This window comes from Callithrix jacchus, chromosome 13 (genome assembly GCF_049354715.1).
Source record: "Callithrix jacchus isolate 240 chromosome 13, calJac240_pri, whole genome shotgun sequence".
In the NCBI taxonomy this organism is placed as follows: Eukaryota; Metazoa; Chordata; class Mammalia; order Primates; family Cebidae; genus Callithrix; species Callithrix jacchus.
The window spans coordinates 42,401,087-43,452,137 of NC_133514.1; the positions used below are offsets into that span (position 1 = coordinate 42,401,087).

Consider the following 1,051,051-nt stretch of genomic DNA (forward strand, 5'->3'; position numbering starts at 1 on the left):
TTTGTCGGAAATCAGTTGGCTGTAAATGCATAGATTTATTTCTTGGCTCTCTACTCTGTTCCATTGGTCGATGTGTCTGCGCCAGTGCCGTGATGTTTGCCCATTTTGAAGTTAGGTAGTGTGATTTACTTATAAATTACCCAGCCTGGGGTTTTTCTTTACAGCAAAGCAAGAAAGGCCTAACACTATTGTTTAATTTCTTTTAATAGTAATTTATCATTTTGTATGTACAGATGTCATAGTTTTTCTAGAATGGTTATTTTCAAGAATTCAATATGTTTAGTGCTAATGTAAATAATATTCTTTAAAATGTCCTAGTTTTTATATTTTGTATCTTATATACAAATGGGATACTTGTGTATTCAATTTATACTCAATGGATTTTTGAGATTCACTTGGTAATTCAAATATTTTATCTATAGATTATTTTGGATTTTCTATGTTTATATTATAATAAGGTTTTCTTTGGATAAAGATTTCTTTTTAAAGTTTATATTTTTTGTAGCCATATTTACTGACTGGAATTTCCACAAAGATATATAAAAATGTTAATAGTGAATTATCTTAACTTCTTCACAATATTAGGAGGAAAGACTAAATATTCAATATTAATTATTTTCATTATTCATGTATTGTTGATCCCTTTCATCAAATTAAAAAACTTCAAGTCTATTTCTAGTACCTAAAAACGCATGTGTCTTATGTGTGTATCTGCTTATAAATTAGGGAATCCAGTCAAATTTAATCAAATAGTTTGAGTATTTTAGATACCTTATATAAGTGGAATCATGCAATAGTTGCCTTTGTGTGACTGTCTTATTTCATTCAGCATAATGTCCTTAAATTTCATCCATTTTACTGCATGTGACAAGATTTCCTTCTTTTTTCAGGCTGACTAATCCTAGCCATGTTTTGTTATTAATTTTTGCTGACCTCATGAAAGGAATCAGCATGTGTAGGACTGAAGTTCTATCTTCCTAAGTGTTTACTTGTTTGCAAAGAGGAAGCCATCAAAATCTAAATTTTCTTTATAAAACACGTTTTAATTTTGATTACAGTTGCTTTAAACTACAGTTACATGTGGATATTTAAATTCTTCTTAGGTCAGTTTTGGAAAGTGTCTTTTTTATAGAAATACTTCTATTTCATTTAAATGTTTTAATTTCTTACTATTACTAGTGACTATGAGTGTGTGCCTTTTCACTTCTGATATTGTTCATGTGTGTCTTCAAAATCGTTCTCTAGTATTAGCATATTTTAAAAGGTTTATTGATTTCCTTAAAGAAATAACCTCAGCTTTGTTTATTCTTAATATTAGCGTTTTCTTTAATTTTCATTAAATCTTTCAGTTTTCTATATTATTTCTTTCATTCAATTAATTTAACAATAGTTATAGGTTCATTTTCAATTTTCCTTTAACATCTTCAAGTGGTCTCAGATTCCCACTGAGCAAGGCCTAGCTATGTCAGTCATTTTTTTCCTATAATACTTTTATAGTATACAATTCAAAGTATATTCAAATTTCCACTGAATGTTCTTCTTTGATCTGTAAATTGTTTAGATCTTAAATTTGCTTTCGTTAGACAACATAATCTGAAGTATTTCAGTGATGAGAAATTGGTTAGACCTGTTATATGCCCAAGCATATAGAATATATCAGTAATTATTTCACATGGACTTAACATTTATATTTTGAAGTTGTGTATATCAAATAGATCATTTTTGCCAATCATATTGCTCAAATTCTTCAGTGTATTTGATGATTTTTCTCCTTTTCTTTTTGTTCTATCAATATTTTCTTCTTACAGGTTGAAGTTATATTAAAAGTCATAAAATTTTAATTATTATCATTATAACTTCCTAACAGCTTGCCCTTTTGCATTATAATACACTCTTCTTTTATCCTACTAATGCTGTTATACTTAAAAATTTGCTTCATTTTGTAGAACGTTCCTATGGTATATATTTGTTCATCTTTACTTTGAATGTTTGTATATCTGAAAATGTCTTTTTTCAGCAGCATATGGGGAAAATGTCTCCGAATTTTAGGATCATTGTCTTTGATTGATTACGGATCATCACAATATAATATAACAACGTATCATTGCATTTTAAAATATAACAGCAGCTTTTAATTATGGTACCACCTCATTACAATATTTTCTTATACCATGCCCCTGCTGACAGAATTAGTGTCTACTGACCCACAGAAATAGTGTGAGAGAACTTAAAAAAACAGAAATTTGTAATGTAAAACTCATTATCATGCATTTCTGATTACTAAATTATCTGTGAAATTATACATGTATATATATATATATATATATATATATATATATATATATGTACACCATATTTTCTGGTCAAATTAAAATCACAATATGCAGGTTTGAGTCCCAGGAAATCAGGTAATGTACATTCTCTTTTCTTCCATTGTTTTGTGTGTTTATCCATCGCAGGTAATTACTCTAGAAGACTGAATAAATGAAAAAAAGTCACCGTTATCAGCAAGTAAGTTAAAATGATAGCTACTTCAACAAAGAGCACGCAAGTAAACTGACTGCAGAGTAGACGCATATCATGCAATTTATTTTTAGCCAACGTTTTAAATACACAAATGCTAAAGAAGTAAAATTAACTAGGGAAAATAATTTAAAATATAACACTGCAAGACATTTTTAAATGGGAAATTTCAATATCATTTATAACTTGATCATGTCTATTACAAATTCTGAAAAATATTATAATTCTCAAAAATATTATCTGCTGTTTTTATTATATACAGGTATATGACTGTCACTACTTAATATATATTTAGTTTAGTTATGTGTATCTAATATACTGCATTGTCTCTCTCTCTCTCTCTCACTCATCCTTAAAGTATTTGAAACTCACTCATGTCGTTTGCAGGGACATGGATGAAGCTGGAAGCCATCCTTTTCAGCAAACTAACAGAGGAACAGAAAGCCAAACACCACAGGTTCTCACTCATAAGGGGGAGTTGAACAATGAGAACACATGGACACAGAGAGGGGAACATCACACACTGGGACCTGTCGGGGGATGAGGAGCAAGGTGAGGAAGAGCATTAGGATCAATACCGTATGCATGCAGGGCTTAAAACCTAGATGATGGGTTGATAGGTGCAGCAAACCACCATGACACGTGTATACCTATGTAACAAAACTGCACTTGTATCCCAGTACTTAAAGTATAATAAAAAAAAAAAAAAAAGGAAAGAAAGAAACTCACAGTGATATCATGGCATGTCTGTTGTCCAGCCTACCCTTTAGGTTCACTCTCACTTTCAAGTTGCCTGCATATTAAAAATTAAAACAATATTCAATTTTCTTCAAGATGGTTTTACAAACCTCTGTATTATTTGTTAGTCTTGAAACAGCTCTGAATTTTTACCTGAGATCGGGGTTCACCCCTTATTTGAGAATACCCTATCACTGAGAATATCTCTGCCCTGGTAATCAAGACTAATAATGCACATCTTTGCATCACTAAATATGAAAAAATGCAGCGATATATGTCTGTCTGAAAACAAACAGATCATTTTTGTATTCATAATATTATTGGTTAAATATCTTTAAACGTTTTTGCCATTGATTTTCAACCCATTACTTTCTATTCATATCACTAGCTATGCTTTTTCCCTAAAGATACTTGATATCTGTTTTTCCACAATAGTTATCCAATATGAGAAAACCACTTCAGGAAATTTAAGTATTTACTAATTAGTTTAGGTGCTGTACATTATTTCAGCAATTTCATATCAACTTTTGAAATATATTCTCTTTTCATTTACATTGTCTTATTAAGTACTTTAATGAAATTCAATTCATTTCAAGCAAAATGAAGGACACAGATATATAACTCTTAGGCAAAAATCATTTTATAGCAATTTTATTGAAAAAAATAAACAGTTTTAATATTTGCTTGTATTTTTATAGCAGATAGTTTTATTTTATTTTATTTTTGAGACGGAGTTTCGCTCTAGTTACCCAGGCTGGAGTGCAAGGGCGCGATCTCGGCTCACCGCAACCTCCGCTTCCTGGGTTCAGGCAGTTCTCCTGCCTCAGCCTCCTGAGTAGCTGGGATTACAGGCACGCGCCACCATGCTCAGCTAATTTTTTGTATTTTTAGTAGAGACGGGGTTTCACCATGTTGACCAGGATGGTCTCGATCTCTTGACCTCATGATCCACCTGTCTCGGCCTCCCAAAGTGCTGGGATTACAGGCTTGAGCCACCGCGCCCGGCCAGATGGTTTTATTTTTAATAAAAATTGTTTGTTTTCTGTTTTCTGTAAACTAGACATGGCTATCATCTAGATACGTTTTTTATTATGTATTAATTTTTAGTATTTTTCTACTTCTAACTGCTTGTGTTTCAATTTATGTTACTACAAAAAAAAAAAAAGCTAAATTGCTTTCCTGGGCTTTTTAAATTGCCTTCCATTAAAATAGCATAAAAATTCCTTAAGATATAGAAATATTACAAAGTTATTTAAGTATTATTAAGTTAATAATCCGTATTTAACAATTAAGATCAAAAAAATAAAAGAAGGTAAACTTTAAACTTTAATGGATCGCTAAACTTTATCTACTTTTGCCCCTAAAAAAGTCCAGATTCTTATAAGTGTAAAATTGCCAGCCTTCAAAAAACTCTGTTCATATATGTGTGCGCATGTATCATGATATATATTGTATATCGATATATCTATTATATCTATGTCTATTATATAGATACATCATATACAGTATATACCCATCGTGTGTGTGTGCATAAATATCATGTATATATATAGATACACCATGTATCTATATATATAGATACATCTTATAGATAGGTACCTATATATAGACATTGTATCTATTATATACATACATCGTATCTATATATACAATCTACACGATGTGTGTGTGTGTGTATATATATATATATATATATATATACGATTGTGTGTACACCAACAGATTTTTTGAAGGTTTGCAATTTTAATCTTATAAGAATCTCGACTTTTTTAGGGACAAAATTAGATAAAGTTTAGCTATCCATTAAAGTTTATCTTTAAAGTTTATCTACCTTCTTTCATTATTTGATCTTAATTGTTGAATATGGATTTCTAATTTAATAATACTTAAATAACTATGTAATATTTCTGTATCTTAAGGAATTTTTATGCTACTTTAATGTAAGGTAACAGGAAAACCCAGGATGAAAATTCAGCTTTTTAAAAAAAATATACATCATATGTCATATCTATATTTACATATATACATTTACACACACATTGTATATATATATATATATATATATATATAAATACACACATATACCAACAGATTTTTTTGAAGATCAGCAATTACATGTGTATATATGTATGTGTATGTGTGTGTATATTTTACATATATATATATATAATTTTTCTCTTTTTTGAGTCTCAGTCTCACTCTGTTGCCTGGGCTGAAGTGCAGTGGCACAATCTCGGCTCACTGCAGCCTCCACCTCCCAGGCTCAAGTGGTCCTCCCACCTTAGCCTCTTGAGTAGCTGGGACTATAGGTGCATGCCACCATGCCTGGCTAATTTTTGTATTTTTTTGTAGAGGCGGGGTTTCACCATGTTGCCCTAATCTTGAACTCCTGGCTTTAAGTGATTCACTTGCTTCGGCCTCAGAAACTGGTGGGACCTCAGTGTGAGCCGCCACCCCCACCATTAGTTATTAATATAGGAGTTATTAAATTCCCATACAAAGACAATAATTAAATTTGAACTATTATTACCTCTACCACAATGCTATTTATTGACTATGTTTATAAATTATACAAATAACAAATCTTAACTATGAAATCTATGTACTCATCGCTTGAATAGTCCTCAGTTCTCTGTTTTTTCCTTTGGAAATAAACTTTCCCCATTATAGCAATCAGTACACAGAAAACAATAAAGAAAGGAATGAGTAAGAATAATGGCCATCTCATTGGTTTGGAATGGTAAACGTTCTCAATGAAGCGCCTTTCTAGGAGGAAAAAAAATCAAATATTTGAAAGCAAGCACTGGAAATATGGCAAAGATATTTCTGTATTTTACTAAGTCTACCAGAATAAAACCTTTGAACAATTTAGTAATTTTATAATTAACATTTTTTATATAAAATAGATAACTTGAAAACATAAATGCCCAAAGTGACTCTTCTAATGCTTTTTAAAATGGATAGCTGTAGATCATAGGCTAATATTTTGTTGAGGATTTTTATATTCATATTCATGAAGAATATTGTTTTGTGATTTTCTTCTTTGTTGAGTTTCTTGTTTGAACGTGGCATCAGAATTATGTTTCCTCCTACCATGAGTTGACGGGAACTTCCCCATCACTGTTTTCTGAAAAGAGTATTGCTTTCTTTCAAGAATTTGGTTCCATTCACCTGTGAAACCATCTGTGCCTATCGTTTTTTGTTTGTTTGTTCATTTTTGTTGGTGGTAATTTAAAAAAATCATAAACCCACAGGTTAAGAAGAAGTGTGGTTTCTGACTTTTTGGTTGTGCCCTTTGGTTTATAATCTAAATAGTCCTTTTCACATCTGAGTACCTTTATCAGCCTGTTGCTTGCCTATATGACAAAGCGATTTATTAGTGTGGCCTTTGTTTAATGGATTGTGTTAGGTGATTGGGAACCAACGAACATACATGCTATCTTGATCAGTTTCAACCTGAGCTAATATAATTCTTTTGAATTTCTGATGTATCAAATAAAAACACAATCCATTAAACAAAGGCCACACTAATACATTTCTTTGTCATAAGCCTTTCTCTGTATTTGATCTTGTGAGGCTGTTATGAAATGACCAGTTTAAAATTCTTAGTAGCCTTATTGTTTGAAAGTTTTTATGATGCATTTACATAAAACACTTAGAAGGCCTTTGTATAGATGAAAGAGTCTCAGCTGGATGCGGTGGCTCACACCTGTCATCCCAACACTGTGGGAGGCCTAGGCAAGTGGATGATCCCTAGGTCAGGGGTTCAAGACCAACCTGGCCAAATGGTGAAACTCCATATCTACTAAGAACACAAAAAATCAGTCTGACGTGGTGAGGCGCACCTGTAATCCCCGCTGCTTGGGAGCTGGAGATTCACCTGGACCCAGGAGGTGGAGGTCGTGGTGAGTGGAGATGACATCATTGCACTCCAGCCTGGGTGACAGAGCAAGACTCCATCTCAAAACAAAAAAGTATCTAAGAGATATCAACTTAAGTTTTTCTGAGACTTTAACAAAGGGATTTACCATCAAAAGCCTTGCTTAATTTTGATCTCAGATAAAATTTGATTGCTTTAATCTCAAATTTGGAGCATTTGAGATTAAATTTCACCATTCCTTACTTTAAGAAACTTGCTGAGAATAAAAATTAGTTTTACTTTCACCAATAAAATTCTTGCTTGAACCAGTGTCCCAGAGTGTTCTAGTAGTTCCACAGTAGGCGTGACTTCAATTTTCCACATCACCAAAGGCGGCAGTGATGCCAAACAATTTACCACTTCATAATAACGGTTTCACGTTCTGCACCATGTTAACATGTTTTTAAACTGTCCTTGGATTGCTCACCAACTTCAACATGTTCTAAGACTTCAACAGTTTCCTGCCTTTCTATCTTCCATACACTTTCCAATTTCAAAGCTAAGGCCACATTTTAGATTTCTGTTACATAAATACACAACATATTGATAGCTAAATGTTTTTATTATTTATCGCTGTATAAGAAATTACCTTAAAGCTTAGTAACTTAAAGCATTCAATTTTGCTCATAATTTTGTTGGTCATGAATTTCAGGAGGGCTTATTAAATGGTTGTATTTTTGTTTCTGAGTGCAATCAAATTTCAGATATTGCTGATAATTTTCAAGAAGTGAATGAGAGAATGAATTTTCCAGGAATGAGAGTTACAAGGTAAGTATTCCAAAATACCTAGTTAGAGGCTGTAGGATGATCATGAGAGCCCTAGAATGTTAGTTCTGCGTATTTTACTGGTCAATCATACCACTAAAACCAATCTGGCAAGGAGTGGTCCCCCTTGCTCACCGGCATGTGTGTGCATAAATAGGAGCAAATAATTGCAGCCAACGGGAAGATAAGCTAATTGTTGCTGGTAAAATAGAAATAGCTTGAAAATACATTAATTAGAAAGTTTTAAACTCATCCATCTACTACTATATAACATGAAATATAATATTTCCAGATACTGGAATTAATGTAGAAAGTACTTATGACTCAAAATCAGAAAAAAACGGCTCTGATTGTGTGTGAATTTAGGTTTCTATACCAAATAAATCTCCTGGCCCTGAGCATTATTGGATATGCCAGTTAACTTCCGGCTTTCTCTAAAATTCATCTATCTAGCTTTTCCTGCTGTGATCAATATTACAGGGAACCACACTGCCCAAACTCCTTGACCTGCTGTCTTCCAGTCAGGTTTCATCACTGGGAATCGCTGAGTAAAATTTGGAGGATTCACAGAGTAAAAATAGCTCTGATATTACTCCACCTTCCTCTCCAGCATCGCCAACAGTGCCTGTATATTCTGTACGCCTCCAGCTCATGCTTAACAGTAACTCTCCCTGTGGTTTCAATCCTGCGATACATCCCTGCCTCGTTATGCAACATACTGTCTCTATGCCTGGGCCCTGACTGATATGTTCATAACATATGCTACATATGTTGTCATATATTACTCTCTGGAGACAGAAGTAAAACATACACGTTCATATGCAATTTAATGTCCAAACATAGTCTAGATATAAATTGGTAAACCAAATATTATTCATGTTACTAAATCAAATCAATTCAAATTATGTTTTAATTATATTTCCAATTTATTATTAATACTTACGAGGGAGGTTGGTTGGTGCAGGTGGAAAATTGCCACTGTCAGTACTCCCACCGGGCCAGAAATCTGATTGAGCGATGCAATCTGGAGGTAAATATGAAGGACCACAGTGACAGTGCTTTTTGTTATTGCATACCTAAAAGCAAGAGAAATATCGCCTTCTAAGATAAGCCTCTAGATGTGTATGTGTTCAAGTAAAATTATCAAATAATGTGTGTGTCAGATAAGGCCAGTTTTCCTTCGTGCAGGGTGTGTGTGTGTGTGTGTGTGTGTGTGTGTGTGTGTGTGTGTAGCAATGCATTTAGTTTCCTAAAATTAAGTTCAGTGATTTCTGTTTTTGCCTCAAAGTAGCGCTACTTACGCCTTTATTGTTGCATTTTTGTTTAGTACAATCATAACCCAAGTATGAAGAACTCACACATCTTTGATTCCTGCAAACCTAAAAAGGATGAACAAAAATTAGTTATTCAACATGCCACCTAGATTTGCCATTTAATTAAGAGCATTCCATGCCATGCTAATAAAAAGGGCACTGATTAGCAGCAAGCATTGCTATACTAACAATGAATAATTCATGTATTGAGCTACTATGTTTCCAGCACTAGATGAGACTCTGATTATCTGCGTGTAAACAGAGTAAACAAAGCAATAACAGCTTCTTCCCTGCTCAAACTGGGATAGCAGGTACAGATATGAAGGGAGGAAAACACAAATAAGTATGTAATGAATGCTGTAGTGAAAAAATTGATTTATGAAAGTATAAAATCCAGGAAATGTGTCTAATATTTGAGAATAGTAAAACCTTCTCATTGAGCCCCAATGATAGATGGGATTTAATTGGTATAGAAGTAGAAGACAGAGTATTATAAAAGACAAATAATATTTAAAATGACTCTACCATGGAATACTGTATTGAACCTTTGAGAAACATAAAGGGCAGTGTGACCATTCAGTCATTCATTAAATAAATATTTGAGTCCTACAGATGTACCTGGTTCCAAGGGAATCATCAGTGAACACAAATGTCATCTTGTTCACACCATAAAAAAGGAGAGAGAAACAAACAAAAAACTAGCTATTATGTGAGAGAAGATATTATTGGCAAGATTGTGTAGAATCTTATATTCTTCATGAACAAGTTGGCCAAATACAGCAATTTGCTGTATTTACATGTTGGAAGAAGGAAAGCTGATAAAAGTAGGTTTTGGAAAAGAGAATGGAAATAGCAATAGCTGAGAGATACAAAGTTAGAGTGCCATTTCTGTGGTCCACAAAAATGATAACCAAACGGTGAAACTGAGTGGTAATGGGATGGAAACCAGTAGATGTATTGTATTTGAGACAGAAATTTAAACCAGCTGAGTTGGAGCAATATACATAGTAGAAAGAGATGAGTGAATGATACCAAGGATTCTGACTTGTTTAATTCTCTTGCTGGCGGGTAAATCAACTGAGAATAGGAAAGTTAAGCACAAAGACAAAGATTTGGTAATTATTTTCAGAGATCTCTTTCAATCTATATCAAATAATACTGTGTTACAAAAGAACAAAAAATGTTTAATGCACTCACACAAACACTCAAAGCAACTAATGATAAGCCCAAGAACAAATAATTGGAAATATTTTTTATTTTAAACGTTTGCTAGAGAATATTGGCAATATTTTGGAATTTTTTCCTCTTATAATTTAGGAGTAAGGTCATATTACATTGTTAGCTTTGATTTGCATTTCCCTGTTAAGTAGTAATGTTGAACATTTTTAACGTATGTTTATTATCCTTTGTATGTCTTCTTTTGAGAATTGTCTATTCACATCCTTAGCCATCCTTTTGATAGGGTTGTTTTTTTCTTGCTGATTTGTTTGAGTTCCTGTTAGATACTAGATATTGGTCCATTTTTGGATGCGTAGTTTGCAAAGGTTTTCTCCCATTCTGTGGGTTGTCTGTTTACTCTGTCAATTATTTCTTTTGCCGTTCAGAAGTTTTTAGTTTAATTAAGCCCCTTCTGTTTATCTGTGTTTTGCTGAGTTTGCTTATAGGTTCTGGTCAGGAAGTCTTTGCCTAAGCCAGTGTTTAGAAGGGTTTTGCTGATGTTATCTCAGAAAATTTGTATGGTTTCAGGTGTTAGATTTTAGTCTTTATCCATCTCAAGTTAATTTTTGTATAAGGTGAGAGAAGAGAATCCAGTTTCATTTTTCTATCTGTGGCTTGACAATTATCCCAGCACCATTTGTTGAACACGGCGTCTTTTCCTCACTTTATATTTTTGTCTTCTTTGTCGAAAATCAGTTGGCTGTAAGTATTTGGCTTTATATCTGAGTTCTGTATTCTGTTCCATTGGTCTCTGCTATTTTTATGCCAGTGCCATGCTGGTTTTTTGTTTGTTTTCTAAAAAATACACACTAGCTTCTACATTGAGTACACAACCATGCTGTTTTTCTTTAGTATAGTTTGAAGTGGGATAGCATGATGCCTAGAGGTTTGTTCTTTTTGCTTAGTCTTGCTTTGGCTATGCGGGCTCTTTTTTGGTTCCATATGAATTTTAGGATTGTTTTATCTAGTTCTGTGAAGAATGATAATTTAATTTTGATGGGAATTGCATTGAATTTGTAGATTTCTCTTGGCTCTATGGTTATTTTCATAATACTGATCCTACCCATCCACGAACATGGGATATATTTCTGTTTTTTGTGCTGTCTGTATTTCTTTCAGCGGTGTTTTGTAGTTTTCCTTGTAGAGGTCTTTCACCTCCTTGGTTAGGTATACTTCAAAGTATTTTATTTTATTTCACTTTCCTTTTTTTGCATCTATTATAAAAGGGTTTGATTTCTGAATTTGATTCTCAGCATGGTTGCTGTTGGCAATATAGCAGTTCTACTGATTTGTGTACATTGATTTTGTATGCTGAAACATGACTGAATTCATGTGTCAGTTCTGGGAGCTTTTTGGATGACTCTTTGACACTGTCAGGGTATGTAATCATGTCATCAGAGAACAGTGACACCTTGACTTCCTCCTTTCCCATTTGGTTGCCCTTTGTTGGTCAGGTGAGTCTCTTGAAGGCCGCCGCCATTTGGTGGGCGAATTCTTATCAATTCTGCCATTCTGTATCTGTTAAGTGGAGCATTTAGGACATTCACATTCAATGTTAGTATTGAGATGTGAGGTACTATTCTGTTCATCATGCTATCTGTTGCCTGAATATCTTGTTGTTTTGTTGTGTGTGTGTGTGGTGTGTGTTTTATAGGTCCTGTGAAATTTATGCTTTAAGGAGGTACCATTTGGCATATTTCAAGACTTAGAGCTTCTTTTGGCAGTTCTTGTAGTGCTGGCTTGGTAGTGGTGAATTCTCTCAGCATTTCTTTGTGTGAGAAAGACCATATTTTTCCTTTACTTATGAAGCTTTTTCTATCTGGATTGGCAAATTTCAAGACTTAAACAGCTTCTTTTGGCAGTTATTGTAGTGTTTGTTGGCTTGGTAGTGATAAATTCTCTCAGTATTCCTTTGTCTGGGAAAGACCATATATTTCCTTTACTTGTGAAGCTTTGTTTAGCTGGATATAAAATTCTTGGCTGATAATTGTTTTGTTTAAGAAAGCTAAAGACAGGACTCCAATCCCTTCCAGCTTGAAGTGTTTCTGCTGAGAAATTTGCTGTTGATCTGAAAAGTATTCCTTTATAAAGAAAATGTAATATGATGCTTTTGTCTCACAGTTCTTAAGATTCTATTTTTTATCTTGCCTTAACATAACCTGATGACTATATGCCTAGGTGATGAGCTTTTTGTGATAAATTTCTGAGGTGTTCTTTAACCTTCTTGCATTAAGATGTCTCGATTTCTATCAAGGCCAGGGAAGATTTCCTCCGTTATTCCCTCAAATATGTTTTCCAAACCTTTAGATTTCTCTTCTTCCATGGGAACATTACTTATCCTTAGGTTTGGTTGTTTAACATAATCACAAACTTCTTGGAGGCTTTAAAAAATTTTTTTTCCTTGTCTTTGTCAGATTAGGTTACATTGAAAGCCTTGTCTTTCAGCTCTGAAGTTCTTCTACTTGTTCGATTTTACTGTTGAAACTTCCTGGAGTATTTTGCATTACTTTAAGTGTGTCTTTTATTTCCAGGAGTGGGGATTGTTTTTCATTTGTGTTATTTATTTCTCTGGGGATTTTTTCATTTATATTCTATATCATTTTATAGATTTATTTAAGTTGGTATCTGCCTTTCTCTGGTGCCTCCTTGACTAGCTTAATAATTGAACTTCTAAATTTTTTTTCTGACAATTCAGAGATTTCTTCTTGCTTTGGATCCATTTCTGGTGAGCTAGTGTGATCTTTGGGGGGTGTTAAATAACCTTATTTTGTCACATTACCAGAATTGTTCTTCAGGTTCCTTCTCATTGGGTAGACTATGTCAAAGGAAAGATCTGGGAATCAAGGGCTACTGTTCAGACTCTTTTGTCCCACAGAATGCTCCTTTGATTGGTGCTCTTCCTCTTCCCCTAGGGGTGGGACTTTTTGAGAGCTGGACTGCAGTGACTTATTTTTCTTCTGGGTCTTGCCACCCAGTGGAGCTACTAGGCCCTGGGCTCTTACTGAAAGTGTCTACAAAAAGTCCTGTGATGTGATCCATGTTCAGCTCTCTCAGCCATGGATACCAGCATGTTCTCTGGTGGAGGCAGCAGGGGAGTGAAGCAGTCTCTGAGGGATCTGGGTTGTAACTGTGTTTATTGTGCTGGTTTTCTCAAATGCTGGTTGTGCTGGCAATAAAGTTGTCACGCGGACAGACTCAGGACCTCTTGTTAGCCAGGATGTTACTTACAGGCGTTGGAATAACTGTTTTCTTCTTTCTTGGAATAGAGTTGCTCTTTTACAAGTCATTGCAAATATTTGAGTTGGTTGGCCTCCAGCCAGGAGGTGGTGCTTTCAAGAGAGCATCAGTAGTATAGGGAGAATACTAGCCTTCCTTAGGGTCATCTGGATAAGTATTCGGATTTCTTAGTTCATGGTGGGGCCATAGAGCTCCCAAGAGATTATGTATTTTACCATCAGGGCAGGTGGAGAAAGACCCTCAGGTGGGAACAGGGTTAGGTGTGTCAGAGCTCAGACTCTCCTTGGGTGGAGCTTTCTGTGGCCCTGTGAGGGATGGGCGTGTGATTCTCAGGCCAATGGAGTTATATTTCCTGGGGGATTATGGCTGCCTATGCTGCCTTGTACAAGACACCAGGGAAGTGGGGGGAAGCCAGCAGTGAAGGGCCTCACTCAGCTTTCCACTCAGCCAGAAAAACCAGTCCTCCCACTGTGCCCCACCAACAGTACCAAGTTTACATCCAGGCAGTGGTGTGCAGGGCTGAAATCTTTCCCCAGGCTACAAGCCTGGGCAATCAACGTGCAGCTAATTTGATCACTGTTTGCTAATAGATAACAATAGATGATATAGATGAAGGCAAAGTTTTGTGGTCACCACTTGGATAACACCTTCCCAAAATCTCTACCCTGCCGTGGAACAGAAACGTCTGTGACAATATTATGTATTGCATTTTTATGATAAACGGTAGCATGTTTTAAAGCTGCTGAAGTAGATGTCTACTTGATGGGACATCACCTTTGTCATGAACACTGTGGCAGGGCACTGCCCGTCATACATCCTTCATCCTGTTTACTGATTGTGGTGTGCACCCATTATTCCTTTAACTTCTCCCAATCATCCATTTTGAAATGTGGATATATCTGGAGTTCCAATCAACCATTTTGAAGGCCATATGAAAGAGGATCACAGTATAAGATCGATAGCTAAAAACTGGACTGAGTCTGGATCATTGATGCCATAATGGCACCCAGGAACTGCTCTGGATGGGCAACCTCCAAAATTACTTTGCACTATGGAAAAAAAATTAACTACCAACTATCTAAGCCACTCTTGCTGCTTCCTGTTTCCTGTGCAATTCCTACCTCACATAGCATCTTTTAGGCTGTTTAGACACAATGGAGAATTTAAAATTTAAGATAGTCTTGGGAATCAATTTGGTACAAAATTTACAAAGTAAATTTAATGAAAGCAAATGTGTTACAACATTTTTTAAGTTACTTGCGTTTTGTGTGAGAATTTGGAATGCCAGTTTTTTCATTTGTAAACACTCTTACCTTCTAATTTTCTAAATGAATGTTAGTAAAGTTAGGTTACAACAAAAGTACAGTTTATATGGCAAATACTTCAATTATCAAATAAATATATTTTAAATATGTACACATTCACAATGACATGCAATTAAGATGTGAAAATACTAATAGGTTTTATTTATACTTGGTTACAACCAAAATATGGACATTTTTGGTTTACTCTTCATTCACAAAGAATATCTTTTGCTCCAAAGTCAAATATACTTTTCTTTTCCCTGTTTTCTTCAATAAGGGATTTATTGTATTCTGTTACTTATTAAGCCAGAGAGGCTTTATAATTAAACATGAGATTAATTTGAGCTTGCACCTCCTTGTGTATATATATGTGTTTATATACAAGTATTTCGTATTTTATTTAATTAAAAAATCTAGAAAGGCAAAAACTGTTGATATGTATGCATAGGTACCATATTGAATGCAAAATAGGAAAGATAGATATGTAGATAGATAAATACAATTTTATGTGTGTGTGTGTGTGTGTGTGTGTGTGTGTGTGTGTCTATAAAAAATTGATGGGAGATTCGTAAAACTGAAAAGAGTAATTCTATCTCAGATATGCAAATTGGATTGATTTTGCTTTATTCTGTGAATTTGATTATTATTTTCATCAGGCATATATTATTTTACAATAGGCATATATTATTTTAATGGCTATTTAAAAATAATTACATCAAAAGATAGTTTATGACATTAGATATATTCTGTGTCATATGAGATAATTTAATAAAATACAGTGAATGAACAATGTGGTTTTCAATTCAGTAAATATACATAATTTCAATGAAAAAAGTACTAAATAACCAATGAAACAGTCATCGCAATGGCATATATGCATGAGTATTAGTATTATTTTTAAAGCTTTTTTCGATTTTCTGTATTGAATCTACACTTAAATTCCGAGAGAAAAATACGAATTATGTATCACTTAAGAACAGAGTCTACACCAGGTGCAATGGCTCACACCTGTAATCCCAACACTTTGGGAGGCTGAGGTGGGCAGAAAACCTGAGGCCAGGAGTTTGAGACTAGCCTGGCCAACATGGTGAAACCAGTCTCTACTAAAAATACAAAAATTAGCTGGGCATGGTGGAACCACCTGTTATGCTGGCTACTCAAGAGACTGAGGCAAGAGAATCACTTGAACCTGGAAGGCGGAGGTTTCCATGAGAAGAGACCATAGCACTGCACTCCCGCTGGGGCAACAGAGTGAGACTCCATCTCAACAAAGAGCAGAGTCTAAAATATTGGGAAATTATTTAGGAATGAAAAACTACCTACCCTATTTGAACCACAAGAAGTTCCATCTTTTATCCACATCTCTTGGCAGTCGGCATGATTACTGGGAAATTCCACAGCAACGCAGAGATGTTCACTTATGTTGGCATAAATAGTAGTGGCTCTTGGAATTCATAGTAAAAATTTCCCTACATATTTACATATTGATTTTCCACACTGCAGATTTCTATAATTTATCCATAAATAAAAATCATTAATTTTAATTTAGAGAAATACAAGAATATTATTTCTAAAACAGATAGATTTAAATAAAGTGTTCAAGCTTTGCAAAGGATATATGCAATTCATTTTAAAACACCAAAATAAATAAATAAATAAGGGCCTTGCCTAAATTGTCAATCACAACTGAACATTTTAGTTATTATGAACTAAGGTTGATGCAAAAATAATAGTGGGTTTTGCCACTCTTTCAATGGCAAAAACCATAATTACTTTTGGATCAACCTAATATTTCCTGGCCACCCTGACAACTTTTTTGTCATTTCTTCACTTTTCTTTGAAACTGAAACAAAATCAAACCCAAGCTAAACATGAATTTAACATCTGTTCACCTTTTGAGTGATTTTAAAATGAAAATTTCAAGGTCACTCACATTAATTAACAAAAATAATCACCAATTAATACTGTAGTTTTATCACTATGTATGTCACATAAGGTACTATGTCCTATAGATTAATGTGAGCATTTGCCTACAGTACATGCTACAAACTGTAAGATTTTTATTTGGCCCATGCATCTTGTTTGGAATCTTAAATGCTACCACATGACCATTGCTACATCAGAAGGTTCAGGAAACCATGCAGGCAGAGAGACTAACCTTAGGGCAACTATGTATGTTGAGATAGACAACAGATGTTGTCTAAATAGCCTCCTAGTTATCAAAATCTCAGCAGTGATGAAAATCTAGATATCTTGGAGCAATTTTCTATGGCTTGAACTTTTCTCCCTTAGGCCAAAAGAAGAAAACGAAAATGGGCAAACCAGCCCCTGAAGTGGCCAGGTGTCTCAGGCAAGGGCTTGGAGTTGATAAAAGCTGTTCCGCACTCATAGTGCACACGTGTTAAATGTTAAGTAATTTCTTTTTCTTTTTCTTTTTTTTTTTTTTTGAGAGGGAGTTTCACTCTTGTTGCCCAGGCTGGAGTGCAATGGCATGATCTTGACTCACTGCAACCTCCGCCTCCTGGGTTCAAGCGATTCTCCCATCTCAGCCCCCAGAGTAGCTGGGATTACAGGTGCACACCACCACACCTGGCTAATTTTTGTAGTTGTTAGTAGAGATGGGGGTTTCACCATGTTGGCCAGGCTGGTCCTGAACTCCTGACCTCAAGTGACCCATCCGTCTCGGCCTCCCAATGTGCTGGGATTACAGGGGTGAGCCACTGTGACTGGCCTAACAGTAAGTAATTTCATAGAACATCAACCTTAGGCAAAGCCATTCTGTGATCATGAAAGATTAAGAGAAAAAGCAAGTTCACTCCATAGATCATGTCTGAACACAGAGGAGAAACATAAACATTGTCCAAACCACAAATTTACTGTACATTTTCATGATTCAACTAATAGGTGTGACTATTGCCTCATTAGCAATTCCAGCTTTGGCTTCACTTTAGCCTTCCCTCTTCATATATGAGATTTATTAAGATACATGGTCATGTGCATCTTACTACAATATGTCTCTTACTATATCTTACTACAATGTAGCTCTACTTAAAAACATCTAATTTAGAGCAAAGATCCAATTCCTGAAAGCTTTTTAAAAATGACTTAACACAAGTCCAAATCTCTAAACTGGCATGTTTCACAATTTCTTATAATGTGCATTTTTACCACTCAACATGTAGAAAATCCCCACTTGTTCTACTACAGCTGCCTTCGTCGTGGTCTTTGGCTGGAGGGCATTGTAGTAAGGTAGAACTGTAATCTGAAGACCACCTGCTTAATACTTGGAAGACGCTGGAATGTAACTAGAAAGGGAAGAACTATATAACTGAGCTTTAAGAATGGGAACTGCAGCACAAGATGTTCTGTAGATGGGCTTTGTTTAATAATTTATGAAAGCACATCCAAGATTGAAGATTCTTAGCTGGAACAATCCAAGGACAGAATTAAAATATGAGCCTAATATCAATTAGATGACTGGAAACGTAGACTGAGAACTAAAATCTGAATATAAATTTCAGATTTATACTCAGCCTAAAACCTGGATGACCGCCGAACTAATCTCTTCCATTCCAAAATTCTAGCCTTCAGAAAGGCAAAAGTGAATGCAATTTCTATTATGTATTAGTCATATTATATATATAAAGTTTAAAAATATGCTAAGCATACAAAGAAAAAGTAAAATATAACAAACAGAGAGGGTAAATAAATCACTGGATACTAACACCAATACTACCCAGACATTGCATTCAGCAGAGAAGCCCTTTAACACAGGTAACATAAAAGGAATCAAAGATGAAAGGAAAATAGAGTTATACTAGCTAGAAGCTTTCCTTTAGTCAGTATATGCTTTAGCAATTATAAAGCAAATGTCTGTGCATGTGGAACTTGAGTATATGAGAAAGCAACTTGTATTTCTAAGATGTACTTTATGACACTTAATTGGAATTAGAATTATCACTAAGTTGTCTTAAATGCAGAGATTTAAATAAATGAATATGTGATACATGTATGTGTATATATGAAATGCATGTCCTAGCGCCGTTGACTGATAGGCCTGAGAGGTAATGAGAAACAGCAGACGGGCACACAGCTTGTGCTTAGGTATTTATTTTCAAATACCATCTTCTAAGAAAAGGAATCGAGGCTCCTTGGATAAATAGCTGAATCCAGAGCAGAAGCAGAAGAAGTACCATGCAGCCTATGACATCTTTCCTTGTGCTAGAAAAAGTTGGAAGTTATTAAAAAGTCATACAGACTTTTGAAAAGGACACATTAACAAACTCAAAGGGATTCCCAGTAGTCAAAATTAAGACAATTTGAGAAAGTATCAAAATAAATAATGATAGTAATGTATTCTATCCTATTGAATAAAATAATAATTACTGTCTGAACTGACATACATAAATATATAGATAAGCAAATAAAAATAGAGAGTGAATTCTTCTCCCTACATTTCTGACTAATAAAGGCAAAGTCAATTATACAATTAGAAAATCACCAATGGATTGATTTTAAAACTAGTTTGTGAAAGTTTCAGGAGAAACAGAATATGCCCAGAGCCTCAGTATAACTCCTTCAAAATCACACAGTAAACACAAAAGGAAAAAAAAAATTCACAGTTGAAAGACTTAAAGAATAATGACTTTATCAAAACATTTAACCTAAAATGTCTAATGCTGAAAAGAAAATGGCATGTACCTTGAAAAAAATCAAGGGCACAACAATATCACTTCAGTGACAAACATGCCAAAATGCATAACTTATATATAATCTTGAAAAATATCAAAGAAACCTAAATTGTGGGAAAATTCTACAAATTACTTAACCAGTATTATTTAAAAACAAACAAAAGAAACAAACAAAAAAATTAATAAAAAGTAACACAACTAAAAAGAAAAAAAATTTCAAACTAAACAACTCTAAAAAATACATTATGAGAGGCCAGTCCCAGTGGCTCACGCCTGTAATCCCAGTATTTGGGGAGGCCGAGGTGGGAGATTGAGATCAGCCTGGCCAACATGGCAAAACCCTGTCTCTACTAAAAATACAAAAAATTAGCCGGGCATGGTAGCAAGCGCCTGTAATCCCAGCTACTCGGGAGACTGAGGCAGGAGAATGGCTTGAGTCCAGGAGGCTGAGGTTGCCGTGAGCCGAAATCGCTCCATTGCACTCCAGTCTGGGTGAACGGGAGCGAAGCTCACACACACACACACACTGAGTAAACACGAATATCTGACACTGGGCTTCTTCCTGAACAAGAAAAATAGACTAGGCCGGGCACAGTGGCTCGCACTTTGGGAGGCCGAGGTGGGTGGATCACGAGGTCAAGAGATCGAGACCAGCCTGGTCAACAAGGTAAAACGCCATCTCTACTAAAAATACAAAAATTAGCTGGGCATGGTGGTGCACGCCTGTAGTCCCAGCTACTCGGGAGGTTGAGGCAGGAGAATTGCCTGAACCCAGGAGGCGGAGGTTGCCGTGAGCCGAGATCCTGCCATTGCACTCCAGCCTGGGTAACAACAGCGAAACGCCGTCTCAAAAAAAAAGCCCAAAATTACTCTATTTAAACAATGAATGAAATTGTAATATGAGTCATGTTTGATAGCTATAATAACTTATGTAAGAAAACATCTTCATTTTCAAGATAAATTGAGGATTTATTGAGGAATAAATACACTGATTTATTGAGGAATAAACAAGCACAGTCTTCAATTTTCACTCAAACAGTTCAGAAAAAATAATTATGAAGAGAGGAGAGAAGAGTTAGAATAATAGAAGGTCAAGCAATGAGGAAAGACACAATCTGCACACCTAAGCAAAGGGTGTAAGGGAATTCCTTGTACTATTCATGGAAACGAGAACGTTTGTTACAGAAGTTTTTTGTTTTTTGTTTTTTTTTGGAGACGGAGTTTCGCGCTTGTTACCCAGGCTGGAGTGCAAGGGTGCGATCTCGGCTCACCGCAACCTCCGCCTCCTGGGTTCAGGCAATTCTCCTGCCTCAGCCTCCTGGGTAGCTGGGATTACAGGCACGTACCACCATGCCCAGCTAATTTTTTGTATATTTTTTTAGTAGAGACGGCGTTTCACCATGTTGACCAGGATGGTCTCGATCTCTTGACCTTGTGATCCACCCGCCTAGGCCTCCCAAAGTGCTGGGATTACAGGCTTGAGCCACCGCGCCCGGCCCTGTTAGAGAAGTTTTACTTTACCTTTGAAATAAATCAACATAAATTTTACGAAAAAGAAATGGGTTTCCACAACATTCTAGTTCTAATGTATTGATTTTTTCAGTTTTGAGATGGAGTCTCGCTCTGTCGCCCAGGTTGGAGTTCAGTGATCCGATCTCAGCTCACTGCATCCTCCGCCTCCTGGGTTCAAGCGATTTTCCCACCTCAACCTCCCGAGTAGCTGGGATTACAGGCACCCGCCATCATGCCTGCGCCATCATGTCTGGCTAATTTTTGTATTTTTAGGATTTTCCCATGTTGCTAGCTTGTCTCTAACTCCTATCAGGGGATCCAGCCTCCCAAAGTGCTGAAATTACAGGCCTGAGCCACCCTGGCCGGCCTTCTAGTTCTAATGTATTTAATAATAGTAACTGCTAATAGTTAACACTTTATAGTACATACTGTGTATCAGTTACCAGTCAAGTGTTTTTCATAGAGTGTCTATGTTTCCCATTGGCACCAAACCAGTGATGTGTTATTCATGTGCATATTTTGCATATAAAAAAACTGAAATACATGCCTGAGGTCACAAGAGTGGGGTTGGGATTTAAAACCAAAATGTCTGGCTGTAGAGCACACGTTCTTAAATACCACACTTTGCTTCTTAAATAGTAAAAATTCATGTATTTTCACTTTACTACTAAGGGGATTGTCATCCTTTGTAAAAAATAAAGTAACAGCGTGAGTAATAAAAATAATTGCTGATGGGTAATTAATGTACCTGTATGAAAATTAAACACTTTGTGGAAAAGCACAAATGATAATTTGGGTATAGGAGAGAATAAATACAGACTTCTTTGTCTATGATATTTATAATTTGAATAAACAGGGTCTTTATGTTCAGGGGATATTTTGCTTACACATAATCTTAATTATTTGATGTTATTTTCAAATATAAGATGATACGTAGAGGTTCTAAGATTAATTTCTGAAAACATACTCAGCTCCACACTGTGTGTATCTTGAATCAACTTCACCACAGTTTCCAGATACATCAGTCTTTGAATTACGGTGAGAATAACATTCTGCAGGACCAAACTCTACTTCTGAAAATAAAAAGGTGTGGTTATCATATTAAACACATAGTAATTAAAAATAAGTAACAAATACATTTAAAATTCTGAAATGGATTAAGATACTCATTGTACAAAATAAGATCATAATATAACATTCAAAATAAAAATAGATTTAAGATCATACAAAACCACTTCAATGAAATGTTTAACAATTGAAAGGACTCCTGTCTACTATCCATAGACATATCCTAGACATACTCCAGAGCTAACCATTGTGTTGCTTAACCTGTAGTTAAGTAATTTAAGTATTTTAATCTAATTAAAATGTATTTTAATTTAAGTAAGTTTTTATAATAAGTCAATATCTGTTAATATGTAGGAAACTTTTTACACATAATTGACTTCTTTGTTGATAAACAGTTTTAGCATGAAGGTATTTTCAAGTCAAACCACTAACCAATTATCTTATGTTTTACATGATAATTTCCCCAGACCAGAGATATATTGGAGTCACAATTGATTCATTCACCCTCCCATCATTCAACCTATATGCATAATCTGCATCATTTTAATTCTCATAAGATTCAACCTACTTAAAAAGCAGTTTATTTCTGATAACCTCCATCTGCTCTGCTTGATGGACTTAGTCAAAAATCTTTGACAGGGAGACTTAACCACGGCATAAGAACGCAGCAGTACAAGGCTCGCTGCCAGGGTGGACAGACTCAGAGCTCAGCTGCAACCCACAGATGCAGCAGTGAGCCGAAAAGTAACAGAGGTCATCTGCAAAGCTCGTTATGGGTAAGCAGTCAACATTTTAACCTTGGCTAGGGTAGCAAGTCATTGCTGGTAGATGAAAAAATAGGCCAAAACAAAGAACTAAAGCCAAAATCTACAGCTCAAAGTGAGTTTTAGTTATCCGGGAGAAACTGCTGAAAGACGGTGTGATGATACGTTTTGTGCATCAACTTGGTTAGACTATAGTACCAAGTTATTCGGTTAAACACTAATCTAGGCATTGTTGAAAGACCTTTAAAGCAGGCTTCCTTGAAAAAGAAAAAAAATTCTGCCTGTTTACTTCAGCTTCAATTTATGCCCAAAATTTCTATTTTGCCCTTTTAATTGTCTTGCCCTATAGATTTCAGACTTGCCTAGCCAGCCCCACAATCTCATTTGCCAATTATTTGCATAGATATACATTTCTTTCTTGAGGTGGAGTCTCAGTCTGTCTCTCAGGCTGGAGTGCAGTGACGTGATCTCAGCTCACTGCAACCTCAGCCTCCTAAGTAGCTGAGATTACAGGGATGCACCACCACACTCGGATAATTTTTTGTATTTTTAGTAGAGACTGGGTTTCTCCATGTCGGCCAGGCTGATGTTGAACGCCTGACCTCAGGTGATCTGCCTGCCTCGGCCTCACAAAGTGCAGGATTACACGCTTGAACCACCACGCCTGGCCATATTCTTCTCTTTCAAGAATTATTTAGAATGTTTAAACTAAACATGACATTTTAAAAGTCGCAAGCATTGTTGGGCATGTATCAGCGTCTATTTCTGTTAAGTTTCCAGAAAAAACACATATATAAGAAATAAAATGATAATAAACGGCCATGATGATGGCCAAATACGTCCGTACATTGTTTATCCCCATTCACACAAACTCCATCTATACAGATCCATTGATTCATTCCACAGGGATGCCCAGTCTGAACATAGTGGTTTTCTGGACATGATGCAGATGATCCATTGCAATATTCAGGGAGGTCACATTCGTCAAAGGCAGGCCTGCATACTCTTCCTTTTGACAAAAACTGTTGGGATGAAGTAAATGATATTGAATTAAGCAGAATGTGAATACATTAGCATAATAATGATAATTGCTTATGTAGGTAATATTGAAATTTTTCAAAAAGCTCTTACTAGACAATTTTTGCAGCATGGTCCTTCAGCACAATTTAAACCGGCTTTCAATCTCCATGTGACACTATCACAGCATGTCGCTCCGATAAGGGTACAATTCTGTAAGGCAAATCAAATGCTCTAAACTATTCTCCAACTTTTATTCACATTAGACAGACGTTTTCATGATGGCAACATCATATGTAACATACACACGATGATGCTGAATTTACATGTTGGCAAAGAGAGAAATAAATAAAAGCTCTTACTCATTTCATTTCTTAACAGACGTTTATTAATTACCTACTCATTGCCAGACCGTGTGTTGTTCACATTGCTAGAATAGGTTTGGTTACACTGATAAAAGGATTCTCCGAAGCCCTGGGGTCCACCATAGTCAAGTCATTAAGAAGAGCTCTGCCTCTTCTAGGCAAAGAGATAGTTAAATACATGACATAAAATAAAAAGAAATTATAATTTAAAAATACTATTGTAGTGACTACGTCTTACTAGAGCCTTCTGAATCTATAATATTTTAACAAGTTTCTGCATTTTATGGCATATACTGTTGATTTGTGTCACTTTTAATTCTTTAATTAAGGGCCGGGAAATGATGTTACTTGTCAGCATACTGAAGTTTTCACCTTTATATCATTCACTCATATCTTACTATGCCTTGTTTTATGCTTTAGTTCATCTATGCCCAGTGAATATGCTTTTCAAACTTCTATTACTAGGGTTGATAAAAGCAATAGATAAGAAGAAGGCTTAAAGACAATGCATTCATTCATACACACAGACACACACACACAGATTTTTTAAATGTGCAGAAATTTAAAATAGGGTAAATTGGAAAAAGAAATGTGATAAATCACACAAAAATAAATCGTGGATTTAGTAGTCTTCATATGAGTTATAGCAAGATACTTACTTGGACGCACAGAGTAGTCAGTATTTTTTGCAGCTGTTCTAAGAATTCTCACTGTTACTGCTATCTACTGTAATTCTAGAGGAGAAAGTTTTATCTCAATGGTTTAAGCCTCAATTATATAACATTTAGAGAGCTTAGCTACACTACTGTCCAACTGAAGAAGAAATTTTCAAGAATGTTTCCATTCAAACTCAGCCAAGCAGAAACAAGTGGGTGACAAGGAATAATTTTTTAAAAACATATCACATATATGGCTGGGTGTGGTGGCTCACTCCTGTAATCTCAGCACTTTGGGTGGCTGAGGCGGGTGGATCACCTGAGGTTGGGGAGTTCAAGACCAGCCTGACCAACATGGAGAAACACCGTCTCTACTAAAATTTTAAAAGTTAGCTGGGTATGGTGGCGCATGCCTGTAATCCCAGCTACTTGGGAGGCTGAGGCAGGAGAATCGCTTGAACCCAGGAGGCGAAGGTCCTGGTGAGCCAAGATTGAGCCATTGCACTCCAGCCTGGGCAACAAGAGTGAAACTCTGTCTGATATATATCACACATCTTAGGATCTATAAACACACTTTTATGTTTGGCGGGGGGCGCTACGTGAGTGACCACGGTAGGGCACAATGAAGTCTACTTAGTTTTCTTGATTCTCTTCAGTCTGTACCATTCACTGTGAGTCTCAATAGCTCCCTCATTTCATTCCCATTATCTCTGCTCTCTTCACCTCCCTTCAACCCAGGTGCTTTATCTAAGATTTCTATTGTTTGGGACAATTAGCTCTTCTTAATTATGTACGTTACAAATTGTTTGGACTCAAATATTGACCTGGATTAAAATTTTCAAAGACCACGAATGTGCTGTCCAGGTTTTCTTGCTCCTTAGTGAAAGCTTTATATCTCTCTTTATGAACAGCAAAGGAATTTAGGTTAAATACTAGGTTTAAATTTTAGGTTTAAATATTCAAGAGGAAGAGATTGAACCTACATCAACTCAGTTATGAAATTAGTGGCCTTGAAAATTACTATTTGAGAGAATAGAATGGTGCTTACCAGGGACCTCAAGGAGGGGAAAACAGGGAGATGATGGTCAAGGGGTGTAAAGTTTCATTTCTGCAAGATGAATACATTCTGAATATCAAATATGACTACAGTTCACAATATCATATCATGTACTTGAACTTTACTAAGAAGGTAGATTCTGAGTGTTCTCAGCAGAAAGGAAAATTTTTAAAAAGGAAAAGGAAGAAATAAAATGCCATGTGAGATTACAAATATGTTAGTTATCTAAATTTTAGTGGATATTTCAAAATGTACACATATGCTCAATCAAGCTGTATAATTCAAATATATACAGTTTAAAACTGTCATCTATACCTCAAAAAAGCTGGAATAAATAAAAGAAAATTCTCACAATTCCTGTATATTCTCACAAATCCACGTAGATCTACAAAGCAAAGGACTACTATACCAATATATGTAAGTCCACTCATTAGTCGTTATAATACCTACATGTCCTCCTGAATCATTTGCAGAAAACTTAGCTTGATATATTGAGAAAAATGGCAGTTTCACACTTGAATTAATAAGTAATTTTTGCTGCAATTTTAGTGCATAACCTTCCAAATTAGTACCAACCTATTCGGTCCCACAGTCACACTCCTCTCCTGCTTCCAGAATTGTGTTACCACACACAGGTTGCTGTTTGTAAAAAGGATCTAAGCGAGGCTGATTGTGAAGACACTGGGACTTCTGCTTTGAAATAAAATGTGCAAAGTCTTCGATGCTGCAGTTACTAAAGGTCTTCACACCACTGAAATGACTAAAGACACATCAAACCTCAAATTTTAATGTAAGAGTTTCCATAAACTATCTACCCTTAGAATAAACCTACATAACAGCATCCACAACAGACCAAATTCCCAACTCTGTGTCAAAGCTTTCAATCTCTGATTATGGGAAGTCAACCGTGTAAGAATGTAAATATTTTAGTGGAAGAAAATTACTAATCCATAACTTTTTATTGGCTCTCACTTGACACTGCTCTCTCTTATTTAAGCTCCTATTCTCCAAAGTGCCTCACTTCTTTTTCATTTGCCATCCTTCTTCCTCATAACTTCTAAGTGCTGGGACACCTCTGTACTAATAAAGAAAACAGGCTTTTTTTTTTTCCTTTTTTTTTTAAATTTATCTTTTTATAAATTTCTCCTTTACTTATGAAACTTAGTTTGGCTGGATATGAAATCCTAGGTTGAAAGTTCTTTTCTTTAAGGATGTCGAATATTGGCCCCCCACTCTCTTCTGGCTTGTAGGGTTTCTGCTGAGAGATCTGCTGTGAGTCTGATGGGTTTCCCTTCGTGGGTAACCTGACCTTTTGCTCTGGCTGCCCTTAGCATTTTTTTCCTTCATTTCAACCCTAGTGAATCTGATGATTCTGTGCCTTGGGGTTGCTGTTCTTGAGGGATATCTTTGTGGCTTTCTCTGTATTTCCTAGACTTCAATGTTGGCCTGCCTTGCTAGGGAACAAGGCTGGATGGAGAATAAGTCTGATGAATTGACAGAAACAGGCTTCAGAAAGTGGGTAATAACAAACTTTTCTGAACTAACAGAACTTGTTCTAACCCAATGCAAAGAAACTAAGAATGTTGAAAAAAGGTTTGATGAAATGCTGATGAGAATAAACAGCTTAGAGAGGAACATAATTGATGGAGCTGAAAAATAATGTGAGAACTTTGCAAAGCATGCACATGTTTCAATAGCCGAATTGACCAAGCAGAAGAAAGGATTTCAGAGGTTGAATATCAACTCATGAAATAAAACAAGAAGGCAAGATTAGAGAGAAAAGAGTAAAAGAAATGAACAAAGCCTCTAAGAAATATGAGATTATGTGAAAAAACCTAATCTATGTTTGATAGGTGTACCTGAATGTGATGGCGAGAATGAATCCAAGCTGGAAAACACTCTTCAGGATACTATCCAGGAAAACTTTTCCAACCTAGCAAGGCAGGCCAATATTCAAGTGCAGGAAATACAGAGAACACCACAAAGATATCCCTCAAGAACAGCAACCCTCAGGCACAGAATCGTCAGATTCACCAGGGTTGAAATAAAGGAGAAAATGCTAAGGGGAGCCAGAGTGAAAGGTCAGGTTACCCACAAAGGGAAGCCCATCAGACTCACAGCAGATCTCTCAGCAGAAACCCTACAAGCCAGAAGAGAGTGGGGGCCAATATTCAACATCCTTAAAGAGAAGAACTTTCAACCTAGGATTTCATATCCAGCCAAACTAAGTTTCATAAGCAAAGGAGAAATAAAATCTTTTACAAACAAGCAACTACTCAGAGATTTCATCACCACCAGGCCTGCTTTACAAGAGCTCCTGAAAGAAGCACTAAACATAGAAAGGAACAACCAGTACCAGCCACTCCAAAAATGTACCGAATGGTAAAGAACAGTGACACAATGAAGAAACCTCATCAACTAACAGACAAAACAACCAGCTAGCATCAAAATGGCAGGATAAAATTCACACATAATAATATTAACCCTAAATGTAAATGGGCTAAATGCCCCAATCAAAAGACACAGACTAGCAAATTAGAGAAAAAGACAAAACCCATCGGTATGCTGTATCCAGGAAACCCATCTCACATGCACGGATACACATAGGCTTAAAATAAAGGGATGGAGGAAGATTTACCAAGCAAATGGAGAGAAGAAAAAAAAAAAAAGCAGGAGTTGCAATCCTAGTCTCTGAGAAAATAGACTTTCAACCAACAAAAATCAAAAGAGACAAAGAAGAACATTACATAATGGTAAAAGGATCAATGCTACAAGAAGAGCTAAAGATCCTAAATATATACACACCCAAGACAGGAGCACCCAGATACATAAAGCAAGTTCTTAATGGCCTAGGAAATAAGAGAGGACACAAACAGATGGAGAAACATTCCATGCCCATGGTCAGGAAGAATCCGTTTTGTGAAAATGGTCATACTGCCCAAAGTAATTTATAGATTCAATGCTATCCCCATCAAGCTACCAATGACCCTCTTCACAGAACTGGAAACACCACCTTAAACTCCATGTGGAACCAAAAAACAGCCCACACAGCCAAGTCAATTCTAAGCAAAAAGAACAAGGTTGGAGGCATCACACTACCTGACTTCAAACTATACAACAAGGCTACAGTAATCAAAACAGCATGGTACTAGTACCAAAACACAGATATACACCAATGGAACAGAACGGAGGCCTCGGAGGCAACACCAAACATCTACAACCATCTGATCTTTGACAAACCTGACAAAACAAGCAATGGGGAAAGGATTCCTGTTTAATAAATGATGTTGGGAAAACTGGCTAGCAATGTCAAGAATGCAGAAACTGGACCCCTTCCTGGCACCTTACACTAAAATTAACTCCAGATGGATTAAAGACTTAAACATAAGACCTAATACCATAAAAACCCTAGAAGAAAATCGAGGCAAAACCATTCAGGACATAGGAGTAGGCAAGGACTTCATGACCAAAACACCAAAAGCATTGGCAACGAAAGCCAAAATAGACAAGTTGGACCTAATTGAACTCCAGATTTTCTGCACAGCAAAAGAAGCAATCATTAGAGTGAACTGGCAACCAACAGAATGGGAAAAAATTTTTGCAATCTAACCATCTGACAAAGGGCTAATATCCAGAACCTACAAAGAACTACAACAGATATACAAGAAAAAAACAAGCCCATTCAAAAGTGGGCAAAGGAAATGAACAGACACTTTACAAAAGAAGATATATATGAGGCCAAAAAAACATATGAAAAAATGCTCATCATCACTGGTTATTAGAGAAATGCAAATCAAAACTAAAATGAAATACCATCTCATGCCAGTTCGAATGGCGATCATTTGAAAATCTGGAGACAACAGATGCTGGAGAGGATGTGGAGAAATAGGAACACTTTTACACTGTTGGTGGGCGTGTAAATTAGTTCAACCATTGTGGAAGACAGTGTGGAGATTCCTCAAGGACCTAGAAATAGAAATTCCATTTGACCCAGCAATCCCATTCCTGGGTATATATCCAAAGGATTATAAATCGTTCTGTTATAAGGACACATGCACATCACTGTTCACTGAAGCACTGTTTACAATAGCAAAGACCTGGAACCAACCCAAACGGCCATCGATGATAGACTGGACAGGGAAACTGTGGCATGTATACACCATGGAATACTACGCAGGCATAAAAAATGATGCATTCCTGTACTTTATAGGGATATGAATGAACCTGGAAACCATCATTCTCAGCAAACTGACCCAAGAACAGAAAATCAAACACCGCATGTTCTCACTCTTAGGCAGGTGTTGAACAATGAGAACACATGGACACAGGGAGGGAGCATCACACACTGGGTTCTATGGGGGGGAACTGGGGAGGGGCAGCAGGAGGTGGAGAGTGTGGGGAGGGATAACACGGGGAGAGATGTCAGATATAGGTGATGGGTTGGAAGGCAGCAAACCACATTGCCATGTATGTACCTATGCAACAATCTTGCATGTTCTTCACATGTACCCCAAAACCTAAAATGAAACAATATATATTGTTTCATTTTAGGTTTTGGGGTACATGTGAAGAATAATGTTGGTATCAGCAAAAAAATAAAATCATTAGATCACTAATGCCTGATTAGAATACTGCAAAAGAGTTTCTCTCATGACAAAGAAAAAGCTCAATGGCAACATCTCTGAAATCTACAGATGCTGAGACTTCAGGCTGAGCCAAGGCAGGGTCAAGGAGAGTCATGCAGACAAGTTCATACTAATAAACACTCTCTGTGTAGTGATCTCATGCTTGCATTTGGCTTATCAAATCATGCATCAAATTATAAAATTATACAATAAACATATTGATAGATGTAATGTTAGATTACATGAGAGAAAGCCAGTGTAACAGTTGATTACAAGTGATATTGAGATAAATATACATCATGGGCATTAGAATATACATTTTGGTCCTGGAGTCCCTGGTCACCTCTGATAGTCAACCATTATTATTTAACAACTTAAACTTTCTTAAACGAAATACATTAAAATTACATTAAACTACATATGTAAAGTATAAAATTCAGAAATCTTACACTGCTTCTGGATTCATAATACAGACACCTCCTGAGCGCTGGCATTTGTGAATGTCATCGTAAGTGATCCCCATACTGAGGCTCAATAATTGTGCTAAAATAACTGCAAGTGATTCTAGACTTATGGTTGTGGGATGCTGAGAAAAAATAAATAAATGTACATTATTTTGTTTACTGGGAGAACAATGCAATTATTAAAGAGTCACATGATAAAATGGAATAGGCGCTCTAATAGGCTATCCCCAGATGTGCCATCCATGTTGGCATAACTCATTATAAATACAAGAAAACTATGAAAAGTAAAATCTAAAGTTTTACCAATGTGTTAAATGGATGACCCATTTGATGGCCTCAGACAAAGAAAAAAAATTGCTCCAGGAATTTATTAACTCCATATAAAAACCATTGCAGTCTTATTTGTATTCACAAAAGATAATATTTAAAGAAAAACTCATGGAAAAACATAGTGTCAAATTATGAAGAGATTATTTTAATTTGTAATTTGGTCACTACCCGAGGTTGGGAAGAGTGGTCGAAAGTGGGGGATAAAGGGGAGATGGTTTAATGAGCACAATTAAATAGAATAAGGTCTAGGATTTCTAGGACAATAGTGTTACATTGGTTAACAACACTTACAGTATATGTTAAAATAACTAAGAGTGGAATTGGAATGTTCCTAACACAAAGAAGTGATAAAGGCTTGAGGTGATGGATATTCCAATTATCCTAATTTAATCATTACACATTGTATGCCTGTACCAAAACATCACATCTCTCCAATAAATACATGTAACTATTGTGTACTCATAATAATTAAAAATTTTTAAAAATTGATTCCTTAAAGATCATATTTTATATAGACATTTCATACATGTAATTCATAAGTTAAACCATTGCATTAATTAATATTATGGTAATAATGACTGATAATAAGAATTCTGACTTTTCCATTGTTTAAATTTTATTGGGAAAACTAAAATATCTTTGTAAGATGCTTACTATAGTGCATTTTATCATACTATGACATGAATTTTGAGAAAAATCCACAAATCCTTTAAATATATCTAATAACATTTTGATGAATATACTTCATGATAGGCTTCTAGGTATACATTTTAGTTTCTTCTGTTTGCTTCTCTAAGTCAATTTTCCATCATTTTCTACCATGCTGTCTAGCCCAGGTAGATGACACAAATGGATTATGTGAGTGGGATGCTTTGCCCTTGACTTTTACCTTGAGTTATTCTAATGGAGAGAGGAGAACGAGATGTGAATGAAAGCGAAATATTTATTACCTTGTTGCAAGGGTGCTTACGTCTCTTTGAATCTTTGAAGGGAGGTCTACCTTCTCTCTGTGACTCTGATAAAATGACTCCCTTCCCTCTGTCAACACTTGGTACCAATTAAAGTTCTTTATTACTTTTGTGAAGGTACTGCAAAGCAGAGGCTCTACATTTTGCATGCACATGTATCAAAACTCCATTTGTCAAATTTCTGAACTTGAATGTACCATCCGCTTTCAGAGGGACAGTGTTAGAAAGAAGGAGGACGACATGGAGGAGGAGAAAAAGGAAAAGAAGGAAAAGTATCAGAAGAAGTCAGGGAAAAAGAAGAAGGTGAAAGAATGATTCTACTGGGAATAAAATGAAGAATTCAGCCAAATTTAAAGTGGTTAAATACTGTATTAATACTGGTGCAGTTATTTTAAACCATCTTGTTTTCAAGATATTGTAGGAAGGGCTTATTAATCAAACAATAAATGCATCTTTACACATCTTTCTCTTTTTCTCCTGTTTCCTGTTATGTGCTACAGTTCACTAAGATGGAAACAACAACATCCAATGATTTCACTTTAGGCATTTGCATAAAAGCAGGGTAATTTTGAATCTTATTTTAATGTTATTTCCTCAAACTAGTACCATCTATCTTACAAATAGAAAACATTTTCTGAAATTTATGATGTATAAAAATATTGCAGCTATGAATTCTAAAACTGACACAAAGAGAATTGATAAAATAATGATGATGACCTACTTTTGCATTAAATTCACAGTATATGGTTTCCCTTCAATTACAATTTTGTAGGATACCTGGCAGGAGAGTACATTGAAAATACAAAGAAAATGAGAAAAATGTTAGAAAGGATATATATCATTTTACATTAATGATAATCACATTCTAAAACACATTCATAAAATAAAAAGAGAAAAAATAAGAATGCTGATTTATCTTAATGGCATTTGACATTATAACTCTAAATTTCACAATAAAAATAATGAATAGAATAATTTATATACTTCATTTGTTCATTTTGAAATGTTTATGTTGATTTTTCATCCTGCAACTTCATTGAATTCATCTTTTTGATCTCACAGTTTTTTGGTGGAGTCTGGGGTTTTCTATATATAGGATCATGTCAGGTGCTAACAAAGATAATTTTACTTCCTTCTGGTTTTGGATACCGTTTATATCTTTTTCTCTGCCCTTGATAATTAGTACTCTCAGTACTATGTTGAGAGTGGGAGTTCTTGTCTTGCACCACATCTTAAAGAAACAGCTTTTCGTTCCTTTCCACTAGCTGTGATGTTAACTATGAGTTTTTCAAAACTGGCCTTAATTGTATTCAGATATCTTCCTTCCAAACTGTTAAAAGTTTTGAATCAAGAAAGGATGGAAAATCAAGTCTTCATGGAATTCTGTTTTGAGATCTCCTGGTGTTTTCATGTCCACATGCGTCTATGCTCAGATTCCTTGTTCTTACAAGGACACCAGTCATACGGTATTAGAATCCATTCTATTCTAGTAAGCTCATTTTAATTTTATTGCCCCTTTATAGACTCGGCCTCCAAATATACTTATATTCTGAGGTACCAGGGGTTAGAACTTCAACAAATAAACTCTGCTTTGGATTTGGGACACCTGTTATGAAGACTCAACTCTTTAAAGTCATTTCTCAGTTAAAATATTTTTACCATTTCCTCTTCTCTTCCCCCCATTTCAGGAATGCCAATTTCTCTCTGCTTAAGCTTCTAATTCTTACCTTTTCTCTCAGTCTTTCATATGTTGCATTTTGTCTCTTCAGTTCTCTGTTCTACTCTTAATTCCTGACTTTTATATTTTCAGACTACGTTTTCCACTTTTGGAAATTACGTTCAGTTATTTTGAAAAATCTAGTAATTTTAGGTTGAATGTTCTTTTGATTTTTAGTCTTTACTAATTGTAATAATTTAACATGTACATTGTTTCATATTATGTTTGTAGTATTTGTTGAATTAATAAGCATAACAGTCTCATTGAGTTAAAAATACTATTAATTCATTACTTTGTATCTGGCACTATTCTAGGCGAGAATAACACAGACATTAACAAAATAGACCTTTTTTTTCCTCATGAACTTGACAGTTGAAAATGGGCATTTGTTTCCTACTTTACTTATTGCAAATCACTACAACAATCAAGTTATTCTTGTTTGAAGATGTTTCTCTCCAGAGATTATCTGCTTGTTTTCTAATATAATTAACATCTCCATAGTACTTTTACATTAAAAAGCTTTCATAAAATATTGTTAAAAACCTCACTGCTGGCAGGGCGTAGTGGCTCACGCCTGTAATCCCAGCACTTTGGGAGGCCGAGGCAGGTGGATCACGAGGTCAAGAGATCGAGACCATCCTGATCAACATGGTGAAACCCCGTATCTACTAAAAATACAAGACTGGGCCACTGCACTCCAGCCTTGGTGACAGAAATAGACTTTGTCTAAAAAAAAAAAAAAAAATTGTACTGGCTCACAACACAAAAATCAATTTGGTGCCATATAGAAGAAGCATACCTGAAACAATGTGATTCAGAAAGGCTGAAAATAGAGATGAGTAAATATATTTCCAGAGAACAGAAACAAGAGATTCTGATATAACGCAAGGTAGAATTTAGTTTCAAAAAACTTGCAGAACAGCAACACGATAACAGACAAATAAAAATTGTCTACTTTAAAATGTTAAAGGCTACAATTTACAATGAAGATATGCCAGGCACGAGTACCTACCCAAATAACACAGCAACTAACCTCTTTTTTTTTTCTTCAGTAAAACGTTTATTACTGCATATGTGTTATATTAAATTTACACGCTGATATAGAAAAGCACATACTGTTTATATTATACAGTAACTTAACATCAACAGGAATAGCAACACAAGTACTACTCATGCACAAAACATGCATAGATCGGTATACAAAAAGCAATTTCACACACTACTGCTTACCAGATATATATATATATTTTTTAAAAACACAGCCCTTCCACGTAGGATCAGTGGTCCAATCTGGACTGGAGTGCACTAATATGTTCAGGTCAATGCTTAGGTGGCATAGCGCTCAGTGAGCAATTCTGGGATTGGAGTCATGCCCAAGGGTTCTTTCATTAAAAGTGAATGTCCCTGTGCCTGAGCACCAAAATTTTATCCCCAAAGCAAATCCTCCAAGGAATAAAAGGTCGGATCGTCTACAAATTAGGGAGGGGAAAGAAGGCACCAAAATGTTAGATAAACGGCCCTAGAAGGGGTTATTGGGAACAGGGCCTAGGCACCAAGTGTGTCACAAGTTTTTGTGGATCCTTTTAAGTCCCTATCCAGGTTGCCATCTCTGGATTTAAGGTCCGGCCTCCAAGTCATGAGTCCAGTAAAAACACTTCTGAGAAGAAAACCGAATGAGGATACAGCTGAGAAATGGAGACTACAAAATACTATAGAATACAATGACTGCCCCTTGTACCTACTTCACACTATTGCATGTGATGCCCCTCAACAGGAAACCCCGCGTGGAGACACTGCCCCGAGACTCAAGGAGCAAATACAAATCCAAAAATCCCATCCACCTGACCTTGGGATCAAAAGGTCTCATCCCAACAAAACCTGAACATGAAAACCTGTACCTTGCCGGATGCAATACAAAACAGCTGGTACCACAAAACTCACTATCACCACCATTAAAACGTCAATATTTACTTCTAACTAACAAAACATTCTTTACCTTCCCTTAAAGACACTAGCATCCATAGGTGATGAAGATGAGACAATAATTTATCTTGGCTTTAATCTTAAAAAAAAAAGCATCTCATAAAAGTATTATACAAAAATCCGTCCGCCTTAGCCTCCCAAAGTGTTGGGCTAAGAGGCCAGAGCCACCGCGCCGGCCACAAACAGTCTTTTAAGAACAGGAAGTCGGGCCGGGCGCGGTGGCTCACGCCTCTAATCCCAGCACTTTGGGAGGCGGAGGCCGGTGGATCACGAGGTCAAGAGATCGAGGTTTCACCTGGTCAACATGGTGAAACACCGTCTCTACTAAAAATACAAAAAAATTAGCTGGGCATGGTGGTGCGCACCTGTAGTCCCAGCTACTCGGGAGGCTGAGGCAGAAGAATTGCTTGAACCCAAAAGGCGGAGGTTGCGGCGAGCCGAGATCCTGCCATTGCACTCCAGCCTGGGTAACAACAGCGAAAACTCTTCTCAGAAAAAAAAAAAGAACAGGAAAAAGAAAGGTAATATATATTTTAAGGCGGTCCAATTTTAGGGGAGATAATAAGCTTGGGTTAGGCGTCTGAAGTCAAAAGAAATGCGGTAAAAGAAACACACGTGCAAACTCCAGCAGGCACCAGCTAGACTTGAGTAGAGAGAGCAGGTCCACGTGGAGGTACAAGTTGGAAAGTTGCAGCTGCGAGGGAGGGCGAAGGCGGACTACACTCACGCCGTAAGCCCTCTGCTTGACAAGCAAAGTAGGCGAGACTCACGGATGCTGCTGGTGTGACGGCGGTCGTGGTAACGGTGGTGGTGGTACCGGCAGCTAACAGATCTTGAGCGTGCCAGGCCAAGCCGAGTCCTCTACGGGCAGAATGTCGCCGCTCACCGACAGCAGCCCCAAGAGGACCAGGTGATTTAGTGATCTAGCCTCCTCCCGCGGTGCCGGGCTGACTTCACCTTCTCCGGAACACACGTGCGAACCTCTGGCCCGGGAGGGAGCCGGTCTCCCGCCCTGAGGCGGGGAAGGGCTCCCCTTACCGGAGAGGGACGCGTCAGCCCAGGGGTGACCAGGGCTCGGTCTCTCCCGCCCCGCCCCGCCCCTCCCCAGGCAGCCGCCCCTCGCCCGCCAGAGGGCGACTCCGCGCGTCCCGGGCGCGCCCACCCGGCGGACTGGGGCACTCGCCTCTCCCTAGGTCCTCGCCCTGGCGGCTCGCGCGCCCGGCGGCAGCGTGCGGGACGGTGGGGGCGGGGTCACGTTGGGCGGCGTAGACAACGGCGGGCGCGCGCAAGTCCTGACCCAGCCCGGGCCCGCGGCGGCGGCAACGGCTGGAGGAAGCGGTTGCAGAGGGGTTTGGAGTCGCCGAGCCTTGCGGTCGGTGAGTAGGAGGGAGCTGGCCTTTTCCCTCAAGGTCCCCGGCCGCCTGGAGGGCCGAGATCGGGGCGCGAGTGCCGGGCTCCGGCGACCGTGCGCGGCCTAGGGTCCGGGACGCCCCGGCGACGTTGCGCCCGCGTCAGGAGGGACCATCGCCGCGCCCCGGGGATCCCCGGCCGGTGGAGCGGGTGCTCCCCGCCGGCGGTGGAAGGGTCCGCGCCCGCCCGGACTACCCTGACTTCCCAACGTCACATCCACGCTCTTCCTGCTTGCACAGCTCCTGACTACCCACCCTCCCGACCATGCACTGCCTGCTCCCACAGCCTCTAACTACCCACCCTACCATTTCTGCCCTCCCTGCTCCCACAGCCCCTGACTAAGCACCCTCACATCCATGCACTCCCTGCTCCAACAGCCCCTGACTACCCACCCTCACATCCATGCACTCCCTGCTCCAACAGCCCCTGACTACCCACCCTCACATCCATGCACTCCCTGCTTTCACGGCCCCTGAGTACCTACCCTCCCATTCATACACTTCCTGGTCCCACAGCTCCTGACCACCCACCCTCACATCCATGCACTCCCTGCTTTCACGGCCCCTGAGTACCTACCCTCCCATTCATACACTTCCTGGTCCCACAGCCACTGACTACCCACCCTCCCATCCACGCACTACCTGCTCCCACAGCCCCTGACTACCCACCCTGAGAGCAGCATGAAAGCTGCCCATCCATGCACTCCCTGCCTCTGCAGCCCCTGACTCCCACTCTCCCATTCATGCCCTCTCTCCTCCCACAGCCCCTGACTATCCACCCTCACATCCATGCACTCCGGGCTACTACATCCCCTGACTACCCACCCTCACATCCATGCACTCCCTGTTCCCACAGCCCCTGACTACCCACCCTCAGAGCAACAACATCAGGGCTGCCCATCCATGCAGTCCCTGCTCCCTCAGCCCTGACTACCCACATTTCCATCCATACACTCCCTGCTCCCACAGCCCCTGGCTACCCACCCTCACATCCATGCACTCCCTGCTCCCACAGCCCCTGAATAACCACCCTCACTCACATCCATGCGCTTTCTGCTCCCACAGCCCCTGACCACCCACCCTCACATCCATGTACTTTCTCCTCCCACAGCCCCTGACCATCCCCCCTCATATACATATACTTCCTACTCCCACAGGTTCTGGCTACCCACCATCCCATCCATACACTCCATGCTTCCACAGCCCCTGACTACCCATTCTCCCATCCATTCATTTCCTGCTCCCACAGCACCTTACTACCCCCCCTTAGAGTAGTATGAGAGCTGCCCATCCATGCATTGCCTGCTCCCACAGCCCCTGACTACCCACCTTGCCATTCATGCATTCCCTCGGCCTCTCAGCCCCTGACTACCACCCTCAGAGGATCATGACAGCCCTTCATCCATGCGCTTCCTGTGCCCCACTGCCCCTGACTATCCACTCTCACGTCCATGTACTCCCTGCTTCCACAGCCCCTGACTTCCCACCCTCACATCCATACACTCCCTGCTCCCACAGCCCCTGACTACCCACCCTCCCTTCCCTGCACTTGGTCCTCCCACAGCCCCTAACTACCCCCGCTCACATCTATGCACTCACTGCTCCCACAGTCCCTGACTACCCACCCTCCCATCCATGCACTCCCTGCTCCCACAGCCCGTGACTACCCACCCTCCCATCTATGCACTCCCTTCTTTCACTGCCTCTGACTACCCACAGTCATATCCAAGCATTCCCTGCTCCCACAGCCCCTGACTACCCACCCTCACAGCAGCATGAGAGCTGCCTATCCGTGCACTCCTTGTTCCCACAGCCCCTGACTACCCTGTTTCCCATCGACACACTCCCTGCTCCCAAAGCCCAAGTACCCACCCTCACATCTATGCACTCTCTGCTCCCACAGCCCCTGACTACCCACCCTCCCATCTATGCACTCCTTCTTCCACAGCCCCTGACTATCCACGCTCACATCCATGCCTTCCCCCCTCCCACAGCTTCTGACTACCCACGCTCAGAGCAGTATGACAGCTGCCCATCCATGCACTCTGTGCCCCCACAGCTTCTGACAACCGACCCTCACATCCATGCACTCCCTGCTCCCACATCCCCTGACTACCCACCCTCACATCCATGCACTCGCTGCTTCTGCAGCCCCTGAGTACCTACCCTCCCATTCATACACTTCCTGGTCCTACAGCCCCTGACTACCCACCCTCACATCCATGAACTCCCTGCTTCTGCAGCCCCTGACTACCCATTCTCCCATCCATGCTCTCCCTGCTCTCACAACTGCTTACTACCCACCCTCCCATCTATGCACTCCCTGCCTCTACAGCCCCTGACTACCCACCCACCCATTTATGCACTCTCTCCTCCCACAGCCCCTAACTATCCACCCTCACATCTGTGCACTCCCTGCTCCTATAGCCCCTGACTACCCACCCTCCCATCCATGCACTCTCTGTTCCCACAGCCCCTGATGACCCACCCTCAAATCCATGCCCACTTTATTCCACAGCCCCTGACTACCCACCTTCAGAGCAACATCAGGGCTGCCCATCCATGCAATCCCTGCTCTTACAGCCCGCAACTACCCACCCTCTGATCTATGCAGTCCCTGCTCCCACAGCCCCTGGCTACCCACCCTCACATCCATGCACTCCCTGCTCCCACAGCCCCTGACTAACCACCCTCACATCCATGCACTTTCTGCTCCCACAGCCCCTGACCACCCACCCTCACATCCATGCACTCCCTCCTCCCACAGCCCCTGACCACCCACCCTCATATGCATACACTTCCCAATCCCACAGGTTCTGACTACCCACCATGCCATCCATGCACTCCATGCTTCCACAGCCCCTGACTACCCATTCTCCCATCCATTCATTTCCTGTTCCCACAGCCCCTTACTACCCACCCTCAGAGTAGTTTGAGAGCTGCCCATCCATGCACTGCCTGCTCCCACAGCCGCTGACTACCCACCTTGCCATTCATGCATTCCCTGGGACTCTCAGCCCCTGACTACCACCCTCAGAGGAGCATGACAGCCCTTCATCCATGCGCTTCCTGTGCCCCACCGCCCCTGACTACCCACTCTCACGTTTATGTACTCCCTGCTCCCACAGCCCCTGACTTCCCACCCTCACATCCATACACTCCCTGCTCCCACAGCCCCTGAGTATCTAACCTGCAATCCATGCACTGTGAGCTCCCACAGCCCCTGACCACCCAATCTCACATCCATGCTCTTCCTGCTTTCAAGGCTCTTGACTACTCAACCCCTCGTCCATGGACTGCCTTTGCCCACAGTCCCTAACTACCCGCCCTACTATTTCTGCACGCCCTGCTCCCACAGCCCCTGACTACCCACCTTGACATCCATGCACTCCTTGCTCCCAAAGCCCGTGACTACCCACGTTCTCATCCATGCATTCCCTGTGCCTCACAGCCCCTGACTACCACCCTCAGAGCAGCATGAGAGCCCTCCATTTATGCGATCCCGTTCCCCCACATCCCCTGCCCACCCACCCTCCCATCCATGCAGTCCGTGCTCCCATACCACCTGACTACCCACCCTCACATCCATGCACTCCCTGCTTTTACACCCGATGACTCCCCAAATTGCCGTCCATGCACTCCCTGCTCCCACAGACCCTGACTACCCACCCTCCCATCCATGCACTCCCTGCTCCCATAGCACCTCACTACCCACCCTCCCATCCATGCACTCCCTGCTCCCATAGCACCTCACTACCCACCCTCCCATCCATGCACTCCCTGCTCCCATAGCACCTCACTACCCACCCTCCCAACCATGCACTCCCTGCTCCCATAGCACCTGACTACCCACCCTCACATCCATGCACTCCCTGCTTTCACAGCCCCTGACTACCCACCCTCCCATCCATGCACTCCCTGCTCCCATAGCACCTCACTACCCACCCTCCCAACCATGCACTCCCTGCTCCCATAGCACCTGACTACCCACCCTCACATCCATGCACTCCCTGCTCCCACAGACCCTGACTACCCACCCTCCCATCCATGCACTCCCTGCTCCCATAGCACCTCACTACCCACCCTCCCAACCATGCACTCCCTGCTCCCATAGCACCGGACTACCCACCCTCACATCCATGCACTCCCTGCTTTCACAGCCCCTGAGTACCTACCCTCAAATCCATGCACTCCATGCTTTTACAGTTCCTGACTACCCAACCTCACATTCATGCTCTTCCTGTTTTCACAGCTCCTGACTACCCACCCTCCCGTCTATACACTGCCTACTGCCACAGCCCCTAACTACTCACCCTACCATTTTTGCAATTCCTGCTTTCACAGCCCCTGACTACCCACCCTCACATCCATGCTCTTCCTGCTTTCACAGGTCCTGAATACCCACCCTCCCATCCATGCACTGCCTACTGCCACAGTCCCTAACTACTCACCCTACCATGTCTGCACAACCTGCTCCCACATTTTCTGACTCCCCACCCTCCCATCCATGCACTCCTTGCTCCCACAGCCCCTGACTACTCACCCTCACATCCATGCTTTCCCTTCTTTCACAGCCCCTGACTACCCACCCTCACATCCATGCACTTCCTGCTTTGACAGCCCCTGACTACCCACCCTGGAGCAGCATGAGAGCTGCCCATCCATGCACACCCTGTTCCCACAGTCCCTGACTCCCCACCCTCTTATCCATGCACTCCCTGCTCCCATATCCCCTGACTACCCCCCCATCCATCCACTCCCTCCTCCCATAGCCCCTGACAACCCACCCTCACATCCATGAACTCCTTGCTCCCACAGTCCCTGACTACCCAGCCTCCCATCCATGCACTTCATGCTCCCACAGCCCCTGAGTACCCACCCTGACATCCTTGCACTCCCTGCTCCCAACGCCCCTGACTACCTACCTTCTCATCCTTGCATTACCTGTGCCTCATAGCCCCTGACTACCACCCTCAGAGCAGCATGAGAGCCCTCCATTTGTGCGATCCCATTGCACCACATCCCCTGCCCACCAACCCTCTTATCGATGCACTCCCTGCTTCCACACCCCCTGACTACCCAACTCCCGTCCATGCACTCCATGCTCCCACAGCCTCTGACTACCCACCCTCCTGACCATGCACTGCCTGCTCCCACAGCCCTTGACTACCCATTCTACCATCCATGCACTTCCTGGTCCCACAGCCACTGACTACCCACCCTCACATCCATTCACTCCCTGCTTCTAAAGCCCCGGACTACCCATTCTTTCATCCATGCACTCCCTGCTCTCAGAGCCTCTGACTACCCACCCTCCCATGCATGCACTGCCTGTTCCCATAGCCCCTGACTACCCACCCTCTCATGCATGCACTCCTTGCTCCCACAGCCCGAATACCCACCGTCGCATCCATGCACTTCCTGCTCTTACAGCCCCGACTACTGACCCTCAGAGCAGTATGAGAGCTGTCCATCCATGCACTTTCTGCTCCCACAGCTCCTGATTACCCACCCTCCCATCCATGCACTCCCTTCTCCCACCACCCCTGAATATCTATTGTCAGAGCAGCATGAGAGCTGCTCATTAATGCATTCCCTGCTCCCCCAGCCCCTGACTACCCACCCTCACATCTGTGCACTCCCTGCTCCCACATCACCTGACTACCCACCTTCTCATTAGTGCATTCCCTGTGCCTCCCAGCCTTTGACTGACACCCTCACAGCAGCATGATTGCCCTTTATCCATGAGCTTTCTGTGCCCCACAGCCCTCGACTACCCACCGTTTCATCCATGCACTCTCTGCTCCCATAGCACCTGACTACCCACCCTCACACCCATGCACTCCCTGCTCCCACAGCTTGAGTACCTACCCTCCAATCCATGCACTTTGTGCTCCCACACCCCCTGACTGCCCAACCTCACATCCATGTTCTTCCTGTTTTCACAGCTCCTGACTACCCACCCTCCCGTTCATACACTGCCTGCTCCCACAGCCCCTAACTAGCCACCCTAACATTTTTGCACTCCCTGCTCTCACAGCTCCTGACTACCCACCCTCACATCCATGCACTTTGTGCTTTCACAGCCTCTGACTACCCACCCTTCCGACCATGCACTGCCGGCTCCCACAGCCCTTGAGTACCCACCCTCACATCCATGCATTCCCTGGTCCCACAGCCCCTGACTACCCACCTTTCTATCCATGCATTTCCTGTGCCTCACAGCCCCTGACTACCACCCTCAGAGCAGCATGAGAGCCCTCCAATTATGAGCTTTCTGTGCTGCACAGCCCCTGACCACCCATCCTTTCATGCATGCACTTTCTGCTCCCACAGCCCCTGACTACCTTCCCTCCACTCCATGTATTCCCTGCTCCCATAGCCCCTCACTACCCACCCTAACACCCATGCACTCCCTGCTCCCATAGCCCCTGAGTACCTACCCTCCAATCCATGCACTCAGTGCTCCCACAGCTTCTTGCTCCCACAACCTCACATCCATGCTCTTCCTGCTCTCACAGCTCCTGACTCCGCACCCTTCCGTGCATGTACTGCCTGCTCCCACAGACCCTAACTAGCCAGCCTACCATTTCTGCACTTTCTGCTCCCACAGCCCCTGAGGACCCACCCAAAGAGCAGCAGGAAAGCTTTCCATCTATGCACTCCCTGGGTCCACAGTCCGACTACCCACCCTCACATTTATGCAAACTCTTCTCCCACAGCCCCTGACTATGCACCCTCACATCCATGCACTCCCTGCTCCCACAGCTTCTGACTACCCACCCTCGCATGAATGCACTCCCTGCTCTTACAGCCCCTGATTTACCCACCCTCAGAGCAGCATGAAAGCTGCCCATCCATACACTCTCTGATCCCATATCTTGTGACTACCCACCTTCCCATCCATGCATTCCCTGTGCCTCACAGCCCCTGACTACCACCCTCAGAGCAGCATGAGATCTGTTCATCCATGAGCATTCTGTGTGCCACAGCCCCTGAATACCCATCCTCCCATCCATGCACTTTCTGCTCCCACAGCCACAGATTACCCCCCCTTCCCTCCATGCACTTTCTGCTGACATAGCACCTCATGACCCACTCTCACACCCATGAACTCCCTGCTTCCACAGCCCCTGAGTATCTATCGTCCAATCCATGCACTCCCTGCTCCTTCAGCCCCTGACTACCCACCCTTTCATTCATACACTCCGTTTTCACAGTCCCTGACTACCCACCCTCACAGCAGCATCACAGCTGCCCATCCATGCAATCCCTGCTCTTACAGCCCACGAGTACCCACCCTCCCATCCATGCATTTTCTGCTCCCACATCCCGACTATCCACCCTCAGAGCAGTATGAGAGCTGCCCATCCATGCACTCCCTGCTCCCACAGCCCCTGAGTACCCACCTTCCCATCCATGCATTCCATGTGCCTCAGAGCCCATGACTACCACTGTCAGAGCAGCATGACATCCCTTCCTGTGCCGATTGCCCCTGACTACTTATTGTACCATCCATGCACTTTCTGCTTTCGCAGCCCCTGACTACCCACCCTCACCTCTATGGACTCCCTGTCCCACAGGCCCTGATTACTTACCCTCCCATTCGTACACTTTCTGCTTTCGCAGCCCCTGACTACGCACCCTCACATCCATGCACTCCCTGCTCCCACAGCCCCTGACTACCCACCCTCCCTTCCATGCACTTCCTACTCCCACAGCCCCTGACTACCCCGGCTCACATCCATGCACTCTTTGCTCCCACAGCCCCTGACTACCCACCCTCCCTTCCATGCACTCCCTTCTCCCACAGCCCCTGACTACCTAACCTCCCATGCATGCACTCCCTACTGCCACAGCCTCTAACTACCCACCCTCACTTACATGCATTCCCTGCTCACACAGTCCCTCACTACCCATCCCCCCCATCAATACACTCCCTGCTCCCACAGCTTCTGAATACCCAACCTCCCATCCATGCACTCACTGCTTTCACAGCCCCTGACTACCCACCCTTCCATCCATGCACTCTCTGCTCCCACAGCCCCTGACTATCCCCCTTCACATACATGCGGTCCTTGCTCCCACAGCCTCTGATTACCCACCATCCCATCCATGCACTCCCTGCTCCCACCGCCCTTTTCTACACACCCTCACATACATACACTTCCTGCTCCCACAGCCCCAGACTACCCATTCTCAGAGCAGCAAGAGAGCTGTCCATTTATGCACCCTGTTGCCACAGCCCCTGCCTACCCACCCTCACATCCATGCCCTCCCTGCTGCCACATTTCCTGACTGCCCACCTTCTCATTTATGCATTCCTTGTGCGTTACAGCCCATGACTAACACCTTCAGAGCAGCATGAGAGCCCTCTATCCATGAGCTTTCTGTGCCCCACAGCCCCTGGCTGTCTATTCTCCGATCCAAGCACTTTCTGCTCCCAAAGCCCCTGACTTGGCACCCTCCCATCCATGCACTTTCTGCTCCCATATCACCTCACTACCCACCCTCACACCCATGCACACCCTGCTTTCACAGCCCCTGAGTACCTACCCTCCAATGCATGCACTGTGTGCTCCCACAGCCCCTGACTAACCAACCTCACATCTATACTCTTCCTGCTTTCACAGCTCCTGACTACCCACCCTCCCGTCCATACACTGCCTACACCCACAGTCCCTAACTACCCACCCTATTATATCTGCACGCCCTGCTCCCGAAGCCCCTGACTACCCACCCTCACATCCATGCACTGTCTGCTCCCAGAGCCCCTAACTCCTCATCCTCACATCCATGCACTTTCTGCTCTTAAAGCCCCTGACTACCCACCCTCACATCAATACACTCTCTGCTCCCACAGCCCCTGACTACCCACCCTTCCATCTATACAGTTTCTTCTACCACAGCCCCTGACTACTTCCCCTCACATCCATGAACTCCCCGCTCCCACAGCCCCTGCCTACCCAGTCTCCCATCCATGCACTCCCTACTCCCACAGCTTCTGCGTACCCACTCCCATATCCAGGCATTACCTACTCCCACAGCCCCTGACTACCCATCCTGCCATCCATGCACTTTCTGCTCCCACAGCCCCTGACTACCCACCCTCACATCCATGCAGTCCCTGCTCCCACAGTTCCTGACTACCCACCCTGACATCCATGCATTCCCTGGTCCCACATTTCCTGACTACCCACCTTTTCATTCATGCATTCCCTGTACCTCAGAGCTCATGACTACCACCCTCAGAGCAGCATGAGAGCCCTTTATTCATGAGCTTTCTGTGCCCCACAGCCCCTGACTACCCATCTTTCCATCCATGCACTTTCTGCTCCCACAGCTTCTGACTACCCACCCTTTCATCCATGCACTCCCTTCTCCCATAGCACCTGGCTACCCAGCCTTACACCCATGCACTTGTTGCTCCCACAGCCCCTGAGTACCTACCCTCCAATCCATGCACTCCGTGCTTTTTTAGCCCCTGACTACCCAACCTCACATACATGCGCTTTCTGCTTTCACAGCCCCTGACTACCCACCCTCCCGTCCAAGCACTGCCTGCTCCCACAGGCCCTAATTACCCACCCTACCTTTTCTGCACTCTGCTCCCACAGCCCCTGACTGCCCACACTCACATCCATGCACTCCCTGTTTCTGAAGCCCAACTACCCATTCTCCTATCCATGCTCTACCTGCTCTCACAGCCGCTTACTATGCACACTCCCATCCATACACTTCCTGCTCCCACATACCCTGACTACCGACCCTGAGAGCAGCATGAAAGCTGCCCATCTATGCACTCCCTGCCTCCACAGCCCCTGACTATGCACCCTCCCATCCATGCACTCCCTGTGCCTCTCAGTCCCTGACTACCACGCTCAGAGCAGCATGAGAGCCCTACATCCATGCGCTCCTTGTGCACCACTGCCCATGATTACCCATCCTCCCATCCATGCACTTCCTGCTCCCACAGCCCCTGACTACCCACCTTCACATCCATGCACTCACTGCTTCCACAGTCCCTGATTACCCACACTCACATCCATGCACTGCCTGCTCCCACAGCTTCTGACTAACCACCCTCACGTCCATGCACTCCCTGCTCCCACAGCCTCTGACTACCCACCCTCCCATCAATGCACTTCCAGCTCCCACAGCTTCTGACTACCCACCCTCCCTTCCGTGCACTTCATACTCCCACAGCCCATGACTACACCTGCTGACATCCATGCACTCACTGCTCCCACAGCCCTTGACTACCCACCCTCCCATCCATGCACTCGCTGCTTCCACAGTCCCTGATTACCCACCCTCACATACATGCACTTCCTGCTTGCACAGCCCCTGAATACCCACCCTTTCATCAATGCACTCCCTGTCCCCACAGCCCCTGACTACCCAACCTCTCTCACTTTCTGCAGCCATAGCCTCTGATTACACACCCTTGCATACATGTACTTTTTGCTCCTCCAGCCCCTGACTACCCACCATAAGAGCAGCATGAGAGCTGCCCATCCATTCACACCCTGCTCCCACAGTCGCTAACTCCTTACCCTCCCTTCCATGCACTCCCTGCTCCCACAGCCCCTGACTACCCACCCTTTCATCCATGCACTCCTGATCGCTTGTGTCCAGGAGTTCTAGACCAGCCTGGCCAACATGATAAATCCCTGGAGGGGGCATGTGCCTTTGATCCCAGTTATTTGGCAGAGTGAGGGGGGAGGATTGATTGAGTCTGGGAGGTGAAGACTGCAATGAGCCTAGATCACACCACTACACCCTATCCTGGAGGACAGTGTGAGACCCTGTCTCAGAAAAAAAAAAAAGTCCTCTCCACTCACTAGATTATATACATAAGATCATTTTAATAAAGGCCTTGGACTAAAACGGTATACTCTGAGTGTATTACATTTGAGCTCTCCCCTCTTTCAACAGCGAGTTTCTGGTGGTCGCGGCCTGGGTTTCGAAGGAGGCTTCCTCTGGAAACAGGCACAGGGTATCATTCCATGAAGCCGCTACTTCTGTTCCACGTGAACGTGACGTTGAAACATCCTCACAGCTTCCCCAGGCACCACCCCAGCCCCACCATGTGGCACAGCCTCAACCTTTTACTCCAGCCAGGCCCCGGCCCCAGCCCCCACCTCTGGCTGAAATCCAGACCCAGGCCCACTTCTCACCCTGTGTCTTAAGCCTACTGTGCTCTTCTTTACCCTAGATTAGGGGCTATGGGGCATCTTGCCTTACACCCCAGCAGGGGGCACATTCTGCCACCCCTACTGTAAAGGAGTATCTTGAATGGCCCTTGCAGAAGCGACCAAACTGGAAGAGGGTTTTGCCCTCTCTCCTCCAAAAGTCTCAGGCTGTCCTGAGTGAACCCACTGCCCACCTTCCCCAGGAGAGGCCGGTCCCCCGCAGTCTCAAGTCAGCTCCCATCCTTTCCGGGGCTGCCACCAGGCCTGAGCTCCCAGAGCACAGGTGGCGAGGAAGGAGTGCCACCCACCAGGAGAAGCCCCATGACTCGCCTGGCAGATTCTGGCCACCTGGAGACCTGCTGCCGCCCCAGAGCGAAATCCCAGGGAGTCCGAAGCATCAGGCAGAAGACACGCAGGGGTCCTGCCTGCCCTCCCAGTGAAATTCGGGAAGCATTGAGGTGGATCTGAGGAGATCAGGGACGCTCGGGACCACTAGTAACCTCTCAGCATTCACAGTCTGTGTTGCTGACAGTCCAGGGCAGCTGTGCCTGAGAGCGCAGGTGGTCAGTGAGATCGAGGTCATAGTGCAGGTGGATCCAGAGGAGCAGCTGCCAAGCCGTGCCTCCGGCATCCTCCTCCAGGACGGCGGCACAGGCCTGTGCCTTCTGGCCGTCACGTGGACATGCTCCCTGCCACAGACATGCCACCTGAAGTTTTGGCTTATTTCCGTCTTTGAAGAGATAATACTTTTAGGTTGACCGTTGGGAATACTAGGTTCTGGTGGCAAACTCTCAGTGACTGTTTGAGAAAAGGTGCCCCAAATGGGGTGACGAAGAGTCAATTTCATTTGCACTAGCTAAGCAAGGGCGGCCAGAAGAGCTGGCTGCATTTCTGTTGAAAGTGGTCTTACATGGATGTGGCGTCAGAGACCTGCTGCGGACTGGGCGGCTGCTGTTCTTGGGCTCTCTGGTTCCAGAAGGGAGGTGGGGGAGGTGGGGAGGTGGGGAGATGGGCCGGCTGGCACTGCTGTTTACTGTACGTTGTTTATCCTCCCACGTCGCTTTTTCAGTCTCCTCAGCCATGCATTGCTACCTATCGCCCCCATGTTGTTTGTGAACCCTTCCAAGGATAGGCGGGGACGTTTAGCGGGTGAGGGCCCCTTGTCTCTGCCCTACCTCCATTGCTCGGCAGGGACCAGTGGCAGCAGCTGGAATTGCCCTGACCATTTTGCTTGGCTGGCAGCTCTCGGTGGAGGGGAGCTGCCTACTACTGGAGCCGCAGGATCCTTGCGCTGGGTCTCCTTCCCCGGGATCTGCAAGCCTGAGGAGCTGGGTAGCTGCTCTTTCTCCAGCACCTGAGAGGCCACCTCACACTGTGCCCTTTGACTCAACTTCTACGAGCTCTTGCAAGCCACTTCATATGCAGGAGCCCTGTGACGCTGCCTTTGATACAAGTGCCGGCCCCGATGGAGGTCACAGCAGAAGAGCCGGAAGAACCAATGGAGGTGACAGCAGAAGGGCCGGAAGAACCAATGGAAGAACCAATAAACGATGGGGTAGAGACCCAGGGGCAGGAGGAGGAGAAAGGGGGCCCCCCCGTAGCAATGAACCAACAGCATCTACCTCGAGGCCCCTGGAGACTCAGGGAAACCTGGCTTCCCTTGACTGCAGTCCCAGGGCCTTAAAGGGAAGTGTCCAATCCAAGGCCCATGGAGTGCCCAGCGCACACAGCCCTGCAGGAGGCATCCTTCCCTTTGGGAAGCCTGACCCAGCTCCAGCAGTGCTCCCTGGCCTAGTTCCTGGCTGCTCCCATTGGCCACAGAGGCTCCCCACCCATCTAGCTGGACTCTAGCCCCAGGGATGTCCTGCTCCTGGGGGCAGGCGTGTGGCCCTGGATGGGCCCCACCGTGGGGCTGTGGGACATGCGTGGCTGATCTGCCAGAGCCCTTCCCACCTGGTGCCTGGGCCAGGTGCTGGCTGGCACCCAGTGGCCATGTCTTGGCCGGCCTTGTCCCTGGGTTACAGGGCCAGACCCTGCTGGAAGCAGAGCTCAGGACTAGCCAGATCCTGCCAGGCTCCCTTAGGGCCACAGCGCTTCTCTGCAGCCTGGAGCCAGGCCCGCCTTCTCTGTTGTGGTCCTGGCCTCTCCAGGGAGATTTCAGGAGAGGATGTGTGCCCTGGCTTGACTGGCTGCCGCCCCTTACCACTTCCCTTCCTCGCAGGGAGGGTCTCCACACAGCTCCAGATCACCCCACACAGAGGAAACTGGGCCCCAGCACCTGCCCCGGGAAGAGCTGATGAGCCAGGGCCAGGGCCTATCTTTCACAAAGCCCTGGCCCTCTCCTGAGCCTGTGGCCTGAAGCCTCCTGCCTACCCCACAGGTGGTTTGAGAGCTGGGCATGGAATCCTCTGTGCACTCTCACCCCACCTGCCCTGCGGGATCATGAGATTTCCCATCGCAGGAGTGTCTCTCATTGCTTAGGAAAAGTGGAAACCAGGGGAGGAAAAGCAGAGAATCTTTCTCTGTAGGGTAGGGGTGGGGGTGGGTCACTGGGGAGGTGGGGGAGTAATAGGCCCACACCCCAGTGAGGATAATGATCCATCATCACCCAGGGAGTGCAGCTGGGGCTCAGCCACGTGGCACTAGGGCTCTTCAGATGAAAGAACATTTTTTCCATCTGAAGTGCAATGTCTCACCAAGCAACTGAGCCTTGGGCTTCCCCTTTGGGACTAGGGACTGGGGCCCAGGCCTGCATCACATAGCTGGGGCCTCCTCCTCACTAAGAGCTCCTGGGTGCAGGGGAGGGGCAGTGGGAGGAGGAGGCTGAAGCACAGTACCTCCCTCAGCTCCAGCCCCGGGTCCCTCCACCCCACTGGGTCTACCAGATCCTACTCCAGCAACTCACCTTGTCAGAGACAGCCCTGGCTCCATTTTCTCTTCTGTCCCCTGGGACACCGGTGTCACTTTGTTCTCCTTGTCCCCTTAGAGATCTAGGCCTGAGCCCACCTGTTTCATAGCCTTGGAAAGTCTGAAATTCTCCCAGGAATTCAGGTGGTTTCCTAAGGATTATTTCAGAATCTCCTCTGTTCTCGTCATTTCCCCACACCCTACACGTTTTCTACTTTCATCAACCCGGGATAGAGCTTTGAAATTCACAAAACTAAAAAGTGTAATAAAAATACAAATGACAAATGACTATTTTTTTTTTAATTAGGACCATAATTTTAACCACAGAAACACAAACACTTTGACAAATTATGTTCAAAACAAGAATGAAGCCTTTACTTATTGTCTTTAGAGCTTTTGTATGTTGCCCTGATCCAGTTCTTCTTACTCTGCCCCAAATACATTCCTCACTGTCTGGGTTTTGGAACATGTGTGCACCCACCATAAGCCAGGAGTGGCTTGAGATGATCTGAGGTCCAGCTCCTGTGAGTGGAGAGCGGGTCTGGGCACCCCATGCTTGGCTCCAGTCCAGCGTTCAGCAGCCTCTTCTGATCTCACTCATGTCTGTTTGCTTCACACCATGTCCTGTCCTTCACCTCCTGCCTGCTCCAGGCCCCTGGGGCCTGATGTCTGGCCTGTACCTGATAGGAAAGATGCTTTGAGCCCTGGAGGAAGGGTTGTCATTATACTATTAGACATCTTTTGGGCAGCAGAAACTCAGGATTAGAGACTGCACTGTTTAATCACTGTGTGATAACTTTACGTAATACTTGAAAAGTGGCCTTGAAAATCATGTGTATCTTTGTCATGCGTTCTATATAGCCTCAATGGGAGTGAGACCATCTGAGTTTATTTGGGTCTGTTATGAATGTGCACTTCAAGAGCGTATCTTCATCTACAGTCTCTTCCTTTATGATATTGTCACTGGGGAGGCATGACAGTCCCTGACACTCCCTAATGTGGTCAACTGGGTTACCTGGCAAGAGACCCCAGGGATGCCTGCTAGGATCATTGACAAGCATGGGGGTCCTCATGCTTCATTTGCAGGGACCCTAAGCCTGAGAAGTGGGTCTCGCCTTGACTACGTGATTGGGCTTGGGCACACAAGGAATCACCTGCCATCAGGCCACTGCCAGCTCAGTAGGTGCACTCTGTGTGAGGAACAGGGACTGGAGAGCAAAGGCAATGGGTCTCATTAATTCCACATTTAGGGAAGAGGTTTGTTTTAGGTTCCATTCCTCCTCAATCCTGAAGCTCTCCTTTCCGGATTAACAAGAGGAGTGCATAGGTGTGGGGGTTCCCAGGTTCTCGTGGACTGTGTCTCTGTCTCCATCCATGTGCCTCTCTTTCCTCCTCCACTCTGTGGGCTCAGCTCTCAACTGTTGTTCATCCAATTGCCCATCCACCTGCCTGCTGCAACGAGGATGAGGTTGCGGTGAGCCGAGATCGCGCCATTGCACCCCAGCCTGGGTAAGGAGTGAAACTCCGTCTCAAAAAAAAAAGAAAAATAAATTATAATTAATATATATAGGAAATTTAGGCCAGGTGCGGTGGCTCACACCTGTAATCCCAACACTTTGGGAGGCTGATGTGGGTGGATCACGAGGTCAGGAGTTCAAGGCCACTATGGCCAAGATAGTGAAACCTCATCTCTACTCAAAATTTAAAAAAAAAGAAATTAAGATTTAACTACAGAAGGCTTAATGAGTTCATATTATATAATACCAACAGAAAGAAAGGAAAAACATTTTTAAACTAAGCTAACATGTATGATCATATAGTAAGTGTTGTTATATTTTCTTTTTTTTTTTGAGAGACTGTCTCACTCTATCAGCCAAGCTAGAGTGCAGTGGCACAATCTCGGCTCCCTGCAACCTCCGCCTCCTGTGTTCCAGTGATTCTCCTGCCTCAGCCTCCCAAGTTGCTGGGATTACAGGCACCCACCACCACACCCAGCTAATTTTTGTATTTTTAGCAGAGAGGGGGTTTCACCACATTGGCCAGGCTGCTCTCGATCTCCCAGCCTCAAGTGATCCACCCACTTCAGCCTCCCAAAGTGCTGGGATTATAGGCATGAGCCACCACACCTGGTCCTATCATTGTATTTAATGAAGCCAGATATGGATGAAAATTCTGATGTCATGAGAGTGTGAGAACCCTTTGTTTCGAGCTGATTCTCTACTTCACACTGGGCAGTGAGTGTGGACAGAAAACAAAGCAGAAGCTCAACACAGCAACGTACTCACATCAGGTCATGGCTGAATTCCGGTGGGAATATCAGAAGAGCCTTGAAATTGCCAGGGTTATCCACGGTTGGTTACCAATAAAGGGTTCGAGAAAACCACAATAGTTATCTGTGGAGCAGACATTCTTAGCTCTACATGGGCTCTACTCCGTGGACTGACCAGAAATGTACATAAAATTCATCAGCATTTTATTTTGGAGAGGAGCGGAAACTCTCCTTAGGGTTTGTGTTCCAACAGCAGCTAAGAGCCACTACTTCAGAACCGTGGCCACCACATGTGCCAACCGATGGTGCCAATGCCACCCACAACGTGTTAGCATGGAAACTCAGTAAACCAGGTGGTGTGGCTCAAGCCTGTAATTCCAGCATTTTGAGAGGCCAAGGCCAAGGCGGATCACTTGAGCCCAGGAGTTCAAGAACAGCCTGGGCAACAACATGGAGAAACTCCATATCTACAAAAATGAAAAAATTAGCTGGGCATGGTGGTGTACAAATGGGAGGCTGAGGCAAGAGAATTGCCTGAAAACGGGAGGTGGAGGTTGCGGTAAGCCATGACCGTGGCACTGCACTCCAGCCTGGGTGACAGAGGGAGACCCTGCCTCGAAAGAAAAAGAATGGAAATTCAGAAACCCAGGGCAGGGGGCCCAGAAATCTACATTTTAACAATCCCTCCAGGCAATGCTGATGCAGCCGCAGTTCAAAAGTCACTGTTCTGGAGGGAGCAGTAAGGGCTTCTAGCCAGCAGCTTCACTTTCACACTGCAAAGCACCTGTCTTTGTTTTACCAGAACCCAGGACACAGATGCCACTCCCCACTCCCACCCGCAAGGCAGACTCTGCTACCAGATTATGTTCCTCTTTCCTGCTGTTCCCAGACACAGCATCCTCAGTCAGAGTCACCTGCACGCAATGTTCATCTGCCATCCCTGGCCTGGTCCTCTGCCTAAATGATGAACAGTGAGTGGCTGAGGAGCATCTGCCTTAGCAGGAGGAACACCTCTCCAGGGGCACTGACAAGGTGAAAAGAAAGTCACAACCAACTCTACAGAATGCTCTGCACACAACCCACAGGACCCTGCGAAAGAAATTCTAAACGTGAGCCTGACTCACATCTGCTCACTGTTTTACCGGGTTCTCAGACTGCAGCCTAAATACTTGAACCACAGTAAGAATGGCCTGGGTTAGGCCTGGCACGGTGGCTCACGCCTGTAATCCCAGCACTTCGGGAGGCCGAGACAAGTGGATCACGAAGTCAAGAGATCGAGACCATCCTGGTCAACATGGTGAAACCCCGTCTCTACTAAAAATACAAAAAAAATTAGCTGGGCATGGTGGTGCGTGCCTGTAATCCCAGCTACTCAGGAGGTTGAGGCAGGAGAATTGCCTGAACCCAGGAGGCGGAGGTTGTGGTGAGCAGAGATCCTGCCATTGCACTCCAGCCTGGGTAAGAAGAGTGAAACTCCATCTCAAAAAAAAAAAAAAAAGCCGAGCGTGGTGTTGCATGCCTGTAATTCCAGCTACTCGGGAGGCAGAGGCAGCAGAATTGCTTGAACCCGTGAGGCAGAGGTTGTGGGTTATGGTAAGCCGAGATCATGCCATTGAACTCAGTCCAGCCTGGGCAACAAGAGTGAGACTCCGTCTCACCAAAACAAAACAAAAAGGATGGCCTGTGTTTTGTAGCTGTCGTGATGTGAGGCCTGGTGGATGTGAAGTGGGTGAGAGGCGGAGGAACAAAGTGCAGAGGACTGGCTAATCATATCCCATAGCTCTGGGTGTCTGAAGGGTTAGAGGAGCAGTTCCTAAAGAATCCAGGTAGATTAGATAAAGTCCCAGAGTCCGTCTCATTGTTAGGAATTGCCGTTGGTCTACAAGATGACACCACAACTAAAAGCAGTGGAGCTGCTTCTCCCACTGGGCTGGACGTAAGGACCCACCATCCTCTCGGCTCCCCCAAAATGCAAAAATCCAGCTTGAAACCACACTCCCATGCTCTGCAATCAGCCACCTTTCCAGGTGGAGGGGCCTACGTTCCAGCTAGGTGTATGAAGCAAGGTAAGAAGGGAAGGGCTTGCCATTTCTTGAATGGTGGTGGCAGCAGCGTGCAGGAGGGAATCTGGCTCTCCCCCATGCCACACTTCCCAGGCCCTTCTAAGGGGGTGCTGAGCGCTCAGCATCCTCCTCTGGCAGCACTTGGCCCACGTCAGCCCAGCCCCACGCCACTCTGCTGAGGGCATCGACTGCGGACTGGTGACCCTGGCTCCTCCCTCTACCTCCTCTTGCTGCACCCCACTCACAGCAGCTGCAGTCATGACCGTGTGCACCCTTGGAGGTCTTGTACCTTGATAGCAACAGGGTAGACTGTGGCTCCAATTTCAAAACTTCCCCTTTTGAACATCATCACCGATGTATTATTGATGCAGGTTCCTAAAATGCAGGAGACAATAAAATGCTATTTCTGTTGGCCCTTTACCCCAGATTCTAGGCGTTTCTTAAAGACTAAGTATAATAGTCAAAATTCTTCTAACGGTTCCTCAAATGAGATACATCTCTCACCTACCTAACTTAAACACTTAACAGAGACAGGCAAGATGGTGCCTCCAATTCTCTGTCTACAGGACCACTTTCCCTGATTCACACACACAGCCTGGATAAAGCAGAGACACACAGTGGGGTCAGGAGGACTCCGTGAGCTCCATGAGGAGCTGAAACGTTAGAGAAGAAATTCCTGCATTTGGGAAACTCACACTGTGGTACTCTTAGTTCAAATTCTGAATGTGCCTGAGTTTTTAGTCCTACAACCAATCTAAAGGGGCCCTAGCATGACTCAGTGAAAACAGATAATCCAGCGAGGGCTGAGGCTTCCCAGGAAACATCGGAGTCACATTCCTGCACTCCCCACAGAAGCGCTTCATGACAATCAACCCCTTCTTACCTTCTGGGAAGATGAGGATAGGCAGCTTGCTTTTATCTTGCACATGTTCAGTCAGTCTTTCAAAGAGGAAAGTAAAATGAAGGCTCAGAGAGCCTTATACGCATCATTGTGAAAAGATATTTATAATAACCTATTTATTTGTGATACTAGATTTGATTATAAAACCAAGTTAACAAGCTGGGCTGTATCCTTTTAAACGTATAATCTAATGCTCATCAAGAAAAAATGTAGCTGGATAGAGAAAATCAGGTTACCACTTAATTCACACAACTGTTTAACTCTGTGTGCACATGGGAGCACTAACGATACCACTCCACCTGGGGACCACCTGAAGGAGATGCCTGCCACAAGGCCTGGGCATGGCCCCCTCAATAAACCTGTGTCACTAGACTGTGTGACGGCTGTCAGGCTGGGCCCAGCCCTGCTGGCTCAATGCTCGGTCCCTGAATTGCAGCATAGGAAGTTGGGGAGGGGGAAGATCATCTGTCCCTGTGGAAGATAATCTCAACTGTCTTATTTGTTATTTTTTGAGACAGGATCTGTGTTGTCCAGGCCGGAAGGCAGTGATGCAATCACGGCTCACTGCAGTCTCATTGTCCCTGGCTCAAGTGATCCTTCCAAGCAGCTGGGACTACTGGACTGTACCACCTCGCTCAGCTAATTTTTTTTGAGGCCAAGTGTCACTCTTCATACCCAGACTGGAGTGCAATGGCACAATCTCGGCTCACCGCAACCTCCACCTTCTAGGTTCAAGCAATTCTCCTGCCTCAGCCTCCCGAGTAGCTGGGACTACAGGCGTGCACCACCATGCCCAGCTAATATTTGTACTTTTAGAAGAGACGGGGTTTCACATTGTTGACCAGGATGGTCTCAATCTCTTGACCTCGTGATCCACCCACCTCGGCCTCCCAGAGTGCTAGGATTATAGGCATGAGCCACCGTGCCCAGCCACTCAGCTAATTTTTAAATTGTTTTGTAGAGATCGGGTCTCCCTATGTTGCCCAGGCTGGTCTCCAACTCCTGGGCTCTCAAAGCATTTGCATGACAGGAGTGAGCCTCCATGTCTGGCCTGGTCTCAACTGTCTTGATGTCTCTGTCTGCTGCAAATCTTTTTGCATGACTTACACCAGAATCACCTTTTCAAAGTCTGAAAACAGAGCAGTACTTTGTTCCATTGCCTTAGGTTTGTTTTTATTTGTGATGAATGAATTCATTTTGAGGTTTCAAACAGCAGTAAAAGTTCCTATTTCGTTTATTATGATGGGTACAATGAATAAAACAAGGTTAATAAACATTCTTAACTTGGAAAATAAAACTAGGATTTCATATATATTTATAGATATTTATTTGTTTATTTATATATATATATTTATAAATATATGGATTTTTTTTAAGACAGAATCTCACTGTCGCCCAGGATGGACTGCAATGGTATAATCTCAGCTCACTGTAATCTCTACCAGCCAGGTTCAAGAGAGTCTCCTGCCTCAGTCTCCCTAGTTGCTGGAGTTACAGGCACCTGCCACCACACTCGGCTAATTTTTGTATTTTTAGTAGAGATGGGTTTCACCATGTTGGTCAGGCTAGTCTTGAACTCCTCACCTCAAGTGGTCTGCTTGCCTCGGCCTCCCAAAGTGCTGGGATCGATCACAGGTATGAGCCACTACACCCGGCCACTTTTAAAATCTCATGTTTTAGGCAGTAGAAACTCATGATGGAAGGCACATAACTGCACTGTGGAGGGATAACTGCCCTGAAGCCTTGTCAGCATTCTTTCTAACTGGCCAAGCAGAACAGCAACGTTCTGTCCATTACCTCTTAGCCAGATGTGCGGGCAGGCCTTCACCATGGCTCTCTGAATCACACCCATGAGTCCCCCGTGCACTTGACCCACCTAAGCGCAAGAAACACGACTCATTAGTAGTGAAGCCATCCTCACACAAATTTCCCCACTTTAGGAAGCTTCAGATCTCACAAAATAAGCAGTCTAACCTCTCGCCTCTAACGCTTGTGGGTCCAACCTCTCTCCTCTAACGCTTGAGGGTCCAACCTCTTACTTCTAACGCTTGCTGGTCCTACTTCTCACCTCTAACGCCTGCTGGCAAGAGGTTGCTCACTGCCAAGAAACCACTACCAAGACTCCCCAAATCTTAAACTTCTTTTAATCAGTCATACTAGAAATAGATCATTAAAAATATAACTGAAACCCCTAAGACAAAATACTAAAACACTAAAGCAGAGCAATTATCTGTGTAAAACTGCCCCTCCCTGGGCAGATTCTCAGATACCCTGGAAACACTCCTTGCCAGCCCCTCCCTCTCCCGTTGCGGGTCTACCTGAATGCCCTCAGCATCCTCTCCAGCCACACTCACCACTCACTCTGCCCAGGGCATCTCCTATCACAGTCCCACAGAGCCCCCCCAGTGAGAGTGTAGGTGGGGTCCACGCTTAAAAGTCTTTATGTGAAGGGTCCAGGAGCCTCCTAGCCCTGACCGGTCTAACGTAGGAAGTCTTGCCTCAAGAACCTGCCAGAAAAAGCTCTTACCATGGTATAATAGCCATCACTGGCCAAGATGATCACATCGATCGGCGAGGTGTGATTAGCCACACAGATGCCACCGTTTCTCGGTCTGTCTTCCCTGGGTTTAAAAGGTATGCAAAACAACCAAAATTAGTGTGAACACTTCAAAGCTCAGAAGCAACCTCCTGTTGGCCAAGCATAGGTGGGTGGTGTCCCGCCAGCGCCACCTCCCTTCGTATGGGTACAAGGCACGCTCACCTGTCGTGGTAGGTGATGATGGCTGTCAGTGCTCGCGCACAGATCCGGTGACACATTGAGTGAACATGTTTACTCACGAACTCCTTAAACCTGCCACAACAGGACAAGGATTCTGGCTGTTATTTTACATACAGTAAGACAGAAAGAGTTGCTGACGTGAACAGCTCAGCAGTCCTTTAGGATGGCAAAGTGCTTTTACAGACATAAGCACATACAGGAAAGCCTGTGATGCAAGAGCACCTTTATGTTCACACATGAGCCAAGAAAGAGGAAACAGGGACACTCACTTACATGCACCCAAGTCAGCTGGTGGAGAATTCACAGCCTAGAATCCGGCATCCGGAGACCACAGGTGGGCGGAACTCCGTTCCCCATGTCAACACCCAGGGGCAGGCCCAAGGCCAGAGGCCAACCTCCGCACCAGCCTGGGCAGAGGAAAGGTTTCCAAGCCCCAGAACTTCCCGAAGGGAGGAAAATATTCTTCATAAACAGACAAAGCCTCCCGACATTTCAGACCATTTTACAAACAGTATCGTCTCACCACTTTATCCACACAGTCAAATGCTCAAAACTAAACAAGCTATAAAATCTGCTAACATCTGAGTTTCAGACTCCAAATGTTTGTGGCTTCTCCCTTTTGTCTTGAAAATGGGAAGAATATGAGGGCTGAAGGGCAAAAAGAACACAGTCATAGATCAAAATCAAAAAAGTAAAGACGTAACTGCTGATGCCACTGTTATCACTGTGTGATTATTATTATTTTGAGACACATTCTCGCTCTGTCACCCAGGCTGGAGTGCAGTGGTGCAATCTCAGCTCACTGCAACCTCTGACTCCCAGGTTGAAGGATTCTCCTGCCTCCACCTCCCAAGTAGCTGAGATTACAGGCACCTGCCACCACGCCCGGCTAATTTTCGTATTTTTAGTAGAGATGGGGTTTCACCATGTTGGCCAGGCTGGTCTTGAATTCCTGACCTCAGGTGATCGGCCCGCCTTGGCCTCCCAAAGTGCTAGGATAACAGGCGTGAGCCACCATGCCCGGCCCCCAGTGGGTTATTTAATCCATCTGAGATTCCATGAATTTGGCTGCATCCAAAGAAGTGGCCTGGCCTTCGATATGTGAGCACCATTCCCAGAATGAACTGCCCTTTAGGTGTGGACTCCCACTCTCTACTCACCTCCCATTCGGCAAGTATCCCACCACAGTTGTGCCCACCACCAGAAGGCTAATCCCTGTGAAAGCCAGCGCTATCCTGTAAGTACAGAGCCGAAGATGTGAACATCAAAGTGGGCATCACAAAAACCACCCCCAAGACCTGATCACCTGGGACCTGGACCAGAGTTCACCTAGAAATACGAGCAGGCCTATCAGAACCAGAGATCCTTTCAATTCCAGCTGACAGTGCGCTGTGGGTCTGGCTCTCGGCTGCCAGCATCTCCTGAGGCCTCAGGCAACTGGAAGGCTGGAAAATCCCTAAGCTGGCGGTTCTGCTGCAGGGCTGCTCCCTGCTGCCCTCCCCTTCCCTTTGGCTAGAAACCCCGGTGGAAGCACAGCTTCCCTCTGAAGCAAGAGGAGGTGAAGCCTGAAGGTACCAGCACCTGATGAGACACACTCAGAACAGCACACGGTACAGAGAAGCTGAGAGACCAATACTGAAGCTTGCCTCTGTACCCGAGAGGCAAGCTTCAGGAATGCATGAGCCATGCCCAGGGAGGAGTGGCCAGAAAGCACACGATGTTCCTCTCTGTGTGTTTGCTATCATCTAGACAAGCAAGCTGTCTTTAATAAATCCAACTATTTCTATCTGATTTGCAGAGCATCCAAGGGCCTCTGAAAGAGAATGACTGGTGTACCCCTCCAAGGAGTCATGTGGCCTGGCCAGTGACAGTCATCCCCTCCTCCTTTCTAAAACAGGAACACAAGCAGAGCAGGCAGGTGGCCGTGCACCAGGATGGGGGGGCAGCAGCAAGCCCCGCTTCCCACAGGCCCTGTCTCACCTGAGTGGCAGCAGGAAGCAGTAGCGAATCAGCACTCCTAAGCCCCACAGGACCTTGAGCCGAAGGCTGATGGAATGCAAGTTATAATTGGTTCTGCTCAGCAGGTTCCAGGACTCCAGTTCCTCTGCGGAGAATCTTTCTGTCACCTCATCATCCATAATGGTCTCCATTCCTTTCTGGCAAAAGTAGAAAATGTCAGAGAGCTCCAACTCTGGAGTATTGTCCAGAGCCTTACTACTGCCACTCGACGAATCTTCTTGATCTCTTCTTCTAGTGAAGTGGGATCCTTTGCAATGATTCCTGCAAAAGAATGTGTCCCTGTCAAGCAGCAGGCTGGGGGAGAGCACGTGAGACGCACTCAGAGCACACATCCCGCACTGACGCAGGGAAGGGCCTGTGTGGCACCAGAAGCGCTGGGGAGCACTGTTCAAATGGACCTCTCAGGACAAGGACAACGTCTTACCGTTGGTGTAGGGCTTGTAAAGCTGGTGGTTCTCCTTGGCTCTTCGCTCCATTCTTGAGGTAGCCCACTGGGAGGGGAAGGAAGCAAGATACAGGAGTGAGAATGAGACCTGTTTTCAATCAGTGAACACATCCATCTCTGTTCTGTGAAATGCTCAGTCCCAGTCACCTGAGACCGAAGCCATGAAGCACACAGTCTAGAAGGAAACTCAAACCACCTCTCCCAAGAGCAACCCATTCCTTGATAACGGGGACCAACTGTTAAGTCACCTATAGCAAAACGCAAGAACTCAAGAAGCTGGGGTGAGCTCCTCAGGCCCAGTTCCTCACTGCCTACATCTCTCTGCCTCCACGTTGTAGGGAACTCACTTGCTGACAGCACAGACCTCACAATTCCTCCCGCACTGCCCCACAGCAGCTACGCAAACCAGCAAACGCAGGCCTCCTGTAACTATGTCTGCCACCAAATTACTCTAAGAAAGCAGCAATTTTGCTTGCAAGCAGACGAAGAACTTAAGTAATACATATGTTTGGAGGGTCCAGTGACAGGAGTAACATTTTAATGGGAGAATACCGCGATTTTACATTGAAAGGCCGATGAGTAGCCAAACACAGTGAGCAGGGAGTGCATAAATAAGAGGGTGGGTAGTCAGGGGCTATGAGAGCAGAAAGTGCATGGATGTGACGGTGGGTAGTCAGGGGCTATGGGAGCACGGATTGCAGGGATGTGAGTGTGGGTAGTCAGGGGCTGTGGGAGCAGGGAGTGCATGGATGTGAGGGTGGGTAGTCAGGGGCTGTGGGAGCAGGGAGTGTATGGATGTGAGGATGGGTAGTCATGGGCTGTCAGAGAAGGCAGTGCCTCGATATGAGGGTTGGTAGTCAGCGTGTGTGGGAGCACGAAGTGCATGAATGGAAGTGTGGGTATTCAGGGGCTTTGGAAGCAAGAAATGCATGGGTGTCAGGGTGGGTAATCAGGTACAATGAAAGAAGAAAGTGCATGGATGAAAGCGTAAGTAGTCGGGGCTATGGGAGCAGGAAGTACAGTAATGGGAGGATGGGTAGTTAGGGGCTGTGGGGCACAGAAAGCTCATGAATGGAGGATCCTCATGCTGCTCTGAGGGTGGTAGTCAGGGGCTGTGAGAAACAGGGAATGCATGGATGTGAAGGTGGGTAGTCAGGGGCTGCGGGAGCAGGGAGTGAATGGACATGACGGTGGGTAGTCAGGTGCTGCGGGAGCACAGAGTGCATGGATGTGAGGGTAAGTAGTCAGGGGCTGTGGGAGCAGGAAGGGCATGGATGTGAGGGTTGGGTAGTCACGGGCTGTGGGAGCAGGGAGGGCATGGATGTGAGGATGGGTAGTCACGAGCTGTCGGAGCAGGGAGGGCATGGATGTGAGGGTGGGTAGTCAGGGGCTGTGTAAGCAGGGAATTCATGGATATGAGGGTGGGTAGTCAGGGGCTGTGGGAGCAGGGAGTGAATGGATGTGAGGGTGGGTAGTCAGGAGCTGTGAAAGCGGGGAGTGCATAGATGTGAGAGTGAGTAGTAAGCGACTGTGGAAGCAGGGAGAGCATAAATGGGAGGGTAAGTAGTCAAGGGATGTGGGAGCAGGGAGTGCATCGATGAGGGTGGGTAGTCAGGGGCTGTGGGAGCACATAGGGCATGGATGTGAGGATGTGTAGTAAGGGGCTGTGGGAGCACGGAGTGCATAGATAGAACGGAGGGTATTCAGGGATTGTGGGAGCAGAAAGTGCATGAATGTGAGAATGGGAAGTCAGGGGAGCAGAAAGTGCATGAATGTGAGAATGGGAAGTCAAGGGAGCAGAAAGTGCATGAATGTGAGAATGGGAAGTCAAGGGAGCAGAAAGTGCATGAATGTGAGAATGGGAAGTCAAGGGAGAAGAAAGTGCATGAATGTGAGAATGGGAAGTCAGGGGAGCAGAAAGTGCATGAATGTGAGAATGGGAAGTCAGGGGAGCAGAAAGTGCATGAATGTGAGAATGGAAAGTCAGGGGCTGTGGCAGCAGGGAGTGCATGAATGGAGGGTGGGTAGTCAGGGGATGTGGAAGCAGGACGTACATGGATGTGAGAGTGGGTACTAGGGCTGTCAGAGCAGGGAGTGTGTGGATGGGAGATACAGTAGTCAGGGGCTGTGGGAACAGGGAGTGTATGGATGGGCAGCTCAAATAATGCTCTGAGGGTGGGTAGTCAGGGGCTGTTAGAGCAGGGAATGCTTGGATGTCATGGTGGGTAGTCAGCGGCTGTCAGAGAAGGGAGTGCATAGATGGAAGGGTGAAAAGTCATGGGCTGTGGGAGCCAGGAGTGCATGCACGAAAAGCTCCAATGCTGCACTGAGAATGGGTAGTCACAAGATTTAAGAACAGAAAGTGCATGGATGCCAGTGTGTGAATTCAGGGTCTGTGGGAGCAGGGAGTGCATGGATGGGAGGGTGGGTAGTCAGGGGCTGTGGGAGCAGGGAGTGCATGGATGGGAGGGTGGGTAGTCAGGGGCTGTGGGAGCAGGGAGTGCATGGATGGGAGGGTGGGTAGTCAGGGGCTGTGGGAGCAGGGAGTGCATGGATGGGAGGGTGGGTAGTCAGGGGCTGTGGGAGCAGGGAGTGCATGGATGGGAGGGTGGGTAGTCAGGGGCTGTGGGAGCAGGGAGTGCATGGATGGGAGGGTGGGTAGTCAGGGGCTGTGGGAGCAGGGAGTGCATGGATGGGAGGGTGGGTAGTCAGGGGCTGTGGGAGCAGGGAGTGCATGGATGGGAGGGTGGGTAGTCAGGGGCTGTGGGAGCAGGGAGTGCATGGATGGGAGGGTGGGTAGTCAGGGGCTGTGGGAACACAAAGTCCATGGATGGACGGGTGGGTAGTAAGGGGCTGTGGGAGAAGTGAGTGCATGGATGAGAGGGTGGGTAGTCAGGAAGTGTAGACGCAGGGAGTGCATGGATGGGCAGCTTTTATGCTGCTCTCAGGGTGGGTAGTCAGGGGCTGTGGCAGCAGAGCATGCATGGATGAAAGGGTGGGTAGTCTGCGGTTGTGAGAGCACAAAGAACACTGATGGGAGAATGGGTAGTCAGGGGCTGCAGAAGCAGGAGTACATGGATATGAGGGTGCATAGTTAGAAGCTGTGGGACTAGGAAGTACACGAATAAGAGCGTAGGTACTCAGGGGCAGTGAAAGCAGGGAGTGCATGGTTGTGAGGTGGTTAGTCAGGGGCTGTGGAAGCAGAAAGTGCAGAAATGGTAGGGTGGGTAGTTAAGGACTGTGAAAGCAGGCAGTGCATGGTCGGGACACTGGATAGTCACGAGCTGTGAAAGCAGGAATAGCATGGATGTGAGGTTAGGTAGTCAGGGGTTGGGAGCACGGAGTGCTTTCATTGGAGGGTAGGTGCTCAGGGGCTATGAGAGCAGGGAGTGCAAGGATGTGAGGGTGGATAGTCAGGGGCTGTGGGAGCAGAAAGTGTTTGGATGAGAGGATGGGTAGTCAGGGGCTGTGGGGCACAGAAAGCTCATGAAAGGAGGGCCCTCATGCTGCTCTGAGAATGGTAGTCAGGGGCTGTGAGGCACAGGGAATGCATGGATGGGAAGGTGAGTAGTCAGGGGATGTGGGACCAGGAAGCACATGGATGTGAGGGTGGGTAGTCAGGGGCTTTGAGGAACATGGGACAATGACTAGTCAGGGGATGTGGGACCAGGAGGTGCATGGATGTGAGAATTGGTAGTCAACGGCTATGGGAGCAGGGAGTGCATGAATGTGAGGGTGGGTAGTCAGGGTTTGTGGGAGCAGGGAGTGCATGGATGTGAGGGTGAGTAGTCAGGGGCTTTGGGAGCAGGGAGAGCATGGATGTGAGGGTGGGTAGTCAGGGGCTGTGGGAGCAGGAAGTGCATGGATGTGAGGGTGGGTAGTCAGAGGCTGTGGGAGCAGGAAGTGCATGGATGTGAGGGTGGGTAATCAAGGGCTGTTGGTGCACAGTACATGGATGAGACGGTGGGGACTCAGGGGCTGTGGGAGCAGAGAGTGCAGAAAAGGTAGCATGGGTAGTTAGGGGCTGTGGGAGCAGGCAGTGCATGGATATGAGGGTGGGTAGTTAGGAGCTGTGGGAGCAGGGAGTGCATGGATGGAAGGGTGGGTAGTCAGGGGCTGTGGAAGCAGAACGGCCAAGTATGTGAATGGGGTAGTCAGGGGCTGTGGGAACAGAGAGTGCATGGATAGGAGAATGGGTAGTCAGTGGCTGTGAACGCAGTGATTGCACGGATATAGGGGGGGAGAGTCAGTGGCTGTGGGAGTATGAAGTGCATTGATGGGAGGGTGGGTAGGCATGGGCTTTGGAAGCAGGGAGTGCATGGATGGACACCTCTCATGCTGCTCTGAGGGTGGGTACTATGGGGCTGTAAGAGCAGGGAGTGCATTCATGCAAGGGTGGGTAGTCAGAAGCTGTGGGAGCAGGGAGTGCATCTACGTGAGGGTGGATAGTCAGGGGCTGTGGGAGAAGGGAGTGCATGGATGTGAGGGTGGGTTGTCAGGAGCTGCGAACGCAGGGAGTGCATGGATGGAAAGCTTCCCTGCTGCTCTCAGGGTGGGTAGTCAGGGGCTGTGGGAGCAGACAGTGCAGAAATGGTAGGCTGGCTATTTAGGGTCTGTGGGAGCAGGCAGTGCATGGACGGAAGGGTGCGGAGTCAGGAGCTGTGAAACCAGAAAGAGCATGGATGTGAGGTTGTGTAGTCAGAAGCTGTGGGAGCACTAAGAGAATGGATTGGAAGGGAGATACTCAGGGTCTGTGGGAGGAGGGAGTACATGGGTGTGAGGGTGGGTAGTGAGGTGCTACGGGAGCAGGGAATACATGGAAGGAAGGGTAGGTAGTCAGAGGTTGTGGGAGCAGAAAGTGCATGGATGGGAGGATGGGTAGTCAGGGGCTGTGCAGCACAGAAAGCTCATGGATGGAGGGCTCTCATGCTGCTCCGAGGGTGGTAGTCAGGGGCTGTGAGGCACAGGGAATGCTTGGAGGGAAAGGTGAGTAGTCAGGGGATGTGGGAGCAAAGAGTGCATGGATGTGAGGGTGGGTACTCAGAAACTATGGGAGCAGGGACTGCATGAATGTGAGGGTGGGTGGTCATGGGCTGTGAGAGCAGGGAGTGCATGGATGTGCAGCTCTCATGCTGCTATGAGGTTGGGTAGTCAGAAGATGTGGGAGCATGGAGTGCAGAGATATGAGGGTGGGTAGTCTGGGGCTGTGAGAGAAGAGAGTGCATAGATAAGAGGGTGGGTAGTCAGAGGCTGTGGGAGCAGAGAGTGTATGGATGTGAGGGTGGGTAGTCAGGGGCTGTGAGAGCAAAAAGTGCATGGATGTGAGGGTGGATAGTCAGGCTCTGTGGGAGCAGTGAGTGCATGGATGCGAGCAGGTGTAGTCATGGGCTGAGGGAGTACCAAGTGCACGGAAGGGAGGATAGATAGTCAGAGGCCATGGGATCAGAAAGTGCATGGATGGGAGGGTGAATAGTCAGAGGCTGTGGGAGCAGGGAGTGCATGGACGTGAGGGTGGTTAGTCAAGGTCTGTGGGAGCAGGCAGTGCATAGATGTTAGCATGGGTAATCAGGGACTGTGGAAGCAGCAAGTGCATGGATGGGAGGGTGGGTAGTCAGGGGCTGTGGGAGCAGGAAGTGCATGGATGGGAGGATGGGTATTCAGGGGCAGTGGTGCACAGAGAGCGCATGGATGAAGGGCTCCCATGCTGCTCCGAGTGTGGTAGTCAGGGGCTGAGAGGCATAGGGAGTGCATGGATGGGAGGGTGGGTAGTCAGGGGCTGTGGAGGCAGGGAGTGCATGGATGGGCAGCTTTCATGCTGCTCTCAGGGTTGGTAGTCAGGGGATGTGGGAGCAGGGAGTCTACGGATAAGAGTGTGGGAAGTCAGCAGCTGTGAGAGCAGGTAGATCATAGATGAGAGAGTGGGTAGTCAGGGGCTGCAGAAACAGGGAGTTCATGGATGTGAGGGTGGATAGTCAGGTGGTGGGACCAGAAAGTGCATGAATGGGAGGGTAGGTACTCGAGGGCCCTGAAAACAGAAAGTGCATGGATGTGAGTGTGGGTAGTCAGGGGCTGTGGGAGCAAAGAGTGCAGAAAAGGTAGGGTGGGTAGTTAGGGGCTGTGGGAGCAGGCAGTGCATGGATGTGAGGATGGGTAGTTAGGAGCTGGGGGAGCAAAGAGTGCATGGATGGAAGGGTGGGTAGTCAGGGGCTGTGGGAGCAGAGAGTGCATGGATATGAGGGTGGGTAGTCAGGGGTTGTGAAAGCAGTGAGTGCATGGATGTAGGAGGGGGGAGTCAGCGGCTGTGGGAGTACGAAGTGCATAGGTAAGGGGGTGGGTACGCATGGGATTTGGAAGCAGGGAGTGCATGGATGGACAGCTCTCATGCTGCTCTGAGGGTGGGTACTACGGGGCTGTGAGAGCAGGGAGTGCATTCATGCGAGGGTGGGTAGTCAGAGGCTGTGGGAGCAGAGAGTATATGGATGTGACGGTGGGTAGTCAGGGGCTGTGACTACTATTAATAAATACTGTAAGAGTAGAAAAACGCTAAAGAAAAATTATGAGTTCTAATAAAGTAATAATCTAACTAAAATGTGAAGAGAAAGAAGGAAGTGAAATAAGTTCATTGATTTCTAGATGCTAACAGGTAGATGTGAAATAACATCTTTTGAAGCTGACAAACCAAATAGCAGAAAAACAAATAAGGAAAAAGAGAAATAAATTTTTAGAACGATATTAGTACAGGAGAACCTAGTAGAACAAAAACACAAACCTTCAAAACTCCACTCTTCCCTAACAATTTAAAACATTAAAAAAGAAAAACAAAACACATAAAAACCTTAAACACATAACACTAAAAAGACATAAAAAGGAAACACAGTAAAAAAAAAAAAAAGTAAATAGAACAAAATACACCAATAATGACTAAAAAGATGGCAAAGTTGAGATGAAACATGTTGGCTATATTAATAAATACAATGAATTTGTGTTTCCCCACTAAAAGAAAAAGAATTTCCAGGCCAGGTGCAGTGGCTCATACCTGTAATCCCAGCGCTCTGGGAGGCTGAGGCAGCAGGCTTGCTTGAGTTTAGGAGGTGGAAACCAGCCTGGGCAACACAGGGAGACTTTGTCTCTGCTAAAAATTAAAAACATTAGCTGAGTGCGGCGGTGTGCACGTGTAGTCCCAGCTACTTTGGAAGCTTAGGCAGGAGGATCCCTTGAGCTGGGGAGGTCAAGGCTGCAGTGAGCCAAGACTGGGCCACTGTACTCCAGCCTGGGTGACAGAAATAGACCTTGTGTCAAAAAAAAAAAAAAAAAAATTGTACTGGCTCACAACACAAAAATCAATTTGGTGCCATATAGAAGAAGCATACCTGAAACAATGTGATTCAGAAAGGCTGAAAATAGAGATGAGTAAACGTATTTCCAGAGAACAGAAACAAGAGATTCTGATATGACGCAAGGTAGAATTTAGTTTCAAAAAACTTGCAGAACAGCAACACGATAACAGACAAATAAAAATTGTCTACTTTAAAATGTTAAAGGCTACAATTTACAATGAAGATATGCCAGGCACGAGTACCTACCCAAATAACACAGCAACTAACCTCTTTTTTTTTTTCAGTAAAACGTTTATTACTGCATATGTGTTATATTAAATTTACACGCTGATATAGAAAAGCACATACTGTTTATATTATACAGTAATTTAACATCAACAGGAATAGCAACACAAGTACTACTCATGCACAAAACATGCATAGATTGGTATACAAAAAGCAATTTCACACACTATATTTTTGTGAAATTATCACACACACAGATATATATTTTTTTTTTTTAAAAACAGCCCTTCCACGAAAAATCAGTGGTCCAATCTGGACTGGAGTGCACTAATATGTTCAGGTCAATGCTTAGGTGGCATAGCGCTCAGTGAGCAATTCTGGGATTGGAGTCATGCCCAAGGGTTCTTTCATTAAAAGTGAATGTCTCTGTGCCTGAGGACCAAAATTTTATCCCCAAAGCAAATCCTCCAAGGAATAAAAGGTCGGATCGTCTACACATTAGGGAGGGGAAAGAAGGCACCAAAATGTTAAATAAACGGCCCTAGAAGGGGTTATTGGGAACAGGGCCCAGGCACCAAGTGTGTCACAAGTTTTTGTGGATCCTTTTAAGTCCCTATCCAGGTTGCCATCTCTGGATTTAAGGTCCGGCCTCCAAGTCATGAGTCCAGTAATAAGAACACTTCTGAGAAGAAAACCGAATGAGGATACAGCTGAGAAATGGAGACTACAAAATACTATAGAATACAATGACTGCCCCTTGTACCTACTTCACACTATTGCATGTGATGCCCCTCAACAGGAAACCCCGCGTGGAGACACTGCCCCGAGACTCAAGGAGCAAATACAAATCCAAAAATCCCATCCACCTGACCTTGGGATCAAAAGGTCTCATCCCAACAAAACCTGAACATGAAAACCTGTACCTTGCCGGATGCTCAGAAAGGTTACAATACAAAACAGCTGGTACCACAAAACTCACTATCACCACCATTAAAACGTCAACATTTACTTCTAACTAACAAAACATTCTTTACCTTCCCTTAAAGACACTAGCGTCCATAGGTGATGTAGATGAGACAATAATTTATCTTGGTTTTAATCTTAAAAGAAAAGCATCCCATGAGAGTATTAGACAAAAATCAAAACACCACCTTTTTTATTTTGGCAACTAGGAAAAAAAAAAATGATACTTTCTACACCAATGACATCACTCAAACCGTCGTCATCAGTTTCAAAGAGCCAGACTGAAAGCGGAGGATCTTCTTCTTGAGGTTATGTGAGGCCTTAATTTTTTTTTTGAGATGTAGTTTCCCTCTTGTTACCCAGGCTGGAGTGCAATGGTGCGATCTCGGCTCACTGCAACCTCTGCCTCCCGGGTTCAGGCAATTCTCCCGCCTCAGCCTCCTGAGTAGCTGGGATTACAGGCACGCGCCACCATGCCCAGCTAATTTTTTGTATTTTTAGTAGAGACAGAGTTTCACCTTGTTAACCAGGATGGTCTCGATCTCTTGACCTCGTGATCCACCCGCCTCGGCCTCCCAAAGTGCTGGGATCACAGCGTGGGCACCAGAGCCACTGCGCCCGGCCCTTGGTTTTGTTTTAGACGGAATCTCATCCTGTCGCCCAGGCTGGAGTGCAGTGCTGCCATCTCGGCTCACTTCAACGTCTGCCTCCCGGGTTCAAGAGATTCTTCTGCCTCAGCCTCCCGAGTAGCTGGGACTACAGGCACATGCCACCATGCCCGGCTAACTTGAGCATTTTTAGTAGAGGCGAGGTTTCACCATATTGGCCAGGCTGCTCTCCAACTCCTGGCCTCATGATCTGTCCGCCTTAGCCTCTCAAAGTGTTGGGCTTAGAGGCCAGAGCCACTGCGCCTGGCCACAAACTGTCTTTTAAGAACAGAGGGGAGGACTCAAGATGGCGCTGTGAGAACAACCCAGGATTGAAGCTCTCGTTGAATCCGTGGAGAGGTGAGTCAGAGCTGCATTTCCAGACTGATCTTTGTTGCCCACAGAACGGGGAAATTCCCAAGTATAAAGGAGACGCGGGACGCCAGGCAGAGATACTGCCTGGCGAAGCCAGCAGCCGGGGTGGCGGGGGCCAGCCCTACCCAGCACTTCCCACAGGGCGCGCTTGTCCGGGTGCCCTGTTGAACCGGCAACCTGAGACTTGAGAGGGCTGGACTTGAGACTGAACGGGAGTTGGATAGTGGGCCAGCCCAGGGGATTGCAGGGACAGAGCGTGTGGGGTAGCCCAGTGGGATGGACAAAACCGCAATTCCAAACACTGCCCGTGCAGACGGTCCCTGAGACGCTCTGTGGGGGAGGGGCGTCCACCATTACCGAGGCAACCCGCCCCTACTGAGATACACACCCACTGCTGACGCAGCCAGCCGTTGCCGAGGCAACCCGCCCCTACTGAGATACACGCCCACTGCTGACGCAGCCTGCCATTGCCGAGGCAACCCGCTACAACAGAGAGACTCCACCGCAGGGCGTAGCCCGTGGCGGAGACCACAGCAGAAAAGCAGAGCCTGCAGCAACAGGGCGAACCACACAACAGCAGGGCGGAGCCTCGGCAGGCAAACAGTGACTAGACTGCCTCCTAGCTGGGCAGGACACCTCAACGGACATCCAAAAATAAAGCCTGAACCCCCCAAGACAGAGCATTTGAGAAAAAAAAGGGTTTTTTAAATGAGCTCTATTGCAGCAGAATCAAACATAGCAGCCTAACAGCCCTGAATGAACAGAGCTCACAGCTCAGCAATTGAGCTCCTATAAAGTACAGACTGTCTCCTCAAGCAGCTCCCTGACCCCTCTATATCCAAAAGACTGACATTTGGCAGGCATCATCCTGGGACAAAGATAGCAGAAAAAGAAACTGGTAGCATCCCTCACTGTTCCGCAGCTGCTATAGGTGCACCCCAGACAAGCAGGGCCTGGAGTGGACCTCAGCAGTCGTATAGCGAAGGGGCTAGACTGGTAGAAGGAAAACCAAGTAACAGAAATACTTCATCATCAACAATCTGGGTGTTCACTCAGAGACCCAATCGAAAAGTCAGAAACTACGAAGACGACAAGTGGATAAATTCACAAAGATGGGAAGAAACCAGTGCAAAAAGGAGGAAAACACCCGAAACCAGAACACCTCGCCTCCTAGAAAGGACCAAAACTCCTCACCAGCAAGGGAACAAAGCTGGACGGAGAATGACTGTGATGAAATGACGGAATTAGACTTCAGAAGGTGGATAATGAGAAACTTTTGTGAGCTAAAAGAACATGTATTAAATCAATGCAAAGAAACTAAGGAACTTGAAAAAAGATATGAAAAAAGATTTGAGGAAATGATAACAAGAATGGATAACTTAGAGAGGAATATGAATGAATTAAACGAGCTGAAAAACACAATACGAGAACTTCGCGAAGCATGCACAAGTTTCAATAGCCGAATTGACCAAGCAGAAGAAAGAATATCTGAAGTCGAAGACCAACTTAATGAAATAAAACGAGAAACCAAGATTAGAGAAAAAAACGCAACAAGGAATGAACAAAGTCTCCAAGAAATGTGGGACTATGTGAAAAGACCTAACCTACGTTTGATAGGTGTACCAGAAGGGGACGAAGAGAATGAATCCAAGCTGGAAAATACTCTTCAGGACATCACCCAGGAAAATTTTCCCCACCTGGCAAGACAGGCCAACACTCAAATGCAGGAAATACAGAGAACACCACAAAGATATTCCGCAAGAAGAGCAACCCCAAGGCACATAATCATCAGATTCAACAAGGTTGAAATAAAGGAGAAAATACTAAGGGCAGCCAGAGAGAAAGGTCGGGTCACCCACAAAGGGAAGCCCATCAGACTCACAGCAGATCTCTCAGCAGAAACACTACAAGCCAGAAGACAGTGGGGGCCAACATTCAACATTCTTAAAGAAGTTTCAACCCAGAATTTCATATCCAGCCAAACTGAGCTTCACAAGTGAAGGAAAAATAAAATCCTTTGCGAACAAGCAAGTACACAGAGATTTTGTCACCACCAGGCCTGCTTTACAAGAGCTCCTAAAAGAGGCACTACACATAGAAAGGAACAACCAGTACCAGCCATTCCAAAATCACACTAAATACTAAAGAGCATCAACATCATGAAGAATCTACAACAACCAATGGGCAAAACAGCCACTTAGCATCAAAATGGCAGTATCAAATTCACACATAACAATATTAACCCTAAATGTATATGGACTAAATGCACCAATCAAAAGACACAGACTGGCAAATTGGATAAAAATCCAAAACCCATCAGTGTGCTGTATCCAGGAAACCCATATTACATGCAAGGATACACAAAGGCTCAAAATAAAGGGATGGAGGAACATTTACCAAGCAAATGGAGAGCAAAAAAAAGCAGGAGTTGCAATTCTCATCTCTGATAAAATAGACTTTAAAGCAACAAAGATCAAAAGAGACAAAGAAGGCCATTACATAATGGTAAAAGGATCGATACAACAAGAAGAGCTAACGATCCTGAACATATATGGACCCAATGCAGGAGCACCCAGATACATAAGGCAAATTCTTAATGACTTACAAAGAGACTTAGACTCCCACACAATAATAGTGGGAGACTTAACACTCCACTGTCAATATTAGACAGATCAACCGGACAGAAAATCAACAAGGATATCCAGGGCTTGAACTCAGACCTGGAGCAAGCAAACCTGATAGACATTTACAGAACTCTCCACCCCAAATCCACAGAATACACATTCTTCTCAGCACCACATCACACCTACTCTAAAATTGACCACATAATTGGAAGTAAAGCACTGCTCAGCAAATGCAAAACAACTGAAATCATAACAAACAGCCTCTCAGACCATAGTGCAATCAAGTTAGAACTCAGAATTCAGAAACCGACCCAGAACCACACAGCTTCATGGAAACTGAACAACTGGCTCTTGAATGTTGACTGGGTAAACAACGAAATGAAGACAGAAATAAAGAAGTTCTTCAAAACCAATGAGAATGAAGACACAACATGCCAGAATCTCTGGGACACATTTAAAACAGTCTTTAGAGGAAAGTATATAGCAATAAGTGCCCATATGAGGAGAATGGAGAGATCCAAAATTGACACCCTATCGTCAAAATTGAAAGAGCTAGAGGAGCAAGATCAAAAAAACTCAAAACCCAGCAGAAGACAAGAAATAACTAAGATCAGAGCTGAACTGAAGGAGATTGAGACACGAAAAACCCTTCAAAAAATCAATAAATCCAAGAGCTGCTTTTTTGAAAAGATCAACAAAATAGACAGACCACTAGCCAGATTGATTAAAAAGAAAAGAGAGAACAACCAAATAGATGCAATAAAAAATGATAAAGGGGAAATCACCACAGATTCCACAGAAATTCAAACCATCATCAGAGAATATTACAAACAACTCTATGCGCATAAACTAGTAAACCTGGAAGAAATGGACAAATTCCTGGACTCCTGTGTCCTCCCAAGCCTAAACCAGGAGGAAGCTGAAACTATGAATAGACTAATAACAAGGTCAGAAGTCGAGGCAGCAATTAAGAGCCTACCACACAAAAAAAGCCCAGGTCCAGACGGGTTCACAGCCGAATTCTACCAGACACACAAAGAGGAGCTGGTACCATTCCTTCTAAAACTATTCCAAACAATCCAAAAAGAGGGAATCCTTCCCAAATCATTTTACGAGACCAACATCATCCTGATACCAAAACCCGGCAGAGACCCAACAAGAAAAGAAAACTTCAGGCCAATATCCATGATGAACATAGATGCAAAAATCTTCAATAAAATATTGGCAAGCCGATTGCAACAGCAAATCAAAAAACTTATTCATCATGATCAAGTAGGATTCATCCTGGGGATGCAAGGCTGGTTCAACATACGCAAGTCTATCAACGTAATTCACCACATAAACAGAACCAAAAACAAAAACCACATGATTATCTCAATTGACGCAGAGAAGGCATTTGAAAAAATTCAACAGCCCTTTATGCTAAAAACCCTCAATAAACTCGGTATCGATGGAACGTATCTCAAAGTAATAAAAGCTATTTATGACAAACCAACAGCCAATATCATACTGAATGGGCAAAAACTGGAAGCATTCCCTTTGAAATCTGGCACTAGACAAGGATGCCCTCTTTCACCACTCCTATTCAATATAGTACTGGAAGTTCTAGCCAGAGCAATCAGGCAAGAAAAAGAAATAAAGGGTACTCAAATAGGAAAGGTGGAAGCCAAATTGTCTCTATTTGCAGACGATATGATAATATACCTAGAATACCCCATCGCCTCAGCCCAAAAACTCCTGAAACTGATAAGCAACTTCAGCAAAGTCTCAGGATATAAAATCAATGTGCAAAAATCACAAGCATTCGTCTACACCAAGAACAGACTTAAAGAAAGCCAAATCAAGAACGAACTGCCATTCACAATTGCTACAAAAAGAATAAAATACCTTGGAATACAATTCACAAGGAACATAAGGGACCTCTTCAAGGAGAACTACAAACCACTGCTCAACGAAATCAGAGAGGACACAAACAGATGGAGAAACATTCCATGTTCATGGTTAGGAAGAATTAATATCGTGAAAATGGCTATACTGCCCAAAGTAATTTACAGAATCAATGCTATCCCCATCAAGCTACCATTGACTTTCTTCACAGAACTGGAAAAAACCACCATGAACTTCATATGGAACCAAAAGAGAGCCCACATAGCCAAGTCAATTCTAAGCAAAAAAAACACAGTGGGGGGCATCACACTACCGGATTTAAAACTATACTACAAGGCTACAGCAATCAAAACAGCATGGTACTGGTACCAAAACAGAGATATAGACCAATGGAACAAAACAGAGGCACCGGAGGCAACACAACATATCTACAACTATACAATCTTTGATAAACCTGACAAAAACAAGCAATGGGGAAAGGATTCCCTGTTTAATAAATGGTGTTGGGAAAACTGGCTAGCCATGTGCAGAAAGCAGAAACTGGACCCCTTCCCGACATCTTACACTAAAATTAACTCCAGATGGATTAAAGACTTAAACACAAGACCTGGCACGATAAAATCCCTAGAAGGAAATCTAGGCAAAACTATCCAGGACATAGGAGTAGGCAAGGACTTCATGAACAAAAACCAAAAGCATTAGCAACAAAAGCCAAAATAGACAAATGGGACCTAATGAAACTCCACAGCTTCTGCACGGCAAAAGAAACAGTCACTAGAGTGAATCGGCAACCAACAGAATGGGAAAAAATTTTTGCAGTTTACCCATCTGACAAAGGGCTGATATCCAGAATTTACAAAGAACTCAAATGGATTTACAGGAAAAAAACAAACAAGCCCATTCAAAAGTGGGCAAAGGATATGAACAGACACTTTACGAAAGAAGACATATATGAGGCCAACAATCATATGAAAAAATGCTCATCGTCACTGGTCATCAGAGAGATGCAAATCAAAACCACATTGAGATACCATCTCACGCCAGTTAGAATGGCGATCATTAAAAAATCTGGAGACAACAGATGCTGGAGAGGATGTGGAGAAAAAGGAACACTTTTACACTGTTGGTGGGAGTGTAAATTAGTTCAACCATTGTGGAAGACAGTGTGGCGATTCCTCAAGGCCTTAGAAATAGAAATTCCATTTGACCCAGCAATCCCATTACTGGGTATGTATCCAAAAGACTATAAATCGTTCTACTATAAGGACACATGTACACGAATGTTCATTGCAGCACTGTTTATAATAGCAAAGACCTGGAATCAACCCAAATGCCCATTGATAATAGACTGGATTGAAAAAATGTGGCACATATACACCATGGAATATTATGCAGCAATCAGAAATGATGAGTTTGTGTCGTTTGTAGGGACATGGATGAATCTGGAGAACATCATCCTCAGCAAACTGACACAAGAACAGAAAATGAAACACCGCATATTCTCACTCATAGGCGGGTGATGAAAAATGAGAACACATGGACACAGGGAGGGGAGTACTAAACACTGGGGTCTATTGGGGGGAAAAGGGGAGGGCCAGTAGGAGGGGGAGGTGGGGAGGGATAACCTGGGGAGAAACGCCAAATGTGGGTGAAGGGGAGAAAGGAAGCAAAACACACTGCCATGTGTGTACCTACGCAACTGTCTTGCATGCTCTGCTCATGTACCCCAAAACCTAAAATGCAATAAATAATTAAAAAAAAAGAACAGGAAGTCGGGCCAGGTGCGGTGGCTCAAGCCTGTAATCCCAGCACTTTGGGAGGCGGAGGCCGGTGGATCACGAGGTCAAGAGATCAAGGTTTCACCTGGTCAACACGGTGAAACCCCGGCTCTACTAAAAATACAAAAAATTAGCTGGGCATGGTGGTGCGCACCTGTAGTCCCAGCTACTCTGGAGGCTGAGGCAGGAGAATTGCTTGAACCCAAAAAGCGGAGGTTGCGATGAGCCGAGATCCTGCCATTGCACTCCAGCCTGGGTAACAACAGCGAAAACTCTTCTCAGAAAAAAAAAAAAAAAGAAAGGTAATATATATTTTAAGGAGGTCCAATTTTAGGGGAGATAATAAGCTTGGGTTAGGCGTCTGAAGTCAAAAGAAATGCGGTAAAAGAAACACACGTGCAAACTCCAGCAGGCACCAGCTAGACCTGAGTAGAGACAGCAGGTCCACGTGGAGGTACAAGTTGGAAAGTTGCAGCTGCGAGGGAGGGCGAAGGCGGACTACACTCACGCCGTAAGCCCTCTGCTTGACAAGCAAAGCAGGCGAGACTGACGGATGCTGCTGGTGTGACGGCGGTCGTGGTAACGGTGGTGATGGTACCGGCAGCTAACAGATCTTGAGCGTGCCAGGCCGAGCCGAGTCCTCTACGGGCAGAATGTCGCCGCTCACCGACAGCAGCCCCAAGAGGACCAGGTGATTTAGTGATCTAGCCTCCTCCCGCGGTGCCGGGCTGACTTCACCTTCTCCGGAACACACGTGCGAACCTCTGGCCCGGGAGGGGGCCGGTCTCCCGCCCTGAGGCGGGGAAGGGCTCCCCTTACCGGAGAGGGACGCGGCAGCCGAGGGGCGACCAGGGCTCGGTCTCTCCCGCCCCGCCCCGCCCCTCCCCAGGCAGCCGCCCCTCGCCCGCCAGAGAGCGACTCCGCGCGTCCCGGGCGCGCCCACCCGCGGACTGGGCCCCGCGGCACTCGCCTCTCCCTAGGTCCCCGCCCTGGCGGCTCGCGCGCCCGGCGGCAGCGTGCGGGACGGTGGGGGCGGGGTCACGTTGGGCGGCGTAGACAACGGCGGGCGCGCGCAAGTCCTGACCCAGCCTGGGCCGGCGGCGGCGGCAGGTGCTGGAGGAAGCGGTTGCAGAGGAGTTTGGAGTCGCCGAGCCTTGCGGTCGGTGAGTAGTAGGAAGCTGAGCTTTTCCCTCAAGGTCACCGGCCGCCGTGGGGCCTTGATCGGGGCGCGAGTGCCGGGCTCGGGCGGCTGTGCGCGGCCTGCGGTCCGGGACGGTCCGGCGACGATGCGCCGGCGTCAGGGGAGAACATCACGGCGCCGCACGGATCCCCGGCGGGTGGAGCGGGTGCTCCCCGCCGGCGGTGGAAGGGTCCGCGCCCGTCCGGACTACCCTGGTCACATCCACGCTCTTCCTGCTTGCACAGCTCCTGACTACCCACCCTCCCGACCATGCACTGCCTGCTCCCACAGCCTCTAACCACCCACCCTACCATTTCTGCCCTCCCTGCTCCCACAGCCCCTGACTAAGCACCCTCACATCCATGCACTCCCTGCTCCCACAGCCCCTGACTACCCACCCTCCCTTCCCTGCACTTGGTCCTCCCACAGCCCCTGACTACCCCTGCTCACATCTATGCACCCATTGCTCCCATAGCTCCTGACTACCCACTCTCCCATCCATGCACTCCCTGCTCCCAGAGCCCCTGACTACCCACCCTCCCATCCATGCACTCCCTGCTCCCACAGCCAGTGACTACCCACCCTCCCATGTATGCACTCCCTTCTCCCACAGCCAGTGACTACCCACCCTCCCATCTATGCACTCCCTTCTCCCACTGCCCCTGACTACCCACAGTCACATCCAAGCATTCCCTGCTCCCACAGCCCCTGACTACCCACCCTCAGAGCAGCATGAGAGCTGCCCATCCATGCACTCCCTGCTCCCACAGCCCCTGACTACCCTCCTTCCCGTCCATGCACTCCCTGCTCCCACAGCCCCTGACTACCCACCCTCCCATCCATGCACTCCCTGCTCCCACAGCCCCTGACTACCCACCCTCCCATCCATGCACTCACTCCCTGCTCCCACAGCCCCTGACTACCCACCCTCCCATCCATGCACTCCCTGCTTTCACAGCCCCTGCCTGAATAGCCATCCTGGCATCTATATACTCCCTCCTCTTAGAGCCCCTGACTACCCACCCTCAGAGCAGTATGAGAGCTGCTCATCCATGCATTCCCTGCTCCCATAGCCCATGACTACCCATCCTCCCATCCATGGACTCCCTGCTCCCAGATCCCCTGACTACCCACCTTCTCATCCATCCATCATTCCCTGTGCCTCACAGCCCCTGACTAACAGCCTCAGAGCAGCATGAGAGACCTTTATCCGTGAGCTTTCTGTGCCCCACAGCCCCTGACTACCCATCTTCCCATCCATGCACTTTCTGCTCCCACAGCCTCTGACTACCCACTGTCTTATTCATGCACTCCCTGCTCCCATAGCACCTCACTACCCACCCTCACACCCTTGCACTCCCTGCTCCCACAGCCCCTGAGTACCTACCCTCGAATCTATGCACTCCGTGCTCCCATAGCTTCTGACTGCCCAACCTCATATTCATGGACTCCCTGCTCCCACAGCCCCTGACTACCCAACCCCACATCCATGCTCTTCCTGCTTTCACAGCTCCTGACTACCCACCCACCCGTCCATGCACTGCCTACTGCCACAGTACCTAACTACCCACCCTACCATGTCTGCACACCCTGCTCCCACATTCCCTGACTTACCACCCTCCCATCCATGCACTCCCTGCTTTCACAGCCCCTAACTACTCACCCTCACATCCGTGCACTCCCTGTTTCCACAGCCCCTGACTACGAAGCCTCACATCTCTGCACCCACTGCTCCCACAGCTTCTGACTACCCACCCTTACATCCATGCACTTTCTGCTTCCACAGCCTCTGAATAGGCACCCTCGCATCCATGCACCCTCCTCTTTCAGCTGCTGACTACTGACCCTCAGAGCAGCATGAGAGCTGTCCATCCATGCACTCCCTGTTCCCACAGCCCCTGACTACTGTATCTCCCATCCACACACTCCCTTCTCCCACAGCATGAGTCCCCACCCTCACATCCATGCACTACCTGCTCCCACATTTCCTGACTACCCACCCTCCCATCCATTCACTCCCTGCTCCCACTGCCTCTGACTACCCACCCTCCCATACATGCACTTTTTTTTCCCCACAGCCCCTGATGACCCACCCTCCCATCCATGCGCTCCCTTATCCCACAGCCCCTGACTACCTATTCTCAGAACAGCATCAGCGCTGCCTATCCATGCAATCTTTTCTCTTGCAGCCCAGGACTACCCACCCTCCCATCCATGCTCTCTCTGCTCCCACAGCACCTGACTGTTCTCCTTCACATACATGCGCTTCCTGCTCCCACAGCCCCTGACTACCCGACCTCCCATCTATGCACTCCCTGCTCCCACGGTGCCTGAATACACACCCTCACATGCATGCACTTTCTGCTCCCACAGTCCCTGACTACCCACCCTCACATCCATACACTCTCTGCTCCCACAGCCTATGACTACCCACCCTCCCATCTATGCACTCTCTTCTCTCACAGCCCCTGCCTACCCATGGTCATATCTATACACTCCTTGCTCCCACAGCTTCTGACTACCCACCCTCAGAGCAGCATGACACCTGCCCATTCATGCACTCCCTGCTCCCGCAGCCCCTGACTACCCACCCTCACATCCATGTACTCCCTGCCCCCATATTTCCTGACTACCCACCTTCACATTCATTCACTACCTGGTCCCACATCCCCTGACTACCCACCTTCCCATCCGCGCATTTCCTGTGCCTCACAGCCCCTGACTACCACCCTGAGAGCAGCATGAGAGCCCTGTATCCATGAGCATTCTGTGTCGCACAGCCCCTGACTACCCATCCTCCCATCCATGCACTTTCTGCTCCCACAGCCCCTGACTACCCACCCTCCCCTCTATGCACTCCCTGCTCCCATAGCATCTCACTACCCAGGTTCACACCCATGCACTTCCTTGCTTCCACAGCCCCTGAGTACCTACCGTCCAATCCATACACTCAGAGTTCTCACAGCCCCTGACTACCCAACCCCACATCCATGCTCTTCCTGCTTTCACAGCTCCTATCTACCCTCCCGTCCATGCACTGCCTGCACGAACAGACCCTAACTACCCAGCCTACCATTTCTGTACTCCCTGCTTCCACAGCCCCTGACTAACCACCCTCCCATCCATGCACTCCGTGCATTCATTGCCCCTAACTCACCACCCTCCCATCCATGCACTTCATGTGTTCACAGCCCCTGACTACCCATCCTGAGAGCAGCATCAGAGCTGCCCATCCATGCAATCCCTACTCTTACAGCCCACGCCTACCCATTCTCCCATCCGTGCATTTTCTACTCCCACATCTTCTGACTACCCACCCCCAGAGCAGTATGAGATCTGCCCGTTTATGCACTCTCTGCTCCCACAACCCCTGACTGCCCACCTTCCCATCCATGCATTCCCTGTGCCTCTCAGCCCCTGACTACCACCCTCAGAGCAGCATGAGAGCTTTTCATCCATGCGCTTTCTGTGCCCCACTGTTCCTGACTACCCACCCTCACATCCATGCACTTCCTGCTCCCACAGCCCCTGACTACTCACCCTGACATCCATGCACTTTCTGCTCTCACAGCCCCTGACTACCCCTCCTCATATCCATGCACTTACTGCTCCCACAGCCCTTGACTACTTACCCTGACATACATGCGCTCCTTGCTCCCACAGCCCCTGACTACCCACCCTCACATCCATGCACTATGTGCTTCCACAGCCCCTGACTACTTACCCACCCCGACTACTTACCCCTTTCTGCTCCCACAGCCGCTTACTACCCACCCTCACATCCATGCACTCCCCTCTTTCAGAGCTCCTGACTACCCACCCTCACATCCATGCACTCCCTGCTCCCACAGCCCCTGACTACCCACCCTTACATCCATGCACTCCCTGCTCCCACAGCCCCTGACTACCCACCCTTACATCCATGCACTCCCTGCTCCCACAGCCCCTGACTACCCACCCTCACATCCATGCCCTCCCTGCTCCCACAGCCCCTGACTACCCACCCTTACATCCATGCACTCCCTGCTCCCACAGCCCCTGACTACCCACCCTCACATCCATGCACTCCCTGCTCCCACAGCCCCTGACTACCCACCCTCACATCCATGCACTCCGTGCTCCCACAGCCCAACTACCCACCCTCACATCCATGCACTTTGTGCTCCCATAGCCCCTGACTACTTACCGTCATATCCATTCACTCCCTGCTCCCGCAGCCTGACTACCCACCTTCACATCCATGCATTCCCTGTGCCTCACAGCCCCTGACTACCACCCTCAGAGCCGCATGAGAGCCCTCCATCATGAGCTTTCTGTGCCCCACAGCCCCTTACTACCCATCCTCCCATTTATGCACTTCCTGCTCCCATAGCCCCTAACTACCCACGCTTTCATCCATGCACTTTCTTCTCCCATTGTAACTGATTACCCACCCTGACACCCATGCACTTCTTGCCTCCACAGCCCCTGAATACCCACACTCCCATCCATGCACTCCGTGTTCCCACAGACCCTGACTACCCACCCTCACATCCATGCACTCCCTGCTCTTATAGCCCCTGACTACCCACCCTCATACCCATGCACTTCCTGGATCCACAGCCCCTGACTACCGACCCTCTCATCCATGCACTCCCTCCTCCCACATCCCCTGACTCTCCACTGCTTCATCCATCCACTCCTTGCTCTTATAGCCACTGACTACCCACCCTCAAACCCATGGACTCCCTTCTTCTACAGCTTCTGACTACCCACCCTCCCAATTATGCAGTCCCTGCTTCCAGAGACCCTGACTACTCATTCTCCCATCCATTCACTTCCTACTTCCACAGCTCCGGACTACCCACCCTTCGATCCATACACTCCCTGCTCTCACAGCTTCTGACTACCCACCCTCACATCCATGCACTCCCTCTTCCCACAACCCCTCACTACCCACCCTCAGAGCAGCATGAGAGCTGCCCATCCTTGCATTCTCTTCTCCCACAGCCCATGACTACTGCCCTCACATCCATGCATTCCCTGCTCCCACAGCCCCTGACTACCCACTTTCTGATCCATGCACTTCCTGCTTTCACAGCCCCTGACTACCCACCCTCCCATCCATGCACTCCCTGCTCCCACAGCCCCTGACTACTTACCCTGAGAGCAGCATGGAAGCTGCCCATCCATGCACTTCCTGTTCCCGCAGCCTCTGACTATTCACCCTCTCATTCATGAGCTTTCTTATCCCACAGCCCCGACTGCCCACCCTCAGAGCAGCATCAGAGCTGCCCATCTATGCAATCCCTGCTGTTACACCCCACAACTCCCCACCCTCCTGTCCATGCACTATCTGCTCCCACAGTTCCTGATTACCCACCCTCACATCCATGCACTCCCTGCTCCCACATCTCTGACTACCCATCATTTCATTTATGCACTCCCTGCTCCCACAGACCCGACCACCCACTTTCCCATTTATACACTCCCTACTCCCACAGCCCCTGACTACCCACGCTCACATCCATGCGCTCCCTGCTCCCACCGCCCCTGAGTACCCACCGTGACATCCATGCGTTTTCTATTTCCAGAGCCCCTGACTACCCACCCTCACATACATGCTCTCCCTGCTCCCACAACCTCTGACTACCCACCCTCACATCCATGCACTTTCTCCTCCCACATCCCTGGACTACCCACTGTCATATCCATGGACTCCCTACTCGAACAGCTTCTGATTTCCCATTCTCCCATCCCTGCACTTCCTCCTCCCACAGCCCCTTACTACCCACCCTCAGAGCAGTACGAGAGCTGCCCATCCATGCACTCCCTGCTCCCACAGTCCCTGACTACCCACCTTCCCATCCATGCATTCTCTGTGTCTCTCAGCCCCTGAACACCACCATCAGAGCAGCATGAGAGCCCTTCATCCATGCACTTTCTGTGCCCCACTGTTCCTGACTACCCATCCTCCCATCCATGTACTTCCTGCTCCCAGAGCCCCTGACTACCCACCTTCCCATCCATGCATTCTCTGTGCCTTCTCAGCCCCTGAACACCATCAGAGCAGCATGAGAGCCTTTCATCCATGCACTTTCTGTGCCCCACTGCCCCTGACTACCCATCCTCCCATCCATGTACTTCCTGCTCCCACAGCCCCTGACTACCCACCCTCACATCCATGCTGCACTCCCTTCTCCCACAGCCCCTGACTACCCACACTCCCGTTTATGCACTTTCTTCTCCTACCTCCCCTGACTACCCACCCTCCCATTTATGCACTCCGTTATTCCACAGCTTCTTACTAGGCACCCTTACATCCATGCCCTGCCTGCTTCCACAGTCCCTGATTACCCACCCTCCCGTCCGTGCACTTTCTGCTCCCCTTAGCCCCTGGGTACCCACCCTCACATCCATGCACTTTCAGCTTTCACAGCCCCTGACTACCCACCCTCTTATTTATGCACTCCCTGCTCACTGTGTTAGGCCACTCATAGGCCTTTCAATGTAAAGTCATGGGATTCTCCCATTAAAATGTTACTCCTGTCACTGGACCCTCCAAACATATGTATAACTTAAGTTCTTTGTCTGCTCGCAAGCAAAATTGCTGCTTTCTTAGAGTAATTTGGTGGCAGACAGTAGTTACAGGAGGCCTGCGTTTGCCGGTTTGCGTAGCTGCTGTGGGGCAGTGCGGGAGGAATTGTGAGGTCTGTGCTGTCAGCAAGTGAGTTCCCTACAACGTGGAGGCAGAGAGATGTAGGCAGTGAGGAACTGGGCCTGAGGAGCTCACCCCAGCTTCTTGAGTTCTTGCGTTTTGCTATAGGTGACTTAACTGTTGGTCCCAGTTATCAAGGAAGGGGCCGTTCTGGGGAGAGGTGGTTTGAGTTTCCTTCTAGACTGTGTGCTTCGTGGCTTCGGTCTCAGGTGACTGGGACTGAGCATTTCACAGAACAGAGATGGACGTGTTCACTGATTGAAAACAGGTCTCATTCTCACTCCTGTATCTTGCTTCCTGACCCTCCCAGTGGGCTACCTCGAGAATGGAGCGAGGAGACAAGGAGAAGAACCACCAGCTTTACAAGCCCTACACCAACGGTAAGACGTTGTCCTTGTCCTGAGAGGTCCATTTGAACAGTGCTCCCCAGTGCTTCTGGTGCCACACAGGCCCTTCCCTGTGTCAGTGCGGGATGTGTGCTCTGAGTGCGTCTCACGTGCTCTCCCCCAGCCTGCTGCTTGACAGGGACACATTCTTTTGCAGGAATCATTGCAAAGGATCCCACTTCACTAGAAGAAGAGATCAAGAAGATTCGTCGAGTGGCAGTAGTAAGGCTCTGGACAACACTCCGGAGTTGGAGCTCTCTGACATTTTCTACTTTTGCCGGAAACGAATGGAGACCATTATGGATGATGAGGTGACAAAAAGATTCTCAGCAGAGGAACGGGAATCCTGGAACCTGCTGAGCAGAACCAATTATAACTTGCATTCCATCAGCCTTCGGCTCACGGTCCTGTGGGGGTTAGGAGTGCTGATTCGCTACTGCTTCCTGCTGCCGCTCTGGTGAGACAGGGCCTGTGGGAAGCGGGGCTTGCTGCTGCCCCCCCCCATCCTGGTGCACGGCCACCTGCCTGCTCTGCTTGTGTTCCTGTTTTAGAAAGGAGGAGGGGATGACTGTCACTGGCCAGGCCACATGACTCCTTGGAGGGGTACACCAGTCATTCTCTTTCAGAGACCCTTGGATGCTCTGCAAATCAGATAGAAATAGTTGGATTTCTTAGAGACAGCTTGCTTGTCTAGATGATAGCAAACACACAGAGAGGAACATCGTGTGCTTTCTGGCCACTCCTCCCTGGGCATGGCTCATTCATTCCTGAAGCTTGCCTCTCGGGTACAGAGGCAAGCTTCAGTATTGGTCTCTCAGCTTCTCTGTACCGTGTGCTGTTCTGAGTGTGTCTCATCAGGTGCTGGTACCTTCAGGCTTCACCTTCTCTTGCTTCAGAGGAAAGCTGTGCTTCCACCGGGGTTTCTAGCCAAAGGGAAGGGGAGGGCAGCAGGGAGCAGCCCTGCAGCAGAACCGCCAGCTTAGGGATTTTCCAGCCTTCCAGTTGCCTGAGGCCTCAGGAGATGCTGGCAGCCGAGAGCCAGACCCACAGCGCACTGTCAGCTGGAATTGAAAGGATCTCTGGTTCTGATAGGCCTGCTCGCATTTCTAGGTGAACTCTGGTCCAGGTCCCAGGTGATCAGGTCTTGGGGGTGGTTTTTGTGATGCCCACTTTGATGTTCACACCTTCGGCTCTGTACTTACAGGATAGCTCTGGCTTTCACAGGGATTAGCCTTCTGGTGGTGGGCACAACTGTGGTGGGATACTTGCCGAATGGAAGGTGAGTAGAGAATGGGAGTCCACGCCTAAAGGGCAGTTCCTTCTGGGAATGATGCTCACATATCGAAGGCCAGGCCACTTCTTTGGATGCAGCCAAATTCGTGGAATCTCAGATGGATTAAATAACCCACTGGTGGCCGGGCATGGTGGGTCACGCCTGTTATCCTAGCACTTTGGGAGGCCAAGGCGGGCCGATCACTTGAGGTCAGACATTCGAGACCAGCCTGGCCAGCATGGTGAAACCCCATCTCTACTAAAAATATGAAAATTAGCTGGGCGTGGTGGCAGGTGCCTGTAATCTCAGCTACTTGGGAGGTGGAGGCAGGAGAATCCTTCAACCTGGGAGTCAGAGGTTGCAGTGAGCTGAGATTGCACCACTGCACTCCAGCCTGGGTGACAGAGCGAGAATGTGTCTCAAAATAAGAACAATAATCACACAGTGATAACAGTGGCATCAGCAGTTAAGTCTTTACTTTTTTGATTTTGATCTATGACTGTGTTCTTTTTGCCCTTCAGCCCTCACATTCTTCCCATTTTCAAGACAAAAGGGAGAAGCCACAAACATTTAGAGTCTGAAACTCAGATGTTAGCAGATTTTATAGCTTGTTTAGTTTTGAGCATTTGACTGTGTGGATAAAGTGGTGAGACGATACTGTTTGTAAAATGGTCTGAAATGTCGGGAGGCTTTGTCTGTTTATGAAGAATATTTTCCTCCCTTCGGGAAGTTCTGGGGCTTGGAAACCTTTCCTCTGCCCGGGCTGGTGCGGAGGTTGGCCTCTGGTCTTGGGCCTGCCCCTGGGTGTTGACATGGGGAACGGAGTTCTACCCGCCTGTGGTCTCCGGATGCCGGATTCTAGGCTGTGAATTCTCCACCAGCTGACTTGGGTGCATGTAAGTGAGTGTCCCTGTTTCCTCTTTCTTGGCTCATGTGTGAACATAAAGGTGCTCTTGCATCACAGGCTTTCCTGTATGTGCTTATGTCTGTAAAAGCACTTTGCCATCCTAAAGGACTGCTGAGCTGTTCACGTCAGCAACTCTTTCTGTCTTACTGTATGTAAAATAACAGCCAGAATCCTCGTCCTGTTGTTGCAGGTTTAAGGAGTTCGTGAGTAAACATGTTCACTCAATGTGTCACCGGATCTGTGTGCGAGCACTGACAGCCATCATCACCTACCACGACAGGTGAGCGTGCCTTGTACCCATACGAAGGGAGGTGGCGCTGGCGGGACACCACCCACCTATGCTTGGCCAACAGGAGGTTGCTTCTGAGCTTTGAAGTGTTCACACTAATTTTGGTTGTTTTGCATACCTTTTAAACCCAGGGAAGACAGACCGAGAAACGGTGGCATCTGTGTGGCTAATCACACCTCGCCGATCGATGTGATCATCTTGGCCAGTGATGGCTATTATACCATGGTAAGAGCTTTTTCTGGCAGGTTCTTGAGGCAAGACTTCCTACGTTAGACCGGTCAGGGCTAGGAGGCTCCTGGACCCTTCACATAAAGACTTTTAAGCGTGGACCCCACCTACACTCTCACTGGGGGTGCTCTGTGGGACTGTGATAGGAGATGCCCTGGGCAGAGTGAGTGGTGAGTGTGGCTGGAGAGGATGCTGAGGGTGTTCAGGTAGACCCGCAATGGGAGAGGGAGGGGCTGGCAAGGAGTGTTTCCAGGGCATCTGAGAATCTGCCCAGGGAGGGGCAGTTTTACACAGATAATCGCTCTACTTTAGTGTTTTAGTATTTTGTCTTAGGGGTTTCAGTTATATTTTTAATGACCTATTTCTAGTATGACTAATTAAAAGAAGTTTAAGATTTGGGGAGACCTGGTAGTGGTTTCTTGGCAGTGAGCAACCTCTTGCCAGCAGGCATTAGAGGTGAGAAGTAGGACCAGCAAGCGTTAGTTAAATCTTAATTTATTTTTTTAGAAATTTTGAGTAGAGACGAGGTTTCACCATCTTGGCCAGGGTGGCCTTGAACTCCTGACCTCGTGATCCACCCGCATCAGCCTCTCAAAGTGTTGGGATTACAGGTGTGAGCCACCGCACCTGGCCTAAATTTTATATATATATATATATATATACACATATATATATATATTATAATTTTCTTTTCTTTTTCTTTTCTTTTTTTTTTTTTGAGATGGGGTTTTGCTCTTGTTACCCAGGCTGGGGTGCAATGGCGCGATCTCGGCTCACCACAACCTCCGCCTCCTGGGTTCAGGCAATTCTCCTGCCTCAGCCTCCTGAGTAGCTGGGACTACAGGGTTGATACTGATTTTCATATGATAACGTTCGGCAAAGGCCTCCCTGCATTTGAAGAGCAGGTTTTCATTTATATGTATTTTTGGGAGAAAAAGTAATAAAAGTTGTAAATATAAACACACACACGCACACACACACTATGAAATGTACCTCAAGGCCTCTCCTGAGGCACTCAGCCATTGACTGTGATAAGGCTGTGCAGCTGAGGTGCATGAATTTCATGTGTATGCAACACGAGAGATATTCCCAGGAAGTTAAGCTTCATACTAGGAAATGTCTGTGTAGGTGTATTTGTTCGTTTTAAATGCTTAAGGAGTGATCAGAGACTATGGTGGAGAGGGGAAGCTGTTCTTCCAAAGAGAAATTCGCTCATTTTCTAACGAATTCTTCCTCCTTCCGTTGCTTCCCTGCAGTAGAAATGTGGGGGAGACCAAAGCTGCGATTCCAGTCCACACCAGAGCCCAGAAAGATTCCCAGGACCCGGGAGATGCTTCCTGAGCATCAGGAGCCTGCGGAACGCAGGAAGGATGGTCCTACATGAACCAGGAGGAACGGCAATTGTCTGTAGTAAAAGATGAATGACAAAGGCAGGAAGGCACAAGAAGGCTCCCAGGTCGGCCCAGGTGAGATGAGAGGCCCAGTTCTTCTGAAGTATGTGTGGTGTCCCACAGAAGCCCCCAGGGGTCTGTTGTGGGCGCCACTGTGTCTGAAGTGTGTATGGTGGTGGGGGTGTCAATATAGGGCCTTGAAGCACATTTTTCTCGAAGGAGCAGGAGCACGAGGCTGGCTCTGGGAAGCCTCGTCCTTGTTGCAGCAGGCAGGTGGATGGGCGATTGGATGAACAACAGTTGAGAGCTGAGCCCACAGAGTGGAGGAGGAAAGAGAGGCGCATGGATGGAGACGCAGACACAGTCCACCAGAGCCTGGGAACCCCCACACCTATGCGCTCCCCTTGTTTATCTGGAAAGGAGAGCATCAGGTTTGAGGAGGAATGGAACCTGAAACAAACCTCTTCCCTAGATGTGGAATTAATGAGACCCGTTGCCTCTGCTCTCCGGTCCCTGTTCGTCACACAGAGCGCACCTACTGAGCTGGCAGTGGCCTGATGGCAGGTGATTCCTTGTGTGCCCAAGCCCAATCACGTAGTCAAGGCGAGACCCACTTCTCAGGCTTAGGGTCCCTGCAAATGAAGCATGAGGACCCCCGTGCTTCTCAATGATCCTAGCAGGCATCCCTGGGGTCTCTTGCCAGGTAACCCAGTTGACCACATTAGGGAGTGTCAGGGACTGTCACGACTCCCCAGTGACAATATCATAAAGGAAGAGACTGTAGATGGAAGATACACCCTTGAAGTGCACATTCATGAGAACAGACCCAAATAAACTCAGATGGTCTCACTCCTGTTGAGGCTATATAGAACGCATGACAAAGATACACATGATTTTCAAGGCCACTTTTCAAGTATTATGTAAATTTATCACATAGTGATTAAACAGTCTCTAATCCTGAGTTTCTGCTGCCCAAAAGATGTCTAATAGTATAATGACAACCCTTCCTCCAGGGCTCAAATCATCTTTCCTATCAGGTACAGGCCAGACATCAGGCCCCAGGGGCCTGGAGCGGGCAGGAGGTGAAGGACAGGACACGGTGTGAAGCAAACAGACATGAGTGAGATCAGAAGAGGCTGCTGAACGCTGGACTGGAGCCAAGCATGGGGTGCCCAGACCCGCTCTCCACTCATAGGAGCTGGACCTCGGATCATCTCAAGCCACTCCTGGCTTATGGTGGGTGTGCACATGTTCCAAAACCCAGGACAGTGAGGACTGTATTTGGGGCAGAGTAAGAAGAACTGGATCAGAGCAACATACAAAAGCTCTAAAGACAATAAGTAAAGGCTTCATTCTTGTTTTGAACATAATTTGTCAAAGTGTTTGTGTTTCTGTGGTTAAAATTATGGTCCTAATTAAAAAAAAAATAGTCATTTGTCATTTGTATTTTCATTACACTTTTTAGTTTTGTGAATTTCAAAGCTCTATCCCGGGTTGATGAAAGTAGAAAACGTGTAGGGTGTGGGGAAATGACGAGAACAGAGGAGATTCTGAAATAATCCTTAGGAAACCACCTGAATTCCTGGGAGAATTTCAGACTTTCCAAGGCTATGAAACGGGTGGGCTCAGGCCTAGATCTCTAAGGGGACAAGGAGCACAAGGTGACACCGGTGTCCCAGGGGACAGAAGAGAAAATGGAGCCAGGCCTGTCTCTGACAGGGTGAGCTGCTGAAGTAGGATCTGGTAGACCCAGTGGGGTGGAGGGACCCGGGGCTGGAGCTGAGGGAGGGACTGTGCTTCAGCCTCCTCCTCCCACTGCCCCTCCCCTGCACCCAGGAGCCCTTAGTGAGGAGGAGGCCCCAGCTATGTGATGCAGGCCTGGGCCCCAATCCCTAGTCCCAAAGGGTATGCCCAAGTCTCAGTTATTGACGAGACATTGCACTTCAGATGGAAAAAATGCTCTTTCGTCTGAAGAGCCGTAGTGCCACGTGGCTGAGCCCCAGCTCCACTCCCTGGTGATGGATCTTATCCTCACTGGGGTGTGAGTCTATTACTCCCCCACTTCCCCAGTGACCCACCCCCACCCCTACCCTACAGAGAAAGATTCTCTGGTTTTCCCCCCCTGGTTTCCACTTTTCCTAAGCAATGAGAGACACTCCTGGGATGGGAAATCTCATGATCCCTCAGGCCAGGTGGGGTGAGAGCGCACAGAGGATTCCATGTCCAGCTCTCAAACCACCTGTGGGGTGGGCAGGAGGCTTCAGGCCACAGGCTCAGGAGAGGGCCAGGGCTTTGTGAAAGATAGGCCCCGGCCCTGGCTTATCAGCCCTTCCCGGGGCAGGTGCTGGGGCCGTTTCCTCTGTGTGGGGTGATCTGGAGCTGTGTGGAGACCCTGCCTGCCAGGAAGGGAAGTGGTAAGGGGCGGCAGCCAGTCAAGCCAGGGCACACATCCTCTCCTAAAATCTGCCTGGAGAGGCCAGGACCACAACGGAGAAGGCGGGCCTGGCTCCAGGCTGCAGAGAAGCGCTGAGGCCCTAAAGGAGCCTGGCAGGATCTGGCTAGTCCTGAGCTCTGCTTCCAGCAGGGTCTGGCCCTGTAACCCAGGGACAAGGCCGGCCAAGACATTGGCCAGGCACCAGGTGGGAAGGGCTCTGGCAGATCAGCCACGCATGCCCCACAGCCCCACAGGGCCAGAGTCCCGCTAGATGGGTGGGGAGCCTCACCCTGTATTCTTTGACTCAACTTGTATGTGCTCTTGCAAGCTACTTCATATGCAGGAGCCCTGTGACACTGCCTTCGCCGGCCCCGATGGAGGTGACAGCAGAAGTGCCACAAGAACCAATGGAGGTGATAGCAGAAGAGCGGTAAGAACCAATGGACAATGGGGTAGAGACCCAGGGGCAGGAGGAGGAGAAAGGGGGCCCCAATAGCAATGAACCAACAGCATCTACCTCGAGGCCCTGGAGACTCAGGCCAGAAGAACCAATGGAGGTGATAGCAGAAGAGCCGTAAGAACCAATGGAAGAACCAATGGACGATGAGGTAGAGACCCAGGGGCAGGAGGAGAAAGGGGGCCCCCCGCAGCAATGAACCAACAGCATCTATCTCGAGACCCTGGAGACTCAGGCCTGAAGAACCAATGGAGGTGACAGCAGAAGCAGAAGAAACAATGGAAGAAACCATGGAAGAACCAATGGACAATGAGGCAGAGACCCAGGGGCAGGAGAAGGAGCAAGGGGGCCCCCATAGCAACGAACCAACAGCATCTACCTCGAGGCCCCTGGAGACTCAGGGAAACCTCGCTTCCCTCGACTGCAGTCCCAGGGCCTCAAATGGAAGTGTCCAATCCAAGGCCCATGGAGTGCCCAGCACACACAGCCCTGCAGGAGGCGTCCTTCCGTTTGGGAAGCCTGACCCAGCTCCAGCAGTGCTCCCTGACCCAGCTCCCGGCTGCTCCCATTGGCCAGAGAAGGCGGCCTCTCAGGTGCTGGAGAAAGAGCAGCTACCCAGCTCCTCAGGCTTGCAGATCCCGGGGAAGGAGACCCAGCACAAGGATCCTGCGGCTCCAGTAGTAGGCAGCTCCCCTCCACCGAGAGCTGCCAGCCAAGCAAAATGGTCAGGGCAACCCCAGCAGCTGCCACTGGTCCCTGCCGAGCAATGGAGGTGAGGCAGAGATGAGGGTCCCTCGCACTAAACATCCCCACCTATCCTTGGAAGGATTCACAAACAACATGGGGGCGATAGGTAGCAATGCATGGCTGAGGAGACTGAAAAAGCGACGTGGGAGGATAAACAACGTTTAGTAAACAGCAGTGCCAGCCAGCCCATCTCCCCACCTCCCCCACCTCCCTGCCCCAGGCCATCTACATGTCACAGGTCCAAGCTCCTCCTCCTACCTCCGACTTGGCCCATGTGGCTGCTGGGCCCCTCATCCTGCCCTTCCCCACCAGCTTCCCCGGCTCCTCTGGCCTCCACGCTGTCACCGGGCCCAAGGACCTCCTCAGAGCCTTTTGGATCACACTCAACCCTGAGTGCTGCCAGGCCACCGGAGCCCTTGCCTCCCTCCCCTAAAACACCGTGCACCCGGACACATGCGCTTGTTCTTCCTTCACCACAGCCCCATGGGACGCCATGACTCCCCATCACTTCTGGAACCAGAGAGCCCAACCACAGCAGCCACCTTGTCCGCAGAGGGTCTCTGACGCCACAGCAAATGCAGCCAGCTCTTCTGGCCGCTCTTGCTTAGCTAGTGAAAGGAAAATGAAATTGACTCGTCACCCCATTTGGGGCACCTTTTCTCAAACAGTCACTGAGAGTTTGCCACCAGAACCTAGTATTCCCAACGGTCAACCAAATAGTATCATCTCTTCAAAGATGGAAATAAGCCAACACTTCAGGTGGCATGTCTGTGGCAGGGAGCATGTCCACGTGACGGCCGGAAGGCACAGGCCTGTGCCGCCGTCCTGGAGGAGGATGCCGGAGGCACGGCTTGGCAGCTGCTCCTATGGATCCACCTGCACTATAAGCTCGAGCTCACTGACCACCTGTGCTCTCAGGAACAGCTGCCCTGGATTGTCAGCAACACAGACTGTGGACACTGGGGGGTTACTAGTGGTCCCCAGCGTCCCTGATCTCCTCAGATCCACCTCAATGCTTCCCGAATTTGGGAGGGCAGGCAGGACCCCCGAGTGTCTTCTGCCTGATGCTTCGGACTCCCTGGGAATTCCCTCTGGGCAGCGGGTCTCCAGGTGGCCAGAATCTGCCAGGCGAGTCATGGAGCTTCTCCTGGTGGGTGGCACTCCTTCCTCGCCACCGGTGCTCTGGGAGCTCAGGCCTGGTGGCAGCCCCGGAAAGGATGGGAGCTGACTTGGGACTGCGGGGGACCGGCCTCTCCTGGAAAAGGTGGGCAGTGGGTTCACTCAGGACAGCCTGAGACTTTTGGAGGAGAGTGGGCAAAACCCTCTTCCAGTTTGGTCACTTCTGCAAGGGCCATTCAAGATACTCCTTTACAGTAGGGGTGGCAGAATGTGCCCCCTGCTGGGGTGTAAGGCAAGATGCCCCATAGCCCCTAATCTAGGATAAAGAAGAGCACAGTAGGCTTGGGACACAGGGTGAGAAGTGGGCCTGGGTCTGGATTTCAGCCAGAGGTGGGGGCTGGGGCCGGGGCTTGGCTGGAGTAAAAGGTTGAGGCTGTGCCACATGGTGGAGCTGGGGTGGTGCCTGGGGAAGCTGTGAGGATGTTTCAACATCACGTTCACGTAGAACAGAAGTAGCGGCTTCATGGAATGATACCCTGTGCCTGTTTCCAGAGGAAGCCTCCTTCGAAACCCAGGCCGCGACCACCAGAAACTCGCTGTTGAAAGAGGGGAGAGCTCAAATGTAATACACTCAGAGTATACCGTTTTAGGCCAAGGCCTTTATTAAAATGATCTTATGTATATAATCTAGTGAGTGGAGAGGACTTTTTTTTTTTTCTGAGACAGGGTCTCACACTGTCCTCCAGGATAGGGTGCAGTGGTGTGATCTAGGCTCATTGCAGTCTTCACCTCCCAGACTCAATCAATCCTCCCCCCTCACTCTGCCAAATAACTGGGATCAAAGGCACAGGCCCCCTCCAGGGATTTCTCATGTTCGCCAGGCTGGTCTAGAACTCCTGGACGCAAGCGATCAGGAGTGCATGGATGAAAGGGTGGGTAGTCAGGGGCTGTGGGAGCAGGGAGTGCATGGGTGTAAGGCTGGGTAGCCAGGTGCTATGGGAGAAGGGAGTGCATGGATGAAAGGGTGGGTAGTCAGAAGCTGTGGGAGCAGAAAGTGCATGGATGGAAAGATAGGTAGTCAGGGGCTGTGGGGCACAGAAAGCTCATGAATAAAGGGCTCTCATGCTGCTCTGAGGGTGGTAGTCATGAGCTCTGAGCTACACGGAATGCATGAATGAAAAGGTGGGTAGTCAGGAAATGTGGGACCAGGGAATGCATGGATGTCAGGGTGGGTAGTCAGGAACTGGGGGAGCAGGGACTGCATGGATGTGAGGGTGGGCAGTCAGGGGTTGTGGGAATAGAGAGTGCATGGATGTGAGGGTGGGTAGTCAGGGGCTGTGGGAGCAGGGAGTGCATGGATGAGAGAGTGGGTAGTCAGGGGCTGGGGGAGCAGGCAGTGCATGGATGAAAGGATGGGTAGTCAGGTGCTGTGGGAGAATAAAGTGCATGGATGTGAGGGTAGCTACTCAGGGGCTGTGGGAGCAGGGAGTGTATGGATGTGACAGTGGGTAGTCAGGGGCTGTGGGAGTAGGTAATGCATGGATGTGGGAGTGGGTATGCAGAAGCTGTGGGAGTAGGGAGTGCGTGGATGGGAGACTGGGTAGTCAGGGGCTGTGGGAGCAGGGAGTGTATGGATGTGACGGTGGGTAGTCAGGGGCTGTGGGAGTAGGTAATGCGTGGATGTGGGAGTGGGTATGCAGAAGCTGTGGGAGTAGGGAGTGCGTGGATGGGAGACTGGGTAGTCAGGGGCTGAGGGAGCAGGGAGTGTATGGATGTGACGGTGGGTAGTCAGGGGCTGTGGGAGTAGGTAATGCGTGGATGTGGGAGTGGGTATGCAGAAGCTGTGGGAGTAGGGAGTGCGTGGATGGGAGACTGGGTAGTCAGGGGCTGTGGGAGCGGGCAGTTCATGGATATCAGGGGAAGTAGTCAGGGGCTGTGGTAGAAGAAACTGTTTAGATGGAAGGGTGGCTAGTCAGGGGCTGTGGGAGCAGAGAGTGTATTGATGTGAGGGTCTTAAAGTCAGGGGCTTTAAGAGCATAAAGTGCATGGATGTGAGGATGAGGAGTTAGGGGCTCTGGGAGCAGGCAGTGCATGGATGTGAGGGTGGGTAGTCAGGGGCTGTGGGAGCAGGGCATGCAGATATAGTAGGGTGAGTAGTTAGGGACTGTGGGTGTAGGCAGTACATGGACGAGAGGGTGGGTAGTCAGGAGCTGTGAAAGCAGGAAGAGTATAGATGTGAGGTTGGTTAGTCAGGGGCTGTGGGAGCGCACAGTGCATGCCTTGGAGGGTAGGTACTCAGGGGCTGTGAAAGCAGGGTGTGCATGGGTGCGAGGGTGGGTAGTGAGGTGATATGGGAGCAGAAAGTGCAGGGATCGGAGAAAAGACAGCCAGGGGCTGTGGGGCACAGAAAGCTCATGGATAGAGGGCTCTCATGCTGCTCTGAAGGTGTTAGTCATGGGCTGTGACGCACAAGGAATGCATAAATGAGAAGGTGGGCAGTCAGGAAATGTGGGAGCAGGGAGTGCATGGATGTAAGGCGGGGTAGGCAGGCAGGCGCTGTGGGAGCAGAAAGTGCATGAATGTGAGGGTGGGTAGTCAGGGGCTGTGGGAGCAGGGTGCATAAATGGACAGCTCTCTTGCTGCTCTGAGAATGGGTAGTCTCAGGCTGTGGGAGCAGGAAGTGTATGTATGTGAGGGTGTGTAGAAAAGGGCGGTGGTAGCAGGGAGTGCATGGATGGGATGGTGGGTAATCAGAGGTTGTGGGGGCAGGGACCACATGTATGTGAAGAAGGATAGTCAGGGGCTGTGGGAGCAGTGAGTGCATGGAATTGAGGGAGGGTAGTCAGGGGCTGTGGGACTACGAATTGCATGGATGGCAGGGTGGGTGGACAGCGGCTGTGGAAGCAGAGAGTGCATGGATGGACAGCTCTCATGCTGCTCTGAGGGTGGGTAATCCGGCTGAAAGAGCAGGGAGTGCATGGATGCCAGGGTGGGTAGTCACAAGCTGTGGGAGCAGGGAGTGCATGGATGTGAGGGTGGGTAGTCAGGGGCTGTGGGAGGAGAGAGTGCATGGATGGGCAGCTCTCATGCTGCCCTCATGCTGCTCTCATGGTGGGTAGTCAGCGACTGGAGGAGCAAAAAGTGCATGGATGTGAGGGTGCGTAGTCAGAGGCTGTGGCAGCAGCGAGTGCATGGAATGGGAGGTTGGGTATTCAGAAGCTGTGAAAGCAGGGAGTGTATTGATGGGGGGATGGGTAGTCAGGGACTGTGTGAGCAGGGAGTGCATGTAAGTGAGGGTGGGTAGTTAGAGGCTGTGGCAGTAGAGAGTGCATGCATGGGAGGTTAGGTAGTCAGGGCTGTGGGAGAAGGGAGTGCATGGAAGGGAGGGTGGGTAGTCAGGGGCTGTGGGAGCAAAGAGTGCATGGATGTGAGGGTGCGTAGTCAGGGGCTGTGGGAGTAGGGAGTGCATGGAAGGGAGGGTGGGTAGTCAGGGACTGTGGGAGCAAAGAGTGCATGGATGTGAGGGTGGGTAGTCAGGGGCTGTGGGAGTAGGGAGTGCATGGATGTGAGCCGGGGTAGTCAGGGGCTGTGGGAGTAGGAAGTGCATGGAAGGGAGGGTGGGTAGTCAGGGGCTGTGGGAGCAGGGAGTGCATGGATGTGAGGGTGCGTAGTCAGGGGCTGCGAAAGCAGAAAGTGTACGAATGGGAGGGTAAGTAATCAGGGCCTGTGGGACAGGGAGTCCATAGAGGTGAGGGTGGGTAGTCAGGGGCTGCGAAGGCAGAAAGTGCATGGATGGTACAATAAGTAGTCAGGGGCAGTCGGCACAGGAAGGGTTGTCATGCTGCTCTGACAGTGGTAGTCATGGGCTCTGAGGCACATGGAATGCATGGATGGGAAGGTGGGTACTCAGGGGCTGTGGGAGCAGGGAGTGCATGGATGGGCAGCTCTCATACTGCTCTGAGGGTGGATAGTCAGGGGATGTGGGAGCAGAAAATGCATGGATGGGAGGGTGGGTACTCGTGGGCTGTAAGAGCAGGGATTGCATGGATGGGCAGCTGTGATGCTGCTGTGAGGGTGGGTAGTCAGGGACTGTGAAAACGGAGTGTATGAATGAAAGGGTGGGTAGTCAGGGGCTGAAGGAGCAGGGAGTGCATGGATTGGACGATAGATACTCAGGGGCTGTGGAAGCAGGGAGTTCATGGGTGTGAGAGTGGGTCATGAGGTGCTATGTCAGCAGGGAGTGCATGGAGGGAAGGGTGGGTAGTCTGCGGCTGTGGGAGCAGAAAGTGCATGGATGGGAGGATGGGTATTCAGGGGCTGTGGTGCACAGAATGCTCATGGATTAACAGATCTCATGCTGCTCTGAGGGTGGTAGTCAGAGGCCGTGAGGCACAGGGAATGCATGGATGGGAAGGTGGGTAGTCACAAGATATGGGATCAGAGAGTGCATGGATGGGCAGCTCTCATGCTGCTCTGAGGGTGAGTAAATCAGGGGCTGTAAGAGCAGGGAGTGCATTCATGTGAGGGTGTGTAGTCAGAAGCTGTGGGAGCAGGGAGTGCATGGATGTGAGGGTGCATAGTCAGGGGCTGTGGGAGAAGAGTGTGCATAAATGTGAGGGTGGGTAGTCGGACTGTGGACCCAGGGAGTGCATGGATGGAAAGCTTTCCTGCTGCTCTTTGGGTGGGTCCTCAGGGGCTGTGGGAGATGAAAGTGCAGAAATGGTAGGCTTGCTAGTTAGGGTCTGTGGGAGCAGGCAGTACATGCACGGAAGGGTGCGGAGTCAGGAGCTGTGAGAGCAGGAAGAGCATGGATGTGAGGTTGTGTAGTCAGAAGCTGTGGGAGCACTGAGTGCATGGATTGGAGGGTAGGTACTCAGGGGCTATGGGAGCAGGGAGTGCATGGGTGTGAGGGTGGGTAGTGAGGGGCTTTGGGAGCAGGGAATACGTGGAGGGGAGGGAAGGTAGTCAGGGGCTGTGGGAGCAGAAAGTGCATGGATGGGAGGTTGGGTGGTCAGGGGCTGTGCAGCACAGAAAGCTCATAATTGGAGGGCTCTCATGCTGCTCTGAGGGTGGTAGTCAGGGGCTGTGAGGCAGAGGAAATGCATGGATGAAAAGGTGGGTAGTCAGGGGGCTGTGGGACCAGGGAGTGCATGGATGTGAGTGTGAGTAGTTAGGGGCTGTGGGAGCAGGGAGTGCATGGATGGGAGGGTGAAGAGTCAGGGACTGTGGGAGCAGCGTGTGCATGGATGGGAGGGTGGGGAGTCAGAAAATGTGGGAGCAGGTTGTGCAGACATGGTAGGGTGGGTAGTTAGGGATTGTGGCAGTAGGCAGTGCATGGACGGGAGGGTGGGTAGTCAGGAGCTGTGAAAGCAGGAAGAGCATAAATGTGATGGTGGGTAGTCAGGGCCTGTGGGAGCAGGGAGTGCAAAAATGGTAAGGTAGATAGTTAGGGGCTGTGGGAACAGGCAGTGTATGGATGGGAGAGTGGGTAGTCAGGAGCTGTGAAAACAGGAAGAGCATGGATGTGAGGTTGGCAAGTCAGGGGCTGTGGGAGCATGCAGTGCATGGATTTGACGGTAGGTACTCAGGGGCTGTAGGAGCAGGGAGTGCATGGGTGTGAGGGTGGGTAGTCAGGTGCTTTGGGAGCAGAGAGTGTATGGATGGGATGGTGGGTAGTCAAGGGCTGTGGGACACAGAAAGCTCATGGATAATGGGCTCTCATGCTGCTCTGAGGGTGTTAGTCAAAGGTTGTGAGGCACAGGGAATGCATGGATGAGAAGGTGCGTAGTCAGGTGATGTGGGAACAGGGAGTGCATGGATGTGAGGGTGGGTAGTCAGAAGCTGTGGGAGCAGAGAGTGCATGGAAGTGAGGGTGGGTAGTCATGGGCTGTGGGAGCAGGGAATGCATAAATGGGCAGCTCTCATGCTGCTCTGAGGGTAGGTGGTCAGGGGCTGTAGGAGAAGGGAGTGCATGGATGTGAGGGTGGGTAGTCAGAAGCTGTGGGAGAAAAAAGTGCATGGATGGACAGCTCTCATATTGCTCTGAAGGTGGGTAGTCAGGGACTGTAAGAGCAGGGAGTGCATGGTTGAGACGGTGGGTATTCGGGCTGTGGGATCAGGGAGTGCATGTATGGGAGGGTGGGTACTCAGGGACTATGGGAAATGGCAGTGCATGCATAGGAGGGTGGGTAGTCAGTGGCTGTGAGAGCAGGGAGTGCACGGATGAAAGAATGGGTAGTCCTGAGCTGTAGAAGAAGGGAGTGAATGGATGTAAGGGTAGGTAGTCAGGAGCTGTGGGACCAGGAAGTGCATCGATGATAGAATGGGTAGTCAGGGACTGAGGGAGCAGGCAGTGCATGGTCGGGAGGATGAGTAGTCAGGGGCTGTGGAAGCACTGAGTGCATGGACGGGAGTGTGGGTAGTCAGGGGGTGTGGAAGCAGGGAGTGCATGGTTGGGAGGGTGGGTAGTGAGGTGCTATGGGAGCAGGGAGTGCATGGATGGGAGGGTGGGTAGTCAGGGTCTGTGGGAGCAGGGAGTGCATGGTCGCAAGGATGGGTAGTCAGGGGCTGTGGGAGCACGGAATGCATGGACGGCAATTTGGGGAGTCATCGGGTGTAAAAGCAGGGAGTGCATGGATGTGAGGGTGGGTAGTCAGGTGGTATGGGAGCACGGACTGCATGGATGGGAGGGTGGGTGGGCAGGGGATGTGGGGGAACGGGATCGCATAAATGGAGGGCTCTCATGCTGCTCTGAGGGTGGTAGTCAGGGGCTGTGAGGCACAGGGAATGCATGGATGAGAACGTGGGTAGTCACGGGCTTTGGGAGCAAGGAGTGCATGGATGTCAAGGTGGGTAGTCAGGGGCTGTGGGAGCAGGGCGTGCAGAAATAGTAGGGCGGGTAGTTAGGGACTGTGGGCAAAGGCAGTCCATGGACGAGGGGTTGAGTAGTCAAGAGCCTTGAAAGCAGGAAGAGCATGGATGTGAGATTGGGTGGTCAGGGGCTGTGGGAGCTCACAGTGCATGGATTGCAGGTTAGATACTCAGGGCCTGTGGGAGCAGGGTGTGCATGGGTGTGAGCGTGGGTAGTGAGGTGCTATAAGAGCAGAGAGTGCATGGATGGGAGGGTGGGTAGTCAGGGGCTGTGGGACCAGGAAGTGCATGGATGTTAGAATGGGTAGTCAGAGGCTGTGGGAGCAGGCAGTGCATAACAGGGACGGTGGGTAGTCACTGTCTGTAGGAGCACGGAGTGCATGGATGGCAGTGTGGGTAGGCAGGGGGTGTGGAAGCACGGAGTGCATGGATGGACAGCTCTCATGCTGCTCTGAGGGTGGGTAGTCAGGGGCTATAAAAGCAGGCAGGGCATGGATGCGAGGGTGGATATTCAGGGGCTCTTGGAGCAGGGAGTGCATGGATGTGAGGGTCGGTAGTCAGAAGCTGTGGGAGCAGGGACTGCATGGATGGGAGGGTGGGTAGTCAGGGGCTGTGTGAGCAGAGAGTGCATGGATCGAAGGTCAGGTAGAAAGGGGCTGTGGGAGCAGGAAATGTATGTATGTGAGGGTGGGTAGTCAAGGGCAGCGGGAGCAGGGAGTGCATGTATGGGATGGTGGGTAGTCAGGGGCTGTGGGAGCAGGGAGCGCAGGGATATGAGAGGGGGTAGTCAGGGGCTGTGGGAGCAGGGAGCGCATGTATGTGAGGGGAAGTAGTCAGGGGCTGTGGGAGCAGAGAGTGCATAAATGGGAGGGTGGGTAGTCAGGGGCTGTGAAAGCAATGAGTACATGCATGTGACGGGGGGTAGTGAGGGGCTGTGGGAATACGAAGTGCATGGATAGAAGAATGGGTAGGCAGCGGCTGTGGAAGCCGAGCGTGCATGGATGGAGAGCTCTCATGCTGCTCTGAGGGTGGGTAATCAAGCTGTAAGAGCAGGGAATGCATGGAGGCAAGGGTGGGTATTCACAAGCTGTGGGAGCAGAAAGTGCATGGATGGGAGGGTGGGTAGTCAGGGGCTGTGGGAGGAGAGAGTGCATGGATGGGCAGCTCTCATGCTGCTCTCATGGTGGGCAATCAGGGGCTGGAGGAGCAAAAAGTGCATGGATGTGAGGGTGCGTAGTCAGAGGCTGTGGCAGCAGCGAATGCATGGATGGGAGGTTGGGTATTCAGAAGCTGTGGGAGCAGGGAGTGTATTGATGGGAGGGTGGGTAGTCAGGGGCTGTGGGAGCAGGAAGTGCATGTATATTAGGGTGGGTAGTCAGAGGCTGTGGCAGCAGCGAGTGCATGCATGGGAGGTTAGGTAGTCAGGGGCTATGGGAGAAGGGAGTGCATTGATGGGAGGGTAGGTAGTCGGGCTGTGGGAGAAGGGAGTGCATGGATGGGAGGGTAGGTAGTCAGGGGCTATGGGAGTAGGGAGTGCATGTATGTGAGGGTGGGTAGTCAGCGGCTGTGGTAGCAGGAAGTGCATGGATGGGAGACTGGGTAGCCAGCGGCTGTGGGAGCAGGAAGTGCATGGATGGGAGATTGGGTAGCCAGCGGCTGTGGGAGCAGGGAGTGCAGAAATGGTAGGCTGGCTACTTAGGGTCTGTGGGAGCAGGCAGTGCATGGACTGAAGGGTGCGGAGTCAGGAGCTGTGAAAGCAGAAAGACCATGGATGTGAGGTTGTGTAGTCAGGGGCTGTGGGAGCACGGAGTGCATGGATTGCATAATATGTACTCAGGGGCTGTGGGAGCAGGGAGTGCATGGGTGTGAGGGTGGGTAGTGAGGTGCTATGGGAGCAGGGAGTGCATGGAGGGGAGGGTGGGTAGTCAGGGGCTGTGGGAGCACGGAGGGCATGGATGGGATGGTGGGTAGTCAGAACCTGTGGGTGTAGGAAGTCCATGGATATGAGGGTGGGTGGTCAGGGGCTATGGGAGAAGGGAGTGCATAGATGTGAGGGTGGGTAGCCAGGGGCTGTGGGAGCAGGGAGTGTATGGATGGGAAGGTGCATAGTCAGGGTTGTGGGAGCGGGGAGCGCATAGATGGGAGGGTCGGTAGTCAGGGGATGTGGGAGCACAAAGTGCATGGATGAAAGGGTGGGTAGTCGTGGGCTGTTAGAGCAGGAATTTCATTAATATGCAGCCCTGAGGCTGCTCTGACGTGGGTAGTCAGGGGTTGTGGGAACACGGAGTGCATGGATGTTAGGGTGGGTAGTCAGGGGCTGTGGGAGCAGGCAGTGTATGGTCAGGAGAGTAGGTACTCAGGAGCTGTGAAAGCAGGAACAGCATGGATGTAAGGTTGGGTAGTCAGGTGCTGTAGGAGCAGGGAGTGCATGCATTGGAGGGTAGGTGCTCAGGGGCTGTGGAGCAGGGAGTGCATGGGTGTGAGGGTGGGTAGTGAGGTGCAATGGGAGCAGGGAGTACATGGAGAAGAGGGTTGGTAGTCAGGAACTGTGGGAACAGAAAGTGCTTGGATGGGAGGATGGGTAGTCAGGGGCTGTGGGCACAGAAAGCTCATGGAAGGAGGGCCCTCATGCTGTTCTGAGGGTGGTAGTCAGGGGCTGTGAGGCACAGGGAATGCATGGATGGGAAGGTGGGTAGTCAGGGGATGTGGGACCAGGGAGCACATGGATGTGAGAGTGGGTAGTCAGGGGCTGTGGGAGCACGGAGTATATGGATGGGAAGGTGGGTAGTCAGGGGCTGTGTACTCAGTGAATGCATGGATATGAACGGGGATAGTCAGGGGCTGTGGGAGCAGAGAGTCCATGGATGGACAGCTCCCATGCTGCTCTGAGGGTGGGTAGTCAGGGACTGTAAGATCAGGGAGTACATGGACGGGAGGGTGCCTATTCAGGAGTTGTGGGAGCAGGGAGTGCATGGATGTGAGAGTGGGTAGTCAGGGGCTGTGGGAGCAGGCAGTGCACGGATGAGAGGGTGGGTAGTCAGGGGCTGTGAAAGCAGTCAGTGCGTGGATGGGAGGGTAGGAAGTCAGGGGCTCTGGGAGCAGGGAGTGCATAGATGTGAGTGGGGGTAGTCAGGGGCTGTGGGAGAACCAAGTGCAGGGAAGGGAGGGTGGGTAGTAAGGGGCTGTGGTAGCAGGGAGTGCATGGATGTGAGGGTGGGTACTCAGGGGCTGTGGGGGCAGGCAGTGCATAAATGGGAGGGTGGGTAGTCAGGGGCTGTGGGAGCAGGGAGTGTATGGATGTGAGGGTAGGAAGTCAGGGGCTGTGGGAGCAGGGAGTGCATGGATGTGAGGGTGGGTAGTCAGGGCTGTGGGAGCAGGGAGTGTATGGATGTGAGGGTGGGAAGTCAGGGGCTGTGGGAGCAGGGAGTGCATGGATGTGAGGGTAGGTAGTCAGGGCTGTGGGAGCAGGGAGTACATGGATGTGAGGGTGGGTAGTCAGGGGCTGTGGTAGCAGGTAGTGCATAAATGGGAGGGTGGGTAGTCAGGGCTGTGGTAGCAGGGAGTGCATAAATGGGAGGGTGGGTAGTCAGGGCTGTGGGAGCAGGGAGTACATGGATGTGAGGGTGGGTAGTCAGGGGCTGTGGTAGCAGGTAGTGCATAAATGGGAGGGTGGGTAGTCAGGGGCTGTGGTAGCAGGTAGTGCATAAATGGGAGGGTGGGTAGTCAGGGCTGTGGGAGCAGGGAGTGTATGGATGTGAGGGTGGGAAGTCAGGGGCTGTGGGAGCAGGGAGTGCATAAATGGGAGGGTGGGTAGTCAGGGCTGTGGGAGCAGGGAGTGTATGGATGTGAGGGTGGGAAGTCAGGGGCTGTGGGAGCAGGGAGTGTATGGATGTGAGGGTGGGAAGTCAGGGCTGTGGGAGCAGGGAGTGCATAAATGGGAGGGTGGGTAGTCAGGGCTGTGGGAGCAGGGAGTGTATGGATGTGAGGGTGGGAAGTCAGGGGCTGTGGGAGCAGGTAGTGCATAAATGGGAGGGTGGGTAGTCAGGGCTGTGGGAGCAGGGAGTGTATGGATGTGAGGGTGGGAAGTCAGGGGCTGTGGGAGCAGGGAGTGTATGGATGTGAGGGTGGGAAGTCAGGGCTGTGGGAGCAGGGAGTGCATAAATGGGAGGGTGGGTAGTCAGGGCTGTGGGAGCAGGGAGTGTATGGATGTGAGGGTGGGAAGTCAGGGGCTGTGGGAGCAGGGAGTGCATAAATGGGAGGGTGGGTAGTCAGGGCTGTGGGAGCAGGGAGTGTATGGATGTGAGGGTGGGAAGTCAGGGGCTGTGGGAGCAGGGAGTGTATGGATGTGAGGGTGGGAAGTCAGGGCTGTGGGAGCAGGGAGTGCATAAATGGGAGGGTGGGTAGTCAGGGCTGTGGGAGCAGGGAGTGTATGGATGTGAGGGTGGGAAGTCAGGGGCTGTGGGAGCAGGGAGTACATGGATGTGAGGGTGGGTAGTCAGGGGCTGTGGGAGCAGGGAGTGTATGGATGTGAGGGTGGGAAGTCAGGGGCTGTGGGAGCAGGGAGTGTATGGATGTGAGGGTGGGAAGTCAGGGCTGTGGGAGCAGGGAGTGCATAAATGGGAGGGTGGGTAGTCAGGGCTGTGGGAGCAGGGAGTGTATGGATGTGAGGGTGGGTAGTCAGGGGCTGTGGTAGCAGGGAGTGCATAAATGGGAGGGTGGGTAGTCAGGGCTGTGGGAGCAGGGAGTGTATGGATATGAGGGTGGGTAGTCAGGGGCTGTGGGAGCAGGGAGTGTATGGATGTGAGGGTGGGTAGTCAGGGCTGTGGGAGCTGGGAGTGCATGGATGTGAGGGTGGGTAGTCAGGGGCTGTGGTAGCAGGTAGTGCATAAATGGGAGGGTGGGTGGTCAGGGGCTGTGGTAGCAGGTAGTGCATAAATGGGAGGGTGGGTAGTCAGGGCTGTGGGAGCAGGGAGTGTATGGATGTGAGGGTGGGTAGTCAGGGCTGTGGGAGCAGGGAGTGCATGGATGTGAGGGTGGGTAGTCAGGGCTGTGGGAGCAGGGAGTGCATGGATGTGAGGGTGGGTAGTCAGGGGCTGTGGTAGCAGGGAGTGCATGGATGTGAGGGTGGGTAGTCAGGGCTGTGGGAGCAGGTAGTGCATAAATGGGAGGGTGGGTAGTCAGGGCTGTGGGAGCAGGGAGTGCATAAATGGGAGGGTGGGTAGTCAGGGCTGTGGGAACAGGGAGTGCATAAATGGGAGGGTGGGTAGTCAGGGCTGTGGGAGCAGGGAGTGCATAAATGGGAGGGTGGGTAGTCAGGGCTGTGGGAACAGGGAGTGCATGGATGTGAGGGTGGGTAGTCAGGGCTGTGGGAGCAGGGAGTGTATGGATGTGAGGGTGGGAAGTCAGGGCTGTGGGAGCAGGGAGTGAATAAATGGGAGGGTGGGTAGTCAGGGCTGTGGGAGCTGGGAGTGCATGGATGTGAGGGTGGGTAGTCAGGGGCTGTGGTAGCAGGTAGTGCATAAATGGGAGGGTGGGTGGTCAGGGGCTGTGGTAGCAGGTAGTGCATAAATGGGAGGGTGGGTAGTCAGGGCTGTGGGAGCAGGGAGTGTATGGATGTGAGGGTGGGTAGTCAGGGCTGTGGGAGCAGGGAGTGCATGGATGTGAGGGTGGGTAGTCAGGGCTGTGGGAGCAGGGAGTGCATGGATGTGAGGGTGGGTAGTCAGGGGCTGTGGTAGCAGGGAGTGCATGGATGTGAGGGTGGGTAGTCAGGGCTGTGGGAGCAGGTAGTGCATAAATGGGAGGGTGGGTAGTCAGGGCTGTGGGAGCAGGGAGTGCATAAATGGGAGGGTGGGTAGTCAGGGCTGTGGGAACAGGGAGTGCATAAATGGGAGGGTGGGTAGTCAGGGCTGTGGGAGCAGGGAGTGCATAAATGGGAGGGTGGGTAGTCAGGGCTGTGGGAACAGGGAGTGCATGGATGTGAGGGTGGGTAGTCAGGGCTGTGGGAGCAGGGAGTGTATGGATGTGAGGGTGGGAAGTCAGGGCTGTGGGAGCAGGGAGTGAATAAATGGGAGGGTGGGTAGTCAGGGCTGTGGGAGCAGGGAGTGTATGGATGTGAGGGTGGGTAGTCAGGGGCTGTGGTAGCAGGGAGTGCATAAATGGGAGGGTGGGTAGTCAGGGCTGTGGGAGCAGGGAGTGTATGGATATGAGGGTGGGTAGTCAGGGGCTGTGGGAGCAGGGAGTGTATGGATGTGAGGGTGGGTAGTCAGGGCTGTGGGAGCTGGGAGTGCATGGATGTGAGGGTGGGTAGTCAGGGGCTGTGGTAGCAGGTAGTGCATAAATGGGAGGGTGGGTGGTCAGGGGCTGTGGTAGCAGGTAGTGCATAAATGGGAGGGTGGGTAGTCAGGGCTGTGGGAGCAGGGAGTGTATGGATGTGAGGGTGGGTAGACAGGGGCTGTGGTAGCAGGTAGTGCATAAATGGGAGGGTGGGTGGTCAGGGGCTGTGGTAGCAGGTAGTGCATAAATGGGAGGGTGGGTAGTCAAGGCTGTGGGAGCAGGGAGTGCATAAATGGGAGGGTGGGTAGTCAGGGCTGTGGGAACAGGGAGTGCATAAATGGGAGGGTGGGTAGTCAGGGCTGTGGGAGCAGGGAGTGCATAAATGGGAGGGTGGGTAGTCAGGGCTGTGGGAGCAGGGAGTGCATGGATGTGAGGGTGGGTAGTCAGGGCTGTGGGAGCAGGGAGTGCATGGATGTGAGGGTGGGTAGTCAGGGCTGTGGGAGCAGGGAGTGCATGGATGTGAGGGTGGGTAGTCAGGGGCTGTGGTAGCAGGGAGTGCATGGATGTGAGGGTGGGTAGTCAGGGCTGTGGGAGCAGGTAGTGCATAAATGGGAGGGTGGGTAGTCAGGGCTGTGGGAGCAGGGAGTGCATAAATGGGAGGGTGGGTAGTCAGGGCTGTGGGAACAGGGAGTGCATAAATGGGAGGGTGGGTAGTCAGGGCTGTGGGAGCAGGGAGTGCATAAATGGGAGGGTGGGTAGTCAGGGCTGTGGGAGCAGGGAGTGCATGGATGTGAGGGTGGGTAGTCAGGGCTGTGGGAGCAGGTAGTGCATAAATGGGAGGGTGGGTAGTCAGGGCTGTGGGAGCAGGGAGTGCATAAATGGGAGGGTGGGTAGTCAGGGCTGTGGGAACAGGGAGTGCATAAATGGGAGGGTGGGTAGTCAGGGCTGTGGGAGCAGGGAGTGCATAAATGGGAGGGTGGGTAGTCAGGGCTGTGGGAACAGGGAGTGCATGGATGTGAGGGTGGGTAGTCAGGGGCTGTGGTAGCAGGGAGTGCATGGATGTGAGGGTGGGTAGTTAGGGCTGTGGGAGCAGGTAGTGCATAAATGGGAGGGTGGGTAGTCAGGGCTGTGGGAGCAGGGAGTGCATAAATGGGAGGGTGGGTAGTCAGGGCTGTGGGAACAGGGAGTGTATGGATGTGAGGGTGGGTAGTCAGGGCTGTGGGAGCAGGTAGTGCATAAATGGGAGGGTGGGTAGTCAGGGCTGTGGGAACAGGGAGTGTATGGATGTGAGGGTGGGTAGTCAGGGGCTGTGGTAGCAGGTAGTGCATAAATGGGAGGGTGGGTAGTCAGGGCTGTGGGAACAGGGAGTGTATGGATGTGAGGGTGGGTAGTCAGGGCTGTGGGAGCAGGTAGTGCATAAATGGGAGGGTGGGTAGTCAGGGCTGTGGGAACAGGGAGTGTATGGATGTGAGGGTGGGTAGTCAGGGCTGTGGGAGCAGGTAGTGCATAAATGGGAGTGTGGGTGGTCAGGGGCGGTGGTAGCAGGTAGTGCATAAATGGGAGGGTGGGTAGTCAGGGCTGTGGGAGCAGGGAGTGTATGGATGTGAGGGTGGGAAGTCAGGGGCTGTGGGAGCAGGGAGTGCATAAATGGGAGGGTGGGTAGTCAGGGCTGTGGGAGCAGGGAGTGCATGGATGTGAGGGTGGGTAGTCAGGGGCTGTGGTAGCAGGGAGTGCATGGATGTGAGGGTGGGTAGTCAGGGCTGTGGGAGCAGGGAGTGTATGGATGTGAGGGTGGGTAGTCAGGGGCTGTGGTAGCAGGTAGTGCATAAATGGGAGGGTGGGTAGTCAGGGCTGTGGGAGCAGGGAGTGTATGGATGTGAGGGTGGGTAGTCAGGGGCTGTGGTAGCAGGTAGTGCATAAATGGGAGGGTGGGTAGTCAGGGGCTGTGGGAGCAGGGAGTGTACGGATGTGAGGGTGGGTAGTCAGGGCTGTGGGAGCAGGTAGTGCATAAATGGGAGGGTGGGTGGTCAGGGCTGTGGGAGCAGGTAGTGCATAAATGGGAGGGTGGGTAGTCAGAGGCTGTGGTAGCAGGTAGTGCATAAATGGGAGGGTGGGTAGTCAGGGCTGTGGGAGCAGGGAGTGTATGGATGTGAGGGTGGGTAGTCAGGGCTGTGGGAGCAGGTAGTGCATAAATGGGAGGGTGGGTAGTCAGGGCTGTGGGAGCAGGGAGTGTATGGATGTGAGGGTGGGTAGTCAGGGCTGTGGGAGCAGGGACTGCATAGATCAGAGGGTGGGTAGTTGCGGGCTGTAAGAGCAGGGATTGCATGGATGGGCAGCCCTGATGTTGCTCTGAAGGTGGGTAGTCAGGGGCTGTGGAATAAAGTGGGCATGGATTTGAGGGTGGGTCATCAGGGGCTGTGGGAACAGAGAGTGCATGGATGGGAGGGTGGGTAGTCAGGGGCTATAGGAGCAGGGAGTGCACAGATGTGAGGGTGGATAGTTAGGGGCTGTGGGAGGAGAGAGTGCATAAATGGGTGGGTGGGTAGTCAGGGGCTGTAGAGGCAGGGAGTGCATAGATGGGAGGGTGGGTAGTAAGCAGTTGTGAGAGCAGGGAGAGCATGGATGGGAGAATGGGTAGTCAGGGGCTGCAGAAGCAGGGAGTTCATGGATGTGAGGGTGGGTAGTCAGGGGCTGTAGGACCAGGAAGTGTATGAATGGGAGGGTAGGTACTCAGGGGCTGCAGAAGCAGCGAGTGCATGGATGTGAGGGTGGGTAGTCAGGGGATGTGGGAGCAGGGAGTGCATGGATGTGAGGGTCGGTTGTCAGAAGCTGTGGGGGCACAGAGTGCATGGATGGGCAGCTGTCATACTGCTCTGAGCGTGGGTAGTCAGAAGCTGTGGGAGGGGGGAAGGCATGGATGTGAGCGTGGATAGTCAGGGGCTGTGGAAGAAGGAGTGCATAGATGGGAGGGTGGGTAGTCAGGGGCTGTGGGAGCAGAGAGTGCATAGATGTGAGGGTGGGTACTTGGGCTTTGGGAGCAGGGAGTGTGTCGATGGGAAACAGGGTAGTCAGGGGCTGTGGGAACAAGGAGTGCACGGATAGGCAGCTCTCATGCTGCTGTGAGGGTGGGTAGTCAGGGGCTGTGGGAGCAGGGAATGCTTGGATATGACTGTGGGTAGTCAGAGGCAGTGAAAGAAGGGAGTGCATAGATGGGAGGGTGGGTAGTCACGGGCTGTGGGAGCAGGGAGTGCATGGATGGGAGGGTGGGTAGTCAGGGACTGTGGGAGCAGTGAGTGCATAGATGTGAGCGGGGGTAGTTAGGGGCTGTGGGAGGACCAAGTGCAGGGAAGGGAGGGTGGGTAGTCAGGGGCTGTGGGAGCAGGGAGTGTATGGATGTGAGGGTGGGAAGTCAGGGGCTGTGGAAGCAGGGAGTACATGGACGTGAGAGTGGATAGTCAGGGGCAGTGGGGCACAGGAAGCGCATGGATGAAGGGCTGTCATGATCCTCTGAGGGTGGTAGTCAGGGGCTGAGAGGCCGAGGGAATGCATGAATGGCAAGGTGGGTAGTCAGGGGCTGTGGGAGCAGGCAATGCATGGATGGGCAGCTCTCATACTACTCTAAGGGGGGGTAGTAAGGTGCTGTGGGAGCAGGAAATGAATGGATGGGAGAATGGGTAGTCAGGGGCTGTGGAAGCATGGAGTGTATGGATGGGATGGTGGGTAGCCAGAACCTGTGGGAGTAGGAAGTATATGTATATGAGGGGGGATGGTCAGGGGCTGTGGGAGGAGAAAGTACATGGATGTGAGGGTGGGTGGTCAGGGGCTGTGGGAGCAGAAAGCGCATGGATGTGAGTGAGGGTGGTTATTCAGGGGCTGTGGGAGCAGGGAGTGCATGGATGTGAGGGTGGGTAGCCAGGGGCTGTGGGAGCAGGGAGTGTATGGATGGAAATGTGGGTAGTCAGGGCTGAGGGAGCAGGGACTGCATGGATGGGCAGCCCTGATGTTGTTGCTCTGAGGGTGGGTAGTCAGGGGCTGTGGGAACAGGGAGTGCATGGATGTGAGGGTGGGTAGTCAGGGGATGTAGTAGCCCGGAGTGCATGGATGTGAGGGTGGATAGTCAGGGGCTGTGGGAGGAGAGAGGGCATGAATGGGAGAGTGGGAGTCAGGGGCTGCAGAGGCAGGGAGTGCATGGATGGGCAGCTTTCATGCTGCTCTCAGGGTGGGTAGTCAGGGGCTGTGGGAGCAGGTAGTGCGTGGATGGGAGGGTGGGTAGTCAGTGGCTGTGGGACCAGGAAGTGTATGAATGGGAGGGTAGGTACTCAGGGGCCGTGAAAGCAGGGAGTGCATGGATGTGAGGGTGGGTGGTCAGGAGCTGTGGGACCAGGAAGTGTATGAATGGGAGGGTAGGTACTCAGGGGCCGTGAAAGCAGGGAGTGCATGGATGTGAGGGTGGGTAGTCAGGGGCTGTTGGAGCAGGGAGTGCATGGATGTGAGGGTGGGTAGTCAGGGGCTGTTGGAGCAGGGAGTGCATGGATGTGAGGGTGCTTAGTCAGGGGCTGTGGGAGCAGGGAGGGCAGAAATGGTAGGGTGGGTAGTTAGAGGCTGTGGGAGCAGGCAGTGCATGGTCGGGAGGGTGGGTAGTCAGGAGCTGTGCAAGCAGGAAGAGCGTGGATGTGACGTTGGGAAGTCAGGGTAGTCCGGGCGGGCGCGGACCCTTCCACCGCCGGCGGGGAGCACCCGCTCCACCGGCCGGGGATCCCCGGGGCGCGGCGATGGTCCCTCCTGACGCGGGCGCAACGTCGCCGGGGCGTCCCGGACCCTAGGCCGCGCACGGTCGCCGGAGCCCGGCACTCGCGCCCCGATCTCGGCCCTCCAGGCGGCCGGGGACCTTGAGGGAAAAGGCCAGCTCCCTCCTACTCACCGACCGCAAGGCTCGGCGACTCCAAACCCCTCTGCAACCGCTTCCTCCAGCCGTTGCCGCCGCCGCGGGCCCGGGCTGGGTCAGGACTTGCGCGCGCCCGCCGTTGTCTACGCCGCCCAACGTGACCCCGCCCCCACCGTCCCGCACGCTGCCGCCGGGCGCGCGAGCCGCCAGGGCGAGGACCTAGGGAGAGGCGAGTGCCCCAGTCCGCCGGGTGGGCGCGCCCGGGACGCGCGGAGTCGCCCTCTGGCGGGCGAGGGGCGGCTGCCTGGGGAGGGGCGGGGCGGGGCGGGAGAGACCGAGCCCTGGTCACCCCTGGGCTGACGCGTCCCTCTCCGGTAAGGGGAGCCCTTCCCCGCCTCAGGGCGGGAGACCGGCTCCCTCCCGGGCCAGAGGTTCGCACGTGTGTTCCGGAGAAGGTGAAGTCAGCCCGGCACCGCGGGAGGAGGCTAGATCACTAAATCACCTGGTCCTCTTGGGGCTGCTGTCGGTGAGCGGCGACATTCTGCCCGTAGAGGACTCGGCTTGGCCTGGCACGCTCAAGATCTGTTAGCTGCCGGTACCACCACCACCGTTACCACGACCGCCGTCACACCAGCAGCATCCGTGAGTCTCGCCTACTTTGCTTGTCAAGCAGAGGGCTTACGGCGTGAGTGTAGTCCGCCTTCGCCCTCCCTCGCAGCTGCAACTTTCCAACTTGTACCTCCACGTGGACCTGCTCTCTCTACTCAAGTCTAGCTGGTGCCTGCTGGAGTTTGCACGTGTGTTTCTTTTACCGCATTTCTTTTGACTTCAGACGCCTAACCCAAGCTTATTATCTCCCCTAAAATTGGACCGCCTTAAAATATATATTACCTTTCTTTTTCCTGTTCTTTTTTTTTTTCTGAGAAGAGTTTTCGCTGTTGTTACCCAGGCTGGAGTGCAATGGCAGGATCTCGGCTCGCCGCAACCTCCGCCTTTTGGGTTCAAGCAATTCTTCTGCCTCAGCCTCCCGAGTAGCTGGGACTACAGGTGCGCACCACCATGCCCAGCTAATTTTTTTGTATTTTTAGTAGAGACGGTGTTTCACCATGTTGACCAGGTGAAACCTCGATCTCTTGACCTCGTGATCCACCGGCCTCCGCCTCCCAAAGTGCTGGGATTAGAGGCGTGAGCCACCGCGCCCGGCCCGACTTCCTGTTCTTAAAAGACTGTTTGTGGCCGGCGCGGTGGCTCTGGCCTCTTAGCCCAACACTTTGGGAGGCTAAGGCGGACGGATTTTTGTATAATACTTTTATGAGATGCTTTTTTTTTTAAGATTAAAGCCAAGATAAATTATTGTCTCATCTTCATCACCTATGGATGCTAGTGTCTTTAAGGGAAGGTAAAGAATGTTTTGTTAGTTAGAAGTAAATATTGACGTTTTAATGGTGGTGATAGTGAGTTTTGTGGTACCAGCTGTTTTGTATTGCATCCGGCAAGGTACAGGTTTTCATGTTCAGGTTTTGTTGGGATGAGACCTTTTGATCCCAAGGTCAGGTGGATGGGATTTTTGGATTTGTATTTGCTCCTTGAGTCTCGGGGCAGTGTCTCCACGCGGGGTTTCCTGTTGAGGGGCATCACATGCAATAGTGTGAAGTAGGTACAAGGGGCAGTCATTGTATTCTATAGTATTTTGTAGTCTCCATTTCTCAGCTGTATCCTCATTCGGTTTTCTTCTCAGAAGTGTTTTTACTGGACTCATGACTTGGAGGCCGGACCTTAAATCCAGAGATGGCAACCTGGATAGGGACTTAAAAGGATCCACAAAAACTTGTGACACACTTGGTGCCTAGGCCCTGTTCCCAATAACCCCTTCTAGGGCCGTTTATCTAACATTTTGGTGCCTTCTTTCCCCTCCCTAATTTGTAGACGATCCGACCTTTTATTCCTTGGAGGATTTGCTTTGGGGATAAAATTTTGGTGCTCAGGCACAGGGACATTCACTTTTAATGAAAGAACCCTTGGGCATGACTCCAATCCCAGAATTGCTCACTGAGCGCTATGCCACCTAAGCATTGACCTGAACATATTAGTGCACTCCAGTCCAGATTGGACCACTGATCCTACGTGGAAGGGCTGTGTTTTTAAAAAATATATATATATATCTGGTAAGCAGTAGTGTGTGAAATTGCTTTTTGTATACCGATCTATGCATGTTTTGTGCATGAGTAGTACTTGTGTTGCTATTCCTGTTGATGTTAAGTTACTGTATAATATAAACAGTATGTGCTTTTCTATATCAGCGTGTAAATTTAATATAACACATATGCAGTAATAAACGTTTTACTGAAGAAAAAAAAAAGAGGTTAGTTGCTGTGTTATTTGGGTAGGTACTCGTGCCTGGCATATCTTCATTGTAAATTGTAGCCTTTAACATTTTAAAGTAGACAATTTTTATTTGTCTGTTATCGTGTTGCTGTTCTGCAAGTTTTTTGAAACTAAATTCTACCTTGCGTTATATCAGAATCTCTTGTTTCTGTTCTCTGGAAATATATTTACTCATCTCTATTTTCAGCCTTTCTGAATCACATTGTTTCAGGTATGCTTCTTCTATATGGCACCAAATTGATTTTTGTGTTGTGAGCCAGTACAATTTTTTTTTTTTTTTTTTAGACAAAGTCTATTTCTGTCACCAAGGCTGGAGTGCAGTGGCCCAGTCTTGTATTTTTAGTAGATACGGGGTTTCACCATGTTGATCAGGATGGTCTCGATCTCTTGACCTCGTGATCCACCTGCCTCGGCCTCCCAAAGTGCTGGGATTACAGGCGTGAGCCACTACGCCCTGCCAGCAGTGAGGTTTTTAACAATATTTTATGAAAGCTTTTTAATGTAAAAGTACTATGGAGATGTTAATTATATTAGAAAACAAGCAGATAATCTCTGGAGAGAAACATCTTCAAACAAGAATAACTTGATTGTTGTAGTGATTTGCAATAAGTAAAGTAGGAAACAAATGCCCATTTTCAACTGTCAAGTTCATGAGGAAAAAAAAGGTCTATTTTGTTAATGTCTGTGTTATTCTCGCCTAGAATAGTGCCAGATACAAAGTAATGAATTAATAGTATTTTTAACTCAATGAGACTGTTATGCTTATTAATTCAACAAATACTACAAACATAATATGAAACAATGTACATGTTAAATTATTACAATTAGTAAAGACTAAAAATCAAAAGAACATTCAACCTAAAATTACTAGATTTTTCAAAATAACTGAACGTAATTTCCAAAAGTGGAAAACGTAGTCTGAAAATATAAAAGTCAGGAATTAAGAGTAGAACAGAGAACTGAAGAGACAAAATGCAACATATGAAAGACTGAGAGAAAAGGTAAGAATTAGAAGCTTAAGCAGAGAGAAATTGGCATTCCTGAAATGGGGGGAAGAGAAGAGGAAATGGTAAAAATATTTTAACTGAGAAATGACTTTAAAGAGTTGAGTCTTCATAACAGGTGTCCCAAATCCAAAGCAGAGTTTATTTGTTGAAGTTCTAACCCCTGGTACCTCAGAATATAAGTATATTTGGAGGCCGAGTCTATAAAGGGGCAATAAAATTAAAATGAGCTTACTAGAATAGAATGGATTCTAATACCGTATGACTGGTGTCCTTGTAAGAACAAGGAATCTGAGCATAGACGCATGTGGACATGAAAACACCAGGAGATCTCAAAACAGAATTCCATGAAGACTTGATTTTCCATCCTTTCTTGATTCAAAACTTTTAACAGTTTGGAAGGAAGATATCTGAATACAATTAAGGCCAGTTTTGAAAAACTCATAGTTAACATCACAGCTAGTGGAAAGGAACGAAAAGCTGTTTCTTTAAGATGTGGTGCAAGACAAGAACTCCCACTCTCAACATAGTACTGAGAGTACTAATTATCAAGGGCAGAGAAAAAGATATAAACGGTATCCAAAACCAGAAGGAAGTAAAATTATCTTTGTTAGCACCTGACATGATCCTATATATAGAAAACCCCAGACTCCACCAAAAAACTGTGAGATCAAAAAGATGAATTCAATGAAGTTGCAGGATGAAAAATCAACATAAACATTTCAAAATGAACAAATGAAGTATATAAATTATTCTATTCATTATTTTTATTGTGAAATTTAGAGTTATAATGTCAAATGCCATTAAGATAAATCAGCATTCTTATTTTTTCTCTTTTTATTTTATGAATGTGTTTTAGAATGTGATTATCATTAATGTAAAATGATATATATCCTTTCTAACATTTTTCTCATTTTCTTTGTATTTTCAATGTACTCTCCTGCCAGGTATCCTACAAAATTGTAATTGAAGGGAAACCATATACTGTGAATTTAATGCAAAAGTAGGTCATCATCATTATTTTATCAATTCTCTTTGTGTCAGTTTTAGAATTCATAGCTGCAATATTTTTATACATCATAAATTTCAGAAAATGTTTTCTATTTGTAAGATAGATGGTACTAGTTTGAGGAAATAACATTAAAATAAGATTCAAAATTACCCTGCTTTTATGCAAATGCCTAAAGTGAAATCATTGGATGTTGTTGTTTCCATCTTAGTGAACTGTAGCACATAACAGGAAACAGGAGAAAAAGAGAAAGATGTGTAAAGATGCATTTATTGTTTGATTAATAAGCCCTTCCTACAATATCTTGAAAACAAGATGGTTTAAAATAACTGCACCAGTATTAATACAGTATTTAACCACTTTAAATTTGGCTGAATTCTTCATTTTATTCCCAGTAGAATCATTCTTTCACCTTCTTCTTTTTCCCTGACTTCTTCTGATACTTTTCCTTCTTTTCCTTTTTCTCCTCCTCCATGTCGTCCTCCTTCTTTCTAACACTGTCCCTCTGAAAGCGGATGGTACATTCAAGTTCAGAAATTTGACAAATGGAGTTTTGATACATGTGCATGCAAAATGTAGAGCCTCTGCTTTGCAGTACCTTCACAAAAGTAATAAAGAACTTTAATTGGTACCAAGTGTTGACAGAGGGAAGGGAGTCATTTTATCAGAGTCACAGAGAGAAGGTAGACCTCCCTTCAAAGATTCAAAGAGACGTAAGCACCCTTGCAACAAGGTAATAAATATTTCGCTTTCATTCACATCTCGTTCTCCTCTCTCCATTAGAATAACTCAAGGTAAAAGTCAAGGGCAAAGCATCCCACTCACATAATCCATTTGTGTCATCTACCTGGGCTAGACAGCATGGTAGAAAATGATGGAAAATTGACTTAGAGAAGCAAACAGAAGAAACTAAAATGTATACCTAGAAGCCTATCATGAAGTATATTCATCAAAATGTTATTAGATATATTTAAAGGATTTGTGGATTTTTCTCAAAATTCATGTCATAGTATGATAAAATGCACTATAGTAAGCATCTTACAAAGATATTTTAGTTTTCCCAATAAAATTTAAACAATGGAAAAGTCAGAATTCTTATTATCAGTCATTATTACCATAATATTAATTAATGCAATGGTTTAACTTATGAATTACATGTATGAAATGTCTATATAAAATATGATCTTTAAGGAATCAATTTTTAAAAATTTTTAATTATTATGAGTACACAATAGTTACATGTATTTATTGGAGAGATGTGATGTTTTGGTACAGGCATACAATGTGTAATGATTAAATTAGGATAATTGGAATATCCATCACCTCAAGCCTTTATCACTTCTTTGTGTTAGGAACATTCCAATTCCACTCTTAGTTATTTTAACATATACTGTAAGTGTTGTTAACCAATGTAACACTATTGTCCTAGAAATCCTAGACCTTATTCTATTTAATTGTGCTCATTAAACCATCTCCCCTTTATCCCCCACTTTCGACCACTCTTCCCAACCTCGGGTAGTGACCAAATTACAAATTAAAATAATCTCTTCATAATTTGACACTATGTTTTTCCATGAGTTTTTCTTTAAATATTATCTTTTGTGAATACAAATAAGACTGCAATGGTTTTTATATGGAGTTAATAAATTCCTGGAGCAATTTTTTTTCTTTGTCTGAGGCCATCAAATGGGTCATCCATTTAACACATTGGTAAAACTTTAGATTTTACTTTTCATAGTTTTCTTGTATTTATAATGAGTTATGCCAACATGGATGGCACATCTGGGGATAGCCTATTAGAGCGCCTATTCCATTTTATCATGTGACTCTTTAATAATTGCATTGTTCTCCCAGTAAACAAAATAATGTACATTTATTTATTTTTTCTCAGCATCCCACAACCATAAGTCTAGAATCACTTGCAGTTATTTTAGCACAATTATTGAGCCTCAGTATGGGGATCACTTACGATGACATTCACAAATGCCAGCGCTCAGGAGGTGTCTGTATTATGAATCCAGAAGCAGTGTAAGATTTCTGAATTTTATACTTTACATATGTAGTTTAATGTAATTTTAATGTATTTCGTTTAAGAAAGTTTAAGTTGTTAAATAATAATGGTTGACTATCAGAGGTGACCAGGGACTCCAGGACCAAAATGTATATTCTAATGCCCATGATGTATATTTATCTCAATATCACTTGTAATCAACTGTTACACTGGCTTTCTCTCATGTAATCTAACATTACATCTATCAATATGTTTATTGTATAATTTTATAATTTGATGCATGATTTGATAAGCCAAATGCAAGCATGAGATCACTACACAGAGAGTGTTTATTAGTATGAACTTGTCTGCATGACTCTCCTTGACCCTGCCTTGGCTCAGCCTGAAGTCTCAGCATCTGTAGATTTCAGAGATGTTGCCATTGAGCTTTTTCTTTGTCATGAGAGAAACTCTTTTGCAGTATTCTAATCAGGCATTAGTGATCTAATGATTTTATTTTTTTGCTGATACCAACATTATTCTTCACATGTACCCCAAAACCTAAAATGAAACAATATATATTGTTTCATTTTAGGTTTTGGGGTACATGTGAAGAACATGCAAGATTGTTGCATAGGTACATACATGGCAATGTGGTTTGCTGCCTTCCAACCCATCACCTATATCTGACATCTCTCCCCGTGTTATCCCTCCCCACACTCTCCACCTCCTGCTGCCCCTCCCCAGTTCCCCCCCATAGAACCCAGTGTGTGATGCTCCCTCCCTGTGTCCATGTGTTCTCATTGTTCAACACCTGCCTAAGAGTGAGAACATGCGGTGTTTGATTTTCTGTTCTTGGGTCAGTTTGCTGAGAATGATGGTTTCCAGGTTCATTCATATCCCTATAAAGTACAGGAATGCATCATTTTTTATGCCTGCGTAGTATTCCATGGTGTATACATGCCACAGTTTCCCTGTCCAGTCTATCATCGATGGCCGTTTGGGTTGGTTCCAGGTCTTTGCTATTGTAAACAGTGCTTCAGTGAACAGTGATGTGCATGTGTCCTTATAACAGAACGATTTATAATCCTTTGGATATATACCCAGGAATGGGATTGCTGGGTCAAATGGAATTTCTATTTCTAGGTCCTTGAGGAATCTCCACACTGTCTTCCACAATGGTTGAACTAATTTACACGCCCACCAACAGTGTAAAAGTGTTCCTATTTCTCCACATCCTCTCCAGCATCTGTTGTCTCCAGATTTTCAAATGATCGCCATTCGAACTGGCATGAGATGGTATTTCATTTTAGTTTTGATTTGCATTTCTCTAATAACCAGTGATGATGAGCATTTTTTCATATGTTTTTTTGGCCTCATATATATCTTCTTTTGTAAAGTGTCTGTTCATTTCCTTTGCCCACTTTTGAATGGGCTTGTTTTTTTCTTGTATATCTGTTGTAGTTCTTTGTAGGTTCTGGATATTAGCCCTTTGTCAGATGGTTAGATTGCAAAAATTTTTTCCCATTCTGTTGGTTGCCAGTTCACTCTAATGATTGCTTCTTTTGCTGTGCAGAAAATCTGGAGTTCAATTAGGTCCAACTTGTCTATTTTGGCTTTCGTTGCCAATGCTTTTGGTGTTTTGGTCATGAAGTCCTTGCCTACTCCTATGTCCTGAATGGTTTTGCCTCGATTTTCTTCTAGGGTTTTTATGGTATTAGGTCTTATGTTTAAGTCTTTAATCCATCTGGAGTTAATTTTAGTGTAAGGTGCCAGGAAGGGGTCCAGTTTCTGCATTCTTGACATTGCTAGCCAGTTTTCCCAACATCATTTATTAAACAGGAATCCTTTCCCCATTGCTTGTTTTGTCAGGTTTGTCAAAGATCAGATGGTTGTAGATGTTTGGTGTTGCCTCCGAGGCCTCCGTTCTGTTCCATTGGTGTATATCTGTGTTTTGGTACTAGTACCATGCTGTTTTGATTACTGTAGCCTTGTTGTATAGTTTGAAGTCAGGTAGTGTGATGCCTCCAACCTTGTTCTTTTTGCTTAGAATTGACTTGGCTGTGTGGGCTGTTTTTTGGTTCCACATGGAGTTTAAGGTGGTGTTTCCAGTTCTGTGAAGAGGGTCATTGGTAGCTTGATGGGGATAGCATTGAATCTATAAATTACTTTGGGCAGTATGACCATTTTCACAAAACGGATTCTTCCTGACCATGGGCATGGAATGTTTCTCCATCTGTTTGTGTCCTCTCTTATTTCCTAGGCCATTAAGAACTTGCTTTATGTATCTGGGTGCTCCTGTCTTGGGTGTGTATATATTTAGGATCTTTAGCTCTTCTTGTAGCATTGATCCTTTTACCATTATGTAATGTTCTTCTTTGTCTCTTTTGATTTTTGTTGGTTGAAAGTCTATTTTCTCAGAGACTAGGATTGCAACTCCTGCTTTTTTTTTTTTTCTTCTCTCCATTTGCTTGGTAAATCTTCCTCCATCCCTTTATTTTAAGCCTATGTGTATCCGTGCATGTGAGATGGGTTTCCTGGATACAGCATACCGATGGGTTTTGTCTTTTTCTCTAATTTGCTAGTCTGTGTCTTTTGATTGGGGCATTTAGCCCATTTACATTTAGGGTTAATATTATTATGTGTGAATTTTATCCTGCCATTTTGATGCTAGCTGGTTGTTTTGTCTGTTAGTTGATGAGGTTTCTTCATTGTGTCACTGTTCTTTACCATTCGGTACATTTTTGGAGTGGCTGGTACTGGTTGTTCCTTTCTATGTTTAGTGCTTCTTTCAGGAGCTCTTGTAAAGCAGGCCTGGTGGTGATGAAATCTCTGAGTAGTTGCTTGTTTGTAAAAGATTTTATTTCTCCTTTGCTTATGAAACTTAGTTTGGCTGGATATGAAATCCTAGGTTGAAAGTTCTTCTCTTTAAGGATGTTGAATATTGGCCCCCACTCTCTTCTGGCTTGTAGGGTTTCTGCTGAGAGATCTGCTGTGAGTCTGATGGGCTTCCCTTTGTGGGTAACCTGACCTTTCACTCTGGCTCCCCTTAGCATTTTCTCCTTTATTTCAACCCTGGTGAATCTGACGATTCTGTGCCTGAGGGTTGCTGTTCTTGAGGGATATCTTTGTGGTGTTCTCTGTATTTCCTGCACTTGAATATTGGCCTGCCTTGCTAGGTTGGAAAAGTTTTCCTGGATAGTATCCTGAAGAGTGTTTTCCAGCTTGGATTCATTCTCGCCATCACATTCAGGTACACCTATCAAACATAGATTAGGTTTTTTCACATAATCTCATATTTCTTAGAGGCTTTGTTCATTTCTTTTACTCTTTTCTCTCTAATCTTGCCTTCTTGTTTTATTTCATGAGTTGATATTCAACCTCTGAAATCCTTTCTTCTGCTTGGTCAATTCGGCTATTGAAACATGTGCATGCTTTGCAAAGTTCTCACATTATTTTTCAGCTCCATCAATTATGTTCCTCTCTAAGCTGTTTATTCTCATCAGCATTTCATCAAACCTTTTTTCAACATTCTTAGTTTCTTTGCATTGGGTTAGAACAAGTTCTGTTAGTTCAGAAAAGTTTGTTATTACCCACTTTCTGAAGCCTGTTTCTGTCAATTCATCAGACTTATTCTCCATCCAGCCTTGTTCCCTAGCAAGGCAGGCCAACATTGAAGTCTAGGAAATACAGAGAAAGCCACAAAGATATCCCTCAAGAACAGCAACCCCAAGGCACAGAATCATCAGATTCACTAGGGTTGAAATGAAGGAAAAAAATGCTAAGGGCAGCCAGAGCAAAAGGTCAGGTTACCCACGAAGGGAAACCCATCAGACTCACAGCAGATCTCTCAGCAGAAACCCTACAAGCCAGAAGAGAGTGGGGGGCCAATATTCGACATCCTTAAAGAAAAGAACTTTCAACCTAGGATTTCATATCCAGCCAAACTAAGTTTCATAAGTAAAGGAGAAATTTATAAAAAGATAAATTTAAAAAAAAAAGGAAAAAAAAAAAGCCTGTTTTCTTTATTAGTACAGAGGTGTCCCAGCACTTAGAAGTTATGAGGAAGAAGGATGGCAAATGAAAAAGAAGTGAGGCACTTTGGAGAATAGGAGCTTAAATAAGAGAGAGCAGTGTCAAGTGAGAGCCAATAAAAAGTTATGGATTAGTAATTTTCTTCCACTAAAATATTTACATTCTTACACGGTTGACTTCCCATAATCAGAGATTGAAAGCTTTGACACAGAGTTGGGAATTTGGTCTGTTGTGGATGCTGTTATGTAGGTTTATTCTAAGGGTAGATAGTTTATGGAAACTCTTACATTAAAATTTGAGGTTTGATGTGTCTTTAGTCATTTCAGTGGTGTGAAGACCTTTAGTAACTGCAGCATCGAAGACTTTGCACATTTTATTTCAAAGCAGAAGTCCCAGTGTCTTCACAATCAGCCTCGCTTAGATCCTTTTTACAAACAGCAACCTGTGTGTGGTAACACAATTCTGGAAGCAGGAGAGGAGTGTGACTGTGGGACCGAATAGGTTGGTACTAATTTGGAAGGTTATGCACTAAAATTGCAGCAAAAATTACTTATTAATTCAAGTGTGAAACTGCCATTTTTCTCAATATATCAAGCTAAGTTTTCTGCAAATGATTCAGGAGGACATGTAGGTATTATAACGACTAATGAGTGGACTTACATATATTGGTATAGTAGTCCTTTGCTTTGTAGATCTACGTGGATTTGTGAGAATATACAGGAATTGTGAGAATTTTCTTTTATTTATTCCAGCTTTTTTGAGGTATAGATGACAGTTTTAAACTGTATATATTTGAATTATACAGCTTGATTGAGCATATGTGTACATTTTGAAATATCCACTAAAATTTAGATAACTAACATATTTGTAATCTCACATGGCATTTTATTTCTTCCTTTTCCTTTTTAAAAATTTTCCTTTCTGCTGAGAACACTCAGAATCTACCTTCTTAGTAAAGTTCAAGTACATGATATGATATTGTGAACTGTAGTCATATTTGATATTCAGAATGTATTCATCTTGCAGAAATGAAACTTTACACCCCTTGACCATCATCTCCCTGTTTTCCCCTCCTTGAGGTCCCTGGTAAGCACCATTCTATTCTCTCAAATAGTAATTTTCAAGGCCACTAATTTCATAACTGAGTTGATGTAGGTTCAATCTCTTCCTCTTGAATATTTAAACCTAAAATTTAAACCTAGTATTTAACCTAAATTCCTTTGCTGTTCATAAAGAGAGATATAAAGCTTTCACTAAGGAGCAAGAAAACCTGGACAGCACATTCGTGGTCTTTGAAAATTTTAATCCAGGTCAATATTTGAGTCCAAACAATTTGTAACGTACATAATTAAGAAGAGCTAATTGTCCCAAACAATAGAAATCTTAGATAAAGCACCTGGGTTGAAGGGAGGTGAAGAGAGCAGAGATAATGGGAATGAAATGAGGGAGCTATTGAGACTCACAGTGAATGGTACAGACTGAAGAGAATCAAGAAAACTAAGTAGACTTCATTGTGCCCTACCGTGGTCACTCACGTAGCGCCCCCCGCCAAACATAAAAGTGTGTTTATAGATCCTAAGATGTGTGATATATATCAGACAGAGTTTCACTCTTGTTGCCCAGGCTGGAGTGCAATGGCTCAATCTTGGCTCACCAGGACCTTCGCCTCCTGGGTTCAAGCGATTCTCCTGCCTCAGCCTCCCAAGTAGCTGGGATTACAGGCATGCGCCACCATACCCAGCTAACTTTTAAAATTTTAGTAGAGACGGTGTTTCTCCATGTTGGTCAGGCTGGTCTTGAACTCCCCAACCTCAGGTGATCCACCCGCCTCAGCCACCCAAAGTGCTGAGATTACAGGAGTGAGCCACCACACCCAGCCATATATGTGATATGTTTTTAAAAAATTATTCCTTGTCACCCACTTGTTTCTGCTTGGCTGAGTTTGAATGGAAACATTCTTGAAAATTTCTTCTTCAGTTGGACAGTAGTGTAGCTAAGCTCTCTAAATGTTATATAATTGAGGCTTAAACCATTGAGATAAAACTTTCTCCTCTAGAATTACAGTAGATAGCAGTAACAGTGAGAATTCTTAGAACAGCTGCAAAAAATACTGACTACTCTGTGCGTCCAAGTAAGTATCTTGCTATAACTCATATGAAGACTACTAAATCCACGATTTATTTTTGTGTGATTTATCACATTTCTTTTTCCAATTTACCCTATTTTAAATTTCTGCACATTTAAAAAATCTGTGTGTGTGTGTCTGTGTGTATGAATGAATGCATTGTCTTTAAGCCTTCTTCTTATCTATTGCTTTTATCAACCCTAGTAATAGAAGTTTGAAAAGCATATTCACTGGGCATAGATGAACTAAAGCATAAAACAAGGCATAGTAAGATATGAGTGAATGATATAAAGGTGAAAACTTCAGTATGCTGACAAGTAACATCATTTCCCGGCCCTTAATTAAAGAATTAAAAGTGACACAAATCAACAGTATATGCCATAAAATGCAGAAACTTGTTAAAATATTATAGATTCAGAAGGCTCTAGTAAGACGTAGTCACTACAATAGTATTTTTAAATTATAATTTCTTTTTATTTTATGTCATGTATTTAACTATCTCTTTGCCTAGAAGAGGCAGAGCTCTTCTTAATGACTTGACTATGGTGGACCCCAGGGCTTCGGAGAATCCTTTTATCAGTGTAACCAAACCTATTCTAGCAATGTGAACAACACACGGTCTGGCAATGAGTAGGTAATTAATAAACGTCTGTTAAGAAATGAAATGAGTAAGAGCTTTTATTTATTTCTCTCTTTGCCAACATGTAAATTCAGCATCATCGTGTGTATGTTACATATGATGTTGCCATCATGAAAACGTCTGTCTAATGTGAATAAAAGTTGGAGAATAGTTTAGAGCATTTGATTTGCCTTACAGAATTGTACCCTTATCGGAGCGACATGCTGTGATAGTGTCACATGGAGATTGAAAGCCGGTTTAAATTGTGCTGAAGGACCATGCTGCAAAAATTGTCTAGTAAGAGCTTTTTGAAAAATTTCAATATTACCTACATAAGCAATTATCATTATTATGCTAATGTATTCACATTCTGCTTAATTCAATATCATTTACTTCATCCCAACAGTTTTTGTCAAAAGGAAGAGTATGCAGGCCTGCCTTTGACGAATGTGACCTCCCTGAATATTGCAATGGATCATCTGCATCATGTCCAGAAAACCACTATGTTCAGACTGGGCATCCCTGTGGAATGAATCAATGGATCTGTATAGATGGAGTTTGTGTGAATGGGGATAAACAATGTACGGACGTATTTGGCCATCATCATGGCCGTTTATTATCATTTTATTTCTTATATATGTGTTTTTTCTGGAAACTTAACAGAAATAGACGCTGATACATGCCCAACAATGCTTGCGACTTTTAAAATGTCATGTTTAGTTTAAACATTCTAAATAATTCTTGAAAGAGAAGAATATGGCCAGGCGTGGTGGTTCAAGCGTGTAATCCTGCACTTTGTGAGGCCGAGGCAGGCAGATCACCTGAGGTCAGGCGTTCAACATCAGCCTGGCCGACATGGAGAAACCCAGTCTCTACTAAAAATACAAAAAATTATCCGAGTGTGGTGGTGCATCCCTGTAATCTCAGCTACTTAGGAGGCTGAGGTTGCAGTGAGCTGAGATCACGTCACTGCACTCCAGCCTGAGAGACAGACTGAGACTCCACCTCAAGAAAGAAATGTATATCTATGCAAATAATTGGCAAATGAGATTGTGGGGCTGGCTAGGCAAGTCTGAAATCTATAGGGCAAGACAATTAAAAGGGCAAAATAGAAATTTTGGGCATAAATTGAAGCTGAAGTAAACAGGCAGAATTTTTTTTCTTTTTCAAGGAAGCCTGCTTTAAAGGTCTTTCAACAATGCCTAGATTAGTGTTTAACCGAATAACTTGGTACTATAGTCTAACCAAGTTGATGCACAAAACGTATCATCACACCGTCTTTCAGCAGTTTCTCCCGGATAACTAAAACTCACTTTGAGCTGTAGATTTTGGCTTTAGTTCTTTGTTTTGGCCTATTTTTTCATCTACCAGCAATGACTTGCTACCCTAGCCAAGGTTAAAATGTTGACTGCTTACCCATAACGAGCTTTGCAGATGACCTCTGTTACTTTTCGGCTCACTGCTGCATCTGTGGGTTGCAGCTGAGCTCTGAGTCTGTCCACCCTGGCAGCGAGCCTTGTACTGCTGCGTTCTTATGCCGTGGTTAAGTCTCCCTGTCAAAGATTTTTGACTAAGTCCATCAAGCAGAGCAGATGGAGGTTATCAGAAATAAACTGCTTTTTAAGTAGGTTGAATCTTATGAGAATTAAAATGATGCAGATTATGCATATAGGTTGAATGATGGGAGGGTGAATGAATCAATTGTGACTCCAATATATCTCTGGTCTGGGGAAATTATCATGTAAAACATAAGATAATTGGTTAGTGGTTTGACTTGAAAATACCTTCATGCTAAAACTGTTTATCAACAAAGAAGTCAATTATGTGTAAAAAGTTTCCTACATATTAACAGATATTGACTTATTATAAAAACTTACTTAAATTAAAATACATTTTAATTAGATTAAAATACTTAAATTACTTAACTACAGGTTAAGCAACACAATGGTTAGCTCTGGAGTATGTCTAGGATATGTCTATGGATAGTAGACAGGAGTCCTTTCAATTGTTAAACATTTCATTGAAGTGGTTTTGTATGATCTTAAATCTATTTTTATTTTGAATGTTATATTATGATCTTATTTTGTACAATGAGTATCTTAATCCATTTCAGAATTTTAAATGTATTTGTTACTTATTTTTAATTACTATGTGTTTAATATGATAACCACACCTTTTTATTTTCAGAAGTAGAGTTTGGTCCTGCAGAATGTTATTCTCACCGTAATTCAAAGACTGATGTATCTGGAAACTGTGGTGAAGTTGATTCAAGATACACACAGTGTGGAGCTGAGTATGTTTTCAGAAATTAATCTTAGAACCTCTACGTATCATCTTATATTTGAAAATAACATCAAATAATTAAGATTATGTGTAAGCAAAATATCCCCTGAACATAAAGACCCTGTTTATTCAAATTATAAATATCATAGACAAAGAAGTCTGTATTTATTCTCTCCTATACCCAAATTATCATTTGTGCTTTTCCACAAAGTGTTTAATTTTCATACAGGTACATTAATTACCCATCAGCAATTATTTTTATTACTCACGCTGTTACTTTATTTTTTACAAAGGATGACAATCCCCTTAGTAGTAAAGTGAAAATACATGAATTTTTACTATTTAAGAAGCAAAGTGTGGTATTTAAGAACGTGTGCTCTACAGCCAGACATTTTGGTTTTAAATCCCAACCCCACTCTTGTGACCTCAGGCATGTATTTCAGTTTTTTTATATGCAAAATATGCACATGAATAACACATCACTGGTTTGGTGCCAATGGGAAACATAGACACTCTATGAAAAACACTTGACTGGTAACTGATACACAGTATGTACTATAAAGTGTTAACTATTAGCAGTTACTATTATTAAATACATTAGAACTAGAAGGCCGGCCAGGGTGGCTCAGGCCTGTAATTTCAGCACTTTGGGAGGCTGGATCCCCTGATAGGAGTTAGAGACAAGCTAGCAACATGGGAAAATCCTAAAAATACAAAAATTAGCCAGACATGATGGCGCAGGCATGATGGCGGGTGCCTGTAATCCCAGCTACTCGGGAGGTTGAGGTGGGAAAATCGCTTGAACCCAGGAGGCGGAGGATGCAGTGAGCTGAGATCGGATCACTGAACTCCAACCTGGGCGACAGAGCGAGACTCCATCTCAAAACTGAAAAAATCAATACATTAGAACTAGAATGTTGTGGAAACCCATTTCTTTTTCGTAAAATTTATGTTGATTTATTTCAAAGGTAAAGTAAAACTTCTCTAACAGGGCCGGGCGCGGTGGCTCAAGCCTGTAATCCCAGCACTTTGGGAGGCCTAGGCGGGTGGATCACAAGGTCAAGAGATCGAGACCATCCTGGTCAACATGGTGAAACGCCGTCTCTACTAAAAAAATATACAAAAAATTAGCTGGGCATGGTGGTACGTGCCTGTAATCCCAGCTACCCAGGAGGCTGAGGCAGGAGAATTGCCTGAACCCAGGAGGCGGAGGTTGCGGTGAGCCGAGATCGCACCCTTGCACTCCAGCCTGGGTAACAAGCGCGAAACTCCGTCTCCAAAAAAAAACAAAAAACAAAAAACTTCTGTAACAAACGTTCTCGTTTCCATGAATAGTACAAGGAATTCCCTTACACCCTTTGCTTAGGTGTGCAGATTGTGTCTTTCCTCATTGCTTGACCTTCTATTATTCTAACTCTTCTCTCCTCTCTTCATAATTATTTTTTCTGAACTGTTTGAGTGAAAATTGAAGACTGTGCTTGTTTATTCCTCAATAAATCAGTGTATTTATTCCTCAATAAATCCTCAATTTATCTTGAAAATGAAGATGTTTTCTTACATAAGTTATTATAGCTATCAAACATGACTCATATTACAATTTCATTCATTGTTTAAATAGAGTAATTTTGGGCTTTTTTTTTGAGACGGCGTTTCGCTGTTGTTACCCAGGCTGGAGTGCAATGGCAGGATCTCGGCTCACGGCAACCTCCGCCTCCTGGGTTCAGGCAATTCTCCTGCCTCAACCTCCCGAGTAGCTGGGACTACAGGCGTGCACCACCATGCCCAGCTAATTTTTGTATTTTTAGTAGAGATGGCGTTTTACCTTGTTGACCAGGCTGGTCTCGATCTCTTGACCTCGTGATCCACCCACCTCGGCCTCCCAAAGTGCGAGCCACTGTGCCCGGCCTAGTCTATTTTTCTTGTTCAGGAAGAAGCCCAGTGTCAGATATTCGTGTTTACTCAGTGTGTGTGTGTGTGTGAGCTTCGCTCCCGTTCACCCAGACTGGAGTGCAATGGAGCGATTTCGGCTCACGGCAACCTCAGCCTCCTGGACTCAAGCCATTCTCCTGCCTCAGTCTCCCGAGTAGCTGGGATTACAGGCGCTTGCTACCATGCCCGGCTAATTTTTTGTATTTTTAGTAGAGACAGGGTTTTGCCATGTTGGCCAGGCTGATCTCAATCTCCCACCTCGGCCTCCCCAAATACTGGGATTACAGGCGTGAGCCACTGGGACTGGCCTCTCATAATGTATTTTTTAGAGTTGTTTAGTTTGAAATTTTTTTTCTTTTTAGTTGTGTTACTTTTTATTAATTTTTTTGTTTGTTTCTTTTGTTTGTTTTTAAATAATACTGGTTAAGTAATTTGTAGAATTTTCCCACAATTTAGGTTTCTTTGATATTTTTCAAGATTATATATAAGTTATGCATTTTGGCATGTTTGTCACTGAAGTGATATTGTTGTGCCCTTGATTTTTTTCAAGGTACATGCCATTTTCTTTTCAGCATTAGACATTTTAGGTTAAATGTTTTGATAAAGTCATTATTCTTTAAGTCTTTCAACTGTGAATTTTTTTTTTCCTTTTGTGTTTACTGTGTGATTTTGAAGGAGTTATACTGAGGCTCTGGGCATATTCTGTTTCTCCTGAAACTTTCACAAACTAGTTTTAAAATCAATCCATTGGTGATTTTCTAATTGTATAATTGACTTTGCCTTTATTAGTCAGAAATGTAGGGAGAAGAATTCACTCTCTATTTTTATTTGCTTATCTATATATTTATGTATGTCAGTTCAGACAGTAATTATTATTTTATTCAATAGGATAGAATACATTACTATCATTATTTATTTTGATACTTTCTCAAATTGTCTTAATTTTGACTACTGGGAATCCCTTTGAGTTTGTTAATGTGTCCTTTTCAAAAGTCTGTATGACTTTTTAATAACTTCCAACTTTTTCTAGCACAAGGAAAGATGTCATAGGCTGCATGGTACTTCTTCTGCTTCTGCTCTGGATTCAGCTATTTATCCAAGGAGCCTCGATTCCTTTTCTTAGAAGATGGTATTTGAAAATAAATACCTAAGCACAAGCTGTGTGCCCGTCTGCTGTTTCTCATTACCTCTCAGGCCTATCAGTCAACGGCGCTAGGACATGCATTTCATATATACACATACATGTATCACATATTCATTTATTTAAATCTCTGCATTTAAGACAACTTAGTGATAATTCTAATTCCAATTAAGTGTCATAAAGTACATCTTAGAAATACAAGTTGCTTTCTCATATACTCAAGTTCCACATGCACAGACATTTGCTTTATAATTGCTAAAGCATATACTGACTAAAGGAAAGCTTCTAGCTAGTATAACTCTATTTTCCTTTCATCTTTGATTCCTTTTATGTTACCTGTGTTAAAGGGCTTCTCTGCTGAATGCAATGTCTGGGTAGTATTGGTGTTAGTATCCAGTGATTTATTTACCCTCTCTGTTTGTTATATTTTACTTTTTCTTTGTATGCTTAGCATATTTTTAAACTTTATATATATAATATGACTAATACATAATAGAAATTGCATTCACTTTTGCCTTTCTGAAGGCTAGAATTTTGGAATGGAAGAGATTAGTTCGGCGGTCATCCAGGTTTTAGGCTGAGTATAAATCTGAAATTTATATTCAGATTTTAGTTCTCAGTCTACGTTTCCAGTCATCTAATTGATATTAGGCTCATATTTTAATTCTGTCCTTGGATTGTTCCAGCTAAGAATCTTCAATCTTGGATGTGCTTTCATAAATTATTAAACAAAGCCCATCTACAGAACATCTTGTGCTGCAGTTCCCATTCTTAAAGCTCAGTTATATAGTTCTTCCCTTTCTAGTTACATTCCAGCGTCTTCCAAGTATTAAGCAGGTGGTCTTCAGATTACAGTTCTACCTTACTACAATGCCCTCCAGCCAAAGACCACGACGAAGGCAGCTGTAGTAGAACAAGTGGGGATTTTCTACATGTTGAGTGGTAAAAATGCACATTATAAGAAATTGTGAAACATGCCAGTTTAGAGATTTGGACTTGTGTTAAGTCATTTTTAAAAAGCTTTCAGGAATTGGATCTTTGCTCTAAATTAGATGTTTTTAAGTAGAGCTACATTGTAGTAAGATATAGTAAGAGACATATTGTAGTAAGATGCACATGACCATGTATCTTAATAAATCTCATATATGAAGAGGGAAGGCTAAAGTGAAGCCAAAGCTGGAATTGCTAATGAGGCAATAGTCACACCTATTAGTTGAATCATGAAAATGTACAGTAAATTTGTGGTTTGGACAATGTTTATGTTTCTCCTCTGTGTTCAGACATGATCTATGGAGTGAACTTGCTTTTTCTCTTAATCTTTCATGATCACAGAATGGCTTTGCCTAAGGTTGATGTTCTATGAAATTACTTACTGTTAGGCCAGTCACAGTGGCTCACCCCTGTAATCCCAGCACATTGGGAGGCCGAGACGGATGGGTCACTTGAGGTCAGGAGTTCAGGACCAGCCTGGCCAACATGGTGAAACCCCCATCTCTACTAACAACTACAAAAATTAGCCAGGTGTGGTGGTGTGCACCTGTAATCCCAGCTACTCTGGGGGCTGAGATGGGAGAATCGCTTGAACCCAGGAGGCGGAGGTTGCAGTGAGTCAAGATCATGCCATTGCACTCCAGCCTGGGCAACAAGAGTGAAACTCCCTCTCAAAAAAAAAAAAAAAGAAAAAGAAAAAGAAATTACTTAACATTTAACACGTGTGCACTATGAGTGCGGAACAGCTTTTATCAACTCCAAGCCCTTGCCTGAGACACCTGGCCACTTCAGGGGCTGGTTTGCCCATTTTCGTTTTCTTCTTTTGGCCTAAGGGAGAAAAGTTCAAGCCATAGAAAATTGCTCCAAGATATCTAGATTTTCATCACTGCTGAGATTTTGATAATTAGGAGGCTATTTAGACAACATCTGTTGTCTATCTCAACATACATAGTTGCCCTAAGGTTAGTCTCTCTGCCTGCATGGTTTCCTGAACCTTCTGATGTAGCAATGGTCATGTGGTAGCATTTAAGATTCCAAACAAGATGCATGGGCCAAATAAAAATCTTACAGTTTGTAGCATGTACTGTAGGCAAATGCTCACATTAATCTATAGGACATAGTACCTTATGTGACATACATAGTGATAAAACTACAGTATTAATTGGTGATTATTTTTGTTAATTAATGTGAGTGACCTTGAAATTTTCATTTTAAAATCACTCAAAAGGTGAACAGATGTTAAATTCATGTTTAGCTTGGGTTTGATTTTGTTTCAGTTTCAAAGAAAAGTGAAGAAATGACAAAAAAGTTGTCAGGGTGGCCAGGAAATATTAGGTTGATCCAAAAGTAATTATGGTTTTTGCCATTGAAAGAGTGGCAAAACCCACTATTATTTTTGCATCAACCTTAGTTCATAATAACTAAAATGTTCAGTTGTGATTGACAATTTAGGCAAGGCCCTTATTTATTTATTTATTTTGGTGTTTTAAAATGAATTGCATATATCCTTTGCAAAGCTTGAACACTTTATTTAAATCTATCTGTTTTAGAAATAATATTCTTGTATTTCTCTAAATTAAAATTAATGATTTTTATTTATGGATAAATTATAGAAATCTGCAGTGTGGAAAATCAATATGTAAATATGTAGGGAAATTTTTACTATGAATTCCAAGAGCCACTACTATTTATGCCAACATAAGTGAACATCTCTGCGTTGCTGTGGAATTTCCCAGTAATCATGCCGACTGCCAAGAGATGTGGATAAAAGATGGAACTTCTTGTGGTTCAAATAGGGTAGGTAGTTTTTCATTCCTAAATAATTTCCCAATATTTTAGACTCTGCTCTTTGTTGAGATGGAGTCTCACTCTGTTGCCCCAGCGGGAGTGCAGTGCTATGGTCTCTTCTCATGGAAACCTCCGCCTTCCAGGTTCAAGTGATTCTCTTGCCTCAGTCTCTTGAGTAGCCAGCATAACAGGTGGTTCCACCATGCCCAGCTAATTTTTGTATTTTTAGTAGAGACTGGTTTCACCATGTTGGCCAGGCTAGTCTCAAACTCCTGGCCTCAGGTTTTCTGCCCACCTCAGCCTCCCAAAGTGTTGGGATTACAGGTGTGAGCCATTGCACCTGGTGTAGACTCTGTTCTTAAGTGATACATAATTCGTATTTTTCTCTCGGAATTTAAGTGTAGATTCAATACAGAAAATCGAAAAAAGCTTTAAAAATAATACTAATACTCATGCATATATGCCATTGCGATGACTGTTTCATTGGTTATTTAGTACTTTTTTCATTGAAATTATGTATATTTACTGAATTGAAAACCACATTGTTCATTCACTGTATTTTATTAAATTATCTCATATGACACAGAATATATCTAATGTCATAAACTATCTTTTGATGTAATTATTTTTAAATAGCCATTAAAATAATATATGCCTATTGTAAAATAATATATGCCTGATGAAAATAATAATCAAATTCACAGAATAAAGCAAAATCAATCCAATTTGCATATCTGAGATAGAATTACTCTTTTCAGTTTTACGAATCTCCCATCAATTTTTTATAGACACACACACACACACACACACACACACACACACACACACATAAAATTGTATTTATCTATCTACATATCTATCTTTCCTATTTTGCATTCAATATGGTACCTATGCATACATATCAACAGTTTTTGCCTTTCTAGATTTTTTAATTAAATAAAATATGAAATACTTGTATATAAACACATATATATACACAAGGAGGTGCAAGCTCAAATTAATCTCATGTTTAATTATAAAGCCTCTCTGGCTTAATAAGTAACAGAATACAATAAATCCCTTATTGAAGAAAACAGGGAAAAGAAAAGTATATTTGACTTTGGAGCAAAAGATATTCTTTGTGAATGAAGAGTAAACCAAAAATGTCCATATTTTGGTTGTAACCAAGTATAAATAAAACCTATTAGTATTTTCACATCTTAATTGCATGTCATTGTGAATGTGTACATATTTAAAATATATTTATTTGATAATTGAAGTATTTGCCATATAAACTGTACTTTTGTTGTAACCTAACTTTACTAACATTCATTTAGAAAATTAGAAGGTAAGAGTGTTTACAAATGAAAAAACTGGCATTCCAAATTCTCACACAAAACGCAAGTAACTTAAAAAATGTTGTAACACATTTGCTTTCATTAAATTTACTTTGTAAATTTTGTACCAAATTGATTCCCAAGACTATCTTAAATTTTAAATTCTCCATTGTGTCTAAACAGCCTAAAAGATGCTATGTGAGGTAGGAATTGCACAGGAAACAGGAAGCAGCAAGAGTGGCTTAGATAGTTGGTAGTTAATTTTTTTTCCATAGTGCAAAGTAATTTTGGAGGTTGCCCATCCAGAGCAGTTCCTGGGTGCCATTATGGCATCAATGATCCAGACTCAGTCCAGTTTTTAGCTATCGATCTTATACTGTGATCCTCTTTCATATGGCCTTCAAAATGGTTGATTGGAACTCCAGATATATCCACATTTCAAAATGGATGATTGGGAGAAGTTAAAGGAATAATGGGTGCACACCACAATCAGTAAACAGGATGAAGGATGTATGACGGGCAGTGCCCTGCCACAGTGTTCATGACAAAGGTGATGTCCCATCAAGTAGACATCTACTTCAGCAGCTTTAAAACATGCTACCGTTTATCATAAAAATGCAATACATAATATTGTCACAGACGTTTCTGTTCCACGGCAGGGTAGAGATTTTGGGAAGGTGTTATCCAAGTGGTGACCACAAAACTTTGCCTTCATCTATATCATCTATTGTTATCTATTAGCAAACAGTGATCAAATTAGCTGCACGTTGATTGCCCAGGCTTGTAGCCTGGGGAAAGATTTCAGCCCTGCACACCACTGCCTGGATGTAAACTTGGTACTGTTGGTGGGGCACAGTGGGAGGACTGGTTTTTCTGGCTGAGTGGAAAGCTGAGTGAGGCCCTTCACTGCTGGCTTCCCCCCACTTCCCTGGTGTCTTGTACAAGGCAGCATAGGCAGCCATAATCCCCCAGGAAATATAACTCCATTGGCCTGAGAATCACACGCCCATCCCTCACAGGGCCACAGAAAGCTCCACCCAAGGAGAGTCTGAGCTCTGACACACCTAACCCTGTTCCCACCTGAGGGTCTTTCTCCACCTGCCCTGATGGTAAAATACATAATCTCTTGGGAGCTCTATGGCCCCACCATGAACTAAGAAATCCGAATACTTATCCAGATGACCCTAAGGAAGGCTAGTATTCTCCCTATACTACTGATGCTCTCTTGAAAGCACCACCTCCTGGCTGGAGGCCAACCAACTCAAATATTTGCAATGACTTGTAAAAGAGCAACTCTATTCCAAGAAAGAAGAAAACAGTTATTCCAACGCCTGTAAGTAACATCCTGGCTAACAAGAGGTCCTGAGTCTGTCCGCGTGACAACTTTATTGCCAGCACAACCAGCATTTGAGAAAACCAGCACAATAAACACAGTTACAACCCAGATCCCTCAGAGACTGCTTCACTCCCCTGCTGCCTCCACCAGAGAACATGCTGGTATCCATGGCTGAGAGAGCTGAACATGGATCACATCACAGGACTTTTTGTAGACACTTTCAGTAAGAGCCCAGGGCCTAGTAGCTCCACTGGGTGGCAAGACCCAGAAGAAAAATAAGTCACTGCAGTCCAGCTCTCAAAAAGTCCCACCCCTAGGGGAAGAGGAAGAGCACCAATCAAAGGAGCATTCTGTGGGACAAAAGAGTCTGAACAGTAGCCCTTGATTCCCAGATCTTTCCTTTGACATAGTCTACCCAATGAGAAGGAACCTGAAGAACAATTCTGGTAATGTGACAAAATAAGGTTATTTAACACCCCCCAAAGATCACACTAGCTCACCAGAAATGGATCCAAAGCAAGAAGAAATCTCTGAATTGTCAGAAAAAAAATTTAGAAGTTCAATTATTAAGCTAGTCAAGGAGGCACCAGAGAAAGGCAGATACCAACTTAAATAAATCTATAAAATGATATAGAATATAAATGAAAAAATCCCCAGAGAAATAAATAACACAAATGAAAAACAATCCCCACTCCTGGAAATAAAAGACACACTTAAAGTAATGCAAAATACTCCAGGAAGTTTCAACAGTAAAATCGAACAAGTAGAAGAACTTCAGAGCTGAAAGACAAGGCTTTCAATGTAACCTAATCTGACAAAGACAAGGAAAAAAAATTTTTTAAAGCCTCCAAGAAGTTTGTGATTATGTTAAACAACCAAACCTAAGGATAAGTAATGTTCCCATGGAAGAAGAGAAATCTAAAGGTTTGGAAAACATATTTGAGGGAATAACGGAGGAAATCTTCCCTGGCCTTGATAGAAATCGAGACATCTTAATGCAAGAAGGTTAAAGAACACCTCAGAAATTTATCACAAAAAGCTCATCACCTAGGCATATAGTCATCAGGTTATGTTAAGGCAAGATAAAAAATAGAATCTTAAGAACTGTGAGACAAAAGCATCATATTACATTTTCTTTATAAAGGAATACTTTTCAGATCAACAGCAAATTTCTCAGCAGAAACACTTCAAGCTGGAAGGGATTGGAGTCCTGTCTTTAGCTTTCTTAAACAAAACAATTATCAGCCAAGAATTTTATATCCAGCTAAACAAAGCTTCACAAGTAAAGGAAATATATGGTCTTTCCCAGACAAAGGAATACTGAGAGAATTTATCACTACCAAGCCAACAAACACTACAATAACTGCCAAAAGAAGCTGTTTAAGTCTTGAAATTTGCCAATCCAGATAGAAAAAGCTTCATAAGTAAAGGAAAAATATGGTCTTTCTCACACAAAGAAATGCTGAGAGAATTCACCACTACCAAGCCAGCACTACAAGAACTGCCAAAAGAAGCTCTAAGTCTTGAAATATGCCAAATGGTACCTCCTTAAAGCATAAATTTCACAGGACCTATAAAACACACACCACACACACACACAACAAAACAACAAGATATTCAGGCAACAGATAGCATGATGAACAGAATAGTACCTCACATCTCAATACTAACATTGAATGTGAATGTCCTAAATGCTCCACTTAACAGATACAGAATGGCAGAATTGATAAGAATTCGCCCACCAAATGGCGGCGGCCTTCAAGAGACTCACCTGACCAACAAAGGGCAACCAAATGGGAAAGGAGGAAGTCAAGGTGTCACTGTTCTCTGATGACATGATTACATACCCTGACAGTGTCAAAGAGTCATCCAAAAAGCTCCCAGAACTGACACATGAATTCAGTCATGTTTCAGCATACAAAATCAATGTACACAAATCAGTAGAACTGCTATATTGCCAACAGCAACCATGCTGAGAATCAAATTCAGAAATCAAACCCTTTTATAATAGATGCAAAAAAAGGAAAGTGAAATAAAATAAAATACTTTGAAGTATACCTAACCAAGGAGGTGAAAGACCTCTACAAGGAAAACTACAAAACACCGCTGAAAGAAATACAGACAGCACAAAAAACAGAAATATATCCCATGTTCGTGGATGGGTAGGATCAGTATTATGAAAATAACCATAGAGCCAAGAGAAATCTACAAATTCAATGCAATTCCCATCAAAATTAAATTATCATTCTTCACAGAACTAGATAAAACAATCCTAAAATTCATATGGAACCAAAAAAGAGCCCGCATAGCCAAAGCAAGACTAAGCAAAAAGAACAAACCTCTAGGCATCATGCTATCCCACTTCAAACTATACTAAAGAAAAACAGCATGGTTGTGTACTCAATGTAGAAGCTAGTGTGTATTTTTTAGAAAACAAACAAAAAACCAGCATGGCACTGGCATAAAAATAGCAGAGACCAATGGAACAGAATACAGAACTCAGATATAAAGCCAAATACTTACAGCCAACTGATTTTCGACAAAGAAGACAAAAATATAAAGTGAGGAAAAGACGCCGTGTTCAACAAATGGTGCTGGGATAATTGTCAAGCCACAGATAGAAAAATGAAACTGGATTCTCTTCTCTCACCTTATACAAAAATTAACTTGAGATGGATAAAGACTAAAATCTAACACCTGAAACCATACAAATTTTCTGAGATAACATCAGCAAAACCCTTCTAAACACTGGCTTAGGCAAAGACTTCCTGACCAGAACCTATAAGCAAACTCAGCAAAACACAGATAAACAGAAGGGGCTTAATTAAACTAAAAACTTCTGAACGGCAAAAGAAATAATTGACAGAGTAAACAGACAACCCACAGAATGGGAGAAAACCTTTGCAAACTACGCATCCAAAAATGGACCAATATCTAGTATCTAACAGGAACTCAAACAAATCAGCAAGAAAAAAACAACCCTATCAAAAGGATGGCTAAGGATGTGAATAGACAATTCTCAAAAGAAGACATACAAAGGATAATAAACATACGTTAAAAATGTTCAACATTACTACTTAACAGGGAAATGCAAATCAAAGCTAACAATGTAATATGACCTTACTCCTAAATTATAAGAGGAAAAAATTCCAAAATATTGCCAATATTCTCTAGCAAACGTTTAAAATAAAAAATATTTCCAATTATTTGTTCTTGGGCTTATCATTAGTTGCTTTGAGTGTTTGTGTGAGTGCATTAAACATTTTTTGTTCTTTTGTAACACAGTATTATTTGATATAGATTGAAAGAGATCTCTGAAAATAATTACCAAATCTTTGTCTTTGTGCTTAACTTTCCTATTCTCAGTTGATTTACCCGCCAGCAAGAGAATTAAACAAGTCAGAATCCTTGGTATCATTCACTCATCTCTTTCTACTATGTATATTGCTCCAACTCAGCTGGTTTAAATTTCTGTCTCAAATACAATACATCTACTGGTTTCCATCCCATTACCACTCAGTTTCACCGTTTGGTTATCATTTTTGTGGACCACAGAAATGGCACTCTAACTTTGTATCTCTCAGCTATTGCTATTTCCATTCTCTTTTCCAAAACCTACTTTTATCAGCTTTCCTTCTTCCAACATGTAAATACAGCAAATTGCTGTATTTGGCCAACTTGTTCATGAAGAATATAAGATTCTACACAATCTTGCCAATAATATCTTCTCTCACATAATAGCTAGTTTTTTGTTTGTTTCTCTCTCCTTTTTTATGGTGTGAACAAGATGACATTTGTGTTCACTGATGATTCCCTTGGAACCAGGTACATCTGTAGGACTCAAATATTTATTTAATGAATGACTGAATGGTCACACTGCCCTTTATGTTTCTCAAAGGTTCAATACAGTATTCCATGGTAGAGTCATTTTAAATATTATTTGTCTTTTATAATACTCTGTCTTCTACTTCTATACCAATTAAATCCCATCTATCATTGGGGCTCAATGAGAAGGTTTTACTATTCTCAAATATTAGACACATTTCCTGGATTTTATACTTTCATAAATCAATTTTTTCACTACAGCATTCATTACATACTTATTTGTGTTTTCCTCCCTTCATATCTGTACCTGCTATCCCAGTTTGAGCAGGGAAGAAGCTGTTATTGCTTTGTTTACTCTGTTTACACGCAGATAATCAGAGTCTCATCTAGTGCTGGAAACATAGTAGCTCAATACATGAATTATTCATTGTTAGTATAGCAATGCTTGCTGCTAATCAGTGCCCTTTTTATTAGCATGGCATGGAATGCTCTTAATTAAATGGCAAATCTAGGTGGCATGTTGAATAACTAATTTTTGTTCATCCTTTTTAGGTTTGCAGGAATCAAAGATGTGTGAGTTCTTCATACTTGGGTTATGATTGTACTAAACAAAAATGCAACAATAAAGGCGTAAGTAGCGCTACTTTGAGGCAAAAACAGAAATCACTGAACTTAATTTTAGGAAACTAAATGCATTGCTACACACACACACACACACACACACACACACACACACACACACCCTGCACGAAGGAAAACTGGCCTTATCTGACACACACATTATTTGATAATTTTACTTGAACACATACACATCTAGAGGCTTATCTTAGAAGGCGATATTTCTCTTGCTTTTAGGTATGCAATAACAAAAAGCACTGTCACTGTGGTCCTTCATATTTACCTCCAGATTGCATCGCTCAATCAGATTTCTGGCCCGGTGGGAGTACTGACAGTGGCAATTTTCCACCTGCACCAACCAACCTCCCTCGTAAGTATTAATAATAAATTGGAAATATAATTAAAACATAATTTGAATTGATTTGATTTAGTAACATGAATAATATTTGGTTTACCAATTTATATCTAGACTATGTTTGGACATTAAATTGCATATGAACGTGTATGTTTTACTTCTGTCTCCAGAGAGTAATATATGACAACATATGTAGCATATGTTATGAACATATCAGTCAGGGCCCAGGCATAGAGACAGTATGTTGCATAACGAGGCAGGGATGTATCGCAGGATTGAAACCACAGGGAGAGTTACTGTTAAGCATGAGCTGGAGGCGTACAGAATATACAGGCACTGTTGGCGATGCTGGAGAGGAAGGTGGAGTAATATCAGAGCTATTTTTACTCTGTGAATCCTCCAAATTTTACTCAGCGATTCCCAGTGATGAAACCTGACTGGAAGACAGCAGGTCAAGGAGTTTGGGCAGTGTGGTTCCCTGTAATATTGATCACAGCAGGAAAAGCTAGATAGATGAATTTTAGAGAAAGCCGGAAGTTAACTGGCATATCCAATAATGCTCAGGGCCAGGAGATTTATTTGGTATAGAAACCTAAATTCACACACAATCAGAGCCGTTTTTTTCTGATTTTGAGTCATAAGTACTTTCTACATTAATTCCAGTATCTGGAAATATTATATTTCATGTTATATAGTAGTAGATGGATGAGTTTAAAACTTTCTAATTAATGTATTTTCAAGCTATTTCTATTTTACCAGCAACAATTAGCTTATCTTCCCGTTGGCTGCAATTATTTGCTCCTATTTATGCACACACATGCCGGTGAGCAAGGGGGACCACTCCTTGCCAGATTGGTTTTAGTGGTATGATTGACCAGTAAAATACGCAGAACTAACATTCTAGGGCTCTCATGATCATCCTACAGCCTCTAACTAGGTATTTTGGAATACTTACCTTGTAACTCTCATTCCTGGAAAATTCATTCTCTCATTCACTTCTTGAAAATTATCAGCAATATCTGAAATTTGATTGCACTCAGAAACAAAAATACAACCATTTAATAAGCCCTCCTGAAATTCATGACCAACAAAATTATGAGCAAAATTGAATGCTTTAAGTTACTAAGCTTTAAGGTAATTTCTTATACAGCGATAAATAATAAAAACATTTAGCTATCAATATGTTGTGTATTTATGTAACAGAAATCTAAAATGTGGCCTTAGCTTTGAAATTGGAAAGTGTATGGAAGATAGAAAGGCAGGAAACTGTTGAAGTCTTAGAACATGTTGAAGTTGGTGAGCAATCCAAGGACAGTTTAAAAACATGTTAACATGGTGCAGAACGTGAAACCGTTATTATGAAGTGGTAAATTGTTTGGCATCACTGCCGCCTTTGGTGATGTGGAAAATTGAAGTCACGCCTACTGTGGAACTACTAGAACACTCTGGGACACTGGTTCAAGCAAGAATTTTATTGGTGAAAGTAAAACTAATTTTTATTCTCAGCAAGTTTCTTAAAGTAAGGAATGGTGAAATTTAATCTCAAATGCTCCAAATTTGAGATTAAAGCAATCAAATTTTATCTGAGATCAAAATTAAGCAAGGCTTTTGATGGTAAATCCCTTTGTTAAAGTCTCAGAAAAACTTAAGTTGATATCTCTTAGATACTTTTTTGTTTTGAGATGGAGTCTTGCTCTGTCACCCAGGCTGGAGTGCAATGATGTCATCTCCACTCACCACGACCTCCACCTCCTGGGTCCAGGTGAATCTCCAGCTCCCAAGCAGCGGGGATTACAGGTGCGCCTCACCACGTCAGACTGATTTTTTGTGTTCTTAGTAGATATGGAGTTTCACCATTTGGCCAGGTTGGTCTTGAACCCCTGACCTAGGGATCATCCACTTGCCTAGGCCTCCCACAGTGTTGGGATGACAGGTGTGAGCCACCGCATCCAGCTGAGACTCTTTCATCTATACAAAGGCCTTCTAAGTGTTTTATGTAAATGCATCATAAAAACTTTCAAACAATAAGGCTACTAAGAATTTTAAACTGGTCATTTCATAACAGCCTCACAAGATCAAATACAGAGAAAGGCTTATGACAAAGAAATGTATTAGTGTGGCCTTTGTTTAATGGATTGTGTTTTTATTTGATACATCAGAAATTCAAAAGAATTATATTAGCTCAGGTTGAAACTGATCAAGATAGCATGTATGTTCGTTGGTTCCCAATCACCTAACACAATCCATTAAACAAAGGCCACACTAATAAATCGCTTTGTCATATAGGCAAGCAACAGGCTGATAAAGGTACTCAGATGTGAAAAGGACTATTTAGATTATAAACCAAAGGGCACAACCAAAAAGTCAGAAACCACACTTCTTCTTAACCTGTGGGTTTATGATTTTTTTAAATTACCACCAACAAAAATGAACAAACAAACAAAAAACGATAGGCACAGATGGTTTCACAGGTGAATGGAACCAAATTCTTGAAAGAAAGCAATACTCTTTTCAGAAAACAGTGATGGGGAAGTTCCCGTCAACTCATGGTAGGAGGAAACATAATTCTGATGCCACGTTCAAACAAGAAACTCAACAAAGAAGAAAATCACAAAACAATATTCTTCATGAATATGAATATAAAAATCCTCAACAAAATATTAGCCTATGATCTACAGCTATCCATTTTAAAAAGCATTAGAAGAGTCACTTTGGGCATTTATGTTTTCAAGTTATCTATTTTATATAAAAAATGTTAATTATAAAATTACTAAATTGTTCAAAGGTTTTATTCTGGTAGACTTAGTAAAATACAGAAATATCTTTGCCATATTTCCAGTGCTTGCTTTCAAATATTTGATTTTTTTTCCTCCTAGAAAGGCGCTTCATTGAGAACGTTTACCATTCCAAACCAATGAGATGGCCATTATTCTTACTCATTCCTTTCTTTATTGTTTTCTGTGTACTGATTGCTATAATGGGGAAAGTTTATTTCCAAAGGAAAAAACAGAGAACTGAGGACTATTCAAGCGATGAGTACATAGATTTCATAGTTAAGATTTGTTATTTGTATAATTTATAAACATAGTCAATAAATAGCATTGTGGTAGAGGTAATAATAGTTCAAATTTAATTATTGTCTTTGTATGGGAATTTAATAACTCCTATATTAATAACTAATGGTGGGGGTGGCGGCTCACACTGAGGTCCCACCAGTTTCTGAGGCCGAAGCAAGTGAATCACTTAAAGCCAGGAGTTCAAGATTAGGGCAACATGGTGAAACCCCGCCTCTACAAAAAAATACAAAAATTAGCCAGGCATGGTGGCATGCACCTATAGTCCCAGCTACTCAAGAGGCTAAGGTGGGAGGACCACTTGAGCCTGGGAGGTGGAGGCTGCAGTGAGCCGAGATTGTGCCACTGCACTTCAGCCCAGGCAACAGAGTGAGACTGAGACTCAAAAAAGAGAAAAATTATATATATATATATGTAAAATATACACACACATACACATACATATATACACATGTAATTGCTGATCTTCAAAAAAATCTGTTGGTATATGTGTGTATTTATATATATATATATATATATATATACAATGTGTGTGTAAATGTATATATGTAAATATAGATATGACATATGATGTATATTTTTTTTAAAAAGCTGAATTTTCATCCTGGGTTTTCCTGTTACCTTACATTAAAGTAGCATAAAAATTCCTTAAGATACAGAAATATTACATAGTTATTTAAGTATTATTAAATTAGAAATCCATATTCAACAATTAAGATCAAATAATGAAAGAAGGTAGATAAACTTTAAAGATAAACTTTAATGGATAGCTAAACTTTATCTAATTTTGTCCCTAAAAAAGTCGAGATTCTTATAAGATTAAAATTGCAAACCTTCAAAAAATCTGTTGGTGTACACACAATCGTATATATATATATATATATATATACACACACACACACATCGTGTAGATTGTATATATAGATACGATGTATGTATATAATAGATACAATGTCTATATATAGGTACCTATCTATAAGATGTATCTATATATATAGATACATGGTGTATCTATATATATACATGATATTTATGCACACACACACGATGGGTATATACTGTATATGATGTATCTATATAATAGACATAGATATAATAGATATATCGATATACAATATATATCATGATACATGCGCACACATATATGAACAGAGTTTTTTGAAGGCTGGCAATTTTACACTTATAAGAATCTGGACTTTTTTAGGGGCAAAAGTAGATAAAGTTTAGCGATCCATTAAAGTTTAAAGTTTACCTTCTTTTATTTTTTTGATCTTAATTGTTAAATACGGATTATTAACTTAATAATACTTAAATAACTTTGTAATATTTCTATATCTTAAGGAATTTTTATGCTATTTTAATGGAAGGCAATTTAAAAAGCCCAGGAAAGCAATTTAGCTTTTTTTTTTTTTGTAGTAACATAAATTGAAACACAAGCAGTTAGAAGTAGAAAAATACTAAAAATTAATACATAATAAAAAACGTATCTAGATGATAGCCATGTCTAGTTTACAGAAAACAGAAAACAAACAATTTTTATTAAAAATAAAACCATCTGGCCGGGCGCGGTGGCTCAAGCCTGTAATCCCAGCACTTTGGGAGGCCGAGACAGGTGGATCATGAGGTCAAGAGATCGAGACCATCCTGGTCAACATGGTGAAACCCCGTCTCTACTAAAAATACAAAAAATTAGCTGAGCATGGTGGCGCGTGCCTGTAATCCCAGCTACTCAGGAGGCTGAGGCAGGAGAACTGCCTGAACCCAGGAAGCGGAGGTTGCGGTGAGCCGAGATCGCGCCCTTGCACTCCAGCCTGGGTAACTAGAGCGAAACTCCGTCTCAAAAATAAAATAAAATAAAACTATCTGCTATAAAAATACAAGCAAATATTAAAACTGTTTATTTTTTTCAATAAAATTGCTATAAAATGATTTTTGCCTAAGAGTTATATATCTGTGTCCTTCATTTTGCTTGAAATGAATTGAATTTCATTAAAGTACTTAATAAGACAATGTAAATGAAAAGAGAATATATTTCAAAAGTTGATATGAAATTGCTGAAATAATGTACAGCACCTAAACTAATTAGTAAATACTTAAATTTCCTGAAGTGGTTTTCTCATATTGGATAACTATTGTGGAAAAACAGATATCAAGTATCTTTAGGGAAAAAGCATAGCTAGTGATATGAATAGAAAGTAATGGGTTGAAAATCAATGGCAAAAACGTTTAAAGATATTTAACCAATAATATTATGAATACAAAAATGATCTGTTTGTTTTCAGACAGACATATATCGCTGCATTTTTTCATATTTAGTGATGCAAAGATGTGCATTATTAGTCTTGATTACCAGGGCAGAGATATTCTCAGTGATAGGGTATTCTCAAATAAGGGGTGAACCCCGATCTCAGGTAAAAATTCAGAGCTGTTTCAAGACTAACAAATAATACAGAGGTTTGTAAAACCATCTTGAAGAAAATTGAATATTGTTTTAATTTTTAATATGCAGGCAACTTGAAAGTGAGAGTGAACCTAAAGGGTAGGCTGGACAACAGACATGCCATGATATCACTGTGAGTTTCTTTCTTTCCTTTTTTTTTTTTTTTTATTATACTTTAAGTACTGGGATACAAGTGCAGTTTTGTTACATAGGTATACACGTGTCATGGTGGTTTGCTGCACCTATCAACCCATCATCTAGGTTTTAAGCCCTGCATGCATACGGTATTGATCCTAATGCTCTTCCTCACCTTGCTCCTCATCCCCCGACAGGTCCCAGTGTGTGATGTTCCCCTCTCTGTGTCCATGTGTTCTCATTGTTCAACTCCCCCTTATGAGTGAGAACCTGTGGTGTTTGGCTTTCTGTTCCTCTGTTAGTTTGCTGAAAAGGATGGCTTCCAGCTTCATCCATGTCCCTGCAAACGACATGAGTGAGTTTCAAATACTTTAAGGATGAGTGAGAGAGAGAGAGAGAGACAATGCAGTATATTAGATACACATAACTAAACTAAATATATATTAAGTAGTGACAGTCATATACCTGTATATAATAAAAACAGCAGATAATATTTTTGAGAATTATAATATTTTTCAGAATTTGTAATAGACATGATCAAGTTATAAATGATATTGAAATTTCCCATTTAAAAATGTCTTGCAGTGTTATATTTTAAATTATTTTCCCTAGTTAATTTTACTTCTTTAGCATTTGTGTATTTAAAACGTTGGCTAAAAATAAATTGCATGATATGCGTCTACTCTGCAGTCAGTTTACTTGCGTGCTCTTTGTTGAAGTAGCTATCATTTTAACTTACTTGCTGATAACGGTGACTTTTTTTCATTTATTCAGTCTTCTAGAGTAATTACCTGCGATGGATAAACACACAAAACAATGGAAGAAAAGAGAATGTACATTACCTGATTTCCTGGGACTCAAACCTGCATATTGTGATTTTAATTTGACCAGAAAATATGGTGTACATATATATATATATATATATATATATATATATATATATATATATATACATGTATAATTTCACAGATAATTTAGTAATCAGAAATGCATGATAATGAGTTTTACATTACAAATTTCTGTTTTTTTAAGTTCTCTCACACTATTTCTGTGGGTCAGTAGACACTAATTCTGTCAGCAGGGGCATGGTATAAGAAAATATTGTAATGAGGTGGTACCATAATTAAAAGCTGCTGTTATATTTTAAAATGCAATGATACGTTGTTATATTATATTGTGATGATCCGTAATCAATCAAAGACAATGATCCTAAAATTCGGAGACATTTTCCCCATATGCTGCTGAAAAAAGACATTTTCAGATATACAAACATTCAAAGTAAAGATGAACAAATATATACCATAGGAACGTTCTACAAAATGAAGCAAATTTTTAAGTATAACAGCATTAGTAGGATAAAAGAAGAGTGTATTATAATGCAAAAGGGCAAGCTGTTAGGAAGTTATAATGATAATAATTAAAATTTTATGACTTTTAATATAACTTCAACCTGTAAGAAGAAAATATTGATAGAACAAAAAGAAAAGGAGAAAAATCATCAAATACACTGAAGAATTTGAGCAATATGATTGGCAAAAATGATCTATTTGATATACACAACTTCAAAATATAAATGTTAAGTCCATGTGAAATAATTACTGATATATTCTATATGCTTGGGCATATAACAGGTCTAACCAATTTCTCATCACTGAAATACTTCAGATTATGTTGTCTAACGAAAGCAAATTTAAGATCTAAACAATTTACAGATCAAAGAAGAACATTCAGTGGAAATTTGAATATACTTTGAATTGTATACTATAAAAGTATTATAGGAAAAAAATGACTGACATAGCTAGGCCTTGCTCAGTGGGAATCTGAGACCACTTGAAGATGTTAAAGGAAAATTGAAAATGAACCTATAACTATTGTTAAATTAATTGAATGAAAGAAATAATATAGAAAACTGAAAGATTTAATGAAAATTAAAGAAAACGCTAATATTAAGAATAAACAAAGCTGAGGTTATTTCTTTAAGGAAATCAATAAACCTTTTAAAATATGCTAATACTAGAGAACGATTTTGAAGACACACATGAACAATATCAGAAGTGAAAAGGCACACACTCATAGTCACTAGTAATAGTAAGAAATTAAAACATTTAAATGAAATAGAAGTATTTCTATAAAAAAGACACTTTCCAAAACTGACCTAAGAAGAATTTAAATATCCACATGTAACTGTAGTTTAAAGCAACTGTAATCAAAATTAAAACGTGTTTTATAAAGAAAATTTAGATTTTGATGGCTTCCTCTTTGCAAACAAGTAAACACTTAGGAAGATAGAACTTCAGTCCTACACATGCTGATTCCTTTCATGAGGTCAGCAAAAATTAATAACAAAACATGGCTAGGATTAGTCAGCCTGAAAAAAGAAGGAAATCTTGTCACATGCAGTAAAATGGATGAAATTTAAGGACATTATGCTGAATGAAATAAGACAGTCACACAAAGGCAACTATTGCATGATTCCACTTATATAAGGTATCTAAAATACTCAAACTATTTGATTAAATTTGACTGGATTCCCTAATTTATAAGCAGATACACACATAAGACACATGCGTTTTTAGGTACTAGAAATAGACTTGAAGTTTTTTAATTTGATGAAAGGGATCAACAATACATGAATAATGAAAATAATTAATATTGAATATTTAGTCTTTCCTCCTAATATTGTGAAGAAGTTAAGATAATTCACTATTAACATTTTTATATATCTTTGTGGAAATTCCAGTCAGTAAATATGGCTACAAAAAATATAAACTTTAAAAAGAAATCTTTATCCAAAGAAAACCTTATTATAATATAAACATAGAAAATCCAAAATAATCTATAGATAAAATATTTGAATTACCAAGTGAATCTCAAAAATCCATTGGGTATAAATTGAATACACAAGTATCCCATTTGTATATAAGATACAAAATATAAAAACTAGGACATTTTAAAGAATATTATTTACATTAGCACTAAACATATTGAATTCTTGAAAATAACCATTCTAGAAAAACTATGACATCTGTACATACAAAATGATAAATTACTATTAAAAGAAATTAAACAATAGTGTTAGGCCTTTCTTGCTTTGCTGTAAAGAAAAACCCCAGGCTGGGTAATTTATAAGTAAATCACACTACCTAACTTCAAAATGGGCAAACATCACGGCACTGGCGCAGACACATCGACCAATGGAACAGAGTAGAGAGCCAAGAAATAAATCTATGCATTTACAGCCAACTGATTTCCGACAAAGGCACCAAGAATACATATGAGGAAAAGGTTTCCTCAACAAATGGTGTGGACAAAACTGGTTACCTATATGCAGAAGAATGAAATTAGATCCTTATATCTCACCATATACATACATTATCTTAAAATGAATTAAAGACTTAAATATAAAACCTGATATTGTAAAAGTGTAGAAAAAACATAGGGGAAAAGCTCCATACATTAATCTGGGTAATGATTTTTTGAAAAATGACCTCAAAAATACAGACAACAAATGCAAAAACAGGCAAATAGAATTGTGCCATACTAAAAAGCTTCTGTACAGCAAACGAGACTCAGAGTAAAGTAACAGCTCACAGAAAAAGATAAAAGATTTGCAAACCATACATCTGATAAGGGGTTAATATTCAAAATATTTACAAACTCAAACAGCAAGAAAGCAAATAGCCTGATTAAAAAATGGACATAATAAAGGAATAGACTTTCTCAAAAGAATGCATACAAATTGCCAGCAGGTAAATTAAAAAATGCTCGGCATCACTAATCACCAGAAAACATAAATCAAAACCACAATGAGCTATAATGTTAGATTGGCTGTCATCAAAAAGATAAAAGATAGTGAGCACAGATGAGGATGCAGAAAAAAGAGAACACTTATACACTGTTGCTGGGAATATAAATTAATACAATCATTATAGGAAACAGTATGGAGCTTCCTCAAAAAATTAAAAATCAGAACTGTGTGACTCAGCAATCCCACTACTGGTTATGTATTCAAAGTAAATAAAATCAGTATGTTGAATAGATGTCTGCACTCAGCACACACAATAGGGTCAAGCTATGGAATGAAGCTAAATGTTCATCAAACAATGAATGGATAAAGAAAATACTGTGTGTGTATATATATATTCAGTCATAAAAAGGGAAATTATGTCATTTGCTATATTTATGAACCGGGAGGCCATTATGTTAAGTAAAATAAGCCACAGAAAGACAAATATCACATTGTCTCACTTATGTGGGATCTATAAACATTGATTTCGTAGAAGTAGAGAGAGTAGAATGTTGGTTACCAGAAGCTGAAGTGATTAGAAGAGAAAAGGAATATGGAGAAATGTTGGTCCAAAGAAAAATATTCTCGAGAGATCTATCGTGCTAACTATAGTTCATGACAGCATATTTTATTATTACAAAACACAGCAGATATTACGTGTATCACAATAATGTTAATTATTTGAGATAATGCATTTATCAGTTAGTTACATTTAATCACTCCACAATGTATATATGTTTCCAAACATTATTGCTATACATGATAAGTACATGTAATTTTATATGTCAATTGAAAAACAGAGGACTTAATGCAAAGAGGAAAATACAAAGTAGACATAATAACAGGCCCAACTTATTGAAATTGTTTCATTACTTTTAAATATGTGGTTTTTTAAAAAAGAAAGTTTCTACTAAGAAGCTGATAGTATTTTATCAATATCTGAAAGGTAAGTGACCTGCTCAAACTCCAACCCCAACTCAGAGACCAACGACATATGAAATCTATCTACATAAAGTCATGCCGTCTGCAAGGCACTTGGCCCACAGAAGCCCCGTGAAGCTGCCTTCGCTACAAGTGCCGGCCCCGATGGAGGTGACAGCAGAAGAGTTTCTGACGATGAGGTAGAGACCCAGGGGCAGGAGGAGGAGAAAGGGGGCCCCCGTAACAATGAACCAACAGCATCTACCTCGAGGCCCCTGGAGACTCAGGGAAACCTCGCTTCCCTCGACTGCAGTCCCAGGGCCTCAAAGGGAAGTGTCCAATCCAAGGCCCATGGAGTGCCCAGCGCACACAGCCCTGCAGGAAGCGTCCTTCCCTTTGGGAAGCCTGACCCAGCTCCAGCAGTGCTCCCTGGCCCAGTTCCCGGCTGCTCCCATTGGCCAGAGAAAGCGGCCTCTCAGGTGCTGGAGAAGTAGCAGCTACCCAGCTCCTCAGGCTTGCAGATCCCGGGGAAGGAGACCCAGCACAAGGATCCTGCAGCTCCAGTAGTAGGCAGCTCCCCTCCACCGAGAGCTGCCAGCCAAGCAAAATGGTCAGGGCAACCCCAGCAGCTGCCACTGGTCCCTGCCGAGCAATGGAGGTGGGGCAGAGATGAGGGGCCCTCGCGCTAAACGTCCCCGCCTATCCTTGGAAGGATTCCCAAACAACATGGGGGCAATAGGTAGCAATGCATGGCTGAGGAGACTGAAAAAGAAACGTGGGAGGAAAAACAACGTATAGTAAACAGCCATGCCAGCCGGCCCATCTCCCCACCTCCCCACCTCACCCACCTCCCTGCCCCTGCCTACGTGTCACAGGTCCCAGCTCCTTCTCCTACCTCTGACTTGGCCCACGCAGCTGCTGGGCCCCTCATCCTGCCCGTCCCCACCAGCTTCCCCGGCTCCTCTGGCCTCCATGCTGTCACCAGGCCCAACGACCTCCTCAGGGCCTTTTGGATCACACTCAACCCTGAGTGCTGCCAGGCCACCGGAGCCCTTGCCTCCCTCCCCTAAAACGCCGTGCACCCCGGACACATGCGCTTGTTCTTCCTTCACCACAGCCCCATGGGCTCACGGCCTCCTCTCCACCCCCACGTGCCTCTAGCCTGGTTGGAATTCCGTGTGGCTCCACAAAAGCCCCGGCCCCCACAGCTCCCCTCCACACCAGCAGCGGCCACCGGCTCCAACCACGGTGATCTCTGGCCTTGGGTGCTCCGGCGAGCCCACCGGGGACCTCTCCTGGTGGAAGGAGGCTGCCACCACGTGGGGCCTCTCCACCTGCTCACATGGCAAATTCCAGCAACAGCATCTTCCCGACCACCCCCCAGAGCCTTCCTTCTGAGGAGACCCCCACACCCCAGCAGATGGAGGCAGGTGAGTGCACATTCATCCACCCTGACGTGCAGAAGCTGCTGGAGACTCTCATCGCCAAGAAGGCAGTGATGAAGCTGCGACAGAAGAAAGAAGGGACAGGGGTGGACTGCCCGCAGATGACACCACTGCGGAAGGAGTGGGACGCCATGACTCCCCATCCCTTCTGGAACCAGAGAGCCCAAGAACAGCAGCCACCCTGTCCGCAGAGGGTCTCTGACGCCACAGCAATTCAGCCAGCTCTTCTGGCCGCCCTTGCTTAGCTAGTGAAAGGAAAATGAAATTGACTCTTCGTCACCCCATTTGGGGTGCCTTTTCTCAAACAGTCACTGGGAGTTTGCCACCAGAACCTAGTATTCCCAATGGCCAACCCAAAGCTATCATCTCTTCATAGATGGAAATAAGCCAAGACTTCAGGTGGCATGTCTATGGCAGGGAGCATGTCCACGTGACTGACGGCCAGAAGGCACAGGCCCGTGGCGCCGTCCCGGAGGAGGATGCTGGAGGCACGGTTCTGCAGCTGCTCCTCCGGATCCACCTGCACTATGAGCTCGAGCTCACTGACCACCTGTGCTCTCAGGCACAGCTGCCCTGGATTGTCAGCAACACAGACTATGGACACCGAGGGGTTACTAGTGGTCCCCAGAGTCCCCAGAATCCCTGATCTCCTCAGATCCACCTCAGTGCTTCCCGAATTTGGGAGGGCAGGCAGGACCGCCTCGTGTCTTCTGCCTGATGCTTCGGACTCCCTGGGAATTCCCTCTGGGGCGGCAGCAGGTCTCCAGGTGGCCAGAATCTGCCAGGCGAGCCACGGGGCTGCTCCTGGTGGGTGGCACTCCTTCCTTGCCACCCACCGGTGCTCTGGGAGCTCAGGCCTGGTGGCAGCCCCGGAAAGGATGGGAGCTGACTTGGGACTGCGGGGGACCGGCCTCTCCTGGGGAAGGTGGGCAGTGGGTTCACAGCCTGAGATTTTTGGAGGAGAGAGGGCAGAACCCTCTTCCACTTTGGTCGCTTCTGCAAGGGCCATTCAAGATACTCCTTTACAGTAGGGGTGGCAGAATGTGCCCCCTGCTGGGGTGTAAGGCAAGATGCCCCATAGCCCCTAATCTAGGGTAAAGAAGAGCACAGTAGGCTTGGGACACAGGGTGAGAAGTGGGCCTGGGTCTGGATCCCAGCCAGAGGTGGGGGCTGGGGCCGGGGCCTGGCTGGAGTGAGGCTGTGCCACATGGTGGGGCTGGGTGGTGCCTGGGGAAGCTGTGAGGATGCCTCAACGTCACCTTCATGTGGAAGAGAAGTGGCAGCTTCGGGTTTGATACCCCGTGCCTGTTTCCAGAGGAAGCCTCCTTCGAAATCCAGGCCGCGACCACCAGGGACTCGCTGTTCAAAGAGGGGAGAGCTCAAATGTAATACACTCAGAGTATACCCTTTTGAGCCAAGGCCTCTATTAAAATGTTCTTATGTATACAACCTAGTGAGTGGAGAGGACTTTTTTTTTTTTTTCCCTGAGACAGGGTCTCACACTGTCCTCCAAGATAGGGTGCAGTGGTGTGATCTAGGCTCATTGCAGTCTTCACCTCCCAGACTCAATCAATCCTCCCCCCTCACTCTGCCAAATAACTGGGATCAAAGGCACAGGCCCCCTCCAGGGATTTCTCATGTTGGCCAGGCTGCTGTAGAAATCCTGGACACAAGCGATCAGGAGTGCATGGATGAAAGGGTGGGTAGTCAGGGGCTGTGGGAGCAGGGAGTGCATGGAAGGGAGGGTAAGGAGTTAGGGACTGTGGGAGCAGGGTATGAATGGATGGGCAACTCTCATGCTGCTCTCATGGTGGGTAGTCAGGGGCTGGAGGAGCAAAAAGTACATGGATGTAAGGACGTGTAGTCAGAGGCTGTGGCTGCAGGGAGTGCATGGAGGGGAGGTTGAAAAGTCAGGAGCTGTGGGGGTAGGGAGTGCATTGATGGGAGGGTGGGTAGTCAGGGGCTGTGCAAGCAGGGAGTACATGTATGTGAGGGCGAATAGTCAAGGGCTGTGGGAGCAGTGAGTGCATGGATGCGAGCAGGTGTAGTCATGGGCTGTGCGAGTACCAAGTGCACGGAAGGGAGGGTGGGTAGTCAGAGGCTGTGGGATCAGGGAGTGCATGGATGGGAGGGTGGTTAGTCAGAGGCTGTGGGAGCAGGGAGTGCATGCACGTGAGGGTGGTTAGTCAGGGGCTGTGGGAGCAGGCAGTGCATGGATGTGAGGCTGGGTAACCAGGGACTGTGGAAGCAGGGAGTGCATAGATGTGATTGTGGGTAGTCAGGGGCTGTGGGAGCAGGCAGTGCATGGATGTGAGTGTGGGTAACCAGGGACTGTGGAAGCAGGGAGTGCATAGATGTGATTGTGGGTAGTCAGGGGCTGTGGGAGCAGGAAGTGCATGGATGGGAGGATAAGTATTCAGGGGCAGTGGTGCACAAGGAGCGCATGGATGAAGGGCTCTCATGCTGCTCTGAGCGTGGTAGTCAGGGGCTGAGAGGCACAGGGAGTGCATGGATGGGAGGGTGGGTAGTCAGGGGCTGTGGAGGCAGGGAGTGCATGGATGGGCAGCTTTCATGCTGCTCTCAGGGTTGGTAGTCAGGGTATGTGGGAGCAGGAAGTGTACGGATGGGAGTGTGCATAGTAAGCGGCTGTGAGAGCAGGTAGATCATAGATGGGAGAGTGGGTAGTCAGGGGCTGCAGAAACAGGGAGTTCATGGATGTGAGGGTGGATAGTCAGGATGTGGGACCAGGAAGTGCATGAATGGGAGGGTAGGTACTTGAGGGCCCTGAAAACAAGGAGTGCATGGATGTGAGTGTGGGTAGTCAGGGGCTGTGAAAGCAGAGAGTGCATGGATGGGTGGGTGGGTAGTCAGGGGCTATGAAAGCAGTGAGTGCACAGATGTGGGAGGGAAGAGTCAGCAGCTGTGGGAGTACGAAGTGCATGGATGGGAGGGTGGGTAGGCATGGGCTTTGGAAGCAGGGAGTGCATGGATGGAGCTCTCATGCTGCTCTGAGGGTGGGTACTATGGGGCTGTAAGAGCAGGGAGTGCATTCATGCGAGGGTGGGTAGTCAGAAGCTGTGGGATCAGGGAGTGCATGTATGTGAGGGTGGATAGTCAGGGGCTATGTGAGAAGAGAGTGCATGGATGTGAGGGTGGGTAGTCAGGGGCTGTGTGAGAAGAGAGTGCATGGATGTGAGGGTGGGTAGTCAGGGGCTGTGGGAGAAGAGAGTGCATGGATGTGAGGATGGGTAGTCAGGGGCTGCGAACGCAGGGAGTGTTCAGATGGAAAGCTTCCCTGCTGCTCTCAGGGTGGTTACACAGGGGCTGTGGGAGCAGGGAGTGCAGAAATGGTAGGCTGGCTATTTAGGGTCTGTGGGAGCAGAGCAGTGCATGGACGGAAGGGTGCGGAGTCAGGAGCTGTGAAACCAGAAAGAGCATGGATGTGAGGTTGTGTAGTCAGAAGCTGTGGGAGCACGTAGTGAATGGGTTGGAGGGTAGGTACTCAGGGGTTGTGGGAGGAGGGAGTGCATGGGTGTGAGGGTGGATAGAGGTGCTACGGAGGCAGGGAGTACATGGAAGGGAGGGTAGGTAGTCAGGGGCTGTGGGAGCAGAAAGTGCATGGATGGGAGGATGGATAGTCAGGGGCTGTGCAGCACAGAAAGCTCATGGATGGAGGGCTCTCATGCTGCTCTGAGGGTGGTAGTCAGGGGCTGTGAGGCACAGGGAATGCATGGATGGGAAGGTGAGTAGTCAGGGGATGTGGGAGCAGGGAGTGCATGGATGTGAGTGTGGGTAGTCAGGAACTATGGGAGCAGGGACTGCATGGATGTGAGAATGGGTAGTCACGGGCTGTGAGAGCAGAGTGCATGGACGGGCAGCTCTCATGCTGCTCTGAGGTTGGGTAGTCAGGGGCTGTGAAAGCAGAAAGTGCATGGATGTGAGCGTGGCTAGTCAGGCTCTGTGGGAGCAGGGAGTGCATGGATGGGAGGTTGGGTAGTCAGGGGGTGTGGGAGCAGGAAGTGTATAGTGTGAGGGTGGGTAGTCAGGGGCTGTGGGAGCAGAAAGTGCATGGATGTGAGGGTGAGTAATCAGGGGGTGTGGGAGCAGGGAGTAAATGGATGGGAGGGTGGGTAGTCAGGGGCTGTGGGAGCACGGAGTACATGGATGAACAGCTCTTATGCTGGACTGAGGGTGGGTAGTCAGGGGCTGTAAGAGCAGGGACTGCATGGATGTGAGGGTGGGTAGTCAGGGTTTGTGGGAGCAGGGAGTGCATGGATGTGAGGGTGAGTAGTCAGGGGCTTTGGGAGCAGGGAGAGCATGGATGTGAGGGTGGGTAGTCAGGGGCTGTGGGAGCAGGAAGTGCATGGATGTGAGGGTGGGCAGTAAGAAGGTGTGGGAGCAGGGAATGCATGGATGAGAGGGTGCATAGTCAGGGGCTGTGGGGGCAGAGACTGCATGGATGGGAGGGTGGGTAGGCAGGGGCTGTGGAAGCAGGGAGTGCATGGATGGACAGCTCTCACGCTGCTCTGAGGGTGGGTAATCAGGGGCTGTGGGAGCAGGAAGTGCATGGACCAGAGGATGGGTAGTCAGGGGCAATGGGGCACAGGGAGCACATGGATGAAGGCCTCTCATGCTCCTCTGAGGGTGGTTGTCAGGGGCTGAGACGCACAGGGAATGCATGAATGGGAAGGTGCGTAGTCAGGGGCTGTGGGAGTAGGCAGTGCATGGATGGGCAGCTCTCATACTGCTCTGAGGTTGGGTAGTAAGGGGCTGAGGGAGCAAGAAGTGCATGGATGGGAGAAAGGGAGTGCATGGATGTGAGGGTGGATAGTCAGGAACTATGGGAGCAGGGAGTGCATGGATGTGAGGGTGGGTAGTCATGGGCTGTGCGAGCAGGGAGTGGATGGATGGGTAGCTCTCATGCTGCTCTGAGGGTGGGTAGTCAGAAGATGTGAAAGCACGGAGTGCATAGATATGAGGCCGGGTAGTCAGGGGATGTGAGAGAAGAGAGTGCAATAAGAGGGTGGGTAGTCAGAGGCTGTGGGAGCAGAGAGTATATGGATGTGACGGTGGGTAGTCAGGGGATGTGACTACTATTAATACTGTAAGAGTAGAAAAACGCTAAAAAAATTATGAGTTCTAATAAAGTAATAATCTAACTAAAATGTGAAGAGAAAGAAGAAAGTGAAATAAGTTCATTGATTTCTAGATGCTAACAGGTAGATGTGAAATAACATCTTTTGAAGCGGACACACCAAATAGTAGAAAAACAAATAAGGAAAAAGAGAAATAAATTTTTAGAATGATATTAGTACAGGAGAACCTAGTAGAACAAAAACACAAACCTTCAAAACTCCACTCTTCCCTAGCAATTGAAAACATTAAAAAAGAAAAATGAAACACATAAAAACCTTAAACACATAACACTAAAAAGACATAAAAAGGAAACAGTAAAAAAAAAAAACAAAAAGAGTAAATAGAACAAAATACACCAATAAATAAATCACTAAAAAGATGGCAAAGTTGAGATGAAACATGTTGGCTATATTAATAAATACAATGAATTTGTGTTTCCCCACTAAAAGAAAAAGAATTTCCAGGCCAGGTGCAGTGGCTCATACCTGTAATCCCAGCGCTCTGGGAGGCTGAGGCAGAAGGCTTGCTTGAGTTTACCAGTTGGAAACCAGCCTGGGCAACACAGGGAGACTTTGTCTCTACTAAAAATAAAAAACATTAGCTGGGTGCGGCGGTGTGCACATGTAGTCCCAGCTACTTTGGAAGCTTAGGCAGGAGGATCCCTTGAGCTGGGGAGGTCAAGAAGGCTGCAGTTAGCCAAGACTGGGCCACTGCACTCCAGCCTGGGTGACAGAAATAGACCTTGTGTCAAAAAAAAAAAAAAAAAATTGCACTGGCTCACAACACAAAAATCAATTTGGTGCCATATAGAAGAAGCATACCTGAAACAATGTGATTCAGAAAGGCTGAAAATAGAGATGAGTAAATGTATTTCCAGAGAACAGAAACAAGAGATTCTGATATGACGCAAGGTAGAATTTAGTTTCAAAAAACTTGCAGAACAGCAACACGATAACAGACAAACAAAAATTGTCTAATTTAAAATGTTAAAGGCTACAATTTACAATGAAGATATGCCAGGCATGAATACCTACCCAAATAACACAGCAACTAACCTCTTTTTTCTTTTTAGTAAAACAAATCGTTTATTGCTGCATATGTGTTATATTAAATTTACACGCTAATATAGAAAAGCACATACTGTTTATATTATACAGTAACTTAACATCAACAGGAATAGCAACACAAGTACTACTCATGCACAAAACATGCATAGATCGGTATACAAAAAGCAATTTCACACACTACAGCTTACCAAAAAAAAATTTTTTTTTTAAACACAGCCCTTCCACGTAGGATCAGTGGTCCAATCTGGACTGGAGTGCACTAATATGTTCAGGTCAATGCTTAGGTGGCATAGCGCTCAGTGAGCAATTCTGGGATTGGAGTCATGCCCAAGGGTTCTTTCATTAAAAGTGAATGTCCCTGTGCCTGAGCACCAAAATTTTATCCCCAAAGCAAATCCTCCAAGGAATAAAAGGTCGGATCGTCTACAAATTAGGGAGGGGAAAGAAGGCACCAAAATGTTAGATAAACGGCCCTAGAAGGGGTTATTGGGAACAGGGCCTAGGCACCAAGTGTGTCACAAGTTTTTGTGGATCCTTTTAAGTCCCTATCCAGGTTGCCATCTCTGGATTTAAGGTCTGGCCTCCAAGTCATGAGTCCAGTAATAAGAACACTTCTGAGAAGAAAACCGAATGAGGATACAGCTGAGAAATGGAGACTACAAAATACTATAGAATACAATGACTGCCCCTTGTACCTACTTCACACTATTGCATGTGATGCCCCTCAACAGGAAACCCCGCGTGGAGACACTGCCCCGAGACTCAAGGAGCAAATACAAATCCAAAAATCCCATCCACCTGACCTTGGGATCAAAAGGTCTCATCCCAACAAAACCTGAACATGAAAACCTGTACCTTGCCGGATGCAATACAAAACAGCTGGTACCACAAAACTCACTATCACCACCATTAAAACGTCAACATTTACTTCTAACTAACAAAACATTCTTTACCTTCCCTTAAAGACACTAGCGTCCATATGTGATGAAGATGAGACAATAATTTATCTTGGTTTTAATCTTAAAAGAAAAGCGTCCCATGAAAGTATTAGACAAAAATCAAAACACCACCTTTTTTATTTTGGCAACTAGGAAAAAAAAAAGGACACTTTCTACACCAATGACATCACTCAAACCGTCGTTATCAGTTTCAAAGAGCCAGACTGAAAGCGGAGGATCTTCTTCTTGAGGTTATGTGAGGCCTTAATTTTTTTTTGAGACGGAGTTTCCCTCTTGTTACCCAGGCTGGAGTGCAATGGTGCGATCTCGGCTTACCGCAAACTCCGCCTCCCGGGTTCAGGCAATTCTCCTGCCTCAGCTCCCTGAGTAGCTGGGATTACAGGCACGCGCCACCATGCCCAGCTAATTTTTTGTATTTTTAGTAGAGACAGAGTTTCACCTTGTTGACCAGGATGGTCTCGATCTCTTGACCTCGTGATCCACCCGCCTCGGCCTCCCAAAGTGCTGGGATCACAGCGTGGGCGCCAGAGCCACCGCTCCCGGCCCTTGGTTTTGTTTTAGACGGAATCTCATCCTGTCGCCCAGGCTGGAGTGCAGTGCTGCCATCTCGGCTCACTTCAACGTCTGCCTCCCGGGTTCAAGAGATTCTTCTGCCTCAGCCTCCCGAGTAGCTGGGACTACAGGCGCATGCCACCACGCCCGGCTAACTTGAGCATTTTTAGTAGAGGCGAGGTTTCACCATATTGGCCAGGCTGCTCTCCAACTCCTGGCCTCGTGATCCGTCCGCCTTAGCCTCCCAAAGTGTTGGGCTTAGAGGCGAGAGCCACCACGCCTGGCCACAAACTGTCTTTTAAGAACAGGAAGGCCGGGCGCAGTGGCTCACGCCAATAATCCCAGCACTTTGGGATGCGGAGGCCGGTGGATCACGAGGTCAAGAGATCGACGTTTCACCTGGTCAACACGGTGAAACCCCGGCTCTACTAAAAATACCAAAAATTAGCTGGGCATGGTGGTGCGCGCCTGTAGTCCCAGCTACACGGGAGGCTGAGGCAGGAGAATTGCTTGAACCCAAAAGGCGGAGGTTGCGGTGAGCCGAGATCCTGCCATTGCACTCCAGCCTGGGTAACAACAGCGAAAACTCTTCTCAGAAAAAAAAAAAAAAAAAAAAAGAACAGGAAAAAGAAAGGTAATATATATTTTAAGGAGGTCCAATTTTAGGGGAGATAATAAGCTTGGGTTAGGCGTCTGAAGTCAAAAGAAATGCGGTAAAAGAAACACACATGCAAACTCCAGCAGACACCAGCTAGACTTGAGTAGAGAGAGGAGGTCCACGTTGGAAAGTTGCAGCTGCGAGGGAGGGCGAAGGAGGACTACAGTCACGCCGTAAGCCCTCTGCTTGACAAGCAAAGTAGGCGAGACTCACGGATGCTGCTGGTGTGACGGCGGTCGTGGTAATAATGGTGGTGATGGTACCGGCAGCTAACAGATTTTGAGCGTGCCAGGCCGAGCCGAGTCCTCTACGGGCAGAATGTCGCCGCTCACCGACAGCAGCCACAAGAGGACCAGGTGATTTAGTGATCTAGCCTTCTCCCGCGGTGCCGGGCTGACTTCACCTTCTCCGGAACACACGTGCGAACCTCTGGCCCGGGAGGGAGCCAGTATCCGGCCCTGAGGCGGGGAAGTGCTCCCCTGACCGGAGAGGGACGCGGCAGCCGAGGGGCGGCCAGGGCTCGGTCTCTCCCGCTCCCGCCCCGCCCCTCCCCAGGCAGCCGCCCCTCGCCCGCCAGAGCGCGACTCGGCGAGTCCAGGCGCGCCCACCCCCGGACTGCGCCCCGCGGCACTAGCCTCTCCCTAGGTCCCCGCCCCGCCGGTTCGCGCGCCGGGCAGGAGCGTGCGGGACGGTGGGCGCGGGGTCACGTTGGGCGGCGTAGAAAACGGCGGGCGCGCGCACGTCCTGACGCATCCTGGGCCAGCGGCGGCGGCAAGAGCTGGAGGAAGGTGTTGCCGAGGGGTTTGGAGTCGCCGAGGGGTTTGGAGTCGCCGGTGAGTAGGAGGGAGCTGGCCTTTTCCCTCAAGGTCCCCGGGCGCCGGGGGGCCGAGATCGGGGCGCGAGTGCCGGGCCCGGGCGACCGTGCGCGGCCTGCGGTCCGGGACGCCCAGGCGATGATGCGCCGGCGTCAGGAGGGACCATCGCCGCGCCCCGGGGATCCCAGGCAGGTGGAGCGGGTGCTCCCGGCCCGCGGTGGAACGGTCCGCGCCCTCCCGGACTGCCCTGACTACCCAACGTCACATCCACGCTCTTCCTGCTCTAACAGCCTCTAACTACCCACCCTACCATTTCTGCCCTCCCTGCTCCCACAGCCCCTGACTAAGCACCCTCACATCCATGGACTCCCTTCTCCAACAGCCCCTGACTACCCACCCTCACATCCATGCACTCCCTGCTTTCACAGCCCCTGAGTACCTACCCTCCCATTCATACACTTCCTGGTCCCACAGCTCCTGACCACCCACCCTCACATCCATGCACTCCCTGCTTTCACGGCCCCTGAGTACCTACCCTCCCATTCATACACTTCCTGGTCTCACAGCCCCTGACTACCCACCCTCCCATCCATGCACTCTCTTCTCCCACAGCCCCTGACTACCTACCCTCAAATCCATGCACTGCCTGCACCTACAGGCCCTGACTACCTACGGTCCCATCCATGCACTCCATGTTTCCACAGCCCCTGATTACCTCCCCTCACATATATGCGCTCCCTTATCCTACAGCCCCTGAATACCCACCGTCACAGCAGCGTCACAGCTGCCCATCCATGCAATCCCTGCTCTTACAGCCCTCGACTACCCATTCACGCATTTTCTGCTCCCACATCTTCTGACTACCCACCCTCAGAGCAGTATGAGAGCTGCCCATTTATGCAATCTCTGCTCCCACCCTGACTACCCACCCTCACATCCATTCACTGCCTGCTCCCACAGCCCCTGACTACCCACCTTCACATCCAGGCACTTCCGGCTTTCACAGCTTCCGACTACCCACCCTTCCATCCATGCACTCCCTGCTCCCACAGCCCCTGACTACCCACCCTCCTATCCATGCACTCCCTGCTCCAACATCCCCTAACCACCCACCCTCACATCCATGCACTCCCTGCTCCTACATCCCCTGACTACCCACCCTGACATACATGCGCTCCCTGCTCTCATAGCCCCCGACTCCCTACCCTCCCATCCATGCACTTTCTGCTCCCACATCTTCTGACTACCCGCCCTGACATACATGCGCTCCCCTCTCCCACAACCCCTGACTACCCACCCTCACATTTATGCACTTTTTGCTCGCCCAGCCCCTAATTACCCACCCTGAGAGCAGCATGACAGCTGCCCATCCATACACTCTCTGCTCCCACAGCTCGTGACTACCCACCCTCCCATCCATGCACTCCCTGCTCCCACATCCCCTGAATTCCCACCCTGGCATCCATGCACTCCTTCCACTTACAGCCCGTGACTACCCACCCTCAGAGCGGTATGAGAACCCTTCATCCATATGCTCCCTGTGCCCCCCTGACTACCCATCCTCCCATCCATGCACTTTCTGCTCCCACAGCTTCTGTCTACCCACCCTCACCTCCATGCAGTCCCTGTCCCACAGCTTCTGACTACTCACCCTCACATCCATGCATTCCCTGCTTTCACAGCCTCTGACTAGCCACCCTCCCATTTATTCACTCGCTACTGCCACAGCCCCTGACTACCCACCCTCATATCCATGCACTTTCTGCTCCCACAGCCCCGGACTACCCATTGTAACATACATGCTTTCTCCCTCCTCCCACAGCCCCGGACTACCCATCGTAACATACATGCTCTCTCCCTCCTCCCACAACCCCTGACTACCCACCCTGACATCCATGCACTCCCTACTCCCACTGCTTCTGAGTACCAACAGTCACATCCATGCACTCCCTGCTCCCACAGCCCCTGACTACCCATTCTCCCATCCATGCATTTCCTGCTCCCACAGCCCCTTACTACCCCTCCTCAGAGCAGTGTTAGAGCTACCCATCCATGCACTGCCTGCTCCCACAGCCCCTGACTACACACCTTCCCATTCATGGCTTCCCTGTGCCTCTCAGACCCTGACTACCACCCTCAGAGCAGCATGAGAGCCCTTCATCTATGCGCTCCCTGTGCCCCACTGCCCCTGACTACCCATCCTCCCATCCATGCACTTCCTGCTCCCACAGCGACTGACTACCCACCTTCACATCCATGCACTTTCTGCTCCCACAGCCCCTGACTTCCTACCCTTCCATCCATGCACTCGCTGCTTTCACAGCCCCTGACTACCCACCCTTTCATCCATGCACTGCCTGCTCCCACAGCCCCTGACTACCCACCCTCCCATCCATGCAGTTTCTGCTCCCACAGCCCCTGACTACCCACCCTCACAAACATGCGCTCCCTGCTCCCACAGCCCCTGACTACCCACCCTCCCATTTATTCACTCCCTACTGCCGCAGCCCCTGACTACCCACCCTGACATCCATGCACTTTCTGCTCCCAAAGCCCCTGAATACCCACCCTCACATCCATACAGTGTCTGCTCCCACAGCCCCTGACTACCCACCCTCACATCCATGCACTCCCTTCTCCCACAGCCCCTGACTACCCACCCTCACATCCATGCACTCCCTTCTCCCACAGCCCCTGACTACCCACCCTCACATCCATGCACTCCTTGCTCCCATATCCCCTGCCTACCCAGCTTCACATCCATGCATTCCCTGTGCCTCACAGCTTCTGACTACCACCCTCAGAGCAGCATGAGAGCCCTCCATCCATGAGCTTTCTGTGCTCCACAGCTTCTGACTATCCATCCTCCCATCCATGCACTTTCTGCTCCTATAGCCCCTGACTACCCACCTTCCCCTCCATGCACTCCCTGCTCCCACAGCCCCTGACCACATATCCTCCAATCCATGCACTCTATGCTCCCACAGCCCCTGACTACCCAACCTCACATCCATGTTCTTCCTGCTTTCAAAGCTCCTGACTACCCACCCTCTTGTCTATGCACTGCCTGCTCGAACAGGCCCTAACTACCCACCCTACGATTTCTGTACTCCCTGCTCCCACAGCCTTTGACTACCCACCCTCACATCCATGCACTCCCTGCTTTCACAGCCCGTGAGTACCTACCCTCTTATTCATGGACTTCCTGGTCCCACAGCCCCTGACTTCCCACTCTCCCATCCATGCTCTCCCTACTCTCACAGCCGCTCACTACCCACCCTTTCATTCATGCACTCCGTGCTCCCACAGCCCCTGACTATCCACCCTGAGAGTAGCATGAAAGCTCCCCATCCATGCACTCCCTGCGTCCACAGCCCCTGACTACACACCCTCCCATCCATGCACTCTCTTCTCCCACAGCCCTTGAGTACCACCCTCACATCCATGCACTCCCTTATCCCACAGCCCCTGACTACCCACCCTCACATCCATGCGCTCCCTTATCCCACAGCCCATGATTACCCACCCTCAGAGCAGCATCAGAGCTGCCCATCCATGCAATCCCTGCTTTTACAGCCCAAGGCTACCCACCCTCCCATCCGTGCATTTATTTTCTGCTCCCACAGTCCCTGACTACCCACCTTTCCATTCATACATTCCCTGTGCCTCTCAGCTTCTGACTACCACCCTCAGAGCAGCATGAGAGCCCTTCATCCCTGCGCTTTCTGTGCCCCTCTGCCCCTGACTACCCACCCTCCCATCCATGCACTACCTGCGCCCACAGCCCCTGACTACCCACCCTTCGATCCATACAATCCCTTCTCTCACAGCCCATGAGTACCCATCCTTACATTCATGCACTCCCTGCTTCCACAGCCCCTGACTACCCACCCTGTTAGAAATTTTTATAGTACTCTTGAAAATAATTCTTGTGTCAAAGAGAAACCAAATATGTAAATATGAGCCTGTTTAGCAATAAAGCACTCTGTCTTAAAATGTGTAGGTTTTCTTTGTAGAAAATATAGAATCTCAAATGCATTTCTTGGGAAGCACAAAAGATTAGAAATAAAGGAAACAGCATTCCACTGAAGAAGGGAGAAACAGTAGAGAAATGAAAGGGGAAATGATAAAATGAAAACAAAATAATTCACAAGGAACAAGGAAATCAATATGCCTAAGAAATGGAATAATAAATAAATAAGAAACTTCAAGTCTGACCATGAAAACATAGAAAACACAGATAAAGCATGTTAGGAATAATGAAAGGGTGCTGTCCCCTAGGCTGGAGTGCAATGACAATCACGGCTCACTGCAGCCTCCAACTCCTGGGGTCAAGTGATCCTCCCATCTCAGCCTCCTGAGTAGCTGGGAGTAACTGGGACACACAACTGCACTTGGCTAATTTGTGAATTTTTTTGTAAAGATGGGATTTCACCATGTTGCTCAGGCTGGTCTGGAACTCTTCAGATCAAGCAATACCCTCGCCTCAGCCTCCCAGAGTGCTGGGATTACACAGGTGAGCCGCTATGCCCAGCCGAGACTTTTTAATAACTAGAATAACTCTGCGCATAACTTCATAGTAAATTTAACATTTAAAGGAAATGGATGATTTTGTAAGAAAATAGAAGCAAAACAGACTCAAGAAGAAGTAACATCTTCTTGGTTGGTCAGTCTTTTTTTTATCTGTTTATTTTGTTTATTGTGCCATGTAAAATTTCTCCCCCCCCAAATGATGCAAATATTAGTCTATAATTCTTCCTTATAATTTACAGGGTTTTAAAAATTATTATTTTTGTTGTGAGATTGGAGTTTACCCTTATTTTCTTCCAAACAGATAATACATTTGCTTGATACCATTAATCTCTGCCTGGCATGACCTCCTGATTTCCAGTAACCCAAGAAGCAAATTATGTTTGCTGATTCGGAGGGGCTTTGGTGCACAGGTTTGAAGCCATTTGCTATCATTAATTAACCAAGAGCTACTAGTACCTACAATACTGAAACTATACAAATGGCTTAATTTAAAAATAGGCAAAGGTTTGAATATGTAATTCACTGAGAAGAAAATGGAAATGACAATCATACATGAAAAAAAAACCCTACCTGCCATTTAAAAAAAGTAATCAAAATCATCATGAGATGCTTTTTTTGACCTATCATATTGACAATTATTTTAAAGTTTGATTGTTTTTATTAAGATGAAGATATAGGAAGAGGAGAACTTTTTTTTTTTTTGAGGCAAAGTTTTGTTCTTATTGCCCAGGCTGGAGTGCAATGGCGTGATCTCTGTCTCCCAGATTCAAGAGATTCTCCTGCCTCAGCCTCCTGAGTAGTTGGGATTACAGGCACCTGCCACCACACCCAGCTAATTTTGTATTTTTAGTAGAGACGGGGGTTTCTCCACGTTGGTCAGGCTGGTCTTGAAACTCCTGGCTTCAAATGATCCACCAGCCTCAGCCTCCCAAAGTGCTGGGATTGGGGTGTGAGCCACCACGCCTGGCCAAAAGGGCAACATTTATTTCTTATTTATTTAGAGATATAGTCTCTTTCTGTCACCAGGGGCACAGTCTTGGCTCACTGAAACATCCACCTCCTGGGTTCAAGCGATTCTCCTGCCTCAGCCTCCCTAGTAGCTGGGATTACAGACAGCTGCCACCATGACCAGCTAATTTCTTTTCTTTTTTTTTTTTTGAGACCGGTTCTCACACTGTCACCTGGCAGATATTGGCTTGAGACAACCTCCAACTCCCAGGTTGAAGCGATTCTGCTGCCTCAGCCTCTGGAGTAGCTGCCGCCACACCTGACTAATCTTTTGTACTTTTAGTAGAGATATTTTACTATGTTGGCCAGGCTGGTCTCAAACTCCTGACCTAATGATCCGCTCGCCTTGGCCTCCCAAAGTTCTGAGATTACAGGCGTGAGCCACCTTGCCCAGCTAATTTTTGTATTTTTAATAGAGTTGGGGTTTCACCATATTGGCCAGGATGGTCTTAATCTCTTGACCTTGTGATCTGCCCACCTGGGCCTCCCAAAGTGCCAAGATACCAGTGTGAGTCACCTATACCAGCCCAAAAGGGCAACTTTTAAAGGCTACTGGTTGGGCTGGGTACAGTGGCTCATGCCTGTGTTCCCAGCCCTTTAGAAGGCTGAGGTGGGAGTACAGCTTGAGCCCAGGAGTTGAAGACCAGCCTGGGCAACAGTGAGACCAAGTCTCTATTAAAATAAAAATAATTAAATAAGTAGATACAACAAATAGTCCGGGCATGGTGGCTCATGCTGTAATCCTAGCACTTTGGGAGGCCGAGGCTAGGCGGGTGGATTGCCTGAGCTCAGGAATTGGTTACTGGCCTGGGCAACATGGTGAAACCCTGTCTCTACTAAAATAGAAAAAATTAATCAGGCATGATGGTAGGCACCTGTAATCCCAGTTACTCAGGAGGCTGAGGCAGGAGAATTGCGACTGCACACCAGTCTGGGCGAGAGTGAGACTCTGTCTCTAGAAAATAATAAATAAATAAATAAATAAAAAATAAAGCAAGCACAAATCCTGTCTGTCCCACAGCTGAGAGGGTTTCCAGTTTCAACATTGCCCCTGTTGTCCCTGCTGTCCTAATCACAGACTCCCATTACCTGGGAACCCCAGAATTATACCAAGTGCTGCTGGAGGGTGAGGTGCGAAGTGCTGGGGCCTGAGGCGAAGTGTCTGAGTCACATGTCTTATTATTATTATTATGTTGTGATTATTTTTGTTTGTTTGTTTTTTGTTTTGAGTCGGAGTTTTGCTCTTGTTACCCAGGCTGGAGTGCAATGGCGCAATCTCGGCTCACTGCAACCTCCGCCTCCTGGGTTCAGGCAATTCTGCCTCAGCCTCCTGAGTAGCTGGGATTACAGGCACGCGCCACCATGCCCAGCTAATTTTTTGTATTTTTAGTAGAGACGGGGTTTCACCATGTTGACCAGGATGGTCTCCATCTCTTGACCTCCTAATCCACCCGCCTCGGCCTCCCAAATTGTTGGGATTACAGGCGTGAGCCACCGCGCCCGGTCCCAATGTTGTCATTATTTTTTTAGAGATAGGATCTCACCATCTTGCCCAGGCTGGTCTGGTAACTCGTGAGCTCATGCGAGCCTCCCGCCTCGGCCTCTGAGTAGCTGGGACCTACTGAGTCACACTTGTGGCCACATCCTTTTCCTTCCTCCTGCTCCAACCCACAGTTTAATCATGAAAGGCTCTTCTGATTGGCCGCCTCCAGGGACTAGTGCCTCTGCTCGGCTGGCCCTCTAGGGGTCGACAGCAAATAAATAATTCCCGCTGGGAAGCTGGTCTCAGACTGGAGCATCAACACCCCTGCCACGCCTGCCTGCGCCTGGAGCTGAGTGAGGTAAGCATGCCGGCCTCCAGCAACCGACGGTGCCACGTGGCTCCACTTCCCTTCTTGCCAGTGCCTCTTCTCCAGTTTCAGGGGATACTGTGGGGTGGGCAAGCCAGGGAGAGCGCAGCGAAGGGCGGGTTGGGATGCAGGTGGGAATGTGCGGTCCTTCTGAGCTCTCATCAGAGCTTCCTTCTCCTTTGCCAAGGTCCCCATGCCGCCTTCAGCGTAGCTCCCTATGCATCTCTGACTCCACCGCAACACACCCAGGGGCCTCCTCGAGGGGAGCCGCGGCCTCTGCTGTCCAGCCCCTGCCCGGCACGATCTCCTGATCCCCAACTACCCAAGAAGCAAGTTGTGTTGGCAGACGCAATGGGGCTCTCGTTGGCATCCGTACACTGGTTTGAAGCCGCTGGGGGCAGAGCCTTAAGAAGGCCGGTGTCCCGCTGGCAGCCTCCCCGGCCTGGCCTCCTCCTGCTGCAGAGCCGCCCCCACGACCTAGGCTGCTGCACCCCAGGGGAGCTAGCGGGTATCCAGGATGCCTGCACTCTCGTGTGCAGCCAGTGCTGTGCACAGGCAGTGTCAGGTGGCGGTGCAGATGCGTACCCCCTGGGTGCCTGGGGCTCCTTCCAAGACGACCTGTGTTGGAACACTGGTCTCCGCGGAGGTGAGAGGGTCAGCTTCGCCTTCCGGGTGTTGCCGCCGAGTCCCCTGGCCACGCGGGCCACCATCCAGTCTACTCTTTAGAGCGTGCTCAGTAGCCAGCCTTTTGGGCACAGTAATCAAAGGCAAAACTGCAGCTGGGTGCTGGGTTCGTGGTCCTGCTCATCAGAATAAAGCCGGGCTATGTGAGGGCGCACAGAAAGACAGGCTGAGCCCTCTGAGCCTGCCTTTTCTGCCTGGGCAAAGAGTGATTTCTTGTCCAGCACGTGCGCGTTTTCTGTGCTGGGGAACTTTGCTCAGTCTGTTTTCTTGCACCTGAATTCATAACGGGGAAACCGGACTGATTCAACTCTTAGCCCCTGCAGAAGGCCTCAAATTCCTTGTATTCTTCTCTCATTTCCTGACTACAAAGGAGGAGGTTTCCTTTAGGAAGATTCCGGGAATGGAGTGGGGAAACGGAAGAAATGTAAATAAAGCACTTATATGTCATTATTGAAAGGGTTTAGCAGAGTGTCTAAGGACCGGGGGTGATGTGTGTGCACGCGCGTGTGTTCGTGTGTTTGTGTGTGTGTATTGCAGAGGTTGGGGAGGGGTTCTTTACATTAAAGACGGGAGGGATGCAGCACAGAACTTTGCCCTTCTACTTTCCTCTCCATCTGGGAAGGGCCGGTTTCCTGGTAACTTGAAATAGTGCGGCTTCTTCAACTTTTGCCAAAATGAATGTTCATTAAAGCATCTTCAACAGCTGATACAAAAAACACTTTTTCTCCCTCTTCATCATATCAGAGAGTGGGGAGACTCTGTCTCTGTGCATTTCAAAATATGGAGTAGTTTTACAAACACTTACTTTCAATACTTTAGTATACTTTAATTTTTTAATTTTAAATTATTATTTACACTGGTCTTGAACTCCTGGTCTCAAATAGTCCTCCGGCCTGAGTGTTGAGATTACAGGCGCAGCCACTGTGCCTGGCTACTACTTTTTTGAGTGCAATTTACCGTACCCCAGAAGCCTGACCTTTGCTCCCACGGCCCAAGGCGACCCATTGTGTATTGATGGCCCGTATCGAAAGCGGCCACTGAAGTGTTTGCTTCCCCCAGGATGGGAGAGAACGAGGACAAGTCAGCCTTTGACACAGCTGGCCCCAGGCTGGCCACCCCCATGGAGCTCAGAACATATGGATTAGAATAATACACAAGGATGTGTGCCAAGTGTGCCTCTAGTTTCAATTTACAGTGTTCTGAGAGCTTTGGATGTTGGAAGACTTTAACCTCTTTTCAGGGACTTCATTCTTGGATTATTATTCATAGACGACACATTTTAAATAAAAGATTTCTTTTTTTACATTTTTATCTCCTCCGATACTCGATTTCTTGGACTACGGTTTTTTTTTGTTGTTGTTGTTTTTTTGAGATGGAGTTTCGCTCTTGTTACCCAGGCTGGAGTGCAATGCCGCAATCTCGGCTCACCACAATCTCCGCCTCCTGGGTTCAGGCAGTTCTCCTGCCTCAGCCTCCTGAGTAGCTGGGATTACAGGTACCCACCACCATGCCCAGCTAATTTTTTGTATTTTTAGTAGAGACGGGGTTTCACCATGTTGACCAGGATGGCCTCGATCTCTTGACCTCGTGATCCACCTGCCTCGGCCTCCCAAAGTGCTGGGATTACAGGCGTGAGCCACCGCGCCTGGCCTCTTGGACTATGTTTTTTTGTGCCAGTGGCAGGTATTGTGCTTGAGCAAGCAACATTCACTTTATTTTTTTCTTTCTCTCTCTTTTTTTTTTTTTTTTGGAGACAGAGTCTTTCTCTGTTGCCCAGGCTAGAGTGCAGTGGCACTACCTTGGCTCACTGCAACCTCCGCCTCATGGGTTCAAGTGATTCTGCTGCCTCAGCCTCGCATAAGTGGGATTACAGGTGCCTGTCACCAAGCCCAGCTAATTTTCGTATTTTTAGTAGAGACAGAGTTTCACCATGTTGGACAGGCTGGTCATGTGACTCCTGACCTCAGGCGATCCACCTGTCTTGGCCTCCCAAATTGCTGGGATTACAGGTGTGAGCCACTATACCCGGCCATTTTTTTTCCCTAAAGGACCTGCCCCCTTTGTCTCTTGAGCAACAGCCAGGGTGCCCTGCCAGGTGGTTAACAGGGTAAAGACAGAAGCAGCCAAACACAGGGGCTTGCAGGAACAGTGTAAACACTTTTGCAGGTTCCTCATCTGATAAGGGGAGCTATTGCAATGGCTGCTGCTTCCCCCTTGCCTTCTAGAAGGCCTGACTCCTTTAAGGGTTGATCATGAATGGGGCAGGTGGACTTACAGAACATGCCGTCAGAGTTGGAGGTTGCTTTCAAATTCAAGCTAGTAAAAATCAACAGAAAAGATGAGTAGCCAGTTGTAGAAGTGACGTGCTCCGAAGATGTGTGGTAATGTATTTCTAATGACATTAGAGTTTGTGAAATCCATGTCATCATCACAGCCTAGCACTGGAAAAGGGAAGTGCTGGGAGACCATGTGGACCAGGCGTCACATTTAGAGAGGGCCTGGGATCTCGACTTTTGACATTAAATCCCAATAAAGTTACACATGCAACTACAGAGAAAACTAGCCGCATTGAAAAAAGATGCTGCTCAGCCGGGCACGGTGGCTCCTGCATGTAATCCCAGCACTTTGGGAGGCAGAGGTTGGCGGATCACCTGAGTTCAGGAGTTCAAGGCCAGCCTGGCCAACATAGTAAAACCCTGTCTCCACAAAAATACAAAAATTAGCCAGGCATGATGGCGGATGCCTTTAATCCCAGCTACTTGGGAGGTTGAGGTGGGAGAATCACTTGAACCCAGGAAGTGCAGGTTGCAGGGAGCTGAGATTGTGCCACTGCATTTCAGCCTGGGTGACAAAGTGAGACTCTGTCTCAAAAAAAAGAAAAAAGATGCTGCTCATCATTCATCTCCAAATTTCACATTTGCATCTCATAGCCAGAGATGCATCTCATGTTGCCTGCTTTGCACTTTGAAATAATACTTGACATTTTAATAAAATTTTATCTTGTAAGTAGCACAATTGTGTATACTTTTTCTGTTAAAATTGTCAATTTTGGAAATATGCACATGTACCATATGCCACAGTTGTAATTCTGTAATTTTTTTTTTTTTTTTGAGATGGAATCTTGCTCTGTCACCAGGCTGGAGTGCAATGGCGCAATCTCGGCTCACTGCAACCTCTGCCTCCTGGGTTCAAGCAATTCTTCTGCCTCAGCCTCCCAAGTAGCTGGGACCACAGGTGCGTACCACCACACCCAGCTAATTTTTGTGTTTTTAGTAGAGACAGGGTTTCACCATGTTGGCCAGGATGATCTCGATCTCTTGATCTCATGATCCGCCTGCCTCAACCTCCCAAAGTGCTGGGATTACAGGTGTGAGCAACCACACCCAGCCTCTTTTTTTTTTAAATATAGCAATAATCTAAAAAAAATGAAAAGTGGTCGAGGGCTCCCTTGATCTCTGAAAGGTGCACACTAAGATGAACTAGTCTAATTTATCCCAACCTTTCCCATCTAGGTAATGTTAAAGTTCAGTAAGCCCTGATACTTTTGCTGTTAAAAATTCCTTTGGGCTCACCACCACACCTGGTTAATTTTTGTATTTTTAGTAGAGACAGGGTTTCACCATGTTGGCCGGGCTGGTCTTGAACTCTTGACTTCAGGTGATCTGCCCATCTTGGCCTCCCAAAATGCTGGGATTACAGGCATGAGCCACTGCGCCTGGCCGAGTGTGTTTATTTCAAACGAAGGCTATGGTATAGATCTGGACTAAAACAACCTGTCTTCTTCACGTTGCTCTTAACTGCAAATTCTCTCCATACATTTGGCTTTCTTCTATTCATCTGATCTAAAATTTGTACCATTCATATTCTGACAACTCTCAAATTTGTTTATTTTTAACCTTTTTTTTTTTTTTTTTTTTGAGACATTGTTTCACTCCAGTAACCCAGGCTGGAGTGCAGAGGAGTAATCTCGGCTCACTGCAGCCTTGACCCCTTGGACTCAAGTGATCCTCCCACTTCAGACTCCTGAGTAGCTGGGACTATAGGCTCATGCCAGCGAGGCTGGCTTTTTTTTTTTTTTTTGAGAGACAAGGTTTCACCATATTACCCAGGCTGGTCTCGAACTCCTGGGCTCCGGCGATCCACTGCTTCGACCTCCCATGTGTTAAAATTACAGGCATAAGCCACAGCACCCAGCCTAATTCTCAAATATACACCTCTAGCTGGAGCTCTCCTCCCAACTCCAGACTTAAAAAAATTGAAAGTAGCCGGGCTTGCTGGCTCATGCCTGTAATCCCAGCACTTCGGGAGGCTGAGGCAGGTGGATCACCGGAGGTCAGAAGTTTGAGACTAGCCTGGCCAACTTGGTGAAACTCTGTCTCTACTAAAAATACAAAAATTAGCTGGGTGTGGTGGTGGGCACCTGTAATCCCAGCTACGCCGGAGGCTGAGGCAGGAGAATCACTTGAACCTTGGAGGTGGAGGTTGCAGTGAGCTGAGAGCAGGCGACTGCACTTCAGCCTGGGCGACAGTGAGACTCTGTCTCAAAAAAAAAAAAAAAAAATTGAGAAAGTAGAATTACAATTCATACAATTGAGCAATTCCACTTCAGGGTAGATACACAAATTGTGTATCAACAGACAAACAGATAAAGAAAATATGGCATTTAAATACAATGGGGGCCATTGCGGTGGTCTACTCCTGTAATCCCAGCACTTTGGGAGGCTGAGGAGGGTGCATCATGAGGTCAGGTGTTCAAGACCAGCCTGACCAACATAGTGAAACCCCATTTCTACTAAAAATACAAAAAATCAGCCAGGCATGGTGGTGGGCTCCTGTAATCCCAGCTACTCAGGAGGCTGGGGCAGGAGAATCACATGAACCCTGGGAGACAGAGGTTGCAGTGTGCCTAGATCATGCACGGCACTCCAACCCAGGCATCAGTGCAAGACTCCATCTCAAAAAATAAATTAAATAAATAAGTAAATACAACGGAGCCAGCCACAGTGGCTCATGCCTATAATCCCAGCACTTTGGGAGGCTGAAGTGGGTCGATCACTTGAGGTGAGGAGTTCGAGACCAGCCTGACCAACATGGTGAATACTCCACCTCTACTAAAAAAAAAAAAAAAAAAAAAAAAAAAAAAAAAAATTAGCCAGGCATTGTGGCTTATGCCTGTAATCCCAGCTATTTGGGAGGCCGAGGCAGGAGGTTCGCTTGAACCCGGGAGGCAGAGGTTGCAGTGAGCCAAGATCATGCCATTGCACTCCAACCTGGGCAACAAGAGCAAAAACTCCTTCTCAAAATACATACATACATACATACATACATACGTATATACAATGGAATATTAGCCCTAAAAAAAGGAAATTCTGATGCATGCTACAACATGGATGAATGTGGAGGACATTGTGTTCAGTGAAAGCCTCAGTCTCCCAAGGATTATAGGCACAGACATACCTGTGAAAAATTTCTGAAGATTCACAATAATAATAATATATTTAACACCACTGAACTGTAAACTTAGAAATGATTAAGATGGGCCGGGCACAGTGTCTCATGCCTGTAATCCCAGCACTTTGGGAGGCCAAGGTGGGTGGATCACCTAAGGTCAGGAATTTGAGACCAGCCTGGCCAACATGGTGAAACGCCATCTCTACTAAAACTACAAAAATTAGCCAGGCATGGTGGTGCGTTCCTGTAGTCCCATCTACTTCGGAGGCTGAGACAGGAGAATTGCTTGAACCCGGGAGGCAGAAGTTATGAGTCAAAATGGTGACATTGCACTCCAGCCTGGGTGACAGAGTGAAACTCCTTCTCAAAAAAAAAAAAAAAAAAAAAGCTGATTAAGATGGTATAAGAAATTTTAGGTAGGGCTGAGCATGGTGGCTCACACCTTTAATCCTAGCACTTTGGGAGGTTGAAGGGGGTGGATCACAAGGTGAGGAGATCGAGACCATCCTGGCCAACATGGTAAAAATCCCGTCTCTACTAAATATACAAAAGTTAGCTGGGTGCGGTGGCAAGCATCTGGAGTTCCAGCTACTTGGGTGGATGAGGCAGGAGAACCTCTTAAACCCCAGAGGTAGACGTTGCAGTGAGCCGAGAGCGTGCCACCCACTGCACTCTGGCCTGCCAACAGAGCGAGACTCTGTCTCAAAATAAATAAATACATAAATAAATGTTAGGTTATATGTATTTTACCACAATTTAAAACTTTTTAAATAATATTTCTTTTGCTTTCTTTGTTTATTTTTTTGTTTTGGTGCTTGGAAATGAGCATTTATGTCGCTGGTTATGTAGTCAACAGTTATGGATTCACCTCTTAACAAATGGAAAGTCTTTGTAGATGTAAAAGGTGACTCTGGAAGGAAGAGAAGTTGTGCAGCACAGGCATGGCATTCTCCAAGGGAAAGGAGTGCTTCCCAGGCTCACAGCACTGTGCACCATGTACAGAGCAAACACAAGCATTACAGAGGCACATTTTGGGGAAATGCCCCCTTAATTAGCATGGGGTAGGATCTAATACTGTGATCTCTTATTCCAAAGGACTGCCCTTCATCAGGTTTTAAAAATTACTCATCTCGTTTCTGTAGTATGAGTGTTTTCATCCTAGAATGTGAAAATACTGTCAACAATAATCTCAGGACAGTGCATGTTCACAGCGATGAGAAGGTCAGTGTTGGCTATAAGCTGGGTCATGCTATGGGCAGGAGGCCTTCTCTAAAGATAAGTCATCTTTGTGTCAAACTTTTCAAGCATGATTTGTTTCATCTGTCCTGTTTATATTCCTTGTACCTAGAAATGAATGTGATTAAAGATTTTGGAGCCCACAGGAACTATGTTTACCCAGTTCATATTGGCTTCCTGCTCACAGGGAAGTTTGACTGTCTGCCTATACTTGAGAAGTTAGAGAATGTGCCAGTGAATGTGTGCACACTTTCACAAGGGGTGTGTGCGTGTGTGTGTGTGTATTTGTGTCAATACCCAACAACTGAGTCTATGATTTGTTTGGGAAAAGAATCAACACCATTTTCTCTTGAGCCTCTAATGTTGTGAAACATTTTAAGATTATGTACAAAGAACTAGTAGATGATAAGAATTGTGAGGCTGGGTGCGGTGGCTCACACCTGTAATTCCAGCACTTTGGGAGGCCAAGGCAGGTGGATCACAAGGTCAGTTCAAAACCAGCCTGGCCAAGATGGTAAAACCCTGTCTCTATTAAAAACTACAAAATTTAGTTGGGCATGGTGGTATGCGCCTGTAATCCTAGCTCAGGAGGCTGAGGCAGGAGAATCGCTTGAACCCGGGCAGCAGAGATTGCAGTAAGCCAAGATTATACCACTGCCCTCCAGCCTGGGTGACAGAGTGAGACTCTGTCTCAAAAAAAAAAAAAAAAATTGTGAGAAAATGCAATCATGAGAACACATAGAGAGTAGAGCAGATAGGTAGGCTACTTCTAAGACTGGTTCTAGGGGCAGAAAAGGAGACCAGATGTAAGATTCCAAAGAGCAGTTGAGATCCTGGTGGCCACTTTAAATCCCTATCCCTAGCACTGTGGAGAACACAAAAATTTATAATGTCTGTTTTCTTCTCTTTTTTTTTTTGAGACCAAGTCTCGCTCTGTTGCCAGGCACTAGGCTGGAGTGCAGTGGCGTGCTCTCAGCTCACTGCCACCTCTGTCTCCCGGGTTCAAGCAATTCTGCCTCAGCCTCCCGAGTAGCTGGGATTACAGGCATGTGCCACCACGCCCAGCTAATTTTTGTATTTTTAGCAGAGAGGGGTTTCACCATGTTGGTCAGGCTGGTCTTGAACTGAACTCATGATCCACCCGCCTAGGCCTCACAAAGTGCTGGGATTACAGGTGTGAGCCACAGTGTCTGGAGGTTTCTTCTTTTATGGAATTTAATGTAGTTGAAGATTAGACATGGCCATGCATTGCTCAATCTTGAATTGGGATCCCTCCAAAAAGCTGGACAAGTAACAAGGGCTCAATGAATGGATGAGTGATTGAGTTAATGAATATGTGATCAGTTCCAAATGGGTAACATTTAGTAATATTTGGTGGAGATAACTAGTCCAGTGTTTGTAGAAAAGTGGTTATTCTTTTTTTTTTTTTTTTTTTTTTTTTTGAGATAGGGTCTTGCTCTGTTACCTAGGCTGGAGTACTCTGTTGCAATCTCAGCTCACTGCAATATCTGCCTCCTAGGTTCACAGGATTCTCCTGCCTCAGCCTCTCCAGTAGCTGGGAGTACAGGTGCATGCCATCACACCTGGCTAAGTTTTGTATTTTTAGTAGAAATGGGGTTTCACCATGTTGGCCAGGCTGGTCTCAAACTCCTGGCCTTAAGTGATCTGCCTGCCTCTGCCTCCCAAAGTGCTGTGATTACAGGCATGAGCCACCTGCATGCTCTCCCCCCCTTTTTTTTTAATAAGACGGAGTTACACCATGTTGGTCAGGCTGGTCTTGAACTCCCGACCTCAGGTGATCTGCCCGCCTTGGCCTCCAAAGTGCTTGGATTACAGGTGTGAGCCACCGCGCCAGGCCTTCTTTTTTAATTTTTAAAATTTTTTGTAGAAGTTGGGGTCTCACTGTGTTGCCTGGGCTAGTCTCAAACTCCTGGCCTCAAGTGATCCTCCTGCCTTGGCCTCCCAGACTGCTGGGATTACCGGCATGAACTACCATGTCCTGCCCATTACTCTTACAGAGGTTTTGAAGTCTAAGAATGTGGACTTTACCCTAACAATTTCATTATCAGATTATGCATTTAACATGGAATGACAATCTGACAGCAGCGCAGAGTTAACCAGCTGGCAGGGCTTGGCACTAAAGGCAAACTGTTTTTTTGTTTTTTTTTTGAGATGGAGTTTCAGGCAATTCTCCTCCCTCAGCCTCCTGAGTAGCTGGGACTACAGGCACACGCCACCATGCCCAGCTAACTTTTTGCATTTTTAGTAGAGACAGGGTTTCACCATTTGACCAGGACGGTCTCGATCTCTTGACCTTGTGATCCACCCGCCTCGGCCTCCCAAAGTTCTGGGATTACAGACGTGAGCCACCGAGCCTGGCCCTTGGTTTTGTTTTATTTTATTTTATTTTTATTTTTTATTTTTTGAGACAGAGTTTCACTCTTGTTACCCAGGCTGGAGTGCAATGGAGCAATCTCAGCTCACTGCAACCTCCACCTCCCGGGTTCAGGCAATTCTCCTGCCTCAGCCTCCTGAGTAGCTGGGATTACAGGCACACGCCACCATGCCCAGCTAATTTTTTGTATTTTTAGTAGAGACGGGGTTTCACCATGTTGACCAGGATGGTTTCGATCTCTTGACCTCGTGATCCACCCTCCTCGGCCTCCCAAAGTGCTGGGATTACAGGCGTGAGCCACCGCGCCGGCTGCCTCTGGGTTTTGTTTTAGAGAGAATCTAACCCTTTCGCCCAGGATGGAGTGCAGTGCTGCCATCTCGGCTCACTTCAACCAACCTCTGCCTCCCGGATTCAAGAGATTCTTCTGCCCCAGCCTCCCGAGTAGCTGGGACTACAGGCGCATGCCACCACGCCCGGCTAATTTTGGCATTTTTAATAGAGGCAAGGTTTCACCATACTGGCCAGGCTGGTCTCCAACTCCTGGCCTCGTGATCCGTCCGCCTTAGCCTCCCAAAGTGTTGGGATTAGAGGCGTGAGCCAGCGCGCCCGGCCACAAACTGTCTTTTAAGAACAGGAAAAAGAAAGGTAATATATATTTTAAGGAGGTCCAATTTTAGGGGATAATAAGCTTGGGTTAGGCGTCTGAAGTCAGACGATGCGGTAAAAGAAACACACGTGCAAACTCCAGCAGGCACCAGCTAGACCTGAGTAGGGAGAGCAGGTCCACGTGGAGGTACAAGTTGGAAAGTTGCAGCTGCGAGGAAGGGCGAAGGCGGACTACACTCACGCCGTAAGCCCTCTGCTTGACAAGCAAAGTAGGCGAGACTCACGGATGCTGCTGGTGTGACGGCGGTCGTGGTAATGGTGGTGGTGGTACCGGCAACTAACGGATCTTGAGCGTGCCAGGCCGAGCCGAGTCCTCTACGGGTAGAATGTCGCCGCTCACCGACAGCAGCCCCAAGAGGACCAGGTGATTTAGTGATCTAGCCTCCTCCCGCGGTGCCGGGCTGACTTCACCTTCTCCGAAACACACGTGCGAACCTCTGCCCCGGGAGGGAGCCAGTATCCGGCCCTGAGGCGGGGAAGGGCTCCCCTTACCGGAGAGGGACGCGGCAGCCGAGGGGCCGCCAGGGCTCGGTCTCTCCCGCTCCCGCCCCGCCCCGCCCCTCCCCAGGCAGCCGCCCCTCGCCTGCCAGGGGGCGACTCCGCGCGTCCCGGGCGCGCCCACCCCGCGGGCTGGGCCACTCGGCACCCGCCTCTCCCTAGGTCCCCGCCCTGCCGGCCCGCCCCCGGCGGGAGCGTGCGGGACGGTGGGCGCGGGGTCACGTTAGGCGGCGTAGACAAAGGCGGGCGCGCGCACGTCCTGACGCAGCCTGGGCCCGCGGCGGCGACAAGAGCTAGAGAAAGCGGTCGCCGAGGGGTTTGGAGTCGCCGAGCCTTGCGGTCGGTGAGTAGGAGGGAGCTGGCCTTTTCCCTCAAGGTCTCCGGCCGCCTGGGGACCTTGATCGGGGCGCGAGTGCCGGGCTCGGGCGGCCGTGCGCGGCCTGCGGTCCGGGACACCCCGGCGACGCCGCGCCGGCGTCAGGAGGGACCATCGCCGCGCCCCGGGAATCCCCGGCGGGTGGAGCGGGTGCTCCACGCCCGCGGTGGAACGGTCTGCGCCCGCCCGGAGCCCCGGCCACCGGCCTCTCGGCCCCACTGCCCACGGACCCCGGCTCTTCGGGACCCCGCGCCTCCCCTCGAGTCCCAGGTGTCCGCAGCCTTCCCGCCCTGGGAGTCCGGGAATGTGAGTGGCGAGGCTGCAGGGCGTTAGAGCTCCAGGAAGGGCCTTTCCTTGTCATTCCCCTTCCTGTGTTCTCTGGCTGCCCTGGGATGCATGCCTTTTCCTTCTCTTTTTGCAAATGCATGCTCCCATTTTTCTTTCTTTAGGATTTCTTAACTCCCGAAATCCCTTGCCTTTCCTTTTTTATTTCAGCGCCCTCCGAGGCATCCTCCTCCTACTGGGTCTTGTTTTTTTCCTCGCTTTTCCATGTTACGGAGGGCCAACGTTTAGGTGTTCAAAAGTTGCAGAAAATAGCCTATAGGAGACATACAGTGTAGCTTGATGGAAAATGCTCCTGTTTTACAAAGCATTTTTCTATTACTGTGAATCTTCAGCTTACAAATTAACTGGAGATGGTATCCAAACATACTAAGAACTATTACATGAGGCCAAATGAAGAGAGCCCTAAGTGAACCTCTGTGTTTATGTGACACGTGCACTTATCTTTATGTGTTTTAAAGGTGAAAGAAGATATTAAAGGACTTAGGGAAAACGCTAAGCACTTAGAAGGCTCCTTCTAACTCTGAAATTCCATTTTCTTCTCTTAAAAAACCTTGGGAGGCCGAGGCGGGTGGATCACGGGGTCAAGAGATTGAGACCATCCTGGTCAACATGGTGAAACCCTGTCTCTACTAAAAAATATACAAAAAATTAGCTGGGCATGGTGGCGCGTGCCAGTAATACTGAGGCAGGAGAATTGCCTGAACCCAGGAGGCGGAGGTTGCAGTGAGCCGTGATTGCGCCACTGCACTCCAGCCTGGGTAACAAGCGTGAAACCGTCTCAAAAAACAAAAACAAAAAACGCCTTAATCATAGTATACACTATTACATGGTTTAGTGATACACGGAACGGATGATATTCCATCAAGTTCTCTCCTCTTGAGCACCATGACACAGTAGGAAGTAAATGACTTGCCATAATGAGGTTCTGCTTTACCTGAACAATTCTGCAGTACAGTTCGCGTTTAACCAAGGCCAAATAATCTCCACATAACTAAGAGGGTTTGGTTTTGTTTTTAATAAAAGCTAACTTTTGGTGACAAGAACACGTAAGAAAAGTGGGTTTTTCTTTAGCAGAAACCACTTAGCAAGTTAGGCTAGCCTCCAGATAGACTAGCCACAGCACTCCTCACACCAAACACAAAATAAACACACACAAAGCACAGTCTCCTCCTCCTCCTCCTCCTTCCTTCATTTTTAGGGGTAATGATTTACCAAGACACACAAATGCTGTTACTCCGGAGGTACTTCCATAAACTGGACATGCATGGCAACTACTGCGTTTAGGTCCAATTCACAAAAGAAAAGTCCATCCTGAAAGTAATTGACAACCATGTCATCATATAAATAACCTAAACTTCCATGAAAACTCAAGGAACCCTAACATGAGGACTTGCTTGTTCCCAGCGTTCCTTGGAGAGGGAAAATATCCCCATTTTAAGGGCAGGAAAATTGAGGAACAATCTACCAGTCTTTGTTGAGATAAGGAAATTTCATAGCATAAATTTTGTTAGGAAATGCATATTATAGTTTTGTAAGAAAGTCTAACCCATAGTCCGAGCAGCCCAGATTCGCATCTGTTAACGGTATGAAAGGCTTTCTGAGGATGCTGCTCTCTCAGAAGAAGAGTAAACTGAAGTCATTCTGGTTTCCCTTAGTATGTCTTTCTTAAACAGCTGTGAATGTTATCTAGATCTTTTATAGCTTGTTCTTATTCACCAACTGGTATACCACTTCTGAGGTCAAAACTTTACCGTGTTCCCTAAAATCTATGATCAGAACTTCTCGTCTGTCCCAAATCTATTTTTAAGAAATGATTTAAGGCATATTCCCTAGTTTTCTTAAATTCTGGAATTTGGTGGAAAAGGTCACGCTTGCCCACCCGAACCCTTCATGAATATAAGTGTCTTCATCCACAGCCCTCCTACACATTTCTGTTTCCTGAAGAGGAACACGAAGGCAAGCAGTCACGGGTCAGTGGAAGGCAGTCTGGAGGCAGACGTGGGATTTCCACCTTCAACCCGGGGCTCTGGACAAGTCACTGAACTTCTCTGACCTGCAAGGGCTCAGAAAAAATGAAAACATTGGACAGAGCATTCTGGATGTTCTCAGATTGTTCCAGATGTTCTTATCCAGATCTGAAATACTTTTACACTCTTTCACTCTCTCTCTTTTTTTTTTTTTTTTTGAGATGGAATCTTGCTCTGTCTCCCAGGCTGGAGTGCAGTGGGGCAATCTTGGCTCACTGCAACCTCTGCCTCTGGGGTTCAAGCGATTCTCCTGCCTCGCCTCCAGAGTAGCTGGGACTACAGGCGCACCGCCTGGCTAATTTTTGTATTTTTAGTAGAGACAGGATTTCACCATGTTGGCCAGACAGGTCTCAAACTCCTGACCTCAGGCGATCTGCCTGCCCTGGCCTCCCAAAGTGCTGAAACCAGCCATACTTTTTCTTTTAACCTGTTTGATCACGTTAAGATACGCTTTGCTGCTTTTTCTTCAACTCTATCAGGTGTTTCTTAGTTGAAGACCTTATAAGAGTAGGCTGTGTTCCGAAACAAAAAGTACAGTATGATTTCTAGGGCGGTTTTCATTATGGAACTGAAGCTACTTTTGACGAATAAGGACTCATCTTGCATCAAGCTCTCCCTGAGACAGACGGGAGGGAAAATGCATGGGGTGTGGATGGATCAGGAATAGTCACAGGTAAGTGGCTGAGGAGGCCAGACCTAGCACATGCTGGTTCCCTATTCCATCTACGTCCCTCTGTCTGAAATTCTCCAAAATATAAAGTTAAAAAAAAAACAAGCACTCTCTTTCAAAGACTGAAAAATATCCCCGATTGGCATTATTAAAGGATTTTTTTCTACACAGACTTTGGCATGGTATGACTGCTCTTCACACCATTTCCCTTGGATTGAGATATAATCTACAAGATATGAAACTAAGCAGAGCTCCTCAAAGTTCAGCCAGCATTAAGGAAAATGGACCAGAAACTAAATTCCTCAAATTCCTCAAATTTAGTCATTCCACAGGAGAGAGAGAGTGTGTGTGTGTGTGTGTGTGTGTGTGTGTCTCAAAACATCACATTGTACCCTGTCAATATGTAAAATTATTAGTATCAATTTAAAAAAAATTGACAGGCAGTAATTTTACATATTTATAGTGTATATGTAATATTTGCATATATGGATAGAATGTGTAATGATAAAATAGAGTATTTAGGATGTCCAGCACCTGAAACATAAGTCATTTTTTTTTCTTTGTTTTTTTGAGACGGAGTCTTGGTCTATTGCCCAGGCTTGAGTACAGTGGTGTGATCTTGGCTCACTACAAACTCTGCCTCCCGGGTTCAAGCCTGTCCCTTAGCCTCCCGAGTAGCTGGGATTACAGGCAGCCACCACCATGCCCGACTAATTTTTTGTATTTTTAGTAGAGATGGGGTTTCGCTGATCTTGAACTCCTGAACTCATGATCCACCCGCCTTGGCCTCCCAAGTGCTAGGATTGTGAGTGTGAGCCGCTGCACCTAACATACATCTTTTCTTTGTGTTGGGAACATTTCGAATCTTCTGTTTTAAAATACACATGAAATTGGCCAGATGTGGTGGCTCATGCCTGTAACCCCAGCACTCTGGGAGGCTGTGGTGGGTGGATCACTTGAGGTCAGGAGCTTGAAATCAGCCTGGCCAACATGATGAAACCCCTTTACTACTAAAAATACAAAAAAACCCCAAAAACAAAAAACTAGCCTGGTTCCATGGCCTGTGCCTATAATCCCAGATACTAGGGAGGCTGAGGCATGAGAATTGCTTGAACCCAGCAGGTGGATATTGCAGTGAGCAGGGATTGCGCCACTGCACTCCAGCCTGGGCCACAGAGTGAGACTCTGTCTTAAAAAGAAAAAAAAAACTATATGTATACACACACACACACACACACACACACGCACATATGTATATACATACATACATACATACATACATACATAAAAGAAATTGTTAACTATAGTGGTCCTGTTTTGCTGTTGAATACTGGAACACATTTGTTCCATCCAAGTTTTTTTTTCCTATTCATTAACCACCCTTCCCGGCCTCTGATATCTATTATATTCTACTGTCTACCTCGATGAGATCCTTTTTTGCTCTTAAAAGTGAAACTCAAAATTTTTTTTTAAATTTATAAAGTAAAAAGAAACAGGTGAAAATAATTTTGACTATATTTTATTTAGCCTAGTTTATCCAAAATATTACTCCAATAAGTAATCAGTATAAAAATTATTAATGGGTTATTTTACATTCATTGTTTTCCTACTAAGTCATGGAACTCCAGTGTGTATTTTACATGCACAGCCCAGTTCAAGTGCTCCACAGTCACACATGGTTAGTGGCCGCTCTGTTGGACTTCAGAGAATCACTGTCAGCGGGACATAAAGATGAAGGAACGTTTTACTTTGCTTAGCAATGTTCAGGTCTGAGGTTAGAGTTTATGGTTGTGGTCATTGGCTTTTTCTTTCATGTTTTAGTGATTTTCTCTGCACAATTAGAAGTATTTTGAATTTGCAGAGACATGAACAAAAAAGTCTGATGTCACAAATTGGTGCGTTTGTGATGAAAAGCTTTCCTTTTTTTAAGACAGGGTCTTGCTGTGTTGCTCAGGCTGGAGTGCAGTGGCACTGTCATGGCTCACTGCAGCCTCAGCCTCCTGGGCTCAAGTGATCCTCCTGCCTAAGCCTCCCACATAGCTGGGATTACAGGAATGCACCACCATGCCCGGCAAATTTTTATATTTTTAATAGAAGTGGGATTTCTCCTTTTTGGCCAGGCTGGTGTTGAACTCCTGTCCTCAAATGATCCTCCCACTCAGCCTTCCGGAGTGTTGGGATTACAGCCATAAGCCACTGTACCTGGCCAATGATATGTCTAAATGTTTTTTTTTTTGAGATGGAGTTTCGCTCTTGTCACCCAGGCTGGAGTGCAATGGCACGATCTCGGCTCACCGTGACCTCCGCCTCCTGGGTTCAAGCAATTCTCCTGCCTCAGCCTCCCGAGTAGCTGGGAGTACAGGCGTGCACCACAATGCCCAGCTAATTTTTGTATTTTTAGTAGAGATGGGGTTTCACCATGTTGACCAGGATGGTCTCAATCTCTTGACCTCGTGATCCACCCGCCTCGGCCTCCCAAAGTGCTGGGATTATAGGCATGAGCCACCGCACCTGGCTGATATGTCTAAATTTAAAAGACTGACCATATCAAGTATTGATGAAGATGTGGAACAAGTGGGACTTCCCTCTGTTGCTAGTGGGAATACAAAATGCTACAGCACATTAGAGAACTGTTTTACAAAAGCTGAAACACATACTTAACTTAGAATTTGTCATTTCACTCCTAGATATTTACCCAAGAGAAATGAAATATATGTCCGTACAGAGACTTGCTAATTATAGTTGACTATAGATAGTAGCTTTATTTGTAGTAGCCCCAAGCTGGAACAACCTTAGTGTCCATCAGTAAGGGAATGGATGAAGAAACTGTGGTATATCCATATAGTGGAATACACCTTAGCAATCAAGAGGATGAAACTTGACACATGCGGTAATGTGGATGGTTTTCAACATCATTATGCTGAGTGAAGTAAACTGGCTAAAAAGATTTTTTTAAACAAGAAAAAGGCAAGGAAGCTACTTCTAATTACATACACAGTACTCACATGTCAACTGGTATTGAAATTGAGCCATCAGAGCAGTGTTGAGGTCATATAATGAATTGTCTTGGGTTTTAAGCTCCAGCAAATCCAGTCGTCCTCATCAAAATATCCTCCGTCCTTTTTTGATTTTCTTCTCTGTTTTTGAAGAGATGGTTTCGTTGTTTTGGGATGAACTTGGTACCAGTGCCATGTTACTTATCCAGTTCTAACTCAATAAGTTCTGGAGGCCATAATGATCTTACATAAGACCAAGGCCCTGAACCTGAGCATGTTCTGTCTTCCCTGTGAGTCAAGTCATCCTTTGGCAGGTTGGATTCTGGCTTTGTCTTGGGTGATTTATTTTTATCCAGGATGATGCCAGCTGTGTGTGTTGTGGGTTTTCAGCACTTCAGGTTCACGTCAACTGAGTCGCTCTGAGAGCTGCCCTGTGTCTTTGGACACATCTATGCACTTTCCCCACTAAGCAGCAGCATCCTGTTCGAGCAAATTTCTTAGACTCTACTAGTCCCGATACACTTGACACTAAATTCAGCCTGGTACACATTTTCTCGTGCCTGTGTGTGCATGTTTGTTGACATCAGAGACATCACAGTTGGGGCGTTTGGTAGGCCTGTGTCCTTATAGTAAACAAGGAGAAATGAATGGCTTTTCTCTGAATTGTAACCCATCCCAAAGCAAGTGAGGAGTCAGCCTGGGGAGCAGGAAGTGCACTAGACTGGGCCTCAGACGGGAGTTGTAGTCCTGCCTCTGTTACCAGCCAGTTTTATAACTTGTCCCAGTCATCGAACCCTTCCAGGGCTCAGTTATTCAAGACATAAAATGAAGAGGTTGGACTAGAATTCTGAAGAGTAACTAATAAAGTTGTGATTTGTCATCATTTTATTTTTATTGCCTCCAGCTTTATGGTGATGATTAGTAGTAGATGCTTCTGTCTGTTGAGCATTTTGTGCCAGGCGCTGCACTGATAGCTTGATAGGCATCACTTTCAGCCTTCACAACAATACCACAGGATCTGTATTATTCCCACTCTACAGATGAGAAAACAGAAGCATGAAATGTTACTTTTTAGAGGTCAGACAGCCAGAAAGTAGGGAAGGTTGGTTTTGAATGTAGCTTGTCTGATTCCATATATGTTTGACCGTCATGCTTTACTGCTTTCCTGACATTCTGCAATTTTAAATAATGACATAAGGACAAAAAACTTGTTTCAGGAAGGAATTGTAGAAGACATCTGGTCTAATTGCCCTAATGTATCTGCCACTCTGCAGCATGCAGATGTAGGTGAAGGTCTCCCTACACAGCCTCTTCTTTTTGAATGTTAGGTTCTTTTAAACATGGCTTTATTGAGATACAATTCACCTATTGAAAGTACAGTTCAGTGGGATTTATTATGTTCACAGATGTGCACCGTCAACATAGTTTTAGAGCATTTTCATCACCTCAGAAGGAAGCCTTTTAGCCATCAATCGCATGTCTCCCCACTCTTGCCAGCGCTATCGTAACCAGTATTCTACTTTCTGTCTGTGTAGATTTGCCTATTTTGTGTAAATGGAATCAGTATGTGGTCTTTTTGATGAGTTTCATTTACTTAGTCTGATGTTTTGAAGATTTGTCCGTGTTATAGCTTGTATCATTTCTTCATTTTTATGGCCAAAGATGCCATTGTATGGATGCACCATTTTATTTATTCAGGCATCAGTTGATTGGTTGTTTCTGTCTTTTGGCTGTTCTGAAAAATGCCACTCTTAAGTATTCACGTGCGATTGTTTTGTGTAGACAGTTTGTCTTTCTCTCCGGTATATACCAAGGAGTGGAATTGCGAGGGATATGGTAACTTTGTTTACCATTCTCCCAGCTGCATTATCTTACATTCCCACCAGCAAAGCATGAAGGTTGGATTCTTAGTATTGAGCTAGAATTTACACCCCATAATTACCAACCATAACACCAGTTCCCTTGCATCCGGTGTCTCAAGCAAATCCGTTTTTCTAGGTGACAGCCAGCCCTGTCTAGCCTTCTGACTGCTCTCCGGTACTGAAGGGCTTCCACCAGGTTTCATGTCCTGGGATGTTGTTTTAGATCCTCACCACGTCTCTTATGAATGTGCTCCCTCTCCTTTTTTTTTTTTTTTTGAGACTGAGTTTCGCTGTTGTTTCCCAGACTGGAGTGCAATGGCACGATCTCGGCTCACCACAACCTCCGCCTCCTGGGTTCAAGCAATTCTCCTGCCTCAGCCTCCCGAGTAGCTGGGACTACAGGCGCACACCACCATGCCCAGCTAATTTTTGTATTTTTAGTAGAGACGGGGTTTCACCTCGTTGACAAGGATGGTCTCGATCTCTTGACCTCGTGATCCACCTGCCTTGGCCTCCCAAAGTGCTGGGATTACAGGCGTGAGCCACCGCGCCCGGCCCCCTTCACCTTTTTTTTAAGAGAACTAGATGCCTTTTACTTACAGGTAATTTGTGCTCAGAGGTGGTTGTCTTCTTAGTTTCAGTTGTCCTTACTCAGTTAACTGTTAAGAAGCCTTAACTCGGGGCTTTGCAGACGCCACCACCGCCTGGAGCCTTGTAGTATCAGCCATGGTCAACCCCACTGTGTTCTTCCGACATTGCTATCAACGGTGAGCCCTTGGGCGGCATCTCCTTCGAGCTGTTTGCAGACAAGTTTCCAAAGGCAGCAGAAAACTTTCATGCTCTGGGCACTGGAGAGAAAGGATTTGGTTGTAAGGGTTCCTCCTTTCACAGAATTATTCCAGGGTGTACGTGTCAGGGTGGTGACTTCACTTGCCATAATGGCACTGGTGGCAAGTCCATCTACGGGGAGAAATTTGATGATGAGAACTTCATCCTAAAGCATACAGGTCCCGGCATCTTGTCCATGGCAAATGCTGGACCCACACAAATGGTTCCCAGTTTTTCATGTGCACTGTCAAGACCCAGTGGCTGGATGGCAAGCATGTTGCCTTTGGCAAGATGAAAGAAGGCATGAATATTGTGGAGGCCATGGAGCGCTTTGGGTCCAGGAATGGCAAGACCAGCAAGAAGATCAGTATTGCTGACTGTAGACAACTTTAATAAGTTTGACTCGTGTTTTATCTCAACCACCAGACCATTCCTTCTGTAGCTCAGGAGAGCGCCCTCCACCCCACTTGATCACAGTATCCTAGAATCTGTGCTCTCGCTGTAGTTCCCTTTGGGTTCCATGTTTTCCTTGTTCCCTTCCATGCCTAGCTGGATTGCTGAGTTGAGTTAAGTTTATGATTATGAAATAAAGACTAAATAATAAAACAAAAAAATAACCCTTAACTCGGTAGTCTCAAATGGTTACACATTCGAATCGCTCGAATGTCTTTAGAACAAATCTTGGGCCTGGCGCGGTGGCTCACGCCTGTAATCCCAGCACTTTGGGGAGGCCGAGGCGGGTGGATCACGAGGTCAAGAGATCAAGGCCATCCTGGTCAACATGGTGAAACCCCGTCTCTACTAAAAATATAAAAAATTAGCTGGGCATAGTGGCATGTGCCTGTAATCCCAGCTACTCAGGAGGCTGAGGCAGGAGAATTGCCTGAACTCAGGAGGCGGAGGTTGCGGTGAGCCCAGATCACGCCATTGCACTCCAGCCTGGGTAAACAAGAGTGAAACTCCGTCTCAAAAAAAAAAAAAAAGAACAAATCTAGATTATACCTGCAGAGATTCTAATTTATTTCATCTGAGCTGAGGCCCAGTGATGCAATTCAGCATCCTGGGTAGAGAACCAGTGCAGCCAGTGCAGCCTTTAGCAGCCAGGGCATGGCTCCGGCTGGGTCTCTGAGGGCCCACATGGCTCATGCCCCTGCCATCTGTGCATGGATAGCAGCTGTCCTGATTCAGATTTACTGTGAGAGTCTCAATTTTTACTAATGTGTTTGCACAGAGTGCCATCTTGAAGCCTCAAGCATTTATGTTCCTGTTTTCTGGAGAGGTCCCGTTTGCCCCCAGTATTCTCTGCAGACACTGGCTGTGGCTGTGTCTTCCTCCCTGTCAGGCCATGTGCATTTTCTGGATAGGAAAGCATGCTCCAGCTATTTTAGGGGCTTGTAAACACCTTTACGCAAAAGTGGTAGTTGAAAACCTCATTAGTGTAATGTCGTTATTTCTTGGGGAATATCATCAATCCCCCTTCTCCTTCCTAGTGATGGGCTTAGATGAATAGTATTCCATTATATCCTCTATTGGGGGACATTGAGGTTGGTTTTGATATTACAGACAATGGTGTAATCAGTAACCCAGCATATATTATCACTTTGCTCATGCTTTAGAATACAGGGTTTATAGACTTTTGCTCTACTGACGTTTTGGGCTGGACAGTTCCTCATTGTGGGAGCTGTCCTGTGCATTGTAAGATGTGCAGCATCATCTCTGCCCTGCACGCTGCACTAGGTGCCAGTAGTAGCACTCCCGTCCTGAGTAGTGGCAGCCAAAAATTCCTGCAGATATTGCCAGATATTCCCAAAGGAAGTAAATAAATTATCCTTGGTTGGGAACCACTGGTCCGATTTATCCTTAGGATAAATTTCTAGAAGTGGAATTGCTGGATCTAAGGTTAAATACCTTTGAAATTTTGGTGGCAGTTGCTAAATTGTTCTTCATAGACGTTGAACCCGTTTGACACTCCAGCCAGTAGTATTTGAGGATATTTTCTCATTCTTACCAGTACAGTGGTTTATCACAATTTCTTTGCCATCTCACTGTAGTTGGAATTTGAATTTCTCTGTTTTATGGCTAATCTTTTTATTGAACACTTACTGTTTGCTAGGTAAGTTTTTTGGTGTGTGGATTTTGTGTCATACATTGTAATACCTTCCTCACTAAGCCTTCTTGAAGTTTGGTACCTAGAACTGAAGACTGAGTTTCTTCTGATCCTAAAGAAATGATAATATGTATCATTCATTGACATCTAACATGTAACAGGCATTGTGCTTGGTGTGCTCTAAAAATACATGTATTCTTGTGTGATCTAAGCATGTCTTGATAAAGTGGCATTTCTTTTACCTTTTGAGTTGGAACTAGGCCTCTGTCTGCACATATTCTAGTAGTTACGGTCCCTGAGTTGGGATATATTACAGAGAGCTGGCTGAAAAGTATGTGATTCTGCAATTAGGAGTGATAATAGTCCCTGCCCAGTACCTTGTGATTGGGTCAGAATTGGTGTAGATGCCTTGATTGAAATTAAGTTCTCTTCTTTTCCAAGAGTCTGTTTTCCTAGTCAACACTCATCATAATTTGAAATTATGACTTTTGTGTGCTTGTTTGTGATGTGTGTCCTGAGGCCTGTCTCTTCACCACTGAATAACAGCTAACACCTGGTGTACCGTCTGGCACACACTGTGTGCCTAGTGAGTATTTGTTGAATGAATGAATGTCACTCCAAGACCTGAGGCCATTTGAGGACCTAAAGGCTCAGATTTGCCATTCCGTGGGTTGAAGAGTTAGGTTAGCTTAGTGATGGGCTCTGTTGCCTTCCTGGAATGGAGACAGCTTCCTTCCTAAAAGGCTCAGAACTAGCTGATTCTCTGGAATGTTTGGGCTGTGGGGGAACTTTGGCCCTGATGATTCTGGGTGAGTTTGGCTGGAACCCAGCTGTGAACGTTGAGAGAAAGAGTGAATGTTCCTCTGAATGAATGGCTTCCCCAGCTAGCCTGCTCTAAGGGGTCATGCTTATAACTAGAAATTCTGGTTTGATTGAGTTCTGATGTGAACGGTTTTCTGATCTTTCTAGACATCAAAGTCTGTATTAAGGGGACCTTACTTAAGCCACCAGTTACCTCTGGCTTTAATGATTTTTCAGTTTCTAAACACTACTGGTTTGATAAACTCAGTTGGCTTGCTCTTTCCTCTACTTCTAAGAATTTGTGTGAGTATTGTTTAGTGTTGGCCAGATAACTTGTTAGGCCAGTTTGGTGTTCTCTGTCCTGGAGGCTGGCACTCAGAAAAAGGAACTCGGGGGCAGGGTGGGGTGGGCTGGGATGGGACCGGGAGGGCAGCAGGGGAGAGGCCACTGCTTCTGAGCAGAGGAAAGACCAGTAAGGTCATGAGTGCAGACTCCTCCTAGAAGGGGCAGATAGTGAGTATTTTCGGCTCTGCAGGCCATGGTCTCTGTCACATGTTTGCTTTTTGCATCTCTTTTAAAGAGTCTAAGAATGTAAAAACTCATGAGCCTTTGTGAAAGACTGTAGCAAGAGGTGGGTTGTGATTGGCCAACCCTTGAAGTAGGTGAAGAAATTGGTTTATTGCTACATGTGTTTACTGGTTTGGGGACATGAACCCAGAATAACCTTGGGAATTCCCAGTTGTGATCCTTAAAGGAGTGATCTACACTCTGGAAGAGGGTCAGAGTGACTCTGGTGTCGGTCACCTTGGGTCTGTGGAACTCAGTGTAACCTTTGCCAGTAGGACAGAGGCCCTTGCTGCCTCTTTCCCATGGCAGTGCTGTCTACAGGGAGTGGGAGACAGCAATGGAGGAGGATAGGACAGGTTGCCTTGGCCAGGCCTGGGGACTTTGGTAACTCAGGTTACCAAAACCTGAACCGCCTCCAGAACACAGTTAGAAAACTGGCATGTACAAGTGTTTATAAAACTCAAAGAGCATGTCTGTACCTTTAATTCTGAGAACACCACCAAATTCTCATCCTAGGGTCTAGATCCTGATGGTTTTCTCTAATCACAAGAAGTTCTGTAGAGCAGGCTGGCTTGAGGGAAGCGCTACTTCATTTTCAGGAATGTAGTTTAGGAGATAGGAAGGAGTAGGTGTTACAGAGCAGGGGCCTGGAGATGGACGCACTTGTCCTGCTTCCTCCTCTCTGCAACCCTGAGTGACTTCCTTAATCTTCTCAGCCTCAGCGTCCTCACCTATAGATCTAGATGACAGTGACTCAACTGTACAGCATCGTGAGGATTACGTGAGGGTGGTATATGTGAAATGCTCCTTAGTGCAATGCTTGGCATGTTGTAAGCACTCAGTCAATGTTAGCAATAGCAATGACAGTGTGAAGTGGAAGGAAACGTAAGAAGTGGCCATCAGAGCTAGGAACTAGGATTTCTGACCCAGTGCCACTGAATAGCATGTCCTTGTAGACTAGAGCATTTTGTCCTCAGAAGTGTGAAAATGTCATGGAGCCATACAGAGGAACTGGGTCTGTGTCGACGTGTCTCAGCTTCCTGATGTGTAAAGTGGAAATTGTATAGATTGATGGGCTGGGGATAACCAAACAAGGTAACAAGGGAAGAGCCTTGAGTTTTCAGATTTTAAGGTAAAGTCAGTACTTGTTGATTTGTTCGATTTCTTGAACTTCTAAGTGTTTGGAAGAGCCTGAAGGTGATTGGTGTGAAGCCAAAATGTTTGCCAGAGAGACTTGATAGGGTACCCCCAAGTTCAGGAATTTGTAATGAGTGATGTAAAATTGGAATACTTCTGTGAGGTATTCGAAATAGTGGAATTTCAAAATGAGTGGCCAGTGTGGGGGAGGTTGGAGGAGTTTAATCTCCATGTGGAAAATGTGACAAGATATTGCAAATTTAAAAATGTGTATTTTTTTTCCTCTGCAATTCCATTTTTAGGGATTTACCCTGAAAATCGATTTGCTAAGCCCGTTTTATATACTAAGTCATGCATTTACCTGGTTATTCCTTAGAGCATTATTTTTACAAAAAAAGTAGAAATGTCAGTGTTTAGTCTCGGGAGACTGGTCAACTGAATCATGGCACATTCTTAAGTTGAAAACTGTGCACCTGGAGAATGAGGTAGCTCTGTGTGTACTGATGGGACAGTCTTCTAAGATATGTTAAGTTAAAAACAAAAAGCAAGGGGAAGAATAATCCATCACTGTTGTTGCCAGGCCTGGGGGCCAGTGGTTTCCTTGGAGAAGCATAGGATATCTTGGGAAGAATACAAAGGTGGTTACCACCTTTGGTTGCATCTGTGCAGAACCACTCTGAGTACCTGGGGGACAGGTAGGAGGGAGGTGTACTTTCATAGCACACCCTTTTTATCTTTGAAATGTGTCTTCTATACATGGATTTTCTATTCAGAAAGTTTGACCACAGATCATATCATTTGAGTTAAAAACTGTGAAACCCCTGTGTTTCCCTCCCACATTCATGTCTGCCGCCTGTTGGCTCTGTCTGGTCTCTTTGACCTTGCTGACTTGAGAAGCAGGCATTGACCACACTGGCAGTTTTAGGCTCACCCTGAAGCAGTCTCCCTGGCTTCTAGCATGTGGACATTTCGCCTCTTGATTTGTGTGACTGACAATGTTTCTGTTTCCCTCTCCCAGCTTTGGCAGCATGTAAGCAGCTGTTTGCCAAGAACCCAGGTTACTGCTAAGAAAGAGCCTTAGGGAGAAGAGCGTCCAGGGGAAACCAATGCCAGATGCGTCTGGAATTACGCTCAGCGCTTGCAGCATGAGACATTGTATGCCATCGTCTCTTTCCTGCTGGCAAAGACTGTAGCTCTCCAGGTAGGGAGGGTCCTGGGAGCTGCGAGCACCAGGAGCCTGGCCAGGGAGGATGGGGCCAGATACGAACTCTCTACAATGAACACGATTTTCAGCTTATGAAGGAATTTTGAGTAAAACAATTATTTAATTTCCACATATTCAAGTTCAAAAGGCTTCTGTGTGAAGTGCCAGTAGTTTCCCCTCCATAGGTGTTATCAGGATTTTTCTGGCACCAAGTTGAACTCTTCCTGGTACTTCCAGCAGTGAAAGATCCACAGGACAGATTTATCTGTTGAATGCTCGTGGGCAGGAAAACCACGTAAGACCTCTGGAAACAGCATCAGGACAGCAGAGCAGAGCTCCCGCCCTCACTGTTCACTTGCGCAGAAACTCTGTCTGGACTCGGATGCTTTTACTGAAGACCCATCGAGCTTCATTCACTTCCAGAGTCCCTCCATTCTGGAGAGACCTGGTGTTTGCAGCTGCCTCCTGTGGCCCTGTTTTCCCGTCATTCTCCTTCCAGGCCTTCTATTCAGGCGGTTGAAGGGCATTGAGTTTGGAATGGGGTTTGCTGTTCTTCGGGAATTTGCTTCCTTTCCCTGGCTGCTGCTGTCGGGAAGGACCATCTGAAGTCTGCAGTTTGTTCTTGGGGAGGCAGGTGCTGGCCTGGCCTGGATCCTCCACCATGTTCCTGTTGCTGCCTTTTGATAGCCTGATTGTCAACCTTCTGGGCATCTCCCTGACTGTTCTCTTCACCCTCCTTCTCGTTTTCATCATAGTGCCAGCCATTTTTGGAGTCTCCTTTGGTATCCGCAAACTCTACATGAAAACTCTGTTAAAAATATTTGCGGTAAGTTGTGCTGTTACAAAAGGTTGCTTCACAGAGGAGAGAGGCAGTGCTTTTAGCAAAAAGAGTTAGGGGACTGTTGTTATCTCTTTGTTAGATAGGGAGAAAGTTGGGAGAATGGGAAGTGGGTTTTTGACTAAAAAGAATAACTAAATGTGTACTTTTGAAAGGTACTTGTATGTTTGATTCATGCTGAGCAGAGGGACCTATACCGTGACTCCACATACTGCCTGTTTATTTCAAAGAGAATGGGGCTTAGAATGAAACAAAAGGACTGCCAATCTCTTGTTTCTTCTTACATAACAGATGCCATAGCTCAAAGCTGCTGCAGGCATCTTCCCTCACTGAGAAGCCTGGGAGAGGCTCTTCTCTCCAGGCATTCATTCTAAGTAGGTCCTTGCATTTCACACTAAAAGAATGGACAGAAAAGGGCATTTGAATTGTTTTATTTTCTTCAAGATAGAAGCGAAAGATACATTTCTGAACATATGTCAAAATTTACCTCACCATTCATTGAATTATACCAGACTGGTTGCATTGTAAGGAAATGGGTGAGTGGGATGCTTTTGAAAGTTGATCTCTCCCACAAGACTTAAATACCTCAGCACAGGTTTGGTGATTTAATTGTAACATCTGTTTTTAGTAGTCACTAAATCTTTAGGGTTCATGTATAATTTGAGAAGTGCACTTATAGTAGTAAAAATAATACAGCATTATTTGTTCATCTTGTATCTTTTTTTTTTTTTTTTTTTTTGAGAGGGAGTCTTGCTCTGTTGCCCAGGTTGGAGTGCAGTGGCATGATCTCGGCTCACTGCACCCTCTGCCTCTGGGGTTCAAGCAATACACCTACCTCAGCCTCCTGTGTAGCTGGAATTATAAGTGCCCGCTACCACAACTGGCTAATTTTTTTGTATTTTTAGTAGAGACAGGGTTTTACCATGTTGGCCAGTCTGGTCTGGAACTCCTGACCTCAAGTGATCTGCCCACCTCAGCCTCCCAAAGTGCTGGGATTACAGGTGTGAGTCACTGTACCCAGCCCATATTGTTTCTTTTGGTTTTGAGAGTAACTTTTATCAATTTTCTTTGGTTCCTTATAATTCTGTGGTAGACAGGGCATTTTATCAATCTGCATTTTATTTATATCTGCTTTTTATCAGTGAAGAAAAAGACTCAGATTAAGTGAGCTATATGAAATGTTACATTATAGTGGGAAATATTTTTATGTTTGTCATTGAATCTTGGGTTTTATCTTTTTGGGTACTTAGTATGCCTGTAAGCATATGTTTTCTTCCTACATTTAAGAAAATGGAGGAGAAATTGACAACATAAACTTAATCATTTTAGAGTGAACAGTTCAATGGTGTTTATTCACATTGTTTTTTGCCCAGTTCACCACATTTTCATCAGTCCCACACTCATTAAACATTCACTCCCCATTCCTCCCTCCCCGCCAGGCCCTGGCAACCACATCTGCATCTGTCTCTGAATTTACCTATTCTGCATATTTCATGTGAATGGAATCATGAAATATGCCCTTTTGTGTCTGGCTTCTTTCACTTAGCATAACATTTTCAAGGTTCATCAGCAGCACAGCACATGTCACCACTTCTCTTCTGCGTGTTTGTGGGTGGGGGGCTGAATTGTATTTTACATAATTTGCTTATCCTTTCATCCAATGATGGATAAGGATGGGCTGTTTCCACCTTCTCTGGCTATTTTGAATAGTGCTGCTCTGTGTACGTGCATTTGTTGGAGTACCTGTTTTTAAGAACTGATCTTTGAGCATTGCTTAGGATGGACTTGGGGTTATCTGTATCTGGGTCCTTGCTACTCAGAGTGTGGTCTGGAGAGCCGCCACATGAGTGTCAATGAGCAGCTGGTTAGAAATGGCCATTGCAGGCCCACCCCAGACCTATTGAGTTAGACTCTGCACAGGTGAGTCAGATGCATACTAACGTGTGAGTAGTAGTGATCTAGTCCGTCTTTGGACTGGCTGTTTTTCTAATGTATTTATTTTAATTAATCAGGAAATGTAGTTTTTCTATATTTTAGTCCAAGAAAATCTTGAGCAGCACACAGGATCCCTGTGGATGATACAGCTTACTACCTGTGCCCTTTTATAACATCATGAAAACATCTACCAGGATAGAATTAGTAGAAAAGCTGATAAACTTGGGACACAGTCAGTGCTGTCTAGCGTTCATTTATGTTTGTAAGCAAGTGGTTAATTCATGGACCTATGGAAATTGTAATTATTAAAATGCAGAAGTAAGACTTACGAGCCTAGAGTTCTCTTGTAGTAGTTAAACTTTCACTTGGATGACTTTGGGTGGGACGAAAGGCCTAGAATCCATGTATATTCCTTACTCCATTTTGAAAATGTCCCCCAAATTAATGCTTTAAAGTTTGCAGCCAAATAAATCCTTTGTATTGTGACTATTTTTTAAAATGTACGTTCTTATGACTTTTAATGTAGATTAATAATACAATGGAAACCTCATCATATGCATACCTTGGGGTAATTTATGAGACATGCAGTCTTGAGCCAACAGAGACTATTTGAAGGCATATCTTGAAAATTACTGGTTTGGGCCACAGTGATTTGGGTATTTATTTATTTATGAGACAGAGTCTCACTTTTTGCCCAGGCCGGAGTGCAGTGACATGATCTCAGCTCACTGCAATCTCCGCCTCCTGGGTTTAAGAGACTCTCCTGTCTCAGACACCCGAGTAGCTGGGATGACAGGTGTGTGCCACCACACCTGGCTAATTTTCGTAGTTTTAGTAAAGATAGGGTTTCTCCATCTTGCTCAGGCTGGTCTTGATCTCCTGGCCTCAAGTGATCCATCCGACTCAGCCTCCCAAAGTGCTGGGATTACAGGTGTAGGCCACCACGCCTGGCCTGGGGCACAGTGATTTAGAAGTGATAATGGAAGTAGCATATGTATATTTGTGACTTCAACATTTAGAATTTCAGAAACTAGATTTGCACCCCTTCCATCCTAGAGATGTGTGCCAGCCACCGAAATGGTTGTGGATGCCCTGTGGGGCCTGTCCTGTTTGTGGATGGTTAAGTCCTGGCTGTAAACTGTGTCAGGTGGGCCAGAGAGGACTGGCGTATTCCCACAGGGGCCTGGGGGTGCTCCGGAGGAATGCTGGTCTTTTCTCAGCCTGGGTTACTGCTCTGAGTCCATCTGAATGGACAGTAGGAACTGAATGCTGCCTTCTCAGTGGTCATATAGGTACAGCTGGACTTGGCCCAGTGGGCTCCAGGTCTTGAGAAGTTGTGTCTGTGTATCTATGTAAAATACACCTACACTTGTAGGTGTTTGTATGTACCTTTTTTTAGATTGAGGAGTGTCTTAGTCTATTTAGGCTCTGTCACAAACTACCAGGGTCTGGGTGGCTTAAAAAACACATTTAGTTTTTGCAATTCTGGAGGCTAGGAAAACCAGGTCCAGGCACCACCAAATTTGGTGTCTGGTGAAGCTGCTTCCTGGTTCATAGATGTCTGTCTTCTCTCTGTGTCCTCATGTGGCAGAGGGATGAGGGAGCTCTCTGAGGTCCTTTTTATAAGGGTACTACTAGTGCCATTCATGATGGCTTCACCATCATGACCTTATCACCTCCCAAAGGCTTCATCACCAGATACTATCCCCTTGGGGCTTAGGTTTCAACATGAATTTTGAGGGAACATAAACATCTATTCTCTAGCAAGGAGAGACCTTTATTTTACTTTTTAAAGCCTCTTCACCCCTTCCTAAATTGAAATAATACTTACAATTTTACAGCCAGAAGAAAGCTCAGAAATCATCTTCATTTTGCTCTTCTCCCTCCTGTGAACACATTTAAATGGCCTAGGGAAGCATTTTTAAAAATACCTGTGGGGCTGGGCACAGTGGCTCACGCCTGGAATCCCAGCACTTTGGGAGGCAGGTGGCTGAGGTCAGGAGTTTTAGACCAGCCTGGCCAACATGGTGAAACCCCGTCTCTACTAAAAATACAAAAATTAGCTGGGCGTGGTGATGCATGTCTGTAATCCCAGCTACTCGGGAGGCCGAGGCATGATAGTCGCTTTAACCCGGAGGTGGAGGTTGCAGCGAGCCAAGGTCACAACACTGCACTCCAGCCTGGGTGACAGAGCAAGACTCCATCTCAAAAACAAAAAAAAAAGAAAAAACTTTTGAGCCCCAGAACCTGCTTTAATTGATCTGGATGGGCATTTGTTTTAAAAGCTCCCCAGGGTATTCTGATGTCCCTTCCAAGTGTGGACCTAGCTCTGACTGTTCCTGACACAAAGGATGCAGGGGCATGATGCTGTGATGTGTGAGATTAGAATGCAGTGGGACTTCTATCTGGCCACTCTCTTAGGCTGCTTGCCCCTGGACCCCAGCCATTATGTTGGGTGTAGGCAGCCCAGCTCCCAGCTTCGTGAGGCCCTGAAGGGCAGCACCAGCCACCCCACACTGAAAGGATGAGTCTTCTGAGGATTCCAGTCCTCAGCTGCTCAGAATGAATGAATGAATGAATGGAGTGAATGGTGTACTAAGCCACTGAGTTTTAGGGAAGATAACCAGACAGACATTAGACAGTTTTTTTTTTTTTGAGACAGTCTCGCTCTGTCGCCAGGTGCCAAGCTGGAGTGCAGTGGCATGATCTTGGCTCACTGCAACCTCTGCCTCCCGGGTTCAAGCAGTTCTCCTGCCTAGCATCCCGAGTAGCTGGGACTACAGGGGTGTGCCACCTTGCCCAGCTAATTTTTGTATTTTTTAGTAGAAACAGGGTTTCACCATGTTGGCCAGGATGGTCTCGATCTTTTGACCTCATGATCCACCCGCCTTGGCCTCCCAAAGTGCTGGGATTACAGGTGTGAGCCACCACACCTGGCCAACATTAGAGAGTTTTAAACATTCGTCCATGGCCCACAGCTTGTAACATCTTTAATTTTTTTGCCTTTTCCCTTTCAGTCTTTGGTAATACACATTTATATTTTATGGCTGTATTAATAGTGTATACTTTTAATTGTGTGTCTGCATTTTCTTTTGGCATTTCATCAGCCATTTTTACATTTTACTAGAGAATCTTTATAAAGATCATTAAAACTGGATACCTAATAGTTCATGCGGTACATACACCTGTGCTTTTGGCAGACCTAAGCAAGCCCTGGCTTACAGCTCCTTTCCCATGACTAGTTCTCCCTATATAGAGGAACCAGGAGAAAATATTTGTGTACCTGCCAAGGGAGAAGAAATATGGAGAGGATATGGGCAGATCAATGTCTTTTCTGTTCCCTTTCCTGGAAGACCTAACTCAGTGCAGGTCCTGTTCATGCTGAGTCACAGAAGATCTTTGTGTACAGAGAGCAGCATGTGACTGGAAGGGTTTTAGGCTGTTTTCTTAATGTTTGTGCTTCACATGAACCCTCTTCACAGTGGTGACAGATCACTGGGAGTAGAATCCTGGGAGCAGACTCTCAGCTGAGTTGAGAATGACCTGGAAGAGAGGAGAGATGAAAGCCTGGATGTAAAAGACAAAGATGAGAATAAAGATGTGAAAAGAGTTGATCTGGTCACGTTAGAGAAGCTGAGACAGCTGTAATGTGTTCCAGGTTAAACTCCAAGGTGGAACTTGGTGGTGGAGCATCATAGAAACCAGTGGCAGTTGTGGAGAAGCTGAAGAGACCACAGTGGTGGTGGCATTGTGTGCCATGGGCATTCGTTTTGGGTCCGGCAGCCCTTACCTTGAATCCCAGGGCTTTCATTACTAGCTCTGAAAAGTCATTGAACTTTGCAGTGTTTCTTTGTCTGGAGAGTGGGAGTATGAATACCCCTTTCACATGGTTGTAGCGAAGAGGTCATTCTACCCCGATGAGAAGTGTGATTTTAACATAACCTTGAGTAGGTTAAAGGACAGACAAGGAGACGGCAATGATCGATGGGGGAAGATAATAGGAAGTAGTTCCAGGTTTTATCATTTTGGTCTACTCTTCCATAAGGAGACCTTGATGCAGAGAAATACTGGGAGTTGACGAATTAAATTAGTGACCGCTTACTAAGTGGAAGGCACTCTCCCAGACTGTGCTGAAATGCACATATGGGTAAGTTTTGGCTTCTGCCTCTTGAGTTATGTGTAGGCTAATAGGAAAGACAAATAGATGCATGTATTACTAATTCAGAATGGGAGACCAGTTGAAATACACAGGCAGAGCTGAATTCTGATTGCAGGAATTGAGCAGGTAACATTTCTTAGATTTGACATTTGAACTGGATCGTAAAAGGGAAAAAGAGCATTCCAGAAGCACAGTTGATAAAGGCAAAAAGGTATTCTTGTTTAGAGATGGCACATAGTTCAGTAGGGCAAAAACACTGGGCGCGTGGAGGGCATGAGGTGGGCTATGGTACTAAACTTGAGAAAATGGGAAGTCATTGAAGGTTTTTTTTTTTTTTTGAGACGGAATCTTTCTCTGTCACCTGGGCTGGAGTGCAGTAGCGGTGCAATCTCAGCTCACTGCAGCCTCGGCCTCCTGGGTTCAAGCGATTCTCCTTCCTCAGCCTTCTGAGTAGCTGGAGTTGCAGGCGTGTGCCACCATACCAGGCTAATTTTTTGTATTTTTCGTGGAGATGGTGTTTTGCCATGTTGGCCAGGCTGGTCTCAAACTCCCGACCTCAAGTGCTTCACCTGCCTTGGCTTCCCAGAGTGCTGGGATTACAGGCGTGAGTCACTGCACCCAGCCAATTGAAGGTTTTTGAACAAGAAGGTGACATGGCTGGACTCCGGCAGCATGTGTTCAGGTGGATCAGAGGGAGGCAAGAGGGAAGCAATTCAGTAGGGAATAAAGAAGTGCAGAGGGCATGGCGTGAACCAGGCGGCAGCTGGGTGAGAGCATCCTCTTGGGAGGTTGGCAAGGGCTTGTGATACCTTGCCCTATGCATCTCTTCCATCTGGTGCTTCCTGAGCTCCAACAAACTGAACCTGAAGAGGGGGTTGTGGGAACCCCGGTTTATAGCTTATCAGTCAGAAGTATGGGTCACATGAGACTTTCAGCTGGCATCTAAAGTAGGGGCAGTCATGTGGGAATGAATCTTAACTTGTGGGATCTGATACCAACTCCAGGTCGATAGCCTCAGAATTGAATTGAATTACAGGACACCCAGCTGGTGCCTGCTGAAGATTTGCTTGGTTTGGGATTGGGGAGCAGTCTCCACATCTGGTGTCAGGAGTGTACTGTGCAAGTATAGTGTAGAGAAGCAGTGTTTTCCCAGAGGCCCTTTGATTTGGTCCCTTAGGGTTTGTAGGGGCCAAGGGAAAGCATCCCCTTTGCCCTCTACAGTGTCACAGAAAAATCAACTCACAAAAGCAGAGTAATAAAAGGCATGTGCATTTATTAATGTGCACATGAGTTTTACAGACATCTCAAAGAAATAGCCAGATTGTTGATGCTTTTGTAGCATTTGAGGTTACAGAAACTGGGGGTTTTGAGCATGGCCAAAAAGACAGGCTATGGCGGTAAATCAGGTGGCAACAGTAACGAGGGAGAGAAGAGGAGGCATGGCGAGCACCAGTGATCTTGTGTAAATGAAAGCTCACAGGTAGCAACCCTTCAAGAGTGTAGATGCTAAGTGTTTCTTTCAGACCTTGAAGGCGTCTGACTCTCAGTTCTTCCTAGATTTGGACAAGAAGGGAGGTGCTTCAGAGAAAGCCCACGTGCATCTGTTGTTTATTTCACTTTGTCTCCTCTACAGATGCAAATTCCTCCCAGCTTCTCCATTATTCTTGCATTTCCAGTCCTTCAGAACAGTCATCTTGAAATATGTCAAAGAAATCTTTTGGTTTCTTTCAGGCGAAAAGAATCCAGTTCATTGATCAGCCATTTCTCAAACTCCTGGGCTTAAGTGATCGTCCTGCCCAAAGTGCTGGGATTACCGGCATGAGCCACTGCACCCAGCCACCTGATCAGCCATTTCTGAAGAGGGAGGCTGTTCAGCCCTCGCTCTCCTCTTTTTCCCTGCCCTTGTGACTTTGGACAGTTCTTAAACACAGGCTCATTTTGTCATGTTCTTGAAGTTTAAAAACTTCAAGAAGGCCAAAGGGATGTTTATTACTGAACTGGCACAGAACTAGGAGATGTAGAATCTCAATTAGCAGATCCCTTTCCCATGATGACAGAGCCTGTAGCCATCTTGAATTTGGCACATTGAAACAATCCTCAGACTGAAATTGTCATCTGCAAGAAGCCTGATGTCTTATATACTCTACCTTATTGCAGTTTCATTCAAGTGTCAGAATTGTCAGTACAGAATCAAGTTTATCTCTCTTACTTTATATTTTTTTTGAGACAGGGTCTTACTCTGTCTACCAGGCTGGAGTGCAGTGGTGCGATCTCCGCTCACTGCAGCCTCAACTTCCCCTGGCTCCCATTCAGCCTCTGAAGTAGCTGGGACCACAGCCACACACTATGCCCAGCTAATTTTTTTGTATTTGTTCGATATGGGGTTTTGCCATGTTGTTCAGGCTGGTCTCAAACTCCTGGGTTCAAACAATCCTCCTGCCTTGGCCTCCCAAAGTGCTAGGATTTACAGGCATGAGTCCCATGGTGTCTGGCCCCATGTTTTACTCTTCTGATTATTCTTGCAGTGCCAAAACAGAACCTGGCCAAAATGTAGAACCCCAAACTCGGGTTGAGTGACCTGTGTTTCTGCATGCCAGGATTGTTGCAAACTCTTTTGCCCCTTTTCACCTCTTCTCTAGTTCCAGGAAACCAGATGAGATTTACTTTCCTCCATTTTAGGTATTATGCTAACATTTTTAAAGGAAAGCTCATTGTGCTTAGAGCCAAAAGACATCAATGGCCGAATATCTGAAATAGAGCAAATAGGTCGTGTGAGTTTTCTTGCCTTCGGACTTTCTTTGCGTGGCGACTCTGTAAGCCATCTTCTTTTCTGGATGGTGGGGTTTGAGGAACTTTCCAGATGAGTTCAGACCACTGATGAAACTTGTGTCAAGCATTTGGCTTTGCTGGACCACGTGGTACAGTCTCGCTGACCCTCTGGGCTTTGCCAGCAGAACCTGCGCCTTGTGCCCAGGGCCATTTGCGTCTTCCCGTGCCATGGGATGATGGGCTCGTGCCCACTGTGCATAACCGTGGAAGCCAGAGGTCAAGGAGATACCTTTTAAAATGTCTGTTCTGTTTCTCTGACTCGCTGTGGATATGACAAAGCTTTCTCTCCAATGATACCATATCCAAAAGGGGATAAGTACACCCGTGTTTTCACCTGTCATTTGATAGTGGAAGAGACCCAGCCTCTGGCTGTCTTCTACCAGTGAAACTGATTTTAGTGAAGGAAGAGGGGCTCTAGGAAAAGTGTCTTTTTCCTCGGTCTCTTCCAGAATCTGTATTATTTCAGTAATAATGAGGACAGAGTGCTTTGCATCTCCCCAGTTTTGTCCCACACATGATCTCATTTGATCCTAAGTGATCCTGTCACTTCTGGGAGGTTGAGGTAGTATCAATCCTGTTTCACAGATAAAGAAAACAAGATTCAGAGATTTCGCAATGGGTTGCTTAAGGAACACAGCTAGCGAGTGTAAACTTGGGAATTGAATCTGTATTTTTTTTTTGGTCTCTTGATAGTATTCCTTTTTTTCTTTAGCACTGTTAAGCCACTCACAGGCCTTTCAATGTAAAATCACGGTATTCTCCCATTAAAATGTTACTCCTGTCACTGGACCCTCCAAACATATGTATAACTTAAGTTCTTTGTCTGCTCGCAAGCAAAATTGCAGCTTTCTTAGAGTAATTTGGTGGCAGACAGTAGTTACAGGAGGCCTGTGTTTGCCGGTTTGCGTAGCTGCTGTGGGGCAGTGCGGGGGGAATTGTGAGGTCTGTGCTGTCAGCAAGTGAGTTCCCTACAACGTGGAGGCAGAGAGATGTAGGCAGTGAGGAACTGGGCCTGAGGAGCTCACCCCAGCTTCTTGAGTTCTTGCGTTTTGCTATAGGTGACTTAACTGTTGGTCCCAGTTATCAAGAAAGGGGCCGTTCTGGGGAGAGGTGGTTTGAGTTTCCTTCTAGACTGTGTGCTTCGTGGCTACGGTCTCAGGTGACTGGGACTGAGCGTTTCACAGAACAGAGATGGACGTGTTCACTGATTGAAAACAGGTCTCATTCTCACTCCTGTATCTTGCTTCCTTCCCCTCCCAGTGGGCTACCTTGAGAATGGAGCGAGGAGCCAAGGAGAAGAACCACCAGCTTTACAAGCCCTACACCAACGGTAAGACATTGTCCTTGTCCTGAGAGGTCCATTTGAACAGTGCTCCCCAGTGCTTCTGGTGCCACACAGGCCCTTCCCTGCGTCAGTGCGGGATGTGTGCTCTGAGTGCGTCTCACGTGCTCTCCCCCAGCCTGCTGCTTGACAGGGACACATTCTTTTGCAGGAATTATTGCAAAGGATCCCACTTCACTGGAAGAAGAGATCAAGGAGATTCGTCGAAGTGGCAGTAGTAAGGCTCTGGACAACACTCCGGAGTTCGAGCTCTCTGACATTTTCTACTTTTGCCGGAAAGGAATGGAGACCATTATGGATGATGAGGTGACAAAAAGATTCTCAGCAGAGGAACTGGAGTCCTGGAACCTACTGAGCAGAACCAATTATAACTTCCAGTACATCAGCCTTCGGCTCACAGTGCTGTGGGGGTTAGGAGTGCTGATTCGCTATTGCTTCCTGCTGCCGCTCAGGTGAGACAGGGCCTGTGGGAAGCGGGGCTTGCTGCTGCCCCCCCCATCCTGGTGCACGGCCACCTGCCTGCTCTGCTTGTGTCCCTGTTTTAGAAAGGAGGAGGGGATGACTGTCACTGGCCAGGCCACATGACTCCTTGGAGGGGTACACCGGTCATTCTCTTTCAGAGGCCCTTGGATGCTCTGCAAATCAGATAGAAATAGTTGGATTTCTTAAAGACAGCTTGCTTGTCTAGATGATAGCAAACACACAGACAGGAACATCGTGTGCTTTCTGGCCACTCCTCCCTGGGCATGGCTCATTCTTTCCTGAAGCTTGCCTCTCGGGTACAGAGGCGGTATTGGTCTCTCAGCTTCTCTGTACCGTGTGCTGTTCTGAGTGTGTCTCACCAGGTGCTGGTACCTTCAGGCTTCACCTCCTCTTGCTTCAGAGGGAAGCTGTGCTTCCATCGGGGTTTCTAGCCAAAGGGAAGGGGAGGGCAGCAGGGAGCAGCCCTGCAGCAGAACGGCCAGCTTAGGGATTTTCCAGCCTTCCAGTTGCCTGAGGCCTCAGGAGATGCTGGCAGCTGAGAGCCAGACCCACAGCTCACTGTCAGCTGGAATTGAAAGGATCTCTGGTTCTGATAGGCCTGCTCGCATTTCTAGGTGAACTCTGGTCCAGGTCCCAGGTGATCAGGTCTTGTGGTTTTTGTGATACCCACTTTGATTAGGGGATGGTTTTTGTGATGCCCACTTGGATTTTCACACCTTCAGCTCTGTACTTGGTACAAAGATTTGCTGGCTGTGCTCTAACTTTTCTTCTTCTTACAGGATAGCGCTGGCTTTCACAGGGATTAGCCTTCTGGTGGTGGGCACAACTGTGGTGGGATACTTGCCAAATGGGAGGTGAGTAGAGAGTGGGAGTCCACGCCTAAAGGGCAGTTTGTTCTGGGAATGGTGCTCAGATATTGAAGGCCAGGCCACTTCTTTGGATACAGCCAAATTCATGGAATCTCAGATGGATTAAATAACCCACTGGTGGCCGGGCATGGTGGCTCACGCCTGTTACCCTAGCACTTTGGGAGGCTAAGGCGGGCGTATTACCTGAGATCGACATTCAAGACCAGCCTGGCTAACGTGGTGAAACCGCATCTCTACTAAAAATACGAAAATTAGCCGGGCGTGGTGGCAGGTGCCTGTAATCTCAGCTACCTGGGAGGTGGAGGCAGGAGAATCCTTCAACCTGGGAGTCAGAGGTTGCAGTGAGCTGAGATTGCACCACTGCACTCCAACCTGGGTGACAGCGAGAATGTGTCTCAAAATAAGAATAATCACACAGTGATAACAGTGGCATCAGCAGTTAAGTCTTTACTTTTTTGATTTTGATCTATGACTGTGCTCTTTTTGCCCTTCAGCCCTCACATTTTCCCATTTTCAAGACAAAAGGGAGAAGCCACAAACATTTGGAGTCTGAAACTCAGATATTAGCAGATTTTATAGCTTGTTTAGTTTTGAGCATTTGACTGTGTGGATAAAGTGGTGAGACGATACTGTTTGTAAAATGGTCTGAAATGTCGGGAGGCTTTGTCTGTTTATGAAGAATATTTTCCTCCCTTCGGGAAGTTCTGGGGCCTGGAAACCTTTCCTCTGCCCCGGCTGGTGTAGAGGTTGGCCTCTGGCCTTGGGCCTGCCCCTGGGTGTTGACGTGGGGAACGGAGTTCCGCCCACCTGTGGTCCCCTGATGCCAGATTCTAGGCTGTGAATTCTCCACCAGCTGACTTGGGTGCATGTAAGTGAGTGTCCCTGTTTCCTCTTTCTTGGCTCATGTGTGAACATAAAGGTGCTCTTGCATCACAGGCTTTCCTGTATGTGCTTATGTCTGTAAAAGCACCTTGCCATCCTAAAGGACTGCTGAGCTGTTCAGGTCAGCAACTCTTTCTGTCTTACTGTATGTAAAATAACACCCAGAATCCTTGTCCTGTTGTGGCAGGTTTAAGGAGTTCATGAGTAAACATGTTCACTTAATGTGTTACCGGATCTGTGTGCGAGCGCTGACAGCCATCATCACCTACCACGACAGGTGAGTGTGCCTTGTACCCATAGGAAGGGAGATGGCGCTGATGGGAAACACCACCCACCTTTGGCCAACAGGAGGTTGCTTCTGAGCTTTGAACTATTCACACTAATTTTGGTTGCTTTGCATACCTTTTAAACCCAGGGAAAACAGACCGAGAAACGGTGGCATCTGTGTGGCTAATCATACCTCGCCGATCGATGTGATCATCTTGGCCAGTGATGGCTATTATGCCATGGTAAGAGCTCTTTCTGGTGGGTTCTTGAGGCAAGACTTCCTTTGTTAGACCGGTCAGGGCTAGGAGGCTCCTGGACCCTTCACATAAACACTTTTAAGCATGGACCCCACCTACCCTACACTTTCACTGGGGGTGCTCTGTGGGACTGTGATAGGAGATGCCCTGGGCAGAGTGAGTGGTGAGTGTGGCTGGAGAGGATGCTGAGGGCGTTCAGGTAGACCCGCAATGGGAGAGGGAGGGGCTGGCAAGGAGTGTTTCCAGGGCATCTGAGACTCTGCCCAGGGAGGGGCAGTTTTACACAGATAACCACTCTACTTTAGTGTTTTAGTATTTTGTCTTAGGGGTTTCAGTTATATTTTTAATTACCTGTTTCTAGTATTACTGATTAAAAGAAGTTTAAGATTTGGGGAGTCCTGGTAGTGGTTTCTTGGCAGTGAGCAACCTCTTGCCAGCAGGCGAGGTGAGAAGTAGGACCAGCAAGCGTTAGAGGTAAGAGGTTGGACCCGCAAGCGTTAGAGGCGGGAGGTTAGACTGCTTATTTTGTGAGATCTGGGGCTTCCTAGAGTGGGGAAATTTGTGTGAGGATGGCTTCACTACTGATGAATCCTGTGTCTTGCGCTTAGGTGGGTCAAGTGCACGGGGGTCTCATGGGTGTGATTCAGAGAGCCATGGTGAAGGCCTGCCCACACGTCTGGTTTGAGCGCTCGGAAGTGAAGGATCGCCACCTGGTGGCTAAGAGGTAATGGACAGAACACTACTGTTGTGCTTAGCCAGTTAGAAAGAATGCTGACAAGGCTTCAGGGCAGTTATCCCTCCACAGTGCAGTTATATGCCTTCCATCATGAGCCTCTACTGCCTAAAACATGAGATTTTTAAAGTGGCCAGGCGCAGTGGCTCATGCCTGTAATCAGTCCCAGCACTTTGGGAGGCCAAGGCAAGCAGATCACTTGAGGTCAGGAGTTTAAGACTAGCCTGACCAACATGGTGAAACCCGTCTCTACTAAAATACAAAAATTAACCGAGCGTGGTGGCAGGTGCCTGTAATCCCAACAACTAGGGAGACTGAGGCAGGAGACTCTCTTGAACCTGGGAGGTAGAGATTACAGTGAGCTGAGATTATATCATTGCACTCCATCCTGGTCGACAGAGTGAGAGTTTGTCTTAAAAAAAAAAATCTATAAATCTACAAATCTATATATAAATAAATATAAATATATATGAAATCGTTTTATTTGCCAAGTTAATAATGTTTATTAACCTTTTTTTATTCATTGTACGCATCATAATAAACAAAATAGGAACTTTTACTGCTGTTTGAAACCTCAAAATGAATTCATTCATCACAAATAAAAGCAAACCTAAGGCAATGGAACAAAGTACTGCTCTGTTTTCAGACTTTAAAAAGGTGAATCTGGTGTAAGTAATGCAAAGAGATTTGCAGCAGACAGAGACATCAAGACAGTTGAGACCAGGCCAGACATGGAGGCTCACTCCTGTCATGCAAATGCTTTGAGAGCCCAGGAGTTGGAGACCAGCCTGGGCAACATAGGGAGACCCGATCTCTACAAAACAATTTAAAAATTAGCTGAGCGAGGTGGTACAGTCCAGTAGTCCCAGCTGCTTGGAAGGATCACTTGAGCCCAGGAGGGTGAGACTGCAGTGAGCCGTGATTGCATCACTGCCTTCCAGCCTGGACAACACAGACCCTGTCTCAAAAAATAACAAATAAGACAGTTGAGATTATCTTCCACAGGGACAGATGATCTTCCCCCTCTCCAACTCCCTATGCTGCAATTCAGGGACCGAGCATTGAGCCAGCAGGGCTGGGCCCAGCCTGACAGCCGTCACACAATCTAGTGACACAGGTTTATTGAGGGGGCCATGCCCAGGCCTTGTGGCAGGCGTCTCCTTCAGGTGGTCCCCAGGTGGAGTGGTGTTGTTAGTGCTCCCGTGTTCACACAGAATTGAACAGTTGTGTGAATTAAGTGGTAACCTGATTTTCTCTATCCAGCTACATTTTTTCTTGATGAGCATTAGATTATACGTTTAAAAGGATACAGCCCAGCTTGTTAACTTGCTTTTATAATCAAATCTAGTATCACAAATAAATAAGTTATTTATAAATGTATTTTGGCAATGATGCGTATAAGGTTGTCTGAGCCTTCATTTTACTTTCCTCTTTGAAAGACTGACTGAACATGTGCAAGATAAAAGCAAGCTGCCTATCCTCATCTTCCCAGAAGGTAAGAAGGGGTTGATTGTCATGAAGCGCTTCTGTGGGGAGTGCAGGAATGTGACTCCGATGTTTCCTGGGAAGCCTCAGCCCTCGCTGGATTATCTGTTTTCACTGAGTCATGCTAGGGCCCCTTTAGATTGGTTGTAGGACTAAAAACTCAGGCACATTCAGAATTTGAACTAAGAGTACCACAGTGTGAGTTTCCCAAATGCAGGAATTTCTTCTCTAACGTTTCAGCTCCTCATGGAGCTCACGGAGTCCTCCTGACCCCACTGTGTGTCTCTGCTTTATCCAGGCTGTGTGTGTGAATCAGGGAAAGTGGTCCTGTAGACAGAGAATTGGAGGCACCATCTTGCCTGTCTCTGTTAAGTGTTTAAGTTAGGTAGGTGAGAGATGTATCTCATTTGAGGAACCGTTGGAAGAATTTTGACTATTATACTTAGTCTTTAAGAAATGCCTAGAATCTGGGGTAAAGGGCCAACAGAAATAGCATTTTATTGTCTCCTGCATTTTAGGAACCTGCATCAATAATACATCAGTGATGATGTTCAAAAAGGGAAGTTTTGAAATTGGAGCCACAGTCTACCCTGTTGCTATCAAGGTACAAGACCTCCAAGGGTGCACACGGTCATGACTGCAGCTGCTGTGAGTGGGGTGCAGCAGGAGGAGGTAGAGGAAGGAGCCAGGGTCGCCAGTCTGCAGTCGATGCCCTCAGCAGAGTGGCGTGGGGCTGGGCTGACGTGGGCCAAGTGCTGCCAGAGGAGGATGCTGAGCACTCAGCACCCCCTTAGAAGGGCCTGGGAAGTGTGGCATGGGGGAGAGCCAGATTCCCTCCTGCACGCTGCTGCCACCACCATTCAAGAAATGGCAAGCCCTTCCCTTCTTACCTTGCTTCATACACCTAGCTGGAATGTAGGCCCCTCCACCTGGAAAGGTGGCTGATTGCAGAGCATGGGAGTGTGGTTTCAAGCTGGATTTTTGCATTTTGGGGGAGCCGAGAGGATGGTGGGTCCTTACGTCCAGCCTAGTGGGAGAAGCAGCTCCACTGCTTTTAGTTGTGGTGTCATCTTGTAGACCAACAGCAATTCCTAACAATGAGACGGACTCTGGGAGTTTATCTAATCTACCTGGACCCTTTAGGAACTGCTCCTCTAACCCTTCAGACACCCAGAGCTATGCGATGTGATTAGCCAGTCCTCTGCACTTTATTCCTCCGCCTCTCATCCACCAGGCCTCACATCACAACAGCTACAAAACACAGGCTATTATTTATGTTTTGTTTTGTTTTGCTGAGACGGAGTCTCACTCTTGTTGCCCAGGCTGGAGTGAGTTCAATGGCATGATCTCGGTTTACCATAACCCACAACCTCTGCCTCACGCGTTCAAGCAATTCTGCTGCCTCCGCCTCTTGAGTAGCTGGGATTACAGGCATGCAGTACCACACCCGGCTATTTTTTTTTTGAGATGGAGTTTCGCTCTTGTTACCCAGGCTGGAGTGCAATGGCACGATCTGGGCTCACCGCAACCTCCGCCTCCTGGGTTCAGGCAATTCTCCTGCCTCAGCCTCCTGAGTAGCTGGGATTACAGGCACGCACCACCATGGCCAACTAATTTTTTTGTATTTTTAGTAGAGACGGGGTTTCACCATTTGACCAGGATGGTCTCGATCTCTTGACCTTGTGATCCACCCACCTCGGCCTCCCGAAGTGCTGGGATTACAGGCTTGAGCCACCGTGCCCAGCCTCACCCAGGCCATTCTTAATGTGGTTCAAGTATTTAGGCTGCAGTCTGAGAACCCTGTAAAACAGTGAGCAGATGTGAGTCAGGCTCACGTTTAGAATTTCTTTCGCAGGGTCCTGTGGGTTGTGTGCAGAGCATTCTGTAGAGTTGGTTGTGACTTTCTTTTCACCTTGTCAGTGCCCCTGGAGAGGTGTTCCTCCTGGTGCGGCAGATGCTCCCCAGCCACTCACTGTTCATCATTTAGGCAGAGGACCAGGCCAGGGATGGCAGATGAACATTGCGTGCAGGGGACTCTGACTGAGGATGCTGTGTCTGGGAACAGCAGGAAAGAGGAACATAATCTGGTAGCAGAGTCTGCCTTGCGGGTGGGAGTGGGGAGTGGCATCTGTGTCCTGGGTTCTGGTAAAACAAAGACAGGTGCTTTGCAGTGTGAAAGTGAAGCTGCTGGCTAGAAGCCCTCACTGCTCCCTCTAGAACAGTGACTTTTGAACTGCAGCTGCATCAGCATTGCCTGGAGGGATTGTTAAAATGTAGATTTCTGGGCCCCCTGCCCTGGGTTTCTGAATTTCCATTCTTTTTCTTTCGAGGCAGGGTCTCCCTCTGTCACCCAGGCTGGAGTGCAGTGCCACGGTCATGGCTTACCGCAACCTCCACCTCCCGTTTTCAGGCAATTCTCTTGCCTCAGCCTCCCATTTGTACACCACCAGGCCCAGCTAATTTTTTCATTTTTGTAGATATGGAGTTTCTCCATGTTGTTGCCCAGGCTGTTCTTGAACTCCTGAGCTCAAGTGATCCGCCTTGGCCTTGGCCTCTCAAAATGCTGGAATTACAGGCTTGAGCCACACCACCTGGCCTACTGAGTTTCCATGCTAACACGTTGTGGGTGGCATTGGCACCATCGGTTGGCACATGTGGTGGCCACGGTTCTGAAGTAGTGGCTCTTAGCTGCTGTTGGAACACAAACCCTAAGGAGAATTTTTGCTCCTCTCCAAAGTAAAATGCTGATGAATTTTATGTACATTTCCGGTCAGTCCACAGAGTAGAGCCCATGTATAGCTAAGAACGTCTGCTCCACAGATAAATTTTCTGGTTTTCTCGAACCCTTTATTGGTAACCAAACTTGGATAACTATGGCGATTTCAAGGCTCTTCTGATATTCCCACCGGAATTCAGCCATGACCTGATGTGACTACGTTGCTGTGTTGAGCTTCTGCTTTGTTTTCTGTCCACACACACTACCCAGTGTGGAGTAGAGAATCAGCTCGAAACAAAGGGTTCTCACACTCTCATGACATCAGAATTTTCATCCATATCTGGCTTCATTAAATACAATGATAGGACCAGGTGTGGTGGCTCATGCCTACAATCCCAGCACTTTGGGAGGCTGAAGTGGGTGGATCACTTGAGGCTGGGAGATCGAGAGCAGCCTGGCCAATGTGGTGAAACCCCCTCTCTGCTAAAAATACAAAAATTAGCTGGGTGTGGTGGTGGATGCCTGTAATCCCAGCAACTTGGGAGGCTGAGGCAGGAGAATCACTGGAACACAGTAGGCGGAGGTTGCAGGGAGCCGAGATTGTGCCACTGCACTCTAGCTTGGCTGATAGAGTGAGACTGTCTTTCAAAAAAAAAAAAAAGTAAAATATAACAACACTTACTTTATGATCATACACGTTAGCTTAGTTTTGAAAATTTATTATTTTCCTTTCTGTTGGTATTATATAATATGAACTCATTAAGCCTTCTGTAGTTAAATCTTCAATTTTTTTTTTTTTTAATTTTTAGTAGAGATGAGGTTTCACCATCTTGGCCAGGGTGGCCTTGAACTCCTGACCTCATGATCCACCTGCGTCAGCCTCCCAACGTGTTGGGATTACAGGTGTGAGCCACCGCACCTAACCTAAATCTCTTATGTATATATTAATTATAATTTCTATAGTTAAGCCTAAAATTATCTTCATTTTTGTAGTTAGGGCTACAGTCTTGGCAAAATTATACAATTTTTATACTGTACATCATAAAACTTAGGCTGGAAAGGCCTAAAATCTCATAGAGTTCAACCTCACTGCAGCCCGTGCCCACATGCAGGACCCTGCCCCGGGCTCCTTCCCAGACTTTCCCAGGGAAAGGGCATTTTTGATGTTGTTGGCAGTGCGCCCATGTGGGATAACACTTGAAATTCTGGTTCCTTTATTTTTCCACTCTGGTCCTGGGTGTTTGCTTTATGATTGCACAAGGTCAGCTTCCTCCCTTGCCTACAGGAGCCCTTCAGACATTTGCTGGCAGCACCAGGTGCTCTGCCCAGCCATTCTCCTCAAGCACACTGGTCTTCCTTGTACAGCTTCCTCTGGAGCTTCCTCACGCTGCTCACCTGCCCTTCCAGTGAGAATGTGGGTGACAACTGCAGCAATGTTTTCTGCAAAACACCATTGAATTGCTGCCTTCTGCCTCCATTAGAGCCACTGGCAGTGGAAGGGTCTGATACCTGCTTCTTGGTAGAATCGGGCTTGTGTGGTTGAGACTTCCTGGGGCTGTCAGCGTGAGCAATGTCAACGTGAGCGCATTTCAGCGTGAGCACATGTCAGCGTGTGTCAGTGTGTGTCAGTGTAAACTCATGTCAGCGTCAGCACAGAGCTGCCTCCTGAGCAGATGATTGACTTGGTTGGAAGTGCAAATGCAGAAGCATATCATAAGCTTTCTAATAATTTCCTCCCTGGTCTGTGCACCAGAAATCATATTTAAAAGTTGGTGTTTGTGTAAGAAAATACCTTTATTTGGGGGAGGTACACTAGATGAGTGACAGGTTGCTGGGAGGGAGATGGAGCAAGTGGGAGATGGTGGTGGTGGTTGAATCAGGGAATGGGTGCATGGGAGTGCATGATCCTGTTCTCTCTGGTTTTGGAGATGTTTGAAAACTTTATATACCTGTGATTAAGACCTGAAATGAATCAAAGAGGGTGGATATTTGCTTGAGGCAGGCTGTCAGGGGAGCCTTCCTTCCTGATCTGCAGCAGAGGCCAGGTCACTCAGAGATCAGTGTTGTTCAAAGTCAGACCACCCACATGGAGAGGGGCTTCAGCAGTACTCACACAGGGTCTGGGAGCAGTGCCCCAGTACCAGCAGCACCCCAGTACCAGCACTGCCCAGTGGAGTCACTCACAGCAGTCGCTGTGACATGCACACATTGTGAGAACTACTCACGTCTTACCTCCAGGTTTCCATTGTTTTTAGTATGACCCTCAATTTGGTGATGCTTTCTGGAACAGCAGCAAATACGGGATGGTGACATACCTGCTGCGAATGATGACCAGCTGGGCCATTGTCTGCAGCGTGTGGTACCTGCCTCCCATGACCAGAGAGGTGAGTGCCTGCCCCAAGCAGGTCTGCGGTTGCTCTGTGTAATCTTGAGCCGGGGCTGAGCGGTCTTACTCATTTTTTCTTATAGGGAGATGAAGATGCCGTCCAGTTTGCGAATAGGGTAAAATCTGCCATTGCCAGGCAGGGAGGACTTGTGGACCTGCTGTGGTAAGTTTAGAGCCAGGCCTTATCAGCTGAGTTTCTGCAGCAGATACTGTGTCATGGCATTCTCCTTGGTATGGAGAATTAAGCTTGTCAGCTCTAGAGAGAGCTGTTTGACTCCCCTCCCTGAGTTCCAACCCAGAAGTGCCCTGTACCTCCTTGACCTTGGGGAATCTGGATCAGGGATGCCTGGACTGAAGCAGTTGATTCTATGTACCTTTCTGGGGTTTAAACCAGTCTTCCAGGACACCTGGACAGTACCCGTCTCTGGGCAAGCATGACCTGGTACTGATCTGAAAACCTCACGAAGGAAGGAGGACTTGCCCTGATCCAGTGTATCTGGTAAAATTGAACCATCCTTAGAAAGGCAAGGTTGTGTTTGTTGTATTCAGCTTGTTACCTAACAAAGCAGGATTGACATACTTTTTCTGTAGTCAGTAAATAGTTTAGGGTTTGGAGGCCATATGTTGTCTGTTGCAGTTACTGATCTCTGCCATTGTAGTGTGAAAACAGAGACAGTTCATAAACCAGTGAGCATGGCTGTGTTCCAGTGCCATTGTAGTGTGAAAACAGAGACAGTTCATAAACCAGTGAGCATGGCTTTGTTCCAGTAAACTTTGTTTACAACAACAGGTATCAGTTGGATGTGGCCCTTGAGCTGCATCCTGTAGTTTTATCCCAAATAGCAGGAGACTGACAGGTGAATGCTGGTTCAGAGAAACTTTTCCACTCTGGGGCATTTAGGTTTAAGAGCTAAGGGTCAGCATTTGACATAGATGGGAATTATCTATGAGAAAAGAAGGGGTAGAAATTCACATTTTAAACCCAACTTTAGAGCCTCAGGTAATAGATTGACTCTCAGATGATTGCCTTTTAAAACATGCTAGCGTAGATTGTGCACTTGCTGTGTGCCAGTCACCGAGCTGCTGGGCCCTGTTTGATCATCCCTTTCACCCTCACAGTAGCCTCAGTCCTGTAAAAATTGTTGTTCCCATTTTACAGATGAGAAACTGAGACTCAGGTTAAAAATCATTTTTATCCAAAGTCATAACATAAGCACTGGAGCTAGGTTTTGAACCCACATCCAACAGACTTTTAGAAGGTTTAACTTCTGCCCCATGTTCCCATCTCTGAAATTTAACAAGGACAGGTGGCTGCTTTTAAAAACCATGCCTGGCCGGGTGCGGTGGCTCACGCCTGTAATCCCAGCACTTTGGGAGGCCAAGGTGGGTGGATCACGAGGTCAAGAGAACGAGACCATCATGGTCAACATGGTGAAACCCCATCTCTACTAAAAATACAAAAATTAGTTGGCCGTGGTGGCGCGTGCCTGTAATCCAGCTACTCGGGAGGCTGAGGCAGGAGAATCGCGTGAACCGGGGAGGCGGAGGTTGAGGTGAGCCAAGATCGTGCCATTGCACTCCAGCCTGGGTAACAAGAGCGAAACTCCGTCTCAAAAATAAAAAATAAATAAAAACCATGCCTTTGCTATGGATTTAAAAGGGTGTAGCGGGGAGACTGAAAGCGGGCTTGGGTTTTTATAAGTTGTTGAAGGTGGTGATAATTCTAGAGTGTAGGCGGAGTGGGGCAGCAGGCAAGAGGGAACGGGACTGTAACACAGCCTCAAGTCTGGTGGGTTGGTTTAGGGGCTGCTGCAGGGAGGCACTTGGGGCAGTGAGGCTGGGACTCTGAGAGGCAGCCCCAGAGGTAAACTTCCATTCCTGACAGCACTCTCTTCAGCATGGAAGAAGTCAGAACACGCATTACCACTTGTGTTAGCTCTTTGCATGAATTTGGAGTATCCCTGGGTCTGAATTAAACAGATGAGATTTTAGAGATTGATTTTACAGATACGTTATGAGTCGATATTTCTCAAAGCATGTCTACCTTCCATAATGCCGGAATTCCTCCTTTTCCTTTGTGAGGTAAAGAAGAATGTTAGAGTAGAAAGAATTGCGAACTCCTTGGTAGGTTTAAGCAGTTACAAAGTACCTTGAATGTGAGTAGTAAATTCTCACCCCAGATCAAGAATGGGGCTTTTGAAATGGAAAAGGTGGATTTTTGGGAGCCCAGTGCCCCAAATTTCCTGAGGTTGTCCTGATGAGAGTGTCACAGGTACCCTGTTTCTGGCAGGTTTTTCTTGGTATTTGGGCAGCCACCCACTCTCAAGGAGAGGCACAGCTGAGGCACTGTGGCTGGCTTCGGCCTCAACATCACCCCAGCCTTGGAGCTCTACAGACATGATAGGAAGGAAACTGCATCTCCCATGGTGTGAGGGTGGCTGGGAGCCCTCTTGGCTGTTACTACATCCAGCCTTTGTCTCACCAGGGATGGGGGCCTGAAAAGGGAGAAGGTGAAGGACACATTCAAGGAGGAACAGCAGAAGCTGTACAGCAAGATGATCGTGGGGAACCACGAGGACAGGAGCCGCTCCTGAGCCTGCATCGAGCTGGCTGGGGCCACCGTGCCAGGTCCAACGGGCTAGAGCTGGAGCGCCGCTGCCACCCCCACTGCTGCGTCCTTTCCAGACTCCGGGGCTCGCCAGGCTGCTCTGGATCCCAGGACTCTGGCTTTCGCCCAGCCACAGGGACATCCCCGTGCACCTGGCACAGCCTGCCCTTGGCGGTCTGAATGGATGCTGCTGGGTGTCATGACCCAGGACGAGATGCCTTGTTTCTTTTACAATAAGTCGTTGGAGGAATGCCATTAAAGTCAGCTTCCTACCTGTGCACGCTGTGCGGGCTGCGTGGCTGGGGAGGTGTGGCCATGTTCTTTTGCTAGGGACGGCGGGACAGGAGTCTGTTATGTATGCCCATGTTCCAGGGACATGCTGGGGGTGGCCACCCACTCTCAAGGAGAGGCACAGCTGAGGCACTGTGGCTGGCTTCGGCCTCAACATCGCCCCAGCCTTGGAGCTCTACAGACATGATAGGAAGGAAACTGTCACCTGCAGGGGCTTTCAGCAAAATGAAGGGTTAGATTCTTATGCTGCTGCTGATGGGGCCACCAAAGGGAGGGGAATAGGCCACGTGGGCTGCTGACTGGGCCAAGGTGAGAACCAAGAGTCACGTGTTCGTACTCCAGGCTGCCCCTGAACTCCCCATGTGATGCTCGCTCTGGTGAATGTGTGCCTCAGTTTCCCCATCTGTAACATGAGTCGGGGAAGGGTGGTGATCCTACCTCACAGGGCTGTTGTGGGGATTAAAGTGCTGCGGTGAGTGAAGGACGCGTCACGTTCAGTGTTTCAAATACAGGCCCACAAAACGGGGTGGGGCAGTCTGAGCTCAGAGCTGCTGCACCGGGCTTTGGATTTGTTTTTGTGAGTAAATAAAACTGGCTGGTGAATGAACTGGGGGACTCTCCCTTTACTTCTCCCCTGGCTGTGGTCCTGAGTAGCAGACTTCTGGCGAAAGTTCCCATCCTCTTCTGGGCGCAAGGCCCTGGGGCTGCAGAGAAGCCACCTGAGTGCTGGATCAAAGAACCCTGCAACTCAGAAGGTGAACAGTGTGTCCCACATACTTGCAGATCTTTGGTTCATTTTGAATTGCCAGCGCAATTCAAATTTCCACAATCTCTTGGATTTCTCCAGAGGTTGGGGGCATGTGGGAGGTGCTGATGTGAGGCCTGGGGAAAGCAACATGTAAGCTCCAGGGCAGGGGAGGAGCAGGGGCCCCAGGAGGGCTGCAGAGGGGGTTGGCGGGGGCGTGTGGTGCACGGGGGCTTCTGCACAGCTAGAGCTGACCCTGCAGGGAAAGAGTATGCCACCTATATGGTCACGGTGGAGGCAGAGCCAAGGCCAAGCAGCCCCCGTGGATTCTGGGGTTTCACCAGTTTCATGCTCCTGAGCCCACCCTTCATGCCCCACCAGCCCTCACTTGGGACCCATGCTCCCTCATGGCACAGTCAGGACACCTCTCAGGGTTTTGAGCCAGTGGTGCTGAGTGTCATATCCCCAAGGTCACCCTTTGGGCTGCTGTTCAGGGAGCGGGTGGGAGTGAAGCTGTGCTCCTGGGGCTGCAGACGGATTTGCTTTGTCATGTGGGGATCTGCTGGGTTAGCCCTGCTGTCTCCGTTTCTCTGCGCCTTCCTGTGACCTCCCCAGAGAGCCTCCCGTTTCCTCACCTGTCCTGTTGCCAGCCTGAGGGAAGTCTTTTTGCTCTCAAAGGAAGACTGAAAAAAAATAAAGACAGTATTATGACTCATAACAGTCTCTTAGGAACTGTTTTACAAAATTCTTAAGAATAAAAAGTGATTTTCAGTTTTTACAGGTGATGTTTACAGTGTTTGTAAGCTACCGGGAGGGATCTGTAATCGGTCTTAAAGATCAGGTTCTCTTTTTAAAAGTTCATCAGAAACTGATTTGTTACTTTCATGATTTGCATAGGTATTTGTTTACATACACACAGGTTTTGCTTTTGTTTGTCTCACATTCAGCACAGTTGTCTGTGGCCCCTGCCGGCAGGTGTGGCTGCACCTGGTGTGGAGTCATGTGCAATCAGTGCTGTGGAGGGAGGTCCTGTTCGGGCCAGGCAATGAGGAGAGGACTGCCTCCCACCTGCAGAAACGAAACCTCCCCTTTCTGTGTATATGTATGCCTTCCACCATCATCCAGACGGCTGCGCCATCCTTTTAAACGGGGCTGCAGGCCCAGGTGACCCATAGCCAGAGTGTCTGGTTTGGGATAACAGTTGGTCTTGTGTGGCAAAATCTCATGGCACTTAGAAACGTGAAGTACAAAACAATGCACTCCCTCTTTGACCCCAGCGGGGGTGGGGCCAAGCTGGGAATGACACCCAGTGGCGTAATGAGTGGAACAAGCGCCGGCCAGCTGCTAGCCCACCTCCATGCCTGCTGCACCTTCACTTCTCTTCGTCTGTCTCATGAGTCATAACTAGGGACTTGGCTAAGTGACCTCGAAGACCCTGTCCACCTCTGCATTTTCTGTTTTTAAGCCCAGCTATGGGCTGGGGCCAGGCTGCTCTCAGCCTGGGTGGTATCTTTGTTGTGGATCTCAGACAGGCTTTTTCACTCAGATATGAGACTTTAGTCCCACCAGTTAGAAAGGGAACTTCTTTTTTTTTTTTTTAACATGGAGTTTCACTCCTGTTGCCCAGGCTGGAATGCAATGGTGCAATCTTGGCTCATTGGAATTTCCGCCTCCCAGCTTCAAGCAATTCTCCTGCCTCAGCTTCCCGAGTAGCTGGGATTACAGGCATGCACCACCGCACTTGGCTGATTTTTAGTGGAGACACGGTTTCGCCATGTTGGCCAGGCTGGTCTCGAACTCCTGACCTCAGGTGATCCACCAGCCTGGGCCTCCCAAAGTTCTGGAATTACAGGTGTAAGCCACCGTACCTGGCCCAAAGGGAACATTCTAATAAAGCTAGTGGGATTCCCTTGACAGCAGAACCAGCTTTGGGACGTGATGTTTCACTGTGTCAGAACCAAGTCCCTGGTGCTGCCTTTCAGATAGAAGAGGCTTAATGTGTGAGAGGTGTGGGGGAGTGCTCTGGATCCCCGAATGCCCATCCCAGACCAGTGACAGGCATTCTTGGGTGACATCATGTGACCTTAATGGCAGAGCAAACGGTGGGCACTAACCCTGTTGTCCTGTGGAAATCAGGGTCTATCAATCCTGCCGTTTGCTTCCTGGAAACGGCCAGGAACTTGATTGGGCTAGTGCTTGCTGCTGTCCCTGGGTGCGTCAGAGATCATCTCGTGTCATAGGTCCCACCCACCCACCATGCATCCAAGGTGACCAGACTCGGCTTCTCCAGGTGCGCTTGTCCCGGGTGGCCCGGGCCATAGGCTGGAAGGGCAGCTGCAGGCGCACTGCCTTGCGGACAGGGTAGGACAGGTTAGGAGACGGCCGTGCAGCCATCCGTCTTCTACAGCATGCACACCCCACTCTCCCACCCCAGTCAATATGTCTCTCTCCGATGGGAAAGTTAATAAATTTTGCTCTAGATTAAAAGTATTGATCATTTCATTTGTAAACGATAAATAAAAAGGGGGAACTTTTCATTGCACCAGGGGTGGCGCCTGGCATGTGTTGTGGGGGTGATTGCACTGGCTGCCGGGGGGTGGGCTTCTCATATGCATTCCGGCCGGCCAGCTGAATTGATTTCCTATTAGTCTCCCAGCACCACCCAGTAACACATCATTTCACTACCTGCTATTAATGGTCTTTTGATAAATAATCACTTGTAAGTCAATAAATTTTTATTAAACAGTGTGGCTCTTTGATTTATTAAAATCCGACCGTGTTTGTCTGGGAGAAAAGGGATGCCGAATTGAAGTGGAGGTTTTCATACATCTTCCTGACGCAGAGCAGTCACTGCACACTCCAGAGAAAAACAATTGCATTTTAACAGAAACAAAACGGCCGGGTTTGGAACTTGGGCCCAGGGAAACTTTATCTCCGTCAGCCTGAGGCTTACAGTGCAGGGATCAGCTGCAGGCCGGAAGGTGCCGAGTTGAGAACTTTGTGTTGGCCTCCAAGAGTGCCCAGGTGCCAGGGCTGGACGCTCCTGCTGGGCTGTGTTCTGGGATGGCACCGACCAGCCTTCTCCCAGCTGGGATGCCTCCTGGGGCAGGCACCCTTTGCCAGCAGACATCTGACATCAACAAGAGAAGCGTGGATGGCAGGACCCTTTAGCTTCCTTCCTGGCCAAATCAATGCCAGAGAAGCCTGTGGCAGGAAGATGTGCCAGGAGACAGTCTTTTGTGGAGATCAGGCTCTGTGGATTATTTTTTGAAGTGTGGGCCAATAGTTGAAGACTGGAAATGCCTTATTGTGAGATTTTCATTGGCATAGAATTTGTTGTAAAGAGTTTGGCACTTTTCATTGAGACGAGTATGGCCCCAAACATGGTCTTACATAGAGCAACTCAACCATTGATGACACAACCAAAATTCTCACCCGGGGGGAGGTTTAGGAAAGGGGAAACACTTTCTAGTGGTTCTGGTAAATGTTTTTATTAAAACGAATAGTTGAAACACCCTCTCCTTGATCCTGCCTTGTCCAGGCTGCTGCTGCGAACTTCCTTCCCATTCATGCTTAGTGTGGCAGGCGGGAGCACAGCTTTTGTCAAGGGTTTTTGTCAAGGGCTTTTGACAGCGGATTCCCAGTAAGAAGTGCAGCTGTGGGCCCTCTCTGGGGTTGTTAGGATTTCCTTTTCTCTCCTGGTCTCAGGGGACCTTGAAGGTGGTTAGGAAGCTGGATGGCAGAAGACAGGTATGAGTGTCCCGCAGGGCAGGCGAATTCTGATAGAGTTGTTTTCAGGAGGGGGGTCCAGGCTGTGCCCACATGCAGGAGGCTGCTTAAGGACCTAGTTTCTCCTTGTGCCGGGAGAATGTGCCAGGCTGGGCAGCGAAGCCAGAGGACACTATGGATGTGAATCCCCAGCACATGGGGAGCCTATAGGAGCACGTTGCATTTTACATGTGCAAACTTCAAGCCCACTTTCAGGGTTAAGGACACTTCTGAAACATTTCACTGGGGGCTTCCCTCTTGCCTGCACTGGCTCCCCGACACCTCACTTCCCATGCCCACACCGACCCTTCTGCACTGTTAGGAGCGCTTTGCTGCGGAGGCTGAAGAACGATCTCAGGCTTTCTTGCACTCTGAGAGGTTACTTCCTATGCAGGAATCAAATACATTAAACTGGGAAGGGAATGGCTTTTGCTTGGCAGCTGCCATTACAGCTGCTGGTGGGGGCCAGGGGAGTGAGGTTGGCTAAAGGCAGGACAAGGGGCACTTGGGCCATCACCCAGCAGGTACCTGTACCACCTGTTGATGTCACCAGGGGAAGTCACAGCAAGAGGGAGACTCCATCTCCCTTGAGAGTAAGAGGAGACTTGGCAATTCCAAGAGTAGCTGTGACCGCACTCCCTTCCCTTGAACCCACAGGTCCCAAAAGGCCTTTTTTGGCAGTTGTTTTTTTCTCTTTTTTTGAGACAGAGTCTCGTTCTGTTGCCCAGACTGGAGTGCAATGGTGCAATCTCGGCTCACTGCAACCTCTGCCACCAGGTTCAAGCAATTCCCCTGCCTCAGCCTCATGAGTAGCTGGGATTACAGGCACCTGCCACCAAGCCTGGCTAATTTTTGTATTTTTTAGTAGAAATGAGGTTTCACCGTCTTGGCCAGGCTGGTCTCGAGCTCCTGACCTCAGGTGATCCATCTGCCTCAGTCTCCTAAAGTGCTGGGATTACAGGCATGAGCCACCATGCCCAGTCTGGTTCTTGTTTTCAGAGACAAGGTCTTGTTCTGTTGCCCAGGCTGGAATGCAGTGGGGTGATCATGATCATGGCTTACTACAGCCTGGAGCTCCTGGGCTCAAGCAATCCTCCTGCCTCTGCCTCCCAAGTAGCTGGGACTACAGGTGCACCATCATGCCAAGCTAATGTTTTAAATTGTTTGTAGAGGAAGGGTCTCAATATGTTGCCCAGGTTGATGATGAACTCCCAGCCTCAAGCAATCCTCCTGTCTTGGCCTCTCAAAGCGCTGGGATTACAGGTGTGACACACCTTGCCTGGGCGACCAAAATGTACTTTCAGTGCTTTGAACCCCTCCAGACTTAGCTCTGGATGTCTGGATGCAAGATCAGGAGACAGTTAACTGGTGCCTTCCCTTCTGATCCATCCAGAGTTTAAGGCAGATGTTGGCAGGCTCCCTGTGCTCCCTCTTGCCCTGTGTTTCAAATACGGACAAACACCTGCTCCTCCCTACTGAGGAGTCAGGGCTGGGTAGGGGCATGGAGGCCTTGCTCAGCCTCTGCAGGAGAGGCTGGAAAGAGAGGTGGGGAGGGCCCAGTCCTGGGCTGGGGTCCCAGTTCCTGCTGCGCGGCGTGGGCTTGGGGAAGGGCTGCGCGTACGCAGATTGATCCGCCAGCTGTGATTTGTCATTTCTCCCAGGCAGGCACTGTTTTCTCTTGGTTCAGGAGGCCCCTTCGACACCTGCTTTATTTTTCTTCCTGCGCTGACGTGACGGGAGACAGGTGTTAAACTACTTAATCACTTTAAAATTGTTTTAATTTTCTGTTTTTTATTGATCTCTCCAGCACCAATTAATCAGCTCACTGGACCAGGCAGTTAGTACATTAAAAATTGTCAGGGAGGCCGTGCATCTTGCAAAATGTCTAAAAAATATTCGGCTAGCAAATTTCGCTTTTCTTTGGCATGCAACAGTTCATGGCCCATGAAACTCCCACTCAGAAAGGGCTGCTGCCTCCGGGACTCATGTTCGGGGAGGATTCAGGCCACTGCAGGCGCTCCTGCCAGGGGCTTCCGGTAGGGAAACAGGATGCAGGTGCCGGGCTCTGCGTCCCGTTTCATTTGATCTGCCATCTTTTCTTCCACTTTTGTTCTGTTTCTTGCACATTCTGGGTCTGTGTTCCCCAAAGACTGGGAGTTTTTGTGGAAGGGGACTTGGTGGTCTGTAATGGACTTGTGGGGCCAGGACAGAGGGTCTAAAGCAAGCGTCCGTTTCCACAAAACCTCCCAATGTCTGGTCCCCGAGCCCACAGCCAGATTTCCTGTCCCTGGGACATCAGCACTTTTGACTTGTCCTTCTGAAAATGCCAAAACCACCCTCTGGGGCAGGGGCCCACTGTGCCGAGTACACTCCTTCTGCTGGCGGGCAGCAGGCTGTCATGCTGCCTCTTCCCGGCACCCAGTTACGGTCCTGAAGCCCTTCCGCAGAACGTCCTGGGCAGCGCCGCTCCACACCCACCGTCACTGCCACCACCAGCTCCTGTGCTGCAAACCTTCACTGCCTGTCTTCTGTCACCCCTCTGGAAAATGATTTATTAACTGCTTGGCTGTACTTTCTCATTCAATAAAACATGGACAGAACAACCAAAGACTTCGGCCTCACTTCTCAGGGTGAGAACTGTTTTTTCAGTTTCCCCGTGTTTGCCACATTTTCTATCACTTTCCAAGAGCAAGCCCCTCATTTCTCCCAGGGTGCCTTAACCATCCTGCAGACTGTCCGCAGGGTCTGAGGCCCTCACTCCATCCCGGGGCACCACCCTCCCATGGCAGCCCTCACCCCCTGCCCCTGTCTCCAGGCCCAGTGGCCCACATGCAGGAGACAATGTTTCCTCCTTCCCGATGCTTCCCCGCTCACGGGGCTGCCCAGAGCGCTCAGGCCCAGGCCCTTGAGACTCAGGGATCCCAGCGACCCCCAAGAAGGGCTGGGCCCCCTGCCCCACATTCTGGAGAGCTGGAGGGCGTGGGCCTCGGGGCCGGCACGGCCAGCCCTGGTTCTGGCCATGGACTTATCTCCCCTGCCCCACCCACTTGGTATTAATTGGTATATGATTGGGCCAGGGCATATAATCTAGTATTGATTTTCTCTCTGGACGCCACAGCTTTATTTGCTCACATCTGACTTGTGTTTAATTGGTGCTTTGCTCTGGAAACAGAGATCTTATCGGCCTGTTGGGTTTCTTTTCCTGAGGCACACAGGCACTCAAGTCCCCACCCTGTCTCTCCCGGACCTTCCCACAGCCAGGCCTGCCGGGGCCTAAGGGGGCGGGGAATGACCCGGGGGCCTGCTTTACACTTGACCTCCTGAGCTGGGGCCATCCTTCCTGGAGTGAATGTTCGTGTGTCTGTGATGATCACCGGGGACACTGGCTTTGGGTCGTACCTGGGTTCATACCCGCTTCCTCCCTGTGTATGCCTCATGGCTAACCTATTGAGTTTTGCGGCTTGGTAATATTCTTTCTTATCTGAGAGAAAGGTAGAATGGCTACCTGCTCTGTAGGGTTCCTAGAGATGACCCGTCGGGCCCCACACAGCACCTGGAACTTAGTAGATGTAATGAGCAGCAGCTCCTGGGTCACTGGGCTGGTTCTGTCAGCCCTCACAGCTCTGTCAGTGGCGTGTGAACCAGGGCAACTCCATCTTGAATGGGGCTGAGTAAAATGAGGCTGAGACCTGCTGGGCTGCATTCCCAGATGGTTCTAAGTGACAGGATGGGATAGGAGGTCAGCACAAGATACAGATCATAAAGACCTTGAGTATAAAATGGTGCAGTAAAGAAGCCAGGCAAGATGGCCACGAGAGTGACTGGTGGTCCTCACTGCTACACTCCCATCAGTGCCATGACAGTTTACAGATGCCGGGGCAACATCAGGAAGTCACCCTACGTGGTCTAGAAAGGGGAGGCATGAATAATCCACCCCTTGTTTAGCATATCATCAAAAATAACCATAACAATGGGCAACAGCAGCCCTCGGGGCTGCTCTGTCTATAGAGTAGCCATTCTGTTATTCCTCTACTTTCTTTCTTGTTTTTTTTTTTTTGAGACAGTCTTGCTCTGTTGCCTAGAATGGAGTGCAGTGGCGCCATCTTGTCTCACTGTAACATCTGCCTCCCGGGTTGAAGCGATTCTCCTGCCTCAGCCTCCTGAGTACTGGGACTACAGGTGCCTGCCATGATGCCTGGCTAATTTTTGTATTTTTAGTAGAGACAGGGTTTCACCATGTTGGCCAGGCTGGTCCTGAACTCCTGACCTCAGGTGACTCACCTGCCTCGGCCTCCCAATGTGCTGAGATTACAGGTGTGAGCCACTGGGCCCGGCCTTATTCTGCTACTTTCTTTTTTTTTTGAGACGGAGTTTCACTCTTGTTACCCAGGCTGGAGTGCGGCAGGATCTTGGCTCACCACAACCTCCACCTCCTGGGTTCAGGCAATTCTCCTGCCTCAGCCTCCTGAGTAGCTGGGATTACAGGTACGCGCCACTATGCCCAGCTAATTTTTTTTTAATTTTTAATAGAGACGGGGTTTCACCACATTGACCAGGATGGTCTTGATCTCTTGACCTCGTGATCCACCCGCCTCAGCCTCCCAAAGTGCTGGGATTACAGGCCTGAGCCACCGCTCCCAGCTCCTCTACTTTCTTAAATAAACTTGCTTTCACTTTATTCTATGGACTCGCCCTGAATTCTTTCTTGCGAGAGATCTAAGAACTCTCACCTGGGGTCTGGATCGGAACCCCTTTTCTGTAACAGTTCCACGTGACTGCAGGCCGGGAGGGAGAGAGCCACAGGCGTGTGCGTTGGGAAGACGATATCTCCTGCTGACATCTCTGTTTGTAGGACTGGGCCGAGGAGGATCATGTCTTCCTAGGGACCCACAATCCAATGACAGCCTCTGACCCCAAGCCCCTGTGGTTACCGCCTCCCGCCACCTTGTTGAAGGTTGAGGGCTTCTGTCTTCTGCACCTAGGAGCTTACCCTCAGGGCCTTTCCTGCGCCTGCGCTCCCAGCTCCTCCACACCCCAGCCGGGCCCCTGCATTTTGGCTTTTTGTTTTTCCCTCATCCGGCTGTGGTCTGGCATTGGGGCTGTTCCGCCCTGTCTGAGCTTTTTTGTAGTAAAGGAAGAGAGAAAGGCCAGGGGTAAACACTGATTTCCTATTGACATAACATTAATTTTCTTGCTCGGACAGGTGAATGTGCTTTCACTCACTTTACCAAGATTAATGATACTTGTTTGCTTGCTAAGAGAGGCCTAATGAGGGGCTTTGGAACACATGCCTTCTGGGCTGGCAGAGAGAAGGAGGCTGCAGGCTGCTCGGCACGGGAGAAGCAGCCTCCCTGCGCCGCTTCCAACAGCACGGCTCCTCCTCAGGCGCTGGTGGCTTCCCTAGCAGCAACAGGATCAGGAGTTATTGGTTAAAGATGTGGGCTCTTTATGTCCTACCCCTGAAGTTATTTCTGACAGGAACTTCTCAACAGACCTGCGAATGGGGTCCCTAGTCAGCCTGCCCCTGCTCCTGCCAGTCACCAGAAGCTCTCCTCCCACCTGTGCAAATCAGGTCCTCCCTCCATTTGCACCCAAGGCCAAGGTCAAATGTAGGATCGGTCTTTGATTTATGGCTCTGAAGAGTAAAAAATATTATGAGAGAGGACAAGCTGGGGCTTCTGAGGTGGGGCAGCTGGCAGAGGAGCCTCAGAATCACGAAGCATGCTCCCTGACCTTCAGGGAGGGGACTCCTGGGCCTGTGAGTGATGTGCCAACGAGATCGGATCAGAGCTGTTTCTGCCTTGTGACTTTGTAGGTTCAGCGCAGCTTGAGTAGGGCAAGAAGAAGCCCCACAGCCTCTCTCCTCAGCAGAACAGCTGGTGGAAGATCATGAAGGGGGCTGCAGGGGTGGAGTCTCTCCAGGTCCAGGCTATTCCAGATCCGGGGACTGCCAGGCTCTCTTGAGGCCCCCCCTCACCAGGTGGGAGGCAAACCAGGCCATGCCACCAACAGCCAGAGCCGCTGGCTTCCACCTAACAGAAGCGCCAGCTCCCGGGCAGAGCTGTGCTAGAATTGTAAGGTCAGTGTTGCTTTCTTTCCAGCACTGAGCAGCAGCAATTTAGCAAATTCTGCTAAAGCAGGGTCTCTTGAGAAAATAAATAAACACAATCTTAAACCCCAAGAGCCAATGGAGGTTTTCTTCCATGAGACCTTCTGCAGGCATTGTGTGGTGGGACACCAGGGCCTGCATTCGCTTTCACCCTTGCCACCTTTCTGGGTTATTTGTATCTTTGTCACCTGGGGAAGAAGGAAAAACTAAAGAAATCAATTTAGGTCATATATGGACAACTCCGGAGGGGACAGGGAGAACCAAAACATACGTATGCATTTAAATCAAGTTGGGCTTTAAAAATCACTCCTTTCCAGGAGGGAGAGCATTAGGACAAATGCCTAATGCATGCGGGGCTTAAAACCTAGATGATGAGCTGATAGGTGCAGCAAACCACTGTGGCAGGCGTGTAACTATGTAACAAACCTGCATGTTCAGCACATGTATCCCAGAACTTAGAGTAAAATTAAAAAAAAAAAAAGCACTCTTTCCCAAATGCCTCCATTGGCAGTCCCTGGGGTACTTGTTAACCAGGCAGGTTCCTTGGCTGCCCCTCCCTCCCCTCTCCTCCCACCTCCCACTGAGTCTGAATATCCCTGCCGGCTCTGGGGTCTGTGTGTATGACTAGTCTGGTCATCAGACGGTTTGGGAAGCTGCCTACATGAACATTGTTGGCTGTGGGGTGTCTGCTTTGTCCAGGAATACTGGCAGCCAGCTATGACGCAGCAGGAGCCACTCTGCTGTAAAATGAGGCTTGCTGTCAAAATGAACTAAAACACATTTGATCAGCGTGCCTTTGGTTAGAGGACTTCCCTCACGTCCTTTTGTGTCCGCTGTAGCTTGGAATTTTAGGGCTTTATACACCTGGGGAGCAGATGCAGATCTGGATGAGAACTGGAAGGCAGGGTGTCAGCCCCAGGCCTCACACTTACTAGAGTTCTGGCCTCAGACAAATCTCAGCACTGCAAGCCTCAGTGTTCTCATCTACAAATTGGGAATAAAACTGGATGGCCAATCTGAGAATTACATGAAGAAATGTTCAAGAATGCAATCTCTATAAAATTCCAATGTCATTTTTCATAGAAGTAGAAAAAAATAATCCTAAAATTCACGTGGAACCACAAAAAATCCTGAATAGCCAAGGCAATCATGAGCAAAAAGAACAAAGCTAGAGGCATCACACTACCTGACTTTAAACTATACTACAAAACTATAGTAATTAAAACAGCATGGTACTGGCATAAAAATAGACACACTAAATAGACTGAAGAGTCCAGATATGATTCCACACGTGTACAGGCAATTGATTCTTTTTTTTTGAGACACAGTTTCATTCTGTCTCCCAGGCTGGAGTGCAGTGGCACGATCTTGGCTCACTGCAATCTCTGCCTCCTGAGTTCAAGCGATTCTCCTCCCTCAGCCTCCCGAGTAGCTGGGAATACAGGTGCCCACCATCACATCCAACTAATTTTTGTATTTTTAGTAGAGACAGGGTATTGCTATGTTGGCCAGGTTGGTCTGGAACTCCTGACTTCAAGTGATCCGCTCATCTTAGCCTCCCAAAGTGCTGGGATTATAGGCGTGAGCCACCATGCCTGGCCTGATTTTTGACAAAGATGCCAAGAATACACAATGGGGGAAGCATAATCTCTCCAATAAATGGTGTTGGGAAAACTGGATATCCATGTGCAGAAGAATGAAATGAGACCCTTATCTCTCATCACATATAAAAATCAACTCACATTGAATTAAAGCCTAAAATGTAAAACCAGAAAGTGTAAGACTTCTAAAACAAAACATAAGGGAAAAACTGTACAACATTGGTTTGGACAGTGATATTTCACTTTGACCCCAAAAGCACAGGCAACAAAAGCAGAAGTAGACAAATGGGATCATATCAAATGAAAAGGCCTTCTGCACAGCAAAGGAAACGCTGAACAGAATAAGAAGCCAACTTACGGATTGGGACAAAAAAATTGCAAACTATACATCTGGTAAAGGGTTAATATCCAAGACAGATAAAGAATTCAAACAGCAGTTTGGGTGCAGTGGCTCCCAAACTGTAAACCCAGCACTTTGGGAGGCTGAGGTGGGTGAATCCTGAAGTCAGGAGTTTGAGACCAGCCTGGCCAATGTGGTGAAACCCATCTCTACTAAAAATACAAAAATTAGCCAGGCGTGGTGGCACGTGCCTGTAATCTCAGCTACTCAGGAGGCTGAGGCAGGAGAATCACTTGAACCCGGGAGGTAGAGTTTGCAGTCAGTCGACATGGCACCACTGAACTCTAGTCTGGGTGACAGAGCGAGACTCTGTCTCAAAAAACAAAACAAAACAAAAACCCCCAAAACAAATCAAACACTTCGGTAGCAAGAAGACAACTAACCCAATTAAAAAATGGGCATGAGACCTGCATAGACATTTCTGAAAATGAGACGCACAAATGGCTGGCAGATGTGAAAAAACAATGCTCCACCTCACTAGTCATTAGGGAATGCAAATTAAAACCACAACGAGCTCTCGCCTCACACCTGTCACTGTCAGAATGACTATTATCAGAAATACGAGTGTGGAGGGTGTGAAGTAAAGAAAACCCTTGCCTATTCTTGGTGAGAATGTAAATTAGATTAGCCATCATGGAAAACAGCATGGAGATTCCTAAAGCTAAAACCAGAGTTCCCATATGATCCAGCAGTCCCTGCTAGGTATTTATCCAAAGGAAAGAAAATCAGTACCTGCACACCCATGTTTATTGCAGTACTATTCACAATGGCCAAGATTTGGAACCAACCTGTGTCCATCATAGATGAGTAGATAAGGAAAATGTGGTATAAGTCAAGGTGGAATATTATTCAGCCTGAAAAAAGAAGGAAATCCTGTCATGTGTGATGTCATGGGCGGAACTGAAGAGCATTACGCTAAGTCAAATAAATCAATCACAATTGAGGGACAGATACCACATGTTCTCACTCATATGTGGAGTCTCAGACAATTGAACTCAGAAGCAGAGAATAGAGTGGTAATTACGGAGGCCAGGAGTTGGGAGGATGGGGAGATGATGGTCAGAGAGCACACAGACAAGAGGAATGACGTTTTATCTGAGCTCTGTCGCACAGTGTGTTGAATATAGTTAACAGCAGTGTATTGTACATTTCAAAACTGCTAGGAGACTAATTGCTATGTTACCACCACAGAAAATGATAAGTATTTGAGGTGATAGATCTGTTAATTAGCCTGATTTAATTATTCCACATTCTATTCATAAGCATACCATCACTTTCTTTCTTTCTTTTTTTTTTTTTTTTTGAGACGGAGTTTCGCCCTTGTTACCCAGACTGGAGTGCAATGGCACAATCTTGGCTCACTGCTACCTCCGCCTTCTGGGTTCAAGCAATTCTCCTGCCTCAGCCTCCCGAGTAGCTGGGACTACAGGCACACACCACCATGCCCAGCTAATTTTTGTATTTTTAGTAGAGACGGGGTTTCACCTTGTTGACCAGGATGGTTTCAATCTCTTGACCTCGTGATCCACCCGCCTTGGCCTCCCAAAGTGCTGGGTTTATAGGCGTGAGCCACCGCGCCCGGCGGCATACCATCACTTTCTACCCCCGAGATATACACAATTATAAACCGTCAATTTATAATAAACATTTTAATGAAACAAAAAATAATGTACAAGAGAGTCAGGTACAGTGGCTGGCATCTGTAACTCCAGCACTTTGGGAGGCTGAGGCAGATGAATCACTTGAGCCCAGGAGTTTGAGACCAGTCCCGGCAACATAGTGAGACCCCGTCTCTACCGAAAAATAGAAAAAATTAGCTGGGCATGGTGGCAGGTGCCTGTGGTCCCAGCTACTCAAGAGGCTGAAATGGGAGGATTGCTTGAGCCCAGGAGGTGTCAGTTGCAGTGAGCCATAATTGTGCCACTGCACTCCAGCCTGGGTGCAGAGTGAGACCCTGTCTCAAAAAAATAATAATGTGTAAGGAAGTGTCTTGAAAAACTTCACCTTGTGATAGTGGGTATAGTAATATTGTTAAAAATGGGAATTTGGTCATTTTTTTAATATACTGCATAGCCTCATTCAAATTCTATAAATTCTTAATTTTAGGTGATGTAGACCTGATGATTCTTACTGAAACACCTTGATTTTAGTACTCGTCCTTATATGTTAAAGGATGTCATGCTTTTGGTGAGAATGGTGCTGTGTGGATCAGTGATTACAGGATTTGTATGTATTTGGTGCCATTTTGTTTTTCTGTGCATTGTCAGGGAATGAATGAATTGTTCTAACCAAGATAATGTTCCAGTGAAAATCTTCTAGAATAGACAAGGCACGGTGGCTCACTCCTGTAATACCAGCATTTTGGGAGGCCAAGGCAGGAGGATCACAAGGTCAGGAGATCAAGATCATCCTGGCTAACAGGGGGAAACCCCGTCTCTACTAAAAATACAAAAAAAAAAATTAGCCAGGCATGGTATCTTGCATCTGTAGTACCAGCTACTTGGGAGGCTGGGGCAGAAGGATCGCTTGATCCAGGAGGCGGAGGTTGCAGTGAGCCGAGATAGCACTACTGCACTGCAGCCTGGTAACAGAGCAACACTCCATCTCAAAAAAAAAAAAAAAAGGAAATCTTCTAGAATATTATGCTGTTCTGGCTATCTAAGGACAGAGTTAATCTCAATTGCTGTGGGGCTTATTCAAACAGGTGCTCTGGTGATGTCCTCCGACTTTGGATTGGGTTTCCAGTGCCATCCCTAGTGTCTGCAGAGGCTGGCTTCTTCTGCTTCAGCCTCTGCTAGTGGTATGCTTTCCTGTCTGCACTGATGGGACCCTCGGAGTCTAGTCTTGCACCGGTTGAATCCCCTGGCCTTACCTGGGAGAGCACTGCGTGGGCTCTGTGGCAGCTACCCTCTAGTCCTCAGAAGCTTTTCCTTATTGCTCACAGTGGAGTTCCAGCTGTGTCTCCCATGCTAACAAGCACTATGAATCTACCCATCTGTAACTCTTTAAGAATTTTCTCATTGAGCCTCCAATTTCGGCCAGTGTCTTAGTCCATTTGTGTTGCTATAAAGACATACCTGAAGGTGGGTAATTTATAAATAAAAGAGGTTTCTTTTCTTTTCTTTTCCTTCTCTCTCTCTCTGTTTTTTTTTTTTTTTTTTTTTTTTTGAGATGGAGTCTTGTTCTGTCGCTCAGGCTGGAGTGCAGTGGCACCATCTCAGCTTATTGCAACCTCTGCCTCCCAGGTTCAGGCAATTCTCTCTGCTTCAGCCTCCTGAGTAGCTGGGATTACAGGCATGCTCTACCACACCAGGCTAATTTTTATATTTTTTAGTAGAGATGGGGTTTCATCATGTGGGCCAGGCTGGTCTCGAACTCCTGACCTCAGATGATCTGTCCACCTCAGCCTTCCAAAGTGCTGGGATTACAGGCATGAGCCACCATACCCAGCCAAGAAAAGAGGTTTCTTTGGCTCATGATTTTGCTGGCTGGGAGACTGGGCATCTGGTGAGGGCGTCCACTCGCACGACACAAACACTTCCTGTTAGGTCTCACCTCCAACACTGGGGATCATATCTCAATACTGGAGATGGTGGGGACAAATATCCAAACGATAGCATCCGGCTCTGTGTCTGGAAGAAGTGTGTTGTCCACACACATGCACAAAGACATGTCCACTCTGGATCTCCTCACGGGGGATTTGTTGAAATGCAGATTCTGATTCAGGAGGTCTGGGATAAGGCCCGAAGTGCCACATTTCTAACAATTTCCCAAGAGAGGCTGCTGCTTCTGTGCTTGGACCATTTCTTTGCATAGTGAAGTTTAGAGCAGGTGCACAGACCCAAACACCTGCATGAACCAGACAGGTGATGTGGGAGCCCAGGTGTGGGACATGGGAAGTGGTGGGTCACTCATGGGCTAGGCTTGCCCCGCCTAGCAAGCTACAGTTTCTCTCTTCCTTTTTTGAGGTGGAGTCTCGCTCTGTCACTCAAGCTGGAGTGCAGTGATGTGATCTTGGCTCACTGCAACCTCCACCTCCCAGGTTCAAACCATTCTCCTGCCTCAGCCTTCCAAGTAGTGGGATTACAGGCGCGCGCCACCATACCCAGCTAATTTTTGTATTTTTTAGTAGAGACGGGGTTTCACCATGCTGGTCAGGCTGGTCTCAAATTCCTGACCTCAGGTGATTGGCCTGCCTTGGCCTCCCAAAGGGCTGGGATTATAGGCATGAGCCACTGTGCCTGGCAAGCTACAGTTTCTATAAAAGCACTGTTCCATAAAGAAACACATCTGCACACTGAATTCAGCTCTTGGCACCTGGTTCAGACCTCTGCTCTAGAGTCCAGATCTCTGGAGTTTGCAGTTAAACTAATCTGGTCACTCACTGAGTCCTTCAGTAGCCTCCCAGCGAGCAGTTGACCTGCCAGGACTGTTACAGGAGTGGGTAGCTGCCACTTTGGACCGGCTTGTCCCATTGTTGAGAAGGAGTGTGAGTGTGCCAGTGTTTAAGTGCCTGCACCATCCTCGCTTTGTGCATGATTCCATTTGAAGAAGTGGTTCTTCTCATCTATCTCGAAGTGGTTCATCCGCTTCATTTTACAGATGAGGACAGTGGAGCTGGAGTTTAAACAGTCACGGCAGCCCAACTACTGCTCTGTGAAGCGGGGATTGAAACTCAGGACTGGCAGCCTTTGCCCATCTGCTGCGCTTTAACAAAGTATCTGAGACTGGGTAATTTAGAAATAATAGACATTTATTTCTCACAGTTCTGGAGGTTGGAAAGTCCAAAATCAAGGTACTGGTAGGTTCAGTGTCTGGTGAGGGCCTGGTCTCTGCTTCCGAGATGGTGACTTGAACACTGTGTCTTCACATGGAATGGACAGAAGAGCACAAAAGGGCTGAACTCACTCTGTCAAGCCCTTATATAAGGGCACTAATCTGATCCATGAGGACGAAGCCCTGATGGCCTTATCACCTCACAAAGGCCCTACAGCTCAATACTGTCATTTTGGGAGTTAAGTTTTTCTTGTTTGGTTTTGAGATGGAGTCTCGCCCTGTCGCCATGCTGGAGTGCAGTGACATGATCTTGGCTCACTGCAACTGCCAACTCCCTGGTTCAAGCAATTCTCCTCAGCCTCCTGAGTAGCTAGGACTACAGGCACGAGCCACCATGCCCAGCTAATTTTTGTATTTTTAGTAGAGACAGGGTTTCACCATATTGGCCAGGATGGTCTCGATCTCCTGACCTCATGATCCACCCGCCTCGGCCTCCCAAAGTGCTGGGATTACAGGTGTGAGCCACCTCACCCAGCTGGGAGTTAGTTTTGACACCTAAATTTTGTAGGGGACACTGCTACTCACACCAAAGCCCTCTCTGAATAATACAGGGCTACTGTTTACTGTCTCTGTGTGCCAGGCACATGCATTAGTTCTAATCTCACAGAAATCCTGCAAGGTATGTGGAATGATTCCTATTTTACAGATGTGTAAACCAAGGCTCAGAGGTTAAATAACTGGCCCAAGGATACAGAGAGTGGTGGAGCCATGGTGTGAGCCCGTATCTAGCTGACTCCATTCCCCTAACCCATGCTGGTGGAGCCGTGGTGTGAGCCCGTATCTAGCTGACTCCATTCCCCTAACCCATGCTGCAGGGACAGCTGGTTTCTGGCATCAAAACCTAGGGGTGGCCTGAGGATGAAGAGGGGTTACCAGAAGTGGGACTTCAGCGAATTGTCTCCTTTCTTTTTTTCTTTTCTTTCTTTCTAAGACAGAGTCTCGCCCCGTTGCCTGGGCTGGAGTGTAGTGGTGCAATCTCGGCTCACTGCAATCTCCGCCTCCTCCTGGGTTCCAGCAATTCTCCTGCCTCAGCCTCCCCAGTAACTGGGATTGTAGGTACCTGGCATCCCGGGTTACACATCTGCAACATTTATTTTTTAAAGGAATGGATTTTGAGAGAAAACAACGTGGTGCAAAAATATGGAATAGAAAATAAATACAAATGTAGGCTATTTTGCTAATTGTTTTATAACCACAACAAACTAGTACAGAGAATGCCCTGTACACAACACAAAGGTTCAAACATCAAGGTGTTCCCTTAGCAAGGCTGAAAATTTCAGTCTCTGGTATTTGGAATTTAGGCTGCAGTCCTTTTTTGGATGGATCACTGGGTGTGTGGCACAACAGTCCATGCTTTTTTTTTTTTTTTTTTTTTATTAAATGGAGTCTCATTCTGTTGCCCAGGTTGGAGTACAATGGCCTGATCTCAGCTCAATACAACCTCCACCTCCCAGGTTCAAGTGATTCTCCTGTCTCAGCCTCCCGAGTAGCTGGGATTACAGGTGTGCACTACCACACCCGGCTAATTTTTGTATTTTTAGTAGAGATGGGGTTTCACCATGTTGGCCAGGCTGGTCTTGAACTCCTGACCTCAGGTGATCTGCCCACTTTGGCCTCCCAAAGTGCTGGGATTACAGGTGTGAGCCACCGTGCCGGGCCTCTTTGGTGTCTTTCTGAATGTTATAATCAGGATATGGCCCCTGTGAGCCTGGTAGCCATGGACATCCACCCACCCTCACCCCGACCTGCTGAAGACATATCCCGGGTTCAGAATCCACAAAGGTGATGGCTATGGCAGAATCTGTCCCTACTTGGTGGAGCCTATGCAGTCATTTGTCAAAGCAGACACCACGGGCGTCATGGACGTAGAACTTAATTTCTTCCCTTTTGTCTTTGAAAAGTTTGTGATGTGGTAAAAGAGACACTGCAGGGAGCATGGATTTCCAGAATTCTGTTGATTTTTGTATGTTTGTTTATTTAACCCAGGATATACGAGAAGTTCTATTTATGAGCAGGGATAAAAGTGGGGCCTATGGCTTATGATTTCTTTTCTTTTGAGACAGAATCTTACTCTGTTACCCAGGCTGGAGTGCAACGGTATGATCTTGGCTCACTGCAACCTCCGCCTCCCTGTTCAAGCGATTCTCCTGCCTCAACCTCCCAAGTAGCTGGGACTACAGACCATCACGCCCAGCTAATTTTGTATTTTTAATAGAGACAGGGTTTCACCATGTTGGCCAGGCTGGTCGAGTTCAAAACTCCTGGCCTCAAGTGATCCATCCACCTCGCTCTTCCAAAGTGCTGGGATTACAGGCATGAGCCACCACGCCAGGCCAGCTTATGATTTCTTTATGATGAATGAAATGAGGTAACCTTGTGTTCTCCCAAGTAACACACACACACACACACACACGTGTGCGCGCTCACATACAGGTATGTACAGGCATTCACATGTGTGTACATCTGCAGAGAGCCAGATTTTTATCCCAAATCACTCTCAGGAATCTGGGTTATCCACCTTTGACTTTTCGCCCCCAAATCTAGTCTTTTGAATATGCTTCAGCATGATCGTTAGGGAACTGGGAGGCAGTGCCTCTCCTGTGCTTGGCCCTCTGTTCAGGCTGCACATGGCAGGAGGGTGGAGTTAGAGGAAATGGCCGGGAATGGTGGAGACTTTTAGCCAAAGGTGCTGGTGGCAGGCTTCCCAGAACTTTGAGGTTGAAAGAGGTTTTGTTGAGCTCAGCAGATGTCTCCTGGGAAAACCTTTCCCCGGGCTTGATTTAATACTGACCCCAAATGACTTGAATCAGACAGGCAGGAATTATAGCTACAATAGAGCAGTTACGATTACAGCATGCTTCAGAAAAAGATAAGTAAACACAGTTTTTATGTCACCGACATCTTCCCCCATGCCTGTTTGTTGGCTTCGCACCTGGGCTATATGACAACCTTTTCCTGCCTGCAGCACTCAGTGACCCGCAGGCCTCCCAGAGCCACGGACACTTTTCATCTTTGAAGCCTGTGCTGAATTCTAGGGTCCTCTCCTGCTGCAGCCACTGTCGGGCCCACTCAGGACACCGTGCAGTGCAGGGCTTCTCAGTGTGCACCGAGATTGTGCTCCATTCCCTTCTTTTCTCCCTTCCACTTTACAAGTGGGGAGATGGACACCCTCAGGTGTCCAGAGCGCCGGCATCTTCACAGACAGAGGGCTGGAGTTTACACACATTCTGCGTTTTCTGGTCATGTTCCCCACTGTCCTCCGGGTCCACCAAGGACAGGAAAGGTGTCGTAGGAAAGGTGGGTGCCCTACTTTCTGAGATGCTCAGAAAGAGCGTCTTTCTCCACCCTCATCCCCTCTCGGGCTGGCTCTAGGCCCAGGTTCGCCTGCCCTGGGGGTCCAAGGCTGGGCAATGGGCTTCTTGGGAAAGCAAAGGGGTCAAGCCTAGTTGCTAGTAGCATAGATGATTGAAGCTGGAAGGGCCTTAGACTACTACTAGTTCTAGACTCTCACTGGACAGAAAAGGCTTCGAAGGATGCCCCTCGAAACCCGAGGAAGTGGCTGAAAGGGCCTTGGGATCTACTCTGGGGTTGCCTCTCCCCACTTCTGTGACTTGGTGTAGGAACTCTGAGCTTCGGTTTTCTCCTCCATGCACTGAAGATGATGCCTACTGCCTAGTTTTCTTGTGGGTCAGTGAGATAATCCAGGCATTCTACAGGGGAGAAATTAGCAGGTGTTCTGTTAGTTCGCTCTTCTAATCTCTCCCTCCTTATTTTTCTTATGAGTCCAATTCTCCACACAGACCATTTTCCCCACTAGGCTATAAATTCCTGGAGATCAGGGACCCCATGAAATTCATCTTGGGTTTCTCAACACCTGGGGACAGTGCCTGGCATCGACCAGCAAGGTTTCAAATAACCTGTGTTGGGCAACCTGTCAGAGCACGAATGTTCCCAGAAGACTGGACAACAGCCCTTGGGGAACGCCCAGCAGCTGGCAAGTCTGGGACTTCACAGCCAGTTTCCTGCCATTTGTCCCTTTCGCAGAAGCACAGGAGCCATAAGGAGGTTTGTGGATTTTCAGTTTTACTGTTTATTTTTTGAAAGCCAGTGAGGATGGGCAAGTGCTTGGTCCCTTCTAGGCTGCATTCCAGCCCCCACCCACCTACCCCAGCCCACCCCCCACCTGCCAGCAGCTCAGATCCCCCTGGGTGAAAAACACCACCCTGTCAGCCACCAGCCCCAGTGCCAGGCAGCAAGGTTATCCAAAGGAAGGAAGGACCGTGGTTCCCAGCAGGCCGTGGTTCAGCCCCTCCCTGGCATCCTTCACCCAGCGGGAAGGGGTTTCCTTCTCCCTTCCTGCCTTGTTGGAGGGTTTTTGTTCCAGGGTCCTTCTCAGCTTTTCCTTTCCTCCCCAGGTGGAGTGCTCCCTCTCTCCCGGTGGGCCTGTCCTTCTGTCAGCACCAAGTGATGTCCAGGTAGGTGGCCCTTGGGTACAACGTCCCCGCCTCACCTCTCCCTGCACCCTCCCTTTTTCCTGGCCATCAGGGATTTCCCGTGTCTTCGGTCTTAGAGGTATTGGCCCCGAGGGTAAATCGGAGAAAGGAGGCCAGGGGGATTTCCGAAGCTCAGGGGCCATCATCCTGGAGTGCCAGGGGCGTTTCTTCTTCACTGGGATGTCCCACTTCCCCTCCTGGAGGCAGATTTCCTGCAGCCAGGGTTAGGTGCTCAGCTCTGGGCCCTCCAGTGGGACCCTTCCTGCACACAGGTCTGAGGAGTGCACCTGGACCCTCACCGGTCTTTTCTTCTGCAGCCAGCAGCTGGCTTGGGAACCAAGACCCTGGTCTTCTGATTTCCCAGCCAGCTGCCTCCCTCCCTGGGAAGTCCCCTACCCACAGCTGGATCACAGCGGTATGTCTGGGACCCCACGGCCAGTTTCCTGGCTGTGGAGCCTGGTCATTTTAGTCCTCGTGTACTTGAGAATCTGCAGAACTGGCAGGTGAGGCCGCGGAGGAGCAACCGGCAGGGTTTCCAGGTCTCAGGAGTGCTGTTCTCCCTACTGGCCTCCTCCTCCCTCAGCTGGGATGACTGTCCCCTTTCCCTCCTTTTCCTCCTCCTCCCCTGCCTCCCCTCCTCCTCTTCCGCCTCCTCCGCTGCACCTGCCGCTCCTCCTCCACCTCCTTCAAGCACCCCTCATTGAAGATTCAGTCCCTGCGCCCCCAGCGGCGTGGGGAACGGGAGGGGAAGGCAGGCTCCTCGGCGTCCCCGCCACGGGCTGCAGCCGGGACCCCGGGCCTGGACGGCGGGCGTCAGACGCTGTGCGCCCCCAGGCTGAGCACCGAGAAGGCGGCGCGGTGCTTGCGCAGCAGCAGGCGGATCTTCTCGTCATCTGAGTCGGGGTCCAGCGGCTTGTTGTATTCGTCGTCCTCGTTCTCCGAGGGTGCGCGGTCCCCGCCTGCGCCCGCGCCGCCCGGGGCCCGGGGTGTGGAGGACGAGGGCTCCAGGGCACTCTTCTTCCGCCACTTGGTCCTACGGTTCTGGAACCACACCTGGGATGAGAAAGACGCTGAGGGTCACGGGCACAGCGCGCACGGGGCGCGAGAACAGCCATCCTGCGTTTACAGCCAAACAAATGGCTCAAAAACGGAGTGGCTGTCACATTCTCGTTTCTGTTGGGGAAGGGCAATAAAGTTTAAAAACGTGAGCGCAGCAGCCCTTCAGCTCGCCGCAGCCCTCCCCTCCACCCCTCCCCTGTGTCGTCTCCTCCTCCTCCTCCTCCTGGGCACTTGGTGGAAGATGCCGCGTGCGCGGGGTGGAAGGCTTAGCCCGGGTGGCATCGGAAGGTGCTTATGAGCTGTCCCTCCTCTGGGTTTCATAGACCCTTACCCAACTTCATAAATAATTGTTACTCTAATTAGAAAAGTAACGTAGGTCCATTGCCTGGGGAAGTTGAAGAGTGTAGGAACGAAGCAGAAAGATGCAGGAGGGTCCGCCTCTGCCTCCCAGCTCTCGCCCCATGGCAGTTGGTGAGCCGCTGATGAGGAGGGCGCAGCAGCTGGGAGCTTGAGGAGGCTCCAGGGCCCTGAGCAAAGCCCAGAACCCAGTGCCAGCTGCCCCTGCTGCATCCTTAGCCTGGTTGCAGTCACTGAGCCAGCAGTCCCCGAAATTCTGAGCTTTCTTGAACTTTAATGCCCCCCCCCGCCCCCCGCCAATGAAAGTCCCAAAAGTCGTCTATCATCAAAGTGGGGAAAGTTGCCCCCAGATACTGAATCGGTAGAAACAGGTTTCCCCGGGTCTATTTAGGGGGCACTTGGGGCCCCCGAGGCTGGAGTGGGAGAGCCTGAACTCACCGTCCCAGCCCTGGCTCCAGGCCCTGATAGCCCATCCGATCCTGCTCAGCAGGAGGAGGTATTGTCTTCATCTTAAAGCTAGGGGCTGGGCACAGTGGCTCACGCCTGTAATCACAGCACTTTGGGAGGCTGAGGTGGGTGGATCATGAGGTCAGGAGTTCAAGACCAGCCTGGCCAAGATGGTGAAACCCCATCTCTACTAAAAATACAAAAATTAGTGAGGTGCAGTGGCAGGTCCCTATAATCCCAAATACTGGGGAGGCTGAGGCAGAAGAATTGCTGGAACCCGGGCGGCAGAGGTTGCAGCGAGCCGAGATCACGCCACTGCCCTCCAACCTAGGTGACAGAATGACAGAGACCCGTCTCAAAAAAAAAAAAAAAAAAAAGATTGGTAAACTGAGGTCAGCTCCTTTTGCTGGTTGGAGCATCAAGCCTGCATCTGGGCCACAGGCTGCTGACAGTGTTTGGAATTTTTGGCCAAATAGCAAGCAAGAGGGAAAGCCTGAGGTTGGCGTCCCCACATCTGGGGTTGAACCCCAACTCTTCCAGCTCTCCCAGCCAGGAGACCCCGATCTTCATCTGCGAAATGGATAATAATACTGACCCCCCCGGATTGCTGAGAGGGTGAAATGAGAATGGGGCTCAATGGATGATGACCTTTTCCTGCCTATGGTTCATTACACAGGCTCTAGGGTTAGGCAGACACCAGGACAGCCACCCTCTGGAAAGCTGCATTGTGTGGCCACCTCTCTCCAGCACAGGGGGAGCCTGCTGGACAGGCTCCTCCCACACAGACTCACCTTGACCTGCGACTCGGTCATGCCCAGTGAGTATGCCAGCCTCGCCCTCTCGGGGCCAGCCAAGTACTTGGTCTGCTCAAAGGTTTTCTCCAGGGCAAAGATCTGGTGCCCCGTGAAGGTGGGCCGGGTGTGCTTCTTCTTGTGGATGCTGTCACTCAAGGGGTCTGGGGCTGGCAGGAGGAAGGAAGTGTGGGGTTAGTAGGATAAGTGGAGATCCTGCAGCTAGGCACGGCCCACACGGCACCAGCCCTGCCCTTCCTCTCCCTCCTACAGAGCTTGCCAGGACACCAAGATTCCTTCCCCCTGAGCTGCATTTTGATATTGGGGAACAGTGACTGTTACCTCTGCCCTGCCTGGCTGGGCAGGGCTCCTAGAGGGCAGCTGCTCTGGGGTAAGGAGACTTAGGGGCAGCAGCAGAGCCTCATGCTTCTCTAATCTAAAGTTCTCAATACTGATGCTGCCTTCCCCTGAGGGGCAACAGGAGTTCCCTCTCTGTCCCAGGGATGTCCCTCTCTGTCCCAGAGATGTCCTCCTATAATTAGGGACCAGGGCCTATGAATTCCCCCCACCCCCTGGCTTCGCCAACTTCCTTGCTCTTGAGGCCCAACTTCCCAGGTCTCCAGGAAGTCAGGGAGGGGTGAACTCCAAGCCCCAACCTGCCACTTCCCCATGTCACCAGGCCTGGAAGTCATGTGGCTTCAACTACCCTGGAGAGTCTGGCATGGAGGCCACAGACCCTGACCCCCAGCCTGGCCAGGGCAGGCGGCTCAGGGGAGGCAGAATTCCTACGTGTCAGGCCTCATTCTCTGCTGTCTGACAGCTCAAGTTACAGGCGAGGAAACTGAGGCACAGAGAGGAAGAACCCTCCCGAGACATCTTCAAGTCTCTGCCTTTGCTTCCATTAGCCACTGACTTTCTTGGCTATGTACCTGTGTGTGTACCTGCATTCTGGACTGAAGAGGGGGTGTGGGGGGTGCGGAGTGGGTAGGGGGAGATGGAGGGAAGAGAGAGCTAGCTGGAGGCTTAAAGCACCCCCAAAGCCAAGCCTAAAACAGGTTCCAAGAGAGGGGGCTTCACCTTTAGGGGCACAGCGATGGGTGACAGGCAGTGTGACGGGCTAGGCAGGGTAGCAAATGGGGGGACAGGTGCACTTTTGGGGTTTCCTTGGTTGACCCCAAGCCCCTATTGGAGTGGGGGATCCCAGAGATCAGACAGAAGTGGAGGCCCCTGCCTGACGTGGGCAGGGTTTTGGTGGTACAGGGAAGATTCCGAAGACTCTCACCTCCCTGCCTCCCAGCCGAGCCTGCCCTACCTGGACACGCCCTGCCACCTCCTCCAGTCACTCTGACGAGCATCACAGGCCCACTCTCGGAACAGTTCTGAGAACCTTGGCTGAGGGGTGGGTGGGCTGAGAAGAGGCCTCCTGCTTCCCCGCAGCCAGGGCCAAGTTCAGTTGGGCTGGCAGCAGCTCCCAGAGGCTGGCCACTTGGTGCGGCTGCTGTTGCTAGAAACCCGAGGATGTGGTGGGCACAGCCTCCTGGCTCAAAGGCTGGACCCGGATGGGGTCAGGGTGCATCCTGTACCCCTGAGCAATGCTGGGGCTCTTTGGGAAGGTGAGCTGGGACATTTTCCTCACAGGGGTGGCATTTGCCTGCTTTAGTGGAGAAGTGGTGGCATGGGCCTTGGGCTGCAGAAGTGAGCTGGGTTGCCTGCTGGACCCCGGGCAGGGCAGGTGTGGGCTGTGGGGCCTTCTTTAGGTCTGGAACTGCTACAGGCCCTAGGAGGGCAGCTGAGATGGCTCAGATACCTGTGTCTCAGCACTGCTGGGTGGGAAGGAGGAGAGGGTGGAACTCAGTCTGTACTGAGCTAAGGCCACGAGTCCCGGGGTTAATGGCGGCTAGCGTAGAGGGCAGTGGTGCAGGGCGCCTGGGAGGAGGCCCCTCCTCCTCTTCTGCTCCCTGGGGCCTAGTGGGTACGGGAGGGTGGCTGGGAAGGCCTGGTACTCACTGTTGCTGCACTGCCGCCCGCCTCGCCAGTCCTGGCCTGTGTCGGCCCAGCAGTTCCGGGTCCGGGTGGGGTACTCGTTCCCAGCTTTGGAAAAATTCCCCACCTGGGGGCTGTAGTAGACCCCCTGGGAGCTGAGCCCCCCAAAGCCTGTCACGTGGGGGTAGCCAGAGAGGAGGCTGCTGTTTGGCGCAGCCACCGGCCTGCTCAGGATGTCCGTGATCCCGTGGGGGGTCCCGGCGGCCAGCTGGGGGCCCAGCCCCGGAGGGCTGAGCTTGTAGAAGGAGTTCTGCACCGAGTACTGGCACATGGGGGCCTTCATCTCCGGAAACTGAGCCAGCGGCGTGTTGTTCAGCAGGAAGGTCCCCTGCAGGTTGGACTCCATGATCTCCTGGTCAGGACTGGGAAGGCTTCTCCAGGCCCCTAAAACACAAGAGCGCACGCTCTGGCCCCAAATCTCATGACAGGCCTGGAGGGGCAGGATGGGCTCTGAGCCCCTGACTGCCTCCCACCTAAGGCATCCGCCTGGCCCTGGCCCAGGCACTGGCACCGGGTCAGCTGCTCAGAAGTCAGGTGCTGAGGGCAGGTGGGAGGCCTCCCCAGGGCTCCTGGCCTCTCTCCTTGCCCTGGCGGGACAGGGAGGCCCCCCTGCGCCTCAGCTCAGACCCCCTTTCTGCCTCTGAGTCGGGGACCCTCCATGAGAAGTTTTAAGTTCAGAGAAGGAACATTTCCCTGATAAAGATACGGCCCATTAGAATACAGGCCCGAGACTGGCTGAGCCGCTGGAGCCGCGCCGCCATTGGTCGGGGTGCACACGGGCCTCACATTGGCTTTTCCTAGACAAATTACACTTTGAAAGATTGACTGTAAAATCAGCCAGGGTGTGCGTGTGTGTGTGCGTGTGTGTGTGTGTGAGAGAGAGAGAGACAGAGAATTAGCTCTAGAAACCCTGCTCATCGCCGGCGGGTCCACCTGCTCCTCCCCAGGTCTAGCATCTAGGAAAAGGTGGGTGTCTGGGAGCCCCTGGAGATTCCCAAGGCAGCTGGAAGTCACTGTTTCTGCAGCTGCTCCCCTGGAGGAGAGGAGGCTGGGCTCAGAGGCCACTGTCCGGAGCTGCGCGGGCCCCTTTATGTGCAGATGTTGAAGCTCCACAGGAGAATGCAGCCTCTTCCTTTCCTTCCAGGTGCAGGGATGGGGTAAGTGGCGAGGCTGAGTGGCATTGCTTTCCGGGGGATGCAAGTCCCTGTGGCTGACTTGAGAGCCTAAGATGGGAGCCCGCTAGGCAGAGGGCTGGACGGGGCATAGGCAGCCAACAATTCTGGGGTGTGTGTCCTCCAGCTGCCAGAGGCTGAAGAGGAGGGCTGCCCTGCACGCGTGTTCTTGCCTCCACCTCCGGTTGGCCTTCCCTGACCTCCCTATCAGAATCTCTTCCTCATCTGTGCCTCTGCTGGACCAGTGGCCACACTCTGTCTGGTGTGGTGCCCAGGTTTGAAATCCCTGATGGCTGAGAGGGTGGTGCAGCCCAGTGCCGGCACTCCATTGGTGCTAAGTTAGTAGCTGATGAATGAAACTGGACTGAATCATAGAGCACACATATGCTTTTTTTTTCTCGAATAAATTTTTATAATGTACAAGGCTCTATTGGGGCAACTCTCCTTTTGCAAATAGGGAAACCAAGGTATAGAGGAGTCAGAGCCCACATTCCAGGTGCATGGGTGATTTCTGGACCGGGCAGCATTCCTTCTTGCAGTTTTTCTCTAAAAATGGAAACTAGCATGCCACTGGCCTGAACATGTAAAATTCAAGGAAAGATTGCGACTGCCAGACGGACTTCTCCTCTCTCTGCCTGGTGGCCCTGGAACCGTTCCTGACCACGCATGGGCTCTGTGTCAGAGGCCGCCCTGGCAGGTGGGAGATAAGAGACGCTGCTTCGCTGAGCTGTTCCTGGGTTCCCAGGAACAGCTGTCTTGGCTTCCAATGGGGAGCAGAGGACCCAGGGCTCAGGGCAGGCTTCCTTCTCATGCTGAAGTTGACCCTCTGCGGCATAGGGATTTAGGTTATGCAAGAAAGACCTCAGGAAGGGTGTGGAATGATTCTCTACAAATTTGGTTTAAAGAGAAAAGAGCTGCATCTTCATTTGAGATGGCTTTGCCACCAGGCTGTATGCCACAGCCATCTGGTAAACCTGGTTTTTGTTCCTGGTGTTGCCACCCAATCCCACCCAGGCAACTGTGATTCTGAAATTGCATTTTAAAAAGCCCCCTGCGTACTGCAGATGACCTGCCACAGTTACCCATTGGCCTGGACAGTGTTTCCCACTCCAGGAGAGAGGCTTGGAGTGGGGTGGGGCTGGGGCACTGCAGGGGCCTTGGGACTGTGACTCTGTCACCCCCTCATGATGGGAATATATGTGGAAGGAAAGCTGTAGCCGATTATTTGATTCTTAATTAATGCCAAGCCTGACAAAGGCGTTGGTGTCTGGCGCCCCCAGGATGAGAAACTGAAGAGACTTTAGCAACCACTTAATCCATTCTCCCATTAGACAGATAAGGAAACTGAGGCCAGCTTGGCCACCAGCCTTTCAGGAAGTGTTAGCAACTAGTTAGGAATAGGGCGATTTTTTCCCTACAGCAAGAGCAAGTTATTGAACTCTTTTTTTTTTTTTTGAGATGGAGTTTCGCTCTTGTTACCCAGGCTAGAGTGCAATGGCACAATCTCGGCTCACCACAACCTCCGCCTCCTGGGTTCAAGCAATTCTCCTGCCTCAGCCTCCCAAGTAACTGGGATTACAGGCGCGCGCCACCATGCCCAGCTAATTTTTGTATTTTTAGTAGAGACGGTGTTTCACCTTGTTGACCAGGATGTTCTCGATCTCTTGACCTCGTGATCCACCTGCCTGGGCCTCCCAAGTGCTGGGATTATAGGCGTGAGCCACCGCGCCCGGCCTAAGTTCCTGAACTTTGAATAGCATTGAGTACTGGGGCCAGATACCTTCCTAGGGAGCACTGGGGGGCCCCCTCAGTGCATTCCAGCTGCGGGCCTGGCCAAGAACCCTGGTGGGTTGTGGTGCTCCCTCCCAGACTCCCAGCTTCTCCCCATCTCATGGGAACCATTAGGTGGCACTGAAATCTGCTCTGCCACCTTTCTGGGGGCAGCTCCCTGGTGGGTGGTCCTGATTAAGGGTTGTCCAGGCTTCCGGAAGGACTGGGCATTGATCGGGCTCACTGGCGCTCGAGGCCCACCCATAGACTCCTTCATATCCCAACCTAGGCTTTGCACTGGCCCCAGCACCCCTAAACCCCCAAAAGACGAGCGGGAAGGAGAGATGGAGCCCCATGCCATTAGTCCATTTCTTTATTAATTTTGACATTGGTTCGGCTGGTGTAGGGAGAAAAGTCTATACATCAGAGTGGGGTGGGGGATTCTCTCCCATAACAGAGCATGTGGGAGAGTCAAGAAAAGATCCATTTTCATAACAATTAAAAAAATCAAGGTAATTTCAAAACTTCTAAAAAGCGTCTAATGTGCAGACTGCAGCATTCTCTAGGCATCGTGTGGAGACCCCAAACTCCTCCCTAACAGCTCCTACAGCAGCCGGAGCGCGCAGCCATGCCAGCCGGAGCAGAGGTGCCAAAGCGGAGCCTGGAGCCGCGGGGTTGGGGGGCGCGGGGCGCTAAGGGGGCTACTGGGTTGGCTGCAGCGGCGACCTGGGAGAGGAGGGTACAGGATCGAGGCGGGGGAGGCGAGCCCTGCGCCCAGCTTCCTTGGGCGGTCACCGAATCGGTCCCAGCCGCGCCGCGCGGCCCCCATGGTTGGGGGATCCCGGGCGCCTTGCGCCCTGGAGGCCGGGCCAGGGTGGCCTCTGGCGGCGGCGGCGCCTCCCGGGCTCGTCCTGTAGCTCCTCCGACGCAGCCTCGGGGAAACTGAGGCCCGGAGCTAGAGCTTCCTCCCCCTGCCCGCCCCTCTAAGGAAGCAAAAGCAGCCCCGCCCCCTGCCGGCAAGACATCTCGTCTGTCCCGGGGCCCGCTAAGCCCGGGGAGCACCGGGGCGGACTCGGGGGTGCGGGGACCCTCGCCGCTCACAGGCCCCGCGGCCAGGGGGCTTGTGACGTGGAGGGGCCTTCTGTGCTACTTGGAAGTTTTAAGTGTGTCCCGAGGATACCCCCGCAGAGCGGCGGGGCGGACAGGGCCGGGCCGTCCACACCGCGGCTCCCGGGGCGAGAGGAGCCAGCTGTCTCTCTCCTGACCCGGGGGCGCCCGCCGCGAGGGCGGGGCCGGGATTGTGCTGATTCGGGCCTCCCTGGGCCGGAGGCTCTGGTGGAACTTAAGGCTCCTCCCTGATGGCACCGAGGCGAGGAACTGCCAGCTGTCTGTCTCCTTCCTACCCTGACCCAGAGCCTGGCCCCTGCCTCTGGGATCCAGGCTCTCCACCTCCGCCCCTGCTCCCACTGGCCACATGGTCCGGGAGCATGTCTGGCTTGCCTCTCCAAGAGGCCACAGAGGCTGGGCAGAGGGGAGGCACTGAGGCTGTCCTGCCTCAGGCCTGGCACCTGCACCCAGGGTCCCCAGCCTGCGGGCTGTCTGGACTTAAAGCACCAAGTTCACTCTGGGAGACCTTGGGTGGTCCTGACTTCTGAGACCTGGCAAATACATTCACTAGCCCTATGCCCTTCCTTCCTCTTTCACTGAAAGACAGGCGTAGCTCCTTCTCCTGCCGCTGCAGAAGTTCTCAGGAGCTGCGCTGTCAGGCTCTGTAGTACTGCTAAATGTTTCTATTGGTTTGCATAGTATTTATTGTTTTTCATATACACAAGGCTGATTACTGTACAGTTTACACTTTGAACACAGACTATGATATAGTGCTTGAAGATATAGAAAACCTCTTCTCTATGGACATGCTGGTGCAATCCTGGGTCAGCCACCGGCCCATCCCCAACTGAGAGAGGAAATCCTTTCAGATGGGGCCCTGGCTCCCTTTGAGCCCTACAGCTAAGCCTGGGGGTCCTCACCTTGGATTCTTAAGTCCCTAACACAAGGAACCCCGAATGCACTCTCAAGGTAATGATTTTCCATTGGAAGATAATTCGTACTGAAATTGGCAGAGAGAGAGAAAGACAACATAAAAAATTCCAGTTTATCCACAGCAGTGTCTGTACAGCTTCGGATGTCACAGTAAAATCTGTGTGTAGTCAGTGGAGGTGAGCGGTGTGTGTGTGTGCATGCGCGCGCACGAGTTCACACACGTCCTGAATGTCATGTAAAGCGATCTGGGTGGAGTGTTGCCAGGGAGTGGAGGGGGTGTCACAAGTGGAATGGAGGTGTGTGGGTTGGGGAGGGTGGGCAGACAAGGGCATGGCTTAAGATTAAGGTACTAAACTGATTTCATGCCTAGTTTTCTTTTTTTTTTTCTTTCTAGGAAGCCCACATGGATTTCTGACAGATGAGGTTGGAAAAAAGTACCCTGTATGAAGTCAAAATTAAAACAATTTAACAAAAACCCTCCAAAACCAAAACCCATCCCCAGCCACAAAAAGCCCTCATTCACTTTTGCGTTCGCAGGCTCTCCATGCTTGTTTTCTATCCCTCTCTCTCCGCTTCTGGCTGCTTTTGTGTCCTGGTTCTGACAGATCAGCTGTCATTGCTAGAGGCAGGATTGAAGCCCAGAGGTCATGCGTCTACAGTCAGTCATTCATGCGAAGAGGGGACTATCGGGAGTCCCTTACAGAGGTCATGCCGTCAGCCCAGAGGAACGTGTGCACCGCTGCGGTGGCCCTCAGGTCCAGCTCTCCTCCAGTGTGCATGGCAGAGTGTGTGGGATTCAGGGGTTGGGTGTCGAGGTGTGATCCTGGGAGACACAAAGAGAGAAGGAGTCACTTAGAATGCAAAGGTGCAACGTCCAGCAAAAACCCCATACCCACAGTTTTGTGCTGGCAGCTCAGGCCGGATCTGACTCAGGAAAAGCAGTCTCCCCAGGCAAGGCGAGGTGCTGAGGGCGTTGCACTTGCAGGCCTGACCTCCTGAGATACCACCCTCCTTCTCTGGCTCCCTATGGAGAGGCTGTTCCTCAGAGCTACCACCCAGGCCTCATGAATTCCTTCTGAGTGTGTGCACTCCAGGATACCTCTCTGTGTGGACAAGGAGAGCACTGTGCTTGCTCTCTGCGAGGAGCAAAGGCCCCCATGCCTATGTGGTCACCTTGGGAGCTATCTGCTGTACTTAGGAAGGACCATTTTTCACAAGCCAGGGCTTGTGCCAAGAAGGGGCTAGGCGAGGCCTTCACTTTCTCAGTTCAGCTCTGCCAACATGCACTGATGTCTGTCCTTCGCCAGTCTTGGGGACCCAGGGATGGAGCAGACATGCTCCCTGGCCTTGGGAGCTCATGGCTTCAGGGGTGACACCTCCCCTTCAGCTGTGGTCCACAGTTCTTCCTGACAGGTGCCTCTGGCTGCTCTCCCCATGCCCCTCAGAAGGCCAGAGATCTCTGAAAAACAGATGCATCTTCCTCTCCTCCTTCTGTATTGAGTCTTAGGCTGGAAAACAGCAGCTTCGTTGGAGGACTCCTCAGCCTGGGATTCAAAGTGAGAAACCTCTCCTGTCCCCATGGGACCTCCGGCCTCCAACCTGGGGTGAAAACTCCACATTTTCAAGACCAGCCACTCAACTTCTATCTGCAGGGGCCCTGGGACTGCTGGGAAAAGGAGGATGCATCAATAAGGAGAAGGTGACAGTCTCTTGGGAGAAGTGACACAGGGAGGCAGGAGCTCGTACAGAGGTGAAGCCATCTCCAGAATGAAGCTGTCTTAGGCCCTCCAGGTGAATGGGGCTGGGGAGGAGTGTTGGAAGGGAGCAGGGAGAATTCAGCTCTGGAGTGGTTCCCCAGGGATGGGAGAGTGGGGCTGGGTTCCTTGCTAGGGGCTGCTGTGGAACTGTAAAACCAGGAAGAGATGCTGCAGTGGGTGGACAGCCCTGTCACCATAGAGGGAAGACATTTTCATCACTGCCGGGCCAGCGCATAGCCCACCAACCACACCTGACTGTCTTCTCTAAGCCTGTGAACAAGCTCTGTCCCCCTGTTCTCTGCCTTCGGTCATAGTTCTCCAGGCAAGGCTGCCTTTCACTTTCCTTTCTGCAGATGCTCTGCCTACCACCCTCAACACCTCCACCCCACAAAACCTTCCTGATCGCCTTGGCCTCTCTCCAATCTGGAAGCTCTCCCTTCCCGTGGCTGCCTTTTCTGTTCGGGAGATGGCAGAGTCGCGTGGGTAAGAGCATGAACTCTGGAGCCAGACCACCTGGGTTCAAGTTCCATGCTGCCTGACCTCAGTCAAGTGCCTTACCTGCTCTGTGATTCAGTTTTCTTTGCTGTAAAGTGAGGGCAGTAACAGGATGAACCCGTTTGAGAGACGTAATGTTTAAAAGAGCTAAGACATGTAGGTGCTTAGCATTGTATGAATGTGGATAATTACTGGGCTCTCTGGAAATGTTACCGTAATCTCTGTCTGTCTGTGCTTTTTACTGTCTGCATATTTCCCTGGCTGGATTAGAAACAATGAGGGCAGGAAGAGCCTCCCGGAGCTCTCCACTGTGCCTGCTCCAAGGGGAAGCACTCTTCAAATAAAAGGCCATCATGGAATGTGAGGGGTGGGAAAGCCAGGCTAGGATCTCCCATCCACTTTGCTGCCCAGGCACTGAGCAGAAGAGAAAGTTCAAGCCTCAGAGATGATGCTGGCATGGCTGCCCATTTCATCCCTTGGTAAACTGAGACTCTGGAGGCGCTCTGGCAGGAGCAGGAGTGGGATGAAGACCCAGGCCACCTCACTCTACCCAGGACTCCTCCATTGTTCTGGGCTTCTTCTCCTGGGTGCCCTCACCTTTCAAAACCTTAGAAAACAGCCTCTTCCTTTCTTTATTTTTATTTCATTTAGAGACAGAGTCTTGACCTGTTGCCCAGGCTGGAGTGCAGTAGTACGAGCATAGCTCACTGTAGCCTGGAACTCCTGGGTTCAAGTGACCCTCCCACCTCAGCTTCCCAAGTAACTAGAACTACAGGTATGTGCCACCATGTCCAGATGATTTTAAATTTTTTTTTGTAGAGACAGGGTCCTGCCACATTGCCCAGGCTCATCTCAAGCAATCCCCCCGCCTCAGCCTTCCAAAGCACTGGGATTACAGGCCTAGGTCACTATGGCTGGCCCTAGACAGCTCTTTCACAGACATAGGCTCAGCAACCATCATAACCATCTTACAAGGGAAACGCTGGCACTGTTGCTATTTTATGGCTAGGGAGCCTGAGGCTGAGGGAGGCCATTTGACTTGCTCTGAGTCACACTACAAACAAGACCTGCAGTGGTTTGGGCCCCAGAGCATACGTGTTCTTGTTCCCTCTTTACATCAGCGCTCAGTTACTGTATTATTTCTAAACCATTTTCTTGACATGTAGTACATCTGGAAGGGACTATTTTCATCCTCCCTTGAGGAGACTGAAGCTCAGGGCAGCTAAATGACTTGTTTAAAGCCATACAACCTGGAAGCAGGAGGAGGAGGCCTTGATTCTAGAGATGCACAAGCTCCAGCTTTCACTCTCTGAAACAAATACAGCCCATTCTTGTCATCTGCAATAGTTCTGTTTTATAAATTCATCACTATTTGAGGCCTGGCACGGTGGCTCATGCCTGTAATCCCAGAACTCTGGGGGGCTGAGGGCGGGTCACTTGAGGTGAGGAGTTGGAGACCAGCCTGGCCAACATGTGAAACACCATCTCTACTAAAATACAAAAATTAGCTAAGGGTGGTGGCACAGGCCTGTAATCCCAGCTACTCAGGAGAATCGTTTGAACCCAGGAGATGGAGGTTGCCGTGAGCCGAGATCGTGCTACTGCACTCCAGCCTGGGTGACAGAGCAAGACTCCATCTCAAAATATAAATAAATACATACATACATAAACAAAATGTCACTGTGAACACGGAATTAGCAAATACTGAACCACTGCTTCTAAGGGAAATACAAGGTTAGGCTCTCTCGTGCCTCTGGCCACAATATTTGGTCAACTGATGAACACGTAACTGTCTTATGTGCGTTTCTGCTTCAGGACCCCTTATGTGATGTATAGGGTTGACCCGTGTGCACTGACCTCACCCCACAGGCACTCTAACTCATCGCTGAGCAGAGTTATCTGAGGTATACTCCCTCCCCTTAAGGAACATCACAGACTTCTTGCACTTAACACCAGGCAGCACTCAGCACTGCCCTCAGGGGCCATTCGAAACAATGAAACCAAAAATTCAAAAACATGGCACTGCCCAGATCACAAGGAGGACACCTATTTATAGTACGAAGCAAGGAGGCAGAGTACGGCCTTGTTCATCCTCAGCTGGGATTGCACGGGTCGGACAACAAACTTTTCGCCCTGTGTGCCTGTCCGTGATGAGCAAAAGCACGGTGAGTGTCGGCTTTGGAGCTACAGATAAATGGTGGTGAGTAGGCGAATTTGAAAATGCACCATCCGTGAATGATGAGGATCAGCTGTACACGCTTGTGGGAGGTGGGAGGTAGTAAATTAGAAAGCCTTTGGACCCTCAACCGTCTTCTCTGTAGCCTTTGCCCTGGTTGGAAGGGTAGGGCATTTGATGCTGTCCCCTAACCCTCTGGGACCTCAACAGGAGCTTTTCTCTGCCTCTACCCTTGCCACTTGCTCCTACCCCCATCACGCCTGTCCCGGTGCCTGTCACTGACAGAGGGCTCAGTGCTGTCCTGGAGCCAGGCTGCTCTATGCTTCTGACAACCAAATTCGTGTGGTCTGGTCCTTAATCACCTGGCAGGGGGTGCTTCAGCCATGCTGCAGATCATTTACAGCAAATTAAAACAAAATACAAGGCTCCCTCCTTCCCCCTGTTCAGGAGCATCCATAGAACCTGAGCCAAACAGAAATTTAAAGCCACAGCTGCCCCCGCTACCATAATAAGTCAGAAGAGGATACTTTTCCTTTCCCTTCGCTGCTTTTAAACATTATTTGCACCTTTGGGTTCCTTCCAGGACACGACAGCAGCTGCTCAGAGTCTTCTAAACCCCTGGCAGTGTGGGGGTTAACACAGTGACCTCCTTAAGCTGCTGAGGTGTCAGGTCTAATTTTATCCTATAACTGGATCTGCCAGTCCTCTTTTTTGCCCAAGTGCTGAGATATATCGGGAAGCCCAGAGTCAGCACTTCTGGTGGCTCAGGAGGCAGCCGGCCCTGATTTTTCCGAATGCAGAAAGCCAGAGTCTCCTTGCTGCTCGGCCCCAGGGTCAGGCCCTGGGGTGTGAATGGTAACACCTGGGCAGCGCCGTGCCCCCTTGCCTCCTGCTGACTCCCACCCCGAAGTATCCTGTACTGAGCTGCCCCGAGCTGGGCAGCATGAAGGGCCTCGGGGCAGCTCAGTACAGGATGCCCCAGGGAGGATGGAGATCAGAGCCGGCCGCTGAAGCCCCCAGCACCGCACACACCCGCTGGAGACCATTGCACAGCGTCTTCACGGCCCTTCCTCGTGGCATGGCACAGCATGGCACTCAACACATGCTCCTGCTCCGTAGCCACACTACCTCATGCTCACACACGTGCACCAGGGCCCAGGCCCCAGGCCTGACGGTCTCCTGACTTGCAGAAAGCATGTCATCCACCCCTTACTCCTGTCAGCTCAACCCTTTCCTAGAAAGCAAGGGAGCAATGTGTTTCACAAAACACCCAGGAGAAGCTCAGCCTTGGCTTGGTCAGGACTGACTGTAGCTGGGCTCCAGGTTCAAGAGACTGTCTAGTCCTCAGTCTTGAGCCCAGACAGACTTTCCTGTCCTCTCCAGTGCCCTGTCCATCACCCTCCAGGCTTGCTTTCCAAGATAATATTACCACGCAAATCTAAAGTAGGGCTTTTACTCTTCAAAGAGTATTTTTTCTTTCTTTTCATTCTCCTCTCTCCCTCCCCCCACCCACTCTCGTCTAGGTTGGTCTCAAACTCCTGGCCTCAGGCAATCCTCTTGCCTCTACCTCCCAAAGTGCTGGGATTACAGACATGACCCACTGTGCCCAGCCCAAAAACCATTCTTACAAAACCGTGCAGTCCCTGAGAAGTGCGTATTACTAACTCTGCTTCCTTGATGAGGAAGTGGGGGCTCAGAGCCATGTTAGTAGGGCTGGGAAGTGAGAATCTCTGCCTCAAGACACAGCAACAAGTTGTCTGTCCCACGTCATGCTGGGGTGGCTGGGAGGGGATGGGGTGAGAAGGGGAGCAGCCAGTCCACCAAAGATCAGGCCATGCAGAGGGGATGAGAAGGGTGGCGTTACCTCCCGAGAGGCTACTCCAAGGAGAGTGGCTCGGGGTCACTGTTTCCCCCTTTTCAGGCTGGCCCGCTTCACTATCTGCGCCCCCTTCCTGCCCTCTATCAGGTCCGGCTGTAGGCCACTCCCTCTCAGCTCCACCTGGAGATAGCAGCAGAAACAGAACGCAGGACAGATCGCACAGATGGGCAGAACACAGGCAGATTGAAAGGAGGCCACATGGAGGCAGCAGGCACACTGCCCGCTGGGGAGAGGGGATACTGGAGGGAGAGCTCGTGAAGACGTGAGTGGAGGGAGGTGTGGCGCAGATGGGCCCGCCAGACGGGCAGAGCGAGGCAGCAGTGACGGTGCTGGGTCTCCCAGGGCCTTGGGCACCTCAGTACCTTAGCATGTTTCATAAAGGAATCAACATCGACCTCCAGCTCACTGGGATCCTCCAGGGGCCCCTCGACAATCACCTCCTCGTACTCCTGGGCAGCTCCGGCGCTGGATGCGTCTATCTGTCGAACCACTTTTCGAATGATCTGGGAAAGGAAGGGAAGGAGGAAAGGGCTGGTCAGACTGGGCTTGGGGACTCACGTCTATAATCCCAGCACTTTGGGAGGCTGATGGGCAGATCACCTGAGTTCAGGAGTTCGAGACCTGCCTGGCCAACATAGTGAAACCCCATCTCTACTAAAAATACAAAAATTATCTGGGCATGGTGGCAGGCACCTGTAATCCCAGTTACTGGGGAGGCTGTGGCAGGAGAATTGCTTGAACCTGGCTGATGGAGGTGGCAGCAAGCTGAGATCACACCACTGCACTTCAGCCTGGGCAACAGAGCAAGATTCTATGTCAAAAAAAGGAAAAAAGAAAGGGCTGGTTAAGCCCTCAATATGGAACTTCAGAAAAGCAGGTCCCAGGAATGAGCTCCGAGGCGGGGGGAGCCTTTGTCCTAGGAGCCCCTCCTTGAGAGGAGAAGAAGAGGGACAGCCTTTGCCCCATCGCTTTATGGAAAACCTTATCCTGGACAGCCCCGAAGGGGCCTTGGCAGTGTCATTTCATGACCAAGGTGTGACTGGATGTGATCTCCCACTTGAGCCCACAGCCTTCTGTGTCACTTCTTGGTATGGACGGGAGTTTGTGCTCTTCCCCATTCTACTCCCATGCCCCTAAGGGCAGAGGGCATCTATTTTTTACCCACCCATTCCTGTGTTCACCTGTCCAAATATTCAAACCCTTTACTCTGTACGTGCCATGTGCTCTGAGTGGGAGATGAAATATCAGTGAGACAAGGTCGCTGCCTGCAAGCAGCTCATGGTGCAGGAGGAAAGACAGATGCCCAAGGTGCCTTGCTCCAGGTGGTGCAAGCTGTGCCCCAGCAGAAGCACATTCGAGATCCTGCCTCGGCTCCTCCTCTCTTATACCCATAGCTAGCACCGTGCCCCATACGTGATAGGCAGGGTCATGTCTGCTGAATTAATATCTGCTGCCAATTCGATGCATTTCCACTTCCTTTTAATTAATTAATTAATTATTGTGACAGGGCCTCACTCTGTCACCCAGGCTGGAGTGCAGTGGCTCAGTCATAGCTTATGCAGCCTTGAACTGCTAGGTTTAAGTCATCCTCCAGCATGGAGGCCTCAGCCTCCTGAGTGGCTGGGACTGCAGGCATGCACTACCATACCTGCCTAATTTTTTTTGTATGTGTATATATATGTGTGTATATGTGTGCACATATATGTATATACATATGTATGTGTATATACATATGCACACACGTGTCTATACACACACATACACACGCACATATATGTATATACATACATGTGCACATATATGTGCGTGCACATGTACACACACGTACACATATACATGTGTGTGTCTATATACATATATATGTGTGCGTTTTATATATATATCTATATAACACATATATATGGAGTCTTGCCATATTATATGTGTATATATATAACATACACACATATATGTATATACATATATGCACACACATACACACACATATATACACATACATATATATCACACACACATATTTCTTACTAAAATTTTTTTTAGAGCTGGGGTCTTGCCATATTGTATGTGTATATGTATATCTGTGTGTGTGTGTGTGTGTGTGTATGTATATACATATCTACATATATCTCTAAACTTTTTTTAGAGCTGGGGTCTTGCCAGATTGTATGTGTATATGTATATCTGTGTGTGTGTGTGTGTATACACATCGATATATATCTCTTTAAACTTTTTTTTTAGAGCTGGGGTCTTGCCATATTGTATGTGTATATGTATATCTCTGTGTGTGTGTGTGTGTGTGTATATATACATATCTACATATATCTCTTTAAACTTTTTTTTAGAGCTGGAGTCTTGCCATATTGTATGTGTATATGTATATCTGTGTGTGTGTGTGTGTGTGTATGTATATACATATCTACATATATCTCTTTAAACTTTTTTTTAGAGCTGGAGTCTTGCCATATTGTATGTGTATATGTATATCTGTGTGTGTGTGTGTGTGTGTATACACATCGATATATATCTCTTTAAACTTTTTTTTTAGAGCTGGGGTCTTGCCATATTGTATGTGTATATGTATATCTGTGTGTGTGTGTGTGTGTGTGTATGTATATACATATCTACATATATCTCTTTAAACTTTTTTTTAGAGCTGGAGTCTTGCCATATTGTATGTGTATATGTATATCTGTGTGTGTGTGTGTGTGTGTGTGTATACACATCGATATATATCTCTTTAAACTTTTTTTTAGAGCTGGGGTCTTGCCATATTGCCCAGGGTCATCTAAATGCCTTTGCTTAAGTGATCCTCCTGCCTTAGCCTCCCAAAATGCTGGGACCACAGGTGTGAGCCACCACACCTGGCCCACATCCTTGTTATTTGAGGAGGTTCATGGTAGGCCAAGGATGGTCAAACTGCTTGTTTAACAGCTGTTTTCAGGTTAGGCATCATGGGACTAGGTCTGGGATGTTTCTTGGGGGTGGCTCTTCTGGAAGGGAGCAGCAGGAGCTATTCAGGTTGACTCAGACAAAGTGGTTGTGTGGACACCATGTCTGAGCTTCAGTTGACCAAAGCTCCCAGATCCTGGGCCATTCATCTCTCCTGAGTAGCAGGGGTGGCCAGCCTGGCTGTGCTCACGGGCTCTCAGGGCAGCGGGAGAAGCTGCAGGCTTCCACCACCTTTTAGCTTCTAGCCTACCTACCTCTCCCCAGCACAGAGGGAACACTATGCACCCACCTTCTTGGTGACAATGTTGCCCTGCTCATCCGTGAATTGCTCCTCTGTCACCTGCTCCCCTGGAATATTCTGAAGCTCATTCCCCTAGAATTAGAGAAAGGGAGAAAATGCGAGATTGGTGAGTGGGAGTCGTGGAGAAAGAGGAAATGAAACAGCAGCAGCCAAAATAGCCACAGCCCAATAACTCCCCCAGCAGGAAACCCCAGCTCTGCTCAGCAGGCAAAGAAGTAGGAGCCACGCCAGGGCTCTCAGGGCGTGGGCGGAGCCCCTGAAGGTCCCGGCGCCTGAAGACGAACAGCCCCTAGCTTGCAACTCTGCACTCGGCCCTCACAACGCCCCCTGGGAACTGGCAAAATGGGGGCGATTATGCAAGTCTGATGGAGGAGGCCCTGAGAGAGGAAGTGAGGCACCTGTTTCCTATTTTTATAGCACTTTGCAGTACGGAAAAGCCCTTGCACAGGCAGCATCATCCATAATGTGACTTGTCCAAAACTCCAGAGCCAGTTGGTGACATGACCATCCAGGTGCAATCCTGTGGTGGCTCACACCTGCAATCTCAGCACTTTGGGAGGCTGAGGCTGGAGGGCGGCTTGAGCCGAGTTCAAGACCAACCCGGGCAACATATGAGCCCTTGTCTTTACAAAAGAAGTTTAAAAATAGCCAGGCATGGTAGTGCATGCCTGTAGTCGCAGCTACTCAGAAGGCTGAGGCGGGAGGATGACCTGAGCCCAGGAATTTAAGGTTACAATGAGCCATGACCCTGCCACTGCACCCAGCCTGGACTAAAGAGCAATACTTCATCTCTAAAAAGAAAAGAAAAGAAGAGAAGAGAAAAGAGAAAGAAAAGGGGAGGGCCAGTGGGAGGGGGAGATGGGGAGGGATAGCCTGGGGAGAAATGCCAAATGTGGGTGAAGGGGAGAAGAAAAGCAAAGCACACTGCCATGTGTGTACCTACGCAACTGTCTTGCATGCTCTGCTGATGTACGCCAAAACCTATAATCCAATAAAAAATTAAAAAAAAAAAAAAAAAAAAAAGAAAAGAGAAAGAAGAAAGAAACAAAGGAACAGGACGAGAGCAGTCTCCGAGTCCCAGAGCTGAGTGTTTAGTGTGTCTGTCACACCACGCTGGGTGCTGGAGGGTGGGTTCTGGTGGGCACTGCCACACTCTGGCTCCCAGGGCAGAACTTGATCCCTGAGGGCCTCCTGGTCCTTTTCATCCAGTGTCTCCCAACTCTGGGTCCGGAGCTCCCCACAGCAGCGGCACCCGCACCACCAGCCCCGCCGGCCTGCTGCCAGCGGTTACCTTCAGGAAGACCCGCCGCCGGACCACCCTGGTGGAGATGGTCTCCTCGTCGTCACTGAGCCCTTCACTCTCCCCCAGCTCCTTGTCCAGCTCCTGGTGGATGTGCTTCAGCACGAAGCACAGTGAGCCCCTGACAATGTGCATCACATTCTGACAGCTGACCAGGAAGAAGCTCAGCAGCACCAGCGTGACCAGGAGCTGGGTGACGAAAGTCCACATCCTCGTCTCCTCACCAGCCTGGCCCTCCGGGGACCAGTGCAGCCAGGGGCCCGGCCGCCGTGGGGGGCCCGCCTCTCATTCTCCACCAGGACTCCTGAGTCCCCCAGGGACCCTTGCGTTCCCCTTCTCTGTCTCTCTGGTTTGCTCTCTTGGTCTCTCACTGTTTCTCTCTCTCTGGGCAGGACACTGAATGGCCCTCTCGGCTGGAGCAGCCTGGCCCAAGTGCCCTTCTGCCCAGCAGCCAGGCTCTGCCTTGTGTGGCCCAGGTGACGTCAGGCTCCTATAATTTTAGCTCCCCGAACCAGCTGCCGGAGCTGTCCAACTGGGCTAGAAGGAAGCTGGCAGGTGCCTGTGTCCTGAGCACTGAAAGCACAAGTGAAAGTCACTGTGTAAGTGACACCCACTGCTGCCTTGCCCCGCCCTGCCTGCCCCGCCCTGCCCAGAGAGCTGGAAGTAGGGGCTTGGCCTCTGGCCTATCCTGCCTGTCCGTCCCCATGGGAACTAGAGAGAGTTCTGCCCAGGGAAAATTTCTCAGTCAGGGACTCCAGAAAGTAATTTGGTCTGGGAAAGCGGTCACTTGTGTGTCCCTGGGCAGCTATTGCAGTGATCCCAATGATGTCCCCAGTACATCACGTGGTAACCAGCTAATACACTGGATAGTTAAGGGTCTGTTTCAAAAATAGCCCCAAAAGGGTGAGGGATGGGCTTGTGCCCAGCACAGGTGGGGCCACCTGGAAGCCGGTCTGTAATTCCCGCCAGCCCGCAGGCCCTTGCGCCCTTCCTTTACGGGGCACAGCCTCCTGAAACTGAAGAGTGGAGCTGCTGTGTCTATTTAAGGCCTGTCCTTAAAGGCTCTTCCCGGTTGAGGTTATCAATGCCCACAGCAGGAACCACGCGCCTTCAACTTGCATTTACAGAGCTGATTCACAAATGCAGCCACAGCAGCTGCGGATGGGAAAAAATTCACTTTCTAGATGAGCTTGTTCCTTTCTGAGTGGCAGTGCAGCATGGCAGAAAAAACACAGATCTGGGACACAGCAGACTGACCCCGCAACTCACCCACTGTGGGGTCTTGGGAAGGCTGGGTACCTTCTCTGTGCTTCAGTTTCCTCATCTGTGAAGCAGGGGTTAAAGTACTCTCCCCACCCCTTCTCAAGGCTGCTAGGACAATCACCAGCTTATGAATGCTACCACTATGAATAACAGTGGCAGAGCTTGTGGTAGTTCATGGTTCTATGTGGATTTCACGTTAATTCAGTGACACCTTACCACAATCCTAACTACGCAGGTTGTATCATCTTCCTGTTTTACACAAAGGAAACAGAAGCAACGGATTCTGTCTAGGTGGAAGAATAAGTAAAAGGAGAAGTCAGATTCCAAATGCCTCGCACTCGACAATCCTGCTCTTTTCAAAAGAAGCATGGGGAAAAGTATGTGCAAAGAAGCCAGGCCCGGGGAAGCATCTGGTTTTGGCCCAGTCAAGAAAGTCCAACTTCAGGTGTTTCCTCCTAAGTCCTCAGAGAAGTCAGCTGGGTCATAGTCAATCTCAGGCCACCTTCCAAGTCCCGAGTTACACGAAATCTCTCTATCTCCCTGTCACTGTTTTCAGAGGTCCAGTGGAAATGCTACATGGGTGCTTTGCAAACCATCATCACCTTCAAGGGCCTCCTTATCAGCCCTGGGGGCCAGTGAGGTGAGCACTGACAGCAGCCCGTCAGGCCCTCCCATCAGCATCTCTGGTTCTGGGCTGGGCGTGCTGGCCTTGCATCTGCAGGCTGGATGTAAGGATGTGGGGCTTGGGAGCTGAGGGATCTGTACTCTCCTCGTCCCTGACATTAGTCCACTGCGTGACCCTGGAGAAAGCCCCTCCTCTGGTCTGCAGTGCCCTTGTTTATACTTGAGGGAGTTGGATGTGTGATCTCGAAGGCCCTCCCGGTGAGGCCCTGGGGCCATCAGGCCTGCTGCCTGGTCTCCTGGGTCCACTTCTCCTCGAAAGGGCTGAGTGCACAGGGGCAGTGGGAAAAGTGCTCTAGGCATCTTTCTCCTTCCCCAGGGATTCAGGAGAAGAGACCCAGTTAAGATCATGTGTGCTCTGGGAGCAGAACTAGGTGCCCAAGAGGGCCTGATGGAAGAAAGCATGGGCCGCCTGCAATGAGAAATGCGCACAGTCGCTGGGCCCGCCCGGGGCACATACTTGGCAGGGGAGCGTGCTAAATAAAACCTGACTGAATTCCTAGCAGCTCCATGGCGGGCAGCTTAGGGTCTTTCTTCCAGAGTCACCCTAGTTCTGGAGTCCTCGCAGGTGCACTATGAAGGCTAAGGTTCAGGTAGGAAGGGAGAGAAGGAAAGAAAGAGGGGAAGGAGAGGAGACGGGGAAGCACCATGTCTGGATAGGGTGTGAAAAGAGAGACATAAAAAGCGTTGCTGGTGTACATACTAAACACGCACACGCGCAAAACAGTGGTGCATGTTTTAAAAGAACACAGATGGAAAAGATACCCATTCATACAATGGCTAGGATGTGCTTCCCAATAATAGGTCAGCGGGAGAGAGTAGGGGGTGCAGATGAAACAAGACTGGCCGCAAGTGGGTTATCATGGAACCTGGGAATGAGGAAGGGATTGAATCAAACACAATAGAGTTCATCAAACTCAAAGGGAGTCTGGGGAAGTGGAAGAAAGGAGGGAGGGCCAGAGAGAAAGAGGCTGGAAAAAGCAGGAGCGGAGAGGAGGGTTCTCTCTATTCCAGGACCCTTCTTCCACTTGGCGACTGCCATCCAGAGGCCACCTGAACAGCCACAGAATTCCAGAGCCAAGGAAATCTGGTGACATTCCAATCACTCCCTCTTTAACAAAGGGGCCCTGAGGTGCTGGGAAGAAAGCGGCTTGGGCACGTGCACAGGCCACGGAAGGATGAGGGTAAGCCCCACGCCCAGTGCTTGGCTCCTGGCCCTTCTTAAACGTGACAGAACAAGAAAACCAACACAAGCCACAACTCAGCCAGACCTAGCTCAGAGCCTGCTTCTGAAACTGCGGCTTAGAGCAAGTTGCTCAGCCACTCTGATCAGCAGCTGCCCAGTGGGTACAGACGCCTTAGCAGGCATCCAGAAGGCAGAAAGGTGGGCCCTGCCCTTGGATCTTGCCTTCTAGAGAAAGAGAAGCACCACCACAAGTGTTAAAGGAAGGAGATGTGCTTAGCTCAGGGCTTAAGTGCATGAGAGGCAGCCTGGAGCCCCGGCCCCTTCTGATGCTGGGAATGAACTGTGGCTTGCAGTGCCCCTCGGGCTCTCACCCGCACCACCCAGGTGAAGAAGCTCTCAACCTCCCACACCTGCTCTCCGTGGGCTTGCTGTCTCCGGTCCCTGTTGGCCTGGGAGCTCTCGGCCTTGGGCTGCTCTGTCCGCATGTGCTTGCTCACCGACACCAGGACCTTCTCATACTCCTGAGACCCGCTGGGCTCTAGCCCTTTGGCCGTGGTGCTCATTCTCTGGAATGAGTGTGGGCCTTGTGTGACCTCCTCTCGCCAGGAACCTTGTGCAGCATCTTGCAGATATGAGACAATGGAGCCGTCTGCATCCCAGTCCTGCAGTCTGGGGTCCAGGAGAGGTGGCAGATGGCCGGCCAGGGAGAGAGAAAGGACACCTGGTCACCCATCGGTCTCATTCCTTTTAGACACTTTCCCCCTCCGGAGCGCTGGCTCATCAAGGACACAGACCACCCTCCCATCCCTCTCATGCTGTCCAGGTGGAGAGGCCACTGGTCCCTCCCTGTGGGCAAACGGCTCTCCCTTGGGGCTCCCAGGGCACTGAGCTCGCCCTGCTGGTCCAAGCACTGGGGCCTCCACACTCTCATCCCACATCCTTGAGCTCTGCCTACCACCCCGTTCTGCTCTCCAGGCCCTTCCCACTCGGCAGTCCTCATCTGATAAGGTGGTCATTCTCTCCCCCTAGACATATTCTCCCATGGCTCCTGAAAGGCACTGGCCTGGTGCCCGCCTCCCACTTCCTCTCTGGCCAGTCTTGCTCTGTATCCTCTGCTGGCTCCTCCTAACTTTCCTGACTTCTGAACCTTGGAGCACTTAGGGGTTCAGTTCTCAGACCTCAGCACTATCCACATCCGCTTCCTAAGCAAGCTCATTTATTCCATGCCCCCAAATACCATCTCTATGCCCAGAGTGCCTGGACATGTGTCCAGCTCGGCTCTTCTCCTCGAACTACAGATGTGTGCACCCCACTGCCTCCTCCACATCTCTACTTTGTTGTTGCTTTCTGAGACAGGGCTTCACTCTGTCACCCAGTCTGGAGTGCAGTGGTGCAATCACAGCTCACTGCAGCTCCGCACTCCTGGGCTCAAGCAATCCTCCCACCTCAGCCACTTGGGTAGCTGGGACTGCAGGCGCACACCACCACATCCAGCTATTTAAAAAATTTTGTAGAGATGCAGTCTGGCTCACGTGTCTACTTTGGATCTCTACTGGGTATCTCCAGGACAGCACAATCCAATCCACACTCAGGATCTCCCCCTAAACCTGTCCACCCCATCCCACTGCCATCGATGGTAGTGGGCAGGTCGAGGACACCACTGCCCTCCTTGACCCCTCTCTTCCTCTCTTGCCCTGAGTTGTATTTGTCAGCAGATGCTTCTGAAATATGTCCTCCACCCACCCAGCTCTCAACACGGCCACCGCTGCCGTCCCAGCCCACAAGCTCATAGCCCTTTCCTCCCGAAGCACCTCCTGTTTCTCCACTGGGGCACGCCAGTCTCCTCTCAAGGCAGGTGCAGCTTACCCTGCTCACCCTCCCCTCCCCAACTGCATGGGCTTGGTCACTCTGTAAGGGCACGTGCCAAGCACTGTCTCCTTCAAGGGGCTAGGCCTTCTGTGGAGCGTCCTCCCTGAGATGTCTCACATTCACCCTCAATTCTCTGAGGTCTCTCAGCTGGCACTCATGCAGGCCTCCCTGGCCGCCCATCTGTAATTCCAGCCGGCCTTCTCTCCACACACACACCTTCCCTGCTTGACTTTCCTTTTTAGCACTTATCTCTAATTTCTGTTTTAATGACTTCTAATTTTACTCTATCTTGTTTCTTGTTAGTTTCCCTGCTAGAACCATGCTTCTTGCAGGTAGAGATTTTTTTTCTATTTCATTCAATGCCAGCACCCAGGCACTCTTTATAGGCACCTGGCACACAGTAGGCACTCAATAAATATTGCTGAGTAAGGGAATGAAATTTATCTGTCCCCATTAGAAGGCTGACCAAGGTCACAGCGCCAGGAAATAACACAATAGACCTAGAGCCCAGACCTTCCTGTCCTATCAGCAACCCTGCTGTGGTAATGCAGTGCCGCAGGTGCTCAATAGATGCCTGACGAAGGAACGGCCGTCCCAGGCAGGCGCCTCTCTCCAGGGAAGGCCACTATTTCACTTTAAAGCGACCTAAGCTCCATCTGTTCAATCCTCCCCATGAATCCAAGGATTTGTTTAGGAAACAAATGAAGTCTTTTCTGTCTCAACTTCCAAACTACTTCCTTTCCCCTTCTGTTGGGTGTTGGGGCCACACTGCACAGATCTGGCGGGATGGCCCCAGCAGCCTGAGCCTGTGTGGGACTGAGCGGCCACACAGGCAGGGAGAGGACACAAGAACAGCTTTCCTTGATCTGGCCAGTCCTAAACTCCTTGGGGTGGGGGCCTGGAACCACCTCCTAGGGGCACAAGAACCATGTCCTTCTTTAGGGAAAACGTGGCAAGCCAGGTGACCTGGAGGGAAGGGGATTCCTCTGTCATCCGCCTCCTGTGCCAGCCCTGGGGGACAACGTGAGCCCTATCTCCTGTCTGTGTCATCTCTCTCTGAAAGGCCTGGCTTGCCTTGGCATCCTTCCCTGCACCCAGTGGAGAGGCGTGCTGTAGACCCTGATCCAGACGGGATGATGAGAGCTCCGAGGTGAGCCGGCCCTGGGCGCACACTCGCAGTGTCTGGGAAACGCATCACCTTCTCCTGACCTGTCCATGCGGCTTTTCTGCTGTGGCACAGGGTGGGGCCTTCTCAGCAAGGGAAACTTGGGGAGGAGAGCACCCACTGCTCTACAGCTGAAAGCTCTGTCCTGCCCCAGATAAGCCCACCAGCCTCTCGTTCAAAGGGGATAAGTGGGGAGGGCGCCATTATCAGCTCTGTCACATGCAGGCTGTGTGACTGCACACAAATAACTTCCCTGGGTACTGGTGCTTCTAAATATGGCCTTCAACAGGAAGCAGGCAGGGGGAGAAGAGCTCAGAAAACCAGCTCCAGCAGCATGCTGAGCCACAGTCTCCCTAGCCTCATGACTGCTCTCCTAAGTGAGCCCTCCTAGAGCCCTGATGTCCCTAAGCAAGCCCTTCCTGTGTCCTATGTCCCTAAGTGAGCCCTCCCAACACCTTATGTCCCTAAGTGAGCCCTCCCAGCACCCTATGTCCCTAAGTGAGCCCTCCCAGTGCCCTATGTCCCTAAGTGAGCCCTCCTGGAGCCCTGTGTCCCTAAGTGAGCCCTCCCAGCACCCTACGTCCCTAAGCGAGCCTTCCCGGCGCCCTATGTCCCTAAGTGAGCCCTCCTGGCGCCATATGTCCCTGAGCCCTTCCAGCATCTTCATGTCCCTAAGTGAGCCCTCCCAGCACCCTATGTTCCTAAGTGAGCCCTCCCAGCACCTTATGTCCCTAAGTGAGCCCTCCCAGTGCCCTATGTCCCTAAGTGAGCCCTCCCGGAGCCCTATGTCCCTAAGTGAGCCCTCCCAGCACCCTACGTCCCTAAGTGAGCCCTCCCAGTGCCCTATGTCCCTAAGTGAGCCCTCCCGGAGCCCTATGTCCCTAAGTGAGCCCTCCCAGCACCCTACGTCCCTAAGTGAGCCCTCCCGGTGCCTTATGTCCCTAAGTGAGCCCCCCCCCAGCATCTTATGTCCCTAAGTGAGCCCTCCCAGTGTCCTCATGTCCCTAAGTGAGCCCCCCCAGTGTCCTTATGTCCCTAAGTGAGCCCTCCCGGCACCCTAATTTTCCTAAGTGAGCGTTCCTGGCACCCTCATATCCCTAAATGAGCCCTTCCCATGCCCTCCTTACCCTAAGTGAGCCCTCCCAGTTCCCTAGTGTCTGCATGTGTGCTCTCTCAGTGCTCCTGGGGTCTCTCCTGCTGGGCATACCTGGTGGGATGCTGGGAAAGCCCTGGCTTTTGTAGATGGTAGCTACGCTCCTATATTTTGCGGCTGCCAGACTGAATGTATTTGCTCCAGGGCAACTAGAACCCAGGGTCTGGGTTGGCATCAACACCTGTGTCCTCACTGCAAGGCACAATCTTACCCAGGAGCCCAGAAGACACAAAGGAACCCCGCTCCCGCAGCCAAGCTCTTACCTGTCCTGACTCCTCTCCGTCACCCGACTCACGGTGGGGGAGTGTGTGATTCGGGCTTGCACCCTCTGCTGGCCTGAAACAAGAGACACTTCATTCTCTGAGTCCTGCCCTGCACCTGTCGCGTCATCCTGCCTGTTAGAACCTGGCAGCTTCTCTTCTGACCTCTGACCTTCCTCCTGTTCAAGCAAATCGATAAGGCCATTTGTGGCATCTGAATCCACTGTGTCGTCCTCCACAAGTTCCAGAGAGCCCAGCTCAGGGGCCCGTGGTTCCTCCGAGAGCGCCCCCTCCAACTTCCACTCGTGACCTGTGGCGTCAGAGTCCTCGGCCTTGCTGCACTCCAGAGAGGAGTCCTCAGCAGTGACCAGGGAGGGTGTGAGGCCGGCAGACCACACCTGCATGTCAGACATCTCCAGCATGGTGTCATGCTCCGTGGCCGCCAAGGGGATGGCGTCTAGGACGGCCACCTCGTTCCAGTACTGGTCTGCACGTAGCGGAGAGGAAAGCGCGCAGCCCAGGGAGGCAGGGGACAGCAGCTCGTCCTGCAGCGAGGAGTAACCTGGATGGGCAGACAGAGGGCAACATGCTCCAGCAGCAATTCCGGTCCCACGTGCTCACGTGCAGGTCCACGCACATGCACACGCAGGCGCGGCCACAGAGGTACATGCATTTTTGGGGTAGAGTGGGGGATTTCCAAGCTCCAAGCCCAATGCTCAGGCCTTGTGGCTGCTGCCTGGGCATCCAGGCAAGAGAAGCAAGGCTCTGAATTGGGTGGGGGCAGCCAGGGCGTGAGGCAGAGAAGGGGGAGCTCCCTGCTGGATGGCAAAGAGGAGAAGGACTATTTCTTATCCAGTTCAGAGCACTAGATAAAGAAGTATTTATCCAAAGGACTTGTGCTCCAATCTCTCACTGATCCCATGAAGGCTCCACTTCTCCACGGCTGGGCAGAAATAGACGTTGCACCTCACACAAAACTTCATTTTAGCTCAGTTCTTAGGTTCTCAGTTAGGGATGTACCTTAAAGGGAAGGAAATTCCACCCAGAACCAGGGGTAGTAACCAGGGTGCCCTTGAGGAGCCTACTGGGGTACACCAAACACCCATAGACCTCTGTGCAGTGGTCAGTGGGAAATAGCCTTCTGGTGTGGCCAGGTGTCACTTTCCTCAAGTTGCTTGCTGGTTCCAGAAACTCTGAATGATTTAAAGTGCCAAAGGGGAGGGCTCTTATGGCTAAAAAAGGGCATGGTCAGAAGGCACCATGAGACACCAGGTCCACCCACCCCAAAGCCCTGCATCCTTGAGCCCTGAGCTATTTGCCCCAGATGCAGGTCAACCCTGACCTGGTGGGAAGGGAGCCAGCTCGCTCAGGCCCTGAGTGCACGGCTGATAGTTGCCATGGCCTGTCCATCTGCTGTTCCCTGCTCCTGGCTGGGACAGTGGTCCCTGATTGTGTTCTGGTTGGCTTAGGCACTGGCTTCTTGATGTTCAGAAGTGACCGTGACACTGAGTGAGTGACATGCATGCACGTGGGCATTTGTGGGGATGTCAGCGCTCCATCCAGGGCTTCTCAGCTCTCCTCTGGCTGGGAGAAGGGACCTCTGCTACAGGAGAATGAGGTCTCTGATGCCCCATTCAGAACAGTTGCTTCTGTGGGTGGGAGAAGGGATGAGGAGGCAAGACTCTTCAATGGGCTTGGCCTGTCTGGGAAACCAGGAAGCAAGTAGGTGCTTACAGCAGCTGGAGAGCCCAGAGCTGAAGGGGGACCCTGGGGAACTTCCTGACATCCTGAGATGTCCAGACACCCTGAGAGTTCAAACCTAGTCCAAATACTCGATTCTGCCCTTCAGACTCCCCCCTCCCGACTCACATCCAACAGCCCCTGAGCTGTGTCTTGATTCCATCCAGGCAGGCTCTTTCCTTGCCCTCTCACCCTCTGCTCAGGGCCTCAGCTCCTGCTCACCTACTCCCCTGCTTTTACATCACTAGCTCCATTTATTCTCATCCACTCACTATACAACCAAAATACAGATGTGATTACATGCCAGGCACTGTGCTAGGGGAATGGGGGTGACAAACCTCAAACACACACACACACACACACACACACCTCCCCACACACAAATACACATCCACTCATGCACGCACACACTCATACCCATACACCCACACATACACACACACCCACACACAAATACACACACCCACACACAAATACACACACCCACAAATACACCCACCCACTCACAATCACCCTCTCACACACACCCACATACAATCACCCGCTCACACACACACACACCCTCTCTCTCTCTCACACAGGTGGGACAGCTTTTCGTCTCATGGCATTTTCCCAACTTCAGCTCCTGTTGCTCCCCATCTCCGAGGCTATCCTAGGCCCCTCGAGAAGGCAGTTCATGGAAATGCAAACCCTTGAGGACAGGGCGGATGTCTGCCTTCCTCTCCCCACCCTTCCCCGACAACAGGATTGGGCCTCCACGCGTCCCATCACCACAGCAGAGCTCTCCAGGTGTGTGAGAGGACTCAGCAGCTGGAACAGAAAGACCTCAGGCTCATTTAGTGGAACCGCAGCTGCGATCATGTACCTGTGTGTTCAACGTGCTGGAGCCATGCTGTGCGCTCCGCATGCATTCTCTTAATTGCCCCAGGAAAGTTTTCTTCCCTACAAGTCTATATGGTTCCAGGTCCCAAATGAGCGGGGAGGATGAGCCCATGAAGGTGGGGTGGCTGGGAGCAGGGCTGCACGGCCGCAGAGACTGAGGGAAACCCATTTTAGCTCTGGCCAAACTAGGCAGAGCAGGAGGAGGGAGTGGGAAGAAGTAGGTGAAATGGGTAGGTCACATCCTACCATGCCATGGCCTTCAAGCTCTTAACAGAAATCCCTCCAGATATACAAAAGCAGGACATTTTAGGGTCAAGTGATGATTACTTTTCCTCTTACTCTTTTGAGAACTTTATAGTATTGACATCACTTTCTGAGCTTTTTTTTTAGCCAGAGTCTTGCTGTGTCGTCCAGGCTGGAGCACAGCAGTGCAATCTTGGCTCACTGTAACTTCTGCCTTTCAGATTCAAGTGATTCTTCTGCCTCAGCCTCCCCACTGGGAATAGTTAGCATTACACGTATGTGCCATCATGCCCGGCCAATTTTTATATTTTTAGTAGAGACGGGATTTCACCCTGTTGGCCAGGCTAGTCTCGAACTGCTGACCTAAAGTGATCCACCTGCCTCAGCCTCCCAACATGCTGGGATTACAGGCCTGAGCCACTGCACCCGACCACTGAGCATACTTTTAGTGCAAACCATATCTAATGTCTTATTTTTAATTGCCACAACAACCCTACAAGGAAAAGAATGTGGTTCCTACTTTACAGATTAGGACACTAGAGGTTTAGCAATTTGCAAAAGGCCAAACAGCTAGTAAGTCTGGTCTTTTCCAAAGACTTTGCCATTAATCTCTTTGAGAAATAGTTTTGTTGAGGTTTGGTTGACATTCAGTATATCTAAAATGCATATCTTTAGAGAGGGTGAATTGGTACATTGTGATATGTGTGTACACCCATGAAGCCAGCACCTCAAAGAACAGAAAGGACATTTGTCACCCCAGAACGGCCTTCTCATGTTTCTTTGTAATCTCTTCCTCCCCCTTCCCTCCCCACTCCAAACCATTCCCAGGTGACCACTGATCTGCTTTTTGTCATTATACATCAGTTTGCATTTCTCAGGATTTACATAAATGGACTCATACAGTATGCACTCTGTTTCTGTCTTTTTTTTTGGCCTGGCGTCTTTCACTCAATATAATCATTTGGGTTTCATCCATGCTGATGCATGTATCAGTAATTTTTTTCTGTTGCTAAGCCACAGCCCATTAGATGGCTATACCACGGTTTGTAAATCTATTTACCTGCTAATGGACATTTGGGTTGCTTCCAGTTTGTGGCTATTACACATAAAGCTGCTAGTCTGTATGAACATAATGCTTTCTTTTCTCCTGGGTAAATACCTAGGAATGGAATGACTCAATCGTACGATAGGTATCTGTTTAACTTTGTAAGAAATGATCAAGTGGTTGCACCATTTTGCATTCCAACCAGCGGCGTATGAGAGTTCCAGCTCCCCCATGTCCTCACTGACACTTGGTATGGCCAGCCTTTTTAATTTTAGCCATTCTTTTAAGTGTGTGGTGGCACCTCCTTGTAGTTTTAATTTGTATTTCCTTAATGACTAATGATGTTGAGCATATTTTCATGTGATTATTTGCCATGTGTATATTCTGGGTGAAATGCCTGTTGGAATCTTTTGTCCAATTTAAAAACGGAATTGTTTTCTTATTATTACGTTTTGAGAGTTCTTTATATATTTTAATGCTGTAGCAGATGATTATTTGCCAATATTTTCTCCCACTCTGTGGCTCGTCTTTCCATTTTCCTAACAGTGTATTTGAAGTTTTGATTCTGATGAAGCCCAACTTGACAATTTTTTCTTTTATAGATTGTGCTTTTGGTGTTGTATGTGAGAAATCTTTGCCTTAACCAAGATCTTTAAAGTTTCTTTCTTTTGTTTTCTTCCAAAAGTTTTATAGTTTCAGATATTACATTTAATCTATGACCCATTTAGAGTTGATTTTTGTATACAAGGTAAGAATCCAAGTTCACTTTAGTTTAGATTTTTTGCATAAATGTTCATAAATGATATTGGTCTACAGTTTTCTTGTTAAATGTCTTTTTTCCTAATATCAGAGTAATGCTGGCCTATTAAACTTAGTTGAGAAGTAATTTCTCATTTTCATTTTTCTCAACAAATAGTTTCTTCCTTAAATATTTAGTAGAATTCACCAGTGAAGCCATCTGGGGGTGGACTTTTCTTTGTAGGAATGTTCCAAACTGTACATTTAATGTCTTCCATTTATATGGGGCTGTATCTATTTCTTCCTAAGTGAGCTTTGATAGTTTGTGTCTTTCAAGAAATTTGTTGATTTCACCTGCTTTCCAATTTATTGGCATAAAATTATCAAAATATACCTTTATTGTCCTTTTACTAACTATAGACTCTGTAAATCTTCTATAGCTAGTATATATTCCTGAAATATAACTGATATTGGTAATCCGCAGGTCTTTTCTTTTTTATCATCAGTCTGGCTGGAGGTTGATTAATTTTATTGATGTCTTCAAATCACCAGCTTTTGGTTTCATTATTTCTCCATGTTTTTCTGCTTTCTATGTCACTGATTTCCACTCTAATCTTTATTATTTCCTTTATGATTTTGGGTTCAAATTGGTCTTCTTTTTCTAATTTCTTAAGGTAGAAGCTGAGGTCACTTGAGAACTTTTTTCTTTCCCAGTGTAGACACTGAGTACTTAAATCTTCCCCTAAGTACGGTTTTAGTGGCATCCCATAAATTTTGATATTTTGTGTTTTTATTTTCGTTCAGCTCAAAATATTTTACAATTTCCCTTTTGCTTTCTTCTTTTGCCTAGATGGGTGACTTAAAAGTATATTATTTAATTTCTAAATATTTGGGATTTTCTAGATATTCTGCTATCAATTTGTAATTTAATTGCATTGTGGTCAGAGAACATACTCTGTATGACTTAAATCCTTTCCGAGTTAGTGAGACTTGTTTTATCTATTTTGTTTGGCTATTAGCTATAATTCTTTATTATTTTAGTGGTTGCTTTAGGGTTTATGGTATACATACTTAATCTATCGTAGTCTACCTTGAGATGATACTATCCCACTTGGCACATAGTATAGAACATTACAAGAGTATATGCCATTTCCCCCTGACTTTTGTGCTATTGTTGTCATATATTTTACTTTTATATAAGTTATAAACCCCGTATTGCATTGTTATTATTTTTGTTTAAATAGTTACCTTTTAGTGGTTTAAATAATGAGAAAATCTTATGTATTTATCCTTGTAATTAATATTGTTGGCACTATTCTTTCCTTCATGTAGATCCATATGTAGACATAGCAGGTCCATATGTAGATCTGTGTGGATACCAGACAGAAGTCTGCTATCATTTTCCTTTGTCATGAAGGCCTTTTTTAAAAAAAAAAATTGTAGCATGGTGATGAATTGCTTGCTCCTGGTGATAAATTCTTTCAGCTTTGGCACATCTGGAAAAGGTCTTATTTTGCTTTCATTTTTGAAGTTATGTTTGCTAGGTATAGAAATCTAGGTTGCTTTGGAGATGTTTCTTTCTTCTTTAAAGATGTGGCATACTTTAAGGATGCCCCACTGTCTTCTGACTTGTGTTGTTTCTCATTTTGTTTCTTTTTTCTTTGTTTTTTGAGATAGAATTTCACTCCCGTTACCCAGGCTGGAGTGCAATGGCACAATCTTGGTTCACTGCAACCTCTGCCTCCTGGGCTCAAGCAATTATCCTGCCTCAGGCTTCTGAGTAGCTAGTAGTACAGGTGCACACCACCACAGCCCGCTATTTCTGTATTTTTTGTAGAGATGGGGCTTTGCCATGTTGCCCAGGCTGGTCTCGAACTCCTGAGCTCAAGTGATCCAGCTGCCTTGGCCTCCCAAAGTGCGAGGATTACAAGCATGAGCCACTGTGTCTGGCCTTGGCTTGTGTTGTTTCTAATAAGAAATTTCTGGGCTGAGCGTGGTGGCTCACGCCTTTAATCCCAGCACTTTGGGAGGCTGAGGAGGGTGGATCAGGAGGTCAAGAGATCGAGACCATCTTGGTCAACATGGGGAAACCCCGTCTCTACTAAAAATACAAAAACAAAAAAAATTAGCTGGGCATGGTGGCATGTGCCTGTAATCCCAGCTATTCAGGAGGCTGAGGCAGGAAAATTGCCTGAACCCAGGAGGCGGAGGTTGCGGTGAGCCAAGATCGAAAAAGCCGAGATCGAAAGGGTAACAAGAGCGAAAATCTGTCTCAAAAAAAAAAAAAAAAAAAAAATTTCTAATAAGAAATCTGATGTCAATCTTACTTTGGTTCCCTGGTATATAACAAGCTTTTTTTTTTTTTTGTCCTCTGGTTGCTTTTAAGATTTTCTATTTACCACTGGTTTTAACCAGTTTGCTAATCATGTGCCCTGACAGAGTTGCTCATATGTTTCCTGAGCATGAGGTTCATCAAACTTGTTGGATCTGTGTCTTCATAATTTTTATCAAATTTGGCAAATTTTTGTCTATATTTCTTTTTCTTTTCTTTTCTTTTCTTTCTTTTTTCTTTTTGTGACGGTATCTCACTCTGTTGCCCAGGCTAGAGTGCAGTTATGCAATCTCAGTTCACTACAACCTCCATCTCCCAGGTTCAAGCGATTCTCCTGCCTCAGCCTCCCAAGTAGCTGAGACTATAGGTGTGCACGACCATGCCCGGCTAACTTTTGTATATTTTTCTAGTGGAGACAGGGTTTTACTATATTGGCCAGCCTGGTCTCAAACTCCTGACCTCAAGTGATCTGCCCATCTCAGCATCCCAAAGTGCTGAGATTATAAGTATTAGCCACTGTGCCCGGCCCCATATTTTTTACAATACTTTTTCTTCCTTCTTTTCTGTTGGGAACTGTAGTTTCACATATTAGGTCACTTGAAATTGCCCCATAGCTCACTGTTTGGAGTTTCTCTTGCTATTTGTCAAGTTCACTAATCTTTTCTTCTGCAGTGTCTAAAGTCTAATCCCATCCAGTGTATTCATCCTACACATCACAGTTTCATCTCTAGAAGATTGGCTTGGGCCTTTAAAAAATATCTTCCATGTCTCTACTTAACTTTTTTGTTTTTGAGATAGAGTCTTGCTTTTTCGCCCAGGCTGGAGTGCAATGGCACTATAGGGGTTACTCCAATCTCTGCCTCCTGAGTTCAAGTAATTCTCCTGCTTCAGCCTCCCAAGTAGCTGGGAATGCAGGCAGCCACCACCTCGCCCAGGTATTTTTTTTTGTATTTTTAGTAGAGATGGGGTTTCACCATGTTGCCCAGGCTGATCTTGAACTCCTGACCTCAGGTGATCCGCCTGCTTTGGCCTCCCAAAGTGCTGGGATTACAGGTGTGAGCCATGGAGCCCAGCCCTTTGCTAATTCTAACTCTCTGTCAACTCTGGGTCAGTTTCAGGGGATTGCATTTTCTCCACATTATGGATCTTGTTTTCCCTGCCCCTTTGTGTGTCTGGTTACTTACTTAGATGCTGGATATTGTGAATTTTACCTTGTGGAATGCTGGATGTTTTAGGATTCCTGTGGGCTTGAGTTTTGTTCTGTTATGCACTTAAGTTACTTAGAAGTAGTTTGATCCTTTTGCATTTTGCTTTCAAAATTTATTAGGCAGGACTGGAGCTTTGGGGGTTACTTTTTCCCCATTTCTGAGAGAGAGACTTCTTTGTCCCCTGAACAAAGGCTATGAGAGATCAATCTGGAACAGCTGGCTAATACTCAGCTGAAACTTGTGGGAGATCCTCTGCAGGTCTCCAGAGTGTTCTCTCTGTGCAACTGTCTTCTGTCTGGTCTTCCATCTTGAGAACTCAAGCTCCCCTAGTTTCCCTGGATTTTCAAAACAGTAAACTAGACAGCTGTAGGACCCACCTCATTTATTTCCCATGCTTTGTGGATCAGTGTCTTTTGCTATCTGATATCCAATGTCTTGAAAACTGTTGTTCCATATATTGTGTCCATTTTTTGGTCTGCGGTAGTTTCAAGCAGGAGGGTATATCCAGTCCCTGTTACCCCCTCTTGGCCAGAAGTGGCACGCATCACATCTGACATGGCTCCTTGGATTTGGCTGGATGAACATTCCGTCACTCCTTGGAATTGCGATGAGATTTGAGAACTGGGAGAGGGAAGATTTGCAGCCACAGAACACCCGAGATGCATGCTTGGGTTCCTTTTGTGACTTTTCTACCTTGAGACTTCCATGGCATTCGCTTTAATGGAATTTCAGCCAAATAAAGATGTATGGGGCCAGGTGTGGTGGCTCACGCCTGTAATCCCAGCATTTTGGGAAGCTGAGGCAGGTGGATCACATGAGGTACGGAATTCGAGACTAGCCTGGCCAACATGGTGAAACCCCATCTCTACTATAAATACAAAAATTATCTGGGCGTGGTCATGGGTGCCTATGGTCCTGGCTACTGGGGAGGCTAAGGCAGAAGAATAGCTTGAACCCAGGAGGCAGAGGTTGCAGTGAGCTGAGATCGCACCACTGCACTCCAGCCTGAGTGACAAGAGTGAAATTCCATCTCAAAAAAAAAGAGAAATGTATGGGAGAGCACATGTACCACCTCTGCAGGAAGACCTTGCTTATCTTCACCCTGGGGCTCCTTCCCTGGGAACAGTATTTAGGGTGAATGCCTGGCTGCTCCCTCTGCCAGCCACACAGGCTGAGATCCAAGGCCGCAGGTGTACTCCTGGTGCCACAGGGATTCTATGAAGCTGCAGTGATACTCATAGAAGCCCAAGTACATCCTGGTGAGGAACAGCTCACAGATCTGGGGTGAACCAGACCACAGGTAGGTCCACTGGATCCCCCAGGGTGAGTTCCAGAGTGTCTGTCTCTCTGGGGGTCTCATGCAGCCCCATCACACTGGAGCCACCAGCCCCTCCCTCAGTCTAGAGGCCCCCACTTGGGGCTGCATGTTGGAGAAATGGGGTAAAAGGCAGTCATACATATTGGCTGGGGCTGCATATATTCAGGTAGTCCCTGCTCACTCCAGGTCACTGCTCTGGTTCTGTGCTGACCCAAATCGTCCTGCTAGCTTAATGTCAGCAGCAAATGGGACAACAGGGGTCATCAGACAGCCTCGCCCCAGAGAAGACCACACTTCACTAGCCGCAGTTGTGAAGAGTTGAGGGAAATAAAACACATTGGATTTCCAAGCAGACATTAGTATGTGTCCATTTTTTTGGGCTAAATGGAGCTCACATGTGTGTGAGCTGACCATGTCTCCTCTCATAAGGGAAATCTGTTTTATTTTCAGAAAGATGCTATTGTATTTTGGCTCTATAGGCCATGCTTTCTTTACATCTATTCCTGGGGCCTGGGCAGTCCTCTCCTGGGCAGGAGAAGCACACTGGCCTTTTGGCCTGGGCCCCTCTGCTCTGGCCAATCCAGGTGCTGGTGGTGAGCAGAGCTAGGAAGGAAGAGAGACAGCCTCAGGCCTCTAATTCCCAGACACCACACACTTCGGTCACGCTCACAGAGCTGCCTATCACTGCCTGGAGTCCTGGGGCTTAGAAGGAAGCTCAGACACACAGAGTGACCAGGAAATGCACAGAGATGCCAAGGTCCCACTGTGGGCATTGGGGCAGCGGGCTAGATGGGCACCAGGTCAGATCATCATGAGACCTGCCCAGGGGAGAGCCGGAGAAGCCGCAGAGCCTGTAGTGCCCCCACCCAGCTTAGACCTCTGACTGTCCTGTCACCTTCTCTCCAGACCAAAGGCACTCAGATGAGGGCCGGTCTTCCTGGAGCAGGGAGGAAGGCAGGAAAAACACAAAGAAGCTGATTCCGGACCAAACAGGGCGTTGGTACAAGTCTGCTGGGGCTGGGGGAGGGTGTGCAGGGCACATAGCTGGGTCTACGGGGACCCACCGGAGTGTGCGTTGGGGCTGTTGAGGCTGCACAGAGCAGCCAGGAAGCACAGGGCATGACTGTGACCATCTGAAATCAACTACTCCGGAGCAGACTCCCTTGAAGACTTAAGTGCAATCATGCCACTCTTTGGCCCTCTGATGGCTTTCCAGCTCACTCCACGTCAAATCCAGTGTCCTCATGACAGTCTACGGGTGGGCTGCGTGTTGCCCTCTGTCCCTCTGCCCCAGCCTCCAGCCACCTCCCCATCCTGTGAATGTACCAGGAAGGCCCTCTTCACACTCCCTGCTGTGAAACGCCCCTCCCCAATGCCTCATCTCCGGCAAGTGCTCGAATGCCACCCGCTTCCCTTGCATCATGGAAAAGCTTCTCAAAGGAATAATTTAGTTTTGTTTAGTTTTGTCTAGTTGAGAACAGGTTTCTCTCTCCTGCCTAGAACAGTGCCTAGTGTGTGGGTGAGGCTTGAAAAATATATGCCAAATGGGCTGACCTGAGACAGAGCCCTTTCAGCAGACATGGAGCGCACAGGCCCGGTCCCACACAGGGGTTTAGAACCACTCGGGCAAGAATGACTTAAGGCCTGGAGGGAGCCAGGGTTCTGTAGCCCCGGAAGACGCTCATGGATGCCCAGGTCTGTAACTGTGAATATTCACACTCATGTGGCCCTGGTGGCTCGTTGTCCTGTAGGTGCTTAATCAGGGCATGGGAAATCGAAAGTGTGCAAATCTGACTTGACCGGAAGTGCATGCTGGGTGTCAAAGAAGCCTCGACACACGAGAAGGGGGAAGGGCTTTGTCACCAGCCCTGGCCGGGGGGTCCCCTGAGGGGGAGGCTGGAATCCCCCATGGGGGTGGACCCGGGGAGTGGGCAGGCAGCACCTCCTGGCGACACCTGTGCACACGCGCATGCACGCACCCACATGGACACACACACACACACACACGCACCCATGCACACCCAGGACACAGCCATGAGATGCGCGGCGGGGGGACAGGGCTGGGGGCCATAACATGCATGTGGACGTGGCTGGCTCTGTGCCTGCCGAGGTGGGGACAGTGGAGACAATGGAGACAGGCAGCGTGACAGTGTGAGCACAGAGGTCAAGATGAGGTCAGAGGCAGAAGAGAGGCAACAGGACGTGATCAGCAGATGGGCCCTGCTCCCAGGCCGCGAGATGGCACGCTTCAGGACACACAGGACTTGGGGCAGGGCACAAGGAGGGGCTCGGCAAGCACAGGGTCCCTTGGCAGGGGCTCTGTGCCCAGGCCCACCTGGAACTAGCCCTCAACCGCCCCCATCCCCCACTGTGCACCCAGCCACAGGTGTCCATCTCCAGCCCAGGCATGGCGGGGATGGTCCTTAAGACTAGGAGCTGGAGGAGCATACACATCACCATGCCCGCATTCAGGGTGGTGCGTCAGCCATCTGAGGAAGACATGTCACAGAAATGGAAATTTTGTTTCAAGGTCTGTAGGGAATTTTAGGGATCCAATCCAACTTGCTGATTTTACAGAAGGGGAGAGGGCTCAGTCACACAGGGAGTTGGCAGCAAGGAAGGGCCTAGATCCCAGAGCTCCTGGCCGGACAGCAGAGCCTCGCTGTTTATGCACCTGCTGGCCAGAGTGGAGGTGGGCGAGGAAGCGGTTGCAGGGGGCCCAGCCCAGGAATGTCAGGGGCTTGGGGGCAGAGGTCACAGCCTCCTGGGCATCCTCTCCTCAGGCTGGATCTCACGGGGGGATCCCTGCCATGCTGAATCACATCAACAAAGAGTGATGGAAGGAGATGAGATAATAGAAAAGGGAGACAAGAAAGAGCAGAGAGACCGGCTCCAGGAAGAGCAAAGTGCTCAGTCCCCAGAAGTGGCCTCAGCAGGACTTGTAAAACCGTCCAGTTAAACTGCTCTAGACACTAGACCTGGGGCCGGGAATCTCCATGCCCTCTGCTTCCCAACCACTGACCATTTTACAGATGGGGACACTGATGCCCCAGAGAGGGTCCATGCCTTGCAAAGAGGTGCCGCAAAGTCTGCAGCTGTGTAGGGGCAGGGTCTGGCTGGCCACCTCTGACTCAGCTCCTTCCCATACACCAGACCCTGTGGGGACACAGTTGCTGATGGCAAGGGCCCAGGGGCCGTTCTGCAGGGCGGCAGAGGCAGGCAGCAGGCAATGCTCCCCTCCTCAGGAGTGGCCATCTTTCTCTCCTCCTCACTTCTCTCTCTTCTGCTGTCCCCACCTCCAAGGAGGAATTCATTGCTGACAAACCAGACCTCTCTCCAATGGGAGGGAGAGCAGGCTTTGAGGGAGGAAGCGTTGTGGGAAGGGGTTATTGGTGCTGATGCCTGTAGGGCAGGACCCCGGCTCGACTAGGTCCCTGCCTGATCCAGGCGACACTCACCATTCATCTGGGAGGGTGACAGCGAGTAGTCTCGGTCCCCGTGCCGCCGGTCCGGTTTCAGGTTGCGGCTCTGTCTGCCGGAGCCCTCCAGCATGTTCACGATCTCTCCACGGTCGATGCTCCGCAGAGCCGAGCACAGATTCTCCACTGTGGGCACAGAAGAGAGATGCGTGTTACTCCGTGGTGGCGAGGGAGGATCACACTGGCTCAGAAAATTCGGCCAGGACGAAGATGGAGAAAGGAGATGAAAAGGAGATGATTTTTTTCAGAAGGTGGAGGCACCCTGTTGTCTCATGAACGAAAAATACTTCCTCTTGGGAGAATACTTTTTATTCTTTAACAGATCTTTTCCAAATGCAACAGTGGGCAATCATTTTATTTATCGGTCTCTGTTACAAAAATAAAAATAAAAAATTATTTTATTTATTGGTCTCACTCCATCACCCAGGCTGGAGTGCAGGGGCGCAATCTCAGCTCACTGCAACCTCTGCCTCCCGGGTTCAAGCAATTCTTGTGCCTCGGCCTCCCAAGTAGCTGGGATTACAGGCGTGTGCCATCACGCCTGGCTAATTTTTTGTATTTTTAGTAGAGACAGGGTTTCACCGTGTTGGCCAAACTGGTCTCCAACTCCCAACTTCAAGTGATCCGCCTGCCTTGGCCTCCCAAAGTGCTGGGATTACCAGTTTGAGCCACTTTGTCCCACCACAGTGGCCAACTTAAAAGTCTATAAAGACTGTGTTTTTTTTGGGGGGGTAATCTAATCTAAGAGGAGTCCTACAAGAAAATACGAATGAGAATGATTAAGATTCTCTCCTTTTGAAATTCTTGGTCGTGCCAGATGATTTGAGATACAAATCATCTGAATTTCTGCTCAGTAGTTTTGAGTCTGGGAATCTGGTTGAGGAGGAGCTGAAATGAGAATGAGGCAAAGCTCCCTCCAGGTTGGAGGAAGCTCCAGGGAGAATGAGAACTGCTTCAGACTGGGGTCCGGCTCACCCAGACCCCAATAAGTCCTGAGAGGACAATACTCATTTGCTTGGAAAATTCAACAGGAAGACCTCAAAGATGAGTCATACACCTTGTACACACGTGGTCATTCAGGGTTTTGCTTGTTGCCCAGGCTGGAGTGCAGCAATGCAATCATAGCTCACTGCAGCCTTGGCCTCCTAGGCTCAAGTGATCCTCCTGCCTCAGCCTCCAGAATAGCTGGGACTATAGGTATGTGCCACCACACCTGGCTAATTTTTAAAGGGCTATGTTGCCCAGTCTGGCCTCGAACTCCTGGGCTCTAGCAATCCTCCCATCTTGGCCTCCCAAAGTGTGGGGACTACAGGAGTGAGCCACTGTGCCAGGCCTTGCAATTTTAATCTTATTCCAAGGGTGTGGAAAGGCTGAGGCCAAGCTTCTCTGCTCATGCCTTCTGGCAGGACTGCCTGGAAGACCTCCTGACGGGAGTGGTTTTTGCGTGCCTGTGAGACAGAGACAGACTGACTCCAAAGGCCAGTGTCATGAATGGAATTTGAAGGAAGAAAATTGCATTCATGACACTGGCCTTTGGAGTCCCCACTCGTTTGGTGGGGAGTAGGTCCTAGGACAGGTTTCCTCAGTGGAACGGTACTGACTCTTTGCGTTTTGGCCTTCACGGATGACCCAGAGGTTCAGCAAGGCCACGCTCTGCTCCAACAGGGAGTTGGGGTTTTCCACTCGGATCCTGTTGATGTCTTCCACACTGAACTGCAGCTCCCGGGCCAGCTCTGCAAGCAAGGAATCAACAGCAGGTGTGAGCCACGAGGGGGCCTCCAGCACACAGGCTGGGTGGGCACTGCAGCAGGGGGGCACCCAGCGGGGAGCACAGGGAGCTGTTGGGCAGCCTCCCTGTGGACCTGGTGTTCTTTCTTATCAAGAAATTAATTCCTCATGAAATGCCAGCACCTATACCTTCCTATCTTCAGAAAAAGGGAGAATGGAGGGGTGCTTGATAAATAGGTACTGAATGAATGAATGAAGGTCCTTTCTCCCTTTCATAACTTCCAATATGAGATGACAGGACCTCTTGGCAAGGTCAGCAACTTCTGCAAGTTCACAGAGCCAGGGAGTCCCTGAGCCAGGAGAGAGCTGCATCTGCCAATTCTCAGCCCAGCGCTGCCTGTGCCACACCAGGACGCCATGCCATGCTGCTGAGAGCCAATGAGAACAGAAATGGACTTTGGAGCTTATGCTTCTTCAGGGAGAGGTGCTATTTACATTTAAAATGAAAATACCAGTTCCCATCTAAATGCGAGGCAATAATGCAGACTGTTAGCCAAAATCCCCCATTATTTTTATTGTTATTTCTTTAGAAGGAAAACAGCATTAGAGTCTAATTTTAAGGATGAAGAAGACTGGGGAGAAAGTGATGGTGAGAATCAGAACACGCACACAACACATACACCCACACATGTATGCACACGCATGCCTTCTGAGCATCCAGCAGTCACGGTTTAAAGAATGAGCCCTGTCTGAACTTCTGAACTTCTGGCAATAACTTCCACAAGTTACTGCCAAGGTTTCTGAGTGTGTCTAAAGTGTTCTGCAGGGCGAGTGAATGAAGGGAGCCCACTCATATAAAAGCTAACAAAAAATAAGGAGGGGGAGGGGAAGCCATCTCCTCAGCATCAACAAGAATTTCAAGCTGGGCTCTAGACAGAAGACAGTTATAATTCGGCATCCACCAAGCTGCACTTGGGTCCTCTTCTTTGCTGCTCAAAGCCACACAGTGCTGGATACTGACCACTCGCACCCCCATTATTCCTACGGACAGGGTCTCTGACATTAGGCTTCTGTTTAAGGATACCTTAAGATGGTTTTCAGACCCCCAATTCCAGCAACCAGTTGGAAGACAGGGATCAGCACGAGAATGTAGCTTCTTCTTCTCCCTGTCCATGATTTCACCCTGCACTCTTCAACCAATCACCTGCCAGGCGGCCCTGTGACTAAGCCTCTTTCCCTGGTGCAAACCCCTGCCTCCGCGTGTCTTGACATGCCACTCACATCGGGCAGTGGACCTGCAGTGGTTACACAGGGAGAATCCAGTTCTAGGGTCTGCGGCTGCGCACAGCACATTCCGAGCCTTGACTTTGTTTGTCCACCTGCCTCCCTTGAAATAAGATCTACCCAGATGGTTGGCAGCACTTCTGCGAGCCACAGCCACAGACCATAGGCAAATATGCTGGGACTTGCCCTTTCTTTCCTTCATTTTCAAGATCTCCTGTAAAGTCAAAAGTTGACTCTTTCTTAGAAAGGAAAGTCAGATAGAGATGGAGGCAGGGGGGCTCCCCCTTCCATGGGCACCCAGTGGTGTGATGTGGACAGCAGACCCAGCCCAGACAATCATAAGTCAGATAACACGTGGGTGATAAAAGGAGGGTTAGAAAGGCCTCATTCATTGCTCATTACTGGGGAAGAGGGTAGGTGAGATGGACAAAGTGCTTTTCTGCCCCCAATTCCCCACTCACCTGCCCAGCTGAGACCGAGGTGCTCTGAAATAATAGCCATCTTCATCTCTGCCTGGTCTGTCCCACTGAGAAAACCTAAGGAGAAGCATTAGATTTCATTTAGTAGCCAGGGCAGGACACAGTCAACAGGTGTGAGGACACAACCTGTGATGGAGGTGGCTTCCGTGTACACTGGGGTGATTGTCTGGACTCTCTGCAAGGTCACGGGAAGACCCAAGACAGCTCTGCAGCTGCTTTCGGAATGGGCCGAGCCCTTGCCTGGCTGCAGAGAGATGAGCTCACACCCACCTTTCTCGGAAGGGAGCAAGCACGCACCATGACCCAGAGGCTATACCTGGTGTGGACTCGCTGAGAATGCTGTATCGTAGGGCCAGGGGTGTCAGGGTCCTTCTCCTATCTTCAGCTCCACTCCCCTGCAGAAGAAGAAAGGGTGCTTTGGGTTTGGACTCTCCCCACCTTCCTAGAGAAGATGATCTGAGCTCCTAGGCTGCAGGGGTAGGGAAGGATGACCCCAGTCCTGGTAAACAGTCAGTCCGTTTCTTCAGGGACTTAGCACAGAGTAATGGGATGGGAGGAGCGGGAGTGAGGGGAAGTTGACCAAGCGCACATGCGTTATTAATCACACATCACCCCATCATCTGTGGATCCTTATGTAACCTAGGAGGTGGGTACTGTATTACTCCCATTTCATCAATAAGGAAACTGAGGCATAGAGAGACTAAGTTCCTTGCCCAAGATCACCCAGTTAATATGCAGTGGAGATGGGTTCGAATTTAAAATATTGCTTTTCTTCTTGGATTTCTTTCCACTTGAAAGACCCATTTCCATACTGCCCTAAGGCCTTAGCCCTGTGGAATCACAGCCCTGTGGCAAAGCATCCAGACGCTGCCCAAGGCTGCAGGAAAATACTCTTTTTTTTTTCAAGAGCCAGGGTCTCACTCTGTCTCTGAGGTTGGAGTGCAGTGCAGTGGCACGATCATGGCTCACTGCAGCCTCAAACTCCTGGCCTCAAGTGATCCTCCAGCCTCAGCCTCCCGAGTAGCTAGGACTACAGGCACATGCCACCATGCTTGGCTAATTTTTTATTTTTATTTTTTTGTTCAGGCAGGATCTCACTGTGTTGCCTAGACTGGTCTTGAACTCCTGGGCTCAAGCAATCCTCTTGCCCCAGCCTCCCAAAGCACTGGGATTACAGGCATGAGCCTCTGAGCCCAGCCTGGAAATCCTCTTTTGAAAGAGAAGTTAGTTCACTCTCGTCTCATCACTAAGAAGAAGAGAGATTGAGCCAGGGGCTTATGAATGTAACCTTGCTTCTTTCCTAGTCTAGCATAGAAGGCTAATGATTGAAACAACAGCAGCAAACACCACCAACGAAACCACGGAGACGGTCTGGAGACTATGATCCCTCCAAAGTCCCTAGCAGAGGTGGTGACTGGGAAACTCTTACAAGTATCGACAAATTAACATACGTGGCCAAGACTCCTTTGCTGAGCTCAAAACCCTGGGTGTTTGCAGTGGCTGAGGACACCAGGCTTCCCTTCTGTGAGGGCCTAGCATCCTGGGAAGATAAGCAGGCAGATGAAAAAGCAGCCTGAGAGAAGCCGGGCAGGGGCTGGGAGACCTTAGCAGCTCTCCTTGGTGCAAACCTTGGAGGCCTTGGGTCAGGGGACACTGACATTTGTCATCTGACACTGACATTTGTTCCTCGTGTTATATGACCAGAGCTGCACTGCACATTGCAGAGAGGGCCAGGGCAGGGTTCCCTGCCAGGCCATAGAATGATCGTGTGGAGGAGAGCTCAGCCCCTCTGTGTGCTCCAGGGGACTCCAAGGCAGTTCCACCAGGAAGAAGCCCCTTGGAAATGCTGCACCTGGGGTCTGTCTGGGGACCTCCTACGGGGAACACGTCTACAGCCAGACTCCTTGGCAGATGCCAGCTCACCTTGGTGCAGGGGGGCATGGTGATGTTGAGGTGACAGAGAATGTGCTGGGTGTCCTCGTACTTCATCGCCTTACGCAGAAACGACAGGGACCCTCCTGGCTCTCGACTGCTGTCCCTCACCTAAACTCAATCACACAAAGGGAAGATTCAGGGGCCCTTTTATAGGCCACTGGGCTGTCTGGTTTACGGAATTCTGCCTCCCCAACTTTCTAGACCCAGAGGAGAGGCCAGCCAGAGGCGGTGCCGGCACCTTTACAGGTATGGCCAGACGGTTCTCCCGAAAAGACTGGAAGTGGAAGCTCCGCTGCTGGGCAGCTTTCTTCACGGGCACCAGGTTCCCGGAGAGTTCTGCAAACAGGGACATTCCCTCCAACACCTGCAGGAGAGGAAAAGCAGATACAGCTTGTCAGGGGGAAGGGCCCAGATGTCCCACCTTCAACCTTCGGCCCTTCCCTCTCCAAGACACACACCGCCACAGCCAAGAGGCATGGGGGTGTGTGCTGAGAAATCCACTGTTTGTTTTGGGAACGGCTTTATTTCCAAAATTGTGATGAATGAGGCATGCTTCCTGACTTCAGAGGATTTTATAATATGTAGGGATCTTCAAATACCCCTGAGATGTTGACGAGAATTGCTATCAAGCACTAACTCGGTTCTGGGTTGGGCACAGTGGATAACACCTGTAATCCCTCTACTTTATGGGGCCAAAGTGGGAGGACTGCTTGAGGTCAGGAGTTTGAGACCAGCCTGGGCAACATAAGGAGACCCCTCATCTTTACAAAAAATTTTTTTAAAAATTAGCCAGGTGTGGTGGCATGTGCCTGTAGTCCCTGCTATGTGAGAGTCAGGAGGGTCACTGGAGGCCAGGAGTTTGAGGCTGCAGTGAGCGATCGCGGCACCACTACACTCCAGTCTGGGCAACAGAGCGAGATCCTGTTTCTAACACTGAAACCCAGGTTCTGCTTTATGTCTGTCCAAAGATGCTTTGTCATGAGAAGAGCTGGAAAGCACTTGCTCTACTTTGATCTCACCTATAATAATGACCCCTATTGTGTAGATAAAGCTTTCAATTGAGGAGTGATCATTAACCCATTTGACAGTCGAGAAAACTGAGGTTCATTGCAACCTCTCCCTCCCAGGTTCAAGTGATTCTTCTGCCTCAGCCACCCGAGTAGCTGAGATTACAGGTGTGAGCCACCACACCCAGCTAATTTTCAGTAGAGACAGGGTTTTACCACGTTGGCCAGGTTGGTCTTGAACTCATGACCTCAAATGATCCACCTGCCTCGGCCTCCTAAAGTGCTGGGATAACAGGCGAGAACCACTGCGCCCAGCCTGGCCAGCACTTTTAACAGTCGCTGGTGCACAAGACCTTCTGCAAATGCCCACCTCTTTTCACAGATCACTAGACCAAAAGCCTGCAGTCGCCTCTGAGATATGCATGGTGGCATCGCTCACTTTTCCTGAAGCTTCTCTAAGATGCATCTCAAGAGGGGTCTCAAAGAGAGACAGCTATGGAGCCCCTCATCTACAGAGGGAGGACTGCCTGCCTGCACCAGGCACTGATTTGTCCTGTAGGTGGTGCAGGACCCAAGCCCATACCTCTATGTCCCTGCTCCGGGCCACCTCCACGAAGTTCTCATGCTGCTCAAGGGTCTTATCCACCTTGTCATCTGTCATGCAGTAGCAGCGCAGGCGCCCCTCTCGGGGGTCATTCATCTTGGCAAAGATGACAAATTTGGCCATGTAGGGCACTGCGGTAAGCTCTTTGTACAGCAGGGTGGCGAAGTTCACAGCCTCGGCGGTCCGAGGACAGTCCGACAGCCAAAACCTGAAAAGCAGGGTGAGTTAGACTGTGTTCCCAAGTGCCCAACAGAGAGCATCCTTTCCATCCAGACGGGAACAGGCAGTGAGCCACGCCACAGTTACAATGCCACAGGGCCACAGAGTTTTCCATGTGGAGGGGACAATGATGGAGCCCTGGCCTCAGGCCTAGATAGCAGCACGGAGCCTGAGGATGGCCCACACATCCTGGGCTGGGCTGACCTCGTCTCACCTGGCAGAGACGTTGGTGGTGAAGTTGGCGCACTCATTGGCATATACAAGCTTGGTGGTTCCTGTTATGTCTTCCCACTGGGCCTGGTCTGTTCCACCTGCAATACCGGCAGAAATGGGGCTGGGGACAGTCTCTAGGACGTAAGCATGGAGCTTACTAAAATGCTAAGGCCCTGGTGTGCAAGGGTAAGACTGGGTGAGGCTCACCTGGTCTATAGCCCTGGCACACCTATCCTCACCCTCTGCTCCTCCTCCTACCCTCCTAGTGACCTGCATGCCCTCCTCCTAGGGCTTGGAAGGTTATTCCCCAGGGGCATGGACATTTTTTTTTTTTTTGAGATGGAGTTGTTGCCCAGGCTGCAGGGCAATGGCGTGATCTCAGCTCCCAGGTTCAAGCAATTCTCCTCCCTCAGCCTCTGGAGTAGCTGAGATTACAGGAATGTACCACCACATCTAGCTAATTTTTGTATTTTTAATAGAGACAGGGTTTCTCCATGTTGGTCAGGCTGGTCTTGAACTCCTGACCTCAGGTGATCCACCCACCTCGGCCTCCCAGTGCTGGGATTACAGGCATGAGCCATCAGGTGGGGGATGGACTTTTATGTAGTTGCATCATCCTTCCTTCTCTTGGAAGAACACCTCATTCCTGGAGAAGCCAAAAAGCCCGAGGGGACTGCGGGCTTTGCCTTCTGTCACTCCCCTACTGTGTTCTGGAAGTCTGAGGCAGGGGCCCCTCTCACCAATGACGCTGCAGAGCAGGCGCAGGCTGGTGGTGTCTCCCTCCCCGCTGTCCCTCGGGTTGTCAGTCCAGGAAGGAGGAAGCGGGATCCGAAGCCCAATGGGGCGGTGGAACTTCCGGCGCCGGGGTTCCACAGTGACAATGGGGCTGAATGTGGCCTGGTTGCCCAGGAGCTTGGTGACAAGTTCATCTGGGACAGGCTGTGCCTGTGAGATGACAGAGGCATCAGGCCCAAGCAGGAGAGGGGTTTGTCAGATGGGAGGCAGCCCCACAACTGGCAAGATTGGCCTTCGGTGCACGGGGTCTCCCCAGCTGTTGGACCACAGGACCGACACCGTGTAGCCCGCCTTCCTGAGCTCTTTCTACCCCTCTCCTCTGCCTCTCACTCCCATGGCTGGTGCATCTTTGCTTGCATCAAGGTCAGCTCCCGGGGGTCATGCGGCTTGATGGGTTCCCAGGGGCTCTGCCACTCATCAGGGAGCTTCTGCCTCACCCTCCCCACTCAACTCTCCTGTGAGCTTTAAGGTCAGCTCTCTACTGTGGCATTTCATAGCACTGGACAAAAGCGTGGGGCTGTCCCGGGGAAAGAGGGTGGCCTTCCTGGGCGCCTGGAGTCAGTCTACCCCAGGACCTGGCGGGAAGGAGGGCTGCATCACCTGCAGAGCCAGCTTCACTCTCTTGGTGACGGCGTTCTCCGGGAACGTCGCCTGCACCAGGGGCACCAGCTTGCTCTTCAGGGCGCCGCCTTCAGGGCCGATGGTATCATAGTCCTGGCAGAGCCGTGACATGATCACGAAGTACAGCGGGAAGTCAGTGGTGATGATTCGGCATACCCTCTTCTTCTCCAGCTCCTCCAGGCTCCCCAGCTCTGGAACCACACGCACAGGCCAGCACCCCGTGTGTCACATCGGGCACAAGTTCAGACCTTGCAGGGGCCCCAGAACCTCCATGTCCCCAAGATTCAGTGCCCACACCCTCCCGAGGTGCCTGGCGGCACAGTGGCCAGAAGAAGTGCCCAGGCCCAGAGGCCCAGCAGAGCAGATGCAGCTGCAGGCGGTGGCTGAGTGTCCCCTCTCAAGTCCTGGAGACACAAGACTTGACCACACTGGGCCATTCCCAGCCTCTCGGGGCTTCCCAAACTCCAGGTGGCTCTGAAAGCCCACCTTGAAGGTACAGTTCAAACCCCTCTTCCGGAAGGAGGAAACCCAGCCCTGGAACCCCTGCCCCTACCTTCATCCATCCCGTTGAGGATCTGATCCAGGTAGCTTTCTCCATAGCGGCTCCTGTGCTCCTTCCACACGGAGCCGTTTTCGCTCCTCAGAACCACGAGCTCACGGTCTCCACGGCCATGGGAGGCAAAGTGCGGGATCTCCACGATCACAGGGCTGAGGTGAGGACACAGTGGTGGTGGGGAGGAGCTCACGTGCGGTAGGCGGGCCACAGGGAGAGATCGGGCTGCCGGCTCCCACCCAGAGGGAGAAGGCGCTTCCGCAGCCATGTGGAGGCCCCACCTGCAGGCGGGTCTCTAAGTGGACCAGACCAGCGGGTGGGGGGTGGGGAGTGGGGGGTGGGGGGCGGGGAAGGGCAGGGCTTCCCATGGCCCTGCTTGCTCCCGCCAGGCCTACAGTGACAGTGAGGGCAGGGCCATCTCACTTCATGGGGGCTCTGCTCCCATGAACTAAGGATCCTGTCCTTGGGCCTGATTCCAAAAACCCACCTGACATCCCTAGATGGGTGACCTCATCTATCAACTGGCCATAATGTTTCCCCACATTTCCTTTGGAGGGACACTTTGAGAACTAAGAAGAGTCAATGAGAAAACTTGCTACTTTGCAAATGGTGGTGACCGCTCTGAGGGGACCAAGAGGGTGGACAGAGGTAGAAGGCAGGGCCTCTGGGTCAGGCCTGTCCCTACATCACACCCATGGTGCCTGGGGGGCAGCAAAGCTCCAGGGGGAGCCCAGGCTGCTTCACGGGAGTGGAGCACAGGCCTCTGGAGCTGGGTGCTCTCCTCGTCCTCAGGGGAAATGGCTGGAAGGCCGCCTTCCCAGGACTCTCAGTGCATAAATGGTCAGACTCTCAGGGCCTCAGAGTGGCCTTTTCTCTAGTGTCACACAAGATTTAACAGTTGTTTTGGGTTTTGCTTTTTTTTTTTTTTAACAATAATGATGTCTTGCTGTTTCCCAGGCTGGTCTCGAACTCCTGGCCTCAAGGGATGCTCCCACTTCAGCCTCCAAAGCACTGAGATTACAGGCATGAGCCACTGGGCCCGACCTAAGATTTGAGAGTTGTAAGCCCTCTCAGGGCTGTGGATGCCAGGAAAGGGGGAGGGACACCCAGTTCTGTTTCCCCGTCAGGACAGTGGAGGTGGCGTGGCCTCCATGGCACAGGGACAGGTGAGGACACGAACTGCCTGTGCATGCTCACCTCAGGAACTGTGCCCCCGTGGGCCCTAGAGCAATGATCCTGCTGGCCAGGCCCTCCTCCTCAGCCAGTGGGGGCGGCGTGCTCAGCTTCTGGGGCTTGACCAGGCGGCAGGTGATGCGGGTGGGTGCTGCGCACGTCCGCGGCGGGATCACCACTCGCAGGCCGTTGTGGCGACTTCCTCTCATGGAGCCACCCCGGGCGTCAACCATGAAGCTCACCAGAAACCTAGGAGCGGGGTTGGGGGCATGTTGGGCTTCTGCATCCCCTAGAAGGGAGTCCCTGAGCCCTGCGCCTGCCACTCACCCTGTGTGCACTGGGCTGGCCACCGGGCTGATGTTGTCTGAGGTCTCAGTGGCTGGGCTGCTGGGGATGAGGGAGTCCTCATCAAACTCTTTAGATGCCTGAGGAGAGAGAAGAGGTCCTCCTGTCCCACTTCCGCCAGGGCCAGCTGGATGCTGTGCCAGGGTGTGGAGGCTTGGAAGAGCCTTGCCACCAGAAACCAGGTGCCCCGTAGAGAAAGTGCTCTCGCGGCACCGCCCTGTCAGACATGCCTGTCCTGGAGTCTGAAAGGAAGCATGAGCTTCCTCCCCTCTCCATGCCTTTCCAAGGCTCAAGACCCTGGGACAGAGCCTTGGAATGGATGGAGCTGGTCCTTGCTGTTGAGTCTGGCTCCCAGCCCCAGGCCCTCTGCACTTGCTGCAGTCCCCAGTCCCCTTCTCTCCAGCTCTGTCCCACGGGAGCTCTGCCCTCAGCCAGCTGGCTTCCTCTAGGGTGGATACTGCATCCCAGCACCGTGACCGCCCCACCACTTAGCTGTGGGCAGGCTGCCTGCCCTGTGGACATCTGGAATCCACAAGGTGAACACAACAGACCCCTGCCCTTTGGGGCTTCCTGCTCCTCACTTGTGAAATGGGACTTGCCTTAGGTTAACACTGCAACTACAGGGATGCCAGGCTTCCTTGTCATGGCCAGCAGGGCCTGAACCTAGCCTCCATGCTCTCTGGATCTTCACGTTTGTTTTTCCCCCAGTCCAGAACATCCTTGTCCCTCACCCTTGTTGATCTAATCCTCTCCACTCCCCACATCTCCCCTCCTCCAAGAATCCTCCCAGCCACCTTAGGGCTGGCTCAGTCCGCCCTGCTCTGCACTCTGTGAGCACTCACACCACACAGTGGAGCACTCCCCAGCTCTCCCTCCCGGTTCGGTGCTAACTGGGTTCATGTGTCCAAGTCCACTCTTCCTGGTTGGGCCCTGGCTCCCAGGAGGCAGGCACCCAGTCCTCTTGCCTGAGCCTGTCTGGGCGCACAGCAGGAATCTGGTAAACATCTGCTGGCTGGAGTTTCTACCCTAAGCCAAGAGTTGAAGACAGAAGGCTGGTCAAGGACCAGCTGGTTTCTCACTGCTGCTGTCCTGGGCTGCATCCAGGGACTGTGCCACCACAGAAAAGGGCCACATCTGACCACCTCTCCCAGACGCTGCCCACCCAACACCACCAATGTTGCACCATTGTGGGGCGTCCAAGTATGGAATGCTGGTTAGACAGCGAGTGGCGTGTGAGCTCTTATTTCCTATTGTGCTACATACAGGCCATCCCTCAACAATCACTGTCCTGGGTACCCCAGGACATGCTCTCCACGCAGGAAAACCACAGAGATGGAACTTCTCACCTGCTCCGGCTCTTCGGACCTGATCACCACCGTCTCGGGCGTGACACAGGGAATCCTGGGGATGGCGGGAGATTCCACCCTGCGAGATGAGAACACCAGAACATCACAGAGCTCATCCACACGTGCACACAGCTTCCTCTTGTTTCCAAGTCTCTCCCTCCCACTTTCCACTGCAGAGCCCAACTGCCCTTCACAACCTGGTGGAAGGACCATCTCCTCCTCCGTAAAGTCCTCCCTAGTGTCTCCAGCCTACACTCCTCACCCCTTTCTGCACCTGTAGAGCCTGTTGACAGAGGCCCCGCTCTGGCTAACAATGTATCTTTCTGCATTGCTACACGACCACTCCCTGGGCGCTTGGATCCCACCAAATGAATCTGTAAGTTGCTTATGGTCAGGGTTAGAGCTCTGTATTTCTTTCTAACAGATGTCCAGCAAATTGAAATGGACTAAGTGCCCCCCAGTGGTTTCACTCCCTGCTTGTTCTACTTCCCTGTTTTCTATAAGCCACAGGACGCTTCCGTTTTTTTCAGAAAACACCTAGGGCTCTGCGTTCCTACAAAGTGGTCACTATTAGATTGCTTTGCAAAATGTCCCTGCATACAATGTACACACAGTGAGATAACCCACAGCAGTCACAGCGGGGAATGAGAGGCATGGTCCAGGCAGACCCGGATCTCCCTGGGCTGGTACCCACCCATCCCTCAGGGGCAGAGGGATGTCAGAGTTTGAGCTTAGCCTGGCAATAGTTTCTAATGTGAATCTTCAAATTTATTTTTCTTTGAGACGGAACTTTGCTCTTGCTGCCCAGGCTGGAGTGCAGTAGTGTGATCTCAGATCACTGCAACCTCTGCCTCCCAGGTTCAAGCGATTCCCCTGCCTCAGCCTCCTGAGTAGCTGGGAATATAGATGATGCCAACGTGGCGGCTGTTATTTTGTATTTTTGGTAGAGACGGGGTTTCACTATGTTGGCCAGGCTGGTCGTGAACTCCCGACACCCTCCTCAATCTCCCGAAGTGCTGGGATTACAGGTGTGAGCCACTGCGCCCAGCCATCTTCCTCAACTTTTGGATGAGAAGTTGAGGGTGCATAAGAGGGAGAAGGGGTGTGGATATAAGGCTGTGAATGAGGGGAGCCTGGGAGAGGAGCAGAGAGGCATCTAGGCAGCGTGGTGTGAGGGAGGCCTCTGTGCTCAGGTGCAGAGCGAGCGCATCCTGAGGTGCAAACCATCTCTCCACAGGCAGCGCACCCAGCACCTGGCCTGCTGTGCTCTTCCTCCCTCTAGAATCCCTGCTCTGAGCCACAGGGCTGCACCTCAGCATCCCCCCGGGGACCCTCTTGGGAGCGCTGCTCACACTTGGTCTAGCTTCGGCACAAAATCCAGCAGCTCCTTCTCTTCATCGACATCCCTGGAATCCTGCCTCTCAGCCTTGGAGCCGATGAGTTCCTCCCCTGAAACAGCAAGAGCTCAAGTGAGCGACAGGGTGGAGGGAGAAGAGTCCCTCTTTCTTTTTAAAAAGTGCTGTTTCTGCTCCGCCTCTTGGGGCTTGCTCCTGAGGCATGCGGAAGGCCTCAATGCTGCAAGGAGACTGGGAGCTATGTCTTTGCCCAGTCCTGGTCCTCCACCGCTGGGATAGAGAGCAGGGCAGCTGGCTCCTGACATCTTAGATGCCTGAGGCTTTGCGGGAGGCCAAAGCCACAGCCAGAAGGGACTTTCTTCACTTAGTTCTAATTCAAAATAGCTCTTTTTGGTGTGCCATAGCACCAAAGAAGGAACTGCTGCTGCTCTTTTCCACTCCACACCGACAGGAGAATAAACTACAGTGGAACTGGACCCACTCGTTTCAAAGGCTGGAGAATTTTTTGTAACCATGGCAGCCAGAACTTCCTTACTTCCAAAGCCCATCACGAAGAAGTTCAAACTATGGGTGAATCGGCTGCCTGCACCCCTGACTGCCTCTTTGTTTCTCTCTCCTAGCCTGAACTGGAGCTGGAGCCCCAGGCATCGACCTTTAGGGGTCATGCATTGCCACCCAGCAGTGAGCGCCCTGGCTTGTGACCTGGAGCTGACGGAATGGAAAAACAACAGCTCATGCAGTTATGATCACAAACACGGCAGCATGGGCACAGACACAGAGATGGATGGGCGGGAGCTGCCCGTTGGGGCATGGGTCTCATGGGTGTGAATCCCCTGGTTTAGTCGAGTTCCTGGCTCCAGATTATTAGCTGTCAGAGGAAGATGGAAAGCAGGCATGGATTAGTGAGTGTTTGGGTTGCTTAGGGTGAAATGCACTCTGGTGAAAAAAGACCACAGGAAACAGAAAGCGTTTCATACCCATTATAGTTATATGAGCAGTTCCTGGAAAGCAAAGGAGAGCCGAGTTGAAAGAAGGACCACATTGAAGGCAGTTAAAGTGACAGGCATATATATTATCCAAAGGAACACCAGAGAGCTCTGCTTCTCTGGTTGACAAAGTTATACAACCACGGAATTACCCGGATGGAAGGGAGCACTGAGCTGATCCAGCCCACCCTACTATTCAACATCCCCATCTAATCAGTGAGGAAATAAGTTTTGTTGGGGGTAGGAAAAAGGCTAGAAGCATTCTGTAGTTCATAGAAGCTGAGACTATAGTGATTTCTTTCTTTTTCTTTTAGAGACAGGGTCTTGCTCTGTCACCCAGGCTAGAGCGCAGTAAGGTGATTACAGCTCATGGCGGCCTCAAGCTCTTGGACTCAAGCAATCTTCCTATCTCAGCCTCCTAACTGGGCCTAGTGATGTGCACCACCACACCCCGCTAATTTTTAGTTCTAATTTTTTTGTAGAGACGGGGGTCTCCCTATGTTGCCCAGGTCGGCCTTGAACTCCTAGCCTCAAGCAATCATCCAACCTTGGCTGCCCAAAGTTCTGGGATTACAGGCATGAACCCAGGCACCCAGCCAGATTATAGTAATTTCGTAATCACAGAAATAACCCAAAACCTACTGACCTACTGGGTGGTCAGAAGTGCAGCTTAGTATAAGGCATTCTGACAGATTTTGAATAATCCCCTTAGTAAAGCACAAAGAAAGCACCAGGCAGAATTTTATTCCAGCTCCTCACAGCACTGAGAGTTGATCTTAGTAAACTATGCTCCAATTTGATACTCAGGCATAATCTATGTAAACATACATGTATTTTTGAAACTTCATGGGATTTAAAATTTAGTCAATATTCCTTCACCTAAGATTGTATTGATGGAGTAGTATTTTTGATAATAGACAACAGTTATAAAAAGCAGGTCTGCCCAGTTTCAATGTTCATCTGTAGTGCTTGGGCGTGCTGTAAGGGAGCGAAGCCGGCAGGTAGCAGGAAGCCCCCTTAGAGGGTGCCCGGAGCCCCTCTGTCCCCACTAGCCTGAGTTCATTACCCCAACCTTACCTTCATCTTCCGAGACATCCAGGATCTCATCTACCGTCTCAGGGAAACTCATCCGATGCTTATCACTGACTAACTACAACGAGAAAAAGCAGAGAATTCAACGCAAACTAGAGCTGTGCACTTTTCCACCAGTCCAGAGGTTCTCTGGTCACGCCTGTAGGGTTTGCCTCAAATGAAGAAAACAGACGGAGGAGACGCTCAGCCTGGAAGCTGCTAGGCAGGAAGCACTGGGATGGGACCCGGGAAACCTGGTTTCCCATCTTTCCCAAACCCATCCACCCCGCTGCTGCCCGGGAACGCTGGTCCCGCCCTGAGTCCTCATGCCACTAGGTGGCAGCACAGCTCCACTGGAAGGAGGACAACCTCCCACCTCTTGGCTGAGGCGCCTCTGACGGGCGTCCTGGAGACCCAGAGTGCACCCCACTTCCAGAGTAACCCTGGGCACGCCCGTGAGCCAGGCTGAGCGTGTCTAGGGTGGGTGCGAGGGAGAGGCAGACATACCACGAAACTGGTTTCATCTGTGACAACCTTGAGTACGTCGGTGACAGAAATGTAACCCAAGCGCTTGGCTATGGCCAGAGGTGTGGTTCCATCCTGGGAAAAGAGCAACCGGGTGCAGTCAGACAGGGGATGGAGTCTGGGAGGCGGGGATGGCTCCTCAGACACATATTGAATTCATTTTCTAGTTGTTCAGGAAGACCTGAGTGGACAGACGTCACCGTGGGGCCCAGAAAGAGATCTCTGCATGGGTGTGTGCCTAGATGTGTGTTAGCAGCAGCACCCACAGAGACAGGTGTGGAAGGAGGGAGGGCAGCGGTGCTTTCTATCTGCAGCATCAAGTGTGGGGCCTTGCAATCCCCCAGAGGAAATCACCCCAGGAGAAGTCAGGCTCTGTCAAGTGGGAACCCCCTGGGAAAGAGGTCAGGAAGTTGCCAGGTGCAATTTTAGGAGGGTGAGGACAGAGGGAGGCTGCTCGCTGCTCCCAAAGTCTGTTCTTGGGTGTCAGTGATGCGGTATTAAAATAGTTGAGTTTTACTCCATATACTTCAATGAACTCTAATCAGAATACTCAGAAATCACCAATCACCAGAAATACAGCAACGGCATATTTTCTACTTCAGCTTGCAGAGAAAGAGCTACGTGACCAACCATAAATGGATCCTGAGGCTTGATTTTTCTTCTGACATCTCTACTTTCAGGATGTGCCTTGGGATCCGTTCAGATTCAAGCCCAGCTGCAGTCGCAATTTCTGCAACCACATCTACAATGAAGGGTCCCTTTTTTTTTTTTTTTTCTTTTTTTTCTTTTTTTGTGAGACAGAGTCTCGCTCTGTCACTCAGGCTGGAGTGCAGTTATGTGATCTTGGCTCACTGCAACCTCTGCCTCCTGGACTCAAGCAGTTCTTGTGTCTCAACCTCCTGAGCAGCTGGGACTACAAGCACCTGTCACCTCACCTGGCTAATTTTTGTATTTTTAGTAGAGACAGGGTTTTGCCTTGTTGGCCAGGCTGGTCTCGAACTCCTGACCTCAAGTGATCCACCTGCCTTGGCCTCCCAAGTGCTGGAATTATAGGTGTGAGCCACTGCGCCCAGCCAAGGGCCCACATGCCTTCAGAAATAGAAGGAGACGTGGAGATAATTTCACAGAGCCTCCGCATGGTCAGATGAGGAAGCTCATACTGAACAATGATTGCTGATGTCACTAAAGGTAACCTCAAGTCCTGAACAATCAGGGACCACCCACAACATTTAATTTTGTTCACTTGCACCATAGTGAAAATAGTTTCATGCATTTAAGAAGAGGTTTCAACAAGTATATATATACAGTGTGTGTGTATGTATATATATATATAGTGTGTGTGTATGTATATATATATATAGTGTGTGTGTATGTATATATATAGTGTGTGTGTATGTATATATATATATATAGTGTGTGTGTATGTATATATATAGTGTGTGTGTGTGTATATATATATAGTGTGTGTGTATGTATATATATAGTGTGTGTGTATGTATATATATATATAGTGTGTGTGTATGTATATATATAGTGTGTGTGTGTATATATATATAGTGTGTGTGTATGTATATATATATAGTGTGTGTGTATGTATATATATAGTGTGTGTGTATGTATATATATATATATAGTGTGTGTGTATGTATATATATAGTGTGTGTGTGTATATATATATAGTGTGTGTGTATGTATATATATATAGTGTGTGTGTATGTATATATATAGTGTGTGTGTATGTATATATATATAGTGTGTGTATGTATATATATAGTGTGTGTATGTATATATATAGTGTGTGTATGTATATATATATAGTGTGTGTATGTATATATATAGTGTGTGTGTATGTATATATATATAGTGTGTGTGTGTATGTATATATATAGTGTGTGTGTGTATATATATATAGTGTGTGTGTATGTATATATATAGTGTGTGTGTATGCATATATATATATGTGTGTGTATGTATATATATAGTGTGTGTGTATGTATATATATATAGTGTGTGTGTATGTATATATATAGAGTGTGTGTGTATGTATATATATAGTGTGTGTGTATGTATATATAGTGTGTGTGTATGTATATATATATAGTGTGTGTGTATGTATATATATATAGTGTGTGTATGTATATATATAGTGTGTGTGTATGTACATATATAGAGTGTGGGTATGTATATATATATAGTGTGTGTATGTATATATATATATAGTGTGTATGTATATATATATAGTGTGTATGTGTATATATATATAGTGTGTGTGTATGTATATATATATAGTGTGTGTGTATGTATATATATAGTGTGTGTGTATGTATATGTATATATAGTGTGTGTGTATGTATATATATATAGTGTGTGTGTATGTATATATATATAGTGTGTGTGTATGTATATATATAGTGTGTGTATGTATATATATAGTGTGTGTATGTATATATATAGTGTGTGTGTATGTATATATATATATAGTGTGTGTGTATGTATATATATAGTGTGTGTGTATGTATATATATATAGTGTGTGTGTGTATGTATATATATATAGTGTGTATGTATATATATAGTGTGTGTGTATGTATATATATATATAGTGTGTGTATGTATATATATATAGTGTGTGTATGTATATATATAGTGTGTGTGTATGTATATATATAGTGTGTGTGTATGTATATATATATAGTGTGTGTGTATGTATATATATATAGTGTGTGTATGTATATATATACAGAGTGTGTGTATGTATATATATATATAGTGTGTGTGTATGTATATATATAGTGTGTGTCTATGTGTATATATATAGTGTGTGTGTATGTATATATATAGTGTGTGTATATGTATATATATATAGTGTGTGTGTATGTATATATATATAGTGTGTGTATGTATATATATAGTGTGTGTATGTATATATATAGTGTGTGTGTATGTATATATATAGTGTGTGTATGTGTATATATATATAGTGTGTGTGTATGTATATATATAGTGTGTGTGTATGTATATATATATATAGAGTGTGTGTATGTATATATATATAGTGTGTGTATGTATATATATATATAGTGTGTGTGTATGTGTGTGTATATATATATATACACACACATATTTTTAAGACACAAGGTCTTGGTCTGTCATCCGGGCTGGAGTGCAGTGGTACAATCACAGCTCACTGTAGCCTTGACCCCCTGGTCTCAAGCCATCCTCCTGCTTCAGCCTCCCAGTTAGCTGGGACTATAGCTAATAGGAGCTACCATACCCAGGTAATTAAACACAATTGCTTTGCAGATTTAGGGACTCACTGTGTTGCTCAGACTGGTCTTGAACTCCTGCTCGCAAGCAATCCTCCCACCTTGGCCTCCCAAAGTGCTGTGATTACAGATGTGAGCCACTGCACCCACACTCAACAAGAATATTTTAATAAACATAAAAGGGGAGTGTAAATGGTGCTTGAAAGGAAAATGATCAGTTCACCAGAAGGAGGAACTGATCACAGCACCCCAGTCCCAGGGTACCCAAGATAGCTGTGGCTTTAGGGTGCTGCGGTCCTGGCCAGGCCCCAGACATGTATTAACATCTACCGTTAGGGAAGGTTACCCAGGGCTGCTGCCATGGGGAGTTTTCTAAACTCAGGGGAGAGAGTGTACTCACCGAGCTGACCTCATTTGGGGAAGCACCATTTTTCAGAAGCAGAGTCACGATGTCTGTGTGTCCCTGCTGGGCTGCCTGGTGCAGGGGGCTGTATCCTAGCTGCAGAGCGAGCAGACATTTTGGCAGGGTTAGCCAGCCGACAGACAGAGATCTGCCCACACACAACAGTGCCTGTCCATCTTCTAAGTGGGACATTAATAGAATGCATTTTCCCCCGTTCCTCCTTCAGGGTCCACAGTCAAAACTGTGGCAGAGCCCTTGGTGCCCGCAGAGCAGCTCTGGCTGCACCCTCATATGGCATAGAGCAGGGTCAGCACAGGAGTCGGGTTGAGGCATCCCTGTACCTTGGTCTTGGCATTGACATCTGCCTGGTGCTGCAGCAGAAACTTCACCAGCTTGATGTTTCCGTAATGACTGGCCACGTGGAGGGGAGTGTAGCCCATCTGAAAGGCAGATGAGAAGGGCTGACTGGAGCTCTCCTGAGTGGGGCATCACATGAAATCCTTCCCAAAGCAGCTGATTCAGAGAGAATGGACAGGGAGCCCCTCGGGAGGCCGACAAGCTGGATGGCTGCTGCTGAGGAGAAACCACTGGGCTGAGACACTTGTGGAAGGGGAGATGTCAGGTGGGCAACTGGGAAATGGACACTGAACCGTGAGAAGAGGGCTGTGCTGGGGTCCTCAGTGCATGGGAGATCTGAGAGCCTCGGAGGTGAGTGAAGTCCCCCAGACAAAGTGGAGGGCAAAAAGTGGGGCCAAAGGGGTGAGGCAATACTTAGAGGCAGAGGCAGAAAAGAGGGAGGAGGGAAACCAGGAGAGAGTAGCGTCATAAAATCCCGGGGGGTGGCTATTTCAAGAAGGAAGAAAGAAGCCCTCAGGCCTGAGAAGGGCACTGAGATGAGGGCAGATGGGGCTGAGGGGTCATGGTCACTCCAATGACAGCAGGCTTATTTCCATTAGAAAACTGAAATCCCATTGAAAAGCCCCCAAAATGCTGTCCAAGTGACTTAGTTGTGGTGTGATGGAATTTCCGGGATCTGGTCATTGCTTGAAATGCACGGGCTTGGGACATTTGCTCACGGGAGTCTCGGATATTATAGGAGCCTGTGCTGCTGAACCCTGTGGTACTGCCTCCCAGGGGCCGGCAGGCCAATGCCCTCTGGTCCCAAATGTCCCAGGAAGCTGGTGTCAGATTCCAGAGACCACCCAAGCACAGGTCCTTCCCGTAATGGGATGGCTTTGGGATCCTTGAGGCCATTCTAACTCACAGGACAGGGTCTCTCTGTGCAGGACCCCCAAAAACTAAATGACCCACAAGTGAAGCCTCAAAGATCCAGAAGATTCTTGGGTTTTAAGCAGATTCCTGTGGAAGCTGCAGGCAGTTGGAGACAAAACACTATTGTTGCCGGCATTTCTGTGCTACTCTGGAGGGGCTGGGGCTGCTGGTGCTGTCATTGTCACTGTCCCTTCCTTTTAATACGGTCGACTTGTGGGGAAAAGGAGCAAAATGTGGCTTCTTCCCTGAAGCTGCCTCTTCCCACCAACCGAAAACACGCTCTCTGGCCTCTGTGCTCCCAGTTCCTCTCTTAGAGTAAATACTGACTTACTCTCTTCCTTCCCATCCTAGCAATCACCTCCACGCCAAACTGCAGACGCCTGGAGGGCAGATTCCACTCACATAGCTCCTGGCTCACAGCAGAGGTTCAAAGAAAGTTGAACTGAATTTAACCAAGTGCTGGAAGAAAAGGGGCTAAGCTTTTGTGAGGATCTGGGGAAGTTGACATATTGACATGCTGACTACTCGTGTTAGACAGGTCTCAGAGTCATGATTAAACATTCGTCCCACTTTCTCACTGCAGAGGCTCAAAGGTCTAGCAAACTTTAAAAAATCCCCAATGGAAAAGTCAGATAATTAGGAGTAGTGTTTTCAGACTCCACTGCCAGCCCTAGGAAGGGCAGAGAAGAATGTCCCACTGGGTCCTTGGGGTTTCAAAGCTCCATTGAAGATTCAGTTCTGAAGTGTGAGCAAGGAGCCCACAGACTGCAGTTCCGGCTCCCTGCCTTACCCGGGTGGTGGCGTCCACCGTCACGCCGTGTTTGATCAGCACGTCTGCCACTGGAACGTGGCCTTCTTGTGCTACCAGATGGAGGGGAGTGAGTCCACTCTGCAAAAAAAAAAAACGTTCATTACATTAGCAAGTAAAGAATTCCAGGCCACAAGAAAAGAGCTTTGAGGTTTGGGAGCTGAAGCAGACTCTGCAGTCACCAGCTAGCTGTTTGGCTCCAGGCAAAGCTCTTCTTGTTCTGGGCCCCAATGTCCTTATCTAAAAAGTAAGGTGGCTACACTGGATCAGGAGTTGGCAACTTTTTTCTGTTAAGGGCCAGATCATCAATATTTTTGACCATGTTTTTGTATGACTAACATTTAAACGAATGGGCATGGCTGTGTTCCAATAAAACTTTATTTACACAAACAAGTAGTGGGCCAGATTTAACCCACCGGCCCACAGTTTGCTGACTTCTAATCTAGATGAACTTTATGGCACTTTCCCATTGTTGGTGCTTTATGGTATCTTCCCATTTCCACGGTGAACTCCAGAGCCCTATAGCCTTGGTTTCCTAATCTAGACAATAGGGGTTGTCATGGCTCCATCTCAGGGGCAAGATGGGAAGCCCTTGAGAAAGCATAGGCGAAACACTTTGAGAGGCACACAGTGCCGTTAAATGTAGTACAAGGGCTGGGCGGCCAGGTGAAGGGGTGTCACGCCCTGCACTGACTCGGCATTTGCTGAGCCCCCACACTGGCTGGGGGCAGAGGCTCACGCCCATCATCCTAGCACTTTGGGAGGCTGAGGCAGGCAGATCACCTTTGGGAGGCTGAGGCAGGCAAATTAGTCTGGCCAACATGGTGAAACTCCGTCTCTACTAAAAATACAAAAATTAGCTGGGCATGGTGGCTCATGCCTATAATCCCAGCTACTTGGGAGGCTGAGGCAGAAGAATCACTTGAACCTGGGAAGCAGAGGTTGCAGTGAGCTGAGATAGTGCCACTGCACTCTAGCCTGGGTGGCAGAGCAAGACTCTATCTCGAAAAATTAATAAATACAATCAATCAATCAATGTAGCATAATGTTATTACTGCACAGTCAGTACTGGGATGGTCAAGAGGGCAGAGCCTCCCGACAGGAGTGAACGAACCATATTCTTGCATGCGGCATCACAGCTTCCTCAGGAAGGCAGTAAGTAAGGCATTAGAGATGTTGTTTGATATGTGGGCACCCACACAAAAATGTCACAAAAGTCTTCTCTACCCTGGACTTTGCCTCAATACCCTTTGCTAACATGGGCCAACAGAACTGGATTCCTCTGCAGGCACAGACTGTGTCCCCTCTACAGGACGCCACTTGCCCTCCTGTGCCTTCTGCACACCCTGCAGGCTGACCAGAGGCTTGTGAGCAGTAATGATGCCCCACCATACTCCGCTGCGGCCAGAGCCGGTGGTCTCATGCAGGCAGGCGGGAGTCTCAAGCGAGAACAGCCGTTAGTTGAGGAGTGACTGTGTCAGCCTCTCAGGCGGGCACCCTGCCTAATTCTTGAGCTAACACCAACAATCTGCCTCATGATGGGGGGTGCAGATGAGAGAGTATATTTCCAGACAGTGACCTTACTGTCTCTTTACAGAGCTCACTTTAAGTGGGACAGTGAAGAAACCCAGGATGCCATGAAGTATAATGAATATAACGATCCTAACAGAACGGTTCCTTTGTTGGGGGTCAACTGTTCAAGTTTTTACAAAATGTGCCAGCATTTGTACAAAATCTATAAGTTTTTAAGAAATCTTCAGTTGCCCTGCGCTTGCCCTTCTGAATGTATGCTATGTGACTCTATCATGTAAAGGAGTGGTTCTTCACACTGCAGGGTTCCACGCACATGAAGTGTCCAGAGCAGGTCGATTCCTAGAGACTGAAAGAGTCTCGCTTGTGGGGACCGGGAGCTCTGGGGGAAATGCGAAATGAGTGCTAACAGGTATGGGGTTTCCTTTTGGGTGATGAAAGTGTTCTAGAATTAGGTCGTAGTGATGGCTGCTGAATTCTGCAAAAATACTAAAAATCATTGAAGTGTAGAGTTCAAAAGAGTGACTTCTAGGTGAATTTCAATAAAACTGTTATTTAAAAAAGAAGTGAGCTTCAGTCTTTTTTTGGGTCATGCATTCCTTTGAGAAGCTGAGAAACACTGAATGCTTCACCCAGAAAACTGCTCACGTGCCCTTCCTCCCAGATGTGTGTGCAATTTTAGAAGGCTTTGTACTCACACACCTATTGTCACTGGAGTGAAACTCCTAGTGTATAGGTCATTGTTTTTAAAAATATCTTTCTCCCACCGAACATAGAATATTTAGTCCCAAATGACAGAATGCGCTCCTGGAGGGAGGCGCTGGCCGGTGTTTGGGGAAGTGTACTACAGAGTTTAGTATTATCTTTCTGCAGATCCTTATGTCAATCTGTTTAGAAATATCAGCAAAGGCTTTGGCATCAGAGAGGCTCAGAATCCTGACACCTTGGGAGTAAGCAACCTTTCTGACTCTGTTTATTCATTTAGAAAATGAAGGTGAAACGTACACAGTGCTTTTGCAAAGATCACACACACACACACACACACACACACACACACCCACACCCACACACACCCCTAACTCAGAACCTGGGCACACAGTAGAGGCTCAATATGCAAACACCACACGTCGCTAGCCCGCACTCCAGGACAGATCCGAAGATGCCATGCCTACCTTGTTCCCTAGGTTGCCATTGGCTTGTTTGGAGAGCAGCAGAGCCACCATCTCTGCGTGACCTTCCTGGGCGGCCAAGTGAAGGGGCGTCACGCCCTGCACCGACTCGGCATTTGCTGAGCCCCCATACTGTAGCAGACTGCGGGCCACCTCCACCTGGTTCTGCTTGGCAGCGATGTGCAAAGGGGTGTAGCCATTCTGAAACAGAAGAAGCCACCCAGAGCCTGGTTACAGGAATGCTGAGCTGACAATATCAACACACACACGGGGGCTGAGTCTGGTTCTTGGCCAGCTGGACACCCACGGAACACGGCTGGACACCCACGGAACCCAGAAGCAATTTAGGTGAACAAACAGACAAAATCCATTTGACTTGGAGACAGCTCCTCAGGCTTGCATAGCCACTATTAGGTCCACCTTTTTCACCATATGTTTTCTGTTATGCTCTGACAAACTGCTGGGCAGGAACAGAACAACTGGAAGCCTGGGTGAGTAAGGAAATGAAAGGTTCTCATTTCTTCCTTCCTGCGATAAGAGCCGAAAACCCCAAATATTTAATAAAAAACAGCAGTCCCTTTTCTTTCCTGGTGCAATCAGGCCAAGTGCTGCCCTCTGGGCCTTGCTGGCATTAGGCAGGGTGGTTCATGGAACATGCACGGGCAAGGGACTTGAAGGCGTGGGACAGTCCTCGCTCCACTCTTAACTAGCTGTGTGACCCGGGGCAAGATATTCCACAACCTAGACTTCCTTCTGTACCTTTTAAATCGTTAAAAGTGAATAACATCTATCTTGTTCATTTCTTGAAGTCGTTAGGTGGATCAAACATGATACCGTATATGAAGGTGTGTTCCAAAATTAAGATATAAAAAGTTGGCAGGGCACAGTGGCTCATGCCTGTAATCCCAGCACTTTGGGAGGCCGAGGAGTGAGGATCACTTGAGGCTAGGAGTTTGAGACCAGCCTGGGCAACATAGCTAGACCCTATCTCTACAAAAAAATTAAAAAATTAACTGGGCATGGTGGTGCATGCCTGTAGTCTTAGCTACTCAGGAGCCTGAGGTGGGGGGATGGCTTAAGCTAATGAGTTGGAGGCTGCAGCAAGCTCTGATCACACCACAGCACTGTGGCCTACAGGGGAGTAAGACCCTCTCTAAACAAGAAAAATTTAAAAAGTAGCACACCTGTGTGTCATGGCTTTGCAGTGCACTGGTTTGCAAGACATTATAATTGCACAACGAGATGAAGGAGCTTGCCTCAAAAGTAAAGCAAAGATGTCACTGTGCACTGTTTATTCAGCCATTTTTTGGTTTTCATTATTATTATTAATAGCAAGACTGTCTCAATGAAGGAAGCAGTGCATGGGTTTACATTCTGGAGCATACTCCTTACCTCCCTGCAGGCAGGAGATGGTCCCCAGATGGGCTCCTTTTCTCATCACTGCTGAAAACCACTTTCACCTGCGTTACCTTTTTTGAGCTTCATTGAAACCACATAAGGCCACTAGGGCCGGCATTTTTATTATTATCCCATCGTATGGAGAAGGGAGCCAATTCTCTGCGAGGTTAAGCACCTTATCTAATGTCACATAGTAGGCAGAACAACAGATACCCCAACCCTGACCTTCTGATTGCACAGCCCCAGGTAATTCTAAATAGAACAGTGGTTCTCAAACTCTGATGTGTACACAAATCCCTTGGGACCTTGTTAAAAATGCAGAGTCTGGGCCAGGTGTGGTGGCTCACGCCTATAATCCCAGCACATTGGGAGGCCGAGGCAGGAGGATCACTTGAGGTTGGGAGTGTGAGACCAGCCTGACCAGCATGGAGAAACCCTGTCTCTACTAAAGAAATACAAAATTAGCCGGTGTGGTGGCACATGGCTGTGATCCCAGGTACTTGGGATGCTGAGGAAGAATCTTTTGAACCCAGGAGGTGGAGGCTGCAGTAAACAGAGATCACACCATTGCACTCCAGCCTGGGCAACAATCATAAAATTCTATCTCAAAAAAAAAAAAAAAAAGCAGGGTCTGATTTAGAGGCACTAGGGAGGGTTGAAGATTGTGCTGTTCTAACAAGCCCCCAGGTGATGCTAATAATGCTGGTCCAGGGACCACACTTTGAGTATCGAGGCCCTAGGGCACTCAGGGTTAAGGGCAATGCCAGGCTGGAGGACATCCTGGACATGTGCCCACCCAGGCCCACAGCAGATGGCTGCCCAACGTGGGATCTGTCTCAGGGCGAGAGATTTCCCCACCTCGGCCGCATTCCTCTGGCTGAGGACTGAGTTCTCCCTGCCAGCCACTCTCTTACTGTGGAAACCAACATTTCCGATTCTGCCAGGATCACTGGTCAGGAAGAGGAAAGGGAAAGAATGGGGCTGGCCAAGGCAGTCAAAGTCCCAGGGCCGTCAGCAAGGTGGGCCTGCAGGCGGCTTTTGCAGTGAAATGCAAAGTTGTGACTTACCAAGGAATTGAATTAAATGGAAAATCATTCTCTTTGAAGAATGACATGCCATAATCCTTTCTAGTAGTCTTACTTTTTAATTTGATTGTGTTAGGTGAAAACATTAAATTGTTCTTTGTAGGTTGTGCTCATGTAACAAGCTCTGACTTTGAATTATAATAAGTTTAATTAAACAGCATGATTTTTGCACTGTATCAAAGAGAGCAAAGGAACGGGGTGCCATGCTGCAGATTCATCCTGAGAGGCGGGGCCGGCTCCGAATGGAGCTAAGCCTTCCCAGTGTGAGACACAGAGCACCAGCCAGCACCGGCCCAGAGGACGTTTTCACTAAGTAAACAAAAAATAAAACCCTAAGCCTCCAAACAGACCCCAATTGGGCCAAAGGGATCCCAGAAAAACCTTAAAAACTGAATTCCCAGCCATGAAGAAAGGGAGGTTGGACATACTTCGCTATACCCATTCCCTTTTGGAGTTTAGGCGCAACTGGCTGGCATTCATATTAAAATAGAGATCATAAGATCTGTGACCAGACAAACATTATCAACTGGACCCAAGGCCAGGATAGGCAAGGGCTGAGTCACACGCCCCCTGGAGGTCACTCGGCCCAGGGCACTGGTGAACAGACCCTTCGCTCAACTTATAACTTTCTTTTCTGCTGATTCCCATCTTTTAGACAAAGCTTTACTCCTTTAACCAACCGCAAATTAAAGAATCTCTGAATCAGCCTGTTACCTCTGGGCCCTGTTTCTAGGCATTTTTGTCTTCTGGGGTCAAATCAATATATACCTTCCATGTATTGATTTATGTCTTTGCCTGTAACTCCTGCCTCCCTAAATGTATACAGACAAACTGTAACTTGCCCCCAACACACTTTCTCAGGACCTCTTGAGACTGTGGTGCCCAGGGCCATGGTCACTCACTCTGGCTCAGAGTAAACCTCAAAAATATTTTATGGAGTCTGGTTTTTCCATTAATAACTACATGAAGCAATGCTTATTAGGCCTTTTTTTTTTTTTTTTTTTTTTTGAGTTGGAGTCTCAATCTGTTGCCCAGGCTGGAGTGCAGAGGTGCAATCCTGGCTCACCATAAACCTCTGCCTCCTGGGTTCAAGTGATTCTCCTGCCTCAGCCTCCCAAGTAGCTGGGGTTACAGGTGTGTGCCACCACACCCAGCTAATTTTCATATTTTTAGTAGAGATGGGGTTTCATCGTGTTGCCCAGGATGGTCTTAAACCCCTGACCACCTCAGCCTCCCAAAGTGCTGGGATTACACGCTTGAGCCACCACACCTGGCCCTATTTGCCATCTTTTAACGTGCAAAGGACCATCACTCAAGCAACCACGCAGTATATTCAGGGATGTATCCTCAGGAATCCCAGGCCACCTGGGCAACGGTGATGTCCACACTGACAAGGCCAGACCCCTGTCCTGCCCAAGGGCAGGCCTGCTCTGGACATGGCTCAGGCTCCCTAGTCTGAGATATGAGTGCCACTGTCACTCTCAGAACACGGACTGTCGCTCCGAGCTTCCCCTAAACAAGGACTAAAAGGAACAAATGAGCTTCTGCAAGTGACAATGACAAGGACAACTAGGCTGGAAATTCACAGAGAGAGGAGGGAAGAATGTGTGCCCGCAAAAGGCTCTTCTTTCCCAAGAAAATGAGCTCATCCTAAGGAATGCATGCGGAGGGAGCTCTGCCCAAATGTTCAAACAACATTAGCATCAAAATTGGAAAGGGGAGGGTTTGGTTTGGGTGCAGAGAGATTTGCATGTGAAATTCTACAAAATTGCCAGACTACTTTGGAAACTATTTTTCGCCATGGAAACAAAGCCCATCTGTACAGGGTTTGTGCTTGGATTTAGCTCTCTTTAAATATCCTCAACCTGGCTCCTGTTCCTTTTATATAAGTAGGAGAGTGAAGAGGAGGGGGAGTCCAGGTTCTTATTTTTAGAGGAAGGAGTAAGTCGACATTCCAGCAGGGCCGCGTGCTCCCTCTGCACAGCGACGTGGGGCTCGCTGCAGCAGCAGCGGGGACAGGAGGAGACGGGGCTGTCGGGAGCCGCATCTGCAGGAGAGCGACGCTGCAAGATGGGGACACGCGGAGCGTGTCCAGGAGGGAGAATGCACGGAAGCTCCAAGCCGCCACTGATGCTCCTGCTTGGGCTGCACCGGCCCCAAGCCCGCAGATGTCGGATGGATCACGTGGGGGCTGGGGGGCTGGGGGGCTGGGGCCCCGCCTGGGGCCCCGCCCCGAGGCTCCTTCTCTGCGGCACTTGGAGCGCCAGGGTTTGCTTTCCCATAAATTATCCTGTTTCCCGTGCGTCTGGCTGCCCCACAGAGTGCAGGGACTGCGTGTGGCTTTTGTGTTCCTGGCCCCGCTCCCTCTCTTCTCCCCTTCTCCCCACTCGCCACCAGTCCCATCATGCCCATCCCTACACAGCCTCGCCTTCCCACAGGGGGCAGTCTGTTCCCCAAAACGGCCCTTCCAGCTTTATCCTTGCACTACCCAACTCTGTGAGATCTCCCAGAAGCAACCCATCTGCTCCCTCCTCTGGTTCCCTCAAGGGTTAGGGAAACTGCAGCTCTGAGCCACTTGCCTCTGAAGCTGGTGTGAGGCTGGGCCGACTGGTGTGAGGCTGGGCCGACTCACATTCAGGTGAGCCTCCCTATAAAAAAGCCACCATCTAGAAGTCTAATCCAGAGATAAATGAATTTGGAGGTGATCATTCTCATTTTAAAGAGGTGACTTGCTTCCGGGTTCCAGCAAGTTCGCTGGCAGCCAGGAGGATTTCTCAAAGTGCGGTGGCTGTGGCCCCAGCCGCGGAATCACGCAGAGAGTAGGTTAAAAATGAGGCTTCCAGGCCACACCGCACAGTCCCACAGAGTCAGAATCTGCTAGAACCAGGCTCACCACTCCCCAGGGATTTTTATCCATGCTAACCTCTGGCAGTCAGTTTACAAAACCCAGCTAACATGCAACTGCTTGGGGACACGTTTGTTGTATAAAGTATGTTCGGCTTCTGCAAGGTCACCCCTGGCTAGGAATTGTTACCCACTTCCCATCCCACTTCTGGGCTCTGAATAGCACGATTACAGGGCAGGTAACATGTGTGAAAGTGAGGCATGGTTTCCGAGGCAAAAATAACAACAGAACGCAAAACCCTTGGGCTGCTGTGGAACCCTCACTCCCTGAAGGACTGGCAGGTGGCAGGTGGCAGGTGGCAGGTGGACTGCTCTCCAGGGGCAGCTGGGGGGAGGGGCCAGCCTTACCCAGGCGGGGCTGTGTGGGGAGCCGCCCCGGGGAAGCAGCAGCTTGACGATGTCTAGGTTGTTGTGATGGACAGCCACGTGCAAGGGGGTCAGGCCATTCTGCAGGGGACAAAGAGAAAAGAGGGCAGCTGTCACTCCCACAGACTTTCTACCAGGGCTTCCTTTAGGCATGGGAGCACCTATTTTATACAGGTAAAATCCTGCTTAAAATCCTTCCCAGGCCAGTCTTAACAAGAGTCACGACAGAATGTCACCAGCAAGACCCAGCACCCTGTGGGAACCAGAGGGGATGTGGACAGTGAGATCAACACACCAGCCCAGAGAAGGCCATCGGGTCTTTCCAAAAGGATAAGGCATTGGCAGAAAGGCCAGTCTTTCCAAAGGCTATTCTCCCTTGATGGCTACCCATGGAAATATGAATGGGCCAGGTGCAGTGGCTCACACCTGTAATCCCAGAGCTATGGGAGGCTGAAGAGGAAAGATCACTTGAGCCCAGAGTTTGAGACCAGCCTGGGCAACAGAGTGAGACCCTGTCTCTGTAAATTACTTTTTTAATTAGCCGGGCATGGTAGCGCCTGCCTGTAGTCCCAGCTACTCAGGAGGCTGACTCCAGAGGATAGCTTGAGCCCAGGAGTTGAAATTGTAGTGAGCCGTGATGGCACCACCGCACTCCAGCCTGGGTAACAGAGCCAGACCTTGTCTCAAAAAAAAAAAAAAAAAAAAAAAGAACAACATATGCAAGAGATGGAATCTGCAAGTGATGAGGTACATCCTCTGTCCTGGCCTCTAACCGGAGAGCTGCAGGGGTGCACACTCACTTTTCCCGCAGCATTGGGGTGCGCGTCCCGCTCCAGCAGCAGCTCTGCCACCCGCACCTTCCCGTACTTGGCCGCCACGTGCAGAGGGGTAAATCCTTTCTGAGGAGAAACACAGGCTGTCAGGACCTGGGGGCCCCAGGGCTGTCGTCCCTGGAGAAGGGCCCACGGCAAAGGAGGCTGCCACCTCCGCTGGCTTGGAGGAGCCAATAAAAGCAAAGGCATAGCCATTTTTGAGCCCTTGGGGAGGCCAAAGCCCTCAGGAGTCCGCAGGCAGCCCTGCACTCACTGGCCACACTCCTGTGGCGAGAAGGTCTTGACCACCTTGCAGTGGTAGTCGATTGCTGGCTAGCGGAGGGCAGGGTAGCAGTCTTAATCCTTATTTCTCCAGAACCTGTCTGTGACTTGCCCAAAGCAGGTTTGGACTTATAATTGTGCCATGATAAATGGATGAAGGCTGGCTGCGTGCATGAGAAGCTATGGTTGATCGCCCGTTCTGGGGAAGGACGGAGACACATCGGGCTTGCAGATGGCGGCCAGCCTTGCGTGTGATGACCCTCCCAGCTGCTTGTAGCATCATTGAGGTGACAGAGAGAGCCAGACGGGAATTCCCCTCTGAGCCCCAGGCCTGGCTGTGAGTGAGCCTGTTGCTTCCCCAGACTGAGAGGAGAAAGGCTATACCTTGGTCATGCAGGCCTGGGATGCTTCCTTTTCCAGAAGGGCCAGGACCGTTTCCACGTGGCCCTCTCGAGCTGCGATGTGCAGGGGGGTGTGCCCAGCGGTGGTGGCCAGGTTGGGGTTGGCGTTGTTTTCCAGAAGGAGCTTCACCATGTTTGTGTGGCCAATGCGAGCTGCACAGTGAAGTGGGGTCTGGTCATCCTGGACCCCAAAGGGAAAAAAAAGAAGAAGAAAGGCTGATGTTACCAAATCCAACTTTCCATCTGACAGAAAAGCAAGACGGGGCCCAGAGAGGGCAAGTGACCTTCTCAAGGTCACACAGCTAAGAAGATGAAGAGTCAGGATTTGAATCAAGTCTCTGAGTTACAGGAACCAATGTGCTGTATCCTCTTGAATCTTTACAACAGCTCTTCAAGTTAGCTGCTATTTCTACCTAACTTCCCAAAGGCCCAGTCCTCCCATCTGTAAAATGGGAACAATTAATGTCTACTTGCTAGGGCTCACTGGCATCAAGTGGATAATGAACATGGTTTCTGCATTTGGTCATAAAAGGTGCTCAATGCATGTGGTTGCTCATCAGTCTCCCACGTCCTTTCTGAGTGGATGCGCTTCTTTCTACTTGAACTCCACTTTGATTTTCTCTGTGCTAAGGTCAGGGGAGTCTCAACTGCTGACAAGGAATGGGGACTTTTCCACCCATGCTCCCCCCACCCCCACTTCCTGTTTCTGAAGGCTGCTGTCCATCTGCCTGAGCCAGGTCTCATGGAGCCCAGCTGGAGGCGTCCCTCGAGGGCCCCAGAAATCACAGGCTTGATTCTAAGGAGTGCCCTCGTGTGCCCCGTGGTTAGGAAGCCTGCTGATGGCCAAGCCAGCAACTGGCAAACTCTGCAGCTCTTCTCACTGCCTCCTCCCCCAACCCCCGCAAAATGTGTTTACAACAAGGGGATCCCTCCAATTTTAGATCAAGTCACTCCTGCCTGATTTTCACTGGCAATGCTTTCTTCAAAAGGCTGCCCCTCCTTATATGGCGACTGTCATCATTAGCCCAGGACATACTCGGGCCAGCCACAAGACTTGGACTTTCCTTATTTTAAAGAAATGTGGCTCTCACACTAAAATATCCCTGGTCTTCTCAAACCACCTGCAAAGCAGAATCCGAGCGCTCAGAGCAACCTGATCAGGAGTGAGAAGTGATCCCCAGGCCACGGCACTGCGGCCCCTCCTGGAATGAGGACGGGCTCTCTGCACAGTGCTGGAACTGCTCACATCTGAAACCCTTCCCTTCCTGCCCTCACCACTCACCTTGGCCTTGGCATTGACTTTGGCTTTGTTCTGGAGTAAATATTTGGCCACTTCCGTGTGCCCGGCTCTGGCTGCCATATGTAGCGGGGTCTCCACTTTCTATAAAATAACAAAATTATAGAACTGTTCATACATGCCTGCTATCCAAAACGAAACTCACAGAGCTAGGAAGTGCAGCCTGGAGTGGCTGGGTGGGTTTTTGTCCAAGAGGTGGAGTTGCACCAGCATGCAGCTCTTTAGCCTGGTGTGTATGCATGTGTGCACACGCATGCATGTATGTACATGTGTGTGCACATGTGTGCAAGTGCATGCATGTACGTGAGTGCAAACATGTGTCTGTGTATTCTAGGTATACTTAAAAGTAAACCCCAGAGCTAATGAATATTCAAAAATGTAAATGTATTCTCAGTGAACACTTATAGATGCTCCAAAATTATTGTCCAAAAGAAAACCTCCAAGGTTTATGGATGTGTGAGAAATTTAATCAGGAAAGTGTCAGTACACAGGGATGTCCGCCCCCAGTCTGAACGTTGGCTATTCTGGGAATTGTAGCTCTGTTCCCAGAGAGGAGGCCTGGGAGCACTAGTGAAAGCTGCCCTCTGGGCCTTTGGTCTAGAGGAGCAAGCTCCTGCCTGCCAGAGGGCTTACCACGTTGGAGACGTTGGGTGATGCCCCCCGCTGCAGGAGGTTCTTCACGATGGGAAGGTGCCCCATGAAGGAGGCCACGTGGAGAGGCGTCAAGCCGGACTGGAACAGACAAGGGCGGAGTGAGATAAGTGGAGTCTTCCCGCTTCCCCGAAGAAGAAAGAACCTAACGGCATCTAACGCTTTCACAAATGGTTTTCCAAGAAAAGGGAGCTAAATGAGGTGGGTTTTCTTCCAAGAAAATGGTTGGAGAAAAAATTACTGTGGGGTAACTCGTGCCCACTCTTACAACTTGCAAAAATTGTGTCTGATCTTGGAAAGCTCCATGAGACTTGACTCATGTCTTAGTCACCCCTGATTCATTCCTTGGAGCAGTCCAGACTTGCATACACACACACCCCTACAGTCACACAAAGCTACAAAGAGCGGCTCCGGGAGAAGGTGGGTTGGGGAGACCATGGTCCTGCCCCCAGGCTCCTCTGCAGTCTCTCCTACCTCGGTGACCGCGTCAATCGAGGCTCCGGTCTTCAGCAGCAGCTCCATGACACGGACGTGGTTCTTTTTGCAGGCGATGTGTAAGGGGGTAAAGCCATTCTGCAGCCCACACAAAGGGAGACAGACAGGCAGGAGCTTACACATAGGCCCAGCGAATGCCCAGAAGACCACCTTGCTGCTCTGAAAGGCAGCTGCTGCCCAGGCCACCAGCAGAGGCCCACAGACCAATCAATGAATGAATGCCAACTGATTAGTCTTGTAATGTCAATTAATGCAAATCATGTAAAAGACAGGTGGCTCTCACTCGATGCACTTGGTATGCTCCCGAACATGTTGTTTATAAACTTTTTAAAAAATTTATTCATATTTTTGGATGCACTAAAAAAGCCTGCTGTTTAAAGCCCCCAAGGGTAAAATTACAATAAAAGAGTACTTTTGTGAAGCAAATCATGTTCCCTCTTCCCTGAAACCACTGATCATCTTTAGTGAAATGGATTTCTGCTCTAAAGTGTGATGTGCTCTGAATGTAAACTCTGAAGGGCAGAAATGTGTGTCTGTTTTCATCTGTTCTTTCCGTGCTTTACCCACTTAAGGCAGTGATTCTCAAGCATGGGAGGAGGTGGTGGTGGTATCCTTTGCACCTCACTCCCAAAACATGTGGCAATGTCTGGGGACATTTTTTATTGTCAATTAGGGAAGGAGAGCTATGAGTGCCTCATGAGCAGAGGCCAGGATGCTGCTAAATACCCTACAACACACAGGACCACAAATAGTGACCCCAAATGTCAATAGCCCTGAGGTTGGGAAATCTCAACTCCCCTACAATGGTATGTGGCCTGTGGGCATGTCTCAGTAAAAGTTTTTTTGAGCGAGTGAGTGAATGAATGAATGAATGAGCCATCCTCTGCCATCCCTGGAGGATATCCTGTCCCTCAGTTCTGCTGCCCTGGGAAGGGGCAGAGGGGAGATGTGGTCATGGGCATGCTTAGTGCAAAGCTGCGGCCTTACTGGATCCCTGGACCTCCCTGGGAGACCCTGGCCTGGGAAGGAGGCAGAGGAACAGCAGGAGGGATTTGCTCTGGGCCTGAGTTCCCTGTATAAGAGTGCCATGAGAACTGTAAGCCCCTCTGTGGATGAAGGATGCTCAGCTCCAATAATCTCACTCATCCCCAAAGCAGCTCAGAAAGCCATGCAGCCTCTAAGGAATTACTCAGCTCCGGGCCTGGCTCCACTGGAGAGGCTCCCCAAGCCCACATACCTATTCACGCATGATGCTTTCTGAGTCCAGTCTCCTGGGCCCAAACTCACCCCTGACCTTGGCCTGGTCACCAGGGGCAGGGATCGATACCCAGCTGAGTGTGGAGTGGAGGGAGCAGGAGGGGTGCATACCAGGCCCTCAGCGGCCTGTGCTATCACACCCTACTGCTCAAGCCTCGGATCCGGGGATCTCCGGGCACCTGCTGCCCTTTCCACAGGCCCACCATCCCTCTCTGGTCCTGCCCCCAGCCTGCTCTGCCCCTCTTCACCTTCTGCAGCAGCCCCCCACTCACCAAGTCCTGCCCCCAGCCTGCCCTGCCCCTCTGCACCTTCTGCAGCAGTCCCCCCACTCACCAGGGCTCTGGAGTTGGGTTTGGCCCCTTTATCCAGAAGAACCTTGGCCACCCTGTGGTGTCCGCAGTGGGCAGCCACATGGAGTGGGGTCAGGTGGTCCAGGGTGATGTCGTCTATCTCTGCATCGTATTGCAACAGGAGTCGGACACAGTCGAGGTGGTCTCCCTGAGCCGCCATGTGAATTGGGGACAGGCCATTCTGGGTAAAGAGGAAAACATAAACAATCATAAAGACTTCTGGGGACCGAGCATGGAGGTTCAGGATGATTCCAATATCACTCCCTACTTCTTCCCTACACGATGCTTCCACAAGGCTCTGGAGGGAGCTTGGCTCACCCTGGCCTCCACGCTCCTGCTGGCCTCTGACCACAGACATTCTCCTTTCCACCTGGCCAAACCTTCAAAGCCATCTCCAGCAGACCCACCTCTTCCAGAAAGCCTTCCCTGACCACCCTAGATGCCTGTGGGCTTTCCTTACCTGTGCCATGCGCCAGACCTTATTCTTATGTTTTCCCAATTATATTCATAGTTAACTTTTCAGGGGAGTGTATCTTTTCTCTTTACTTATACACCTCTTAAGATCAGTGAATGAGCCTAGTATTTCTCTTAAATGCCCCACAGTGCCCAGTACATGCATGTAACACACATCATGGCCCTTAAATTATGTGATTTTGAATGAATGAATGAATGATAAAATAGAACTTAGATGTAAATCCCTCTGTTTCTTGCCCCTATCAAATTCTGTTCAGTTAAGGAAAATTCTGTTAAGGACACTTGTTTCTCAAACAGCAATTTGTTTAAAAAAATATTAAAGAGAGGAGACTCATTCATTCATTCAGACATGAATTCAACACATACTTATCAGGTGATTAACGTGCACCTGGTATGGGTTAGGCTCTGGGGAAACAAGAACAGAACAGACATAACCCCTGGCCCAAGGAAGCCTGTAGACAGATATGGTGCTGTCTTCAGTGGTCTGAAGCGGGATGAAAGATGATCAAAGCACAGAGGTGTGCACAAATGGATGGTGTCCCTGATGAACGAGGGACACTGGGAGGGAGGAGGTGAGGCCTGAGCTAGAATTTGAAAGGAGCTGAATGAAAGTTCAACAGGAGGACCAAAGGGGAAGAACATCCCAGTGAAGGGAACAGTGTGTGCAACACCACAGAGGCAGCTACCCTAGGGGAACCCAGGGGTCTCCATGCAGTTCAATAGGTGGGGCAAGGTGGGAAAGCATGGAGCTGGGCTGGCGAGGAGGCTGGAGCTGTGCCTTGGAGCTAGGAGCTCAGGACCTGAGGCTTCAGCTTTCAGAAAGTGGAAATGAGAGGATTTGCATCAAAGAAGCCTCAAATCAGGTTCTATGATGGCTGATGTTAGTGTTACAGGCTGAATTAGGTTCCACAAAATTCACATACTGCACTCCTAACCCTCAGGACCTCAGAAAGTCACTTGTTTGGAAACAGGGCCTTTGCGGATGTAATGAGCTAACATGAGGTCATTAGTGTGAGCGCTAATGTATGACTGGCATCCTTAGAAACAGGGAGATTTGGACACACACACAGTGGGGAAATGCCACATGAAGATGAAGGCAGAGGTCAGTGTGATGTTTCTCTAAGCCAAGAACACCAAAGATTATGCTCAAACCACCAGAACCTTGAGGAGAGACCTGGAAAAGATGCTCCCTCACAGCCTCAGAAGAAACCAACCCTGGCCAGGCACTGTAGCTCACATCTGTAATCCCAGCACTTTGGGAGGCCAAGGCAGGCAGATCATTTGAGACCAGGAGTTCCAGAACATGGTGAATCCCCGTCTCTACTAAAAATACAAAAAGTAGCCAGGTGTGGTGGCACGCCCTGCAATCCCAGCTACTCAGGAGGCTGAGGCATAAGAATTGATTGAACCTGAGAGGGGAAGGTGGCAGTGAGTGGAGACATACCACGGCACTCCAGCCTGGGTGACAGAGCAAGACTCCATCGCAGAAAAAGAAAACGAAAAAAAAAAAAAAAAAAACCAACCCTGCTGACACCTTGATCTCGACCCTCCAGCCTCTGGAACTGTGCTACAGTAAGTTTCTGCTGTTTAAGCCACTCAGCGTGTGGTTCTTTGTTAGGGCGGACCGAACTAAGTTAGTTACACTTTCATTTTAGAATGGTCGTACTATAGTTCCCAATTCAAAAGTCACACATTCTCAGCAAAGCATTTTCATAAGCATTCTTTTTAGCCCCATTCTAATGACCTGGATAATTAAAAAAAAAAAACACCTTAACTTCTGGCCATGTATTATGTTTAAATACAGCACTCCCGGAAAAACGTTGGGAATTTCCTGACCTAATAATCTAATTGATAGTAGCAATTCAATTTTTGCTTAGCTGAGGATGTTTACTTTTAGATATGCTTTTGAAGACATTGTCTCACATGGTTATCCCAACAATCCTAGGAGAGAGAAGGTGGGGGTTCTCCAGATGAGGAAACTGAAACACAGAGAGGGCAAGACACATGCTCAAAGTCACACAGCAAATCAGCCAAGGATGGAGGGTTAAATGAGAAATAAACTGCTTTAGTAGAGGACACACTTATGCAACAGCACACACATACGCGAGAGCCAGTGTGGGGACTATGAATCACGACCCAAACTAACGACAGCTCTACAGAACAGAATGTGACAATGTGTCAGGAATAAATCAACTTTCACTGACTATACGGACCGAGCTGTTATTTTATGACAGAACTGCTCAGGGGAAAACTCCTGGATAGAACTGCTCAGGGGAAAACTCCTGGATAGACTCGGTTTCTGTGTTGCTTTGCTTGAACACAGCTCAATTCATGGGGCAAGGTCCTGGAGCAGGCTCAGGCAGCACTATGTCACCAACAGCTTTTGCCCCTGGACGACTCAGGTCCTCATGTTAGAACCACATAACAGGCATTTTCTCTGGCCTGTAATGGAGCCTGAGAAAAACTATGTCCTTTTCTTTTTAACTTCACTCCAGTCTGGCCCAGGCTCTGAAGACTTCTCAGAGTACTTACTGCCTGTCTTTTCTGGAGCTAGGAAAAGAGACATGGGGATTGATCTAGAGTAGTAGTAGGCAAACTATACAAGCTGTGGGTCTAATCTGCCCTGCCGCCTGTGTTTGTCAATAAAGTTTTATTGGAACACGGCCCCCAGTTTGCATACTGCCTGTGGCTGCTTTTCTACTATGTTGGCAGTGTTGAATCATTGCAACAGGGACTACGGTCTGCAAAGCCTAAAACTGTCTAATACCTGGTCTTTTAGATAAAAAGTTTGCCAACCCTGATCTAGTTAGGAATTAGAGCTATACTGAGTGCGTCCTGTGTCAGGCCTTGTAATAGATGTCAAAGGTGCTATCTCATGTAGTAGTATTAGCATCTCTGCTTTACAGAAATAGGATTTGATGCCAGGTCTGTTGGACCTGGAGCCCTGCCTAAAAAATGCTCCTCACAGGAAGGAAGCACACACCTTGGTTTTGGCTTGGATTGGTGCCCCGTGGTCCAGCAGGATCTCTGAGATTCGCACGTGTCCATTTCTAGCTGCACAGTGGAGAGGTGTCAATTCATCCTTTAAAAGACAGAGTCAAAAACAGAAAGCCCAAAAGGGAGCTATCAGAGGCCGTTTGGAGAGAAGACTGACTATGGCATCATCCCAGCCCACGCAAGTGCTGACGTTTCCTTAAGCACCAGCTCGACCTCAGCACAGTTTCACTATCGCCTCCCGCTGCACGCAGCACTGCCCGGAATACCGCTGCAGGCGGCTCCGGGAGGGTGGTGGTGCATCCCTAACTAGGTCACAGAGGGCCCGCTGCTCTGGGTGAGACTCGTGAGGGGGGAACTCTCTCCCGTTGCCTAGCGGCAGAGCCTGCCGGCACCCACCTTGGTCTTGGTTTCTATCTGGGCCCCCCGATCCAGCAGCAGCCGCACCATGATCACGTTGCCCCTGCGGGAGGCGATGTGCAGTGGCGTGATGCCATTCTGAAGGGAGGAAGCAGTACAGTCAGGGTGCGCCATCCTTCCCTGGAATGCAGCTGCTGTGCACCCACTCCCTGTGTCCCCATCCCCCAGCCTCCAGCCCTGCAACGGCACTGTCAGGGCACTTCCGGCCTAAGACATTTCAAAACCTGTAAGGACCTGCCAACAGGATGGGTCATCCCACCCCATCAACAGAGCCCATGCCTCCCAGCGTCAACATAACAGACTGCAGGAACGTCAGTTATTTAGAAGTCACTCTCTGCCCTCCAGGTTTCCCACTTCTAGGATGGGCAAACGCAGTTCAGGGTTTTCTCAAGACAAAGCAAGAAACTGGTGTATGGATGATCAGAAACCTGCTAGCAAGGAGCCCGACCAGACAGCGGGGCTGTTTGACCCACAGGCACTTTGCAGCTGGGATGAAATCCATGGCGCCAAGGCAGAGGCACGAGCACCTGCCAGCTTCAGGGCCCAGTGAAGACAGTGAGGGCACACCTGCCCCAGAGTTACCTGTGGTGTGAAATTGACGCTGGCTCCCCTGTTGAGGAGCAACTGGGCCACGTTGAGGTTCTCGTAGTGGGCCGCGATGTGTAGGGGTGTGAATCCCGTCTGGGGCACAACAGAGGGGGAGAAAGGTGTCCTATGTGATTTACTTCTATCTCAGTATCAGGCCTGGGATGCCGGAAACAAGGGTGGGGTGACAGGACCTTACAGACAAAGGAGATTTTGATGGGTGGGAATATTTGCTGGGAGTTCAAGAGAGGCTCTGTGGAACGGTATATTCAAAAGCTAGGTGTCTGCTCTGAGTGGCCCGAATTATATGCTCACCTCAGACTCTGTGGGTCCGTTCGTCAGAGTGATCACCAGCAGAGATTTTCATTCATGAATGAAAGTATGATGGGGCCATGGTCTTTGTTTGTTTGTTTTGTTTTAAGACAGGGTCTCACTGTGTCACCCAGGCTGGAGTGCAGTGTGGTATGATAATAGCTCACTGCAGCCTCGACCTCCTGGGCTCAAGCAATCGTCCCACCTCAGCATCTCCAATAGCTGGGACTACAGGCTAGCACCATCATGCCCAGCTAATTTTAATTTTTTTATTTTAGGGGTGGGGTCTCACTATGTTGTCCAGGCTGGTCTCCAACTCCTGGGCTCAAACCATCCTCCTGCCTCAGCCTCCGTCCATTGTCATCATTCTATTCCAGAACCTCAAGCCATGCCTAACCCCACCCAGCTGTTTTCCAGACAAAACCCGGTGGCTTTGGGCGAGTGGAAGAGGGGAGGGGGTGTGCAGGAGGGGACTGTGAATAACTCCAGCAAATCTATTTCCACTAAAAGAGAACCAGCAGCCTCCGCCTACAGACAGCAAACCAGCAGTGCCTCTGAACACCGGAGAGCGCGCTCAGACGACCGTGCAGGTCCCCAGACCTCCTTTCTCCACACCCCGGCCCTGTATGCCTCTTCCCTCCACCACGGCGCAGCCGGAGGGGAGAGATGAAGGCACATCAGGAAGGCCGCCCCCGGGGTTCCAGGGTAACCCGCCCTGCCCGCCTGGACACTTTGCCAGATGACCTGGAGCAATAGGAAACACCCCCAACCCTGCTCGTCAAGAGCACGTGTCTGGGCATCCGCCAGGGATTTAGAGCGGGCCTGTGCAGGGGCCCCTCTGTGTCCTGGGATGGGGGCACTCCGTGCGCACAGCTGGCCCGGTGCGCACAGCTGGCGGCTCCTGGTGGGCAGTCGCTAAGTGCACACGGTGCCCCCTGAACCCGTGGGCGTCCGTGGCCCAGGGCTCCTCCCTCCGCCTCACCCTCACCTTGGAAAGCACATCGGGGTTGGGGTCGTTCTGCAGCAGCACCGCCGCCGTGCGCGTATCGTCGTTGCGGGCCGCGATGTGCAGGGCCGGGAGGCGCACCTTCCCCTTGGTGCCATAGTTGATGAGGTGCGCGACCACGTTCTCGTGGCCCTGCTGCAGGGCCACCGCCAGAGGCGTGAAGCCGTCCTGGCCAGAGGAGGAAAACACTTTGCTCTGACTGGCTGACGCTGTCACACGGGACACACCCTCGCCCCTCGGGCTCATGCCCGTTGCAGCCCCAGCCTGAGGGACCTCCCTCCACCAAAGCCCTCTTCATCGCCAAGTTCATCCTCAATGCCACCTCCTCCCTGAAAGCCCTTCTGCCTCCACTTTCTTTCTCTGCAAGCTCACAGAGCCTGCCGCATTTTTCTTTAGCATTCATTTAGTTTTCCTTTATAGTTTGACTGTTTTAACAAACTTCTGACTGCTCAGATTCTTTGCTTGCTCCTCTTCTCACCCCATCTGCTGGTGCCAGGATAGTGCCTCGACAAGGCAGAACATTATGAGCACCGACCAAAGGCCAGAGTCCACATCGGGCCCTGAGATTTCAATTTGGGCTACTACTACTATTATTATTTTATTTTTGAGACAGAGTCTCACCTGTCAGTCAGGCTAGAGTGCGATGGTGCAATCATGGCCTACTGTAGCCTTGGCCTCTTGGGCTCAAGTGATCCTCCCACCTCAGCCTCCCAAGTAGATAGGAGTAAGGCACACACCACCACACCCAGCTAATTTTCTTTTTCTCTAGAGACAGGGTCTCAAATTCCTGGCCTCAGGTGGTCCTCCCACCTGGTCTCCCAAAGCAGTGGGATTACAGGCATGAGCCACTGTGCTTGACCATGAGCTAGTATTACTAATTCCCTCAGTTGTGGACATACGAAGGGGCACAGGACCCAGTGAACTGATAAAACGGAATGATAGCAAAGTCATGTCATTGAACCATCCAAAGTTAAGAGTCAAGACTCCTTGGCTCTATCTAGTCCAATTTCATCATTTCATCAACGACAAGACTCAGGAGCACAGCTAAGGAGACTTGTCCAAGGGAGGATGGTGGTTTTGTGGCAACAGTCTTTCTCATTATGGCCCAATGCAAAGTTGCCCCCCACACACGCACTTTGCCTGCTCCCTCCAGTCACAAGTGTTGGCCATAGCGGGAATGACACCCTTAAGTGTGACATTTCTTTGGAACATGTCTGGGCCTTCCTCAAGAGCCACAATTTGTCATTACTCCCTTGCAGAACCCGAAGTACTGAGAATTAGTGCAGTGAGCTGGCGGTCATCCATCTCGTTGTCCTGGGTGTGGATGCACCTCAACCACTTCCCGGGAAGGTGTCACTTGAAGCAAGGTGGTACACCCGGGAGACTTCCAGTGGTGATGACATTTTTCCAAGGTACTTACTTCCGTGGCTACATTCTGGTTAGCTCCATTTTCCAGTAAAAACTTAACCACTTCCAAGTGGTTCTCTTGTGCTGCCATGTACAAAGGTGTAAAACCTTTCTGTAAACCAAGAGAGGATATCATCAGCATCCACCCACAATGTGAGAGAGGCCGACGCCAACGCAATGTCCTCTTATCTGGAGGACAGTGTGCTCTCTTCATCCCATTTCCTCCCACCTGACCCCCCCTAAGGAAACTCATTGTCACGGTGACTGGCGTCCTGGGATTATTACAAAAGGCCTCAGGGTCTGTACCTCCCCTCAGCACCATAGGCCAGTCTCTTCAGCTCACATACTCCTCATTGATTTCATCAATGCTGCGCCCCGTGTCTCATTCCCCCAGTCCTCAGCTTCTCTCCCCACCTGAGCCATAACTGGTCATATGATTAGGCTTAGGTCCATAACAACTCAACCCCTCCATGCTTAGGACATGCGGTCTAAGGACGCCTTCACGGTTCCTCCGAGACACACTGCTGAGAAATCTAGGCCCTGCCCCATGCGTGTGTTAACACGGCTGCCAATGGACCCACGACGGAGCAGGAAAGAGGAACCACGTGTGGAAAGGCAACATCCTCTAGTCCAGACCGGAAACCCATTACCTGCGACTGGGCATTGACATTGGCTCCATAGTTGACCAGCTCCCGGACCACCTCATCCTGCCCGGCCAGGGCCGCAATGTGCAGGGCCGTGTTCCCCTTCTGAAACACAGGCGGGAAGGAAACAGATGCGGTTTCCCACTGGGCCTGCTCCAGGGCCAGCAAAGGTCTATGGACAGGTGCTGCTTGTGGGATCTAGGGGCTTTCTTCATGGCCAAAAGGGTACAAAGGACACATATGTGTGCTTGACTCGTCAAATAGGACGAGTGGAGAAAATGGGACCATGGTCAGACCCATCTGTCCCTGCACTACTTAAGGAGCAGATATCTCAAACGACCTCACTTTTAGAGTTTAAACAGTATATAGTTCTTTTTACTAAACTACATAATCACTGACACATTTCAAGAAACTTAAGAACTGACAAGCAGGGACTTCAGACTCTGTCCTTGCCCAGCGGCACCTGTCGCCTGGAGAAAAAGCTTCCTCACTGAGATGGAAGGGAGAAGACTGGGCCCCAGCCATATGGCTCCCGAGCTGCTGCTGACCCTGCTTCCCTGGGTAGGGGTGGCAGCCCCACGAGGACGCCCTGGGGGCTGGGAGCAGCTTAGGTCTGTTTCTTGTACTCTGCCTGGTAATTCAAGCATAAAGCTTGGGGCTCAGCTCAGTGGCTCACATTTGTAATCCCGGCACTTTGGGAGGCCAAGGTGGGAGGACTTCTTGAGTCCATGAGTTCCAGACCAGCCTGGGAAACATAGTGAAACCCAGTCTCTCTGTCTAAAAAAAAAAGCCATAAAGCCTGGGTGGGGTGGAGGGGAGGCGAGGCGGGGGGCAAAGGCAGGCAGGTCCGTCTGTTGCCTCCTGAAGTTGTCTTTTTGATTTCTCCTCAAGTTCTATTTGATGAAGAAAAAGGTTCTTCCTTAAGTATCCATTGAAGAATAAATGCCAGATATGAAAGTCCGAAAGCTCATTAATAATTTTTCATAGAAGTCCAAAGAGCCTCCATTGAGAAGCTTGGCACCTGCTGTACCCAATGGAGCAGGGCTGCTGGCACCAAAAACTTTTCTACACACCAGGATGTTGAGATCCAAGTGGCATCTTCTGGGCTCCCATAGAAAAGAAGGAGGCATCCCGGGCCCATTCATTCACTGGCCACACACTTCTGGGCATGAGCGAAGGCAGGCCTGGGCCAGCATGGAAATACAGAGGTCTCAGAGACACCAAGAGGCTCACATCAAATGTTTCTTTCCATCCGACCCTTCCTGCCTGAAATCCAATTATATGAGACCGTTCCTTACACCAGGAGGAGGGGAAGGCCCCTCTGTTTGGGGAGCTCATCAGCAGTGGAACCCTGGCTACAGTTCTTGGTTTGGGCCCGTGAGCCAAGGGTAGCATAAGTGAGGAATAAAAACACAGGGAAAATTCTGGAAGTGGACCTCCTTTCCCCTGTCTACACACATTACGAGGCTCAAGATGACCCCTGGCCCAAGTCATGAGAGTCACAGGAAAAGGGATTTGTGAGCCTCTATTTTCTCTGCCCCTCCCTCAACATGAAAGAACATGGCCTCAAAGGAACAGGAAAAATTACTTAGCTATATTTTGCTCCACAAACACCCAACCTCTCTATTTTCAGGGGCTCACAGAGCTCAGAGCAGGGAGGATGGCTGCCTGGGTGTTGAGTGAATGCAAGAGGAAGGGGAAGAGGGACCCTTTCTCACTTGGGAGTGAGAGAGCAAGCTTTCCTCCAGTAGAGATGAAAGCTGTCTCTACAGCTTAGGTGCTGAGCTCCAGTCTCTAAGAGCTGGAAATAGGAGGATGGGGAGAGGATGCATTTGTTTTATGCTTTTAAAATTTCTAAATACATTTTAGGAGTCTAAATTGGTTTTGGCTTTTTACTCATTTTCTTTTTTCTCATTTTCCTTCTGCCTGGGAGTCCCATCACAGTCCCCAATCTGTTGTGACTCTTCCCCAGCCCACGGTTTCAGTTCCACCTTTTTTCCCCCTCTCTCTGGATGGCATTCCAAAGCCATGTTGGCTTAGAAAATTTCTAAAAATAAAAAAGACACACCAAGTGTTCACTTGCAAAATCACAACCTGGGGAGGAAATTCAGAAATAGTCAAAGCACTGAAGCCTCGTCTTTCCGCAGCACTTGGGGGCACGCCAGGGAAGGAGACACTCCAGCACACACCGGCCAGGTCAGATGGCGTGCAGCTCACAGCCAGATATGTGGGAGTGTGCAGAGAAAAGAATTGCACCCTTCGTCCACACAAGAAATAGGGTGGGAACAATTGGAATCTGTCATGGAGTTTGGGAAAAAAATCCCCCATATCCAGTCAGAAAGAGCAACTCAGTGTATTTTACCCAGAAGTGCAGTAAGATCTTTTCACATTCAGGAAATGACATGAAAATTACAGAATTTTGCCTCAAAAGATGATTCTACCTTCATAATATTTTGGTAGTTCACTTCATAACCATAAATTATATCTGTTCTCTACATATTGTTCTTCTATGTTCTCTGCTTGAAAGGCGGCAAACTGTTTGCTGCATGGAACTGAAATTGAGGCTGTGTGTGAGACCACGTGTAATAAACAGCAAATGGAACATAAGAATCTGGGGGAAAGAACTCCAGAAGAAAAACATGGGAAAGGAACGGAAGAGGTAGGAGAAGAGAAAACAACAATTGAGGAAACAATACTTGAGTTAGCAAATGGAGATGATTTTTTGTTTCGCTTTATTGTATTGTATTGTATTTATTTATTTTTGAGAGGGATTCTGTTTCTGTCACCCAGGCAGGAGTGCAGTAGTGCAATCTCGGCTCACTGTAATTTCTACCTACTGGGTTCAAGGGATTCTCCTTCCTCAGCCTCCCGAGTAGCTGGGATTGCAGACCTGCACCACCATGCCTGGCTAATTTTTGTATTTTTAGTAGAGATGGGGTTTCACCATGTTGGCCAGGCTGGTCTTGAACTCCTGACCCCAGGTGATCTACCCGCCTTGGCCTCCCAAAGTGCTGGGATTTACAGGCACGAGTCACCACACCTGGCCTTGTTTTAATTAATTAATTAATTAATTAAAGATAGAGTCTCACTCTGTCACCCAAGCTGGAGCACAGTGGTGCAATCTGGACTTACTGCAACCTCTGCCTCCTGGGTTCAAGCAATTCTCCTGCCTCAGTCTCCTGAGTAGCTGGGATTATAGGTGCTGGCCACCACACCCATCTGAATTTTATAGTTTTAGTAGAGACAGAGTTTCGCCATGTTGGCCAGGCTAGTCTCAAACTCCTGACCTCAAGTGATCCACCCACCTTGGCCTCCCAAAGTGCTGGGATTACAGGCGTGAGCCACTGCACCTGGCCTGTTTTGTTTTATTTTTAATTGCTGCCTGCATCATTTTTGATAAATAAGCTGCATGTCACGTAAGAAATAAAAGTTATTTTGCAATCTATAGATGTATCAATTTCACGACTCCGGGATTTCAGAAGTTGAGTCACTGGTGTTTATAATCTACTGAAGTGGAATGAAATACATCACTGTGGATGCCTGACGTCACCCCATGCCAAATGCCTCCAGGTCATTAGTGAGGAGAGGAAATTAGTTTGTGGCTGAACAAGGAAGACTTGCTGGAGAAGGAGAAATGAAAGAGACCTGGATTCTTTTCTACAACCCTCAGTAACAACATGGTCACTAGTATTTATTGATTCCCTGCTACAGGAATCAATAATCAATCAATACATCCAATAATCAATATGTATATCCAATAAGCAGTAACTACATCCATCCAATAAATACATCCAGGCACTTATGTATGCCATCAATTTCATACCAACCCTGCCACTGAGTATAATAATCTCCATTTTATAGACAAAGAAGCTAAGGCCTCACAGTGGTGGAGTAACTCGTCCTGGGTAGCAATGTTTGAAGTACGTCTGCTGGGATTCGACTCCAGGCACCTGCCTGGCACTTCCAGAGCCTTCAACAGTAAGTTAGAGTCAAGGACCCTGAGAAAGCATGAAGCCACTAGGAAAGGGCTGACACGTAACCTAGTGATGAGGATAAAGGTCCATTGAGTCTTTCTGGACACAGGGTGTGTTTCAGGTGACTTCAGGGATTCAGAGAACTAGAACGTAATTGGAAGGATAAGAGACATTCAGACGCAAGCTTGGGGTCTCTCATGAAGGACTGGTTTCTAAAGAAGGACTCACAAACTTGAATTTTCCATGCAAAGCTCCCCATTCCCTGTGAGACATACCTTGGTTGTTGTTTCTAGAATGATTTCTTTGTGCAGAAGTTCAACCACCATTTTCACATGGCCTTCCTTAGAGGCCAGATGCAAGCCATTCAACCCATTCTGTAAAGAGCAGAGAGGCGAAAAGGCCATGTTAGGCAAATGGTGCGTTCTGCAGGTCCCAGTGGGGGCCCAGGCCCCTTCCCAGCCCTGGGGTGTGCACAGCACTGAAGGGAAGGAGTGGAGGGTGTCTAGGGATTAGAAGGGGCACAAGGTAGGGCCACCCAGCCTCCCCTTCATGCCTCAGGTCACCGCAGAGCAGAGGAGGAAAGGAAGGGCAAGAACCAGCCTGCCACTCCCAGATGTGAATTACGCAGGAAGCTCTCACAACACCCATGGTGACCTTGGAATTCAGGTCGTGGCCAGGCTTTAGGGAGCCCACTTAATTAAAATTATATAGCTTCAACCCCTAGCTAATTTTCACAGCAGTGACCAGGAAAAGCAAAGCGGTAACATCAGTGCATCCTAAACACTTGTAGGGATAGACATACGTTTGATAAGATGTTAAACTTTGAAGCAAGGTCATATGAGAAATGAATACCGCCAACCACCCAGTTGTCAGATTTCATCAATAGAAAAATCAGTATGAAAATAGCCCCTTTGGCCCAGAGCAGTGGCTCACGCCTGTAACTTTGGTGTAGGGGGCAGACCCTACAGCCTATTTCCATATAAACAATGAAGAAGAAAGTAACTAGAAATATAACTGTAGTAGTTATTAGTTATTCATAGGAGATCTTAGCTATTCATAGGTGACTCTAATTCTTTTACTAATGCCGCTTAGGTCTTGAAGAGTGAACCTGGGGTGACACTGTGAAAGGAATGACCCTAAGGCAAGACGCTTTAAGCCCTCTGTCATGCGCACGCGCCCATGTAAGGGCTGCTGGAGGGCGCCTCAGCTGTGCAGCAGTGCCAGCACTGGGAAAGTGCCCACTGTTTAGCTAGTTAGGGAAGGAGACGTCCAAGATGGCCGAAACGTCTCCTTCCTCAGGGGAGACAGGAGAAAACTCCACTCCTCTGAGCTCTTGCAGTAGGCCTGATGGCTGTCAGGGAGGTCTGCAGACATCTAGGGGCTGAATTGTCTCTATGTGATGCTGTGCTTCAGCGGTCACATTCCATGTTCACCCTCATGTTCCACTTCTGTACATAATATAAATCTTTTTTTTTTGAGACGGAGTCTTGCTCTGTTGCCAGGCTGGAGTGCAGTGGCGCAGTCTTGGCTCACTGCAACCTATGCCTCCTGTGTTCAAGCAATTCTTCTGCCTCAGCCTCCTGAGTAGCTGGGACCACAGGTGCGTGCCACCACACCTGGCTAATTTTTGCATTTTTAGTAGAGACGGGGTTTCACCATGTTGGCCAGTCTGGTCTCGATCTCTTGACCTCGTGATCCGCCCACCTCAGCCTCCCAAAGTGCTGAGATTATAGGCGTGAGCCACCCCGCCCAGTCAAAGTAATATAAATCTTAATGTCTTTGTTCTTTCTTGACAAGTATGGAAAAGTGCTGACTGAATTATGCTCCTTACCTCATCTCGGCTACTAGAAAGCCTTGGGCCCCTACCTATATGACAGGTGATGTACTTGACCCTATCACTGACCACCAATGCCATGCCCTACTTGCCCTGCCTCCCCCTTGTACCCCGCCCTACCTACCCTGCCCCCAGCTTTGTACTCAACAAAAGTCAGAGTGTCCAGGCACTTGGGGCCCCTGCCAAACTATGCGCTTGGGTTGGCAGTGGACCCCTGGGCCCAAACTCTCTTTTCTCTATCTCTGTTTCTTGTGTCTTTTATTTCTATAGTTTCTTGTCTCCACGCCAGTAGAGAGGGCTGGCAAGTGTGCTATAGCTGGCCTAGAGTTAGAACCTGAGCAACGCCATTTTATACAAGACAAAGCTGTTTTTCAGAAATAAGTTGTAATGGCTGTCCCATTCTTCTCACAATAATTGCTGGCCTTGGCTTCTGTAAATAAAACTGCTAGCTTGTTCTGCAAAATGCTCACTATGTAAAGCTGCTTACCTTTTCTTATCAGTAACTGCCAGAATTGCTGGCCTTTGCTTACCAGTAATGACCAGAATAAGCAGCCCAAGCTAATCCATCCTGGCCCTGCAACTTGTAATAAGTAACTAAGATCTGTGGATTCCACCACTGCCCAGATGATGTATAAACTAACGCTTATCTTGACTTCTGTAAACCAATTAGGTAACAATCGAAGTGACAACAAGTTCCCTGGCCCTTGGAATGTCTGGAGACCCTCACCCTCCTCTCTGCCCGGGAAGTGATTTATGGAATCCCCTGGCCCTCAGAATGTCTGAATCCCTTCACCCCCACCCCCGCCCCACACCCTCACCCCAGAGGTGGTTTACGGGCATAAAAGGGTCTTGTCACCCTCCTTTCAGGGCCACGGGTTGGAAAGACATGAGTCCTCCATGGTCGCTGGCAATAAAGACCCTGCAATTTGGCATACTTTTATCTTGGTGCTAATTTTGTACTCGATCCAATACTTCACAAGGACCCTGTAGGGCTGGACCTTACACTTTGGGAGGCTGAAGCAAGCTGGTTGCTTGAGCCCAGGATTTTGAGACCAGTCTGGGCAACATGGTGAAACCCCATCTCTACCACAAAACCAAATCCACAAAAGTAGGCAGGTGTGGTGGTGTGCACCTGTAGTCCCAGCTACTTGGGGGGCTAAGGCGGGAGAATCACCTGAGCCCAGGAGTTTGAGGCTATGATGAGCTGTGATCACACCACTGCCCTCACACAGGGTCTGGCCCTGTCACCCTGATCACAGCCTGGGTCACAGATCAGGGTGACAGGGCCAGACCCTGTCTCAAAAATAAAAATAAAACAAAATAGCCCCTTTGCCATCCCACCATTTCAAAGGTGGACAAAGAAGCCTGCCTCACAGTTAAGCTTTAGAAAAAGTGAAAGGAGACAAAACACATTTCCCCCGCCCAACCATTAGCCCACAAGAGCAGAACCAATTACAATTTAACCAATTACAGTTGCAGCTGCATCTGGTGAAGCTGCCGCTGTGCTGTATGGAAAGCGGCCAAGTTCAAGTTTTATTTATCACTCTCACACTTCCTGGTCTTCTGATCCTTGCCTTGAAAGGTCTTGAAACTTTCTGGCCATGTCACCCAGGCTGGAGGCACTGCTATTTAGAGCCACATACACTTCTGACAACATGAAGGAGGAAAATTTCAATTCCAACAGATGAGTCGATCTTGGCTCCATACAGAAATGATTTTAGTCAGTGAGCAAACTCCACCCGCTGCTTTTTTACTGTGCTCCTGTCCTCCTTTCCTGCCAGCAATTTTCCCCTCGTCTCTTGCTCCTCCACCCAGCCTCCTGTTTTGATTAATTCTGTTCTCGCGTGTTCGTTTCCAGGGGAGCCCTCAGAGCCACTGCAGACTCCAGCTCATGAAACAGATCCTTACCACCTAGACAGAGGGCTTGACTTCTGCAGGTGTGATGTGCGGGGTCCCTGACTCACACGTCCCCAAATCTCTCCACAGCCCCACCCTGCGTTCCCGAAATTCCAGCTTTCCCATTGTGTCAGGGCATCATTTTCAGGAGGTTCTTGTCCAAACACAAGCATTCTACCTGGGAGTAGGAGTGCATTAGCCCATTCACAGATTAGGCATATTGCTTTACCATAACTAGCAGAGGAAAGTCACCCAAAGTCACGATATGAGAATGGAACAGGTCTAATGCTTCTTTTATGTGGGGGCCTTGGACAGAGCAAATATAGCAGGTGCCTTGGATGCTTGAGAAATGAGAGAGGCAGCAAAGGGAACGTTACCTACCTCCTATTGAGGTCAGGCCAACCCTGGACCCCAAACAGCCAATGAGCACACTTGGCCAAATCTTTGCCTATCAGCACAGCCAGCCTTGCCAGGGTATGTGTGTGTAGGGAAGAAGGGGCGGTTCACCAAATATTTCCTCATGCAAATGCCTGAAAATGACCATTAGCCATTAGATTTCCTCCTCCTGCAGATTTTGCACACCATTCAGTGAAGGTTCCAAAGCTGTGTGATCCTTCTCACCTGGTGTGAATGAATTTATTAGAGAAAGCTAGGTCAGAGCCAGTCTCAGTAATACAGAAGCAGAAAGTGCTCGAGGGCCAGATGGGAATCCAGGAGAGGGAGAAAGAGCATTGGGCAGGTAGAAACCAATTTCCCTCCACTCGATTTGCAAGACACAAATTCACTGCACAGCAATTTGTCAAGTGGCCAGTGTGCTGGGAGCCAGGAGCCCCCCTTGCTTTTGCATCTTGCAACTCTTTTTGGGGCGGGTTGGCAGAAAGAAGTCCATGCTCCCTCTCAGAGCAGGAGGCTTTTTCAGGCAGTACATACCATTTCTTCAAGTGCTCTTCCAACCCAGCGGCAGCCTTATCTAGAAGCTTCCTGGTGCTGAGAATGGACACCTTGTGATTGCTTGGGAACTGGGGTGGTGTTTGTGGCTGTGGGCGCAGCTGGAGTGACAGCCCGTCAGCTGCCACAGGCTGCTTATTGCCGGAAGCTGACTCGCAGCAGCAGCCAGCCTTGACTTGGTGCTGACGGCTGGGATTTTAGTGCTTGCTTGAGCGGCGCAGTCACTCTGATGAGCATTTGTGGGTTCTGAATGCTTCAAAGCCGCAAAAGCAGCAAGCCTGGAAAGAAAATAGCTAATGCTTGCCGCTAATGCTCTGGGACGGCTGTTCCCTGCTCTTTGAGGCCAATGTCAGGATCTCAGTCCAGAGGGGTTCTAGATGCACCATCTGACCAGAGAATGCTGGACTCCGAAGGGATATTAGAGGTCCCTGAGCTCCACCCTTTCATCTGCAGCTGAGGAAGTCGAGGCCCAGAGTAGTCAAATGATTGGCAGAGGCCATGCAGCCTTTCCAGGGCACAGCCACACACAGGACCAACCTGGATTTCCCAAGAAAAAGGGAGTTTTGGTTTTCTTCCTCCTAAAAACTACTGTGATAACTGGCTGGGCATGGTGGCTCACATCTGTAATCCAAGCACTTTGGGAACCCAAGCAGGTGGATCACTTGAGGGCAGGAGTTGGAGACCAGCCTAGCCAACATGGTGAAATTCCATCTCTTACTAAAAATACAAAAATTAACCTGGCGTGGTAACACACGCCTGTAGTCCCAGCTACTCAGGAGGCTAAGGCAGGAGAATTGTTTGAACCCAGGAGGACAAAGTTGCAACTAGCTGAGAACACACCACTGAGTTCCATCCTGGGTGACAGAGAGATCCCGTCTCAAAACAAAAACAAAAGCCCAAAATATCTGTTTCTTTTTATCAGATGATGAAAGCATATTTTCCCTTTTCTGGTCTCCAGGAAACTTAGCACTAACAAATAAATCTGGCTGTGACCTCGGCAATTGATCTCTAGGATTTTATTTATCGCCCTGATCAGCAGAAAACCCCCTTTCTTCTCCCCCTGGGTCCCATGCCTCCCTCAAAAAGGGCAGAGGGTGAGGACCCTCGCCATGCAAGGAACTGCCTGAGTAGACCTGTCTCTCACGGATCTGAACTCTCCCTCCATCCCAGATCCTGGCTCAGTGACCTCCTTCTTCTTTATGATTTTTAAAAAAGGTTTTCTCACTTTATTGTAACTTTGTCTTTAACATAGTCACTGTAAATCACATCTGAGTCTATTACTGTGAGGATCTGAATCCCCTGTTCTCAGCTGGTCCACCAAATCGTACCCCATTGGGCACAGTTCCTGAGATGCATGGGAATGCCATGCCTATCAAAACCACAAGGGGACGGGGCTGTGGCAAGCACATGTCTCAGCCACAGGTGTGGACACTGCTCCACCAAACGTTGAGCAATTACTTAACCCAACTCAACAAATATTTCTTGAGAACCTAGTCTGTGCCTGACGCTGTGCTAGAAATAAAACACATATCGTTTCCCTTGAAGAACTCAGTTTTGTAGAGAACACAGATGCATACAAAATAAATGCAAAATCATGTGAAAAAGACCCCAAATGGCATGTAAAGGGGTAGAGGTGGCACAGAGGAGAAAGGAGTTGCTCTGTCAAGAAGACCCAGAAAGCTTGGCAGAGGCCTTTTCAAGGCAGAGGAGGAGCCCGCCTGCACAAAGACAGAGTTGTGAGTTCATTAACAACAGCAAGAGGAGAAGCTGCATCTGAGTTTAGATTCTAAACCCATAAGCTAAAATATGCTCCCAGCTCTCTCAGCAAGTGCCCTTCTCTTCCTTTCCTGAAGCATTTGGATACAAGAGATGCACAAATATCCAGACCCCAGCAGCACCTCTCCTCCAGCAATTGATCTCAGTAGGTAGATGTTCAGTAGGTAGATGGCTACATCTACCTACCAAAGGTGGTGATACCCACAAGTCACCATCATCTAGCAGCTGAAGTTGCTGAACACCTGAAAACGAACCTCCTGCACACATACACAAAGGAGCTTGTACAGCTGTCTTATTAAATGCATAACTAGTTTATACAGGAGACCCCTTCTGATATCCAAAAGAGCATTTCGTGGATAAATATCATATTTAATACTTCCTTTTTCTTTAAGCAGACTTTTCATTGCTCAAATGAGAAGGAGGAGGACGAGTGCAAATTATATGAGCTATTTGTTCTTAGCTGTAACTATGGACAGAGATGAACTGTAATTTACCACCTCTTCAAAACTGAGAATCGTGTTTTATTTTAGCTAAATCAAGTTTCAGTTAGCTTGGTTCCTAAAAGTAAAAAACAGCTTGCTGAGCCTTGCTTTGAATCTTTTTGGTGACCCCATTTCACCTTCACAGCCATCTTTCCTGAAGCCAAACAGCAGACAGACTGTTAACAGGGATTTGGGGTTGTGGGCAAATCACATATTTCTTCTCTTAAATAACAGGGTGTACAAGATAAGCAAGAAGGAAGTGGAAGAATATAAGAGTAAATGATTTCACTAAATTAGAAACTGGGGAGAAAAGCAGTAACGACTTTGGCCATTTTTTTTAACCATATGGCTTTCCCTAAGGAAAACACCAGTGTGCTAGAGTTCTCTTCCTACAGACGCTGCCTTCTGGGGCTCCGATTACATGTGTATTAGCCAGTTGATGTTGTCCCATAGCTCTTGGCTGCTCTGTTTCCGTTTGTCCCCCACCCCCTTTTCTCTCTTTTGTTTCAGTGTGAATAACTTCTATTGGCTTATCCTCAAGTCCTTTATTCTCTTCTCAGCTATCTCCAGTCTGCTGATGAACCTGTTGAATAAATTCTTCATTTCTGAGAAAGTGTCTTTTGCTTTCAGCATTTCATTGGACTTTTTCTAGGTGTCTTTTGCTTTCAGCATTTCATTGGACTTTTTCTTATAGTTTTCATCTCTCTACTAAAATTTTCCATCTACTCAGGAATGTTATCCACTTTCCCCACTAGATCCTTTAACATATTAATCATAGGTATTTTAAAGTCTATCTAATACTTCCAACATCCAATGTCGTGATTATCTCTGGGTCTGGTTTTGTTTATTAGTTTGTCTCTTGACAATAGTTCATTGCTTTTTCTTTCTTTTTTTGGTGTGTGATAATTTTTAGTTGAGTGCCAGACATCATGCATAGAACAGTAGAGACTGAGGTCAATATTTATGGCTGGAAATGGGCATGCCTCTTCTTCTGCAAAGTTGTCAGCATGGCGGTGATGAAGCTACGTCAATCTCAGGGGTTGATATGAGTTTGAATTTTCTTGTTACTTCGGTGCACCACAGCCTTCACATTCCTATAAAGGTTGACTGCTGTTTTCCTGAGCTTTGAGTTAAAGTGGGGGGTCCAGGGCTTATCTGTGTATGTGTTCCTGGCCTTCCTCAGCTTTCAGCCATCCTATATGCCTGTGCCTCAAATGGGGTCTTTCTCCACGCTCCTACCCTTCTCCCAGCAGTGGCCTACTCTTCCTTATTACAACATGTTAGGCTGGCAGGAACAAGTATGTTCTCTTTTGTCATGGTTCAGCTTCAGTCTTAGACCAGTTGTGTTCATCTGGCCCTCTAAAGTGGGATTTCTTTTCCATGTTTAGCAATCCTTCCCTCTTCTCTGTGGCAGGAAAACCTGTCTCACTTGCATGGGTCTTGGGTGTGAGCTTCTTGGTTCTCCCTCAGCAGTAGACAACCCCTGCTTTTTTGTATATATATATATATGGAGTTTCACTCTCATTGCCCAGGCTGGAGTGCAGTGGCATGATCTTGGTTCATTGCAACCTCCACCTCCCAAGCTCAAGCGATTCTCCTGCCTCAGCCAAGTAGCTGAGATTACAAGTGTCTGCCACCACACCTGTCTAATTTTTTAAATATTTTTATTAGAGACAGGGCTTCACCATGTTGGCCAGGCTGGTCTCGAACTCCTGAACTCAGGTGGTCCACCCACCTCGTCCTCACAAAGTGCTGGGATTACAGGTGTGAGCCACTGTGCCTGGCTGCCCACTTGTTATTGGTGTAGAATCCCAGTTCCAAGACTGTCTCCAGCCCCTCCCCTAGGAGTCCCAGCGTGGCTGCTCCTACCTTCCCTGCAACAGCAAGTAATTGGCAGGAATGCTTTCTACCCCTCCCTTGGCTTAGGCTGTTTGTTTTTATTCCTCCCCTAGGTCTACAGTCTAAGGACTGGTGTATCTCTGTATGTGTGTGCTCTATATACACATTCATGTAATCACCACACCTCAATGTCTACTTCAAATTAGGGTTCCTCAGTTGGGGGTGCAGTGAGTGCTGGAATAAGCCAGCTTAGACCTCTGGGGCTGACACAGGGATCTTTGCTCAACCATGTTCCCTGGGATACAGGTGCAAACCAGGCCCAAGTGGCAGACCTGTGGGTTTCAGCCTGGGACCAGGCACTGCCTCCCATACCCCAACAGCACTGGGTGAACAGGCCTGCTCTTAGGTGGGCTGGGCTGGCTCCTTACCATGCAGGGATCTCTGGTTCCCGGGAGGAGGACAGGGCAGGTGAGGATGCTGGGTGGGTGGGGAAGAGCAATTGCCTTGTTCCTTTTATGTACCCATGGGGGCCTGGGAGTCCCATTTACAGAGTATGGAGCTTCCAGCCCACTCTACCCAGACCTGGGCTTTCCTCCTCTCAGACTGCCCCATGCGGGTCGGGGAGGGGAGGTCTGTTCTATTCTAGGAATACATGTTACCACAATTTCAAAAATAAAAATAAAGGTGAGAGGGTCTGTTTTTGCTTCACACGAGGGAGGGGTCTGGAGAAGCGGTGAAAGCTTTGTGTCCGTGCCTCCCTCCTTCCCTGCCTGCACAGACACCAGTCACCTTCTGCACACCACCTGATGTATCCAAATAATTCTCATGGCAGGGGGGCATGGAGAAAAGCCTGTGCCAGACACACCAGCCCACACTTTGCCTTCGAGAACTTTTAAGATTTTGGTGGCTGGATGTGGTCGCCTGTAATTCTAGCACTTTAGGAGTCTGAGGTGGGAGGATCCCTTGAGCCCAGCAGTTCAAAGCTGCAGTGAACTATGATTGCACCACTGTCCTTAAGCCTGAGTGAGGGAGTAAGACCCTATCTAAGAAAAAAAAAGAAGAAGAAAGGATTTTAGTTTGTATCATGAACACCTTTGTTTCCTGACCACTGCCAAAACTGAAGCGATTTATGTGGCCTGCTTCTTAGAGGGCCTTGCCTCTGTTTGAAATTCCGTTTACTCAGCTGCCTTACTGCCTCAGGCAAGCATGAGATGGGTTCGTTCAGGAAAAAAGCGATCATTGTGTAGATTATTGAGCTTTTCCTCAGCATTGGCGTAGGAGCCATGTTCTCTGCAGCATTCTGCATCCTGCATACTCCCGGTACTGAGCCCTCAAGGCAGCCGGCCCCATATGATCTCTTTCCACATGGTCCTAACACAGCAGATAATCTTTTAAGGCTCTTTTTGGCAAAAATGTTCATGCCAAGCACACGCACCTGGAGTTCTGTGTCTGCCTTTGCTCCTTCTCGGTGAAATGTTAGTTGAGACTGACAGCATCCTTCTGAGAAGTGATCTGTGTGATGGGCGGGGAAAGAGACCTCAGCTAGGCTGTGTTTCTTTTAACATTTTTAAGAAGAAGAAGAAAGTCAGATTCAACCTGAATGATTCAATTTGGAGGATTTTCTTGCATCAACTGTGAAAAATTCCTTTGGCAAAATACACAATTGCAGGCATTTGGTCTCTTTAAATTATTCTTCTGTTTAGCTTTTCTGATTGACCCAAATGCACTAATTGATTTCCAAATGTGTGAATACAGGAGACATGAGAAATTTAACTCTTCCTGTCAAGAGAAGCGGAACAGTCTGAAATAGAAAGGCCTTGGTGCCCTGAGACCTTGCATCTTTGCCAACTTCAAGAACATGTCAAAAGCGAATGCCTACATTCCCATGAGGACACACAGCCCTCACACCTCCTTTCCACACAGCTGTTTATTTCACGCATGCACAAGGCTGGCCCTGCCTCTGTGGAGCAGGCAGCTTTAGCTGTGTCCCGTGACTGAGGACCTCCTCACCCCAACCTCCTGAAACTCACTGCTCAGTCCCCCACTCACTTTCTTCCAGCTGTGTTTCTAGAGGACCCATGCAACAGGTTCATGTAACACTCAGGAAGCACACCTTTGCATCCATCAACAGCTGCTATCCAATGATCGATCGAGCCAGGCCCAGAGGCAAGGGAGCACTGGCCAGGGGAAGATGTTATGGGGATGGAGAGCACTGCAGTCCTGGAAGGAATAGGCCTGATGCAGCGGCAGAGACACCAAGGAGTCTAAAGACCCAGAGTTAATCAAATGAAAGGTAGGGAAAGAAACGCCAAGATGCTTTTACCTTTACCCATGCAGGCAGTAAAGATGCAGTCAGAAGACATTGCCTGTGATGAGGAGAAAGGTGTCTACATAGTGGGCGCTTTTATTTCATATCCTAGGTTAGTGGGATATATATCATATCCCACTTTCCTATTCAATCTGGATTCTCTGTTGAGTTCATTATAAACGAGCAAATATTATACTCGATGTCACAGAAGCTTGATTCCCCAAATAGCAGCTGGCCTGTATGTGTGTGACCTCTGGCTTTCCTCTATTATTAATCCTTACTTGTGGAGTGAGACCACAACGTAATATTTTACATTTGCAGCCCTGCAGCAGAATAGGAGATAAGAACCTGAACTGGGGCCACAGAGAGGAACAGTAGCCATTCCTACTCCAAATTTTGAAACTGATGAAAATGAAACCAAGAGTAGGAAAGAAAAGAAGGCGAAGACCATGGAACCACAGAGGGCAGAGCAGATGATGGGAAGGGAAGGAGCACGGTGGTTTGGCTAGAAGAGGAAATGAACCAAGACAGATGAAAAAAATTTCTGGAGAAATAGAAGTTTTGATTTCTTTCCTCAAATCGCCAACATGAAATTTTCAACTGAAACAGAAATGAAATCAAAGCTGAATGGATGATTTCCCCTCTTCCCTTCTCGTCCTTCTCCTTCCCTCCCCATCCAGCTGGGAGATGTCGGCCTTAGAGGGCAGTGAGCAGAGTGGTGCTCTGCAGGGCCTGGGCAGCTGGGGTCTGAGGAATAGGACAGCTAACGGAGTGGTTGGGAGGTTGCCACACTGAGCAGACGAGTCAGCGACTATATTGAGGAGGACGGGCATCAGCAGCATTCGGGCCTCCTGCTGTCTGAAGGGCTGTACACACATGGGAAGAGGAAAGGCTAGAAAGAATTCTGGGCACTGGGCTGGAACCGGAAATATTGGCGTGATCTCATTGATTCTTAAAGTATACTTATGTAGACAGCCGTAGACGTAGTTAGCAGACACGTGTATACCCACACGTGTGCACACTGACATATGACAACCCGGAGCAATGGGCACATCGGGGACCAGACCCTGGTGTCTAAGTGCTGTCTCCACTAACGGGAACCAGAGGTCCTTGGAGAAGAGCTGGGGGGGCTGGGGCTGGGCCAGTACAAAATGACCCTGGGGCACCTTGTGCCAGAAAGTAGGAAAATGCTCCAAGAATGATGAGGACATGTGAAAGTAGGAAGAAGCCAACTGATGGGAAGTGTTCCTATAGGCCCAGCTTAGACTTCACCATTAAAATAAGTAATGGGAGTATCAGGTTGAAACCCAGCAACTGGAAGAGGAATCCATGAGTCCAAAGAGGTCTAAACAAATAAAGAAAAAATAAATGAATTGGGGGCGAAGAAAAAGCTCATCCTTCAGTAGAACGCCAGCTAAAAAAAATGTAGAAGACATGATGGAAATGGAGAATCACTCTCTGGAGCCATCACAGCAGTAGTTGACACAGGCAGATGTCATCAATGGATTCCCATCAATGGATCCCTTTATACTGAAATATTTTCCTCCCCCACAAAATACTGATCAATTACAAAGGGAAAAGCTTACAGTAGAAAAACATGGCTGACACCAACTTTACTTGGTGATCGAGAGGAACACCCCCAGGAGTGGGGAGGGAGCATGATTTCTACGGTATTCCTGTCCAGCATGCAATGCCCCCGTCTGGCCATGAGGCAGCATCAGAGACAGCTGAGTATCAAGCTACAGCATGGAAACCAGTCAAACACATGAGAGACATGCTGAGGGCCTATTCCAGATGGAAGGAGGCTGACGAGACGTGACAACTAAATGCAAAATATCTTCCTGGGGAGATTTCTGAAACAGAGAAAGAGAGAGAGAAAAAGGTGGAGGGGAACAGAGACAGAGAGAGAAAGCAGACAGAGAGACAGAGAGAGAGGCAGGAAAGGAGGGAGGGAAGCGGGAAAGGGAGGGGAGGGAATAAGAGGAAGGGGAGGAGAGATGTTGGGGAAGGAGGCACAGAGAGAGAGGGAGAAATTGTAGAGACAGTTGGCAAAATCCTAATGGAGTATGTGGCTTGGATGGTTGCATTGCATCAACGTTGATTTCCAGTCTGGGAGGCACGTGGGACGGACACGTGGGAAAGTGCTGTTGCTTTTGGGTGGTGTACACTGGACTGTCTGGGGATGTGCAGAATCATGTCACACGCGTCCTACGTTGTAGACAGATGGACAGAGACAGGAAGTGCAGGAGAACATGCGGAGAGAATGCAGACATGGAGATGCGGGAATTCTCTGTATTGTTCTTGTAACTTTTCTATAGATTTGGAACTACTAAAAAACTTTTTTAATGGAAAGTAAGGAGGAGTGGTTGTGAGCTGCAGAGACTGCTAGAGTAGAGGAGTGATGTCGTGGCGGTTATTCTGGCGTCTGAGTAGGGGACAGGTGGCCCAGAGGACATCTCCGCATCTTGGGAATCACAGTCAGTATGAAGTTATAATCACATCTCTCTGTCCTGTTTTTTTTTTCCTTTCTTTTAGAGATGGGGTCTTGCTATGTTGCCCAGGCTTGAGTACAGAGGCTAGGGGAGATCACAGCTCACTGCAGCCTCGAAGTCCTGGGCTCAAGCGATCCTCCTGAGTAGCTGGGAATACAGGTGCAGGGCCACAGCTGGCTAATTTGTTTTTTAATTTTTAATTTTAAAATTATATATTTATTCTGTAGGGCAAGGTCTTAAATGTTGCTCAGGCTGGTCTTGAACTCCTGGGCTCAAGCCATCCTCCCACCTCAGCCTTCTAAGTAGCTGGGCATCCGTCCTATTTGTAAAGGACCCGTGAGGCATGACCTTTACTGGAGTTCTGGTATTATTCCAGGATGAAAACCCCAGAGTGCAATCAAACCTAAGAGAACAGTCCTCAGCCCACATGGAAACCCGCTGATGGGGGACACCTCTTCCGGAGGGCAGGCCTCTCATTCTGCGGAGCCACACCACCTGCGGCCTCTTTCTAACCCAGATAGTTTATGGCTCCCCAGAGGCCACTTGGTGGGAAAGGTCTGCTAAAAATATATGATCTTGGAATCTAATGAATCAGAAGCCAGGCAGAGCTGAAGCAACTGCCTCACCCTAGCGGAAAATCACACCTGATCTCCTTTGCCAACCTGTCTCTTGCCTAGAGACAGGGAAGCTAGAATAAGAGAAGACACCGAGAGGACAGCACAAACTCAGAGGTGGCACAGACGGAAAGGGGGCGACCGGCTCTGGGCATCTTCCCTGTTTGCTTTCCTGCAATCTAACTTCGGCTCTCCTGCCCAGGTAGCGCTTAGGATTTACAGTTTACTAGATACTTAGGAAAGGAGGAAAAACACTCTAACTCTTTTCATTACCTAAAAAATAGGAATGCACAACGATTTCAGAACTCTGCAAGGAAATGCATCAAGCTCAGCTCACCTTCTTTCTACTCCGATTGTACAGAACTCGCAGCAGCCCTGTGCTCTGAGAAATCGTGCAGCTCAGTATCAAATCAACTGCAGAGGCTGATGGGCCCCTGGGAAGGTGGAGGAGGAAGTGTGAGCTCGAGTTAATGAGAGGATAGGACTCTCAAATGCAGCTCAGCAGCTAAGAATATCTCCTATGGACTAGAAAGAGAGTCTATGCCCGAGATCTTGGTATTCCTTTTAAAAACAAAAAAAGACCCAGACCTTCAGAAGAAGGGCAGAGGGGTCAGGGGGGAAGAACCCTGGACTTTTAAACTGTCCTTATCTATGACCTCCCAGGCCTCGATGTATGCTGCTTTGCGATGACAGAACTGCTCTGAGCTTCTAATTTTCTCTGAATTCCACAGTTCCAAGAAGAAGACAACGTAACAGCCTGCAGAAAATAGTTAAGCTAAGTGTTTGGCGTATACAGAAAAAAAATATGCCAAGATTCACATAAACTGTTAACAGTGGTTTGGAGGAATGTAAGGAAGTTAAAATCAGAGCCAGGGCTTGTCAAAATAGACAGAAAGGGTTCACGCCAAAGAAGTCAGCAAACTGACACAAGAACAGAAAATCAAACACCGCATGTTCTCGCTCATAGGCGGGCGTTGAACAATGAGAACACATGGACACAGGGAGGGGAGCATCACACACTGGGGTCTGTTGGGGGAAATAGGGGAGGGACAGCGGCGGGTGGGGAGTTGGGGAGAGATAGCATGGGGAGAAATGCCAGATATAGGTGATGGGGAGGAAGGCAGCAAATCACACTGCCACGTGTGTACCTATGCAACAATCTTGCAGGTTCTTCACATGTACCCCAAAACCTAAAATGCAGTTAAAAAAAAAGAAGTCACAGTGAATGCAAACAATCCCAGCCAATTCTCTCATTCCCCCTCTAGTCTCATCACAGCAATGGGATCTGCATTCAGCATTTCCTGTAACAACCAGAGAGGCGACTCTTCCTCAAGGCCCAGAAGGAATGTCATTTTGTCTGTGCCTTTCCCTGTCCCTTCTCTTTGCCACACTGTACCCTATTTCCAGCCCCCTAAAAGAGTACTGCTTTCTTGGCCACGTTCCCGCGGCCCTTGATAACTCTCTAGGACACTCATCACCCAGAACTGCCTTTATCTGCGCTTGCGTCTGTCTATCCCAAAAGCCTGAAGTGTTTGAGACCCTGTGTTCTGTTCACCTTGGTAATCAGGGCCTAGCATGGAGCCTGGTGCTTAAGAGCTTGGGGAAGTGAATGCCCCTTCATGCCTCCTGCCACACACAGGCCTTTCTTTTTTCTTAGTCTCTCAACACCATGAAGAGCACATTTGGTCTTCGTATTCTAAATTCGTAGGGCAATGAAACCATAAAGTGGAGTTTTGAGAGTGTTTTCCTTGCACCATGTTCTGGATCATTCCCGAAGGTGCTAGTCACCCTTTTCTCCATTCCTAGGATTCCAAGGAATGTCCCTGCAGTGGCTACAAATGAAGATTATTACGTGAACTGGTCAATTAACTCTTCCTTCACTGCAGAGGAAGGGAAAACAGAGCAGTCCGGGGCAGATCACCCAGAGGAGTAACAGGCTGGCCGTGCAGTGTCAAATCCATCCTCAGAGTGAGTTCCGAGGCTTGGGCTGGGCTCTCAGTCCTGGGCTGTGAGACTCTTCACCTCTCTGAGTCTCCCCAGCCTCCCTGGTCAAGCAGCTGCTCTAACCAATTCTCAGGGCATTAGCGGTGTAGTAGGTACCAGACGGCAGAGGGACACCTAGCTGCATGTCTGTGTAACACAGAACACCCCTTTCCCAGGTGGGGGCTGCAATGAAACACTCTCTTCCTCATCACTATTCCAGAGCTGCACCAAGGCAGCAAGTCGAAAGAAGCTTTAAAACCACAACTTCATCGTATTAGGAAGGCTTTCTGTGTGTTTTGGGGGTGCAGGTAGGGTCAGAGAACTATGTAGTTTAATACATTTTTCTATGCCTGTCAACAGTTCCTAAGAAAAAGACGATGACAGAGAAAAGTGCCAGGTCCTAGCTCTATACAGAGCTAGCTCTAAGCTCCTAACTGGATGGACCACCATCCTCACCCTCTTTCATTTCACGTACCCGGCCCTCTCCGAACTGCCCCTTGCCCCAGTGCCCTTTGGCACTCCTGCCTGTGCAGTCTGTTCCTTCTCACTGCATTTCCCGTTTCCCAGTTCTCTACTCAGATACTCGTATCCTTCCTTCATGACTTTTCTCGGACTCGTTGGCAGGTCAGCCACAACCCTTAGACCAGAAACAACGTGAGAGCAGGTCCTGGGACCTGCTGCCTTTTGGCCCATTAGAGCAGTTCAAAAAGTATTTGTTGAATGAATGATTACATGGACAGAAACATCCCCTGTACTTCTCCAGGATGGCACTTATAATATTGAATTTGCAATCTTTTATCTACCAGCTGGACTTTTCACCTGCCTCTGAGTTCTTTGAGAACAGGGCATGAATTTATTTATCTTGGTTAGCCCTAGTCTCTAGCATGGTGCACGGGTCAATTGGTCAAATACATGTTTGCAGAATAAATGAATAAGCACAGAAATTTCATCTTGGACTTTTTTTTTTTTTTTTTTTGAGATGGAGTCTTACTCTGTTGCCCAAGTTGCAGTGCAGTGGTGCACTCTCGGCTCACTATAGCCTCCATTTCCCAGGTTCAAGCAATTCTCCTGCCTCAGCCTCCCAAGTAGCTGGGATTACAGGCATGAGCCACCACGCTTGGCTAATTTTGTATATTTAGTAGAGATGGGCTTTCTCCATGTTGGTCAGGCTGGTCTTGAACTTTTGACCTCAGGGATCCACCCACCTCAGCCTCCCAAAGTGCTGGGATTACAAACGTGGAGCCACTGCATCCGGCCTCATCTTGGACTTCTTAAGCCCAACTCATGAAATCCAAAGTCATACAGCATAAGATATTCAGAAGTAACTTCTAGAACTCAGTTTCCTGAGCTAGAAAATAAAAATTGAGTGCCGTGAGCTTCACTAAGCCCGAAGATGCTATAGCTTGGAAAGGTTGTAATTCTCACCGTCACCACAGCCTAAGAAATCCTGATCAAAAGACTTGGCATTTGGCTGCTGTAGAAAAGACACTGTAGCAGAAATTATTGTTATAGGTGTTCCATTTATTCAAAATGCCCGCAACCCTTTACCTTCAAGATAAACAAGAGCCCAACAATAATAGGGCTTCCTAATGCACATGTGGAAATTTAGGGCACATTGAGGGAGCTGGCGAGGTTTCATGTGCTTTCCTGGGCTGGGTTTTAGCAATGGAAATTGTTTATGCTTTTGTGATCATTCAGATGGTCGAGCTTCTGGACACTGCAGAAAATATTGCCAAATACTCGACCCGTGGGGCTAATGCCAGCTTCTGAGCCGTGCTTATTGCAGGAGTCATTATCCTAAGTATGCACGATTGCACAAGGCTCTTATAAAGTGATGGGGCTTAGTCTAGTTCCTATGTGGACTAAGTATAAAATATGCAAGCTTTAACCATTCGTGGCTACAGCAAACAACATCGCTGCATTTTTTTTCCATTCGGCCTGCCAACTGAGTTTATGAAGATCTACTGTAGGTGGTGCAGAGTCCTGACACGGAGCACCGAGGAAAGCAAAGTCCTCTCCCCTCAAGGTGCCTACAATTTAGCGAAGACAAAAAACAAGCAGACACATACATGCATATGAAGGCAGGAGTAACAAGCACTACAGAGAAAAACGCGACAGGCAAAGAGGACCAACAGTGCCTGGGCTGCTCCAGGAAGTCCTCAGGTTTTTTTTGAGACAGAGTATCGCTCTGTCGCCCAGGCTGAAGTGCAATGGCGTGATCTCAGCTCACTGCAACCTCCACCTCCTAGATCCAAGCAATTCTCCTGCCTCAGCCTCCTGAGTACCTGGGATCACGGGTGCCTGCCACCATCCCTAATTTTTATATTTTTACGACAGGCAGGTTTTCGCCATATTGGCCAGGCTGGTCTCTAACTCCTGACCTTGTGATTCACCCGCCTTGGCCTCCCAAAGTGCAGGGATTACAGGTGTGAGCCACCGCGCCCGGCCCGGAAGTCTTCACTTTTAACTCTGCCTTACGATGAGTTGCAGACGGCAAGGCTTCTCTTTTTCATGGAAAATTATCTCCTGGAGTCTCAAGCTCTTTCTTTCCTATCAGGAAAGCCAACTGAACCAGCAAGTGTCAGCATCATCAGAATAGAACAGAAAACTAAAAGAGTGAGGCCTTTTCCCCTGGGATTCCAGCTCACGGCCCCCAGTGGAGCATCCATGTCAACCTGACAATTGTAGGAATTCAGGGGACAGAGGGTGGCACTGCTCTCTTCTAGCTTTATTTTATTTGGTTAACCCATCAATGTGTATAGTTAACTACTCATCCCAGAAAGTATTTTTGTATTACAGTAGTCTCCATGAGAAAATATTTTGATTTGATATCAATAATCTAACAATAATTGTGGAAACTGAGCATATGAAGCTAATACTGGTCTGCGCATGATTATGCGGCCATTTATTAAGACAAATGCCAGGGCATCCACTATAGCACACACCCTATGCCAGGTGCTATGGAGAAACAGAGTGCCTGGTCATGGGCTTTGCCCTCCCGCAGCTTGGAGCCCACCAGGAGAGGGAACACCTGCTGGGTTTTACCACACTGTGTGGTGGGGCCCACTAGGCTTGAGCCTTCAGAGAGGTAATTGACACATCCAAAGGCAGCGATTGCTTCAAGCTATGGGGATCAGGGCTGTCTTCACAGTGGCTGCTGAGCTGAGATTGAACCTACCAACACATTGCTACGTGGCTGCTCCGGCAGCAAGAATGACCCAGTCCTGGGCTGCACAAGGGGCCCCAGCAAAATGTGTGCTGAGACCACCACATCTGGGGTGATGACACTCCAAGCCTGGGCAGCAAGTTCTCTGGCCTCCCCACCTCCCCTCTCTGCCCCTTATTCAAAGCCACCACAGGGTCCCACCTGGCCCCTGCACCAGCCTCCTCACCAGTCCCTGTCCCTGTGCCCCAAGTCTATCCTCCACACGGCAGCCAGGGTGATTGTTTAGAAACCCCCATCAGCATAAGGCAGCTCTTGTGTAACACCTTCAAATGACTTCACCCTTGTGGCAAAATCTAAGCCCTCACCAATGCAAGCCCTCCTTGATCCGGCCCCAGGCACCCCTCCCACTCTGCCTACCACATTCCCTTCCATCACTCAGCTCCAGCCACACTGCTCTCCAAGCAAACCACTTTCACTCCTGCCCCAGGGCCTTTGCATGTGTTTCTTGCTCTCCCAAGAATGCTGTTCCCCAGAAACCACATGGCTCTTTTCCTCACTTCTTCCAGGCCTCTTGAAAGTTGTCAAGAGTATGTGCCCATCTTCTTGGCTATTGTCTATTTCCTTCACCAGCATGCATAGCCACGAGAATGCAGACTATTTTGTCTGTCTTGTTCAGTGCCTAGAATAGGCCTGGCACAGAGTGGGTGTTTAATGAGTCCTGTGGAATGACCCCACACGGGCGAGTGGGAGTATATTCAACATGCCTTTCCTCCCTGCTCTCATCAGCCCCCGCCAGCACTCGCCTTCCTCGAAGGCTGAATGACTTCCAAATATCTATCTTTGGGCTGGACCTCTTATCTGAGTTCCAGGCTCAAATAGCCCAACTGCTTACTATATATTTCTGCTCGCATTCCTCAGAGCCTCCCTACCGGGATCCACATGCAGCTCTGCTCTTGACCCTTTCCCCATGTTTCCACACACCGCTCCACTCCTGACATCCCTCATCTCCACGGATGGCGCCACCACACACGTGCTGTGGAAGCCAGCCCTCCCGGGGTCATTCTCGAGCCTCCTTCCCTGCAGTGCCCCATCCAATCCATCACCCAAGCCTGCTGGCTCTGCTCCATCTCCACAGCCATGACCCTCATCCAAGCTGCCCGCACTTCCCTCCTGCGACTGCACAGCTGGGCCCTCCACGAGGCAGCCAGTGAGACCCTTTAAAGTACACCCCTGATCACATCACTCCTGTGCTTGAATCTGTGGTTCATGTCCCTCTGCGCTCCGGAGAAAGACTGGACTCCTTCATGTGGCTTCTAAAAGGGGGTATATTGAACCAGGACACGGCAATACAGCTGCCAGGTGTTAAATGCTGAAACGCTCTACTCCTCAGCAGTGGCCACCGCCACAGGTTCTTTTTCTTTCTTTTTTTTTTTTTGTGATGGAATCTCACTCTGTTGCCCAGGCTGGAGTGCAATGGTGCGATCTCAGCTCACTGCAACCCCTGCCTCCTGGGTTCAAGTGATTCTCCTGCCTCAGCCTCCTGAGTAGCTGGGATTATAGGCACCCGCCACCATGCCTGACTAATTTTTTATTTCAGTAGAGAAGGGGTTTCACCATATTGGCCAGGCTGGTCTCAAACTCTTGACCTCAGGTGATCCACCCACCTTGGCCTCCAAAATGCAGGGATTACAGGTGTGAGCCACCATGCCCAGCCTGAGTACCCCTATCCCTGCTGCTCTGGCCACTGTCCCTTACCCGAGGCCCCTTCCCCTCAGTCAGCAACTACAGGGTTAACATCTGTTGCAGCTGGTGAGCACACACATGCATGCACACACACTGCTCTGGCCCAGGGGCATGCTGTCCCAGGTGTTTGTAATTTCGACTTCTAGTTTACATTTGGGGGTACAAGTGCAGGTTTGTTACCCGGGTGTACTGCATGACACTGAGGTTTGGAGGACATACAGTCCCGACACTCAGGTAGTGAATAACAGTACCCAATAGTTAGTTTTTCCACCCATGTCTCCCTCCCTCCCTCCCCCACCCATAGTTCCCAGTGTCCCCTGTTCCCATCTTTATGTCCTGGTCTTAGTCACTGAGTGTTGTGACTCTCGTCCCTGCCTATAAGCTCCAGCACGATCTCAGCTCCGCCTCGCCTGGCCTCTCGTGCTATCTGCGCTGCACCCACTCTAGCCTTCCTTCAACCCTCTGCTTCTTTCCCTGCCTCTGGGGCTTTGCACAGGCTGCTGTCTAAGACAGGCATGTTCTCCGTTGCTTCACTTTATTTGCCCCTGATCCTCCCTCAGCTCAGCTGTCTCTTCCTCATGGTAGCCTTCTCTGACTTCTGACGCTAGGGCAGGCCTCTCCTATATTCTCCTAAGATTCTCTGCCTTCCCTTCATGGATCCTAACGTGGTTTTTGGTGTGCATATCTGTTTGTGTAATCATTTGATTAACAACTCTCACTGCCAATAGACTACAGTTCAAAGAGGATAACGACTGTGACTTTAAAAAGGAATGATTCTATCCCTGCAGCCCAGCTCTCCATACACACACATGAGTGCATGTGGAGATGCACAGGAAGCACACTGGACACAAGCATTTAAAGCACAATCAATTTTAAAACCAGCACTCATATGAGGGACTCGTGTAGGCATGCCTGTGTGTTCTTACATATAAATTTCTTCTTTCCCAAAGACATGGTTATGATAACGATGATAGAACATTAGTAGACACAGTCTATGCAACAAGGAACTGCCCTGAATATTCAGATGTCTCTTATATAAGCCAGGAGTTTCTCTTTCCATGCTACTTAGAGTAATTACTTCCTATTATGGCAAACAGTACACATTCTTTCCACAAAAACATACTATTTGAAAGTGTGTTACTTATGTAAGGATAAGTATTTGCCCTGTTACTGCCACCACGGTCCATCAGCTCAGAAGATTCAAGCTGAAAGCAAATTCTCTTCCCATGACCCTGGGACAAGAGCTTGCTTTTATGCATGTTTTAAAGAGCAGAAAGCTCTAGTTGAATTAAGAGGCTGGCCCTGTGCACATGATGCCGATGCAGGCTTGTCCCGCTGGTGCACTTGTGTGTTTCATGCAAGCATGGGTTCAGCCACTGGAGTCCTGCTCCCCCTACCAGGACTCTCCCCTCAACAGCAAGACCAAACTGCCGTGTGCAACCAGAATGAGGTTCAGGCAACCCTGACCAGCTCCTTTCTAGGTGCAGCCACCTGCAGCCACCCGTCTTGCTCAGCCACAGACCATAAGACAGGGACTAAGAGGGCCACATCTGGCAGCCATGGGAATTAACCAGGTGAATTAACCATGGGAATTAACAGGCTTTGCACTCGGTGCAGCCTGTCTTTTGTTCCCTTCTGACGCTCATTCCCTAACCTGCAGCAGTGGTCTCTTTGAGAGAGAGGCCAGGCTTAGCCAGGACTGCAGGAGCCTCCCCTCACCCTCAAGCAGGGCTGACAGCCACTTGTCACTGGCACTGAGCCGATTGGAAATGGTGTCAATAAAGTGCAAATAACGCCTCGGTGCTTACTGCTCTTTGAGCCCAAAACGGACCGAAGAGGTGCTCTGAGGAGAGAAGGCAGAGTGACAAGGCAGTTACACCCAAGGCCTCTCCAATGGAAGACCAATCAGGACACAGCCATTCCCCGGGCAGCATCAAAATCTTCCAATTTCACACAGAAAATGAGCCCTGGCTCAAGTCTCACACACATTCAGTTGTCCCCATTTCAGCTGAATGGATTCCTTTGAGAGCTGGAACCTTAACCCTTGGAAGGCCTCTGAAGGTATGATTCACCTCCACTGAGCACTGCACTGCGGAGAAACGCATCTGCAATTCTCTAGCCACAGCAAAAACAAAGAAAGCCTGCAGGCACGCATCTCCGCAAGCCCAAGAACCCATCCCAAGTGGAGAGACAGAGTAATCCCTGCTTACGGGGGGTGGGGGGCTGGGACAACAACACAGCGGCAGCCTGAGCAGCTGCTTCTAGGGGTGCGGAGATAGGAAGGTCCCAGACTCCGTCTCCGGAGCAACTCTCACACCACGACTGTCACCCCGACCCCAGACTTTGCTGCACCCACCTCTTGGCATCAAAAAATGGGCTCAGAGTTTCAACCTGCTATGCCAAGGCAAGCCTGAGCTCTGGATGTTTGGTTAGAACCACCACACTGTCCTTTGGGCAGAGGATATGTCGAAGTTGGCATTTCTGGGTGGAGGAATGAGAAAAGGGGTGGGGTCCTGGTTCCCTATCCAGTTTGCAAATTCTAGTCAGGTCCATGTACCTCACCTTCCCTCTGAAGTGCACTGCCAGGGGCTTTGCTTCCTAACACACACTTCTGTTTCCTATCAACACCGCACTGCTCCATCCTCTCTGATCTTTCAGCTGTGATTTTTTGCCACTGCAAGACCAACTGAATCCAAATGGGGTCTTAGCCCTAGCAGTGAAGGCAGGTAGTATTTTGCATTTTATTTTATATTATCTTTTTTTTTTTTTTTTGAGACAGAGTTTTCGCTCTTGTTACCCAGGCTGGAGTGCAATGGCATGATCTCATCTCACTGCAACCTCCACCTCCTGGGTTCAAGCAATTCTTCTGCCTCAGCCTCCCAAGTAGCTGGGATTACAGGCACCTGCCACCTCACCTGGCTAATTTTTGTATTTTTGGTAGAGACGGGGTTTCACCACGTTGGTCAGGCTGGTCTCAAACTCCTGACCTCAGGTGATCCACTTGCCTCAGCCTCCCAGAGTGCTGGGATTATAGGGGTGAGCCACTGCGCTGGGCCTTATTTTGCATTTTAAACAGGGGCAGGAGGGCGGGAAAACAGAGGATGAGGGGGCAGGACAGAGGCACATTGTCCATGGAAAACTTAACCTGCATTTGGAAAATATGGCTCTGCTAGCTTGGAAAAGTCACCCAAGCCACTGAAGTACAGAGGAAGCGTGAGGACATTACGCTAAATGAAAGAAGCCAGGCGCAAAAGTACAAATACAGCAGGATTCTGCTTCTGTGAGGTCCCTAGAGTAATCAAATTTGTAGAGACTGGAAGTTGAAGAGTGGTCACCAGGGGCTGGGAAGTAGAGGGAAATGAAGCGTTAGTGTTTTTGCAACATGAAAAGTGTTCTGGAGATGGATGATGGTTACACAATAGTATGAATGGACCTGAAGCCACTGAACTATATGCCAAAAAAATAGTTAAGACAGGAGATTCTATGCTTTATATTTCACTACAATTAAGAACAAATTTTTAATGGCTAAGGTGGTTTAAAAAAAGTTGCAATGGGTAAAATGTATTCTAAATCAGAAACAATTAGCATGTGTAACTAAACAACTTAATTGGCGGGCAAATATCAACAAACACACACAAAGCCTGTCACAATCCACAAGCCCCAGCCACACACCTGTGCCCTTCCTGGAGGGTCATCTTTCTCTCACTTAGTTCCTGGATCTTTGGCCCCAAGCCTGATCACTGTCCCCCAGCCCAAACCCAACACATTCCATTTCCCCGCCAGCCCCTCCTGAAGCTAAGCCTCAGCTATGTCGCTCAGGAGAGCCTCTGCACCAGCCTCATTATCCTCCACCCAAGCCCACCCACCTTCATCAGCCCCTGACCCAAGCAGGGCCTCATTCACCGACTTTCTTCTCAGGCCAGCTGAGAACCCACACAGACTGCCAGTGGACAAAGGAGCCTGAACATCCCTACTGACACAACATCTTTCAAAGGCTCTTCCTCCTGCCCCAATTCAAAGGCCACATATTCTAAGACAACAGCGGGACCGACTGCAACTTCTAAGAGAGGAGGCCGCAGGGGATCTGTGTGGGCCTTGCCCACACTGTTTAGGCATCAGCCCTTCTCTGTGGGGCCCTGGGCCACGACGGGAGTGGAAATACTAAGGTTAGGGCCTTCCACAGGCAGCAGCCGTAGGAGAGTTTTGAGGCCACTGGGAAAAGGTTAATAGAGGCAGTTTCAAAGCTCTCAGGAAATGGCATCGGCCAAGAGCTACTTTTCAGAGACAACGGTGCTGCCTCCATCCCACTTACCTGGTTACAGGTGTTAATGTCTACCCCATTCCGCAGGTGATCCAAAGCTTTGTCCAAGTTACCTGATCTTGCTGCTCTCAGAAAGCTGGTAGCAGCATCAGCCTGTGAGGATAAACAGCAGGTGGTGAGTATTCTGTGTGCAGCAATGACTTCCCCACCCTATTGAAGCCCCAGGCCCCTGGAGCAGCTTCTGCACCCTCTGATGGGTTGACACCAGGTATGCACAGGAGCCCTACAGCCCTGGTTGGACTGCTCTTGGGGTGAGCTGCCTTTGCACCCAGGCCTCCCTTCTTTTAATTTTTTGTTTTTTCTTTTAAGAGAGAGAGTCTTTTTTTTTTTTTTTTTTTTGAGACGGAGTTTCGCTGTTGTTACCCAGACTGGAGTGCAATGGCATGATCTCAGCTCACTGCAACCTCCGCCTCCTGGGTTCAAGCAATTCTCCTGCCTCAGCCTCCCAAGTAGCTGGGACTACAGGCATGCACCACCATGCCCAGCTAATTTTTGTATTTTTAGTAGAGACGTGGTTTCACCTTGTTGACCAGGACGGTCTCGATCTCTTGACTTTGTGATCCACCTGCCTTGGCCTCCCAAAGTGCTGGGATTTTAGGCGTGAGCCACCGCGCCCGGTCTAAGAGAGAGAGTCTTGCTCCATCACCCAGGCTGCTGGAGCAGTGGCACAAGCGCAGTTTACCGCAGCCTTGAATTCCTGGGCTTGAGAGATCCTCCCAAGTAGCTGGGACTACAGGTGTGCACCACCACGCCCAACTATTTATTTAAAACTTTTTTGTAGAGACAGGGCATCACTATGTTGCCCAGGCTGGTCTCAAACTCCTGAGCTCAAGCAATCCTTCCACCTCAGCCTCCCAAAGTGTTGGGATTATAGGCGTGAGCCACCACGCCTGGCCCCCTTTTGGTATCTTTACAAGCAAACGCTCTTGGCTTGGACTCAGGGAAGAATCAGCCTTTGAGAGGGAGCCCATTTTGATGGCAGGCGCGCAACGCAGCCTGGTGTTTCCCTGCTCTGAGGTTTCAGGGGCTCCACGGTCTTGCTAAAGAGTCTGCAATATCACAGAGGTCTCTGGCCCCAGGAGTCATGAATGCAGGCACCAAAGAAAACAGCTCTTTGGAGCTGTTTCGTGTTTTTGTTTTTATTTGTTTGTTTTTCCTTTTTAGAGATGGGGTCTCGCTGTGTTCCCCAGGCTGGTCTCAAACTCTTGGGCTCAAGCAATCCTCCTGCCTCAGCCGCCCAAAGTGCTGGGATTAAAGGCATGCGTCACCATGCCTGGTCCTGTGCTTTTGTTTTTTAAGTAAACAGCACATAGCACTTACTATGTGCTAAGAGTAAGTCTTTACGTCAGCACTTTACACATACACTCAAACCCATTTATTCAACCAACTGTGGAAAGAAAATTTGCAGGGAAAGAAATTAAAAATAACAATACTAAAATAAAAAGTAATACTAACAGAAAAGCAATGCTGTACAACAATTATTTACAAAGCATTTACATTGTATTAGGTATTATAAGTAATCTTGAGATGATTTAAAGTATAATGAGGATGAGGGTAGGTTATATGCAAACATTGTACCACTTTATATAAGGAACTTGAGGATCTGTGGATTTTGGTATCTGCAGGGGTTCTGGGACCAATCCCCTGCAGATACTGAAGGATGGCTATAATATACATTCACACACGTGCATGTGCACAGGCATGCATTTAATCCTCATTTTAAATACCCAAGAGGTAAGTAGGATTGCAGAGTCCCATTTTACAGATGAGCAAACTGAGGCACGGAGAGCATAAGTGCCTTATGCAGGGTCCCACAGCAGGGAGGAGGCACAGCAGGACTCAGATGCAGGTAGGGTGGCTCAGAAATCCACAAGCCGGACCTCCCAGCTCTGCAGCTCAGTGTCAGCTTTAACACCAGGCGCCCCCCAACCAGATTTCTTGAATGAGAGTGAAGCCCTTCTGTTCCTTAGCTGGTGCTACGTCACCCACCCCATGCATCTCAGAGACCCTGCCCCCAGGAACATCTGTTTGCTTTAAAGATGAGTGACAGCCAGGGAGAGTGAGAGCTGAGGATGATAAAATAAAGTTTACTAATTGATATGGTCTGGCTGTGTCTCCACCCAAATCTCATTTTGAATTATAGTTCCCATAATTTCCATGTGTCATGGGAGGGATCCAATGGGAGGCAATTGAATCATGGGGGCGGGCTTCTTCCATGCTGTTCTCATGATAGTGAATAAGTCTCATGAGATCTGATGGTTTTATAAAGGGCAGTTCCCCTGCACATACTCTCTTGCTTGCCACCAGGTAAGACATGCCTTTGCTCTTCCATTATCTTCCACCATGATTGTGAGGCCTCCCCAGCCATGTGGAACTATGAGTCCACTAAACCTCTTTCCTTTATAAACTACCCAGTCTCAGGTATGTCTTTATTAGCAGCATGAGAGCACACTAATATACTCACAAAGACAAATGTAATGGTTAAAGCCCAGTCCTAGGGCATTGGAGCCAGCGGCCTAGCCTCAGAGCCACTCCACTGTGTCTAGCTGAGTGCCCTCAGGTATGTAGACACCCTTGGCTTCCTTTTCCTTATCTGTAAGCTGGGGATATAAAGTCTTTCTTGTTCCCTTTCATGATGCTTAAAGGGAATAAACAGTGCTTGGCACATAGTTACACACAAGGCTGAGTTCATGGGGTGAGAGTGGTCATATGACAAGGAGGAGCATTTGATGCCATTCCCACACAAGACCCACACCCGGTGGCTTCCTCTCCTCCTGGACACTCTGTCTCCTTCCTCTACGTGCCCTCCTCAAAAAAAAACATGCTGCAGTGGGCTGAATGGTGCCCCCCAAAAGATATGTCCACACTCTCATCCCTGGAACCTGTGAAGGTGACCTTTTTCAGAAAAAAATAAAAAGTCTTTGCAGTTGTAATTAAGTCATGGATCTTTAGATGATATCATCCTAAACTGCCTAGGCTGGCCCTAAATTCAATAACAAGTGTCCTTAGAAAAGACAGAAAAGATGAAGACACACAAACGCGCACACATACACACACACATGCGCACGCACACATGCACACACAAATGTGTGCGCACATATACACATGTGGATGCACACATGCATACACACATACACATGTGCACACGCACATATACACACAGAGGTGAGGCTATGTGAAGACAGAGGCAGAGACTGGAGTGACTTTAGCCACACACAAGGAAGCAAAGAACCTCTGGGCAGTGGAGAAGCATGGAAGAGGGCCTGAAGCCCTGGAGGGAGTGTGATTTAGACCTCCAGCCTCCAGACGGCCAGAGAACACATTTCTGGAGTGTTAAGCCACTAAGTGTGGAGCGATTTGTTACAGCAGCCATGGGAAATGAATACACACATTAGTGATGACCACCTTTGAACACCCTTGAACACAGAAGACTCCAAATCTACAGCTGAAGACCAAATGGAACTCTCATTCTCCTCCCCAAAGCAGCACTTCACGTCTTCACCACTGAAACAGGGGGTTCCCAGGGCAACAGCAGTAAGGTTCTCCAGCTTTCCAGACAGGAGGGTCCTCCCTCCACACTCAGGTGCTGCCCACCACCCCACAACCCTAGGCCCACAGAAGTGCTGCTTCCTCACTCTGCCTCCCAGCCAACCTCCTCCACCACTGCCTCACTGCTCTTCCCCAAATCCTGACTTCCTACCAGCCCTCCCCAACCTTAGGTCCCACATGGGCCCCCTATAATGTAAGTTCAAGTTCAAGTCCAAGCCCTGCAGCTGCGGGCTGATGACAGATGCTCACTCATCTCCCTGTCTCCATGGTGGCAGGAGGGCCCCTTCCCCTCACCTCCCTTGCCCTCTGTGACACTCCCATGCTCTGTCTACCTCCTGGCTTGCAGGTTCTTCCTCCCAGGCCCTGAAGCTCTGTCTCACTCTCACTCTGGTTTGCTGATTCCAATCTTTTTTCCGTTCAAGGCCCCCAAAGGTGGCTACTTCTTGCACAAATGACACTGTGCTTCGACGCTCAGTATTTGCCATGTTTAAATCTAGGAACCACAAAACAGGAGCTTCTTGTTTCTTTTTTTAAAATGCATTTAAAATATCTCTTTCTCTAGCTATTTAATCCAGGCAAGACTTGTCTCCCCAGACAAACTGGTTGCTTCTTGGGGCAGAGACCAAGTCTTCTGTCTCTTTTGAATTCTCCAAAGCATTAAGTGTCTGCTAGGCCAAGGCCTCCCTTGACCTAAAGCACATGGCATTCACATCCTAGGTGCCTCAGCAAGGCATCTGTGGGGCAGGAAATATTTCAGAAATGAAGATCAAGCTGTTGGCTCTCCAGCCATGAGCTGGGTTTCCAGAGAAAAGCCAGTCAAGGTTTAGTCTCTCAGATAAATGTCTATTTATGCCTGCTGATTCAGAAAGTCTGTCTGGATTCAATTATTAGGGAAAAGATTGTATTATTCCCCAAGAATAAGAATGTTAAAGAGATGTTTCTCCCACCAATTAACTACCGTTTACAGTGCAATAATATGATTCAGGCTGGAAATCTGAGGGTGGGTAGATAAAAATAGATGCGATATTCATCGATGACACTGTTTGACTGTTCAAAGCATTGAATCCAGGAAGCAAATAAGAATATGTATGACAAACTGGCTGGGTGCTGTGGTTCCTGTAATCCCAGCACTTTGGGAGGCCGAGGAGGGAGGATCACTGAGGCCAGGAGTTAGAGACCAGCCTCGTCAACATGGTGAAACCCCCGTCTCTGCTAAAAATACAAAAATTCCCCGGGCATGGTGGCGCATGCCTGTAATCCCAGCTACTTGGGAGGGTGAGGCAGGAGAATCACTTGGACCTGGGAGGCAGAGTTTGCAGTGAGCCGAGACTGTGGCACTGCACTCCAGCCTGGGAAACAGAGCAAGGCTCTGTCTAAAAAAAAAAAGAATATATCAAATAGACAAGCACACAAATAGAAGTTAAGGGAAGCCCCATCTGGGCTAGACTTGGGAAGGATAAACCATTTCTGCCATTGCCATAATAGAATACTAAAACTATAATACCAACCACTGGGTCAAATGCATTGCCAGCATTATAGCTTTTAATTCTTATCACAACCTGTGGGGAGGTATAATTATTTTCCCCATTTTAGAGGTGATGAAACTGAGGTTTGGAGAGGTTAATAACTTGCCCAAGTTCCGCAGATAAACACTTGGGGTGATCCAGGGGTACCCCACTGAAGCCTCTGCCTTTCCACTGCCCTTGACCCCAAGGGCATTCCTGGCAGTTCCAAGCCTGAGAGCCAGACAGCCCAGACAGACTGGCGGCTGGGGCAGGCCTACATGCCTCTCCCAATGAAACAGTCGATCCGCAGCAGAGCAAACAGGCTGGGAGTTCCCACTAGGTCCAGGCTCTGTCCCTGGGCACTCTACTCAGACCAAGACAGGTCTCTAGAAAGGAGAGATCTAGTTCCAGCCCTTCTTGTCACTGATGATAAAATTAAGGCCCAGGGAAGTAAAGTGACCGGCTAAGGTCACCTCAGTAGTTAGCAGTGAAATGCAATAGCTAAGGTTTTTTCTTTTTTTTCCTTTTTTGGTCTTCTACAGGCAGAGAGTAGTCAGGACTCGGCAGGATCCTCAGGGCATCTGGGAGGTGAACTGCAGATAATGATGCCACTCGCAGTAGCAAGTACGCATCACTCGGTTTAATTCTACAATGTATTTACTGGGGTCTTATTTCAAATCCAACATCCCGCTAGGGCAAAGAGAAATAATAACTCGGAATATAGGTCCTTGCCCTCTTGATCTGAGCAATCAAGTGACTGTGTTAATAAAGGGGTCATCTGTGCATGCATGCACCCGTGGATCCTTTCCACGAGTAATTGCTGAGAAGCCCCTAGGGGCCAGGCAATATTTCAGCTACAGAGCAAATGGCCCTAGTTGGGATGTGACTCATCTTTACCATCTTGTTCTGCTGAGCCCCTACTGCCCATCTATCTAGTCCAACTGCTCCAGTTCAGTGACCTGTCCTCGGTACCTCCAGCATATGCAACAGGACAGCAGGAATATCCAAATAATCCAATGTGCTCCATTCAAAATATTTACCTGAGCGCATACTGACCCGAAAAACAACAGCAACAAAATATAAACCTGATCATCTCCCGGCTATGACAAACAGGAGCAGAATGACTGGCCCTCTCTACATCTCATCCATCCCCAGACCAGAGGGCCAGGAGGCCTGCCTGTTTCCTTTACAGAAAACTATCCACCGTGTTCACAAACCCCAGTCACCAGTGAGGCGCTGGCACCTCTGCTGTGCACCCCATCAAAGCTGTCTTCTGGTGTCTCTTCCCCTCCTCATCTCCAGCTTTGTTTTAATCTAATTCTACCTGTGTGCCTGTTTGGGGTCTGCACACAGCAGACATTCTGCTTTGCCTGCATCCCTGCTGTCTAATCCATGTGATGTCTCTTAACTTCCTTTCAAAACAAGACACCTATACTTTCACAAAGCTCTCCCTAGGTTTGAAGCACGCCACATGAATTAATTCACTTCCTCCTCGGAATAATCTCACAAGGCAGGTGTTTTATTATCTCCTTTTTACAGATGAAGTGATCAAGTCACAGAAAAGTAACTTGTCCAAAGTCACACAGCTAATACGTAGCTTGACCAGGATTTGAGTTTAGGTAGCATACTTCCAGAATCTTTCTCTTAACTATTGTGCTACACTGCTTCCTAGGTCAATCATTTCCTTCCCTCCCTCCCTCCTATCTCCCTCCCTCCTTCCCTCTCTTCCTCCCTTCCTTCCTCTCTTCCTCCCTTTCTCCCTTCCTTCCTCCCTTCCTCCCTTCCTTTCTCCCTTCCTTCCTCTTTGTTTCTCTGTCTCTTTCTGTCTCTCTTTCTCTCTCTCTCTCTCTCTTTCTTTCAAGACAGGTCTCCCTCTTTCTTGCAGAGTGGTTCCCCCAGTGGTGCGATTATAGCTCACTGCAGCCTCAAAGTCCTAGGCTCAAGAGATCCTCCTGCCTCAGCATCCCCCTTCCCCCTGAACAGCTGGAGCTACAGGCATGCACCATCACACCTGGCTAATTTCTTTATTTTTTATAGAAATAAGGTCTCCTTATGTTGCCTGGGCTGGTCTTGAACTCCTGGCCTCAAGCAATCTTCTCACTTCAGCCTCCCAAAGTGCTGGGATTCCAAGTTTGACCACTGTGACAGCCTAATCATTTTCTAGTGCTCATAAGGGTCTCTCCAGTTCAGCTCTGGCTGGAGAAAGCCTTCCGCCTGGGTTTGGAGGCTGTGTGGACATCAGGAGGAAGGAAATGGAAGAGAAGGAAGGGAACAGAATTCCTTCCAAGACTCAAGTTCTCATCAAGCCTGCTCTGAAAGGGTGGTGAATCCTGGTTACCTGAGACACCCAGACTATTATTAAACTTGCACTTCCTGAGCAGATACTAATATAGCAATAGATGGGGAGCGAAGGGGCTATGGTATCCTGGGAGGGAGAGGCCGGAAGCACGCTGCAGAATGTCAACATGCTGTCACTCATGAGTAGGGGATATGCAGAAACACCGGGCAGGCGAACCAAGGTGAGAGAACCCTGGGGCCTCCTCACACCTTCTCTGGGAGTTGGGGTGCCCTAAGTTTCCCCCAGTACAGGTCATGGCTGACCTTCTCAAGATCTTTAGCACAAAATTCCTGTCTAGAAAGGTGAATGGAAACTGAGCTAATATCAACTGCTGTAAACAGCAAGAAGGCAATAGCTCTTTCCCAAAGGGCCTGTTGGAGCAAAATGCAGCTTCTTGAACACAGCCATTGTCAGAGCTCTCAGGAAGAAACTCCAGGTCCTTTCCTGGGGGATCAGCAGCCCAGCCCAGAGACAGGCAGCATCCCTGATGTGGAGCTGTCTGTTTGTGCATGGGGGGTCTGAGAGCCTCACTGGGGTATCAGGAAAGACAGCTATCCCCAGCCAGCACACCCGGGTAGCCCTGCCTTTACTCCCTTGACGATGGAGAAACAGGGGTGAACGCTGGGCCCTAGTGAGTGTGTGTTTTATTATGTTTCTTTCCTTTTGCCTTCCAGAAAGTTGTGCTGTTGCAGCTTTACAAACTGTCTCCAGGCACCCGAGTCTGACTGCCACTGGCAAAAATAAAATGAACACGCTTAAAGGTGTCAATGAGGAAACAAGACGCCCAAGCAGGAGTGCTGGGCTCCCTCTTAATCTCTCAACCCAAACTCAGAGCCTTGGGAAAATCCCTGGGGTTCCCTGTGCTGTCTGCTCCCCGCCCTGGAGGCCTGGCAGGGTGAGCTGGGACGTCGCTGGGGAAGACCTGGCTGGGACGGGCTGCTCGGCCACTTGATGCTGTGCTAATCTAAGGCCCCAAACCTCCATTTCCCCATTGCTAACATAGGGATCCTGCCAGGGGGCTGCGAGGATTTCGGGGGACAGCGGCGGGGAGCTCCAGGCTTGCCAGGGCGCCCAACAGGTCTGCCTTCCTCTGCCCCCATTCATTTCCTGCTACCTAGGGGCCTCTGGGCGCCTCGCATTTCTGAGGTTTAGGGGCCAGACGCGCCGCAGACCAGCCGCCCGCCCAGCCCAAGACCGTGCATCCCCCACCTCCGGCTGAATCTGCGCGGCCAGGCTCTCCCCCTGGGGTGAGGGGACGCGGCCTCGGCCAGGGCCCAGCCCCCCTCGGGGCACCCGGTGGCGGCTCCACGCTCCTGCCGGTGAGCCTCTCCCGGGCTGGCCACAGGTCGTGCCGCCTCCCAGCCCCGTCTCCAGCGCCTCCCAGCCCCTTCTCCAGTGCCTCCCGGCCCCGTCTCCAGCCCTTCCGCGGCAGCAGCCTCCAGGCCAGAGGAATATTCCCCTGGATCCTGCTAGAAGACTCGGCGCCGGGCGTGAGGCAGCAGAAGGGCAGCACCGGCGCGCGTGCCCGCACCCGCCCGAGAAAGTTGGCGCCGGGGAGCCGGGCGCGGAGCCGCAGCCCGCAGGATCGACGCAGAGCCCCGGCCCCAGCCCCGGCCCGGATCCCCGCGCCCCGGCTCCGGCCCAGCAACCGCGACAGCTCGTGCACTCACCGCAGAGTCTGGCCCGGACCTGCCCTGTCGCGCTGCCATCGTCCGGCGCCCGCGCTGAAATCCGAGCCCGGCTCCCGCTCCCCCTCCCGGTTATCTGCTGGGCGGCGCGGGGAGCGCCAGCAAGTTACGCGGCATCTGGCTAAAAATACAGGCGCCCTCCGTTCGCCCGGGCCCCGGCCCTATCCCCGGCAGGGATCCGATGCGCCCCGGCCCTGCGCTCTCCCGCCCGCCCGCCAGCCGCTAATGGGATCTCTTCATTTTCTCTCCATGATTATGTCAGATGGGAAAGTTAATGCGAAGCTCTCTCTGGAGAGCAGGCACCTGCCGCCAAGCCCTGCGGAGGGGGTGCGCGCGGGGGCGCGGGCGGGGTGCGGCCCCAGTTGCAGGTGCCGGCAGGCGGGCGGGCACGGGGCGGGCGTCCTGACCCTGCGGAGGGGAGGCACACACGTCCAATGGGGGTGAGGAGCTCCAAGCTGCATGGCCTCCTGCCCTGCCTCCCGCCGCCCCAAAAGCCCGGGTAAATGGTTCCCGGAGCCTGCCGAGACGCGGCCTAGGTGAGCCCAGTAAACTCTATTTATGCCCCATAACCGATTTGCATGTTTTGAGCTCTTCCATCGTGTCCTGAGATGCCAGTTAATCAGCCTATTCCAGATTCTGCCTGAGAGCCGCCACGCGAGACTCAGCTGGGTTGCAGGAGGGCAGAGCTGTCACTCCCTCCCGCTGCCTCCCGCACTGCTCTGACGCTGGCGGTGAACTAGCGTCACCCGAGGCTGTATCCGCGCAGTCAGCTCCAGTATTCTGGCCTGGGACCACCATCACCTTCTCATGCAGTCATTTCAGGGGCAGATGTCAAAACCCATGTCTGGGGTTTTGGGAAGTCTTGGGGTGAAATCATGAAGAGTAGGCTCAATTCAGAGCGATGAGGGAACCGTCAGTAAAAGCAGTGTCAGGTAACTGGGCCCCTGGCAATATGGCTTGTTCAGATCATAGGTGTTTTCTATCATGAGCCAGCTTCGTGCTGGCTTCAAATCACAGTCAAGATACAACACCAAATGCTCTTTTCCTGTTCCCCTCTGCTCTGACATTATACAGTACAGCTGTGCATTGGTGAGGAACTGGTAGGCTAAGCACCTATTAGCTGATGGGTATATTGCATTATCTCATTTAAATCATCGTGGTCACCCCATAAGACAGGCAACGCTACTGCAGTTGGATAAATGAAGAAACTGAGCCCAGGGAGGTAATGGGTCAAGACCAAGGTCCCCACTAGTAAACGGTGGATCCAACTGGTTCAGAGCCAAACTGACCCAAAGCCCTGCCACTAGCAGCACTGACAAGATTCCTGGCTCAGCGCCAGGAAGACATAATGTGGGGGATGATCTTGAAGGATAATTCCAGCACTTTGGGAGGCTGAGGCGGGAGGATTACCTGAGGCCAGGAGTTCAAGACCAGCTTGGGCAACATAGCGAGACCCTGTCTCTACCAAAAAAAAAAAAAGTTTTAAATTAGCCAGGCATGCTGGTACATGCCCATATTCCTAACTACTCAGGAGGCTGTGACAGGAGGATCACTTGAGCCCAGGATTGGAGGCTGCAGTGAGCCATGATTGCACCACTGCACTCCAGCCTGTGTGACAGAGTAAGACCCTGTCTCTAAAAAAATAAAAATTTAAAATTTAAGAAGGAGAAAATACTGTAAGAGTGTGTTACAAAGCCAGGTAATCTGCAGAACCATGCAGCAATGGGGGGGGGGGGGGCGGGCGAGCGGGAGTCCCAAGGGAGTAGGATAATCAAAGATCAAAGAAATGATAAACCTGACAAAAACAAGCAATGGGGAAAGGATTCCCTGTTTAATAAATGGTGTTGGGAAAACTGGCTAGCAATGTGCAGAAAGCAGAAACCGGACTCCTTCCTGACACCTTACACTAAAATTAACTCCTGATGGATTAAAGACTTAAACATAAGACCTGGCACCATAAAAACCCTAGAAGAACATCTAGGCAAAACCACTCAGGACATAGGAGTAGGCAAGGAATTCATGACCAAAACACCAAAAGCATTGGCAACAAAAGCCAAAATAGACAAATGGGACCTAATCAAACTCCACAGCTTCTGCACGGCAAAAGAAACAGTCACTAGAGTGGATCGGCAACCAACAGAATGGGAAAAAATTTTTGCAGTTTACCCATCTGACAAAGGGCTGATATCCAGAATTTACAAAGAACTCAAGCAGATTTACAAGAAAAAAACAAGCCCATTCAAAAGTGGGCAAAGGATATGAACAGACACTTTACAAAAGAAGACATGACATACATGAGGCCAACAAACATATGTAAAAATGCTCATCATCACTGGTCATTAGAGAGATGCAAATCAAAACCACATTGAGATACCATCTCATGCCAGTTAGAATGGCGATCATTAAAAAATCTGGGGACAACAGATGCTGGAGAGGATGTGGAGAAATAGGAACACTTTTACACTGTTGGTGGGAGTGTAAATTAGTTCAACCATTGTGGAAGACAGTGTGGAGATTCCTCAAGGCCTTAGAAATAGAAATTCCATTTGACCCAGCAATCCCATTACTGGGTATATATCCAAAGGACTATAAATCGTTCTACTATAAGGACACATGCACACGAATGTTCGTTGCAGCACTGTTTACAATAGCAAAGACCTGGAACCAACCCATATGCCCATCGATGATAGACTGGACTGGGAAAATGTGGCACATATACACCATGGAATATTATGCAGCAATCAAAAATGATGAGTTCGTGTCCTTTGTAGGGACATGAATGAATCTGGAGAACATCATTCTCAGCAAACAGAAAATGAAATACCACATATTCTCACTCACAGGCGGGTGATGAAAAATGAGAACACATGGACACAGGGAGGGGATTACTACACACTGGGGTCTATTGGGGGGAATAGGGGAGGAACAGCGGCGGGGGGAGCTGGGGAGGGATAGCCTGGGGAGAAATGCCAAATATGGGTGAAGGGGAGGAAGGCAGCAGAACACACTGCCATGTGTACCTGTGCAACTATCTTGCATGTTCTTCACATGTACCCCAAAACCTAAAATGCAATAAAAAAAAATAAAATAAAATAATATAAATGTGTACATATATATATATATATATATATATATACCCATGTTTAATGTAGAGGGACTGCTAAATAAATTATGATACTGCAGTGAAATAAAAAAAAGCAAAGAAAAGGCCAGGACATTGTCAAAAGGAGGGATCTGAAGTGTAATAACACAACTAACTCCTCATCATTGGGTATTTGAAGACGACACTATGAGAATTCTCCAGGCACAAGACCCTCCACAGACCTGGGGCTGAACTTTAGGATGGGCGCTCTCTGGAAGTCAGCAGCCCATTCCCACCCCAGGCACATGATGCTAAGACCTCCAGGTCTCTTGCCTTGTGCCTCTGAAAACTACCTTCCAGATTTGCGAGAATCCTCTACATAGAGAACTCCAATTAATAAATGATGGTTACTGGAACAGCCCTGATCTCAGCCCAGTGGAATATCTCAAGGGATTCTAATGCACTGTTCCAACATTAATATTTACAGAGAGAGAGAAAATGCCCTGCTCGAATGGATGAATAATATATATAATACTTTCAAAAACACAAATGCAATTGACTTGCACAATGAACTGAAAGAGATACTATTTTTCAGCAACGATTTGAGGATTAATTGACACACTATGAGTTGCACATTTAACATGTACAATTTGCTAAGTTTTGGCATAGGTATACCCATGAAACCATGGCCACATAAGATAATGGCACAATCACCTCCAAAAGTTTCCTCACGCCCCTTGGTAATTCCTGTCTCCTGCCAGCCAGTCCACATCCTTATTAAGACTTAGTATGGTCTGTCTTAATTCAGACATCCTGATAGATGCACTGCATGGCTAATTTTTAAAAATTTTTTGGTAGAGACAGGGTCTATTGCGTTTCCCCCGATAACTGATACTGTTAAACATCTTTTTCAGGTGCTTATCTGCCATCTATACATTTTCTTTGGTGATGCAGCTATTCAAATCTTTTGTCCATTTTTAAATTGAAATGTTCGTTTTCTTATTGAGTTTTGAGAGTTCTATATATACAGAATATCTTTCTTAAAGGTGAGATAAACAGATCTTATAAATGAAATATTCGAAGTTCAGTAGTAAAAACATTCCCTGTCCCATTTTGTTCCTTAGTTCTTCTAATTCTTAAGCTGTGTCTTTCTTTCTACAATGCTGTGGGTGATATAGAATCACAAAGAAAAAGATGTGATAGTCACAGTGGACCAGAAGCTGAATACAACCCGCAGTGCTCTGAGTGTAATGGGAAAGATGCGGAAGTATTATTAGAGGACTTTAGTTCTCAGAACTGCCAAGAATTCTTGACATTAGTCATGACCTCATTAGGGTTGAGGCTTTGAAACTTAGGCGATGAGTCAGGCAAGGCCCAAGAGGAGGAGAAAGGACACAACTACAGACATGTTGCTCAGTGAGGCCTGGGGCTAAAGGAGCGGAGCTGATCAGGCTAAGGAGAGAGCCCTTGAAACCTAAACTCCAGCACTGATGCCACAGTGGAGCTAATTATATGGTGCCCGGTCCCAGGTGTGGTGGCCTGGCACCAGAACATAATTATAACTGTCTCCCAGGCAGAGACAGCTTGGTTCTCAAGTTCCGAATTCCCAGTCCCTCTCCCTTGCTTTCCCTGCCGACTCCCCTGTGTGACTGGCACAGTGCTGGGCAGTGCTAGACACAGTGATTGCCGACTGGTGTTAGAAGACTGATGTCCCCACCACTTCCATGAGTCATAAAGAAACTGTAAGTCTTGGGGTTCAATTGCTATGGAAAAGATTAGATTCCACAGAAAGAAATGTCCAGCTATAAGAGATACGTGACTTAACTCATTATTCAGAAAGAGGTTAATCTTTGCCGGAGATCCCTCAGGATAGAAAAAGATAACTCACCCTTTGACCTGGCATAGAGACCACTGGGTAAGCTATACATCTTGGAAGGGTCTCTTTGGGCTCTAGGGATTCAGAAAGCTAAACCATTGTTCTTTTCCCCATAACTGACTGCCCCTTCAACCTTCCTTCACGACCACACCCTTAGACCACAAATAATCATCCTGCTTCTCCAACTCATTTTGTTTATACTTCAAGGCTGCATGTTTTAATGTAGGCATTTAGTGTGCTAAGATCTGCCGATGAGATCAAAACAAACCACCAGAAAGGAACTGATGGGCTGAGGAAAAGGCTGAAGACTCAGCAGACGCAGGCCTCTGTTCTAGCCTATGGCTTCATGGAGTCTGCAGGCTTTTCCCATCTTGCTTAATATTTCACCGACTGTCTTTTTGCAGCGCTCTCTGCAGACAAGCATAATGAAATGCTGGAGGCCTCGCCTGTGGGGTTCTGTCCTCTGAGCCACATTAGGCTACGCCAAGTGGGGATGGTGTGGGAGAGAAGAAAGGGAAGAAATTGTGCAGCACTTAAACCCCCAGCTCACTTCTGGCTTGGTGCAGTAAGCTGTTCTCAGGATAGACTGGGACTCTGGGACACTCGAGGGACTGCCGCTGCTGTGAATTCCTGCAGGGATTTCACAAGCTGGAAGAACATGAGCCTGCAGCAGAGAATCTCATCCCACACGAGTGGGATCTTGGGTAACTCTGCCTCCTCAGGATGATTTGGGGGAATAGCTTCCGGCTGCTTCAAATGGTGACCGGTAGGGGACATAAGGTGGCTCCTCTCTACAGGGACATCAGAGCTGAGATCAGGGCAGCCCCAGGATTCGAGAGAAGGGCATGCTGGCAGCTCAGGCCCTGTGGCAATGACCATCCTGCTCAACCCTCCTATGCAATCAACTCAAACCCAGAACTCAATAGCAACAACACTATTTGCTTTCTGGACAGAGTCAGCAGTTCTCCCACAACTGAGCTGCACAGCTTTTGATAAAGGAAATAACTTTTCATCATCAGTTATTTCATCATCAGTTGATTTCTTCTTGGTAAAATGAAACTAGCTTCACCCATCTCTCCAATATTGGGAGAATAATGTGAAAATGCTGACCACCACTTCTGGCACATGGTAGGTGCTCCATCAGTGACAGCTGACGCTCGTTTTTCCTCCTCCCCTCCCTTTTTTCTCCACTAAAGCCTTTGTCAAAGGTTAACATCTCCCTCAAACGTGTGGAGTGTCACTGATTTTGCCTCAACACTGGAAAATCAGGGCCTCATCACTGCTGACCCAGGGTCAAACACCCACAGCCAAGATCAGGATCCCAAGAAACCTGAAAGCTCTGCTCTGCACCCAGACCTCTTGGGTTTATAATGTACCCTTTTCAATGCCCATATTCTTGGAAGCAAAGAAACAATGTGTGAATGCAGTTGTGCCCCACACTCGCTGTCAGCAGCTGCCCTTGCAGTGTCCTGCCGCTGGCTGTGGCTCACTGATTCGTTCGGCTCCTGACCCTCGTTCTATCTGTTCTGCCCCACCCACCCAAGGAGCTGCCTCCACTCCTAGGGACTCTGGGCACCACCGATAAGGGTCGGTACCAGGAACCCCACCCTTTACTGAGAAAGGCAGGCTGGTTTATCGCCATGCAGAGCCAGCCAGTTACCATCCTGGAGAATGTGTTGGCCACCAGGAGTATCGCTGTCGGGGAAATGTTATTAACTAGGAAGGAACTCTACAGACTCTTCCACACAAATGTCACATTGAATTGAATCAGAAATCCAGTCTGACTCCCTCTAAACCTAGTCATTCCTTCTCAACCTTGATGGCAGTGACAGAGTAAAGGAGAGAGGAATGGAGTCTTGGTTGTTTTTCTACTTAACTTTGTGTGGGGGGTGCCCAGTGGTCAATTAAGGTACCCTGGGCACCCGGTTTGGCTAGAATAAGGGATGGCAAGTGCAGGGGTCTATTTAGAGCCCGGATCAGGCCCCACAGAGTTGGCACCAATCTCCATCATGTTCCTTTTAAGAGGGTTGGCAGCCCTGGAGTCTATTTTTAAACCCATGAGAAAGGTGCTGTGTGGATTCCAAAAAGGGCCAACATTAAACCTGAGATCCCTGGAGGAGGGAGGCACAGCTGAACCTAGGATTTTCTCCTCACACACAGGGGTTCCCCTTATTCCTGGGATCAGATATTGACTGTCCTTCCAAAGGGATCTCTTGGGTTACAGGCCCACTTTTGGCATGACTTCGGTGGCATTTGACTCCTAACGAGCTCATGAGCTGGAAAGGGTTTTGCACACTCGGTCTATTTTTCAGAATTGAGATTTTGTTTTGATCCCCCCACCCCCAGTGTGAAAAATCCATGTGCTTTTTGTGTATCTGGCAATCTCTCCTTCTTCCTATTTTCAAATCATACGCTCTGGAACCCCCACTCCCTCCCGCACTGCAGAGCCCACAGCCAAGAATTTACAACAGGAAGATCCAAGGAAAGTCTAAGTTCCCCAGGGCCATGGTGCCCAGCTCCCCAGAAACCCAGGCTCTGTGCTGGAGGAGGACAGGGAGTGGACCCAAGTGGCAAGCCTGCTGGAGACAGGATTATTTTCCCAACAGTGAGAAATAAACAGGCATCCAAATGCCACTGTTTCCCATCAAATAACCAGATGAAGCGAACAGAATGTTTTATCTACAATGACAAATTTCAGCTTCAGCATCCGTGTCTCTTTTTGGATGAGAAACAGAACGGGAATTCCTAAAGAACAAAATGCCTTGGGATTAAGAAAATGCTTCTGCTGAACAGTTCTGGGACCACCCAGGACTCCCTGGGCAGGGAAGTAGGAGACGAGATCTCTTCTCATCTCCGTTCAACTTGGAATCTGCAATCCTGGCACAAAAGCCGCATTCAAGTGTTTCCTGAGCAGAACACGGTGGCATATGCGTCCCACGTCAACCAGACAGGAGCTCCCGCCAGGCACGCTCAAAACAACAGGCATGAGCCTTAGCCCATGTTGGCCACACAACAGAGGCTCCATAAATGTTAGCTGGATTGGAATCCAGTCCATTCAGATCTCTAAATGATTCAGATGTTCGGGTTTGGTTGACTAAATGGTTTGTATCCCCACATGGTACTATGGCCCCTGTGGAAAAAGCCTTGGGACCACTGTCCTCTTCTAGGCAGGGAAGTTTTCGGTGTTTGCCATCCGAGGGCCTGGGCCATGCTACAGATAAGAAGCCTCCACGCCCCAACCTGCCCTGTATATCCTTTCCCCACAATCTCCATTAGTCCTAAATTGCCAGTCCAAGCCCAAGAGAGTAATTCTGTTTCTTCTGTCCCAAGGCCACAAGTAGTTCACATCTCTCTGCTGAGGGTGGGAAGATGGTGGGGTGTCATGTGGGTGCCTACATAGAATTCCAAGTGCACCCGCATTACCAGGCGCGCTGGCCCAGGCCACAGAGCCACACCACGATTCCCCACTGCGCAAGGAACGAGCTGCATTTAGAACTGACACTTCAGAACATATTGCAGATTGGGGAGCGGCGACTAAAGTGGAAATTACACGCATTTTGGAAAACACGAATGAGTGGCAATGCCAGAACAGGCCATTTACTAAACTACCTCCCGTGTTTCCAAACATTACGGAAACCTTCCTCTGCAGCCTGCTGGTGTGCAGAGAGAGGAGTGCACACCGGAAAACTGCAAAATCCAACTGCCTGGGGCGATGAGAATAGGGAAAATAGGGACTCCTTTTTTTCCAAATTTCCAAACAGGCTTGAGTACTGGCAGTGAACCCCATGGCTCCAGAGTTTCTGAAGGATGCCAGGGGTCGACAGCCCCATGGGGCATGCTCACCCTCAGCAATGAAAAAAGTCTCCCGCCCTACCTTAGAAATGCAACCCTGCCTGATATGAGCTGCCATCTGGAGCAGGCAGGGCTGACCAGGGGGCCCCCTCAGGCTTCTCCTTTATTTGAACAATTCACCCCAAGGGACAGAGCCAGGCTGGGTGGCCTGTTACCAGCCGGAGAGACCTGCCCAAGATTTCAGAGGGGTTTGTGCCCCTGGAGTTTGTCCAGACTCTGGAGCAAAGCTTTCCCAACATGGAGAAGGCAGCCATTGGGAACTGGGCCTGGAAGGCCCCATCCACACCCTCTAGCCCATGATGATTCACCTCAGAAACAATGAGATACAGATGAAAGAGCAGGAAGATAATAATAGCTACAGTCAACAGGGCATGGTGGCTTATTCTTGTAATCCCAGCACTTTGGGAGGCTGAGGCAAAAAGATCCCTTGAGGTCAGGAATCTGAGACCAGCCTGGGCAACATAGCAAGATCCCTGTTTCTACACACACACACACACACAAATTTCAATTAGCCCTACATGGTGGTGTACACCTGTAGTCCCAGCTACCCCGGAGGCTGAGGCGGAGAATCACTTGATGCCAGGAGTTCAAGGCTGCAGTGAGCTGTGATCCCGCCACTGCACTCTATCCTGGGCAACAGAGTGAGACCTTATTTCTAATACTAATAATAATACTAACAGCTCCAATTTGTGAGCCAGGCACTGTTCAAAGCATGTTAGATGTTTTAACACATTTAACCTGCACAGCCACCCTATGAATTAGCAACTATTATTATTCCCATTTCACAGAAGCAGCTAAGGCACAAAAACATTAAGTCATTTGTCCGAAGTCCCCCAGGAGTGACATGATGCCTGGAGCGGTGCAAGGAACATGGCAAAGAGAGTGGCCCTGGGTTTTGCACCATTCTACAACCTAAGCTATTTTTTTTGATTTTGTGTTTGTTTGTTTTGTTTTTGAAATGGAGTCTCACTGTATCACCCAGGCTGGAGTGCAGTGGTGCAACCTCGGGTGATTGCAACTTCCACCTCCCGTGTTTAATCGATTCTCCTGCCTCAGCCTCCTGAATGGCTGGGACTACAGGCACATGCCAACACGCCCAGTTAATTTTTCTGTATTCTTATTAGAGATGGGGTTTCATCATGTTACCCAGAAAGGTCTTGATCTCCTGACCTCGTGATCCACCTGCCTTGATCTCCCAAAGTGCTAGGATTACAGATGTGAGCCACCGAGCCCAGCCCAACCTAAAGTATTTTTAGACTGGAGGAGAAAACTGAAATGCAATATTCTCTAGTAAGAGTTGCTCACTCTGGGAAATTTGGGTGCAACCCGGGCCATCTTTAATAAATTGGCCATGCTCTCTATTCAGAAAAGATGCCAGCCACTGATCACCCAGTTCAATGCAGAAATGTGAGGTCTCTGTTTCCATGAACCTAGGCCCTCCAGGGTTTAATGAGAGGGAACCTGTCCTTTTCAAGAGCAATGGAGAAATGGGGAGGCTTTGAAACAGTAATCCCAGTCCACTCCAATCAAATTCTCTAGTAACACCATCATTCAACAGTAACATCATCATGTAATCTCCCTTGCACATTTCTGAACCAGGAGAAAGAAGCTCCGGGGAGCTGGTGCTAGGCCTTCCGGGCTGGGCCAGAAGGATCCTCGATTCCAGGAGAGGATGATGAGGTAGACTAAGTCCAGAGACCCGCTCCTGAAAAACCCACCTCTTCACCTTCACCGGGGCCCTGCTGATAAGGGGTGGCTTCCACTGGCCAAATGCTGACTGCAGAGGTTTCCTCTCTCTTCTCGGAGCCAAAACATTGCAATGAAACCCAATTAAACTACTCACCAGCCTACTTATGTCTCCCGAATTTTTCCATTTGTACAACTTAACAACAAGAAGACAGGCTCCTTCCTCCAAGATGCACTTAAGTTCCTTTCAACAGGGTGCTTAGCAGCTACCACTGGAAAACACCTTGGCATCAGCTCTCAACTTTCTAGTTCTGTTTCCTTTACCACCAAGGCAACAACAGCAGGTGTCACACATAATACTTCACACTGGGCTCATCGTATTATTTTAATGACTAAAGAGGGACCATTATCTTTCTATTTAATACTTGTAAGAATTCTGGCTGGCTGCTCTTTAAGGTATCTTTTCATACTGTATTTATATCACCCCTTCTATAATAATTTAAATTTAAAAGGTGGAGAAATAAGCTATAAACCATCAACCACAGCTGCATTTCTCTCTATGTTGGTTATCTGCAGAAAACTCTGCCCACACCAGGGGAATCCTAAGGTATGCCCCTAATCTGGACATTTCTCATCTGCATAATATGGAAGGGTGTCTAGATGGCCCCCTCTTGGCTTGGTGTCTTTTGAAAGAAATGCAGCCAGGTATGGTGGCTCACGCCTATAATCCCGTCCACTTTGGGTGGATCACCTGAGGTCAGGAGTTTGAGACCAGCCTGGCCAACATGGAGAAACCCCGACGCCACTAAAAATACAAAGATTAGCCGGGCATGGTGGCAGGCGCCTGTAATCCCAGCTACCCAGGAAGCTGAGGCAGGAGAATCACTAGAACCTGGGAGGCAGGGGCTGCAGTGAGCTGAGATCACACCACTGCACTCCAGCCTGGGTGACAGAGCAAGACTCTGTCTCAGAAAAAAGAAAAGGAAATACAATGTTATGTCGGAGACATTCTTTCCACTGCTACAGTTCCATGAATTTGTGAAGTGAAGACCTCATTTCTACGCCAGCTTCAATGATGAAGTCCACTTTCAAATCTGCTTTTCAAAGTGACCTGTCTCAGCCCCCCTGACCTTGAACTCCAGAATAAAGGGATGTCAAATGTTAGAGAAAGAATGAAAAATGAGCAGTGAATCAAGTATCACTTAAAAAAAAAAAAAGCCAACACATCATTTCTGGAATGACCGAACTGGTTTTTAGTCTTCAGAAAGAGACATTTCCAGGATTTCTGAAATAAGATACCAAGATGCCAATCAACATTCTGAAGGAAAATCATTGCCAATATCCATGTGCGCCTCTAGTGCCTCAGGTGCTTTTCGAGTGAGGGTCATAGAGATAAATTCTCAATGCAAGAATTCAGTGGGACTAGATAGATAGGCTTTTTCCTCATTCACTTATTCTTTCACTCAAATGTGAACCGCTGAATTGCACTGTGCGATCTGAGCACCCAGTGGTAGGCATAAGAAAGTCAAGGCTGTTTGGTTCCTACTCTTGGGAAGACTGCAGACCAATAGAGGTGAAAGATAGAGCTGTATGGAAAGTAGGACAATACAGGGTTAATTACTCAGTAAGATGATAGCCCAAGAGATGCTCCAAGGCAGGGTACAATTAAATACCAAATGAGAGGTTGAAACAGGAACCACCAGCGGTTCAAGGGAGTGGCTGAGATCAGAGAGGGCAACAGCACTGGGGGCATTTTTGATGGAGCAACGAGAATTGAACAGAATCTTCAAGCCAGGTTTAGGACGTCATGGGGATCCATATCAATACCATCAAGGCTCTTTTGAAGGCCCCTGTGTTCCAGAATCTTCTTGATTATAGAGGATAATCAGAGAACACAGGCTTCCTAACCGCCTGGAGGGAACGTGAGGATCAAGAACCGAACACTTGAAAATTAAAACACATATGTCACACGACAACATACATATGCCTGCTGTAGGAAACTGTGTGAGTGTTATGTAAAGGAGTGATTCATTGCTAAACGATCGTATAGCCTTTATAGCCTTAAATGTCTCCTGCATGAGGTTGGAGGGAGTTTCCATCCCTCACAAATATTTTATACAAAGAGGAAAATAAAGCAATGATTTTAGATTTACTCAGTCATTTGAAAAACATGTGTGTGCCTGTGGAGGGGCCAGGCCTTGTTTAGAGTCCAACAGTGAACAGACAGGGAAGAATCCTGCACTCACAGAGCTGACATCCCTATGGGCAGGAGGAGAGGAAGACAGATGAGCAGTAAGATCTATTTATCCCACAGGGAATTGGTGAGTGCTAAGAGGAAAATCAAATGCAGAGAGGGGATGGAGAGGGCTGTGGGGTGCAGTGTCTGACAGTGCTCAGTTCTGGAGGCCTTTCTGAGGAGGTGACACTGGGGGAGCCTGGATGTAGGCGGGGATAAGGCCACAGCACCTGGACATGCCCAGGTTGTGACAGGTAAGCTCCATGCAGTGAGAGACCACTCTAGTGCCCACCCCACCCCTCTCCCATCCCTGAGATACCCCCTTGCTTGTTCTGGAATGCTCTTCTCTACATCTACAGATGATAGTCAACTTTTGTTTTTCTTTCCCTCACTCTGTTGCCCAGGCTGAAGTGCAGTGGCGCAATCATAGCTCACCGCAGCCTCAAACTCCTGGGCTCAAGCAGGCCTCCCACCTCAGTCTCCCGAGCAGCCAGGACTCCAGGTCAACATCATCACACCTGGCTAATTTTTTTAATTTATTTTTTGTCGATATGAGGATCTCACTATGTTGCCCAGGATGGTCTCAAACTCCTGGCCGCAAGTGATCCTCTTGCCTTGGGCTTCCAAAGTGTTGGGATTACAGGCAGGAACCACTGTGCTTGGTCTCTAGCCATCTTTCGATGCCCATGGGACAAGCAGTTAGAGGCACTGGTGAAGGAACCAAAAGAAAAATGAAAAGACAGGAATCGACAGCATTTAGTAGGTGCTGGGCGCTGCTCTAAGCATCTTACAAGTGTTCACCCATTTAATCCTCACAGCACCTTTGTAAGGCAGGTGTTCCACTTATCCTTACTTTACAAGTGGAAAACAGGGCACAGAAAGATTCAAAACTTGCCCAGCTGGGCACTGTGGCTCACACCTGTAATCCCAGCTCTTAGGGAGGCAGAGGCGGGAGGATAGCTTGAGCCCAGGAGTTCAAGACCTGCCTGGGAAATGTAGCGAGATCCCGTTCTCCATAAAAAGGAAAAAAAAAAGAAAAACAAACAAACAAACTTGCCCAAGGTCACACAGCAGAGAAGTGGCAGAGTTAGGATTAGAACTCAGCAATGGGAGCCAAGTAGGCCACCGCAAGCATTCTGCTCTCGTGCCTCAAAGATGCCTGTGTGACAACAGGAAGCTCAGGAGCTCTGAGGAAGTAATGGATAAGTGAGACATGGGCTCTGGCTGGGAAAGCCATGAGCTAGAGACCTTAGGGAGGTTCTTGGTTCTCCATCGACAGCTTGCTACCAAGCACGGCAGCGCCTTGTCCAGGCCACTAACGCTAATTAGTATTTCACATTTGCCAAGTGCCTATCCTGTGCTGAGGCAAATGGGGGGATGCTAAAGTCAATGACAGCTGATGCAGTCCTCCCAGGGCCTCCCTGGGGACTCACCAGGGAGGCAACTGGCCAATCAGACCAGAGAGTTGCCCTGGGTCCACTTCTTGTAGGTTTTTTTTTTTTAGAGATGGGGTCTTGCTATGTTACCCAGTCTGGTCTCGAATTCCTGGGTTCAAGCAATCCATCCACCTTGGCCTCTCAAAGAGCTGGGATTACTGGCATGAGACACTGTGCCCAGCCTCTTCTTGAGTTTTGACCAATAACTTTCCATTATTTCCTCTTAGACTCCAGTTGAATTCATAAATGGCATTAACATTTTTCAAATGCTGGTAGGAGTTTGTTGAGTTAACCTGAGTCACTCACCAGAAAGCTTTAAGCTTATTCTCCTTCCCTTGGAGGGGTCGAGGAGATAGCCTCCTCCACCCACCCAGAGGATGGGGAGGGGAGGTGACACTTCTCCCTCAGTAGATTCTTCCCTCCTAAGTGGGCTGACTTATTTCGGACACTGAGGGTCAGGGTGTTCCTGGAGTTTGAGGCCTCGGCAGTGCTGGCACTTGGCATGAGCCACCCAGAGGGAATGTGTGTACACACGTGTGTGTGTGCCTGTATGTGCATGCCTGTGTGTGTGCATGTGCCTGTGTGTGCACATGTGTCTGTGAAGGCACATGTGCCTGTGTGTGTACCTGTGCCTGTGTGCACATGAGCTTGTGTGCATGTGCCTCTGTGTGCATGTGCCTGTGTGTGTGCATGCCTGTGTGTGCACATGTGCCTGTGTGCCTGCCTGTGTGCACGTGTGACTGTAGGTGCACATGTGCCTATGTGTGCATGTGTCTGTGTGTACATGTGCCTGTGTGTGCATGTGTGCCTGTGTGTGTACGTGTGCCTGTGTACACGTGTGCTTGTGTGCATGCCTGTGTACAGGTGTGCCTGTGTGCGTGCCTGTGTGCACATGTGTCTGTGATCACATGTGCCTATGTGCACGTGTGCCTGTATGTGCATGTGTCTGTGTGCACGTTTCTGTGTGTACATGTGCCTGTGTGTACATGTGCTTGTGTGCCTGTGTGCCTGTGTGTGCATGTGTATGTGTGTGCATGTGTTTGCATTTATGTGTATATATGCATATGTGTGTATGCCTGCACATACATGCACAGATGTGTGTGTGTGTACAAATCAAGGCAACTTCAGACAAAGAGACCAAGAGTGGGTCTCAGGGTATTAGGGTTGGGGGCAGGGTCGGGGGAGGATGCAGCTGGGGGTGGGGAGAGAATATACTACAAAAATAAATCAAGAGTGGTTCAGCATTTAGTTTCTAATCTCGTCTTGCTAGAAAACTTGTAAAATTCCTAACCAGAAGTGCTAAAGAAAAACGTCTCTGCCTGGTTCTACATTTGTGGAAAGTCTCACTCCCTGGGAAACAGTCACCACTTTCTGTTTTCACGGGGGACTCCATTCAGAAGGCTGGAGAGAAGAGATGAAAGCCAACAGCAGGTCTTGCTGGTGATGTGGAGTGGAGTCCATCTGTGGCCCATGCACCCCAAAGCCTCTCCAGCCACCTCGATCTCCTGGCCCTCTGCAGTATCTCTAAAATGTGGCAAGCTCTGGACCACACACAAACCCACTAGCCAGGACTCCCTGCTGAGCAGCCATTCTCCAGCCGGAAGGGCCACCATGCCAGGCAATTCCAAGACACCTTTTAGGCAGAGTTCACAAGAGTCTGTTCTCGCCCCAGCAGAGTTGTGCACGGTGCCTGCTGCGTGAGTACCACATCCAGGGACCACCTTCCCAGGCCCTCTCACTATATTTCCACCACCCTGCCCTTTCTTCTGCAGCCATCTACACACACTGCTATTGTCTTCTGCAGAGGAATAAACATGCCTCAGTCCCCATCCTAGCAAGAGCAGAAGGCATGGCAGAGGTAGCACTAGAGACCACGTCCTCTGTGGCCTAGGCCAGCCCTTTCCACAGTCGCCCCCCCTGGAGTTTGCACAGATGGCTCCTCCTCCCTGCTCTTCATGGAAGGGTTAGAGCTGACCACACAGAGGCCAACAACCAACAGAGCCAGGGGAGCACAGACCCCACCCCAGAGCAGTGACCCAGGCCTAGGAGGGAGGGAGAGGGTCTCCAAGGCTGTGGGCAGAGATCAGCTTCAGGGTCCATCCCAGGGGCCAGGGCTAGGAGAGGGTGGAGAGCACACTGAGTGGGGGCTGGGGGTCTCTGCTGCTGGTGGCTCCCCTGCTGCCTCACAGGTAAGGGTCTATGTCATGGTTAGGACAGACTGTCAGGAAACACCCCTGGCCAGACTGGTAATGGAGCTAAGTAAACCTAAGGATTTAAAAACTGGGATTTTTAAAGGCTAGTCACAAAACAGGGGATCCGTGATGATGTTCAGAGACCTCGGTCTAGAGGAAACATTGCTTATGTGCCTGACACCAGCTCCATCTCACTCGGGCTGGGGCCCTTCAGCAAGGGCTTCTGCTGCCATACCTCCTGCCATGGGGCCACCTGATGGGAAAAACTAAGAGTATTTCCATAGAGAGCTTTCAAACCAAACATGCAAACTCACAGGGCCAAGATGCAGGGCCAAGGAGAAAACGCAGGGTCTTGCTGCAGAGGAGCCCATGTGTCGGGCGAGGCTTTGCCTGGCATTTCTTGGGTGGGTATTTCAAACGGGGGGAGTAAAGCTGGGCCCCTGAATGTCACCCTTTGCATCTCCTTCTATCTATTTGCCACTAACCAGCAAGCCATTGAACCATTCTGCTCCCCTCTTTCCTCCCCCAACATCAGATCTTATTTCCCAGGGGAACAGTGTAGCAACTGAGTCAGCCCTGCATCCAGCAGGTCTTCCCCTAAACATTGTAGGGCCCTCCTTGCCCCCGAATACTTCCTGACACCCAGGAAGGACATGGGCCACTTGCTGAGAACTGTCTCAGGGGGTCTCAGATTCTTGGTGAGTTGAATTTTAAGCATTTTATTTGAATCAAAATATATCGCTTTGCATATACCAATTTTTATTTCATCTTACGCATTTGGAGTTAGAGCCTCTTGAATCACCTATGCAGATCTAAATAAACAAGGTCCAAATATGGATCCCAAACTAGATGAAAAAATTCCATTCTATTCAGCTTATCACATTTCAAGTAGTTCATTGACTTGATCATTAGATGCTGTCTGATCAGGAAGTCCCAAGATTTCTAACTACTGTAATCTAAATGGTATAGGCATTTCTAAAATATCCACACCGAAAAAAGCTCCTTTGCTTATCCCAAATCCATTTCGCTTGATTGAATGATTTTCTCATTTCCACAGAGAGCTGTTAAAGCAGCCATGCAAACTATCAGAGCTCCACAGGCCCAGGAGGAGGAAGAAATTAGACGACATTTGGATAAGTCAATTCTTAGCAAAGTAACGGTGCACCTAATTAATTGAATGCAGTGTGTGGGGTTTCTGTGAAGCAAGTCTTATTTCCTCTGGGAGCTGTCCACCTGGTAATCCAGTCCTTGAAGGAAAGCGATTCAAAGGTCTCCCAAGTCCTACTCTTGGTCCATGCAACAGTCCTTCCTCCCGCAGAACTCTACCAAATACTTCCCTCTTTGGAGAATTCTAATTTTTGGAAAGTTCTTTCTCATCTCAAGTTGAAATCTGCTTTCCTATACCCCACCCTTTCCTGGGTCCCTCCCTGGAGCACCAGAGTGAATCTCCACTCTTGCTGGTAGCAACCTGGTGACAATCGGGGCTTTTTTTCAGCCTTTTTAGTATTTTCTTTCCCTCTGTTCCTTCAAGGTTTCTCCCAGGCATGAAGAAAGATCCTTTTCCTCGTTGAATCCCTGCCTACGCCCATCCAATGATCAAGGTCTCTCCAAAAAAGAAAAATCTGGACACCATCCTCCTAATGGAGACTGACACTGCATTTCCCAAAGTGTATTCCCAGGAACACCAGCCCTTTGCAATGTCACCCACGCCAATGCAAAGAATGCTCTGGTCAAGTAACTGTGGACAATGCAAACCTTGTCCTTAGAGAGTCACAAACCTAGAAAGCATATTAAACTCTGAGTAGGGCCAGGCACAGGACTCACACCTGTAATCCCAGCACTTTGGGAGGCCACAGCGGGAAGATCAATTGAGGCCAGGAGTTTGCCACCAGCCTAGGCAACATAGCAAGACCTTATCTCCAAAAAATTTTTTTTAATCAGCTGGGCATGTTGGCATGCACCTGTAGTCCCAGCTACAGGAGAATCACCTAAGCCCAGGAGCTTGAGTCTGCAGTGGGCTATGACTGCATCACTGCACTCTAGCCTAGGTGGCCTTGGTGTTCGGTGGCATAGTGAGACCCTGTCTCAGGGAAAAAAAAGAAAGGCTCGGAGCCTTCTTGGAGAAACCTGATCAACAGTATTTAAGCCAAGATTCCATAATCACATTTGACTCTAAAACTCAATTTCCCCCACATAACACACTTTGGGAAAGAATGGTTATTTTCACTCTGACCAAGCTTTTAACACTTCACTATATATCTCTACTCCACTCTCTCACCCCCATACTCTCTACCCCATCCCCCACTCCTAGCCTCCTGCTCCCCAGGAACTAACACCATCAAAACAAAGAACTTTAAGGCAATAGCTCTCAGTATTTAGTGAATTCCTTCTTAAAGCAAAGCATCCTTTTGGGATACAATTAATCAATTCCCTAATCTTCTGGCTTTGTACATGTGAACCTTAGTGTATTAAATACTCACCCCTCCAATGAGATCTCTAATACAGTTCTATGCTCCCACCTACCGCAAGGGCACTTTCCAGGTAATTAATGTTTGTCACTAAATTCACTGACAAATATGAAAGGCAAGGAGAAGACTGGAAACATTTTGGAGATTTTGAGCATCTAAATCTATTCAGTTAAAGCTTTTTTTTTTTTGCCTTTCAAAAAAGTTTTTATCTATAATATTTTTCTTATGTGCTTGGGAGCTAATTACTCAAGGAAACCTCACGGTGAAGGTTTTGCGAATTCAACCAACACCCTGCAATGCACTGGAGCTTTGAGTCCTGATGCACACAACATTTCTGAGGTGATTTTGTTTTTCGTTTTCTGAGTTCAGAAGAAAGCCCTGTACATAGAGGAACAAACTATGTTATTTCAACAAATCAGCGTTTCTTAAAGGAATGGGCAGAGCAGGTGATACAAAGTTTCTGAAAGGTGGGCCTGCTCTGGGGTCACACATGTAGCCAGTTGGCTTCCAAAGGTTCCCTCTGAAATGCCACACAGAACCTGGAGGGGAGATGCTGGACTTTGCCGGCCCTCAAGCCACTGTTTCTTCTCCTGAGTCTCCGGTTTCTGCCCCTCAAATGAAAGCAGAATGAGACTGGGCATGGTGGCTCACTCCTGTAACCCCAGCACTTTGGGAGACCGAAGCAGGAGGATCACTTGAGTCCAGGACTTCAAGAGCAGCCTAGGCAACATAGCAAGACCCCTTCTCTACGAAACTTTTTTTTTTTTTAATTAGCCAGGGGGGTGGTGTATGACTATGGTCCTGGCTACTCGAAGGCTGAGGCAGGAGAATGGCTTGAGCCCAGGAGTTGAAGGTTACAGTGAGCTATGATCGCACCACTGCACTCCAGCCTGGGTGACAGAGCAAGACCCTGTCTCTACAATTACTGAGATAATAAAAACATAAACCAGAATGAGATTGTGATTAAGGACTCAGACGCTGGGTTCAGCTTGCCTGGCTTCCTGTCCTAGTCCGCAGCTGTCTAGCTAGGCAGAGGTGAGTAAATCCATCTCTCTGTGCCTCAGTGTCCCTATCTGTAGCCTGCAGTGACCTCATGGGGTCACTATGGGGATAGAATGCTCTCCTGCCTGCATGGTTTTGATGGCGCCTGGCTGCGGTCCGACCCTCCCCTCTTCTGGGTCTGAATCAGTGCTAACCACTGCTGCCCTGCTCACTGTGCATCCCTGCGGCGGGATCTTCATTGCTTCCGGCCTGGGCCTTCCCACAGGCGCTGCCGAATTGACCTTGCCATCACGAGCTCCCTTCCTTTCAGGATCACACAGGGCAAGGGTCCTCCCGCTCAGAGACGTCCATTGCTCCTTGGCGCTTTCCAGACCCTTTAAACACCCTGGCGGAGCCTTGCCTGGCCCTTCTGGGTCCACTTGCCAGCAGAGGGTCCAAGCTGACCTCATGCCTTCCACACTGCGGGGCAATGTCGCCATCAGCCATGCTCCTCACCTGGGAGCCCTCCTGCATCCCCTCTCCCTGCACTCTGGAGTGTCCCTTATTAGCCAAATTAAAGGCACCTCCCTGTGGATCGTCCCTTGATTCCCTCCCTTGCAGTTTTCTCTCTTCCTCTCGAGCTTCCAAAGCATTGTAGTACCCCTTGTAGCAGGTTCCTTTTGAGGGGTTTGTGGCTGAGGCACAGCCCATCTCCCTTTCCAGGCTAAGTGCTTTTCAGAGCAGCCACCACAGGCTCAGAAAGAAGAGAAAGAGCTCATGTCTTGCCAGGGGCCAGAAATTACGAATATCTCAGAGCGAAGCTCCCTGTAGGTGGTAGGGCTGGAGGGACGTCTACACGCGGCCCTATATGCTGCCCCTGAGCCCTGAGAAAAACTTGGGGACCCCGCAGACAGGCTCCGCCCAGGTCACAGTCATAATAATATCCCTGAGAAGGAAGCCTCTTTATTGGTAAAGAAATTAAAAAAAATTAGAGGTAAACAAGCCAAGCAAAGACTTTTCAACACCTTCAGGCTGCCCCAGCCACTGCTGGCTCTGAAGCTATCCCATTTATTCAAAGGCTAGGGAGACAAGCCCCAGTAGCCACGTTGCAAACTAACAGAGCTGAGAGAAGGGCTCAGAACAGTTATCCTAACCTGGGGGTGCCTATGTAAGTACCACTTTGTGCCTGAGACATTCGGAGCCATTTGCTAATCCCGGTCCTGAACTCACCACCAGGCCCCTCTGTGGAGGTCGGTGCCAGACACTAGCATCTCTGTTTGTCAGATGCCGGCACGAGGACCCTGAAAACAAAGTGAATTTTCAAACCTCCACAGGAAGACTTATGATTCTTTTGCGAAGTTTATCGCCGAGTTAAAAACGAGGAAACTGAGGCCAGCACAGGAAAATTAGATGCCAATTTATTCAGCTCCCGAGCAACGTTCCATAGTCCCTGGAAAAGAGGCCAGGAAGTCACGCCCGACTGGGTGTGGGGGGTTTTAATAAGAAGTGAAGGCATTTGATTGGCTGTGAAGAAACAGGATGTGGACGTACAAGCTGCTATAGGTAGGTAGGCGGAATTTCCGGACGGGGCAATGTGCTATTGGGCAGGTTTTTGGCAGAGCTTTCCAAAGGTGGGCTAGGTGCTGAGTGCAGAGGGGATCTCCAAGGGCGGGGCTGAGTGCCGAGTGCAGAGGAGATTTCCAAGGCGGAGCTAGATGATGGGCGTATTCTGGTGACGTAATTTTCAGGTGGGGAGAGGGATGGGCGTGTCCGAGCTCCCAGCGAGGCAACCAGCCTTACAAAGACTATTTAGATGGAGCTACTCAAAGGCTGAAGCAGGAGGTCAGGAAATTCACGCCTCCTGATTTGCTGATTTGCTTGTTCATCACTCCACCTGTAGATACTTTTTTTTTTTTTGAGGTCGAATCTCGCCCTTGTTTTCCAGGCTGGAGTGTGATGGTGCGATCTCAGCTCACCACAACCTCCGCCTCCCAGGTTCCAGCGATTCTCCTGCCTCAGCCTCCCGAGTAGCTGGGATTACAGGCATGTGCCACCGCACTCGCCTAATTTTGTATTTTTAGTAGAGATGGCGATTCTCCATGTTGGTCAGGCTGATCTTGAACTCCCAATCTCAGGTGATCTGCCCACCTCCGTCTCCCAAAGTGCTAGAATTACAGACATGAGTCATGGCGCCTGTCCTGCAGACACTTTTTAACCAAATCTGAGAAACACAGTGGTTCTAATAAAAGGCAGTTTCTATGGCAGATTCCATAGAGAAAAGAACAAATGTGGTGGTGGTACAAGTTCCCTTTAACGCATCACTCAGCGTAGCAAGCCTGACACGTTTTCACAGTTTCTCGTGCACACTCAAGTTAGAGTGGGTGTCTGGTGGTCATTCATTTTTCCACTCCACGTGTAGTTATTTAGTGCCAGAGACATCCCAAAGCACAGAGGGATGCCTGATGGGGGTCATGGCCTTAAGGGGCCCAGAGGGTGAGGAGCTGGGAAGCTGGATGGGAGGGTGAGCCCTGGCCTGGCCTAAAGGAATGGGCTGAGCTTGAACAGGGGCAGGGAAACAGTGGTGGAGGGGCTGGCCCTGGTGGAGGCCAGTGGAGACTAGCAGTCACGGTTTGTGGATGATTATATCAAAAACATGAGAAAAGTCCATTCTGGCCGGTGATATTGAATGGCAATTCACACCCATCTGATAATGAAAAGCCTCCCCTGCCTATGGCTTCAGTGTGGTAGAAAGAGCTGGGCTTAGAATTCACTCAGTCCTAGGTCAGACCCTGCCACTTACTGGCTCTCTGACCTATATTTAAGGGCTACCACCCCAATACCCCACCCCAGCCTAACCTGAGAGGGGTAACTAGAAGAAATAAGAAACTGGAAACCATGTGGTATCATACCACCTTCTAAGAGGTAAACTAGTGCAGTTGACACAGAGGCATGGCACTAGTTAGCTACAAACATCCTTGAAAAACAAGATATCTCTTAAGTGAATAGCAGTCAAAACATGGCTCATCTGATAAACTAAAGAAGGAGACAGAAGAAAAAAATTAGCCAGCCTGCTGGCCTGCACCTGCAGTGCCAGCTACTGGGGAGGCTGAGGTGGGAGAATCACTTGAGTCCAGGAGGTGGAGGCTGCAGTGGGCCATGACCACCATACTCCAGCCGGAGTGACAGAGTAAGACCTTGTCTCAAAAGGAAGAAGAAAGAAGAAAGGGAGGGAGGGAGGGAGGGAGGGAGGGAGGGAGGGAGGGGATGGAAGGAGGGAGGGAAGGAGGGAAGGAGGGAGGGAAGGAGGGAGGGAAGGAGGGAGGGAAGGAGGGAGGGAAGGAGGGAGGGAGAGAGGGAGGGAAGGAGGGAGGGAAGGAGGGAGGGAAGGAGGGAGGGAAGGAGGGAGGGAAGGAGGGAGGGAGAGAGGGAGGGAAGGAAGGAGGGAAGGGAGGGAGAAGGAGGAGAAGAAGGAGAAAGAAGAGAAGGAGGAGGAGGAGGAGGAAAAATATCAGTGGCCTAGAAATTGCTATCGTAACACTCCCGGTAATACACCCCCCTGCCTCTGGCAGAGGTTGCTAAGTTATCACAGCACTCTTGCCCATAAGCCTAAAAGTGGCTTCAGAATCTTTCTCAACACAGCATCCCCAGCAGCTGCTGTCAATCGGCTTGCCATTGACACCAGGCAGTGAGACTCATTTTCTATTCCAATGTTATTTAATCAGCAATTTGCAACAAACACAATGCTCTTGGCTGTGGGGCATGCATGATTCATCAGGCCATAGCAGAGTCTTCACAGATTCAAGACCATGTTGCCTCCAGCCTCTCTGATTGTGCCCTTACTGGGACATCGGCAACTGACTTGCCTTTTAGGTTTTCTTGATGGGACAGAATTCAATGACCAGAGAACACAGAAGAACCCTAGAGACTGGAGAAGTCAGATTTCTCATTGTGAAGTTGGGGTTCTGACACGAACACTAGATGCCTATGAGTTGCATTAAGTAAGTTTCCAAACCTACTGTCCTCTGGTTGTGTCTTAAAATCAAGTTACCAGAACTGGATCTCAGATCACAGGGGCACCTGCATGACCAGCCAGTCAATATCCCCAATAAACAACTTTATTTCATCACTCTTCCTAGCAGCAATCTCAGTTTCCTCATCTGTAACATGGGTAATTTTTTATGTGGCCACTGTGAACATTGAATATGCTGAGATCTTTAATCACGTAGCACCGTGGCAGGTACACAGTCGCTACTCAAGAATATTCATGACCTTCCAATCCCCTAGATTTAGGACCCTCATTGAGTCTTACCAGTAGAGGGGCAATATTTTCCTACCTGGTTTTCACTCCAGTGACCCCTCTTCGTCAGCTCTGCCAGAGGGGGTTTTCTGAAGCCCTAACACTTTTCTACTCACAAATCTTTGTGGTCTTCCCTAACCCCTGTGAAATAAAGACCAAAGTCTCAGGCCGACGTTCAGAAGCCTCCTCAAACCAGCCCTTGTCTGCCTCTTCATTTTCATCTCTACTCTGTCCCCCTACCTGTCTCAAACACACAAGCCATGCTTTTCATGAGGCATCTCTGTTTTGTGAAATTCTCCACACATTCTTCAAGGCCCATTCAAAGTTATCTTCCTCTGCAAAGCTTCCCTGGCACACTCCGTTGTTTTCCTGGCCAGAGAGTTCACTCTTCCCTGTTTCAGCCTCTGTGATATTGTTCGAATGTAGCATTTCCCACATGCTGAGAACAAGGAACTGTGTGATTTACTGTTTCCTACTCCACACATTCTGTTGGCCTGAGTCAAAGTTATGTTGAAAGTAGGAAGATCTTTTTTAAATTTCCAAAGTTCTTAGAAGGTTAAGAGTTATTGATCCAGAGAAGAACCTGTGATTCCAAAGAAGTTTCTAATAACCAACATTTCCCAAAAGGCTGGCTCTGATTTCCTATATGGCTCACACCAGCCCCAGGGTAACCACGATGGTCTTCAGTTTCCAGATGCAGGCTGGAGATTCGGGGTGGCCACGTATCTGGCCCAAGGATAATGTCCAGAAAGCAGAAGAGCACGGGTTGGAGGTCAGGCGTTCTGGCTACAGCGCCCACAGGCTGGACCAGGTGCTGTGCTGCTGGGCCCCTGAGGTCACACTGCCAGCCTCGAGGCCCTGTGTGGACAGGTTCACCTGCACCAGGCAGTTTGGGCACTGGGACTGCAGACTAGCAGGGAGACAGGCATCTAAATAACAGTTTCAGCGTGACCAGTGTGGTGAAGAGCGTCTGTCTTAGAGGGTTAGGAGACAGACGTGAGCTGGGAACCTCGCTGGGAAATGTGGGTCAATCGACAAACTGTTCAGCCCTGTTTCCTCATCTCCAAAGCGACGACAATGTCACCTACATCCCAGGGTAGTTTCAATGCCACATTAAGATGAAATACGTAAAGAAAGTGCTGTACTTCTTGTATGGTAAAACTACATTATTCCACACACAAGGTTTGAAAAGCTGGTGGAGGGTCAGGTGATAAAACCCCAGGGCCAAGCAGCCCAGCCAACCCCTGGACTGACCCTGTCACCATCTGGATGATGCATTCGTGAGAAGGTGTCCAGAATCTCGGCAGCTCCTGTCACCCGCCTCCAGGTCCACTCTAAGCCCCACATCACTCACCAAACTGCATTCTCCATGCTGTGACAGGCCAGACTGTCGTAGGGTATCCGACCACCTAAGGAGGAATCTTCTTTTTTCTGAGATGGAGTTTCGCTCTTGCCTCAGCCTCCCAAATAACTAGGATTACAGGCACCCACTCTGACACTCGCCTAATTTTTGTATTTTTAGTGGAGCAGGGTTTCACCATGTTGGCCAGGCTGGTCTTGAACTCCTGACCTCAGGTGATCTGCCCACCTCGGCCTTCCAAAGTGGTGCCAGGCTGGGAAGGAATCTTGAGCCCGGCCACTGTCCTAAGTTATCGAGTGAGCTTCCCCTCCCCTCTTAACAACGGCACCAATACCTCTGCACCCCGCAATTCATGACCTGCCCTGAATTCACTTCTGGTGTTTGCCTAATCCTCAACTAATCCCACTAAGAACCAGTTCCCTGCATCTGTACAACTCAAGATCCTATTATACAGCTTTAAATGCATGCAATTAATAGAAGACTTTCGATATAAAACCCCTTTAAGAATTTAAGGAATAATCTCTGATGGCAGAACTTTAGACTTCCTGGCTAATGGGGTTTGCAGGAGGTATTTAAGGACTACTAAGGCATTCTGGTACCTTCAAATCACACCGTGTAGACAGAACATTAGCCAGCCCCAAGAGGGACTTAGACTGCTAGAGGTTAGATAGATGCGAGATGAGGGGCCTCTAACCATTGCCTCCCTCTGGAGAAAAAGCAAACCACAGGTGCACACCCTGGCCCAGCCCACCTCCCCCACCCAAAGGAGAGGTTGCCAGAGTGGGCAGAGAGCAGGACAGAGGGCACCAGGCGGTGGCACCAGGCTGATAATGGGTTTTCTGGGTAGCTGGAATCCACTCCACTGTTTGCAAGTCATCATCACCCTCGATCAATGGCTGTACCTCTAGAGGTGGAGAAGGGCTGCGCTTGTGCCAGCCTCTTTTCAGCTTTCTTCCCTCCCTCCCTCCCTCCCTCTCTCTCTTTCTTTCTTTTAGATGGAGTCTCACTCTGTCACCCAGGAAGGAGTGCAGTGGGGCAATCTTGGCTCACTGCAACCTCCACTTCCTGGGTTTAAGTGATTCTTCTGCCTCAGCCTCCCGAGTGCTGGGATTATAGGTACCCACTACCATGCCCGGCTAATTTTTGTATTTTTAGAGATGCGGTTTTGCTGTGTTGGTTGGGCTGGTCTCGAACTCCTGACCTCAGGTGATCCATTTGGAGACATTAACTTTCTGAAGGAAACTGAAACCAGATGGTCTTTAATCCAAAATATTGCTTCATTTCCCACTTCTGGAAAGGGCAGAACAGCTTTCTGACCAATATCACCCCGGGGGAGGGCCACAGAGGCTCTCCGCTGCCTTCCAGACACTGCTGGGGGACTCAGAGCTTTCTTGGGAAGGAAAACCCTTCCAGGAGTTCCTATAGGAGAGAAGTGCTGGGGGCAGAGGGTCATTTGCTTGCTTTGTTTTCCCTAATCTGTCTGTAAACAAGTTTCCTGCACAGGCAACACACGCTGTCTCATTCCTGCCACCTTCCCCAACACGCTAATAGGTTTCAGCAGCTGCTCCGCCTGCCCATTAGCAGCAGTGAGGCTTTCTCCCGTAATGCACTTTTCTTCCTGAGCCCCGACAGTAAATTCAGCAGATGAATCAGCCTCTGCTCAGATAGCAGCAGCCAGGGAGGGTGGTGGTCTAGGGTGAGTGGGAGGCAGCGGGGAAAACAATTCCACTTCTCACTAGATTTCTAATTGGTTGTCACTGCTTGTCAGAGAATGATGACAAACGCCACACTTGCCCTGAGAGGGCTGCAGTCCAAGCTGGGCTGTGCCGAGAACCCTCAGCCAACGGGGCGGTCAGGCTGTGACCACCTATCTAGCACGGGCCAGCTTGCAAATCTATTTTCCAAACCTTCCCGAAATCAATTGGCCAACATTTTCCTAACAGCCAATGCTCACGATCTGGGCAAGCAAAGGAGAATCAGGAGCTCAGACTCATTCATGGACTTCCAATTAATTCATTTAACAAATCTATTTTTCAGCTCTGGGTTCAAGACCTTGGTCGAAGCCAGGGAAAATAAAAGGAAGTGAGTCAAAGATGAGTCAGACGGAGCTGCTGCCCTCCCGCCCGCCTGCAGCGTGGAGGAGAGATGACATATATATAAATAAGCGGGGAGGTGTGGAAAATGAGGAGAGCCCTGAGGGAGGTTCTGATAAAGTGCAATGAGAGTTCACAGGAAGGAGAAACTATTTTATGAATTTTTAAAAATCCCAAGAGCAGAGTATCTGAAAAGTCATCCACGCAAACCTCTAGAGCAATAATTTTCAATCACAGGTTTATGAGCAAACTGCTAAGCAGTCATCAACCATGAGATGCTCTGCAAATAACTTACTGTTCATTCATGAATGCAACCAACATTTAATGGGCATCTACCATGTGGCAGGCACTGTGCTAAGTGCCAAGGACACAGCAGTGAACGAGACCAGCCTGAGTCCCACCCATGTGGAGTTTCTGAATATCATATAAAAATTTCCAAGTGCAGCCTGTCCAAGGAACTGACAGTATCCCGGAGCAATTACCGTGGGAGTGCTGAATAAGAAGCAGTGGGGCCAGGCGAGGTGGCTCATGCCTGTAACCCTCGTGATTTGGGAAGCCAAAAAGGGAAGATCACTTGAGGCCAGGAGTTTGAGACTAGCCTGGGCAACATAGCGAGAACCCTGTCTCTACAAAAAAAATACAAAAATTAGCTGAACGTGGAGGTGCACACACCTGTAGTCCCAGCTAATCTGGAGGCTGAGGAGGGAGGATCACTTGAGCCCAGGAGTTGGAGGCTGCAATGAGCTATGCTCACGCTACTGCACACCAGCCTGGGACACAGGGAGACCCTTTCTCAAACAAACAAATAAAACAAAACAGTGCGGGATCAGGACAGGAGGCATCTCAGGGAGTCTAGACTCTGTTCTAAGAACACGGTGAAGTTGCTGAAGATTTAAAGCAAGAAAGTGAAGTGGTAAGATTTGCCTTTCTAACATGCACCTTGGTTGTGTGTGAAGAATGGATTAGAGGGAGTGAGATAACCTGTAGGAAGACCACCGCTACTTTTTGAAAGTTAGAGCACGTTCAAGGAGCCCCTCTACCACAGCGCTGCTCTTGCACGCCTGCACCCGTGCTTTCTTGACAGCTCATGCTCTAGAACCTTGCTCTGCTTTATCCATACCAAGGTCCCAAGAAGCCCATGAAGGATCTTCTGCAGCTGTGATTACAAATCACATAGGAATTGTGCGTTTACAGAGGCTCCCATCTTCCCATCTCCTTTTAAATATTACCAGTGGTAAATGTTTAAGTAAGGAACATCTACGGCACTATTTTCTCATTAAATAGGAAAGTGCAAGAGAGAGGGGGATTACTAATACCCAGATATGGCCATGAAATATGTCACGCAGAATTACATCACCCACTAGACCCATGTATCCCAGAGGGAAGCAAGTTGAGAACAGCTGCACTAGAATTGCATGATAATGCCATTTGCCACACTATATCAGGTGGTTTAATTTGGTATCCCTACAAAACATGAATCCCTGGTTCCAAACGCATTAGGAAGTCACAGGTATAGGTAGAAGTCAAATGGTGCCATTTGTCTCATACCAAAACTGTCTAATGCTTCCCATCTCACTTGAGGCAAAAGTAAAATCCCTGCATCAAAGTACAAAGCCCTGCATTTTCTGCTCCTGTGCCCCCTTCCCAGTCTCTCCAACCTCACCTCCTCCTGCTCCTCCCGCCTCACTCTGCTGCAGCCATGCTGCTCCCAGTTATTCCCATGACACACGCCTGCCCCAGGACCTTTGCACGTGCCGTTTCCTATGGAGTTGGGCCTGGCTGTCTCCTTCACCTCTTTGTCCAATGGGACTTCACTGAGGCTGTCTCAGAGCACCCTGTTTCAATTGTGTAACTCCCCACACATCCTGTTTTCCTTGCCTGCTTCCCTCTCCCTCAATAACAGGACTGACTTTTCACCTTTCTACAGAATGTACTTGACTCCTTTGTGTTTAGTCTGTTTCCTTCCCCTGCCAGGAGAGTTTTTGTCAGTTTTATTCACTGCTGTATTCCCAGTGCCCCAACAGGACCTGATACACAACAGGTGCTTCACAAATGTTTGTTAAAGGTTGTTAAACAGACCTTGAGGACAAAGGTTTTTAGTCACTTTACCCTTACAAAACGCTCTATTTTCTCTGTTTGTCTGCAAACAGCAACAACTGAAACCCTGCTTTTCTAAATATATTTCAGTTTGATTAATCTCAAAATAAGTTAGCTGGTTTTGCAGAGACACTAGCAGAACCATTTTGGGGTGAGAGGTGGCAATCTGGGTTTAAAAACTGTCATGGGCCGGGCGTGGTGGCTCACACCTATATTCCCAGTACCTTGGGAGGCCAAAATGGGTGGATCACCTGAAGTCAGGAGTTCGAGACCAGCCTGGCCAACATGGCAAAACCCCGTCTCTACTAAAAATATGAAAATTAGCCAGGCATGGTGGTGCGCATCTGTAGTCCCAGCTTCTCAGGGGGCTGAGCCAAGAGGATTGCTTGAACATGGGAGTCACAGGTTGCAATGAGCCAAGATAGCACCACTGCACTCCAGCCGGGGCAACAGAGCGAGACTCTGTCTCAAAAAATAAATAAATAAACTAATTACAGTTGCCTAACAGAATTCCATTGAGCCATGAAAAAGAATGAAATCATGTCATTTGTAGCAACATGGATGGAATTTGAGGTCATTATGTTAAGTGAAATAAGCCAGGCACAGAAAGACAAATACTGAATGTTCTCAGTCATGCATGGGAGCTAAAAAAAAGTTGATTTCTTGGGCCAAGAGAATAGAACAATAGATACCAGAGAGGAGGAAGGGTGGGTGGGGGGCAAGGGGAATGAAGAGAGGTTGGTTATGAGTACAAACATATAGTTAGATAGAAGAAATAAACTCCGTTGTTTGATAGAATATGGTGACTCTACTACAATAGCAGCAATACCATGCACATTTCAAAGTGACCAGAAGAGAGGACTTGAAATGATGCCAACACATCAAAATAATAAACATCCAAGGCCATGGACACCCAAACACCCTGTCTTGGTCAGTACACATCCTATGCGTGAAACACTCACATGTATCCCACGAAGATGTAAATTATTATACATCAATAACAGAGAAGAAACTCATTATAATTGACCCATCGAGTCAAGGGTGAGCTGAGTCTATGGGTCCTGGTTACAGTAACCGCTTTAAAGCCTCTGTCCCCTTTGCTAATGTTTTCATAACCGAGTTCCTCACTTCAGCCTCACAGCAGACCCACTTCCCAGACAAGAAAACTGACACACAGAGAAAAGTGGCTCAAGGCTGTTACTTGGTTGGTGAAAGGAGACTAATTTTAATTTTTCCATCGGCCACTCCTCATTCCTGCAAAACACTTGCGTTTGAGTCTGAAGATAGTTCACACATTGCACAGGACACCTGCAGTCACCCGCCTCCTTCTGAGGTTGGCTGCAAGCAGGTCTCCAAGCCTCACTCTGAACCTCTGCCCTAGAGCGGCCTCAGCAAACTTAAACTGCAGTGCCTGAGGCTGGTGGGACTATAGTGGGAAGCCCATGCTTCCTCTACAGAGAGCCTCCCTCTCTTTAGGGGAAAAAAAAATCAACCAAGAAAGGCAAACTGTGCAGATGCCACTAGAAAGAATTTCCTGCTTAATATTGCTTCCCCTGCGCCCAGAGACTTTTAGACAAGCAGAAGAGGTGCTCTGCCGGCTAGTAAACCAGAGTCCCTTTCACTTACTATCCTCTCAGCGTGTGGCCTGACGTCCCACTCTGGGCTCTGAACCCATCACCAAACTAAGAAGCAGCACAGGACACTGAGACACGGCGCAGGCCGGCCGCGCTGCCAGGCAGAGATAGGACAGGCCCTATCTACACAGCAAGAACGAGAAGGCTGGAGCGGCCTCGCTAAGGCGCCATTATCACTTGAAAACCATCCACGAGACCCTATCTCCCAAGGCCACGCTGTGGCGCTTTCCCTTCCTTCCTAGCCGCCTTTCCCTCCACGAGTTAACAGCATAAATCCAAAACACCGAGCAGGTGTGACCACAGGATCACCGGCCTCCGGTCTTGGAGAAAACAAGCCAAAGTCCCCTTCCAAATGACGGTGACAGCCCCTAGCCGGGCAGCCCGCCCCGCAGCCTATAAGGACACACCTACGAAACGCAGTTTAGCAGACTCAAAGGAAAGCTTCTGGGATCTCCATAGATTTGGAGTATAACCCAAAAACCATCCCTCCCCGGCGCTGTTGCTGACAGGATATAATTCAGAGACCCAGGTAGTTGGAACACAATTTGACAGCAAATCTCTGGATGTAAAAAATATGAACCGCCTTCAGATTGTAGGGCAGAGGCCACCTGCTCCCTTCAGCTACAGGGCCGACGTGCATCTATGCTAATGCAGGGAGCCTGTGGGGGGCGGTGCAAAGCTGCCCGGGCCCGCGTACTGCCCACAGGCGCGGCCTGGGTACCCGCTCCCGACAACTCGCCCCCGGCCCTGTCAACTCCCCGCACCCTCCGCCCCGCCTCCCAAGCAGCCGCCCAGTACTCACTTTGCAGAAGCCCACCGGCCAGGGCATGCTGGTCCCTCAGCAGGGGCTTGCCGAGGGGCCGTCGGGGCTTGAGGAGGAGCAGCTGGGGCTGCCGGACGCACCGCAGCCTCTGCCGGGCCTGGGATGTGCGGGCCAGGCCCCCGAAGGCCTTATCGGCCCCAGAGGCGCGCAATCGGGCGGGCGGTCCCAGCACGCGCGGGCGGACGGGCGGCGCCCGCCTGGGGACAGCAGATTACACGAGCACCTCCTCCCCCAACCCCAGGCGGCCCTGCTCCCCAGGCCTCGGCCTGCGCGGACCCCTGGGTGCCCCGGGTTCGGGAGCAGCCGGGGAGAGCTGGGCCAGGGCGCACACCCCGTCGGGGCTGCGGTGTGGGGCCCAAGAGTCCTCGGTGCTGGGCCCCTGGGGAGGCTGGAGCCCTCCAAGGCCGGGAGCCTCCAGGAGCGGAGCGCGCTGCCCCGCAGCCCTGGGCCCTCTGTTTTCCGCGTCCTTTCACTAGGGTCCATGCTGGTTAGTGGCCGATTTGCAGGGAATCTGGGCACAATCTTAATAACACCGGGGCCAAAAATAACGTTCCTGGAAACCAGAGGTGAGTCATGACAAACAGCGGCCAGGAGGGCGGGGGGCCCAGGCCGTCCCACGGCTGCCAGAAGGTCGGGGCTGCCTGCGAGCCAGGCTGCCATTCCAGGCCAAGCTCCTGCAGGCCTGGTCTAGGAAGCCGTTCTTTGCAACATCTGCCCGTCCAACAATGGGATGAGGTTTCACCTGCCCAGTGTGGCTTTATCAGTGAGAACACCTCGCCCTGGAATGGCAGTTGGTGTCTGGCAGAGGGAACAGGTGACCCCGAGGAGCTGAGCTGCCGGGCTAGGGGCCTGGGGATGGTGCCATTAGGTGGGGGCTGGCTCTCTCCATGGTTTCCTCTCTAGGGTGGGCACTCCTCCCTGAGAAGGGTCTCTCTAGCCCTCCTCATGTGATGCTTGGCCTCCTGCTGGTCCAGGTCCCCTGAAAAGGCTGCCATCTGGCTTTAGAGCTTTCCGGCAGCACCAAACTGTCATGAGAGCACTGCTGCTGTAGAAAGATGCCACCGAGATCGGCTTCATGAGCCCTCTGTTTTCCACATTGACTGGAGCACACCCCACTGGGGCTGGGCCATCTCCCGGGGAATAGTGCCTAAGGGCGTTCTGGGCCACATGTGGACTAGAAGGAACCGCCAAGGCCACCACAGCGCAGTCCCTAAGCAGGAGCCTTTGAAGCTCTTGGACTCAAAACAATGTTTGTTTTTTTTTGTGTGTGGGGCGGGGGAGAGCCAGGAAGCTAAAAAATATAAAAGAAGCAGGTCACGTTAGACATGACTTCAGACAACCTCACTGCTGTCTGAAAGTGCAGGACAGATGGTCTCACTTGCTACACACACTGGGCCAGGCTCATGAGGTGGCAGCATGGCGTGCACCCTACTCACAGGCAAGAATGAGGCCGAAATAGACTCCGAACATAGCAAGGGCTCAGTAACAGCTTCTGGAACGAACTGTGGTTGTCACCAGCAGGAGTAATGAAAGCAAGAAGCCGTTTCATCATCCAGGGAAGAGGAGGAACAATATTTTTCTCTTTGGAATTCCCAGATTCTGAAAACACCAGCCTACGAACACAGAGTGTCCCCTGAAGTAGGAAACGCCCTGTAAGTAGTGAGTTTAATTCCAAGCGTCAGATCCTGCTCATTCCCTGTGCCGTGCTTCCGGTGGCAACATGGTGCCTCTCCGGTCCCGCAGGCCTGAGATGGACCAGCACGGTCTCTCTGGGAACCAGGTGACTTCAGAATTTAACCCCCGAACCAGCTTCCCCCACCCCCCACCCTGGCAACCTAAGGCTCTTCTCCCTCGGATACATGAAGTGGAGGAAAAGGCCAGGCATGCTCAGGGGCAAACCAACTCCCCGGTGAAAGGGAGCTGAGCTGGTTACTCACGCAGCTTGGTTTCAGGGAGCCGGCTGACGATGTGCTTGAGACCCCCAAACTCACTCCCGGCAGCAGCTCCCCCCATGGCAAGGAGCTAAGGACAGGCATGTCATGGACTGTGTATCGGAGTGACATTTGTCCCTCCCTTCATCAACAGACTGTCCCAAGGGCTTCCCAAGTTCTCTGCCATAGAATATCTTGTCTCCCCTCAGGCTTTGAAACAGGGCCACAAAAGCTGTCCCCACGCTGGAAGTGCAGGGCCAGGCCTTTGAGGTTTTGCTCCTGGATTCCTTGAAAATTCAGTGCTCCCCTCCACTTCCCCAGAATCCTTCACAAGCCTCACCCTTTGTTTAACAAACATATACATAGTGCTTTCCTGGTACCAGGCAGTGTTTTAAGCACTTGACAAAATATTAAGTCATATGTATAACGCTTATAATTACTCTGTGATTCACTGTTGTCAGATCCAGTCATTGGTGAAGAAACGGAGGCACGGGGGGATTAAGAGAGCTCCTCAAGAAGACACAGCACCAGGTCGCTACCCAGGCCATTTGGATCTAGGGTCTGGAGGCCACGTGCACCATTTTGCATTAGATTAACACTTTACTTCAGTTCACAGTTAGCCAATACACGTTCCCCATCTGTGTCTATACCCATCTGGAAGGCATCATGAAAGATGGTAAACCGATAGTGTTGTGTGCCCATGACCCAGCTAACAAAGAGGCTCTGGGTTGCAGCGCCCCAATTTTTCGTGGGATTCCACCCACCTGACGCCCCGCTCCCCACAGAGGTAATTATCCTGAACTTTGTGTTTATCACCCCTTGCTTCTCTCTATAATTTTGCCACTTATGGTTGTATCTTTAAACAAAGTCTTGTTTAGTTTTGCAATGTTTTCTGACTGAATAAATAGTATTACGCTGTGTGGATTCTTCTGTTATTTGCATTTTTGATGCAACATGATGTTCCTGAAATTCATCCAGGAGTCACTTATTCCTTTTCACTGCTGCATTATATTCCATTGTAGGCAAATAGTACACAGTACTTACTTATTTTCAAGGTGGGATCTCATTCTGTCGCCCAGGCTTGGAGTACAGTGACCCCATCTGGATTCACCGCAGCCTTGAACTCCTGGGCTCAAGCGATCCTCCTGCCTCAGCCTCCTGAGTTGCTGCGACCACAAATATTTATCCATTTTACTGCTAATGGAATTTGAGCTGTTTTCAACTTTTTCCTGTTGAAACGTTATTGCTATGAACATTCTTATAAAAGCTTTCCAATGCACGTATGCAAGATCTTTCTAGTGTTTATGCTAGCAGGAGAATTACTGATTAGTGTCATACATATATCTTCAATCTTATTAGATAACACTGACTTGTTTTTGAAACTGGCTCTTCCAATTTACACTGTCAATGGCCGGCCTATCGAGGTTGCCCTGTAAGTTCAACACCATTTGCTATCGTCAGACTTTAACAGTTTTGTCAATCTGGTTGGTATAAAATGGCACGGCGTGGTGCTTTTTATTTGCATTTCCATGATTACTAATGAGGTTGAGCATATTTTCATATGTTTATGGGCCATTTACTTTTCCTCTTCTATGAAATTACTATTCAAGCCCTTTGCCCGTTTTTCTGTTATGTTGTTTGTCTTTTTCTTATTGAGGTGGAGGAGTTCACTGCAGTCTGAATACGAATCATTTTTCAGTTATGTGCATTGAACGTATCTTCCATCAGCGTGTGGTTCTTTCCACTTTTGAAAATGGCATTGTTTGATGGACGAGTGTCAATTTCCATGTGTCAAATATACAATCATTTTCTTCATGGTTTGTGTTTCTTTTGTCTTATTTAAGAAGTATACTTCTACACTGAACTTATACAATTTTTTTCTGTATTATATTTATTTTATTGATTTTTTTCCTTTTATTTTCTTTTTCTTTTTTTGAAATGGAGTGTTGCTCTGTTGCCAGGCTGGAGTGCGGTGACACCATCTCAGCTCACTGCAACCTCCACCTCCTAGGTTCAAGCGATTCTCCTGCCTCAGCCTCCTGAGTAGCTGGGACTACAGGCACGTGCCACCATGCCTGGCTTATTTTTGCATTTTTAGTAGAGACAGGATTTCACCATGTGGGTCAGGCTGGTTTCGAACTCCTGATCTCAAGTGATCTACCTGCCTAGGCCTCCCAAAGTGCTGGGATTACAGGCGTGAACCACCACACCCAGCCTATTGTTTTACTTGTCATATTTAGATCTTTAAATCCACGACTTATTTTGTGTATGATGTGAGTTGAGTTCTGATTTTTACCATGTGGATAATGAAATATCTCTGCACCAGTTATTGAATTGCCCATCCTCTCCCACGAAACTGCAGTGTCATGTTCGTTTTATGTTAAGTCTACATGTGCATGAGTCTGCTGGAGAGGGGGACTCTCTCCTATGATCCACTGACCTCTAAGTCTATCTCAGTACCAATGCCATAATGTCCTCATTGCTACTACAACTAATAATATGTTTTATAGTAAGTTTTAATATTGTTTGTAGTAAGTCTTCATATTGGTGAGAAAGTCTCCTTGCTTTATTCCTCTAGAAAAGCATCCAAGCGTCTGGGCACGGTGGCCCACGCCTGTCATCCCAGCACTCTGGGAGGCCGATCACTTGAGCCCAGGAGTTCAAGATCAGCCTGGGCAATATGGCAAAACCCATTTCTACTAAAAATAGAAAATAGTAGCTGGACATGGGCTCACGTCTGTAGTCCCAGGTACTTGGGAGGCTGAGGTGGGAGCATCACCTGAGCCCAGGAAGTCATTGAGGCTACAGTGAGCGATGATCATACCACGGCACTCCAGCCTGGGTAACGAGAATGCGATCCAAGAAAGAAAGAAAGAAAGAAAGAGAGAGAGAGAGAGAGCAAGCAAGCGGGGAGGGAGGGTTAAAAAAAAAAAAGCATCAGAGCTTCTCTTGGTCCCTTACCCTCTTGTTTGATTATATTTTATTGGGTTGTTACAGTCTGTAGATATATGAACTTTTGTATCTTGAGTCTGTAGCCAGAAATCTGGTTGAGCTCTTTCATAATGTCTAATAGTTTGTTCCTGGTTGGTCCACGTGATGTTTACAACTAATTGGTCACAGTCAGCTACAGATTGATTTGTTCCTTCTCCATTCCCACTGCTTCACTTGACTAGCCTTCAAAAAAACTGACCATGATTCTCTTTCATTTTTCTCTGTAGACAGTTACTATTCACGCATCAGGACTTCTCGCTCTCTTCTTTTATAGTTTTTGTGCCCTTTCTTTGCTTTTCTTGCTCTATTACCTTGGGTGAGATATCCGGTATATTGTCAAATGGAAAGAGTGATAGTCTATTTATCTAGTTGCTAACTTAAACACGGCTGCTTTTAAAGTTTTATCATTGAGTATAATGTTTAGGTAGGATTTTTGTGGATATATTTTTATTAGTTAAGGAAGTTAGCTTCTAGTCTTAGTTTATTAAAGTTTTTAATCATGAATGAATGTTGAAAGCCAAAATTTTTTCTCCTTTTTGTGAAGGTGGTACATTGCATTAATAGATTTTTCTAATGCTAAACTGTCCTTTCATTTTTGGGTTAAACCCTTCGTGGTCATAATGAATTACTTGTAATTTAGCACCACTGAATTAGAGTTGTGGAATTTTCTATAGGATTTTTGCACCTATATATTCATAAGTTATATTGGTTATTTTAATTTTCTACTGCTGCATAACAAATTAGCCTCCAATTTTGCTGATTTAAAATACATACATTTTGTATTTCAGTTTCTGTGGGTCGGAAATTCAGGGACAGCTCATCTGGGTGGTTCTGGGTTAGGGTCTCTCAAGAAGTTGCTGCCAAGATGTCAGCTGGGGATACAGTCATCTGAAGGCCCAACTGGGGCTGGCAATTCATTTCCAAGATCCTCAGATGGCTGTTGGCAGAAGCTCTCAGCTCCTCACCACATGGACCTCCCATAGGGCTGCCTAGCATCCTCTTATACTGCAGTTGGCTTCTCCCAGAGTGACCCGAGAGAGAAGGCAGAAGCCATGAGGCTTTCATGGCCTAGTCTAGACATCACATATCATCATTTCTGCCACATTCTACTTGCTAGAAACAAATCACTAAACCAGCCCACCCTCAAGGGCAGGGGAATTATCAAAGGGAAGTATATCAAAGAATGTGTACATATTTAAGAATCCCCACATTGCCCTGTCGTTTTCTTTTCCTATATTGTCTCCAGTCTGAGTGTCATGCCATACTAAACTCATAAAGTGAGTTGGCTGGTTTCTCGCCTTGTCTGTGAGAGGGACTAATGAATTGCCTGCAAAATAATCTGGTCTTTTTCAATGAGAGGGTAACTACAGGAGGGAGATTACTGATTTACTTTATTTAAGGTTAAATGTTTGCTCAGGCTACAAGTTTAAGAGATCAATATTTTTAGAATATATTCCAGATTCTGAAAACTTGACTCTCATTCGCTTAAACCTCACACATCTCCATCTGCTCAGCACTGGCTTAGAGTGCTGTGAGATTCCTACATTCAGGCAAAACACGATGAAAACAGAAAAGTGACCTCACTCATTTTAAAAAGTCAGCATGAAGAGTGGGGGAACTAAAAAGTTAAGGAGGTTACACAACAGATGCTTAGTTGAAAAAAATTTCAAGACCAAACTCCCAGTCGTTCTGGTAAACTTAGAATAGTGTCGAATGGAACTTGACCTTTTTGATCTCAGGACCCCTTTACAGTAAACAAATTAAGGACCCCACAGAGCTCTCTCTCTCTCTCTCTCTCTCTCTCACTTTCTCTCCCCCTGTGTGTGGGGTGTGTGTGTGTGTGTTTCATAGAGCTCTTTCTTTCTCCTCTCTTTCTCATAAAGCTCTCTCTCTCTCTTCTTTCTCTCTCTCTCTCACTCTCAGATTCTTGCTGTGTCACCCAGGTAGGAGGCACATTGTCACAATCTTGGCTGGCTATAGTCTTGAACTCCTGAGCTCAAGTAATCCTCTTATCTCAGCCTCCCAAGTAGCTGGGACTGCAGGCTGGTGCCACTGTGCCCAGCTAATTTTTTAAATTTATTTTTTGTAGAGACAGAATCTCACTATGTTGCCTAGACTGGGCTTGAACTCCTGGGCTCAAGTGATCCTCCCGATTCAGCTTTCCCAAGTGCTGAGATTACAAGCATGAGCCACTGCACCCAGCCCCATAGAGTTTCTTTTTAATGTGAATTATATCTAGCAATATTTACTATATCAGAAATTAAAACTGAGAGTTTCTAAAACTATGTATATATTCATTTGAACACAGCATAATAAACCAATTTCACATTAACATAGGCAACATATTTTCCTGAAAAATAACTATATTTTCCAAAACAAAACAAAAAAAATCAGTGCAAAGAGGGTCACTGCTTTCCATTTTTGCAAATCTGTTTAATGTCTGGCTTAAGAAAAAACAGATATGTTCCCATATTGCCATCTACATCACCATGGTGGAATATGTTGTGTCGGTTGAAGTTTATGAAAATCTGGCTTCACCTGCATATGTAGTTGCAATAAGGAGGAGTATTTTAATAGCCTTTTCAGTTAATTGTGAAATCCTCGTCGTATACTACATAAAAACTCAACAAGGGGCAATTTCTTAAAGGTTGGTTACAGTGTGGAATCACAAAGAATACTAATGAGCTTTTCAGATCCTTTACACTTACAAGAGAGGGAGAGTGAAAGTTGCCATATTATGAAGAATTTTGACCCTAGAACCCCTTGAAATGGTCTTTGAGGAGCTAGCTCCCTGGGTCCCCAGACTACACTTTGAAACCGCAAGCTTAGGCACTCAAGTATACCTTGACATTAAGCTATTTTAAAAAATCACAGAACCAGAGTATGATAGACTGGACAAGAACTCACAGAGTGACGGCGCCTGTGTCCTCATTTTGAGAATGAAATGGCAGCCCAGGGAGATAACACGATTTGTCCAGGATCTTTGCAGAGCAGAGTTCATGCATCCCCTGTTCTTTCCACTATTGTGTATAAAAAGGAGCAAGATAAAGGGAAAAAAGGAGGGAAAAGATCATATAAACGCAGCACAGGCTAGGTGCAGTGGTTCATGCCTGTAATCCCAGCACTTTCAGAGGCCGAGGAGGGAAGATCATTTGAGGTCATGAGTTCAAGACCAGCCTGGGCAACATGGTGAAACCCCGTCCCTACTAAAAATACAAAAATTACCTGGGTATGATGGCGCCTGTAATCCCAGCTACTCAGGAAACAGGAGAATCGCTTGTGCCTGAGAGTTCGAGGCTGCAGTGAGCTATGATGGCGCCACTGCACTCCAGCCTCCGCAACAGAGCTAGACTCTGTCTCAAAAGAAAAAAGCAACACAAAGTTGTCAGAGAGCAGATTGTGGCAAACTCCACTCTTGATGGTTTCCCATGATGATCATCCAGTTTACAGATGTCTCAGGCCCTTCCTTTCCTCAGAAGTCCCTGGTTATGCCTGCATTGGACCATGCTCTTGCTAACAGTTTTACTATTCATAGATGTAAGAAAAAGAAAGGAAAAAACAAATCCGTAAAACTATACTTCTTATCCTTATAAGAGGAGGGATGGAAGAATTAGATACTTCACAATCATGCTAATAATTAACATTTATTAAGCACTTACTATGTTCTCATTCATTCATTTGTTCATCATTCATTTATTCACTCATCTGCCTTTCTTGTAATATTTGCCAAGCACCTATCATGTGCCAGCCATAGTACTAGGTATGCAATGGGTAAAGAAAGCAGATGCGGTCTAGAGTTTTGCATAGTTATTCACTCATGACTCCAGCAATCTGATGGGACAGGCACTGTGATAACCCCCACATTACTGATCAGATGACCGAGGCAGGAAATGTGCTTACCAAGGTCACAGGACTGGTGAGAAATGCAGACTTCAATCCAAGTCTCGAGTTCAGGTGGTTTCCCTTAACCACGATGCTATATTGCCTCGCAGATGAGACTCTAATGGGGCTTTGAGTCATTTGTAGTTTATTTATGTTAATTTATACTCCCTTCAAGCCCAGCATGGAAAATAGAGAGTCCGTACTGCCTTGTCTGTCACGGCCCTTTCACCTTCTTTCTGTGAATAGCTAGCCCAACATTGCAACTCGTATCTGCGAGCAGGACTGTCTCTAGGAATTGACAGGAAATGGTGTTGAAGATGGGTGATGTCTTGGATGGATCTTGCACTGCTGGTGGTGGCAGTGGTCATGATGAAGTGGATGCTGAAGAGGCCAGGCAGTATCACGTAAAGTCTCTGATCCCCTCTAAGAAGTCCTGAGATAATATTTGAAATCTTAGAGCATTGACTTCTCTCTTGTTTTTAAATCTGAGAGTAAAATACTAGTGTTCAAACGACCCTAGCTGAAGAAAGCCAGATCATGTCTCCAAAACTTCCCTCTCTCTAAGCGTCTACAAGGGGGAGCCGAAGAAGGGAGTGGGAAGGAGGAATGGGTTTCTCTCTACCAAGAGGTGGAAGAGGAAAGACAGAGGAGAGGAAGGGGGAGAGAAGAAGGGGAAAGAAGGAGGAAAGGAGAGAAGAGAGGGGGAGAAGGAGGAGGTAGAGGAGATCATGATGAAAGAGGAAAAGGAAGAGGATTCCTTCTGGAGACTGTGCCTGGCCAGCCCTAAGGTCAGCAGCCCTCTGCTCTAAGGCCAGACCCAGAAAGGGTCTTCTCTGGAGAGCATGCCAGGGCCTAGGACACCCCACCTCCTCTATGAGTGTAGCACCCCATGACTACCTGCTGTACCAACTCAGACAGCTCTGGCCCACCACTGCAGACCCACCATGCAACTTCTGATCCCACCCAAGCTACCACAGGGTTGTTTCAATTCCAGAGCAACTTTTCCTGACAGCTCCTTGTCTAGAGAAAAGCACTGAAGTCAGATGGTCCCAGTCCTGGGTGAGCCTTTGTTACTTAGGCCATGGAACCTGGGACATGCCACTTACCCATTGTAAATAAGGTGTGGTGGCTGTAATCCCAGCACTCTGGGAGGTCAAAGAGGATGGATCACTTGAGGTCAGGAGTTCAAGACCAGCCTGATCAACATAGTGAAACCCCGTCTCTATTAAAAATACAAAAATCAACCGGGCATGGTGGCAGGTGCCTGTAATCCCAGCTACTCGGGAGACTGAAGCAGAAGAATTGAGTGAACCCAGGAGGCAGAGGTTGCAGTGAGACAATATCACGCCCACTGCACTCCAGCCTGGGTGACAGAGCGAGACTCTGTCTCAAAAATAATAATAATAAATAAAAATAAAAACAAAAATGTTTGCTGTTTCATTTAACACCCCCCCTACTGCTGCATGTAGGTGCTTTCTAATTATTTTTGCTAATTTAAACAATGTTACAATTAAGATTTTGTATGCTTGAATGTGACTATTTCCTTCAGATCTTTCACAGATAATTTTCTAGACTGGCTAAAGCAAAGTTTATGAACATTTCTGAGGCCTTAGTGGGCACTATAGATTTTCCAACCAGAAAATGGGTGTTTTCCTGCACCGTGCTGGCAATGGCTATTTGTTATTATTTTTTTAACTTTTTGCTATAGGATTATCATCTCCACTGGTCACCGAGCAGCATGACTGCCCTGTAAGTCTCGGTCTTGCCTGTGGATGGCCAGGCCCAGGTGACCACACAAATGTGGTCTGTTCAGGGCTCACACTCCCAGGTGACGCTCCTTAACTGGGGAGTCGTTCTTCATCCCCGCTTTGATCTCTTGCCTTACGGTTCTTTTTGTACATGTTACTGAATTAAGTGCATGACCACCTTACACATGCTGGCTTAGCCAAGATTTATTTAGCTCATTATCCCAATCCTTTGAGGATCCGAAAACAAACACGACATCCACACCAAATTCACAGCTCTGAAAGCTTCCAAGCCAGCAGGGGGTTTCCATCTTATAATCATTATAGAAACAATGTAGAGCAATTAGCAAACGCATCAACACGCACTATGGTGTGTGATACTCAAAACCATCCTGGAGTTTCAATTATCATTAAAAATTGTTATTATTCCGTTTTACAAAGGGAGGAACTTGGGCTGGGCATGGTGGCTCACGCCTGTCATCCCAGCTACTTTGGGAGCCAAAGTAGGAGGATCACTTGAGCCCAGAAGTTCAAGGCTGGCCTGGGCAACATAGCAAGACCCCACCTCTACAAAAAAACTGTAAAATTAGTCAGGCATGGGAGCACATCCCTGTAGCCCCAACTACTCAAGAGGCTGAGGCAGAAAGATCACTTAAGTCCAGGAGATCAGGCTGTAGTGAGCTATGATTATGCTGCTACACTTCAACTTGGGTGACAGAGACCCCATCTCCAAAAAAAGATAAAAATAGGGAAGAACTGAAACTCAGAACATCAAACTGCACTGCCCATGATCCTATAGCTAATTACTGACTGAAGCTGGAATCCATTCTTCTGACTAAACCTTAGATGCTCTGCCTCTCCTACTTTGTGAAAATAATCAGGCCTGTTGTTTGAGGTTGACTGATGGCTGGTGCTCCCCTACTCTTATGTTACCTGAGACACGGGCATCCACAGATGTGGGGAGGGTATGTTATATGCAGGCAGTGGGGGGTGGGGTGGGGGTGAGAGAGAGACTGAAAGAGAATTTAGCTTCAGTTTCCCCTAAATTCCATCTTTAGCCCTGATCTGCTGATTATAAATTTTAAAATGTTAAACATCTGCTGAAGGGTCATTCTCCAACCTGAAGGGCATTTAGACGCCAAACGCTTCCATTTCTGCTCTCAGCTCTGGACAAGGTCTGCCTGATTATTCACAGCCTGGCATTTCCTAAATCCAGGTGGCGCTGGGGGAGGAAGTTCCCTCAGACTGACAAATGATGAATGTGCACAAATTAGCTGAAGAACCAGCGAGTCTGCGGTTTCCTGTCAGGAGGTATAAAGGTTGGAGGCTATTTTTTATTTCCCCCCAAAAAAGGGAAAGCTCAGGCAATGGCCAATCCAGCTTGTTTCCCATACCCCTCAGGCTGTGAATCTGACTCCCCAGAAGGAACGTGTTTCCATAATGATGCCATCGGTGGCCCCTCTGCTGAAGCTGGCCTGAAGCCTTTCGAAGGCTCTTTAAGTGGCTGGCAAACCCACTGTCTGTAAGCAGTGGCTGTGGGTCCATTGGGCCACATGGGAGCAGAGCACCTCTGAGTCATTTAGGGTGGAGCCCCTCTTCTGGCGTCCCTGACAGGGAGCTGTGCCACCTCCACTTGGCCTTCCAGAGCAACGTGCCACCCAAGCATAACAGCCCCATGGGTTCATCTTGTCCGCTGCCCAGGAAGCCAAATGTGCTGAGAACAGGCACTGCCCAAAGGAAGGGCCTCATGAGCTCGGAGAAACTTCTCACACTTGTCTCCCCAGGAATTCAAAGGGGACTGGGAAATGGAAACAAGGGATGACATCAAAGAGGTGTCTAAAACCATCTTCACCAAGTGCCTCTGTTCCCTGGTGGGGGTCTCAGGACCAGGTGGCGGCTCTTGGTCTGCGGAAATGCTAAATCTAAAAAATACCTCAAAGGCCCTGAAAAAGAATTTTCAGTTTCACAGTAGTGATGTTATCTCTAGGGACAGTCGGAGAAGTTATAATTCTTGCCTACCCTGGTTACATGACTCTGGGCAGTACACAATTTGTAGAAAAACAAGCTAAGCGTGGCAGCTCATTGTTTAACTCCGCCTATCAGCTAGCAAAGCTCAAGCCCCTACCATAATTCACACCTTGTCGAATGAATGCAGCTTCAATCTCTGAGCAAGGGAGCGGGGTTTTCATTTTCCTTGCCTCAAAGTTTAACCATAAATTCCTCTCATAGTTATCTTGACTTCCGTGCCAGAATAAGCAAAAAACAAAACAAGAAACAAGTTAGCCTGTGAGATTAAAGCAAGTTGGAGTCAGTCACGTTCGCTTCTTCTCATTACTTACAATTCTGCAAAGGCAGTTTCAGAAGACTCGGAAGTCCCTCCTCACATGGGAGCTGCTGTCACCCTGTGACTCACTCTTTCTGGTCCTGCTTCTGCCCATCAGCACCTTTCCAAATAAACCACCGCCTTCCCGTCGGCCTTCATCCACACAGAGGATGGCGGATGGCACTGCCCTCCCGGGCTCAGCCTGCCCCCTCCGGGCCACAGGACAGTCCCTCCACCTGTCTTTGTGCTGCAGAGGCCAGAGCATGGGCAAGGCTGTCAGGCCTGGGGGACCTCCCAAACCTCAGTGTGTCCAACTGCACAGTGGGACTGACAAGTGTCCACTGCACAGGGCTGCTGTGAGGATGCCGTGAGGTCATGCCAGTGCAACGCTCAGCACAGTGCCCACAGATGGTATGTGCTCAGTACATGTAGCTATCGTTATTATGATTATTCATTTCTCTGACTATACTTTTAGTTTGTCCATGTTTCTCAAGGTCTTTCAGAGGTGATGATGACATGCCTGTGTATGTCCTAACACAAGACAGAGAGCAATGATAGCCTCACTCGTCTGCATACATTTAATGGTCCGGCTCTCTGAGAGTTAAATACAGCTGCTTGCTGCGTCTGCAGGCAACTGTAAACTGGAATGTTAATCAGTACTCGGCCAGGGACAGGGCCCAGCAGCACATCACTAAAGCTCTCCCTTGGGGCTGATACTAATTCATTAAGTAATCCACTTAATGTACAGTTGTTCCACGAGTTCCAAATCACTTCATTATTATCACCCAACCCAAATATCTTCACTTGGCTTCATTTTGTCTGCAGAGGAGCAAAAATGGCTTCTCTCCACTGTCCTAGGTTCTTTGGGTGGGCTATAAATTAAGTTGACAAAATACAGATGAGCAGGAAGAAAGACATAATTACATACTATTTACACATGGGAGTCCCACAAAATATGAGACTCAAAGAAGGGTCGGATGTTTGAAGCTGATAGAGTGTCCTAAGCTGTAGAAAGGAAGAAGGGCCTGGGGCCTCCAGGAGGAGGCAGTGGCCAGCCATGGAAGGTCAACGAGAGGAAATGCATGGCCAGCAAAGGCTGCCCTGCTATGCCAATAAAAAGTGAATATTGTCTAGAGTAACTAGATAAGTATCTTCCTGAGGAAGATACTTTCGTTAATGTAGGTTTCCTTAATAGATGTAGATTTCTTTTACAAAAGGACAGCTTCTTACAGCTACTTTTGCATCTGTAGTTTCTTCAAGTAACCAGCATGAAATATGCCACAGAATAGCGTTCCCCAACCTTTTTGGCACCAGGGACCAGTTTTGTGGAAGACAACATTTCCATGGACAGGAGGCAGGGGGATGGTTTCAGGATAAACTGTTCCAGCTCAGATCATCAGACATTAGTTAGATTCTCATAAAGAGTGTGCAAGCTAGATCCCTCTCATGCACAGTTCACAATAGGGCTCACACTCTTATGAGAATCTGATGCACTCGCTGCTCTGACAGGAGGCGGATGGAGCTCAGGCAGCAATGCTTGCCCGCTTACTGCTCACCTCCTGCTGTGCGGCCCGGGTCCTCACAGGTCCCAGGCAAGGCTGAAACTTTTCCAAGAAGTTTTACAGTCCAGAAACTGAGTTGGTAGAATGTTCAATCACCCACAAAAGAGTCATTTCTATGGCAATGAAAGAAGAATGTAAGTTAATGACTGGAGTAGAGAATAAGCCAAATTTCTGCGTCTGGAGGGCAGTCAGTTGAGAAAATGTCTAGGTTGTAGGTTAGAAGCATCTTTTGCAGTTTGAATGTCTCTGGTGATCTACATGGCCCATAGGGCAATAGGCAAAAAGGTTATCCATACACAAGATATTATGGTGCTTTCTCCAAAGTTCATATCAAGTCATCTGGCTTCAGCTTGCAGGGCTTCTGGAAAAGGACAGTTTTTGTTTTTAGGGATCCCAAGTCAGAAAGGGGGGAGAAATTCTGAAATATTAACTTGTAGAGTCACAGCCGGATATTAAGGGAATTCAGGTTCTGGTCCAGTGTAGAGGTAGATAAAAATCTCAAAGAACATAGAGGCCAGAATATAATAACAGGTACATTATAGTTCCTACTGAAACATGGATTTTCTCTCTACAGTCACCCCCAATTTTACCAAAGATAATTACAGTAAGACTAATATATTTGCAAAAGAACTGTAGTCTCTTTAAACTTGGCCTGAGTATTTACAAAAGTGCAGCAAGAATAGTGATTGATCATATAAGCTCTTTTAAGTCTGTTTTGTTTTGCTGGAACTGTTAACAAGGACTCTCAGATTGGACCTTTAAAACCCTATTAAGGCTAGGAAGCCAAGCAAAGGACTGACCATCAAACTTTGTCTGTAATATCTGTAGAGTGGGATGAATTCCTCCCCTTTCAAAATCCCTAAAATATTCTGAGGTTCCTAGACCTGCCAAGTGACATTCCTTACCCATCTTTAACATAACCATATGAACCATGCACTCAAGGGACCACATCAGTTGTTCATTTTTCCAAGGGCTTCAATAACCCCACAAAGTCAACCTTGGTTACTTAAAGTTGTCTGGCACATAAAATGTGACATTTCAGTCAAAGCCTTGGTGACATCATCAGTGTTTCCAACTGTGTCCTGTTACAAGAACAGATTCTTATTAAACTTATGCAAATGACTATATTGCCATTAAAAAAAATTCACAGATAGTGTTGGAATTCTGGAGGGATCAGAGAAGGAGAAAAAGTAAATGTTTCCATTTTTGTTCACGAAACTATACCAAATTGCTGTAAGCTATAAGCAGCTTTTTAAAAAAGTTTTCTTAACTCTGGAAAAGAAAATATTTAAAGAGACAGCAACGTTTCAAGCAAAAAGTTATTTAAAAAGTATCCTCCTGGGCTCATTCAGTTGCATGTAATTCATTCTTATTCTGCTTGATGTTATTAGCAGTTTCATGAGTTTGTCAGTTTCCTTATTAGAGTTCTGGAGATTACTATGCAGTCTGATGATGTGATTTTAAAGTTATCAGAAACCTGTATTCCAAAGTATTTGTCAGAGTGTTTTCTATGAATCTCCTTAAAGAAGCTTTTAGAGAATTAAAGTAAAACAATAAATGGATGACAAAGACTTAAATGGCCATGGTTAAAGATCGGATGACAGTTCATTATAATAATGATGCACCTAAGAAGCAAGTTTTTATTTATATTACTTTTATTGTTTTATTTTTTATTTATTTTGCTATTTATTTTTATTATTCATTTTATTTCCATGGCAAACAACATCTTAAAATAATAACCAGAATCATGACTGATTTATCAGAACTTAGCAGATTTCTAGGAATTGCATGCTAGAAATTATGTTATGTGTATATATCCACATAACTCAAAGAAGGTTAAACATCGTTTCCTACTTGACAATAGTTTCCATGCAAATGTAACATAAAATAAGCCTAATTAGCTTAATAGGTATGGTTTACAAGAAGAGAGAACAATTTTCTATTGAAAAGTTCCAGGGGCCCATATGAAAAATTCCAGTTATTTCAAGGTCAAAAGGATATAACTTGGAATTTAATTTTAGAAAGTGCCAATACCGAAAGATTTAAACACTTGACTAAACACAATCACAGGTCATTATGAAGTGAAACGAAAGTGGCATGACATCTTAAAGGCAAATATTAAAAGCTTACATAATCACAAAAAACCTTAACTCTTTTCATACTGAGAAGACTGAGTTTTCTTAAGTAATCAAAGACCTGATAATGAACACACGAAGCACGGAAATTATTTTGATAAAACACAGAATCCTCTTGTTTTGTTTAAGGTAGATCACTCAAAAGGGGGAAAAATATTTCACTATTTCTTACTAAGACTACAAAACACCCTTGTTGTTAGAAGCGAAGGATAAATTCTAGTTTTGCATCGGTGTACTTTTGATATTAAGGCTCATTTTAAAAAACCATTATAATAAATGTATTCCATTTTAGTCAGTTTGACCACATAAGATTCCCTCTTGCTCTCTTTCTTCCCAACTTCATATCCATTCAGTTTCCCCCCATCTTTCCTTCCTTCATTTTGAAACAACCTTTTAATAACCTCTAAACTAGACAAAGTTATTTTCCCTCAACAACAAAAAAACCTCATATCTTATAACAACTTATTTTCCTTGTATGCTTTCCATACAAAATTGTTTTTCTTATCATTTATAGTAGTTTTAAGTACGTATTAGAATTTTAAGACTTAGTAACCCTAATTTCCAATGAAAACCTAGGAAGAAAGCAATTTTGAACTGGCACATAACATTTGATGACTACATATTTCATAATTTCTAGAAATATATGCTTCCTCATAGAATACTTTTTCAATGTGGAACAGGACATATTTACTAACACAAACCTAAATATATTTTGTCTTTCTACAAAATTTAAGAACCCAAAAGTAAATAAACTTAAATTTATGTTCAGCAGTTAATGTTTCAATATTTTATCTTATTTGGAAATCAACTAGACATTCAATGAAGACATCTAAGGGTATAGTTACCAAAGAGATTGGGAAACCTTTTTAAACAGACATGTTATAAAAATTAAATGCGACATTAGATAAAGCTACTCATCATTTCACGCTATTTCTGTTAACTATTTTCACAGCACCTGCATGTTACGAGAGTCACAAAAGCAAGAACATAAAAAGCTAAATAACTGGATTTGAGTCTTACTGCTGTGCCTGATGTACACACAGTAATGGACATTGCGGTTTTACTTGCACAGTCGCTCTTAGGTTGAACTCATGGTCTTATGATTTTAAACATTTAAGAGATAAAAATTTGTTTGCATTATATTTAATGCTAACAATTATGAAGACATGCCTGTTTTAATTAAACAAATAATATTCTTTTTTTTTCCTTTTTCTAGAGATAAGGTCTTGCTCTGTCACCCAGGCTGGAGTGCAGTGGTGCAATCATAGCTCGCCACAGCCTCGAACTCCTGGGCTCAAGGGATCCTCCCACCTCAGCCTCCCAAGTAGCTGAGACTATAGGCATGCATCAGCACATCCAGCTAATTTTTTATTTTTTGTAGAAACAGGGGTCTTGCTATGTTGCCCAGGCAGGTCTTGCCCTCCTGACCTCTAGCAATCCTCCCACCTCAGCCTCCCAAAGTGCTGGGATTACAGGCAAGAGCCACCATGTCTGGTCAATAATATTCTTATTTGCCAAATTTTATCAGTTACATGAAATTGAAAAACTAATTTTGGTTAGTTTCTTTTTTTCCAAGAGAATAATTTTATAAGCACTTATTTTTCTTTAAGCCAATTAAATAGACCTCATCTAGAGATAGAAGATATCACATTACATGACATATATACATTTGTAGACATACATAAACATACAGACAGAAACAGATCTTACTAAATTTTAACCATGCGCCAGATACAATAATTCAAAAGACTCGCTTAAAAGGGAATAGCTGAATCTGGCAAATGGGACCAGTGAAGTTTCCCTGTTCAGGTGGCTCGGACTTTGTATTCAAGACTTTTCATTTACCAGTTTCTAAATAGTTCCTTTTCTTTTTTTTTTTTTTAACCTGAGAATCATTTCCCTGAAATTTGCACTTCAAAAAGGATGGTTCTTAGATAAGACAGATTAGAAAATCTACATCTCAAAAGCACAGAGAAAAAATTCAAGTTTTCAACAGGAAGGAGTTTTGGGGGGCACATTTGCCTATTACCGGAAGTCTAGGATAATTACTATCTAAAATTTTCCTTCTTTTTCTTAAATGCAAGACAGCTTTGTTTCCAATGTTCTGATTTGTTGAAGTTTCTGCAAGAATCTTGAGATGAACAGGTGAGGTTTGGGAACTGGTAAGAAGGCGAGGTGGGCTTTGAATTGCTTCTAGTAAGACATCCTGTTGTGATAAAGCCTCAATGTGTAAGACAAGGACAGTTGTTTTTAACTCCCTTAAGAACTGAGTTGCAGCCTGAATGACGGGTGCTAACCCATCCATCTGAATGAATTATCTTTGGTTTGCTCCTTTATAACAGGAAGCAGATTTCCAACTAGGATGGAAATCAAAATATTCCTTTCTTCTAGATTTAGAGCTATTGGAAAGATTTTAATTAACTGTTTTCTTTCTGAGTACACAGTTCCGCTTTAGCTCAGGAGGGAAAGGCTAAAGGAAAAAGTTCCTATCATGCACTATATAAAGCAAAGCTCTAAATGGAAGATATACCTAGCAAGTGACTCAAGACCAAAACAAACATGCTTTTCACCGCGGAACCACAGATGTATGAGGCGTCTCCAAAGACAGATAAAAAAGATGCAGCCGCTTCACAATCCAGGCCACTCCCAAAGACAGCCATGGAGAGAAAGCCCAAGACAACACCCTCAAGAGCTGGTAACAGTTGGCATGCCAGCTGGCAATGGGCTGCACCCATGTTTCTGTCCGGACACATTCTTGGAGGTTTCCAACCTTTGGCTGGCCACCTGCACACACAGGCCCAATCACCGATGTGTCCCTGCTGGTCAGAAAGTCAAAGTTCTTGGGGAAGAAAAAAAAAAAAAAAAAAAAAAGAATATAGGAAAGCAATAGCTATCCATGGGAGGGAAAGGGTTAATAGCTAATGGGTACCCCAACTTCAGGATTCAATTCAAACCCATTTCCTGCAAATGCTTCCCTCCTGAGCTAAAGGAATTTACTGAGAAGATGGAGTGGGATTTGGAGGAGGGCAGTTTTAGATCAGGGCCCAGAGCTCCAAAGATCTTCCACAAGATCAGGACCAGGGAGTTGTGGATATAAGAGGGCAGAGAAGAGAAATTTAGGTCAATTTAAAGAAATTTAACTTGGTTCTAAACTTGATTTCTGCTTTTAATCTTGCTAAACGTGTCCCTAAGGTTAATCATTAAACCCATTATGTCTTCTTTTCAGTTGGATTATCCCATAGTATCCGTAAGATAGTTGTTTAGGATGCAAGGTCTCTAAAATTTTTTTCAAATATAGCAATTTATTTATCCCAGAGGTAGTGACTCAAACCAATAAGTCTTTTTTCTTTCTTTCTTTCTTTCTCGCTATATTTCCCAGGCTGGTCTTAAACTTGTGGATTCAAGTGATCCTCCTGCCTCTGCCTCCCTAAATGCTAGTGAGAGAGGAGAATGGAAAAAACTTGGTCAGGCAGGCAGTTAGAGTGGGTCCTCGGCTGAATCCTTTCAAACAAAAGAACACCCTGCAGGTACAGATGAGGGATCTTGCACAATGGGACTTGCCTAAGACATGCCCACAGCTACACAGATAAGAAAGGCTACACAGGTAACTTGCCCAGACATGCCAGCAATGGAGAAGTCCATCCCCTAACACATGCACAGTAAGGGGAACAAAACAATATGGAATAACTCAGGCTAAGAGCCCTCATGCACACTAGAAGAATAGGGTGGAGCCCCCAGCCTCATTGATGCCCAGTCTTCATTGGTTTCTTGTAAAAGCCTTTGCATTCAACTATAAAAATGGCAACCTTCTCCTGGGTCCCCTCTCCACAGCAAAGAGCCTTCTTCTTTCATTTATTAAACTTGTGCTCCAAACTCACCCTTGGTGTCCACGTTCCTTAATTTTCTTGGTCGGGAGACAAAGGACTTCAGGTGTTACCCTGGGCAAAGGGAGACTGCTACACTGTGGTGCATTAGCAAGACTGTAACACTAGGATTACAGGTTGAACCACCCCACTCAGCTCCAGTAAGTCTTTTCATAGAAAGACACAGAGGTAACTTGCAGGTTTTGAAAGTGAGTACAGAAGACGCAGCCCCATGATTGAAGAGTTCACTCCCACAGACAGACTAAGAAAGCTGAGACATTCGTTGCCACAGGTGGAAGGGATAGCATTTGTGAAAATGGTGCCTCCAGTCTCCCTCGGACACATGGGGAACCTCCAGGCACCAGCCTGTTAATCTATGATGCCAGGCAGGACCTACTGGGATTGGACTTTCCCAGCACTAACCAAGCCATCAAAGATTGAGATGACAAAGGCCCTCAAGGACTGGGACCTCTGAAGACAAACTCCCCTGAGAGCAGGAGCAGTCACAGAGAGAATGCTGCTTATGGCTTGTGAGTGGGGCTCCCAGACTACTTTGCTGGCCACCTAGCACAAGCTGACACATGCACCCTGGCCTGGCAGAGACCAGAGAGTATTCTCACTAGTCAAAAAGCCAAGAACTCACAACATAAAACAAGCTGGAAGGAGAATCTCATCCAGTTTCTTCCGTCTCAGGACACACAGCAAAGTTCATCAAAACAGACGCCCATACAGTGAGAAACATGAACTCAGCATCCTATGAGGCCAGCAAAAACCACTGGCTTATGTAGGGCCCATGCTACTGACCCCACCCTGGAGTCTCCTACTTGTGACACATGATGCAAAAGACACAGGCAGGAAAACAATGACCATCTCTGGGAGGGTGAGGGTCAGAAAATAAAAATACTCATACTCCCCTAAAACATCAGAGTTGCTCCGCAGGAACTAATTCACACATGTTTTCTCCTGCTAATCTAAATTTAGATCTCACTTTCTTTTTTTTGAGATGGGGCCTATCTCTGTCACCCAGGCTGGAATGCAGTGGTGCAAGCATTGCTCACTGCAGCCTCAAACTCCTGGACTCAAGTGATCCTCCTGCCTCAGCCTCCCAAGTAGCTGAGACTGCAGATGTGCACCACCACATCCAGCTAAATTTGTGTGTGTGTGAGTGGAGACATGGTCTCCATATGTTGCTTACGCTGGTCTCAAACACCTAGTCTCAAGCAGTCCTCCCACCTGGGTCTCCCATAGCACTGGGATTACAGGCACGAGCCCCCACACCCAGCCACTACTCTCATTTTGACCAGACTCTGCAGGCACAGATCCAGGAGGCTAATTTGGTACAATATGGTGCCTGTGGCTGGTGTTTTCTCAGGGGTCCCAGGATCTTGTAGCTGCAGCAGTCCCAGAGCAAGCTGGTCCCAGCCAGAGATGACCTACACTAGGCACCAAGTGTAAGGAAGCAAAACGGGGCTCCCCCCACCTTCCAGGTCCTTTGGCTGGACTATGAATTAATTTGACATAAACCAGATCAACAGGAGAAAAACCATGTTTAATTGCATATGTACACATGAGAGTCCCATAAAATATGAGACTCAATGAAGGGTCAAATCATTGAAACTGATACAGCATCCTGAGCTACACAAAGGAAGAAGAGCCAGGGCTGCGGGGAGGTGGTGATCACCAGTGGAAGGGTGAGGGGAGGAAATATATGACGAACAGACGCTGTCCTGCTGTGCAGATAAAAAGTCCCTTGGATAATAAAAGTGGTCTGGAGCAACTCTCTCCCTGATACAGACACTTTTACTAACGTAGATTTCCTTTACAGTTGTAAATTTCTTTAACAAAGAACAGCTTTTCAGTGCTACGCCTGTGTCTGCAGTTTCTCAGAATAACCAGCTCAAAATATGCCACAGAAGTATATTTTGGGGTGGCATATTCTGGTCTCCTAAGGTCATATTTTGGGGTGATATGTCCTGAGCCCCATCAGTCCACAAAATCATGAGACTTTGTTAATATAAAACATACACAAAATAGATAAACATTTGAAATATGATATTAAAAATATATCTATAGGAGTTGTAACATTTCCTTTCCTTGCTAACAAGGATGGCCTATTTGTTTATATCACTTTGTGGCAGGTAGGGAGTACTTTATTGTACTACAGTCTTCTGTGTAGGTGGTTGTCTCCTTTATTAAAAAGAAAGCTCTTTAGAGGGCAGAGATTGCAATATATTCATCACTAGATGTCATCCAACCATAGGGCTTTAAACAAAATAAGTGCTCGGTAATTACCTGCCAAGTGGACCCTGAGTGCATGCAGGTGTGAAAGACCAAACGAATGAATGACTTCTCCCAATAAGCCGCTGTTGAGTATTGTAAAGGAAATGAGTTTAGTCGGCCATGACTTCCTCCCGGTGAACCTTGCTAGCTGCCAGAGAACACTGCTTTTCCCCTAATCGGTGATAAACCATCTGTTTAATAATCAATTCTAACATTGTTTCAGGAATTTGGCCTTATGAAATTTGCTATCTTGAAAAGCGAGCCATTGGGCAGGTGCAGTGGCTCACGCCTATAATCCCAGCACTTTGGGAGGCTGAGGTGAGCAGATGACCTGAGGTCAGGAGTTGGAGACAAGCCTGACTAACATGGTGAAACCTCCTCTCTACGAAAAATACAAAAAATTAGCCAGGCATGGTGGCACACGTCTGTAATCTCAGCTACACAGGAGGCTGAGGCAAGAGAATCGCTTGAACCCAGGAGGCAAAGGTTACAGTGAGCTGAGACCACACCACTGCACTCCAGCCTGGGCAACAGAGTGAGACTCCATCTCCAAAAGAAAGAAAGAAAAGCGAGACATCTCCCTGTCTCCAGTTGACCTAATTCATCATGATTTCACCAGTATGTCCAAGAGCATCGCTGCGACCACATACATGTCCAAGCTCACTCAGCACCAGGACTGCGTGGCTCTGCACTGGAAGACAGGCACAGAAGTCTATTTTGTAACGCTCATGTGCTGAGCGCTGACTGGGAATGACATGGATCCATTTGGCAGAGTACAGTCTCTAAACTTTTAAAACTTCACATTTCTATCAATAAAAATATTTTTGAGCAGGTATCTTTAATATATGCATATTTGCATATTTTAAAATCATATACATGTATTATCCTATTATCCTGTGCCAGTAGATGATGTACCATAGAAAACACATAAAATAGAAATTTTAAAAGGGTGAGATTTTAAAAATCTGGATACACAGAAGCTCTAATCACTTCCTCCTGCACCCTTGTTCCGGGTACACCTCTGGGTACAAGGACCCAGGAGACTGCAGGACTTGAGCTTGCAATGAGGATAATGAGCTAATCCCCCGAAGGCCAGAGAGGGTCACAGCCTCCGGAGCGACGCCTCGGATCCTTGACCCTGCAGCCATCTCACCAACAGGGGCCGCTGGTCACAAGGTCAAGAGCCAGCAATGAGGCTGGATCCGCACCCTTGTAGGGGAAGCACAGCGTGAGAGCACCGGCGGTGGAGGGCGACTTGGCAGTCAGCCCAGTTTTATCCCAAGCTGATCTGGGGCGCTCCATGTGCGCCTTACTCTGGGCATCGCTGAGCCTGCCTTGCCCACCTGTGAAACAAGAAAGCTAACGCCTACGTGACAGGCTGCTCCGAGCAAGAGGCGAGGCAGGAAGGGTAAACTCCTGCCATAGGCGCAGAGGGGGTGCTCACAAACCTGTCTCCTCTCATACATGCGCATGACCTTTTTATTCATTACGTGGTGTCTGTAAGAAATGAAGTTGCTCAGCTCTCATGAAGAGCCTCCATACTGACACACGGGAGCATTTTCCTTCTAGCCGGTAGCTGAAGATAGAATTACTTGGAAACACAGCAAGAGACCGTCTAGGGGGAGAGAAGTGGTTAGTGTAGCTAAGAAAGGGAGTGGGAGTGAACGCACATTAGAAAAAAAAAAAAATACGCCCAACTTGGGGAAGAAACAAGACATATTTACTCAACTTCCCACCCCCTACCTTTTCTCCAGTGATCTTTAGAGATACTGTTTCAATGTAGTTGTATTTTTTAATGTACTCTGCAATGTTGAAGACATACAAAAGTGATTAAAGAAAAATAAACACAGGTATCCAGTACTCAGCTCAAGAAACAGCACTTTGGGTGGTCAAAGCGGGAGGATCCCTTAAGTCCAGGAGTTTGAGACCAGCCTGGGCAACACAGCAAGACCCTGTGCTTACAAAAACTAAAAAAATTAGCAGGGCATGGTGGCATGCGCCTGTAGTTCCAGCTACTCCAGAGGTTGAGGTGGAAGGATTGCTTAGCTCCGGGAGTTCAAGGCTGCAGTGAGCTACGATTGTGCCACTGTATTCCAGCCTGGGCAACAGAGTGAGACCCTGTCTCAAAATAAATTTTAAAAATAAAACACTGCCTATATATTGAAGTCCACTCTCTGAACCTTCTCCATCACCTCCCTCCTAACCCATATTATTAATTTGGTATTTATCATGCAACACACTTCTGTATACTTTTACAACATACATATGTATCCCCAAGTAGCAAATACTATCTTTTTGAGTATTGTTTTGTCTTGTTTTGTTTTTGAGACGAGAGTCTCACTCTGTCATCCAGGCTGGAGTGCAGTGGCATGATCTAGGCTCACTGCAACCTCCGCCCCTGGGATTCAAGTGATTCTCCTGCCTCAGCCTCCTGTGTAGCTGGGATTATAGCCATGTGCCACCTTGCCCGGGTAATTTTGTATTTTTAGTAGAGATGGGGTTTCTCTATGTTTGTCAGGTTGGTCTCGAACTCCCCACCTCAGGTGATCCGCCCACCTTGGCCTTCCAAAGTGCTGGGCTTACAGACATGAGCCACCACACCAGCCAAAAGTCTTAGAATTATTATGACTTTGGGGTCATTAACTCACTCATGCAACACATATTTATAAAGCACCTACTATGTTTGTTGTGCCATGAGTAATCATAACAAAAAAATCCCTTCACTTTGAAGTCCTAGAAACATGTCAGCAAAAACTACATGACAAATGATTTCTTTGCAAATTCGTTTTCAGACTTTGCAAATTCTCTCTGCTTTCCTGTCACCACGCCTATGGAAACAGAAGCTCTATTTCCACAGAAAACCCACTGTTTCGTGATTAGGCGATACAGTGGTGGGTATGGTGATTCAAGGTGGGGGGGGGTGTGCATTCAATTCTGCATAAAGATGGGTCATGAATTCTAAAGGAGCTGTCCCCAGAGAAAGCAGGCTGGGGCTCTAAGAAAGGCAGAGTTCTGCCCAGATCCCACCTTCACCACTCTTATTTTCTAGACAGCAGAATTCAGCATAGTGTGGGATTCTCTTGAATCTCATCCGAGTCATCTGCTCAGGAGTGTGGGTGAAAGACTCACTAGCCCTCCAGGTTGTGCCCGAGCTCACAGAGCCTGCAGGCACGGGGGTGTGGAGGGCTGGCTATGGAGCTGAGGCTGGTGGCTGCAAGGCCTGGGTCCCTTCCCAAGGTTCCAGCAGTCAGGTCCATTAGAGGGTGAAGGGCCCCCGTTTCTTGCCTTCCACTGGTCTCAAGTGGCTAGAGCAAAAAACTGAACCTAAATTTCACATGTTACCAGCAGAATAACCTGAAGACGACCCTTCAGTGACCCCTGAGCATGGAGGCTACAACAGGAGGGAAGTGCTTGGGGCTCAGCCCAGTACTCCAGGAGGAAGCAGGAGCTCTGGCAGCATTCCGCGCAGAACCCAGAGCCAATGCTGCAGCCGCAGCTAGCCTGACTAGGACATTTGTGCTCTTCCAAATGCACTTCCATTCTAGCTTCTAGCTAAAAAGACTTTGTGTTCATGATGTTCCTGTCCTGTGGATTAGGTAAAGAAATGTACTTCTATGAAGGTAAATGATCAATACTCCATTAAGCTTTCATCACAATCGTTAGTGAGCTGCAAAACCTCTCCAGCTCTGTCCCCTCTAGAACTGGCCTTAGGTGACACTTTCACTATAATCACACTCTGGCCTCCCACATCCACCGTAGTCAGAAGTCGTTTCGGCCTCTGACAGTTCAGTGTTTCCCCAGGTGTCTGTGTGGCAACTGCCGCTGACAACTGTGTCCTATTGACCAAGCTGAGTTTCTCAGTGAACCACCAGGCCTCAGCTCACAGCTCGAAACAGGCCCATTATCTCCTAGCGGAGACTTTGCATAGGATGGTGAGATTTTACCTCACCCTTTGATATGGTTTGGCTCTGTCCCCACCCAAATCTCATCTTGAACTGTAGTTCCCATAATTCCCACATGTTGTGGGAAAGACCCAGTGGGAGGTACTTAAATCATGGGTGTGGTTCTTTCCCATGATCCTCTCCTGATAGTAAATAAATCTTATGAGATCTGATGGTTTTATGAAGGGGAGTTCCTCTGCACACACTATCTTGCCTGCTGCCATGTAAGATGTGACTTTGCTCCTCCTTTGCCTTCTACCATGATTGTGAGGCCTCCCCAGCCACATGGAACTGTGAGTCCATTAAACCTCTTTTTCTTAATAAATTACCAAGTCTCAGGTATGTCTTTATTAATGGCATGAGGACACAATAATACACCCTTGGTCCTGCCCACTAGTGACTTTTTGTAGGCAATCAACAAGCCTTTAGTCCTAATCCAAAAAGGCGTGACAATTTGGGAATGTTGGCACTAGGAAATGTAAGCCCCTAGCAGCCAATCCTATAGAGGGGAGGGGTCCTCGGTGCTCCCAACCTGCCAGCTGTGAGATTCCTAATCCTCCTTTTTCTGCCTGTGCAATTGCCCTATTTTTCTAGAAAAGGCTTTTCTGGCCCATTGCGGATTGTCTCTGACCCCACGGGGTCTAACTTACTCACTGTAACTGTCCCCAGATAAAGCAGGCTAAGACTCTAGGAAAGATGGGAGTTCTGCCACCTCCACCTCACTGTAACCTCAGAGCTAATCCCTTCCTCCTCAGGTCACCATGCTCACTCCTGCTGCCCAGGTCTCCAACACAGCCTGCACCACCCACTCCCCAGCTCAACACCATCCCCTGCCCTCTGTCCCCGCTGCCTGGGGCTCTGGATTCCCCTGCACCCCAGGCCCACTGTGTGCTGAGCATTCCACCATCCCATGAGTAACTGAGCCAGTCCCTCTTCAAATAAGAAACAATGTTTTCTCTTCTAGTAATAAGAATAAGTCATTTCATTGAAAATAGAAAATACCAAAAAGTAAAGAGGAAACTAAAAATCACTCATAATCTCTCTATCACACCCTAAACATGATTTACATTTGGATGCATTTGCTTAGTCTTTTTTCTTTGCACATGAATAATACATATTCTTCCAAAACTGGAATTATACCACGCATAATATTTTGTACCCTACACTTTTTTTCTAGCCTTGCTGTAACAATAAACATTCTGCTTTTATTCTTGTATCTCCATGTGAGTTTTCCAATTCCCCTTTTCTCCCCTCCATCCATCTAAATCTTTTCCTGTCTTTAATTCTCCGACCTGAAAAGCCTGGCCTAATAATTCTGATCTCTACTAATTCTGTTGCTGTCAATACGTTCGGCCTTTTCTACACAGATTGCAGACTTCACTGCTTCACCTATTGTCTTTGCTAATGGCTTTGAGAATTGGTTTTCTGTTGCTGGTAATAATATACACCCCTAACAATCAGCAACCTTCTCACACTAGTAAATGGTCAGTAATAGGTGCTGATTTTCAGACTGCTGCATGTTATTTGAGTTCCATATTCCCCTGCATCCTCAGACAAGGTCGTCAAGAGCCAGGAATAAGCACCCATCTCATGGAGCAACACTCGTAAGGTGTGTCCTAGAAAAGCACAGGACTCCCATCTTGCGTTTTCCTAATCCAGCCCTTCCCCTTGCTGGTGTGAATGAGATGTATGCCTCCGCCAGAGTCGCTGGCCAAGATGCACCCACACAGCACTGCCAGTCTTGGACTGCTCCCCGAGTGGGAAGTTAGGGCCTGAATTAGTCAAGCATCAAAGGAAGAAATAATGAGATGCAAACTCTCCTTCACATACTATCTTCACGGCTTTAAAATAAAATAAAATGGCCTTTAAAAGGAAATGTAGGTTAGACAGGATTGTAAGTTAATTAGTTATTTTCTAACATTAAAGTAATAAAAGGTATTTTTTATCTCATTTTACAAAGGCTATTTCTTCTCCCAAACACACCACACGCACACACACACACACATTTTCACACACCCTAACATCCACCTCCACACACACATCCCCCCACATACATACACACACATACACCCTCACGCACACACACATGCACCCTCACACCCCCCACACACACCCAATGCTCACACCCACACACACACACACTCACACTCCACACACATACATACACACACACACCACACACACACATAAGTACACACACACACACACACACCCTGGCCTGAGCAATAAAGAGGAAGCCCCCGCTGTTTGCAGTTCTCCCATTAAACAGACTAAGATCATTCAGGTTCAGCCCCGCCCCAGGGCCGCGGGCGCCCGGGGATTTTGATTCCAGGCCCTGGGCACCAGGCTGGAGTTTCTAGTCAGTCCTCCGTCACCTCGTGCTGAATGCTTAATTTCCTATGAAAGGCTGGGAGCTAGAGGAGGAGGAAGCAGGAACGCCCAGCGCCATTCCCGCCCATCCTCCCGCCCCCACTTGCTGGGTTGTGGCCTCCACCCCACCTTCCCCGGTCTGTGCGCGCAGCGCCGCCTCCTTCAGCTCAGGCCGGGCATCCATGAGCTATTGTTCGCCACCTTCTCCGTCTCCTGCTTCCAGGCTGCCCAGGGGCAGGCCGAGGTGCGTGACGGCGGGCACTGAATTACAGATTCGGTCTGCGGCCGCCGGCCTGCGTCCTGCCACCTCCTCCGGGAAGCCTCCCTGCCTTACAATCACATCACCATCGCCAGGCAGAGCGAGTCTCCTCCTCTGCGCTCCAGCCACGTGCTGTTTATTACTCTGTGGGGATTCCCACACCGAGGCCTCTTCAGTTCCCGGAACAGCAGCACTAAAAGGCTCCTGAGTGCTTCCGTTAATTGGACTATTCTCGTTCTCACTACAAGGACCGGGCTAGGGAGGGGGCGCTCGTAAGGAAAGCCGGAACTGCTCCTCGCGCCTGCTCCGGAGACCTTCACATCTGGGGGAGCGGGAGGACGGCGAGCCACTTTTCATTTTCCTGAAGATTTTCCACGCGAAAGCGCTGGGGAGAGAGTTTGTCCTGGGAGGCTGCGCCTCCGCCCGCGAATCCCGAAAACTGCGCGGCAAAGGCGGGTTCCGCAAAAGCCGCGGGTGACCCGGGGGCGCCGCCCTCCCTTCTTGGGTCCCAGGGCGGGACCCACTCGTACCCGCCGCCCGTCCTCTCTAGCGCGCCCCCTGGCGCCCTCTAGGCCGTCTTGAGTCCACCGCCGCTGTCGAATCAATTAATAAATAAATCCTAGTCTGACACGTGTTTAGACCCGTCCGTGAGGGTCTCCTGCTCACGGGACACCCTGCTGCAGTCTCTGCTGTCCGGTCCTGGGCCCCCACCGGGATGGGGGCCACCGTTTGCACATCAGCGGCGTTTGAGACAGCACTGTGCGGGTGAGTCGGCTTCTCAAAGAAGCTTCTGCTGCGAGGCTTCAAAGGACACCCTTAATTTTCACATTTCCTAGGAAAAAATAAAACCTGAAGTTTCTTCTTGTGACTTGATGAACTTAGCTTTCGTTGTTGGAACGAAACCCCAGGAACAGCGTCTCAGCCACCCTTGCCACTTTTCCGATGTTTCTCAGGGGCCACGTACCCATCACAACCTTATGAGTGGGGTCATGACCAATCCCGTTTTTCAGATACAGAAACAGGCTCAGAGAAATTAAGTGCTACTTGCTCAAGGCCACGGCAGGGAGTGGAGCTGGATTCACTACCAGGCAACTGACCCCAGCGTCCAGTCCTCACTGCGATGTCCTCCTATCCCTCTCACCCTGTCAGACCCTGCCTGCATTTACAGCTCCCCAGATGTGGTCAACAGTCTTCCAAAATTCAGACACTCTTTGTGTTTCACCGTTGGAAGGGCACTAAGGGACCTCGTTGTTTCAGACTGCCGTCCCTAACTGCCTTTTAAAAAGAAATCTGACTTGGAAAGGTCTTTAGTTTTCATAAGTGAGGTCTCTCCTCTCTTTGCCTAGATATTCCCCTGATGACATCAATGAAAGTACCTAGCATGTTTTGCCCAGCACAGAGCAAGTACTAAATAACGATTTGGTGAGTCTAATGTTGAGCCCGAAGTAACCCAACTAGTAACACTCACTTAGCCACTCCAGTATCTTCGTGAGGAGCACTGCAGTTCTTTGGGCACGGGTCAGCTAGGAGAAACCAGTAGATGCCCCACCCCCGGGCTCCTAGACCCATCTCCAGGACCAAACAGCCAACCTCTTCTTTTCTTCAAAATACACACATTTCTAGAAATTCTCTACAAAATACATAGGCTACCAGATAAGCACGCACTCCCTCTGGGGTCATTTGTTCCCGAATGAGGCTTATTAAAATAGGAAACTATTTTTAAGCTAAATCATCAGTCAAAATTATTCTTCATTCTGGTATATGGCTGCTTTCCACAGATAATAAAATCCCATCAACTTGCTCCAAAGAAAAAGTGACCTACATAACAAAGACAGCATGAATAACAATTAATCCTCCATTGAAATGTTCAAAAGCTGGAATTGTGGTAAAGCCAAGATTCCCAGGGAGTGTTAGGAACCACTCTCTTGATTCTAAGCTTGAAGCATAGAAAGAAAAGGTTGTCTGGGACTAGGGCTTTCGGGGATAGGACCCAAATCCCAAGATGAAGGGAGTCGGAAGTGAGTAAGGAAAGCAAACAACTCCTACCTACCCAGTGCCAAAGAAGGGCAGACACCAGTTCCGTGTCGGTTCTGCTTGAAAAGATCTCAGAAGAATAAGTTGGTAGATGAATCAGTGAAGAATAATTTTGCAGACAGCTCCATCAACCAAATGCCCAGCACAATGTGTCCCACAAGTAGATCCCATGAGAATAAGGTTGCAGCAACAGACGATGATGAAGGGAACTGAGAGATACCAGACGAAAGCACAGCGGCCTGGGAGACAGGAGACAAAGCTCTGCCTGGACCCTGACGATGACCTTCCTTAAAACTCTGGGCTCTTCATCTGACCTCTCGAGGCCTCCATTTCCCCATCTGTAAAACTGAAAGCCCCTCGGCAATCTGGAGCTACCGTTCGAAAAGTGTGGGCAGCTGTGGGTGCTCCTAGCTCCAGTGCCAAGGGTTTCTTCTAACAGTAACAACTTTGCACGTGACTTGGCAATCCCATTCCTGGGTATTTACCCCATAAATGAAAACCCGTGTTGGCTGGGCACAGTAGCTCACACCTGTAAGCCCAGCACTCTGGGAGCACAAGGCAGGCAGATCACTTGAGGTCAAAAGTTCGAGACCAGCCTGGACAGCATGGTGAAACCCCATCTCTATTAAAAATACAAAAATTAGTGGGGCCTGGTGGCACATGCCTGTAGTCCCAGCTACTCAGGAGGCTGAGGCAGGAGAATTGCTTGAACCCAGGAAGTGGAGGTTGCAAGGAAGCTGAGATTGTGCCACTATACTCCAGCCTGGGGGACAGAGCAAGACTCCATCACAAGGAAGGAAAGAAGGGAAGGAAGGAGAGAGGGAGGGAGGGAGGGAATCATTAAGAAGGTTAATACAAAAACCTGTAGGCAAATGTGCAGAACAGCTTTATTTTATTTGTCACCGCCCCAGACTGGAGCCAACCCACACATCCTCAGTGAGTGAATGAATAAACGAACCGCAGCACATCCGTACAATGGGGTGCTACTGAGGAACAAAGCATGGGTTTGCACAGCAACATGGGCTCATCCCAAAGGCACGCTGCTACGCACATGCAAGGCCTTCACTCTATATGATCCCATTTAGCAAACAGTCAGGAAAAGGGAAAATCCAGGGTGAAGAGCAGACGTATGGTGGCAGGGGTGGGAAAAAGGGGAGGATCTGCCCACCAAAGGGCAGCACGAGAGAATTTTGCGGGGCGATGGATCTGTCCGTATCTTGACTGTGGTGATGATACACAATTGTGCATTTGTCAGAACTCACAGGACTGAATGAAAAGAGAAGTGAATTTTAACTGCATGTGAATTTTAAAAATAAATACTAGAAAGTATTTTTAAAATCAAGCCCAGATCCTGCAAGACATGATGGCTCCCCACCGGAAGGGGAGAGACAGGGAAAGAGAAGTGTCCCCAAAATTAACCCACTTTCCCTGGGACCCACCTCCCTCCCCACTGCCACTTCCTACCAGCCTCAGGCACTGGCCAAGCCCTTCCCTTCGCAGCTCACAGCCCAGCAGACGTTAGGTCAGAATGCATCCCCTCACTTGACAAGAGGTTTAGAGCCAGCAAGGTGGAAACAAATCAGACATTGACACCCCCTCCTCCATGCCCAGCCCACCTCCTAGTCAGTGCCAGTGAAGCAGCGGCCACTCTTCCGGCCCCAGGCTGGCCCAAAGCCTTGAAGACCCAAGAAAGCACAGCCAAGAGGAGTGACCCTGTTACCAGGGCCAGCGGCCCAGTCCCCTGTAGCTGGGGAGGAGCCCCCTCTTCTTGCGACACAGATACCGGGAGTGCCCCCTCCCTGCAAGGGAGATTTCTCCTCTGCCAGAGTTCCCAGAGAAAATACAGGATACTGGATATATTTGAATTTCAGGTAAACAATAAATAGCGTTCTGGTACCAGCCTGTCCTATGAAGTATTTGCATGTGTTTTTATTTGCCAGATCTGACAACTCTGTCCCCACCTCCAGGGGCGTGGCTACGGTCACCACACCAGAAGGTAATCCATTATTACACCTCAGTAACTCTAGAGCCGTACACCCATGTAATTTGCTTCTTGGCTCATCTCCTAGGAATTAGAAAACTAGGTCTGTTTGGCAAACTCTCAAGACACTTGGCCCCAAAACAACCTGGGGTGCTAAGGGGCAGAAAAGGCAAACAGCATGCCCTCTCCAACTCCCACCCCTACCAGAAGCTTGGTTCCAAGGCCAGTTGTGTGTGGCGTGGGAGGGAAAGGCACGCAGCCTAAACACCTCTTCCTGAGCAGACTAGGGGGAGGGAAGCCCCAGGCCCATCCCAGACCTCCCTCCAGCACCCAACAGACCCTCTCAAAGGACACAGGGATCACCCCTGAGACCCCCAGATAGACTCTGCAACCAGCCCAGCCTCCCAGGTCTTCCCCAGTCACCCCAGGTGGCCCGCTGGGCCTTCTACACCTTCCAAGTGCCCTGTGGTGATAGCAGGTGTATGGGGGTGGTGAAACCCACGGGTCCCTGCAATGTAGGGAAGGGGGTGGTGCTTCTTTTCTGGGGCTTTTTATTTCGCCATTAACAAAGGAAAAAGATCTGTCCAGAATTTATATTACAAGCTCTGGCAGATGCTAAGCAGCTGGCCTCCATCTGCAAGGTTGATGGAACAAGGATAAAGGGAAGCGCGGGGATTTGGGTTAGCTTAGACACGGGAAAGGGGGTGGTGAAGAGAAAGACAGCTGAAGATGGGGATGGTCACTGCACAAGTGGGATTTCTCCTGTCCCTGGGTGTCCCAAAGATGGGGTAGAGTTTGCCTGATGGAGGGGCACTATCCGTTCATCAGTGAACAGACAGTTTTTAGGCACTACTGTGTTCTGGGCTCTGTGCTGGTGCTGTGGCTGCTAAGATGTGTACAAAACAATCCTGGCACTCAAGTTCACGTTCTAGGGGACAGCCACCACCACAATGGGCAAGCATACGGCAAAGTCCAGGAATCCTGGAGTACCGAGGAGCTGCAGGACTCCTTCCAGGCCATGCCTGGCCCTAGTATGAAAGGAAAAGCAGAAGTCAGCCAGGAAGAGGCTGCGGAGGGACGGGGCTCCAGGCAGAGGGTCCTGCGCGGATAAAGACATGGAAGTGAGAAACTGCTGGAGTGCGTAGGAAACATGGTGTGGCTTAGGCGTGACATCAGAGGGGGAGAGGGCACGAGAAGGGGGCCTAACATGATCATCGGGGGGTTTCCCACTGTCCCAAGCAGCCGGAGGGCTCCCAGCAGGTCAGAGCCACAGGGTCCTCCATGCATTTGGAAAGTCACTCTGGCAGGAGGAGGGTGTCTGGTCAGGAGGCTGTCCAGGCTCGGGCCGCTGAGGCCTCCACCAGGCCATGGCCATGGGGCAGACCATGGCCCATGGTGTAGGATTGAGAAAACCTGGAGGCAATGCCAGCAGACTCAGGAGAATAACGGGATGTGGGAGGTGAGGAAGAGGCAGGAGAAGGTGAGCTTCAGGTTCCCAGCACCAGCTGGCCAGGAGCAGGCAAATGACTCAGCACCCACGTCGGGGGAAGCTCTGGGGTTTTGTTCTTGCAAACCCCTGGCTCATAACCAAGACCTGCCCCGGCCAGTCAAACCCATCCCCAAACCCAGGACACAAGTCACCACAGATGCTGCCCTGTGGTCTCAGCCTGGCCGGCCTCTCTGCAGCATTTCAGCCACAGCTGCACAGGTGTGGCTGGACCTGGACCTGCCGAGGGAGGTTCTCAGGGTCTGGAGCTGGCCTTAGGTGGTCACCATGGTGAGATCCTGAAGGTATCTAAGAGGCCACAGAAAATACAGGAATACAGCCCGGTCTTAGCAGAGGCCATGCAGTAGACGGGGCTCTGGGAGGGATTCCGGAGCACCTGCTCCCACGCTGGGGCTCAGGATTGCTGTCTGTCCAGGGATAAGCATGCAAAGGCCATATCCTACTGGGTCTAAGCTCTGGATCCCCTTGAGAACAGAACTCAGCAAGTACAGCTCAGTGCTGCCGCCTATTGCTCACCTCTTGCCATTACACACTCAGTGTGGGGATCATCCCCTCTGCCTGAGACGAGCTGGATGGGCAGGGTCCTGACCCAGGATGGCCATCATCCTACCCCAGGGCGGCTAAAGGACCTCATGAGGCTTCCCTGCAACATACTGTTTAATTTGAAGGCAGGAAGATGGCGCTTAGGAATTAGGTCAGAGCAGCTACAAGGAGTGCAGGGCTAGAAGCAAGCAGGTGTTCTGGTTATTGGAGGGCTGGGGGTACCTTTGCAGAAGTTTGCAATATAGTGAAACCCCATTTCTACTGAAAGTACAAAAATTAGCCGGGCATGATGGCGCATGCCTGAAATCCCAGCTACTCCAGAGGCTGAGGCTGGAGAATCACTTGAAGGATGTTGCAGTGAGCCGAGATCCCCACTGCACTCTAGCCTGGGCAACAAAGCAAGACTCTGTCTCAAAAATAAAAATTAAAAATTAAATTAAATTTAAAAAAGAAGTTTGTGGGCATATACTCTGTGAAGACCTTTGGGCCGACGCTGCACAGTCACCTTGTTACAGGGGATTCCGCAGAAAAGATCCAGGTTCTGAGGGGCAGGGGTGGAGCAGGGAGCAGGGGACGCTGCAGCCAGCAGAGGCGACATTGGCCACAGGGCAGCTCCGTGCAGCCTGCACCAAGAATGGTTTTTACATTTTTAAACAGTTGGAAAAAACTCAAAGACAGAAGAACAGATGTGACCTAGAACATGTGGTCCTCAGAGTCTAAAACATTTACTATCCGGTCCTTGGTGGAAGCATGCTGCCTCCTGGCCTACACGAGGGCCCAGGCGTCTGTCACCTGAGATGGTCGTACAGGGTCAGGCACACTGTCACAGAGAAGCCTGCAGTGTTCCCCCGCCCCAGGGGACCCTCATGCCCAGCACAAGCTCCCCAAATCCCCCACAGGCCCCACCAGGGAGGGGAGAGGGCAGGGGAATAGGCAGAGGAGCAGAAGGACCACGGCTCAGGTCTGATCTGCTCGTCTGCAAGCCTCTCTCTGGGCCGTGCCCAGCATGGATGCTCAGGTCAGGGTGGCAATGCTTCCTCTGGAACTCTCAGGGGCGACAGACACAGCTCTCAGAGGACCCAGCAAGAGAACCCACAGCATCTTCCGGGACCATCAACGTGGCCTCCTTTTTGCTGCAGATGCCATCATAACAAAATCCTGCTGACAGCTCAGTACTCTCATTCACAGCCCAAAGAAAAAAACACCCTCCATTCTTGCTGTTTCTGAGGGGAGAGGAAGTCATTCGTCTCATACATTCAGACAGCGAGGTTTCCATCCTCCCGTGATTTTGCAGGAACTCATCGTGAGGCAGGCACCCTGCTGGCAGCACAGCCACGCTAGGTCCTTCCTTGGCACCACCCAGCAATGCTGCCAGGCCCGCCACCTCCGTGTGGTGGTGGGCTCCCAGACCAAGTTCCATTCTTCAGTGTCCTGGCTCCCAATCAGCGAAAACTCAGCCTGGACTAAGGGCCACAAGGGCAGGGGCCTCTCAAAAGGAGGGTAAGAGGTGGATGCAGTGGCTCACACGTGTTATCCAGCACTTTGGGAGCCTTTGGTTGAGGCCAGGAGTTCAACACCAGCCTGGGCAACATAGTGAGACTCCTGTCTTTACAAAAAAAAATTTTTTTGTTTTAATTACCCAGGCACAGTGGCATACACCTGTAATCCCAGCCACTCGGGAGCTAAGGCAGGAAGATCACTGGAGCCCAGGAGTGGGAGGCTGCAGTGAGCGATGATCGCACCACTGCACTCCAGCCTGGGCAACAGAGTAAAGAAGCTGTCTCTGAAAAGAAAAGGGAGGGTAAGAGTTTTCTAAGACAGTGGGCAGAGCATGGGCCTGGGGTCTGGATGCAGAGGTCTTGGCCCTAGCCTGTGGTCAGCAGTTGTGTGACGTCCACCCAAGGGCAGTGTACACTGGTTAGAGGAGATAAAACTGGCAAAACGTCCATTGAGAGAAGACCGTCTGTCGATGTGTCTTTCCCGTACATTTCCTTGACTAGTAAAATGGAGATAATGCATCAACCCGTTTCTCACAAAGCAATTTTAAGGCTCAGGTGAGACAAAGGATACCGGAGGGCTTTGTGGCTATAAGCTCTATAGTTACGCCTCCATCCAGCACTTCCTAGATGCCACTCACAGACTCAGTTCCAGAACAAAAGTGAACAAGACAGAAACAGTCCCTGCCCTGGTGTAGATTTCAGTCTACTCTTCATCAAGAAAGGTGGGATGTTTGTTACCACTCAAGCCTGTGGTCCTTCTGCTCAGGAGCTGGGGGTGGAAATGCACTGACAGATGGGCTTTCTAGTCCAACGTTAGTGGCCTCCTGATCTGAGGATGGTTATTTGAACCTTCATTTCTCCACCTGTCAAATGGAATCGTGTTTGTGAAAATAAAACATAATAATATGTATGAATGCATTTAGCCCATCCATGCACACAGCAGAGCTCAAAAACTGTTATTTAGACCAGCAACAATGGCTCACACCTGTAATCCCAACACTTTGGGAGGCTGAGGTGGGAGGATCACTTGAGGTCAGGAGTTCAAGACCAGCCTGGCCAACATGGTGAAACCCCGTCTCTACTGAAAATACAAAAATCAGCAGGGCATGGTGGTGCTTGCCTGTAATCCCAACTACTCAGGAGGCTGAGGCAAGAGAATCACTGGAACCCAGGAGGCAGAGGTTGCAGCGAGCTGAGACAAGTTCCCACCATTGCAATCCAGCCTGGGTAACAGAACAAGACTCATCTCAAAAAAACAAAAAAAAGTTAAATTAATGGGTTGACACCTGGTGAACACCATGAGGCATAAGGACATTCACCTGAACAACCAAGGCTGCAGGGCAGGCTCCGGCCACCCTGAGTTCTCAGGGAGGGGAGACTGGACCTCAAACATCCTCTCCTCCACACATCCATCTTCTCCTGCCATTTGTGATACCTCCCTGGCCCCTACCAGCGCCTACAAAGACAGTGCTCACAGATGTGTGAATAACATAAATTGGCACTGTTTATTGAGCACTTTACATACTCCATGCACACATCGCCTCCCTTTATCCTCATACTGAGGATACTGGAGGTACTATTGGGTTTTTTTGAGACAGAGTCTCGCTCTGTTGCCAGGTGCCAGGCTGGAGTACAGAAGCACGATCTCTGCCCACTGCAACCTCTGCCTCCCGGGTTCAAGCAATTCTCCTGCCTCAGCCTCCCGAGTAGCTGAGACTATAGGCGCACGCCACCACACCCAGCTAATTTTTGTATTTTTAGTAGAGACAGGGTTTCACCATGTTGGCCAGGATGGTCTTGATCTCTTGACTTCGTGATCTGCCCACCTTGGCCTTCCAAAGTGCTGAGATTACAGGCTTGAGCCACCATGCCCAGCCAGTACTGTCGTTATCCCCTTTTGCAGATGGGAAAGGAGGGCACAAAAGGGTTTCGTGAATTGCCCAAGATCACACAGCTGGTGTGAGGGCAGCCAGGATTTGAAGGCTAGCCCATCCGAGTGCATCTGAGGTTAATGGTTTCCAGGCTGTAGTACCTGAATAACCGGATTGGCCAGGAGTCCAGCGTATTTGTAAAACATGCTCTACTAGCAAAGTTAACATTTGTTACTAGTAATGACTTATGGTGTGCCCCAGACTCCTGTACTATGTCTTAAAGTGATTGCTAAATATGCAACAATGGGCTGGGCGTGGTGGCTCACGCCTGTAATCCCAGCACTTTGGGAGGCTTGGGAGGTGAGTGGGGGACGCAAATCACCTGAGGTCAAGAGTTCAAGACCAGCCTGGCCAACATAGCGAAACCCTGTCTCTACTAAGATACAAAAATTAGCTGGGCATGGTGGAGCATGCCTGTAATCCCAGCTACTTGGGAGGCTGAGGCAAGAGAATCACTTGAACTTAGGAGGCCAAAGTTGCAGTGAGTTGAGATGATGCCATTTTACTCTAGCCTGGGCAACAGGCTTGACAGACAGCAAGACTCTGTCTCAAAAAAAAAAAAAAAGCCGGGCACAGTAGCTCATGCCTGTAATCCTAGCACTTTGGGTGGTTGAAGTGGGAGGATCACCTGAGGTCAGGAGTTCAAGACTAGACTGGCCAACGTGGTGAAACCCTGTCTCTACTAAAAATACAAAAATTAGCCGGGTATGGTGGCACATGCCTGTAACGCCAGCTACTCAGGAGGCTGAGGCAGGAGAATCACTTGAACACAGGAGGCGGAGGTTGCAGTGAGCAGAGATCGCGCCATTGCACTCCAGCCTGGGCAACAAAGCAAGACTCTGTTTCAAAAAAAAAAAAAAGCAACGACGACCATGCCACCTGCACCAGTTAGCAGTTGTGCTGCAGAAAGATAAATTCACCTGTCTCCTCCATGTGTCAGTGACTTCCATGGTTAGAAGTGGTGCTTTTACATAATAATGATGGGAGCCAGGTAGGCAGGACTGACCCTCTGCCAGGCATGCTCTGGGCACTCTGCATGCATTAACTAAGATGGGCCCAACTGCTATCCTCACATCATCTGAGATGAGGAAACCCAGTCGCTTGGCCAGGTTTTGCGGCTGTCAGTGGCCGAGTTCATATATAAACCCACTCTCTGCCCACTCGTTACACCTGTCTGAGCTGCAGCGGGGCTTGGGGGCCATTGTAAAGCAGACACAGCAGACCCCTTTGTCCCCAGAAAACTGTGAAACAAACAGTGTTTAGCAGAGGACAGTGCGGCCTCCCCTGGGCCCTAGAGATGATTTTCATATCTCTGGAAGGCACAGATGGGTGGGATAGAAATTCCTTTGTCAGAAACATTGTCCAGGAAAGTGTATTCAGCCCCAAATCCCAGTCCCATGGTGAGACTTCATCCCCTTCACCAATGACTTATGACAACCACCTCAGCCAAAATGCCATTCCAGAAAACCAGGGGTCATCTGTCAAGGTGGCCATCACAGCTGAAAGGAGCCTAAAGAGACACGACGTCTAAACTTCATGTGGCCTCTGGATGGGATCCTAGGACAGCAAAAGGACGCGAGGAGACATATAAGGAAATCAAGGAAATATGGACGTCTGGTTAATAAAACTGTTATCAACACTGGTTCATTCATTATAACAGATGAAGCAAACTCATGGAAGATGCTGCCAATAGAGAAACTGAGTGTGGGGCTTATGGGAGCTCTCTGTACTAGTTTTGCAATTTTTCTCTAGATTTAAACTGGTTTTTAACTTTTAAAATTATTTGTGTTTTTTAAGGAGATGGGATCTCGCTGTGTTGTCCCGGCTGGAGCACAGTGGCTATTCACAAGCACCATCCCATTACTGATCAGCACGGGAGTTTCGACCTGGTCCATTGCCAGCCTTGGCTGGTTCACCACTCCTTGGACAACCTGCTGGTCCCCTTCTCCCGGGATGTCACCATATTGATGCTGAACTTCGTGTGGGCACCTGATTGGCACAGCACACCACAGCCCAGATCCCCTGGACTCAAGCACTTTGGGAGAGGAGCCTCAGCCTCCAGAGTAACTGGGACAAAAGGCACACTCTTTAAAAATAAACCATTATAAAGATGACATATTCATTGATGATACAACTTCATTTTATAGCTACTTCTTATTTTTCACATTTCAGTTTGTCTTAGCTTTGACTGCTATAACAGAATGCCATGGATCTGATGGCCTATACAGCAGAACTTTATTCCTCACAGTGCTGGAAGCTGGATGGCAGAGGCCCAGGTGCCGGCAGATTTGGTTCTGGGTGAGGGCTCTTGCCCTGGCTTGCTGGCAGTGGGCATCTCTCTGTGCCCTCACACAGCTGAGAGGGGAAGCTCTGGTGACTCTTCAACTTCTAACAGGTCCCATCATGGGAGCTCTACCTTAATGGCCCAATTACCTCCCAAAGGTGGGGTCTCCAAAGACCGCCACACTGGAAGCTAGAGCTTCAACGTATGGATTGGGAGCTGGGACCCAAATATGCAACCATAATACAACTGAGTTCCATAAGAGCCTGTCAATGTCAAAAAGAGTGGTGTGCTTGCAACGGCAGCAATCCTTCCCTTCACCTCACACCTGTTCGGATGGTCACATGGTAACAAACAAGGAGTGCTGGCTGGGTCATAGAGACACCGGAAGACTTCCCCACCGCTGGGGAACAGGAAATGGCGCCGCTGCTATGGAGAACAGGTGGAGGGTCTTTCCGCAATTACAGCGAATTTACCGTGTACCATCAGCAGTCCCTCTTCAAAGTATTCATCAAAAGAATGAAAATCGGAATTTCCAGGAGATACCTGCAGCCCCACGTTCACTGCAGCAATATTCATAGCAGCCAAGATGCCCCCCCTATCCAATGTCAAATGAATGGATCGAGAAAATGTGGTCTATCCATACCACAGAATATTACTCAGCCTTGAAAATGAGGGAAATCCTACTGGGAACTTGGAAGATGTTACACATAGTGAAATAAGCCAGGCCTACAGGGACAAATGCTGCACGATTCCACTTCAATGGGGGACTAAAATAGTCAACCCCACAGAGGCAGAGACTGGAATGGTGGTTGCTAGGGACTGAGGGAGGGCGAGCTGGGGATTTGCTGCTCGGTGGACATAAGTTTCCATTACGCAAGGTGAATGAGTTCTAGATATCCACTGGCCAACATGGTACCTGCAGTAAACAGTAGTGCACTGTGCACTGAAGCATGTATCAGGAGGACGACCCCCGGCTAAGTGCTCTTACCACAAAAGCAGACAAATAAACAGAAAACAATGGCATATGAGGACACTTTTGGAAGTGATGTGTGTAGCTATGACCATGATGATAGGCATGGTTTCACAGGTGTGTGCAGATGTCCAAACTCATCAAATGTATACATCAAATACACACAGGGTTTTCTAAATATATCAATTACATTGCAGTAAAACTAAAAAAGAGGGCTGGGCGCAGTGGCTCATGCCTGTAATCCCAGCACTTTGGGAGGCTGAGGTGGGTGGATCACGAGGTCAAGAGATTGAGACCATCCTGGTCAACACAGTGAAACCCTGTCTCTACTAAAAATACAAAAAATTAGCTGGGCATGGTGGCGCGTGCCTGTAGTCCCAGCTACTCAGGAGGCTGAGGCAGGAGAATTGCCCGAACCCAGGAGGCGGAGGTTGCAGTGAGCCGAGATCGCACCATTGCACTCCAGCCTGGGTAACAAGAGTAAACCTCCGTCTCAAAAAAAAAAGAAAAAGGATAAAAATGACCCTTCTGCCACACGTCAAGACCCCTGCCCCTCTCTCTGTTTCCTCCCCAAAGGGTAAACCAGAGATTGGTCCTAACAGAAAACCCCCTGTGGCCAGGACCCCGAGGCACCTCCTGGGGCAGAGGAGCAGCTCACATCACCTGCCATGAGGACTCTCCCAGACAGTGCAGCTCTATCCTCTATCGCTCCTGTTACTAGAGTGACAGTGTCATTGTGTGTTCAAATCCACACACTTGACAAGGATGAGATAAGCTGGGGCAGCCTCCGTGGTTACAGAGACACCTTGGCTGGAAGTGAGAAGGCGCTGCTCTGACTGCAACCTAGGCCACCCTCCAGGAGGCAGCAGCCCAGGAGGCACCTGGGTGGTCAGGGCAGGAAGTAAGGCGTTGCTCCCTACCCATCGATGTGGCTTTCAAGTAAAGATCTGGAATGAGGCTGGGTGCAGTGGCTCGCACCTGTAATCCCAGCACTATAGGAGGCCAGTGCAGGCGGATCACCTAAAGTCAGGAGTTGGAGACCAGCCTGGCCAACATAGTAAAACCCTGTCTCTACTAAAAATACAAGAAATTAGCCAGGCATGGTTGTGGGCACCTGCAATCCCAGCTACTCAAGAGACTAAGGCAGGAGAATTGTTTGAACCCAGGAGGCGGAGGTTGCGGTGAGCTGAGATCTCGCCATTGCACTCCAGCCGAGGCAACAGTGCAAGATCCGGTCTCGAAAAAGAAAAAAAGATCTGGAATGAAGCCCTGGCTCTGCCTGTTCCCAGCACAAGCATCCCTGGGCAAACCACATATCCCTGTAAGCCTCAGTTTTTTCATCTGTGAGCTGGAGACTCTAAGAGCACCCGCCTCACATGATTGCAGTGGTTACAGGAGAACGCATATTAATGCAGGTGTGGAGGGGCCTCTTGGGGAACTAGGCACAGAAACAGGTAAGGGGGCTTTGTCTGGGGCTGGGGCCAGGCATTGGAAGGTGTGGGGTAGGGGAATGCTGCTTTCACTGAACTGTGTGAAGCTGTATTTAGATTATTTAGATAAAATAACTGAATACATTATTTGTGTGGTTTTTTGGTTTTTATTTTGTTTTGTTTTGTTTTGTTTTCGAGACAGAGTCTCCCTCTGTTGTCCAGGCTGGAGTGCAGAGGCGTGATCTCAGCTCACTACAACCTCTACCTCCCCCGTTTAAGCTATTCTCATGCCTCAGCCTGCTGAGTAGCTGGGATTACAGGCGCACGCCATCATGCCTGGCTAATTTTTGTTATTTTTAGTATAGACAGGGTTTCACCACATTGGCCAGGTTGATCTCAAACTTTTGACCTCAGGTGATCTGCCCATCTCGGCCTCCCAAAGTGCTAGGATTATAGAGCCGATATATATATTTTAAACAAAGTATGCTTACATTGCCCTAAATTTTTAATTTGTGCAAATTCATGGAATACATGAGATTTTGTTACACGTATATAATGTGTAGTGATCAAGTCAGGTATTCTGGTGTCCTTCACCCAAGTATAATACCTGGTTGTGAGGTACAGTCACCCTGCTCTGTGATCAGACGTTGACTCTGCTCCATCTTACTGGGCATTGCGCCCTTTCACCTACTTCTCCTCATTCTCCCCGCCCGCCCCACACCGCTCGCAGTCTCTTATCTCTTTCTGAATGCCTGTTTAAAGGTGAGCCCTTCCCTGGTCCAGCACACAGAGCAGACAGGGCAGCTAGAGGCGATCGGAAGACTCATTCCGCTGCCGCAGGCTTTGCCTGGGTCTTCCTGGAAAGAGCAAAGGGAGAGTGGTGATAGGAATCTAGAAAAATCCCGTGAGAGGGACTGGTGAACACTAACTCGTTCACCAAACCCCACAATGCCAGAGAGCAGCTCTCGCCTTCAAGGCAATTTTAGGACAAATTTGCAGCAGCTTCTAAGTGTACGGATCTTGTTAAGCCAAGATGTGTGTGGTGCAGGCAGGAATCATAGACATAGGTCAGGAAGGGTCTCCATAAGTCTCATGCCATGAAATCACACATTTGTCACTGAGGGAAGCCAGGGAGGTCTTGCTCTGCCCCCAGGCTAAAGTGCAGTGGTACGATCATGGCTCACTGCAGTCCCCATCTCCTGGGCTCAAATGATCCTCCTGCCTCAGCCTCCCTAGTAGCTGGGACTACAGGCATGTATCACCACACCCAGCTACTTTTGTATTTTTTGTAGAGATGGGGTCTTACTATGTTGCTCAGGCTGGTCTCAAACTCCTGGCCTCAAGCAATCCTTCCACCTCGGCTTCCCAAAGTGCTGGGATTATAAGCCTAAACCAGTTCACCTGGCCCATCCTTGCCTTTTGAGGGGAGGGCATCTGTGCCCTGCCCTCATCCAACCCCTCACTCTGGCAGACCTTGGTATCCCCTCAGGGAAGTCTATCGGTGAATCATGGGTGTGACCTCGTCCAATAAGGACTGTCAGAGAGAGCTACATTGGAGGTGTCGGCAAATAAGTAGATCCAGAAAAGCGGGTAGATGGGAGCAGAGACCCCCTGCACCTCTTGGCCCATAACAAACAAGTAGAGAGGACACCCTTCCCCACCTCCATTGCCCACGCCTCAGCGTCCCCATCAGCCTGTATACAACAGGTACACACCCCCCACAGACACACCCACCACATACCCTACACATATGTAGTGCCACGATGGGGGTGGGGGCAGCACAGGAACTGGGGTTGCAGGCTCCGGGCCCCAGCCTCACCCGCCACCCATCTCTAACATGATCTTGGGTGCCCTGGAATCTCCCTGAGCCTAGGCTTCCACAGCTCTGAGTACAGATCTGCCTCCAAAGAGACATGGTAACCAACGAATAGAAATAAAAAGTCTCTAAAAAGCTTTGTGAACTGCGAGTCATCTTATCAACGTAAGCTGGTTTTGTTCTTAATGAAACGGTCCCTTCTCCATTGGACCCCAGGAGATCAGAAGATGTTATCTCTTAGTCCAAGGAAGTTAGAGGGCGAGTGAGGGAGAGCCAGAGAGGAAGAAGAGCCGGGAGAGGAGAAGAGCCGAGCAGGAGCCCACCCCGCCCCCACGACACCACCCCGCTGCACACCCACTGGCCAGAGATGGAATCTGCACCAGCCCCAGGATTGCAATGAGCGGAAGAGCTGAGTCTACTCAGCAGATAGACCAAGTTCCTGTTTATTTTGAAAGGGACACTCTACCCCCCAAAGCAACTGGCAGCCAATCATGTCACACAAAGGTGTGAATTCCAGGCCGGCGCGGTGGCTCACACCTGTAATCCCAGCAGTTTGGGAGGCTGAGAGAGGTGGATTGCCTGAGCTCAGGAGTTTGAGACCAGCCTGGGCAACATGGTGAAACCCTGTCTCTACAAAAAATTAACCAGGCATGGTGACATGCACCTGTGGACCCAGCTACTCAAGAGGTTGAGGCAAGAGGACTGCTTGAACCCACCTGGGAGGTGGAGGTTGCAGTGAGCCTGAGATCGCACCACTGCACTCCAGCCTGGTCTACAGAGCGAGACTCCATCTAAAAAAAAAAAAAGATGCGAATTCATGAACCAATTGACTGGCAGTTTCTGCACGTGTTCTCTTCTCATTTCTCCTGTTTGCAGCAGCCTCACTGGGCACAGTGGGGTCTCCCATTCTTGAGGCATGGTGGTGGTGCGTGCCTTTAGAGACAAGGGTCTGGGGCTTAGGGGCTTCTGGATCATGAAGCCTTCCTGCTGCAGTTGCACGCACTCTTAGTGAAGAAGGGAGAAATGATTAACTCTACGAAACTGGCTCATTTGCATAGACGTGCATAAATTATGCCTCCTCACAGAATGATCTGAGCATAAGTAAAAGCAAATGGGCATGTGTTGTTCTGTTCCCCTTCTCCATCTGTTTTTCTCCTTCCCCTCCCGCTACTGCTGTAAACATACCAAAACCGTTTTCAGCTTCTCATGCAGAAAGTACATGTTGGTGCATGTATTACACAGAGATTTGCAGAATGTTGATATCTCAGGGTCACCAAAAGTCCTGCTTTCCATCTTTCTCCCCCTACCTTCCCTCCAAATTCATTTCTACCATTTTCTCTGCAAAAAAGAATGCTTCAGATTTCAGCATTCAGCATGCAAGGAAGCTGAGAATTCTTGAGCCAACAGGGCAATGATGGACCAGCATGGCGCTCCATAAACTCAGGGATGCTGGCCGCACTTCGCTGTGTCTCCAGGTTCTATGATTGCACAAACAAGACACCTTTGGCCATTTTATGGGGGACAAAGCAGGCCTGGAGCATGGCTGTGGTGTGGCTGGATTTATAAAGCTTGTTACAGACCAAGATGAAGTGCTGAACAGAGTCCAGGGACCCACACTGCCCAGTTATGCTGGCACTGGCCGAATGGGCAGACTCACCTCTGTGCCCTTAAAGGCCGTTTCCAGCCATCTTCATCCACAGAACAGAGCAGCAGATGAGCCGGGCCTGGAGCAACGACGGCAGATCTCTGCCAAGGCCTGCGTGGGCTGCAGCGCATGCAGACGTGTGTCACCTGCCCCATCTGAGCTGACTCCTGAAGGCAGGCAGCTCTGAAGGCTCTCATGGGCTGGCATTCGTCCCAGGAACAGGGGCCAAGGGCAAATCGCTTCTTAATTACTGCTTACAGTGCAAGTTTTTGCTCCGTCCTGGGTAATAGCCAATCCCCCAAAACACAGTGAGTCTCTTATCAGCCTGCAGTTAACTGATCCTGGGAATTGATCCTTGCCTTATCCACGGATTCTATTGAACTAAAGAAGCTGCAGCAACCACCCTTGGCCACAGGCTATTCTCAGAGCTGGAGGATTCCTGATGGCCCTCATCTGGGCCCCTTTCTCCCCATACCCACCCACCCTGCAGCAAGGCCCTCCTCACTAGGAGCCTCAAACACACAGCCCACCCTACCTGTCCTGTTCCACCTGGCCTGGGGGCCTGGAGAAAGCCCAGCTCCAGCCACAACCCGAGCCCGTCCACCTGCCATTCCCTGAAACGTTCTCAGAGTGGCATTACCATCTGCCTCTCATGGGGTTTTCACACACAGTCCTCCGGGCCAGAAACAAAAGCAAAAAAATGTGACTTTCTCACCTTCCAGTGAAGAAACTGAGATGTAGGCAGCAGAGCAGAATCACAAACTCAGAACCCTGGCAGCAAAGAAAGTAGGGGAATTTAATATACCCAGCACCGACAGCAAATGACCCCACGATCTCAGTGGCTTGACACCAGGAGTTCGCTGCTTGCTCATATCAGTTTAATGTGAACCAGCTGGCTTTCCAGGCGGCTGCTGTCCAAGCAGGCACTTAGGGATGACACCCTTAGTTCTAAGGTTTGCCTCAGGAGGTGAACATGAGGAAGATGGTGCAGGCGGATTTATGGCCAGGCCTGAAATAACACATGTCTCATCTGCACACATTTCACCAGCCTGAACCAGTCACATGATTGCTGACTGCAAGGGAGGCAGAGAAATCCGGTCTTCACAGGGGACCAGGAGAGAAAATGACAGGTGAGCATCCACGACCTGCTACAGAGGTGATAATGACACTGACTTTTATTGATGGAACCCTATAATGCAAGTATTGTGATAGGAGCTATATAAGCATCATCTCATTCAATCCCCATGACAGCTTATGAAGTATTACTCATCTTCATTTTACACATGCAGAGATTCAGAGATCCAGCCATCTGACTCCAAGTTCCTGCTCTGACATAGAAATAAAATTAAACATTGTGCAAAATTAAAACATTACAGAGCTGCCTTCTTGGCCACCTTGCCCTTTATCGTAGATTTCCCACCCACAGCCCCAAATTCACCAGAGATGACAGTGTGATGTGTGTCCTGAATCTTTCTGTATGCACATTTATATGCATGTACTCATATGATTATCCGATTGATTTACCATTTTCTTTAAAAAATAGAACTGTGGGCCAGGCACTGTGGCTCACACCTATAATCCCAGCACTTTGGGAGGCCAAGGTGGGCAGATCACTTGATGTTAGGAGTTCGAGACCAACATGAAACCCTGTCAGTACTCAAAAGTAGCTGGGTGTGATGGCATGCACCTGTAATCTCAGCTACTTGGGAGACTCAAGCACAAAAATCATTTGAACCTGGGAGGCGGAGGTTGCAGTGAACCGAGATCACACCACTGCACTCCAGCCTGGGCAATACAATGAGACTCAATCTCAAAAAAAAAATACATTATTATGCAACAAATATCTAGCACATTCCTCTGAATGAAACACCCAGTGATATTTTTCTACTAGATCACACAGGCTCTCAACTTGCCACCATAGAGTAAGTAATCCCTTTGGACTAAGGTAGAGACTCTAGAAGGTTCTTGGCTAAAATGCAAAGACCTCACAGAGGAAGTGGGAAGCACGAAGCATTAACAGTCACTCACACCTGTGCACAGCACCACTGGTCACTGCAGAGCCACGCCCAGGGAGACCAGGCACAGGACTGATGCTGCAGAGATGCTCTTCCCCAGTCGCCAGCCCTATGCCCCTGGCCTGGTTTGGGGGCGCCGTTGTCTGTGCCCTGAGACTGTGTCTCTCGTCAAATTGCCCAGAACACTGGGAGTTGGGGGATAAATGGATCCCTTGAAGGTGAAGAAAAAGATCTCACCCTTTTTGAAAGAGAGACCAGACTACACCAGCTTGAAAACAGCCCCAGGTCTGGACAGCTGAACTTACTGCCCCTAAGGTGATCTCCTGCAATCCTCACATAACTGTGCCGACAGCCTGCTATCCGCATTTTACAACTGGACACATCAAGTCCAAGGCAGGGAGTAGATGGCCCCAGGCTGTACTGCAAAGTCCACTCCCCACTGCAGGGAACATTGCTTCAGGGGCCCTGGGCCAGACCCAGTCTCCAGGCCTGTGACCACCACCCCGGGTGCGAACAGCCCCCGTCCACCAGAGCTTGACCTTCCTCTGTCCACCTGGAGCCTTATTGATTGAAGTTTCCACCCCCCAGGGCCAGACAGGGCACCAGGGACTAGAATCAAAGCCAAAGAGAATTTAAAAGTCACTAAACTGTGTGAACTTGGAACCAAGCTTCAACATTATTTTAGGGACCTCTGAACCACATTTGGAGGGGCTCACTTCAAATCTGCTCATCATCAAAGGCCTAACAGAACCTCTGGATGAGGCTGCCCTGATATCTCTGCTAGAAGGGACCTACTCTTCTGAACTCAAGAGCACTTACTGTCTGTACAAGTAATAGGCCAGTTCATCAGCCTCACCCCACGGCGGCTCTTCGTTGGCCTCGGGCTGTGGGGAAATCCCATCTCTACTAAAAACACAAAAACTACCCGGGCATGGTGGCAAGTGCCTGTAATCCCAGCTACTCGGGAGGCTGAGACAGGAGAATCACTTCAACACGGGAGGCGGAGGTTGCAGTGAGTTGAGATGGCGCCACTGCACTTCAGCCTGGGCAATAGAGGGAGACTCAGTCTCAAAAAAAAAAAAAAAGAAGGAAATATAGTCATTTATCAGGAGTTTCTGTCCTATGTCCCTAAATAGAGGGTGATCCCCTTGAAGGCAAAGGCAGGATCCTGAGCGTGACAACGATTCCCTCAGATCCCACTGCCACGCAGGGAAGGTGCTTCACACGAGACACTTTCCATCACTTCACTTTAAAGTTAATGCTGTTATTTCACCTAACAGGATGATGTCTTTTCTAGGTGATCTCTCAGCTCCTTTCATCAGCACGTCACTCACAATTTTCTCTCTTCCTCTTAACTCTTCTTCACCAACCATGCTGAAGTTTGAGAAAACTTACTCCATCACCCTTTTCATCTTACCCATTATCTACAGAGCGCCTGTGACTGGCCAGGCGCTGTACTATGAGCAGACAGCATCGCCACAGGGATCTCCACAAACCTTCATTGCCTTCCTATGATCACCCCATCAGCGCCCTGGCAGCGGCTCTCAGACAGTCCCTCACTGCTACCTCCCCACAGCCCTGCGGCTGCTCCCATACATGAGACCCTCACCCTCCTGCTAGCACCAGGCTCAGCATGCTTCAGGAAGTCACTCGAGTCACCCTATATAAGTACAGTTTTTCCATTTTGCAGATGGAGAAACTGAGGCTTCAGCGGGGAGGGGTCCCGGCAATTTCCTTTCACTCTGGTTCCACTGAGCTAAAAGTTCCGCCTGAATGCCTAGTAACTGCTGAAACTAAATGGTGGTTAAGTGGCGCTAATGGTGTTACCTGAGCATAGTTGACATTTTTCATAATAAAAATTTAAAATCAAAAATTGTCTCTTCAAGAAGGGAAAAACACCATGACCAAAACAGTACCAGGTCTAACTAACTCACTGGCATATTCTGAGCACCCGATATATAGTAGGTGTCCAATAAATAGGAATTTTTAATCTGCATTTATGAATCTGTTTATCTTTTAGAGACAGAGTCCTGCTTTGTCACCCAAGCTGGAGTGCACTGGTACAATCGTAGGTCACTGCAACCTCGGCCTCCTGAGCCCAAGTGATCCTCCTGCCTTAGCCTCCCAAGTAGCTGGGACTACAAGTATGAGCCACCACACCCAGATCATTTTTTATATTTTTGTAGAGATAGGGTCTCATTATGTTGCCCAGGCTGGTCTCAAACTCCTGGCCTCGAGCCATCCTCCTGCCTTGGCCTCCCAAAGTGCTGGGATTACATGCATGAGCTACCATAATGAGCTACCATGCCTGGCCCACAATAACTAATTGTCAAATGAAAAACGAATGAAAAGCTTCCCCTAAGGCCTCAGTTAGTAAGTGGCTGAGTGGGAGCGAAGCCCAGGTGAGTCTCACGGCAAAGCTCTCATGCATTTCACCACACAGGCTGCCCAGCTTCTTTCTAAGGGAGACAGGATGAGTCAACACCAGGTGGGCGACTGATAAAGAGGAGACTGGTTCAGATTTTGGTGGTCTCTGGAAAAGAAGGTGCCTCCCCAGAAATCTTACCTGTGTCTTTTCAATCAAAACTTGCTGCAGCTCTGACCTGACCTTTGACAGTAAGATGCCTCCCTATTCAATTTTAGTGCTTAGAGATCAATACTGGAGCTGCAGAGTTCACAGAGTGAAACTGATCAAATCGTGATCAATATTAATGGTACAGCATGGACATCAGCTTACTCAGCGTCTTCTATCTTCGTTTGTCTTTTCTTTTTCTTCCTCCCTTGAAGCTTCACCAGGACCCCCGAGGACTACAGAGAACACTCCTGCAATGAGGCAGCAGGCATTGCAGGCCCACAGAAAAGCCAGGGCCCCACCCTGCTCCCAAAGAGCTCTGAATCCACTGGGTCTAGACCCAGGGCTCGAATGAGGCCAAACACCTAGCTTCATGTGAGGCATGGGGCAGGCACGGGTTGTGCTGACTGCCTCCTGCCCTCCTGCCTGCTGGGCCTCACTTCCCGCAGCACCACTCCACCTCTGAAGGCTGCTCCTTTACACCTAAGTATTCAAAGCCTCAGCCAGATGGGTGTGTGGCTCACACCTATAATCCCAGCACCTTGGGAGGCTGAGACAGGAAGATTGCTGGAGGCCAGGAGTTTGAGACCAGCCTGGGCAACACAGCAAGACCCCATCTACAAAACATTTTGTTAAAAAAACATTAGTCAGAGCAGTGGCATGAGCCTGTAGTCCTAGGTCCTCAGGAGGCAGAAGTGGGAGGATCGTTTGAGCCCAGGAGGCCGAGGCTGCAGTAAGCCGTGATTGTGCCACTGCACTACAGCCTGGGTGACAGAGCTAGACTGTCTCTATTAATTCTTCTTTTAAGGCCCAACTAAGCACAAGTGTGTTAACTGGCTCAGCTAGGACATTCCTCCACCATTGGCCCCCAGTCCTGAGCACAGGCAGGTTCATATTTGTAACCCTCTTCAGGGCCTTTCTTTATATTAGCCTGCATCTTCAGACATCACCATGCCCATTTTATAGCTAAGGAAACTGAAGCTTTAGGAAGAAAAATCGTATGTTGAAATCACACACGGCTGGTTGTAGATGGCTGAGCCCAGGATGCCTCCCTAGGAGGGGGTATTCAGATAGACAGAAGGAGAGCAAAGTTAGGGGTTCTGGGCCTTGGAGGGCAAGGAGGAGGGCATGGCAATGACTTGGGAAAGCATCTGGTGGGGAGGAAGGCAGGATGAGTACTCAGGGGCCGATAGCCATGGAGTAGACACTGGCTCATAGAGGGCCTGGCCTGCCCTAAGATGCAGCCCCTGCCTGAGAGCTTCAGGGGACCACAGGGGCCGAAGCATGGTGTGAAAACTAAGAGGCCGCTGAGACGTCTTGTTGCCACCACTTGCCTCTCCCGCCCTTGCGAGAGGCTCTGCGGATGACCCAGGTGCCTCCTACGCTGCTCACTGAGAGGAAGCACAGCAGAGTGTGCATGAAAAGGGGGCATATAGAGAAAGAGGCTGGGAGAGACCCCAGGAGGCCACAGCTTGGCAGAGGGGCTCTGCAGCCAAAGACCTCCGGCCCCCTCACCAACTATGGCTACCACTTATTGAGCACCTGCTGTTTACTAGGCATGATCTCGCTTCATCCCTTAAGCAGCTTCTAAGGGAAACACCTTTCTCCCGGTCACAGAGCTGAGGAGCTGCAGCTCCCCATGGTCCAATGATTTATTGAGGACGACGCCACTGGTGGGTGATGGAGTCAGGAGCACACCCAGGTCTGTCTGGCCTCAAGGCAATCCTCTCCCCCACCCGCTCAGTGCCCTGGCAATTAAGTGTCTGGGTTTGCCCAAGGCGTGGATGTCTTCCGTAAGAAAAGCTTGTCTGAGGCTCTGCCACGTTTGACCTGGCTCAAGGACATGTCCCCAGAGTTTAGCCTGACCCTTACAGGCTGTGATGGGAGCAAATTATCCTTTCTTCTTTGTCCATATGTGGTAGCTGCTTTAAGCAGACTCAAAATACAAAAATCCAGACTTAGAAAAAATGTTTCCATGTAAAACAGCGAGAAAGGGAAAGTATTCACTTACCCAAAAGGCATCTTCATTTTGACACCTATGAGATTCCCCCAGTGCATTCAGAAATAAGCCTCAATTGACAAAAATTCATTTGACACTCAGCTTTTCAGGAACACGACTATTGTCAATTTATAAAAGAACAAAACAGTTCTCTTTCCTGGCTTTCTTCCTGATACTGACATGCCAAAGAGAGTCAAGGTTTGCTGAAAAATGATTTACTCTACAAAAATGTCTGGCCACTTTGCTTATGATGACTTTTCCGCGCAGTGTTGAAATAAACTTCCAGAATTTCTGCATCACAAAGGCAAAAGAGGGAGGGGAAAATAGCACGCTCAAAAACGCTCTGACAAGATCAATGAAATATCTTTTAGATGTTTCTTTCTTCTGGGGTCAGAACACTTAATGTTTTTCTTCCTGTGGGTAATTTTTCAACTTGAAATTTTATTATTGATTTTGCTCTAAGCCGTATTGATGCACCGCTCCTTTTAAAAATCAAATTTATTTTAATTTTTACATCTTAAGGATGGCAAAAAGACGAGGCTAGAATAAACTGTTTCTTTTCCTCTCCAAATTCAATCTCTTCGTCCCTACCTCCACCAGCTCGTAACAGATACCTGCAGAGGCTGGGCTTTGGTAAGACACAAAGTCACCTTCCCTTGGGATTTTATTTATTTTATTTTTAGAAACAAGATCTCGTTCTGTCACCCAGGCTAGAGTTCAGTGGTGCGAACACAGCTTACTGCAGCCTCGAACTCCTGGGCTCAAGTGATCCTCCCACCTCAGTCTCCCAAAGCACTCAGATTACAGGCATGAGCCACTGCACTTGACCCTGTGGGTTAATTTTTTACTGGCTAATGAAGAACTACTCTGCTCAATTTTGCCTTAACATACAACATGACCATTTTCCTATGAAGGAATGAAATGTACTCTCCTTATCAGGCTAAGTAGTATTTATTCACTAATTAATCTTTGATTAGATACTGGCTATTTATTATGGCTTCCAATCTTGCCAATTAGTTAAATGGCTAAACCACATCTTCCTGCAGCGGGTCGCTGCTCCAGCTGGGCTGTGCCAGGGCTCTGGGCACTCCCAGGAGAGAGAGAAGGAACATCTTTCATATAAAACGTTCCAGTTCGTTTCAGCTCCCATGAAATGAGGAAATGGGAAGGAAAGGAGAGAGAGCACTGAGCTTATGTAACTGCTTGCTGTGACTCCAAATCTAGATTAAAACCTGACTCTGCCGGTATCCATCCAGCTCATCTTGGTCCTTAATCCCTCCTCTGGCCGATCAAGGAGCCAAATAATTCCAGCAGAACCCTCTATTTCACCTAATTGTCTGGAGACCCAGAAAAGATGCACTCAAGCCCAAGCATCATATCTGAGACGTGCCTCCTGCTTTCTAAAGCGTCTTCATGCTTTCTGTACTGGGACCTCACCATAATGCTTCCGTGAGGGGTGGTGAAGAGGGTGACGAGCAGAGCAGTGAGGGCCTTCCAGCCACTGGCTCTTGTTTTAGCCAGCAGTATCGGCCTCACCTGGAAGTATTTAAAATGCAGAACGCGGGTGGACATGGTGATTCACACTTGCAATCCCAGTGCTTCAGGAGGCCAACGTAGGCGGATGACTTCAGGCCAGGAGTTTGAGACCCACCTGGGCAACACAGTGAGACGCACATCTCTACAAGAATTTTTTTTTTTAATTAGCCAGGTGGAGTGGCACACAGCTGTAGTCCCAGCTACTTGAGAGGCTGAGGTGGGAGGATCACTTGAGCCCAGAAGGTGGAGGCTGCAGTGAGCTATGATTGCACCACTGCATTCCATCCTGGGTGATAGAACGAGACCCCATCTCAAAACAAAACTAAACAAAAAAGCAGAATGCTAGGCCCTATTCTAGAGCTATGGCTCAGAATCTGCACTTCCCAAGATTCCCAGGTGATTCATGTGCATATAAACATTGAGAAGCATTGCTCTAGCACCTAGAGCTCAGACTATGTCTTATTCTTCTCTGTGCTGCCAACTGCAGTGTCAGTTAAGTAGCTGACACTCAAGAAATGTTAGTTGACCAGATGATTGACAGGTAGATAGAAGATAGGTACAGGAACAATTGAATAAATAAATGAGATGCATTGAGAGATAGGACGCAAAAATGTTACGTGACAAAAGTCACCAGAATGTGAACAGCCAGAATCCCAGTGACCTCCAGACTCATCTGCTTTTCATGTTTTATTTGTCAGTGAAGAAAGAGGGCTGCAAAGCCCACACGAGACCTCCCTTTTAGAAGGTGTTGGAGAGGAAGAAGATACATCGCAAAGCAACTGCACAGAGGCCATCCTCCTTCTTCCGTCCACATTTTGGATCACTGGGTCATGTTTAGAGAGGATTTTTCACAGAGCAAGTCAACCAAAGAAGCCGCTCTCTGTAGAGAGGAACCGACAGAACCACTGCAGTGTGTCTGTTGTGTCTGTTTTTCAACCACACTGGAAATCAAATCATTCTGAGAAAAAAGTCAGGAAGAAGGTCACTGCCTACCCCAGATAACCAACTCTGTTTCTCTAAACGTGGACACGACAAGCTTTGGATGATCTGAGCGTGGGGACTCTGCTTCTAGTGTGCTTGGCGGGCTGGAGCCTTCCTTCCCCTTTCCCTGGCATCAGCAAAAACACCGAATGCATTAACCCAAGAGGGCAGGACTTCACTCAGAATCTGCCCTTGCCAAGTGGAAAATCCTACAGCTCCTGGCTCCCTACCATCCAGTTCTGTCACATCCAATTCATCACCTAGTGTAGGCCAGGCCTAGAGACTGCAGTCCCTGTGGATTTAAAGCCATGACATTCTGAATCTAGAGCTTCAAAGAGGCACAGCGAGATCATCCTCCGCGACACCCTCAGCACGGGAGATTCTGATGTCAACAAGCCGGGACAGAGCCTCCTCCACCACGAGTCCATGGACAAAATTCTCTTTGCGAGAAATCTGTTTTCTATGCTTCTAAAGTGGAAGCCCCCAGCCTTGCTTGAATCATGGCCACATTTGAGAAACTGACAAAGCAATGGCTCCTCTCTCCCAGGGAAAATGCACATGTGCACCTTTTGCTTTCAATTTCAAGAGAACTTCTCAAGAGCTATTTGTAGAGTCCCTAAGGTTCAGAAATTCTAGGTTAATAATCCCTGATAGAAATGCAAACTCTAGGCCTTTGCTCTGGTCTTCTAAGCAGGACTGCACCTAAACTAATGTTAACACCAACAAGAGTTGTTTTAAATTCTCTGCCCGAATATGACCTAGAAATTAGAGAGGAGAGGCTTTATGCAGGCCAGAAATTGCCTAGGATATTACAATTAGGAAAATCTGGATTTGAGTCTCAGGCCTTGATTTAACAGCTGTGTCCTTAACAAAGCCACTCGATCTCTCTGAGTCTCAGTTTTTCATCTGAAAAATGGGAATAAAGCTACCTCCTAGGGTTTTCAGATAATGCATGAAAAGTGACTACAGGTTGCGTAACAGTAATTCAAAAATCGGAAATCCCAAAACGCTCCAAAATTAGGGACATTTTCAGCGCCAACATGATCAAAAAACAACGCTCATTGGAGCATTTCAGATTTTGGAATTTGGGGTTAGTGATGCTCAGTTGGTAAATATATAATGCAAATATTTGAAAATCCAAAAGCAAACCTGAAATCCAAAACATTTCTGGTCCCACGCATTGTGGATAAGGAAGACTCAGCCTTATCAACCACAACAGTCTTACACCTTGGTGCTCAGTAGCCGTTCTTCTTTTTTATTTTATTTTATTTTATTTATTTATTTTTTATTTATTTATTTATTTATTTATTTATTTATTTATTTGAGACAAGGTCTCACCCTGTCACCCAGGCTGGAGTGCATGGCACTATCTCAGCTCACTGCAACCTCTACCTCCTGGGTTCAGGTGATTTTCTTGCCTTAGCCTCCCAAGTAGCTGGGATTACAGGTGTGCACCACCATGCCCGGCTAATTTTTGCATTTTCAGTAGAGACAGGGTTTCACCACGTTGGTCAGGCTGGTCTCAAACTCCTGACCTCAAAGTGATCCACTGGCCTCAGCCTCCTAAGGTGCTGGGATTACATGTGTGATCTACCTCCTGGCCTCTTTTTTTTTTTTTTCCTTTCCATTAATGAGAACTGAAGACATTCTCTTACTCTAAAGGACTTTGAATCCCTCTTGTTCCTTGATATGAAGATATTTTAAGGCGCTCTGTCAAAAATCCACCTAGTGGTTGGGCACAGTGGCTCAGGTCTGTAAATCCAGCACTTTGGGAGGCTGAGGTGGGTGGATCACCTGAGGCCAGGAGTTCAAGAACGGCCTGGGCAACATGGTAAAGCCTCATCTCTACTAAAAATATAAAACTTAGCCAGGTATGGTGGTGCACATCTGTAATCCCACCTACTAGAGAGGCTGAGGCAGAAGAATTGCTTGAACCCAGGAGGCGGAGGCTGCAGTGAGCCAAGATTGGGCCACTGCTCCCCAGCCTGGTGACAGAGTGAGACGCCATCTCAAAAATATAAATAAATAAATAAATAAATAAATATCCACGTAGGGGGCCAGGCAGAGTAGCTCATGCCTGTAATTCCAACACTTTGGGAGGCCATGGCAGGAGGATCTCTTGAGCCCAGGAGTTTGAGGCCATCCTGGGCAACATAGTGAGACCCCCCTCCCCGCCAATCTCTACAAAATAATTTTTAAAAATTATCCAAGCTTGGCGGCATGTACCTCTAATCCCAGCTATTCAGGAGGCTGCAGCTGGAGGCTTGCTTGAGCCCGGGAGTTTGAGGCTGCAGTGAGCTATGACTGTGCCACTGCACTCCAGCCTGGGTGACATAGCAACACCCTGCCTCTAAAAAGAAAAAATAGGCTTAGGCAGGAAAATTGCTTGCACTCGGGAGGTGGAGGTTGCAGTTAGTCAAGATTGTACCACCACACTCCAGCCTGTGTGACAGAGTGATACTCCATCTCAAATTAAAAAAAAAAAAAAAAGAAAGAAAGAAAAGAAAAGAATATTAACCGAGGCCAAGAGGGCAATGCCCAAGTCATCTGCCCAAGCACTGCTGAGCATTTCCTCCCACAGGAGAGACACTGGGGGAGGCCCTGTGGGCTGTGCACTGAGTGGGTGCCCTTTGGGGAAACGAACAGAAACACAGAAGACAGTGATGACAGTCAGTGCCAAGGGAGTTGCTCGGATGTGAGCACAGATGCCGGGGCCCATGGAGGGCTTGGGGGCCAAGAGCCTGGCCCAGGCGTCAGGTAGATTAGGCCTGGATTCCACTCCTTCTGTGGGATCGCCTATAAAATCCAGGACAAGTTTATCTTAGTCTCCTTGTCTAGAAGAAACAAAACCAAACCCAGAAACAATAAAACCTGCTTCACAGTTTGTTGTGTGGATTAAATGACATGCTTATGTAAAGCGCCCGGCATCGGGGTGACTGGCAGGGAGCTTAATAAATCCAGGCTGTTCTCATTACCTGTGTGTGGAACGGAGCGGAGGAGCGGCTCCCTGGAGGAGGGTGGATGACAGGCTCTGAATGGAGAGACTCAGCTCAGGAAGGCTGGGGGAAGGAGGCCGGACCCAGGCGCAGAGAGGCAGCCCCCAGCCTCCCCAGGCTATTAGTTGCTGACTCCACCAGGTTCAGCTTGGTACCCCAGGAGAACAGGGCTTCAGGAACAGGACGCTGAACAGGGCACAAAAGAATCAGGTCCTGGGGATCCTGGGGATGCCCATCCAAAGGGCACAGGCCTCTCACAACACCCCTGAGGTCCCATGGTGCAGCAGGGAACCTAGGACAGGAGAGGAACAGGAGTCTGGAAGGACAAACAGCCCTGCAGGCGGCAGGTGTGAGGACAATGGGGCCAACAGCACCGTGGGGAATTTTCTCTGGGCTTGGCCCTCCAACAAAAGTCAAGCATTTTAAATCCATATTGTTTTAGTGTCTACTTTTTTTTTTTGAGATAGAGTCTTGTTCTGTCATCTAGGGTGTGGTACAGTCACATGATCTCTGCTCACTGCAACCTCCGCCTCCCAGGTTCAAGCAATTCTCCTGCTTCAGCCTCCTGAATAGCTGAGATTACAGGTGCATACCACCATGCCTGGCTAATTTTTGTATTTTTAGTAGAGATGTGGTTTTGCCAGGCTAGTCTCGAACTCCTGACCTCAGGTGATCCGCCTACCTCCGCATCCCAAAGTGCTGCGATTACAGGCATGAGCCACTGTGCCCAGCCTTAGGCTACTTATTTGACAGTTACAGACTCTGTGCTCAATAAATACTTATTGATTGATTGATTTCTTCCTCGGCTAATGTTGTCAGGAATGAACCTATTTGTGCAGCCTGTTAAGCGCGGGGTTATGAACTGCCCGTCTTCCTGCCTCTGAGGGACTAGAGCTTTATAAGACCAAGCAGGGGCTCCGGGCTGGCCGCAGCAACAACAGGCAGCTTGACGGATGACTCCGGCCCCACCCAGCTGGAAGAATCGACGTGTCCACAGTCCAGATTCTCTAGAAAATTGCCAATCCTCTGTTGACCTCTGCCACCAAGGGCTTGATCTCACTAAAGAAAGGGAAATGGGGAGGTGACCACGGTCAGAGAGAAGGCTCTGGAGCGAGGACATGGCCCTCCTAACACCTACCGTCAGCAAATGAGATGAGGCAGACTACAGACTGAATCTACTCAAACATTTATGGCATAAAAGAGGAAACCACTGGGGCAGGGGCTGGACAGGGAGCCTGTGTGCTAGATGAACATTTAAAAATTCCGCTAAGTCTCCAAAGCCCAGAGGAGCCAGATCATTAAAATCTGCAGGCTAAGAATAGCTCAAGATTTATGCCCCACACTGGACAGACAGTCCTGCTCGGCCCAGATGCGGCCTCCAAGCAAGCAGTGAAGTTTCACCTTGGCTTGGACAGATTCTGCTGCTGGGGTCCACAGGCAAGAGCACCTCACACTAAAGAAAAGCTCAATCAGCCTTGCCCACAAAGTGGGGCAGTCAAGAAACAGTCAAGGCCAGATCTCACATCCTTGGTAAACACACACCAGGCCAAGCTATGAGCTCCTGTGAATGCACTCAGGAGACACCCAGGTGCTAAGTGCCTTGCTCCAGGCTGTGGGTTAGGAAGGGAAGGCCAGCTCCGGCTGTGTGGCCTGAGCAGGCTACTTAACCTCTCTGAACCTCAGGTTCCTCCTCTAAAACATGAGGGTAATGAAAGAACCTAACTCACGGGCTGCTGGGAGGATGAATACAGGCAAGTGCCCAGAGCTGAACCTGCCTCCAGCAGGAAGTGATAGTGTTCACGTGGGCATCTCTCCCAAACATGGGGAAAAGCAATGAGTGAAGGACTTTAAAAGTCAATAAGAACATTTCCCAGGAAGTGACCCCCTGAGGATTGCTGTGGTGACCAACGGAAAAACCTCAAGGGCCTCAGGGCCAAGCACCTCCCCTGCTGTGCCTGGGGCACCTTGGAGGCTGCACTGCTACCAGCAGAAGCCTGCAGAGAGCCATAGTTTATGGGCAGAACTGCTGCTTCCAGAAAACTCCTCTGCCATTTTTACAACCTCTGAAATGCCTTAACCCTAGAAAACCTGGCCCAAGTGATCAAAATACTATCGAGGTGCCTGAACCTATGGTCTCACAGAAGCATCAGCAGGAGTCGGGGCCTCTGTGTGTGGCTGAGGATGAGGACTGTCTCGGCAATACCTGCTTGGAAAAGACAGGCCGGTGGATGCCAGGTCTTGGCAGAATGGACTCTGGACAAGGAAAGCAACACTATGCACTGAATAAAGCCCTCCATCCAATTCAGGGGTCGCTGATGAGCATATTTTCAGCTTGCGGGGTTTCACAGTCTGGGGCACACTCCTGGAGAGTAGTGTTTCTCAAAGTGTGTTCCCAGGATGTGAGTTCTACCACATGTTCCCCGATGAAAGGGTTCCTCGGTCAAAGGTGTTTGGGAACACTGCAGAACAGAACCCCCACTGAACACCTGCAGGAATAAAGGCTTCGAAAGGGCCTGTGGGAAAGAAACGCACGGCTAGTTTGAGCGTGGAACTGTGGTTTGGTTTCTGGTAGAACCCTGTAGAACATACTTCGGGAACACCGCTTCAAAACTCTGCTACTGAAGCGGCAGCCCTGGCCTGGGAGAACCCACTCTGCTGCTGGTTCAGTGGTGAGTGCTCACTCGGTGCCCATGTTCAGTCGTCTCCAGGGCTCTGTGCTCTGGGGCTGAGCAGATGCCACCAAGTCCATCAGAGACGGCCAGGCCCACGCCAGGCACTGCAGCCAAAACGAGTGCAGGAGCGAACCCAAGCCCTCTGGGGAAACGCCCAAGGATGGGCACCTGGGAGGATCCCAGGCAAAGGCAGTTTCTCAGCCTCTGCCTCGCCCACACCCCTGCGTTCCTTGCTGAATCTTACAGGAGACTCACATGGGACTTTCTGAGCACACCTTCTTAGAAAATACACTTGGCCGCTTTCACATACAGTAGTACACACCTCCACACACCTCCTCTTGCACTCTCCTGCCTTAAACCCACCATTTTCCTTCTCATCCCCAGAGGCCCCTCCCGAGTTCAGAAGCAGATGCGCCAATTTTACAAATAGCACCAGGCCCTGCTCAGACAGGGTGAATCTAAGTGACTTGGAACTGGAACAAAATTTCGGGGAAATTGGCAAAATGTCTTTAACCTCTTCCCTCTCCCTCTGGCCTCCCAAGGGCCTGATTCCCAGGGACATTATTCCTGCTTGGTGCAAAAGAGAGCTAAATACAGATACACTGGAACTGCCCAGTCCAGGATGCAGCTGTTAGCTCTGTCATTGATAACTGGGAGGCTGAAGATAAGTTATTTAACGTTTCTAAGCTTTAGTTTCCTTACCTACAAAATGGTGTCTAGAAACGCTATGCCTCAAGGCTGGGGTGAGGCTGAGTGGAAATGCAGGTGCATTGGAAGGCAGGGAGCACCTCCCAGCCCTGAACAGAGAGAGCAAATGGAAGAAGCCGCGTGCCCCCAGCCTGTGCTCCAGGTGACCTGCAGGTTCATCTTCCCAGGTCACACTGGAGAAGAGAGAGGAGCACCTATGTGAGGGAGTGAAGGACGCATTCAACTTTTTTTTTTTTTTTGAATCGGAGTTTTGCTCTCGTTGCCCAGGGTGGAGTACAATGGCACAATCTCGGCTCACGACAACCTCCGTCTCCCAAGGAGATTTCCAAGCAATTCTCCTGTCTCAGCCTCCCAAGTAGCTAGGATCACAGGCGCACGCCACCATGCCTGACTAATTTTTGTATTTTTAGTAGAGACAGGGTTTCATCATATTGGTCAGGCTGTTCTCAAACTCCTGACCTCAGGTGATCCACCCGTCTTGGCCTCTCAAAGTGCTGGGATTACAGGCATGAACCACCATGCCTGGGCAACATTTTTAAAAGAATGGAAATATTTTATATACAATTTTTGCAAGCCAAAAGGCTGGGGAAATGTTTGTTTATTTTTAAGTGAAAATTTTTTAAAATTAGGAAGGGGAGCAGAGAAAGGGGATGAGAAAGGAGGCTGAGACAAAAAAAGGAAAAACTAAACAAGTTCAAAAGGGGAAAAAAGAAAAACCGAATACAGGGCAGGTGCAGTGGCTCACACCTATAATCCCAGTACTTTGGGAGACTGAGGCAAGAGGATCATTTGAGGCCAGGAGTTCAGGACCAGCCTGGGCAACATGGCAAAAGCCCCATCTTTAGAAAAAATTCTTTAAAAATTGGCTGGTGGTGGTGGCATGCACCGATAGTCCCAGCTACTCAGGTAGGTAAGGCAGGCGGATTGCTTGAGCCCAGGAGTTCCAGGCTGCAGTGACTCATGATCGCACCACTACACTCCAGCCTGGATGACAGAGAGAGACCCTGTCTCTAAAAATAGAAAGTTTGACATAGAGAATTTTTTTTTGCCGTGAATTAAAAACGTATTATAAGAAATTCATTTTCATTATAGAGAAATTAGAAAGCATATTCAACAGAGAAAAATAGAAGAAAAACCATCATAATCTCACCAGCTAAAGGTAATTTCAAAACTGTGTGTACCTTGCTGTTGCCTTGCTAGGCATCTTTGGCATGTAAATATTTCCTGGTTAAAATAAAGCCATATGCCTCGTCACTTACTTTCCCACTCACTAGTAGTAGACAATGAACTCTAACATGGTTGCTTTTGTTCATGCTCATAGGATCTGAGCTTTGAGTTGGTTAAAGCCTCAGCCGGCTGGTTGATAAACCTGTGCACATCACCCTTGCTGGTGAGATATCATGAATCCCATTTTGCAGAGGGAGAAACTGAGGCCCAGAAAGTTGCCTCGCTGATGTCATACAAGTTGTTAGAGGTTCTGGGCTGGGGCCCAGAACAGAGGCCCCCTACCTCCCAGAATAGCGAGTGTGCTTTCCTTCAGGCCGTTGCCACGCATGTGGGGACTTACCATATGCTAAGGGCCAGTTTGTGAGTTCTAATTCTATGACACTGGGGCAATGAATGAGTCTGCTGCACGTTCTGTGCTTTCCTCAATTCGAGGGTACCATTTCCTCCAAGAGGCCACATCTTGCCAAATGGAAAATTATTTCTTCCATTGGGTTATATGTGAAAACTCTGTAAGAATTTTTCTTTATTTAAATGCCTGGGAGACTCTTTTGATTGTACCCGCGGGACCCTGGATGATTGGTGGAGCAGAGGCGAGCCAGCCTGTGAGTGCACCTCCTGCCGGCCACCGGAGCTGCTGGCTGCATGCTGAGTCCTCCCGGCTTGCCCTCCTTGCACAGGAGACGCCCTCAACTGATAGCGCAGAATTTACTGACTGGTAACCACACTTGGCTTCTTTGTAAGCAACAGCAAACCTCAGCTGCTTCTGCCAGTTACTACATCGTAAATAAAATAAATGGAAGATTTGGAGGGAAATTAAGCCCTGCAGAGAGATGAGCACTTGGAGGGTGAAGCAGCTGGGGAAAGGATAACTCAGACCCTTCACCGACCATCGTTGCTCATGGAACCACAGCAGAGCACATGTGTGGAGCATCCAGGACCAAAGAAACCGATTGCAGCTCCCTCAGCTCCCTGACCAAAGCCACGTCCACAAGAAGCCCAACACCTGGATGTTTAGAAAGCATCTCCTCATAAGCATTTCACAAACCAGACAACTCAGCTTCTCCCCTCAGCGTGGAACTGTCTCAGGCTCAGGACACTGACCAACCCAATCACACAATGGCAAGAGGGGACCAGCCGTAAATATGGCGACCCCTTCCAGAAGCCTTGAGGCCCCAGAAGAGGATCACCAATCGCAAGGTGATGAGGTCTGCAAGTGTCCAGTGTGTGACCCGCTGCACACACCATCTGGGCTGAGACCTTCCTGGCCACCCAAAGGCTCCAAGAGCTTGGGGTCCATGAGCTCTCATTGCCTTACCCATCTCGTGAATTTGGATTCATGAGCACGAGGCCACAGAGGGACTCGAAACAAGTGTTTAAAGCTCATTGTCCTTTTGAAACAGCGCATTTTCAGGAACTGCATTTGCTGAGAAAGGCCTTCCTCCCGTTTCTGTCCCTAGCAAGGTGCGTGGCTCCCACAGGAGACAACAGCAGCTCTCAGCTGAACACACAGCTCAATGAACACGTGGGTGCCCACCATGCCTAACACAAGGCTGAACCTACAGCTGGGGCTCAGTAGATACTCCCCGGGTGAGGAAGGAATGGCTTCCTCACAACCATTCTGTGCTCTGAGGCCTCCCAGAACTGCATCTCTGGCCCAGCCCTTCTCCAAATTCACAGGTCCCCCCGGCTCAGAACAGATGGCCCTGCGGCACCTGAAGCTGCACATGTGGGAAAGGGATTTGCTAACTCCCTCCCTCCTCCAAGCCTCTCCCTTCCACACAATGCGCCCACCACCATGCACTCAGCCAACCTCACCAAGACCGGACGCAGCCTAGATTCTTCCTCTCCCTACTCCCCATGGCAGTCCCACATAGGGCATCTGGAAGGTTCGATCCCCATCTTTCCATCCTCCTTCTGCTGCTTTCCTGACTTCCCCTGGGACTTGCCTTTTAATCGCCTCCATCCCCTTATGACCTCTAATCTCTCTCCTATCCCTGCACCGACCTTCAAAGCCACCATCCACAGTAAGCTCAGAAAATCTCTCCAAGGTATAAATGTGACAGTGCCACGCCGATGCATTCCACACTCAGTGGGTCTGGAGTGCCCCTGCTAATACAGAGCTCCATGCCCAGCTCTCACCTCTCCACTGTGACACTGGCCTCCGCCAAACCCTGGAGGAACTCTGCACACACCCCTTCAGTGGGGACATGGAGTCCACTCCCCTTTCTCTTGGGGCCACCAGTGAGAACCTGCTTCCTCTTTTGTCTTAGGCTATCACACCTTCCCCTTTTCCCAAAGGTAATTTTCTTTCTTTTTCTTGGGGGTGCGATGGTTAGGGGCACAGGGTCTCACTCTGTTACTCAGGCTGGAGTGCAATAGCGTGATCACAGCTCACTACAGCCTCAATTCGCTGGGCTCAAGCGATTCTCCCATCTCAACTTCCGGAGTAGCTGAGACCACAGGTGTGCACCACCAAACCTACCTGATTTTTTTTTTTTTCTTTAGTTTTTGTAGAGACAGGGCCTCACTATGTTGCCCAGGCTGGTCTTGAACTCTTGGCCTCAAGTGATCCTCCTGCCTTGGCCTCCCAAAGTGCTGGGATGCCAGGCATGAGCTGCTATACCTCGATGCCTTAACCATTTTTAAGTGTACAGTTCAGGGGCATTAAGTACAATCACATTGCTGTGCCACCATCACCACCATCCAGTCACAGAACTCTTTTATTCTTGCAAAGTGAAACCCTGTACCCATTAAACACTAACTCCGCGTTGTTTTCTCCCACTGGAAATCACTATTCTCCTTTCTGTCTCTGCATATTTGACTACTCTAAGAGTCATACAGTATTTGTCCTTTTGTGACTGGCTTATTTCACTCAGCACATTGTCCTCAAGGTTCACCTGTGTGACAGGTGTAGCAGTGTCCCTCCTGCTACTGAAGACTGAATGACACTCCATTGTATGGATACATTACATTGCATTTCTTTCTTTCTTTTTTGCTGGAGTGCAACGGCTCAATCTCGGCTCACTGCAACCTCTGCCTCCTGGGTTCAAGCCATTCTTCTGCCTCAGTCTCCCAAGTAGCTGGAATTACAGGTGCGTGCCACCATGTCTGGCTAATTCTTTGTATCTTTAGTAGAGATGGGGTTTCACCATGATGGCTAGGCTGGTTTCAAACTCCTGATCCACCTGCCTCGGCCTCCCAAAGTGCTGGGATTACAGGCGTGAGCCACCGCGCCCGGCCTACATTGCATTTCTTTATCCACTCACCCATCGATAGACACGAGGGTTGATTCCACCTTTTGGCTGTTGTTAATAAGTCCGCAGCGAACAAGGCTGCACAAATATCTGTTTGGGCCTCTGCTTTCAGTTCCTTTGGGGTATATACCCAGAAATGGCATTACTGGATCCTATGGTGATTCTATTTTTAATTTTTTGAGGAAACTCCCTACAATGTTTCATATAACCTAGTATAGTTTTTACACCCATCTGACCAATTGGTTCTTAGTGTGGGGAGGGACGGACCACAACACCGGGAGAAGCAGTGAAGGTGCAAGTTGCTAGGACTCCATTAGGAGGCCCTAGAAAAACCCCTCTCAGGAGGAGACCCCAAGAAGGGTGAGTGTCAAGCCAGCACCTTCACCTCTGATGACGCCCCTCTTCCTCTCCTGTTGTGACGGGCTAGTTCTAGAATGGAGGGGCAGGGAACTGAGAGGGGGCTGCAAAAGAAGGCAACATCTGCTCTCGAATAAGACACTCATGAGCCAAAGATGCCCATGCCCAGCTTCCCATAGTGCCTGGCTGATATCAAAATTAATACAAATCTCTTAAAATGCCTAAGAAATGAAGCTTCTGCACAGGAGGGTTCTGGACCTGATAACAGCCGAAGTGATCACTCCAGCCACAGCAAATGACTCGCAGCACCCAAGCATCATGCCCTGCTCCCTGCAGGCCTTTTCCCATGCCATTCCCTCTGCCCAGCACATCCTTCCACCCGACAGCAACCCCAGCCCCGCACACACAGCATCAGGCTAGGTGATGCCCTCCTTTTTGCTCAGGCAGATCGCACATCTCCGTGAAAACGCTGCTTGGGTTTCTTTCTCATCATCCTTCTAAGCTGTCAGCTGTCTCCCCCACTGAAATGGCAGTGTTCCTTATTTCTGTATCCCCAATACCTAGTACAGGACAAGGCACACAGTCAAAGCTCTGCAAATATTTTAGGACAATTAAATAATATTTCTAAAGCAGCATTTTTTTTTTTTTTTGAGACAGAGTCTCGCTCTATCGTCCAGGCTGGAGTGCAGTGGTGTGATCCTGACTCACTGCAATCTTGGCCTCCTGGGTTCAAGCGATTCTCCTGCCTCGGCCTCCCCAGTAGCTGGGATTATAGACGCCCACCACCACATCCAACTAATTTTTGTATTTTTAGTGGTGGCGAGGTTTCACTATGTTGGCCAAGCTGGTCTTTAACTCCTGACTTCAAGTGATTCACCAGCCTTGTCCTCCCAAAGTGCAAGGAAGACAGGTGTGAGCCACTGCACCTAGCCTAAAGCAGGTTTTAATGATCAAAGCGCAACAGTATTAAAACAGCGTTTCTCAATCTCAGCTCTATTGGAGCCCTTTGGGGCCAGATAATTCCTTGCTGTAGGGGCCATCCTGCAAATTGAAGGGTGTTTGTTTGGTGTCTCTGGCCTCTGCCTACTAGGTCGTACCCTTCCCAGCTGTGGTATGTTATAGACTTTGCCCAATGTCCGCTGGGGGGGTGGGGAAGGGCAAAACCATTCCCAGTTCAGAACCGCTGCACCAAGATGATGAGCAATTATTTAGGTTTGTCCTCTCAGAGATCTTCTAAAAGTGCAAGGCCTGAATGCAGCTTCCAGACAATGCACAAAATCTCATCAGAAATATTCACGGCATTTATTATCATTTTGTAAATGATTTATAACTTTATATATCTTGTGAATAATTAAGAAATGTGCCTGGGAACCTCTTCCAGCAGATCTGGTAGGAATCTTAAATCATGTGCCATAAGCTATCGACCCTGGTCTGATACATAATTTACAAAGCTCACTAAAGCCTGGGACAAGGAATCACTACATCAAAACTGTTCCCTTCAAAATCTTTTTAAAAGGAGCTTAGAAATGTGCAGGGTGGGGGTGTGCAGAGAGCAAAGTTTCTGGAACAAATTGTGTAACAGTCACTCGAACTTTCAGATGGGAGACACTGCACCCAAGGTCTATTTAACAAAAGCAAAAGGAATGAGAAAGATGAGTCTCGGGGGAGAAGGAAAGGGAAAACCCAGGGTTAGAGCACCCAAGTAAAGCAGGGAAACGAGGAAAAAATCAAAACCCAGAGTGGGAGGTGTCAGAAAACTAATTCTTCCTAATCCCTAAAACTGCATGGTTGGACCAGATGGCCCCCTCCCTTCCGTCCCTGATGTTCTGACTCAGGACTGGCAGGAGCCCCTCCCCATTCTCAGGGTCTCAGGCAGGGAGGAGAATGCTGGGCTCCTTGAACTTCCCTGGACAGAAGAATCATCAGGGATCTTGCTTAAAATGCAGATTCGAGGACCCCATCCTCTGAGATCTTAATTCAGTCATTCTGAGGCACAACCCAGAGGCTGCATTTCAAAAGATGGGACCTGAAAATTACCCCAGCATGGTGGTGCACGCCTGTTGTCCCAGGTACTTGGGAGGCTGAGGCAGGAGGATCACTTGAGCCTGGGAGGCAGAGGCTGCAGTGAGCCATGATCTTACCAGGCTATCATTCCAGCCTGGGTGATAGAGCAAGACCATCTAAAATAAAATAAAATAAGAAAGAAAGAAAGGAAAACCTGGGCCTTGAACACTGACCAAGGAAGACCAGGACCAGGACTGTGCTGAGAAGTGCTGCCTTGTGGGAAAAGCAGCCTGCGCCGAGGCCTGGGGGCGCCTCCGGACATCTGCACACTCCGCAGGCCACCGTCAGCTGACACCAGACTGCAATTCGCTGACCCAGATTATAGGAAGACCTGACTCCATCAAAATGGTAACTGGGGCTTGCTTATATTTTCAATATTGCTATACATCTAAAAGCTCAATTATTTTGCAATAAGGTTGGCCTCTGAGTGTAATAGTTCTCAAACTGTAGTGTACAGATGACTTACTGAGAGGGTCCTAAGAAGAAAGAACCTAAGATCCAGATTCTTAAGTCGTACCCCTGGAGAATCCAATTCAGCAGGTAGAGAGGGCAGGCCCTGCCATTCTAACCAGTGTCCTAGAGGCCTAAAACCATTTTAGGGATTCAGGCAGTTGAAAGGCCCCTCTGCAAGTAACACCACCAGCAGCCCTACCAACAGAGGGCCCTGCCTCTGTGCCCCGAATGAAATGAGGAGGCTGAGAGATCCAGCAGGGAACGCCAGTCTTTACCAAATGCCCCTGAGGTTATGAGTGTGAAGGTGAGGAGGAGAATAAGCATGACCAGACTAAAGTTTTTGCTTTAAAAAAGAGAGAGAGAGAGATTTCAATGAGCACTGTCTTTTTATGCAAATCCACCCTCAGTCCCTTCTGAAAACAAGGCCGAGTCACCTTCTCCGTCATTCAATCGCGTTCATTCATTCAGATGACATGCTCCGAGCTCCACTCATGACACACACCCCAAGCGAGGTTCCAGGGACACGAGCATCCCTCCATCCTAAAGCACTTCCTGGGCCTCAGCCCCTGTGACTGGGGATGCTTCACCCCACAATATCAAGGGGCCTCTCTGAGCTGTAGCCCCATGGATCACAGAAGGAGCTGCATGAGAAATGTAAGGCTACTGGATAAAGCTGCTGGAGGCGGAGAACACGTGGCCGGTGTGAGGGAACATTTGCTGGATGATGGGCTGACGTGTGTTTCAGAGGAGGCCAACAAAATAAATGTGAACCCACTCAAAGCTGAGCTGGAAGAGGCAGGTGGAAGGGGTGGGACCAGCACACACGTCAGCCCAGTCCCTGGCTTTAGCTGACCAAGCTTTTGTTCCTGTGGGCAGTGCTCTGGCCATGGCACCCGGGCTTTGCATGGCAGCTGAGCATGTGGGCATGTGGTGTTGCTGGCGGCCGTGGGTCGGAGCCTCTGCTTGAAGAACGCTCCTTCTGGAATCAAGGATGAGCTGCTTCCCAGCCCTCCTGGTTCTCGAATGGGCACAGGGGCTGTCTGCCCACCCCCCCATCCTGTTCTCTCAACAATCTCAACTCACGCCCCAGCAAGTCCTTTCCTCAGGGCTGACCCTCTCTGCAGCCTCCAGGTCCCATGGAGCACATCTGTCTGCCCCTCGCAGGCTGCACTTTTGGCTCTAAGAGGACTCTGCTACCATGACCTGCACCCAGAAGCTTCCAGAGGGAACACTCACAGGTCCAGGGCACCTTACCATCGCCCCTGCATTATTCTCTGATGCATTTATGAGGCCGCATCTTCTCTCTCCCACTGACTAGAAGCTGCTGAAGGGCGCGGCTGCTGATCGACCTCCTAACCTCCGCAGAATCGAGGCAGCGGTTGGAGCTATAGATGTTATTTATTTATTTATGTTTAGAGACAGGGTCCCTCTGTCACCCAGGCTGGGGGGCAGCAGCCTGATCACAGCTCACTGCAGTGTCAAACTCCTGCGCTCAAGTCATCCTCCCATCTCAGCCTCCCAAAGAGCCAGGATTGCAGATGTGAGCCACTGTGTCTGGTCTATGGTGTCTTTATAAAAAGGGGAAATGTGGACACAGAGGCAGACGCAGGGAGAGTACCACATGAGGAAGAAGGCAGAGATCGGGGAGAGATGTTTCTACCAGCCAAGAAATGTAAAAGATTGCCTGAAGACCACCAGGAGCCAGGAGGGGGCTGGGCGCATGCTCTCCCACAGTTCACCAAAGGACCCAACCCTGCAGACACCTTGTTCTTGGACTTCCAGCCTCCGCAAGAGTGAGACAATAAATGTCTGCTGGTCAAGGCACCCAGTCTGTGGGACTTGGTTACGGCAGCCCTAGCAAGCTAAGATGCCATGCATCTCAGCCCTGATAGAAAACCTGTGTGTGCGCCGGGTGCAGTGGCTGACCCCCATAATCCCAACACTTTGGGAGGCCAAGGCGGGTGGATTACCTGAGGCCAGGAGGTTAAGACCAGCCTGGCCAACACGGTGAAACCCCATTTCTACTAAAAATACAAAAATTAACAGTGCGTCCCTATAATCCCAACTACTCAGGAGGCTGCGGCAGGAGAATTGCTTGAACCTGGGAGATGGAGGCTGCAGTGAGCTGAGACTATGCCACTGCACTCCAGCCTGGGCAACAGAGCAAGACTTGGTTGGAGTCCCCTGGGATGGTGGAAGGGAGGGTCCGGGCCAGGCACCACACTCCAGATGACAGGGCTGCAGCAGCCCAGGATGTGTTTATTATGTATTAGCTGCTGTCCTCACTTTGCACAGTCTAATCCACTTCGGAGAGTGTTTAATATTTCAGAAACAGATGAACCAGCATTGCCCAAGATGATTCGTGGTCTTAGCTATACAAAACTCTTCCTCCAAAAAAAAGCTGCAAGATGACTTCAAGTTGAACATCTTGTGCAGAGGAGAGGAGCCGACCCCCTGGAGGCCTCAGAGCTTAACCACAGCCAAGGAGCAGCGTCGCCACGGCTGAGGGGCCTGAGCCCAGTGAGCATACACACAGCACCATCTGCACAGCCGCCCACCCCGGCCTGCTCTCCACTTGCTTCAGGCCCAGGCAAGGCCTCTGTGCAGCTCTCCCATTCAATCCCCCCGTGTTGCTCTTTCTCATGTCAGAGAAAAGGAAGCCTAGTCCAAAGAGTGCCGGGAGCTACACAAGCAGTGCAGGCCAGCCAGGGTTCTTATCCAGCCCCAGTTCCAGACCCCCAGCTCCTCCCTACAAAATAAGCCACATTTCTGGAATGCCATGCCCGGTGAAGGTGCAGTGAGGGCAGAAGCCCCATGTCAGAGGCCTTGGAGCCGTGGGGAGAACGTCCATTGTCCCTAGGGTGTGCCCCAAGCAGGGAGTGGGGAGTCCTCGCCTTACAATTCTCAGCCTGGATTACAAACAGACTTTAAGGTTTAAAACAAGCCAAGAGGAGATACCTTCAGAAAGACTCAATAACGCCCAGGTCTCTCCCTGGAGCCGCCTGCAGGAGGTCTGCTGGGGACCCTTCCCACCACGCCCAAGCCTCAGAGCACAGCCACCCTCTCGAGCCACCTCCCATCTGGCTTCCTGCTAGGGAGTCTGCAGGGTCCATGTCTCTGCTGACAAAGGCAGAGATCTTGAGGCAGAACCATGGGTAACATAGTTTATAAAAACACAGTACTAAATCCTCAGTCCTCTTCAAGGGAAAAGAAGTCTCTCATGTGGGCAGGCTGCACAGGGGAGGCTGAAGCCCAGACATGTGGAAAGAGCCGTTCTCATCTCCCGCTCATTCCACCTGAGCTCTCTCTCCATTACCATTCATTTTCTTTGCAAAAAGAAACCCTTAAAAAGTCACTATTCTATTTAAAAGTTTCGATGGATTTAGTCTATAAAGAAACAAGTGACTACATTTTCTTCCTGATAGCCCCAAACCTTCATGCAATGTCATCATCTCTGTGTTTTGCGTACCTCTCCATAAGAAGGGTTTTGAAGTCATATTGGGTCCATCGCGTCCTGATGGTGCCACTTTCTCTTAGGGATGCCTCCTTCCCGGGCCTCGCTTTCCTCACTTGCAAACTGAAGGTGGTGATATCAGCACTGGTGAATGAATGACACTCAGCATGGCTGGTAAAACAGGCACAGCCCATTCACAGTTTCATCCTAATCCTCACAAGCCACCCTATTAGTAATTTTATCCCCATTTTGCAGACAAGAAACTGAGGCTGAAAAGGGTTAACTGGCCTGTGGTTACAAACGGCGGAGCCAGGAGTCGCATCCAAGCTAGGCTAGTCCAAATCCTTACTGAATCATGATATGCCTCCACAAGGAAAAAATTAAACAGCACAGACCACAGCCGAGCCCTGTGCAAGCTGGCAAGTGTCAGGCTGAGGTTCACTGGTATTTTAGGGGTCGGCAGGCGCTCCTGCCAGACTGCACAGCTATGGAGTGGAGCCTGGGCCTGGCCAGACTCACAGCACTGGACCTCAGAGACCCTGGGCACTGCAGCCCCTGCTTCACTTCCCTGAGCGCCTCGTGCCTTTGCTGGGGAAACTTGGTCACCAACATGACTGCTTCATATGCTGAACCATGGGGAGGCTGGAAAACCTGGAGCTTTGGCTGGACAAGTTACTCCAGGAGCCAAACAGATCCAGTCAAGCTGAAACCAGCACCCTCCCCCTACACACACAAACACAATGCACGCACGCAAGCACATATGCACACGCAATCACTCACATGGGCTCCTAAGTACTAAGAGACCTGTAGACACACAACAGGACCTTGAAAGGCAACAGCTCAGATGTTTGGACGTCCTGCAGGTAGGGAGGGAGTCAGGCAGCCGCACTTAGGGGTGGATCAGATATGGGGCCTGCACCCTAAACTGTCTCGGGGACACTCTTGTTAGACTATAGCTACAACAAAAACAGCCTCCTGTGGCCACCTTCAGAGCAAGGCCTGCAGCCACTTATCTCGAAGACCTCTATTGCAGATCTTGTATTTTTTCTCACATCCATTGTAATTGAATTTGAAGGGTTGCACTGGCCCAGGAGAAAGGCAGTGAGTTGGGAGCAAGAACCACTTAGCAAAGCCCCTTTTCTTAAAATCTTGGCTGCACATCCGGGTCACCTGCCCACAGCCCCCTCGGCAGGCACTTCGATGGTAAGCATCCACTTCTTTCAGAGCATGTCGGAGAGCGGGGAATAGGGTGGAGGTGAGTTCATTCCACCTTGCTCTCTGCCTCCAGAAAAGGTGTGCTAACAAGGAGGTGACCAGAGGCCTTGTGGCCCTGGTTGATCTGTCGCTAGGAAAGCCCTCATCTGCCTCTGTCACAGCAGCCCAGCTCTTCAGCACTGGCTAAGAAAAAAAATGACCATTGGGCATTGTGCTTTCTGGGTTCTGGCCTCCTTGTCTCCCACTGCTTCTCCTTCACGGTCAGACTCTGCCTCTCAGCAAGTTCCTGCTTTTGATCTTCCCATTTCAAAGTTGGAAAAATACCCAATGTCATTTCCACCATCACGACTGACCCTCCATTGGGCAACTCCTCCAGGCACTTGCAATGTAGCCCCACAGTCTCACTATGGAACAAGATGCGCTGTCCCAGCTGCAGTACTCTCAGGAGAGACTGGGTGGTGGTCTCTGGTGGTCCAGAGAGGATGGGCCCAGCAGGACCACCTGCCTCAGTCCATTTATGGAGCTGGGATGGGGGAGGGGAGGGAGCAGAGCTGGGCTGGAAAGGGTTCTGGGTGACCAGGTTCCCCTCTTCCTGCCCTTTCTCTTCCTGAACTCCAAGCCCTCCTGTCCTGTTCCTCCAAGCCCTTGTCACCCAGATGCTGGGGCTCCTGCACCTCTTTTACCCCACAGGAGACCCTAAAGACTCTGTGGCCCCTTGGCACTGGGAGCCAGAGGCACCAAGTCCCAGCTTAGAGGCTGGCAGCAGCAGGCATGGCTGAAGAACCAGAGGCAGGAGGAGGCAGGGGATCAGGGCAGGATGGGGTGGCATGGATGGAGTTGGACGTACCCAACACTGGGCCTCCAGAAGTTCTTGAGAAAGTCACCACTGGCCTGCCAAGAGGAGCTACAAGGGACTCTGTCAGGTGATACCTGATGGAACCTGGGCTTGACCCTAGATCCATCCAACTCCAAAGTCCTGGCTCTTTCCAGTGGGCAGCCCAGTTCCAATGGCAAGGCTCGGCAGACAGGCACATCTGCGCAGTATCAAGCGGCTGCTTCCCATGGCCATTCATTTCTCCTGCTGCTCCAGGGATGCAGTGAGTGACGATGGAATGAATCTGGGTTAGCCGGTCCCTCTTCCCAAGTAGCTGGGAAGCCTCCTTGCTGCTCCTAGGAGAAAACGGTTTGCAGGGGGAAGAGGGACTCCCACTTATCACCACTGTGCTGTGGGCGCCATTTCTCCCGAGACAGCCGCATCTTGCTTTTTTCCTTTTGGCAGTGTTTTGTAGATCATCTAGTGTTAGTTGGGAGGCAGCCGGCACAAGAAAGGAGACCAAGCACACTCACTTCGCCTTCATTCCTCAGGCTGCATCCGAGGCTCCCCGGCGAGGCCGGAGTGCACCCGCCGGGACGCACACCCGCGCACCTGCCCGTGCGCACACCCGCGCCTGGCCCCGCGCGCACGTCTGCAACCTCTCCAATCCCCTCTCCTCAATCCTCCTGCCCAAATACAGAAACCGACTTCCTTATCCTAGAGCTCCGAGCGGCGGTCTCCCTCCCTCGCTGGGCTCCCGGGGCTCCTGGACGGCCATGTCTGCAGCACCTGGGGTGCTGCCTGCACTCCAGCCGAGGCACCCTGGCGCCCTGGCACCGACTGCTGGGCCGCCCCTCTCCCGGACACGCAGGCCCCGACCGGCGGACCCTGTCCCCACCCAGGTTCTCTGGCCGCTCAAGCAGCAACGCCTCACCCAGGGACGGGCCCCACGGGGGGTGGGGGTGGGGGCTGATATTGACCGTGCCCCTGGGGGCCAGGGTGCATTGAAGGTAACCTTGAAACCCCACAGGCACATGGAGAGGTCAGGGAGGGGCTGGTGACCTGTCTTACAGGTAAGAAAGCCGCGCTGAGTAGTTCCAGGTTCGTGCAGCCAGTACTTGGTACCTAGCCGATCCCAGCCAGGCCTGTCCAAGTTGCAAACCTACACGTGGCCTTCACACCACTCAAGGGCTCGTTTCCAGCCTGAAGGTTGAAGAACGCACTAGGAAGGGAAGGCCTAAAGTCCCCTGACTTGATCCTCATCGCACGTGTCACGTTTATTAAGAAACCGAGATGAAAATGAAAGGTTTGCTGGGGAATGGTAACCCCTCCCCTGGCTACACCACGTTTAACTTTTCAGCGCAGTTTTGCAGACGTTATTTCATGTATACTTATCACGTGTGAGGGGATCAGACGGATTTAGTAGAATTTGTTTGTTTCAATAAAGGCCATTTGATCAATGTAAAACCAGAAGGGATTTCATGGACTCATATTTTCAAATCTGCTACTCAGAATAACTTCTGTGACCCACTGAAAAAAAAATAGACTCTTCATGGGCTGAGCACAGTGGCTCACACCTGTAATCCCAGTGCTTTGGAAGCCGGAGGCGGGAGGATTGCTTAAGACTGAAAGTTCAAAACCAGCCTTGGCCACGTAGTGAGACCCAGTCTTTAGAAAATAATAATAATACTTTTAAAAATGTGTTATGGAACTTCCACACTGTTATAGAAGGGCATGGAAAAGAAATCACCATCCCACAGGGCAGGTGAGAAGGGTGGGACCCTCTGTAAAGCACACACCTCGGTCCAAACTGTGGCCTCCTAACCACCAACCTCATGCTCCAGGCTGGGGCAGGGAACAGGCTCATGGTGGCTAGCACGACACTGAGGGCAGCAGATGTGTGTTGGGGGTGCAGACAACAGCCCTCCTTACCAGCTGACACCCTGGGCGAGCTGCTGGGTTCCTCTGGGGTCTGAACTGCCCCATCTAGGAAGTGATGTTCACAGTGCCCCAGCGGCAAGATTGTGGTGCTGACCCATCGTTTTGTTGGATATACACTTATGGAGCCCCGGCTGTGTGCCAGGCACTCCTCCAGACTCTGGAAATCCAGTTCAAGAGACAGAAAAAGCCCTGCTCTCACAGAATTTATTTTTTAGTGCAGGAAGAGAGACGGACCATGAAACAGAAATAAATAGGACCATTCCAGATAGTGAAGAAAATGAAACAAAATGATGCGATAGAGCAGATGGGTGGGCGGGGTGGAGGAGAGGCGACACAGCCGCCGTAGAACAGTCGTCTGGGCAGTCCTCTCCAAGAAAACAACATCTGAGCTAAGGACAACAAAAAGGAGCGGACTAACTTTGTTCGTGGCTGCGGAGAAGACAGGGACAGGTGGAAGCATAAAGTCCTAAGACAGGAGCCAGGTAGGCTCGCCTGAGGAGCAGAGCTAAGGCAAGTAAGGCCATGGCCACGTGAGGGAGAGGACAGGGACAGGAGGCATGGACCTGGGCAAGAACGCTGGGCACACAGCCTGGCACTCAGCAGAAAGTCAGTGACCAGGCTATTGCAATTCCTGTAAAACAGCCAACTGAGAGCACGCGCATAGACATTCTGGAAGGCGGCAGAGTCCACAGCGGTACCAGACACCCACTCCTCAAATGCGTTGTACGACTTACCAAACAATCCCAAATGTCGTTGGCAACAGTAACAAAAAGTAATAGAGAACTGAGTCTGCACCAGACCTGGAGAGTTGGGGTGGCTCTTCCTCGCTATCCCACCCGGAAGACAGTGTCCAAAGATTTACTCTGCATCCAGCCTGGTGCTCCTGCCCTGGGCACCAGGGTCACCTCTGATGTGTAGATCATCCCTGCCTGCACAGAGACAAAGTCCAGAGGCAAAGGTGAATGGAACAGGAGTAGCCGGCTGACCTGGCCTTCTCACCAGAAGCCTCATGGGAATTACACCTTCAGACAGGTTCAGGGGGAGGTGTTTATAAAAAGAAGCTCCTCTGGACATCCCAGCAGCCATGGTCAAGATCAAATCACACTCAAGGTTAACTAGATACAAAAATACAATAGCTCATGAAGATGATCCTACAGCCAGGACTGGCTATGTAATTTGCATGGCCCAGGACAAAATGAAAATGTGGGACCCCTTGTTAAAAAGTAATGAATAATTTTAACACAGAACAGAGCATTGAAACAAGAACAGGACCCTTTTAAGGGCAGGACCTCATGCAACTGGACAGGTTGTCCACTGATAAAGCCAGCCTTGCCTACATGTCAAAAAAATGAAAGAGGGGCCAGGCATGGTGGCTCATGCCTGTAATCCCAGCACTTTGGGAAGCCAAAGCAGACAGATCCCTTGAGGTAAGAATTTCAAAACCAGCCTGGCCAACATGGTGAAACCTCATCTCTACTAAGAACACAAAAATTAGCCGGGTATGGTGGTAGGTACCTGTAATCCCAGCTACTCGGGAGGCTGAGGCAGGAGAATCACTTGAACCTGGGAGGCGGAAGTTGCAGTGAGCAGAGATCACACCACTGCACTCCAGCCTGGGCAACACAGTGAGACTCAATCTCAAAAATAAAAAATAAAAATTGAAAAGTTAAAAAAATCAAAAGGGGACAATATGTTTAAAATACAGTCCAGTGGAGTAGAAGCCATAGAGAAATCAGACATGTGTTCCTGTCCCAGCTCTGCCTCCCGAGAGCTGTGACCTAGGGAATGTAAGTTGATGAATGAGGACCCTGGCTTCCCAGTCCAGAAAATCAGGGATCACCTCCTCGGGGTTGCTGCCCTCCTGAGTTTGTTGTGAGAGATCAAATGAGATAATGAAGGTGGTGTCTGGGTTGGGAGGCGCTACACCAATATAAGGGATTACTGTTATTCTCCAAGACCCGCCAGAGCGCCTGGATTTCTCAAGAACATTGACATTCCCCAGCAATTAAGTCAAATTAACATAATTCAAACAAAACATCTAATTTTAGCTATGTGAAACGATTCCCTCTCAACAGAACAGACACCTCTGCCTCTCATTCGAAGAGTGTAATGCCAGAAAGATGTAGGAAGGAGACCAAACCATTCTGCCACAGGCCTTTTACCCAGGCAGGCACCAGATTGCTCCTCTTTTCACAACTGAAAGACATGCTGTTCAACGGATTCTCTCTCATCCAGCCGTCCTGCTGGCCCGGCTCCTCGGAGCTTCCCCTGGCGACTGAGAAGGCCCAGCCACCAGGGCAGCCCGCTCAGACCCTGGTCACAGCAACGCTCACTGGAATGGAAATCAGAAGGCCTGGGGCTCATCCCATGAACCAGTCCTATGGCCTCAGTTCTATCTGTAAAAGAGGAGCAATAATGCCTCTTCTGCCTCCCTCGCTCAAAAGATTAAGGAGTTGATAATGATTATTACATGTGTCTGCATTTAGTGCAAATTACCAGATTCATTCATTCAACCAACAAGTTGTGGGGATAAAGCGGACCAAGGTGCTCCCTCGGTGCAGTCTAGCAAGAACAACAAGCATTTAAGCCAGGGACTGGCAAACTGTACTCAGGGGCCAGGTCAGCTGGCCGCCAGTTTTTTGCATAGTATGGGAACTGAGAATGATGTTTACATTTTTAAGTGGTTAGGAGAAAAAAGAAAAACATTTTGTAATGCGTGAAAAATGAAATTCAAATTTCAGTGTCCATAAATAAAGTTTTATTGGAACATGGCCATGCTCATTTGTTTGTGTATTGCCTGGAGTTGCTTTCATGCTCCACTGACGGAGCTCAGTTTTTGCAACAGAGACTGAAATATTTACTGCCAGGTCCTGCACGGTAAAAGTTTGCCAATCTCTGATTGAAACAAAGCCATGAGTGAGATTATCAGTGTTAATGGAACACGGAAGAGTGAGCAAATGTTTCTGTTTAGTAAAGTGGGGAGGGCATCCCAGGACTGATTTTTTCCTTCTGGACTTCAGTGCTCGGCTGTGAGTCACAGGGAAGCGGCTGACCTCACCCTAGGTCTGTTTCCTCATTTGCAGGGTGAGCAGGTTGTCTTTGAACTAAGGGCCTGTCCCACTGATATGTCCTGTGATACTGCATGTGCCCCCAGGGCCAGATGTTTGCAGGGGGGCGCTGGTGTGGGCATCCACCAAGCCCTGCAAACACCTGAGCTGCACAAGGCAGCCAAAGAGCACTAATTAGGGCACTGGGACGAGGAGCAGTTTGGAATAATCTATCCAGGACACATTTCCTTGCACCAGGTCCCAGAGAGGGCTCAGGCTTCTGCATCCAAACGCAAGCTCCCTGGCAGGCTTCTCCCCCAGCAGAGGCGCCTGGCGGGTCCTGAATAATTTAGCACTCTGCACCAGCAGTGCAGATGGGCACCTCCCATTACCGCAGGCTCTGCGCTTTGCTGCCTTACTTGGTAGGGCCAAGGGCCATTTCCACATGGAACAAAAGAACAGCATCCCTCTTGTCTTCTCGGAGTTCCTCTCAGCTATTGTGCTCCAACATCCATTGCTCGTAAGAGTTGGGATTTCTTGCTAGAGTATAGAGTTGGGCCTGGAGATCTGGTTCTAGTGCTTGCTTTGCCACTAAAAATAGCTCAGTGATCTGGACAAGCCATTTCCTCTCTCCAGATGGCAGTTTCCTCATGAAGGGGATGGGGTATGAGATTCCCAAGGTCTCTTCCAAGAGGTTGTGTCTTCCAGTTCTACAGGTGAGAAAACAGAGGCCCACAGACGTGCAGTTATTTTCCTAAGGTCACCCAGCCACTTCCTGAGAGGCAGGGTCAAGACCAGCAGCTTTAGTTTCTAATATTCCCATTCTAAGACACTGCCCATACCCTGCCGTGTGGTATGTACAGATTTACGTCCCTGTCTGCATCTACGATTATGGGTGTCTATGTCCTCATCTCTATCTGTGGGATTGGTTCTGTTTTGGGAATACACATCTTCTGTACTCAGGGGGTTTGGATGCCAATGCAAGGTGGGTATGCTATTTTATCTTACAGTAGAGGGAACCTTCCCATCAAGCTCTAGGCTCTGAGTTACATGCTTTCAAAACGTTCTTTCTGCTTAGCCTTCTGCCTCTCCCTTTTCTCCTCTTCGGTACTTATTTATTTCATTTTGTTTAATCATTACAATAGCTCTGGAAGCAGTAAGTCATGTTAAAATCAGGAGCTGGACAAACCCCAGCTCCAGCCCTCATCAGACATGTGACCTGGTCAGGGGACTTCACCTTCCCGAGCCTCCCAAGGTCCTTGCCTGTAAAACACCATCCCACACACCTGCCTGGCTTGTGAGGGCCAAGTGGACTTCAGTTGGGAGCACACCCTTCACAGACGGCCCTTACCTTCCCTATCTCCTTTCACGAAGAGAAGCTCGGCCATGGGCGGCAGGGCCTGGCCTTTTCCTGCTAGTAGCTGGGTGGGCAGTTGATAGACGAGAAAATAACATGAATTTTGAGCTACAAACCCTGTATCTGTCACCGCCTGCTTGTTATAAATCGGAGCTTTGTAAAGAGACCGCCCAAGGCTTCTCCCCACCTCTGTCACTGAGAAGGGGTATGAAATGCGCTTAGTCTTTCTGAGCCTTAGTTTTCTCCCATATGAAATGGGAAACATGATACTTGCTTCTCCACGGGGCTGCTGGGAAGATCAATGGCATCATGCCCAGGGGAGCACCTGGTGCCACTGAGCTCCACATGACACTGAGGGTCACTGTCCACTGGGCGCAGGCCCCACCACCCTGGGGCTCCTGGAAGCCTGAGTTTCCAGGGTTCATCTCCCCACACACATGCAGCCACGGTAGAGGTTCCAGCTCAACAGCAGCTCAAACCCAGCCATCACTTTCCTGGGTGAGTTCCCTGTTTCCCCTCCCCAGCCCCAGCTGAGCAGCTACCGGAGAAAATGCAAAAGGTGTTCAGCACCTGGAGCTTCCATGACAACCAGTGACGAATGCATCGCAGGGTGCGAGAGATGGGCACTGGGGAGGTACCAAAACTGAAAAGGAACCTCAGCTAGGATGAACCAGGAGACTGGTATCCCCTGAGAATCCCGGCTCCTTGGAAACAGAAATGGAAGAAGTTGAGGTTTACCAAAAATATCAAATTCACCACTACAAGCAGAGCCTCTAAAAAGCCAGGGCTGTCTGACCCTGGTATCGTGCACCCCACAGAATATCATCAGTGCTCTGGACTGTGCGATTGCCTGAGGTGCTTTCCAGGAAAACAGGCAGCCAGGGTTGCTTAGCCCCCTCTCCCTCTGGAGTCAGGGCCTCCACGCTCCTCCAGGCTCCACAGAGGAGGCTGGCTGTGCCCATGACCTTGAAAGCAACTTGGTGGTGTGCGACAGGCCCAGTCACCTTGCACTGAAAACAGACAGCACTCTGCCTCCTACATGCCCTGCTCACCTGAGGCAGGTGCTCTCTGCCCTCCCCAAGGTCACTCTGTGGCCAACAGAATGGGGCCGCTCCTTCCTGGCCTCAGCCAGAGGTTTATAGAGTCACAGAGGTGCCTGATTACACAGGCTCAGCAAAAGACAGTCTTCAAAAACACTCATCCAAAAAGCCAGCTCTGATAACAAAGAGCACAGCCCACACTCACACAGAGTGTGCGACCCCAGGCACTTCATCAGCATAGCCCCTCCCCATATCTGGAATGGGGCACTAATGAGAGGGGTGGTCTTTCGCATGTCTGTCCACACTCATATGCCTTGCAATCTGGTGCCACCGCCCATCCAGATTTCCCTTCAAGCGACCTTGGGCCTTGTAAGTCAGTTGGCATCTGGAACCATTCTGTCCTGTGGCCTTGTAAACCCACATAAGCACAGAATAGCAGGCACTGAGAAGGATCTCATCTTTTTTTTAAATTTTAGACAGAGTCTCGCTCTGTTGCCCAGGCTAGACCAGAGTTCATGACACAATCCTAGTTCATTGCAGCCTCAACCTCCTGGGTTCAAGTGATCCTCCCACCTCAACCTCCTGAGTAGTTGGGAATACAGGCACACACCACCACACCTGGCTAATTTTAAATTTTTTGTAGAGACAGGGTCTTCCTATGTGGCCCAGGCTGGTCTTGAACTCCTGGGCTGAAACGATCTTCCCACCTCGGCTTCCCAAAGAGCTGGGATTACAGGCTTGAGCTACAGCACCTGGCTCCCCAGAAAGGTCTTAAGAATCCTCTAATCTTAATCCTTCATTTTAGAGGCAGAGAAACAGAGGCTCAGAAGCAGGAGAGCCTCTGTGTCCAAAGCTACACAGGAGAGTCAAGGGGACTGGAACTCAGCCCAGGTCTCTATCGAGGGCAGATTCTCTTCATCCACAGCAGCACGGTTAATGCCCACGAATCAGAGGGAGTGGCAGAAACTCCTACGACTCAGATTGTCCCCAGGCTCAATTAACGTCAGGGAATGTGTTGGTTTCGTTCCCTCATGGAGTCCATATCCTGAGTTGTTCTAGACTTCATTAAAGGCACCACTATGGCTGGGAGCAGTGGCTCACCCCTACAACCCCAGCACTTTGGGAGGCCGAGGGAGGTGGTTTATGTGAGGCCAGGAGTTCAAGACCAGCATGGGCAACATGGTGAAATCCTGTCTCTACAAAAATAAAAAATGAGCCAGGCATGGTGGAGCATGCTGGTAGTCCCAGCTACTTGGGGGGCTGAGGCACAAGAATCACTTGAACCTGGAAGGCAGAGGTTTCAGTGAGCCAAGAGCATGCCATTGCACTCCAGCCTGGGCAACAGAGTGAGACTCCATCTCAAATAAATAAATAAATAATAAAGGTACCATTACATTAAAGGGCCTGGGAAACTCCCTCAGCTAACATACAGTGGCAGAGTGGGATGGGATCTGGTCACCACCGCATCCAATGTCCCTCAGTGTCACTTCTTCCACAGTATCTCAGACCCAGACTCAAGGAAACTTCCTGGAGGAGGTGAAGCTTAAAGGATGAGTAGAGGCCAGACACAGGCTCACATCTGTAATCCCAGAGCTTTGGAAGGCTGAGGCAGGATGATCACTGGAGCCCAGGAGTTGGAGACCAGCCCGGGCACCAAAGTGAGACTGTCTCTACAAAAAAATTTTAAAAATACCCGGGTTTGGTGGTGCATGCCTGTAGTCCTAGCTACTCAGAGGCTGTGTTGGGACGATCGTTTGAGCCCAGGAGTTCAAGGCTGCAGTGAACCCTGATCATGCCACTGCACTCCAGCTTGGGAGACAGAGTGAGACCTTGTCTCAAAAATAAACGAACAAACAAAGGATGAGTGAGAATTAGGCTGAGTTCTGGAGAGGGAGCAGCCTGCATAATGTGCAGCAAGGGAGCCCAGCAAATCCTAGGAACACAGGGAGGGTTGGGGAGGGGTGAGGTGCAGTGGTCGGCAGTGGGGAATGGTCTGACTTCACCCTCAAGGCAGTGGAAAGCAACTGAAGGGTTTTAGGAAGGAAAGTGACAACTATCACATTTGTGTTTGAAAAAAAGGGGGCTCTCCCTGCAAGACGAAGGAAGCAGGGACTGGAGGAAGCAAGGACGGGAGGAGGCAGGGATGCAGTGTAGCCTCCAGCGGCAATGAAGACGGTGAGTTCACTGGAGCTAGCCTTAAAAGTTCTTCCTGAAGACTCTGATGATGCTGCTCGGCACAGAACCATAAAGTATGTTTTTTCCATTTGTGTCTTGTAAGTCCTGTGCGGGACGGTATCGCCATCTGGGTTTAAAGTGCTAACATTCAGCCACACCGGCTGTAGTCCAGGTGTCCTTCAAATGTAGATGTGTTCAAGAATGAAGTGATCGGTAAGAAGACAATATTTTTTTTTAAAGACAAACGGTTTGACTGTGGTTGGCTCTGCCTAAAGCCGATACTGTAGCTAAGGGCAACGGCTCAAGAACTTGGTAATAACACCCTGGTTTCCAGAGATTGCTCCATGTCGGCGGACAGGCGCTGGGTCCCTTGCACTGTGTGCTATGCCAAATCAGAGGAGACTTGCTGGCTGGATCCATCACATGCATCCCTGCCCAAGGCTTTCCAGGCTAGACAAGCTGTGGAAGGGCCTTTCCTGCTCACCGGCACTGTGCAACCTGAGATCAGCAGGGAAACAGTCTCCTCTTCAGAGTGTGGTCAATGGCAGAAACAGCACTTGCAAATGGCATTACGATGAATTGCCCAAATCTCTATGCCGCGGGAGAAGCTACTGTCTCCGTAAATTCAGTGCAACTCTACAGATGTTTCAGACTTTGAAACTTGACTGACTTAGGCTGTTTCTGATTCTTCGCTCTGGGTTTCAGATCAGGTTCACATCTCTTCCAAGTCTTTACTAACTCATTTAAGAAACTGGCAGCAGCCTGTAATCCCAGCACTTTGGGAGGCCGAGGCAGGCGGATTACCTGAGGTCAGGAGTTGGAGACCAGCCTGGCCTACATGCAGAAACCCCATCTCTACTGAAAATACAAAAAAAAAAAAAAAAAATTAGCCAGGCGTTGTGGTGATCACCTGTAATCCCAACTACTCAGGAGGCTGAGAAGAGAAGTGCTTAAACCCAGGAGTCAGAGGTTGCAGTGAGCCGAGATTGTGCCATTGCACTGTAACCTGGGCAAAAGAGCAGGACTCCATCTCAAAAAAAAAAAAAAAAAAGAAAGAAAGAAACTGGCAGCAATACTAGAGTAATTGAGTACTACTTGGCATTTGACCTGAAAGGCTAACACTGTATTTATTTGGGGTTTGTTTGTTTGTTTGTTTGTTTTTAGACAGAGTCTCACTCTGCAGCCCAGGCTGGAGTACAGTGGTATGTTCTTGGCTCACTGCAACCTCCGCCTCCCAGGTTCAAGTGATTCCCATGCCTCAGCCTCCCAAGTAGCTGGGATTACAGGCATGTGCCACCACACCCAGCTAATTGTTTGTATTTTTTAAAGTAGGGACAGGGTTTCACCATGCTGGCCAGGATGGTCTCAAATTCCTGACCTCGCCATCCATCTGCCTCGGCCTCCCAAAGTGCTGGGATTATAGGAGTGAGCCACTGCACCCGGCCTGTATTTAAATTAATAAATACAAGGCGAGAATTTAGCCAAGTGGGATGGGACTTTCACCTTTTAAGTCTCATTCAGGATTAAAGAGGAAAACTCCAAGGACCACATTTTTTAAGTCTTCGTCTATTTATCCATTCAGGGCTCAGGTACAGACATGTGTTTCTCTCTGCCACCCACCCCCAGGTCCACAGCCTGCTAATGATCGTATCTTGGATTTTATGGGCAGCTCCAAGGTGGGTATGGGTGGGAGCTGAGGCACTGCCCTGGCATTTATCAAGTGCTTACTATATGCCAGGTACTTTCCATATATTAAGTCATTCAGTCCTCCCAGCTGCCCTGCATAGCTGTGGGGTCGGTATTATTCTCTACACTTTAAAGATGACAAAACTGAGACTCAGGGAGCACTATTAGTCAACTTGCTCAAAGCCAGCTAGTAAATACCTGACTCTATCTCACTTCACAGGCCACAGCTCTTCATTATTGCTTCAATTTCACCAATGACCTCCTGATGCACCTAAAGCCCTGCTGATGCTCTGGCCCCCTTGCCCAAGGGCATGCTGGAATAGTATGGGACAGGGGGCCCCAACCTTTTCTAGGACTTGGGAGGAGGCAATGTTTCAATTGCATTCTGATGGAGGACTTGACGTTGATGCTGGAGGCCAAGAATGGGGCACACAGGAAGATCTAAAAGCAAGTGAAAGCACATATTTCCAAGTATCAGTGTACAGTCCAGTGCAGGATGCAGGAAAGAGAGCGATAAGACACAAGAGGCAGCTAGGGAGTAGATTTAGGGGGTGGCAGGGAGGAAGTCCTATTAACCAGCCTGGACTTCATTCTAAGGGCAATTAGGAAGCCACTGAAGGATTGAAAGGAGGGAGTGTCAGGATCTGATTTGCATTTTTGGAAGATCCCCCTGGCTGCAGAAGGGAGTATTAGACCCAACACACACACATTTTCAAGTTGGTTTACAATGGAAGGCTTCAGGTGCCAAGACCCAACTGCCCAGGCTCCCAGGGGCCATGCTTCAGCTCCACTTCGAGCCAGCACATTTCGTTACCTACTTGGCTCTGGTCCACAGCACCTTGGAATCCTTTACTGAGGGTGTGGCAGCAGCTATAAATTACAGATTTCATCTCCAGAAGACACACAGGCAGCTATGCTCTTAGGCAGGTGGGGCATCCTCTGCTTTTTCTTTCTGTATCTCAAGAACTTGTTTATTTTTAACAATTTTTTCCTTTTCTTCTTTTCTTTCCTTTTCTTTTTAGAGACAGGGTCTCACTCTGTCACCCAAGCTAGAGTGCAGTAGCACCATCAGAGCTCACTGCAGTCTCAAACACTCTTGGGCTCAAGATAAATCTCCTGCCTCAGCCTCCTGAGTAGGTGAAACTACAGGCATGCCACCACACTTGGCTTATTTTCTTAGCTTTTGTAGAGACGGGGTCTTGCTATGTTGCCCAGGCTGGTCTTGAGCTTCCTGGTCTCAAGCAATCCTCCTGCCTTGGCCTCCCAAAGTGCTGGGATTACAGGCATGAGCTACTGCACCAGCTTATTTTGAAAAATTATTAAAAATACAGAAAATAATAAAAAAGAAATTTAATCACGCAGAAACACACATAACAAAGATGACCACTGCTCACACAGTAGGTATTTCTGTCTGATAACATGTCACCTGGCTACTCTGGCCTTGAGTCTTCCTGGTCTATTTCATGTATATTTTATATACAAGTGTATATTGTATCAATTGAAAGTGAACATAACACAACAACTAAAGCATATTCCTATTTTCAATTAAAAGTATATTCTTCAAAACATTGTAAGCATGTTTTTAGTGAATGTAGAATATGTCACTACATGGGTGATGGCACCAAAGTCCCGTCTTTAAGTGTGGCTGGGTCCTGCTCCCCGAGCCCACCTCCAGCCAGTGGAAACCACCAGCGTCCTTAGCTGTCCTAATACCCTGTCGGCTTGCTTTTGTGTATGTGTCATACTTAAAGCCAATGCTTAGAAGCTCTGTGTTCCAGGGCCTTGCTGGAGGGCACAGACTTGAGCCAACTGCCAGCTCCTCCGACCGCAAGCCCGGCAGCTGCCCCTGCTGTTGAGGATGTTTTCTATGAGCTCTCTCCCTCTATCAGGCGAGATCCCCAGGAAGCCACCTATGCCACATGCCAAGAAGGACTCACTATCTTCCTCCTAATCCGTCCCCCTCCTCTTTCCCAAGCTCAATGGAAGGCACCAACTAACTGCCCAAATACCAAGTCAAGAAGGGGCCCCTCTTGGCATCTGACCATATGTACACACCCATACACATGCTTACATATGTACATTTGTATGCAAATGTGATACTGCACTTTGGAAACTACTCAGATCACCCAACTTCTTAGGGGCAGGCGACAGAACCATGGAGCTGCAAGAGCCGGGAGAGAGCTGCCGAGCAAGAGCCCGTCCATTCACATCATCCTCATTACATCATCTCCACACCCGGCTCCGTCTGGGACAGGCCTGGGAAGCATCCACATAAAAAGCTAGAGTCCCAGATAACAGGAAAAACAGACAATCATGGCAGAAATGCCATCCCTCCGTATTGACTAGCCTCTGCACATTACGAAGTGATTATATAGAGAAGATGTTGACTTGATGACGTGGTACACAGAGAATCTCCAAACTGAAGTTAAGGGGAAAGTTAACCTGTTAGGAGACAGACTAGTCAGATACAAAGCAGAAACCCCAGGACTCCATTTTCACCTGCTGTTTCGTCTGCACTCTTTTGGTTTTTTTTAAAGATGGGCTTTCCCCATGATGGCCAGGCTGGTCTTGAACTTGAGTGCTAGGATTACAGGCGTGAGCCACTGCGCCCAGCCTCATCTGCACTCTTATGTTAAACTTGGGACCCAGATGGAGCCCTCAGCTCCAAGACATTCAGAGGGGCCTTGGACACCCACGTTCCCACTGGAACCAGAGGCCACAGGCTTTGCCCTACACTCTCCATCCTCTACCTAAGGTTACTTCCACCTCTGGCAGCTTTCCCACTAATTTGTAAGTCCTTCCCTTCAAAGAAGGAAAAATATCTTCAATTTTTAAATTTTTTGTGGAGACTGGGTCTCACTCTGTTGCCCAGGCTGGTCTTGAACCTGGCCTCAGTGTTCCTCCCGTCTCGGCTCCCAAAGTGCAGGGATTACAGGCATGAGCCACTGCACCCAGACAGGGAAGGAAAGATATCTTCAGCTTTGACTCTTCTCTCAGTGCCTAGAATAGCTTTGAATATCCTAAGGGTGCAACCAATACCTGGGGAGGTAGCCCAGTGCCATGGGCTGTGAATAAGCTTTAGAGTCAGGTGCATCTGGGTTGGAGCCCAAGTTCTGGGTTTACCAACCTATTGGGTGACAGAGTGTGACAATGCATGTCATAGATGTAGAACACTAAAGACCCCCAATAAGTGCAGGCACCTCCCTTGATAAAGAACTTTTTTGGCAAGTATCATTGTCAGTGCTCGCCAATGGAGGCAAAAGCAACTGGACACGTACTATTTCCTTAGTGAAAACACAGGGAAATCTTTGAGGAGAAGAATTCAGTCACACGGGAAGCAAATGAGAAGGAAAAAATGGTGCTCTCTTTTTTTTAATTGGCTGGCCATTAAGTCTTTGCTTTCGCTTTTTGTGCCTCCAATGCATGTTTTCATTTCTTGGAGAATGTGCTGTGCTTTGTACACCTAAGATCCAAAGCGTCTCCACCAGAGGAGTCTGGTCTCTCCACGGCAGCACACATTCCGTTACCTGTGAGAGTTCACACCCAGATTTACTACCCATGGATCTTAGGAGTCTCAGCAAAGTTAGGAAGTCCTTCTATGTTCCCCTCTGATAGACAGCACAGATGCCGCACAGGACTTCAGTAAGGCGTGCAGGTATCCAAGACCACCTGGAAGTTATCAACTGAACCCGCGCCGATTACGGAGCAGGTCTGCAATAAAAAATCCTGTCCAAATAGAAAATTCATTTTCTTCCTGAAAATGAAATGAAGATATGATATAAAGTATCCTTTCCTCATTTCCCAATACCGAGAGAATAACAAGCTGGCCTTGCTCGGCAAACCTCAACACTTTACATGCCACTGGAAGGCCAGGCATGAACTGTGGTAGAGAATTTGTTAGAAAGAATAACTTTATGAATAATCATTATGTTCCCAACTATACCCTTAAACATATGGGAGTTTAAAATTTTACAAAGCACACTCTCATTTATTATCTCATTTGATCCTCATCCCTATTTTACAGATGAGCAAACTGAAGCTGGAAGAAATTCAGAAGCTTATTCATGCATAGCTGATACGTGTAAGAGCTCAAACTGGAACCCAGGCAGCCCACCCCAAGCCTAGCATTCTGTAGGAGGTGGACTTTGGGCTTTTCAAGAATCAGAAAGGGAGACAGAGAGCCAGGCAAAGCTGATTTGCCTTTCTCAAACAAACAAACATTGGCCGGGTTCGGGTGCGATGGCCCATGCCTATAATCCCAGCACTTTGGGAGGTCAAGGCAGGTGGATCGCCTAAAGTCAGGAGTTTGAGAACAGCCTGGCCAATATGGTGAAATGCAGTCTCTCCCAAAAATACCAAAATTAGCTTGGTGTGGTGGCGCATGCCTGTAATCCTACCTACTCAAGGGGCTGAGGCAGGAGAATCATTTGAACTTAGGAGGCAGAGGTTGCAGTGAGCCAAGATTGTACCACTGCACTCCAGCCTGGGTGACAGAGTAAGACTCCATCTCAAAAAAAGAAAAGAAAAAAAAAGACCATAAATTTTATTTCAGTCAGAATAATTCAAGGTGGGGAGAAACAATAGATTTACTTGGTACCAATTCTTTAGGGGTACTGGCTTTCTCAAAATCCAAAAGAACTACTGAGAAAAACACCTGTATAGTTAAATGTAGCTTTTCAATCAATTCAAGCCATAGATATGTAGTGAATGGTTACATACAAAGACTCAAGTGTTGGCTTCAAAGCACTTACAATTTGTAGAAGAGATAAAACAAGAACTTGTGTGTGTGCATGTGTGTATGCGTGGAAAGTGCAGAGAGAATGATGGGGTGGGGGTAAGGAGGGGGCAGCTATGAAAGGTTTCTTGCAGGTGACAGTGATGGGCTTTGACATTGAAGGAGGAAGAAATCAATGACAGGATCGTCTATACAAAGGCGTCGCCGAAGCAGACACAGAGGCAAGCTAACACAGATGAAGAAAGAGGACCTGCACGTAGGACACACTTGCCACTGCTTGCTCATTTGTTTTGCAAAAATGGGGAAGAAGCCTTGGATGGGTTTTTTTTTTTTTTAAAGTATTGCCACATTGAGAGGAGAGGAGCAGAACTGGTGAGCCAGCAGCCTTTGTTGGGGTGAGCCAAAGAAACAGGGAGACACTGGAGGCTGGCTCATGTCCCCTGTCCAGGGAGGTGGCTTGCTTGAGGCTCTGAATTTCGGCTGCCGCTGCACCTGCTCTGAGACAGGCCAGCACTAGATGGGTTGTGCATTACTTGCTCCTCACAGCCTCCCCTCATAGAGGTGGAGCGGCAGCCAAAATTCAGAGTGTAATATCTCGGCCCTCCAGACCCTGCTCTTCTGGTCTAGCCTATGGCTGGGAAGTGAGGAGAGCTCCTGGGAACAGCCCCCACTGCTGCTACCTCTGCAGCAGGGAGGGAGGAGCTGGACTGAAAAATGGACAGGAGGCAGGCTGGGAAAATTCTCACATCTTCAGCCACTGCCGGGGCCTCTCAGAGCTCCAGAGAGGCAGGCCCACCTCCATTTCTTGAGGCTCCCAAGGTACTAAAATAAGGAATGCCAAAGCAGGGATACCAAAGGTGTGATATATGTTTTAAAGGCCTGCACCAAAGAAACAAACACGCTAATACTTCCCATGCAATACAACATAAGTATGTTAACCAAAAGCCAAATTGAGTCTATACGTACAAATGTACATTCATGCCGGAACATACGTTAGTGAAATGGTTTAGCAACAGGACCCAGATTAAAGATATGTGATGAGCACTGTTCTCTTTCAATTCTGTCAGCGATCTCTTGGATTGAATTTATAAACCCTTTTGGAGATAACAGCAGAAGTTGAAATTTGAGGCCCTCTGCAAATGAGAGCCATGGGCCAACATAATTCTAATGCTTAACTTTCCTCCCTCCATCCTGCTTTCCCCACCTCTAGACCCAGCAAGCCTCCTTGTCAACCCTCCAGTCTCACGCAGGTGCCCCCCAACCCAAATCTCCCCTGTGATTCCAATCACTGGATCAACCAAAACCCCTCTGCTGCCCAGGAGTAGGGCCTCCTCCTGCTGAGAGTGGAAGGCTGCGGGCTCTTCAGTCACTGCTGCGTAGACTGGAAAGACCAACAGAGCTGCCTGCACAGCTAAGTGGCAGAGGCCACTCTCCACTCCTGGGCTTTCTTTTCTCTCTTCCTGTACTCTTCCTCCATCCCTCCTTATGAGTGTCTGGCTTTTGGGACCCTGTGCAAACACTGTTGTTACAAATGTCTAAAACCACTTGACATTTAGTGCAGCAGAGACCCTGCCAGGAGCTAACTACATGCTCAGTGGTGGAATTCACTGCACCAAAAGATTGGATGGTTCCGCTGCCTGCCTACAAATCTCTATTGCTTTGCACATGATTAGAAAAGGAAAAAAATATCAAGCTTTCTCCAGATGCCCCCAAAAGTCAGTCAAAGGGTGTATTGTTCATCAGAACACATGCCTGCAACCAAGACATCTGGGCAAGCAGAGATGAATATTATATTAATTCACTCAGTCAACCATTCACTCTGCAAACATCCACTGCCTGCCACTTGTGTCAGATACTGAGCTAGGTGTCAGGTACCCAGCTATGAATAGGACATGGTCTTTTCTTTCACCATCAGAGGATGAAGTAGGTGAACATAACTAGAGATGAAGAGAGAGCTGAGTAAACACTACCCTGGGGTCTCACGGTGCTAAAGGTAGCAGGCTTAGTGTGAGTCTGACATTCAGGACCAAGGCATCAGCCCTCCTCTCTCCCTATCCACTCTCCTTCCATGAATTCTGCCTTCTTCCATCCTCTGTCTCACTTTTCCTCCCACCTCTCCGTCCTCCTCTCCTCCTACCCTCAAGCTCTTGGTAAACATAAAAAGCACACACATTCTTATGCCTAAGGCTCCCTCAGTCCTCGAAAGCTGTCATTCTTAATGCAAATGCCTGCTTTACACATCCTTTGCAATTTATTTCCATTCCAACCTTCAAAAGCAGGGGGACTTATCAGTAAATATCATAAACGCTGGATTTTTTTAAGCTGCAGCTACAACAGCAGGTGCCTCCCGAGGTCGGTTCTGCACACACACAGCACTGAATGGAAGCCCCATGAGAAGCAGGCACTGTTAGAGCTCCAGAGTTTAGCTCAGTTCCCTGTGTCGAGGTGGCTTCTATCTGTGTCAGCCAGTGCGTCACAACACCAGCCTCCTCCACCCCCCGCACACAGCACCCCTTAGCAAGCGCCTTCCCACACAGTATCATCAACTGTAAAAACTGCAACCGTCGCCAAAGTTACAACCGTGGTTATTTCTACAAACGGGAGAGATGCGGTTCTGCTCAGTCAGTCCCTGGTAAGTAGGTTAGCCGCGGGACAAACACCTTTCCTTTGAGTAAGCTCAGAACGCCCTTGGCTCAGCGATCCATCCACACAAGAGGCCAGTATCTGGGAATAAAATGCTTGTCTGTGTGTATGAAGTTCCTTCTGCATGCTGGTATAAGAAATGGAAGCTGGTTCCACACACCCTGCAGTCTGTGTGAGCAGCTGTAAACTCCTCAGCTGCCTGATTTTAATACACTTCACCTTGAAAAATTGTCTCATTCGTGAAAAATGGCTTAGTTAGACTTCACCTTATATGAACCTTCAAGTTAGCCCTATGCCCTCTGCCCCCCAGGCCCCAGATAAGCTTTCTTCAAAGGCTCCTTTCTGCACTGCCTCCCTCACCTTTCCCTCTAGAGCCTTCCACCTGCTTGTGATCTTCGATTTTGCTATAAATTTTAACTATATTCTCTGAGATGGCCCTCAAGACCATCCCAATGGCTGAGAAAACTCACAGCCCTTACAAAATACGAACAAAGCATCCCTACATCCCGCCTCATATCATCTGCCCCGCACCCAAGAATCAGTCCTAAGAGTTTGTGTCATTGCTATCACTTTAAATGAAGATTTCCTTATCGTTGTATTAATCATAGCACCCAGGATACTGCATAAAATAATGAAAATCTGAATGGAAGATTTTCAATGCTTACTGACGCAGTATGCTGCAAACGGCTAGTAAAACAAGATAACACCATTGGGGGAGGAATATATTAAATATTATCATCCATCACCAAAAAAAAGAGAGAAGTGAGGTTTACCACAAATGTAAACATTAAGACCAAAGAAGCAAAAAGAATATTGCAATCCCCACTTTTATATGTGTGTTTTATACATATTCAGAATTCAGAGTTATATCACAGGGAGTTTTCGCAGAATGGAAAAGAATCACAGGAGAGATGGTGGGAGAGGGCTTTTGATTATTTCAAAAAATGATTTATGGTGTCAGGAGTGGCAAGGAGGAAGGTTGGGAGAGAGAGGTGGCTGAGAACACTGAGTGAGCAGCTCGAAGAGGAGCGCCTTGGCTCCAAAAGCAGGAGGCAGGAATGGAAACACAGCGCACTCCTTCCCAAGAAGTTTACATTCACGCCAAGAAAGTGGGTGAGCATCGCCACATAGAGCCAGACTTCCCCTGCCTGACTCACAAGATGGGCTCTGGTATTTTAGACCCCAGCAGAGGGGCCTGTGGAGATTCTCTCTCTTGGTGGCACCAACCCAAACTCTGATTCATCATTGGTTTGGGAAAGGTCCTTTTTTGGTCCTCTAAAGGGGTGGCGCCTTTGTGAAACTACTGTTTCCACACAAGATGGCAATCCCTCAAGAGAGGTGGGACGTCCGTCTCTGAAGGGTACAGGAAAGCCTAGAGAGTGTGGGTTACTTCCTTTGAAATCAGAGAACATGTCTAGGAACAGGCTGGATGTTGGTCTGCTGACCAACTGTCAAGGGGTGTGTGGTCCACAGGCAGCTTCCTCACCAACGCTGTGCTGCCAGCCACAGGCTCCAAACTTCTTTCTCAGAATAAGACAGTTTCAGGGAAAGAAAACATGTTTACTTCTCAACCAAGGCCAGAGCCTCTTCTTCGAAGCCTGAGGGGCCTCACTCCCAGCCAGGGAGCCCTGCATACTGGGCCCCACATCGACGACTTCTTCGGGTGAAAATGGCTCTCCTGAAGCCGGAGTTCAACATCTCCGATTCCCAGAATTACATCCACGTACTCTTGGCCTCCTCCACGGCTCTAAGACGCCCTGACTGCTGCCACCCTCCCTTCACCATCAAAGGTGTTTCTGACCTAAGGTGCTTCTCAAGGTGCTTTGATCAGGGGTAAGAGGACCCCAGACCCGAAAAGGAAGGGCTAAAAGCAGCAACAGTTGCCTCTCAGGGTCTGGGTCTTTGCGGGCCTATCTTACCTCGGCACCCCAACACAGAAATGCCCAGAATACCTGCCCATGAGCAGAGCTGATCTCTGACCAGGCCTCTGGGCCAGGCTGGAGCACCCGTGCCTGGCTTCCAAAGGAACTTCCCCTCCCTGCCATAGGTGGCTCATTTTGAGTGACCTGAACATAAGATGCTGCCAAATGTCCCGGGGAGAGGAGAAGGCGCCTTCTTTTCTGCTACCAGATCCGGAGGGTCAGGAAAGGTGCACCCTGAGAAGGGTCAAGGAAGGGCAGGAGCCCCGCTTTCGTTCAGAGACACCTGAGAAAGACGCTCTCCGCGCCAGAGTGGGTCACCGGGGAGGGCGCCGGGCAAAGCTCCCCCCTCCCCGCCCCACCACTCCAGCCTGGAGCCGCGTTTACCCAAACCAGGTCTCCTGGAAAGCCGGAGGGGGGTGGGGGAGCGGCGCGCCTGAGCAGGGCAGCCCACCACCCACAGCCGGCAGCCAAGGACAGGAAAGTTGGTCCCAGATCCGCCTGGGCCTGCCGGGTGCTGTCCAAGGTGCTGAAAGGTCTCCGCGGGCTGTGGGCCGGCGGCTTTCGCGCGTCGTCAGCCTCCCGGCCACCCGCTCTGCCCTTCCAGCCTCCCGCCTTGTCCCCTTGCCGGCCGCGCAGAAGCCTCCGTCCCTCCTCTGCTCCCGCCGAGCCCTCCCCGTTCGGGTGCCGCCAACTCCGCCGCACCGGGCCCCGCGCCCTACTGCGTCCCGGGCCGCCCGGCCCCTGCCCCCAGCAGCCACTTTTAAGCGCCGCGGCCGCGAGGCTTTCGCCGCTGCCCCCTCCTACCTTCTTCTTTCGGTCACGGGAGCGGTTTCTCCGCTTCCTGTTGGATTCCTCCTTCTCCTTCTGCTCCTGGAGGGCCTGCGCCTCGATGTCTTTGATTTTCTTCAGCTGTTTGGCCGCTTGAGCCATGGCGGGTCACGGTGCTCCGGTCCCCGCCTCCCGGACCCCTGGCGTTCGGCGATCCCAGTGGTGAGAACCCCCGAGAAGGGGAAGGGGTCTCCGCTTCGCAAAGGGGACAGCGTCCGTGCTCGCCGCAGACGGGCTGCGGCGGGGTCGCGGGAAGGCGAAGGCGGCTCCGGGCGCGGAGAGCGTGGCGCGGCTGCCCGCGGCCCGGGATGGCGCTGCCGCCGCGGCCGGAGCTCCCTCGGCGGCGCCCGGGACGGGCTCTGGGCTGGGCCCGCCGCCTCCCTCCCTCCGCCTCCCTCCCTCTCCTGCGGCGGCGGCGGCGGCGGCGGCGGCGCGGGGGGGCGGGGGCGGGGAGCCTGCTCGTACTGCGGCGGCGGCGGGCGGCGAACCGCCGCGGAGGGGGCGGACTCGGGCACTCAGCGCGGGAAGGCCCGGGGGCCCGGCAGGCGTGGCGAGACTGGATGCGCGGGGCGTCCGCACGGGGGCATGGCGAACGCCGGGCTTCCGCCTCTGCAGAGCCCCGCGCCGTCGGGCGGCGGGAACAAAGCGGCCGCTCTACCCCGGTCCCGCTGAGGGCCGTGGGGCCAAGCCTGGGAAAGAAGGGTGGTTGCAGCGGGCGGCGCGCCCTGCGCCCGGGCGACCCGGCGGACCAGCGCGCCTGGCGGCGGCGAGCGCGGCCACATCGCGGGCGCGGAGGCTCGGCCAGGAGGGCGGGCGGCAGGGGGCGGGGGCCGGGCCTGGGGCGCCCCCGGGCGGCTGCCGCTGCGGGCCCAAGCGCGCCACTCACGAGCCCGCGCCGCGGTCCCGCCCAGGGCGCCCTTGGCGCGGGACGCGCGCCTCCGTGACTCCCTGGGGAAGAGCCCGTTCCCCGCGCCGCGCGCTGGGAGCTTGATTTGCCCCCTACGGACCATGTGGGCCTTTTCATTTGCATATTTCCCAATTATAGATGAAAACATGTCCAGGATCAAGAGAACTGTTTTCCTTTGAGTCCTCTTGGGACGGGAGTGGAACTAGGTCCCCGCTCCAGGCCGTCTGCACCCCCATCCCCGGCGCTCCCGCGCACCCCTCCCTGAAGACGCCGCCTGCGCCCCTGCCCCGCAGGAAGAGCCGCACTTGGGTCCGCAGCCCCAGACCAGTCTGCGGCCGGCAGAGGCGGCCTGGGGCTCAGCCAGCCACTCCATCACGCGGCACTGGGGCCAGTCTGGGGCCCCTGGCTCGGGAGCCGCAGCCCACCCACTCCCTCCCCATCCCGTGGGACGAGCTCTTCTTCCACAAACTGCTAAGGAGGGAGTTGTGAAAAACAATATTTGAGAATCGGAGAAGAGTTATTATGAAATAGTCTGCTTCCTTCTGCCTCCCTTAAGCGGAGGGCTTGCTATAGACATTTACCCAGCCAGACTAGAGCCGAGAAAGAAGGCGTCTTCCAAGCTGCGGAAAACGACGTCCTGGGTCTGCTAGCTGGGCTCCAGGCTGTGCACACTTGGGAGCGACTGGGCCTTGCCTCTGACCCCGGCAACCTGCAAGCCCTCCCTCACTGGACCTCCCACCACCTCCCCTGCTTCTGCCCCTCTATCCCCCTCTCCATTTGCACTCCTCTGTCAGGAGCCTTGTCTTGACGATTTCCCAGGGCTCGGTTCTGGGCTGAGGTCTCCTCACTCTAGACGAAGTGCAAGCCACAGATCTCAATTCCATATGGAATTTAAATTTGCAACTAGCCACATTTTAAAAAAAATTTTTTAAGAAACTGATAAAACTAATTTTAATAATATATTGTAATTCAATATATTCAAAATATTTCATCAACAAGCAATGGATTTATTCTGCATAGGACATTTTACATTCTTCTTCTTATTATTATTATTTTAAAGACGGGGTTTCGCCATGCTGGTCAAGCTGGTCTTGAACTCCCGACCTCAGGTGATCTGCCAGCCTTGGCCTCCAAAGTGCTTGGATTACAGGCGTGAGCCACCGCGCCCAGCCTACATTCTTTTACCAAGTTCAATATTTGGTGTGTATTTCACGTGTAGGACACATCTACATTCAGACCCGGCACATTTTAATTGCTTAAGAGTTATATTTGACTAGTGGCTACCCTATTAACACGGCGCAGCTCTAGACAGTCTCCCCAGGCCAACTCAACCCTGGCCTGGGCTGTAATCAACCTGCCAACAACGCACATATTTTATCTCCAGCACAACCCTCTTCCCTGAGCACGGGCCCCACAGCCACTGTCCCCTGGGCCTCCTCACAGTCATGCCTCCATGCCCCCTGGCCACCCTCCACTGCAGGATGGACTGCACATCACAGATCTGGCTATTGTCACTTCTCCACTTAGCATCCTTCCTTTTTGCTCCTGAAGATCAGAATCTGTTACATGGCCTATGAGGACCTGAATGATCAGGCCCTTTGTCCCCACTGACTCATCTCGCCCAGGTCTGCACTGGTTCCAGTACTCCAGCCTCAGTAGCCCTTCAGCAGGTCCATGTTGTCCCTTTCCCAGGTTGTGTCCTTGATGGTCCCTGCGCAGACTTCTCTGTGTTCTCTTCACCCCCATCTCCAGTCTAGCTAACTCCAACTCACTCATTAGATTTCACAGTGGTCTTCACTTCCTCTGGGGCCCCAGACTAGCTCTATCCTCTCACAGTAACATCGTGTGTGCCTCATTCATGACACATGTAATTTTTCATTGGTGTGATTGATTGGATTCATGCGTAGCTCTGCCATTAGACTTGGAGCTTCATAAGGGAAGGGGTAGTGTCTGGTTTTGCTTACTATTGTATCTGCCAGCACTTTCATTGTGCCTGACAGATAGCAGGGGCTCGATAAACATGTGTTGAAGAAATCCACAGGTCTACTGTGTCCTGACTTAAGGAATAATCATAAGAAATAGCAGCATTTCCATTGCACCAAGCATTATCACCATTTTACAGATTGGAAAGATGAGGCACAGAGAGGCTGGATAACTTACTCAAAATCACACAGCTAATAAATAGTGGAGCCACCTGTAATCCCAGTGCTTTGAGAGGCTGAAGCTAGAGGATCACTTGAGCCCAGGAGTTCGAGGCCAGCTTAGGCAACATAGTGAGACCCTGTCTACAAAAAATAAAATTAAAACAATTAGCCAGGCATGGTGGCTCATAAGTATTGCCCCAGCTACTCAGGAAGCTGAGGTGGGAGGATCACTTTAGCCCAGGAGTTTCAGGCTGAAGTGAGCTATGATTGCACCACTGCACTCCATCCTGGGTGACAGAGCAAGACCCCGTCTCTAAAAGTAAAATAAAATAAAAATAAAAAACAGCAGAACCAGAACTTGAATCCTGAGGGACTGGCTGTGGACTCGACCGTTGCACTGCACTAAATCACTCTGTTTTCTTATCTATAAACAAGAATGCTGATATGACTCCTTTGAAGGATTGTCAGGAGGACCAGGAGAGAAAGAGAATATGAAATCTTTTAGTAAAACACCAAGTGCTGTACAGAGCATCAGTTTCTTCATGGATTAGTTTGTGTCTAAGGCCCCTTTAGCCCCAGGACCCTCATTCCTCTGGTAGATCTAAATCTTTAGAGAAGTCTTTTGAAGGTTAGAAAAAAAAAATCTCTCCAACTCAAAGAGAATATGTTATTTTTAAGGAAAAGCAGACAGCACTTGGTAGATAGGGAGGTCCTGCCTGAATCCCCCTCAAATCAACACTTAGGGTGATGGCTGTGGCCCTGAATATTCAAAATCTCATTTGGGGTACAATAAGAGTCCTGTTCATGTCCCTAGTCTACTTGTGAGGTAGCTCCCTTGTAACCTATTATATATTAAGAAGATTTCAGGCTTAGAAAGAGAAAGTGGGAATGTAGTGTTAAAGCCATGAACTGAAGCCTCTAACAGGCTGATCTGGACACCATGAGAGTGATAATGAAATGGTGGGTACTCTAGCTGTGTTCCTACCAAAATGAGGGACCAGGGCAATGCCAGCATCTCAGCAGCCAGAGGCACTTCCTCACTCTTGTTCAGAGGAAAGATGACACAATCCTTCTTGATACTCCCCATTGCAACAGATCATCATCATCATCATCATCACCAGCATCCTCATCACCACCACCATCATCATCACCATCACCAGCATCATCATCACCATCATTCCCATCATCACTACCATCATTATTATCCCCATAATCATCACCATCATCACCATCACCAGTATCATCATCATCATCACCATCCCCATCATCATCACCATCATCAGCATCACCATCACCAGCATCATCACCATCATCATCATTACCATCATCAGTATCCCCATCATCATCATTCCCATAATCATTACCATTGTTATTATCTCCATAATCATCACCATGATCACCATCACCAGCATCATCATCAACATCCCCATCATCATTACCATCATCAGCATTACCATCACCAGCATCATCACCATCATCACCATCATCATCCCCATCATCCTCATCATCATCATCACCATCACAAGCATCATCATCACCATCATCATCATTACCATCATCAGCATCCCCATCATCATCATTCCCATAATCATTACCATCATTATCTCCATAATCATCACCATCACCAGCATCGTCATCATCACCATCCCCATCATCATCATCATCATCATCACCATCACCAGCAGCATCATCACCATCATCATCCCCATCAGCCTCATCATCACCATCCCATCATCATCATTACCATTATCAGCATCACCATCAACATCAGCAGCATCATCCCTGTCATCATCACCAGCATCATCATCACCATGATCATCCCCATCTTCATCACCACCACATCATCACAATCATCATCATCATCAGTGACATCATCATCACTGGCATCATTCCATCATCATCATCACCATTATCACCATCAGCATTATCATCATCCCCAGCATCATCACCGTCATCACATCACCAAGCTTCATCATCCCCATCACCATCATCACCATCACCAGCCTCATCATCCTCATCATATCAACATCATCACCATCATCATCCCCATCATCATCACCACCACATCATCACCACCAGCATCTTCCTCATCATCATCATCATCACCGGCATCATCACTGGCATCACCACCATTATCATCCCCATCATCATCACCATTATCAACATCATCACCATCACCAAGCATCATCATCCCCATCATAATCATCCCTATCATCATCATCACCATCACAAGCATTATCATCATCATCACCATCATCATCAGCCCCCTCATTGTCCCCATCATCATCACCACCAGCATCATCACCATCAGCAGCAGCAGCAGCATCACCATACCAGCATCATCATCACCGTTATCATTCTCATTATAATCATCAGCATCATCATCATCATCATCACCAGCAGCAGCAGCATCATAATCACCACTCACTGACCTAATTCTTTGCTGTGCCCCAAGCACTGCTGATCATTTTCCAAATATTGATTTCTTATAACAAAAGCACTGATGGCCCTGTTTCTCATATGAGGAAGCTGAGGCTGTGCTACAGTTTGGATGTTTTTCCTCTCCAAACCTCTGTTGAAATTTGATCCTCAAAGCTGGAAGTGAGGCAGTGAGGACTAATGAGAGGTGTCTGGGTCATGGTCGTGGTTCCCTCACGAAGGGACAATTAATGCCCTCCCTTGCAGGTGAGTTCTCATTCTTAGTTCCCACTAGAAATGATTGTTAGGAAGAGCCAGGCCCCTCCCCTCTTTCTTGCTTCCTCTCTCGCAGTGTGATCTCTGCACACTCTGGCTCCCCTTCCCCTCCCACCATGACTGGAAGCAGCCTGAGGCCTTCCCCAGATGCAGATATTAGCATCACACTTCCTGTAGAACTGTGAGCCAAATAAACGTTTTTTTCTTTATAAATGACCCTGCCTCACATATTCCTTTATAGCAACACGAACAGACCAAGACAGGCCACCTGTGTTTAAGTGGCTTCCTTGAGGTCACATTCTGATGAAGCAGAGTAGGAATTCAGGCCCAGGCTACCTGATGCAAGGCCTGACCTAAAAGGAACCATCAGGTGACCGATTTGGACAGTGCCTCAGCCGGCTCTCCTGAGTGTAGAAGTATTAGTAACCTGAGTTAGACACATAAAGTACTATCCCCAGGCAGGCAACCAAAGGACAAACCTAGTCCTCCAAAGTGGTAGGAACAAAACCCACAGTGACCCCCACACAGCATCAAGAGACAAGACAAGAGACTGCCCCACTGTGATCCCCAGAGAGCCACCACCTCCACTAGAATCACACCCTTCACTGAAGGGTCTCTGCTGGGCTCCCCCCATTCATTCTCAAGCTCTTCTTGTCATTTCTTGGTACCCACGATGCGGGTCACTAAGCCATGGGTAAGGACAGTTGGTTACTCGACATGCAGGGCAGTGGCGTGGGGAGTGAGTCTGAACTCTAGCACAGAAGACAGCCCCAGCTCTTTGTGATTTTTTTTCCATAGGGACACTTATTACTCAAGGACATTCTGTATTTCAGTGGGTCCCTTTTATTTAGCTACTAAGTAAAGGGAAAGAGTCCATTTTTATATATTTGCTTTCTTCCCTAAGATTTCCATCTGGTTCCCAGCCTCATACTGAGTGTATGCATTTATGCAACTAGACCAACTTGTGTTTTTAAAAGAAACATTATTAATAATTAATAAAGCTTTCTGAGATAAAAGCTGCCTCCTGAACTAAATAATATAAATAGCTAACATATAATGAGAGCACCAGGCATTCTTCTAAGGGTATTTAACCCTAAGAACAACTCCATGAGGCAGATGCCATTATCATCACCATTTTACAGACAAAGAAACTGAGGCACAGAGAGAATGAATAACCTGTTCAAGATCAATGGCTAGTAAGTCACGGACCTCAGATTTGAACCAAATCAGTCTTTTTTTTTTAAATTTTTTATTGGATTTTAGGTTTTGGGGTACATGAGCAGAACACGCAAGACAGTTGCGTAGGTACACACATGGCAGTGTGCCAAATCAGTCTTTAGAGACTGTGTGCTTTTACTGCTACTTAGAGCAAACATCCTAAATTGAGGGTGGGTCTGAAAGGTTCTGTCCATGTACCATTAATCCCCTTTAGAAAAGAAAGAGCCAACCAGTGTTTACCAGCCCTGACTCCTCTGAGGGCAGATGGCTGTGGGGTCCCAGCATCTAGTCCAGTGCCACACCCTATAGGTGTTCAGGTCAAGTTTGATCCCGGAGAGTTATCCAGGAGGCATGAATATAGAGGATAGAACAATAAGACAAATGGAAAATTAGAATTGCAGAATAAGAAGGAACTGCCTTGCATTTCCCAATCAATGGGAGGTTTCTGCCCATGCTCATGTTCCCAGACCATATCACTCCCCAAGAACGCTGTGGTCTCCTTCCCATGTGGTTCATGCCATCTCCCCGGGGCGTGTGTGCACATGAGCCCCACTCTGCCATCCAGGGCTACACTGAAATCATTGAGACTCTGCTTCTGTGTGATCGCCCTTCAACTATTTGAGGAGAGCTTTCACTCTCCCCTGTGCTTGATCAAAATAATGTCAGGAGTTCACAGCAAAGGTGAATATTGAGCTGATGGATACCTAATTTCCTGTCCAAGGTTTACCAATGACAGCAATCTATCCTTTTCATAATTGCATTTTCTAGGGTGGAATTTGAAGAGATAAAAGAGCCTACAAGCCAAAGTGTTCAGAGAAAACAGAAAAGCAGGAAGAAGGTTTACATACGGATTCATAGAAAATGATGGAGTGAGGCTGGGCGAGCTAGCAGCTCCTGCCTGTAATCCCAGCACTTTGGGAGGCTGAGGTGGGTGGATCGCCTGAGGTCAGGAGTTTGAGACCAGCCTGACTAACATGGTGAAACCCCATCTCTACTAAAAAATAAAAAAAATTGATGGGTGTTAAGGTGCATGCCTGTAATCCCAGCTACTTGGGAGGCTGAGGCAGGAAAATCGCTTGAACCCAGGATGCAGAGATTGCTGTGAGTGGAGGTCGTGCCCCTGCACAGGCGACGGAGAGAGAGACGCTGTTTCCAAAGGAAAGGAGAGAGAGAGAGAGAGAGAGAGAGAAGGAAGGGAGGGAGGGAGGGGAAGAAGGGAGGAAAGGGAGGCAGAGATGGGATAAGGGAGAGAGGCAGGAAGGAGGGCATGGAGCAGAGGAGGGAAAGGGGAGGGGAGGGGATGGAGTGGGGGGGGAGGGGAGGGGAGGAAAGTCTGGGGTTGGCTGGCTGGGTCCTCAGACCTGCGTGTCGGTGAGGCCCTTACTGCTCCCTCCTCTGCATTCTTCCACCCAAGATGGTTACCACCTCACCCCTCCATGGTGACAGTGCCTTCCATTCTGGAGTGGAAATGGAAGCCCTGACTGACTGTGCTCAGCGCCTTCCAGTCCCCACCATTGAAACTTGTCTGGACCCACCCCTCGTTGACACCTTTGGATCCCATTCCTTCTCACCTCCTCAGAAAACCGGGCTGCAGAGAGCCCTGCTCTCACTGCGTCCCCATGGGGTGCCCACTATCAGCTCCTCCAACCTGTAACTCCTGGGTGCAGCCCTGCTGCACTCCAAATTCTCTTGCCATGTTGGCACCTATGGACACATTTGGATCTGACTCCTTGGAGCCTTTGACCTGGCGATGTTATCTCCCCCGTTCCTGAGACCCCACTCTCTCCTTGTTCTCCTTCCAGCCCCTGAATGCTTTCTATAAGGCTCACTAATAGAAACTTCTGCCTGGGCTCTTTTTCAGTTTATACTTTCTCCCTCCATGATCTTAGCCTTGGCTCCTACTAGCACCCACATGCCTGGATCTACAACTCCAGCTCTGACCTCTCTCCGAAGACTGAGGCAAGGAGTCCGCCCAGCACACCATCAGAAGTCACCTCCCGGCTCCTCCGTCCCCAGTTAACCCAGGCAGAAACCTGAGTATCCCAGAGAGCCCCTCTTCCTCTCTTTTACAGCCCCAAGTCTTCTCACTCACTAGATTTCAGAGGCTTTCTTCAAAACTGGTTCTCAAATTTATACATACACTCACATCACCTAAGGATCTTATGATTCGGATTCTGATTCAACTGCTATGAATAGATTGCAGCCATGGCTCATAGTCTCTCCCCTGCCTGTAAACTATTTACTTTTTAATTTTAATTTTATTTATATATTTTGAGATGGAGTCTTTTTCTGTTGCTGAGGCTGGAGTGCAGTGTCCCAATAGCTCACTGCAATCTCCGCCCCCCAGGTTCAAGTGATTCTCCTGCTTCAGCCTCCCCAGTAGCTGGGTTTACAGGTACCTACCATCACACTCAACTAATTTTTGTATTTTTAGTATAGACGGGAATTCACCATCTTGGCCAGGCTGGTCTCCAACTCCTGACCTCAGGTGATCCGCCCGCCTCAGCTCCAAAAGTGCTGGGATTACAGGCATGAGCCACCTCACCTGGCCCATGTATACAATTTACATACACAGCTGCGTAAGCCTACCCAGCCCAAGCCCATATTTCCAGCACCCTGTATGCTCTCTCTTATCTCTGCTGTCAATGTCCCTCCAAAAAAGGCAAGCAGTGTTTTGACCTTTAGCACCCTAGATGAGTGCCCAGGTTTGGAATCATGCAACCCTTTTGTAGCAGCCTGTGGGATCATCCACGTTGTTGCGTAAATCACAGCTTTTCTCTATTCCTGTGTGGCATCCCGTGCTCTAAACATATAAGTCATTTACCATTCTCACTTTGATGGATGCCTGCCTCGGCTCCCCTTTGAGGATACTGTGTATAAAGCCATGTGCTCTTTCATGGACATTTCTTTTGTAAACAGAAGCCCTCATCAGTGCCATGTATACACATATATGTTGCTTCAGTAGGTTCTGCCAAGCACAGCAGCGATACCAGTTTACACTCCCCTCAGCAACACAAGGGCATCCTAGATGCTCTGCACCCCCGCCAGCACCTCAGACTGGCATTGTTTTGCAGCGTAGCCTTTCAGCAGCCTCCTGTGGCTTTAACTTGCCCTGTTCGACTAAAGAGTTGAGCATCCCTTTTTGTGTTTATTGGACATTTTAACATTCCTCTTTCATGAAGCATCTGTTCATGTCTTTTTTTTTTTTTTTGACAGAGTGTTACTCTGTTGCCCAGGCTGGAGTACAGTGCCACAATCTCGGCTCACTGCAACTGCCACCTCCTGGGTTCAAGCCATTCTCCTGTCTTAGCCTTCTGAGTGTCTGGGATTACAGGCACACATCACCACACCCAGCTAATTTTTGTATTTTTAGTAGACAGGGTTTCACCATGTTGGCCAGGTTGGTCTCAAACTCCTGACCTTGTGGTCTACCCACCTCAGCCTCCCAAAGTGCTGGGATTACAGGTGTGAGGCACCATGCCCAGCCTCATGCCATTTGCTTATGCTTTAATTGGGTTCATGGTGGTTTGAGATAGGAAAATCCAATGATTCTTTTCCTACTCTCACTTAACACTCAATACAATGGTGAACATGCTATTTCACCTCTAATCATCAAAATATTGGGGGGTTTCCCACACACTAGCAGTTCACTAGTGACCCTCAACTGGGTGTCCTAGAATCCAATTCCATTCTGAGACTATCTACCTGGACTTGTGGGCTCAATCCCATGAGACTGCCCCTGCTTCAGATACCAGTTGCAAGCGAGAGGTTATGACCTGTGCTTCTCAATGACTTGCTCTAAATTGGGGTTTCCATGGCCCCCTCCTTGGGGTTGATTAATTTGTTAGAGTGGCTCACAGAATCCAGGGAAACACTTTACTCACATGTACCCAGGTACGATCAGGGACAGAGCAGCAGATACGGATGAACAGCCAGGTGGACGGGATGCTCAGGGCGAGGCATGTGGGGAGGTCTTGAAGCTTCCAGGCCCTCTCTGGGCGCCACCTTCTGGGAAGGTCCATGTGTTCAGCTATCCAGAAGCTCCCTAAAGCCCGGCCTTTCGGTTTTTATAGAGGTATGATTGATTACATCATTGGATCCACTCAATGTTCAGCTCTTCTTCCTTCCGGGAGCTGAGGGGTGGGGTGGGACTGAATGTCCCAACCCTATAATCATGCAATTGGTTCCTTTGACAACCAGCCTATCCTGATGCCATCCAGAGCCCCCCAGGAGTCACCTCATTAGAACAAAAGATGCTCCGATCACCAGGAAGTCCCAAGGGATTAGGAACTGGGGTCAAAGGGTAAATATTAGAACAAAAGATTCTTCCAGCATCCCTTTTACAGCAGTATTAGGAGCTGTATGTCAGAAAGCAGGCCGGATACCAATGTACACATTTCTTATCATTTCGTAGTGGTGCTTTCCTAATCCTCCTCCTCCATGAGCTCCTCCTCATTCCCTTTCCACGCCAGTTTCCTTCCAGTGTCTCCTGAGGGCACGGTGGACGTAATTCCCCACCAGGGTGAGTCTGCAGGCCCGGCGTTGCACGGAGCCGTCATTGGTGCTTAAGACCCATCTTCCAAGCCATGTGGCTGCACTGCACATGGACACTGGTGTCGACCGGCTCACCCCAGACATTGCTCTCCTCTCTCTCCACGGCCACCGCCCCTCCTCGGGTCCCCCACCATTGTCCCCTAGGCTGTGGATGTCACCCACCGAAACCATGCCCCAGAGCTTAGGGAAAAAACCCAATGACTCTTAGAAATGCTTGCGTTTTCAGGGTAGCAGTCAAGAAAAGACAACTTTTTGAAACACTGAAACTCCCTCTGCTCATTAGATTTTAAAACTGGCTGCAATTGGTTGGAACCAATATGGTCAACTAAGTCTGCACAGAGCCTGCCTGCTAATGTCACAGCCTGAATTTCCACTATCATATTAACTTCCCTAGAATTTGCACATGGGACCCATGAGGAGGCGTGAAGAGACAGCTGCACAGGTGCAAGAACCTTCCAGATCTCCTTTATCCCCCATCAGTCACCTACTAATCCCAGAATCCACTCCCTAAACCTTTTCTAATAAAATTCCTGCCTAAAGCCAGCACAGGGAGACAGATGTGAGCTGGGCGGCTGTCTCCTCCTTAGCCCACTAACAATCAAAATCTTTCTTTTCTCAAAAACCCAGTGTCACGGCACTGGTTTCTCGCACGTTTGGCAGAGTCTCTTGCATGGTAACCCCGCCAGCCAAGCCCCTGCCTCCGTGTGTCACTGTAGGGCAGCCTCCTTATCTCCTAAATCTCCCCACCTACCTCACCCCTCGCTGTGGCAGCCTGCCAGGGAGCAGTGGGGAGGACAATGGAGATGTCTCCCCGGCGTGGAGGCTGAAGTCAAGGTCAAGATCACGCCTTGGGACTGCGAGGGAGCATCTGTCCCGGGCCTCTCTGCTCGCTCCTCGTGGCTCCGGTGCTCCTTGGCTTGGAGGTGGATGCCTGTGTCTTCTCCCTGCATCTCCCGTCATCTTCCCTGGGTGCATCTGCCACTTTTTCCAAATGATATGTTACACACAGAGTTAAGTGACTGGTTCCAAGGTGATGGTCGCAGGTTCTGGGGGTTGAGACCGCAGCATCTTTTTGGGGGGCACAGTTCAACACCTCCCACTCCCTTATCTCCTGAATTAAGCCCTCAGCAGCAAGCTTCCTCTCCCCGCCAATGGAGCAAAGAGTCCCCGGGGTGGCTGTCCAGGCTCCTGGCTCATCCCCTGCCTGCCTTCTAGTCTCATGCCCCTGACACCCTCATGCTAGCCAGGGAATAGGTCTTGCCGACCCCAACCTGGCTGCATCTGAAGCTCCATGTTCATCAACTCAGACCTGCTGTCTCCCCTGCAGGTTTCTTTGTCCTCCAAGGCTCACAGGCTACAGAGCTGTCCCCAAACAGCCCTGCTGGAACCCAGAACCCTTCGGGCAGATGCCCCTTCTGTGAGAACGCCCATTGCAAGCCAGTTGTGTGCCTGCCCCTCACCTTGGTGTCCTTCAGTCTTGCCTGTCACCCACCAACCATTCCCGCAGCCCCTGGCAGGCGCCAGGCACCAACTGGGCTGAGTTCATTGTCGCACTCAACCCCCATAGTCAACAGGTCACAGGAGAAGCACTGTGGAGAACAGCTGAGAGGCCAGCCCTGATGTCACTTGAGCATGCTCCTTGGGACCTAGCCCTGGAGCATGACTAGTCACAGACTCCCCAACCCAGCCCAGGGCCCAGTGGGGACCACAGCAGCTCAGGGTGGGAGGAGGGAGATGAGTCCACCTAGGAGCTGAGGCACTTAAGCTCAGATTCAGTCCCCAGAAACAGTTCACATAGCTGACTAGAGGGAATGAGGCATGGAGAGGGTTGGGAGGGGCTGACGCCTTCACTCCTTGGTCTCCAGGGCCCAGAGCACCTAGCACAGCACTCCAGGGCAGGCATCAGTGCATGTGTGCTGCACAGAGTCTGCAGAGACAGGAGCGGGAGGAGCCACAGCCCACTCGTCTTGGGGCACCTAGTCCATTTCCTCACTCAACAATTCCCAGCGGTCTCCTAAAACCTCAACAATCCCAGTACTTTGGAGGCCAAGGCAGAGGACCTGCTTGAGGCCTGGAGTTCCAGACCAGCCTGGGCAACATAGCAAAACCCCATCTCTCCAAAACATTTAAAACAAAACAAAAAATACCTTTGCTGGTTTCACTTCTTCACCCAATTTTTAGCCTTAGCTGCCTCCAATTCCTTGCCTCCTGCCCTCTCACCCTCCCCAGGCCTCTGCCCATGGCTCCAGAGGCCACGCTCAGTCCCATCTGACTCAGCCTATTAGCAGCGTTCAACAGAGCTGGTCACTGGTCACTCCAGCACAGCACACCCTTGGTGCCTAAGAACCACCTGGCCTGGTTTTCTTCTGATCTTTCTGGCTGCTCCTTCTCACTCCCTGCCTTTGAGCACTGAGCCTCCCAGGGCACTTTCCCTGCACCCGGTTCCTTCCTGCGCCCACTCTCGATGCTCTCACCACCTGGTGATTTAGACACACCCTCCAGCTGGCCACTGCCACCTGTACACCTTCACGCCGCACCCCCAGTGAAGTTCAGTAGCCACCTACCATCTTCACACTTGCACCTGGATTTCCAACCCTCTTCTCTCACCTAACACACCCGGAGCTGAGTCTTACCCTGTGCTCCTCCCACTGTCTCATCTACCCCAGGCCACGCCAGCTCCACGCCTCCAGTTGCTCAGAGCAAAACCCCGTCCTCCTAACTCTTCTCTCATATCCCGCATTTGGTCTATTGGCCAATCCCACCAACTCCACCTTCCAGCTGCATCCGGAAGTCAGTCCTCTGCCCTGCCCTTGTCCACACCACCATCCACTGTCTCCTAAAGTGTGAACAACTCACTAACTCATTCCTGTTTCCTCCTTGTCTACATGATGCCTGTTCCAATTAGCAGCCAGAGCAATTCTGTTCAAATTAGATCAGACCATGTCTCACTGCTCTGTTCAAAACCCTCCGACACCTGCCCATCTCAGAGTAAAAGCCAGCGCTGCCCCTGCCACTCTCAGCCTCTGACCCACCTGCTGCCCTGCTGGCTGCCTGGGCACCTCCTGCCTCAGGGCCTTTGCACCTGCTGTCTGCTACCCCACACCCTCTGCCTGGCATATTCCCTTACTTTCCTCTGATTGTCACCCAAAAGTTAACTTTCTCTTTTTTTTCTTCTTCTTTTTTTGAGATGGAGTCTTACTCTGTCGCCCAGGCTGGAGTGCAATGGAGCGATCTCAGCTCACTGCAACCTCCGCCTCCCAGATTCAAGCAGTTCTCCTGCCTTAGCATCCTGAATAGCTGGGCCTGTAGGCATCTGCCATCATGCCCAGTTAACTTTTGTATTTTTAGTTGAGACTGGGTTTTGCCATGTTGGCCAGGATAGTCTCGAACTCCTGACCTCAGGTGATCCACCCACCTTGGCCTCTCAAAGTGCTGGGATTACAGGTGTGAGTCACTGCACCCGGCCCCAAAAGTTAGCTTTCATAGCGAGCTCTTTCTATAGGTCTGCTCAGGCCTGGGTGCCTTAAACCTCAGATGTCCATTTTCTCACAATTCTGGGTGTGAGAAGTCTGAGATCGAGGTGTCGGGAGGGCCGGCTTCCCCTGAAGCCTCCCTCTTTGGCTTGCAAAGGCCACCTCTTCCCTGTTCCTCCCTGTGGCCTTCCCTCTGTGCATGCAAGTCCTAATCATGTCTCATAGGACACCAGTCCTATTGCATTAGGACCTACCCTAATAATGTCATTTAACCGAATCACCTCCTTAAAGGCCCTGTGTGCAAATGCAGTCAACATTCTGACAGGTGGGGGTGAGTATCTCGACATGGAATTTTGTGGGGACAATTCAGCATGCAACAGCCTCCCTTACCCCTGTGCCACTGCCTTCTCCGCCCCCCCCCCGCCGTGTGCCTCGCTCCTTGCCTGGGTTTTTCCCCTCGGGCACCGCCACTGTCTGCCTGTTGCACTGTGTGTTTCGTTACACTGAATTCCTCACCTGTGTCCCCTGCCACAGTGTGAGCCCCGGGAGTCTTGTCTGTTTCACTTTCTGCTTTATCCGCCTGCCTCTAATAGCCTGTTAAGGCAGGCACTATTTTAATATAATATAATTAACATCTATAGTTAATGTATATTGACTCAATAAATTAATTTAAGCCACAGCTGTTTTTGCAAGGCCTCTGGAGCATTCTGATGTTCCTATCTTTTTCCTTTATTTTCCGAAAGATTTCTTTGTGAGCTCGGAGCACGGACTCGTCTTTGGAAACACGTGTCACAGTCACTCACGCCCCGCTTTCGCTCGTTCATTTGCAGCCTGCTTCCTCCCTTCCACTTTCTTCCTCCACCCAACTGTGAAACAGCCTTTTCGTTTCTTAACCTTTTTGTGGTTCCAGAAGGCAGATCGTCTTCTTCCCTCCTGCCCTTCTGTTTGGTATTTAAAAATACACCCCGAGAGGCATAAATGCAGTTTTTTTTTCTTCTAGTGAATTTTCTGTAACCGTGAGCCTTGCTTTAAGAAGACTCAACAGATAACAAGTGTAAATGCCAAAAACATCAACCAGAGGCAGAGGGCCAAAGGGAAGGGTAACTGTTTCACTAAAAGGACTTTTTTCTTTATTTTTAAGGATTCGGTGTGCATTTCCTTAGTAGTGGTTTTCCTTTCATGCTCATAAAATGTGATTTGACTTACAAATTAGAATTCCTATTATACTATTTGAGCACTTGTACTACATGAAGGTAGATACAGCTGTCCTGGCATTTTCTTTGGTAAAATGCTTACAAAGTATTTGTAAATACTTTGGGCTTTTCTTGACCTTTTCATTTTTTCCTCCCAGGGTTTCTGATTGCCAATATGGGCTCCCAGCTTTGCCCTCAAGGGCTGGTGTAAGCCCGAGCAGCAGCGGAGTGGCGGCTCCCGGGAAGGGGAGATGTCAGGGGAGGGAGGAGTCTTCCTCCCAGATCAGCCCACAGAAACCCCTGTGCCCATCACACACGCCTGAGCTCCCAGTCCTCTGGGTGTTCCTCGCAGCTTCCAAGTCCAGCTATGACAGAGGGAAAGGGACAGGCACATCACAGAATGGGGTTCCAAAGACTTCACAGCCAGGCTCCCTCATTGCTTGATGAGAAGAAGCAGAATGAAAGTACACCCAGAGGGCAGGGAGATTGTGCAGGCCCAGAGAGTTTAAGAGGTGGCACAGGCACATAGAGGCAGAGGTCTTGTCCTTCACCTGCATGCTTACTGAACACATCTGTTGCAATAGTCCTGTGCATAGAAACATGTTGGCGGGGAGGGATTCAGCACCTGTGCTCCCACTAGCTGCTTAGCAGGAAAAGATCCAGGAGGGTACAGGAAAAAGTGAAAAGTGGTATGCATTAGCCTATAGGCATAATGACATATCCCTGCCATGGAGTACTACACAGCCTTTAAAAAGAACAAGGTGGGCAGGCACAGTGGCTCACACCTGTAATCTCAGTACTTTGGGAGGTAGAAGGATGGCTTGAGCCTGGGAGTTCAAGGGCAGCCTGGGCAATATAGGGAGATCTTATCTTTAAAAATTTTTTTTAAAATTAGTTGGGCATGGTGGCATATCCCTATAGTTCCAGCTACTCAGGTAGCTGAGGTAAGAGAATTGCTTGAGCCTGGGGGTGGAGGTTGCAATGAGCTGTGATCGTGCCACTGCACTGTAGCCTGGATGACAAAGTGATACTGACTTGGAAAAAAAAAAGAACAAGATGATTCCTAGAATAGGTGATACAAATCAGATGAAGAAAGTAGTCTTTCATCTGTGTGCTCAAACACAAGAGGAGAGCTAGGTGGCATGGACGTATTCACAGACATCCGTGTCTGTCTCTGCTGAGATATGCATGGGGACTGTCTGCCGTGGGGAAAGGAACAGAGGAGTTGGGGCAGAGAGACGAATTAAACGTTCTATTGTATGTATGTCCTGTATGCAGTTCTGATTCTCTGACATGTGGATGTCTTACTTTTTCTGCTAATTACTAGTTAATTACTACTAAAAACAGATTTTTTTTTTTTCCTGGAGACAGAGTTTCACTCTTGTCACCCAGGCTGATGTGCAGTGGCATGATCTTGCTCACTGCAACCTCCGCCTCCTGGATTCAAGCAATTCTTCTGCCTCAGCCTCCCGAGTAGCTGGGATTACAGGCACCTGCCACCACACCCGGCTAATTTTTGTATTTTTAGTAGAGAAAGGGTTCCACGATGGTGGTCAGGCTGGTCTTGAACTCTTGACCTCGTGATCCGCCCACCTCAGCCTCCCAAAGTGCTGGGATTACAGACATGAGCCACTGTACCTGGCCTGAAAACAGAATTTTAAGGCTGTTCTTTGGCTGCTCCGTGTTCTGACATCTCTCATGGAGAGTCGTGGTTACCTTCCCGCAGAACCACCGAGATGCACTCAGGCCAGGCAAGTCTAGTTTCCTTCCCACTGCTCCTTATATATCCTTCCTGCAGGCGCTGGCAGCTCTCAAGCTCCTCACCATCCCTCACTTGGCCCTGCTCACACCGGGCCAGGCCCACCTTCCTGCTGGCCACAGGCCCTTTAGACCCCCAGTCCCACAATCACGGCTGTCTCTTAGAAATGATTATGAATGAACTGGTTCCTGTCACTCCTTTGTTGGCTCTCCTTCTTCACTTAAAAAAAATACATTGGCCGGGTGCAGTGGCTCACACCTGTAATCCCAGCACTCTGTGAGGCTGAGGCGGGTGGATCACAAGGTCAAGAGATTGAGACCATTCTGGCCAGCATAGTGAAAACCCTGTCTCTACTAAAAATACAAAAAATTAGCCAGACATGGTGGTGCATACCTGTAGTCCCAGCTACTTAAGAGGCTGAGTTAGGAGAATTGCTAGAAACCGGAAAACGGAAGTTGCAGTGAGCCAGGATTGCACCACTGCATTCCAGGCTGGTGACAGAGCGAGATTCTATCTCAGAATATATATATGTGTGTGTGCGTGTGTGTGTGTGTGTGTACCAATGTGTAACACAAATATTTACCATTGTAGCTATTTGTAGGTGCACGGTTCAGGGGCATTAACTACATTCACATTGTCGTACGATCATCACAACCATCCATCTCCAGAACCTTGTCCTCTTCCCAAACTGCAGCTCTGTCCCCATTAGCAGTAACTCCCAGCCAGGCGTGGTGGCTCACGCCTGCAATCCCAGCACTTTGGGAGACTGAGGTGGGTGGAGTATTTGAGATCAGGAGTTTGAGACCAGCCTGGCCAATGTGGTGAAACCCCGCCTCTACTAAAAATACAAACATTAGCTGGGAGTGGTGGCAGGTGCCTGTAATCCCAGCTACTTGGGAGGCTGAGGCAAGAGAATTGCTTGAACTTGGGAGGTGGAGGCTACAGTGAGCCGAGGTCATCCCACTGCACTCCAGCCTGGGCAACAGAGCAACACTGTTTTAAAAACAAAACAAAATCCCGCCCTCCCTGTGCCCCTCGTAACCACTCTCCAGGGTGCCTAAGTTGGTGCAAAATTAACTGAGGTTTAGAACCGTGAATTTTAAATCATTATACCTAGGCTCAAACACATCTTTATTAATCAAAATAGGAACCATTACAATCAACATATTTTTGCCAACGAGAAATAAGTTTGTTTACTCCTGTAGCGTAAAAGTCCGTGCGTTGGGATTCAGCAAACTCTTGGAAAGCGTTTTCCGCATCCTGCTGGTTGTGGAAGCGTTTACCCTGCAAAAAGTTGTCGAGATGCTTGAAGAAGTGGTAGTTGGTTGGCAAGAGGTCAGGTGAACATGGCGGATGAGGCAAAACTTCATAGCCCAATTCGCTCAACTTCTGAAGCATTGGTTGTGACGTGTGGTCGGTTGGGCATTGTCAGAGAAGAACTGGGCCCTTCCTGTTGACACTGCCGGCTGCAGCTGTTGCAATTTTCGGTGCATCTCATCGATTCTCATCATACTTCTCAGGTGTAATGGTTTCACTGGGATTCAGAAAGCTGCAGTGGATCAGACTGGCAGCTGACCACCAAACAGTAATCGTGACCTTTTTTTGGTGCAAGTTTGGCTTTAGGAAGTGCTTTAGAGCTTCTTCTCAGCCCAGCCACAGAGCTGGTCATCACTAGTTGTCGTATAAAATCCACTTTTCATGGCACGTCACAATCCAATCTTGAAATGGTTCCTTGTTGTTGAGTAGAATAAGAGAAGATGATACTTCAAAATGACAACTTTTTTTTTTAATTTCGCAGCTCGAGACACCCAGTCATTGAGCTTTTTCCACTTTCCAATATGCTTCAAATGCTGAATGACCGTAGGATTGTCGACACTGAGTTCTTCGGCAACTTCTTGTTTAGTCCTAAGAGGACCAGCTTCAATGACTGCTCTCAGTGGGTTGTTGTCATCTTTCGATGGCCGGCCACTATGCTCCTCATCTTCAGGGCTCTCATCTCCTGTATAAAACTTCCAGAACCACCATTGCACTGTATGTTCATTAGCAGTTCCTGGGCCAAATGTGTTGCTGATGCTGAGATCTGTCTCTGCTTCTTTATGACCGAGTTTGAACTTGAGTAAGAGAATCGCTCGAATTTGCTTTTTGTCTAACATCATTTCCATAGTCTAAATAAATAAAGAATAAACAAGTAATAAGTCATTGGCAAAATAAATACAGAAATGCACATTAAAATGATGTGTAACAAAACCACATTGATTTAAGATTGTATTCCAGTATCAAATGGCAAATTTCAACAATGCAAAAACCTCAATTACTTTTGCACCAAACTTTCTGGCTCTGAATTTGCCTATTCCAGGTGCCTCGTATAAGTGGAATTGTGTGACATTTGTCTTTTTGTGACTGGCTTCTTTCACTTAGCATAAAGTCTCCAAGGTGCATCCCCATTGCAGCCAGTGTCAGAATCCCCTTCCTTTTTAAGGCGGAATAATATTCCATTGTGTGGATAGACCATATTTTGTGATCTGTTCCTCTGACTATGGATACTTGGGTTGATTTCGCCTTTTGGCCACTGCGAAGTAGCCTGCTAGGAACATGGGTGGACAAATGTCTGTATGAGTTCCTGCTTTCATTTCTTTTGTATATATGCCCAGGAGTGGAATTGTTGGGTCGTATAGTAATTCTGTTTAATTTTTTGAGAAACTGCCCTACTGCTTTCCACAGCAGTCATTCAATTTTGCATTCCTCCCAACAGAGCACGAGGGCTGTGGTTACACTACATCCTCGCCAACACTTGCTGTTTGCTGTTTTTTGATAATAGTAAGCCTAATGGGTATAATGTCATATCTCAATGTGCATTTGGTTCATGTTTCCCTAATGATTAGTGATACTGAGCATTTTTTAAATTGGTGTTTTGTATATCTTGTTTGGGGAAATATCTATTCAAGCCCTTCATCCAACTTCTCTCTCTCTCTCTCTCTCTCTCTCTCTCTCTTTCTCTCTCTCTCCCCTCTAATTTTTTGAGACAAAGTCCTTTCTCCGAAATGAAACTTGCAAATGTTTTCTTCCATCGTGTGAGTCACCTTCTCTCACTGTTGATAGCGTCCTTTGATGCACAAAGTTTTTGATCTTGATGAAGTTTAATTTGCCTATTTTCTCTTTTGTTGCCTGAGCTTTTGGTGTCATGTCCGGGAAATCACTGCCAAACCCAGTGTCATGAAACCTTACCTCGATAAGGGCTTTGCAGAGTTCACTTTCACACTTTGTTTTTCAATACATTTTGAGGTGGGTGGGTGTGTGTTTGTGTGTGTTATGAAACAAGTGTGCAGCTTTATTCTTTTGCATCTGGATATTCAGTTTTCTCAGCATTATTTGCTGAAAAGACTGTCGTTTCCCTGCTGAATGACGTTGGCATTCTTGTTGAGAATCAGTTGCCCGTCTTCACATGAGCGTTTATTTATTTCTGATCTCTTTCTTCTGTTATGTTAGTCTATTGTGTGTCTCTATGCCAGGACCACACTCTTTTGTTAGTGTAACTTGTAAGAGATTTTCCTTCCCTTCCATCTTGTACCCTTTCCCTGACTTGGAGATATCCAGGTCTCTCCTGCGGTCCGTGCCCCTCAGCCTCCACCATCCTCCGTAATCCTATTTATCGCCTAGAGCCCCAAATTAAGACCTTTCTCCCTTATCTGCACCCATTAAAATGCATCCATTCTTTGCCTCTTTCCTTCAAGTTCATTCAAGTTTCATAAACTCCATTGTGGAGTTTATGCTAAAGTGTTGGTGGCAGTCCATGGCGTCATGCACTCTCCCTTTTATGTGCCTCTGCCGGGTCACCCCATCCATACAGGCCTAGCCCGCCGGCCACTGCCAGGCTTTCTACCAGGCTGTTGATCTCAGACTACAGCCCTGCTTCCCTCCACTCTGCCCTCAACACTGCTTCAGGGGCCATCTCAGATATTGACCCCATCTTCCTCCCAAACCTGCAATAGCTCTTCAGTTGCCATCTCTGACCCACCCACCCATCCAACTGCAAACCACTTAACTTGGTATTGCACTGGTATTATACCCAAAATACAACCAGAGCCCTGACCTTCCCTTCGCCTCCATCACGGCTTCCCTGTCCCAGCCACCATCAAGTCTCACCCAGGTCACCGCAGTAGCCTCTTAGCTGCTCCCCCTGTTTCCACTCTGGGCCTCCACAGAACAGTCCAAGTGACCCTCTTCAGGTGTAGGATGGACAATATCACTCCCCCACTCAAAATCCCCCCACACGTCCTCTTCCCCTGCCAAGGGATTTCCAAGGACTTAGTGACTACCACCATAGAACTCCATAGGAGCCACCCAACACTCAGCGGCTGCCACAGGCGTTTAGTGGACCATCCAGGGGCCTGCAGACAGATGGCGTGACCACCAGGCAGGGCTCTAGAGGGGCCCCATCTACACGGGATCTGTCCCTTTGTGACTGGCCCTTCCCTTCCGCGTCGTGTCCTCGAGGTGCATCCGCAGTGCAGTGTGCACAGCAGCCCCATCCTCTGAAAGGGTGAGTCATATCCCGTGGTGTGGATAGACCACAGCTGTTCATCCATGCATCCACGTTTTGGGTATTGTGAATAATGCTATTGGGGGTATATGAACGTCACTTGTTTTTTAAAAATCAAATTTGATTAGGTATAATTTATATGCAGTAAAATGTATCCATTTTCATGTGCAGTTTGCTAGGTGTCAACCAGATACAGAACGTTTCCATTGCCCCAGAAAGTCCCTGTGCCCTTTGCAGCTAATCTCTCCTCTGATCCCCAGCAACCCCTACTCTGCTCTCTGCCACTGTAGGTCAGTTTGGCCTTTTCTTGTTTTTCTTTTCTTTTTTTTTGAGATGGAGTCTCCTCTGTGGCCCAGGCTGGAGTGCAGTGGGACGATCTTGGCTTACTGCAACGTCCGCCTCCAGGATTCAAGAGATTCTCCTGCCTTAGCCTCCTGAGTAGCTGGGACTACAGGCACGCACCGCTACACCTGGCTAAGTTTTGTGCAGGGTTTCACTGTATTGGTCAGGCTGATCTCGAACTCCTGACCTCATGATCCACCCACCTTGGCCTCCCAGAGTGCTGGGATTACAGGAGTGAGCCACCCGGCCTGGCCTTTTTAATTTAATTTAATTTTATTTTGAGATAGAGTCTCACTTCATCCCCAGGCTGGAGTGCAGTGGCGCAATCTCGGCTCACTGCAACCTCCGCCTAACAGGTCAAGCAATTCTCGTGCCTCATCCTGCCAAGTTGCTGGGACTACAGGTGCACCTGGCAGTTTTGCCTTTTCCAAAGGTTTATAGGAATGGAATGATATAGAAAGCACTGTTTTGAATCTGGCTTCTTTTGCTCTGCAAAGGGATTTGGGATTCACTCACGTTGTTGTGTGTGTCCTTTATTTGGACAGTTACTGTTTCATTGTATGGCTATGCCATGTGTGTCCACTCAACTCCAATAGACATCTGGGCTCTTCCCAGTGTTGGCCACTTGTGACTCAAGCTGCTACAGACATTTGTGTAGAAGTCTTTGGGGAAACATACGTTTCTGTTTCTCTTGGGTAAATATCTAGGAGTGGGGTAAATACCTGCTGGGACGGATGTGGTAAGCGTATGTTTAACTTTTTAAATAATGGCCAGAGTGCTGATTTTCAGTGTGGTTTACTCTCTTACACTCCTAACAGCGATACGTGAGAATACAAATTTCTCCATGTCCTAATCAATATGGTCACTTTTTAGTCTTTTCCATTCTAATTGTGGGAAATAGTAGCTCACCACGGTTTTAATTTTTATTTCCCTACTGACTAATGATACTAAACATCTTTTCACATACTATTGGTCATCCATATATCTTCTTTGGTAAAGTGTCTGTTCAAATCTCCCATCCATTTTAAAAAATTAGGTTGTTTATACTCTCAAGTTGAAAGAGTTCTTTATGTATCTGGTTATCAGTCCTTTGTTAGATATACCTATTGTAAATATTCGTATCTCCCACCCTGGGGCCAAATTTTTCATTTTTTAACAGTGTCTTTCAAAGAACAGGAGTGTTTTTTTTGTAATGAAATTCAGTTTATCAGATTCTTTTGTTTTATGGATGATACTTTTTGGTATTCAATGTATTCTTTGTTTGGCTTCTTTTGCACATTATACTTGAGATTCATTCATTAAACGTTGAGAAATCCTGAGTGTGTGATAGAATATATTGTTTGCTAGGAAGAACTATGGCAAGGAAAACCTAGCCAGCCCTTGCTTCAAGTAGAAAACTACTTGGGGCATTCTAAAGTAGCAGGACTTTAGATATTTATATTTATATATCTATATCATACACTGGTGAAAACATATCTTACACCAGTTAAAATAATTCTTTTATCATACTCTGGTTAAAACAATTCTTTAAGCGTGGGACATCTGGCCCTGCCACCATAGCTCCCTTCTGGAGAATACTTTTTAGTTTGTCTGTGATCAGTGGTAAGTGAGCATCAGCTGCTCACTTGGTATATTTTTGTGTTATGAGAAAATACTGAACATCTGTTTCTTAATAGTCATCACCTGTTCAGAGAGAATAAATGCGTGGGTCAGAGTCTGCTCCAGGCCTTCAGCCCCGAATGCTGTCAGCCCCTGAGGCTCTCAGCCTGGAAGGCTGTTGGCCCCCGGGATGGACCCACTTTGCTGTTCTATCTGGGTGTCTGCTTCTCAGTTCCTTCAGTGCCGCCTGGGTAGGGGTCTCTACGGCTGAGCTGGTGCTCGGCAGCATGTAACTATAGTTCTTTCAATTTCATTGGCGTGTAAAATTTCTTTGTGTGTGCATACTGCAAATTACTTAACCATTCTAATGTGATGGTATGTGAACTGTTTTGGGCCATTACAAATTATGCTGTTGTGAACATTCTTATACATGTACCCTGAGACACATGGACTTGTATTTCTCTAAGTTTGTAATTTACAGTGGAATTTCTGGAGGATGGAACATGCATAACTTCACCTGTACCAGATAATACCAAGAAGCTTTCAAAAGTGGTTAAACTAATTTACACTCCCATAATAGTTTATAAGTTGCTTCGAATTCTCATTAATATTTTATATTTCTTTTCCTTTTTTTTTTTTTTTTTTTGAGATGGAGCCTCTCTGTTGCCCAGGCTGGAGTGCAATGGCACCATCTCGGCTCACTGTAGCCTCAGCCTCCCAGGTTCAGGTGATTCTCCCACCTTAGCCTCCCAAGTAGCTGGGATTACAGGCACCTGCCACCATGCCCAGCTAATTTTTGTATTTTTAGTAGAGATGAAGTTTCATCATGTTGGTCAGGCTGGTCTCAATCTCCTGACCTCAAGTGATCCACTCACCTCTGCCTCCCAAAGTGCTAGGATTACAGGTGTGAGCCACAGAGCCTGGCCAATACTTATATTTTAATCCTTTTCATGTTAATCTAGTGGGTGCATAGTGGCCATTCATCTGCTTTTTTTTTTTTTACTATATACATTTTCATTAAGGCCATACATTTCTCTCTAAATACTTCTTTAGCCTTTCAATGTCTTCAAAAGTGGAGAGAATAGTATCATGAGCTCCCATGTACTCACCAGCTAGTTTCAACAATTATCAGCTATTGTTAATATTATTTCCTTTAGACCAATACTGGATTATTTTGAGCAAATTCCAGACACAGTATCCTTGCATCTATAATTATTTCAGTATTTAACTCTGAAATAAAATGACCTTTCAAAAAATAAAGACAATATCACGATTTCACACCTTATAGTTGCAAATCCTCAATATCATCAAATCTGCAGTGTTCAAATTGCCATCTCGTAAACATTTTAATTTCTCAGAATCAGGATGCATTTCATTCACATATCTCTTAAATCTTTTAATCTGTACCCTCCATGCTCTCCTCTCCTATTATTCCTTGTAATTTATCTGTCATTTATCCTGTGAAGTTTCTCACAGTCTAAATGTTGCTGCTTGCATTCCTGTGGTGGTATTTACCATGTTTCTCTGTCCCTTGTTTTTCCTCTTAACTGATAAATTGAAGCACAATCAGAAGCAGGATAGTTTTCTGGCAAGAATTTTTTCATAGGTGGTATGAAAAGGCACACAATATCACAGATGTCTATTTTTGAGATGCTAGTGGCATTTGATAATCTTTGCCTAGATCCATTATTTCATATGGGTTGCAAATAATTTAGCTCAAAATATTTTCTAATTTTTTTAGAGACGAGTCTCAAAAAAATTACATGCATGAGGTACCACGCCCAGCCTTTTAAAATAGATTTCCAGCACATTCACATTGTAGTCAGAAGACTTATTCTGTGTGATTTCAATGTGTTCACATTTGTTGAAACATGTTTTATTGCTTCATGTATGGTCAATTTTTAAAGATATTGCATATTCTGTTATATTTATATCTGTCCATTAGGGCAATTTTACTACATCTGTTCAATTCTTTTATATAGTGATTGATTTCTGTTATTCTATAATATTATACTAAAATCTCCCACTATGTACTTTCCAATATACCAGCAATGAACAAGTAGAATTTAAAATTAAAAACACATCACTGTTTACATTAGCATCCCCCAAAATGAAATACTTAGTTCTTAATCTAACAAAATACGTACAAGATCCATATGAAGAAAACTTCAAAACTCTGATAAAAAAAAGAAGAAATAAATAGATATTTCATTTCATAGAAGGGAAGACTCAATATTGCCAAGATGTCAGTTCTTCCCAACTTGATCTATGGATTTAATGCAATCCCAATCAAAATCCTAGCAAGGTATTTTGTGGATTATTGACAAACTGATCCTAAAGTTTATAGGCAAAAGACCCAGAATAACCAACCCAATATTGAAAGAGAAAAACAAAATTGTTTTTATTGTTGGTTATTCTGAAGACTGACACCATCTGACTTCAAGACTTGCTATAAAACAACAATATAAAGACAGTCTATGGCCAGGTGCAGTGGCTCACACCAGCACTTTGGGAGGCTGAGGCGAGCAGATCACTTGAGGTCAGGAGTTCAAGATCAGCCTGGCCAACATGATGAAACCTCGTCTCTACTAATAATACAAAAATTAGCTGCGTCTTGTGGCAGGCACCTGTAATCCCAGCTACCTGGGAGGCTGAGGCAGGAGAATCACTTGGGCCTGGGAGGCAGAGGTTGCAGTGAGCTGAGATTGCACCACTGCACTCCAGCGTGGGGAACAGAGTGAGATTTCATCTCAACAAAAAGACAGTGTGATATTGGTGAAAGAATAGTAAAATAGTTCAATGGAACAAAATAAAGAGCTGAAATAGACCTACATACCTATAGTCAACTGATCTTTGACAAAGGGACAAAGGCAATACAATGAAGTAAAGAAAATATTTTCAACAAATGGTGCTGGAACAACTGGATATCCATATGCAAAAAAAGATCTAGACATAGACCTTATACCGTTCACAAAAATTAACTTGAAATGGATCATAGACCTCAATGCAAAACTATGGAATTCCTGGAAGAGAACAGGAGAAAACATAGATGACCTTGAGTATAGCAAATTACTTTCTATATACAACATTAAAAGCACAATTCATGAAAGAAATAATTGATAAGCTGCACTTCATTGAAGTTCAAAACTCTTGTCTGCCGAAGACAATTCTCTCAAGAGAATGAGAAGGCAAGCCACAGACTGGGAGAACATATTTGCAAATAACACATCTGATAAAGGAATCCGAAATACACAAAGAACTCTTAGAAGTTGATATGAAAATGAACAACCCAATATAAAAATGGGCAAAAGACTTGAACAGACATTTTGCCAAAGAAGATATACAGGTGGCAAATAAGCATGTGAAAAGGGGCTCCACATCATATGTCATCAAGGAAATGCCAATTAAAACAACAATGAAACATGACTACACATCTATTAGAATGACCAAAATCACTGAATGATATCTCAGTGAAAAAAAAGAATTTTCAAAATTCAAAACACTGACAACACCAAATGTTGGTGAGGATGTGAAGCAACAGGAACGCTCATTTATTGCTGGTGGGAATGCAAAATAGAACAGTCACTTTGGAAGACAGTTTGGTAATTTCTTACAAAACTAAACATTCTCTTACCATATAATCCAGCAATTGCCCTTCATGGCATTCATCCAGATGAAGTCAAAACTTATGTCCACACAAAAACCTGCAAACACACATTTATAAGCTCTGTTCACAATAGCCAGCACTGGTAGGAACCAGATGTCTTTTAGAGAATCAGTGGATAAACTGGTACATCCAGACCATGGAATATTATTTAGCACTAAAAAGACATGAGCTGTCAAGCCATGAAAAGACATGGAAGAAACGTAAATGCATATTATTACTAAGTGAAAGAAGTCAGTCTGAAAGGTCACATGCTGTATGATTCCAATTATATGACATTCTGAAAAAGACACATCTATGGAAACAGTAATAAGATTAGAGGTTGGCAAGGATTAGCAGGGAGGGAGGGATGACTAGGCAGAAAATTTTTAGGGGAGACAAACTATTCTGTAAGATGGTGGACACATGTCATCATACATTTAGGAAAAGCCATAGAATGTACAACACAAAGAGTGAACTCTAATGTCAACCACAAACTTTAGGTGATAATGATGTATCAATGAAGATCAGTTGTAACAAATGTACCACTGTGGAGGAGGATGTCAATAATGGGGGAGGCTGTGCATGTGTGGGGACAAGAATATTTTGTACTTTCCACTCAATTTTGCTGTGAACCTAAAACTGGTCTAGTAAATAAAGTATATATATATATATATATAATTTTTTTTTTGAGATGGAGTCTTGCTGTGTCACCCAGGCTGGAGTGCAATGGCGCAATCTCGGCTCACTGCAACTTCTGCCTCCCAGGGTCAAGCGATTCTCCTGCCTCAGCCTCCTGAGTAGTTGGGATTACAGACGTGCACCACCATGCCCGGCTAATTTTTGTATTTTTGGTAGAGATGGGGTTTCACCATGTTGATCAGGCTGGTCTCGAACGCCTGACCTCGTGATCTGCTCACCTCAGCCTCCTAAAAGTACTGGGATTACAAGCATGAGCCACTGCTCCTGGAAGTATATTTTTTAAACATTTCCCTCTATGGTGATTTTTCTTTCATTATAGTTCTGCCCATTTTTGCTTTATATATTTTAGGATGTTAATAAGCTCATATGAATTTAGAATTTTTATGACTTTCTAATGAAATAAAACTTTAACTATTAACCATCTTTATTTTAGTAATCCTTTTCGCCTTAAATTATATTTTGTTTCATATTAATATACCTATATACTAATGCTTTCTTTTGTTAGTAATTTCCTAAGTTTTTCTATTTTTTCACTTTTTTCTTATGTTTTTGGTGTTTCTCTTATAAACAGCATATAATAAAGTTTTTAAGCTTTCTTTTTCTAATAATCTTTGTCATTTAAATGGAATAGTCCATTTACAAATCACTTAATTACTGATAATTTGGGTTTAAGTCTATTTATAATGGGTTTTCTACTTACTCTACTTGTGTCTTTTCTCTCCTTTGTTCCCTTCTTTCAGATTCTTTTTTACATTTTTTCCCCTTGTATATTTTGGAAGTTACACACTGCTTCTGTTCTTTTAGCGATTACCCTGGAAATTAAAATATGCATCTTTCAAAAAAAAGTATCTTAATTTCTCAGTAATATTAATAAAGACATTGTAAAGATGTTGAAGCGCTTTAACTCCATTTATCCCTTCCTAACTGATATGATATTGTCTTGTGTTTAACTATATGCAATGTGTGTGAGAGAGAAAAAAAAATCATGGCTTTCCAATAATACAGAAAAAGTGTTTGATAAAATTCATCATAGGTGGGTGATGAAAAATGAGAACACATGGACACAGAATGGGGAGTACTAAACATTGGGGTCTATTGGGGGGAAAAGGGGAGGGCCAGTGGGAGGGGGAGGTGGGGAGGGATAGCCTGGGGAGAAATGCCAAATGTGGGTGAAGGGGAGAAGAAAAGCAAAGCACACTGCCATGTGTGTACCTATGCAACTGTCTTGCATGCTCTGCTCATGTACCCCAAAACCTAAAATCCAATAAAAATTAAAAAAAAAAAAATTCAACACCCTTTTATGATAAACACTCTTAGGAAACTAGGAATTGAATGGATGTTCCTTCATCTGATTAAGGGTATGCCTGCTCTAATGACTTCAACACTACTGAGCCACTGTTGTAAGACCAGAAAAAGAAAAAATGATATTATGTTTGATGAATGGAAGAATCAATACTGTTGTCAATTTTCATTAAATTCATTTTTAGAATAAATGCAATCAAAATAAAATGTCAATATCATTGTTTAGGAATCTAATATGTTAATCCTAAAAAAATATATGGACATGCAAAAATCCTGGAAGGGTCAATCACTTCTGAAGAAGAAAAATGACTTAGGAGGACTTGCTTTACTTAATATGAAGATAGCTACAGTAATCAAGCCAGAATAGACATAGAGATCAATGAAGCAGAATAAATTGTTCAGAAATAGGCTGATGCGTATATGGACACTTGATGTAGAGCAGTGGAGAAAGACTGAGTGCTGTCTGAACCGTGTCTCCATATAGGGGAAAATGAAACTGGTCCCTGCCTCATACCATAAACAAAAATCAATTTCAGATATATTAAAGATTTAATGATGTAAGCAAAATAAAGAAACTGTTAGAAACTAGAAACTATCAGATAAAATCATTATAATCTCAGAGTAGGGAAAGATTTCCCAATCCACACAGAAAAAGCACTACCCATTAAGAAAGATATTATTGAACTTGAAACACATTAAAAACTTATGTTCATCAAAAGATATCATTAAAGTGAAAGATGAAAGGGCAAGTCCCAGAATGGCGGCAGATATGTGTAACATAGGTAACTGACAAAACACTCTTATTCAAAGTATATAAAGTACTCCCATAAATCAATAAGAAAAAGGCAATTCAACAGCTATCCAGGCACAAGACTTATACACACTCTTTAAAAATGAGGAATCTCAAATAGCCAATAAGAATAGGGAAAGGTACTCAATCTCATTAGTGATCAGAGACATGCAAAAGAAAATCACAGAGATTCCACTACACACATACTAGACTAGTAGAAATAGAAGTATCTGAAACATCAAGTATTGACAAGAATGTGGAGTAACAGGAACTCTCATACACTGCTGATGGGGGCCAACAACAAGAAATGAAATGACTGCTTTGGAGTTTGGCACTGTGTGGTCCAGCTGGAGTTACACCTGCCTGGTCATCCAGCAATCCACCTTTTAGGAGCATACCTATGAGCAATGTCTGCAAATGTGCACCAAATGTATGTGGGATTAGACACAGCGGTATCATTGGTAATAACCCAAAATGGAAACTATGTATTTGTCAACTTTAGAATGTATACATTTTTGTAGTCATATAATAGACTATTACAGTAGTGAAAATAAATGAACTACAGCAATGTCCAACTTCATAAACAAATCTCACAAACATATTGAGGGAAGCCAGATGAAAACTGTATGATTCTATCTCCGTAAACTTCAAAACAAGACAGAGTGAAGCTACAATGCTTAAGAATGCACACCTAGGTAGGAAGATACGAGGAAAAGATTTATCACCTAAGCCTCGATGGTGATCATCTCCTCTTGGAAGGGAGGCTGTGCTTAGGAAGGGCCCTCATAGACACGATGGAGGGACTCCTGAGCTGCTGTTCTACTTTGCTGCCTGATTTAATTTTACAGAGGTAGTCACTTTAGACAAATACATTCTGCTGTATTTGTTTTATGGACTTTTCTGTATGTGCTTTATTTTCACAGTAACAAGGGGTTGAAAAAGATGCAAGGAAACCAACTTCCTTATTGCATGGGCATTTTCATGTCTGCATGTGACACCTGAGGCTGCAGAAGAAAGCAGCTTAGAGAGCAGCCTACCGGCAGCAAGGCCGACCCTACAGAGCAGGGAGTTGCCTGATAGCAGCAGCACTACTGAGGTCGCTGTGCAGTGACTCAGCAAAGGTGAATGGCAGTAGTAGCTGGCTTGGGTCTGCTTTGCTTTGTATTCCTGTTCTTTTAATTGAACTACTTCCCTGGCCCTTTAAAGTTGCTCTTGCAATATTCCATATTATTCCGTTTTCAGATTTCCAACTTTGAATCATCCTTTGAGGAGGTCAGGTTAGGAGTTCTAGTTAATTGTAGCTGTTTTCTCTTAAAAGGAAATAAGACAAACTTCTTTGAAATCATGTAATTATCCTATTTTGCAAGATGCATTTGCCTTTAGTGAAGCCTTAAACACTGTTTCTGTCAATGTTTTCGTTTTCTTTGGGAAACTATGATCAAATTCAATCATTTTAACGTAATTGACTACAACTGCTTTATTAACCTTCTTTTAAAAAGAAAACTACAGCATTTGGAAAGGCTGAGGTGGGAGGATCGCTTGAGCCCAGGAGGTCGAGGCTGCAGTAAGCTGTGATCGTGCCACTGAATTCCAGCCTGGGTTACGGAGCCAGACTCTGTCTCAAGAAAAAAAAAAAAAAATAAGTCAAGCAATTTTACTAAAAGTAGCAAATCATTTAAACCAGTAAAACTTGCTTGTACATGGGACAGAGCCTCAGTCCTAGCAAGAAAGTTATGTATGAACGTTTTTCTTTACTTTGTTCAGAACAGACTTTAAACTTAGGTACCAATTTAAAGGTTTTATATAAAACTTTGAAAATTATAAGTCTAGGGTTCAAAAAGCTCTTTAAGGCCAATTTTAATGACAGGTGATTTGAATGGCTCATGTCTTCCAACATTAAGCATATGTCCATTTTTCAATGAATATTAATAGAAATTCCAATTAAATTCGCCAGCTCTGAAGTGAAATGTTGGTGTGCACTTGAAGCACAGGCAACAGCTGACCTCAATTCATCATGCTTATCTTGCCGGTTCAACTTTGTGCATGTATAAACTAAAAACAGTTAAAAATGAACTCACCATCCCAGAGAACATTTACTATTTTTTTTGAAATGGCTTAAATATGACTTTCAGAAATGTCTATTTAGTAAAAAGTTAAATGTTATAACATTTTTTTGTTAAAATAACAAGAATATGTATTTTACACTCAAAGTTTGTTCGTAATAGCCACAGGAAAACATTCTCTATGACTATCTCTGTCTAAGGCTTTAAAAGACCTCAAAATCCAAAGTCATCATATCCCAAGCTTTTCTTATTTTAGGCAAAAATGACAGCTGCCACTTTTTTGAGGCCTTATGCAATTGGTATACCAGTATGTAGGCTCCTTACTAACACAGATAAAAATCTCCATGAAGCCCAATCTGTAGCTGTCACTCTGGAAAGAAAATCTATAGGTCTGTATTATGTAACCACACAATTTACATAACAAACCTATCCTGCCCACTATCAGAAATTTATTAACAAACAGGTTGGGTTTTGTTCTGGGGACTGTAGGCCTTTACTTGGATGACCGTCCTCAAGAATTCCAGACACTTGCCAACACTAAAAATGTTACTCTAAATGATCTTTTGAGTTCATTTACATAAATCATTCGTTTGACTTTTTAGGTTTCTTGAAGGTCAAATCAATAAGAAGTAGAGCTCCTTTTTCCTACCACTCATCCTAAGGATCCTGCATATTCTGTTCTGCCAAGGATAGCTCTCTTACTATTCCTTTCGATTTCCATCACCATTGGCCCACATGTTGTACACTATGAAGACTAGAGGAAGGAATATGACAAAAATTACCACCGCCTGAGCTGTGATTTGGAGAATCTGAGATAATTTTCACCTAGAGCTGGAATCGTGAGGCTGGTAAGACTCTGGTGTTCAGGGAGTTCATACCGGTGTCACCATGCTGCAAAAGCAGCCAGGCACCACCTGAAGTGCCCAGAAAGGCTTTAAAAGAATGTGATTCCTGGTGCTCTAGTTACTCAATGTTTGCCAATAGGTTGGTTGACTAAGGCTCTCAGTATCACATGCATCGATGGAGCATCACTTCACTTTCCTCCTATATCTACTGTCTGCAGGAGGTGGACAGACAACAAAGAAATAGGAGCACCTCCCCTACTATGAACAATTCATCCATTCCTTGGCTATACATGGAATTACATAAATTCAAATCATACTTAAACGCAATATAGTGTATGTATGTGTATGTGTAGTCTAGAATACGCTCTTTGGCCACATTATCTCTTATACAGAAAAAAACAGAACTGCTTTATGTTGAAACCACTTAAAGCAGTAGCAAAGGCAAGAGTTTTCAAGACAATCCACTAATAACTGCATAGCACAGTGACACAACCTGTGTCCATATCATGGTTATATAGCCAGCCAAGACATCAAGGGACACAAACCATTCCTTTTCTGGCGATGACATGACTGTACCGCCTAAACTTTAAGAGCATGAAATTTAGAACAAATGTCTGCTATAGGTAATGTCACGTACAGTTCCTCAATTCCTAACTCAGTGTGAAAGGGCAGATAAAGTCTGGAGGCCGCTAAAACTTGAACCTGCCTCACTGCCTACCACCAGGAACTAAGGCCAATTTTCCAAAGTGAAATCTGATTTTCTGGAATCTGCCTCTTGCCCACAATTTTAAATGATGAGAAGCAAACACAACCCAAAAGAGAACACCAAAAAGTCATCAATGTTCAGGGCCTTGAGTTCTGGCAAAAGCAGAATGATGGGGGCGGGGGGGGGGGCGGAAACAAAATAGTTAATTATAAAATAAGATTCATAAAAATTATTCCAATTTATCACAAGTCAGGGGCTACTTGTTATTGCAACTGCTTTGTTTGCCGGGGGATGGTGGGGGGGGTCGGGGGACAGGAATTAAAATCCCTTTAGAAGGTGTTCATATGAACGGCTCTACAAAATCCAAAGTAGGGTTACTGGGCCATGTTCTTTGGAAAAGTAAAATCCATTCACATTGTTGGTATTCCAACACAGACATAAATGAAAACTGAAATTTAAAAGCAAAGGCCAACTTGTACTTCTATAATAAAGAGGAAAATGAAAAGGCTGTTTATAGGTCTCTGGGTGTAGGACGAGAATTGAGTTCTGACATATTGGGAAGGGAGAAAAATTCCACATGCAAGACAGACATCCAAAATGGCTCAACATAATTTATTTTTTATGTTAAAATGTACAGAGTTCTTTTGAAAGTACTTGCTAGAAAGGGGAAAAAAAGATATTACATACAAGGAGAGGAAGGGAGGCCAACTGGCCCAGGAGCGCATGACATGGAGAAGTACAAAGGCATGTAGGCACCCCTTCCCCTTAGCTTACAAGTCACCATGAACAAAGTACAAAGAGGTTACAAAACAGGAAAAGCAAATATAAACAGACAGGATAGACGTGGCTTCCTTTGTACATGCGGCTTTTAGAGGCATCTGGAGCTCTATTCACACACGCTAGAGATCTCTTTAAAGAGAATTTTTATCTTTCTTAAAATAGTTTTTAATATTCTACAACAAAGATAAAAAATTTTAAAGATGGAATGAAATGAAAAAGCTCTTATTTTAAAAGGCATCAAAGTCACTAACAGTGAGTTTTTAAATTTCTTTTTTAGAAGATTACCCAAGTTATCTTGCTAAAAATACATTTTTTTTAAACAGAAGTGAAAAAATGACAGGTACCAATATTACTGTGTTGGATAATTTCTTTTATAATATAGAAAAGAACATTTTTTTCTACAATAGTTCTACAGTCACAAAGAGGCTTGTGGAAAAGGGAGCTGCCCGATTGAATTTTTTTTTTTCAAAGAAACAAACAAAACCAAACACAACTGCAAACCAACAGAAACTGAATTCACGGCCCTCATTTCAACAGCTTCTCCTTCTGCCTTGACCCACCCTCCTCCCGATATACCTCCCTCCCGACCCACCCTGTCCCCACCCCAACCAGGAAGCAATGACACAGCTGAAGATGTAGGGCGAGGGCAGCACAGTGCACTTTCTACATAGATGACTGGGAACTGGAATAGTATATACAGAGAAACTGGGTCCTACACAGCCTTGCACATGCTCAGAGCTGAGAGTGGGAAGATGTGGAATTCTGCCTGTTTCTACCTAGCACGCTTGAGAAAGTCAATTAAAGTGTATTAAAAAACCAACAAACCTGTGCATTTGAAAAAATTTAATGCCTAATTAGTACTTTAAAAATATCTATATAAAATGTACAAATAAAGGAGAGAATTTAATGCTTACAGATATTTCTTTAAGCAGTACTTCCCCCTTATGGATATTTGACTGCACATACCAAGTGGTATAATAGTTTCCATCTTCTAATGATGGAATATATATATATATTTTTTACCTATCCCTGGAGCAAGTAATAGGAAGAGAATGGGCGAACTGGTTGCATGAGAGAAAAGAGAATGGAGTTGGGAGCAACACATGGACATGCCAATGTCCTGCTGTCCAGATCTGCCCTACTGTGCTGGTGGTCGGTCTGTCCCTCTTCTCATTAGCCACTCACAGGAGAGGCGCGTGTGCACTCTGATTCAGAGGGGATGAACTCAGGATCTCAAAAGACAAACAAAAAGTAGAGGTATCTTATTTAAGTAGCTATAAAACTCACACCGTGATCTCCCTTCTGACACATATCTGTGCCATCTCTTCCAACATGAAATAAACAGTGTCAAAGGTTTGTCAGTTATTTTTCAAATCACTAAAATGTACAGTAATCCACCATTTCATGAAAGAACCTAAGAGGCGAATCACTCGGGACTGCTATTTGAGTTTTATCAGTCAAAGGCTCAAGCATCAAGACCCTCAGTTAGCATTTCAAAGTACATACTAGAAACAAGAGGCTGGGTGGCGTGTGTGCGCATTATGGCTGATTCACCAGGTGGTAAAAAAACAAGAGGTTAATCTCCTCTTTTTGATTGTTAATTGACCATCTCTATTCCTCCAAAGGCTGGACTTGGATTGCAAACAGCTTTTCTCTGAGATTCTGCTGTTAATTGAGACTTACAGTATTTTTGTGTCTCTGAGTGCTGAGTGGGAATATTTTAAAAAAGAAAAAAAATTATATTACACTTGATTCAAGAACAACAAAGATTTCAATGAAGTCCGTCTATAAAGAAACATTCTTGGGGAAGGGTTTCAAGAGGTGTGTGTGTGGGGGGGAGTGGAGGGGATTTTAAAAGGAGAAGCATTTTCCTGCCTCACTTTATTAATAATAATAATAATATTAACAATAATAATAATAAGTTTAAGGAGCTTGGGTTGTTCTCCATGTCCCCGTCCGAGTCTCCCCTAAGTGCCTCCTGCTGGAATGAAGTAGGAAATGAAAGGTTGGGTTTGGAGGAAAGGGTCTGGTTAACCCTTGAGATGTATATAACATTTAAAAATGACAACATTGGGAGCTGCAAACAGTGAGGGAAAACATACATTTTTAAAATAAAGATAATTCACTTTTACACAAATTCTGTCCATGTGGTATGTAAAGAAAGTAAGGCTCTTTTTAATTATGAAAAGATTTTGTGCATGTTTCCCATCCCCAAATCCATTTTTAGATGAGTTCTACTGTAAAATGTTCAAGATTGTGAAGAAAACCAAAACCCAGAACAAAATGAACCCAAAAAAAGAGATCAGGTTTTCTAAAAAATAAAATAAACCAAAGAAAAATTCCTCTAAATCTACAGCAATATTTTAACTGGAAAAAGGTCCATTTTTCTCTGGTTTGTCAGTATAAAAGTTTCCTTTATTTATATATATTTAAGTTTTTGACTGCAAGTCCATCTTGCTCATCTTCTCATGTAAGGTCCGTTGAGTGACTGCTTGGGCACACCAGCAGCGTTCATGTAGCTGTGATGGGAGGGGCCTGTGTACATCATGTTCCCATGAGGGTTTGGCTGCATAGGCTGCTGGGTATAGGCCTGGCTCCCCATCATTCCCATCTGCATCTGCATAGGATACTGTGCTGTCTGGTTCATGTAGGCAGGGTTACTATGGTAACTGCTGTTCATCATGGGCTGTGTCATTCGATAGCTGTTCATGGCATTCAAGGTGTTCATATTCATGGAATTGACATTATAAGCGGGGGTAGGCATCAGATTAACCCCCATGTTCATGCCACGCTGAACGGCCAGTGCACGAGGACCAGCCTGCATGGCAACCGCTGATGGGCTGCGGCCATATAGCTGCTGCTGGTGAGCAGCTGCAGAGGGCAGTGGTGCAGACTTGGAGCGGATGGAAATGTGCCCCTTCACTGGCATTTGCCCTTGCAATCTCTGCGTGTGAGGAATGCCAATGTTGGTGGCAGACATGTTGCACTGGAGCAGAGGAGATGTGAGGTTCATGGTAGTGGATGCCAAGTTTGGGGGTGGTGTCATGGTGGCTTGTGCTTGAGGAGTCCCAGCTAAGGGATGAGACGGAGCCAGCTGAGCCAGTCCTGTATTGGACAGAGAAACACTGGTTGCATAGGAAGTCACAGCAGGAGAATGGCTATAAGGCATGGCATGAGGGTCCATAATGGTGTTGGTCAGCTGCTGCAGCTTGGCTAGGCTGAAGGTGGCTGACGGTTGAGAGTAGCTGCCGGCACCAAAATCCCCTGGAATCCTCTCATAGATACTTATGTTCCCAGTGCTTCCAGATTCCGGTATCTCCATGATCATAGGAGCTGGGGTGAAACTGTTATTCATACTACACTGTGACAGGGGGGGCTGCTGCTGGGGAGGGGGTGGGGGTGGAGGCTGCTGGGGCTGAGGCTGTGGCTGCTGCTGTGGCTGCTGCTGGGGTGGTGGAGGCTGGGGTGCTGGTTGTGGTTGTGGCGGCGGCGGCTGCGGCTGCTGTGGAGGTGGTGGCGGTGGCTGCTGCTGCTGGTTACTGGGAGGCCTCTCCACCACACAGCTCTGAGGTGACTTGATGCCGCAGTTGGCAGCAGGCTGGACGCTGCTCTGCTGCATCATGCTGCAGCTGCTGCCCATGCTGGCCATCTGCTGAGTGACCACACAGCTGCTCTGGGTAAGGCTGCTGGAGGATGACAGCCCACCATAGGAGCAGCTGCTCTGGGAAGAGCTGTTCCCACAGATGCTGCCACCCATCGTGGAATCGTAACTGCTCGGGTTCTCATAGTTTTCAGTGGTGCTCTCAATGCTGCCCAGGTCACTGAAGCCGCTGTCCACCACCTGTTGAGAGTGGTCTGAAACGGAAGGCACATCCATCATGGGGCTGGTCTCCATGTTCTGCATAGAGGGTGCGGACAGGGATCCTTGTTCTGGGCTGATCTGGGTGTAGCCACTCTCAAGGGCAGGCACGTTGGGACTGCTGACTGAACGGACTGACTGGCTGGGGTGAGACTGAACAGAGGAGATAGGGCTGTTATGTTCTGACGTGTGACAGTCTTCAACCATGGACATCTGAGGGTCCTCGTCAGCCTGGGTGTAACTCTGCAGGGTCTGACATGCAGCAAGAGTTTCCTCACAGTCCTGGTAGGCGCCCTCATGCTCATTGCTTTCTTCTTGAGTCAAAGACTGCACTGCTTGTACAGTTTCCAGATCCAGTTCACTATGAGGAATCTCTTCTTCCTCTTTTAATTCAATTAACTCTTCCTTAGTGTGGGAGTCTTCTTCGTGGTCGTCCTCAGACCCAGGCATCGGCTCTGACACCACAGATGTGTCATGGGAAGGCTGCTCCTCTTCAGAATCTGGCTCGGTTTCCTCTTTATCCTTTATCTTTTCTCTATTTTTCTGCATATTAGCATCTAAAAAAGACTCTTGACCACCAGGTTCCTCCTTGACATCTTCCCTCACAGGCTGTTCCTCCAACTCCTTTTTCTTTGTGGACTCGAGGTGGCCATCATCCTCATCATCAGCGTCATGGTCATCGTTCTGGACAGTCTCTGCAGCCGCATCCTCCTCCTCCTCTGGCTCTGGCTCCTCCAGTTCCTGTTGCTCCTCTTCTGACTGCCTCTGCTCCTCTGAGACACGGGGCTTCTCTTCTTCCTCCTCCACCTCTGGCTCCTTGACTTCAGTCTCAGGACTATTGCTACTCTCTGCTGGAGAGGCTACTGGGACTTCACTGCTGGCTGCGTCCTCTTCCTCGCCCTCTTCAGCCTCTTCTGCCTCTGCCTGCAACTCCTCCTCCTTCCTCTCCTCAGGTAAGGGCACGTCTTCTTTTGGTTCAACAGTTTCTTCACACTCTTGGATCTTGGGTTTACGTCCAGCTTTAGGAACAGGGATGACAGGCTCAATGACGCATGCTTGAGGAGAAACCGGTATGATTTCCCTACTCAACTTAAATCCTGGTTTCCGACCAGGTCTTTTCTTCCAGTGGATTGGTTTGCGGCTCTTGCCTTTGGGCCATCCCTTCTTCTTTTTCAAAGGTGTGGATGTATCTGGCTCAAGAGACGAATTCTTCACATCACGTTTTCGCAAGAGAGATACTGGCTTTAGGATAGGAGTGTCTATACAGGAAGGATCAAAAAATAAAGACAGGTTACAAGGTCTTATATTTTTCTAGTTCCTTCTTCTGAGACTAGCATGTACAACAGAAATGACTTTATAAACAATTACTTGTATAAACTAACTCCTGATAGGCTTCATTTTAAAGAATATAGAAGATAAAACTAATTAATGACATATTCCAAGTAACACAGTGAACTGGCGGAACTATGAAAGAATCCTGGTCAACATTATGTTATCAGATACTAGTTAGAACCAATTCATCCGGGTGCTCACACCTGTAATCCCAGCACTTTGGAAGGCCGAGGCGGGAGGATCATGAGATCAGGAGTTCGAGACCAGCCTGACCAACATGGTGAAACCCTGTCTCCACTAAATACAAACAAAAATATTAGTTGGGCGTGGCGGTGTGCACCTGTAATCCTAGCTACTCAGGAGGCTGAGGCAGGAGAATCACTTGAACCCGGGTGGCGGAGGTTGCAGTAAGCCAAGATTGCGCCACTGCACTCCAACCTGGGTGACAGAGTGAGACTCTGTCTCAATAAAAAGAAGAAGAAGAAAAAAAAAACACCAATTCAAGACTATCATCACCAGCTGTATGGCTGTGGGAAACTATTCCATGTTTTGGTTTCTTCATCTAAAGATGGAGATGAACTCTGCAAAGATGCAAATAAGTGGTAAGTCAGACTTTTATCAAGTTGTCTCTACTAAAAGTTACAAATCAGCTTATTTCTTCTTTTCTTTTCTGCTTGTGATTTATGTTCTCTCTCTGATTTTCTTAGTTTCCACAAATCATCACTTCAGGTTGTATGATGAGCTAATTACTCCAGCCATCGTATGTGAGAAGTTGTTCAATTAATGCTGTGTTTGTATGGGAATAGCTGCAAAGCATTCATTTAGTCCTAGACAAGAACTGACATTTAGAACTATACAAACAAGAAAAAAGTTAAAGTACCAATTACATTCATTAGAAATAAATTTGATATTATTAGCATTTTTTAAAAACGGTGGTAAACTATACATAAAACTTAAAATCTTAACCATTTCTAAGTGTAAGTTCAGTGGCATTAAGTATACTCACATTCCCCATTAATTTTTAAAGGATAAGAATACTAAGATAAGAACAAGAACAAGAAGGGGTGAGAATGTAGCTAAGAAGATACATGTTATAGTAACTTGAAAGTCAACAAAGGAAATGGCTGCATCAACAAAAACCTAGGTCAATAGGAACCTCATCGGGGGTTCCAGTACTATTTTAGTGTACAATGATCTAAGACAGGCTGTAAAGTGCCAAATTTACAAAGTAAATTGTTAGTTTCGCAGTTATGTATTTCAAAACATAACAAGTTAAACTTTGCAGAATCATTCATGATAGAGCAAAAAATTCATTCATCTTATCACTATATTAAAAGTATTTGTTGGCTGGCTTGGGTGACTGATGCCTGTAATTCCACCACTTTGGGAGGCCAAGGCAGGCAGACTGCTTGAGGTCAGGAGTTTGAGACTAGCCTGGCCAACATGGTGAAACCCCGTCTCTACTAAAAATACAAAAATCAGCCGGGCATGGTGGCATGCACCTGTAATACCAGCTACCTGGGAGGCTGAGGCACAAGAACCGCTTGAACCCAGGAGAAGGTTGCAGTGACCCAAGATGGTGCCACTACACTCCAATCTGGGTGACAGAGACTCCATCTCAAAAAAAATAAAAAATTATTTGTTATGTAGAAAATATGAGAATGGAGAAAATGCAAGTTTATCTTCTTTTTTTTTTTTTTTGAGACGGAGTTTTGCTCTTGTTACCCAGGCTGGAGTGCAATGGCGCGATCTCGGCTCACCGCAACCTCTGCCTCCTGGGTTCAGGCAATTCTCCTGCCTCAGCCTCTTGAGTAGCTGGGATTACAGGCACGCGCCACCATGCCCAGCTAATTTTTTGTATTTTTAGTAGAGACGGGGTTTCACCATGTTGACCAGGATGGTCTCGATCTCTTGACCTCGTGATCCGCCCGCCTCGGCCTCCCAAAGTGCTGGGATTACAGGCTTGAGCCACCGCGCCCGGCCAAGTTTATCTTCTAGACTTGAAATGACTAAAAAAAAAAAAAAGAAGAAGAACAAAGAGTTCAACTAGTTAATGCATGAAAGCTAAAGGTTTATGTACCAAGACTGGACAAATAGATTTCTTCAAATTTACCCAACAAAGTAAAAAAGCTCATTCTGCACCCATGCGAGACAAACACACTGCAGACGCAGGAAGCATGATACACTAGCAAAACTTTAGGCTAGGGTGAAAAAGACTAGTTTCTGACCTGGCTCATATATATAAAACCTAGTTTCAGCATTGCTAGAGAAGAAATGACAACTAGGCTACTTTAAAAGTAGACAGTTGAATTTTTACCTACACTATAAAATCTATTTTGAGTTATTGTTACCATTTGTGAGAAATTTATTACTAGTTGGGTAAGACGTATTACAGATAGGATTCAGGAAAGATTCCTGAACAGATCTGAAGCTAGATCCTGTTTATATGAATCTGCTCTTTCTGAAGAATTTTCTTCTTAGCATTCACTCATTTAACACTACTTACTAAGCGCCTGGCTTAAGCACTCAGCATATAGCAATGAACAAAACAGACTAAGTCTAGAGAATGCACATTCTAGTGAAGGGTTACTACATCTTCCTGATGCTAAGTCCAATTCGCCCTTCAACTAAAGAGTCTTATAACAAAGGCTTAGAAAGGATTAGGCAAAAAAGAAGAGTTGCCTAATAGAAGATATTTTCTACAGAGGCAAATTAATACAGGTTCTGATTTGAAGGGAAAACACATTTTAAAATGAGGACAGATATACTTAATACAACTTTTTAGAGACTGCCAAGTGTTCCTTTTCTTGCTTAATGGGTGTGTTCATTTTTCAGCCTTTTTGCTGAAGGGTCTGTCACTGACATTGCTGTATAACTGAAGACAATAAATCACATTAAGTGAGTCCTATAAAACATACCGTCAGCATCATCTGACTCTTCATCTTCTTCTTCATCTTTAGACTTCCTCTTAGAGGAGGACTGACACCTGAGTACATCTTGCGAGGACAAACGATGGAAGTATCCTCTAGGGAAGAGTTCATTTTCATCCTCTTCCTCCTCTTCTTCATCAATCTCAAATGTGGGTTCTAATCTTGGCATTGGCCTCTCTGAGTCAGAATCTTCAAAAGGTTCATCTAACACTTCAGTGGTCTCAGAAATAGTTTCTGTGACTACACTGCTATTGTGGTGTTTGCGCTTTCGGACTCTCCTTCTTCGGTGGAGAAATGGTTTCTGTTTAATAGGGAAAGCAAGTATTAACAGTTATGAACACTATCTTTTCTATTAACAAAATGAAAATAGTTTTAAAACCAAATAGAATTAGTACATATAAAATGAGGATGCTGTTTGCAAAAAACATTTTGACTATTACTTCAAAATACTATAGTAAGATACTATACTTACTATAAATGCAAAAGTGTTAGACAACTGAATATAACTTTGTAAAAGAAAAGGCAGCCATCTCCAAATAACAGACATTATAATTCAGTTAATAGTTCAGTTGAATTTAGCATCCTAGAGAGTTGCCCATTTTAATACTGCCATTTTATGACCAAGAGGCTAATCCCTTAGCTCTTCCTTAAGAGCAAAAGAGAAACAAAAACATTTTGTCTTATAGCACTACTGTTAAGGTTAGCAGAACTATCAGTAAAGTTGTATGCCATTTTTATGAACTACTCATAAAAAGTTGTGGAATGTAGAAATATGGAGTTGAGGAGGCTGAGGGAGAACTGCCTGAACCCAGGAGGCGGAGGTTGCGGTGAGCCGAGATCGCGCCATTGCACTCCAGCCTGGGTAACAAGAGCGAAACTCCGTCTCCAAAAAAAAAAGAAATATGGAGCTGAAATGTATTCACTCAGTGAAATATTTCAAAAGTAAAATAAATCTGTTACTGAAATTTAGGCACATTCAGCACAACTTCACACTGGGCTGACCAAATACTTCGACTATACAATTAATATCACAAAATAACAGATGAAGCGCCAGAGATGATCTAATCCAATCCCTTCATTCTACAGATGTCAGAGAGGCTATAGGACTTAAGTTCACACATTCAGTCAAATGCATGTATTCATTAACTTCAAAATGACTTTGTATGTGAGCTAACTGCCTGTTTTTTTTAACATAATAGCATAATTTGTATTACTTTATAAATTGGCAATATAAATGCTAGCATAGCAAAGATCTATTCTTCATGATCATGCAATGAACAGCACAGTTAATCAATGCTCAACTTTTCTCTACTTCAAACTTACTAGTCCTAATTGAGAATGTAATTTTCAAATTAGATTTAAAATAGTCCTGATCCTTGGAGCAATGGCTGATTCTAGGACTAGGGCATGAAACATACAAGATGAACTTGAAGCATCTTGTAGTGCCAGAAAGGAAATGCTTAAAACAAAACAAAAAGACCCCAATATGACAACAACAGTATGTTATGTTAAAGAAACACAGAAGGCCAGGTGTGGTGGCTCACACCTGTAACCCTAGCACCTTGGAGGCAGAGGAGGGTGGACTGCCTGAGCTTGGGAGTTCAAGACCAGCCTGAGCAACATAGTGAAACCCTGTCTCTATCAAAAATACAAAAATTAGCCAGGCGTGATGGTGCATTCCTGTAGTCCCTCAGCCTAGGTGGCAGAGTAAGACCCCATCTGAGAAAAAAAAAAAAGGAAAGAAACAGAAGAGTGAAACCAAAAGAGCTCTCAATGGTCATAGCTGGAACAATTTGAGCAACAAATTTTAAAAAGTAGTAGCACTGGATTATAAATTGAAGTATTGAGTAAATATCTGGGTCCATAATGATATAAATAAATGCTTAGATAAACAAACAGATGAGGGAGAAAGGACAAATCTCCCAAGCAGAAATTCAAATAACTTATGCTGAGCCTCCACCCTGAGGGGTAGAAATCTTGGGTGTGCAGTGACTTCCTTCCAGCACAGGAAAGGGAAAAGAGAAGTAGACACCTGACAAACAGTATCTTAAGCCAGGTCATCAAAGTTAACTTCAACAAGGAAAAGTCATATTGATAATAAATACCCTCATACTTGATACTTTTTTTTTTGTTTTTACAGACGGGGTCTTGCTATGTCACACAGGTTGGAGTGCAGTGGCTATTTACAGGTGCAATCATCGTGCACTATAGCCTCAAGTTCATGTGATATTCCTATGTCTCCCAAATAGCTAGGATGATAAGAGTGCACCACCATGCCCAGCTTCCCTATACATACTGATAGATACATGTATTGACAGGTACTCTTTAATTATGTGATGAGAATGGCCTTTTACCCCTATGGGTAGGATCCTGGAATATAAAAAGGAAATTAAGAAAAACTGGAAGTCTGAATAAAGTATGAACTCTTAGTTAGTGATGTATCCACATTGGTTCAGTAACTATGATAGATGTACCACACCAACGCAAGGGATTAATAAAGGGGAAACTGACTGGGGTATAGGCAAACTCTGTATTTTACAACTGCTGTGAAGATATTATTCTCTTAAAAAAAAAAAAAAATCCTGCCTTGCTTTTTAAGGCCCTGTAAGGAAAGGAAAGGAATGGAATGGTTGTGCTGCTGCTTTGGCTGGAAGCTGGCTAAGTGGCTCTTCCAGGGAGTGGCCTCGATTCAGTCTGGCTGCCTCCTGGTAATGCTTAAAGCCTGGAATGTTTCTGGTAAACAACTTAACACAATTCATTATCATCATCGTACATTATTTAATAATTAATTGGCTATCATTCAGAAACTGCAAGATGATCGAATATAGTTTAGAAAATATTTTTAAAGCAAGAGAGACCAAGTTAAACCACTGGAGGGATGTGCGAGAAGTGGGGCAAGCACAGAGAAAATAGTAGCACCCAAGATGAGTGACTGTACTCTGAGTACCTCAAAATATAGGGCATCACTATGTTCACTTTCCAATTAATTGTGTAATATTTTGGTCTCCTTTTCTAATATCAACTCTTCTAATCTGTACATACTTTAAAAATATTTTTAAAGCTCCTAAAAGTCATGATTTGGACATCAAACCAGTAGGCTGAAAAGAAGTTTGTTTGCGTCCCAAGAGGTGGAGCCCTTAAATAAGTTTATGATTTCCGAGTGAATTCCCATGAATCAAAGAAGTTACATGCACATCTCAAATGTTCACTGTGAAGATCTTGAGCTACAATACATAAAGGCTTAAAGTTTATAAAGCAACACACTATGAATTTCTAACTTTACTCTTTCAGAACTGTAAGCTATAACAAAAAGGTATATAATAAACTGGAATTGAAGGAAGAGAAGACCTGGAAAGAAATGTGTTACCTTTCGCTTCAACGTGGGCTTTGTGAGAATTGGTGGTGAGCTTGACCGAGGGCTTTCTGGCTCTTCCTCCTCCTCGCTACTCTCACTGAAGCCCCTGAGGACAGCCCTGTCACCCTCACTGTAGCGGCGGGGCAGCCTCTCATTTCCTTCTGTTAGTCTGCACTTCAGAGCCTCAGGGCTTTTCTTGAGCTGTCCTCGCCAGGGCTCAACCCCTTCACTGAGTCTTCTTTTGGGAAGGTCAGGTTTTCCATCCTGGCTTGGCTGCTCCTGAGAGGCCACCAGCTGCTCTTCACTTTCATTGTATTGTTCCTGAGTGGCTTCTGATTTCTCCCCACATTCTCCATATTGTTCCTGAGGAGCTGAAGACGCCTCTTCCAAGAGCAGTTTAGAATCTTTATCACCAAAACGTTCCTGGGTTTTTCTGTTCTTCCTCCCCCAGCGGCCCCTCCGAGATGGCTGGCTATTTGCAGGAAGACTATCACGAGGAAGGACTTGTTTGTTCAAACGTGTAGAACTGACTGGAGCCATAACTTCTGGTTTCTTTTCACTTTCTGCTGAGTAAGAATCTTGTTCTTTGTCCTCACGACACACAGACTTTCCCATCTGATTTTAGAAAATAAAACAATGCTGGTTAATTTTTCAGTCTTGTTTGCTTACATGTATCTCTTCTAACCTTTTAAGTACTGAGAGAAAAAAAAGGAAACTGAGTTTTAAAAAGAAAATGATCAATTATTTAATATTTAACATTAATATTTCCTGTTTCAGCACTGTTTCAAATCTGTATATGCATTAATTTAATCTCCCCAATAATCATATGAAATATTACCACTACATCTCCACTTTACAAATAAGGTGTGTTTGGTACAAAAAATAAGTACTCTGCCCCAGGTCACTTAAGAGCAAGTGAAGATGCTGGGATAGAAAGCCAGGCAGTCTGACTCCAGAGCCTGTGCTCTGAACCTCTCTGCAGTACCATCCTCAATAAGCAAAGTGAATACTATTGTTCTTTTAAATGTTAAATGGGATCATGAAATAAAAATTTATAAACAGGGAGGAGGAGACAGGATCTTGTGACATGGGCAAGGAGGAGGAGGCATTTGAGAAATATGAAAGAAAATTTATGTAATTTAAAGTTTTACTTTTATTCTGAATATTTATTTTGAAAATTAAACTGCACTAAAGAGGGGCATGGGATTTATGTTTATCAAAGGACACAGATGTTAAAGGATGAAGCACTGCTTAAAAAATAAGAGCTATAAAAGTATGATCACATGAAGAAAAACACTGACAATGACACATGTAGTACAGTCCATCAGCAACCCTTTAACGGCTAAAAAGACCTGTGTGTGCTGGAGATGTTTTGGTGCGCCATTAGAACACATGCATGAATTTAATAGTTCCTTGATATTCTATTTAAGAAAAATCTTATCTTCATTTCAGTTTGTTTGTTTTTTGTAGAGATGGAGTCTCACTAAATTTCCCTGGTTGTCCTGAACTCCTGGTCTCAAGCAATCCTCCTGCCTGGGCTTCCTAAAGCACTGAAATTATAGGCATGAGCCACCACACCCAATCTCCATTTCATTTTTTAAAAACTGTTGGATTTGGATTCAATTCAGATTTCTCAACTAATATCCAGCTTAAAATTGAGCTGCTTATTGGCACACTGGTAAGAAATACTTTCGTCATAAGTAACACATTATAAGAAACTTGATGGTCTCCTAATTGCCCAGGGCTAAAAAATATGTAAGTAAAGCAGGCTCGGTCTGCCTGAAATCATGATCCACCATTGAATAAAACTCTTGACATGCTAGTGTGAATTTACTTTTCTGTGAAAAATTATCATAATACATTATCATAAATACTCATGAAATAAAAAATATATCTTCTGTCATCAAAAATAGAAACTATTCATGCCCTTACACTGGTCTCTAATTCTCTTTCCTGGCATTGTGGCTCTTCATTTCCTCCTTCCTCAGCCTCCTCTTCTTCCTCCTCCGAGACCACAGAGTTGGACACTATGACTGGAGTCCAGCGCAAACATTCTGGATCTACATCTACAGGTCGCAAATTCAGCTGAAGCTTTGCCATGTGATCCTGGATAAGTTTTTCCCGGCGGATAATCACAAATCTGGAACCAGAGAAAAGTTTATAGCAATCAACAATGTATAAGATGCACATAAAAATGAATGTGGAGATGAGAACCTCTGGTAAAGGCTGTAGACGATGATGGGCACTGCAAAGACAGCCTGCCTGGGAAGATGGAATGTGGAAATGACCCACCACCTGAGATGGTCAGGAGTGTGAAGCAGCACAAACACTTAGCTCTCTACCATGGCCACAGGCTGTTATCACTGCCTACTGTCTCATGCGACCCACTCCAGAAGTTCACCTGCTCTTCTGCACTCTCTTTCCTATCTCCATTTATTTGGCTCAAATGCCGTTCTTTGTGACCTTTTTCTACTACTTTAGGGATTGGTGAACTGTCTGTTCTTCCTTTCTATCTACATTCACTTTGTGCCATTTATATGAAAATTTATCATGGGCACTTCATTTAATGACACTGTTTCTAGAGTGGTTACTTCTTGTATTATGAAAGAGCTCCCAACACTAGATGATGAAAGATTCAATAGCTTACATCCAAAAATTGGAAGGAATACACCAGAAAGAGTTCAGTTTAAGAAGTTTGTATATATAGACAATCGAATAAAATATCCTAGAGAGGAAAGTGATATCTCATCATCACCAAGTACATCATTTATATTAGTTAATGCCCTTTCATCAATAATCTGGCTGGCTGATCCAAAAACTTCAACCTAATTATCTTTCAAAGGTATACAAAAGGATGTGATACTCACTGGTCACTACGGAAGTCCAGCATTCGTAGGTGGTGGAGTGTGGAAGTGATGTCTTGAGGGCAGATTCCGGTTAACTTGCTTAACTTCTTAATGCTGATCTGCTTGTCATTTTGGTGATAAAGGCACTCCAATATTACACTTTTCCAATATGACATGTAGGAAAGACGACCCAGATCAGATAACGGTTTCTCTGGAGACCCTGCTTGGCCTTCACGCTTTGATAACAAATAACCTAAAGAATCACACATAACCTGAATCACAAATATGTCAGCCACTCCAAAAAACTGGATTCACCAAAATAATAATCCCCTGTTCTACAACCAAGAATAACTCCAAAGGTAAATTCCTTCAAAAAAAGAGAACAAAATTGCAAAACTATTTTAATAAAACAAATCTGCAGAAAGAATGCATAATTTATCTGTATTGAACACTAAGTATTATTTTGTCTAAGTTAATATAAATCACCTTGTTAAAAAATTCAAAAGTGTTAAATAACAGGACTCTGTTAACCATTTCTAGTTCAATGTCCTAGCCAGGGGAAACAAGCCTTGCATGCTTTATTTGGACCACTAGGTGGCAACAGCTATATCTGAACTGAGAAGCACAAAATAATGCCTTCCTTTTCATGTAATCCTATTAAAACTGTAGTTCTGTGAGCGAATTAGATGACAAGCTTTCACTTCAACCAAAACTCCTCACAATTACCTATCACTCTAATTCTAGGCAAGCAGGACTGCCAGCCTAAGTGTGGAACTGTGGACTCTGTCCTCTCTAGTGCACAACTCTCAAGAACTGGAAAACAAAGGCATAACTTCTAAGGAAAGGCATCGAAAATGTGGAGATGGGAGAGAAAGGTATTTTTATTGCCATTAAAGAAAATGTAAAAGCAGTGTAAGAATATAATTTGGAAACATATATCAGGAAAAGTAAATAAAAACAATACTGTTATTACACAGATTGTATACCTCACATACAACACATACACACCCCCCTCAAATATTTTCCCTAACTTTGCAATTTAATGGTATATATAAGATATCTAATCATGAATCCTATTTCAAAATAATATATTAACATTAAAGGAAGTAATCTGAGTTCCATCCCCTACTGTTCATCTAAAAAGACTAGAAAATGTGTAAAACAACCAGTAGAGTACATACTTCCAATAAAATATGGACAGAAGGACAGTCTAAAGCCAAGAAGCAGCTTAATTAACGTCTCAAGACTGGAATCAAAATCTTTTGTTTGAACCATTAGTTCTGCATATATTCATTTAAATATTATTTAATAGCAATATCCGAGTAAAATATTCCCTTCAATTACTATTTCATAATCATGACATTTATTACAAACATACATCTAACTTTCTAAGCAAGATTACCAATGTGTGAAAAATAAAATGCAGTTCCACAATGATCTCTTTAGAACAGTGAGCTGTCACTTTTTAACTCAGATTAAACTATTTTCCCTATCATTCACTTCTTAAGATATTGAAAGTTGTGTTGCATATGCTTAACCACTAGGTAAAGCCTAACTAAAAAATACACACATTTTCTCAGATAATTGGATAACAAAAATAGGGCAGGCACAGTACTTATTAGCACTAATTGAAGCAGTTATACAATGTTCTTAGTATTGTATTATTGCATAAAACTAAGTTCCATTGTAAATGAACAGTTGCAAATTAAAGATATGTGCTATATATCACAAAAAAATTTTATTCAATATTAGTTTTTAAAAAATATTTCATGTCCAACCAAAATAAAAGGAACTTGTGGCTTTAGGTTTTAATTATTTCCATTTGTGAGAGACAGTCTTGTTCTGCAGCCCAGGCTGGAGCCTGCAATGCAGGGGTACCACTGCTCACTGCAGCCTCAGCCTCCTGGGCTCAAGTGATCCTACCACCTCAGCTTCTTCAATAGCTGGAACACTAACCAGGTGTGTACCATCATGCCCACCTAACTTTTTAAATTTTTTGTAGAGATGGGGTCTCACCATGTTACCCAGGCTGGTCTTGAACTCCTGGGCTCAAGCAATCCTCCCACCCCAGCTTCCTAAAGTGCTAGGATTACAGGCATGAGCCACAGCAACCAGCAATGGCTTTAGGTTTTGGTTTTTTTTTTTTTTTTGAGCCATAGTTTCGTTCTTGTTACCCAGGCTAGAGTGCAATGGTGTGATCTCGGCTCACCGCAACCTCCGCCTCCCGGGTTCAGGCAATTCTCCTGCCTCAGCCCCGTGAGCAGCTGGGATTACAGGCACACGCCACCATGCCCAGCTAATTTTTTGTATTTTTAGTAGAGACGGGGTTTCACCACGTTAACCAGGATGGTTTCGATCTCTTGACCTCGTGATCCACCTGCCTCGGCCTCCCAAAGTGCTGAGATTACAGACGTGAGCCACCGCGCCTGGCCGGCTTTAGGTTTTTGAAGGCTCATATAGCAATACAACAAAAGATACTAGTAGCCAACAAATCATCTACAAATCTTTATATATACAGAAGAAGGTCCACCGGAAGGGACCAATGAGAAATTAATATAATCCTTACTGAAATCGATGAGAAACCTGCCATAGCCCTTACGCTGGTATTGAGGAAGAATCATTATACAGGAAACGTTGTACTTCTGTTGGCAGTGCTTTTCCTGGTGGAGAAAATACAAGTTTTAAAACAGGCTGGTAAAAGTGAATAATAATGCTAATTGTTAGGAAACAAAGACTGATGGCCAAAACCACAGCCCTGGTCCTTTGGGAATAGCAATATACATCAAGAAAAAAATACCCAACTGGGAGAAGATAGGATAATGTTAAGTCACTGCCATTACCCACAAAGCAACTGTCTCAGGGGAGTAAAAATACAAAACAAAACAAAGCCATCCAACACCATCTCCAACTCAACAACAGTACGCCAGTGCCTAAGGAACAGCACTGAAATCTAAGTCCCAATCTGCAAAGCTACAAATGATGAATCAGTGTGCTACTCTAGAAGTGAGAAGACTCATCAATTATCTCAGAGTTTTCTTTCTCTCCTGCTCTGGTGCTACTCAAGGCAGTCCTATTAATTGTATCTACCTTTACACAAAATAGTCATCTTTATAATTTTATAAATTAGTCGATATATTTTAAATCCTATTTAACCAATGAAGTAGCCTACTTAAAGAACTCTTATAAATGCTTATAAAAAGCTAGTACTTCCACTTAACTGTTTCATACACTTGGATTTTACTGCTTAAATAACAGTATACCTTTTGTGTTGTCCGACTAGAAAAGAAACTTTTCCCTCTAAAGGAATGGAAGATTAAAAAAGAAATGTCCTTTAATCAAAATGCCTTCTTACTCATATTTCTATGCCTAAAGTTCAAATTAGAAGAGAAGATTTAAGCTGAGGCAGACAGAACTCAGAGAGCTAATGACTGTTTATTTCACAAGTTCCATTACTACCATGGGAAGAGAAGTCATTTAAAAACTTCCTCGTGAGTATTGCCAGCAGTCCTTGCTCCTAGGAGAATATAGGCTGTTGAATGTTACTAGGCACCTTCTAGCACTTGGTAAATTTCCAAATATTCCTTCTATTCTTTCCAAACAGCTAGATGACACCTAGGAGGTGCTGAGTGAGAACCAGCAAAAATTGTTTTAGATTTCCATGTGCATTCAAACAAAGTTTAAGCAGACATACTTACCTTAGAAAAGTAACCAACAAGGTGGCAGCCCTTGACATCATTCTGTGTTAGTACATAAAAAAGAAATGGCTCCACATCATAATAGAGGGTTTTGTGGTCAAGAAACAACTTTGCCAAGAGACACAGGTTTTGACAATAAATGGTACTCACATTCCCATCAACCTAGAGAAATAAACAAAACAAAATAGTCAATAGATGGTCTCTTCAGTTCTAGCACAATACATATCGATAAAAAGCATTTCTAGATATCCATAGTCCAGCGTAGGAGAAGGTGTCCATGACCAGTACACTATGGAAGCTGGAAGCTATCCTTTGAAATGGCAGTATTATGTTATCTGCTGTTTTAGGACAAGCAAATATATAAAATACGGTACCTTCAACAAAGCAGGAATAGCCAGATAAGGAGGTGATAATCTGGTTTTCAAATAGCAATTTTTGCTTTTATAAAACAATGAATTACAGCAATCCTTTGGATGGCAAGCTTTGTTTTCAAAGTAACACAACGAAAGGTCTAAACGCAACCCTTCTAAAATACATTTATTAGGTAAAATAAGATGTAACTATGTAGTCTAATCTGTGCCAGCAGCCTGAAGCAATGCAGTCTAACTACCATGATCAGGCTTACCCCCAGATGAAGCTACTTAAGGGGGTACTAACTACTGCCAAGCAGAAGCATAAAGTGGGTTCTCCAAGTTATCATGTGGCAAATGAGGCTCCAGGCTTGCCAGGCCCGGGAGCACTCTGCTCTTTTGCTCCTGGCAGCCTTGTCTGTGTTCATGGAGTTGCCAGAGCTTTCTCTTTTATAAAAATGCCAATGGATGCCCACATTAGCACCCAAGACACTGGTATACTAACAGAACTCAACAATCCAGATAAGTTAATATTCTCTTCAAACAGTATTTTATACCACATCTACCCCAGCTTCTCCCAGGCAAAGAGCTTCTCTATTGATCACTTGAAGTCTTAGGGAAGACCAAGAAAGTGAGAGACTGAGGGGATCCTGACAACCTGGAATTTTACTGTTAGACCAGGTAACAGGGTACACAAGCAAGTAGTCAATTAATACTTGGCATAAAGACCACACAACTGGGATCAAGAGCACTACTACCAGATACAGAGAATCAGACAGAGCAGAGCACACATCATCATCATATTAAAATTTACTATTAAACAGATCTCTGTAAGATATTCCTTTTAAATAAGTGATAAAAATCCTTTCATTTAAATGCCATATTTCATAATTCTAAGATGTACTTTTATCACATCTTAATATGTACAAAATCAACTGGCATTTTATAATCAAAGTTTTAAAAATTATAATTACCAGTATTTTTTCCTTTTCTATGCTACATAAAATAGTAAGATAGTAAGTTGCACAATAGATGCAATGCAGGTGGCCCTATTTTTGAAATGGATGGGAAGACAACTACTTAAGCATCTACCTTACCTCAAAGACAGAAATATTATTCTTTCTGTAAATCTCATTGGCAGGAGGATGGAACCAACCACATTTCTTCATGTGCTGCTGCAGAATAGTTCTACTTTTCATATATTTTAAACAGAATTCACAAAGATACAATTTGGGCAGCCTGTAAATGATAATTAAACAAAAAAGACAGGGTTTTGTATTTTAGAGAACTTTAAACTTTCACAATTATCATCTTTTTGCCTTTCATTGCTACCCAGGTAACAGGTTAAAAAAAAGTTAAAACAGCATATACAAAAACACGGGATGGTAAAACGACAAAATATGTAATTCAAATAAATTCCTGTATCTTGTCTAGTATTTAAGTACTGAGATGAAAAGAAATAAAAAATTAATTTAGTTGTTATCAATTTGGATAGTTATGCTTAAAATATTACCCTAAAATTAAAGAAAATATTTGCTAAGTAGATTAACACAAACAAAAAAATGTTTGATTTGTGTGAAGACCACAACTATTTTTTCAAGTTCCCACTTTGAAAGCACTTTTGAAATATAATGATAATTTATCTGAAAATATCTAACATTCTACTAAAGTTTTTCCCAAGGTATATTTATGAAACACAAATCCTGCAGATACTAAGGATATCATGCTCAAATAAGGGCGAAAAGGCACGTGCTTTTTCCCACTTTTCCTGGGGGATTCACAATATGCATTAATTCTTCCCACATAACCTCACATCTTTTTTTTTTTTTTTTTAGTAGAGATGGGGTTTCACCATGTTGACCAGGATGGTCTCGATCTCTTGACCTCGTGATCCACCCACCTTGGCCTCCCAAAGTGCTGGGATTACAGGCGTGAGCCACCACGCCCGGCCCACACATCTTATTTTTTAAACTGTCATTCAATTCAGCACACTGAAAGCTTTCAAGGAACTTTTGTCGTATAGTATCACTAAACATCTATGGTATACAATATTGTTTTTCAAAATCTCTAAGGCTAGCCACAGCTTGTTATTATATATACAGCTTATAATTATACTATTAATACAATCACTCCAAAATCAAGCAGAGTGAAACAAATAATGAGTGGCACTATAATTTAAGCCAAGAAGCGGGAGCTAAGAGCATGGAAAGCAGTATGTCGTTGGCTACTTTGTTTCCATTGCATTCTGCCTCAAGCCCCACTATTGGGGAGGAACCACCAGATGAAGATAATTTTACTTCTTCACCACCAGAGCTACAAATCACAGAATGAAATGGCTCCAGTTATAAACTTCATCATTAATATGAGCACTACATGTATTTACTAAGCCTTACAGGTGACCTACAACTGCCAGACCATTTCCTGAATACTAAAAGGAAGAGGAAGACTGAGTCTCTCTATGTAGATGTAATGGGTGGCACCTCCCTCCATAACTGTTTTACTTACCTCTATTTACCTGTGCTAAATTCTCAATGACCAATTTTAACTTGTCACGTCATTAAGTTAACAGAAGTAACACTACCTGAGTACAGTTTCACTTTGAGGGCTAAATATTACACTAAATACTTCCTACAATATGAATCTGAGAAACCTAAACAATTTTGTGTTTTTTAAAGTATTTTTATAAAAATGATAGAGTAAAAAACAGTGACAGACCACAAAGCTTTCCAAATTATGGTAAAGATAAATGCCAACTTTAAGGGCATCCAATCCAACTGTTAAGGTCTCAGCACAGAGAAGTGAAAATAAAGTACCATTTATGTCAATTAGCTAGATTTAGTCATATTTCATAACGTATATATTTCAAAACATGTTGTACAAGATAAATATATACAATTTTATCTATCAATTAAATAACCAGAAAATATTCAATAAATGCTAATTACTTTTCTGGAAACAGAAGGGAGAGAGGGAGGAAGGAAAGATGGAAAAGAAAGCACAATTTATTTCCTAAAGTCTGTGATAGAAGGCCAAAAGTTTTTAAAGCTGACATCAAAAGAAACAAAATCTCTGAGAAAATTACTGTCAAGTCTTCTCTGGTAAATGATTTCATGCCACTTCCTTGGAATGGAAAGATACATGGCATTTTATTGATAATTAGAAAAAAAAACAAACTTTAGTTAACCTTATTATGTGAAAAATAGTAAACTGAAAACAAGCATTATGAGCTACTTTATTCCAATTTAGTTCTCCCTGAAAACATTTTAAAAGCCCCTTACTTTATTAGAAACAAGCCCACTGGGATGACATTGCTAATCTAAAGGGAATCATCTGGAAAAAAACTCCTGGAAAAACAAAGTATTTCTAATAATAGTATAAACAACTGCAGTTCTCTCACTGAAAAAAAAAAATCTGTCATATGGAAAGGACATGAGCCTACATGAAATGAAATGTAGTTATGAAGATTATGAATACTCCTGGCAGCTTTTGGTGGTCTTGTTCCTGGTAGGATATAGGTCTCAGCTATCAAACAGGCAGCTGTATGGTGGTTTTGATCAACTGTACCGTGGGGTGTTACCACACTGTAAGTTTATTCTCAAGTCTGCCGCAATGCTAACAACCCAGCCCATAGAATCAGGACTGTGCTGTAGCTGAGCGTGCTTCTCTCACTTCTAGGATGATGTAGTTATTATTCTCAGGAATTACTACAGTACCTTCTGGCCTTTTCTGTTTTTCTTCTTTTTTTTTTGAGACGGAGTCTCACTCTGTCACCAGGTTGGAGTGCAATTGCGTAACCCTGGCTCACTGCAATCTCTGCCTCCTGGGTTCAAGCGATTCTCCTGCCTCAGCCACCCAAGTAGCTGGGACTACAGGTGGGTACCACCATGCCTGGCTACTTTTTTTGTATTTTTAGTAAAGACGGGGTTTCACCATGTTGGCCAGGATGATCTCCATCTCCTGACCTCGGCCTCCCAAAGTGCTGACATTACAGGTGAGCCACTGCGCCCAGCCCCTTGGGGCTTTTGAACATAGTAGCAGTTTGTGCAGTCAACTTGCAGCAAATTTTTTTTTTTTTTTGGAAGGGAGGAAGGGAGGAAGGCAGGAAGGGAGGAAAGGAGGAAAGGAGGGAGGGATGAAGGGAGGGAGGCAGGGAGGGAGGGAGGGAGGGAGGGAGGGAGGGAGGGAGAGAAGGGAAGGAAGGAAATCGAGCAATGAGAGCGACATTGCTGACCTGGATCTAGAGGTCTACAAGTTGATTTCTCTTTTTTTTTTTCTTTTTTTGAGAGAAGATAAAAAAGGAGTGAAGGAGAGGAAGAAAGAGGAAGAAAAAGAGGGAGAGAGAACAGAAATGTTGCTTTATTCTAAAAAAAAATGGGTATTAATAATGGCCAATCAATGTTTCATTTAAACCTATGAGTAGGTGTGATGTGGTATTGACCAGAATGTATATTTTGTGTATTTAAAGTGGAGAGCTCTATAAATATTTATTAAGTTTACTTGTTCCGGATCTGAGTTCTAGTCCTTGATATCCTTATTAATTTTACGTCTCCTTGAGTCTAAGTCTCTTTATAGGTCTTATGTATCTGGGTGTTAGGATCGTTAGCTCTTCTTGTTGCATTGATCCTTTTACCACTATATCTTCGTTGCTTTAAGATCTATTTTATCAGATACGAGAATTGCAACTCCGGCTTTTTATTTATTCATTTATTTTTGCTCTCCATTTGGTTGGTAAATCTTTCTCCATCCCTTTGTTTTGAGTCTTTGTGTATCCTTGCAAGTGAAATGGGTCTGGATGTAACATGCCGTTGGGTTTTGGCTGTATCTTTTGATTGGAGGATTTAGTCGATTTAAATTTAGGGTTACTGCCATTTGATGTTAACTGGCTGTTTTATCCATTCGTTGATGTAAATTCTTCTTTATGCTGATGCTCTTTACTTTTTGGTGTATTTTTAGAAAGGCTAATACTGGTTGTTTCTTTCTATGTGTAATGCTTCTTTCAGAAGCTCTTGTAAAGCAGGCCTGGTGGTAATAAAATCTCTTGAGTACTTGCTTGTTTATAAAAGATTTTATTTTTCCTTCAGTTGTGAAGCTTAGTTTGGCTGGATATGAAATTCTGGGCTGAAAGGTCTGTTCTTTAAGGATGTTGAATATTGGCCCCCACTCTCTTCTGGCTTGTAGAGTTTCTGCTGAGAGATCTGCTGTAAGTCTGATAGGCTTCCCTTTGTAATTAACCTGACCTTTCTCTCTGGCTGCCCTTAGTAATTTCTCCTTCGTTTCAACCCTGGTGAATCTAACGATTATGTGCCTTGGGGTTGCTCTTCTTGAGGAATATCTTTGTGATGTTCTCTGTATTACCTGGGGTTGAATATTGTCCTGCTTTGCTAGTTTAGGAAAATTTTCCTGAATAACATCCTGAAGAGTATTTTCCAGCTTGGATTCATTCTCTCCGTCACATTCAGGTACACTTATCAAACGTAAATTTGGTCTTTTCACATAGTTCCACATTTCTTGGAGACTTTGCTCATTCCTTTTTATCCTTTTTTCTCTAATCTTGTCTTCTGGTTTTATTTCATTAAGTTGGACTTCTACTTCTGATATCCTTTCTTCTGCTTCAACAATTTGAGTGTTTAAACCTGTGCATACATCTCGGAGTTCCTGCATTGCATTCTTCAGTTCCATTAATTCACTTATATTCCTCTCTAAGTTGTCTATTCTCATTAGGATTTCGTCAAACCTTTTTTCAAAGTTCTTAGTTTCTTTACATTGGGCTGCAACATGTTCTTTTAACTCACAGAAGTTTCTTATTATCCATCTTTGGAAGCCTGATTCTGTTAATGGGATGAGCTCATTCTCGATCAAGTCTTGTTCCCTTGTTGATGAGGAACTGCGATCCTCTTTAGAGGGAGAGGCGTTCTGATTTTGAGTATTCTCAGCCTTTTTACACTGGTTTCTTCCCATCAGTGTAAATTTATCCACCTGTCGTCTTTGTAATTATCAACTTTCAAATTAGGTCTCTGAGTGGACGTCCAAGTTGTTAATTCCCAGGGCCAAAACAGCGGCATTAAGACTGATGGTGCTTTTCTGCCCGGGAATCTCCAGTCTGGCTTCCTTCTTGAGTCCGTAATAGGCAACTCTGCCTTCCTGGAGCTCCAAACCTCAGTCAGAAGGGGAACCAGTCCTGTTTACTCTGCACCAAGAGCTGCCATGGTGAGGTGCCGGCAAAACTGCTGCGCCAGCCACAAGAGTCACGCTGGCGACCTGTGTGGCTCCTCCAAACCTCGGTCAGAAGGGGAACCAGTCCCGTTTACTCTGCACCAAGAGCAGCCGCGCTGAGGTGCCGACGAAACCGCCGCGCCAGCCACAAGAGTCGCGCTGGTGACCCGTGGAGCTCCTCCACTGGGAATCTTCTGCTCCGTGAGCAACCAAAATTTGTCTGACAGTGTGGCGTCCTCTCGTTGTCTGAGCTTTCGCTGGGAGCTGCAGTTCTAAGATGTTAGCGATCGGCCATCTTGGATCGTTCCCCTTGCGGCAAATTTTTAATGTAACAATAAAAATTATAGCAAATATTACTTAAATCTAAGATTATGCTACAAGCCAAGTGAGATCAAACTAGACACACGTTACATGGAATAGCCTAGGCCAGCAGTTCATGGTGATGGCTATGTAGTAAGAGAGAAGTGAGCTTCAAGTTCTGCCACTTAAATACCGTATTGTCTAGGCCCAGGTCTGCAAAATTTAGATGGTAATATTCACCTCACAGAATTACACCAGAGATGCTTAGTCCAGTACCAAGCTCAATAGATGGTAACTACAGATGGTTATTACTTACAATTATTATTTGTATTCTCCTTTCATCAATTTTACTCAATAATTTAACAGCCGAAGGCAACAGGGATTCTATTTGGTTTCTTCTTCGGTAACTGGGATGATGAGAATAATCAAACTGGTTCTAGTGACAATCTCATAATCTAAGCATCAAATAAAGTCCGGAGGAGAATCAAAAGGCAGAGGAATCTTCTTAGGCTACTCTATCACCTAGGAATCTGCCTCTTTAGGATCTCAAAACAAAAAGGTTATTATAAGCTAAGCTCTAAGCAGCATAGGAGCAGAGGGCATCCCATGATCACAATCTCTTTTGCCTTCATCCCATCTATGTCAAGCTTTTAACGGCAGAGTAGGGTTTGCAATGAACCTGTGCGGGCACTACATGGCACTATGGCAGGAATTCATGGTTAAAACTCTGTTTTACACTCTACAATGTCTGAGGACTATATCACACTGCTCCAAATGAAACAGTATTATTGTTTCACTGTTTATGTCTTGTTTTTTAAAGACAGGGATACAAGATTACTGAACAGACACTGCATATACAAATACCCGCATATGAAAGGATATTCCCTAAAGCATAATCCCACTTCCCAAAAGAGATTTTTCTTATGACCTTTTCATTTTTGTTTGCTCCAACTGCCCTGTTTTTGTATGTTACAGTGTTTAAAATCTTTAATAAGAAAGTAATTTAAAAGTAATTTAGCACAAAATAAATAGGCATTAACAAAATTAAGGGATATGAGTTTATTATTTGGAAAATGTAAGATCTTTGAACATTTTAGTCACTTCAAGCTTCAAAGAATTCAAGAGTAAAACAGCTTAAGCTCTTTTAAATAAATATATGTAATTTTTTTAAAAAAAAGTTAACCAAGAGAACCGTGAATGTACAGATAGAAAAAAAAGTCATAATTACTCAAGAACCCATTAAAAATTATAGGCTATTTTCTAACTGAAAACTCAAAAAACCCTACCCAATGCATGAAGAAATGTAGAGGAAATGTCTAAAACTTGCTTAAGGAAGTTAATGAACTTACAAGTTCCTATCCTATTTCTGCTTTCTACTGACTCCTATTATACTTATTTTGGTTACTTATGACATTTTTATTCCTTCACTGATAACTAGTCTCCTCACACCTGTTTCTAATGAAAATCTCATCACAACAAAACCTACATTTTCAAAGAATTCTTTTAATATCTGTCTTTTAAAAGACAAGAGTTTATGGTTCGATTCTCATTATTCTCTTGAAAAGTAAATGCTAGCCCTCTATTTCCTTTCCTGAACCTATTTCCTCTGCCCACCTTGAGTAGACAAGGGGCCTGTGGTTTCTACAATCCCTGGAACAGTTGATAGACGTGTTGAACAAGCTTTCTTTTCTAAGTTGAGCACTCTTGTGATCTGGGCAGCTTGCAAAGAGCTCACTTAAAAAATGATCATAACAACTAATTTTAAACCTGATGAAGAAATTAATTACTCCGCATATTTCTTTCTTTTTTCTTTTCTCGAGACAAGAGTTTTACTCTTGTTGCCCAGGCTGGAGTGCAATGGCACGATCTTGGTTTACTGCAACCCCCGCCTCCCAGGTTCGAGTGATTCTCCTGCCTTGGCCTCCCGAGTAGCTGGGATTACAAGTGCCCACCACCACATCTGGCTAATTTTTTGTATTTTCAGTAGAGACAGGGTTTTGCCATGTTGGCCAGGCTGGTCTTGAACTCCTGACCTCAAGTGATCCATCTACCTTGGCCTCCCAGAGGACTGAGATTAGAGGCATATCCTTGGCATACTTCCTCTCAGTCATAAAAGATTGTGGATATTTAGAACTCCTGAGGAATGAGTTACCCTGAACACCCTGAATACCAAGTTCTGTAGGTAGTTGAGGAAGTTCCTGCCTTCTTTTAACATATATACATATATAATATGGAAATGCAAATACAATGTAACCTTCTTTTAAAGTCAGATTAATTGTTGTCAGCTCATGATACTGTATGCTGCCTTAAATATACACCACAGTGTTTGAGGCTAACCGATCTGCAGTAAATGGCCCTCAATTGTTGTTTAATGAGCTTGTATGTTAGTTTCCTTGAGTTTTGCTTTTTCTTTTTTTGTCAGTTGTCACTTTGAGGTCTGTGTCTGAAATAGCATTCTTACTCCTCTTTTTCTACTTCGAGTATAGACTAGAGAAGCAAGTTATTATATGGAAAGAAAAAGTAAAATGATAAATGAGTTCTACTAACTGGCCCTTTAACAACTATAGTGGCCTATTCCTAGTTTCTTGAAAACAACCCATGTTGAGGCACTCAACATAAAGTACTAAATAAATTTTGCTAATATTTTGGACAGGCAATATTACTAGATGGGTGAAAACTTACATGATGAAAGTATTCTGAACATGTATTTAACTCACAAAGCACCATGATGTATTATTTCTTGTACGGGTAACTGGGGCATAAGTAGTATACAGCTTACAGAGCATTAATGTCACTATTACACTTCAATGAACTAGTATTTAATTTTTTGATCTTATTTCATCTTTTAATTTTAACCACAAAGAAAAAATATAATAACTGACATTGTTGAACACTTACCATTTTCTAAGAGATTTACATGTTGTAGCTCATTTAATGTTCTCAATATCCCCATGAAGTACTCTTACTATCTCTGCTTTACAGATGAGGAAACAGAGTCACAGAGTAGCTGGGTAGCTTGTAAGGTTACACAGCTTATCAATTTCAGAGCTGAGTCATGAAACCAATTTAGCTCCACCAAGCTGGTGAGTGATCAATGTTTATTAATACATCTGGAAACCCAAGCTATTTATATGTAATTTTATACCATTTGTCCAATTATTTCTCGGAAAACAAACCATTTACTACATTTGTCAAATTATAAATATTTAGATTAAAGGCTAATCAACTGAAAATTTATATATGAGTCTCTTTTTCAAAATTCTTAGTGACAGGAGTGAAGACAAATTTCTCTTTAAAAAAAAAAGGGCTGGCCGGGCGCGGTGGCTCACGCCTATAATACTAGTACTTTGGGAGGCCGAGGCGGGTGGATCACGAGGTCAAGAGATCGAGACCATCCTGGTCAACATGGTGAAACACCGTCTCTACTAAAAATACAAAAATTAGCTGGGCATGGTGGCACACGCCTGTATTCCCAGCTACTCAGGAGGCTGAGGCAGGAGAACTGCTTGAACCCAGGAGGCGGAGGTTGCAGTGAGCTGAGATTGTGCCATTGCACTCCAGCCTGCGTAACAAGAGTGAAACTCCGTCTCAAAAAAACAAAAACAAAAAAAAAGGCATTCCCCTTTTATTGTGACTATGCATTCAGGTTTCTCATTTTAAACATCAGCGTCTGAGAGGTTACAGAAAAGAACATCTAAAGCAAACTGAGATGAAGTAGCTGCCAAAGCTGCTGCTATTACAGACATTTAAAAGCCCCCGTTTCCTCAAATGTAAAGGATAAAGTGGACTCCAACATCTTCGAGATCCCCTCCAGTTCCAGACTTCTATGGATTTCAAAACAGAAGGTCAAGGGTCTCTCAAAACATACCTTGAGTATTCTTGAGGATATGGGGAGGAGTACCAGGTGTGAATTTCATACTTCCCAAACTCAATGACAGAGGGACAGCGGACTTGTGGATCAGGGGGACCAGTCACTCCAACTTTCTGTGCAGTCAAGAAATACATTCAAAAGTTAGCTAAATTAGGCACACTGAGATAACAACAACAAAAAGTTCTGATTCTAAATACTGTCTTCTCAGGATTCCAAAGGAGAAAAACAAAAACAAAAAAAGCCAGAAGCTAACACGTTTTGAAATAAGTTATATTATTCCTTATATAGAGTACTCAGATAAAGAATAAAAATGCTAATAAATCTCTTAGACCAAATGCATTTGGTGTCACTGCATTTCCACATTTAATCATACTAAGAATATTTTCCTCAACTAAACTCACTCTTCATGACTTGATATTAAAGCGAAACTGCTGATACTTGATGATATAAGTTAAAGAATAATTTACAGGTGAGGGAGGGGGACACTGCATATTTGCCGAAGTCCTACCACACTGTCTCGGCTGACAACAATGAAGACGCCCTACTGAGCACGTAAGCACACAAAGAAAAGGATGATTTTCTAGTTGGCGGAAGTAGGCATTTAAGAGAAATATAAAAAGAATCTGACAAAACAAGTATCAAGAGAGTCTTCATTTCATACTATGCCTAAAATTCCCTTCATCAGTAGCTCTGCATAACACACTGCTCAAGACAATAAAGGCTGTTAAGGGTTTTAACACCTTAACTCAAGGGCAACGTGACTTGCTCTGCACCCTATACACACTAGTGTCCACATGTGTGTGTGTGTATTTATCATGGATGCTCTATAAATACTGACAAGAAAAAGGCAAAGTTAGAGTTCAGCCTAACCCAATACAAGTATTAATACTCTTCCCCAAAAGGACAACTGAAACTTATCCTTCAATTCAATGCTTTAAAGACCACTAAAAGATCAGTAAAAATCCCTTGTTGGAGCATGCAGACATGCACACATACTTTATAACAAAACTAAAAAGAACAGAGATTTTTCTTCACTAATTTTACATAAATTTGTTTCTAAGAAAGAAGCCTCTTCACCATAACTCATTTGAGAACTCTCTGGTCTTTCTAACCACTCTCTTTTATAAAAGGCCAAGGGACTTAAGGGACTTATCTCAGGTTTCACACTGGAATATAGCCAAGTGAAACCTCAAGCTCTTTCTTAGACACCGCAAAACAAAAGACACACATCTGTTTGTGGAATGAACTGTGTTATAACACCAACAAGTACTGGGGCCCCTCCAAATACAAAAACAAAAACAATAAAGAATACATAACACAGGGTTAAAATAAGATGTTTTTCATTACTCAAAACCCAAACAGAACTTTAAAATAAGATTTTTTAAAGGCTGCTCTTCAAACTATATTCCAGAATCAACTATTCTAACTCATAAAATAGTGTCTTTTCATCTACCTTCACAACTCAAAGGAGTAACAACAGTATAAGAAACTTTCAAAACAACCAAATACCAGCAACCAGATCTAACTTCCTGAGGCAAGGATTAGATGGGAAGCCCGAAAGCTGAAGTCATGCACCTGCTGCAGCACTGCCTGTTGTTGGAGGGCGTTCCCATCAGCTGCCCACCGCTCTTCTAGGCGGATGCCCGATGTGAAAGTGGATATCCAGTTCCAGTACAGTTGTTTGCACATCACCACAACTATGCACGTCTGTCCAGAATGGGACCTGTGTTAAGTTCCCTCTACCCACACCCCTTCACCTTTGTACCGCGAAACGCTCCTTCTGCACATGTGCTCATGCGCGAGACTGCCTCCACTCCTAGCTCCCCTGAGCAAGCTTCCACAGCAAGGATGTTTCCTTTAAGGAAGGTTTAGAAATTAGAAAGGCTCTCTACACAGGGAGGAAGAAATGGAAACCACTTCTACATGGAAACCATTCATTCCAGTCCTAGCCAAAATCAGACTGCAATAACTGAACTATGAGGTTACCTTTGCTAGGTTATTTTATTTTAAAATTTCAGCCAAAGTATGTCTTCATTAAACTGTGATTTTAAAAAGCAGCAGGTATCTAATATAATCAAGGGCACAAAATATATTTAAATGTTTAACTCAAGTTCTCCCACTTCATGTCCTCGTTTCAATATCCGAAATTCTTTAAAAGAAGACATATGTTCCAGGCCAGAATTAACCTTTTAATCAAAAATAACTAACGGGGGGTGGTGGATTAAATGCACTAGTAATTGGACTAAACCAAAAGAAAACTTTACGCCTATTTCTAGATAACAAAGCTTTTATTACCACCAGTTTATATGAAAAAATTATTACTCTTCTATGAAAAATTAAGCTGCCATTAAATGACTCATCTAATTCCAATTTCTAACATGAAAAATGGCCATTCTTGCAGTACGCCCAACTCTGGATCTGATAGGGACACCAAAATTGTCTAAATAATTTAACAATTTCTATAAACACAGAGCTGCTGCCTTCCCTGATCTGTCCATTAGAGCGCTCCCCCTTGCCCTTTCCTCTCCATTCCCCCACGGGGGAGCAATGTTTTGAGGAGTAAGAGGGGAGGTACCCCTTTATTATCAGTGTGGGGGTGGGAAATGTGGAGAGAAGAGATGTCTTTCTGGCATTTGAACATTTTCCTACAGAAACACTGTAATTTCATTAATTAGGGATTAAAAGTTACATGATGAAAGAGGTATATAAGAATGAATTCACATTCTCCACAACAGAGAGAGCATGAATTTAAGGACTAGAGAGAATCAGTGTTTGTGGAGCACCTACCGTGCTAGACTCTGAGCTGAGCCTTACATCGTTACCTCCTTTGGTTCCCACAATCCATCCCTCAAAGTAGAAAACAATATGCTCACTCTGCAGATGGTAAATCAAGCCTCAGGGAGGTTAAGAGGCAAAAGTACCAGGGCAGAACAGGGAGTGAAGCATAAGGACAGAAAAGAATGACATGGGTAGAGATGTGATGGAAGTAGAGACAGCCCTCAACTAATTCCTCCCTAAATTCCCAAAGTTTGTGCATAAACTTTTAAAAACTGGAAATTGGTTTTCCAAAGAAATGAATATACAAGTCCACAAACTCTTAACCTAAAACCCTTGGACTGGAGTAGAATGTTTTGGAGTTCTGAATTTTTCTGATTTTACAGAATTATGAGTACACATAGCCCCAGTAGGATTTGGGGCAGCAGTCCATAATCAGACACACTAAAATTTCCTTAACAAAGCATATGAATATTCACATTAACTAGCATAAGTAAGACATACAAATAGTCTCACATCAGTTCAGATCATGTTTTGCCGGTAACTCAGTTCAGGTCAAGTGGGACCTTATTGCAAAATGAGTTGGAAAAAAATTTCTTTTCATTCTCCAAAGAAGATATACAGATGGCCAAAAAGCTCATGAAAAGATGCTCAATATCATTAATAATTAGGGAAATGTAAATCAAACCACAATCAGATACTACTTCATATCCATTAGGATGGTTATTATTTTTAAATATGAAACAAAACACCAGAAAATAATAGATGTTGGTGAAGATGTGGAAAAATCAGAACCCTTGTCCTATTGCTGGTGGGAATATAAAATGGCACAGCTGCTGTGGAAAACAGCATGGTGATTCCTCAAAAAAGTGAACAGAATTACCACATAATCTAGCAATTCTACTGCAGAGTATAGACCCCAAAGAAATGAAAGCAGTGACCCAAACAGATATCTATATACCCGTGTTCATAGCAGCACTATTTACAATAGCCAAAAGGTGGAAATAACCCCGTGTCGACAGAAGAATTGGTATCCCAAAAGTGGTACATACATATAATGGAATATCTCCAGTCTTAAAAACAAAAGCGATTCTGACACAGGCTATAGTACAGAACCTTGGGGACATTATGCTAAGTGAAACTGCCAGACAAAAATTTTACTTACAGAAGTAAAATTAATAAAGGCAGAAGACAGAATGATGCTTAGTGAGACATGGAGGATTGGGAGTTGTTTAATGGGTACAGAGTTCTAGTTTTGCAAGACAAAAAAGTTCTGGAAATGGATGATGGTGATGATTGCACAGCAATGTGAATGTTTTTAATGCCACTGAATTGTACACTTTAAAATGATCTGGTTAAAATAACTTTTTTGTTATATATATTTTACCACAATTATTTTTTTTTCAAGTTTTCAGGGCTCCTTAGAATTCAGGATTGTAAATATTGTGACCTATATAGAGTGATACCCAGCGAAGATATAAAAGCTCAGGACACAATATACTACTTACTATCTTTCCTTTCTCCTGAGCCTTTTTGCTCTACACTCAGACTTCTCTTTATCCATCTCCTTTGCTAGTTCTTTTACCATTAAATATGGACAAAAATCTAGAATCCTGTCCTCAGCCCTCTTATATTTTCTCTCTGGAGGACCCATAATCCAGTGCTCCTATCAGGTTTCCACTCTCCCCACGCCCTCCTATCTCTCTACACAGCTTTGATTCTAAGGTCTTTCCCTGTAACTCTACCCTCTGCATAGACCTTTAACTTCCTTGTTTTCTTCTAATTGAACAACAAAATCCTAATCCCTGTTAAATTCAACTCTTCACACAATCCAAGTTATTACCTCAATGTAAACATAAGTGGTGAAAAACAGAGAATCATGCTACCCAGTCTCATATGAGACTCCTACCCACAAACCTCAAGCGGGCCCTGATGCTCCCTACTCCATTCACTCTCCCGTTCTGAAAGACAACTGCATCCTTTCTCCTCTGCTCAAGTCTCCAACACTGCTTACTCCATCTTCACTTTCAGCCAATGCTTTTGCTTCCTACTGCACTAAACTGAACAAAATCAAAAGAAAACCTGCACATTTTTTCCCACCCACATCTGTCCACCATTGGACACACAATTGTGCCACATGTCCTGTCTCCACCATTGTGCCACACATCCTGCCTTTCACCAATACTATGGAGAGACTGTACGAGCTCCTGAGCCCATGGCTTCCACTTGTGCATGAGATAACATCTTCTGCTCCTTACCCAAAGACATCACCCAACAGATCCCCTCTTCAGCATCATCAGCTTTTCCTGTACCAGGGCATTCCAACAGTATACAAACAGCTTTTATTCCTTCCATATTTTAAAAAAAGAAAAAAGGTAGGGGGGCCAGGCCTACAATTCCAGCACTTTGAGAGGCCAAGGCAGACGGTTCATGACATCAAGAGATCAAGACCATCCTGGCCAACATGGTGAAACTCCATCTCTACTAAAAATATACAAATTAGCTGGGCTGGTGGCACGTGCCTGTAGTCTCAGCTACTCAGGAGGCTGAGGCAAATGAATCGCTTGAACCCAGGAGTGGAGGTTACAGTGACCCAAGATCATGCCACTGCACTCCAGCCTGATGAGAGAACAAGACTGTCTCGAAAAGAAGGAAAAAAAGGATATCTTCTTTAGCTCTCACAGCTCTACCCAACTCTCCCTTTCTCTCCTCCTAATTACTGTAAAATATCTCAAAAGAATAGCCACATATTACTACTATGACCAATTTCTCCTTCCATTCTTTCTTGAACTCACTTCAATTATCTTTTTACTCTTCCCTGTCCCAATCACGGAAACAGTTTCTCAAGATTACTTCCTTGTTACTAAGCTGAACAGTCAATTTTCAGTTCTCACCTTACTTGGTCTATTTGCAGAAATTAAAACTGATCCTTCCTTCTTGCAACACAATCTTCATGAACTAACTAACCTTCATGGTTTTTCCTACTTCACTGGCCATTCCTTCCCAGTTTCTCCAATCTCTAAAGGCTGGAATACCCTAGAACTCAAAGTTCTTCTCTTCTCCCTAGTCTCATTTTAAAAAAACAACAAAACAACCTACTTCCTGGTGAGTCCTGAATTGAAAATTTCAGCCCAGGCCTGTTTTTTGGACTCCAGAGACACAGATCCCACTATCTACTTGATATCCCTCTTGAACTGTCTCATAAGCATGTCAAGTTTAACGCATCCAAAATCAGACTCCTAAATCTTTTCCCCAGATGTGTTCTTCCTATTTCCCCATCTCAGTAGATAGCAACTCCATCTTCCAACTGTGTTCTGGCATCGTCTTTGACTCCCTGCTTTCACAATGCATCGACATATCCCAATGGGTCTACCTTCAAAACATAACTGGAATTCCAATTCCACGACCACCACCATGATCCAAAAACACCACATCTCTTACTTACTTCAATAATTTTAACAGTCTCGCAAAGTTCTCCCTGCTTCTATACTGCCCCCTTCAATCTACACAGGAGCCAGAGTAATCCTGTTAAAACCGAAGTCATTCTTCTGCTCAAAACCCTCCCAGGGTTCCTATCTCATTCAGAGTAAAAGTCAAAGTCCTTACAACAGCCAAGACCCTACAAAAACCCAGCCTTCCATTACTTTTCTGTCCTTGTCATCTGCTATTTTGAGCCTTACTTACTTAGCTCTAATCACATTGGCCTCCTTGATCATACCAAACACAAATCATGACTCAGGGTCTTTGCATTTCCTGTTCTAAGCCTGGGAAGCTATTCCCCCAAATACCTACACGGTTCATCCCCTCACCTCCTTCAGTTTTTTGCCTAATGTCAGAAAGACAGTCCTCAACCCACCAATTTAACATTGCACATATTAATCCTCTCCCTCTGAATTCTCCCTCTTCCTCCCCTGCTTTTACTACATAACACTACCACAGGAAACTATCATTTATTTTATCCCATTCCAACCCAAACTGAACTGTAAGCTCCCAAGAATAAGGATTTTTTTTTAACTGTTTTGTTCACTACTAAATCTCTAATGCTTGGAACATGGTAACCAGTTCTCGGTGATATTTATTATTAAATATTATCTATGATAAAAACTTTATCAACAATCACCTGTGTGCTAATAGCATTGCAAATCTCCTACTCAAGATCTCCGGTATATGTATGTACACAACCATCTTCCAAAGTTCTCCGTTTTAGATTTCACACAATTCCATAACTATGTAAGCATGGTCTCGTCTTCCATCTAAATAAGCTCCTCTTCCTATATGCCCACATTTAATACCATCATCTATTCCAAACAGAGCACCAGAAGACCTACTTGGTTCTGCCCTCCCCTGCTATCCTAACTCCCAATCCAATAGTAGTCTTTTCCATTCTATCTTAAGTCTTTCTATGTCTCCTGTCTATCTCTTCCACTTTCATTTAGGCCCTAGTCACCTCTCATTTTGACTATTGTAATCATCTGACTGGTCCCTTGCTCAGGTTTTCTTCAATTCATTGATCATAATATCACCAGTTGAGTTTCTAAAATGCAAACATGTCATCCACTTTTTAAAAATTCTTTTGCAGTTCCTCAAGAGCTATTTAGCTACTATTTAACTACTTTAAAGAGCTACTTTAACTGCAAGATAGAGTACAAACTCCTTAATATGAAACACAAAATCTTCATGATCTAGTACCTTTCTAATCTCATCTCCTGTTTGAATCCAACCAACTACATACAGCTCCAAAATTTCAACAAGATTTCTCATCCAAACATTCTTCTAGAAATGCCTTCTCCCTCTTCTCCAGTAAGCTCTTACTCATCCCTTCAATACCCTACACAAATGTTACCTCCTCTATGAAAACTTGAAATTTTAGTTAAAATAATAACATTCCTAGATGTCTTCCTGTTCATTCTTAATGCATCTTATGTATATCTCCATAGTAATACTATTTCATAACTTAAACAGTTAAGAGTTAAGGCCAGAGAGTCAGAATACCTGGGTTCAAATATTGACTCTGATACTTAACAATCTGTAACTCTAGGTAAAATAATCCTTCTAATGTTTCCTTCTTCACTTGTAAAATGAGGCCAAGTAAGTAATAAGGTTGCATTAAATGAAACAAATTGATATATAATTCTGAATACAGTACTTGGCATATAGTAAGAGGGTACTAACCACATGGCTTTAATTATTCATTTATACAATTCCCTTTTCCACCCACTGGGAATACATTGTTCCAGAACCCACAGTGAATGCCTGAAAATTGCAGTTAGTATTAAATGTTATACAAGTTGAGTATTCCTAACCTGAAAATCTGAAACCTGAAATGCTCCAAAATCTGAGCACTAATGATACTCAAAAGAAATGCTCATTAGAACATTGCAGATTTTGGATTTAGGATGTTCGACTGCTAAGTAGATGAGACAAATATTTCAAAATATGGAAAAAAAATTGAAATCCAAAATACTTCTGGTCCTAAACATTTTGGATAAGGGATATTCAACCTATATATACTATGTTTTTTCCCATACATACATACATACATACATACCAGTGATAACATTTAATTTATAAATTAGGCACAGTAAGAGATTAACAACAATAACTAAAAACAGAACAATTACAACAATGTACTATAACAAAAGTTACGTGAATGTGGTCTCTCTCAAAACATTCTATAGTACGGTATGCAACCTTCTGATGACAGCGAGAAGAGGAGGAGTAAATGATGATAGTAAAATTCAGACCTTGGCTAACCAAGGGTAATTGAAACCATGGAAAGCAAAACCACAATAAGAGGAGGATTACTGTAAATATAAGAGATAGTGAGATTATTGGCCCATCAGATCAACAAATATTTGAGGACCTACTATGTGCAAGTCACATTGTGGAGATGATATAGAAAACATAATATCTGCCCATAAAGGAGTTATAAGACAGGCAGTCCTTATTTTTTACGGCCCTGTGTTAAAGGAAACATGTACACATCAGAATTGTGTCCTTCCTTCGGAGGTGACAGATTCAACCTTAGTTCTGATATGCATGGGTTTTATGTGTGTTGTAATAAAACTTTATTTATGAACACTGACATTTTTCACATGTCCCTAAATATTATTCTTTTTATTTCTGTCCAACTGTTTAAAAACATTAAAACCATCCTTAGCTTGCAGGTCATACAAAACTGGCTGTGGATGGGACTGGGCCATGGGCTATATTTGCCAACCCCAACACAGATAAAGCAGTTTCTAAGCTGTATCTATGCTCTCAAAAATGACTTTCTGCATTATCTTTATGATTCTCTTTATCATTCAAAACATCCACTTATCTAACCAAGATGAACTTTTCCAACTGGCTTCAAACCACTTTCTTTATTACAGTGTCAGAGAACCTGGAAGTTATCTTTGATCATCTCCTGTTCCTTCAGGCTATCTTAGTTCGACAAGCATGAGTTTCAGTTAACATTACACCATGCAAAGAGAGGAATGCCTGGAGTTTAGTTTGGGATAAAACAGAATGGAACATCTCTCGGGCAATGATAAGTAATACATTGAATTACTAGTATTCAGCTGGATTTTGAAGGGTTTTGAAAGCTAGTAACAAGATGTTAGCTTTGGCATGATAGGATTTTAAGGCACCCGCATGACATCTTTTTGCTGTTGTTTAAGTGATTTCTCCTTGATAATGTTCAAAGTAGGGATGGGAAGTTGGGAGATGTTTGGTGTGTTAAGGCATTTACCCATTAAATATAAGTCACATATTAAAGGCTGCCTAGATGTATTTTTAGTTCACTGAATAATTCAGCACAACTTTAAGTACTTATTAAAATAGTAATTAAGACCCTAGGAACTAGAAAAAGCTAGCACAGTTCAAATCCTTGGCCGAGTCATCTTAGTTGAGCAAGTCACGATTAGGTTTGTTGAAAGATTAAACAAGTTGATATTTGCACAGCACTATGCCATTCATGCAGTGAGTGCCAGATAAACATGAACTTCTGCTTGCTATCTCAGTGGCAGGTTTTTGGAATACATAGAGAAACAGATAATATGTCTTTGCCCTCCTGCTGGAATTATTTACAGTAGTCTCCCCTTATCCTCAGCTTTGCTTTCATAGGTTACCTGTCATCAACTTCGGTGCAAATTTTATCATCTCACACCGTCAGAAGGGTGAGTACTGTACAACAGTACAATAAGATATGCAGAGACCACATTCACATAACTTTTATTACAGTATATTGTTAAAAACTGTTTTATTAATATTTTATTATGCCTAAGTTATAAATTAAACTTTAGCATAGGTATGTATGAATAGGAAAAAACAGTACAGTACACACAGGGTTCAGTACCATCCACAGTTTCAGGCATCTACTAGGGATCTTGGAGCATATCACTGGTGGATAAGCAGGGACTCCTGTATAGTAGTCATTTCTTCCTCAAAGCTGAAGTTAACGTTATTTACTCCATCTGATAAGCCCTAATTCTGTCCATTTACCTAAATCCTCATCATTCCTTAGGCCTGCTGCTTCTATGATCATCTCAGACTGCACCAATTCTCACACATCTAAGTATACTGTGAACATCGGAGACAAGTCTGAATCATTTAATAGAGCAATGCATTACATTTCACTGGTACTCTAAGTGCCTGCTGTGTATCTTCCTATGCACCTTTACCTACCTGCATTTAGCACATGCCTAATGATTTTGCTACCCCCATAAGATCCTGCATACAGAATAATGTAGGATGTTCTTGTGATTAAGAGTACAGAACTGAAAGTTACACAGGCCTAAGTTTTCATTTTCATTTTGGCTCCACTATTACTAACATAAAAACTTAAGAGGAAGTCACTGAACTAAAACTGTTGGTTTCCTCATATGTAAAATGGGGATAACACCCCTACATCATAGGGTTAATAAAGTTGTTGAACGTAGCTTACTGTATTTTTAATAATGATTTAACTCTTCATGCAAAGAAGAAATTTTAATAACTTACAAATTTCAGAAATGCTCTGTAACTTTCCAGAACCACACAAATCCCAAAGGAATCCTTCAAAATCAGAAAGCATTAAAATTCATATGAAAAGATAATGTGCTCTTTGATATTTTATGTAAAAGTCATTCTATATATTTCCAGAAGGGTGTCATGCTCCACTGGAATGAGCTGAATATAAATGCTTCTTTCTACTGGAAGAGCCTTTTAAGAAAAATTATTTCTCCAAGCTCTTAAGATCATAGTTGAAATAAAATTCTAGAACAAAAACCTATACTACTAATTGTTTTAAGCTTCCACTATTGTGTTCACAAGTGGCTCTTTTTTATGGAAGTATACATTGTATAGCCAATGATGGAACACAGTACTAGGCAAACTACATCCACACTTCCACTACTGCCTGCAATAATTTTTTTAGAAAATCAAAATCCCTGGACACGGTGGCTCACGTCTGTAATCCCAGCACTTTGGGAGGCTGAGGCAGGTGGCTCACCTGAGGTCAGGAGTTCAAGACCAGCATGGCCAACATGGTGAAACCCCGTCTCTACTAAAAATACAAAAATTAGCTGGGTATGGTACTGTTACGCACCTGTAGTCCCAGCTACTCGGGAGGCTGAGGCAGGAGAATCACCTGAACCCAGGAGGTGGAGGTTGCAGTGAGTCGAGATTGCACCACTGCACTCCAGCCTGGGTAACAGAGCAAGACTCTGTCTCAAAAAAAAAAAAAAAAAAAAAAAGTCAAAACCAATTAACAGCTGACTCTTTTTGAAAAAATCTTGCTAAACATTTCAATTATCTTTGATTTAGATAATGTTCCACGCAAAGTTTAATTATTTTCAATATAGTCCCTTCCAGAGTATAAGCTCTAAGAGAATAGGTATGTTTTTGTGATAACCCCTACACATAGCATAATTTCTGGAACACAGCAGGCACTCAATATACAATGGGTTGTTAGTTGGATGGATTCTAATATTAATTGCTTCATTATTTGTCTTTTGCTGGTGCTGCTGTAAGACACCAAAGACCCTGTAATAAAATATTCCTGCAAAATTTTTGAAACACAGGTTCAAGCAGCTTCTAAGCTATATCTATGCTCTCAAATACAACTTTCTGTATTGTATTTATGAATCTTTTTAATGTTCAAAATGTCCTCTTACCTAGTCAACTTTCCCATCTGGCTTCAAACCACTTTCTTTGTTAAGTTAGAGAACGTGGAAGTCATCTTCGATCATCTCTTGTTCCTTCAAGCTAAACATTAAACCCATCACTAGTTCTGCTGATTCCATCTCCAAAATATATCTAAATCCATTCACTTCTCTTCCATTTCTACCACCACCCTTCTAGTCCTAGCTAGCATCTTCTATCATCCTGATCACTGGAAAAGCCTGCAAAGTGGTTTCTGAGCTTTTAGTCTTGCTTAGTTCCAAACCACTCTTCATGTAGTGGCTAAGAAAAAACAATTTTTAATAAAACTGATCCTGCTGTTTCCTTGCTAAAAACCATTCAATGGCTTCCCAATGCAATTATGATAAAAAGCCCAATCCTAACTTCTGGCTTCGGTCTATTTCCCCAGCTTCACCTGGTGTGACTCTTAAGTTCACTGTACTTGAGTTACACTGAACTTTAGTTCCTCCAATTTATCAACTTCTTTCACTCCTCAGATGTTCATACAGGCAGTCCTCTTGTCTCTGTAATATTCTTCTCTAGCTCTTCGCTGACTTTTGAATCATCTTTCAGAATGTATAAATTGTTACTTCTTCAAAAGTCTTCCCTTGTCTTTTTGATGGAACCCCATAAACCCTCCAACCCCAATCCTCAGCACTGTAGCCCAGCCCATCAGAACCCGTAGCTGAATTCTTATTTCCTTCCTACCATCAGTTTGTAAGTACAGTTTTATTTTTACGAGTGTTTATTATCTGTCTATTCATGAAACTAAAAGCTTCGTGAAGGCAGTCTGTGTCTTTTTGTCTGTCTTATAGTTCTGGTATCAAGGCAGGTGCATAATGCTAAATGAGTAGGCCTCATAGAGAAATAGCACCATCATCAGAATTACAGTGCGCTGCCAACAAAAATAAGCATGAATCAGACTTTCGAGATCTAGCTGTTTATTTCCTTGGTGCCAATACATACATAGACAATCATGAGTTTAATCAAATGCTGGGAAGAAACATAGGATTAGCTAGATTACCATCAATATGCATTTACACTGTCTCCCTGAGCCTCAGCACCCCGTTTAACTCTCTCTGGTCACCCTTCTCGCATCTTTCTATTATTTCAACATCTGCCCCATTTCTCCCAGAAGAAAATTTCTTTCAAATATCCATTCACTAAACAAATATGTACTGAGCCTTTACTATATTCCAAATACTCAGTAGGCAGCAGTGACCAAAAAGAAAGTCCTCATTCTCAAGGTACTTATATTCTAGAAATAAAAAATTTAAATTTAAGAGGTGGTAAGTACTATGCAGAAAAAGCAGGCAGGTCAGGGGATTGAGTGATCCAATAGGCTGTAAGCTATCTTCGTGTGAGAGTCAGGAATGTCTCTGGTAAGAGGACATATAACCAATACCTAAATGGAATGATCCTACTAAATCATCAACTCTAGGGGAAGGGCCATCGAGGTAAGGTGCAGCGACTACAAAGGCCCAAGGCAGGCATGCTCGGTGTGTCTGATAAATAGAAGAAGAGCAGCCAAAGGAGGCAGGCACAAGATCATATATAGCCTTGAAGATGAGAGGACAGACTCTTCTTTGTTTTTATTATTAATTCTAAAGAAGACTGAAAGATATGAAAGGTTTTCTGAGCAAGGGAGTGGGATAATCCAACTTATGTTTGAAAATAATTACCCTGGCCCCTGTGTAAAGAATATAGACTAGAGAGTGGCGGGGGAGGGCAAAAGCAGAAGCAAGTTTAGTCTGGAGGCGATTATAGCAGCTTAAGACAGAGATGACGGTGAGTTGGCAGTAGCAAATACAGACATATTCTGAAGGTGGAACCATTAGAATTTGCTGAGGGACAGAATGTGAAGTATGACAGAGAAAAAAATCAAGATGACATCTCTGTGGGACTAAGCAGGTACAGGACAGAGCTACCATTTACTCTTACTGACCACTTAAAGAAGCCAGGATCTATGGCTCCAACAATAAGAGCCTAGAATATCTTGCTGTGGCCAGAAGTAAATAAAAGTGATGAGGATGTGTTAAAGGACACAGGAGCTTCTAGAAAGGAGTTCTCCTCTGTCTAAACTTGGAACAATTTAAGCAACAAAATAAATACTAACAGTGGCTCAAGCCTGTAATCCCAGCACTTTGGAAGGCTGAGGCGGGTGGATCATGAGGTCAGGAGATTGAGACCATTCTGGTCAACATGTCGAAACCCCGTCTCTACTCAAAATACAAAAAATTAGCTGGGCATGGTGGCGCGTGCCTGTAATCCCAGCTACTCAGGAAGCTGAGGCAGGAGAATTGCCTGAACCCAGGAGGTGGAGGATGCAGTGAGCCGAGATTGCGCCATTGCACTCCAGCCTGGGTAACAAGAGCGAAACTCTGTCTCAAAAAAAAAAAAAATACTAACAGCAATGAATTATAATCCATAAAATAATCTACAAGTTTAAACAAAATGAGTAAATAAACAGAAAGGAGAAAAAGTTTTTCCTTACAGTAGAATGCCAATACAATAAATGACAAAGAAATGACAGAATTAGAAAATAATGTTTGGCCACCAACAAAGTAAATGATTCAGGCAAGAATCATCTCTAGATGCTAAATATGGCAGATAAAAGTTTGATTAAAAACAGGATATGTGCATTTCTGTTTCAAAGTATGTTCCCCCAAGATACTTAATTATATGTAGAAAACAATAATGTTAGAGAAGAAACATGGACACCACCTAAACCGGGTGGTCACTGGTAGTGGCACCTGCGATAAGAACTCGGATATTACATGGCTCCTGATGTGACACACTGAGGAGGACACGGCACACCTGTGGGATTTTCCAATCATGATAAAAAACAAAACAAGTTCAAAGCGATGACATTCTGTAAAATAAATGACTTGTGTGCTTCAAAACTGTCAAGGTCATCAAAGATAAAGACTGAGGAACTGTTCCCAATTGAAAGGAGACTAGAGATACATGACAACTAAATTAGACAGTAGTACTTGATTTGTGTTAAACTCCTGATTTGATGATTGAACCATGGTCATGTATGAGAACATTTTTGTTTTTGGGAAATACATACAAATAATTAGGAATAAAGAGATATTCACATTATGTCTGCAACTTACTCGGGAAAACAAACAAACAAACAAAAACAGTTCTTTCAGTCAGGAAGAACGTAACTACTGTCCCCTTTCAGTTCCCACTGAAGTCCATGTAGATTTCTACTAGAGTGTCTATAATAACTCATTAGCAGGAAAGCTTTGAGAGCAACTTGCCCAAAGCCAAAATTAGTAAATGACAGACCAAGACTTGAACCCAGGTCCACCTGACTCAAAGCTAACATTTTGTTAAATCATAATACAGCAGAATGCTGAGTAAGTTGTGTATTATTTGTACCGCTGTTTTATTTTTTCAATAGTATTCACATAATGACTGACATCACAGTCTATTCACTATTGGGTCTCTTAATATTAAGTGTTTTCCCTAGAATCCTTGGCATCAGCCTTAGAAATTCTTACTTTCAAGTTAAGAGATAAGAGAACTTGGCTTACATGGTACATTTGTTCGTGGCAAAGAAGGAAAAGACAAAAAATAAATGAACATAATCTGTAAGGGCCTTTATAATCTAGTCCCTGCACTTTACCAACCTCACTCTCTACACCTATATTCTTTATCTCAAGCCATTTTAATTCCCACAATTAAGCATGTTTTCCCCTATCTCCAACTCTATTCCAACTTCACTTCTGTTCCTTCTGATTATTGGGAGCCAAATCGCTGTTATGCTGATAAACTCCTACATATCCTTTAAGACACCTCAATGAATCCTCCTCTGACCTCCCTGGGCAGAAGTAGAAGCTGGCTTCCCTTCTCCCAAAACACTGTGTATTCTAAAATTGAACTTTTCATGTTAATGACATTATTTATTTACAAATCTCTCCTATAGTTCAAGGAAAGAATTCAGTCATTCACTGGCATCTCCAGCATCTGGTACATACACACTCTTGAGCTATATATTTATACTCGTGCCATATGTCACAAAAAATTCCAATTTTTTTTTTTTTTTTTTTGGTGACCGGGTCTCACTCTATCACCCAGGCTAGAGGACAGTGGCATGATCTCAGCTCACTGCAACCTCTGCTTCCCAGACTCAAGTGTTACTACTGCCTCATGCTACTAAATAGCTTTGACTACAGGTGTGTGCCACCATACCTGGCTAATTTTTGTATTTTTTGTAGAGATAGGATTTTGCCATGTTGCCCAGGCTGGTCCTGAACTTCCGGACTCAAGCAATTCACCCATCTTGGTGTCCCAAAGTGCTAGGATTATAGGCGTGAAATACTTCTTGAATTAATAAATATGGGTGCTTTACCACTCATGAGAAGCTTGTTTTTTGTTTTTGGTGAAATCCCATATTATTCTTCATACAGTAAGACAAAAAATAAATAAACCAAGCTTATTTAATGCTGATAGTCAAATCCACATGCTTATCTGCAAAACCAAAGCAGTTATCATGAGTTTGAAAGGATTATTATAATCAGCAGAACTACATATACACACAAAGCACAACTACTCTGAGATTAGGGAAACTGCTATTACTGCTTAACCCACAATGTAATTAATCTGCTGTTTCTCAGCCATGAACAAGTTGCTTGATTATCCAACCTGAATATCCAACTTTACCTGCAGTGCTTGTTCTTGGATATCACGAAATAATTCCATATCTTTCTCAGTCATGACTTCCTGGCTCCCAAAAAGCCGCTCCTCATTTTCTTGTTTGCCATCCCAGCCATCCTGATTGTCTGCATATAAAGAAAGAACTCACATGTTAACTATCCTTAGATTAGTAAATGAATTAGAAAAAATTTCAAGTCTTTATTTCAATTTGAAGAACTTAATATATAACAAAGAAGAATACAGCATTAAACTGACTCCTAGAAGAATACTCTCAATAAATATTTATGTATTAAATCTGCTTTATAGCGGAAATCCTGAATTATCTTAGAGTTTCTGAAAATATTACATAACTAAATTTAAACTTCATTAAAAGATTGTCATCTGTTATAAACACAAGAAGAAAAAGGTCAAGGACTCAATGTTGACAGCATTCCCAAACTGGAAGAAAAAAGTACCATCTAAAGGTACTACGTGAATTTAATGCCCCCTAGTGCATGACACAGAGAGATGCAGGCACAGTTCTAATACAGCATTCGGTACTTAAACTTTATAATTCATAAAGAAAATGACAGCATCTATTAAAGCAAATGTTCACACCAATGCCTAAAGCTCAATACTGGTTCTCTATATACTTTATACATTTTTCTCTAATAATTTCTAGTTCAAAAGCTTTCTAGTAGATTCTTCTAATAAACCATCTCCAGTATAAATGGTTAATTCAAAAACGTCCTTCATTAGGATTTGCTTTGAGATTCTTTCCAAGTTTAATCTCAACAGACTGCACATTTTCTCAGATAAACATGCTCAGACAGGAGCTTATCTACAATCTACATGGCTGATAAAGACATGATCAGTGTTGAATGCTTAAAAGGAGTAATTAGTTAATCATCACTATGGTTAAAAAAAAAAAAACAATCAATAAAGCATACAAAGGGGACTCTGACAATGACAAGGACTTTCTCTCCTGCACTGGACAATCAACCATTTATGAAAGGAGGAATGACAGCAATGAATACACTCCCTCACCAAAGAGACATTCAGGAAGGAAACCAAGGTCAGGGAATTCTCTTGCAGCAGATGAGACACTATAACTCTGGCCTCTGTGATCCAAAATGAGTTCATTCTCATTCAACTTTCTTCAGTCCTTTCTACTTCCTTCACAGGGTTAGTTTCCCTAAATTCAAGGCTGGGCAATGAGACTATGTTAAGTTTTAATTTATTGGACAGCTAATCAAATTATTCTCCTCTGTCCTGAATGATCTGCAACATTGTTAAGTCCTCTCCACAGATGTTTTCTATTTTGAAAACTAGGAAACTTAGCCTGATACATAAGCAGCCTGGAGCTGTTTTTCTCTATCTCCCTTTTTTAAGTGCAATCCATGAAAACTTACAGCTATATTTGCCAAGATCTAAAGTAGAAAAGTCAATGACCTCATGACATCTGCATATATTTTAGTCTTCTCTTCATGCTTAGATCAACAGCATTTTACCCACCTCTATTCTTTCCAGTTTCCTTCCTGGAATAAGCAAGGCATCAACACATTCACCATATGATTTATTTAGTAATTTATGAAATGTAAAGTTATCCTCAAGGTTACACCCCAAGTTTCTATAGGAAGAGTCTTTGTGGGTCTACCAAAAAAGCAGCTTCCTTTTGCCTAAGAGGTCCTACTGTCCGATTCTGCAACTTCATCGCTATCCGCTAAATTCCTGCTATAGGTATCACCTCAGTATCATCTACATATGTTTTTTCAATGTGTTCTTATATTCTATAACCAATTTTTTATAATCAAATATAAATCTACTCTAGATAATTAGTGTTATCCCAAATAATACATGTATGGAATACTATCTGTTGCTAGGTTTGTTCCAAACTCTTACCTGTGGGCCAATCTGAAGTGCTTGACTTCCTGTTGCCCCTCTTTCTGATTCGATATTGCTCAGAGTAGTCCACCACTTCCCCCCGAGGTTTCCGCCCATCAGGGGAAGGGGTAAAAAATTTGGTAAGGCCATCAATGAGCCCTTTGGTTTTCTTGTTGAACTTCAAGGGGACACTGCTATCTCTGCAGAAGTCCAAGCCATCTATCCGCTCTAAATATCCTTCTTCTGATGATGATGATGCTGATTGGCTGGAAAGAGTGATTTTTCGTTTCCTACCCCTTCCAGGGCCAGTTCGAACTTTGCTGAAGGGACCTTTTGATCTAAAGAATTAAACAGGGGAAAGGGTAACTGTTAAAAAAGATATTTATAAGGATCCTACTTAATACATAACATATAATTAGTAAGGAACCTACAGCTTTATTAAAATCTGTATTAAGAATATTCTGCAACTATAAATAGTACTCTATGAATCAAAATTATTATTATTAGAAACATCTGCTTCCAGGAAGCCTACTTATAGTGCAAAGAACAGTAGGCCAGCAGTCAGAAGACTTGTTCTAGTTATAATTCTCTCTCTTACTAGCTGTATTAACTTGAAGAAAACACATATTTTCTAAACATTTATGTCAGTGTCTTTATCTGTAAAATGACAATTAGACTAGAAAACAACTAAGATCCTTCCAGGTATAAAGTTCTACTACACTGTGATCTCTGCACCAACTCAAAGTTATATTTTATCTCTAAAACACAAGGACAGGTTATTCTTTGAAAGCCAGGAATCAAAACATCATTTTAGAGGAAAATCAAAGCTTAAGATTTTGAATATAGACCACAATACTGGTTCTGTATATTTCAGGTTGCTAATGCCCATTCATTTCAGTTATATCACCTTCAAGATAGTCCTAAGTGTATTAAGTAAAACTTTTGCGAATAAAGGGAGGTTGATAAGCCTGAAGATATTTACATATCATCAAAGGTGAGTTACTACAGAGATATTTTTTAAAAGACAAAACTAGCTACTGAATCTTGCCCCACCTCCTCCAGACATAGCCCAGCTTTCTAGTCCAAAATTTCTGGTTTCTGGTAACAGATGAAAACATTCAAATTATTTTCAATAAGAAGAACACAAAAATGGGACTTAGCCATCAGTTCAATAGGAAGAACCTATCTAGTGATTTGTATACCTAATAGATATTAACAACTGAGACAAGATCAGGAGAGAGACAAGTAAAATGTCACAGTAACAACTTTTTTTTTTCCTGTTTTTATATAAGAGAAGCAACCCAGGCAATTGTTAAAAGTCAGACTTTGATGCCAGACTACTTAGATTTTCATCCCAGTTCAACATTTACTACGCCTTAATTTCTTCCTTTGAAAAATGAAAGTAACAGTAGCAGCTAGATTTCACCGGGTTATTAGAAGAATTAAACAATTCAATGTAAAAGCACTTAGAACAGTATCTGGCATTTATTAAGGGCTCAATAAGTGTTAGCCATTACTATTATATGAAAGTGCCAGATAGGACAATGGAAATTTTTTTCATAGAGAACACAAGTGAATCCTACACTATAGAGAAGACCCTATCCTTTTCTCCCCTCACCTTGCCACAAGTACAACTTACACCGTGTTTTGTTTCTTTAACCTGTTTTTTGGGCGTCCTATTGGATTAGCATAGCGCCGTTTTATCTGTGCTGCCTTCTTTTGTAGAAGCTTTCGTCCTTTTTTCCTAGGTCGACATATTTGACATATCCACATGCCTATAAAAAATAAAATTCCACATACAAGTATGATAGATATAAATACACTGAAAGGTTTCAGATAGATAGTCTAAGTCAGGATCCTAATTTTTTCAAGTAAAAGACTGTCACTGGAAAATCTGATGAATAACCCCCCAAAATAAACATTAAAACATATACATACTAAATTCTACAAATAATTGGAAGACACTCACATACACCTTGAAGCCTACACTGGAAGTCCACTGATAGCTAAAAATCCGTGCTCTACATCTAGCACCCAGATCTAATTACTATCCTACAAAAACAAACAACAAAAGCCAGGTTTCCACATAATGTTTGATTCCAGGTCAGGGGAGGGATTATACTGCAACTTCTTGTAGTGCCGAAAAACAAAGAAGTAATTTTTAAAAATGGAGACATGTCAAAAGGATCCAGGACTTAAAAGAGTTCCCAACAGCCAAATGTGGGACAATTTGGGTAAAAATAATCACAGCAATGGATTATAACCCCTAGAATAAAATGATATCCGTAAGTCCATAATGATATAAATAAATGAATGAATGAATAAATGAAACAAAGGAATAGTTCTTCTTTATAGCAGCATTCCAATTAATAAATATAGAAATAATGATGAAAAAAGAAAATCACTGTTATGCAAACACCACTGACAGATGCTAAAGTTAGTGAGCAAATGAAAAAAAGTAACTTTAACGTAGCTATCAAATTTCTTCACTGTAACCAATAGATCAAAATTAACACTCCTAGTATAAGACATGTCACTATTATATACCCCTGCTATGATGCACTGAGAAAGGCACAACATCACTTCCGTGGTATTCTTGCCAAAATTTACAGCTTCAATCTAATCATGAGAAAGTAACAGGCAAACCCAAACTGAGGAGCTTTCTAAAAAATAATAGACCAGTTCTCTTCAAAAGTGTCAAGGTCAGTTAAGACAAAGTTCGAGGAATTATCATAGACAGGAGAAGACTAAGAAAGTATGACAACTACATGTAATGTGACATCATGGGTAGGATCCTGGATCAGAAATTCAAACAAGATCTATAGTTTAGTTAATTGGAGCCTATCAATGTTCACTTCTTGGTTTCAATAATTGTACTCTTTTTGTAAGATGATAACATTAGGGGAAGCTAGGCTAAAGGATACAGTGAGAGCTCTCTGTACTGCTTTGGCCACTTTTCTGTAAGGCTAGAATAATTTCAAACGAAAATGTTACCTGTCTTAAGCTGCTGTATAATCTCTTTGTAGAAGTTAAACACAGGAAAGGAGTCCTAAGAAAATCTTTCTTGGCTGGGCACAGTGGCTCACATCTGTAATCCCAGCACTTGAAAGGTCGAAGTGGGCAGATCACCTGAGGTCAGGAGTTTGAGATGAGCCTGGCCAACATGGTGAAACCCTATCTCTACAAAAAAATTAGCTGGGCATAGTGGTATGCCTGTAGTCCCAGCTACTTGGAAGGCTGAGGCAGGAGAGTTACTTGAACCCAGGAGGCAGAGGCTGCAGTGAGCCGAGATAGTGCCACTGCACTCTAGCCTGAGCAACAGAGCAAGACTCCATCTTCATCCCAAACCCACAACAACAAAAAAATCTTTCTTATCTTAAGGACTCTTAGAAGGCCCTTTGCTCAGACTTCAAATATAGAAAAGGTGAGTATTTATTTTTTAATATTTATAAATTTAAGACTTTTCAAAAAGTAACAATCAGTAAGTGAATTCAGGCCAGGCGCGGTGGCTCATGCCTATAATCCCAGCATTTTGGGAGGCCGTGGTGGACGGGATCACTTGAGGCCCAGAGTTCCAGACAAGCCTGGCCAACATGGGGAAACCCCATCTCTATGAAAATCAAAAAAATTAGCTGGGTGTGGTGGCACACCCCTGTAGTCACAGCTACTTGGGAGGCTGAGGCAGAGGCTCGCTTGGAAGGCTCGCCTGGTAGGCGGAGACTGCAATGAGCCAAAATCATGCCACTACACTCCAGCCTGGGCGAAAGTGTGGGACTCCATCTGTGGGGCAGGGAATAAGTTAATTCAAGTAAAAACCTCAAGTGGTAACAAGGCTACAAAGTACGGTTAAGTCCTTTCCCATTAACAGAAAACTTTTTCCAAACAAATGTTATAAAATATCCTATAGGCGTTTTACTTAAGAAACCTGTAGATTATAAAATCAGAGTTAAAAATGGAATTTGTGATAGGACAAAAAGGAGTAACTGACTGAAGTTTTTTTTAAAAGAAACCCTAAGCATATGAATATGGAAATCCAACCAAAAGGCACTGTGCCCAAACTAAATACCTCTCAATGAACAGGAACAGAAAGAAAAGCTGCACATTAAGCTGCACCCTTATGATTTGGACACTTTTTTGTTGACAATGTATTTCATAAAAAGATTTACATTTTGAATAAACTGTCTCTCTATAGCTCTAGGCCCCTCAAAAGTGCTAAGCTGTAATATAATCAACATGATTTGTTTGTTTTATTTCCTCCTTTCAAGAAAGAGGTATTTCAAGATATATTAAGCCAAGTATTTTATCTTCTAGCTAGAGAAGTATACATATTTATGCAAATATGTATAAATATGCCTATCAATATATAGGGATGCCTATATATTGAAAATAACAATACATGCATACCATATAGAAATGTTAAGATACCTAACCAGATCCCCACCTTTTAAGGTGCCAGTTTTCTTCCTACTTACACAACCTCAAAAAGAAAGATCCAATTATTATTCTTTCATTTAACAACATAAATAAAATGTGCTTTCACTAACATATTTCTTTATAGTCCCAATTTGATTTCAGAAAGTATTTCTCACCTTTTGGCATCCGGGTGAGAGGTGGATCACAACACTCCATGTGAAAACCTCGGTCACACGAATCACAAAAGAGCATGTTATCCTATTAGAAAAAAGAAAGGACAGTTTTGCTTAACCTTATGAAGCAGAAACATGTTAGGATCATGACCACATAAAACCTAGAAAGCTTCAAGGATCTTAAAGAAAGAGATGAGTGACCATAATATTGTTTTCTAAATTTGTATCAACTAAGTAAATAGACAGTTAGCAAAAAGTTATGTTACAGCCAATCTTTGATAAAGAGCTAAAATTCCATTAGTTTCAAGTCTATCCAATAACCAGAAATAAGCTAACCCTGGTCTGCTTTAATAATGAGAAAAGAACAATTTGTAACTAATATATCAACTGACTATCCTAAATGAATGCCTCTGTACCACTGAAAGAAATTTTGGGACTATTTCTTTAATGTAGCTTTGTCTGTCTGCAAATATGTAATTAATTGCTTTATAAATTATCTAGACATAATCTAAGTCTAAATGAACAAGCATTCTAAACTAATGACATGTAGATTAAAAGAAGCTACTGGCTATTCTAAATGCTACTGGACCAACTGTCTGAAAAATAATCAGCCATATTTAGATGAAAACACTGGTCGGACATTCTACTGGAAATGAAACACCCGTATTAGAAGGCAAAGATACTCACCGCATTTTTGCCTTGATCTCGACAGGAGCTGCACGTTTTACACTCGATGCACTGCCACCGTAAGGCCTTCACTCTAACCGTTAGTTCAGGGGAAAACTTTAAACAGGATGGATGGCCTAATGAAGAGGGAGAATATTCATGGATGAAACAATAGAACCATGTTGCTATTATGTAGAAAAAGGCAATCATCTTAAATACAAAGTACATATCAAATAAAGCAAGATGCTCCTGGAAGTTTGCTACACATTTCTCATAAGGACTTGGCACCACAATTCAGTTTTATCAGTGTTAAAGAGAAATTAGGACCCCTTCTGCACAATTTGATTATAAAAAACTTGAAAAACTCCAAACTTTTGTTAAGCCTGCATCAAAGCATTATGTTTGTATAAATGCCGGTGAATATATGAATACATATCTGTTCATATATGAGAAATGCTCATATATGCATTACTGAAAGAATATACAAAAAACCATTTACATTGGTAACATCCTAGAAAACTGAGCTATATGTATCTAGAAGGAGAGGATTTTATATTGCACTTTTATACCCTTTTGTGCTGCCATTTTTTAAAATGATAACATGTAACTTGTAATTTAAAAAATACAGTTAGTCCCTTCTGATCTGCAGTTTTGCTTTCTGAGGTTTTAATTACCCACAGTCAACTGCAGTGTGAAATTAAATAAGCAACTCCTTATTTAATATCAAAGCAACTCCTTATTTAAGCACAATGTTCTAAGTAGCATAATGAGATCTGCTGTCCTAACTGGGCTGTGATCATCCACACTGCATACACTACCCACTTGTTAGTCATTTAGTGGTTATCTGGGCTATCAGACTATCCTTGGTATCACCATGCTGGTGTTATTATCATGCTTGTGTTTGAGTAACCCTTACTTTACTTCATAATGGCTGCAAAGCACAAAACTAGTGATGCTGGCATGTTGTTATAATTGTTCTATTTTATTATCTATTATTCTTAACCTCTTACTGTGCCTAATTTATAAGTTAAACTTTATCATATGTATGTATGCACAGGGAAAAACAAAGCACCATATACACAGAGTTCAGTTTTATCTAAGTTTTCAGGCATCCACTGGGGGTCCTGAAACCCCCAAGAATAAGGGGGAACTCCTGTATACAATAAAAATCCTGTCACTTAAAGTGAGTTATCTGCTCACAATTTAAGGCACACAAGCTAAAACTAAAACCAAAAGCAGTTTTTCTATGGTGCTCAGAATGAATAGCAACAGGGAAAAAAAACATGCTTCCTCTTCCCAGAGTCAGTTATCAATCTGACTCTAAAAAATTAAGGGTAGCCAATATGCCCTCAACTCTAAAAACAGCTGTCCCTCTCTCTCCTCCAAAAGTTGGTTGTGTTTATTTATCTTTGGTGAGAGAAAGAGCTTGTTAAATCATCTTCTCCTCTCTTTTCTATTCCTAAAGGATTTTCTCTTTTATGAGATAGCAAGTTTATCATCAAAACATCACTAGCACTGAAGGAAAATCCAAGAGGTGTGTGAAAATTTCACCCATAATCCTATCATCCTAGAATAACAGCCATTTTTATGTTACACTTTTCCTATTCAAACTAGCTGAAAGCTCTTGCATGACTGTAATTTTAGCATATAGTTTTTATTTAATTTTATTTAAGTAAACTTTATATTCCTTAAACTAACCATATTCCACTGACTAATACACTATAACCTGCATGACCATTTCCCTATTGTTAAATACTGAGACTAGAGAACACTAAAGTGAATTACTTCATGTTTACAGATTATTTCTTTTAAATTAATTCCTTAGAATGAATTCCTCAAAGTGGGATTGGTAAGTCAAATTAATTATACATTTTTATAGCTTGATAGGCACTGCTAAAACATCTTCCGAAAACTATGATATAATATACAGTGCTACCAGCAAAAGAACAAGTGTTTTAACACAATTACATGAGCTCTAAGTTTGAGCTCTATTTTCTTTCAATTGTGATTATTACAAAAGCTATAAAATGATACTTCACTGCTACTATGGTATGTGTTCCTATTATTACTTGAGTAAAACACTTTATAGGCTCAATTATTAGTTTTCTTTCATATAAATTACCAGTTCATAGGCTCTGCTCTTCAGACTTTATGCTTAGAAATGTAAACACGTTCTTTATACTTACATAGCTTCTGGCCCCTTGCCATATTTAAAGCCATTATTTTCCCCAAATTATTCTTGCTCTATTTTAGGTACGTTATTTTTTAATTTAGAAAATATCAATGTTCATGTATCCAGCTAACCCATGCTTTCCTTCCTGGGGTACTGTGACAGTCAGCCTCCAAGCTACTCCCTAGGCATTTTTGCCTCCTTCTCATCATACTTTCACAGCTCCCTCCCATATAACTGGGTTGATCTGCATAACCAAGAAGACACTGCTGAAATAACACAGTGTGACTCCAAGGCCAGGTTATAAAACACACTGCACATTCCACCTCACTCTCTCTCAAATACTCATTGGGGAGGCCAGCCGCCATGTTGCAGGCACTCATGCAGTCCGGTGAAGATGTCCACATGGCACAGAACTGAAGCTTCTTGTTAACAGGCTGTGGCAGCAGCAACTTGCCAGCCAAGTAAATGAGCCATCATGAAAACCTTCAGATGACTGCAGCACCAGTTAAAATCCTGGCAGCAAACTCATGAAAGATACCAAGACAAAACAACCCAGATAAGCAACTCCCAAATTCATGACACACAGAAACAGTATGAAGTAAAAAATGTTTTGCTGCTTTAAGCTGCTAAGTTTTAGAGTAATTTATTTTACTCTAAATAAATAGACAGCAATAGTTAATTGTTTAACTATTTAATTGTTAATAGTTATTAATAGTTAATTGTTTAACAATTTCTTTAAAAGTTACTACTACAGTAACAGTTTTCAAATTATGTTCACCCTTAGCTTAGAGAGATGCAGAAACCACCTCAAATAGAATGCTACTTAGAAGGTAGAGCTGTAAACACAACACTCCCTATCCTCCCTTTCATTTCCACCTTACTCAGAATAAACTCATTTTATGTTTCATATATTTAGGTTTTATTTAAGGAATTTGAAAATCACTGCATTATATTGTATGCCATTGTATTTTCATCTAATCTTTTATGGTTTATGGTTTCTATTTAACTATGAAATCCATCCAGAGTTCATTTTAGTTTGTGATGGCATGTTGGATATAATCACCCAGCACTCAAGATCTATTCTCACCTTCTTCTATGCATAAACTGAAAAGCTCAAAACTGTACTTCTTAGACTCCTCTGCAGCTAGGCTCTAAGTTCTGACAACTCGATATGTTCTCCAGGGATATTTGAAAGGCAAAAACAAAGCAAACATCATCCTCCTCCTAGTACTATTTTCTAATGATAAGAAAAGTCATGGAAACTACCGTATCCATGTTTCTCCCTTGTGGATATCCAGAGCTATTGTGATGATGGCCAAACTCAGCTCTTCAGCACCAAGTACAGAGCACAATTGTTCTGCAGGACTCCCTCCTGCTTCCACCTCTTTCAGATAGAGGCAGGCACACTAACTCCTTGGATGGGTCAGTTCTGCAGTGCCCCAGGTGTCAGTCGTTAAAGCCCAGACTCCAGCTTGCCTCTTTAGCCCCACTAACAATTTCACAAATACCTAATTCCATTATTAACTTCCTTCCTCTTGAAGTATCTAGTGTGGTTTCTGTTTTCTAAACTAAGTCATGATTGTTATCAATATAAAACACTGAAAATTAAGCCAATAGTCAAAGATAATGCTGGTTTACCAAGGCCTTCCTGTAATGTCTTGTGAGTTCTTAAAATGTAGAGCAAGAATATCTCTGGAATTGGCAAATTAGGAGATTCTGCAAATTCTTTCTTAGGGCCTAGAATTTCACACTGCTTGCTAGACTGCAGTATCAACACTATTTCCCAATGTGACATATGTAAGTTTCCATCAAGAAAAACAAATCTGTTATCCTAGTTCTATTCATCAAGCCCGAGGCATAAATCAAGAAAGCTAAGTAGTGATTATTAAAGAAACCAGCAATAACTTCAAACTGATTGCTGTGATTTAAGCAGATGTTAAATACTGAAATGTACAGACCAACAGGAAAAAATAACCCCATAGAAAATGTTTTATATAAAAAAAACTAAGACCTGATTTAAATTAACTGAATTACACATTTCAGCAATATATTCAAATCCCTTCCTAGTGCAGAAGCTCATCTCAGTTAGTTAAAATCATAATCAAATTAAAATACAGTCATGCATCACACAAGGACATTTAAATCAAATACAGTCCACATATATCTGGGCACAGTGTCTCATGTCTGTAATCCCAGCACTTTGAGAGGCCAAGGAGAGCGGATCACTTGAGGTCAGGAGTTTGAGACCAGCCTGGCCAACATGGTGAAACCCTATCTCTACTAAAAACACAAAAATTAGCCAGGCGTGGTGGTGGGTGCCTGTAATCCCACCTACTTGGGAGGCCGAGGCAGGAGAATTGCTTGAACCCAAGAGGTGGAGGCTGCTATGAACCAAGATAGCGCCACTACACACCAGCCTGGGTGACAGAGGAAGACTCTGTCTCAAAAACACACAAGAAAAAATAGACCACATATGACTGTAGCCCCATAAGGTCTTAATACTGTATTTTTACTGTACCTTTTCTATAAATATGTTTAGATACACAAATATTCACCTGTGTTACAACTGCCTACAATATTCAGTATTGCATAGGTTTGAGCCTATGAGCAACAGACTACACCATATAACCCAGGTATGTAGTAGGCCGTCCCTCTTGATTTATGTCAGAACACTCTATGATCACATGATGATGAAACTGCCTAAGGACATTTTCTCAGAATGTATCACCCATCATTAAAAGATGCATGCCTGTATTAATTTCAGAAGAATCAAGGACACAAGCTCAAGTTAAACATACTTTCCTCTTGCTTTCATAACACATTTTAGAACAACAGAAGGAAGTCACATACCACTGTTGCCACAGTCGGCACAGGAGATGAGTTCCTCTGGCTTCTTTTCTCGGTTTTGTTCTTTTGTACCAAGACAGAAACTACAGATGGGGATTGGTTCGGCAACCGGCTGTGAAGAAAAACACAATTCATTCCAGTACTAATACTTTTATTTAGTATTACTATAAAGACATTAAAATTATAGTTTTAAATTCCTATGAGAGTAAGTTTAGGACAACTGTATTACTCTCCTAAATTCCAACTAAGTAGGTGAGTTTTTACAAGGCTGTTCTGGCTAGGCCTTTATAACTGGTCCTTGTGAGGACCATTTAGAAACTTTACTTCAAAAAATCGTATCCCAGTCATGTTCGTCACTTAGAAACTAAGTGATACAATGTGGATTTTAAAACCCAAACCCTTAAGATTGAAAAATTCAACTGGAGTAAGTTCAAGAAGACACAGTCTAAGCCCTGAAAATGCATGTTATCTACTGGAAGAGCAGTAAGCTATACACAAGTAAACAGAGACACAGTGACTCCTTGGCAGAAGACATTAAGTGCTATAAGAGAGAAACAGTAAGTGTTTTCTAGCAGTAGGAAAGAGAAATTCCAACTGTGGTGTGGAGGAGGGGAAAGGCTGAAAGAGGAAGACAGCATGTATTAAGTACCGGTACTACGTTATGGGATCTTCAGAAACTTGTCCAAGGACAATAGCTAACAAGTATTAAAAGCAGTTTAATCTATGTTCCTTCTAAGAGTGATGGAGAGAAGGCAATAGAGGTAGTATAAACAGAACAGACTTAGGTGTGCAGTCTGGTAAGGCCAATGCTTCAAGTACTTGGTTTCTGCTACAAGAGAGGAAAAGAAAAAAATAAAAGAAAGAAGCTAGATAAGTTCATGAAGACTGCCACCAAAGGTCAGCCACTGAAAGTAAAGAAGTTGGACTTTCAAACTCACTAAAATATATACATTAAATATCTGCAATTACCTAAATATAGCTTTCAAATGAAAATATAACGTGTTTTTTTAATTGGACTTTATCCTACAGGCAAACTTACTGAACCAGGATATATCCACCTGTATTGGAGAAAAATAATTATTGTAGCAATATCAAAGACAAATGGGGAAAAGTCCAAAGATAGGTAAAACATTTAAACAGTAGTTACAATGGTCTGGTGAAGACAAGTGAGAATTTGAACCAAAGCTAAGGAATTGAAATAGAAGAAATAGCAATGGGCTTAAAACCAGTTGTGAGAGTAGCAGTAAAACAAAATGAGTTAAATACGACTAAGGGAACTGAAAAGACGCTATCAACCGTGCACAGTGAGTCATCTTAAAGCAGAAAATTTGGAAGAAAGCAAAGGAAAGCAATTTGGAGGAAACTGAAGAGTTCCATTTTACATGTGTTTAGTTGGAGGTACCCTCAGTCACCTCTCAACTATTTATGCTAGGCAGTGTGCAGGATGGCAATAGAAAGTCCTTGAGATGCATTCGTTCGTTCATTCATTCACTTGCTTCCCCAAGGACAAAGTATCGAGATGCATTTAGTCCACTGGAGAGAACAGACAAAGTGCTATAAAATATTTGTAGGTACTATGATAGAACTATAGTAATGGAAAACAGAGAAGGAAAGTGCGGAAGGAGGTACTTTCACAGAAGCAACCTTTGACTTACATTTTTCCAGAAGCATTTAACAGGAAGCCCCACTAGGTTAAAAAGGTGTTCAGAAAGGCAGAAAACACAGAATCAGGTTTGGGAGGGGAAAGTGAGCTTAGTTTAGGGCTTACTGAGCTGAAAAATGCTTTTGTAACATTCACATAGCAATACTCATGGACAATATAATACAGGGAAATCTGAAATTTAAGACAGAGACTGGTCGGGATTTAAAAATCTAGAAGTCATATACATACAAAATGGCATTAAAGCCATCAGAGTTGATAAGTTTTCTCATGAAGAAAGGTGTAAAGAAGAGGCTAAGGGGAGAACACCAATACTTAAGTGGCTGGCACAGAATAAGCCAGAAAAGCAAACAGATTAATGAGAGAGTTGGGTGGAACATCAATATGAAAACATCCAACACAAACAAGCTAACAGTAGTGCTCTAGCCAAGAGACTGAGAGATGAACAGTTAGTTGTCTTAATAATTATGGCTTAATCATAATTAAGACTATCACATCCTTTCCTCAAAAAGGAGTATGGAAAAAGAACTAGGGAAGTAAGTCAGGAAAGACTTTATCCAGCAATGAAAAACAAAACAAAACAAAACCTCTAAAGAAGGCCTAGGAAGAAGGTAGAAGCCAGTCATGAAATTTGAGCTTTATTCTGTAGCCTCCAACGTACAACTGGGAGATTTTAGGCAGAGGAATAGTATGGCCAAGATTTAAATTTTAGAAAAGTCATTATAGGTGCACAATTCAATGTAATGACCTATGAACGGTGGGTCACAGTACCATATTCATATATAAAGCACATTACAGCACTTCAGCAGTCTGGTTAAAAAGGAACAGAAGTTGAGTTTAGAGCCATCACTAAAGACAAGCCCACTTTAGGACAGGAGGCTAGAGGGAAGATTGAGAACAGTATCACAACTCAAACCAAATTACTAAAATTCACATATTTAGGTACAGCAAAGTACTTGACTAATCTGCTATTACTTCTCAGGGACAAAGTAGATCATTTTATTACTACCTAACAGAGCAACCATAAAAGGGGGAAAAAAGAGAAAGTTTGGAAAACAAATTATTGTTACTCTTCAGCATAGGAAACACTCTTAAAAAGTTAAGACTATGGAGTAATCTGTGTCTTCAAACATGCGTCTTTGCCATCCAGACCAACACAGTAAAGTTTCTAATTGCAAAAAAAAAAAAAAAAATATTTAAAATCATAACTAAGAAACCCCTAGCAAAATTAGCCCTATATGTCCCTGTATGTTCCCTGTACTATTACCGTTAATACTTCTTTTATACATGATCAGTTTCACACTACTAGACTGTCTACCCCAAACCATTAAACCCTGAAGGGCAGAGGTGTAGTGATTCAGACAAACTGGCTGTGTTGTTACTTAGAGATGGGTAGATGGTTTAACTAAATCATTCTAGCACTTATCAAATAACCCTAGTCTTAGACCTTGCTTACTCATGACACAAAACAATTTGCTGATTTCATTCCAATAATGACAACTTAAGTTTATACAATATTGATATTTATAGTGTGAAAATAAAGCTAAAAAGCAATTTGTTAAGTCAAATAAAGGCATTATTCCAAACAGATTCGAGCAGTATAAAAACAGTTTTCAGTCACACATGGCATGCCCCCCTCCAAAGATGCATATTATTTGGCCAAGCATAAAAACGATACTTTTCAGCTATCAAACCAAAGTAAATCCACAGAGAAATACTATTATTGACAATGATCATGACATTTTAACTAAGTGATTATTTCAGTTTGTTTTTTAAGTGCAATTTGGAAAAGAGTAACAGCACCTCAGGGGTTTAGTCATTTTAGCTGATGAGCTACAGCAACAAATGGTTTAAATAAATCATCTAGGTTAATACATACTCTATGAGTTTTCTTTAATTTGTTGATCAAATAGCACTACTAATCAGTACACCATGATTTGTTTTACAATCTGCCAAACTATATCGTTAAAAGCATTTAAAAATTATAACTCCGGGTCACTCTCATTCCCAAACTATTAATGAGCATGAAAACCAGCGAGGCAGGATAAAACTACATTGGGCTCACCATAAGATTTGAATCTGAAATGCACTAAGGTGGTTATAGAAAAAAATAGAAGAGATATTCATAATATTTTCCAAGTAAAATTCTACAAGCTGATTTCAATTGCTCTGTATCACAAAGACAAAAACTATTGATAATCAGTGAATATAATTTTTAAAAATCTATGCAGACAGTATGCCCTATATTTCTCGCAGAGCTATCCAAGCTTCTTTCTTATCCCTTATTTTTCCCATGATCTATATAAAGAAAACCTGTTCCTACAGCTAATAAAAGAAGAAAGGTTGTAGCAAATGACTTTACATACCATTAAACACAACAACCACAGTGAATCTGTTAAAAGGTAAATCAATGCATGTCATTCAGCTACCCTAAACTCTCCAGTCCAGTTGCTTCCATTTCAGATTAAATGCCACACGAACTACAAGGCCCTGGGTGATCTGTACTCCCCTGCTCTCTCCCTCAGTTGCCTTCCTGACTTCATCTTCTATTGCTGTCTCCCTCTATACTCCACTCCAGCTTCCTTGCTTATGTTTCCTTCAAGGCAGCGGTTACAGGCACAGGGCCTTTGCATCTGCTTTCCTCCATACCAAGAATGTTTCTTCCTAGATCTTTCAGATCTCGCTCTATGCAGGAAGTCACCTTCTCAGTAAGGCCTTTTTTGAACCCCCCTCTAGCATTTCACAGTAACCCACCAACCCCAATAATTCACAAGCTCCTTCCCTTTGTTTTTTTTTCCTTAACCCTTTTCATTAACTAACATGTGTATGTGTTTCTTATTATTTATTCTTAACTAAATGTAACTTCTATGAAGGCTCTGATTTTCATCTGTTTTTTTAGGACCATATTCCTACTACTAAAAACAATGCCTAGTATATAGAACAATGCCTAGTATATAGTAGTCACTCAATAAGTATTGCTGAATAATTAACTGAATTACCTTGTAGAACTAGAAATAATAAAAGTACCTTACATAGAAAGAAGAATGAGTTGGGTATGAGCCTGATAAAAAGCCATGTGCAGCACAATAATAATTACAGTAGTACACAAATGCTCTACTGTTTAGAAAGCAATTTCAGAAAGTGATTTCATGGTCATAAATAACCAAGTAAGATTTCTGCCACAGCAACTCATCTCCATTCAATTTCTCACGAAACTGTATAAACCTTGTGTCATCAGTTGCCCTACATCACCTAAGCACCATGTTGAGATCTCTGTAATAATCACCAGATGGCAGCATTGAGGCAACACAAGGGTGGATGCTCCCGTAACAGGCATTCTGACTTAACTTTTCGAAACTTTTAAAAACAGGAAAAGTGGGGGAACGATCCAAGATGGCCGATCGCTAACATCCCGGGATTGCAGCTCTCAGGGAAGGCGCGGAGAACTAGAGGACGCCACACTTTCAGACAAAGTCTGGTCGCTCACGAAGCAGAAGATCCCCCAGTGGTGGAAACACACGAGTCGCCAGCGCGACTCTCGTGGTCGGCGCAGCGGTTCCTCCGGCACCTCGATGCGGCAGCACTCGGCGCAGAGTAAACGGGACCGGTTCCCCTTCTGACCGAGGTTTGGAGCCCCGGGAAGGCAGAGTCGCCTACTATGGAAACAAGAAGGAAGCCCGACAGGAGAATCCTGGGCAGAAAAGCACCATCAGTTTTAACACCGCTGCTCTGGCCCTGGGAACTAACAACCTGGACGTCCACTCAAGAGACCTAATCTGAAAGTTGGTAATTTCAAAGACGAGAGGAGGATAAATTTACAATGACGGGAAGAAACCAGCCTAAAAAAGCTGAGAATACGCAAAGTCAGAACGCCTCTCCCTCTAAAGATGATCACAGTTCCACATCAACAATGGAACAAGGCTTGATGGAGAACGAGCGCCTCCTGATGACAATCACTCTTCAAGGAATGGATAATAACAAACTTCGGTGAGTTAAAAGAACATGTTGTAGCCCAACGTAAAGAAACTAGGAACTTTGAAAAAAGGTTTGATGAAATCCTATTGAGAATAGACAACTTAGAGAGGAGTATGAGTGAATTAATGGAACTGAAGAATACAATACAGGAACTCCGAGAAGTATGCACAGGTTTAAACACTCAATTGTTCAAGCAGAAGAAGGGATATCAGAGATCAAAGTCCAACTTAATGAAATAAAACGTGAAGAAAAGATTAGAGAAAAAAGGATAAAAAGGAATGAGCAAAGTCTCCAAGAAATGTGGGACTATGTGAAAAGACCAAATTTACGTTTGATAGGTGTACCTGAATGCGACGGAGAGAATGAATCCAAGCTGGAAAATACCCTTCAGGATATTATTCAGGAAAATTTTCCTAAACTAGCAAAGCAGGTCAACATTCAACCCCAGGTAATACAGAGAACACCACAAAGATATTCCTCAAGAAGAGCAACCCCAAGGCACATAATCGTTAGATTCACCAGGGTTGAAACCAAGGAGAAGATACTAAGGGCAGCCAGAGAGAAAGGTCAGATTACCCACAAAGGCAAGCCTATCAGACTTACAGCAGATCTCTCGGCAGAAACTCTACAGGCCAGAAGAGAGTGGGGGCCAATATTCAACATCCTCAAAGAACAGAACCTTCAGCCCAGAATTTCATATCCAGCCAAACTAAGCTTCACAACTGAAGGAAAAATAAAATCTTTTATGAACAAGCAAGAACTCAGAGATTTTATTACCACCAGGCCTGCTTTACAAGAGCTTCTGAAAGAGGCATTACACACAGAAAGAAACAAGCAGTATTAGCCTTTCTAAAAATACACCAAAAAGTAAAGAGCACCAACATAAAGAAGAATTCACACCAACGAATGGATAAAACAGCCAGTCAACATCAAATGGCAGTAACCCTAAATTTAAATTGACTAAATTCCCAATCAAAAGACACAGCCAAAACCCAACGGCATGTTACATCCAGACCTGTTTCACATGCAAGGATACACAAAGACTCAAAACAAAGGAATGGAGAAAGATTTACCAACCAAATGGAGAGCAAAAATAAATAATAAATAAATAAAAAGCAGGAGTTGCAATTCTTGTATCGGATAAAATGGATTTTAAAGCAACAAAGATATAGAGGTAAAAGGATCAATGCAACAACAAGAGCTAACGATCCTAACACCCAGATAGGAGACTTAGATTCAATGAGACAGAAAATTAATAAGGATATCAAGGACTCGAACTCAGATCCAGAACAAGTAAACTTACTAAATATTTATAGAGCTCTCCACTTCAAATACACAAAATATACATTCTTAGGCCGGGCGCGGTGGCTCAAGCCTGTAATCCCAGCACTTTGGGAGGCCGAGGCAGGTGGATCACGAGGTCAAGAGATTGAGACCATCCTGGTCAACATGGTGAAACCCCGTCTCTACTAAAAAAAAAAAAAATATATATATACATTCTTGTCAATACCACATCACACCTACCCATAAGTTTAAATGAAACATTGATTGGCCATTATTAATACCCAATTTTTTTCAAAATAAAGCAATATTTCCATTTACTCTCCCTCTTTCTCTTCCTCTTTCTTCCTCTCCTTTACTTATTTTTTTTTTCCTTTCCTTCTCTCAAAAAAAAAAACAGGAAAAGTAAAAACTTTTAAAACAACTTTTAAAAACAGGAAAAGTAAAAATGTTCCCAATGTTCTCTGTTAAAGTGTATATCATGAAAGAATTTTTAATCACAATCATTTGTAATATATTAAAATAATGATATTTTCTAGATATACAGATAAAGATCTGAGATATTCCCATCTTAAAGTCCAATTTTCATTTCCTTCCTTTTGTTTCTTTATTTTTTCTTTTTTTGAGACAGAGTTTTGCTCTTGTTGCCCAGGTTGAAGTGCAATGAGGCAATCTCGGATCACTGCAACCTCCGCTTCCTGGGTACAAGCGATTCTCCTGCCTCAGCCTCCCAAGTAGCTGGGATTACAGGCATGCGCCACCATACCCAGCTAATTTTGTGTTTCACTAAGCTAATCAGGCTGGTCTCAAACTCCTGACCTCAGGTGATCCACCTGCCTCAGTCTCCCAGAGTGCTGGGATTATAGGCATGAGCCCCAATTTTCATTTCTTTCCCCCATACTGTCTTTAATTTTTTTTAAGCCATAAACCTATAATTATCTCTATTTTCTAATATCTTCTGAGGAATTCAAATCTACCTTTATTTTGTCTCTGTTCTTAAACACTGACATAAAGAACAGTGGTTCTTCTAGTGGTTTCCAGGTACTTTACCCCGCCCCTTTCTTCTCCTACTGTTTTGTTATATGTAATTATTTCCAGTTCTTTAGACTAAATTGAATGATAAATTCTATAATTTGTCAACACCAAAATTTTCATGGAAAAGAACTGTACTTGTAAACTCAAAGCTTATGACTTTGGAAACCTCTAAGAAATCACTTCATAAGTAATCCGGCAATTTCTAAAAGCTACAAAATTTGCCAAGGTTTACAGCCACTGGAAATTACTGAGACACATTAGCATAACCAATTAAAAGAGTATGGAAGAAGTGGCCAGGCGCGGTGGCTCACGCCTGCAATCCCAGCACTTTCGGAGGCCAAGGCAGGTGGATCAGGAGCTCCGGAGTTCGATACCAGCCTAGCCAATGTAGTGAAATCCCATCTCTACTAAAAATATAAAAATTAGCCGTCGTGGTGGTGTGCACCTGTAGTCCCAGCTACTCAGAAGGCTGAGGCAGAAGAATTGCTTGAATCCAAGAGGCAGAGGTTGCAGTGAGCCAAGACTGCGCCACTGCACTCCAGCCTGGGCAACAAAGTGAGACTCCTTCTCAAAAAAAAAAGTATGGAAGAAGTACAAATATAATTCATGTAATACTCCCTGTAACACTCAAATATGCACTAAGCAACAAAAGAATAACGAGCACATCCTTCCAAAGACTTAAATACAAATATCTATAAAACAGTTATCTACGGTTTCAGTGTCCCCTCCAAACCGTGTTGCTATTTAGCAGTTTTGAGAGGTAGGGGCCTTCGGAAGGTAACTAGGTGATTAGGGCTCCTGCCCTCATGACTAGATTAATGCTGTTACCAGGGGAGTGGGCTAGTTATCGTTGGAATTTGGCCCTCTCTTCCTCTCTGTCTTGCATGCTTGCTTCCATCCTCTGTCCTTATGCCATGTTATGGCACTGCAAGAAGGCTCTCACAGAGAGATGCCCTTGATCTTCTCAGTCTCCACAACTATGAACCAGATAAACTTCCTTATAAATTACCCAGTCTGTAGGATTCTGTTACAGCAGCAGAAAACAGGCTAAGGCATACACCAAACTTACGTTCAACTATAATTACTGCAACTCATTTCTTTCAAATCCAATAGTGTACCACAAAAGCGCACATATTATATGATTCTACTTATATGAGGTACTTAGAATAGGCAAATTCATAGAGACAAAAAATAAAACAGGTTACCAAAGGCCATGGGAAGTTATTGTTTAATGGATACAGAGTCTATCTGAAATGAAAAAATTCTGGATGGATGGAAAATAAATGGATGGTGGTGACGGTATCACAACAGTGTGAATGTACTTATTGCCACTGAATTATACACTTAAAAATAGTTAAAATGATAATTTTTATATAAATTTTACCATAATGAAAAAATGAACAAAACCAACTGGTATAGATATTTTCAGATTCTTGCAAATCGGATGATTTAAGAAGTAAGTCAAAACTGTTGTAATGAAAAGCAACTACTGTAATTTGTTCTCATCTTGAAACCTGTATTCTTAACCATTCTTGTGGAACCCAATGAATATGCTAATCTTGTATGCAGTAAATAGAGTTAGAATATAATTGTAGCCCTGTATCCTGTATGCAGTAAATAGGATTAGAATATAATTGTAGCCAATCAAAAATGAAAAAAAAAAGTTACAAATAACATTTACATTTGGTACTGAAATTAAATGTTAGCCATTTTATTTTCACTGTACCTATACAGAAGTTAGTTATCTTTTAACCCAATTGCATAAATACAACTCACCTTTATGTCTTAACAATTTTCTTATGAAGACTAAGAATTAAATCTATTGATCAAACACTTTTCAGTCTCAAATGAAAAATTCTTTCCAACCACCATGTACCTTATCCAGCCAGGTTACTCTGAGCATAAACCACCATAAGCTTCTTTCAAATCTATCCCTCTACAACTACAGCCTAGACTGCCTCTCCAGTCTTCTAGTGGTTCCCAGGTACTTTTCCTGCCCCTTTCGTCTCCCACAGTTATAATCAAATAAAGTAAATTTAACCTGAAATTAACTTTCTTCAGTGGGTATTTGTTTTACAGAAATTGAAACAAATAATTTTCAGCAGAGACATCTGTAAGTTGATAAATATCTACTGACAAGCACTCAACTATACAAATATCTGAAGGATAAACAGGAGTAAGTCTTAAGTGGAAAACTGGACTATTCTCAGGCTTGATATAGAAGAAAACCAAAATGATGCTCAATGGCTGGGCATGAGGGAAATGAGTATTGCTAGGTTGTCAAAATATAACCCAATCCATGCATAATATAAAGTCCAGTAAATATTACTCCTTGGTGGGCATTTTAACGTAACATAAAAATTTGAGTCAACCGAAGAACAGGTTATACTCACATTTTCAAAACACTTATAAATGTCAGTCAATTCAAAACAAAATCCACATAAAAGAATTAGAAACAAATTAAGTACCATTCATATTATCTACTCACATAGCAAAAAAGTAAGGCTTTTGAGAAATCTTTGCAAAATTTGTTATTTCCAATATCGTAAAAGTAACAAACCGGTACATATTCCCTTTCAGAAACTCATCCTTTGTTGGAAAGTGTCGCTACCTTGAGAAAGCTGAATATTCTAAAGTGTATGATTCTCTTTCACTCAGGCAAGCCCTCCATGTCAATTTTACCAAGTTTTTCATTCTTTCAGTAATAGTAGCCTTTGATGAACTCATGCTCCTCCCAAATCCTTTGTGACAGTTCAGAATTCCATTTTTATCCACCTTTTCCAAATTGATAGTCCTAGGTAAGCAGAAATCGCCACTTAATTCACCTCAAGAGTCTTGTACTTAGTATGTACTAAGTAAGCATTTGTTAAAATTAAAAGGCAACAAAACCATGCTTAGCTCCATTTATCATTACTTACTCAGAGCTTTTCCTCCCAGATTCTGCATCTTTAAGGAAACTATATTTGGGTGGACTTTAATTTCTTTAAATTCTTCAGCATCCCATATACTATCAAGTACTGTATGGCTGCATATTAAACATTTTTAAGGATAATCTGTTCTGAAAAGTACACAGTTGCAGAAGATTTATAATAATTTAAAACAATAAATGGCCTGAGAAAAGACCTATAATCTCCATTATTTATAGTCTATAACTTTCTGTAATTTTAATCAATTCCAACGTAACACATTAGCCATTACAAAACTTTAATAGGGATGGTCAATTGAATTCATTTTTTTGTTATGATGAGTTCATTCAATGACTTCTACAATTAGACATCGATAACATTATTGGTGAAAGTTAATTATATAATTAGATCAGTAATGTTCAACTTCAATTTCCACTTTTACTATGTATGCAGATTATTGGAAATTTAGATTAGAAAGCAATCATCTTAAGGTACTATAACAATCTTCTATTTCTTAGTCAGAAGTGACATCAAAAATGACAATATGTATATTTGCTGAATTTAAATTCTAAGCTAAGAAACTGTAAAAAATTATCTTCCTTTCACAGGTTCTGTGGTTATTTGAAAGCTCCACTTTCTATTTGTCAGTAATACATAATTTTCCTCATTCATCCAAATACTGGATGATACTTCCAAATTATTATTGCCTCTCCCTTCCTTTGTGGTCCTTTCTTTCTACTTTAGTTCCTTTTACCTGCCTGTACCTCTCTCCTGACTCAGTAATGTCACCATATGCAATCTCCTACATAGACTGATGCCTTCTACTCTTTCCTTTGATGTTTTTTCTGCATATTGCTACCAGATTAATCCTCCTAAATACTATGTTTATCCAGTCATTTGCGTGGCTCAAAACTTACAGAACATATCTCAACTGTCAACTCCCACAGGCTGGTATTCAATTCACTCCTTTATATACTAAACTACCTTTCTCACTCTATCTTCCTCTATTCCCAATCTATTCATTCATCTTCAGAGATCATAATTTATGCTCATTCTCCTGCGTATTTTACCCCTTATCTCAAAGTCCTTTGTATCTCTACCTACAAGAATCAGCTCAGCAGCGCTTAGAAACAGACTGGGTTCTGCCACTGTGGCATCACTTTGAGGAAGTTACATAATCTCTTCAGTGTTAAAAAGTACGACACACCTGCCTTTCAAGTTATCATGAGGAGTAAATCAGATAAGGTTATGGCTGTGTAATTCAAATGTAAGAAACACCTAATAAGTGCTAGTTTTTGCTACACCGTTTCCAAACTGTATTCTTCAAAGCTTATTTTTGTTAACTGACAGATTGCTACTTCTTAGGGCAAGTTTTAGTTCTATTTTAACTTCCTGAAATAGGCAAGGTAATTAAAATTTCCTGTGGTCTAAGAAATTTTCTACACATGCTATTTATTTACGCAATTGCATTAAGAGTTTTAAAGTCTTTGTATACACACATTTACCATACTGCATATTATCCGTTTAAAAAAATAATTTAGTGGTACTTGAGTATAACAGCATTAGCAAAAGAATTTTTCTATGCTTAAATATACATAAAAGTGATGGTTGCCAGGTATGGTGGCTCATGCCTATGATCCCAGCACTTTGGGAAGTTGAGGCGGGTGGGTCACCTGAGGTCAGGAAACCAGCCTGGCCTACCTGTTGAAACCCTGTCTCTACTAAAAATACAAAAATTAGCTGAGGTCGGTGGCAGGCACCTGTAATTTCAGCTACTCAGGAGGCTGAGGCAGGAGAATCACTTGAACCCAGGAGGCAGAGGTTGCAGTGAGCTGAGATCACACCACTGCACTCCAGCCTGGGCAACAGAGCAAGGTTCATCTCAGTTTTAAAGAAAGAAAAAAAAGTGATGGTTTAGAAGAAATAAGATATTCAAGAAGGCTTTCATGTTCATTAAATTTTTAAAAGATTGTTACGGTAGGCATTTATTTCGGCCAAACAAAGGTTTAAGAACACTTGGACAAACTGGCAAAAAGCATCATTTTCTTCAAAACCTACCAATAATAATAATTGACACATATCTGATAGAATGCAAGATTCTGCTATGAGAATCATGATGTTTGGAACTGGAAGGGATCTTCGAAAATCATTATCCGCTCCTCAGTTAAAGGAAAAAAATCACTGTCAAAGGGTGCACTAGTAAAGTGAGGAAAGTGACATTCAATGTTTGGTTGATATTCTGACTCCAAGTTCATAACTCTAAATACATGATGTGGTTTTCAACTCAGTCACTCAAGTGAATAATCTATAGATAAAATATGAGAGAGAGAGAGAGAGAGAGAGAGAAGGAGGACGGAAGATGGAAAGAGGCTTTACAGGTAGAAAATGCTGTGTTTCTATTATTGGTAAAGTAAATGGCGATACTAACATAATGTAGTGTAGAATGATTTAAATTTAGATACTCAAAACAAATATTGACCAGAGGTTCTCTTCTGCCTTCCTCAAAGAACAGCATTAGTTATAGCAAAAAGAAATCAATCTTTCACTCCCTTTTTCCACTCTCAGAGAATTATTAAGGAAAGGGGAAAGATAAACAAAAATGTGGAAGCTACAGCAGGTTCCTAAATGTAACTAAAATAGTAGTAAGAACTTTTATTTTAATACAGCACATGTGTCTCTGTAACTGAGTCAGACAACAACTTTTCTGCCTAAGAAACTAAGAAAAGGCATTGAGAGGGTCAAGAAAGGTGGAAGGAGGTTGAAATGCAGAGTAAGTGGCGGCTAGTGACAAGTTCCTAGAAGCAACATAGTCAAAGGACTTTTTAAAAAACTGTAAGACTCCATTCTAAATTTTTTCTATGCTATAATAAAAATCTTGGAACTTGTAGTCCACTAAAAAACAAGTGAGTCATTTTTCAGTAATGTTTTAAAAGGCAGGGGGTTTAAGTTTAATTCTGTATAGAGCAGAGGGAAGAGAAACATCCAAGGAGCTAGGGCAAAAGTAAGATGAAGGCCTTGGGAATCTAGCCAGAAGTGAGTGTAACAATGCAAGTCCCTGAGGATCTGTACAGATCTTGAGAAGAATGAAATTCTCCTACAACAAAGAATAGGGGCTTGTCAAAAGACAAACCTCAGTTGTCAGCTGTATCTAGGCTGCAGCAGGAAATGCTTGGTTACCCACAAAGAGAGTATCTTGGAGTTCTAGGTATCCTACAAGTAAGCAAAGATACTTAGTACATCTTTGTCTGCTTCATTTTTTTTAGTTTTAATAGAAAAGTTTTACCATTTATCCTAATTATAAAATCATATCATTCATACTAAAATTTTGATAATAAAATAAAAGACTAAATAACATTATCTTCTAATCTTTCTCTTCCTCTTTTTTTTTTTTTTTTGGAGATGGCGTTTCACTCTTGTTGCCCAGACCGGAGTGCAATGGCACGATCTGAGCTCACCAATACCTCCGCCTCCCTGGGTTCAAGCCATTCTCCCACCTCAGCCTCCCAAGTAGCTGGGACTGTAGGTGTGTGCCGCCACTCCCCGCTTCCTTCTCTTAATAGCCAGCATCTACTGAGAACTTAATCACAAGCACTGCTCTATATTCTTTACAGGTATTAACACCTTTAGACTTCACAACTGTCCTATGAGGAAGGTAACATTATCACCACTTTCCAAATGGGAAACATCCCCAGAAAGGTTAATTTGAGATAACCAAGTCATAAAGATGTAAGTGGCACAACCCAGATGCAAACCCTGGCAGTCTGCATTCTTCAACCTGATACTGTACTGTCTCTTTTCCTGTATATTGTTTTCAGCTTTTTCTTTACATATATATTTTTTAAAAACCAAAACAACCAGCCTGGCAAACATGGCAAAACCTCATCTCTTCTAAAAATACAAAACTTAGCTGAGCTTGGTGACACATGCCTGTAATCTCAGCTACTCGAGAGGCTGAAGCACGAGTATCACTTGAACCTAGGAGGTGGGGGTTGCAGTGAGCCAAGACTGTGCCACTGCACTCCAGCCTTGGCAACAGAGCAAGACTCTGCTCAAAACAAACCAACCAAACAAATAAACCAAAACCAACAACTATACATAGATGAGTCCACACTAGAATAGGATATAATCTCCTTTTGTGTTAAATTTCTATTTCCACATCAACAAACCCAAATTGATATCATCTTTCTTAAGGCTATGCAACACTTCACAAAATGCTACAAGGTAATTTGACTAATCCTATACTGAAAAAATTAAAATTCTAATTTTTTATTATATGCAATATTGTAGTCAAACAGCTTTGTACTTCCATCTTTACTATTTTTGGGATTATTTCCTTAGGATATATTTCTTAACTGGAATTACTGGGTCAAAAGGTATTCATATTTCTAAGATTTTTGATCCATACTGCCAAAGTGAATTTCAGAGAGGCTATACTCCCACCAAGAATATCTGTACCAGCTATTACGCTGCTGTGTCTCAAGTCCAAGTTCACTCTTCTCTACTGGGCCTTATGACATGGGGCTCAAACTCTGCACACTTCATTTCTCCTGTCAGGTGGCTTCCTGTTCAGCTCCACTGGCAGGGAACACACTAGAGGAAGACTAGAAGGTAAAGGTGACAGAAGAATGGACTTGCTCCTTCCTGTCTCCTATCCTACCAGTAGAACCCTAGCATTGGCCCTTTCTGAGAAGAAATGGTCATTTCCAGTCTTCAGCTTCTTCTAGTTCAGCTCTCTCAGAATTAGATTTACCATGGTCCCTCAGAAAGCCCACCAGCAGTAGGGCAAGGCATCTTTTTGAGACACATGATACCCAACTTTGTGGGGCCTCTCGCTCAAGTCTTTGAAAGCAATCAGGCAGTGGGCCTTCCTCATAAGTCTGAATTCCAGCTATATGGAGCACTTCCTCCAAGCTTCAAATAATCCAAACTTCTTTCTTTTGTTCCCCCAGCTCATGGGGTGGTAGCTGATTGAGGAAGTTATGACCTCGGCATTACTTCATTTTTTTTTTTACATTTCAGTTCTCCAGCATCTGCTTTCATCAATTTTCTTTTCTGAAGTATCTAATGAGGTTTTCATTTTGATATCTTAATAATGTGGCATACCTATCTATCTTCAGGAGGTCAGTGTTATTGATAAGCTAAATTTTGCTCCCAGCAAAAATTCATATGGAGAAGCCCTAATTCCTCAGTGTGACTGTATTTGGAGAGAAGACCTTTAAGGAGAAAATTGAGGTTAAAGAGGTCATAAAGATGGGGCCCGAATCCAATAGGACTGGTATCCTTATAAGAGGAAGAGAAACCAGGAGTGTACTCGCAGAGAAAAGCTCCTGTGAGGACACAGCAAAACAGTGATCGACCATCTGCAAGACAAGGAGAGAGGCCTCACCAGAAACTAACCTTGCCAGTGCCTTGATTAGAACTTCCAGTTTCTAGAACTGTTCGAAAACAAATTTCTGTTGTTTAAGCCACTTAGTCTACGGTATTGTTATAACAGCTCCAGCACACTAGTAGTCAGCTAGTGAAATCACCTCATACTATTCGTATCCATTATCTTTAGCATTTATTGTGTATAAGGATATTTAGTTAGGTGCTACAGAAACAAAGATAAAATAAAATTAGCTCCATACTGCTGGGTCTTATGATCTAGTTGTAAAATTAAGACATGTGCATTAAAAGTACATTACAATACAGGATAGCACATGCTAAGGAACAAACATAATGAAAATACTATAGATAAGGTACCTGAATAAATTGATTCAAATTTCTTAACTGTAAAGGTCTAAAGGATTCAGAAAAAGAGAAGAAGGAATACATTTATTTTTTAAATATCTACATAAAGCTTTAACTAATAGGCAAGGCCCTTTTTTTAAGACATGGATTCAAGCACTTTTACCAGTCTTTGCAAAGAATGAAAAGCTCATTTTCCCCGTAAAACCACTGACACATTTTGTAGTCTAGATACTCAATTTTATAAAAAAATCTTGAAAATAAGCACTCCAAATTTCAAGATCCTACATTACCTTCTTTAATTCAATAGACTAGTAAATGAGATAATTTGTTCTAGAAATGATTATTCACAATGCTGAACAATAGTTAAAAATCACTACTTCGGCCAGGTACAGTGGCTCACGCCTATAATCCCAGCACTTTGGGAGGCTAAGGCGGGCGGATCACTGAGGTCAGGAGTTCGAGAGTGGCCTGGCCAACATGGTGAAACCCATCTTTACTAAAAATAAAAAAAAAATCGGCTGGGAATAGTGGCAGGTACCTGTAATCCCAGCTACTCAGGAGGTTGAGGCAGGAGAATTGCTTGAACCTGGGAGGCGGAGGCTGCAGTGAGCCAAGATCACGCCACTATACTCCAGACTAGGTGACAGGGCAAGACTCCATCTCAAAAAAAAAGTTAAAAATCACTACTTTGGCCAGGTGTGGTGGCTCACAACTGTAATCCCAGCACTTTTGGAGGCAGAGGTGGGCAGACCACCTAAGGTCAGGATCAGTTCGAGAGCAGCCTGGCAAACATGGTAAAACCCTCTCTGTACTAATAATATGAAAAAATCTCAGGTGAGCTGAGATTGCACCATTGTACTCCAGCCTGGGCGACAAGAGATCACCTAGATCTCAAAAAAGAAAGAAAATCAATACTTCTACATATAAATGGAATCATACAGTCGGTAGCTTCTTTTACTTAGTAGATTACATCTGAGATTCATTCATTTTAATGGTTGTGTCATAGTTTGCTCTTTTTCATTGCTAATAACATTCCATTGTATGGCTAGGCTACAGTCTATTCCTCATTTGAGGAACATTTGAATTGTTTCCAGATTTTGTTTTTATTTTTATTTTTCTTGAGACGGAGTTTCGCTCTTGTTACCCAGGCTGCTGTGCAATGGCATGATCTCGGCTCACCGCAACCTCCGCCTCCTGGGTTCAGGCAATTCTCCTGCCTCAGCCTCCTGAGTAGCTGGGATTACAGGCACGTGCCACCATGCCCAGCTACTTTTTTGTATTTTTAGTAGAGACGGGGTTTTACCATGTTGACCACAATGGTCTCGATCTCTTGACCTCGTGATCCACCGCACCAGGCCCTCAGATTTTGATTCTTATAAAGCCATTATAAATATTCGTGTTTAAAAAAATCAGTACTTTTCTGTCTTCAAAGTCCTTTGAGGAGACATTCTTGTCTATATTACCCTAATGTGGCCCAGAAACATACAAAAGCATACTAAGTTAAAATTGCATCGAATTAAAATTTCTGACTTAAATATATTTCATCTTTAATACTACCTCCGTAACAGCATAAATAAAGCTGTAAGTGTTTAACAAGTTTGAAGCCTGAGGACAGTAGCTTTCAAAAGAAAAGACAGTGTGATAAAGGTGGAGATCACAGTGACGTAATGTTCAATAAGGAAAGCCCTGACAAGTGCAGACTGAACACACACAGTGAGAGATCAGGAAAGCTAGGCTGAAGCAGCCAGCTTGATTTCATGCTGCAAATTTTTGGCAGACATTCAACTCCTTCTACTGTTTTCCTAGCCAGCACATTTATCTATGTAATGTCACCAGATCCAGAGAGCGAGTGAGGTTGGAAGGAGGGGGAAGAGGAGAAAAACTGTTTTACAGGCTGCCAGCCCTTCCACACATGCTGTTACTATACAAAGGATGTCTAGAAAGCCAATGTGCTGCACAGATTCAAATGCTGCAAGCAAACACACACACACACACACACACACACACACACTCTCTCTCTCTCTCTCTCTCTCTCTCTCCCTCTCTCTCTCTCCATCCATCCAAAGAACAAGTGCAGAAAAGGAAACCGCTTTTGAAAAGAAAAGCCCATAATTAAAGTCTTGATTCAGAAGCAATGACTCCCTTCTGACACTGATTTCAGTTCCTGGGGCAAGAAGGTGGGGATATTAACCCTTTGGGGAAATAACTTGTGTTCTGTTAAAAAAAAAAAAAGCCTGACCTGATCTGGTCCCTGCCAACTATAAGCATATGCTAGCACAGAAACAAAGTTTCTGAGAAGCAAAAGTATACCGTTAAATAACAATTACCTTATTAACACCTAATATACACCCACCACTTTGCCAAGGACTAGGAAGAACAAAAATGAACTTTAAGAAATAGCTTAGGCTGCGTGCAGTGGCTCACACCTGTAATCCCAGCACTTTGGGAGGCTGAGGCAGGTGGATCACTAGGTCAGGAGTTCGAGACCAGCCTGACCAATATGGTGAAACCCTGCCTCTACTAAAAATACAAAAATTAGCCAGGCATGGTGGCGAGCGCCTATAATCCCAGCTACTCAGGAGGCTGAGGCAGGAGAATCGCTTGAAACTGGGAGGCGGAAGCTGCAGTGAGCCAAGATCTCACCACTGCACTCCATCCTGGGCAACAGAACGAGACTCTGTCTCAAAAAAAAGAAAAAGGAAAGAAACTGTTTAGGCACCAGAGAAGAGTCTAATACTGTCAGTATCTAGGACAATTTGGTGTTCTTAGCGCACTTATAAGTAGGTGTCTGGGAGTGTGTGTGTGTGCATGTGCACATGTGTGTACAAAATAGTAATATCGACCAAAACTGTAACTGGAATGTAAAACTAGGGATCAGAATGTATAGCTCATAGAAACAGTCAGGTCTATTTGTTTCTATAAATGGACACTCTAATTCCATAACATCTTACGTTAAGTTACCTCAGGTTGGGTATCCCTTATCTGAAATGCTTGGGATAAGAAGTATTTCAGATTTCAGATGTTTTTTGGATTTTGGAATATTTGCACTATACTCACTGGTTGAGCATCCCAAATTCAAAAATTCAAAATCTAAAATGCTCTAATGAGCATGTCCTTTGAGAGTCATGTTGAAACTCAAAGAGTTTCAGATTTTGGAACTTTTTGAATTTGGGATGCTCAACCTGTACTACCAAATACAATACATGAAGATATAAACTGGGAGTAAATCAGTTAGATGGGCACAGTGGCTCACGCCTGTAATCCCAGCACTTTGGGAGGCCAAGGTGGGTGGATCACCTGAGGTCAGGAGTTTGAGAGCAGACTGGCAACACGGTGAAACCCCCTCTCTACTAAAAGTAGACAAATTAGTCGGGCATGGTGGTGCACACCTATAATCCCAGCTACTTAGAAGGCTGAGGCACGAGAATCGCTTGAAGCTGGGAGGCAGAGGTTTCAATGAGTCAAGATCATGCCACTGCACTTCAGCCTCGGCGACAGAGCAAGACTCCATCTCAAAAAAAAAAAAGGAAAGAAATCAGTCAACTTACTCTACAACCAAAAAATGCCTTTTTCATAGTACTGTATCTCCAAAACTATCATACAATTTGCCCCTAAGAACAACATGAAGAAACAAATAGAAATATAGTATGCTGAAATCAGGAGTTATTTAACTTCATCCCACAATGACACAGTTTATATAGACAATACAGTATCCTCAACCTACAGTAGTGCTTAGAACTTCTTTCAGGCTAATTTAACAATCAACTAATAAAGTAGATAGTCTGATGAAAGGTTAGTTCTTTAGTCCTAATTCTCCAAATATGGGGAAGTGACTTAACCTTTCAGGGTTCCTCATTTGTAAAATGAAAATATTTGGTATGATTATCTCTAAAGTCTCTTTTAATTCTTAATTTCCAAAATTATAAGTATTTTAGGTATAAAACAAGGTTTCTAATTATCTAGTTAAAGGTAATCATAAATGAATTACCAAATTATGTAAGACAGTGACTGGTCCAGAGCAGTTAATAAGTGTGCGGACTGAGTTCTATAAGGCACTCAACTGAGCTTTAAGGGCTTAGAAGTCTCAAGGAGGAGAGATGAAGTTGAGATAGCTTCAAAACAGAGCAAAGGTTTCTCCTGGGACTAGAACTAGAATGTTCATTAAAATTTTTATTGTTAACTTCATAACCTCAATCAATTCAAATTCCATGTAGTTGGTATCTCATTACCCTCATTTTATTGATAAGAAAAAGATATTAAACATCAAGGCTTTAACCACATAAAACAAACCTTTGTAAATTCTGTACTATTTAACAACAAAAAAAAACCCTCAGCCAATTATGGTTGATGTATACAGAGCCAGAGAGACTAGTAAAAGATTAGGCAGAGTGTAAACATGACAGGCTTGATCCACGGATAGTAAATCACAAAGCTCCCTCATCAGAATACTCTAAAGCTAACATTTTCAATTCCAAAAAAACTAAAGCCTAAAAAGTGAAACCCTGTCCTTAAGTAATACTTTCTTTTTTTTTTTTGAGACAAGGTCTTACTCTTTCGCCCAGGCTGGAGTGCAGTGGCACAATCTTGGCTCACTGCAACCTCTGCCTCCTGGGTTCAGACATTTCTCCTGTCTCATCCTCCCGAGTAGCTGGGATTACAGGCATGCACCACCACACCCAGCTAAGTTTTATATATTTATTTTTTAGTACAGACAGCGTTTCACCATGTTGCCCAGGCTAAGCTGGTCCCAAACTCCTAACCTCAAGTGATCGCCTGCCTCTGCCTTGGCCTCCCGAAGTGCTGAGATTACAGACGTGAGACACCGCGCCTGGCACCTCAAGTAACTTTTTAACACTGTTCTCAAGAGCAGTGCTGTCTAGTAGAAATTTCTGAGATGATAACTTTCTGTTCTGTATCTCTGCTGTCCAATACTGTAATCACTAGCCACAAGTGAGCTAGTGGGTATTTGAAATGTGGCTAGAGGTTATCATTACTTTTGTTTTAGCTTTAATTAATTTAAATTTAAATAGCTATGTGCAGCTAATGGCAAATGTACTGGTATAGTTCTAGAAAGTCTATAGAGTATATATGAAGACATTTTAAAACTGTAATTTAAAAGTTGGTGAATAAAGCAATATTAAAGATAAATAGAGCAATTTTTTAGCTTGAAAATCAATTTTTAATGTAAACTCTACAATAAATGACTCTGCATAAAAGGCACCCTGTACAAAGCTGGCTTTCATACCAAGTGTCTCAAATCATGTATCATCATTCATCCTTTAATATCATAAACTCAAGTTTTAATCAACTGCTGAAATACATTAGTGAGAGCACTGCATATAAGTAACTAGCTACATAAGAGAGAAAATCAGTTAACTACAATGGGTCTCTTTCCTTGACCATAAAATGGAATAACAGTAACTAGATCTGTCTGACTTGAACAAATAAAACATCATTTTAACTATTATCTTAATGCTGTTATCTTAGGAAGCTTCACAGGAACCGAATTCTCTGTGAACAACCATATATAGTACCACTGTGCTAGGTGCAGATAATCTAGTTTGGAAGGCTGAGGTGGGAGGATTGCCTGAGCCCAGGAGTTCAAGACAAGCATGGAAAACATATGGAGACTCTATCTCTATAAAAAATTTTAAACATCAGCTGGGCATGGTAACATGCACCAGTGGTCCCAGCTACACAGAAGGCTGAGGTGAACGGATTACTTGAGCACAGAAAATTCACGCTACAGTGAGCTATGATCACAGCACTTACAGCCTGGATGATACAGTGAAACCCTGTCTCAAAAAAAAAAAAAAACTCCTTTGTAAAAAGCACAGGTTTCATTAAAGAAAAGTACCCATTTACCCCCAAAAAAGTATACATTACATCAAAGCACAGAACTAGTTTCCTATGAGAAAATAGAAAGGAACTGGGTTCAGATTCTAGGATTTCAACTTTATCTACAATTACATTTACTAATTAGGAAAGAGCTACAGAAATCTTGACTTGACTCGAAAAGATTCAAGAATGCCCAGAGCTCTGCCTGCCTTTTTTCCACACACACTTAGGCAAGTCTCTTCTCAATTCCAAACCCTCAGCCTCAAGCACCCTACTGTGCAACAAGTCTGATTATCGCCTCCCCATCACTGGGGTATATGAGACAGCCCAAGTTTACATCTGTTGTCCTAGTACTTCCCTTCATCTCCAAAGTGATCTGGCTTGTGTAACAAATCATATGATGGCCCTAGCCCTTCGCTAACCCAGCAGTCACTCCCAGACAGCATTATAAACTGTATGTGCTCTACTATGTGCCCAATCATTCTTAACACCATATTTTTCTTTGCTTTAAATTTCTCACAGCTGGTTAAGAGAGCAGTAAATAAATGGAAAGATCAAAAGGAAGTGTTAGAAAGGGACAATACAAGAAGTTAAACAGAAGTCACCCAGCTAAACATATGACATTTAAACTATTAGTTTACATTTGTGTCTACAGTTACTTCCTAGAGATTGTTTCTAGTCAAACAAAAATTTTAAAAAGTGTAATCATTTTACAATTATTAATTCAAGAATTAACCACTAGTATTTTGAAAAACTAAAAAAAGCATTAAGGGTGGCATCTTAATGCAGGTTCCCTTGGAGCCTACTGCAGAAGCTATTGTGTTTTTGTCTATCCACCAACCCCCACCCAACAAGGGCACTTAACCCAGGTTGGGCCAATGGTAAAAATTCGCTCCCCTGATTCACTCATTCAAAACCATGCACTACCATATGTGCCATACTGTAATAGAACTATATTACAAAAGTAAGTAAGATAATGTCCCTAAACTCATGCAATTTACAGTCTAGTGGAAAAAAAGAAAAAAAAAAAAAAATAAGAGATGAATGGCCAGGCTAGGTGGCTCACGCCTGTAATCCCAGCACTTTGGGAGGCAGAGGCAGGCAGATCACAAGGTCGGGAGATGGAGACCATCCAGGCCAACATGGGGAAATACCGTCTCTACTAAAAATACAAAAATTAGCTGGGCACGGTAGCACACGCCTGTAGTCCCAACTACTTGGGAGGCTGAGGCAGGAGAATCGCTTGAACCCAGGAGGCGGAGGTTGCAGTGAACCAAGATCGCGCCACTGCACTCCAGCCTGACGACAGAACAAGACTGTGTTTTTAAAAAAAAAAAAAGAGAGAGAGAGAGAGATGGATAAAATGACGCTGGGTTATAATAAGCAGTACTGTGAGGCAAATAAACAAGGAGCTTAGAAAGAGATAGGAATGAAGGAGGAGCCACATACTTTAGAAAGAGGGCCTCCCTGACAAGGTGGCATGTAAGCAGAGTTCTAATCAATGGAAAGAGGCTGGCCTTGCAAAGGCTAAATGTGTAAAACACAAACAGGAGGAACAGTGAATGCAAATGTCTCAAGAGGAGAAGAGCTTGTGTGGTTACAGAACAGCAAGCAAGGGTGATGGTCTAGGTAAGGGAAGAAAAGTGCTATTTCTCACAGGAAAATCAGGGAGGAATCAAGACCTCCTTCTTTACTGGCTTCACTGAAGAGGTGGATTCGATACAGAGACAATTATAAAAAAGGAAAGAGAGATGAAGACTTTGTTTTGTTCACATAAAGTCTGAGTTAAGATGTTCAAGTAGGTCAGAGTCACTGCTCTATTGATCTCCATGTAACTCCATGCTAGGCCAAAAACAGTGCTTCCCCAGGATTTCCTGAGCTAATTTGCAAAGAAGATCCCTTTTCCTCCTCTGGGGTCACTAAAATAAAAGGATATAAGTCCTAAAACACCAGCAACCATGATCCCAATCATTTGGAGAAAACTTGTCTGAGACAGGAAACAATGTAATTCAAAGAGAGAGCAGAGATGAGAGAAGATAATTCAAGCAATAATCGAATTCCCAGATCAGATGTCCCCAAAAACCAATTCCATCCCTATCATTTCTTACAGTTTGGTCCTATGCCCTAACAAATTGCCCTTTTTATTCAAGGGTTTCAGTCACTTGCAACCCCTGACCTGACTACCACACCCATTACATGTTAATTTAGATTATATTTTCTTTTCCAAGAAAATCTATCAAAGCCAGAAAAGACCCCAACTCTAATATACCTAGCTTTAGAAACTCAGAACGAGTTTGTGGCAAGGAATCTTGTGCTTTAATAATCCTTCATATGCTTCAACATTTGAAACTGGAGCCCAAAACTAACTTTGGGGAGAACAGAGGCGGGGGGCGGAATAAATAAATAAATAACAGAAAATCTTTCCCACCCCCCAACAAAAAAATAGGCAAACTATTTGAAGAGACACTTCACCAAAGAAGCTATGTACATGAAACACATGAAAAAGATGCTTCACACAACCATTCGCTAGGGAAATGCAAATTAAAATCACAATGAAATACTACTACCTATCTATCAGAATGGCTTTTTGAAATGACAGTAACAAGTACCAGTGAGGAATGTGAATAAATGAGATAATCATACACTGCCGGTAAGCATGCAAAACAGTACAGCCACTATGAAAACATCTTAGCAGTTTCTTATAAAAGTTAAACATACCATTACCATACAACCCAGCAATACACCTCCTAAGTATTTGCCCAAGTAAAATGAAAACCTAAAGTAGCAGACTGAAATCCCCCACTGACAGCTCATCCTAATCCTTGGAACCTGTAAAGAAGAATTTATTTGGGAAAAGGGTCTTTGCAAGTGTGATTAAATTAAGAATTTTGAGATGGGGGGTTATCCTGGATTATCTAAGCAGGCTGTATATGTTGTAACAAGTGTCCTTAGAGAAGAGGGACAGGTGACACACACACAAAGGAGAAGACATGATGTGAAGAGGCAGAGACGGGAGTGATGCTACTAGCCACAAGCCAAGAAATGCCAAGAACCACCAGAAGCTCAGAAAGCCTGCAGGCTTTGGGAGGCCGAGGCGGGTGGATCATGAAGTCAAGAGATCGAGACCATCCTGGTCCACATGGTGAAACCCTGTCTCTACTAAAAATACAAAAAATTAGCTGGGCACGGTGGCGTGTGCCCATAATCCCAGCTACTCAGGAGGCTGAGGCAGGAGAATTACCTGAACCCAGGAGGCGGAGGATGCGGTGAGCCGAGATCGCACCATTGCACTCCAGCCTGGGTAACAAGAGCGAAACTCCGTCTCAAAAAAAAAAAAAAGAAAAGAAAGCCTGCAGGGGCAATGTGCCCCTGCCAACACCTTGAGTTCAGTTCAGTAATACCCATTTCAGACTTCCAATACTCACTCAGGATAGTGAGGAAATAAATTTCTGCTGTTGTAAAGCTATCCAGTTTGGCAACCTGTTACAGCAGCCACAGGAAACAAATGTAATGTATTCACACAAAAACCTACATATGAATATTTATAGCAAGCTTATTCATAATTGCCAAAAACAAAAACCACTGTCCCTCAATAAGGGAAGAGATAAACAAACTATGGTGTATCTACCACACCAAGGAATACTACTCAGCAACAAAAAGGAACAAACTATTGACAACAACAGGGATGAATCTCAAATGCATTATGTCAAATGAAATAAGCCAGACTTAAAAGACCATACATGATTCCATTTACATGACAGTCTGGAGAATGCAATACTATATGGAGAATAATAGCTTAGTGGTTTTCCAGGGTTTCGGGAGAGTGAGGACTACAAAAGTCAAGATTTTTTGGAAAAGATAATGATTGATCTTGCCTCTATCTTGATTGTGGTAATGATTATGCAACCCTGTGCATTTATCAAAACTCATAAAATTAGACACAGAAAATAATACATTACTAAACACCAGCAATCATGATCCCAATCATTTGGAGAAAACGTGTCTGAGACAGGAGACAATGTAATCAAAGAGAGAGCAGAGATTTATCTATAAATTTATAGATAAATAAATATAGCAATACAGAGGAAAGTGGTTCTGCCATTTGTCAATTAAAAAATGCTCATGGGCTAGGCTCGGTGACTCACATCTGTAATCCCAGCACTTTGGGACACCGAGGTGGGCGGATCATGCTATCAGGAGTTTGAGACCACCCTTGCCAACATGGTGAAACTCCATCTCTACTAAAAATACAAAAAATTAGCTGGGTATGGAGGCACGTGTCTGTAATCCCAGCTACTCATTGAGGCTGAGGCAGGAGAATTGCTTGAACCCAGGAGGTGGAGACTGCAGGGAGCTGAGATTGCACCAATGCACTCCAGCTTGGGTGACGGTGTGACTCCGTCTTAAAAAAAAAAAAAAAAGTTCATGCACACATATGTATAGTCACTTCTGCCTTCAATCACATTTAAACACAAGATATGGGATTCCTTGCTCCTATCCTAACCAAGGTTAATGGTCCTTTTGTAACTTTCTTTCATTCAAACCTATCCTTGATATTTATTTATTTACCTATTTTACCTAAACAGAAGATGGTTTACTTTCTAAAGAGATCACTACACTGACTGTGCAGATTTAAAGGAACAAGGACAGAAGCAAGGAGACAAGAACAATGACTTAATCAAGAAGGAAGTGAAAACTGCTGGATTCTGGATATACACCAGAGCAGTGTTTGGCAAACTGTCTGTAAAAGGCCAGAGAGTAAATATTTTAAGTTCTGAGGTCATAGGTCTCTGTTACAACTACACAACTCTGCTGTGGTAGCATGAAAGAAGCCATGGACAAAACAGAAACTAAAACAAGTGTGGCTGTGCTCCAATACAACTTTACTTATGGACACTGAAATCTGAATTACATGATTTTCATGGGTTTGAAACATTATTTTTCAACCATTTAGAAATGTAAAAAACACTGTTAGCTCATAAACTATACAAAAAGAGGTGGGGGCCATAATTTGCCAACCCCTGCTCTAAGAATCAGAGCAAAAAAGATTTGCTACTGGACTAGATATGTGATATGTGAGAAAAAGAGATGTCAGATATTCTATTAAAGTTAACTATGCTTTTGCTACAGTTAATTTTCCTACCAAACTGTCCCATACACAACACAAAGCAAAGGAATTTCTGGGCCATAAATCTGTAATCAGCTATTATAGGCCATTCACAATCATCTATACCCATACTGTATATAGCCAGGGCCAAACTCCTCAGAAAAATCAATTGAATATAAAACACCAGTTAAATGAACCACATTTTTGGCTTGAGATTACAGGCTATGCTCGCTCCTAAAACATACACACACACAAATGCCTCAGGCAACTAGTTTCTTAAAACACATACATAATTAAGTCAACAAATATACCTTCAATCCACTGCATGATCAAAAAGGGGTAGGAGGGTACAGCAGTAAGACAAGGATAGATCGGGGGGCTAAACAGAAGCAAGCAAAATAAGAACAGAATAAGATTAAATGGGGCGGGGAGGACAGCAAATTAACACTTTTTAATAAAGAAAGGAAGAAATTCAGAGATATTACTCAACTAGAATAAGTGACCTCATATAAAAGGGAGATAGAAACTGAGTAGAAGCAGGAGCAGTATGTGATCCAATGAAATACTTTGGTTCATGAAATTATTAAATGTAGTTACAGGTTCAGGATTAGACTAGGTCAGATTAGATTATAGGTTCCATTCTCTCTAAGTAGCTGAGAAATCACTGTTCATAACTGTTCAACTATTCCTCATCTTTAAGCCTCCAGAAACACTATTTCAAATGGGATAATCAGTGCATGAAGGGAGACAGTAAAGCAGAAGAGAGGAGAACAACATAACAGAGTAGGCTAAAATGTCAAAGTCATCGTCTACCAATGTTACTCACAAAGACATCTCAAAGCTCACAAATAATATGCCCAATGTGTTCAGGGCTATGGTATCACAACCCTTCTGTGCTAGAAAGAATCCTGACTATCAAGCTGGCAGCCCTATCCAACTTACCACAGGACTGCAATCTACAGCCCAATCCCTTCGGCATGGATAAACTGGGGAAAAGTGAACTCAGAAGCCAGGAGAGCAGGCTCTGGGGAGGTAACTGTGCAAACAAGTTTCCAGATACCATGACAGCATAATAGCAGATCCTATACAAAGTTTTTCTTACCTTAAATTCAGAACACAAATTACTGCCACTCATAAAACAATTATTTTCCTGTGGGCAATAAAAAGATGTAAGAGACACTGAACACTTTACCTTCAAGGCATTTACAAATTAGTGCTACGAAGCTTTCACTGCAAAATCACAACCTCCTATACAGTTGTACAGTCAAATTTCAATGTACAGACAAATTTCAACTCCTGGCATATGTACTATTCTATCCTTTCAGCAGAAAAACAGGTAACAAAGAATGAGCTAAATATGTATATTGAAGGATATTTTTCACTTGAAAATTTGGATTTTCAAAAAGCATTTTTATTTTATCATAATTTTGTATTAACCATCTTTTTGTCCCATGCAATTCTATGAACAACTGAGTTGAACATCAATTTATTTATTCCTACAATAATGCAAAACAGCCAACAAGTCTAATGTTCACACAGAAATTTAAAAATAGCAAAATTTGTTCATGCATATAGACACACTCTAGACATAGACTTTTCCAACTGAAACAGACTAGCTCATTTTTCCCTGTGAAGTATCTCCCACAGACATTTTACTGCAAATGCAGATGAGGCAAAGACTCTAACTTCCATTAAATGACCAAAAGGCAAAGTTCCAGGACATTAGAGCCCCAGAAATTGCCCAACAGCAAGAGACTTCTCAAACAAGTCTTAAGAGAGGTAAGAGATGAGAGAAGGGAGGTTGTCCTTCCTTATATAAGTAAGCTAAGTTAGCAAAGTTAAACAGGTGTAGAGGTGGGAATTCCACAATTCCTTCATCATGAATATGCACCATTTGCTACGCTTATTCTGCCTTGGAATCCTCTGTTCTCTGAACACATATTCAGGAACCACGTGCCAAGTTGAGAAACACAACTCTTTTCTACTTACTGTTTTTAAATTACTATTAAGTGCAGGCAATATAAAAATTAATACCAAAGTTCATTTCAATTATTAAACCTTCCCTTATAACAAATTCACATACAATGTATATTCTAACAGTTGTTTTCAAAATAATATATTTACATTTGGTATATTCAAGGATATGTGTATATCCTTGAATTGAAAACCCAGCATGAAATACACAAAACACTTTACATCTCCATAAACATAAAACAACAGGTTAAAAGATTAATGATTGAAAATACAAAAGTCAAACTGTAATATTCATAGAAGTCAAAGAGAACTGTAATATGAAAACAACTAAATCTACTGTTTAAAAAGGAGGACACAGGTGAAATACAGAGATATACAAGTAAATAGCTTTACTATGAAGAGGGAGCTCACAATAACCTAAGAAAGAAAAGATGGAAGAAATTTTTCTCCAAGGGTAGCACTTACAGGTCAAAACTTCATTCTTAATTAGAAAATTAAAATTTTATAAGCCTTCACACATTTTTAAAGATACAAAAAACAACTTAACACACACAGTTTTTCAAAATATATTTTACATATTAATAAACTATCCAAATGACTCTGGATCTCTGAGGAAAACAAAAAAATATCAGCACTGCATACACTTTCATTTTCCCCAAATTTTAATCAAATCTCTTCAATAGTTTAAGCCACTACACTTCAATAAAAAGGTACTCTCAACACTTGTTTAGATACTTGATAGAAACTACTAACAAACATTTGTAAAATTTAAAAGATAGTATGTTGTGAAAATAAGGAAGCTGTCAGCCTTATTGTGGACTTAACTGAGGACAGATTATCTATGTGTCTATATCACCAGCACACGGTAATAAGCACTCCATAATTTAAAGGGTTACTGAATAAACCCCCAGCATGCTGTCGCATTGATAGCATTCAGATGGTAGATAGAAGTCTGGGCCATTCATTCATTTGTTCAATTAATATTTCAAACCACTATGAGCCAGGCCCTTGAAAGACACTGAAAAATAAAGAAACAAAAAAGCAGCCTTTGCCTTTAATTCTAGTAGGACAGGCAGATAAATGAACAGACTATCATAATACAGGGAGAAAAATGTCATAGTATCAGTATGCCATATGTACCATGAGAATATAATTGTTTACAAAGGAAGGGAGTCATGGCACCAATGCAGAGAAGTGGCAGTGGGTAAGTCAAAGAAGCTTAAAGATGAATATTAGCTATTTTTGATTTTATTTTTGGGGGTGAAGAGAGCTAAAGGAATAAATTTGCAGTCAGAAATATATGTATAAAAATATTAAGACAGTGTGGTGCCGAAAAGGGACCACAATGTGGTGGAAGGCAGAGAGCTAAGAAGAGCATGGCAAGAAATGAAGCTGCAATAAAGGCTAAGGAGCCTGAACCTTTCCCAAAAGACAATGGAAACCCACTCCACTTGCACTTGAGGATTCTGAACACGGGGAGGACATGTTTTAGAGAGAGCACTCAGACAAAAGTAGAGAGGGAAGCTCTGAAAGTTTAAAGCTGGAGTCTGTTTAATAATAAGCACCACGAGGGCAGGGAGGTCGATCCATCTGGTTTACTGCTGAATTCACCACACTTAGAAGTACCTATCATGTGTCACCACTTATTTATTAAATGACTAAAGGGAAGCCATCTGAAAGACAACTACAATAACCCATGAAAGAAAAGATGAGGGCCTAAACCAAGGCAAAAGGAGACAGATACAGAGAAGGCATGGCTAGAGCTGCCAAACAGCAATTACTTTATATTTTTTGCTTGTCAGTATTTAATGTCACCTTTCCCTTCTGCTAATGCAACTCAAAGAGACTAATAGTATTATAAATTCTAAGCTCTGTAAAGAAATTCCAAATTAGTTTACTACAGAGCTATAAACATGTCATAGAAAACTGTTGCTAGTGGCAATATTAAAGAAATAAAAATTATTACATGAGGTCCTGTGGCTCACACTGCACTCTGGGAGGCTGAGGCAGGCAGATCACCTGAGGTCAGGAGTTCAAGACCAGCCTGGCCAACACGGCGAAACCCCTTCTCTACTAAAAATATAAAAATTAACCAGGCGTGGTGGCACATGCCTGTAATTCCAGCTAGTTGGGAGGCTGAGGTAGGAGAATTGCTTGAACCCAGGAGGAGGAGGTGGTAGTGAGCCAAGATCATGCCCTTGTTCTCCAGCCTGGACAACAAGAGCGAAACTCAGTCTCAAAAAAAGGAAAAAAAAAGAAAGAAAAATTATTGAATTTTTAATTTAAAGTCAGGCCTATGAATAGCTGCTAACCATCTCTGTTAAGGTCAGAAAATTTTTATGTGTCAACACTTCCTAAGTGTTAAAAACACGCAGAACAAGTTATTCGGTGCTTAAACTGAAACAGAGGGATTTAACTTAAATTCCTAACCAAGAGGCAACAGCATCTGGCTAATCAATGAATGTTAGAGAATCTTCTCCACACAAAAAAACAACATATCAGCATTTAGGGAAAGTGATTTAATCTCATCTGTAAAAACAAGGGTTTGAATTTAAAGAAGTCCTAAGACTTTTAGTTCTACAATTAAACGATATTTTTACCTGTTTCAGATACCTCTATTGAGAGGCCTTACATGGGTTTGCATGTTATTTTGAAAATGTTCCTCTTCATTTTTATATACACTTCCAAAAAAATTTTAAGATTCTTATGTGCCAGGAACTTTTTTTCCCTCAGTCTCCTTTAGTACATTAGTAAACTGCTCTGCAGGCAGGTCAGAAGAGAAGAAAGTAACATCTATAGAAGGCTCACTATTTTCTAGCGCTATACTAGTTGCTATCAAATATAGAGTTTTTAAAATAATTTTCAAAAGTATGTTGCAGTATTATCATCCCATGAAGAAACTGAGGGCAAAGAAGTTAACTACTCTGCCAAATTCACATGAGTTAAGTGATGAAACCAAAAGGTCAACTCCAGAGCCCAAATTCTATTCATTACCCTAAATAATGATAACTGGGTATCCAGGGATGTCCTCTTCTGGTCTGGGTATTACATAGTTTACAATATTGTCTAGAAAAAGCAATTTACAGAAATGCTTCATTGCATACCTATGTTGAAATTCTTTAACTCCTTCTATGTGTCACGGCTTCTTCCACCATATAATAAAAGGGAAAAATGGGCATTTATGCAGCTCTTTAGTTTTAACTGAAGTTCCAAGCAACAGACCTTAACCCTTTTTTGCCCAGTGATATACAAGGCAAATGACAATCACATTTATAATATATTCTCAGGAGTATCCCTAGGTAAACAATGAAGGTTCCAAGATAGCATATTCAAATGAAACGAATCAGTGATGCAGTGATGTTATCAAGGTGATTACCTTCTTTTTTAAATAAATCATTCCTTTAAATTATTTTCATATTTTACGAGTGAGGAATAATATGCTGCCATTCTAGAACTACAGGCTGTAAACCAAATCTAACCCACCACTTGGTGTTGTAAAGAAAGTCTTATTGGAACTCACAATCATTTACATGTTACCTGGTTTGCAGACTTGAGTAATTAGATCCGAGACTGTATGGACCACTAAAATATTTATTATCCTGCCTTTTATTTACAGAAAAAGTATGCCAACAACCATTCTATATCTATCCTACACTGATATCCAATGTAGTCAAAGCTCCATTCTAGCCTATTGGGCACCTAGATGTCAAAATATCAGACAAACTAGTTTCAGTGTCTTCATAAACCTGTCAAAAAGCAATTTTTGTGCTTAAGATTATCAGCTCCCTGGACTTCCCATCACCACTTACATATACTTACTTTGTTTTTAATTCTTTGGCTTCCCAACTTGTCTGAGAGCAGACTATCTACCTAGCACCCCTAGTATAACCCCAGTGCCTAGCGTAGTGCCAGGGACATATATGTTCAACAGAAATCTGCTGAATCAATGTGTGAAAATAAGCTATGATTTAAGATAATTAGTCAAGAGTAAAAGGTTAGTCCTATAGAAACTTGCTACTCAAAGTGTGTTTTGTGCAGCAGTGAAATACTAGGGAGCTTTTTAGAAATGTAAAATATCAGACCTCACCAAAAATCTGAAACTTCATTTTAATAAAACCCCCAAATAAAAACTTCAGAAACAGTGCTATACAACACAGTGCTTAATTATATTACAGTCATTAGTTTCGTTCCTAATATGAACCAGGCCACTTAGCAAAGGGAAAAAAACAGCTCTGTAACTTGATCCTTACCCCATTCTTAAGCTTTCATGATATAAAATAAATAACTATTTTAACAATTTTAACAATGGAGGAGGGGGATTCTGCTTGTTATTTGTTTTTTTTAATGAAGAACTTTGTTGTCCTTGTTACTGTTCTTTTACTGAGGAAAGAGATACGCTGATACTTCCAAATAATAAAAACTGGGGCCAAACTGAGAGAGAATAGGAATACTGTTTAAATATTTTGCCTTTTCCAAAGGAGTATGAACAGAAAATATCCATCCTAATTAAAATGTGACAAATGTTTTTTAAATTATCTACTTAAAAAAGATGTCTACTTCTATGCATATTAAAATTTATGTGTTCATGAAAATTTCCAATGGTCTTAAAATATGATGGCAATATTTCATGAGTTAACAAAATGTTGTTTTGTTTTACTGGAGAAAAGAGAGGGAAGTCAGCACTATTTCCTGCTCTTTATTTTTGCAACAGGCTAAAAAACTATTGCAGCAATGACATGGTCAGGCTAACTACCATCTTTTGTAATTTAGGTACTACTATAATACTATCCCTCTTTTATAGAAAAGAAAACTGAAGCTCATGGAGAATTATGTAATTTAAAGATCAAGGAACAAGTAAATGGTGAAACTAGAATCTGTGCTCTTAATACTATTACACAAGTCCTAAACTAGTAAGAATTTGTGTTGTAAAAACTCAGGGAGTACTTTAGGCCAGGCATGGTAGCTCACACCTGTAATCCTAGCACTTTGGGAGGCCAAGGCAGGAAGATCGCTTGAAGCCAGGAGTTCAAGACCAGCCTGGCCAAAATGGAGAAACCTCGTCTCTACAAAAATTAAAAAATTTGGCTGGCTAATTAGCACACCTGTAGTCTCAGCTACTCTAGAGACTGAGGTACAAGAATCACTTGAACTGAGGTTGCAGTGAGCGGAGACCGCATCACTGCACTGGGCAAAAGAGTAAGACTCTGTCTCAAAAAAAAAAAAAAAGAAAGAAAAGAAAAAAAACTCAATTACTTTACTGCACAAGTTTAACATTTTCAGTTTATCTCAACTCTGAATGTGTATTTTTCTCTTTTGATGACTCTACCAGCATCTATTCTAATACACTACAGGCAAATCACTTGACTTCTATGAGCCTTTGTTTCATCTATACCATAGACAATCTTCTTTAAAGGGTTGCTGTGACCTAAATATAATACCTGTCATAATATGTATTCAAAATTATACAGGTTTTCAAATACAAGTACTACATAATGGGCACTTAAAAGATCAGTATCAAAACCTAACAGGACAGTAAGTACAGTAAGTACACTTATAAGTCAGACCGGGCAAAAACACCTAGATATTTCTAAAGCAACATAGTAACAGTTAAAACAAAAAAACTCAACAAATTTCTGATTACCTGTAAAAATTGTGTATTTTCTTTTTCTTTATTTTCCTCGGAAAATCAGGCTTAAAACAGCCTAACAGTACAAATACAAATTAGATGTTGTCTTTGGTCTTTAGGCTGAGAGAGCAAACTCCCTCGTGAGTGAAAGCATGTAGTCAAAAGTGGGTAACAATTTTTCACTTGACAGACTGTCAAAAATCAGAAAGTTTACAGTGTGTTGCAAAGGGTATAGGGAAGCAGTGACTCTCGCATACTGCTGATTATGGAGAAAAATATAGAAATATCAAAATTATAAAGCTGTAATACTCTTTGACCCAGTAATTCCACTTCTAGGAACTTATAAATGAAACGATATACAAATGAGGTTATTAATGCAGCATTATTTGTCATCACAAAAAACTAGAAACAAACGTCCATTAACAAGGGGATACTCTATATATAAATGTATAAATTATGATACATGCATACAATGAAACATTACTAAACCTAATGTACTGATATGGAACATCCTTTAAGATACAGTCATGCATTGCCTAATGAATGGGATTCATGCTGAGAAATATGTCATTAGATAATTTCATCATTGTGCAACATCAGAAAGTGTACTTACACATATCTGGACTGTATAGCTTACTACACACCTAGGCTATATAGTATAGGCTACAGCTCCTACACAACACATTATTATACTGAATATTGTAGGCAACTTTAACACAATGGTAAGACTTTGAGTATTTAAACATAGAAAAAGAACAGTAAAAACACAGTATACAAGATTTTTTAAAATGGTACACCTGTACAGGGCACTTATAACAAATGGAGCTTGCAGGACTAAAAGTTGCCCCAGGTAAGTCAGTGACTGAGTGGTGAGTGAACACAAAGGCCTAGCACATTACAATACACTAACAGAAACTTTAGAAACACTGAACACCTAGGCTATACTAAATTTGTAAAAAAAAATTCTATCTTCAATAATGTTAACCTTACCACAATGTAACTTTTTAAGTTATAAACTTTTTATTTACTTTTCAAATTATTCTGTAATAACACTTCACTCAAAACATACATTGTACAGTACAGCTGTACAAAAATATTTACTTTTTTTTTAAAGACAGCGTTGGCCTCTGTTACCCAGGCTGGAGTGTGGTGGCATGATCTCAGCTCACTGCAACCTTGACCTCTCAGGCTCAAGCGATTCTCCCACCTCAACCTCCCAAGTTGCTGGGACTACAGGCACACACCACCATGCCTGGCTAATTTTTGTATTTTTGTAGAGATGGGGCTTTTTCATGTTGCCCAAGCTGGTTGCAAACTCCTGTGCTCAAGTAATCCACCTGCCTCAGCCTCCCAAAGTGCTGCAACTACAGGTGTGAGCCACCACACCCAGCCTACTTACTTTCTTTATATCCCTATTCTATGAACTTTTATCTAAAAAACAAAAAAAATTTTTTTTACTCTTTTCATTAAGCATTAAAAAACCAACATTCAACATTAGTCTAAGCCAACACAGGGTCAGGACTATCAGTATCGCTGTCTTCCACTGTCCCCATCTTTCCCCACTGGAAGGTCTTCCAGGGTGATAACACAGATGGAACTGTCATCTCCTGTGGTAACAATGTCTTCTTTTGGAGTACTTCCTGAAGGACCTGCCTGGGGCTGTTTTATTGTTGACTCTTTTTAATAAGTGGAAAGAGTATACTCTAAAATAACAACAACTTTAACATAAACCAGTAAAATAGTAACAACTTTAATAAACACATAAACCAGCAACAGTAGTATACATAATAGCATGTGCTAAGCTCTTATAAGACTGACTCCACGGGTTTGTTTACACCAATATGACCACAAACATGCTGAGTGATGCAAACTATGTACATTACAAACTGTTCAGTTCCACTATAATAATTTTTAATGTTTTAATATATCCACAATTGTACATATTAATGAGGTACACATGTGATATTTTTATACATGTATACAATGTGTAATGAACAAATCAGAGTATTTTGGATATCCGTTACCTCAAACATTTATCCTTTATGTTGAGAACACTTGAAATCTTCTATTTTTAAATATGCAATACATTGCTGTTAACTAGTTACCCTACTAAGCAATGAACATTAGAACTTATTCCAACTGTGTGTTTGTATCTATTAACCAACCTCTCTTCATCCACCCCAACTCCTCACCCTTCTCAGACTCAGACTTTGTAACTATCATTCTACTCTCTACCTCTATCAGTCAACTGTTTTTACTCCCACATATAAATGAGAATATGTGATATGTGTCATCCTGTACCTGGCTTATTTCATTTAAAATAATGGCTTTCAGTTCCATCCATGTTGCTCCAAATGATGAAATTTCATTTTTTTGATAGCTGACTAGTATTCCATGGTGTGTGTGTGGGGGTGTGTGTGTGTGTGTACAACATATATAATTTTCTTTATCCATTTAACCACTCACAGACACTTAGGGTGATTCCATATCTTTGCTATTGTGAATGGTGCTGCAGTAAACTTGGGGGTGCAAGTATTCCTCTGATATACTGATTCCCCTTCCTTTAGATAAACACCTAGAAGTGGAACTTCTGGATCATATGGCAATTCTACTTCTAGCTGTTAAGAAACCTCCATACTGTTCCGTAATAGCTGTATTAATTTACATTCTCACAACAACAGATAAGAGTTCCCTTTTCCCCCATCCTCATCAGCATATTATTTTCTTTTTGACAACAGCTATTCTAACCAAGGTAGAATGACATCTCATTATGATTTTGATTTGCATTTCACTGATGATTAATGATGGCTTTTTTGTTTTTTTGAGACACAGTTTTGCTCTTGTCACCCAGGCTGGAATGCAGTGGCACAATCTCAGCTCACTACAACCTCTGCCTCCCAGGTTCTAGCAATTCTCCTGCCTCAGCCTCCCAAATAACTGAGATTACAAGCATCCACCATGATGCCCAGCTAATTATTGTATTTTTAGTAGAGATGGGGTTTCACCATGTTGGGCAGGCTGGTCTGGAACTCCTGACCTCAGGTGATCCACTTGCCTTGGTCTCCCAAAGTGCTGGGATTACAAGCATAGGCATCGCACCTGGCTGAGCATTTTTTTATATACCTGTTGGCCACTTGTAGGTATTCTTTTGAGAAATGTCTATTCAGATCCTTTGCAACTTGTTAACAGGATTATTTGGTTTTCTTGTATTTGAGTTGTTTGAGTTCCTTTTACATTTTAGATATTAGTCCCTGGTTGGATGAATAGTTTACAAATATTTTCTCCCATTCTACAGGTTGTCTTTTCATTCTGTTGTTTTCTTTGTTGTGCAGAAGCTCCTTAGTTTAATATATTCCCATCTGTTTATTTTTCATCTTTGTTGTCCATGCTTTTGAGGTCTTAATTGTAAAATCTTTGCCTGTATCAATGTCCTTAAGCTTTCTTGTTTTCTTGTAGTTTCTTATGTTTTCTTCAAGGAGTTTTATAGTTTCAAATCTTATATTTCAATCTTTAATCCATTTTGAGTTGATTTTTTGCATATGGTGAGAGATAGGGGATCTAGTTTCATTCTTCTACTTATGGATATCCAGTTTTCCCAGCACCATTTATTAAAGAGATTGTCCCTTCACCAGTGTATGTTCTTGGCACCTTTACTGAAACTAAGTTGGCTATAAATACATGAACTTATTTGTGAGTTCTCTATTCTGTCCTAGTGATCTTTGTGTTTTAATACCAATACTGTGCTGAATTGATTCCTACAGCTTTATATTTTCAAGTCAAGTAGTGTGATGCCTCCAGCTTTGCTCTTTTTGATCATGATTGCTTTGGCTAGTCAGGGTCTTTTGTGGTTCCATTAAAATTTTAGGATTGTTTTTTCTGTTTCTGTGTAGAATGTCGATAGTATTTTGATGGGGATTACATTTAATCTGTAGATTGCTCTGGGTAATACGGTCATTTCAGCAATAGTTAATTCTTCCAATCCATGAACATGGGATGTCTTTCCATTTGTTTGTGTCCTCCAAATTTTTTTTTTTTAAATCACTGTTTCAGTTTTCCTTACAGAAGTCTTCAACCCTCCTTGGTTAAATTTATATCCTGGTTTTGTGTGACTGTCTTGGTATCTTTGTAAGTAGGATTGCTTTATTTCTTTTCCATTATTTTGTTACTGGGTATATAAACGCTACTAATTTTTGTATGTTGATTTTGTATCCTGCAACTATTGAATTTGTGTTATCAGTTTTAAGAGTTTTCTCGTGGAGTTGTCATGTTTTTCTACATATGATATCATGCTGTCTGCAAAGAGAGACAATTTGACTTATTCTTTTCCAATCTGATGCCTTTTCTTTATTTCTCTTGCCTAACTGCTCTGGTTGGGATTGTCAGTACTATGCTAAATAAGAGTTTTGAGACTGGGCAACCCTGTCTTATTCCCATTCTGAGAGAAAAGGTTTTCAGCTTTTCCCCATCTAGTATAATGTTAACTGTGGGCTTGTCATACATAGCCCTTATTATGTTAAAGTATGTTCCACTCTATGCCTAATTTGTTGAGAGGCTTTATCACTTCAACATCAAAGAATTTTACCAAATGCCTTTTCTGCATCTATTGAGATGACTATCAAGATATTTGTCCTTCATTCTGTTGATGTGCATATATTGAACATGAACATATTTGAATATACATCCCTAGGATAAATCCCACTTAATCATGGTGTATCATCTTTTTGATGTGTTGCTGGTTAGTACTCTGTTGAGGATTTTTGCGTGTATGTTCATCAGGACTATTGGCCTGTAGTTGTGGGGTTTTTTTTCCCCCTGGATTTGGTATTGGGATAATGCTGGCCTTGTAGAGTTACTTTGAAAAAATTCCCTCCTCTTTAATTTTTTGGAATACTTTGAGAAGAACTGGTGTTAGTTTGTCTGAAGTTTGGTAAAATTCAGCAGGTAGAATTGGGAGGAAAGCCATCTGGTCCTAGGTTTCTCTCTTTTTGGAAACATATTATTTCTGATTCAATTGTGTTACTAATTATCGGGTGTTCAGGTATTCTATTTCTTCCTGGTTCAATTTTAGTAGGTTGTATATGTCCAGAATTGTAACCATTTCCTCTAGTTTCCAATTTGTTAGCACACAGTTGTTCATAATAATTGCTGATGATTTTTATTTACATTCTTTGTACTGCTGTGGTATCAGCTATAATGTCTCCTTTTTCATTTCAGTTTTTTTTTTGGGGGGGGTTCTTTTTTCTTGGTTAGTCTAGCTAGCAGTTTATCAATTTTATCTTTTAAAAAAACTAACTTTTCATTTTGCTGATTCTTTGTATTTTTTTAGTTTCTATGTTGTTTATTTCTGCTCTTACCTTTATTATTTCTTTATACTAATTTGGGGGTTTGGTTTGTTCTTACTTTTCTAGTTCCCTGAGGTATACCATTAGGTAGTTTATGTGATATGTTTCTACTTTTTTGATGGAGGGACTTACTGCTGTAAACTTCCCTCTTAGCACTGCTTTTGCTATATTCCTTTTTTTTTTTTAATTTCATTCTTAGTATCTTCATTGACCCTGACCCAGTGATTGTTCAGGAGCATACTGTTTAATCCTTGTATTTACATAGTTTTAGAATTTCTCTGTCTGTGACAGTTGGTAATGTGCCTTGGAGAATACCTTTGGAATGACTCTATTTTGAAATCTTTGAGTTTCCTAAATTTGTATGTCTGCATCTTTTGTAAGATTTGTAAATACAAAAGTTTTCAGTTATTATTTCAGTAATAATTTAATGAATTCAGTATTCGTTAAACAGTTTTTCTATGCCTTTGCTCTTCTCTTCTTCTGGAATACCCAACACTCAAATTATTTGGTCATGTTATGGTGTTCTTCCCATATGTCACATATGCTTTCTTATTTTTTTGTATAACCATTATTTCAAAAGACCTGTCTTCAAATTCAGAAGTCCTTTCTTCTGCTTGATCTAGTCTAAAGTTGAAGCATTCAGTTGTAGTTTTTTGGTTTTTTTTTTGGAGACAGCTTCTCACTCTGTTGCCCAGACTGGAGTGCAGTGGCATGATCGCAGTTCACTGCAGCCTCAATCTCCCAGACTCAAGTAATCCTCCCACCTCAGCTTCCAAGTAGCTGGGATCACAGGCATGTGCCACTACACCTAGCTAATGTTTTTGGTGGGGATGTGGGGGTAGAGACAGGGGTATCACTATGTTGCCCAGGCTGGTCTCAAACTCCTGGGCTCAAAGGATCCTCCTGTCTTGGTTTCCCAAAATGCTGGGATTGATTATAGGCATGAGCCAACATGACCAGCCTCAATTACAGCTTTTATTTCATTTGTTGAATTCTTCAGTTCTACAATTTCCAGATTTTTAAAAATTATATCTCTGTTAAATTTCTCATTCAGATTTTTCTAATTTCTTTACATTCTGTACCCTTGTATTTCACTGAGCTTTTTAAACATTATTTTGAATTGTTTCTCAGGCATTTTATAATTCTTTTTCACTGGACTCTTTCTGGAAAATTATGTTCTGCACTGCTGGGTCCAGCTAGCATTGTGATGCTGCAGCCCTCTAGATGGACACAGGAAGATGCCATCAGGGCACTAGGGACATGCAGATGCAAGGGCAGTTAGGCCCCAGAGCAAGATGTGGTCTAGTAGGGGCTGGACTCTCAAAATGACTGCAATTCATTGGGTGTCAGGGTAAGGGGGTGGTGAGAGGGACAGCATAAACTCCCTTTCCGGAATAATGCTGTTGCACAGACTCCAGGCAGCTCCCTATTCTCCTATTCTAGTATCAGAGCCCATGAGAGCCAAGAAGCTGTCCTGACCCCAACATTGCATGAGTCCATGGTGGAAACACAAATCACTGGGGATCTGTCTCTTACCTTTACTCCACACTGGGGAGTTTCTCCTGGCTCCAAGCCAATCCGAAGCAGGCCAGCTGTTCACGTCCTTCTCCTCCCGTGCCTCAGAGGTTTCTCGTCCTTTCCGTGTTAAATTTCAGTGTTCTCTCTTAGATGCTGTATTCAAATGTGATTATCTACTGGCTGTTTTGGCCCTCCTTTGTGGAGAAGGCGAGTGTTGGGGTCCTCTAGTCACCCATCTTAAAGCCTCTTTAATTCCACCTCTCTCCATTATAATCTTTTTTTTTTTTTTTTTTTTTTTTTGAGACAGAGCTTCATTCTGCCACCCAGGCTGGAGTGCAGTGGCAGGATGGCTCACTGCAACATCTGCCTCCTGGGTTCCAGTGATTCTTATGCCTCAGCCTCCCAAGTAGTTGGGATTATAGGAGCCTGCCACCACACCCAACTAATTTTATTTTTTTTTTTGAGACAGAGTCTCGTTCTGTTGCCTGGACTGGAATGCAATGGTGTGATCCCATTTCACTGCAACCTCTGCCTCCTGGGTTCAAGTGATTCCCCTGCCTCAGACTCCCGAGTAGCTGGGACTACAGGTGCATAATACCATGCCCGACTAATTTTTGTATTTTTAGTAGAGATGGGGTTTCATCATGTTGCCCAGGCTGGTCTTGAACTCCTGACCTCAGGTAATCCACTCATCTCAGCCTCCCAAAGTGCTAGGATTACAGGCATGAGCCACTATGCCCGACTTAATTTTTTTTTTTTTTTTTTTAGTAGAGACAGGGTTTCACCATGTTGGTCAGGCTGCTCTCAAACTCTTCAAGTGATCTGCCTGCCTCAGCCTCACAAAGTGCTGGGATTACAGGAGTAAGCCATCCTGCCCAGCCTCTATGTTAAAAATCTTATGGGTCAACCTTTGTATATGTGGTCTACCACTGACTGAAACGTTATGCAGTGCATGACCATATATTGTTAAGTGGTGAGAAAAAAAAAAGATGCGAAAGAGTATGTTAAAGTATGTATGCTACCAACTGTGAAAAAAAGGGACAGGAGAAATGTATACATAAAGTGATCACTTGTATACACATATAATCTCTTTGAAAGGTACAAAAGAAACATAAAACTCACTGGATGCCTCCCAGAGGGGAGCCAAGTAGCTAGGGAATAGGAGTTAGAAGAATACTTTTCACAGAATACTCTTGCACTTTTTGAATTTTACACAGTGATGAATACATTACCTATTGAGAAAAGTTTTTTTAACTTTTAACAATTGTATATGGGTAATACAGAACAAATACTATCTTGAAGGAAGTGGCAAATGGTACTTTTCAGCTGAGGTACCAAGCAGTCTAGAATACATCTGAAATCCTATTTTCACCTTTTCATCTAGGGGCTATAAATTTTGAGAGGATAAAGTAAGCTAAATAATTATTTTAATCAACCTAATTTCTATCATCCCCCTTTTAGTTCAAACATAAGTTTCAATTCTAAAAACACTCTGTAGGCATCATTACAAAGTGCTGCAAGCTACATCCAAAGATGAATAATACATATGATCTGATAAATGGTTTGACAAATCTATTAAACATGCTGAAAAAGCATTCACTTTTTTTTTTTTTTTTTTTTTGAGACAGAGTCTCACCTTGTTGCCCAGGCTGGAGTGCAGTGGTACATCACACCTGGCTAATTTTTGTATTTTTAGTAGAGACAGGATTTCACCATGTTGGCCAGGGTGGTCTCAAACTCCAGACCTTAGGTGATCCACCCACCTCAGCCTCCCAAAGTGCTGGGATTACAGGCATGAGCCACCATGCCTGGCCGTACTTGTTTTTAAAGTTATGAACTACAGTCTTGCATAAGAGGCAGCTTGATGTGGCTGAAGAAGTACTGAGATTGAATAGACCTATGCTCTGGTTCCATTTATTTGCTTATTATATATCATGGCACCTGGACTGCCTACCTTTTGTACCTATGTACAAAACTGTTGTATCAAAAAATGTATGTGAAAGCAAAATTATTCAATATCTGAAATATTTCAATATTATCATCCATGTAAAGTTTTAGGGGAACAGATTCTCTAATTTGTCCTGATTCACTGAAGTTATGAGGAATAAAACTTTGTATTTTTATCAGTCTTCTTTCAAAGTTAATAAATGATGAAGACAATTCACTTGCAAAACATTCAAAGAGAGCACGAGGTACGTTTTTATTTTACTAAAAATTACATAAAGTCTCAAACAGACTAACAGAAGTATTCAATAGTAAATTAATAGTTGGAACTTGCACAGCACATTAACCAATGCCACATTACTCTTACAACGGAGGACTAATGAGAACAACAGAAGTGTGGAATGGCAGCAACAACAGCAAAAAGAGCCAACACAGAGTGAGGCTAAAAAAGTGACAACAGCTGTGGTTGGCATGCTGGCCACCTTCAGCCTTCCTAATGATATGGTTTCTCAATGGTCTAATGCTTGTTTAAAACCTTGGCTTGTTTTTTTTTTTTTTTTAGGATGGATTCTTGCTCTGTTGCCCAGACTGGAGTGCAGTGGTGCAATCTCAGCTCACTGTAACTTCTGTCTCCCAGCTTCAAGTGATTCTCCTGACTCAGCCTTCTGAGCAGCTGAGATTACAGGCACCTACCATGCCTAATTTTTGTATTTTCAGTAGAGACAAAATGTCATCATGTTGGCCAGGCTGATCTCGAACTCCTAACCTCATGATCCGCCCGCCTCAGCCTCCCAAAGTGCTGGGATTACAGGCATGAGCCACTGTGCCCCACCAAACCTTGGCTATTCCTAAGCAGTAAGAGGAATGTGTTTACTTACCTTTGTCACCACTGATGTGTTCCTGGCCCTGTAGAGTAATTTTCAGACAAAATAAATCCTTTTTTCTGCTTTAAAAGACAGTAAGCAAAAAGATGTATCCTGCTGGCTTGGAAGTTACTCTATCACACCTTAACCATCTACTCAAAGTGTGATATCAGGTATAATAACTGCTTTAAAAATACAGAAGCATATAAAATGCAATGTTTGCTGGGAAGGGTGGTGTCCTCAAAACCAAGAGCTAAAAGTTAGACATGTGATTTTTAAAATTCATATCCAATTAAACAGTTATTACGTGCACACAATGTTTTGCTTCTAGGCCTTTGTACATGCTGTTACCTTTTCAGGAACTACTCTCTTTCCCACCCCACCCATTTGCTTCTCCACTTCACTAACCTTACATGTGACTTCCTCTGAACAGACTTCCCTGACTTTCTCCATCCCCACTCCATGTTTCCACAGTGCTCTATTTTGCTCTATCAGAGCACTTCTCACCGTGTGTATTATTACAGAAACTGTCTCCTTTACCTACTCCCTCACGCCTAATCACTGTGCCAGCCCCTTGAAGATGCCTAATACATACAAAACACTTAAAATTTTTTGAATTAAAAAACGAAACAACCAAACACTGCTAGATAGATGGGAATATAAAAATCAAAAATGAGAACCTAAATTCACTAATAGGAGTCAGTCTAAAAAAAATACAATGTATAACACACTCTGATGGAAGTGTGCAAATGTATACGGCATGAGAATGAAGTGAGCTCTCAAAGTCAACCTGGAGCAGGGTGGGTGATAAGAAGGAAGAAAGAGAAAGAAACCTGCCTAAACTAAGTCTGCAAGGTTGAAGAGTTAATGAGGAAGAAGGAATGGATAATAATCATCCCAAATAGGAGAAAAAAATAGGGGCAAGGGAAAACAAGGTAGATCTGAGGAACTACAGGGAGACTGATGCAGTACAGGGGCTCTTGAACTTTAGCGTGCATCAGAATCACCCGGAAGACTTATTGACATAGGGGCTGCAAGGCCCCAAATTCAGTGCCTGATTCAATAGGCCTGGAATATGGCTCACGAATCTGCATTTCGAACAAGTTTTCGGGGGACGCTACTGCTGGTGCTAGTCCTCCACACTTTGAGAACTGGAACAGTGGAACACAGAGGGCATATGAAGAAGTGGCAATTGACAAGTTTAGAGCAACACAGGGGAACAGGTTACAACTCATATATATAATATCACAGAATTTGGCACTGAAAGATTTTAAGCAGAGAAGTTTAATTTTAGAAAGATGGTAATAACAGCTAATATTTATGGAGCACTTACATGCTAAACACTAGTCTAAGGACTTTACATATTCTGTACTGTCTGTTATAGCAGCTACTAGCCATATGTGGCTATTTCAATTAAATTATAACTAAGTAAAATTTAAAATTCAGCTCCTCAGTCAACTAGCCATATTTCAAGAGCTCAACAGGTACATGTGGCTCTAGCTACCATAGAGGACAGTACAGATATAAAACATTTCTACCATTGCACAAAGTTCTGTTAGCCCAGACATATATTAACTCATTAAATTCTCACAACTTCATTATGAGGTAAGCACTATATTATCCCCATTTTTAGAAGAAAATGTGGCAAAGAATGGTTAAGCAAATTACTCAAGGTCATAAAGCGAGTAGTCCCAGAGTGGGATACAAGCCATGGTCTGGTCTTTGCACCTGTGTTCTTAATCACTTCCTAATAAGATAATTTTGGCAATAATGTGGACTAGACGAAGAAGATACTGGAGGAAAGAAAATCAATGAGGAAACTACTAAGGTAATCAGGAGAGAAATGATGAGGATCTGCTCTAAGAGAGGACCTCAAATAATGAATTGGTTAAATAAGAGATGTTAAAAAGTAATAGAGAAATGATGGAATGAATCCAAAAGACAGACAAGTGAGGTATGGAAGACGACACCCAAGTTTCCATTTTAAGCATCAGAGTCAATGGCAATGCCTCTTACCACAGCAAGAAATGACAGCTAGTTAAAGAAGTTGATAAATTCCATCTGGGCCATTGTGAGTCTAAAGAAACCAACATAAAATACTACACAATGGGATACACAAGTCCAGAGATCAGAAGATAGTTCTCAAATCAAGATGTGAAATTAGAGTCATCAGTATGAACAGAGAGGTCCAGAGATAACTGAGGAAGGCTGGAGCAGTAAGAAATGAGTGAAGCACACAAACTTAGGGAATCCAACATCTATAGGATACAGGCAAAAGATAAAATGCCAGCAAACTGAAAAGGAATTAACAGAAAGATGAAAGAAGCGGGGAGACATCTAAGAATTATCCCAAAGCAAAGGGAAGAAAGAATGGTCAACAAATGCTAAACGCAGTTGAGAGCTCAGGTAAAATAAGACTGAAAACTGTCCGCAATCTGTTTCAAATAGTGCTGCTCTAGGGCCAAAGGCCAGAATGCAGCAGATGTGGAATTAATATAGACTTTTTTCAAGAAGTTTAAAAATGAAGTGAAAGAGACAGGGTATACATAGAAATAAGGATCTGCAGTGGTTTTTTTTTGGTTGTTTCTACTCTAATGAGAGAGGCTTTTGCCTGTTAAGGACTAAAAAGTGAGAGAGAAAGATGGTAGAGTCAAAAAATGGGACCGTTTTTAATAGCACATAGCACCTGAGGCAGGAATGAATGAGGTCCTGAACATGAAGGAGAAATGAGCCTTTGACACTTCTTTCACTGTCCTATGAGAAGGTCACAAAGGGGGTAGAAATAAGCACAGACAGACCTATTTAGGTTGGCATGAGAGGGAACTCCGTGAGCTCAATTGGACAGACAGATCCATTCTCTCTATGATGTAGCATATAGGAGTATCTACTGAAAATGAGAAAAAACGGTAGGAGGAAATACTGAATTTCTGCAGACAAACTATACACAGACATACATCTTCAAGCAGAGGGTAGAGCTGAGATTGGAGGCCATAAATTTGTAAGTGGCAACCCATCACCACATGGTCATAAATTTTTCCCCAAAGTTAAAGCAGAGAAGGTAAATGGCTGGGTTTTGCCAACGTGGTGAGTGAGTGACGATGTGCCATAAGGCCAAGCAATGAGAACAGCATTAGAGTGATGGGGGGGCACCTGTCGGAATCATGCAGGTAGCTTTCTCGCAACTATATACCATACAAGATCTTCATGTGATAAAAGAGCAGATGCAGTGAGGGTAAGGAAAAAGAAAGGTGAAGATTAGGGCAGTTATCGCCAGAGAGGACGATAAAACAGAATGTACATTTCCAGAAGTACATTGCCCTGGGTACAAAGTGTGTTCTTGAGGGTGGGTGTGCAGTAAGCTATTTGATCTAAATGTTTGAATGTCTAATTAAGAGGTTAAAAAGTACCTACTTCTTCTGTCTCCTGACTCTCTTAGCCAGTTCCTACTACAGAGATGTTGGTTCTAAGCATTAGAACAACGGTTCTCAATCCCCGCTGCACATCAGACAAACATTCTTTAAAACAAAAAACAAACCAAATGATCCTGAAACCTGGGCCTCACTGCTAGTAAAAATTAATTGGTTTGGTATGTATTTTTTAAGCCTCCTCAGGTAATGCTAAAGTGAATTTAGTGCCCCAAACAACTGCTTTTGAAAGAATAGGACTTTGGATTTATGCTACAGAATTAAAGAAAAACTGAGTGGCATGAAAGTGGCAGGAAAATGGTGAAAGAGGGTCTAAACACTATGTTTAATATTTAAAGATGCCCTGAACAGAAATATTGGGAAACCATTAAAGTCCAGAATCACACTCCACACACAAAAACAGTAATAATGTTTCTAAGAGTTCTGTTACAGGTTCTAGAAAACTCAGGAGTTAAATGCTTCACTGTACCCAGTAAGAAAAAAGGAACCTAGACTTTACTAAGCTCCAAGAATTGAAAACCAACACTTAGCAGCTCTCTAGGTCAACTATAGTTCACAATTTCCTGGAGGAAAATGCAGCCCATAGTACAATCCGACAACACCTCTAGATCCTCAGAATCACCTATTTTACACAAAAGGTAAACGGCAAAGGAAGCAACTATCTTCTTTCCCACATTAGAAGTTTTTTTTTTTTTTGGTTGCCAGATTTTCTTTCCACACCAGTTATTTTCTTAACAAGTTACACCTATAATCTTAAAATCGCCCAATTATTTTACAAATAACTGTCCCCAATCTTAACCTTTATTTGCCACTATTCTAATGTACTTGCTAAGCTTTACAACAAAGCAGAAGTGATGCAGAGATGAAGTGTTAGTCATAAAGACAAAAAATAAGTGTTGTCTGCAGTCTTCCCCACATGGTCTGTTTACAGGTAACATTACAAATCTCTCAAGCTCTTCTGAGACACTATGTTTATAGGAGTGCTAGACTATACACTTTTGGTCTACCCATATTTCATGTCTTTGGTAAAAATTACTTCATTAAATAATAGAACGGCTTGTACCTTGCTATCTCTATCTCAGTCTCAAGAATTTTAAACTCTAACCAATTATCCAAGTCACTCAGCGATCATCTGGTAATAGACCTACTAAAAATCAGACTTACCTTTTTTTTTTTGAGACGGAGTTTTGCTCTTGTTGCCCAGGCTGGAGTGCAATGGTATAATCTTGGCTCACGGCAACCTCCACCTCCTGGGTTCAAGTGATTCTCCTGCCTCAGCCTGCTGAGTAGCTGAGATTACAGACATGCGCCAACACGCCCAGCTAATTTTGTATTTTTAGTAGAGATGGGGTTTCTCCATGTTGGTCAGGCTGGTCTCGAACTCCTGACCTCAAGTAACCCACCCGCCTCTACCTCCCAATGTGCTGGGATTACAGGTGTGAGCCACCGTGCCTGGCCAGACTTATCTTTAATTGAACTTTTTTTTTTTCAAAACTCAATGAGTACTTTTTCTTTCAGCATTAAGATAGCTCAACATGTTCCTCCTCTAATATTTAGCCAGTAACATAAGAAAACTTTCTGATTCCTCTCATCTGGGCCACAAGAAAGCAGTCTTCTCCCAAAAAGTAGTTTGAAAACTCTCTAGAGAGTATAGCTATTTTCATACGCTGAAATAGCAGATTTATATACTTGTGGTTTACAATACCACCAAAAATCTCTAGACAAGGTTTATTCTATGTTTTCCATTAAGGAAGAGAATTCTAACTAAATTATCTTAGGCTCATAGTACTACAGCATGATGAAAAGAGCACAGAACTGAGAAGGGCCTGACCAATTCTCCTAGATGGTATTAACTTTCTCTGTGGCACTGGATAAGACACTTCAATCTTTGGCTCTCAAATTTCCCTATTATTTGTGAAATCAGATTAGAATCACTGTGATCCAAGATTGCTACTGGCTCAACATTCTACAAAATGCGTAAGATACAAGTCTTTTTTTCTAATCATCTGTATTTCATAAGCAAAATACAACTCAACCATAAAAGACACCTCAATCAACACTAAGCCAGACTTACTTTTCCTTAGCAGTCTTTTTTTTTTTGCTGACAGTTAAAAACTATTTTGACCCAAAATTGCACACTACCATAATCTCTATGCTTAATTCAACCCCTAACAAAATAGTGCCGCACTACAAACGGTTTTTTCACCTGTTCCCTAATGAAGATGAAAGTAATTCTTTGGCCTTGAATTTACAGATACATGTACAGGGCTGATGAAAGCCATCTGTTGGGAACTACGACTTTTCTATGAAAGGAAAAACCCAGAAGGAACTGCTTTCATTTTCCTGGGAACCAGCTGCAGTTGAATGAGTCCTAATCCTGCTCCAGCTGGGACAAGCAGAAGGGTGAAGTTACTACTGGTCTAATTCATCTGCTGCAGATCCTTTGTGAAATGACTCCACTGCTGAGTAGCCAATTGGTAAACAACTTTATCAGAATGAAGCTCTTAATAATTCCTATACATAAATCAGAGCATGAAAAGCATTCATTTTTATACTTTTTAAAAACACTCTCCAGATCACCAGAAAAAATAAATTTTAATTCTACTTAAACCAGTAAACTTGGCACCTAGATTAGTCCTCTAACATAGCTAAGAACTAAGTTGGTATTATGAAGATATTTTCTCCAAAACTTTAAACGCAAAGAGAAAACAAATCTAAAAGATGTTAAAATAGATTCTTACAGCCTCAAGAAGACTGAATGATAAAAATTTTCTTTCCAGATTCATCACAGTTCCTGTTATGTAATTGCTCTCCCAGGTAGGTGTAACAAAAAGAAAGTACTAGCCCACATGTCCAGGATGAACTAAATAAAAAACAGGCAGCAAGGGTCAAAAGAAATTTAATGTGTTTTGCATTTCTTTATATTCATTTTCCATTTGGTTTTCTATAAGACATAATAAAAACTTATATTATCAAATACTATTAAATATGTATTATATAAATATATTATGCCTATAAAACTTAATCATGGAGAGTTCTTTTGAGACTTCAATAAGTACACGTTAAAGAACTTTTAAAAAGTGCCCAACACATCATCAGCCCTTAAATGTTAGCTATTAACAGGTTTCTACAAGCAGCTTTTTACATTCCCTCCAATTCTTTGCCCTATTAATATAGGGCAAAAAAAAAAAATGAGGTTAAGGTTGTTAAAACCTTTAGATTTCTATTCCTGAAGCCATTTGTGGTATCTGATGTCTTCATTGATGTGTTCCCTTTATTTCATCAATTGGAAGGTAGACCAAGAAAGAGTGAAGTACTTAGTCACTAGAAAAATGCCTAGATTGTAAGTATAAGAAAAATTGGTTTGGTATAGAAGTTTTGATTAGTAATGGCTAACCCAAGCTTTAGTAAGTAGCTCAAGTTTTATTTCCGGGGGGGGGGGGGGGGGGGGGGCGTGTCATGGGTTAAAAATTACCAAAAATCATTGAGCTCCTAAGTGAAATAGAAGATCAGAAGAATTTTTACAGTTGGCTGGGCGTGGTGGCTCACACCTGTAATCCGAGCACTTTGGGAGCCCGAGGCGGATGGATCACCTGCAGTCAGGAATTCGAGGCCAGCCTGATTAACATGGAGAAACCCCATATCTACTAAAAATACAAAATTAGCCAGGCATGGTGGTACATGCCTGTAATCCCAGCTACTCAGGAGGCTGAGGCAGGAGAATCACTTGAACCCAGGAGGCAGGGGTTGCGGTGAGCCAAGTTTGCGCCATTGCACTCCAGCCTGGGGAACAAGAGCGACACTCCCTCTTAAAAAAAAAAAAAAGAAGAAGAAGAAGAAGAAGAAGAAGAAATGTATGATATGGGCCGGGCACAGTGGAAGAAGAAGAAGAAGAAGAAGAAATGTATGATATGGGCCGGGCACAGTGGTTCACGTCTGTAATCCTATCCTAGCACTTTGGGAGGCCGAGGCGGGCAGGAGTTCAAGACCAGACTGACCAACATGGTGAAACATGGTCTCTACTAAAAATACAAAAATTAGCTGGGCATGCTGGCACGCACCTGGGCATTCGGGGGTTGAGACAGGAGAATTGCTTGAACCAGGGAGGCGGAGACTGGGCCACTGCACTCCAGCTTAAGTGACAGAGCAAGACTCCATCTCAAAAAAAAATAGAGAAATGTATGGCATGAAAAATTACTAAATTATTAAATTTAACAATTATTGAGATCAATCCATTTCACATTTGATAATATTACAGTATCTACATTTTTCATGTCACTGTATTCTCAACATTTTATCTTTTGCTTTCAGAACATATTTTGGGTTTTTTTTTTCAAAGTGAACCATCATTCTGTCAGGCAGTCCACACATCCCTACATTTAACAGCATGGACTACTATTCATTGCCTTTTTCACACAATATCAAAGCAACAAGGTATCTGAAATTGAAATTTCCAAGCTTACATTTATTAACAATTTTCTTATATAACACCATAATTCTAACATATAAAATGTGAAATAATTCTACTATAAAGGTCATTTCCAAAAAGCTAAATCATAACTTTAACACTCTTAACTTTCCATAACTTAAAAACGTATCCCCAGGTGTGGTGGTTCATGCCTGTACTATCAACACTTTGGGAGGCCGAGGCAGGCAGATCACAAGCTCAGGAGTTCGAGACCAGCCTGGGCAATCTGGTGAAACCCTATCTCTACTAAAAATAAAAAACTTAGCCAGGCTTGGTGGTGCGCGCCTATAATCCTGGTTTATTCAGGAGGCTGAGGCAGGAAAATCGCTTGAACCTGGGAGGCGGAGGTTGCACCCCTGCACTCCAGCCTGGGCAACAGAGCAAGACTCTATCTCTTTAAAAAAAAACAAAAAAACCTATTTTAATCAGTATCTCTACATCAAAAATCTAAATTCCTGTCAAAGCCCTACTTACTCTATAATTTAAAATAAAATTCCAATAAAACAAAATAATTTGGACTCCAGAGTTGACCATATTGAGATCTAACTCAGGTGGAAGTCAAGAGATTTATCTATCATTGGCTCTTTCTGCTCCAGGTCACCCAGCTGGGTAGTAACCTGAACAATAACATTAGTTGACAATACCTTCTCTTCTCTTTCCAACTGAATGCTTTAGCAAATTATAATTCTGTTCCAAAATACTATGCCACAGAGTAACAACACTGATTTGGCTAATTACCATGAAAGAGCATACTTTTCTGAACTAGTAATACAGAACACAAACTATATACATTCAAGTAAGTTATGTTAGTGTGTAAAATGAACTCAGAAGTTTGAAATCAAGGTGAAAATTATTCTTGAAAGGAAACTGAATCTTTCCAAGACTCACTATATAAAGATAATTTTTTAAATAGACCATCACAATCTCAAATTGCCTTGCCCACTAAACATCTAATTATTTCTCAGAGTCATAAAACTTAATTGTTATGAAAAAATAATAATGTAAAAAATATAGAGTTCATAAAGTAAAAAAGGCTTTCAAAAAATGTATTTTGTATCTCTATTATTTCTGCTTTAATCCCCTCACAGGACCTAAATCCTAAATGCACTGTTCATGGCAGGCATTCAAATGCTTGCTAAATAATGAATAAGTTAAGTAAATGGAACAAATTACCTTACAGTGGTATCTATATTTCAAAAAGAAATTTACAAGGAAAAAGTTGCTAGTTAAGCCAGTTACACACTATTCTCCGAACCTATAAGGAAAGCAATATTTTTGTCCCAAATTAAAGCACTGTGGTATAGCTATACAACTGATTCCCTAAATTGCCTATCAGAAAATGTTGGTGACAACTGAAATGAAAATTAGGTAAGTACAGAAATAAAGGAGGAAAAAAAAAATCACATGTAAGTGAAACTTTTTTTTAATGGACCTCAGATATACAAAATTAGATTATTCATAATATTGGCTTCCTAACGTATTCTTATCACTGGTCCAAAGTGAGTTTTCAAATCTCTTCTGCAAAAAAAGAAAAAGGGACATAAACAATGAAAGTGGGGTGAGGGAAATTTGTCCTTTCACAATCAGGAAACGTGCCATGAAGTTAATGAAGTTAACACTAAAGACATTCGCAATTTTGTACTTGAGTGCAGTGATAGCCATTATACATGACTGTTCCTAAGAGGTGGTCAGTAAGGCTATTAGAAAGACGCTGGAGCCAGACTGCCCAAATTCAAATCCCAGCTCTGCCACCCAGTATTTGTGTGACTTCAGCAAATTACTGAAATCTCTTTTATGCCTCAGTTTCTTCAGCTGTAAAATAACAGTACCTATTTCACTGCTGGTACTGGTATGTTATTAATAACTAGCTAGTTATGTTAGAAGATAAAATGAGTTAATATACATACAGCAATGAAGTAATGCCTGGCACATAGTAAATAAACACTTAAGTTACACAAATAAATTCACCATGAACTATCACACTCTAAAGTTAGCTCAAAAATTTCCCTTGTAACATGGGTGAAAACTTCTAATCACAGTATCCCATGGATTCTCCTCACTACTTATCAATGTGAAAAGAACATACTAAAGTTCAAATGTCTTCACAGAACTCCTCTTAAACATATTTTTACAGTTGATCTCCCAAAGAGACCAAAACCACTCAGCTGCTGAAAATCTAACATACAGTTCTGTCCAAAGGTTAATAGCACACAAACATGCACACACACACACACACACACACACACGCACAAATAAAAAGTTAGAATTAATATCAGAAAAAATAAAGAGGAACTTGCTCAGGTTACTCCACGCAGTCTTTGAATTTCATCTTCACCTTACAGCTGGCCAGGTCAATAGAAATACCTGTATTAGTGTCCCAGAGAAGACAGAACTGTCTGTTCCAAGCAGAGTGCCAGGCCCACAGTAGATGCTCATTGACTATATGCTGAGCCAATTAATGCCTAAAAGTGAAACTACTTTTCCCTATACAGCTTCCTTTTTCCATCACTGTCAAATAAGCTGGCTAATTTTTTTTCTTTTTTGAGAACATCTAGGTTCATAACAGCAAACCATCAATTCTGCGTAGGAACTGACTGGATGAAGGAGAGGAACGAAAATAGTTAAAATACAATAAAAGGAGCAGACATAATCTGTTCAGAGGAATAATTCCTCCTCCTAGAGTTCACTGTATTATGATTTTGAATATGAACTGTTCACATCTTCGGGGAAGTCACACAGGAAATTCACTACTGAAGATAAGACTCCATTTAAAAATATAGAACAGGGTTCATCAACTCTAATTTCATAGATATTTTCAAGAAATTAGTTTTCCAATGAGATCAGTACACATACACGTCTACTTACTCAAAGAAACTCAATTTTCCCACGTCTAAATTTAGTTACTTCAGTTAACAACACTATATATGAAAGCTATGTAAGCAAATGGGTATTTCTTTTTCATTTTTTCAATTACTAAATAAATGACTTTTGTTTTTCTTGTTTTCCTTATTTCTCCAAGAAAAAGCAAATGGAGCCAGGTGCAGTGGCTCACACCTATAATCCCAGCACTTTGAGAGGCCAAGGCAGGCAGGTCATTTGAGGTCAGAAGTTGAGAGCAGCCTAACATGGTGAAAGCCTGTCTCTAACTAAAAATACAAAAAAAAGTAGCTGAGTGTGGTGGTTCACACCTGTAATCCCAGCTACCCGGGAGGCTGAGACAGGAGAATCGCTTGAACCCTGGAGGCAGAGATTGCAGTGAGCAGAGATTACACCACTGCCATGCAGCCAAAGCAAACCAGCACATCTCTACTAAACTTTTCTTAATAAAAAGGTCCTATGAAATGGTCTCAACAAAGGTCCTTAGCTCAACTGCAAAATAAGGACTATTAGAAGGTTCTCAGGGTCCCTTCCAAAAGTAAAATCCCAGGGTTCTAGGACTTGGATTTGTCTTGCATTGTACCATATTGACTACCTTTTAAAAATATGCACAAATCATATTTTTATATGGCTAACTTTTTTAATTAAAATATCTATTGATAATTCAAGCAAGGGTAATTATAATGAAAAGCAAACAACAGGCCAGGCACTGTGGCTCACACCTGTAATTCCAATACTTTGGGAGGTGAAGGCGGACGGATAACCTAAGGTCAGGCGTTCAAGAGCAGCCTGGACAACATGGTGAAATCCCATCTCTACTAAAAATACAAAAATTAGCCAGGCGTAGTGGCATATGTCTGTAATTTCAGCTACTTGGGAAGTGAGGCAGGAGAACTGCTTGAACCTGGGAGGCGGAGGTTGCAATAAGCTGAGACTGCACCCCTGCAATCCAGCCTGGGCAACAAGCGAGATCCCATCTCAAAAATAAATAAATAAAAGCAAACAGCTGTCCTAACAAGAACTTGTAACATCCAATTCACAGATATGACACTGAACAGATCTAAATATAAATTACTTCCTGATTCCAGGCAGTTAAACTGTTAGATCACTTTATAATAACTGTAGAAATTCAATCATGATATTTAACTTCAGCCACATGTGATAAAGAAACAGTTTTTACAGGTAAGAGTTCTTACAGCCCTGATATACCTAAAAGAGCATTTTAATTACTTGTCTATCTTGAATTTTTAATACATAGTCTTAATAAATGCTCAAATTAGGCTGGGCGCAGTGGCTCACGCCTGTAATCCCAACACTTTGGGAGGCTGAGGCAGGTGGATCACAAGGTCAAGAGATCGAGACCATTCTGGCCAACATGGTGAAACCCCGTCTCTACTAAAAATACAAAAATTAGCCAGGCGTTTGGCACGCGTTTGTAGTCTGTAGTTTGTAGTACTACAAGTAGTTTGTAGCTACTTGGGAGGCTGAGGCGGAAGAATCGCTTGAACCCGGGAGGCGGAGGTTGCAGTGAGCCGAGACTGCACCACTGTGCTCCAGCCTGGCAACAGAGCAAGACTCTGTCTCAAAAAAAAAAAAAAAAAAAAAAAAAAAAAAATGCTCGAATTATATAGAAGCATTTTATGAATGAGATTCTCTATCAATTCATGATTATATGAGAATCATTTCAAGGGTAATAACAGTTAAGATTATGTTTCTATTTCAATGTTCACAGGGAAAATTAAACCCTAAAATAGATCTCTAAAAATTTCATCAAAGAAAAATACTGTTAATTTTCAATTGTTAAAGAAAAATCCACAGGTATTCAGTGGGCTGCTAACAATACAACAAATTTGGATCAAACCTCAAATCTTTAAAATACATTCAATGTTAACTTTACCATCTCTCCCTTAGAAGTATCCTCCATCATCTTAAGCTAAATGAAGATCATTTTATTTATTTATACCAAGGTGTGCAGAAACTTAAAGCATCACTGCTCTCCAAGGAACTACAATTCGGAGCACCTCAAGTAAATTTACAGCTAAGATACGAGGTCAATGTGAAAAACAGGTACTAACAAAATTCTCCTAATCTCCAAGCACCAAATTTACACTTCAAGAAGTCATACTTTCAACTCTACACAGTAACAGCTTGAAACACACAACAAAGTATACACCTGGACATCAAAACTCCAACTCTCCAGACTACCTTTCTTTTTGTTTTCAGAACAGGGTCTCACTTAGTTGTCCAGGCTGAAGTACTGTGGTGAGAGCATAGTTCACTGCAGCCTCGAATCCCTGGGCTCAAGCGATCCTCCCCAACACAGCCTCCCAACTAGCTAGGACTACAGGCATGCCCATACCTGGCTAATTTTTCTATTTTTGGTGGACATGGGGTCTCGCTATGTTACCCAGGCTGGGCTCAAACTCCTGAGCTCCGGCCATCCTCCTGCCCCAGCCTCCCAAAGTGCTGAGATTACAGGCATGAGCTACTGTACCAAGCTCTCCAGAACTTTTCTAATATAGGATACTGTATTCCTGTCCCAAGTAACTATAGCTGTCATAAATAACAACATTTAGGACTTCATCATATGCAAAGCCATAATACATGATAGAAAGCTATAATACAATCAGCAGAAACAAGAATTGCTAAGTTTGCTTAGTTGTGCCTATGGGTCATGAGAATCTGTCTCATTCCTGTCTAACGAATAATCTGCCACAAAATGGAAAATAGAGAAAGACAGGTTCTCAGAGTCATCTGCTTGCTTCAAATTCAAGTCTCCAGGATGTGGCTGCTCATCAACTTCCAGCAGTAAGGCATTAGTTAAAAGTTTTCAAGTCTCATGCTGGAATACTCCTCAGGCAAAATAATAGGCTTCAAATATTTCAAATCATCAGAACAGATCTATGAAGTTCTCATAGCTAGAACTCACCAATAAAAAACTAGAGGTGATCACTTCACAAAAGTCCCCAAACAAAAAAGTTGAATATAACTTCCTAGAAACGTGAATTTATAGCATCCTGTATCATCAGCTCTATAAACCCGGATGCATATGCCATTCTTACCTTATCCTTTTCATGTGGAAGAAGGGACACTGGAGGTAAACAGGAAAGAGACTCACAACTCTCTTTCCCATCCACACTGGTAGCTTTAGTGTTGAGCCGATAAAGAGGTCCATCTTTAAGGAGTCTGCCGTGGCCAATGGCACGTTTGATAGCCAATCGTAACTGCTGGTGAAAGCCAGAAGCTGCATTGCCTCCAAATAATGCAGACACATCCTTCTGACCTTTCAAAAAACGTTCAATGCTTTTCAAAGTTGAGCCACCAGACTCTGCCAAGCCCTCAACTGCCCTCTTGATCAGTTTATTCCAATCCACATTTTGTTTATTATCCAATTTTCCATGGTTCCGAGGCTTAGGAAGTGCTATTCGCCCAGGATTATCAGGATCTTTATAGGAATTGAGTCCTTTATTTGAGACTTTTAAAATTGTTCCATCTTTAACACTCAACTCTAATTGTTCTAAAACAGTTTTACGATCCAAGCCATGGGATGAAGACACTGCATTGCATATTCTTTCTTCTGAAGGACGCTGTTTCTGCTTTTTCACTTTTTTGATGGCCTCCAAAATCCACTCAGTATAAAGCGGGTTTGCGAGTTTTACCATGGTGAAGGATTCTGTATATCCATAGAGTCGTTATCCCTTATCCTGATGCTGAGTAAGTTTTACACCATGTAAAACAAGACTCTCGGAGGCTGGGAACCAGTTAACCATAGCATACAAGTTTTCTGGCCTAAGTCCTTCCTCCTTTCACAAAATAGAATGCCTCCCCAATTGTACTACAGAAACCAAAACAACCTGTTGTTTGAAATGTCTTCAAACTTCCCAATGAATTTCTCAATAGCACCACACAGGGGTCTCGTCATAAAGTTGTAAGAACTCAAGAATATTTCATTCCCGGCTTCAGAGCAGAAAAATGTGCATCTTATGCCTGAAAAGCAATGAAAATAATGTCAGTTTTCTACTTGGACCTATTTTGAATAAAAATAAGCATCCTTATCTTAAAGCAATCAAACAGCAAGTGTTTACTAGGCACCCTTTAGAATTTCCAAACTCATCTATTAACATTCCAAACAATCATGTACATAAACCATTGGGATAAAAAAGAAAAGAAAAGATGAGTAATTAGAATACAAGGAGGAAACACACAGGAGATGTTCTAAGAATGACCTTAAGCTACCACTAACCAGAGGGGATGATTGGCTATTCTGTACTCAGCAATCTCTGCTCACCAGTCTAGGAATTTCAACTCTTCCTCGATCTTTCCCCAAGAAAGTGCTAGTCAGCACTTCAACAAGTAGCTGGATTAATAGAAAGAATCCTGCAATGAAAGTAAGAGTGAATCTTTCATCTTTCAAAATTCTAGACATTCAGAGTGGATAAAAAAACAGTCAAGATAGGCAGAAAACGATTGAGAAAATTTAGCTATTTCTTATATGAAAATAATGAATACAGCATGCACCAAGTTTATAGTTTAAGCACAATATTACCTTAAGCTTTTCAAATGGAAACAAAAATACTACTGAAAATAGCCCAGGGTGAAAATGCTTACCGAATTTAAAAATAATCCACTTTCATTCATACTTGAAGAACTACATGCTGATAGCTTCTCCTAACCCAAACTAAGATGTTATATCCATATGCCGAAGAGAGTCACAGCTGTCAAGCTGTGCATAAGCAATCCATAAACAGGAAAACTAGAAATGAGGAAGGCACTGGGGTCAATGCACATACTACATACAAAATGTACAGTACAGAAAAGAATGTACTGGCTACTTGTGGGTCTAAACAGAAGCCCATATAATAAAGATATAAATTCGAGATTGCTGCTCTGAAACGAACATTAATAAAACAGAAACACAAATATACTGTCTCTCTGAACCAAGGTCAGTGTCCTTCCCTACAAAAGAATATGGTAGATACAATTTTTTTAATCACCAAAATATTGAATTCTGAATCTAACTCTTTTGCCTCCAAAAATAAGTTTAACTGAAGTGTTTTTTGGAACTTCGGCTCTCGTTCTGGAGATCATTTGCATTACAATATAAACAATGGTAGACAAATGGCTCCCAAAGCAACTATTCTTAGTTGTGACATTAAAATCAAGCGGAAAACTAATACACACTAGAAAAGAGATATTACCATTAACTCTGATAGGAAATAAAACACTGAAGCAAACATTCAAATCTGAGCCAAGATTTGTTTTAAAATTAGCTGCCTAAAAAGAAGCCCCCCTGGGAGAGGGATTCTTCATTTTGGTGAGGGTCTCCAGAGGATAGAAATAGGAGTATTATTACCCCAAGCAAGCTCACTATACAGACATTAGGCTAAACTAAATGAGAAGCTACAACGTGAGCTTAAGAAGCTGGGAAGCAACGTCCTAATTGATTAAGCTTCGCAGGTAAAAGAATGAGTGACAGTCACTCATTGTCTTTCCGGCCCGGATTGTCAGCAGTCTCCAGGTCTTCGGAAAGTAAAGCGCCTGTAGCCACGGAACTTAACTCCCGGAAAGTACACCAGCGGCTAGAGTGAGCGCAACTCGCTTCCGACAGTCCTTCCCGTCCCCATTCCCCACCCCCAAACACGTCTTCGCGCTCTCTTTTCAAAGAGCAAGAAACTTTAAAAACTTGGATCGGCACAGCCCCGCAGTTCGCCGACGGGCGCTGCGCCGTTTCCACGCGATGGGAACAGACCCCGAGAACAAGTTAACAATGAAATCACGTGAAGGAGTTCAGAGCGGTGCATCGCCCGAGCCCAGCTCCGCACCCTAAGCTCCGGGGGCCGGCTCCAGGGCTGCGCGGGGCGCCGGGAGCCTGACAGTCGCGCAACGGGCCAGAAGGCGAGGTTGACAGGCGCCCGGCCTTCCCTCGGCGGCGGGGCTGACAGCCGGGCAGACACAACACCACACGTGCTGCGCCTCGCACCGCAACACCCGCCGGCCTGTCAGCCCCGCTCGCCGCCTCAGCCCGGCTCCGATCCTCACACCGCCGGCCGGAGGCCAAGCCGGAGCCGGAACCCGAGCCCATGAGAGAGCGCCCGCGAGCGGGGAGGAAGCCGCCGACCCGGCCGACGCGGCGCGAGGAAAGCGGGTGGGCGCGCCCCGAGGGAGAGCGGGCTCGCCGGTTCCGCCAGCCCGAGGCTCCGCGGCCTGGGCCGCTCGCCGCCCGCCCACCCGCCGGCTCCCCCAGGGCGGGCCCGGCCGGCGGGGTCGGGGCGCGGGGCCCGCGAGCGCGGGGCCAGGCGGCGACGCGCGGGCTGCGGGCGGGGGCAGTCGGGCGCCCGGCGGGCGGGCGCGAAGGGGCGGCCACGGCGCCCCAGCCCGAGGCCTGGCGCAGAGCAGCAGGAGGCGGCGCAGGCCGCGGCGGGGCCTGCAGCGGCCCGCCGACCCCGCGAGGCAGCGGAGCGGGCCCTGGAGCGGCTCGGCCTCGGGCTGGGCGGCCAGGGGTGGCCGGGGGCGGCCCGTCGGCTACTTACCGGCAGGAAGGAGAGCCGGGATCTTGGGGCCCCAGGCCGGACCGCGGAGATGCCCCAAACTGACACGGCCGCCATCTTGGAGACAGTGAGCTCTGGGCGGGGGGAGGGGAGGCGAGGCGGCGGAACAGCCGCGGGGGGAGGGGAGCGACGCGAGGGAACGGCTGCCTGGGGGAGGGAGCGGGAAGAGCCTGGGCGGGAGGCGAGGGGAGGTGGAGGCCCGGCCGCGCGGGAGGGGGGCGGCCGGGAGCGGGAAGAGCTGGGCCGAGAGCCGGGAAAGGCCGGAGGGCGGGGCGGGGCAGCAGGGAAGAGCCGGCCGGCAGGGTCACGTGGGGCGGGTACAAAAGGCCAAAGCCAGGGTGGGAGGAGGACTGGAAGGGGTTGGAGGCCGGTCAGCTGGGGGCTTCTTTTCGGCCTTCTCACACGTTTAGGCCAGGCAGCGACCTGGGAGAAGTGGAGCCGGTGCACTTCCATGCCGCAGCTGGGGAAACTAAGGGCTGGCGCCTGGGTGGGGTGGCTTCAGTGTCGCACGGAAATCCAGCAGCCACGCAGTATGGGAACTCTTCAGCGGCGTCTGTTTACTTTTAGCGAGCTCTCCCTCTCCACTTTTTTCGCCTGCACCCCGACTTGCGTGGCGACGGTCCGGGAGCCCGAGGCCGAGGTGTGCCCGTGGGCGGGGCTGGAGGGCGGCTTCCTGTCCTCACCCCTCGCAGCTCGCCTCATTCCCCGACGGAGCTCTCCCGCTGGAGGGAAGAGTTGGGGAAAGGGCAGAACTGGAGGCACCGGTGTTAAGCCCTTTAACCACTGACTTCATTTCTCCCCTCCACCAGCAGCTGAGTGGGTTCTTGGACCTCACTAGAGCCATTTTGTGGGAAACTCCACAGACCTGGGTCGTGTGACTTGGACAAGGTCACACAGCTAGTGTGTGGCGCTCACCTGAGCCTGGGACCGAGATTTGTCTTATTCTAAAGCCGGTCTTCCCTTCCTGACCCGTACGGAACTCCAGTCCGTACTTAGGGCAGAACCACAGGCAGGCACTTCTTCAAGGCCTGCCTGTCCGCTACTGACTGCATGAATGTTTCTTTTTGTCTTGCCTTTCATCTGCTTTAAACTCTTGGATGCGGAGATTGAATCATACCTTTTTTTTTTTTTTTTTTTTTTTAAAGACAGTCTTGCTCTGTCACCCAGGCTGGAGTACAGTGGTGCGATCTTGGCTCACTGCAACGTCTGTCTCCCGAGTTCAAGCGATTCTCTTTCCTCATCCTCCGGAGTAGCTGGGATTTCAGGCATCCACCACCTCGCCCGGCTACTGTGTTTATTTTTAGTAGAGGCGGGGTTTCACTATGTTGGCCAGGCTGGTCTCGAACTCCTCGACTTAAAGTGAACTGCCCGCCTCAGCCTCCCAAAATGCTAGGATTACAGACGTGAGACACCACGCCTGGCCAAGTCATACTTTTTTTCTGCATTCACTGGAAAGACAGTAAATGACATGAAAAAGACATACTAAAGGCTTAATCATTTACATGGAAGTGTACCCTGCTGCCTGAACTTTATCTGCTCTGTCCCCAACCCTGCACTTCCCCTCCTAGACTGTCGCCCCCAATACCTACTCATTTTATCTCAGCTTTAGCTTATAAGGGCCTCCCTCTCACTCATTACCTTAACTTCCATGCTTACTTCCTTTTCTGAGCTTCCGTAGTGGTATCATTTGCTGTAGTCATTTTGCACTTAACATTTTCTGTGCGCACTCTCTTTATATGTATATGTATGTTCTGAATACATTCGCTGGTAAGTGCTCTATTATGACTTTTTGCATCTCCAGCACCTAAAATAATGTACAAGTACTGTAGAAGGCGGTCTATAACAACAACAACAAAAGTGTTGCTCGTGAATGAAAAATTGAAGCCGTTAGGAAAGCCGGTTGTAGTGGGGCGCTTCCATAGCCCAGTTACTGGAGAGGTCTGCTTGAGCCCAGATGTTACAGGCTGCAGTGAACTCTGATGGCCACTGCACTCCAGCCTGGGAGACATTGCGAGAGGGAACCCAACCTTTTCTGTCTCTATAACCGGTCTCCACGCAAATCCTTGGCCCCTCCATACCATAGACTGTAGGGACCATTCAATAGGAATAAGGTAACTTGGGCCGGGAGCAGTGGTTCAGCCTGTAATTCCAACACTTTGGGAGGCCGAGGCGGGCAGATCACCTGAGGTCAGGAGTTGGAGACCAGTCTGACTAAAATGGTGAAACCCAGTCTCTACTAAAAAATACAAAAATTAATCCCAACTACTCGGGAACTGAGGCAGGAGAATCGCTTGAACCCGGGAGACCGAGGTTGCAGTGAGCCGAGATCGCACCACTGCACTCTAGCCTGGGCAATAAAGCAAGACTCAGTCAAAAAAAAAAGAAACAAAAACAAAACTAACTTTTCAGATGATGGTCCAGCCAAATCAATATCCTGACACTGACATAGAAACAGAAGTGTAATGTAAAGAGGTTGGCTGAGCTGCTGTTCATCACCTACTTCCAAGCTCCATCTTCAAAGCAGTACCGAAATTTGGGATACAAGATAATCCACTAAAAAGGATCTCTTTCATCCAAGATGAATCAGATAGACACACTCTCAGGTAAAATGGTCCGTATTTGTAATGAAATCACCTCCAGAAAAAATAAATTATCTTTTAGTAGAATAGGCAGATTTTTATTTCCCAAAGAGGACAGATAAAGTTATATTAATACAAAGACAATGAGTTCTTCATGTGAGACTACAGTGTGTCGCCTTAGAAGAAAAATAATGCAGAGATGAGTTGTGTTTACTCTTGGATAATTTGGAAGAAAACTAGCCACAGCCATCCCAGTGAAAGACCGAACTGGGGATTAAGAAAACACTAGCAGGAATTTAAAACAATTTATAACAACAAAGCCCAGTTGAGCTTTTCACACAGCTCCCATAAAGAGTCCCTGCTTTACATTTGCATAACTAAATGGCACATTCAGGTCTTCTCAAAATAAAAATCTCACAACAAAGACAGATTAAAGTCCTCGTCATTTGCAAGTTAAAAAACAATCTGCACTCTGAAAGAATAGTTTTTCTTTTTTTTTCTTTTTTCTTTTCTTTTTTTTTTTTGTACTATCATCCTTCAAAAAGAATGCCTTTTCTTAGTTCAACCTTTACTCAAGATTCAGCCCTGTGGAGCTGGCAGTTAAAAGTTATTTCCCCCTTGCATATTTTGCTCTAGGAATCCCTGCCTTTTCACTTGTACTTGGTAATTGTGTCTTATGCAGAGTCCATGCCAGCCTGAAATTGGAAGATTGCTCTTTCTTGATTTCGACAGGAAAAATTTTTAGTCCATTTACATTTAATGTAATTACTGGTATATTTGGATGTATGTCTACCCTATCACTTTTTATTTTCTTTTGAACCCGTTTCACATCCCCTGTTCTCTGCTTTGTGCCTTCTTTCTTTCTTTTTTTTTTTTTTTTAATTGCATTTTAGGTTTTGGGGTACATGTGCAGAGCATGCAATACAGTTGCATAGGTACACACAGGGCAGTGTGTTTTGTTTGCTTTCTCCCCTTCACCCACATTTGGTATTTCTCCCCTGGCAATCCCTCCCCACCTCCCCCTCCCACTGGCCCTCCCCTTTTCCCCCTATAGACCCCAGTGTTTAGTACTCCCCTCTCTGCGTCCATGTGTTCTCATTTTTCATCACCCGCCTATGAGTGAGAATATGCGGTGTTTCATTTTCTGTTCTTGTGTCAGTTTGCCGAGAATGATGTTCTCCAGATTCATCCATGTCCCTATAAACGACACGAACTCATCATTTCTGATTGCTGCATAATATTCCATGGTGTATATGTGCCACATTTTCCCAATCCAGTCTATCATCGATGGGCATTTGGGTTGATTCCAGGTCTTTGCTATTGTAAACAGCGCTGCAATGAACATTCGTGTGCATGTGTCCTTGTAGTAGAACGATTTATAGTCCTTTGGATATATACCCAGTAATGGGATTGCTGGGTCAAATGGGATTTCTATTTCTAAGGCCTTGAGGAATCGCCACACCGTCTTCCACAATGGTTGGACTAATTTACACTCCCACCAACAGTGTAAAAGTGTTCCTTTTTCTCCACATCCTCTCCAGCATCTGTTGTCTCCAGATTTTTTAATGATCGCCATTCTAACTGGCGTGAGATGGTATCTCAATGTGGTTTTGATTTGCATCTCTCTGATGACCAGTGACGGTGAGCATTTTTTCATATGATTGTTGGCCTCATATATGTCTTTTTTCGTAAAGTGTCTGTTCATATCCTTTGCCCACTTTTGAATAGGCTTGTTTGTTTTTTTCCTATAAATCTGTTTGAGTTCTTTGTAAATTCTGGATATCAACCCTTTGTCAGATGGGTAAACTGCAAAAATTTTTTCCCATTCTGTTGGTTGCCGATTCACACTAGAGACTGTTTCTGTTGCTGTGCAGAAGCTGTGGAGTTTCATTAGGTCCCATTTGTCTATTTTGGCTTTTGTTGCCAATGCTTTTAGTGTTTTGGTCATGAAGTCCTTGCCTACTCCTATGTCCTGGATGGTTTTGCCTAGATTTCCTCTAGGGTTTTTATGGTGCTGGGTCTTATGTTTAAGTCTTTAATCCATCTGGAGTTAATTTTGGTGTAAGGTGTCAGGAAGGGGTCCAGTTTCTGCTTTCTGCACATGGCTAGCCAGTTTTCCCAGCACCATTTGTTGAACAGGGAATCCTTTCCCCATTGCTTGTTTTTGTCAGGTTTATCAAAGATTGTATGGTTGTAGCTATGTTGTGTTGCCTCTGATGCCTCTGTTCTGTTCCATTGATCTATATCTCTGTTTTGGTACCAGTACCATGCTGTTTTGATTACTGTAGCCTTATAGTATAGTTTGAAATCCGGTAGTGTGATGCCCCCCGCTGTGTTCTGTTTTGGTACCAGTACCATGCTGTTTTGATTACTGTAGCCTTATAGTATAGTTTGAAATCCGGTAGTGTGATGCCCCCCGCTGTGTTCTTTTTGCTTAGAATTGACTTGGCTATGCGGGCTCTCTTTTGGTTCCATATGAAGTTCAAGGTGGTTTTTTCCAGTTCTGTGAAGAAAGTCAATGGTAGCTTGATGGGTATAGTGTTGATTCTGTAAATTACTTTGGGCAGTATAGCCATTTTCACGATATTGATTCTTCCTAACCATGAACATGGAATGTTTCTCCATCTGTTTGTGTCCTCTCTGATTTCGTTGAGCAGTGGTTTGTAGTTTTCCCTGAAGAGGTCCCTTACGTTCCTTGTGAGTTGTATTCCAAGGTATTTTATTCTTTTTGTAGCAATTGTGAATGGCAGTTCATTCTTGATTTGGCTCTCTTTAAGTCTGTTATTGGTGTAGAGGAAGGCTTGTGATTTTTGCACATTGATTTTATATCCTGAGACTTTGCTGAAGTTGCTTATCAGTTTCAGGAGTTTTTGGGCTGAGGCGATGGGGTCTTCTAGGTATACTATAATGTCGTCTGCAAATAGAGACAATTTGGCTTCCACCTTTCCTATTTGAATACCCTTTATTTCTTTTTCTTGCCTGATTGCTCTGGCTAGAACTTCCAGTACTATATTGAATAGGAGTGGTGACAGAGGGCATCCTTGTCTAGTGCCGGATTTCAAAGGGAATGCTTCCAGATTTTGCCCATTCAGTATGATATTGGCTGTTGGTTTGTCATAAATAGCTTTTATTACTTTGAGATACGTTCCATCGATACCGAGTTTATTGAGGGTTTTTAGCATAAAGGGCTGCTGAATTTTGTCAAATGCCTTCTCTGCATCAATTGAGATAATCATGTGGTTTTTGTTTTTGGTTCTGTTTATGTGGTGAATTACGTTGATAGACTTGCGTATGTTGAACCAGCCTTGCATCCCTGGGATGAATCCTACTTGATCATGATGAATAAGTTTTTTGATTTGCTGTTGCAATCGGCTTGCCAATATTTTATTGAAGATTTTTGCATCGATGTTCATCATGGATAATGGCCTGAAGTTTTCTTTTCTTGTTGGGTCTCTGCCGGGTTTTGGTATCAGGATGATATTGGTCTCGTAGAATGATTTGGGTAGGATTCCTTCTTTTTGGATTATTTGGAATAGTTTCAGAAGAAATGGTACCAGCTCCTCTTTGTGTGTCTGGTAGAATTCGGCTGTGAACCCGTCTGGACCTGGGCTTTTTTTGTGTGGTAGGCTCTTAATTGCTGCCTCAACTTCAGACCTTGTTATTGGTCTATTCATAGTTTCAGCTTCCTCCTGGTTTAGGCTTGGGAGGACACAGGAGTCCAGGAATTTATCCATTTCTTCCAGGTTTACTAGTTTATGCTCATAGAGTTGTTTGTAATATTCTCTGATGATGGTTTGAATTTCTGTGGAATCTGTGGTGATTTCCCCTTTATCATTTTTTATTGCATCTATTTGGTTGTTCTCTCTTTTCTTTTTAATCAATCTGGCTAGTGGTCTGTCTATTTTGTTGATCTTTTCAAAAAACCAGCTCTTGGATTTACTGATTTTTTGGAGGGTTTTTCGTGTCTCAATCTCCTTCAGTTCAGCTCTGATCTTAGTTATTTCTTGTCTTCTGCTGGGTTTTGAGTTTTTTTGATCTTGCTCCTCTAGCTCTTTCAATTTTGACGATAGGGTGTCAATTTTGGATCTCTCCATTCTCCTCATATGGGCACTTATTGCTATATACTTTCCTCTAGAGACTGCTTTAAATGTGTCCCAGAGATTCTGGCATGTTGTGTCTTCGTTCTCATTGGTTTCGAAGAACTTCTTTATTTCTGCCTTCATTTCGTTGTTTATCCAGTCAACATTCAGGAGCCAGTTGTTCAGTTTCCATGAAGCTGTGCGGTTCTGGGTTGGTTTCTGAATTCTGAGTTCTAACTTGATTGCACTATGGTCTGAGAGGCTGTTTGTTATGATTTCAGTTGTTTTGCATTTGTTGAGCAGTGCTTTACTTCCAATTATGTGGTCAATTTTAGAGTAGGTGTGATGTGGTGCTGAGAAGAATGTATATTCTGTGGATTTGGGGTGGAGAGTTCTGTAAATGTCTATCAGGTTTGCTTGCTCCAGGTCTGAGTTCAAGCCCTGGGTATCCTTGTTGATTTTCTGTCTGGTTGATCTGTCTAATATTGACAGTGGAGTGTTAAAGTCTCCCACTATTATTGTGTGGGAGTCTAAGTCTCTTTGTAAGTCGTTAAGAACTTGCCTTATGTATCTGGGTGCTCCTGTATTGGGTTCATATATGTTTAGGATCGTTAGCTCTTCTTGTTATATCGATCCTTTTACCATTATGTAATGGCCTTCTTTGTCTCTTTTGATCTTTGTTGCTTTAAAGTATATTTTATCAGAGATGAGGATTGCAACTCCTGCTTTCTTTTGCTCTCCATTTGCTTGGTAAATCTTCCTCCATCCCTTTATATTGAGCCTTTGTGTATCCTTGCATGTGAGATGGGTTTCCTGGATACAGCACACTGCTGGGTTTTGGCTTTTTATCCAATTTGCCAGTCTGTGTCTTTTGATTGGTGCATTTAGTCCATTTACATTTAGGGTTAATATTGTTATGTGTGAGTTTGACACTGCCGTTTTGATGCTAGCTGGCTGTTTTGCCCGTTAGTTGTTGTATATTCTTCATTATGTTGATGCTCTTTAGCATTTAGTGTGATTTTGGAATGGCTGGTACTGGTTGTTCCTTTCTATGTGTAGTGCCTCTTTCAGGAGCTCTTGTAAAGCAGGGCTGGTGGTGACAAAAATCTCTGAGTGCTTGCTTGTTCGGAAAGGATTTTATTTTTCCTTCACTTCTGAAGCTCAGTTTGGCTGGATATGAAATTCTGGGTTGAAAGTTCTTTTCTTTAAGGATGTTGAATATTGGCCCCCACTCTCTTCTGGCTTGTACAGTTTCTGCCGAGAGATCTGCTGTGAGTCTGATGGGCTTCCCTTTGTGGGTGACCCGACCTTTCTCTCTGGCTGCCCTTAGTATTTTCTCCTTTATTTCAGCCTTGTTGAATCTGACGATTATGTGCCTTGGGGTTGCTCTTCTTGCGGAATATCTCTGTGGTGTTCTCTGTATTTCCTGCATTTGAGTGTGGGCCTGTCTTGCTAGGTGGGGGAAATTTTCCTGGATAATGTCCTGCAGAGTATTTTCCAGCTTGGATTCATTCTCTTCATCACATTCTGGTACGCCTATCAGTCGTAGGTTAGGTCTCTTCACATAGTCCCACATTTCTTGGAGACTTTGTTCATTCCTTTTGCGCTTTTTTCTCTGATCTTGGTTTCTCATTTTATTTCATTGAGTTGATCCTCGACTTCAGATATTCTTTCTTCTGCTTGGTCAATTCGGCTATTGAAACTTGTGCATGTTTCGCGAAGTTCTCGTATTGTGTTTTTCAGCTCCTTTAATTCATTCATATTCCTCTCTAAGGTATCCATTCTTGTTGTCATTTCCTCAAATCTTTTTTCAAGGTTCTTAGTTTCTTTCCGTTGATTTAAAACATGTTCTTTTAGCTCACAAAAGTTTCTCATTATCCACCTTCTGAAGTCTAATTCTGTCATTTTGTCACAGTCATTCTCCGTCCAGCTTTGTTCCCTTGCTGGTGAGGAGTTTGGGTCCTTTCTAGGTGGCGAGGTGTTCTGGTTTCGGGTGTTTTCCTCCTTTTTTCGCTGGTTTCTTCCCATCTTTGTGGATTTATCCGCCTGTCGTCTGTGTAGTTACTGACTTTTTGATTGGATCTCTGAGTGGACACCCAGATTGTTGATGATGGAGTATTTCTGTTACTTGGTTTTCCTTCTACCAGTCTAGCCCCTTCGCTGTACGACTGCTGAGGTCCACTCCAGGCCCTGCTTGTCTGGTGTGCACCTGTAGCGGCTGCGGAACAGCGAGGGATGCTACCAGTTTCTTTTTCTGCTATCTTTGTCCCAGGATGATGTCTGCTGAATGTCAGTCTTATGGATATAGAGGGTCAGGGAGTTGCTTGAGGAGACAGTCTGTAGGAGCTCAAGTGCTGAGCTGTGAGCTCTGTTGTTCATTCAGGGCTGCTAGGCTGCTATGTTTAGTTCTGCTGCAACCTAACTCGTAAGAAAACCCCCTTTTTTTTCCTCAGATGCTCTGTCTGGGGGGGGGGTTGGGGCTTTCCTTGTGAGTGTCCGCCTCACTGTCCTGCCCAGCTAGGAGGCAGTCTAGTCACTTTTTGCCTGCCGAGGCTCCGCCCTGCTGGTGTGAGGTTCGCCCTTTTCCTGCAGGCTCCGCCCTTCTGCTGTGGTCTCTGCCCTGTTGCCTCAGGCTACGCCCTGCGGCGGAGTCTCTCTGTTGTAGCAGGTTGCCTTGGCAGTGGCAGGCTGCATCAGCAATGGGTGTGTACCTCAGTAGGGGCTGATTGCCTCGGTAATGGCTGACGCCCCTCCCCCGCGGAGCTGCACTTTAAAAAAAAACCTATTCACCGGGAGCGTTTGGAATCGCCGTTTTGTTTGTTGCACTGCGCTCCCCCAAACGCTGAGTCCCTGGGATTTCCTGGGCTGGGTCACAGTTCAAGACCCATTCAGTCTCAAGTTCAGCCCTCTCGGGTCTTAGTTTGCTGGTTCAACAGGGCACCCGTAACAGTGCGCTTTTGTATGGAGCGCTGTGGAGCGCCTCTGCGCTCCGGCGCGGGCCGGAGTCGCACCGGCTGCCGGCTACGCCAGCGGAGACCTCTGCCTGGCGTCCCGCGTCTCTTTTATACCTGGGAATTTCCCCGTTCTGTGGGCAACTAAGATCCGTCTGGAAATGCTTCCCCGACTCACCCTCTCCGTGCATCCAGCGAGAGCTTCAATCCTGGGTTGTTCTCACAGAGCCATCTTGAGTCCTCCCACAGTGAAATTTTAAAAGCATCCTGTACTCTCCGGAGGCTTTTAGGACCCTGAAGAATTTTGTGCGAATGTCAGCCGGGTGGGCGCTCCTTCTGCAGTGGCCCTCCGGGGCCCTGAGACAGCTCAGGGGGCGCCTCCCCTAGAGGCTTCCGAGGTGGGAGCGGCCACCCGGGCGAGACTCTGAAATGGCTTTTGTCTGGTGATGAAAAATAAGATCTCGCTGGGGCCTCCAAAATGTTGCATTGAACTTAGCACAGAAAGTCAACACTAGAACAAAAGTATACTAAATTGCAGGGTTTATTGCCGGCGACCACGGAGGACTCACCTCTCTCCAACCCGTGGTGTGCCTTCTTTCAAATTAAAATATTTTAACTATATCATTAACACCTCTATTAATTTTTAAATTATACATTACTAGTTTTGGAGATTACAACATTGCTTTTTGACTTATTTTTTCTAATAAATGATTACTTCTACCACTTCCCCAGGAACGCTAAGATATTAAAATACTGTCCTTTGTCTCCACTTCTCTCCTTTTTGTGTTTATTGCTGTCATGGATTTTAATTGTGTATTTTAAGCCACACAAGAATTTATACTTACTGTTCTGTACAGTCAATACTCATTTACATTAAACCTACATATGTATCCTTATATTGCTCTTCATTCCAATATGCATTTCTGTGCTTCTGTCTGAAAGTTTTCCTTCTATTTGGAGAATTCCTCTATTTTAGAGCAGGTCTGTTGATAACAAGTTCTCTCCAAGGTTGTTTGAGTTTTTGCTTTTTATTTTTTGTGGGGTTTTACTGCCTGAAAACTTCTCATAATCCTTCGTATTTTTGCTGGGTATAGCATTCTGATTTGGGAATTTTTTTTTCAGCACTTTAAAGATGGTCTTTCATTGTCTTCTGGTTTCTATCACTTCCTTTTATTCCTTTGAAGGTAGTGTCTTGGCCGGGTGCGGTGGCTTAAGCCTGTAATCCCAGCACTTTGGGAGGCTGAGGCAGTGGATCACGAGGTCAAGAGATCAAGACCATCCTGGTCAACATGGTGAAATCCCGTCTCTACTAAAAATACAAAAAATTAGCTGGGCATGGTGGCACACACCTGTAATCCCAGCTACTCGGGAGGCTGAGGTGGGAGAATTGCCTGAACCCAGGAGGCGGAAGTTGTGGTGAGCCAAGATCGCGCCATTGCATTCCAGCCTGGATAACAAAAGCGAAACTCTTTCTCAAAAAAAAAAAGAAAGTAGTGTCTTTTTTCTTTTGACTCCTTTTAGGATTTTTCTTATCTTTGTCAACAGCTTTACTCTGCTGTTTCTAAATGTGGTTTTCTTTGTATTTATCCTACTTGGGTTTATGAGTGCAGTGGGTGAACTCACAGAGTCCCTTGCATTTGTGGGTTTATATCTTTTAGGGAATTCTTGGTCACTATCTCTTCTTTCTCCTTTCCTTTTAGGATTTAAATTATACATATGTCTGAATTTTTTTATTGTTTACCATCTGTATTTCCAATCATCTTTTTTCTCCTTTTTTTCTCTCTTTATGCATGAGTCGGTATAATCTATTTAATTGTGTACTTTTAAACCCATTTGTGAGTTCTTAATTTTGGTTATTATATTTTTAAGTTCTAGAATTTTCATGCGATTCTTAAACTAAAATCCAATTCATCTGGAGAAATTATTTATGCATTTTCTCTGCTATTGCCCCTATTATCTTGAACATATCAATCCTAGATATTTTTTTTAACCCTAGATTTTTTTTTTTTTTGAGATGGAGTCTTGCTCCATTGCCCAGGCTGGAGTGCAGTGGCATGATCTCAGCTCACTGCAACCTCTGCCTCCTGGGTTCAAGCAATTCTGCCTCAGCCTCCTGAGTAGCTGGGATTACAGGTGCCTGCCACCATGCCTGGCTAATTTTTGTATTTTTAGTAGAGACGGGTTTTCACCTTGTTGATTAGGCTGGTCTCAAACTCCTGACCTCAGGTGATCCACCCACCTCAGCTTCCCAAAGTGCTGGGATTACAGGCATGAGCCACTGCACCTGGCCCAATCCTAGATATTTTAAAGCTCTTTCTGATCATTATGGTAGCTGCATCTTCTGTGGATCTATTTCTATTGTATATTCTTTCCATTGGTTTGGGTCATTTTTTTTTTTCCTGGATCTTAGATTGCCTGAGAATTTTTAATAGGATGTCACACATTCAAATATGAAAAATTGTAGAGGCTCTGGATAGTATTATCTTCATCCAGAGAAGGATTCCTACTATCCTTTGCAAAGCATTTAGAGTGAGAGCTAATCAACTTAATCAACCAGAGACTCAGTTAACTTGGGGTTGGGTTTTAGCAAGATTTAATTCACCTCTTTTTTGCTACTGCTCTGGTAGCATAAGCCTCCAGGGATTCCAACTGAGAGTCGTGTGTGTTCCCTGGGACCCTGAACTCTAATTCTTGTTTCTGCAGAACCATGAGATGGTCAAAATCTCTTCACTCTGCTTTTCAGATGCTTTCTGCTTAGCTCCTTAGCCTTCTGTCTCATGCATCTTCAGAATTTGGAAAATGACTTGAGAGAAACTTCCTGTATTGGGCTCAATTATTCACCCCTCCCTTCACACTGGGAATCTGGCCCCTCTTGTTCTTAAGTTTGTCTCTCCAACCTTGCTAAACTGACAGAATCATCCTTGGTGGTGTCTTTGCCTCTTAGGGCCTCTTCCTATACTGAGAACCAAAACTCAGACTCTGGCCTTAAGCCCAGAATTTCCTCAAGGGACAGAGGTACTGCTGAATGTCAGTTCACCTCTATGTATAGTTTCCCCTTCTCTGAGATTGTGTCCTCATAAGTCCTGTTTGCCTCAGCCACTCGTTGATGCCTTCAAACAGATGTTTTATGTTTTAGCTGGCTCTCCTAATTGTTTTCAGCTGGATTATTGGTTGGCTATAAATACCCTCATCATGCTCAGAACCAGGAAAAGTTTTTCAGATGAAATGGTCTGGTCTTCCTCCTCAGTAAAAAAAAAGTCTGAACCAGACTCTACCTGAGGTATCAAGATATAGTTTACAACACTGTGGATCAGAATCATCTAAGTACTTTTTAATAAGTAAGAGTCCAGAATTCCACACCAGACCTACTATGTCTAAATTTCTGAGATGAATTGGCTCTGTATTTTAAAATGCTTTCCAGGTATGAACATTTGCTCTGACAATAATTGAGTAATGGGATCTGGATTTATCCTCCTCTCTTAAACAGCTGGAAAAATACATAATAAAGCAATGGTTTTTGGCATAGGTTTTCTGACACAGTATATGAAACCATGGTTTGCAGACATTGGATAATAGACAATGTAGGACAGTGATTACTAGGGTAAGAGAAGTAAACAAGTTGAGCCATCTAATTGCCCCAGCCTACTGCCTTGAGACAGTTTCCAGGCCATGGGACAGGCAGTGGCAGAGCCCAAAGTCCAGCAATATTGCTGACTTGAGACAAATATCAGGATTTGGGAAGGCCAAGGTAGCTTAAGTTTGGAGGACAGAGAACCAGAAAGGGGAAAGCTACACATATATACAACACCAAGTATCTACAAAGGGATCCTCTTGCTTCTTTGGATGAGCATTGATTTGCACATATTTGAGAAGAGACTAATTGCAAACCAACTGGGGAAACAAACCACCAAAAAAGGGTGAGAGAAACAATTCCCAGAGCTCCCATATGAATGAAAATTGTGCCTGTTTCCACCAGCCAGAATGGAAAGATATGTTGGTACATTTTAGCCTTAGTCCTCAGGAGGGTGTCATCTTAGTACTGAAAATGATATTGCCTATATTAAAAGAAGTGTGGGAAATTTGAAGAAATAATGGCTGAAATAGTCCCAACTTTAATAAAAACTATAAACCCACAAATTCAAGGCATTCAAAGAACACCAAGCAGAATAAAAAATTGTAACCACATCAAGGCATATTATAGTAAAATTGCCGAAACCAGGGGAAAGTATTAGTATCTGCCAGGAAAAAAAAAAAAAAGATAATACACAGAAAAGAACAAAGATAGGAATTACATTAGACTTATTAGAAACTATGCAACCAAGAAAAAAAAAAGGCTTCAGATTGCTGAACGATTTTTAAAAATCAACCTAGAATTCATTACGCAGCAAAAACGTATTTCAGAAATGGAAGAGAAATAAAAATGTTTCAGACAAAAAAGAAAAAAGCAACTGAATGCAGTGGCTCACACCTGTAATCCCAGCATGTTGAGAGCCCAAGGCAGGAGGATCTCTTGACACCAGGAGTTCAAGACCAGCCTAGTCAACATAGTGAGACCTTCATCTCTACCAAAAAAAAATTGAAAAATCACTGGGTATGGTAGTGCATGCCTATAATTCCAGCTTCTTGAGAAGCTGAGGTAGGAAGACTGCTTGAGTCAAGACTGCACTGAACCATGATTGCACCACTGCACTCCAGGCTGAGTGATGGAGCAAGACCTGTCTGAAAGGAAGGAAGGAAGGGAAGGAAGATAGGAAGAGAAGGAAAGGAAGAAGGGAGGGAGGGAGCAAAGGAGAGAGGGAGGGAAGGGGAGGAGCTAAGATAGTTTATCACTAGAAAACAGGAGCTTCCAGAACAAGAAAGAAAAAAAGACACACACACACACACACACGCACACACGGAAGGAAGGCAGGAGGGAGGGAAGCTGGAAACACAAGATAGCTTATCACTAGCAAACATAAACTTCCAGAGCAAGAGAAAGAAAGAAAGAAAAACGTGAAAGTAGTTTATCACTAGCAAACATGAACTTCCAGAAATAGTGAAGATATTTCTTCAAAAATAAAGGGAAAGGATATTAGACTGAAATTTTGATTTATAGATAAGTATTTAGAAATTGTGGCTCATGCCTGTAATCCCAGCACTTTGGGAGGCTGAGGTAGGTAGATCATCTCAGATCAGGAGTTCAAGACCAGCCTGATGAATACGGTAAAAACCCTGTCCCTGCTAAAAATACAAAAATTAGCCAGGTGTGGTGGCATGTGCCTGTAGTCCCAGCTACTCAGGAGGTGAGCCAGGAGACTCTTTTGAACCCAGGAGGAGGAGATTGCAGTGAGTCAAGATTGCACCACTGCACTCTGGCCTGGGCAACAGAACAAGACTCCATCTTAAAAAAAAAAAAAGAGAAAGAGAACTCTGTAAATGTGAAATGTGTGGATAAGTACAATTTTTTAATTGTTTATAAGGTGATTGTGTAAGGTAAATTAATAACAATGCATTATGGGGTTTAAAACTTATGTAATATAAAATGGATAATGGGGGAATGTAGAGAAGTGGTAATAACAGTTACAAAATTTTACGCTGCACATATAGTGGCATATTATTATTTGAAGGTAGAATATAGTAAGCTGAAGGTGCATATTGTACCATATCACAACCCCTAAAAGTAATAATAAAAACCACAGTACAGCTACTAGGCCAATAGTGGAAATAAAAGAGTCACAAAAATAATTGAGAAGAAAACAGGAAAAGAATAAAAAACAAAAAATATATGAGACAAATAGAAAACTATAGCAAGATGATACACTTAACTATATTGATAATTACATTAAACCTAAGTGGTCTAACCATCAAACTAAAAGGCAGAGATTATCAGATTGTATATAAAAGCAAGCACAAGGCCGGGTGCGGTGGCTCATGCCTGCAATCCCAGCACATTGGGAGGCCCAGGCCGGCAGATCATGAGGGAAAGAGTTCGAGACCAGCCTGGCCAATATGGTGAAACCCCATCTCTACTAAAAATACAAAAATTAGCCAGGTGTGGTGGCATGCGCCTGTAATCCCAGCTACTTGGGAGGCTGAGACAGGAGAATTGCTTGAACCCAGGAGGCAGAGGTTGCAGTGAGCTGAGATGGCACCACTGCAGTCCAGCCTGGTTGACAGAGTGAGACTCCATCTCTAAAAAAATTTAAAAATAAAAGCAAGAACAAAATAAGTGCTGTCTATAGGAACACATTTTAGATTAAAAGACACAAATATGTTATATGCAAAAGAATGAAAAGTACATGCCAGGCAAACACTAACCAAAAGAATGATGGAGTGACTGTATTATCATCAAACTGACAGATTTCAGAACATGGAATATTACCAGGAATAAAGACAGATATTTCAGAATGATAAGAGAGTCAGTTTATCAAGTAGACACAATCATCCAAAATGCTTATGGAACAAATAACAGGCCTTGAAAACACTGAATCAAAAGCTGAGAGCCAAAAGGAAAAATAGAGAAATCCACAATTTAAGTTTCAGCACTGTGTTAATAATTGATGTTTTTAAGCAGAAAGAAAAGGAGTAATGCTATAGAATACTTGAACAATATTGTCAGTTAACTTGAGCTACTTGTTATAGGACGTTGCACCCAACAACAGAAGAATCCATGTACTCTCTGCCAGTGTACAGAAAATATTCACCAAGATAGACTATGTTCTGTGTTGTAAAATACATTTCAGGAAACTTAAGAGATTAAAATTATATGAAGTATGATCTCTGATCAAAGTGAAATTAGTCTGGAAAATCAAATACTTGCAAATCAAACAACATAAGTCAAAAAGAAAATGACAAGAGAAGTTAGAAAACTTCTAAAACAGATGTTTCAGAGATTTGAACAGACGTTTTTATTGAACGGACATAGAAAGAAACATATCAAAACTTATGGAATACAGCTAGATCTATACCTAGAGAGAAATTTAAATTATTATATTAGAAGATGTGTCTCAAATCCATTAACTAAGCATCTACTCAAAAAATTATTAAAAATGAAAAAAAAGAACAAATAAACCCCATAGTAAGTAGAAAGGAGAAAATAATTAAGAGCGCCAATCAATGAAATGGAAAGTGGAAAAGTAATAGAGAAAATCAATGAAACCAAAAGACTTCTTTGAAAAGCTTAATAAAATTGATAAGATTCTGAGAAGATTGACTAGGGAAACAAAAAACATGAATTAACAATGTGAGGAATGAAAAAACATAACTAGATTCTAAGTACGTTAAAAAAAGAAAGATTGTGAACAACTTTATGGCAATACATTTAAGAACTTAGATTGAATAAAAAGATTCCTTGGAAGACAATGTACTAAAAGTCACAAAAGCATAAGTAGATGATTTGAATAATCCTGTATCTATAAAAATGACAAAATTTATAGTTAAAATTCAGGCACAGATTAGTTCACTAATAAATTCTACCAAACATTTAATAAATACATAAAACCAATTTTACTCAAATTCTAGAAATTTGAAGAGGAGGGAATATTCCCCAACTCACTTTATGAAGTTAGCATTACTTTCATTCCAAAGCCAGACAAAGAGGCATTCCAAGAAAAGAGATGTCCTTTATGAGCATGACCAGCTGGCTTTATCCTAGGAATGCAAGGCTGCTTTAACATTTGAAAATCAATCAATGTAATTCATCATATTGACAGACTAAAAAGGAAAAATCATATGTTATCTCAATAGAGAGAGAAGCATTTGACAAAATCCATCTATTCCTGATAAAAACAAATATAAGCAAATTAGAAATAGGAAGAAACTTCCTCACAATGATAAGGGACATCTCTGAAAAACCTACATGATATTTAATGATAAAAGACAAATACTTTCCCTGTAAGACATGATCATAGCAAAGATGCCTGTTGTCACCGCTTCTCTATCCAACGTGGTACTATAAGTTCTAAGCAGAACAGTAAGGAAAGAGAATCAAAAAGCATCCAGATTGGAAAGAAAGAAAGGTGTCTTTATTCACCGATGACATGACTGTCTCTCTAGAATATCCAACAAACAACTACTAGAATTAGTAAGTTTATCAAGCTTGCAGGATATAAGATCAATATACGGCTGGGTGCGGTGGCTCACACCTGAAATTCCAGCACTTTGGGAGGCCGAGGAGGGTGTATCAGCAGGTCAGAGGGTGTATCTCCTGACCAAAATGGTGAAACCCCTTCTCTACTAAAAATACAAAAATTAGCCAGGCGTGGTGGCATGCACCTGTAGTCCCAGCTACTCAGGAGGCTATGGCAGGAGAATCGCTTGAACCCAGGAGGCGGAGGTTGCAGTGAGCCAAGGTTGTGCACTCCAGCCTGGGCAAGACTCCATCTCAAAAAAATAATAATAATAATAAAATCAATATGCAAACATCAAGTATAAAAGCAACAACCCAATCTAAAATTGGTCAAGACACTTGAACAGATGTTTTTCCAAAGAAAATAAACAAATTACTGGCCAGGTATGGTGGCTTACTCCTGTCATTCCAGCACCTTGGGAGGCTGAGGCAGGCATGTCACAAGGTCAATTCGAGACCAGCCTACCCAATATGGTGAAACCCCATCTCTACTAAAAATACAAAAATTAGCTGGGTGTGGTGGTGCAAGCCTGTAATCCCAGCTACTGGCGAGGCTGAGGAAGGAGAATATCTTGAATCTGGGAGGCTGAGGTTGCAGTGAGCCAAGATTGCACCACTGTACTCCAGCCTGGCTGACAAGAGTGAGACTCCGTCTTAAAAAATTGAGAACAGAATCTTGAAGAGATGTTTATAGACCCATGTTCATAGCAGCAGTATTCACAGTAGCCAAGAAGTGGCAGCAACACAGATGTTCATCAACAGATGAATGGATAAACAAAACATGGTATATACATACAATGGAATATTATTGGGCCTAAAAAAGGGAAGGAAATTCTGACATATGCTACATCATAGATGAGACTTGAAGACATTGTGTCAAGTGAAATAAGCCAGTCACAAAAAGATAAATATCGTATGATTTCCCTTATATAAAGTAGACAAATTTTCAGAGACGGAAAGTTGTATGGTAGTTGCCCTATCCTGGAAGACAGGAAAAATGGGGAGTTATGTAATAGGTAGCGTTCCGGATATGAGTAGTAGTGATGGTTGTACAATATCAATGTGTTTTTTGTTGTTTTTTTTTGAGACGGAGTTTCTCTCTTGTTACCCAGGCTGGAGTGCAATGGCGCGATCTTGGCTCACCACAACCTCGGCCTCCTGGGTTCAGGCAATTTTCCTGCCTCAGCCTCCTGAGTAGCTGGGATTACAGGTGTGTGCCACCATGCCCAGCTAATTTTTTGTATTTTTAGTAGAGACGGGGTTTCACCATGTTGACCAGGATGGTCTTGATCTCTTGACGTCATGATCCACCCGCCTCGGCGTCTCAAAGTGCTGGGATTAGTGAACACCTAAAAATTGTTAAGATGGTAAATTTTATGCTTTGGGTATTTTACCAGAAATTTTTAAAAACTAAAGTGTATTATTCAGGACTTTTGTTAGAATAAAAAAAAGAAAAAAAGAAAGTGTATTTCTATATACTAACAACAAACAATTGGAGATTAAAATGCAAAAAAAACCCCAAAACAAAACAAAACAAAAAAGCAAAAAAAAAAAAAAAAAAAAACACTAGCTTTTTACAGTAGCTTAAAAATATGAAAGCTTTGTCACACCTGTAATCCCAGGACTTTGGGAGGCCAAGGTGGGCGGTTCACGAAGTCAAGAGATCAAGACCATCCTGGCCAACATGGTGAAACCCTGTCTTTACTAAAAATACAAAAATTATCCAGGCCCAGCAGTGCGTGTTTGTAGTCCCAGCTACTCTGGAAGCTGAGGCAGAAGAATCACTAGAACCTAGAGGCGGAGGTTGCAGTGAGCAGAGATTGCGCCACTGCATTCCAGCCTAGTGTCAGAGTGAGACTCCGTCTCAAAATCAAAAACAAAACAAACCAAAAACAAACTTTGGGGATAAATCTGACAAAATAAGTGCAAGATCAGTTCATTGAATGCTACAGAATACTGCCAAAAGCTAAGAACTAAGAAAATGGGGCCAGGTGTAGTGGCTTATGCCTGTAATCCCAACACTTTGAGAGGAAGAGGAGGTGGACTGCTTGTGGTCAGGAGTTTGAGACCAACCTGGCCAACATAGTAAAACCCCAGACTCTACTAAAAAATTTTTTTAAAAAATTAGCTGGGCATGGTTGTGGGAACCTGTAATCCCAGCTAATTGGGAGGCTGAGGCAGAAGAATCCCTTGAGCTCAGGAGGCAGAGGTTGCTGTGAGCCAAGATCACGTCATTGCACTCCAGCCTGAGCAACAAGAGTGTAACTCTGTCTCCAATTTAAAAAATGGAAAGGTTTGTGGTTGGAAAACTCAGTGTTGTTGAGATATCAATTATTCCCAGCCAGGCCCGGTGGCTCAAAACTGTAATCCCAGCACTTTGGGAGGCTGAGGTGAGCGGATCACCTGAGGTCAGGAGTTTGAGACCAGACTGGCCAACACGGTGAAACCCCATCTCTACTAAAAATACAAAAATTAGCCAGGCATGGTGGTGTGTGCCTGTAATCCCAGCTACTTGGTAGGTTGAGGCAGGACAATCACTTGAACCCAGAGAAGGAGGTTGCAGAGAGCCAAGATCGCACCGTTGTACTCCAGCCTGGGCAACAAGTACAAAAGTCCTTCTCAAAAAAAAAAAATATATATATATATATAGATATATATATATATCAATTATTCTGAAGTTAATCTATGGATTCAATGCAATTGTAGTCATAATCCCAGCAGGCTTTGTTTATAGACACTGACAAGCAGGCTGGGCATGGTAACTCATGCCTGTAATCCCAGCACTTTGGGAGACTGGGGTGGGCAGAATATGTGAGGTCAGGAGTTCGACAGCAGCCTGGCCAACATGGTGAGACCCCCATTTCTACTAAAAATACAAAAGTAAGCAGGCATGGTGGTGCACGCCTGTAATCCCAGCTACTCGGGAGGCTGATGCAGGAGAATGGCTTGAACCCAGAAGGCAGATGTTGCAGTGAGCTGAGATCATGCCCCTGCACTCCAGCCCGGCGGGGTTAAAGCAAAACTCCATGAATGAAAGAAAGAAAGAGAGAAAGAGAGAGAGAGAGAAAGGAAGAAAGAAAGGAGGGAGGGAGGGAAGGAAGGAAGGAAGGAAGGAAGGAAGGAAGGAAGGAAGGAAGGAAGGAAGGAAACTGACAAGCAAATTCTAAAGTCTTATGGAAATACAAAGGATTGTCACAAAATTTTGAAAAAGAACAAAGTTTGGTGGATTTATACTACATGATTTTAAGGATTCTTATGTTTTCTCATGCAAGGCATATTAGTGAATAGCATTAATACCTACCATATTATCACAAAGGATTGTTGTGAGAATTTTTTAAGTTACTATAGTTAAGGCACTAAACCAGTTCAAGTTATATAGTGACCATAATATAAATGCGAAGTATTTAATTTGCACTTTTTTGAGTACTAGTGAGATTGACTTTCGTTTATTGGCCATTTGAGTTTTCTTTTCTGGGAAGCTCTTCCTCAAGTCTTTTGTCTATTTTTCTCTTGGATTGCTTATATTTTTCTTAATTCTTCATATATTCAAGGTACTGATACTTGTCAGTTCATATCTGTTGCATATTATGCCCTTTAGTTTTAAGCTTTTCTTTTCACTCTTTGTTAATGGTGTCTTTTGTTGAGTGGAAGCTCCTATAATTGATTTACATAAAGGTATCCTTTCTCGTTTTGTCATTTGTGCAGTGACAGTTGGTACCCTTATCTTGCTTCTAATCTTACAAGGAATGCTTTCAAATTAAGGGTGATGTTTGCTATAGGTATTTTGAGGATGCGCTGCATGAGTGTGAAGAAATTCCCTTCTATTTCCACATTGCTAAGAGTTGTTTTGTTTTTTGTTTTGAGACAGAGTCTTGCTCTGTCATCTGGGCTGGAATGCAGTGGCGCAATCTTGGCTCACTGCAACCTCCACCTCCTGGGCTCAAGTGATTCTCCTGCCTCAGCCTACCTAGTAGTTGGGATTACAGGTGCGTGCCACCAGGCCCGGCTAACTTTTGTATTTTTAGTAGAGACAGGGTTTTGCCATGTTGGCTGGTCTTGAACTCTTGACTGCAGGTGATCTGCCCTCCTTGGCCCCTCAAAGTGCTGGGATTACAGACGTGAGCCACTGCACCCGGCCTCTTGCTTGGTTTTGTGTCAAAGTTATACTTGCTTAATGAAATGAGACAAGATTGTTTCTCCTTTTTCTATACTCTAGAAAGTTTTATAAAACATAATTATTTGTTCTTTAAGCATTTGGGAAAATTCATCAATAAAACCATCCAGACCTGGTATTTTCTTCGTAGGAGAATATTTGCTGTACTGATTCAATTTCGTTTTTAGTTGTTTTTGTTTCAAGGCAGAGTCTCCCTCTGCAGCCCAGGCTGGAGTGCAATGGTGCAATCTCGGCTCATTGCAACTTCCGTCTCCTGGATCCCATTTCAAGTAATTCTCCTGCCTCAGCCTCCTGAGTAGCTGGGATTATAGACACGAGCCACCATGCTTAGCTAATTTTTGTGTTTTTAGTAGAGACGGGGGTTTCATCATGTTGGCCAGGTTGGTCTTGAACTCCTGACCTCGTGATCTGCCTGCCTCGGCCTCCCAAAGTCCTGGGATTACAGGCATGAGCCACCTTGCCCGACCATTGATTCATTTTCTTAATGATCATAAGATTATTATGGCTTTCTATCTTCTATAACCAGTTTTGATAACATATTTTTCTAAGATTGTATCATTTCATTTTAGTTTTCAGGAAGTTATTTATAATATTCTTTTATAAGCCATGTGATTTCTGTTGTATCTGTAAATACATTTTATCGTTCTTAATATTGTTTTTTTGCCTCTTTTTTTGCCTTGAATGTTATTGACAAATTTGTCAATGCTATGAATTTTTTCAAAAAAAAAAAACAATGTCTGACTTTATTGATTTTCTCTGTCTTCTCCGCCCTTAATTTCCATCTTTATCTTTAATATTTTCTATTTTATTTGTTTTTTCTGTTTCATTTTTGAGACCTAGTCTTGTCGATGTCCGGGCTGGAGTTCAGTGGCATGATCACAGCTCAGTGGAACTCCTGGGCTCAAGAGATCCTCTTGCCCCAACCTTTTGAATAGCTGGGACTACAGGCTCTTGCCTGTAACACTTAACTAATTAAAAAAAATTTTTTTTTTAGCAAGTGGATCTTGCTATGTTGCCCAGGATAGTCTCAAACTCCTGGCCTCAGGTGTTCCTCCCACCTCAGCCTCCAGAATAGCAAGGACTAGATGCAAGCCACTGCACACGGCTTATGTCTTTTCTTTTTTTCTTTCTCTCTCTCTCTTTTTTTTTTTTTTTCAGACAGTGTCTCACTCTGTTGCCCAGGCTGGAGTGCAGTGGTATAATCTCAGCTCACTGCAGCCTCAACTTCTTAGGCTCAGTGATCCCCCAGCCTCAGCCTGCCAGGTAGTTGGGACTGCAGGTGCACACCACCATGTATGGCTAAGTTTTGTATTTTTTGGATAGAGATAGGGTATCACCATGTTGCCCAGGCTGGTCTGGAACTCCTGAACTCAAGCAATCTGCCCAGCCTGGCCTCCCAAGGTGCTGAGATTACAGAGTGAGCTACCATGCCCAGCCTCATGTCTTTTCTGTATTTATTTGTAGCTACTCTATTGCCTTCTATTGGATTTTTTTTGTTTAGATTTTTTTAAACATTTACTTATTTGGAATATATATATATATATATTTTTTTTTTTTTTTTTTTTTTTTTAAATAACCCCACAATTTTTTTTTTTGAGAGGGATTCTAGCTCTTGTCATCCAGGTTGGAGTGCAATGGCACGATCTTGGCTCACTGCAACCTCCAGGGTTCAAGCGATTCTCCTGCCTAAGCCTCCTGAGTAGCTGGGATTACAGGTATGTGCCACCATGCCCACCTAATTTTTGTATTTTTAATAGAGATGGGGATTCACCATGTTGGCCAGGATGGTCTTGATCTTTTGACCTTGTGATCCCCCGCCTTGGCATCCCAAAGTGCTGGGATTACAGGCATGAGCCACTGCACCCAGCCCAGAGATGTGTGTGTGTGTGTGTGTGTGTGTGTGTGTGTGTGTGTGTATCAAAGTCTAAAGCTAATATCTTTAGCATCATCCTGAATGTCACAAGAATTCTAGAACAATTTAACTGTTATATCCCCCTGAATATACTTAATACTTTTGTCATGTACATGTCTCTCTCTTTTTTAAACTGAAACATTATTATGTGATTGATGTTTGTTTAGAGTTACCCAAGTACTTACACTTTTCTCCCTCATCATTCCTTCTTGAATATCATCCTTCCACGTAGAATCACTTTCACTCTGCTTGAAATATATTATTATTATTATCTGAAATGGAGTCTCATTCTGTTGCCCAGGCTGGAATGCAGTGGTGAGATCTTGGCTCACTGCAACCTCCGCCTCCTGGGTTCTAGCGATTCTCCTGCCTCAGCCTCCTGAGTAGCTGAGATAACAGGCGTGCACCACAACACCTGGCTAATTTTTATATTTTTAGTAGAGACGAGGTTTCGCCACATTGGTCAGGCTGGTCTTGAACTTCTGACCTCGTGATCCACCCACCTCAGCCTCCCAAAGTGCTAGGATTACAGGCATGAGCCACCGTGCCTGCAGGAAATATATTCTTTAAAAATCCAAGCCAAAGCTGGGCATGGTATCTCACCCGTAATCCCAGCACTTTGGGAGGCTGAGGAAGGGCAGATCGCCTGAGGTTAGGAGTTCAAAACCAGCCTGATCAACATGGTGAAACTCGATCTCTACTAAAAATACAAAAATTAGCCCGTCGTGGTGGCATACACCTCTAATCCCTGCTACTCGGGAGGCTGAGACACAAGAATCGCTTGAACCTGGGAGGCAGAGGTTGCTGTGAGCTGAGATTGAGCACTCCAGCCTAGGGGACAGAGTGAGACTACTTCTCAAAAAACAAACAACAACAAAAAACAAAAAAAACAGGCCAGTGTGCTGGCTCAGGCCTATAATCCCAACACTTAGGAAGGCTGAGGCAGGTTGATCATTTGAGGTCAGGAGTTCAAGACCAGCCTGGCTAACATAGTGAAACCCTGTCTCTACTAAAAATACAAAAATTAGCCAGGTGTGCTGGCACATGCCTGTATCCCAGCTACTTGGAAGGCTGAGGCAGGAGAATCACTTGAGCTTGGGAGACAGGTTGTGGTGAGCTGAGATCACATCACTGCACTCCAGCCTGGGAGAAAGAGTGAAACCCTGTCTCAAAAAATAAATAAATAAATAACCCATTTTCTGAGGATATTTTTGGACGCAAAGTCATCCCCCCTTTTAAACATTTTTACTCTAAAATCATTTTTTAAACTTTCATTTTGAAATAATTTCAGATTTAACAGAAGAGTTGCAAAGATAGTACAGAACATGTCTGTGTACCCCTTACTTCGCTTTTGGGAAGAATGGGACAGGTGACGTGTCCTTCTCATCACATCCTATCAGAGGCTACATGATATTAACCTCAATGGTTTAGTTAAGCAGATTTCTCCACTGTAAAGTTGTTCTTTTCCATTGTTTTGTTAGATGCTGGTCACCAAATCCAGCGTAAGGAAAACAGGAAGCCCCACCTCCGGGAAGGAACAGTGTCAAAGAATTTGTGGACACAATATTTAAAACGTCGAGGACTCATGAAATAAATTATCCTTGTGGGGAGGAGGGTATGCATGGAGGCAAGGCTTGCAGAGGGGAGGAGTGTTATGAAGCTTTCCTCCAAAATGTAAATTGTCCTGGTCCCTGTCACTCTTAATAGCAACCATCTTTGACTTCCTATCACCTGTGGGGGTAAGCCTAGGTTGCTCAGTAGGACCTACAAAGCTCACCTGCCTGCCCCATTTTCTGCAATGCCTCAGATATGGTGCTTTTTCGTATCCGCATGATTCTGCATGTCCAGTTCCACTTGGACAGGAAAGTTTTCGTCTCTCTGGAGCAGGTGGCAATTACATGACTGTTTCCACTTGACCCTTCTAAATGAGCAGCTAGCTGCTGTTAGGTGATTGAGTACACAGTAAGATCAATGCATCCTGAGACGATAAATCCCAGTCCTTTTCTTTTTTAAGTGTGGACTGATTTTTTAGGTTAGAGGTAATATTATTCTGGAGTCCTGTGACATGTATAACATTCTGTGAGTCCATGGATGGCAGTGCTACAACAGCCAAAAAAAAAAAAACAAATGTGAAGTAAACATTTGTGTCCCTCCTTATGAGGATCAACTGTTACCCCCTTCAGGATGAAAAGGTCCTATGTTATGTAATCAACCTATCACCCGGAAGTGATACCATACTGGGGACTCAAGACTGGTGGCTGCTGCTGGCATGCTGGGCCGAAGCATGGTCATGAGCCCATGATACCCAAGGCTGGCTTTGGTGAAGGGAAGTTCATGATGATGAGGTTTTGCACAGCTCCTGCTTTGCCACCACTGCCACTTTATTCATGAATCACTGAAGTGGTGGGAGAAGGAAGCTGGCTTCAGTCATCTTGCCAACCTGGTTATTAGGAGCCTTCTTCTTAGGGCTGTTGGTGAACATATATCTGGGCCCAGCGTTTTGCATACTACTGGCACGATCTGAGAGGTCTGTCCTCAAACCTCCTCCCCAAAGCAGCTACCCTCCAAATCAAGGTCATTCTAAGTCACTGATCATTCAGTCCAGCCACCAGCCTTTACCGGTGAATTGAGGTAGGTTCTCCATTCAGGCTAATCTCTTCTTGATGAAGTAGACAAGGAGATGTGCTGCTTGATGTTCTATCTGCCTGGAAGATTTCTCTGTATCACTGTCCTTCAGGACAACTTTGATTGTTTGATTGATTGATTGATTGAGATAGAGTTTTGCTCTTCTTGCCCAGGCTGGAATGCAACGGTGCCATCTCTGATCACTGTAACCTCCGCCTTCCAGGTTCAAGCGAGTCTCCTGCCTCACCCTCCTGAGTAGCTGGGATTATAGGCATGTACCACTGTCCCCAGCTTTGTATTTTTAGTAGAGATGGGGTTTTACCATTGTTGGCCAGGCTGGTCTCCAACTCCTGACCTCAGGTGATCTGCCCACCTCAGCCTCCCAAAGTGCTGGGATTACAGGCATGAGCCACCATGCCCAGCCCCAGAAGAACTTCTTAGTGAGGCTACAGAACCACAAATTCCATTGGTAAGCCAGGCTCAAAATAGTTTCTCCTCATTCAGTTGGATTGAGTGAAGAATTCTTCATAAGGACACAGTAGTGTCCACAGCTAAGCAGGGGCCAGAGTGCACTGTGAGTAGACACACTGAAAATATGCTCCATCTGTTTTTTTTTGGTCCAGGGCATGGAGTCTCATTCTGCCACCCAGGCTGGAGTATAGTGGCATGATATCAGCTCACTGCAACCTCTGCCTCCCAGGTTCAAGCAATTCTCCTGCCACAGCCTCCCAGGTAGTGGGGATTACAGGCACGCTCAAGCACGCCTAGCTAATTTTTGTATTTTTAGTAGAGACAAGGTATCACCATGTTGGCCAGGCTGATCTCAACCTCCTGACCCCAGGTGATCCATCTGCCTTGGCCTCCCGAAGTGGTAGGATTACAGGCGTGAGCTACCGCACTGAGCCTTTGATCCATCTGTTCTTGAAGCAGTTGTCTTCCGGGGCCTGTTCCTTGTTACACATACCTGTTCCTCTGGATGATGTAGTACCAGTGAGCAACAGCAGGGCAGTGATTGGATCAGCTGACACCTGGTCCATGGAAGGCAGCTCAGCTTACCTGGTGCCTAATGGCTAGATTAGATGTTCAACTTCTACAAAAGCCCAGTGGCAAGGCGAGAGCTGTTTCTAAAAAAAAAAAAAAAAAAAAAATGCTGGCCGGGCACAGTGGCTCACGCCTATATCCCAGCACTTTGGGAGGCCGAGGCGGGTGGATCAGAAGGGCAAGAGGTCGAGACCATCCTGGTCAACATTTTTAGTAGAGCGTACCCGTCTCTACTAAAAATACAAAAATTAGCTGGGCATGGTGGCACGTGCCTGTAGTCCCAGCTACTTGGGAGGCTGAGGCAGGAGAATTGCTTGTACCCAGGAGGTGGAAGTTGAAGTAAGCCGAGATGGCGCCATTGCACTCCAGCCTGGGTAACAAGAGCAAAACTGCATCTCAAAAAAAAAAAAAAAAAAACATTGCTTACCTGATTTAAGAAGCTAAGGCATTTCCTGTAAGCTTCCACATTACGTGGTACTGGAGTTCCACAGTGTGTCCTGATCTACCCCAGATGCACTGATGAAGCAAGGCTGGGGGTGGAGTCGCTGGCAGCACGTACCTGGTCTTTGTCCAGGCTTAGGTAGAGACCTCCCTGCAACACAGCATGGTTTCAGCACACAAGGCTCTTCATGACCTGGCGCTGTCTGCCTCTAGACATTCGCCTCGTGCCCTCTGTCACATTCATCCTTCCTCTAATCATACAGAACTACTTGAGTACCTAAAAATGGATTGTAGAGGATCATTGAAATTCCTCGAGGAAAAAATTGTTTTAAAGTAGTCTGCCCTTTTTCCTTCCCTGGTCGTCTCAGGATTGACCACCATCATGAATGACCCAGGAACTATCCACATTAGAAAGTTCATGACTAACCGACTGCTTCGGAGGAAATAAATGGTCATTGATGTCATTCACCCAGGAAGGCAACAGTACCTAAGACAGATATTCAGGGCTGGGTGTGGTGGCTCATGCCTACAATCCCAGTACTTTGGGAGGCTGAGGTGGATGGATCACTTGAGATCAGGAGTTCGAGACCAGCTTGACCAACACGGTGAAATCCCATCTCTACTAAGGATACAAAAATTACCCGGGTGTCTTGGCAGGCACCCATAATTCCAGCTGCTTGGGAGGCTGAGGCATGAGAATCACTTGGACCCCGGAGGTGGTAGTTTCAGTGAGCCAAGATCGTACCACAGCACTCTGGCCTGGGCAACAGAGTAAGACCCTGTCTCAAACATATACACATATACCCCTATACACACTCACGTTAATAAATAAAACATTGCTAGTACCTTTAATGTTCTTCCTCCAGCCACATTTCCCTCATTTTCCTTTCCCCAACTTTCAGGTAATCACTGTCCTGTGTTGATAATTTCTTTTTTTTTTTTTTTTTTGAGATGGAGTCTCACTCTGACATCTAGGCCAGAGTGCGGTGGCACGATCTGAGCTCAATGAAACCTCCACCACCCAGGCTCAAGTGATTCTCCTGCCTGAGCCTCCCGAGTAGCTGGGATAATAGGTATGAGCCACCATGCCCAGCCTAATAGGTATAAATTCTGTCTTTGTGATCTCATGTGACACAGTGGAAGACACAGGTTCCTGAAGATTAAAGAGGATTCTTGACTGCTTGAGGCTTGGAGTTCAAGACAGCCTGGGCAACATAGCAGACCCCATCTCTACAAAAAAATAAAAAATAAAAATTAGCCAAGCATGGTGGTGCACACCTGCCTTCCCTAGCTACCTGGGAGGCTGAGATGGGAGGATCACTTGTTCCCAGGAGGTTGAATGATCTCCAGTGAGCACTGAGCCAGGATCAAGCCACTGAACTCCAGCCTGGGTAAAACAGTGAAACCCTGTCTTAAAAAAAGAAAAAAAACCACAAAGATATTTTCTTACCTAACCATAGTACAGTTATGAAGTTCAGGAAACTTAACATTAACATAATACTTTTTTTTCTGAGACAGCGTCTCACTCTGTCACCCAGGCTGGAGTGCATTGGTGCAATCTCAGCTCACTGCAACCTCCACCTCCCGGATTCAAGTGATTCTCCTGTCTCAGCCTCCTGGGTAGCTGGGACTACAAGTGTGTACCACCACACCTGACTAGTTTTTGTTTCTTTTTTATTTTTTTGAGACAGAGTTTCACTCTTATCACCCAGCCTGGAGTGCAATGGCGCGATCTTGGCTCACTGCAACCTCCGCCTCCTGGGTTCAAGCAATTCTCCTGCCTCAGCCTCCTGAATAGCTGGGACTACAGGCGTGTGCCACCATGCCCAGCTAATTTTTGTATTTTTAGTAGAGACGGGGTTTCGCCATGTTGACCAGGATGGTCTTGATCTCTTGACCTCGTGATCCACCCACCTCTGCCTCCCAAAGTGCTAGGATTATAGGCGTGAGCCACTATGCCCAATTTTTGTATTTTTGATAGAGATATGGAGTGTCAGTATGTTGGCCAGGATGATCTCAATCTCTTTCTTTTTCTCATTTAAAAATCATTTTATTATTAACATCATCTTCCCATGTAGCCAAGTGTCTGTCATGTATAAGGAAGGTCAGTAAATATTCCATTTGAAGCTTCTTTGTACATATTTCCATCGATAAATAAACTGAATTCACATTAAAAAGTTAAATAACTCATATTTCCTTCTCTTGTAACAGGCATATATTGGTAAAATATAAATATTCTTGGACTCAGGCTTTGTTCTAAGTGAGGATAGTAACTGATCACATGGTATAATTATTGACAGTAAAACCAAGATCTTGTCATCTGGTGTCCCGACTGGGACTAGTGCTGAGATGGGAAAAGGACGGTTCACATTTGGTTTCTGGGCCAAGGTGGGGCAGGAGGGGTGTGGGAGAAAACAGTTGCTTTCTTTACAGCTCTGATAAAAATAATCTGTTCTGCCACTGAATTTTAACTTTGAATATATTCTTCTATACTTGCTGATTAATTCCATAATCATTTTACTTAAAACTCAGATGTCAACTAACAAAATATGGCACATAATCCATTTTGAACAATGACAGTAGGTTCAGAAACTATCATTGGACTGGTGAAAAACAAGAGAAACACACGTGGTGAGAGCGATGACTTGGGGTTGGTTTGATTGGTTCGCCGTGGCCCATCCGAACACTCGTCCGTGGCCTCCGTGCAGCAGATTCATCCCCATGGGGCGATGGGATGAGCCCCGGCACCTGGCAAGGCCTCCAAGGCCTGAGCAGCAGGTGAGGCTGGCAGGTGCCTGCTCGGAGCACACGGGGGATGATGGTGAAGGGCACAGCGGGGCTGCTGGCCTCCAGCTCCAAGGCTGTCAGGAAGCACTCGGTGGCCGCCGCGTCATTGCCCTGAGCTTGGAGGACCTCACCCAGCCCGTTCCACACCTCGCGGGCTGTCAAGTTCACCTGCACCGCGTCCCTGAGCATCTTCTCCACCAGACTGTAGTGGCCCAGCTGGTGAAGGATCAGGGCCAGTCACTGCATGCTTTTCACGTGGGTGGGGCTGATGGCTAAGGCCTTCTCATACCATCACCTCGCCTCATCCATGCTTCCCCGCAGCTTGGCAATCTGGCCACGCATGTAGAGGACGTTGTGGGACATTGGGAGGAGGTTGGCAGCTTCTTGGGTACAGGCTGTGGCTTCTGCAGGCTTCCTGATGCTGATGTAGACTTCAGCTGCATGGAGCCAGATCTGTGCCAGTGTCACCCAGGGGTGTAGCGGGCCCTGCTTAGGGGTGCTGCTCTGCAGAGACGAAGCCATTTCTGACAGTGCCTGCTCCACTCTTGAGGCTGCTACTGATGTGGCATGGATGGAGCCTGTCTCAGGATCGCTGAAGTCTGACAAAGTAATTATATTAAGCTGTCGTCTGTCAGCAATGTAGAACTGCTCCCACGTCCAGAATCACTGGGGTTGGTGAGGTTGTAGCAGGATTTCCATATCTGCAGCATGTGCTGACAAGTCAGGAGCGCCTTGTCCAGGCCCTGGCAGAGCGACTCCAACTTCACTTTGGAAAACAGTAGTATAAAATTTTCTGGGTATTCGCTCAGGGCCATGTCAACGATGTTCAGAGCATCATGGTAATGCTTCTGTGCTGACAGCAAGAGGGCAAGGAGGTGCAGGGAGTTGGCATCGTCATCTTGAAGCTGAAGAGCTTGGTGGATGTACCCCAGAGCCTCTGGAATCTGTCTGGAGATGGCAAGCTGCAGAGCCGGGTAGAAAGCTGCTTGGTGATCTGTGGGTGACAGGCTGTGGGCCCTCTGAAATGCAAGAAGCGCCTTTCTCCGTAGGACCTCCTGCATCCCTCGCAAAGAAGCAGCAGTGGCCTGCAGACTGTACGTGAGCCCCAGAGCTAAGCAGCCTTTGGCCTTGAACGCTGATGTTTCTTCTCCCACGTCAACGACGTCAAACTTTTCAGCCTCTTCCAACCACTGCAAGAAGCCCATGCAGAGCTTGGCAGCGAGGAGGGGAATGGTGGCGTCATCCGGCTTTAGGCAGATACACTCTTTCAGCACCTTCACAGCAGGGCCAGACTTTCCAGCAGCCATCAGGGACAGAGCAAAGTGGTACCACAGGTGGAACTCCTCAAAGGCAAACTTCATGGCTCTTTCTAGGCACTCTGAAAGCATGTCATACAGGCCTCTTCTTCCAAGAACAATGGGCAGAAAGTCACAGACCACAGATGCACTCTGCAGACTGATGAGGCGGTCACTCTTGTGTTCAGGTATCCTGCTCCGCACAGCGTCCTGGTTGGCCATTGACTCACTAATCAGCAACAACAACAAGGCTTCTTCAGTATTTTCTTGAGGACAAAATATGTTCTCTCCTGTGAGTGAGAGTGCAGGCTTTCGTGTTTGCTCCTTTGTGGAGAAGATTGTCCAGAGGTGACTGGCACGTTGGATCCTCCCCAGGGTTTCAGTAGCTCTGCTCACACATACCCCCAACAGGATCTCTGCCAGCTTCCTGGCTATTGTCATTCCTAGGTTTTGAGTTGTTCTCGTCTCAACTGCTCTGAGAAGCTCTCTAAATCTTCCACCTCCTCTTGTCAAGTTCCCATTTTTGCAATGGAGGACATGAGCTCTCTGAAGTCCTGTTTCTAGGAAAAAACCTAGTTCTTGATCGTGGGGAGCAGGGCCAGGCTTAGGGCTTCTGTTTTGAATATTAGTAAGTATTACCCTTTCTATCTCTTGGAGATACAGGAGTGTGATGTCCCCTGCTTTGTCATAACAGGTGATGCCATCTTGTTCCTGGTCCACATGGAGATTACTGGTAGAAGAAGAAATAGGCAGCTTCTCAAAACAAAGTCCTTTGGTAGCATAGGCTTCTGCGATCACCCGCAGCCTGTGTGGGGGCAGCTGTCAGCGGCAGGTCGTCCAGGCCCACCCGGGCATAAATGTTCAGAGCTTCTTTATAATCACCTTCCACATAATTCAACTTGGCCATGATCAGACTGGATTCCTGTAGGAATTCTGACTTAAGGTTCCCTCGGTCCAGGGCAGCGGTGAGATGCTTGCGGACCTCAGTCAGCTGGTGCTTGGGGCCTTGGGGACTGGCCCCCTGCCTCAGGGGGTGTTCCTTTAGGTACTGCTCCAGCTTTGACTCCCCGAGAAGAAGTTCTGCCATGTCATCGTTGCCGATGAGCTTGGCCGACAGCTGCTTGACGAGCTCGGGGATCCGCTCCCACTGGCACTCGGAGCTGCAGCGCTCGATCTCCGTCTCCAGCCGCGAGCCCGCCTTCTTGGTCGCCATCGCGGCCTGGCCGGCCCGGCCGCCCGCCCCGCAGGCCCCGCCGCCGCCGCCGCCGCGGCAACCCCTCGCAGCATCCCACCGCCGCCGCCGCCGCCGCGGGCTCGGGCTCCGGCTCCCGGCTCCGCGGCGTAACGGGAGCGCCGGCTGGGGACTGATCTCAATCTCTTGACCTCGTGATCCACCTGCCTCGGCCTGGTATGAACCACCTCACCCAGCGATACATTAATCTTTTCTATAATCCACATTCTAATTTTGTTAATCGTCCCAAATATATCCTTTAAGACATTTTTCTCTCCAAGATCTAGTCCAGGATCACATGTGGCATGTCCCTAATCTGGCAAATTTCCCCAACTATTGTTTGTCCTTCAGGATACTGGCGATTTTGAAGAATACAGACCATTTATGTTTCAGAAAAGTTTGCGATTTCTTTTCTGTTTACTCACGTTAGATTCTAGTTATTCATTCCCAGACAGAATACTACAAAAGTGATATTACATCTTTCTTTGGGAATTATTTCTGGAGGTATGTGACTTCAACTTGCCCCTTATTGAAGTTATTTTTTTTAAAAACAACTTTCTGAGTTATAAGTCATATGCCATAACATTTACTCATTTAAAACCTACAACTCAATGCTTTTTACTAAGTTCACAGGTTGGTGCAACTATCACCCCAATCTAACTGTAAATATTTTCATCCTCCTAAAAAAACACCATGCCCATCAACTGTTACTCTCTGTCTCACTTTTACTCCTCCAGCTTCCACACCCAGCTCTTAACAAACATTTATCTAATTTAACCTCTTTAGATTTGCCTATTCGGGACATTTCATATAAATTGAATTAAATAATGTGTGTTTTTTGTGACTTATTTCTTTCACTTAGCATAATGATTCCAAAGTTCAATTGTTGGCTGGGCATGATGGCTCATGCCTGTAATCCCAGTACTTTGGGAGGCCAAGGCGGGCAGATCACTTGAGATCAAGAGTTCAAGAACAGACTGGCCAACATGATGAAATCCTGTCTCTACTAAAAATACAAAAATTAGCTGAGTGTGATGGCACACGCCTGTAGTTGCAGCTACTGGAGAGACTGAGGCAGAAGAATCACTTGAACACAGGAGGCAGAGGCTGCAGTGTGCTGAGATCACGCCATGGCACTTCAACCAGGGCAATAAGAGCAAAACTCCATCTCAAAAAAAAAAGTTCATTTGTGTTGTAGCATGTATCAGTACTTTCTTTTTTTGAGATGGAGTCTCTGTTGCCCAGACTGGAGTACAGTGGTGTGCAATCAAAGCTCACTTCAGCCTCAACCTCCTGGGCTTACGTAATTTTCACACCTCGGCCTTCCAAGTAGCTGTACCAACACACCTGGCTCACTTTTTTTTTGGACAGAGTTTTGCTCTTGTCCCGGCTGGAGTGCAATGGTACAATCTCAGCTCACTGCAAGCCCCACATCCTGGGTTCAAGTGATTCTCCTGCCTCAGCCTCCCAAGTAGCTGGGATTATAGGCATGTACCACCATGCCTGGCTAATTTTGTATTTTTGGTAGAGACGGGGTTTCTCCATGTTGGTCAGGCTGGTCTCGAACTCCCAACCTAAGGTGATCTGCCCCCCTTGGCCTCCCAAAGTGCTGAGGAATACAGGTGTGAGCCATTGTGCCCGGCACCTGGCTAATTTTTTAATTTTTGAAAAGACTGTGTCTCACTATGTTGCCCAGGCTGGTCTCGAACTCCTGGGCTCAAGCGATCCTCCCACCCCAAACTCCTAAAGTCCTGGGATTACTGGCATGAGCTACTGCACCCGGCCAGTACTTTATTTCTTTTCACAGCTGAATAATATTCCACTGTATGGTTATACCACATTTTATTTATCCATCAAGAAATGTTGATGGACATTTGTGTTGTTTCCAGTTTGGGGCAATCATGAATAATGCCGCTACAGACATTCATCCCTATACATGTTTATATGTGGATGTATGTTTTTATTTCTCTTGGGTATACTCCCAGGAGTGAAATTACTGTGTTATGTTGTAACTGTTTAAATTTTTAAGGAATTTCCAAATTGTTTTTCAAAGAGTCTATGACATTTTACACTCCCAGGAGCAAGCTATGAGGATTGTTATTTCTTCACAACATCTTTAAAACGTGTTCATCTTTTTGGTTACAGCCATCCTAGTGGGTGTAAAGCAGACTCTTGTTGCCATGTTGATTTCACTAATGATTAGTGAGGTTGAGCATCTTTTCATGTGCTCATTTGACCGTTACATATCTTTTTTTTTTTTAGTTTTGCTCTTGTTGCCCAGGCTGGAGTGTAGTGGCGCAATCTCGGCTCACTGCAACCTCTGTTTCCCATGTTCAAGCCATTCTTCTGCCTCAGCCTCCCGAGTAGCTGGTAGCTGGGACTGCAGGTGCACGCCACCATGCTGGCTAATTTTTGTATTTTTAGTAGAGATGGCCAGGCTTGTATCGAACTCCTGACTTCAGGTGATCCACCTACCTTGGCCTCCCACACTGCAGGGATTAAAGGTGTGAGTGACCGCACCTGGCCATTACGCATCTTCTTTAAAGAAAAGTCTAGTCAAATCATTTGCTCACTTTAAATTGTGTTGTCTTTTTATTGCTGAGTTTTTAATATATTCTGAAACAAGTCCATTATCAGGTTTGTAATTTGCAATTTGTTTTCCTATTCCATGGGCTGTCTTTTTGCCTTCTTGATGATATCCTTTGCAACACAAGTTTTTAATTCCTGGGAAGTCCAAGTTATTTTTTTCTTCTATTGCTTGTGTTTTTGAAATCATAGCTAAGAAGCCATTGCCTAACTAAAGGTCATCAAAATTTATTCCTACATTGTCTTATAACAGTTTTATAATAAGCTTCCATTTAGGTATTTGATCTATTTTGACTTATGTTTTGTGTACAGTGTGAAATAGGGATTCACCTACATTCTTTTGCACGACGATACTGAGTTTTTCTAGTACAATTTGTTGAATACACTATTATTTCCCTGTTAAATGGTTTTGAGACCCTTTTCCAAAATCAACATACCGTAAATATAAGGGTTTATTTCTCTTTCATAGATCTACATGCCTTCCTGTGTGCTGATACCTCACCGTCTTGATTATTAAAGCCTTACAATACATTTAGTATTTGTAAATTTTGTCCTCTTTTTCTTTCTTTCCCTCCTTCTCTCCTTCCTTCCTTCCTTCCCTTCCCTTCCTTCTTTTGTAAAGGCACAGCTGGCCTCAAAATCCTGGTCTCCAGCAGTACCCCAGGCTCAGCCTTCTGAGTATTTGGGACTATAAATGTGAACCATGCCTGGCTCCTTTGCTCTTTTTACAAATCGTCTTAGCTCTTCTGGCTCCCTTGAATTCCATCAGAACTTTAGGATCAGTTTGTCAATTTCTGCAAAAAAGCCAGCTGGAATTCTTTTAATGTAGGGATTGCACTGAATCTGTAGATGAGTTTGGGGAATATTGCCATCTTAACAATATTAAATTTTGCCATCCATGAACACGTGAGATCTTTTCATTTATTAAGATCTCTCTCTTTTTTTTTTTTTTTTTTAGACAGTGTCTCACTCTGTCGCCCAGGCTTGAGTGCAGTGGCATGATCTTGGCTCACTGCGACCTCCGCCTCCCGGGTTCAAGCGATTCTCTTGCCTCAGCCTCCCAAGTAGCTGGGATTACAGGCGTGTACCACCACGCCCGGCTAATTTTTGTATTTTTAGTAGAGACGGGGTTTCACCATGTTAGCCAGGCTGGTCTCGAACTCCTGACCTCAAGTGATCTGCCCACCTTGGCCTCCTGAAGTGCTGAGATTACAGGTGTGAGTCACATGCCTGGCCTACTGAGAGCTCATTAAATTTCTTTCAACGTTTTATAGTTCTGAATGTACAAGTCTCGCACTTCTGTTGTTAAACTTATACCTAAGGATTTTATTCTTTTTGATGCTATTATAAATGGAATTGACTGCTTAATTTCATATTTAGAATGTTAATTGCTAATGTATAAAAATACAGTTAATTTTTGTGGATTGATCTTGTATCCTGCAAACATTCGGAGCTCAGTTATTAGGGCTAATGATTTTTTGTGAATTCCTTATAATTTTCTCTATACAAGATCATGTCATCTGTAAATAGAAATAGTTTTACTTTTCTTTTCCAACTTAGATGCATTTCATTTCCTCGTCTTGCCTAATTTCCATGGCTCCAGTACACTGTTAAAGAGAAGTGATTAGAGCAGACATCCTTGTCTTCTTCCCAATCTTAGAGGAAAACCTTTGGCCTTTTACCACTGGGTATTTTGTTTTGTTTTGTTTTTGAGACTGAGTCTCACTCTATCATGCAGGCTGGAGTGCAGTGGTGAGACCTCAGCTCACTGAAACCTCCACTTCCCAGGTTCAGGCAATTCTCCTGCTTCAGCCTCCCTAGTAGCTGGGATTTCAGGCGCATGCCACCACACCCAGCTAATTTTTGTATTTTTAGTAGAGACAGGGTTTTGCCATGTTGGCCAGGCTGGTCTCAAACTCCTTACCTCAGATGATCCACCCACCTCGGCCTCCCAACATGCTGAGATTACAGGCATGAGCCACTGCGCCCGGCCACCATTTTTTAAAATAGCTTCCCTCTATCCCATATCAGGTTGAGGGAGAACTTTTCTATCCTATTTTTGTTGAATATTTTTATCATGAAGAAGTGTCATGTTTTGTCGCATGCTTTGTCTGCATTTATTGAGATGATCAAGTTTTTTTTTTTGCCCTGGATTCTATTAATTTATAGTATTCCATTAATTGATTGTCAGATCTTAAATCAACCTGGCATTCCCAGGATAGTTCCCTTGTGGTCATGGTGTTTAATCCTTTTTATGTTCCTGCATTTAGCTTGCTAGTGTTTTGTTGAGGATTTTTACATCTTTATTCATAAATTCCATTGTTCTGCAGGGTTTTTTCCTTGTATATCTTCATCTGGTTTTGGAATCAGGGTAGTACTGCCCTCCTTGAATGAACTGCGAAGTCACTTCCTCTTCTATCTTTTAACTTGTTATAGGCCTATTTAGGTCTTCTGGTTTTTCTTGATTCCATTTTTGTACTTTGTGTCTTTGTAGAAATTTGTCCATTTCATCCAAATTGTCTAATTTGTTGACATACAGTTGTTCATGGTATTCCCTTTTAATCCCTTTTTCCTCCTGTCTATTGGAATAATGTACCCTTTTTCAGTTCTAATTTTAGTAGTTTGAGGCCAGGTGTGGTGGCTCACATCCGTTAATACCAGCATTTTGGGAGGCTGAGGCAGGTGGATCACCTGAGGTTAGGAGTTTGAGACCATCCTGGCCAACATGGTGAATGCCCATCTCTACTAAAAATACAAAAATTAGCTGGGTGTGGTGATGGATGCCTGTAATCCCAGTTACTCAGGAGGCTGAGGCAGGAGAATCGCTTGAACCTGGGAGGCAGAGGTTGCAGTGAGCTGAGATTGTGTCATTGCACTCCAGCCCACTGGAGTAAAACTTTGTCTCAAAAACATAAAAATACATTTAAAAAAATAACTTTAGTAGTTTAAGTTTTCTCTCTTTTTTAAATTCCTTGGTGTAGCTGAAGGTTTATCAATTTTGCTGATCTTTTGGAAAAAACAAGTTTTGGTTTGGTTTATTTTTGGTATTTTTCTTTTCGTTCTTTTTCTTTTTTTTTTTAGACAGTGTCTCACTTTGTCACCCAGGCTGAAGTGCAGAGGTACAATCTCCGCTCACTGCAGGCTCTACTTCCCAGGTTCAAGTGATCCTCCCACCTCAGCCTCCCAAGTAGCTGGGACTATAGGTACCTGCCACCATTCCTGGCTAATTTTTTGTAGAGATGGGGTCTCACCACGTTACCCCGGGTGTATTTTCTGTTATTTTCCTATCCTCTATTTCATTTATTTCCACTCTAGTGTTTATTTTTTTCCTTCCTTCTGCTTGCTTGGGGTTTAGTTTGTTCTTTTTTTCCCCCTAATTTATTAAGCTGGAAAGTGAAGTTATTGATTTTAAGATCATACTTTTCAAAAAATTTAAAATTAAAAATAAATAAATAAAAGTTTCCATTTTCTTCCTTTCTTCCTTTTTTTGAGATGGAGTCTCTTGCTCTGTCACCCAGGCTGGAGTGCAGTGGCACGATCTCAGCTCACTGCAAACCCGGCCTCCTGAGTTCAAGCCATTCTCCTGCCTCAGCCTCCAGAGTAGCTGGGACTACATGCACGTGCCACCATCGTGCCCCTCTAATTTTTGTAAAGTAGAGATGGGGTTTCAGCATGTTGGCCAGGTTGGTCTTGAACTCCTGACCTTGTGGATCTGCCTGCCTTGGCCTCTCAAAGTTGCTGGGATTATAGGTGTGAGCCACCACACCCAGCCTCCATTTGCTTTCACATCCAGTGTTGGAGATCATAAGGCACCTCATTTTGGGAGTAAATGTTTTTCTAAGACAATCATTTGACTGGTCCTTTTTTTTTTTAATAGTCTTCCTCTGTCACTTAGGCTGAAGTGCAGTGGCACAATCTCAACTCACCACAACCTCTACCTCCTGGGTTCAAACAATTCTTGTGCCTCAGCCTCTCGAGTAGCTGAGATTACTGGTGTGTGCCACCATGTCTGGCTAATTTTTCTTTTTTTTATTTTTAGTAGAGACAGGGTCTCAAACTCCTGGCCTCAAGTGATCCACCTGTCTTGGCCACCCAAAGTGCTGGAAATACAGATATGAGCCTCCCACTCAGGGCCTAGAGTGGTACTTCTTAATTAACCCCCTATTACCCTGGAATAATAATGTAGCACGATTATTATTATTATTATTATTACTATTATTTTTGAAACAGAGTTTCACTCTTGTTGCCCAGGCTGGAGTGCAATAGCATGATCTTGGCTCCCCACAACCTCTGCCTCCTGGCTTCAAGTGAGTCTCTTGCCCCAGCCTCCCAAGTAGCTGGGATTACAGGCATGCGCCACTACGCCTGGCTAATTTTTGTATTTTTAGCAGAGATGGGGTTTCTCCATGTTGGTCAGGCTGGTCTTGAACTCCTGACCTCAGGCGATCTGCCTGTCTCGGCTTCCCAAAATGCTGAGATTATAGATGCAAGCCACCATGACTGGCCAACCATTTTTAAATGATTGGATAAAGGCCGCCATTCCCAATACTTCTTGCTATGCTATGAAGTGAAAGGAAATTCTGCATGTGGTCCGATTTCTCCAGGGCATTACAGGATTGAGACCCTCATGCACATATTCTTTCTGTTTGAGGTGCAATGTTATTTGACTATTCCAGCCACGTTGAGTCAGGCCTGCCTGGGGTCCTCTATCAGGAAAAGACCTCAAGTGTCTGCAGGCAGTTGCTTGTTATGAAGGAAGGGGAATCTGAACCAAAACCCAGTCTGGATGACGAGGGTGGCGGGGTAAACAGGAGCCTTGTCATGCTGGGGAGGCTGGCCATGTCTCCTGATGCAGGGCATCTGGGCCATGCGGGCGAGTATGACAAGCAGAGGCAGGGTGCCTGGGGAAGAAATAAAGAGCCTGTACCTGAGGAACCCTGAGCAGGGAGTGGGCTCTGCAGCAATGGAAATGGGGATCACTAAGGGACTGATCAGGGTCTCCAGTTCTCTCTCTGGTAAGGTAGATTACTTTGAATATTAAAGGGATGTGACTTCGTGTGTGTGAATGAACTGGTGAAGCTGGTCATTCCAGTTGCACTGTCTTGGTTGGTTTTTTGTTTCTTTTTAATGTGGCCACTTTAATTGATTTACTTTTCTACCATGTGGCACACCCAGGAAAAAGATTAGCTTCTCAAGGTAAGATAGAATTGTGAAAGGAATTCTGCTTATTTTTTCTTACAGATGTTAACAATCAGATAGGGTCTGCCGGGATAGATCTTCATATTTAACAACTCCGGAAGCCACTCTGTATAAAATCAAAAGACCATTTGATGAATAAAGGACACAGGTTGCCAGCAATAAGGCTAACCGGAGGGCCTACAAAAAGATCTAAAAAGCCAACCAAAATCTTAAAATCACTCGTTGAAATAAATGAATGCGTCTGAAGAATGCAGGTGGAATTCCTTTGATGCCAGGAGCAAAGCAGCGCAGAAGTCCGGGGAGGGCTGGGAGTGAACACTGAAGCTGCTCCATAGCGACCCGCAGCCTCTGCCCTGCAGCAGCACTACCAGCAGACCTCAGAGATACTGTGGTTCAGATCCAGATCACCTCAGCACACCAAATATCACAATACAGCAAGTCACCAAAACTTTATTTTGGTTTCCCAGTGTTTATAAAAGCTATGTTTACACTATACTGCAGTCTATTGAGCGTGCAATAGCATTATGTCTAAAAAGTACATACTTGGCCGGGTGCGGTGGCTCACACCTGTAATTCCAGCACTCTGCGAGGCTGAGGTGGGTGGATCACGAGGTCAAGAGATCGTGACTATCCTGACCAACATGGTGAAACCCTGTCTCTACTAAAATACAAACATCAGCTGGGTGTGGTGGTGTGCGCCTGTAGTCCCAGCTACTCAGGAGGCTGAGGCAGAAGTGCTTGAACCCGGGAAGCAGAGGTTGCAATGAGACAAGATTGCACCACTGCACTCCAGCCTGGCGCCTGGCAACAGAGCAAGACTCTATCTCAAAAAAAAAAAAAGTACATACTTTAATTGATTAATTGAATTATTTATTTTAAGACAAAGTCTCACTCTGTCGCCCAGGCTGGAGTGCAGTGGCACAATCTCAGCTCACTGCAATCTGCCTCCCTGGTTCAAGCGATTCTCCTGCCTCAGCCTCCTGAGTAGACGGGATTACAGGCACCTGCCACCAGGCTCAGCTAATTTTTGTATTATTAGTAGAGACAGGGCTTTACTATGTTGTCCAGGTTGGTCTTGAACTCCTGACCTCAGGTGATCCGCCCACCTTGGCATCCCAAAGCTCTGGGAATATAGGAATGAGCCACTGTGCCTGGCCCATATTTTAATTTAAAAATACTTTATTCCTTAAAAATTTGAAAATCATCTGAGCCTTTGGTGGGTTGTAATCATTTTGCCGGTGGAGGGTCTGGCCTCCATGTTGCTGGCTGCTGACTGATGGGGGCGGTGGGTGCTGAAGGTTGAGGTGGCTGTGGCAGTTTCTTAAAATAAGACAACAATGGAGTTTGCCACATAGGTTGACTCCTCTTGAGCTAAAGATTTCTCTGTAGCATGTGATGCGGTCTGATAGCATTTTACTCACAGGAGAATTTTCAAAATTAGAGCCGAACCTCTCAAAGCCTGCTGCTGCTTTATTAATTGATGAAATATACTACATCTTTGTTGTCATTTCAATAGTGTTCACAGCATCTTCACCAGTAGATTCTATCTCCATAAACCACTTCCTTTGCTCATCCATAGCAGCAACTCTTCATCTGTTTGAGCTTTATCACGCAGTTTCAGCAATTCACTCCCATCTGCAGGCTCCGCTTCTAGTTCTAGTTCTCTTGCTGTTTCCACCACATCCACGGTTGCCTCCTCTATTGAAGTCGTGAGTCCCTCAAAGTCATCCATGAGGGTTGACTTCTCCCAAACTCCTGTTAATGTTGATATTTTGATCTCTTGTCATGAGTCACAAATGTTCCTAATGGCATCTAGAATGGTGAATTCTTTCCAGAAGGTTTTCAATTTGCTTTGCCCATATCCATCTGAGGAATCACTGTCTGTGGCAGCCATGGCCTTATGAAGTGTATTTCTTAAATAATAAAATTTGAAAGTCAAAATTACTCCACAGGCCAGGCACAGTGGCTCATGCCTGTAATCTCAACACTTTGAGAGGCTGAGGCGGGAAGATCACTTGAGGTCAGGAGCTTGAGATCAGTCTGGCCAACGTGGTAGGAACCCTGTCTCTACTAAAAATACAAAAAATTAGCCAGATGTTGGCGCACGCTAGTAATCCCAGCTGCTTGGGAGGCTGAGGCAGGAGAATCACTTGAACCTGGGTGGCAGAGGTTGCAGTGAGCCGAGATCACACCACTGCACTCCAGCCTGGGTGACAAGAGCAAAACTGTGTCAAAAAGAAAAAAAGTTACTGCAGAATGGATATTGTGTTACAGGCATGAAAACAACACTGATCTCCTTGCACATCTCCATCGGCGCTCTTGGTGTATTGTTAGTAAACAGTAATATTCTGAAAGGAATCATTTTTTTTTCTGGGCAGTAAGTTTCAACAGCGGGCCTACAATATTCAGTAAACCGTGCTGTAGATACATGTGCTATCACCCAGACTTTGTCTTTCTATTTCTAGAGCACAGGTGGAGGAGATTTAGAAAAATTCTTAGAGGCCCTAGGATTTTCAGAATGGTCAATGAGCACTGGCTTCAAATTAAAGTCGCCAGGTGCATTAGCCCTGACAGGAGGCAGCCTGTCCTTTGAAGCTTTGAAGCCAGGCGTTGACTTCTCTCTAGATATGAAAGCCCTGGATGGCATCTTCCTCCAGTAGAAGACTAGTTTGACTGTACTGAAAACCTGTGGTTTGGTTTAATGCATTTATCAGTGATCTTAGCTGGATCCTTTCGGAACTTGCTGCAGCTTCTCCATCCGCACCTGCCGCCTCGCCATGCAAACTGATGTTATGACCATGCCTTTTCCCTAAACCTCATGAACCAACCTCTGCAAACTTCCAGCTTTTCTTCTGCAGCTTTGTCATCTTCTGTCCAAACCACTCGAACTTCCTCTCTACCAGCGAAAGGCTGTTTCCATCTCTTGTCATGCATGTGTTCACTGGTGAAGCGCTTTTAATGCCCTCAACAACTTTTCCTTTGCATTCACAACTTGGCTAACTGTTTGGCACAAGAGGCCTAGATTTGGGGCTTGTTTCAGTTTTTTTGGAGGCTGAGTTTTGCTCTGTCACCCAGGCTGGAGTGCAGTGGTGCAATCTCAGCTCACTGCAACCTTCGCCTCCTGGGTTCAAATGATTCTCCTACCTCAGCCTTCCAAGTAGCTGGGATTACAGGTGCACACCACAACACGCGGTTAATTTTTGTATTTTTAGTAGAGATGGGGTTTTGCCATGTTGGCCAGGCTGGTCTCAAACTCCTGACCTCAGGTGATTCAGCCCCCTTGGCCCTTCAAAGTGCTGAGATGACAGGCATGAGCCACTGCACCCAGCCCGGGCCTGTTTCAGCTTTTGAAATACCTTCCACTAAGCTTAATCATTTCTAGTTTTTGATTTAAAGTGAGAGATGTACAACTCGTCCTCTCACTTGAATACTTAGAGTCCACTGCAGTGTTATTAACTGGCCGAATTTCAATATTGCTGTGTCTCGGGAAATAGGGAGGCCTGAGGAGAGGGAGAGAAATGGGGGAATAGCCGTTTGGTGGAGCAGTCAGAACACATTGAACAATTATGGGTGCAGTTGGTGGCATCAAAAAACAATTACAATGATAACATCAAAGATCACTCATCACAGATCATCATAACACACATCATCTACGTCATAATGTTTGAGGCTGGGCATGGTGGCTCATGCCTATAATCTCAGTGCTTTGGGAGGCTGAGGCAAGAGGATCACTTGAGCCCAGGAGTTAAAGGCTGTAGTGAGCTGTGATCACACTACTGCACTCCAGCCCGAGTAACAGAGCAAGACTCTGTCTCTTAAAAAAAAAGAGTATGAAATACAGCTGATCCTTGAACAAGGCAGGACTGAGGGGTGCCAGCCCCTACTTAGTTGAAAATTCACATATAACTTTTAACTTTTTTTTTAGAGATGGAGTCTTGTTCTGCCGCCCAGCCTGGAGTGCAGTGGTGTGATCATGGCTCACTGCAGGCTTGAACCTGTGCCCAAGCAATCCTCCTGTCCTAGTCTGCCAAGTAGCTAGGACTGCAACAGGAATGCACCACCAAGTCCAGATAATTTGTTTAACTTTTTGTAGAGATGGGTCTCACCATATTGCCCTGGCTGGTCTGAAACTCCTGGCTTCAAGTGACCCCCACCTCAGCTTCCCAAAACACTGGCATTGGTATGAGCTGCCATGCCTGGCTTCAAAAACTTTTTTTTTGAGGCAAAGTCTTGCTGTGTTGCCCAGGCTGGAGTGAGTGCAATGATGCAAACTCAGCTCGCTATAACCTCCACCTCCCCAGTTCAAGCGATTCTCCTGCCTCAGCCTCCTGAGTAGCTAGAATTACAGGCACGTGCCACTATGCCCAGCTAATTTTTGTATTTTTAGTAGAGGCAGGGTTTCACCATGTTGGCCAGGCTGGTCTCAAATTCCTGACCTCAGGTGATCTGCCTGCCTCTGCCTCTGCCTCCCTAAGTGCTGGGATTACAGGCATGAGCCACCACACCCGGCCTTCATATTAAATTATAGATTTAAGGGGTTCAGGTACAGTTTTGTCAGATGGATATTTTGTGTGGCAGTGAAGTCTGGGCTTTTAGTGCAGCTGTCACCCGAATGGTGTCCATTGTACCTATTAAGTCACTTCTCATCCCTCAGCCCCCCTTCCATCCTCCCATGCTTCCTAGTCTCCACATCTGTTACTCCACTCTCTCTGGGACTTCTCAAAAACTTAACTACTCAGAGCCTTCTGTTGACCACAAGCCTTACTGATAACATCAAGTCAATTCACACATATTTTGTCTGTCATATGTGTTAGATACTATATTCTTACCAAAAAGTAAACTAGAGAAAAGAAAATGTTATTAAGAAAATCATGGCTGGATTACAGGGTGGCTCAGGCCTGTAATCCCAGCACTTTGGGAGGCCAAGGCGGGCAGATCACAAGGTCAGGAGATAGAGACCATCTGGGTCAACATGGTGAAACCCTGTCTCTACTAAAAAAAAGCCCTAAAAATTAGCTGGGTGTGGTGGTGGGTGCCTGTAATCCCAGCTACTCGGGAGGCTGAGACAGGAGAATCATTTGAAAATGGAAAGTGGAGATTGCAGTGAGCGGAGATCTCGCCACTGTACTCCAGACTTGGTGAAAGAGCAAAACTCCACCTAAAAAAAATAAATAAAATAGGAAGAAAACTATATTGGCAATTTACAATTTATTAAGTGGAAGTCCTCATCATCACGTTGAGTAGGTGGAGGAAAATGAAGAAGAAGAAGGGTTGGTTTTGCTGTCTCAGAGGTGGCAAATGTGGAGAAGGTGGAAGGGGAGACAGGAGAGACAGGCATACTGTGTACCTTTCTTTTTTTGAGATGGAGTCTGGCTCTTGTGCCCAGGCTGGAGTGCAATGGCTCCATCTTGGCTCACTGCAAACTCCACCTCTTGAGTTCAAACAATTCTGCTTCAACCTCCTGAGTTGCTGGAAATACAGGCATGCGCCACTATATATGGCTAATTTTTCTGTTTAGTGGAGACTGGAGGTTTCATGACGTTGCCCAAGCTGATCTCAAACTCCTGGCCTCAAGTGATCCGCCCACTTCAGCATCTCAAAGTGCTGGGATTACAGGCATGAGCTACTATACCTGGCCTCTAAGTAACTTTCAAAGAAAAAACATCAGTGTATAAGTGGATCCACAGTTGACCCTTGAGAAACCTGTGTTTTTCAAGGGTCAACTGTGTTGTGAGAATTACTGAAATGTGACCCCAAGACACAAAGTAAGTACACGGTATTGCAAAACGGTGCTGATAGACTTGCTCAATGCAGGGCTGCCACAAATCTTCAATATGTAAAAAAATAATATCTGTGAAGTGCTGTAAGGCAAAGGGTAAGGAAGTAGAGTGTGCCTGTATAAGGATTGAATCTGTATAGGGTGGGGAGTTTCCCACTCCTCAAAACAATAAAGCCAGGACTCAGCAGTGTAAGACACTGAGGAAAAGAATTGAATGACGGCCAGACGCAGTGGCTCACACCAGTAATCCCAGCACTTTGAGAGGCTGAGGCAGGTAGATCACCTAAGGTCAGGAATTTGAGACCAGCCTGGCCAACATGCTGAAACCCTGCCTCTACTAAAATTACAAAAATTAGCCGGGCATGGTGGCATGTACCTGTAATTCCAGCTACTCGGGAGGCTGAGGCAGGAGAATCACTTGAACCTGGGAGGTGGAGGTTATAGTTCGAGACCAGCCTGGCCAACATGATGAAACCCCATCTCTACTAAAAATACAAAAAATAGCTGGGTGTAGTGGTACATGCCTGTAGTCCCAGAAACTTGGGAGGCTGAGACATGAGAATTGCTTGAACTCAGTCAGGAGGCAGAGGTTGCAGTGAGCTGAGTTGTGCCACTGCACTCCAACCAGGGCAACAGAGTAAGTCTCTGTCTAAAAAAAAAAAAGAATGAGAAGCTGGGTGCAATGGCTCATGCCTATAATGTCAGCACTTTGTGAGGATGAGGTGGGTGGATCACTCGAGCCCGAGTTTGAAAGCAGCCCGGCAACATGGTGAAATGCCGTCTCTATTAAACATACAAAAATTAGCTGGGTGTGGTGGCATGTGCCTGTAGTCTCAGCTACTCTGGGTGCTGACGTGGGAGGGTCACTGGAGCCCGGGAGGTTCAGGCTACAGTGAGCAGTGATCACAGCACTGCACTCCAGCCTGGGCAAAAGAGCGAGACTCCATTTCAAAAAAAAAAAGAAAAAAAAAGTGGACCAGATCTGCAATGCCTCAGACACCTGGAAGAAGCAGATGCAGCTCCTTGGAGGAATGTAGCCTCTACCTATGTGTGAAAGAAGTGTGACAGAGAAATTTTTAAAAAGATAAGCTAACAACCCCAAATCACAAAATACATAAGCAAACATGTTTTCACGAGTAAGATTCAGCAATACAAGCCAATCAGCCCTACAGACTTTAGATAGGGGAGTTACCAGATAGTAGCCAGATAAAATAGGGGGTTCTCAGCTAACTTTGAATTTCAGATAAGCAATGAATAAATGTTTAGTATAAGTATGTCCCACACAATATTTGGGACAAACTTAGACTAAAACCTTATTTGTTAATTACCCGAAATTCAAATTTAATTTGGCATTTTGTATTTGTGTTTTTATTATTTTTAAAAAATTATGTATATATTTTTTGAGACAGGATCTCACTCTGTTGCCCAGGCTGGAATGCAGTGGTGGAACCATGGCTCACTGCAACCTTGACCTCCCAGGCTCAAGTGATCCTCCCACCCCAGCCTCTGAAAGCTTTGGGATTACAGCCTTGAGCCACCACACCTGGCCTACATTCTGTATTTTTATTTTTTTAATTTTTGTTTATTTATTTATTTTGAGATAGGATCTTACTCTGTCACCCAGGCTGGAGTGCAGTGGCCCAATCTTGGCTCACTGCAGCCTCCTCCTCCCGGGTTCAAGCGATTCTCCCGCCTTGGCTTCTTGAGCAGGTATGACAGGCATGCACTACCATAACCAGCTAATTTTTGTATTCTTAGTAGAGACAAGGTTTCACCATGTTGGTCAGGCTGGTCTCAAACTCCTGACCTTGACTGATCCACCCACCTTGGCCTCCCAATGTCCTGGGATTAACGGCATGAGCCACCATGCCTGGCCCATTCTGTATTTTTAATTGCTAAATCTGAGAACTTTACAGACTATAAAGTAAATATATATTTAAAAAATGAAAAAAATTGGAAAGAGAAGTGATGAGTAAGAGACCATCAGAAATGACTGGCTACATATGAAAGAGGAGTAAATGGACCTTTTAGAAATGGAAATCATGTCAATCTAAAATGAAAACTAAATGGAAGATTCAGAAGTAAATACACTGATGCTGCAACTGACTTTGGTGTGCACAGTGTTGAGATTGTGCATAGAGAGGTCAACAGTGGAAAGATATGTGACAAAACAAGGACAGTAAAATATTAATTGTAAAACATAGATGATGGGTGTATGGGAGTTTAACGTAATATTCTTTCAACTTATCCATAGTTTGAAAATTATCATGGTAGAATGTTAGGAAAAAACAGAAAAGTTAAACAGCATACTGGAAACGTTTAAATAGTGAACTAGAGGGTCAATCTGTAGGAATTTCAAAGACTGTAGTCCAGAAACAAGAAATAGAGACTGCGAGAGACTGCTCGCTATGGTCTACGTGCTCATGTTCCCCAGAAATTCCTATGTTGAAATCCCAAGCCCCGAGGTGATGGTATTAGAAGGTGGAGCCTTTGGGAGGTGATTAAGTCTTAAGGGCACACGATGAGATTAGTACCTTTTAAAAAGAGGCCCCACAGACAGCCCATCCCACTCCGTCCCCGTGAAACAGCAAGAAGACAGCCATCTATGAACCAGGAAAGGGGCCCTCACCAGAACCTGACCATGCTGCCACCTTGATCTTAGACTTCCCAGCCTCCAGACCTGTGAGAAATAATTTTTTGCTGTTTATAAGCCACCCAGTCAATGGTGTTTTTGCTATAGCAGTTTTAACAGACCTAGACACTCACTAACCTAAGTACTTGTAGGCTGGTGTGGTGGCTCACACCTGTAATCCCAGCACTTTGGGAGGCCAAGGCGGTGGATCACTTGAGGTCAGGAGCTCGAGACCAGTCTAGCCAACATGGTGAAACCCCATCTTTACTAAAAATACAAAAATTAGCCAGGTGTGGTGTTGGGCACCTGTAATTGCAGCTGCTTGGGAAGCTGAGGCAGGAGAATCGCTTGAACCTGGGAGGTGGAGTTTGCAGTGAGCCGAGATCACACCACTGAAGGCTAGCCTGGGTGACAGAGTAAGACTCCATCTCAGAAAAAAAAAAAGATATGTGCCTGTAAAGTGAGAAGTTGCCATACACGTCCTACAAGTTCTCGAAGGAGCTAACAGAATGAGGGAGAGGCAATACTAAAGTAATAGTTGCTGAGAATTTTTCATAACTGATTAAAGTAATTCATAGATTCAGAAATTCCTATAAATGCCAAGAAGGATAAATAAAAAGCAACTTGCTTTCTACTAGGAATTTACAGAGGATATATATTTCACAAAGAACGAAAGCGATCCTGGACAAAAGATGTGAAGTGTGGGTCATTCTAAACGAACATTGGTGGTTAGAAAGCAATAATATTGTCCAACTTGTGGGGCTAAAGAAAACCGGCAAGAGCACCTTCCGTAGTTGAGCAGATAAACTGTGGCACATCCAAACAATGAAATCTTGTTCGGCAGTAAAAATAAATGAACTACCGGCCAGGTGCAGTGGCTCACACCTGTAATCCCAGCACTTTGGGAGGCTGAGGTAGCTGATCACGAGGTCAGGAGATCGAGACCATCCTGGCCAACATGGTGAAAACTCATCTCTACTAAAAATATGAACAATTAGCCGGGGGTGATGGTGCATGCCTGTAGTCCCAGCTACTTAGGAGGCTGAGGCAGGGAATTGCTTGAACCTGGGAGGCAGAGGTTGTAGTGAGCCAAGATGGCGCCATTGCACTCCAGCCTGGGGACAGAGTGAGACTGTGTCTCAAAAAATTAAATAAATAAATAAATAAATGAGATATCAAGTCATGAAAAGACATGGAGGAACCTTAATTGCAGATTGCTAAGTGAAATAAACCAATCTGAAAAGTCTACAGATTGTGTTATCCCAACTATACAGCATCCTGGAATAGGCAAAATTATGGTGACAATAAAAAGATCAGTGGTGTCAGGTTAGCAGAGAGGGAAGGATGACTATGTGGAACATGAAAGATTTCCAGGACAGTGAAAATACCCTGTATGACACTACAATGGCGGAGACATTGTCTTTATACATTTATCCAAACCCATAGAATACACAATACCAAGAGTAAACCCTAACGTAAAGTATGGGCTTTGGGTGAAAATGATGTGTCAATGTAGGTTCATGGGTTATAGCAGAGGTACCGCTCTGGTGGAGGATGTTTATAATGGGTGAGGCTGTGCACCTGTGGAGGCAGGGAGTGTATGGAAAACATCAGTACTTCCCTCTTTTTTTTTTTTTTTTTGAGACAGGGTCTCTCTCTGTTACCCAGGCTAGAGTGCAGTGGTGCAATCCTGTGCACCGCAACTTCTGTCTCCTGGGTTCAAGCAATTCTCCTGCCTCCGCCTCCTGAGTAGCTGGGACTACAGGCACCCACCGCCGTGCCTGGCTAATTTTTGTATTTTTAGTAGACACAGGGTTTTACCATGTTAGCCAGGCTGGTCTCAAACTCCTGACCTTAAGTGATCTGCTCACCTCAGCCTCCCAAAGTGCTGGGATTAGAGGCATGAGCCACCACACTCAGGCTGTACTTTCCTCTTAATTTTACTGTGAAAAATTTTCTGTAAAAAAAAAAATTAAAAAGAAAATAAAAGGCCTGGTTAGACCCAATAGCAATGTAACCTGAGAAGGGGGTGACTGGAGTTAAAGGATGATTTGGTGTAAAGCTGACGACTTGAATCATCGTTAGGTTTTGTCAAGGTAGGTGGTGAAAATTCCAAGGGTAACTACAGTAAGAAAAATATTTTAGTGCATATCTTTAAAACAGGTAAAGGACAAAATATGGAATGAGTTTATATTTAAAAACTAAATTTATGCTCTTTTTGCAGATAAAGAAATAAATTCCAGTGTATCATGATAATAAATGTAAAATAGTGAAAAATACAGTGAGAAATAATAGGTTTTCACATTGGATATACCTGCTCAGTTCTTTATCTGCAACTTACCTTTCAGACACGTCACTCCCAGTCCCACAGAAGAAAGATAGAGTCGGGTAGAGGGAAGCAGGGATTTCTACTGTATCAGAAGCCCCTCTTCAATGGAAACCAGAAGCTACAAAAACCTAATAACTCTTCCTGCTCTTAGTGTCTAGACATAGTTCTTTCCGTCATTAGATTATTTCACAAAATTCAGTAAAAGGTGAATCCTAAAATATTTAAAAATTACTAGGCGCGGTGTCTCATGCCTGTAATCCCAGCACTTTGGGAGGCCAAGGCAGGCAGATCACCTTAGGTCAGGAGTTCGAGACCAGCCTGGCTAACATGGTGAAACCCCATCTCTACTAAAAATATAAAAACTTAGTCGGGTGTGGTGGCATGTGCCTGTAATCCCAGCTACTTGGGAGGCTGAGGCAGGAGAATTGCTTGAACCTGGGAGCTAGAGGTTGCAGTGAGCCAAGATCACACTGTTACACTCTAGCTTGGACAACAAGAGTGAAACTCCATTTCAAAATCATAAAACTTAAAAAAAAAAACCTATAAAGGGTGTAAGAATTAATCACACACTTTAAATTTTTTCTTAGAAAAATATCAATATTCGGCTGGGCACAGTGGCTCACACCTGTAACCCCAGCACTTGGGGAGGCCAAGGCAGGTGGATCACCTGAGGTCGGGAGATTGAGACCAGTCTAACCAACATAGAGAAACCCTGTCTCTACTAAAAACACAAAATTATCCAGGCGTGGTGGCACATGCCTGTAATCCCAGCTACTCAGGAGGCTGAGGCAGGAGAATTGCTTGAACCCAGGAGGTGGAGGTTGTGGTGAGCCAAGATTGAGCCATTGCACTCCAGCCTGGACAATAAGAGGGAAACTCTGTCTCAAAAAAAAAAAAAAAAGAATTCCCATGTAGGGAAAAATAAACTCTTGCTAAACACAACAGTGAGGCTATGAATTTATGTAGCTTTACTTTTTCCATTTCTTTCCATTTTCTCATTTGTATTTGACAAATTCCATATTTACCATGTTTATGATACTCCCATCCATGAGCAATAAATATTTTCAACCATTTGTCAAGAACTTTAGGCTGGGAGTCGTGGCTCATGCCTATAATCCCAGCATTTTGGGAGGCCGAGGCAGGCAGATCACCTGAGGTCATGCGTTAGACCTGGCCAACATGGTGAAAACCCATTTCTACTAAAAATACAAAAATTAGCCAGGTGTGGTGGCGTGCACCTGTAATCCCAGCTACCTGGGAGGCTGAGGCAGGAGAATTGCTAGAACCTGGGAGTTGGAGGTTGCAGTGAGCCGAGACTGCACCACTGCACTCCAGCCTGAGCGGCAGAGCCAGACTCTGTCTCAAAAACCAAACCAACCAACCAACCAAACCAACAAACAAATACAAGAATATTGCAATACATCGTATTTCATGATAAGGACACAGGAATACGAAAATGTCTTCGGCTATGTTTGGGGGAAAATGCTATAGATAAAATTGTCCTTCACCTCTCTCTAGCAGCAATCTGGTTGGGGAAACTGAAATCACGGTAAATTCGGTAGCCCTTTTAGCCTACAGTGTTCTTATCTTCTGTTCCATGCCTTAAGGAGGGGCATCTTATTAGCTGAGCATGGTACCTGTGGTCCCAGGTACTCAGGCGGCTGAGACAGGAGGATCACGTTAGACGAGAAGTTCAAGGCTGCAGTTAGCTGTGATCGCAAGATTGCACTCCAGCCTCGGAGACAGAGTGAGACCCTGTCTCATGTGACCGACGAAAAGTTGCACAGAAGGTTGCTGGGAAGTCTTTTCCTTGCACTTAAGGGAGACTACTGGGAAAACAGGCTTATTCTCTCCCTGTGGATGTGGCAAAGAAACACGTACCCTCAATCCTCAACTTTTTTTTTTTTTTATATGGAGTTTCATTTTTGTTGCCCAGGCTGGAGTGCAATGGCACAATCTCAGCTCACTGCAACCTCTACCTCCCAGGTTCAAGCAATTCTCCTGCCTCAGCCTCCCAAGTAACTGGGATTACAGGCACATGCCACCATGCCCAGCTAATTTTGTATTTTTAGTAGAGATGGGGTTTCACCATGTTGGCCAGGCTGGTCTCAAATTCCTGACCCATACACCTTGGCCTCCCAAAGAGCTGAGATTACTGGTGTGACCCACCGCGCCTGGCCTAGCCTCAACTTTTATCAGGAGTCATTCTGCCCAAAACACCTCCAAGGCCCACTGCCTCTGGACTTCACCAGCTAGCCTGATCAAGGTTTAAGGCAGTTTGTTTGAAGGATAGGCCAGTTTGTGTTCGATATTCTCTCACTAGGACCTAGAAGGTCTCTAGTTTATGTAATAATGGTGCCTTCACATTAAGACATTATTGAAACATTCTGCTATGAATCTACTACTGAGAGAGCACACCTGCTTGGTGAGTTTGGAAAGCTTAGCAAGAACTACTTGGCTTGCATGTTAATGAAATGAGAATTAGCAGATTTCCCCCTATGGTTTGAAGTATATGTGAAACTCACTGTATGGCAGACACTCTAGCTGCCCACACAGTGTCTGCTTTCTCCTTCTTCTTTACTAACAAAACTCTGTTATGTTGTAGATAGCAAAACGTGTCCTTAAGATGACATACTCTTGTTTCTCCTGTATCTATGGAGAAGATCTTACATCAGTGAGATGTATACAGAAGTAATTGGGTAGGACTTGCAGAGAAGTTCTTTGAAAGGAGGACAGACCCCTATAGACCCTCTTTCGCTTCTTGTACCTTCTTGCTTTCTGGAATGTGGATGTGAGGTTTGGAAATCCAGGAGCCATTTGGACAATGAAGCAACCTTGCAGATGGAAGTCACATGTTAAAGATGTGGACCAGAAAGATAGAAAAGGCCTGGGAACTTGATTGTGGAGCTGCCATCCAGTCGTGATCTCCCTGCCTCTGAGTTTCCATTACATGAAAAAGAATAAACCTAGCTAGGCAGGGTGGCTCTCGCCTGTCATCCCAGCACTTCAGGAAGCCGAAATGGGTGGATCACCTGAGGTATGGAATTTGAGACCAGCCTGGCCAACATGATGAAACTCTGTTTCTACTAAAAATACAAAAGTTAGGAACCCCAGGCAAGATCGATCCAAGATGGCCGACCACTAACAGCTCAGGATTGTAGCTCCCAGTGAAAGCTCAGAGAACGAGACGACGCCACATCATTAGACGAATTTTCGTCACTCACCGATTAGCCGATTCCCAGTGGAGGAGCCCCACGGGTCGCCAGCGCGACTCTTGTGGCCACCGCAGCGGTTTTGCCGGCGTCTCGGCGCAGCAGCTCTTCATGCAGAGCCAACGGGACTGCTTCCCCTACTGACCGGAGTTTGGCGCTCCGGGAAGTCAGAGCCGCTTGTTGCGGACTCAAGAGGGAAGCCAGACCAGAGATTCCCGGGCAGAAGAGCACCATCAGTCTTATCGCTGCTATTTAGGCTGCCACAGTGGGTTGCTCGGATCCCAGCACTGGGAATCAATAAGTCGGACGTCGACTCAGAAAACTAATTAGAAAGGCGGTTCATCTACAATGAAGGGAAAAAGACAGCCTAAGAAAGCCGAGTATACTCAAAATCAGAACCCGTCAGCAACGGAACAAGCCCTGTTGGAAAAGGACTCATCAGCAACCGAACAAGCCCTGATGGAAGAGGACTCATCAGCAACCGAACAAGCCCTGATGGAAAAGGACTGTGTTCCATTATCTGAAGTAGGCTTTAAAAGGTGGATGATAAGAAACTTCTGGGAGTTAAAGGAACTTGTTCTAACCCAATGTAAAGAAACTAAGAACTTGGAAAAAAGGTTAGATGAAATGTTGAAAAGAATAGACTGTCTGGAAAACTCTGCCTCTACCGTGAAAGCTCTCTCTCTCTCTTTCCCTCCCCCCACAAAGAGGCTCTCCTATCTTTACATACTGCCCTGGCCTTCCCGCCGCCGCAGCTACCTCCCACCGCTTCTGCCTTATCAGCACTCCCCAGCTCCCCTCCCGCCGCTTCTGCCTCATCAGCACTCCCCAGTTTCCTGCCGCCCGGTTTCTGCCTCATCAGCTCTCCCCGGCTTCCCGCCGCCCGGCTTCCCGCCTAGCAGTTCAAACTGGCCAACAGTTGCCCACCAACTCAGCCCCCAACTTTTCCACTCCTTCAGCCCTTCAATCCCTATAAAACTACCCTGCCCCTCTGAGCGGGGCGGCCATTTTTCCTTTTCGTCCCGGCTGGCACGCCCGGAGGCCCTTTCCTCTCAATAAAGCCTGAACTTAAGAACTTTCTTCTTGCCTGCGGTCCGGTTTTTTCCGAACGAGCTCAGTCCTCCCGCAGAGGGTAGGTCGGACATAGACAATATAGAAAGGAATACAAATGAACTTATGGAGTTGAAAAATACAACACGAGAACTTAGTGAAATATGTACAAGCTTAAACAGCCGAATGGATCAAGCAGAAGAAAGGGTATCAGAGGTAGAAGACCAACTTAATGAAACAAAACGACAAGACAAGAATAGAGAAAAAAGGATAAAAAGGAATGAGCAAAGTCTCCAAGCAATATGGGACTACGTGAAAAGACCTAATATACGCTTGATTGGTGTACCTGAATGTGACGGAGAGAATGAAGTCAAGCTGGAAAATACTCTCCAGGACATTATCCAGAAAAATTTTCCTAATTTAGCAGAGCAGGACACTATTCAACCCCAGGCAATACAGAGAACACCACAAAGATATTCCTCAAGAAGACCAACCCCAAGGCACATAATCATTAGATTCACCAAGATCGAAACGAAGGAGAAAATATTAAGGGCAGCCAGAGAGAAAGATCAAGTCACCCATAAAGGTAAGCCTATTAGGCTTACAGCAGATCTCTCAACGGAAACCCTACAAGCTAGAAGAGAGTGGGGGCCAATATTCAATATACTTAATCAACAGAACTTTCAGCCCAGAATTTCATATCCGGCCAATTTAAGCTTTACATTTGAAGGAAAAATACAATCTTTTAAGAACAAGCAAGTACTCAGAGATTTTATTACCACCAGGCCTGCTTTACAAGAACTTCTAAAAGAAGCATTATACACAGAAAGGAACAACCAGTATGACCCTTTCTAAAAATACACCAAAAAGTAAACAGCATTAACATAAAGAAGAATTTTTATCAACGAAAGGACAAAATAGCCAGTTAATAACAAATGGCAGCAACCCTAAATTTAAATCGGCCAAATCTCCCAATCAAAAGATACAGACAAAATCTAACGGTATATCCAAAGATATACATAGACTCAAAATAAAGGGTTGGAAAAAAAAAACCAAAAACGTACCAACCAAATGGAGAGCAAAAATAAATAAATAAGAAGCAGGAGTTGCAATTTTCACATTTGACAAAATAGATTTCAAAGCTACAAGGATACAAGGGTAAAAGGATTAATGTAATAATAAGAGATCTTAACACCCAGATACATAAGACCCATAATGAGATTTAGATTCAACGAGACAACAAATTGATAACGATACCCGGGACTGGAACTAAGATCCAGAACAAATAAACTCAATAGAGCTCTCCATTTTAAACACACGGAATATACATTATCCACAAAATCTAACGATATATCTGAAGATATACAAAGACTCAAAACAAGGGGATGGAAAAAAACTCACCAACCAAATGGAGAGCAAAAATAAATAAATAAAAAACAGGAGTTGCAATTCTCACACTTAATAAAATAGATTTCAAAGCTACAAGGATGCAAGGGTAAAAGGATTAATGTAACAATAAGAGATCTTAACACCCAGATACATAAGACACATAATGAGATTTAGATTCAACGAGACAACAAATTGATAACAATATCCAGGACTTGAACTCAGAGCCAGAAAAAATAAACACAATAGAGGTCTCCATTTTAAACACATAAAATATGCATTAACCACTTTAAACACTCAAAATATTGATCGGCCATTATTGAAACCCATTTTAGGAATGAAGTAATATTCCTTTTTCCCTCTTTTTCTTTTTTTCCCCTTCTTTAAAAAAATAAATAAATAAAAAATAAAAATAAAAATAAAAATAAGGAAACTGCTCTCTCTAACCCAAATGTAAATAAGTAATTAAGGACTGTGATCCCCACCCTACCCAGACAATGTGTAGACGAATGCTCATCTTAGCTTTGGTGAACCACTTAAGTAACAATCGGAATGTCAAATAGTCCCCTGGCCCTCGGAATGTCTGAAACTCCTCACCCCATCCCCAGCCCTCACCCTCATCTCTGCCCAGAAGGTGATTTGCAGAATCCACTAGCCCTCGGAATGTCTGAAGCCCCTCACCCTCATCCCCGCCCCTCACCCCCACTTCCAAGGTGGTTTTACGGGTATAAAAAGGTCTCATCACCCTTAAAAAAAAAAAAAAATACAAAAGTTAGCAGAACATCTGTAGTCCCAGCTACTCGAGAGGCTTAGGCAGGAGAATCGCTTAAACCCGGAAGGTGGAGGTTACAGTGAGCCAAGATCCAACACTGCACTCCAGCCTGGGTGACAGAGTAAGACTCGATCTCAAAAAAAAAGAAAGAAAGAAAAAGAATAAACCTGTATCTTATCTGTTCCATGTTTTGATTTTCCATTATGTGTGCCAACAAAATCTAATCCCAATCAATGTGTGGCGTGCCACAGTTAAGAACAAAAACTCTGGAGTCAGATCTGAAATAGAGATCTTACTGTGCACCTGCGTAGCTGGGTGACCTCTCTAAGCCTCAGCTCATCGTCTATTACAAGGATCATGGATGTTCCCTACATGGTGAGACTGCTGTAAGGATTAAGTAAAATAACACATGAAAAATGCTTAGTGCAATGCCTGGCACAGGCATTCAGCACACATCAGTGGTACATCTGTTGTTTCCAGACAAATACAGAGGCTAGCTGAAACCACAGATATTACAGAGAGGCAAAGAAGAAATCGGTGGTCTCCAATCTAGACTGGACACCCTTATTACCCTTTCTGTGTAGCTCTTGTCTCCCAGCTCTCTCATTCACACTCCCAACACATTCTCCCCACACCTGTGTCTACACTCAAGATTCCTACCCCTCTTGCTATATGACACTGCCTCCCACTTCACGGAAAAAATTGGAATTATCAGGAGCGAAACCCCTGAATGTCCTGCTCCCATACCAACTAACTTCTTCCAAGGGCATTTCTTCTTTTGCCCAAAGCTAATTCTTCCATCTGTGCTTTGGGGCCAATTCCTCCCGTCAACTCAGAGATGTGGACTCATTGTACCCTACCTCCCCTTCTTGTGTCCCAGCTTACAGATGTGCTCACAGCTCTGCTGTCTTACAAAAATCAAGACAAGACAAAATACTATCCCTCTTTGAACATGGTACTGCAGGGATTGATCCTGCTTTCTCCTGCCTCTCCTAGCCAACCTCTTTATTAAGGGAAAGTCTATATTTGCTCTATCCACTGTTGGTAGCACCAGCTGCTATTTACTAAATATTGACTCTGTGCCAGATTATATATACATACTCTCCAATCTTCAAATCAATAACACAAAGCAAGACTATCACTATTTTGGGTGTGAATGAGATACCTGAAGCTCAAAGAGATTGAAGTCTCTCTTTCTGGTTCAAACAGCTAAAATTAAAATGTGACAGAATCAAGATTGCAACCCTAGTCTCTCTGAATGCAGTTCAGATTATTTGCATTCTCTCAGCAGTTCCCAAACCTGCCAGGGCATCAAAATCTTCTAGAGGCCAGAAAAGGAAAACAACAAAAAGAAAAACAAACAAACCAAAAACCCAACAGATTCTTGGGTCTCAGATCTACCAAATCATAGTCCCTTCATGAAGAGCCCAGGAATCTTGACCTTTACAGCTTGTGGGTGGATCTGATACAGCCCCACTGACATAGGGCTTCCCCATGCTGCCTCTCACCCTTGCATTCCTCACCTCATCCCAGTTCAGCTTCTAGCTCCACTTGTCAAACCAGATTACCTTCCCGAGACCTCCTCATGGCCAGATCCACCAGGCATTCTCCAACCTTTCTCTTGCTTGATTTGTTAACAGCATTTAACAAGCTGACTAATTTCTACCTTTCTTTGGTTTCCAGAATACCATACTTGACTCTTGGATTTCCTCCCTTCTTTTTGATCTTTCCTACTCTTTGTCTTTCAGCCTCTGGCCACCTCCTAAATGTTGGCACCCCACCTTAGTTTCTAACTACACTCTCTTCTCACTTTAAACACCATGCTTGGGTGACCTCATCCACTCCCACGGATCTAATTACTATTTGTATATTAATGACTCCCAAACTGGTATTTCTAGCTTCCCTCTTGGCCACTGGATCTACTAGTTTGTATGTGAGGAATAGCCAGTTGAGTATCACTTAGATCCCCTAACTCAACAGGTTCATTAAGGAATTCATGATCTTCCTGCTCCCCAGTCTGGCTCCACAGGGGCATTAGATGGCTCAGGCTGCCAGAACAAAATGTCATAGACTGAGTGGCTTAAACAACAGACATTTTCTCACAGTTCTGGAGGCTGGAAGTCTGAGATCAGGGCACCTGCATGTTCTGGTGAGGGCTCTCTTCCTGGCTTGCAGACGACTGCCTTCTTGTGTGTGCTCACGTGGCCTCTCCTCGATGCATGCTCACTGAGAAGGTGTAGTTTGCTGTCTCTCTCTCTCTCTCTTTTTTTGAGGGGGATGGAGTCTCGCTTTGTCATCCAAGCTGGAGTGCAGTGGCACCATCTTGGCTCCTTGCAACTTCCGCCTCCTGGGTTCAAGGAATTATCTTCTGCCTCAGCCTCCCGAGTAGCTGGGATTACAGGCATGTGCCACCAGGCCCAGCTAACTTTTGTATTTTTAGTAGAGACAGTGTTTCACCATGTTGGCCCTGCTGGTCTTGAACTCCTGACCTCAAGTGATCCACCTGCCTCAGCCTCCCAAAATGCTGTGATTACAGATGTAAGCCACCTGTAATCCCAGAGAGAGACTGGTCTCTCTCTCTCTTCTTATAGGGACACAAGTCTCTTCTATAGGGACACAAGTCTTATTGGATTAGACCTTATAACCTTATTTCAGCTTAATTACCTCCTAAAATCCCTATCTCCAAACACAATCACATGGAGAATTAGGGCTTCAACATACGGATTCTAGGGGAACACAAATATTCAGAACACAGCAACAGCTGTGGAACAGTTCAGCCATACTGTATGGTTGCTGAGTCACACCCTGTGCTCAGAAAGTCCCCATGCCTGATGTTTAATGCCCTTTGACAGGCATTCTGAAATGCTCGATAACGTGATCTTTGAATGTGTGTTTTGTCAGTGAAGTCCTCTGGGACAATGGAGCCTGTGCTGGGTGCTTGGAGCTTCAGCTGACATACCATCCCTGCACCTCTGGGACAGGCTCTCAGCCCACTGCTCCTACCCCCTGGCACCACAGGTCTTCCCTCCTCATCCCCTGTGGCTACTGCCACCTTCTGCACCTCCTGGAGTGGGGTCCTGGGCATGGGTTAGGCACACGTATACTGTGGTATCTCAGGGCAAGGCCTAGCAGTGGCCATCCCAGCCCCAGGCTGGAGGTTCCATGGCACATTCAGGGGGCAGTTTATCAGGGGAAAGCCTGTTGCCCACACTTATCCAGGCATCTAGCATTTTCCTGGCACAGAAGTAACAATACTCATGACAGCCACCCGTGTAGAGACAGGGTTTCGCCATGTTGGCGAGGCTGGTCTTGAACTCCTGACCTCAGGTGATCTGCCTGCCACGGCCTCCCAAAGTGCTGACATTACAGGCATGTGCCACAATGCCCAGTGACATCTCAATTTTTTGCAGGTTATAGCCTTGCCTATTTAGGAAGCTGTTCAAGACCCTACACCCTGTCCTTCCCTTACTGTGCAGATATTTGATGTCACCATCTCTCGATACCAGCTTGCACAGAACTCGAGCCACATTTCTTCCTGTGCTCCAGCCTTACTATTCTTTTACCTACCTCAAAAATCTCTTCACTCATTTGATAATATGCATTCTATCCAACTGAAGTTCTACCTCCATTTTTATTTGATTTAATATACCTTTTAAAAGCATTACTGCTGTGTGTGGTGGCTCACCCCTATAATCCTAGCTGTTTGGGAGGCCAAGGTGGGCAGATCACCTGAGGTCAGGAGTTTGAGAACAGCTTAGCCAACATGGTGAAACCCTGACTCTACCAAAAATACAAAAATTAGCTGGACATGGTGGTGTATGCCTATAATCTCAGCTACTCAGGAGGCTGAGACAGGAGAATTGCTTGAACCCAGAAGGCGGAGGTTGCGGTGAACCAAGATCACACCACTGCACTCCAGCCCGCACAACAGACTGAGACACTGTATCAAAAGAAACAAAAACAAAACAAACAAAAAACGGAAAATTAGCCAGGTGTGATGGCACATGACTGTGGTCTCTTGTACTCAGGAGGCTGAGGTGGGAGAATGACCTGAGCTCAGGAAGTCAAGGCTGCAGTGAGTTGTGATTGCAATGCTGCATTCTAGCCTGGGTGACAGTGAAGAGCCTGTCTTTACATATATGGATTACCTCTCCCGATGACATACAGACTATTATCAACTGCCAACTTATAGATGCAGTTAACCAATTTCCCAGGACATAGAGCCAGGGTTTGAACCCAAACAGCAGCTATTGACCAGTGTCCGCGCTCTCCACCCCTGCCTAGTGCTGCCTCCAGCAAGCCTTCATGGCCACTCCAGGCCATTGCGCATTCTTGTTTGTCTGTTTGTTTATATGTGAAATGTCTTGCTGGAATTTTTTTCCTGACACATGGTGAAAGGTCCCTTTCATCTTCTTCTGACTTTCTGGGTATCTGCTTTGTGGTATCTTAAAATCCTTAGATCAAGCATATTACACGATTCCATATACAGACTGACAGATGCCTTTGCGGGTAAAAGGAGAGAGACAAAAAATACACAAGAGCTTAACACTTCTTATGGTTCGTTAGCACAAAATTACGTTTTGTGCATTTTTTCAAAAGCGAGATCATAAGGGCTCAGTTTCTGCAATGACCTGTGCATCAGTCTTCAATCACAGATTAGAAACTGCTCTGGGTGTTTTAAACAGAAAAGGAATTTAATCCAAGGAATTAGGTGCTTACAGAGATGTTTGTGGGTTGGAAAAGCAGGCTCTAGGCTGATCTTTCAAAATGACAGGGCCCAGTAACCCCCTGCTTTTCCCGTAAGTGGCCTAAGTTAAACTCTGAAAATGGTGCATGATTCACTTGACCCACAACACCCACAAGATTACACAAATCACAAAGTTCAAATCTCTGTGTTCACTTCAGGAATACCTGTGAAACTGCCAAGGCCACCAAGGCTTTGCATATCCCCAAAGCCACCCAGTATCTGAAAGATGTCACAATATAGAAGCAACGTGTGCCATGCTGCCTTACCATAGTGGAGTCGGCAGCAGAGCCCAGGCCAGACAGTGGAGATAATACAGGGTTGGTGGCCGAAAAATTGTGCTGAATTATTGCTGCCCCAAAATGAAGAGAGTAACACTGACCTTAAGAGTTTGGATGTAGATGCTGTAGTCATTGGGCACATGAAGGCGAACAAAGCCCCCAAGACGTCCCATGAAACTCAGAGCTCATGGTCAGATGAACCCACGCACGCACTCCTCCTGACACGCTAAGATGACCCTTCCTGAAAAAAAAAAAAAACAAAACTGTTCCTAACCTGGAAGAGGAGGTTGCACAGAAGAAAAACATATGCAGAAAGAAACTGAAGAAACAGAAAGTTATGGCTCGGGAATAAATTGGTATAACATAAATGCAAATAAAAGCCGAGGTGACCCTCGGATGCTGCAGGAACCTGCGGCGACTGCAGCCATGGGGGCGCACCTGGTCCGGCGCTACGTGGGCGATGCCTCGAAGGAATCCGACCCCCTGAATTTTCCAACCTTCCCTCCCGACTATGGCTTACCAGAGCGCAAGGAGCGCGAGATGGTGGCCACACAGCAGGAGATGATGGACGCGCAGCCAGGCTCCAGCTGCGGGACTACTGTGCCCACTACCTCATCCGGCTGCTCAACTGCAAGCGCGACAACTTCCCCAATATCCTGGCCTGTAAGCACGAGCGGCACGAGTGGGAGGACTGCGAGCACCGAGACTATGTGATGAGAATGAAGGAGTTTGAGCGGGAGCGGCGGCTGCTCCTGCGGAAGCAGAGGCGGGAGAAGAAGGCAGCGGCGGGAGAAGAAGGCAGCTGCGGGCGAAGAAGGCGGCGGCGGCAGAGTTGGCCAGAGGCCAGGGACCCAGAAAAGTGGCCCCCGAGGGGGCCCTGTAGGGGTCCGCCCCCCACCCTATGAACCAGTCAAATAAAACATTTGGGCCCCTTAGGGAAAAACAAAAACAACAACAAAAAAAAAACTGCCTGGCTAGTCGCGGTGGCTCACGCCTGTAATCCCAGCACTTTGGGAAGCCGAGGTGGGAAGATTACCTGAAGTCAGGAGTTCAAGACCAGCCTGACCAATATGGTGAAACCCGATCTCTACAAAAAATACAAAATTAGCCAGGCATGGTGTCACATGCCTGCAATCTCATCTACTCGGGAAGCTGAGGCAGGAGAATTGCTTGAACCCGGGAGGTGGAGGTTGCAGCGAGCCAAGATCATGCCATTGCACTCCAGCCTGGGCAACAAGAGCGAAACTCCATCTAAAAAAAAAAAAGTAAACCACCTTAGGGAATGGCTACTTTATGATTACCGGAAGCTTTTGGAATTAGGACATCACCATGTAAATCACAGGCTCTAGGACAGACACAGTTGACATTTGGAACAGGATAATTCTTTGTGAAGGGGGCTGCCCTGTGCATTGCAGGATGTCTCACAACGTCACGGGCTTCTACCCACTACATACAGATAGCACCCCCTCAGTCACAACAATAAGAAATGTCTCCAGTCTGGGCACTGAGGCTCATGCCTGTAATCCCAGTAATTTGGGAGGCTGAAGCCAGAGGATCACTTGAGCCCAGGAGTTCAAAACCAGCCTAGGGAACATAGGGAGACACCATCTCTACAAAAATGTTTTAAAAATTAGCCAGGCATAGTGGCGCGTGCCTGTAGTTCTAGCTATTCAAGTGGCTAAGAGGGGGAGGATTGCTTGAGCCCAGGAGTTTGAGGCTGCAGTGAGCTATGATTGCACCACTGCACTCCAGCCTGGGTGACAGAGGAAGGCCCTATCTCAAAATAAGAAAGAAATGTGTCTAGACTTTGCTAAATTCCCCCCTGGAAGCAAAATAGCCCCTTGTGGAGTACCTCTTGTCTAGAGCATCATAAGCTTAGCCAGTCGGAAGTCCAGAGGGCTGCTACAATGTTGCTTTCAACAGATTCTGGAGAACTGGAACAGGATGCCTTGGCTGTGTCCTGTGTATTTTGCAACACCACTGCAATAGTCAGCTACAAAGCCGTCGGGCACCTGTACTGTGATTTCATTTCACATGTGTAAATGTCTTGTCTCCCCGAAAATTTGCAAGTTTTTTAAGGGTAGGACTACTCCCTTAATTCTTTATTATTATTATTTTTTTAAGACAGAGGCTCACTCTGTTGCCAAGGCTGGAGTGCAGTGGCTCAATACTGGCTCACTGCAACCTCCACCTCCCAGGTTGAGGTGATTCTCCTGCTTCAGTCTCTGAGTAGCTGGAATTACAGGCACCTGCCACCACACCTGGCTAATTTTTTTTTTTTTTTTTTTTTTTAGTAGAGACAGGGTTTCACCATGTTGCCCAGGATGGTCTCAAACTCTTGACTTCAAGCAATCCACCCACCTTGGCCTCCCAAAGTGCTGGGATTACAGGCGTGAGCCACCACGCCTGACCATGATTATTTTTAAATGTTTAGCTATTGTTTTCTGCCCCTTCTCTGTCACTTCTCCTGCTGTTGGAGGCCTGAAGAGTCCCAGACACCAGCAGGGGTTCCCAGAAGGAAGTAGCCCGAACAGTGAGGAATAATTAGCCATCCCCCCCACCAAATTATAAAGCTACTCCAAGGGATTGAATTGTTTCCAACAAACTTACCTGCATCGCAGAACAAAGCACACAATTATTTATAGGAACACAAAAATATCCAGCACCCAGTGAAGTAAAATTCATGTTGTCTGACATCCAATAAAATATAATCAGTCATGCAAAGAAGAAAAATATGACCCATAGTAAGGAGATGAATACATCAATCAAAACTGACATAGAACTGACACAGAAGCCAGAATTAGCAGACAAGGACATTAAAGCAGTTATTATAACTGTGTTCCATATGTTCAAAAAGTCAAGGAGAAACATATTTGCCTTTTTTCTTTCCTTCTCTGCTGAATAATTGAGCCCAAAAACTAAGATCACAGACACTCAAGCCGATCTGTCTGGTTCAAGTCCCAGCTCTGAGACTTACGGGTTCTCCTATAGTGTAGCTGGGGCTGGGGCTGGGGCCGGGTGCAGTGGTGGAGCTCTGGCCGGGTAAGGAGGTAGGGGTATTAGGAGTACACACCCAAGCAGGGCACTGTTTAAAAAGTAAATATATGTATTCATGGCCGGGCGTGGTGGCTCACACCTGTAATCCCAGCACCTTGGGATGTCGAGGCAGATGGATCACTTGAGGTCAGGAGTTCAAGGCCAGCCTGACTAACATGGTGAAACCCCATCTCTATGGAGTTTGTAAAAATACAAAATTAGCCAGAAGTGGTGGTGCACACCTGTAAACCCAGCTAATTAGGAGGCTGAAGCAGGAGAATCGCTTGAACCTGGGAAGTGGAGGTTGCAGTGAGTTGAGATAGCGCCACTGTACTCCAACCTGGTGACAGAGCAAGACTCCATCTAAAAAAAAAAAAAAACACAAAAAATACAAAAGTAAATATACATATTCAGAAAAATGGGAGTAGCTTTCTAGGGAACAGAGAAGGGAGATATAAAATAAGAAGGGAGAAATTAGACTGAATTAGAGATATTGGGCTAGGCATGGTGGCTCACCCTTACAATCCCAGCTCTTTGGGAGGCTGAGGTGGGAGAATCCCTGGAGCCTAGCAGTTTGAGACCAGTTTGGGCAACATAGTGAGACCCCATCTCTACAAAAAATATACAAAATTAGCTGGATGTGGTGGCATGTGCTTGTAGTCCCGACTACTTGGGAGGCTGAAGTGGGAGGATTGCTTGAGCCCAGGAGTTGAGACTGGGCTGAGATCATACTACTGCACTCTAGCCTGGGCATCAGAGTGAGACCCTGTCTAAAAAAAAAAATTAGAGGTATTGGTGTGAACTCACGGTTTTCAGTATATACAGATGGATAATAAAATAAATATAGATGTGGACGTATGTGTGCACACACACACACTCCCTTGCTCTGTCTACCAAGCAGGTCTAGGAACAGCCTCACCCTCCCCCTGACATGGAGACACTTCTGATTAGAGGTCAAGGAAGAGATGTGTCCAAAGAGGAGAAACCTCAGATCCAGTTATAACTTGGTAATTTCGGGTGGCTTTTCTTCAAATAATGTTTTTAGTCTTCAAATTCATAAAAACAAATCAGGTACATCAATAAACACTACATTCCTACATTCAAAAAATATTTTTATATACAGTAGCTTATTTATTGCATAGAAAAATTATAGAAAAATAATTATAGGCTTTGGGTTAGTCTTGGGATCCTGATTCAGTTCTAACATTCACTCACTTTGTAACTCTGGGGAACCATCTGATCTCTCTGAGCCTCAGTTTCCTCAAATATGAAACAAATATATTTACCTTCATAAGATTTTGTATTTCTTTTTTGAGACAGAGTTTCACTCTTGTTGCCTAGGCTGGAGTGCAATGGCGTGATCTTGGCTCACTGCAACCTCTGCCTCCCAGGTTCAAGTGATTCTCCTGCCTCAGCCTCCCAAGTAGCTGGGATTACAGGCATGCATTACCATGCCCAGCTAATTTTGTATTTTTAGCAGGACGGGGCTTCTCGGTGTTCATCAGGCTGGTCTTGAACTCCCGACATCAGGTGATATGCTCGCCTTGGCCTCCCAAAAGTGCTAAAATTACAGGCACGAGCCATCTCGCCTGGCCAGGTTTTGTCTTTTTAATTAAATTGTACAGATCCCCACCATGCATGACATAAAAAAAATTCTTAGGAAATGATCGTTATCCACACATTTGCACATGGTGTAAATTGGACAGTTTTTGTTTTGTTTTGTTTTTTGAGATGGAGTCTGGCTCTGTCACTGAGGCTGGAGTGCAGTAGCATGATCTTAGCTCACTGCAACCTCCACCTCCCAGGTTCAAGCAATTCTTCTGCCTCAGCCTCCTGAGTAGCTGGGATTACAGGTGCCTGCTACCATGCCTGGCTAATTTTTTGTACTTTTAGTAGAGACAGTGTTTCACCATGTTGGCAAGGCTGGTCTCGAACTCCTGACCTCAAGTGATCCACCCCCCCTCAGCCTCCAAAGTGCTGGGAATATAAGCCTGAGCCACCTAACCTGGCCAAATTGGGCAGTTACTCTGATTTTAGTTTAATGGGAGAAAAAAAGACAAAGGGTGGCAAAGACTTCAGAACAGAGAACATATGAATTAATTTGGGTGACAAAATATTTATTTATTTATTGAGATGGAGTCTCACTCTGTTGCCCCGGCTGGAGTGCAGTGGTGCAATCTTGGCTCACTGCAACCTCCACCTCCTGGGTTCAAGCCATGCTCCTGCCTCAGCCTCCTGAGTAACCGGGACTACAGGTATCCACCACCATCCTCCCAAAGTGCTGGGATTACAGGTGTGCACCACCGCGCCCGGTCACAAGTTATTTATGAATAGAATACGCATGGAGGGAGGAAGACCTTCCAGAGGCAGGAAGAATGGGAGCAAATCCCCAGCGTGGGCAGTAGCAGGAGATGTACAAGGGCTGGTGGGGGCGGAGGCACAGGGAGGCACAAGGGAAGTGAGGATCCAGAGGATCTGTGCCAGGTTGTGTGGACTAAACTAAAACAGGCTGAACTAAGTCAAAGAACTTTGGCCTGGCCAGGTACGATGGCTCATGCCTGTGATCCCAGCACTTCAGGAGGCTGAGGCAGGTGGATCGCTTGAGTCCAGGAGTTTGAGACCAGCCTGAACAACATGGCAAGACCCTGTCTCTATGAAAAATACAAAAAAAAAAAAAAAAAAAAAGAGCCGAGCACCATAGTCCCAGCTACTTGGGACGCTGAGGCAGGAGGATCACTTGAGTCCTGAAGGTCGAGACTGCAGTGAGCCAAGATCACATCACCGCACCCCAGCCTGGGCCAACCGAGTGAAGCCCGGTCTCAAAAAACAAAACAAAACTTTAGCCATTATTCTGTTTCCTGGACTCTCATATTCATGATTTATAGCCCACTAGATCATACTTTGTCTAGATCCTCTTCATAGAAAGCAGCCTCTGATTTAGGGCACTACTCATTAGATTGTGCTGTGTCCAAGTTAAGAGGCCCCCAGCTGCCCTTGGTTTCATGAGTGAACACTGCTTTTTGTTGTTGCTTGATGAGGCGTATTTAAGAGTGAGGAGCTATTGCTAACAAGAGTGAAAGTTCTGTACGTGTAAACTCCCGGGGTGTTTCCCCAAGATTCATTGACTGAGAAGATTCTGATGGGCGCCTCTCCACAGGGCGACTCATGCACATCTCAAGCGCTCAAGAGGAATTCAGGCTCAGGGGAAGCAACGCATGTCTGGAAAAGTATATGGTTCCAAAAAGGCTAAAGGAACTGGAAGTATTTAAAGATGGAAAGATTTAAGGCAATAAACTCCCTCCCATTCAAACAACCAAGCAAGTAAAGAAATATTGTAAAGAGAGTGCCTGCATACCTCTCGCCCAAAATCTCAGAGATTCAAGATTTTGACATTTCTTCTTTTTCTTCTTCTTCTTCTTTTTTTTTTTTCTGAGACAAAGTGTCACTCTGTTGCCCAGGCTGGAGTGCAGCGGCATGATCTTGGCTCACTTCAGCCTCCACCTCCCAGGTTAAAGTGATCCTCCTGATTCAGTCTCCCAAGTAGCTGGGACTACTGGCACATTCCACCACACCCAGCTAATTTTAGTAATCTTAAGTAGAGATGGGGTTTTGTCATGTTCGCCAGGCTGGCGTCAAACTCCTGGCCTCAAGTGATCCACCTGCCTTGGCCTCCCAAAGTGCTGGGATTGCAGGGACGAGCACCACACTCTGACATTTCCTCTTTGACTCTAATTAGAAGGGGTTCCATGATGTCACATGTGCAGTAGGACTTAAAAGGCACTGCAGGTCCAGAGACACCACACTCAAGTCAACAAAGACTTAGAATTAACTTTACTGGTCATTGTAAGGGGTGGAACTTGGTCCTCCTTCCAGAGGGAGGGGTGGAGCTGGGCACTGTTCCTCCATCAATGTGTCTTGGCACTTGGGATATTTAGAGATGTTTATAATGTATTATCATTTGGGGTCTGTATACTCTACTTTGAAAAATTCTATACGGGGAGAGAAAGTACAGGTAGGGATAACTATTGTGAACAGGAAAATGAGGATACATAGATGTAACAAGGAAGAAAGGCCTATGGAATAGGTGTTAGAGACTGGAATCAATGACAGAAAGGGACGAGAAATCATGGAAAAATTAATAAGGTTGCGTGCAGCGGCTCACACCTGTAATCTCAACCCTTTGGGAGGCTGAAGAGGGCAGATTACTTGAGATCAGGAGTTCAAGACCAGCCTGGCCAACATGACAAAACCCCCGTCTGTACTAAAAATACAAAAATTAGCCAGGCATAGTGCCTGTAACCCCAGCTACTCAGGAAGCTGAGGCCAGAGAATGTCTTGAGCCTGAGAGGTGGAGTTGCAGTGAGCTCAGATTGTGCCTGCACTCCACCCTGGGCAACAGAGTGAGACTCTATCTCAAAAAAGAAGAAGAAAAAGAAGAAGAAGAGGAAGAAGGAGAAGACCACCATAAATATTCATTTTAAAAAAATGATGAATTTTTACATCCACAAAGCTGTGCCTAAAAAAAAAATGATAAAAACAACTGATGAGTTTCTTAGCATGAGTTACTCAGTGTTATGGTAGGCACCAGGGATACAGTAAATGACACGAAGCTGCCCTTGAGGAGCTCAGTTCCACAGGAAGGCAAACATCCACGACACCAACTCTGACGCCATGGGTGGTCCTCCAGCACAGCTTTACGGAAATGGAAGTGGGGAGGAAGAAGCATCCACCTGCCTAGAGAAGTCAGGGAAGGCCTGAGAGCACCAAACACCTGGAATGAGGCCAAGATGGGCCCAATGAGCCAGGTCCACATGTCAATACTGAGGGTGGGTCCACCTATCAATTTAGATGGTGGGTTCACCTGTCAATACAGAGGGTGGGTCCAGCTGTCATACAGAGGGAGGATCCACCTGTCAATACAGAGGGAGGATCCACCTGTCAATACAGAGGGAGGATCCACTTGTCAATACTGAGGGTGGGTCCACCTATACAGAGAGAAGATCCACATGCCAATATAGAGGGCAGGTTCACCTATCGGTACAGAGGGAGGATCCACCTGTCAACATGGAGGGCAGGTCCAGCTGTCAATACAGAGGAAAGATCCACCCGTCAATACAGAGAGAAGATCCAATTGACAGAAAGAAGATCTACCTGTTCATACAGAGTGTGAGTCTGCCTGTCAATTCAGAGGAGGATCCATCTGTCAAAACAGAGGGTGGGTCCAGCTGTCAATACAGAGCCAGAATCCACCTGTCAATACAGAGAGAGTGCCCACCTGTCAATAGAGGGAAGGTTCAGCTGTCAATACAGAGGGAGGATCCACCAGTTCATATAGAGGGTGGGTCTACCTGTCAACACAGAGTAAGGATCCATGTCAATACAGAGGATGGGTCCACTTGTCAATACAGAAAGAAGATCCACCTGTCAGTACAGAGGGAGGATTCACTTGTCAATACAGAAGACGGGTGTATTATTTCATTTTCATGCTGCTGATAAAAGACATACCTGAGACTGGGTAATTTATAAACAAAAAAGAAGTTTAATGGACTCACAGTTCCACGTGGCTGAGGAGGCCTCACAATTATAATGGAAGGCAAAAGGCACATCTTACAAGGGGGCAAACAAGAGAGGATGAAAGCCAAGCAAAAAAGGTTTCCCCCCATAAAACATCAAATTTTGTGATACTTACTCACTACCATGAGAATAGTATAGGGGAAACTGCCCCCATAATTCAATTATCTCCCACTGGGTCCCTCCCACCCATGAGGGAAATTAGGGAATTATGGGAGCTCAGATGAGATTTGGGTGGGGACACAGCCAAACCATATCAGCAGGTCCATCTGTCGATACAGAGGGCAGGTCCACCTGTCAATACAGAGGGCCTTGTCTCAAAAAACCAATTTTTTTTTTTAGTGAAAAGCAAAAGTTTGGATTTTATTGTACTGTATATACCCAAGGGGGGTTTTGTTGGTGGAAGGTGGTTGGAGACAAGGTCTTGCTCTATTGCCCAGGTTGGAGTGCAGTGGTTCAATCATAGCTCACTGCAGCCTCAGACTCCTAGGCTCAAGTGATTCTCTGGTCTCAGCCTGGTGAGTAGCTGGAACTATAGGCATGCACCACCACACCCAGCTAATTTTTAAATTTTTCGTACAGACAAGGTCTGACCATTTTGCCCAGGCTGGACTTGAAATCCTGGCCTCAAGTGATACTCCCACCTCAACCTCCCAAAGTGATGGGATTACAGACATGGGCCACTGCCCAGCCCCAGTGGGGTTTTATTGAAGGATTTCCAGTAATGGAGTGAATCATTCAATGCTGAGGGGAATGTGAAGGATGAATTCAAGTCTGGTAGGAATGCAAGCAGAGAGATCAGTTGAGGTGATGTTTCCAATAGAGCAGAAGAAAAATGACTAATGCTTTGGTGATGGAAGTGGAAAAAAAAAAAGAAGATACAAGAAACATATAGAAGATAGTAGCCTGCCTGGGTCACATGACGTGGGATAGGAGACCAGGGAAAAGGCAGGAATGACTCCTGCAGAACATTCTCTCTGGTCCCCTGGGTCCCTCTGTGGCTGCTCCCCTGCTGCTTTCTGGAAAGTGGATACACTTGATTTTCACTGATAGGGCTCTGAATTCCATCATTTGGTACCCAATGCAACTTTAATATACAAACTGCACTTATTTTTTGAGCAAGGTTACAGATGAGTTTGCAGCAACTGTCTCCATTGAAATGGCAGACAATTAATTCCTCTATGTGGTCAGAAAATTAAGCCATGTAAGAACTTTTCAAATGACCTCCCTACCTTCATCATGTCTCTACACTGCCTTCTTGATTTTCCATTGTAATGATTGAGGATCCCATGAAATTTAGGGTTTCTCCAAGAAGCAATAATCTTTATGAAGAATGAATTCCCTCAGATGCAACTCAAGTTTTGCTCCTTAGCAACTGAGTGTAACACAGGAAGATGGGTGGGTCTGCATGTATGTGCAAGGCCAAATACTCTGTCGGCATAGTATATGATGTTTCTACATGAACCACAGCAAGCTCCAGGGGACTCCCCAAAACCAACTCAACCTGTGAGGCCAGGTTGGAAGAGGTGTGGTTTCTTCTCGTCCTGAGAATACCAGCATTCCAGATGTGGATGCATTTGCAGCTCCATGGAGTAGTGCATGGTGACTGCAGCTGATTGGTCCTCCCTGTTTTGCCTTCAACCTTGTTAGATACCCACTAAAAGTCCCTTTGGAAGATGCTGAACTTCTCCCCCAAGTGAATTTATTGCAGCAGTCATATAGCACCTTAATCTATGCCATCTTTCATGAAATCCCACATGCAGTTAGTTGCACAGATGATGGGACCAAGAGGCCACAGATAGTTTTAATTCATGGAAAGTACGTTTTTTTTTTATGGAGTTTCACTCTTGTTGCCCAGGCTGGAGTGCAATGGCACGACCTCAGCTCACTGCAACTTCCACCTCCTGAGTTCAAGTGATTCTCCTGCCTCAGCCTCCTGAGTAGCTGGGATTACAGGCATGTACCACCATGCCTGGCTAATTTTGTATTTTTAGTAGAGCCAGGGTTTCTCCATATTGGTCAGGCTGGTCCCAAATTCCCAACCTCAGGTAATCTGCCCATCTTGGCCTCCCAAAGTGCTGGGATTACAAGGTGAGCCACCGCACCCGGTGGAAAGTACTTTATGAATACATACACCTCATGTTAAGTGGCTAGACTTGGACATAGAAAACCTCCGTTTGAAAAAACCTCATTGATTCTATTTCTTTGCCTAGATGGTCATGTGAAACATTGAGCGTCTCTCAATTCCATGTTCCAACCTTCGGACAATGCCAGGATTTCATTCTATGCATTAACTTCTGGAAGCTGCTGGGAATTCTCTTAATTCCACCTAGTCAAAAGTCCTCTCTTCTCCCACAGGTTTTTCTCCAAATGGATTTGGCAGAGTTCATCAGCTCCTAGCTTCAGGCAATCCAGCTGGGCCCCAGACAATTTCTGGCCTCCTCTCTATCAGAAGCCCCAAGGTCATATGAGGGGAGACTTGCTGGAACCCTCTCACTCACTCAGTTGCTTTTCTTTTCTTGGCCCAAGGGTTTCTTCCCATGGCTTCTCTGGAGACCTCGTGCCCTGGTCTTCCACCCCAATTCTTCAGTAAGAGCTCCATTTACAGTTGGGTTTCAAGTATCTGTTGTGTCAAGATGGTGTCAGTACCTCTTCACAATAGCTTTAATTTGCTTATTCTGAGTCCTGTCATCTCCCTAATTCCTGGAGAACAGATGTCTTCTCCTTTTTAGATCCAAGTTCACAAATCTTACAAGTGCTTCCTGAGCAAAAACTCTAAGTGTGTCTTTGCTTATTCACCTCACCTGCCAGGGCTACCATCTGAGGGATGTCCTAGAACTCTGATTATGTCATCATAGAGCTCAGTAGGGGCTTGCTCCTGCTACTGATGCTGGTGCTCCCCGACCTTCTAGGCCTGCTCTAGGGACCTGGGCTGCTACAAAAGCTGGCCGGTGAACGTCTTCAGTCTGATAAGGCACTATGAAGGGATGAGTGGGACCCTGGTATCCATTCCTGCTGCTATAAGAGAGTCAAACTGGGTAATTTGTAAATAATAGAAATTTATTTCTTGCAGTTCTGGAGGCTTGGGAAGTCCAAGACCAAGGCACTGACAGATTCTGCGTCTGGTGAGGGCTGCTCTCTTCTTCCAAAATGGCGCCTTGCTGTGTTCTCTCATGGAGGAAGGGATGGAAAAGCCAAACACACTCCCTCAAGTCCTCTCATGAGGGCAGTGATCCCATGCATGAGGGTGGAGCCCTCAGGGCCTAATCATCTCCTGAAGGCCCCAGCACGGTTGCACTGGGGATTCTGTTTCAACACGAATATTGGAAGGGACACAAGCCTTCAGACCGTGGGAGCTGGTTCCAGGTCCACATTTAGGGAATAACATCCAAATCCATGTCTACAACCCATCCGTTCAGATGGCTCTAGAGCAACAGAGCCAGCCTCAGCTTTACCTATGAAGCTTGAAGGATATGTGTTTCACCACCCCCAGGCTCTGCCCTGGGATACATGTCGATGGGGCATGAAATCCAGTGGAATCAAGGACAGCTTGTGCTCGCCAGATGTTAGAGGATCATGCATGCGTCTTTCAGTTGCTCCATCCTAAGAGCTTGTTCCAGGAACCTGCTTTTCCTTCTCTTTTACTCACAAGCCTAAGATTCTGTCTTCTGTCCCTTTCTCAGCAGCTGCCATCTCCACTCTGGGTCAGGAATGCTTTCTCCATCTTCTCTCTCCCCTGAAGCCCGCCAACCACTGGACCACAGTGTTCCTTACTCTCACTTCTAGAGCTGTCCCCCACAATGAGCATATAGGACTTTGGGGCTTAATTTTTATTTGTTGCAGAGGAAGCATGGAGAAGTTACGGCTGGAAGTTTGTCCATCAGGGGTTCCTGATCTAATGTACCTGACAAGCTTTGAGGATGGTGAGGCTTCACCTCAGCACTTTTATTTCCAGGAATAGGACTATCTACCTACGACCCTCTTCCATCTGACATAGTCCCTACAGGAGTGCCTCTTGGAAACCCTTTCTCCCACCCCAAATTGAAAACTGAACAATACATATTGCCTTGCCTCCCACGGGAAATGTGCATCTCTGGCATGATCTTCTAGGTGTTTTCTTAAGCTAAATATTGTCAGCACTTTGAGGAGTCCTCTCCAATACTAAAGGACTCCCTCAGACTCTTGGAAGAGAAACCCTTTCTATCATTCTCACTATTCCACCTGTGACTGGTAGAATAATGGTCTCCCACAATGTCTACATCTGTGACACTTAGCTTTATGTGTCAACTTGACTAGGCTGTTATTTCATGAAACACTAATCTAGGCGTTGCTGTGAAGGTATTTGGTAGATGTGGTTAACATCTGCAGTCAGTTGACGTTAAGTGAAGGGGATTATCCTAGGCAATGTGGGTGACTTTCATCCAATCAATTGAAGTCCTTAAGAGAAAAAAACAGGTTTCTTGGAGAAGTTCCATAAAACAGCTATTCAGATCACAAAGCTCAAGGGATGACAGACTCAAATGTAATCCCCGAAGCTCAAGCCCTGCTGCTACGGGGCCTGGAACAAGAAGGATGTGAAGCCTGGTTTAAACCCCGGTGGCTTTCAGCCTCAGAGTCACAGGTCATTAGTTCATTCATTCATAAAAGACGTATTAAATGCCTATGATTACCCAGGGCTGAAATGAGGCCCTGGGTAGTATCTCCAATTGAGAATAATCTAGGATAGGGATGTCCAATCTTTTGGCTACACAGGGCCACACTGGAAGAAGAATAATTGTCTTGGGCCACACATAAAATACACTAACACTAACAGTAGCTGATGAGATAAAAAAAAAATTGCAAAAACAAAACCCTCAGAATGTTTTAAGAAAGTTACAAATTTGTGTTGGGCCGCATTTAAAGCCATGCTGGGCTGAACGTGGCCCATGGACTGTGGGTTGGACAAACTTGGTCTAAGATGATGCAGGAATCAACTAGAATTTGGAGAAGAGTATACAGTCTTGGGGACTAGAGACTGGCAAGGCTGAGGTTCAAGGCGGGGCTCCAACCTCAAAAGGCTACTTGGACTTTTTTCAAGGTGGAATAAAGATGAGACTGGCCGGTGGGCTGCCTACAGAAAGGTTCAGAGAAGCAAGCAACTTCCTCTCCTCCTTCATCTGCTGCCCCTGCCCACTGTACCTGCAGGCTTAGAAGCCCAGCCCCCATCCCTGAATGTGAAGACTGCTCTCAGTAGGCTTGCTTTTGAAGGCTTGAGACCTATTCTAAAATCTATTGCTGCATAATAAACCACTCCAAACTCATGGTGTAAAATAGCACCCATTTGATCACACACAGATTGTGTGCATCAGGAATTCTGCCAAGGCACAAGAGGAACAGCGTTCCACCTGGTCCCATACCTTGGCAGGATTCAAATGGCTGAGGGTTGGAATTATTCAATGACTCCCTCCTTTATGTGTCTGGTGCCTGGACTGGGCTGACCAAAGGCTGAGCTCAGCTGGGACGGTCAACTAGGGCATTTACCCATGGCCTCTCCACACCACGTCATGTGGGCTTATCACAGCATGGGGGCTGGGATTCAAAAGTGAGAATCCTGAGAAAGCAACTCTGGAGAGCAGGGTTTCTGGGGAGCTGGAAGCTGCTGGCCCTTACTGGGTTGGTGAGGTGAGTGGGCAGGTCTGTGAGCCATGGAGGGTTCATGGAAGGACAGAGAACACACACCTCCTGCTGCCCTCCAAAATATGGCCTTTGGGGTCACTCCAGAGCGTCCCCAGGTGACCATAGCTGGCCCAGAGGAGGTTCATAGTTATGGCCACCAAATCGAATGCCCGCCAGAGAATGTTATCTCAGGGGAGAACTGGAAACGGTGCTAGTGTAGGCCGAAGCAGGGATTCTTGTGTCAGGTCTCAATCATCCGTGCTCAGCTCCAATTGCCACCTCCTATTCCTCTACTCCTTATTTCCCATGCCCCGCCCCACTCTAAGTTAATCCTGCGGACTTCACCTGTTTATCTCTGTGTAGTGCTCCGAGTCCCACAAGCCCTGTTTGAGGCTTAGTTCTCTTCCGGGAGGAGCCCCATGTATTTCTGTAGTCTGAGTGTCTGGCAAAAGCCTGTGGCTCTAACATGCTGCGCCTGGCTGTGGGGCATCCTCAGGCAGGAACCATGTGGAGGCGAGGCCCAGGCATCTATGCAGACTTATCCTGGACCAGGGTCTTCTTCAAGGAATGACACTTTCTGCCACCTATGGTCATCGGTTCCACCTCTTCATCCTCCTGGCTTCTTGTCTGCTTCCAGGTCACTTTTGACTTTGGGACCTCACCTTAACCAATTGTCTGGTGTACAGCTCTGCTTGTTATCTGCCTACCCTCTCCCCACACTGCCCCCTGACTGCTTATTGACTCTTTCTGAGAAAGGCAAAGGCAGGCAGACTTTGCACCTCTGACGCTGTTGGATTTTGCAATTTGGCCCCCAGGGCGATTGATATGGCCTAGGAGATTCTAGCCTAAGCTAGCCAGCTGGGATCCTCCCTTCAGGGGCCTGCAGGCAAGCCCGTGTCCATTGAGGTCTGCCCCTTTCAGACTGACTTGCTACTGGATGAAGATATGACAGCTAAATAGAAAAGGACTGCTTTGCTAGAAGCCTGGTGTCCAGAGTATTTGTAACTGCCCGGCCCTAATTCATGTCTGCACTTCATCACATCTTTTCTTCTCTGTGATTAACCCCAGCTTTGCCCATTCATTTCTGGATATCTTCTGGCACAGCAGGTCTGACTGACAAGCAAGATGACCTTCCACATGGCCAGGGTCATTTTCCCGCAGATGGTCCCCATGGGCAGGCTGAGTGAGCCCAGGTCCTGTTGTTTCCTGGTCTCTGGACTCTTCTCTGGCTCCTGGAGGGTTGGAGGCCCATTAACTCCTGGCTCACAGCCCCTGACACATCCTCACTTCATAGATACCCTGTGAAGGAAAATCGAGAATTTGAAGGAGTGAGTGGAAGACAGAATGGGAGACACATACTCTTCACAGCTCTGCGAGAATGTAGATTTAAGAGGGCAGTTGGCATAATGAACTATCTTAGGCACATGGGAAGTCCTCTCCTCTTCATAAGGTGTGGCTGTAGCTGCCCCAAATTTAGGTCCTGCCCCAATAGAACCAGCTAAGACCTGGACATCCCACTCTCCACAGTGAGACCAGCAAGACCAGCACGGTGGGGGTGAGGAAGGCTGAGCTTAGGGTCTGTTTTTGTTTTAGTTTTAGAGGCAGGTTTTGCCCAGGCATCTGGAATGCAGTGGCACAATCATAGCTCACTGCAGCTTCAACCTCCTGGGTTCAAGTGATCCTCCTGCTCAGCCCCTCAAGTAGCTGAGACTACAAGCGCATGCCACCATCCCCGACTAATTTAAAAAACTTGTTTTGAGACAGGGTCTCCCTGTGTTGCCCTGGCTGGTCTGGAACTCCTGTCTTCAATGGATCCTCCTGCCTAGGTCTCCCAAAGTGCTGGGATTAAGGGCGTGAGTCACCGTTTCCAGCCTAAGGTTCTCTTGACCAGGCAGAGTTGCTTACATGAACTGGTACAGCAAAAATAAAACTAGTGCAGTGGGTCCGAGAGAATTTCTTAAAGGAGAGCGAAAACTCAAGGTACAGGGTTCCAAGGAGGCCTCATGGCTCCCCAGCATGATGCAATTGTGTAGGCTCCAGGGAGGGCAGCCAGGTGGAGGCTGGTAGGGACTGAGCTCCGCACATTCACATCTGCCTGCTGGGCCCTACAGTTCTTGGACTGGGGCTCTTGATGCCGGGCCGAGGGTACATTCACTTGGCTCTTTCTTGCTGTGGCTCTCAGAGCCCCACACTATCAATAGCATTGCTTGTGAGATATCTAAACACACTTGGAGGCCTGAAGTCGTTTCTCATTTTGGGAGATAGTGTCAAACTTCAAAGCAATTCACAGTCCCCTGGAGCTTACCTCTCCCAATTTGACCACCCATCAGGCCGACCAGCAAGTGTGGAAAGAGGGCCATGTTGCTATATCACCTACATCTAGGGCAAAGTGGTCAGCAGCTTCTCACAGCAAAATTCCCTAAAGCTACTACTGATACCTTCACCCTTAAGTCACTTACACTCAACTGTGGGAGGTTCACTTCTGCCGCCCTCGATCATTTTCCTACCCCACTGCTGGTGATGGAGCGCTTCTTCCTTGCAGAGAACTCACACTATGTGTTGCAAGCGAGGTTGGCCCTCCACCACTTGCCACCACAGAGCTGGGCAGATGAACTAAGTCTGGACAATTCTGTGACACCACCCCTGGTCATCATGATCAGTTCAGAACGAGCATGTGACCCAAATCAAGCCAATCAGTGAAAGACTCAGGACTCTTGCTGGTGCTGCCAGGAAAGAGATTCTTTCTTTCTATGGGATCAGCAGCTGAAGGGCAATATCAGCACGTGTTGCCTTTAGCCATCTTTGCCGTCTCAAAACCAGAGCTTGCCTGTGAATAAAACAAACACCTCGAGCAAAAGCAGCAGATGAACCAAGAGACAGGGCCTTGAGGAAGTGTTTCCATCCTTAGGTCAGTTGTGCCTGCAGAAAGAAGGCCCGTGTGCTCTTGAGTTACATAAGCCAGTGCTTTCTGCTTTCCACGCCTCCTGGGCTTTGAGCACGGCACCTGCGAGGGGCCTCACTGATACATACTCTCCTCTGAGTACTGTTTCTCTGCCCAGTTGTTTTGTCCTCCACTCCTAGCTGCTCCAGCAACAGATCAAGACTTAGAAGGTGTATCAGCCAGGGACAAGAAATGTAATATTTGAGAAGGGTTTATTTGCAAAAAGATTAATTCCCAAAATATGGGTAGGGTAAAAGCAAACTACGCCAAAGACTAGACAGGACTCTGTAGAATGGGGTCTGAGAGAACAGCAGGGAAAGCATGCCTGTAGCTGAAGGACAGTCATGTGGATTAATCTGTTTTAATGGAACCAGTGACCTACTGTCCAAGGACACAGCCAGCCCAGGGTGGCATCACAGGAGAGTCAGGGGAACAAGTACTCTGGCCTAATTCTCCTCCTTGCTTCCAATTTCCTGATGGGGCTCCCTATTGACTGAACCCAACCCAAAGAGGGAGGGAACTGACTAACTTGTAAAGGTCAGCCTCCCAGAGCAGAGGTCAGGGCTGGGAAAAGAGGGGCGGAGGGTCCAGAGGGCCAAACAGAAGATGCACAGAGCGAGGAGTGATTTCCTACCTCAGAGGGCCCAGGGATGACCTGGTGAGCAGTTCACAGCTAGGGACAGTAAGCCACATTCACCCCAGGAGAGACCATTTCAGTGGAGAGCGGGGAGTGACTTAGTCTTGATTCGTGAGGCTGTTCTTGGGGTATGGATTGGTTCATCTAATTTGGTTCATTTTCCATTTCTTCTTTTTTTTTCAAACTAAGGTTGGCTCACTGCAACTTCTGCCTCCCAGGTTCAAGTGATTCTCCTGCCTCAGCCTCCTGAATAGCTGAGATTACAGGCACCTGCCACCATACCTGGCTAATCTTGGTATTTTTAGTGGAGATGAGGTTTCACCATGTTGCTCCAACTCCTGATCTCAGGCGGTCTACCCACACCAGCTTCCCAAAGTGCTGGAATGAGAGGTGTGTGCCACCATGCCCAGCCCATCCATTTTCATGATCTTTCTCTTGCTTTTCCCACATGTAGACTACTAGCCCCTGACCCTGCACACCATGCATCCCTCTTCCTGTCCTTCCTGGATCAGAGATATTGAACCAATGTACACGTGATGAGTGGCCCTCGACACACAGCTCTCTGAGGAGTTACAAGACCTAGTGGACCGGAAGAGTCACAGTCCTCAGGGCACCCCGGGAGTCCACAGCTGGCATCGAGCATGGCCACACTTGTATGACAGTGTCTTACTGAGAATACCAGCACATTCAGGCTGTAGAAAGGGCTAGGGAAGCCAGCCGCAGAGGACAGCTCATAGCGGGACAACTCTGGTGGGCAGTGTGACCTCCAGAGCACCCTACTGGGCCAGCGAAGCTGTGTTGGGCCTGCCTCCTAGTTTGCCTTCTTCCTCTGCCTACCCTTGCTTTCTGTTTATAGGAGTTGATCTCTGATAAACTTCTCTGTCTCGGTGTCTGCTTCTGGATCATCCAAACCGTGACAACAGCAATTAGAGGAGAGTTTCTGTAGGCACCTGGCACTGCAAACACACAGCCCTGCACTTGCCTCCTGCACTGTGGGTGAACTGTGTCTTGCTGTTACCAGAGCTGTTCTCTTCACTGTGCATGGGACCCCATCCCAGCTCCCCTCTTACTCACCCCACTTGCTCTGATCCAGGTCCCTCTTCTGTGTTAATGTTTCCCTTCCTCCAGGGTCATTTCCATCTGCTATGACCCTTCTGCTCATTCTGCCTTTCAGAAAGCAGACCAATGCCCTCCTCCAGCCATTGTAGTTCTTTTCCTCTCTTTATAGCAAAACTGTTGTATAAGTTGCTTTACTCTCTCATCTCCCATTCTTTCTTCTACTTCATCACTCCATTTAACCTTCTCTCACCTTGATCTCCTAGAACCTCCATGTTGTTAAATGGAGTGAAAAAGTCTCCACCTGACTTGGCCTATCAGCAACATCGGACGCAGTTTATCTTCCCCAGGGACTACTGTTGTCTAGTTTTCTCTTCTGGCTGCTCTTTTCCAGTCTCCTTTGCTGCTTTCTTCTCAGCTTCCTCACTTTATTTCTTAAAATTTTTATTAAGACAGGGTCTTGTCCTGTCACCCAGGCTGAGTACAGTGGCGCAATCATAACTCACTGCAGCCTTGGACTCCTGGGCTCAAGTGATCCTCCTGCCTCAGCCTCCTGAATAGCTTGAACTCCAGCCACGCATCACACAATGCCTGGCTAATTTTTTAAAATTTTTATAGAGACAGGATCTTGCTATGTTGTCCAGGCTGGTCTCAAACTCCTCCCATTTTGACCTCCCAAAACATTGGGATTATAGGTGTGAACCACCACACCCAGCCTTTCTTACTTCTCAATGTTGGCATGGCCTCAAATGTCTTCTCTTTTCTGTCTATGCTCACCCCTTAGAAAGCTTCATCCAAGTGCAGTGGTGCTAGGTGCCTGCCCCAACACCCGGCTATTTCTTTTTTTTTTTAAATTTTTTAGTAGAGACAGGGTTTCACCATGTTGGCTAGGCTGGTTTCAAACTCCTGACCTCAAGTGACCCATCCACCTTGGCCTCCCAAAGTGCTGAGATTACAGGCATAAGGCACCTCACCCAGCCCATCTCACCCATTTTAAAGTGTATAATCCAGTGCTTTTAGTATATGCATGGTTGATGACCATCATCACCACAGTCATTTTTATTTTTATTTTTATTTTTTTTTATAAGACAGGTTTTTACCATGTTGGCCAGGTTAGTCTTGATCTCTTGACCTTGTAATCCACCCACCTCAGCCTCCCAAAGGGCTGGGATTACAGGTGTGAGCCACTGTGCCCAGCCACCACAATCACTTTTTAGAAAGTTTTCATCACCCCCGAAAGAAACCCCGCACCCCCAGTCACTCTATCTCTCCCAGCCCTGGGCAACCACTAATCTACTTTCTTTCTCTGTGGGTTTGCCTATTCTGGGCATTTTATATAAATGGAATCATAATATGTGGTCCTTGGTGGCTGGCTGCTTTCATTATGACTTAACATAACCTCATAGGTTTTTACATTTTTTTAAATGGCTGGAATAAAATATTTCATGACACATGAAAATTCTATGAAATTCACATTTCAGGGTCTATAAATAGTTTTATTGGAACACACACATGTGCATCAGCACACACACACACACACACACACACACACACACACACACACACAAGCTTCATCCAGTCTTGGGTCTTCAAACAGCCTCCATGTGCTCATAGCTCACAATGCTTTCTCTCCAGCCTTGACTGCTTACCTGGATCCCTGAGCTGAATGCCAGCCAACCCCTCATCTCATCTCCATCCACCTGTTCCTACAGCAACCGGTCACACTGAAATACCACTCAATCTGAAGCTAACCACCGCTGTTAGTATCAGACTCTACAAGTTCAAGAGAATTGTCCCTGCCACAGACAGCAGCCACTGTGGGATCCTCATGTTACAGGAAAGGTGTCCCAATCCAGACCCCAAAAGAGGGTTCTTATATCTCGTGCCAGAAAGAATTCAAAGCAAGGCCACAGAGTAAAATGAAAGCAAGTTTATTAGGAAGGTAAACGAATAAAAGAATGGCTACTCCATAGACAGAGCAGCCCCAGTGCTGCTGGTTGCCCATTTTTATGGTTATTTTTTGATTATATGCTAAATGAGGAGTGGATTATTCATGCCTCTCCTTTTTAGACAGTATAGGGTAACTTCCTGTCATTGCCATGGCATCGTACATTGTCATGATGCTGATGAGAGCGTAGCAGTGAGGATGACCAGAGGTCACTCTCATGGCCATCTTGGTTTTGGTGGGTTAAAGCCAGCTTCTTTAGTGCAACCTGTTTTAACAGCAAGGCCCTTATCTTGTGCCAACCTTCTGTCTCATCCTATGACTTAGACTGCCTTAACTGTTCGGGAATGCAGCCCAGCTCCTATTCAAGATAGAGCTGCTCTGGTTCGCACACCTCTGACACCCAGGCCACCTGCTATAAATTCAGGGATCCCTGTGACCCCCTCAGGTTCCGTAATTCCCTAAAATGATGGACAGAGCTGACTGAAGATGCTATACTTCCTAAAGAATGCACACAGGGCGAGGTCTGGGAGGGGTGCAGAGCTCTCTTGTCACATCACTGTGGCCATCAACCAGGAAGTGCATCTCAACCTTGTTGTCCAGAGTTTTTATTGATTTTTGTTCCCAGGCCATGTGATTAAACTCCATCTCTAGCCACCCTCCCCGCCAGGGGTGAGGCTGACCCAAAGCCACAACCCTCTAATTCTTTTCACAAGGCAGTTCTTTCTGGTGACCAGCCCCCATCCAGAAGCCATCTAAGGCCACAAGTCACCTCATTAGCATAACAAGCACATTCCTGTCCCTGTCTCTTAGGAAATTCCAAGAGTTTTTTGAAGCTCCGTGCCAGAGACCCAGAACAAAGATGTATTCTTTATTACACCACACTCCTCAACCGCTCCACTTGGAAGCATCTCAAATTTAACCTGTCCCAAAGCAACTTTCTAATATTCTCTTCATCTTGGTAGAGGTAGCAGTCTCATTCTTGCCAGGTGCTGAGGCCAACAGCTTCAAAGTGGTTCTTGGCTCTCTTTTCTCCCATCCGCCCAACCAATGTGTCAGCAAATCCTGTTAGCTCCACCTTCAATTATATAGAGAATCCAACTACTTCTGGGCATTTCACATAAATGCAATCATGCAGTAATGGTCTTTGGTACCTGGCTTTTTTCACTTAGTGTAATGCTTTCAAGGTGTATCCTGCTGTAGCATGTATCTGTACTGCTTTCTTTTTTATACCTGGATTATAGTCCATTGTATGAAGGCACAACCTTTTGTTTATGCATTTATTTGTTAATAGATATTTAGATTGTTTCTACTTTTTAGCCATTTTTAGTAATGGTGCTAGGTACAGATTTTCATGTGGACTTAACGTTTTCAATTCTTATGGGTATATAGCTATGAGTTAAACTGAGTCATTTGGTAACTCTCATGTTTAGCATTTTGAAGTATGACCAAAACTATTTTCCAAAGCAGCTGCATCATTTTTCATTTTCACCATGGTATATCAGGAGATAAAGGTTTTTACAGCCCACCCCCTCACCCCCACAAAAAAGCAGAGAAGGGTCCAACTGGGAAAAACATATAATTCAAGGAAAACAAAAAAATTTCTTTGGCCAGGTGCAGTGGCTCAAGCCTGTAATTCCAGCACTTCGGGAGGCCGAGGCAGGCTGATCACTTGAGGTCAGGAGTTCAAGGGCAGCCTGGACAGCATAGTGAAACCCCATCTCTACTAAAAATACAAAAATTAGCAGGGCATGGTGGCACACACTTGTCATCCCAGCTACTTGGGAGACTGAGCAGGAGAATCGCTTGAACCCAGGAGGTGGAGGTTCAATGAGCCAAGTTTCTGCCACTGCACTCCAGTCTGGGGGACAGAGTGAGACTCCAGTGCAAATTATATATATATACATATATATATGAACACAATAAAACAAACTGAAAGATGAGACAGAAAGGGGGAATTCAGAACTAGGAAGCAACTGAGGTCCAAGTCAACATTTTTATATTAGAGGCCTGGCGCAGTTACTAATGCCTGTAATCCTAGCACCTTGGGAGGCCAAAGCAGGTGGATCATTTCATCAACATGAAGAAACCCTGTCTCTCCAAAAAATATAAAAATTAGCTGGATGTGGTGGCACATACCCGTTGTCCCAGCTGCTCAGGAGGCTGAGGTGGGAGGATCACCTGAGCCCTGGAGGTTGAGGCAGCAATGAGCCGTAATTGTGCCACTGCACTCCAGCCTTGGTGACAGATTGAGACCCTGTCTCAAATAAATAAATAAATAAATAAGAAAGAAAGAAAGAACAACAATCAAAATAAACAGCATTGATAAAGGAATGAATGACAAAGGGGAAAGGCTGGAAATAATGACAGCAAATGTAGATGAATGAATAAGATAAACAGTAAAATAATTGGGGAATCTAAAACATATGGGAGATAGATAAAGATAATCCAACATATGTACAGAGCAGTAGAAAGTAGTTATGTTAAACTATGTCATATAAGACAACATACCTAAAGCTGAAGACAAAACTAAATCTGGGTGCAGTGGCTCACGCCTGTAATGCCAGCATTTTGGGAGGCCGAGGTGGGCAGATCACGAGGTCAGGAGATTGAGACCATCCTGGCTGACATGGTGAAACCCCGTCTCTACTAAAAATACAAAAATTAGCCAGGCGTGGTAGCATGCGCCTATAGTCCCAGCTACTTTGGAGGCTGAGGCAGGAGAATTGCTTGAGCCCAGGAGGCAGAGGTTGCAGTGAGTCGAGATCACACCACTGCACTACAGTCTGATGACAGAGCAAGGCTCAGTCTCAAAAAAAAAGACACCTAAATCCACAGAGTATACAACATGACATAGCACACCAAGAGAACTTGATAAACTCTCCTACCTAAGACATCTCCCGTGTAAGCCCTTGAATTTAAAGGATAAGGAAAGAAGTCTGTAGGCATGTAGACATGAAATGAAATTACCCAAAAAGAGGGACATGACAGTGCTTCAAACCGCAGGTCAAAGGAGCTGTAGTTAGAAAATTCTACCCAAAACCCAAAACCTGTGACCCAGGAATTAATAGGCAGGCAAGACGTTGTTCATGTGCAAAGTCAATAGGAAGAAATCCACAGGCATGACCAAGCTCAGGAAATACGAAACCGTGAGTTCTTCCCAGGGAAAAACCAAACTGCTTGACCATGAAATCCAGATGATTTCAAGATGAATCACCACAAACAATCCAGAAACACAGAAGCCACAATTAAAAAACAAACAAAGCAAAACTGGCTATGAGCACAAACTCCATAAAATTCAGCTCAAGAGTGACCACCTACTGGGTTATTGTTACATAGGAGAATGTGACTGATACAAACCAGGAGAGTAGGACAATACCAATATAACTAGGGCAGAAAACGTGGGGGCTGGACTGGGCACGGTGGTTCACGCCTGCAATCCCTGCCCTTTGGGAGGCCGAGGCGGGTGGATCACCTGAGTTCATGAGCTCGACACCAGCCTGGCTAACATGGCAAAACCCCATCTCTACTAAAAATACAAAAATTACCTGGACGTGATGGTGAGTGCCTGTAATTCCAGCTACTCAGGAGGCTGAGGCAGAATTACTTGAACCCGGGAGGTGAAGATTACAGTGAGCTGAGATCACACCATTGGATTCCAGCCTGGGTGACAAGAACGAAACTCTGCTTCAAATAAAATGCAATAAAATATATAAAAATAATAATAAGCAAACAAAAAAACTCTGGGAGCTGGGAGAGAGTAAGAGCTATGCCCTCAACTTCCAAAGCAGAAGAACACTGTCTGCTACCTGAAATGGAACTAGAGAGTTTTTAAAAATAGATACTAGCTTTATTTTCCATAATCTCTTGTGCTTTTTCCTCTCCTTTCTCCCTCCCTCCTTCTCTATCTCCAACTCTTTAAACCTAGAAGATTTTTAATAATATATTTTATTGTGCAGAAGCATTTACTTGAAAATTCAACTGTTCCTCTAGATGTATTTCCCTTACTTTTTATTCTATCAAATGCAAATAAAATTAAATTGTATACTTTTTATTTAAAAGAACATCCTATGCTTAATCCTATTCTAACAAAATCTTTCTCTTCTTCTTTTAGGGGTGTGTGTATTCATGTGTGTGTGTGTGTGTGTGTGTGTGTTATATCTAGAACTAATATTTCTCTAATGATAACTATTGATGGGATTTGGAGTGATTTTTTTTCATCTTCAAACTTCTTTACATAAACTACATTATTTAGATTATTATGAAGATTTATTGTTGGTACACATATGAAGAATTTATAGAAGTAAATATGCTTAACAGGGTTAATACTAGATAATGGTACACTGAATTATTGTTATTTTATTTGGGATGCTTTTTTGTAATTTTAAACTCATCCCATATATATATATATATATATATTTTTTTTTTTTCTTTTCTTTTCTTTTCTTTTTTGTTGAGACAGAGCTGTGCTCTATCACCAGGCTGGAGTGCAGTGGCTCGATCTCAGCTCACTGCAACCTCCACTTCCCGGATTCAAGCACTTCCCTGCCTCAGCCTCCCAAGTATCTGGGATTACCGGCGTGTGCCACCCTGCCTGGCTAATTTTTGTATTTTTAGTAGAAATGGGATTTCACCGTGTTGGTCAGGCTGGTCTTGAACTCCTGACCTTGTGATCCACCCGCCTCGGCCTCCCAAAGTGCTGAGATTACAGCCATGAGTCACCACACCCGGCCTATTTTTTTTAAATCAAATATAAATTATCTGACACAAAAATCACCCATTTTGAAGGATACGCTTTAGTGATTTTAGTTACAGCGAACATGTGCAACCATCACCACTATTAACTCTGGAACTTTCATCACCTCAAAAGAAACCTTGTCCCTATAAGTAATTAGTGGCAATTTTCTTTGCCCCCATCCGTGGTAACCACAAATCTACTTTCTGTTCAATGGACTTTCCCATTTTGGACATTTCACATAAATGGAATCATACAATATGTGGTCTTTGGTTCCTATCTCCATTCACTTAGCCTCATTTTGGTGGGACTTTTTTTGAGACTGAGTCTCACTCTGTCACCCAGGCTGGAGTGCACATTTCACTCACATAATCTCCACTCACTGCAACGTCCACCTCCTGGATTCAAGCAATTCTCCTGCCTCAGCCTCCTGAGTAGCTGGGATTATAGGCGCCCAATGTCACACCCGGCTAATTTTTGTGTTTTTAGTAGAGACAGAGTTTCACCATGTTGGCCAGGCTGGTTTCGAACTCCCAACCTCGTGATCCACCCCTGCCCCAGCCTCCCAAAGTGCTGGGATTACAGGCGTGAACCACCACACCACACCCAGCCAATTTAGCGTCATGTTTTCAAGGTTTATCCTGATGTAGCCTGGATCAGCATTTCATTCCTTCTCATGACTGAATAGTAGCCCATTGCATGAATATATCACATTTTGTTTCTGCATTCATTGGCTGATGGACATTTGGGTTGTCTCCAGTTTTGCGCTGTTGTGAGTAACACTGCTATAAACATTTGTGCACAAGTTTTTGTGTGAACATATGTTTTCAATTCTCTTGGGCCTAAGAGTACAATTGCTGATTTACACGATAATTCTTTCCTTCCTTTTCTTTTCAGTGCTTGGTCCTCTGTTGGAGACTCTGCCTCCCCTAGAATGGATGTCCCGCCCTCTGCACGCGCAACAGTACACTCCCACAGTGCGTGGTGTGCTGTGTGTGGGTGTGCTCTGGTGCCAGACAGGGTGTAGGGGAGAGATCTGGCATCCTGTCTTTTGAGAGGTGACCCTGATGACTGTGTTTATGTGAGAATGCGCGTAAAGTGGTGTCAGATCCCACAACTCAAGGCCCTCCCTCCCAGAGGGCAGCCCAGGAATGGGCAGGCCTTGGCCAAGGCTTGGCTCTCTTGAGGGGCCTTCCCTTGGTACCTCCTGCTCCTGCCCTTGGTCCATCTCCCAGAAGGTCATCTTTCCTTGGAAGGGTTCCAGACTTCCTCCCCTGCTCTGGGGTCATGGTGGGAACACTGGCCTCAGCTTGGTGGTGTGCCCCTTTCCTGGCACTCACATTTCATGGTCCGTTTCCTCCACTGGGAGCTGGGATCCTAACCTCTCAAAGTGGGGACCCCCTGAGAGGGTCTTGCAGGGTTGTGGGCATGGAGCTCGTACAGAGTGTGTGTGTGGGGAGGGGTGACTGGGACAGGCCTGGGTGTCAGGAGGGCTGGGTTGACCTTGTGGTCTGTCCTTGGTGCTGTGTTTGAGAATGAGGGTGAATTCCACGTAGTTGAAGTTGCCTTTCTTGTCAACAGGAACCTCCTGATACGACTCGTCCACTTGCTCGTCTGTGAGGCAGTCACCACGGGGGGCTTCCTAGAGAAAACCTGAAGTCGAGGCTTCCTCATCGGAGTGTTACGGATCACATGTTTGGGGGCCCTGCGGTTCAGCAGCTCCCCAAATGCAGGGAGCAGCATGGTGAAGTCGATGGGCCCTGGGACCTCAGTCAGCTCATCCTCCAGCTGTTCACCATGGGCTTCTCCCCTGGTGAGGCCAGCACGTGGTACAGGTCTGCTTGGTCAGTGAAGCCATCACAGCTCTGGGCAAACCCATGGAAGCCCTCCTTAAACTCCTGGGTTGCCTCTGGTCAAACATCACAACGACATTGGATGTGGCCCACTTCCGGACAGCTTGGCTTCAGGTGAGTGGGGCTTCCCTAGTGCAAAGAAGGTGCTGGCTGGGTGTGTGGGCTGGGTGAGCCCCTGGTATGGGCATTCGCATGGTAATTCCATGTTTAACTTAATGAAGACCTACCACACTGCCTTCTACAGCCGCTGCACCATTTTACATTCCCAGAAGCAATAGACAAAGGCTCCAATTTCTTTACTTAACTTTGTGGGGATGGCATCTCGCTCTGTCATGCAGTGGAGCACGATTGCGGCTCATTGCAGTCCCCACTTCCTGGGCTCAAGGGATCCACCTCCTGAGTAGTTGGCACCTCCACCTACAGGGAGGTGCCATCACACCAAGCTAATTTTTTAACTTTTAGTGTTTTGTAGAGATGGGAGTCTCACTCTGTTCCCCAGACTGGTCTGGAACTCCTGACCTCAAGTGATCCTCCTACCTCGGGCTCCCAAAATTGCTGGGATTATAAGTGTGAGCTACTGGGTTACAATTTTCTCACATCCCAACACTTTCTTCTTTCTTTCTTTTTCTCCTTCCTTTTCTTCTGTTCTCATCACTTTTGATTATAGCCTTCTTAGTGGGTACAAATGGACATCTCCTTGTGGTTTTCATTGGCATTTCACTGTTGATTGATGATCTGGGGCATCTTTTCTTCAGAGAAATGTTTATATAAATCCTTTGCACATTTTAAAATTAGGTTATTTATCTTTTTCCTGTTGAATTATAAATGTTCTTTAAATATTCTAGATACTAGTCCCTTACCTGACATATGATTTGCAAATATTGCCCCCCGTTTTTGGGGTTGTCTCTTCGTTTTCTTGCTTTAGGGGTACGTATGAGTTTGGTGACATGGATGGATGAACTGCGTGGGGTGAAGTATAGGATTTTACTGCACCCATCACCTGAATAGTTTGCATTTTAACCAACAGGTAGATTTTCATCCCTCCCTGCCTCCCCCCAAGCATTGCTGATTCACTATTGTCAATTACACCATTCAGTATGCTTTTGCATACCTATAGCTCAGCTCCCACTTACCTGCTTTCAATCTCTTGAGGTATATACCCAGAAGTGGAAGTGACATAGTAATTCTATTTTTAATTTGTTGAGGTACTGCCATACTAATTTCCATAGTGACTACACCATTGTACATTTCCCAACATTGTATAAAAGTTCCAATTTCTCTACTGACTTTTTTTAATAGTAGCCATCCTAATGGTTAGGAGATGACATCTCTCTGTGTTTTGTTTTGCATTTTCCTAATGATTAGAGATGCTGAGCACTTTTTTTTTTTTGAAACGGAGTCTCACTCTGTCGCCCAGGCTGGAGTGTAGTGGCATTATCTCAACTCAGGTGCGCGACAGCATGCCTAGCTAATTTTTCTATTTGTAGTAGAGATGGGGTTTCCCCATGTTGACCATATTTTCTTTCATTTATTTATTTTTGAGATGGAATCTCGCTCTGTCGCCCAGGCTGGAGTGCAGTGGTGCAGTATCAACTCATTGCAACCTCCGCCTACCAGGTTCAAGCAGTTCTCCTGTCTCAGCCTCCCGAGAAGCTGAGACTAAAGGTGCCCACCACCACGCCCAGTTAATTTTTGTATTTTTAGTAGAGACAGGGTTTCACTATGTTGGCCAGGACGGTCTTTACCTCTTGACCTCGTGATCTGCCCGCCTCAGCCTCCCAAAGTGCTGGGCTTACAGGAGTGAGCCTCTGAGAACTTTTTATGTGCTTATTGGCCATTTGTTGTTGTTTTTTGTTGTTGTTGTTTTTTCTCTCACTCTGATTGAGACATAATTGGCCATTTGCATATCTGCTTTAGAGCAATGCCTATTCAATCCATTGCCCATTCTTTACTCAGGTTGTTTTTTGTTGTTGTTGAATTCTAAGAATTCTTTATGTATTCTGGATATTAACCCCTTATCAGACATATGGCATGTCAATATTTTCTCCTGTTTCGTGGATTGCCTTTTCATTCTGTTGATTGTGTCCTTTGATGCATGTAAGTTTTAATTTTTTTTTTTTTTTTTTTTTGAGAAGACTCTGTCTTCCAGGCTGAAGTGCAATGGTGTGATCTCAGCTCACTGCAGCCTCTGCCTCCCAGGTTCAAGCGATTCTCCTATCTCAGCCTCCTGAGTAGCTGGGACTACAGGTGCACTCTACCACGCTCGACTAACTTTTTGTATTTTTATTAGAAACAGGGTTTCACCATGTTGGCCAGGATGGTCTCGATCTCCTGACCTCGTGATCCACCCACCTTGGCCTCCCAAAGTGCTAGAATTATATGCATGAACCGCCACATCCAGCTACTTTCATATTCTTTGATGATTCTTTCTTGACTCAACCCATCCCCACTTTGTTTTCTGTTACTTTACCAATGGATTTTCTATTATACAGGAGGGAGCTTCAGTCTTCCCAAAGCCTTCTCCTCTCCTAATCTTGTAGTCCAGTTATATCATAATTCATGTTATTATTCGGTATTCATTCATTAATTCATCAAATATTTTTTGAGCGCATACTATGTGTCAAACATTACTGTAGGTGCTGGAGATTCATTAGTAATCCAAATAAAGTCTGTGTTGATGGAATTTATGATTAGTTAAATTATATTCACTAATGAACCACATAATATGCTATGATGACTTTCTTTTTCTTGTGTTACTTTCTGTTTTTCCTGAAGTTAATGATTACTTTTTGTTTGTTTGCTCAGGTTTCTATGTACCCAAATCATTCTTCTTTCATTCTTCAATAGAACTACATTGTATAACCTCTCTCCTTTATTCCCTACCCGATCAAAGGCCACTAGGCAACCTATTAATTCTTCCCCTCCTCCTCCATTTTTTCTCCACTTGAAAAAATTTACAACCTGTAGGTTTCAGTTATTTGTTTGTTTTACTGGGGTTGGTTTTCATTCTTTTACCTAGGCACTTGTTCATTTATTTCAATTTACATACTCAGTAATTTATTTCCCTTCAGTACTAGGAAATTTAGTAGTTAAAAAAACACACACACAAGCCGGGAACGGTGGCTCACACCTGTAATCCCAGCACTTTGGGAGGCCCAGTCAGTCAGATCATGAGATCAGGAGTTCGAGACCAACCTGGCCAATATAGTGAAACTGCATCTCCACTAAAAATACAAAAATTAGCCGGGCATGGTGGTGTGTGCCTGTAGTCCCAGCTACTTGGGAGGCTGAGGCAGAAGAATCACTTGAACCTGGGAGGCGGAGGTTGTAGTGAGCCAAGATCATGCCACTACACTCCAGCCTGGGTGACAGAGTGAGACTGTCTAAAAACACACACACAGACACACACACACACACACACCCTTACAACCTTTCCTTTTCTCTATTTATAATAACATTTCTATTAATAAGGGCAAGGTGAGGTGGCTCATGCTTATAATCCCAGCACTTTGGGAAACTGAAGCAGACAGATCACTTGAGAACCAAGAGTTTGTGAACAGCCTGGCAAACATGGCAAAACGCTGTCTCTGCCAAAAAAATTAGGCAGGCATGGCGGTGTGCACCTGTAGTCAGAACAATGACTTGAACAGGGAGGCAGATGTTACAGTGAGCTGAGATCACTCCACTGCATTCCAGCCTGGGTGATAGAGCAAGACTCTGTCTCAAAAAATAAAGTAAAAATTAGACTTCCTGAAATGGTCTATTTCTCTTATATTTTCTCTTCTGTTTTCTGTACTTTCGCCTTTGTTTCTATACTTTATGGGAGATTTCCTAGACTTACTCTCCCAAATGTTTTATTGAGTTTTTTTATGTAGATAGACATATTGTAAATTTCTAAGTTATTTTCTATCCTCTGTTCTCTGTTGCTCCTTGTTTTGTATTATCCTGCTCTCATTCCATGGAGATCACTCCGAAGATAGTGATAACAGTTTTTATGTTTCCATTTTTTTTTTTTGACACAATCTCACTCTATCACCCAGGTTGGAGTGCAGTGGTACAATCTCAGTTCACTGCAACCTCCGTCTCCCAGGTTCAAGCGATTCTCCTGCCTCAGTCTCCTGAGTAGCTGGGATTACAGTAGCCACCATGCCCGGCTAATTTTTGTATTTTTAGTAGAGACAAGGTTTCATCATATTGGCCAGGCTAGTGTCCAACTCCTGACTTCAAGTGATCTGCTTGCCTTGGCCTCCCAAAGTGCTAGGATTACTGGCCTGAGCCACCAGGCCCAGCCTGTTTCCTCTTCTTGTAATGAAAAATATCTAATAACCTGTCCAATTTCTTCCATGATAATGGACCATTCAGATTTTCCACCTTCTTTTGTGTCACTTCTGGTAATTTACATTCTACCTGGAAGTTGCCAATTTCCTCTAGATCTTCATATTTGCTGCCACATAATTTTATGAAGTAAACATTTTTCTTTAATCTCTCCTGTATTCATGGTTATATCTTTCTTATTCTTTTATTTTTACTTTCCCTCTTTTTAATTTTCTGTTTTAATTTTTGTGAGTACATAGCAAGTGTCTGTATTTATGGAGTACATGAGATGTTTTGATGCAGGCATGCAGTGCATAATAATCACATCCTGTAAAATGGGTTATCTAGCCAGATGTGGTGGCTCACGCCTGTAATCCCAGCACTTTGGGAGGCTGAAGTGGATGGATCACAAGGTCAAGAGATCAAGAGCATCCTGGCCAACATGATGAAATCCTGTCTCTACTAAAAATACAAAAATTAGCTGAATGTGGTGGCACATGCCTGTAGTCCCAGCTACTTGGGAGGCTGAGGCAGGAGAATCACTTGAACCTGGGAGGCAGAAGCTGCAGTGAGCTGAGATGGGGCCACTGTATTCCAGTCTGGCAAAAGAGCAAGACTCCATCTTAAATAAAACCCAAATAAATAAATAAATAAATAAAATGGGGTGTCCATCCCCGGAAGCATTTCTCCTTTATGTTACAAACAACCCAATTATACTTTTAGTAATTTTTATTTCATTTATTTATATATTGATTTATTTTTAAGATAGAGTTTCGCTCTGTCTCCCAGGCTAGAGTGCAGTGGTACAATCTCAGCTCACTACAGCCTCTGCCTTCTGGGTTCTGGCAATTCACCTGCCTCTGCCTCCCGAGTAGCTGAGATTACAGGTGTGCACTGCCATGGCTGGCTAATTTTTGTATTTTAGTAGAGCTGGGGTTTCACCATGTTGGGTCAGCTGGTCTCAAACTCCTGCCCTCAAACGATCCTCCTGCCTCGGCCTCTCAAAGTGCTGGGATTACAGGCATAAGCCACCAAGCTCTGCCCCTCTTTTAGTATTTTTTAAATGTACAATTAAATTATTATTGACTATAGTCACCCTGTTGTGTTTCCAAATACTAGGTCTTACTCACCTTTCTATTTTTTTGTACCTATTAACTCTCCCCGCCTCCCTTACTTTCTTTTTTGTTTGATCAGTTTTCAATTTCACTTTTTATTGTTATTTTCATTTTCTATTCTTCAACTTTCTTGCTTTTTTCTTATTAAATTAAATACTTGGCTCCTTGTATAGTTAATCAAGAGCCTTTTTGTGGAGCGGGAGATTAGGTTTAGGGTATATTATTATACAAACATGAAATATCAGTATATTAATATAAAAAATATTAGTGGCCGAGAGTGGTGGCTCATGACTATAATCCCAGCACTTTGGGAGGCTGAGGCAGGTGGATCACAAGGTCAGGAGACCAAGACTATCCTGGCTAACACGGTGAAACCCCATCTCTACTAAAAATACAAAAAATTAGCCGAGCATGGTGGCAAGTGACTGTAGTCCCAGCTACTTGGGAGGCTGAGGCAGGAGAAGCACTTGAACCCAGGAGGCGGAGGTTGCGGTGAGCCTAGACTGCGCCACTGCACTCCAGCCTGGGCAACAGAGCAAGACTTTGTCTAAAAAAGAAAAATATATTTATTAGTAAGCTAAGAAAATTCATTAGGTCTAATTAGTCAAAAGTGCGATGTTCAGTAGTCACTTCATATTCTTCTCTGCCTGTTTATACGTGTATTGAAAAGGCTGAGAGGTGAACTGAGTAGAAGCTTGGGAGCAGTTTGGCAGCTGTAAGAAGAGATGGCAATGGATGCTTATTAGGGAAATGAGAGAAAATGAAAGAAGAAACTTTGACATCTACATGGGTTGAGGCTCTTTGGGAACTTCCGGGAGATGCAAGCGTTCAAAGAGGGCTACTTGGGAGTTAGAAACAATTAAGTAATGGCAATTTAAGTCTGAATGGGAGGAGAAAATTCCACCAATACACACAATTATTCTTATTACTATTCACTGATAATTTAAGAATAATCCTGGGAATTTTTTTTTTTTTAGTAAATGTCCAAATGTTTTTCCCAGTGTTTTCAAAAAAAGATCATCAAAATTATTTGTAGCTTATGAATCTTATCTTGTATTTTTAATTTTCATTGAATTCTTATGATCTTAATTGAGATTTTTTTTTTTTTTTAAGAGGGAGTCGCCTTCTGTTGCGCAGGCAGGAGGGCATTAGTGTGATCTTGGCTCACTGCAGCTTCCACCTCCCAAGTTTAAGCCATTCTCCTGCATTAGCCTCCTGAGCAGCTGGGACTACAGGCACCCACCACCACACCCAGCTAATTTTTTTGTATTTTTAGTGGAGACAGGGGTTCCACCACATTGGCCAGGCTGGTCTTGAACTCCTGACTTCATGATCTGCCAACCTCGGCCTTCAGAGTGCTAGGATTACAGGCGTTAGCCATTGTGACGGCCTTATATATATTTTTAACTAAGTTCTAATATTTTCTCCATCTTTTTTTGTCCTCCAGAAAATTGGAGAAAAGAGAGCTTTCAGACAGTAATCTAATTTTTTCCCCATATTTGATTAGAAAAAACTTCAAACTTACAAGAAATTCATAACATATATACAGTAAATGGCTGGCTGTGGTGGTTCACACCTACAATTCCAGCACTTTGGGAGACCGAGGTGGAGGGTCACTTGAGCCTGGAGTTAGACATCAGCCTGGCCAACATGGTGAAACCCTGTTTCTACTAAAACCACAAAAATTAGTGGGGTGTGGTGGTGCGCACCTATAGTCCCAGCTACTTGGGAGGCTGAGACACAAGAATCGCTTGAACCCGGGAGGCAGAGGCTGCAGTGAGTGGCACTGCACTCCTGCCTGGGTGACTCCATCTCAAAATAAATTAAAAAAATAGGCCAGGCGCAGTGGCTCACATATGTAATCCCAGCACTTTGGGAGGCCGAGGCGGGTGGATCACAAGGTCAGGGAATCAAGACCATCCTGGCCAACATGGTGAAACCCCATATCTACAAAAAACACAAAAAAATTAGCTGGGCATGGTGGTGCAGGCCTGTAAGCCCAGCTACTTTGGAGGCTGAGGGAGGAGAATCGCTTGACCCTGGGAGGTGAAGGTTGCAGTGAGCTGAGATCACGCCACTGCACTCTAGCCTGGTGACAGTGAGACTTCACCTCAAACAAACAAATAAATGAATAATTTAAAAAACAAAAATAAAAATTAGCCGGTTTTAGTTGTGCGTGCCTGTAGTCCAGCTACTCAGGAGGCTGAGGTGGGAGGATGGCGTGCACAGCCCAGAAGATTGAGTCTGCTGTGAGCCACTGAACTCCAGCCTGGCCAACAGAGCAAGACCCTGTCTCCAAAAAATATAAAAAACTTAAGAAAGAAAAGAAAAAAGAAATGTACAGTAAACACCCATATACCCACCACCCAGATACTATAATCGGAACCTAATTTTTATTAGCTGGAATTAGCATTTGCCTAGACCTACAAGTGATGTTGAGTAGTGACAGCTCCGCCATAATTACGTATTCTGTTTCTACTGGTAAGCCCAGTGCTTCATAAGAGTTTTGTACTGTGGCCAATTTTATGAGTGTTTCAAACAAGCCAACACAGGTCAGCTGTTAGATGGGTGGAGAAACTTCTAGAGAGTTCTTCTCAGCTTAAAGAAACAAAATTTCAAAGTCATCTGGCATGCTGCCTAAAGACATCTACAGCTTTTGGCTCTTAGAAGCAGGTGATGTCCATGAGCATAAACTTGGGTTTCTGGTTGTGCAATAAGGAGCAACTGCTACCTCTCTGGAGTAGGAGTGACAGAGACAGTGATAAGAGGAGGGGGTAGCTGGAATTCATATCCCTTCACATCAGTTTCCCTAAGAGTTGCACCCTGCAATTGGTGGCCAACAGTCCCGAGAGAGAGCCCTGTGATCGTCTATAAATTCACACACAATCTTCTGTATGTTTTCCAGAGCCATTGAAGCATTTAAAAAAGGAGCACAATTCTTTGAAATCTAAGGAAAACTGGCCATCATCTCTCCAAGCCAATTCCAAGTATCATAGGTATATCTCAAGTCATAATAATTACTTCATTTTGGCAAAACATCATCTATCCTTGGCTTCTTTCTTTTCCTGGAAGGTCTTTGCTAAAGAACAGCCTCAGGAGCAAAGGATGTATGCTCATAGGTAAGCTAGCTCCTTCTCACAGAAAAAACAACCAAGAAACAAAACCAAAAAGCAGCCCAATTGCTTCTCAGTCTTTTGGCTCCAATAAAGCATAAAAAAAGTCCTTTGTAGTTGAATGAAATCCATACCATATTCATCCTGTTAAAAACTGGTGTTATTTTCCCAAATACTAAAGCCCTTTGGGACAGCACTGAAAATGCAATTCTGTTTTTGTTTTGTTTTATTTTGAGACAGAGTCTCACTCTCTTGCCCAGGCTGGAGTGCAGTGGCACAATCTCAGCTCACTGCAACCTCTGCCTCCCAGCTTCAAGCAATTCACCGACCTCAGCCTCCCAAGTAGCTAAGATTATAGGTGCTCACTACTATGCCTGGCTAATTTTTCTATTTTTCATAGAGATGGAGGATCTTACCATGTTGGCTAAGCTGGTCTTGAACTCCGGACTTCAAATGATCCCCGCCTCGGCCTCCCAAAGTGCTGGGATTACAAGTGTGAGCCAATGTGCCTGGCCTGAATGTACAGTTTTGAACAGGAATGGAGTACTTGGGTGAATATAAAAATAACACATTTAGAATGGGGCTGGCACCTTTCTAAAAGTTCTGCTCTCTTTTGCCTTTCTGAGTACCGACCATCACTCTAGAACAAGGATAAGCAAACATTACTGTTAAAAAAATCCTTTTTTGATCAATGAAGCACTTGTTAATTTTTTCCTTTGTTAAAGGAGGAACCATAACTCTCCGCAGCTGAACATATAATACTTTCCTCCTAAAGAGGAGTCAGTCAGTGCTTCTATATTTTTAATTTTTTTGTCAAAGCAAGAAGTAAATACTTTAGAATTGTTAAATATATAAATTGAATAAAGTTGAGTGTTCTGCATGGTAAAAAAAAAAAAAAAGGTCCATTTAGTTAATATTTTTAGTTGTTGCAAGTACTCAGCTCGCAGCCACAGACAGCACAAACACATGAGCTTGGCTTGTTCCAATCAAACTTTAGTTAGGACACTGAGATGAAGACCGCATTAACTATACCCACTATGCTTTGCAACCTTTTCCTCAAAGGTAATCTAGTTCTCAACCTTTAGATACCCTTTTCTCAATTCATGAAACCACAGGATTACAGTCATACCGAGCCTGAATTTTCACCGTTATTTAAAAAGTAATAGGTAGGGTAGAGGTTAAAAACATAAGTTTTAGAGTCAGTCAGATGTGTATTCAAATCCAGATTCTGTGGCTTTCTTGTGTGACATCAGGTAAACTGAAGAATGTTTCTGTGTTTCTTCATTTGTGAAATAGGGAAACTGTTTTGAAGATTAAAAGAAATAATGCATATCAAACTTTTTTTTTTTTTGAAACTGAGTCTCAATTTGTCGCCCTCTTGGCTGACGGCAGCCTCCGCCTCCCAGGTTCAAGCGATTCTCCTGCCTCAGCCTCTCAAGTACCAGCACTACGGGCGCGTGCCACTATGCCCAGCTAATTTTGTGTTTCTAGTAGAGACGGGGTTTCACCATTTTGGCCAAGCTGGTCTCGAACTCCTGACCTCAAGTGATCCACCCTCCTTGGCCTCCCAAAATGTTGGGATTACAGGCGTGAGCCACTGCTCCCAGCCTGCATATCAAATTCTAAACAGTGCTCAATAAGGCTCACAGCAAATGCTCAATAGATGTTAACTTACTATCATCAGTCAGTGAAGTCATTGCTAAAAAACAATTCTTTTTATCTGTGTAGAAAGATCATCCATGACTTTGGTGTTCGGTAGTCCAGTATTTCACTGGTTATATGCCATTTTGTAGCTAGGAAAATTTCCCTAGTGTCATGTTTGTTTAATGTGAGGGCCCTGTGATTAAAGTGATACAATAATAAATAGATGGGTTTACACAGCGGGCTCCTTGAATGACAGCTGGCTCCGTCCATAAGAAGGCAGGAAAGAAGTATACAGCTTCATCTCTGACTTGCCACTGCCATTAACGTTACATATCTGTGGGCTAATGGAATTTGTGCACATATATTTTAAAAAGTAATCTTTATTAAAGCACTAAAAAAAGAGTTGAGATACTTTATGGAGAGTGCCACATCTCATTGGTGTTCAAGCAAATGCGATTTTATTTCAACAAATGCGATTTTATTTCAAAGTTCTTTTCCCTTTGTAAGATAGTACAAACGGCAAATTCGAAAGGTGCGGAAGATTATAGCATGGCGAAAAGCAAGTTTTCTTTCTCTCCTCTTCTAGTCACACAGAGACCATCCTAAGAGGCAACCACTTCCAGAGATGCAAACACACACACACCCAACTCATACTCCTCTGCACTTTATTACTTAGAATAATACCGGAAAATTTCCATGTCTCAGCAAATACAGCAGCTGCCAGGTACTCTTCAATGGCAGCTCAGGATTCCCTCAGAGGGATGTGCCCCATATCATTCACCCAGCCCCCAAGAACGGACTTTTTTAGGTTGTTTCCAGCTGCTTGCTCTTACAAGCAACGTTGTAACGCTGCCTTGTTACTTTTATTCTTCTTTATCCAGTGATTTGGTTCTGCTTTGCCTTCCAGCACGACTGCAAAGTGACTCTACGGGGCTTTCCCCAGTGCCCTCGCCCCAGACCTCAGCGAGTTATTTGTGGAGTCACCGGGTCCTGCTCCGCCTTGTAATTCAAAGTCTCCCCGGGGCAGCGGGGAGCGGGCAGAGCACCTAGTCCCGGCCTGAGCGTCTGGGCCCCTGTGGGCGAGCTACCAGCTCGGATTTCGGGTGGATCGTGCGTGGGAGGCGGCGTTGCCCTTGGCATGCAGCGCGCATGCAGCCGCGATGGCGCTGCGATCTGCGGTCTGGGACCCTGGTGTGAAACTGCCGCGGAGACGCTCCCAGCCGCGGGCGCAGCTCACCCCGGCACGGAGGGAGGTGTCTAAAGGTGTCTCTTAGGAACAGGCACAACCCGGGCAGCCAGGCCCCAGAACAAAGGGTGCTTTCAGCCGCCCCTTTAGATGCCTGGCCCGTCACCATGGCAACCACCCCACTATTGAAAGAGCTGGTCCCCGCCTTATCTCCTCCCGGGCTCCCCTCCCCCGCCGGCCCCACCGTATGGTGTGTATGTCACTGGCAGCTGTTGTCAAAAGAAGGCACCTCTTTTGTCTCCAGGGGATGAAAACCATTTGGTTTACAGCGCCATCCTTTCTCTCTGCCCGGAAACTTTTCTCCACGTCCCCAAGGCGCCCCTCGATGCGCGCGCCCGGCCCGGTGTCCGCCACTCGCGCTGGATGCTGGTTTCCTCGCCATCACTCGGCCCAGAGCCGTTCTGCCTCTGCCTCAAACTCTCAGATGCCCTAGAGCTCTCACTGAAGAGTAGTGTCTCAGCGAGGGGAATCCGCATTGGAAATCGCGGCTTCCTTCTGGCACGCCGCTCGCTGAGTTCCAGCGCAAGCAGGATCTCCCCTCACACCCAACAGCACCACCTTCCGAGGCCGACGGCTCATTACCGCCGCGTCCCCGAGGCTGGCTCAGGAACTCCTCTCCTGGCCGCATTCCAGGCTGGGCCTGGTCCTTAGAATAAGGACCAGTTGTTTGTCTCCCTATGGCTGGCAACGGATCACTTTCTAGCTGAGGAAAAGACAACACAACGAGTGAAACAATAGGACCTGTATGTTTCTCACACAGTCCTCCTTCGAAATGTATCATGATCATATTTTTAAAGGTCTGTGTTATGTTTCATAAATATCTAAAGACGACTTACACATTTCCTCTTGTCACCTGAAGAATGGCAAGGTTCACACAGTTGGAAAAAAGAGCTTTATTTCTCATAAAGGGTTGTAGCCTGCAGGGTGGCCATTCTGACATGCTGGGAAGCATAGCCTCCAGTCAGAAGCCAGAAACAGGCATTTCAAGGCAGGAGCAGAGGGAACAGGAATTGATGCTGAGCAGGGTGGCTGAATATACATAGTCAGTAAGCTATGGGAGGAGTCATGAATATTTATAAAAGGAGAAACAATGCATAAACACAATGGAGCTTCACACATCTCCATAGGACCCATGTTCCAAAAATGGTTTTGTTAGCATGATCTGAGGGTGGAGTTTTTGGCCCTCTGACATCAAAAGGTGAATCAGAAGACATGAAAACCCTCACTGTACATTCTTTTAGATTGAACAGAACGGCTCCATGGTTGGTGGTCTCTTATCAGGAAGGAGTGCTGGTTGGTTATTTTGTGGAAACTGCAGAAGGGCAGTCAGTGTCAGGTGCTTGGCTGATAACAGCAGTAGAGCTTTTGAAAAGTTAGTAAGGGGCTGGGTGCAGTGGCTCATGCTGTAATCTCAGAGTTTTGGGAGGCCAAGGCTGGTGGATCATGAGGTCAGGAGTTCGAGACCAGCCTGGCCAACATGGTCAAACTCCATCTGGGTTCAAGTGATTCTCCAGGTTCAAGTGATTCTCAGCCTCCCAAGTAGTTGGGATCACGTGCCTGTAATCCCAGCTACTTGGGAGGCTGAGAATCACTTGAACCTGGGAGGCGGAGGTTGGAGTGAGCTGAGATCGTGCTACTGTACTCCAGCCTGGGCAACAGAGCAAGACTCCAGTTGGGGGAAAAAAAGAAAAAGAAAAGTTAGCGAAGGAGAAGGTATAACTTGTTTTGTCTGACCAACCTCCCATCCTGTAATGGCCGAACTCAGTTTTCAAGGTTTCGCTGGGATCCCCTAGGCTAGGAGGAGATTCATTCAGTCAGTTCAGGGGCTTAGAAGTTTATTTTTAGTTTGCATTCTGCATTTCACCCCTTTCATTTTCCTTTTATCAAAGTAATATGTGCATATCAAGAAAACAGATACTATGGAAGAATTTATGAAGAAAAACATGTGAACTGTCCCTCCTCTGTCTTCTCAAACCCCATTCCCATTTCCTCAAAAAAAATCTCATAAATATGTTTTTGAGGTCTTCTACTGGTTATCTTTATAACTATAGACAACATGCTTATGCTATACCTTCCTATTTCTTAACTAGTTCCTTTTAGAAAATAATTATTGATGTTGGGAAAGAGACTCTTCCTCTACCCACTTATGTCTGACTAGTCAAGACTCGCAATAGACAGATTAACAGGAGAAGATGTAATATGCATGTAGGAGTTCTCAGTAACGAGTAGCTCACTGAATAGTCCCAGATGAAAGTTTACATACTGACTCAACAAAATGGAAGGGGCTAGGGCTTCAGTTGGAAAGTATGAAAGGGCCTATTGGTCTTTTTCATACTAATGAGCAGCTGAATTCATACTTCCCCCGTCTTCTCCCAATAGGTTCAATCTTCTCCCAAGCAGGAAACTTCCTTGGGGATGGGTGGTGGTCAATGGCAGCTGTGTTTTCTGGAGGCTCTCTTTAAGTTGAGGTAGTATTTTATCCACGGCTGCTTACTGTTCAAATGTTTCAGGTTTAAAGCAATTTTTATGCCACAGGCTGCTAACCCCTTTATTTATAACACTTGAAACTTCCTAAAGTATTTCACAAACAAGAGGCTGAGCTGATTACTGTAGACAGAAGGCTTGGGCTAGAAGTTGTCAGATAATCAATTGTCAAAGAGAAAGAAAAACAGGGAGAAAACAAAAAGAAAAAGATGAATAGATGAAAAAAAGGTAGAATTTCTGGGTCCAGAATTGAAACATTGGGTTTACAGTATTTTTAGAGAGTGGAATGAGGATGGCAGTGGCAATCCAGCGGATTTTCCATTTTGCAGTTTGAATGTCTTTGGTGATGACGTCCCATACGTGATCTGCTGCGATGAGTCCTTTAAGTTTTTACCAAGCCAATCCATTAAGCTTGCAGGCCTTTTACAGATCCTCTGTGGAAAGGGGCAGCTACAAGACAAGCTAGGGTCCCCAATAAAGATCTGGGTAGTCAGGTCTCAGTATTTAGTGATGCCAAGTCTCAAGTGGGTAGGAGAATATTTGGAAATGTTAATTTGGAGGGCAGTGACCAGAAATTGAAGGAAGTCACAAGAATGGAGAACTGGTGGGGTCTGAACAAGTGTGCAAGGAACATGGTGCAGTCCAATATACAGTTAGATAATAGAAGCCTAGAAATAACAAACAGGACTAGAATCTGATAACCCCTAACAATGGACTTTCTGTGGTAACATAAAATCTCTATACAGTCACCTCCTTCTCTGATCAGATAATTAAAGCAGTATTTTTCTTGTTTATAAAACAAGTCTTAACACATTAAGTGTGGCCTGATTATTTATATAAGTACAGCAAGAATAGTAATTGACTACATGGGCTTATTAAAGTTTGTTTTGTAGCAATTGTTATAAGGAATCGCACCTTAATTTTTTCTTTTTTTGTGAGACGGAGTCTAACCCTGTCACTTAGGCTAGACTGCAATGGTATGATCTTGGCTCACTGCAACCTCTGCCTCCCAGGTTCAAGCAATTCTCCTGCCTCCGCCTCCCAAGTATCTGGGATTGCAGGCATGTGGCACCACGCCTGGCTAATTCTCTGTATCTTTAGTAGAGACAGGGTTTCACCATGTTGGCCAGGCTGGTCTTGGATTCCTGACCTCGTGATCTGCCCTCCTCGGCCTCCCAAAGTGCTGGGATTATGGGCATGAGCCACCGCACCAGGAATCACATTAGATTTTAAAAGCCTCTTGGGGCTATGAAGCCAAATGAAGAACTCAACATCAAACTGCACCTGCTGTACCTATAGATTTGGGTGAATTTCTCACTTTTTTTTTTTTTGAGACGGAGTCTTGCTCTGTCATCCAGGCTGGAGTACGATGGCTCGCTCTTGGCTCACTGCAACCTCTGCCTCCTAGGTTCAAGAGATTCTCCTGCCTAAGCCTCCCGAGTATAGTTGGGATTACAGGCACCCACCAGCACGCGTGGCTAACTTTTTGTATTTTAGTAGAGATGGGATTTTATTGTGTTGGCCAGGCTGGTTGCAAACTCCAAACCTTAGGTGATCCACCCGCTTCAGCCTCCCAAAGTGCTGGGATTACAGGTGTGAGCCACTGCACCCAGCCCGTATACTGTCATTTTTAAGAGAGAGAAAACCAAACTCTAATTTTGCATCAGTGCACTGTTGACATTAAGGCTCATTCTAATACCCTGTAAGTAAATCCACTTTATCATAATCAGCTTGAAAACATGAGGTTTTTCTCTTTTCCACAGACCTTTTACAGCTTCTTATATCCATTCAATTGTACACTTTTCTCTTGCTTCTTCTAGAACAATCTTTAAATAATCACTATTACAACCACTTTAGGAAAAAATACTTTTTACCTTAACAAAAACCCATCTTATATTCCTTGTATCCTTTGCATAATGTAAAGTTGTTTATTTGTTTGTTTTACTTGAGATGGGGTTTCCCTCTCATTGCCCAGGCTGGAGTGCAATGGCATGTTCCTGACTCAACTGCAACCTCTGCCTCCCAAGTAGCTGGGAGTATAAGCATGTGCCACGATGCCTGGCTAATTTTTTTATTTTTAGTAGAGACAGTTTCACCATGTTGGCCAGACATGTTGGCCAGACATGTTGGCCAGGCTGGTCTTGAACTCTTGACCTCAGGTGATCTGTCCACCTAGTCCTCCCAAAGTGCTGGGATTGCAGGTATGAACCACTGGGCCCTCTCTCAAATTTGTTTCTTTTCACCCTTATTTCTAGTAGTTTCATGTACATATATATATTTTTATCTATTTGTAACCTTTATTTTGCAGAGAAAACTAGGAAGTAGACAGTTGTGAATTGTTTGTCATGCCGGCATTTTGTAGCAGATTAGCACATTTTATGAATATATCATCTCATAATTTCTAGAGGTATATGCTTTTTATAGTAAAAAGAAAAAAAATTACCAAGGTGGTAAAATATTAAAGACGTGTTTATAAAGAAACCCAAGCCAGGCATGGTGGCTCACGCCTGTAATCCCAGCATTTTGGGAGGCTGAGGTGCATGGATCACCCGGAAACGCAGGCTAGGCATGGTAGCTCACGCCTGCAAACCCAGCATTTTGGGAGGCTGAGGTAAATGGATCACCCGAGGCCAAAAGTTCAATACCAGCCTGGCCAACATGATGAAGATGAAACCCTGTTTCTACTAAAAATAAAAAAATTAGCCAGGCATGGTGGCATGTGCCTATACTCCCAGCTACTTGGGAGGCCGAGGCAGGAGAATTACTTGAACCCTGGAGGCTGATGTGGCAGTGAGTCAAGATCAGGACACTGCATTCCAGCCTGGGCCACAGAGCAAAACTGTGCTGGGATTATAGGCGTGAGCTGCCGTGCCAGGCCTAATGTGCTCTTTACTTCTGCTAATTGTCCTGTGTACTTTTGCTGTCATGAACTATAATCATGTGTAGAATAGCTTTTCTGAATTCTTCAAGTTTTTCTGATGTGTCCCTGAACCTGAGGGTAGTCTTGGGGACCCCCACCACCAATCCCTCTGCCCACTGTACTGTACACCCCAATTATCTTAAAGAGAGAAATAAAGCCCAGACACTGTCTACTATCAGGGAGTTCGTGTTTAGTGAGAGAGCCCAGAAGCGGCCCATCCTGCCCACCATCGGCCAGACCGCTCAGCAGTAGCCAGCAAGCTGAGCCGCCCGGGCCACCGTGGGAACCAAGCCCGAGGATTTAGCCGGTCCCAACAAAAAAAGAAAAACAAGTCCCCAGGGAGAAGAAGCAAGTCTGCTCGGATTAAGAGGACCCGAAGTCCTTACCACTAACAGTCAAAGTGAAGCAGGAGCCTGAGGATCATCCCCAGGGAGGACGGGAGGATCGGCAGCACAGGGAACCGTGAAAACAGGAACACAGGAGAGCTAGGAACAGTGACCGGGACAGACACCGGGGCCATTCCCTCTGAAGGAAAACGTCTAACGGGAGGCCTGGGAGTAGGCAGGGTCAGGGACGGGATCCAGACACTCAGAACCTGCAGGCTCAGGAAGACCAGCTGGAGTTTCACAATGCCAGGCGGGGGGCATCGCCAGAAGAATGACGCTGGTGGCGGTGGCAGTGAGTCTCAGGAGTTGTTTCCTCGGCCTGGTGGCAACAACAAAGAAAAAGAGGTGACTGTTAAAGAAAAACCAAGCTTTGAACTTTCTGGGGCGCTTCTTGAGGACACCAACACTTTTCTGGGTGCAGTAATTAAATACACTGAGCCCCCAGAAGCACATACTCCCAGAAAACTGTGGCATCTCTACCCGTTTAAAAATGATGAGGTGCTGCCAGTCATGTACATACACCAAGACAAGAGTGCATACCTACTGGGTGACACCGCCGCATTGCAGACATTGCAATCGATCGCCCATCTTGTTCAAAGGAGCATGTGGTCTGGTGGACACAATCCACCAGAGCCTGGGAACCCCCACACCTATGCGCTCCTCTTGTTTATCCGGAAAGGAGAGAATCAGGTTTGAGGAGGAATGGAACCTAAAACAAACCTCTTCCCTAAATGTGGAATTAATGAGACCCGTTGCCTCTGCTCTCCAGTCCCTGTTCCTCACACAGAGCACACCTACTGAGCTGGCAGTGGCCTGATGGCAGGTGATTCCTTGTGTGCCCAAGCCCAATCATCTAGTCAAGGCGAGACCCAGTTCTCAGGTTTAGGGTCTCTGCAAATGAAGTACAACTTGGGATCCCCATGCTTCTCAATGATCCTAGCAGGCATCCCTGGGGTCTCCACTCTTGAGAGTTAACCCAATTGACCACATTAGGGAGTGTCAGGGACTGTCATGCCTCCCTAGTGACAATATCATAAAGGAAGAGACTGTAGACAGAAGATGTGCTTTTGAAATGCACATTCATGAGAACAGACCCAAATAAACTCAGATGGTCTAACTCCCATTGAGGCTATATAGAACGCATGACAAAGATACACATTATTTTCAAGGCCACTTTACAAGTATTACATAAATTTATCACATAGTGATTAAACAGTGCAGTCTCTAATCCTGAGTTTCTGTTGCCCAAAAGATGTCTAATAGTATAATGAGAACACCTCCTCCAGGGCTCAAAGCATCTTTCCTATCAGGTACAGGCCAGACATCAGGCCCCAGGGGTCTGCAGCAGGCAGGAGGTAAAGGACAGGACATGGTGTGAAGCAAACAGACATGAGTGAGATCAGAAGAGGCTGCTGAACGCTGGACTGGAGCCAAGCATGGGGTGCCCAGACCCGCTCTCCACTCACAGGAACTGGACCTCGGATCATCCCAAGCCACTCCTGGTTTATGGTGCGCACATGTTCCAAAACCCAGACAGTGAGGACTGTATTTGGGGCAGAGTAAGAAGAAATGGATCAGAGCAACATACAAAAGCTCTAAAGACATTCTTGTTTTGAACATAATTTGTCAAAGTGTTTGAGTTTTTGTGGTTTTGTTACAACAATCTCCATAATTGGGTAACTCAAAATTATGTTCCTAATTAAAAAAATGTCATTCGCATTTTCATTATACTTTTTAGTTTTGTGAATTTCAAAGCTCTATCCCGGGTTGATGAAAGCAAAAAACGTAGGGTGTGGGGAAATGACGAGAACAGAGGAGATTCTGAAATAATCCTTAGGAAACCACCTGAATTCCTGGGAGAATTCACTTTCCAAGGCTATGAAATGGGTGGACTCAGGCCTAGATCTCTAAGGGGACAAGGAGAACAAAGTGACACCAGTGTCCCAGGGGACAGAAGAGAAAATGGAGCCAGGCCTGTCTCTGACAGGGTGAGCTGCTGGAGTAGGATCTGATAGATCCAGTGGGGTGGACGGACCCGGGGCTGGAGCTGAGGGAGGGACTGTGCTTCAGCCTCCTCCTCCCACTGCCCCTCCCCTGCACCCAGGAGCCCTTAGTGAGGAGGAGGCCCCAGCTATGTGATGCAGGCCTGGGCCCCAGTCCCTAGTCCCAAAGGGGATGCCCAAGGCTCAATTGCTTGACGAGACATTGCACTTCAGATGGAAAAAATGCTCTTTCGTCTGAAGAGCCCTAGTGCCACGTGGCTGAGCCCCAGCTCCACTCCCCGGGTGATGGATTTTATCCTCACTGGGGTGTGGGCCTATTACTCCCCCACCTCCCCAGCGACCCACCCCCACCCCTACCCTACAGAGAAAGATTCTCTGGTTTTCCTCCCCTGGTTTCCACTTTTCCTAAGCAATGAGAGACGCTCCTGGGATGGGAAATCTCATGATCCCTCAGGGCAGGGCAGGGCAGGGCAGGAGGCTTCAGGGCACAAAGCAACACTGGGCTTAGTGGTGAGGACAGGCCCAGGAGAGGGCCAGGGCTCTGTGGGAGACAGGCCCCGGCCATGGCTCATCAGCCCTTCCCAGGGCAGGTGCTGGGGCCCAGTTTCCTCTGTGTGGGGTGATCTGGAGCTGTGTGGAGACCCTGCCTGCCAGGAAGGGAAGTGGTAAGGAGCGGCAGCCAGTCAAGCCAGGGCACGCATCCTCTCCTAAAATCTGCCTGGAGAGACCAAGACCACAACGGAGAAGGCGGGCCTGGCTCCAGGCTGCAGAGAGGTGCTGAGGCCCTAGGGTAGCCTGGCAGGATCTGGCTAGTCCTGAGCTTTGCTTCCAGCAGAGCTGTAACCCAGGGGACAAGGCCAGCCAAGACATGGCCACTGGGTGCCAGCCAGCGCCTGGGCCACGCACCAGGTAGGAAGGGCTCTGGCAGATCAGCCACGCATTCCCCATAGCCCCACGGTGAGGCCCATCCAGGGCCACACACCTGCCCCCAGGAGTAGGACATCCGTGGGGCTAGAGTCCAGCTAGACGGGCGGGGAGACTTGCCCTGTGCCCTTTGACTCAACTTGTAGGTGCTCTTGCTGGGCTCCTGTGCACTGCCCCACACCCTGCTCTGTCACCAGCCCCACTGTGATGTCATAAGAGCCCAGCCACCCAGTGCCTGCTGGCCACAGACTAGTGGGTGTACACACTCAGGTGTAGTAGACTCATGCGTATACTGTCTGTTACTGATGTTTTACCTTTCGTCTGTGGGAATTTCCCATAATATGGGAAAACGCAGGAGCTTTTTTTACCGGTTCCACCGCAGGCCCCGGCAGCAGTGGCAACCCCAATGGTCTCCTCTTGTTCCTTCGAACTTTTCAGCTGGCCGGGTTCACCCTGCAGCTCCTATGTGTGTGCCTCAACTGGGAACCCAATACCCTGCTTGATTTTTGAGTCATCACGGGGTCTACAGTCCCGTTTTGCATCTGGAAGGAATTTCACCCCAACCTCGAGCGCCCTACGGCGGGCCCTGCCTCCTCCGGTGTGGAGGCCACCCTCAAGGAAGAAAGTTGTGCCGTCTGCAAGGCACTTGACCCACAGAAGCCCCATGAAGCTGCCTTCGCTACAAGTGTCGGCCCCAATGGAGGTGACAGCAGAAGAGCCGAAGAACCAATGGAGGCGACAGCAGAAGAGCCGGAAGAACCAATGGACGATGAGGTAGAGACCCAGGGGCAGGAGGAGGAGAAAGGGGGCCCCCGTAGCAATGAACCAACAGCATCTACCTCGAGGCCCCTGGAGACTCAGGGAAACCTCGCTTCCCTCGACTGCAGTCCCAGGGCCTTAAAGGGAAGTGTCCAATCCAAGGCCCATGGAGTGCCCAGTGCACACAGCCCTGCAGGAGGCGTCCTTCCCTTTGGGAAGCCTGACCCAGCTCCAGCAGTGCTCCCTGGCCCAGCTCCGTGCTGCTCCCACTGGCCAGAGAAAGCGGCCTCTCAGGTGCTGGAGAAAGAGCAGCTACCCAGCTCCTCAGGCTTGCAGATCCCGGGGAAGGAGACCCAGCCCAAGGATCCTGCAGCTCCAGTAGTAGGCAGCTCCCCTCCACCGAGAGCTGCTAGCCAAGGAAAACGGTCAGGGCAACCCCAGCAGCTGCCACTGGTCCCTGCCGAGCAATGGAGGTGGGGCAGAGATGAGGGGCCCTCACCCGCTAAATGTCCCTGCCTATCCTTGGAAGGATTCACAAACAACATGGGGGCGATAGGTAGCAATGCATGGCTGAGGAGACTGAAAAAGTGATGTGGGAGGATAAACAACGCACGGTAAACAGCAGTGCCAGCTGGCCCATCTCCCCACCTCCCCCACCTCCCTGCCCCAGGCCACCTACATGTCACAGGTCCCAGCTCCTCCTCCTACCTCCGACTTGGCCCACGTGGCTGCTGGGCCCCTCATCCTGCCTGTCCCCACCAGCTTCCCCGGCTCCTCTGGCCTCCACGCTGTCACCAGGCCGGATGACCTCCTCAGAGCCTTTTGGATCACACTCGACCCTGAGTGCCGCCAGGCCACCGGAGCCCTTGCCTCCCCTAAAACGCCGTGAACCCCAGACACATGCGCTTGTTCTTCCTTCACCACAGCCCCATGGGCTCGCGGCCTCCTCTCCACCCCCATGTGCCTCCAGCCTGGTTGGAATTCCGTGTGGCTCCACAACACTCCCCGGCCCCCACAGTTCGCCTCACCAGCAGCGGCCGCCGGCTCCAACCACGGTGATCTCTGGCCTTGGGTGCTCCAGCGAGCCCACCGGGGATCTCTCCTGGTGGAAGGAGGCTGCCACCACGTGGGGCCTCTCCACCTGCTCACATGGCAAATTCCAGCAGCGGCATCTTCCCGACCACCCCCCAGAGCCTTCCTTCTGGGGAGACCCCACACCCCAGCAGACGGAGGCAGGTGAGTGCACATTCATCCACCCTGACGTGCAGAAGCTGCTGGAGACTCATCGCCAAGAAGGCAGTGATGAAGCTGCGACAGAAGAAAGAAGGGAAAGGGGGGTGGACTGCCCGCAGATGACACCACTGCGGAAGGAGTGGGACGCCATGACTCCGCATCCCTTCTGGAACCAGAGAGCCCAAGAACAGCAGCCACCCTGTCCGCAGAGGGTCTCTGACGCCACGTCCATGTAAGACCACTTTCAACAGAAATGCAGCCAGCTCTTCTGGCCGCCCTTGCTTAGCTAGTGAAAGGAAAATGAAATTGACTCTTCGTCACCCCATTTGGGGTGCCTTTTCTCAAACAGTCACTGGGAGTTTGCCACCAGAACCTAGTATTCCCAATGGCCAACCCAAAGCTATCATCTCTTCATAGATGGAAATAAGCCAAGACTTCAGGTGGCATGTCTATGGCAGGGAGCATGTCCACGTGACTGACGGCCAAAGGCACAGGCCCGTGGCGCCGTCCCGGAGGAGGATGCCAGAGGCACGGCTTGGCAGCTGCTCCTATGGATCCACCTGCACTATGAGCTCGAGCTCACTGACCACCTGTGCTCTCAGGCACAGCTGCACTGGATTGTCAGCAACACAGACTGTGGACACCGAGGGGTTACTAGTGGTCCCCAGAGTCCCTGATCTCCTCAGATCCACCTCAATGCTTCCCGAATTTGGGAGGGCAGGCAGGACCCCTGCGTGTCTTCTGCCTGATGCTTCAGACTCCCTGGGAATTCCCTCTGGGGCAGCAGCGGGTCTCTAGGTGGCCAGAATCTGCTAGGTGAGCCATGGGGCTGCTCCTGGTCGGTGGCACTCCTTCCTTGCCACCGGTGCTCTGGGAGCTCAGGCCTGGTGGCAGCCCCGGAAACCATGGAAGCTGACTTGGGACTGCGGGGGACCGGCCTCTCCTGGGGAAGGTGGGCAGTGGGTTCACTCAGGACAGCCTGAGACTTTTGGAGGAGAGTGGGCAAAACCCTCTTCCACTTTGGTTGCTTCTGCAAGGGCCATTCAAGATACTCCTTTACAGTAGAGGTGGCAGAATGTGCCCCCTGCTGGGGTGTAAGGCAAGATGCCCCAGAGCCCCTCATCTAGGGTAAAGAAGAGCACAGTAGGCTTGGGACACAGGGTGAGAAGTGGGCCTGGGTCTGGATCCCAGCCAGAGGTGGGGGCTGGGGCCGGGGCCTGGCTGGAGTGAGGCTGTGCCACATGGTGGGGCTGGGGTGGTGCCTGGGGAAGCTGTGAGGATGCCTCAACGTCACCTTCACGTGGAAGAGAAGTGGCAGCTTCAGGTTATGATACCCTGTGCCTGTTTCCAGAGGAAGCCTCCTTCGAAACCCAGGCCGTGACCACCAGGGACTCGCTGTTGAAAGAGGGGAGAGCTCAAATGTAATACACTCAGAGTATACCCCTTTAGACCAAGACCTCTATTAAAACGTTCTTATGTATATATCCTAGTGAGTGGAGAGGACTTTTTTTTTTTTTCCTGAGACAGGGTCTCACTCTGTCCTCCAGGCTAAGGTGCAGTGGTGTGATTTTGGCTCACTGCAGTCTTCACCTCCCAGACTCAATCAGTCCTCCCCACTCAGTCTCCCAAATAACTGGGATCACAGACACATGCCCCCTCCAGGGATTTGTCATGTTGGACAGGCTAGTCTAGAACTCCTGGACGGAAGCTATAAAAAGTGCATGGATGGGAGGGTGGGTAGTCAGGGGCGGTGGGAGCAGGGAGTGCATGGATGTGAGGGTGGGTAGTTAGGGGCTGTGGAAGCAGGGTGTGCATGGATGGGCAGCTCTAATGCTGCTCTCAGGGTGGGTAGTCAGGGGCTGTTGGAGCAGAAAGTGCATGAATGTGAGGGTGGGTAGTCAGGGGCTGTGGGACCAGGAAGTGCATGGATGTGAGGGTGGGTAGTCAGGGGCTGTGAGAGCAGGGAGTGCATGGATGGGAGGGTGGGGAGTCAGGGACTGTGAAAGCAGGGTGGGTAGTTAGGGACTGTGGCAGTAGGCAGTGCATGGACAGGAGGGTGGGTAGTCTGGAGCTGTGAAAGCAGGAAGAGCATGGATGTGAGGTTGTGTAGTCAGGGGCTGTGGGAGCACACAGTGCATGGATTGGAGGGTAGATACTCGGGCTGTGGGAGCAGGGAGTGCATGGGTGTGAGGGTGGGAAATGAGGTGCTATGGGAACAGGGAATGCATGAATGTGAGGGTGGGTAGGCAGAAGCTATGGAAGCAGGGAGTGCATAGATTGGAGGGTAGGTACTCAGGGGCTGTGGGAGCAGGGAGTGCATGGGTGTGAGAGTGGGTAGTCAGGTGCTATGGGAGCAGGGAGTGCATCGATAACACGGTGGGTAGTCAAGGGCTGTAAGGCACAGAAAGCTCACGGATAAAGGACTCTCATGCTGCTCTGAGGCTGTTAGTCAAAGGCTGTGAGGTATAGGGAATGCATGGATGAGAAGGTGGGTAGTCAGGGGATGTGGGAGCAGGGAGTACACAGATGTGAGGGTGGGTAGTTGGGCTATGGGAGCAGGGAGTGCATGGATGTGAGGGTGGGTAGGCAGGGGATGTGGGAGCAGGGAGTGCACGGATGTGAAGGTGGGTAGTCAGGGGGTGTGGGAGCAGGGAATGCATAAATGGGCAGCTCTCCTGCTCTGAGGGTGGGTAGTCAGGGGCTGTGGGAGAAGGGAGTGCATGATGAAAGGGTGGGTAGTCAGGGGCTGTGGGAGCAGAGAGTGTATGGATGTGAGGGTGGGTAGTCAGGGGCTGTGGGAGCAGGAAGTGCATGGATGGACAGCTCTCATACTGCTCTGAGGGTAGGTAGTCAGGGGCTTTAAGAACAGGGAGTGCATGGATGCGACAGTGGGTATTCAGGCTGTGGAAGCAGGGAGTGCATGCATGGGAGGGTGGGTAGTCAGGGGCTATGGGAACAGGCAGTGCATGCATGGGAGGGTGGGTAGTCAGCGGCAGTGAGAGCAGGGAGTGCATGGATGAAAGAATGGGGCTGTAGAAGCAGGGAGTGAATGGCTGTGAGTGTGGGTAGTCAGGGGCTGTGGGAGCAGGGAGTGCATGGTCGGGAGGGTGGGTAGTCAGGGGGTTTGAAAGCAGGGAGTGCATGGGTGTGAGGGTAGGTAGTCAGGTGCTATGGGAGCAGGGAGTACATGGATGGGAAGGGGGGTAGGCAAGGGCTGTGTGGCAATGGGATCGCATAAATGGAGGGCTCTCATGCTGCTGAGGTTGGTAGTCAGGGGCTGTGAGGCACAGGGAATGCATGGATGAGAAGGTGGGTAGTCAGAAGCTTTGGGAGCAGGGAGTGCATGGATGTCAGGGCGGGTAGTCAGGGGCTGTGGGAGCATCGAGTGTATGGATGGGAGGGTGGGTAGTCAGGGGCTGTGGGAGCAGGGAGTGCATGAATGAAAAATTGGGTAGTCAGGGGCTGTAAGAGCAGGAAGTGTATGTATGAGAGGGTGGTTAGTCAGGGGCTGTGGGAGCAGAGAGTGCATGAATGGGAGGGTGGGTAGTCGGGCTGTGGGAGCAGGAAGTTCATGGGTGTGGGGGTGGGTAGTGAGGTGCTATGGGAGCAGGGAGTACATGGATGGGTAGTCAAGGGCTGTGACAGCACAAAGTACATAGATGGGAGGATGGGTAGTCAGGGGCTGTGGGGCACAGAAAGCTCATGGATAATGAGCTCTCATGCTGCTCTGAGGCTGTTAGTCAGGGGCTGTGAGGCACAGGGAATGCACAGATGAGAAGGTGGATAGTCAGCGGATGTGGGAGCAGGGAGTGCATGAAGGTGAGGGTAGGTAGTCAGGGGCTGTGGGAGAAAAGAGTACATAGATGGGAGGGCGGTTAGTCAGGGGCTGTTGGAGCAGGGAGTGCATGGATGGGAGGGTGGGTAGTCAGGGGCTGAGAGGCACAGGGAGTACATGGATGGGATAGTGGGTAGTCAGGGGCTGTGGAGGCAGGGAGTGCATGGATGGGTAGTTTTCATGCTGCTCTCAGGGTCTATAGTCAGGGGATGTGGGAGCAGGCAGTGTATGGATGGGAGTGTGGGTAGTCAGCGGCTGTGAGAGCAGGTAGAGCATGGATGGGAAAATGGGTAGTCAGAGGCTGTAGAAACAGGGATTTCATGGATTTCAGGGTGGATAGTCAGGGGCTGTGAAACCAGGAAGTGTATGAATGGGAGGGTAGGTACTCGAGGGCCCTGAAAGCAGGGTGTGCATGGTTGTGAGGGTGGGTAGTCAGAGGCTGTGGGAGCAGAGAGTGCAGAAAAGGTATGGTGGGTAGTTAGGGCCTGTGGGAGTAGACAGTGCATGGATGAGAGGGTGGGTAGTCAGGGGCTGTGTAACCAGGAAGCGCATGGATATGAGGTTGGGTAGTCAGGGGCTAAGGAAGCACGGAGTTCATGGATGTGAGGGTGGGTAGTCATGGGCTGTGGGAACAGGGAGTGCATGGATGGGAGGGTGGGTAGTCAGGTGCTGTGGGAGGAGAAAGTGCATGGATGTGAGCGTGGCTACTCAGGGGCTGTGGGAGCAGGTAGTGCACGGATGGGAGGGTAAGTAGTCAGGGGATGTGGTGCAGGGAGTGCATGGAGGTGAGTGGGTAGACAGAAGCTGTGGGAACAGGAAGTGAATGGATGGGAGAATGGGTAGTCAGAAGCAGTGGGGCACAGGGAGCACATGGATGAGGGGCTCTCATGCTGCTCTGAGGGTGGTAGTCAGGGGCTAAGAGGCACAGGCAATGCATGGATAGGAAGGCGGGTAGTCAGAAGCTGTGGCAGCAGGGAGTGCATGGATGGGCAGCTCTCATACTGCTCTGAAGGTGGGGAGTCAGGGGATGTGAAAGCAGAATGTACATGGATGGGAGGGTGGGTAGTCATGGACTGTAAGAGCAGGGATTCCATGGATGGGCAGCTCTGATGCTGCTCTGAGGGTGGGTAGTCAGGGGTTGTGGTATAAGGGAGCCCATGGATGTGAGGGTGGGTAGTCAAGGGCTGAGGGAATAGGGAGTGCATGGATGGGAGGGTGGGTAGTCAGGGGCTGCGGGAGAACAGTGCATGGATGGGAGGGTGGGTAGTCCGGAGCTGTGGACGCATGGAGTGCATGGATGGGAGAATGGGTAGTCAGGAGTTGCAGAAGCAGGGAGTGCAAGGATGTGAGGGTGGGTAGTCAGGGGCTGTGGGACCAGGAAGTGCATGAATGGGAGGGTAGGTACTCAGGGGCTGTGAAAGCAGGGAGTGCACGGATGTGAGGGTGGGTAGTCAGGGGCTATGGGAGCAGGGAGTGCATGGATGTGAGGGTGGGTAGTCAGGGGCTATGGGAGCAGGGAGGGCATGGATGGGAGGGTGGGTAGATAGGGGCCGTGGAGCAGGCAGTGCATGGATGGGAGGATTGGTAGTCAGGGGCTGTGAGGCACAGAAAGCTCATGGATGGAGGGCTCTTATGCTGCTCTGAGGGTGGTAGTCCGGGGCTGTGAGGCACATGGAATGCATGGATGTGACGGTGGGTAGTCATGGGCTGTGGGAGCGGGGAGTGCATGGATGGGAGGGTAAGTAGTTAGGGGCTGTGGGAGCAAGGAGTGCATAAAGGTAAGGGTGGGTGGTCACGGGTGTGGGAGCAGGAAGTGCTGAAATGGGAGGATGGGTAGTCAGGGGCTGTGGGAGCAGCGAGTGTAGAAAAGGTAGGGTGGGTAGTTAGGGCCTGTGGGTTGTTGGCCAGGGGGCTTGGAGAAGGTGGGAATTCCTCCCAGGTTAATCCCCTTCTTCCTCACCTCCTTCGATTCCATCTTTGGGTCCCCTTCCACCATCCTTGTGGAAGCTTTCTCTCTGTCAGGAATGTCCCCCTCTGGGGTTCCCTTCCACGCAGTGTGGAAGCTGCTTTCCTCTCCAGGATTCCATACTTTGGTCCCCTTCCACAGTCCTCGTGGAAGCTCTCTCTCTCATCTTTCTTCTTTTCTCTCTGCCTAAAGAAATCACTTTCTGCAAAAACTTTGGAGTTCGATACTTACTTCTAAGTGTACCACACCGTGGTCCCCTCTCCCATTCTTGGGTGAGTGAGAGACCAAGAGCCTGGAAAAAATCCTCTCAGGGGAGCTTACTGGTCCCCTGCACCCCAGAACCCGGAAACCATTAGTGGCAAACCAGCCAGGAGGAGGCAGTCAGGAGCCAAGAAAGCATGTCAGAGCGCTGAGTTATATCCGACACCCTCTCACTTGAATTCTGTCTGTCACTTTAAGAACACCTGAAGGGAGATGAGAAATCCAAACTAATGGGGAAGGGGAGGCCCCACTGAGAAGCATCCCAGCAACCTGACCACAGCTGGGCTTCCCTGGACACCATGAACCACTCTGTCCAAACCTTCTTCACTCCCGCCAAACCTACTGTCCCCCCGACTGAGATGCCAAAGGAGGAGCAAGAGGTGGCTGCACCAGGGGTGCCCCACAACCCTGTACCCCCGACATTCACGATGATCCGCATCCACAGGGAGACCTCCGTGCGCGACCACGTTGTCTGGTCCCTATTCAACACCCTCTTCATGAACTCCCGCTGCCTGGGCTTCACAGCAAAAAAACAGCAGTTGGCCGGGTGCAGTGGCTCACGCCTGTAACCCCAGCACTTTGGGAGGCTAAGGCGGGTGGATCATGAGGTCAGGAGATCAAGACCATCCTGGCCAACATGGTGAAACCCCGTCTCTACTAAAAATATAAAAAACTAGCTGGGTGTGGTGGCGCATGCCTGTAATCCCAGCTACTAGGGAGGCCGAGGCAGGAGAATAAATTGCTTGAACATGGAAGGTGGAGACTGCAGTGAGCTGAGATTGCAGTGAGCTGAGATTGCGTCACTGCCCTTCAGCCTGGTGACAGATCAAGACTTGGTCTCAAGAAAAAACAAACAAACAGCAGTTGAAGGAAGAAACAGCCACTGGCAGCTCCCACGCGGACGAACAGAGCAGCATGTGGAGTCTCACATCATGAACTTTTGCTACAGAACTACTGCAGGAATAAACCAGGAATGCCAGGAGAACCCATAGACCCTCTGAAGGAAGCAGATTGCTCCTGCAGGATGCAAGAGACACCCCAAATACTGTAAGTGCCTAAACTGTGGAAGTGGGAAAGGGGGATTGTTCACCCCTGAACACACAACTTCACTGGGAAATCTGAGGGTCTAGATCATGGGAGAAGATTCTGATCTTACAAGGAGCTGAGTTAATTTAGAAAGCCAAGCAAAATACAGGGGTGGAGGAAGCTGTGGGAAAGGCCCCATGGGCTCTCTGGATCCCCTAGGAAGCCATTTCTGCCTTGAGTCACAGGGGTCCTTGGGGAGGGCTGCCAGAAGTACTGGGAAAAGACAATGGGGAGAAGTAAACCACTAGCTGAACTATGTAACAATTCCAAACCAAGTAAGTCTCCTGGCCAGAACTCGGGGGAGGGCATGAATCTGCTCTGCAGACTCCACAGACAGGGAAGCACGAAAGCCCTACTTGCTTTCACAGTTGGGAGGCTGCTAGCCTGGGGCCCTGTTCACCCACTGCCTGGAAACAGACTGGGTGCTGTTTGAGAGGGTATGTGGGAGTGAGACCAGCCTTTTGGGTTGCGTGTGAGCTGGGTGAGGACTGCAACTCCTGGCTTTTCCTCACTCCCCTGACAACCTGCATGACACAACAGAGGTAGCCACAATCATCCTGGGACTATAACTCCATTGACCTGGGAAACACACCCCCAGCTCCCACAGCAGCTGCAGCAAGACCCACCCAAAGAGAGCCTGAGCTCAGACATGCCTAGTCCTGTCCCAACCTGGTGGTCCTTCCCTTCCCACCCTTCAGCTACTGCTGAAAAAAAAGGGCATATACTCTTGGGAGTTCTGGGATCCCACCCACCACCTGATTCTCCTCGTAGAACCACAGCTGATGCTCTCTTGAAAGTACCACCTCCCAGCAGGAGGCCGACCAATATAAAAACAGTGCATTGAACAAATAAAAGTACGGACCTCATAGAATTCCTCTTACCCACCAGCCACGAGAGACCCACAGATGGTTCCTATCACAGGACTCTGTGCAGACAACCCCCAGTACTAGCCCAGAGCCTATAGACCTGCTAGGTGGCCAGATCCAGAAGAAAGATAGCCATTACTACAGCTCAGCTTTCAGGAAGCCACATCCCTAGGAAAAGTGGGAGAGAACTACATTAAGGGAACATCCAGTGGGACAAAAGAATCTGAACAACAGCCTTGAGCCCTATACTTTCCCTCTGACAGAACCTACCCAAATGAGAAGGAACCAGAAAACCAACTCTGGAAATATGACAAAATGAGGTTCTTTAACAGCCCCCCCCAAATCATACTAGCTCACCAGCAATGAATCCAAACCAAGAAAGAAATCCCTAATTTACCTGAAAAAGAATTCAGAAGGTCAGTTATTAAACTAATCAAGAAGCTACCAGAGGGAGGCAAAGCCCAATTTAAGGAAAAAAAAAAAATACAAGAAATGGGAACACAGCAGCATTAGGGTTTGGCTCATCCCAATTCACAGATGTTGCTGTCTACCTGGTCTCTCTCTGCTGCTATTTGCTACAATTTCTCCTGACACCAGGCTGAGTGACTTTGTTTCCAGATGGAAAGAGAGGAAGAAGGCCCCTGGACTATACACACATTCCAGGAAATGGAGGCAGTAGTAACACCACACCAGGACTCATGGGCTGGGCTGGCGATGCCTGCTGTTGAACTCCTTAGACACACACACATTCTTCAGCAGCTACTCCATGTATACTACACCTGCAGAATGCATCGCCGACACATCTCAGTTTTATGGGCTGGTAGTATTGTAGTACTAGGGACCACTTCTTCAGTATTTCAATTCTGGTGGTCAGGATGCGTGGAGAGGTCATGGCAAGCACTCAAGTCCGAGCGCTGTGACCGTCAAGCCACAGTTGGTCCTTTATACACCTTTACGCAGAGGTAGCTTAGTCACTTAAAAAAGGGGTCAGAAACTTCTTTCTTTTTTTGTTTGTTTTTTGCTTTTTTGTTGTTGTTTTGTTGTTTTTTTGTTTTTTTTTTTGAGACAAGGTATTGTCTGTTACCCATGCTGGGTGGGTGACACAATCACAGCTCGCAGCAGCCTCGACCTCCCAGGCTCAAGCAATCTTCCTGCCTCAGCCTCCCGAGTAGCTGAGACCACAGGTGCATATCACATGCCTGGCTATTTTTTTATTTTATTTTTATTTTTAGCAGAGACTGTGTTTCACCATGTTGGCCAAGCTGGTCTGGAACTCCTGACCTCAAGGGATCTGCCTGCCTTCGCCTCCCAAAGTGCTGGAAGTACAGGTGTGAAGGTGGTGAGCCACCATGGCCAGCCAAGATTTCTTTATGAGGATTGTTTTTATCTGTTATAAGAGACTGCCCCCCCCCTGCTTCCCTGCCAAGAACTATTGTTTCACCTGTTCTCTGGCCAGGAGTATCTTGGAACACAGAGGAGATCTGGGCTACAGTAACTTGAGATGTGTATGTCTGGGGCTTTGTACAAGAATTTCTCATGATGTGGGTTGGGGCTTTGCATGTGCTTGCCGCACAGCAGAGCAACTCTCCTGGCAGAGGATGGGCAAATGTGTTTCATCTTTTCCCTTGTGATGTCAACAAGTCCCAACTTACGGTGCTTGTAAACCATTCTATTTGAGCTCTGAAATACTGCATTTCCAAAAATGAGCTTGTGGAAGCTTGAATGTAATGATTCATTCAAGACTTTTAAGAGTGTTTTGTGACGACTTTTAGAGTAGTCCAAGAGGAATGTTCCTCCTGTTGATCAGAAGGAACAGAGCTTATAATTTTTATATTACAGCCAGATGTGACCTGGGGCCTGTACATTATGGCAGGTTTAAGGTAGAAAAGGAAACGCAGTGTTTTTTGAAATTGCTTGCCACTTGCATTAAATTAAATACACTTCTGGCATTGGGAAGGATGGTGATTATTGGTTCAACTTGGCTGGAGAGACCATGGTCAATTTCATCTCCTAATAGAAATGGCTTTTGTTTGAGTTGAGAGCAGAGAACATACCAAACAACATCCTTAATTTCCAGATGAGACAATAAAGGCTTCGAGGGGTAAAGTGCCCTTCCCAAGGTCACACAGAACAGAGATCAGAACGCAATCTTCTGGCACCAAGACCAGGGCCATGTCCACTTCAGCATCCCCTCTCTCCATATGCGTGTTTTCTTTAGTTCCAAGAATAAAACTGATATCCAAGGAGAGGTCACCCTTGATTCAGGTTTGCCTGCATGTAAGTACCTCCTTCTCCATCTCCCAGATGGGAAGAGGTGCTTGGATGGAAGAAGGTGGCACTCTGTGGTGCTCTGGCGGTGTCTCTCTCTGGGTCCCCTTGCTCTCCTGACTCTCCCGGTCGCTCTTGTATGGATTCATGTGTTGCTTTCTGATCTCACTCACAGGATTCTGGTTTTCTCCATACTCGTCTTATTTTCTATTCCTTTGGGTGGTTTCATACTTTCCAAGATCTGCTCACCTACTACCTTAATTCATTTTGCATGGCTGTAAAGAAATACCGAGGCTGGGCAATTTATAAAGAAAACAGGCAGTATATGGACAACATAGTGAAAGCTTGTCTCTGCAAAAATAAAAATAGCCAGGCATTTATAAAAAGGCAATATGTGGACAATATAGTGAAAGCTCATCTCCATAAAAATAAAAATAGCCCAGGCATGATAGTGCACACCGGTAATCCCAGCTACTCAGGAGGCTGAGGCAGAAGGATCGCTTGAGTCTGGGAGGCAGAAGTTGAATTGAGCTGTGATCCCACCACTACACTCCAACATTCCAGCCTTGGCAATACAGTGAGACTCTGTCTCAAAACTAGATACATTTTAAAAAATAATAAAAGAAGTTGATCTGTCATGCTTCTGTAATCTGTGCAAGAAGCATGGCACCAGCATCTGCTTCTGGTGAGGCTTCAAAAAGCTTCTAATCTTGGCAGAAGGAGAAGGGGGAGCAGGCATGGCACATGGTAGGAAAGAGAGCGAGAGAGCGGAACAGGAAGAATAGGTGCCAGGTTCCCGCCCTACAGTGAGTTCTCACGGGGACTCACAGAGCGAGAGACCACTCATTATCTCAAGGATGTCTCTAAGCCATGCATGAGGGATTCGCACCCATGACCCAAACACCCCCCAGTAGGCCACATCTCCAACACTGGGGATCACATTTCAACATGAGATTTGGAGGAGACAAACATTCAAACTTTATCATCTATTTACACCCTAATGATGCCCAAACTAGTATCTCTAATTAAAGCTTCTTTCCTGGGCTTCAGAAGCCTGTGGAACATCCAAATCTGTTCTGCAGTATGTGGGGGACAGAGCTGCATCTACATCACTTCCCTTTACATAATCCTTTTCTGGCTCTCTAACACCTGCAGGAGCATCTGATCTGGCACACAAGGGCTTCCATGACCAGGCATCAGCCTAATTTTCTAGCATTACCTCTTTACAGTCCTCGCCTCTCACTATGTCCCATAGTAACATCTGATAGCCATCATCCTCCTCCATCCCTGTATGCCACACCTGGTATACCTTGGAATTCTCAACTCTTTCTGCACTGATTATGTTGAGATAATAGACGTCACTACTAACCATGACTTTTTTTTTTTTTTTTTTAAGATGGAATCTTGCTCTGTCACCCAGGCTGGAGTGCAGTGGCATGATCTTGGCTCATAGCAACATCTGCCTCCCGGGTTCAAGCGATTCTCCTGCTTCAGCCCCCCGAGTAGCTGAGATTACAGGTCCCCACCACCACACCTGGCTAATTTTTGTATTTTTAGTAGAGATGGGATTTTACTGTGTTGGCTAGGCTGATCTCAAACTCCTGACCTTAGGTGATCCACTTGCCTCCGCCTCCCAAAGTGCTGGGATTTACAGGAGTGAGCCACCATGCCCAGCCCATGACATTTTTTTAAGAAAAAACATTCTCAAAAGGAAAAGCATGTTCCTTTGTATGGGATGCCCCATGTGTGTTCCTACAGAGTGTCATGTACCAGAATCTTGGAGCAGGACAATGTGGAGTTTGAGGAAGCCCCAGTCACCTCATTTGTCACGCCCTCCATTGGGAGGGGATTTTTCTGTCACTGAAAATAGCTGCTTAGGGCGGATAAGACCCCCACCCTTCCCCCATGTGGAACAGAGGCATTCACTGTTCCCAGTGGATTTCTGCTCTTGTAGACAAAATCATCTCTGTCGACACTGAGACTAGTTCGTTTTGAAGCCTGGAGGTTTCCCTTGCTTAATTGATGAGGAACTAATAAAGCATGCCCTGTTCCTTGGAGGACAGCCCTCTTAATGGCAGGATTCTGATATCACTTTTGCACACATATTAAATTGCAGCCCACAAGCCAGATCTTCTACTCTTTGCAAACTTAATGGAAAGCCAGAGAGGCAGGCGGCAGTAACAGGTAAATGATGAACAAGAGTCATTGTGTGCCTGGAGTTATTAAATGTTTTTCTGGGGCAGTCTCAGAAAAATGCTCCTGGGCCTTATCTTAGAACAATAAATTTTCAATCAGAAGGGACCTTAAAGGTTATCAGAATTTAGAGGTAATCTGCCACCCAGGGTAGAAATCCCATCTGTAGGGACTGTGATAAATGGTTGTATCCAGCCATAAAAATAAGTAAATTAATAAATAAAATTTCCAGTGACTTGGAGCTCACTGCAACTCGAGGCAGCCATTCATTGTTAGCAAATAGAAAGCTTCTGTTAGCAAGTAACCACTTCATAGTTGACTCAAAATATAATGTTTCTAGAATAAACTGGATGGGACTCAAAATAAATTCTCACCATACTCATTTCTTGTGACTATACGCAGACAAAGCTAGATAATTCTATTGGAAAGACTGTGGAAATGGAGGGGCTCTGAATCAAGTGTTCAGATGCTCTGGATTTGGCATGCACCAATGGCAAACATTTGTTCCATAATGAGATTAAATGCCACAGCCGTGATGCCCAGTCACTGTGGTGGGAGGCCATCCAGGAGGGTGGTGACTCCCATTACAGTTGATAGAAATGGCAGATTGAAAAAAAGAAGCACAGACAAAAAAAGGTAAAACCCTCAAGTGAGCTTCTTTTATAAATCACCACAGCACTTATACTTGATTCATGCATAATTGTAGGACATATTTATTCATTGTTTCTTGATGTGTGGATGAATTCTCAGATCTCTCATGAAGACTCTGAAATCTGCCCAGACATCTGGGTTCTACATATTGGAAGCAAATCACTGTGTTTGATTTTTTGGTTTAAAAATTGGGTGATTTGTCCTTGGGGATAGTTACTTGTTGTGAATAACCAATATAGACTCAAAAATGTAAATCTCATAATTTTTGCATTATAAAATATATTTTTTAATCATTTACAATTTTTCAGCCATTAAAAATGGAAAAAAACAAAACTACTCTTAATTCAAAGACCATATAAAAACAGGCAGCTGCAATCAAATTAGAACTCAGGATTAAGAACCTCACTCAAAACCACACAACTACATGGAAACTCAACAACCTGCTCCTGAATGACTACTGAATAAATAACGAAATTAAGGCAGAAATAAATAAGTTCTTTGAAACCATGAGAACAAAGACACAAGGTAACAGAACCTCTGGAACACAGATAGAGCAGTGTTTAGAGGGAAATTTATAGCAGTAAATATCCACAGGAGAAAGCAAGAAAGATCTAAAATCAACACCCTAACATCACAATTAAAAGAACTAGAGAAGCAAGAGCAAACAAATTCAAAAGCTAGCAGAAGACAAGAAATAACTAAGACCAGGCCGGGCGCGGTGGCCCACGCCTGTAGTCCCAGCACTTTGGGAGGCCGAGGCGGGTGGATCACGAGGTCAAGATATCGAGACCATCCTGGTCAACATGGTGAAACCGCGTCTCTACTAAAGATACAAAAAATTAGCTGGGCATGGTGGCGCGTGCCTGTAATCCCAGCTACTCAGGAGGCTGAGGCAGGAGAATTGCCTGAACCCAGGAGGCGGAGGTTGCAGTGAGCCGAGATCGCGCCATTGCACTCCAGCCTGGGTAACAAGAGCGAAACTCCGTCTCAAAAAAAAAAAAAAAAAAAAAAAAAAAGAAATAACTAAGACCAGAACAGAACTAAAGGAAAGAGAGACACAAAAAACCCTACAAAAATCAGTAAGTCCAGGAACTGGTTTTTTGAAAAGATCCACAATATATACCGCTACCGCTAGCCAGACAATAAAGAAGAGATAGGAGAATCAGACGCAATAAAAACTGATAAAGGGGAGATCACCACTGATCCCACAGAAATACAAACTATCATCAGAGAATACTATAAACACCTCTATGCAAATAAACTAGAAAATCTAGAATAAATGGATAAATTCCTGGATACATACAGTCTCCCAAGATTAAGCCAGGAAAAAGTTGAATCCCTGAATAGACCAATAATAAGTTCTGAAATTGTGGCAGTAATTAGTAGCTTACTAAACAAACAACGCCCAAGACCAGACGAATTCACAGCCAAATTCTTCCAGATGTAGGAAGAGGAGCTGGTACCATTCCTTCTGAAACTATTCCAAACAGTAGAAAAAGAGGGACTCTCCCTAACTCATTTTATCATCCTTCCCGCCCCTATTCCCCACCCCCAAACACGCTCTTTTCAAAGAGCCAGAAACTTTAAAAACTCGGATCGGCACAGCCCGGGAGTTCGCCACGGGATGGGAACAGACCCCGAGAACAAGTTAACAATGAAATCACCTGAAGGAGTTCAGAGCGGTATGTCGTCCCAGCCCAGCTCCGCACTCAAAGCTCCGGGGGCCGGCTCGAGGGCGGCGCGTGGTGCCGGGAGCCTGACAATCGCGCACCGGGCCAGAAAGCGAGGTCGACAGGCGCCCGGCCTTCCCCCGGCGGCGGGGCTGACAGCCGGGCAGACACAACATCACACGTGCTGCGCCTCGCACCACAACACCTGCCGGCCTGTCAGCCCCGCTAGCCGCCTCAGCCCGGCTCCGATCCTTACACCGCCGGCCGGAGGCCAAGCCGGAGCCGGAACCCGAGCCCATGACAGAGCGCCCGCGAGCGCGGAGGAAGCCGCCTGACCCGGCCGACGCGGCGCGAGGAAACGGGATGGGCGCGCCCCGAGGGAGAGCGGGCTCGCCGGCTCCGCCAGCCCGAGGCTCCGCGGCCTGGGCCGCTCGCCGCCCGCCCAACCGCCGGCTCCCCCAGGGCGGGCCCCGCCGGCGGGGTCGGAGCGCGGGGCCAGGAGGCGGCTCGCAGGTAGCGGGCAGGGGCAGCCGGGCGCCCGGCGGGCTGGCGCGAGGGGGCGGCCACGGCGCCCCAGCCCAACGCCTGGCACAGAGCAGAGCAGCAGGAGGCGGCGCAGGCCGCGGCGGGGCCTGCAGCGGCCTCCCGACCCCGCGAGGCAGCGGGCCGGGCCCTGGAGCGGCTCGGCTTCGGGCTGGGCGGCCAGGGGCGGCCCGTCGGCTACTTACCGGGAGAAAGGAGAGACCCCAGGCCGGACCGCTGAAATGTCCCAAACTGACACGGCCGCCATCTTGGAGACAGTGAGTTCTGGACGGGGGGAGGGGAGGCGAGGCGGCGGAACAGCCGCGTGGGGAGGGGAGCGTCGCGAGGGAACGGCTGCTTGTGGGAGGGAGCGGGAAGAGCCTGGGGCGGGAGGCAAGGGGAGGTGGAGACCCGGCAGCGCGGGAGGGGGGAGGCCGAGAGCGGGAAGAGCTGGGCGGGGCGGGGCAGCAGGGAAGAGCCGGCCGGCGGGGTCACGTGGGGCGGGTACAAAAGGCCCAAGCCACGGTGGGAGGAGGACTGGAAGAGGTTGGAGGCCGTTGAGCCGGGGCCTCCTTCTCGGTCTTCTCACACGTTCAGGTCTGGCAGCGACCCTGGAGAGGTGGAGCCGGTGCACCTCCATGCCACAGCTGGGGAAACTAAGGGCAGGCGCCTGGGTGGGGTGGCTTCAGTGTCTCACGGAAATCCGGCAGCCTCGCAGAATGGGAACTCTTCGGCGGCCTCTGTTTACTTTTAGCGAGCCCTCTCCACTCTTTCGCCTGCACCCCAACTTGTATGGCGACGGTCCGGGAGCCCGAGGCCGAGGAGTGCCCGGGCCGTGGGCGGGGCTGGGGGGCGGCGAGGAGGCGGCTTCCTGTCCTCACCCCTGGCAGCTCGCTTCAGCCCCGACGGAGCTCTCCTGCTCCGTCGGGAGAGTTGGGGAAGGGCAGAACCGGAGGCACGGGTGTTAAGCCCTTTAACCAGTGACTTCATTTCTTCCCTCCACCAACAGCTGAGTGGGTTTTTGGGGAGAGGGCAGAACCGGAGGCACCGGTGTTAAGCCCTTTAAGCAGTGACTTCATTTCTTCCCTCCACCAACAGCTGAGTGGGTTTTTGGACCTCACTAGAGCCATTTTGTGGGAGACTCCACAGACCTGGGTCGTGTGACTTGAACAAGGTCACACAGCTGGTGTGTGGCGCTCACCTGAGCCTGGGACCGAGATTTGTCTTACTCTAAAGCCGGTCTTCCCTTCCTGACCTGTACGGAACTCCAGTCCGTACATAGGGGCAGAACCACAGGCGGGCACTTCTTCATGGCCTGCCTGTTGTCTACTGACTGCATGGATGTTTCTTTTTGTCTTGCCTTTCATCTGCTTTAAACTCTTGGATGCAGAGATTGTCATACTTTTTTTTTTTTTTTAAGACAGTTTTCCTGTGTCGCCCAGGCTGGACTGCAGTGGTGCGATCTTGGCTCACTGCAACCTCTGCCAAGTTCAAGCAATTTTCCTGCCACAGCTTCCCAAGTAGCCGGGATTACAGGCACGCTCAAGCACGCCTAGCTAATTTTTGTATTTTTAGGAGAGACAGGATATCATCACGTTGGCCAGGCTGATCTCAACTTCCTGACCCCAGGTGATCCATCTGCCTTGGCCTCCCGAAGTGGTAGGATTACAGGCGTGAGCTACCGTACTGAGCCTTTGATCCATCTGTTCTTGAAGCAGTTGTCTTCTGGGGCCTGTTCCTTGTTACACATACCTGTTCCTTTGGATGATGTAGTACCAGTGAGCAGCAGCAGGGCAGTGATTGGATCAGCTGACACCTGGTCCATGGAAGGCAGCTCAGCTTACCTGGTGCCTAATGGCTAGATGTTCAACTTCTGTCAAAGCCCAGTGGCAAGGCAAGAGCTGTTTCTCAAAAAAAAAAAAAAAAAAAAAAATGCTGGCTGGGTTCAGTGGCTCACATCTATAATCCCAGCACTTTGGGAGGCTGAGGCAGGTGGATCAGAAGGGCAAGAGGTCGAGACCATCCTGGGCAACATGGTGAACCCCCCTCTCTACTAAAAATACAAAAATTAGCTGGGCATGGTGGCACACGCCTGTAGTGCCAGCTACTTGGGAGGCTGAGGCAGGAGAATTGCTTGTACCCAGGAGGTGGAAGTTGAAGTGAGCCGAGATGGCGCCATTGCACTCCAGCCTGGGTAACAAGAGCAAAACTCCGTCTCAAAAAAAAAAAAAAAAAAAAGCTGACCTGATTTAAGAAGCTAAGGCATTTCCTGTAAGCTTCCACATTACGTGGTACTGGAGTTCCACAGTGTGTCCTGATCTACCCCAGATGCACTGATGAAGCAAGGCTGGGGGTGGAGTTGCTGGCAGCACGTACCTGGTCTTTGTCCAGGCTTAAGTAGAGACCTCCCTGCAACACAGCATGGTTTCAGCACACAAGGCTCTTCATGACCTGGCGCTGTCTGCCTCTAGACATTCGCCTCGTGCCCTCTGTCACATTCACCCTTCCTCTAACCATACAGAACTACTTGAGTACCTAAAAATGGATGGTAGAGGATCATTGAAATTCCTCGAGGAAAAAATTGTTTTAAAGTAGTCTGCCCTTTTTCCTTCCCTGGTCGTCTCAGGATTGACCACCATCATGAATGACCCAGGAACTATCCACATTAGAAAGTTCATGACTAACCGACTGCTTCGGAGGAAATAAATGGTCATTGATGTCCTTCACCCAGGAAGGCAACAGTACCTAAGACAGATATTCAGGGCTGGGTGTGGTGGCTCATGCCTATAATCCCAGTACTTTGGGAGGCTGAGGTGGCTGGATCACTTGAGATCAGGAGTTCGAGACCAGCTTGACCAACATGGTGAAACCCTGTCTCTACTAAAGATACAAAAATTACCCGGGTGTCTTGGCAGGCACCCATAATTCCAGCTGCTTGGGAGGCTGAGGCATGAGAATCACTTGGACCCCAGAGGTGGTGGTTTCAGTGAGCCAAGATCGTACCACTGCACTCTGGCCTGGGCAACAGAGTAAGACCCTGTCTCAAACATATACACACATACGTACACCCCTATACACACTCACGTTAATAAATAAAACATTGCTAGTACCTTTACTGTTCTTCCTCCAGCCACATTTCCCTCATTTTCCCTTCCCCAACTTTCAGGTAATCATTATCCTGTGTTGATAATTTCTTGCTTTTCTTTAGTTTTCCATCTTAGTTTCTATTCCTAAATAATAGGTAGTTTATTTCTTTAAAATAACAAGTAAAAACCTAGTTCTGTAGAGAAGGGGCTACTGTTATGTGAGGGTCAGTGAATAAATCTAAGGTCCTACACCATAGTTCAAAAAAAGCCAAACCAGAATAGCCTTATCTACCAGATAATGGGTTTAGAAAGGGGAGTTTGATTAACAACGTAAATCAGGTGATGGAGGCTCCATTTGGAGAAGAGTGACCTCTGCTTTTCTCTGTACAGCCCAGAAAACTGTCCTTTTTAAGGTAAACAAGGTGAGTTGAGGAACTTGGCCCATGCAATGTGAAGAACCCTCTTTAATCTTTAGGTACCTGTGTCTTCCACTGTGTCACATGAGATCACAAAGACAGAATTTGTACCTATTAGGCTGGGCATGGTGGCTCATACCTATAATCCCAGCTACTCAGGGGGCTCAGGCAGGATAATCGCTTGAGCCTGGTGGTGGAGGTTTCATTGAGCCCAGATCGTGCTACTGCACTCTAGCCTAGATGACAGAGTGAGACTCCATCTCAAAATAATAATAATAATAATAATACCTAGTAATCTCTTGTCAATTTGTTGTACAAGTTTTTATTTATTTATTTTTAAATAAAAGGGTAAACTCTTCAAAGTTGGACTCAGACTTTTTTTTTTTTTTGAGATGGAGTCTTGCTTTGTTGCCCAGACTGGAGTGCAGTGGCACAATCTCGGCTCACTGCAACCTCCGCCTACTGGGTTCAAGTGATTCTCCTGCCTCAGCCTCCCAAGTAGCTGGAACTACAGGGGCATGCCACTATGCCTGGCTAATTTTTTGTATTTTTAGTAGAGACAGGGTTTCACTGTGTTAGCCAGAATGGTCTCAAACTCCTGACCTCAAGTGATCTGCCCGCCTTGGCCTCCCAAAGTGCTGAGATTACAGGCACGAATCACTATGCCCGGCCAGACTCAGACTTTTTAAGGCTTTGCCCTGTCACTTAGACTGGACTGCAGTGGTGTGATCGTAGCTCACTACAGCTCACCCCTGGGCTCAGGCGATTCTCCTGCCTCAGCCTCTGGAGTAGCTGCACAGATGTACACCACCACACCTAGTTAATTTTCAAAGTTTTACAAGAGACAGGTTCTTACTGTATTTCCCAGGCTGGTCTCAAACTCCTGGACTCAAGCAATCCTCCCACCTCAGCCTTACTAAGTGCAGGGAATACAGATGTGAGCCACCACACCTGGCCCCCATAGACTTATATTATAAAACCTTTCTATTTTGAAATGACTTCAACATGTGGGAAAGTTACAAGAATAATTTAGAGAATTTTTTGCGTCTCTTTTATGCAGAGTTTTTTTTAAGTTTGTCTATTTGTCATAATTCTCTCTCTCTGTATACATACATATATATGTGTATGTATATTATATTCAGTTACATGTTTTATATTGTTTTATGCACATATATACACATTTTATGTAGCTGTATATTAATGTATAATAATTTGATGTAAACATATATATATTCCTTTTGTGTTGATTTTTACTCTCTCTGTGGTAGAGTAATTTGCACACATCATGCCTCTCACTTTAGAGTTTCTTCCTTATAACAAAGATATTGGTGAGGCACAGTGTCTTACTCCTACAATCCCAACATTTTGGAGGCTGAGGCAGGAGGATCACTTGGGGCTTGGAGTTCAAGACAGCCTGGGCAACATAGCAGACCCCATCTCTACAAAAAAAATAAAAAATAAAAATTAGCCAGGCATGGTGGTGCACACCTGCCTTCCCTAGCTACCTGGGAGGCTGAGATGGGAGGATCACTTGTTCCCAGGAGGTTGAATGATCTCCAGTGAGCACTGAGCCAGGATCAAGCCACTGAACTCCAGCCTGGGTAACAGAGTGAAACCCTGTCTTAAAAGAAGGAAAAAAAAAAACCACAAAGGTATTTTCTTACCTAACCATAGTACAGTTATGAAGTTCAGGAAATTTAATATTAACACAATACTTTTTTTTTCTGAGACAGCGTCTCACTCTGTTGCCCAGGCTGGAGAGCATTGGCACAATCTCAGCTCACTGCAACCTCCACCTCCTGGATTCAAGCGATTCTCCTGCCTCAGCCTCCTGGGTAGCTGGGACTACAGGTGTGTACTACCACACCTGACTAGTTTTTGTATTTTTTATTTTTTTGAGACAGAGTTGCACTCTTATCACCCAGCCTGGAGTGCAATGGTAGGATCTCGGCTCACCGCAACCTCTGCCTCCTGGGTTCAAGCAGTTCTTCTGCCTCAGCCTCCTGAGTAGCTGGGACTACAGGCATGTGCCACCATGCCCAGCTAATTTTTGTATTTTTAGTAGAGACGGGGTTTCGCCATGTTGACCAGGATGGTCTCGATCTCTTGACCTCATGATCCACCCACCTCGGCCTTCCAAAGTGCTAGGATTATAGACGTAAGCCACTGTGCCCAGCCAGTTTTTGTATTTTTAATAGAGACAGAGTGTCAGTACATTGGCCAGGGTGATTTCAATCTCTTGACCTCGTGATCCATTTGCCTCGGCCTGGTATGAGCCACCTAGCCCAGCAATACTTTAATCTTGTCTATAATCCACATTCTAATTTTGCTAATCGTCCCAAATATATCCTTTAAGACATTTTTCTCTCCAAGATCTAGTCCAGGATCACATATGGCATGTCCCTAATCCGGCAAATTTCCCCAACTGTTGTTTGTCCTTCAGGATACTGGTGATTTTGAAGAATACAGACCATTTATGTTTCAGAAAAGTTTGCGATTTCTTTTCTGTTTCCTCACGTTAGATTCTAGTTATTCATTCCCAGACAGAATACTACAAAAGTGATATTACATCTTTCTTCGGGAATTATTTCTGGAGGTATGTGACTTCAACCTGCCCCTTATTGAAGTTATTTTTTTAAAAAACAACTTTCTGAGTTATAAGTCATATGCCATAACATTTACTCATTTAAAACCTACAACTCAATGCTTTTTGCTCCTCTTGTCTTTCTTTTCCTGCTAGTATATGAATTTTGCATTTAAGGCTAGAATTAACCAATTCTCAATATGTATAAATACATTTTCTTTATATTAATCTGAGAGACCAGTCAAATGCAAGTAAGTAGGCTTGTCTAACCAACGAGTCAGATCCAACTAGATGTATTCAAAAGTCTGGACTTGAGTTATTTTCACCAATTCTGTTTCCAGTATTCTTGAGTTTTCTAAATCGTGGTTAAGATCAGTCATCCCAAGCATAACCTAGAAGTGTGCTATGAAGTATGACAAAGTTTGATTGCAACAGACTGACTCAGAAGAAACATGGCCCCTCTCCAAGGACCAGTTCAGCACCTTGTGGGTAGATTTCAGGTGTGTTCAAGAGCCCTTTGTCCAAAAATAGCTCTCTGTGTCTATCAGCATGTCCCCAAATATTTACATGTCCCACACTATTCTGATTTGGGACAAATCCTTGGAGCTTTGTTTTCTGGAAGGAGTGAGTGTTGCATTTGGGTTTGCCTAGTCCCTGCATGAGGAGGAAGGAGGAGGAGGGTGAGAAATGGATGGAGCCAGGAAGCAGGAAGGGGCCTGGGCAGGGGAGGGCTCCCAGGAGGCAGAGGTGAGGTGATGCCTGGGCCTGGAATAGGCACTTGGAGAGCACAGCTAGTGAGAGGAGGTTCTTTGTGTCTGGACAGGCAAAATGCCTGAGGTCGAAGTTGTCCACCTTCACTAAAGGAGGTTACCTGTTTTTACCTGTGTTTAGCTTTGAATAGACCACTTCTCATTTCTTAAACAGAAAGATGGATTGACAGATATTTGATATGTTTTATTCTATAAAATATGTCTATCCTGCAAGCTATTTAGTTCCAACACCACCACATGGAATTAGAGAGCCGTGAGACTTCAGAATGGCCAGTCCCCGTGTACCCAGGGTTCAAAGCAGCACCTCACAAGGAACCCACTCATTCATGCTTAGACCCCAGAAGGACACAGTGAATTTGGTCTTTCCCTTTGTTAACCCATTTTTACCCAGGAAGGCCCCACTTGTGCAACAAAGCTTCAGTTCCCAATGAGAAGATTGCCTCTGCAAGGTTTTTTTGGTTGTCCAATTTAAATAAACCGAGAAGATAGAATCGCACGGACGCTGAAGTCATCTGCAAAGGTAGCCTTGCATTTTTCAAATCACACACATCAAACTCTGATGGCTTTTTTCACTCTCACGCCACGAAGCATGGGGTTCATGCAGCCGGCTGTGTTCATATCATCACTAGAACCGCGTCTGTGGTTTTCCAGAGCATCATCCATGGGCACTTTGGCCTGAGTTTCTTGAAGTCCAGCATGTTTTCGACCTCCCTGCATGAGGCCCTCACAGGAAGTCTTATGGCAGGTCCCCATTTGCATTACACGTGATGAAGGTGGGTGGTCTTCACTCTGCGGTGGCCGGCTGTGACTCACCCCCACACATGTGAGTGGGGTGGGGCCTGGGAGTGGCCACTGTGCTGTCCATGTTGGCTTCTCTTCTCAGCAGCCCTTCCAGCGGCTGTGGGCGTGATGGGGGTGCCTGCCTGCGGAAAAGTGTCCTCAGCTAGTCCTTCCTGAGCCACCAAAAAGGGACCCGGTAATGTGGGAGACGGAAAAGCTTGGCTGTCAGGCAGTTCTCTTTTCTAAAGAGCGACTTTTGAGGGACACAATTCACCCTGTGCTTGGGCATCTCTAGTATTTTGCGGAGTCCTCCTCCCCATGTTCAGGAGATGGTTCATCTGGTTCCCTCACAAGGAAAGCTGTTCTTGGGTTCTCACAAGGATACATCCATCAAGGAAAACATGTCACTGTCCTTAAACACTCTGGTCACCTGCACCCAGGTTGGGGCTGATTCTTCCAGTGGCCGTCAGCTGGTCGGCCCCCAGTCCAGGGCAGGCCCCGCAGGCAGGCTGGGAGAAGCAATTAGCTTGGAATGAGTGTGGCTCAGGGCTTCCCTTCCTTGCATGTCTGGGGGAAAAATCACAAATGTGCTGCTAAGGTTGGCATTAGAAACTAAAAATAAGGAGTGGCATGCTTTTTCCATCTAACCTTCCCTACAAGTTCTGCAGATTCTTTGGACACTTGCCTGTTAAGCAGTCCTTGGTCTGATGTTGGCTCTTTCTGTGCTCACATGGTTTTTTTTAAAAGCAGCGAGCATGAATATCTTCTTATAACCTTTTAGTTGTAGAAGAGTGTCAGCACTTTTCTGACATCTCAGCTCATTACAGTACACCCGAGTGTGGGATGTAATTCTCTCTGTGTGTACATATGTATGTACGGACGGATAGATTATTTCTCTACATGTACACAAATCTGCAAGATTTCTTGAGACAGGTTGAAGTGTGTTACTGAACAGGATCTGGACGTTGGCGCGGTTCTGTTTTTGAGCATGGGATCAAAAGATAGAATTTGTTAATAAGATGACTTGGGCGTGTCTCTCCAGTTCTCAGAGCTTTGGTGTCCTCTTCTCAAAAGTGGGCATCATATATCTCACAGGATTGTCTTTCTGATTGAAAACGACATAGAAAACTAAGAATACTAGACTTAAGGCTAACGCTTTCTCTTTCTCTTTTAGCCTCTGAAGAGCTGATCTATTCAGGATGGGAAATCACGCAGGCAAACAAGAATTAAACACCGAGAAGACCAATACGCTAAGACATGAGCTGATCCTAAAAATTCGCAAGTCGTTTTGTTATTAAACACAAATTTCCTTGGTGAGTCAGAGGCTAAGGGCATGGGCTCTTGCTGCTGCCCTCTTCCCTGACAGCTGGGTGGAAGCCTGGTCCTTGTTAATAGGATTCATTGTTACTAATTTATTGAGGAAGATTGCTGGCAATAGGTAGGTCCTGACCTTGCAAAGAAGTAAAGGAATGCAGAAAGGGAAGGAGTTAGGAAGGAGAAAGAAAGGGAGGACAAAAGACAGATAAGGAGAAAGAGGGAAACAAGGAGGAAAGGCAGACGAAGCAGGTTGTGCTCTGGGGTCCATGCTGTGTGATTGGTTCTAGAAGGCTTAGGAGGTTCTCAGAGAGGAAAGAGACCGTAAAAATCCCTTTGTTCTCATGCAAAAATACTTTTGATTTTTCAACATTTTTCTTTTTTAGATAAAGATATTTCCAAACTGCATTCTATCTAATTAGCTGCTGGTTTGAAAGAGCATAGACATTTATACCAGTTCATGAACGGTGAAACACATCAGATTTTCTTTTAGCTCAAAAACCTAACTTCATCTACTAAGGTCCCACTCCTTTCTTCTCATGGAGTGTGCCTCTGACTCCTCTTCACCATGGAGTGTGCCTCTGACTTTTCCCTCTGGTCTGGTTCTGGAAGAACTCACTCTGAATCCCAGAGGTCTGGACAAAGGATAGGAGATACTCAGGCTGTTCCCTTGGACCTCTCCTAAATCCGTAACTTGCTTTCTCCTGAGTGCGGCTGCTTGGCTCCTTACCGGCTGTCCTTCCTCTGGGGTCATGCTCTGGCCTGACTGCACATTGGAATCTCCCAGAGAGTTTTCAGATCTGCTAGAGTCTGCCCACCTTAGATCCTGATGCAGGCGTGGGCATTTTCCAAAGCTCTCCAGGCCTGAAAGCCAAAGTTCCAGGTTCCTCCCGTTCCCGTGTGTCTTGTATTTTGGCTGCCAGGATTTCCCTCTATCGGTTGGATCGTCACCCTCCTGCTCCCAGAACTTCCAGGAAGTCCTTAGCGCAGACTACATTCCAAGGTTCTCAGCCTCTGGCTCCAGCCCTTCTTCACTCTCACTGTGACTGGCCCTTCCAGTGGCAGCTCCTGCACAGCCCATTGCTAACCCTTACCATAAAACATTTGGAAAATACAGTTCATCAAACAGGAAACTGCAAATTAAAAATCATTCAAATCCTTCTGGCTACTTAGAATTCATCTCTTTGTATTTCTAGCATGGCATTCACCATTGTCCGCCTTATTTGAAGGCACTGGCTTCTTTTGACTGATTTGGATTCTCTGCATTGCCATCGATTCCTCTGTAGTGTCCTGAGTCAGGGTTCTGGACCCTTTTCCCACTGAGATGCTCAGGACAGATGATCCAAGGATGTTGACAAGGACACAGATGCTGAGGCTCCTCGCCGTCTGTCTTTCTGCCCACCCTTCTCTCTAGACCAGGCTTATTCTGATGATAAGGAATAAGCCTGCCGTTGCGCACAAAAGTAAACCCACCCTAATTTGTATGGGGGGCTCTTGGTCCGTGCTGTGTGGTTGGTCCTAAAGGTATCAGGAAGTTCTTGGAGAGGAAAGAGATGATACAATTCCTTTGCTCTGATGCAAAAATACTTTTCATTTTTCAAAATTTTTTATATTTTAAACATGTATAATTTTCCCTCGAGGGAAATTATTTCATTTCCTTGTTACTTTAATTCAACATAAAATTATGCATGCTCCAACCTGAGGGAGATGGTGGTGTATTAGAATGTCTGGCTGCTGAAGATGGGCTAGCGTTAGGGTCGGCGTAAACCCCGTCTTACACCCAGAATGCTTTAGAAATGTCCATGGAATTGAACTGAATTGAATGTCAGTCTTCCAACCTCTTACCGTGGTCCGTAGTGCGTTTTTATTTAATAATAATAATAAACTTGGAAGAAACGGGACCTTCTCTGATTTGTACTTGGACTCAGTCTCTGTATCAGCCACATGGGTAATTTTCCATGATTTGCTTTCAAATCGTCTGTGAAAGGTGAACAGGTGACTACATACTGTTCCTGTTTACATTTTATCTCAAAGTGATAAGCAGTCGTTTCTTCCTAATGATTTAGAAAGACCAATTTTATAAATATGTAAATGGTTCTAGTCAATGTTGAAGGGGGGTCACTCATTTTATTCGGCCCATACTTAAACTATAATACTGGTAATGTCATTTTATAATTAACACTACCATTTAACATAAATGTATTAAGTTACTAATCTATTAAGAGCGTGGCTTGGATACAGTATCCACACCAGGAGGACTGTTTCAGCTAAAAATGAAAGTGGAAAAAACAGCTCTGCTCAGAGGTCTCCAGGCTGCTAACACTGATGGTATTTTAAGTCTTAGAATACCTGATTTGCAACTCGAGTTTCTATAAAACTCTGTGTGGCTTTCAGTTTCGTTCCTGGTGTTTGATGCTGTAAAACACCCACATGTATTTTCCATTCGTTTAATGTTGTCACAGTCAGATTCTTGAGCCCTACCAAAGCCCACACTTAGGATTTTGTTTTCTGAAATCTCATGGTTAAAGTTCCGATTATTTAAAAACCTCAAAAATGGGAAATTTTAAAACTATGGTTCCTGTAGGTAGTTTAAGAAGAGCTTTTATTTTCTTTAAACTTGATGGGAAACATTTTTGTGCCTTTCCAAGTACGTGCTCTGCGATGCTGCATGACTTAGTGGAGCATTTAAACTTAAACCACTAAAGAAAAAGTGCCACCTGCCACTCTGTACATTTCTGTGTGTGATTCTGGGGGCATTTATTTTTCCCCTTAGGAGAAAGTCAAGGAAAACTTCTGTCAGTTTCAGGGGCTGGTGACTGATCTGCCAGCAGGGAAGGCAGTTGCAGTGGGGGCTGCCCCGTCCACCCTACACATGTCCTCTGCAGAGCCGCCCCTCTGTCTGACCCAGGCTGCTCAGGGCCCCCTCCCTCCTGGCCTACTGCCATCTTCTACCCCGTCCCCACCCACACTCAATGCCTCTTTCCTCTGCCTACAGCCTGCGGCCCAGTCCTCTGATACAGGTCTTAGTGATTTGCTTATCATACGGCTAATTCCCCTCCAACATCCAGGAGGGAACTTTCCTCTCTCTTTTGCCTCCATCTCAGCCTGGAGCAGCCCCAGCACAGATGTTTCAAAGAGTAAATGAATCATACCTATTTCCTAACTTCCTTTTCACATAAAAGCTGTTTCCTGAGCAGGCTATGGGTGCTGCTGGCTGCTGGGGAGGTGGTGGCGAGGCCTGGTCTCTTGCCTGCAGCAGCTTCCAATGTCCTTTGCAAGTTTTGCCCTCAGTGACTCAGGGCCTTGAAATCTGCTGCTCTCTCATCCTGAATAAGCCACATCAGGATATAAGAGGAAGAGGGACTAACTAAAGGGGTAACTGTGGAATTTCTCTGAGTTGCAGTGTTAGTCCAGTCATGTGGGGCACAGTTCCCAGGTGACCAGTGGTTGAGGCAGCTTCCTGGGCCAGGTGAGGGTCAGAACAGTGAGAACAGGGAGAAACATGCATCAGAGGGGCAAGGAGGCTGTACTCCTGATGCGCGACTCACTCTTGTGGATGGAGCATAACTTCCTCCAGGCAGGCACAGGTTTGGTGCAGGGCTCTCCTTCTCAGAAATGAAGAAATCCCTGTTCTGCTTTTCACTCCCCATGTCTTTTAAAGTTGCAGGGAAATTTGGTTTCCGAATGGCCCTGCCTCACTATTTTACCAGCTTTTAATCAATCTGCCCATTTTGTATTTGGTTCTCTGTCTTGCTACAGAACTTGGCAGAACCCAAGAAGGAAAGGGTGCCAGCTGCCCTGGAGAACCCAGGGATGTGCCTCAGCACCAGGAGGGGACAGGGGCGAGACCCGCCCACAGAGACACCCTATCTCAGGCAGTCTGCCCGTCCTTAGGATAGAAGACATTTGGCTTCACTAGCCACCGGAGGAACTTACACCTTTTGGCAGTGTGAATCAAGGGGGTTGGGTGATTGCCTTTGGAGGATCAACAAGTGCTCTGAACACTGCCTGCGTCCTTAGCCAGGCTGCTTGCGGCTTTCCCCCCTCAGCTTTCTCTGGATGCTGTGGACCTGATGACCTGTGGGCTTGGTCTTTGAGGTTTTCTGGTGATAGCTAAGCTTCCTGGGGATGATTCACTATGTGTTAAAAACACCAAACAAGGCCGGGTGCGGTGGCCCACGCCTGGAATCCCAGAACTGTGGGAGGCTGAAGCAGGTGGGTCGCTTAAGCCCAGGAGTTCGAGACCAGCCTGGACAACAAAGAGAGACCGTATCTCTACAAAAAAATTAAAAAATTAGCCAGGCATGGTGGTGTGTGCCTACAGCCTCAGCTTACTCAGGAGGCTGAGGTGGGAGGATCACCTGAGCCTGGAGGAGTCGAGGCTACAGTGAGTCATGATCACACCACTGCACTGCAACTTGGGCAACAAAGTGAAACCCTGTATCAAAAAAACAGAAGCAAAACACACACACACACACACACACACACACACACACACACACCCCACATCTATCAAGGCCAGCGCTAATACTATATGAGTGCCTCTGTGAGCCAGGGACTTTGCAGATGTTGTCTGCATTGTGTGTTGCACCAGTTCTTGGGGCTGCCACAACAAACAGCACAGACTGGGTAGCTTCCACCGCAGACGTGGCTTCCACCACAGTCCCAAAGACTGGAAATCCCACATCAAGGTGCCAAGGGCTGGTTCCCTCCGCGGCCTCTCCTTGGCTTGTCGGCAGCATCCCCTCTCTACGTCCCCCAGTGGCCATCCCTCTGTGTGTGTCTGTGTCCTCATCTCTACTTAGAAGGACACCCTCATGCTGGATCAGGGCCACCCTACTCCAGCGGGACCTCATCTTCATGTCATGACCTCTTCAAAAGCACCATCTTCAAGTGCAGAGTCACGTGGTGAGGCAGTGAGGGCGGGGACATCAGCATGTGGATTTGGGAGGAGCACGGTTAAGCTTATCACATGTGTTACTTGATACACCTGAGCAGCTGCTGCACAATTCGATAGAGTAGAGAAGGAGAGCACTGGGATTGGCGTTTGCTGCATGTCTGACACCTCCTGGGGAAGGGACTCCATGCCAGCAACCACATGCTGTCTCTGCCTTGTCCTCAGCTGGTTTCTCTTCTGTGGACTTGGGTCGGGTGCTTCCTGTGCAATCTTCCTTCTTCCTGCCTCCTGCCTCGGGCCCCTCCCAGGCAGGCAGGCAGCTGCAGAATGCTCATCTCCCCATGCTACTCATGGCTTTGTGCAGTCCTCCCCATACTTAGGACCCTCCAAGGATCATCTTCATTCTCCCAGAAACTGAGACTCAGAGCTGGGCTGGGCCTGCCTGAGGCCAGGCAAATGGAGGGGAAGCCAGAGAGCAAAGCCAGGCCTGGAGCCCCAGGTCACACAGCCACACAGAAACAATGCCCACATGGGAGTGTATGTCTTCTAGTGGACACAGAACATGTAGGAAGAGACAGGTGAAATCATTTTAATGTCATGTCTTTAACCTAAGAAACCCCAAATGTCATGTAAGCACAGAATCCATATAAAAATTGTTCATGAAATGGTTTATAATTCTTCTCTCATGAAGTCTTCACACTCTGAGATATATTTTAACTCATGGTGCAGTGTGGCCTGGCCACGTCTCAGGTGTTGGGTGGACACACGTGGCTGGGACCCCCAGTCTGGGCTGCGTAGCTCCACCCCTGGCTGTGCCCACACACCCTGCCATCTAGCTGGGCAGAACATGCTGAGACCTTCCCCCGGAATAGTGTACATCACCCAGTTCACCATTCCCTTTGTGCATGGTACCCGTTGGTTGATAAATAAACAATTTCTAAAGAAGACAGAAAAAAACATAAATTACCAATATTTTTCCCTGAGAGATACTTACAGGTCCAGTTTTTCACACACTTCACCTCCCCTTGTATGAAATGAGTTGGGATTGATAAAGATGAGGAGGAGGGGAAGAGGGTGTGGGGGAGGAGGGAGTGGAGGGGAGAGAAGAGGAGAAGAGGGAGGGGAAAGGAGGGGCAGAAGGAAGAGGAGGAGGGAAAACGAAGAGGGTGAGGGAAGAAGGGGAGGAAGAAGAGAGGGGAGGAAGAGGAGAGGGAGGAGCAGGGGAATGGGCCTGGCCAGTAAACGCAGTCCTAAGGGCTGCCATGGATAAAAATGCATTACGGAGGAGGAGCCAGGAATGGCCCGTTTATATCTGCCCAGACTCAGGGGCAGTTTCCGGCCAGTGCGAGTGATGTTTGCCAAAGTGCGCCCAGTCCCAGGTTCCGCTCTGCCCTTCCTTGGCAGTGCCTCAGAGCCCTCCAAGCCCATATGGCAACGCAGAGGGACCTCAGCCCAGGTTCTGAACCAAGAGCCATGGCTGAGCCCTGTAGGTGTCATGATATTTATCAAGTTGTCTTGCCCAGAATTTTCTCTAACGGCAGACAGCCTGTTTCTAATTCATGAGTGGATCGGTTATGCTCTTTACCAGTGCAGGTGAAAATTAGCTGTTTAGGACTGAAAGGAATGTTTTAAATGTTGGTTTCTTAATTCTTGCATTCATCCATCCCTACACATACACACTATAAATACTTTTTATTAAATGCCTGCTCTGCACAGGACAGTGTGATAAACTTTGTAAATGAAAACTTTGGCTTCACCACCAGCTAGTTAGGTGATCTTGGGCAAGTTATTTTCTCTGTGCTTCCTTAAGATGATACATGGTAGGATGATAACACCATGTAAAGTGAGTCCACGTGTGTGGTGCCCTTAGAACAGCCCCTTGTACAGAGCAAGTGGTATGTGTTGTTTGCTGTTACTAATTTTCTTCTTATTGCTTTTTTCTTTTTTTTTTTTTTTTGAGACGGAGTTTCGCTCTTGTTACCCAGGCTGGAGTGCAATGGCGCGATCTCGGCTCACCGAAACCTCCACCTCCTGGGTTCAGGCAATTCTCCTGCCTCAGCCTCTGAGTAGCTGGGATTACAGCACGCGCCACCATGCCCAGCTAATTTTTTGCATTTTTAGTAGAGACGGGGTTTCACCATGTTGACCAGGATGGTCTCGATCTCTCGATCTCGTGATTCACCTGTCTCGGCCTCCCAAAGTGCTGGGATTACAGGCTTGAGCCACCGCGCCCTGCCCTTATTGCTATTTTTGTGAAAGAAAAGCAAGTCCCTGTATCTGTCCTCAGAATAGCTCACAGTCTAATCAGGAGACCAACAAAATTATGAAACCACGTTCAGAGCAGTGATGGGTATGCAGGATGGAAGCCGGGCTCCCTGGGGCTGTGGGGCCCACAGGCCAGCAGGAGAAGCTTCGGGGAGGGCTTGCATCAGAGGGAGAGATGGGGGTGTCCTTCCCCATTTCCCAGGGTTGAGACAAGAATAAGCAAATCTTTAAATACTGTATTTTTTAAAAAATATTTGATGTGGGGCACCTGCTGCAAACCTCTCCCACTCAGGATCATCAAGTTGGTAGGGTCTGGGTATCCCCCAACACCAGCTCCACCCAGTCCAGCTTTACCCCAGAAGAGCTCTGCCTTCCAAAATGCCTGGCTCTGCAGACCTATCCAAATGCAACTCACAGAGCGATTGCTGGGAGACAGCCACCCTCTGTGATGAATCCACGTCACCATCCGAGTGGCTGCCAGCTCTTTACGCATCCCATCAAGATCTCAATTTCTGAGAGGATGCCCGCTGGGCGAGGCTGCAATTTAACACAGGTTGGAATCGTCTCCGGCTGTGTAGAGGACATCTGGCTCTGCAGATGGCCCTGGCTGAGACTCTGTCTCCCGAGGGTAGCTGCACTCCCGGTGAATCCTGGAAGCGCTAAGCTCCCTGCTTCCCTAGGGCATCACCCAGAGCAACACTGTCCTGTGTAAAAGAGTGTCAGTGGCATCTTTTGTTACGTAGAAGAGATGGAGTCCTCCCTCCTGGGTGACTGGTAGCTGAGAGGTAGGGAGACCATCCGGAGAGCCACGCAGGGAGAAGGTCCCAGGAGGAGAAAGTTGTCCACAACAGGAAGAGTTAGAGGGGTCCCCTCTGCCCAGCCCCTCCAGACCCCATCTTCACAGGGCAGAGAGCTGGGGTCCCAGCATCAGTGAGCCGTGACCTTTGGGAATTCACCTGAACAATTACCCAAAGTGTCTGGGGGATCCCCTGCCCCGAGCTGGCCCACAGTGGGGCTCACTCATGTTACACAGTTGGAGGATGTCAGTGAAAGTTCTGAAACAGGCCTGGTCTCTGGGGACCCTGTACTCTTCCCAGTGGTCTCTGCTCCCCCACTTCCCACCAACCCAAAGGAGTGGGGTTTGTAGTAGCTCTGAGTTATTTGTCAACATTTGAATTCTTTCACTTTGGTTTTGTGAACACTGTCTCTGTTCACAGGGGAATGAACTTGAAGAAGAGAGGTCTCAAAAACCTTATTATTTCTTTTTCTCATGTGAAACTCACCAGACTTGCTAATTAGAAACAATAAACCCGGAACCTTAAAAAATGAAGACAACCTGTAGTTTATCTTCACACACTTTTACATTGCCCAAAATGGGTGAAATCAATTGGTAAGCTCCTAAAACATTCCAAAACCTTACAAGCAATAATATCTAAAAACCTGCTTTCATCTGTGGGTGGGCTAAGAAAAGGGAGCCTCTGCGCTTTCCCTGGTAATAATATCTGGCTCAGAAAGTTTCTACAAAGATGCCTAGCCATGTTTCTGGATTTCTCTGTTTAATCAGCTTAAGAAAAAAGATGCCACACTTAAAAATAAGATCTGAGAGCTGGCAAAATCCTGTCTAAATTTTACAGTGGAGAGTAACTGATTGGTCTGTCTGGTGTTCCAGATTAAACTGATCTTTTTATTTAAGCTGCACATCAAATCCAAGTACAGGCAGGAGCAGTGAGGCACACACTCTGTGCCTCTCCAGGGATCATCACGCCCCCTGCAGAATCTGCTCTGTGTTTAATTATCATCCAAACCCAACTCTTTCTTGATGACGTTCTCCAGATACTATTAAAATGACATTCTGAGAAAAGAGACATTTAGTTTGCAAATATACACAAAGGCATTGAAGCAATTCAACTCCTTCCATCAACATGTAAATAGCATCTTTCACTTTGACGGGAAAAACACTTTTCCTTTAAAACTATTGACAGCCCAGCTGTGAAATGTCACTGACTTTTTACAACTAAGAGTTATTTTCTCATGGCCATTTCTTTATGGAATATAAATCCTGCAGCATTTTATCCTATGTGCAGGCGACGGTTAGGGTATTTAACATCTTTAGTGAGTTCCGTTCTGGTCATTCCATCCTCTGGAATGAAAGATGATTATACTTTGAGCCATCACTAGCTCACAGCTGCTTTATGCAATCATCTCTCTCCATGGTAAAATTAAGTCCAGTGAACGTGAACTTTGTTTTTGCTGACAGAAGTATCCTCAGGCCCAAGTAGTGTGTGCACATAGGGGCTGCTCATGGTGAGGACTCTTGTGAAAGGAATTTATCCTAACCACCCAGGGTGTCTACGGAACATCTCTAGACATTGTCCTGCCCAGATGCAGGTCCGGTAGCCACAAGACTGGGTGACATCTGAGGACACACTGTGAAGGGTCCAGGGAGCCATCTATCCTCCCTGGAGAAGAGCAGAGGCCAGACTGAAGCCCAGACCCTTCAAACCTCCAAATCCAATGTGCCATTTTTCCCTCCCTCACACTTCCTCTGCAATTACGTGCTGAAACGACCCGTCACCATAAAGGGAAGCCAGATCACTCAGAAAGTCACTTCCTTCCAGTCATCCAAACCCATGCCTGGATTGCTGTGACACAGCTGTCAAGCCATTGAGCACCACGTTCCCTGGGAAACCCTGCCTTTCTCATCTGACTGCAGTGTGCTGGCAATTGTCAGATCTATACGTGTAAAATTTCTGTTTTATAGTAAGTCACATCAGCAGATTGTTTGAGGACTCGTGTAATTCTTAAATTAGTGTTTAATATATGTTTTAAAAGCTTAGGGAACTGAAAAGTAGGGGTAAAGACAGTCACCAATCTAGTCTGACCCTTGGATATGTGGAAGTAGTGAGCAATGCCTAGAAAATTCTTAGTGTGTGGGTGCCAACAGGCTTTTTATTGTGCCTTATTTTCAGCAGAGTTTAGAGCACTTTCACATACATGACAAACCTCTAGAAAACTCCCCTTGAACTCAACAGCAGAACATTAGACGCTCTCTTAGTAGGTAGACAGCGCATTAAAACGGCCACACGACAGCTCCCACCTGCTGGCAGCTTGCCATCCAGACACTCGGCTGTAGCACTGGCCAGTGGGACTTTCTGCAGTGATGGGAATGTTCTGTATCTGTGCCACCTGGAAACACGTTAGCCTGTACACACCTGTGATGCACAGCACATGAGATGAGACCCATCCAGCTCAACAACTGTTTCTAATGTCCTTTATTTTAAAGTAATTTAGATGGCAGCGGCCGCAGTTGCGAGTGGCTCACCGTGCGACAGCAGAGCTCTCCCATGTGCCCTACCAGATAGGTGTTAGCTCCGTCTGTCAATCAGAAAAACTGGGGTGTTGCCCAAAATCACATGAAAGTTAATTTTGAGTTCAGAGGCAAAGCTCTCTGAAAAACACAATCACACTTATGAATGCCCCAAATTGAAAAGGACAGCGCTGGTGTGCTGTGGACCATGGCACAAGTATAAACATGAGCTCTCCTGTGCTCACCTCGATGTGGGGGAGCCGGGCAGTCCTCATCCAACACAGAGTGCCAGTGAAGCGCCCTGCTAAGACATGCCTCCTGCAGAGTCCAGAAACCTGCCCTTACCAGCAACAGAACTTGGTGCGGCTGCTTCTGGGCATGACGTGCCCTCCGAAGCCCACCTTGCTGATTTGGTTAGTGCTTCTATAAAACTCATTGCACTCCTAAAAAGAATAAAACAATATGGAAAAGGTATCCTTTTAAAGATACCCTTTAGGCCAGACGCGGTGGCTCATGCCTGTAATCCCAGCACTTTGGGAAGCCAAGGCGAATGGATCACGAGGTCAGGAGTTGGAGACCAGCTCGGCCAACATGGTTAAACCCTGTCTCTATTAAAAACATAAAATTAGCCTGGTGTGGTGGCATGTGCCTGTAGTCCCAGCTATTCGGGAGGCTGAGGCAGCAGAATCACTTGAACCTGGGAGGTGGAGGTTGCAGTGAGCCAAGATCGTGCCACTGCAGTCCAGCCTGATGACAGAGCAAGGCTTCATCTCAAAAAGAAGAGAGAGAGAGAGAGAGACCCTTTAAAACATGTGAATACTCAATGGCCTGCTTATAGTTTTGGAAAACCCCAAGTGGATCCATGTGTCTGACTGAGAGCGAGCGTAAGGCATGGTTCTGGCGTGGTTCTATGAAACTGGGTTTGCGGTGGGAGTCAGCAGCCTCCTCCAGGCCACTGGGCAGGGTGCCCTGCCCCCATCTCCACCATGAAGCAATGGCAGTGCCCGCTCATGAGAATTTCTTGTGAATGTTGTGTTCGAGATGTAGAATTTCTTTCTGATGTTAGAGAACAGTCTTACGAGGTTTACAGTTGATGGCAGCCTCTCAAATGTCTTGAGTCAGTCACGTTTTTGCTTCTGGAGGGGATTCGCAAAGGAAGTCTGGCGTCCATGCTTGCGTGGAGAGCACAGCTGAAGGTCGACTGGTTTCTGAGATATGGAAGCGGGCATTTTGCTTCCTCTGATAAACTGGAGACACCAATACCTTTGTTACGTCGGAATATGATGATTAAAGACATAAGGCGTAATTAGCAAGTAGGGCAGCCGCTCCACAACCTTTATTAAAAATAATGTGGGGTGAGCATGAAGTGGGCCTCAGGCCGTATAAACCCACAGGGCTCCACACGCCCGTGCCTGTGAACACGCCTGACCCGCGGCTCTCTCCTCATGCTGGCTTCTCTCTGCTGCAGCTCCCAGACCCAGCTGTGATCACCCCCCTTGAGGTGGCCCCTGGGTCCCACGTGTAAGCCTCTCTCCAACCGGTTTCCTGATGCTCCCAGAGAGCCGTCCCGGCCTCAACCCCAGGTCTGGCTGAGGGTGACGGCTCCAGCACAGGTTCCCGGGATGGGGGGGACACTCAGGCACCAGGGGCGCGTGCTCTGTTCTTTCGCCCACAGCAGGGGCATCTTCAGCCTGGGAGTTAGCTTAGCAACAGAGAGGCTTTCTCAGAAACTATGACCCAGTTTGCAAGCGGCCGACTTGAAGCAGACTTTGGGAGCACAAAGTTGAATGCAGGTTGCTGTATGTAAGTGATAGAAACTTAACATCAGTTCTTTGTGTGAAGTCAGAAGTAGCGGCATGCTCATGCAGGGCGGGTGTGTTCCACCTGGAGCCCACTGAGCCAGCCAGCAGACGGGTCTTGTCCTCGCCACAGACTGTACTGGGGGTGAGGAATGAGTAGCCCGCTCCTCCAAGGAGTCTGGCTGGTGTGTCCTCTTGTTTTCAGCTGGACTCATAAAGCTCCCCTCTCTTATTTCTTCCTTCACTGATGGGGTTCCCCGATTGCATCCCTGCCTCTGAACTCTAAGTGACTCGACAAGATCTGGCAGTGGGGAGGCCAGGGAAGGAAAGATCTCAGCCTGTGTCAAAGATATCCCAAAACCGGCAGAGCAGGGCTGATGTCATAGAACAGGGTTTCGAGGGTGGTAAGGTGTTTGAGTTGTGGCAGGTGCATCCATGTGTGGGTCTGGTTTGTGTGTGTCCATTTGAACCTGGAGAGTGCGGTGCTGACCCGAATTCTGTTCATCAGTCATTGGTGACTTCCCTGCCAGTGTTGCTGTGACAATGCTGGAAGAGGGTGGGAGGCATTGAGTGCCCTCCTGCGGATGCTCCCTTGAGGGGCAGAGGGTGCAGCATGATGGGGAATTGCCTCTAGTCACCGGTCTGGTCAGCGCTGACCACCGCCCCAGGTGTACCTGAGGCACCACACTGCCGGGTCAGTTCAGAAACGCCGTGTGTCATTCCAGCTGTGCAGACGGGTTTATTTTAGACTCTGGACATGGAAAGCATGCCCTTTCGTCTAAAATCTGTGTTCGCTGTTATTATTAGAAAAGAACTTCTTTATATTTAATAAAGTGCACTTAAAATGTTTGGAATGAAAATGAAACCTGAAAAATCCAGTTTTCAGAATCATGTTCCCTATCTTCAGCAATCTGTTTTTCAAAGTTCAAATTTGGCAATGAGACTTCTTATATAATGGAATATGTTTGTAAAAAAGTGTATCTCTGTGTTTGTAAATGGGCATATGTGGGGGGTGTGTGTACATGTGTGGGGGTGTGTGTACAGGTATGGGTGTGTAGGACTGTGTGGTGTCTATACACATATGGGTGTGTGTGTGCCTGTGTCTGTGGTGTGTATACATGTATGGGGGTGTGTATGGTGTGTATATGTGGTGTGTTTTAATATACTGGGATGTGTAATGTATGGGTGTGTGTGTCTGTGGTTTGTATACATGTATGGAGATGTGTGTGGTGTGTATAATGTATGTATATGGTATTTGCACATGTATGGGGGTGTGTGCTGTGTATATGTGGTGTGTTTTAATATACTGGGATGTGTGATGTATGGGTGTGTGTGTCTGTGGTGTGTATACATGCAAGGGTGTGTGTCTATAGTGTGTATACATGTATGGAGATGTACATGTGTGGTGTGTATGTGGTGTTTTTTCATGTATGGGGATGTGTGTATATGTTGGGAGGTGTATGCATGTGTGTGCATGTGTGTGTGGTGTGTATACATGTGTAGGGATGTGTGTGTGTGTTGTTTTTCTTGCCCTGCAGACACCATCCCTGGTGAGTGCCGTGAATGCTGCGCAGCCCCTTCCCTCGCTCAGCCCCAGCTCTGCACCTGGTTGGTTCCTGCCCCTGATTCTCCCTCCAGTTTGATTCCTACATTAATCTAATTATCATATTTTAAGTGTAATTATCACATAGTTATAAATAAAATTCAATATTACATTTCCACAACCTTTGATACTTGGAAAACAGAGTCCTTGTTATTACCAATTTACTAAATATTAAATTAACTAGTTGATTGAATGTGTCCTAGATTTTGCTTGAGCACAATTCATATAGAACCAAGTAGAAGCTGTAAGTCAGGCGACTTGGTAGTTATACTAATTGCCCACAGTGATTTAGGTTAAGTGCAACGTAGATTATTGTTAGATGTGTGTGCGGCCTCACTGTACGATCTCAGAATTGCATTAAGGCACTTAACAAGATACCAATGTCTGGAAATGTCGATGTAAAGGGCTGGCTTGTGTGTTGTTCTCAAATGTGTAGAGAGGAATTGAACTCAGTTTGAGGGATGTCCTGTGAGCTCAGCCCCAGGCTCACTCTCTGCTCTCTCCCAGCAGGCCTGAGCTGTACTGCCACCTCCTCCTGCCACCTCTGTGCCAGCACAGGGGTCTTCCTCCCTTCCAACCTGCCCAGCCCTGGCCCTGGCCCTGTGTGAGGTTGTCCCTTCTCATCTCCTCCCAGGGGAATGAGGGCAGAGCCATTTAGGTCGAGACAACCCGGTGGTCCTGCAGATAGGAAGGAGGGGCACAGCAGACACAGTGCCAGAGGGCATGGCTTCAGAGAGGAGAGTCCACCACGAGCCTGCACTGCACCATCCCGGGGTCAGGAAGGCGAGGCTGAGAAGGGGTGACCTGTGAGCTGAGAGGATGGGAAGGGCATCGTGTCCAGAGTGAGGTGTTAGGAAATGTTCCACCAAGGAGAGAGCGTGGGGCCATCAGACACCAGGAGTCTAAGAGAGATGGGGACTGAGGGCTGGCATTGCGAGGGCACCTGGAGGTCACGGCTGTGGGGACAGAGCTGCTTCGGCAGTGAAAACCCAATCAGTGTCAGCTGGCGAGGAGATTGGATTGGTGTATGGAAGTCTGTTTTGAGTTCTGCTGTAAAGAGGAGTTGAGCCTCAGAGCGGTGTCTGCTGAAGGATGGGATGGAAACAGGGTGGTTTGAAACGGAGTGTGGATAGCAGGTTGTCGGCTGATGCAAACGCTAGGATGAGAGGCTACAGGGAAGGCTCCGAGTTTAATTTAGTAACATTTAATTTCATGCTTGCGGAAAACATGTTTGTCTCAACATCAAGCAATGGGGACAAAACGTTACTAGGTGACACCAGGACTCTCGCCAAGGCTGGTTTACATCTATCTTCCTTTAAGGCAAAGGCCCTCTGACGGGTGGACCTCCACTGAGTCTGCTGAGCAGGGGAGCGCAGGCCACTCGGCACGGAGGGCCGCTGCCTCCAACTGCACCTGAGAAACTGCAGTCACAGTGTAGTCAGTCCGGCTGGGAGGCGCGCTGGCAGCACCGTCTGCTCTGTGAGTATCTGACTATCATGCACTTGCCAGGGACACAGCTGAAGATGCCATTTGAGGCGATGTGGGGACCGCCCTGAGCCTTGGTTTAGGAATGCGGGCCTTGGAGTTAGGGCAGGAAGAGACGGGGCTCTGAACTGACTTCTCACCTGCTGCAGGTGTTTCAGGCAGCTGCGCCAGCCAGACTCCCTATGTGGTATTTTTGCTGTCAGAACAAGAAGAAAATGTTATTGAAAATTATGGCAGGATGGGACCCTCCTGCCTGAAAGGTACTGTAGCCTCTGAGAGCAGCTGCTCTCACAAGCTGCCACACATTGAATGCCTAAAACACCAGTAATCATTTTCTTAGGGACCTGGAGGCCAGAAATCTGACAGCAAGGTGTGGGCAGGGTCATGTCCCCCTGCGGAGGTGAGGCTCTGCAGTCTGGTGTGGGCAGTGCATGTCCCCCTGCGGAGGTGAGGGTCTGAAGTCTGGTGGGGGCATTGCATGGCCCCGTGCGGGGTGAGCTCTGCAGTCTGGTGTGGGCAGGGCATGTCCCCCTGTGGAGGTGAGGCTGTGCAATCTAGTGTGGCCAGGGTATGTCTCCCTTTGGAGGTGAGGCTCTGCAGTCTAGTGTGGACAGGGTCTTGTCCGCCTGCAGAGGTAAGGCTCTGCAGTCTGGTGTGGGCAGGGCATGTCCCCTGTGGAGGTGAGGCTCTGCAGTCTGGTGTGGACAGTGTCTTGTCCACCTGCGGAGGTAAGGCTCTGCAGTCTGGTGTGGGCAGGGCATGTCCCCTGTGGAGGTGAGGCTCTGCAGTCTGGGGTGGGCAGGGCATGTCCCCTGTGGAGGTGAGGCTCTGCAGTCTGGTGTGTCCAGGGCATGTCCCCTGTGGAGGTGAGGCTCTGCAGTCTGGTGTGTGCAGGGCATGTCCCCTGTGGAGGTGAGGCTCTGCAGTCTGGTGTGTCCAGGGCATGTCCCCTGTGGAGGTGAGGCTCTGCAGTCTGGTGTGTGCAGGGCATGTCCTCTGCGGAGGTGAGGCTCCGCAGTATGGTGTGGGCAGAGCATGTCCCCTGTGGAGGTGAGGCTCTGCAGTCTGGTGTGGACAGGGTCTTGTCCGCCTGCAGAGGTGAGGCTCTGCAGTCTGATGTGGACAGGTTCCTTTCCCCCTGCGGAGGTGAGGCTCTGTAGTCTGGTGTGGGCAGGGCATGTCCCCTGTGGAGGTGAGGCTCTGCAGTCTTGTGTGGGCAGTGCAAGTACCCTGCAGCGGTGAGGCTCTGTAGTCTGGTGTGGATGGGGTCATGTCCCCCTGCAGAGGTGAGGCTCCGCAGTCTGTTGTAGGCATGGCATGTCCCCCTGCGGAGGTGAGGCTCTGCAGTCTGTTATGGGCAGGGCATGTTCCCTGTGGAGGTGAGGATCTGCAGTGTGGTGTGGACAGTGTCGTGTCCCCTGTGGAGGTGACGGTCTGCAGTTTGGTGTGGGCAGGGCATGTTCCCTGTGGAGGTGAGGATCTGCAGTGTGGTGTGGACAGTGTCGTGTCCCCTGTGGAGGTGACGGTCTGCAGTTTGGTGTGGGCAGGGCATGTCCCCCTGCGGAGGTGAGGCTCTGCAGTCTGGTGTGGGCAGGGCATGTTCCCCTGTGGAGGTGAGGCTCTGCAGCCAGGTGTGGGAACGGCATGTCCCCCTGTGGAGGTGAGGCTCTGCAGTCTGGTGTGGGCAGGGCATGTCCCCCTGGGGAGCTTAGGCTCTGTAGTCTGGTGTGGGCAGGGCATGTTCCCCTGCGGAGGTGAGGCTCTGCAGTCTGGTGTAGGTAGGGCATGTCCCCCTGAGGAGGTGAGGCTCTGCAGTCTGGTGTGGACAGGGTCCCTGAGGGAGGCAGAGGCTCTGGGGGAGAAGCCCCCCTGGGCTTCTGGATGCTCCTGCCAGGGTTTCCTGCCTTGAGGCTGTGTCCCTTTGTCCCTCCAGGCTCTGCCCCTACCTTCTTCTCCAGACCTCTTTTCTTCTTTGTGTAGCTCTTTCTTCTCTGCTGCTTAGCAGGACACAGTCATTGGGTCTAGGGCCTACCTGGATAACCAGGTCTCATGAGGGAGGAATTTATGCCCTGGGGCCATGCGGATGGCTGCACACTTGATGCCTGACACTGGCCAGGTGACGTGTGAGTCACTCTACTTACTTGCCCCAGGGAGGAAGACAGGGCCTGCCAGGCAGGGCCACATCTAGGAACAGAATGAACGCCCAGCGGCTGTGGAGTGCAGGCTGTGTAGTATGAAGAAGGCAGGTGCCGTGTCCCATGGGAGGATGTGACAGGCTATCTGAATAATTCTGCTAGCTGGCAGGGAACCAAGGCCTGTGACTCGGGGTGAGCCCCACTGTGCCTGGCCCTGTGACAAGGAAGATGAGTGGCCGGGGCCTCGTCCCTGGGGGGTGGGGTGGGGGTGTGTGTCCACACGCACTCAGGCCTTGATTTTCTGCCTTGTACCCCACGTAGGCTGCTCTCATCTGGAGATCCTTACCTTATTACTTCTGCAAAGACTGTTTCCAAATAAGGCCACCTTAAAGGTGTGAGGGGCTAGGACTTGCACGTATAATTTTGGGGGAAAAAGGACCCAACGCACTGCAGGGATCATTGCTGATTTGAATATAAACGTGGATTTGTAAAGTTTTGTTTAAAAAAACTTTTTTATCCTACTGGTCTTTCGTATTACTATAAAAACCATAGTTTGTTGTAGAGAAATAAAACAAAGAAGCACAAAAAAAACCTGTTTAGTCTCTAATGGCAACTTCAACCAATACTAATGATTTAGAATATCTCTAACGCTTTTTAATCTGCATGTGATAATCTTTAATGAAGCATCATGCCGGAATGCTGTTTCCTTTTCTATTTTAATATAAGAAGGTGCTGGGCCTGTGAGAACATCAGAAACTGAGCGCATGGCATCCGTGTGCTCCTAAGGAGCTCGGTGGCCCCAACATTCGCAGCTTGGCACCTTACACCCAACGTGGCAGCATTAACAGGTGAGGTCTTGGGGCCGCGGTTAAGTCCACAGGCACCTCCTTCATGGATGGGTCCTGGCCTCAGTCAAAGGGCTGGGGACTCCCTCGCCCCTTCTGCTGAACTCGGAGGCAGCTGGAAGGCGCCGTCCCTGAGGGACGCCCAGGCCCTCACAGGAGCCACCTCTTCCCGGCCTGCAGAACCGGGAGGAAGCGTGTTGTGCGGCTGAGGAAGCACCCAGGCTACAGTGTTTGGTTATAGCGGCCTCGGCACTGGAAGACGCGGATGTCTGCGGGTGAGAACTGGCCTCGGAGACCGAGGGTGTCGCCTGGAGGACCCGGGCTGCCTCGCCAAGGCCCTTCCTCGCCTGGGCTCAGAGGGCGAGAACCCGCCTGCTCCTCCCGCTCCCCAGGCGCGGCGTGGACACAGTGGATGGAAGTCCCCGAAGACCCGCCCGTCCCCTGTCCCAGTACCCTGCCCTGCGGGGCGCTGGCGGTGGCCCCCCCAGGAAGCAAGAGCGCGCGGGCGGGAAGCAGGGATCCCAGCCCAGGGCATCAGTCCGGGGACCGGTCCCCACAGCGACCCCGGTGAGGAGAAGGCCCGACCCAGCGCCTCCCCGGAAGGGGGAAACCGACCTGGGAGGAGCTGCCCAGGTCCCCGCAGACGCCTCGCGCTCCCTGCCCCGCACCCTCGCCCGCTCCCGTCTCTCCTCCGCTCCCCTCCCGGCTCCCCTCCCCTCCCTCCCCTCCCCTGGCCTCCCTGCTCGCCTTTCACCTCCCGTCCCCTGGCCTCCCTGCTTGCCTCTCACCTCCCCTCCCCTGGCCTCCCTGCTCGCCTCTCACCTCCCCTCCCGGCTCCCCTCCCCTCCTCTGGCCTTCCTGCTCCCCCATCTCCTCTCCTCCTCTCCCCTCCCCTCCCCTCCCCTTGCCTCCCTGCTAGACTCCCCCACCTCCTCCTGCAGTGTTTGCCTCCGGCCTTCCCTAGATTCCCACGCAGGCCTCACCCTGCAGCACAGAAGCCAGATGACTCTGCCTGCTCTAGAGTGAATGGACCCGGCGCGGGAGGGAGGGAGGGAGGGAGGCCTCTGGGCTCGGGCCCCAGCCGGCCTCCTCCTTGGGACCCTGCCCCGAGGGTGGCCCGAGCAGAAAAAAGAAAAAGCGGGGAGGGGGAGGTACACATGTCTCATTTTCTTTGAAAAGTAAGTAAGGCACCATAAATGGTGGCCTTTTTCAGGGGCCAGGGAGGCCTTGGCCACGCCGGTGAGTGCGAAAGGCGCGTGTTCTCCCGCCGGGCAGAGCGCGGGCACCCGATGAGTTCTGCCTCCTGGATGGTCTAGGAGTCCCTCCCTCTTTCCCTTTGCAGTGGCGAGGACTCTGCCTGTGCTTTGCATCCAAAAGCATGTGCCTTCGATTATTTTTTTCTATTGAATTAATAAAGGAGCTGTGGTGACTGATAAAGTGTTTATTTTTATATTTTTCATATAAAACAGATTGAACATAGCCGGGTGCGGTGGCTCAAGCCTGTAATCCCAGCACTTTGGGGAGGCCGAGGAGGGTGGATCACGGGGTCAAGAGATCAAGACCATCCTGGTCAACATGGTGAAACCCCGTCTCTACTACAAATACAAAAAAATAGCTGGGCATGGTGGCGCGTGCCTGTAATCCCAGCTACTCAGGAGGCTGAGGCAGGAGAATTGCCTGAACCCAGGAGGCGGAAGTTGTGGTGAGCCGAGATCTAGCCATTGCACTCCAGCCTGGGTAACAAGAGCGAAACTCCGTCTCAAAACAAAACAAAACAAAACAGATTGAATATAACATTTGCTGGCCCGCCTATTCTTCCTTGTGGCAATTTTAGTCTTTTTAAAAAGTGGTTAATGGCAATGCATTTCAAAGTGAAATATGACGCGGTGTCTGGGGAACGTTGGAGGAGCACATTCTGCTTGCTTTTGATGAGCCCTTCTTTTCCTGTGGTTGCTGGAACACAAAATATTCAGTTGTTCTGTTTAGGAATGTCATAGCTCATGCCTTTTTTGGCAACTTCTCAACATTGAAAAGAAAATCAATTTTTTATGATTTGTTCTTGAGCATGTAATAATGTGCATTAAACTCTAAAGACTAGGAAATTGATTTTTCTTTGAAGTCGTAATTCCCCTAGTGCTTAAAACAAAAGTATTGTTTGATGCATGACTTAGAGAAAACCATTTGATCTGCATTATTCCTGGATAGTTTAGTTGTCCTGTGACCTACTAGAATGAGTTGAGCTGGGCGCGGTGGCTCACTCCTGTAATCCCAGCACTTTGGGAGGCCGAAGCGGGTGGATCACGAGGTCAAGAGATCGAGACCATCCTGGTCAACATGGTGAAACCCCATCTCTACTAAAAATGCAAAAAAATTAGCTGAGCACTGTGGCGCGTGCCTGTAATCCCAGCTACTCAGGAGGCTGAGGCAGGAGAATTGCGTGAACCCAGGAGGCGGAGGTTGCGGTGAGCCGAGATGGCGCCATTGCACTCCATCCTGGGTAACAAGAACGAAACTCCGTCTCAAAAAAAAAAAAAAAGAGAGAATGAATTGAATGCTCCAAAGAGAAGTTTTCCAAAGGGTTTTTATGACTTCTTCAAAAAACCATATTCTAATTACCGGCTACAAGACTAGAGAAAATCTGTGGCCTGAAAAACATTTCTCCGGAATGTGGAGTTGCAGAGAGTATCGTATTCAGACTCTTGAAAATGAGGAATTGCCCTTAATAGATCTTGATGACTGGCATCTATAAGCACTTATATGCATGGAATTCTTGGAACATATTCAGTTTCTTAATAAAGTCCAGGTGACTAATTTTGCTGTTGAATGGGTAGAAACAAGCATTAGCCTGGTCTGGCTTTCTCCAGCTCTTAGGACAAGTTGGAACAGATTTGCTCTTCTGATGGTTCATCTTTCTGATTAGAGGGATAGCAGAACTCAGCTTTGAAGAAAGGCATCTGCAAAGATCATGGCAGTTCCATTTTGTATTCTGAGTTTGCTCCTTTTTGTAAGGGAACCAGAATGCAGGTGCCGTTAGAAGCACACACTCTCTCTCTCTCTCTCTCTCTCTCTCTCTCTCTCTCTCTCTCTCTCTCTCTCTCTCTCTCTCTCCTCTCCCTCCTTAAACTTATTGCACTGATGCTCACCTTAAAACCTGGTTTTTACTTAAGAAGATTTTATGTCCACCTTTCCAAAGGCCTAACTCTGGAAAGAAATCAGAGATGAATGACAGTGGAAATGCAATGGTGATGGCTGGCATTGGCTCCATGGCAGCCGAGCACCAGATGCTGTCACGAGTCTTACATGGATGAGATCATGTAAGGTTCACAGTGACCCTGTGAGATGAAAATATCATTTTGCCTGTTCCACAGTGGGAGAAAAACTACAGAGATAAGAAGATTGGCAGAGCCAAGCTACACATTGAGAAAACGGTACCTGCTTTTCCTCTGTTACTGTCTTTTGAGCAAAGATCTTTCTTTGTGTATTTGACCTCTTGCGCTTCTGCTGCATCTGTATCATAGGACACAATTCAATACAGAAACATGTGCAGGCACAGGGGAATATGTGCAGGGGAATTACATAGGACTGTTTTTGTTTAATTATCTAAACTGAAGGAAGTGTATTCACCATCAAATTAAGAAGACGGTTTCCATTGCATTCTTCTGTTTTTAATGTGCAATATTCTTTCAAACTGAATAAAGGCCCACGTGAATTAGCTTTAAGTGCATTTTATTCAAACTTGAAATTCACTTAACTATCAAACTCTTATTGTAAAAGAGCTACACTGAATGTCCCCCTCTCTGTCTTCCCCCACCTTTTCTCTTTGCCCTTCCCCCTTTTTAATGTGATCTTCTTATTTTACTTAACCAGCTGACAGAGCAGTGGCTTCCAGGAATAAATGGCACAATATTTTGTGTACCTAAAATAGAAGTTAGGATGTCCAGTTATGTAACAGACCTCGATAAACAGTCTTGTGGTGACACTGGGTAATGTTTGCTTGGGTGTCACTTCTAGAAGACAGTGTTTAAATAATATCCTGAGCACATTTATTTGCGTTATGAACCTAAATAACAAATACTCTAAAAAAAACACGTTTATTTGCATTGCAGTGGGAATACATGTGCAGTGGCAAAGTCTGCGTGATTCAGGGAGCTGAAGGAAGACAAAGGCTTTTAAAGGAAAAATGAGGAGGATTATACAGTGTTTAGAGATAATTATCCTTAGCACAGTGATCAATACCAAGGATGGTGCCAGTTGGAGGCTGGACAGGCAGTTGCTGGGCAGGTGTTCCTCACAGAAGCGTGTGTGTGTGTGTGTGTGTGGCTGTGATGTATCTGTGTGTGTATGTACCTGTGTGTATGTGTGTGTATGTATGTGTGTGTGTGTGGGTTGTGATGGCCTCTTGGTGAGGTTGTGATTTTTGCAGTCTTCTGTAGTAGCTCTTGTTGTCAGGCTTTTGTACATGAAAATTCTCCCTTCGTGGCCTTCCCTGGCTCTATTTTTCAGCATTTTAACCCAAGTGACTCCATTTTGATTCTGACAAACTTCACAGTACTCATTATTTAAACACCACCATCTTAATTACACTACAAAATGATGTCACACAGAGTGTGGCTTTAAACTAAAAGGGCCGTTTATACCGTAAGTAATGTTTCCATGGGAAACGGCTTCCCGAGTTCCCCCAACATGTGGATCCAAACTCCCTTTCAATAATGTTATGAGGGTGTTTCATTTTTAACTACCCATACACTGAGCATTTATTTTTTTTTTAAAAAAACAGCATTATTGAGGTGTAATTCAAATGACGTACAATTCACCCACTTAAAGTGTACAATGCCATCTTTTTTATTATATTCCTGGTACATGCAACTATCCCAGCAGTCAATCTACAACACTGACTTCACCTCAAAAAGAAACCTGTATCCTTTACCAACCCCTCCCATCCCCCCACAGCCCTCTGCAATCACTGGCTCACTTCCTGTCTCTAGGGTTCGCCCTTCCAGAGATTTCATCTGAATGGAATCCTTTATGTGATCTTTTGTGTCCAGATTCTTTCATGTTTTCAGGGTTCATCCATGTTGTAGCATATATCAGTGCTTTATTCTTTTTTATATATTATATTAAAATACAGCTAAGTAATATCCCATTGTATAGAATGTACACATTTGTTATATAATTGTCTTTATAATAATATACACATTTTGTTATATATAAAATACACCACATTTTGCTAACCCGTTCATCTGTTGGTAGATGTTTGGGTTTATAGCTTTTTGGCCATCATGAATAACTCTACCATAAACAAAAAGTGCAAGTGCAACTTTTTATGTGGACTTCTCTTTCCATTTCTCTTTTGCAGTTTCTTTAAAAACAAATCCGGAAGTCTCATAGTCTCGTGTTATGGAAAGTGCTTCCTGTGTTTGCCTCTGCTACTGTCAACACTTGTGAAAGAAAAGGCTCCTGGATTTGAAATGGAGATTAGTGACAATGTGGGACTTTTCCTCTGGGTCCTCAGCTTTGAGCAGTGTTGGGCAGGAGGTGTTTACTGAGCCTTTACTCACAAACCCATTCAAATAATCACTCTAGGTGGGGCCTGGTGGTTCATGCCTGTAATCCCAGCACATTGGGAGGCCAAGGTGGGCAGATCACTTGAGGTCAGGAGTTCAAGACCAGCCTGGCCAACATGGCAAAACCTCATCTTTACTAAAAATACAAACAAAACAAAACAAAACAAAACAAAACTCTTAGCCGGATGTGGTGGTCTTAGCTACTCAGGGGGCTGAGGCATGAGAATCGTTCAATCCCAGGCGGCGGAGGTTGCAGTGAGCTGAGATTGCACCACTTCACTCTAGCTTGGGCAACAGGAAGAGACTGTGTCTCAAAAACAAAAACAAAAAATACTCTATCCAGAAGCAGAATAGTCAGACTAGCAATTAGTTAAAGAGAATAGTCTCCTTAAATGTTAATTCCCCATGTTTTAAAACCAGTCTGGGATCCTGGCACTGAAACATGTGGTGTTCCCTAGACCACTCGGGCCAGCTGCTGCAGGGAGGGAAGATTCCTCGTCATTCTGAATCACATGGTATTTCCCAGACCACCTATGCCAGCCAGCTGCTACAGGGAGGGAGGATTCCTCAACCTTCTGAATGACCTGGTATTCCCCAGACCATCTGGGCCAGCCAGCTGCTACAGGAGGAAGGATTCCTCGTCCTTCTGAACCACATGACGTTCCCTAGACCACCTATGCCAGCCAGCAGCTGCGGGGAGGAAGGATTCCTTGTCCTTTTGAAACAAGTCCATTATCAGGTTTGTAATTTGCAATTTGTTTTCCTATTCCATGGGCTGTCTTTTTGCCTTCTTGATGATATCATTTGCAACACAAGTTTTTAATTCCTGGGAAGTCCAAATTATTTTTTTCTTGTATTGCTTGTGTTTTTGAAGTCATAGCTAAGAAGCCATTGCCTAACTAAAGGTCATGAAGATTTATTCCTACGTTATAACAGTTTTATAATAAGCTTTCATTTAGGTATTTGATCTATTTTGACTTATGTTTTTGTGAAATAGGGGTCCAGCTCCATTCTTTTGCACAAGGATACCTAGTTTTTCTAGTACAATTTGTTGAATACACTATTATTTCCCTGTTAAATGGTTTTGAGACCCTTTTCCAAAATCAACATACCGTAAATGTAAGGGTTTATTTCTCTTTCATCAATATACATGCCTTCCTGTGTGCCAGTACCTCACAGTCTTGATTATTAAAGCCTTACAATACATTTAGTATTTGTAAATTTTGTCCTCTTTTTCTTTCTTTCCCTCCTTCTCTCCTTCCTTCCTTCCTTCCCTTCCCTTCCCTTTCTTCTTTTGTAAAGGCACAGCTGGCCTCAAACTCCTGGTCTCCAGCCATACCCCAGGCTCAACCTTCCGAATATCTGGGACTATAAATGTGAACCATACCTGGCTCCTTTGTTCTTTTTACAAATCGTCTTGGCTCTTCTGGCTCCCTTGAATTCCATGAGAATTTTAGGGTCAGTTTGTCAATTTCTGCAAAAAAGCCAGCTGGAATTCTTTTAATGTAGGGATTGCAATGAATCTGTAGATCAGTTTGGGGAATATTGCCATCTTAACAATATTAAATTTTGCCATCCATGAACACGTGAGATCTTTTCATTTATTAAGATCTCTCTCTTTTTTTTTTTTTTTTTTAGACAGTGTCTCACTCTGTCGCCCAGGCTTGAGTGCAGTGGCATGATCTTGGCTCACTGCGACCTCCGCCTCCCGGGTTCAAGTGATTCTCTTGCCTCAGCCTCCCAAGTAGCTGGGATTACAGGCGTGTACCACCACGCCTGGCTAATTTTTGTATTTTTAGTAGAGACAGGGTTTCACCATGTTAGCCAGGCTGGTCTCGAACTCCTGACCTCAAGTGATCTGCCCACCTTGGCCTCCTGAAGTGCTGAGATTACAGGTGTGAGTCACATGCCTGGCCTACTGAGAGCTCATTAAATTTCTTTCAACGTTTTATAGTTCTGAATGTACAAGTCTTGCACTTCTGTTGTTAAAGATATACCTAAGGATTTTATTCTTTTTGATGCTATTATAAATGGAATTGACTGCTTAATTTCATATTTAGGATGTTAATTGCTAATGTATAAAAGTACAGTTAATTTTTGTGTATTGATCTTGTATCCTGCAAACATTCAGAGCTCAGTTATTAGGGCTAATGATTTTTTGTGAATTCCTTATAATTTTCTCTATACAAGATCATGTCATCTGTAAATAGAAATAGTTTTACTTTTCTTTTCCAACTTAGATGCATTTCATTTCCTCGTCTTGCCTAATTTCCATGGCTCCAGTACACTGTTAAAGAGAAGTGATTAGAGCAGACATCCTTGTCTTCTTCCCAATCTTAGAGGAAAACCTTTGGTCTTTTACCACTGGGTATTTTGTTTTGTTTTGTTTTTGAGACTGAGTCTCACTCTATCATGCAGGCTGGAGTGCAGTGGTGAGACCTCAGCTCACTGAAACCTCCACTTCCCAGGTTCAGGCAATTCTCCTGCTTCAGCCTCCCTAGTAGCTGGGATTTCAGGCGCATGCCACCACACCCAGCTAATTTTTGTATTTTTAGTAGAGACAGGGTTTTGCCATGTTGGCCAGGCTGGTCTCAAACTCCTTACCTCAGGTGATCCACCCACCTCGGCCTCCCAACATGCTGAGATTACAGGCATGAGCCACTGCGCCCGGCCACCATTTTTTAAAATAGCTTCCCTCTATCCCATATCAGGTTGAGGGAGAACTTTTCTATCCTATTTTTGTTGAATATTTTTATCATGAAGAAGTGTCATGTTTTGTCGCATGCTTTGTCTGCATTTATTGAGATGATCAAGTTTTTTTTTTTGCCCTGGATTCTATTAATTTATAGTATTCCATTAATTGATTGTCAGATCTTAAATCAACCTGGCATTCCCAGGATAGTTCCCTTGTGGTCATGGTGTTTAATCCTTTTTATGTTCCTGCATTTAGCTTGCTAGTGTTTTGTTGAGGATTTTTACATCTTTATTCATAAATTCCATTGTTCTGCAGGGTTTTTTCCTTGTATATCTTCATCTGGTTTTGGAATCAGGGTAGTACTGCCCTCCTTGAATGAACTGCGAAGTTACTTCCTCTTCTATCTTTTAACTTGTTATAGGCCTGTTCAGATCTTCTGGTTTTTCTTGATTCCATTTTTGTACTTTGTGTCTTTGTAGAAATTTGTCCATTTCATCCAAATTGTCTAATTTGTTGACATACAGTTGTTCATGGTATTCCCTTTTAATCCCTTTTTTCCTCCTGTCTATTGGAATAATGTACCCTTTTTCAGTTCTAATTTTAGTAGTTTGAGGCCAGGTGTGGTGGCTCACATCCGTTAATACCAGCATTTTGGGAGGCTGAGGCAGGTGGATCACCTGAGGTTAGGAGTTTGAGACCATCCTGGCCAACATGGTGAATGCCCATCCCTACTAAAAATGCAAAAATTAGCTGGGCGTGGTGATGGATGCCTGTAATCCCAGTTACTCAGGAGGCTGAGGCAGGAGAATCGCTTGAACCCGGGAAGCGGAGGTTGCAGTGAGCTGAGATTGTGTCATTGCACTCCAGCCCAGGCAAAACTTTGTCTCAAAAACATAAAAATAAATTTAAAAATAACTTTAGTAGTTTAAGTTTTCTCTCTTTTTTAAATTCCTTGGTGTAGCTGAAGGTTTATCAATTTTGCTGATCTTTTGGAAAAAACAAGTTTTGGTTTGGTTTATTTTTGGTATTTTTCTTTTCTTTCTTTTTCTTTTTCTTTTTTTTTTTTTAGACAGTGTCTCACTTTGTCACCCAGGCTGAAGTGCAGAGGTACAATCTCCGCTCACTGCAGGCTCTACTTCCCAGGTTCAAGTGATCCTCCCACCTCAGCCTCCCAAGTAGCTGGGCCTACAGGTACCTGCCACCATTTCTGGCTAATTTTTTGTAGAGATGGGGTCTCACCACATTACCCAGGGTGTATTTTCTGTTATTTTTCTATCCTCTATTTCATTTATTTCCACTCTAGTGTTTATTTTTTCCTTTCTTCTGCTTGCTTGGGGTTTAGTTTGTTTTTTTTTTTCCCCTAATTTATTAAGCTGGAAAGTGAAGTTATTGATTTAAGATCATACTTTTCAAAAAATTTAAAATTAAAAATAAATAAATAAAAGTTTCCATTTTCTTCCTTTCTTCCTTTCTTTCTTTTTTTGAGATGGAGTCTCTTGCTCTGTCACCCAGGCTGGAGTGCAGTGGCACGATCTCAGCTCACTGCAAACCCGGCCTCCTGAGTTCAAGCCATTCTCCTGCCTCAGCCTCCAGAGTAGCTGGGACTACATGCACGTGCCACCATCGTGCCCCTCTAATTTTTGTAAAGTAGAGATGGGGTTTCAGCATGTTGGCCAGGTTGGTCTTGAACTCCTGACCTCGTGGATCTGCCTGCCTCGGCCTCTCAAAGTTGCTGGGATTATAGGTGTGAGCCACCACACCCAGCCTCCATTTGCTTTCACATCTAGTGTTGGAGATCATAAGGCACCTCATTTTGGGAGTAAATGTTTTTCTAAGACAATCATTTGACTGGTCCTTTTTTTTTTTTAAATAGTTTTCCTCTGTCACCTAGGCTGAAGTGCAGTGGCACAATCTCAACTCACCACAACCTCTACCTCCTGGGTTCAAACAATTCTTGTGCCTCAGCCTCTCGAGTAGTTGAGATTACTTGTGTGTGCCACCATGTCTGGGTAATTTATTTTTATTTTTAGTAGAGATAGGGTCTCAAACTCCTGACCTCAAGTGATCCACCTGTCTTGGCCACCCAAAGTGCTGAGAATACAGATATGAGCCTCCCACTCAGGGCCTAGAGTGGTACTTCTTAATTAACCCCCTATTACCCTGGAATAATAATGTAGCACGATTATTATTATTATTATTACTATTATTTTTGAGACAGAGTTTCACTCTTGTTGCCCAGGCTGGAGTGCAATAGCATGATCTTGGCTCCCCACAACCTCTGCCTCCTGGCTTTAAGCGAGTCTCTTGCCCCAGCCTCCCAAGTAGCTGGGATTACAGGCATGCGCCACTACGCCTGGCTAATTTTTGTATTTTTAGCAGAGATGGGGTTTCTCCATGTTGGTCAGGCTGGTCTTGAACTCCTGACTTCAGGTGATCTGCCTGTCTTGGCTTCCGAAAATGCTGAGATTATAGATGCAAGCCACCATGACCGGCCAACCATTTTTAAATGATTGGATAAAGGCTTCCCTTCCCAATACTTCTTGCTATGCTGTGAAGTGGAAGGAAATTCTGCATGTGGTTCAGTTCCTCCAGGGCATTACAGGATTGAGACCCTCATGCACACATTCTTTCTGTTTGAGATACAATGTTATTCGACTATTCCAGCCACGTTGAGTCAGGCCTGCCTGGGGTCCTCTATCAGGAAAAGACCTCAAGTGTCTGCAGGCAGTTGCTTGTTATGAAGGAAGGGGAATCTGAACCAAAACCCAGTCTGGATGACGAGGGTGGCGGGGTAAACAGGAGCCTTGTCATGCTGGGGAGGCTGGCCATGTCTCCTGATGCAGGGCATCTGGGCCATGCGGGCGAGTATGACAAGCAGAGGCAGGGTGCCTGGGGAAGAAATAAAGAGCCTGTACCTGAGGAACCCTGGGCAGGGAGTGGGCTCTGCAGCAATGGAAATGGGGATCACTAAGGGACTGATCAGGGTCTCCAATTCTCTCTCTGGTAAGGTAGATTACTTTGAATATTAAAGGGATGTGACTTCGTGTGTGTGAATGAACTGGTGAAGCTGGTCATTCCAGTTGCACTGTCTTGGTTGGTTTTTTGTTTCTTTTTAATGTGGCCACTTTAATTGATTTACTTTTCTACCATGTGGCACACCCAGGAAAAAGATTAGCTTCTCAAGGTAAGATAGAATTGTGAAAGGAATTCTGCTTATTTTTTCTTACAGATGTTAACAATCAGATAGGGTCTGCCTGGATAGATCTTCATATTTAACAACTCCGGAAGCCACTGTGTATAAAATCAAAAGACCATTTGATGAATAAAGGACACAGGTTGCCAGCAATAAGGCTAACCGGAGGGCCTACGAAAAGATCTAAAAAGCCAACCAAAATCTTAAAATCACTCATTGAAATAAATGAATGCGTCTGAAGAATGCAGGTGGAATTCCTTTGATGCCAGGAGCAAAGCAGCGCAGAAGTCCGGGGAGGGCTGGGAGTAAACACTGAAGCTGCTCCATAGCGACCCGCAGCCTCTGCCCTGCAGCAGCACTACCAGCAGACCTCAGAGATACTGTGGTTCAGATCCAGATCACCTCAGCACACCAAATATCACAATACAGCAAGTCACCAAAACTTTATTTTGTTTTCCCAGTGTTTATAAAAGCTATGTTTACACTATACTGCAGTCTATTGAGTGTGCAATAGCATTATGTCTAAAAAGTACATACTTGGCCTGGTGCGGTGGCTCACACCTGTAATTCCAGCACTCTGGGAAGCTGAGGCGGGTAGTTCACAAGGTCAAGAGATAGCGACGATCCTGACCAACATGGTGAAACCCTGTCTCTACTAAAATACAAACATCAGCTGGGCATGGTGGTGTGTGCCTGAAGTCTCATTTACTCAGGAGGCTGAGGCAGGAGAATTGCTTGAACCCGGGAAGCAGAGGTTGCAATGAGCCAAGATTGCACCACTGCACTCCAGCCTGGCGCCTGGCGACAGAGCAAGACTCTATCTCAAAAAAAAGAAAACCAAAAAAAATACTTTAATTGATTAATTGAATTATTTATTTTAAGACAAAGTCTCATTCTGTCGCCCAGGCTGGAGTGCAGTGGCATAATCTCAGCTCACTGCAATCTGCCTCCCTGGTTCAAGCGATTCTCCTGCCTCAGCCTCCTGAGTAGACGGGATTACAGGCACCTGCCACCAGGCTCAGCTAATTTTTGTATTATTAGTAGAGACAGGGCTTTACTATATTGTCCAGGTTGGTCTTGAACTCCTGACCTCAGGTGATCCACCCACCTTGGCGTCCCAAAGCTCTGGGAATATAGGCATGAGCCACTGTGCCTGGCCCATATTTTAATTTAAAAATACTTTATTGCTTAAAAATTTGAAAATCATCTGAGCCTTTGGTGGGTTGTAATCATTTTGCCGGTGGAGGGTCTGGCCTCCATGTTGCTGGCTGCTGACTGATGGGGGCGGTGGGTGCTGATGGTTGAGGTGGCTGTGGCAGTTTCTTAAAATAAGACAACAATGGAGTTTGCCACATAGGCTGACTCCTCTTGAGCTAAAGATTTCTCTGTAGCATGTGATGTGGTCTGATAGCATTTTACCCACAGGAGAATTTTCAAAATTAGAGCCGATCCTCTCAAAGCCTGCTGCTGCTTTATTAATTGATGAAATATACTAAATCTTTGTTGTCATTTCAACAGTGTTCACAGCATCTTCACCAGTAGATTCTATCTCCATAAACCACTTCCTTTGCTCATCCATAGCAGCAACTCTTCATCTGTTTGAGCTTTATCACGCAGTTTCAGCAATTCACTCCCATCTGCAGGCTCCGCTTCTAGTTCTAGTTCTCTTGCTGTTTCCACCACATCCACGGTTGCCTCCTCTATTGAAGTCGTGAGCCCCTCAAAGTCATCCATGAGGGTTGACTTCTTCCAAATTCCTGTTAATGTTGATATTTTGATCTCTTGTCATGAGTCAGAAATATTCCTAATGGCATCTAGAATGGTGAATTCTTTCCAGAAGGTTTTCAATTTGCTTTGCCCATATCCATCTGAGGAATCACTGTCTGTGGCAGCCATGGCCTTATGAAGTGTATTTCTTCTTTTTTCTTCCTGATTTTTCTTTAATACAGTTGCCCTCTTACATAATGTACTATTAGGTGCCTTCTTAATAGCATCTAACCTACCCTTCTGTGGCACCGGTTGGCCTCCTGGGATGGAACTCCTGTTACCACCCATGTTTGTGGAGTACTGTTCGTCAGTATACTATGGCTAACCCATATGGTCAGGCCATGTACTTCACGGGTAGGTATTAATTTGTAAAACTGAATTAATGCACACATCCAAATCACATTTACTTTTCAATGTAAGAGTTCATACAAAGTCCATTTCCTTTCTACAGTAGCCATCACTCCAGATTGTAGTTCAAAAATCCAAGAAGTGGGAAGAATGTCTTTGTATTCAATGCTTCCTTCTTCCATCCTTTCTGCCTTCCCTCCATATTCTTTCTTCCATTCATTTCCTTCTTTATTCTTTTTCTTTCTTAGTGATAGGAGGTTAACAAAAATGGGTTATTAAGGAAATCAAAGTCTAGTAAATGGCCAAAACAGAGATCAGAGCTTTGTAGTGATGTTAAATTACTGACAAATGTTTATCGAAAACCAAAAATCTAAAAACCAGCACAAGCCGGTGGTGCGGCATATTATGTAAGCAACTGTCATTCTTCAGTGCTTTTGAGGCGTTTCTTTCAGGGCTGTACAAAGTCATCATCTGAATCATCACTGTATTTATTAACTTCGGATTCATTCCTGAATTCTGGTTTAGGAAATCTCTTTTCTGGATAGAGGTTCTTTAGAAGTTCTTCAAAATAATTTTCAAGTTTTATACCAGCATTAGCTACTTCTGAATCAGGCTCATTGAATTGAGCACAGTTTTGAAAGCTCAATCTAAAATCAGCTACAAAATCTTCAGGTTTTGAGTACATGGAATAATCTTCTTGTAGTCTCTTCTTGATGGTTGGCAAATCCATCGGATTTTTAATTATTTTGGAATAATCGGGCACAGTTAGAGGAACAGGGTCTTGAAAAGCCAGGCTCCTTTCATGGCAGTGAAGAAATAAAAGTAGGCGCTCACACTTCCTTTTATCTATAGGTGATAATTTAACAAGGCCTTCAGTTTTCCTTTGTTCTGAGTTGTGCCTGGGAGCATCAATCATAGTCAACTTCTGGTTTAGAAAAGTCTCAGCAGAAAGTGCAAATCCACTCTCCACTTGGAAAATTTGTCAATGTGGGCACATGACAAGAAAGATGGAATACTTTGGGGCACTTTTCACAGCACAGGAGTTCCCCTCCATTTTGGCAACCTGCACACCAGTCCTCATTTGGATCATCCTCTTTCCTTGTCTCTCCAACGTGAAGGGGTGACTTCTGGGAAGGATCCAGCCACTCAGACTTTCCATTCGAGGAATTCTCCTGGTGAAGTCCAGGTTGATCTGTACTATCAGGGGCGTCTGATCTTAGCACTGTCTCCTCAGAAGTAGAGCTCTGGCTGCTATTTAAGAGCAGGGAGGTGAGTACGCTTCTTGGATAATTGGCATTTTGAGGCCTGGATTCTTCATCTGATTCTTGCTTCACTATAACAGGGAAATCATAATTTTCAGTTGGTCCACTGTTTTCTTGTTTTATTCGAATTGGCTCCAACATCACCACTGGGACTTTGTGTGTAGAATCAGCTTCTGCTGGTTTGCTGGAAGGGCCAGAGCTTCCTCGGCTTCCAACGCTGGAGGCACTAGGTGAACGTATTGAGGGGTGTACACTAGTCATAGTAACAGGTCCTGCTAGGCCTGGAGATGGCACTGATAAATTTGGTGACTGGACCGTTCTGTTTGAGGGTGGTCTTGGCTGGCCATGATCTATATTAGTATCTTTCCTCACAATATTGTCCAGCATAATAGTACTTGAACAGTCAATATCTGGAAGAGAAGGAAGATTATAAGAACCTCTCACTGGTGAGTTTAAATCGATCATAGGTGAACCAAAAGCCTTTCCATCACATCCTGCTGCACTAGTAATCGCGGGGCTGGAAGGAGTAGAGGATGCGCTGTTGGTAGTTGATGGGCACCCTGTCCCCTGCTGATCTGCCACTGTTTTATGGCTTGTTGAGCCAAGAAAGCCATTTGTAGGGGGTTGGGCTTTATTGCTTGTTGTGGTATATTCTAGTTTGGTGGATATCTCAGTTGTTGAGGATGAGGAGGAAGAACTGGTCCATTGGGTTTGGGGCTATGATTCTGAAAGTTTATCAAACGTGGAGGGGGTTGCTGATGAGAGATGGAAGGTTGCTGGATGGGCCCCTGCATTCTAGGGTTTGGTAAACCCACAGGTGCTGGCCTCCGCTGCACCTGTTGCCCCTGAGCCATTACCTGTTGCTGCATATGCTGGAGCCGTAATTGAGCTAGGCTGATCTGTGTTGGGAACTTGGATAACTCGTTTGATGATAAACCACTTGGTGGCTGTGAATTCTGTTCCACGACAGGATTCTGCTTAGGCATTTGTGGCTGGCTCTCTTTATCCTCGATTACTAAAGAACCTAAGTTGATAATATTTTGAGCCCAGAAACTAGGATCACAGTGAAACTGGATGGTGTTGTTGGTCACTGGGGACGCATCACATCTTGCACGGAGGAGGTGCCGCAACCGGTATGTAATCAGTCCTTTGCTATAAAGTAATGCTGTACTACTGCCACTGGAAACTGCCCATTTAGAAAAATGCATGGCATGCTCCAATTGTTTAGAAAGTCCAGCCACTTCCTGTTGTTGTTGCATAGTTTCATGCGATGGTCTTTTGCAAGGCTCTCTAACTGATGCAGTAGAGCTTTTCCTTTTTTATGTATTTCTACCACCAATGTAAATATAGCAACTTTAATATCCTGTTCCACCTGCTTTTGATTTTGATTGACTTCACTAATTCTGTTTTGGATCTGATTTCCTGCGAATTTTATGTATTTTGTTTTTTCCATCAGTTTGGTGATTAGTGTATCTATGATCACTTTCTGATTCTGAAAAGCTTCTTCTATAAATTGATATCTATGCTCTTTATGTTCTAATAACTGAATCTCGACATGTCAGTTTGTCACATGTCTCATAGTACAGCTTCAACTGCTCCTTTTTATGAAAAGGACAAAACTCTGGTCGCTGGCTGGTGACACCAGCTGCCTCTGGAGATACTTCCTCTTTCTGTCTGACAGTGTGGTCTTTTGTGAACTTTACCCTCTGATGAGCTCTGATACATGTCTTGCAGAGCCATTCAACACACTCTACACACAAGCCATCAGCTTCTGCATTGTCCTCACAGCTTGTGCAGCCTGATTTGACTTTTCTACTGTACTGCTGTAGTGTCCTTCACAAAAAAATTATCTATGATGTGTCTCTCTGCACATTCTTGGCTGCAAACTGGGCATGGAATGACTCCAACTTGGGTGGCGAACGGCGACGAGCCGCTGACCGGCGGGCCCATGAGATACCGCTGGGGCGCAGGCAGCATGAGATACCGCTGGGGCGCAGGCAGGCAGCGCTGGCAGAAAGAGTGCAGGCAGGGCAGCAGCTTGGGCGCCCGGCTCTGGATGTTCTGGTGGCACACGGCGCAAGTGCCCAACAGGTTGAGCCGGCCGCCTCGCTGCCGCGCTCCGAGTCGGGACCCTGACGACTCTCGGCCTCGTTCTCCCCGCTCGGCGCGGCTGAGGGTACCTCAGAGGCCGCCGCTAAGGCCGCCGCCTTCTCCACCGCCACCTCCATTGTCCTGCCCGCGCAGCCGCCGGGGAAGCGAGAGCGCGGTCTCCGCCCACCGTCCCCGTCGACCTCCTCCTCCTCCTGCGGCTGCTCCTCAGAGGCAGCTCGGTGGACCCGCGGCAGCGCCAGCGAAGGAGGGAGAGCAAGCCCGGCGGGGGAAGCCTCAGGCCCCGGGGATCCGCCTCCCGAGTGGCGCGGCTGGAAGAAGGGGATCTGTCAGTGGCTCATGCCTGTAATCTCAACACTTTGAGAGGCTGAGGCGGGCAGATCACTTGAGGTCAGGAGTTCGAGATCAGTCTGGCCAACGTGGTAGGAACCCTGTCTCTACTAAAAATACAAAAAATTAGCCAGATGTTGGCGCACGCTAGTAATCCCAGCTGCTTGGGAGGCTGAGGCAGGAGAATCACTTGAACCTGGGTGGCAGAGGTTGCAGTGAGCCGAGATCACACCACTGTACTCCAGCCTGGGTGACAAGAGCAAAACTGTGTCAAAAAAAAAAAAAAAAAAAAAGTTACTGCAGAATGGATATTGTGTTACAGGCATGAAAACAACACTGATCTCCTTGCACATCTCCATCGGAGCTCTTGGTGTATTGTTAGTAAACAGTAATATTCTGAAAGGAATTTTTTTTTTTTCTGGGCAGTAAGTTTCAACAGTGGGCCTACAATATTCAGTAAACCGTGCTGTAGATACATGTGCTATCACCCAGACTTTGTCTTTCTATTTCTAGAGCACAGGTGGAGGAGATTTAGAAAAATTCTTAGAGGCCCTAGGATTTTCAGAATGGTCAATGAGCACTGGCTTCAAATTAAAGTCGCCAGGTGCATTAGCCCTGACAGGAGGCAGCCTGTCCTTTGAAGCTTTGAAGCCAGGCGTTGACTTCTCTCTAGATATGAAAGCCCTGGATGGCATCTTCCTCCAGTAGAAGACTAGTTTGACTGTACTGAAAACCTGTGGTTTGGTTTAACGCATTTATCAGTGATCTTAGCTGGATCCTTTCGGAACTTGCTGCAGCTTCTCCATCCGCACCTGCCGCCTCGCCATGCAAACTGATGTTATGACCATGCCTTTTCCCTAAACCTCATGAACCAACCTCTGCAAACTTCCAGCTTTTCTTCTGCAGCTTTGTCATCTTCTGTCCAAACCACTCGAACTTCCTCTCTACCAGCGAAAGGCTGTTTCCATCTCTTGTCATGCATGTGTTCACTGGTGAAGCGCTTTTAATGCCCTCAACAACTTTTCCTTTGCATTCACAACTTGGCTAACTGTTTGGCACAAGAGGCCTAGATTTGGGGCCTATTTCAGCTTTCTTTTTGGAGGCTGAGTTTTGCTCTGCCACCCAGGCTGGAGTGCAGATCTGAGAGTGCAGCTGGTGCAATCTCAGCTCACTGCAACCTTCGCCTCCTGGGTTCAAATGATTCTCCTACCTCAGCCTTCCAAGTAGCTGGGATTACAGGTGCACACCACAACACGCGGTTAATTTTTGTATTTTTAGTAGAGATGGGGTTTTGCCATGTTGGCCAGGCTGGTCTCAAACTCCTGACCTCAGGTGATTCAGCCCCCTTGGCCCTTCAAAGTGCTGAGATGACAGGCATGAGCCACTGCACCCAGCCCGGGCCTGTTTCAGCTTTTGAAATACCTTCCTCACTAAGCTTAATCATTTCTAGTTTTTGATTTAAAGTGAGAGATGTACAACTCGTCCTCTCACTTGAATACTTAGAGTCCACTGTAGTGTTATTAACTGGCCGAATTTCAATATTGCTGTGTCTCGGGAAATAGGGAGGCCTGAGGAGAGGGAGAGAAATGGGGGAATAGCCGTTTGGTGGAGCAGTCAGAACACATTGAACAATTATGGGTGCAGTTGGTGGCATCAAAAAACAATTACAATGATAACATCAAAGATCACTCATCACAGATCATCATAACATACATTATCTTCCTCATAATATTTGAGGCTGGGCATGGAGGCTCATGCCTCAGCAAACACACAGCCTACAGCACCATAAACATAGCCTGCCGCACTATACCTGTGACACAGAGCATGGTCCTCACTTCAGGGCTGCCTAAGATGATGGTGGAAAAACGGACCTGTTCAAAGTATTAAGCATAAGTTGGTATATTTACCCTGGGACGCTAACTAAGAACAATGTTAGGTCAGGGGTTCTACAGTACAGGGGTTCTAGAGTCTTTTCCAGTGATCTTAAGACATGCAGGGAGGACAGGGCTGGGAGCCTCTGATGGACACTTTGCAAACTGCATCATAAACAAATGAGCAGGTAAAATCCTCAAGCTGCCTCCAGGAGCATGAGCAGTTTTTAGAACTTCTTTCTCAGAATTCCATAAAAAGCCACAGGAGCTGCTCATTTGTTTTGAAGCTCAGAGGAGGGTTAGCAAGCCAAGAACCAAAGAAGAGCCTGAGACTTCTCCAATTCCTATTTTTTACTCTCTCAGTAAATGAAGATGGGAGGGAGAAACAATAACATCTTCTTGGAGATGCCAAGGGCACCCGCCTTTGCCCTCACTTTGGTCCCCAGATGGCCTCGTACAAAACTGTCTGTTACCTCAGGAAACTATTATGAACCTATTTCAGGGTTTTGCAATTCAAACCCAAGACAAACACCTCTGTGGTCCTTGCAGGGTATTCCCAGCTGACGTTCAAGTCAATAGCAAAGGTAATAATTTTCTCATTCCCTCACCCTCTCTTGTTCCACTGCCGAGGTCTAGAGGCCTCTACATCCGGGTTGCTCACTAATCCTACTGAAATTCCTGATAGGATGGTATCTATGTTTGTCTCTGGCTTGTATAAAACATCTTCCTATTTTTATGGCATTTTCTCCTTTTTCAAGCACCCTCATGTTTCAAAAGAGCTTTGCAAGATAATTACACCAGCTTCATACACAAACGAAGGATAGTGAATTCCTTTACATTTGTGGTAGTGATGATTGTTGAGTTCAGGGAGGTAAGTGGCTCCCCAGGGGCCTGTGATGAGGTGGGGTTAGGGAGAAATGGAGCTGGCCTCTAAATCTCTGACCTCATTCTCAGTATAATATTTTATATGTGGAACATTTTCTCACCGGACCCCACTGTAAGGAGAACATGCCCTGCCTTATAATGATGAAGTAAGTGATTATTTTAGGGGAGCTGGGGGATAGGAGAAAGCATAGGAAAAGGAGGACATGGGGGTGTAGGCCTCTTATGAGATCTCTGGACCCTCCACGTGTTCTGAAAACAGAAAGTGTCTCTTTAACTACTTCCTAGGTTAGGGGATGGCTGAGTCCAATCACTTTATGTAGCTTCCATTTTTTACCATTCAACACATTTTTATGAGTGAAGCCAAGTTGAGAAATTCCAGAAAAAGTCTGAAGAGGTAAAAAGGAATCTTTTGGAGGCATTTGGTCCAGTAATCCCACTACTGGGTATCTACCCAAAGGAAAAGAGATCATTATGTCAAAAAGATACCTGTGCACACGATTATCGCAGCATAATTCACATAGCAAAGTCACAGAATCCACTTATGTGTCCATCAACAAATGACTGGATAAAGAAAATGTCCAATCATTTTCTAAAATGAAATTCAGCTCCGAAATCAAGTCTTCTGCAGCAACATGGCTTTCAGAACTGAAGACCGTTATCTTAAGTGAAACAGCTCAGAAACAGAAAGTCAGATACCACCGGTTCTCATTAATGAGTGGGTGTTAAATAACACGTACGCATGGACAGAGTGCAGGATGCTGGACGTTGAGAAGGGTCAGGGGTGAGGGATGAGAAGTGACTTAATGGGTGCAGTATGCACCGTTCGGGTGATGGCTACACTAACAGCCCAGACGTCACCCCTATCCAAGACATCCTTGGAACAAAAATGCAAACTTGCACCCCTTAAATTTATACAAATACAAAAAAAGTGTTTCAACATTAGCTTTAATAAAAAAAGGCAGTTGGAGGAACTTCCAAGTTCTCTTAGGATTATAGTAGCTGCCAAAATTTTAATCCCTCCATATGTTCTGTAAAAACCATATAGAGCAACAAAGAGAGAACAAGTCCTAGCATCTATAACCCATGTCTACAACGTTACCAGATGACAGAGAGCCCTGCAAGCTTCAGTGTGTGTAAGGGACAGGCAACTGAAACAAGAGAGACGGTGCTACTGCCCTCCCCATGGTGGAGTCAGATGGGGACTTCAGAGCAGAGGAAAGGGCACTCGGGCTCCAGCTCAGATGAAATCACTCTAGAAAGGGAGAGACCCATCCAGGCATGGTGGCTCATGTCTGTAATCCCAGCACTTTGGGAGGCCGAGGCGGGAAGACAGCCTGAGCGCAGGAGTTTAAGACCAGCCTGACAACATGGTGAACTCCTGTCTCCACTAACGACACAAAAATTAGCCAGCGTGGTGGTGTGCACTTGTAATCCCAGCTACTTGGGAGGCTGAGGCATGAGAATTGCTTGAGCCCCCGAGACAGAGTCTGCAGTGAACTGAGATCACATGATTGCACTGCAGCCTGGACAACAGAGCAAGACCCTGTATCAAAGAAAAACAAAAGTGAGACATCTGCCTGAGTGTAAGTGGGGAAAGTGAAAACAAGTCTGAGCTGGGTGAATCTGGCAACAAGCTACTGGAGGATCGAAAAGAAAAAGTATTGTCAGGGCAGTGGCTCACGCCCGTGTCCTAACACTTTGGGAGGCTGAGGCAGAAGAGTCACTTGAGCTCGGAAGTTTGAGACCAGCCTTGGTAACCTAGCAAGGCCCGGTCTCTATTTTAATTAGAAAAATGGAAGAAGAAGAAGGAAGAAGGAGGAAGAAAGAGAAGAAGAAGAAGAAGAGAAAAGAAGTAGAAACACAAGAACAACAACAACAAGAAAAAGGACAGAAGAGGAAGAAAGGAAGGAGAGGAAAGAAAACAAGAAGAAAGAAGAAGAATGACTGAAAGGAAGAAGAAAAAAGGAAGGAGAAGAAAGGAGAACAAGAAGAAAGAAGAAGAAAGAAAGAGGCAGAAGAGGAGGAGGAGGAGGAGGAGGAAGCCGCAGCAGCATAAAGGTGTAGTGGACTGGAGGTGGCAGTCTCAGGAAAGCAGCAGTTCTGGTTGGTGACCCAGAGAGGGCAGGTGTTCTTTGGAGGTTTAACAGGAAAGAGAAGGAATTCAGAGTCATAAAGTTTTTACATAAACAAAAGATCACCACAGGATCAAAATAACACCCAATTGTTCCTCATGAAAAAGACATTTGTATTAAAACAAAAGCTACAAACTGCATGTTATTATAGTGAAGGATGAGCGGAATCTTGAACTAAGAAATGTCGTCCCCTAAATACTCCGGCCTGCTGCATCTGCTATTGCTGACCCAGGAAAATATCAAACCCCCTAGGGAAACGCAGCACAACGGACAACCTCCATACAATGCTACTGTGAGAGGAAAATGGGAAATGACAAGGACATTACCCTCCCCATCAAAACCCCACTAACCAGGGGAAAGGGTAAATCAACACCTCATCCAATCTATGCATTCTTTACAAAGAATTCTCAGATTGGACGCAAATATCTTGAATCAGAAAACTAAAGGCAAAGCGACTAACTGGACAAAAATTTAAACAAAAATGACAAAAGTCAGACCTCTGTGAAATGAATGATGGACCACTGTCAGAAAAGGTAAGTAAGAACCACCTCAGAAACAAAAACTCATCACAAGATTCACCGAGAGAATGGATTCACCTGAAAATAAAACAAGGAAACTGAAGAAAGGAACGAAAATAGCCAGAGAACAAAAATCAAATGAAAATAAGAGGTAAAAATGGGGTCACAAAGACAATAACAGCTATAAATAAATAGGCAAAGAAACTCTCACTTACTGTAATTGAAGTAGAAGAATAAGGCTAAGGAGAAGAACAGCAGCAACAACTAATGTTTATGAAAAGCCATGACACAAAAGCTCTTTCTGAAACAAAAAACAGACAATCATTTTATTTCAAAGATCTATCACGTAACTAAAAGAACTGGGTTGAAACGATCAGTTCTCAACTGTCTTAATAAAACAATCTTACAAAGGAAAAAAAATCCATTAAGTGTTCAATACAATACTCCAAGCCGTTTACAAAGAAAAGAAAATTGTGCTGGCATCAGCGTTCTCAACTTCAGATATGAAGAAAGACAACAGAGGAGCAATATTGAAATTAATAAATACTGTAAGAGTAGAAAAACGCTAAATAAAAATTATGAGTTCTAATAAAGTAATAATCTAAAATGTGAAGAGAAAGAAGAAAGTGAAATAAGTTCATTGATTTCTAGATGCTAACAGGTAGATGTGAAATAACATCTTTTGAAGCTGACAAACCAAATAGTAGAAAAACAAATAAGGAAAAAGAGAAATAAATTTTTAGAATGATATTAGTACAGGGGAACCTAGTAGAACAAAAACACAAACCTTCAAAACTCCACTCTTCCCTAGCAATTTAAAACATTAAAAAAGAAAAATGAAACACATAAAAAGCTTAAGCACATAACATGTAAAAAGACATAAAAAAGAAAAACAAAAGGAGTAAATAGAACAAAATACACCAATAAATAAATGACTAAAAAGATGGCAAAGTTGAGATGAAACATGTTGGCTATATTAATAAATACAATGAATTTGTGTTTCTCCACTAAAAGAAAAAGAATTTCCAGGCCAGGTGCAGTGGCTCATACCTGTAATCCCAGTGCTCTGGGAGGCTGAGGCAGAAGGCTTGCTTGAGTTTAGGAGTTGGAAACCAGCCTGGGCAACACAGGGAGACTTTGTCTCTGCTAAAAATAAAAAACATTAGCTGGGTGCGGCGGTGTGCACGTGTAGTCCCAGCTACTTTGGAAGCTTAGGCAGGAGGATCCCTTGAACTGGGGAGGTCAAGGCTGCAGTGAACCAAGACTGGGACACTGCACTCCAGCCTGGGTGACAGAAATAGACCTTGTGTCAAAAAAAAAAAATTGTACTGGCTCACAACACAAAAATCAATTTGGTGCCATATAGAAGAAGCATACCTGAAACAATGTGATTCAGAAAGGCTGAAAATAGAGATGAGTAAATGTATTTCCAGAGAATAGAAACAAGAGATTCTGATATAACACAAGGTAGAATTTAGTTTCAAAAAACTTGCAGAACAGCAACACGATAACAGACAAACAAAAATTGTCTACTTTTAAATGTTAAAGGCTACAATTTACAATGAAGATATGCCAGGCATGAGTACCTACCCAAATAACTAACCTCTTAAAGCAGAAACTAACCTCTTAAAGCAGAAACAAGAGACACAGGTAGAAATTGAAGCATGCTATTGTCATGAGACTTTAACATTTGGTCCAAGACAGGCCATGTCAACACGATGTTAGCTGGGATATGAGAGAACTTAATAAGGTGCATCTAATGGCTCTACATCAAACTTGACAGCACTCTAATAGAGATACACATTCTTCTCAAGCGTACGTAGAACAGTCACAAGGATTGGCTATATATTAAATCACAAAGAAACCTCAATAAGTTTCACAAAGTAGAATTAGTGTAAATAACATACTGTAATCACAATGCCATAAAATTAAATAACAAAATCAAAAGTGAAGAAGAGCCTTCTTCCCGCCAATTAAAATAAAAAACAAATAAACAAACAACTTTATATATAAGCACATTGAGGACAAAGTGGGAACTGCAATTCAAAATTGTGGAATTTCTAAGAAGTAAAAAAACTTCATAAAAAGAAACATCACCATCAACCTTGCAGAAATAAAAAAAATTACAAGCAAATAGTTTCAACAATTGTTGCCAACAAATTAGATAATCCAGACATAAATGAAAAAATTTCTAGAAATACAAAAATGAGCAACACTAACTCAAAAAAAGAATAAAAAATCAAACACACATATAACATGTAAACTGACTGAATTAGTAATTTAAAAACTTCTTGCAAAGAAAAGTCCAGGTCCACAGGGCATTACTGAAGAATTTTACCTAACATTTAAAAAAAAATTGACACCAATCATTCACAAAGTCTTCCAAGAAATAAAAGAGGAGAGACGTCTTTTCAGCTCATTTTATGAGGCCAATATTATCCAAAAACTGAAACTAGACAAAAACATCACAGAAAACTATTGATCAATACTGAATAAAGAACAAATCCCACGTGATCATCTCAATAGACATAGAAAAATTATTTCACAAAATTCACAAATTTTCTGGATGAAAACACTCAAAAATTAGGAAAAGAAGGGAACTTTCACAAGCAAATAAAGGCCATCTATATAAAAACCACATCTCACATCATACTTCAAGGTGAGTCAGAATGCTTTTCTCCTGTGATCAGGAATAAGACAAGGATGGATGTCTTCTCTCATCACCTCTTTTGAATATTGTAATGAATGTTCTAGTCAAAGCTATTAGGCAAGAAGAAGAAATACAATCTAACCCGACTGAAAAGAAAGAAGTAAAATTATATAGGTTACATGATCTTGTACAAAAATTTCTAAGAACGCACAAAAAATATTAGCACTAATAAATGTGTTCATCAGTATTTCAGAATGCAAGGTCGATGCATAGCCAGAACGATGCTCCCCCAATCCCAGAGATGTTCCTGACTTAATCTCAGAATCTGTGAATATGTCAGATTACATGTCAAAGGGAATTTAAAGGTGCAGATTGGAATTAAGGTTGCTAATCAGGTGATTTTAAATAGGGAGATTTCCTTGGATTATCAGGAGGTTGAATGTGGAGATGAGGATCCTTCCAAGTGGAGGATGGAGGCAGTGGAGGAAGTCAGAGGGATGGAACATGGCAAGGTGTGACCTGATGTGGATGGAGGAAATGACCACAAGCCAAGTGTCCAGAGACTGAAAAAGATAAAACGTTTCTCCCTGATAGCCTCCAGAAAGGAATGTAGCCCTTGTGCCCACAGTGAGACCATCTTGGACCTTTGACCTATAGAACTGTCAGATAATAAATTTGCATTATTTAAAGCCCCAAGTTAGTGATAATTTGTACAGCAGCAATAGAAAACTAATAATATGAGCATATAAAAAGCAGTTGTATTTATATACACCAACAGTGAAGAGTCTGAAGATGAAATTAAGACAACTGTTTCATTTACAACTGCATTGAAAAGAATAAAATACTTAGAAATAAATTTACAAAAGAAGTCTAAACCTTGTATATTGAAAGTCAGAAAATGTTCTTGAAAGCAATTAAATAAAAAGATACCCTGTGTACGTGGATTGGAAAACTTAATATTGCTAAGACAGCAATTGATCTATTGAAATTGATCTACAGATTCAACACATACCTCTCAAAACACGTTGGCTTCTTTGCAGAAATTGATGAGGTGATCCTCGTGTTTATATGGTTATGCAAGGAACCCAGACTAGCCAAAATAATTTTGAAAAAGATGAACATAGTTGGAAGATTCGCATCCAAATTTCTAAACTTAAATAAAAAGACAGTAATTCATAGTGTAGTACTTGCACAAAGATAGACATAGACTAGTGGAAAATAACTGAGGACTCAGAAATAAATCCATACATTTATAGTCAATTGAGTTTTGACAAGGATGCTAAGATAATTCAGTGTTTTAAACAAGTGGGGGTAGGGCAATTGGGTATCCATATGCAAAAGAATAAAGCTGGACCCCTTACTTACACCGTCTACAGAAATTAGCTCAAAATCGATCATATGGACAGGGACGATGGCTCATGCCTGTAATCCCAACCCATTGGGAGGTTGAGGCAGGAGGATCGTTTGAGGCTAGTAGACCAGATCGGGCAACATAGCAAGACACCACTTCAACAAAAAAATGCTAAAATTAGCGGGGTGTGGTGGCACATGCCTGTAGTCTCAGCTGCCAGAGAGGCTGAGATGGGAGAGCTGCTTGAGTCCAGGAGTTCCAGGCTGCAGTGAGGAACAGTTGCACCATTGCACTCCAGCCTGGGCAACAGAGTAGGAAACTGTCTCTCTCTCTCTCTCTCTCTCTCTCTCTCTCTCTCTCTCTCTCTCTCTCTCTCTCTCTCTCTCTCTCTCTCTCTCTCTCTCTCTCTCTCTCTCTCTCTCTCTCTCTCTCTCTCTCTCTCTCTCTCTCTCTCTCTCTCTCTCTCTCTCTCTCTCTCTCTCACACACACACACACGAAAAAGAAAAAAAAATATATAAGAAACCAGATAGAAAAAGGAGCAAAATAATGAATAGAGTTCGATCACAAAAATCATATAAAGGTGACCTCTAGACTTATACAAGATACACAACTTCACTGTAAAAAGAAGAATGTAAATTAAAACTGAGTGGGGATATCATTTCTCACTTACGGATTTGGCAAACACACAAAAGCTTCGCAGCTCACCTTTGGCAAGGCTGTGGGGAAATCGGCGCGGTCCTACAGGGCTGATGAGCCTGTGAAATAGGACAGGTCGTAGGATGGGAAATTGGAAAACAAAAAACAGATTCCTCGCACCCGCCGGCTGGCGGGGCAGGACAGCCACTTCGCGGCCGGGCCCACCGGCTACTGCGGGCACACGGAGCGGGAAGATGGCGGACGTGGTCGTGGGCAAAGACAAGTGCGGGGAGCAGCGGCTCGTCTTGCTGCCCTTGTCCCGCATCCGGGTCATCATGAAGAGCTGCCCCGAGGTGTCCAGCATCAACCAGGAGGCGCTGGTGCTCACGGCCAAGGCCACGGAGCTCCTTGTTCAATATCTAGCTACACTAGTTCAATATTCCTACAGACATGGCAGTGGAAAGGAAAAGAAAGTCCTGACTTACCGTGACTTAGCAAACACTGCAGAGGAATCAGAAACTTTTCAGTTTCTTACAGATATATTACCAAAGAAGATTTTAGCTGGTAAATACCTGAAAATGCTTAAAGAAGAAAAGAGGGAAGGAGATGAGGAGAATGACGATGATAATGGAAGTGACCACGATGAAGCCGAATCCTAAACCAAAAAAGGGCTTTAAAGCCAGCCTGGCGAGGACTGCCCCGGATCTGCTCCACTGTCTCCAAGCAGACACAACACTGCACACCTTTAGCTCTTCCAGTGCGTGGGATTCTTTCCAGGCCAAGACTGAGTGCCTCATGCACCTAGGCCACAAACAGCCAGAGGGAGAGTGACCCGGACAACAGCCCCTACACAGGCCCACTCTGCAGCTCAGGCACCAAGAAAGCAGCCGAGACCGGCAGCCATTGCCGGCTGATCTGCAGCTCCAAACTGTAGAGGCAAGGCCAATTTTAACTTTTAAATTTACCGTCAGTTTTGAAGAGCTTCTACATATCAGTTACGTAAATTTTCATATATGTATATTTTGGAATAAAAAATATGAAAAAGTTCAAATATTTTTCTACTGTAAAGAAATATACTTTTCTGTTAAAGATCTGTAAGTATTTTTACAGTAAATGCTTTATGGAACTAGTTTTAGAGCCCTCCATGGCTCTGAGGCCTTGGTTACTGTCTACACATTTTGTGAAATTTAAAAATATCGTTCTAACACTTTTATTCCTACAGAAAAATTCCAAGTCAAATTATCAAATCAAATACAAAGTAAGCCTTATCTCTTGTATATATTTATTAAAAAAACAGGTTCTACATGCATTTACACTTTGACCAGCAACCCCATTTCTAGAAATTCTCTCTGAAAATGTATCTTCACTCATTACACATTTAAAACAATATACTATGCATAGAGTTATTTATTGCTGGTATTATCTGTAACGACAAACTGTTGGAAATGAACTAAAAGCCAATCCATAGGAGACTGGTTGAATCAACTGTGGCTTATCCATATAACAGAAGTCTGTTGACACCATCGCAGGAATGAGGAAGATTTCTCCAAACCAAAACCGAGTCATCTTCAAGACAGATCATTAACAGAAAGAAGCAAATGTGAAAGTTACATATGTTTTATTACCTTTTGAGTAAGAAACATGGGGAAACTAAATTGTGTGTGTGTGTGTGTGTGTGTGTGTGTGTGTGTATGTGTGTACATCTGTTAATTTTTGCAAAGAAGAAATACAGGCAGGATAAACTTGATCCTAATAAAAGAGTGGATTTCAATGAATGAGGTGCTGATGGTCTTGGATTTTTTGTTTTGTTTTTAAGGCAGGATCTCTCTATTGCCTGTGCTGGAGTGCACTGGCATGATCTCAGCTCACTGCAGCCTTGACCTCCCAGGCTCAAGCTATCCTCTCACCTCAGCCTCCCGAGTAGTGCGTGCCATCATGCCTGGCTACTTTTTGTACTTTTTTGTAGCGATAGTCTTGCCATGTTACCTAGGCTGGTCTCAAACTTCTGGCCTCAAGCTGTCTTATCACCTCAGCCTCACAAAGTGCTGAGATTACAGGTGTGTCAGTAATTTCTATTCTATTTTTTTGGTAGATTTGAAATTTTTAGAAAGTAATGTTAAAAATTAGAACAAAATTACCGCAAAAGCCTGGCCTACCAGGGGCGTATGTCAGGGGAAAGAAAGTGTCCTGAGGTTTTGCCTTGCTGATTGGCAGGGAAAGCAGCTTGGCGGGGGAACTGTTGGCATGTGTCTGGGGGCAAAACTTTTTAAAATTAATCACCTGAGGGTCTGCTGCACTCATCAGCAACGTTCCTGCAGCAGTCATAACTCTAGTCTTGGCCTCCCTTCCTCTTTTTCTTCCCCTCTTTTACTTAACATTTATTAGGTGCCTGCTATTTATCAGGGTCTGTGTTAGGCTCTGAGGATGCAGAGATGGAAGAGATACACTTTCTTCCCTTAAGAAGTTCATCATCTACAAGGGCCAGTACGGAAGCAACGGATAAGTACAATCCTCCCAGGCATGCACTGTAGGAGAGGAAATGGAGGGTGCTCTGAGAAACCAGGAGTGGTATTGTGTCTCTTTCATCTCATCCTCACCCGCCAGGGCTGTCTCAGGCTGGCCACCACCTGATTCTTTGTACTGTAGGAAGAGTGCCAGCCACCCCAAAAGTGGACCACCATGCCAGATGGGCAGGAGGCATGTGCAGAAGCCCTCGAGGGTCCCTGACCCTGCAAGGCTCTCCCACATTGCCTGCAGCTTTCTTCCAGAAACTTTTCCTCTGCTTGTTCACCTGGGACTTGGGTTCTGTCCTGCATGGCCACTGAGCTGGCCCATCCCTCATCTCCGCAGAGACAGCTCTGGCCTGTCTATGGTGCCACTCCAAGATGATCTGAAAGGGGGATTGGAGGTGATCCCAGCAGTGGTAGAGCCTCCCTGCAGAGGAAACTTACCACCCTGCTACTGGAGACTCTGGAGATGTTACCTCCTTTGTCTGTTACTTACAGAGAGAGTGAACACAGCACAAGAAGTGGTAAATATCTCCGCGAACCTGTTGCTTCTCCTCTACTTTTGTTTGTAAAAAAAAAAAGAACCGGGTAATCTGTAACTTCCCTTCTGATAATCTATGGTTCTTTTACCAAGAGCAATTATCTAGGGCAGGGGGACGCTGAGGCTGGGACTTGATTTTTCAACTGAAATAAACGGTGAATTCTCGATATCCCTTTGATGGTGGAAGCTGAGAAAGCAGACTGGGAATGGCTCCCTGCTGATCATGGTTTTGAAGAGCTCTTTACTGTGTTTTGACTTTGTGTTTTGGCTCAGAACATCCCTTTGTCCTAGTGGAAGCGGGATTTTTGGACAGGCAGCTGCAATGCCGCTCTGTTCCACATGGTGACAGGTTTTGCCTGGAAAAGGAGCTCCTGAATGGCGTGTTCACAGAATTGGGTTCTTTGACGACGGTCATTTATATTGATTGCTTTTGTTAATGCATTAGAGAGAATGTATGCTCAGGATACATTACTGGTGATGTTTATTGCCTTTTCTATTTAGGAAAAGAAACTGAAACAAATAAGGCTTTAACCCTTTCATAGATCGTTACCATGGACCAGTCATCTTTAACGTTAGAACTCCAGGGTGATGGGGAGAGGTGAAAGAAACGACTTTTGAATGTAGGTAGATACAGGCGGAGAGCCTTCCATACAACTGTTTTCTTCACTGTGACGTAGTTAATATTTCGATATTGCCTTGTTTTCAGTAATTCGGAAAGCTGGCAATGGCTTTTCTGTCATTCCTTTGTGTTGATGGAAAGTGAGGGTCAGGAACAGGGTCTGCTTAGATTTCCTGTCAGCACACCCTGCCCAGCTCACATGGTTGCAGGTGCCTGCTCTCATCCAGACCTGAGGATATTTTCCCCGAGTCCTGACGTCAGGGTTCCGGGGGCTGCTTCCTTCCTGATTGCTGATAAATGTTCCTAGAAATGCTTCCTAAACAAAAACACAGAGTTATCGCATTTCGGTGGAGATAGAGAATTAAGGGGTCGCTGCTTCTGCGCCTTTCTTCACTTCTAGCCAAACGGACATTAGAAAAGGCAAAGAAACAAGTCGCACATCAGGAAACTCTAATTATCATTAAAACAATATTTTGGTGAGTACTTTTCTCACTCTTTGTGTTTTGTATTTTAAGGTCTTAAGTCAATTTGTGTTATATTTCATGATACTGATTTGAAATCTCACACAAAGGCAATGAGTTTGCAGATAAACAGCTGAACAATGAAGATAATAGAGTCCCCTCACTATTGCTGCCTGCCCCCCTCATGCCACTGTCACAGTGCCCGGCACCTGCACCTGATCACGACCCACTGGGCACAGGAACAGAAGTCTAACAGGAGAGGTTCTATTTCTGGAATTTGGAGCTATGTAACTCAGATGACCACAGAGGCCCTCTCAGATCAGAGGCAGAAATCACCTAAATGACTCATGTCAGTTACACAAATGGACATTTGTGGGAGAAGACAGCTGGGAGGAAATTTGCCTGGAAGCCAACTGTAAAGGCAGGGAAACCAGCTGCCCTGCACTGGCAGAGAGGCACTCCATCCGGAGTCAGGGATTTGGGCTCCTGGCTGGGCATGAGCCAGTTACTCCCAGCTGACGTACAGATCAAAGAGCCCTGCCAAATATTGCTTCCACAGGCATTCCCAAGAAGTCATTTCTGTGGAGTCATGCTAATAGAGGGCCCCTTTTCTCATGGTGCTATGCCTAAGAATGCAAATATAGCTTCTTCCATTGTAAGCCTGCTGCTTTCCAGTGCTTCAACCCAGGAGAATGACTAACGGGGATTTCAGAAGCTAGTCAGGTCCAAGGTGACAGCATTGGTTATTTTTATTGTTTTATTTTTGGCCCCTAAAATGCCTGGCGGTAGCAATGAAAAGTTTGACATCCAAAGGCCCAAGGAGTCTCAGGAAATCTAGTCTCAGGTGCCCCTGCCCCAAGCAGTGAAAAGCTCCTGCCCTTTTCTCCATGTGGGAGAGAAACACACACCACGAGGACTGGTCCTGTTTGACATTCACAACCTCCGGACTTCAATGCACCATCTCCAGGCAATCATGCTGCCTTTGCCTGATCCAGGCACTTTCCTGCTTTTCTACATATCTAAGAACGTCTTCCTCTCTCCTCTCATGGCCAAACTTCTCTCACATCCTATTTCACTGGGAAAATTGAAGCAACTAGAAGGAAACTTCCAAAGACTCTTCCAGCCACCACTTCTGTCCCTCGCGGCCTCCAGCCTGTCACCATGGAGTAGCTGTCCCCACACCTGTGCACACCCATGCTCATGTGGTGAGGAACCCCTCTCAGGGCTCCAGAAATGCTCCCCTCTCTCTCTCATAAACGATTACCCCAGATTATTTCAATTGGGAACAAACATGCTGTTATTTTTCTCATTTTTTTTAAAAAAAAAAAGTAGAGAAGGAGCAGGATTGACAAAAATAATCATAAAAAATTAAAAAATGAAAAAAAAGATAAAAAGGACAATAAAAACAAATGTGTCTTGATCCCACTTCTACTAGAGTTGCCTCCTAATGTTTGCCTCTCTTTGCGGCAGATCTTCTTTCCTTCCACTGGAGCCCTCCCCAGGCAGGGGCACGCGCCTCCACAGTTCCGCTGAAATGGCTCTTCATGTCACCAGTGGCCTCTGCATAGTTAAATCAGGGGTCAGTTCTCAGTTTCCGGCACCTGTCGGCAGCATTTGACCCAGCCGATGGTCTCCTCCAGGATGCAGTTTTTTTCTTTCCAGTTAGCTTCCAGGACAGCACGCTCTTTGGCTCCTCCTCTTAGCTCATTCCTCTCTCCCTCAAGGGCTCCTTTGCTAGGGTGCAGTTTGTAGACCTCTCCTCTGAGCCAATACACTCACTTATTGCTGAATGGTCTTACGCATCGAGTGGCTTTAACGACTGTCTGTACATCGATGACTCTCAACCTCCATCTCCAGGCCTCACACCCCTTTGTGAGACCCCACACTCATATATTCATCGCCTTCTTACGTTTTCCTTCAGTAGTCAACAAATGTGGCAAACGCCACGTGAACAAAGTTTCACTATCGTCTTTACATTTCAATCTTGTGCTACTGGCCGCCTTTCCCATCTCTCTGGCCTGTCAACCTTAAATAATGAGATTCAGAAAATAGGATGAACTATAGAGTTTATTAGGGCACAAATCTTAAGGATAGTCATATGGGACACACAGACTCCAAGGGAATGGGTCAGCATTCCAAAGCAAAGTTACGGTTTCACTTACACAGGCAGGGACAGAGAGGTTGAACAAGGTTGCAACAGCTTCCAGGCAAGATCAGTACAATGTCATAGCACTTTGATCGGTTACAGCCTGCCACATTCCGAGGAAGGTTGCTTTAACATTCTGTGAGGAGCGGTGATGATCTGAGGGGATCTCATCTCTGGTGCCACAAGATCCTCTCTAATCATTTACAAGAAAAAGTAGAAGTTGCAGCTTCATGCTGCGGGGTTCAAGGCTCAGAATAACTTCCAATGGCTTTAAGTTGGAATTATTTGATTTTACAGGCCAAAAATCTGAAAGTTACCATTGACTCCTCCTCTTCTTTAATATATCAATCTACTAGGGAATTCTACTGGCTGTACCTTCAAAATAAGTCCAGATGTTAATCAATTTCTCAGCATTTCCACTGCTCCCTGCCTGGCCCAGGCCACCGTCATTATTCATCCTTGCATCCTATAGGGCAATGACTTTTATGTCCTGTCACTTCACAGGTCAAAACCTTCTGATGGCTCCGATGGCCCCAGGGTAAAAGAATGGAATATGAGCCGTAGGTTACTGGGTCTTACATGGAAAGCTGGCTCTTGGTTACCCTCACTCCTGCCTTGCCCCCCATACTCACACCACCACACTGACCGCCCATCCTCTGCAAACAGGCTGAGGGCCTCTGCTCCTCGGGCTCCCCCTGCCTGGAACACTTTTCTGCAGGTACCTTGGACTCGCCCTCACCTTCTTCAGATGTTTACTCAATTCCCTGTTCATGAGCTCTGCCCTGACCACCCCATTCATAGCGCCCCCTATGCTCCTTATCCTGCATTACTTTTTCTTTTTTTTCAACAGTACTTATCACTGTTTACTCATGTTTGTGTGTATTTATTATGTTTATTGTTTCCTTTTCTCTTTTCCCTAGGTTGAAACTCTGCATGGCAGAGATCTTTGTTTATTTTACTCGGAGATGTATAAGCACCTAGAACAGTGCCTAGCTCATAGTGATCCTTTAACCAATATTTGTTGCTGAATGAATGAATGAATGAATGATTGAATGAATACAACTGGTCAGTGATATTAACAGCTCAGTCCCTCCTAGGGTCTGAGTAGATTGGCTATTTGACAACCTTTCTTTATCAGCCAGCCCCACGTGGATGGGGTGTGGGTCCTGCTGCAGCTAACATCAAAAAGCACTTCCTATAGGGAGCAAGCTGGGCGGGTCTGGGCCAGGCTGCATGTTCGCCATCAGCTGCTGGTCAGGGTGGCCCAGGGAAGTGGGGCAGAGCCTCAGGTCTATTGAGTCACAGAGGGATGTACAGGCAAACTAAGCTCAGAGGAGTCTGGGTGCAAGAGGATTCAGGGGGAATTGAGATGTGGGAGTCAAATCAAATCATGATACACAGTTGAGACTCTGGGCATGAGTGACACGGGGGCTGGAGGTCTGTTCCACAAGTGTTGCTGGTGTGAGGCACAGGACAGGCTTCCAGACTTTCCTCTGTGAATGCATGGACCATGGCAGATGTGCTCAGCCCCTTGCAGCTGATTTCTAGGAGAGTACCTGGCATTGACTGTGGGTGGCCAGGAACTCTACGGAAGGAGTGAATCTGTGTTGAAAGCCATTTTGTAAGATGGGACAGTTTGAAAGCCATTTTGTAGGATGGGACAGTTTCCAATCTAGTACCTATCACAGTTCCCTGGCTAAAAATTCTGACCCAACAGCCTCCTGTTCCCAATCCTTATCACCAGAAGGTTCCCCTTTATTGAGTAGATGGTGACATGGTGGCAGGTTCTCTGTTCCGTCTCTCTGCGTTCCCAAGGACCATCAACTGGGTTTGCTCTATCTGTGTGACTCTGCCCACATTTTTAGGCCTCAGTTTCTCTATCTGTAAAGTAAAGATAAGATTACTATCTGCATCATGATGTTGGGCCTGGCTCATCTATTCACAGGATGTATTGGTCTTGGTTAGAAGTCTGAAACCCCGCTGACTGTGTTCCTGGGGACAGCTGGCTCCTGCAGCTGCTAGTCAAGTTCTATGGAATCATAACACCATGGTCACTAGATGCCAGGTTTCAGGCTGCATTTGATTTTGAGTTTCCCTTCCCTTCCTGCTCTCTCCTTTCGTAATCCTTGGATGCTTATACCAGCAGGAGCTCCTTCTGCTGTCCCACTGCACAGACACTGGGCCCCTTCTAGGAGAGTGGGAGCCACACCCTGGCCATCAGCCCAGCTCTGCCTGTACAGCTCTGATGGATTTCCCACTGGACCATGGCACTGGGGGCTCTGTGTCCCACCAGAAGGTGATGGCCAGGGGTAGATGGGAGCCAAGTGATGTTCAGGGCCTTGACTCCCCAGGTAACTGCCTTCCCCTTCGTCACTCCAGATGGGCCCATCCAGATCACTGGCTCGTTCTCCCTCTGGCCAACAGTTGAGAATGTCTCGGGTCTTGAGCAGCAGTGTGGCTAAGTGGTCACGTGTTTGGATGCAGAGGACTCATCTGTAGCGTCAGCTCCACTTAAACATGGAGACAAGTGTCACCATCTGCTTATGCCTCTGGGTGTTTTCTTAGAAGCTGAGCTTTGACCAGAGTTGGGAAGTGTGAATGGGTTTGGAAATAGTGTGTTTTTGCTACCAGAGAGTGGATGATGGGACAGGGCAGGGTCCGGTGGGCTGAAATTACTAAGTTTAGTCCTGGATGTGATGTTTACTCATCCTATGACCTTGGACAAATCACTGCCTTATTCTAGTCCCCAAGGTTTTTCATCTTGTTTTATTTATCTCTAACAACTTTTTAAAAAGACGTTTCATGTAGAAGGCAACTTTATAGCTATTACAGATCAAATCAAAAGTAAAACTGCTCTGAAAAGGGGAGAGGTTGAAGTGGCCCAGAGACCTTGGATTGAGAACCTCCCTCAAAAGTACATACCAGGTGACTCAAGGGGCGCCTCCACCCCACCCCGAGGGTCCCATCCCACCTCACCCTGCCGAGCACAGCAGGAAGCCCCGGACCAGGTGATCTTTCAGGCCCTTCTGGCTCTGACAGTTGTTGAGATTCTGAGTTAGTCCTTCTGTTGGGATCTGGAAGCAGTAGCTCCAGGTCTCAGGTGCAGATTCTTACTCTGTTGGGATCTGGGGTGCAGAGAGATAAGGTGCAATGATATGGAGTGGCGGAGAGGATAGAAGAGGGTGCATGCCTAGGGGAAAGCCATTCCCACACTGTAGCCTTCCCTGATTCTGTCTTGTGTACCCTACTGGGCTCTGCCTGGGATGCATCCCCAGGGATCTGCCAGCCATCCTGCTCCAGGAGGCTTCCCTGCAAAGAACCCCAGCCCCGTGATCACAGATGCAAGAGGCATCTGCCAGCTGGGGCTCAAATCTTTTGTTTCTGATTGACTAATATCCCCGTTGAAGATGTGAAGACAGATGTGACCCAGCCTCCTTGGGGCACTCGGTCTGGTGAGAGAAATCACCTACAGGCTCTAATGGGGACTTGGACAAGGGCCAGTCCAGTCCAGAAGAGTGTGCCTATCTCTCTGTCTGTGAGAGGCCAGGAAGAGCTCAGAGAGGAGCTGAGGCCTCAGCTGTGAATGAAGGCTTGAGTCCCAAGCCAGGCAAAGTGTGGAGGAATGAGGGAGTCAGGAGGGGACCCTCTGGTTGAGAGTGCACAGGAACTCTTTGAGCCTGTGATGCTATAATATCTGCACCTGCGTCTGCGTCTGCATCTGCATCCTCTATCTAACCTCTATCTACACGGGTTTTCACCCACTGTTCCTGATCCACGTCTCTTGGCAGCTATGTTAAGCCTCAGGAAACAGAACCTCTCTCCTGCCCTCCTTTCACCTGCCCCAAGGCAGAATTCACTCTTACCTGCCTTTCTGATTGTGGGTCTTAAGATCCTCCCCTGAGAGAACTCCATCCTATACACCCTGAGGGAAGGAACACTGACAATGGGAAGCTTTCATAAAAACCCAAGAGGATTGAGTTAGGAGAGGCTCGAGGTTCCTGGAAGGGCAGGGAGGCTCCACACCCTCTTCCCCACACCTCACTCCATGTGTGTCTCCATCAGTATCCTTTGTGATAACCTTTATAATAAACTGGTAATATAAGTGTTTCCCTGAGTTCTGTGAGCCACTCCAGCAAATGAATCAAAACCAAAGAGGGAGTCGTGGGAACCCCAACTTGAAGCAGGTCTGCCAGCTTCAAGTTGGGGTCACAGAAATGTTCCTGTGCAGTGATGATTGTTCTTCTGGTGTGAGGGCAGAGGAAAAGCAGGGGTAAAGAGAGTTTGTCTTGTGCAGACACAGAGAGTCTGTTTCCATCTGGAAGCTCATGCACTTTCAGCCGGGTCCAGGTGTTCCTCCCCGGAGCTGAGGCTTAGCTTTGGCAAATGGCCAGATAATCTCCATTTAGCTAGAAATGATGTCAATCCATTATTCAAATGATTGGAATCATAAACACGACTTGTTCCTGGAATAAATAATCACATCAGATCTAATCCAAATATTGTGTTTTGCTGCTATTGGTATATTTCTAATGAAACAACTGGTCAACCTGCTCAAGGGAGGGTTTCAAAGAGATTCTTCTAGAGTGAACTTGATCCGTGCTCCCAGAGGGCAAAGAAAGGGAAAGAGACCTTGGAGAATTCTCACAGAGATTTGCAAGCAAAAACAGACATTTCAGTTCAGTGACTTCTCTTCTTATGAAAGAAAAATTCCATAAGTTACAATCAGGGCCGGGCCAGAAAGCAGAGCTCCCTAAGCAAGAGAAATTTCTCACACCTTGCTGGGCTCATCTTCACTCCCTGGATGAATCTCCGGATATCCAGATCTCACCTCCTGTACCTTTCTGGAGAGGATCAGAAGGCTGTCGTCAGGTTTTTACTTCTGCAAAAAAAAAAGTCAACATTCATAGCTCAGGCTGGACAACAGCCTCCGCATCCTGACCGCATCTCCACCGCCGAACACATAGCAATCTCTCCCCTTTCCCCTCTGCTGTGTGCCTGTGCTAACGCTTACTCCATTGAGGCTTATGCCCCTCACTCTGCCAGCATGGGAGCCGGCGAGGTGAGCAGACTCATTCATGGACAGGAATATTCAGGCCCGTGAGCCGCATCACAGCCTCTGCAGCATTCATGGGGGTTCCTCCCCACAAATCTTCTCTGAGGATGTCCCAAAACCTGAGGCTACCTTCACACACATTTGTACCAATGCAGCTGATTCTGTATCTACTCCTTTTAAAAATAGGCAAATATATAAATAGATATATGTACTTTCTTAACAGATTTGCTATCCACTTTTAAGTCTTTTGGCAATTCGAGAGTTGTAATTTACAAATAATCAGTTACAACAGTTATACATTAAAATCCTAAATAAATCGCATGGTCCTGGGATCAGGGATTTCCGGCACTCCTGCTTGCAGAGGATTAGCAGGACATTTAAGGAGGCTGCAGGATGGTGGACTGTGAGCAGCAGGCCTGGAGGCAGAGCCTAAGTCTTACCTCTTTCTTTCCCTAGAGCTGAGCACAGCAGCCATACATGGTACGTGCTCAGCAGCCATTCAGCAAGGACGTGATCAATGTGGCTTCTTTAATCATTCAAGTCCCTATGTTGATCAAATAAGACGATGGGTTAACAAAGTCCTGTCTTGGGGAAGGGGCATGCCTGAGACTGTGGTGACTTCTAATATGAGGCTCCATGGACATGGAAGTACTCTTCTGGCCAGGCCTGGGTAATAGCAGGCACAATGGGAGTGATGGAGAAAAGGAAAGGGTCAATTCTTCCACAGCGGGGTAGCTACAGCCCTATCCACAGAGCAGGGGAGAGCTGCACCAGGGATCCTTCCTCCTGCAGAGGCCTGTGGCTTTCTCCTTTGCCATCACTTTCCTGGCCTCCAGTGGATCTGGGAGGAAGCAGGACATTCTCTCCATTCCTGGAGACAGGGTGGGAGTAGGAAGGAGACCTGGGACTGCTGCTTTGCCTGGACTTGCCGTGAGCAGAGTGCCAGCCTCCTGAAGGAAGCTCTGCCTGGGGGTGAAGGAGAGAGACAGGGAGAATCCACCACTCTATATAAAGCAGGTCAGCTACTTACACATGCTGGATTACACTCAAACCACCAGTCAGCAAGCTTTGCTGTAAAGAGCCAGGCAGTAAATCATTTGGGCTTTATGAGCCTTATGGTCCCTGTTGCAGCTACTCTGTTCAGCTGTTTTAGCACAAAAGCAGCCACAGACAATACACGAATGTATGGGTGTGACTGTTTTCCAATAAAATTCTGTTTGCAAAGTGTGCAATGGACTGGATTTGGCCCACCAGCCGCAGTTTGCTATTTCCTTCTGGAAACATCTGGAAGCTTACATCTCTGATTTGACAAGCTGATTTTGGTCCCTCTGTTTCTGACCTATTTGTTTTCTATTTGCTGAATCCCACAGATCCTGACGTCTGTGTGCTGGACCCTCGCCTGGTCACCCAGGCCCTATATCCGTGGTGTCTGCTGCCTGGGCTGGACTCTGGCTTCAAGTGGCCCTGGCACAGCCACACATCCATGGAGATGGAGAAGAGGCACATGGAAACCGGTGAAGAGCAGTGAGCGGAGAGAGTGGAGTTGCCCAAGAGAGAAGGTGTGAGTGCTCATCTCGGGTGGACCTGAGGAGGAAGAGCATCCAGGCTTGTTTTCTGAGCTCAGTTGAAACTGCTATTTAGAGTTTCCCTGGCTCAAAACCAACTCCAGAGTGTTAGATTTCTCCTGGGAGGGATTTACAGACCTCTGGTCCAGGCCGGCTTATATGTCTTTAAGGTGAAATCTCTTGACTTTACTTTGATGTCACCTGAAGCCAGTGGAGCTCTCCAGGGGTAATGCTCTTTCCCGCTGGGCTAGGCCTCCCTCCTTGCCTCTAGGTTGACTCGGGGTGATAACCTTTTTCTTTTTAGACCAAGTCTCGCTCTGTCACCCAGGCTGGAGTGCAGTGGTGTGATCTTGGCTCATGGCAACCTCTGCCCCCTGGGTTCATGCAATACTCCTACCTTAGCCTCCCAAGTTGCTGGGACTACAGGCATGCACCACCATGCCCAGCTAATTTTTGTATTTTTAGTAGGAACGGGGTTTTCACCATGTTGGCCAGGCTGGTCTCAAACTCCTGACTTCAGGTGATCCACCTGCCTTGGTCTCCCAAAGTGGTGGGATTACAGGCGTGAGCCACTGTGCCTGGGGTGTTAACTTCTTCTCTCACTCTCAAAGCCTGAGGGATCTGGGTGGGGTCTGGGGGTCACTGGATCTAATTTTGTTGTATTTTACTGGCGAATAAACCAAATCTCCAAGGGAGAAATTAACTTGCTCAGTGTCACAAGCCGGTCAACAGCAGATCTAGACTCAGATCCAAGCCTCTTGGTGCTGACATCTGTCCCAGGCATGGCACTTGCCTCTTCCGTGTTTTTCCCTTTTGGGTCCCTGTTTTGGAAGAACCTCTCAAACTGAGTTTCTCCTCTACTTTCACACCAGTACAACAACAATCATCAACACAGAAGATGTCCGTGATCAAAGGTGTGGGGTTTTCCTATACACACAAGTGGCAGACACCAGCTGGGTGTCCTCCAATTCCACTCCAACACTGCCTACCTGGAGAGAGTGTCAGATCCCACAGTTTGGGGGCTCAGTCCCAAGAATGCCCTCTCACCCACCCCAAGACACCACTTGTAAGTCGGGACCTCCAGAATTTCTGACCAACCAGTTTCAATTTGGGGCACCCAGGACTCCCTCTTTGGGTTCGATAAATTTGATGGAGTGGCTCAGAGAACTCAGAGAAACTCTGAGAAATACAGATGAAGAGGTACATGGAGTGAGGCACAGGAGAGGGGTGCAGAGCTTCCCTGCCTTTCCTGGGCGCCACCCTTCAGGAACCTCACGTGTTCAGCCATTTGGAAGCTCCTAACTCAGTCTTCCTGGTTTTCTATGGAATCTTCATGATGTCAGCATTCCTTTTGCCAGGATATAAGACAGGGCCTTCTCTGGGGAGAGGTGGGGGTTTCCCTGTGCCCACTGGTGGCGGAGCTCACTCACTTTTGCCATGTGGATGTCATGGCAGGTTGTTCGGGATCTCTCTAATCTGCTGCTCTCTAGCCTCTGTGACAGGTCAGTCTCATGGGTCACTGTGTCTGTCTTTTACCACCAACACCACATTGTTGGGTCACTAGGGTCCATGGCAGAGCTCTTCACTCGCTGTCTTTTTTATTTTTATTTTTTGAGACAGAGTTTCACTCTTGTTACCCAGGCTGGAGTGCAATGGTGCGATCTCGGCTCACCGCAACCTCTGCCTCCTGGGTTCAGGCTGTTCAGGCCGCTGGCTCTCTTAATCAAACACAGGCAAGTTGTCTGAGGGCCAAGACCTTGCCTTCCTCTCCTGTTGGAGGGCCCCAGCATGGTCCTGGGGCCAGTGTCTACTCAGCGCACTCCTGCTGATACTCAGGAAGCATCCAGGGCAGCCCCAAGATTCCACACTGAACTCCAGAACGTTTCTCTTCCCCTTTCCCATTATCTTTCTGCAGGATTTTCCTCACTTACACTTCCCTCTGCACACACATACAGATTTCCTTCTGAGTCAGTGTCTCTAAGCCTGCTGCCCTCTGGGTAGATACAGGAAAAAAATCTCATTTATACCTACCAAGTCCCCAGGAAACAGGAGAAATCATATAATCCTACAGGAAAAGTCATAAAGGGGGTTAGGATCTTTGGCAACAACTAGAGAGGAAAGGTGTTTGCTTCCCTCCCAGCAATGTTTACAACTTCTCACTGTTACCAGTCCCAGAATTTAATGAGCCTTTCTCTGACCCAGTAATGTACACTTTACAATGGTTAACACACAATAGGAACTGTACACTTTACAATGGTCATTACAGAATGGTAACTGTACACTTCGCAATGGTTACACACAATGGTAACTATATATTTTCTAATGGTTAAACACAATGGTAAATGTACACTAAACAATGGTTACCATGCAACGGGAACTGTAGACTTCAAAATGGTTACCACACAATGGTAACTGTACTCTTCACAATGGTTACCACACAGTGGTAACTGTACACTGCGCAAGGGTTACCACACAATGGGAACTGTACCCTTCGCAATGGTTACCACAATATGGGAACTGTACACTTCACAGTGGTAACCACACAATGGAAATTGTACACTTCACACTGGTTACAAAACAATAAGAACTGTACACCTCTCAATGGTTACCACACAATGTTAAGTGTACACTTCGCAATGGTTACCACACAATAAGAACTGTACACTTCACATTGGTTACCACACAATAAGAACTGTACACTTCGTAGCGGTTACCACACGATGGTAACTGTACACTTCACAGCGGTTACCACACAATTGGAACTATACACTTTGATTTGGTTACCACAAAATGGGAACTGTTCACTTCGCAGCGATTACCACACAATGGGAACTGTACACTTCACAGCGGTTACCACACAATGGGAACTGTACACTTTACAATGGTTAAAACACAATGGAAATTGTACACTTCACAATCGTTACCACACAATAATAACTATACACTTCACAATGGTTACCACACAATGGGAAATTTACACTTCACAATGGTTACATACAATGGGAACTGTACACCTCACAATTGTTACCACACAATGGGAAGTCTACACTTCAGAATGATTACCACACAATGGGACCTGTACACTTCACAATGGTTACCACACAATGGGAAGGCTACACTTCACAATGGTTACACACAATGGGAACTATACACCTGGCAGCGGTTACCACACAATGGGAACTGTACACTTCAAAATGGGTACACACAATGGAAACTGTACAGTTCACAATGGTTACCACACAATGGGAACTGTACAATTCCCAATTGTTACACACAATGGGAATTGTACATTTCACAATGGTTACCACACAATGAAAACTGTACACTTTACAATGGTTAAAACACAATGGGAACTGTACAGTTCACAATGGTTACCACACAATGTGAACTGTACACCTCACAATGGTTACACACAATGGTAACTGTACAGTTCACAATGGTTATACACCATGGTAACTGTACACTTCACAATGGTCACCACACAGTGGCATTTTTACACCTCACAGCGGGTTCTACACAATGGTAACTGTACACTTCACAATGGTTACCACACAATGGTCACTGTACACTTCAAAATGGTTACCACACAATTGGAACTGTACACTTAAAATGGTAACCACACAATAATAACTGTACACTTCACAACGGTTACCACACAATGGTAACTGAACACTTCGCAATGGTTACCATACAATGGTAACTGTACACTTTGCAGTGCTTACCACACAATAGAAACTGTACACTTCACAATGGTTACCACACAATGAAAAATGTACACTTCGCAATGGTTACCGCAGTATGAAAAGTGAACACCTGGCAGCGGTTACCACACAATGGAAACTGTACACTTCACAATACTTACCACACAATACTAACTGTACACTTCCCAATTTTTACACACAATAAAAACTATACACTTCAGAGCGGTTACCACATAATGAAAACTGTACACTTCACAATGGTTACACACAAAGGTAACTGTACACTTCAAGTTGTTACCACACAATAATAACTGTAGACTTCACAGCGGTTACCACAAAATGGTAACTGTAGACTTCACAATGGATACCACACAATGGTAACTGTACATTTCGCAGTGGTTACCACACAGAGGGAACTGTACACTTCACAATGGTTACCACACAATGGTAACTGTACACTTCACAATGGTTACCACACAATGGGAACTGTACACTTCGCAGCGGTTAACACACAATGGGTACTGTAACCTTCACAATGGTTACCACATAATGGGAACTGTACACTTCACAGTGGTTACCACAAAATGGTAAGTGAACACTTCACTGAGGTTACCACACAATGGTAAAAGTACTCTTCACAATGGTTACACACTATGGGAATTGTACACATTATAACAGTTACCACACAATGAGAACTGTACACTTCACAGCGGTTATTACACAAAGGGAACTGTACACTTCGCATCAGTTACCACACAATGGTAACTGTACACTTCACAATGGTTACCACACAATGGGAACTGTACACTTCACAATGGTTACACACAATGGAAACTGTACACTTCAGAATGATAACCAGACAATGGGAACTGTACACTTCACAATGGTTATGACACGATGAAAACTGTACACTTCACAATGGTTACCACACAATGGGAACTGTTCAGTTCACAGTGGTTACACAGAATGGTAACTGTACACTTCACAATGGCTATACACAATGGTAACTGTGCACTTCACAATGGTTACCACACAATGGTAACTGTACACTTCACAGCGGTTATGACAGAATGATAACTGTACACTTCACAATGATTACCACACAATGGGATCTGTACACTTCACAATGCTTACCACAAAATGGGAACTGTACACTTCACAATGGTTACAGCACAATGGGAACTTTACACTTCACAATGGTTACCATACAATGGGAACTGAAATCTTCAGAGCGGTTACCACACAATGGGAACTGTACACTTCAGAATGGTTACCGCACATTGGTAACCGTAAACGTCTCTATGGTTACCATACAATGGAAACTGTGCACTTTCGAATGGTTACCACACAATGGTAACTGTACACTTCACAATGGTTACACACAGTGGGAACTGTACACTTCACAATGGTTACACACAGTGGAAACTGTACACTTTACAATAGTTACACACAATGGAAACTGTACACTTCCAAATGGTTACACACAATGGTAACTGTACACTTCACAATGGTTACCACACAATGGTAACTGTACCCTTCACAGCAGTTACCACAGAATGGTAACTGTACACTTCACAATGTTTACCACACAATGGGAACTGTACACTTAACAATGGTTACCACACAATGGTAACTGTACACTTCACAATGGTTACACACAATGGTAACTGTACACTTCACAACGGTTACCACACAATGGGAACCATGCACTTCACAATGGTTAAACACTATTGGAACTTTACACTTCACAATGGTTACACACAATAATAACTGTACACTTCACAGCGGTTACCATGCAATAATAAATATACACTTCACAAAGGTTACCAAACAATTGGAACTGTACACTTCACAATTTTTACACACAATGGGAACTGTACACTTCACAGTGGTTACCACACAATGGGAACTGTACACTTCCCAATGGTTACACACAATATAAACTGGACACTTCACAATGGTTACCACAGAATTGTAACTCTACACTTCACAACGGTTATGCACAATGGGAACTGTACAATTCACAATGGTTACCAAATAATGAGAACTGTGCACTTCACAATGGTTACCAAAAAATGGGAACTGTACACTTCACAATGGTTACCACACAATGGAAACTGTACACTTCACAATGGTTACCATACAATGGGAACTTAACACTTCACAGCGGTTACCACACAATGGGAACTGTACATTTCACAATGGTTAAACACAATGGGAAATGGATACTTCACAATGGTTACCACACAATAATAACTGTACACTTCACAATGGTTACCACATAATAAGAACTGTACACTTTGCAGTGGTGAGCACACAAAGGTAACTGTACACTTCACAGTGGTTCTTGCAAAATGGGAAACGTACACTTCCCAATGGTTACACAAAATATGAACTGGACACTTCACAATAATTCCCACAAAATGGAAACTCTACACTTCCCAATGGTTACACACAATATGAACTGGACACTTCACAATGGTTCCCACAAAATAATAACTGTACACTTCACAATGGTTACGCACAATGGGAACTGAACACTTCACAATGGTTACCAAACTATGGGAACTGCGCACTTCACAATGGTTACACACAATGGAAACTGTACAATTCACAGTGGTTATCACACAATGGTAACTGTACACTTCACAATGGTTACCACAGAATGAAAACTGTACGCTTCACAATGATTACACACAATGTGAACTGTACACTTCATAATGGTTACCACACAATGTGAACTGTACACTTCAAAATGGTTACCACACAATGGGAACTGTACACTTCAAACAGTTAACAAACAATTAAAACTGTGCACTTCACAATGGTTACCACACAGTGGTAACTGTACACTTCACAACGGTTACCACATAATGGAAACTGTTCAACTAAAAATGGTTACCACACAATGAAAACTGTACACTTCACAATTGTATCCAAACAATGGAAACTGTACACTTCACAATGGTTACCACACAATGGTAACTCTACCTTTCACAATGGTTACCACACAGTGGAAACTTTATACTTCACAATGGTTACCACATAATGGAAAGTGTACACTTCACAGCGGTTACCACTCAATGGTAACTGAACACCTCGCAATGGTTACCACACAATGGTAACTGTACACTTCGCAGTGCTTATCACACAATGGGACCTGTATACTTCAAAATGATTACACACAATGGTAACTGTACACTTCACAGTGGTTACAACATAATGGAAACTGTACACTTCATAATGGTTACACACAATGGGAACTGTACACTTCACAATGGTTACCACACAATGATAACTGTACACTTCACAATGGTTCCCACACAATGGGAATTGTACACTTCACAATGGTTACACACAATGGGAACTCTACATTTCACAATAGTTTCCAAACAATGAGAACTGTACACTTCACAGCAGTTACCACACCATAAGAACTGTACACTTCACAATGGTAACCACACAATGGGAATTTTACACTTCACAATGGTTACCACACTATGGAAACTGTACACTTCACAGCGGTTTTCACACAATGGTAACTGTACACTTCAAAATTGTTACCACACAATGGGAACTGTACACTTCACAATGGTTACACACAATGGGAACTGTACACTTCAAAATGGTTACCACACAATGAAAAATGTACATTTCCCAATGATTAAATACAATAAAAACTGTACATTTTACCATGGTTACCCCACAGTGGTAACTATACACTTCACAGCGATTACCACACAATGGTTACTCTACACTTCACAGTGGTTACCACACAATGGGAACTGTACACTTCACAATAGTTACACACAATGCAAACTGTACACTTCAAAATGGTTCCCACACAATGAGAACTGTACACTTCACAGCAGTTACCACACAATTGGAACTGTGCACTTTACAATAGTTACCACACAGTGGTAACTGTACACTTCACAATGGTTACCACACAATGGGAACAGTACACTTCCCAATGGTTACACACATTATGAACTGGACACTTCACAATGGTTACCACAAAATTGTAACTGTACACTTCACAATGGTTATGCACAATGGGAACTGTACACTTCACACTGGTTACCAAACAATGAAAACTGTACACTTCACAGTGGTTACGACACAATGTTAACTCTACACTTCACAATGTTTACCACACAATGGTAACTATGCACTTAACAATGGTTACACACAATGGAAACTGTACACTTCACAATGGTTACCACACAATCATAACTGTAATATTTTCCATGGTTACACACAATGGGACCTGTACACGTCACAATGGTTACCACACAATGGGAACTGTAATTTTTTCCATGGTTACACACAATGGGAACTGTGCACTTCACAATGGGAATGGTATATTTCACAATGGTTTTGCACAATGGAAACTCTACACTTCACAGCGATTACCACACAGTAAGAACAGTACACTTCAAAATGGTTACACACAATGGGAACTGTACACTTCACAATGGTTACCACACACTGAGAACTGTATACTTCTTAATGGTTACACACAATGGGAACAATACGCTTAACAATAATAACCACACAATGGAAACTCTACTCTTAACAATGGTAACCACACAATGAGAATGGTGCATTTCACAATGGTTTCGCACAATGGAAACTCTACACTTCACAGCGATTACCACACAATGGGAACAGTACACTTCAAAACGGTTACCACACAATGGGAACTGTACACTTCACGATGGTTACCATACAATGAAAACTGTATACTTCACAGCAGTTACCACACAATTGGAACTGTGCACCTCACAATGGTTACCACACAATTGGAACTGTACACCTCACAATGGTTACCACACAGTGGTAACTGTACATTTCACAATAATTACCACACAATAGGAACTGTACACTTCAAAATGGTTACCACACAATAAAAACTGTACACTTCACAATGGTCCCCAAACAATGGAAACTGTACACTTCACAATGGTTCCCACACAATGGGAATTGTACACTTCACAATGGTTACACACAATGGGAACTCTACATTTCACAATAGTTTCCAAACAATGAGAACTGTACACTTCACAGCAGTTACCACACCATAAGAACTGTACACTTCACAATGGTAACCACACAATGGGAATTTTACACTTCACAATGGTTACCACACTATGGAAACTGTACACTTCACAGCGGTTTTCACACAATGGTAACTGTACACTTCAAAATTGTTACCACACAATGGGAACTGTACACTTCACAATGGTTACACACAATGGGAACTGTACACTTCAAAATGGTTACCACAAAATGGTAACTGTACAATTCCCAATGGTTAAACTCAATAAGAACTGTATACTTTACAATGGTTACCCCACAGTGGCAACTATACACTTCACAGCGGTTACCACAGAATGGTTACTGTACACTTCACAGCAGTTACCACACCATAAGAACTGTACACTTCACAATGGTAACCACACAATGGGAATTTTACACTTCACAATGGTTACCACACAATGGGAACTGTTCTCTTCACAATGGTTACACACAGTGAAAACTGTACACTTTAAAATGGTTCTCACACAATGGGAAATGTACACTTCACGATGGTTACCACACAATGGGAACTGTACACTTCACAGCAGTTACCACAGAATTGTAACTGTACACTTCCCAATGGTTACACACAATATGAACTGGACACTTCACAATGGTTACCACAAAATTGTAACTGTAAGTTTCACAATGGTTACACACAATGGGAACTGTACACTTCACAATGGTTACCAAACAATAGGAATTGTGCACTTCAAAATGGTTACACACAATGGAAACTGTACACTTCACAGTGGTTACAACACAATGTTAACTCTACACTTCACAATTGTTACCACACAATGGGAACTGTAATCTTTTCCATGGTTACACACAATGGGAACTGTACACTTTACAATGGTTACCACACAATGGGAACTGTAATCTTTCCCATGGTTACACACAATGAAAACTGTACACCTAACCATGGTTACCACACAATGGTAACAGTACACTTCGCAATGGTTACCACACAATGTGAACTGTACTGTTAACAATGGTTACCACACAAAGGGAATGGTACGTTTCACAATGGTTTCGCAATATGGGAACTCTACACTTCACAGCAATTACCACACAATAGGAACAGTACACTTCAAAATGGTTACACACAATGGGAAATGTACACTTCACAATGGTTACCACAAACTGAGAACTGTATACTTCTTAATGGTTACACGCAATATGAACAATACGCTTCACAATGGTTAAAACACAATTGGAACTGTACACTTCACAATGGTTACACACACTGGTAACTGTACACTTCACAATGGTTACACACAATGGAAACTGTACACTTCACAATGGTTACCATACAATGTAACTCCACACATCACAGTGGTTATTACACAACGGTAACTGTACACTTCACAATGGTCACCACACAATGGTAACTGTACACTTCCCAATAATTAAACACAATGAGAAATGTACACTTTACTATGGTTACCACACAATGGTAACTGTACACTTCACAGCATTACCACACAATGGTAACTGTACACTCCACAATAATTACACACAATGGGAACTGTACACTTCAGAATGGTTCCCACACAATGGGAACTGTAAACTTCACAATGGTTACCACACAATGGAAACTGGACACTTCACAGCAGTGACCACACAATTGGAACTGTGCACCTCACAATCGTTACCACACAATTGGAACTGTACCCTTCACAATGGTTACCACACAGTAGTAACTGTACACATCACAATGGTTACCACACAATGGGAACTGTAATCGTCAAAATGATTACCACACAATGAAAACTGTACACTTCACAATGGTTTCCGCAGAATGGGAACTGTACACTTCACAATGGTTCTGACAAAATGGGAACTGTACATTTCGAAATGGTTACAAACAATGGTAACTGTGCACTTCACAATGGTTACCACACAATGGTAACTGTACACTTTCCAATGGTTACACACAATATGAACTGGACACTTCACAATGGTTACAACAAAATGGTAACTATACACTTCACAATGGTTATGCACAATGGGAACTGTACACTTCAAAATGGTTGCCAAACAATGGAAACTGTGCACTTCACAATGGTTACACACAGTGGAAACTCTACACTTCACAGTGGTTACCAAACAATGGTAACTGTACACTTCACAATGGTTACACACAATGGAAACTTTACACTTCACAGTGGTTACCACACAAGGGTAACTGCACACTTCACAGCAGTTACCACACAATGGGAACAGTACACTTCACAATGGTCAACACACAATGGGAACTGTAATCTTAACAATGGTAATGACACAATGGGAATGGTACATTTCACAATGGTTTCACACAATGCTAACTGTACACTTTACAATGGTTATACACAATGGTAACTGTACACTTCAAAATGGTTACCACACAATGCAACTGTACACTTCACAGTGGTTATTACAAAATGGTAACTGTACACTTCACAATGGTTACCACACAATGGGAATGGTACACTTCACAACGGTTTCACACAACGGGAACTGTACACTTCACAGCGGTCACCACACAATGGGAACTCTACACTTGAAAATGGTTACACACAATGGGAACTCTACACTTCACAATGGTTACCACATAATGGGACCTCTACTCTGTCCAATGGTTACACACAATGGAAACTGTACACTTCACAATGGTTATCACACAATGGGAACTTTACACTTCACAATGGTTACCACACAATGGAAACTGTAAACTGCACCATGGTTACACACAATAAGAACTGTAAACTTCACAATGGTTACCACACAATGGTAACTGTACACTTCACAACTGTTATGCACAATTGGAACAGTACAGTTCACAATGGTTACCACAAAATGGAAACTGTACACTTCCAATGGTTACCAAACAATGGGAACTGTACACTTCACAATTGTTACCACACAATGGGAACTTTACACTTCTCAATGGTTACACACAATGAAAACTGTACACTTCACAGTAATTACCACACAATGGTAACTGTACACTTCACAAATGTTACCTCACAATTAAAAGTGTACAAGTCACAATTGTTACATACAATGGGAACTGTACATTTCACAATGGTTACCACACAATTTAAACTTTACATTTTACAATGGTTCCCACACAATGAGAACTGTACACATCACAATGGTTCCCACACAATGGGAACTGTACACTTCACAGCAGTTATCATACAATGGTAACTGTACACTTCACAGAGGTTACCACGCAATGGGAAGTGTATACTTTACAATGGTGACACACATTGGGAACCCTACATTTCACAATGATTCCCACACAATGGGAACTGTACCCTTCACAATTGTTACCACACAATGGAAACTGCACACTTCACAGCAGTTACCACAGTATGGGAACTGTACACTTCTAAATGGTTACCACACAATGGTAACTGTACACTTCACAATGGTTACCACACAATAAGAAGTGTACCCTTAACAATGATTACCACACAATGGGAACTGAATTCTTCACAATGGTTATCATACAATGGGAACTGTACACTTCACAATGGTTACATAAAATGGGAACTGTACACTTCACAGCAGTTACCACACAAAGGTAACTTTACACTTCACAATGGGTAGCACACAATAAAAACTGTAAACTTCACAATGGTTACACACAATAAGAACTGTACACTTCACAATGGTTAGCACACAATGGGAACTCCACACTTCACAATGGTTACCACAAATGGGAACTGTACACATCACAATGGTTACCACACAATGGGAACTGTACACTTTACAATGGTTACAAGCAATGGGAAATGTACACATCACAGCGGTTACCACACAAAGGAAACTATACACTTCAAAATGGTTATGACACAATGAAAACTGTCCACTTCACAATGGTTACACAAAATGGGAACTGTACATTTCACAATGGTTACCACACAATGGGAACTGTCCACTTCACAATGGTTACCACACAATGGGAACTGTACACTTTACAATGGTTACAAGCAATGGGAAATGTACACATCACAGCGGTTACCACACAAAGGAAACTATACACTTCAAAATGGTTATGACACAATGAAAACTGTCCACTTCACAATGGTTACACAAAATGGGAACTGTACATTTCACAATGGTTACCACACAATGGGAACCGTACACTTCACAATGGTTACCACACAATAAGAACAGTACATGTAACAATGGTTACCACACAATGGGATCTGTACCCTTTACAATGGTTACCACACAATGGGAACGGAAAACTTTACAATGGTTACACACAATAAAAACTGTACACTTCACAGGGGTTACCACACAATCGTAACTATACACTTCACTATGGTTCCCACACAATGAGAACTGTACTCTTCACAATGGTTACACACAATGGTAACTGTACACTTTACAGTGGTTACCACAAAATGGTAACTCTACACTTCACAATGGCCACCACACAATGGGAACTGTGCATTCACATTTGTTACACACAATGGAAACTTTACACTTCACAATGGTTACCACACAACTGTAACTTCACACGCCGCAATGGTTTCCACAAAATGGTAGCTGTACACTTCACAATGGTTACTCACTATCGGAACTGTACACTTCACAGCAGATACCACACAATGGTAACTGTACATTTCACAATGATTACCACACAATGAGATCTGAACACTTCACAATGCTTACCACACAATGGGAACTGTACACTTTACAATAATTACCACACAATGGGAACTGAAAACTTCACAATGGTTACCACGCAATGGAAACTTGACACTCACAATGCTTACCACACAATGGGAAATGTACACTTTACAATGGGTACCACGCAATTGGAACTGAACACTTCACAATGGTTACACACAATGGTAACTGTACACTTTACAGTGGTTACCACACAATGGTAACTCTACACTTCACAATGGTTATTACACAATTGTAACTGTACTCTTCACAGCGGTTACCACACAATGGTAACTGCACACATCACAATAATTAAAAAACAATGGTAACTGTACACTTCACAATGGTTACACATAATAAAAACTTTACACTTCACAATGGTTACCACAAAATGGGAACTGTACACTTTCTAATGGTTAAACACAATAAGAACTGTACACTTTACAATGGTTACCACACAAAGGTAACTGTACACTTCACAGCGGTTACCACACAATGGTAACTGTACTCTTCACAATGGTTACCACACAATAGAAACTGTACACTTCACGACAGTTACCACATAATGGGAACTGTACACTTTCCAATGGTTAAACACAATAAGAACTGTACACTTCACAATTGTTACACACAATGAGAACTGTACACTGCACAGTGGTTACCACACAATGGTAACTGGTTGCCACACAATGAGAACTGTACACTTCACAATTGTTACACACAATGGTAACTGTACACTTCACGATGGTTACCACACAATTGTAATTGTACACTTCACAGCAATTACTGCACAATGGTAACTGTACTTTTCACAATGGTTACCACACAATGGTAACTGTACACTTCACAATGGTTACCACACAATGGGAACTGTACCCTTCACAATGGTTACCACACAAAGGAAACCGTACGCTTCACAATTGTTACATACAATGAGAACTGTACACTTCACAGTGGTTACCACACAATGGTAACTGTACACTTCACAATGGTTACCACACAATTGGAACTGTACACTTCATAGCAGTTACAACACAATTGGAACTGTGGACCTCATCATGGTCACCACACAATTGGAACTGTACACTTCACAATGGTTACCACACAGTTGCAAGTGTACACTTCACAATGGTTACCACACAATAAGAACTGTACACTTCAAAATGGTTACCACACAATAAAAACTGTACACATCACAATTGTTCACAAACAATGAAAACTGTACACTTTACGATGGTTACCACACAATGGGAAGTGTACACTTGACAATGGTTACACACATTGGTTACAGTACACTTCACAGCAATTACCACACAATGGTAACTCTAAACTTCACAACGGTTACCACAAAATGGGAACTGTGCACTTCACAATGGTTACACACAATAAGAACTGTACACATCACAGCAGTTTTACACAAACATAACTGTACACTTCACAATGGTTACCACACAATGAAAACTGTACACTTCACAATGGTTACACACGATGGAAACTGTACACTTCACAATGGTTACCACACAATGGGAACTGTACACTTCACAATGGTAACCACACAATGGTAACTGTACACTTCACAATGGTTACCACATAATAAGAACTGTACACGTAACAATGGTTACCACACAATAGGAACTGTAGTCTTTACAATAATTACCACACAATGGGAACTGTACACTTCACAGCAGTTATCAAACCATGGAAACTGTACACTTCACAGCGGTTACCACACAATGGTAACCGTACACTTAACAATGGTTTCCACACAAGGAGAACTGTACACTTCACAATGGTTACACACAATGGTAACTGTACACTTCACAGTGATTATTACACAATGGTGATGCTACACTTCACGATGGTTACCACACAATAAGAACTGTAGACTTCACAATGCTTACCACACAATGGTAACTGTACACTTCACAGTGATTATCACACAATGGTAACACTACACTTCACAATAATTACCACATAATGGGAACTGTACAGTTCGCAATGGTTACCACACGATAAAAACTGTACACTTCACAATGGTCACCACACAATGGGAACAGTACACTTCACAATGTTTACCACATAATAATGTACAGTTTACAATGGTTACCACACAATGGGGAGTGTACACCTCACAATGGTTACCATACAATGGTAACTGTACACTTCTCAATGATTACCAACACATTTTAAATGTACAGTTCACAAGGGTTACCACACAATTAAAACTATATCCTTCACAATGGTTAACACACAATGAGAACTGTACACTTTACAATGGTTACACACAATGGGAACTGTACAATTTATAACGGTTACCACATAATGGTAACTGTACACTTCACAATGATTACCACACAATGAAAACTGCACATTTCACAAAGATTACACACAATGTAAACTGTACACTTCACAATGGTTACCACACAATGGGACCTGCACACTTCTAAATGATTCCCACAAAATTATAACTGTACACTTCACAATGGTTACGCACAATTGGAACTGTACACTTTTAAATGGTTCTTTAAAAATGGTAACTGTAGACTTCACAATAATTACCACAAAATGGGAACTGTACACTTTAAAATGTTTTCCACACAATGGTAACTGTACACTTCACAATGGTTATTACACAATGGAAACTGTACACTTCACAATGCTTACCACAAAATGGTAACTGTACATTTCACAATTGTTACCACTATACGGGAACTTTACACTTCACAATAATTACCACACAATGGGAACTGTACCCTCCACAATGGTTACCACACAATAGAAACTGTACCCTTCCCAATGGTTACCACACAATGGGAACTGTACACTTCACGATGGTTACCACACAATGGGAAGTGTACACTTCACAGCAGTTACCACACCATGGGAACTGTACACCTCACAATGGTTACCACACAGTGGTAACTGTACACTTCACAATGGTTACCACACAAAGGGAACAGTACCCTTCACAATGTTTACCACACAATATAAACTGTACACTTCACAATGGTTCTCACACAATGGGAACTGTACACTTCATAGCCGTTACCACACAATGGTAACTGTACACTTTACAATGGTTACACACAATGGGAACTGTACACTTCACAGCGGTTACCACACAATGGGAACTGTACGCTTCACAATGGTTACACACAATGAAAACTGTACACTTCACAATGGTTACCACACAATGGGAACTGTACACTTCACAATGGTTACCACACAATGGGAACTGTACACTTCACAATGGTTACACACAATGGGAACTGTACACTTCACAATGGTTACCACACAATGGTAACTGTACACTTCACAATGGTTACCACACAATGGGAACAATACACTTCACAATGGCTACACAGAATGATACCTAAACACTTCACAGCGGGTAATACACAATGGTTACTGTACACTTCACAACAGTTACCACACAATTAAAATGGTACACTTCACAATGGTTACACACAATGGGAACTCTACACTTCACAGCGGTCACCACACAATGAAAACTATAGAGTTTGCAATGGTTACACACAATCGAAACTGCACACTTTACAATGGTTACCACACAAAGGAAACTGTACACTTAACAATTATTGCACACAATAAGAACTGTACACTTCACAGTGGTTACCACACAATGGAACTGTACACTTCACAATGGTTACACACAATGGGAACTGTACACTTCAGTGTGGTTACCACACAATGGTAACTCTACACTTCACAATGGTTACCATGCAATGGGAACTGTGCACTTCACAATGGTTACACACAATGGAAACTGTACACGTCACAATGGTTGCCACACAATGGGAACTATACACTTCACAGTGGTTACACACAATGAGAACTCTACATTTCACAATGGTAACCACACAATGGGAACTGTACACTTCACGATGGTTACCACACAATAGGAACTCTACACTTTACAATTTTTTCCACACAATTGTAACTGTACACATCACAATGGTTACCATGAAATGGGAACTGTACACTTCACAATGCTTACCACACAATGGTAACTGTACACTTCACAATTGTTACCACTATATGGGAACTTTACACTTCAAAATGGTTACCACACAATGGGAACTGTACCCTCCACAATGGTTACCACACAATAAGAACTGTACACTTAACAATGGTTACCACACAATGGGAACTGTACCCTTCCCAATGGTTACCACACAATGGGAACTGTACACTTCATGATGGTTACCACACAATGGGAAGTGTACACTTCACAGCAGTTACCACACCATGGGAACTGTACACCTCACAATGGTTACCACTCACTGGTAACTGTACACTTCACAATTGTTCCCACACAATGGGAACTCTACACTTCACAGCGGTTACCACACAATGGGAACTGTACACTTCACAATGGTTACACACAATGACAACTGTACACTTCACAATGGTTACCACACAATGGGAACTGTACACTTCACGATGGTTACCACAAAATGGGAAGTGTACACTTCACAGCAGTTACCAAATCATGGGAACTGTACACTTTACAAAGGTTACCACACAGTGGTAACTGTACACTTTACAATGGTTACCACACAATGGGAACTGTACACTTCACAATGGTTACCACACCATAAAAACTGTACACTTCACCATGGTTCCCACACAATGGGAACTGTACACATTACAATGGTTCACACAAAATGGGAACTGTACACTTCACAATCGTTACACACAATGGGAACTGTACACTTCACAATGGTTACCACACAATCGGAAATCTACACTTCACAATGGTTCCCAAACAATGGTAACTGTACACTTCACAATGGTTACTACACTATGGGAAATTTACACTTGACAATAGTTACCACACAATGGTAACTGTACCCTTCACAATGGTTACCTCACAATAATAACTGTACAATTAACAATGGTAACCACACAATAGAAACTGCAACCTTCATAATGGTTATCACACAATGGGAACTCTACCCTTCACAATGGTTACACACAATGGAAACTGTACACTTTCCACCGGTTACCACACAATCGGAACTGTACACTTCACCATAATTACCACACAATGACAACTGTACACTTTAAAATGGTTACACACAATAAGAACTGTACACTTCACAATTGTTATTACACAATGGGAACTGTACACTTCACAATGGTTACCACACCATGGAAACTTTACTTTTAACAATGGTAACTAAACAATGGGAATGGTACATTTCAAAATGGTTTCACACAATGGTTACTGTACACTTCACAATGGTTACCACACAATGGGAATGGAACACTTCACAATGGTTACACACAATGGGAACTGAACACTTCACAGCGGTTATTACACAATGGTAACTTTACACTCCACAATGTTTACCACACAATGGTAACTGTAAACTTCACAATGGTTACCACACTATGGGAACGGTACACTTCACAATGGTTACACACAATGGAAACTCTATGCTCTTCAGCGATCACCACACAATGGGAACTGTACACTTGAAAATGGTTACACACAATGGGAACTTTACATTTAACAATGGTTACCACACAATAAGAACTGTACAATTTGCAATGGTTACACACAATGGAACCTGTACACTTCACAATGGTTACCAAACAATGGGAATTGTGCATGTCACAATGGTTTTCACACAATGGGAACTGTACACATTACAATGGTTACCACACAATGGGAAGTGTACACTTCACTATGGTTACCACAAAATTGTAACTGTACAGTTAACAATGGTTATCACACAATGGGAACTGTACCCTTCACAATGGTTACCACACAATGAAAACTGTACACTTTACAATTGTTTCACACAATGTGAACTGTACACTTCACAGCTGTTACCACACAATGGTAACTGTACACTTCACAATGGTTACCACACAATAAAAACTGTATACTTCACAATGGTTACACACAATGGGAATGGTACACTTCACAATGGTTACCACATAATCGAAACTGTACACTTCACAATGGTTTCCAAACAATGGTAACTGTACACTTCACAATGGTTTCCAAACAGTAATAACTGTACACTTCCCAATGGTTACCACACAATGGGAACTGTACACTTCACAATGGTTACCAGACGATAATAACTGTACACTTCACAATAATTCCTACACAATGGAAACTTTACACTTGACAATGGTTACTACACAATGGTAACTGTACCCTTCACAATAATTACCTCACAATAAGAACTGTACAATTAACAATGGTAAGTACACAATTGGAACTGTACTCATCACAATGGTTTCCACACAATGGGAACTGTAAACTTCACAGTGGTTACACACAATAGGAAATGTACATGTCACAGCGGTTACAACACAATGGTAACTGTACACTTCACAATGTTCACCACACAATGAAAACTGTACACTTCACAATGGTTACACACAATAAGAACTGTACACTTCACAATGGTTCCAACACAATGGGAAGTGTACACTTCACAATGGTTCCCACAAAATGGGAACTGTACACTTCACAATGGTTACACACAATGGGAATTGTACACTTCACAATGGTTACCACACAATTGGAACTGTACACTTCACAATGGTTGTCAAAGAATAGTAACAGTACACTTCACAGTGGTTACCACACAATGGGAACTGTACACTTCACAATGGTTTCCACAACATGGTAACTGTACACTTCACAATGGTTACCACACAATTTAAACTGTGCACTTTACAATGGTTACCAGACGATGGTACCTGTACACTTCACAATGGTTACTACACAATGGGAACTTTACACTTGACAATGGTTACCACACAATGGTAACTGTACACTTAACAATGGTAACCACACAATGGGAACTGCACCCTTCACAATGATTACCACACAATGGGAACTGCACCCTTCACAATGATTACCACACAATGGGAACTGTACTGTTCACAGTGGTTACAACACAATGGTAACTGTACACTTCACGGTGTTTACCATAAAATGAAAACTGTACACTTCAAAATGGTTACACACAATAAGAACTGTAAACTTCACAATGGTTACCACACAATGGGAACTTTACACTTCACAATAATTTCCACACAATCGGAACTGTACACTTCACAATGGTTACACACAATGGGAACTGTATGCTTCAGAGTGGTTACCACACAATTTTAACTCTACACTTCACAATAGTAACAACACAATGGAAACTGTGCACTTCACAATAAATACACACAATGGGAACTGTACACTTCACAATGCTTACCACAAAATGGAAACTGTACACTTCACGGTGGCTACCACACAATGGGAAGTGTGAACTTCACAGCAGTTACCAAACCATAAGAACTGTACACTTCACAATGGTTACCACACAGTGGTAATTGTACACTTCACAATGGTTACCACACAACGGGAACTGTACACTTCACAGTGTTTACCACACAATGAAAACTTTACACTTCGCAATGGTTTTCACAAAATGGGAACTGTACACTTCACAATGGTTCCCACAAAATGGGAAGTGTAGACTTCACAATGGTTACACACAATGGTAATTGTACACTTCACAGCAGTTACCACACAATAATAAATGTACACTTCACAATTGTTACCACACAATGGGAACTGTAGACTTCACAATGGTTACACACAATAGGAAATGTACACTTCACAATGGTTACCACAGAATGGGAACTCTACACTTCCCGATGGTTACACACAATATGAACTGGACACTTCACAATGCTTACCACAACATTGTAACTGTACACTTCACAATGGTTATGCACAATGGGAACTATACACTTCACAAGTGTTACCAAACAATGAAAACTGTGCATTTTATATTGGTTACACACAATGGAAACTGTACACTTTACAATGGTTACCACACAATGAAAACTGAACACTTCACAATGGTTACACAGGATGGAAACTGTACACTTCACAATGGTTGCCACACAATAGAAACTGTACACTTCACAATTGTTACACAGAATGGTAACTGTACACTCTACCATGGTTACCACACAATGGGAAGTGTACACTTCACGATCGTTACCACACAATGGGAAGTCTACACTTCACAGCAGTTACCAAGTCATGGAAACTTTACACTTCACAATGGTTACCACACTGTGGTAACTGTACACTTCACAATGGTTACCACACAATGGGAACTGTACACTTCACAATGGTTACCACACAATAAAAACTGTACAATTCACAATGGTTCCAACACAATGGGAAGTGTACACTTCACAATGGTTCTCACAAAATGGGAACTGTGCACTTCACAATAGTTACACACAATGGGAATTGTACACTTCACAATGGTTACCACAGTATCGGAACTGTACACTTCACAATGGTTCCCAAACAATGGTAACTGTACACTTCAAAATGGTTATTACACAATGGGAACTGGACACTTCACAATGGTTTCCACAACATGGTAACTGTACACTTCACAATGGTTACTACACGATGGAAACTGTACAGTTCACAATGGTTACCAGAAGATGGTACCTATACACTTCACAATAGTTACTACACAATGGGAACTTTACACTTTACAATGGTCACCACACAATGGTATCTGTACACTTCACAATGTTTACCACACCATAATAACTGTACACTTAACAATGGTAACCACACGATGGAAACTGCATCCTTCACAATAATTACCGCACAATGGAAACTGTACACTTCACAATGGTTACACACAATGGGAACTGTAGAGTTCACAGCGGTTACAATACAATGGTAACTTTACACTTCACGGTGTTTACCACACAATGGAAACTGTACACTTCACAATGGTTACACACAATAAGAACTGTAAACTTCACAATGGTTACCACACAGTGGGAACTTTACACTTCACAATGGTTACCACACAATGAAAACTGTACACTTCACAATGGTTCTCACACATTGGGAACTGTACACTTCACAATGGTTACACACAATGGGAACCGTACACTTCAGAGTGGTTACCACACAATGGTAACTCTACATTTCACAATGGTTACCACACAATGAAAAATGTACACTTCACATTGGTTACACACAATGGGAACTGTACACTTCACAATGGTTACCACATAATGGAAACTGTACACTTCATGATGGTTACCACACAATGGGAAGTGTAAATTTCACAGCAGTTATCAAACCATGGAAACTGTACACTTCACAATGGTTACCACACAATGGGAACTGTACACTTCACAGTGGTTACCACACAATGGGAATTTTATACTTCACAATGTTCACCACACAATGAAAACTGTACAGTTCACAATGGTTTTCACAAAATGGAAACTTTACACTTTACAATGGTTCCCACAAAATGGGAACTGTATGCTTCACAATAATTACACACAATGGTAACTTTACACTTCACAGCAGTTACCACGCAATAATAAATGTACACTTCACAATGGTTACCACACAATGGGAACTGTAAACTTCACAATCGTTACACACAATAGGAAATGCACACTTCAGAATTGTTACCACACAATGGGTATTGTAAACTTTTTCATGGTTACACACAATGGGAACTGTACACTTCACAATGGTTACCACAAAATGGTAACTGTACAATTAACAATGGTTTTGCACAATGGGAACAGTACACTTCACAATGGTTACCACACAATGGGAACTGTACCCTTCACAATGGTTACACACAATGAAAACTGCACATTTCACATTAATTACCACACAATGGGAACTGTACCCTTCACAATGGTTACACACAATGAAAACTGTACACTTTACAGCGGTTACCACACAAGGGTAAATATACACCTCACTATGGTTACCACACAATGAAAACTGTACACGTCACAATGATTACACAAAATGGGAACTGTACACTTCACAATGGTTACCACACAGTGGGAACTCTACACTTCACTTCAGTTTCTACATAATGGTAACTGTACACTTCACAATGGTTACCACACAATGGGAAGTGTACACTTCACAATGGTTACACAGAATGGGAACTCTACACTTCACAATTTTTCCCACACAATGGGAAATGTACACTTCACAACCGTTACCACACCATGGGAACTGTATACTTCACAATGGGTACGACACTGTGGTAACAGTACACTTCACAATTGTTACTACACAATGGGAACTGTACACATCACAATGATTACCACACAATAAGAACTGTTCACTTCACAATGGTTACACACAATGGGAGCTTTACACTTCACAATGGTTACACACAATGTGTACTGTACACTTCACAATGGTTACCACACAATGGGAACTGTACAATTTCCAATGGTTAAACCCAATAAGAAGTGTACGCTTTACAATGGTTACAACACAATGGAAACTGTACACTTCACAGCGGTTACCACACAATGGAAACTGTACACTTCACAATGGTTACCACAAAATTGGAACTGTACACTTCACAATGGGTTCCACACAATGGTAACTCTACACTTCACAGTGGTTACACGCAGTGGGAACTGTACACTTCACAATGGTTCCCACAAAATGGGAACTGTGCACTTCACAATGGTTACACACAATGGTAAATGTACACTTCACAGCGGTTACCACACAATCGGAACTGTACGCTACACCATGGCTACCACACAATGGGAACTGTACTCTTAACAATAATAAACACACAATGGGAATGATACATTTCACAATGGTTTCACACAATGGTATCTGTACACTTTGCAGTGGTCACCACACAATGGTAACTGTACACTTCACAATGGTTACACACTATGGGAACTGAACAGTTCACAATGGTTAACACACAATGGAAACTGTAAACTTCACAGCGGTTACCATGCAATGGTAACTGTACACATCACAGTTGTTACACACAAGGGGAACTGTACACTTCAGAATGGTTAGAACCCAATGGAAATTGTACACTTCACAATGGTTAGACACAATGGTAACTCTACACTTCACAGCGGTCACCACACAATGGTAACTGTACACTTCACAGCAGTTACCACACAGTGGAAACGGTTCACTTCACAATGGTTACACACAATAAGAACTGTACACTTCACAATGGTTACACACAATTGGAACTAAACAATTCAAAATGGTTCCCACACAATGGAAACTGTACACTTCACAATGGTTACCACAAAATGAAAACTGTACACTTCACTATGGTTACCACCCAATGGCAACTGTACACTTCACAGTGGTTACCACACAATGATAAATATATACTTAAATTGTTATGAAACAATGGGAACTGTAAACTTCACAATGGTTACCACACAATGGAAAATATACACTTCACAATGATTACCACAAAATGAGAACTGTACACTTCACAATGATTACGCACAATCGTAACTGTACACTTCAGAACTGTTACCACACAATGGTAACTGTACACTTCACAATGGTTACACACAAAGGTAACTGTGCACTTCACAATGATTACCACACAATGGAAACTGTACACTTCACAGCGGTTACCACTCAATGGTAACTGAACCCTTCTCAATGGTCTCCACACAATGAAAACTGTACACTTCACAATGGTTACCACACAATGAAAACTGTACACTTCGAAATGGTTACACAAAATGGTAACTGTACATTTTACAGCGGTTTCCACAGAATGGAAACTGTTCACTTCACAATGGTTACACACAATAAGAACTGTACACTTCACCATGGTTAGACACAATAAGAACTGTACACTTCACAATGGTTACCACACAATGGGAACTGTACACTTCACAATGGTTACCACACAATAAAAACTGTACACTTCACTATGGTTACCACCCAAGGGAAACTGTACACAGTGGTTACCACACAATGATAAATATATACTTCAAAATTGTTACCAAACAATAAAAACTGTACACTTCACAGTGGTTACCACACTATGGGAAATGTACACTTCACAATGGTTACCACAAAATGGGAACTTTCACTTCACAATGGTTACCACACAATTGGAACTGTACACTTCACAATGGTTACCACAAAATGGGAACTGTACACTTCACAATGGTTACCACACAATGGGAACTGTACACTTCACCATGGTTACCACACAATGGAAACTGTACACTGTACAATGGTTACTACAACATTGTAACTGTACACTTCACAATGGTTACCACAAAATGGGAACTCTAGCCTTCACAATGGTTACCACACAATGAGCAATGTACAATTTACAATGGTTCCACACAATGAAAACTGTACACTTCACAACGGTTCCCATACAATGGGAACTGTACACTTCACAATATTTCCCATAAAATGGAAAATGTACACTTTCCAATGGTTACACACAATATTAACGGGACACTTTACTATGGTTCCCACAAAATGGGAACTCTACACTTCCCAATGGTTACACACAATATGAACTAAACACTTCACAATGGTTACCACAAATAGTAACTGTACACTTCACAATGGTTATGCACAATGGGATCTGTACAATTCAGAATGGTTACCAAGCAATGGGAACTGCGCACTTCACAATGGTTACACACAATAGAAACTGTACAATTCACAGTGGTTACCACACAATGGTGACTGTGCACTTCACAATGGTTACCACACAATAAAAACTATACACTTCACAATGGTTACACACAATGGGAACTGTACACTTCACAATGCTTAACACACAATGAGAACTGTACACTTCACAATGGTTTTCACACAATGGGAAATATACACTTCACAATGCTTACCTCACAATGGAAACTGTACACGTAGCAGTGGTTACCACACAATGGGAACTGTACCCATTAAACTGGTTACCACACAATGGGAACTGTACACTTCACAATGGTTATACACAATAAAAACTGTACACTTCACAGCGGTTACCACACAATTGTAACCGTACATTTCACAATGGCTTCCACACAATGAGAACTGTACACTTCACAATGGTTACACACAATGGTAACTCTACACTTCACAGTGGTTACCACACAATAATAACTCCACTTTTTACAATGGTCACCACACAATGGAAACTGTGCATTCACAATGGTTACACAAAATGGAAACTGTGCACTATACAATGTTTACCACACAATTGTAACTGTACACTCCAGAATGGTTACCACACAATGGGAGCTGTACACTTCACAATGGTTACACACAATGAAAACTGTACACTTCACAATGGTTACACACAATGGTAACTGTACACTTCAAAATGGTTATAAACAATGGTAACTGTACACTTCACAATGGTTACAACACGAAGGTAACTGTACACTTCACAGCGGCTACCACAAAATGGTAACTGTACACTTCACAATGATTACCACACAATGGGATCTGTACACTTCACAATGCTTACCACAAAATGGGAAGTGTACACTTCACAATGGTTACCACATAATGGGAACTGAACACTTCACAAGGTTTACCACACAATGTGAGCTGTACACTTCGCAATGGTTACCACAGAATGGGAACTGTGCACTTCGCAATGGTTCTCACACCATGGAAACTCTACACTTCACAGAGGTTGCCACACAATGGTAACTGTACACTTCACAGCGGTTACCACACAATGGGAACTGTACATTTAAAAATGGTTAAACACAATGTGAACTGGACACTTCTTAATAGTAACCACAAAATAAAATCTGTACACTTCACAAAGGTTACACACAATGGGAATTGTACACTTCACAATGGTTGCCACACAATCGGAACTGTGCACTTCACAATGGTTCCCTAACAATGGTAACTGCACACTTTACAATGGTTACCACTCAATGGGAACTGTACACTTTACAATTGTTACCACACAATGGTAACTGTACACTTCACAATGGTTACCACACAATAAGAACTGTAATCTTTCCCATGGTTACACACAATGGGAACTGTACACTTCATAATGGTTACACACAATGAGAACTGTACACTTCCCAATAATTACACACAATGGGAACTGTACACTTCACAATGCTTACCACACAATGTAAACTGTACACTTCACAATGGTAACCACACAATGGTAACTGTACACTGCACAATGGTTACCACACAATAAAAACTGTACACGTAACAGTGGTTACCACACAATGGGAACTGTACCCTTTACAATGGTTGCGACACAATTGGAACTGTACACTTCACAGTCGTTACACACAATGGAAATTTTACACTTCACAGTAGTTACCAAACAATGGTAACCGTACACTTCACAATTGTTCCCACACCATGAGAACTGTACACTTCACAATGGTTACACACAATGGTAACGTTACACTTCACAGTGGTTACCACAAAATGGTAACTCTACACTTCACAATGGTCACCACACAATGGGAACTGTGCATTCATAATTGTTACACACAATGGATACTGTACACTTCAGAGCAGTTACCACAAAATTGGAACTGTGCACTTCACAATGATTACCACACAGTGGTAACTGTACACTTCACAATGATTATTAAAAAATAAGAACTGTACACACAACAATGGTTACGACACAATGGGAACTGTATACTTCCCAATGGTAACCACACAATGGTAACTGTACACTTAACAATGGTTACCACACAATAAGAACTTTACAAGTAATAATGGTTGCCACACAATGGGAACTGTACACTTTACAATGATAACTGCACAATGGGAACTGTACACCTAACAATGGTTACACACAATGAAAACTTTACACGTCACAGCGGGCACCATGCAATGGTAACTGTACACTTCACAATTGTTCCCACACAATGAGAACTGTACACTTCACAATGCTTACACACAATGGAAACTGTACACTTCACAGTGGTTACCACACAATGGTAATTCTACAGTTCACAATGGTCACCACACAATAGAAATTGTGCATTCACAATGGTTCCCACACAATGAGAACTGTACACTTCACAGCAGTTATTACACAATAAAAACTGCACTTCACAATGGTTACCACACAGTGGTAACTGTAACCTTCACAATGGTTACCACACAATAAGAACTGTACATGTAACAATGGTTGCCACACAATGGGAACTGTACTCTTCACAATTGATACCACACAATGGGAACTGTACACTTCACAATAGTTACACACAATGGAAACTGTACACTTCACAGCAGTTACCACACAATGGTAACTGTACACTTCACAATGGTTACCACACAATAAGAACTGTACACTTCACAATGGTTATCCCACAATGGGAACTGTACACTTCACAATGGTTACAAACAATGGGAACTGCACACTTCACAATGGTTACCACACAATAAAATCTGTACACTTCACAATGGTTACCACACGATGGTAACTGTACACTTTCCAATGGTTTAACACAATAAGAACAGTACACTTTACAATGGTTACCACACAATGGTAACTGTACACTTCACAGCGGTTACCACACAATGGTAACTGTACACTTTTCAATGGTAACCACACAATGGTAACTATACACTTCACAACGGTTACCACACAAGAAGGAATATACACGTAACAATGGTTACCACACAATGGGAACTGTACCCTTTTTTTTTCTTATATTTTTATTGCATTTTAGGTTTTGGGGTACATGTGCAGAGCATGCAATACAGTTGCATAGGTACACACACACATTTGGTGTTTCTCCCCAGGCTATCCCTCCCCCACTCCCCCTCACACTGGCCCTCTCCTTTTCCCCCCAATAGACCCCAGTGTTTAGTACTCCCCTCTCTGTGTCCATGTGTTCTCATTTTTCATCACCCCTTTTAATTGGTTACCACACAATGGGAACTGTACACTTCACAATGGTTACACACAATAAAAACTGTACACTTCACAGCGGTTACCACACAATTGTAACCATACATGTCACAATGGTTTCCACACAATGAGAACTGTACACTTCACAGTGGTTACCACACAATGGTAACTGTACATTTCACAATTGTTTTCACATAATGAGAACTCGTACACTTCACAATTGTTTTCACACAATGAGAACTCTACACTTCACCATGGTTACACACAATACTAACTGTACACTTCACAATGGTCACCACACAATGGTAACTCTACACTTCACAATGGTCACCACACAATGGGAACTGTGCATTCACAATTGTTACACACAATGGATACTGTACACTTCACAGCAGTTACCACAAAATTGGAACTCTGCACTTCACAATGGTTACCACACAGTGGTAACTGTACACTTCTCAATGATTACCAAACAATAAGAACTGTACACATAACAATGGTTACCACACAATGGGAACTCTACACATCCCAATGGTAACCACACAATGGTAACTGTACACTTAACAATGGTTACCACACAATAAGAACTGTACACGTAACAATGGTTACCACACAATGGGAACTGTACTTTTTACAATGGTAACCACACAATGGGAACTGTACACTTCCCAATGGTTACACACAATGAAAACTATACACTTCACAGCGGGTACCACGCAATGGAAACCGTACACTTCACAATTGTTCCCACACAATGAGAACTGTACACTTCACAATGCTTACACACAATGGTAACTGTACACTTCACAGTGGTTACCACACAATGGTAACTCTACAGTTCACAATGGTCACCACACGATAGAAATTGTGCATTCACAATGGTTCCCACACGATGGGAACTGTACACTTTACAGCAGTAACCACACAATAGGAACTGTGCACTTCACAATGGTTACCACATAGTGGTAACTGTAACCTTCACAATGGTTACCACACAATAAGAACTGTACACGTAACAATGGTTACCACACAATGGGAACTGTACCCTTCACAATTAATACCACACAATGGGAACTGTACACTTCACAATAGTTACACACAATGGAAACTGTACACTTAACAGTGGTTACCACACAATGGAAACTGTACACTTCACAATGGTTCCAACACAATGGGAACTGTACACCCCACAATGGTTACCACACAATGGTAACTGTACACTTCACAATGGTTACCACACAATAAGAACAGTACACTTCACAATGTTTATCACACAATGGGAACTGTTCACTTCACAACGGTTACAAACAATGGGAACTGCACACTCCACAATGGTTACCACACTATTATAACTGTACACTTCACAACGGTTACCACAAAATGGGAACTGTACACTTTTCAGCTTTTAGCACACAATGGTAACTGTACACTTCACAATGGTTACCACACAATAAAATCTGTACACTTCACCATGGTTACCACACAATTGTAACTGTACACTTTGCAACGGTTACACACAATGGTAACTCTACACTTCACAATGGTTACCACGCAACAATAACTGCACACTTCACAATGGTTACCACACAATGGGAACTGTACACTTCACAATGTATACCAGAGGATGGTAACTATACACTTCACAATTGTGACTACAAAATCGGAATTTTACACTGGACAATGGTTACCACACAATGGTAACTGTACCCTTCACAATGGTTTCCACAAAATAAGAACTGTAAACTTAACAATGGTTACCACACAATGGGAACTGTACCCTTCACAATGGTTACCACACAATGGGAACTGTACACTTCACAATGGCTACACACAAAGAAAACTGTACACTTCACAGTGGTTTCCACACAATAATAAATGTACACTTCAGAGTGGTTACCAAACAATCGGAACTGTACACTTCAAAATGGTTACACACAATGGGAACTGTACACTTCACAATGGTTACCACACAATGGGAACTGTACACTTTCCCATAGTTACACACAATATGAACTGGACACTTCACAATAATTACCACAAAATGGTAACTGTACACTTCACAATCGTTACGCAAAATGGGAACTCTACACTTCACAATGGTTACCAAACAATGGGAACTCTTCACTTCACAAAGGTTACACACAATGGAAACTATAAACTTTACAGTGGTTAACACACAATGGTAGCTGTACACTTCACAGCGGTTACCACACAATGGGAAATGTACACTTCACATTGGTCACCACACAATGGAAACTGTACATTTCACCATGGCTACCACACAATGGGAACTGTACACTTCACAATGGTTACCCCAAAATGGCAGCTGTACACTTCACAGTGGTTACCACACAATGGTAACTCTACACTTCAAAATTGTTACCACACAAAGAAAACAGCACACTTCACAATGGTTACCACACAATGGTAACTGTAAACTTCAAAATTGTTACCACACAATGGTAACTGTGCACTTCACAATGTTTACACACAATGGGAACTGTACACTTTTCAGCAGTTACCACACAATGGGAAATGCACACTTCGCAATGGTTACCACACAATGGGAACTGTACCCTTCACAATGGTTACCACACCATGGTAACTGTACACTTCGCAATGGATGCACAAAATGGTAACTATATATTTTGTAATGGGTACACACAATGGTAACTGTACACTTCACAATGGTTTCCACACAATGGGAACTGTACACATCACAATGGTTACTAGACGATGGAAACTGTACACTTCACAATTGTTACTACACAATGCGAATTTTACACTTGACAATGGTTACCACACAATGGTAATTGAACCCTTCACAATGGTTACCACACAATAAGAACTGTACACTTAACAATGTTTACCACACAATGGGAACTGTACTCTTCACAATGGTTACCACAAAAATGGGAAATATACACTTCACAATGGTTACACACAATGGGAACTGTACACTTCACAGTGGTTACCAAACAATGGTAACTGTAAACTTTACAATGGTTACAACAAAAAAAGACTGTACACTTCAAAATGGTTACACACAATGAGATCTGTACACTTCACAATGGTTACCACACAATGGGAACTGTATAATTCACAATGGTTACCACAAAATGGAAACTGTACACTTCACAATACTTACCATATAATGGAAAATGTACACTTCAAAATGTTTACCATACAATGAAAAGTGTACACTTCACAATAGTTCCCACAAAATGTAAACAGTACACTTCAAAATGGTTCCACCATAATGGGAACTGCACACTTCAAAATGGTTACACACAATGGTAACTGTACATTTCACAGCGGTTACCACAAAATAATAAATGTACACTTCACAGTGGTTACCAAACTTTCAGAACTGTACACTTCATAATGGTTACACACAATGGGAACTGTACACTTTAAAATGGTTACCACACAATGGGAACTGTACCCTTCACAATGGTTACCACAAAATGGCAACTGTACACTTCACAATGGTTCCCACACAATGGGAACTCTAAACTTCTCAATGGTTACGCATAATTTTAACTGTACATTTCACAGTGGTTACCACACAATGGTAACTCTACACTTCACAATGGTTACCATGCAATGGGAACTGTGCACTTCACAATGGTTACACACAATGGAAACTGTACACTTCAAAATGGTTACCACACAATGAGAACTGTAAACTTCCCCATGGTTACACACAATGGGAACTGTACACTTAACAATGGTTACCACAAAATAGTAACTGTACACTTCACAATGGTTATGCACAATGGGAACAGTACCCTTCACAATGGTTACCACACAATGGCTATTGTACACTTCACAATGGTTACCAAACAATGCGAACTGTACACTTCACAATGGTTACCACACAATGGGAACTGTACTCTTCACAATGGTTCCACAAAATGAAAACAGAACACTTCACAGCGGTTACCACACAATGGTAAATACACACTTCACTATGGTTACCACACAATGAAAACTGTACACGTCACAATGGTTACACAAAATGGGAACTGTACAATTCACAATAGTTACCACACAATGGGAAATGTACACTGTACATCAGTTACCACACAATGGTAACTGTACACTTCACAATGGTTACCACGCCATGGGAAGTGTACACTTCACAATGGTTACACACAATGGGAACTCTACACTTCAGAATTGATCACACACGATGGGAAATGTACACTTCACAATGATTACCACACAATGAAAACCGTACACTTCACAGCAGTTACCACACCATGGGACCTGTACACTTCACAATGGGTACCACACTTTGGTAACTGTTCACTTCACAATGGTTACCACACAATGGGAACTGTACACTTCAAAATGATTACCACACAATGAAAACTGTACCCTTTACAATAATTTCCACACAATGGGAACTGTACCTTTCACAATGGTTACACACAATGGTAACTGTACACTTTCCAATGGTTAAACACAATAAGAATTGTACACTTTACAATGGTTACAACAAAATGGAAACTGTACACTTCACAGCGGTTTTCACCAAATGATAACTGTACACTTAACAATGGTTACCACACAATGGGAACTGTACACTTCAAAATGGTTACAAACAATGGGAACTGTGCACTTCATAATGGTTACCACACAATGGGAACTGTAAACTTCACAATGGTTACAATACTAAAAACTGTACACTTCACCGCAGTTACCACACAATTGAAAGTGTGCACTTCACAATCATTACCACACAGTGGTAACTGTACACATCACAATGGTTACCACAAAATGGGAACTGTACACTTAAAAATTGCTACCACACAAAGAAAATTATACACTTCACAATGGTTCTTGAACAATGGGAACTATACACTTCACTATGGTTACCACACAATAATAACTGTACACTTCACAATAATTACCATACAATGGGAACTTTATACTTCACAATAGTAACCACACAATGGGAATTGTACTTTTTACAATGGTTACCACACAAAGGAAACGGTACACTTTACAATTGTTACACACAATGAGAAATGTACACTTCACATTGGTTGCCACACAATGGTAACTGTACACTTCAAAATGGTTACCAAACAATAAAAACTGTACACTTCACAAAGGTTACAAACAATAATAACTGTACACTTCACAATGGTTGCCACACAATGAAAACTATACACTTCACAATGGTTACCACACAATGGGAACTGTACACTTCACAATGGTTACCACATAATGGGAACTCTACAATTCACAATGGTTACACACAGTGGGAACTGTACACTTCACAATGGTTACCTCACAATGGGAACTGTACACTTCACAATGGTTATTAAACAATTATAACTGTACACTTCACAATGGTTACACACAATGGAAACTCTACACTTTACAGCGGTTACCACACAATGGTAACTGTACACTTCACAATAATTACCATACAATGGGAACTTTATACTTCACAATAGTAACCACACAATGGGAATTGTACTTTTTACAATGGTTACCACACAAAGGAAACAGTACACTTTATAATTGTTACACACAATGAGAAATGTACACGTCACATTTGTTGCCACACAATGGTAACTGTACTCTTCAAAATGGTTACCAAACAATAAAAACTGTACACTTCACAAAGGTTACAAACAATAATAACTGTACACTTCACAATGGTTACCACACAATGGGAACTGTACACTTCACAATGGTTACCACACAATGGGAACTCTACACTTCACAATGGTTACACACAATGGGAACTGTACACTTCACAATGGTTACCTCACAATGGGAACTGTACACTTCACAATGGTTATTAAACAAATATAACTGTACACTTCACAATGGTTACACACAATGGAAACTCTACACTTTACAGCGGTTACCACACAATGGTAACTGTACACTTCATCATGGTTACCACACAATGAAAACTGTACACGTCACAATGGTTACACACAATGGGAAGGGTACACTTCACAATGGTTACCACACAATGGGAACTGTATACTTCACAATGGTCAAACACAATGGAAAATTTACACTTCACAATAGTTTCCACACAATGGGAATGGTACACTTCACAATGTTTACCACACAAAGAAAACTGTACACTTCACAGCAGTTACCACACCATGCTAACTGTACACTTCAAAATGGTTACCACACAGTGGTAAATGTACACTTCTTAATGGTTACCACACAATGGGAACTGTACACTTTACAATGATTACCACACAATGAAAACTGTACACTTCACCATGGTTCCCACAGAATAGGAACTGTACACTTCACAATGGTTCCCACAAAATGGGAACTGTTCACTTCAAAATGGTTACACACAATGGTAACTGTGCACTTTACAGCGATTACCACACGATAATAAATATACACTTCACAATGGTTACCAAACAATGGGAACTGTACACGTCACAATGGTCACCACACAATGGGAACTGTACAATTCACAATGGTTACACACAATGAAAACTGTACACTTCACAGCGGTTACCACACAATAATAACTGTAAACTTCACAATGGTTACCACGCAATGAAAAGTGTACACGTCACAATGGTTACACACAATGGGAACTGTAAACTTCACAATTCTTACTACACAATTTGAACTTTACATTTCACAATGGTTCCCACACAATGGGAACTCAACACATCACAATGGTTCCCACACAAAGGGAACAGTACACTTCACAGCAGTTACCACATAATGGTAACTGTACACTTCACAATGGTTACCAAAAAATGGTAACTTTACACCTCACAGCGGTTACCACACAATGGTAAATGTACACTTTGCAATGGTTACCACACAATGGTAATTGTACACTTTAAAACGGTTACCACAAAATGGGATCTGTACACTTCAAAATGGTTACACACAATGGTAACTGTACACTTCACAGTGTTTACCACACAATGAAAACTGTACACTTCAAAATGGTTACACACAATGGAAACTGTACACTTCACAATGGTTACCACACAGTAGGAACTGTACACTTCACAATGGTTGAAACACAATGGGGACTTTACACTTCACAATGGTTACCGTATAATGGGAACTGTACACTTCACAATAGTTACACACAATGAAAACTGTACACTTAACAGCAGTTACCACACAACGAAAACTGTACACTTCAAAATGGTTACACAAAATAGGAAACTGTACACTTCACAATGGTTACCACACAATGGTAACTGTACCCTTCACAGCACTTGCCAGAAAACTGTAACTGTACACTTCACAATGTTTACCACACAATGGGAACTGTACACTTCACAATGATTACCACACAATAAAAACTGTACACTTCACAATGGATATCACACAATCAGAACTGTACACTTCGCAATGGTTACCACAAAATGGGAACTGGACACTTCAAAGCAGTTACCAAACAATGGTAACTGTACACTTCACAATGGTTACCACACATTGGTAACTGTACACTTCACAGCGGTTACCACACAATTGTAACTGTACATTTCAAAGGGGTTACACACAATGGAAACTGTACACTTCAAAATCGTAACAACACAATAAGAACTGTAGACTTCACAATGGTTAAACACAACTGGAACTGTAAACTTCACAATTGTTACACACAATGGTAACTCTACACTTCACAGCAGTCACCACACAATAAAATTTGTACACTTCATTATGGTTACCACACAATGAAAACTGTGCACTTCAAAATGGTTACACAGAATGAAAACAGTACACTTCACAATTGTTACCACACAATAGAAACTGTACACTTCACAATGGTTACCACACAATGGGACCTGTGCACTTCACAATGGTTACCACACAATGGGAACCATACACTTCAGAATGGTTACACACAGTGGGAACTGTACACTTCACAGCAGTTACCACACAATGGAAACTGTACACTTCCCAATGGTTACACACAATGGAAACTGTACAGTTCACAATGGTTACCACACAATGGGAACTGTACACTTTTCAATGGTGACACACAATGGGAACTGTACACATCCCAATGGTTTCCACACAATGGGAACTGTACACTTCACAATGGTTAAAACACAATGGGAACTGTACACGTCACAATGGTTACCAAACAATGGGAACTGTACACTTTACAATGGTTACACACAATGGTAACTGTACACTTCACAACCGCTAAACACAATGGTAACTGTACACTTCCCAATGGTTACACACAATGGAAACTGTACACTTCACAATGGTTACCACACAGTAGGAACTGTACACTTCACAATGGTTGAAACACAATGGTAACTGTACACTTCACAATGGTTACCACACAATGGCAAATTTACACTTCACAGTGGTTACTACACAATGAGAACTGTACACTTCACAATAGTTACCACACTATGGTCACTGTAAACTTCACAGTGGTTACAACACAATGGTAACTGTACACTTCACAATTGTTACCACACAATAGGAACTGTACAGTTCACAATGGTTACCACACAATGAAAACAGTACAATTCACAATGGTTAGCACACAATGGGAACTGTACACTTAACAATGGTTTCCACACAATCGTAACGGTGCAATTCGCAATGGTTATCACACAATGGTAACTGTACACTTCACAATGGTTATGAAACAATGAGAACTGTACACTTCACAGCGGTTGCCACAAAATGGTAACTGTGCACTTTGCAATATTTACCACAGAATGGTAACTGTACACTTCGCAGTGGTTACCATACAATGGAAACTGTACAGTTTACAATGGTTACCACACAATGAAAACAGTACACTTTGCAATGGTTACCACAGAATAAGAATTGTACACTTCGCAGCTGTTACCACACAACGGAAATTGTACACTTCACCATGGTTACCACACAATGGTTATGTACACTTCACCATGGTTACACACAATGGGAACTGTACACTTCGCAGTGGTTACCACACAATCATAACTGTACCCTTTACAATGGTTACACACAAAGGTTACTGTACACTTCACAATAGTTACCACACAATAATAACTGTACACCTCACAGCGGTTACCACACAATCTTAACTGTACTCTTTGCAGTGGTTACCACACAATGGTATCTGTACACTTCGCAGTGGTTACCACAAAATGCAAACTGTACACTTCACAATGGTTACCACAGAATGGGAACTTTACACTTTGCAATGGTCACCAAACAATCAGAACTGTACACTTCGCAGCAGTTACAACACAATGAAGACTGTACACTTTGCAATGGTTTCCACACAATGGAAATGGTACACTTCACAGCAGTTACCAACAAATGGTAACTGTACACTTCAAAATGGTTACCACACAATGGGAACTGTACACTTCACAATGGTTACTCACAATGGGAAATGTACACTTAGCAATGGTTACCACATAATAGGAACTGTACACTTCCCAATGGTAAAAAACATTCGTAACAGTACATTTCGCAATGGTTACACTCAATGGTAACTGTAAACTTCATAATGGTTACCACACCGTGGAAACTGTACACTTTACAATGGTTACCAAACAATGAAAACTTTACACTTCACAATGGTTACACACAATGGCAACTGTACACTTCACAGTGGTTACCACAAAATGGGAACTGTACACTTCAAAATGGTCACACACAATGGGAACTGTACACTTCACAATGGCTACCACACACTGGGAACTGTACACTTCGCAATGGTTACCACAGAATGAGAACAGTACACTTCGCAATAGTTCCAACACAATGGTAATTGTAAACTTCACAGCAGTTACCACACAATGGGAATTGTAACCTTCACAATGGTTACCACACAATGGAAACTGTACACTTCACAATGGTTACCAACAATGAAAACTACACGTCAAAATAATAACACAAAATGGTAACTGTATACTTCACAGTGGTCACCAAATAATGGGAACTGTATACTTCAAAATAGTTACACACATTGGGAACTGTACACTTCACAATGGTTACACACAATGGGAACTGTACACTTCACAATGGTTAACACACAAAAGGAACTGTACACTGTACAATGGTTACCACACAATGACAACTGTACACTTCACAGTGGTTATTACACAATGTTAAATGTACACTTCAAAATGGTTACCACACAATGGGAATTGTACACTTCAAAATGATTACCACACAATAAAAACTGTACACTTCACAATGCTTACCACCCAATGGTAACTGTACACTTCACAATGGTTACCACACAATGGTAACTGTACACTTCACAATGGTTACCACACAATTGGAACTGTACATATCACTATGCTTACCACACAATGGGAACTATACATTTCACAATGGTTACACACAATGGTAACTGTACACTTTGCAATGGTTACCACATAATGGTAACTGTACACTTCACAATGGTTACTCACAATGGGAACTGTATGCATCAGAGTGGTTTTTACATAATGGAAACTACACTTTACAATGGTTACACACAAAGGTAACTGTACACTTAAAATAATTACCACTCAATAATAACTGTACACTTCACAGTGGTTACCACACAATGGTAACTGTACACTTCACAATGAATACCACACAATGGTAACTGTACATTTCGCAGTGGTTACCACACAAAGGGAACTGTACACTTCACATTGGTTACCACACAATAGTAACTGTACACTTCACAATGGTTACCACACAATGGGAACTGTACCCTTCGCAATGGTTACCACACAATGGAAACTGTACACTTCACAATGGTTCCCACCCAATGGGAACTGTACACTTCACAATGGTTACACACAATGGGTACTGTACACTTCACAATGGTTACCACACAATGAAGTCTGTACACTTCCCAATGGTTAAACACAATAAGAACTGTACACTTTACAATGGTTACAACACAATAGTAATTCTACACTTCACAGCAGTTACCACACAATGGTAACTGTAAACTTCACAATGGTTACCACACAATTGGAACTGTACACTTCACAATGGTTACCACATAATGAAAACTGTACACTTCACAATGGTTCCCACACAATGGGAACTGTACACTTCACAATAGTTACCACACAATGGGAACTGTACACTTCACAATGGTTTCCACACAATGGCAACTGTACATTTCACAATGGTTACAACACAATGTGAACTGTACACTTCACAATGGTGAACACAATGGTAACTGTACACTTCACAGTGGCTACACACAATGGAAACTGTACACTTCAGAATGGTTACACCCATTAAAAACTGTACACTTCATAATGGTCACCACACAGTGGTAACTGTACACTTCACAATGGTTACACACCATGGTAACTATACACTTTACAGCAGTTACCACACAATGGGAACTGTACACTTCGCAGCGGTTACCACACAATGGGAACTGTACACTTCGCAGCGGTTACCACACAATGGGAACTGTACACTTCACAATGGTTACGACACAATGGGAAGTGTACACTTCGCAATGGTAACACACAATGAAAACTCTACCCTTCACAATTTTTCCCACAAAATGGGAAATGTACACTTCACAATGATTACCACATAATGGGAACTGTACACTTCACAGCAGTTACACACCATGGGAACTGTACACTTCACAATGGGTACCACACTGTGGTAACTGTACACTTCACAATGGTTACCACACAATGGGAACTGTACACCTCACAATGGTTACACACAATGGGTACTGTACACTTCAAAATGGTTACAACATAATGGAATCTGTACACTTTCCAATGGTTAAACACAATAAGAACTGTACACTTAACAATAGTTACAACACAATAGTAATTCTACACTTCACAGCAGTTACCACACAATGGAAACTGTACACTTCACAATGATTACCACACAATTGGAACTGTACACTTCACAATGGTTACAAACAATGGGAACTGTACACTTCATAATGGTTACCACACAATGGGAACTGTACACTTCACAATGGTTACACACAATGGGAACTGTACACTTCACAATGGTTACCACACAATGGGAAGTGTATACTTCACAATGGTTACCACAAAATGGGTACTGTATATTTCACAGCAGTTATCACAAAATAAGAACTGTACACTTCACAATGGTTACCACACAATAAGAACTGAACAGTTCACAATGGTTACAACACAGTGGAAAATGTTCAATTCACAATGGTTACCACACAATGGGAACTGTACACTTAACAGTGGATACCACACAATGGTAACTCTACACTTCACAATGGTAACAATGCAATGGTAACTGTACACTTCACAAAGGTTACACACAATAAGAACCATCCACTTCACAGTAATTACCACACAATGGTAACTCTACACTTCACAATGGTTACCAAACAAGGGGAACTGTACACTTCACAATGGTTACACATAATGGGAACTGTACATTACACAGCGGTTACCACACAATGGTAACTCTAACCTTCACAATGGTTAACACCCAATGGAAATGTACACTTCGCAGCAGTTACGACACAATGGGAACTGAACACTTTACAATGCTTACACAATGGGAACTGCACACTTCACAATGGTTACCACACAATGGTAATTTTACACTTCACAATGGTTACCACACAATGATAACTGTACACTTTGCAATGGTTACCACACAATAAAAACTGTACACTTCAACATGGTGACACACAATGGGAGCTGTACACTTCACAATGGTTACCACACAGTGGAAACTGTACACTTCACAATGGTTACCACACAATGGTAACTGTACACTTTACAACGGTTATTACACAATGGTAACTCTACACTTCACAATGGTTACACACAATGAAAACTGTACACTTCGCAATGGTTACACACAATGGGAACTGTACACTTTACAATGGTTACCACACAATGGGAACTGTACTCTTAATAATGGTAACCAAACAATGGGAATGGTACATTTCACAATGGTTACACACAATGGGGACTGTACACTTCACAGTGATTATTACACAATGGGAACTGTGCACCTCAAATATTTACACACCATGGGAACTGTACACTTCAAAATTTTTACCACACAATGAAAACTGTACACTTCACCAAGGTTACACACAATGGGAACTGTACACTTCACAATGGTTACCACACAATGGGAACTGTACACTTCACAATGGTTACCACACAATGGAAACTGTACACATAACAATGATTACACACAATCGTAACTGTACGCTTCAGAGTGGTTACCACACAATGGTGACCCTACACTTCACAATGGTTACCACACAATGGGAAATGTGCACTTCACGATGGTTACACACAATGGAAACTGTACACTTCAAAATGGTCATCACACAATGGGAACTGTTAACTTCCCCGTGGTTGCACACAATGGTAACTCTACACTTCTTAATGGTTATGCACAATGGGAACTGTACACTTCCCAATGGTTACCATATAATGGGAACTGTACAATTCACAATGGTTACCACACAATGGGAACTCTACACTTCACAATTGTTGCACACAATGAAAATTTTAGACTTCACAATGGTTACCATACAATGGGAACTGTACACTTCACAATGGTTACCACACAATGAAAACTGTACACTTCAACATGGTGACACACAATGGGAACTGTACACTTCACAATGGTTACCACACAGTGGAAACTGTACACTTCACAATGGTTACCACACAATGGTAACTGTACACTTTACAACGGTTATTACACAATGGTAACTCTACACTTCACAATGGTTACCACACAATAATAACTGTACACATCGCAGTGGTTACCAGACAATGGGAACTGTACACTTCACAATGGTTACCACACAATGGAAACTGTACACATCACAATGGTTACCACACAATAAGAACTGTCCACTTCACAATGATTACCACAGAATGGGAACTGTACACTTCACAATGATTACACACAATGGTAACTGTACACTTCACAAAGGGTACTAGACAATGATAACTGTACACTTCACAATGGATACCACCCAATGGAAACTGTACACTTTACAATGGTTCCCACAAAATGAAAACTGTACACTTCACAATGGTTTCCACACAATGGAGACCGTACAATTCACAATAATTACACACAATGGTAACCGTACACTTCACAGTGGTTACCACATAATTGTAACTGTGCACTTTACAATGGTTACCACACAATGGTACTTGTACACTGCGCAATGCTTACCAAAAAATAAGAACTGTACACTTCGCAATGGTTACCACACAATGGAGACTGTACACTTCGCACTGGTTGCCACACAATGGGAACTGTACACTTCACAGCAGTTACCACACAATGGGAACTGTACACTTCACAATGGTTAAACACAATGGAAACTTTACACTTCAAAATGGTTACCACAAAATGGGATCTGTACACTTCACAATGGTTACCACACAATGAGAACTGTACTCTTCAGAATGGTTACACACAATGGTACCTGCACACTTCAGATAATTACCACAAAATGGGAACTGTACACTTCACAATGGTTACCACACAATGGAAAATGTACATTTCACAATGGTTACACAAAATGGAAACTGTACACTTCACAGTGGTAACCACACAATGAAAACTGTACACTTCATAATGGTTACCACACAATGGGAACTGTACACTTCACAATGGTTACACACAGTGGAAACTGCACACTTCACAATAATTACCACACAAAGGAAACTGTACACTTCACAGCAATTACCACACAAAGGGAACTGTACACTTCCCAATGGTTACCACACAATGGAGACTGTACACTTCACAATGCTTCCCACACAATGGGAACTTCACACTTCACGATGGCTACCACACAACGGGAACTGTACACTTCACAATTGTTACCACACAATGGGAACTGTACACTTTACAATGGTTACCACACAATGGAAACTGTACAATTCACAATGGTTACACACAATGGTAAGGATACACTTCACAGCGGTTACCACACAATGGGAAATTTACACTTCACAATGGTTACACACAATGGGAACTGTACACTTCACAATGGTTACCACACTATGAAAACTGTACACTTCACAATGGTTACCACACAATGGAAACTGTACCCTTCACAATGGTTCCCACACAATGGGCACTGTACACTTCAGAATGGTTACACACAATTGGAACTGTACACTTCAGAGCAGTTACCACACAATGGGAACTGTACACTTCACAATGGTTACCACACAATGAAAACTGTACCCTTCACAATGAATGGGAACTGTACACTTCACAATGGTTACCACACAATGGGAACTGTACACTTTTCAATGGTTAAACAAAATGGAAACTATAATTCACAATGGTTACCACACAATGGTAACTGTACACTTTACAGCAATTACCCCACAATATTAACTGTACACTTCACAATGGTTACCACAGAATGGGAAGTGTACACTTCAAAATGGTTACACACAATGGGAACTCTACACTTCGCAATGGTTCCCACACAATGGGAACTGTACACTTCACAATGGTTACCACACAATGGAAACTGTACACTTCACAATCGTTACACACAATGAAAACTCTACACTTCACAATTGTTTTCACACAATGGGAATTGTACACTTCCAGTGGTTACCACACGATGGGAACTGTAGACTTCACAGCCGTTAACACACAATGGGAAATGTACACTACACAATGGTTACCACACAATTGATACTGTATACTTCACAATGGTTTCCACAGAGTATTAACTGTACAATTCACAATAGTTACCACGCAATGGTAACTGTACACTTCAAAATGGTTACCACACAATAAAAACTCTACACTTTTCAATGGTTCCCTCACAGTGGAAACCATAGCCTTCAAAATAGTTACACACAATGGTTACTGTACACTTCCCAGCGGTTTCCACACAATGGTAACTCTACACTTTACAGTGGTTACCACACAATAAGAACTGTGCACTTCACAATGGTTACACACAAAGGGAATGGTACACTTCACAGTAGTTACTACACAATGGGAACTGTACACTTCACAATGGTTACACACAACGGGAACTGTACACTTCACAATGGTTACCACACCATGGGAACTGTACACTTCACAATGGTTACCACACAGTGGGAACTTTACACTTCACAGCAGTTACCACACAATGGGAACTGTAAACTTCACAATAATTTCTACGCAGTGGAACTGTACACTTCACAATGGTCACCACACAATGGTAACTGTACACTTCACAATGGTTAACAGAGAATGGGAACTGTACAGTTCGCAATAATTACCACACAATGGGAACAGTTCACTTCACAGCAATCACCACACAATGGGAACTCTACACTTCACAGTGGTTACCACACAATGAAAACTGTACACTTTACAATGGTTACCACAAAATGGAAACTGTACACTTTACAATCGTTACCACCCAATAATAACTGTACACTTCACAATGGTTACCACAAAATGGTAACTGTACACTTCGCAATGGTTACCACAAAATAGGAACTGTACATTTCGCAATGGTTCCCACACAATAAAAACTCGACACTCTACAGAGGTTACCACACAATGGTAACTGTACACTTAGCAATGGACATCACACAATGGGAAATATACACTTCACAATGATTACACACAATGGGAAGTGTACACTTCACAATGGTTACCACAGAATGCTAACTGTACACTTCTCAACGGTTACCACACAATGGGAACTGTACACTTTGCAGTGGAGAGCACACAATGGTAACTGTACACTTCACAATGGTTACCACACAATGAGAACTCTACACTTTGAAGCGGTTACCACACAATGGTAACTGAACCCTTCACAATGGTTCCAAACAATGGGAACTGTACACTCCCCAATAATTACCACACAATGGTGACTGTACACTTCACAGCAGTTACCACACAATGGTAACTGTACACTTCACAGTGGTTACACACAAAGGAACTGTAAACTTCAAAATTGTTACCACACAATGGAAACTGTAGACTTCCCAATGGTTACACAAAATGGTAACTGTACACTTCACAATAATTACACACAATTGTAATTGTCCGCTTCACAGCGGTTACCTCACAATGGGAATGGTACACTTCACCATGGTTACCACAGAATGGAAACTGTACACTTCACAATGGTTACACACAATGGGAACTGTACACTTCACAATTGTTACCACACAATGGAAACTGTACACTTCACAATGGTTATCACACAATTGGAACTGCACACTTCACAGTGGTTACCACATGATGGGAACAGTACACTTCACAATGGTTACACACAATGAGAACTGTACACTTCACAGCGATTACCACACAATGGGAACTGTACACTTCACAATGGTTAACACACAATGGAAACTGTACAATTCACTATGGTTACCAAAAAATGGTAACTATACACTTCACAGCGGTTACCACACAATGGTAATTAAACACTTCGACATGGTTACCTCACAATGGTAATTGTACACTTCAAAATGGTTACCACACAATGGTTACTGTCCACTTCGCAATGGTTACCACGCAAAGGTAACTGTACACTTCGTAATGGTTACCACACATTAAAACTGTACACTTCACAATAGTTAGCACACAATGGAAACTGTACATTTCACAGCAGGTACCACACAATGGTAACTGTACACTTCAAAATGGTTACCACACAATGGGAACTATACACTTCGCAATGGTTACCACAAAATGGGAACTGTACACTTCGCAGTGGTTGAAACAAAATGGGAACTGTACACTTTACAATGGGTACACACAATTGTAAATGTCCGCTTCACAGCAGTTACCACACAAAGGGAATTGTACATTTCACCATGGTTACCACAGAATGGGAACTATACACTTTACAATGGTTACACAAAATGGGAACTCTACACTTCACAATGGTTACCACACAATGATAACTGTACACTTCACAATGGTTACCACACAATGGAAACTGTATACTTCAAAATGGTTACCACACTATGGGAACGGTACACTTCACAATGGTTACACACAATGAGAACTGTACACTTCACAGTGGTTACCACAAAATGGGAACAGTACACTTCAAAATGGTTACACACAATGGGAAACTGTACACTTCACAATTGTTATCACACAATGGTAACTGTAGACTTCCCAATGGTTACACAAAATGGTAACTGTACACTTCACAATGTTTACCACTCAATGGAAACTGTACACTTCTCAATGGTTACCACACAATGGAAACTGTACACTTCACAATGGTTACACACAAGAGTTACCGTACACTTCACAATGGTCACCACACAATGGGAAATTTACACCTCACAGCGGTTACCACACAATGGGAACTGTACATTTCACAATGGTTATACAAAATGGGAACTGTACAGTTCACAATGGTTACCACACAATGATAACTGTACACTTCAGAACGGTGACCACACAATGGTAACTTTACACTTTGCAGCGGTTAGCACACAATGGGAACTGTACACTTTACAATGGTTATCACACAATGAAATCTGTAAACTTTGCAGCGGTTACCATACAATGGTAACTGTACACTTTACAGTGGTTACACACAATGGAAACTGTACACTTCAAAATGGTTACCACAGAATGGTAACCGTACACTTCACAGCGGTTACCACACAATGGTAACTGTGCACTTCACATTGGTTACACACAATGGGAACTGTACACTTCACAATGGTTACCACAAAATGGGAACTGTATACTTTACAATTGTTACCACACAATGGGAACTGAACACTTCACCATTGCTACCACACAATGGTATTAGTACCCGTCACAATGGTTAGCACACAATGGGAACTGTACAGTTTACAATTGTTTCCACACAATGGTAACTGTGTACTTCACAATGGTTACCACACGATGGGAACTGTAATGTTCACAATAATTTTCCCACAATGGGAACTGTACACTTCACAGTGGTTACCACACAATGGGAACTGTACACTTCACAATGGTTACAACACAATGGTAACTGTACACTTCAGAATGGTTACAAACAATAAAAACTGTACATTTCACAATGGTTATCACACAATAGTAACTGTACACTTAACAATGGTTACACACAGTAAGAACTGTACACTTCAAAATGGTTACCATTCAATGGGAACTGTACACTTCACAATGGTTACCACACAATGGGAACTGTACACTTCACAATGGATACCACACAATGGAAACTGTACACTTCACAATGGTTACACACAATGTTAACTGTACAATTCACAATGGATACACAAAATGGTTACTGTACACTTCACAGCGGTTACCACAAAATTGTAACTGTACACTTCACAGCAATTACCACACAATGGTAACTCTACACTTCACAATTGTTACCACACAATGGTAACTGTACACTTCACAATAGTTATGACACACTGGAAACTGTATTCTTCAAACTGGTTATCACACAATGAGAACTGTACACTTTACAATGGTTACATACAGTGGGAACTGTACACATCACAGCAGTTACCACACAATGGGAACTGTACACTTCACAATTGTTACCACACAATGAAAACTGAACATTTCACAATGGTTACACACAATGAGAACTGTACATACACTTCAAAATGTTTACACACAATGGGAACTGTACACTTTACAATGGTTACCACACAATGAAAACTGTACACTTCACCAATGTTACACACAATGGGAACTGTACACATCACAATGGTTACCACACAATGGAAACTGTACACATAACAATGATTACACACAATCGTAACTGTACACTTCAGAGTGGTTACCACAATGGTGACCCTACACTTCACAATGGTTACCACACAATGGGAAACGTGCACTTCACAATGGTTACACACAATAAAAACTGTACACTTCAGAATGGTTACCACACAATGGGAACTGTACACTTCACAATGTTATTACACAATGGAAACTGTACACTTCACAATGCTTACCACACAATGGTAACTGTACATTTCTCAATGGTTACCACAGAATGGGAAGTTTACACTTCACAATGATTCCCACACCATGAAAACTCCACGCTTCACAGCGGTTACCACACAATGGTAACTGTACACTTCACAGCGGTTACCACACAATTGGAAGTGTACACTTCACAATGGTTAAACACAATGGGAACTGAAAACTTCAAAATGGTGACCCACAATGATAACTGTAAACTCCCAAACGGTTACCACACAATGAGAACTGTACACTTTGCAGCAGTTAGCACGCAATTGTAACTGTACACTTCACAATGGATTCCACACAATGGGAAGAGTACACTTCACAATGGTTACACACAATGGGAACTGTACACTTCACAATGGTTACCACACAATGGTAACTGTGCACTTCACAATAATTGCGCACAATGGGAACAGTAAACTTAACAATGGTTACCACACAATGGAAACTATACACTTCACAATGGTTACCAAACAATTGGAACTGTACACTTCAAAATGGTTACCACACAATAGGAACTCTACCATTCACAATGGTTACACACAATGAAAACTGTACACTTCACAGTGGTTACCACACAATTGTAACTGTACACCTCACAATGGTTAACACACGATGAAAACTGTACACATCACAATGGTTACACACAATGGAAACTGTACACTTCACAATGGTTACCACACAATTTGAACTTTACACTTCACAATGGTTCCCACACAATGGGAACTGTACAATTTACAGCAGTTACCACACAATGGTGACTGCACATTTCACAATGGTTCCCACCAAATGGGAACTGTACACTTCACAATGGTTACACACAATATGAACTGGACACTTCACAATGGTTCTGACAAAATGGGAACTGTACACTTCCCAATAATTACAAATAATATGAACTGGACACTTCTCAATGGTTACCACAAAATGGTAATTGTTCACTTCACAATGGTTACGCACAATTGGAACTTTACACTTCACAGCAGTCACCACACCATGGGAACTGCACACTTGAAAATGGTAACACACAATGGGAACTTTACACTTCATAATGGTTACCACACAATGGGAAATGTACAGTTCGCAATGGTTACACACAATGGAAACTGTACACTTCAGAGTAGTTACCACACAATGGGAACTGTACACTTCAATATGTTTACCACACAATGGGAACTGTACACTTTACAATGGTTACCACACAATGGGAAGTGTACACCTCACAATGGTTACCACACAATGATAACTGTACACTTCACCATAGTTCCCACAACATTGTAAATGTACCCTTCAAAATGGTTACCACATAATTAAAACTATACCCTTCTCAATGGTTACCACACAATAAGAACTGTACACTTTACAATGGTTACACACATGGAAACTGTACACTTTATAGCGGTTACCACACAATGGTAACTGTACACTTTACAATGGTTACCACACAATGAAAACTGTACATTTCACAAAGCTTACTCACAATGGGAACTGTATACTTCACAATGGTTACCACACAATGGGAACTGTACACTTCTAAATGGTTCCCTAAAAATGGTAACTTTACACTTCACAATGGTTACCACCAAATTGAAAGTGTACACTTTACAATGGTTACCACAAAATGGAAGCTGTACACTTCACAATGGTTTCCAGACAATGGTAACTGTACACTTCACAATGGTTACTACACAATGGGAACTTTACACTTCACAATGGTTACCACACAATGGGAGCTATATCCTTCACAATGGTTACCACACAATGAAAACTGTACACGTCACGAAGGTTACCATACAATGGAAAGTGCACACTTCACAGCAGTTACCACACCATGGGAACTGTACACCTCACAATGGTTACCACACAGTGGTAACTGTACACTTCAGAATGGTTACCACAGAATGGGAACTGTACCCTTCACAATGTTTACCACACAATAAAAACTGTACACTTCACAATAGTTCTTACACAATGGGTACTGTACACTTCATAGTAGTTACCACACAATAATAAATCTACACTTCACAATAGTTACCACACAATGGGAACTGTGCACTTCACAATGGTTACATACAATGAAAACTGTACACTTCACAATGGTTACCACAGAATGAGAACTGTAAAATTTTCTATCGTTACACACAATGGGAACTGTACACTTTGCAATGGTTACCACACAATGGTAACTGTACACTTCACAATGGTTATGCACAATGAAAAGTGTACACTTCACAATGGTTACCAAACAATGGGAACTGTACACTTCACAATAGTTACCAAACAATGGGAACTGTACACTTCACCATGGTTACAAAACAATTATAACTGTACACTTTACAATGGTTACACACAATGAAAACTCTACACTTTACAGCGGTTACTACAAAATGGGAACTGTACACTTCATAATGGTTACCACGCAATGAAAACTGTACACGCCACAATGGTTACACACAATGGGAACTGTACACTTCACAATGGTTACCACACAATAGAAACTGTACACTTCAAAATGGTTCCTACACAAAGGGAACTGTTCACATCACAATGGTTCCCACACAATAAGAACTGTACACTTCACTGCAGTTACCACACAAAGGTAACTGTACTCTTTACAATGGTTACCACACAATTGGAAGTGTACACTTTACAATGGTTACACACAATGGGAAATCTACACTTCACAATGGTTCCCACACAATGGGAACAGTACACTTCACAATGGTTCCCACACAATGGGAACAGTACACTTCACAATGATTCCCACAAAATGGGAACTGTACATTTCATAATCGTTACACAAAATCGTAACTGTGCACTTGACAGCGGTGACCACACAATAATACATATACACTTCACAATGGTTACCAGACAATGGTAAATGTACCCTTCACAATGGTTACCACACAATGGGAACTGTACTCTTCCCAATGGTTACCACACTATGGGAACGTACACTTTACAATGGTTACACACAATGGGAACTCTACACTTTACAGCGGTCACCACACAATGGAAACTGTGCACTTGAAAATGGTTACACACAATGGGAACTTTACACTTCACAATGGTTACCCCACAATGGGAACTGTACAGTTCTCAATGGTTACACATAATGGAACCTGTACACTTCACAATGGTTACCACACAATGGGAACTGTACACTTCACAATGGTTTCCACACAATGGGAACTGTACACATTACAATGGTTACCACACAATGGGAAGTGTACACTTAACAATGGTTACCATAACATTGTAACTGTACACTTCACAATGGTTACCATACAATGGTAACTGTACCCTTCACAATGGTTACCACACAATGAGACCTGTACACTTTACAATTGTTACACACAATGGGAACTGTACACTTCACAGCTGTTACCACACAATGGCAACTGTACACTTCACAATAATTTCCACACAACAAAAACTGTATACTTCACAATAATTACACACAATCAGAATGGTACACTTCACAATGGTTACCACACAACCAACACTGAACACTTCACAATGGTCCCCAAACTATGGTAATTTTACACTTCACAATGGTTACCACACAATAGGAACTGTATACATCACAATGGTTTCCAAACAATAACTGTACCCTTCACAATGGTGACCAAACAATGGGAACTGTACACTTCACAATGGTTACCAGACGATGGTAACTGTACACTTCACAATGGTTACTACACAATGGGAATTTTACACTTGACAATGGTTACTACACAATGGTAACTGCACCCTTCACTATGGTTACCACACAATAAGAACTGTACACTTAACAATGGTAACAACACAATTGGAACTGTACTCATCACAATGATTACCACACAATGAGAACTGTAAACTTCACAATGGTTACACACAATGGGAACTGTACACTTCACAGTGGTTACAACACAATGGTAACTGTACAATTCACAATGTTTTCCACACAATGAAAACTGTACACTTCACAAAGCTTACACACAATAAGAACTGTACACTTCACAGTGGTTACAACACAATGGTAACTGTACACTTCACAATGTTTTCCACACAATGAAAACTGTACACTTCACAAAGCTTACACACAATAAGAACTGTACACTTCACAGTGGTTACAACACAGTGGGAACTGCACACTTCAGAGTGGTTACCACACAATGGTAACTCTACACTTTACAATGGTAACCACAAAATGGAACTGTGAACTTCACAAAAATTACACACAATGGCAACTATACACTTCACGATGGTTACCACACAATGGAATCTGTACACTTCACGTTGGTTACAACACAATGGGAGGTGTACACTTCACAGCAGTTACCAAACCATGGGAACTGTACACTTCATAATGTTAACCACACAATGGAAACTGTACACTTCACAATGGTTCCCACAAAATGGGAACTGTACACTTCACAATGGTTACACACAATAATAACTGTACACTTCACAGCGGTTACCACACAATAATAAATGTACACTTCACAATGGTTACCACACAATGGGAACTCTACACTTCCCAATGGTTACACAAAATATAAACTGGACACTTCACAATGGTTACCACAAAATTGTAACTGTACACTTCACAATGGTTATGCACAATGGGTACTATACACTTCACAAATGTTAACAAACAATTAAAACTGTACACATCATAATGATTACACACAATGGAAACTGCACGCTTAACAATGGTTACCACACAATAAGAACTGTACACTTAACAATGTTACCACACAATGGGAACTCTACACTTCACAATGGTTACCACACAATGGGAACTGTACACTTCAAAATGGTTTCACACAATGGTAACTGTACACTTTACAATGGCTATACACAATGTTAACTCTACACATCACAATGGTTAACACACAATGGTAACTGTACACTTCAGAGCGGTTCCCACACAATGGTAACTGTACACTTCAAAATGACTACCACAAAATGGGATCTGTACACTTCACAATGCTTACCACACAATGGGAACTGTGCATTTCACAATCGTTCCCACACAATGGGAACTGTACACTTAACAATGTTACCACACAATGGGAACTCTACACTTCACAATGGTTACCACACAATGGGAACTGTACACTTCAAAATGGTTTCACACAATGGTAACTGTACACTTTACAATGGCTATACACAATGTTAACTCTACACATCACAATGGTTAACACACAATGGTAACTGTACACTTCAGAGCGGTTCCCACACAATGGTAACTGTACACTTCAAAATGACTACCACAAAATGGGATCTGTACACTTCACAATGCTTACCACACAATGGGAACTGTGCATTTCACAATCGTTCCCACACAATGGGAACTGTACACTACACAATGTTTACCACACAATGGGAACTGTACACTTCACAGCAGTTACCACACAATTGAAAATGTGTATTTCACAATTGTTACCACACAACTGGAACTGTACACTTCACAATCGTTCCCACACAATGGGAACTGTACACTTCAAAATGGTTACCACACAGTAAAAACTGTACACTTCACAAAGGTTCCCAAACAATGGGAAATGTACACTTCACAACGGTTTCCGCACAATGGGAACTGAACACTTCACAATGCTTACACACAATAAAAACTGTACACTTCACAATGGTTACCACACAATGGTAACTGTACACTTCACAATGGTTACAACACAATGGGAACTGTACACTTCACAATGGTTACCAGACAATGGTAACTGTACACTTCAGTATGGTTACCACACAATGGTAACTGTACCCTTCAAAATGGTTACCACACAATAAGAACTGTACACATAACCATGGTTACCACACAACGGTAACTGTACCCTTCGCAATAATTACCACACAATGGAAACTCTACACTTCACAGTGGTTACACACAATGGAAACTGTACTCTTCACAGTGGTTACCACACAAAGGTAACTGTACACTTCACAATGGGTACCACACAATGAAAACTGTACACTTCACAATGGTTACCACACAATTGGAACTCTACACTTCAAAATGGTTACCACACAATGGGAACTGTACCCTTCACAATGGTTCTTACACAATGGGAGCTGTACACTTCACAATGGTTACACAAATGGGAACTGTACACTTCAGAGTGGTTACCACACAATGGGAACTGTGTACTTCACAATGGTTACCAATGTGAACGGAACCCTTCACAATGGTTACCACACAATGTGAACAGTACCCTTCACAATGGTTACCACACAATGGGAACTGTAAACTTCACAGTGGTTACTCACAATGGGAACTCTACACTTCACAATGCTTACCACGCAATGGAAACTGTACACTTCACGATGGTTACCACACAATGGAAAGTGTACACTTCACAGCAGTTACCAAATCATGGGAACTGTACACTTCACACTGGTTGCCACACAGTGGTAACTGTACACTTCACAATGGTTACCACACAATGGGAACTGTACACTTCACAATTGTTACACACAATGGGAACTGTACACTTCACAGCTGTTACCACACAATGGCAACTCTACACTTCACAATGGTTACCACACAATAAGAACTGTACACTTCACAATGGTTACCACACAATAAAAACTGTATACTTCACAATGGTTACACACAAAGGGAATGGTACAATTCACAATGGTTACCACACAATCGGAACTGTGCACTTCACAATGGTTTTGAAACAATGGTAACTGTACACTTCACAATGGTTACCGCACAATTGGAACTGTACACTTTAGAATGGTTACCAGACGATGGTAACTGCACACTCCACAATGGTTACTCCACAATGGAAACTTTACACTTGAAAATGGTTACTACACAATAATAACTGTACTTTTCACAATTGTTACCACACAATAAGAAATGTACACTTAACAATGGTAACCACACAATTGAAACTATACTCACCACAATGGTTACCACACAATAGGAACTCTACATTTCACAATGGTTACCACGCAATGGGAACTGTACACATCACAATGGTTACACACAATGGAAACTGTACACTTCACAGCCGTTACAACACGATGGTAACTGTACACTTCACAATGCTTACCACACAATAAAAACTGTACACTTCACAATGGTTACACACAATAAGAACTGTACACTTTACAATGGTTACCACACAGTAAGAACTGTACACTTCACAATGGTTACCACACAATGAAAACTGTACACTTCACAATGATTCACACACAATGGGAACTGTACACTTCACAATGGTTACACACAATTGTAACTGTATACTTCACAATGGTTTCCAAATAATGGAAACTCTACACATCACAATGGTTACCACACAATGGAAACTGTACACTTAAAAATGGTTACCACAAAATGGGAACTGTAAACTTTCCCACAGTTACACACAATTGAAACTGAACACTTCAGAATGGTTACTACACAATGGTAACTGTACACTTCACAATGATTACGCACAATGGGAACAGTACATTTCACAAATGTTACCACACAATGGGAACTCTACCCTTCTCAATGGTTACACACAATAAAAACTGTACACTTCACAGAGGTAACCACACAAGGGTAACTGTACACTTCACAATGGTTACCACACAATGAAAACTGTACATGTCATAATGGTTACACACAATGGGAACTCTACACTTCACAATGGTTACCACACAATTGGAACTGTACACTTCACGATGGTTTCCAAAAAATGGGAACTGTACAGTTTACAGCAGTTATCACACGATGGTGACTGTACACTTCAAAATGGTTCCCACCAAATGGGAACTGTACACTTCCCAATGGTTACACACAATATGAACTGGACACTTCACAATGGTTTCCACAAAATGGGAACTGTACACATCCCAATGGTTACAAACAAGATGAACTGGACACATCTCAATTGTTACCACACAATGAGAACTGTACAATTTACAATGGTTACCACACAATGAAAACTATACTCTTTACAATAATTACCACACAATGACAACTGTACACTTAACAATGGTTACAAACAATGAGAACTGTACACTTCAAAGCAATTACCACAAAATGGTAACTGTACACTTCACAATCGTTACACACAATAAGAAGTGTACACTTCACAATGGTTACCACACAATGGAAACTGTACACTTCACAATGGTTACCACACAATGGGAATTGTACACTTCCCAATGGTTCCCACACAATGGTTACTGTACACTTCACCATGGTTACACACAATGGGAACTGTACACTTCAAAGCGGTTACCACACAAAGGTAACTGTACACTTCACAATGGTTACCACACAATAATAGCTGTACACTTCAGAGCGATTACCACACAATTGTAACTGTACACTTTGCAATGGTTACCACACAATGGTTCCTGTACACTTCGCAGTGGTTACCACACAATGAAAACTGTACACTTCACAATTGTTTCACACAATAAGAACTGTACATCTCCCAGCGGTTACCAGACAATAGTAACTGAAAACTTCACAATGGTTAACACAATGGGAACTTTACACTTCGCAATGGTTACCACACAATGAGAACTGTACACTTCGCCGCAGTTACAACACAATGGAAATTGTACACTTCGCAATGGTTACCACACAATGGGAACTGTACACTTCACAGCGGTTACCACAAAATGGTAACTGTACATTTCATAATGGTTACCACACAATGGGAACTGTACACTTCACAATGGTTACCACAAAAAAAAAACTTTACACTTCACAATGGTTACTCACAATGAGAAATGTACACTTCGCAATGGTTACCACACAATGGTAACTGTGCACTTCACAATGGTTAAAAACAATTGTAACAGTACATTTCACAATGGTTACAATCAATGGTAACTGTACACTTCATAATGGTTACCACACCATGGGAACTGTACAATTTACAATGGTTACCACACAATGGTAACTCTACACTTCACAATGGTTACACACAATGGTAACTGTACACTTCACAGTAATTACCACACAATAAGAACTGTACACTTCATAATGGTTATCACACCATGGGAACTGTACAATTTACAATGGTTACCACACAATGGTAACTCTACACTTCACAATGGTTTCCACACAATGGAAACTGTGGATTTCACAATGGTTACAACACGATGGGAACTGTACACTTCACTATGGTTACCACAGAATTGGAACTGTACACTTCACAATGGTTACACACAATGGTAACCGTACACTTCACAATGGCTACACACAATGGTAACTGTACAGTTCACAATTGTTACCACACAATGGTAACTGTACACTTCACAGCAGTTACCACACAATGGTAACTGTACACTTAACAATTATTACCAAACAATGGTAACTGTACACTTCACAATGGTTACCACACAATGGTAACTGTACACTTCACAATGGTTACCACACAATGAGAACTGTACACTTTTTAATGGTTACACACAATGGAAACTGTATACTTCACAATGGTTATCACACAATATGAACTGTACACTTCACAATGCTTTCCACACAATAGGAACTGTACACTTCACAATGGTTACCACACAATAGGAATTGTACACTTCACAATGGTTACACAAATGGTAACTGTACACTTCAAAATTGTTACACACAATGGTAACTGTACACTTCAAAATGGTTACCATTCAATGGTAACTGTACACTTCACAATGGTTACCACACAGTGGTAACTTTAGACTTCACAATGCTTACACACTATGTTAACTGTACACTTCAAAATGGTTACACACAATGGGAACTGCACACTCTACAATGGTTACCACACAATGGTAACTGTACACTTCAAAATGGTTACCACATAATGGTAACTGTACCCTTCCCAGCTGTTACCACAAAATTGTAACTGTACACTTCACACTGGTTACCACAAAATGGGAACTGTACACTTCACAATGATTTCCACACAATGGGAAATGTACCCTTTACAATTTTACACAATGGTAATTTTACACTTGACAATGGTTACCACACAATGGGAAGTGTACACTTTACAATGGTTACCACACAATCGGAACTGTACATTTTACAATGGTTGCCACACAATGGGAATGGTACATTTAACAAAACACTACACAGTGATTACCACAAAATAAAAACTTTACACTTCAAAATGGTTACACACAATGGGAACTGTACACTTCACAATGGTTAGCACACAATGAGAACGGTACACTTCTAAATGGGTACACACAATGGGAACTGTATACTTCATAATGGTTACCACACAATATAAACTGTACCCTTCACAATGGTTACCACACAATGAAAACTCTACACTTCACTATTGTTACCACAAAATGGGAACTGTAAACTTCCCCATGGTTACACACAATGGGAACTGTACACTTCACAGTGGTTAACACACAATGGTAACTGTACACTTCACAATGGTTATGCACAATAAGAACAGTACACATCACAATGGTTACCACACAATGGGAACAGTACACTTCACAATGGTTTCCAAACAATGGGAACTGTACACTTCACAATGTTTACCACACAATGGAAACTCTACACTTCACCATGGTTACACAAAATGAGAACTGTACACTTCACAGCAGTTACCACACAATGGTAACTGTACACTTCACAATGGTTCCCACACAATTGGAACTGTACACATTACAATGGTTCCCACACAATGGGAACTTTTCACTTTACAGCAGTGACCACACAATCGTGACTGTACACTTCACAATGGTTACCACGCAATGGGAAATGTACACTTCACAATGGTTACACACAATGGGAACTCTACACTACTCAATGGTTCCCACACCATGGGAACTGTACACTTCACATTGGTTACCACACAATGGGAACTGTACACTTCACAATGGATCCCACCAAATGAAAACTGTACACTTCCCAATGGTTACACAGAATATGAACTGGACACATCACAATGGTTCTCACAAAATGGGAACTGTACATTTCCCAATAATTACACACCATATGAACTGGACACTTCCCAATGGTTACCACAAAATAGTAACTGTACACTTCACAATGGTTACACACAATGGAAACCCTACACTTCACAGCAGTCACCACACAATGGGAACTTTACACTTCAAAATGGTAACACACAATGAAAACGTTACATTTTACAATGGTTACCACACAATGGGAACTGTACAGTTAGCAATGGTAACACACAAGGAAAACTGTACACTTCACAATGGTTACCACACAATGGCAACTGTACACTTTACAATGGTTACCACACAATGGTAACTGTAAACTTCACAATGCTTACCACACAATAAGAACTGTACACTTCACAATGGTTACCACACAATGGTTGCCACACAATGGAAACTGTACACTTCACAATGATTACCACAAAATGGGAACTGTACACTTCATAATGGTTACAGACTATAATAACTGTACACTTCAGAGTGGTTACCACACAATGGTAACTCTACACTTCACAATGGTTACAACACAATGGGAACTGTGCACTTCACAATTGTTACAGACAATGAAAACTGTACACTTAAGAATGGTTACCACACAATGGGACTGTGCACTTCACAGTGGTTACACACAATAAGAACTGTATTCTTCACAATGGTTACCACACAAGGGGAACTGGAAACTTCACGATGGTTACCAGACAATGAAAACTGTACACTTCACGATGGTTACCACACAATGGGAACTGTGCACTTCAAAGTGGTTACACACAATGGAAACTGTACCCTTCACAATGGTTAAACACAATGGAAACTGGAAACTTCACAATGGTTACAAACAATTATAACTGTACACTTCACAACGTTTACCGCACAATGGGAACTGTACACTTTGCAGCAGTTACCACCCAATGGTAACTGTACACTTCACAATGGTTACACACTATGGGAACTGAACACTTCACAATGTTTAACACACAATAGAAACCGTACCCTTCACAACGGTTACCACGCAATGGTAACTGTACACATCACAGTGGTTCCACACAAGGGGAACTGTACACTTCAGAATGGTTGAAACCCAATGGAAACTTTACGTTTCACAATGGTTAAACACAATGGGAACTGTACACTTCACAATAGTTAGACACAATGGTAATTCTACACTTCACAGCGATCACCACACAATGGAAACCGTGCACTTCACCATGGTTACAACAGAATGGGAACCATACACTTCACATGGGTAACACAAATTGGCAACTGTACACTTCACAACGGTTACCACACAATGGTAACTGTACACTTCACAGCAATTATCACACAATTGTAACTGTACACTTCACAATGGTTACAACACAACGAAAACTGTGAACTTTACAATGGTTACTCACAATGGGAACTGTGGACATCACAGCGGTTATCACACAATAATAACTGTACACTTCACAATAGTTACCACACAATGAAAACTGTACACTTCACAATGGTTACCAAACAATGGGAACATTACACTTCACAATGGTTTCCACACAATGGTAACTGTACACTTCACAATGGTGACCACACAATGGTAACTGTACACTTCACAATGCTTACCACAAATTAGAACTGTACACATAACAATTGTTATCACACAATGGGAACTGTACCCTTCACAATGGTTACCACGCAAAGGTAACTGTAATCTTCACAATGGTTACCACACAATAAGAACTGCACACTTCACAATGGTTACAACACAATGGGAACTGTACACTTCACAATGGTTACAAACAATGAAAACTATACACTTCACAAAGGTTACCACATAGTGATAACTGTACACTTCACAATGGTTACCACTGAATTGGAACTGTACACTTTGCAGTGGTTAGCACACAATGGTAACTGTACACTTCACAATAGTTACCACACAATGTTATTTGCACACTTACCAGCGGTTACCACACAATGGTAACTGTACACCTCACAATGGTTACATACTCTGGGAACTGTACACTTCACAGCAATTACCACACAATTGCAACTGTCCATATCACAGTGGTTACACACAAAAGGAACTCTACACTTCAGAATTGTTACAACACAATGGACACTGTACACTTCACAATGATTAAACACAATGGGAACTGTACACTTCACAATTGTTACACACAATGGTAATTCTACACTTCACAGCAGTCACCACACAGTGGGAACTGTACACTTCACCATGGTTACCACAGAATGGGAACTGTACACTTCAAAATGGTTACACACAATGGGAACTGTACACTTCACCATGGTTACCACAGAATGGGAACTGTACACTTCACAATGGTTACCACGCTATGGGAAATGTACACTTCACAATTTTTACCACACAATGGGAATGGTACACTTCACAATGGTTACACACAATGGGAACTGTACACTTCACAGCAGTTACCACACAATGGGAACTGTACACTTCAAAATGGTTACACACAATGGGAACTGTACACTTCACAATGGTTTCCACACAATTAAAATTGTACACTTCACAATGGTTACCACACAATGGGAACTGTACAGTTCACAATGTTGACAAACAATGGGAACTGTACACTTCACAATTGTTACCACAAAATGGGAACTGTACACTTCACAATGGTTACCATACAATGAAAATGGTACACTCCAAAATGGTTACCACACAATGGTAACTGCACACTTCACAGCGGTTACCACACAATGGTAACTGTACAATTCACAATGATTACCACACAATGGGATCTGTACACCTCACAATGCTTACCACACAATGGGAACTGTACACTTCACAATGATTACCACACAATGGGAACTGTACACTTCACAATCTTTACCACATGATAATAACTGTACACTTCACAATGGTTACCACATTATGGAAACTCTACACTTCACAGCGGTTAACACAAAATGGTAAATGTTCACTTCACAGCGGGTACCACACAATGGGAACTGTACACTTAACAATGGTTAAACACAATGGAAACTGGACACTTAAAAATGGTTACAAACAATAGCTGTACACTTCACAACGGTGACCACAAAATGAGGCCTGTACCCTTTGTAGCGGTGAGCACACAATGGTAATTGTACACTTCAAAATGGTCACCACACAGTGGGAACTGTACACTTCACACTGGTTACACAAAATGGGAACTGTACACTTCAAAATATTTACCACACAATTTTAACTGTACACTTCACAATGGTTACCACACAATGAGACCTGTACCCTTTGCAGTGGTGAGCACACAATGGTAATTGTACACTTCAAAATGGTTACCACACAATGGGAACTGTACACTTTAAAATGGTTACACAAAATGGAAACTGTACACTTCAAAATGTTTACCACAAAATGGTAACTGTGCACTTCACAATGGTTACACCCAATGAAAACTGTACACTTCAAAATGGTTACACCCAATGGAAACTGTACACTTCAAAATGGTTACCACACAATAGTAACTGTACACTTCACAATGGTTACACACAATGGAAACTGTACACTTCACAATGGTTACACACAATGGAAACTGTACAATTCAAAATGCTTACCACACAATGGTAACTGTACACTTCACAGCAATTACCACACAATTATAAATGTACACTTCACAGTGATTACCAATCAATCGGAACTGTACACTTCACAATGGTTACCAAAGAATGGGAACTGTCCACTTCACAATGGTTACACACAATGGAAACTGTAAACTTTACAGTGGTTAACACACAGTGGTATCTGTAAACTTCACTGTGGTTACCACACAATGGGAAGTGTACACTTCAAAATGGTAACCACACAATGGAAACTGTATACTTCACAATGGTTACCACAAAATGGGAACTGTACACTTCACAATGGTTACCACACAATGGCAGCTGTACACTTCATAGTGGTTACCACACAATGGTAACTGTACACTTCAAAATTGTTACCACACAAAGAGAACTCTACACTTCACAATGGTTACACACAATGGGAACTGTACACTTCACAATGGTTACCACACAATGGGAACTTTACTCTTCACAATGGTTACCACACAATGGAAACTGTACACTTCACAATGGTTACACACAATGGGAACTGTGCACTTCCCAATATTTACCACACAATAAAAACTGTACAATTCACAATGCTTACACACAATGGGAACTGTACACTTCACAATGGCTACCACACAATAGTAACTATACACTTCACAATGCTTACACACAATGGGAACTGTACACTTCACAGCTGTTACCACACAATGGTAACTCTACACTTCACAATGGTGACAAACAATGGTAACTGTACACTTCACAATGGTTACCACACAATGAAAACTGTACACTTCACAGCGGTTACCACTCAATGGTAACTGAACACGTCGCAATGGTTACCACAAAATGGTAACTGTACACTTTGCAGTGCTTATTACACAATGGGAACTGTACAGTTCACAATGGTTACACACAATCCTAACTGTACCTTTCGCAGCAGTCACAACATAAGGGTAACTGTACACTTCACAATGGTTACAAACAATGGAAACTGTACACTTCACAATGATTACCACACAATGGTTACTGTACAGTTCACAATAGTTACACACAATAAGAACTGTACACTTCAGAATGGTTACCACACTATGGTAACTGTTCACTTCACAATGGTTACACACAATGGAAACTGTACACTTCACAATGGTTACACCCAAAGTAAACTGTACACTTCAAAATGCTTACCACACAATGGTAACTGTACAGTTTACAATGGTTACACCCCATGGGAACTGTACACTTTGCAGCAGTTTCCACACAATGGGAACTCTACACTTCGCAGCGGTTACCACACAATGGGAACTGTACACTTTGCAGTGGTTACTACACAATGGGAACTGTACACTTCACAATGGTTACCACACAGTGGGAACTTTACACTTTACAATGGTTACCACACAATGGGAACTGTACACTTCACAATGGTCACCACACAATGGGAACTGTGCACTTCATGAGGGTTACTGCACAATGGGAACCGTACACTTCAAAATGGTTACACACAATGGTAACTGTACACTTCACAGCGGTTACCACACAGTAGAAACTATTCACTTCACAATGGTTGCACACAATAAGAACTGCAGACTTTGCAATGGTTACAAACAATAGGAACTGTACACTTCACGATGGTTACCACACAATGGAAACTCTACACTTCACAATGGTTACCACACAATTAAAACTGTACACTTCACTATGGTTATTACCTAGTGGCAACTCTACACTTCACAGTGGTTACCACACAATGGTAAATAAATACTTCAAATTTTTACGAAACAATAGGAAATGTACACTTCACAATGGTTACCACACAATGGGAACTATACACTTCACAATGATTACCACAAAATGGGAACTTTACACTTCACAATTGTTACCACACAATGTGAACTGTACACTTCACAATGGTTACCAAACAATGAAAACTGTACACTTCCCAATGGTTACCACACAATGGGAACTGTACAATTCATAATGGTTACACACAATGAAAACTGTACACATCACCATGGTTACCACACAATGGTGACTGTACACATCACAATAATTACCACACAATTAAAAGTGTACACGTCACAATGGTTACACAATATGAAAACTGTACACTTCAAAATAGTTACCACACAACTTGAATTTACATTTCACAATGGTTCCCACACAATGGGAACTGTACACATCACAATGGTTCCCACACAATGGGAACTGTATACTTCACAGCAGTTACCACACAATGGTAACTGTACACTTAACAATGGTTACCACGCAATGGGAAGTGTACACTTCACAATGGTAACACACAATGAGAACTGTACACTTCACAATGGTTATCAAACAATGGGAACTGCGCACTTTACAATGGTTACACACAATGGAAACTGCACAATTCACAATTGTTATTATACAATGGAAATTGTACACTTCACAATGGTTACACACAATGAGAACTGTACACTTCACAATGGTTACACACAATGGTAATGGTACCCTTCAAAATGGTTACCACACAATAGGAACTGTACACTTTACAATGGTAACCACACAATGGTAACTGTACACCTCACAATAGTTGCAACACTATTAGAACTGTACACGTAACAATGGTTACCACAAAATGGGAACTGTACCCTTTACAATGGTAACCACACAATGGGAACTGTACCCTTTACAATGGTAACCACACAATGGGAACTGTTAACTTCACAATGGTTACACACAATGAAAACTCTACACTTCACAGTGGTTACCACACAATGTTAACCGTACACTTCACAATTGTTCTCACACAATGAGAACTGTATACTTCACAATGGTTACACAAAATGGTAACTGAACACTTCACAGTGGTTACCACACAATGGTAACTCTACACTTTACAATGGTCACCACACAATGGGAACTGTGCATTGACAATGGTTACACACAATGGGAATTGTACACTTCACAATGGTTACACACGACGGTAACTGTAAACTTCAAAATGGCTATAAACAATGGCAATTGTACACTTCCCAATGGTTACCACACAATGTAAACTGTACACTTCACAATCGTTACCACACGATAATAACTGTACACTTCACAATGGTTACCACACAAATGTAACTGAACACTTTGCAGTGGTTACCACACAATGGGAACTCTAAACTTTGCAATGGTTTCCACACCATGGAAACTGTACACTTCACAGCGGTTACCACACAATGGTAACTGTACACTTCACAGCAGTTACCACAAAATGGGAACTGTACACTTAACAATGGTTAAACACAATGGGAACTGGACACTTCAAAATGGTTACACACAATGATAACTGTACACTTCACAACGGTTACCACACAATGAGAACTCTACCCTTTGTAGCGGTGAGCACACAATGGTAATTGTACACTTCACAATGGTTACCACACAATGGGACTGTACACTTCACAAAGGTTACACACAATGGAAACTGTACACTTCAAAATGGTTACCACACAATGGTAACTGTACACTTCCCAATGGTTACACACAATCGGAACTGTACATTTTACAGCAGTTACCACACAATGGGAAATGTACACTTCGCAGCAGTTACCACACAATGGGAACTGTACACTTCACAATGCTTACCACACAATGGGAACTGTACACTTCACAATGGTTACCATACAATGCTAACTGTACACTTCGCAATGGTTACACACAATGGTAACTATATATTTCGTAATGGTTACACACAATGGTAACTGTACACTTCAAAATGGTTTCTACACAATGGTAACTGCACGGTTCAAAATGGTTACCACAGAATGGAAACTGTACACTTTACAATGGTTTCCAGACAATGGTAACTGTTCACTTTGCAATGGTTACCAAAGAATAAGAACTGTACACTTCGCAGTGGTTTCCCCACCATGGAAACTTTACACTTCACAGCCGTTACCACACAATGGTAAGTGTACACTTCACAGCGGTTACCACAAATTGGGAACTGCACACTTCACAATGGTTGCCACACAATAAGGACTACACACTTCACAATGGTTACACACAATTGAAACTGCACACTTCACAATGGTTACACACAATGGAAATTGCACACTTCACAATGTTTACACACAATGGTAACTGTACACTTCAGAACAGTTATTACACAATCGGAACTGTACACTTCCCAATGGTTACACACAATGGTAACTGTACAGTTCACAATGGTTAAACACAATAAAAACTCTACACTACACAATGGTTACCACACAATGGAAACTGTACACTTCACAATGGTTACCACACAATGGTAACTGTACACTTCATGATGGTTACACACAATGGAAACTGTACACTTCACAATGGTTACACCCAATGGAAACTGTACACTTCAAAATGGTTACCACACAATGGTAACTGTACACTTCACAATGGTTACAAACAATGGGAACTGTACACTTTCAGCAGTTACCACACAATGGGAAATGTACACTTTGCAGCGTTTACCACACAATGGGAACGGTACACTTTACAATGGTTACCACGCAATGGTAACTGTACACTTCACAATGCTTACACACAATAATAACTATATATTTCATAATGGTTACACATAATGGTAATTGTACACTTCACAATGGTTACCACACAATGGTAACTGCACACATCACAATAATTACCACACAATGGAAACTATACACTTCACAATGGTTACCACTCAATGAGAACTGTACATTTCAGAATGATAACCACACAATGGTAACTGTACACTTCACAATGATTACCACACCTTGGGATCTGTACCCTTCACAATGGTTACCACAAAATGGGAACTATACACTTCACAATGGTTACACACAATTGTAACTCTACACTTCACAGTGGTGACCACACAATGGGAAATGTACACTTCACCTGGTTACCACAGAATGGGAACCATACACTTCACAATGGTAACTCACAATGACAACTGTACACTTCACAATGGTTACCAAACAATGGGAACACTAATCTTTTCCATGGTTACACACAATGGAAACTGTACACTTCACAATGGTTAACAAACAATGGGAACTGTAATCTTTTCCATGGTTACACACAATGGGAACTGTACACTTTACAATGGTTACCACCCAATAATAACTGTACACTTCACAATGGTTACCACACAATTTTAACTGTACACTTCACAGCGGTTACCACACAATGGTAACTGTACACGTCACAATGATTACAACGCAATGGAAACTGTACACTTCACAATAATAGCACACAATGGAAACTGCACACTGCACAATGGTTACCACACAATGGAAACTGTACACTTCACAGCGGTTACCACACAATGGTAACTGTACACTTTACAATGGTTCCCACACAATGAGAACTTTACACTTCACAATGGTTACCATACAATGGTAACTGTACACTTCACAATGGTTACCACACAATAAGAACTGTACATTTCACAATGGTTATTACACAATGGGCACTGTACACTTCACAATGGTTACAAACAATGGGAACTGTACACTTCACAATAGTTACCACACAATGATAACTGTACACTTCACAACGGTTACCACACAATGGGAACTGTACACTTCCCAATGGTTAGCAGCACTTAGCACACAATGGTAACTGTACACTTCGCAATGGTTACCACACAATGGAATCTGTACACTTCACAATGGTTACACCTAATGGAAACTGTACACTTCTAAATGGTTACCACACAATGGTAACTGTACCCTTCACTGTACCCTTCACAATAATTACACACAATGGTAACTGTACACTTCACAATGGTTACACACAATGGAAACTTTACACTTCAAAATGGTTACCACACAATGGTAACTGTACACATCACAATGGTTACACACAATGGGAACTGTACACGTTACAGCAGTTACCACACAATAGGAGCTGTACACTTTGCAGCGGTTACCACACAATGGAAATTGTACACCTCACAATGGTTACCACACAATGGAAACTGTACACTTCACAATGGTAACCACACAATGGTAACATTACACTTCACAATGGCGGTAAACAATGGTATGTACACTTCACAATGGTTACCACACAATGGTAACTGTACACTTCACAATGGTTACCACACAAAAGTAACTGTACACTTCAAAATATTTACCACACAATGTGACCGGTACACTTCACAATGCTTACCACACAGTGGGAACTGTACACTTCACAATGGTTACCACACAATGGGAACTGTACACTTCACAGCGTTTACCACACAATGGGAACTGCACACGTCACAATGGTTACCACACAATGTGAACTGTACACTTCACAGTCATTATCACACGATAATAACTGTACACTTCATAATGGTTACCACACAGTGGTAACTGTACACTTCACCATGGTTACCACAAAATGAGAACTGTACACTTTATCATGGTTACCAGACAATGGTACATGCACACTTCACAATGGTTGCTACACAATGGGAACTTTACAGTTGACAATGGTTACCACACAATGGTAACTGTACCCTTCACAATGGTTACCACACCATAATAACTGTACACCTAACAATGGTAACCACACAATGACAACTGCACACTTCACAAAGGTTACCACACAATTGGAACTTTACACTTCACAATGGTTACACACAATAATAACTGTACACTTCACAGCGGTTACCAAACAATCGGAACTGTACACTTCAGCATGGTTACCACACAATGGGAACTGTACACTTCAAAATGGTTACACACAAAGGGAACAGTACACTTCACAATTGTTACCACACAATGGAAACTGTACACTTCACAATGGTTCCCACAAAATGGGAACTTTACTTTTAACAATAATAACCAAACAATGGGAATGGTACATTTCAAAATGTTTTCACACAATGGTAACTGTACACTTCACAATGGTTACCATGCAATGGAACGGTACACTTCACAATGGTTACACACAATGGGAACTGAACACTTCACAGCGGTTGTTACACAATGGTAACTTTACACTTCACGATGGTTACCACACAATGGTAACTGTACACTTCATAATGGTTACCACACAAAGGGAACAGTACACTTCACGATGGTTACACACAATGGGAACTCTACACTTCACAGTGGTCACCACACAATAAAAACTGTACACTTGAAAATGGTTACACACAATGGGAACTTTAAACTTCAAAATGGTTCCACAAAAGTGGAACTGTTCAGTTCGCAATGGTTACACACAATTGAAACTGTACTCTTCACAATGGTTACCACACAATGGGAACTCTACACTTCACATTGGTTACCAGACGATAGTAACTGTACATTTCACATTGGTTACTACACAAAGGGAACTTTACGCTTGACAGTGGTTACCACACAATGGTAACTGTACCCTTCACAATGGTTACCACACAATAAGAACTGTACACTTAACAATGGTAACCACACAATTGGAACATTACCCAACACAATGGTTACCACACAATGGGAACTATACACTTCACAGCAGTTACAACACATTGGTAACTCTACACTTCACAATGGTTACCATACAATGAAAACTGTACACTTCACCATGGTTACACACAATAAGAACTGTAAACTTCACAATGGTTACCACACAATGGGAACTGTGCATGTCACAATGGATACACACAATGGAAACTGTACACTTCACAATGGTTACCACACAATTTGAACTGTACACTTCATAATGGTTTCCACACAATGGGAACTGTACACTTCACAATGGTTACCACAAAATGGGAACTGTAAACTTCCCCATGGTTTCACACAATTGGAACTGTACACTTCACAATGGTTACCACACAATGGTAAGAGTACACTTCACAATGGTTACCACACAATTGGAACTGTACACTTCAAATTGGTTACACACAATGGTAAATGTACACTTCACAGTAGTTACCACACAGTGGAAACTCTACACTTCACAATGGTTACCACACAATGGGAACTGTAAACTTATCCATGGTTACACACAATGGTAACTGTACACTTCACTATGATTACCACACAATGGTAACTGTACACATCACAATGGTTACACACAATGGCAACTGTACACTTCACAATGATTACCACACAATGGGAACTGTACACTTCACAATGATTACCAAACAATGGGAACTGTACACTTCACAATGGTTACCAAACAATTATAACTGTACACTTCACAATTGTTACACACAATGAAAACTCTACCCTTTAAAGTGGTAATCACACAAAGGTAACTGTACACTTCACAATATTGACCACAAAATGGTTACTTTACACGTCACAATGGTTACACACAATGGGAAGTGTACACTTCACAATGGTTACCACACAATGGGAACTGTACACTTAAAAATGGTTTCCACACAATGGAAACTTTTCACATCAAGATGGTTTCCACACAATGGGAACTCTTCACTTCACAGCAGTTACCACACAATGGTAACTGTACACTTCACAATGGTTACCACACAATGGGAAGTGTACACTTCACAATGGTTACAAACAATGGGAAATCTACACTTCACAATAGTTCCCACACAATGGAAACTGTACACTTCACAATTGTTCCCACACAATGGGAACTGCACATTTCACAATGATTACCACACAATGAAAACTGTACACTTCACAATGGTTCTCACAGAATGGGAACTGTAAACTTCACAATGATTCCCACAAAATAAAAACTGTACACTTCAAAATCGTTTCACACAATGGTAACTGTACACTTCACAGCGGTTACCACACAATAATAAATATATACTTCACAATGTTTACCAAACAATGAAAACTGTACACTTCACAATTTTTACACACAATGAGAACTGTACACTTAACAATGGTTACCACACAATGGGAACTGTACACTTTACAATGGTTACGCACAATGGGAACTGTACACTTCACAATGGTTACCAAACAATGGGAACTGTGCACTTCACAACGGTTACACACAATATGAACTGGACACTTCACAATGGTTACCACAAAATGGTAACCATGCATTTGACAATGGTTACCACACAAGGGGAACTGTACCCTTCACAATGGTCACAAAAAATGAAAAGTGTACACTTTACAATGGTTACCAGACGATGGTACCTGTACACTTCACAATGGTTACTACACAATGGGAAATTTACAGTTGACAATGGTTACCACACAATGGTAACTGTACCCTTCACAATGGTTATTACACCATAATAACTGTACACATAACAATGGTAACCACACAATGGGAACTGAACTCTTCACAATGGTTACTACACAATGGGAACTATACACTTCACAATGGTTACACACAATGGTAACTGTACACTTCACAGCGGTTACCACACAATCGGAACTGTACACTTCAAAATGGTTATACACAATGGAAACTGTACACTTCACAATTGTAACCACACAATGGAAACTCTACACTTCACAATGGTTACCACACCATGGAAACTTTAGTTTTAACAATAATAAACAAACAATGGGAATGGTACATTTCAATATGGTTTCACACAATGGTAACTGTACACTTCACAATCGTTACCACACAATGGGAACCGTACACTTTACAATGGTTACACACAATGAAAACTCTACACTTCACAGCAATCACCACACAATGGAAACTGTGCACTTGAAAATGGTTACACAAAATGGGAACTTTAAACTTCACAATGGTTACCACACAATGGGAACTGTACAGTTTGCAATTGTTACACACAATTGAAATTGTACCCTTCACAATGGTTACCAAACAATGGGAACTGTACAATTCACAATGGTTTCCACACAATGGGAACTGTACACATTACAATGGTTACCACACAATAAGAAGTGTACACTTAACAATTGTTACCACAACATTGTAAATGTACACTTAACAATGGTTACCACACAATGAAAACTGTATCCTTCACAATGGTTACCACACAATGAGAACTGTACATTTTACAGTGGTTACACACAATGGGAACTGTACACTTCACAGCTGTTACCACACAATGGTAACTGTACACCTCCCAATGGTTAAAACACAATAAAAACTGTACACTTCACAATGGTTGCACACAATGGGAACTGTACACTTCACAATGGTTACCACACAATGAAAACTGTACATGTCACAATGGATACACACAATGGAAACTGTACACTTCACAATGGTTACCACACAATTTGAACTGTACACTTCATAATGGTTTCCACACAATGGGAACTGTACACTTTATAGCAGTTACCACACAATGGTGACTGTACACTTCACAATGGTTCCCACCACATGGGCACTGTACGCTTCCCAATGGTTACACAAAATATTAACTGGACACTTCACAATGGTTCCCACAAAATGGGAACTGTGCACTTCACAATGGTTACGCACAATGGGAACTTCACACTTCACAGCGATCACCACACAATGGTAACTGTACACTTGAAAATGGTAACACACAATGGGAACTTTCACTTCACAATTTTTACCACACAATGGGAACTGTTCAGGTCACAATGGTTATGCACAATGAAAACTGTACACTTCAAAATGGTTACCACAAAATGGAAACTGTACACTTCACAATGGTTACCATACAATGGGAACTGTACACTTTACAATGGTTACCACACAATGGAAAATGTACACTTCACAATGGTTACAATACAATGGTAACTGTACACTTCACAATGGTTACCACACAATGAAAACTATACACTTCACAATGGTTCCCAAACAATAAGAACTGTACACTTCACAACGGTTACCACACAATGGGAACTGTACACTTCTCAATGGTCACACAGAATGGGAACTCTACACATCACAGTGGTTATGACACAATGGTAACTCTACATTTCCCAATGGTTATCACACAATGGGAACTGTACAGTTCACAATGGTTACCACACAATGGGAAGTGTACACTTCACAATGGTTACCACACAATGGGAACTGTGCACTTCACAGTGGTTACACACAATGGGAACTGTACACTTCAAAATGGTTACCACACAATGGGAACTGTAAACTTTTCCATGGTTACACACAATGGGAACGGTACACTTCACAATGGTTACCACACAAAAAGAACTGTACACTTCATGACTGTTACCAAACAATGGGAACTGTACACTTCACAATGGTTACCAAACAATTGGAACTCCACACTTCACAATGGTTACACACAATGAAAACTGTACACTTTACAGCGGTTACCACACAATGGTAAGTGTACACTTCACAATATTTACCACACAATGAAAACTGTACACGTCACAATGGTTACACACAATGGGAACTGTACACTTTAAAATGGTTACCACACAATGGGAACTGTCCACAATGGACCCTAGTGGTTTTGCTTGACTTGGATGTGTGTGACAGTTATTTAATTTGTTCATCATTAGGACGGCCTCAGATTTGCAATCAGACCTTGTAGACACTGAGTCATGTATTCTGGGCAGGAGATGACTTTGCAGATGACTCCTTCCCCAGCAGTCATGACAAAAAGAAACCACCCAGTAGTTGAAATCACAAATTGAAATGTCTGATTCCATGAAGTTAGGCCCTACTGTAGCAGGATAAAATTGTACTGCTTCCCCCCAAGAATGTGGCTTTTCCAGAGCTTGTGTGTCTGTTAGCACACCTGCCCAAGCAGCTTAAACAGGGCCAGAGCTGCTGTTTGGGCAGAATCCTGCATGTTCAGCGGAATAGAACATGTCAGTGTACACACGCAGGCTGAAGTCAGACAGCCGTCAATCACGGAGCCTCCGTGCTTTGCCCAGCCCCCTGGGGGTGGTGAGTAGATGTAGGCTTATGACAGCCAACTGAACCCTGTCCCTATCTGTGATTATGCCACTAGGAGGGGCCCTTGCTGTTTTTCACCATATGCTTACCAATTAAAACTTCAGTTCGTGCCACATGCTGGGCTGTTGGAAACACATTTTTGTTTTGATGTGGCTATTCTGAAGTCCATGTGTGCAAAAACATGTGCTTTCTGTCAACCAAATGATGACGCTGCCTCTGCTGAGGCTGTGCCTCCTGCCATGCTTGTAAAACTAAGGGGTTTTGTATCTGTCCTACTCTATTATCAGATGAAAAAGACATTACCATAAAAATTCCTTCAGTACCAAAGGGAATGTGTCTAAAAGGCCTGTTCATTCCATCCCATGACCCAGTACAGTTTTTACTTTTAAGGAAGAGGGTATGATGCTCTCATTCTCAGACACGCGGACTCACAGCTGTGTGTCCATTGGTTTCCTTCTGTGACTGCCACCCATACCTCTCTGGAAACTGCCCTCAGATCCCCAGTTCCTAAAGCCTTCCCTTCTCAGGATGCCCAGGAGGAACAGCCCCTTTGCTGCCCCTCCCCATGTGCTCCAGCCTTCCCTGGAAGCAGGTTCCTGCCTGAGGCTGGACTTCCCCACAGAAGATGCACAACCTGTAATGGAAGGAGAGGAATTTACTCCTTACCACCAAATTCCTACCTGCACTCAGGGATATTCCCACAGAGGAGTGGGATTTGGAAGTCGCCCAGGAGCGTGAGGAGAAGTGGCGCTTCATCCTCTCCACTGCATCTTCCCTGCCCAGCTAACTCCCTGACTCATCCTCAGAGGATGACAGCCTGAGAGCTGATGAGGGATTGGGGGGTGATGGCCCTGTGAGTCCTGAAGAATAAGTTCTTGCTGGGAAGCTGGGGTTAGCTGTGCCCCTTGCTTAGTGAGGTCTGAGTGTCCCTCCCCCTTAGTAATGCCCGTGCCCAGCCTGCTAAGGGCTGGTTCTGTTTGCCCCTGGGCCAGGTGGATGCCTCCATGGAGAGCTGCCCTGATCTGTATGTTCCCATGGACTCTGGGCAGGTCTCATCCAGCCCCTGCCATGTGTAGACCCTGCCAGAATTTCTGTGTTGCTTTGAGCAGTGTGTACCTAGGGTTCAAGCACATGCCCTCAGAGTGCATTGCCAGGGTTCCACAAAAGTGGCTTTGCCCTGCCTGAGGGCAGTTCCCTTAAGAGTAAGCCACCCTCCTCCAGCCTTCACATGTGGCAGCTGGCTCAGACTTTTGTGTGTTCTCAATCATTTTGCTATACATCCACAGCTCACAGCTGAGAGTTTTGCTCAAAAAAAAAAAAAATGCATAAGCCAGATTGTGCCATTTCCATGTTCCCTAGAATGTCACACAAGTGAGAACATGGGTGTCTTACCTCAGTGACAGCATCAGATCTCTAGCCTTGATAGGTTTGCAAATAGACTGTGATTATGAGTAATACTTCCAAACTGCTTTCAAAATCACAAACTAACTTCATATTATGAGCAAACACATTATCAACAAACATAACCCACGAAAAGGGTGATGAACCTCACTGGTTCAGCCAACTGATTTCAGAACACATTAGGCTACTACTTTTCATCAGCTTGATCCACCATGGATTTTGTTTCTCTTTCCCTAAACAGGCAAAAAGGTCATATATTAGTTTCCTATTGCATGTAACAAATTTCCACAGACATAGGGATTGGAAACAACTCTTGTTTATCTCACAGTTTCCATAGGTCAGAAGTTTAGCACAGCTCAGCTGAGTTCTTGACCTTGGCTGTCCACTGCCACAAGGCTGAAATTAAGGCTGCAGCTGGCAGGGTTCTTATTAGGAGGCTCTGGGAAGTGTCCAGCCTCGTTCAGAATGATAGCAAAATCTAGTTCCTTGTGTCTGCAGAACTGAGTTCCCTGTTCCTGGTAGGCTGTTGACCAGAGGTGATTCTCATCTTCTTGAGGCCACCTGCATTCCCTGTCAGGCAACTGTGAAGTGGCAGATCCTTCTCCTGCTTCTAATCTCTGACTTCCTTTTCTGCTGCCAACTGGAAAACTTTCTGCCTTTGAAAGACTTTCCTGATTGAATCCAACTCTTGATTGAATCCAGCTCCTCTAGTTAATCTCCATATCTTAAGGTCATTGACTAGGGACTTTCATCTGCACAATCCCTTCGCAGCAATGCCTCGATGAATGTTTGAATAACCAGGAGATAGGTCTCTTGGGGACCATCTTTGGACATCAGCCCACCAAGGAGAAATCAGCCTCATGTCCATTCTCATCTCAGTTCACCCTTCCAAGAAATCTGTTGTCAATATAAGTTCCATTGTCTCCACCAACCAGTGCCGGGGATCCTGAGCCTGAATCAGAGGCAGAACCAGAATCAGAGGCAGGAGTGGGGCAGGCTGCTGATGAAGCAGGCCAGGACGTAGCCTCTGCCCATGAGGGCGCAGAGATGAAGTGGAGCGGGCACTAGAACAAGAGCCAGAAGAAAGAGCCTCCCTCAGTAAGAAAGAGAGGCAGAATGAGGGGTGAACGAAAGGGACAACTGCTCCGCCTCCAGCGTCTCATCCTCCAGCAGCACGTTGGAAAGGGAGGAGAAAGAGGACAAACTCTCCAGGGACAGGATGACTGGTAAATGAAGCCCCTTGTTTCAATCGGCATGTACCAGGGAGGCCTGGGGTGCAGGGGACCTGGGTCAGCCCACTCACCCGGCTGTGTCACCCAGTGTCTGGGGACAAGGAGTGTGACCATGCTGTCAGCCAGCCAGCAGCCTTCTACCCCATAGAAAGACGACCCCAGACCCTCCACACTGTCACAGTCATTACTTCCATACCTGGAAAAACGGGCCCCGATAAGGAGGGCTTTTCCTGGGGAATAAGCCCTAGAAGAGAAACCTCTCATTTTCCCCTGAATGTTCCATTGTTATAATAGGTTATTAATAGTAAGATTTTTTTCAGCTTTTGATAGAAGTTTAGAAACTGTCACATTGTTATCTATTTCTTCAACAATGTGTTTACTGAAGTGTGCTCATTTTGACTGAACATTTGAGACTGGAAAGAGTTGTTTAAATGGATTGAATGAGTATTTCCAAAAAACTGTATATAGTGTACTGAATTCCATTTGATGTGAGGTACTGGAATATAGATAATTTGTTCTTTACATTATACTCATAGCCATTCTTTTATTTAGTATAAAGTACATGCTTTTTGGTGTTACACTTAATACTCATTCAGTTCTCCTGTGAATGATAACTTTACAATTAGGGACCAAATGGAATGTTAGATTATAGGTTTGGTTTGGCCTGAAAGAACCTCACCAAGGACTTGAGGAGGGTGCCGTAGAGCTTTATAGGAATTGTAAATGATTCATATGATTTGTGACACCACAGGGTAAATTTTCCTACCCATGACTTGTGTGCTATCAAGGTGGTAGAATGCTTCCTTCCTCAACAAACACTCCTAACTGGTAGAGTCATGTCTCATGGGCCAGCCTTCATTAAGCTACATATGAGTGGTACCTACTCAAGTCGATGTCTTAGGACCAGAGGGCAACATGGCACCTCTAAAAGGCCTGCCAGCCAGTGCCATGGCCTATGCATGACTTATTATTCCCAGATTAAAATATATTGTCTCAGAAGCATGGATGAATGAATGAATGAAACCAGAATGTTTCCCAATAGACCTGAAAATCAATGGTGTTGTCTAAAAGTACAGTTTGGATTTTTCCCAGTTAGAATATACTACTGGATTTTATACTTTATATTGCTGGTTACTATGATGCAGTAAAAAAGAATATATTGGTTAACATCTTAGGAATTATTGCATTGAAAATCCTGTGTCTTCATTTGGTTGAATACGTATGTGCCAAGAGGTATTAAATATGCTGATATTTACTTAATTTCTTTCAAAATCAGATGACAGGTAAATCCCCATATTCTACTAGTTATCATTCACATTAATGTAATTATGGTCATAATACTGGGTGTAGGGTAAGTCTTATTGATCATATTGGCCTTAAATCATGTTTTATTTATTAGGAATAATTTTAAGAATTATTAATCATAACTGGATTTAGCAGGCCTAAAACATATCAACAAATTGGGTTAGTAAAAATATACCAGGCGGTGAACTTTTTTGGATCAGCTTATCCAGTATACTTCCCAATAAGAACAACTTTCCAAAAATGGAAACTGCTCCCTGTGAAGAGCCATTGACTTTCTACCAAAAGTGGGCGGTGTCCGAGGGTTTTGAAGCAGGAATTAGGGCTTTGCAATGATTTTTCTGCTTTGCTCTGGTGCTGTTATGAGATTTGGTTGTGTTTGTCTACTGTAGCTTATTGGTTCCTAAAAAAATCTCACTGCTCACAGGCGTCATCAGCCATGGTGAATTCAGAGCAGCCATGTCATTATAGCTCTTGCTTTTCAGAGTGCTGTCAAGTTACAGAGCAACCTTAGAGATAGTTAAAATTATTCCCAAAAATATTTCTAATGACTATGTCAAAAATGAATTTGTAGGACTTGAAAAAATCTCATCTTAATCCAGTATGTGGTTTAATTTCTGTTTCATGTGTTCTACTCTAGGGCGTGCATGTGGGAAACTTTATCACAGCATGCATTATACTTTTTAAAATAATTACCTGTATAATTGTCCTTTGTCTCCACTTGAATGTCAGCTTTGTGAGAATAGGGATGTCTGTCTATGCAGTGAGTCCTCACTTCCTAGCAGAGTCTCACAAAACAATCAATGAATAAACGAAGAGGTGTCTGGTTAGGGTGGGGAATCTTCATTGCTCCTGGGTCTTCCCTCTTACAACTAACATAGCAACGCCCCAAGAATACCAGAACAATCAATTAGAGGCTGACTGTGAAAGGTGGAAAGAGGAAGGCATACTGCCTAGGAACCTCTGGATTTAAATTACATGACAGTGAAGCTCCAAATAAAGCTTATTTCTCTAGCGAAGGACTGGGAAAAGGATTACCTAACAGGACACAACACAGACTTTTTGCTCATTAATACTTGCTGTACCCTAGACAGGCACTAATGAAAAACCTGACCCAGAGTCAATGGGGACCACTAGGGAGCTGGACCTCCGCCTCCACTTGGAGGCAATAAGACAATGTGAGTCAGTGATTTAATTTCCCTGGGAAGGTACCAGTGGGGTCAAGGGAGGGGGAACTGACCTTCTGCCTTCCTCATCTGCAATGAGCCAGTGTGAGTCAGCACTCTTGCTGGGGTGGTGACAGCAGGATCCATCAGGGAGCCGGACAGCTCCCTCCACCAGCACCTGTATGCTATACCTAACAAGGGTGACTACCTGCTAAAAGGTTAGGTAGGATCTGAAGTCTGGCTAATAAGGCACAAAATATCCAAGACATAATGGAAAAATCACTGACCATTTCAAGAGCTAAGGCAATCAGATCTTGAATGGAAAAATGCAATAAACAGATGCCAACCCTGAGATGAGCCAGACATTGGAATTATGTGATGGGGATTTTGAAGCAGCCTTTATAATACTGCTTCAGTGAGCAGTTACAAACACTTAAGGAATACATAAAAAATAAAATAGCTCAGCAAAGAAATAGAAGATATTAAAAAGAACCAAAGGAAAATTGTAGATCTGAAAAACACAGTAATCAAAATAAAATACTTACTGGATGGGCTTAATAGTAGATTGAAGACAACAAAGGAAATGATCAGTCAACTCAAAAACAAACAGGTGGAAATTATAAACTCTGAATAATAGAGAAAATTAGACTGAAAAACATGAACAGAGACTCAGGGACCTGGGAGACAATAAGACTCCATCTAACACCAATTCATCGGAATCTGGGGAGGAGAGAGAGTGGAATGCTGAAAAATTCTTTGAAGAAACAATGGCCCAGAACGTCTCAAATTTGTCAAAAGGTATAAACTCACAGATTTAGGAAGCTGAGCAAACCCCGAACAAGACAAAGTTGAAGACATTCACACCAAGACAAATGATAATCAAACTTATGAAAACTAAAGACCAAAGAAAAGTTTTGCAAGAGGCTAGAAAGAAACATATTACCTTTTGTAACAATTGCGAATGGCAGTTCGCTCTTGATTTGGCTTTCTTTAAGTCTGTTATTGGTGTAGACGAATGCTTGTGATTTTTGCACATTGATTTTATATCCTGAGACTTTGCTGAAGTTGTTTATGAGTTTCAGGAGTTTTTGGGCTGAGGCAATGGGGTCTTCTAGGTATACTATCATGTCGTCTGCAAATAGAGACAATTTGGCTTCCACCTTTCCTATTTGAATACCCTTTATTTCTTTTTCTTGCCTGATTGCTCTGGCTAGAACTTTCAGTACTATATTGAATAGGAGTGGTGAGAGAGGGCATCCTTGTCTAGTGCCAGATTTCAAAGGGAATGCTTCCAGCTTTTGCCCATTCAGTATGATATTGGCTGTTGGTTTGTCATAAATAGCTTTTATTACTTTGAGATACGTTCCATCGATACCGAGTTTATTGAGGGGTTTTAGCATAAAGGGCTGTTGAATTTTGTCAAATGCCTTCTCTGCGTCAATTGAGATAATCATGTGGTTTTTGTTTTTGGTTCTGTTTATGTGGTGAATTACGTTGATAGACTTGCGTATGTTGAACCAGCCTTGCATCCCCGGGATGAATCCTACTTGATCATGATGAATAAGTTTTTTGATTTGCTGTTGCAATTGGCTTGCCAATATTTTATTGAAGATTTTTGCATCTATGTTCATCATGGATATTGGCCACAGCTTCTGCACGGCAAAAGAAACAGTCACTAGAGTGGATAGGCAACCAACAGAATGGGAAAAAATTTTCGCAGTCTACCCATCTGACAAAGGGCTGATATCCAGAATTTACAAACAACTCAAGCAGATTTACAGGAAAAAAACAAACAAGCCCATTCAAAAGTGGGCAAAGGATATGAACAGATACTTTACGAAAGAAGACATATATGAGGCCAACAATCATATGAAAAAATGCTCATCGTCACTGGTCATCAGAGAGATGCAAATCAAAACCACATTGAGATACCATCTCACACCAGTTAGAATGGCGATCATTAAAAAATCTGGAGACAACAGATGCTGGAGAGGATGTGGAGAAAAAGGAACACTTTTACACTGTTGGTGGGAGTGTAAATTAGTTCAACCATTGTGGAAGACAGTGTGGCGATTCCTCAAGGCCTTAGAAATAGAAATTCCATTTGACCCAGCAATCCCATTACTGGGTATATATCCAAAAGACTATAAATCGTTCTACTATAAGGACACATGTACACGAATGTTCATTGCAGCACTGTTTACGATAGCAAAGACCTGGAATCAACCCAAATGCCCATTGATAATAGACTGGATTGGAAAAATGTGGCACATATACACCATGGAATATTATGCAGCAATCAGAAATGATGAGTTTGTGTCGTTTGTAGGGACATGGATGAATCTGGAGAATGTCATCCTCAGCAAACTGACACAAGAACAGAAAATGAAACACCGCATATTCTCACTCATAGGTGGGTGATGAAAAATGAGAACACATGGACACAGAAAGGGGAGTACTAAACACTGGGGTCTATTGGGGGGAAAAGGGGAGGGCCAGTGGGAGGGGGAGGTGGGGAGGGATAGCCTGGGGAGAAATGCCAAATGTGGGTGAAGGGGAGAAGAAAAGCAAAGCACACTGCCATGTGTGTACCTACGCAACTGTCTTGCATGCTCTGCTCATGTACCCCAAAACCTATAATCCAATAAAAAATTAAAAAAAAAAAAAAAGAAACATATTACCTATAGGGGAACACAGTCCACATGACAGGACATTGCTCATCTGAAACCATGGAGGCTAGCAGGAAGGGGCACAACATTTTGCAAGTGCTAAAAGAAAAGAACTGTCCACTATAAATTCTATATCCCTCAAATGTATCCTTTAAGAATGAAAATAAGACATTATCAGATAAAAACTAAAAGAATGTGTCTCTACCCTCAAATAATTACTATAGGAGGTTCCCCAAACAGAAAAAAAAAGAATGGTGACCAGAAGGCTTGGAACTTCAGGAAGGAAAGGACAACAGAATGGGTGAAAACAGGGATAAATAGACTTTCTGCTTCTGAGTTCTTAAATCATACTTGATGGTTGAAGCAAAAATTATAACCTCATGCAATGTAGTGCTCTGTGTATGTAGAGGAATACTTAAGACAACTGTAAGAGAGGGGAAGCTAAAAGTATCTCAATGGAAGTAGGTCTTTTCACACTTCAAAGTGGTAAAAGAGCAATACTAGTTTACTGTGATTAGTGAGTATATTGTAATACCTAGAGCAACCACTGCAAGAACCAGATGAAGCAATGTACTTGAAAACACTATAAATAAATCAGAATGAAACTCCAAAAAATATTCAAGGGCAATGAAGAAAGGTTGACTAATGGGTACAAGTATAGAATTTGTTAGAATAAATAAGATCTAGTGTTCTATAGGATCAGTAGGGAAATTATAGTTTAAAATAATGTGTTATGTGTATTTCAAAATATCTAGAAGATAATTCGAATGTAACAAAAAGAAAAGACTATTTAAGGTGATAGATATCCCATTTACATTGATTTGATCTTTACAAATTATATGAATGTATTAAATTATTACATGTACCCTGAAAATATGTACATCTATTATGTATCAATTAAAAAATTTGTTAAAGTAAAAAAAAAGTATTCAAGTAACCCATAAGAGACTAAGAAAGGAGAAACAGAAACTAAAACAAATGGAAAAAATAAGACAAATAAAATGGCAGACTTATGCTCTAACATAGCAATTATTCCTTTAAATGAAAACATAGATGGCAAAGTGGATTAAAAATGACCCAATCATATGGTACGTATAGAAAACTCTTTTCAAACATAATGACACAGGTACATTTTACGTTACAAGTGGGGATAAAAATCTAGGTATGAAAGGAAGAAAAAAGAAAAAAAAGTTGAGAAAAGATATATTAATGCAAACATTAAATCAGAGAAAAGCAGGAATAACTACATGAGATAAAGTAGACTTCAGAGCAAAGGAAGTTGCTGAAGACAAAGAGGGACACTGCAAAACCATGAAAGGAGTCACAAACGAGTGAAGAGAATAAGCAGGGAAACTGGCATGTTAAAAAATATTACCTGGTTGCCTGGGCATGGTAGCTCACACATGTAATCCCAGCACTTCGGGAGGCCGAGGTGGGTGGGTCACTTGAAGTAAGGAATTCAAGACCAGCCTGGCCAACGTGGTGAAACTCCTGTTTCTACCAAAAATACAAAAATTAGCTGGGCATGGTGGTGCATGCCTGTAGTCACAGCTACTCAGGAGGCTGCGACACAAGAATTGCTTGAACTCGGGAGGTGGAAGCTGCAGTGAGGCGAGATCACACTACTGCACTCCAGTCTGGGCAACAGAGCGAGACTCTGTCTCAGAAAAAAATATATTACCTGATTATATTATTTTCCCTATTGCCAAAATAGAAAAATACTTACGTTTCCCGATAAACAGAGAAAGAATGAGTCTGCCTCTTGAGAAGGGCCCAGCTGCTTTATCTGCTGCAGCCTCCTGGCATCCAAGTGGTCTTCCTGTTCACAGGAGTGTCTGCCCAGTTGTTGAAACTCCAGCTAATCAGATTTTTTGTTCTTATCCTCAAATGCCATCTCATTTTGATGGTGATCATTTCCTAAGTGTATTTTGTTTGTAAAACCTAAAAGTGGATTCGAGAGCTCCTTGTTCTGTTGTTGAGATGGCCTAAGGGCCCCTGTCAGGTTAAGCTGTTGTTGTAGGGAGGACAGAGAACAAAGCTACACTGGAAATCCCGGGAGACCTTGTGCTTCCCGGATCAATGCCTTCTCAAGCCAGAGCCCACCCTCAGTGTGTTTGAGGAAGATGCTCCCTCGGCTGAATGAAGCTCCGATTGCTGACCTCCCAGGCCTGGGTCTCCTGCCACATCCCAACACCAGGATCCACTGAGGCCCTGGAAAGCTGATGGAACTCACTCCTAAAGCACTTGCCAGCTGGCTCTGCCAGCCCTGATATGGTTTGGCTGCGTCCTCACCCAAATACCATCTTGAATTGTAGTTCCCATAATTCCCGTGTGTCATGGGAGGGACCAGGTGAAGGTAATTGAATCATGGGGGCAGTTTCCCCCACCCTGTTCTCATGATAGTGAATTAGTTCTCACAAGACCTGATGGCTTTATAAAGGGCTTCCCCCTTCGCTGGGCAGTCATTCTTCTCTCCCATGCCACCATGTGAAGAAGGACATGTTTTCTTCCCCTTCTGCCATGATTGTAAGTTTCTTGAGACCTCCCCAGCCATGCTGAACCGTGAGTCAGTTAAATCTCTTTCCTTAATAAATTACCCAGTCTCTGGCAGTCCTTTATAGCAGCATGAGAACAGACTAATACAAGCCCCAACGAGGCAAACCCAGAGGAATAACATTCCTGAGCATTCATTCATTCGTTCCACATGTTGTAGAAATAACAGTGAGCAAAACAAACCCAAATACTGTTCTCATAGAGTTTGCATCCCATGAAGAAGGCAATTTAATCAGTAATTATAATTATTCCAGTGACAGGGCCGAGGCAGACAATAAACTAAGTAAAACGTGACAGATTTGATAGTCCTAAGAGCTGTGATGAAAGATAAAGCAGGAAAGGATGATCAACGGTGTGGGAGGAGGATTGTACAGTTTTCACTAAGTGGTCAGGGGAGACTTCATTGGGAAGATGTGGTTTGAGCAAAGACTAAAAGGAGGTCAAAGATAAAATTGTGTGATTCACTGGGTGCAGTTTATCCCGGGAGGGGCTGACACCCTGAGGCCAATTCATACTTGGTGAGTTCTAGGAATGGGAAGAAATTGCTGTAGCTAACCAGGTTTGTGTGTCTGGGGGTGGGGGAGTGGTGGTGGTGGGCAATGAATGAAAAGTAAGGAAGGATAATGGAAGACCTTGTGAACATCGTGTCATTGGCTTTTTCTCACAGGAAAAGGTGGTGCTGTTGAAAGACTTTGAGCAGAAAGACATGACCAGACATTTTTTAACATCATGTGGCTGTTGGGGTAAGAATTGGCTATCAAGGGACATGAAAGAGTCCAGCAGGGATGCCCCTGGAGTACTGTAGGCAGGAACCCCTGCTGGCCTGGCCCATGGTCATGGTTGCAGAGGTGCTGAGGAAAGTGGCTGGATTCTGGATATGACATAAAGGTATAGCCAGTTTCCTGCAACACTGGATGTGGAGGGTGAAAGAACAGGAGGAGTCAAGGATGACTGTGAGGTTTTTGGAATTGGCAGCAAGATGGATGACGTTGCCATCGCTGAGACAGCAAATGATTGCAGGAGAAGCAGCTTAGGTTGGGGGGTGCAGGGGTGGAGAAGGTTGTATTTTATGGATGGCATTTAAAGCCGTGAAACAAGATGAGACTGAAAGAGTGCAGATGGAGAGAAGAGGTCCAAGGACATTTAAAGGTTAACGATAAGGAGAAACCAGTAAAGGAGACTGAGAAGGAGTAGCCAGGGGTCCTGGGAGCCTTGTATCATCTCTTGGGAGCCCCGTGAAGGAGGAGGGAGTGGTCAGCTGCATCTAGTGCAACACAGAAGTCACTGGTACTGGAAAGCAGAAGCTGTGAAGGGCGGTGGGAACAATAGCTTCTTTTGACTGTGTTGAAGACAAAGGAAAGAGAGAAATTGGAAGCAGTGGGCAAAGCAACGCTTATGAGCAGTTATACTTTAAAGGAAATGAGAAAAGTTAAAGTTAGGTGATAGCTGGAGGGATGAGTGGGACCAACGGTGGTTTTGCTTTTCTAAGATGGGGGAAATTATATATATGTCAATGTGCCAGAAGGAAGGCTGTAGTGGGAGGGCCATGGGAAATGCAGGAGAGAGAATTTCTGGAGCGGGTGTCTAATGTACAAGTGGGCAGCCAACCCCTGCTAAGAGGGATGTTTATGAAGCAGTCCCAGGAGGGAGACTGTGTTCTGAGGGTCAGTGCAGGTGGGAGGATAGAGGTGGAAGGGAGGCTCTGGAAGGGAAAGGAGGCTCTTTCTGGCTTTATCTGTTAAGTTGGTGGACTAGGAAGCAAGGTCATCTCTGAGGATGAGATGGGCCAAGAGGTTAGAGGAGAGAAGGCTATGGAAAGTCACCTAGGAGAGGAGTGGGTGAGATTGCCAGGCAGCATTCAGCCCCCTGGAAACTAGGGACTGTGGTAAGGAGTGAACCTAAAGAGTGACCAGTGGCACAGTTTCTGTGTTTTTGAGGCACTTTGAGCTGCACTAGTGCAAATTTAGAGTAGGGGAAAGAAACGAAGGTTATCTTCCAGGCTGTCCAACACCTGCTGGGGCCAGGGAGTGGCTTCTGGCCTCCCTATCTCAAGTTAGGGCAGAGGCTCCTTAGTAACCTGTGGCTGTGTGGGTCCTGGCCAGCTGCCGTGGGTGGACAGGAGAAAGGAAAATTTCTCCCATGAGCCCAGGTAGGAGCCAGGAGCAGTGTTATGCCTGGAAGAGTCTTGGGTGCAAGCCTTTGGGACTATGAAGCAGCATCTCTTCTTGCCCAAGAGCATCTTGTCGCCCACGGCTTTGACTGCTTTATGTAGTGTCTTCTCTGAAGTCACTCCCGTGTGTCAAGTTCACTTATTCTCTAATCAGATTTTTCATGGAAATGAGGCCCCCTTGCTCCTTTCTCATTTTTCTCTCCTATATACTTTCAGGTTTGTGGCCCACAGGTGTCCAGGATGCAGGTGTAAATGGACAGTGTGGCAACATCCTCACCAACAAATGGTTCATGCTGGACATGTATGCCCATAACAGGAAGCCCCCTGACGATGAGGAGAAGGGAAATGAGGAGGCTGGGAGGACCCAGCAGGAGGCGGAGGCAGTAGCCAGCCTTGCCACCAGGATATCCACCCTGCAGGCCAACTCTCAGGCCCAGGATGAGAGTGTCAGGAGGGTGGACGTCAGCTGTTTGGACAATTGGGGCAGTGTGAAAGCATATGCTGAGAAATTCAACAGTGGGGACCTGGGGAGAGGTTCCATCTCCCCTGATACTGAGCCCAGTGACACAGTGCTGGGAGCGTAATGAGTGTTTTGCCGCCAATCTCAGCCATCTGTCATGGAGTCATGGCTCTAACATGTTTGGATTGTTGTTCATATTAATGTCACACCATCCCTTTGCTAACCAATGTCTGCAAAAATTGCAGCCTACATTTCAGAATTATGTTCACAAGAAAAGGAAAAACTAATATTTTTTATTAAATTCTCTATGCCTCAGGATTACAGGTCTCTTTATGGGTTTTTTATTTTGTAACTCCTGTTTCAGATTCTGAAGAACTTTCAAAAGAAGAAGATATAAAAACATTAAAAACTCCTTTTCCAAAATATACTTTTTAAAAGGGAAAGGCTAATGGTAAATACTGGTAGCGTGATGTGCCATCTAGTGAGATGTCTCAGCTGGAAGCTTCCCAGCTAAACATGCTATAACTTGTGTGTGAATGATGCCACTAGCCCCCCACACCAAGTCAATACTTGACTTATACTTGAATTACTTTTCCTTCTGGCCCTCCTGTGGCTTAGCAGATGTGTGTCCCCACGCTGCCTAGACTCGGTGATGATGGTCTGAGTATTTTCCTTCTTTCTAAAATTACCATCCCAGGGGAGGGAAAGACATATATACATGTTATTATTTGCACTGTGTTGGAATTAATAGAGACAATTAGCCCAGAGTTTGGGCAGACATGGAAAGGCATCTCTTCATTCATTGCTTTGATATCTTTTCCTTATTTTCACTGATCCCTGGCGGTGACATCAGAATATCTGCTTAGTAAGTTTATTTCCTATTATTTTTAGAAACTCATAGATAATTCTGAAAGCACCTAAGTGACTCTCATTATCAGAAAAGGTACAGTGTTCTTATTAGGATCGAGTTCTTCAACATAATTCTTGAGAAAGTTGCTCTGAGGATTAAAAACAGTAATAATAATCTGTGTACCCATAAGTAAAGTCAAGATCGCCAGATAACCTCTTATCCCAGTTTGTGTCAGATCCAGGTAACCTATTTCATGAAAACAGAGTAGAGAGAAACTACTCACCTGAAAACCAGAGGTTGATGGTGGTCCCTGGTGGTCCCTGGAGGGTGTCCCGGGTTGAGCTGCCTTCTCTGGAAAGCTAGAACTTTGTTCCCCACTTGCTTCCTCTTGCATGCAAGTCTCTTCTGAGGCCAGGTGGAGATAAATGACATTTCCCAGTGGAATAAAGCAGCTCTCAAGAATTTAGGAGTGGCTTTCACCCACTAACCTAGCCATGAAAGCAAAATTATGTTTACATTTTTTTTATTATGAGCTTGATAGTCTCCATACTGCACACAGAAATAGTGCATCAGAGATGCATTTGAAAATGATGCCACATTATATTATTTTTATTTATGTCAGGGAAAAGTATGCTTGACAGTGTTTTTTTTCTCTACCTGTAATTGGATTCCAGAGTATTTCCAAATGTCTGATTGTTTGGCCCTAGAGATACAGCCATGGCCTACTCACCAGCAGCATTTACAGAAATTATTGACAAAGGTATAATGATAATTCCTCTCACACATCTAGGCACTTTAAGTATGGACAGATATGGCTTCCTGTGTCCTCCTGATCTCAAGCCTGGAAATAAAATTTAGACATAAAGTGTCATGAAATGTTTAGTTTGTATAAATAATTTTTCCCGTGGGCATGCATTTGTCATTTTGACTATTGTCATTGTTAGCGTTGATTGTCTGTGTCATCTTTGTTGTGTAAGATGTTTTGAGTCTCCTTCAGGTGTAGGCACTCTCTGAGGTTATCTAATCCCCACAGCAGAAATCAGAAACATCTGGTATCCTATTTCCAACTGGCACGGTAGCAATGGACTATCGTCCATCATCAGCCCAACGCTGCATGCTAGTTCTCTTGCATAAACATTTTGGATGCTCCAATTCAGTGTTTCATGAATTGGTAGGAAACTAGATTCCTTGTGGTTCTGTGACTCAGGGCTGCCCTACTCCCTGCCTCACCTGACTGCTGCTACTTAATGACATTTTGTCAGTTGGACAAAATCTTTCATCAACTCTACCCAAGGCTGAGGCCCTACCTGCTGCACCTGTTGTGGGCAGCCTTTGCATATCATTGTGTTTTTCTCTCTTGCCATTTCACAGTTGCTAAACATTTCCCTTTTTCTCCTTATGGAAATGACAGTTGCCTGCAGTATGTCTTCTTGCATCATATTTGGAAACATTAATCAGGACTGAGTCCTTCTGAAATAGACAAAGTATAAACCTTAAGTAAAGACAGGCACTGAGTGGCACTGGGAAAGTTGGTAAAGAAGAGCACAGGAGTTCAAGGCTACACTGTGTTGGAATTAATGTCTCACCACAGCACTCCAGGCTGGGTAACAGAGCAAGACCCCAACTCCAAAAAAAGAGAGGAGGAAGTAGATGTGATCTGATCAACGTGATGATTTCCTAGGCACCTATTAGGTGTCAAGAGCTGTGAAGGGACTGAAACATTACCCTACTTGTAGGCTAATATGCTGCCCTACCACAATTCCATGGATGCTGGAAGAAGACACAAAATTACTGGGTCTGAGACAAAGGACTTCATTACTTGTAGTGATAGCAATAGCCAGAGTATCAACATTTGCCCATTTCCCCAAGCCCCAGTTCCTACAGGGTGATGTGAACAGGGTCCAGTGAAACCTGCTGACCCGTTGTGAGGAACCTGGGAAAAGGAACCCTGAGCTTTTATAATGGGCAGTCAACATGCCTTCTGTTTGTCCCAGAGGGAGACATTATCTTTATTACAGTGAGCAATAAACCAACCAGATCTTTTCTCTAGGGGGAGACCCTATTTCTGTCTTCTAAGGCTCTTTGCTATGTACACATCCTTAGAAAGCCAGTGCAGAACAAAAGCCTATCAGTGCCTTTGCTTGCAAGACTGAAGAAACATAGGAGCACTGAAGAGGTGTAGAGAATTGTTCCTAATATTAGATTACAATAGTTTTAAGTCAACCTTTACTATCAAATTTGTATCCTAAAATCTGATTAGTGTAAACAAAAAATTCAAGCTTTGAGCAGCAATTAGCTTATTCCCATTTAACAAAAAAAGAAATTGCCGCAGGACCTGTGAGACTCCGCCTGGAGCAGGCACTTGGGATGAACAAGTTTGCTGCATCTGGAGACACTCGAGAATCTGGCTCGCGGGCTGGGTGAGACATCAGTGTCTTTCAGCCCAGGTGGGAGCCTTGGGTCCGTGCTTCCAGGTGCAGTCAGGAGGCTCCACGTGTCAGGACAATGAGGATTCTTGAGTCATGGTGGTACTTTGGATTTCCAGACAATGACTGAGACCAGGGAAATTAGCAAACAAGAATAACTCTGGGACTCCTTCTAGCATCCTCGTCCATCTCAGGATCTTAATAACTACTCTACCATCTCCACCACTCCCCCTTTCCCTCCAGCAGCCCTGCTTTCCCCCATCCATCTTTGGAACACATTTTTTCAAAATTATACAACAGCTGCAGTATAGTAAGATACACACACATTGATTTTCTGGTACCTGACATACACTTTTTCAAGAGAACCTCTGGGTTCCATGACGTGCAGTGCATCCTCTCTGCCTCTGGATGTGATATGTGATGTGCATCTTTAGAGCCTATTGAAATTGTGACTTCTGTGAGAAAGTAGTTCAAGTCGCTTTTTGTTGACTTTCTGGATTCAGCCCCCTCTGGATGCCTCTGCGTCCTCTAGATAATCTCCAGACTAAATAGGACAGTTGCATTTTGTGTCATGTAAATTTCTCATTATTGCTTTCTCATCTCATCGTTCAGTCTTTTCTCATCGTTTGGTCTTTATTCTCTCGTGGACTCCTCTTCTGCCTTCCCCCTAAGTGGTGGGTTTTTCTGAAGTTCCTCCCCAGCTCCCCCTCTCTTCATGCCGTGTCATCTCACTGGGCCCTCGCATTCCACCTGTTATTTTTACCTACCTCCCATATGCTTTAAATCCCCCAGATCTGAACCTCCAGCCCTGGCCTCCCTCAGCTCAGGGCATGTGTATCGCACTTTCCCTTGAATGTCTCTCCGACCCTTCAGACCGACTAGGTGCCAGGCTGAGGGCTGTTCTGACAGGAGGTGCCGTCCATCTCTCATTCAGAAACCCCACCCCAAACCTGCTTGTATTTTCTAGTCTCTACCTGGGTAAGGCCATCTCTCTTGGCCCAATCATTTAAGCTGGAACATACATATAATTTTTGATTCCTCCTTCAACATTTACCCTACATCCAGTCAATCCCCAATTGTCTTTTGTGGTGTTTTCCCTCAAATCAGCCCTCTTTCTTTTATCTTCATTTCCAGTGCCTTAATCCTGGCCTCGACCATCTCTGATCTGGGCCATTTCAATCACTTCTGATAGGTCTCTCTTTTTCCAGGTTCTTCTCAGCAACCCAATTGAAAAAAAAAAAAAAGGATCTCTGTACATTTTCTTAAAATTATCGGGTGGCTCTCCATTATCTACCACATAAATTCAGATCTTATGTGACATTCAAGACCCTTTGTTACCCAGTACCAGCCACCCCCCCTCCAAGTGTTATGCTCCATCCACACCAAACCACAATCAGTCCCTGAAAAATGCCACGCTCCGCTCTTGGAGTACACTCTTCCATTGGGTTCCTCCTGGACTCTTCATCGAGCTGAAGCATCTTCTCTTCTCTGAAGCCTCCGTTGACCCCTCTCTTGTGTTTCCCTTGCATCTTGCGCACAGTTGGGATGCAGGGCTTACCTCACTGTCCACGTGATAGTTGCTCCTCCCAAGCATCTGCATGTGCCTCAGGTAGGGCAGGGCATGTGCCTGTGCCCACTTCTGTTATTCCCAGTGCTTGGAGCAAAACAAGCATTCAGTACATGCATTATGAGTTGGCGAATGGTCAAGCATGACAAAAGAAAGCAGACGCATGAATCTGCAAAGACAGCTGCTTTCTCTGTGCCCAGGAAGAAATTTATTACATGAGCCATGGGTGGAGGACGCATCTTTGACTGTGCAGGCCACTCCATGAGGACTGAATAAATTATGTTGGCATAATTAATAGAGAGGAAACTTTACAGAGAATTGCCGTATCTGGGCCATTTCTTTCTGAGGATCCAACTCTCATAGAATAGTCACACTATATGTTATCAATATAAGAATAATTGAACCTAAATTGACTTCTTTTTATCCTATGTGATACTACAGTAGCATTATATACATATTTAAGCAAGTGAACTCAATCAGAAGCATAATCTGAGAGGCAAGAGTAGGAAGTGGAAATTCTAATTTAATAGTGCTTTTAATCCTTCTAACCTTCAAATCTAACGTGCATGTCCCTGAGAGAGCATGACCACAAGGAATATGGATGTTTTTTCTATTCCCTGAACCATTCTTGATTCCAGCATTCTCCTTGTAGTATGAACAATTTATTGCTTCAAACGTGATTTTAGAGTTTACAGATTTGTGTTTGGGGGTAACATGGCCCATGGATGCAATCCCAGCACATAAGGACTTCCACTGAAGTGAAATTAAAACCTTGATTGTTGAAACCGAGGAGAAGTTGTGGGATCTATAAAGTGGCACTGTCCAAAGGGACTTTTGAAGGTTATTTGACTATACATGGTCAAAATTGTTCAGGTCAAACAGGTTCAGGCCTAACTCATCTCTGAAGATGAAAACTATCCATCTTCAGAGGGGCTTAAGCCTGAACCTCTTTGGAAAATCAAGCTCTGAAATTTCAGGACAAAGCTTGGCTTAACTTTTAAGGCATAAGGATTAGACTATTGAATCAGTATTTTGCAAGTGATGAGCTGTTTCTTCTGTGAGGCTTGAGTAGAGTTTCTTTTGTGAAGCTGAGTTTGTGCCCATCCTCATGCAACTATTCCTGTAGAGCAGTGATGCTTCACCAGGGGTGATTTTGCTCTCCTGGGGGACATTTGGCGGTGTCTGGAGACATTTTCAGTTGCCACAACAGCAGAGGAGGAGTGGAGGGTTGGTGCTGCAGCCTCTAGTGAGTAGAAACCAGGGATCCTGCTAAACATCCTTCAGCTATGAGACAGTCTCCCAGAAGAAGAAATTATTCAGTTCAGAATATCTAGGTACCCAGGCCAGAAACCTTGCTCTAGAGTGAATCCAAGTGAAAGAAAAACTTAGCAAGAACTGGTCTAACACTAACGGCAAAGTCTAAAGGATTGTCAAAATTGTGTTTTTTCTCTTGAGACCTTTTTCAGATTTCTGTGATTAAACCACAAGTCTAGTCAATCGTGTTAGTTATTAGCTCTGAGCCGGGGAGGTCCCTGGAATCTACACAGTTTGGAGCAACTGTTATGGAACTGGCTGGCCCAGTCCTTGGTTTCATAAGACCTGCCAGAAAGCCAAGTCCTGGCAAAGTCATGGAGACACTACCACAGATTGAAATCAACTGAAGCCACCCAGAGATGTATCAAGTTCAGATCTTTCTACCAGCAATTTATCTCTTCAAAGAAAAATGGCATGACAAGAAATTCTAATTGGACACCCTAAACTCAGCTGTCAGGGACATGGATGAAAGCAGAATTGCAACATTCCTGCCCACCGTGTGTGTGTGTGTGTGTGTGTGTGTGTGTGTGTGTGTGTGTGTGTTTCATTTCAGGCATGATGATATACTTCTCCTTGGTTGCTTAAGTCACCCACTGCACAGTATAACCCTGTGATTAACAGCCAGAGCTTTGCAGTCCAGTCAATCCACATTCAAATCCAAGCTCTGCTAGCATGAGCTCTGCTTGGCAGTGGGTCCTGTTGGTCACAGGGTCACTGAAGGTATTCAGTGAAGGGACTGTTTATAGAGATATAGGGAGGTCATGGACCATCAGAAGGTGGTGACGCTTCACCAGAGACTAGAAGTCATGGGACACTGTTCCTGCCTTCTGGCCTAAAGGAACTTGGTGAATGACTATGACTTGGTAAGATCTGTGGCCAGAGGAGGGAGACCAAGGGACAGAAACAGTGGCCTGACAACCTCTGCCAAACTAGGGTCCTGTGTGAAGGAAGCAGGGGTGTTAATATCCCAGCTTCCTTCTTCCCACCTTTGCTAGAACCTCCAGGGGCTGAGCCAGGGAGAGGGAGAGCACATGCAGGCGGTGCTGTCTGCGGGGATAAGCATCCTCAGGCACAGAGCAGAACAGGGCATGAATCAAGCAGTCAGAGAGTAGCCAGCCCGCTGTGTAGCTCTGGGCAAGTTGCTTAACTTCTCTGAACATATTTCCTTATTTCTCACATGGGACATCAATCCTTACTTCGTATTGTAGGTGCGGGAACTAAAGAGAATGATGTAACATGGTTCCTAGCCCAGCACCTGGGGGTAGAAGGTACTGGTCCAACCAGGGAGGTTTTGGACCAGATGGGGAGTTGATGTTGGACTTTGGGAGGGACAAGGAAAACAAGATTGTGTGAGTGAGTGATGGTCTGCCCTGGTGGACTTTGCGAGGGACAAGGAAAACAAGATTGTGTGAGTGAGTGATGGTCTGCCCTGGTGGACTTTGGGAGGGACAAGGAAAACAAGATTGTGTGAGTGAGTGATGGTCTGCCCTGGTGGACTTTGCGAGGGACAAGGAAAACGAGATTGTGTGAGTGAGTGATGGTCTGCCCTGATGGACTTTGCGAGGGACAAGGAAAACAAGATTGTGTGAGTGAGTGATGGTCTGCCCTGGTGGACTTTGGGAGGGACAAGGAAAACAAGATTGTGTGAGTGAGTGATGGTCTGCCCTGGTGGACTTTGGGAGGGACAAGGAAAACAAGATTGTGTGAGTGAGTGATGGTCTGCCCTGGTGGACTTTGCGAGGGACAAGGAAAATGAGATTGTGTGAGTGAGTGATGGTCTGCCCTGTTGGACTTTGGGAGGGACAAGGAAAACGAGATTGTGTGAGTGAGTGATGGTCTGCCCTGGTGGACTTTGGGAGGGACAAGGAAAACAAGATTGTGTGAGTGAGTGATGGTCTGCCCTGGTGGACTTTGCGAGGGACAAGGAAAATGAGATTGTGTGAGTGAGTGATGGTCTGCCCTGGTGGACTTTGCGAGGGACAAGGAAAACAAGATTGTGTGAGTGAGTGATGGTCTGCCCTGGTGGACTTTGGGAGGGACAAGGAAAACAAGATTGTGTGAGTGAGTGATGGTCTGCCCTGGTGGACTTTGCGAGGGACAAGGAAAATGAGATTGTGTGAGTGAGTGATGGTCTGCCCTGTTGGACTTTGGGAGGGACAAGGAAAACGAGATTGTGTGAGTGAGTGATGGTCTGCCCTGGTGGACTTTGGGAGGGACAAGGAAAACAAGATTGTGTGAGTGAGTGATGGTCTGCCCTGGTGGACTTTGCGAGGGACAAGGAAAATGAGATTGTGTGAGTGAGTGATGGTCTGCCCTGGTGGACTTTGCGAGGGACAAGGAAAACAAGATTGTGTGAGTGAGTGATGGTCTGCCCTGGTGGACTTTGGGAGGGACAAGGAAAATGAGATTGTGTGAGTGAGTGATGGTCTGCCCTGGTGGACTTTGCGAGGGACAAGGAAAATGAGATTGTGTGAGTGAGTGATGGTCTGCCCTGTTGGACTTTGGGAGGGACAAGGAAAACGAGATTGTGTGAGTGAGTGATGGTCTGCCCTGTTGGACTTTGGGAGGGACAAGGAAAACGAGATTGTGTGAGTGAGTGATGGTCTGCCCTGGTGGACTTTGCGAGGGACAAGGAAAACGAGATTGTGTGAGTGAGTGATGGTCTGCCCTGGTGGACTTTGCGAGGGACAAGGAAAATGAGATTGTGTGAGTGAGTGATGGTCTGCCCTGGTGGACTTTGCGAGGGACAAGGAAAACGAGATTGTGTGAGTGAGTGATGGTCTGCCCTGGTGGACTTTGGGAGGGACAAGGAAAACGAGATTGTGTGAGTGAGTGATGGTCTGCCCTGGTGGACTTTGGGAGGGACAAGGAAAATGAGATTGTGTGAGTGAGTGATGGTCTGCCCTGTTGGACTTTGGGAGGGACAAGGAAAATGAGATTGTGTGAGTGAGTGATGGTCTGCCCTGGTGGACTTTGCGAGGGACAAGGAAAATGAGATTGTGTGAGTGAGTGATGGTCTGCCCTGTTGGACTTTGGGAGGGACAAGGAAAATGAGATTGTGTGAGTGAGTGATGGTCTGCCCTGGTGGACTTTGCGAGGGACAAGGAAAACAAGATTGTGTGAGTGAGTGATGGTCTGCCCTGGTGGACTTTGGGAGGGACAAGGAAAACAAGATTGTGTGAGTGAGTGATGGTCTGCCCTGGTGGACTTTGGGAGGGACAAGGAAAACAAGATTGTGTGAGTGAGTGATGGTCTGCCCTGGTGGACTTTGCGAGGGACAAGGAAAATGAGATTGTGTGAGTGAGTGATGGTCTGCCCTGTTGGACTTTGGGAGGGACAAGGAAAACGAGATTGTGTGAGTGAGTGATGGTCTGCCCTGGTGGACTTTGGGAGGGACAAGGAAAACAAGATTGTGTGAGTGAGTGATGGTCTGCCCTGGTGGACTTTGCGAGGGACAAGGAAAATGAGATTGTGTGAGTGAGTGATGGTCTGCCCTGGTGGACTTTGCGAGGGACAAGGAAAACAAGATTGTGTGAGTGAGTGATGGTCTGCCCTGGTGGACTTTGGGAGGGACAAGGAAAACAAGATTGTGTGAGTGAGTGATGGTCTGCCCTGGTGGACTTTGCGAGGGACAAGGAAAATGAGATTGTGTGAGTGAGTGATGGTCTGCCCTGTTGGACTTTGGGAGGGACAAGGAAAACGAGATTGTGTGAGTGAGTGATGGTCTGCCCTGGTGGACTTTGGGAGGGACAAGGAAAACGAGATTGTGTGAGTGAGTGATGGTCTGCCCTGGTGGACTTTGCGAGGGACAAGGAAAATGAGATTGTGTGAGTGAGTGATGGTCTGCCCTGGTGGACTTTGCGAGGGACAAGGAAAACAAGATTGTGTGAGTGAGTGATGGTCTGCCCTGGTGGACTTTGGGAGGGACAAGGAAAACAAGATTGTGTGAGTGAGTGATGGTCTGCCCTGGTGGACTTTGCGAGGGACAAGGAAAATGAGATTGTGTGAGTGAGTGATGGTCTGCCCTGGTGGACTTTGGGAGGGACAAGGAAAATGAGATTGTGTGAGTGAGTGATGGTCTGCCCTGGTGGACTTTGGGAGGGACAAGGAAAATGAGATTGTGTGAGTGAGTGATGGTCTGCCCTGGTGGACTTTGCGAGGGACAAGGAAAACGAGATTGTGTGAGTGAGTGATGGTCTGCCCTGGTGGACTTTGCGAGGGACAAGGAAAATGAGATTGTGTGAGTGAGTGATGGTCTGCCCTGTTGGACTTTGGGAGGGACAAGGAAAACGAGATTGTGTGAGTGAGTGATGGTCTGCCCTGGTGGACTTTGGGAGGGACAAGGAAAACGAGATTGTGTGAGTGAGTGATGGTCTGCCCTGGTGGACTTTGGGAGGGACAAGGAAAACGAGATTGTGTGAGTGAGTGATGGTCTGCCCTGGTGGACTTTGGGAGGGACAAGGAAAACAAGATTGTGTGAGTGAGTGATGGTCTGCCCTGGTGGACTTTGCGAGGGACAAGGAAAATGAGATTGTGTGAGTGAGTGATGGTCTGCCCTGGTGGACTTTGCGAGGGACAAGGAAAACAAGATTGTGTGAGTGAGTGATGGTCTGCCCTGGTGGACTTTGGGAGGGACAAGGAAAACAAGATTGTGTGAGTGAGTGATGGTCTGCCCTGGTGGACTTTGCGAGGGACAAGGAAAATGAGATTGTGTGAGTGAGTGATGGTCTGCCCTGTTGGACTTTGGGAGGGACAAGGAAAACGAGATTGTGTGAGTGAGTGATGGTCTGCCCTGGTGGACTTTGGGAGGGACAAGGAAAACGAGATTGTGTGAGTGAGTGATGGTCTGCCCTGGTGGACTTTGCGAGGGACAAGGAAAATGAGATTGTGTGAGTGAGTGATGGTCTGCCCTGGTGGACTTTGCGAGGGACAAGGAAAACAAGATTGTGTGAGTGAGTGATGGTCTGCCCTGGTGGACTTTGGGAGGGACAAGGAAAACAAGATTGTGTGAGTGAGTGATGGTCTGCCCTGGTGGACTTTGCGAGGGACAAGGAAAATGAGATTGTGTGAGTGAGTGATGGTCTGCCCTGGTGGACTTTGGGAGGGACAAGGAAAATGAGATTGTGTGAGTGAGTGATGGTCTGCCCTGGTGGACTTTGGGAGGGACAAGGAAAATGAGATTGTGTGAGTGAGTGATGGTCTGCCCTGGTGGACTTTGCGAGGGACAAGGAAAACGAGATTGTGTGAGTGAGTGATGGTCTGCCCTGGTGGACTTTGCGAGGGACAAGGAAAATGAGATTGTGTGAGTGAGTGATGGTCTGCCCTGTTGGACTTTGGGAGGGACAAGGAAAACGAGATTGTGTGAGTGAGTGATGGTCTGCCCTGGTGGACTTTGGGAGGGACAAGGAAAACGAGATTGTGTGAGTGAGTGATGGTCTGCCCTGGTGGACTTTGGGAGGGACAAGGAAAATGAGATTGTGTGAGTGAGTGATGGTCTGCCCTGGTGGACTTTGCGAGGGACAAGGAAAACAAGATTGTGTGAGTGAGTGATGGTCTGCCCTGGTGGACTTTGGGAGGGACAAGGAAAACAAGATTGTGTGAGTGAGTGATGGTCTGCCCTGGTGGACTTTGCGAGGGACAAGGAAAATGAGATTGTGTGAGTGAGTGATGGTCTGCCCTGTTGGACTTTGGGAGGGACAAGGAAAACGAGATTGTGTGAGTGAGTGATGGTCTGCCCTGTTGGACTTTGGGAGGGACAGGGAAAACGAGATTGTGTGAGTGAGTGATGGTCTGCCCTGGTGGACTTTGCGAGGGACAAGGAAAACGAGATTGTGTGAGTGAGTGATGGTCTGCCCTGGTGGACTTTGGGAGGGACAAGGAAAACAAGATTGTGTGAGTGAGTGATGGTCTGCCCTGGTGGACTTTGGGAGGGACAAGGAAAATGAGATTGTGTGAGTGAGTGATGGTCTGCCCTGGTGGACTTTGCGAGGGACAAGGAAAATGAGATTGTGTGAGTGAGTGATGGTCTGCCCTGGTGGACTTTGGGAGGGACAAGGAAAATGAGATTGTGTGAGTGAGTGATGGTCTGCCCTGGTGGACTTTGGGAGGGACAAGGAAAATGAGATTGTGTGAGTGAGTGATGGTCTGCCCTGGTGGACTTTGCGAGGGACAAGGAAAACGAGATTGTGTGAGTGAGTGATGGTCTGCCCTGGTGGACTTTGCGAGGGACAAGGAAAATGAGATTGTGTGAGTGAGTGATGGTCTGCCCTGTTGGACTTTGGGAGGGACAAGGAAAATGAGATTGTGTGAGTGAGTGATGGTCTGCCCTGGTGGACTTTGGGAGGGACAAGGAAAATGAGATTGTGTGAGTGAGTGATGGTCTGCCCTGGTGGACTTTGCGAGGGACAAGGAAAACGAGATTGTGTGAGTGAGTGATGGTCTGCCCTGGTGGACTTTGCGAGGGACAAGGAAAATGAGATTGTGTGAGTGAGTGATGGTCTGCCCTGGTGGACTTTGGGAGGGACAAGGAAAACAAGATTGTGTGAGTGAGTGATGGTCTGCCCTGGTGGACTTTGCGAGGGACAAGGAAAATGAGATTGTGTGAGTGAGTGATGGTCTGCCCTGGTGGACTTTGCGAGGGACAAGGAAAATGAGATTGTGTGAGTGAGTGATGGTCTGCCCTGTTGGACTTTGCGAGGGACAAGGAAAATGAGATTGTGTGAGTGAGTGATGGTCTGCCCTGGTGGACTTTGCGAGGGACAAGGAAAACGAGATTGTGTGAGTGAGTGATGGTCTGCCCTGGTGGACTTTGCGAGGGACAAGGAAAATGAGATTGTGTGAGTGAGTGATGGTCTGCCCTGGTGGACTTTGGGAGGGACAAGGAAAATGAGATTGTGTGAGTGAGTGATGGTCTGCCCTGGTGGACTTTGGGAGGGACAAGGAAAATGAGATTGTGTGAGTGAGTGATGGTCTGCCCTGGTGGACTTTGGGAGGGACAAGGAAAACAAGATTGTGTGAGTGAGTGATGGTCTGCCCTGGTGGACTTTGGGAGGGACAAGGAAAACGAGATTGTGTGAGTGAGTGATGGTCTGCCCTGGTGGACTTTGCGAGGGACAAGGAAAACGAGATTGTGTGAGTGAGTGATGGTCTGCCCTGGTGGACTTTGGGAGGGACAAGGAAAACAAGATTGTGTGAGTGAGTGATGGTCTGCCCTGGTGGACTTTGCGAGGGACAAGGAAAACGAGATTGTGTGAGTGAGTGATGGTCTGCCCTGGTGGACTTTGCGAGGGACCAGCTGGCTGAAGTCCTCAGGCTGGCTCATTCCTCATTTCTCTCCCAATTTTGCAATCTGCATGAGGAAATCATGGTCACATTCTCCATCTGACGGGGCAGACTTTACATTCTTGTACCTAAGAAAAGCGCTTAGGTTCTCCCTCTTTCCATGTGGTTCTCATGTTGATGGGTTCCCATCCTGGTTTCTCAACCCCTCTCACTCCAGGAATGTCTGTTTCTTTGGGGTGAAGAATTCCTTTTAGTGGCTGTGCTCTGGTTATGGGTTATGGGTCCTTCCCCACAGGGTGGTGACAGCCCAGTTCCCTGTTATGTCACTTTGAGGATATCCTGGACCCCTTCTTTTCTATTATTTCTTCCACTTTGCAAAAAGTATCCATTACCACATCCTTTTATGCGGTTTAGTGTTGATTTTTTTCTTTGGCCCTTGTATTCCCCTTACCCCCACCTTCAGATCTAGCTGGAAGCCCTCAGAGCCAGGTCAGTGCAGGCTCTGGCCAAGTACATTTTTCTGGTCTTTGCTAAGTGCATCCTGGCGATGCTGAGATCCCATGAGTCTGAGCTCTTGGGCTGTGATCCAGGAAGACAGATCCTGGTTTTGGAGCTTGTAATGTTACCCAGCATTCTTTGCCATGTCCTCCTTTTGTTTCCAAACTCATGCCCACTGCTAGGAGAAGGGCTGCCTGGGCACCTAGCCCAAGTCCTTCCTGCAGTTACCCTCCTCTCTTGCATAGTCCAGGAGATGCAGTCAGATCTTTGCCTCCTTCCTCCATCCAAGGTGGTTATGGACAAGCATGGGGAGCCCTCACAACTCCTGACCCGCTGGGTTTGGGTATCACAGTCACCCCTGAGCCTACCTTGAAGATGCTGCTGCAGGGTTCTTAGAGGTATTACATGCTGTGGAAGGGACACTCTGCTCCTTCCCACCACCCTGGCACAGGCCTTCACTGTTCTCTCCTTGTCCCAGCTTTCTGAGGGCAATCCCAGAGCCCTCTCCATAGAGAGGTCATGAGGGTTTTGGAAGGCAGTTCCCATGAAGTGCTCGGTAACCATTCCTCAAGGGGACCCAGAAGCCCTGCAGATCTCCCTGCCCACCTCCAGTGTGAACAGAGTTCCTCCCCGGGTTGATGTCTGGAATGCAGAACTTCCTGCTGTTCAGTCTCAATCCATGTGTTCTTATCCACATGTTCTTCCAGTGGTGCTATGTTTTTATTTTCTTTTTCTCTTGAGCTCCACTGATTAGCGTTCACCTCTTCCTCATCTGTCTCTCTCTCTTTCTCTCTAAGGGTTTGCTTCATCGACTCTTGATTCCACACTGACTAGGGGCCTCAGCTTGCAGTCACACCCAAGCTGTTCCCAGCAGAAAGCCTTGCTTGCCTGTAACGCAGGTGGAGACAGGGCTCACCTCAGATGAAATGAAACACAGAGCAGTCATCACTGCCCTTAGGGTAAAGTCCCAGATCTCTCCCTCAACACGCAGGGCTGGTTGCCCTAGCACCTAATGACCATCCAAACCTCATCTCATTCCTTCTGCCAGGCCATACAGCTTTCGTTCCCTCCAGCACACCATGAGCCTGCATACATACCTACCTATCTGCCTACCTGCCTGCCTACCTACCTGCCTGCCTACCTATCTACCTACCTGCCTGCCTGCCTACCTACTTACCTACCTGCCTGCCTACCTACCTACCTACCTACCTACCTGCCTACCTACCTGCCTTCCTGCCTGCCTACCTGCCAACCTACCTACCTGCCTGCCTACCTACCTACCTACTTGCCTGCCTGCCTACTTGCCTGCATACCTACCACCTAACTACCTACCTGCCTGCCTGCCTACCTACCTACCTACCTACCTACCTGACTACCTGCCTGCCTTCCTGCCTGCCTGCCTACCTGCCTACCTACCTGCCTGCCTACCTGCCTGCCTACCTGCTTACCTACCTGCCTATCTGCCTGCCTACCTGCCTACCTACCTGCCTGCCTGCCTACCTACCTGCCTACCTGCTTACCTACCTGCCTGCCTGCCTGCCTACCTGCCTGCCTACCTGCCTACCTACCTCCTGCCTGCCTACCTACCTGCCTGCCTGCCTACCTGCCTGCCTACCTGCCTTCCTGCCTACCTACCTGCCTGCCTGCCTGCCTACCTGCCTACCTGCCTACCTACCTGCCTGCCTGCCTGCCTACCTGCCTACCTACCTGCCTACCTACCTACCTACCAATCTACCTATTAATTCTCTATCTATCTATCTATCTATCTATCTATCTATCTATCTATCTATCATCTATCCATCCATCCATCCATCGATCCATTCATCAGATCATAACACCACAGTGTCTCACTCCTGAATTTCCTGAGTTGGTCACACTTTTGCTCTGAAAGGCAGCGAAAAAAAGCCATGAAATGTAAAAATGACCTCCGTGGACTCTCTTCTTGTGACAGTTTGTTGTGGTCTGGTTCTTCCTGCCTTTGTTCCCCACCTCACCCTCGAAACCCTGGTTCAGATTCCTGCAGCAGGTCCTCCTAGTCCTCAGGTAGCTTGTGGTGCTTTTAGAATGAAAGTTCATTACGAGAAGTGATTATTCATGTGCCGTTGGCATAACAAATTCCACCTTCCCCTCCATACTCACCTCTCTGTGAGTTGTTAGAGCGCAGTCTCATCACCCGTGTTCTGTCTGTAAAATAGGCACTCCCATCGTGGAAGATTGTGGCTGTTCTCCCTTAAATTTTAAAAAAGGCAAACATGAAATAGAAACAAGAGGACCGAGGAGATCTAATTAAGAATCCACAAAGCAGGGGTTGGTATCCCCATTATCTGGCCGGAGTGAGATTGCTGTTTTCTTTCCAGCCTGTCACTGATATAAATGAGTTCTTAATTCCTCCTTTTATGGAGAACAGGTTATCGCGTTCCTATTCATTAAGTGACTTCAAGGCCCTGCAGCAGAGCTGAATGCTAGTTTAAATTCACAGACTCTTCCCCTGGTGTCACTGGTGAGGCGCAAGAATAGGGAGTCCCAGGAAAGGTAATGCAGTCCCCTGGGCACCCACCATTTCTGGGTTTGGGGCCTGAGGGGTGAGGAGCCGGATGAGTGACCTTGGAGCTATTTGAAGGACATTCCTATCCATCCCTCCTCCCTGCCCACAGGATAAAGCTCAAACTCCTTACCATGCATGGCGGGATGTTACGGTGTTTCCTCTGTAGTTTCCTTTTCCAATCTTTTTTCTTTTTTTCTTCTTTGTTTTCAATAGAGACAGGGTCTTGCTCTGTCACCCCAGATGGAGTACGGTGGCATGATCATGGCTCGTGGTAGCCTAGAGCTCCTGGGTTCAAGCATTCCTCCTGCTTCAGCCTCCCGAGTAGCTGGGAATACAAGCATGTGCCCCCGCCCAGATAATTATTTTTATTTTTACCTTTTTTTAGAGTCTGAGTCTTGCTATGTTACCCAGGCTGGTCTTGAACTCCTGAGCTCAAGCAGTCCTCCTGCCTCGGCATCCCAAAGTGTTGGGGTTACAGATGTGAGTCACCACTCCTGGCCTTGCTCTGGTCTTAACTTATACCTTTCTTCCCATGTCCTCTCCCCAGCAGGTGCTCACTGTGGCCACAGCGAGTCACTCTCTGGACAGCTCCTGCAGCTTCCTGTTGCTGGCTGTTGTTCCTATTGGAAATGCCCCTCTCTTCCTGCCTGCAACCTCTCTCCCCCTGGAATTTTTCAAATCTCACCTCAAACATCCAGTTCTCCAGAAGAACATTTTTAACTTTCTAGATATAGCCAGTAGTCTCCTTATAATTTGTAGAGATATTGGAAGCACCATGGATAAAACACCATTGCACATTCTTGCTGGTCCAACCTGGACCATAGACCCTGGTGAACAAGGTCTTCATATCCACTGGGCCTCACTGATGTTTTATCCACTGGGCCTCACTGATGTTTGACACATAGGCATTCATGCTTGCTCAGGAGGGAAGGAAGGAACTAGGAAGATGGAAGGAATAAGGAAGGGCAGTGCAGGCTACAGAGGAGAGAAAGGCCATTTGCCCCTCAGCACATCTCTGGGCCTGGGCATTCGGTGAAGGAATGAGGTAATACCCTGCTTCATGGCTACATCCCTTTGTTCGTGTAACCAACATTGAACGCTGGCTTTGAGCACTGTTCCTTCTCTGCAGTTTCTCTCCTGGATCAACCTGCAGATTTCATCTCCAACACACCATGTCTTATGACCACCCCCATTTGCTGGGATTACCAAGCTCAGGGCACACAGATGACTCTTCAGCACCACTTTGAAAGTGGAGTTTTAAATAAGATGAGATCTCTGACAAGAACATCTCATCCACCAGCCACAGAGATTCAGTGACTCTTAGGTGCTGTGAATCTGTGTCTTTATGTGAATTTATTTCAGGTGCAAATCTCTTTACTCTTCGGTAACATAGCACCGCAGATGAACAAAGCTCTTGCACTATTATTATTATTGCTTTGCTCTGCCCATGAAAATGTGTGATAATGTCAGGTTCCCCAGAAATAGATCAAGGATTAATAAGGAAATGTTCCCAGGAGAAACTGACAAGAGAATGAGAGAGCTGTACAGGGAGAGAAGAGGCTGAGAGAAGAGTGAGGGTGTCAGCCTCAGCCTGACCCTTCAGTGGAGCTCTGTGGAAGGAATTGCTTCCGAGTTTGTCCCGAAATGGGGAAGGGAGCCGGGCTTTCACCCTGCCAAATTAGGTGTCAACTAAGAAGGGAGAGGGTATAAACTCCCCGACACTTCAGTTCTTTGGGCTTGAGGACAAAATGGCTCTGGTAGTCCAAGGGCAGCCCTGGGAAGTGAGCCCCAGGTGCAGGCTGTTAGATGCAGAGTGCACAGATGGGGCAGTGCCGGGATCCACAGTGTCCACTCCAGTGCGCGCTCAGCACCCAGCACCGCTAAAAGTCACACACTTTTAAGCATGGATAACCTCGCCTCGCTCTCCTATGTCTGAGGCAAACAAGGTCAAGGGTAGGAAAGAGACTCTTTCAAGCCTGCACAGCTTGAGAGTGGCAGAGCTGGGACTTGAATGCAGCTCTTCTGACCTCAGTCCAGGCCTTTTGTCTGACATCTAGCCATCTGTTCTCAATATGGTGTAAGCCAAAGATGTCTACTGGTAACCCACCTGGAAAAAAACCCTCGATATATTGGCTCTAACTTTAGAAATCATTATTTTCAAAGTAATTAATAATGGTGCAACAAGAATTCTTCTCTTTAAAAAGCGTTTACAGATTTGCATTAAATTGCAAGGTCCTCTACCGTCTGCAAGGTCAGATGTTTTACAAAATATTTAAAGAGCTCAAAAACTGAATACATGTACGTCAGGTTTCCTGCCTCTCGAACCTTGACATCCTTCGCTTTGTCCTGCTCCAGCCATATGGGTCACTGAAATGCAGTCAGTTGATTTGCCCACTTTCCTATAAACGAGCAGCAGGTAGAATGGGAAGAGCACCCAGACCCCAGTGAAACTAAGTTGAAGACTGTTGCATTGAATTTAGCACAGAAAGTCAACACCAGAACAAAAGTATGCCAAATTGCAGGGTTTATTGCCGGCGACCACGGAGGACTCACGTCTCTCCAACCCGTGGCAGAGAAAGAAGAGTGACAAGACCTTTTTATACCCACAAAACCACCTTGGGAGTGGGGGTGAGGAGCGGAGATGGGAATGAAAGCTGTCAATCACCTCCTAGGCTGAGACGAGGGTGAGGGGGCTCCAGACATTCCAAGGGCCAGGGGACTTTTGTCATTTCGATTGCCACTTAAGTGGTTTACAGAGGTCAAGATAAACATTAGTTTATACGTTATTTGGACAGGTGTGGGGTCCACATAATTTTAGGCTACTTGGTGCCAGGATGGAATTATCTGGGGGTGCTTACGTTGGTAAACAAAGGCCAGCAATTCTGGCAGTTACAGATAAGAGAAAGTATGCAGCTTGTCCTCTCTTCGCATTTTGCAAGGTAATCTAAGTAGTTTACAGAAGCCATGGCTAGCAGTCATTGTGAGGAGAATGGAAACAGTTTTCCCATTTTAAAATGGCATTGTACTGGTTCTAATTCTAGGCCAGCTATATCACAAAGACCAGTACTTTTTTTTTTAATTACAGGTTTTAAGGGACGTTATAGTGAAAGTAACATGTAGGGCTTGTGGATTTGGCATTATCCAAAGTGGGTTGTTCATTGATGGTTAATAAATGAGTATCATGGGCCAGGCCTGGTGGCTCACGCCTGTAATCCCGGCACTTAGGGATGGATCACCTAAGGTCAGGAGTTTGAGACCAGCCTGGCCAACATGGTGAAACCCCATCTCTACTGAAAATACAAAAATTAGCTGGGCATGGTGGCAGGTGCCTGTAATCCCAGCTACTCAGGAGGCTGAGGCAGGAGAATTGCTTGAACCCCGGAGGTGGAAGTTGCAGTGAGCTGAGATTGTGCCACTGCACTCCAGCTTAGGTGACAGAGGGAGATTCCATCACATACACACAAAAAGAAAGAAAAAGAAATGGGTACTATGGTTGGAAATTTATCTTGCATGACATATCTATAACTTCACATTTCACCTCTAAGCCCTGCCAAATTTTGAACAGTGATAAAATCAAAACATTGCTTCACCATCGTACTAAATTCTTCAGCAAAGTTTTTTGAGAGCAAATTCCCCAGCTGCTGCAGTCTTCTGCACACAAGACATTGGCTGCCTCCATTGTGGGCTTTTCGGGGGCAGAGAATGAGTTTGGCACACACAAAACCACACTGGACTCCATGCTGAAACTGCATCTTTTCTGCATCAGTCATAGACAGGAAAACTTAAAACGCAAAAGGAGGATTGCAGTGTTATTACCAGTAAGAGTGTTGACAGTATCACATCCCTGTTAATAGCATTCCAAAAATTGAGGGTTTTTCTTTCTTGGGCATTGAAATTCTTTTGAGCGCTATGAGAAAGTCACATGGAAAAGCAATGTGGGCTGAGCATGGTGGCTCACAGCTATAATGCACACACTTTGGGAGGCTGAGGCAGGAGTACTGCTTGGGGCCAGCAGTTCAAGATCAGACTGGGCAACACAGCAAGATCCCATCTCTATTTAAAAAAGAAGGGAAAAAAGGTAGATGTTTGACAAAGAGCAATTAGATTTTACAGGTCAGGTAAGGAGAAGGATCCCAGAACGCTGGCAAAAGGCAGGGTAGGAGGCCGAGAGGGTGAGAAAGCCTGCAAAGGTCAATCCCCATTCATCCGTGTAAAACAAATCAAACTTGTTTGGGGCTGGCTGGAGAGGGGACTGTGTGTGATGGGATCTAATTGAAAACCCTGACAAATGAAACTCATGACTGGCAGGACTTAAATAAACACACAGCTTCTTAGGCAGCTCTTATTATCTTTGAGAGATTTTTTTATTCCTATCCAAGACAGAAAGCGCGCTCCTGGCTGGGGTACTTGACAATGATTCACCCTGGGCTAATGTTCGCTGGGACCCGGGAGTTATTTGAAAGAGGTGCTGGGAAGGAACTGCCTGGTTTCAGACAGGAACACTTAGATTTGTCTGAAGTGAAATGGAACATGTGCCATGCGAGGTTTGCTCTCAATCCACTCACACGTTTGAGAATCCTTGGATATGTGGCCTGAGTCCCAGGAAATACACCTGGAATTTGGTAGTCCTCTCATTGTTGAAGCATAAACAGGGACCCCTGCTGGGATCTCTGGATGCCAGGAGAGAGCATCCCACGTGGAAAGCTATTGATCCATGCTTTGTCTTAACTTAAACTGAATTTAGAGTTACGGAAGTCTTGCTAGTGCAAAATGTGCACAATGTCCCTAAATTGCTGAGTAGACCTGGGGAGAATGTGGTTCCGGCCAATCTGGAGTGTCTTGTTAGGGATTAATTCTGGGAGGATTTTCCATGCTCTAATAGTTGTGTCCGTATCAAAGAAAGAGGTTCCTGAAATTAAAGTTTAGAATCTATGATTTCAAGGGGCCTTGTGGAGTAGCCAGGGGAGGTGGTGAAATCTTCTTCAATCCCTACAACCGTTTTGGGCTCAAGACAGGTGAAATTTGGTCACCTCTGGAAATCAAGTAGCCATAAGATAGTACAATGTTGTGAAATTCAGATTTTATATCAGTTTGTGGAAAACCTTCCTTCCAGTGTTTCGGAGTCTGTCTTCTTGCCTGCCCAATGGAGATAATAACAGCACTTCCCTCACTCGGTTGACTTAGAGGATTCAAGGCTTGCACACAATAGCTTATGGGTGGGCAGAGCACCTAGGAGGCAGTAAGTGCTCACAACTATGTCCTATTTCCCAAGGGAAAGTCATCAGGCTTGGACTTAAGAAATTGGCATCAGAAATATAAGAACATAATACAATATTAAAAACCTTCATTTTTCTCATTCATATAATGGAATAAAAACACTTGCCTGGCTGACCTCACAGGCTGGCTTTGAGAATCAAATGAGATCCTGAGGGTGAAAACACAGATGAATGAGTAAGTGCAATGCCCACCTGTAAAACTAGCATGCAAGTCTTTCAATGTCCTCTCCCCTCCCTACAAGGTCACACTCCTTTGGTCGCATGGAACTTTTCTTTCTCATTTTCTCGTATGTAATTTGGGGAAATTCCCCTGCCATACTATGTGAGCTTGAACAACACCCTTTGTTATAGACAGGAGCCAACTGGTGCTTCTAACAAAACGGAGCTAGTGAGGGGCAGGAGGGGGTGGTCCCAAGGGGAGCAGGAGGCTGGCAGCCCCACCATTGGTTTGTGGCCTGTGGCCACCATTGGTTTGTCCCTGGACCCACCCAGGCTGCTTGGGTTCTGGGCCATCAGCACCTGGGAGGGCTCAGTCATAGTTGGAATATGGGAGCAGTAATATAGTTTGGATATTTTTCCCTGCCCAAATTTCATGTTGAAATATAATCCCCCGTGTTGGAGGTGGGGCCCCCTGGTAGGTGTTAGGGTCGCAGAGGTGTTTGGGTCATGGCTTGGTGCTGTTTTCATGATAGTGAGTGAGTTCTGGCATGACCTGCTCATTTCAATGTGTTTCGCACTCTCTGGCCCACCAAACATGACCTGTAGGTAATTGACATTTACTGTTCCCCTTTCAGGTAACAGTCTCCTGCGGGGATGATCAAAGGTCAGTTTCCGGCCAACAGAAGTACACGAGCCTGTTTAAAATAACTTCCCCTACGCTCCCTTGTACCTACTCCTTGCCCTCAGGGTTATAGAAAAGCTGCCTTCAGCTATTCTCCCCTGGAGCTTTGCAGAACCTTCTAACCTTTGAGAAGGCCTGCTCCTTTCCCTATAGTTTCTCCCACCACTCTGACGGATCTCCTACATGAGCCAATGAAACCTCTTTTCCTTATGAATTACCCAGCTTCAGGTATTTCTTTACAGCAACATAAGAACAGCTAACACAAGCAGCTTAATAGCTCACCAAATGACTGGAAACCTTCATTTTGAGAGCACAGGAGGGCCGGGTGTGGTGGTTCACGCCTGCAATCCCAGCATTTTGGGAGGCCGAGGCAGGCAGATCACTTGAGGTCAGGAGTTCAAGAGCAGCCTGGCCAACATGGCGAAACCCCATCTCTACTAAAAATACAAAAATTAGGCTGGCATGGTGGCATGCACCTGTAATCCCAGCTACTCGGGAGGCTGAGGCAGGAGAACCACTTGAATGTGGGATGCAGAGGTTTCATTGTGCTGAGATCGCACTGCTGCCCTCCAGCCTGGGTGACAGAACAAGAGTCCATCTCAAAACAAAAACAAAAAACATACTGAAAGCACAACGAAGCATTTGTAGGGCTTTATGTCTGCAGGACTTAGCACTGGCCTGGAGGAGGCAGTGCTCATGGGTGCCTAGGCACCATCCTACCTTCTAGGACTGTTTGGATTCTTTCCAGAGACTACCCCAGCACCAAGACCTCAGCTGCATCTAGACATTCCTGTGGGGCAGTGGGACCACTGAGCATACTGCTGCATCCTCACGTGGTCCACTCTGTGCTCAGCATCGGGCCAGTTTGATAAGGCTTCAGCATGGATCATTTACCACCTGCATCTGTGTCCCCAAGAGTGCCCTTTCCTTATAGGTCAGAGTGTCCCCAGACTCTGAGTACCAGGCTTTGATTGGATGAAACCCTAAAGAGGTCTATTCTTTTCTGGCCCCAGAGGGATTTGGTTGGATTCGTTTCTGTCTATCTCTGACACCACCACGTTCCTCCCACCCCAGGTGTAGAACTGCCATTTCCCAAAATACAGATGTATTCTAAACGATCAGTCAATGAACCCTCTATTCACCAGGAGTGTAGGGCGTCTGCTGTGTTAACTAAGTCTCTTTTGATTCTGTGCAATAGAAATAGACTCTAACTAGTTTGGTGGGTGGAGACGAGATTCATTAGAAATGTCTCTTAGCTGGAGACTGCTGGCATCAGCCAAAGCCTTTCTTCCTTCTTCCATAGCAACGAAGTTGAAACAGGGTGTAGCTGCCCAGGCAAGGACATGGCGCAGCCCCACCTGTACAGCTGGGTGTGGCCGATGTTCAAGTTCCTGCCAGGGAGCATGAGCAGAAGTTTCAGGTGTCACTTCCAGGCCGTGCCCCCAAGACCTCGCAGTTTCCCTTCTGCACATTCTGCCCTCCTGTTTCTGGCTGGAATCACTTCAGCCTGGGCGCCTCTGGCAGGCACGTAGTGTTGAAGGGGGCAGCGCTGCTGGCGGTCAGGGCTGATAAATGACTGCGTGGAGCCGGGCGACCCCAACGGACTGTTTCTTTTCGAGAAATCAACATCGTCTTCATTTGAGCTATTGCATTTTGGGGCTTTTGTTTTAGCAGTTTAACCTTTACCCTAACACTTTTAGGAGAGGGAATTGAAAGAATTGCTGAATAACTAAGCCTTGGGAAGGAGGGGTTGGGGCAGCTTTGATATCTCAAGCGGCAGGATTTATAGACTTAACTCTCTCAGACGCTGCCGGGAAGGAAGCTCTCTTTACTGTCTGTCACTACCGTGTCCGTCCACTCAAGTTTCAAATTCTCACAAGATGATCTGGCTCATCCAGCTCGGGTCAGGTGTCTATGCTGAGACCATAAGCTATGGCCAGAGAGAGCAGGTGCTGATGGAAATGTGAACACCGAGGCCCTCCACCTCTTACTTTTCTGGAAATAGGAACACTGAACAGGTGTGTCTCATATCACGTATATGTCAGAATCAGATGAGGCTATGCACACAGAGGCAGGACCAGGAGTTTGGATTTTGACAGGGGAGACAAGGAATTGAATAGACAATTATATTATAAGGAGGTAAGAGCGATGCTCAGGTTTGCATGGGCTGTCATGACAGCTCAAAGGAGAGGCAGCAACAGATTTGAGGAAGGGGTTCAGGAAGTTTGTATTGTTTGAAAGCGGGCTTACTCTTGTGGAAGGGGTCAGGCTGCCTGGAGCTAAAATATCAGCACCAGTGAGTGGCCTGGGGCCAGCTACTCAGGTACCTAACTATTCCAAAGGCCTCCTCATTTGTAAAATTCAGATGATAACACAAAATCCTGGGTGACAAGGGATAGCTCTAGAATTCCTGGGAATAGGGGGAAGAGGTAGACCAGGAGGGCGAGGAAGTGAAATCATTAACCTGTCTGGATGCTATTTGTGGGTGGATAGGCCTAGACTTTCAATTGTCTGTAATGAATTTGTTGCTGATGATTATTCCAGATCTGTATCCCTTCTGGATACGTGATGGTCAGTTTTATGTTTCAAATTGACAGTCTGTAGTATCTCATTACTAAGCCAAGCACTAACCTAGGGGTTGCAAAGGTATTTTATAGATGGGTTAACAGGGACAATCGGTTGACTTTCAGTAGGGGAGATTATCCTCCATTATGTGGGTGGCCTCACCCAATAAAAGCAAGACTGAGGTTCGCCTAAGAAAGGAAATTCTGTGTCTACCCTACAGCATCAAATCCTACCCAAGAGTTTCCAGTCTGCCCTATAAATTTCAGACTGGCGAGCTCCCACAATTGTGGGAGACAATTCCTTGATTACGTCTCTCTCTCTATATCGATCCAATGCATCTCCCTCTTTTTCTACAGGCACACGCACACACACAAGCAAACACACACGTGTGTGTGCACGAGGGGACTTCAAAAAGTTCATGGAAAAATAGAATTAAAGATAAAAATTAAAATATAAACTTTATTTTTCAATATAAGCTCCATCAAGGTCAAGACACTTTTGAAAGTGATGATATCAGCCATTTAGTCCATCCCTAAAGAACTGAGGGTCCTGGGAATTTAACCATGTCATTTTCTTCAGTTAATAATGTAAAAAAAATACTGCACTGGCAGTCCATACCTGAGCACGGACACCACAAACACTCTCAGGGCCTTGATGTGGATCCAGGCAATGAAGGCTTTGCTGAGCGCAGGAGGGGGCCATACTGTTGCTTCTTATCACACAGCGATCGGGCCATCTCCTTCCTTTCCCTTTTAATTTCTTTCTCATCATAGTAAAATTCACGAACTGTGAACTTGTTTTCTCTGGCTTTGCTTGTGAAATCTTCAATCACTTTTCGAAACAGAGTCACAGTGAAAAGGCTGCCCTCCTGTCCTCAGTAATGAGTTTGGTCGATTGAGGGACCACCATGTTCGAGAGAGATTCATAGGTTTTTTGCCATTGTGAGTAGTTTGGTTTGGGGACAATGACCAGAAGCGTGACGAGATATTCAGAATCCAGCATGAAGTCCTCTTTGCTCACAATATCGCTCAGTGTCCGGGTGAAGAGGTTCCCCATGGATTTCTTCTCCAGGTTCGTCTTCAGAGTGTTGTAGGCTGCCTTTCAGGACTTCAGGTCCGTCTCGATCTGTGCCAGTTGCTTGGCTATTGTGTCCACCACGCTCACGAGCGGCTGCTTGGCAGGATATTTGGCCATATCCCATTCAAAGTGGGTCACAAAGGAGGTTAAGTCAACTCCGTTTGCCAGGAGGTGTTCCTGTGCCTTCCCCTTCGAGTCCTCCATGACTTCCACCACGCTCTGAGCCATTCTCATGAGGCTTTCAGCAAAGGTGTCGAGTTTCCCCAACTCATCAGAGAGGCCAACCAGGGGATCCAAGGTCCCCACCTTGAAGTCAGGAATAGTGAATTTGGTATTATAAGACAGGTTGGATTTAGAGGTTACAGTATTCATCCTCTCCAGAGCTTGCAAATTTTCCCTATTGCCAGGGGCAAAAATTAACCAAAACTCCGACATGCTTCGAGTCTTCTCTTATCCAGTGACGGGAGCTGGCAGGGCACGGGTGGAGCGGTCGGGGCTGCGGGCGGTGGGTGCGGGGCCAGAGCGCACGGCCAGCTCCCGAGAGGCAGCGGCTTCCTTTGTGTGTGTGTGTGTGTGTGTGTGTGTGTGTGTGTGTCATACCAGAGTTTTTGTTACCACACACAATGCATTAGTGTTTGTAGGAATCGTCCTCCAAAAGCTACCGTCAGAAGGCAGACTGACAAATATCCATGCCGCTGGTCCAAGAAACCACAGCTGAGAGCCACGAGGCATTCGTTTATACATTGAGCTCTCTCTGGCACGCTCCACACTCTAGTTACAGGAGCTGGGTGTGGAGAGATCGTCCCAGCCGGGCGCTGCAGCCTCCTACTCCTGGGCCTCCTTGCGGGTCAACTTGTAGATCTCAGTGGGTCGTCCACATGGGTGATGGTGGTGGTGAGCTGCAGTTCTTCCCCACTGTGGACACCCAGATCACCATTGGACTGGTCTTTCCCATAGTTTTTATGGGATGGTGCATACAAGAATATCAGAGCAAAGAGGTACAGGATCCACATTCCATAGATGCCCATGAAAAAGGCCCTGTTCCCTTGGACCGTGCCGCCGCCCCATTTCCAATGGCCTTCCGTTACCTAACTATGAAGATGACAGTCATGGCAGCAAAGGCTAAGGTGATAAGCATGAGGAACTTGAATCTAAAAATTAGCCCCTCATAGTGTAGCGGCCGGACTTTGCTCATAGCTGGCAGGCTGGACTGCTTCCCACTGATGCTCCGAAACACCTGAAATACCATGAAGCATAGAAACAGGAAGTAGAGGCAGAGGCAGATTCCAGCCACCATAATGAAGGCCATGGCCAGCTCTGTTCCAACATCTGTAGTCCAGATACTATAGAAGGGATTTGTGAGTTGTACTCCTCTCTCACATATGTCAAATATGAAGAGGCAGAAGGAGCCAAGGGCAATGGGTTCGACTTGCTTCCAATACTCTGCAATATGGTTCCGCTCGTGCTGATCCATCATGTGCTTGCTACAGAAGATGATCCAGAAGGACAGAAGCATCGCATAGAAAATGTCCTGTTGGATGTCACCAAACAGCAGCGTCCAAGTCCAGTCAAAACCAATGGAAAATCATTCCACTGGGATATTGATAAAGGTCATGGAAATCCCAAGGGCAAAGATAACTTTTTCCAGAAGCACTGGGGGTCGGGACATCATGGTGATCCTCCTCCAAAAAAAAAATGGGAAAAAGTGATGGAAGCCATAAGTCTTGGTCATCGACGTGCATGCAATCTTTTAACATTCCATCGCCATCTCACCGCTCTTGTCTGACACCTTCACAAGTCAGCATTAATCTTTCTTTTTAAATTTGTTTCGTTTATGATCACCCATAGAGAGCCACTGGGAGGCCTGCAGTTCTTTTTGAATGTGAAAATGCATTTGCGCTCATCTTGTCTATTTTTTCTCTTCATGTTGTAACAAAAAGGAAAAAAAGAAAAAAAATCCCCTCCCTTTTGTACAAAATGGTTTTAAATACTTGAGCCTTTTTCTCGGTGGGAGTGGGGAGGGGGGTGAGAAGACAAGATGAAGAAAAGCCTCACATTTCAGTTTCCTCATCGGTTGGATTGGGTGCTTACAGGGTTTTTCTTGTAACATTTATAAGTGCTGCTTACGTCGCTGAACAACAACAAAATAATAATGGAGTAGCTGTTGCCTTTCTCCGGTTGTGTGTACAGTATGTGTGGAATAAAAAAGGGAAACTTTTCACAAGCTGTTCTTTGTTTCATAATCGGATTCATCAATTCCGTAGCTACTCATGTTGCACTGAGCTTGCCAGTGGTGACTGCCAGGAATGTCCTATGATCCAGTTTGTCGGCTGTTGCAGAAGACTGAACTGTTTTGGAATATTTAACAATTACAGAAACAGAGCTGTGTTTTCCAATGTGGTTGTCCGGTTTCTATGGCCTTGCTGTGTACTTTCCCTCTTTTTGACAGTAGACTTCTGCCTATGGCTTACAGTTTGACATTTAATTTATTAGCGCTGTTCTGCACCCTCCCTTGGGAGGGAGACTTCATGTGGTTTATTGTGAGCTTTTTGTTTACTTTTCAGGTTTGTACTACAAGGTTTAATAATAAAATCAAAGTTTTTTGGGACAAAAAATTTTCCATTGCTTTAAATTTCCATTGAAAGCGCTGCTATTGTCTGCAGCTGACTCTTGGTGCAATAGTTTTGGTACCCATCAGGAGGAAAGTTTTCTCAACCTTTATTATCCAGACAGAATTGTGTAAGCTGAACCAGTTGAGATCTCCATGGTGCTGCCTATTGTTTCTGCTGTTAATCATAAGTCCTCTTCAATTAGAACATGAACAAAATAATTTTTTTCCTTGCACATTGATGTGAATGGTTTGCTTCTTCGAGCTTCATCTTTAATATTGTCCAGTCCCTTCTTAAAATGAGTTGCCCATTTGCAAATTCCTGATTCCTTTGGGAACTCTCCACATAAACTTTCTGTAAAGCATCAATGATTTCACCATTTTTCCACTGAAGCTTCACTATCAATTTGATGGGTTTTTTTTGTTCAATTTTAGCAGAATTCATTTAGCCTCCATTAGGGGCTAGTCTTAAACTGGTGTCTTAGCCTTCTTAATGACTCAAACTAGATCCTGTTCAGACATACCACAACGAGTTAGTACAAGTTTATTTTGGTATAAAAAAATTAAAATCCATGAAGGCGTGGTTTTTTCATAATATGCATTTTCCATAAACTTTTTAAAGTTTTCTTGTGAACACACACACTATATATAATACATATTTTATACATATATCTTGCTGGTTCTGTTTCTCTAGAGAATCCTGACTAATCTTTCATCTTTCTCCATTTTTTTTCACATCCAAATGCTCATTAGGTCCTATGAAAGTTTAAGTAGCTTTTCACTGAAAAGTAAACAGAGGTGGAGAATCAAGGTCGTTTCTCTGGAGGAGCTCCTCTGCCTCTTCTCCATGTGCCAGCTGGAGAGACCTCTGGGTCAAGCATTCAGGGAATGCTGATTTTCAAATTCTTACTCTTTTTTTTTTTCTTTAAATGCAGAGGATTTAGTTAATCATGGTATTTGTTTTAGGGCATCTTATAATTTATTTCTGCAAGACCTCTTTCTTATTACTATGCTTTGTTATTTATGACTTTTAAGTTATTATTTCCTTTTACTTCCCTCTCTTGGAAGATCTTTCTAAGGTACTTGATATGTATTCTTTCATCCTGATTTGTATTGTTGTAGAGTATGTATTATAGTATTGATAGGTGCAGGAAGAAGATAAGGTGGAAGGTCCTGGGAGAATCTCCCACCGGCCTGAGCACTGGGAGGCTGAAGTGGGCCTCAGGAGGTTCTCGCCATTTGAAGGAGGGAGGAGCCTAGCCTCTCCTGTTCCTGGGTGGTGTCCTGGAATTCAGTCTGTGGGGTGGAAGTCTGTTAACAGGAACCCCTCTCGCTTTGCTGAGTTATTTTCCTTTTTGTCCAATAAATTCTGTTTCCCCTCACCCTTCAAAGGGTGTGAGCCTAATCTTTCCTGGTTGTATGACAAGAACCTGTTTTTTTCTACAAGTGTGTGAAAGTATTCTAATGTACATAAATGGAATTGTTATGTCTGTAAAAACATAACAATTCAGCGATGTATTTGTAGCCTCTCTTCATGTTGGTGTGTGTACTTCTGGTCTCTTGCTTCTAACTGCTGCAGAGCATTACACCTTGATCAGCGACCACATGTGTTCTATCACTTCCCCTCTAGAAAGGGACACTCAGATTGCCTTTTACCCTCCCTCCAGCACAACCAGTACTGCAATAAACAGCCTCATGTGAGTCCCTTTGGGACCTATGGAAGAATTTCTCTACTATCCTTACCCAGGAGCAGAATTTTTAGGCAAGAGAGAGTAACCGAATGTTTCTTATTACAGAACAATCCCCAGAATTGGCTGCACCTCTCTGCACCCTCACCACCACTGCACCAGGGCTCCCACATTCTCGTGGCCTCAAAGATCACTGGCATTATCCAGGGTTCTAACTTTTTGCCAAGCTGATGTTAAGACAGCGCATTGTTGCTTAATATGCTTTCCACTAATTACTAATCAACTTGAGAGTCTCTTTATGTGCTTCTTGTACTTTGGGATTTCTCTTCTGTGAAATGACTATTTGTAGTTATTGACCATTTTCCTTCTTTTTTTTAAATTATACTTTAAGTTCTGGGATACATGAGCAGAACATGCAAGCTTGTTACGTAGATATACATGTGCCATGATGGTTTGCTGTACCCATCAACCCGTCATCTACATTAGGTATTTCTTCTAATGCTATCCCTTCCCTTGCCCCCCACCAACCTCCTAACAGGTCCCATGTGTGATGTTCCCCTCCCTGTGTCCATATGTTCTCATTGTTCAATTTGCACTTACGAGTGAGGGCATGCAGTGTCTGGTTTTCTGTTCCTGTGCTTGTTTGCTGAGAATGATGGTTTCCTGCTTCATCCATGTCCCTGCAAAGGACAGGAACTCATTCTTTTTTGTGGCTGCATAGTATTCCATGGTGTATCTGTACATTTTCCTTATCCCACTTTAGCTTTGATGGGCATTTGGGTTGGTTCCAAGTCTTTGCTATTGTGAATAGTGCTGCAGTAAACATACATGTATGTGTGTCTTTATAGCAGAATTCTTTATAATCCTTTGGGCATATACCCAGTAATGGGATTGCTGGGTCAAATGGCATTTCTATTTCTAGATCCTTGAGGAATCGCCACACTGTCTTTCACAATGGTTGAACTAATTTACACTCCCACCAAGAGTAAAAAGCGTTCATATTTCTTCATATCGTCTCCAATATCTGTTGTTTCCTGACGTTTTAATGATCCCCATTCTAACTGGTGTGAGATGGTATCTCATTGCGGTTTGATTTGCATTTCTCTAATGACAAGTGATGATGATTCTTTTTTCATGTTTGTTGGCTGCATATTTTCTTTCTTTTTTTTCTTTTTTTTTTAATTTTTTATTGGATTATAGGTTTTGGGGTACATGAGCAGAGCATGCAAGACAGTTGCGTAGGTACACACATGGCAGTGTGCTTTGCTTTTCTTCTCCCCTTCACCCACAGTTGGCATTTCTCCCCAGGCTATCCCTCCCCACCACCCCCTCCCACTGGCCCTCCCCTTTTCCCCCCAATAGACCCCAGTGTTTAGTACTCCCCTTTCTGTGTCCATGTGTTCTCATTTTTCATCACCCACCTATGAGTGAGAATATGCGGTGTTTCATTTTCTGTTCTTGTGTCAGTTTGCTGAGGATGATGTTCTCCAGATTCATCCATGTCCCTACAAATGACACAAACTCATCATTTCTGATTGCTGCATAATATTCCATTGTGTATATGTGCCACATTTTTCCAATCCAGTCTATTATCAATGGGCATTTGGGTTGATTCCAGATCTTTGCTATTGTAAACAGTGCTGCAATGAACATTCGTGTACATGTGTCCTTATAGTAGAAAGATTTACAGTCTTTTGGATATATACCCAGTAATGGGATTGCTGGGTCAAATGGAATTTCTATTTCTAAGGCCTTGAGGAATCGCCACACTGTCTTCCACAATGGTTGAACTAATTTACACTCCCACCAACAGTGTAAAAGTGTTCCTTTTTCTCCACATCCTCTCCAGCATCTGTTGTCTCCAGATTTTTTAATGATCGCCATTCTAACTGGCGTGAGATGGTACCTCAATGTGGTTTTGATTTGCATCTCTCTGATGACCAGTGACGATGAGCATTTTTTCATATGATTGTTGGCCTCATATATGTCTTCTTTCGTAAAGTATCTGTTCATATCCTTTGCCCGCTTTTGAATGGGCTTGTTTGTTTTTTTCCTGTAAATCTGTTTGAGTTCTTTGTAAATTCTGGATATCAGCCCTTTGTCAGATGGGTAGACTGCGAAAATTTTTTCCCATTCTGTTGGTTGCCGATCCACTCTAGTGACTGTTTCTTTTGCCGTGCAGAAGCTGTGGAGTTTGATTAGGTCCCATTTGTCTATTTTGGCTTTTGTTGCCAATGCTTTTGGTGTTTTGTTCATGAAGTCCTTGCCTACTCCTATGTCCTAGATGGTTTTGCCTAGATTTCCTTCTAGGGTTTTTATGGTGCCAGGTCTTATATTTAAGTCTTTAATCCATCTGGAGTTAATTTTAGTGTAAGGTGTCAGGAAGGGGTCCAGTTTCTGCTTTCTGCACATGGCTAGCCAGTTTTCCCAACACCATTTGTTAAACATGGAATCCTTGCCCCATTGCTTGTTTTTGTCAGGTTTATCAAAGATTGTATAGTTGTATGTATGTTGTGTTGCCTCCGGTGCCTCTGTTTTGTCCCATTGGTCTATATCTCTGTTTTGGTACCAGTACCAAGCTGTTTTGATTACTGTAGCCTTGTAGTATAGTTTGAAATCCGGTAGTGTGATGCCCCCCGCTGTGTTCTTTTTGCTTAGAATTGACTTGGCTATGCGGGCTCTCTTTTGGTTCCATATGAAGTTCATGGTGGTTTTTTCCAGTTCTGTGAAGAAAGTCAATGGTAGCTTGATGGGGATAGCGTTGATTCTGTAAATTACTTTGGGCAGTATAGCCATTTTCACGATATTAATTCTTCCTAACCATGAACATGGAATGTTTCTCCATCTGTTTGTGTCCTCTCTGATTTCGTTGAGCAGTGGTTTGTAGTTCTCCTTGAAGAGGTCTCTTACGTTCCTTGTGAGTTGTATTCCAAGGTATTTTATTCTTTTTGTAGCAATTGCAAATGGCAGTTCGCTCTTGATTTGGCTTTCTTTAAGTCTGTTATTGGTGTAGACGAATGCTTGTGATTTTTGCACATTGATTTTATATCCTGAGAGTTTGCTGAAGTTGCTTATCAGTTTCAGGAGTTTTTGGGCTGAGGCAATGGGGTCTTCTAGGTATACTATCATGTCGTCTGCAAATAGAGACAATTTGGCTTCCACCTTTCCTATTTGAATACCCTTTATTTCTTTTTCTTGCCTGATTTCTCTGGCTAGAACTTCCAGTACTATATTGAATAGGAGTGGTGAGAGAGGGCATCCTTGTCTATTGCCAGATTTCAAAGGGAATGCTTCCAGTTTTTGCCCATTCAGTATGATATTGGCTGTTGGTTTGTCATAAATAGCTTTTATTAGTTTGAGATACGTTCCATCGATACCGAGTTTATTGAGGGTTTTTAGCATAAAGGGCTGTTGAATTTTGTCAAATGCCTTCTCTGCGTCAATTGAGATAATCATGTGGTTTTTGTTTTTGGTTCTGTTTATGTGGTGAATTACGTTGATAGACTTGCGTATGTTGAACCAGCCTTGCATCCCCGGGATGAATCCTACTTGATCATGATGAATAAGTTTTTTCATTTGCTGTTGCAATCGGCTTGCCAATATTTTATTGAAGATTTTTGCATCTATGTTCATCATGGATATTGGCCTGAAGTTTTCTTTTCTCGTTGGGTCTCTGCCGGGTTTTGGTATCAGGATGATGTTGGTCTCATAAAATGATTTGGGAAGGATTCCCTCTTTTTGGATTGTTTGAAATAGTTTTAGAAGGAATGGTACCAGCTCCTCTTTCTGTGTGTCTGGTAGAATTCGGCTGTGAACCTGTCTGGACCTGGGCTTTTTTTGTGTGGTAGGCTCTTAATTGCTGCCTCAACTTCAGACCTTGTTATTGGTCTATTCATAGTTTCAGCTTCCTCCTGGTTTAGGCTTGGGAGGACACAGGAGTCCAGGAATTTATCCATTTCTTCCAGGTTAGTAGTTTATGCGCATAGAGTTGTTTGTAATATTCTCTGATGATGGTTTGAATTTCTGTGGAATCTGTGGTGATTTCTCCTTTATCATTTTTTATTGCATCTATTTGGTTGTTCTCTCTTTTCTTTTTAATCAATCTGGCTAGTGGTCTGTCTATTTTGTTGATCTTTTCAAAAAACCAGCTCTTGGATTTATTGATTTTTTGAAGGGTTTTTCGTGTCTCAATCTCCTTCAGCTCAGCTCTGATCTTAGTTATTTCTTGTCTTCTGCTGGGTTTTGAGTTTTGTTGATCTTGCTCCTCTAGCTCTTTCAATTTTGACGATAGGGTGTCAATTTTGGATCTCTCCATTCTCCTCATATGGGCACATATTGCTATATACTTTCCTCAAGAGACTCCTATAAATGTGTCCCAGAGGTTCTGGCACGTTGTGTCTTCATTCTCATTGGTTTCGAAGAACTTCTTTATTTCTGCCTTCATTTCGTTGTTTACCCAGTCAACATTCAAGAGCCAGTTGTTCAGTTTCCATGAAGCTGTGCGGTTCTGGGTCGGTTTCTGAATTCTGAGTTCTAACTTGATTGCACTATGGTCTGAGAGGCTGTTTGTTATGATTTCAGTTGTTTTGCATTTGTTGAGCAGTGCTTTACTTCCAATTATGTGGTCACTTTTAGAGTAGGTGTGATGTGGTGCTGAGAAGAATGTGTATTCTGTGGATTTGGGGTGGAGAGTTCTGTAAATGTCTATCAGGTTTGCTTGCTCCAGGTCTGAGTTCAAGCCCTGGGTATCCTTGTTGATTTTCTGTCTGGTTGATCTGTCTAGTATTGACAGTGGAGTGTTAAAGTCTCCCACTATTATTGTGTGGGAGTCTAAGTCCTTTTGTAAGTCATTAAGAACTTGCCTGATGTATCTGGGTGCTCCTGCATTGGGTCCATATATGTTTAGGATCGTTAGCTCTTCTTGTTGTATCGATCCTTTTACCATTATGTAATGGCCTTCTTTGTCTCTTTTGATCTTTGTTGCTTTAAAGTCTATTTTATCAGAGATGAGAATTGCAACTCCTGCTTTTTTTTGCTTTCCCTTAGCTTGGTAAATCTTCCTCCATCCATTTATTTTGAGCGTTTGTGTATCCTTGCATGTGAGATGGGTTTCCTGGATACAGCACACTGATGGGTTTTGGATTTTTATCCAATTTGCCAGTCTGTGTCTTTTGATTGGTGCATTTAGTCCATTTACATTTAGGGTTAATATTGTTATGTGTGAATTTGATACTGCCATTTTGATGCTAAGTGGCTGTTTTGCCTGTTAGTTGTTGTAGATTCTTCATTATGTTGAAGCTCTTTAGCATTCAGTGTGATTTTGGAATGGCTGGTACTGGTTGATCCTTTCTATGTGTAGTGCCTCTTTTAGGAGGTCTTGTAAAGCAGGCCTGGTGGTGACAAAATCTCTGAGTGCTTGCTTGTTCGCAAAGGATTTCATTTTTCCTTCACTTCTGAAGCTCAGTTTGGCTGGGTATGAAATTCTGGGTTGAAAGTTCTTTTCTTTAAGGATGTTGAATATTGGCCCCCACTCTCTTCTGGCTTGTAGTGTTTCTGCCGAGAGATCTGCTGTGAGTCTGATGGGCTTCACTTTGTGGGTGACCCGACCTTTCTCTCTGGCTGCCCTTAGTATTCTCTCTTTTATTTCAACCCTGTTGAATCTGACGATTATGTGCCTTGGGGTTGCTCTTCTTGCGGAATATCTTTGTGGTGTTCTCTGTATTTCCTGCAATTGAGTGTTGGCCTGTCTTGCTAGGTGGGGGAAATTTTCCTGGATGATGTCCTGCAGAGTATTTTCCAGCTTGGATTCATTCTCTTCGTCCCCTTCTGGTACACCTATCAAACGTAGGTTAGGTCTTTTCACATAGTCCCACATTTCTTGGAGACTTTGTTCATTCCTTTTTGCGCTTTTTTCTCTGATCTTGTTTTCTCGTTTTATTTCATTGAGTTGGTCTTCGACTTCGGATATTCTTTCTTCTGCTTGGTCAATTCGGCTATTGAAACTTGTGTTTGCTTCGCAAAGTTCTCGTATTGTGTTTTTCAGCTCCTTTAATTCATTCATATTCCTCTCTAAGTTATCCATTCTTGTTATCATTTCCTCGAATCTTTTTTCAAGGTTCTTAGTTTCTTTGCATTGATTTAATACATGATCTTTTAGCTCACAAAAGTTTCTCATTATCCATCTTCTAAAGTCTATTTCCGTCGTTTCATCACAGTCATTCTCCGTCCAGGTTTGCTCCCTTGCTGGTGAGGAGTTTTGGTCCTTTCTAGGAGGCGAGGTGTTCTGGTTTTGGGTGTTTTCCTCCTTTTTGCGCTGGTTTCTTCCCATCTTTGTGGATTTGTCCTCTGGTCGTCTGCATAGTTGCTGAGTTTTCGATTGGGTCTCTGAGTGGACACCCAGAATGTTGATGATGAAGTATTTCTGTTGCTTGATTTTCCTTCTACCAGTCTAGCCCCTTCGCTGTACGACTGCTGAGGTCCGCTCCAGACCCTGCTTGTCTGGGGTGCACCTCTAGCAGCTGCGACACAGCGAGGGATGCTACCAGTTTCTTTTTCTGCTATCTTTGTCCCAGGATGATGCCTGCCTAATGTCAGTCTTTTGGATATAGAGGGGTCAGGGAGCTGCTTGAGGAGACAGTTTGTACTTTAATTGCTGAGCTGTGCGCTCTGTTGTTCCTTCAGGGCTGTTAGGCTGCTATGTTTGATTCTGCTGCAACAGAGCTCATTAAAAAACCCTTTTTTTTTTTCTCAAATGCTCTGTGTTGAAGGGTTTGGGCCTTATTTTTGGATGTTCGATGAGGTGTCCTGCCCAGCTAGAAGGCAGACTAGCCACTGTTTGGCTGCCGAGGCTCCGCCCTGCTGTTGTGTGATTCGCCCTGTTCCTGCAGGCTCTGCTGTGGTCTCCACCATGCCCTGCGGAGGAGTCTCTTTGTTATAGCGTGTTGCCTCAGCAATGGCAGGCTGCGTCAGCGGTGGGCATGTATCTCAGTAGGGATGGGTTGCCTCGGCAATGGCTGGCTGCGTCAGCAGTGGGCGTGTATCTCAGTTGGGGCGGGTTGCCTCGGCAACGGCTGGCTGCATCAGCAGTGGGCTGTATCTCAGTTGGGGCGGGATGCCTCAGTAGTGGTGGACGCCCCTCCACCACAGAGCGTCTCGGACCATCTGCTCCGAGATGTTTGAAATCACAGTTTTGTTCGTCCCACTGGGTATCCCAAACGATCTGTCCCTGCAATCCCCTGGGCTGGGCTACTGTCCAAGTCTCGTTCAGTCTCAAGTCCAGCCCTCTCAAGTCTCAGGTTGCCAGTTCAACAAGGCACCCGGACAAGCGCGCCCTGTGGGGATTGCTGGGTAGGGCCGGCCACCGCCGCCCCGGCTGCCGGCTTCGCCTGGCAGACCTACTGCCTGGCATCCCGTGTCTTTTTATACTTGGGAGTTTCCCTGTTCTGTGGGCAACAAAGATCAGTCTGGAAATGCAGCTCTGACTCACCGTTTGCGGATTCAACGCGAGCTCCAATCCTGGGTTGTTCTCACAGTGCCATCTTGAGTCCTCCCCCCAGCTGCATATTTTCTTTTGAGAAATGTCTGTTCATATCTGCAGAGATAATTTGACTTCTTTTTTTTTTCTATTTGAATACGCTTTATTTCTTTTTCTTGCCTGATTGTCCTCACCAGAACTTCCAGTACTATGTTGAATAGCAGTGGTGAGAGAGGACATCCTTTTCTTGTGCTGGTTTTCAAAGGGAATGCTTCCAGCTTTTGCCCATTCAGTATGATATTGACTGGATTTGTCATAAATAGCTTTTATTACTTTGAGATATGTTCCATCTATACCCAGTTTATTGAGAGTTTTTAACATGAAGCCTGTTGAATCTTATCAAAGGCCTTTTTTTGCATCTATTGAGATAATCATGTGGTTTTTATCATTGGCTCTGTTTACGTGATGAATTATGTTTATTGATTTGCATATATCGAAGCAGCCTTTCATCCTAAAGGTGAAGCCAACTTAATCATGGTGGATAAACTTTTTGATATGCTTCTGGATTTGGTTTGCCAGTATTTCATTGAAAATTTCGCATCAATGTCCATCAGGGATATTGACCTGGAAGTTTTGTTTTTTCGTTGTGTTTCTGCCAGGTTTTGGCATCAGGATGATGCTGGCCTCATAAAATGAGTTACGGAGAAGTCCCTCTTTTTCTATTGTTTGGAATAGTTTTAAAAGAAATGGTACCAGCTCTTCTTTGTATTTCTGGTAGAATTCAGCTGTGAATCCGTCTGGTCCTGGGCTTTTTTAGGTTGATAGGCTACCAATTGCTGGCTCAATTTCAGAACTTGTTATTGGTCTTTTAAGGGATTTGACTTCTTCCTGGTTTAGTCTTGGAAGGGTGTACCTGTCCAGGAATTTATCCATTTCTTCTAGATTTTCTAGTTTATTTGTGTAGAGGTGTTTATGGTATTCTCTAATGGTAGTTTGTATTTCTGTGCATTCAGTGGTGATCTCCCTTTTATCTATTTTTTTAATTGTGTCTATTGGAGTCTTCTCTTTTTTCTTCTTTGTTAGTCTGGCTAATGGTCTATCTATTTTGTTAATCATTTTGAAAAGCCAACTCCTGGATTCACTGATTTTTTTGAAGGCTTTTTGTGTCTCTGTCTCCTTCAGTTCTGCTCTGATCTTAGTTATTTCTTGTCTTCTGATAGCTTTTGAATTTGTTTGCTCTTGCTTCTCTAGTTCTTTCAATTGTGATGTTGGAGTGTCAATTTTAGATCCTTCCTGCTTTTTTCTGTTTGCATTTAGTGCTATAAATTTCCCTCTCCACACTGCTTTAAATGTGTCCCAGAGATTCTGCTACATTGTGTCTTTGTTCTCATTGGTTTCAAAGACCATATTTATTTCTGCCTTAATTTCGTTATTTACCCAGTAGTCATTCAGGAGCAGGTTATTCAGGTTCCATGTAGTTGTGCAGTTTTGGGTGAGTTTCTTAATATTAAATTCTAATTTGATTGGACTGTGATCTGAGAGACTGTTTGTTATAATTTCTTTTCTTTTGCATTTGCTGAGGAGTGTTTTACTTCTAATTATGTGGTCGATTTTAGAATAAGTTCTATGTGGTACTAAGAAGAATGTGTATTCTGTCGATTTGGGGTGGAGAGTTTTATAGATGCCTATTAGGTCCACTTGGTCCAGAGCTGAGTTCAAGTGTGGGACTCTAAGTCTCTTTGTAGGTTTCTAAGAACTTGCTTTATGAGTCTGGGTGCTTCTTTATTGGGCGCATATATATTTAGGATAGTTAGCTCTTCTTGTTGCATTGATCTCTTTACCGTCACGTAATGTACTTCTTTGTCTTTTTTGATCTTTGTTGGTTTAAAGTCTGTTTTATCAGAGACTAGGATTGCAACCACTGCTTTTTTTTTTTTTTTTTTTGCTTTCCATTTGCTTGGTAAATATTTCTCCATCTTTTTATTTTGAGCCTATGTGTGTCTTTGCATGTGAGATGGGTCTCCTGAATACAGCACACCAATGGGTCTTGACTCTTTATCCAATTTGCTAGTCTGTGCCTTTTAATTGGGGCATTTAGCCCATTTATATTTAAGGTTAATATTGCCATGTATGAATTTGATCCTGTTATTATGATGTTAGCTGGTTATTTTGCCCATTAGTTGATATACTTTCTTCATAGTGTTGGTGATCTTTACATTTTGGGTTGTTTTTGCAGTAGCTGGTACCAGTTTTTCCTTTCCATATTTAGTACTTCCTTCAGGAGCTCCTGTAAGGCACATCTGCTGTAGACAAAAATCTCTCAGCATTTGCTTGTCTGTATAGCATTTTATTTCTCTTTCACTTATGAAGCTTAGTTTGGCTGAATAAGAAATTCTGGGTTGAAAATTTTTTTCTTTAAGAATGTTGAATATTGCCCCCCACTCTCTTCTGGCTTGAAGGGTTTCTGCAGAGAGATTGACTCTTAGTCTGATGGGCTTCCATTTGTGAATAACCTGACCTTTCTCTGTGGCTGTCCTTAACATGTTTTCCTTCATTTCAGCCTTGGTGAATCTGACAATTATGTGCTTGGGTTGCTCTTGTTGAGGAGTATTTTTGTAGTTTTCTCTGTATTTCTTGAATTTGAATGTTGGTCTGTTTTGCTAGGTTGGGGATGTTCCTCCTGGATAATATCCTGAAGAGTGTTTCCCAGCTTGGTTTCATTCTCCCCATCACTTTCAGGTACACCAATCAAATGTAGGTTTGGTCTTTTCACATAGTCCCACATTTCTTGTAGGCTTTGTTCATTCATTTTCATTCTTTTTTTCTCTAATCTTGTCTTCATGCTTTATTTCCTTAGGTTGATCTTCAGTCTCTGATATCCTTTCTTTCCATTGATTTATTAAGCTATTGATACTTGTGTATGCTTCACAAAGTTCTTGTGCTGTGTTTTTCAGATCCATCAGGTCATTTGTGTTCTTCTCTAAACTAGTTATTCTAGTTAGAAATTCCTCTAACCCTTTTTCAAGGTTCTTAGCTTCCTTGCATTGGGTTAGAACATGCTGCTTTAGCTCAGAGGAGTTTGTTATTATCCACCTTCTGAAGCCTACTTCTGTCAATTTGTCAAACTCATTCTTCGTCCAGTTTTGTTCCCTTGCTGGCAACAAGTTATGATACTTTGGAGGGGAAGAGGCATTGTTTTTTGGCATTTTCAACCTTTTTTTGCTGTTTTTTCCACATCTTCATGGATTTATCTGCCTTTGTTGTTTGCTGTTGGTGACCTTCTGATGGAGTTTTGACTTGGCCATTTTCTGCAGATCTGCTGGAATTTGCTGGGTGTCCACTCCAGAGCCTGTTTGCCTGGGTATCACCAGCAGAGGCTACAGAACAGCAAAGATTGCTGCCTGCTCCTTCTTTTGGAAGCTTCATCCCAGAGGGTCACCTGCGAAATGCCAGCTGGAACTCTCCTGTATGAAGTGTCTGTCGACCCCTGATGGGAGGTTTCTCCCTATCAGGAGGCACTTGAGGAGGCAGTCTGTCCCTTAGCAGAGCTCAAGTGTTGTGCTGGGAGATCCACTGCTCTCTTCAGAGCCAGTAGGCAGGAACATTTAAGTCAGCTGAAGCTGCCCCTACAGCTGCCCCTTCCTCCAGGTGCTCTATCCCAGGGAGATGGGAATTTAATCTAGAAGCCCCTGACTGGGGCTGCTGCCTTTCTTTAAAAGATGCCCTGTCCAGTGAAGAGGAATCTAGAGAGGCAGTCTGGCTGCCATGGCTTTGCAGCACTGCAGTGGGCTCTGCCTAGTCTGAACTTCGCAGAGGATTTGTTTACACTGTCTGACCATTTTCTTTCGATCTTCTCACTTTTTTGTGTTGACTTTTTGATTTGTGGGAGTTCCTTGAAGATTCTTGATATTGGTCCCTTGCCAGTTTCAAATGTAAATATCTTCTACTATTCTCCTATTTGTCAGTCAAATTTTATTGCACGAAAATAATTTTTGTTTGTTTGATGTTATCAAGTCCATTAATTTTTACCTTATGATTTGTGGTTTTTGGGTTTCATATATGCAGTTCTTTTCTAGCCTTAGGTTATAAATACAATATAAATATTTGTCTTTCATATTTAGTTATTTAATTCATCTGGAGTCCATTGTGAGATGCTGAGGTAGGTAAGGATTCATTTCTATGTTTCTTTCTTTTTTAAAAGTTTTATTTTATTTTCATTGACACATAATATTTGCATATATTTATGAGGTACAATGTGGTGTTTTGACACATGTATACATTGTGGAATAATCAAATCAAGCCAATTAGCATATCCTTCACCTCAGAGATTCATTATTTGTTTGCAGCAAAAACGTTTAAAATCTTTTTTTAAAGCTATTTTGAAATCAATACACTATTATTAGCTATAGACACAGTGTTGTGCAATAATAGATCACTAGAACTTTTTTTTTTTTTGAGATGGAGTTTCGCTCTGGTTACCCAGGCTGGAGTACAATGGCATGATCTCAGCTCACCGCGACCTCCTCCTCCTGGGTTCAAGCAATTCTCCTGCCTCAGCCTCCCAAGTAGCTGGGACTACAGGCGTGTGCCACCATGCCCAGCTAATTTTTGTATTTTTAGTACAGACTGGGTTTCATCATGTTGACCAGGATGGTCTCGATTTTTGATATTGTGATCTACCTGCCTTGGCCTCCCAAAGTGCTGGAATTATAGGCATGAGCCACTGCGCCTGGCCACTAGAATTTTATACATATCTAAGTGAAACGCTGTGTCAGTTGACCCACGTCTGCCCTTTCTCCATCCACCCCTTGCCCTGCCAGCCCTTGAAACTACCATTCTACTTTCTATTTCTATGAGTTCAACTGCTTTAGATTGCACATGTAAGTGAGATCTATATAGTATTTGTCTTTCTGTGCCTGACCTATTTCACTCAACATAATGTCTTCTAAGTTCATTCATGTTATTGCCAGTGACAGAATATCCTGTCTTTCTAAGGCTGAGTAGAATTACATTGTATGTATCTATAGCACATTTTAAAAATTCATTAATCCATTGATGGACAATTAGGTTTTCATAGCGTGGCTACTGTGAATAATGCTGCAGTGAACATGGGAATGCAGATATCTCTTGATACACTAGTCACAGTTCCTTTGGGTATGCATCCAATGGTAGGATTGCTGGATCATATGGTAATTAATTTACAATACCACCAACAGCATATAAGTGTTCCTTTCTCTTTATATTCTCACTAACACTTGTTATTTTTTATCTTTTTCATAATAGCCAGTCTAACAGGTGTAAGGTGGCACTCACTGTGATTTTGATTTACATTTCTCTGATGATTAGAGATGTTAATCACATTTTTATATAACAGTTGGCCATATCTATGTCTCCTTTTGAGAGATGTCTATACAAGTTGTTTGTCCATTTTTAAAATAGGGTTATTTGTTTTCTTATTACTGAGAACTTTGAGTTTCTTGTGTTTTTGCATTTTAGCCCCTCATCTGATGTGTAATTTGCAATGTTTTTCCGATCTGTGGGTTGTCTCTTCAGTCTATTACTTGTTTCCTTTACTGTGCAGAAGCGTTTTCATTTGAAACGATCCCATTTGTCTACTTTTGCTTTGATTGATTGTGTTTTGGGGTCATATTCAAGAAATCTCTGCCTAGCTCGATGTCATGGAGGTTCCCCCATGTGTTCTTCTAGTAGTTTCACAGTTTCAGGTCTTAAGTTAAAGACTTCAAACCATTTTAGGTTGATTCTTGTAAGAGGTTAGATAGGGTCCATTTTTATTCTTTTGTCTGTTGATATTCAGTTTGCCAATTTATTGAAGAGATTTTTCTTCTCTCATTGTGCGTTCTTGGCACCTTTTTCAAAAATTGGTTTACTGTGTGGGTTTATTTGCATGCTTCCTATTCTATTCTATTGGCTGGTATATCTGTTTTTATGCCAGTTTCATGCTATTTGATTGCTATAGCTTTGTAACAGATTTTTAAATCCTGTGATGTGATGCCTCCACCTTTGTTTTGTTTGTTTGGTCAAGCTTGGTTTGGTTATTTGGAATCTTTTGTAGTTCCAATACAAATTTTAGGATATTTTTTCAATTTTTGTGAAGAATGACATTAGAATTTTAATAGAAATTACATTAAATCTGCACATTGTTTGGGGAATATGAACATTTAATAATATAAACTCTTCAAATCCATGAACATGAGATATCTTTCCATTTATTAGTGTCATCTCCTATCACTTTTTATTAATGTTTATAGTTTTCCACATACAGGTCGTTGACTTCTTTGGTTAAAATATTTCATTTTTGGATGCTATTGTAAATGGAATTGTTTTCTTAATTTCTTTTTCAGACAGTCTGTTGTTAGCGTATAGAAATGCCATTGATTTTTGTTAGCTATTTTCGTGTCCTGCAAATTTACTGAATTTGTTTGTAAGTTCTAGTAGTTTTTGGTGGAATCTTTAGGATTGTCTGTATATAAAACTATGTCTTCAGAAAACAGAAATGATTTCACTTCATTCTTCTCCATGTGTATTCCTTTTATTTCTTTCTTTTGCCCAGTTGCTCTTGCTAGGGCTTCCAGTACTATCATGAGCAGCAGTGGTGAGACTGTCTTGTGGGCGTCCTGGTCTTGATGTTTTTTTTCACCACTGAGTACAACATTAGCTGGGGGATTGTCATATATGGCCCACATGGTGTTGAAAAACATTCTTGTTATACTTAATTCATTGAGTTTTTTTGTCATGAAAGAATATTGAATTGTGACAGATCCTTCATTCTGTTAATATGGTGAATCACATTTATTAATCTGCACATCCTAACCTTGCCTCCCAAGAATAAGTTGCACTTGATCACGGTGAATGATCCTTTTAATGTTCTGGTAAACAAAGTTTGCTAGTTTATTTTTTGAGGATGTTTATATCTATATGCATCAGCAATATTGGCCTGTAGTTTCCTTTCCTTGTAGTGTCTTTCTCTAAATTTTATATTACAGTAATGTTGGCCTCATTAAATGAGTTTTGAGGGCTGGGCTCAGTGACTCACACCTGTAATCCCAGCACTTTGGGAAGTCGAGGAGAGCAGATCACAAGGTCAGGAGTTGGAGAGCAGATCACAAGATCAGAAGTTCGAGACCAGCCTGACCAATTTGGTGAAACCCCATCTCTACTAAAAATACAAAAATTAGCTGGATGTGGTGGTGGGTGCCTGTAGTCCCAGCTACTCAGGAGGCTGAGGCAGGAGAATTGCTTGAACTTGAGAGGCAAAGATTGCAGTCAGCCGAGATCATGCCACTGCATTCCTTCCTGGTGACAGAGCCAGACTCTGTCTCAAAAATAAAAAGTAAAATTAGTTTTAAAGAAATGTTCATTTTTTCTGGAAGAATTTGGAAGGATTGGTATTAGTTCTTTAAATGTTTGCAGAATTCAGCTATGAAGCCATCTTTTATTTTTATTAATCTAGTAAGCCAATTTTCCCAACACCATATATTAATAATCAGTTTCAGTTTAATTTGTGGGGATTTATTATTCCCATACATACACTGGCTCTATCATAGCTTTCTTTTCTTCCTTGGGCCTGTTATGTTTTTCAATTTTACCTTTTTATGCAGAGGAGTCTTGCTCTGCCACCCAGGCTGGAATGCAGCAGCATGATTATGGCTCACTGCAGCCTCAACCTCTTGGACTAAGCGATCCTCTTACCTCAGCCTCCAGAGTAGCTGGTACTATAAGTGTATGCCATCATACCTGGCTAGTTTTTTAATTTTTTTTTTTTTTGGTAGAGACAGGGCCTTCCTATGTTGTCCAGATTGGTCCTGAACTCCTGGCCTCAAGTGATCCTCATGCCTTGGCCTCTCAAAGTGCTAGGATTGCAGGTGTGAGCCACCGTGCCTGGCTTTGGACTGTTTTTTTCTTAATTTTTAATTTTTGTGGGTACATAGCAAGTGTATATATTTAAGGGATACGTGAGACATTTCGATACAGGCATATAATGTGTAATCATCACATCAGGGTAAATCGGGTATCCATATCCTCAAGCATTTATCCTTTCTTTGTGTTACAAACAATCCAATTTTACTTTTAGTTATTTAAAAATGTACAATAAATTATTATTGACGGCAGTCACCCTGTTGTGCTCTCAAATACTAGATCTTATTCATTTAACTGTATTTTTGTACCCATTAACCATGTCCACTCACCAACCTCACTATCCTTCCCAGCCTCTGTAGGAGGAGATCTGTCATTTTACTCTCTAGCTCTATGAGTTCAATTGTTTTATTTATTTATTTAATAAAAGGATACAAAATTTCATGTAGACAGAAGCAAGAAGTTTAAAAGTTTTGTTGTACAATGTGGTAACTATAGTTAATAAAAATGTATTCTTTAAAATTTCTGAGAGTAGGCCAGACATGGGAGCTCATGCCTGAAATCTCAGCATTTTGGGAGGCTGAGGCAGGTGGATCACCTGAGGTCAGGAGTTCAAGATCTGCCTGGCCAATGTGGTGAAACTCCATCTCTATAAAAATACAAAAATTAGCCAGGTATAGTGGCAGGTACGTGTAATCCAAGCTCCCAGGAGGCTGAGGGAGGAGAATCGCTTGAACCTGGGAGGTGAAGGTTGCAGTGAACCAAGATTGCCCCATTGCACTCCAACCTGGTCAACAGAGTGAGACTCCAACTCAAAAAAGAAAAAAATTGCTGAGAGTAGATTTTAAGTTTTCTCACCACAGGAAATGATAAGTGTGTGAGGTAATGTATATGTTAATTAACTATAGCCATTCTAGAAGATACACTCATTTCAACATGTCTTATGCAATAAATATATAAAAATTTTATTTGTAATTTAAAAATTAATCAAGTTAAAAATTACAGCAATAAGCTTATATGTTGGCATATGATTTCATCAAAAATAATTCTATTTTTCAAAATAAGAAAAAATTAATAAAGAGCAGTATTGTGGCCGCAGCCACCCCAGACCGAGCGCTGAGTTCAGGAGGCTTGGACCCGAGTTTGCCACCGGGCGCCCCCGCTGCCGCCCGCCGTGGACGCGCCCCGCGGCCGAGCTCTGGCGGCCGCCGCGCCCGCGTCCCGGAAGGCCAAGCTGACGCACCCGGGGAAGGCGATCCTGGCAGGCGGCCTGGCGGGCGGCATCGAAATATGCATCACCTTCCCCACAGAGTACGTGAAGACGCAGCTACAGCTGGACGGGCGCTCGCACCCGCCGCGGTACCGGGGCATCGGGGACTGCGTGCGGGAGACGGTCCGCAGCTATGACGTCCTGGGCCTGTACCGCGGCCTCAAGCTCCCTGCTCTACGGCTCCATCCCCAAGGCGGCTGTCAGGTTCAGAATGTTCGTATTCCTCAGCAACCACATGCGAGATGCCCAGGGACGACTGGACAGCACGCGCAGGCTGCTGTGCAGCCTGGGTGCCGGCGTGGCCGAGGCCGTAGTGGTCGTGTGCCCCATGGAGACCATCAAGGTGAAGTTCATCCACGACCAGACCTCTCCAAACCCCAAATACAGAGGATTCTTCCACGGGGTTAGGGAGATTGTGCAGGAACAAGGACTGAAGGGGAGGTACCAGGGCCTCAGCCACCGTGCTGAAGCAGGGCTCTAACCAGGCCATCCGCTTCTTCGTTATGACCTCCCTGCGCAACTGGTACAGAGGGGACAACCCCAACAAGCCCATGAACCCACTGATTCCTGGAGTGTTCACAACTATTGCGGGCGCAGCCAGTGTCTTTGGAAACACTCCTCTGGTCGTGATTAAGACCCAGATGCTGGGCCTGGAGGCGCACAAATACTGCAACACATGGGACTGTGGCTTGCAGATCCTGAGGAGGGAGGGGCTCAAGGCATTCTACAAGGGCACTGTACCCCGCCTGGGCCGGGTCTGCCTGGATGTGGCCATAGTGTTTATCATCTATGATGAGGTGTTGAAGCTGTTCAACAAAGTGTGGAAGACTCGGAGACCCACAAGGGGACCGCCCCAGGCCCCTCCGGAGTGCCCCACCACCCTTGTCTCACGTGAATCCAGTGCAGTAGTGCCAAAAGGCCCCTTCCCACGTCCCTTGAGCTCTGTGGCCTGGTCTGTGCATCGCGGCCATCAAATCTGTGTGTCCCATAATGCCGTGTCCCCCCTGTGGTCTGTGACACCACCACTGTGCCCCAGTGTCTGGCCTAGCCATGGCTGGGTGTATATCTGGCCTGTGACCCTGTGCCCACTTGTCCATGTGCTTACTGTGAGCACTGTTCCTGTGTTTCACGTTCTGTGTCATGTGAACCTGTGCCCCACGTCCCAGGATGCCCGTGTGGCCCTGTAGCCCTGGCCCGGTCCCAGTCCAGTGCCTTCCACCCTGCCCCGGCCTACCACAGCTGCCTCCGGGCCTTGACCTGGCTTCAGTGCATTCCCTGGGCAGCAGCCCCCCTGCTTCTCCCGCCATTGGCCTTAACTGGCCCTCGGGCCCTCCCTCCACCCAGGACAGGGCGGCACCCGCCACTCTCAGGACCACCCTGTCAAGGCAGAATAAACTGGATCCTGTTACAAAAAAGAAAGAGTGGTATTGTTTTACATTTTTGAAAATCTCTTTAATACAAGGCAGCTAGATCTTCATATGTGCCTCTGTGTTCAAACTATTACATATTATTTTGGTTGAAGCATGTGAAGAAAATTTGGCTCAAACATGTAGTGGGAAAACGTAATGGTCTTTCATGAGCCTTTTCAGGTAATTGTGCGTCTTCTTTGACACTATCCCCAAATTTGGCCAATGGTAATTTCTTTTTTTTTTTTTTTTGCTTTAAAATTTTATTGAAATTCAAGTTTAGAATTTAACAATTTAATACAATATTACACTGAATACTTTCTAACCAGCATTTTCACCTGCTTTACATAATTTCTAGGCATAACTTTTAAGAACTGTTACTTTCTGGCTAATTTTCCATGATATGCCAATTACACATTCATTAAAATTTCAGATACTACCTGAATTATTCTTATCTCAATGTCAGAATTTAAAAATAAGTTCAAATACTGAAAATCTAAGACATTAACACTGGGGCCCTTGTAATATAAAGAAAAAAATTGTACAATCTTAACTGTTGAAAACTCTTATTAACATTTACTGCAGTAACAGAATATGAATTTTTAACATAACCATATGAATTTCTCAAGTATTTTCTACTGATGTGTGTCTGAAGTTATAAAAATCTTCTCTCTTTTAAACGAATCTATACTGAATTACTCCAAAAATAACAGTGATACTTTAGGGTCTTGCAAATTTATTCTAGTGCATATTTTAAATACCTAAAGTACAGTCTGTGCAATAGCAGATTACTAGAAAGAGTAAGTGTGGCTTGCTTTCTTTTTTTGAGGCAGGGCCGCGCTCTGTCATCCACACTGGAGTTCACTGGCAAAGTGTGGCTTTAAGGAGTGAGTCGTTTGGGATCACGAGGGAACATGGAGGTCTGACGAACATTATGCAATCCCAGAAACAGCATAGTCACTCGTTCCAACCCAATGCCTCCGCCAGCATGAGGAGGAGCTCCAAAGCAGAAGGAATCAATGTAAGCCTTAATTTTCTCCAAATCAATTCCATGATGGAAAGCTCTCTCTGTTGGCAGCTGAGGATCATGTATTCTTTGAGCTCCTGCCAATATTTCTTCTCCTCTTATGAACATAACATAAGAGTTGGACTGTTTAGGATTTCTCGGGTCAGGCATGGTGTAGAAAGGTATTACAGCCAATGGATATTTATCAAGAACACAAAAATCCGTATCACACGTTTCCTTTACCAAATGACCCAACAGCTTTTCATTTGGTGTACTCAGATCATCTTCATCTCCCATTTCGGCTCCAGCTTCCCTAAGCATAGCCAATGCTTCACAATATTCTCGTCTTAGAGTTGGCTCCAAAAATTTGAATGGCTCACATGGGAACTGTTTATTCACCATTTGAATTTCAGTCTGAAACCTTTCTTGAAGTCCTTTAAATATTGGTACCATGGTGTCAGCAATTTCTTCCATAACTTCGTGGTAATGGTAATCAAAAGCCATTTCAATGTCCAAACCAACAAACTCAGTTAGATGTCTATGGGTATTAGAGTCTTCTGCTCTGAATACTGGTCCAATACAGAAAACCTTCTCAAAATCAGCACAAATGCACATTTGCTTATACAGTTGTGGGGACTGAGCCAGGTATGCATTATTTTTAAAATGACACAGTAAAAACATTGGCTCTTCCTTCACTGGCAGCTGAAATAATTTTATGAGTTTGGATTTCCACAAAACCTTTGTTAATTAAAGTTTCTCGGGCCGGGTGCGGTGGCTCATGCCTGTAATCCCAGCACTTTGGGAGGCCGAGGCAGGTGGATCACAAGGTCAAGAGATCGAGACCATCCTGGTCAACATGGTGAAACCCCGTCTCTACTAAAAATACAAAAAATTAGCTGGGCATGGTGGCGTGTGCCTGTAATCCCAGCTACTCAGGAGGTTGAGGCAGGAGAATTGCCTGAACCCAGGAGGCGGAGGTTGCAGTGAGCTGAGATCACGCCATTGCACTCCAGCCTGGGTAACAAGAGCGAAACTCAGTCTCGGGGGGGAAAATAAAAAGTTTCTCGGGGGGGAGGACTCAAGATGGCGCTGTGAGAACAACCCAGGATTGGAGCTCTTCTCGTTGAATCCGCAAACGGTGAGTCAGAGCGGCATTTCCAGACTGATCTTTGTTGCCCACAGAACGGGGAAACTCCCAAGTATAAAAAAGACACGGGACGCCAGGCAGTAGGTCTGCCTGGCGAAGCCGGCAGCCGGGGCGGCGGCGGCCGGCCCTACCCAGCAATCCCCACACGGCGTGCTTGTCCGGGTGCCCTGTTGAACCGGCAACCTGAGACTTGAGAGGGCTGGACTTGAGACTGAACGAGACTTGGACAGTAGGCCAGCCCAGGGGATTGCAGGGATTGGGATACCCAGTGGGACGAACAAAACCGCGATTTCAAACTATCCCGAGCAGACGGTCCGAGACGCTCTGTGGGGGAGGGGCGTCCACCACTACCAAGGCAACCCGCACCAACTGAGATACTCGCCCACTGCTGACGCAGCCAGCCATTGCTGAGGCAACCCACCCCAACTGAGATACACGCCCACTGCTGACGCAGCCAGCCGCTGCCGAGGCAACCCGCCTCAACTGAGATACACGCCCATTGCTGAGGCAGCCAGCCGTTGCCGAGGCAACCCGTCCCTACTGAGATACACGCCCACTGCTGATGCAGCCTGCCGTTGCTGAGGCAACACGCTACAACGAAGAGACTCCGCAGCAGGGCTTGGCGGAGACCACAGCAGAGCCGGCAGGAACAGCGCGAATCACTCAACAGCAGAGCGGAGCCTCGACAGCCAAACAGTGGCTAGTCTGCCTTCTAGCTGGGCAGGACACCTGATCGGACATCCAAAAATAAAGCCCAAACCCCTCAACACAGAGCAATTGAGAAAAAAAAAAGGGGTTTTTTTTTAATAAGCTATGTTGCGGCAGAATAAAACATAGCAGCCTAACAGCCCTGAATGAACAACAGAGTGCACAGCTCAGCAATTAAACCCCTATAAAGTACAAACTGTCTCCTCAAGCAGCTCCCTGACCCCTCTATATCCAAAAGACTGACATTAGGCAGGCATCATCCTGGGACAAAGATAGCAGAAAAAGAAACTGGTAGCATCCGTTGCTGTGCCACAGCTACTAGAGGTGCACCCCAGACAAGCAGGGTCTGGAGCGGACCTCAGCAGTCATACAGCGAAGGGGCTAGACTGGTAGAAGGAAAACCAAGCAACAGAAATACTTCATCATCAACATTCTGGGTGTCCACTCAGAGACCCAAACGAAAACTCAGCAACTACGCAGACGACCAGCGGACAAATCCACAAAGATGGGAAGAAACCAGCGCAAAAAGGAGGAAAACACCCAAAACCAGAACTCCTCGCCTCCTAGAAAGGACCAAAACTCCTCACCAGCAAGGGAGCAAAGCTGGACAGAGAATGACTGTGACGAAATGACGGAATTAGACTTCAGAAGATGGATAATGAGAAACTTTTGTGACCTAAAAGATCATGTATTAAATCAATGCAAAGAAACTAAGAACCTTGAAAAAAAATTTGAAAAAAGATTCGAGGAAATGATAACAAGAATGGATACCTTAGAGAGGAATATGAATGAATTAAAGGAGCTGAAAAACACAATACGAGAAATTCGCGAAGCAAACACAAGTTTCAATAGCCGAATTGACCAAGCAGAAGAAAGAATATCTGAAGTCGAAGACCAACTCAATGAAATAAAACGAGAAACCAAGATCAGAGAAAAAAGCACAAAAAGGAATGAACAAAGTCTCCAAGAAATGTGGGACTATGTGAAAAGACCTAACCTACGTTTGATAGGTGTACCAGGAGGGGACGAAGAGAATGAATCCAAGCTAAAAAATACTCTTCAGGACATCATCCAGGAAAATTTCCCCCACCTAGCAAGACAGGCCAACACTCAATTGCAGGAAATACAGAGAACACCACAAAGATATTCCGCAAGAAGAGCAACCCCAAGGCACATAATCGTCAGATTCAACAGGGTTGAAATAAAGGAGACAATACTAAGGGCAGCCAGAGAGAAAGGTCGGGTCACCCACAAAGGGAAGCCCATCAGACTCACAGCAGATCTCTCGGCAGAAACACTACAAGCCAGAAGAGAGTGGGGGCCAATATTCAACATTCTTTTTTTTTTTTTTTTTAATTTTAGACAAAACAGACTTTATTTTTTATTTTTTTAAATTTTTTATTGGATTATAGGTTTTGGGGTACATGAGCAGAACATGCAAGACAGTTGCATAGGTACACACATGGCAGTGTGCTTTGCTTTTCTTCTCCCCTTCACCCACATTTGGCATTTCTCCCCAGGCTATCCCTCCCCATCTCCCCCTCCCACTGGCCCTCCCCTTTCCCCCCAATAGACCCCAGTGTTTAGTACTCCCCTTTCTGTGTCCATGTGTTCTCATTTTTCATTACCCACCTATGAGTGAGAATATGCGGTGTTTCATTTTCTGTTCTTGTGTCAGTTTTCTGAGGATGATGTTCTCCAGATTCATCCATGTCCCTACAAACGACACAAACTCATCATTTCTGATTGCTGCATAATATTCCATGGTGTATATGTGCCACATTTTTCCAATCCAGTCTATTATCAATGGGCATTTGGGTTGATTCCAGGTCTTTGCTATTGTAAACAGTGCTGCAATGAACATTCGTGTACATGTGTCCTTATAGTAGAACGATTTATAGTCTTTTGGATATATACCCAGTAATGGGACTGCTGGGTCAAATGGAATTTCTATTTCTAAGGCCTTGAGGAATCGCCACACTGTCTTCCACAATGGTTGAACTAATTTACACTCCCACCAACAGTGTAAAAGTGTTCCTTTTTCTCCACATCCTCTCCAGCATCTGTTGTCTCCAGATTTTTTAATGATCGCCATTCTAACTGGCGTGAGATGGTATCTCAATGTGGTTTTGATTTGCATCTCTCTGATGACCAGTGACGATGAGCATTTTTTCATATGATTGTTGGCCTCATATATGTCTTCTTTCGTAAAGTATCTGTTCATATCCTTTGCCCACTTTTGAATGGGCTTGTTTGTTTTTTTCCTGTAAATCTGTTTGAGTTATTTGTAAATTCTGGATATCAGCCCTTTGTCAGATGGGTAGACTGCGAAAATTTTTTCCCATTCTGTTGGTTGCTGATCGACTCTAGTGACTGTTTCTTTTGCCGTGCAGAAGCTATGGAGTTTGATTAGGTCCCATTTGTCTATTTTGGCTTTTGTTGCCAATGCTTTTGGTGTTTTGTTCATGAAGTCCTTGCCTACTCCTATGTCCTGGATGGTTTTGCCTAGATTTCCTTCTAGGGTTTTTATGGTGCCAGGTCTTATGTTTAAGTCTTTAATCCATCTGGAGTTAATTTTAGTGTAAGGTGTCAGGAAGGGGTCCAGTTTCTGCTTTCTGCACATGGCCAGCCAGTTTTCCCAACACCATTTGTTAAACATGGAATCCTTGCCCCATTGCTTGTTTTTGTCAGGTTTATCAAAGATTGTATAGTTGTATGTATGTTGTGTTGCCTCCGGTGCCTCTGTTTTGTTCCATTGGTCTATATCTCTGTTTTGGTACCAGTACCATGCTGTTTTGATTACTGTAGCCTTGTAGTATAGTTTGAAATCCGGTAGTGTGATGCCCCCCGCTGTGTTCTTTTTGCTTAGAATTGACTTGGCTATGCGGGCTCTCTTTTGGTTCCATATGAAGTTCATGGTGGTTTTTTCCAGTTCTGTGAAGAAAGTCAATGGTAGCTTGATGGGGATAGCGTTGATTCTGTAAATTACTTTGGTCAGTATAGCCATTTTCACGATATTAATTCTTCCTAACCATGAACATGGAATGTTTCTCCATCTGTTTGTGTCCTCTCTGATTTCGTTGAGCAGTGGTTTGTAGTTCTCCTTGAAGAGGTCCCTTACGTTCCTTGTGAGTTGTATTCCAAGGTATTTTATTCTTTTTGTAGCAATTGCGAATGGCAGTTCGCTCTTGATTTGGCTTTCTTTAAGTCTGTTATTGGTGTAGACGAATGCTTGTGATTTTTGCACATTGATTTTATATCCTGAGAGTTTGCTGAAATTGTTTATGAGTTTCAGGAGTTTTTGGGCTGAGGCAATGGGGTCTTCTAGGTATACTATCATGTCGTCTGCAAATAGAGACAATTTGGCTTCCACCTTTCCTATTTGAATACCCTTTATTTCTTTTTCTTGCCTGATTGCTCTGGCTAGAACTTCCAGTACTATATTGAATAGGAGTGGTGAGAGAGGGCATCCTTGTCTATTGCCAGATTTCAAAGGGAATGCTTCCAGTTTTTGCCCATTCAGTATGATATTGGCTGTTGGTTTGTCATAAATAGCTTTTATTACTTTGAGATACGTTCCATCGATACCGAGTTTATTGAGGGTTTTTAGCTTAATGGGCTGTTGAATTTTGTCAAATGCCTTCTCTGCGTCAATTGAGATAATCATGTGGTTTTTGTTTTTGGTTCTGTTTATGTGGTGAATTACGTTGATAGACTTGCGTATGTTGAACCAGCCTTGCATCCCCGGGATGAATCCTACTTGATCATGATGAATAAGTTTTTTGATTTGCTGTTGCAATCGGCTTGCCAATATTTTATTGAAGATTTTTGCATCTATGTTCATCATGGATATTGGCCTGAAGTTTTCTTTTCTCGCTGGGTCTCTGCCGGGTTTTGGTATCAGGATGATGTTGGTCTCATAAAATGATTTGGGAAGGATTCCCTCTTTTTGGAGTGTTTGAAATAGTTTTAGAAGGAATGGTACCAGCTCCTCCTTGTGTGTCTGGTAGAATTCGGCTGTGAGCCCGTCTGGACCTGGGCTTTTTTGTGAGGTAGGCTGTTAATTGCTGCCTCGACTTCAGACCTTGTTATTGGTCTATTCATAGTTTCAGCTTCCTCCCGGTTTAGGCTTTGGAGGACACAGGAGTCCAGGAATTTATCCATTTCTTCCAGGTTTACTAGTTTATGCGCATAGAGTTGTTTGTAATATTCTCTGATGATGGTTTGAATTTCTGTGGAATCTGTGGTGATTTCCCCTTTATCATTTTTTATTGCATCTATTTGGTTGTTCTCTCTTTTCTTTTTAATCAATCTGGCTAGTGGTCTGTCTATTTTGTTGATCTTTTCAAAAAACCAGCTCTTGGATTTATTGATTTTTTGAAGGGTTTTTCATGTCTCAATCTCCTTCAGCTCAGCTCTGATCTTAGTAATTTCTTGTCTTCTGCTGGGTTTTGAGTTTTTTTGATCTTGCTCCTCTAGCTCTTTCAATTTTGACGATAGGGTGTCAATTTTGGATCTCTCCATTCTCCTCATATGGGCACTTATTGCTATATACTTTCCTCTAGAGACTGCTTTAAATGTGTCCCAGAGGTTCTGGCACGTTGTGTCTTCGTTCTCATTGGTTTCGAAGAACTTCTTTATTTCTGCCTCCATTTCGTTGTTTATCCAGTCAACATTCAAGAGCCAGTTGTTCAGTTTCCATGAAGCTGTGCGGTTCTGGGTCGGTTTCTGAATTCTGAGTTCTAACTTGATTGCACTATGGTCTAAGAGGCTGTTTGTTATGATTTCTGTTGTTTTGCATTTGTTGAGCAGTGCTTTACTTCCAATTATGTGGTCACTTTTAGAGTAGGTGTGATGTGGTGCTGAGAAGAATGTGTATTCTGTGGATTTGGGGTGGAGAGTTCTGTAAATGTCCACCAGGTTTGCTTGCTCCAGGTCTGAGTTCAAGCCCTGGATATCCTTGTTGATTTTCTGTCTGGTTGATCTGTCTAGTATTGACAGTGGAGTGTTAAAGTCTCCCACTATTATTGTGTGGGAGTCTAAGTCCTTTTGTAAGTCATTAAGAACTTGCCTTATGTATCTGGGTGCTCCTGTGTTGGGTCCATATATGTTTAGGATCGTTAGCTCTTCTTGTTTTATCGATCCTTTTACCACTATGTAATGGCCTTCTTTGTCTCTTTTGATCTTCGTTGCTTTAAAGTCTATTTTATCAGAGATGAGAATTGCAACTCCTGCTTTCTTTTGCTCTCCATTTGCTTGGTAAATCTTCCTTCATCCCTTTATTTTGAGTGTTTGTGTATCCTTGCATGTGAGATGGGTTTCCTGGATACAGCACACTGATGGGTTTTGGATTTTTATCCAATTTGCCAGTCTGTGTCTTTTGATTGGTGCATTTAGTCCATTTACATTTAGGGTTAATGTTGTTATGTGTGAATTTGATACTGCCATTTTGATACTAAATGGCTGTTTTGCCTGTTAGTTGTTGTAGATTCTTCATTATGTTGATTCTCTTTAGCTTTTAGTGTGATTTTGGAATGGCTGGTACTGGTTGTTCCTTTCTATGTGTAGTGCCTCTTTTAGGAGCTCTTGTAAAGCAGGCCTGGTGGTGACAAAATCTCTGAGTACTTGCTTGTTCGCAAAGGATTTTATTTTTCCTTCACTTCTGAAGCTCAGTTTGGCTGGATATGAAATTCTGGGTTGAAAGTTCTTTTCTTTAAGAATGTTGAATATTGGCCCCCACTCTCTTCTGGCTTGTAGTGTTTCTACCGAGAGATCTGCTGTGAGTCTGATGGGCTTCCCTTTGTGGGTAACTCGACCTTTCTCTCTGGCTGCCCTTAGTATTTTCTCCTTTATTTCAACCCTGTTGAATCTGACGATTATGTGCCTTGGGTTTGCTCTTCTTGCAGAATATCTTTGTGGTGTTCTCTGTATTTCCTGCAATTGAGTGTTGGCCTGTCTTGCTAGGTGGGGGTAGTTTTCCTGGATGATGTCCTGAAGAGTATTTTCCAGCTTGGATTCATTCTCTTCGTCCCCTTCTGGTACACCTATCAAACGTAGGTTAGGTCTTTTCACATAGCCCTACATTTCTTGGAGATTTTGTTCATTCCTTTTTGTGCTTTTTTCTCTAATCTTGGTTTCTCATTTAATTTCATTGAGTTGGTCTTCGACTTCAGATATTCTTTCTTCTGCTTGGTCAATTCGGCTATTGAAACTTGTGCATGCTTCACGAAGTTCTCGTATTGTGTTTTTCAGCTCCTTTAATTCATTCATATTTCTCTCTAAGTTATCCATTCTTGTTATCATTTCCTCATATCTTTTTTTAAGTTCCTTAGTTTCTTTGCATTGATTTAATACATGTTCTTTTAGCTCACAAAAGTTTCTCATTGTCCACCTTCTGAAGTCTAATTCCATCATTTCGTCACAGTCATTCTCCGTCCAGGTTTGCTCCCTTGCTGGTGAGGAGTTTTGGTCCTTTCTAGGAGGCGAGCTATTCTGGTTTCGGTTGTTTTCCTCCTTTTTGCGCTGGTTTCTTCCCATCTTTGTGGGTTTATCCGCTTGTCGTAGTTGCTGACTTTTCGATTGGGTCTCTGAGTGGACACCCAGATTGTTGATGATGAAGTATTTCTGTTACTTGGTTTTCCTTCTACCAGCCTAGCCCCTTCGCTGTATGACTGCTAAGGTCCACTCCAGGCCCTGCTTGTCTGGGGTGCACCTCTAGCAGCTGTGGCACAGCGAGGGATGCTACCCGTTTCTTTTTCTGCTATCTTTGTCCCAGGATGATGCCTGCCAAATGTCAGTCTTTTGGATATAGAGGGGTCAGGGAGCTGCTTGAGGAGACAGTGTGTACTTTATAGGAGCTCAGTTGCTGAGCTGTGAGCTCTGTTGTTCATTCAGGGCTGTTAGGCTGCTATGTTTGATTCTGCTGCAACAGAGCTCATTAAAAAAACCCTTTTTTTCTCAAATGCTCTGTGTTGGGGGGGTTCAGGCTTTATTTTTCAATGTCCGTTGAGGTTTCCTGCCCAGCTAGAAGGCAGACTAGCCACTGTTTGGCTGCCGAGGCTCTGCCCTGCTGTTGTGTGATTTGCCCTGTTCCTGCAGGCTCTGCTGTGGTCTCCACCATGCCCTGCGGCGGAGTCTCTTCATTGTAGTGTGTTGCCTCGGCAATGGCAGGCTGCGTCAGCAGTGGGCGTGTATCTCAGTAGGGACGGGTTGCCTCGGCAACGGCTGGCTGCGTCAGCAGTGGGCGTGTATCTCAGTAGGGACGGGTTGCCTCGGCAACGGCTGGCTGCGTCAGCAGTGGGCGTGTATCTCAGTAGGGACGGGTTGCCTCGGCAACGGCTGGCTGCGTCAGCAGTGGGCGTGTATCTCAGTTGGGGCGGGTTGCCTCGGTTGTGGTGGACGCCCCTCCCCCACAGAGTGTCTCGGACCGTCTGCTCGGGATAGTTTGAAATCGCGGTTTTGTTCGTCCCACTGGGTCCCCCAAACGCTCTGTCCCTGCAATCCCCTGGGCTGGCCTACTGTCCAAGTCTCGTTCAGTCTCAAGTCCAGCCCTCTCAAGTCTCAGGTTGCCGGTTCAACAGGGCACCCGGACAAGCGCGCCCTGTGGGGATTGCTGGGTAGGGCCGGCCGCCGCTGCCCCGGCTGCCGGCTTCGCCAGGCAGACCTATTGCCTGGCGTCCCATGTCTTTTTTATGCTTGGGAGTTTCCCCGTTCTGTGGGCAACAAAGATCAGTCTGGAAATGCAGCTCAGACTCACCTCTTTGCGGATTCAACGAGAGCTCCAATCCTGGGTTGTTCTCACAGCGCCATCTTGAGTCCTCCCTCAACCTCACTTTCTATTGGAGCCTTCTCTCAGCTGATAAAGGGGCTCAAGTCTCCCTCGTGCAAAAATAGAAACACTCTCTGGCCCTCTAGCTGATAGTCTGATTACCTTGTCATTTCTATTTATTCCTCATGCTTCTCCCATCACTCTGTCTCCCCCCTCCTCTGGAGGGACCCTCATCAAGGTTATGAATGGCTGTACTGCTGAGTGCACAGTTAGCTTTTTAGTCATTATCTTAGCTTTTGTGTAAGTCGCTTCCTTCCCAAAACTTCTCTCTCTTCGGGGAGGAAGCATTGTGCTTTACAGATTTTTCTACTGATTTTCTGATCACGGTGTCGTATTTTGCCCCCAACCCTGGGTTCTTCTGTCTGCCCCCTTAACTTGGGGTTCCTGAGGGCTCCACCCTCAGCCCTTTCTCTTTTCACTTTCGAGGCTTCCCGAGGGATTCATACAACCCACATGCCGAGGGTGTACGGATATTCATCTTCAGCTGCGCTTCCCCTCCACATCAATGCTTCCCAGGAGACCCAGAGACGTGAGCAAGCCAATCACAGAATCCCATCTTTGCAGGGAAGTCTATTTCCTGAGACCACCTGGGTACTAGCAATTGTACCAGTCAGGATCTGGTATCTATTGGAATGAATGGAAAAGCAGAGAAGCAGCACTCAGATAACCAGAGGAGGCAGCTACCCCAGCAGCGCAGGGGGGATGAAGGAAGAGGTTGCTGCTAATGGAACCCAGAAACTGAGCAGAGCTGGGGAGAGTTGAGACTTAGACCCTGTAAAGAACGCAGCCATCTCGGGGTGAAAACTCAGCAGAAGTCGCGGAGCTGGGACTCAGGGGCTGAGGAGGGGCCCTGACCGGCTGGTGCTGCTATTCCTGAAGGGATACACGGGACGGATTCCTGGAGCTGGAACATCAGCATCTTTGGCTGCTGGCAGGACAATGAACCATCGCTGGCACCCTGTGGGGAAAAGCGTGTCCTCTCCCTCCTCCAGCCTTCCGTTACCCTCTAGCGGCCCCTGTTGGTAGAGCCTGATGGGGATCCCTCCAAAAAAAGGAGCAGTGGTTTTCGGAATTTACATGGAGGTGAACCGATGATTAGCGGTCTGTCATTCACCTCTGAATCTGCTCCTTCCGCAGTGTAGTCCAACATCCTAGGTAATGAGTTACCTGCTCATGCTCCATGCCAGAAAAGTGAAGTCATCCTGTACTCCATTCTCTCATATCCCACAGCCAATAAATTTGACTTCCTATTTATTTATTAGAAACAGGGTCTTGCTCTGTCTTCCGGGTGGCCTGCAGTGGTGCGGTCATCATAGCTCAAGGCGCTGCAGTCTCCAATGCCTGGCTTCAAGTGATTCTCCCACCTGCAATTCCTGACGTGCTGGCATTACGGATACGAGCCGTCTGGGAGCTGAGCGCGGTGGCTCGAGCCTGTAATCCCAGCACTGTGGGAGGCCGAGGCAGGTGGATCACGAGGTTAAGAGATCGAGACCATCCTGGTCAACATGATGAAACCCCGTCTCTACTAAAAATACAAAAAATTAGCTGGGCATGGTGGCGTGTGCCTGTAATCCCAGGTACTCAGGAGGCTGAGGCAGGAGAATTGCCTGAACCCAGGAGGCGGAAGTTGCGGTGAGCCGAGATCTAGCCATTGCACTCCAGCCTGGGTAACAAGAGCGAAACTCTGTCTCAAAAAAAAAAAAAAAAAAAAAAAAGAACCGTCTCGTCCAGCCCTGAATTGTATTTTAAAAGTTCTGACCCGGTGTGGTGGCTCATTCCTACAATCTCAGCATTTTGGGAGGCCCAGATGGGAGGACAGCTTGAAGCTAGGAGTTGGAGGGCAGCCTGGGCAATATAGAAAGAGCTCATTTCTACAAAAACTAAAAAAAAAAAAGGTAGGCATGGTATTGCACATCTGTAGTCCCAGCTGCTCAGAAGGCTGAGGTGGAAGGATCACTTGAGCCCAGCTGTAGTGAGTTGTCGCACCACTGCACTTCAACAGGGAGACAGAATGAGACACCACCTCTAAATAAATAAATAAATAAATAAATAAATAAATTTGTTTCTTCCTGTTTGTCTCCAGTGCCTCTGCAATCATTTTTTTTTTTGAAATGGGATGTCACTCTGTTGTCCAGACTGGAGTGCAGTGACACGATCATGGCTCACTGCAGCCTTGATTTCCCCAGGATCAGGTGATCCACCTGCCTCAGTTTTACTATTTTTTTTGTTTTTTGAGACGGAGTTTCGCTCTTGTTACCCAGGCTGGAGTGCAATGGCGCGATCTCGGCTCACCGCAACCTCCGCCTCCTGGGATCAGGCAATTCTCCTGCCTCAGCCTCCTGAGTAGCTGGGATTACAGACACGCACCACCATGCCCAGCTAATTTTTTTTGTATTTTTAGTAGAGACAGGGTTTCACCATGTTGTCCAGGATGGTCTCGATCTCTTGACCTCGTGATCCACCCGCCTCGGCCTCCCACAGTGCTGGAATTAAAGACGTGAGCCACCGCGCCTGGCCAGTTTTAGTATTTTAGTAGAGACCAGGTCTCACCATTCTGCCCAGGTTGGTCTCAAACCTCCGGGCTCAAGCGATCCACTCACCGCGGCCTCCCACAGTGCTAGGATTACAGGCGTGAGCCACCGCACCCAGCCTCTTTTTGTTGTTGCTGTTGCTGTTTTCGCTAGAGAAAACGTTGGTTTTATTATTCACAGAATACTTTGGAAATGACACATAGACATTAGTGTCATTTTGGAAATGACACAAAGGACAATTGACCAACTGGTTTGCCATTCATTTTTACTTTAGTTTTGTAAAATATATCAAAAGATAGACGGCTTTGCACTCATTTTGACCCTTGACATTATCAAGCTGAGCAACTGCTGCAGCCTCTTACCGGATCTTTTTGACTCTTTCCTTGTCCCTTGCAAGCCTAAGTGGTCTTTCTAAAACGCCAATTGATAACATTGTATCAATGTTCATGTTGCACACCTGTTCATGGCTCCTGTTCCTGACATAAGCAGCATTCTAAGACTTCATCTCTTTGTCTTTGCTTCCTCTTCATCACTAACTGCCTGGCACCTTATACTTCCTCTACGCATGTGTTCCCAAGCACTGCACTCTCACCCTCCCGTCCATGACTGTAAGTGGAGTCCCTCTTTGAAATGCCTGCCGCCCCATATCCAGGCTGCCTGGCAGTCTCTTTCTCATGCTTTTAAATCTGGCTGCTGTTGCCTTTCCTGAGAAACCTTCCCTAATCTCCCAGGTTAAGTCGATCATTGATTTCTTTGTCACCATGGCTTGTTTTTCTCATGTTACTGACCACACTGAATTTTGCGTTTTCGTGTATGAGTCTGACTCCAGATCTGGATTAGGATAAGATTCAGCAGTCAGTGACAGCAAATCAAAAAAGATAGCCACTCATACAGTGTCAGTGCTTATTTCGACACAGAAGTCATGTACAAGTCGGCAGTCCCTGGTAGAGATGGCTTCCCTGGGCCAGGGAGATGGGGGGCTTATCTTGTTGCCCCACTTCCCTTAATGCACAACCTCCACTTCCTGGTCCACAAAGGTTACTCTAGCTCAGCCTGTTGGGTTTGCATTCTGATCAGCAGAGAGGAGAAACAGAAGGTGACGGACACATCTCCTTGGTCCAAGGCCACTTACTCCCCAGACTCAAACTTGTAAGAAGAGGCTTGTGTTGGTTTGTCAGGACTGCCATAACAATTACCACGAACCTGTGGCTTTAAAACAATAGAAACGTATTCCTTCACCGGTTCAGTGGCCAGAAGTCTAAAATCAAGGGCCATGCTCCCTTCGAAGGCTCTGGGGAAGGTCTGGTTCCATGCCGTTCTCCCATGCTTTCACGGTTGCTGACAATCCTGGGTGTTCTTTGACTTGCAATGCTTCGCTTCCATCTCTGCCTCTGTCTTCTCTGTGTCTTCACACAGCCTTCTCATACGGATACGAGTCACTGGATTTAGGGGTCACCTTAATCCATTGCAACTTCGACCAGTTACAAATGCAAAGACCCCATTTTCAAATAATGTCAGCTTCTGAGGTTTTGGGTACACACGAATTCTGGAAGGACACTACAAGAATCTTATGTCTTCATAAGACTGTGGGACAATTTTTCTAAAGTTCTGAGGAGAAAAATAACTTTTAGTTCAGAATTAAATACTTAACCTGTCAACCAAATTTGAAGGTAGATTTGTTTCTATCTCTCATGCACTATTTCCTAGAAGCTACCAGAAGGTGAGTTTCAGTAATAAATGCGTGCATACGTACCAATAAACAGAGAGATGGGGAGAGTGAGCCAAGAAAGGGGAAGGCTAGATGCAGGGAATCAGTGATACATCAGAAAGACAGGCGAGAGAAATCCCAGGAGGGCAGCCATGTCCCCTGTGCCATAACTAGAGAAGGGACAGACAAGCAGAAAGCTTCAGGGGGAAGATACCCAGGTAAAAAATGAGAACCCATAATAATGATTTTTAAAAACTTAAGTGGTTCTGTCTCATTACAAGAATCTTATGTCTTCATCTTGCAACATGGGGCACTGTGTCTAGGACTTAGTAGGAGCTTAACAAAAAGGTTTCAGAATTGAATACAACTGATTACTGGCTTCCAAGGTGTTTGGTTTCAAAGTTCTCTTCAATTAACATTCACTGAGTTCCTTTTCCACAGGGCTGGCTAATCATTTTCTAATATTTTCCCATGAAAAATTAGAATCAAGTCAGCATGGGGTGATTTCCTGGTAATTCATCCAAATTACATACCACTTTATCCTGGTAAAGTAAAATAATACTTTGAAACATCAGGACAAAGCTGTAACAAAATATAGTCATTCCTTTCCCACCCTCAGTCCTGCTCCCCACGTGCAGCTCCTGTGAACTCTTCCAGCTGGTCTCAAGGTATTGAACTCCATGTTTCCAAGGAACACGTGCACACCACAATCCTGAAGGTCATCAGTTTTAGGCACTGCAGCTGACCTGTCAGGGTCCCTCCTGGTCCCTTGGGCCTCACCCCTCAGCACAGCTTGCCTACTTCTAGCTCGCAATATCTGTATCTCTTTGCCTGAGGATTTTCTTCAAAGACTGCTCACCTGTGCACAGGAGCAGGCATAAAATGCGGGGCCATTCCCCAGAAGCAGATTCAACCTGGCAGGACTTGGTGTATAAATCCCCCCACTCCCTCGCCCCTGTGGTGGGCTGACTCAGGCAGGTGCTGCCCCATTCTCCAGAGTTGCTCTGAGGGCTCGAGACGTAGTCTCCTCAAGGGGTTTCTGGTTGATCATGCACCCTTATTGGTGGCTGTTACTCTCTCCACTCCTCTCTGGTGTTTTTTTGTATCTTCCAAGTAAGCTTTTATTTTAAAAAATACCTTTTCGTAAGTACTTTTTCATTGTAGTAAAATGCACAACACGTAGCATTTATCATCGTAATCTCTTTAAGTGCACAGTTCAGTGGCATTGAGTACCTTCACATTGTTGTGCAGGCATCGCCACCATCCATCTCCAGCACGTTTCATCATCTCCAGCTGAACTCAGTATCCATTAAACAATAACTCCCCATTCCCTCTCTCCCCCAGGCCCTGGCAATCCCTTCAAATAGACTTTTGCATTAATTCTTGTCTCTGGATCTGCTTCGGGAGAAACTCAAGCTAAGGCAGACATTAATTATTGATTTTCTGTCATGGTAATTCATTCAACTAGTATTTATTAAAAATCCCCTAGATGGCAAGCAATAGTCTATAAGTTACACTGTATCTGTTAGAAATATATATATTATTTTTAATATATATATATATATCTGTTAGAAATAATATATATCTGTTAGAAAGTCTTATAAAGAAAAATAAAGCAGAGTAGGATAAGAGCGCTACAGTTGGGGGCAGCATTACTGCTGATACATTGGACAAAGAAGAGACATTTAAACAGGGACTTGAATGAGACGAGTGAGTGAGCCACATCCTGTCTGGGGAAGGGAGTTCTAGGCAGAGGCGCCTGCTAGTGCAAGGGGCCAGAGGTGGGAAGAAACTTGGGTGGGGTTCAGGGTTCTTTTTCTTCCCACCTGCAGGCATATACTTCCCCTTCAATCTTCTCAGTACAGTTATAGCACGTGCTTTGGATGAGTTAATAGTTGATTGTTACATTATTAAGCTTATGCAAATATTGTTGACTGCTAAGCCATCCAGTATACAATTTTCGCTCCTTTATAAACTTTCGTTTTTTCTGGGGTTGGAAATGCTTTTCACTTGCTTAGTTTAGCATTGATAAGGATTTTACCAGAGAAGCAGAACCACTCATTTTTAAAAATCATTATTATGGGTTCTCATTTTTTACCTGGGTATCTTCCCCCTGAAGCTTTCTGCTTGTCTGTCCCTTCTCTAGTTATGGCACAGGGGACATGGCTGCCCTCCTGGGATTTCTCTTGCCTGTCTCTCTGATGTATCACTGATTCCCTGCATCTAGCCTTCCCCTTTCTTGGCTCACTCTCCCCATCTCTCTGTTTATTGGTACGTATGGACGCGTTTATTACTGAAACTCACCTTCTGGTAACTTCTAGAAAATAGTGCATGAGAGATAGAAACAAATCTACCTTCAAATTTGGTTGACAGGTTAAGTATTTAATTCTGAACTAAAAGTTATTTTTCTCCTCAGAACTTTAGAGAAATTGTCCCACAGTCTTCTAACATCCGATGAGATTCTTGAGAAATCCGGTGTCATTCATATCCCAAGTTCATTGCATGTAACTAACCTACCTACCTTCTTCCTTCCTTCCTTCCTTCCTTCCTTCCTTCCTTCCTTCCTTCCTTCCTTCCCTCCTTCCTTCCTTCTTTGCTTCTTTATTTTGAATATATTTTTATCCACATGTTGTAAACTTTCATGATTAAGATTCTTTGCTGTGGAACTTTAAAAATTAATTGTATTGGTTATTAAATGGGCCCTTTAAATCTGCCCAGATTGGAATTTTCCCATATTATATCTTTGTTAATATTATCCTATTCATATTTTCTCTTTATGGGACGTCTACCAGTTAACTCTTGGTCTCCTTGAATTGCTCACTGAATTTTCCTCTCTGCCTCTCCAGAGCTCATTTGTTTGTTGCTCCTCTTCCTCCTCCCTCTCCTCTTCTTCCAGTTCTGAAGTATTTCCTGGAATATCCTTGACTTTATTGACTCTTCTATTTATGAAACAATTTTTCATGTTCATAATTTTATTTCACTTTTAGTAGAGTTTTCTTATTCTGTAATTGCTCCCATTTTGCTATCGGGGCACTCTGTTCTCATTTCATGGGGGCCATTTCTTTTTTGTATCTCTCTAAAGATATTGACAGTCTTTGGAGCTTCTTTTCTGTTCTTCATACCGTCTTTGGTTCCCGATTTTAAAAATCATTTGTTTTGATCTTCATGTTAGATTCTTCCCTTAAAAAAAATCTATGGCTACTTTGCTGTCTGTTTTCTGTTTGCATTTTGAAATAAAGGACTCAAGGGTAGATGTGAGGCTCTCTGACTGCAACAGGCACTGATTCTGGACTTCACAGTAGGGTGGTGGGGCTGGAAGCTGGCTTCTCCCCTGAGAAACACTCAGCTGTACCTGCACATACACTCAGGACTATCTGTTTGTTACCAGAGAATTCTGTTTCTTGGGGGAATATTTTCCCATCTCCTGTCTGGCCACTGGCATTTGGGGACTGGGACTGGAAGAGGATGGTGAGGAGTGAGGGAGGGCGAAGCTGTCTTTGTTTTGTAGACAGAGGTCTTTCAGCCCCTCTCTTCAGCCTGGCAGCTGGCCCATGCCTGTCTGCGGGCCTCAGGAGCCCTTTTCTGAAGTCCATCCTACAGGGCCAAGGAAGGGCCATTCCTTGGCTGTGCGGTGTTGGGAGGGGATTTGGGAGCCTGACTATTCTGTATGAAAGTTTCAGACAGGCCTCTTTTTAGTTTCTTCTCTTGGCCCACTTTACCTCGGAACTCATTGCTTTCATTTTGGGCCACCCAGGGTCCAGCAGGGAGTGGAGAGCGGCCCAGCCTCCCCGTCCTGTGTGGGGATGCCCCACTCTTTCACCCGCCATCTGACCTCTGGAATCTTGCTGCTGTCTCTCTGCTGCTAGAAAGTCTTCTCTTCTCATTGTCTTTGTAGATTTACTCCTGTTTTATTACTTTCTTGTGATATTACTGCTGTTTAAGAGAGTAGGTATAAATGCTTTTGCTCATTCTACCTAGTTAGCTGGAAATTTGCCTATTTTTGTTGGGCTGATTTGCATGGACAGTTGGTGGCTAATGCTATTCACTGCACTTCAGACTGTTCTTCCACAGAACGTGTGCAGAGCTTCTGGCGACGGCAGGAATAAAGCAGCGCTGAAGACCCTGGGCTCTGGTCTAGCTAAGCGCGTTTGAATGTTTGCTTGGAGAAGTCACTTTCTTTCTGTTTCTCAGTTTCCTCATGTGTGAAATGGGGATGATGATAGTTCTGACGTTAGAGTTAAATTAGATAATGCTTGTAAAATGCTTTGCTGTTTTGAGCACAGAATAAGTATTCAATAAATTGGAGCAATTGTCATTATGAATCCAATTACTGTATTCATATATTACGCAGAGATAAGAATGTCTCTGCAAATACTATTATAGCTGAGGTAGGACCCAGTCGGAAAAAGACTCAATATTATAGACAGAAGTCCCTAATAATTCCAACCAAGCAAGGTATTTATTAAGCACCTAGTGCATACCAGTATTACACTAATCACCGTGGGGAGCACAGAGAACGGTGTTCAGATACAGAGTCTGTCTTTAAGGAGCTTGCCTTCCAGCTGGAGGGAACAATGAAAGAACAGCTAAGACCTAAGTCATCAGTTACTGGCTAAAGTAGAATAGAGACAAAGGGAGAAGATGTGGGGGTTAGATTAGGGGACACATGGCTGCCTGGAAGATGGGGAATCTGGACTGGGTTTGGACGAAGAGGCATTTCTTGAAGCACTAAAGGGAGGAAAGAGTGATCCAGGTGGCAGAGACAGCAGGAGTCCAACAGGGTGGGAGGGAGAAGGCTTATGTCTGCAGATCACAGCAAGAAGAAAGCTCAGGTGAAGGAGAAGCTGCTGAAGGTAAGGCTGGATATTAAAGGTGCGATTAGACTCCGAACGGCTTAGAGAGTGTGACAGGAGCTGGCAGGCAATGTAGCAGACCCTGGCTTTTGAGCAGGGAACAGTCTTAGCTGTTCTTTCATTGTTCCCTCCAGCTGGAAGGCAAGCTCCTTAAAGACAGACTCTGTATCTGAACACCGTTCTCTGTGCTCCCCACAGTGCTTAGCGTAATACTGGTATGCAGTAGGTGCTTAATAAATACCTTGCTTGGTTAGGTACAAGAGGTACCCGATGCTTTACCGTGGTCTCCAACTGCGCGAAGGAGAAGGAGAACACAGAGGGCAAGTTCTCCAAACTTGCCTGAGAAGTGACGGATGAGATGGATGAAAAATTGATGCAGATCATAAATACTGTAGGAGCGAATGCACCAGATACACATAAGGATCATGTTCAGGGAGCAGCTTCCCCTTCGGTTGCAGTAGGAAGAGTTCCTTTCTGGGGACAGAGGAAGGAGAAGGAGATGCATGTCCAGGGTGGAGGGTGGGGCTCCTCTTGGGGTTGCTGCTGCTCCAGGAAACCCTGAGGTCGCAGGTTGAAGCTGTCCACGTGGTGGGGGTGGGGAATGCACCCCCTCTTAGCCTTAAGGCCGCTTCTCTGGCTTTTTCTCCTGCAAGGGAAATGTAGACTTGGCCCCTGCTGAACGCACTGGTCCTCACTGACATCGACTCGTTTTTCTTTTCTGTGTGCCTCACAACTTGTCCTCATGAGCCCCCTCTACGGTCACTTCTGTTCTCTGCTTTGGGGTGACATTGAGAAGTCCCTGTGACCCTATGGGGTTTTCCTCTTTCATCCACCTGCCCCTCAGAGAACTGGCATGGAGATCTTTCACCTCTGACAGGCAGCAAAGAGTTCTTGCACCTGAGTATCTGTGGACTAACACCCTCCCGAGGAGAAGAGTGAAGGAAAGAGACCAGGCTCTAGAATCTCAGCATCCGCTCTCAGGGGCACTCTCGCTGCAGCTTAAGCTGTTTCTCATCGGCCCATCTCTGGTAGTTTATTTCTGAACTGCTTAAGATTTTGCTGGGCTGTCTGGGGGTGGGGTATGTCATGTTAGGGTAATAGTGAAAAGCAAGTGAAGCAGGGGAGGCAAGTGAGAAAGGGCCTGCCCAGGGTGTGCTGATAAATGTTTAACAGGAGTGGAAGCAGAGGACTTTGATTTGTGAAGTTTGCTGATTTCTGTGGTGTCAACACTCTCCCCTGGCCAATTTCAGGCTATAAACAGGATGTCAAGCAGTTAGTGTAATTCCAAAACAGACTCACACAAACTGGTTGGTGCTTTCACTAGCACATCCCTGGTTCCACCGTCTCTGGAAGTTTATAAGCCCAAGCTGCCATCATACATTTTACCATCAACCACAGTGGAACCGAGTATCTTGCCTCTCTGTGCCTCAGGTGACCAAGAACCTGGGTCCTCGGCCCCAGAGCACATCGTCAGTGCAGAAGTTATAAACTGGAAAGCTACGTGGGTCATTGGAGAGTTTCTCTGGGGTCCCTGGTTGCTGTGGGTACTGCCTAATGATGCAGCACAGTCAAGTGCAAGAATGAGGGAGGGACAGGAAGGAAACAGTGCAGTCACCTCAGAAGCAAAGGGCTCAGATTGCTGACAACTGATCCAGGCCTCCTTGCCTGCTAGGGGTACAGACTGTGGCTCCCCTCAGCAGCTGCAAGGTTTCTGATATTGCCCAAGCACGTCTCCCTGGTCTACCATCGTGATGGCTAACATCAATTAAGCTTCGTTAACGGGCCAGGTTGCTGCACTAGCTGTCAACCAGACTTCATCCGCTAGTCTCTATAACAACCCTGGGAGGTAAGCAGTCTTTTCCCCTGCTTTAAGCAAAAGAAGACAGAGGCTTGGAGTAAGTCACATGCCCAGTGACACAGCTGGTAAGTGGTAGAGCTGTGATTTGAAGCTGGCTCTGTTTGACTGCAGGCCCTTTCTGGAACTCTGGACCTCAGTGATGTGGACGTATTCTCTGCTGTTTCTTATTTCTGGCTCTGGGAGGGACAGACTCACTGGACCTTCCTTGACTGGCCCCAGAAGCCGGATTGTCATGTTCAGTTCACCCAAGGCCTGTCTTTGCTCCAGCACCACTGCAGTCAGTGGGGAGTATGGAAGCCCAGGTGGACTTCACCTTGAAGATGGAGGCAAGGAAATGGCACTCTTTGCTATGGAAGCAAATTAAATCCTGCCAGAGGCGAAGGAGGCCAACCACCTGAGAAGAATACCCACTCTAAGAATACCCACTCCGTCTTTGCCTTGCTGAGAAGACCAAAGGGTTCCTTGGTGCTTACTGCACAGTCAAGGGTGCTCTATAGAAGGCTGTCAGGGGCCTCTGATGCACAGAGTAATTCAGGGGAGATAAGCTACAATCTAATGGGCGGCAAGACGCCATCATCATGTCACATAAAGGCAAAAGACTTGAATGTCTAATGAAGAACAAGGGACCCTCCCAGCACTTTGGGAGGCCAAAGTGGGCAGATGGCCTGAGATTAAGAGTTTGTGACCAGCCTGGCCAATGTAGTAAAACCCTGTTTCTACTAAAAATATGAAAATTAGACAGGTGTGGTGCTGGGTGCTCTGTAATCCCAGCCACTCTGGAGGCTGAGGCAGGAATTTCATTTGAACTTGGGAGGCGGAAGTTGCAGTGAGCTGAGATCACACCTTTGCACTCCCTCCTGGGTGACAAGAAACTCTGTCTCAAAAAAAAAAAAAAAAAAAAAAAACACACAAATGACCCAAGCAGAGCAGGCCGAGGCATGTCAGGGTGTCCCCACAATATATATGTACACCAAAAATAAAATTCTAAGGCCTCTAAAAGACTGAACGGACCCCCCCCACCACCCCCCACACCAGCCTTGACCAACAGGATCCCAAAGAAACCTGAAAAAGTAGTTAAGGCCATAATGGAAAGCGGGGTCAGACATGCTCACCGTAGCCTCCTTCCTTTGGAGTTGAGACAAAATTGACCAGCATTAGCACTGTAACGGAGACCTTCAGACTGATGAAACAGACTCTGTAGCAATAGGATACCAGATTTTAACCTGACTCTGGTATAGCATCACATGACAGATAGCAGGCCCTGAAGGAAATAAAAGTCTTTTACCCCCAAATATATTCCTTTGACATAGTTTGAAATGGCCCTGCAAAGCTGTCTCTTGTCGGGGAAATTTAAATTCTGCAGAGAACCTCCTTCCCTTACTAGGTCCTTTGCAGAGAGTCTGACACCTCTTTAAGGTTCAATAAGAGACATTCACATCTCTTCTCTCTGAAGCCTGCCACCTGGAGGCTTCATCTACCTGACAAGATCCTTGGCTTCCACAACGTCCCTCACCTTAACTCAAGCTGACTTCAACTTTTCAGGCAGAGTTTCACTCTTTCAACCAATCAGGAAATCTTTGCATCCACCTGTGACCTAGAAGTCCTCCTGCTTCAGGATGTCCCACCTTTTCTGGCCACACCAATGTAGACATTACATGTATTAATTTATATATTTTCCTGTAACTTATGTCTCCCTGAAATGTATAAAACCAAGCTGCAGCCCCACCACCTCGGGCACATATTCTCAGGACCCTCGGAGACTGTGTCACAGGTCCTGGTCTTCAACCTTGGCAAAAGAAACTTCTAAATCGATTGAGACCTGTCTCAAATACTTATTGATTTACTCATGGAAGATGCAATTTCAAGCGGCTAGAATAGATTATGTAGACAGAAGGCTCCACACCCTGGAAAAAGCAACTTCGTCAAGCTTTCATTGCTCAGTGGACACCTCCCTAAAAAGTTCTCTGCTCTGTCCGGGTGAGATGGCTCACACCTGTAATCCCAGCACTTTGGGAGGCCAAGGTGGGAGGATCACTTGAGGTCAGCCATTTGAAAACAGCCTGGCCAACATGGTGAAATCTGGTCTCTACTAAAAGTACAAAAAATAGCCAGATGTGGAGACACTCACCTGTAATCCTAGCTACTCTGGAGGCTGAGGCAGGAGAATTGCTTGAACTTGGGAGGTGGAGGTTACAGTGAACCGAGATTGCACCACTGCACTCCAGCCTCAGTGACAGAGAGAGACTCCATCTCAAAGAAAGAAAAAAATAAAAAGACTTCTTTGCTCCATTTGTTCAGTGACTGTGAAACCGAATCTGGCACTTCCTCATTGTTCTAGCACCTCTGCTCGCTGGTAAATCACGTGATTTACTCATTCTCCATCCTCCATGTCTTTGCTCACCTGTGTTCTCCTTGGAATGGCCGCCCTGTACCATCTTCCTTACAAACCTTCACGCTTCCTTCCAGACTCAGCTTGAATGCTGCCCAGAGTGAAGGGAGGTTCTGATTCTCTCCTCACTCCCCACACGCCCTGCTGGAAGGATCCTTCCCTCTTCGACACTCCCTTAGCAAGCCATCTGCATCTTCCGATAGCAGGTTCTCATCTGTGTTGTATTTATGTGCAGGGAAGCTTCTCCAGGGCATGACCATGTATAACATCGCTGTCCTCACCACAGCAACTGGCATGGCACCTGTGCATACATAAAAACGGAGAAGGTATTTGCTGAGCAAGATACTTAATTTTATTTTGGGGCAGAACATACCTACCAAAAATTAAACCCAGACAATGACCTGAATGGGCCATCCTGCTGGGCACACATCTCTCATTGAAGGATTACTACGCAGTCCCTTTTGAAGTTGGTGATTTTGGATTCTTCCCCAAATATGTGTTCATCCTTAGACGAACCAATGCAATTTAATTCATTAATCTGTAGAACAGACCCAGACACATCTGAACTTGGTTAAGGCCATCTTAAGGCCCAGCCTAATAGAGTAGAATGCCTCTGGCTGACATAACCTTCTGACTGTTCATCTTCCTCAGAAATTTTGCATTAAGAGCAACAGTGTCAATTAGGTGAGAAAAGTCCCTGGTAATGCGTTCGGTGCTGCACTTCGAACTGATTAAGCTCAGAGTCCAGCCATACAGGGGATCCCAGGCATTTAAATGTGGAGCTGTATCCAATTTCAAGTACCTTTTCTTGGTCTGGTTGTAAAAATTGCCTCTGTCGGCTTTACTTTCTACTTTGTTGAGGAGCAGGAAAGGTGAGGGCAGAGCAACCCAAGTTGTATAGGTGACTATCTGTGCTGTAAGAGGAAAATGCAGCATGTCTACCTGCAAAGAGGAGAGTCAACATCTTGCTCCTCATGATGATGCCAGAGGCACCAAAATGTAATGGGAGAACTTGAGAGATGAGGAGAGATGGAGAAGCAAATTACCTGCTGGTGCCTGGAAACCATGGCATCCCAGAACATCGCAGTCAACAAGCCTGCAGGACCTCCAGCTCTGACTGCCTCCTGGCTCTAGCCTTCAGACCACACAGCCCAGGGGCCCAGCACATGCTGTTAGCATCATGCAAACAGACTGGCTGATCCCTGCAGGGCCGGGAGAGAGGGCACTCGTCCTACCTCTGCCTCTTCCTCTGCTGGAATTGGATTTGAAGCTCTGGGTCTCCTCAGGATGAAGAATGAGGCTGTGTGTTTCATCCATCTTCCCGCACCCCATCTTGAAGGTCACCTGGAGCTTTGGTGGACATTTATGGCTTCTGGATTCATCTTTCTTTTCTTTCTTTTCCTTCCTTCCTTCCTTCCTTCCTTCCTTCCTTCCTTCCTTCCTTCCTTCCTTCCTTCCTTCCTTCCTTCTTCCATCTTTCTTTCTGACAGAGTTTCACTCTTGTTGCCCAGGCTGGAATGCAATGGTGCTATCTCGGCTCACTGCAACCTCTGCCTCCTGGGTTCAAGTGATTCTCCTGCCTCAGCCTTCCAAGCAGCTGGGATTATAGGCACCCAACACCATGCCTGGCCATTTTTTTGTATTTTAGTAGAGACAAGGTTTCACCATGTTGGCCAGGCTGGTCTCAACTCCTGACCTCAGGTGATCCCCCCACCTCTGTCTCCCAAAGTGCTGGGATTACAAGCATGAGCCACCCCACCCGGCCTGGATTCATTTCTCATTGCTGCACAACAGCAATTGAAGTGACACACATTAGCAGGTTAAAACACACATGTATCACTTCACAGCTCTGTGGGTCAGTGAGAAGTCTAGGTCACTTAGCTGGGTCCCCTGCTCAGGGTCTCAGGCTGATGTCACAGAGTCACCTGGGATTGCAATCTCATCTCAGGCTTGCAGTCCTCTTCCACACTTTCTGGTAATTGGCAGAACCCAGTTCCCTGTTTTAAGACTGAGGTCCCCATTTTAAGACTGAGGTCCCCATTTTCCTGCTGGGCGTTGGCTGGGGTCACTCTGAGCTCCCAGAGACTCCTCTCAGGACCTTGCCCCATGGCCCCCTCCACAGCACACCTCCAGGAGAGTGTCTATTGCTGCTTCTTGTCTCTTTCTCGGCTCATCTGCTAAGGTCAGCACCACCCAGGGTAGTCTTCTTTTTGGTGAACTCAAAGTCTACTGATTAGGGACCTTAATTATATCTGCAAAATCTCTCCTGCCATATAACAAAATCACAGCCATGGTCCAGGCCACACTCAGGGAGATGGATTATACATGGTGTGTGCACTGAGAGGGACATCTTGGAGCCACCTTAGAATTCTGACTACTACAGCATCTGTCCTCCAGCTCCAGGTGTCGCCTGAGGGATTTCCCTGGCCCTTAGAGCACTGGAGAGGCCTGAAGTGCAAGGAATTTAACACCACCAGGGGGCACTCTCCACACGGAGGGGAGAAAGTGGGCGCATGCATACCCTGGCCTTCTGGTCCCTCGGTGAGACAATTCTGACGTGTGTTTTACCCGGTTTCACAAGGGTCTCCAAGAGGGAGTAAACTTCAGGTCCTAGGGCAGCACCCCACCTGGCAATGTCCCCTTGAGTCGCTTTCCTCCCTTGCCTGACTCAATTCTCCTTCCTCACCACACTTCCAGGGGCCACCTCCTAAGTTCTGTTTGCACCCAAATCAGGATCTCAGCATTTGCTACTGGGAGAACTGGCATTCAGTCAGACTCGAGCTTCATTCCCCACGTCCCCTTTGCCTTTCCCACAGCAGCCTTGTTAACACATTTCACTCTCCTCAAGGTCTGCACTGCCTCATCCCACCCAGCCCCCAGGAAATCACCCAGCCTTCTGACTGAATCCACAAGGTAGAGGCCGCTTCCACTTTCCTGACGTCTCTCAGGATTTCCTCCCTCCTCCACTGTGTGTATCCTCCTTTCCTTGTGTGCAGAGAATGAAGGGCTCCTTCCCTGTACAAGTCAGATTCCATCCCTTCTTTTCCGCCTTAGGACTCACCTTGGCGGTCTTCTTTTTTTCTTTTGGGTTCACTCCCTCTCAAGCCTCCCAGTAGGCTCTTCTCCTTCCCACAATACAAAGGCTCACATCTCCCATGAAATAACTCTTACTTTTGTTCACCAACACTGAAGCCATCCTCCCTCAAATGAGGTCAGTTCTCCCATCCTCTACCAATGTGTGGTCATGGACTCATCAAGCCCAAGTGTGTTCCTCTTGTCTCCCTAGCTGCTGGAAGCTGCCTCCCCAGTGGCCCCCAGTTACGGGACTTCTTTCTTCCTCCCTCCTTCCCTCCCTCCCTCCCTCCCTTCCTCCCTTCCTCCCTCCCTACCTTTCTTCCTTTCTTCTCTCTCTCGCTCTCTCTGCTCCTTCTTTCTTTTTTCTTCTTCTTTTTAAATTATTATTATTTTTTTTAGAAACAGGGTTTCCCAGAGCTGCCCAGGCTGGTCTTGAACTCCTGGGCTCAAGTGGTCCTCCTGCTTCAGCCTCCCAAAGTGCTGGGATTACAGGCATGAACCACTGTGCCAGCCCTGAATGACTTCTGATTGCAGCCTCTCAGCCTTTCTTGGTCTCATTCTCTCTGTTGTCTCTGTAGGATTTAAAACTTCTGCTCCCTAAAGAAGCTCTTTCCTCTTTCAGTTTTCATGAAAGTGACATTTTTCAGTTTCTTTCTTTCTTTTTTTCCCTGGCAACTCCTTTCAACTTCTGGTCTCCTCCTTTCATCCTCATGTCCCAGACATGGATACCTGCTCAGAGTCTCTGTTTGCTTTCTCATCCTTGGCAGTTCCAGAGCTCCGATAACCACTTGACCCCAGACTGTTTCACACTCTACTCTCAGCTTCAGGACCACATCTTTCCTGAGTCAGGAATGATTTAATTTGTGCTAAACCACAGTGTGAGAAATACGGCATCCAGGCGAACATGCTGCCAGCAAGCTGTGGTGCCTCCTTGTGTGAGACGAGACTCCAGTCTGTGTTGGCCTCCCCGCTCTTTCCAGGACCAGGGACAGCAGGAGAGCGCCCCTCCTTGAGTGCAGCCAGAGCTTCTCGGGATCATTTTGTTCATTTCATGCTTAAGGAGGCCACGTGGAGTAAGAATTCTTTCCCCACATTTTACACATGAGTACACTGTGTCCTAGAAGCCTGAACTATTTGGTCCACGTGGGCTCTCAGCCCCCACTGCCTTCTCTTGTGTTGTCGACACCACCTTACTCCAACCATCTCTGCCGGGCCTTCTGTCCCTCTCCACAACAGAGCACTACAGTCTTGGGGGCTGAAACAGTAGACGTTTCCCCACAGTTCTGGAGGCTGGAGGTGAGGGATCAAGGTGTCTGCAGGGTTGATTTCTTTGGGGCGTCTCTCTCTGGCTTGCAGAGGGCCATCTTCTCCCTGTGTCTTCATGCGCTCTTTCCTCTGCTTGTATCTGGGTTCTAACCTCCTCTTACCAGAACAACGCCTGTCACTGGATTAGGGCTCACCCTAATGACATCATTTTAACTTGGAGACTCTATCTCCAGGTAAAGTGATGTTCAGAGCACTGGGGGTTAAGACTTCAACATACAAGCTTTGGGTAGGAGGCACAATTCACCCCGTGACATTCCCATTTGACAATGGGAAAGAGATGAGGGTCACGTGGTTGACCTCTGACCATCGCCATGTGCTGCCAATACATGGCTGTAGCCTCTGCCTGCCAGGCCCAAGGTGCCCGTAGGAGGTGTGGCCTAAGACATCACCGTCCCTCCAGCCTCCCGCTAAAGCCCGAGATGACCCAGCAGATCTACCCAGCTTGTTCCTGTCTTCTCACGGTGCCCTGCCCCCTCAGAGACCTTGCTTCGGACAAACGGAGGCCCGGAGGGTGCCTCTGGGATGTGCTCCTGCAGGGAATGCCCTCCCCTCCTGGCGTCTTCCTCGGCGTCCTCCAAGAAGCCCTTCCTCCCGCCTCCATGCACGCTGTCTTCCCTCTGCTGGCGGGGCGGACGGCACCCTCCCTTTCTGCTCTCGTCTCTCCTTGTTCCCTGATTGTGCTCTCTTGTGTGGTCTCATCATTCCAGCAACGTTGCCAGCTGTTTGAAAGCAGCCACCAGCTCCATATTTTCATTCCTCACAGCGCCTGACTCTGGACTGCACCCGCGCTAGACGGTCAGTGAAGGCGGAGAGGGACCGAAAAGTGTGGAAATGCTTCCTTCAGTTCCTCACACCTGCTTTACAGAATGGAGGAAAAACCCCCAACTTTAGGAGAAACCTTCAATCATTTTCTGCGGCTCTCTTCTGATCTCCCCTCCCCACCCTCCTAAAGGACTAGGATGTGAAGGAAGAGTGGGGGGCGTTTCCAGGCACCTCCAGAAGGTCGCTGCCTCCTCTGCTGTTTCTCCAGCTCCTCTCCCCTCTTCCTGCTGTTCCCTGTCCTTTCTGGTGCCCGTGTCACACACCCTCATGAGCGGTCTGCACCCTTCCTCTTCCTTTCCGTGCACACACGCCTGCACAAACACCCACGCACGCACACACAGGAACACACACATGCAACTCTTTCCAGAGCAGACCCGCGTTGGAAGGGGGCGTGTAAGGGCCAGATATTTTGCTGCTTTGAATGCGGGATTCTCTGTCCCTCCAGAAGGATGGTGTCACCTGCGTTTCCCAGTCCCACCCCGTGCCTCCTGCCACTTCTTGTGTTGTCGATGTCCTCCAAGTGCCTTCAGCGATGTTTCAGGAAATAGGCCTCGGAAGGCTTGGTCAATGACAAGTGCCTTGAACAATGTGCTCTCTTGTGAGATAAGTAAGAATGTTACCACTCTATCTTCTCTGGGGAATTCGAAATCTACATGTGTGTTTAAAGGCTCTGAGAAGTTGCGCAGTAAAGAACCTGCTCATGTTTACCAAGGCCAGTTTTTCCTAGTTCGCGTTGCACTCCCTGCTCACCCTTCAAATCTCCCCCTACACATAACACCATTTACTAACCTGGGGAGTCGTTTGGGACTCATGGGCTTGCAGGCGGGGCAGCACCGACAGGGGCCGATGGAGGGGAGGGGAGGCAGCAGAAGAGATGCTGTCATGGAATCTGCAGCAGCGGCAGCAGCAGTGGTGCCAGGGCGCAGGCTGTCAGTCACTCCCAGGCACACAGATCCGTGTGTGACACAGAAGACAGCAGTACCCTGGGTCGAGTCTCCTCGGGGCATGGAGTCATACAGGAAGGGGGAGGAATGAAATTTCGTAAATAGCAACTGTGGCTGTGCTGCTGGAGGCCTGGCTGCCTTTCCTTCCCTTCTTCTTGTCTCCTGGACATACATCCTCCAAGTGAAGGCCCTGAAATCTTTTTTTTTTTTTTTTTTTTTGAGACGGAGTTTCGCTCTTGTTACCCAGGCTGGAGTGCAATGGCGCGATCTCAGCTCACCGCAATCTCCGCCTCCTGGGTTCAGGCAATTCTCCTGCCTCAGCCTCCTGAGTAGCTGGGATTACAGGCACACGCCACCATGCCCAGCTAATTTTTTGTATTTTTAGTAGAGACGGGATTTCACCATGTTGACCAGGATGGTCTCGAGGGCCCTGAAATCTTAAAGCTCAGCCCACAGCTGAGGTCAACAGAGGCAAGGACAGGAGAGTCCCCAAGGCAGCAGCAGTCAGGGTGTGATGCCAGGAGACCCAGGAGCTTGTGGCTTTGGTATTCTGTTCAGAAAGGCTGCTGGCACCCATACCAATAGACTGATGTTCTTCTGATGAAATTTCCCCCCATGGTCTCAGGGAAGAGCCTGGGAAGGAGAGAACAAGGGAAGCAGCTTGGCTTCTTCAGGGCTGATTGCGATAGCACAGAGCAGGTCAGCTGCTGCTCTCTTGAGAGACCCCCCACTTCTTCCCGGCCCCAGCTTTGGGGGCACCTGAGTGGGGGCTGCTGGGATGGGCCTGGTATAGATCTCAATCAGGGGCATTCCTGCCTTGACCTGCACCTCTGGGCAGAGGCCATGCCCAGGGCATTCTGTCACAGAAGGCATGAGGTATCTCATGGGACTGCCGTGCTGGCAGAGCAGGAATGGCATTGCTGAGGTAGAAAAGGTTGTAGGGAGTCCAGCTGAGGTGCATTAGGGAGATGGATTTCCTGCTCGTTTCCAATCTAATAATTAATACAGAAGCCTGAACAGCATGCATGGCAAGCAGGCCCACAGGAGGTGCCGCAGAAGGGCTGAGGGAAGCCCCAGACTCCTCTGAGCACCTGCTTTTCCTCTTGTGATGTGTCGGGGGGCAGGAGGGGAGTTCTGGAATCCATGCCAGCTGCAGATACTCCAGAAGTCTGATGATGGGAGACCGAGGAGGCAGAGTGCATGGCACACACACAACCTCAAACAGCCGGGCCCTCTCCTCTGCCTACAGCACCTGCTTCTCCATTTCCCACCACAACCCTGACAGCTGCTTGTTCTCAAAGTGAGGTGGCAAAGGGTGTGTCTTTTCACTGTGATAAGGGTGCATGCGGGCCAACAGGGACTGAATCAGGATGCAGTGGAAATGGCTGTGCCTGTGGGGCTTCAGAAACTTAGGTTCAAATCCTGGCTCCACCGCTTCCTGGTATTTGGCAGGTGATTCACTTCTAGAATTTCTGTGTCTTCATCTGTAAAACTGGAGCATGGCACTTGCACTCATTTATTTAGTGAACAATATGAATATATGTAAATCCACACTAAAGTGTATTCTAGGTGCTAAAAGTAAAGCAGTGAACAACAGATAAAGTCTTCCCTCTTAGGATTTGTTTTTGTTTTTGTTTTTGAGACAGGGTCTTGCTCTGTGTCTAGGCTGGAGAGCTGTGGTGCCACCATAGCTCACTGCAGCCTCCAGTTCCCAGGCTCAATCAATCCTCCTAACTCAGCCTCCCAAGTAGCTGGGACTACAGGTGTGCCACCATGCCTGGCTAACTATTATTATTGTTTGCAGAGTCTCCCTGTGTTGCCCAGGCTGGTCTCAATTTCTTGGGCTCAAGTGATTCTCCCACCTTGGCCTCCCAAAGTATTGGGGTTACAAGGATGAGCCACCATACCCGGCCATAGCATGTTTATATTCTAATGTGAGAGGGTAAAAAACTCAGTAAAATAAATAGATGATGTATCAGGTGGTAATAATACTATGAAGAAAAATAAAGCAGGATAAGTGGACTGAGAGTGACAGTGATGTGTGTGTGTGTGCTCATGGGAAGGGGGGTTTTTTATTTTTTTAAGAATGGGCAAGGAAGTTGCCTTTGATGGGTGATACTTGAACAGAAACTCTAAGAAAGCGAGGTTCTATGTAGATGTCCTGGCACAGGCAAGAGTAAGGTCAAAGGCGCGAAGTGGAAGAGTGCCGGGCGAGTTCAGAGAGCATGGAGACCACCAGTGCGAGGACAGGAGGTTTACGTCCTCTCGGATGCATGCATGGGAGTCCCAATTCTCCAGGTGATGACATGAAGAGGCGGGCTTTTGGGGGTGACTGGGAATGGGATTAGTGCCCTTATAAATGAGACCCCAGAGAGATCCCTTGTCCCTTCTGCCCTGCACAGTTACAGTGAAAAGCCAGCCATCTATGAACCCAAAGGCAGACCCTCACCAGACACTGAATCTACAGAGACCTTGATCTTGGACTTCTTAGCCTCCAGAAATAAATGTTGTTTTGTTCTTATGCCACCCAGTCCATGGTATTCTGTTATAGCAACCAGAATAAATTAGGACACTGTATGTCTAGAGTAGTGAGAATGAGGAGAATTTGCTTTCTTCATGGAGAAGCAGAGAATAGAGAGATGTGTGTGTGTGTGTGTGTGTGTGTGTGTGTGTGTGTGTGTGTAGGGAGGTCATGTCATGCAGGTCTTGCATAATTACTTTAAAGGAAATGGACCGTCATTGGAGGCTTTACGCAGAGAACTAACATGGCTTGACATACATTTTAGAAGCATCACTCTGGCTGCTGGGTGGAAGGGAGATTTTAAGACTGCTGTTGGACAAGGATAAAGACTAGTTGGGAGCCAGCTGTGTCTTCAGGTGACAGATGATGATAGCTTGGGTCATGGAAGTAGTGATGGTGTTAAGAAATAGTCAGGATCTGAAGATGCTTGGCATTTAGAAGCTATAAGACTTCCTGATGGATGGATGTGGGGTGTGTGCATTGTAAGACACAAAGAATGCCTTCAAGGCTTTGTTCTGAGCAGTTGGTAGAATGGAGTTGTCATGGACTAAATTGAGGAATCTGCTGGAAGGAGACGGTTTCTGTTGTAGCGGGGCTGAGATCAAATGTTCGGCTTGAGTCATGTTAAGTTGCAGGTGCCTGTCAGACATCCAAGTGGAAGTGTCGAGTAGGCAGGTGGATGTGAGAGTCTGAGCCTAGGGGAGAGGCTGGGGCTGAGATATAATGTTGGGAATCACCAATTTGTAGATAGTTTTTTAGATCTTGGGACTGCATGAGATCATAGGGAGTGCACGAGGATGGAGAAGAGAAAAGGTCCGCGGAATACTCCAGTGTCTAGAAGTCAGAAAAATGAGAAGGAACCAGCAAGGGAATCTAGAAAGCATGCTACAGACAGGCATGTAATAGCACAGAGCAGAGGCTCAGTTAAACCCAGCCACCGCCATCATCATAATCATCCCAATATTTATGGTTAGACTACTGGAAAAAAATAGTTTTAAGCAAAAAATAGCAAGAGTGCAGGAGGATGTACCTCCCCCACGTTTTTTCTGTTTTTCTTCTCTTTCCTCTCTAGCTCCTAGTTACTCATGGTTTCAGACTTCCATCAACTTAATAAAAACAAAACAATAGAGTGAAGGCTGAAAAATCACCTACTGAGTACAACCTCCACTATCTGGATGATGGGTACCCTGAGAACCCAGACTTCACCAGGATGCGGTATATTCATGTAAAAACTCTGCACTAAATATATGTTACAAAGAAAAGAAAACAGTCAATAAAATAATTCTGAATATGTTAAAGCAGTCAGCTCATAACTCAGTTCAACATATTCCAGCAAAGCTGAGGTCTTTGTGTAGTTGGTAGGGTGAGTAATAACTGAATGGGGTCACAATGAGGAGAGTCAGGAGGGCTGGACACGGCTTCCACCTCTTGCCAAAGCCTGGTGTGGCCACAGTTGAATCATTTCATGTCTCCCATCCTTGAGGAGGGTGAGACCACTGTTCAGATAGGAAGACGAATCATACTTCTCATATGGCATCTGCGCCATTTGCTTTTCTGGTTTCCAAGGCATCTGGATCCTATCCTCAATTATTGATGTGAGATAATGGTTTTCTCGTTTTTCTTCAGAGAGTCTCACCTGGAATTGTTGCCCATTTAGGACCCACATGATGTGGCGAGAGAAGCACCATTTAGGGCTGACTGTGAAGGTCCCACAGCATCCATCCCTGTAGGCACTCTGAGACCTATGATCCTAGCAGACCAGCAGAAGGCAAATTTCTTGAAATATCTTCATTTATTTTCTTACATAATTACCTTCCTTGGATTGCATTTTAAGAATCATGCCGTTGGCGTTAGTTAAACCTGTTAGAAACAGTCGTGCAAAGTTCACTGCTACGTTTGCAGAACTGTGGTTGCAGACACCATCCTATACCATTCCGGAAAAGCCTTTTTTTTCTTTCCCACTTAACCAGGGTGCTAATGGAAAAGCCTTTTCCAAGTGTGCTTTGTGGAGTACACATCTGCAGGATACTAATAAAAGTTTCATCATGGGCCGGTTGTGGTGGCTCACACCTGTCATCTCAGCATTTTGGGAAGCTGAGATGAGTACATCACCTGAGGTTGGGAGTTCAAGACCAGCCTGGCTGACAAGGAAAAACCTCTTCTAAAATTTTATAAAAATACAAAAACATTTAGTTGGGCATGGAGGCAGATGCCTATAATCCCAGCTACTGAGGAGGCTGAGGCAGGAGAATCACTTGCACCTGGGAGGCAGAGGTTGCAGTGAGCTGAGATTGCACCACTGCACTCCAGCCTGGACAAAAAGAGTAAAACTCAATCTCACCAAACAAACACAATTTCTTCATGGGAAAAGGTTAGAAAGTTTGGGGGGGCGCGAAAGGATGACTTTCCTGAAGGTTGTCTCAGAGGTTTCACTAACACAGCAAAAAAGCAATGTGGGTCCTTGGAAAGGGGATACACTATGCATCATTTCCCATTCCATTTCATTGACCATAGAATCCTATTTTGAGCTGGATCCCTTGGGATTGTGTTCCACACACCAGCAGAAGAGCCTCTGGATGCTTCTTGCTCAGTCAGTTTAGCACCATGGGCTGGGCATGAGAGATGCAGAGAGAAGGGGCACATATGCACTTAGCAGCCTGGAGCATTGCAGGTGGCTCATCAGTGCATGGTGGTCTTCGGTGCTAGAGGTCCCAGGAAGCCATGCAGCATCCTGGCTGCATTAGATACTAACTTCTGCTATTTATGACGTCAGGTGTTTAATTTCAAATCTATCATTCAACACTGTTCTGTAAAAATAGTATACAAAGTTTAATATTGGGAAAGGAATTTGGAATTAAGTTTGTTATATTAATGTTTCATGATGGTGATGGGGTGTGACGTCAATTGTTGCTATAGCTTGCTACCTGGGAATAGCACTGAGGGGCTCCCTACCTCCTCCCCTACAGGAGAAGTCTCCCCTTGTCACTTCCAAACACATACATTCCCTAAGTTTCCCATCATTCCCCAAGCTTCATTCTCTGAAGCTACAAGGAAACCCCATAGGAAAAGCTTGCTTCTCTCCTTCTCTGGGCAGATCAACCACCATAGGTGTGTGTGCAGACTGCATGCCCTCCTATTGATGCAAGATTAATTATTTACAGGCTGGTGATTGCATTTTAAAGTGGGAATTGAAATGTGTTTTGCTAAAGCTTCCAAAGTGGGTAGGAAGAAAGCAGGAAGATGTAGATCAATGGGTGCAATAGCCTGATGGGCAGGGCCTTATTGTTAAGGCTATGTCTTTAGCCAGGGGAGACAGCAAGAGTCACAATATTGAAGCACCCTTAAGAGAACCAAACTGGTCAGCTAGAGTGTTTCAGATGGGAGGGTTTTAGTTAGAGCCAGCTGTCCATGTAGTAAGATGTAAGGGAATGGCTTATAAGTTCTCTAGCCCTAAATAGGGCTACTATAATTTCATCACTAGAACTAAATCACTGATATTGTTTGGCTGTGTCCCCGCCCAAATCTCATCTTGAATTGTAACTCCCAAAACTCCCACATGTAGTGGGAGGAACCTGGTGGGAGGTGATTCAATTACAGCGGTAGGTCTAGTGGTAGTGAGTAAGTCTCACGAGATCCAATGGCTTGATAAGGGGAAACCCATTTCACTTGGCTCTCATTCTCTCTCTTGCCACTGCCATGTGAGACACGTCTTTCACCTTCCGCCATGATTGTGAGTCCTCCCCAGCCATGTGGAACTGTAAGTCCAATAAACCTCTTTCTTTTGTACGTTGTTCCATCTCGGGTCTGTTCTTTATCAGCAACATGTAAACAAACCGATATGATCACTTTGACTCTTAGAGGGTTTTCTATATTCAAGAGGCCTTGGAAAGCCAGGCATGGTGGCTCATCCTTTTAATCCCAGAACTTTGGGAGGCTCTGCTGAAGTTGGCTGCAGGGTGGGTACCACTTTTAGAGTTTTATTATAGCAGGGCAGTAAAGGAAACCCCCTTTCAACATTGTCTTGGAGGCCCTTTCTGGGGGAAACAAATGTATGTGTGGCCCGGAGATGGATGGAGTTAGGGAGAAGGTGAAATTGTCAAACTTGGTGAAGTGAGATATTTACAGAGCTTGCTTTGCACTGATCTGAGCTTTCTCAGGCCCCAGCAACAGCCTCAAGAACAAGTGGTCCTACAAGGCCTCCCCAAGGCTAATGAGGCTGTGTGGAAGCCAATAGCAGAAGATCCAGGCTGGGTGCAGTGGCTCATGCCTGTGATCCTAGTGCTTTGGGAGGCTGAGATGAAAGAAGTTCTGGAGGCCAGGAGTTCAAGACCCACCTGGGCAACACAGTGAGACCTCCATCTCTACCAAAAACAAAAAAAAGAAAAAAAGAAAAAATTTTTAAAGCCCGAAATACAAAGGACTCAGGGAGATGAGAATGGGGTGCCTGAGTCATCGCATTCATGGAGGCCCATCAAGACAGCAGGGAGCCATCCACTACTGACAGCAGGCAGGCCCTGGCGAGAATCCAGGCATCCATTTTTCATATGCTCCTCCCTGGGCCAGTTCTTGGTGGAGACCACAGAACTTCGCTCACAGCAGGTGCTCAATCATTGCTCACAAAGCAGACAGGTTATTGAATACAGCTGAAAATGGCACAGAGGGGAAGAAGGGCACACGCAGAGACTTTCTGTCTTTGCAATTCTGTCCAAGGCTGTGCCCAAAGCCGCTGACGTTGGCTTTATGTTATCCAAAGGGGCAAGCAAGTGACCCTACCCAATCCAGGGATCCTGAAATATTCAGAAGCCCTAATGTTTGTGTGAGGAGAGAGCCGAGCTTCTTTCCAATGGGAAGTTCAATTATTCAGTAAGGCTAGAGCTCTCTGGGTGTTTGGAAATGCAGGGGCACACCAGGAGGCCGAGCTCCATGTTCCTCTGATTGGAGACCACTTTGCTGCCAGGAGGATGTACCCAGGGGGTCCTGCCCCAGAAACCACCAGCCACCTGTCCTCTGCTTTGCTCCACGGGTGTCTTGGGGCTTCTTCCCAGAGTGCTGGTGCCTCTGACAAAACACGCAATTAGTGGGATGACAACCTATTTCTTGCTACAGAATGTATTTCTGATTCAAACTAGGGTTTGGTTTGAGGCAGGTGCCTGTTGCTAGCACCCTTTTCAGCTGCCGTCAGGGTCTGGCACCAAGAGTTGTGTGAATTTAAGGCGTCTTTTGTTCCAACAGAGCTTGTCGTTATCTGTCTAATGTAAACAAAGGTGTGCATGGGTTTGCCCTAGCTGGATCTTTCTCCTTCTCTGGGAAGTGTTGTTCCCAGCAGCATCAAGCTGGGGAGACAGACAGGTCGTTATTCGGAGAGTCCTGTGGGGGCGGCTGTCACACCGAGTTAATCTGGCTGCCCCCCGCCCATGCAGAGCAATGCAATGGGGAATGCTCTGTCCAGCACGAGTGGCCGTGGGGAGCGGCTGAGAGTCCTGCTGCATTCTAAGTGTCTCCTAAGGGAAAAGCTACTACAAAGACGAGCTCAAGTAGGGTTTTCAGTGGTGGAAATGTGGTTCGCCTCATTCATGCCTTCAAGAAGCATTTACCCTACTGTGTGCCAGGCATACAGGGGTGGCAAAATGTTTTCAGAGTATGTGGTTGTGTGCTGGTATGTGCCTGTATTCCCAGCTACTCAGGCGGCTGAGGCAGGAGAATCACTTGAACCTGGGAGGTGGAAGTTGCAGTGAGCTGAGATTGAGCCACTATACTCCAGCCTGGACGACAGAGCGAGACTGTGTCCCCCCGCCCCACCCCCAAAAGAGTCTGTGGTTGTAGGAAGGAAGGAGCTGCATGCATTGTTTCAAAACACCATGAAAAATATTAGAAAGGGACTGGACCCAGTGGCTCATGCCTGTAATCCCAGCACTTTGGGAGGCCGAGGCGGGTGGATCAGGAGCTCAGGTGTCTGAGACCAGCCTGACCAACATGGTGAAACCCCGTTTCTACTAAAAATACAAAAATTAGCTGGGCAGGGTGGCGCACACCTGTAATTCCAGCTACTCAGGAGGCTGAGGCAGGAGAATCATTTGAACCTGGGAGGCAGAGGTTGCAGTGAGCAGAGATCGTGCCATTGCACTCTAGCCTGGGTGACACAGTGAGACTCTGTCTCAAAGAAAAGAAAAGAAAAGAAAAATACTATAAAGGAGTTGTGTCATTGTTCATTCATTCATTCACTCTTAACAACAAAAAGGGGTTTAACCCATAGTAGGTCCTGGATGTTCCAAACTTCGCCCACTGACTTTCAAGCTAGACCAAACTGCTTCCCAATGGAGAAAGGCATGGGCAAAGCAAAGGCAGAGGAATTGCAGAAAGAGGGATGAATTCCAGCCACTGAGATCACGTTCATGGCAGGCAGCTGTGTGGTTTGTGTTCATTCCTCCGGGGGCTGCTGCAGCTTTTCTGGAGAACTGTTCCCTCTCCAGAAGTGTGAGGGCTGCCACCCTCTTCTCCTACTACTGTGCGTCAGGGTCACCCAGAGGGCATCTTCACCAGCCATAGGGACTCTGCTTCTGTGCTGGGCTTTCAGGCCCGTCCTGGGAGGAGAGGGGCGCAGCTGTGCTCCATGCAATGCAGCCTGATCCAGTCCCCAGGTGGAGGCAGGAGGAAGGTCATGTCTCTGAGACATCACACGTTTTGCAGAGTCCTTTAGTCCTAAAGTTCCAGCCCTGGTTCTGGGTGCGTTTCTAAACCCAGGGACCTGACAGTGCCCAGAGAGCCACTGTGATTAGATGGAGTAGCCACTGCTCCAGCTTCAGGTCAGTTGCTGATGGGATGACATTTAGTAAGTGTCGAGGAAGCATCTGTCTTTCTTTCACGGAGAAAGGACTCTGCCTCATTCTCACCATAAGCAGAACAACATTAAGTGCTGAAAAGGTCAGGCAGAGCCTCCGTGGGGTCCTAAATTCCAGCATCCCCAAACATAGTGATGAACAAACAGGAAAAGCACGACAGGAAATTCGCAATAGAGCCGGAGCTTATGCCCAAAAAACAAGGAAAGATGGGCGACCGCACCAGCCATCAAGGAAATGCAAGTTATAAATAGGTAAAGTTTTTGCTCATCTCATTGGTGGAAATTTAGAGAGCCGTACTGCAGAGGATGTGGATAGATGGGTGTTCTCACCCCTCGCCCACTGCTGCTGATGGCGATGCACATTGGCGCAAGCTTTCTGGAGGGTAATTTGACAATTTGTGTATGAGCAGCCCTGAAGCGCTGATACGCTTTGAGCCAGCAATGTTAATTTTAGGACTTTATCCTAGGCAGTAATCAAATTTATGTACAAGATTTATGTTCGAGAATATTCATCTCGGTCATTAGTGTAATGGAAAAAAAATTAGAAGGTACCCAAATGTCCCGCATAGGGGATCGGTTAAATAACTGATGATACAACTAAAGAATGGAGAATAGTTTATTCATTAGACATGGTTTCCTCAGAATATTTAATGGTGGAAGGAAACAGTGAAACAGCAGGGCACAAAATGCTGGATGAAGTATTTAGATTTTGTTAACGTGATAATACAAGCACAGAAAAAATTATTAAAATAACAACAGGGATATCATTATAGGGGCATTTTTTTCCTTTTTGTGTTTACAATAGTGAATCACATCGTCTCTCTGAGTCCCGGTTTACTGTTCTGTAAAACATCCATGATGCTGAGAAGATCCACTTCAACATTTTTAAAGCATCCCACACAGTGACCAGCACATTATAATTCTCAGTGGATGGTTTGTGATATCATTTTCCACAATTGCCATTGAGACACACCTAGTCCAGATATTGATCATAACAATTACTAAAGTCATTTTGCCTCACTTTTTTTTTTTTTTGAGACTGAGTCTTGCGCTGTCTCCCAGGCTGGAGTGCAGTGGTGTGATCTTGAAACACTGAAATCTCTGCCTCCCGGGTTCAAGTGATTCTCCTAACTCAGCCTCCAGAATAGCCGGGATTACAGGCACCTACCAGCACACCCAGATTTTTTTTTTGTATTTTTAGTAGAGACGGGGTTTTGCCATGTTGGCCTGGCTGGTCTCTATCTCCTGACCTCAAGTGATCCTCCTGTCTTGGCCTCCCAAAGTGCTGGGATTACAAGCATGAGGCACTGCACCCGGTGTCCTCCCCACATTTTTCCCAAGATAACAAAGGGATTAATTGAAAAAAACCCTAAGTTATTTTTACTAAAGTTCTAGTGTTAAACTTCTGTTTTTTTTTTTTTCCCAAGAAAGGCTTAAGCCTTGTGTCCTCTGCAGTAATCTCCGCTGTTGCCCAGTTCAGAGTTCCCCCCATTCAAAATCCAGGCTCTGTTGGTCTTTAGTATCTCAGTCCCCTACTTATCTCAGGTGATTTTATGTTGGGGTGATGCAAGCTACATATTTACTAACTACAGAGATTTCCAGTCCCTGTGGTTAGAGTAGCTCATAGCTTGGTTTTAAGGAGTGTTACCTTCAATGACATTGAAATATCGGTTTGCCCTTAATGCTCTCTGCAAAATGTCTGTTGTCGCCTCTTGATTCGGGTTTCCAGATCTCTCCTTTTTTCTCTTTCTTGGGTCTTTCTGTTTGTCTGATCTGTTGCCCGCATTCTCTTGAGGCTGAGATTTATATTCTGAGCATGTAGGTGGGAAAAATAACTTCTAACTCGGGTCAGAGTTGAAAAGGACCACACCTGCACTAAAATTTTAAAATGAGCAAAATACCTGTCTTTTGAGACACTATTAATTAGTCTTTGACTGACACAGCCTTGAGTTTTATTAGTTAACTAATTCATACCTATCATCTAAGAATTCCCTGCTAATGAGATCGTTCTGGAGCTCTGAACGGGTGCCCAGCACAGGTGGTAAGGCTGAGGTAACTGGCAGTCTGTCTTTTTTTATGCACAGGTATGAGGGCATCTTCTTTTCCAAGTTACACATTCCCAGCCCATCTGACTCATTTAGAGGAAAAAACACTTTTACTTGCCAAAGTGATTAGAAAAAGGTACAGCCTACAGAGAAGAGGGCTGTGGCGGGGAGGCATTCTCTTACTTATCTTGATATGAGCCTGAGCTCCTGATTCTATAAGACACACAGTCTTATAAAAACATCATGCAACAGATGCAATGAACAGCTCATGACCAGAGGGCTCACCCAGGGTCTTTGCCTTTGATCATCCAAAGATGAGAAACCCCCAGTTCTGGAAACAAGACGAGGCTGAGAGGAGCCTCCAGCATCACGACAGGAATTGCACAATCCCAGTGGACTCCGATGGAGGTCCCAGACTAGATGATTGGGAGCATGCTAGCTGTGGGCTTATGCAGACGAGGGTTTGTGGGCATGGGTGTGTGTTGAAGATGAGAAGTGTCCTAGTGCCAGGCAGCTCTGGTCCAGGGAAGCTTAAGCTCCGAGTGCTCTAGATTTCAGTAGTGACCCTTTTGTTGACAGGATGAGGTGCCTCTCTGACCCTGTTTCTCCTCTCTGAAATGGGGATGATACCTACCAACTTCCGGCCTCCCAGGGATGCTGCGAAGGCTCTGGGAGCTAACAAATGCTTTAAAATGCTTTACAAATCAGTGGTGCCCACAAGTGGCATTGTTACCCCTGGCAGAACCTTCTGCTTTCTTAATTCATTTGAAGGAAAACATCCAGCTTCTCTCTGATGCCATCTGCTCGGGAGGTGTTCAGCTGGAAGAGGATTATACAGCTTTTAGCATATAAATGATGTGCAATTTGTTCTGTTTATAAAATTACTTATTCTCAATGTAAGAAATTTAGAAAATACTGAAAAGGTAAAAAAAGGGAAATACATTTCATCCTGAATCTCATCATATACAGGTAACTACTTCCAGCACTTTTGGGGAGTTTGCCTGTTTAGCTAGTTAGACAACTAGGTCAGTTAGAACCCCCTGACCTCATGGGAGCAGGTGCTCCCTTGTTTTGGGATTCACCCATTTGTGGTGCCCAGGTCCCCAACCTGCTCCTGCATCTCTGACACTGACTTGCTTTCCCAGGTACAGAGTAAAGCTTAAGTTGACTCCATGGCTAGTTCAAGCGCCCTGCTTCCAACACTGAAGGATGACCACTTGCCCTTGTGAAACGTTACTAAATATCAGGACCTCAGGTTGGGTGGATTGCCGGGAGGGAGAAAGCAGTGTCAGGTGAAATGCATTGGCATTTCAAACACAATTGGCTGCTCTACACCCCTGGCAATGGCTTTAGTAACTTCACTGATCCCCGAGATTGAACATCAGGACTATTAAATGCTAATTGAGTTGAAAATCCTTCCCGAAATGCTCTAAAACTTTCAGGCAGTAAAGAGCTCCTGACTGCATCTGGAGTTGTGCGCTGGAGACCGCTTGGGCAACATACTCTGCCCACCTCTGCTCCTGTTCATCTTCCCCTTCTTGACACAGCACGATTGCTGTACACAAACAGGTGTTTTTCTTTTTAAGCAGAATGCGTATTTTCTGTGGCTGCTGAGTCAGTGCTTTGGAGTGTGCTGTCTGCTCTCAAACGTGCTGGTGCCACAGCCATGAAGCCTGGACACTCTAATATATGCCTGGAGGTCCATCCACTGTGTTTTTTCAGAGATGCTGATTAGGCAATACTGCAGTTTGAAGTTTTCCTGGAGGGAACTTCACAGGAGTTTCCCCAGGATGGATGTGATTCTTTTCTTGTGGTCCAGAAGAAAGATTCTCTGTGAAGCAGTCATTGACATCTCCGCCCCTCCCCACTCTGTTCTGTTTATTTTCTTTTGCTCCCCTCTCCCACTCCTGGGAGAAGATCCGAAAGTTACATCCAAAGGTAAAATTGTTGGAGAATTGTGTTTTGTACTTGCCCTGAAAATAAACTGTCATTAAACAGGTGAGAAGGCAGAGAGCCAGGCACTGGTCAAGTATCTGCCTTACTGCCAGAACCCAGTCTTCCCACCGAGTCCAACACCTTCATCACCCTATCACACTGCAAGATGGAGCAAGGACCTCCTCCCTGAGCCTTAGGGACCTGTGCCCTTCACCCCAAGCAGGGAAATAAAGAAAAATCTTGAGTTCCTTCATGGGAAATTCAAGGCCCCCGGCTAGCCTTGAGAAGTAAATCAGCAACTTGATAAGCATGAAGGTAATGGTAGCCTACGGTAACAGCCGAGGAAGTGGAAACTGAAGATAAGGTCTTAGCATATGTCCCTGGGCTGTTTTTCAGAAACCACCTGGGCCTCCTTCTCAATGGATTCGCTGACACAGAGCTCAGATAAGGAGAAACTGAGGACTAAACTCTGATCCTGTTCTGTGTTCTAAGTTTCTTCCTAAGGGGCCTAGAGGAGGCCACACCCAGGAGCCAGAGCTAACTTTTTTTTTTCTGCTGATCCCAAATTTTTAGACAAAAGTTTGACTCCTTAACCAACTGTAAATCAGAAAAGCGTTGAATCCACCTATGACCACGTATGAAAGCTTCAAGGTCTGTTTTTGGGTCAAACCAATGTATCCCCTCCAAGTACTGATCTATGACTGCCTGTACTTCTTTCTCCCTGCTTTTAAAAGCCTTACCTCTGCGAGTTCAAGTCTTAAGCCTGAGCTGCCCGAGTCCCCTTGCTTGGTGCCCTGGAATAAATGCCTCACTTCCTCTCCCTGCAGTCCCAGGGTCAGTGTTTGGCTTTGCTGCACAAGGCCAGTGGGCCCCAGTTTGATTCAATAACCATCAGCAGCTCCTCTTCTCTAAAGAAAGCCCATGCCTAATTTGAAAATAAGAAGCCAGGCATCGAGACCATCTCAGCTGAAAGAGCAGGAAGAGACGATGCCCCTGTTGCTCTCCCTGCACCCCCTCATCTTGCAGGCTACACCTAGTTTCTTCTCAGCACATTGCACAGGGTCCATTCCTGTAGCATCCCTGAAATGCCACCAGACTTCTGCATCTGTGCGTCTCGACCGTCACTGAAAAAATGAATGCCAATATGAACCGAGGGCTAATGTCATAAAGGGGGCCTTGCCATATGGTGACAACATTTGTTGAGCTTTTAGCCAGCTACTGTGTAAATGCTTTATATGCGTTCACTCGCTTAACCCTTCCAGTAACACTATAAGGTAGGACCTATTGAAATGCCCATTTTACTGAATGGGAACAGAGGTGCAGAGTGGTCAAGTGTAAAATCTTGTGATCTCACTCCCTACACTAATATACATTATGTAATAGATAGTTTATAATACATATTGGCTGGGTGCGGTGGCTCACACCTCTAATCCTGGCACTTTGGGAGGCTGAGGGAGGTGAATCACTTGAGGTTAGGAGTTCGAGAACAGCCTGGCCAACATGGTGAAACCCTGTCTCTACTAAAAATACAAAATTTAGCTGGGTGTGGTGGTGGGTACCTGTAGTCCCAGCTACTCAGGAGGCTGAGGCAGGAGAATCGCTTGAACCCTGGAGGAGAAGATTGCAGTGAGCCAAGATCATGGCATTGCACTCCAGCCTGGGTGACAGAGACTCCATCTCAAAAAATAAAAACAAAAACAAACAACAAAAAAGATAACTTATGATGCATATTGTATGCAATGTTTTATATTATATTATTACATATATTATATATTTATGTATTTCTTATAATCTTTACAAAACCCTTGCAAGGAAGGTGTCATTACTCTTATTTTACGATACATAATAGAGAGTCTAACAGCTTGAGAAATTGATACAATGTCACTACATCTGCTAACAAATCATTGAACAGGAATTTGAAACCAAGTAACACCCTTTTTCCCCCCACAAAAAGTCAATGCTTTGTTCATGCCCCACCAAGAGATATTTTGGTTTTGATTTAAGTTACTCCCCCCAGGCTGGGCACTAAAGCAGATGATAAGGTGCTAATGCTTCACCAGAAATCACCAAAAGGCAGCATCAGGCAGGGATGGTATAAAAGGGTTGAGGAGCTGGGTAATGTGCATTGGCTAAATAGCTCCCTGGAAAGCAGAGCCACCTTTCAGACATACCTCTGGGGAGCAGTGTGCCCGGGTCCACAAGACAAGCTCATCCTGGGCTCCAGGTGCATCTCAGAAAAGCAGACAGAGGACTCTTCTGCAAATCACTGGTTAACAGCAAATGGAACAGTCTTTCCTGAGCACTGTCTTGTCTTTTTAAAAAATCATAAGAGAGGAAACCACATTATACCTCCAGCATAGCCATAACGGTCACCACATTTTGGTTAGGCATAGTTTGGACCAGAAAGAATACTGGCTTTTAGAAAACAGAAAATGATCTAAATTGGGATACATATAAATACAAGCTTTGGGAACTAAAAAAGGAACACACAAATAGAATCTGTATCATAAACTTGGCTTTACAAGAAAGGTTGGTAAGGGAATCATTTTATTTAAATGACGAGGAAGCTTCAAGCAATAGTGAGCAGCTGGTGATCCCCCATTTGTGGGCCAATGGTGAAGCATGTTAATAAAGTGACCTTAGGGAAAGATCAGAGTGATGTTTTACAGAATTCTGGAGCTAAGGGACCTTGGAGAGCATCTGGTCCAAAGATCTCATTATAAAAATGCAGGAACTGAGGCCAGGAGAGGAGGGGAGACCTCCCTATGCTGGCAGAGATACAGTTGTTATGCACAAAACCCGTTCAATATATTTTGAAAATTGTAAGTTTAATGGTTGCAAGTGCAATTTTGTTACATGGATCTATTACCCTAGCCGTGAAGTCTGGGCTTTCAGGGTAACCAACACCTGAAATGTACATTGTACCTATTAGGTAATCTCCCATCTCCACGCCCCTCACCACCCTACCCTTCCGAGTCACCAGTGTCTATCATTCCACATTCTGTGCCCATGTGTACACATCATTCGCTACTCCTTATTAGTGAGAACATATGGTATTTGACTTTCTGTTTCTGAGCTGTTCACTTACAATAATGGCCTCCAGTTACATTCACACTCCTACAAAAGGCCACCAGTCAGGATGGCTATTACTAAAAAGACAAAACATAACAGATGTTGGTGAGGAAGTGGAGAAAAGGAAACGCTCATACATTGTCGGTGGGAATGTCAATTAGCCCAACCTCCATGGAAAACAGTATGGCCGTTTCTCAAGGAACTGAAAATACAACAGTCATTGGACCCAGCAATCCCACTTACTGGGTATCTACCCCAGAGGAAAAGACATCATTGTATCAAAGGGATACCTGCACCTCCAGGTTTATTGCAGCATCATTCACAACAGTAATGTCATGGAATTGACTTAAGTGCTCATTAAAGGATGATTGGATGAAGGAGATGTAGTGTGTACACACAACGGAATACTGTTTAGTCACAAAAAGATTAAAATCGCGTCTTTTTCAGTAAACATTATTTTTGAGTAGTTGTGTGGGTGTGTGGATGAGAAAACAGAAAAGGTGGACATTGCTTTTCTAGTTTATGGCCGTTCCTCTGCAATACTATTTGACTTCAAAACCTTGCTTTCTCCCTATGTTGAACACTCTTTTTTGTTTTTGAGACAGAGTCTCACTCTGTTGCCAGGCTGGAGTGCAGTTGTGTGATCTCCGCTCACTGCAACCTCCACTTCCCTGGTTCAAGTGACTCTCCTGCCTCAGCCTCCCAAGCAACTGGGACTACACGTGTGCACCACCATGCCCAGCTAATTTTTGTATTTCTAGTAGAGACGGAGTTTCATTATATTGGCCAGGCTGGTCTCAGTTTCTTGACCTCATGATCTGCCCATCTCAGCCTCCCAAAGTGCCAAGATTACAGGCGTGAGCCACTGCGCCCAGCCTGAACACTCTTTTTTTGATTAGTTGTAAACAGTAAGGTCTCATTAAAGAAAAGAATAGAGAGGACTCAAGATGGCGCTGTGAGAACAACCCAGGATCGGAGTTCTCATTGTGTCTGCGGAGAGGTGAGTCTGAGCTGCATTTCCAGACTGATCTTTGTTGCCCACGGAACGGGGAAATTCCCAAGTGAAGAGGAGACATGGGGCGCCAGGCAGATATTCCGCCTGGCGAAGCCGGCAGCCGGGGTGGTGGCGGCCGGCCCTACCCAGCGTTCCCCACAGGGCGCACTTGTCCGGGTGCCCCGTTGAACCGGCAACCGGAGACGTGAGAGGGCTGGACTTGAGACTGAGCTAGACTTGGACAGTGGGCCAGCCCAGGGGATTGCAGGAACAGAGCGTTAGGATTGGCCCAGTGGGACGAACAAAACCGCGATTTCAAACAAGCCCCGTGCAGACTGCCCGAGACTCTCTGAGGGGGAGGGGCGGCCACCATTACCGAGGCAACCCGCCCCAACTGAGATACACGCCCATTGCTGACACAGCCAGCCATTGCCGAGGCAACCCGTCCCTACTGAGATACACGCCCACTGCTGACGCAGCCTGCCGTTGCCGAGGCAACACACTACAACAGAGAGACTCCACCACAGGGCGTGGCGGAGAACAGCAGAACAGCGGAGCCAGGGCTAGCCTCACAACAGCAGGGCGGAGCCTCGGCAGGCAAACAGTGGCTAGTCTGCATCCTAGCTGGGCAGGACCTCAACGGACATCCAAAAATAAAGCCCAAACCCCTCAACACAGAGCATTTGAGAAAAAAAAGGGTTTTTTTAATGAGCTCTGTTGCAGCAGAATCAAACATAGCAGCCTAACAGCCCTGAATGAACAACACAGCTCACAGCTCAGCAATTAAACCCCTATAAAGTACAAACTGTCTCCTCAAGCAGCTCCCAGACCCCTCTATATCCAAAAGACTGACATTAGGCAGGCACCATCCTGGGACAAAGATAGCAGAAAAAGAAACTGGTAGCATCCCTCGCTGTGCCACAGCTGCTAGAGGTGCACCCCAGACAAGCAGGGTCTGGAGCGGACCTCAGCAGTCGTACAGCGAAGGGGCTAGACTGGTAGAAGGAAAACCAAGCAACAGAAATACTTCATCATCAACATTCAGGGTGTCCACTCAGAGACCCAATCGAAAAGTCAGCAACTACGCAGACGACCAGCGGACAAATCCACAAAGATGGGAAGAAACCAGCGCAAAAAGGAGGAAAACACCTGAAACCAGAACACCTCGCCTCCTAGAAAGGACCAAAATTCCTCACCAGCAAGGGAACAAAGCTGGACGGAGAATGACTGCGACGAAATGATGGAATTAGACTTCAGAAGATGGATAATGAGAAACTTTGGTGAGCTAAAAGATCATGTATTAAATCAATGCAAAGAAACTAAGAACCTTGAGAAAAGATTTGAAAAAAGATTTGAGGAAATGATAACAAGAATGGATAACTTAGAGAGGAATATGAATGAATTAAAGGAGCTGAGAAACACAATACGAGAACTTCACGAAGCATGCACAAGTTTCAATAGCCGAATTGACCAAGCAGAAGAAAGAATATCTGAAGTCGAAGACCAACTCAATGAAATAAAATGAGAAACCAAAATTAGAGAAAAAACCGCAAAAAGGAATGAACAAAGTCTCCAAGAAATGTGGGACTATGTGAAAAGACCTAACCTACGTTTGATAGGTGTACCAGAAGGGGACGAAGAGAATGAATCCAAGCTGGAAAATACTCTTCAGGACATCATCCAGGAAAATTTCCCCCACCTAGCAAGACAGGCCAACACTCAACTGCAGGAAATTCAGAGAACACCACAAAGATATTCCGCAAGAAGAGCAACCCCAAGGCACATAATCGTCAGATTCAATAGGGTTGAAATAAAGGAGAGAATACTAAGGGCAGCCAGAGAGAAAGGTTGGGTCACCCACAAAGGGAAGCCCATCAGACTCACAGTAGATCTCTCGGCAGAAACACTACAAGCCAGAAGAGAGTGGGGGCCAATATTCAACATTCTTAAAGAAAAGAACTTTCAACCCAGAATTTCATATCCAGCCAAACTGAGCTTCAGAAGTGAAGGAAAAATAAAATCCTTTGCGAACAAGCAAGTACTCAGAGATTTTGTCACCACCAGGCCTGCTTTACAAGAGCTCCTAAAAGAGGCACTACACATAGAAAGGATCAACCAGTACCAGCCATTCCAAAATCACACTGAATGCTAAAGAGCATCAACATAATGAAGAATCTACAACAACTAACAGGCAAAATAGCCACTTAGCATCAAAATGGCAGTATCAAATTCACACATAACAATATTAACCCTAAATGTAAATGGACTAAATGCACCAATCCAAAGACACAGACTGGCAAATTGGATAAAAAGCCAAAACCCATCAGTGTGCTGTATCCAGGAAACCCATCTCACATGCAAGGATACACAAAGGCTCAAAATAAAGGGATGGAGGAAGATTTACCAAGCAAATGGAAAGCAAAAAAAAGCAGGAGTTGCAATTCTCATCTCCGATAAAATAGACTTTAAAGCAACAAAGATCAAAAGAGACAAAGAAGGTCATTACATAATGGTAAAAGGATCGATACAACAAGAAGAGCTAACAATCCTAAACATATATGGACCCAGTGCAGGAGCACCCAGATACATAAGGCAAGTTCTTAAGGACTTACAAAAGGACTCAGACTCCCACACATTAATAGTGGGAGACTTTAACACCCCACTGTCAATACTAGACAGATCTACCAGACAAAAAAATCAACAAGGATATCCAGGGCTTGAACTCAGACCTGGAGCAAGCAAACCTGATAGACATTTACAGAACTCTCCACCCCAAATCCACAGAATACACATTCTTCTCAGCACCACATCACACCTACTCTAAAATTGACCACATAATTGGAAGTAAAGCACTGCTCAACAAATGCAAAACAACTGAAATCATAATAAACAGCCTCTCAGACCATAGTGCAATCAAGTTAGAACTCAGAATTCAGAAACAGACCCAGAACCGCACAGCTTCATGGAAACTGAACAACTGGCTCTTGAATGTTGACTGGGTAAACAACGAAATGAAGGCAGAAATAAAGAAGTTCTTCGAAACCAATGAGAACGAAGACACAACGTGCCAGAACCTCTGGGACACATTTAAAGCAGTCTCTAGAGGAAAGTATATAGCAATAAGTGCCCATATGAGGAGAATGGAGAGATCCAAAATTGACACCCTATCGTCAAAATTGAAAGAGCTAGAGGAGCAAGATCAACAAAACTCAAAACCCAGCAGAAGACAAGAAATAACTAAGATCAGAGCTGAGCTGAAGGAGATTGAGACACGAAAAACCCTTCAAAAAAATCAATAAATCCAAGAGCTGGTTTTTTTAAAAGATCAACAAAATAGACAGACCACTAGCCAGATTGATTAAAAAGAAAAGAGAGAACAACCAAATAGATGCAATAAAAAATGATAAAGGGGAAATCACCACAGATTCCACAGAAATTCAAACCATCATCAGAGAATATTACAAACAACTCTATGCACATAAACTAGTAAACCTGGAAGAAATGGACAAAATCCTGGATTCCTGTGTCCTCCCAAGCCTAAACCAGGAGGAAGCTGAAACTATGAATAGACCAATAATAAGGTCTGAAGTTGAGGCAGCAATTAAGAGCCTACCACACAAAAAAAGCCCAGGTCCAGACGGGTTCACAGCCGAATTCTACCAGACACACAAGGAAGAGCTGGCACCATTTCTTCTAAAACTATTTCAAACAATCCAAAAAGAGGGAATCCTTCCCAAATCATTTTATGAGACAACCATCATTCTGATACCAAAACCCGGCAGAGACCCAACAAGAAAAGAAAACTTCAGGCCAATATCCATGATGAACATAGATGCAAAAATCTTCAATAAAATATTGGCAAGCCAATTGCAACAACAAATCAAAAAACTTATTCATCATGATCAAGTGGGATTCATCCCGGGGATGCAAGGCTGGTTCAACATACGCAAGTCTATAAATGTAATTCACCACATAAACAGAACCAAAAACAAAAACCACATGATTATCTCAATTGATGCAGAGAAGGCATTTGACAAAATTCAACAGCCCTTTATGCTAAAAACCCTCAATAAACTCGGTATCGATGGAACGTATCTCAAAGTAATAAAAGCTATTTATGACAAACCAACAGCCAATATCATACTGAATGGGCAAAAACTGGAAGCATTCCCTTTGAAATCCGGCACTAGACAAGGATGCCCTCTTTCACCACTCCTATTCAATATAGTACTGGAAGTTCTAGCCAGAGCAATCAGGCAAGAAAAAGAAATAAAGGGTATTCAAATAGGAAAGGTGGAAGCCAAATTGTCTCTATTTGCAGACGACATGATAGTATACCTAGAAGACCCCGTTGCCTCAGCCCAAAAACTCCTAAAACTGATAAGCAACTTCAGCAAAGTCTCAGGGTATAAAATCAATGTGCAAAAATCACAAGCATTCGTCTACACCAATAACAGACTTAAAGAAAGCCAAATCAAGAGGGAACTGCCATTCGCAATTGCTACAAAAAGAATAAAATACCTTGGAATACAACTTACAAGGAACGTAAGAGACCTCTTCAAGGAGAACTACAAACCACTGCTCAACGAAATCAGAGAGGACACAAACAGATGGAGAAACATTCCATGTTCATGGTTAGGAAGAATTAATATCGTGAAAATGGCTATACTGCCCAAAGTAATTTACAGAATCAACGCTATCCCCATCAAGCTACCATTGACTTTCTTCACAGAACTGGAAAAAACCACCATGAACTTCATATGGAACCAAAAGAGAGCCCGCATAGCCAAGTCAATTCTAAGCAAAAAGAACACAGCGGGGGGCATCACACTACCGGATTTCAAACTATACTACAAGGCTACAGTAATCAAAACAGCATGGTACTGGTACCAAAACAGAGATATAGACCAATGGAACAAAACAGAGGCACCGGAGGCAACACAACATACATACAACTATACAATCTTTGATAAACCTGACAAAAACAAGCAATGGGGCAAGGATTCCATGTTTAACAAATGGTGTTGGGAAAACTGGCTAGCCATGTGCAGAAAGCAGAAACTGGACCCCTTCCTGACACCTTACACTAAAATTAACTCCAGATGGATTAAAGACTTAAACATAAGACCTGGCACCATAAAAACCCTAGAAGGAAATCTAGGCAAAACTATCCAGGACATAGGAGTAGGCAAGGACTTCATGAACAAAACACTAAAAGCATTGGCAACAAAAGCCAAAATAGACAAATGGGACCTAATGAAACTCCACAGCTTCTGCACGGCAAAAGAAACAGTCACTAGAGTGGATCGGCAACCAACAGAATGGGAAAAAATTTTTGCAGTTTACCCATCTGACAAAGGGCTGATATCCAGAATTTACAAAGAACTCAAACAGATTTACAGGAAAAAAACAAACAAGCCCATTCAAAAGTGGGCAAAGGATATGAACAGATACTTTACGAAAGAAGACATATATGAGGCCAACAATCATATGAAAAAATGTTCATCGTCACTGATCATCAGAGAGATGCAAATCAAAACCACATTGAGATACCATCTCACGCCAGTCAGAATGGCGATCATTAAAAAATCTGGAGACAACAGATGCTGGAGAGGATGTGGAGAAAAAGGAACACTTTTACACTGTTGGTGGGAGTGTAAATTAGTTCAACCATTGTGGAAGACGGTGTGGTGATTCCTCAAGGCCTTAGAAATAGAAATTCCATTTGACCCAGCAATCCCATTACTGGGTATATATCCAAAAGACTATAAATCGTTCTACTATAAGGACACATGTACACGAATGTTCATTGCAGCACTGTTTACAATAGCAAAGACCTGGAATCAACCCAAATGCCCATGGATAATAGACTGGATTGGAAAAATGTGGCACATATACACCATGGAATATTATGCAGCAATCAGAAATGATGAGTTTGTGTCGTTTGTAGGGACATGGATGAATCTGGAGAACATCATCCTCAGCAAACTGACACAAGAACAGAAAATGAAACACCGCATATTCTCACTCATAGGTGGGTGATGAAAAATGAGAACACATGGACACAGAAAGGGGAGTACTAAACACTGGGGTCTATTGGGGGGAAAAGGGGAGGGCCAGTGGGAGGGGGAGGTGGGGAGGGATAGCCTGGGGAGAAATGCCAAATGTGGGTGAAGGGGAGAAGAAAAGAAAGCACACTGCCATGTGTGTACCTACGCAACTGTCTTGCATGCTCTGCTCATGTACCCCAAAACCTATAATCCAATAAAAAATTTTAAAAAAATAAATAAATAAAAATAAAAATAAAATTTAAAAAAATAATACAAAAAAAAAACAAAAAAAAAATGCATTAAGAACAACCAAAAAAAAAAAAAAAAAAAAGAAAAGAATAAAGCCAAGGACTTTAAACATCATTTTATTTATTTATTTTTGAGACAGGGTCTTGCTCTGTTGCCCAAGCTGTAGTGCAGTAGTGTGATCTTGGCCTATTGCAACCTCCACCTCTTGAACTCAAGCGGTTTTCCCACCTCAGCCTCCTGAGTAGCTGGGACCACAGGCATGCATCACCATACCTGGCTGAATTTTATATTTTTATAGAGACGAGTCTCACTATCTTGCCCAGGCTGGTCTCAAACCCCCAAACTCAAGTGATCCTCCTGCCTCAGCCTCTCAAACTGTTGGGATTACAGGCATGACACTGTGCCCAATGTTTTGTTTTTTAAAACCGTATGTACAGATGATATGAAATCGGAAAGTTACAAAAGCTCTAGACTTAGAAAGCATCTGGATCTCTTCCTGGCTCCGGCTGGAAAGCACTCCTTCCTGGTGGGGCTCACCCTGTGCTTTTGAGCCCCACATGTCCTTCCAGGGTACTCCAGGAATGCACAAGCACATTTGTAAATGCACTCTGCTCTTGCTCTTTCTGTTAACACCCTATCCGTGGTGTTCTTCATCTTCCTTTTATTATTTAACATGCACCTTGGGGACTGCTGACGTGGCAGGCCCTACTGAGTCGCTTCTTTCTTCTTAAATGGCTGCATAGTCTTGCATTGTCTGAAAGTACTATAATCTATTTAATACATTTGGGTCACGTCCTCTTTTTTGCTGTTTCAAACAATGCTGTGATAAATATCTTTTGTACATACATCATTTCACACATATGGGAGTATAACTGTAGTATAAATTCCTAGAAATGAAATTATGGGGACAAAGGGGACACGTCTTATATTTTCTCGATATTGCCAACTTCCTTTGCCCCTAGCAAAAAATGGAGGGCCTGTTTACCCACATTACAGCCAACACCCAGCATTTCCAAGCTGTTTACTTTTTTAAATATTTAGGCTAAGCGAAATGGTGAAAAATATTGACTGTATTTTTTAAAATCTGCATTTGGAGATAGGTTGAGCATTCTTTTATATGTTTAAGAGTTTTCACAGGAATAAGTATTCCTTTTCTTTCTTTTGCTCATTTTCCTACTGGCTACTGGTCTTTTCCCTTACTAATTTATAAGAAATCTTTATAAATAAATTAAATTAGCTGTTTATCTGCTCTATTATGTGCAAATATTTTCTCATTTTGATATGTGTCTTCTCATCCCCCACCCCATTACTTTGCAGACTTTTTTTTTATTATTATTGCTGTGATCAAATATGTGGACCTTTCTCTTTGTGTTTGGATTTTGGGTCATACTTAAACATTCCCCGTTCAAAACTATAATACAAAATCTTATAGTATACTTTGAGTACTTTTAATAGTTCCATTATTGTATTCAAATTTTTGATATATCGGAACGTTATCTTATGTAAAATATGCACTATAGAATATAGCTTTATTTTGCAGATCTTTACCCAGCTGTTCCAATATTATTTACAAAATAATCTACATTTACTCATTTTGAAATGTTATCTTTATTACATGAATTTCAGTCTACTTTTGCCTTTTCTATGTGAATCCATTAATTGGTCTGTTTGGTCAAGAACACTACATTATTTTAATTCCTATGGCTTACAACAGATTTTAATAGTTGTTGGGGTTCTACTTTAAAAAAATTTCTCACTCTTCTTGCTTGTTTATATTTTTATTATGAAAAATAGAATCAGTTTGTAACTTTGTCCCTCTTCCTCCCCAAACACTGTGGGTTATGTTATTTTAAAGATTAATTTAGGGATAATTGACATCTTTGTGATGCTGTATATTTCTCTTCTAGAACATGGCACTCATTTTATTCATTAAATTGTTCTTTTATGTCTGTCAATTGCATTTTAAAGTTTTAATCACATAGATGTTACACATTTTTAATATATTTTCTAGGTATTTACTTTATTGTTATATACTTTTATTGTATCTCCCAAACAATTTCTATTTTTATTTATATAAAAATTATTTAGTTTGATATATTAATTGCATACCCAATCGCTATCAATTTTCTTATTTGTGCTCTTTGTAACTAGTCTCATATGCTTTCCAAGTATACAAAAATGGTTGTAATGATATATCTCTTTTGTTCTAATGTGAATGAGAATAGTTGCTATATTTCTACATTTATCTGGCTTTTGTGGTGATCTCTATACATGGATACATGCAAATACATGTATATAAGTTATATGTATTTTTTTATTTTTTATTTTTTGAGACAGAGTTTCACTGCGTTTCCCAGGCTAGAGTGCAGTGGCATGATCTTGGCTCACTGCAACCTCTGCCTCCCTGGTTCAAGCAATTCCCTGCCTCAGCCTCTCCATAACTGGGATTACAGGATCCTGCCACCATGCCCAGCTAATTTTTGTATTTTTAGTAGAGATAGGATTTCACCATCTTGGCCAGGCTGGTCTTGAACTCCTGACCTGGTGATCCACCTGACTCAGCCTCCCAAAGTGCTGGGATTACAGGTGTGAGTCACCACACCCAGACAAGTTTTACATTTTTTATTAAATAACCATTTATTCCTAGATCATCAAAAATTTTTATCAAGAAATATTGCTTGTTGGTGGTTGGAGAAATGTTGGTTAAAGTATACAAAATTTCAGTTAAGAGGACTAAGTTCAAGAGATCTATTGTACAACTATATGACTACGGTTAATGATGTATTGAATACTTGAAAATCGCTAGGGGAGTAGATAAGTAAGTGTTCTCACGACAAAAAAAATACTTGCCTGAGGGAATACCTATGCCAATTAGCTCAATTTAGCCATTCCATAATGTATGCATATTTTAAAACATCATACCTTTCAGGTTATTTCCATTTTATTGTTGCTTATGTTGAACAATTGTTCTTCTCTCTTTACTTGATTGGGTGAGTTAGCAATTTATTAATTTCAGTGTTTGCTTTGGTCAAAGAGTCATAATTTAGAAATTAATTCTTCCTGTTTTAGTTTCCAAATTTATAAATTTCTGGTATTATTTTAATTTAACATTAATTTACTCTAGGTATATTTTGTTCTTTCTAGTTTGTGATATATTTATTTTTATTCTATTTTAATTGTTCATAAAAGCATTCAAGGCATTCTTACTTATTACTGCAGTCTGAAGGAATTTTCTTCAAAACGCTAGTTGTATCAAATGGTTTCTATCACATAGTATATTCACAGTTAAAAACTATTGACGCTGAAGTGACACGTTCCTATAATGCTCAAGTCAGTGTCCTGATCTGAAAGGTTCTTCAGTAGAAAAGTAATTTATAAACGTATTTGAAAGAATTTTTGACTCTAATATTTGGGAGAATAAAATCAGGTCAGATTAACATGAGTTCAGTAAATGTTAAAGGAACTGAATTGTATTTATTGTTTAATTTCCTCAATACAGTGTTTCTGAATGGTTTCTTTTAAATTTATGTTCATGTTTAAAAGGATTGACAATTTTTTCACAAAGTAATATAACAAATAAAAAATTGCTATCATCTTTGGTCTCCAAAACTCTTTTCAAGTAACAGTCTAAAGAGAACTATTTTAGGCCGGGTGCGGTGGCTCATGCCTATAATCCCAGAACTTTGGGAGGCCAAGGCGGCTGGATCACCTGAGGTCAGGAGTTTGAGACCAGCCTGGTCAAGATGGCATCTCTACCCCTGGTCAAGATGGCATCTCTACTTAAAAAAAAAAAAAAAAAAAAAAAAAAATTAGCCGCATGTGGTGGCGGGTGCTTGTAATCTCAACTACTTGGGAGGCTGAGGCGGGAGAATCATTTAAACTGGGGAAATGGAGATTACAGTGAGCCAAGATTACACCACTGCACTCCAGCCTGGGTGACAGAGTGAGACTCTGTCTCAAAAAAAAAAAGAAACTATTTTAAAATTCATAAGGAAGAAACCATGATATGCTTGTAGCAATGTACTTTAGTGAAGGAGAGTTCAACTGAAAAGTAGTGAGTGGTTTGGCACTCTTCAATATATAAATTAACAAGAAGTAATGTATTATTCTCAGGTAACATTATTCTAACTCAAAGTGCATTTATTGAGAACTATTGTATGTCTAGGACTGTGTTGATGAATTTAGCTACATTAGCTAATATAATAACCCTCCTAATAGTGTTTTAAGATGGGTGCTGATTACTTTTACAGTCATGGAAGTTGAAGCTCAAAGAAGCTCTGGGTAGAAAAGGACATAGGTGAGAATTAACACCAGATCTGCTGGCTCCTGATCCAGCTCTTGGCAGATTCAAAAGAATGAGCCGAATACCGGTGCGCTAGTCTTTTCTTCCATCCTGCTACGCCATGAAAATGGCAAGTACGTCAGACAGACAGAAACGTCTTCCTTCCCAGAAGAATATATTGAGCGCTACTATCATAGGACCTTCCTCCCACAGAGATCTCCCAGTGGAAGAGATCTCTCTACCTTCAGAGTGTGTCTGCTCACGTGACAAGGAGGGACAGGCTGTAGGACTTGTAATGGCAGAGCGAGCATGCCAGGAATGGGAGGCAGCGTTCAAGGAGCAGTGTGCAGACCGGGATTCTGGAAGGGGCTCTAAAGATTGCAGATACAGGTGGATCCTCTGAAAGACAGGAATATGGCAGGCAGGAGGGGAGGGTGCCAATACTGTAGAATACCATCTATTGCAACTTACAAATAGGCGTATGTCCTGTGCTTTATTTTAATGTTCAAATGTTGAAAATTAGTGAACTTAATGACAACAACAGTGACAAGAAAAAGGAGAGGCAAAATAAAAGGAGAGAAAAGAAAGATAGTTTACAGAAACCACAAACAATCACAATTTGGAAGGTAAAAGATATCGGCATCTTATCCTTTCCATTTCTTCATCTTCATGGAGAATTATACTCAAACTATTCTAATGAGGCGAGAGAACAGGGCCATGGACTAAATTGTGTCCCTCCCCTAGCCAAATTTATGTTTAAAGCCTGAACTCACCCACCCACGTGACTACCTTTGGAAATAGGGCCTTTCTGGAAGTAGTTAAGGTTAAATGAGGCCGTAAGGGGAGGGTCCACCGTGATTCAACAGGATTAGTGTCCTTATAGAAAGAAACACCAACCAATCAAAAGGATTAGTGTCCTTATGTGAAGAGACACCAGAGAGCTTCCTCTCTCTCAGCCAGAAAACAGCCATGTGCGAGCTGAGAAAAGAACCCTCACCAGAACCTGACCCCAACAGACCTTAATCTAGGACTTTCAGCCTCCAGAGCTGAGCAAAAATCAGTTTCCTTTGTTTAAACCACTCAGTCTGCACTCGGTGGTATTTGTAACGGTAGCTCACATATTTTAGAAGTTCTCTAAAACTAGAACTCTTCACTAATCTCTCATAAACACCAGTGGCCTTAGCAGTGATCAGAAATAAACAAGCAGCAATGAGGTGAGGTTCGTCTCCCAGAGCAACTGATATCAAATCATTTAGCAGGTCTTTTGTTCATGACATGCATTCCCACCATCCTGAGGTAGTCACAGCCTAGGTTAAGGACCCCTCAACATTTGGTGAAAGATGTTTGTGCAGATAAGTTGGAAAAGTTGAGGGTAACTTTGTGTAGAGTTGCTTGTGCGTATAGAAACTTACAAAAGTATGATTTTTAGGAGACATTCCTTGTCTTTAATGTGAAGTCAAGAAAGATAATCCTCCCTGCAAACACACTTGGAAATGAAAGGTCATGCCACATGGGCCAAGGTTTAAGTCAATGATGCAATTCATTCATTCATTCATTCATTTATTCTTCAACAAATATTAATATTTACAGAGCCCTAGTGTGCATCAGGCCCTGTGCTCTGGTCACGTCAGGATGCTGCTTGTTAGATTCTCCCACTTACATTCTCATGCCTCTTTTTCTTTTTTCTGAGGCTGATCTTGAACTCCTGACCTCAGGCAATCTGTCCACCTTGTCCTCCCATGGTGCTGGGATTACAGGCAAGAGTCACCATGCCCAGCACCTCATACCTCTTGAACAGCACTTTTTACGATCTTCTTGGGACTCAGAATGTTCTATTGCTCATGGCTCTTTGATGAACTTTTGTTTATCTACCACACAAGACCTTCAGCATCAGGATGAGGAGTCCAGACATATTATCCAAACCTAGTCTCCAAGAAGATCTGCAATTATCAGAAAATATTTTCTTAACCAGTCAGGATGGTGAATTCTAGACAGGACTTCCTGTGCAGCTGACTATAAACTTTAATAAAACTCCCGCTCATGAATCCACATTTGTGCTCTTATTCCTGCAGACCAGGCCATTCCACTGTGCCCATCACAAGGGCAGAAGTACCATATTTTCTTATGCAAATGCCGCTCTCAGTGGCACCAAGAAGGAAGAATCATGAAAAGAACACTGGTTCCTAGATGCTGTAAATCACAGAAGCCTAGCAGTACCTCAGAAGTTAAAAAAGAGATTCAAGGTCAGCCCTACGCACAGCAGGGGCATAGCTCTAAATAAGTTGGCAGCTTCGTCCTTTTCCAGCCCTTCAGTGTCTTGGGCTGTGGAGACTTTCTTAAGGAGCTTGTGTCGATTTCAAAGCTTTCCTCTGGAAGCCTAAGCCCTTCGTAACAGTTCTTTAATAGCTAAAAAGCAGAGTTGGATTCTGAAATTCCATCACTCATACATTTTGTAAAACTGATGTTAAGAGGATTTAAGCTGAAATGTTGGCACCATCATTCTTTTCTTTCTCATCTGTCACTTCCTTGATCCTTGACCCCCTCAGACAACTAGAAATGGGAGTAATTTTAATGCATTTCAGCACTAAGGAATCATTTGCTGAAGTTACCTGAGAATAATTCCCCCCGCAATCCAACTCCTGAGAAAAATCAGTAGTGTGTGCCGTAGTCATTATGTGATGACTTTATGTCACACTGGTCTCATAAATATCTTTTAGCCTAGAATCTTTAAAAAAAATTAAGTATATGCTGTTCTGTCTTTTTCCCCCTAGGAAATCTAGGTGAGGAGGTGGAGCTGCATTGTCACCAGTAAGATTAGAGATGAGATTTTCATGTCCCCTTTCTTCTCGCTGGTTCCATAATCAGCATAGGCTGATCTGTAAGAGAAAGAAGTTACCTTTAGGAATAGCTATCATGAGGGCCTAACATGGGAAATTGAAAAGGAAAGTAGGAAGTATGATGAAGGGAAGAAAGGTGAGAAGGAATCTCCAGGGGACATGGAAGCCTGGCCTGGAGGAACACTCTCTCACAGCATTTCAACTGGAGGAGAGGGGCTTCCTGTTTCCTAAGATCCACAGGAGCTGGCACTGCCTTCCAGTCTAAGATCCAAGATCGCCTCTTTGTAGCCAGCCCATCTGTCATCTGCCACAGCTTAAAACCCACGCCCCAGCCCTGGTCTCTAGGGCAGTTGGTGATAATTGGGCATTTTCTACTCTTTACACGTGGGAAGAGACCTTGTTTAAAACAGCCCCTCCTTCCCCTTTTTAGAATGATAAAGTAAAAAAAAAAAAAGTGTCTGTGATTCAGACCTATTATCCGAGCACTTTGGGAGATTGAGGTGGGTGGATTCCCCTGAGCCCAAGAGTTCAGGACCACCCTGGTCAAAATAGCGAGACTACATCTCTACCAAAAAATGTTAAAAGTTAGCCGAGTAGGGTGGCCTGCAGCTGTAGTCACAGCTACTTGGGAGGCTGAGATCGGGGATCCCTTGAGCCTGGGAGGTCCAGCCTGGGCCACACAGTGAGACCTAATTTCTTAAAAGAAGTATCTGGTCACTTAATGAACTAGGTGTTGAAATAGAAGCATCTCTCATTAAGGAGAAGAAAATAGTTGTTTTTTTTTTTTTTTGTGAAGAGAGAGAAGTGGGGTGAACCTATCTGAATCTTATCAGCTCCCGACTGAGAAGGGCCATTCAAAGCCTTTGGCAAAGACATAGGGTAAAAGGCTCAGCACTTTACCAGCAAACGGAGGGTGGAAATGGTGGAGAGAAAGCACTGGAAGCTGCAGTTCTGGGAGATGCTACAGAGGAAACTGCCCTGTCTTCCGGGCTTCTGGGGAATAGCTTGGAAGAGATGGTTCACGTGTTGGGGAGCGGTCCTGAGCAGGCTGAATTGGGGGAATAAGAGTGTTTCTCTGAGTCTAAACCAAGCTAAACATTCAAATAACCAAAGCCTGGGATTGGGACGTGTAGTTAAACGTGCAGGTTTGTTACATAGGTTTACATGTGCCATGGTGGTTTGCTGCCCCTATTGACCCGACATCTAGGTTTTAAGCCCTGCGTGCATTAGGTATTTGTCTTAAGCATTTTGTGTTTTTTAACCTTTGAAATAAATAGATGATTAAAGTAGCTTCTAGCTACCTTCTATTGAAGGCAACTGTTGTATAGTAAACTCTTGCAGAGAGAGTTATTCTTGAGATCTATCTTTTCTAAACGTGTGATGCTGTCTTGAAGAGAGTATACATTAGCATAATTTCATTTTTCCTTAATAATTTCTGGTATCACCATAATGTCAACTATTTACTGCGGCTGTGCCACAGCGATTGGAAAGAGCCACAGTTCGTCACTGGTAGGAGAAGATGCCTAGTATGAGAAGATCCTGAACACGCAGCATGCAGAGGATTCTTCAATCAAACCTCTGTCTTAACAGTGGCCACCTCTACTGAGTGTCCAGGATTTCCTTCCCTTTCTTGTCTTCCACTTCAATTTATTTCTCACCTCCCTTCAATTTTTCTACCTCAGCCTCCCTGCCCCCAGGACTCCTTCTTTATTTCAAAGGGGTCAAATATACCTGCCCTGCAACACTGAGAGAGAAAGTGCTTCCTCCAGATACAGCTTCGCAGCAGACCAGGGTCTCCTTGCTTGTGTTTGTCAGTGGTACTTTTCCAGGGTAATGTACATGCAATCTACACTAAAGCACAACCGCCCAGGCCTTACCAAGGCTCCTTCCTTGCTGAAGGAAGAGTAATGGAATAGAGTTGAGGGAAAATGAGGTCCTGCCACCATCTAGATGCTTTTGGCACTTCTCTTTCAACAGATGCTTTGTGTGTCCCAAAGATGGGATACTTCACTCTCTCCTGGATGCTTTAAACAGAACTGAGCGACTTTTGGGCTAGATGTTACCTAAGCGTCCTTCCTGTTGTTGAAGTGGTCAGTTTTCCCCAGCTGTGAATAGAGCAGATCTGCCCATTTTCTCAACAGCTTTCCAATGCTGGGATTTCTACGTGTTTGTCTAGCAGAATTCTAACCGCTGTGGGCATTGTTGTGGATTGCAGGGGTGGGGCATAAGGGTGATTCCTATGGAAACAATAATGAAAATACAAACAAGAATGTGATTGATTTTAAATTGTGTGGTGCAGGCTACAATCAAAAGGGCTGGGCAGACAGGAGTAGTGATGGAAGGGAGATGTGGGCTGGGCCTTCAAAACTGCAATATCACAAGAAGGCAGGGTGGGAGGAAGAAACTGAGGCAGCCATGGGAAGGTCAGGAGGTCAGAATATTAGATTCACAGGAAGGCTGTGACCAAATTAGGGCACATGAAGATGAGAGTGGAATAAGGTTAGGCAGGTACGATGGAGCCAGATCTCACCCACCTCTGGAAGCCAGGCAGAGGGCAAACTAGGGGCTTTAGGCTTGGGCTGCTTAAACCCCAGCCTCCTTCAGTATGGAGTGTATTTCTGGACAGACAGTGATATTTGGTGCAAATCTATGGATTGATTGATTGAGACAGAGTCTCACTCTGTTGCCCAGGCTGGAATGCAGTGGTGTAGTCTTGGCTGGTCAGTTTAGGTCTGGGTATTAACTGAGTCAAAATATAGTGAAATGGAATGAAGGGGACCACAGACTGATCAAAGCAGGCAGCAGTGAAGGATATGAGTGGTGTGCCCACAGAGGTGTGTGCCTGCATGCACATTTGCGTGAGGGTGCCCACAGAGGTGTGCCTGCATGCACATTTGCGTGAGGGTGTCCACAGAGGTGTGTGTCTGCATGTACATTTGCGTGAGGGTGCCCACAGAAGTGTGTCTGCACGCACATTTGCGTGAGGGTGCCCACAGAGGTGTGTGCCTGCATGCACATTTGCGTGAGGGTGCCCACAGAGGTGTGTGCCTGCATGCACATTTGCATAAGGAAGGGGCTGGAAGGGTCTGCACCACAAAAACATGGAATTTTTTTTTTTTCAGTTGGAGTCTTGCTCTGTCACCCAGGCCAGAGTGCAGTGAAGCCATCTTGTCTCACCGCAACTTCTGCCTCCCGGCTTCAAGTGATTCTCTTGCCTCAGCCTCCTAAGTACCTAGGACTACAGGTGTGTGCCACCACACCCAGCTAATTTTTATATTTTTTGTAGAGACGGGGTTTCACCATGTTGGCCAGGCTGGTCTTGAACTCCTAACATCAGGTGATCCATTTGCCTCGGCCTCTCGAAGTGCTGGCATTACAGGCGTGAGCCACCATGCCCAGCCCAAATCCTTCTTTTAACTCACATATCAAAGTTGATACATTTTGGAGTAGAATACAAAATTCGCATGATTTGAATAATAAAGCCTGCACATTTGAAGAAATTCTGGCTTGTGGTGGGTCACTTGGATGACACCTTCATATTTGAAGGTCCTTTCTCCTAGAGCAGCATAAACCAGTGGAAGAGTTTGAGAATTTCCTTAGGCAACAGGAAGGGAAACACCATTGCTTGCAGCTGTGCCCCTCTGCCCTGAGCAGCTTTCCTGCCCCTCTGAGTGTCTTCAGGTCTTACCCCAAGAGCAGATGTGACATCTGGCCTAGGACAGCCAAGTGACCCATGTTAAGACACTGCTGCTATTGTCACTAGGCTTAACATCAAGGGCGAGGACACCTTCGTCTTCCGTTGTAGGTTTATTTGCCATCATTCTCTCAAACAGCCCTAGAAAGAATGGTCACTCTGCTTTATAAATGAGGAAATGGTGTGTGGCAGGTGTTGTAAACACATGTTGGATGGGTTCTTTCAAGAAAGCGTCTATGTTAGAAAGTGGGTCCTGGCTGGCAGGGGTCCAACAGCTGTCTCCACGTGTGCAGACTTTTATTCTAGAAGGATGCTTCACCCTACATGTGATCTGCCAGCCTCACAGAAGGCAAGCTGACCTTCTTAATTCAGCTCCCCTACTCCTGTCAGTTGTTGCATTGCTGGACAATATTTTATGACAGCTTTCAGCTCCATAGTTCTTATGAAGAATTTAACTGAAGCAAAACAGAGTTTAGGTGGGCAATCTAGCTTTGCACATCTCTCTCTATCTCTCTATGTCTGTTTCTGTCTCTGTCTTCTTCTTTCTCTTTTTCACATTATTTACAACTCTGCATTTATTACAAATTGTAATAAATACGATAGTGATTTGAAGAAACAAGATCACCTGCTTCATTCATCAGGGTACGTTAAATAATAAAATATCCTTACTGTTTTCAAACCACACAAAGCCTGAATATTCTAATACCAGCTTTCCGAAGTCTCATTAGTAATTAATGAAATCATTAAGAATGGTTCACAGTGACTGACACCCTCCTGCAGCCACAATCTCCTCTTATGCTTTGTTGAAATGTCACTGGCTTCACAGGTTTGATTTTCATGGTGGGAGTGGGAGTGGGGGTGGGGGTGGAGGGGGAGGGAGTTTGATTTCCCAACAGCTATCAGCTAGAACAGAAAGCTGTGAAAATGTTCCTCCAAGTTTCTCTACTTGGGAAGCTGTGTTTGGAGAAGTTTTCTGAAAAACCTTTCATTCTTCCAATGCTGGGATCAAGAAATCCTGCTAATACTATATTTTCACTGAAATAGTATTGTATGGCTCAAGCAGATATGTAGTGTTGAAAGTCACCCTCTTCTTTTTTTCCTCTTGTTTTCACACATTTCCCTCTTTCTTGACATTGCCTAGATGTATTCTCCTCTTCTCCCTTTTAGGAACAGAATTTGGCATAAATAAATGATAACTGAGAAAATGGCATGAATGGACGAGTACATGCAAGATTCCTCCAGCCTCCCACTGTAGGTCATGGTAATTTGCTGTAGCAAATGGTTACCCACAGGAAAGATGGTGGTTCTGGCAGCTGCTATCTAATTTGTGTTTTAACCAAGAAACCCACATTCTTTCCCTAATTATTCAAAATGGAACAGGAACCTCCAAAAGCCTTTCCGACCAGTAATGTCCCGAAACTGTTAAATCAAAATGGACTGCTTTGCCGAGTATGGCCCACAAAATGGAATTTGGTACATTTCATACCCCAGTGAATTTAAATTGTATGGAGCTGATATTTAATACAAATGCAAGTACCAGTGGAATCTGCGTACTTAATATTCATTCTCTAACTCTCAGAATTAAGCGGTTGATCTATAGGACACAAAGGGAGCATCCTTCTCTCAAAGAGAATATTTTATGACCAGGCAGTTTAAAAGACACTGACATAAACAACTGTTTGCAGCTTGCTCTCTTTCTTTTTCTCTCTCTCATCTTCAAAAGGCAAAACGTACATGTAAGGACATGCTGTTTTTAGACAAAGCATTTTAGAAAATCACTTGAAATGTTTTCCTTTTCCTTCAGGGACAACTGAACCTTTGATAGGTACTCAAGAGAGTTCTTATAATTTAATTTATTTCTCTTATTTTCTTGTGGAGGGAGCACAAAGAGATAGTATGAAGGCACAAAGCTGAAGCCTACTTTCACTTGAAAATAAAAATCATAGTGCTTAAACAATGAAAACGTTATTTATGGTTTTTACACCATGACCAAACACACCAGATTTTCTAGGACAGTGTCAATTTCAAACGTGTAGCTAAGTTTAGCTGCATTATTGTGCCTTCGTGTGAATTTCACCTAGACAAATGAACGAAATAGAAAACAACTATTTTGCTCCATCCCTTGCCCTAGTTTTGAATTCCTAATATAGGGTTACTCTCCTCTACCCATGCTGATATTTGGAAAGCCATTATGGAAAGGACTTCATTTTTTAAAGTTATGCCTCACAAGTAAAATATGCATCCTACATCCTTCCATTTCCTTCAAATGCTTGAGGGAGAAGGAAGGCGCTGGGTCTTCACCTGCCTCATTTTCCATAGAGAACACAGAGGTACTGAGAGCTTTGAGTGACTCCGAAGCTGCCACACTTCAAAGTGGTTAGTCCTGAGTTTAGCTCCTGGACTCCAGAGCGGGCCCCCTCTGCACTCTGCTCAGCTGGAAGAGTAATCGCAGCGGAATGAGGATGGCACGAGGCTCAGGGCTGTGCACCCTGAATGCTTTGAAATGGGTTTTAGTAGTCAGCCCAGTTACTGAGTGCTAGGTGCTATCTGTGGAGTGATAAAGATATGCATGATACCATCTCTGTCCTTACAGGACTTGAAATGTATATAGGGAAGCCAGGCATGTATGCATGAAATAGAAAGCCACCATACAAGGTGGTGGGGTGCCTGCCGTTTGCTGCAGAAGACACAGCAAATAAGGACTGATAAGGACTACAGTTATTTAACGCCCCAGGGGAGGCCAGGGCAGGACTGGAAACGTAGTCTCATCAAAGACATGGGGATCCCAGGATGAAAAAGCTGAAGGGTTAGTTTCTGGTTCATCTGAAATTTGGTATTCTGAAAGCTTTCTTTAAAAGAACCTTTTATAATTCTCTCTTAAAAATATTCAGTCCATTTTGTCCTTTGCCATTTGTGAATTGGGTTATAGGTCTTTTACTTATTGGTCTATAAAAGCTCTTTTATTTTAGAAACATTAATAATAAACATTTTTCCTAGTTAAGAAAATGTAGTTGCCAAGTAATGTCTTTTCCATATGGTAACAAATACATAAAGGAGAGAGGAAGGTCAAAATTTGTGCTTTATGATTTCTTTTTAAATTTAAAAATTTTTAATTTTATGGGTACATAGTGGGTATATATACTTATGGGGTACATGAGATATTTTGATACAGGCATGCAATGTGTAATCATCACACCAGGGCACCTCAAGCATTTATCATTTATTTTTGTTACAAACAATCCAATTGTAGTCTTTCAGTTATTTTTAAATGTACAATATGTTCTGTTGACTGTAATAACCCCGTGTGCTATCAAACACGACATCTCATTCATTCTAACTCTATTTTGTACCTAGCAACCATTCCCCCCTGCCCCTTCCTAGCCTCTGGTAACCATCATTCTATTCTCCATGTCCATGAGTTCAATTGTTTTAATTTTTAGCTCCCACAAGTGAATGAGAACATGTGAAGTTTGTCTTTCCGTGCCTGTTTTATTTCATTTCACAGAATTCCTTCCAATTCCCTCCGTGTTCTTGTAAATGACAGGATCTCATTCCTTTTTATGGCTGAATAGGACTCCATTGTGTATGTGTACCACATTTTCTTCATCTAATTTGTCTGTTGATGGACATTTAGGTTGCTTCCAGATCTTGGCTATTGAGAATAGTGCTGCAATAAACGTGAGAGTGCAGGCATCTCTTCAAGATACTGATTTCTTTTTTGGGGGTATATACCTAGCACTGAGATTGTTGATCATATGGTAGCTCTATATTTAGTTTTCTGAGTACCCCCCGTATTGTTCTCCATAGTGGCTGTATTAATTCGCATTCTCACCAACAACGTAGAAGTGTTCTCTTTTCTTCACATCCTTGCCAGCATTCCTTATTACCTGTCTTTCGGATAAAAGCCATTTTAACTGGGGTAAGACTTTACGATTTCTTGGTGAACAAGGAAAGGTGTTTAAGCTGTTCCCACCCTTTGATGGGCATGTTCTCTCCTCATGTACGTAGGTTGCTGATGAAAGTCTAAGCGATTAATTTAAGCCATGTCAGAATAAACCAAAGGAGGGTCCCAGCAGAATCATTAACTCTGGAACACCCCGCTCTCTGGACCTTCTGGTGAGAACAGTGAGAAACTCCAGAGTTTTATGGACTTTAAGAATAGCTCTTCTGAGACTCTTTGGATAGGGTGCAAAGGAAAATTGTTTCCTCAGGTTGGAGGACGAGGGGGGCTGCGAGATAAAGAACTGGTAGATAAACTCCAGGTGTGCACCTACCATGCTCCCCAAGCAATCTACAATGACCTTCACACGCCCTCCAGGGTGGCCCTGTGAAAAGCATTACTCCATTCCTTCAGCCCTCAACCTTGCTTGGCTTTCCAGAGCCTGTCTCACGCCGGCAGACACCCCACGGTTATCATTCTCTCTGCCCTCAGCAACATTTACCAGTTAGGGGAAAAAATAAGGCCAGAAAATTGTTGCTATGGGCTCTGTTTTGTGGAAGTTAAAATGCTGGAGCAAGAATCTGATTGCTTGATAGCTCCATCTCTCTCTCTCTCTTTCTCTTTCTCTCTCTCTCCTACTCTCCTACCCCCGACACCTTCTCGTTCTTTTCCTCTCCCCTCCACCTCCTCCTCCCCACCACGCTACCCCACCTTTTC

At 45.4% G+C, this 1,051,051-nt stretch overlaps 8 protein-coding genes, 5 long non-coding RNA genes and 12 pseudogenes across 118 annotated transcripts; 12 read left to right on the forward strand and 13 right to left on the reverse strand.

Moving 5' to 3' along the window:
• Positions 1-610: 610 nt before the first annotated feature.
• LOC144576553 (disintegrin and metalloproteinase domain-containing protein 2-like) lies at positions 611-22,321 on the reverse strand (annotated as a pseudogene).
• A 9,374-nt stretch (positions 22,322-31,695) lies between these two features.
• On the reverse strand, positions 31,696-37,472 carry LOC144578975 (uncharacterized). Its single transcript, XR_013525662.1, has 3 exons — positions 36,850-37,472; positions 33,256-33,311; positions 31,696-32,737 (listed from the first exon to the last, which is right to left on the reverse strand). It is a non-coding gene; the product is annotated as an uncharacterized LOC144578975 (long non-coding RNA).
• A 27-nt stretch (positions 37,473-37,499) lies between these two features.
• Positions 37,500-52,030, forward strand: LOC144578974 (uncharacterized). The gene is made up of 2 exons (XR_013525661.1): positions 37,500-37,610; positions 48,582-52,030. It is a non-coding gene; the product is annotated as an uncharacterized LOC144578974 (long non-coding RNA).
• LOC128929377 (glycerol-3-phosphate acyltransferase 4-like) lies at positions 52,031-84,671 on the reverse strand. 50 transcript variants are annotated; one of them, XM_078347565.1, is made up of 10 exons: positions 82,870-83,105; positions 69,258-69,353; positions 62,201-62,267; positions 61,738-62,037; positions 59,740-59,829; positions 59,506-59,599; positions 58,776-58,854; positions 56,367-56,452; positions 54,031-54,138; positions 52,031-53,273 (listed from the first exon to the last, which is right to left on the reverse strand). In XM_078347565.1, exons 1-9 carry the CDS (start codon positions 82,925-82,927, stop codon positions 54,088-54,090), a joined length of 921 nt encoding a protein of 306 aa, XP_078203691.1. In that variant the 5' UTR covers positions 82,928-83,105; the 3' UTR covers positions 52,031-53,273; positions 54,031-54,087. The 50 variants fall into 50 exon arrangements, with proteins under 50 accessions (XP_078203691.1, XP_078203696.1, XP_078203695.1 ...); XM_078347570.1 differs by lacking the exons at positions 56,367-56,452; positions 82,870-83,105 and adding an exon at positions 80,625-80,982 and having other exon boundaries at positions 52,031-52,425; positions 52,900-53,197; XM_078347569.1 differs by lacking the exons at positions 56,367-56,452; positions 82,870-83,105 and adding an exon at positions 80,625-80,982 and having other exon boundaries at positions 52,031-52,425; positions 52,900-53,273.
• LOC118151030 (uncharacterized) lies at positions 63,406-91,841 on the forward strand. The gene is made up of 11 exons (XM_078346871.1): positions 63,406-63,411; positions 63,944-64,190; positions 78,590-78,651; positions 78,947-79,220; positions 86,245-86,314; positions 86,478-86,777; positions 88,691-88,780; positions 88,921-89,014; positions 90,274-90,483; positions 90,881-90,972; positions 91,446-91,841. Exons 1-9 carry the CDS (start codon positions 63,406-63,408, stop codon positions 90,274-90,276), a joined length of 1,146 nt encoding a protein of 381 aa, XP_078202997.1. The 3' UTR covers positions 90,277-90,483; positions 90,881-90,972; positions 91,446-91,841.
• Positions 91,842-113,367: 21,526 nt separating this feature from the next.
• LOC128929445 (uncharacterized) lies at positions 113,368-119,147 on the forward strand. The gene is made up of 3 exons (XR_013525663.1): positions 113,368-113,990; positions 117,530-117,585; positions 118,104-119,147. It is a non-coding gene; the product is annotated as an uncharacterized LOC128929445 (long non-coding RNA).
• Positions 119,148-128,519: 9,372 nt separating this feature from the next.
• On the forward strand, positions 128,520-148,517 carry LOC108588028 (disintegrin and metalloproteinase domain-containing protein 2-like; annotated as a pseudogene). The gene is made up of 7 exons (XR_013525660.1): positions 128,520-128,653; positions 134,317-134,500; positions 141,521-141,598; positions 141,824-141,956; positions 144,818-144,977; positions 147,525-147,588; positions 148,365-148,517. The product of XR_013525660.1 is annotated as a disintegrin and metalloproteinase domain-containing protein 2-like (transcript).
• A 14,344-nt stretch (positions 148,518-162,861) lies between these two features.
• Positions 162,862-220,858, forward strand: LOC100385595 (glycerol-3-phosphate acyltransferase 4). Of its 10 annotated transcripts, none has more exons than XM_054243899.2 (15): positions 162,862-162,948; positions 167,354-167,446; positions 170,146-170,312; positions 195,986-196,997; positions 207,193-207,262; positions 207,426-207,726; positions 208,537-208,611; positions 209,696-209,785; positions 209,924-210,017; positions 210,641-210,756; positions 212,205-212,260; positions 212,769-212,854; positions 217,222-217,350; positions 217,436-217,515; positions 219,838-220,858. In XM_054243899.2, the coding sequence occupies exons 4-15, from the start codon at positions 196,833-196,835 to the stop codon at positions 219,944-219,946; spliced, it is 1,371 nt and encodes a 456-aa protein (XP_054099874.1). In that variant the 5' UTR covers positions 162,862-162,948; positions 167,354-167,446; positions 170,146-170,312; positions 195,986-196,832; the 3' UTR covers positions 219,947-220,858. The 10 variants fall into 10 exon arrangements, with proteins under 10 accessions (XP_054099874.1, XP_078203676.1, XP_035126276.1 ...); XM_078347550.1 differs by having other exon boundaries at positions 170,184-170,312; XM_035270385.2 differs by lacking the exon at positions 167,354-167,446.
• A 20,922-nt stretch (positions 220,859-241,780) lies between these two features.
• NKX6-3 (NK6 homeobox 3) lies at positions 241,781-247,570 on the reverse strand. 2 transcript variants are annotated; one of them, XM_078347626.1, is made up of 3 exons: positions 246,865-247,570; positions 244,858-245,027; positions 241,781-243,256 (listed from the first exon to the last, which is right to left on the reverse strand). In XM_078347626.1, exons 1-3 carry the CDS (start codon positions 247,244-247,246, stop codon positions 243,017-243,019), a joined length of 792 nt encoding a protein of 263 aa, XP_078203752.1. In that variant the 5' UTR covers positions 247,247-247,570; the 3' UTR covers positions 241,781-243,016. The 2 variants fall into 2 exon arrangements, with proteins under 2 accessions (XP_078203752.1, XP_017819308.1); XM_017963819.4 differs by lacking the exons at positions 244,858-245,027; positions 246,865-247,570 and adding an exon at positions 243,679-243,834 and having other exon boundaries at positions 243,017-243,273.
• Positions 247,571-250,197: 2,627 nt separating this feature from the next.
• Positions 250,198-494,670, reverse strand: ANK1 (ankyrin 1). Of its 35 annotated transcripts, none has more exons than XM_078347619.1 (44): positions 494,286-494,670; positions 356,495-356,596; positions 331,377-331,475; positions 327,134-327,232; positions 326,497-326,595; positions 325,059-325,244; positions 323,756-323,854; positions 323,153-323,251; positions 322,743-322,841; positions 319,269-319,466; positions 317,658-317,756; positions 317,166-317,264; positions 316,518-316,616; positions 315,219-315,416; positions 314,541-314,639; positions 313,723-313,821; positions 307,991-308,188; positions 305,271-305,369; positions 303,550-303,648; positions 303,206-303,304; positions 299,523-299,615; positions 299,022-299,094; positions 297,936-297,959; positions 296,956-297,052; positions 295,604-295,682; positions 294,240-294,337; positions 293,937-294,161; positions 292,740-292,894; positions 292,166-292,377; positions 291,511-291,715; positions 290,772-290,868; positions 290,318-290,546; positions 288,966-289,091; positions 288,716-288,835; positions 287,109-287,187; positions 286,775-286,849; positions 284,903-285,034; positions 283,281-283,427; positions 270,320-270,392; positions 266,280-266,538; positions 261,428-261,511; positions 258,627-258,692; positions 258,175-258,309; positions 250,198-252,705 (listed from the first exon to the last, which is right to left on the reverse strand). In XM_078347619.1, the coding sequence occupies exons 1-43, from the start codon at positions 494,409-494,411 to the stop codon at positions 258,211-258,213; spliced, it is 5,241 nt and encodes a 1,746-aa protein (XP_078203745.1). In that variant the 5' UTR covers positions 494,412-494,670; the 3' UTR covers positions 250,198-252,705; positions 258,175-258,210. The 35 variants fall into 35 exon arrangements, with proteins under 35 accessions (XP_078203745.1, XP_035126287.3, XP_078203733.1 ...); XM_035270396.3 differs by having other exon boundaries at positions 270,320-270,878; XM_078347607.1 differs by lacking the exon at positions 494,286-494,670 and adding an exon at positions 397,676-397,786 and having other exon boundaries at positions 270,320-270,878.
• On the forward strand, positions 397,936-401,442 carry LOC118146807 (uncharacterized). 2 transcript variants are annotated; one of them, XR_008475973.2, is made up of 3 exons: positions 397,936-398,262; positions 399,215-399,348; positions 400,089-400,547. It is a non-coding gene; the product is annotated as an uncharacterized LOC118146807 (long non-coding RNA). The 2 variants fall into 2 exon arrangements; XR_013525666.1 differs by lacking the exon at positions 397,936-398,262 and having other exon boundaries at positions 399,030-399,348; positions 400,089-401,442.
• An 18,715-nt stretch (positions 494,671-513,385) lies between the features above and the next one.
• LOC128929394 (histone-lysine N-methyltransferase SETMAR-like) lies at positions 513,386-515,434 on the reverse strand (annotated as a pseudogene).
• Positions 515,435-529,374: 13,940 nt separating this feature from the next.
• KAT6A (lysine acetyltransferase 6A) lies at positions 529,375-649,229 on the reverse strand. Of its 5 annotated transcripts, none has more exons than XM_078347627.1 (18): positions 649,136-649,229; positions 645,668-646,592; positions 639,322-639,418; positions 587,040-587,148; positions 582,038-582,153; positions 581,354-581,435; positions 578,404-578,539; positions 576,783-577,102; positions 574,908-575,026; positions 558,312-558,427; positions 549,028-549,169; positions 547,581-547,742; positions 546,452-546,545; positions 543,907-544,138; positions 542,972-543,179; positions 541,052-541,654; positions 537,673-537,985; positions 529,375-534,681 (listed from the first exon to the last, which is right to left on the reverse strand). In XM_078347627.1, exons 2-18 carry the CDS (start codon positions 645,877-645,879, stop codon positions 532,022-532,024), a joined length of 5,721 nt encoding a protein of 1,906 aa, XP_078203753.1. In that variant the 5' UTR covers positions 645,880-646,592; positions 649,136-649,229; the 3' UTR covers positions 529,375-532,021. The 5 variants fall into 5 exon arrangements, with proteins under 5 accessions (XP_078203753.1, XP_035126310.1, XP_035126311.1 ...); XM_035270419.3 differs by lacking the exon at positions 639,322-639,418 and adding an exon at positions 646,894-646,982; XM_035270420.3 differs by lacking the exon at positions 639,322-639,418 and having other exon boundaries at positions 578,425-578,539.
• On the forward strand, positions 648,071-750,348 carry LOC118146666 (uncharacterized). The gene is made up of 6 exons (XM_078346872.1): positions 648,071-648,172; positions 648,514-649,220; positions 738,819-738,898; positions 739,503-739,888; positions 748,109-748,322; positions 748,717-750,348. Exons 1-4 carry the CDS (start codon positions 648,071-648,073, stop codon positions 739,511-739,513), a joined length of 900 nt encoding a protein of 299 aa, XP_078202998.1. The 3' UTR covers positions 739,514-739,888; positions 748,109-748,322; positions 748,717-750,348.
• LOC100389220 (tetratricopeptide repeat protein 7B pseudogene) lies at positions 680,141-682,365 on the reverse strand (annotated as a pseudogene).
• Positions 704,958-714,042, forward strand: LOC144576490 (NADH dehydrogenase [ubiquinone] 1 beta subcomplex subunit 7 pseudogene; annotated as a pseudogene). The gene has a single exon (XR_013525671.1). The product of XR_013525671.1 is annotated as an NADH dehydrogenase [ubiquinone] 1 beta subcomplex subunit 7 pseudogene (transcript).
• A 772-nt stretch (positions 750,349-751,120) lies between the features above and the next one.
• On the forward strand, positions 751,121-757,709 carry LOC100389949 (smad nuclear-interacting protein 1 pseudogene; annotated as a pseudogene).
• Positions 752,085-778,059, reverse strand: LOC144578976 (uncharacterized). Of its 2 annotated transcripts, none has more exons than XM_078347630.1 (4): positions 777,440-778,059; positions 767,711-767,902; positions 761,711-763,310; positions 752,085-757,315 (listed from the first exon to the last, which is right to left on the reverse strand). In XM_078347630.1, exons 1-3 carry the CDS (start codon positions 777,871-777,873, stop codon positions 763,241-763,243), a joined length of 696 nt encoding a protein of 231 aa, XP_078203756.1. In that variant the 5' UTR covers positions 777,874-778,059; the 3' UTR covers positions 752,085-757,315; positions 761,711-763,240. The 2 variants fall into 2 exon arrangements, with proteins under 2 accessions (XP_078203756.1, XP_078203755.1); XM_078347629.1 differs by lacking the exon at positions 752,085-757,315 and adding an exon at positions 758,463-758,539.
• On the forward strand, positions 764,294-771,882 carry LOC144578977 (uncharacterized). The gene is made up of 2 exons (XR_013525674.1): positions 764,294-764,403; positions 767,909-771,882. It is a non-coding gene; the product is annotated as an uncharacterized LOC144578977 (long non-coding RNA).
• LOC118146810 (chromatin accessibility complex protein 1 pseudogene) lies at positions 776,800-844,520 on the forward strand (annotated as a pseudogene). Of its 2 annotated transcripts, none has more exons than XR_013525672.1 (5): positions 776,800-777,511; positions 786,044-786,182; positions 809,876-810,822; positions 813,848-813,969; positions 816,008-844,520. The product of XR_013525672.1 is annotated as a chromatin accessibility complex protein 1 pseudogene, transcript variant X1 (transcript). The 2 variants fall into 2 exon arrangements; XR_013525673.1 differs by lacking the exons at positions 776,800-777,511; positions 809,876-810,822; positions 813,848-813,969; positions 816,008-844,520 and adding exons at positions 777,768-784,609; positions 804,401-804,522; positions 804,700-805,086; positions 805,733-805,956.
• On the reverse strand, positions 819,810-821,608 carry LOC118146662 (transcription intermediary factor 1-alpha-like; annotated as a pseudogene). Its single transcript, XR_013525669.1, has 2 exons — positions 820,206-821,608; positions 819,810-820,103 (listed from the first exon to the last, which is right to left on the reverse strand). The product of XR_013525669.1 is annotated as a transcription intermediary factor 1-alpha-like (transcript).
• Positions 844,521-958,859: 114,339 nt separating the features above from the next.
• Positions 958,860-959,826, reverse strand: LOC100398713 (V-type proton ATPase subunit C 2 pseudogene; annotated as a pseudogene).
• A 360-nt stretch (positions 959,827-960,186) lies between these two features.
• LOC100398351 (protein wntless homolog pseudogene) lies at positions 960,187-961,093 on the reverse strand (annotated as a pseudogene).
• Positions 961,094-980,234: 19,141 nt separating this feature from the next.
• LOC100413086 (tricarboxylate transport protein, mitochondrial pseudogene) lies at positions 980,235-981,482 on the forward strand (annotated as a pseudogene).
• Positions 981,483-981,914: 432 nt separating this feature from the next.
• Positions 981,915-983,351, reverse strand: LOC100412731 (aspartate--tRNA ligase, cytoplasmic pseudogene; annotated as a pseudogene). Its single transcript, XR_013525301.1, has one exon. The product of XR_013525301.1 is annotated as an aspartate--tRNA ligase, cytoplasmic pseudogene (transcript).
• Between the last annotated feature and the right edge of the window lie 67,700 nt (positions 983,352-1,051,051).

Bases quoted from the DNA above. Each gene is read 5' to 3' on its own strand.
- LOC144578976 (XM_078347630.1), bottom strand. From the start codon at position 777,873: ATGGAGGTGCACCGGCTCCACCTCTCCAGGGTCGCTGCCAGACCTGAA. The intron at 767,903-777,439 runs GTAAGTAGCCGA...TGATTTCTTTAG, and splicing joins GGGGTCTCTCCTTTCTCCCG to GCAGAGAGAAAAGAAGAAAG. The intron at 763,311-767,710 runs GTGAGGAAGAAG...CTCTTTCAACAG, and splicing joins CAAAGATGGAATCGAAGGAG to CGAGTCCCTGGTGGTCACGG.
- NKX6-3 (XM_078347626.1), bottom strand. From the start codon at position 247,246: ATGGAGTCCAACCTGCAGGGGACCTTCCTGCTGAACAACACGCCGCTG. The intron at 245,028-246,864 runs GTGAGTACCAGG...TCCTCCTGCCAG, and splicing joins CGGGCGGCAGTGCAGCAACA to CCCCAGACCCCTTGAGTGAC. The intron at 243,257-244,857 runs GTGAGTCTGTGT...TTCTCATCCCAG, and splicing joins TGACCGAGTCGCAGGTCAAG to GTGTGGTTCCAGAACCGTAG.
- LOC128929377 (XM_078347554.1), bottom strand. From the start codon at position 80,724: ATGTGGGGTTGGGTAGTCAGGGGCTGTGGGAGCAGGGAGTCCATGAAT. The intron at 69,354-80,624 runs GTAGGTACTCAG...TTTAATTTTTAG, and splicing joins CGGAGTGCATAGATTCGAGG to CAGAGACAAAGTCTCCCTGT. The intron at 53,274-58,775 runs GTAATGGACAGA...TTTTTTTTTGAG, and splicing joins CCCGCACATCTGGCTAAGAG to ACGGAGTTTCACTCCTTACC.
- KAT6A (XM_008979388.4), bottom strand. From the start codon at position 646,267: ATGGTAAAACTCGCAAACCCGCTTTATACTGAGTGGATTTTGGAGGCC. The intron at 582,154-587,039 runs GTATGTGACTTC...CCTCTTCATTAG, and splicing joins TGCCGACTGTGGCAACAGTG to GCCATCCATCCTGTTTAAAG. The intron at 549,170-558,311 runs GTATGTTTTGAG...TATCATTTACAG, and splicing joins TATCCTCAAGAATACTCAAG to GCTGCCCAAATTGTATCTTT.
- LOC100385595 (XM_054243899.2), top strand. From the start codon at position 196,833: ATGTTCCTGTTGCTGCCTTTTGATAGCCTGATTGTCAACCTTCTGGGC. The intron at 208,612-209,695 runs GTGAGTAGAGAG...CTGTTGTGGCAG, and splicing joins GGATACTTGCCAAATGGGAG to GTTTAAGGAGTTCATGAGTA. The intron at 212,261-212,768 runs GTAAGAAGGGGT...CCTGCATTTTAG, and splicing joins TATCCTCATCTTCCCAGAAG to GAACCTGCATCAATAATACA.
- ANK1 (XM_035270395.3), bottom strand. From the start codon at position 494,411: ATGGCTCAAGCGGCCAAACAGCTGAAGAAAATCAAAGACATCGAGGCG. The intron at 297,960-299,021 runs GTAAGGTTGGGG...TTTGCTTTCCAG, and splicing joins GGATGTCTCGGAAGATGAAG to GAACTGCTCATATAACTATA. The intron at 289,092-290,317 runs GTATGGGCTTGG...CCTCTCCTGCAG, and splicing joins CCCGGAGCAGGGACATAGAG to GTGTTGGAGGGAATGTCCCT.
- LOC118151030 (XM_078346871.1), top strand. The intron at 86,315-86,477 runs GTAAGACGTTGT...ATTCTTTTGCAG, and splicing joins TTACAAGCCCTACACCAACG to GAATCATTGCAAAGGATCCC. The intron at 86,778-88,690 runs GTGAGACAGGGC...CTGTTGTTGCAG, and splicing joins TGCTTCCTGCTGCCGCTCTG to GTTTAAGGAGTTCGTGAGTA.
- LOC118146666 (XM_078346872.1), top strand. From the start codon at position 648,071: ATGAGTGACAGTCACTCATTGTCTTTCCGGCCCGGATTGTCAGCAGTC. The intron at 648,173-648,513 runs GTACACCAGCGG...CGAGGTTGACAG, and splicing joins CGGAACTTAACTCCCGGAAA to GCGCCCGGCCTTCCCTCGGC. The intron at 649,221-738,818 runs GTGAGCTCTGGG...TTTTCTTTTCAG, and splicing joins CGGCCGCCATCTTGGAGACA to TGCTTGGTCCTCTGTTGGAG.